Source organism: Lissotriton vulgaris, chromosome 1_1 (assembly GCF_964263255.1).
Source record: "Lissotriton vulgaris chromosome 1_1, aLisVul1.2, whole genome shotgun sequence".
Lineage (NCBI taxonomy): Eukaryota > Metazoa > Chordata > Amphibia > Caudata > Salamandridae > Lissotriton > Lissotriton vulgaris.
Genome location: NC_141685.1, coordinates 418,754,634 through 419,908,066, shown reverse-complemented (window position 1 = coordinate 419,908,066; position 1,153,433 = coordinate 418,754,634). Strand labels below are relative to the sequence as shown.

The window sequence follows — 1,153,433 nt, the reverse complement described above, 5'->3', positions numbered from 1 at the left end:
ATGTTACCTTTCGGAACAAATCTTGGTGGCACCAGTCTCTTGGTCTTCCTCCTCTGCCAGTTTCAAAAGTAATAATCTTTGGGTTGTGTTTGTGGAATAAATTTACAAATTGGCATCATCATATTTTTTCTTTATGAAAATGTTAAGGAAAATGTTACCTATTATCCCACCCGATTTGCAAAATCCATTTGTAATCTCCCTAGTTATATGAAGGTTTGATTATTGTATTGCCTTTTATATGGGAATTAGACAGAGACCACTAAACAAGCTTCAGATGTTGCAGAACACAGCCTGTCGACTGCTCAAGAAAATTCCCAAGTTTAAGTCCGTAAAGGCTGCATTGGCAGAGCTCTACTGGGTCCCTGTCCGGAAAAGGATCGTCTTTAAGGCTTTATGCTTGGGACATAAAGCCCTGCATGGATCCGGACCACAGTATCCTAAAAGTAAATTTCAATGGTACTTTATTGCGATCAGCTACTGCGATCAGTCACGTCTATATCTGTGATCTCAACCAGAATTAAGAAAGCGGCATGGGGCGGTTATATTTTTGTTCATTTCACTTGTAATCTTCTGAACGGCCTGCCCTTTCCTTTCAAAAGTCAGGTTAATTTTCTTTCCCTTCACAAGCAGCTAAAAACATGTCTGCTTTCAGCCTCCATATAGCAATCACAATTTAAGTGTTATAGAAAGTCTGGACTTAGGTTGTTGGATGTAGTATCAACCCAGTGTCAAGACACCGGTGGTCAATCGCGTGCTTTAGAAAATTTCAAATCAAATCACTTTCCAGGAAGAATATTACACAGTCACACTCTGTCAAGAGACAAATGCCAATGTTCATCCTCATGTAAGGGTAAAGTTTGAAACAACAATGTCAGCCGCAAAGTATTTTCACCATATAACATATGTGCCTTTTTCTGGACTGTTAATGTGGGCATTAAAGCCAGTGCACTACTTCACTTCACCTGACTTGATCACTTATTTTTTAGTCTTGCTCACAGTTAATATGCTGAAATCTTACATAGTATTTTCATTAGTTTCTTTTTATTACACAGCCACACAAATAAGGCTTTGTACTACCAAAATAAAATGTGCATCCAGCATCATTAAAAACAGTGACAAACTGACACAAAATCTTAGTACATTTTCTACTTGTTCTTGCACATCGGTTGCAGAGGTTGCAGTTCAAAATTAAGCGCAGTCATCAACAATTATTAATTTGCTGCAAAATGATGTTAAAATCATACTAATGTAAGTCAGGTAAAGTCCTGATTGAAAAGTGCTGCAAGTTGCTACTTGGGGAAGGAGTTGGCCTAACGGCTAGGGCGGTCGACCTCCAATATGGGGAATCGAGTTCGAATCTAGGCAATGACGCTGAACATCCTGTGATTCTTGGAAAACCACTTAATCTCCCCGTGCCTAACAAAAAAGAATGTATCTTCATGTAACGCAACCTGTGCTTGTGTAAAGCGATCTGATAACCGATACCTTCGGGTCAAGTTTGTGCTATATAAAACTGTAAAAAAAAAATTGAAAAACTTAGAATGATTAGAAACACACAGAGAGATTCTGGAGCATATTCTCAAGGACTTATTGCTGATTTATCTGCACTGTAGCGCCTCAAAGGTGGCAATAGATTTGTCGCACTATTCCCAAGCTGGTGCAAACTACCCATATATCCAGTTTTACAGCGATAGCTGCTGCAAAAAAACATCCCCACGGATGAGAGCGACAACTAACACTAATGATATGCAGATTAGGCATTCCCGTGCAAAAACACATGAAAACACCACTGTGCGACATTCACAATGACCAGGCAGATCTGCTATGCAAACCAAAAACAGGCGATAAGGAGCGTTAGCAGCGCGGATCTAACACCTGCCTTTTACTGGTGTTAAGCAGGACAACATCCTGCAGTATGAAAGGGAGCCCAGCCCAGAGCCACATCCAAAAACCAATAAATGTCATGGAACTCCTGATCATGCAACTCGGAGACCCAAGAGGGCCACAACACCCACCTCCACCACCCCCAGGCCCCCCCCCAGACTACCACCCAGGCAGCACAGAACATGACAGCTGACCTTCCTAAAACGGCATGGCCACTCAGCCACACAATTGCAAAATTTGGGGAGAGGTGGGAATCAAGTATGTGTGAAGGGGCCAAGTCACCCATGAACAACAATGTACACAATGCCAAGTGTGGCGGTGATGTACAGGACAGACTTCAGTATGCAGACCACAGACATGTCCATGTGGACATATACTGCTGGTGTTTGTAGTTTTGTGGACAGTGGACTTAACCATGCTACCTCAGGCACTGGGGAAGACCTCTGTCATGTTGCTCTGTCATCCCACCCTGCAAGTGTAAGCAAAGTGGGCTGGCACGGCATATGCCAGTCCCGTGTAGGAGTGTGAATAAATCTCTCCGGCTCTGGGTTCGGTTCACTTCTGGAATGGCCAACTCGTCTTCCAGGGCGGCACACCTTACCCTGCCACGAGTCCTCTGCCTTGCCCCCAAGCCTCCTCAGCTGATCGTTGGCCTCTGCGACACAGGCCCCCAGCGTACCCAGCGGCACAGCACGGTGGAGTCATGTGTGGGCAACTACTGTCTTCGGCCTACACTGAGGTCCACAGGTCTCCCAATTCAAATTGAGTCTTGATTTGTTTATGGCAGAGTCCAACAGGCCACAAACATTGCTTCCAGTGTGGCCCGCCGTGACGACACATCACCGCTGGCTGTGCACACGCTGAGCTCATCAGGTGCCACTAACTCTGTGCAGCTCAAGTCATCGCCACATGGCTGTGGGCCCTTGCTGACCACTGCCTCTAGCCTACACTGCCGTCAGCAGGGCTCACAAATAACATCCAATCCCTACCTTCAAGGTGAAGCCATCACCGATGGCTGTGCACACGCTGAGCTCATCAGGTGCCAGTAACTTTGTGCAGCTCAAGTCAAAGCCACATGGTTGTGGACATTTGCTGACCATTGCCTCCGGCCTACACTGTGGTCAGCAGGGCTCACAAATCAAATCAAATCCTGACCTGCCAGGTCACGCCATCACCTCTGGCTGCGCACACACTGAGATCATCAAGTGCCACTAACTCTGTGCAGCTCAAGTCATCGCCTCGTGGCTGTGGGCCCTTGCTGACCACTGCCTCCGGCCTACACTGCGGTCAGCAGGACTGACACATCAAATCCAATCCTGACCTGCAAGGTCACGCCATCACTGATGGCTGTGCACACGCTGAGCTCATCAGGTGCCAATAACTCTGTACAGCTCAAGTCAATGCCATATGGCTGTGGGCCCTTAGTGACCACTGTCTCCAGCCTACACTGCAGTGAACTGGACTCACAATTCGAATCCAGTCTAGATTTATTTATGGCGCAGGCCAATGGGCAACATACATAGCTTTCAGTACGGCCAGCCTGGACGAAGCATCATCTCAGGCTGCGCACACGCTGAGCTCTTCAGGTGCCACTAACTCTGTGCACCACAAGAAACTGACCCATTTTGATTGAATTTTGTGCTGTGGACAGCTGACACAACACTGTCACCTCAGGCAGTGGGGAAGACCTTGGACGATGATGATGAAGATGAGGCAGGTGTACCATACCCCACTGCAGCTGCAGCCGGAATCTCCAGAAGGGACACAAACATTAACAATTACTTCACATGAGCATGCACATCTCTGGTGCCCCTTACTCAGTGCACCACAAGTCATGGACCCTTCATGTTTGAATCTTCTGTCTGTGATTCCAGTTCTGCTGCCTCTACCTCAGTGCACTGCAAGTCATGGACCCTTTATGATTGGATCTTCTGTGTGTGTGATCCGAAGATCACTGTACTAGTTGTTGCCAGCACCAACCACTCCCTTAGGACTAGCTTACACTCACTCCACACCCATCCAGCAGAGGCTTCACTGGACATGTGACCCTGGTAATAAAACGAGGCCGGGCGCTCGTGTCCATAGCCAGTTCCACTATCTATCTAACTGTGTCCATGTTGTCTTTATGTATGCATGATGGCCCCGGGCCCTACCACATTACACTGTGCTGTGGACAGCGGACGCAACCATGTCACCTTAGACAGTGGCTAAGACCTTGGACATGTAGCTTTGTCATCCCCCTCTGTAAACATGAGTGAAGTGGGCTGGGCGGGCGTATGCCAGTCCAGTGTAGGGGTGTCAAGAATTTACCCGGGGCTTTGGGCGTGGTTCAGTTCTTGCCTTGCAAGGAAGTAACTAATGTGTGTGTCTCTGTTGTAGTGTCAATGTCACCCTGCCAGCAATCGACAATGTTGAACGTAGTAGGCACTTTGAGGGCTATCCCGCACAAATGGAGAAATTAAGGAGTGCAAGACCGCTCTGGGTCTTGGCTCATACATGCCAATTGGTGTGTGTATCAGTAATGCTGATGCATGAGCAAAATGCCATGCATGGTCTTTACATCTGTGTCTGCCCTATCCTTACCATAGGCCTACACTCCCGTGGCCGACCACCTTCAATGGCCAATATCACAGTGTCGTTGTCAGGCTTGTGGACATGCGCAGACATGCATGACAATGGTGTGCCGCAGGAGTGCAAGTGATGCAACCGTGCTGCGCACACAAGTAAATGAGCTCGGGGCAGGGAGGAGCAGCAGTGAGGCAAAGTAACACACAGTGATGCTGCACATTTGCCACATGCAAAACATGGCAAACATGAATCCCAAAGTTGCACACATCCCACCCCATCCCTAACAAGCCACCTCACAGTTCCTGAATGCAAGCAGATGACAAACCAACACAAGGGATGAAAGCTCCTTTGTCTGAACTATTAGGCGGAAGCACATCTGCACCTACGACCTCGGAATTACATGTGCCCCGCACCCGCTGACAGATACTATAGCAGCTGATGCCAACCCCCACACTACACACAACCGACAAAAGACCAACGTATACACACCCCACACACAGGAGTCCTTGCTCGAAGTTATCTTGCATGGAATGACGTTCACACTTACTCCCACACCATCCCAGGCGAACAACCGTTGCACACTAAAACAACTCATTGATCCGAGCTGTGGCATTTCATCCACAGAACTGGCGCAGGTCAGAATAGTGCCGCTTCAACCATAGCCACTATCTCAATGGCAGAACATCCCGGACACATGCATAACCCCAGTCACGTAGAACTGTACCATGCACATATGCTTCATTTACTGGGGGCAACTGCCATTGGCAGTGCTGCTGATCAGTTACCGGCTAAGCTTCCACCTTGCCAACGTCGCCTGCATTCAGCCAGTGTTGCATTGTTGATCGTGCATATTCAAGTGGTCCATGGATGTCTGCCTATCCAACACAACGGTAGCTGAACTGGATTTTGACATGTGTGTGCACTCCCTGTTGGCCCACGACCAGGAGTGTCACTGTGATACCCGTTTATGGGATGCCTTGATACTTGGCATACATGCTGGCAGCTGGACTTGGGAGATTGCACAAATCCTCGTGTGCATTGACCACATTGAACCACTCCCCTATTGGGCTGTAGTGCTAATTGGTGTAAAGGGGTGGAAGCAGCACCTCTGTCTGGACGGACCTGCTAATGGATTGCCTCGCCGTCCTGTTTGATGAAGTCGACAATGACCTCATGTTGAAAATGATAGCCTACGAAGCTGCAATCGCTTTCATGGACGAGTAACTATGTTCCTTCAGCCACAACAGATTGGAACCCATTGCACATGTCCCAACACCTTGTTGCATCTTGGAGATCTGGTTACATATACCATGACAACAGTGGACATGGCTGCATTCGCCTGGACTCCGAATACATGAGCGGACAACAACGCAGGTTAACACACACCTGTGAAAAGTGAGGATTGGACAGCGGCGCTTGGCAACGTTCCTCATTCTGACATTGGTCTGCATGTTGTGGCACTTATCTTGCCCGTACTGACACGCATATTCTAATAAAGTCTACACACCTTCACTTGTATTCAACTGTGATGAGTGTTGATTTGAATGACAATGTGTGTCTCACTGCCTATCAGGGTCACAGCCATAGATGCGCATTGATAGCATTACCCAGGGATTACCATTTTGTGGAATCACTGTCACTACATTCATCCATACTTTCATACTTGATTGATCATGGCCAAGACACATCTGTGTGAATCTGAATGTTTATTCACATTCAGGGGAGTGTTGAAGCTGGACTAGTACAGGGCCTTGCAAACCCCACTTGACATTGGTATCTCGTCGAAGGCCAGTCAGAGTCATTTCGGGATTGACAAGTTCATTGGGAATGGAAGACTACAGGCCACAGTGTGCTTGCTGTGTCATTGGTAACCAAACAAAATATGGCAGTCCATGTCGAGGTCCAAGGTGAGTGTCGCTGAGTGTATAGGGGGACAGTGGAAAGTGTTTTTCCAGGGCATGATGCAGCGGGCAGAGGGAAGCTGAAACCGGCCATATGGGGGGCATGAATGCTACCACTTCTTTCTTGCCACAAAGCCAGATTAATCATCATCTTCGTCCTTTGACGTGTCAGGTACCTCACATACGGGTGGTGGTGTTTTGTCTGCATCACTGTGTGGCAGTGACACCTCAGGGGAAGGAGGTGGAAATGCTGCCGCACTGGGTGGCACTGACACTTCAGGGGGCGGAGATGTAGATGTAGTAGAAGCACCAGCATCCATTCGTTCCAGGCGTTGTGGTGGCAATGCCATGAAGAGGATCTGCAGGGAACGGAAGATCACATCTACTTCTCGATGGTGTGCTGCTGTGGCAAACATTCCTTCCACCTGCATCCGCTCCAAGCTCTCCATCGTTCTCCTTATGTGTCCCAACTCCAGGATGACATCTCTAGAGCCGCTCTGACTAGACAGTTGTTCTTGGCTCAGAGTAATGACTCCAGCGATGTCAGCCATGGATTTTTGGAGAGCATGGAGCAGACAGTGGGTGTCCGTGAGGGACTGTAAGTGGTCCCTGATGGGACTTAGACACCCAGGCATGGCATCTAGTTTGGCTGCCATGAGGTCGAACCCCACCTGCAGCTGGTCAGCCATCTCCTCCTGGCACCCTAACCCACAGCATTGGAATGCCATGTGTTGGTCGTGGGAGTCCTGGGAGATAGCCATGGTGGTGGGTGCTTCCTGCTGTGTGGTCTGTGCATCGGGTGAGGTCTCATCCATGCAGCTGGGCTGCCCTGCTCCTGGAGGTGGGGTGCCGGAGCTGTCCATGAACTGTTGGAGTGCGTTTGTGTGGATGCTGGGGAGGGACTCTTCAGCATCAGTGCTGTGTTGTTGGGTCTACTCTGCAGGAGGTGTTGCTTTTCCCTCTGCAAAGTGAAGGGGAGATGCAGATTGACATTGTGTTTACATGTATGTTCACGCATTGTACAAGTTTACTGTCAGACTGCATGGCAATGTACATTGTGACTGTTTGTGAGGAGATGCCTATTTGAAGAGGGACAGTTGACATTTCCAGACCATTAGGGATGTGAGGTTGCACTTGTACATTGTCATCCCACATTTTCCTTCTATGCCAAATGCAAATGGCCATTTTCTACACACAAGCGGCAGCAGTTGTGTCCTCTGTTCTGTTGTGAAAGTGTTGCAGCTTGTACTGCATTGTTGTCAATGTTGAGGTGCTCTGATTCTTATGTGTGTTGTCTGCATTGTGGGTGATTTGACCAGTCAGCTCTGATTTGGCTGGCACGTAAACCCTTTCAGGAGGTGTGCCTTTCACTTCTGTGCTTATGCAGTGCTGAGATGTGGCTGACTTGGGTAACTTGGGCTCTTGGTCGGAGTTTTGGATCTTGTGCATGGTTTGTCCGTAGATGTGCTGTACTTACTTGTGCATGTGTGCCATTGTGCCTATCTTCCCGTCTCCCCAGTCCCTGATCGTTACACACCCTGTTGCTGTTGGCTCAGGTCATGTTGTGCAGTGTCCGGTCCCCCAACTCCTGCCACCCTCTCCCCAAAGATGGTCCCAGGCTGGTCCTCCGTGGGGCTTGTGGGGTTCTGGTTGTCCTCTGTACTTGCTCAGCTACCTCAATGGTGCTTCGCAGTTGTTTGTGTTTTTTGGTTGCCGCTTTTATAGTTATTTTGGCCACCTGACTTGTGGGACTTGCAGGCCTGGCGCTGCTTCTCGCTGGATTTTTTATCGCAGTTGTGCCCATCGCAAGTTTTTTCACGTTCGGGTTTAGATTTTTATCGGCATCCAGATGATTTTATCTCAGATATTTGACGCATTATCTGGAAACTATCAATGTTACCGCCGTGTTGTGAATCCGACGTTAACACGGAATTGAGAATTTTCCCCTCTATCTTTAGGGGAATGACCAATAGTGTGGAAAATAGAAACATGTTGAATAATTATTTCCTTTCAGTTGTTCATTGTTCATTTTAGAAATACAGATCAGAAGAACAAAATGTCAGTTCAGGTTTTCATTGTGTAAACTGTGTGACCTTCCTTTCACCTTGGCTGTTGGCTTTGGCAGCATGGTTTATGACCTCATAAGTAACCTGTAATAAGTTATTATAGTTAAGCAGCTACATCATTTCATTATTACAGTGAACTAGCGAAGCTGCACCTTGATTGCCATAAGGAAATTAGAGACAGACTATTTTACAGGGATTGCAGGCTCCCTAAATATTAAAAAGGAAATAATACAGAAGAAGGTCTTTCATTCTATTTGAGGCAACATAATGTAGAAGGTATCTTGGCAGTCTGTACTCGCTTCACTATTGCATTCAATTAGTTGTGTTCGAGTAGAACTTAATTTACAGCTGTGCTCTAAGTGCATACATAGTTACTGTACCTTGCTGTCATATTTGGTTATGTTCCTCAGAGAGCTGCGTGCATTTTCAACGCTGAGCCCAAGCTTGACGCCGACGGGTGATTTAGCAGGACTTATTCCAAAAGTAACCCCTAGATTGAAGGAGCTGTCCTGTTTAACCGCTCTTAATACCTCATTTGCATCGTCATAGAACTCTGAGGAAAATCCGGAGTCAGCATGTGCCTGAAAGAAGACAAGTAGGCAATAAGTAAACATCCCACCTCTTGAAATATCACTTCAGAATACACTTTGGTCGACTGTACTGTTCTAGGAATACAACATAATGCCATGTGTATCGTTGCAAACACCCTAATTGAGAGTTTACGACCACAAAAATAGGACTTTTTAATATACTAATATCATTGTAGGAGTTCTTTAAATTTACTGACTCCTAAAACGGGATTGTAACCCCGTATTGAATTCTGAATAGATGTGTTGTAGGTATCTCTCACAAATACCAAATAAGTATGACATCTAGTAATGATTTGCAACCGAAATCTAGTTGCAAAACATTAAAACGATTGCCAGTTTCTGAGCTAGGGTGGTTAGCCATTCATGAATGTTAAAATAAAATGTCGGGGAGTAGGCAGTTGTCCAGGAGCCCACGGACAACTCTCTAACTAACTTTTTTTTAAAAATGGTTCCTTTAAGGAAAACTGTTGCATTTAAAAAAAATATTTATATACGTTCATGAAAGGCAATTACAGATATGGTGCCATGCTTACCCTAGCAAGCTACAATCTCTATGATAATTATCAAGCGGAATGAGTTATAATTTGTTATCTTTCTCATTTATGTTTATAATGACGGTGGTTGGTCAGATTACAACAAAGTCTAAATCTGAATTTTACAAACCAACCTATTAGTAAGTAGGTCGGTGTGTGAAAACATTTAATGTTCACACATTTTTTATTTAAATAGCTGTCAGTTTTTTAGAATAGTAATTCATACATCTGGCCCCAAATAGTTTCATTCAAACTCATACCAAAATCAGGGCACATGCCAAAATAAGGGCACACGGTAATCAAAGAAGGGAATCTTGATATGGAGAATTATAGGAAGATACATTTTCCACCTAGACTCGTTTGAATCAAAGACAATTCAAATTTGTTTTTGCACAGTACCAATAAAGTATCTGTTGCATCTGGGTTAAGGTTGCAATGAAAATGAGTTATTATCAAAGAGATCTAGTAAGCATTCTAAAGTCTATATTTTGACCCTGTTTTTTTGGGAATTCTCAGTTCTATGAGTAAATGGAAGTTTGTGCAGGGATCGAAATTCCAAGGTATGTGATAATTATCGCATCTCGCATCGTTCATTTGAGAGATTTAGGCATAGATGCATCAAGCTAAACATCGCTCGCAAAGGGTAAGATTCTCAGAATCTGCCCCTTTGCGACTGGTATTTTTGCATTTGGGATGCATCATCCCAAATGCAAAAATCGCAATTAAAGAAATAGCAAAATTGCGATTACTGAAATTGCTATTGCATTTAAGGAATCTCAAACTGAGATTCCTTAAATGCAATGCATTAAAGTTAAAAAATTAGCCATTTCGCTAATAGAGGGAGCAAATTACCATGAAGTTGAACTTCATGGTAATTTGCAAAAACTTTGAAAAATGCACTAAAGTGCATTTTTCAAAGTTCCATTTTACACACAAACATGCCCTTAGGGCATGTGTGTGTGCAAGATGTACCCATATGCAGATTTCAGGGGTGCAACAGGGTGTCCTTTTGACACCCTGGCAGCCTTGAAATTGCAATCTCAATTTGCGATTCTCTAATTGAGAATCGCAAATTGAGATTGTCTTCCCATTCATTCCTATGGGCCTCTAGGTCCATAGGAATGAATGGGGAGGTATTCCTTAATTGCGACTCGCAATTTTCCGGCCCACTAGCATGGTGCTCACTCTCTGCAAAGCGCTTAGAGACCCCTGGGTGATAAGGCGCTATAGAAATCTAATATAAAATACAATACAATACTTGCATACAGCTCTAGGTCTGCCCTCACAGCCCACAGGCTGCCATCTTAAATCAATAGTTTTCAAACTCTCTGCCATTGTTACTAACTTTTATTTATGCAGCTCTTCTTGCTATGTGCCCTTGGATTGGACTCAGTAACGGATATATATGAAGGAGAAGTCCCAACATTTCTATAGTCAGTGGTAAATGTCATGGTCTTGGTTGTTGCTATTATTAGAAACCCCTTTGATGAGGTCATATGGCTTTGAAGGTTTATTTACTGCAAATCACATTGAGGCATTCTGCCTTGTAAAAAAGAAGGCAGCTAGTGTCTGTTGTATGCCATGACTTTTTGTCATGGTTCTGGCATCGGTCGGGCTCACAATGTCTCCGTGTGGAATGCATGTTTGGAATGGGAGTGAGCATTCGACACGGAGAGTGTTGCAGGAAGACCGGTAAGAGGACGTGGAATCTGGTGTGGGGCTTCTTCGAGTGAATAAAACTACTTTACTTTCACTCACCGAATGACGATTCGTCTTTGATCACCAAATAATTGTTGGTGACGAGTAGGTTAATGACGTGATCCTGAGGGGCAGACCAGTGAGAAGACGCAACGTCTGATGCAGGGCTACTTGACTTGAATAAAACAACTTCACTTTCACTAACCATGTCACAATTGATCTTTGATCACCACAGAGTTCATGGACCTCTGCTTGCTTGTCCTCAAGGACTTCCACTATTGGCTCAGACTTGAGTCACAGTTAAAGCTAATTTTGGGACTAAAAGTGCCTAAAATGCCTAAAGTGAAGCAACCGGGGGCCAGGGAGGGGACCCCTAAGGCCTCGAAGACTCTCCAAAATGTCACACTCGACTGCTTTTTAATAAAGGCTGCCTCAGCTATTGACAAAGAAATTCTGGCAGATAAACGATGGTTATCGTTGGGGCGAGTTCCCTTGTAACTTTAAATCAATTGACTAGCGGGGTGCATGAGTTTAATATACAAGGAGCCCCGGAAAGCTTGCTGAGTCAAGCTTTACCCCAAACTGAGCCACTGCCATTGCCACCTCCAGAGATCTTACCCCCCTTTTATTCTACCCCTGTGGTTCCTGGTCCTCCCACCGAAAGGAAGAAGTTGTTGAAACATCTGGAACCCTCAGTTGGTGCTAAGACAAGGTCCAAGAAAAAGTTGCAGGACCTATCGCATAGGACTAATAGCCCTCCTGTTATTGCGCATGAACCAGTACTAGTCTCTTCACCGTGCTCACCACATGACACATACATTCTCCTAAATTGGTTGGAAGAACTTCTAAATAAAAACCTCAAACAGATTTTGTCTAGACTTGATATGCTAGAGCGTAATGTGGAACTTTTAACAAAATCTGTTACATGTGTACTGGATGGGGGAGGAAAAAATATGGTACAACAACCGGACAGCTCTAGTATGGGGTGGCTCTCAAGACCCAGTAGGCACTCATAATAGGATGGGGAATTATAATTTTCTGCATATACCAGAAGCACAGACTGGCGGGGCAGGCATTACCTTGGGGGAAGCCAACTCCGAAAATAGGGTCCTTGAGTATTCTAGTAATGTAAACGACTGCGAAGTTGATGGTGGTAGGACTAGGTTTGAAATCCAGAGTTCCAATGTTTATCAAAAGGGGAATGGCCCACTGAGGCAGCCACCATGCCAGACAAATGGTCTGGCCCATTCTGTTAATCAATCACATGAGGCTACCCTGGATTTACCACCCGAATGCTGTCCTTATGTCGTTATACTCACTAATGTCCCCCCGCTCTAGGCCAATCTACAAGAATCCACAGGCCAGCTTTAAAAAACAAGGTTTGCCACTGGCTATCCACTCCACGGAGTATGATAATTCAAGATATAAAGAAATCCTGATGGTAGGAAGAGTAGGATGGGTTGGTCCCCTACGCCAGTCCATCGATGGAGATTGTATTGTCATAAACTGTCGAAGTCCGGATCTTGCGGGGTCTATAATTAGGAGCTGGAGTAATACTAAGAGAAGGGGTCCAGCGGGGATAGGCATAATGCCGCTGGGGTTCTTTATTGACATTTTAAATCTAGCGGCCCAACTCTCCTACAAAATCCCCAACCAATACGACATGTCCAGGCGAGAAAGGTACAATCCCCTATTGAAATTAACAATAGATATGAGGCACTATCAGCCATGGACAAACTAGATTGAATAGAGCCCAGCAAAGCTGTTTCTATTATACCTCAGTGCTATGCCCATGACGGCTTTCTAGCAGAGGTGCAGATACTCTCCCACCCAATTGAATTAGAGACCTACACTCTTGTAAGCCCATCTGACAAATAGGGCAATTCCTACACCCACAATAAGTGCTAGTCCTGAAGTAAGACAGATACTGAAGGGAGGATCACCCATTGAACAGCAGTTGTAACTTCTTTTATGGAATATTGCAGGGCTTTGTTCCAATCATAATTACCCTGAGTGGGGTACACTTGTGGACAACTGCCATTTGTGTCTCTTTCAAGAAACCTGGTGCTAGACTTGTCTGTCTCTAGTTGGCAGAGGTATGTACTTCTGACAAATAGGGACTCACCTCCTCTAGTCAGGGCAAGGGGATCACACACTTAGATAACCCCTGCTCACCCCCTTGGTAGCTTGGCAAAGCAGACAGGCTTATCTCAGAGGCAGTGCGTTAAGCATTTATGATCACATACAGTAATAAAGTGAGTACACTACAAATGGACACGACACAGTCGTATTATAAAAATAAGGATTTTTATATAAGGCTTAGCACAAGACCAAATAACGACAAAAATATACCACAATCTTAATAAATACTCTTGGAAGGAAAAATAATAGTTCAAGTGTAGTTTCTTCTTAGCACAAAGCCTTTAGAAACAAAAGCAACTCTTCTTCTTTAAAACACAGTTCTTGGCAACAATGTAACCCACACGGGAGTCACACGACGTCGAGGCAAAGTTAATCCAAAGGTTCGGCGTCGACCGCGAGGAGCACTACGTCGAGCCCGGAGTCGAACAGACCCCCACAACACAGTACCTTGGAAAAGCGAAGCACACGATGATCAGCGGCGTCGAGATGTCCGGCGTCGCGTCTCCGGCGTCGATCGGGCCTCGGAGTTGGGGCGATCTGCAGCGGCGTCGACAGATGTCAGGAAGGAGCAGCGCTCACGAGGCGAAGCAGGATACGGCGTCGTCGTCGATGTCGATGATGGTGTTGCAAGAGTGAGCAGTGCTCACGGCGTCGAGAGGGCTTGGAGTCGATGCGATCAGCGGCGATGCAGACACAGGGTCACTTGGAGCTGGAGCCGAACTCACTACTCACTAGCGTCGCTACTGGTGTCGATCGGGCCCGGCGGCCGGCGTCGAGGAAGCGGGACACTGGAGCCGTTACTCACGATGTCGAGCTGGATTCGGCGGCGTCCGTCGGCGTCGAGATTGCTGGATTCTTTCAGAGGTGCTGGATTTTCAGGTTCCAGCAACAAGCACTTTTAGCAAACAAATGAAGTCCTTTAGCCCTGTGACTTCAACAGGAGGCTGGCACTCTTCCAGCCCTTGGAGATTTTCTTTAGCAAAGTCTGAGAGTACACACACAGTTCCTCTCTCCTGGTTCCTTGGCAAAAATAAAGAAGCACTGCAGGATTCCCCCCAGCAAACAGCACACTGGCAGAAGGGGTAGGCAAGTCCTCGGATCAGCAGACTTCTTGTCCTTGGTTCAGGTTTCCTTGTCAGAAGTGATCTAAATTCTTGGTTCAGGGGTCCTTCTCTTATACCCCTTTTTGGCTTTGATCCCTTTGTCCATGCAGGGGAATTCCCCTCATCCTGGGTTTGTTGTGGGTGTAGCCAGGCAGAGGCACCTGGCCTATTCACTGTGCAGGGCAGGGTCCTCAGACACCCAGCAGGAGGTGGAGCCAGCATTGTCACTGCCAGGAGCAGAGCTATCAGTCGCCCGGCAGGAGGTGGAGCCAGCATTGTAACAGGCAGGGCAGGCTATCAGGAACTACTCTCCCCCTACTCTCAATGCAAATGCACCACTCACCCCACACTGACTCATTCAGAACTCTGGAGCCACCCAACCCCTGTCACACACACACCAAACCAGCAGAAACCAGAAATAGTTAGACAAGAAAATAGCCACTTTCTAAAAGTGCTATGTTCAAACCCAGAGTCCAAAAACCATCCACACAAACGGATGCATTATTAAACCCCGAGTTCAGGGATACCAAACGCGACATTGCACCATGCTCCCCGAGTCAGCTAGGATTATAACATTAATATTCCTGGCAGCCCATTCTAACTAATGGAGAGCAGGTAACCTTACAATAGTGAAAAATGAGGATGGCTGTAATTCACTATTAGGACATGCCAACTTGGTCAGGCTTGTCCTACCTTATACTTACAATGCACCCTGCCCGTGGGCCTACCATGGGGGTGACTAACATGCAGTTAAGGGAAGGTTTAGGGACTGGCAAGTAGGCGTACTTGCGCAGTCTGCGTGACAGTACCAGACTGCACGTGGGTCTAGCAATGGCAGACCTGGAGACATACTTTTACGAGGCCGCTCTTGTGGGTGGCACAACATGTGCTGCAAGCCCACGAGCAGCATTTGTATTTACAAGCCCTGGCACTCCTGGTGCACTAGACTAGGGACTGACAGTAAACCAAATAAGCCAAACATGGAATTCAATTAATACAGTAATTTCACATAGGGAGCACTTGCACTGTGGGACTGATCAGCAGTGGCACAGTGCCCAAAGCAATATATCAGCAAAACATCATAAACAGAGGAGGCAAACAGAAAAAAAATGGAGGAGAGACTCAAGCCAATGATGTCAGGTCTAACACGTTTCCCCTCCAGCTGAAATGTGGGGAGAACTACCCTTGACCTAGGGAGTCCTCATCACTAAGGCGGAAAAATCTGGACAGACCATCAGCATTGGCGTGATCTGTATGTACCAAGGCGGTGTTCCACCGTGAAGTCCATCCCCTGTAGGGAAATGGACCACCTCAACAGCTTTGGATTCTCACCCCTCATCTGCATCAACCATCTGAGGGCCTGTGGTCTGTCTGAAACCGGAAGTGATTCCCAAACAGGTAGGGTCTTAGCTTCTTCAGTGCCCAGACCACAGCAAATGCTTCTCGCTCTATCGCACTCCACCTCTGTTCCCTGGGAAGTAAGCTCCTACTGATGAAGGCTACAGGTAAGTCTCTGCCCTCTTCATTCACCTGAGCTAGAACAGCCCCCACGCCATGCTCTGAAGCGTCCGTCTGGACAACAAATTCTTTAGAAAAGTCGGGTGCCTGGAGTATGGGTGCTGTGCACATTGCAGTTTTCAGGGTGTCAAAGGCTGTCTGACAGGCGTCAGTCCAAATCACATTTCTTGGCTGCTTCCTGGAAGTCAGCGAAGTCAAGGGGTGCACAATGTTACCATAATCCTTGACAAACCGCCTGTAGTAACCCGTGAGTCCTAAGAAGGCTCTCACCTGAGTTTGGGTTTTGGGCGGCGCCCAAGCCAGGATGGTATCAATCTTGGGTTGGACCTTGCCACTCCCTACTTGGTGCCCCAAGTACACCACTGAACCCTGCCCAATCTGGAACTTACTGGCTTTGATTGTGAGGCCTGCTCTGCGCAGGGCCAACAACACTTCCTGGAGGTGGCGCACGTGTTCCTCCCAGCTGGCGCTGAACACTGCGATGTCGTCCAGGTAGGCGGCACTGAAATCCTCCAGTCCAGCCAAGACCTGGTTGACCAACCTCTGGAAGGTGGCAGGGGCATTCTTCATCCCAAAGAGCATAACCCGGAATTGGCCCATCTGGTGTGGAGAATGCTGACCTCTCTTTTGCCCCATCAGTTAAGGCGATCTGCCAGTACCCAGACGTTAGATCAAACGTACTAAGGTACCGGGCAGCCCCTAACCGATCTATGAGCTCATCAGCTCTGGGGATGGAGTGCGCCTCAGTCTTGGTGACTGAATTGAGTCCTTGGTAATCCTTCTTTGATCAGACTCAAAGGTCCTCTTACCGGGTGTCCATACAAAAGCTCAAAGGGGCTGAACCCTAGAGACTTCTGTGGCACCTCACGGTAAGCAAACAGCAGGCATGGCAAGAGGACGTCCCATTTACGCCTCATTGGTTCTTCAAGACCCATGATCATGCCTTTAAGGGTCCAGTTGAATCTCTAAACCAGCCCATTTCCTTGAGGGTGGTAAGGAGTGGTGAACTTGTAGTTTACCCCACACTCATTCCACAGAGACTTCATATAATTGGAAATGAAGTTGGTGCCCCTGTCTGACACCACCTCTCTGGGGAACCCCATTCGGGAAAAAACACCCATCAGTGCCCGTCCCACCACGGGGGCCGTCACTGTTCTGAGAGGGATGGCTTCCGGGTACCGTGTGGCATGGTCCACCAAGACCAGGATGAACCTGTTGCCCAGGGCTGTCTTGGGGTCTAGGGGCCCAACAATGTCAATCCCCACCCTGTCAAAGGGGGTACTGACGACGGGAAAAGGTTGGAGGGGAGCCTTCTGCTTCCTTCCGCTTTTCCCACTTGCCTGGCAAGTTTGACAGGTTTTGCAATGGATATCTGTATCCCTTCTCATCTGAGGCCAATAAAAATGGGTGACAAGCCTGTCATAGGTCTTGTCCTGCCCCAGATTTCCAGCTAAAGGAACGTCATGAGCCAAACCCAGTAGGAAGGCTCTGAAGCGCTGGGGTACCACCAGCACACGGGCTGACCCAGGCTCAGCAGCCTTAGGCTCGCTATACAGGAGGTCGTTCTCCCAGTAGACAAAATGTGATCCTGACTGACCACCTGTGGTTTGGGCTGAGGCCTGCTGCCTCATACCCACAAGAAAAGGGCACACTTTCTGTTCTGCACAAAATTCTTCCCTGGAGGGACCACCATCCTGCTGCCAGTGGGTCAGCTCGGGCAGGTCTCCCAGTTCAGCCACTTGTTCCCATGTGGGCTCCGGGGCATCCCCCTCAGGGTCTACCTCCTCCTGGACCACGGGAATGGTGGGGGCCGGTTTCCCGCGCCCCTGCCTCTTCTCTTCACAGCTGGGTCCTGGGCCATACTTTCAGGCTCCGGGACCCCATCAACACCCTTACTTGCTGTCATCGAACGAGTGGTTGCACACACCCACTCTGGCACACCCAAAATTTTCAAATGTGTCTCTCGCTCCACCTTAGCCCAAGGGGAGTCTTCCAAATCATTGCCCAGGAGACAATCAACAGGCATGGCGGGCCTTACAGCTCAGGTCTAACACCTGGGCTACCGAACCGATCCACAGGGTTGGTTTCTCCTCTTTTAGCATAAAAGCAAAACAATCATCATCTGGTAGACCTGTGGGAGGAATGCTGATTTGGGTTAAAACAACACTCTCTTGTAAAATAAAGTGCCTCAACATAGACTCCCAGGAGATTCTGGCCTTTGATTTAGCCTCGCTTAAAGGGATACCCATGTCAGGATTTTTAACATCTATGATAGGTTCAAAAGCCCCCACAAACCTCATACACTATGTCAATGTCAATTAATTTCCTTGAAACCGATAATAAAGAATGCCCCCTCATCATAACTGGAGATTTTAACACAGCGTATGAGCCTGTGGATTATGTGCAGGAAATAGTTCTGGACGAGGAAGAAGCTAGAGGCATTTAAAAGCTCAAAACTCCAACACTCAAAAGATGCACCAGTGTAGCGCAGCAAATCTTATCATTGACTCTTGCTCAGGGGGTGCACGTAACAGGAGGACTAGTTCAGATACTTGTGCAGATTACACTTTTAAGAGGGGGGGACACTAGAAGCAGAATAGATTATATCTTGGTTGTTCTTGATCTCTGGCCACAAGTAAGCAATATGGTTGTGAGAAGTTAGCCTGGCATATGATGTCCACTATTCTTGCACCAGTCTAAACGACCCTTATTGATGGTGATTGTAAAGTCAACCTTATAGACAAGCTATCCTAGTGGTAGCATGGACCAGCAGTCTTAGGCTAAGACTTCAGAGAGCATGTGAAGCAAGCTGTTTTACCAATTATAATCCCTTGAATACCAATTGAAAGGACACCACACCAGGCATATATCAAATATATATGTATTTATTTCTAACACAACCCCTCTGCACTCTTTTTGAGGTCAGAAATCGAAGTACATCACAAGTTACTCAATTAGCATACGATAAGTTGCACAAATACAGTTATGCCCTAGGGACCTCACAAACCACATACTAAGTAAGTGGTATAAGAACCACTTCAGAAATAGTGAATAGGCCTAGTGCCTAGGGAATCGCTGGGGCTACACTAAACAACTAAAGGTTAGGAAGTAGGAGACCCACGAGAGACGCGTGCAGTGTCTAAACACAGTCGCGAGTTACCATTGACTTATAATGGAGAATGAAGAAGTTACAAAGTTACTGTTTAAGGACACTTCCGGATAGACTACGGTAAAACCCCTTTAAACAAGGACACTTCGAGAGTCAAGACCCACGGGAGCACCGGAGTACTCATTTTACCTCACCCAGGGAAGCCGGGTACATAGGTGTCTTTTCGTGTCGGGTTTCATTGTTGTTTTCTATGGAGATCTGCAAAGAAGTTCTGCAGGCGACCAGAGGAAAAGTGTCCGGGTGGATCCAAGGGTGGATCGGTGATGTGAAGAACCTGAAAGCAGAGGGGACAGAGTCTGGGTCACTAGCCAGTGACCAGGAAGGAACCAGGCGATGTTGCGATGATATCAGGTGAAGAGGTGAAGCTTGTCTCTGCAGCCACGAGGACCAGGAGGTGTCGATGACAACCAGGAGCTGGAATCAAACTGCCCACAAAGGATTTAGTGGACTGCGGTGTTGGTGTCCGGATTGGACCCAACAAGCCTTGGCAACCGCAATCCATCCAGGAAGTAAAGATTGGCTTTGGGTCAGACCAGCAAGGTCTGAGGAGCTTCTCCTTTGCAGGGAAGCTAGACCAAGCCTGGAGCAATTAAGAAAGCAGTTTGGTTTCAAAGGTTTGTCTTCAGGGGGCTCACTAGCCAGTGGGCTAGCAACCGGGAAGATGCGTTGAGCTGAAATGCAAGAGCAGCCCCACGCAACACTCGTAGAGTGTGGAGGGCTGAGCTTCGGTGCAAATGGCGCTCGGGTCTGGGGATTCTCATACCCCAATGCACAACTGCGAGGGTGCCTCAGTAGTTGTGCTGTTAGCAAAATGCAGAATGTCCAGGGTGTCGGTCCCACGTCTCTCGTGTCCGCCACGGGTCTCAGCTTTGCTGTGGATGTGGGTCGGAGTCAGAGAAGTCTGAGAGTCTAGTTCCTGTGTTGCTGAGTCTTTGGGATCCAGCGGAAGCATCGACAAAGCATACCCGCAAGTTACTGGTGGTGCCTGTTTGCACAGGGTGGTCACTCCTTGACCACAAGGGAGATGTCTTCAGTCTTCTAGTCAAAATAAAACATCGAAGGTCCAAGAGTTTCATATCAGAGTTTCGTTCCAGAATAATTTAAAGTCTGTGGACACAGCTCCTATACTTATACTAAGAAAATGGGCTGGATTACCTGCCAGGTCACTCCTATGGGTGGACCTGGGAAGGGGGTGGTTACACCCCTTTCCCTTTGTCCAGTTTCACGCCAGAGTGGGGCTGGAGTGCCCCAGCAACTGGTTTGAACCGGGCTATGCATGGAGCACCTTGTGTGCCCCAGGCAGTGTCTGGAAAAGCATCTTTCCATTCAACCCACCCTGCCCCAATACACTACAGGCTGTCTGGGGAGGTGCTGGCACCTCCCTCAACAGGAAACCTATTGTCCAGGCCTCCGTTGCTGGAGTTTCTCCCAGCAGCAGGAGGTCAGACTTGTGTCTGTGGCAGCAGCATCCATTTTGTGATGCTGGGACTCTGTTTAAATTTAACCGGGTAAAGCAGTAACATAATTGGCGGGGGATAGTATTCCAAAGTGTTTGACACCTTTTACAACATGTTTTGATAAAGCCAAACCAAAGTTAGCATTAACCGCGAGGATTATAATGCAGTTAAGAGAATATGGTATGGCTATATCATAGAACAGCTATAAGGAGATGGTTCTGAAAGCTGCAGAGGAGCTCAGCTCATGCTAGTGCACCCTCTCACATAAAACCAAGGACTCTGCCTCCAGGATTGTCGAGGCCTACCATAGGAGTGACTTATAGATGCATATGTGTCTATATATAAGGTAGATATAGATATACTATATCTAAGTATATATCTAAGTAAGGGGTGATTACACCACCTTACCCAAGCTGAGTGATCAGCCTGTGGTGTCAGTTTGGATGGCCAGCCAGGGGTGGCATAATACATGCTGCAGCCCCTGGTAGGCCTTGGATGCACCTATGCCCTGGGTACCTATGGTACACTAAACAGGGGCTCACAAAGGTGACCCAATACCCAATCAGGTATGTACCTAAAGTACCTGGCATCAATTTAGAGAGAGAACAGCTGGGCTGTGGGTCTGATTAGCAGGCCCACAGCCACACTAAAGTCGAAAAACCAGAAAATCACAGCAAAAAGTGGGGGTGACCATAGGAAGCAGACCCTACTCTCCTACAATGGTCATTCTTAACCAAAATGATAGCGACCAGAATATCTTACTTTTAAGCTTCTCTGGGTTACCGGTTTTAAAGACCAAGCAAAATCCAACAAAGGCTCAGGTAGTAACAACTAACAACAATAGGAAATGTAAGTGGGATAATGTTGTCGCTGATTGTAAGATTCTCCCTGAAGTTTATAAAGAGCTGACGCTTCTTTTTGTGAAGATGTCTAACTCCACCATAAATGATGACTCTATTTTAGCCAACTACCAAGATCTCTCGAATAATATCTTGCCCTATTTTAGAAGCCAGGGAGGATCACTCCTGCGAACACGTAACAATGCTGCATGGTATAATAAGGAATTGAGGGAGGCAGTAAAGGAGGGGATGAGGCCCAAGATGTGCAACAAAAGGAAGTCTTATAAGAGCATTCAAAGGGAAGCCAACCGTAACTGGGAAATAGAGAATTGGCGTACCTTAGTGGAGGCCTCCAGGCTAAAGGATAGCCGGCTATTCTGGCATCTTTTTTCTAAGGGGGTAATTCGCCAGGTCACTGAGAATGATTTTCACCTACAGCTCCATATTTGGGAAGAGTATTTTCTCACACTATACTCCAAGAAGAGCGTCGAGGCTGTGGGTGCTGTAGGGGAGGAACCCAGGGATTGTAATGATGTGTCTGTTGGAATTGAGGAAGTGAGCTTTTCCCTTATGGAAGTTAAGAATGCAATTACTTCTCTTCAAAATGGCAAAGCCCCATGGCTAAACAGACTCCCCGGAGATCTATATATATTGGAACCCAATATATGGGGCCCTCTGCTCCACCTAGTTTTAAATGCCATTACTCGTGGTGGTGCTATCCCAGGCTCGTGGAAGGGAGCCAAAATAATCCCAATATTTTAAAAAGGGGACAAATGCGACCCTGCTAATTACAGGCCCATCAGTCTTATAGATGTTTCCCCCAAAACATTTTGCAAACTAATTTTAACTTGTCTCCAAAATTGGGCAGAGAACAACAATATACTTTCACACTTGAAGGCGGGGTTCAGAGCTGCTACCAGCACCCTAGACCAAGTGTTTTGTTACCTAATGCTCATTTGGAAAGAGGTTAAAGTCAAGAAATGCCACCTCTATGTAGTGTTTGTTGACCTCAAAACCACTTTTGATTCTATCGATCGCACTAGGCTCTGGTCTGCTCTGAGAGACATGGGTCTTTCCCCTGCCCTACTTCATCTTTTAACCAGGCTACACCACGATAATTATGCCAGAGTCAGATGGAATTAAGAAGTTGTCCGAAAATATTTTAATTGGGAAAGGAGTGCGCCAGGGGTGTGTGTTGGCCCCAACTTTGTTTACCTTATTTATGAATGAGTTAATACATGAGCTGTATGACTGTGGAGGTGACCCACCAAAACTGGGAGGCAAGCAAATACCATCAATTTTGTTTGCCGATGATAAATTACTAATATCTAAAACTCCAATGGGTATCCAGATTTTCAAAAGCATGCAAATCCTGCGGCTTGAAATTTAATTGTATGAAAACCAAGTAAATGGTTTTCAACCCCTATCAATCTGCCAAGGGGAAAGTGGTGTTGGAAGTCCAATTATTAGAACAGGATAAGACCTTTGATTACCTAGGCATTAGAATTAGTGACAACCTGGCATGGTCCCCCCAAATCTTGAAAAGTGTTTTGACACTCCAACAACTAGACTGTGCAACAGTGAAAAGAGTTAAATGCTCAACCCTATTTCCCCCGTATTAGAATTCATAGGGCCAAAGGCCTGGGTGCAGCACTCTACGGAGCAGAACTTTGGGGTCTTGAGGATACCAAACGATTAGAAGTTGCTGAAAATACATTTTTAAGTGATATAAATATTCAAAAGAACACTTCCTTACTGCCACTACGTCTTTGCCTAGGGCTTAAATCCATCTCTCACTGTGCTGTCCTGAAGGTGCTTATGTTCTGAGTGAGACTCTGGGCCAGCAACTCCCAAGTACCCGTAAAAGATGCTGTGGAAGAATTATTATCTCTCCAAAGGAAATCAGGTCTTTTGGCGTGGTTTGAAAAAGTTAAGGGGTGGCTCTCTAAAATAGGGTTGGGCAATCTGTGGGATGACCTGCGCTCAATAACAAAAAAAATGATTTCTCATTTAAAAACAATGTATTGGAATTTCATTATTACTGATTGCACTGAATTCAGAGTACTAGGCACTTTAACAACACACTTTTTAAATAATAAATGCTGATTTGATCTTGAAATGTACATGGATGATGTAGAACCACTGCAAGCATGTGCACTTTATATACAGTTCAGATTTGGCACTCTCCCTTTAAATGTTTTTAGAAGCAAATGGACAAATTCAACTACTACTCTTATGTGCCAGTTCTGCAACTCTGCTATTGAAACTATTGATCATTATCTTTTATTCTGTCCTGTATATGCCCTACTAAGTAAAAAAGGGATTATTCCTGTCTGTCTGTGCCGTCTTTCTCCTGTTCCTCAGATGCCCTTTGTCTATTTAGATCTGATACAACCAAATGGCTTGTTTTTACTCTATCTAGATATCTTGTGTATGCTTGGTGGTTGAGGTCCAAAGCAATTAAACAAACCCCTACCATTGAAGTAGGGGGAAATCCTAGTTTGGGCCCTGATCCAAGCCTAGTGATGCAAGCTAAATATTTTAGCTCGGTGCAATCTATATTTGATCTTACACATTTTAATCCATTCTTATTTTATATTTTTTTAATCTTTGCATAAGCAAAATATTTTGATATATTATTCTCTAGACATTGTGCCAGAAGCTTGTTGTTTAATTCTTTTTTACTATATGTATATACTATTAATGAACTTATGTACTGAGATTTAATATGTGTTGTGTTTTTATGCTCTATGTATGATCATGTTTCTCTAATAAAAATAAATAAATAATATTCTTTTTACACTTGTATTGGCTCATCCCCGTGCATATTTCTGTCGTCTCTACAGCAAGCAGCGGCATTGGCAGTAAACCTCTGACTAGGCCCATATCTTTCCTAATAGCAGACACATTTGCCAATGGAAGGCATCTTAGAGCGAATGACTCTTTCAGAATCTGTAACATAGCTTACACCTGAGAGGTCTACCTAGAATATGGCTCTCACTTAGCAGTTACTGTTGCAAATCACTCACTCTCAGATCATATTTCCTCTACAGAACTTGCTTTCTGTTGTGTGAACTTAAATGTCTCTTTCTTCTTTGTAAATTGAAAGTAAATGATAAAATGGAACTTTCTAGAGTAACATTTCTTGAGTCTCACACATCTTAAAAAATGCCTATCTGCCAAAATAAATGGTGTCTTCTCAGTGGCGTTGCAAGAAGGGCGCGGGGGCAGACCGCCCAAGGGCTCGTACCAGCGGCCGTTGCGGGGTGGGGAGCCCCATGGGAATCGTGCCAGCAATGACCCCCCCCCCCCCGGCTGTCACAGGAGCCGACAGCACCTCTCCCCCGCTCTTACATGCTGCCTCGAGAGACAATCGCCGGGACTGCACCGGGAGGTCAAGATCTAGTTACGCTACTGGGTCCTCTGTTATTCTATTTCACAAAATGAATGCACTAGGTGTCTGTATTACATTCGTCAGAAGAAAATAATCCTTCATTACAAAATTAATTCCTCCTCCTTTTTAAAAATTATTTTATAAGCATATTTATAGAGCACAAGGCACCGTTAAACTAAATACAGCCTTTACTAAACACAATTAGTATCATATCATGTAAAAATACTCGATCAGGACCATTGTTAGTATCCAGTTTGAAATAGAAAAAATCATTATTTCAATAATTGTTGCAATATGCCGCTCCGCATGTTGATTTCTTGAACAACCTTGGCCTGAAAACCAAATATCTTATTGAAGGTCTTTTTCTGTTTTGAAAACTATTTTCTCATAGAATATTCTGCTAAGAATACAAATGCCATTGTGGTCATCAGAGTTATATTTACAAAGCTGGCTCAGACCTTAACACCATAGGAGGTAGTTATTCCATGCTAGGTTTTCCATCAATGCACGGGTCAGAGGAGATATATCCGTGCCTCATCAAGTTGAATTATCCGCAGCCGCGGTATTCATACGCTAACTGCACCGGCAATTGCTCGTCTCCGCTGTTCAATTGCGCAAGTCCAATTGCAAAGAAAGCTGTAATCGCCGCCGTGGTATTCGTGCTCTAACTGCACATGAAAACACCTTCGCTGTTTGCTGGCGAAAGCCCAAAACAGGAGGGGATGTGTCCGTCCCTCAAAAGGCGAATTCGTACTCTTAAAGGCGCTAAAGAATCGTTCTCGCAGGTTACCCAATCCTGGTCTCACAACAGCAATCAATATAACTCTGATGACAACATTGGCATCTTATTGACCTTTGAATTCACAAGTGAATTAACGGATCCAATATATATTGATCCCTGGAATTTCATTTGGATACCTTGATGTACCCTATTTTCGTTCTCCTGCCCGTGTTGTGAGGTCAACAGCCCAACTTTCCATGAGAAATCAGTGTTCCCCCGGGCCTCTTTTGTCCTGATGAAGACCCCGCATTAAGGTGTGACATATACCTACCACAGTAGTCTTGGGGTCGAAACGTCGACTGCTACTATTACACACCAGTTGACGCACCATTATTATAAATATTAAATATTAGCGTTGATAGCATGGTTTTCTTTTAATTGTTGAACATTAGTTGCTCCCCTATTCTACTGGCTCAGTGCTCTGAAGCCAGGTGTATTGGTTTCTCATGAATTATGTACTGATACTATTGTTTGCACTATGACCTACCTTGCACATCCCTCCCTTCATACACAAACACCATCTCCTACCCTTCCCTTCCCTGGGGCACTATGACAATTGTGTTATTAATCTGTTATATGTAACATGAATAAGCAAATTGTGATTAAATAACAGTGTGTTGAAGTACTTATTTGCGATTTGTTATTGTTAAAAAAAAATTCATAAAGTGTTCGCTTGTGTACTTTTGATACCTTTTCACTGGGACCCCTTATTTTGTACCACAGTTGGGCCCAGCAGCTCCTGTTTGGCCATGGCCAAATAAAAAGGGTTCTGACAAGTATATTAGAATATAATATGCTTTCTGCCATGAATTATCTATATTCTATCTTTGCCTTTTCCTTGTGCTTTACAACAGAATATTTGTTCTGCTGTGAAGATATATGATTGTAAGGCATGGTTCCTTCTATCCACAACAAAAGATTTGTAGTGATGCTTTTTGGGATTGTAGAACATCTTAATGATGTGGTACTGAAATGATGCGCAGTCCTTTGCAAATTTACCCCTTATTCATTGTGTTTTATTTAGTTGTTGTTAAACGGTTGCAAAGAAACATTTTGGTTCAAAGTCTGTTCACGCACCCAGATCAATGTTCACATTAGCCAAACTCAAACCATTAACATCACCTATTCTATTTGTACGCAAATCGGTTTAATCACCTATCACATTCCATTTGACCTCATTATATATTCCCATCTGTCCTTCAATGGTGAAATGCAACTCTAAATTTACTCCACCTCAACTGCAATGGGCATCTCCTAAATCACACACTTTACACTGTCCCTCCACTCAATGCCCAAAACGTCCCAGTATCATTTCCATATGTACCTGCTGGGATCAGACAGGCTGAATAATAGTGATCAATACAGCTTATCCTCGAACAAACCATTTGTATGTAGAGTGTTAGACATTCTTTGCTCTCTCAAACTCAATGCCACTTAACTATCAGGCAACTATATTACATTATTCCAATTCTTTTTCCTCTATCATCTGGCACTCATTAACTGTTATACATTTTCTTTTGTACCCTAAAAATGGCACGTAAAATAACTTACGCGAACTTGACGATTTGCCTCTGTTTCAATAATATTAGTTGGATGCAGATCGACATGTTCAGCATAAATCAACCCCAACAAGGTAGATAGAATGTCAATTGCGTACAGGATTTCATGCCCCCTTGTATAGAAATTAAGGGAAGAGGTGGGGTGCAGCGGCCAGGGGGGATAACTCTGGAACACAGGGGCTCACCTTTTGGTCACCGGCAGCTGGTTAGCCCATCACCTTGTGACTCTGGACAATAGCTCGCATAATCTTCCCGACGGCCCCCAATGCCAGGACACCTCTCCGGAGGTAGGTGTGTGCTTTACAAATGCTGGTATTTAATTTCAATGCATAACCCATTTTGCAATGAAAATATATTTAACTTTTGGAAACATCTACTGTTAAATGTTGTACGGCACAATTTGATTTTGTGTCAAAAATATTTATGAATACTTACTAGGAAACGATACACATGAAAATTGAATGGCTTCCGAAAGTATTTTTCATCATCTCCATAGTACAAGCGTTCACACGCAGGGTCATATTTCAGGTCTCGCCACTCCCCATTGTACACATATTCGCATCGGCCACCAAAATATTTTGGATCAAATACATTTTGGGTTTCTTCCTGTATTAGGGCATTGAACCTTTGTGTGGAAACACAAACGACAGGTATATTTTATGTAATAGTACATTTACACATAACTCAGAATCCTAAAGAAGGAACATTTGCAAGACTCTCATACAATTTGAACACTTCAGAACTCTTCCTAGAATTAAGCAACTCTGAAAAGCAATATAACACTAATATATTATCTCAAAATAACGTTCAATAACGCCTTGCTAAATATAATAAAGCAATTATTACTTTGAAAGATAAAAATATGATCAAATCGGTATGTAAAAATCAATACAAAAAAACGTCTGAAACCTATATATATTCTCACTAGTATGGTCTTCATGTAGAGATAATTTTTTATTTGAAATCCTTAGTGGGTTCTATAATTCAGAGTAGGACATACAATAACGTGAATACTCTTTGCCTATGCATTAAGGAGTACATCAAAAGAAGCATATAAAAATGATAAAATAGATGAACCTGTCTGTACCTTGTGGTAGTCGTATAAAAGAGGTTAACATTTATTGCAATTGCCAATGTTAAACTGGTGGGATTTTTAGATAGTGGACTTACAGATATTCTTAGGATCAATGAATTACAAGCCCTTTTACGCACCTTGTGCTCGCCGCATCCCGAACTCAGCGATGCGGCGAACGCAAGGATGTGTTTTTCTTTTTCAAATATGTTATTATTCCTCGTCGTTGTATGTCGACTCCTCCCTCACCCTGCCCCACCTCTCTTACCTGCACCAGCCATGGCTGCAAAGTACAAAGATAAGATTCCTCAAGTACATCATCGAACATTCGAAATTACAGCCTCACTTAGTACATAGAGAGATAATCCCAGACAGGGTTAAGATTGGAGAATTAGATTTGTGCAGATGACAAACAGCTTTTCGACCAATACATCAACTGATGTTCAATGAAAGGGCTGTCACCTTCAATCTTGTTGTGCTGGAGGAACCCATAACTCCAAGCTTTGTTAAAAATGGCCAACCCATATTATGAGGAGGAGCGTGGAAGGCTATTCCTGTGCAGGTGGTGCACGGACAATTAATTTACACGCCTGTACTTGGGCATTTTTTTTCTATTGTCTATATTTGGAACAGAAAGACTCCAGAAGTTGCTTTTTATGGAAATTGTCTGCCAGTTCTGATAGGCAGAATATAATTATGAGTATTAGCTGTTACCGATGGATTGAAATGTTGGTTTTACATGACATTTTCGCCAACTCTTGTGTTCCAGCGCTGTATTTAAAAACTAAGCTTATTTTACTTTTCACGTACAGGTGATCATCATTATCTTTGGTTGAAAAACACAATATTAGTTTTCTGATAGTAATGTGATACCCTATTGTTAAGGTGATACTATTGAAGACTCAGGGACAAGGTCAGTGTTTGCACACTAACACCTTGAGCATTATGGAATCCTGGAAGGAAGATGTTGGACTTAGCCCTTTTTGCAGGGTCATCCCTGAATTTTTTGCCTTCCTCCTGTATTTTGTCTGACCTGTTTTTGTTGGTTTTATGACTCTGGGCACTTTGCCACTGCTGATTAATGCTAAAGTGCATATGCTCTCCCTATTATAAAATGATGTATGGATTAGTGACTCCATGTTTGGCTTGTTTGGTTTACTTGTCGGAACCCAGTACAGTGCACTGCGTGTGCCCAGGGCTTGTAAATCAAATGCTGCTGGTGGGCTTGCAACACTGGTTGTGCCACCCACAGAAGCATCCTGTAAATTGTGTCTCAGGCCTGCCATCGCAGAGCCTGTGCAGTCTGGTACTGCCATGTTGACTGGAAAGTGCTTGCCAGCCCCTAAACCTTCCCTTTTCTTCATATCAGACACCCCTCTGGTAGGCCCACAGGCAGGGTGCATTGTAAGTAAAAGGTAGGGCATGCCCTGATGTGTGTGGCACATCCTGATAGTGAATTACATCCATTTTCCTTTTTCACTATTGCTAGGCTAGCTGTTCCCCATAGGCCAGAATGGGCAGTTTGATCATAACGTCTTACAATCCTAACTGACTAAGGGAACTAGGTAGAAATTCGAGTTCAGTATGCCTGAACTCAGAATGATAAAATACATCTTTTAGTGAAGTTGGTTTTAACATTCTGTGTTTGAAAATACCACTTTTAGAAAGCAGGTATTTTCTTGCCTAACTATCCAAGCCTGCCTCTGCTAGGTTGTGTTTTACATGTCTGGAGTTTGAGTGACAGGAGCTGGGGGATTCCAGGAGACAGGGTGAGTCAGCCCAGGGCTGAATAGACCCATCTGTATGTAGAGTGGTGGGAGGAGAGCACCTGGGACCTGAATAGGACTGTGCCTGCCTTCCACAATGCTGGCTCCAACTCCTGTGGTGCGTCTGATATCCCTGGCTCACATTCTCAAAGGAAAGAAGGAGTCCTGTAAACAAAGTGCTCCAGGACTGACCAGAACTGGTTTGGGCTAGGTACAGACACTCTCTGCCTTCCGAGAACAAAGAGAATAGTAGTATAAATATTGGGGCCCAGACCCCAGGACTTTAGATCACTTTTGGGAAACAAGAAGAAACCTTTTCTGAGGAGAGGAACCAGAGAGACTGAGGAGAGATTATCCCTAAGCGTGAGAGATTGGCCTGCAGTGGTTTCCTGACTACCTTCATTCAACTTGTGAAGTATCTCCAAGGGCTTGAGATAGAGCTTGCCTCCTGCTGAAGTCCCAGGGACAACAGACTTCACCCACCAGCTCCCCAAGAGTTCTTTGGAAGTGCCTGCAAATGTGGTGGTCTTTCTTTCTGCGTGTTTCAAGCAGCTGGAAGCGCGACTCACGGAGAAGAAGCGTGTCGCCGCTGCTGCCTCTGTCGCTTCTCAACGCAGAAGCGCCTCGCATCGCCGGAGAAGAGGATCGACGTCACACCAGATGCCGCTGCATCATCAGAGAAGTGGGTCGTTGCTGCAGCCGCTGTTGTCCCATCGCTGAGAGGAATGTCGCCGCTGCAGCTGTCGCATCATCGCCGAAGCGCCTCGCATCGCCGGAGAAGAGGATCGACGTTGCATCAGAGACCGCTGCATCACCAGGAAGCGTGTCGCAGGGCCTGTCGCTGCTCAGAAGAATCGTTGAGTCGTCGCATGGCCGGCGCGTTGCATTAAAGAAAAGACGCCATTTTGTTCATTGCACCGGATCTTCAAGGCATCACTGCGCTGCTGGTCGCATCGCCACGGAAGCGCAATAAGAAACCGACGCATCACCTCCTCATGCCGAGAAGAACCAACGCATCCCCTACGTATCAGTAGGGACACAGCGCATCACCGTTCATGCGTGTAAGGAACTGTCGCATCACCTTCCCTGCAACACTTTTGTTGTATAGCGTTACACATCCAAAGGTACATTGAACTCAAAGTGTCGCATTTGACATCTTAAGAGAACTAAGCTTATTCTACCATTTTTAAGTACAGTATTGTGGATTTTTGTCATTTGTGGTCTTGTGTAAAGTCGATATAAAAATACTTATTTTTATACTACAACTTGTGTGGTGTCCATCTGTAGTGTCGTCACTGGGTTACTGTATGTGTTCACAAATGCTTTTCACACTGCCTCCAAGATAAACTTGTTGCTCATGCCAAACTACCAAGGGGGTGAGCAGGGGTTATTTTAGGAGTATACCCCCTTGCCCTGACTAGGCGCAGGGGTCCCTATTTGGTCAAAGGTACCTACCTCTGCCAACTAGAGACCCTGGGGTAGAGTAGTTGTGCCCTACAGTGGGAGGCAAGGGTGACGCAACTACTAAATTAGATTTATCAAGCCACTTGTCGCCCTGCGTAGCCATGAGTGGCCTGATAAATCTAGGGTAATGCAAAACAGCGCAAATCGCCGCATTGCATTACCCTAGATTTATCAGGCCTCGTAAGGCCATGTGTGGGTTGATCAATCTAATTTATTAGTTGCGTCACCCTCGCACCCCATTGTATGGCTCAAGTGCGATGCAACTCGTTGATAAATATGCCCTTGTGTCTTCTGAAACACTGGATAGCATCATTTTTCCAATGTGTAGGATTGTGACAAACTAATTGTTGTTAATATCAGCAGAGTTGAATGTAAAGAGAGGATCAGTAACATCAACAATTGTCAAAACGTGAATGTAATTGGAGTATTTGTTCATATTTTTAAATGTATTTGCTCATCTATGAGTAAAAATTAACATTTGCATAACTTAAGGGACTTGAAGTGTTTATGAAATAAAGAGGTTACTTTACTCAAGCACGAATCATTTAAGCTACAGTCAGCACGTCACTTTGGCTCATAGATGAAGTCTTTGCATTTGGCCAATGTATATGCTATATTTTGATCTCTAAACACCCATGCTAGATTTTGAATAGTATTGCATATGATTAAAATCACTAAAACTGATGTTTAACTAACTAATTGACACATGCAAGGTTAGTGAACAAGATATGGATACAATAACTATCAGTTGCACCAAACTGAAGCAAAGTTAATTTGTGAAAATTATAATTATAGATATGTGAGTTCACTCTGCCCTAAAATACTTGCTAATATAATATAATTTGCTTATAAAGTTAATGTTCTTCAAAAATAGATTGATGTCTACCTCCATGGTAAAATAATACATGCTATTGGATTTTAGCATTACAATTTTGAACTGTTTTAACACCACCAATTTTCAATTGCCCTTGTTTAAAGCCAGTGGCGGCCCGTGCAGGTAAGCACGGTGAGGCGGCATGGTGGGGTAGGGGGTGTGGGGGTGGGCATGGCAAACAACCGAATAGGGAAAATAAAATAAATAAATAAATAAAACCACCTTCCTTGTGCTCGCCGCACCGCTGAGTCGGCGATCCATGAGACCGTGGCCTATCGTGGCCACCATCTAATGGATTTGGGGTACGGGTTGACTCTCCACAACCATTTGTCAGTTCAGTTGATGTAGATGTATACAAAGTCTGATTCCTCCAGTTCTCTTTTTGACACTACCATCGGTGAAACCATGAAAATACAGAGATAGGCTCAATTATTTATACCTTCTGCCTATTGTACAATGTCTCCTCAAAATCATTATGTGTGAAGACTGGAACATTGCATAATTTCTGTTTGATGGGCATTTTCTTCTTTCCAGCTTGATGAAATGTTGGAAAACTTTTAAATGCAGCAAACTTCCAGCAAAAACAACTTCATATTCCTCTAGGACACAGTCACAGTTAAAATTGGAAGCACTTAACCTACAAAGAGTCTGCTGCTCAGTCTTCCCAGCCACCAACAATTATATTGACCATAGCGGTTCTTCCCTCAAACTTGATTTTGCCTTCAAAGACACACTCAAGCTTAATTCTATGCCCTACTTAGGCTCCAGGTGGAATGGGGCTAAGCAACAGTAAATATTTTCTTGGAAAATTGTCATATTCTTCTTTAGTGATGATAGTACTTTGTGAACTAGTGGTGCATCTTTGTTGATCATTTTATCCAGACTGGCAACTAACAGGATAAAATCATTCATGTGTTCATCAATCATCAACAATAACAATCATCCTGGATTGCAAACACCTTTTTCTTGCCAAAATTGTCCCTTGATTCCAATTATGGCATTCCTTTCTAAGTGCAAGGCAATATTTTATAAGACTCAACATGCATGTTGAATCCACAGCTGTATACTCCACTCTGACTGGATTCATCCTCTTTGTGTCTAAGCATGTTTATTCTAAACCGAGGCCTTTAATTATCATGTTTGAGTTGTGCATCAGTTAATACAACATTTACATAATAAGACCACCTCTCTAGTTTTTTAAGCCTCACCTCCTTAGCATGGCATGTAATACTCTTAGGTATACTGATAATATTATTGAGGATTGGGTTGTTCTGGGACAGTAACGTTCCCTCCGCCTTGGTACAACGAGTACATGTTAGACCTGGCATCCTTAGAGTGGTTTTCTCTTTTATTTTTGCTGTATGCTTGATTTCATTTTTGTTCGTCTAGATGCTTTGGGCACTTTGCCACTGCTGATCATTGCCACAGTGCAAGTGCTCCCTCTGTAAATTGTGAATACAGATTGGTGTTTCCATGATTGGCTTGTTTGACATACCTGTGAATCCTTAGTATAGTGCACTGTACTGCCCAGGGCCTGTAAGTCAAATGCTGTTAGTGGGCCTGCAGCACTGATTGTGCCTCCTTCCCAAGCAGTCTTTCTAAGGGGGTCTCAGACTGCCATGTCGACCTGGCAAATGCACCCACTTGCCAGGCCCTAACCTCCCCTTTTATTACATGTATATCACCCCTAAGGTAGGCCCAAGGTACCCCTGTGGGCAGGATGTAGTATATGTGAAAGGCAGGACATGTACTGATGTGTGTGACTTGTCCTGATGGTGAAATACAGTGTATTTCACTTTTCACTATTAAAAGTCTATCTGTTCCCTAGGCTAAAATGGGAGTTTATTTATTACATCTTATAATTATAACTTCCCATTGGGACAATATAGAAAGATGGAGTTTAGTATGCTTGAACTCAGAATAGATTTCTTTTATATTGTGTGTTTGAAAATACCACTTTTAGAAAGTGGGTTTTTTCTTGCTTAGCCATCCTGTGTGCTTCTTCTGGTTTGTGGATCGACTATCTGGCTTTGGAGTGACAGGGTCTGGGGATGTGCATTCTTTCAGACAGCCCCTGGGGGGGAGGGGGGAGGGGTTGAGGTGTGTCCTGCCTTTCACATTGCTGTCTCCACCTCCTGCTTGGAAGCTGTCTATGGAGGACAGATGTTTTGGGTCTGAGCACAGAGCCTCTCTGCCACAAGCGAACAAAGAAAATTGAGTATAAATATTGGGTCCCAGACCCCAGAACTGCAGAATACTTCTGTACTTAAGAGGGATACCAGCCAAGGAGAAGAGTTGGGAAAGCTGAAGGAGAAGCACAGTCTCTTTGCTGTCTGCTGTCTGAGGTTGGCCTGCAGTGGCTGTTTCTGCCAAGGACATGACAAAGACTTGGCTGTGTGTGCTGTGTAGCCTGCCTGAAGAAGATTTCCAAGGGCTTGAAGTAGAGCTTGCCTCATGTTATGAAATCTAAGGGACACATAGATTTCACCACCAGCTCCCCTGAACTTCCTTGCTGAGAGTTCTGACCTGCCAAGAGGTGCCTGTTCTTGTGTTGGGCCTCTGGAGGTTGTTTCTGCTGATGGGAGCTGGGAAAAGATAAGCAACTGAATAAGTGTGACGCATCAGCACCTATTTCCCACGCATTGCCATTTTGCCACTGAAGAAACTGACACAGCGCCAGCCTGTGGCTGGAAAAATCACCACTTGCCGACTCCGACGAAAGCCCTGCTGTGTGATGCCAAGAACCGATGCCTCATGGGACCGCGGCTGGAGAGATCAATGCAGTGCCATTTGCTACCACCGCCGCATCGAGAACTGATGCACCCTGAATCCCCATGCATCGCACCTGGACACCAAGTCTGCATCAATGTCGGGCTCCAGTAAGAAACCAACCTATCACCTTCCCGCACAGTAAAAAACCAACACATCACCTCCTATCCAGTAAGAAACCGACGCATCACCTCCCATGTGTGGCAGTAAGGAACTGATGCATCATATCCCCTGGAGCAAGGAACCAATGCATCACCTTCACTGTGCGCAAGAAACCAATGCTTCACCTTCCCTGCTGCTGTTTTTGCTTTTGATTTAGACGCATCCAAGGTACTTTCAGCCTTATTCATCAAGGCCAAATCGGCTCGCAAAGGGCCAGATTATGAGAATCTGGCCCTTTGCGAGTGCGATTTTTGCATTTGGGATTCATCATCCCAAATGCAAAAATCGCTGATTGCGATCTCGCAATTTTGCGAGGAATTACATTTAAGGAATCTCTATTTGAGATTCCTTAAATGTAATTCATCATCCACATTTCTTTTGCGAATTCGCAATTTCTGGCCGCAATTTACCGCGAGGTCAAACCTCGTGGTAAATTGCGAAAACTCAGAAAAATGCATTTAAATGCATTTTTCTGAGTTGCATGTTACACACACACATGTCCTTTGGACATGTGTGTGTGCAACACCTGTGTCAAATGTCATTTGAGGGGTGCTACAGGGTGTCCTTTGGACACCCCTGGCACCCTTCAATTCGCAATCTTATTTGCGATTAGCAAATTGCTAATTGCAAATAAGGAATACTCCCTATTCATTCCTATGGGCCTTTTGGCCCATAGGAATGAATGGGGAGTTTTCCTTATTTGCGATTAGCAATTTGCTAATCGCAAATAAGGAATCAGTAGGAATCGCAATAAATTTTGCTAATCCTACATGAATCCCGTTTTGCGAGTCCTTAATAGCGAATCGCTATGATTCGCTATTAGGGCCTCGCAAAACGGGAGATTGATGAATCGTGTTGAAAGTGTTGCATCTATAGTTTGCTATGGACAGAACTGTTTTACCTTTTAAAAGTCATACCTTGATAAATGTATAGTCGATTTTTGTTAGATTGGGCTTATCTGTTTTTCTGAACTGGTGTGGTGTCCATTTGTAGTGTTTTCACTGTATACTGTATGTGTGCACAAATGCTGCACACTGCATCTGAGATAACCCTGACTGCTCGTGCCAAACTACCAAGGGGGTGAGGAAGGGTTGTCTAAGAGCGTAACTCACTTACCCTGACTAGAAGCAATGGTTCCTACTTGGACAAAGGTGCAAAACATTGCCAACAAGCGGGCCCCATTTCTAACAGTACACATGAGTACTTGGTTGTGAATCATCTCATTGATATTAATGAATCCTCATTGTCAATACCAACATGTGCAGGGCAACAATGTGTACCTCATTTGCGTTTCAGGATACATTCAGAGTGTGGCACACTGGCGGAGATGAGTGCGACTCTACCTTAGGGTTTAGTCAAAAAGACATGACCCGAGCATGTCTGGGAAAGCTTCTGGAGCTTGTGCAAGGTTCATGTTGGACAATGCAGAGAAGAGTGTATGTGGGTACATCGGCATGAAAGCTGTCAAGACGCAGGTCGAGGAAGTGAAAGATCTAATGTCAGGAATCCATTCTCTACAACAACAGCAAAGAGGCATGATGCGATCTCAGGCTTGTCGCCAATTAAGGGCTGTAACAACAACAGGAGCCTTAGATGAGGATCATGATGCAAGGCGTAACACAGGCCCCCGCATCCCCCGTGGTGCGGGCCCCAGCTCGGGAGAGGGCCCGAACTAAGGTCCCCCTCATAACAGTACTCAGGCCTGAGAGCTCCGGATTAAATCCAGAGTGGGGGCCCCTCCGTATACATTGCAGTGGGCCCCTTAAACTTTGGTTACACCACTGTCATGATGTTTAATGCACTTAACTCAGTTGCAGCCCAACACACAAAACTAAAAGTCTGTCCTAACTGTCCACCAATCCCAAACATTCTAAGGACATGTCAAGGGGTGCAGAGTGCACAAACACACAAAGAAGGGGTGCAGGGTAGACGGAAAGACAACAAATACCATAACAGGCAATCGGGCAAAAATATATACACAATATGCTCTTAGTGATGTTTACATCATTTGCTATTTTTCGCCAAAACATTTCAGGTTCCTTAGCTATTTTTTTCTTCAAGTGATGGAGGGTAAAACAGTTTTTCAAATTGTAACCTTCATAAATTGAAAATAAATAAGCAGCCTCTCTTACAGAGCTTGAACAAATAAAAACATGAGCTGGCCGCAGACATCTACCCACCACCACATGTTGTTATGCTGCTTCCTATTTTTTAACTAGCTCAATGTATTTGAACAACTGTTTCAAGTCGTGGGTAAACAAATGCAAAAGCCAAGGAGATGGCATAAGCATAACCAATATTTCATATAGCTGATAAAATCCTCTAAATAGTTCCTTCCTTATCATAAAACTATCATGGCTCTTTGTGGTTGTATTTCATTTGGAAATGCATTTCACTGTGTTGCTCCCTAACATGCAAGGGATGAAAGCTATGGCTTTCTGAATACTTAGCACCATTATGTTTTGCTCCCTGCTTTACATAAATGTTTTCGAGAGTCTCAGTCTGACCAGTAAAGATTTTAGCTATTGAATGCATTTATAGCAAGAAGTCTGATGGATCAGATGATGGCCTTAAAACTTCACCCAGAACTTTACCAAGAGCAAATGGATGTTAATGTTTTTTTTGAGTGATGTTTGCATAGGTAAGACGGTTTCAAGCCCCCCAGGATCCCTTCCACCACACGCCCACTTTGCAAAAGAGGGAACAGAGGACAACAAAAAAAAGGACATCAAAGAACAAATAGTACATTAGATAAACAAATGTATTTCCTTGTAAGAAGAAAAGTTGAGAAAGGAGAATATGGCAGAATCCTAAACTGTCAAAAATAAACAAACAAAAAAGACCCTTAAGTTAGAAAAAAGAATAAAGACAAAGGGCCTAAATTACTTAGCTAGCACTATGGCTTGGTCTGGTCCAGCGACGTAATTACAGGTTCCCAAATATCTAATCCCTTCCTTTGCCCCTTACGGCCTTTTTTGGCTCGTAACTAGTCTAGCAAGCCATTGGGAGAACAGAGGGGCATCTGCATCTATCCAGGCTGTCGCAACATAGATCCTCCAAATCGTCATTGCCACAAAAATCAGTGCCCCACCTTTACTTTTGCTAACCTCATCAATCATAGGGATCAATTCAAAATTCTGAGAGATAACCTCACAAGAAAATCGAGTATTTTAACAGGGAGAGAGTTGAGTTTTGGACAGGTGGCAATCATGTGTACTGAATCTACACAAAACTCTGAACACCTAGGACATAGTGTCCCCTTGGATGTTCCCAATTTGGAAATTCTGCTAGGAGTAATATGTTAAAAGAAAACTGCGCCTGTAGTTTGTCCGACAGTATATTGCTCTGGGCAGATTTTAAAGCATTATAAAATGTACTGTGTGGGACATTCAGCTTAGTTTTCTATTTTTTCTGCTATTCTGGGCAGGTCGTCAGTTGACTAGTTGTTCAATGCAGCATAGATAAAACCAATCAAAGATGGATCTGGGGCCCTTAATTTGTCAATAAGGCCTATTTTTTCAAACCCTATGTGTCCACCAACCTTTCTCGACACAAAATCACTAATGGTTATGTGTTTGAAAGCACATTGATCCCATAGTCCGTATTGGATTTTGAGCTCAGCAAACGACTTGGTTCCTTCAGTAGTAGTTAAATTGCCCAGTTTTGTTATGCCAGCTTTATACCAGTTTTGAAGATAAGAACTCCCAAAAATATCAGGCAAATTGGAGTTCTTGTTAACAGGGGAATAAAAATGTAGTCTCCCTAGCCCATAGGTCCTGCTTTCGTAGAAAACTTAGAAAGCTCTCATTAGTGGTTTGAGCCTAACTCGTTTGTAGTACCCAAAGAATGTTTGTCTCAGGAGACAGCAATAAGCCTCCTCTCCTAATAGCAACTGATAAGGCGAGGGGTGCCCAGGTGTTAGCGAAATGGGATGTTCCCCCAACAATTCTGTGCTATATTGTAAAACCGAAGCCCAGTAATATAGTGTTATATTAGGGAAAACCCAATCGCCCCTTTCCCTGGGAAGAGATAGTTGTTTAAGCACCTTTCTGGGTTGAGAGTAGTCCCAGACAAATTGCATCAAATGTAGATTGTTGCTCAGATTAAGCACTTTCTTAGTTTCAACAACCAGTGGGATTAGATTTTCTGCCACTAATTCGTCTATGTTTTTCATCACGGTCACCCCAAGTTCAAGTTCAAGTTCAGGTATTTGTATAGCGCACTGCTCACCCAGAGGGTCTCAAGGCGCTTGGGAAAGGGGATCATTATTTGTCGAGTAGCCAGGTTTTAAGTTCTTTTCTGAAGGAGATGTGGTTTTGAGTAAGGTGGAGATGAGTGGGGAGTGAGTTCCAGGTTTTGGCAGCAAGGAAGGAGAAGGATCTGCCACCCATGGTGGATTTTCGGATGCGCGGGACAGTGGCGCGGGCTTGACTGGACGATCTTAGTTGGCGGGTGGGCTTGTAGAAGGATAGTCGAGTGTTGAGGCATTCGGGTCCTAGATTGTAGAGGGCCTTGTGTGCGTGGGTGAGAAGGCAGAATGTAATTCTTTTGTTGACGGGAAGCCAGTGGAGGTCTTTTAGGTGTCTAGTGATGTGATCTTGGCGAGGGATGTCTAATATGAGTCTCGCTGATGCATTTTGGATGCGTTGGAGTTTTTTCTGTAGTTTTGCTGAGATTCCGGCGTATAGTGTGTTACCGTAATCCAGTCGACTCGTGACCAGTGCGTGAGTGATAGTCTTTCTTGTCTCGAGGGGGATCCAACGGAAGATCTTTTTGAGAATGCGAAGTACGTTGAAGCAGGAAGAGGAGACTGCGTTGACTTGTCTGGACATCGAGAGAGAGGAGTCTAGGATGAAGCCAAGGTTGCGTGCGTGGTCTGTGGGTGCTGTGCCCAGAGCGGAGGGCCACCAAGAGATGTCCCAGGCCGAGGGGGAGGATCCTAGGATGAGCATCTCCGTTTTGTCTGAGTTGAGTTTTAGGCGGCTGTGTTTCATCCAATCGGCTACTTCTTTCATGCCTTCGTGAAGATTTGTTTTGGCGGTGTTAGGGTCTTTGGTGAGGGAAAGGATAAGCTGGGTGTTGTCGGCGTATGAGATGATGTTGAGGCTGTGTTGACGCGCGATGGAGGCGAGTGGGCTCATGTAAACGTTGAAGAGGGTGGGACTGAGTGAAGATCCTTGTGGTACACCACAGATGACTTCAGTGGCTTCAGAGTTGTACAGGGGGAGTCGGACTCTTTGAGTTCTCCCAGCGAGGAATGAGGTGATCCAGTCCAAGGCTTTTCCTTGAATGCCGGTGTTGCTGAGGCGTTGTATAAGGGTGCTGTGGCAGACTGTGTCGAAAGCGGCGGAGAGGTCGAGTAGAATGAGGGCCACTGTTTCACCGTTGTCGAGTAGTGTTCGGATGTCGTCAGTTGCTGCAATGAGGGCGGTTTCGGTGCTGTGCTTGGCTCAAAACCCGGATTGAGATGGATAGAGGGATTTGTTGGATTCAAGGAAGGCGGCGAGTTGTTTGTTGACGGCTTTCTCGATGACTTTGGCCGGGAATGGGAGGAGGGAAAGGGGTCGGTAGTTTTTAAGTTCAGAGGGATCTGCTGTGGGTTTCTTCAGCAGGGCGCTGAGTTCGGCGTGTTTCCAGCTTTCTGGAAAGGTGGCAGAGTTGAACGAGCAGTTGATGACATCACGGAGATGGGGTGCGATGATGGAGTCTGCTTTGTTGAAGATGTGGTGGGGGCAGGGGTCAGTTGGTGAGCCAGAGTGGATGGAGTTCATTAGGTGGATGGTGTCTTCAGTGGTGATTGGGTTCCAGGCGGTAAGGTTGTTAGTTGGCGGCGTACGATCTAGGATTGGTGGGGAGGGGTGAGCGCTGGGAGTATTATGGAAGCTGTTGTGGATGTCGGCAATTTTGTTGTAAAAGAAGGAGGATAATGCATCGCAGAGGTTTTGGGAGGGAGTGATGCCATTGGATGCAGCGGTGGGGTTGGTGAATTCTTTGACGATGTTGAAAAGTTCCTTGCTGTTGTGAGTGTTGTTATCAAGACGATCCTTGAATGCTGATTTCTTGGCGGATCGAATCAGTTGGTGGTGTTTGCGGGTAGCTGCTTTGAGGGTGGACATGTTGACGGTGGTTGGGTTTTTTCTCCATGTTTTTTCCAGGGTGAGGCAAAGCTTCTTGGATTTTTTAAGGTCATCATTGAACCAGGGAGCCTTTTTGCTGGTTGATTTGATCTGGTGTTTTTTCAGGGGTGCTAACTCGTCAGCACTGTGGGTGATCCATTGCTTGAGGTTGGTGGCCGCTTGGTTTGGGTCCTATGCGAGGGAGGGAAGGTTTTTGTTGAGTGATGTGAGGAGTTGGTCGGTGGTGATTTTGTTCCAGTTTCTCCGAGGAATAGGTTGTGGGCGGTTGTGGGTCAGGGTGGTTTTATAGCTAAAGTGAACACAGCTGTGGTCCGTCCAATGGAGAGCTGTGGTGCGATCGAAGGAGATGTGCTTGCGGGAAGTGAAGATAGGGTCGAGCGTGTGTCCGGCTACATGAGTGGGGGTGTCAACAAGTTGTTTGAGTCCAAATTTGGCCAAGTTGTCCAGAAGGGAGGTGGTGTTACTGTTGTGTTTGTTTTCAAGGTGGAAGTTGAAGTCTCCTAAAAGAATGTAGTTCTCGGAAGCGAGGGCATGTGGGCTGACGAAGTCGGTGATGTCATCGCTGAATTGACTACGGGTACCTGGAGGTCTGTAGATGAGGGTGCCTCTAAGTGTGATCCTAGGGTCAGTGTGGATCTGAAAGTGGAGATGTTCGGCGGTTGTAAGAATATCATCGGAGATGGTCGTGATTTTGATGGTGTTCTTATGGATGATGGCGATGCCTCCTCCTGTATGCTTGGTGCGGTCTTTACGGGTGATCTTGTAGGCGTCCAGTATGGCTATGGCGATGTCAGGTGCTGATGATGTGTTCATCCATGTTTCTGTAAGGAAGGCGATGTCCGGTGACGCAGAGTCGAGTAGGGCCCAGAGTTCGGTGGCGTGTCTGTGGACCGAGCGGGTGTTGAGTAGGATGCACTTCAGGCGGTTAGAGTCGGGGCTGTGTGTAGGGGGAGGGGATTTGGTGAGGGTCCTGAAGCAGTTGAACTTGCAGGAGAGGCAGGCGAAAGGGCCGTGGGTGCGACCTGGGGTGGCTTGGCAGCATTGTGGAGCGCGTCCGGGGTTGAGGGCGAGGAGAGTTGCAGCATTATATGTGACTCTAGTGGGCTGGGAACGGTGAGGAACAGGGGGTCTGGCGCTGGGCGCGGTCCAGGCACGGACAGGCGTAGACGGGCTTACCTTTGGCGCACCTTCGTCGCGACCGCTGCGCGACCGCTGCGCGTAGGTCCTTCTGACATAAATGGAGAAGTGGAGTGGGGCGGAGCGTGGGAGGGGGAGCTGGGAGGCGGGAGCGTAGGGGGAGGGACGGGCTGCAGGCACAACAAAATGGCCGAGGAGACAACAACAGGACCGGGTAATGCGAGCTGGCCGTGGGACACGGACACAATATCAATTTAAATAGGATGAAAGCAATGCGGAGCGCTGCAGGATGAAAGCAATGCGGAGCGTTCCTAAATGCAATATGCTAATCAGGCCAAGCAATGCGGAGAATTCACAGTTCAAGTAATCGAGCAAACAGAGTAATGCTGAGCGCTACGCAACAGAGCGGGTGCTATTAATATAATTTCAATTATGGCAGTGGTGGGGGAGCAGCGCTACAATACCAGTAGCAGCGCTATGGATCCAGGAGGAAGGGTGGAGCGACCGCTTCACACGGAGTCAGGCAGGTCACGGAGGTTCCTCAGCCGGGACGTTCCTGGTGTCTAGTAGGTGGGAGGGGGAGCTGGGAGGCGGGAGCGTAGGGAGAGGGACGGGCTGCAGGCACAACAAAATGGACGAGGAGACAACAACAGGACCGGGTAATGCGAGCTGGAGGTGGGACACGGGCACAATATCAATTTAAATGGGATGAAAGCAATGCGGAGCGTTCCTAAATGCAATATGTTATTCAGGCCAAGCAATGCGGAGAATTCACAGTTCAAGTAATCGAGCAAACAGAGTAATGCTGAGCGCTACGCAACAGAGCGTGTGCAGATCCAATTAATATAATTTCAATCATGGCAGTATACCAAATAATAGTATTAAGTATATAAATAGTAAATAATATATATATAAATAAATAATATAAAAGTAAATAATAGTTATTAAGACCAAATACCCCCAAGTCTTTGGTCTTAATAACCACCCAACCACCTATCCATTTGATTTCTTTGTTAAGAATAATTTGTGTTTTATTTTTATTCAGGACGTACCCCGATATTTTCCCGAACTCTTGAGCCTCCTGCTCCAAAGCCAAAAGAGCACTCTCAGGCTCTGGAGTGAATACAGCCAGGTCATCGTCATCAGCCATGATTTTAGTGTCTCGTCCAAGTCTATTTCCTGCCTGTATTTTTGGGTTGTTCTCTATTTTCTTAATCAGAGGGTCTGTATATAGGGCAAAAAGTAAGGGGGAGCAGGGACACCCTTGCCTGGTGCCCCGTAAGATTTTTAATTGTTTAGTTAGCCTCCCGTTTATTGAGACCCTGGCTGTCGGGTTAAGATTAAGAGCTTGAATAGCTAGGATTAACTTTTTTCCAAAGCCAATTCTTCTCAAGATGCCCCAGAGAAACTGCCAGGAGACCAGGTCGAATGCTTTTTCAGCATCTAATAAAATTAGCGACATTGGGTCTCCTGTTGCCTGGGCTGCATCAAATAAGGTAATAGCCCGTCAAATATATTCCGTGGTGCCTTTCTTGGGGATAAACCTGTGTTGCAATTTTGACACCAGGGGTTCAATTACTGAGGATAATCTGATTGCGAGGATTTTTGAAAATATTTTCAAGTCACAGTTATTGAGCGTGATCCGCCTGTAGGATCCTATTTCTAGTGGTGACTTATCTTTTTTAGGGCATATGGAAATTTTAGCGTTAGACCAGGAAGCTGGCGGGGGGCCCCGTTAAAGATGGATATTACCAAAGAGGTAAAAATAGACTTTATTTGGGGGGAATTTTTTTTATAAAATTCGGTAGGGATGCAGTCAACCCCAGCAGCCTTTCCATCCGGTAGGCTAGCTAAGCCTTCGGCAATTTCTTCCCAGGTCGGGAGATCCTCAAGTTGGTCACGATTTTCTGGGCTAAGTCGGGATAAGGTGACTTCTTCTAAATATTCAATGATGTCCGACTCTCTTAGGTGTTTGGGCTCTTGTTTTCTTCCAAGTATAGAGTAGAGTAAAATTCTCAAAATCCCGCTTGGATTTTACTCGGGTCGTTAGTTTCTTCGCCAGTTACAAGTTGGATTGGTATTCTCTCACTGGCTGTAACCTGCCTCTGGTTTTAAAAGCCTAGTGATGGCCAATAAGTTCACTACACTCATAGTTTTTTTCTCGTGTTGAAGCCCATTTAGCCTTCTCTGTGAACACAGACCCAATTTCAGTTTTAATGATTGTAACTTCGATTTGGGTAGTCTCAGTTTCCCCCCTGCTTGAATTGTTTGAATTCATTTTGATTCTGCCTTTTTCAGCTTTTCGTGGCGTTCACGAATCAATGCTTTTTCGTTCTTATTTTTCCTGATTGAAAACCCAAGGGTCTCTCCCCGTATGCCCACCTTTAATGTGTCCCAAACCGCTGTGATAGTAGCTGACCTCACGTTTAGCTCAAAAAATTCTTGAACCCAAGTTTGCATATGTGTTCGATATCCTGCATCTTGCAAGAGAGCTTTCTCGAAGCTCCATCTCGGGGCTTCCCTCCAATTCCCGAGTCCCCCAATGCTTAAAATAAGTGGATTGTGGTCTGACATAAAACGCGGAGCGATGTCTATGGAGCAGTCATGAAGTAGAGAAGATTAAATCAAAAAGTAATCTAGCCTGGCTAGTGACCGATGTGGGGCAGAAAAGTAGGTATACCCTGGCGAAGTGGAATTAAGGCTGGGCCAAACATTGCTGAGCCCATGAATTTGAACTAGGTTAGTTATTGCTTGATATACACAGGGCTTCCTACCATTACAGGTCCATTAATTATCAGCTTTCCAGTTACAAGGCAGGTTAATCTTAAGGTCACAGCAGATAACGATTGGTGTGGGCCAGTGGGCAAGTTCCCCAGAAATCCAGTTGATAATACTGAGGTTGTCTGTGTTACACCCAGAAATGGAGCATACGGTAATGGAGAAGTTAAGAGACACATGGCACACTGCGATTACCCATCTGCCCAGTGAATCCGTTTTTACTCTGGCGGATCCTAAAGGCAGTCTGCTGTCAACCAAGACACCTACGTCTTTTATTTGTGCACCCTGTGTAGCCCCCCTATCGTTTTATACCCAGTGAATTCAATAAATGTTTCTGTGAGCCCTCTAGATGTGTTTCTTGTAGGCCAACTATATCGGTCCTGAGGGAGCGTAAGCACTGTGCTTCTGTCTCTTTGCAGGTTCATTCAGCCCACAAATGTTGACTGAGATGAATCTAAGATTGTGTATCTTAGTCATTTAGTGTTTTTAAGTATGAAGAACAACCAGAAAAAAAACAGAATTGCCTTTGTCTTAGCACTCTTTTTTGTGTACCTTTTTCTCTTTTTACCCCTTTTTCCCCCTTTTTAAAATTTTTAATGCCTTTCAAGATACTCATCTATGTGCATTCTATCCTTTTAGCAAGTATCTCAACAAAACATTGTGTAAAAAAAAAAGTGTCCTCAGTTCATCCATCGCAAAGCAATTTCCCACCCTCCCCTCCTCTGCCCCCCTATCTTAGAGCAATCAGGATTAGCCTGAGTGATGGTAGTCAAGAGTGAATCTCTGCCACCTGGCCACGCCTACAAATAGTGTGAAGAGTTTCAGCTATGGCTGTCCATACCTTGCGAGAAGAGAGAAATTTGGTAAATATACAAAAAAAAGGCTTGAAAGAACCAAAAATACAAGAAAAAGAAAAACCCAAATTGAGCAAGATGAATGTACAAAGAGTTTTAAACATTTTTCCCCCTTTCTTGTCCCATCTTTCCTCCCTTCCTACCCTTCGCACCTCTTTTTAGCACAAAAATAGTTTCCTTTAATTTAACTCGAGTCCTTTTTGGACGTGATTTCTCCCAAGTATTCATCAGCCTTTATCTCAGACAAAAAGATTTAGAGGCCCCGTTAAAGATGACTTTTGGTCTGGCAGGATTCATTAAGTATACTTGGGCTCCGACCTGTTGTAAAGGAGAAATTGGCTGACGCAAGCGCCATCTTCGCTCTACTGTCTGATGACAAAAGTCAGGTTTTGCAAAAAAAGTTACCCCATTAGACCCCTTCTGGGAATTTGGGCGGGCTTGATCGTATACCAGCTGCCTGAGAAGGAAATTTCCAAAGTACACCAGAAATGCTCTTGGTTTTTCCCGAGCAAAGCTACTGCCGTTGCACCGTTGCCTCAGATTGAAAGGGAGGCGATGGGCCCTCTGCACCTCGTGGTCCCAGTTCCAGCTTATGTGATCAGGGAAGGATTCTTGTAACAGCTTCACTTTACAATATAGCGTCTTGGATCTTCCCCTTCTCTTCCTTTTGGAATTCCCAGTAAGCACAGATTATTTCTGCGATGCGGGTTTTCTACTTCCTCCATTTTGGTCATCAGGTCGAACAGGCAGGCAGCCTTAGAGGTTCCTTGGTCTTTTACGGAAGCGACCTCTGTCTCCAAGCTCTCGGCATGGCCTTCCACCATGGTGACACGGTCCGCCCGAACTTCCTCTTGGAATGCTTTAATATATGCTAGGATGGAGGTCAAGGATGGCTCTGCAGTATCTTCTGGTGTGTTCTTTGTGCTCTCCCACAGTGGTGGATTGGAATCATCCTCGTCAAGAGGGTAGGGCATCTGCGAATATGAGTAGTCCCATTTAAACTGACTGCTTCTCTTAGTCTTGCTTCGTGCTTTCCTAGGGCGTTGTACTGTTCCTGTTTCTGCAGGTGATTCCTCGCTCTTATTATGGCTTGTATTTAGTTGACCCTCATCTGTAGAAGTCCCAGAGCCGTCTGATACCGAGTAAAAATGTTCAGCACCTGTCTCTGGAGTCCATGGAACCTGAGGGCCAGAGGAGGCTTAAAGGCATTGGATGTAGTTATCAATACCAACAGCGGGGGGCTCAGATCAGCCTTACGGGAGATCAGATGGAAGGTCAGATTCACATTCGGGTTTCCGGTTTACAGGAGTTAGAGTTGTTAAATTTCCCTGTGCAGAAAGCCCTCCAGCGTCTCCCTCTACATGTGAGCAGAGAGGCACTGTCAGGTTGTTAATAGCTTTGTTAAATTCACTCGAGGCCCTCAGCTCTGCTGTTTGCATTCCTGCAGGATTCCCCTTTAGTGAAAGTCTTCCTTGCGGGGAGGCAGGGTTACTTAGTTCAGCTGACGGCTCGCCTTCAAGGGTACTATCAAGGGGAAGCGCAAGGAGTACAGGATTAGGCGTAGGATTTGAAACAGAAAGTGTCCGCTTGGCACCAGAAAACATCTTGGCTACAGAGGGCTGCTGTCCTGCTACATCCTTTTGTGCTCCGCCTCCCCCTTGCCTCCCTATATGCTTTAATTTAGCACTAAACTTCCGCTTGCCTTTAGGAAGGTGTTCCGCTGGTCCAACTTCTCCAGGGTCAGCGCTGGCTAAGGCAGCTTTCGTCCTGCTGGTCTAATTGCCTTTGCACCCCGGGTAGTCATTGCCCAGGTCCGGCGCCAGTATCGCTGTGATCTTCTGCACGAACATGGGCAAGTCTGCAGGTTGAAGGGAACTGTGATGACCATCACTGGAGTGGCGCTCCGTACAAGCCAGCAGAGAAACAGCGCCCAGAGTTCCCAAAGTACTCCTACAACTGCTGAGTCAGCTCGCACATCATCGAAGGCAATTTCTGTGCGGAATTCACTTGCGGCTGGCTGAAGATGCAATCCGGTCACTCGAGGTCTACTCGCATTCTGGATCTGTGTCGAAGCTGGCATCACATCGCAGGGTGCATAGCTGATGTGACTGGTGTGAGGCAGCTGAGTGGCGTAAATGCACGCTAGCACCATCTTGCTACGGAGCATGTGTTTCTCTTTCCCCTGCAAATGGATGTTCAATAACACAACACTAGTGGCATGTGACCCTGTTCCTCTTGCTGCTCTGTTTTAGAAATTCTACAGACTATGAAGCAGATTATTTTGGCAGCCTCAGCTTCACTGCCTCAGTAGAGTAGAATGTTGTAGGTCCTTAAAAGGGAACGGTAACGAGCGCTGGAGAGAAAGAGAAAGTATACCTACTCAACTCCAAATGAAAATTATAGCTTCCTTCAACCTGTTTGATCTGGGGTTTTTTAGGCATGCCTTGATCAGAAGAGATTCCAAACGTTTTCACAATTACAGTGGTCAGTGGAGTTTTAAGTCATATAAGTTGAACTGGGGAGCCAAAAGTCCTAGCCAGTGAAAAAATTAATATTCAATTAATTCATGTGTCATGAAATGTAAGCCAAATAATCTAACTCAAACCATACCCAACTCAGCGGCCGGCAACATAAAGCCTTTGAAACCTGAGAGGGACTGTGTGAACCACAATGGGCACCTACAACTAATGCTTTTTGTTGTGAGAAAAGGCCCAACTTTCACGTGCTATATCCGGGAAACCATAAAGGATGCGTGTCTAGACCCGATGATGATTCTTAGTCCATGAATATGTTGTGATTTGAGCTTCATAAAGGCTCCTTCCCTAGCAGAGAGGGCCAACTGCAGAAGCACAAACTTCAAAATAGAGACAGGCTCCTCCCCTAAAAGATGGCAAATATAGAATACTGTACTAAATGTAAGCTTGTGATTTCAGTTGGTGGTTTGCAAGGCACTGGGCATAGACAATTGAGCATTGGCTCTCATCCTCTCCTACACCAACTTGCATTGGTACTGGGGCCCGAGGAATGCTTATGAATGCTGGATTTCCATAAAATATGATGAACAGTAGAATATAAAAGGGTTTGCGTTACATAGCTAAGATGATCAAGTCTTGACAAATTAAAAGGATACAACTGAATTTCACTTGCTCTTGTCTACCTAGCAGAATGGCTTGAAAGGCGTAGCGTGTATGTATAGCCCAAACATTGAAGAGGCTAATGATTTCACAATACATTACTCAGAGATATCGGAGGCAGGTATGACACAATGGTAACAACGGAGACGCTTTGTAATGGAGCGTGCCACAGATGCTGCTCCAGCACTTAGTGTCACGAATAATAACGTGGAAAGGATCTTTGTATTTTTTCAGATTATCACAGGAGTGAACAAATGTACTGGTCTCTTTTCATTTGTCTTTTTACCGAGAGCGACAGATGACGAATAACAGCTACAGTAATCTTTTCAAAAAGAGTTTAATTAATTAAAAGTGGTACCTTTGCATTTGTTACATTTTAGCATCAAGCAATATTATGCAACTGTGACTCACCCTCGCGCTGCTTTCTCAGAACCAGGAATTGGAAATAAGTCTCTGCAAAAGCTGTCATTGAAAGCATCCTCGCAGGCTTCCTCGTCAGACGAGTCTCTGCAGTCTGGTTCTCCATTGCAAACTAAGTTGCGGTTGATGCAGCGACCTAGCATTATAAATGATTAGTTTTGAGGCTTTAGAATGTACACTAGCATATACCAAGCTTGAGAATTTCACTATCATTGGTTTTATCTCTAAACAAGTACAGCTCTCATTTTTGGACAGATGATAGATAATCACAGCATATTTAAAGTGCAATTACCTAGAGAAAATAAATATGAGCATGTATATATGTTGTAAGTAGGGTGGTCAAGAAACAACAAACACAATTCAAGCTAAAATTAATCCATTGAATTCATGATCCAGACTAAGGTCCTAATTAGGATGGCAGGTGGAGCTCAGACCGACATCCAACAGAGTTGTCCGACCACGGCATTATGATACAGTCAGTCATACCACATCAGTCAGAGGGAGTGACCAACACTTCCTACTGTTCAAGAAGCCTGTTGGATTGTAACCCTAAAATAGGGGCGGTGCCTCTGGAGGCATCACCGTAGGGATTATGATGGCCCATTCCGACTGCCTTTTCATGGCGGTTTGACCACCATGAAATGGCAGCCAGAACAAGACTTTGGGATCCCCTAGCAGGGCCCCCAGTCCCCATGGGTCCTCGCAATGGACCCAGGGGGGGGCACATATGATGCCCCCCAAACATCCAAGCACATGGTGCCTGACACACCATGTGCATGGCTGTTTGCAAATTTCCTTTTACCATTGACGCTTGTGCTGCATCCCTTTTCCAGGCTGAAGCACAAACCGCAATGGCAGAATGCATTTTTACAAATACCTACATGGTGTTCGCATTGTAATTGGGAAGGTTGAACCGCTGACATATAGTCGGTCGGACACTTTTTCGAAACGGTGGCGTTTGGACGCTCATCCGACCTCCATCGTAATCAACACCCTAAGAGACACATTCATTAACTGAAGTAGCTGTAACTCTTGCTCCGCCATGCACAGTCATCATACATGCAATTTCAAATGTTGTCAGTGATTTTATCAGTGATGTCACAGAACATGTCATGAGTGGTGTACTAGGTGTCATCAAAAGCAGAGCATGGCAAGGGTACAAGTCATGGTTACTTCAGTTAACTATAACTGGTGAATTTCAGTGTTTTTTATGTTTACAACTTTACATTTTAATTGACATTTTAACCTAATTACGACAATTTAACAATCAGAACTTTTTTATGTGTAGTACAATATTGTTAGCAGGCCTACCTATAATGTCACTTTAAGTTTTGTTTTTTTCAGTGAATTTCTCAGCTTTTTTTAATGTAAAGCAACAATATATAGACATGTCATTTTAAGTAATGCAGACCTTCTGGCTTTGTTGAAGGGTCAGAACACCAAAGTATAAAAAGAGGGCCCATTGGCTTTAGCACGGGGCCAGCAAATCAACCATTTAAAGCAGATTTATTCAAAAGGTCACCACAATAATTTATCAATAATCATATTCCAAAGTAATCCTTATAAATACACACATGTCAAAGCACAATAATTATTGTCACACAAATACTTACACTAAACATTTTACTTCAAACAACCATAAAAATGTGTTTGAGTCTTACTTTAATACTCATCAGGCCACAAAGTGCAGCCATAGATACAACCACAAGATACCCACAGTCAAGCTGAAAAGTATACAGCTGCAATGCATAGTGCTTAAAAATGATGGTAAGTTCTCCGTGGGTCATGCATTCCATGACCCAGGAGATGTTATGTTTTTTTTAACATTCCTGGGGAGCTGTTGTGCTCCTTGCACCCCCACAACACTTACATTAATGGTTGGTAGTGCCTCTGGCCCACCTTGGGGCACCAAATATTCTCATGCAGGGCATTAAGGGGTGCTCCAGTAAGAGTGCAGTGAATGCAGTGAATTTATAATGAACGGCCCCACCTCTTTAGTAATGTAGCAGCAAGAACACAATGAATGTTCTTTCTTTTTATTTTTAACTAATGGCAGCGTGGGGAAGTCACTCCTGCACTGCCTTGCATTTACATGTTTTTTTCTGGGGGCCCCAGTCCCTTCCAGTGCAACCGCATCTGTCTTTTTGTTTAAGTAATGGTAGTGTGGGGAGCCCACTCCCACGCTGCCTTGTCTTTTTTATGTCTTGGTGTCCTGGCTCTACCCGAGGCACTCAGAGCCCTCCATTTAAAAAAAAAAAAGAAGTGGCAGCGTGGGGAGCCCACTCTGAAGTTGCTAAGTCGGCTTCCTACCTGTTAGCACAGTCCATGCTACATGGGAGTAAAAGTGCAGAAGGGTGTGCAGCGGTGGCCCCCAGCATTCTTCTTGATCGGTGTCCCTGGAATAGAGTTCCAGAACCCAGGTGAGATGGTTCCATACACGCCCCCCAAAATTAAGTCATCAGTGATGTAATAAGTGATCTCACTGACCATGTCATGAGTGATGTAATATGTGACGTCATCAGCAGTGCATTGCAGGCGCGCAAGTTATAGTGAGTCCAACTAACTATAACGTTGAATTTCATTGGTTTTATGTCAGTAAAATTTCCAGCTAACTATAACTGGTGTGAAACCTATGGTTTTTTCAGTGAATATATATATATATATATATATATATATATATATATATATATATATATATATATATATATATATATATTACCTACTGGCGGTCGCCAGTAGGTATATATAGTTAGGATTTTTTCTCTATGTAACTTTTGAAAATTCTATGTCTAATAACTTTGGCGTTTGTGGACGGAATCGGCTGAAATTTTCAGGAAAATGGCACATTTTGCTTCTGAGCAGCCCCTGAACATTTGGGGGGGTTTCGTCAAGGGGGGGCCGAAAAAAAAGGGGGGTCCCAAAACGCATTTTTAACATTGAGTTTTCCATAGGGCGTTTGGCCTCACTTTTAGCTCGAACGGCTGAATGGATTTGCACGAAACTTGGCAAAATTGTAGGGACTGGTAGCCCGATGTGCCTTTGCTGGGTCTCAATATATGTGCTCCAGTGGATTTTGAGAAATTAACGTTTTAAAAAAATTATATATCTGTGACAGCGTCCCAGATAGCGCTCCAGTTCGCGTACCTTTCGCGTAACGGAGCTTTGCGAAGCGAAGCTGATTGGCTCTCCGGTGTCTGTCAACATTCTAAACAGTCCGTAGCGGCCGCCATCTTGTCTCTCGGTAGGATCGAGAGACAAGAGGAGGCCAAAGCGAAGGGGCACATGACCATAAGGGGGCATAGTAGATCCTCCCTGACCCTAGGTTTGATGTGGAGGTTTTTATTATTCTGATTCTTTCTCAAAATTTAAAAGAAATTCTAAAAAATCATTATCATTTTTTTTTTCATTTTCCAGTAGAAAATCTACTGCTTCCACACATTGCAGAAGTTCATTGTTCAGTGAATCGTCATAGAATTGATGGTCAATTTCCGACTCGTTTTTTGTTCCTGCTTCAATTTCCAAGTTATTTTCCTGTTGTCCTTCCATTTTGTATGCTGAAAAAAGATTTTTTTAAAAATATATCAGTACAGATAGGGCACTGTTGGGTTTCAGTAGAGACAGGCATTTTGTTTATTTAAACAGTGATTTTTTCGTTGGGCACTGTATGGTATCAAACTGGAAGTAGAAATATGAAGAAAATTATCAAATAAACTCTTAGTCAATTCTGAATTATACAAGACGAGTCTAACTCCATCCATAACTAAAACAGAGAAGACTAATTTATTCTCTAAGTATTATAGAGTGATAGAATATAACTATCAGAAAATGTTTTCCTAATTAGCTTACAGTACAGAACATACTTCAGTTTTTTAAATAATATGTTACCTTTTAAATACAACTTGAAGTTATCAGTTGAAATTTAGTGGATATGCACTTCAAGAAGTAGTAGTCAAAATGGCTGTGTTTCTCTCTCTTTCTTTATATATATTCAGGTACATAACCAATCAAATGTCATGATATAATAGTAGAAATTGAAAGTAATATTTTAATTGGTTGTTAATTCCAACACTTCTGATATGTTTTGTGAAGTAATTTACCTCAGGGATTTTAGAGAGGTCTACATGCTAAATGGCTAAATGGTATTCCAACGAAATTTGTGAAAATGGTAGGGATTGGTATGTAGTATGAGCTAATGTTTAATTGGTGAAAGTGTCTCCAGTGGTCTTTCTGTAAATTACTTTCCCACCTTTTTTGAGCGAGTGCTTGTCAGTGCGTATCCCGGGACGCGAACCTGCAGTGTTACGGGAGTCCTCCATTTTGTGTTTCGGTAGAATTGAGATACAAGATGGAGGGTAAATAATGTTCAGAATGGGTAGAAGGGGGTACTTTAGACGTATCCTGACCCCTAAGTTTTCTGAGGGTGGCTGAGGAGGCTCATCTATGTCGAGAAAATAAATTTAATTTTTCGCGTGGTTAGCTACCGGTACGCGAACTGGGTAGCGAACCGGAAAGCGAACATAAGTGAAAATTAGTGAAAAAAGGTACATTCGAAATTTCAAAAGAGTAAATAAAGTTAAGGTAGCTCTGAAAAGAGCTTTTGTGTTCTGTGTAAGTTCTAGACACTTATAAGTAGGAACCAATACACATTCTTAAATTTAGTATGAAAACTCTGTTCCCCTCATCTGAGAAATGCACGCCATCTCCTCTGTAGATATCTTGCATATAGTAACGCAAGGTATTGTTGTAGATGCAGCCCATTCCATGGTCTCTCATGTAAGCTGAAACAGACTTATTTACATGCTTCCTCGATTTCTCAATTTGTGGACAAAATTGATTGGACCACCTCCATTTTTGTCTTTGGCATATATTGGAATATACCAAGGCAGTTTGAGGAAAAAGTGTCATCAATTGCTCAATGGTGTCTTTTAGGAGCATTTCCAGACCTACCCCAGTCAATGTGCCCAAATCGTTTCCTCCACAGTGCACTATTATGAGGTCAGGGTTTGGCAAATGTAAAAAGGTTTTCACCAATGGTATTAATTGGTGACATTTCAATCCTCTTCGGCCAATCCATTTGATTTCCACCTTTTGTAAATTGAGGTTGTGTAAATTTCTGTTATCAGCATACCTGTGAGCCCAGTGGATGTAGCTATGTCCAAGAATCCAGACTGAAAACATGGCTAGAGGAGTTTTTGCTGCAGTCAGATGAAGTGTGGGAATGAAATGGCAGTTGATATAGTGAAGTTTGTAATGAAAAAAAAACTGTGGAGTTTAAGTGCAAATGATTCATTAGCAGTGATTGGTGTATTTCCATTGCTGAAAACAGTAATTTAGGGTGCATGGATGTGTTCTTTGAAAGATGTAATTTGAATGGTTAATAAAAAATGATGTTATGAAAGATTGCAGTGGATTAGCAGGTGTACTGAGAGTTCAGAGTTCATTTGAAACATTGTTGTGTGAACTTGTAAACATGAGAGGTCTGGCAGGCGGTAGTTGCTATGGAAAAAGGTCAGAAAGGGCAGAGGGGGGAAGGGTGTTGATTTGAAAATAGTGAGGGAAGAGTTTTGATTGGCTGACATGAGAGATATGTGTGATGAATATCAGCGTTTCAGTGCCTTTGTTGGTTCCAGCCTCTGGAGTGCATACCTTTAATTCTGCTAAAGAATAATTGGTGTGTTTCTGAGACTGTTTTGAAATTCAAAATGAATTTGTAAAGGTGAGTTATCGTTTCTCTATTTTAGATAAAGACTAGTATGCTTTTTTGAGTAAATAAGTAAGTAAGCTGTGTATTTAAAATGATGTTTTGCATCAAGTGTTTGCATTATGCTTTCAAAGGCGATTTTGCATTCTTTTCCCAATTGTAATTGTAGTTAATGTAAAGTATTAGTACTGATAAGGTGTGTATGTACATAGGAGCTGTGCTGTGTTTTTTGAAATTATGATCAGAAAATAGTTTTTAAGGAAAAGGCATGCTTTAAAAAAATATGAGAATGTATTTACTTGTGATGTGATTCCTGCAATGCGTCGCTTTTGCAGAACAGATGCATGATGCATCTGTGTTGTTATTGACCCATGCTGTTCTACAGTGTATATGTAAAAAATGATGCATAAGTGTTGCACGGGCATTGTAAATACTCTCCTATGTGTCCTTAGCCATTTCAAGTCACTCCCCCTGGTTTAAGGGCCTTGTAAATACGCCCCGATGTGTGCTTGAAAAATTTTGTTTTTGATTGTTTGAGTTACATAGCCATGTAAAAAGTTATTGAAAAAAAGGTGCAAGTACCTTAAAAAAACGTTTTCATGTGTATTAGGGCATTTTAAGTCAGTTCCCCATGAATGTAGGTGTATAATTGTTTTACATGAAAGGTTTAAAAACTTTTTTTGAAATTAAATGCATGCACACTTTGGGCCCGATGTAGGTGGCCGTTTCATTCCATTTACCGACCGGTTACGGCCGATTTCGGCTGTTTCCGACCGGTAAATGGCTTATCGGTATGTAGGAGCCTAAATCCAAGGCCACATGTAGGTAAATCTATATTTACAGAATTGAAATACCGATTCGGTAATTTTACCGATTCTGTAAATTCCATATGTAGGTGAGACTCTTCTGAGTCCCAAAGGCCTTAACGAATCGGTATTTTACCATGAAATCCAACTTCATAGTAAAATACCGATTCCGGTGTGCATGCACATGTGTGCATGCACACGTATGTCATGTGACAGGCAGGTATGCCTGCCACATGGCACTTGTGCCTTTTTTGGGGGTGCCAGAGGGTGTCAAAGTGACACCCCCTGCACCCTTGTGAATTCTTTAATTACCGATTCGGTAAATACCGAATCGGTAATGCCTAATCATTCCTATGGGCTTCAAAGCCAGGCTATTTTGATTCAAAGTGTCCATCCCTTTCAGGCTATTGTACGAATGGAGCCAAAGACAGGGAAGTTGCCTCCATCAGATTTACAGAGAGGATTAAAGGGAAGGGTTGTTTATTTGCCTTTGGATTTGAAGAAAAACATTAATAAAATTAGAGTAGAGAAAGTGGAAGAGGAACCTCTGGTTATCATAGTTAATGGAGTTCCGACAAAGAGTAAGAAAATCTGGCAAGATTTATTGGATGTTAGGAAAGTTAAAAAGGCAACATTGTATTTGATAAAAAATAATGAGTACTACAAGAATGTATGTGTTGCAGAAGAGGAAGTAAGTGAAGAAGAGGACAGCGATTTGTGTCCTGGACAAATTGAGAAAGTAGAAGCCTCTAAAAAGGAAGAAATATATGAACATTATAGTGTTCATCCTTTGCATTCCAAGGAAGTCATGGGGAATGCTATTGAGTTGTTTCAAATGAAACAAGCCAAAGGGAGTCCCATTAGTGTTTGGGAGGAAAGTTTGGAAGCTCAATGTTTCCCACAGTTATTTCCCACAGGTCGAGGAGGACGATATGATGAGCGACCTGTTCAAATTCCTGCTTCAGAATACCGGACTTTACGATTGTATGCGGAAGATTCTAGGTTTCGTCAATGCATTCCCTATTTATTTCATCTACTGTTTGAAAGTGATCTCTCTGGGTTGTCTTATGCAGTGAACCACATCTTGAAAAGTGGTGTACAACTGCGAAATATCTCGGCAAGGGACTTTATGGATAAAGTCAATGTGCAAGACAGTATTTTGGATTCTCACCCGATTAATCTGATGGCATGTCAGCGTGGTTCTAATGAGTACTGGTACCGTCGTCATGGTGACTTAAAATGTATGCTGAGGAACTTAGGAACTCCCACATGGTTCCTCACTCTCAGCTGTGCTGAGTATGGCTGGGAAGACTTACTTGAATTTCTACGAGAGGTAAATGGAAACATTGAAAATATTGAATTCAAGACACCCGGAGAACTGTGCTCTTTGGATCCTGTAAATGTATGCAGAAACTTCAATCATAGATTTGAAGCTATGATGTCTTTCATCACGAACAAGAAAAATCCACCTCTTGGAGAGGTGTTGGATTTCTTCTGGAGAAAGGAGTATCAAGCAAGAGGTGCTCCTCATATACATATGCTGCTATGGATCAAAGATGCACCCAAATTTGGAACAGATCCGTATGACTTAGTGATGAGTTTCATAGAACAGTATGCTACATGTGCTGTTCCAAAGACAAATGAAGACAAAAGTCTAAGAGAACAAGTTTTACGGTTTCAAAGCCATCGTTGTGGAAAGTACTGTCGTCGTAAATTCAGAAATAAGGACAAGTACTACACCAAATGTCGTTTCGCATTTCCACGGTCGGTGATATCAAAAGGAAGAGTGAACAATTTGATGTCTTCGCTGCAACATAATGTGACGAGGAAATCACCCAAAAACACATACAATTTGAAAAGAAACGAAGAGTCCAAGTACATCAACGACTACAACCCAGTGATTTTGTCCATGTGGAATGCTAATATGGATATACAGTTTGTGGCTGACAACTGTATGGCTGTGGCTCGGTATGTGACGTCTTACATCACCAAAAAAGAAAAGACAGACCTGAAGGATATGTGGGAGGATATTTCCCATGAAAAGAGTCTCAGTAAGAAATTGTACAGTTTCAGTCTTAAGATGTTGTCGCATCGAGAAATCGGAGCTTACGAATGTTCTGACCGGTTATCTTCAGCAAGTCTCTATGCCAAATCTAGGAGTATCATTTGGGCGAGTCTTGGTCTTGCTGCAACGCGTAATCGAGTTCTGAAACCTGTACGGGAAATTGAGTATTTGGCGGAGAAGGAGCCAAACAGTACAGATATTTTGAAGACCAACATGTTGGATACATATTATCCAAATAGAAGCAGTCACCTGGAGAATGTTTGTCTGTATGAGGTTCTACAAAATTACGTTTTCAAGAGGAACATCAAAGAAGATATTGATAAAGGAGTGTATACTGTAATTGGAAGTGAGGGATGTCTGGTCAAGCAAAGAAAATGTCAATTGGTTAATCATCGAAAATTGGATTGCGAATCTCCAGAAAGAAAAGAGTTTTTCTACTTAGCTCTTTTGCAACTTTTCAAGCTTTGGCGTGCAGAAGAGGAACTGCTTGGGGATTTCCTCTGTTACGAAGACTCTTTCAATGCGGCCAAGGAGTCTATAGAATGTCCTGTTTTTCCAAAATATCTAGAAATGTTGAATGCAGAAATCGAGCAGGAAGCAACAATTGCAGCTGAGATTGCTAGAGACAGTTCTCAGGACAGTCAGAGTTCTGTTTCATTGAGTCAGGATCCACTAGGAGGACCAGTTATCGAACATGAAGCTGCCACTGCCATGATTGAAGTGGAAAGAGCCATGGCACATGCTCAGGAGGATGTGGTTAACTTAGAAGATTTGGAAAGGCAACTCAACGTTGAGCAGAGGAAAATATATGACGAAGTTACCAACCAAATTGAGCATGGATTAAGTCATGAGAAGAAAAAGTGCTCATGCACGTTGTTGAAGCCTGTCCGACTATACATGAGTGGAGAAGCAGGAACTGGAAAAAGTTTCCTCATTAAAGCAATTTCATGTTATCTGCAGAAAAGGACTGAGTCATCGCTGTCTTGTGTTGTGACCGCTCCAACTGGACTGGCAGCTCATAACATTAAAGGTATTACTTTGCATCGGCTACTGATGCTGCCAGTGGAGCATGATAACAAATTACAATACCACAAGTTATCTGGGGATGCTTGTTGTGAAGTATCTAGAGTCCTGAAGAAGATGAAACTTCTTATCATTGACGAAGTAAGCATGGTTTCCAATGTCATGCTTGCCTTTGTGCATTTGAGAATGCAGGAAGTTCTTAAAACAGAGTATGATGTGTTATTCGGTGGCAAACACATCATTGTTTTTGGTGATCTTCTGCAGCTGACACCAGTAAAAGGACAACCAGTGTTTAAACTGCTTACACATGAAGATACCAAGAAGTGCCTAGGGAGCATTGGCAACGTTAACATATGGTTAAACTTCAATTATGCTGAGCTGCATGAAAATATGCGTCAGGCGAAGGACGAAGATTACAAGAATATTCTACAAGATGTTAGAATCGGGAAAGTGACTGAGCCTGGGAAAGAAGCTTTACATGCATGATTACTGTCAAATTTGTATCCAGAAGAAGACGTTCTCCCAGAGGATATTTTTCAGAAAATTACTGAGAAAAAATCTGGAATATGTTTAATGCCAACTCTTGCAGAATGTTCCATCTTCAACAACAAAATGTTGAATTTAGAAAAACAAGAGATTGTGAAACTGGAAGCTATTGACAAAATAGAGCATATGGGAGCAACAATTATTTTGTCTGAGAATGTGAAATCTAAATTGGATTCATTAGAGAAGACTATATCTAAAACTGCGGGTTTTGAAAAGACTCTGAATGTGTGCTTAAATTGTAGTATCATTTTGAGAAGGAATTTACATGTTGAAAGAGGTCTGGTAAATGGATCAATTGGTAATGTTGTTGATTTTGAAAAATACAGAAGTAGAGATGGAATTGAATTTTTAAAAATTAAATTTGATGGCATTGAGGAAGTACAGCTAATTGGTCATTGCACAGCTAGGTTTTTGCTTGTAAAAGACCTATATGTTCGCCGTAAGCAGTTTCCTGTTTGCTTGGCATATGCGGTGACAATTCATAAATCGCAAGGTTTAAGTGTAGACACTGCTTTAGTGAATATTGGCAGTTCTGTGTTCAAAGAGGGTATGGCTTATGTAGCATTGTCACGAGTCAGAACTTTATCGGGTTTGTACTTGATTGACTGTGATGTCACAAACATTTGTGCGGATCTAGATTGTGTTAAGGAATACAATAGGTTAAGAAGAGAGTATGCGCCACATTTGCCTCAATATCCTTTGTTTGAGAAACGTGTGGTAGGCCGGAAACGAAGAAATATCAGTAATAGTAGGGAGGTTGAAGCAAAAAGACCAAAAGTCGATGAACCAAAAATTGTAAGCAGGAATAAAATGAATTCTGTTGAAAATGTTGTTGGTTTTAAATTTTAAAATAGTTCTGGTGTCAACTGCTATGCTAATGTAGTTGTTAATGTTATCTTTTCACTAGAGACTTTAAAAGAACAGATTGTGATCAATTCGGAACAAAGTTTATGCTGTTTGTTGAATTCTGTGTTAGAGAAATGTAGCACTGATAGAACAAAAGTAGAAAGTGTGTCTGAAATTCGTTATCTGTTAGACGAATGTTCAGGTCAAACAGAATTCTCTGAAAATATTCAGCAGGATTGTCAGGAGTTTTTAATGTATATGCTTGATGTATTGCAAGATGAAGGTGTAGATGTAGATTATCTGTTTGGTCTTTCTTATCTATGGCAGCATGATTGCGAGAACTGTAGGCTATCAAGTACTACTAGTGTAGACTCAGAAAGATTTATATATTTAACTTTGCCTGACAGTAAATCAGTATCCTTCAATAAGCTAGTAAAGGCAGCCGATCAAAACATGGAGTGTAGCCAATGTAAGTCTGCAATGCTGTCCACGTTAATTTTACGAAGTTATGGCCAGTATGTCATTTTAATGTTCCAACGATGTAGGCCTGATGGAACTAAATTGACAACTTTAATTAATAATTTTGTGGCTTCACAGTTGTCAATATCAGGAAGGACTTTTGTAACTACAGCAATTATATATCATGAGGGTCCTTCAACTTCTTCAGGACATTACACAGCTTATTTAAAATCTGGAAACGGCTGGTCATTCTGCAATGATTCTGTTTTATCTTTCAAAAAAAGATTGCCCTTCCACCTTAAAAATTCTTACCTGCTGTTCTTACAACCAAAATTTTAGGAAAGGAATCTTGGGATTTGTTCAGAGGAATTTCCAGAGGTTCTAATGGCTCCTACTCTATATGGCCTTGTGGATAATTGTAGTACAGAGCCAAAACTGTTTGTTTTTATAAGCTAAGTCAAGCAGCAGATCGAAATAAGGAGTAGAGGAAATGTAAGTCTGCAATGCTGTCCATATTTTTTATGGAAACTTATGGGTGAAATGTCATTTTACAATTTGAACTACATAAACTGGATGAAAAAAAGTTGTTAAGTCTAATTAAAAATCTTTGGGTACACAGTCATCGATTTCAGGAAGAACATTTGCAACTGCAGCTATTATATGACATGATGGTCGTTTGACAACATCTGGATATTACACAGCTTATTTGGAATATAAAAAAGGCTAGTCTTTTAGCAAACATTACTAATTGAGTACGAAGCAATGTTGCCTTTTGACTTGATTACTGAAGTGAGAATTTAGGGTAGGTAATTGGACTATAATGATTCTAGGTATTGCTGTAATTTAGTGTGCTGTTTTAAATTGCTTTGTATGTCTCAGTTTTCTTAAAACAATGGAGTTTATCTTTCAGAAAGTGGCGGGCAAAAAATAGTAACAGCACAACAGAGTATAAGCTGTTCATAGGACATCCTTTGACGTCATAGAAAGTAAGTTACTTTGGAGGAGTTCTTATTTATGCTTAGTTATATTATTTGGGTTTTTTAAACACAATCATTTTGATTGTGTTTTTTTTTCCCCGCTGTTATATGATGAATACCTTCAACTCACTGTTTTCAGTGAAATTTGATATTTTCTGATAACAGCAAAAATAAACCATTAAATATGTTTAATTAATTTTCTACTTTGAATTGTGATTTATAATATGTATTCATTTTGTCTCATGCTCACTCTTTTTTTACTACCTTGTATTAATTTAAATTTTTTTCTTCTTTCTTACACAGATTAAAAGTATAAAAATGATAATTTACTACGTTAATGACAATTATAAGGTAAGTGTTTAGTACTCTTTATGTTACATGTCTATCAGATTTAACTTTTATTAGCTCCACTGCTTCATTTCTTTAACCCTTAGTTTCCTGCCTTTGCTATTTCCTTCATTTCTTTTTCTATTACTTATTTATACTACTCTTTTCACTCCTTTTATCAGTCCCTCTTTCAACAGTAACTGTGTGTTACTCCCTCTATTTGTCTTTCTTTTCACATTACTCTCTGTTTATTTACTTATCTTTTTTTTTTTTAAAAATTTTTTAGTTTGCTCCCGGTTCGCGTACCGGAACGCTAACCGGAAAGCGAACCAAAAGAAATAGAGGATGCTAGAGTGCTAAACATTCTAGCAATTTTTTTTAAAAGGGAAGGTAGTTCTGAAAAGAACTTTTTTTTAATTATTTTTGTTGTTTTATATTTTTTTTGTGTTTTTTTGGAGGAAGAGGAAACAAAAATGATTCACTTCAAAGGGCTCAACAGAAGCAACAAAAAAAAAATTACTTTCTTGGACGTTTTGGACATTTATTATGTTCATATGCTCTATTTATTAGAGTAATACTCCTCTCTCCACATGAAATTAATTTGCCACATTGTATACATGTCAATTTCATCTGCCCAAAGTTATTTTGGAGATTTGGTACCGTTTCCCCTGCCTCTGATTCAGTTATTGCTAGTTCATTGGTGGATGTATTGGCCGGTCGGGGGTTATCCACGAAATCTCTAATTTGTGCAGCACTATAATTAAGAGGGTGCCACCTCTCCATGTGTCGATGCATGGTATGATTACCATAACTATATTTTGTTTTGGTCCCTCTGGAGAGTTTTTCGTGGCAGATGAGGCAGGTAACGTACCTGGCATTTACTTTCTTTTCATGTTGAGGAAAAGAAAAAAATTGCCAAATAAAATTGACTTTAACATGGGACGTCCTTGGCATTTCTTTCAAAAACCCCCTTGTCCCTTGCTCCTGTTCCTCGTCTTCCTCTTCTTCCTCCTCTTGTTGGAAGATGACCTGGCCAGTTGGTCCTCACTTCTTTGGTGGTGGTGGAGGTGGTGGGGATCCACCAGCTGCAGCTACTACAAATGCCATGACTAAGCAAGCAAAAACAGGTCTTTCTCTCATAAAAATGAAAGTCGGAGTGAGGAGAAAAGGTGGGACTTTCATCATTTGGGAAAAAAAAATGTTCTAAACCAATGAAAAGTGTTTATATTACGTCATATGATCAAGCGTTCCATCATTAGGAAACTAAAAGTAAAATGAACCAATGAAAAGTTTTATTAACTAGTCACATGACCTGTTATGCTTACATTACGCGCTCCGCGCCGCGCCTCGGATCGTTTCCGGGGCTCTGCGTTTCGCGCCTTGGTTCGCGTTCCAGAACACTTCTGGGTGCGCTAACACGGCGCGTCATAAGGCGCATTACGCAGTAACGCGATACGTTGCGATTACGCGACGCGTCACGATGTGGCTTTCTAACGCGGTACTTGCACTAACGGAACGTTTACCGGTTCGCGGACCGGCAGCGAAACAAGAAAAAATAATTTAAACTATAATATAAATTGAATTAAAAAAATATAATACAAAAATATATAAAATATATTTGTGAATTAGAATAAGAATATATTTTACAGCTATAGATATTAGCTTTTAAAAAACCAATGAAATTCACTGAAAAAACCATAGGTTATAGACCATATATAGTTAGGGATTAGCATTTACAAACCCTTGAAAATTCACTGAAAAAACCATTGGTTATAGACCAAATATAGTTAGGGATTAACATTTACAAAACCTTAATTTACTCGCACAAAACCATAGAAATTTGCATATATAGTTCGTTGCAATAACTATATATCGCGCACCCGCAATCCACTGCTGATGATGTCAAATATTACATCATTCATGACATGGTCAGTGACATCACTGATGACATCACTGATGACATCTCAAATGACATCACTGATGACATCACTGATGACAACACCCAGTGACTGTATGTTTCTGAAAAGTTAAAATATGTCTTACATATTGAAGAATGAGTGGATATATTAGTGTCTGGATGAAGGATTTAGTAGGTGCATGACTGACTGTATGAGAGAATGTTTAAATGTGTCTCACTGAGTGCATGGGTTAGTGACTAAACTGTCTTAATTTGTGCATCATTATATATGTTGTTCTGTAAACTGCTGCATGTTTAAATCAGTAGCTATATGAGTAACTATATGGGTTATTGAATGGTTGTCCAAGTATTTGTATGGGAGACTGAGTATGTGTGTGGGTGGCTGGGAGGTGTATGACTCTGTGCATAGATGTGTGAGCAGTTGATTCACTAGATGTATGGGTTCAAAAGTGCATGTAGAAACAGCTGTATGGACAGTTGACTGTGTGCATGAGTGTATTGGTGAGTGGATGGGTATCTCAGTGCTACATGTCAAAGTAAGTACATATGTAAAACACAGTCCATGTGAGAGTTGGCATATATAAATAACTGTGCATAAGAGCCAGTGAATGTGTGAGTGGCTTTATGGATCATTGTGAACTTGTATCAGGGATTGTATAAGAGTAAATATGTGTTAGTATATGTTTGAATAGGTAAGGTGTGTATAACTGTATAGTTGAGGAAATGGAGGTGTGATTGATTCTTTGCATGACTGACTAGGTGTGTGAGTAACTCCATGGATGAGTGACAGTCTGTGAGTGTCTGTTTACACTGATTGTATCTAAGGTTATATTAGAGTCTGAAGAGGTTCAACGTATTATCACATGAATGATATTATCAGTGATGTGATCAGTAATGTCAAATGAGATGTCATCAGTGATGTCATTTGAGATGTCATCAGTGATGTCATTTGAGATGTCATCAGTAATGTCATTTGAGATGTCATCAGTGATGTCATCAGTGATGTCACTGACCATGTCATGAATGATGTAATATGTGACATCATCAGCAGTGGATTGCGGGTGCGCGATATATAGTTATTGCAACTAACTATATATGCGAATTTCTATGGTTTTGTGCGAGTAAATTAAGGTTTTGTAAATGCTAATCCCTAACTATATATGGTCTATAACCAATGTTTTTTTTCAGTGAATGTTCAAGGTTTTGTAAATGCTAATCCCTAACTATATATGGTCTATAACCTATGGTTTTTTCAGTGAATATATATATATATATATATATATATATATATATATATATATATATATATATATATATATATATATTGCACTCTGGGTTTTGTGGTTTGTTGGAGTGCATCCAGAATGCCGGTGGTGCAGAAGTGAGGCATACCACCATGCACCTCTATGAAATGAAAAGCGTTTTCCTCCATCAAGAGAAATTCTGCACTCAGTTCTGGGAATTAACTGATTCATTCACCAATAGCACTTGCATTAAAACTGGAACGCGTTTCGTCTGAGTACTCAGCCTTTGTCAACCATGAAATGCACTGAATTATTTTCTTTTACTTTTAAACTCTCTCCACCGGTGTGGCCAATTAAATAAACATTAAAGAGTTACTCTTGTAGTTTTTATCCTTCATGTTTTGTAGTTTCCAACAATCTGTCCTGGCAGTGACTTACAGGAAACGTAAGTAAAAAATAAAATCGATTTCTGCATGCTTCTAGCAGCGAACAACTATTTGCATCATTCCGCTCTTTGTTAGCCTTGTGTGAGCTTTAATAAAGTCCTTCAATCTTGAAAAGTATCACAAGTCGAATTTCTCTTATCAAGTTCTGAGTGTAAGCAGCCTTTCACGTCATTCTTGCCAATGTGTCAGTAAGTACAAAAGTCTAGGGGGCATATTATCAAGGGGGTTTATCTCCGCTTTTTTGGCTTTAAAAGCCAAGAAAGCGGAGATAAAATTATCTCCCTATTACCTAGCTGTCGCTAACACCACTTAGCGACAGCTACTAGGAGATAGCGACCATCTTGGGCCCCACTTTGCATGTCAGTGATATTTATCACTAATGACATGCAAAGTGGGCGTGCCAAGATGTTGGCGACTGAAAACAGTCGCTAACATTGCTATCTCCTATTACCAACTTTTGGAGATATTCGCGCTAAGCGCGAATTTCTCCAAAAGCTAACACCTGCCCTGAGCAGTTCTTAGCCATGTTATCCAATGGGATGTGGATAACATGGCTAAGAGCATTAGCTCGGTAATGCATGAATATCGCTGACTTTTCAGCGATATTCATGCATTGCGGCGATTTTTATCGCATTTGCGATAAACCTTGGTAAAACCAAGGTTTATTTGCGGTAAAAATCGCTGCAGCGCAACGGTAAATTTTTGTCTCTAACCAAGCAATAGTGATAATTATTGCTATTGCTTGGTAATATGCCCCCAAGTTCTTTTACTGACTGCTGTCAGCCGCACTTTGACTTCCAATAACATTTCTCCTCCCACCCAGCCCAAATAGCCACCCAGGACAGATGCTTACCTGACAGTGAGTGGAAATATACTGAAAAATGGCTGACACTGGGCACTGGTGTTTGTAACACAAGGCCATGATGGGATTTGTGATCAACTCTGACACCAGGCACCAGTTTCAGACATCTTGATGATAATTGTCTGAAGACCACTCTTTCTGGTGTGCTGTTTGAGCTGTGCGGGAAGGTGTGTGTGTGGGTCCATGCCTGATGGGAGTTGTAGTAACAGAAAATACTCCTCCTCACACCCATCCCAAATAGCTCATCTGGGCCTATGGCTACCTGACAGTGTGGGGAAATGTAATTGCAAGATGACTGTCACTGTTACATGGTATTGAACTTGAAGCCAAATACCATTGTGGACCTGTGCTCCAAATACCATGCAACAGTGTCAGCTATCTTGCCAGTATATTTCCATCGACTCCACTCACTGTCAGTTAGTCATAGGCCTAGAATAAGTGGATGTGCCATGTGCGGGAGGACTGGTTTCCATTAATCCATATCCATCAGCCAATGCCATACACACATTTGTTCCACCAATCCCAAACAGCAGCTATAGGATCCATTTTGAATGAGAGTGAGTGGAAATGTACCTGCAAGATGTCTGACACTTGTGCATGATGTTTGGAGCGCAAGGTGTTGATTGGAGTTGCTTTCAACTTTTACACCATGCAGCAGTGTCAGGTAACATGCTAGTCCACTCCCCCTCACTGTGAGGTATGCATAGGCACAGAGTAGTTAGCAGTGCAGTGTGGGAGCATGATTCTTGTCATCAATAAAACTACCACCATGCCTGGGCCCACACACACTTTCCCACCCATCCCAAACAAGCTAACTGGGGCTCCACTTTCCTGAGAGTGAGTGGAAATGTACTTTGCAAGATGGCTGACACTGGGGAATGATGTCCGGAGCACAAGGCCCTGATGGGAGGTGGTTTCAAGACAGACATCTGTCTCCAGTGTCAGACATCTTGCAAGTACAGTGCCACTCACTGTTAGTAAAGCATTTTTCCAGGTTGGCTGTTTGTGCTGGGTGGGAAGGTGTATGTAGGACTGGGCCTGATGGGAGCCGGAATAACATCAAACACTCCTCCACATACACAGCCAACCACTTCATCGGGCCTATGTCTCCTGAGAGTGAGATGATGTGCACTAGCAAGATTGCTGGCACTGGGGACTACTATCTGAACCTTCAACATTTGCCTTTGTGCTTCATACACCAGCCACCAGTGACAACCATCTTTCAAGTACACATCCCAGCATTATCTGGACAACACTTTTCCCAATGGCCTGGTTGGGCTGGGTGGGAGGAGGAGTGTAAGTTTCACAAATATACCATAAACACTCAAACCTCAGCACATTAAATTAGTTTCCCACAAAATGGAAGAAAGCAGAGTTTGTGTTCTCATCCGACTATGGAGTCAATGTACAAAATACATTATCCGTGTAGGCACAAAGCTAATCAGTCACACATTTCGTTCCTCACAGCCATTCACTTGTGTGTAATGAGAAGAGAACAATATGCACCTCACTTACACCATTCCCACAAATCAAATTTCAGGGTAAATAAACAGACTGTGAGTGTGTAGGCAGCCCCACCTATGTGACTGCTAAAAACATGGACTAAGCCCAGTACACAGGCTTGAAAAATACCAACATTGGCAGCTAAAGAGTACATATGTCATTGGGAATCTACAGATGTGGGCAACACCAACCCACCTGTGTCATTCACAGGGTGTCAGGAAACAGTCAATGTCTTTGTACATGAAATATTAACTAAACACAACATGCCCATTAATGCACATAGCTGGACATGCTCATCAATTCCATCTTCTCCGAATTACATTGTTCTCCAAAAGCATAGGCCAGTATCATGAATGAAGGAGGTCAATCTATGTTTCCAATCATCATTAGGATCAGTAACCTATGTAATGGGTATGATTTGAGGGACGGTGGACATGCACATCACTCATTGTGTCATTTCTGTACACACAGGGTGAGCTGGTCACACCCCAGGAAATAATCAAGACAGCCAGTCCCAGACTCTGGTCGACCAGGAGCTCTCCGGTGTAGATGTCTCTCAACCATCCTCGGATGATGAGGAATAACCTGACCCATCAGGTTTGGGTTGGCCCACAGCACCGCAGCGGTTGCAGCAGGATCCTCTGTGACCACTAATGCCTCAGCTGACAATACCCAGCTGGCCCCGACCCTGGCGGACAGAGCCACTAATGACAGCACAGCCACACAGCACACTCTGGAGTTGGCAGACAACCACACCCATGTCAACGAGGAAGGAGAATCAGTGTTGACTGTGCCACTAACAACTGGGCCTGCTCGGGTGGGTAGGGGTGGTGTGAGGGGCCTTTGGGACCTTGGCCGCCATGCAGTTGGTGCTGCTGAGGAAGATCAACCAAACTTCTCCCGGGTGATCCATGCCTACCAGGCTTAAACCAGGGAGAGAAGACCAGGTCATTGAGATCTCAACGTGGAGCAGCTGCAGGCAGGGAAGAATCAACACATGGACCCATTCAACGCCAAACTTGACAACATAACTGGGGAGCTGAGGGACATTGGTACCAGCCTCCGTTGGATTGCAGACCACCTTAAAACACCTCCCTGTGTGGCCACAACATCTGGTGCCTCAACATCTGCACAGGGAGGGACGTGGAGTCTGGCAGAGAGTCCCCAGCACCCCAGTTGCCGGCAGCTGAGGGTCACCCATGCAAAATGTGGGAAGAATCATCCAAATAAGGATCCCTGGGAGACAGATGGCAATGCATCACCCCAAGAAGTGACCCTGATATCCTCCATTGTGTGCCAAGCATTCACTTTGTTGACTGTCATCAAGAACTGTTGGACGGAGGGACTAAGTTGGACTTTGGACTCAAAATACTGTAGATTTAATGTTGAAGACTTCATCTACAAACACTTTGAACTCCTATCTGTACTTATCTTTTTTTTTGTTAAGCGCCCACCACCATTGTGTGGATTTATCTCCTATCATCATGCACAACAATAAAACACTATTCACAAATGGGTAGATGCATCAACGTTGTCATTTGCGATTCCTTATTTGCGAAAAATAAAGAATCGCAAATAAGGAATCGCAAATGGCAATGCATCATTTATTTCGCAATTTTATTGAGATTCGGTAAAAATCGCAATTTTTACCGAATCGCAATAAAATTGCGAGTTTCAAATAGCGAATTCGCAATTCCCATTCATTCCTATGGGCTGAAATGCCCATAGGAATGAATGGGAATTGCGAATTCGCTATTTGAAATCGGAATTCAACAAAGCATTTCAAGGGTGGAGAGGGGGGTCCAAATGACCCCCCCCCCTGCACCATGAAATGCACTTTTACCTGTAAGTTACATACACACATGTCCTTAGGACATGTGTGTATGTAACATGTGTGTCTGTAACTTAACAGTTTAAAAAATGCATTTTTGTGCGTTTTTAAACAATTTTGCAAATTACCACGAGGTTCAACTTCGTGGTAATTTGCACTTGCAATTTGTAAAATCGCAAATGTTTTGAGAATGATGCATTGCATTTAAGGAATCGCAAATTTGCGATTCCTTAAAAGCAATCGCATTTTGGGAATTCGCTAAAAATAGCGATTTTCCAAAAATGCTTGATGCATCCCAGAAACCAATTTTGGAAGTGCAAACGGCCGATTTTTGCGATTCGCACCGTTTGCACTTCCTTAAAAGGTTGATGCATCTAGGCAAAAGTATTTGCTCATGACGTGACATTAAATCTCAAATGTACAGATTGACATGACATGCAAAATCACAAAGAAGAAAGTGTTAAACAACATTGGTAAAAAATCTATTCCAAAATGATAATTAATGGCTTGTGAGTAAATGTACCTTGTCACAGCATGATAGATAGATACAAAAAGGTGACCACACAACCCATAGTAAATGGTGCAGATTCAATGGAAGTCTATTGTCTCCAAAACTATCACCAATTGCCAGCACAATCAACATTTATTGTTAGCAAACCAGCTGATCATGGTCCATGTTTGTTTTAAAAATCTTTGGATGTGTCGAAACAGACAAGGGACACCTCAATGTGGAACACAGGTTTATTCTCCAGATGCAACCTAGTGCCTTAACACAAAGTCAGATCACATCACACAGTAACAAAATTATCCCAAGTTAAAGAAAATGATCATCAGGTCAGAAGGAAGTGCATGCCAGGGATTACTGCAACTGTTCAATGTTGGAGTATGTCTCAGTATCATGGGCCTGGTGAGGTCATAACTCTGCAGTTGACATGGCAAAGTACCTTGGTAAGGAAAAGCATAGAACAGAGTCAGTAACTCAGGAATAAGGTAGTACAGTTCTGCAAACTAAGGGGCTCATTACGATGGCAGGCGGACCTGAGTCCGCCTGCCATCGTTGCAGTGTTTTAGACCACCCGCCAGTCATGCGGTGGCCCCACTACAGCAATTACGATGTGCCCACCAGTCTGGTGGGCGCATCCAGGGTATTTAACATTGCAGACGTGCTGCTGGCTGCAGCACTGTACGCAATATCAAAATGTCTTGCTGTGCATTTCCCTGCACTACGTGGCAGGCACCGCATGGTGACTGCCACACTGTGCAGGGAAATGCAGGGGATACCATGGGTACCCCCCAAATGCAGCACCACCTCCTCCAAAACAGAGGGGGCCCACATCGGGCCCCCGAATCCAGCCTCCACCAGCCTTCCATGGTGGTTCCACTGCCATGGAAAGGCTGGCTGACGCCAGCATTGTAATCTGACGGGCAGTGCCTGCTAAACACAGCCACCATTTATCCGGTCCTATCCGCTCCACCAGGCAATCATGACGATTGCCTGTGGTGGAAGCGTGGTGGGTGGTCTTTACGCCCGCCATGCTCGTGGAACGATTCCCCCGCCATCCTATGTGGTGGGGGGGAATAGGCAATCAGATGGCGGAGTGCCCGCCTATGCACAGCTGGCGATGGCGGGCCTTCCGCCATCCTAATGAGCCCCTATGTCATCTAAAGCACAAGAATGTCAGTGTGAACACTGGCTGGGATTCATGGCAGCACTGTACATGTTAACCTGCAAATGTAATCGAACGATTTCTGTAAAAGCCTCAGGACAATTATCATACACTCATAGAGATACGTACGTATTGTACACCAGCAACACACAAACAAACAATTGGAGTTTGTCACCTCCTCTCATTGCATACTTGCTGTTGTCTCAAATCCAAGCCCTCCTCCTCATCACCACTGTCATCATGTGGTGTCCCAGTCGTCCATCCTCCCTCCCTGGGGGCTGCTGGCCTCCATCGTCCAGCATGAGACATATCGCCTTTCATATTTCCTGGTTGTGGAGCATGCAGCAAGCTGTGATGATCTGGCACACCTTCGATTGGGCTTGTTGGAGGGCTCCTCCTGTGCAATCAAGACAACGTAATCTAGTCTTCAGTAGCCCAAAAGACCACTCCACAAATCACTGGGTCCTTACATGGGCATCATTAAACCACAATTCTGCAGTGGGGACAGGGTTATGGAGTGGTGTCAGGAAGCAAGGCGGGTTGGGGTGTCCATAGTTTCCTACACTGAACACAGAAACAACTTCCGTTGTCTGACACCAGAGCACAAACAACATACACTCAATTGATGGACGGAATGCAGAACCAATTAAAACATTCACCCCCAGTCAGGAGATCTGAGTTAAATCCATCATTCTGTGCCTCACCATGCACCCTCAGTTTAGACCTGGCCATATGCAAATCAGTCTTGGCCCTGTGCCTCATGGGAATAGTCCCACCCGAACTGCCAAGCCAGGTCCTCCCTGGACCAGAAACAAGCATTCTAGGACCGGCTTTGGGGTTTCACCCCTTGTCAGCCAGGATAGCTTGACTCCAGTGGCATAGAGAGCACAGGACTCATGTCTGGGCATACCCGTCCCACTCGGGATGATAAATTCAAAAACAACAATTGATGAACAGAATGTAGAACAATGTCATACATTCACCCCAGTACAGCGATCTGGGCCTAAATCCATCGTTTTTTTGCTCACCATGCCATTCCAGTTTGAACCCATCCATATGCAAATCAGTCTTGACCCTGTGCCCAATGGGAACAGTCCAGCTCGAACTGCCAGGCCAGGTCCTCCCTGGACTGGAAACAAGCATCCTAGGAACGGTTTTGGGATTTCACCCCTCATCAGCCAGGATAGCTTGACTCCAGTAGCATGGAGCGCACAGGACCCATGTCTCCCACTCGGGGTGACAAATGCAAAAACAATTGATGGACAGAATGCAGAACAATGTCATACATTCACCCCAGTACAGAGATCTGGGCTTAAGTCCGTTATGTTTTTGCTCACCATGCCATTCCAGTTTGAACCCAGCCATATGCAAATCAGTCTTGGCCCTGTGCCTCATAGAAACAGTCCAGCCGAACTGCCAAGCCAGGTCCTCCCTGGACGGGAAACAAGCATCCTAAGATCGGCTTCGGGGTTTCACCTCTCTTCAGCCAGGAGAGCTTGAATGCAGTAGCACAGGGAGCCCGGGACCCATGTCTGTGCACAACCGGCGCACTTAGGGCGAGAAAGCAGAAGACCCACAATTGATGGACAGAATTCATATCCCCAAAAACTCATTGGCACTGTGACCAAGCCTAAGAGGCTAAATAGAGTAGTTTTGTTTCATGTTGGTATTAGCCTCACAATCAGTGCACCATGTGCCCCTCAAGGTTGGCTCCTCGTGGATGTGGTAGCTATTAATTTAGAGGTCCATTTCATCATAAAATATCTGCCTCCACACATGTAATGTACAAACATACATCAATTATAGGAGTGTCCGCCCTGTCAACCGATTAATCAGAGGACACAGTAACTGCATCATAACTGATTGGGCCAGAGTCATAGGCTGAAAGTTGTTAAGGTGATAGACGAGAGTGTATTTTCAAAGAATGCGGTATCCAAACAGATTCGTACAGAGCCAAATGCTGCAATTTGTTATGGTGACAGACACGGAGGTATACTTAAAGAAAGCGGTAGCCACATACTAACCGATTCATACCGAGCCATTGGCTGTCAGTCATCATGTTGACAGACAGGGGTTTTCTATTCAAAGGACTCGCTTGGCACAACATGACTGATTCAGACACAGCCATTGGCTGTTGGTTGGTATGGTGACAGAAGCAGGCTTCAGATTGTGTCCATATCGTGTGGAAACCGACTTGGTAACCTACCATTGCCAATGTATCAAAGTCATTTACTGTCCGAATATGTCTATACTCACCACGCGGTAGGCATATAGTCTGCAAAGAAACGTAATGCATTGGACTGATTCGAAAAATTTGACTGATGTGATTCTATCGCTTTGGCCTCATGGACTGAAGACCGCCTCTGCAAATTAGATATATCTGGCTGTTCGCTAGAGACTTCACGTGCCTGCACTACCTGCATCATTCCTGCCCCTTCTCATCTCTGCTGTGTCACCATCCTCTGAGAGCTGCTATGGAAAGTACAGATGGTAGAGCCCCAGCCTTCAAACAAGATGAGAACCAGATCCGTGTGGATACTAAGTATGGGCGAATTTTGCGAATCAGCGGTCCGGGAATTTGTGCAAAATCGCGAAAAAATCTGCGAATTTGCGGATTTTCCAGCGAAATTGCAGATTCTTTTGCAATTTGCACCATACTTAACTGGAGTACTTTCTACTGGCTAATCAGTAAGTGCTACCTCGTTGGGTAAATGTATCGTGCTTTTCCTACACTACAGCTGCGTGAAGGCCCAGAAGAGTTGGCCAGTCACCCGGTGTGTCTGTAACTTTGCCATCGCGCCCATAGGCGCCGAGGTCCCTCGAGTGAGCTGTCGATCACAGTGGGGGAAAGGGCGAGAAGAGGTTGCATAGCCTAGTGTGTGCGGGGCTGGGCTTCTGTGCGAGTTCACATGCCTCTTGTTTATAAAGGGTCAGAGACCGATCAGAGCAGCAGATGAGGAGAAAGCAGTAAGTGCTACCTCGTTGGGTAAATGTATTGTGCTTTTCCTACACTACAGCTGCGTAAAGGCCCAGAAGAGTTGGCAAGTCACCAGGTGTGTCTGTAACTTTGCCACTGCACCTATAGGCACCGACGTCCCTCGAGTGAGCTGTCCATCACAGTGGGGGAAAGGGCGGGTAGAGGTTGCATAGCCTAGTGTGTGTGGGGCCGGGCTTCTGTGCGAGTTCACATGCCTCTTGTTTATAAAGGGTCAGAGACCGATCAGAGCAGGGGATTGCGCTCGAGAAACTCGTGGATGCCTAGACCTCCACACGGATTACAGCTATTTGTAGACTGTAGATTTGGTGCAAAAGCACACCTGCCTAGCATCGACCGTGCTCACTAGATTCTTGGGCTGATTATATTGCGTTACTGAATTTGATCTTCAACTCGGGCACCTGCTTTATTTATCTGTAAGTGCTTCCTGCTGAGGTTTAATTTTTGTGACCGGAGCCTCGTTGCCTAATTGTAACTATTCTCTGACCCTGCTTTGAGGGTCAGAGCAGGGTCAGAGAATAGTTGCAAGTAGGCAACCTGGCGCCGCTCAGGAAGCATTTACAGGGTTACAGCAGGTGCCCAAGTTGAAGTTAATTTCTTTGTAACCATTTTGTAAATGCTGTAACCCTGTAAGTGCTTCCTGAACAAAATTCGTCCAGCTCACGGATTCGCTGATTTTGCTGCAATTTTGCGCGATTAGCGGGTCGCGAAATTGCGGAAAATCCGCAAATTCCGCGAGCGGAACAAATTTTCCGCCCATACTCAGTGGATACCCTCCTGTGTCTGTACAGCCAGCTCTACAGCAAACCTGAGGAGCAGGTGAGTTAAGATTACACTGCATTTTCATTAGACATGTGCATTTACCATGCACTACTAGTATTAGGAATCGCATAGGCAAGCATGCAAAATGTGTTTTTGTAAGTTTAACTGTGTACCGTGTGTGGGTGACTATTCTGGGCAGGCACAGTGCTGTAGAAGTAGTGTACTGGGCTAAACATCTTATCACTGTTCTCATGGGATGGAGTCATCATTAAACACAGGACAACAGCACATAACGCCACTTGCCTACCCTTAGACATTGTTGCCAAACTGACCATGACCTATGTGTACAAATGTTTGACTCAGAAACATGTTGCATGTGAATTAAGGGTTTGCCACCATGTCATCCTTACAGGTCCACTCCCATCAGAAGGCCGAGCTGTGGAGGACCATCATCCGGAAGGTACGTTCCATGGGTGTCGTCATTGCAGCAAATGCTGGCAGGACCTTTGTGGGTGGACCAAGAAGATCGCTCAAGTGCAGTTGGACCTGTCAGCTCCAGGCAAGAGGGGCCGGCGCTGAACACTGACCCCGCCACATGCTCCAGATCTTAGTGGTGGTCTTCCCAGACCTGGATGGGAAGTTTAAAGCCATACAGCAGCAAGGAGGAGTTGAGTATGGGCCTTGTTGCACACCTTTCAAAACATGTATATTGTAGAATCTTATCCTGCAGGCCTATTTAAAGGTTGTAAGACACCCAAAGCCACGGCTCCTTTTTAAAAGATGCATATGCACAAGGATTATGAGATGCCTGGTTATTCCCCTTTCACTATGGAGATGTGAGGAAGTTATGTTCAGGGTAGTGACAGTAGTGCTATGCTCATGTGATAAGCACACATTATAACAACATGTACATGGAGATAACCTTCTGGAGTAATGTGATTGCTCGACATGTGTCAGCATATTGACTAATATATGACCTGCAATTGTAAGGTATGATGTTAGATACACATTCACACCCAGTTGACGTGTGTAAATGCTCCTGACTCTTCATTCCTGATGGCTTTGCAAACCATGTTTTTGATGCACCACTGTCAGATTCAGAGATATGAAATGTGCATCATTTTGGTGTACGTTAACAAAATGAGATTGTAAACAAAAGCAATATAAGCTGTACAAAGTGTGCATTATGTCTAAGATATTTGAGGGATATTCAGACTTGGCTCCTACAAATGGGGACTTCTGCATTCTAGACAGAATCAGTACACAGTGTTGACTGGATTTTTAAAGAATAGAGGTTCATTACTAATAGTCTGTACAAACAAGGCACCTAGATGGCCAAGTGGCAGAGTGTTCCACCTGAAGCACTGTGGAGATGCAGTCATTGGACTTGGAGGTGTGTTGACTATTGTTCACATCTGAAACTGAGAGATGTCTCCAATATGCACAACATTCTGATTCATCTGTGTATAGCTGACACAAGACTGTGGGCCACGTGCCTCTCACCCTAGCTATGCCTACTACCTTGGGGTCTCCACAATAAGAGTCAGATGTGTAACCTAACAGTAAAGGACTGAAGCTACAGGACAATTGAGCACAATATATGTAATCTGAGTGGTATGACTGATACAATGACTATGCCAACTTGATGTATTACAATAAAGTCATATGGCCTGTAACATCAGAGCCAAAGCTTTCCAATTTGAAGACTAGGGATTGCAGAATGGATACCATGATCCTATTTGTATTTTGATGTCTAAACTCTCTTGCATTAGATGAGACAGGCATGTCATGACGCAAGACTGTCATGAGCAAAAGGCAATACATCACATGCTACATAGTGAAGTAGTTGACATCATGGTTGTTGTTTTTGGTATTGATGTAACCAATGTTGCAGATAACATCATGTGTGAGGGAGCAATGGTTAACTGGCACACTGACAAGTGCCATGTACAGAACTATATCAATATGTAATGTCACAAGTCCAAATTATGTATTTGGTTGATCTGTGAAGATTTGTGATGAAACCTATGTGTCAAGTACAGGGCGATCACTTATGTGAATTCTCTTCATGCCTTTTCACAGCATCAGCACCAGCCATCAGAGAAGGCAGTGCCACGGACGAAGATGAAGCTGCTTGCTAGACTGGGTTACGTGCTGAGTTAGAGGAGGAGGGAACAAGTGGCATGGATGGTGAGGGGAGCCACACTGAGGGCAGGTCTGACACAACATCTGTTTGATCTCAAGACAACTCAAGCTCCAGTGATGACTCCCTTGTGGTGGTGGATGACCCAGGGACTGACTCCTCTACATCGGAGTCCACTAACCACATCTACCATCTCCACTCTCCCAGCTGTTCCCCATCCCACTGTCTATGGCCGCTCAACTAGTAGGGTCTCCTCTGTGCCAGGCACTTCACAGTCTCCCAAAAGCAAACACACCCAAAAAACCCATACCTCCCCAGCCCAGCCCATTACCTCTGGCCCCAAAACCCCCTCCTAAATAGTCCAAACCCCTCTCTATTCCTGTCCACACCATCAAACATTTTAAAATACCCAAATTAGCCAAGCCCAGCACATCCCCCCTCCATTTCGCCCTCCCAGTACAGCTATCTCCCTCAATCGTAGCCAACCACAGCAGTGGACCCACCACCCCCTTAATCTAACCCTACCACTAGAGTAGACCTGACCCCTCCTTATTCAATCCTTCCCAAAACCAAAACTAGCCCCCCTTAGTTTTGACCCTTTGCAGCTTGGCCTGCCCCCTAGATGCCCCTCCTAAGGGAGCTGTCCCTTTGCAGGAGAAGTGCATGAAAGGAGTGAAAGCCTTGAAATTTGTGACCTTCAAAGCCATTGACTTTTATTGGACTGGCCATTGGCCTTATTCGGATCACCGTTCAGAATATATATTTTGCTGAATACAGCATTTTCTCTTTATTTTTTCATATTTCTGTTTCCTCAAAATGCAGTTCTGGTTAATATTCATTCATGTATAATATGTGATGTAAGTATACATTGATATTAGTATGGTTTTGCTTACATATGGTCCATGGAATACAAGCACTTGGTCAGTATGCATCCTAGATATTTGTGCCTACTCTGGCTAGATGTCATTGTTGACATTGGTTTTATCCATGAGTGTGACATGAAGTTAAAAGCTTTATTTGTATTGGAAAACACAGTTCCACATGGGTCATGCTTTCAGATGTCAACATAATGCAAGCGTGACTAAGTACAACAATTTAGGAGAAGCATGATGTATATGTTTGTAATGTGCAGAAAGACACTTGTCTCATCAATACATCTGGATACATATGGAGTAAGACTACTTGATAGTGAGTTTGGGCACACCTATGTGCACAAACTATTGGCACAAATCTTTCAGGTGACTTGATCATGGTGAACCCATGTCTGTGTCTTCTATAGATCTGGAAGACTAGTGCCAATGACAACCTTGCCACTCCCCTTCTTGGCTCTGTCTCTGCAAGCAGTCTGAACCTCAGTTGTTGGTACCAGAAGTGGTGTAGGGTGGTTTAGTTCAAGGTGGATGCTGTGTGCCAGTCAAGCAGATGCTGCCCATGGGCAGCTGACCAAGGCCTTAAAAATGCTACAGAGCACAGCAACAGAGCACTGCCTCTAATGTACAGTCATTGTTACGAGCTACAGATGGACAGACATCTCCCTTGCGTTTGCATCCATAGTGCATCAGAGTGCATCAGAGTGCATAATCGAAACACAACACCCCTCACCTGTGACATTTAGGAATGTGCTGAGATAATAATGTGTTTGGCACAAACAGAACTTTTATTCATGGACTGGAATGTCCTATTTTTTATACTGGAAAGTGGTAAACCAATGTTAATAGAGTAATCAGTTTGAGCGTGCTAAGAAGGGTATCGCTCTCTGGTCCACGGGCTTATGTACCTAATAACCAATTGCGTTCCCCTCTCCGGGGAGCGGTCCTCTTGATGCACAGCTTATTGTTCTCCAATGATTTGGGTTCATCACATTAATTAACGTCCAAACAAAAAGTAATGTAAATTAAAGTTTCATCTTTGTAGGATTTATTTTGTATTTATGATGCAATTAAATTCTGGGAACAGTTCCACATTTACAATCAGTTTCGTATATCAATCCTCATATCACAATGTATTACACAATTGGCTATTTTTGATACTGCCTTGGCTTTCATGCCACACTTCACTTGGATATTGGATATTGGATAGGTATTTATAGAGCGCTAACGTTCGCTCCCAAGGGAGCATCTTGGCGCTGTAAACCTGGGACCAGATCACCGGGGAGGTGTTAGGGGGCTAGATGGCTGCTTTAGTCCAGTCATCGGAGAGATTGAAAATCCACGTTTTGAGGAGCTTCCTAAATGGCTTCTCCTGCGTCTGAAGTCTAAGATGCCTTGGCATGCTGTTCCAGGCTCTAATGGCAAGGGAACTGAGAGTTTTTCCACCCTTGGTCTTCAGGTTGAATTTGGGGGGGGTCATGAGGTTTTCTTGTAAGGATCTGAGAGTGCGACCCGGGGTGTAATGAGGGAAGCGTCTCAACAGGTAAGCTAGACCGGATTTGTTGAAGGCTCGGAAGGCTACAATGAGAATTTTGAAGAGTATTCTCTTGTGCAAGGGGAGCCAATGTAAGGATTTAAGGGCAGTGGAAATAGAAGATTTGCGTGGGAGTTTGAGGACAAGCCGTGCAGCAGTGTGCAGGACACTTTGTAGTTTCAGTCGGGTGGATTTTTTGGTCCCTGCCAGGAGGCCATTACAATAGTCCACTCGAGAGAGTATGAGGGCTACCGCAATGGTCTTTCTGGAGTCGAGCGGGAGAAAGTCAAAGAACTTTCGCATGGACTTAATATTTCCGAAGCATTTACCTGCTACGGTTGCGACGTGGGTATCAAAAGAGAGATCGGAATCGAAAATAACTCCGAGGTTTCTGGCCGATGATACTGTCTGAGGTGGGGCGGCAGAGTTGTCAGGCCACCACAGGGCTGGACAGAAAGCAGCATTCTTTCCAATGGGCAAGATCTCGGTTTTATTGGAGTTGCAGCGGAGGTGGTTGGCATCCATCCATTGAAAGACCGCTGTAAGGCAGTGCTTAAGATTAAGTTCGGCCGTGTTTGAATTGTCGTTGAGAGGGATGACAAGCTGAGTATCGTCAGCATAAGATGTGACAGTTATGCCGAACGATTCTATAAGAGTAAGCAGGGGGATGAGATATATATTAAAAAGAAGGGGACTAAGAATGGAGCCCTGGGGAACTCCACAGAAGATCTTTTTCTCTTTCGATTGGAAAGGGCCCAGTGAAACAGTTTGGGACCTGTCACTGAGGAAGGAACTGATCCAGGCAAGGGCCGAGTTAGTTACGCCGATGTCCATAAGCCTGTTTATCAGAATGGAGTGGGAAATAGTATCGAAGGCCGCCGTGAGGTCAAGAAGGATCAAAATGGCCTTCTTCCTTTGATCTTGGAGACCTTTGATGGTATCGGTCAGCTCGATCAGGGCGGTCTCGGTAGAATGTTTGGACCGGAAACCGGATTGCTGGGGGTGGAGTAGGTTGTGGGCATCAAGAAAGGACTTGAGCTCCTTGTGAACTAATTGTTCTGTTATTTTGCCCAGCGCAGGTAGCAGGGTGATGGGACGAAGGTTGGTTAAATCAGAGGGGGGTTTGTTTGCCTTTTTCATAAGAGGCTTAACCACACCCTTTTTCCAAGTGAGAGGAACAGAGCCAGTTTTGAGGGAGAGGTTGACTATTTCATTAATAATGGGGTTGATTTCATCAATGATGGTGTGGAGGATCTTGGGGGGACAAGGGTCAGAAGGTGAGCCAGATTTGCATGAGAGGATCGCTTCTCTGGTCTGGGTCAGGGTCACCGGGGTAAAGTGTTTGAGACTGTTAGTGATCGGGCGAGGTTGGTCTCGCTCCATGATAGAGTACACCGGAGGGGGGGGGGGGGAAGGTTTTGTGGATAGAGCTGATTTTTTCCTCAAAGTAGTCAGAGATCTTACTACACAGTTCTTGGGAAGGGGGGATTTCTGGTTGGAGTGCTTTTGGTTTGGTGAAGGACTTTACTATGGAAAAGAGGGTTTGTTGTTTTTGATTGGCCTCTTTGATGGCGTTCACATAGTAAGTTCTTTTTTCTGATTTAATGGTTGAGAGATAATTTTTCCTCTGTAGGATGTAGTTGTTACGATCGTCGTTGTCGTAGGATCTACGCCATTTACGTTCTGCTTTCCTGCAGAGTAGGTGTGCGGCTGTTAGGTCAGGCGTATACCAAGGGGCTTTAGTTTTCGTTTGTGGTCACTCTTACACACACAGCATACACAATGCATTATCATCAATATGGCATGTGGCCACATCACTTGTGGGTGCCATGGATGTGACTGCAACCTGCCCCTGCCTGGATGGACTTTGGTAAATCCTATGTTCCGCCCCCACAATGTAATTTTGATATGTATGATGTAATCAAAGAAATGTGGGCACTGCCCAAGAGGGGTGAGTGCCAATTGTAAAGATTTGTGAATGGTTGTGGTGAGGTATTTCGCACAATCTTCAACTAACAATTGTTTGTCCAAGCATGGATTTTATAGTTTCAAACACACATTATTCGTATTTGAGCATATGATTTGTGTGTAGGTTGTCATTTGTGCAAGACTGACAATTGGGTATTTTGAGCTATGCTTGATGCTGTTCCAGATCACACAGAACTGAACTAGGAGTGTTATGTCTATTGGATTGTCCTGTGCTACATGTAGTAAGCCGCGTGGACTCTGAGTGTCAAGTGTTGTGGGCCCGTTTGCTGTTCAGATGCTACAGGATTAAGTGTCACACCATGCTCTTAGTTGCCACACAGGGGAGGAGGTGGATTTTGGAATGTGAGGCCTAGCTCCTGATGTGTTTATCAATGTTCATGTTGAATGTGCTAATCTATCTTACACAAAGGTAGAGGTGAGAGAAACTTGTGTTCCTTTTTGGGAACGTAGTGGAGACTCGTACGTAATGGGTGATGGACAAATATTGAGTTTTTCAGAGAGCTAGTAATAGGAAGATGTGATGAGGTAGAACGAGTTAGGCAAGGTTGGATTCTGGCGTAAAATGAGAGCTGTAGTTTGTGGCACTACGGTGAGCGATTAATCTAACAGGTTAGTGTAATTGAGTAAGTATAGTTGTTAATGTGCAGAAGTCAATGGAGAAATGGAGCATGGGACTCAGATGTGGATGTGACAGGGCCTTAGTGAGACAAGATTAAACTTGTAATTTGTAACAAAGTGGATAAGTGTATGTCAAGGGTATACACCAGTCATAAAATTTAGGGTGCTGTATGGGGAAATTTGAGGTGTTGTCCAGTTGGTGTATGTTGTGCTTGAATCTGTGGATGCCTTTGTGTTTTAAATGACTATTTGTAGAACGTAAGAAGAGTAGGGTGGGTGAATGGTGAGATGCGAATGATTGAGGACCTATTCATTGAACAATATAAGTGTCTTGTTGAGAGATGTGATGATGTGTTAAGTGTGCGAGTCAGAGTGGGCTGTTGTGGTGCACATGGTGATATGAGTGCAGTCCATGACATTACTGGAGGTGCAACTGGTGATGAGAGGGGTCTATTTGAGATGTTACGTTTAACATCTGCTGAGGAGGTGATGAGTACAGTTTATATCATGTATGTGAAAGGTGTTGCGTACATAGTGATGAGGAGTGGTACTGGATGTAAGAGGGCAGAGCCAGTGTGAGTTTGTAAGATTTGGTTTGGAAGAGTTCAAATTCAATGCTTTTCTGGAGAGCTGAACCAGAGGGGGCTTATAATGTGCGTGTGTATGTATGATAGTTTTGAGAGCAGAGCATGTACTTTGAGGTGGAAGTGAGAGGGGTCATACCCACACAAGTAGAGATTATGCAGGCCAACAGGTAACGTTGAAATGCACATATGTGTAGATTATGTGTATGTAAGTAGGCAAAAACAGTTGGCAGATGAAGTATGTGTTTGCTGCAGCTTGCTGTATGCCACTGAATGTTCATGACAGAATGTTGGAATGCCCGCTTTGCGTTCACTAGCATATGCACAACCTATTGTCCTCACAGGCACAATTTGCCTCCACCTAGCCTTGCCTTGTCTGACTAGTGTGTGACATGAGTGGGGAGTTACCATTTGCAGGTATATGTTGTCACTGATTGATCATTATTCCCCTTGGATACTGCCCTGGGATGGAGGTGGTGATTGCTTATATTGAAATGTCATGATGAAGAAACTTTGGAGGGCAGTCCATTGCTTAGAGGGCCATAGCTCCCCAAGTGAACTGTCAAGGATGTGTGTTGATGGTCACCTGTGGCCAGACTATTCCAAAAATGCATCCTCACACTTGCCGGTAGACTACACACACATGGGTACTAATGGCATTCTGACTTTGAATGCAGAGGTATGGGGACACTAAGGGAGATGGGCTCATTGTAATGATATCTCTGGTTGTGCTGATGAAAAAACTGCACTGTCACAAAACACACATGTGACGCCATAACATTGCACCCAGTTCCATAAGTGTTTACATTGTCAATATATTTTTCAGCTTCTAATCTGGTTTGGCAAGGGTAGCCCTTATGTGGGTCCATACAAGGTCCCATTTACCACATTGAAAGTGCCAAAGAGCCTGAGGGCAATATGTCTTTGTAGAGGGTCTCCTTGATGTTTGAAAATATTAGGGTGCAGTGTTTCATTATTACCAAATGTGGACGAGGCAAGCTTCATTCTGCACATATCCCTCATCCTCACCCGGTGTACCAATATCCTCTGGCTTGAGGTTGTCTATGTCAGTTGCATACGAGAGCCACAGGTTAAGCCCCCCGATCACCTACCGGCATCCTCTTCAGTGGTGGCATCTCAGTTTATACAATGTGCTGTGCGCTGGCCCCTCCAACAGTGTCAGTGTATCCTACCTCTTGAGACTCATGAGTCCTCCTACTACTCTGCAGTACACAATCCGCACATTCAGAATGGAATTATTTGTTAGTAGTACATACTACAGCCTGAGGAGCCAGATCCTAAATTGATGTGGTTGACATTCTAAGAAGATGACCCTAGACACACACATTGGGTGTCGTGTGCAGCGCCCCAGTACAGACATGGTGACTGTATCCTAGATTGTTGTTGGCCGAAGCATTTTTCTCATTCCTGATGGATTTTGTCTTCAAATATTTCACTGACAACTGGGACACGACAACTTCTAGGTTGTTGGAGTGGGAATCACTGAAATCATTACTGAGTGGCTGGGTCTGGGGAATTGTATGTTTTCTGGGACAAATTCCTAAGGGCTTTGCTGTAGACAGAGGCATCAGTATGTCATAATTAGACTGTGTTTCCATTGCAGGCTATGATGTTAGCCATGCTGACAGATACTAGACAAAACCACACCCATCCAATTGAGCAAATGGGTTGATTTTACTTTGCAACATGCCACTCTGTGATGAACTCAGAGTGGGATGAGTCAGGGCAACTCTTGTTCTGCCTCCTCTGTTGCTTAACAATAACCCAGAAGATGTTGCGGATTATGGATCACCTTCCACAGATACAAACTAGTCAGGCAACCATTCGTGAATCGTTCACAGTGTATTGTTGTGGCCTATACATTCACCCCTACTCTGAACACATGGTAGCATGGTAGACGTTTACTATCTCCTAAATGGATTGAATCTACCTCATCTTGATCTGGCAGTGTGTGCAGAGATCAACACCTTTTTAGCTGGTACAAGAGATACTAGGAGTGATTCAGCATCCTGCCACGTTGACTACTCATGCGTTGGACAGCCTCCCACCCCCATTTGATGCCTATGAACTTGTACTTGAACAAAGGTTACTGTATCTCTCTTGAGCGACCTTGAGTGATTGTGAGTACAATGGAGTTCTCCTGTCATGCGATGTTTTATTTTGTCTTGTGGTGGACTCATGCATTCACTTTGTGATAGATACCTATATGTGGCTATGGGCATTCCCCTTCCAACCTCAAATGTGTGTTTCTACTAGTATTTAGTGGTCTGACTGTACCAACTGTTGCAGGGATACTGCACATACACAGAACTATGCGCAGGATTATAGGACCTCAGTATATTGGGGCTCAGCCTTCCTACCACCTTAATGTCCACGAGCCCAGGACCGACAAGCTATAGAGTCTTACTAGCTCTCCTACTCACAAATGGAAACATTAATGATTAGACACCCCAGAACACAACACTCCCAGATTTCTCAAGAATCCCGGTAACAAGACACACCTTTATGCTCACACTCTCGTTTTTGTCCACAATATGGTCTGACAGAGACACAAAAATAGTTTCAAATGTTTATTTCACCAAACATGTTCTAAAATGGAGTATATGAGCCACACCCAGCACCCAAATGCATAATATCAATACAGTTAACATTCCCTCATTTGACAGATACAACATGCTCTGGAACCATGGTCGGATTGGGATCGCAATAAAGCTCAGTCACTCTGAACGTCATAGGCACAAATTCTGTGATCATCCCTGTCATTGGAGCCTCTGTGCATTTCCATGGCAAGGGAGGTTTCAAAATAGCACACTGCTCCTGATCAAGGGGGTGGAGGGTAGGTTAGAACGGCCAAATGAAACTTGCCTCCTTGCAAGCCCCAACATACAACGCAACCTCTCTGTACCTGCCATGACCTGACCGTGATGGGAGGGTGGGTGAGATTACACTGCTTCTGCCAGGGCACTCGAGGCAGTGTGCCAATGTGAGTATGCCTCAAAAGCTGGCCCCCAACCTCAATTTACAGCACAGTTGGGAACGGACAAGATACTGGCACCACATTGCAGTTTGTCTGGTGGGGACTGAGGAACTAAGTCATTCTCTTGGGGTGGTTTTCATAGGTCCAAAAAAAAAAACAGCCCACAGGTGACCCTGGTGCACCGGCCCATAAACTAATGCCTGATTGCTCGCATTGCCAGTCCTAGCCTATACAGAACCCTTGATGATAGAACTCAATGCCATAGGGCTCAATGGGCTTCAAACCCCCCGTTGTGTGCGTCAGCACAGGCTGAGACAGCTACCCCAGACACACAGACAGTTCTTGAGCTGCTGTGGGTATCAGGTCAGAGTCTAGTGGTAGAAAACAGGAGTAGGACCCATAGACCACACTGGGACTGGGTATGAAGTATATAGAAAAGACAAAGTCCCAATAGGTAACAAATTGATAGGCAATTTCGTTATGTATGCAAAAAACATTACATAGGAAGGAAACAAGGAGTCTCAGTTTGTCAGTACTTAGCTTGTAATTCACAAATTAGTTGAAAAGTTGAAATATTTACACATGGGAAAACAGTTGAAAGCAGCACTGTACAAGAAAAATAATGTGACAGCCCAAAGGGCACTTGGTGACAAAGTGATATGTACAAGTGAAAGAGTGACGACGCAAGTGATGGAGGTGAACAGCGTGGACGGCGCAATTTGACAAGTTTATATACAGTGAAGGCTCAATGAAAAATACGTTTCAGTCATTCAAAACACAATAGATCCTAGTTATGAGCCAAACGCTATAGTGCGCCAAGCAGTTGCGCTGTAGTGTCGAAGGCGTTTCGATCCACAATGGATTGGGATCTTCTTCAGGACTGGGCTGACGAGTAGGTATAGTGAGTCAATTTAGTAAGCTGCACGGTTCTTCAGGACAACGTTATTGAGTCAGGTTGCATTTGTCTGGTGGGGACTCAGGAACTAAGTCATTCTCTTGGGGTGGTTTTCATAGGACCAAAAAAAACAGCCCACAGGTGACCCTGGTGCACCGGCCCATAAACGAATGCCTGATTGCCCGCATTGCCAGTCCTAGCCTATACAGAACCCTTTATGATAGAACTCAATGCCATAGGGCTCAATGGGCTTCAAACCCCCCGTTGTGTGCGTCAGCACAGGCTGAGACAGCTACCCCACACACACAGACAGTTCTTGAGCTGCTGAGGGTATCAGGTTAGTCATCTATGCATAGCAGCACCTGAGGATTTCACAGATTTTTAAGGGACCATTTACTAGATGATTAGGCTTTGTTGGTCCCTAGAGCAGAAGCATGTCCACTCTGCCCATTCCTTAAAGTTGACAATTACATTTTCTGCAACAGTGTGAGAAGGCATTTCCTGACAAGTAACCTTCTGCTTTGTTTTTTTTTGCTGTTTTCTGCAGCTTGAGGCACTTTGCATGAGCACTAGTTAGATTATTCATGGACACATTGCTGGGAGTAATAGACATTCATTCCCTCAATTGGCTTTACATTGCTGGGAGAATTAGCACCCTGCCCTCAATTGGCTCTACATTGCTGGGAGTATTAGTCCCCCTAACCTCCCAATTTTCTCTACATTGCTGGGAATATTAGCCCCCCACATCCCCAGTTGGCTTTACATTGTCGGGAGCATTAGCCCCCACACCCCCAAATTGGCTTTACATTGCTGGGAGTATTAGCCCCCCACCCACTCAATGGGCTTCACATTGCCGGGAGTATTACCCCCGCCCCACTGGCTCTACATTTCTGGTAGTATTAGCCTCCCCACCCTCACCCCAACTGTCTCTACATGGCTGAGAGTATTAGCCCCCCAATTGGCTCTACATTGCTGGGAGTATTACCCCTGCGCCCCAATTGGCTTTACATTGCTGGGAGTCTTCGAACCCCACACCGCTAATTGGGTTTACATTGCTGGGAGTCTTGGAACCCCACACCGCTAATTGGGTTTACATTGCTGGGAGTCTCAGCCCCCACACCTCCAATTGGCTTTATATTGCTGGGAGTATTAGTCCCCCAACCCCCTCCCCAATTGGCTAAATATTGCCTAGAGAATTAGCCCTCCACACCCTTAATTGGCTTTACATTGCTGGAAGTATTATCCCCTCACCCCCATTAGCTCAACATTGCTGGGAGTATTAGCCCCGCAAACCCCCACTTTAGCTCAAGATTGCTGGGAGTATCTTCACCCACTCCCCCCCATTGGCTTTACATTGCTGGGAGTATTAGCCCCCACCCCCCCAATTCGCTCTACATTGATGGGAGGATTAGCCCCCCACTCCCCCAATTGGCTTTACATTGCTGGGAGTATTAGCCCCCCACACCCTCAATTGGGGGTTATATTGCTGGGAGTATTTGCCCCCACACTCCCAATTGGGTTTACATTGCTGTGAGTATTAGCCTCCCCACCCCCCAATTGGCTCTACATTGCTGGAAATATTAGCCCCCGAACCCCCCTAATTGTCTCAACATTGCTTTGAGTATTAGCCCTCCACACCACTAATTAGTTTTACATTGCTGGGAGTTTTAGTCCCCCACCCCTGATTGGCTGTACATTGCTGGGAGTATTACCACTCCAAGATCCCCAAGTATCTCAACATTGATGGCAGTATTAGCTCCCCCACATCCCCAACTGACTTTATATTGCTGGGAGTATTAGCCCCCACTCCCCCAACGGGCTCTACACTGCTGGTAGAAGTACCCCCCAAACCCCCCCAATTGTCTCAACATTTCTGGAAATATTAGCATCCACACCCCCAATGGACTTTATGTTGCTGGGAGTATTTGCCCACCACCTCCCCAATTGGCTCTACATTGCTGGAAGTATTAGCCCCCCACCTCTCCAATTGGCTTTACATTGCCAGACGTATCCCCCCCAAAAATGTGGCTGTAGATGCACACCTGCTTACTGTTGTATTGTCTTTCACAGGGTAGTTGCATTTTTCTGTTGGGGTAGGTGTCTAACTAACCATTTGCAATTACCGCGTTGAGGTTGTAGTATTCATCCGAGATGGAGGTATAGGGATGATATGTGAGATGGGATGCATAGCTGCACAGTCTCGGTCACAGAAATCGTGTTGTGACATGATTCAGAGCAGAAATACTCCCCTACCAAGTGCTCTGATGCGTTGGTTGGTTCAACCAATTCAGCGCCTCGGAAGTACTCATTGTAATTGGGTGTTCGGATTTGGACTCGAAAGTGGCTCCTTATGGTGTTTCCAAAGGCTTGTAGTTAGGAATATCCAGTCGGATTTGGTGTAACGGAGTCAGTTGGGAAGCAATTGCTTTTGGGCATTGTATTGCATTGTTTGAGAAAACCAAATTTGAGTACGAGTCGGTTAGAACGTCCAACTCCAAAATGACATCGTAACCGACAATCCCTAAGTTGTATTAGCCAGAGTCAAAAGCTACGAAATGGAGGGCGAATCAGATACACAGACCAGGTTAATACAGGTTATTCTCAGTGGAAAGTTTACCTTTGGACATAGAAACCTTTATAGAGAAAAACTGTTTGTCAAAGAGTTGTGCACAAGGCAACATGCAAGTTGTATCCAAGGTGGGGCTTGACAACAGTGTGTTGCTGAAGAATGGGGTTCCAGTGTGGTCTTCGAAGAAAGCAGGAAAGCTCCGAGTTTGTGCCGAGAAAGGGGTCCTGAGTTCAAGACATTCAGGTCCAGGTCCAGTCTTCCTTCATCTCTCTGACAGCTAGGCAGTCTTCTTCTGATCTTCACAGGTCAAGGAGTTTTCTGAGGAGAGGTTTGTGAGGATCACTTTTATGCCCTGTGCCTACTTGTGGGTTGAGGGCAAGTCTTACTTTTGGTGAAACCCATCCAGCTGTGGCATTAGGAGTGAAGAGTGAAGAGGAGACCAAGTGAGGAGGAGACCAAGTTTACAAAAGCAATTATAAGGAACCGTCAAAGATTAGACCACATGCTGAGAATTATGTGGAGCTCGTACGTAAAAAGAGAGATGGCACAGTTCAACAATCCATCAATATTGGAGGAACTAGACAACATGACACATTTTAGCAAGAGGGAACTAAATATCTTACTCCTTGATAAGGTAAACGTTAGACCTGTCAAAGACACTTCTGGCCCCAAGTTATAAGATGCCATTCTGTAGCCCAAAGTGGGGGCCTACAGAGGTATCTTCTAATTCCATCTAATACCCAATATCGCTTTGTCCTGACATGTTTATGTCTGGGTCCAGTTCACATATTGGTGGCTTTCCCAAGGATGAAGCAATTGCTAGAGGCAGCAGAAAAAATGGCCGTGTGGTGGGAGGCAGATTCAAGGCATAATGCACATCATTTTATTTTGCAGCTCCTATACTGAAATTAGGAAATTGTTAAAAAAAAACATTATTTATAGAAAAAACTGAAGGAATCGTAATGAAGCTCATGTATACTTATGTTCTCTGGAGGACCCAATTTGCCACTTTTTTATGGAAAGTCATCCATATTAGGAAACATTGTAATTTTATTCAACAAACTTTGACTTAGGCTTCATACGAGGCCTAACAGTAAAATTATTTATATTCTGAAATTAACACCCCATTTTTAAGGGGTAAAGACAGTTAGTCAAGCTAAAATGGCCCTTTAACATACAGGTTTTAGAATGGTGATAATGGACTTGGATGTTTTTTTTTTTTAAGTTCGCATTGATTATTTTTTAAAGTTGTGCATTAAGAAGGTCTGTCATTACCATAGTGGACCCCAGCTAAAGTTTTTTTTTAAATCTAGAATCAAAGAGGTAAACCTGCTTGATCTGTACGCCCTTGTCTATATGAAAATGTAATAACTCAATTCTTCTTCATTCTATTCAATTGGGCACATATTGATTTTATGTCCCAGCTGGGCTCATTTAAACCTATAAAATTGCAATTGCACTTTAGCACTTTATTATGACTTTGATGAAATAGCGTTGTTGTTGTTATTACACTGTTATCATTATGGACTTTATTTATGGTGAGCACTAAAGGTAATTTATTAATTGTGTCATATCTTGTATTGATTGCTAGTGTCTAAGTATGTCAGATGTAATGCTATTATGATTATGTATTTTATATAGTATAGAACTGTATGTGTACTTTTGTTTTTATTTTAAACTGAATAAAGATTATAAATGACAGGATGAGTCAGGAGTCTTTCTGCTTTGTATGTCTCTAGAGAAAGCAAACTTGATGTCCACCACCTCACCTTACAGAGCATTTCCAGTCTCTTGCCACCAAGATTCAGAAGCACTTGAGACTTCTTTCAGCCAGGTGTTCTTCTTCAAATGTGACGAACCCAGGTCCAGGAATATTTTGAGGAGCGGTCAAGTCTCAAGTGAAGCACCAATTACACGGGAGCCGGAAACACTAGACGTCAGTAGAAACCAGCAAGAACAGAAACACTAGACCACTAACCAGAGAGCAGTCACTCACTTCCTGTGTTTGGGGTAATGCATGGGTGAAAAGCAATAGTGCCATACTCAAACCCTCACTTGGGACTTAGTCCTTGCCTGGCAAAGAGTTGCTTCTCTTTCCATATCACTGTGCACCCATAGTGCATCTATCAGGTTTCTTGTTTTCCGCTGTCTTGGTTCCCTCATTTACCCACTTAGTCATTACTTATATTATCCTGTGATGTGTGCTCTAACTCTCTTTTGTGCACTCACAGTTTCTGAAAAGTGTGTGTACGCAGCATACTTGAGCCTTCAACTGGATTCTTGGTTGGTTTACTGTTCATCAAAGCACAACCTGTTGCTGAAACCAGTAAGCTTAGAAGCACTATTGGCACATTAGTAGTACAACCAGCTGGAATGATATACTTATCTGCAATCCTATCTTCCAGTCAGTTCAGAAGTACCTACACTAACAACAGCAAGGCGGAGTGCAGCCATCCCTTCAGTTAATTGAATATGTGATGTTGAATAAGTTCCAGTCAGTTCACTTCAGTGTTAGTCTCTCGTATGACTTTTATCTGTTCTTCCCAAGATTCTTATGACTTTCCACTCTGCTTACCAGCATAAGTATTTGGGGATGACATTGGATTTAAGCTGATCTAAAACTCTGGAACCTTAAATGATGTAGAGGTGTGGTGCACGTTTGAGAGTATTATTTAGTCAGTGACTGGATTTTTTTCCCTATCCAATCCTTTCTACTTTCTCACCATACACCCACTTGCTTTTATAGCACTTCATAAATTCAAACTGGGTAACCAATTCTTTTTTTTTTTTTTTGGTGCAAAACATTTATTGAGCACTGTCAGGAGTACACAGCGTCTCGTCAACAACCCGGAGGCCGGCCGCTATCAATGCATATATAAGTACAAGTAATGACAGAAGTGCATGGGTGCGAATATAATCGCGTCAAACAGTAGCATCCAAGTGACAAGTGCAGCGTCTACACGGCTAAATCGATGTGTCTTGCATTTTTGAAATTTTATGTCAACATTAACATGTGCAGTGTCTAGGTGAACCCAGGGGAGGGGGGGGTGGGAGCGGGCATACCGGGCGCCCGGGCGGGCATATCAGTCCGTGGGAGGCATGTAGCTGGCAAAGCTATGAGTCCACAAATGAAGTAAAGGCGGGCCTCGGTACCGAAGGTAGTAGGCCGGTAGACACCTGGGCGATGTCGTGGAAGTGTGAGCAACCCACAGAGAGCCTAGAAATGGGGAGGTTGGGGAAGAAAGAGGGGGGGGGAGGGGGTGGGAGAGCAGTAAGCACATCATGCCAGACAGGTCAGACCAGGATTTTCAATTCAGGACTAGGAAACAACACCGCAGTGCCCCACCATCCCAACCTCAAGTGCTGTCATCTTCCAGTGGGTCAGTTATCAGATAACATTGTAATGGGGCCCAAATATCAGTAGGCCTAGAAGTAGGTGGCAGCAGTTCGGAATAAGTATGCAATTGTTCCTGGCAGTATACCATGTCACTCATCCAATCCTTAAACTTGGGCGCCCTTCCCCTCCCCCATCTACAGGCCACCCTGCGTTTAGCCAGAAGCACAGCCAGCGCCACATATTTGTGGTGAGCCGCCTGGAGAGGTGCAACATACCCTAGAAGAGCCACCAATGGGGACGGGTCCACCGTCATGTGTATCATTTTGGACAGCGCTTGAAACACCTGGGTCCAGTATCTGCTCACTTTGGCACATCCCCATGCAAGGTGAAGGAAGTCAGCCCCTGGAGCCCCACACCTGTCGCACGTGTCTGTAGGCCTAAGCTGGAACCTGTGTAGGCGCGCTGGAGTGTGGTACAGTCTGTGCAGGAATTTATAATGAATTATCCTATAACGGCTGTTGGAGGATATGCGCTCGGTCTGCTGCAGGCAAAATTCCCATTGTGTATCTGTAAGAGTCAAGGCTAGATCTTGTTCCCATTTGTGCCTAGCGGGCAGAGCAGTGTAGGTCATGTTGGCACGGACAGATTTATAGAGTGTGGATACCAGTTTATTAGGATTGTCGTGAAGCCGCATGTTCTGTAGGGGAAGAAGCACTGGGGGCTCACTGGGGAAGTCAGGCGTAATGGCCTGTAGCCCGTGCCTGAGCCTGATATAGTAAAACAAGTCTAGAAGTGTCGGTTGTATGCCCTCGTATAACTGGTCCTTAGTACGGAAGGTGCCATTACGATACAAGTCCCCCCATGTAGTGACATGTATTCTTTTCAACAATTTTTGAAAGCCAGCCTCCTGTAGGAGCGGGAGCTGTGGGTGGTAGGTCAGTGGCAACAGTGGAGCATATAGGAAGTGTAGGTCAAGCCTCAAAATAATGGAGTTCCATGCCGTTACCGTGCTAGACACCGTGGAGGAGTCTTGTCCCTACCTTCAACCTGGGAATAGAGTGCGCCTTCGATGGGGGTCGGGTGGGCCAACCAGTGTTCGGCCGCCAGTTGAGGCATATATCTCTGCTGACGCACCCAGAAGTATGCATAGTGGGCCTGAGCAGCTCGATAATAAAGCTCAAAATCAGGAATGCCGAAGCCCCCTTGTGAGAATGGTCGAACTAGGATCTCCCATTTGAGTCTGGGTGTCTTCCCACCCCACACCAGTCGGAGCAATTCCGAGCGTAGTAGTCGAAAGAAATGGGATCCGGGATGAAACAGAATGTTCAAAAAAAGGTACAAAAGCTGAGGGAGTTTTACCATTTTAACTAATGAGGCCCGCCCAGCCATGGAAAGGGGGAGTGCGATCCATCTGGATATATTGTCACTCATCTTGCCCATCACAGTGCCATAATTAGCACGAATCAGCTCTTCTCTACTCTTTTCCACATGTATGCCCAAGTACTTAAAATCTCCTGTGCACCAGGCAAGCGGGAACTCTAGCTGAAACTGACTCGTCTAGGCAGTAAGGGGGAAGATACACGATTTATTCCAGTTAATTTGGACTCCCGAAAGGGCACCAAACCGTATAAATTTCCGGAGTATGGGATGTAGGTTGTCGCTAGGGTGGCGAACATAAAGGGTGATATCATCAGCATACATAGAGACGAGTATTTGTCGCTGAAAACAGCGTAGTGCACTGTCCCGATGATGCTGCCGCAGTTTAGCAGCCAGGGGTTCAGTGGCTATAGCAAAGAGGAGTGGGGACAGGGGGCAACCCTGCCTTGTCCCTCTGGAGATCGGGAAGTCCGAAGACAATTTCCCATTGATGAGGACCCTGGCCACTGGACGCGTATATAATAATCTAATCCATGAAATAAATATAAGCGGGAATCCCATTCGCTCTAGAACTTTGAACACATATTCCCATTCAAGCGAGTCAAATGCCTTGGTGGCGTCTAAAAAAATGGCTGCCATTGGGAGGTCTTCGTGGACGGAGTCATAGACAGAGAAAAAGGTACGGAGATTGTGCGACGTCGCCCTACCAGGGACAAATCCGGCCTGATCCGGAAGTATCAGATCAGGCAGGAGGAGGCTGATGCGCGCTGCAATCAATTTTGCAAGAATTTTCACGTCACAATTTAACAGGGACAACGGTCTGTAGGAGTCGCAGCTGGAAGCGGATTTACCTGGCTTGAGTAGTGACGTAATAAGGGCAATTCTCATGGAGGCAGGGAGATGGCCCACCTCTAGTGCGTCCTCATAAACCTCCCGCAGCACTGGTGCCATGAAGTCAAGAAACGTTTTGTAGAATTCAATAGGGATGCCATCCAGCCCAGTGGCCTTACCCGACTTCATACTCATGATAGCCTCCCTGACCTCATCTAATTCAAAGGGGGCGCTCAAAAAGGCTCTCTGTGCATCGCTCAACCATCCCAAGGATACATCCGCTAAATAATCGTCCCGTGTGAGTTCGCCAGTCCTGCTAGAGGAGTATAGCGCACCATAGTGCCGCACAAATTCGTTCAGGATTTGTGCGGTGTCCCTGAGTACCAGCCCCTCAGCAGTCTCAAGTTCCAGTATAAAAGTTGGTGAGCGCATTAGTTTAACCGTTGCCGCCAGGGCCTTCCCAGGTCTCTCACCCTCTCCATATCGCCTGGCCACCCAGTACTTGTTCCTAAACTTTACCTCGCGGGCAGCCTCCTCGGAGTATTCCGACAGTTTTTCACGAATGGTAGCGAGGGTTGCATTGTCAGGGTTTGCTCTAAAGCGGTTATCTGCACTACGTAGGTCAGCTTCTAGACTGCGTAATCTAGTCAGTATGCTCTTGAGCACTCCTGAGCCTTTCGAAATACATAAGCCCCGGAGTGTGGCCTCAAAGGCGTCCCATATGGTCTCAACATCCTGGACAGAGTCCTTATTGCGTTTAAAGAAATCCAAACATTCATCCCGGAGTTCCTCTTGGAATTCCGGGTCTAATAACATAGAGGGTTGCATACGCCACGCCATCACTGGGGGGCGCAGCTCAGAACCGGACAATGTAATAAAAACGGGGGAGTGGTCGGAATATGTCCTGGGGAGGTGCGACGCGTGAACCAGCGCCGTATATAGTTGCAAGGTCAGGAGGAAATAGTCGAGCCGTGCCCACGACTTAGCTTGCGCTGTAAAGTGTGTACCTTCCCCTCTAGTCCCGCAGTGTGAACGCCAGGCGTCTATGAGATTGTTACCGGCAATGGTTGCTCTAAGGACTTCTCGCCCGTTAGTATAATGGTGGGGGGCGGGGTGTGACCTATCCAGGGGGGAGTGCAGGGTCGTGTTGAAGTCTCCCCCCCATATGAGGTGTTGCGGTCCCATCTCCACTATCGCAGCCCATAAAGCAGTAAAGAACTGTGGGTCATCTGTGTTAGGCCCATAACAACATGCTAGTGTCACTGTCATATGCCCCAGTCTACCCCATAACAAACAATACCTCCCCTGGGGATCAGCCCTGGAGCCAGCCAGCGGAAAAGGCGTAGACTTCTTAACCAGAATGGCCGTACCTCGTGCATATGAGGAGTAATTAGCGAAGATCGTGTGAGAAGCCCACCTACTTCCAAAGGCGTGCGATCTGTGGGGCGCAAAATGATTTCCTGTAGGAAAGCAATGTGAACGTTATGGCGATCAAGGTAACTCAATAATTGTCTTCTCTTCCTATGGTCTCCCAGCCCTCTCACATTCCAAGTAATCACATTTAAGCGTGTGTCACCCATGTATAAGTGCGAAACAATGAATGCAGGATTAAAGCGTGTAAGACGGCCCAGTCATCGTTAGCAATAAACAGGTCATCGCCCAATCGGACCGACCCAGCGACACCCAGAGGGAGCAGGGAGCTGAACACTGAGGGAGCGCCCCCATCACCTGTGCCACGTCTCAGCCACAGACAATGCACATCACACCCACCCCCTTATCCCCCGGCCACTGTGGAAAGTGAGCCCATAATTCTATCGATGCCCAGGCTGCTGGCGCAAACCGCCTCTTAGTTCCCATTCTGAATAGTTACCAAAATAAAGAGACGGGCGCTGGGAGCAGGAATCAAGAACAGAGTTTATTTCTCATGAGGAGAGCCAGTCATTTCGGACGCGAAACACAGTGTCTTTCGGGAGGTGCTCTGACAAGTGAGCTTGAGACTCTTGCTTTTATACTTTGCAAAACATTTGATGGTACAATCAGGTCAGTATGTCGCAAAAGGAAGACATCCCTATAATCCTCGTGATGATCCTATTCCACATACGTTCACAATGGGGACCCTTGACCTGCTGATAAGAGGGGAGGGCAATCATGCAGCTGAGTGTTTCGTAGGATGTGTGCGCCTGATCATGGCCCAGGGGGTGGGGTGGCTAGGCATACAATAAGGGCAGTAAATGGTATCTCCTGGCTTAGGCGATGGCCTCGGACATGTGTGGTCAGCTGAACTCGGGGGAAGGGGTCATCAAAGGAGTGGTATTCATGCCTGCGTGGACAATCGAGCGTGGAGGGAGGGCTTGTCAATAGAGGGGCATTCAGGGAAGGGAAGGAGGTGCTGGTCAGGCGCGGCCGTGACTCTCAAGGACAGGGCTTTGCGGAAGAAGAGGGTTTATGACTTGCTCATATGAGGAGAAGGAGGGGGTCAGGGTGCGTGCAGGGCCAGAGTCGCGCAGAGAGAGAGAGAGAGAGAGAGAGAGAGAGAGAGAGAGAGAGATCTTATGACCTGTACATGAGAGAACAGGGGCAGTCAGATACAACTGGGGGGGGGGGGGGGGGGCTATGTCAGCTGAGGCGAAGGATGCTTCTTCGAGAGGGGAATGGGGAAGGCCTGGGTCAAGCAGGAGGGTTACCTTTTCACATCAGGATCGCGCAAAGGGAAAGGGTTTCATGGTCTATACATGAGAGAGGGGGGTGCAAGATACGCGCAGGAGGGAAGCTAGGGATTCCAATGGGTAAAAAGGCCATGGTGCCTAGAATGGCTGCACATATGCATAGGGGTACGGGTTCTTACTGGCAGGGTGATACGGTCAATAACTTACAGTATCCATGGTGCCCACAGGGAGAGGAGTGGGAAAGGAAGGGAAATGAGTGCTGTCTATGTACATCAGTTTCGTCAGATTTCACAGTCGCCCCTTTTTACATAGCAGCAATCATTTTTGCAGCTGATGGCATTACAGGTAGACAAGCATCGTTGACGAATTAGCATTTTGTCGATACTAACATGTGGCGTACAATCATAGACAGTCAAGGTGATGGGAAGAACGCAGTACATAGGAAATTACTTTTTCGTTGTGTTCCGGGCAATTAAACGCACTACATAGCATAAATCTTTCTGACTTAAAAAATGTGACCAATGAACAGTTTTGACCAGATAGTTGAGAGCGGAATTCAGTTCAATACACAAGATCTCTTCGTCACAGTGTCTTTTATCAGCGAGCCATCACTGGTAGGCTCCAATCTGGGTACTTTCGTTGGCACTGTTGAGCACCGGCGGTGGAGCTATAGGTCCAGCTCGGTTCGATCCTTACGCGTTGCAGGGTGCGGTCAGTCCTCTGCTGTTAGACCACAGTCCTGTTCCCTAAACAGTCCGTTTGGCGGCGCCATATGCTCGGCACCTATAGTTCTGTGGCAACACCCTCTTCCCATATAATTGCAGCTCTTTCTTTTGGCAGAAAGTCACGTGGGAAGGTGGGTGGATGTGGTTCAAATAGTCGATAGGGAAAAGAGTGAGCGGAGTTGGGTCAGAGTTCCTGGGACACACAAAAAGGGACCAAGGGAGCAAAGGATAACTAGCAGGCAGGCCCATCAATCGGGCCCAAAGAAGGCAGACGGGGACTCCAGGCACACGTGGGTTAGCAGGCGGAGGGCTTCGAGGCGGCTCGTCATTTTTCATTTTCCACGTTGAAATTGCGGTCTCGTCCCGTGCCTTGTTGCTCTGCAGCTCCACCTCTGGTCGATGTCATACGTGTCCCAAGGTCCGCAGTCAGGCTGAACGTCACATCTGACCCATCTCCTCCGGTGATCGTGAATCTTTGAATAGGTACAAGACAACGTTTTAGAGAAATGGCAGAAGAAGACATCTATGCATATGAATTCCTCCCTCAATTCTCCGCATTTGAGATTTTATGCTCATCGGTCACAGTCAGAGGTCTATTACCAAGCACTGCATGTGTCAGCATTCCTACTGAGTCTATGGCAGGTTTATTCATTGTCCTATTTATAACTCACATGAGGATAAATGACATTTTCCATCAACTGTGCGTTACATCATATTCAATATTACACAGCATTTCCCTTCAGGAGCAATCATATTTTCAGACAGGGTGGGGGGTGCTATCGTCGAGAGTCGGGCAAAACAAGATTTCCTCAAGGGTCAACAGCTACCCATGGTCATTACGCTTATACCCGGGACAGCAGAAGTGGTTCTATCAAAAATGGGGCGGGGATGCTTCGGGCGCTTGCGCTTGGGTGCAAAGGGGTGGGGCAATCTGGGTATTGGGTGTCAATCTAGACGTTGGCGTTCGTCTTTGAAGAACAGACATAGGATGCCATTGACATACAGTTCCCCTATAAATGGCCTAATTTGGGGGACTTTAGTCGTCTTACCTGTCCTTTCCTTCTCAGCCAATTCAAGTTCATTCATTTTGCAGAAAGGAGAGGCAGTAACATGGCGAAAATACAGTCATTTTAGTTTCGGTCAATTTCGCTGAACACCTTCGCGTTCAAATATGTATCAAATCAGACTGGTGCCGGTGGGGCACAATTCTACCAAAAAGAGGGAGGGAAAATAGGGAGACTCTCATAGAGAGTGAGAGTCGTCCGCAATCTAAACGAGCCATTCGGTACACGTATGACATGTAAGGAGAGGGAGAGAGAGAGAGAAAGAGAGAGAGATAAAAAGGAGTGAAGAGAGAGAGAGAGAGAGAAAGAAAGAGAGATAAAAAGGAGTGAAGAGAGAGAGACGTGTACGAAAATAGGTCATTTAGTGCGCTCACAACACGGAACGGCAAAGGTCAGGTGACCCGCAGATACAGACAGAGGGGAGACATAAATTCGTACGTTACACACACACAAACTCAGACAGGGAAGACGGCACATATATTACGCATGTACAAGACATTCACGACAAGACAGGAAACAATTGTTAGTCTACAAGATCTGTTTTTATATTTTCTACATATCGTTACTATCCTATTTATCTACGTGCTTAGCTCTTTCTGCCCTTCCCCCCTTTCCCTTCTCGCGTGTCATGCCTGCGAGCGTTCCCAATCACCAATACTCACACCTCGGTTGGTCGATCAGAAATTAACCTGGTTGCGCTAGTTACCCATGGTTGGATCTTAAACCATTTTTCTGTTCCCTCCTGTGGTGGGAAGTTCTCCAGGCTGAGGCAACGGCAAATATTGATCGGGAAAACAGTCGGACAGCTTGGCTATATCTGTAAGAGTGTGAGAAAGGGGGGGCAGTGCATTTTGAACATCGGCAACATTTCTAACTCCCTAGGCGGGTGGTGCCGTGGCAACCCTTACCCGTATATTTTTCTTTGTCCTCTCCCTACCTAGTAAAAACGTCCAGTTATATTATTTAACGCGTCGTTTCTAGTCAATTTTTTTTCTTTTTCCCGTCATTCAGTACCTGTCCAGTTTCTATGTCAGTCCATCCTCCCAGTTGCTATGTTCTAAGGAGGAACAGTCATGTTTAAGTCTACGTCTTTAAAAAACTTTTATTTGTCATAAGGACCATGCTCATATTCCTTTCTTCCCCCTCTCATCGGCGGTTCGGTCGTCGTCCATCTATACATCAGCCAGTGTCCCGACGTGACCTGCAGAAGGGAGGAGAAAGAAGGGGTAGGGGGGGCCAATATTCAAACCTCATCAGCATGCAGTAATCCGGAAATGTTTGTACCTACCACATACTCGACCTATTTCCACGTAGTGCATTTCCCTACCATCACGGCGTTTAAGCCCTAATGGACCAGGAAGGTCAGACAGATAATCATTGATGATCTGTGTATCTACATGAGTTACTTGGTCGTAACCCCTTTCGATCGGGTACAAGGGTGGCGATCAGGTGGCATTTCTGTGGTGTCGTTTTTAGGTCTTCTAAAGCACTTTTCCGGCTGCCTGTGACACATAGTGTGGCTGCTGAATATCGGGTCCTTTTTAACCTTTAACCTTCATCATACTTTCTCGTTGTTCACAGTAGTAATAGATTCAAAACTCATTAATGCAACCGCTACAACTATGCTTTCGTTTTCAAAATACTCTTAATAAAAAGTGTTGACACATAAATACAGGCCTACAACCCGGTGGACTAGCCACGGAGCAGATTGGAACTGTACATAAGGAGAACAAAGCTGGTGGCAGTTCATTGCATAAAGTGCGGCAGTGCAATAAAATCGTATTAAACTCCCCTACAGAGCAAGCATGATGCATGTCAGTAATTCATCTTTAACAAATTCATAAATACATTATCCAATGTTCATTCATTACCTTAAATTACACCAATTCATTTTTCAACTCATAATCGGTACCCACCCTTAAGTCAATTCATTGTCCAAGCACATACTCAATATCCTTCATATCTACTTTCATTATCCAAACGTTATATATATCTCGGGGTAAAAAGCTTGCGCAATCAGGGTGCAACAAAGTTCATTAAAAACGTCTCATTTTGTGTCGGCGCCATTTTGGGTGGGGTCAGGCAAGTTCCAGCACAGTCAGAGTATCTCTAGTCTCGCATGGTTGGCCCAGAACTTTCCATTGGCAGTTCAGAAAGTCTCGTGCAATGTGGTTAACAGTCTAACAAATATGGACCACGAGTCAAAGAATGGGAAGGGCGGCAACAATTTTCCTACCGGGTCATTCTGGTGTTCCTCCGGAACTGAACAAGCCTGTGCCGTGGCGGCATTTTAGCCATTTCCGATCCGAGTCTGGTGCCGGCAGGAGTAGCACCGATGTCGTGGTTCCCAGCGAAGGGGGCGGGGGAACCCATGCAGAGGGTCGGGGGCCCCCCGGCTCTTATAGAATCTTCAAGGTCGAGGAGAGGCGATATGGAGCGAGTGCCCGTCCTGGGCAGAAGACCGCTTTTTGATGTTGACCCTCTTTAAGCAAAGAGTGTTGGGGTGTCGCTGGAAGCCTCCACCTGGAGGGAGGTGGGGGAGGGTCGTTCGCGCCGCCTCCCCCTCCCAGCGACCCCGCGCCGTTCTTCGGCTCCATCGTTTTCGACATTGGTCGTGCCAGCCATTGATGATGGGGGGGGGGGGTGGTCGGCGGCTGAGGCAAGACAGCCCCCCCCCTCCCTTGTTGACATGTGGCGGGACTACCTTCAACTCTCCAGGGGGCTTGGAATGTGGCGGGACTGCCTGTACCTATGCAGGCGGCGGCAGGCGGCGAATTTGACATGTGGCGGGACTACTTGATTTGCCGCCGTCCTCGCCTTGGCTTCGGCCTTCGACAAAAAGCCGGATCGGGTGAGAGAGAGGGGTGGTCGGTGGCCGAGGCAAGACAGCCCCCTCTCTCCCCGCGGCCTGCAGGGCGGCAGAAGAGAGAAGATGGAGAGGTCCTTGTCATCCTTTGGACCGCCTGCCCAACATCATCTCCTCCTGACCGTGGCCAGGCGAGTCCCTCGTGCCTCCAGGCCTCGCCTTCCGGATGGGCGTAACCGCGGACCTGTTGCACTTCGGGAGCTTCCGGAATGGGGGTAGGTACCTATTGAGTTGTTTCTATTTCATGTGACCGTTATTTGGGCGGGGCGGGCAATGAGGCAGACATGTTGGGAGCAGGAACAGGCAGTGAAGCCTAGCTACCACGTGGCTATGTTCTGCTATCAAATCTTTTCGCCATTTTACATTTCTTATTACGAACTATTTCTAATGTTTCTTATTTTTGGTGAAGTCAAAAGCTCATCAGGGGGTTACTGACTTAGCCTGATTTCTTTTTATTTTTCTTTCTCTTCCTTAGCGTGTTTCGAGCTAAAGCTTTCTGTTAGTAGGGAACGGTGATCACTTCATATTTTTTATGCGTCCTTTTCACTAGGGGGGGGTACATCTGGACGGACCAGACGAGTCCCCTCCAATAAATGGTCCGGGGTGGAACGAGATTATCGATCAAAAGGGGAACATATATTCCTTCATTAGGGTATCATCCTGGACAGACCGAGCGATGTACTTCCACTTACTAGGGTAGCCTCCTGGGCGGACCAGTCGGTCTATTTCTACTAAATGGCCCATGAGTAGAGAGCATATGTCCTCCATAAGGGTAGTCTCCTGGGCGGACCATGCGAGCTACCCCACAATAACCAACCAGTGGGGAGTGGGTAGGACTGACGAATTCACAAAGGGGCATAACCTACCCTTTTCTACTTGCAAAGACTAGACAGAGTGTTTCTATTTCACGTTGTTTGCAAATAGAAAATACCTCAAACGAAACAATTCCTGAGACAACAATGTCCAGGCAACCAACCAACCAATGGGGAGAAAAACAGGCATGACGGATTACAACGGGGACAAATGTCTGCATTACCTGCCCTTCGCTATCCATAAAGGGAACAGAATATTCCTATTCGTCTCTGTTTGTGGACAGGGAAGATCTCAAAGAACAACAATCGATTATTAATCGACTTCAAACAATTCAGTGGGGAGAAAAGTAGGCATGACGGATTACAACGGGGACAAAAGTCTGCATTACCTACCCTTCTCTATCTGCAAAGAGGGACGACGTTCCTATTCGCCGCTGTTTGCAAACAGAGAATGTCTCGTTCTCAAAAGAGAACCAATATGTCAAGTAGCCTTCAAAGCTAAATGAACCAATACCAACCAATACAATATCAGTATACAAATACCGATTTCAATACAATCAATCAATCAATCAGGTGGATAGAACCACCCTACCAATCAGGCGTAAAAACACCCTACTTAATCTTACCCGGACCGGACCATACGGACAGTTCTTCGACTCCCTCCTCCAGCGCCCGATCGTTCTCTTACTCCATGTAGCATTCCTGTGGGATTCCAGTCAGGACAATAGGTCACTCAAGAGAGGTCCGTTCAGAATTGGTGAAGTTCTGTCGATCGGCAGCCGGGCTAGGGCCCTCTCAAGGCAGGTATACTCCGATCATTTTAGACGTTCACTTCTTCGTCTGGATCTCTCTTACCGAACCCTATGTCACTGATGGACCCCGCGTTGGGACGCCAATTGTGGAAAGTGAGCCCATAATTCTATCGATGCCCAGGCTGCTGGCGCAAACCGCCTCTTAGTTCCCATTCTGAATAGTTACCAAAATAAAGAGACGGGCGCTGGGAGCAGGAATCAAGAACAGAGTTTATTTCTCATGAGGAGAGCCAGTCATTTCGGACACGAAACACAGTGTCTTTCGGGAGGTGCTCTGACAAGTGAGCTTGAGACTCTTGCTTTTATACTTTGCAAAACATTTGATGGTACAATCAGGTCAGTATGTCGCAAAAGGAAGACATCCCTATAATCCTCGTGATGATCCTATTCCACATATGTTCACAATGGGGACCCTTGACCTGCTGATAAGAGGGGAGGGCAATCATGCAGCTGAGTGTTTCGTAGGATGTGTGCGCCTGATCATGGCCCAGGGGGTGGGGTGGCTAGGCATACAATAAGGGCAGTAAATGGTATCTCCTGGCTTAGGCGATGGCCTCGGACATGTGTGGTCAGCCGAACTCGGGGGAAGGGGTCATCAAAGGAGTGGTATTCATGCCTGCGTGGACAATCGAGCGTGGAGGGAGGGCTTGTCAATAGAGGGGCATTCAGGGAAGGGAAGGAGGTGCTGGTCAGGCGCGGCCGTGACTCTCAAGGACAGGGCTTTGCGGAAGAAGAGGGTTTATGACTTGCTCATATGAGGAGAAGGAGGGGGTCAGGGTGCGTGCAGGGCCAGAGTCGCGCAGAGAGAGAGAGAGAGAGAGAGAGAGAGAGAGAGAGAGATCTTATGACCTGTACATGAGAGAACAGGGGCAGTCAGATACAACTGGGGGGGGGGGGGCTATGTCAGCTGAGGCGAAGGATGCTTCTTCGAGAGGGGAATGGGGAAGGCCTGGGTCAAGCAGGAGGGTTACCTTTTCACATCAGGATCGCGCAAAGGGAAAGGGTTTCATGGTCTATACATGAGAGAGGGGGGTGCAAGATACGCGCAGGAGGGAAGCTAGGGATTCCAATGGGTAAAAAGGCCATGGTGCCTAGAATGGCTGCACATATGCATAGGGGTACGGGTTCTTACTGGCAGGGTGATACGGTCAATAACTTACAGTATCCATGGTGCCCACAGGGAGAGGAGTGGGAAAGGAAGGGAAATGAGTGCTGTCTATGTACATCAGTTTCGTCAGATTTCACACCACAACCAAGGAGCCCTCCACAGGGCAGACAAGTGAGTTCAAAACACATCATGCACATGTTAGAACCTCAACCCCAACAGAACTCCCAGCACACCCCCCCCCAACAGTCCCAACAAAAGGACCTGACTTGAAGAAAGAAAAACAGTTCTCAGTATTCAACCATATAGGGCGAAACTTTCCGGCTCTTCTAAAGGAAGCCATACCTTGCCCAGCGCATGTCCGTTTCGCCAGGTAAACAGTCCACCACCCCCCACCCACTGAAGCCACCCCAACTCGCCAGTACCCCAGGCCCGCCCCCCACCCACATACCAAAACAATGCAAGGAAACAACCAACAAACAAGAATCAAAGTCAATGTCATTGGGGAACACCCAGTAGGGGTCATCAGAGGTGCACGTTCCACCACCCTCAGCTGTCCCACTCCGTGCAAGTCCACCCTTGGGGTCTCCATCCGGAGCAGAGAGGGAGTAAGGGGGTGGGGGCCTGGCATACATTACCACCTGCAGTCCAACACCCGTCCATGACACCCCAGGGGCAGCCGCAGCCACCGCAGAGAAGGATGGGACCCCCTGTGCAGAGAGGGGAGCGAGGACGATCCAGTTGAGTGCAGGATCAAGAACAGTAGAGGGCCAGCTGTTGATTACTCTGGACCAGATGCATTTAAGTCTTCAGCGTCCGCAGGTCTTCTGTGTCGTTTAGGCAAAGTCTTAAGGTAGTCCTCGACCTGTTGTGGGTTGAGAAAGAAGTGCTGTGTACCCTGGTGGGTGACTCGCAGCTTGGCCGGGTACAAGAGGGCATAGTCAATGTTCAGGTCCCGAAGCTTCCTCTTGACCGCAAGGAACTTTCGCCGTTGCTCTTGAACCACCGGGGTAAAGTCAGGGTATATGGAGAAGGGCACGCCATCATATGTCAGATTCTGATTCGCTCGGGCTGCTCGGAGCGCCGCATCGCGATCGCGGTAGTTGAGCAGGCGCGCAATTATGGGTCGCGGCGGGGCTCCAGGTTTGGGCTGAGGACCAAGGGAGCGATGGGCGCGTTCCACTATAAATTGATTCGAAAGAGCTTCTGCCCCCACTGCCGCTGTAAGTAGTCTCTCGATGTACAACTCCATCTTCCCCGTGTTGGTCGACTCCGGAATGCCCGTGACGCGAACGTTGTTCCGCCGACTCTTAGCTTCCAACTCCTCGTTTTTGGCGGCATTCACTCTTAACACATTGTCCATTCTAGCAAGGCGAGAGTCATGTGCCGCGGTGGTGTCGTCATTTTCTGATATCCTGCGTTCCACCTCAGTTATGCGCTCTTCATGTACATCCATCTTTTGGACTATTCCATCCATTCTAGATGAAAGTCTATCCACTTTGTCGACCACCGTTGCAAAGCCCTGGCGCATCTCTTTCAGCATGGTGGCTATATCTGGGGCCGGCGGGGTCGATGTCGAGGCCTCCGTTACCGGGCTCCGGGGTTGCACAGCGTCCCAGGTGTGTTGCGTCGCCTTCTTCTGCGACGTGGGTTCAAACTGCAGCCTGGGTTGGCGACTGTCCGGCTTCCCCATGCCGGCAATGTGATGTATGAAGCTTCCGCGTCTATGCGCTATCCGCACTGCAGCTGGAGAGGAGCAAGTTAAGGGGATAGTATCTCCGCACTACTCAGTGCAGTGCAGCGGTGCCTCTGCTGCAAATGAGGCGCTAGGCAGCGGGGGAAGCACGGAGAATGTCTGCAGGGCGGCCCACAGTGAGACAGAGTGCAGTTCGGGTGTAGATCGGTCTCCCGGGTAAAAGTGCGAGAACACCAGCCAAAGATGCAGCGCCTCGAGGTCACATTCAGGAGCACTAGGCCGTTGGAGTTGTCAGCTCGTCGGAGTTGCGGCAAAAATCGGGCATTGAGGCCGTGTATGGCAGTGGTATGGCAGGCCTCCGGAAGTCTCGGGCCCTCTGCAGGTGTGCGCCGCCAGTCGTCTATGGCGCTGGTAGATCGCGCCTAGCACAACAACGGTGGGGCTCTCAGCAGGGCGAAGCCAGCGGGGGCACCGCACCTCCTCTGCCCCCGCGTCGCAAGCAATGCGTACCGCACGTACCTCTGCAGCCCGTTCTTGATGCCGGCCCCACCGTTAGTACCGGCTGCGCCGCTCGCCAAGTTCTGGAGGCCCACTTGCCTCGTGGCGAGCCCCGGGCTCGCGTAGGTCCAGGAGCCGAATGCAGGCTCCGACGCGGCAAGGCACACGTCGGCCGGGGGCTCCGCAGGCTGCAACTCCGGAGTCCAAGGGGGTAGAGCCACCAAAGTTTCACCAAGTGTGCAGTGGTCTCCGCCGCCCCTCCGTGGGGATTTTCGGGCGGGTGGGTGCAGGGAAAGGAGGATAAATAACGGATAGTTATGCCAGGCTGCTGGAGCCTCACGCAGGTGCGGCCATTCAGCAAGTGCGCCCACTAGCTCCCCGGGTAACCAATTCTTTCATCAGAAAAGTCTTTAGCTCTCCCCAAACCACTTCTATATTTAGATGAGATAACCTTGCTCTATTAGGGGCAAGAACTACTTTTCCCTTTTGCCAGTATTGGAGCCATAGAGTCTTGAAGGGTCGTGGGAATGAACAAGAGGAGATCCAGTCCACCCCATTTAGCATCTCTGAGGCAAAAGTAGAACTTGAAGGCTGTTCTTTGTTCTGCCATTGGTTTCTAAACCCTCCCAAAGAGCCAATCCCTGTTAAGTGGCTTTGTGTTGATAACACCCCAGCCTGCTAGGGCCCAGAGACCAGGTCATTGTCTTCTGGAGAACAGGGTCATTACCTCCAGCTAACAATTTGTATTGTGCCTGAAGAGGTGAGATGTGTGGCAAGACCAAACCCAATTTATGACCAGGCAATTCCAAGACATTATAATATAATTAGATTTCCACTATAGGTATCAAAATTCGGATTCTGAAATTAAATCAAACTGTTTAAAACTGAATGGAAAATAACTTTGAATTTTTTTGCTATAATTTTCCCAAGCAAAGATACACATTACATTTTTTTTATTTTACTTAGGCTTGTTCATGGGGAGTCCAGCTAAGCAATGAAAAAACAATGTGGACATCTAGTCACTGTGGGGGCACACATTTACAAATATGTAGTGTTCCACATTTTATTTATATTACACACCTAGCCATGTGGACTTGCAAGGCACACTTGAGGTGACTTATTAACTTACAAAAACTAGGATTTCCTACATGGCAAATGCACATTTCCTTTTCTGAAAGAAGGTTAGGTGTTATTCTCAGCACACTGATCCAAGTGCTGCATATTCTTATGGCTAATGAATGCTGTCATTTAAGTGTCTATTCTTCCCCTCTTCTACACAATGACACACAGACGCACTCATAATCATAATCTTTGCTTGCATTCCTCCAAAGAGAATTTTGAGAAAATCAATCAGCTTGAGCAAATACACAACAGAGGCCTTAAAATCATTTGAAATTGCCCAAATATTTACATCCATGACTCAAACTTCAGTCATAGACCTATTCATACATATTATTGCAAGCACCTGAAATAGATAATGAAAACACCATACATAAACTATGCTTTTCTTAGATGTGAAATAGTCATATTTCATACCTGTTTCTATACATTTAAAATGTTCTCCACAATGGTTTTCGGATCCACATTTCGCAGTTGGTATACAAGTGTCCTCACTCCAAGGATACCCAGAACATATTTTTCCTGAATACTTGGAAGGTTGCAGTAGACCTCTGTACCTGTACTAAACCACAAAACAAATATATGTTTCTTCTAGCAAACGTTAAATATTGTCCATATTGTAACCTATCGACTCAAGTGACCTAATAAAAGAAGCACTTTTATAAAAGGAATACCAATTTAAAATTAGGCAGGATGTTTTGGCTACACCACAAAATCCTCCAAAATAGAACACTATATAAATTAGTGTAGTCATTTACCATTTTATATTGCCTTAAAAAATAGGATACATTTATTATCCTTAGTTTAGAAAACATTTCTAACATTTTCAATAGAAGATGACTGGATTGGTATCTCTGGAAAGCTGGTGGTATGTGCAGAGTTGGGTTTAAGTTCACACTGTGAAGTATTGTGCTACAAAGGTTGATATAGCTCAGAGATTACAAAATTCCACTTTAAGTCAATGCTGGCTTGAGGAAGAGGACATAAAAGGGCTGAAAAAATGGAATTTAACAAGCTACACTTTGTTCTTCTCATTCTCTCATTGTTGTATGTATGTTTTATTCACATCTTTGAGATGTGAATAAAATTGCTACATGTTGTGCAGTTGTCTACTAGTTAACACAGTATTCACCTGTGTGTTTTAAAAAATAGATAACGTATATAATACTAGAGATTGGGCTTTGGTTCATCTGCTTACTCATTACTGGATGACTTTTTTGTCTGATCCAACCCCTCCTCTTAATTCAGTGGCTTTCCTCCCTAGTCTCAGTTTTGGTTTGCCTTATGTGGATTTAGGGTTCACCCTTGTTTTTAACTGGTTAACAGTATCCTTGTAATGGTGATGTCAGGAAGCTATTTTGTTCTTTCTTTCTCAGGTCATGTCCTTTTTTTTTTTTTTTTAAATATATTTTTATTGCAGGAATTAGTAAATCGTTACAATATCGACCAGCATCATATCACAAGCAATATCAGCGGAACACAACCCTCTGTCCCCACACCGTAAGTTCCGTAAACAGCCATCCGGCCCACAACCCTGGGGTCGGGCGGCGAAATTCAATGGGGGCTCAGCAGGATGCTTGAGCTGGTCCGGATGATCCACTGTCCGTCATCTGCTTTTCCAAACAAGCCTATAAACCCAAAAGAAAAACCCCCACCCTCAAAAAACTACTAACCAAAGGAAACCCCACCCAACCCCGCCATCAGCGCCCGGGAGCAACCGCTACAGGATCTGCCATGGGACCCACGGGGAAAGCAATAGGACTAACAGTGTAAATGTTTATCGGGACTCGGGGCGAGTCGCTTCTTCACCTTCAGAATCGCTGGGGGCGCAATAATCCCTGAGGGCCTGCACCAACATTTCCCACTCCAGCGCAGCCTCCTGCGCCTTCTCATTACTCTGTCTCCAAGCCAGTTGATATCTCAGCGCGCTCTCCCCCGCCGCCCACTTCAACAGCTCGCTGTGCCATCTGCTGCCTGTCGGACCAACTCGTGCCTTCCAGTTCCTGGTCACCTCACGCTTAGCAAGGAGGAGCCCTAGGTCGATAAATTTACTGGAAATTTTATTCCTGGGGGTATGAGGGAACCAGTGTAGGAGCCCCACCGCCGCGTCAAATGATAAGGATCTCCCCGTCACCTCCTCCAGGGTCTTCTCCACTTCCATCCAGTAGGATGAAAGTCCTGGACAGGCCCATAACATATGTAGGAGGTCCGCTTCCTGAGCTGGGCACCTAGGGCATTCCGCCGAATTCGTGGCAAAATATCGCCTAATTTTCACTGGAGTCAGATATGCTCTATGGAGAACGTAATAGTGGACCAGCTGAAAACGGGCGTTGCGTGTGCCCTTCCAGGCTCGTCGCACCAGCTGGGACCAGGTCGTCTCCGGGATTTCCCTGCCAATGTCCTCCTCCCAGCGGTTTCTCAGAGTGGTGAGAGGAGCCAACCCTTCGTTGATCAACCTGCCGTAAAGGCAAGTGACCGCCTTCACCGTGCCCGCGGACATCATCACGTATTGGCACACCTGAGATAAGGCGGGTTCCTCCTGCCCGTTCTTCCAGTGTGCCTGGATCGCTCGGACAATGGCCGAGTGCAACAGAAAGTCACCACGGGGGATCTCGAAGCGGTCAATAAGATCCTGGAAGGACAAGAGCGCTCCGTCCTCATACAAATCTCCAACTAGCTGTAAGCCGGCGTCCTCCCAGGCCGCCAAACGTGACCAATCACCTCCATGGGGGAGGGCCGTCAGCATCCCCAATGGTATTTCGGGCGCATACGGTGTTTTCAGATGGCCTCGGGCGTGGGCCCGATTCCAACACAAGCGGACAGTCCGCTCCTCCAGCGATAAATCCCGCAGGGCCAAACGTTGTCGCAGCGCTATAAAGGAGAGAACATGCCTGGGCATGCCCGTCCCCCTTCTGTCTTCCGGGCCCCGGAATTCCCGGGCGATCTCCTGGGTGAAGGTCTGGAGCTGCGCCGCCAGATAATACTTTTCAAAGTCCGGCACCGCGAGCCCCCCCTCGTCTTTCGGCCTCATCAGGGTTTTGAGGGCCACCCGCCGGCGGCCCGACCCCCAGAGGAATCCGACCACCATAGAGCGTAACAGTCGAAACGTGGCCGGTGGGACCCAGATCGGTAGTGTCCGGAAGTAATATAATAGTCGGGGAAGCGCCACCATTTTAAGCAAGGCGATCCGTCCCGCCACCGAGAGCGGCAGCGTGGCCCAAAAGTCCATGCAGCCTCGGAGTGCTCGAGTGCTGCGGGCAATGTTCCCATCCAGGAGGTCGGATGGGTCGTGATAGACGAATACCCCCAAGTACTTAAAGCAGTCGGGTTCCCATCTAATCTCACTACTTAAAGTAGGGGCGGGAGCACCCTTGCGAACCGGGAAAAGACAGGTCTTGGACCAATTCACCCGGAGGCCCGAAACCTCCCCGAACTCTGTGAGCGCCTCCGCCGCTCTATGTAAAGCGCCGAGCGGGTCCTCTAGGAAGAGCAACAGGTTGTCCGCGTACAGCGAAACGTAATGCGGGCCCGTAGACGTCCACAGGCCCGTATAGTGGGCTCCCGATCGAAGGTGCAGCGCGAGCGGCTCCACCGCCAGCGCAAAGAGAAGTGGGGACAACGAACACCCCTGCCTCGTGCCTCGTTCTACCGGATATTGTGAGGAAATCAGTGGTCCCGCCCGAACCCTGGCCGATGCAGAGGCATAGAGAACCGCGGTCCACCTGACAAAGCCCTCACCGAGGCCGAATCTCCTCAACACCGTGCAGAGGTAGTCCCACTCCAGGCTATCAAAAGCCTTCTCTAGGTCCACCGACAAGACGACTGGGGACGGGGCATCCACAAATGGTTCCCCTAGCAAACGGAACAGCCTGCGAATGTTCATAGTCGTGTTTCGCCGTGGGATGAAACCAGCTTGGTCTTCATGCACTAGGGAACTCATGTGTCCCAGCAGCCTCGAGGCCAAGATACTGCTCAGTATTTTATAGTCCACCGTCAGCATCGACAGGGGACGGTAAGACCCCGGGTCGGACGAGTCCCGACCTGGTTTGAGGAGAGGAACCACCAGCGCCTCACACATCGAGCTCGGGAGTCGCCCCAGCCTCTTCGCCTCCCTGTAGACCACCAATAATCGAGGGGCTAGGAGGTCAGCATAAGCTGCATAAAACTCCACAGGTAGGCCATCCAGGCCCGGGGTCTTATTTCTCGCCATCCGTTTAATGGCCCCGCGGATCTCCCCCAATTCGATGTCGGACCCCAGGGCTTTCGCCACTTCTTGCTCCACTGTTCGGATCTCCAGTGGGCGTAGATAACTATCGAGCCGGTCAGGGTCCCGTGCGGAGCGACTGCGGCACAAACGTTCATAATAATGCCGGAAGCAGCCGAGAATCTCCGGTTGAGTGTGTACTTCGGTTCCGTCTGCCTTACGCATACTTGTCGTCAATGAGGACTGGCGCGTAGGGTTGGCTAACCATGCCAGCAACGCGCTCGATCTGTCTCCCTCTGCGATGGATCTGACCGTATAGGCCTTGTAGTCAAAACAGCGAAGTCGTTCGACCTCTGCCGCTACCTTCTCCCTCGCCTCCGCCGTTTGTATCTGTAAGTCCGGGTATCCGGGGCGGCGGATTTCCAGCTCACGGAGTTTCCGGTCCGCTGCATCTAGGTCAGCTAGGATAACGCGTCTCATGCCCACCTTCTTAGAAATACAGTAACCCCTCACCACTACCTTAAAAGCGTCCCACTCTAACGCTCGTGTACTCGCGGTGCCGCCGTTGGACGCAAAATAGTCCGATACCCTATCCCCTAGGTCCGCCCTGAAAGCACTGTCCTCAAGAATCTCGGGACGCAACTTCCAGGTGGGCACCGCCGGCGTCCCGGGGAACCAGCGAAGGTCCAGCAGGAGGGGGTTATGGTCTGAAATGGTTCTGGACAAGTACTCCGATCGGACCGCTGCCGAAACCAGTTCGGGCGATCCAAGAAAGCCATCCAGTCTGACATGCAACTCATGTAGGCTCGAGAAGTATGAATAGTCCCTAGATGCGGGGTGGTGCGCCCTCCAGATGTCCGTCAGACCCCAGCGGGTCTGCCAATCCTGACGACCGTTAGCCGTGCGACGAACCGGAGAATCGGGAAGTGGTGGATGCGAGCGGTCAATGTCTACGTCCACTACTGAATTGAAGTCTCCCCCGAGCAGAAGGGGCCCGGAGAAGAAGTGGGCCAGCGAACCCGATAACCTGGAAAGGAAGGCAGTCTGGTCTATATTAGGAGCGTACACACAGCAAACGTTCAAGTCCCTCCCTCCTAAAGTGCCCGAAATGGCTACGTAACACCCCTCTGGATCTATCACTTGTTTCGTGACTTGGAAGGGGACCCCAGCTCTGATCCATATTAGCGCCCCTCTGGCATACGCGGAGTACGATGTGGAAAAGACCTGCCCCCTCCATCTACGCTGTAGCGCCGCCCCTTCCGCCTTGTTCAGATGAGTTTCCTGCAGCAGCGCCATTTGCACTCCCCTACGCACTAAATAAGCGTGGACTTTGTGGCGCCTGGACATAGTATGAAGCCCCCTTACGTTCCAAGTAACACATTTTAAGTTAGCAACATCAGCCATTGTCCCATATTGTTGTCGTACAGTCTCCCCATCCGGGTTCCCACAAAAAAGGGACATCATTCATCCCAGCACTGATGGCGGCCATTTTCCCCAACCAAAACCCAACAACCCTAGAACGAACCAAACCCCCACCCACCCTCCCCAGAACAGGACCCAAACCGCACCATCCAGATCCCATCCAAACCTTGCCCTCCATCAACCCAATAATCCCTACTAATCCTGCGGTCGCCACCGTAGGAAGGCCTTAAGGGCCAGGTGCGGGCCGGGCGGAGGCAGTGGGCCCTCGACGCTCAGGCTACCAGGAATGAAACAAGCCCAAACCAGTGCCAAAAACCCTCGGGGCAGAAGCAGGGGCACCCCACCCTCCTCGCTCTCGTAGTCAGCAGCTATTGACGGCAACCGCCTCCCCCCTGCCGGGCCCCCCTCCCAAAATGAGGTAGCACACCCTGTTACCCTTGTCCATCCAGAAGGTCCTCCACCGATTTCGGTGTGATCACCGGAGTATGGGCGCTATCAGTCATTGAGTCCTCCGAGTCTGATGGTGCCCCCTCGTCACCTGGGTTTACTTCCTCTTCAATGGCTTCGGCCCGTGCGCCAGACAACTCAGTTAACACCTCCAGCACTCCCCTCCGCTCCGTCGATGTCTCTGCAGTTGAGGGCCCTCCCGTGCGGCCGCGGCGATTCCTAATCCTCCTGGATCGCCGTCTCTGTTCCGGCTCCTCTGCCTGTTGGGATGAGGAGCCGAAACCATCCTTCCCTGTTCTGTAAAGCTCGAGCCAGGCACAGACATCCTCCGGGGTGTCGAAGAATTGAGTTTTGTCATCGACAATGATGCGGAGCCTTGCAGGATAGAGGAGCGAGTACTGGATGCCCTCGCTCCTGAGCTCGCGCTTGACCGCCAGGAAGGAAAACCGCCTGCGTTGAGTCTCGTAGGTGTAATCCGGGAAGATGTTCACCTGACTGTTCGCCACTTTGAATGGACCATTATGTCTGGCGGCATTGAGGATTAAGTCTCTGTCCCGAAAGTGCAATAACCGCGCCACCACTGGTCTCGGGGTACGTCCCTGTTGCGGTGGCCGGGACTCTGTGGGCACGCTCCAGGGTGTAGAAGGAGGATAGCCCCTCCGGGGCTACCGTGTTACGGAGCCAGGCCTCCAAGTACGCCACCATGTCGCCATCCTCGATCTTTTCCGGAAGGCCCACTACACGGATGTTGTTCCTCCTGTTGCGGCCTTCTGCATCCTCCGCCCTCTGTTCTAGGGTCGCAATTCGGGATAGGGCATCCTTCATGGTCGCAGCCAAGGTTCGCTGCGCCGGCTCCAAGGTTTTCACCGAGCTCTCCACCTCCTTGACCCGGTCCGAAAGTTTGCCGTGGTCCGCTCTGAGGAGACCTATGCTCGTCGCCACCTGGGCAATGTCCTGCTGGAGGGCCGATCTCGTGGTCGCTATCGCTTCCAGGACACGGTCGAACTGCTGTTGCATCGATGCGCCACCAGAACTCTTTGGGTCCCCATGTTCCTCTTTGTCCTGGGACTCCGAGTCCGAGGCGGTCGGGGTAGTCCCCTTGGCTCCTCTAGGTTTCCCCATGTCGCCGGGGGTCCTCCGTGAAGGTCCCGGAGTAGGCGTCTCCGGGTGCGAATGCCGACCGCGACCCTCCTGGTTACTGGTCCTCAAATCGAGTATCGGAGACCTCCTTCTCCAGGGCCTGTGGAAACTTCTCCGCTTCGGCTCGCGCCACCGCCACGGCGTCCGAGGGCACCGATGAGGGGGCGGAGACAACCGCCGCCAAGTCGGGCAGGCCCGCACAGCCGCTAGAGACCCGGGGTGAGGGTCACCAACTCCACCGGACGATTTGTGGCGCAAGAGTGTCGCGCCTCCCATGGAAGTGGACTGGCCAGGAACGCGTAGCTAGGTGCGGTGTCGTGAGTTGGGCCACCGCCTGGTTCACAGGACGTCCGCTCACGGGGTCCCCTATAGCGTGGGCAGCCGCCCAGTCACCCAACCGAGTGCAGTCTTGTTGTAGAAAGTCCGATCCAACTGATATCTAGTGCACTGATCGGCAGGGGATGGCAGAGCCGGGGGCAAGTCGCCGCCTGCGACGCTCCTCCAAGTCAGTGGATCCGGCCAGGAGGACAATGAAGTCCGGGCGCCATGTTGGGTCGCACTCCGCAACTTCGCAAACTTCGGTTTTACACCGGATCAACACTCGTCCGAGCCCCACCAGGGGCCCCGGCAGGTCTTCGTCGGTCCGTTCAGCAGAATGCGGGGTCTGGGGTGCCCCGCAGCCTCCGATTTACAGGATAATCCCGGGCTCAGTCCCGGAGCCGAGCTCTCAGGCGACCATCGCCATCGGCGCCCAAGCCACGCCCCTTCCTCAGGTCATGTCCTTGTTTCCTTATGTCCTGCTCCTTCCTCTGTTTCCCTGATTATAGGTCCTTAAACTCACCATGAGCAATATTGGGAGTTGGACTGCCTACTGTCCTGCATCAGCTTATCTCAATCTGAATTCAATAGTTTTCACCCGTTTTCTGATACTCCTTTAATCCCATCATCACAGTTCACTCTCAGACATACTCTGGCCAAGTTTACAGATCACGAGAAGGAAGAGGAGAAAAGATGGTGACTCATGTGATAAGTATTTCTCTTTTAAATGAATGATCATTTGTGGGGCATACCCATCCCTGCCAGGCTAACAGATAGACATTTACTGTAGGTGCTCGACCCCCACCACAGGGATTAAAACAAGTGTGACATATGGTTCTACATCATCTAAATCACAGGCCGTCAAACGATGACAAGGCTTAAAGGCCCGTTAACCCCATTAATACGTAGTTCATCCACACTTTCTGCTAATTCACATTTATCATAGTTTGCCTGGGACTAGTCTAGATATCACTCCTGTTAGATTTGTCAGCTTTTGGGTCGTCTTCCCCCAAATGTTTTGCTTACTCCTCCATACTTTTCTAATCTCGTTTTTGTTGGCCATAGAACTGCTTAGTTTACCAATGCTAACCAGTGCTACAGTGTAGATGCTCATTCCTTAAAGCATGGTAACATCGGTTTCTCCCCAATTTGCATATTTAATTAACTCTTATGTCCCAAGTAAAGTGGTACTACATGTACCCAGGGCCTGTAAATTAAATGTTACTAGCGGGCCTGCAGCACTTGTTATGCCAGCCGCTTAAATAGCCTGAAAACCAATCTCAGGTCTGACAGCCTGTGTGTGAACTTTTAAACAACCATTTCGACCTGGCAAAATAAACCTTTTGCCAGGCCCATACCTTCCTTTTTAATACATATAAACCCCAAGCAGCCCACAGGGCAGGGTGCAAAGGATTTAAAAAGCAGGACGTGTACTTTTAAGTTTTACAGGTCCTGATAGTGAAACTCTCTCAACTTTGTTTTTCACTGCTGCAAAACCTTCCTCTTCCATAGGGTAACATTTGAGTTACCTTATCATATTTAATAAGGATATCTTCCAAACGGGATCAGGTAAACATCTTGGGTGGCGTCTTTGGAATTAGGTTAAACATTCTATCAATCGCCTTGTTGTTGTTGCAGTTGAAATCCTAGGTGCGATGGGTATGCCCAGACAGGAGTCCTGTTTTCACTATGCCACTGGAATCAAGCAACAGCTGGCTTAAGAGCCCATAACAAGGGCAAAACCAGTCTTAAATTGCTGGTATTCCAGTTCAGGGAGGACCTAACTTAGAAATTTGGCTTGACTGTCCCCAACAGAGCGGGCCAAGACTGATTTGCATATGACTGGGTCCACATTTAGGTGGCATGGTGGGCAACAAAACTATTTTTTGGGATGCGGCCTGAGCTATTGTCAATGGCTTTGATTATTTCTAGCACTCCATCCATTACCTTGTTACTGCTACCCTTTTAGAATGTTGGCAAAATCTGGCCTTAGCCATATAGTGCTTGCAGCCTGTCTCTGGGTCACATGACTAAGTGTAGTTGATAATTAATCTTTCTCTGTTCCTCCAAAACAGCCACTCACAATAGAGAGCTTAGGTGTGCCTGGATAGGCCATCGCTGGCAGGATTGGAGGGTGAAGCTATGCACATCCCCATTTACCCCTGAATAGGCTATGTGCTGCCTTCACACACAGGGTTGCATACGCCCTGTATTTAGCCGGGATCCAGGGCAGGGTAGGCATAAAACCTGTGCACTTCAAACGAATGCTCTAGACACTTCTCCCACTTCAAGAAAGGCACCAGGTATAAATATTGGCCCTCATACCCCAACTCTTCAGGACACTTTTGGACCTGAGCAGAAGTCTGTCAGGAAGAAGGACTAATGTGCTACTGAAAGGACTACCACGCTGCTGGACTGTTGACCAGAAGGACTGCTGCCCTGCTGTGTTGACCTGCTACCATGCTGCCCTGCTACCCTCTTGCCTGGAGAAGACTGACTGGACCAATACCTGTACCCAAGACCACCAGAGTGACTCCAAGGATTAGTTTCTTGTAATCTGCACCCTGATTCTGCAACTGTATGTCCTGCCCTGCAGACTGGTGACACCTTAGTCCTGGACCTTTAGAAGTGCACCTGAATGTGATATGCCAGCCCTTCTGTGGACCCTGCAAAACTGAACCATCCCTTCTGTTGAGCAGCGCAACCCTGAGCAGAACCCACACATTGACCCAGCTGTGTGGACTTTCCTGTTGCAAGGACTTCACATCACTGCCACAGCCAACAGGCTAATCGGAACCACTGCTGTGCAATGCATCCTCACCACAGGCCCTCCCATCGCACACCCTCATTGACAGCATCCTCAATAAAAATGCAGTACTCCCCATCGCAAGCCCTGTAGCTTCTTCAGAACCAGCTGGTGAAAGATACACCCTCGATGCAGGACTTCGCATCGCAAGCCCTCTCCTTGACAGCTTCCTCGACGGCAGGATCTTGAAACACAGCCTAGCAGCTTGAGCGCTGCATGATGTATATCTAACCTGGACTTCACATCACCTTGAGTTCTGTGGGCCTAACTGGGTCCCTGTAGCTGGCCCACACTCCAATTTGGTTAGCCTGAACTTTTGATTTTGTCGTGATCTGCACAATGAGGTATCCAAACCTTTAAATTTGAATACCTCTGGTACTTCTGATTGGATTTTCTCATTTTGGTCTTGATTTATTTATGAAAGTGTATTCTATTTTTCAAAATTGATATGGTAATTTCCTTATGTTGTATTTTCACTTTATTACTGTTTGAAGTTCTACATATTATTTTTATGTTATGTTATTTAAATGAATAAAGTGCATTAATGCCCTGAGGCATCTAAGCGCTAAACTGATTGTTGATGCAAGTATCAGGAAAGGGTAAAAGATGTACTAAGTCCTGAATAACCAGGTTTTTTACCACTTTTCTAAAAGCAAGGATGCTGAGCGCTGTCTTTATACCAAGAGGAAGTAGGTTCCATATTTTGAAGGCTTTCTACACAATGCTTTTACCTCCCCATCGAGCTTGTTTGAATCTAGGCACTACTCGTAATTGTGCCTTCGCTGAACGGAGATTTCTGGTAGGGAGATATGGTTTGAAACTCTGCTTCAGGAAATCTAGACCAAGACCATGGATTGCCTTATAGGCTAGGCATAGGGCTAGATGTAGGTGGCCAAATACTGAGTGCTTAGGGGCGCCCTACCGGGAGGTGAAGCAGTGTGCTCCCACACCAATTTTCTACTTAAAGGCTCCCTCGAGCCTCTGTGGGCTGATGAGCTCGTAGAGAGGGACCTGTGCGCCTGGAGAGATACTACGTTACAAGGATACGGCAGCCTGCTCAGCAACCCCAAATAATGCCTAATCTCTGCTGATGACAGATAATAATCTAGAAACACGTGTCCAGAGATGGCCAGCACTAATCTACACCTACCTGGTGAAACACTCTAAAGACTTGGCAAGTGTACTCGCTTGTCGGACTGCATCTACCATGATGCTTAGGGGCGACCCTGCTGGGAGGTGAAGCAGTGCGCTTCCACACCAATGTTCTACTTAAAGGCTCCCTCGAGCCGCTGTGGGCTGACGAGCTTGTGGAGAGGCACCTGCGCGCCTGGAGAGATACTACGTTCCAAGGATACGCAACCCTGCTCAGCAACCCCATATGATGCCTAATCTCTGCTGATGACAGATAATAATCTAGAAACAAGTGTCCAGAGATGGCCAGCACTAATCTGCACCCACCTGGTGAAACACTCTAAAGACTTTGCAAGTGTACTCGCTTGTCGGACTGCATCTACCATGATGCAGGGAGGTGAAGCAGTGTGCTCCCACACCAATTTTCTATTTAAACCACGCAATTGCCTAAAGCAGAGCAGAGCTTGTGGATTTCACTCTGTTAGTTTAAACACTGACGTGTTAGAGTTCCCTCTCATTTGCCATTTTGTCAAGAATCTTTCTCTGTTTTCTTTCCTGTCTGTTCCGATCTTCAATAAGTTCATTTATTCTTCAGAATTCAATATGCCCACAAGACAGGTACAGGCAATTGCAATCAAGTTGTCCTCTTCAACTGCACAGTCAAAATCCCCTCAACATTCGATCACTCTCCTATTAATACCCACTAACATTCCATACTCCTATGACATTCTACATTCTAACATTCTACTTTTTTTCTAGCACTGATCAATGTTCCATAACCTACCCATGCAATATTCACTGTAAGAATTAGGTAATTACTTTTTTTCCTTTGATGATGGCAAGCTCCATCCTTCGCCTCTTTTCTCATCAGCGTGATGTCCTACTTTCTGATACTAAGCTGTTGTCTGAAAGCAGCTACACTTTTGGCCTGGGTTAGAGCTTTAAAGGAGGCCAGTCTCTGGGCCTCATTAAAGTTATCATGGGCTAAGTAATTTTGGGGTGCCCCTTCTGGGACACCCGAAATCACATACATTCCATCTGTGTGCCTTCCTATCTTTCTTTCAGACTCCAAGGACCTGAATACAGTCAGCCCCAACATTTACAACATGTGCTGTAGCTACAGTTAAACTCCATATGACAGGCTGTGTGAAAACCACTACACAGCCCACATAAAGTTCAGTTGGTAAAACGTGAGGGGGAAATGTCTAATAAATAATGGAACTTGTTGATTTGATCTGGACACCAAAATCCGCACGTTATGTATCATTTTGTACCTGATAAATTTCAAGTTTGCCAGTGTTAGAATGTTTCATGTCTGGGAAACCCATAATCAAGCCTTTAGACTTAGGGTCTTATTTTCAAGCCCCTTACACCACCAGTACGCCACTTTTTTCCATATGAAAAGTAAGGCACAGCAGCTCAAGGGGCTTGTGAATAAGTAACTTAGTCGCGTGTGTAGTTCCCTGAAAACAGGGACAAAAGGTCCGGGCAAATTGACCAAACATACCTGCATTTGAGAAAAATCTATCAACCCTAACATTTACACTGACGTTTATTTCTCTGTTTCTGAGGCAAGAATAGATCGAAGTTGCAGAGATATCCAACCTTCAACATATCAATTTGAGGATCCTGGTTGTAAGGTATACATGTGACAGAGAATACAAGCTTAAAGCTCCTTATCCAAGCTGGTATGTTAGCTTAATAAATCTGTTTTGTTTTTTTGATTTACTAATGAAAAAAATAGTGGCTGACATTAAGGATTTCTACTTTTAAACTTCTGATCATGTGTTCAAACTGATGGCAACTCAAAAATGATCTTTTTCTGTTTATTTGCCCACAACAGTGTATTTCATATAGGATGTTCATTGCCGAGTTACATACTGCAGAGTTTGATACATTAAAATAACAAAACATGAATAATATCCTGAGCTAGCTCAGCAAGAACAACAGGACAATATTGAGATACCAAATTATTGAGATATAATTGATTCAATAACATGCCTTCTTTTAATAGAGGCTTATGGCCACATGCATCATTGCACCCGTTTGCGATTCCTAAATTGCGAAAATTAAGGAATCGCAATTTAGAAATCAAAAACTGCAATGCATGAACACTGCATTTATCGCATTTATTTTTGCGATTCGGTATTTTTCCTTAATTGCGATTCACAATTTGCGAATCTCAATTAAGGGAAACCCTTCCCATTGATTCCTATGGGCCAGAAGGCCCATAGGAATGAATGGGAAGGCATTCACATTTTGCGAATTCCAAATTGCGATTCGCAAAATGTGAATGCAATTTCAAGGGTGCAGGGGGGGTCCAGAGAACCCCTCCCTGCACCCCTGAAATGTAACTTTAAATGCAATTTACTCACACACATGCCCCAAGGGCATGTGTGTGTGTAAATTAAAACTTTCAAAAATGCAATTTGTGCATATTTGAAAGTTTTCCGTAAATTAGCATGAAGTTCAACTTCATGCTAATTTACCACTTCCAAATTGCAAATTTGCAATTAAAAAATGATCATGCATTGCATTTAAGAAATCTGAAATTGCGATTTCTTACATGCAATCGCAATTTTAGAAATCGCAACATGGTTGCGATTCCTAAAATTGCGAAATGCATGATGCGGTGATGCATTCGCAAAAGGCCGAAAATTGCGATTCTCACCGTTTGCAAATGCAATTGACTTTGATGCATGTGGGCATTTGATCCTTCAGTTAGTCAGCAGCCGCTTAGCGCCCTATATTTACATTGACGTTGTTTGTAACATGAATATTTATAGTTGCATGCACAGGCCTCTTGAGAAACACATTGAAGGATAAGTGTGAATTGTATTTATTTATTCTCTTACTAGGAGGATCATTGATTGTTGTGTGTGTCAGTGGCTTCATGGCACTGGCAGAAAAAGGAAGTCCTATTCAATGACCTCCAGGGAAGCTAAGGTCCAATTAGGTAAAGTAGATCATGATTTAGATGTCGCTCATTTGTGATCACTATTCTGTAATGAGATCAGTTGATGGCAAGTTGAAAAAGATCAGTTTTGAATGTGAGTATCCTAACGTTTGGTTCAGCACCCAGGTTTCATTAAGAACATTCCAGAGTCTTGACATGTGCTTAACCAGTGGTCGGTTCTTCTTCTTCAAGTATTATTGGTTGTTCAAGTGGACTGACATAGAGAGAAATTCTCTGGTTGGGAGTTGTCAGTTCCTCCAGGTATTCAGGGCCCTTTTCCCCAGTAAGTTTTGTTGACCGTGTCTAGGATCTTCAATTTAGAAACTACTGAGCACCAGTGAATTGGTTTCAGGGCAAATCTATTGTCCCTACGGCAAAGGTTAAGGTAGAATCTGTGGACCTGTGGAACACATATTCCACCCATTGATGTTATAATTGTTGGAATCTGTGGACTCTTTTCCATGTTGAGTTGGATTTCTATATCATTTGCATACATTTAGAGGTTCATGTGGTAGAGTTCATAGAGGAGTTTCATAGGGTATATGGAAACTATGAAAAGAAAGCATGAGAGGGGCCATTTTTAGGTCTTGGACTAATGTCCCACGAAGTGGGCGGAGTCCGAGATCTTTTGTTGTCTAATATGGGGCTTGAACCCGCCCCTCTTCTCCATTGGTTGGCCTCGTAAATGCTGGCCAGCCATTGGAGGAGAGGGGCGTCACTCAGTTCAGGCCCGTCTGAACGCGATTCGGGGGCGTTTTTTTCTCTCTTTTTTTAAGCCCCGCCCCTTTTCTAGTGATGGGCGTTACACCCTCCCTCTCGCCAAGGTCCCAGTCTATTTCTCCTGAAATGTACCCTTTGCTACCTCTTGTATTTTGTTTGCTCACAATTGTCACTTTTGCCTAATGTAACTTAACGTCTGCTTTTGTAATGTGTTCACTCGTCTTATGGCTCATTTTTTTTTTTTTTTTTTTTTTTTAATTTTTAAAACCTTTATTGTAGTAAAGCACACAGCTATTCAGCCTAACATCCCGGAGGCAAGGCAGCAAAATATCAGAATGGTCATAGTGCCAAGCGATTCATATCAGGACAATGCAGGTTGTTTTTTATTTTATTTACAAACAGAAACGTGAACAGAAGCGCCCGAGGGCGCAGAAAAGGCAATGGAAGGAAAAATGACTAAGAGTCAGTAGGAGGCGTCAGGGCCTAGAGAAGATTCAGAAAGAACTTAAGTAGGATGTAGAAAAAAGGGGGGGGGGAGAAAGAAGAACAGGAGAATCAGAACGTGAGTAGCATAGCCGTTGTCAACGTCTACGGTGAAAGGCGTTCATCGCGGGGCATCGGTTCAGGTGGCAGACATAAATCACCTCTGTAAGCGTTCCAAGCACCCCACACCTTATTCCATGTCTGAGGCCGCCCCCTGGCAGTGTAGACAGTCTTTTCACGCAACATACACCAATCCATGTTGGCCTTCCATTGTACCACCAGGGGGGCCACGTTGGATCCCCATTTCTGCGCGATGTCCCGCTTAGCGACCATGTTGCCCAGTGTAGCCCATCGGGTCTGCGCCGTGCTATAATCATTCGGCTCCCAGACATTGAGGAGGCACCTACGCGCCTCTGCACCCAACTCCACCCCAGTTACCTCCCTCATCACTCGATGTACCCTCTCCCAATAAGGGGCAATAGCGGGGCATTCCCATAATATATGCATAAAAGTAGCAAGGGCTCCGCAGCCACGACGACAAAGGCCATCTGGCGAGAAGCCCATACGCACAAGCCGGGGGCCGGTGACGTACACCCGGTGGAGGATTTTGAACTGGACCAGCCGCAGACGCGAGGAGATGGCGACCTCCTTAGGGGAGGACACAGCACTCTGCCAGTCCTCGTCGTCCAGTTCCAAACCGTCGGCCACCCACTGCTCCCGCAAGCGCTGGAGGAGGTCGGCCTGGACATTAATCAACTTCTTGTAGGACAGAGAGATGGCACTATCCGGCATATGCCCGTCCAGTACTCTGTCCTCCAAGGGAGAGCTCTCGGGAATGTCACCCTCCTCCGGTCTGGCGGCGGCTATTGCGTGCTTAAGTTGGGCATAACGGAAGAACTCTGTTCCACTCAGTTGGTATTCCGCCTGTAGCTGCGGGAAAGTCTTAACTTCCCCCCTGGCCAGCATGTCTTCAACCCTCGAAATCCCTATGAGGTCCCACTTGTCGAAGCCCTTGGTATGCCAGAGCTTGCCTAATATGTCGGAATCGAATAGAGGGGTGAATTTCGTCAGTCTGCCCTGCCAACCCTGTATCTTATTAACCGTTCGCCACGTGTGGACCGCCGCCTTGGTCGGACCCGTGAGGCCCCGATCAAAGGATCTAGAATAGAGGGCGCGGTAGTAATTCCCACCTTGCAAGAGCCATCGATCCATGGCATAGCCCGGGCTGTCAACAGGACCGTAAAAACCATCGTTGATAGCGGTAAGTTGAGAGGCCCAGTAGTACCTCCGCACGTCTGGTAACGCAATGCCCCCGTCGTACCATGGCATGGTAAGCTTCTGGACAGCGACACGAGGCCGACCATCCCAAAGCAGGGCACGCTGCAGGCTCTCAACCTCCCTGAAGTAGCGGGCCGGAACAAGGTCCTGAGTATTCTGCAAGGCATACAGGAACCTGGGCAGGGACATCATTTTAAATAATGCCGCCCGGCCCAGGAGAGAGAGAGGGAGCTTACGCCAACTCTCCACATCCCTCCGCAACCGGTGGAGCGGGGGGAGTAAGTTGTGGTCATACCTCGCCTTAGGGCTGTTCGAGATGTAAATCCCCAAGTACTTGAAGCCTTGCCCGGCCAGTTGTATGTTGCAACCTCTGGGGAGGCGCGGCGTGTCACCCTTGAGGATGTAAAGGGAGGATTTGGCCCAGTTAATAATCAGGCCGGAGTAGCGCCCAAACAACCGGAGCACATCACACGCCACAATAAGCGACTTGCAAGGGGAGGTGAGGTAGAGCAGGATGTCGTCTGCGTACAGGGAGACCCTGTCCTCAAAGCCCGGGGACCAGGAGATCCCATACAAGTCAGGGTGCGAGCGTAGCAGAGCCGCGAGAGGCTCCAGAGCCAGCGCAAACAGGAGCGGAGATAAGGGGCAGCCCTGTCTGGTGCCGCGGTGGAGCGCAAAAGGAGCAGACATGCGGCCGTTAACCGTGACAGCAGCCAGAGGGCTAGCATAAAGAAGTTGCACCCAGCCCAGGAAACCCGGTCCGAACCCAAGTCTTGTCAGCACCGCCCATAGATAGTTCCATTCCAGGGAATCAAAGGCCATCGTGGCATCGAGGGAGGCCAGTACCGCTGGTTCCGTAAGGGTGTGAGCTCTGGCCATAACCCCGTGCAGGCGTCTCAGGTTGAGGGCAGTATTGCGGCGGGGAATAAAACCAGACTGGTCCGGGTGCACCAAGTCGCTTATAACCCCGACCAACCGATTGGCCAGCAGTTTGGCCAGAATCTTGGGCTCAACGTTGAGGAGAGAAATGGGGCGATAGGACCTGCAAACATCCCGTGGCTTGCCTTCTTTATGGATAACTACTATGGTGGCCAGTCGCTGGTCCAAGGGAAGGGCACCCTCTTCACGGGCACGGAGGAACATACCTCTCAAATAAGGGGAGATCACATCCGGCCGGATCTTGTACAGTTCAACCGGTATGCCATTGGGTCCGGTTGCCTTGCCCGCACGCAGAGCACGGATCGCCAGAGCAATCTCGTCCGCAGTGATGTCTCGGTCCATGTCGGCACTGTCTTCCTCCGAGAGACAAGGAAGGTCTATCGCCGAAAGGAATTCAGACGAGTCGGCCACGGAGCGGTCCGAGCCGGAAGTATAAACACCCCGAAAATAGTCCGCGAAAGACTCAGCGATGGCACTCGGATCAGTGACCACCACTCCGTCCTCGCCCAGGATCTCCGGGACCACCCGGCTCGCCGTCTCCCGCCTGTCCAACCAGGCCAGCAGTTTACCAGCCTTATCCCCGACATCATAAATGCGGCCCTGCTGCTCCTTCGCCAAGACCAGGGCTGCGTTCGTGGCGAGATCGTGATACTCCGATTGTTTCAGAGAGAGTTCGTGCAGTAGAGAAGGGTCGGGCTCAGGCCCCAAACGGGACTCGAGATCCAAGACCTCCTCCTCCACTTGCAGAAGATCAGCGTCACGAGCTCGTTTAGCCGCTGCGATGAGAGCTAAGGCTTCACCCCGCAACACCGTCTTGAATGCTTCCCACAGAGTGACCGCAGAGCCCACGGATCCCGTATTTTCGGTAAAATATAGGCCGATGGCCTTGGCCAGGAGTGCTCGCGTGTTATGGTTGCGGAAATACCAGGGATTCCCCGCAGCCGGGCGGCTGGACAGAATGACACCGAAGTCAAAGGAGATCCACAACGGCGAGTGGTCTGAGACGCCCCTCGCCAAAAAACGTGCCTCAGAGATGGCAGGCGACTGCGCCGCCAGGGTGAGGACATAATCTAAGCGGGACAGACTCCCATGAGCACCGGAGAGGAACGAAAACTGGCGGAGCACAGGATGTAATAACCGCCAACAATCCACCAGACCCATAGAGTCAAGGAAGGTCGGCAGCCACGTTTGGGAACCCAGGAGGTCTCTCGGTGGCTGGCGATCAAGAGTGCCAGAGCAGACTGAGTTGAAATCTCCCCCCAGGATCAGTAAGCCCGAAGGCAGGGACAAGATGGCGCTACCAAGGTCCTGGAAGGTGCTAGATTGGAGGCCAGGGGGAACATAAACCGAAAGCAGGGCCAAGGAACGCCCCTCCCATCGTCCCGCCACAGCTGCGTAGCGTCCTCTATCATCAAGTAGTGTGACGTCTATTTCATGAGGAAGGGACGCACGCACAAGGATGCTGCCCCCCGGGAGCCCGAGGAGAACCCAGAGTGGGCAACCATTTTGTAACCCTTACGATTCAGGGCCCTACAGGAGTTCCCCACTAAGTGCGTTTCTTGCAACAGTACAACATCAGGCATGTTTCTCTTTATCAGCTGGATCACCACCCCTCTCTTAACTCGGTCACCTAATCCATTGACATTCACTTCCAATTTCCTACCCCCCATCCCCGAACAACCCGCCCCGCCCGACTCCATCCAACTCAAACGTCAATTGCACATTAAAACACACAGTCCATTGCCTCAAGGAAGAAAAAGAGATAGAACAAACAAACAATAAAACTTGCGTAGTTGCACCCCCCACCCTGCACCCCTGCATGTGACTAAAAAGCCCCCCCAACCAGCAGTGTGCCTGTCGCCCCAGAACTACTCTACAAAAAGACACCCAGAGGAGTGAGGAATCTCCGCGAACACCTCCCGCCACCCTCCATGTACTAACAGGAAAGATAGTACGGCATCTCAAAGCTACATTCGATAGACTACTGAGGCAAGCAAGATAATCAAGGAATCACCCACTATAGAACCAAGTCTCATAGGTCCGAGCCGCCAGCCGCGCCACCTTCATGGTCTTCCTGTGCTTCTCGGCGCGGCGGTAGAGTGTCCAGCCAGTCACTAACGTTCTCAGCGAAGTCAAAGAAAAGGGCACGACCTTCGTGCTCGATCCGGAGCTTAGCAGGGAACATCATGGAGTACTTGAAGCCTAGGTCCCGTAGTCTTCGCTTCACCCCTGCATAGCTTTGGCGCTGTCTCTGAACCGTCCTGGTGAAATCTGGGTAGAAATGGACATCGGCATTTTGGAATTTAAGCGGTCCATGTCGTCTGGAGGCCTGCAGGACAGCATCCCTGTCACGGAAATTGAGCAGCCGGGCCACGATGGGTCTAGGTGCCACGCCCGACTTCGGCGGGCCACCCGGTACTCGGTGGGCACGCTCCACCGAGAAAAAGTTGCTGAGGCCAGGCGGGGCCAGATGAGTCCTGATCAGGTCTTCAACGAGGAGGTCCGTCGCCGCCTCCTCCGAACCCTCCGGTACACCAACAATGCGGACGTTCTGCCGCCTGGCCCGGCTTTCAAAGTCATCCAGCCGCCTCGCGAATTGCTCCGCTGCCCTCTGCAGGTTCCGGACTTCAGTTTGTAAGTCCGAGACGTCTCCCGTCAGACTGGTCGTCTTGATGTCCAAATTCTTGACCCGATCATTAGTTTTGCCCAAGTCGGCTCTAATGAGGGACAGATCAACGGCCATACCATCCACCTTGTGCGTGAGGACTTCATGCTGTTGTTGCATGTCCGCCCGGAAGTTTGTAATGGCTCCCATAATGTCGCTCAAAGTGGGCTCCGAGTCGTCCGGCGAGCCCGAGTGCGGGTTGCCCTTGGCAGAGGGTCCAGTAACAGGCGGCGTCTTCGGTTGGGTATAGCGCTCAATCCTATTCTGCTGCTGTTGCGATTTACCGCGCACTCCTCTGTTAGACGGCTTGTCGAGGTCCCTTTTGCCCGCCATGTTAGATCCAAGAGAACAAAGGGCTGTGCCAGGCAAGTCCAAGCCCCGAGAGTCGGAGATTCGTCCGGGAGGACACTAGAACACCGTCCCAGGTTCGCTCCGCTGTCCGAATAGCACCGCTGTCCAGTACACTTCGCCGCTGGTGAGGGCAGGCAGGCACTCCGCAGATCGGCAGTGCGTAGCAGCGGAGTCCGCAGAGACAATGGCACTGAGCTGGCACGGAGTCCCACTCGACGTAGCTCAGCGTAGGAGACACCGATTCGAGATCTGAAAACGGTGCTCGCCTCAGTGGGCCCTCAACAACGAGTATCCACCCTCGTGGATCAGGATTTCGGGCAGGATAGTTGCGGAGGATCGGAAGGTCCGCGGAGCTCCGAGCTTACGCGGCCATCTTGGTTGCCCGCGAAGCTCCTCCCCCGGATCATTTCTGTTCCTATTGTGAAGCGCTTGCAGTGACCTGAAGGGGCCGCCGCGCTGCCTGCGGCGACCCGGAAGTGCTTCTCTCCAGGACCCGGATCCAGACCTTTCGCCGAGTATACTAGATTTGTCCAACAACGCCAGGGAAATTAATTAACCGAGCTCTGCGGATTTTGAGCATGTAGCAAAAACGTGAAGTCAAATGTATTATTAAAGACAACATGGGCAGACACTGAATTTTGCGAGCACTATAAGAATGACAATCCGCCCTCCGAGTCTACCCCGAGAAGAGGGTTAGGTAACTGATGCTTGCCCGAAGAGGATGTAAACCTAGTTTCACGACCCAAAACCGCCTAGTGCCGGTTTATTGTTGCGCTTCTAGTATACAAACGGTTTGCGCGCCAATTAAACCTGCAGGTACCTTCCCACAGTTCCCACGCGTGATATGGCAGAATGTAAATGGAGCTGATTAGCACATTAGCACTCTTTATCGTTTTTGCTCCAAAAAATAAGTCTGGCAGATCGCAGCGCTCAGCACCTTTCAAGCGCCGTCTATTTCTCCGACTCTTCTGATCCAGCTCCCAGGAGAATAAAGAGCGGACGCTTTATTTTCTTCTACTTGTTTCAAGAGGCAGTCCTTACCCTCTCTAGCGTCTCCTTTCCTGTCCATTCTTGTTTTATTTCTACAACACACCAGCGAGCAACACTGAGTCGGCCGTCACACGCAGCTTTAAGTGCCCGAGCACCGTAACTAGTGTACTGCGCTGCCTGATGAGCTACTCACCATTTCATTTGCAGGGAATCTTAATTTATTTAATAGGCTGCAGGCAGGACGGGATGTGCATGAGACAATTAATTATTAAAGAACATGGCAGCATTCATCTCTGGTTAAACTTTTGGCGGAGCGGGATATAATATACTTCGCTGTTGTCACCTCTTTACCCTTTTCTATTCTCGGAGACCTTGTAATCTATGTGATTTACATAACTATCTGCAGGCAGGACGAACGTACATTAGGCGTTTATTAATTAAACAAATAAACATGGCAGCCAATCTTATCTGGTAACACTTCTGGCAGAGCGGGTAATACTAACGGCTACTAAAGTAAGAGCAAAGGACTATGCGCCTTAGCCACTGATTACAACCCTGTCCTTCGGCGGCATCTAACGCGGCTTTCACTTGCAAAGGAAAACCACAGTTCCCGCCATGCTGTGCTGCCATCAGGAAACTGTGCACACTTGGCAAGGAGCCAGGACTGGGACCAGGTAGGACTGTTTCTTTATACTATCACACTCAGATCGTGCTGTTCTTTTTTTTTGGGGGGGTGGGGGGGAGGAGGCGGCAATGGGCTTGTTTGTGGTTATTTAGACTTAAAAATGTATTCATAATGTCCCGGTCACGTTGTCATGTTGCGTGCATGCAAAGTCCTGCAAGCTGAATCCAGTTCCTCACACGCTCTACTGTGAACGTGGAGGTTTCTTCTCATGTAAGTGCCATAAGTAACAGTGCTCACAGCCGAATGGAGAGAAAATATTTTTCAATTTTTATTTACGAGTTGCATCTTGCCCCGATCTTGCATCTCTCCTGCCCCATCCCATGTCGTCTTCCTTAGCATTGTTTATTTAAAGGCTGCAGGCAGGACGTAAGTCACGGGACATGCATGAGGCAATTACTACAAGGTGGCAGGCAATCATCTCTAGTTACTCGTCCTGTCATCATGCCTCGATCGTTGCTTCTCTTCTGCTCCTCCTCCTGTCGTCTTACTCACCTTTGTTTATTTATATAACGTAATACTTGTATGTGACCTTTTACTTAGTGCTGTGTTTTTAGCAGAAAATAGAGCCAAATCCTTGCAATTGGATTCGAACTATAATCTTTGGATTTTAATGTCTGCATCTACTTTCCATTCTCCCTAACAAAGCAAAAAAAATGACACTTGAATGGCAGTAAGGGTATCACAACTCATTTGATTCTGCCTCCCAGCCTGCCCTCTCCACTTTATATTTGCATCTGCTCACTATACTGGTCCTGTTCTCTGCCTTCACCAAACAAAGCCTCAATTATTATACTAGGGTGGCATTAAGAGTACTAGAATCTGCTCATTTCCAGTTCCCATCGTTATATTTCAGTCTACTTGTTTTGAGTGACATCGCACTGAAAATGTCCAATGTCAACCTTGCGCTTGTCTTTCTTTTTTGCAATGTCACTCAAAGTTCATGTTAAGATAGAAAAGTTTGTGACATTGCACTGAAAATGTGAAATTTCAACTGACATCGCACTGAAAATGTCAATTTTCAACCTCGCGCTTGTTGAGAAAGCACTTTTCAAAAGTCAGTCATGCGCTTCCTTCCACTTTCACTGTTTCAAATAAAAGCGGCTATTGCAGTGCCAGGGTGCATATTCACAGCTTCTCCCTTGACTCTGGAATTAAAAACGCTTAAGGGTGAATACAAGTATGTGCAAGTTTGTGTGCTTTGGTACTGAGCGGGGGAGATGACTGGTTCATGAAGTCGTGCTAGTTTTGTTTATTGTGACACTGGGTTTTGGTCACATTATTACATACAAGGCCATGTTGAGTTGACTGATTTGATATGGTTGACTGCCATATTGTAGCACTAGGACTGTTGTTGACCGTTCTTATATTGGCACTTTTACAATTTTGTTGCCTGCACATGGTGCACATATTGGTTGATTCACTTTTCCGCCACTCATTGTCGAGTGTTAATCAGGAGGTCAGCACATCAGGGTTTGGGAGAATATCACCCTCACACCCCCTCACCCTCCCAACCCTCTCACCCTCACACACCATCACACCATCGCCATCACACCCCCTTACACACCCTTACTCACCCTCACTCACTCACCCTCATACACCCTCATCAGCATAGCATAACAAAAAATAGCATGGCATAACAAAAAAAGCATAGGATACACAACCTCACAACCCTCTCACCCTCACCCTCGCTCTAACACACTCACCCTCACTCACCCACCCAACCAACCTCACCCACCCACCCTCACCCACCCACCCTCACTCACCCTCACCCACCCTCACTCACCCACCCTCACTCACCCACCCTCACCCTCACCCACCCACCCTCACTCTCACTCACCCTCACCTGCATAGCATAACAAAACATAGCATAGCATAACAAAACAAAGCATAGGATAGGAAAACATAACATAGCATAACAAAGCATAGCATAACAAAACACAACAAAACATACCATAGCATAACAAAACAAAGCATAGCAAAACAAAACATAGAATAGTATAACACCTTAGGTGCTGCGCACGTTCGGCGGCCGACGGCACCACTACCTCGGGAGTGCTGCCGTCGGCCGTTGAACGTTCGAATTGCACCTGCGCAATGAAACGTCCAGCACTGGAGCTGGACGTTCCATAGCTGCTAAGGTGTTATCAAAGCATAGCATCGCAAAACAAAACATAGCAAAACACAACAAACCATAGCATACATAACAAAACATAGCATAGCATAGCATACCAAAACACAACAAAGCATAACAAAACACAGCAAAGCATAGCATAGCATAACAAAACATAGCATAACAAAACATAGCATAACATAACAAAACATAGCATAACAAAATACAACACATAGCATAACAAAACACAACAAAACATATAGCATGGCTTAACAAAACATAACAAAACGGATAGCATAGCAAAACACAGCATAGCATACCAAACACAGCAAAAGATAGCATAGCATAACAAAACATAGCATAGCAAAGCAAAGCATAGCATAATAAAACACAACAAAGCATAGCATAGCATAAAAAAACAAAGCATAGCAGAGCAAAACATAGCATAGCATAACAAAACATAGCATAGCATAACAAAGCATAGCCTAGCAAAACACAACAAAACATAGCATAGCATAACAAAACACAACAAAACATAGCATAACAAAACAAAGCATAGGATAGCAAAACTAAACATAGCATAGCATAACAAAACAAAGCATAGGATAGCAAAACAAAACATAGCATAGCATAATGAAACACAGCATAGCATAACAAAACATAGCATAACATAACAAAACATAGCATAACATAACAAAACATAGCATAACAAAACACAACAAAACAGCATTGCTTAACAAAACAAAACAGCATGGCCGAACAAAACATAACAAAACATAATAACATAGCAAAACACAGCATAGCATACCAACACAACAAAGCATAGCAAAGCAAAACAAAGCATAGCATAATAAAACACAACAAAACATAGCATAGCATAACAAAGCAGAGCAAAACATAGCATAGCATAACATAGCATAGCATATCAAAACATAGCATAGCAAAACATAGCATAGCATAACAAAATAAAACATAGGATAGCAAAACAAAACATAGGATAGCATACAGCATCACTCAGCACCACCACAGCATCACTCAGTGGCACCACAACATCACTGACCTCCCCAACAGCATCAATCTGTGCAACCATTCAACAACAACTGGTTCAAATATGTTATCTCAATGTTTCAAGCTTTATTACAAATGTAACAAAAAGATGTTAATATTTAACATATGTTCTTAGATTTTCGTCACAATAAAATACACTGAACATAATCTTCACAAATGTTATTTACAAAAGTTTAAGCTATTGCCATTATAAATTACAATAACTTTTATTTAAGTATTAATTATTAAAAGAAAATTAAAAACATTATTATTTGTAATATCAATACATGTAAGTCACGTAAATACAACACATATTGCATTACAAATGCTATAGGTGTCACATTTGCGAGAGTTATAACTATTGGCATTGTAAATGACAAAGCTATTAATTTCCAATCTTCAAAAACAAAACCTAAATAAAAAATGTGTCATTTACAATACCAATAGCTCTAACTTTCCTAATACGAGACCTATTGCATTGCAAATGCTTGTTAAGGAATGCCAGGGATAGTAGGGAGTGTGGATGAGTCACTTAATTACCGTTCACTCTCTGCCCAAGGTCACTGAGCAAAGACTGATCCAATTACAATAGAGGCCTGGAGATTTCTGGTGAAAGTTTCAGTCTTTTTACTCTGTCACCTTGACTGCACTTCCCCCTGCCAAATTATGAAGTGACTACCAAGCTGGCAGTCATTTCATAAAGCAATGCCAGGAACCACTGTCACAACAGTAAATACCGTTTGCCGTTTGTTGCAGGGGTCTGTCAACATGATGGAGGACTCCACCAAATAATGTTCTTCTTTATTTTCAAAAAGAAGACCCCAAGCAGTTTTTTCTTTAAGAAAGTAACAAAGAAAAAACTTCTCTCACCATGGGAGTCCTCTCCCATGACGAAGGGAGCATTTAGCTATTTTTACCACCACTTACCACCAGGATTTTCCTGGTGATAGCGGGCAGGGAAAGCTGACCTCTAATTCCGCTCTTCTAAGTTAGGTGAGTGGAATAAGACATCTGCCTCTGACTGCCCTTACTCCACAGAGCCGTCGGAGGGTTTTCATCAAGGCGAAAGTGGTGTAGTCTCTTGTCCTGATTAAACCAGGTATCTGCCCACATCTAAATTTGGCGGGCGTACTGCATTCTTGGCGGTAAGGATACTCCATTGCCATCGCAATGCAGTATCCTTACAACCAAGAATTAAATCAGGCCCTAAGTCAGCTTTGGTGTCCTTCACAGGTCAGAATCTGAATTGATGGTCATGGAGGAGTTGGGTTAGTTCTACATGCTCTAAAGTTGTCTCATCATATCACTTTTCATGATTTTGCTTTGAAAATTAAGCAGAATATAGTCCTGTAGTTTGCCAGTATGTAGGGGTTTGAACATGGTTTTCTAAAGACAGGTGTACTGAACACATATTTCATGGGGCTAGAAACAGGCTATGAAGATGCCCTCTTCATCTGGCACACAAAGGGGTGGATTTGTTTGTGAAAGACAACTCAGAGGGAGCATAGAGCAAGTAACACTTTAGTTTTGCCAGCCAATAATCGAACCTCAGTAGGTTTTGTGGATTTGCATGAGTTGAAGAGCTGGCAAGGTGGGAGGGGAGGGTAACCATCACAATTAATCAAAATGTGCATATGACATACTTACATTAAAAAAGAGAAAATAAATCCTAATATGTGACCGAATCAGTATTCAGTATGTAATGTCTAAAAGTTCACACATCTGTAGGTGAATGAAACAGAAGGAAATAATTGAATATATTGACAATGGTTCACTTATATAAGTCATATGAAGATTGTGTATCTCTGTAAAATGGCACAGTAGAATATGGAGGACTCCACTAGTTTCTATCATCCTAACCTACCTTGTTTTATATAATTCTGAGTAGATGAAAGAACTGGAAGAAATGTAAAATATGGATGTATATACATTTTTAAAAAACATAGTGTTGTAAATTCTTACCTTTTGCTCTTGGCAAGCAAAACATGTAGACCATTGAGACCATTGATCGAGCTGACAATCCAAAGAAGAAGGGGTCTGGGAATCTGTGGCGGCTCGGCTGACCCTCCTTGCAAATGAAACAATACATTTTAACTTCTATTTTAAAAGGAATTCAGGGCACAAAGAAAACAATTGGTTTAACAACCACAGTCCTTGTCATGGTGAACCACCAAAGTCATTAAATTAACCTGTGCTTAACCCACTGGTAGATTGGCACAAAAACAGTCAGGTTTAACATAGAGACACAGGTCTAAGTATTTATGCAGCACAAAACAGTAAAAAAGTGAGTACACAGCACAAGAAAAATCCCACACCAATTTATAAAAATAGATTAAACTTTAATAAATAAAATGACACCAATCAGTAGAGCCAGAGTTACGAATTTGAGATTTCTGTAGAGTAAAATAGCGACTAAAATATCAAATTGACAACCACAGGTATCTGGTCAAGTGAGACCGGGGCAAAGTGAAACGATCAGGCTGACCAAGATGGAGCGTAGGTCTGATAGATTAAGCCCAGTTTCAGCTCACCTTTGGACTTAAAAGAAACTTCAAAGAAAGGTTCCTGAGAAAGTTCAGTGGGGCAAGGCAGCTGGTGGTGACTGCGGTGGAGGCAACACCATCAGAGAGCCACTGGATGGAGTTGCAGTGAAGACTTCTACCTGCTGATTTGTCATTTTTTTGTAAATTGAAAATCTCCAGGGGGACAAAGCTGCAGTCTGTAGCTGACGAGGTCTCCACAAGGCATCACCTTAGCTGATGGCTCCCGCTAAACAGGAGATTGCTACAAAGAAGAAAAATGTACCGGGAGCTACCGCAGAGTCAGTCTGACAGGTGAGGCACCTTAGGCAGATCAACAAGCAGGTAGGCACCAATCTTCTGTAGGTTCTCAGACCACTTAGTGAAAAAAGTTAAAGTCCCAACTTTTAGAATTTGTCAGGAGCAGCACCCTCGCCAAAGGTCCAGGACTGGAGGGGTACAGCTTGGAGGGTAAGAACTCACACCAGCAGAGGCCAGGTGTAGGGTTCTGGATCTCGGGAACTTGGTGTGTCCCTGCAGCTCACACAAGAGGCCAGACAGCTGCTCTTGCAGTCACTCTGTAAGTCCTGGGTTCAAGCAGCAAGGCAGGCCTCAAGCAGCAGGGTAGACCTCTGGGGTGCAAGACAGGTCTCAAGCAGCAGGGCTGTCCCCTGAGGTAAAAGGCAGACTTAAAGCAGCAGGGCAGTCCTCTGGGTGTCGAAGGAGGTCCTTATGATATCCTCCACAGGTCCAGAAGTGTACTGAGAAATTGGCCTGGTGATCCAATATGTATACCTGGTGCCAGGCTTTGAAGTGGGAAAAACATTTAGACTATCCCCACATTTAGGTGTAGAAAGTTCCTTCCTTTCCCTGCCAAGATCCAAAATGGCTATGGTCTCAAATGACTAGTGTTAGGTTCATTTCTATGTGCTGGAGGCAGCCCCTATTGAAGTGTAAGTGGGGCAGGGAACAGCTCCGCCTCACCCATTGTATCAGAATGGTAAAATCCTGCCCACACTCACGTCCTATTGTCTCACTGTCTGGGAGGAATACACAACCCCTAATAGTAGGATCATGTGACCCAGGAAATGCAGCAAGCACCAAATGGTGAGGACAGGAAAATGCAGCCTTTCTAAAAGTAATGAACTTTGTGGTTGGTCCCATTTACACACAGCCAGATTGAACCTTTAAAATGTTTCCAAAACAGAAAATGGCGGTGATTATGCAAACTTCATCTTTGAACAAACCAGGTCCAGTAAGGCTATTTTCTTGGCCCATGTATTCATTTGAAATGTATTCGGTATTATTTTAAACAGCATATTATGAACTTCAGATGTGTCATGAGAAGGGGGGTTTCTGAACCTTTTTCATTGAACAAACATACCCCACAGGACAAGACAGATCAATACCATACATCACAAAAAATGAATAAAACAAATAACTGTGGCTTGTGCATCAAAACAATAAACATCAACCTAAGTGATGATTAAGGAGTAAGACCTCTGACCTCCTGGTCAGGAAAACTACTTTCTCCTCGTGCATCAACGTTGTTGTGCCCCTTCAGGTAGGTGTTCAAGGCCCTCCTCCACCCACAGGCTTCTGCCTGCGCCTCATCCCTGGTGGTCCAGTGGGAGAGCCTTGCTCTTTTGCTGGTCCTCTGTGCAAGCCTTCTGTTTTCTTTCTGGTTTTGTCTGTCAGTGCCTCCGTTGTCTGTCAGTGCCTTGTTTGTGCCCTTCTTGAGCTTTTTTCTCTTTGTGCCTGTGCCTCCATTGCCTGTCTGTGTCTTGTTTGTGCCTTTCTTGTGCTTTTCTCTGTGTGCCATTTTTGTGCCTTTATTGTACCTTCTGTCTCTTTATATACCTCTCTTGTGCTTTTCTCTGTTTGCCCCGCCGCTGCTGCCCCCATGGCCCCTCCCTCCCATTTGTGTTCCCTCTCCAGCCTCCCAGCTGCTCTCCCCCAACCCCTACTTAATTGCGGCTGCTGTCTGGGACCAGTGCCAATCGATATGACTCAGCAACACTCCACACAGTCAATCCCGGAAGAAGCAACAAATGCCAGCTGACGGCACCAAACACCACCCAAGGCCAGTTCTCCTGCCGATGCACCTTCACCCACATCTGGACCCCCACGGTTACCTGCAACCACCGGACGCCACCGAGCTCCAACCCCGATCCTTCCCAATGTATGCTCCCTACACAGACATGCAGTAGAAATCTGAGACGTCCTCAACACCCTATTGCCCGATGTTGCCTTCCTCACAGAGACCTGGACCAACACCAGCTCCGCATTCGACATTGCAACTGCCATCCCCAATGGGTGCAAGATACAGAGGAAGGACCGCCCCAACCACCCTGGAGGTGGACCCGCCATCATACACAAAAACTCCCTCTGACTTACCATAGCCAGCACGAACGACTCCTCGTCCCCCAAGGAACACCTCCATTTCCATTTCCAGATCTAGATCAACCCCAGAATGACTCTACGTGGCATCCTCGCCTACAGTGTTCCCGGACTGCGCACCACATTCACCACAACCTTCTCAGACTTCATCACGCCCCTACGCCCTCACATCCACGGATGGCGTACTGCTTGGAAACCTGAATTTCCACCTCAGCGACCAAATCTCCAACGTTCTCCTGGACAACCTCTCCGAAATTGGACTGAAACAGCTCATAACCACCCCCACCCACAAGGCAGAACACACCCTCAACCCCATCTTCACAGGAGGAAACAACATTCATTTTAGCCACACCATGCAACTCCTCTGGACGACCACCACTGCGTCCCACTTCTACTTCTGGAAACCAAACGCAGACAAACATACACCACACCCCCTGCACAGGAACTGGAGCAATATCACTGAAGGGCACCACAACTCCTCCCTCAGCCTCACTCCTTCACGACCGATGCCAACTCTGCAGCCAATAAACTCCACAGATGGATCACCGACTGTGCAAACACAGTCGCCCCCTCCAGATCTCTGATCGACAACGCACCACAAAAGCCACCTGGTTCACCAATGACCTCCGAGAATCCAAGTGCATGTGCCGACGACTCGAGAAAACTTGGAGGAACAGCTAAACCTTAGAAGCACGCACAGCCTACAAGACCAACATTACAGAACACCACCAACTCATCAGAACCACGAAGAGGAACTTCATCAAGGACAGATTTCTCTCAAACTCCTGCAACTCTAAGGAACTTTTCAGCATCACACAAGAATTCACCAAACCCTCCAGCGAAACCTCCTACACCCCTCCCTCCGGGACCTCTGCAACAAACTCGGCTCCTACTTCCATCACAAGATTGGACTCCCTACGACAACTTTGACTAAGCAAGGCACCGACACTACACCTACAAACGGCAACGCCACCCAGCCAACCATCACTGCCTGGACGCCTGTCATAACAGAAGACCCACTAACACCGTGACAAGCATACACTCAGGAGCCCCCACTGACACTTGCCCTCAGTACATCTTCCATAGAGCCGCCTCCGCTATAGAACCAAATTCCGATGTACCATCAAATGCACACTTGAAACAGTCATGTTCCCCGAGGACTGGAAATGCGCAGAAGTCAAACCCCTCCTCAAGAAGCCCGCTGCAGATCTGATGTACCTCAAGAACTACAGACCCATCTCTCCCCTCCCCTTTGCAGCCAAACTCATAGAGAAGCTCGTCAACAACCAGCTCACAAACGTCATAGAAGCCAACTCAATCCTCAACACTTTCCAATCCGTAATCGGCAGCAACCACAGCACTGAGACATCCCTCCTAGCTATTGTGGACAACCTCTGCACCCTCCTCGACCAAGGCCACATGGCTGCCCTCATCCTACTAGACCTCTCAGCAGCCTTCAATTCCGTCTCTCACCACACACTAACCACCAGACTCCAAGATGCCGGCATGCAGAGAACTGCCCTAGACTGGGTCCGCTTCTTCCTCACTGGCCGAAATAAAAAAATCAGACTCCAGCCATTCCTCTACAAACCCACAGAGATCAGCTGCGGAGTACCCCAAGGATCCTCACTCGGCCCCACGCTCTTCAACATCTACATCACCCCCCTCACTACCATCGTCAGAATAGTATCCTACGCCAACGACACCCAGCTTATTCTCCCCCTCACCAAGGAACCCGACATCACAAAACACAATTTCCAGGAGGTAATGAAAGACTGGATGAGCAGCAGATGCCTGAAGCTCAACTCAGAGATAATGGAAGTCCTCGTCTACCCTCCAACACCCACGGACCATACCCACAACCTCAGCATCATACTTAACTCCTCCCTCGCCATGAACCGTCAGGTCAACGCTGTATCTTCCACATGCTTCAATACGCTCCACATTGTCCGCAAGACCTTCAAATCGTTCCACCCAGAACCCAGAAAGACCGCCACCACGCACTCATAACCAGCAGATTGGACTACGGGAACGCCCTTTATGCCGGAATCAACAAATCTCTACTCTTCAAACTCCAGACCATCTAGAATGCAGCAGCCAGAATTGTCCTCGGCATCCCACGACAAGACCACATCACCCAGCACCTACAAGATCGCCATTGGTTCCCTGTCAAAAAGAGAGTGACTTTCAAACTGCTCTTCACACCTACAAATCCCTTCACAACTCTGGACCCTAATACCTCAAGAAAAGAATCTCCTTCTATGGACCAAAGAGAAAATTCTGCTCCTCCGACATTGCCCTGGCCGAAATCCCTATGCAAGGGAGGACGAGCCTTCTCGTACATCACAGCCAAGACCTTGAACAAACTCCCCCTCAGCATCAGACAAACCCTCACACTGCAAGCATTCACGGGTGAGTAGTGCACTTCACAAATCCCTAACTTACTGAATGATTTATGATTCCATATAAAATGAACTGGAAAGCTTACTCAGCTATGTCTTCTGTGATGTTCTAAACTCATTCCAAAGCTCAAATACTATGCACAGTAATGGGTTGAACATGTATATGTGCTTATTTCAGATTAGGGCCAAAAGGAGGATGTATGACGGAACCTGCAAACGTGGCAAAAGAACACGTGGTAACGTTGCAGTCGGGGTAGTGACTTCGGAGGTAAGGCCGGTCATGTTTCTGCCTGCAGGGTAAAGGACGTTTCCCTTTTCACATATATTAATTCATATCAGTGTATGTATGTGCACAAACTGTACCTCATGTCCACATGCTACCTTGTAAAAACACATCTGCCCTGAGGCAAGATTAAGCTCTTTGGTTGATGCCATGCAGGATAGCAGTTGCAGATTTCAGTGCATTCATCATCAAAGAGAGCATCTGTCACACCTCATGATATCCTATAAAAGTTCCCATATGATACAAGGCTGGTGAAGACACAGTGCAGAGAAAGTACTGGAATGTCCCAGTCTTGAGTACAGATCCAATGCTCTACTCTTAAAATGCATGAGCTTTGTGCTACACTACACCTCTGCACAGAATGCTTTCTTATTCTGCACATGATGCTAAGTATTGCCCACAAAAGAAACATTTATTGGAAGTCAAACTCCTTGTATTTTATTCTTTGTGCTAATTAAAATTGGTTTTACAACAACAGTACTAGAGTTAGACAAGTATTTCCATTCCTCTACTTTACTTACTTAGTAGGGCTGTCTGCTGTATCATAAACATAAGATGAAAGAAGTCAAAATATTTACATGTTAACATATGATACTGATGATTTGATTTAATATCTTAAGGGAGACAATAAAAATGAATACCTCCCCAGGCACTACACTTATTAGTATAGGCGATCCTCATCACCCTATGTAATATCTCAGTATTCACTTTTCTTCAGATTATACCAATACACATAATTATAACAATTTTTCCACATTTTGGGCCTGTTTACAATAAACTCCAACCAACATCGTCACGGTCCAGTGACCGAGTGACCTCCAGTCGGCCATTCTGACGTCACAATTACAATACGACCGCACATGGTGCGGTTGCATACTCCGATTTCTCAATGTGAACTTGTGCTACTGCCGCAAACTGGCCGTAGCACAAGCACCCACTGAGAAATGGGAGATTGAATTCATCCCTGCACCGCATGGCAGGCACCTCATGGTACCTACCACACGGTTCAGAGATCAAAAGGGGCAGCATCATAGGTCCCCCACCTTGCCCTCCATCGGTGGCTGCAGGGAGAAGGGGGCCCTGCTAGGGGCTCCCAAACTCACTTTCCGACCGGCTTTTCATGTCGGAAAGCCCAGCATGGAAAACCTGTCGGAAATCATGCATTGCAATCCCAACGTTGGAAATGCCATCCATTGGGATTATGGGCTGCTCTCCAACTGGCCGACAGGCTCCTTGAGCCCGTCGGAAGCCAGCCAGAATAACTGACTGGTTTTGATTCCGACCGCCTACATTGTAATTAGGCGGTCGCAAGTGAAACTGACGATGAGTGTTGGAAAGCCTCTGACCTCCTGACACTCATCATAATCAGCCCCTTAGGAAAGAGAAACCTATGCTTGAACAATGGCAATCCCTTACTCTTACGAAAACAGACTGAGTTGTGTTGATCAAAATGTCTCAACTTCCCCTATTTATCTTCTAATTTTTAAATGTTTCTTGCATATTACAAACACATTTTTTAGTAACCTTGATCAATTATTTTCATAACGTATCTAGGTTGGCCAACACACTCATATTAAATTGTCTAAAGTACAGATCCCCATAATCTGCGATTTTATTATTTATCTGCAGTAGCACATCGTCTATATCAACAAAAGACATAACATGCACTACTGATTATGATAAACGTAAAATCAAGTTAATGTTCATTGAATTAGCTACTAACCTACCTACTACAATTAAACCTCCAAGTGTCTTAACACGGTCAGGTACAAGACAACCCAGACTCTTGCTTCTATAACAAGCATTTGCAATGCAATAGGTCTCGCATTAGGAAAGTTTGAGCTATTGGTATTGTAAACGGCAAAGTAAATGGCAAAGTTTTTATTTATGTGTTGTTTTTGAAAATAGCGAAATTAATAGCTTTGTTATTTACAATGCCAATAGTTATAGCTTTCGCAAATGTGATACCTATAGCATTTGTAATGCAATATGTACTCCTCTGTAAATCTATTATCATATCGCATCCTTCGGATGCGAATTCCAGGGCGAGACCTAAAAAAGCAGCAGGTGAAAGAACAACACGCTGTGCCACACAATATGCAAATCAATCAATGCATCAGTCAGGAAAATAATTTCAGGTATTTGAAGTTGTACATCTGAGAAGGTCAACATTCAAATCCAAGAAAACAGGCCGTGACCAATATAAATGCATGCACCGAGGAATAAAAGACTCCCACAAATCTAATGTGGCATGTGCCGACGCACGCTTTTAAAAGTAAAGCAATTTGCAAGCAAGTAGTATTTTGGAGGGCGAAAATGCAAGACGAAACGCCTTTTAATATAAGGAAATGTTCCATCTTGCTTCCAAAATTTTGCAACGTCTCCCTCTTGACCTTTTATGCATACAAATAAATGTCATAATTTACATATTTTTGCTCTTACATTTGCTCGTGGAATCCTGTACATACCAGCATGCGCAATGTACCTTATGAAAGGGCAGAATGCCATCACTCACTGTTAGTTTAGTCAATGGCTGAAGTGGCTGACCCCACTGCTCCATGATGTATGCATGTTCTATGATGTAATGGGTGAAATAATAATGTGAATGACACAATACCAGTCCACTGGGTGAAGAGGGCTGATAGCAGCTCCAAATATATTATACATATCATTTTGCTAATATCTATACCTCTTGACTAATGCCAGATCTAAATGAATCATTTTTCAGCATGCAATATTCTACATAATATGTCCAAGGCAAGACACTTAAAATCACATGGGTAAGGCAAGGCAAACTGTTTAACATCAAGGGGGATGTTTCTAACAAGTATCAAAAGCTGCGTAGTAAATAAAAACAACAGCATTTCACACCTTCAGTATTTTCATGAGCGAAAAATCGTCTGTAGCCAACTGCTGGGTAAAATATACAAAAAAATAAATCAGTGACTCCGGTTCCTGTGGTTGTATACAGAATTATCACCAAGTAACGTCGGCAGTGAGCAACCTTTGCATTTGCACGCCGTTCTCTCGGCGCAGAGAAATCATTCAGACATCGGGAGTACATTTAATAGCCAGAATCATCCTCTGTTGCTTTTCACAAATTCTGCGCGCATCAGGATCTCAGGCACGATAATTGTATCGCCAAGGAATGAATTATGCTTGCACACAAAACCGATAACGCTCGCACAGCGGCATCGAACCAGTGCATATGAAGGTAGTTGGAGTAAAATTAGTAATCGGTGTGTGGCTGGAGTGAAAAAGTGCTGAAAAAGGCAGAGGAATACAATAATGGCTGAGGTGCGTTTTTTACAGACCGATGTTGTCAAAATTCTCATTTCTAGCTAAGTCTAGCTTTTGCCGCCATCACCCATATTGCTTGACTAGATTTGTAATCGCACCTTCCGGAGATGCAGCCTTAAGACCTGGTGGAACCCACCTACCTGTAATGTACAGGGTCTAAAGATTTTATTGAATGCAATTGACATGGTTTGCAGCCCATCAAGCCCTTGTTTTCCGTGGCCTGACGCGACTCTTTCCTCCTTCAACAGAAAGCAATCAGCCAATCACCTGGCTCATATAAGTAAAGGAAGACTAGTCCAAGATGACTGCCGTTTTCAAACACTACGTTAGATCTATTCGAGATTAGTGGGGAAGACTTTAAACAGAAATATTTGGCAAAAAACTGGATTGCGACTGCTGCTTGTTCTGCAAAATTGTCATTTTCAATCATGTAATACATTCTACAACTGATAATAAATGCGTTTTATCCCAGTGAGGTGACAAACCTCACAGAAATGAATTCCTCTACCCTGGCCACAATTTTACATTTCAAAGCTATATCACAATATCAATTTTAAAGAAGGTGTAAATTCATATGCTAAGCAATGTTTCTTTTTTCACAAAAAATATATTTTCACATCCTTCTCAGAGTTGAGACTAGAGTACCTAATGCTGCCCAATTACGCAAACAAAGAAAACAAGTTCATGTTGTAGGGTGCCGCCGCGCTGCCCACGGCGACCCGGAAGCTCTTAGCCGGCCGGCCAATCCAGTCGCGGCCGACCGGAAGTCCCGCCTCCCGAGGTCCGTGAGCTGCCGGCGCATGGAGAGCCCTGCCGGTCCGAGGTAGCCCGGGTCCCCAGGAGGGGGCCGGGGAGAAGGAGGAGTGTGGCGCCTGTTGCGGGGCTCCTCGGACCTGAGGGAGCCCCGATTGAGAAGACGAGACGAGACGCGCCGCACCGTGAGGAGCGGAGCGCGAGAGGAGCCCGCCGGAAGAGCGCAGTCGGTGAGTGGGGCCCAGGGCTGAAGTGAAGTGCGTGCGTGCCTGTGTGTATGCCTGGGAGGGGTGGGGGAGGGGGGGGGGAGTGTGTGCACGCGTGTGTGCGTGTGTGCGCTAGGGAATGTGTGTGCGCATGCGTGACTGTGTGTGTTTGAGAGAGAATGCGAGGTAGGGGATAGTGTGCCTGTATGTGTGCCTGTATGTGTGTCGTATGCCTGCGTGTGCATGCGCGCGCCTGTGTGTGTGTGTGTGTGCGTGCATGCAGAGGGGTGGGGGCTGTCTGTGTCTGTGTGTGAGCAAGGGATTTGCTTCGCGCATGCGCAGCAACCAGACGCTCGCTCCCGAGGTGAAATCTGACCTCGTCAAAGCGCGCGTCTGGTAGCTGTCCACATTCCTAAATACGGGCCACAATAGGTCTGAAGCAGACACCTTCAATGCTCACGCATTGAGGGTAGGTCTGCTCGACCTAAAAAGTGTTTTTTTCCAGTCATTTCAGAATTCCTGATATTGACGAACATATCACGTTAGGAGATTGTAGGTAAGCCTCAATGTTAGAACAGGGGCTATAAAGAAATAGGAAAAGTTTGGATTTAAGTTAATTTATGTCAAATACATTCTCGAAAAATTGGCAACAACTTCAATCTAGTTGCATTCGAGAATCAGTACTAGTACTGGGGCTGTTTTTCTCCAGTTAAATCAAGTCTAAAAACTTACTTTCAAAACCAGAGTTTTTCCTCTTTTGGCACTGTTAAAATATTATATCATACGTGAGGCAAAGATGTGGGTTTTTAATTTAGAATTCTCACACAAGCTGTACCTGAGAATTTATGAACTCAACATTGCGATAGATGGGAAAAAGAGAATAGGGTTAAGAATAGTGCAAACTATGGATTGAAATGACACCTTTTTCTTATGAACCTCTCCTGTGCCGCTAATGTTAGGAATTTGAATTTTTACTCCAGATGGATGCTCTACTTTTTGCTATAGTCCGAAGTTTTCCCATATGTTTTATTCCAACAACTCACTGCGTTGCTTTAATGTCAAAATTGGGTGATAGATGACTGGATGCATATGATTAGGACTTGTCCAAACCTGACTCTTTTTTGGGATGAGTTATGCACTCGTATAGGTCATAAATTAAATCTGAACATCAGGCCTTATTCATCTAGTATTCTATTTGGCTCTTCTTTGCATTTACAGGTTCTGAATGTTTTCAAAAGAAAACTCATTGCAAATGTTAATATCACGGTCTGTGGTGATGCTATACTGGAAGTCAACTCAAATGACCACTTTTAGGAATTGGTATGAAAAGATGTATAAAGACACAACATTAGAATCTGTATATGAGTCGAAAATCAAATGGCAAATAAATATATATATATATATATATATATATATATTTTAATATGGAAATAATGATCATGAAATATTCTTAGCCATATTGATTGTGATTAAATGCTGAAGTACTTATGTTTTGAGACCAGTTTTCCTACCTCAATAAAAAAAGATAAAGATGAGTGTTAAAAAACAAGGCTTTGCAAAAAGCCTGTAAGCTGAGAGTATTTCCTTGAAAGCTTTTTTTATTGTATGCATTTTACTCAGGGAAATCATAATTAAAAGGCATAAACATGTTGAGGAACAGATAAAGGGCGCTGACATTTTTGAGAGTGTGGTTATTAGGAGCATAGCATAGGCAGGGAAGAGAAGAGTACTTCAGAGTTCGAAGTAATGAGCAAGAAATTGGCAGTGATGGCAAGAATGCTGCAATGCTTCTTATGAGATGGGAAAGAAGGTGGAAATGAGCATAAGGTGTGGCAAGAAGAGCTGAAGGTGACATAAGGGATTACATAAAACCAAAATGATAAAAACACCACTGAACAAAAAGGTTGGGAGTAGAAGGCCATTGCTGCTAAATAGTGGAGGCAGAAAGAGCATAATAAGGTAGACATAGACTTGCAACTGCAAGTAGTCCAGTTGGGCCTAGACAATATGTATTTTTTAGGGCCCCACATATCATTTTGTGTCCATTTTCCTTGGTGTCTGGCTTTGTTTCACTATCTAACCTCCTCTTTGGCCTGTGAGTCTGTAACAATGTGGGCATGTGAAGGCTTCTAGCCTTTGAGATAAATAAACTGTTACCGCACAGATAAAGAGAGAGAGGCATACGAATGAGCAAAGGGGAGGAGCCAGGCATTGTCAGCTCTCTATGCCAAAACAGATGAAGAGAACTCATTCTTCAATCATGACGAAGAGCATCTCTCAAGATAATGGTGTCATAGAGTAAGGAACTTTGTTACATTGTACATTTGTATTAAAATGCCATCCAACACTAACTGTCCTTATTGATGCTCTGCAAGAAATTGGGTTATTGGCTAAGAGGGGTGGAATCTCCACTCAAGCAACAATCACAATATATTCAGGAATGAAACACAAAAGTCACTAGCTTAGCCTGTGCTTAACCGTCTGGTAGCTTGGCACAAAAGCAGTCAGGACTAACTTAGAAACAAAGTGTAAAGTATGATTGTATCACACAAACAGTAATAAAGTGAAAACACAAGAAAAATCCTAGACCAACTTAGAATAAAACAGTAACTTTTAGTAAATAAAATAACAGAACAACAAAAATACAATCAGCAGAACCAGAGATACTGAATTGTAAAGGTTTAAGTAAAAATAGCACCAAGAAGCAGAAGTTACCAACTATGGGTATCTGGTCACATTGGACTGGGTCAAAGTCATGTGTGAACGGACCCAAATCTCCAGGACCAAACTTGGCCTCAGGGGGTTGTACCTTTTATCCATGGTGCGAGGTCTCTCCGGTGTTTCTTTGCGAGGATTCGCATCGGTCTTCATTGGTTCCAATGAAGCTCTCAGCTGTGCAGCAAGGCTTGTCGGGGCTTTGTGTCTCTCTGCATTGGTTCCAATGAAGTTTTATGCTTTGCAGAGCTTTGTATCACTTGACATTGGTTCCAATTAAGCTCTCATCTGTGCAGAGAGGCTTTGCAGGGTTTTATATCACCTTAGTTAGTTCCTATGAAGATGTCAGCTGTGCAGCAAGGCTTTGCTGACCTTCTTGTTGCTTCACAACTGTTTTGATGGAACCTTCAGTTAGGCAAGGAGGAGTTCTACCTGATGCCAGTAAAGGGTCCAGATCCAGAACCTGGTTGACACCTCTTGGAATCTGGACTCACTCCAGCAGAGGCTGGTAGCAGATCTCAGGGAAGGAGACCCCTGCGCCGCACGGCCACCAGCTGTGTGTGTGCCCCCGCCTCGCTGCTGCCGGAAGCCTTGTTGTGCCTGCCTCGCCCCTCCGCCGTATTGCGTGTCTTCGTGTGACTGTTTAATCGTTTTTTTCTTCCTATTTGTTTACTTGCCCTGTACTGTTGTCCCTGGTACCACCCTGCACGTTGCTATTTTAGGTTTTGTCACCCAGCCCCCCTGCGCCTGCCCGCCCCGCTCCCCGCTTCCCGCCGCCGTGCAAGCGGACACGCCCCCTCTTTGATTTGTGCCCTCCCCGCTCCCGCCTCCCAGCTGCTCCTCCCTCCCTCCCACTTGGCCATAAATGGCGACCGCGCGGCGCAGGTGAGTGTGACCTGCTCGCAGGACACCCCCGCGTCGCACGGCCACCAGCTGTGTGTGTGCCCCCGCCTCGCTGCTGCCTGAAGCCTCGTTGTGCCTGCCTCGCCCCTCCGCCGTATTGCGTGTCTTCGTGTGACTGTTTAATCGTTTTTTTCTTCCTATTTGTTTACTTGCCCTGTACTGTTGTCCCTGGTACCCCCTGCACATTGCTGTTTTAGGTTTTGTCACCCAGCCCCCCTGTGCCTGCCCGCCCCGCTCCCCGCTTCCCTCTGCCATGCAAGCGGACACGCCCCCTCTTTGTTTGTGCCCTCCCCGCTCCCGCCTCCCAGCTGCTCCTCCCTCCCTCCCACTTTGCCATAAATGGCGACCGCGCGTTCGCGCAGCGGTCACGCGCAGCGGGCGCGCCGCGCCTGGACCGCGCCCAGTGCCAGGACCCTTGGCCTCCACCGACGCAAGACGACCCGACAAACCTACGACACCGCCGCCCTCAACGCACTCAATACCGGCCGCAAGCCCACCTACTGCACGGCCGCCCCGAAATGTTTCCACGGACCCTTCACCTGCACAACCTGCAAGTTCTCCTGCCTCCGAACCTGCATCACACCCGCCAAGCCAAACTCCAGCAGCGACCTCAAGTGCATCCTGCTCAACACCCGCTCCGTCCACAGACACGCCGTCGAACTCTGGAACCTGCTCGACACAACCTCACCAGACATTGCCTTCCTCACTGAAACATGGATGAACGCCTCCTCAGCCCCCGACATCGCCATCGCCATCCCGGATGGATACAAGATCATCAGGAGGGACCGCGTCAACCAGACCGGAGGAGGAATCACCATTGTCCACAAGAACACCATCCGCATCACGACTGACGCCGACGATACCTTCACTGCCGCCGAACACCTCCACTTCCAGATTCACACCAACCCTAAGACGACCTTCAGAGGCACCCTCATCTACAGACCCCCGGGACCACGCGCACAATTCAGCGAAGACATCACGAACTTCATCAGCCCACACGCCCTCCCCTCCGCCGACTACATCCTCCTAGGGGACCTCAACTTCCACCTGGAGAACAGCAAGGACCGCAACACCGTCACCCTGCTGGACAACCTCGCCAACCTCGGACTCAAGCAACTGGTCAACACCCCCATGCACTACTCCGGCCACACACTTGATCCCGTCTTCTCATCCAGCAAGCACATCGCCTTCAGTCACTCCACCGGACTCCACTGGACCGACCACAGCTGCGTCCACTTCAGCTTCAGAAAAACCACAACCCACCACCACCCGCAACAGGCTAAACACAGAAGCTGGAGCAAGATCACCGCCGACCAGCTCACCACCTCCCTCAGCCAAAACCCACCAGCCAGCACAACAGACCCCAACGAAGCGGCCCGCAACTTCACGCAGTGGCTGACTGCCTGCGCCAACGACCTCCCACCACTGAAGAACCCTCCCAGCAGACCCAGAAGCAAGAAGGCCCACTGGTTCACCGACGAACTCAAGGACTCCAAGAAGACCTGCCGCACCCTCGAGAAAGCCTGGCTCCTCGACCGGACCACTGACAACATGACCGCCCTCAAACACGCGACCCGCAAGCACCACCAGCTCATCCGCACCACCAAGAAGAAATCACTTAAGGACCGACTGGACAACAACGCCCACGACAGCAAGGAACTCTTCAGCATCGTCAAGGAGTTCTCCAACCCCAGCACCGGCAACATCGACATTACCCCTTCACAAGACCTTTGTGACTCCCTCGCTTCATTCTTCCACCGCAAGATTGCCGACATCCCCAACAGCTTCGGTGCACCATCCACGCTCCCGACCGTTGAACCAATGCACCCCACCGCCACCCTCCGCACCTGGACCATGGTGACCACCGAAGACACAGCCGGCGCGATGAACACCATCCACTCCGGATCCCCGACGGACCCCTACCCCCACCACGTCTTCAACAAGGCCGACTCCACCATCGCACCCCAACTCCGAGACGTCATCAACACCTCCTTCAACACCGCCACCTTCCCGGAGAGCTGGAAGCATGCCGAGCTCAGCGCCCTACTGAAGAAACCAACAGCGGACCCCACCGACCTCAAAAACTTCCGCCCCATCTCGCTCCTCCCTTTCGCTCCCAAAGTCATAGAGAAGATCGCCAACAGACAACTTGCCGCCTTCCTCGAGACAAATGGATCCCTCGACCCCTCGCAGTCCTGTTTCAGAGCCAACCACAGCACCGAGACCGCCCTCATCGCTGCCACCGACGACATCCGAGCCCTGCTCGACAACGGGGAAACAGCTGCACTCATCCTCCTGGACCTCTCTGCAGCGTTCGACACGGTCTGCCACCGCACCCTAGTCCAACGCCTCAGCAACACCGGCATCCAAGGGAAAGCACTGAAGTGGATCATCTCGTTCCTAGCCGGGAGAACTCAGAGAGTCCGCCTCCCCCCGTTTCGATCTGAGGCCACTGAAGTCATCTGCGGCGTCCCGCAAGGAAAAACACTCATCCCCACCCTCTTCAACGTCTACTTGAGACCTCTCGCCACCATCGCACGCCAACACAACCTCAATATCTTCTCCTACGCCGACGACACCCAGCTGATCCTCTCCCTCACCAGAGACCCCGACACAGCCGGAACCAGCCTCCACGAAGGGATGAAAGACGTCGCCGAGTGGATGAAGAACAGCCGCCTGAAACTGAACTCAGACAAGACGGAAGTCCTCATCCTGGGACCATCACCCTCCGCCTGGGACGACTTGTGGTTCCGTGGTTTGCGAATTGGGTTCGACGGTTCCGGGCCCGTTCAATAAAGATCGTCGGAAATGGACGATTTTGGTGTCAGCAGACCGCAAATGGCGAGTGTAGCGTGTCTGAGTGTTTTCGTATGAATCGATATAGGAGAACACTCAGTATTCAAAGATTTCGTTTTAACCTCCGGGTTCCATTTTGTATACGGCAGCCATTTTGAATGGTTGCCCTAACATAGGCCCGATGACTCTGGCCGAACGAGTCGTTGAGACACGTATGCCTTTGCTGACTTTTGGGTGACCTGGCCAAACTGACTCCTTGCCCGAGGCCGACCTCGCTGAGCCAGTTCCTTGTTCAGCAGCTGGTCTGAAAAATATCAAAGAGCAGGACGTGCCCGAGTTTATGGTACACTGCTCCCACCTTTCTATCTCACTTCCAATCTGTTTCTGCCTTTCCTTTACAACATAATCATTGATTTGGGTTGAAGGTTTTATGATGGGTTTGTCCGGCCTGATCGAAATGGAAACTTGAAATTTGCTTGGTCATTTCTGGTGGGCTGGACAACGGAAGATGGGATTGTCTGAGATTGTTGTCATACGCTACTTTCAAAATGTTACACTGTCATTGGTCAGTTTGTATGCACCTAATGCTAATTTGAAATAGTGCCTGAGGCTTGATTTTTGGCATAAAAGACCATGCTTCGCTTATTGAATTTGTGCAGTCTCTAGTTAACCACCCGTGTGTGCTTCATAGATCTCTGTTCCTGGTTGCAGCCAATAAACTTTGGTCTTTGACGTCATCAAGAAGTATCCCGTGTCTCTGTTTGCCAAGACAGGGGAACTCAAAGGTATCAGGCGTTCTCCCTAACGCCGCTGGGTTTTAAAACCCGGTCCTTCAGTCTCCTGGTGGCCCCTAGCCCTGGGCACCGCCCCCAAGCCTACAGACCACGCACGCAACCTGGGCTTCATCCTGGACTCCTCCCTCTCGATGACCAGACAAGTCAACGCCGTCTCCTCTTCATGCTTTCACACCCTCCGCATGCTCCGTAAGATCTTCTGATGGATCCCGACCGAAACCAGGAAGACAGTCACCCAGGCCCTCGTCACCAGCCGTCTGGACTACGGAAACACCCTCTACGCCGGAACCACAGCCAAGCTACAGAAAAGACTCCAACGCATCCAGAACGCCTCCGCCCAACTCATCCTGGACATCCCCCCGACGCAACCACATCTCCGGCCACCTGAGGGACCTGCACTGGCTCCCTATCAGCAAGAGGATCACGTTCAGGCTCCTCACTCACGCACACAAGTCTCTTCACGACCAGGCCCCCAAGTACCTCAACGACCGCCTGACCTTCTACACTCCCACCCGCCAGCTACAATCGACCAACCACACCCTTGCCGCCGTTCCACGCATCCGAAGAGCCACCGCCGGAGGCATATCCTTCTCCTACCTGGCGGCCTCCCCATCCACCTTCGACTGACCCAGGACCACCTCTCCTTCAGGAAGCAATTGAAGACCTGGCTGTTCGAGCAGTAGCGAACCCCCCGCCCCCCAAGCGCCTTGAGACACTTCCGGGTGAGTAGCGCGCTATATAAATGTCATGATTGATTGATTGATTGATTGAAGATGTCCAGTAGGAGCTCCAGGCAGGTTTAGTTGGAGCAGGTCAGCTGGGTAGTTGCAGGGAGGATTCTGAAGTTTGTTGTGTCAATCAGACCCTTGATGTAATTCTGGTTAGACTGGGATGAAGGCAAGCAGGTCCAATATTCCCTCTCAGACAGCAAGGTAGTCTTTCAAGCAGCAGGACAGTCCTCTGGCAGCAGGGCAATCTCTCTTCTGAAACATTCACCAGTCCAGGAGTGTTCTGAAGAGAGCTCTCAAGATGCAATATTTATACATGGCGCCAGTCTGTTTGTAGAGGGGACAACCTTTCCTACCACCTCATGTGATTCTGGAAAGTTTTCTAGTTCCCCTGTCAAGGCTCCAGACTGTTTGGGGGGACAAAAGGCAGGCAGACCTGGGTTCAGATTAGTGTGTGTGTGTGTGTGTGTGTGCGCGCGCACACATGTAGGAATGCATGTGTGTGTGTGTGTGAGGCAGAGTCCTTTGAAGTACAAGTAGGACTGAATACAGCTCCTTCCATTCAGCCTTTAAGGACAGCTGAAACTGTCCACAACTACACCCCATTTGTGTGATTGTCTGGAAGAAGTTCACAAACCACCAACAGCAAAACTATTCACAGTCATGTGACACAGGACACTGGCAGAAGGCACATATGGTTGGGACAAGGAAACACCAACTTTAAAAAAGTATAGAGCACAACTGTATCTAGTTGCGTTTTTTCTATAGTAAATAACTAGACACAAAAGAGGACAAGAAACTGAATCAACTTGGCCCTTGTTTTATTCATATTAATTAAAGACTCGTTTAATCTACGTTACTACATTTTTTGTCAGCCGTTACAGAGAGCAAATGAAGATACCAATAAAGAGAAGGGAAATTGAATCACAGGTAAAAGGGTTACATGGTAGCCGATGAACGCTCTGTCATTGATTACCCTATCTGCAGAATAAATATGCCAAAACATCACACAGTGATGTATGGAATATATGTCTTCAATAGAGGTACTCCGTTTGTCCAGATAAGGGCCTATTGAATGCATTTTAACCCCTTTGCTGCGGGGGTAATTCCCCAATGGTGTGGGGGCAGGAGGGGTGACCACGGCACCGCGTTGCTCGTGACAAGCCCAGCTCATCATGAGTCACAGTGGAGCTGGGTCCATGACGAGCTGGGCTCGTCACGACTTAGCCCACTGACTAATTTGCCCGCACAGGCGGGGAATCAATTGCATGTGGGCGGAGTGCAGCCATTATGACGAGCCCAGCTTGTCATGAGCGCAGCTTCACTGTGACTCATGACGAGCTGGGCTAGCCAATGGGAGCGGTGGAGAGTTGCGTGAACAAACTCCACATTAGCTGTCCAATGAGTACCAATTATTGACAACCAAATCACAAATTAGAGATCAAATTTAAGAACACCACTATTAGGACCATGCTGTCGAAATAAAGGATAGCAACAGGAAGATCCAACTTCCTAAAGAAGTTAAGTGAGGTGAGGATTATGAAGTCCAAAAGCTCTGCAACAGCAATGCAAAACAAAAGAAGTAACACCTGATGTTCTGTCAATGCTTGATGATTCTCCCTGCAACACATTAGGACTTAGGAATCAGCACAGTGTGAATGGAAGAATCAACAGGACTCAATAATAGACTCAGACAGATAATTAATATGGTTATTGTATCAGAGATTCAAAATTCACTGTTACAAGTAATTTCTTGAGAACTTCAGTTAAGAATATCACAGCTTTTATAATAGTGCCAAACATTTAAGCAAGCTTCTCGTATTAAAAACAGCTACTGATTTACAAGGTCCTACCACCATTAAGGTAGAAGGATATTTTGTTGTCTAACAGCATAAATTCTAAGAGAATAGGAAAAGGGTTTAAAATTAAAGTCCATTAAGGGGGAGTCAATTAGCATAACCAAGAAAATAGGGAAAATGGAAAAAATGCAAATGGTTCAGGTAAGAAGGCTCAGTCCGTCATCTACCGACTGTGCCACTGACCATGCAGTCCAGGAGTAAGAGAAAAGTCCATAAAAAATCAGTCAACACAGCATTCATGTCGCGAGCAGGAAAAATCAGAATGGCATCTGGTGTCCCTCCTTTGGGGTTTCTTCTTACATAAGATTTTTAAGATCATCCAGTGAAGATGCATCACACCAGCATCAAAAGATTATCAAGTGTCCATATTCACACAGTGCCACCTAGGACACTTGCAACATCGACATGGTTTCCCATGCTAGTCATGAGAATCCAAAGATCAAGAGTCCACATAAGAGTCCACATAGGCTTAGTTTAAATAAAAAAAAATAGTAGTTTGCCATAGCAATAGCTGAAATTCTATTCCCAGTGGAATAGTACACAGTGAAGTTGAAGAAACATTTGGCAATGTGAAGGTGTGAACATGTATGGGACAAATAAGCCACATTTTACTTATGGAAAATGACCCATTGTATTAAATCAGGGGACAAATCAGCACTAGAGAAAAAGCATTTTGAGAATGCCTCTAAATTAGCATTGCACGTTGAAGTGAAATAAGTTCTAAACCAACATCAAATATAGCAAAATGTAATCAATTTAATTAGAGAATATATACAATTTTCACAAACATTATTGCTTGAAAATAGCTAATGTTAGAAATACCTTACTACCACAAATGTTCACAATATTCATTTAAGTGCACATTTTTCTGAAGTAATTTTATAAATAGTGTTATCATAATTTCATAAATCATAGAAGCTCTAGTATCACTGTACGAAACTTTTGTATTTAATTTCTACACAATTTTGCACCGATTTTTCTTGGATTGGTGTCACTACAACGCAGGCTATTACAACGCCTGCTGTTACAACGCGATTTATACATCGCATACCACTACAACGCATAGTGCTTTTAGGCGCTGGATAGTGAATTATTTAATTTACTATTCCAACTCCAGTCCCCGTGGATAGTAGGGAAGGTGTTGGATAGTAAATTAAATATATTCCTTATCCTAGAGCGCCCCCCAGCGCAATGCGTTGTAATGGTTTGCGTTGTAATGGTTGCGATGTAATGGTCGTGCGTTGTAATAAATGCGTTGTAAGTGATGTTCCCCATTTTTCTTACTAGTGCACACTGACAGAAAGCATGCTTATATGTATTAGTATTACCTAATGTGTATGTTTTCTTCATCCATGTTTAAAAGCATGCTTTTACAGGGCTTCTTCTAAACTTATCTAAGTTTTATGTGTCACTGTGTCTAACGTGTGTGACGTGTACTTTCAACTTTTCGTGTCTTCTGTAAATAAACGTGTCATGTATTCGGACTTTTAAAATCATGCTGCATCACCCACATTTCGAGCATATGGTAATTCTGAAAGAAAATCTGACCATGGACAAGAAGCATACTACATGTGTGCACATCACATACATACATCTGCCTACAATTCAAGTATCTGCACCTGTGGCCCTACCAGGGAGAGATTTATCCAGGTGCACCTTTCAACACATTCCTTATTTATAGCAAAAGCCTTGTGCAATCATGTTCTGATTTCTCAGTCCTGGATATACGGGCCTGAGACAGATGAATATGTAGTGCAGACTAGGTACAGAAACCACCAACTACCCTCAGACCCCACAATCTACCACCCATGAAATACATGAACTGTGGCAATCAGAAGCACCCTACTACCCTTATCCCAATCGAAGAAAATGAATAACTCCACCAACATGTATGGACCTGCACAACTCAATGTGTCCTATAGGCTAATGTGGATGCAGGGAGTGAAGCCTTTTGTCGTCAGCAGGACACCTTCAGTGTACCAAAATGGAGTCTATGCACAACAGAGCAGTGGCATATGCCCACTGTACTTTTATGCATAGAGGAGTGGATGACATTATGAATGCCGCTACACATGCCCTTGGGGTCTGGTCCTCTGCCAGGTCTGGTTGTGAATTGCTGCATGAGGCCAAAGCCAGTTCAGCCACATATGTGCGAGGGGATTTTGCCCCTCACAAATGTGTCCTGGATTTTCTGAAATCAAACAACACAAAATGACAAACATACAAATCACTACTTTTTCATATTCATTAGCTTATTTAACACCCAGGCGAGACTGGCGGCCCCAGGCGTTGGGTGTTTCTCAGAGAGGCTGGAAGGGTTGGGGCTGGTATCAGTGTGGTGGGCCGGTTTTGTTACTGGGGGCCGACTTCAATATTGCCCCTTGCAACAAAAGCAGCAAGCAAGCGCTTCCAGCCTCCCGGGTCAGGAAGTGCTTCCCCAAAGGCTGGTCCGCGAAAATTGCCAGGGCTGCTTTGGGTTACCAGTCTGTCCCTGTCTAACACCGTGGAGGCTATTACATGACCACGCAGTAGCGCCTAATGGGAGCTATCCTTTTGTTAAACATTGATGTGAAGGTGAATTCATTTATGTTAGGTAAAGAGATTTATGGTTTCATGCACCAGTAATGTTCAGAATTTGAGGTGTCTCTGTTCTGTGCACTGCATTTTCTGTGCACGTTACTCTAAAATACAGGTGGCAGAGTCCATATCAAAAGGCACATTTTTCCAATATTGTACACTGTTTAATTTGTGCTTTATTTTGAAATGATGGTTTAAATCGTACACAGGTGCATTTATGCATATTTTGCTTGTACGCATTGGGGACATGATCCTTTTGGTCTAAGTAGTGAGGCGCAGGGGAAATATGGAAGGGGGTGAGTGGCAAGGTTGATACGTGCCTCCAGAATGAGTAGGTTCTGTGATGGCCCCAGCTTCAGTCTCTGTGCCCCTCAACGAAAGACTTGGTGCCAACTGAGCTATAGTCTTGCACACAAACGTCTGCTGTTCCGCAGGACTTTGCTTGCTCATAGCAATAAAGCAAAAGAGCAACAAAAACACATCTTGAAGTTACTGCAGTTTATGCACCACCTCAGAGTACATGGAGTTCAAATGCTAATTCCACACAAAACGTGTGTATTCCATAGAAAAGTACATTGTTATAAATCCTATAAAAAGTATTGTTGTGCCTGCTTTTTGTTACACGTCTAATAAGACCGTGTTGCAGAAACATTATACTACCTCAAATTCCCCATGGACCACTGCCTACTCCTAAAAATGCTCTTGTCAACATTCACAAAGGGGACTGTGTCGCCTAAATGTGGTCCCCTATGTGAATGGGTTAGAGGTCCTGTTTGCGAGTGAGTTACCATTAGCTTTGTGTACTTGGTAAAATAGGGCCTTAATTATGAAAAGTGATGCATCGCTGCGTGATAACAGCGATGTGTCACTTCTCAGTGCACCCTCCTTGCGACATGACGGATGGGTAACATTTACTGTATGATGCATCATGTCGCAAGGAGTTATCAATAAGTCAGTATTTCTGACGTATCTGTAGGCGCAAAAGTGACTCATTGCTGGGGTGTGTCTTAGACTCAACTCCAGCAATGTGTCCTTTCACATTGGGCAAGCCGCAATATCTTATGACTGCTCTGAGGCAGGAATAAGATATTGACGCAATGGCTTCCTAGAAATGGTGCACTGAAATCTCATAAATTTCAATGTGCCACTTCTATGAGGCTTTTTGCGGTGGGAACGACCACTTTGCATACATTATACCAGATGTAGGTTTAATGTGGCACAGGGGTTTACAAAGTGACGCATCTGCCTAGATGCACCACTATGTAAATAGGGTGCAACGTGGCGCATATTTTACGCCACCGCTAAAACGTGACGCAACAACGGCGCAAAAGTGATGCAGGGTCTCATAAATAAGCCCCATAATATTTTGCAACTGGATTTCAGTCTCAAAACAATGATACATACCATAAGGAATCAGCATTTGAAAGGGATGCCCAAAACATGCCACCTCCAAATACCGATTCAGTATGGTCTCCTAAACACATTTATCCATTTAGAAAACCTTTTCTGAATTGTTTAAGTGGCTTAGTACATTTTAAAAAGGGTTTTAAGTGTCCGCAAACACTCTGATTTATCGAATCAGAATGCCCACGAAATGTACAACCCTTTGTTCATCTGGCTCTATTTCTGCTTATTAATTGATTTACATGTGACATGGATATTAAAACAAGGACCGATAGTGCATTAATATAGCAAACCTATTCCATATTGTTTTTGCACTTAACCTAACAAACTAACTGTACCTAAAACTGTACTTTTATCTGGATCTTAAGTAAACATTGCAAAAAAATGTGAAATCAGTTTGTGCCCTGCAAAGGTGCAAAGGCTGTTTGTTCCGTTAGTTTTCCGACACAGCACAGGAAACACCAATGGGCTTGCCCCCTTTTTTGTTGCAGCAGCGTAAAGTTTCTGTATCACGGCGCTACACAAGCTGTGGGGGCAGATTTAGAAGCCCCTTGCAACACTTTTGCGTTATTTTTAACATGTGAAAAGTGACGCAAAAGTGGCGCAAGGGGCTTGTAAATCTGGCCCCGTGGCATTTTAAGCGAGTGTAACCATTTTATGTCTCAATAGGAATGTTTTAGTAAGGCATCAAATGCTGCTTTGTGACCCTTTCACAAAATTAAAAAAAACATTAGCTTAAAGGATTTCTGATGTGAAACCCTCTGATATTGGTTGTGTTATGCCTTTCGAAATAAAGTTCTGCGCAGCGGTTCTGCGCCAAAACGCCTGAATTTGCCTATTTAAAGCCATTGTGCTCGTGTCTAACGGCTTTAAAAAGTAAACAAGCATTTGAAAGAAAATGTTAAAAAGTCATAAACGTTTCTATACTATGCAATTCTTTCACTTCAGAAACTGTCACTACTAAAAAATACCTTCTGTGCTGGAAACTCTCTCCAAAAAACTAGCCAAAGTCCAAACAAACAAAATCATGACAGTATATGTATTCAGTCATACCGATTATTTACTTCCCAAACTTCCTATGGTTTCCAATTTTTCTAAATAGATTCTTTACGAGATCTCCTCTAATTTACATTTTCTCAGGCAGCTTTTTCTATGCGAAACATTATTTAATATACAGGTTAAATATATTCCTTCCATTAAACACTCTAACTTAAGAACATTTAATACAATTGTGCTGTACAATCTCACCGCAATCCTACACACCAAGAGTTATGTTCAAATTAAATAACTAGTGCACTTGTTCCCCATCCGACAATTATTGTAAATTATCAATTCACATGGCAACATCAGAGTCAACCCACCCAGCAATGGACAAGTGCCTTTAGCATGACTCTGTTCTTTTGATACTGGACTTTAGGGGTTCCTAATTTCCGGCACAGAACGTCAATTTTAGTAACATGGGCTTACCTTTGCAATGGGACCTTCCCTTGTTCAGTGCCAAGACATGTTGCTATGTGCAATTTCAGCAGTAAAAGGGCGCACATTACATGAAACATCCACATCCTGCCCTACACAGACCCAATGCTTTTCTGTGAAACCGAGCTGATGTTTATGGTGAAAACTGCATTTCTTCCTTGCTTGGACCCTACTCTGGTGCGTGTCAACAAATGTCCGATTTCCATGGGACAGAAACACTGCAAATCATTGACCAGTGGTCAAGGCTGCACCTGAGGGTTTCAGCACGCCCTTACTGGAATTTCCAAATCCCTCTAGAGCCAGTTATCCTCATCGTTTTGCAACAGGGTTGCACAGTCTTTGTTTACTAAGTTAACAAATCACTGCAGATACATTGTCCTACTGGGTAAACTGAGCAAATAAGAATGAAGGTTACAATGGAAGAGAGTTCTCACTGCAAAGAAGAAGCTACCTTTGCAAACAACAACAAATCAAGATAATTAGATTATGGTTTGGTTTATGTGTAAAGGACAACAATGGCAGGGGTGTAACTCGTTAAGGCAGCAGGTGCAGTGGTGCCGGGCCCAAGAGCTATCCGCTGCTTAATTATGGCTGTATTTTACTACCGATTGAGGGGACAGAAGTGCCTTTCCTCCTTGCTTGCACTGGGGCCCATGGTGGATTTCTCTGCGATTTTACCATGCAGTGCTTCTTTTGTTGGGATATTGTGTCTGCAGAGCGTGTTAATAAAGATTTACGAGTTATTTGAATAAAGCATAATAGTGGCTCAACATAATTTCCAGTTCTAATAAATACAGAAATTGGTGACGTAATCAAGATCACACAATGTGGTAAAAAAGGGGGTAAGTGTTTAGTGTTCATGTTTCCAAGTCCCCCAGCTGACAGTTACTTAATTAGACAGGGTCTCGACCTCTGTTCGATGAGTCATTTCATAGACTGTAAATCTTGATATGAGTCAAATATATATCACATTAATATTGTGCTTACTCTAAAATCTATCCAATTATAGGCAAAATGGTATTTACATTTTTGACGTTTGTGTTCTATTTTTTTAAAATGTATATCAATACTTTGTAACTAGTATATAACAACTGGCTAAGTGAGTTGTTTTATCTTTTCGTTTTCTGACTTTCTTTAAGCTCACTTTACTCACGAGCTGTGATATGCACCTCAAAATGCAATGCTCAGTACACTCCTTTGCTGAAGACGTGAAAAAACATAAGGTTTTCTAATACAATATGGTGGCCGCAAGCTCGCGAATTTCAGACACTTCATAAATTTACCATACATTATGTGCATTTTTAACTATTTCCATACAATTTTTCTTACACCTCCGTGATCACACCTATCCCTTATTGGCGCTTAAAACCTGTCAAAATACCTTCTTTCCACTCTGTGATGTTTTTTGTCCATCGGGCAGAATTGGCACATTTTGCTGAACTCACAAATTTACAAATAGGAGCCAAATTATAGAAGTAACTAATCAGCTAATAAAGTTCTTGAAAAACTGGATGGATAAATGATGAAAGTGATCAAACAGTGCAATCGGGAAAGGAAGAATGACACTTGTTAGAAATGTCTACATGGTATATGTGCGTGGTTTACAATAAAAAGAGAATGATGCAAGGAACCTCTGTTCATTAACCCATGCCAGCAGCGGCCCCCCCCGCTGTGGCGTAGGAGTGTCACCCCACTGCAGGAAAACATGTCAAATTAAATGATAATAACACAATGAATAAAACTGCTTTATTATTATTTTATTTTACAATACAGAGCCAGAGACAAGTCTTGATGGTGTGGCCATCTTTTGACAGCGCGATACCAAAGGGGATGATGGACGGAGCGTTTGAGCAAATTAAACACTCACCCCTAGTCAATTGATCTAGGTTTAATCCATCACCGTTCTTTAGCCCACTCCACCACCCCAGTTCAGACATGGCCATATACAAATCAGTCTGACCCTGTGCTTCATGGGAACAGTCCAGCCTGAACTGCCAAGCCATGTCTTCCCTGGACCGGAAACAAGCATCCTGGGACCGGTTTCGGGTTCATAACCCTCATCAGCCAGGCTATCTTGAATCCAGTGGTAAAGTGAGCAAGGGACCCACGTCTGGGCATACCCTGCCAACTTAGGGGGAACAAAGCGATACCAAAGGGGATGATGGACGGAGCGTTTGAGCAAATCAAACACTCACCCCCAGTCAACTGATCTGGGTTTAATCCATCATCATTCTTTATCTCAAGACTGATTTGCATATGGCTAGGTTCAAACTGGAATGGCGAGCAAAAAAAGATGGATTTAGGCCCAAATCTCTGTACTGTGGTGAATGTATGACATTGCTCTGCATTCTGTCCATCAACTGTTATTTTACATCCTTTGACAGCAGCAGGAGGAGTGGTGCTACTGGGCACTGCAATGTCGCATGGTGGTTTGGCCGGCCATCTTAGCACAGTCAAACCGACATCAGCACTTAGCTATCTCCATGCTGTTGTGTGGAGAGTAGCAGGCACAGGCTCCAAGTCCTTGTTGGAGCGTAAAACCAGTGCGCTTCACCCAATCCTGGTGCTTCTCTCATGCTGGGTAATACCAGCATGAGATCAGCATCTGGACTGGCACAGGAGAGCCTAAGAGTCTGGGCAGGTGCGACAGGTGCAGGAATGAGCGTTGGGGCCGGGTTGGGGGGATTTGACAGACAACCCAGTGGTAACATTAAATAAATAATTAATTTTTCCTCGTGGTTGTCTGTTGAAATCCAACTCCCCATCCGGCCCACCGCTCTTACCTGTATGGGCCGCTCCTGAGTCTGGAAGCTGTACATCTAGAGCTAAGCACAAAGGCAGCAGGCATGTTTTCTTTTTCTTATTTTTGTCTCTTGCATTACTTTTTCCTGCTAGCAGCTGCCACTGATAAACCATTGTGTTCCTCAACCCATAAAACATACAATTAACTTATGTGTGAATTAATTCACAAAATATGTCAAGAACTGCCATTATAATGACACAAGCTGCATTATACCTAAAAATGTGATCCATCATTACACACGTCGGTGACAGGATGAAGTCTGGCATGTTTGCCATCATATTAAAGGTGCCCACAGAGGAATTACCACCATTATATCAGGGCCACAATTAGCTTGAAGGTTGTATCATTATAGCATCACTGCCAATATCCTTCAAACGTTTAACACTATTATGCTAGTTGCACCCTAGCATGAGGTGCTACCACCTTCATGCAACGTCATGCCTTAGCTCTCTAAAATATGCTAAGAATAGCCACTATTATTCTAGGCCTAGAATTATGCCAGAAGAGGAAGCCATCATATACCAGGTGATTAGCACAAGATAATAATACTCATTACAACATAAGAGAAAGCAATGAAAATTCTCCCAAATATGTATACAAGGGGTGGATTGCACAAGTAACAGTCCAATAGTGAGGGAAGTGAGCTAGTAGGAGTAGAGCCAAAGCAGGACAGCAATTGCGAAAAACCTACAAATTGTCTGTTGAAAATGTCAGTTACAAAACTAATTTAATATAGGTTTTTTATAAGGTGTATCTAGAGCATGACTTCAATGAGATGTTACTACTTGTTCTTTAAGACCTCTGAGATGCTTCATCAGTCTTTGCGTCATGGCCGTCTGAGGTTTCAGTATCTGTTCCATAAACCTTGTAGGAATGAGCTGCACCCGCTGCTTCGTTAGAGGACTGATGACACACATACCACACAAAAGATACCAAGGGTCTAATCTGATTCTGTCAGTGACTGGAACTTATTTGTGGTATCCCAAATCACACATACCAAGAGGTTATATAAAAAGTTGTAAAGGAGAAGAGAAAATAGCGAGAAATTGAAAATAAGGGAAAAGTGTACCCATCAGCCCACATAGAGTGGAACTTCGTCATCTGGGTTGTTGTTGTCGGTTGGTATCCGATAAGCTCTTCCACAGGAGAACACCTGAGGCTAGCTAATCTTGGACCCACCGGTTGAACCATCAACCAAAAAAGAAGGATGAGAGTTATAAGGCTGTAGGGGCAAGTTGCAGTGCTTAGAAAATGTGAAAAGGTTACACCTTTTCACATTTCCTAAGCACTGCAACTTGCCCCTACAGCCTTATAACTCTCATCCTTCTTTTTTGGTTGATGGTTCAACCGGTTCAACCGGTGGGTCCAAGATTAGCTAGCCTCAGGTGTTCTCCTGTGGAAGAGCTTATCGGATACCAACCGACAACAACAACCCAGATGACGAAGTTCCACTACTATGTGGGCTAATGGGTTCACTTTTCCCTTATTTTCAATTTCTCGCTCTTTTCTCTTCTCCTTTACAACTTTTTATATAACCTTTGGTATGTGTGATTTGGGATACCACAAATAGGTTCCAGTCACTGACAGAATCAGATTAGACCCTTTGTATCTTTCATGTGGTATATTGCTCAGTTGGGGGACAAGATACAAGCAGGTCTATAAATACAGACTCCCCTAGGGCCCTCCCTCATCTTTTGTTTTTGGTGACTGATGACACACGCCTGTTTTATTAGAACCTGTGCCATCACCCTGTGAAGAGTTAATACTGTTACCATGCCATTTAAGAGGTATTAGGACCGGTATAAGAAACGCTTGTATCCATTTTATATATGAATACTTGTTCTGTGGCTGTGTGAAGTGTCATTACCTGCAGCAGCTCCCCACCCAATTAACCTGGTGCAGCTGAGAGTGTCAGGATTAGTGTCACAATATATGTTCCATTTCCTCTGACACGTGCCAGTAGCTGTGCCAAGGCTCTGAGGTTCCGTGACGATCGTAAGTGGTGTTTTTCGACTCATACGAATATGGTCGAGTCTGGTATCTATGAACCGCAAATGACGAGTTTAGTGGGTGTACGCGTTTTCACTGTGCTAGCCTAAACCGTTCGTTTGTTTCGTGGGTTTCTACATCCGAGCCCACGGGTTCCATCTTAGATACGGCATCCATTTTGTTTCTTGCCCTCAAGTAGCCAGAGAACGGACGCTGTCCGCTCGCGACCCTGGGATCCCCAAGACTCTTGCGGAAGACACGTTTCCTTTGAAAGTGTCTTTATGATGAGGGGGATGACACTGTAAGGCAGATGGCCCCGCTCGAGGCACATCTTGCCGTGTCGCTCTATTGTCTCAGCCGTGCATCTCGTTAGGCACGTCCCTTTGATGCCTGTAGCTCGTGTTTCCCGATACCACCCCTTTTACACCCTTTCCGATCTCCCCACTGTTTCTGTCTTCCTCTGCACCTGTTTTCTGTTCCTTCGTCGATTTGTTTACTGCCAATTGGAATGTACTAATGGTGGGAAGATGGGTTTTTACAGTTGGGAACCAACGAATGTTTCCGCACGTATGTTCCGGGCCCTGAATGCATCAAAGCGACCCCTCTTGGAGATTACGATGGGAACCGAGTTGTAAACCTTTGTGTACCATGTTAACCTATGAGAGAAATGTGTATAAAAGGAGCGACCTACAGTAGCAATTTGAAGCAGTCTCCTCGAACCTACACACGCTGTACTTCTTGTGACTTCTGTGTTCCCTGCAGTAATAAACCTCAAATCTTTGACGCCGAAGGAAGTGTCCCGTGTCTCTGTCATTTGTACGCCGGAACAGGTTACCCACGAAGGTTTCTGGTGTTGTCCCCTGGCACCGCTGGGTCTTAGAATAACCCAGTCCTTCAGTTGGCGCCCCATGTGGGGCTGCATCAGTGGTACCGGTCCAAGCCCGACGATCGTGAGGAACTTCGTGTGAAATCTCCGAGGGAAGGTGCACCCCGCTTCATCGATCCTGTTGTCGAAATAAGTGGCCCGATGACTTTTCCCGAGAAGATTCCCGCCCCCCGACGGCTGCGACGGACTGCAGCCCTGACTGTAGACCTGTTTTTGGCGCCTGGCGTAGACCTTGGTACAGCGAGACGATTGACGGGCTTTCCTGGTGACGCCATCGATCTTTGAGTTAAGTATTTGTGGGTCGCTCCCAGAGTCCTTAGTTGTGGTTGCTTAGTTGTTGCATGGTTCCATTGCATTTGTGGTTCTTAGTACTTGGATCTTTGTTGTGATATTTGACGTCTGCAGTCGCCAAAAACCGAGGGTTTTTGCTCTTTGCAGGGACTTGGTAAATCCCGTAACCCTTGAAGTTTGTGAAACTCGGCTAGTGTGCAAGATGCCTGGTCGCAGTACTTTGTTCAGTTGTTTTAGACGTTGTGGTACGGATTCCCGACTGGAGGACTCGTGTCCGATACCTCCGGTTGGAACTCCAACTTATGAGCTCTATAGTAAGCACGGGTTAGGTCCGATTACCTTTAATGAATATTGGATTCGTTATACTAAAAAGGATGGTGTCCTTAGTTGGCCACCTCATGGTAGCTTCGAGACCCCGATATTAGATAACCTTGAGGCTAAATTGTTTAAGAAAAAATCAAGGCCGGCCATGTTTGATGCTTTTCGGTTATGGCGTAAAGAGGCCAAACAGAGAGAAATCAGACTGTTCAAAGGTAATCAGAGAGATGGAGTTGCTACCACGGTAAGGAAAGCAGAGCAGTTTCAGCGAGATAAGGAGGAAAAGGAAAAGGAAGTTTTCGATAGATTGCAACGTATGTCTGTAGATAAGTGCTATCCCGCTTTACCGGCGGATACGGATAAGACGGAGGAAGGTACCGAGGACCCCTTAATGTCTTATCTCATGAAGTCACCACCTCCGTATGTACAGGGTACCACCGCTCCTGTGATTCCCCCTGTTCCTGTTCCCCAACCAGCTCCTGTCCCTGTACTTCCAGCTGTCCCTGCTCCTCCGCCTGCTTCTGTCCCTACTGCTCCTCCGCTTGCACTTCCTCATACTCCTGCTCCCGCTGCTGCTCCTGTTCTACTTACTCCTACCGTTCCTTCTGTTTCTGACTCCTCTCTTGTTAATCCCTTATGCTATACTTCTCCGTCTATTCGACGTCGTACTCCTTTAGTTGCTGCTAACTTTTCCAATACCCTTGGACCTATTTCTGAGTCCGCTGGTTCGGACGGTCCTCAAAGACGTAGTCAGCTTCCCGGTAATAGGGAACGAGCCGCGCTGTATAATATGGCGATGGCTTGGATGCAATACCCCATTAGGAATCCTCCACGTTCGGTATTGAATACGTTTGGTCAATTCAATATACCGACACAAAGATATGTTTTTGAAGAAATGTGCAAGGTTTTACGTGACCAAATATCGGCTGATGCATCTGACGATGTAATGACTGCTTTGACTAATCTACAGCTTCAGTTTTCGAGCGGAATGATAGTAGGTAGCAATGTTCGACGTGCAGTCGAGCAGTTGCTGTCTTTTCGTCCTTCTATAATGCCTCGAGCATTGTTTGTAGAAGACATTGAAGGACCGCTAGGAGCACCTGGTCAGTATCCCATGCGCGAGGTTCCTCCAGTGTGGATGCCAGGTGACTCTAATGCCGTTCCTATCGTCCTGCCGCACTTCAGAGAGTATGGATCCATCTTCCTTGGAAACGATCAGAAGTTTTGCAGGTGAAGCAATCTTTGCCTGACCCTCGCAAAAATCCTGCAGGGTATTATAAAGAATTATCGCAGCTTGTAGATGCTACGATAATGAATCTTGCTGATATCGATATGCTGTTCGGTAATGTTGTTCCACAACCGGTATGGGCAAAGATTCGTCAAGAAAACCATGCGGCAGAATTAGGTGGTGATTGGGCTGCTCTTATTGCGGCAGACACACGACAAGTTGGTGGGGCTAAACCTGAACAGCTTATTACGGATCTTCCTCAGAGAATTATCACTCTTATGAAAACGCTTATGCCAGCCATGAAGGTGAATTGGGACAAACTGTCCGCTTGTAAGCAAAAGAAGGACGAGAGTGTCTCTGATTTCTTTACGAGATTTGAGGAGGCATTCATCGATCATAGTGGTCAGGATATGGGTACTGAGGGTGGACAGCGATTGTTCATGGATAAGTTTGTCTCAAATCTGCTGCCTGACCTTAGCAACAAATTGCGTAATTCAGAAAGTGCTTGGGCTGTTTCTACTTCTGCTCAAATATTGCCCACAGCACAATATTATGAGAACAGAGAGAAAGAGGAGAATGATCGCGCTGATAAAAAGACGAAAGAACTCAAAACTAAAGTGTTGTTGCAGCAAGCGTATCCTCCACGTTCAAATCAGAACGATTCGCAACAGCGGAATAGGCCGCAGTCTCAGTCGAACAGATCACAATCTCGGAATGACTCCTCTTCTGACAGATCTTCATTGGGGTACAATTAGTGTGCCTATTGTCGGAACGAGGGTCATCTGAAATTCGATTGTCCGGTTTTGCGTGATCGAAACAGCGGTAATTCTTCTAGAGGAGGTCGTAGCGGCCCCCAACAAGCATCACGTGGTAGAGGTCGTGGTGTTCAAACTGATCGTTCTAACAACAACTCCGATTCTAACAACTGTTTTGATCAACGTGGATCATCGCAAAGCAGATCTGCTCAGTACAATGTAGACGATTATTATGTTGATCACAATATCGACGATAGTAATTACTAGGACAGCCATGAACAAAGAGAGGGAGTAGTATCAGTTCCGGTTGATCAGAGAGGGCCTTACGTCGCAGTTGCCACCTCGGGCGTCGTTGAGCCTTTTCTGTTGGACACTGGTGCAGCGAAAAGTTCTATCACGCATTCGAAACTCCCTGGCGCACCTTTGTCTGGCTTAACAAATGTTTCCGTTGGATTCTCTGGCGCCCCTGTTAGCAATCCGGTTTCGTGCCCTTTGCCCCTTACAATTGGGCCTCGTAAGCTGAAAGCTCCGTTGATTTTGACCACTGGTTGTGGTGAAAATCTTTTGGGCCTGGATTTGCTAAAACGTCTGTATGCGACTTTGTATTGTTCTCCTGCGGGAGTAAAGCTTACGTTGGGTGAGAGAGTTATCTCTCCTATGTACTTGTCTCTCGATAAGCTTCCACCGGAATTGAGTTCTCTTCCTGCATCTTTGTGGGCAACAGGTCCCAATGACGTGGGCCTGCTTGATATCTCCCCTTATGTTGTTCACTTGAAACCTAATGTGCGTTTGCCACGTATTCCCCAGTATCGTATCTCTCTTGATGGTGAACGAGCACTGTTAGCCATCATCTACGATTTGATTGAGAAAGATGTTATCGAGGAGACTCGGGGAAACGTGTGCAATAGCCCTGTACTGCCCATTTTGAAGCGCACTGATCCATCGAAACCCCCTGTTTATCGTTTTGTTATCGATTTACGGGAGGTAAATAAAATTGTGGTTCCTCAGTTCCCTGTGGTCCCTGACATCACGGCACTTCTCACTCTGATTCCAGCTTCTGCATCTTGGTTCTCAGTGATCGATCTGAAGAATGCGTTCTTCAGCATCCCGATTGCTGAAGAGAGTAGAGACCTTTTTGGTTTCTCTCTTGGAGGCCGTAGCTTCCGGTTTAAACGTGCTCCTCAGGGCTACTGTGAGAGTCCATCGATATACAGTCAAGCCCTGAAGGGTCAACTTGATGCGTTTGTGTTGCCGGCCGGTGCGGCCTTAATCCAATATGTCGATGACTTATTGGTGGCTGCAGACACTCAGGACATTTGCAAAACTGCAACAGTGTCGTTGTGGCAACATCTCTGTGACTTACATCACAAGGTGTCACCTTCTAAGCTACAATATTGTTGTCAAGAAGTAACCTATCTAGGTCACTTATTGTCAAAGGAGGGAAGAAGGTTGACCCCAGAGAGAATTGCAGCGATTGCCCGAATGACTGTGCCAACAACTCAGAGAGATGTGCGTGCCTTTTTAGGTATCACGTCATACTGCAGGCAATGGATCCCAAATTTTTCATTGTTAGCGAAACCATTGGTGGCTCTTACATGCAAGGATGTTCCAACTCCTTTGCCATGGACGGAAGAATGTCAGAAAAGTTTTTCTGAACTGCGTGACGCATTGTGTTCGGCTCCTGTGTTAGGGACCCCTGACTACAGTAAGCCGTTTACATTATACGTTCACGAGAGGGAAGGTTGTGCGTTGGGTGTTTTGACGCAACCTTTTTGTGGTAAACAGCGTCCATGTGCATATTTTTCCTCGACCTTGGACCCAGTAGCTAGAGCATTGCCGAGTTGTCTGAGGGCAACAGCGGCAGCTGCGGTGTCCATCCGACAATCTGCAGGATTGGTCATGGATAATATGCTTACGGTGATGGTTCCGCATGCAGTTGACACTCTCTTGAATCGTACAAAAACTCAGCACTTGACGAGTGCAAGGTTGTCTGGGTTTGAGTTGACGCTTTTGGCAAGTCACATTCAAATAAAACGCTGTAACGTCCTGAATCCGGCGACTTTGTTACCAATCAGTATGGAATCAGATGAAGTAGCAGCTCACGACTGCTACTTACGAACTGAAGAGGAAACCAAAGGTCGTGTAGACCTGAAAAATACTCCTTTGGAAAATCCAGATGGGACACTGTATGTGGATGGGTCGTGTTTTAAATTGCCGAATGGTGATGTAACGACCGCGTATGCTGTGGTAACCTTGAGTACGGTTGTGGAGACTGCGAGATTGAATCAGAATTCTGCCCAAGCTGCAGAGCTGATTGCTTTGACTAGAGCATGTGTGTTGTTGAAAGGGAAACGGGTGAATGTGTTTACCGACAGCCAATACGCTTTTGGCGTCGCGCATAGTTTTGGACGATTGTGGCGAGAGAGAGGTTTCATGACGTCGCATGGCACTAAGATTCAGCATGGACAGCTTGTGAATGATCTTTTGGATGCACTGACTTTGCCTAAGCAGGTGGCGATTGTTAAATGCAATGCGCATCGTAAGGTGACGGATGATGTTGGCAGTGGGAATGCGTTTGCGGATGAGACTGCTAAGGAGACTGCCCGGAACCTTAGCACGAGGATGTATGTGACGAGTTCGGTAAGGTGGCCTACAGAGACTGGTATGTGTGAGGATACTATCGAGAGTGTGAAAGCGATACAGAATGAGGCCACTGACACTGAAAAGACGAAGTGGAAAGAGAGTACGGGAAAGCTGGATACGAATGGTTGTTGGATTGATTTGTCGGAGCATAAGAGATGGATGTTGCCAGATGCGTATGTGCTAGCTGTTGTGACGATGGCACACGGTTTAGCGCATATTAGTGCGAAAGGTATCTGCAAGTTGCTGTCCCCTGTGTGGAAGAATGACGGTATTACTAAATGTGCTGAGAGATTGGTTAAAAATTGCATGATATGTATGTTGTATAATCCTGGTAAGGGAACCCCTACACCTCCTGGCCATTTTGCTCCCCCTTCATGTCCCTTTGAAGTGATTCAGCTAGACTTCATCCATATGGAGCGATGCAATAACCTGAAATACGTTTTACTTGTGGTTTGCGCATTCTCCCGATGGATTGAAGCCTACCCTCTCAAAGACAACACTGCTATGTCCACTGTGAAAATCCTACTGAAGGAATACTTTCCTCGGTATGGAATGCCACGGATTGTATGGTCTGATAACGGAAGTGAGTTTGTGGGGAGTGTGATGAAGAATGTGTGTAAGGGCCTTGGAATTACTCAAAAGTTCCATAGCGCCAATCATCCTCAGTCAGCGGGTTTGGTCGAGGGCTATAATGGCATGCTCAAACTAAAGTTGGCGAAGATTCAGGCCACCACTGGTCTCTCATGGCCTGACGCTTTGCCCCTAGCTCTGTTGTCAACAAGGGCGACTGTACACTCCCGAGTAGGACTCAGTCCCTACGAAATAGTGTTCGGCCGTCCTGCGAATGTTTGGGGGGTCCCTAGACCAAGTGTGTTTTCAGACCTTGAATATCCAATGTTGATCGATTATCTTCATGATCTGACTGCTAAACTGAGGTTAATTCACCAACAGGTCTTTGAAGCATTGCCGACGCAGACGGAGGGTCCAGGCCACCAGCTCCAGCCCGGAGACTGGGTGGTGACGAGGAACTTCGGAAGAAAACGCAACCTCGAACCTCGCTTTACTGGACCCTACCAAGTCCTCCTGGCCACGAGAACTGCTGTCCGTCTGGAAGGCCGAAGGCACTGGGTGCATGCCACCCATACTAAAAAGGTTCCTATACCTTTACCAGCGGACTCGTGGGTGAGGAAGGGCATTGCCTCGTCTGAAACTGAAGCATCGCAAACCTTTGTACCTTTCAGCAACGCTTAACTTGTTGGAGAATCCTCAGTGCAGCAGAAAGACATTGTTGAACATTTGCCATCACGAGATTCAAGATCTGAACAATTGACTGATCAACAGAACTCTGTTCCCTCATCGGATCCATTGTTTGACGAACAGACACGTCCTGGGAGAAGCCGCTATTCTTTGCGATCTAATACCAAGGACAAATAAATTTTCGTTTCTGTTCCTCGACATCTACGTTACCCCTTTTGCCACGATCAGTCTAAACACACGTACAACTGTGATTTTTGTAAATATTGAGTTTTTTCCATATGTGTTTTTGCTTCCACAGCTGAGAGACTTTGTATATATTTGTGAATTAGAATACCTTACATCCAGGTGAACCGTAGGGCCGCGCGTGTACTTCCTTCTGGTTAGTAGGTCTAGACACTAGGTCAGAGAACGTCGGTTCCTGGGAACTCCCGGGGATTGACTACTGCTACACAGAACGAAGTGCGTCAAGAAACGTTGCGGACGGTTTTAGGGGATGGCGTTTTCAAAGCTGATGGACTTGGAAAAAGCTCAGACGCAAAGATTCAAACTGCAACAGATTACTCGTACCAAATGCTTTATGTTTCAGGTGTTCCTTCTGTTTCTAATTGTTTCCTCGTTATTGGCGGGTGGGGTGTATTATATGATACAGTACTTCCTACCTTCTGCCATACCTACTCCTACTTTTGAACCTCAAACTACCTCCGCTATGTCCCCTCATTCCTTCCATATCTTACTCCAACACGAACAGGCTAGACGTGCAGAATTCAGAAATAATTCCTTCATTCAGCTCCTTCATCAGCATCAGTTAGTGGTTAATACTACTAATTGTTGGGTGTGTGGGTTAATGCCACATACCACAGATAAGGGAATTCCGTATCTGGTCCTTCCTTATAGTTCCCAGGGTTCAGCTCGAGCATTACAAACAATGTTTCGAAGTGCACTAGATTCCTACCCCAATCGAGAGCCACGTCCTCCGCACTTTGGTCCAGGTCCGTACCACAAGCCTTTGGCTATAGCGATCGCTGATCTAGATAGGGATATCTATGAGCCGTCGCTCATCCCAGAGGAAGAGGTGCGAGCCTATAGGGATCTGAGTGAGGCTGAGTATAGTGCGCTCGTGGGTGAAAGACAGCTTAAGAGCTTGTCTCCGATATGGATCGTACCCCACCTTGGTAATTTCTGTCTAAAGGGTCGTGGCCGAAGATCGAGAGCATATCTTGGAGAGAGTGCTTGCTCCGAGACGTATGTTTTGCCGATGCTCTCTACCCCTGTGTTTCTGACTGCCAAGGGTACGTACTTTGTCTGTCATGATCGTGCGTATACGTGGTTGCCCTCCGACTTTGCGGGCACATGTTATATTGCAAATTTGTTGCCTCCGACGTTTACCGTTGATGCAGACTACCACAAGACTAGAGTTGTGAGGGGCGTGATTAGCGAAGAGGACACTGCCGGTCAAGAGGCAGGAGACTTTTTCAAGGGTTTCTTTCCGTTTTGGGGGCCTATGGTCACTAGTAGGAACCTGAGACAGTTGACTCGAGTGGTGGAATCGACCGCTATTATCACTGCCAGTGCCCTTGGTAATATCACCGCAGAACTTCAGGCGGATAGGCTCATGACGTTACAAAACCGTATGGTTTTAGACGTTGTTTTAGCAGATCGAGGTGGAGTATGTAAGGTGATCCATTCGAGCTGCTGTATTTTCATTCCAGATAACGCTCCGACTGTCTATCAAGCCATTTCAAAGTTGCATAAGATCTCCGAGTCCATACATGTGGACGTAGGGGATTGGACGCTACTTGGGTGGTTTTAGGGCCTGATGTCGACTTGGGGTTGGAAGATTCTGATGATCATCGGGGTTGTTGCAGCATTTCTGTTCACGTGTTGTCTTTGTGTGCAGTGTGGTCCTGCCTTATGTGGCCTCTGTGCTACAACGTGTATAAGACAGCCGCCTGTTACCAAAGCAGGTCAGTTGGATAGAGTTATGTTGCAGCAACATCTGGATGGTCTGATGAATATCGAGTATGATTCCGACTAGTGCTTGCCTACATGAGGGCAAAAGGAGCGTCTGAGGTTCCGTGACGATCGTAAGTGGTGTTTTCGACTCATACGAATATGGTCGAGTCTGGTATCTATGAACCACAAATGACGAGTTTAGTGGGTGTACGCGTTTTCGCTGTGCTAGCCTAAACCGTTCGTTTGTTTCGTGGGTTTCTACATCAGAGCCCACGGGTTCTATCTTAGATACGGCATCCATTTTGTTTCTTGCCCTCAAGTAGCCAGCGAACAGACGCTGTCCTCTCGCGACCCTGGGATTCCCAAGACTCTTGCGGAAGACACGTTTCCTTTGAAAGTGTCTTTATGATGAGAGGGATGACACTGTAAGGCAGATGGCCCCGCTCGAGGCACATCTTGCCGTGTCGCTCTATTGTCTCAGCCGTGCATCTCGTTAGGCACGTCCCTTTGATGCCTGTAGCTCGTGTTTCCCGATACCACCCCTTTTACACCCTTTCCGATCTCCCCACTGTTTCTGTCTTCCTCTGCACCTGTTTTCTGTTCCTTCGTCGATTTGTTTACTGCCAATTGGAATGTACTAATGGTGGGAAGATGGGTTTTTACAGTTGGGAACCAACGAATGTTTCCGCACGTATGTTCCGGGCCCTGAATGCATCAAAGCGACCCCTCTTGGAGATTACGATGGGAACCGAGTTGTAAACCTTTGTGTGCCATGTTAACCTATGAGAGAAATGTGTATAAAAGGAGCGACCTACAGTAGCAATTTGAAGCAGTCTCCTCGAACCTACACACCCTGTACTTCTTGTGACTTCTGTGTTCCCTGCAGTAATAAACCTCGAATCTTTGACGCCGAAGGAAGTGTCCCGTGTCTCTGTCATTTGTACGCCGGAACAGGTTACCCACGAAGGTTTCAGGTGTTGTCCCCTGGCACCGCTGGGTCTTAGAATAACCCAGTCCTTCAGCTCTTCTAGACAGATGACAGAGCCTATAGCTTGGTTATGGCCTGGGGTCAGTTGCAGCTCACTGATCCCTGTCTGTCTGTAGTCAATATGTATAGATCAGCTTTCCCTAGGCTTTGATTTTGGTCCCATGGACCTCATATGGCACAAGCAGCTGTACACTAGACCCAATTTACTGCATACTTCCCAGGTTTCTTAGGTCCATGCATGAGTAGCTCAACCAGTCAAGGTTTGTTTTCTTTGAATTCTTGGTTTTTCCATTTCAGGTTATCCCATTGTAAAATCAGGGATTCAAGTAACCAAATGCGTAATAAAAACTTGGACTATATTAGTTATACATGTACCTGGTGAACTTGAGACCCCGTGAACTCTGTCAATTTCTGTGAGGGTCTCTGTCTCTTTGCATATGTGAGGTCAGGTGGTAAAGACAGAGGATGCAGGTGCCAACACTGGTTTGGCTAATGCCTTAAGAATCCATCCCTCTAACAGAGATCCAAAATTTAACTGACTTGACCTGTAGATTCACACCATAAACAATTTAAAATGCCAGACTATTTTGTCAGGGGAAGAATGTTGTGATAGTTAGGTGACACTCTCTTTAATTCCCAAGTTACCTAAGAAAGAAAATCCAATAATGAAGCGAGATATTGCGCTACAACAGTGTAGAAGCAGGCAAAACAGACCCTGTGCTGAACACACTGAACTGGCGGAGTTAAACTGGATTCTAAAAAGATGTGTGCTATGAAAGAGGCAGAAGATGAAGCTTGCATATTAAGTGATGGACTTAAAACGAGTACGCAGTATAGCATTCCACATTAAATACTTTTGACAAAGGGCCAGTATTTTTATTGCATCTTCAAGACAGCCTGTGTTTATCCTTATTATGTTAATACAAAAATGCTAATCCAACGTGTAATCCTGACAGTCTAGTAAAATAAATGAACATGGAAGGGCTACTCGAAAATATATGTACGACTTTATTACAGGTTAACACACTTAATCAACCTACACTTCCTAAAAGGCCATAATCTGTAAATTTGTTACAGCAAAAAGGAAACACATCAAACAACACAGATTGCCTTTTAGTTAGAAGTTACAGTCATGTCACATCTGCACTGTAACAAATGTTTTACTTCATGCCCCATCATCAAAACGTAATGGTAACACAATGCAACAATGTAACTATCCTCAAAAGGCCATGGCCCATCCCAGCAATGGTAAAGCATAAAAAAACATAAAGAAAATGGGTGAAAGGGTGTAACCCAATAGTGGAAATTTATGAATAAAGTAGTGCAAGCAATATACTTGACTGGATGGGGAACAGTTAATTTACCTGCACAGAGGTGGCATCTCCAGCATCGCAACTCCTGTGCACCTTCTGTGGACTGAAATAATGGGTTAGTTCAGGAAGAGGTAGAGAGAGAAGAGAGACTAGGAAAAGAATGGACAGAAAGAGCCTTACTTCTCCATATTTTGCTGATCTCGTTATTGGTGGAATTAGGACTGAATGAAAGTGGCACTGTATGCACCCAGGACATTAAAATTAAATGCTACTAATGTGCTTGCAACATTGACTGTGCCACCCACATAAGTAGGTATTTCAAACATGTCTCAGGCTTGTCATTCCTGCCTGTGTGTGTAGTTTTAAATAGCCATTTCATCTTGGCAAAATAAACCTGTTGCCAGGAATAACCTTTCCTTTTTAATACACATAAGCAACTCCTAAGGCAGGCTCTAAGCAGTCAAATGGCAGAGTGCAGTGTATCTAAAAAGATGGACATGTACTTTAAACTTCTGCAATCTGCATGTCCTGGCAGCGAAAAGTTCTTAAATATGTTTTCACTACCGCAAGGCCTACGTCGAACATGGGATAACATTGGGTTATCTGATACGTAAACAAGGGCAAACTTTCAATTGGAAGCACAAAGTAACACTGAGTTTTGTATCAAATGGATTGTAATTTAAATCCCTCTTTATTGGTAAAGTTAGATTTTAAGTCACAATTTTGAAACTTCTGAAAGTTGGCATTTTCTTGTCCTTAATATTTGGTGCCCACAGGCTGCAACCTGGGTCCCATGGCTAGGTGTAGTTGGCAGTTGGTTTTTAGTCTGTCAGGAAAAGTGAAGGCAATGCCATCATTTAGGGGTTGCAGCTGTGACCCTTTGCTTGCCCCTTGCAACCCTTGGCACTGCCCTGCGAACGCTGGCCCCAGAGGTGGCAAAATCTGTGCCAAAAGCGCTGGGGCAGCTTCACATTACTTGTTTCACCCCTGAGGCGGAAGCCGGGGGCATTCCTTCTCTTTAATCTTTGGAAGCAGAAAGTATACGAGAGTGTGTGTGATTCTAAAACTGTATGCTTGGTGATTTAAGACTAGCGGACAGACACATCTACGACTGCCACTTTTAAATTTGTATATATTTTAATTAATGCTTTTTTTAAATATCGGATACAGACCTCCTGCCTGTTCTGGCGAGATTCCTTCGTCACAGGGGTCCCGATCTTGATCTCTCTCCCCCGGCGCAGCCGAGCACAGCGCTCTCGCCGGCTGGGAAACGCCGAACCGCCATCCTGGGGGGAGGCAGGGTAGCGCTCCAGCTCCTGGACGCCTCCCGCCCTCCCTCACTACTTAAGGAGTCTCGCCCAAACTTACAACAGATTACTTGTTTCACCCCTGAGGCGAAAGCCGGGGGCATCTCCTTCTCTTTAATCTTTGGAAGCGGAAAGTATACGAGAGTGTGTGTGATTCTAAAACTGTATGCTTGGTGATTTAAGACTAGCGGACAGACACATCTACGACTGCCACTTTTAAAATTGTATATATTTTAATTGATGCTTTTTTAAATATCGGATACAGACCTCCTGCCTGTTCTGACGAGATTCCTTCGTCACAGGGGTCCCGATCTTGATCTCTCTCCCCCGGCGCAGCCGAGCACAGCGCTCTCGCCGGCTGGGAAACGCGGAACCGCCATCTTGGGGGGAGGCAGGGTAGCGCTCCAGCTCCTGGACGCCTCCCGCCCTCCCTCACTACTTAAGGAGTCTCGCCCAAACTTACAACAGATTACTTGTTTCACCCCTGAGGCGGAAGCCGGGGGCATCTCCTTCTCTTTAATCTTTGGAAGCGGAAAGTATACGAGAGTGTGTGTGATTCTAAAACTGTATGCTTGGTGATTTAAGACTAGCGGACAGACACATCTACGACTGCCACTTTTAAAATTGTATATATTTTAATTGATGCTTTTTTAAATATCGGATACAGACCTCCTGCCTATTCTGACGAGATTCCTTCGTTACAGGGGTCCCGATCTTGATCTCTCTCCCCCGGCGCAGCCGAGCACAGCGCTCTCGCCGGCTGGGAAACGCGGAACCGCCATCTTGTGGGGAGGCAGGGTAGCGCTCCAGCTCCTGGACGCCTCCCACCCTCCTCCCACCCCCAACCGGACATGGATAAAAGGAAGGGGTTTTCCCGTCCGCGCAGCGGGCGGGCGCAGCGGGCGCGCCGATGGCGCGCCGAAGGCGCGCCTAAGGCAAGCCCGTCTGCGCCCGTCCGCGCCGGACCCGCGCCTAGCCCCAGTCCCCCTGCTTCTCGCACCCCTACAATCTCCTGGTCTTCTGAGCAACTCGTACACTTACGCCAAAGCGCCTGTAATTCACTAAATTGTTGTAACCCCCAAAGCTTGGAAACTATCTCATATTCGTGTTCATGCTGTAATTTCCCCATTTCTGCTTTTATCAAACGGTCTCCTCCGCCCAGGAATGTCGCTCATTGCTCTCCCCCGGCTACCTTACATGCAGCCTTAATTAACTGTAGATCCCTTCCTGCACACGCCTCGGACATATGGCTGTTGCTAGACACTCACAAATGGGACCTATTATTTCTCACAGAAACCTGTCTCAAAGACTCGTCCAAGCCGGACATTAATTTGGCCATTCCCCCTGACTATCGACTTCTAGGTATCAATCGAGATAACTCCAAACCTGGTGGTGGTCTCGCGATAATTGCAAAATCCCACCTTATACTGAGCATTACTAAAATTGCTAACCCTGGTCTTATCGAAGCCATGTATCTCACAATCAAGGACTCCGCCTGTACTATCTTTGCCGGTATCCTGGTATATAACCCCCCCCCCCGTTACTGCTCCCTCTCTCAAGGCCCTGATACATTCCATTGCGGATTTCTCTCTTAGACACTCCCACTTTACAGTGTTCGGAGATTTTAACCTCCATATTGACAACTCTTCCTGCGCTCAAGCATCCTCACTTCTGGAAACACTACAAGGACTCACCTTGTCCCAATTAGTCAAAGGCCCCACTCACAAAGCAGGTCACACACTTGATCTTATTTTTTCAAATCACCCTGGCATCTCTGTCCTTCCTTCCCTCCCCCTTACATGGTCAGACCATTTCCTCATTCCATTTCTTATCACCATTCCTTCCCTTCCCCCTCCCTCTTCCCTCAACAGAGACAGTGGTCGTAAATGGACCAAGGTCACCTGCGAGGCCATTGACTCCCGACTTCAGTACAATTTTAATCAGTCGGAAGATTTGGACAAGGAAACGGCAAGATATAATTCTGCCCTCACCTCGGCTCTGGATTCCATTGCCCCTCTTACCCCTCTGGCGTCTGCCAGATCTCGCCCTTCGGCCCCATTTTTTTCCCCCTTGCTACGAGAGGAAAAGAGTAAATGCAAAAAGATGGAACGCAAATGGCGCCAGGACTATGACCCTGTGGCCAAACTGGCATATAAATCTGCTCTTAACAAATTTCAAACACTCAAACATTCCTCGATGAGAACCTATTTCTCAAACCTCATTCAACAGGCGCAAAATTCTTCCAAAACTCTCTTCACTATTGTGAAGGATTTTGTGAACCCTACTGCCATGAAAACCCAATGCATTCCTACCCAAGACCTATGCAACGGACTCTCTGACTTTTTTCAGGACAAAATCATCAAACTTGCCTCCTCCTTTATCTCTGTCTCTCCCAACCCACCTTCAGATGTTCCACACCCCTCACACTGCTCCTTTAATTCCTTTAGTGAACTCACTTATGACTCAGCTCTATCACTGCTTCACAAAGTCAAGTCTGGCTCACCTTTAGACCCAGTCCCTGCTAAAGTGATGGGCAATCTTGCCCCTGTCCTAATCAATCCCTCCTCTCCATCTGGAATTCCTCCCTGACCCACGGTCAATTTCTCTCAGTTTGGAAACAGGCCAGGTTACTTCCTATCCTGAAGAAACCCGATGCAGACCCCTCTCAATTCACCAGCTATCGACCCATTTCGCTTCTGCCTAAACCCGCCAAGGTGTTGGAGAAAGTGGTTCAGAAACAACTGGCCCAGTATTTAGAAACAAACAAACTGCTTCACGACTCTCAATCCGGTTTTCGTACCGGTTACAGCACCAAGACTGCGCTGCTGGAAGTCTCTGAGACAATTAGGGAATCAGTGGATAAGGGCGAGGAGGCCATGTTGGACCTCCTCGTCCTATCCGCTGCATTTGACACGGTATCCCATGTCATTCTTACAGCTCGACTACAACAGCTGGGGATTGATGGCACAGTCCTTGCATGGATAAAATCCTTTCTGTCCAGACGGACCCAAAGGGTACTGTTACACTCATTTCAATCCGAAGACAAACCCCTCTTGTGCGGTGTGCCTCAGGGCTCTGCCTTGAGCCCTCTATTGTTTAATGTTTATCTGGCCCCTCTTGCCAACGTAGTTGAGTCTTGGGGAGTCAGAGTGGTCTCTTATGCTGATGATACCCAGCTTGTCTTTTTATTTAGAGACCACTCAGACTCCCTTTGCTCCAACTTTCGAAACTGCCCTGGCAACATCTGCACATGGATGGCTGCCAATCATCTTGCCCTCAACACTGATAAAACTGAGGTTCTCTTTTTTAGCCAGAAATCGACTCCCCCTGCAACTTTACGGTGGCCCACCGTCCTCAATCCACCACCCATACCAGTGCAATCTGCCCGCAACCTTGGCTTCATATTTGATAACACCTTGTCCAGGAAAACCCAGGTCAACAAAGTTACGGCGGCCTGTTTTAATAAACTGCGTATGATCAGGAAGATCTTTCCCTATCTTCCCCAGACCTCCCGTAAAACGGTGGTCCAGGCACTCATTACGGCACACCTTGATTATGCCAATAGCCTTTATGCCGGCGCCCCCCAATATCTCATTGACCGACTTCAAATTATCCAGAACGCGGCAGCAAGGCTCATTGGTAATATCCCCTCCCGCAACTCGGTCAGAGCGTACCGAGATGAGCTACATTGGCTCCCCATAGCCCGTCGCATTGACTTCAAAGTTCTGATCCTTGCCGTACGGGCAATCAATGGCACTGGCCCGGGCTATCTGAGCAAAAGACTCAAGATATCATCCTCAGTAAGGCATCTGAGATCTAACAGGCTACGCTTGCTGATCGTCCCCAGATTCAGGCTCACACGAAGTGGCGGCAGAACTTTCACAGTTACAGCCGCTAAGCTCTGGAATAGCCTACCTTTAGACCTTAGATTTATCGAATCTGAGCAAGTCTTCCGTTGCAAACTGAAAACTTGGCTGTTTTCCAAACACTAACTAGCAAGGTCCCCTGCAGCCTTTGCTCTTCTTTCGGATGGACATGAACTAGGCATCCCTCTCTGTGTTTAACATGTAGTCTTAGCGCCGGGACACCCCCGCTGGAGGTAGCCGCGCGCTCTATAAGCTTCATAATAAATAAATAAATAAATTTCCACCTGTATTCATTATACAGATAGTTAATAATAATTTCATTATTCACTATTAGACGGGACCTTTGATGGCAGCTGTGGTGAGTAAAAATGGTTTAAAATGTATGTGAGCAAGCTTGTGGGTGAGAGTGTGTTGAAGTGTGAGAGAGAGTGTGTGTATCTATGCGCAAGTGTGTCTGTATATGTAAACTTGTGCGTGAGTTTGAGGCCCAGATTTACTAATTTGTTATGCAAGGCAACACTGCACAAACTTTGATGTGCTACCTTTTGTGAAAGGAACTTTGGCTTTTCAGGTGCTCTAGTCTACTTTTGGTAGGCATGCGCCAATTCACACGCACTTGTGTCATTATTTACTGGTGGGTGCATTCTTTGAAGCATAGATTTTGTACTGGAAGGAGTCCCTTTGGGAAATTTGCAAAAAAATCAAAAAATGTTAACACTTCTCTTTGGTATACTTACCTCAAGGAGGCGTAAGATTATGGTGCAAATTTCTGTCTGCCAATGTTTGTACATAGGGATTTGAATCAAAACTCATGGATGGTTGCATGGGAACACACCTGCACCAACAATAAATGCCCCTTGAAGCAAAATCACTTAAAGCGGAGCGTAGTGCAACTTTGTGTCACATTGTAATACTATTCAGCCAAATTCTAGTTTGCATAGAATAGTAAGAATAGTAAATAATACCCTAACACTTTGGGCCGGGTTTGCTTCACACAAGTGATGCAAACCCGGTGCAAAGAGTTAGTAAATTTGAGTGTAAGTTACAGCATATATAAGTGAATGCAAGTGAGTGAGAGAGAATGAATAAGAATGAGTTACGGAAGTGTAAGAGAGTATGAATGAGTGTGAATGAGTGAGAGTGAGCGAGAGAATGACTGTGAGAAAATATGAGAGTGTGCGAGAACGTGATAAAATGCGTGAAAGTTTGTTGTTGGCCCTGGGAAGCTGAAGGTAATTTTTGTCTCATAGAGATACCGAGGGTAAAATACTTGCAGCATGACGTTCCCCTGCTGGTCCGGCACAATGGAGGTAATTTTTTACATATGGTGGCACCCACACCAAATTTTGAAAAATATGGGACTACTCATGGAGAATATCACATTTCATTGACGTAGCACAAAATGCAAGGATCATTTAACCGCCTGGGTGCATTGGACAAATTGGTTACGTCCTCGGCTGAGGCACTGCTGTACCGAGGACATAACCATTACATCCTGGCACCTACCCATGGGTGAACCGCCTGCGCTCCCTTCGTGGGTCACTAATTAACGGGCCCCCACCTAGGCGAGCAGCAGAAGCACTTCCGCTGCTATCCCGACCCCTCCCTCAGTGATCTAGTGAAGTTGGTGTACTCATGGCTCAAGTGCAGCCAAGAACAGGAATCCATACCACTAGACACCAGGGATGTTTTATGTTATTGTTGGGGGAAGACCCCTTAGGCAAGAGTGGCTCCACTGGTGGCATATTTTATCACTATTTTTGCCTCCCAGTGGCTGATTCTGCCATCTTTTAGGACAATCGAACCCCAGGTATTTGAAACCCACTAGAAACCAGGGAAAAATGTGTAATGATGATTACGGGGAGCAACCCCTTGGTCGTTTTGTAGGCTTATTTGCCTTCTGGTGGGTGAAAGCCCACTTAATTACCAGGGACTGGTTTTTTGTTTGGGAAGTGACCCCTTGGGCAAGGGTTGCTCCCCTTGGAGGAGAAATTATTTTTAGTTATTCCACCCCTTCCATTGGGAAGATTGGACATCTTTAGGCCGATCTGCCGTCTGGGGTAAGGAGGGGGTAGAAGCCCAAAAAAAAACACCAGAGAATGTTTGCTTGCTTGGGGAGCAACCCCTTGGGCAAGAGTCACTGCCATTAGGGGAGACATTTTTTTGGTATTCCACTGCCCAGACAGCAGATCAAAGCGATACCAAAGGGGATGATGGACGGAGTGTTTGAGCAAATCAAACACCCACCCCTATCAACTGATCTGGGTTTAATCCATCATCATTCTTTAGCTCAGTCCACCACCCCAGTTCAGACATGGCCATATGCAAATCAGTTTGACCCTGGGCCTCATGGGAACAGTCCAGCCCGAACTGCCAAGCCATGTCTTCCCTGGACTGGAAAAAAGCATCCTGGGACCGGTTTCGGGTTCATAACCCTCATCAGCCAGGCTATCTTGAATCCAGTGGCAAAGTGAGCAAGGGACCCACTTCTGGACATACCCTGTCAACTTAGGGCGAACAAAGCGATACCAAAAGGGATGATGGACGGAGCGTTTGAGGAAATCAAACACCTACCCCCAGTCAACTGATATGGCTTTAATCCATCATCATTCTTTGGCTCACTCCACCACCCCAGTTCAGACATGGCCATATGCAAATCAGTCTGACCATGTGCCTCATGGGAACAGTCCAGCCCGAACTGCTTAGCCATGTCTTCCCTGGACCGGAAACAAGCATCCTGAGACCGGTTTTGGGTTCATAACCCTCTTCAGCCAGGCTATCTTGAATCCAGTGGCAAAGTGAGCAAGGGACCAACGTCTGGGCTTACCCTGCCAACTTAGAGGGAACAAAGCGATACCAAAGGGGATGATGGATGGAGCTTCTGAGCAAATCAAACACCCACCCCCAGTCAACCGATCTGGGTTTAATCCATCATCATTCTGTAGCTCACTCCACCACCCCATTTCAGACATGGCCATATGCAAATCAGTCTGACCATGTGCCTCATGGGAACAGTCCAGCCCGAACTGCTTAGCCATGTCTTCCCTGGACCGGAAACAAGCATCCTGGGTCCGGTTTTGGGTTCATAACCCTCTTCAACCAGGCTATCTTTAATCCAGTGTCAAAGTGAGCAAAGGACCCACGTCTGGGCATACCCTGCCAACTTAGTGCAAACAAAGCGATCCCAAAGGGGATGATGAACGGAGCGTTTGAGCAAATCAATCACCCACTTCCAGTCAACTGATCTGGGTTTAATCCATCATCATTCTTTAGCTCACTCCACAACCCCAGTTCAGACATGGCCATATGCAAATGAGTCTGACCCTGTGCCTCATGGGAACAGTCCAGCCTGAACTGCCATGCCATGTCTACCCTGAACGGGAAACAAGCATCCTGGGACCGGTTTCTGGTTCATAACCCTCATCAGCGAGGCTATCTTGAATCCAGTGACAAAGTAAGCAAGGGACCCACGTTTGGGCATACCCTGCCACCTTAGGGCGAACAAAGTGATACCAAAGGGGATGATGGATGGAGCGTTTGAGCAAATCAATCACTCACTCCAAGTCAACGGATCTGGGTTTAATCCATCATCCTTCTTTAGCTCACTCCACAACCCCAGTTCAGACATGGCCATATGCAAATTAGTCTGACCCTGTGCCTCATGGGAACAGTCCAGCCTGAACTGCCAAGCCATGTCTACCCTGGACCGGAAACAAGCATCCTGCGACCGGTTTCTGGTTCATAACCCTCATGAGCGAGGCTATCTTGAATCCAGTGGCAAAGTAAGCAAGGGACCCACGTTTGGGCATACCCTGCCACCTTAGGGCGAACAAATTGATACCAAAGGGGATGGTGGATGGAGCGTTTGAGTAAATCAAACACCCACCCCCAGTCAACTGATCTGGGTTTAATTCAACATCATTCTTTAGCTCACTCCACCACCCCAGTTCGGACATGGCCATATGCAAATCAGTCTGACCCTGTGCCTCATGGGAACAGTCCAGCCCAAACTGCCAAGCCATGTCTTCCCTGGACCGGAAACAAGCATCCTAGGACCGGTTTGGATGGCAGTTTGCATGGACTGGCACTTGGCTGACAGTGAGCATGGATTGGTGCTTGGCTTGCAGTGACCGTGGCTGGCATTTGGGTAGCGGCATGCATGAACTGGCGCTTGGCTGGTGGTTTCTGAGTAGTGACTTGCTGCTGGTCACTAAACTCACTGCTAGCCAAATGTCAGTCCACACACTCCATCAACCGCCTTCTGTATGATTGATGATTGAGTGTTAGTCATGTGGGTATATTAACCCTGATGGGCTCTTAAATGTCTCTGTCTGTTGATGTGAGTGTTGCAATGTGTTGGGTGCGGTTGGGGGTGTGAATAGTGTTGTCTGTGTCACACATGAAATGTTTGGAAATGGGCTGTAAGGAGGTTAGTGCCTTGTGAGGCTTTACAGCTCATGAGCTGTGAGTCACTGGTTCACGTTTTTGACATTACAATAACTGTGCATTTCATTTTTGTGAAATCTCTTGTTAATAAAATGTTACGCTCTGAACCTTCACTCACCTTCTTGCCAAATCCAACCAATATGTGTGTGTACTTGAGGAATATATAGGTGGGAAGTAATACTTGCCTTTTCTGTCTTTCTCTGCCAGGGTGTTCATTATCTCTACATTGTCTGCTAATGTGAGTGTTGTACTGTACTAGGTCCACAGCTAGAGGTGTTAATGGTCTTGTGTGTCAAATATGAAAAATGTGTGAATTGCCTGTAAAACAGTTGGTGCCTTGACACGGTTTTACAGCTCCCGAACTCATGAGCTGTGAGTCATTGGTTCAGTCTTTTGTACTTTCAGTTATTAACAGTGTATTTCATTTTTGTGATACCTCTTGTTAATCAAATATATATTTGAACTTTTCACTCACCCTCATGCCAAATCCAACCTGTTTTCTGTCTTACTCTGACAAGGTGTATATTGTGTCTAGGGAAAATCTACCAATTCTAGATATGTTTGTAAACTAAAAACTCAGGAGAGTACAGGGTGGTGTGCCTCTCATAGTTCCCAACAAGTTGTATTACCCACAATGCCCTGCAAACCTCAAAATGTGACTTAAGTCACACATTTTCCTTGCATTACTGTTCCATATTCTTCTAGAAACCAAAAGAATCTATACATTTCCTACCACCCAGTGTTCACCCAGGTCTCCAGATAAAAATGCTATCTCACTTGTGTGGGGGAATCAAGTGCCTGTGACAGGGAAGAAAGGAAAATGTACTGTGGAGACATCACAATTATCTATCACAAAACAACCTAGTTTTGTAAGGGAATCATCTGTGTTTTTGGTCCTAGGCTCCGCAGCCATCTAGGGAAAACAACCAAGCCCAGACATTTCTGAAAAGTAGACACATGGGAGAGTCCAGGAGGTATTGTTGCTTGGATCCCCCAACGTTTTCTTACCCAGAATCCCCTGAAAACCTCAAATGTAGCTTAAAAAAAAGTGAAATTGTCCTCACATTTCTGTGTGGGAGGTTGTAGGATCACCCCGCCAACACAGATATTCTAGCACCCAGTGTTCCCCTCAGTTTCCCGAGTAAAATGATACCTCAATCATGAGGAAAATGTGTTTTCTTTTTACAAGTGTGAGGTTTACAAGGGTTTCTGTGTAACAGAACCTGGTGACAGCCACACAAGCCAACCCATCCTAGATTTCCCTGTGTGTCTAGTTTTAAAAAATGTATATGTTTGCTAGGTTTCCTTAGGTGCCGACTGAGCTAGGGCTCAAAATCCACATGTAGGCCAAACGCAAAAAAAGGGTCAGTTTTCAGTGGAAAATTTGTGATGTGTCCACTTTGCATTTTGGGGCATTTCTTGTCACAGGCACTAGGCCTACCCACACAAATAAGGTATCATTTTATCTGGAAATTTGGGGAATGCTGGGTGGGTGGAAATTAGTTTCTCCCCGCATATTCCAGAACTTTCCATCCCAGAAATGTGACTAAATGTGTTGTTTGGAAGGTTTGAGGTTTGCAAGGGATTCTGGTTGAAAGAACCTACTGAGAGCCACACATGTCATGATGATTTCCCTGGGTGTCTACTTGAAAAAAAGGTGAAGTTTTGCTAGGTTTCCCTACTTTCCAACTGATCTAGGGTCCAAAATCCAGTCTTAGTAACATTGCATAAAAAAGGGAGAGGTTCAGATGCAAAATGTGATGTTTCCAAGGTGCAAGTGTTATTACCAATTGTCTTTCTATGCATTTCTACCTTCCAAATGTAAGACAGTGTGTAATAAAGAAGTCATTTTGAAAAGTGCCCTCTAATTCACATTCTAGTATGGGTACCCACAAATACAGAGGTGTGAAAATAACCACTGCTTCTAAACTCCACATCTTGTTCCCATTTCAGAAATACATAGGTTTCTTTGATACCTATTTTTCACTCTTTATATTTTACCAAATTAATTGCTGTATACCTGGTACACAATGAAAAAACATTACAAGGTGCAGCTCAGTTATTGGCTCTGGGTACCCGGAGTTCTTGGTGAACATACAAGACCTACATATCCCCACAACCAGAAGGGGCCAGTGGATGTAACAGTATATCGGTTTGAAAAACCTGCCATAGTTAGAAGTTCTAGGCAAAAATTAAGCACAAACGACTGGTTTTTTTCAACTCAATTTCAATATTTGTTTAATTAAACGGTTACTTTCTATAGGAAAACCTTGAAGGATCCACACAAATGACCCCTTGCTGAATATACACCTCCCCCTATTGTTCAGTAGCAAGATTGAAAAATTAGTTAATAGTAATACATACATATACAACATACATCACTAGTACAAATCAGGTGGTAGTAGAGTAGACACTAGTAGTTATATATGGTCCCTAGGGCCATTCTAGTCTTTGCTTAGTTAGCCTGAGCCATGCAACCATTTTACCTTTGTGTCTTTTATTTTTGCACATATGACATTACCTCGCAGTTTGTTGTATAAGACATCTTTGAACCCACATGACTTCATACTGCTACTGTCTAAGCGCTGCGTACCAGGTCAACCAAAACATTACCAAGCCACATTATGGAGTTCTGGTGTTAGTCCATATTGCTTATCCATAAAAATGCTACACTTTTTGGCACGGCTGGGAAATGCTTGCAATATAGTAACGCGCACCATTTTGCTCATTACAGACAGAAGATTCCCTTCGACGAAACAGAGATTTGTAGAGCTTATGATTTAACAGCTACCATTTATAATTTTATATAAACTATATTCCAACCAAGGGAATGGTGGTGCTTCCACCACTGTTCAGTTATCGTGACAATTGTCGAAAAGCCTCAAGATTAACAAAGACTCAATATCAATAAGATCAATAAGAATAGAAGTAGTATAAGAGGACAACCCAAAGGACTGGACTCAATGGCTAGAGCTACCGGGGAATCTGAGTTTTATTTAAAACCTTTTGAATAAAAAGTGGCCAACTGGGAAAGCTTAGCTACAGACAGACTAATAGTCGTAGTAAAGAGAGTCATCATAGCAGAGGCAGCTAGAGGCAGGGATAACAAGAATTTAGAAAAAGATTAGTCGAAGGATAATTGTTGGTAAAAAAATAGCATTAGGAAACAGAAACAATACTTCGGAAAAAATATGGTTCAGTAAAAGTTCGGGAATAAGAATTATTAATATTAAAAACAAGAAGACTTACTAGGGCCAGCAGAAGAGCTCTCGTCCTTGTCCTCCTGATGTTGTTCTGCTCCTCCTGCCGACTGAGAGCATGTCTGCTTGCCCCTGGGTGCTGAACATGAAATATATAAGAAAGAGACAAACATTGATGATTGGTGTGAAACAAATAAAATATTTTTAAAGGACAGTCAAAAAATGTAAACAACAATTGCAATAAATAAATTTACCTATTTCATCTGGTCAACAAGTAGTATCGCGGGATTCGCGATCGACTATTTACTATTAATCAACACTAATCCAGTCTTCCATTCTGATTCCAGAACACTAACTTAGCCTAAGTAGTACGTACCACCTGACCTAGCCCACCTATTCCAGGCATGCCAATTGTACATTAAGTATGCATTTCCACTTCTTTTAGTCCTCGCATAAATGGTCAAATGGAGGACACATGAATAAATGTTTGCATACACCAAATTGTTGATTGATTGATACTGATGTTCTGCTAGTGCTAAGTCTATTACCACTCATTGAACAAACTACAAAAGGTTCTACTAAGTACTGGGGTAAGCACTAGCAGCATGTGATGTAACAGAGGGGGCATTACGCATACCACTAAAAAATGACAAACTCATACTAAAAAAGTAACTAAACCTAAGTATCAATCCACACCTATCTCTTAGTGACAGGACAAAGTAAGGACTAGAGTCACTATAGCATTACGCAAAGTTGCAAACAAGTAAGATTAGTAGCGCAGAAGAGCACCTGTATCATAACAATCACAGAACAGTACAGGCTCCAGGAGTATCAGCAGTGGTGGGGGAACATGCGTCGGGCAGTGTTTCACTGCTCTGGTGTCCAGCGCACCCAGAACCAATTGACGCACGGGTGGTCCGATATCCTGGACCGGGAGCAAGACCTGCTGGACCTGCTAGGAGTGGAATGTTTAGGTCTGCGCAATTGCTCACATGGATTCTGCTGCATTGGCAGCCACCCTGACATTTAGGACATAGGGCATTTGAGCCCCTTAGAGAAGGCCAGTTGGCTAGGGGGACTGTTAGGTTTGTAGGGCGCCAGGCCCTAATGTGATTTATGTGGTGCTAGGAAATCCGATTCATGTACTGTGATTTACGCACCCTGTTTGATGCCTCTAAATGTGGTTTTATGATTATGAGGCTTATGTTGGTGAGGCCTAATGCGTAATGTGTTTATGCTTAGGAGGGTGTCTAATGCTAATATCATAAGGCTTAGGTCATTATGGTACCAGTAGTTACTGGTTGTGTTTTGCATTTACTTACCTGTTCTGATGGTTCTCACCATGGCCCGTTTGGCCTGGTCCTGTATATAATCGCCTGTAGATATTGCCCAGTGCCAGTTGGCACAGTGTATATTGTGTGATTACTATTCTAATGTGTAAAAATGTTATTTTTGATATAACCTTGTGTGGAGTTCCTTTTGTGGTGTGCCTAGTGTGTTGCTGCTGTGTGTGTGTGTGTTACGCAAATGCTTTACACATTGCCTTTGAGATAACAACTGCTCAATAAATACTTATTGAAAATCCCCATCCTGTCTATTCTGTGTATATCTCTGAGACAGACTAACTAAGCACGAGTGCCTGAGCGAAAAGTAGTATATTGCTTCCATGGTCCTGAGGGATCAAGGTTGTCATTCTCGATGGTTGCCAAGAACTATTCTCTCCTTGGTAAGAGGAGGTTCTAGTGGCACTCTGAGCTAGTTGGTACAAGAGCCCAACATACCTGGCGGGGGAGTTCAGAGTCAGTCTGCCACCAGTCCTACTGTGTATGCTGTCCAAACGCGCAGATCCTGTATAACCATTATAGGAGCTACACGACTGTTTAGAAAATGTTGGTTTTCTGCCAAAAGTGTGCCTGTTCCTGAAAGCTGAGTAGATGGTGATTTTTCCCCCACAAACCCTTTGCAGATACCATTTGGATGGATAAAAACAGACACTTTCGTTTGCAGCAATTTGTTCTAATGTATCCCCAAAAATCTAAATTTTGCTTTATTTTGGCTAATTACTTGGCCCCCTCCAGGGGAAATCCCCAAAACCCTGTGTACCTCTGAATCCTCAGGTTGTTGGAAACATTTACACAAATTAGGGTTGGATACCTTATGTGGACAAAAAGTTATGGGGGCCTAAGCGAGAACTAACCTAAATAGCCCAAAAAAGGCTTGGCACATGGGAAGGGAGGATGGGGGTGGGGGGTGCTCCAGCAGTGAAGCGGTTAACAATTACCCTGTCAGCACCTATGGCCTTTTAGCAATTTTTGTGAAATTTGTGCCATAAAATACATAATTTCATCCCATTCTTTTCTGGGGGGCAGGGGGTAAAAGAGGTCTAACATACTCACTTTACTCATTAATTCTTTTTTTAAAGCATCTTTATTCGATTCACAGAATCATCAAAGCAGTAAAAAACACATCTTTTTCATTTAAAAAAGTACATAAATAGGATAAAAGACAATATAAATAAAGTGCAATATTTTTACAAAATATACATTGATCGGTAAAGTGCTATTCCCTAACATTCATATACAAAAGTGCAACTTTGTTAATTTTAGCAGCATATGAATAAAGGTTTGTATAAACCTACAAATTATTGATGATTTCTACACTTTAAAATTGAGATTCCTCAAAAAAATATTCTTCAACATAAAGGATCAATATAAATAACAGATCTTTAAATGTTTAAAGTGCATATGCCTTACAGTATTTTATCATATGTAGGTTTAACCTTTTAACTACAGGTTATATAGTGCCAAAGTATTTAAATACAGGTAAATAAAATAGCAATTCCTAACCAAGACCAAGATCCTAACATCATACTTTGACATATTCCTTCACTTATTAAAATTTTAAGCCTCACTTTAATCTAATGAAGTTGGCTGACAGTAAAAATCTACTTATTCCAAATACAACCAATGTAGAGGTATCTGTTTTCAGGATACGCAACATTTCAATATATTGTATAATACTGAGGTTCCTCCCCAAGCGTCGTATGCACCTTCTCCTTGGAGTTTCATAAAGTGTACAAAATAATAAAACATTGGAATATCTTCTTCTCTTCCAAGGGAACACTCAGTACAGATAGAAACGTTACCCTCACCAACCTTTTTGCCCCACCTAGATGTAAACTTCTTAATTTGAAACGTACCATATAAAAATTTTAGGTAGAGTATTTTGGCTAGTAGGGGTTCGATCTCATCGAAGAAAGGTTCAAAGGAGGGACTTGTTTTAAAACTTAAAAACTGACCAGTCAGTGAACCATGTCTAAGACTTAAAACGACACTCCGGTCAATAAAATTCCAGAAGATGGTCTTGCATTCATGTTTTGAGTCAGGGGTGAGCTGGTTCTGGTATTCCCAAAACCTGCTCAAGCCCAAACTCAATTTAATCTAAAGAAGTTGGCTGACAGTAAAAATCTACTTATTCCAAATACAACCAATCTAGAGGTATCTGTTTTCAGGATACGCAACCTTTCAATATATTGTCTAATACTGAGGTTCCTCCCCAAGGGTCGTATGCACCTTCTCCTTGGAGTTTCATAAAGTGTACAAAAGAATAAAACATTGGCAATATCTTCTTCTCTTCCAAGGGAACACTCAGTTCAGATAGAAACGTTACCCTCACCAACCTTTTTGCCCCACCTAGATGTAAACTTCTTAATTTGAAACGTACCAAATACAAATTTTAGGTAGAGTATTTTGGCTAGTAGGGGCTTAATCTCATCCAAGAAAGGTTCAAAGGAGGGACTTGTTTTAAAACTTAAAAACTGACTAGTCACTGAACCATGTCTAAGACTTAAAACGACACTCCGGTCAATAAAATTCCAGAAGATGGTCTTGCATTCATGTTTTGAGTCAGGGGTGAGCTGCTCCTGGTATTCCCAAAACCTGCTCAACCCCAAACTCAAAAAACACCTACGGATATAAATCAGCCATGGAAATGTGACAAAAGTGTCAACGGCAATCAATTCACTTAGTGCATGCCTATATATTTGTAGCTCTTCCATTGCCCATATTGTAATCCGGTACGAAAGAGACATCCATATGGCCCTATGCTCGATCCGCTTAATGCCTAGATCCAGCATAAGAGGAATCACCAGAGTATTTTGTGGAAGGGCAGTAAGTCTCCTCATGACTTTGTTCTCCCCTAAAGGCGAGAGGGCCCCCCTCCCCATAGGTCAGAACCATATAGGGCGGCTGATTGGGCCCTGGATTTATAGACTAATAGTGCATTAGTAATTGTCTTTTCAAGTATTATTCCCTAGAACTTACAAAAATCAAGTCAGCACCATATTATAGTTGGTATCTGAAATAGAATTCTTTTTTGTCTAATGCTGTGATGATAATTATTCCATTATTATGGAAGTTAGCAATATCAATTGTAGCGACGTAAGGGTCATGTGATGTCGTCTTGGAAAAAAGCAGGGTTATGGGGCGTATGATGTCACTTACTGTAATGTCATTAAGGTCAATGGATATGCAATGTCTCTTCTGCTACCCCTGGCAGTTTGGTAAATCGATACCTAAATCGATACCTATGAGTGATGGGTGGAACAGCTCGGAAAGAGACAAAACATGGTAATTCATGAACAAGACTCCACATATAGTGCCTCCTTCCAAGCAGGAAAATTCAGAATAGGAATTCAATATAACACCTGCGGCCGTACCATGAGTCTGTTTTGGTGCACAGACATAATATCGATTGGACATAATATTGAGTTGTAAATATAGACTGGACCAGGGCCGGACTGGGAACCGAAACCGGCCCTGGCAAAGTGCTCGGCCGGCCTCCCCCTCCCCCCCAGGGGAGGAGGGGGAATATGGGGTGCGACCGTGCTCTTTGCCAGGGCCGGTTTTCCGCCGATTTTGTTACAGAGCCGTTTTGCTGCAAAAAACGGCCCTGTAGCAAAAACGGCCCCCTGGGGCCCAAAACCGGCCCCCACCCATGCGGCCGACCGGGGGATTGCCCGGTGCCCGCAACGGCCAGTCCGGGCCTGGACTCGACGAAATATCGACAGGACAGAATATAGATAACCAAAATATTGTTTTTAAGGTAAGTGATGTAATATCGACTGTTAAAAATATAGAAAGATAGCATATCGAAGTATATAATATAGATAGTTAAAAATATCGATTTTTTAATAATATCTAATTTTTATAGTGTATTTTTATGTTATAATATGTGTTAAAAGTGTGTATTTATGTTATAATTAATTTTAATTAATTAATTTTGTTTTTATAATTATTGCGTAATTTAATTCTGTAGCGGGTTGTGGGTTTATAGGGGAATAGGGTGGGAAGTAATTTAATTATAATTAATTATGTAAATTTATTTATTGATAGTAATTTTTAATTAATTGATAATTAATTTATATTTGTTAATTAATTAAATTTTAATTGGTAATTAATTTTAATTAATTGATTAATTGGTAATTATGTAAATTTGTGGCTACACCAGGGCGTTTGTAGCAGGCTCTATGATGAAGCATGTAACATACTTCGGTATGTGAGTGAGGGCAGTTTTTCCAAATTTGGGACTTTTCCTTTGTTGTATTTGTGCACTCTATATACCCCTTGTGTTTTATCATCTAGTTGCCTCAGGGGGCCTGGAGTATTGGAGTTTAAACAATTTTGGCCCTCTCCCCTTTTGTGTGTGGATTAATATAAATTTTTACCCCTACGCTATCCAACGCTTTCCCTACTGTTGCACCCACTGGAGTGGGAATAGTAATTTTAACCCCTACGCTATCCAACGCTTTCCCTACGCTTGCACTCTTTGGAGTGAGAATAGTAATTTTTACACTTTTGTTATTGTACGTTAATAATATTGGCTATTATTTAATTATATTTTTTTACTATATGTATATGTTTTAACAAATATGAATTATTATTTTTCTTTTTACTTTCATTAACTATTTAATTATTATAAGTTAATTTAAGTATTTTTAAGAATATTTTAGTAATTAATTTTTTATATTAATTTAATTTAACATTGTTTTTAGTAAAGTCGATATTTTTAAAAACTATATTTTAGTAAACGATATCTTTAACTCGATATTTTTGTACTTACCTGTTTGTAGATAGAAACTCGATATTTTGTCTGTCGATATTTTTTCAACGATATTCTTGATGGTCGATATTCTGTCCCTCGATATTATGTCAGTGATCCGTCCGTTTTCTGTGCTGAGCCAGCAGAAAAGGGGCCTGGCCATTTATGTTTCTCCACCTCAGTGTTTCCTTTAACTCACAAAATCTCCAAGCTAAAGCTTATTTTGCTGACAGTTAAGCTCACATCCACAAAACTGCTGTGTGTGTCCTTGGGCCATTACATGTAGCCATGTTCTAACAGAGAGATTTTTAGGTCTCACCTATGCATCGCACATGTGCTGAATAGGAGGGGCCCTTTTAGAATCGATCAGCATTTTGGCCAAAAACGTGCATTTTTTGCATTGATTTCTATTGCAACATGTGCACGTTTGGTGTTTCCCTTGAGGGAGCGAGCAGCGGCGCCATGTGTAAGCAATTATCGTGCTCGCTCCCACAAGGTAAACGCTGGGTGTCCCTGCTCTCAGCCGCACTCCCCCCACCCCTCCCACTTATTTATTAGTGTAGGCGGCCGCTCTCCTTACTGTATGCGATGCTCGCCGAAGCCGCGCTTGTTCTACATTGGCACTTATCTATTGCTCGAGTTAATGGAGTATTGCATCGTGATGAAGAAACTTGGGGGCATATTACCAAGGTGTGCGTAGCAAAACGCACAACGCACATCTCCGTATCGCCAGCCATCGCCGGATTTCATCGCCTAATTAGCGCGCAATTATCAATGCGCACCAGGCAGGCGATTAGAAATCCGGCGATAGTCGGCGATATGGCACATAAGCGCATGAAAACAAAAGTTGTTTTCATGCGCTAATGTGGGCCTTGATAATATGGGGGGGGGGGGGGATTCAGTTTTATGATCCACACCCCCATGTTAACAATGCCTAACGCCTGGTCGGAGCAGGCGTTGGGAGACCTGCGATAAATGAGTTTATTGCAGGTTTTTGTCTCCCAACGCCTGCCTTGGTAATAGGGTTTTCCCACCTCCAACCACATTTTTACATGTGGTTGGACGTGGGAACGCCCGCTTTGCATGTCATTAGCGATGCTTATTGCCGACATGCAAAGTGGGCTCGGCCCAGGCTTTAATGTGCCCTCGTTAATAGGGCTCTAGCTGTATCGCCGCTTTCTCTGCACAATTCCCCGAGAAAGCGGCGATACTAGCCCTTGGTAATATGCCCCAAGCTTCATTGCTCACTCCTTCTAGGGGCCTTTTGTTATTTAGCTGCCTGGAGAAAGGCAATGGAGGTGGCTTCTACCAACGATGTTGTTGGATAGTTGAAGGTATGATCATCCCCCATCTTCTAGTCCTCAGACACGGTGTTCACCTCAAAACATGTAAATGCAGAAACGTCACAGTTTACTTCTAGGAGCCTATTGACAGGAAGGAGCAACTCTTGCAGTTTTTCAACGTGTCAGGCTAGTTTGTGAGGCATATGTGCCAAGCAGAAATGTGCAAACACACGTACGTAGTAAGGCTGCTTCAGAGACCGCTCGTCAGGTCTTCTACTGATGTTCTACTTACATATGTTGCCGACTTTGTGTATGTGTAGTTGTATGTAAAGAGGAATATATAGTATGAACGAGGGAGCACTTATATACAAAACAATGTCCAATAGCATAGCATAGCATTTAATTTACACATTATTTCAATAACTAAATAGTCTTGTTGAATTTTGCTGTACATTTAACTGTATTAGAGGAGAGGAAATAAAACAGAAAGCAAAATGAAAGAATATCTCTAGATAACAGTGCAGGTTGCCATTGTGGAGATATTAAATTTAAGAAGGCTATCCACTGTCACCAGATACCTGGTTTCAGCTTATGGTGTTGGGATATGATCTTTTATTCAGGGCGTGTTCTCCATTTTAGACGTTTGGAAGCATTGCTGGGCTTGGCTTAGGTAAAATGAGATTGGCCTGATCAATTCCTGTAAAGTCATGCTTTTATCAACTAAAAGTCAGTTGCGTGGTAGCTTGTTTGTTACGATGCAGGAATTTCGAGACGCCCCTACCAGAAAACATACTTGTATGCTACGCAATTCTGGGTTGCTAAGGATGGTAGGGAGGCTGGTAACTAGTCTTCATGTTCCTATGCTTGAAAGAATAGGACATAGTTCAGATATCTGTTCTGCTTGGTGGTCAGATTCGATTCCTTGGGTTTTTTTTATTTCTGTGGCTTGCCTTCCATCTCTTTCCTGTCTTAGAATATAGCTGCGTCATATTCTAATTTGTATAGTGCTGATCTCGTAAGCAGATCAGACTGGAGGAAGTATCAATTGATAGTTTCTGTTTTGTTAGTGTTTGGTCGTTTGTAGTAAGTACTTTGTGCGATGTTTAGTTTCAAAATGAGTTGATAAATATAGGATAATCTTTCAGGTGTGTTCTGTATGCAGATGGGGTGCTGAAGGACTTGTTTTTAATGTTTTTTTGTGTGTATTTTTATGAAGATGGTTCAGTTGTCTGTGTTAAGCATATTACATTCTAGGTGTGGTGTGTATAATGTATGCATGCATTCATGGCTAACATAATGAGCCCTATATTTACTTGAAGGGGCTTTGGGTCTGATTCATTCAACCATTGGCGTCAAATGCTCTGGAACCATCAGTCATCTATTTGTGACCTTCACAATCGCATCTTGGATCAACCTTTTAGTCTACGCTTTCAGCTGCCTGTTATCGAAAGACTAAGGGGCATATTATTAAGGACCGGTGTTAAAATGATCGCCGTTTTATCGCCAGGAAACTGCCGATAAAACAGTGATAATGGGCTGGATAATACGCCCTTGTTAATTCCCATAGAAGCCCATGTTAACAACAGAACATGGGCTTCTATGGGAATTAACAAGGGCGTATTATCAAGCCCATTATCACTGTTTTATTGGCAGTTTCCTGCCGATAAAATGGCAATAATTTTAACACCGGTCCTTGATAATATGCCCCCTAATTTGGACCATGCCAAAAAGTAAGTGGGTTTAGAGCCTGCACATTGATTGGCTTTATTAACCTCATTGCCTTGCTTCTTATTCTTCCTTGTCTTGTGTTTGTCCCTCCCCTGCAGCACAGCTTTTTTTACCATCCTTTTGATAGGATGATTTGTAATTCGCAATTGTTCACATTCAGGGATCTACTCTTTTTAGTTCAGTTCTCCAGGGGAATGCATGTGTATTTTTGCTGTAGTTCATGCTCTGTTTCTCCTCCTAAGTACTCCCCCACCCCTGCATGTGCTTCTTGACCCCAGGTCCTAGTTTGCCCCCATCAGCTGGCTGACCTTGCTCTGTTGCTCACTTGCCTCATTCCTTGTTACTTCCTCACATTGACTTTTCTCCTCAACCACTCTTCCTTCGCTCTTCTCTCTCTTCCGCCAGGTTTTTTTGTTACTTATATGAAAAAAAATGCTTAGGAGGGCCAGGCAGCTGCAGTTAGCTCCTTTTCGCTTCTTTTTAGGGCCGAGCCTGCGAGTGCATGCTAGTGCATGTCTCACTTGCAAGACACTATTATTTACAACAAGCATTGGCATAGCCAATAGGTCTCGCTTTGGGACCTTTTAAGTGTTTAGCCATGCAACAGTTGATGTTGTTGCACCAAGGATATTGTGCTGCATAACGAAATACTTATAAGGTCCCAAAAGCGAGACCTATTGGCTATGCCAATGCTTGTTTGAGTTAATAGATGCTCAGAGGACGAGAAAAGGAAAAGTACGGGTCCATAATAGGGCTGCCTCTGCTAAATGCTCCACTCTCGGTTTACTTCTGACTCCCCAAAAATCATATGGATGGTGTCCTGAGAGTCTTAGAAACCAGAGATTTGGACTCTACATCAAACCCAACCACACTGCAACCCTTATCTAAGCACCTAAGACCTGCTTTTCATCTTTGATAACACTGTCAGGAGCTTCTAACCTCACCTTCGCAGATACAGGAACAACATCCAGCGCCTTATTTTGTTGCAAATGAAGCTGTCAATAGGTTTTGATTGTTCTTGTTTGTAATTGACTCAGGAAATGTCAGCAGTCGTGCATGTCTCTATTTATGCTTTTACATGCTAATTATTTTTAATGATTCCCAATGCAATCAATTCTCATCTTTGAGGCGCTCTTTCTTGCTGAAGCCGTCTTCGATACAGAGGCCAGTAACTGACTTAGTTTAAAAGTAACTGATCCAAGGTTTCCATCTAGTGGTTTTACTAAGGATGGCAAGTAGAGGGAACGTTTTGTAAACATTGTAAATCCCGCTTTAGACATCTTTCTTGTCGTGTACAAAAATGTACATGTACAAAACAGCTACAAATACAAAACTAAAAATGTTCAAACTGCAAATCAAAGGGTTCAAGAAATTGTTTCAAAACATCATTCAAAGGCTCTTCTCCAAAAAGAACCATTCAACAATAAAATACTTATTTTCAGTGGATGTGAGCTCGTGGTAAGAGCCAATTTGAGTTTTTCTTCTGTCTCATACACTTTTTCTCCTTTTTATTGATGTGCAGAATAGCTCTTATAAATGCATAATGCACAATGCCGTCTTTCAAATTGGTTCAGAAACTTCAGGGGACTCTCTCCAGTCCTTAGAAAAAGGGTATATCGTTACACTGTTTGCCTGCTTGGACATGGAACGCTCGGTGTTGTGCAACAAGTTGTGGTACGACTAAGGAGGAGAATTTTCAAAAGAACTTACGAATGTTTTAAACAACAAGAATCTTGTGTTTTAAAAGACCCACCCTCTCCCAAACACTACAAAATTCCAAGCACAATTTAGGTGAACTGCTGGCAGTATTGCTCAGTTAGTACAATCCTGCATAGAGGTCTGAAGGTAACGAGTTTAAGTACCTTCAAGGTAGACTTATGCTTTCATGACATGTTGGGTGGAATTGGATGGGATATTCACCAAACCTAATAAATGCTATCACCCCATGGTACTGTGATGAATGCCTCTTGTTCTCTGTTTTCTGTTTTTGACTGAAAATGAGGCATGACGCGCTGAATTTGTTTTGACATACTGTGGGGCATATTAACAAGGTGGTGATATAAAATTATCGCCGCTTTCAGCAGCCATAAGTTTATCGCCTTATCAGCAAAGACACGCTATTGCGTCTTTGCTGATTACATGGGTAAATATCGCGAAGGCAGCTTTGCGACATTTACAACGTGGGGAAGCGATTATTTTAATTGCGCTTAGTATGCCTTAACGCAGGAATTTAACGTCTGTTACATTCCTGACTAAGGCATTCCTAATATGAGAGGTGGATTCATGTGATTAGATCACAAGGTCGTATTATCAAGCATATGGCCGTTTTACATGGAACATCGCTGAAAAACCAGTGATTTTCCATGGAAAGGGCGATATCGCTGGAATATTTATCGCCATGCCGCTAAACGTTGTTACTACAACGCTAGGCTGGCGAAATATTCCAGCGATAGAAAATAATACGGTATACAAGGTCAGCGATAATTATCGCTGCCTGTTGCAAATATGCCCATACACTTTCTCTGTTTTCTGTGAATTTTTATTGGATAAGCTTTGTCAAGTTTGACCTGGCCAAATCTATCAGAAGAAAACAAAAATGGTATTATGCAATTCGTTTGTCTACAAAGGTATGGCACTTGTCAGAATCATAAGGGAAAGCATGAGCTTCTGGGCTCAACTGTGGTAGATGAGGACATTTACACCTGATGTTTATGGTCCGACCTACAATGGGATCTGACCCACTGGACCAAGTACAACCCCTTCAGCACTTGACTCTCAGTGGTAGCGTGAGTGGAGCAGTCCCAGGCCTCTCAGCTGAGATAAGTGAAAGGTTTACATAAGCTCAATACTCAAAACACGCACAGCAACCCCAGTAACTGGATGTCCAGCCCGATATGAAAGAAGTAGTATTAATATACAAGCGCAAAAGAAATGTGGCTCACCACAAATAATATACACAATCTTCATAATCCCTGCACTCTAGTGTAGTCCCAGTAAGATCCTAAATCCAAATTCCCTGTCTAAGGCGCATGGTTATACCTGATTTAAGTGAGGAGACATTTGGCTGGGCTCCACTAGTGAGTTCAAGTCTTATAAGTTCCACAATAGCCTTTTTGTCAAAATTCTTTTTATTAGGCAGCATCACTGGCAGATATGACAACATAGAAGCAGTAGAGCCTGTAAAACCTCTGGGCAAAATGAACAGCTAATTACAGACCAGTTTTACTTGTTGCAGGGTCATTACATCCCCCATATGCAGAAGAGAAGATGCTCGATTTCAAACAACCAGTCGTAAGGTTGAACCCTTATGCTGAGAACAAGAAATCAAAATAGGAAGAAAAAAACCCCCTCCCTCCCCTAACCTTCCTTCCTTCCTCCCCTGTCCCGGTGGTGGTGATTCCGCTTGCTAGGGAGGTGAGTAATGCAGGTGTATCTGTAAAGGTGGGCAGTGTAAGGGAGGCCCAGAATCTCAGTGGGGCATGAGTGCTGCTGCAAACCCTCCACGGAGGGGTTGCAATTGAAAGAGATGAATTACCCTTAGAGAGGGTGGACACACCGCTGAAGGCAAGCCTCGGGACAAATAGGTTACCAATGGGCCACATTTAAATACGAAATGTATGTACGCATCCCGGAAAATGTCAGTGAGGCGCTCCATAGAAAGAATTCTCCACACATTGATAACGTGGGGGCATCTTTCTTTTTCCACACGGCCGCAATTGTAAGTTTAGCCACCGCTAGACATGCCCACAAAATAGCCTAGTCTGCTTTCGTTTGGTGTTACAGATCTGGATCTCTGATACCCAGTAAAGCCCCCTCTATAGTCATCAGGATAGGGAACCGCAGCATCCCCTTAATATGTGAAAGGATTTCCTCCCAGAATGGCCTAATGCCAGGGCAGTCCCACCAGATGTGGCGAAAGTACCCTTGTAGGCCACAACCCCACCAGCAATTGTCTGAGGTATTGGAAAATATGCTTGAGTTTAGTGGGGTAAAGGTACCAGTCTAGTAGCGTTTTGAAGTGAGCCTCCCTCAGAGCCATCAAATGGTTGTGTCAAGAAATATCTCCTCAGACATGTTTCCATTCCTCCCCTGGGATGTCTTGTCCCAGCACCTGGTCCCAAGAGCACATATAGCGTGGCCTGGGGGCGTGCAGTGTGGTAAATAGCAAGGCGTATGGTGATGAGATAGTCCCTTTCATGGAATCAGCTTTAAGCACCAGTCTCTCCAAAGCCATGCATTCCCTAGTAGCAGCCACTCGTATGTGCAGTAGCGCAATGTTTAAGCTGAAGGTAGTAGTAGTGTTTGCTATGTGTGACCTGAAACTCTCTCTTACAGCTCTCAAATGTAAATACGTCAAAGTTGTGAAATAGGTCTGATAGCTTTAAGAAACCTCCCTCTCTGCAGCATTCAAAGGGTCCCTCGCCTAAAGCCAACCGGAAAGCCGGTTTGAAGTAAATTGGGGTATTTGGGGAGGGGAAAGTGGTCCGTACCTCCCTCTTCTTGACCTCGTCCCAGACTGTAAGTGTGGTTTGTGTGGGGGTGCTTAGGTATGCATTCGCTGGCCTGTCTTTCTTTGGTTTCCACAGAACATCCCAGATGGACCGACCCACAATCGCCCTGTCCATGTGGAGCCAGTGTTTTTCGGATTTCCTTGCCATCCATTCCATCACCACCCGCAGTTGTGCCGCTTGATAATATAGCGCAAAATCCAGTAGTGACACCCACCCTCCTTATTAGGTCGACGCAAAACAAAAAAGGGAAGGCGAGCCCTCCTCCCTTGCCAGATGAAGCTAGCGACGAGGGAGCGTAGGTGGGACATTAGGTCCAGAGGAAGCGCAATAGGAAGAGCCTGAAAGAGATATAGAAGTTTTGGCAGAACCGTCATTTTGATTGCGTTAATCCGCGCAAAAGCCAGGAAATGTAGAGAGGTTTCTACCTCTTAAAATCATGCTGGAGCTGTGTCACTAGTGGGGGGTAGTTAGCTTTATACAAATCTCCGATTCTGGGGGTGAGGTGTTCACCTAAATAGAGGAGGGAGTGTGAAGCCCATTGTAGGGACGTTTGGTCCTTTAGCCTCGTTGCTTCAGTGTCGGAGAGAGTGAGGTTAAGTATGGAGGATTTGGAAAGGTCAACTTTGAAACCCTCCACCAGTTCGAAGTGCCTCAGTTCCTCCTGAACCGCCAGGAGGGAGGTGGCCGGTTACCGGAGCGTGGGCAAAACTCATCCGCAGAGTGAGACGCTTTGTGGTCGATGCCTCCAAAGCAGATTCGCTTATTAGCTCATAATTTCACAGTCAGGGGTTCGATACTAAGGGCGGATAGCATGGGGAGAGCAGGCAGCCCTACGAGTACTTCTTCATAGGGTGAAGGGGAGGGATGTGAACCCGTTGACCATTTCTCGCGATTGTGGAAGATAATAATTGGTCATGACCATGTTGAGAAACTTGTCCCCGAAGCCCAATTTGCGCATGGTGAGAAAAAGGAATGACCAATCCACCCTGTTGAAGGCTTTTTCGGCGTTAAAACCTGCTATTATGGCACGGTATTTAAAATTTAGGGACTTTCTAGATGAGGTGTTTAGTGCGCTGTATATTGTCATGTGTTTGCCGCCCCTTTATGAAGCCTGATTGATCAGGGTAGTTCGGGCATCAAGTCATCCAGCATGGCAGCTAAAATCGCAGAGTAAAGCTTCGCGTTGAGGTTAAGGAGAGCTTTATGCCTATAAGAGGTGCAGTTCTTGGGGTTCTTCCTGGGTTTGTGAATAACAGATATCACCACCTGAGCCATGGACGTTGAGACCCTGGCATACGTCGCTATCGCGTTGAACACTTCAGTGAGGTGTGGGAATAATTCAGATGCAAAGCATTTATAAAAGTGCGCTGTTAAACCATCTGGACCTGGGGCTTTGTGGGGTTTAAGTTTAGAGATGGCTTGCCCAACCTGAAGTAATTTGAGCCTCTAGAGACCCTGCGGCCGCAAGAGAAAGATGTGGGAGGTCCACCGAGTTGAGTTATCGCTGCTGCAGGACCGTGTCTGGGCGGTGCACTGAGTATAGTTCCACACAACATTTGTCAAAAAGATTAGCTTTGATGCATCTGAATGGGTGAGGCCACTTTTCACTATCTTGGATGCACCCAATGAATTTGCGTTCCCTCTTATCTCTGAGCTGTCGTGCTGAGTGAGTCCCTACTTTGTCCCCCTGTGCATATGAGTACTGTCACAATTTCAACAAGGTAAACTTGGCTCTATTATTGTAAATGAAGCACAATTTTCCCTTAGTGTGGTGAAATCCCACTGAAGTGCTTGAGTAGGAGTGTCCTTATGCGCTTTTTCGAAGACTTCCAGTTCCCCTTCAAGTGCAATGCACTGCCTTGCTCTCTGTTTATTTAGGACCGAGTTGAGCTGGATTATTTGCCTCTAAGCCCCGCTTTAAAAGCGTCTGCAGTGTAGTTGCCTGCGGGGGGTTGAGTCCAAAAGAACTCAGTGTAGCGGCTGTCGGATCATCACATAGGGCCTTGTCTCGGGTGAGCGAGACCAGGAAGTACCATTGCGCTGTGCCGGGCTTAGACCCATCCCATGCTAGACAAATGGATATGAGGCTGTGATCCGATACCGAGAGGGGCAGGGGCCCATTAAAGCCTGACTAATAAAGATATAATCTATCCTAGAGTATGCCTGGTAGACATGAGAGAAGTAAGTGAAGTATTTCGTGGTAGGATGTAGTGTCCGCCAAGCACCACTGATGGAGCAAAGTTTGACACATACAGAAACTTGCTCGGATTCAATTCTCTCAAAATAACATGTAACTTATTAATCAACATGTTTTGTTTTACTAATAATTGCATTTCACACCATTTTTAGTATCAAGGTGAAGCTTGACTATGTGCTTTTACTAACAGTAATCTGAGTGTCCTAATATGGCTGCCGAAAACACGGGAATCTTTCTGCTCCTGCGTCTTCTACAGCTACGTAATGTGATGTATCTCTGCTTTTGGTGGTAATTCTTTACAGCTGCGCATTAGTGCCAAAGATGGCCACTACATGCTTTATATACTAATGCACATGCTCCGGCATGAACTAAAAAAAACTTGTATCTTCTGCTTAACTACTAATGCTACAGCTAAAATAAAGTAATGGGGTTAGAGTAGAAGTAAGTGGTATACAGTGCATTCATTTTTTTGTATTCTAATGTGTCTATCTTTGACTTTAATAATAGCTCATATTTGAGCCTGAAGGGTGTCATGAACTCCATTTTTAAAAGGCTGCATCTGCGTAAACGATCCAAGAAAACCTTGAAGCCGCTGACATTGACAAGCAGCCAAAGTACTGACTTACTCTCAATATTCATGGGAACCTGACAGTGTGAACCCAGGAGAGGAAGAGATTGAATGATTTTGAATACATTGTATATGAAATTGCAATTAATATTGCTGGGTGGAATAAAAACATTGGGAAGTAAAATATGGGCGGAAACATTGATCCATTTCATTGAACGAAAATGCCCTCATACTGATATGGTGTGATGACGTTTCCTCATCTTTCTGACCAATCACATGAAGGGAACACATAGAATCTGCAACATTAAGGGGTTGGTACATACTCTAAAATGGTATAACTAAGGTAGGCTTAGTTAGTTAGATTGTCCGACTTGTCACTGACTTTTTAAACAATGGTTTTTAATATGTGGTATTAATTCTTTACATTTAACTTATTGTAGTATGTGAAGGTAATGTATTTTATGTCTTGGAACATTGTAATGGTTTTAATTAACTATACAATAAAGAATTTTCTATCTAATCTAAACTAAGGTAGGCTTAGTTAGTTAGATTGTCCGACTTGTCACAGACCTGTCACTGACCCAAAGTATGCTGGTGGAGAATCGAGAGTAGAGTTCGGGTGGAGTACTTTGACAGAAGAATCAGGAAATTGCTGAGGGAGAAGCGGAGTCTGAGAGTAGCTGTAGAGGGGGGTGTAATGCTGGCATTGCACTAGCGGAGGCTACCTGTCCTGTTCTGCACCTGTCCTGTCCTGTTGGCACCTGATTAGTCGGGAGTCTTCTTTTGTCCCAGCCCGTGGCCAGGGTTGGTCCTTGCACCATTCTAGGTAAATATAATCTGTGTGGTATGTCCTTGTACTGTTTTCCTTTCTCACCCTTCCCAGGTACCAATGTCTAAAATCTTACTTAAATCTCCAAAGATTTTTGCTTTGATTATTATTCTTATCCTTGAGAAACTGTTGAATAGTCTGTATTGGACTCTGACTCACATAATATTGCATAGATAAAGTGTTTAAAACTTTTTCTGAGTCTGTGGTTATTTTAGGAAAAGTAAATGTGATATTATTACCTATTATTCTAACTCCCTTGATCCTTAGATTTAGGAATAAGCTCCCAAGTGACAAGGATTGGTAAGCCGTGGTGTACATGTATAAGTTCTAAGGTGAATAAAATTCTAATAGGCAGGAAGTTAAGTTGGATTACTGGGTCAAAGTGCGAATGTTTATGGGCCCAGGTGAGTATGACTAACTGAACTGGTAATCCCTCGCCATCACCACAGAGGCCCAGTGTGGTAAGTTTCTGTTTAACCCCTTTGGAAAAGCTTTTGGGGGAAGCCCTGTGGGAGCGTGAACTGTCCAGGGCTTCGTGCCACGTCAGATTTAATTCTCTCAGGAGTATCACCGGCCCCTCAGCAAAGCCACTAATCAGATCTAGTGTGTTGGAGAGATATATTGTCTGTCCCACGTTTGGTGCATAGAGGGAGATGAATGTACAGAGGTTACCCCTAAGTCGCCCGTTCACTATTAAGACCTCCCGGTCTGTCTTGATGGCCTCAGGCTGGAATTTGCCTGTGGTGCGAAAATAGCAGGGCCACTCCCTTGTGCTTAGTGCTAGCCAAGAACCAATAAATTATCAGGTATGTTTTATGGCGCAGTCCAGTTTCCTCAGACTTCTTAAGTCTGGGGTCCGTCCCTTGTTTTTGCTGCAGCCGCACCAGCCGCCAACCAGAGCAAGCAAGCGAGTGAGTGGAGGAGGATTGTTCGGAAGAAGCCGGCAGCCCTGCAGTCTCGAGGCTCTCAGCGGTTTGCACACAATGCGGTTTTCTACGCAGACGAGGCACGCGGGCCCCAATTGGGGGTCTACTGAGGTCTACTGAGGCGTGCAGAGCATGGACCATGGACTGCGAAGGTCCGGAGCGCAGGTCGGGAGCGCAGGCTGCTGCCGTGAAATCTCAGCGCCCTACCTCACACCTGCGGAGTCCGCTTGGAGTCCTTGGGCTGCACAGGTGGCCAAAGGAGATCCTTTACATGGGTGAGTCCCCGCACTGGGATCGACGGAGAATCTGCAGAGTGGTGAATAAGAGACTTCTGGGTCTGTGGACACTTGCTTTACTGCACTGTGAACTGTGCAGGCTGGGGCAGGCAGAGCCACCTTGTGTGGAGGCTGGTGGAGTTGCACCACGGTTGCAGCCGCGTCTTTGGCTCCCACTGCCACAGGGGTGTAGCAGCAGTGGCAAGCTGTGGCAGCAGTAGCAGCAGTAGCCTCCCTCAGCTATGGTGACAGCGGCAGTGCAGCTGGGCAGGAGGCATGAGGAGTAGTGTCAGGAGTAGTGCCAGATTTCCTGGTGAATTAGGGCCCAGAAAAAGGCACACCAGTGAACTGTGGCTCATGGTCAGCGTATACTCACTCCTCACGTGTACGCAGGACACAGGGACCACTCGAGGCCAATAGACCAATTGGCGCCAATTAGTGCCATTCTGTGTAATCTGTGTAAATTGGTGCTACTTGGTGAGGTGTGAGGTGTGAGAACACAGAGTCCCTGGGGCCCCATAAGACTCTCAAGACGTGCCATTACGATTTATTCATTATTCATTACATATTAATACTAGCAGCCCGCCCCAGCGTTGCCTCGGGCAGAAAGGGGCTGGGGGCAGTACACCCGCTCCCGCCCCAACCCCCTCCCGCACCGACTCCCTCCCACCCCGACTCACTCCCGCCCCCCTCCCGCCCGACTCACTCACGCCCCCCTCCCGCCCGACTTACTCGCGCCCGCCCCGACTCACTCGCGCCCCCCTCCCGCCCGACTCACTCGCGCTCCGACATTTTCCTTTACTGCTGCCTCCTTCTTGCCTCCCCCTGCATCACACAGTCTCGCACGGAACTTTCCCTTTCCTTACCTGTGCCGCCGCTCCTCACTGCACAGCCGCTGGTCACTGCACTACCGCTCCTCCTTCGTCGTCATCACGCAGGTCGCGTCACGGTCATCACGCACGTCGCGTCGCGGCCAGCGCTAGGTCCCGGCCGGCGCTACTTTTAGGGGACTACTTTGTTTACAAAGTTCATTTTTTTAATTTACTTTTTTTTTATTTATATAGTCCATGTCCATCTACACACCCTGACATTTTCATAGATGTATCGGGTGTGTAGATTGGTGCTGTGGTTCCCGAGTTTACCTGGCCAAAAGGTGCAAGTTCTCTCTTTATAATAGTAGTATAGATATCAATATATATTAATATATACCAATACGGACGAGGATAACATTGAATAGAACAATGAGGTCAGGTAGGACAAGGAAGATCCCACCACAACCCCCAAAACTGAAAATTAGAGACAAATTGGACAACAAAGGGATAGCTTCCCCCCAGAGTAGTGCAAATAATCCACCTGCGACCCACGGAACTCCACTAATATCACCTGTTTATTCGATTTTTGGCTCAATGAACTGAACTGGTAAATTCACATTTTTAAAAGACCCAGTTGCAGCCATTTACTCAATGCCCGCAAAGATTAACGGACTTCAAAAACCACTGACACTGTATAAAGCAACCACTTCACAGATGGATGCCGGAACAGTAAAAACAGTTAATTTGTCACCCATAACACCGATACAACCTGTGAATAGCGCACCACTTATCATTCCAACAGAAGGGCCAAACATGAGTAAGTTAACTCACAAGAGGGTGACAAGCCGCCTGGTTGGGGGAATAACAAGCATACAATTCAAAGACAAGCGCAAGTACACGCCAAACCAGGAGATAATGGTCCACACAGAATCTCGGACAGTATCGCGGATAACAATTTGGAAAACACAATTTCAAACCTAAGTCAATCTAGGGTAAAATTAACACCCACATCGCCATCAGTAATAATCGGTGACATCAACATGGACCAACTAGGGGTGGTATATCATCACCATACTCCCCCTACAGAGGGTTCAGGATATGAGCCAGGCAGAAAGGTTAACAGTAAAAGATACGTCGCCTGCAAAGAAAAACCAATACACATTCCACACCGAGACAAGAGTTAAGATTACAGCTTGATAAGGAAGACGTCAGTAAAATGGATGAATTCTGTGACTCATGGATGGAGTCCCAATCTATTTTGAACAATAAAGAGATAATACAAGCGTTTAACACCACATCTAAATCAAATACACAAATTAAGAAAAAAGGATAAACAAAATCCCAGCAAATGAAATTATTCAACAAGATTACAATACTAGCAAGTGATGCCCCGGGAAAAACCCAGCAGGGGGCCTACAAAGCAATAATTTGACGTCAGAACCAAAAGACAGAGAAGAAACGATAATTGAGATATCAAGTTTATCGGAACACGTAGACCAAGCATGCAAAGAAGTACCTAACAAAACACGCAACGAAAATGTATCGCACCAGGAACAGAGGGCCCATATGGATAGTGACAATATGGCGGAAAATAAAAAAAGCACACCTAACCCGCATAACCACAACACCAACTGGGGGCAACTGGCAGACAGTGATCTTATCCAACATCCAACAGAAGGAAACCAGGACCCAAATCTGGAATCATTAATTAATCAACATAGTGCTCTAGTGAAAACCTTAGAAACATCAATAAAAACTCTGAACATGCAGTCAGACAATCTCGACATTCAAATAAACCTAATGAGCTTAATCGCGGAACACATCTCAGATATAAATAATAAACTTGACACCTTGATGAATAGATTTGCAACCACCCAAGATCGAAATGAAACACAGGCTCCACCCTCTATCTGCCCATGTAGCCCCATACTTGAAAAACTAAGGGACCTGCCAACAATACTAAAGAGCATCCTCAACTAATGCAAGCGTGTAAATTGTGTATTTGAAAATAAAATACCACACGGTAAATATTCTATGTCAGAAGGAAAAATCATTAATAACACCGACTCGAAAAGAGCATCCCACTACAAATGGATAAAAAGAAAAAATTAGTAGAATTAAATGAGGAAACTCAAATAACAGACAATCCAATGTCACTATTGAGTCACGTTTCATGCATCTAAGTGAATTCTCAAACGAATAAGCAGCCAAGTAAAACAAGTAATCAGAAACCACTCTTAACAAAAAGACAAAAAAAACAGGCTAGCAAAGCTAGAGATGAACTACGCACCAGCAAAATATCCAATACATATGTCCCGGATAACAATTCAATCTTTAATCTTTGCAATGGCAACTGGAAACACCAAGAAAAATTAGGGGAAGTAAAAGAAAACCAGTCCACCTCAAAGGATGTGTTGCTCTGCCCGAAAGTAGCAGAGCCAAGAGCACACAGTCCAGTTGTGGCTTCGCTGAACCACGAGGATAGCAACCATGACCAATCCTTAACAGAGACGCTAAAGGGGAGCAGTTCAAATTGGAGCTTCGATAGTAGCGGTCCGGAGTCTCCCACAACAAATAAACCAGAGGGAAGCATAACAGGCCAAACAAAGGGCAGTGGAAACAAAACAAAACAACCCACCAAATCAATAAAATTTCGACAAGGACACATTTTGACCACACAAGAACATGGCAATCCCACAGATAGAAATACTAACAAAGATTTAAAATTAGGGGTGTGAAGACAAGGACCCCCAAGTGAACTAAGAAACAAAGTCAACAATCCCAAAGGAATAGTAAGTAAAGTTCAGCAATTGAAAATTAACCCTCAAGAAAATGACCCTTAAAACATGATTTCTAGATATAATTCACAATCCAGTAAAGTCAATATCAATCAAGACAGACAAGTCATAGTGAAGGGAGACAAGAGTTTGCGATATTTGCTATTGGTCAACATAAATATGGAGTGTGAGGATAAAAATACCAGCAGAAAAATTGAAAAGGAAAGAACCTCAAGGACAGGTTTTTTGGTAACCTCATATGAGCAAGGCCTAAACAGCGGCACGAGAAGCACAAAGAGAGGCAATCTGAAAGATGTTACGAAAGTAGATGAGCCCTTAGAAAACACCAAGAAGGATCAATGTCGGATTAACATACAAAGGCAGCTCACTGATTTAAATGACATGGCCCATGAGGAGTCAATGAGAAATCAGACAGACGAGCTGACTTCCCCTTCTCACAAGCAAAGAAAAGAGAACACATTGAACATAACAAGAAGGATTCTATTTACCCCAAACTATCAGTCCCAAGGCCCACAAGACTATCTGAATAGAGGAAACATCCTTCGACTAATGGCAGAAATCTTACCACTACAGCATTTAACGTCTGCCGACCTATTAGCAATAGAATTTGTTAATCCTGAAAACAACACAGGAAATGAAGGCACCTTAGCAACATGGAGGAATGAAGAAATAGTTACAGCAATTCTACAAGAATTAACCACATTTGAAGACTGGGGAATCTCACTTACAAAAGAGGTAATACCACGTTTTCCATCTCCATTTCTAATGCTAAGTGCCTCTCAAGGAAAGAGTTTAACAAAAATATCAGTAGTCCATCTGGTTTTGCGAGGCGCCAAAGGGGCAGAAGGCACAAAAACAGAGCAACAGCGAAGAACAAACTCTGGACTGCCCACTCCAGGGTGGAGGGATGAATGAAATGATAGTACACCTGGCAAAATAGAGCCTGCCTCCATAAAAATGTTATCCTGGATTATCGCTGGAGCAAAAGGTACCCTATTAGATAAAGAAAAGACAGAGTCCTGGGATTGACACCAAATAGTTGTACTCCAAGAAATTTGGCTAAGAGCCCCAGTTGAGGTCCCAGGTAGGAAAGGCCACCATGTGAATGCAACACAAACTCAGCAACACGGACGAGCTAAAGGTGGCCTTGCTGTTTACATCTCTACAGCAGTGAAAATCAAATGCACACAATTAGCATCAACAACAACAGCTATGCAAATGATACAAATGGAAATGGGAACAACCACTGGGTTAAGCACCATCATACTTATTACCATCTATGCCCACCCCAAATCTAAGATTAAAAAAGAGCTTTTTAAAAAAGTTACCGATGTCATCGCGGAACTTCGCTTCAAACAGCCAACTTGGGATATAATCCTTACTGGAGATTTCAATGCAAATTTATTACATCCCCAGAAAGAGGAAGATAACATCATTACGGCAAATGAAATCTGGGCGGTGGAAATGCATCTGCTTCCGCTTGTATCCTGCAAGGACATAGTGGATCGGCAATTAATAAGGGACCTCGAACAGCTAGGAATGCGTGCACTAAATAGAAGAACAAAACAGGATAAACCCGCCAAATGCACTTATATTGGTCCCTGTTCAAGTTCGATTCTGGACTACACAATTGTTACTCTCCCCCTTCCAGGGTTAATTAAGAGGTTTCAAATTGAATGCTCACCTGATAGTGATCATTTGGTCCAGCATATTTAACTAAAAATAACATCATTTAAACATCAAGAAGCCCCCACAATAGAGGGGGAAACATCAACAATCAACCTAAAACGTTTAAGATGGACATCTACTACGTTACCACAGATAGCTCAAAATGCTAAAAATCTAATGTTAACGCTTGAGTCAGATAACCAAATGACTATTGAAACATGGACCACTTTCCTGGCACAGCTACCCAGAGCATCCACCAAAAAAACCTCACAATGGAGATAACAACAGCCATCTCAGTCGGTTATCCCAAGGCTTAAGAAGGCGCCTGAGAAAGACACTCAGGAAGGCTCATAATCAGTGACCAAAGTCGAAAGTATGGGAGGAAGTACGTTTCTTAAAACAACAATATAAGAAACAAATATGGATCGACAAAAAGTCCGAAGAGAACAACTTTTGGACGAAAATAGTTCACAATGCAAAGAAATCTGACCCTAGAGCTTTCTTGGCGCAAGTGAACTCAATGAACAGAACCACAAATATCATAAGTATGACCTGCGTTCCGGAGAACGCATGCATACAGCATCAATTTATCACATTTTCTGTTAACAACTCCGAACAGCTGCCTACAGCCCCTGCACATGAATGGAAAAATGCACTTTGGCAGCACTTAAATGCCTCAGATTCATTAAGCAGCTTTGAACAGCTACCACCAGTTGCAACTACCTCATATGAAAATAAATGAGATGTCACTCTACCTACTCTCGCCTACTCTGAAGCAGACACTTTGCAAATTATAAGGAAAACATAGCGCACCAGGACCGAATCGTGTCCCACAGGCAATTTACAAGCAAGACCCACACTACTGGGCATGCAAGCTCAGTAGTTTATTTCGGACGATCCGCATCACCAGCAGAATCCCGGAAAGCTGGAGAGGCTTGATTATTAATCCGATATATAAGGGAGGAGATTGTACAAATCCATCAAATTACTGCCTGATCCCACTAATAGATGTGGAGGCCAAATTTTACACATCGCTGATTCTAATTAACCTAGTAAATTGGTCCAATGTGAATAAAAAAAATCCCCACAAACCAGTCAGGATTTCGGCGTGGTACAGGCACAACTGCAAATATGTTAGCAATAGGCTTAATTGCAGAGAAAAGCCTACGACATCGACAGGCACTCCACCTATGCTTTGTGGACTTTAAGGAGGCCTTTGATCGTGTCAGCCGACACACGCTATGGGGCAAATTAAAACAACAGGGCCTAGCGGATTCGATTTTAAATCCAATCATGGACCTCTACACTAATACCCGGATGCAGGTCAAGATCGATAATGGCCAACGGCTTACAAGGAAGATCACAACCAATGAAGGGCTAAAGCAAGGCTGCGTTCTGGCCCCGCACCTGTTTAATTTATTTATGGCCGATCTGACACTAAGGCTAGACGGGGTCAACGCGCATCCGCCACGGCTAGGCATATTGCCCTTAACACATCTATCTTATGCTGATGATATTGTTCTTCTAAGTCAGACAAGAATAGGACTGCAACGTCTAATCAATGAGATGGCTGACTTCTCCATAGAGAGCCTGATGGAAATAAATGTTAAAAAAAACAAAGGTCATGATTATAACACATTCTCACCCCAAACAGCCAAAATTCACAAACAACGACCTCAAGTTGGAAGTAGTTGATAACTACAAATATCTGGGGATATACTTGGATCAGAGGTTTTCATTCACCAAGCATTCTGAAACCCTTGAAAAGAAGGAAAACGCTTTACTGCACGCATTCTGCAGTATATTAAAACATCTGAAAGTCCACCCGTTTACCCCTCTTCTGGCAGTCATTGAAGCTAAATTATTTCCAACAATAGCTTATGGAAGTGTGGTTCATCATGGAAGAAGTGGTCCAATACTAGACAAAATACAAACATGAGTATACAAGCGAGTATTAAGCCTACCGCAAACCAAACACTGGAGATGCCTCCGCAGCTCAGGTACAACTTGATTTTGGTTTACACCATCAAAGTCTCACAAAAAGTACGAGTCAATCAAATTCTGGTACAACATATGGCACAACTGTGATTTTGAAATTAATGTGGCACTCTGATCAGCTATGCAAAGCGACCCTAAATCACACTATGCAAAGTACCTAAATACTTCTCTGAAAATCACAAAGTTGACAGATGTTTGGCAAAGGAAACTACCAGTAGTTATCATTCAAGTAGATTGTGAAAAAAGGAGCCAAGTCGCACTCAATGATTGAAACAACCTTAAGACGACGTGCACATGCAAGGATGGCTTTGCAATCCTACACTAGGCTGGAGTCAGCAGTTTACCTAGGCCTTGCTTCCCCCCCCCCCATTTAAAATCAAAATACTTGAAGCTGCGCATGGGGCAATTGCCAACTAATGATCAACGGACTGGAGGACACCGGGCCCTAAGGAATGTAACTTATGTGGCTCAGCAGTTCAAGACTTTTTGCACTTGATATGCATTGGCCCGGTGCTAGAGTGCTAACGCCGGAACTTACTGAGGCAGAAGTTCAATGAAAAAGGCGTTTGCACTTGTCAGCAATATGAAAAACTATGGACACTGCTGATCCACAATTCATTTGTCAAATAATCAAATGTATAACCCATTTTGAGAATACATTGGAAACAATAACATAGGTCACATTCATAGTTCAGTAAATTCCGCTTGGTTTTTAAACAATGTTTTTTAATATGTGGTACTAATTCTTTACATTTAACTTATTGTAGTATGTGAAGGTAATGTATTTTATGTCTTGGAACATTGTAATGGTTTTAACTAACTATACAATAAAGAATTTTCTATCTAATCTAAACTAAGGTAGGCTTAATTAGCTAGATTGGCCGACTTGTCACAGACCTGTCACTGACCCAAAATATGCTGGTGGAGAATCGAGAGCAGAGTGCTGGTCGAGTACTCTGACAGAAGAAACAGGAGTTTGCTGAGGGAGAAGCGGAGTCTGAGAGTAGCTGTAGAGGGGGGTGTAATGCTGGCATTGCACTAGCGGAGGCTACCTGTCCTGTTCTGCACCCGTCCTGTCCTGTTGGCACCTGATTAGTCGGGAGGCTTCCTTTGTCCCAGCCCGTGGCCAGGGTTGGTCCCTGCAACATTCTAGGTAAATATAATCTGTGTGGTATGTCCTTGTACTGTTTCCCTTTCTCACCCTTCCCAGGTACCAATGTCAAAAGTCTTACTTAAATCTCCCAAAGATTTTTGCTTTGATTTTTATTCTTATCCTTGAGAAACTGTTGAATAGTCTGTATTGGACTCTAGCTCACAAATTATTGCATAGATAAAGTGCTTAGAACTTTTCCCGGGTCTGTGGTTATTTTAGGAAAAGTAAATGTGATATTATGATCTATTATTCTAACTCCCTTGATCCTTAGATTTAGGACTAAGCTCCCACGTGACAAGGATTGGTAAGCCATGGTGTACAAGTATAAGCTCTAAGGTGAATAGAATTCTGATAGGCAGGAAGTTAAGTTGGATTATTGGGTCAAAGTGTGAATGTTTATGGGCACAGGTGAGTATGAATAACTGAACTGTTAATCCTGTGCCATCACCACAAAGGCCCAGTGTGGTAAGTTTCTGTTTAACCCCTTTGGAAAAGCTTTTGGGGGAAGCCCTGTGGGAGCGTGAACAGTCCAGGGCTTCATGCCACGTTAGATTTAAGTCCATCAGGAGTATCACCGGCCCCTCAGCAAAGCCACTAATCAGATCTAGTGTGTTGGAGAGATATATTGTCTGTCCCACGTGTGGTGCATAGAGGGATATGAATGTACAGAGGGTATACCTAAGTCGCCCGTTCACTATTAAGACTCTGCCCTCCCGGTCTTTCTTGATGGCCTCAGGCTGGAATTTGCCTGTGGTGCGAAAAAAGCAGGGCCACTCCCTTTTGCTTGGTGCTAGCCAAGAACCAATAAATTATCGGATATGTTTTGTGGCGCAGTCTAGTTTCCTCAGACTTCTTAAGATGCATTTCTTGTAGCGCCACCACTTCAAACTGTTGATCGTTAAGATATTTCTAGATTTTTTAGTGCTTTTGGGGCAAGTTAACATTCCATGATGCTATAGCGATCATTTAGAAAGGTCTACCAATCTCCCTCTACCTATTGAACCCCCCTCATGGTGAAATCTTCTGACAGCGTAACGCACTATTCTAATAGGACCATGTCTACCCCTACACCACCACTAGCAACCCTCCCCCCCAAAAAGAGAAAAAAATAAAACCCCAAACCCCCAAGAACTACTAGCCGAGGAGCCAACGAGCTCTCAGCTCTGAACTTTGTAAAGAGGAATAAAGAAATTCTGGGCGAAACGGACAAGGCCCGCCCCCGCTGTTTGCCCATGCATCGGGTACACAGCGGACAAGTTACAGACTATAAGTATATCGGGGTGTCAAGAGTATCCCAGCAGTTCCTTATATACGTGTTCAAAACATCCTCTTTAATCAAGCATTGACACAGCTGAAGTCCCAGCAGTAAGATGCGGCTGGGGTGCAACGTGGTTGTCGCCATGGTCAGGGCATACCACATCAGAGGACTTTACTTGGCTGATCGTCTGTTTGTGAGGACTGTGTGCCAAGGTTGGGGCTCCCTCCTGGGAAACCCTGAGTCATTCGAAGGACCAGGATCGGAGTTGTCTGCTGAAGTGGGGGGACCTGGGATACATGGACCTTCCTTCAGGTCGGAGATATGGTGAGATGTGTTCTTGTGTTCAAAAGAGAGGCCAAAGGGGAAGGTCCAGAGGTATCTCACTCCTTCCGTCTTCTCGGAGTTTGTAGGTGACCAGGCGTAGCCTGTGTGCCAGTGTAGAGGGTGCCAAGTCCTGAAATAAAGCATATTTGTAGCCCTGGAACGAGGTCTCTTCCTTTTTCCTCGCCGCACTCAAAATGGCTTCTTTGGTGAAGAAGGAGTGCATTTTGATCAGGACATCCCTCATAAGTCGGCTCTCTCCTGTCTGCGCCGCCCCACGCGATGAACTCGATTGATCTTCAGTTGTTACCGACCGGTATTGGGCCACCTACATATGGCCCTTAGTCTTTGAAGTTGTATGTTGACACACTTCACATTTAGCAATTTGGGTGATATGGATGTTTTTGAAACTACTGTTATATTTAATTTGGGTTTTCTATAGTTAGTTAGTCAGATTATCCCTTCATATCTTAGAGGAAACAGATCTCTCTCTGCTGGGCGTTCCCCTGAGTGTGAAGCTTCATGCTGGACTCTTCTTTTATTTTCCATAAGCTACTACAGAAGTTCCATTCTATGCTGACACCTTCTATGATCCCTGGATAGAAGTGCCCATTAGCTAATTCAAGTTCTCCACCAATGTTTAGACTACAAAATGGAAGTTTCTTTTTGGAACACCTTAATGCGACAATGTGTTTATGTGCGTTGTGGATGTTACTATTCTGTATCTCATTTTATGATGATTTACCTTACTGCCATATTTCAGCCTTCAAACTATATTGTTGTATCTCTTAAATGTATCCTTACTCTACATATATACTGGATGGATGATAATCTTAAATAAACCAATTTTATTGAACTTACTTATTCTTGGTTTTATTATGTTGTCACATTGGCTTCACAAATTGAAAGTGTATTTCTGAGTTTTGCTCCCTGACAGTGATTCAAGTTGAGTAGCAAAGGTCCATATGATTAACGGGGAATGATTTTACCAAGAGACTTAGGTGCAGATACCAGTACACCATCATTACCATTTTGCTCTATTCAGTCTAAACTATTGATTCCCCAATCAACTGACTTATTTTGCCCTTTAAATTCTATACATTTATAATGCAGACAAATTCACCACCATATTTGGGAATTCAATATCCTTCAGCGCGGCAAGGCACCAGTTGGCATACAAGGGTTTTGTAACAGAAAAGTCCCTCTCATCATGATGGATGTGTACCTCTGCCCTGGGTGCTCCATCTGCAGTGATGTTTGTATCCTTGGAATTAATCTGTGGTCATGCGTGAACACATATCATGCTAATGTGAAATGACCTAGCCCTGCCTTATGGACTGCTGTCTGCTTAAACTGAGATGGGTGCCCAGAGAGTTACCCTCAGGGCTAAGCTCAGGAAGTGTAAGGCTACTGCCTCACCTGGATTTAAGCATCACAAGTGTGGTATTTGCAGCATACCATGTTTTTGAACTGGTCCATATTACCAGTGACTTCACCTGGCACACTCCAGTAAAGCTCCACTGCTATTTGCTTAGCTCAGTTTTTGGCCTGCAGTAGTTTGTGTGCAGCACAAGGATGTATGTGTGCCTGAGAGATGGTACAATTCAGGAGAAACAGCACAATAGATTGCATGTGCGTGCAAGAATTTACATGTGCCGAGAGATGGTACAGTGAAGGATGAATAGTGTGAGCAGTTGTGTGTACACACAAGAATATGCATGTGCCTGTGAGAAGGTACATCAGGTAGGAGATAGTGTATGATGTTCCAAGAGCAAGCTAGGATGCATGTGTACCCAAGAAGTACATTACTTTAGAGGCTCAGCGTGTCTGAAAGCGCGTGCATGTGTATGTGGGCACTAGTGAAGTATTGTCCCTTCCCTTTGCTCCCCTTTACAGCCAAGGTCATCAAGAAATCAATAAACATTCAGGTCACCAGACATCTGGAGAACCAGGACATCCTGGACCCATCCTAAACTGGCTTCAAAATAAACCACCGAACCCCTACAGCTCTAGTTGCAGCCACAGATGAAATCCGAATGTTGCAAAACCAAGGAAATGGCTCTCATCCTCCTTGATCTCTCAGCAGCTTTCAACACTGTATTCACAATCACACTGATCAACAGGCTCCAAAACATTGAAGTCCAAGGAGCAGCCCTCAAGTGGATTCCATCATACCTCACAGGAAGAATGCAGAAAATCACCCTCCTTCCTACTCCTCGCTCCCTAAGAACATCACCTGAAGTGTACCAAGAGGCTCACCCCTCTGCCAAACCTCCTTCAATACATACATGACCACCCTGACCAACATTGTCAAAAGCCACGGACTCAACCTAATCTCCTAAACTGACGACACCCAACTCATCCCCTCTCTGGCAACAATCCGGGAACCATCAAGACAGGTTCTAAAGATGCATGAAAGATGTTGCCAACTGGATGATCAACAACAGTTTCATACTCAACAGCAACAAGACAGATGTACTCATGTTCGGGAAAGGCAATGACACACACTGGAACAATCAATGGTGGCCCCCAGAACTGGGCCCAACCCTGATACCCACCAAACACGCCTGCAACCTCGGTATCATCCGCAACAGCCAGCTATCCATAAAGGAGCAAACTCCTTCTCCCTCACAATCCCAATGCTCAGGTAGGTATTCAGGTGGCTCTCGACCAACACCAGGCAAACTGTCACACATGCTCTCGTCACCAGCAGACTTGACTACTGCAACTCCCTCTACTTAGAAATAGCAGCCCAGCTACTGAAGATATTCCAGACAATCCAGAAAAAAGAGGCCAGGCTCATCCTTCACCTCCCCAGACGGACACACCTAACTCCTTACCTCAGGAAACTCCATTGGCTACCAGTCATGATGAGATGCCAGTACAAACTACTCACACATGCATACATAACACAACACAATGAAGGACCTGCATACCTCAACCAACGTTTGACTTTTTACCAGCACACCACGAAATTCCGGTCCAGATTCTTCGTCCGAGCTGCAACCCATCGCATCCGCCAGACAAACAGCGGAGGCATAACTATAAACTCTAAATCTGCACAATACGAGAGGGACTCAAAGGCGTTTACACTCGAGAGAGCGTACCCTTTCCTCAAGGAGGACTATTACACGCAGACAGAATCACGTGGAGCCCTTTATAACTTTCAGGGTAGATCAAGAAATCGCTTCAAAACATTTTCCGACACATCGTCCTCATCAAACTCATCAGGAACTGAGGAGAGAGGGAATAACCAAAACAAGAAAGGTCCTTTTTTAGACAAAGGCCCCCAGGCAAAAACCCGTTTCAAACCACAATGGGAAATGCGCACTCGCAGGAACTTTTACAAGTCATAAATCCCACTCCATCATCTATAGTGAATCTTTCCACCAAAATACTCACTAAAGATGAAGAAGCTGTCCTAAATCTTGGCTTAAAGTTTGTCCCCACTCAGTGTACAGACTTCACTAGACTTAAACTAGACACCATTGCCTTCTGTAGGAAGATCCGGCTGCGTGCCTTTTTTGCAAACAAACCACCAGACCCAGACCCAGAGGTAACAGGCTTGAGGAACAAATCCACTTTTATTCCCTACCAAAACATCCCGAAACAGGTGGTAGCGTTCGAACAGGTAATGCTATCAGCAATCACCAAACTAGAAAAGAATAAGAAATACACTAAACCAAATATCACTAAAGGCCAACGCCTAGCCATTCAAAACTTGAAATGTGACCCATCGGTCATTATTAAACCAGCAGACAAGGGGGGTGCAGTGGTGATCTGGTCCAAAGAAAAATACCTTAAGGAGGGTGCTACACAGGTCAATAACTCAGAATGGTACAGAGAGCTCCCAGGTGACCCGATGCGGTCTATTCAGGGACAAATTGAAGAGATAATAAAAAGTGGTGTGGAAGAGGGATTTGTGGGACCAAAGGAAAGTGACTTTTTAATAAAGAAATTTCCAAGGACGCCAATCCTATATTTTTTGCCTAAAATCCATAAAAATTCGGAGGAACCACCGGGACGACCAATAGTCTCCGGATGTGAATCATGTTTGGAACCCCTATCGAAATATATCGATTTCTTCCTGAAGCCCTTTATCGGTGATGTTCAATCATATTTGAAAGATACCACCGACTTCTTGTTAAAGGTTGAGGGAACTCAGTTTGACCCAACGACGGAACTTATGGTGACAATGGACGTTACGTCCTTGTACACACAAATTCCGCAAAGTGAGGCACTAGAAGTGCTAGAACTATACCTTGAGAAAAGAGTTAGACCTCATCAGGTCCCTACCTCGTTCATCCTGAAATTAGCAGAATTAACGCTTAAAAAGAATTATTTCAGGTTCAATGACCAATTTTTTATGCAGATCAAAGGTACGGCCATGGGCTGTCCTTATGCGCCGGAGATGGCCATACTGTACATGGCGGAGTATGAGAACAAATTCATCCACTCCAATAATCCCTTCAGTAAACATATTACACAATGGTGGAGATACATCGACGACGTGTGGCTCCTGTGGCAGGGGAGCCGCACAGAGTTGGTCGACTTCCACCGTTGGATTAATGACAGACATCGGGACATAAAGTTTTCATTAGATTCCAGTAATGAAAAAATGACATTCTTAGACCTGGAAATAAGCTGCACAGATGGACTTTTGAAGTCTTCTCTTTTCCGAAAGAAGACAGACAAAAATACCATCCTCCACCACCGAAGTGCACACCCCAGGAGTCTGAGGGACAATTTGCCCTACGGGCAGTTGCTTCGGATACGGAGGAACTGCTCGCAAGTAACAGATTATGAGAAACATGCAACTCGTTTCTGCAATGAGATGAAGGATCGGGGCTATCCTAAGAAACTACTTAGTAATTCGATGAAAAGGGCGAAATACACTCCCAGGGAGTGCTTACTCGAGAGAACAGTCAAGCGAGACATGGACCGGCTGGTCTGTGTAACCACATTTGGACCAGACACGCATAAAGTAAGACAGATGATCCTAAAGAACTGGCATTTACTAGAGGGACTTGAATGCCCTTTCCCGCGACCGCTGTTCGCGTACAAAAAGAACAAAAGTATTGGCCAGGACCTCATTAGAGCCGACGTGACAGCCCCAAAGCCCAAAAGTGATTTACTGTCACTATGGGGCCTTAAACCTATTGAAGGACACCACAAGTGTGGCAACTGCATTTCATGCGACTCCACAATTGAGGGGGTTGAGTTTGTCCATAGAGGTACCAAATGCAAACATACCTGTTTTTCAAATTGCAGAACGCGTAACGTGGTATACGCAATCATTTGTGAATGTCAGAAGATTTATATAGGCAAAACCACCCAGCAGGTCAACAGCCGTGTGACCCAACACAGGTCAAGAATCAAAAAGAAGGTGGTAAGTGCTCCCATGGTACAACATTTCCTGGATCAAAACCACAGCGAAATGGATTTTAAGTGGACTGTACTTTGGTCAACAGCGCCCATTGCCAATAAAGGCCCAATTGATATCGAAGAAACACTCCTTAGGAAAGAAGCATATCTCATTCTAAAGTTTAATAGCACGCTTAATGGGTTAAACTCCCTGTCAGAAGTGTCCAGGCTATAATGTCACGAATTACGTGGGGCTCCACGTGGTCTGTTATGCCCCCCCTTGTCTGAAGGGTATATGACTAGGCGCTCAACAATAAAGCTTCTGTTCCATTTAATGCAACGCGAGTGAACTACATCACCCAGAATGCCCACGGTCCCAGAATCCCTCTTAGTCACCTAGCAACCGGGCCGCCGCCTGCCATAGCGAGCGGAATCCTGGTGGGAGTAAGACGCCCGATACGAGGTGAGCCGTGCTAAAAGATGCCAGGGATTATCTTTGCCCGGCACAGGGACTCCAACTGATCGCCCTGTCTTTTTCAAACAGCGCAAGATAAAAGCAAAAGCAATACGGGACCGCACACGGAACCCGCGGTAAAAGCCACCGGCTGCAACTAACTGACAACGGAGCCAGCGGCTCCTGAAACGCGCGGTGCTGGCTTATAAGGTAGGAATCACTCATTGATTGTTTTGTGCTCACTCAGAACAACGCAGAAGCTCCATGATAGTAAAACTATCCCCGCCTTCCCTTTAGGAAAAACCTCATCGCGCGTAGGGATGGCCCACACAGACCGATAATCACTGAAAGGTACGTCATGCGGCACTTTGACATGAGGTTACAGCAGAGCTAGCTAGCATAGAACGATGCCTAAAATGATTGTTCCAATTTAATTTCCCTCAGACGACAGTTCTTTGATGCACAAAATCTTACCTGAGAACAACAGCGACAAATAAGGTACTATCACTTTTGAATGTGATACATCATTAGCAGTCTTAATTAAGTAGGTCACATACTGATACTCATACACTGTCACCTTTCTTTCATACACATACAGACAGAAAGCAATCCGGCCCTGATGAGAACCCTTAATTCCTGTTTGGTGTTCGAAACGCGTCGGCATAAAAGGAGATGCAATTTCTAATCACTGCGAGTTCTTTGAATCACAACATTTGTGTAATGTGACATCTCCTTGTGAATGTGATTCTGTCCAATAGTTTAAAAACTTTGTTCATTTATGATCATTGAGGGTTGCACATTTATTTTGCATCTTTGCCTGAATACCCAGAAATTGGTACAGTTGTTTTGTATGAATCGCTTTGTGATTTTCTTCATGTTGTAAATACTGTATTGTTGTCAATATGTCTATTATTTTTTATATGTACAGTGTTTTTCTCTGCCATGAGAAGTTATAATTCTTTGAAAAACTTTTTGAATACAAAGGTAAATAAAATACCTGACATATCCGACTGAAGCCGATGTGTCGCCTGTAATCAAGGGCTAATGTAAATAGGGGGGTGGCATTTTTCGTGGTATAAAACTTTTACAAGGTCCAGCCTTCCCTTCTGAACAAGGGCCTAACTCCTTCCTTCTTTAAAGTCCTGAAATAAAGCATATTTGTAGCCCTGGAACGAGGTCTCTTCCTTTTTCCTCGCCGCACTCAAAATGGCTTCTTTGGTGAAGAAGGAGTGCATTTTGATCAGGACATCCCTCATAAGTCGGCTCTCTCCTGTCTGCGCCGCCCCACGCGATGAACTCGATTGATCTTCAGTTGTTACCGACCGGTATTGGGCCACCTACATATGGCCCTTAGTCTTTGAAGTTGTATGTTGACACACTTCACATTTAGCAATTTGGGTGATATGGATGTTTTTGAAACTACTGTTATATTTAATTTGGGTTTTCTATAGTTAGTTAGTCAGATTATCCCTTCATATCTTAGAGGAAACAGATCTCTCTCTGCTGGGCGTTCCCCTGAGTGTGAAGCTTCATGCTGGACTCTTCTTTTATTTTCCATAAGCTACTACAGAAGTTCCATTCTATGCTGACACCTTCTATGATCCCTGGATAGAAGTGCCCATTAGCTAATTCAAGTTCTCCACCAATGTTTAGACTACAAAATGGAAGTTTCTTTTTGGAACACCTTAATGCGACAATGTGTTTATGTGCGTTGTGGATGTTACTATTCTGTATCTCATTTTATGATGATTTACCTTACTGCCATATTTCAGCCTTCAAACTATATTGTTGTATCTCTTAAATGTATCCTTACTCTACATATATACTGGATGGATGATAATCTTAAATAAACCAATTTTATTGAACTTACTTATTCTTGGTTTTATTATGTTGTCACATTGGCTTCACAAATTGAAAGTGTATTTCTGAGTTTTGCTCCCTGACAGTGATTCAAGTTGAGTAGCAAAGGTCCATATGATTAACGGGGAATGATTTTACCAAGAGACTTAGGTGCAGATACCAGTACACCATCATTACCATTTTGCTCTATTCAATCTAAACTATTGATTCCCCAATCAACTGACTTATTTTGCCCTTTAAATTCTATACATTTATAATGCAGACAAATTCACCACCATATTTGGGAATTCAATATCCTTCAGCGCGGCAAGGCACCAGTTGGCATACAAGGGTTTTGTAACAGAAAAGTCCCTCTCATCATGATGGATGTGTACCTCTGCCCTGGGTGCTCCATCTGCAGTGATGTTTGTATCCTTGGAATTAATCTGTGGTCATGCGTGAACACATATCATGCTAATGTGAAATGACCTAGCCCTGCCTTATGGACTGCTGTCTGCTTAAACTGAGATGGGTGCCCAGAGAGTTACCCTCAGGGCTAAGCTCAGGAAGTGTAAGGCTACTGCCTCACCTGGATTTAAGCATCACAAGTGTGGTATTTGCAGCATACCATGTTTTTGAACTGGTCCATATTACCAGTGACTTCACCTGGCACACTCCAGTAAAGCTCCACTGCTATTTGCTTAGCTCAGTTTTTGGCCTGCAGTAGTTTGTGTGCAGCACAAGGATGTATGTGTGCCTGAGAGATGGTACAATTCAGGAGAAACAGCACAATAGATTGCATGTGCGTGCAAGAATTTACATGTGCCGAGAGATGGTACAGTGAAGGATGAATAGTGTGAGCAGTTGTGTGTACACACAAGAATATGCATGTGCCTGTGAGAAGGTACATCAGGTAGGAGATAGTGTATGATGTTCCAAGAGCAAGCTAGGATGCATGTGTACCCAAGAAGTACATTACTTTGGAGGCTCAGCGTGTCTGAAAGCGCGTGCATGTGTATGTGGGCACTAGTGAAGTATTGTCCCTTCCCTTTGCTCCCCTTTACAGCCAAGGTCATCAAGAAATCAATAAACATTCAGGTCACCAGACATCTGGAGAACCAGGACATCCTGGACCCATCCTAAACTGGCTTCAAAATAAACCACCGAACCCCTACAGCTCTAGTTGCAGCCACAGATGAAATCCGAATGTTGCAAAACCAAGGAAATGGCTCTCATCCTCCTTGATCTCTCAGCAGCTTTCAACACTGTATTCACAATCACACTGATCAACAGGCTCCAAAACATTGAAGTCCAAGGAGCAGCCCTCAAGTGGATTCCATCATACCTCACAGGAAGAATGCAGAAAATCACCCTCCTTCCTACTCCTCGCTCCCTAAGAACATCACCTGAAGTGTACCAAGAGGCTCACCCCTCTGCCAAACCTCCTTCAATACATACATGACCACCCTGACCAACATTGTCAAAAGCCACGGACTCAACCTAATCTCCTAAACTGACGACACCCAACTCATCCCCTCTCTGGCAACAATCCGGGAACCATCAAGACAGGTTCTAAAGATGCATGAAAGATGTTGCCAACTGGATGATCAACAACAGTTTCATACTCAACAGCAACAAGACAGATGTACTCATGTTCGGGAAAGGCAATGACACACACTGGAACAATCAATGGTGGCCCCCAGAACTGGGCCCAACCCTGATACCCACCAAACACGCCTGCAACCTCGGTATCATCCGCAACAGCCAGCTATCCATAAAGGAGCAAACTCCTTCTCCCTCACAATCCCAATGCTCAGGTAGGTATTCAGGTGGCTCTCGACCAACACCAGGCAAACTGTCACACATGCTCTCGTCACCAGCAGACTTGACTACTGCAACTCCCTCTACTTAGAAATAGCAGCCCAGCTACTGAAGATATTCCAGACAATCCAGAAAAAAGAGGCCAGGCTCATCCTTCACCTCCCCAGACGGACACACCTAACTCCTTACCTCAGGAAACTCCATTGGCTACCAGTCATGATGAGATGCCAGTACAAACTACTCACACATGCATACATAACACAACACAATGAAGGACCTGCATACCTCAACCAACGTTTGACTTTTTACCAGCACACCACGAAATTCCGGTCCAGATTCTTCGTCCGAGCTGCAACCCATCGCATCCGCCAGACAAACAGCGGAGGCTGCTCCTCCTCCCATCTGGCGGCCAAGACCTGGGACAACCTCCCCCTGCACCTCAGAGCCTCACCATTTCTCCAGCATTTTAGGAAGAACCTCAAGACCTGTATGTTCAACCAACAGGAGAACAAGCGGCATGATCCAACAGTGCCTAGAGACCTTAACGGGTGAAGCACTCACACTCTATAAATCCTGATTTTACATGGTTACCACTTTTTACCTGATATCTGATGCACTTTGACTGAGTGTGCACTGAGTCCCTACCAATCAGGTTCCCAGTGCCTGTGTGCATTTCCATAATGTTACCTTTTTTTCACCATTGGCACACTTCAGACCCATATGTAAGTCCCTGGTAAACGGTACCACTGGTGTCAAGGTCCTTGTGACCAGGGAGATTCTCTAAGGGCTGCAGCATGTATTGTGCCACCCTCACAGACCCCTCACCACACACATGCACTGTGCCTTTGAATACTGTGTGTTTTGGTGCGGACAAAACCTAAAAGTCAATATGGCACACATCCCTGTGTTCTATGTCCCAAACAAATGCCTATGGCACAGGCAAGTCACCCCTCTAGCAGGCCTCATAGCCCTAAGGGAGGTTGCACTATACCACAGGTGAGGGCATAGCTTCATGAGCAATATGCCCAAATAGTCTCTGTGCCTATTCACAGACATTGTAATTGCAGTGAAGCCAAAGTGAGTGCATGTCATTACAAACTTCACAGCTTCGTGATGGCTTTACTGAATGCTAAAAAAAAATGTGTATCAAACTTCTCAGCACAATAAACCCACACTGATGCCAGTGTTGGAGTTATTGTACAATGCACTCAGAGGGCATCTAAGAGCAGTGGCGGCTCATCTACTATGGTGGAGGAGTGTCACCCCAGTGTTAGGCAGTGGGAAGCAGAAACCTATAATGCGAATAACTTTGCGTTTTTATCATTTTCAGATGCTTCCTTCTGCTTTGCGGGCGGGCGGGTGAGTGGGCTGGCTGCTCTGCTCTTTGATCAGGGTAGGGGCAGAGTGGTTTGCCCACTCAAGAGCACAATGACTGTTTGGTCAGCTCTCTCGGGCCGCCCAAACCAGTCATATGCACTCTCCCCTTCTCCATGCAGGCTGCATTGCAGCCTACATGGAGAACAATCCCATGCCCCAATCCCCAGCGTTGTGATTGATCAGGAGAGCCTGGGTGCTTACCAATCATAACGTTGCACTACAGCATTGTGATTGGTTATTGGGGCCTGCTTCCTGTTCCTCAATGTGCTCGAAGAGAGCACGAGCAGATACGCGGGACCCTGCCGGCAGCAAGGTGTGTTTATTATTATTTTTCTTATTTTCATTTATTCATGCGCACATTTTTGGTTTTGCAGTTGGAAAATTCATTATGTTTCCCACTTTATTGTCAATAAGTGAATGTAGTGCCTTCACATAATTGGGAGCATGCAACACAATTCCCACATTTAAGGTGACCTTGGACTAGCTTGAGATTCCATCTTGCCACCAGATTCGCTTTCTTATATGGCTGATTGCAGGTTGCTTTTACAATCTGAAAGCCAATACTGGCATTTTTCTTCAAAGCAAACAGAGGTTAATCGAATCCACATTCAGAGTTCCTAATGAGGTGCCAGTTATTATGGATTATCTTTTTTAAGTTGTTAGTCTGGATCTGGAGTGGATGGAGCTCATGATTAGGATGTGAGAGTTGCTTCCATTCGGTGGAGGGTGGAGTTGCTTGGGGTGCAGAGGTGGTAGGGGTTCATATGTTGGAGGTTAAAGTTGCTGTAGATGTTAGCAATCTTGTGGTGAAAGAAGTCTGTTAGTGTGTCGCAGAGTGCTTGAGAAGAGACAGATGGTGCTCTCAGTGGCAGAGGGGTAGGCAAATGCTCTGGTGATGTACTGGTGATGTTGGAGAGTTCCTTGTTGTGAATGGTGTTTGCCTTTAAGTGGGTGGTGAGGGCTTCTTTCTTGGTTTCCTTGAGGCTGTGGTGGTAACTGTTGAGGGTAGGAGTTCCGGTTTGCGGGGCGTCTTCGAGCTCCTTGCAGTGCTCTTCGAGGGTCAGATGCTCAGGGGTGAACCAGTTGACTTGTTTGGTGGTTCTTCTTCCGCTGTGAGCGTTCTTCTGAGGGGCAATGGTGTCAGCAGCTTATGTAATCCAGTTGGAGAAATTCTGGATGTCGAGTTTGAGAGAGTCTGTGGGGTGAGATCTGGTTTCATTCAGGGCAGCAGTCCAGAGAGGTTTGGTGACTTTGCTCCAGTTGCATCAGGGAAAAGCGATGATGCTTGTGGGGGCTTCAACGGTTTTCAATGGAGACGTGAATGATACTATGGTCTGTCCAGGTCAGCTCGGTGGTGTGGGAGAACTTTGCATGGTCATTGGTGGAGAAGATGGGGTCCAGGGTGTAACTTGCACTGTGTGTGGGAGCGGTGATCATTTGAGAAAGGCCAAGGGTGCTCATGTTTTCGAGAAGCGAGGTGGTGTTGAAGTCAGTGGGGTCTCCAAGATGGAAGTTGAGGTCACCCAGCAATATGTAGTGATTCAAACCTATCGCTAATGGAGTGATGAAGTCCAGGATGGCATTTCAGAAGTTGGCTCAGGGGCTTGGTGGTCTGTAGGTGAGAGTTCCTCTGATGGTGGTTGTGGCATTGGGTTTGATCTGGGAGTTGAGGTGTACCATGAACAGTGTGGTGCCATCGTCCAGGGTGATGCAGTCATAGGAGTCTCTGTAGATGATGGCAATGCCTCTGCCATGTCTTTTGGGGTGCTTGCAATGCATCATCTTGTATGCAGGGTGCATAGCGGTTGTGATGTCAGGTGCGTATGAGGGGCCGACTGAGGCAGGTTTCGGTGATGAACATCACGTTAGGTGTATGGGTGGTTATGGTGTCCCATACCTCCATGGCATTCTTGCAGCTGCACCTGAGTAGAGCGCAGTTAAATTGTGGTCTTTGGGGGTGTGCCAGTGGCAGGTTGGTGGTAGCGAGCGCTCTGATGTTGCAGGAGAGGTGGCAGTGATGGCAAGTGAAAGGACCTTTGGTGTAGTGAGGAGAGACAATGTAGCAGTTGTCTCGTGGCTTGGGCTCAAGGTTTGGGATTTTGCTGGTGGAGTAGTGGTGGCTGGCTGTGGGACCATGGGTCCTGGTGCTGGGTGCGATCGAGGCGGAGAACGGATGAAATCAGGCGTGCCTTTGGAGCCCCTTCGGCACGGCCTCCATTAAGTAGTCCTGGGAGGCAGGTGAGGCAGGAGAGTGGCACAAGGAGCCGGACCAAGCTGGTTAGGCGTGGACAGGCGGTGGTGAGAGTCTGAACACAGACTGGGCAAAAGGGAAAACAACCACAAACAACCTAGAAGAGCAAAAGAAAACAATGAAAACGCAGAACAGGGAAAAGGCAGCGGAGAATGTAGCAACCGGGCACAAACCGGAGTTCAGACTAGCTCAGGCTGGAGTGGTGCCTTTCAGCTACGGGGAGCTGGAGGAAGTGGCAACCTAGACCCAGAAGCCATGGGCTACTCGATGGAGCCTCACATTGGCCTCCATTAACCACATGGCTGCTAGGCGTTTTCCCGTCCTGCGCTGAAATATGCAGGATGTCAGTGTTTCATGACGAGCTGGCCTTGTCATCCGCCCACGGCAGGTAAGCGCCATGACGAGCCCAGCTCGTCATTAGCTTCGAAGGGGTTAAGTAGTCCAGGGGAGGTAGGAGGGGCAGTAGGGCGGCACAATGAACCTAACAAGCTAGTTGGGCAGAGACAGGAGGCTGGGTGTAGCAAAAGTCTGAACACAGACTGAAAATAAGGGAAAACAACCAAAAATAACCAAGAAGAGCAAAATTAAACTAAACACAATGAAAAGCTACTACAACAGAGAAAAGGCAGCAGAGAATTGAGCGACTGGGGCATGAACCGGAGTTACGGCTGCAGACGGAGGCAGGAGCGGTGCCGCTCAGCTACGGGGAACTTAGGGGGAGTGGCGTCCTACATCCAGAGGTCATGGTCTTCATTAAGTAGTCCTAGGGAGATGGGAGGGCACAAAGGCAGCACAAGGAAATGGAGCAAGCGGGTTGTGTGTAGACAGGGGGCGGCGGGAGTCTCAACAGAGACTGGGTGAAAGAGAAAAGAACCAAAAAGAGCAAAATTAAACAAAAGAATACAAAAAACAATGAAAAGGCAGAACAGGGAAAAGGTAGTCGAGAATGGAGTGACCGGGGCACGAACTGGAGTTCGGCTGGAGATATAGCAGTGCCTCTCAGTTACGGAGGCAAAGGTGGCATAGCTCCCATCTCACATGCCACTTTTGATTCCGGATGGACAGCCCACAGATGTTTTGCACCGTATTCCACGTATACCAGAGGCACAGCTGTACTATTTCGGAAAAATGTATCTTAGGTTCTGGCAAGGTATTTAATGGATCCGCCGGGACGGTATGGTATAATGTGAGGCAGAATGGCTTGTCATTCTATTACCCTAATAAATTGTTATGGACCAAATATTGACAATGCTGAATTATTTAGCAAGCTCTGGGGACTTGTGATAATTATTGGCTCAACATGCTTTCTCTGAGGTGGGGTCTTTAATACTGAGCTAGCTCCCAGTATGGACAGATCACATCCCCAAGCTCAGCATGCCACCGATGCATGAGGTCATATTCTAGATATCATGACTGACCACCAATTATTAGATGGCTGGAGAACTCTGCACACACTGAGCAAAGAGGGAACATTTCACTCAACACTTCACCTGGTCAAGACTTGACAACTGGCTCATATTTAAAGTCCTGGGCACATGGTTGACAAAAGCTACCCATCTTGCCTGAAAACATTTGGACCACTCCCCAGTCATGATGAAGCTGACTCCCCCAACTGAACTACCGGCCTACCTGTCCTGGAGACTTTCCACTATGGCCTGGCCTTCCTAGATAATCTTTTTAGAGACGAATTGTGGCAGGAGATACATGAGTTTTTCGAACATAACAGTGATTCTGTCCCTCTGCTGTCCATGGTATGGGAGGCCTTTACAGTTACTGTTTGAGGAGTCTGCATTGCTAAAAGCGGAGGTATTTTGCATGATTTTCGAAACACAGTTCGAAAATTAGAGATTGAGATTAAACATTTAGAGTCCAGGGGGGCTAGGCTCTGTCATGAGGAGATAGAGGTCAAAGTTATAGACACACATGCTTACTGAATACCAGACCGTGGCAGATTGGGAATTGTTTCGTAGTAAATACTTCCTGGAAATTAGTGATACAGAAGGTACCCTGCATAAAGATACAGCTGTTATTTTACACAATGTCTTGACATTTTACTCTACATTGTACACTACATGCTGAACATGTCCATTCGAAACAAACTCCTATTTAGATGATGCAGCGTGCAGTTGGCTTAGTGACGAACAGCAAGAACTTCTCTCTGCAGACATTAAGGAAGATGCAATTGGAGCTGCTATAATGCAGCTGCATTCCGGCCACGCCCCTGGACGAGATGGCCTTCGGGCCAACTTCAATAAAACCCACGTGGTCCCAGGTGCCGAGGTGCGGAAGTTACGTGTTCTCCCACCCTCAATGTGAGAGGCCTTGATCCTATTACTCTTTAAACCTGGCTAGCCAGGGGACACGTGTCATTCGTATTGCACTCTATCGCTCATTAACTGCGATGTAAAGATCCTTGCTAAAACACTAGCTAATTGTTTGAGTCTTTTTATGGAGTTTCTGGACTGCCCTATCAATCCGATTTCTTTCCGGGGCAAGCCACATCGCATAATGTGTGCATGCTTTTCACACTACTACAGGATATTAACCCAGACCTGGCGGCAGCGGCTGTCTTTCTGGATGCCGCTAAAGCGTTGGATTCCCTATCTCATTGGTGTGCTGCATCGAATGAGTTTCCCTACCTCCTTTCTCTCATGGAGTGCCATATTATACAATCAACCGCAGGCAACGGTACAGATCAATGGAACCTGCTCTTCCTATTTCCTCATTTTACGCAGCAGCAGACAGGGGTGTCGATTATCGCCTCTCCTATTTGCACTAGCTGTGAAGCCATTTACAGCTTAACTCTGGCAACATTATCAGGACTATGTCATCCAATATCCTAATAGGCACCTGTTGTTGTCGATCTATGCAGATGAGATAACGCTATATGTCCGTGAACCCCAATCCACCCTCAATTCAATGCTACAAGAGATTATTAGCTATGGAGGACAATCGGGCATTCATATTAATTGTGAGAAATCCCAGATCTTCCCCGTCACTCCCACTACACAAAGCAGGGCCGGACTGGGAACCAGAACCGGCCCTGGCACAGTGCTCGGCCGGCCCACCCACCCCCCTCCGGGAGGAGGAGGAGGAAGGGGGGCGCGACAGCGCTCTGTGCCAGGGCCGGTTTTCGGCCGTTTTTGTTACAGGGCCGTTTTTGCTGCAAAAACGGCCCTGTAACAAAAACGGCCCCCCCAGGGCCCAAAACCGGCCCTAAAACATGCGGCCCACCGGGGGATTGCCCGTTGCCCGCAACGGCCAGTCCGGGCCTGACACAAAGGCACATCCTGGATTACCCCTTGACGTGGAGCAAAACAGAATTCAAATATTTCAGCATGTATGCCTCTAGAGACAGAGAGAAGCTAATACGAGCCAATTATGGCAGGACATTAGACACCCTAACAGACTCCATCACGCGCTGGTTACCTATGCCCCTTTCATTGGCAGGTTGCATCGCCCTATTGAAAATGATCATATTACCAAAACTCCTCTATCTCTTTCCTAACATCCCATAAACACCAGGGAAACATTTTGCTAAAACTCTACACAGCTCATTAGGCCGGCGTGGGGTGAGATACAGTCTAGATTGCGATGGGGCATACTTACAGAGCCCTTTTGTAAGGGTGGATTTGAGGCCCGGACGTGGAACTGTACTTTTTGGCACGCCCAGTCTCATTTTGCAGTATACTGGTTCCACCCTCCACCCTGATGCCTCACTTGGTTATCGAGCAGGGATATAAGGCCTCAGGTCCAACCAGTGCTTTTCTGGGAGCTGGATCACTTCAAAGAAATGAGTTTGCCTCCACGGTAGCATTTACCTCTTCTGCTTGGCAAGAGCTAGCTAAGAGGTTAAATAACCACTTCTGTACTCCCCACTTCTTCCTTTACCCTATTATCCCCAGATTCCTGTGATGCAAGACAATGTCTGAAAAAATATACTTCTAAAATTAGGCAAGTTCACATGGGGTGATCTATACGAGAGGGAAACTTTCTTAGATTAAGATACTTTTCCATACTAATATAATAAAGAGAGAGCCCAAACCTTTGAGGCGGGTAATCTCAGGAACCACAGCACCAATCACAACACCCAATACAGCGCTGGAAAGGGCAGTTGCAGCAGAAGGACATAGGCTATGCAGACGCCCACCATATACATTTAAAAGGTATAAGAACCGTGCCAGCAAAGTAGTCCCTTGTGGGCGTGTCTGTGTTGTGCTGTGGGCGTGTGCTGGGGGCGTGACAAACACTGGGGGCGTGTGGTACGTTCCGCCCTTCATGCCATGTCTCATATTGTGCGCTAATCCCACCCTGCTCCCTTTAAATACCCCTGCACCCCATAATCATAACCCACCCTTACTCCTTAAAATATCCCAACACCCTTAAACACTAACCCATCTTAACCCTATAAATATACCCTGTACCCCAAAACCCAAACCTATCCCTAAACCCTAAAAATACCCCTGTAGCCCAAAACCCAAACCTAGCCCTGAACCCTATAAATACCCCTGTACCTGAAAACCCAAACCTACCCCGTAACCCTAAAAATACCCCTGCACCCCAAAACCCAAACCTAGCCCTGAACCCTAAAAATACCACTGTACCCCAAAACTACCCCTGAACCCTAAAATACCTCTGTACCCCAAAACCCAAACCTAGCCCTTAACCCTAAAAATAACCCTGTACCCCAAAACCCAAACCTACCCCTGAACCCTAAAATACCCCTGTACCCCAAAACCCAAACCTAGCCCTGAACCCTAAAAATAACTCTGTACCCCAAAACCCAAACCTACCCCTGAACCCTAAAATACCCCTGTACCCCAAAACTCAAACCTAGCCCTGAACCCTAAAAATACCCCTGTACCCCAAAACCCAAACTTAGCCCTGAACCCTTAAAATACCTCTGTACCCCCAAACCTACCCCTGAACCCTAAAAATACCCCTATACCCCAAAACCCAAACCTAGCCCTGAACCCTAAAAATACCCCTGTACCCCAAAACCCATACCTATCCCTAAACCCTAAAACTACCCCTGTACCCCATAACCCAAAACTATATCTGAATCCTTAAAATACCCAAACACCCCAAAACATATACCTCAGTACCCCAAAACATATACCCCTATACCCATACTTACCTTATCCAAACATAAAAAAACATGCTTTTACCATTCATGCATTTACAACAAATTTCGTTGTAAACGTATGCGTGGTAAAAGCATATAAAATGTAATGCCATGCGTTATAATGGCATTGCGGAGTCATGGTACTTTCGTAATGAAAGAATGCGGAGTGATGATATGCGGAAAGAAAGTTGCGGAATAATGGGTGTTTACCCTCCCCCGTAAGTACATTGGTGGCACGGCGGCCCACATCTCCAGCAACATACTCATATTTTTCACCACCCATTTGAAAAATGCACAGGTCTCTCTCATTGATGGCCAGCACCAACATACACTTTTAGACACACCTCCCGCCACAAGTTCTAGAATTGCGAACTTTAGAGCTGGGGAGCTACGGTCGAATCTCGGCATCAGCTCAACATCCTGTGATTCCAGGCAAATCGCTTTGTCTCCCCGTGCCTACCACAAATGAATGTGTTCTTCTGTAATGTAAATTGTGCTCATGCCATGTTGTCGAGTTCGCGCTATATAATATTGCAAGGTAAAATAAAGTAGGGAAACTCGAGTTCACACACTACTGAACGCGCACTCTTTAGTGCATTAGCAGTGCACTGTGAATCGGAGCGTTTCACAGGCCTGTCACAGATAAGAAATGCTATCAAAACAAAATCCTACAAAACAATATACTACTGGCCGGCAGCAATTCATACCCGGACAACGTCGGGACGGGCTGCTAGTTTAGATATATTTCTTTTATCAGATTGCAACATAGTGTTAGAGGAATAACCTCCAATTTACCAGAGGAACCCCACATTTTGACTGCTCTCCATGCACTGCTATAGACTACAAGTTTCAATCTATTCGTTTTGAGGTTATACCACAATGCACAGCTGGAACAGGCTGAATTGTCAGGGGGATCCCGACGTGGGTGGGATGCAGAACTGGAAATACCACTCACAAATAAACAATGGCCTTTCTGTTGCTAACAAACAGGTCAGATTACAGCTAGTAGTTGACTACGTATTATTCATTTTACATTTCTACACCAACTTTAATATACTTCTGCCCGAATGCACGAATATCGACTGTGCTGAACAGACAGATATGATGAATGTGGGTCGGATGGGGCGGACTTCCTCCACTTAGCTTGGGAGTGAAAAGCTATGAACAGTTACTGGAAACAGGTATCCGATGCCATGGCACAAATGACAGGGTTACATATAGTTCTCACCCCTTTCACCGCGCTATTGGGATATTCCAAAGATATTAAGGCACTGAAGAGGAGATTCGTTTCCCTTAGGGTGCTGTTGGCTAAAGGTAGGGTTGTGTGTCGATTGGGAAGGGGGAGAGCCCCTTATATCAAAAGAATGTTTACATGATTTGATATACTGTTGGGACGAATTGAACACCTATGCCGAGCTCTTACCTTTGTCTTCGCGACCAAAAGATATCTGGGACCCATTGCCTTCCTACCTACTTGAGGAGTCCCTCACTTCGATTTGGGGAGCGCCTCCCAGACATCCTTGTTAACGGACCTTTAACAAGACCTAATATTAGACCAACTGGTAATTCATGCATATCTGAACTGAAGGTTGCATTAACAGAATTTTGTTATCTTTACAAATACTTTGCGCTATTAACTCACTTATAGATTGTGGACTGTCATAATGCAACAGTGTGCTACATACCTTGATCCAGCTAAATGGATATGAACTAAATACGGTCATCTACAGATTATAAAAGATAGTGATATGACTGTAGAGAAATATCTTCAAATATAACAGATAATGCACTTGTTGTTTGCTAATTAAAGATATTATGTGTTTGGATATTATCAAAACTTAATAAATAAAAATAAAGAAATCTGTAAAGTATTCATTTTTTTTGTTTAATTATCTTTATTGGTATTTTACATTAACATGACTGTCATCGTCAATTTGTACAGATATGTTTAAAATCTAACATTGGAGATGCAAACCCATGGTCAGAGTAGTAGTATATTGCATAAGAATATGTAAACAACACAATATGCTGTATTCCAGTACAGTTATATTTTACATGAGAATATGTGCCAATACCTCTGCATGCCATTGCTCACAGAGCAATTGCATCATGCGTTTATCAAATAGTGTTGTTGTTGTTCACGTTGTTCACTAGACACAACTCATCTAAGCAGCCCAGCCTGGGTTTTGCGCATACGAGCCGTATGCCTACAAACTGTGACAATCGGACCTTATTGTGTATTCCCTGTTTAATAGGAGAAGGTACTTATGTGACTATAGAACTTAGGAAATAATCACCCATTAAACAACAAAACAACAGTTAAAGAGAGGGTCCAAGGGATATATGGTTTAGAGACCGGCACCTGATTTAATCCCCAGCTACTGCTTAATTTATAACGCACAAAACACAGGGGGTCTACCAGCTAAATTCTAAACCTGCACTGTAACCGAGTCCACAGGATCTCGTAGTGTACATATCACCTAAAGAAAGCGTATTTCAGGAGAAAGAGAGAAAAGGGTGAACACTAAGTGCACAGAATAGACCGGCACATCATGGGTTATTCATACATGGCTGACTAATCCAAAGCAATTTGAAAAAGGTTAATAAAACTAGTTGAATACGGTACAACCTGTAACAACCAAGGACATTACCCCTCCATATCACGTTAGCTACTGTGAAGGCCTCCCCCAAGCCTCAGAAGGTAGCTTGAGGTACCGACGGAAAGTACGGGGCCTCTTATATACCTGAGCATGGTCCAGGTGAGGTGAGGTCCTTTCCCCTACCTGTAAGGAATTCACGATAGCTAACATGATATGGAGGGGTAATGTCCATGGTTGTTACAGGTTGTACCGTATTCATGTAGTTTTATTATACTGTATTCCTTTGGTGTTCTGTTCCACTACTAGGAGTGCAACTATTAGAAGAGCAGAGGCCCTGATGAATGCCAAGGAATTTAATACCCGTTAGGAAGAAACATGTTGGCCCATTTCTAGACAGATATTTGTTACTGTCTCTCTTGCACTGTTCTGGTTTTTTAATTAGGAGGCGTGTCTTGTCCGCAGAATAAAGTTGTCAGAAGGAGGACATTCCATCCTATTTTAAGTCACTAATTTTTTCTGTTGCACTTGTTACCTTTACCATCAAAAGATCAGTCATCATGGACGTTTTGTGTATTTTTGGTGGACCAAATCCTAAAACAGCAATAAGGTGCTGTGTTTGATGTCCCAATGATCAGGGGACCAGCCTGTTATGCACCCGGGTTTGGCCAAATGATATGACTGATCATTGAGTCAATTTGATGGGAAACCTTTTTCAAATTGCTTTGGATTAGTCAGCCATGTATGAACAACCCATGATGTGCCGGTCTATTCTGTGCACTTAGTGTTCACCCTTTTCTCTCTTTCTCCTGAAATACGCTGTCTTTAGGTGATATGTACACTACGAGATCCTGTGGACCAGGTGACAGTGCAGCTTTAAAATTTAGCTGGTAGACCCCCTGTGTTTTGTGCGTTATAAATAATCACCCATTAAAACCAATAAATCTCATTTTCAAAAAACATACAATATAAACTGACCAAAAACCTATAAAACATATCTGCCATCCATGAAATACAAACAATATTTCTAGCGCATCTATAACAACCAAAAAAAGAAAGAATATTATTATCGGTACATTTCCGCATAGCCACAAGCCTTGCGAATAAGTGAGATATTGCACACGTCAAGGCATATTCATTTGCCAACAACTAGGACTGTCATGCTTAGAGGCAGGTGAGATGCTAGTGGCTACTGGCTATCCATATCAGGCTGGGGAAAACAACACCTGCCCAGTCTATGGTGTTTGGGCCATGTTACCTCTCCCTGACCAAGAGATGTGGGTCTGAGGGATGCATCATTGATTTGCAGATAATGCGGTGTCAGTCGCTATCTGGTTGCCAGCCCGCAAGGCAGCCACCAGTGTGTCCCATCTCTGTGCAATGGGGAATTTACAAAGTCCTGCTGTCTCCTCCTTATGTAATGCCGTACTTTCTGCCTGTGCCCATATTGTGAATGAGCGCTTCCAGCTGAGTGTCTCCAGTGGGGTAGCATTTTTCCACATTTTAGTTATGAGACGTTTAGCCATGATGAAGCCCAGATCGCGGAACCTGAAGGTGACTTTAGACTTCTTGGATGTGGTGTAAAGCCCTAAAAGGTAAACCTCCCATGACAGCGGCATCTCCATGTATGTACATGTGGCTAATGTTGTGACTACTACTCGCCAATGGTTCTGGAGGGATGCACAAGGCCACAGCATGTGCAGCAAATCTGCATCATGGTGCTGACAGCGTGGACATGCTGAAGTGGCGATGTGGGAATACCTATTTATCTTGTCCGGTGAGAGATATGCCCTTAGTATGATGTATGTTTGAATGAGTTTGAATCTCGAGTTCCTGGGTATATTGCCCTCACCTTCTAATATGGCATTCCATTCCTTGTCCGTCCATGGCTGACCCCTTTCTCCCTCCCATCTGATTCGTGTACGTATTGTACTAACAAATGCGTTGACAGCTCAATCGTCAGGTCCCCCCAAACAGCTGTCAGAGATTTCAGGAGAGAAGTGTGAAGCAGAAATTGACCTGCTGCCAAGTCATTTTCCTCAACGGGTGTTTCGAAGGGTATTAATGTGCCATCCCTGTATAAGTTGCCCAATGTGTCAAGCTCCGCTGCGTGCCAGGCCGCCAGGGCCGCCTCCGGGGTACCCAACCTGCCTCTTGGTGTCCCCAGCAATGGCAGAGTCGGAGCATAAGGAGATGTCGTATGGGTGAGATATGAACTTCTTTTGTAGCATTTATTGGCCAAACCCAAGTGTAAATGTAGTGGCCGAGGGAGTTTGGCTATGGGGTGGAACAGGTGACAAACTTGAGAATGTGTCCAGTGTCGGTGCATGGTAGCTGTATCCTTCAGGCACCTGTCATTCAGCCTCTTTGTTGCCGATTGCAGCTGGGCAGCCAAATAGTACAATTTCATTTTAGGGACAGATAGTCCACCCCGGCTAATGGGAGCATAGATTTTCCATAGCGCTACACGCGGCCTTCCTTTGTTCCATATCAGGTCCTGTGATAGTCGCTCCATGTCTCGGATGGAATGTAAACGGGGATGTTTGAAAAATAGTACAGCAGTTTAGGGAGGACTATAATTTTCAGCAAGACAATGCAGCCCATCACAGTTAGCGGGGGTGTCTTCCAGAACTGCATTTGGGCTCGTAAGGTTGACATCGCCAAGATACCTGAATGTTGTGGTGTACCAAGTAAGGGGGACGGTATGCAAAGAGACACCTACTGCTGGTACAGTGGCACTGAACGAGTAAATCCCTGATTTAGCCCAATTCACCCAGAGCCCAGACTTCTCAAATGATCTAAGTATGTCTGCTACAGACAACGGTGTTGCAGTGACATCTCGAAAATACAACAACAGATCGTCTGCGTACAGGGAAACAGCATGTATCCCAACACCCAACTGTATACCCCACTCCTTGCCGCCTCTCTGGAGCGGTACAAAAGGGGGTGGTGATGGACGGAGCATCTGAATCAATCAAACACTCACACCCAGTCAAAAGATCTGGGTTTAATCCATCACCGTTCTTTAGCCCACTCTGCCACCCCAGTTCAGACATGGCTATATGCAAATCAGCCTGACCCTGTGCCTCAAGGGAACAGCCCAGCCCAAACTGCCAAGCCATGTCTTCCCTGGACCGGAAACAAGCTTCAGAGGACCGGTTTCTGGCATTCCAGCCGCCTTCAGCCCGGCTTGCTTGAATCCAGTGGCAAAGTGAGCAAGGGACTCACGTCTGAGCATACCCTGAGACACTTATGGCGGCAAAAAGCGGTACAAAAGGGGGTGGTGATGGACAGAGCATCTGAATCAATCAAACACTCACACCCAGTCAAAAGGTCTGGGTTTAATCCATCACCGTTCTTTAGCCCACTCTGCCACCCCAGTTCAGACATGGCTATATGCAAATCAGTCTGACCCTGTGCCTCATGGGAACAGCCCAGCCCAAATTGCCAAGCCATGTCTTCCCTGGACCGGAAACAAGCTTCCAAGGACCGGTTTCTGGCATTCCAGCCGTCTTCAGCCCGGCTTGCTTGAATCCAGTGGCAAAGTGAGCAAGGGACTCACGTCTGAGCATACCCTGCCACACTTATGGCGGCCAAAAGCGGTACAAAAGGAGGTGGTGATGGACGGAGCATCTGAATCAATCAAACACTCACACCCAGTCAAAAGATCTGGGTTTAATCCATCACCGTTATTTAGCCCACTCTGCCACCCCAGTTCAGACATGGCTATATGCAAATCAGTCTGACCCTTTGCCTCATGGGAACAGCCCAGCCCGAACTGCCAAGCCATGTCTTCCCTGGACCGGAAACAAGCTTCCGAGGACTGGTTTCTGGCATTCCAGCCGTCTTCAGCCCGGCTTGCTTGAATCCAGTGGCAAACTGAGCAAGGGACTCACATCTGAGTATACCCTGCCACACTTATGGTGGCCAAAAGCGGTACAAAAGGGGGTGGTGATGGACGGAGTATCTGAATCACCACCCCCTTTTGTACCGCTTTTGGCTGGGGTGGCAGAGTGGGCTAAAGAACGGTGATGGATTAAACCCAGATCTTTTGACTGGGTGTGAGTGTTTGATTGATTCAGATGCTCCGTCCATCACCACCCCCTTTTGTACCATCTCTCTGGAGCTGTAGAACAGTGAAGGTTTTGGATCCAACGTCTGCCCAGCCCGGATCTCAACAACAAGGAAAACAGAACAAGGTGGCTGGACAGGGAAATTAACAAAAACAAATTACTGACACGTAGTCAATATATACCACGTGACCACCGGGTAAGAATCCCAAAGTACATTTATTTTCTTTTGACTCAAATTATTAAGAATTCAAAGGCACGGGCACAGACAAAACAACTGTTACGACCGTGAATTCAGTGATAACACTATCTACAAATATACAAATTTTACAAATGTACAACACTTACAAAGATGAATCAAGCAAGACAAGTGAGCAGGACACACCAAAAACAATACAAAATTCAGTGAACAACATCAATTGTCATTATATACAGTGAAAAAACTTTCAAGTGTAAAGCAAATATGTGACCAGTCCATAAGAATATGAGACCATGGGACAGGCGGAGGAGATGGAATAAAATGCCTGCCTGTCAACCAATCCTGTGGTTAATTGTTTATAGCGGGTTTGCACAACTAGGATCCAGAGTGATTAATAAAATTCTATCCTAGGGGCACCCTTGGGGTTTGCCACAGGGTGGAAGTGTCGACGCGTTTCGAACCAGCGTTATTACAGGTTCTCTTCAGGACAGGGACTGGGGGCTGTGATTCTGCACAATGGCATTGGAATAGCCGTGGTGTCGGTTAAACTCAACCAGGGAAGATTTCTGTGCTTCAACCAGGGATAGGCTGGAGGTGAAGTGCCCGCGAAGCGGTGCACGATTGAAGTCGGAGACAGCTCACATGTTGAAGCGTCTCTGTGTAGGAACTGAAGTCCCACCAATCAAGGAAGTCTAATCCGCGCCAGCAAGTGGTTAGTAACTTGAGCTGGTACTGAAAAAGAGGGAGTGAATCCGGCATTCCGAGCGGCAGCGCAGTCAATGAGTATGGAGCAGCATTGCTAAAGGCTTCATGGCCAGGGAAAATATCAACGACAGCCCTGATGAGTCCTCCGCCTTACCCTAATTCAATCCGAGATTAATTTACCGGTGCGAACCCGAACTAAGGGCCTCTGGTACAAAAGGTGAACCATATTTAAATAGTATTCTCCCAACTCATATTTACCCAGAACAGACGCCAGATAGGGCCATTCCAGAGAATCAAAGGCCTTCTCCAGATCCAGTACCAGGCAGCCCAAGCGAGGTCAGGCATGTGTGGAGTACTGTTGCATTCTAAAGAATTTCTGTATGTTTAGGGAAGTACAGCGCGCTGGCACAAAACCATACTGATCTGGGTGCACCAGCATCTTAACAAGGGGCGAAAGCCATTTAGCTAAGAGTGAGGCAACATTTTATAATCTGTGTTAAGGAGCGCTAGCGAGCGAATCGAGCCTAAGAAGTCAGGATTCTTGTCAGGTTTGAGAAGGGAAACCAACAGAGCCTCGTTTTGCGTAACAGTAGGGTGGTGTCGTCTAGCGCTGTTTCATACACCTTTAACAGTTGTGGTACTAAGATGTGTGTATATGCTTTGTAAAATTCAGTTGACCCTGGCAACTTCCCATTAGACAGGGAAAAAATACTGTCTCGGAGTTACTCTGAATGGAGAGGGGCATTTAGTTCCTCACATTGTGCGCGTGTCAGCTGCGGCAAGTCTAGTCCATCCAGATACGTCTGCATCTCTAGGGGCGTGACTTGTACGCGCAATTTATACAGATCTTGGTAATGTGTCACTTGGATGTTCTGTTTCGTATATGCATTTTCCCCCGATGCCTTCCTCACTGACACTATGGGCGTCGACGACTCATTCCAATGAATAAGCCATGAGAGCAGCTATCCCGCTTTATTGCCTATATGATGGGTCCTCGCCGAGTGTGCGGCATAATTGTGGCATCTCAGTCGCTTTAACAAGCGCTCATGCTCCTCCTGAAGAGAACCTGGCTGCCCTTGGGTATCGTCTGTACTCCCCTGCTCTACATAGACCAACCTGCGCTCCAAAGTGGCGAGTTCCCTGCTCAGCTGTTTGCGCATACGTGCTTGTGCCCCCAAACAGTGTCCCCTAACAACCACATTTAGGGCGTCCCACTCCACCAGTGGCGACAAAGCTGTGCCCGCATTTTCCTCAAAATATTGTGCCACAGTGACAGCCAGTAAATCCCAGAAGGGCGCATCCAGGAGAGCGTCTGGTTGAAGGTGCCAAATAGGAACCTGCGGCAACTCATCCTCTCACTGTAACTCCAGAAAATGTGTGTTGTGATCTGAGTGTGTACGCCCCATGTATGAGTCTGAGATACATGGCAGGAGATTGTTTGATACCATGAAACAATCTAATCGCATGTGTGGCCTATGTGCCCCAGAACAATAGGAATAGACATTGTCCAATGGGTGTCTGTGGCACCATACATCAGAGAAACGCCACTGTAGTGCCCAATGTCCTAGGGCTTTCGCATCTGTGTGTGTGGTTGTGCCAGGCAAGGGGGGAAGGACCGATCCAGGGAGACGTCCAGCACACAGTTATAGTTACCCCCTAAAATTACAGGGAGATAATGCCATATGGACAGTTTTTGTGATATGTGCTCTAAGAAGGCAGCCTGCTCAGTATTGGGTGCATAGAGTGAGGCCACTACTACCGGCTTCCCATCGAGGACCCCTTTAACTATGGCATATCTGCCTTCCCCGTCTATCAGAGCATCTATCCCCGACCTTACCCACACCAAGACTCCCCCTGCATATGCAGAATAGCCTATCGCATATAGGTGCCCCCTTCATCGCCTATGAAGTCTAGCAATTTCTGTTTGAACTAAATGTGTCTCCTGAAGTAGTGCTAACTGTACGTGATGGCGCTTCAGGTAAGAATATATGAGCTAACGGCGTTCTGGGCTGTGGATGCCTCGCACGTTCCATGTGCCTATTGTAATGGGAGCCATAGCCAGTGAATGTATAGTATGTATCCTGGTTTACCCAGTCGAGTCACGGGGAGGGTAGCAGTGGATATGTACAGACCATTGTAATGTGTGCTGCAGTGTCAAACTTGGCTAAGAAGGATGGCAGATAAAACATAAAAACAACATACTATCAAAAATATCATGAGATCAATTCTGCAACAGGCAATCACCCAAACTTGTAATGCAATAGCACACAGCTAACATCAGGGGGAGGCTGTTGTGCACAGTAACATAGGAGCAAGAGAAAACAGAGGAGGAGACCATTACGTTTAGCTGAACCCTTCCCCGGCCAAGCTCTTTTCTGCACGGGGCCGCTGCCAGCTTACTATACTTTCCCATCATATTCAAGGCTAATGGAGAGAACATGTAAGCTACTCCAGGACCCACCCGCAATGTTGGCCTATGCATAAACATTAGATATAACTTTACTGAGTAAATGCGACATAGTGAGTGGGTCATATACTTGCGTTACTCAAATGTTTGTGCATCGCCAAGGTGTAGAGGAGAAAACATCGAAACAGTAAATATCACCACACTCAGGCAATGTTATCGGAGGTCTGCGGAGTGACATGTGGCGGTTCACAGGAGCCTTGCAAAACAGGGAATGCATCAGAAAGTTCCTCAGCACTATTCGGCTCATTGAGATCAGAGTCTGAAACGGATTCCTTCTCCGGGGACCCGCTGAGAGTCCCCACCGCCTGCACCGCCTCGAGTTGTCCGCTCAAAATTAACTCTGGCATCAGGCCATACGCCCGGTGGGCGGAAGACTGCGACCTTCTCCGCCTCTGTCTGTGGTGTTGCATTATAGTTTCTGGTGGTTGCTCCTTTTGCCCGGTTTGTGATGAATTGAAAGAGTTCAGCCATTTCTCTGCGCCTTCTGGGGTAGTGAAGAAATTTGTTTTCTAGTTCACCACAACTCTCAGTTTTGCAGGAAATAGCAACAAATGTTTAAGATCACATTGCCTCAGACGTCTCTTCAACGCTAAGTAAGAGTGGCGCTGCCTCTGAATTTGAAAGGTCATCACTTTGTGGTTGTCCACTTCTATGTCCTACAACTTACTGGTTTCTTGAAGAACAGCATCCCTGTCTCTATAATTTAGTAGATGGATTAAGAATGGTCTAGGATTCGAGCCTGGAGGTGGAGGTCTTCAACAACAAAGTGCGGTATAAGGCCTCTCCACGCAGCAGCAAGCGGATCCATTCCTACGCCTATGTTACTGCATTCTTCCCTTCCACTCCCTCCGGAAGGCCCACGACGAGCATGTTATTGCATTGCGAGCCCTTCCTTCGCCATCTTCTGCCCTGTCTTTGAAAAATTCAACTCGGTTGAGCAGATCGCTGATGTTCTTTTCAGCTCCTGAGACACGTGGTGAGAGAGACCTCCGCTATGTCCACCTCGGTAGCAGCGGTGCGATCTGCGAGTTTCTGATTGTCTGCGCGCAGAACGTTAGATCAATAGCCATCTTAACTATTTTACCTTCTAAAGAGGAGCAGATTTGATTCATAGTCTCTCCAAGTTTTTCAACTGCCACCAACACCGCATCTAGCTTATGCGACATAGGATCATTCGTCTCAGCCTCTGCCATTTTGTCCACCTGCGCCTTGGTCTGTGGATGGAGGCCTGCCGCACCTCCAGTTCCCGTATTTGTACGTCCTCCTCGTGACATGAAGCTGCAGGGGACAAGCACTGCGCTGGACGTAACACTCCCCAGCTGCCTCTGGAGCAGTGCCTAGGTGTCCCGCCCAAGAACCACCTCCAGTAAAGCACGCAGTCAATTCATAGGTGCAGGCACGCCTCATCTGTACTGCTCATGACTGTGCTGCTAGCTGGTTACCTGAAGGTTGCCAGGCAGGTTACAACACCACTGCGTCCGATGATAGTATCCTGAAGGGTGAGGCGTAGCTAATGTGACTGGCTATGGTGTGCCACTATGCATCAAAGCAGGTGAGCCAATCTGATTCAGTATGGTGCAGTGTGGCAAGGCACTCTGCACTTCAATCACTTCAAAGCGGGCCAGTCATAGAGGAAGCGTGCCCCACCTAGCATTCCAGGTGCTCCCGAACTGCCTCTGCATAACGTAAGCAGGTCAAGAGACGAGATGACCCGATCAGCTCCAGCATACCACAGGTGTGTCACTCATACTGCTCAGGTTGCAGGCGTCAAATTGAATGAATAGGGCACTAGCCCCACCTAGATGGCAGAAAACAATGTTCCCCAGGCACTGTCAGGACCAGGATAGAGGAAGTTCCAATGCTTTCGCTTAGGTTCAGAGGGCGGGGCAGCCCTCAAACATGAACACACTTGGAATCCTACCGCTTTTTGGAGTCCTGTACAGCAGCAAGGGGGGTGAAGCAAGGGCCGTGTTCCAGCCTCCCCTCCGCCTATGCACACCTCCTCCACCTCAACTCCCTCAGGTCTCACACAGTAGGATGTAGTCTCCCCTCAGGCCCAGCACCGCTTCACAGTAATAGGCCCGATGGGCGGAGTTAGGCCACGGTCTCTCATAGGGGAGCCCAGCAGGCAGCAGCGCTCTGCGCCCAAGGAGCAAGCACTACCAGAACACAGTCCACTATCCAGCAGGGGCCGCACCACAACTCTACATAGTACCGTGCAAGTTGGCACTAGGGTAGCCACGGCAGCGGTATGTCCTGGAAACAATGCAGGGCTGCGACACAGATCAGCGCCTAGGGGGCGGGGCCAGTCCCCTGCCCCACGTTCCTCTGCCAGCCCAGCACCCTGGAAGAGCTCACAGCCGCGAGGAGAGCATGGGGGTCCGGCACGGTGTTTCACTGCTTCGGCCAAAGAATGTGCTCAGCATGGCATCAGTGGCACCTCAGGGGAAGCCGCAGCTGGCAGCGGCCTCCACAACTCATACTATGGACAGGAAGAGGAGCCACAGACGGTGCTCCGAAGCTACACGTCCGACTCCATTGCCAGCAAAGCCACGCCCCATCTGTAAAGTATTCAAGCAGCACTTCATACAGTAAAAAAGTGTAAACTCCACACAAAAAGATTACACACCAGTTTTAAAAATAGAACCTAATTTAATCAATATAACACAACCACAATGCCAAAAAAACAATAAGTAGAACTTGAGGTATGAATTGCTAAAGTATACACTGTACAATAGAGCATAGAAGCAAAAAGCTCTTACTTGGGATATCTGGTCGCCCTGCACCGGAACAAAGTCGGAGTTTAGGCTGACCGCGATGGAGCACGGGCTGGATACAGGGAACCTGTGAGGAGAGTCATTTCTGGCCATTCAAGTCAGCCTATTGTGTGCTCTCTGATGGAATTTTACTCCTCATTAATGACTGAACACTAGCTGGGAATTATCCCCACTGAAAGCTCAGGCAGGTAAAGAGAAACTTTGTAAAAGTTACTTTTCTTTATTATTTATTAAAAATGCAACTTCGCCATTTAATTTAATTAATCATACCTATTATGAATAGTGGTTTAATTATCTTTCTCAGTGGTCACTTTCCTGAATTGCCAGCATTAGTATTTTGTTCTGTTCACTGTTTTTTTACAAATAATAGCTAGGGCAGTGACAGTGAAATTATCTTTTTGGGCCTTGTCACTGTATGGACATGATCACATTAATCTTACACATATCCCACTCTTGAGTATTGCAAGTAACTGGAGTAAAAGTTGAGGGCGATTAGAACCCAGCTCAAACAATACCTTCTCAGGGTCAACCACTAATGGCACTAAATAAACCTGTGCTTAACACGCATGTAGCTACGCATAAGGCAGTCAGGCTTAACTTAGAGGCAATATGTAAAGCATTTATGCAGCACTGAAACAGTGATAAAAAGAAAATACAATACAAAAAATCCCAAACCAATTCAGAAAAAGGGAGTAAATTATAATAAATAAAAAGACACTAAGGGCCTCCTTACGATGTCGGTCGGAGTTTCCTCCTTCTGACACTGACTATGAATCGGGACCAATCGACTTGCGGTCCGCAATTCCTCCTGGTTGATTAGGATGCAACTGAACGATGTTCGGTCGGAATCCCATTGACTCCTATGGCAGCCCGTGTTTCGCCCGACAACACAGGCTCCTATGGGGAATGGGCAGATTGCGGAAAACTCTGCACCATGTGGCAGGTACCCCAAGGTGCCTGCCACAGGATGCAGGGTTTTACAGGTTTTACAGGGGGGGGGTCCCTTAAGTACCCCCTCGGCCCTCAACCAGAGGCCGCAGGATAAAGGACGCTCTATTAGTGGCAACAAAAGTCACTTTCTGACAGCCTTTTCATGTCAGACAGGCCATCTCGGAAAGGCTGTTGGAAACCGCAATCATAATCGCCCGGTCAGAAATGCAGTAGAAGCACAGAAGAGCTGTACGATGCGGGTCTGACTGACACAGATTCTCCTAGAGCTGGTCGGAACTGATTCGGAAAAGACCGTGCGGTTTACAAACTGACCTCGAACAGTGGGATTGTAAACTGACCTACTCGGTCGGAAGGGTTCCGACATGGTCAGGGAGATTCTGACTATAAGGAGGAGGCTTTCCGCCCAACATTGTAAAGAGCCCCTAAATGATAAAATCCAATAATTTGAACTGGAAGTATACATTTTTAAGGTTTTAATGAAAAATAGCATCAAAGAGCACAAACTGTGGTTATCCAGTCATGCTAGACTCAATCAAATTCAAAAGTTAAGGCCAACAGTGATGGAGTGTGGGTTGGATTTAAGTTCGTCCCGGTGGAAAGCTTACCATCGACTTAAAAACATTACGTAGAAAAAGTGTGTATCGATGAGTTGTTGGCAGGGCTAGCTATATGCTGGATCTGAAGCATGGCTTCACAGAGTCAGGTTGCTGAAGACTGGGCTCCAAGTGCAGTCATGAACAAAGGCAGAAAATATCTGAGCAGTTGAAGTCTGAAGTTTGTGTCCAGAAAGGCTTCAATGAGGACTTGTTGCTGCTTAGCATCAGTCCCGCTAAAGCTTGAAGGAAGTGACCCGATTAGGGCCACCTGGGTCACTCTCGACCTCCTCTAGACTCCAAAGAATGAAGACTCGATGATGCAGTAGAGAATACAAGCAAACTAGTTTATTCACAAATTACACTGCAGTGGAGTCCAATCTGACCAGCCGCCGATGATGGCTGACGAGGGACTGACATTTTACAAGCATAAAGTTACAACATGTATGTTGCAGAGTCCACAAACACCCATCTACCATGGAAAACACTGGTTGGCGTCATAATAAATGGGGGTACAGGACATAAGTCTTGATTCTACAGCCTGGTACAAGCTATCTACATTTCAAGGTCATCTGGCCTATCCTCCCCTTTAGACAGATGGGAGAAGGCCTTGATATAAGAGAAAAGGCATACACTAACGAGCTAACATGAGCATTGAAGAAACAAAACTTACCGAGGACTATTTCTCGTAAATGAGCAAAAACAGTTTCGAATGTGCAAGGAACAGTTTCAATTGGCGTCTCCTCTAACTAAAATGGTGGCACAGATGTCAACCCAACTAACATGACATCTGTATCAACTGATTACGTCTTACACACAATAAGTAAATAAAATGTATTGGCCATATAAATGCTGACATAATATTGGGTAAAACACGAGTAAAATAGTAAAACTAATTTCAATTTTATCAAGCTCTCTACTTTTCACATGTAGAAGTTTTTCTGGAAGTCAGATTTCTTTTAGCAGAGCAAACCAGCAAGCGGAGGCTGTCCAACGATTCGACAGATGCAGGTTGGATGAAGGTCCACTTATTGTAACTTGAGGGGACAAGAGGAGAACACTCTAACACCAGCCAAGGGTCCAGGTTCTGGGGGGCACCACTTGGAGGTTAGGACACACCCCAACATAGACCAGCAGCAGGCTCAAGGCAGGTTCAGTTGGTACTGATGAATTAGACAGTTGCAGGGAAAGGTCTCTGGAATCTTGTTTTACTCCTGTCGCTCAAAGAAGAGGTTAGCCACCTAGCCTTGGAGTAACATCTGGGGCCTGGGTTAAAAAAAGCAGGTCCAGCATTTCTTCAGGTTTCAGATCTTCACAGGTCCAGAAATATTCTGAGGAGGGTACTGGGGATGCCGCATTAGTGTCTAGTGACAGCCTATCAGTGAGAAAACTCGTGGCCACTCCTGAGCCAATGAGGTAAAAGGTCCTAGAGGTGACCCTATCCACTTTTGCAGCATCTCCACTTTTTACTCTAAATTATCAGAGTGCCCCTCAAATAAATGCATTATGGCAGAATCTTTCCTGCCCTAGTCAGAGCCCCCTGTGTCCACCCAAATGTGTGGCTACGATAATGGGTAAACCCTCCCTTCTGGTCACTCTGAACAAATTATGGGGCAGCTCACTCTCCCCATGGGATTGGAGCAAATCTGACGTGCAAGATTAAAAAGGGGCAGTGCTAGGTGTTAGCGACATCTGCCCGTGACAGAGTAGACATCCCTTTAAGCTTCGTAAGGGGCTGTGCACAGTCCCCAGGCCATCCAGCTCAAGGAGGTACACCATGTCTCAACACCCAAGCTCTTTTTCAACTTCCTAGGAGCAATCCACATCTCACCACAGCTGAGCCATCAGCAGCCAGGTGGCACTGGACAGTGGTAGAAAGGCCCCATTTTGACTGGGGCAATAAAATAAAAATGTTCTAAACATGTCATTTTCAAAATAGCATTATAAAATTCAACTTAACCGTTAAGTTGAATTTTAAATTACTACTAAAATGAGTCCTTGAACCATTTTTGTAGATTCTCCCAAATTGAAATTAAGAATTGAAGTTGTTATAGTGTAACCCAATGTTTTTCTATGAAAGAGCCAGCCTTGTAGCAGTGAAAAACGACTTTGAAGGTTTTTTACTGTCAAGGCATTTAAAACATTAAATATACATGCCTTACTTTTTAAATGCCATAGACCCTGCCCTATAGGAATTTAGATCCTACCTTAGTGTTGAGTTATAAGCATTGGAAAGGAAGGCTCAGGTCTGGCAAAAGGTTTATTTTGTCAGGTTGACATGGCAGTTTTAAAACTGTACACCCAGGCTGCAGGTGAATGCCTGGAGACATGTTGTACAGTGTTCCATTAGTTGGTAGTACAATGAGTGCTGCAGTCCATTAGTAGCATTCAATGCACAGGCCCGGGCTCCCCCATTACTATATATTATGGTCTTATGAGTAAATTAATTGAGCCACTTAGGTATATGTACATTTTACCAAACTGAAAGGGAAAAGCACAAGTACTTTACCACTAGTTATTAAGAGTCCTATGGTCAACTATAGCAAGCACAGCAAAATAAGGCGAAAATAGGGCTAAATTGTAGTGGAATACCACACAAAAATTAGTCATGTCCAACGAATACAATAATGGCATTTACCCTAACTTATGGGCTACAAAGCTTACATAGGGGCAACTTACTAAAATTTAAAAGTGAGGTTTTTGGCCAGCAAAAAGGTTATTTTAGCAGGTTACACTGCAGGTTAAACTGTAGCAGTTATGCTACAATGGAATGTCATGTGGAAGATTCCTTGGCTCAGCTCACATTTTCCCAATGTGGAATATAAGAAGTGTATGTCTCTACCCTGGGGAAAGACAGCCTGATAAGCAAGTTGTTTTCTCCTTTGGAACAACACCTTTTCATATTTTGCCATTTAGAAACTCCATAACGTATGTCCCCTCCCTCTGGAAGGGAAGTTACTTCAATATTTTGCTGGGTAAAACTCTGGGGCTTACGTACATGCCTTGTGTGCCGCTGGAGCGGCCCTTTTTTGAGCTCTCTGGCTGAGCAGAGTGCAGACCCATATCTACGAGGCCACTCAAAGTCACCCTGCATGACTTTTCATGGCCTCGTTGATATGGTGTAAGGCAATGCAGCACAAGTCGCTGCATTCCTCACACTGCATCAGGGAGGCATGCCATGGGCGTTGCAGAGGGTGTTCCCATGCCACGCCCCTGGATTTTGACACAGTTTCAGATTTACAACATAGTGTAAATCGGGAATGCGTCAAAACCGTGTGCCGTGGCTTAATCAGAAGAAATAACTGTATTTCTCCTCATTTTTTGCTCTTTGTATGTGTGCAAAGAAAGAGGAAAACGCCTGCATTGGTTGTTTTTGTGCAGGAAGATGCAGTGAAAGGTTGCCTGCATTGTTGTAAGGCAGCCATTTGTGCACCAGCACAGTGAAAGATGACAGGAATGCGTTGTTTCTCATAGATATGGTGCATTCCTGCCCTCTTGTTTTGATGCAGGGCTACGCAGCAAAGTGACTTGCAGAGCAAAACTTGTAAATGAGACCCTCTGCGTGTAGTGTGGAGTTTGTGAATGCCAACAAATGCACGTGTTTTTCAGCACTAACACGGGGGAATCTGTATTAGTAATACAATTGTCAGTAAGGAATAATTCTGTGAATTTTGCATTAGTCAGAATGGAGCCCTTTGTGCCACATACTTATGTTTATGGCCAAAAATATCTTCTTGATTAAAGCCCAAAGTAATACATTTTGGAACAGCTTTTGTAATGTGTTTCAGTTTACTGCACATTCTCCATTTCCATGAATCTATCAGACTGAGCCTGTCTTTCAGTTTAAAGTTGAAAACATAGAGCCCTACTGAGCACACCCTTTAGTATTCCTAATCATTCAGAGTACTGGATAAGTAAAGATATTCCAAATATCTGATGCCAGTTATACGTCACTTAACAAATAGTATCAATCGATGAAATCCAGCAAGCGTCTTTGTCTGAGATATAAAGAGTCCACAACAGTCCAATACTTTAACTTGGCGATTTTATTCTGTTCTTATTACATCCAGCACGAAATCTGCCAATGTGCCAACACGTGTTTCGTCTACTCATAGACTTTTTCAAGGCTGGAACAATAGATATCAAAACATTATTTGTTGTTTTGTACATGACATTTGTCTTTCTTTATCATAACAGCTTGAAATCAATCACGGTGGCCACATATGGTAGAAATGGTAGAAAATATCCAAAACCAAATTGCTCCAACTAGTAACATCAATATTTGAAGAAGTAATATGAGAGTAAAGGACAGAAATATTCTCCAAAGTCATTAATGATAGTCACCCAGTGCACTAGAAAAAATACAGAAACAGAGTGGAAAAGGTCCCTAGACCAAAGTAAAGATCATGCCTGATGGATTAAAGGCCTATCAACCCACTGGTTAGCACAAAACTGTTGTTGAACGCATCTGGATATAGGACGTAGGTTACATAACAATCAGAGCTGCACAAGCATCCCCAACTGTGTAAATATAAAAGAAAGAACAAAGGGGCACATTACCAACAACTAGCGATAATTATCGCTATGTTGGCTTAGCGGCAATATTTTTATCGCCGAGCTGCGGGGATTTTTATCACTTAGGAACCTTGCTATTATCAAGGTTTATCTCCAAAGCGATAAAAATCGGCCGAAATGCATGAATATCGCTGAAAAGTCAGCAATATTCATGCATTACCGAGCTAATGCTCTTAGCCATGTTATTCACCTCCCATTGGATAACATGGCTAAGAACTGCTCAGGGGCAGGTGTTAGCTTTTGGAGATAATCGCGCTTAGTGCGAATATCTCCAAAAGTTGGTAATAGGAGATAGCGATGTTAGCGACTGTTTCCAGTCGCTAACATCTTGGCACGCCCACTTTGCATGTCATTAGTGAAAAATGTCACTGACATGCAAAGCGGGGCCCAAGATGGTCGCTATCTCCTACTAGCTGTCGGTAACTGGAGTTAGCGACTGCTAGGTAATAGGGAGATTATTTTATCTTTGCTTTCTTGGCTTTTAAAGCCAAAGAAGCGGAGATAAACCCTCTTGATAATATGCCCCAAAGATCTTTTTAGGAAACGGTCCCCTATCTTTGTGAGTAATCATGTCATCTATCCTTTGCATCCGTATCAGTTAAAAATGAGTTAATATTATGACCTCAAACATTGTCAATGATTAAATCTTTTCAGAAAGAAATCAAAATTCAAATTATGACTTGGTTTCTGTACCGTCTAGCAATAATGCTTGTTACTATAAAACAAGTTTGTATGTAGTTATGACACCAACTGCCAAGAAGCCTCCATCCAGGCATTACCATTTCTTAGATGTGCATAGTATAAAAACAGATGGAACATCCGCACTCCTGTTGCTGCCTCCCTCGAGGCGGTGCTATAAAAGCACAATATTTAACGAACACAAACAAACAAAGTGCCCATAAATAGGTCTCTCCAAATATAATCCAAGCATTTTTCGAATGATGTGTTAAAATGACCGAGCAGAACGTCTTTTGTCTGTACTGAACACACAAAACAGACCTGAGTATAATTACCTACTGTAAGAGAGCATCCAAACCAGCTCGCATGCTGGTTACTAACTTTAGTAGCTTCAATGCTCGTTGTTTGATGATGCTTGGTATTTACAACCTAGAATATATAGAAGGGTCTTAAGTAATGTATACTTGCTAAGCAAACACCAAGGAACCAAAATAATGGTGATTCCAATCAATATTACATCAGAAAAAAAACGCTTGAGAACGTTTCTTACCCCGAAGAAGGATAATCCTAATTCTTCCTTGTAGTACAAAAAGTAAATAGTTCTATTCCCAGCAGGAACCCTGATAAGTTCCACTCCTATGGGGAGAAAAAACGGGTCCACGGTTACTCTGTGCACAAGTAAAAATTAGAGGACGTGCTGTAGACAAAAAACAAATTAACTGGCCATCTTGCTTGGAAACTCACCACAAAGGCTGGAGTAAGTCCTCCACCTCGCTTCAGACCTTCTCACTGTAACGCGTACCTGAACACCATCGCCATGTTCGTTTTTATTGGGATCAGCTGTTTCGTGTTCACCTGCTTCCCTAACACGTGGTGAGACCGCCGGACGTGTACCAGTCTGGCATCACAACAGGGTGTCGCCATCTTCGAAAGGGGTTGTAATACAAAAGTGCAAGCCAAACTCCCGATCCACAAAGATAATATTTGTGAGTCGGTTTGAACATGAAAGAGAGATTTGGAAACATAAAACACAATCTAATCCTTGTGAGTGTAGTATCGCGCTGGATACGTTCATGTGTTCAGCATGTTGTCATACACTGAACACCCATCCACCACAAGCGTCATCAGTCAGAAGACCCTGCTAAATAAAAAGGGTTGAGCGCACATGCTCAGGGCCAGTTAACTAACTACTGTTCCTGTCTCTGCGTCACCTCATTTAATTATTATGAGGGCCTAGGGCCCAAATACCACATTGGCGATGAGGGGGCTGTGCCCGTGCGTGCAGCAGCCCAGCAGCTAGGAGAAAGGGGGAGAGAGCTGCCCGTTCTGAGGGCACCCCCTGGAGAAGGCGTGAGAAGCGCCTGATCACCGCGGGAGTGCAATTGCCTAATCGCTCTCAGGGCATGAGAAGAGCCCCGGGCGAAGATGAGGAGGTCGCAAGAGCCCACCCCGCACCTCATGGGCCCTCTGTGAGCAGTCCCTCTGAGGAAGTGCCCCGGGGGAGAAGTGCAAGCCGAGCGAAGCCCACCCACGTCGGTCCGACGACCCAAAAGAGAATTGACCCCACAAGTGAGGAGGGCAGCAGGAGCTCACCCCGCTCCTCAAGTACCTGCGCTTTCCACCCTGCGATGGAGCGCTGCACACTCTGACTGTCTAAGGGCGTGCAGAGAAACCCCACGGTGTGGAAGAGCCGAGCAGAGCCCACCCGCATCGGCCGCATCAAACGGTGAGTGAGCCCTGGCTGCGGGACGTGGGGGCGAGGAAGAAAGCCCAAGGCAGAAGGATGGAGAGTGGAGTAGCTAACCACTCCCCTGTCCCCGCAAGGAGAAATAAACTGTGCCCCTACAGAACGGAGAAGCCCATGGGAGTGGAGTAAACCTCCCCCACCCCACGCAGCATGAGGCTGCGGCGGTGGAGGAGAGAGATAGCGGGCAGCCTGTAGCCGTTCAAAGTGGCAATCGTACTCTGAAGCCAGCCCTTCTCAGCCCCGCGCAGCGTGTGCACAGAGAGCCTGCTGCAGGTGGGGAGAGAGAGGAGGAGACAGCCTGCGACCCGCGGCTGACGGGTGCGCCCTGCATACACTGATGCCTCTTCCCTTGCAGCATGTGTGAATAGAGAGGTTGCGGCAGCAGGGGCAGGCGAGAGGAGTTAGCTTCTGGCCCGCAGCTGATTGGAGCGGCGCCGGCACCCTCTGCGAGCCCGTAGGAAGAAAAGGCCTGCATGAAAAGAAACTCACTGGGAGTGAAGGTGAGTGCGGGGCCAAGCTAGGAGAGAGTCTGGATGCAGCCAGCGTGGTGGGCAAAATGAACCAGAAAGTCGGGAGGGGGCAGAGGTGCCCCTACCGTGTGCACAGAAGAGACAGTGCATCGCCCTCTGTCCCAAAAATGACTGGAGTGGAAGTCTACACAGGGGTGGAGAGGCGCCAAGGACGCCTGTGAATCTCCCACACATTGTAAACAGTAAAGACATCCTCACTTACTGGCTGTAACGGGGAGCAGCCGTCCAGTCAGGGAGCAAGGCACTGGGGGGAACTGAGAGCACAAAAAGACAGTGAACATGAAGCCCACAGCATGAGGAAAGTTGCCGAGGCTGTGGAGAAGAAATGCAACACTACCATCTAGTGGCCAAAGTGCATCATTGCGCCCAATACATGAAGCACTGTGGCGACAAGGTTACATGCCATACAGGTGACACGAGCTAGGAGACTGCGAGGCAACTATGTGCCTGGTAGAAAATAGTGCAGCACAAACGGAGCTGCTACACCCCAAACGTGCTGGGGACGTAAAGAGCACAAGCAACTCCTGCAGCCGACTGACAAAAGGGCAGCAAGTCTCTGACAGGCAGGAGAAAATGGACAAAGAGGGCAACTGCCTACACTGAGGCGGCAACAAGCTATGCACCGCAGAGACAGCGAGTGCAACACACAACCAATGGAGAAGTCAGCGCACATGCTCCGAACACCAGGACAAGTATGTTTAGAAGGAGTGCAAGACAAATATGCGCAGGAGCACGCCAGGAGTGATTCAGGAACCCAGCACCAACAAGTGCGCAGCAACACAATGGCAGTGGCTACCGTTCCAAAAACAGAAGACCACAAGACAACCGCCCAAAGCAGTTAATCACGGAAGGGACAGGAGAGCGCAGTCAGAAGCACGCCAAAGCACTGCAACTGCGGAGAGAAGACGAAGCGGTTGCGCTGACCACCAGAAGCTTGAAGATTCACAAGACGGAAGAAGCCGACCACCCAGTTGGTCGCAAGGAGGAAGAAGCCGACCACCCTGTTGGTCGCAAATGAGAAGAAGCCGACCACCCCGTTGATCACAAGGAAGAAGAAGTCGCCGCCCAGTTGGTCGGAAGGAGGAAAAACAACGACCACCCTGTTGGTTGCAAGGGAGAAGAAGCCGACCACCCTGTTGGTCGCAAGGGAGAAAAAGCCGACCACCCAGATGGTTGCAAGGAGGAAGAAGCCGACCACCCCGTTGGTCACAAGGAGAAAGAAGCCGACCACCCCGTTGGTAGCAAAGGGGGAAAAAAATGCCGACCTGCCCATTTGCGATTTAGAAAAGGGGGGTGGTGATGACCTGCCCATTTGGTCACAAGGAGGAAGAGAAGTCTAACACATCAACTAAATGTCAGAAGTAATCGAGTGAGAGAAGGTCGCGACGACAGGTCCAGTCACAGAGTGAAGTGAAGACAGTGTCCTAATGCTTGGACAAGACTAGAGGGAAACGTGTAGAGTGCATGCTACACAGAGAAGCCTGGTTAGAGCGAACAACCAGATAGAAGACCAGACTGAGTTGCAAAGGAAGAGAAGACCAATCCTGAGTGGCACAATGCCACGACGATGGAAGAAGAGAGGAAAGGAGAAGGGCAAAGAAGTGTGCGTGACGGAACACCACAACACACACCAGAAGGAGAACACCCGATGGAGAAATTGAAAAGATGCATGGAGATCCGAACACAGTACTTGGAAAGCATCAGCACAACTGGGAGTACACGTCTACGTGCAAACCCGGGAATGACAGAGGCGAGCAGGCCGGTCTGTTGGTAACAACCACTTCTGGGATGGAACGGACACAGAACCGTCCATATCCAAGGGGCAGAGGCCTTAGGGACACCGGTGGCAGTTGGTCCCGAAATGAGAGATGGACAGTTGAAGCTGCTCTGGAGATCCAGGGAGAACAACGGTAGCATGCAACAGAACAAGTGCCAACAACACCCTTTTCAGGTGGAGCCTCGGACACAGAGAAGAGACCCGTAGGGACACCTCCAACGCGTTTGTAGCGACAAGGGGGCAGCCTACCGGTACAGTGGAAGCCTGGCAGCAAAGGGCCTCCGGGTCGTCCAGTGAGAGGGGACACCCACGAGAGAGGTGTATCCGTGAGAGGATATCCTGCAACTGTAGATCCTGTTGGAGACAGCCACCAGTTGGAGAAAACACCTCAACCAGGATTTTACAGTGGACAGCAGCACACCAATTAGCCACCATCATTCCATCTGCACTTTTCACTGACTGCGGTGTCGGAAGAAAGGGACTGTAAAGCATACTTCCACGGTGCAAGTACAAAAGGAGCACATCCACAGGGCACCAGAACATTGTGCCAAGGAGAAGTAATGGTCCCGGCTGCAAGGATACCCTTGCCGGCAGATCACCAGCAGTGAAGAGACTATGTGGAAGTCATCTACATTGAGTTATGTTTGGTTTGCAATTTTGCATTCTCTCCCACAGGTTCGGACTTCATTTTGTTTGGACCTTCATTAAAGTTTGGGAGGGATGTAGTATCGCTCTAGATAGGTTCCAGTGTTCAGCATGTTGTCACACACTGAGCACCCACCCACCACAAGCGTCATCAGTCAGATGACCCTGCTAAATTAAAAGGGCTGAGCGCATGTGCTCAGGGCCAGTTAACTAACTACAGTTCCTGTGTCTGCATCACCTCATTTAATTAGTATGAGGGCCCAGGGCCCAAATACCAAAGTGTGCACAAAAAACGTTCTGCCTTGTTATTATGGTATCGATAGGCAATTCTGACCGTTATGCTTTATAGACAATAGCTTTAAGGGCGTCACCATTGTGGAAAGGAGTGCGCTACATGTACGGTTCAAAGTTAAAATTAAAAGCAGCCTACACAAGTAGTTTGCTTATACTCTTCAAGAGTGATCCAAAAATACAGTAATTTGATTTTCTTGTGTCATCACCACCAAGTAGAAAAAAGATGGGGAAAGGATACACAGCATGTGAGAAATAAATGAAAAGTAAACAAACACAAACCATACATTGTTTGTCAGTACAAAGTGTCATATACTTAATCATTGATGTATAAGCATCTCTATGCCTATATTATAAAAGCATTCAAACCAATGATGCAGTAGAAAGTAATACATAGTACACAGAGTGTTATTCTCCCTTAATAATACATCATAGATCTGCATTTTAATGACAGTTATAACTAGTACATTGATACAAAATATAAAGTGCATCTCTTAATCCTGTGGAAAGACATGTAGCTCTTTATCCATGTTCATTCCTAAGTCTACAGATCTCAATTTTATCAGCCACCTGGTTTCCAGTTTTCTCAGGGCTAGAATTGTATCACCACCTTGCAGATTATCCTCTGCTATAGCAATGCCATGAAATATGATATTAAGTATTTCTGAAGTATTTCGGTCACTGTTATAATGTACTGGCAGTGGGTAATTAGTATTGTTATTTCGAATTGCCCCAATGTGTTCTTGCACACGTTCCTTGAGTGGTCGGATTGTACTGCCAACGTAGATCAACCCACTTTGCCGAATTATGCAATACACTTTAAATTTGGTATTACAATTCATGAAGTGGCAAATTTTGTGAGTTTGGCCCGTGTTATAGGTGAAATTGGTGGTCTTATTAATAGCAAACTGACAAACATTGCATGTAGTACACTTGAAGAAACCCAACAGTTTATTTGGTATCCAACTTTCCACTTGTCCCATCTTGTTAGTTATTGCAATGGTTGGATAAAATATCTTCCTCAGAGTTCTGCCTCTCCTGTATGTGACTTTAGATTTCTTTGTTATGTATGGATCTAGGCTATGATCCAGTTTCAGAAGATACCAGTGTTTGTTTAGTACTTTATAAATGTCCTAACTATGAGCATTATATGGCGTGATCAATGCAATATTTTTCCTTAGTTTGTGTTTCTTATTGTTCGTTTTGAGAAGCCCTGTACGTTGTGTCCTATTGATCCTAGTCTGAGCTCCGTCTACGGTTGTTTTGTCATACTCTTGTGTGAGAAGTTAGCCTGGCATATGATGTCACTAGTTCTAGTGGCACCTTGCACCAGTCTAAATCGACCCTTATTGATGGTGGTTGTAAAGTCAACCTTATAGACAAGCTATCCTAGTGGTAGCATGGACCAGCAGTCTTAGGCTAAAACTTCAGAGAGCATGTAAAGTCAGTTGTTTTACCAATTATAATCCCTTGAGTACCAAATAAAAGGACACCACACAAGGTATATACCAAAGATATATGTATTTATTTCTAACACAACCCCTCTGAACTCTTTATGAGGTCACAGATCGAAATACATCACAAGTTACTCATTAAGCCTACTATAAGTTGCACAAATACAGTTCTGCCCTTGGGGCCTCACAAACCATATACTAAGTAAGTGGTATAAGAACCACTTCAAGGATAGTGAATAGGCCTAGGGCCTAAGGAATCGCTGGGGCTACACTGAACAACCAAAGGTTAGGAAGTAGGAGACCCACGGGAGACGTGTGCAGTGTCTAAACACAGTTGCAAGTTACCATTGACTTATAATGGAGAACATAGAAGTTACAAAGTTACTGAAAAAGGACACTTCCGGATGAACTACAGTAAAACCCCTTTAAGCTAGGACACTTCGAGAGGCAACACCCACGGGAGCACCGAAGTACTCGAGTTACCTCCCCAGGGAAGCCAGGTGCATAGGTGTCTTTTTGTGTTGGGTTTCGTCAATGTTTTCCATGGAGATCTGCAAAGAAGTGCTGCAGGCAACCAGAAGAAACGTTTTCGGGTGGATCCAAGGGTGGATCAGAGGTTAAAAGAACCTGAAAGCAGAGGGGACAGAGTCTGGGTCACTAGCCAGTGATCAGGAAGGAACCAGGAAGGAACCAGGTGATGTCGAGTTGATTCAGGTGAAGAGGTGAAGCTTGTCTCCGCAGCCACGAGGACCAGGAGGCGTTGACGACAACCAGAAGCTGGATTTCAGCTGTCCCACAAAGGATCTAGATGACTGCTGTGTCGGTATCTGGACTGGACGCAACAAGCTTTGGTAACCACAACCCACGCAGGAAGTGAAGATTGGCTTCGAGTCAGACCAGCAAGGTCTGGGGAGCTTCTCCTTTGTAGGGAAGCCAGAGCAAGCCTTGAGCAACCAGGCCAGCAGTGGAAATTCAAAGGTTTGTTTTCAGAGGGCTCACTAGCCAATGGCCAACAACCGGGAAGATGCGTCAAGCTGAAATGCAGGAGCAGGCCCCACACGGCACTCGTGAAGTGTGGATGGCTGAGCTTTGGTGCAAATGGCGCTCGGGTCTGGGTCTTCTGAAACCCCAATGCACAACTTCGAGGGTGCCTCAGGAGTTGCACTGTTAGCAAAGTGCAGGATGTCCAGGGTGTCCGGTCCCACGTCTCTCGTGTCTGCCACGGGTCTCAGCTTTGCTGTGGATCGGAGTCGGAGAAGTCAGGAAGTCCAGTTCCTAAGTAGCTAAGTCTTCAGGTCCCGGCAGGAGCATTGAAAAATCAAACTGGCAAGTTACTGGTGGTGCCTGTTTGCACAGGGTGGTCACTCCTTGACCACAAGGGAGATGTCTTCAGTCTTCTAGTCGATATATAAGGTCCAAGAGTTCATATCAAAGTTTCTTCCAGGATTAATCTAAAGTCTCTAGACACAGCTCCTATCTTTATACTGATTTTAGGGGCTGGATTACCTGCTAGGCCCCTCCTATGGGTGGACCCTGAGAAGGGGGTGGTTACACTCCTTTCCCTTTGTCCAGTTTCACAGAAGAGCGGGGCTGGAGTGCCCCAGCAACTGGTTTGAATCGGGCTATGCATCGAGCACCTTGTGTGCCTCAGGCAGTGTCTGGAAAAGCATCTTTCTATTCAACCCACCCTGCCCCAATACACTACAGGCTGTCTGGGGAGGTTACCTCCCTCGACAGGAAACCTATTGTCCAAGCCTCCCTTGCTGGAGTTTCCCCCAGCTGCACGAGGTCAGACTTGTGCCTGTGGCAGCAGCATCCATTTTGTGATGCTGAGGCTTTGTTTAACTTTAACCGGGTAAAGCAGTAACTACATGTCTTCTCCGTCTAGAAAGGTGGAATGCTACTCCCGCCGCCAGGACTGGCGGGGTGGGGGGGGGTAGTATTCCAAAGTGTTTGACACCTTACACAACATGTTTTGATAAAGCCAAACCAAAGTTAGCATTAACCGTGAGGATTATAATGCACTTAAGAGTATATGGTATGGCTATATCGTAGAACAGCTATAAGGAGATGGTTCCAAAAGCTACAGACGGGCTCAGCTCATGCTAGAGCACCCTCTCACATAAAACCAAGCACTCTGCCTTCAGGATTGTTAAGGCCTGCCACAGGAGTGACTTATAGGTATATATGTGTCCATATATAACGGTAGATATAGGTACACTGTGCCCGATTCACAGAATGAACTTAAGACTCAATCCTAAACTTACTACTATTTTGGTATTCACAGAATGCACTTACTACTTTTGGCATTCACAGAATGAATTTACTACTTACTACTTTTGGTATTCACAGAAGTTAGGGTTTTGTCTTAAGTTTGTATTAAGACAAACTTACGACAGATTTAAGACAAACTTAAGACAAACCTAAGACAGACTTAAGACAGACTTAAGACAGACTTAAGACAGACTTAAGACAAAATCCTAACTTAAGTCTGTCTTAAGACTGTCTTAAGTTTGTCTTAAGTTTTTTTTAAGTTTGTCTTAAGACAAACTTAAGACAAAATCCTAACTTCAGTGAATACCAAAAGTAGTAAGTTTAGGATCGAGTCTTAAGTTCATTCTGTGAATCGGGCCCACTATATCTAAGTAAGGGGTGATTACACCACCTTACCCAAGCTGAGTGATCAGCCTGTGGTGTCAGTTTGGATGACCAGCCATGGGTGGCATAATACATGCTGCAGCCCCTGGTAGGCCTTGGATGTACCTATGCCCTGGGTACCTATGGTACACTATACAGGGGGTCACAAAGGTAACCCAATTCCCAATTAGGTATGTACCTAAAGTACATGGCATCAATTTAGAGAGAGAAAAGCTGGGCTGTGGGTCTGATTAGCAGGCCCATAGCCACACTAAAGTCGAAAAACCGGAGAATCACAGCAAAAAGTGGGTTGACCATCGGAAGCAGACCCTAATCTACTACACCCCGGAACATGAAACATTTTTTCACACAGTATAACTCTTGTTGAAATATCACGTCATTGCTACAATTACTCCTTAGTCTTGTTATTTTCCCATAGGGGATGGTTCTAAATTGTGTGATTGGTGTGGGCTTTTAGCATGCAGAACAGAATTGCTTGGTTTCCAGTGCAGTTTGGATTCTAGCTTGATTCTTTCAGTATAGAGCGTGATATCAAGAAAATCTATTTACTTTTTGTTGATCTTGTGTGAGAAGGCCAAATTATATTGGTTGTTATTTAGATACTTGATGAATTCTGTGAGAGTGTCATTGTCCCCCCAGATCATCAAGATATCATCTATGAAATGCCCCCAATAGATAATAGATCTAGTCATGTTGTGTGGACAGCCTCTCCAAATGTGGTGCTCTTAAAAAAAAAACATGTATATGTTAGCAAACGATGGGGAGAATGTAGAACCCATGGCACCCACAGATGATTGCCTATACCCGGTGCCATTATGTAAAAAGTAGTTGTTTAATAGCAAACATGTTAGGTCTAGTATCATTTCTGTATGTTCATACAGGGTGGCGTCACGCTTAGATAGAAAATATGTTAAGGCTTCCATAACTTTCTTCTGAGGGATGCAGGTATATAATGCACAAACATCCAATGTGATCAAAGAGAACTCATCTGACCAAGTAAGGTCTTCTAATTTATTCAAAAGATCTCTGGTATTTTCAATGAATGAGAGCAGATTACGTAAAATCAGTTGTAAGTAGATGTCAATATACTCTGAGATCCTCTCTGTAGGTGACCCTATTGTTGATATAATGGTTCTACATGGTGGGGCTGTGTGATTTTTTTGTATCTTTGACAGAGTATAAATACAAGCTTAATGTGGTGTAGGATTAAACATGTATTTAAACTCCATATCAGTCAAAAGACAGGGATTAAGCCAGAACCTTAGCGTTCTTTCAATTAGTTCAGTGACCCATTTAATTGGATTATTGGGTATCTTAATATCAGAACCCGCGTCCATCAATTGTTGATCAATCTCCTTGATATAGCAATCTATGTCCATCAGGACAATATTGCTCCTTTTGTCAGCTTCTATAATGGCTAAACCAGAGTAGGTACTCAGTTTGAGTAATGCAGCTGGTTTTTGCTTACTAAGGTTGTCTTTGAAACCAATCTGTTTCCGTTGTAACTTGTTTTCTAGTCTATAGAGATCCTGAGGTACGGCTTTGTAAAATCAGTCAATCATGTTTTCGGATGCTAATATGGGTAAAAATTTTGATTTTGATCTAAGCCCACTGTCAAGATTTAAATTTGTGCCAATGTCTAGAACTTTTAGGATATCACCCACACGTGGAGCTGGTCCCAAACTCTCATCCAGTGACAACAATAATTGATATTGAATATCTTTGATTGTTTTTCACACCTGCTGACTGTATAGATTGGCATTGGACACAGTTTGTGGTTTGCATCAAAGTATTTTTTTAAATTTTAATTTTCGAACATATTTATCGCCGCTTTAGCAGCAGTTTGCAAAGCAAGTTTCAAGGAAACAAAGATAAGGTGCTCAATATTTTGGAACACTGTATCCTTCAACGTTGAAAAACCAAAAACTAATACATAGGATTTTCGTCTTACTCAGCTATGGCGGATATTATCCCTTTATCCACTCCAGACGTCTATTGGAGTATTACGGAAAAAGGGGTCTCTGAGAAAAGCACGACTGAGTTACTTTAGTATCTAGCATTAAATTAGTGCCTTACCGAACGTTGGGCGCCATGTAGTTCCTATATTCCCAATAGGCTCTGCGCATTGGAATGATATATCCTATAGATTAGACGTAGGACTGAGGTCAACTAGGTTTCTATCAAATATACTAAACTTAATTGTATGTGTGCCAGCTAACTCAGAGGTCACTAGAAACTTTCTCAAATACACAAGAAGGGATTAGTTTCTGACAACTGCATAAACATGACAACTTTGTTTCCCAAGAATAAGAATATATATTTCTCAGAGTCGTGGAAACAATAGATAAGTATTTCACTCAGTCAATTGTCCATGCTTCGGTTCTACGGAGTTGCAGTGAAATAGTGAGAAGGGCGTTTTCAATAAAAAGGGTTTATTGAACAGTCTTCTTTCTCATGCAAGAGTAGTGAGCTGCTACAATTGTTATGCAGACTGCAAAGTATAATGCGTACAGCGTAAACAGTAATATGAAATAATACTGAAATAGCATTGTATGGTTTCTAAGCCATATAAAAATACATACATAAATAACATTGACTAAAATACTCAACTGGTGCTTCTAAAATACGCCGACCCCAATGTACCTAACCTAAGTCTAGTACGAGGGAAGAAGTAAGTATAGTGTAGCATAGGTTTAGTTTTTGCCAAGAATCTACCAAAGGTTTCTCTAGGTTCCTATTAGCTCCATACCTTGTTAGAATGAAGGTCTGGTATCTCTATCTCGAGACTCGATTTCCCAACACCCCGCAAGGGGAGCCGGAAACACTGGAGCTGGTTCTCGGCAGGAGATCAGTGCGTCAGCTGGAGAGTGGGTTTCCTTCTGCACTTGCTGTAGCGAGCTGCATCGGGCAAGTAGGTCTTCGAACTGCTCTGAACCACCGTATCTTGCTAGAGCAAGTGAAGGTATATTTATACCTTGAAGGTGTTTAGGAATGCCATAGTTTGATGCAAAGTCAGGCATATGAACGTCAGAAAACTGCTGCTAAAGCGGAGATAAGGGTATGAGAATATGACCTTGTGAATTCCCATAAAAGCCCAGGTTCACACCAGAACCTGGGCTTCTTTGGGAATTCACAAGGGCATAATATCAACCCCTTATTGCTGCTTTAGCTGCAGTTTCCTGCCGCTAAAGCAGCGATAATGTTATCACCCTTCCTAATATGGCCCATAATCTCTCTCCTCATGTATTTAATTTTAAGGACTTGCTGAACCACACTCTTTCTCGCGGACCCCAGCGTTCCAGACAAACGGGTGAAGGGAGGGTGCAATAAGCCGACGCTCTGTCTCCTCCTCCCTCTCTTCTTTTGACCCCCCCTCCCCTTCTCCCTTCCACCCACTCCCCCTCCCTTCCATTCTCACTATGGTCCTTTCATTCGGACTACCTTTCTTTACCTCTTCCACATAGCAAACATACTTATGTTTCATTTTTGTCTTGCAGGTTTCCTACGTTGCTTCCACTGGAGTCCAACCCACATTTTTTTTATTATACTGTTTCTATTAAAGTTACATTTCTATTTATTTGTGTTTAAATAAAGGTTACTTTTTTTTCAAATAAATAACTGACTGTATAGGTCTTCTTTTTCTGACAACACTTGTCTATTATTTCTTGTCAAAATCATCTGTTTATAGTAGATTTTAAGGACAAATGTATTTAATATTAGAGTGCACCTAGCAAACATAATCTAACTGACTATTAGACAAATGAAGCCTAGGTAATTGTACAAGTGCAAGAGCTCTATGAGTGTATCACATTATAACACCATAAATACTGCCCCTGTGATTACAGAACAAATAAAGTCCTGCCAAGGACCACAAGGCTTCAGGGACTGCCGAGGCCTACCCTTCATTTAAATAAAGACCCGGAGTGTGGCGATCCCCGGACTTCAGTTGGCATCGAACCCCCCCAAACAATTAGTAAACAATACCCGGGAAGGTGGCGCTTCCCTATGCTGCAAAACGTATCTGTGCCCTTTCGCGTCTAATTTACATATGACATTAAGATCCCCAGTCCTACAGAGACCCCGCAATAAAATAATTGGATTGGCCGTGGAACATTACCCACCAGGGTCCTTATTTAAAAGAACGGGTGAGACCCCGCTTTTTTTTTTTGTTTCTTCTTTTCTCTTCATTTTTACCATCCGCATCCCCTCTATTACAGCGATACGAGGTTTTCCTCCTCTCGCTTCAAGTAGTCAAACAAGTATTTGCTATCACAGGGTGGAAGCTATGCACCACCCTCTAATAGCAAACACAAATGTCCCGCGAATGCACACCCCTGGACATTGTATGAGCTGCGCCTGAGAGGTCGTCCTCCCTAGGACCACAATGCATTTGTTAGTATAAATGCATACTAACACTACTTACACATGTGTAGTACAGCAACCAGAATGTAGTAAAGAAGCAGAGAAAGTGGAATATCAAAAAATATAAATCCTACCAGAAGTCGGATGACATAGTTCAATGAGCCGACGACCCTGGCATGAGTAGAAACAGCTACAGGAAGAAAACGTGTCTTCATCACAACGCACGCAATTTTGAAATATTGGTGAGTGGTGCTTTCTTTTTACCATCTCCCACTCGTCGTTTATGTAGTGAAGAGGCAGTGCATCCAATAAGTAGATTTATTACAAGAAAACAAGACACTTGAAACAACCACCAACAGGAGCAGACAGCAAAGCAACCGTCTAATCCAGCACCATGTAAAAACTCCCCAAGGTTCCCCTCATGACAGCCCTACATTCTAACATTACATACTTAGATTCTAGTAGAATTACATACTAACATTCTACTATGACTTACATTGGAATACTACACAGAGCACATGACTTTACAGCAATAAGCTCATGGTTTCATCGACGAGTCTTGAGGCCGGTAGGAGTAAGTATTTCGCTTCCCACTCCCTATATTGTATGAACGTAAACTAACACTTCTTCCACAGGTATGCTACAGGGCCCAGAGCACATCATTTTCCAGCAAAGAGCTCACAATTTAGACTCACGGTTTAATCCCCAAGTCTTCACACCAGTAGGGGTGAGTAGTTCGCTTCCTACTCCCTATATTTTATAAACGCCTACTAACACTTCTTACACACTTACACTACAGTGGCTAGGATCCTACAGCTACAAAGTGTAACAATGGGTCAACAGAAAAATAGTGCAGCTATCTAGATGACTGTGTGTGTATTGAAAGAACACAATCCCTGAATCCAAAGTATTCTTGGTGAAAAAATATGTTCCCATCAGATACCCGTCCTGTACCGCCCTACATCACTTGGGATCCTTCACCCGAAGGAAGTGGAAAGAACCACTTAGGATTAGGTAGATTGTGGCCTAATCAAAGTGTGAAGGGATGTAAAGTGTGTGGGTCTAAATTTTTTTAATGGTATCAGGGGGCACAAAAGATTAACCAAAAGCAGTGCATAAAGTGCTCACTGTAGCGTGTGAAAGTGAAAGAATTAATATTGGGTTGTGGGAGTGGAAAGAAAAGGTTTATTTGGGTCCTACCCACACCCAAGGCTAAAAAACAGTGCAAGTAGTGGTAACATATAACTACTAAGATTTTATCTTGGTCGACATGTTTCTGCAGTATTCGTTGGTTCAAAAGATACCAGTCTGCTTCATCAGGACCTTCTTATAAATAAAGTGCAACTGCTAATTTAAAGTGTATAGTGTGTATTAAAAATCATATCACCTGAAAGCACCAGTGGATATGATCCAGTCAATGAGCAGTGGACAAACACACATAAAAGACAACAAAAATGCACACAGTTAATGACGAAAGCTGCAAAGCACAGAGATAAGCTCGTGAAATACATATATGCCAAACAATTTATGGTCAGTGTTTGTAACAACAATCAAACACATGAGCCAGGTACATATATCCTGGGTATAACCAAACTTATATTCACTCACCCATGTTCTGGGGAATGCACTCTCCACCTCACCCGGCAACAGCTCAGGTACAAATGGAGCACCGCTCTATTAGATGTGAACAAAGAAAGAAGAGATGAAAGAGGAAGAGTTCGCTAGAACTCAATCTGAAAACACATTCCCTCTGTCATTGGGGATTTCTAACCAGAGGTAGAAGCGAGTTACTACTGTTAGTAGTGCCCTGTGATATTCAGCCGTGGGCAAATGTAATCTCCTGCTTCAATTAGCACAGTCTGCATTGTTGAGTCTAATGAAGCATTGTTAAATCTAATGAGGAATCACCCTGCTTAATGCGATGGAAGGGCGATCTGTTATGTCTCTAGAGTTGTTAACCCACTATGCGCAATAAGCAGGCACTCTCAGCCATGATATACTAAATATTTACAAATTGCCATAATGTCTACTAAGTCTTGCAGTGACCATTCATTTTAAGCGTAGAACACTCGAGGGCCGATCGTGTTCTCCGATCGAGTCAGCACACACATATGTATTGCCGCCGTACTCTAAATCCAAAATGCAACTAGCCTGTTAAGCTTTCCTTGGTGCCTGTCCTGTATCTAATTCTCTTCGAGTCCACCCGTTTTAAGTGTAGAGTATTCACAGACCCAACGTGGTCTCTAAAAAGAAGAACCAGCAGCCACACAAATTGGCTCCGTAACAACCATGTCTCGCTTACCTGTCCGTCGGTACTCCTCGCCTTCCTCTAGGCTGACTTTGGGAGGTACCGACTAGACAGGAAGCGGGATATTTAGCCCAGATCTAATTGGTCAAGCGCACAACACATGTGCTGCGTGTTGCCGCGCGTCACCAAGCGCGTGGAGCGACCAGCGGTAATGTAGTCCGGAAATGTAGTCCGGAAACACCCGCTAGGTAGCCTCCTCACTAGCTATTCGCCGAGGGGACAAAACGTGAACCTCGCGATAGCGTGCGTGTCAAACCACGCATCCAACCAGAATGTAGTTTCTTGGTAATGTTTATATTCAATAGCGCGCAATCGGCCCTGGAACTACAGAATAGATGGGATTTGTAGTTTAATTGTAACGCTTGGTCCCCTTGTTATTTATAAACAGAAGTATGTAATGTGACCTGCGTCTGAGTTAAAGAAATCGTATATTTCTAGGTAGAATTGAGGGCAGTGATAAAAAAAAATATATATATATAAAAAACTGATGAACTAGCATGCCTATAGTTTTAATATGATTCAGTCCTTCGCTGGAAGAAATTAGGCTCTGATAGAGTGGCATATCTTCAGTATTGATGAATTGCAGTCCCTAGCTGAAAGACTGATGGGGATTGGTTGGTAGGCAGTGTGTTGTGGAGACAAGTATGTTTCTACTCCCAGTGGGTATTGATAATGAACAATCTGGGTACTATGCAACTGGTGTCCTAATTTATAGCGACATCCACGGGATGTCTTCATTCAGACCCGAAATATCGGTTTGAAGTTTGTGCACCCATCTCTGTTCTCTGCGATGTAAAAAAGTACTGATGTCTGTGATATGTTTAGGGATCATCGGCTGTTTGAGCACAGTCCATTGTAGGTCTGTAGGTGCATGGTGTGCCTCCAAGAAATGTTTTGTCATACGAGTTGTTTGTTTATTACAGCGTATTGAACTCTTGTGCTCTGAGATCCTCGTCTTCACTTTTCTCGTGGTCATACCCACATACCTTTTTTCGCAGGGACAGCTGATTAAATAAATGAGGTTAGAACTGTTACAGTTCGTGAACCTCCGCTGTTCCCAAGGATGTTCTGTACCAATATCGAGTGTTGTGGATTTGCGGGTCTGAGGGCATGCTGCACATTGTCCGCACGGGTGGTGTCCAGTTACAGCTGGCATATCCCACAGGGTGCCCGTATTTCTAGGGATTTCAGTCTTTGGTCTTGTGTGGACCAGTTTGTCCCTAAGACTAGGTCCCCTTTTGAAGGCAAATAGGGGAACTGGTAGTGGGTCATTTCCCGTGTTCAAAATGCCCCAGTGTTTTTTGATGACACTAGTTATTTGGTTAGATAGTGTACCAAATGTTGTCACATATGTCATTCTTTCTGTTTTCTCTTTTGGCGGTGGGATTTCCAATAGACTCGCTCTGTTGTTATTTTGTGCTCTTTTCTTGGAGCGGTTTATCAATTGTTTTGGGTAGTCTTTCTCTAAGAGATCTTTTATTAAGTTGTTTGCATGATTTTCGAAAGATCTCTTATCTGAGCAGTTTCTGTGTATACGAAGAAACTGCCCATATGGCAGATTGTCCCGGAGGGACTTTGGGTGGCAGCTATGGTAATTCAATAGGGAGTTACGAGCCATGGGTTTTTGATAGAGCTCAGACTTAAGTCCATCCACTGTGCCGATAATCATCAGGTCCAAGAAGGCCAGTCTATCTGTGTTGAATTCCATGGTAAATTTCAGGAACCGATTTCTTTGGTTCAACCACTCATGGAATTCTTTCAGTTGGATTTCTGTCCCTCGCCACACTACCAGAATGTCATCGATGTAGCGTTTCCATGCTCGCAGACACTTTAGGTGGGGGTTGGTGTCTGCGAGCACGTGCTGCTGCTCAAATTGATGTACATACAGATTCGCGAGAATAGGGGCAAAAACGCTGCCCATACTAGTCCCGCTGATTTGTAGGTACAAGGAGTCCTCAAAGGCGAAGAAATTCTCCGTCATGGCCAGTGTTGCAAGGTTCATAATGAGTCTGACTGGAGTGATGGAATTTAGTTCCCGGGACAGTAACAGGTCTTCTATTACTTGAAGTGTCTCCGTCTGCGGTATAGAAGTATATAAACTTTCGACATCAAATGACACCAATAGATCTGTTTTGATGTCATATTCCATGTCAGGCAACAGTCTCAACACATCTTTGGTGTCTTTTAAATATGAGGGCATCTCCCGCACCATAGGCTGTAAAAACACATCGACAAAAGTCGACAGAGGTTCTAGTATCGAACCTATCCCAGATATTATGGGTCGGCCAGGTGGTGGGCGTTGGGCTTTGTGTATTTTAGGGAGCTGATAAAAGTATGGGGTAACTGGATGTGATACCCGCAGATATTGGCCCTCTTTTGGAGTTAGCCAGCCTTCGGCTAAAGCTTCTTCAACAATGTGTGCTATGATGTTAGTTAGTCTGGCCGTGGGGTCCTCCTTAAGTTTTTTATAGGAACGCACATCGTTGAGTTGGTGAAGGCACTCATTCCGATACGTATCCGCATCTAGAATGACTACCCCACCCCCCTTATCCGCTGGTTTAATTACAATCAGGGGGTTCTCAGTAAGGTCTTTGATAGCAATTTTTTCAACTTTAGTCAGGTTGGAGAACATCTTCTGTTTGTGGGAGAAGAGCTCTTTTACATCATGGTTAACCGCTTCTTCAAACGTTAGCACCTTGGGAGGTTGGCCTAACATGGTAGGGTTGAATGTAGAGGGTTTCTTCAGACCAGTATTGCTATTAGTAGTTTCTTGCGAACTTCAGATGGTTTTATTTGCAAACAAAAAATGCAGCCTGATTTTGCGATAGAGCTTGCTGAGTTCGATTTGGGCCTGAAAGGGATCCGTGTGGTTTGTTGCAACAAAGCCCAGGCCTTTGTTTAGCACTTGCTCTTGGGTTACAGTGAGTTGCTGGGAGCTCAGATTAATCACTAGACTGGTGCCGCTGTGGTTGTCGGTTGTTCCTGCGGGATCTTCTTCCCACTCCTCAGATCCATGGTCTGGGGTGGTATATTCCAGCGGACCTGTCCTACTCTGGGGGTTCTTTGACGACCCCGGCTCCTCCGGCCCCCTCCTAAAAAAGGCTGTTGGTTATGATCTCCATAGAATGGAGGTGGGCCATATGGGTTCATCATGGGTGGGAAAGGTGCTTGTCCCCATGGTGAAGGTTGCCACTAAGGTGGAAATTGTGGTTGGGGGAAAGCTGGATTGAATCCTCTCCATCCTCTCCTGTTCCCCCCTCTACCTCTTTGTTTAAAGGAAGATTGGCTGGTGTTTGATCCATCGGAGTCACTTGAGGCTCCATCGGAGCTGGAGCTCCCATAACTGGAGCCACCTTTGTTTCCAGTTTTCTGATTGGTGGGACAGAAGGTATCGCTGGTATAGGGATATATCTTTTCCATAGAGAATTTAGCGAGATCCTTTTTAAACTTCTCTAGTTTTGTAAAAAGTATCGTGTCTCTGAACTCTTTGCTAGACTTATTCCCATCATCCTGGTGTTTGGTGAATATTTTACTTGATGAGATTGTTGTCTTAATCTGGCCTTCCAGGACCTGGATCTCTATCAATATTCTATCGGCGGTTTTTTGGGCCGTTTTTATGATTAGACATAGCCAGTCACGCGTGCATTTCCACGCTATTAGTGACCAATCATGGAGGAAGGTTTTGTCGTCTAGAAACAGACGGGGAAAGTTTCCTACTATGAGGCCAATGGGTGCACAGTTGTTCCTTAAATAATCTGCCATGATGATGCCGTGTACGCACACTCTAGCGTGATTCTTTTTTAAAGTTAGTACCTTCGCCCAAACATCTTCTGAGCCAGTTGAGGTGGCGGGTGTTGAAGTGAGCATGTCAAGCATGCTCGGATTGTCTGCAAGTAAGGTCTGAATTTCGTCCTCATCAAAGGCTAATCCTAAATTGGTAGCCATGGTAGTAAAAGGTGTTTTCTAGATCTAAGACCAACAAGCTCCTCTACTCAATCACACTCTATTCAAGCCACATCCGTGAGTCGGACAATTTAACCTGCCCGTAGTCAGCTGACTACACTGGAATAATAATACACTAGGGGGGCATGAGTGGGAAATATTTAATGACCTAGCATTGTTACAGTCCCTATAACTACATAACAAACAAAGTGTAACAATGGGTCAACAGAAAAATAGTGCAGCTATCTAGATGACTGTGTGTGTATTGAAAGAACACAATCCCTGAATCCAAAGTATTCTTGGTGAAAAAATATGTTCCCATCAGATACCCGTCCTCTACCGCCCTACATCACTTGGGATCCTTCACCCGAAGGAAGTGGAAAGAACCACTTAGGATTAGGTAGATTGTGGCCTAATCAAAGTGTGAAGGGATGTAAAGTGTGTGGGTCTAAATTTTTTTAATGGTATCAGGGGGCACAAAAAATTAACTAAAAGCAGTGCATAAAGTGCTCACTGTAGCGTGTGAAAGTGAAAGAATTAATATTGGGTTGTGGGAGTGGAAAAAAAAGGTTTATTTGGGTCCTACCCACACCCAAGGCTAAAAAAACAGTGCAAGTAGTGGTAACAAATAACTACTAAGATTTTATCTTGGTCGACATGTTTCTGCAGTATTCGTTGGTTCAAAAGATACCAGTCTGCTTCATCAGGACCTTCTTATTAATAAAGTGCAACTGCTAATTTAAAGTGTATAGTGTGTATTAAAAATCATATCACCTGAAAGCACCAGTGGATATGATCCAGTCAATGAGCAGTGGACAAACACACATAAAAGACAACAAAAATGCACACAGTTAATGACGAAAGCTGCAAAGCACAGAGATAAGCTCGTGAAATACATATATGCCAAACAATTTATGGTCAGTGTTTGTAACAACAATCAAACATATGAGCCAGGTACATATATCCTGGGTATAACCAAACTTATATTCACTCACCCATGTTCTGGGGAATGCACTCTCCACCTCACCCGGCAACAGCTCAGGTACAAATGGAGCACCGCTCTATTAGATGTGAACAAAGAAAGAAGAGATGAAAGAGGAAGAGTTCGCTAGAACTCAATCTGAAAACACATTCCCTCTGTCATTGGGGATTTCTAACCAGAGGTAGAAGCGAGTTACTACTGTTAGTAGTGCCCTGTGATATTCAGCCGTGGGCAAATGTAATCTCCTGCTTCAATTAGCACAGTCTGCATTGTTGAGTCTAATGAAGCATTGTTAAATCTAATGAGGAATCACCCTGCTTAATGCGATGGAAGGGCGATCTGTTATGTCTCTAGAGTTGTTAACCCACTATGCGCAATAAGCAGGCACTCTCAGCCATGATATACTAAATATTTACAAATTGCCATAATGTCTACTAAGTCTTGCAGTGACCATTCATTTTAAGCGTAGAACACTCGAGGGCCGATCGTGTTCTCCGATCGAGTCAGCACACACATATGTATTGCCGCCGTACTCTAAATCCAAAATGCAACTAGCCTGTTAAGCTTTCCTTGGTGCCTGTCCTGTATCTAATTCTCTTCGAGTCCACCCGTTTTAAGTGTAGAGTATTCACAGACCCAACGTGGTCTCTAAAAAGAAGAACCAGCAGCCACACAAATTGGCTCCGTAACAACCATGTCTCGCTTACCTGTCCGTCGGTACTCCTCGCCTTCCTCTAGGCTGACTTTGGGAGGTACCGACTAGACAGGAAGCGGGATATTTAGCCCAGATCTAATTGGTCAAGCGCACAACACATGTGCTGCGTGTTGCCGCGCGTCACCAAGCGCGTGGAGCGACCAGCGGTAATGTAGTCCGGAAATGTAGTCCGGAAACACCCGCTAGGTAGCCTCCTCACTAGCTATTCGCCGAGGGGACAAAACGTGAACCTCGCGATAGCGTGCGTGTCAAACCACGCATCCAACCAGAATGTAGTTTCTTGGTAATGTTTATATTCAATAGCGCGCAATCGGCCCTGGAACTACAGAATAGATGGGATTTGTAGTTTAATTGTAACGCTTGGTCCCCTTGTTATTTATAAACAGAAGTATGTAATGTGACCTGCGTCTGAGTTAAAGAAATCGTATATTTCTAGGTAGAATTGAGGGCAGTGATAAAAAAATATATATATATATAAAAAACTGATGAACTAGCATGCCTATAGTTTTAATATGATTCAGTCCTTCGCTGGAAGAAATTAGGCTCTGATAGAGTGGCATATCTTCAGTATTGATGAATTGCAGTCCCTAGCTGAAAGACTGATGGGGATTGGTTGGTAGGCAGTGTGTTGTGGAGACAAGTATGTTTCTACTCCCAGTGGGTATTGATAATGAACAATCTGGGTACTATGCAACTGGTGTCCTAATTTATAGCGACATCCACGGGATGTCTTCATTCAGACCCGAAATATCGGTTTGAAGTTTGTGCACCCATCTCTGTTCTCTGCGATGTAAAAAAGTACTGATGTCTGTGATATGTTTAGGGATCATCGGCTGTTTGAGCACAGTCCATTGTAGGTCTGTAGGTGCATGGTGTGCCTCCAAGAAATGTTTTGTCATACGAGTTGTTTGTTTATTACAGCGTATTGAACTCTTGTGGTCTGAGATCCTCGTCTTCACTTTTCTCGTGGTCATACCCACATACCTTTTTTCGCAGGGACAGCTGATTAAATAAATGAGGTTAGAACTGTTACAGTTCGTGAACCTCCGCTGTTCCCAAGGATGTTCTGTACCAATATCGAGTGTTGTGGATTTGCGGGTCTGAGGGCATGCTGCACATTGTCCGCACGGGTGGTGTCCAGTTACAGCTGGCATATCCCACAGGGTGCCCGTATTTCTAGGGATTTCAGTCTTTGGTCTTGTGTGGACCAGTTTGTCCCTAAGACTAGGTCCCCTTTTGAAGGCAAATAGGGGAACTGGTAGTGGGTCATTTCCCGTGTTCAAAATGCCCCAGTGTTTTTTGATGACACTAGTTATTTGGTTAGATAGTGTACCAAATGTTGTCACATATGTCATTCTTTCTGTTTTCTCTTTTGGCGGTGGGATTTCCAATAGACTCGCTCTGTTGTTATTTTGTGCTCTTTTCTTGGAGCGGTTTATCAATTGTTTTGGGTAGTCTTTCTCTAAGAGATCTTTTCTTAAGTTGTTTGCATGATTTTCGAAAGATCTCTTATCTGAGCAGTTTCTGTGTATACGAAGAAACTGCCCATATGGCAGATTGTCCCGGAGGGACTTTGGGTGGCAGCTATGGTAATTCAATAGGGAGTTACGAGCCATGGGTTTTTGATAGAGCTCAGACTTAAGTCCATCCACTGTGCCGATAATCATCAGGTCCAAGAAGGCCAGTCTATCTGTGTTGAATTCCATGGTAAATTTCAGGAACCGATTTCTTTGGTTCAACCACTCATGGAATTCTTTCAGTTGGATTTCTGTCCCTCGCCACACTACCAGAATGTCATCGATGTAGCGTTTCCATGCTCGCAGACACTTTAGGTGGGGGTTGGTGTCTGCGAGCACGTGCTGCTGCTCAAATTGATGTACATACAGATTCGCGAGAATAGGGGCAAAAACGCTGCCCATACTAGTCCCGCTGATTTGTAGGTACAAGGAGTCCTCAAAGGCGAAGAAATTCTCCGTCATGGCCAGTGTTGCAAGGTTCATAATGAGTCTGACTGGAGTGATGGAATTTAGTTCCCGGGACAGTAACAGGTCTTCTATTACTTGAAGTGTCTCCGTCTGCGGTATAGAAGTATATAAACTTTCGACATCAAATGACACCAATAGATCTGTTTTGATGTCATATTCCATGTCAGGCAACAGTCTCAACACATCTTTGGTGTCTTTTAAATATGAGGGCATCTCCCGCACCATAGGCTGTAAAAACACATCGACAAAAGTCGACAGAGGTTCTAGTATCGAACCTATCCCAGATATTATGGGTCGGCCAGGTGGTGGGCGTTGGGCTTTGTGTATTTTAGGGAGCTGATAAAAGTATGGGGTAACTGGATGTGATACCCGCAGATATTGGCCCTCTTTTGGAGTTAGCCAGCCTTCGGCTAAAGCTTCTTCAACAATGTGAGCTATGATGTTAGTTAGTCTGGCCGTGGGGTCCTCCTTAAGTTTTTTATAGGAACGCACATCGTTGAGTTGGTGAAGGCACTCATTCCGATACGTATCCGCATCTAGAATGACTACCCCACCCCCCTTATCCGCTGGTTTAATTACAATCAGGGGGTTCTCAGTAAGGTCTTTGATAGCAATTTTTTCAACTTTAGTCAGGTTGGAGAACATCTTCTGTTTGTGGGAGAAGAGCTCTTTTACATCATGGTTAACCGCTTCTTCAAACGTTAGCACCTTGGGAGGTTGACCTAACACGGTAGGGTTGAATGTAGAGGGTTTCTTCAGACCAGTATTGCTATTAGTAGTTTCTTGCGAACTTCAGATGGTTTTATTTGCAAACAAAAAATGCAGCCTGATTTTGCGATAGAGCTTGCTGAGTTCGATTTGGGCCTGAAAGGGATCCGTGTGGTTTGTTGCAACAAAGCCCAGGCCTTTGTTTAGCACTTGCTCTTGGGTTACAGTGAGTTGCTGGGAGCTCAGATTAATCACTAGACTGGTGCCGCTGTGGTTGTCGGTTGTTCCTGCGGGATCTTCTTCCCACTCCTCAGATCCATGGTCTGGGGTGGTATATTCCAGCGGACCTGTCCTACTCTGGGGGTTCTTTGACGACCCCGGCTCCTCCGGCCCCCTCCTAAAAAAGGCTGTTGGTTATGATCTCCATAGAATGGAGGTGGGCCATATGGGTTCATCATGGGTGGGAAAGGTGCTTGTCCCCATGGTGAAGGTTGCCACTAAGGTGGAAATTGTGGTTGGGGGAAAGCTGGATTGAATCCTCTCCATCCTCTCCTGTTCCCCCCTCTACCTCTTTGTTTAAAGGAAGATTGGCTGGTGTTTGATCCATCGGAGTCACTTGAGGCTCCATCGGAGCTGGAGCTCCCATAACTGGAGCCACCTTTGTTTCCAGTTTTCTGATTGGTGGGACAGAAGGTATCGCTGGTATAGGGATATATCTTTTCCATAGAGAATTTAGCGAGATCCTTTTTAAACTTCTCTAGTTTTGTAAAAAGTATCGTGTCTCTGAACTCTTTGCTAGACTTATTCCCATCATCCTGGTGTTTGGTGAATATTTTACTTGATGAGATTGTTGTCTTAATCTGGCCTTCCAGGACCTGGATCTCTATCAATATTCTATCGGCGGTTTTTTGGGCCGTTTTTATGATTAGACATAGCCAGTCACGCGTGCATTTCCACGCTATTAGTGACCAATCATGGAGGAAGGTTTTGTCGTCTAGAAACAGACGGGGAAAGTTTCCTACTATGAGGCCAATGGGTGCACAGTTGTTCCTTAAATAATCTGCCATGATGATGCCGTGTACGCACACTCTAGCGTGATTCTTTTTTAAAGTTAGTACCTTCGCCCAAACATCTTCTGAGCCAGTTGAGGTGGCGGGTGTTGAAGTGAGCATGTCAAGCATGCTCGGATTGTCTGCAAGTAAGGTCTGAATTTCGTCCTCATCAAAGGCTAATCCTAAATTGGTAGCCATGGTAGTAAAAGGTGTTTTCTAGATCTAAGACCAACAAGCTCCTCTACTCAATCACACTCTATTCAAGCCACATCCGTGAGTCGGACAATTTAACCTGCCCGTAGTCAGCTGACTACACTGGAACAATAATACACTAGGGGGGCATGAGTGGGAAATATTTAATGACCTAGCATTGTTACAGTCCCTATAACTACATAACAAACAAAGTGTAACAATGGGTCAACAGAAAAATAGTGCAGCTATCTAGATGACTGTGTGTGTATTGAAAGAACACAATCCCTGAATCCAAAGTATTCTTGGTGAAAAAATATGTTCCCATCAGATACCCGTCCTCTACCGCCCTACATCACTTGGGATCCTTCACCCGAAGGAAGTGGAAAGAACCACTTAGGATTAGGTAGATTGTGGCCTAATCAAAGTGTGAAGGGATGTAAAGTGTGTGGGTCTAAATTTTTTTAATGGTATCAGGGGGCACAAAAAATTAACCAAAAGCAGTGCATAAAGTGCTCACTGTAGCGTGTGAAAGTGAAAGAATTAATATTGGGTTGTGGGAGTGGAAAAAAAAGGTTTATTTGGGTCCTACCCACACCCAAGGCTAAAAAAACAGTGCAAGTAGTGGTAACAAATAACTACTAAGATTTTATCTTGGTCGACATGTTTCTGCAGTATTCGTTGGTTCAAAAGATACCAGTCTGCTTCATAAGGACCTTCTTATTAATAAAGTGCAACTGCTAATTTAAAGTGTATAGTGTGTATTAAAAATCATATCACCTGAAAGCACCAGTGGATATGATCCAGTCAATGAGCAGTGGACAAACACACATAAAAGACAACAAAAATGCACACAGTTAATGACGAAAGCTGCAAAGCACAGAGATAAGCTCGTGAAATACATATATGCCAAACAATTTATGGTCAGTGTTTGTAACAACAATCAAACATATGAGCCAGGTACATATATCCTGGGTATAACCAAACTTATATTCACTCACCCATGTTCTGGGGAATGCACTCTCCACCTCACCCGGCAACAGCTCAGGTACAAATGGAGCACCGCTCTATTAGATGTGAACAAAGAAAGAAGAGATGAAAGAGGAAGAGTTCGCTAGAACTCAATCTGAAAACACATTCCCTCTGTCATTGGGGATTTCTAACCAGAGGTAGAAGCGAGTTACTACTGTTAGTAGTGCCCTGTGATATTCAGCCGTGGGCAAATGTAATCTCCTGCTTCAATTAGCACAGTCTGCATTGTTGAGTCTAATGAAGCATTGTTAAATCTAATGAGGAATCACCCTGCTTAATGCGATGGAAGGGCGATCTGTTATGTCTCTAGAGTTGTTAACCCACTATGCGCAATAAGCAGGCACTCTCAGCCATGATATACTAAATATTTACAAATTGCCATAATGTCTACTAAGTCTTGCAGTGACCATTCATTTTAAGCGTAGAACACTCGAGGGCCGATCGTGTTCTCCGATCGAGTCAGCACACACATATGTATTGCCGCTGTACTCTAAATCCAAAATGCAACTAGCCTGTTAAGCTTTCCTTGGTGCCTGTCCTGTATCTAATTCTCTTCGAGTCCACCCGTTTTAAGTGTAGAGTATTCACAGACCCAACGTGGTCTCTAAAAAAGAAGAACCAGCAGCCACACAAATTGGCTCCGTAACAACCATGTCTCGCTTACCTGTCCGTCGGTACTCCTCGCCTTCCTCTAGGCTGACTTTGGGAGGTACCGACTAGACAGGAAGCGGGATATTTAGCCCAGATCTAATTTGTCATGCGCACAACACGTGTGCTGCGTGTTGCCGCGCGTCACCAAGCGCGTGGAGCGACCAGCGGTAATGTAGTCCGGAAATGTAGTCCGGAAACACCCGCTAGGTAGCCTCCTCACTAGCTATTCGCCGAGGGGACAAAACGTGAACCTCGCGATAGCGTGCGTGTCAAACCACGCAACCAACCAGAATGTAGTTTCTTGGTAATGCTTATATTCAATAGCGCGCAATCGGCCCTGGAACTACAGAATAGATGGGATTTGTAGTTTAATTGTAACGCTTGGTCCCCTTGTTATTTATAAACAGAAGTATGTAATGTGACCTGCGTCTGAGTTTAAGAAATCGTATATTTCTAGGTAGAATTGAGGGCAGTGATAAAAAAAAAATATATAAAAAACTGATGAACTAGCATGCCTATAGTTTTAATATGATTCAGTCCTTCGCTGGAAGAAATTAGGCACTGATAGAGTGGCATATCTTCAGTATTGATGAATTGCAGTCCCTAGCTGCATCAGTCTTTCAGCTAGGGACTGCAATTCATCAAAACTGAAGATATGCCACTCTATCAGTGCCTAATTTCTTCCAGCGAAGGACTGAATCATATTAAAACTATAGGCATGCTAGTTCATCAGTTTTTTATATATATATATATTTTTTTTATCACTGCCCTCAATTCTACCTAGAAATATACGATTTCTTTAACTCAGACGCAGGTCACATTACATACTTCTGTTTATAAATAACAAGGGGACCAAGCATTACAATTAAACTACAAATCCCTCAATTCTACCTAGAAATATACAATTTCTTTAACTCAGACGCAGGTCACATTACATACTTCTGTTTACAAATAACAAGGGGACCAAGCGTTACAATTAAACTACAAATCCCATCTATTCTGTAGTTCCAGGGCCGATTGCGCGCTATTGAATATAAACATTACCAAGAAACTACATTCTGGTAGGATGCGTGGTTTGACACGCACGCTATCGCGAGGTTCACGTTTTGTCCCCTCGGCGAATAGCTAGTGAGGAGGCTACCTAGCGGGTGTTTCCGGACTACATTTCCGGACTACATTACCGCTGGTCGCTCCACGCGCTTGGTGACGCGCGGCAACACGCAGCACACGTGTTGTGCGCTTGACCAATTAGATCTGGGCTAAATATCCCGCTTCCTGTCTAGTCGGTACCTCCCAAAGTCAGCCTAGAGGAAGGCGAGGAGTACCGCCGGACAGGTAAGCGAGACATGGTTGTTACGGAGCCAATTTGTGTGGCTGCTGGTTCTTCTTTTTTAGAGACCACGTTGGGTCTGTGAATACTCTACACTTAAAACGGGTGGACTCGAAGAGAATTAGATACAGGACAGGCACCAAGGAAAGCTTAACAGGCTAGTTGCATTTTGGATTTAGAGTACGGCGGCAATACATATGTGTGTGCTGACTCGATCGGAGAACACGATCGGCCCTCGAGTGTTCTACGCTTAAAATGAATGGTCACTGCAAGACTTAGTAGACATTATGGCAATTTGTAAATATTTAGTATATCATGGCTGAGAGTGCCTGCTTATTGCGCATAGTGGGTTAACAACTCTAGAGACATAACAGATCGCCCTTCCATCGCATTAAGCAGGGTGATTCCTCATTAGATTTAACAATGCTTCATTAGACTCAACAATGCAGACTGTGCTAATTGAAGCAGGAGATTACATTTGCCCACGGCTGAATATCACAGGGCACTACTAACAGTAGTAACTCGCTTCTACCTCTGGTTAGAAATCCCCAATGACAGAGGGAATGTGTTTTCAGATTGAGTTCTAGCGAACTCTTCCTCTTTCATCTCTTCTTTCTTTGTTCACATCTAATAGAGCGGTGCTCCATTTGTACCTGAGCTGTTGCCGGGTGAGGTGGAGAGTGCATTCCCCAGAACATGGGTGAGTGAATATAAGTTTGGTTATACCCAGGATATATGTACCTGGCTCATATGTTTGATTGTTGTTACAAACACTGACCATAAATTGTTTGGCATATATGTATTTCACGAGCTTATCTCTGTGCTTTGCAGCTTTCGTCATTAACTGTGTGCATTTTTGTTGTCTTTTATGTGTGTTTGTCCACTGCTCATTGACTGGATCATATCCACTGGTGCTTTCAGGTGATATGATTTTTAATACACACTATACACTTAAAATTAGCAGTTGCACTTTATTTATAAGAAGGTCCTGATGAAGCAGACTGGTATCTTTTGAACCAACGAATACTGCAGAAACATGTCGACCAAGATAAAATCTTAGTAGTTATTTGTTACCACTACTTGCACTGTTTTTTAGCCTTGGGTGTGGGTAGGACCCAAATAAACCTTTTTTTTCCACTCCCACAACCCAATATTAATTCTTTCACTTTCACACGCTACAGTGAGCACTTTATGCACTGCTTTTGGTTAATTTTTTGTGCCCCCTGATACCATTAAAAAAATTTAGACCCACACACTTTACATCCCTTCACACTTTGATTAGGCCACAATCTACCTAATCCTAAGTGGTTCTTTCCACTTCCTTCGGGTGAAGGATCCCAAGTGATGTAGGGCGGTACAGGACGGGTATCTGATGGGAACATATTTTTTCACCAAGAATACTTTGGATTCAGGGATTGTGTTCTTTCAATACACACACAGTCATCTAGATAGCTGCACTATTTTTCTGTTGACCCATTGTTACACTTTGTTTGTTATGTAGTTATAGGGACTGTAACAATGCTAGGTCATTAAATATTTCCCACTCATGCCCCCCTAGTGTATTATTATAGGATCCTACAGCGCCAAGAGCCCATCACTTTCCAGCAATCAGCTTGGTTTCATCCCCAAGTCTTCACACTGGTAGGCGTAACTACTTCGCTTCCCGCTTCCGTTATACTAACAACTCACAGTAGTGGTCAGTAGTTCGCTTCCCACTCCCTGTATGGTATAAATGCCTACTAACACTACTTGCACATGTATGCTACAAACACCAGATCACATCGCTTTACAGCAATGATCTCACGGTTTAGACTCTCGGTTTCATACCCTAGTGAAACACCATATCATATCAGCACCATGCCACCGTGAGCAAACCGCACTTTCAGTCCGGTAACAGTGATAACTACCTGCTGGCGACCGCTAGTAAGTAATCAAGAACAAATTTTAGTATTTCCTTGGTTCTTTTAGCTTTTAAAACTTCTCTCTATTACTGTCTTTCTACTTTTCCATATTAGCAGTTTTTTTAATATTCAAGGACATATCGAAGTCAGAAATATAATGTATTCTATCAATACACTTTCTAGAACATTCTACAACACATGGAGGTTAAAAGTTCATCAATTTTTTTAAACCTAACAATATTTTTTTGCAACATTTTCTCGAACATTTAACGGCACGTGCCGGTTAAAAGTTCACGATTGATTTAAGTTCGAACAGTGCCTTCCAAATGCAACTAGCAGGTGTGGTTGAGTGGAGCAAATTTTATCCTATAATATGTACTCCATGTGCAAACTGATTTTTCTTAATCAATCACAAAGATACTTTTCCACAAAACGAATGTGCACCCTACTTTTAAAAAACAATGCTTTTCATCTCCCAATCAGGTACCGTTTTTGTATGTGAAAATAAACTAGTTCCCAATCTTTAAACATATCTCTTATTCTACAAAGAAAGTATGAGCTACCGGCATCTTTCCATACTTTTCAGCCATACCTTCAAAATGCTAGTGTAGGTCGTAGGACATAGCTATGTTTTCTGATGCAAGAGGTTTGCAGAACAGAGACGTATTGACTTAGACCTAGATTTACAAAATGTGGACATTAAATGGTTTGGACAGAGAGGATTGAAGTGGCACCAATTGTTGCCTTTTGTTAAAACCTGTTTGCATCTCCAACACTCTGACCTCATGATTGTGCACTGTGGTGGAAACGACCTAGGCACATTGACTTGGGTAGGTTTGGAAATGCTTATGAAGGACACTTTTGGACAATTGATGTTACTTTTGCCTTAAACTGTCTTTATATATTCCAATATATGCCATAGACAGAAGTGGAAATGGTCATAGCTGTATCTGCATACCTCAGAGACCACAAAATGGGCTCACTCTACAACAATAACATACGTTTTGATGTGACAGATACATACAGAAGTGATGGAGTACACCTCACAGATCAGGGAAACCGAGTTTTCTGAATAACTTGAAGCTGTGCATCCACACTTATATGCGGCTCCAACTAATGAACTCAAGGGCTCTTTTTAGAGCCACCCTATGACTTACAACTTAGGCCCACAATTTTAGGGCCATATAATGGCAACTCCCACACCCTCGCCAAAATGTATTCTCCACACAGCTGTGGCGCAGCGGCCAGACCATCTCTCTTTGCAGCACAGACCTCTCACAGCTCTACTCACCCATAGGGGTGAGTAGTTTGCGCTTTACAAATACCGTATTGATGTACCTTCACACTCCCTATATAACACCACCTAAGCACCATACACAAACTACAATGTTCTAAACAAAAGTTAATCCAAGTAGCTATAACTACATGCTGATACTACTTGCACAGATGTGGCACAGCGGCCAGAGCACATGACTTCACAGCATATGACACACATTTTTGGCTCACGCTTTAATCCCCGACTCTGGCAGCAGCTCAGCTTAGCAGCATGAGACTCTAGACAATACCTTACATATATTCCGTACTCAGGACTTTTAGACCAGTATGGATCATTAGTTCGTCCTAGTAGTTATAAACACATGCTGACACTACTTTCACAACTGTAGTGCAGCGGTCATGGCACATGACTTCACAGCATAAGACACACAATTTGGGCTCCCGCTTTAATCCCTGAGTCCCGCACCAGCTCACCTTACCCGCATCAGGCTCTATGCAATACCTCACTTAATTTCCATAGCCCACCACTTACACACTGGTAGGGGAGAATACTTCACTTCACACCCTCTCTATAGCACACCCTAAACTCCCCACAGAGGTTACAGTGCTCCTACCCTCCTATTTCCCACTTCTTTCCCCCTCTTTTCCCCTTACTCGCTTCAACGGAATCACAAAATGGCGGCTAACACTTCCTAGTTGCAACCGCTCGCACCGCTTGCAGCCAATCAGCAGCAAGATTGTGCTCATTACGCCTCAGCCAATCAGTTGGCAGAATTCCTAAATATTGATATCTGTAAATTTTGATATTTTTCAAAAACTACTGAACAAATTTTCACCAAATAAACAAAAGAGTGCTTTCTAGACCAAGAAGTTTCCTATGGAAATTAACATGGAGAAAACATGTTTTGAGACCCCCATTTTTTCTCAGTCCCCCTTAACGAATCACCCCCAAACTTTTAACATAGGAGCTGATATCAACAAAGAATTTGTTTTGAAAATTTCATGAAGATTCGTCAATTGGCTCTAAAGTTATTGGGAATAAAATGTTGCCATTTTCCTATGGTAACTAGGTCCTAACTATCAATCAATCAATCAAGACATTTATAAAGTGCACCCGTTAGGGTCTCAAGGTGCTGGGGGGGAGGGGATGGTACTACTAATCGAAGAACCAGGTCTTAAGGGGTCATCTGAAGGCTAGTAGGTCTTGGGTCTGCCGTAGGTTGGTGGAGAGGGTGATCCAGGTCTTGGTGGTGAGGTGGGAGAAGGATCTGCCATCGGCAGTCGTTCTTCGGATGCGTGGGACTGTGGCAAGGGTGAGGCCGGCGGAGCGGAGCTGGTGGGGGTGTAGAAGCTGAGTCGTCTGTTGAGGTATGCTGGGCCGGTGAAGAGCTTGCTTTGTGTGCTTGGAGGAGGAGCTTGAAGGTTACCCACTTGTTGACGGGGAGCCAGGGCAGGTCTCTCAGATGGGCTGTGATGTGGCTGCGGCGGGGGATGTTGAGGATCAGTAGTGCCGAGGCGTTCTGGATGCATTGAGCCATCTCAGGAGCTTGGCTGACGTTCCTGTGTAGAAGGCGTTTCCATAGTCCAGCCTGCTGGTGACGAAGGCCTGGGTGACTGTTTTTCTCGTTTCGGTGGTGATCCACTAGAAGATCCTGCAGAGCATTCGGAGGGTGTTGAAGCACGATGAGGAGACGGCGTTGGCCTGCTTAGTCATGGAGAGGGTGGCATCGAGGATGACCCCTAGGTTGCGTGCGTGGTCAGTGGGGGTTGGTGATGTTCCCAGTGTTGTCATCCACCAGGAGTCTTCCCAGGCTAAGAGGTGGCAGAGGATGAGTATCTCCATCTTGTCTGAGTTCAGTTTCAGTTGGCTGTTCTTCATCCATTCAGCGACAGCCTTCATTCCTTCATGGAGGTTGGTTTTGGAGGTGTGGGGGTCTTTGGTGAGGGAGATGATCAGCTGGGTGTCGTCAGTGTAGGAGATGATATTGAGGTCGTGCAGTGGGGTGACGTGGACGAGGGGTGCCATGTAGATGTTGAACAGCGTTGGGCTGAGGGATGAGCCCTGGGGTATGCCGCAGATGATCTTGGTGGCCTTGAAAAGGAAGGGGGAGGCGAACGCTCTGTGTGGAGGAGGAAGGATATGGTCCTGTCCAGGGCCTTCTCTTGGATTCCGGTGTCGTGAAAGCGTATTCGTAGTGTGTTGTGGCAGACCATGTTGAAGGCGGCTGACAGGTCCAGGAGGATGAGGGCCGCTGCTTCTCTGTTGTCAAGCAGGGTCCTGATGTCATCGGTGGCAGCAATGAGGGCGGTTTCGGTGCTGTGGTTGCTGCGGAAACCAGACTGGGATGGGTCCAGGAGGTTGTTCTCCTCGAGGTAGCGGGTCAGTTGTTTGTTTACAATTTCCTCTGTGACCTTTGCCGGGAACGGAAGCAGGGAGATGGGTCGGAAGTTCTTGAGGTCCTTGGGGTCTGCCTTGGGTTTCTTGAGTAAGGTATGGGTGAAATTTGCGAATTTGCGGTACGCAAATTCGTGCAAATACGTACTTCCGGTCCGCAAAATGCGGTCGTACATGGGCGCGGCCATCTTGTTTTCAGTGTTTTCGTTGCTTATTTCCGTTTCCGGGTGCTAGTTGCATGCTCGCGTTGGGCATTTCCTATGTGGGGGCGCAATTACGTGATCGCGTCCGTTTTTGCGTGTTCGCGGGGAAAATATCGCGTAAACGTACCCACGTGGTCGCAATGGGCGCGACAATCTTGTTTTTCATTCATTGCTGTGGTTATAGGCATGCTTTTTCTATCCTGCTTTAATCTTTGCAATCTTTTGTTTGTTTGAACTTTTTTTATCTTTTTTACTCATTATCTATCCCTCTCTTTTTCTACATCTATATTTTGTGTTTTTTTCAACTTTTTGTTACTTTAATAACTACTTTTTTTGTTTAGCTCTCTCTTTTCTTTTACTTACTTTTTTTCCCTATTCTTTTCTTCTTTCACCCAGGACCATGGCAAAGGGAGCCGGCAAGTCTAAGAGGAAGGGTCCCACCCCCCGTAGCTGGCTCCCTTGCGGGGGCTTAAGGGGGGAGGATGTAACTGCCCGGGAGATCTTTAGCGCAGTCGAGGTGGCGGCACTGGTGTTCTTCGTCCAGCGCCACCTTCCCAAGACCGTCGCGGCAGGCCCGGTATCGGGTACAGGCTCCGGGAGCGTCGCCAGCTATGGGGGAAGGTGTGCCAGGCCATGTATCGGGAGTCTGAGGTCTGGCGCACCTACAACCAGGCGACGCACCGGTGGTTCGACATCCTTGACTGGGAACACGATCTGCTCAACCTGCTTGCCGTAGAGATCCTTGGGCTTGGTGAGTAGTAGTAGCTATTTAATCACTACTTTGTTTTCTCCAGCTCTGTGTTATTATGATAGTGCAAATATATGTTGTTTCCAAAGCGCAAGAATGCTGCCGATTACATTGCAGTTAAATTATGTTTTAAAAGCTTCTGTGATTGTAGGTGCTTGCTTGCTTACTGGCGGTGCTACTATGCTTACTTGTTTTCAATTTTGTGCTCATTTGGCCAGGGTGATTATGTATGAGTGTACTCTACAGAAGTGCGTAATGCTAGACACTAGAGATTACATTGCAGGTAAATTATGTTTCAAAAGCTTCTGTGATTGCAGGGGCTCGCCTGCTCACTGGCAGTGCTACTATGCTTACTTGTTTTCAATTTTGTGCTCATTTGGCCTGAGTGATTATGTATCAGTGTACTTTACAGAACTGCGTAATGCTAGACACTAGAGACTCAAGTCCAGTCCTTCCTTTGTACTGCTGCCACTAGGAAGAGATTGTGGTGGTGGATTGATAGGTTGAGTATATTATGACTGGTTATTTACTATTTAGTAGGAAACTTTTTAGTGGTCCGCAAACCGCAATCATGACGGACTCTGTCTGTCACTTCGCGTGCTGTGGAGTGCTGCCTGCCAGTCCTAGTAGAACCTTTTTGTAGTTGGTTTAGTGAGTTACATAACTTTCCAACTAGACGGTCTGCGAATCCAGCAATACTAATATCCTAGTAGACCACTTCAGATAGGTCAATAAATTGAGTGCAATTGTTGTCTATTTTCCCAAAATAATTTGCTATTGTTTTTTTGTAATGTTTGATTTGGTTGACAACAATCATCTATGTTTGTGTCTTTCTTTCATGTTGTACATCAGGTCCCCGCAGGGGCAAGAGGACAGAGGAGGAGGCAGCAGCACCGGTGGAGCAGGAACAACAGGAAGGCCAGGATAGGTCCGCCGAGGGCTCCTCTTCTGGCCCCAGTAAGTTTTCCTGTTAATATTATTAATTATACTTCCCTATCTTTTACAGCACCTATTTATTCCAAACGCTCCTCATAATTCTATTTTTCCTAAATCGTCTTTGATCTTCTTTTAGACTGTTTCTAAATTCTTATCCTGCCTCTACTATGACTGTCCGTGCTACTACTAGATTATTAATAGTCTGTCTGTGTAGCTAGCTAAGCTTGCACAGTTGGCAAAAGGTGTTAAACAAAACTCCTATTCAGCAATAGCTCTAGGCACTGACTGCAGTCCTCTGGGTTGTCCATAATGTCTATTGAAGTCTTCTAAATGTTTATGCTTTGACAATTCCCAACAATAAAATGTCAATGGCCACCAAGAATAAGATACTACTTTACTTTTTGATTGGATAGGAGGAACATACTACTACTGTTGCAGGGACTATTCTGCACAGACAGAACTATGGACAAGAAATAGGGCATTGGTGATAATAGGCGCAGTTAGACTTTCCACATACCTCAGTCTTAACCAAAGTTAAACCCCCGATCTCCTTACTGACTAGCTAGTGTGTCAGAGTCCTTATTTAGCTCCCGAATGCAGCCATGATCTCCAATGATTATACAACTCAGAACATAAGACTACTGTGTCAGAGTCCCGACCTCTCAGAGTCACGGACTCATGCTTGCAAATTGCAAACCCTTTCGCTCACTCAATCATGACAAAATACCACAGAGTCTATGTAAGTTTTAAAGCTTTATTAAAAGTAAAACAACTAGCTCTGTGTGTACTCTGTAAAAATTTAAATTGCGCATTATATAAAAAAATTATTACAATCAACTTATATAAGATAAACGGTGAACGACTGAAAAGTGGCTAATTTCACACATTAATTGTGGGAGAGCCCTTACCTGTTTGTAACTTAAAGTCCTGGTGGGGATGAATCGTTGATGACTCCGACTAATCATGATCTTGCTCTTGTTCGTAGAAGGGAAGCTTCTGTCTGTTAGGATAAAAATGGTGCGAGTTAAAAAGCAAGCATTTATCAGTTGTACCAAAAAGTGTAGCATCACATGTTATGGCTAAGCATAAATAGAAAACACCCTTCTCTGAAGAAAGGGACATTTTTAGTTTAGAATAGAGAGTCACAAGTTATTAAATTTGTTTATGTAGTACTAGTAACATTTTCTTTTTCCTAGACAAAATAGGGAGTGGTGTATATGGCATCTAAAAATATTAAATGTATTTTCTAGGCGTAACACCATCGGCACAGCCATCCACCAGTGCCGGGGCCAGCGCGGAGGTGGGCACTCCAGGGGCTGATGCTGTGCCACAGCAAGCAGGAACTGCTGTGGGGGATGCCACGGTAGTGGCGGGCAGTGGTAAGCTATTATATTCCTTACTTATTGAGATTGCAAAGTGGGCTCTCTGCAGGGGTGTATATGTTGTACAGTACAAGTACACTTTACTGTTAAGAAGACTTACAAATTTAGAACTTAGTTTTTGTCAACCAGGTAGAAGACAATCACCCTTGACTTCTCATTAGCAATAGCATTAGCGGCGGGAGTTGACCAGTAACCAATGGCCTCCTCTAAATTTGACTTCAACTCAGCTGTGAAAGTTTTATCGAGAAGCCAAGTCAGATCAGAGATGAACTTGATGGATGGGATGAACGAAAAGGGAAAGAAGGGTGTAAGGAAGGACGAGCGAGTTGAAATTAATGACTGGCAAAGAATGATACAGGTTTTTGAATGCTGCCCGAGGTGGCTTGGAATCTGATGCATTGCCGGTTGAAGGCTGAAGCAAGGATGGGTGGAATGAGAAAGAAAAGAGGACTGCCTGAGTGGGTGAAACAGAAACTGTATGTGTGTGCAATATATCCTGGGTTCAAATTCATATGCAAGTCAAGCACGGATGCATGGCTGGCGGTTTACTAAATAAAATAAAAAGGTTGTTTTTCGGTGAGAAAAAGTAAGGTTTGTCCAGTTGTGAGACATTATGAAGAGTGATTGACATTTACTTTGAATGGACGGATGCCAGGATGGTTTCTTCCGCATAGGTAGCATAGGTGTATGTAGGCAGAGTAGACGGTCACTGGATGAAGAGTGTTACTTTGAAAAGCATGTAACACCGCACCACCGTGCCAGAGTTGCAAAGCCGAGGAAAGAAGTTGTAATTTTTCAGAATACTACCATGACTAGTAACAGTAGTTTGCAAGCACAGCATATATCCGGCGATTACGGGGACCACAAACTACCTCTGTTAAAAATTTTTTACAACTCTGCCATTGACATTGATGTTTGGCCTATCAGTGTTCAGTCAATCAAAAACAAAGCACCTAAAGTCATCCCATATGTACGCAAATATCCTGTGAAGGGATAGATGGTCATATTATCTTCTTCATTTTCCTATTGTAGTAGTCAGGGGCAGGCTGGGGTGAAAGTTAAATTAATTAAGCAGTAGCCCTTGTAACAGAGTATGGCCAGTGCCACCCGTGATAGAAAAGTAAGAGCTTCACCACCTGCTTGTACTGGACTGGTAACAGTAACGCAAGTCTGTGTTATCATGGCTTGCGTCTATTTTTCTCGGGTGCAAGTTGACTGCGCTGGCATTATACCGGCTTCCAAAAGTTTACGTACCAATTTTGCTAAACAAGAGAGAAGTAGAAGACTGGTGTACTGTCTGAGTCTAATGTAGTGAGTCCATATAGTGCTAGTAGAATTCCTGAAACTCCCACTAATGTTATAGCAGAGGCGGACGAAGTGGGAGGTTAGATAGATACATGCCACAAAGTTTATGTACTGTGCTTGCAAGTTGCTAGTGCTACTGGGACACAACTTTCTGCTGAATTATTTTGTGTTAATCTTAAAGAGCATTGGTTACAGTATGTTTTTCTTTCTTCATATGGATACTCCTTCTAAATTAACTAGGAAGGTGTTGGCTAGACGGGCCCGGCAACGGAAGCTGGAGGCAATTGTCACCGAATATCGGCGGCTGGTGGCCCAGGAGGAGGAGGACACGCAGTCTCAGTCTATGACAACATCCATGACAGCTGCATCCTCCTCTGCTGCCCCTGGGTCATACGGTCAGCGCAAACCTCCAGCGATACGGAGCTGTGGTCCGGCAGCCACCCGCCACCGCCGAGCAGCAAAAACAACAGCTGCCCCCCACATTACCTGCAAGTGCAAGGGTCGTGTGCACCGCTTGACCCTGAGAGTGTCCCACCTTGAGCAGGAGGTGGCGAGGCAGAAAGCCCTGCTCAAAGACCTCCGGAGAGAGCAGAGTGGCCACCCGGCCAAAGGACACCGCCGGCAGAAGTAGAAAGACTGTCCCTTACCCCTTTTTTTAAAGACTTTGGGTGGGGGGGGGAATTGGGCGTTGGGGTTTTTGGACTTTTGGGGATTGATTTGATTCATGGACATTGGTTGGGGTTAAGGAGGGGGATGGGTCGGGTCTTCTTGTGGGATAGTTTATTTTTGTTAGGGCTCCAATAATTATTTATTTCTCTACTTAAACATAGCATTCACATTTTTTTACTGTTTTGTGGGGGAGGCAGGGGGGGGGTTACCTGTACGTTTGCTTTCCTGAAACTTAACGGGCTGGTTGATTCAAATTGTCTAATCGCCCAAATTTGTACAAAAGTGCCATTGACTGAGTTAGTGAATTCAATGGTCCTACTACTTTACTAGTACTACCGTCAGTGTCTCCTCTCCTCCTACTCCATTATTCTTTCTCCCCCAAAATGCTTATCTTACCTGTGATTTGTGTTTGAGAATAGGGATAGGCACAGGGCTGGTGCATGGCAAATGGCAATTAAGGTTGGCTATGGAATCCTGGACAGATGAAATGTCATTGTTGTGGTGGTAGTAGTAGTGGTACACACTAGCAGTAGCAGCATATCAAAAAAAGGAAATGAAACATTGAGTGGCCTGAGCGTAGCATTAGAACAGTACGATAGATAGTACAGTACACAAGAACAGTGCCATAAATTGTAGCCTAAGCAATGCTAAAGTATTCGAAATATAAGTACTAGTTGAGTGGAATATGGCTACTACAAGACATAGTATTGAAGGTGAAGGACACAGCAGCGTAAGCATTCGATTTGTCACCTGTAGGAGGAGGATGTTGTTGATGATCAATTCACTTGATGGCGCACATGAAATTCTGATTTGATTTGCAAATACTTATGGTGGCTGTGTGTCAAGCAGAATAAGAAAAATAATATATCAGCGGATTCCTTCACCAGCCTTGAAATTGATTTTCTGTTGCTTTGACCTTATCCTCCCCAGCAAGTGTGTGGAATTATTTTTGTCATTTAGTCACGCTTCAATGAAAACAACACAGTCCGGGGGAAGAGGGTTAGGGTTTCAAAATTGGATGGGAATGGGGGTTTTTGGGAAAGTTTTGTGGAGAGAGGAAAAAAACACAGAATGGACAAACAACAAATGAAGAAAAACAAATCTTTGGATACAAAGATATCCATTAATCTTTTAAGGGACATAAAGGAAGTGCACTACTGCATGCATGAAGTTTTTTGCTAAATGGATGGTTAGGTTACTGAAAAGCAGTACTTACTACAACTTACTAACTATGAAGAAACAATTTGACAGTACAGGGCTGCAGTAATTACGCAAATTCACTTGCCTATCTGCCCTCAGAGAGAATAAACACTTATTAGTACATTAAATTAGTTTTAAAAATAGCAAAGAAACTTATCAAATAGCTGGAAGGATGAATTTGAAGCAGAGAGCAAACAAACGCACAGAGTCACACTCAAAGAAGTTCATAACAATAACATTATTTAACATATAAGGAGAAGTGAAGAGGATACTGTAACTGTATGTTGTAGTTGTCCTGTTCAATTTGGGAAGTTGCATGCATTCAGCCATTCCTCTTATTCGTGGTACTCTTCCATTTCATCTGACGCTCCATCGATCAATCTGGGTGACCAGACAGACACACTGTCCACTGCCTGCCTGGCGGATGCGGAATTGCGGATCGCTAATGGTAAGCCTGAGTTAATCATTTTTCCCATCGCACAGGGTAAAAGCCGGCGTGTAATTGTTGATGGAAAAACAGGAAGTGATGTTAAAAAACACCACCGAGAAAAAAATATAAGGTACGGTGTGTAGTGCAAAAATAACACTTTCAGTTTCAGAGGTGACACTATTTATTTATTTATTTATTTATTTATTTATTTATGACAGTTATAGAGCGCACTATTACCCATGGATGTCCTGGCGCTATGTGAAATCTCTCTAGAGGGACAGAGCCAAGAATGATACTTAATTAACTATTCCGAAAACAGACAAGTTTTTAAAGCCTTTCGAAAGATGAAGAGTTTCAAAATAGCTCTAAGCCGATGGGGAAGCTTGTTCCATGCTTTGGCTGCATTTGCCACAAAGCTTTTACCACCCCAGGTGGCCTTTTCGACAAATGGCATATGAACCAATTTGGCATCTGATGAGCGTAATAATCTGCTTGGCGTATACCAATAAAGGCGTTCTTTTAGATAGGCCGACCCTACTCCGTAAAGGGCCTCATGTACCAGACATATCGCCTTCAACATGGTGCGCTTTCTGAGTGGCAGCCAGTGAATTTTCGAATCTCATCCACTATTGGAGCATAGTTAGGAATGCCCAACAGGAGTCTAGCAGCTGCATTCTGTAAGAGTTGCAGTTTCTGCATTGAACCTTCCTGAATGGTGAAGTACAGACTATTAGAGTAATCCAGCCTCGACATGGTGAGAGCTGTAATCACTGTTTTACAACATTCAATCGGTAGCAGAGGCAGAATTGTCTTGCAAGACCTAAGAGCGTAGGACGTGGCAGAAGCCACTGAATTAACCTGGTCTTTGAAATTGAGCTTCTGATATATCCACACCCAAAGAATTTTTACCTTCTTGTTGGGTGCGGGAAGAGGACCCAGAGAATCTGGCCACCATTTAGGCGTCCAGAAATTGGGATCATTCCCAAAACCTACCACCTCCATCTTATTGGAGTTTAACTTGAGGCAGTTTTGGGCCATCTGTGTCCCCACTGCATTCATGCAATCGTTAAAACGGATTGCTGTACTTTTTGATTCTGCTGGAAGAAGAGACACCACTATTTGGGTATCGTCTGCATAGCTAGTCAGGCTAAACCCAAAGGACTGAATAAGGGGTGCAAGGGAAGACACATAAATATTAAAAAGTATCGACTCAGTGAGGACCCCTGTGGGACCCCACATGGTAATGAAAAAGGTTTAGGTACAAATTCCCCCATTGCCACCTGCTGAGTCTGGTTGGACAGAAATTATCTTAAGAGTCTCCAGGCCACGCCCTGAACCCCGATCTCCTGCAGCCAGTCCATCAACAAAACGTGATGGACCGTATCAAATGCTGCAGAGAGATCCAACAGGATCAGGGCCACTTTACTGCCGAGATCTAGAATAGTCCTTATCTCTTTTGTCAATTTCAAGAGGGCAGCTTCATTGTGTATGGTTCAAGGCTTGAGAGGACTCAAGAAATTGGCACAACTGCGTGTTTACGTTTTTTTCAATCATTTTAGCAGGAACCGTGAGTCTAGATATTGGTATATGATTGTTTGGGTCTTTTGAGTCAAGATTGGGTTTCTTCAAGAGGAGCAGAATAGAAGCTTTTTTCAAATCTAACGGGAAATGTCCCTCTGAGTACTATTACATACAAGCATAATTTCTAAAGTGTGTACTCTGAGTCTCCTTTTCAAGGATAGTAGTTAGCACACAGAAGGCCAGGGCCATGCAGACGGTCAAGGCAGGCACCACTGAGTGAAGCAACCTAATGTAGCATACCTCTTTGACACAGACAGATAAAGCATATGTAATTGTATGCAGCAAGCCACATAGCCGCAATTTTACATGAACTGCTGTCTGGACTCTGGCATAACAACACACTGGCTCGACCACTCCATACCACGACTAGACAGACATGTAGTTTTGCTGTAGTTGTTGTTGATTGGTTTACCTGTTTGCCACTCACGAAATGGCCATAGTTCTTCGGTAAACCGACGATGATGATCCATCCATCCCAGTGAGTGACTGTAAAGAAAAAAGATATTATGTAAGTTTAATCAACAAGACTCATCATCATCATGGTATATTGGAACATCAATGTTGTTCATGCAGTCGCAGTCTACACACACAGCGAGTCCTAAGACATTTTGCATATCAAAAAATGCAACATAGTGGCCCCTGCAGTAGAAGTACAATTTGAATTAAACAAGGTAAAAAAACAGAGTAGACTTGAGTTACATTTAATGTGTAAAAGACTAAATAATAACAGAAGACATATGATTCATTTCATGCACAACAAACTGCAATTGCTTTCATAAAAGCCAGACAGCCAGTGCTGTCCACTGCATGCCATCTCATTATTTGTTACCTGTTCCACTTTTTGTCAGCATCTTGTTCTTAAAGTGAAGGCCCACAGGGCAGCCTCTCGTTTCAATTTCAGAAGTAACTGTCAGCGATCAGCATATAGTCAGTAATTCCAGTCCCACTTCTTTTGAGGGGACTCGTCTACGAAGCAACAGTTTCTTCATTCTGCATAATCCAGCCATCTGCCTTGAGGGAAATGGATAGGGGGAGTCTGGAGGAGGAGGATAGAGGAGCATGACTAAGTTGTGAATTTGTGAACTTCAGGATTGCAGACAGCGGCACCTTCAATAAGGAAATAAGACGAAGCAATGCTGCTGAGTAAAAATGAATAAGGAGTCAGGACAAAAAAAAGGAAGTCAGTTTCAGGCCTAAGTGTCAGGGAAGTAGAGCTTGTCCTCATACTCTGTGAATTGAGACGGGAGTAGGTCAGCTAACAGAAAAGAACTTCCGTCCCCTAAGTTGGAGTCCTCTTCTTCCTGCTTGGATTCACTTATTTTGTAATCTGGTGGTATGAAGTGCTGATTCATCTTGATCATTGTTAACCTCTCCACATTTCTGGGCGGGTCCTTTTTGAAGTTACAATGGCACCAGTAGCACTGAAAACACGTTCAGAAGACACGCTTGCGAGTGGGCAAGACAAATAATTTAGAGCCAGCTTGGTGATCAGTGGCCATTGACCCCTTTCCCCATACCAATACAGCAATGGGTTGTGATCAATGTAGACCTCTGTTGGGTCATCCAGATAGGTCTGCACCATCCACTCAAGGTCATCCAGGGGTGCTGAACTTTGCATACCATCTGAGGCCTTTGCATCAACACTGGAAGGTGCAAACCCTTGATGAGTTATTTAATCCGTTTCCGACAATATTATGGCTGGGCTTGGTGCAGGTGAGGATGATGATACGGTTGCTGGTGTTGGTAAGGGCTGTGAGGGAAAGTGTGTGCCTTCGGACACAAAAGTGGACCTTGACGCAGGATGGCCTGCTGATTCAGTAGTACTTCTGCCGGTTCCTTCAATTTCCCGCCGCTCTTTTTCGAACCGAGTGGTTGACAAAGCTAGACAATGTTTCTACTTTGAAACCTCTGCTTCATTAAAAGGAATGAATGCTTTGCTGGCCGGTGCCTTTTTGTACAGTGGATCCAGAATAATGGCACGATTGTAATGTTGTTCTGTATGTATTTCTTTTAAGCCTTTCATTGTCAACTAGGCGGGTTAATAAGCTCTCCGCCAACTGATATGCGTCTTGCTTGTCAGTATCATCTTTGAACGTTGAAGACACCGTCTTCAGTTGGTGCTCTAGCATGCACAACAATGGGATATCTTTGCCCAAAGTACAGTCCTCCCTGCGGACTTCACGCGTGAAGACCTCAAAAGGACGAAGCATGTCTGTCAGGCTTTTAACTAGGTCCCATTCCTCCAACTCTAGCACCATGTCTTTCATAGAAGAACCCCGTGCAAAGACATACTCATTGATTACCAAGCACTGCTCAGACAGAAGCTCAAGCATGTAGAAGGTTGAGTTCCAATGTGTTACCACCTCCTAGAGGCGTCCTCTGACTGGCACTCTACAGTCACCTTGAATGATCCTCAGCTGCTTCCGGGCCTTAAAAGAATGGCTGAAATGTGTGTGGATTCTTCGGCAGGTGGTCAGTAACTTGCTGACTTTGTTTTCTTTTTTCAAGAAATCTTGAACAACAATGTTAATACTGTGCGCCAAACACGGCACTCAAATATAGCCACCATCATTCATGGCCCTAACTATATTACTGCCATTATCCGTGGAAACATAACCAAACATGCGCTTTCTTGCATGCAGCCATTCAAAGACCTTACTGTTAAACTCCTTCAAAATGTTTACTGCAATATGAGATTTCTCCATGGCAAACATGGCTACTGTTGCATGTTTCTGACTAGCTTGAAAAATTGTGTCAGTGTCAACACCTGCAGACATCTTGTCTCTAACCCCTGCAAAAGAGACCCAGTGTGCAGTGATGCACATGTAATCAAGTGCTTGGCAACTGATCCACATGTCTGTTGGCAGGTGGATAGTGTGAACAGCACTCTCCTGCAAAGCTGCCCAAATCACCTCCAGCACATCTTGATGTAGTGCTGGAACCGCAAGTCTGGCAAAATAGGACGGGCTAGGAACCTTCCATTTAGGGCAGACTATTGCCACAAATTCTCAAAAACCCACCCCTTCCACGAAAGAAAAAGGGAGAAGGTCCTGCGCTAACATTTTAGCCAGCATGTGCATTATAAAGACGTGCCATTGGGTGGTTGCGTTCAAATGGCGCCTCTGACCAAAACATGCTTTTAATGGTGGTCTGGACCATTTTCATAGATGGTGAGGAGGATCCAGACCTCTTCAAACCAGTTAGGCTCATTGATGTACTTTTTCGCATTGGTGTCTCTACCAGACTACTGTGCCTCCTTGATGTTGGTGGGGTAGAGGAGGGTGTGGGCGCTACCACTGCAGTGCTGCTGCCAGGGGTACTGTGCGTACCAGAGAAAAGGTCTCTCGGTCATTCACTTCCCCCTGCACAATCAGCTCCTCTTCGTCATCAGATGCAATATCAATGTCTACATTTAGATTTGTACTTTTGGCTTTCCGGACATTACCTAGGTGCGCCTCCCACTGGATAATATGGGGTTTTTTGAGATGACCTCTCTGGCCTCTGGTACCATAGTTGGTACCAAGCTAACCCCGACTAACTACTTGTTTACAAATCAAACAAATGACTAGGTTTTCCGCCTTTTTGCTAATACTAAAGAAGTCCCAAACTGGGGACTGGAGATTTCTGGTGGTGCTGGAGGTGCTACTTTCAATGCCAGATGAAGTGGAGGATGGGCGTGGCTGAATTTGACTCTGTTGTGCACTTACAGCACCACTACTTGATGTAATGGAGGTCGAGCTGGATGGAGGTCCCTGCCGGCCCTTCTGATGAGAAAATATGGAAGCTGTAGTTCGTGTTGGTGTAGTAGTTACCTGTGTTGGTGGTAGTACCAGTGCCACGCCGCCCGCATCCCGCTCAGCAGCAATTCGGGGTAGGGTCAAAATGTCTGTCTGCTGCATGCCCGCTGGGGCTGGAGTGATGACTGTGATGACTGGGTCGTCATCGTCAGACTTTTCATCAGCAGCAGAATACACAACTTCTACTTCTTGTTCGTCGTCATCACCCACAAGTGAAAGCCTTGCGGGAACCTTCCTTTTAGGCTTATCTACCTTTCTCGGCTCGTGGCGTGCCTCCCTCTCAGACTGCATTGGTGGGTTCCAATCAAGATCTAGATCATCAGAAGGAAGGGGGATTGAAGAAGAACTTGTACTAGCCCTCCTTGACCTTTTTCTTGCTGGGGATCTGGAAGACAATGTATCATCAGGAGTAGTGGCTTGCTCTGATGATACCTCCGCTTGAATCGCGATTTCCTGATGTGCCCCTACTTCTGGAGGAATAAGCATTGTGGGCAGTTGTGTCTCTCCATGCGCCTCTCCATGCGCCTCTACTTGCGCCTCTCCATGCGCCTCTACTTGCGCCACTCCTTGCGTCACTCCTTGCGCCACTCATTGTGCCTCTACTTGCGCCACTCCTTGCGCCACTCCTTGCGCCTCTCCTTGCGCCTCTCCTTGCGCCTCTCTTTGTTGCACCTGTGGTTGTTGTTGCGGCTGTGGTTAAACACTCGTCAGATGAGTTACACCCTGCGTTGATTGGATGCTACTTTCTTGCGATGAGTCAACGCCAACATCACTGGTCGATGGTGATTGAGCAATTAAAGTGGCTGCCTCTGCGGCACTCATGGCCTTGGGCCTAACTTGGCTTGGTGGCACTGAGTCCAATGAAGATGAGGTGCTGCTCCCAGCTTGGTCCCCGGCGGACTCTGCTGCTGCAGGCGTAGTGGGGTTTTTTTCCCAAAAAAAGTGTCTGTGGGCACACTAGTCTCCTTGGTAAGTAGCGCCACTTGCTTCTTCTGCTCCTTCTTACTGGCAGTGGCAATGGAAACTTTCTTGGTAGAGGAGCTACGGCCACCTTTCTTTGGGCCCATCTTCTTCAGATGCAGAACAGCTGGCCGCAGTTGCACGAGTTGCAGAGTTGTCTGTGGCCACACGTGACGTCACGTGACGTTGTGCTGCACACACCTGGCGGGACTTCTTCCTAGCAATGATGATGAACGATGAGGATGATACGTGGTTCTCTTTGTGCACCTAAAAGCAAAGGAAGCCAGAGGAACATCAGTTAAATAAATGTTGCGTATGTTGTGCTTCAATATTTGCAACTAGGCATTTATTATTATTACAACACAACCAAAAACGGAAATAAAAATTGCAATTATTTCTAATCAAAAATGGATGTTTACATTAATAGAAGAGAGACCACACAGAGAGAGCTGTTTCATGCACCACTGACTACCCCTGGGCACAATGAATGAAAGGAGGCAGACTGGGTGCAGGCCTATGGCACAAAGCATACTGCCTGGCTTCAAAATGGCCCCTTTACCCCCACCCACATGGCCAGACCCAGCCTGGACCAGGCCTCAAAATGGCCCCCACCCACATGGCCAGACCCCAACACCACCCCAAAGAATCAAAAAACACACAAAAATCACCACAATCCAATGCCATCCATGCCCTAAATTATGTTTAAGTTCAAGAGACCCCACAGAAAGCCTTGGTCCATGCACCACTGAGTACCCCTGGGCATGATGGATGAAAGCAGGGCAGACTGGGTGCAGGCCTGTGGCACAAAGCACACTGACTGGCTTCAAAATGGCCCCTTGATGCCCACTCACATGGCCAGACCTGCCTGGACCAGGCCTCAAAATGGCCCCACCCACATGGCAAGGCCCCAACACCACTCCAAAAAATCAAACAAACACACAAAAATCACCACAATACAATGCCATCCATGCCCTAAATGATGTTTAAATTCAAGACAACCCACAGAAAGACTTGGTCCATGCACCACTGACTACCCCTGGGCCTACTGGCTAGTGTGTCTTTACACGCATCCGAAAATTAAAAAAAAATTCCACATATAACAGTGAGATATTCAATTCCATGACATAAATGATATTTAAGTTCAAAAAAACTGACAGAAACAGTTCTATCATGCACCCATGACTAACCCTGAGCCTACTGGATACTATGCCTACCCACAATATATTTTTTTAAAGTTATGAAAAAGATGGTGGTGGTTAGCTGGTCTTCAGTGACTTTGCCCCAGTGGCGCCGAGGCATCTATTGAGTGAGTGTGGTGGTGCGTGGTGGGCTTCCTGAAGGAGAAGTGGATGCAGTGGTGGGAGGTCCAGTGGGGTTTGGTGGTGTGGTTGAAGGAGGCATGGGGGCTTGCGGTGAAGATGGGGTCGAGAGTGTGGCCGGCGGCATGGGTTGGTGTTGTCACAAGCTGTCTGAGTCCTAGGTTGGCAAGGTTGTCAATCAGAGTGGTGGAATTGGTGTCGTTGTTGTTCTCGAGGTGGAAGTTCAGGTCTCCTCGGAGGATGTAGTTTGTATAGGCAAGGGCATGTGTGCTGATGAAGTCGGCGTTGGAGTAGCTGAACTTTGGTCGGGTCCGGGGGGTCTGTAGATGAGCGTTCCTTTGAGGGTGGTGTTGGGGTCGGTATGGATCTGGAAGTGCATGAGTTCGGCGGTGCTTAGGGTGTCATTGGTGTTGGTCGAGACTCTGAGAGTGTTCCTGTGGACGATGGCGATTTCTCCTCCTACTCCGTTGGTACAGTCCCTGCAGGTGATCTTGTAGCCTTCCGGGATGGCCATGGCTATGGCGATGTCGGGTGCTGAGGCGGGGTTCAGCCAGGTCTCTGTCAGGAGGCGACGGCCAGGGTGGAGGAGTCGAGAAGGTCCCAGAGTTCGACGGCGTGTTTGCGGGCGAAGCGGGTGTTGAGGAGGATGCAGTTGAGGTAGTTTGGTTCCTTGGTTGGTGGTTTGGCTGGCCGGATGCTGGTGAAGCTGCAGCTCCGGCAGGTGAAGGGTCCTTGGGTGCACTTTGGGATGGCCTGGTAGCAGGTGTGTGATCGTCCGATGTTGGGTGCTGGCATCGTAGCGGTGTTGGGCGTCGTGGCATTTGCGTGGTCCAGGGGTCCTATCGCTGGGCACGGTCCAGGCGCGGACAGGCGCAGACAGGCTTGCCTTCGGCGCTCCAGCGGCGCAGCCATACAGTGGCCGCCATAAGAAGGGGAGGTGGGAGGGAGGAGCAGCTGGGAGGGGGGAGCAAGCGAATGTGAGCGGAGGGGTGGGGCCGCAGGGGACGCTTCGGTGGGAAGCGGGCCGGGAACAGAGGCAGAGCGGTGACAGGGGGACAAAAGGAGAGCAAATACAGTGGGGCAACAAAAAGTAAAACAGTGAAAAACACCAGGGGCACAGAGAACAGGCACAATATCTAAGGCGCAAGCACAAAGCAAGCGCGGCAAAACGCAGCAGAAAAAACAGACCTCAGGCCTACCACTGGCCACCAGGGATGCGGCTCAGGTGGTAGTCTGCGGGGGTAGGTGGGCCTCAAACTGACAGCAGCTGGGCTGGAGCACAGGCGCAGTCAGGTGGAGCTACGCGGCGTGGGGAGCCACCTGGCTGGAAGCAGGGTCATGAGTCACTCCCTTCATCTGCGCAGTGGCCAACATAAGAAAGGGAGGTGGGAGGGAGGAGCAGCTGGGAGGGTGGAGCGATCGAATGGGAGCGGGGGGCGGGGCCGCAGGGGACGCAGCGGCGGGAAGTGGGCCAGGAACAGAGGCAGAGCTTGCATGGGGGATAAAAGGAGAGCAAATACAGTGGGGCAACAAAAAGTAAAATAGTGAAAAACACCAGGGGTACAGAGAACAGGAACAATAAATAAGGCTCAAGTGCAAAGAAGCGTGGCAAAAAGCGGCAGAAAAAACAGACCTCAGGCCCACCACTGGCCACCAGGGATGAGGCACAGGTGGTAGCCTGTGGGTGGAGGTGGGCCTTGAACTAGCAGAAGCTGGGCCGGAGCACGGGCGCAGTCAGGTGGAGCTATGCGGCGTGGGGAGCGACCGCCAGTATATATATATATATATTCACTGAAAAAACCATAGGTTATAGTCTATATATAGTTAGGAATTTGCATTTACAAAACCTTGAAAATTCAATGAAAAAACCATTGGTTTTAGGCCATATATAGTTAGGGATTTGCATTTACAAAACCTTATTTTACTCGCATAAAACCATTGAAATTCCATATATAGTTAGATGCGCTAACTATATATCGCGCACCCGCAATCCACTGCTGATGATGTCACATATTACATCATTCATGACATGGTTAGTGACATCACTGATGACATCACTGATGACATCTCAAATGACATCACTGATGACATCACTGATGACAACATCCAGTGACTGTATGTTTCTGTAAAGTTAAAATATGTCTTACATATTGAAGAATGAGTGGATGTATAAGTGTCTGGATGAAGGATTTAGTAGGTGCATGACTGACTGTATGAGTGAGTGATTAAATGTGTCTTAATGAGTGCATGGGTTAGTGACTAAACTATCTTAATTTGTGCATCATTATATCTGTTGTTCTACAAACTGCTGCATGTGTTGATCAGTAGCTATATGAATAACTGTATGGGTTATTGATTGGTTGTCCAAGTATTTGTATGGGACACTGAGTGAGTGTGTATGGGTAGCTGGGAGGTGTGTGACTCTGTACATAGATGTGTGAGTAGTTGATTCACTAGATGTATGGGTTCAAAACTGCATGTGGAAACAGCTGTATGGGCGGATGACTGTGTGCATTAGTGTATTAGTGAGTGAATGGATATCTCAGTGCTACATGTCAAAGTAAGTACATATGTAAAACACAGTACATGTGAGAGTTGACATATATAAATAAGTGTGCATAAGAGCCAGTGAATGTGTGAGTGTCTGTATGGATCATTGTGAACTTGTATCAGGGATTGTATAACAGAGTAAATATGTGTTAGTATATGTTTGAATAAATAAGGTGTGTATAACTGTATAGTTGAGGAAATGGAAGTCTGATTGATTGTTTGCATGACTGACTAGGTGTGTGAGTAACTCCATGGATGAGTGACAGTCTGTGAGTGTCTCTTTACACTGATTGTATCTAAGGTTATATTAGAGTCTGAAGAGGTTCATCGTATTATCACATGAATGATATCATCAGTGATGTGATCAGTAATGTCAAATGAAATGTTATCAGTGATGTCATCAGTGATGTCATTTTAGATGTCATCAGTGATGTCATCAGTGATGTCACTAACCATGTCATGAATGATGTAATATGTGACATCATCAGCAGTGGATTGCGGGTGCGCGAAATATAGTTAGCGCATCTAACTATATATGGAATTTCAATAGTTTTATGCGAGTAAAATAAGGTTTTGTAAATGCAAATCCCTAACTATATATGGCCTAAAACCAATGGTTTTTTCATTGAATTTTCAAGGTTTTGTAAATACAAATTCCTAACTATATATAGACTATAACCTATGGTTTTTTCAGTGAATTTCAATGGTTTTTTAATAGCAAATATGAAAAGCTTTAAAATGTCAAGTACGTGATAGATAAAAACATTTTCATATTTATGCACGCTGATGTGCTTTGAACGCTGCACCCCCCTTCCCCTCTCTTTTCTCTTAGGAATACTCTCTCTTTGTAGATAGTGAAGGGTAGTTAACGCGGGCCTTTACCCCGTTGTAATCCGTCGTGCCTGCTTCTCTCTCCATTTGATTGATTGTTATCCAAACATTTACTGTTTTAGAATTGGTTCTCTTTGGTTCATTCTCTATTTACAAACAAGCACAGAGTCGCAATACTCTGTTTAGTCTTTGCAGATAGTGAAAAATCGTTTAAAAAAACAAATGGAATCGAGCAAAATCAGTAGGCCACTAATTGGATCTCTTTTTGACCTCGCTAAAATAGAAATATTAGGAACAACCCTTCATGAGAAATACGAAAATAGTGAGATGAACTGAGCTCCACACCATGAGGGCTGCAAGACAGCTCGTCTCCGTCACCCATCCCGCCCAAAATAACGACAAACCTTATGCAAATATTAAAAATATAGACAACACACCAGCAAAGAAACAGGGTAAAACATTTTATTAAATAACTATTTACATAACGTTGGTTTATAAGATGATGTCAGTAGTGGACCGATGTGTGAATAGGTCGGAAGTAGCACAAGGCGCCAAGATCCGGATGGAAAGTCCTGGATGTTGGGTGCCATAGTTCAGAGTTCTGAGTTTGAGCCTTTTTCAATGCCTGTGCTTTGTTGTTTCCCCTCCATCAAAAACAAAAAAAAATATAAAACTGTGCAAAAATACAAAAAAATCAAAAAATGTTTACAAAAGCAGTGCTTGTAAGACTGTCTGAAGCTTATTTCCACCTACTGCAGCTTCACTATTCTCAAAGTAAGTGAGGGTCGTTTGTGGACCTGACTGCATTTGAAAACAATGTTATATGGTACCTCCCTAAACCGCTTGACGGAGGCCCCCGAGGGGCGGTGTGATGGCACGGACTCGGAGAAGACGCTTGGCTCCGACCCCCTCCCCAAGTCTTATAGCACTGGTGTAGCCTGAGATCGCCCCCGACATAGGCGGCCGGCTCCCGGGGTCCGGCGGAACTTTTTGCCTTTTGATGACTCTTCTATTCTGGACTTTGTCCCACAATCCGTTTGACCTGAAGACACGCTGTAGTGGGGCGCCCCTTTACCGTTTTAGTTGCCATTCCGCCCGCTTTTGCTACACTGTGCCTCTTCCGCCATTCAGCTGTTTACCGCCCGCTCTTGCGACTACAGCGTCTCGCTCACCATGTAGTTAAGTTGCTCCCGCTCTTGCGGTGCAGCGATAGGCGGCTGCCACAGGACTCTCAAAATGGCGGCCGGCTCTTCGGTTTTAGGCCTGGTCCACTAAAATGGCCCTGGGACACCTTGGAACTCGGACGCTTCCCTGATAGGGCTTGGGTCCCATTCTCGAAAGCGTCCCCTCAGCCTTGAAGATTCTACAAAAGTCTTGGGGGCCCCCGACTCCCGCAGGCTTCTGGTGGGGAGTGGCTGCCATGTCTGCTCGTGAAATGGCCACGACGGAGCTACGAGATGGTAGTGCTCTCATGCTGACGCCAGCTTTAGTCTGAAACATCCAGAAACACTGTAGTCTACCAATTCGATCAGTTCCGGTAGCGCCCCAACATGACCCGGAAGAGAAGAACTTGCCCTCCCCTCTTTGACTGATGGCTCTTGTTGCCTGTCCCCTCTGTTGTCATTTAACAGAACTTTTTGGACTGCTGAAAGGGGTTGTGTTCCGAACGCTGGTTGGTGGAGACATTTTGACTATATTCTTGACCTACGTTGTCGCGTAATGCGTTATATGACACGCCGCGTTAGCGCACCCGGAAGTGATCCGGGGCGCGGCGCGCAGCGCGTAACGTAAGCATAACAGGTCATGTGACTTGTTAATAAAACTTTTTATTGGTTCATTTTACTTTTGTTATTTTAATAATGAAAAGCTTGGTCATATGACCTAAAAAATACGCTTTTTATTGATTTCGAACTTTTTTTTTAAAACATATATGTTATAATATTCCAGGCTAATGTACTTTCCCGGAAAATTTACAACTGTCCTGCAAGTAAAATATATTCCTTTTTCGAGAAAAAGGGCGTTTCTTCGTTCCATGACGGAGCCGTTGAGTAAAAGAGACTCGGCCTGCTGTCTTAGTCGCCGATACGCCTGATTATCAGATTCTTATCGATCACTTTATGTTGCAGGAGTGGAAAACACAACTGCCCTTGACCATTTATCTTTACTGCGTTCCTACGTATTATACCTTTTATCCGTCATGTAATTGGACTGCTTTATTTCACTTGCCTTTTACTGATTCGAAAACAGTGACTAAAAGTAAAAACTTTACCAATCTAAATACTACTACCGTGTTTTGTTTTAAAAACCTTTATTGTGAAAATGTCAGTATACAAATACGGGCTTATAACCACGTGGGCCGGCCACGGAGCAAACTGAAATCGTATATGATGAGGAGACATTTACACTGTAGAGGAACGTAACGAGCGGGCCATTAGGTTACAAGAACTAAGGTGTCTAACAGTTGCGGAATCGGTGGACGTACATTTTGTAATTAAAATAACACAGGGCCACTTACAATAAAATTTTCTAGATATACATTTGCGGGCAAGGAGTTACGAGTCCCATTTATACCGGCGCCATTTTGGGCGAGGCCGGGCAGGTCCAAGATATAGTCAAAATGTCTCCACCAACAATCGGCCAGACCAGAACCCCTTTCGGCCCTTTATGCTACAAGATGGTGTCTTCCATTCAGAAAATATTGTTGGCAGCATTTTGAAAGGAAAGATAAACAGCCGTTCTCCTAGTGAGTCTCACATTGTTACATTTAGGAAGAATGTTGAAGAGTAATATGTGGAAAATCTGAAGCCATTTTTCTACAAACTCTCAATCAGCCTTGGATGGAAAAAAAAATCCTGAAGAATGTACAAACTGAAAACCAATTTTTGTCTGTATAGCATCAACAGCAACGCTTGAGTCAGCTTTGTGTCAAGTCGCCATTTTCATTCAATCAATAGCGTCCCCCTGCACACATTCAGGAACCTGGTCGTGTCTTCAGGTGAAACGGATTGTGGGACAAGCAGAAAGGAAAAGGAAAAAAGTTCCGCCGGACCTCGGGAGCCGGCCGCCTATGTCATGGGCGATCTTTGGCCACACCAGGGCAATAGTGAAGCTGCAGCAGGTGCAAAAGAGCTTGAGACAGTCTTACAAGCACTGCTTTTCTAAACATTTTTTTGTATTTTTGCACAGTTTTATATTTTTTTTTTGTTTTTGATGGAGGGGAAACAACAAAAAACAGGCATTGAAAAAAGCTCAACAGTGCAGGGCGCCTTGTGCTGGTTCCGACCTATTCACACATCGGTCCACTACTGACATCACCTCATAAGCCAACGGGGCACCCCACACTGACTTTCGGCGCAGCATTGTAGGATGGCCACACCAGTGCGGCAACTTGCTGGACACCACCTCGGTGCCATCCAGATCTCGGCGCGTTCGAATCACTGTACCGCAAGAGTGACCGGAACTCAGCTGGTCACGCCGTCTTTCGGCGCAGCATTGTAAGATGGCCATACCAGTGCGGCAACTTGCTGGACACCACCTCGGTGCCATCCGGATCTCGGCGCGTTCGAGTCACTGTACCGCAAGAGTGACAGGAACTCAGCTGAACACGCCGTCTTTCGGCGCAGCATTGTAGGATGGCCACACCAGTGCAGCAATTTGCTGGACACCACCTTGGGCAATAGTGAAGCTGCAAAAGGTGCAAATAAGCTTCAGACAGTCTTCAACTTAGTCTGATTCTTATAATAAACTTCAGATAGTCTTACAAGCACTGCTCAGAACTCTCAACTATGGCACTCAACATCCAGAACTTGCCATTCGGATCTTGGCGCCTTGTGCTGGTTCCGACCTATTTACACATCGGTCCACTACTGACATCACCTCATAAGCCAACGGGGCGCCCCACGCCGACTTTCGGCGCAGCATTGTAGGATGGCCACACCAGTGCAGCAATTTGCTGGACACCACCTCGGTGCCATCCGGATCTTGGTGCGTTGTGCTGCCTTCGGCCTACTGTAGCCGCAAGTGCGGACGCAACTCAGTTGGACGGCGAGTGAAACGCTAAGGGGCGCCGCACTGCAGCCGAGGAGCCTCCATCTTGGGGGAGACGCACAGCCCCCACTGACTGACGCGACCTCACAGGCCAACGGGGCGCCCCACGCCGACTTTCGGCGCAGCATTGTAGGATGGCCACACCAGTGCGGCAATTTGCTGGACACCACCTCGTTGCCATCCGGATCTCAGCGCGTTGTGCTGCCTTCGGCCTATTCGCACATCGGTCCGCTACTGACGCCGCCTCACGTGCCAACGGATTTTCTACGCTTTTTGTAGCCCTATGCCGCATAACAGGTCATGTGACTTGTTTATAAAACTTTTCATTGGTTCATTTTACTTTTGGTTTCCTAAAGATGGAAGGCTTGGTCATATGACCTAAAAATAACACTTTTCATTGGTTTAGAACATTTTTTTTTCCCAAACGATGAAAGCCCCACCTTGTTTCTGGATCATTCAGACTGAAGCTGGCGTCAGCATGAGAGCACCACCATCTCGTGGCTCCGTCGTGGTCATTCCGCGAGCAATCATGGCAGCCGCTCCCCACCGGAAGCCTGCGGGAGTCGGGGGCCCCCAAGACTTTTGTAGAATCTTCACGGCTGAGGGGACGCTTTTCGAGAATGGAGCCCAAGCCCTAGCAGGCAAGCGTCCGAGTTCCAAGGTGTCCCAGGGCCATTTCAGTGGACCAGGCCCAAAACCGAAGAGCCGGCCGCCATTTTAAGAGTCATGTGGCAGCCGCCTATCGCTGCACTGCAAGAGTGGGAGCAACTCAACAACATGGTGAGCGAGACGCTGTAGCCGCAAGAGCGGGCGCAACTCAGCTGGATGGCCGCCACCTGGGGAGGCCCGTTCACGCCGCCTCCCCCACGCCCCCCCCCCCCGGGCCGCCCCACGCCAATTTTCGGAGCAGCATTGTAGGATACCAAAACCAGTGCGGCAGTTTACTGGACATCACCTGGGTGCCATCAACATCTCAGCGCGTTCTGCTGCCTTGGGACTATTCGCACAACAGACCGCTACTGACGAGGCCTCCCCCCGCACCACCCGGGATGCCCCACGCCAATTTTCGGAGCAGCATTGTAGGATCCCAAAACCAGTGCGGCACCCAGGCGACATCACCTGGGTGCCGTCCAGAACTCTGCACGTTGTGCTGCCTTGGGACTATTCGCACAAAAGACAGCTTCTGACCATTGTTGCTTTTTTGGGTGAAAAATGTTTAAATGTTTTTACAGTTTTTGTTCCGTTCATTATATTTAAAAGTTAATAAAGTTTTATAATCTTTCTTTGTTGGAGTGTTATAAATTTTTTTTAAAACGGGTGAATGGGGCCTTGAATCGGGTTATTGTCATGTGTGGGCTTTGGAAGTGTGCTGCTGCAGGATCGGACATTTCAAACTCAAATGCACGTTCTTTTTCTTACCTTTCCGAAGCATGGAGCGCAATAGCAGGCAGAGAAAGGGTGATGCACGTGTTGAACACTACCTGACCTGGCAAGTTGCTGGCAGTGCCCCCCCGCCCGCTCCTGAAAGAGGGCACACACACACCGCCGCCCCGAGTACTTCACAAATTTTTAAAAGACCATGCGCTTGTTCATGAGGCTTAAATGGTTTATCACCTCTTCTAGAACACCTGCATCGACCCTCTGACGTTTCCTGGAAAAATTACCACGTAACACAATACCAAGCCCTGTCAGCTGAAACCCCCGAGGAATCGTGGGGCATATTATCAAGGGGGTTTATCTCCGCTTTTTTGGCTTTAAAAGCCATGAAAGCGGAGATAAAATTATCTCCCTATTACCAAGCTGTCGCTAACACCAGTTAGTGACAGCTAAAAGGAGATAGCGACCATCTTGGGCCCCGCTTTGCATGTCAGTGATACTTATCACTAATGACATGCAAAGTGGGCGTGCCAAGATGTTAGCGACTGGAAACAGTCCCTAACATCGCTATCTCCTATTACCAACTTTTGGAGATATTCGCGCTAAACGTGAATATCTCCAAAAGCTAACACCTGCCCTGAGCAGTTCTTGGCCATGTTATCCAATGGGAGGTGGATAACATGGCTAAGAGCATTTGCTCGATAATACATGAATATCGCTGACTTTTCTGCGATAATAGCAAGGTTTATCTGCGATAAAAATCGCCGACGTGCGGCGAAAATTTTTGTCTCTAAACAAGTTAGAGACAAACATTATCGCTAGTTGTTCGTAATATGCCCCCGGGTTTTTGCTTGCAGAAATCGGGAGGCGGGAGACTAGCACTGAAATCAGTAGTCTCACGCCTGAATCGGGAGGGTTGGCATGTCTGGATTCTCTTTAGCTGGGGCCATAAACTACATCCGCAGGGGTAGGTGATAGCCTGGGACCAGCCTGGCATCTAAAATGGCTGCCGTGCACGACAAAATTGTGGCATTGGAAAAAAGGCAAGATGGCGCAGACAATGTTTATCAATAAGGATTCATTTATAACAAAATATTTTATCGCAGTGACAAATTGGCGGTCAACACTTCCTGATTTCCATCTAATCGAACGTTAACAGACGTCACGCAGCAAAAAAAATAAAAATCTCACGCACAGCCACTGGAAAAGATGTATCAACATATATGAGCCTCCTCAGCCACCCTCATGAAACATAGGGGATTAGGATACGTCTCCCGCACCCCCTTATACCTAGTAATTTAATTAAAACGAAGCACAAAATGGCGAATTCCCGTTTCGCTACCAGTTTGCGGCCCAGTTCGCGGCCCGTGAAGCGCTTCTACCGTGAAAAATCATTTTTTTTTTATTTTCCCCACGGGACCCTTTAATAACCCCAACAACATTCCTAGGAGGTCAAGAGGGGTATACCTTGCCCCCTTTCATTAAATTCCCCCTTCGTTTTTCACCTCTTCTTCTCTCTCGATCCTACCGAGAGATAAGATGGCGGCCGCTCCGGACTGTCACGCAGCAAAAAAAATAAAAAGCTCACGCACAGCCGCTGGAAGAGATGTATCAACATATATGAGCCTCCTCAGCCACCCTCATGAAACATAGGGGATTAGGATACGTCTCCCGCACCCCCTTATACCTAGTAATTTAATTAAAACGAAGCACAAAATGGCGAATTCCCGTTTCGCTACCGGTTTGCGGCCCAGTTCGCGGCCCGTGAAGCGCTTCTACCGTGAAAAATCATTTTTTTTTTATTTTCCTCACGGGACCCTTTAATAACCCCAACAACATTCCTAGGAGGTCAAGAGGGGTATACCTTGCCCCCTTTCATTAAATTCCCCCTTCGTTTTTCACCTCTTCTTCTCTCTCGATCCTACCGAGAGATAAGATGGCGGCCGCTCCGGACTGTCACGCAGCAAAAAAAATAAAAAGCTCACGCACAGCCGCTGGAAGAGATGTATCAACATATATGAGCCTCCTCAGCCACCCTCATGAAACATAGGGGATTAGGATACGTCTCCCGCACCCCCTTATACCTAGTAATTTAATTAAAACGAAGCACAAAATGGCGAATTCCCGTTTCGCTACCAGTTTGCGGCCCAGTTCGCGGCCCGTGAAGCGCTTCTACCGTGAAAAATCATTTTTTTTTATTTTCCTCACGGGACCCTTTAATAACCCCAACAACATTCCTAGGAGGTCAAGAGGGGTATACCTTGCCCCCTTTCATTAAATTCCCCCTTCGTTTTTCACCTCTTCTTCTCTCTCGATCCTACCGAGAGATAAGATGGCGGCCGCTCCGGACTGTTTAGAATGTTGACAGACACCGGAGAGCCAATCAGCTTTCTGCACGCAAAGTTCCGTTTCGCGAAAAGTAAGCGAACCGGAGCGCAGCCTGGAGCGCTGTTACAGATATATATCTTGTTTTAAACGTTAATTTCTCAAAAACTACTGGAGCACATATATTGAGACCTAGCAAAGGCACATCGGGCTAACAGTCCCTACAATTTTGCCAAGTTTCGTGCAAATCCATTCAGCCGTTCGAGCTAAAAGTGAGTCCAACCGCCCTATGGAAATTAACATGGGAAAATGCGTTTTGGGACCCCCCTTTTTTCTCGGCCCCCCCTTGACGAAACCCCCCCAAATTTTCAAGGGCTGCTCAGAAACGAAATGTACCATTTTCCTGAAAATTTCAGCCGATTCCGTCCACAAACGCCAAAGTTATTAGACATAGAATTTTCAAAAATGCCATAGGGAAAAAATCCTAACTATATATACCTACTGGCGATAGCCAGTAGGTAATATATATATATATATACATATATATACATATATATATATATATATATATATATATATATATATATATATATATATATATATATATATATATATATATATATATATATATATATATATATATATATAGCTTGAAAGCAGGAAGGAGAACCTTGTGTGATAAGGCCCTTTTCTTTTGGCAACATCACTGCAAGTTTTCCAAATAAGCCTCAGGAAAGGAGGTATGGTGCAGCAGAGTACCAAGAGACTGGTCACATGTACGTCTCATCTTTGAAAATGGAAGTTTAAAAAGGCTTGAAATCCTTTCTAAAGCTTTATTAGAAGGAAATGTAAGACCTTCATCAGCACAATATGGTGGACTTCCCAGATGTTCAATGATATCATGTGTGTGTGATATTGGGCCCACCACTGAATGGCACGTCAAATTTACGTAGTCAGTTCAGGACTAGTTAACACAAGGCAGACCGATCAAAAAAATAAAATGAATAATGAACGATCTGGGGCTAGATGTAGGTAAATAGGATTTACCGATTCTAAAATACAGAATTTTACCAATTTGGTATTTTAGAATCGGTAAATCCTATGTAGCTAATAATTTGGTAAAAATTACTGAATTCGTTAAGATTCGGTATATACAGAATAGGTATTTACCGATTCGGTAATAGCCTTTCATTCCTAAAGGCCTCGAATGTCAATTACCGAATCGGTAATTACCGATTTGGTAAAATAGGGAAAGAGTCAAGGGTGGCAGGGTGTCACTTTGACACCATGTTGTACCCCTGAATAGTGCTTGTGTGCACATGTGGCACACATAGATGCCCTAAGGGCATGTATGTCTGTCACATGGCACAGGTGTAAATGCACAGATTTGCATTTACAGAGGTATTCGTTATTTACCACCAACTAATAGTTGGTGGTAAATAACGAATCCTTAAAGCACAGAAGCACTCTACAAAGTGCTTCCTACATGTCATTTACTGATTCGGTAAATATCGAATCGGTAAATGATGATTTGGTAAATACCGAATCGGTAAATACCGATTCGTTATTTACTGAATCCTCCCCTACATCCCAAATGCCCAATACCGGTCGGTAATGGCCGAAATTCGGTAATTTCGGCCGTTACCAACCGGTATTGGGCGACCTACATCTTGCACTTAGAGGCTTTGCACATTTTAAAATAAACAATATGGGAAATCTTACCAAATTAATACAATTCAGAACAAAGTGAAATCAAAGCAGTTGCGCCAACTCCCTTTGAGGCGTGGTGATGTCTAACTGATACCTTTGTGTATGCTCAGGTGTTTTGTCAAGTGACAGATCTCTTTCGCTTCAGTGTTTTTGTGCTATTGATGCACAGAATTACATGTTTATTATAATCTAGCTAGGACACATTCTTTGGAAAAAAAATGTCAGCTCATTTGTGCTTTAACCTGGTTAATTCACTCTTCAGAGTGTGGCTTCTGTTTCAGGAAGTGCAACTGTAATACTCCCCAGACGTGAAAATGGATCTCTTAAAGAGTATAGCCCAAAATGGCAGTGTGCAGAAAAGAAAGACTGTTTTTTCCAGAAAAGAATGAACGAATTGCATGTATGATCATGAAGTGTAATGGAGCAGCTCTCTGTGTAAACATGGCCCATTAGTGATTCAAATAACAAGAACAATCACAGAGCAAGTATTTTTATTTGTACTTTCTGAAGGATCACGTACACAATATTCATAAGTATGAAAACACAAAAGTACTAAACTCAGGGCATGTATAGTGATGCTGCTCATTTGAAATCTGAACCTATACAAACAGTTGTGAACAGAAGCACACCACAAAGCTACACCTTTCAAGTGGTCTGTTCCAGGACAAAAAGGACAGATTTTAAAAGTTCCTATTGCAGTTTCATCACTGAAGGTTCCTACATTGCCTAAGCGTGTGCCAAAACCAAGAGATTGAAAAAAAAATAGGCTAACTTCTACACTTTAATTAAAGCCATCGGATAGTTTTGTATGCCACAGACATATTTTTGTGCACTCCAAGTTGAATATTTATCTTTAGTAGTGGAACAAATTGCACATCTTTATGGTCCATGTCCCTGTATAAACTCCACAATCATATTTTTAGTGGTTTAGGTTCAATACAGTCTCAGTCAGAAAAAGTGGCAGATGTTCATGAGTTCTGGATAATTGAAATGGGGGGTAAACTGTAGCTCTTTACATAGGCACTGGAAGAACGGGTGCGGTGGGGTGAGGGGGTGATAGGGCACCCGAGAAATAACCATGCTGGAGTTCAGAAGGTGAATGAGCAATAAAGATGTCTATAAATTTGTCTTTATCTTGTTTGTTGTGCATTCAAAGACAGAGGTCCAATGTCAGGCTATGTCTTCTAAAAATTGCACCTTATTTGTTTAACTGGGAGATTGGTGTTTACTTCTTATTCTCTGACTGCAAAGTGAGAGGATTTTGTAAAGTAAACTATGTGTCCTTCCTGCAGGGACATCTTTAAGATTGTGGAGGTCCTGGGCCAAACTTATTTTGGGGCAGCTGTTTGGAACCCCTTCCAATTTATAATCCAATTTCAGCTCTTTGGTGCCTTCTTTGGCTAAGTCAATGACCGTGCACAGGCACACTCCTCCAAATTCTGAATGTATTATATTCAGGGATAACACTACCGCAGATCACTAAAATTACTTCAAATACCCTCTATGACACAATCTCATTTCTCAAATGCGATGTTCTGTTTAGATCTAAAAGAACCCTTTTTATAGATGTTGCATGTAACATCAACACAACATTTCTCTGCAAAATATCTGTAATACACTCTCACACATTACCCACATTAAAAATAAATGAATGGAAAATGGTATTTGAACAATCTATCTAAGAATTACTTAAGATCACCAGGGCAAGACTCTCTGTAGACAAATGCCGGAAGGCTGGGTCCCTGGGCCACAGCCCACTTTGCCCATGCCTTAAAATGTCTCTGCCTTCTTGTTGGATAATGTGAAAGGAAAGGCTGCGGGTGACATGTTCTTCTTTTCTAACATAACAAAATTAAAATATCTGTAAATGATCTGTGCACAATTTTAAAATATGTCAGCAGTTAAGAAAGTACAAGAGAAGCACATTTTTAGGTTTTGCTTATGCTGTGCTTGTGAAATCATTTAATATAAATCTTAAAAGGACTTACATCTTGCCCTTCCTTTTCATTTGCTCATGTGCTTACAACTCACTTTGTCTTCGTTTCTATTGGTTGTAGCATACCATTTCCTGTTGTTTCTATATGTGTTCTTCTTATCAGTGTCCCATGGCCGAAGTACACCTTTTCATCTGCGTCAAATTTCTTTTGTTATTTTAATAAAGAACGAGCATCCCATCTGCACTCCCATCCTCCGCCTACTCTCTGCTCTGTGACATTTCTTTCTTTCCCAAAATGGTTCCTATATTTGCAATGATCATTGAAAGCTGCCCCCGATTCCCCCACCTGCCCCAAAGGTAGTGTGAGCTCAGCGCCAGATGAGACATATTTGGTATTCCTCTGCAGCAACATGCACAGGCGATCAAAGGCCAGTGGAAACTTCAAGTAAGCCTAAACAGGTCAATAGGGCCTCTAAATGTACCTAAATCATGTTATAATACAAGCCAACCTAGCTTTTTGTAGGTGCAGGATCACATGATGTTGAGCTAACGCTGAGACTCAAACATGGCTCCCCAGTTCTTAGTTCAGTAGTTCTGGCCATTACGCCACATCATCTCTCCGGCTCTTTCTCTTGGTATTTTTGGTACATCTTGCTGCACCACAGACCTCTTTTGCGTCATATGTCGGGCCAACTGTGCACTCCCTTTTGTTCCAAAAATCCTCTAACCATCAAGAACCTGTAACACTGCATTGATATTGCATAGCTATTTTATTCCCATATTCCTGCGTGGTGATTTTGACAACGGAGAGCATTTGACTCTCTGCCTGGCTCGCTCGCTCCTCCCACCCATTTTTAAGACTCATTTATGTTTTGTTTCTGTGATTTTCCACTGTGTGCATAAGCTACAGATGACATTTTGTGACATATGTGCTTCTTGTTTAACTTGCCTTCACTGTCAGGGGATCTTTGGAAGAGTACCTGTGTACTTCGGCTGGTTCTGTCACCGGGGCTCATTTTCATTATGAACGAGCACATCGGCTGGCTCACACTTATCATTGCGATCTCTTACTACAAAACAAGCAGTCACAAGTGCAGCAACCTTGCCAGTCTCTCTGGCAGAAGGGGCTTTTATCATGATAGGTCCGTGTTAGCAGAAGGGGGATTGTTTTATAGAAGTTGGGCTTTAGTTATGCGTCTGAGCGCAGGTGATAGCCAATCTGATGCATTGTGCTAAATCTAGAACCTGCTACCTAAGTGTCAAGTGCACAGGGCTGAAATGAATGTAAACTATTTTAAATAAAAAGTATGAAACTCCATCTATTGCCTATTTGCAATTTCTCCAGTGCTGGCAGATCAGGGAACTGAACAACAGAGAAATACAAAGACCTGCCAAAGCTCACACAATCTGGTTGAAAGGCTTAGATTAAGAGCCAGGTCTTATGCTTCTGCACACAGCAGCTTAAGTGCTTCAGCTTAATATCCAACAACACATAGGGCTACGACCTTCCACAGGAACCCCTGTCTACAAGAAACACCATTGATCTAAGATCAGCATGTGAGGTGTGAGTGGTTTAAGTCCTAGATGATGTCTTGCATGCTGTTGCATTTGCTTTTATCAGTTGAGGACTGCATGTACCAGAAGCACAAAATCAACCTGGTAATCATGAGCGGTGCACATCTGACACAGAACAACATGAGGTGTCTGCTTGTGTTGAGAGTTGTCCGTTCAATCTCATGGTCACAGAAGAGCCTCCATACATAAACCCCATTCGACTACTTGATTGATAATTCTGGGAGCAGAGTAGACACCCGTGTGCGGGTATAGAAAAGTGAGATCCCTGATCTGTGAAGTTAACCCTTAAATCTCCAGCCTCATTTAAAAAGTAATAAAGTTTTATTAACCGCCCTTCAAACAGCACTTCCGGTGCTTCTTAACGCCACTTGCTAGAGATAAATACAGACCCTTTTTCTTCAGCTTGTCATACTACAGTATATCTGTTTCTAAGTACTGTAAAATAAATTACACAATTTAAAATAATTAATTATCAATTAATTAATACTAACAAGTAATTATTATTTAAAAATAAATTACTTCCCACCCTTTACCCCTATAAACCCCACATCCCAAACATAATATTTCCCCAAAACAATTGAGCACAATTAACACATTTAAATATCAATTAAATAAATATTATGAAAAAAAAATAATCATTAATGTATTATAATTAAAGTACTACCCACCCTATTCCCCTGTAAACCCACAACCTGTAACGGAACTTAAAAAAAAATTGAATTACATTTATTAACTACTGAAACTTTAACACTTACATTAAAAAACGTAAACAATACTCATACAAAAATGACATCACATACATTTAAAATGTATACTAAAATATATAACACTAATTAAAAAGTGATATTTTCATGAATTATGGGCTCATTACGATGGCGGAAGGTCAGTCCGCCAACGTCTCGGAATGGAGAGCGGCCGCCCACAAGGCGGCCTACCCACACTAAGAATTACAATGCGACTGCCACCACGGCGGTCAAATTCATTATATTTTATATTGGGGTGGGGATGCAGTCAGCCCCCGCTGCAATACAAAAAATAGGGTGTTTACATATCCCTGCACTACGTGGTAGGCACCATGCAGTGCCTGTCACATTGGACAGGGATATGTAGGGGGGCACCAGGTTCCCATGTACCAGCCCCATGGGGTAAGGGGGACCCGCTAGAGGCCTCCAAATCAATTTCTGCCAGCAGGTTCACAGTGGGTTGACCACCGCAGAACAACCGATGGAAATGGATATTGTAATACCTATGGCTGTGCTTGACAGGCACCACCACCATTCTGAGGATGAAAGGCAGTCCGTCAGGCAGTCAGAATGCTTCCAACTGTTGGGGCCGTGTCGGTCGGTCTTTCCGACTGCCAACATACTGCACGCCATCGTAATGTGGCAGGCACTGATTCAGTCACCGATGGTGGGGAGACTGCCACCGACAGGCTGTTGGTAGCAGTCTCCCCACCATCATAATAAGGCGCTTTATTTTTGCAAACTATTAATGACTTCTATTTCTTTCAAATTGATATTACTTACCTTAAAATCAATATTATTGACATCAATATTCTTGCTAATGATATTTCCATATCAGGATATTTTAGACCACGATGTTTTGCCATGGGGATATTATTTTTCCCAATATTCTGTCTAAAAACCCCTTTGAAATCAAGAAGGCTGTCTTGCCTTGCACATCAGTGCAAGTAGGAAATGTGCACTCTTTCAATTGGAAACATTTTGAGAGCACTAAAATCCCCCTGCCCTCCTTCCACTGACTGTCACCCTCTCCTACCCCCGTGGAATCAGCCTTCCTCTGCCCTCCGCTTTCATAGAAATTGTTCGAAGTTGTCAATTAACAATGATTGTTTGACAAAAAAGTACTTTTCTTGTTCTTTCACTTTTCTTTACCATGAGTTGGTCTCTCAGACATTCGCTGCATCAAGCGGGAGAGGCAAACACATATTTTCAGAAGTGTAGCATTGCATCATTTTTATACATTTTGGGCTTCGCAGTCTGTTTCCTTTATTTTGCTTTTCCACATCCCCTTCACTGTTGTTGGTGATCCCTCCCTTTCTTCACCTACCTGTAATGTTGTGGGATATGATGAGCACCAGGACCGACCCAGTCATGTAATGTGGGAAGGGCATGGGGAGGAAGGAGGAGTCAGGGAGGAGAGTAAGATGCAGAGAAAGTAAGGAGGCAGAAGTGAATAATAAAGCTCCCACCAAATTACCTGTTGTGTTGGTGTCGTCTGTCCTGGTGTAACAACACTACATCTGGCGACGAGGGTGGTCGTGGACCCTGGCTGTGAATGACTGGTGCCAGGGTGTCCAGCTGAGGCTCCGTTGTCCTGGAGCTACTGCAGTGTTCTCCGATCCGGGAACCTACCCTGTGTCTGCTGTTCCTGCCCGGATGGCCTGGTGAGTGCTCAGCTGCTCCGGAGCTCTTCAGTGAGATCGCGACCCGGGGATCCCACCCCGGTCGCGTGTGACTCCTGCGGTGCTGCATGTTGGTCGCGACAGGTCACGTGTGCCCCTTGCCATCCTGCTGAAAAGTCACGACCTAGGAGCCCACCCCGGTCGCATGTGCCTCCTGACATCTGGTTGTTCAACGTGAGCCCGGGAGCCCACCCCGGTTGCGTGTGACCCTGCGATGCTGCTCGTTGGTCCCGACCGGGATCCCACACCGGTCACGCAGGTGTTGGCTAGCACAAGATTTCCCCCAGTGGCCATCTTGAGGTCAGGCTGCTTCTACACATTTCTAAGAACATTGCCAGTATAAAACCCACCTCATCCGCACCAAGTCACAAGGAGCTGCGCAGTTTACGGTAGCCAGACATATTTTGCTCATCAGTTACAAATCTGCGCACTGCCCATTCATACTCCATGTCTGGGTCTCCATCATCGTGACAGCGGCATGCTTCCGCTGGCACCAGCACCAGGCTGGAGTCTCCTACATCAACATCCCAGACAGGAGGTCACAGACACGCCATGATCGGAGTCCCATTTCTGTGCCCGTCGGAACCCCTAGTTCTCATCTCTGGTGGTGGAATGGGCCTTCGCTGGCAAGAATGGCTTGATAATTTTGAGGACTTCATGAAAGGTTCAAATGTGAGAGATGAGAGTCAGCAACTCATTGCACTATGCGTTTCAATTGGGAAAGAGGTTGGTTAGATTATAAAGAAACTTCCGACTGAGAGTGCGTTGTCATATGAAGATGTGTGCGATGCTCTGAACAGGAAATTTCTTCACAAGAAGAACATCGATTACGAAAGGTACACATTTAATCTGGCATCTCAAGAAAAGAATGAGCCCATGAGTACATTCATCACGCGTCTTCGACGTTTGGCTCGCTACTGTGAGTTTGATTCTTTCACGACGGAAGACGCTCTTCGTCTACGAATCATAGAAGGAAGCCAGTCTGAGTCATTACGAAGAAGTCTATTGAAGAAAAGTTACTCTCTTGACGAGATTGAAGAAATGACGCAAGTTCACAATCAGGTGGAAGAACATGCAAAGCGAATGGAAGCTGGAAGAGGGGAAAAACGAGAGCATGCATTCTGGCTCCAGTCTCATGCCACAGACAGGAACACCCCTGCAAAACAAAGATCCTCAAGATCCAAAACTCAGTGTCACCATACAAATCGTTGTCGCAGTCACAGTCGGACTGACAAACGACAGGAGCGCCAACTTACGACTTCCCTCACATGGATACTTGTCCTGCGCTAGGCCAAAGATGTAGGAAGAGGTGGCAGAGACTATCATTTTGAGAATGTCTGCAAAGCACCTCACAAAGACACTCACAGAGATAATTATAGACATTTCAGACAATCCAACACTCGCCATCATGCCAAGCCGGTGTGGGACCGCAGAGATCCATCCACCGGCTCCTCAAGATAGACTCTTCATTCTCATGGTACATACAAATCACAACGGTCACAATCTCGAGAGTCAAGATCACCATCACCAGTGTCTCAAGACAGTGATGAATATGTATTCATGGTCGCAGATCCGGATAGGCTGAAGAAATATCCGCGACTCCATCTACAAAGGGATATACACATGGCTAAATTTGTACTGGACAGTGGGGGATCCCTCAATTACATCTCAGTTGCAAAATACAACAAAATGGATCCACGACCGCACTTGCACAAAGCTGCTGTGCGGGAATACACATGGATGTCAAAATAACGTTTACCGTGCCTAGGACAATTCCATACCAACCTTAAATACAAGGATAGGACCAGTCCTGCTTGCATTGATGCCATTGATGGTCCTGAAGCAAATTGTCTCCTTAGCATGCCCACGGCAGAACGACTTCAATGAGTAGAAATATTATACAGAGTTGATGACGTACCTGACATAGTTCACAAATTTCCTAAACTGTTTACCGGGCTCGGAAATATGGCTCACTGTCAAGTTCGTTTGCACATAAATGAACGTGTGCAACCCGTAGCACGACATCACAGGAAAATTACATTTCATCTTCAACAGTCCATAGAGGAGGAACTGCAGGATCTTCTCCAGGCTGACATCATTGAGAGAACATCAGGACCCACTCCCTGGGTCTCTCCGGTGGTGGTAGTGAAAAAAGGCTCCGCGGGCAAAGTGCTTCTCCGTGGTGATATGAGAGCACCCAATACAGACATCAAAAGATAGAGACACCCAGGACCGCATATCAGTGACATCCTTGCGTCGCTTAATGGGGCGAAAATGTTCTCCAAATTAGCCCTCTACAAAGGTTATCATCAGCTTGAACTTCACGAAAAATCGAGATATATCACCACATTCTCGACTCACCAAGGGCTGTTTAGATACAAACGGTTCAGTTTCGAGGTCTTGTCTGCTGCTGAGATTTTTCAAGAGGCTATCCAAAGAGTAATTCATCACATTCCCAACACCCTCAATTATAGTGATGACATTCTCATGTATGGAGCAACTATACAAGAACATGACAAAGCGCTGGACCAAGTGTGTCACACTCTTTTGGATGCCAACTAACACTAAATAAAGACAAATGTGAATTTCACAAGTCCACATTGAAATTCTTTGGACACATTTTTTCAGGCGCAGGCATGAGACCTAATCCAGAAAAGATTGCAGCATTGAATGATACTCCCAGATCTCGAGATGCTGGTGACGTCCATTCGTTTCTAGGCATGGCAAGCTACTGTGCTCATTATATCAAGGAATATGCCACTATCAGTTACACTCTAAGGAAGCTAACCAAACAAGGTCACCCATTCCAGAGAACCACGAGTTGTGAACAAGCCTTTCACTCGATTAAAGCTTCTGTTGAGTCTGCCAATGACCTTGCCTATTTCAAACCAAGGCAAAAAACAGAAACCACAGTGGATGCGAGTCCCGTAGGGCTTGGAGCTATACTAGCTCAATATGATAGAGCGGGTGATCAACGTTACATCATAGCATATGCTAGCAGGAAAGCTTGGCGGCAGTCTGGGCATCTGAACATTTCCCACCTTTTCATCTATGGCAAGCACTTCATGCTAATCGTGGTCCATCAAGCCCTGTTATCATCTTTGGAAATCCCGAGCTAGAATGCCACCCAGGATAGAATGTGCGAGCATCCGTCTTCAAGAGTATACTTATACCATGGTCCATAAACCTGGAAAAGCTGCAAATCCTGCGGACTACATGTCAAGACATCCTAAGTCAACATCCAAATCAATCCATCAGTAGCGGAGGAATACATTCACTTAGTAGTGGCTCAAGCCAAACCACCCGCAGTCCCTCTAGAGGCCATACTTGAAGCCACCAACGAGGAAACCACCTTACAAAATGTCAAACATTGTCTTCAAACAAATAGCTGGAGACATCTGGAAGAGCCTGGACAGAGCTAACAAATTGACAGTCAGGAACTGTCTTCATTCAGACATGTGAAGGATGAACTGTCCATCACCTCAGATGGTCTGTTACTAAGAGACAAGCAAATCATCATTCTAAAACAGCTACGTCAAGGAGTCATTAACTTGGCATATGAAGGGCACAGAGGGATCATAGCTACAAAGAGAACGCTGTGTGAGCGGGTCTGGTTTCCTTCCTTAATCACATGGTTGAACTCATGCTAAAAGATTTCCCGCAGTGTCAGCTAGTAAGTCGAGAGGAACCACCTGCGCCCTTACAAATGTCAGTACGGCCGGACGGTGCATGTCAACAGGTTGCAGTAGACCTCTTTGGCCCAACGCAATCTGGCAAATACATCTTAGTCATAATGGATGAGTACTCACGGTTCCCAATCGCACATCTCATTTCGTTAACCAGAGATGCCATCACCATACCTGTGTTGGATGAAGTCTTCGCAGCATGGGGCATACCAAAAGTGGTGAAAACTGATAATGGCCCGCCATTCAATGGACAAGACTTTGCTTCATTTGCTAGTCATTTAAATATTATGCATCAGAAGATCACTCCCCTGTGGCCACAGGCGAACAGGATAGTAGAAAGATTTATGTCAACCCTAATAAAGTCCATCCAACAAGCAGAACTTTCAAAGTGTGATGTGCAAGTGGCTTTAAATGAAGTGCTACGAGCATATCGAACCACACCACATGCTACCACAGACCAATGTCCTGCTACCTTAATGTTAGCTCGCACAGTGTGCACAAGAATACCAGCCTTGGAAGACATAGCTAGTGGTACTCATCGAGATTCTGATCATGAAGGATTAGTCATAAGAGACCAACTGAAAAAGGAGAAGATGAAAGAATATGTCGACAGTCGGAGGAAAGCTGCACAGCCATCCATTAAGGAAGGAGATTGGGTGCTGGCATGGCAAGAACAATCAAGAAAAGCTGACCGTCGATATCCTGCGTGTCCACTGCTGGTGACCAAACAAAAAGGAACTATGGTTACAGCTGACTCAGAGGATAAAAGGATCACAAGGAATGTGTTGCACTTTCAGAAATGCACGCCCACAGAACAGCTGGTCGTGCCTGACAGTGCACTGAAAGAGACTGCATCGGAGGTAGGAAGTGAGCATCGTCCTTCCACGTTTTCTGGTGAAGTTGAGATGGCGACGCAGGCGGAGGCTCCCAGACCCCAACGAATCCATTGAAGACCTGTTCGTCTCATTGAAGAACTGTAACTATGATGTTTTCTTTTCTGATGATTAGTTTGATATGGATAGACATCTCATGGGTGTTTTCAAATTGTGTAAGAACAGGGGATAAGTAATGTTGTGGGATATGATGAGCACTAGGACCGGCCCAGTCATGTGATGTGGGAAGGGCATGGGGAAAAGAGGATGGAGGAGTCAGGGAGGACAGTAGGACGCAGGGAAAATAAGGAGGCAGAAGAGTTTAATAAAGCTCCCATCAAATTACCTGTTGTGTTGTTTGGTACTGTCTGTCCTGGTGTAACAACACTACAGTACCCTCCTCTGCTCCTCCCTTATAGTCTCTTGGTATTTTTATTTCACCAACAAAAGATGTTTATCTAATTGGTGTGAGAGATAGCGATGCTGGCCTCCGGAGGGGCGAGGGCACATTAGATGCTCTCCTGGGGATGCTGCAATGAGGGCAGGCCTCACCTGGCACTGTGTATCCATGGCTGTGCTAATCTGCCTCAGAAATGCCTGCAGGACAACCACTAAAGCTCTTATCATTGACCGTCGTTGCCTCCCCACTCGCAGACAGAGTTGGGGATATTTGGTTACGTTGCTCTGTTTTGAGGTGGACGGAAAGTCGCTTACGGACTACTTGCAGCTAGATTCATCCATATCTCATTCATTTTCAGTGCTTACTCCTCACCTCACATAAATCATTCATAAAAACATTCTGCAACATACCTTCATACAATTTTGATGCTTTTTCTCATGACTGTCAGTCCTCATCAGAAGTGTTGTTCCCAAAAATGGAGGTAATTTGCAACCTGGTGCTGCATTTAGGAGCTCAGAGATGGGAAGAGGCCAAACATCGAATTTTCCCTCACCGTTCAGCAGAGGCAGTCTTAGTTAAGTTATATAAACAGAGCTTCTCTCATAAAGCTATTGTGTGGCAGCAGCAGTCTGTCTGTTTGGTTCACTGTTAAGTATCTTATTGTAACCAAATATACAAACCTGCTCTATGCATAGCTTCTTCTGCTTTAGGTGTGCTTTTGTAAAACTGCAAATTACAAGTGTAAGGTGAAGAAAGACATGTGACTTGTTTTTGTTTGCCTGTGATTTATGCTCTAGTTTATAAAGCAATGAATGAACGAATGATAGGCGGAATGCTTAACAAATCAAACATTCACCTCCAGTCACAGATCTGGGTTTATTCCAATTTTGTTTTCTTTCTTACTTCGCCACCACAGTTTGTTCCAAGCCATATGCAAATCAGTCTTGATCCTGCTCCCCATGAGAACAGCCCAGCCCCTACTGCCAGGCCAGGTCCGCCCGGGACCAGAAATAAGCATCCTGGGACCGGTGTCTTCGTACTCTATAAAGGGGTGGGGTTGTTGCCATGGGTCTTCAAACTGCAGGCACCCTTTGGGTATGGGGCAAGGGTGCCAATATCTGTAGGGGAAGGCTGGTAAGGGGCATAGGCTGAGTCCCTAGCAAGACAGAAATTGAAGTAAAAACACCTGTACAGATTTATGGAGTGAATTGATAGTCTCTAGGAGCGGGACTGAGGTTGCACCCATTTCAAGCATACTTGTTGGGTGCATGTTTTTTTTTGTGTCCTCCGCACTTTATCTAAGACACTGCTTTATAGTAACAGCACAATATATTGCCTTTCTCAATAAGCAAGTCATAACACTTTAATGGAGATTCACTAATTTATATTGCACAACTGCTCACCAATCTACAACTTACAACAAAAAACGGCTTATTATTAATCACATAGGAGAAACCTATTGCATTTACCAATGCGTGTTGGTATTTCTGATGAATGATTGAAACATCATTTTTAATAGGATCTAAACAAATGAAGACACTTTACTTAGTAATGTGCAGATTATAATAATTCACTGAAACCCACTTTCCATACATTGTAGTTTTTGCTCTATATGGTATTATCAGTAGTAAAACTGCGTGTCTATGCAAATGTAGTTTCATTGAAAAATGTATGTCTGTAAATGACTATTTGTGAAAGTCCATCACTGACTACATACCACACCCTACTACTCTCCTGCTGAATGGGCGTGTCTCATTTGCTACACTTGTCCTCGTTGTGACGCTTGTATTTTTCACAATCCCTACGACTGCGAGGGGATGTAAAATTGATAGCAGTAATCCCACTTTGAAAGTTGTCCCAGCACCACTGTATCTTTATGTTGTTTATGTCAATCTTACAGGTTTCTTGCGCATATAGAATACTGCACAACCTTTATAGGTAGCTAGATTCTAAAGAGCAGTCAGGCTATATATGTAGTGCACACAGCCAACTCCGATCTGCCAAACTCCTACAGATTAAAACCTTTGACCGCAATGCAATTTAGGTTAGTGGATCTCACTACAGGATCAAACACCACAATAGGAAGCTGCCCCTGAGGTTTAAGCATTATTATTGGTTGAGCATCAACCAGTAAAACAACACTGAAGGTCTCTTGGCCTACAGAGAACTTACATTTTCAGGCTTGTAACAGCAAAGGTATCAATCAAGTAACACCAAACCCAATCAATCAATCAATAGACATCAAAAGAATACCTCAGGCCCATTATTGTACAGAAAACATTCAGGCTCAAGCATGAGAACACAATCACATCCATAAGACTACTGCCAATGTGCATCTTAAGGTCTTCAACAGAAGAGCAGTTCATTTGAATAACTAGTCCCCATATACTCAAATTTAAGACAGCACAACTATCCCTCAGGCTCCACATATCTTACAAGCTTGGGTACCTGGTAGCAACGAAACAATTCAGTTACATGGAGAAGTGTGGCTCACTGGTTAGAGGAGGCAGACCTGGAAGCAGAGGTCAGTCGGGGACCAGGGTTCAATTCCTGGCTCGGCGGGGTCTTGAGTCCTAAAAATGTCCATGGACTCGACAATTCTTGCTCTGGTGCCTACTCGATTCACGGGTTCACACTCCGTGACTCTGGGCAATAGCTTGCTAAATCTCCACAACGGCCCCTCGCGGTGGGATGCCTGGCTTTCACCTTGCGGATACCCTGCCGGGGTTATCTTACAGGGGAATACCAAGACGGGTTCCCTAAGCAAGCGCTTAGAAACCGCTCGGTGATTTGCGCTATATAAATTCCTGTACATTTACTATACTGCAGTATCAGAATATGTTATCTTTATGCACAGAACAGTAGAAAATAGTAGAGCACAAGCAGCAGCAGTGCACGCTTCCCTTGTACATGCAGCAGACACAGTCACAGAACAAACAACAGTGCAATGCAAGCTTTGCTCATACAGGGCAGCAGGAAGAAGAACTCACTTCCCTGCGTCAGAGAACAAGCGAAGCACTCAAAGCAGATGAGTAAATTCTACACAGAAGTACAACACTGCTCCAAGCAGGATGTAAACCTGCTATACGTACCAGGGATGCCTCAGGTTAAAGCAAGCATGGTGTGGTGGCAGAAGCTGGACCAGTCTGTCTCACTCACAACAAAAGAGGAGTGTCACAGGGTTTGAATCCTGGAGATGACCTCTGGCGCATAAATGCTCTGTCCCGACTGAGAACATATTATACCATTCTCGATCTGGCTTGTCAAATCAGAATATTGAAATAAGGTAACATTTATGAATGTTAACAGATTAAAAGGTTGCTCCTACATTGGACAAAAGATGTGAGACATATATCAAATAAAAGCACAAAATCGTCAAAAACAGATTCATAGGATTTACCATCGGTAACATGCAAGCCCAGATTTCCTTTTTGCATGCATGTAATTATGTACTGGGACTTTTGTAACTCAAACATAGCTGGAAGCATTGGACAAAATATACAGTAAGGATTGAGTCCGATTCAAGGCCACGTGCATTGCTGGGAGTGGATGACTTTCTTTACAACGTATTTAAAAGGGGCCATGGGATTCCGGGGAACCATTTTTTAAGGAGAGTGAAAAGGTTCCTAAAAGTGATATGTTAATATTCCAATGTATTCATTAATTTATGCCGTTAGGGTGACTGCACTGACTTTCTCAAAGGCTTAAAGTCTTCCCTATATCGAGTAATACATATAGAGAGTACACACATCTTATAATTTACCCTAAAGACGCTCTTTTTATCAGTATTTCACATAATATGGTTTCTGTTTCAGCAACAGAAAATCTGATATTTACAGAAATGATTAGCAGTCAAACAGCCAGATCCTGGTTTTGCACCGCAACACCATTTTATGGAAACATGCAAAAAAGGGTATTTTTAGGTTGAGGTTTTATTGGAATAAATACAATTAATATTATCATTACTATTTGCGCAGCTGTGACAGAGGAAGAATGCTTAGTTAATGAAAGCACACAATAGTTTAGGACTATTCACATTTTAATCATTTTAATGTATGTCAGCATTTGTGTTATGAGAAAGACAATTCTTCGAATGACATGAAATGGCAAATATGTTTGACCATCCATCAAGGGCTTCACTAAAGCACTTGCCTAGAGTTCACAGTAGGAGATTCTGCTAGCAGGAGGACCGAGGACGAATGACACAATGCACCCTTCAGAAGGTAGGTAAGTATAAGAAGTTAAAAAAGAAAAACTATATCCCCGAAACTGAAATGTCAAATTGGGCCACCTTCATTGACGTTGCAGGATGATAGGTCAGTGTTCAATAAATATCAATGGTCTGATATTAGCACACTGTATCACAACGGCCCAACAATTAGAGTCCTAGGGGCAGATGTATCAAGATTCCGCTTTGCGAATCTTAAATTGCGAGAATTTGCGATTCGCAGTTTCAGATTCGTAAAACGGGATGTATGTAAAAAATCGCTAACGTTTTATGATTTCCTAAATATCGCAGAAAAATGGCAGAATCCTGTTTTGCGATTCCTTAATAGCGAAATTCGCAAATTAAGAAATCGCAAATCCGGGTATCTGCAATACAGGTGCAGCTTGATGACATCACAACCTGGAAGTGGGAGTGATTAGCGCCACCTGTTTGCCTGAGCCACACTCAGTGGCAGTTAGGAGTGTGTTGGGAGGCTGCACAGCATTGCAAGCTCTACAATGGAGTCACAGAGGCCACGGAGCCTGAAAAAAGAAAATGAAAAAGAAAACACAAGTTTTCTGAAAAAGAACAAGAGGTTCTAATTGAAGAAATGGTCTGCAGCCATGAACTCCTGTTTGGGAAAAAAGCCTTGAAGGTACCGGAGTCAAGGAAAAGAAAGATATGACTGGAAATCCAGGAAAAAGTAAATGCAGTGGGAGTCACCAACCGTACCATTGATGAGCTGCGAAAAAGATGGTACGACATGCGCCAAAGGTCGAAGGAGAGGGTGGCAGCCAGGCTGAAGGAGGCACACAAGACCGGTGGAGGAACTTCAACTGCAGAACAGCCAACACCCCATGAGGAGCTGGTGGAGGCCACTCTCCTGCCTGGGAGTGTGTGTGGAGTGGCTGAGATTGACAGCTCCGACACTGCATCCAGTAGTCAAGGTAAGATGCATGGCAAATAATCTTTAAACAGCTACACATAGCATGCACACTGTGTAGAATGAGGGACATGAAGTAAACACATTTGACTCCGGTCCACTCCTTACAACACATGTAGAAATGCATTATGGGAGTAGTAGTTGGATGAAGGATAGTTTGTGAATAAGACTAATAGAACACAGGCCTAGATTGTGGGTTGTAGTGAAGGCAAAATGAGAGTGTCAGGATTGATACAACTTTAAAGTTGAAAACTTTATTCAGTCCAAAATGCATGACAAACCACAAACTCACATGTCCCCCTTTACATCCACAGCACAATCAAGGGCACCAGGGGACATTGCTGAGGGAGAGGACTCCCAAATTCATGTGGAATACTCCAATGAAGGGGGAAGCAGTGAGGAATCAAACCAAACACTCATTATGTGCAGGAAGCGTACATATGTGCCCCCACTGGCTCCTTTGGAGGATGACATAGACAACACTGGGGATGCAAGAGACAATAGTTTGGAAAATCAGGAAGTATGTGAGAGTCGTGGACAACTGCAACCACAGAAAAGGTCTCACACAAATGGAGTACAAAGGTCCTTGTTCAGGAGCAGCAGTGGCAATGTTGAGGAGAGCACTATTTTTGCAGGACTGGAGCAGAACACTCTTCAAGTGCAGCGCCTGCAACACAAGGCACTGCGTTCAATAAACAGGCAGCTGATCACATTAAATAAAAATCAGCGTCACATGGGTGAGGGCATGATGGCCATGGCAGGTGCCATTGAAAAACTACACTAGAGCGCACTGAAAGTACCAGGAACAGGGCTGCACAACGTGCCCATGCACGTATGCACAGTTACACTAAGGCTGGGAACCGCCTCTGCACAACAACCAGCAACCTAATACTTCGCAGCATCACCATGCAGATGCAGATGACTCACTGCAGCCAAGACATTGCCAGAGGGCTAGAGCAAGTTACGAATGCTGTGGAACTGTTGCAAACCGCTAACTTTGGTGACAGCACACTAATGGTCTCTGGGGAGAGTGAAGAGACCTCCAGTAGGAGCAGCAACACTCCTAGATTGACACTTACACAACGTTGCAGTGCCAGACATGGTGCTGCAGCTAGCCATACAATGAAGGGCACACAGGCAGAACACCACCCTGCACCCAGCCGTCACCGTAGGAGGTGAAGTGGATAATGACACTATTGTTTAAACTGGTGAAGCAACCAACCTAAAGTGTTTTCATAACTTTAGTTATCAGTGCCATCACTGTGTTGAAACATGTCATGGGTTCTGAAAAAATGAATGTGTGTGAATTGTGAATAAACACATCACCTGTTACACAAATTATTTTTGTACATTACATTCATTTCTTACCTAAAAGAAGTTCTGTGTGATCTCAGACCGTCTCTGACGTCCAGCTGCTGACCCTACTCCTGCTGCTGCCCTGCCAGGGGGAGGTGTCCAGTCATCATCATCGGATTGTCTGAGTCGCTCACATCAATTTCGGTCCCTTTCCTCATTGCCATGTTGTGGAGCATTGCGCAGCTTGTCACTTTTTTACAACATGTCTCAGGGCTGTACTGCAGTGCCCCTCCACTTTTATGTAGGCATCTGAAATGGCTCTTCAAGATGCCAAATGTGCATTCTATGATGCTGCGCGTTGACCTGTGTGCCCTGTTATACCTCCTCTCACTTGCATTTGCTGGATTCAGATATGGTGTTAGCATGAAGTCTTGCACTGCGTAGGCACTATCACCTGCATGGATGAAAAGGAAGGTAAGTCAATGTTCCCCCATAAATAGAGTAATGGATGGATGTATGGATCTGTGCTATTGATTTACCTAGCAGGTATCCCTCTCCAAACTCTCCAGCACTCAGACGACTATGTATCCCACTATTTCGGAAGATGAAAGAGTCATGTGTGCTGCCAGGGTATTTTGCAACAATGTTATTGATGATGTATTTGGCATTGCACACAATCTGGATATTCAGGGAATGGTAGCATTTTCGTTTCCTGAACACATATTCTGTTGCTGCTGGCGGTGTAATGGCGATATCGGTCCCATTAATGCAGCCAATGACATGGGGGAAACGTGCAATTTGATAGAAGTCAAGTTTGGTTTCTAGTAATGCCTGTTAGGTGCTGGGGAAGTATATGTGATGTACTAGCCTGTTAAGCATTCCATCTAAAAAGGCATGGAAAAAGCGAGAAAGAGCACTCTGTGACACCACACCAACCTCTGCTATGACTCCTTGAAAACTCCCTGAGGCCAGGAGGTGCAGTGAGCACAATGAAAATTATTAGTGGGAGAGGCACACCTAAAAAATATATCAATTCTCACTGAATGGTTATATATTTACTCTTCTAAGCGTGGTGCGGAGGTAGGCGCAATGCCCATACTGCGCCAGTCACTAATAAATAATATGATCAAGCGAAACCGCTTGCCCTCTGCGCACTGTTGCAAATCCGAATTGGATGTACAAGTAATTATTTAATGTACAATTTTATATAAAGAAACATGAAAAAAAAAGACTATTCAGTCAATGCATTTTTTACTGAAATTTAGTTCATCAACACATTATTTTTATGTCATAATGTTCTTTGTTATTCGATAATACAGTATTTTTATCAAGAATTCTATTTTATCTAACCCTGGGCGAAGAAATACGCTCCGTTCGCGGAGTTTGCGGAGTTTCGGCAACTCCGCGCTCCGCGGAGAACGCAAAGTTGTCGAATACTCCGCAAACTGCTGCGTAGCGTAGTTCTCGCGCGCTCAATAGCATTTTCGCGTGTGCGAGGATGCTTGTCGGTAAGATCGAGTTGCCGAACACGCAGAAACTGCAATCTGGCACAGAATAACTTGCGAACACGTTAGTAGTGACCGGAAATAAGGGGACGCGAGCGGGCGGGACAAACCTCATGGGTAACTTCACGCGCTACACATCCCGGGCATGCAGGCAATCAATCAATCAATCAATCAGGATATTTGTATAGCGCGCTACTCACCCAGAGGGTCTCAAGGCGCTTGGGGGAGGGGGGTCCGCTACTGCTCGAACAGCCATGTCTTGAGTTGCTTCGTGAAGCAGAGGTGGTCTTGGGTCAGGCGGAGGTGGATGGGGAGGGAGTTCCAAGTCTTGGCTGCCAGGTAGGAGAAGGATCTTCCTCCCATGGTGGATCTTCGGATGCATGGCACGGGGGCGAGGGCGTGGCTGGTCGATCGTAGCTGGCGGGTGGGAGTGTAGAAGGTCAGGCGGTTGTTGAGGTACCTGGGGCCCAGGTCGTGGAGGGCCTTGTGTGCGTGGGTGAGGAGTTGGAACGTGATTCTCTTGCTGACGGGGAGCCAGTGAAGGTCTCTCAGGTGTCCGGAGATGTGGCTGTGTCGGGGGATGTCCAAGATGAGTCGTGCGGAGGCGTTCTGGATGTGTTAGAGTCTTTTCTGGAGTTTGGCTGTGGTTCCGGTATAGAGGGTGTTTCCGTAGTCCAGCCGGCTGGTGACGAGTGCCTGTGTGACCGTCTTCCTGGTTTCGGTGGCGAGCCATCGGAAGATCTTTCGGAGCATGCATAGGATGTTGAAGCATGATGATGAGACGGCGTTGACTTGTCTGGTCATCGAGAGGGAGGAGTCCAGGATGAAGCCCAGGTTGCGTGCGTGGTCCGTTGGTTTGGGTGCACTGCCCTGGGCAGGGGGCCACCAGGAGTCGTCCCAGGCAGAGGGTGATGATCCAAGGATGAGGACTTCCGTCTTGTCTGAGTACAGTTTCAGGCGGCTGTTCCTCATCCACTCGACTACGTCTTTCATCCCTTCGTGTAGGTTGGTTCTGGAGGTTCCTGGGTCGTTGGTGAGGGAGAGGATCAGCTGGGTGTCGTCGGCGTAGGAGATGATGTTGAGGTTGTGTTGGCGTACGATGGCTGCGAGGGGGCTCATGTAGACGTTGAAGAGGGTGGGGCTGAGTGATGATCCTTGTGGTACGCTGCATATGACTTCGGTGGCCTTGGATCTGTACGGGGGGAGGCGGACTCTCTGTGTTCTTCCGGTGAGCAACGAGATGATCCACTCCAGTGCCTTCTCTTGGATTCCGATATTGCTGAGGCGCTGCACTAGGGTGCGGTGGCAGACCGTATTGAATGCTGCGGGGAGGTCCAGGAGGATGAGGGCCACTGTTTCCCAGTTGTCGAGCAGGGCTCGGATGTCATCAGTGGCTGCGATGAGGGCGGTCTCGGTGCTGTGGTTGGCGCAGAAGCCGGACTGCGAGTGGTGGAGGCTGGTTGGGCGAGCGCAATTGGTGATCCACTGTGTGAGGTTGTTGGCTGCTTGGTTGGGGTCCGTTGAGCTGGCGGGAGGGTTCTGGCTCAGTGAAGTGGTTAGCTGGTCGGTGGTGATCTTGTTCCAGTTCCTGCGGGGAACCTGTTGCGGGTGGTGGTGAGTCGTGGTCTTTCTGAAGCTGAAGTGGACGCAGCTGTGGTCTGTCCAGTGGAGTCCGGTGGAGTGGCTAAAGGAGATGTACTTGCTGGAGGAGAAGACTGGGTCAAGCGTGCGTCCGGCGTAGTGGGTGGGGGTGTTCACCAGTTGCATGAGTCCGAGGTTGGCGAGGTTGTCCAGCAGGGTGGTGGTGGTGTTGTCTTTGTTGTTCTCCAGGTGGAAGTTCAGGTCCCCTAGGAGGATGTAGTCAGCGGAGGTGAGGGCGTGCGGGCTGATGAAGTCTGCGATGTCTTCTCTGAATTGTGTGCGAGGTCCTGGGGGTCTGTAGATGAGGGTGCCTCTGAGTGTGGTCTTGGGGTCGGTGTGTATCTGGAAGTGAAGGACGATGGCGATGCCTCCTCCTGTCTCGTTGACGCGGTCTCTCCGGGTGATCTTGTATCCGTCCGGGATGGCGACGGCGATGTCGGGCGCTGAGGAGGCGTTCATCCATGTTTCCGTGAGGAAGGCGACGTCTGGAGATGTGGTGTCGAGCAGGTTCCAGAGTTCCACGGCGCTCCCGAAGACAAAAAGGGCTCGCCAACGGGTCAAGCAAGCTACTACGCATGCTCGCGGAGCTATGCGTAGTTCGCGGAGTGTAAGTACATCTTCGCGTAGCTCCGCGGAGTGCGGCTACGCGAACTACGCCCAGGCTTAATTTTATCTCACAAGTTGCCCATGCTCAATGCATTTCGGGCCACACGGCCCTTCGTCAGGGGATGTACCTGAAAAACAAAAAGATGCGTACTTTCCCTACATTGAAGGTCCTTCAACTTCACAGTTTACAGTTTACTGCAGCAGAATAAATTCGACCATATTATATCTAAAAAAGTGTTTACCATATAAGCATAATAAAATGAAAAAATTGCATAATTCTAAGTGAGTGAAAAACATGTATCCTTGTGTTTACGTGGTATTAAACAGCACATTGTCCGGAGGACTGACTCACTTGTGTGGTTTGAAATGGCAAGGAAACAATGTGAAGTCCTGAAGGTTTCCGGACGTGGAAAGCTTAGCGTCTCGGTATTCTAAAATGTAAACAAACCCAAGATGACCAAAGTGTTTGGTTACGTGTTGAATCATTGCGTAGTAAACTGAGCGTTAACTCACTTGAAAATAATGATACACAACGGCAATAAGAAGCAGGTGCACGTTCGTGATCCTTCCCACAAGGACGCGATATGATTTAGCCGTTTTTCTAAAGAACAGACAAAGAATCGTTGACAACGCGTTTTACTATGGAACGATAAAGAAACTGTCATAAGAAATGGACACATATCTGACATTGGCGAAAACACGACGTCAAGATTAACACATTATGCCTAGTAATTTTCATCACATCAAGTGCCTGAAGGGAGCGCACGTTTGTAAAGTACCCAATCAGAAATTAACTAAAAAAACAGTTGCTCAACCAAGCACGTTCAACCCGAACCAACCTTTCGTGTTACAAACAATTTGGTGCCTTGTTCTAAGACGTACTTTTCATGCGTGGAAGCTTTACTGGTGAATCAACAATATTATCTGTAAAAGTAACAGCGTAGCGTGATTAGTTTGGGATGTTAAATATGCAACCTTTCCTATATGCAAAACGACGATGTCTCGTACCTGTTACAAAAAGAGAGACCTCAACAAAGCAAACCGAATCAGCCCATTGTGTTTGCGCACCCGTTCCTAACGCCCGAGATATACAACGGCCATGTCCATCATGCATTAGTATAAGGAAAGATAGAAAACTGACTTTCACCCGAGAGGTGAAGGTTAAAGAATAGTGTCAGCGCGGGAGCCATGATGAAACGGATAAACAAAGATGATTGCATGCAAACATGTAAAGAAAATCACACCTTGATGGAAATGTATGAATGAAATATAGATTTTTTTTAACAATGTTTTTCACTAAAAAAAGAGTATCTAGTCTTTTGATCCAAAATACCTCCCTCTGCAACAGAGTCTTGGTCAAACTCTTTCCGGGTGTACGTTACTGCGCTTGAACGTGAGGTGGGTTTCAATAGTTCCTTGATATTCTGGGATCTTTTATAGGCAAAAATAGGTCTATTTACAAAATGTTCTTTGAAATCAGTCTCATAGCTCAATAGATTCCAGTGACGGTTGATACTCTTCTTGATTTCATTTGAGCTTGTAGAATATTTAGAGACAAATACCTGTCGTTGGTCTGCATGTTTCGTTCTTTTTGTTAACAGAGAATCCCTGGTTTGCCTTTGTGCTTTGTCTCTTGCCATTTCCAAAAGATTTTTGGGATACTTTTTAGATGCATACTTGGCAACAGTGGTATTGAGGTTTGTTTGTAATGTGACATCCTCAGAACAAATTCTTTTCGCCCACAGCATTTGAGAGTATGGTAGATTATTAATGAGATTCCAAGAATGAAAGCTGTTATACATAAGTGCAGTATTCTTATCTGTTGCCTTATGATACACTTCCGTGTGAATAACATCATCCTCTAATTTCACCAACACATCTAGAAATGGAATGGCTTTGGTTTCAATGTTTTTAGTGAATTGAATGTTCTCATCGTACGTGTTCAATTGAGATATCTTTTGTTCCAGCATTGCTCTAGAGTTCTGCCATATTAAAAAAATATTGTCAATGTAACGACAATATAAAATTATATTGTCGACCCAGTCTATATCTGTCATTCCTGGTTTTACTGAAACGTTCATCAATTTCTGCAAGAAATGTGTTGTGTCTTTAGTAGAAGAGTACCATGATTGAACAAAAGGTTGTAAAAATTGATCGATGTATCGGCCCAGAGGCTCAAAGATGGTGCCACACCCGGTGATAATGGGCCTGAAAGGGGGTTTGAAAGATCCTTATGGACTTTAGGCAGCATGTTTATTCCTGGCTGCTTAGGAAATGAAACTGTCAAAAATTGTCGAGTTTTAGTGGTGATCCACTTCATATTTTCAGCTTGTTCTAATATGCTGTCTAGAGTACTCTTTAATTCTTTGATGGGGTCTTGATCCAGTTTTAGGTAGTATTTGTATCAGATATGTGTTCATTCACTTTGGATTCATAGAATGACCAGTCCATGACGACAATGGCACCGCCTTTGTCTGCTTGATGAATATGTATCCTGGGGTCTTCCACCAATTCTCTGAGAACCAGTCTATCATGTTTTGAAAAATTCCAATAAAAATTTTTCTTTGTATTGATCTGTTTTATGTCATTCAGTACTAAGTTTTCAAACGCATCCAATATTTTATGTGAAGTGGGTGCCTGGAATGTTGATTTAGGTCTGAACTCTTGATAATCACTAGGAATTGGATCTGTGGTTTGATCAGGAAGGTTTGAGAAGAAATATTTCAAACGCAATGTCCTCATAAATTTAAAGAAATCAATTTCAGTTTCCAGTGAGTTGGTATGGTAGGTTGGTACAAAATTCATTCCTTTGTTAAGAACCTTAACTTCTTGAGTAGTCAGTTCTCGTGTGGAAATGTTGATCACTAGATTTGTTTTGTGCTCCTCAGGTTTGGTTTTACTACTTCTTTTACTTCTCCTGGTTTTCCTTTTGTTTTCCCTGGTGGAAATTGATGAACGTTTCAGTAAAACCAGGAATGATAATGTGTACTCTAGATGTCAAGGCCTTATGCACCTCTATCCCTCACGTAGCTGGGACAGAGGCGGTGGAATGGGCACTTTTGAAACAAGACGAATTACCTGTAAATAAGATTTTTTTGTTGGAACTTTTGCATTTTTGCTTACATCACAGCTACTTTAAATGGGACAATGACTTTTATTTACAGAACAAGGGTACTTCAATGGGTTTTTCTGGAGTCCCGGCATATGCCAACACTTACATGGCCAGGTATGAAGACATGTTCCTTGTGACAGATAAAGACTGGGTTGACAATATAATTTTATCTTGTCGTTACATTGACGATATATTTTTAATATGGCAGAACTCTAGAGCAATGCTGGAACAAAAGATATCTCAATTGAACACGTACGATGAGAACATTCAATTCACTAAAAACATTGAAACCAAAGCCATTCCATTTCTAGATGTGTTGGTGAAATTAGAGAATGATGTTATTCACACGGAAGTGTATCATAAGGCAACAGATAAGAATACTGCACTTATGTAAAACAGCTTTCATTCTAGGAATCTCATTAATAATCTACCATACTCTCAAATGCTGCGGGCGAAAATAATTTGTTCTGAGGATGTCACATTACAAACAAACCTCAATACCATTGTTACCAAGTATGCATCTAAAAAGTATCTCAAAAATCTTTTGGAAATGGCAAGAGACAAAGCACAAAGGCAAACCAGGGATTCTCTGTTAACAAAAAGAACGAAACATGCAGACCAACGACAGGTATATGTCTCTAAATATTCTACAAGCTAAAATGAAATCAAGAAGAGTATCAACCGTCACTGGAATCTATTGAGCTATGAGACTGATTTCAAAGAACTTTTTGTAAATAGACCTATTTTTGCCTATAAAAGATCCCAGAATATCAAGGAACTATTGAAACCCACCTCACGTTCAAGCGCAGCAACGTACAAAGGAATGAAGAGATGCCAGAATTGTGTCCAATGCAATAATGTCATGGTGACCAACATGGTGAAGCATCCCCATACAGGAGAAACAATTCTAACCAGGATTAATGCTGATTGTAACACCATGAACGTCATTTATGCGATAAAGTGTCCCTGCAGCTTGTTGTACCTAGGGAAAACAGAACGCAAGATTAAGACTCGCATCTCTGAGCATAAGAGCACGATTTGTAACAAAAATACAGACAGTAGCCTGGCAGTACACTGGGATACCAATAGACATTCAATTGCTCAAGTTAAATTCCAGATCCTTGATGTTGTTACTCCCACACCCGGAAAGAGTTTGACCAAGACTCTGTTGCAGAGGGAGGTATTTTGGATCAAAAGACTAGATACTCAAGATCCAAAAGAAATCAATGATCGAGTAGATTTAGCATGCTTCCTGTGATTCAGGCACAACATATGTACGCACAAGGACTGGAGCAGTGTTTCCTCATATTGACTATCTATGACTTGTTTGAAAAGTGTTTGCTTTTGCTTTACATTTTTTTATGAAACACTTTTTTTAGTGAAAAACATTGTTAAAAAATCTATATTTCATTCATACATTTCCATCATGGTGTGATTGTCTTTACATGTTTGCAGGCAATCATCTTTGTTTATCCGTTTCATCATGGCGCCCGCGCTGACACTATATGGCTGAGATACCCGCCACCCCCTCTCAACACAATCCCCAAGAATTGGGAAACCGGAAACCGTTCTTGAACTTTTGGAAGGCGGGAAGGGAGTCACCCTTCCCGACCGTATTTATTTAAAATATGAAACAAAATTAAAACATTAAAATAACAGTTTCATATTATGTACAATTTCATTTCCACATTACGATGTTTGGCTAACCTTAACAGATCTCTAATACAAAGGTTCTCCTAGCCGAACTAACATCCTACAAAACATTTGACTTGAAATTGTACATCCTAACGTTAAGGGCCAACGGCAAGGTCGTAACCGGTGTCAGATCCCTAAACCAGAAATACCCCCCTCACTTGTGAGAGGAGTGACCGCACAGAGGCGTACCTCAAGTGCATCTACCAATTTCCCTTTGTACTTGACGGGGGCCCCAATAAACTCGACGCCATTTAACGGTCATTCGAGGACTCGTGTGAGGTGTCTAAAAGGTAGCGTAAACCCCCTCCCGCACCCCACACAACTTACCCATCTGCCGTCGCAGATGTCCTGGCCCCGGGAAATTCCCCAGGAGGGGCCGTAGCCCCTCCTATCCAGGAAGGGGCCTTGACCACCTTTCCTTTCCTTCCGGCGGCCTCTCCTTAGACAGGACCGCCTCCCCGTTGAGGGGCCAATTGGCCACCTCCCCCGCGCGCTCCCATCCGTAATGGGTGACGCCCCCTCATAGGGATCTTCGAATTACTGCTCACCGATCATGACCTTACCGCCCGACCAAAATAAATACGACAAGTCTAACTAAGTTACTGAGATTACAAAGCAAACATCACTTATTAACAAGCGTGAATACTGCTCAATCCTTGCTCCAAAACTTTATTTGCAAAAATATACTGAAAATAACCAATCTTTATTGCATCTTAAGAAATTTCACGATATCATCACAACCTGTAAGAAAACAGAGAAAACAAAAAGATACTATATCAACTGTATTCACAACGAATCGCTGTCCTCAGGGGCTGGTGGGTGGGTCAAAATTGGCTCTTCGTTCCGTCTCGAGCTCACGTGCAGCGGGTAGGTGCAGCTTCAGAGCACAGGAACAAGAGGATGTTTTCTTGGCTTCCGCTCCTTTTATCCGTCTTCAGGGTGGGCGTGAACCCGCCCCCGCCTGCCTCTGAGGGCGTGGCCGGCCGCGTCGGTGTCTAGGCCAGCCCACTCTAGGGCGGGAAAAAGGCGCGCCCCGGCTACGCCGCTTCGGGCATACCAGCCGAGACTCGCCTCCCGCCCAAGATGGCTTCCCGGGGGGATCGAGGTACTCCACCATACGTTCGGGGGGACCGAATGGTCGCCCCTTTCCATATGGCTGAGATACCCGCCACCCCCTCTCAACACAATCCCCAAGAATTGGGAAACCGGAAACCGTTCTTGAACTTTTGGAAGGCGGGAAGGGAGTCACCCTTCCCGGCCGTATTTATTTAAAATATGAAACAAAATTAAAACATTAAAATAACAGTTTCATATTATGTACAATTTCATTTCCACATTACGATGTTTGGCTAACCTTAACAGATCTCTAATACAAAGGTTCTCCTAGCCGAACTAACATCCTACAAAACATTTGACTTGAAATTGTACATCCTAACATTAAGGGCCAACGGCAAGGTCGTAACCGGTGTCAGATCCCTAAACCAGAAATACCCCCCTCACTTGTGAGAGTAGTGACCGCACAGAGGCGTACCTCAAGTGCATCTACCAATTTCCCTTTGTACTTGACGGGGGCCCCAATAAACTCGACGCCATTTAACGGTCGTTCGAGGACTCGTGTGAGGTGTCTAAAAGGTAGCGTAAACCCCCTCCCGCACCCCACACAACTTACCCATCTGCCGTCGCAGATGTCCTGGCCCCGGGAAATTCCCCAGGAGGGGCCGTAGCCCCTCCTATCCAGGAAGGGGCCTTGACCACCTTTCCTTTCCTTCCGGCGGCCTCTCCTTAGACAGGACCGCCTCCCCGTTGAGGGGCCAATTGGCCACCTCCCCCGCGCGCTCCCATCCGTAATGGGTGACGCCCCCTCATAGGGATCTTCGAATTACTGCTCACCGATCATGACCTTACCGCCACAGGCCGGATAGTTGACCGGCTATCCGGACCCCCCACCATACTCCTGCCTAAAGGTCATGTCATAACGTCTTTAGCCAGGCTATCAGGTCTCCTATGAGTAACTCGTTCCCCATCCGGGACAAATGAACACCATCCCCCAAATACATACTGTCCCCTTTAATACAACCATGCGAAATAGAATGCAGTGTACTTGAACGGAACAATCTACTCACTTTATTATTAATTTTCCTTACTGAATGATTCAGAGCAGAAACAGAAATAGCCCCCCGCCACACTTTTCGTGGGATCATATGGGACCATGCAATTGTGCACCCTGGAACTCTTCTCGCCAACCAACTTACCGTGGAAAGCATCGCCTCAAGAAGAAGTCGTCTACCAGTGGTCACCAAATCATTGCCCCCAAGATGTACTATGACTACAGACGGCGGTGACCTCGTCCGCCCTAACAAACCCTCGAAAAATGATCGAAACTGGTCAATACAGAGCCCGCCCTTTCCGTAGGACACACTGTACCCGTATTCCCCAGCCACGTGAATCATGTCACCTGCTTTGAATACGTCCGCGGCACGCCTCACGTATGAGTGGCCCACGACCCACACCTCCTTTTTCACAGCCGGTAATGTCTGACCGCTGGCCCCCCGGTGTCGGGTCGACTGCACAGTCCGCCCCGCCTCGTAGGCTTGCGCAACTGAAAATCAAACAAAAACAAGAAGCGTGAGTACATCATTACAGCTTCACAACATGTGCAACCGCACATACCTCTTATAACAGTTCGAGGACCAACGCCCCACACGTTTTACTTGTTCAACATTCAGACCCCTGGCTGTAGCCTCCGTAGCAGCCCCTATCCGAAAGGAATGGGTCCCAAAGTCGCCGGGGTTCAAGCCCGCAGCCGAAATCGACATCGCAAGCACCCGCTGAAACTGAAACCTCGTCAGTGGGGTGGCGTCAGCGTGTCTTAACAAGGTCCCCCCCCATGCTGCCACCCTCTGCGCTAAATATTCCTCTACGCACACAACAGGGCACATGGGAGACCCGGGGATCCTCTGGATGATTACGCAGTCCCCGATTGCACCCTGATCGGATTTGGACCTGACAAACGAGACCGTCATCGTCTCCTCCCTGACCTGAATGTGTTCCCGGCACAGTCCCCCCATCGTATCCTGCTTGTTCTTTGCCACTAATTCGCTTACCCGCATAGCCCCATGGAATGCTAATGCAAATGCGGCTCGGAACAACACTGCTTCGTACTGGGATGAACATGTTACCGGTAGCACGGATAATAACAGGGCCAACCTATCCAGACCTATCGGGTGCCTATCGTCTACTCTGCGACCCTCAAGGCGTTGCCACCCACGTAGCGCTTTCTGCACAACGAAAGACGCTGTCGGGTCCTGGATCCCAAGAGCCCTTGCCATAAAGGAAATGGCGGCCCGATGCCTCTGGGCCGTAGCTACTGACTTGCCTGCCTTATGTAAAGAGAGCAGGAATCTCACTACAAACTCTTCCTGACTCCAAAGTTCCGCCCCGGCAGTACCCAAAAAGGCCCAATAGGAACGGAACGCCCCTTCATATGCCTTCCTCGTCCTGGGTGCTAAACTCTCTCCCACGAGGTCTTGTAGTTCGGGGCACCGAGAGACCAGAGAGCTTCGGGAAAGGGTGCCGCCACCGGGTCCGCTGTGGGCAGAAAACCCCAGAAGGCCTGCATACGGAAACGAGAAAGCGCATCAGCCGCTTGGTTCATTACCCCCGGCACGTGTCGCGCCCTAAACAGTACATTCAGTTGCATGCACAACAACACAATTTCCTTGAGCAGTCTCAGAATCAATTTGCATCGTGCTGCCTGACTTTTGATACACTCAACCACGGTCATGTTATCAGACCAGAACACCACAGAGTGATCCCTAAACCCTTCTGGCCATGTTTTCAAAGCCACCAGAATAGGGAACAGTTCGAGAAAAGCAATGTTACTCGTCAACCCGCACTCATGCCACCATGACGGCCATTTTTGAGCCGACCATTGTGTACCCAATATGGCGCCAAAACCCATACTCCCCGCCGAGTCTGTCCAAAGGCCCAACTCCTCGGAAGACACCGCTGGTTTGTTCCAGACAATTCGACCATTGAAATCCGCCAGGAATGCAATCCAAATGCGCATGTCCTGGCGAACCTCTGCCGAGAGTCTCGTGCGATGATGTCCTTCCTTCAAGCCGACCATGGATTGTGCAATCGAGCGGGAAAAAGGGCGCGCCATCGGCACTACTCTTAGGGCAAAATTCAACTGACCCACCACCTGTTGCAATTGATGCAGGTTTACTTTCGTTGCACGAATACATGTCTCAAGGGATAACCTGAATTTTAACACTTTTTCCTTGGGTAATCGAAAACAACCTTCCACCGAGTCGAGCTCGATCCCCAGAAACTCAATCGAGGTCGAGGGACCCACAGTCTTACCTGGCGCCAAAGGCACACCGAATTGATTCATTAGGACACAAAATTCATGTAAAGCCTGTCCACACTCAGAATCCCCGGCTGCCCCCAAAAACAGAAAGTCATCAAGATAGTGCATAACATGTTGAAAACCTGTCTTCCTCGTGAATACCCACTGCAGAAAACAACTGAACTTCTCGAAATAGGCACATGAAATCGAGCATCCCATTGGCATACATCTATCCATGTAATAGCGACCCTGAAACTGAAATCCAAGTAGACGCTGATCGTCTGGGTGTACCGGGAGCAACCGGAACGCTGACTCGATGTCCGATTTGGCCATCAGCGTCCCGGGCCCCAGGCGATTTAACATGGCAACGGCCTCATCGAAAGATGCGTACCGCACCGAACATACTTCCGGGTCTATCGCGTCATTCACGGAAAGACCACGTGGGGCTGACAAATTATGTATCAGCCGAAACTCACCCGGGTCCTTCTTGGGGACCACCCCTAGAGGAGAACACACAAAGTTAGCAACCGGTGGCAAATCGAATGGACCGGCGACACGACCTTGAGTCACCTCTTTTCCAATCTTTACCTGCACCACCGCCGGGTGCTGTAAGACCGACATTTGATTCTTACAGTTTGGTACCCCCTGAAAATCCCCCACTGGGATGCGGAAACCATATGAAAACCCGTTCCGTAACACCCCAGCGGAAGCATGATCCGGGTATTCGCTGAGCCAAGGAATCATTGCCATGGTATCAATCGGGGTCGGTAAAGGCGCCCCTCGGACTATATTAGACCTGTTTGGCGCCTCCCTTACCACCGTTATCACCCGTTTTGGCTCTGCACATGGACTCAGGATGGGATGGCTGCCCGCACCCCCCACACTCATGTCTGAATTTGCATGACCCCTGGGGCCTGGTACATTTGCCTCTGTTAAAATTCCAACAGATCCCCTTTTTACCTGTGTTGCCACTCGGCTTCGAGTGGTACTCGTTACCTGCACCCGTTCGAAAGGGTGTCCCAGAGTTTTGGCGGGAGGATTCCCCCCTGTTACTCCCTACCAATGGCACCTTCAACATCCCTGTACTCTCCATTTTTTGCCAAGACACGGAGTCGTAACAATCCCAAGACAACAATGGGTTGTGTTCTTTAGCTTTTCTAAACAGATTATCATAGCAGAACCACTGATTGCCCCCATATGCCACAGAATACTCCATAATACGCGACTGATAAATGGGTAACTCGGTCAACAACTCAGGCCTGCGCTCACCCATAATCGAAGTAAAAATGCCCCACGCTCTGCCCCAAGTACCAATGGTCTCGTCGACCTTAAAGGCGGCCATTTTTGCGCGCCAAACACTCGGATGCATGAGCTCCTTTTGACTCTTCACATGCTCGATCTCGTAATGGTCGGTAAGCAATGAAAACATGTTTACATATTTATCCGCCCAAATCAATTCCTTGATTTCTTGTGGGACGTGCTGGGCAATCTTCTCCTTTCGGGAAGGTACAGACCCCTCCCCCGCAATCGGCAATGGCCGCTTACCTGAAGTAGACCCCACGCTTGTCGCCGAACTTGGGCCTGCTGTACTTCCAGCCGCCGGAACCTGTGGGGGAACAGAAGATGGCGCCTTCGCAGCCACCCTAGACTCCCGCAGTTGCCTCATTACTGCCCGGGCGTCGTCAGCCGTGGCGCCCTCGCTATCGTTTCCCAACCACGCTGCCAATTGTGCCGCTAACTCGGGGGGCATATCCTCCCTGTCCACGGGGGTGACCACCACAGGGATTGGATTCCCCTCTTTCGGCAACGGGGTTCGCTCCTCTCGTAGGGTTTCGGGAGCCGGGGTCTCTCCCCCAAGTGCTCCCCTTCTGGGCCTCTTGCTTTTTCCACCGGGGATTGTTCCCTGTAAAGGCCGTTTCGGTCCTCCCTCCCCGTCCTTAGCCTCAACCTTTTCCTTTAGATCGGCTATCTCCTTCATGAGTATGCGGAGCATCTCCTCGGTACCGACCCGCTTTCCGACCTTCTTGGGCATTCTCAGACGGGATATCTGTAAGACAAAAGAGAGATTACAACGCTCAAAATTGGCTCTTCGTTCCGTCTCGAGCTCACGTGCAGCGGGGAGGTGCAGCTTCAGAGCACAGGAACAAGAGGATGTTTTCTTGGCTTCCGCTCCTTTTATCCGTCTTCAGGGTGGGCGTGAACCCGCCCCCGCCTGCCTCTGAGGGCGTGGCCGGCCGCGTCGGTGTCTAGGCCAGCCCACTCTAGGGCGGGAAAAAGGCGCGCCCCGGCTACGCCGCTTCGGGCATACCAGCCGAGACTCGCCTCCCGCCCAAGATGGCTTCCCGGGGGGATCGAGGTACTCCACCATACGTTCGGGGGGACCGAATGGTCACCCCTTTCCATTCTTTAACCTTCACCTCTCGGGTGAAAGTCCATTTTCTATCTTTCCTTATACTAATGCATGATGGACATGGCCGTTGTATATCTCGGGCGTTAGGAACGGGTGCACAAACACGATGGGCTGATTCGGTTTGCTTCGTTGAGGTCTCTTTATTTGTAACAGGTACGAGACAGCGTAGTTTTGCATATAGGAAAGGTTGCATATTTAACATCCCAAACTAATCCCGCTACGCTGTTACTTTTACAGATAATATTGTTGATTCACCAGTAAAGCTTCCACGCATGAAAAGTACGTCTTAGAACAAGGCACCAAATTGTTTGTAACACGAAAGGTTGGTTCGGGTTGAACGTGCTCAGTTGAGCAACTGTTTTTTTAGTTAATTTCTGATTGGGTACTTTACAAACGTGCGCTCCCTTCAGGCACTTAATGTGACGAAAATTACAAGGCATAATGTGTTAATCTTGACGTCGTGTTTTCGCCAATGTCAGATATGTGTCCATTGCTTATGGCAGTTTCTTTATCGTTTCATAGTAAAACGCGTTGTCAACGATTCTTTGTCTGTTCTTTAGAAAAACAGCTAAATCATATCGCGTCCTTGTGGGAAGGATCACGAAGGTGCACCTGCTTCTTATTGCCCTTGTGTATCATTTTTTTCAAGTGAGTTAACGCTCAGTTTACTACGCAATGATTCAACACGTAACCGAACACTTTGGTCATCTTGGGTTTGTTTACATTTTAGAATACCGAGGCGCTAAGCTTTCCACGTCCGGAAACCTTCAGGACTTCACATTTTTTCCTTGCCATTTCAAACCACACAAGTGAGTCAGTCCTCCGGACAATGTGCTGTTAATACCACGTACGATTTACAAAAGGGGGTGGTGATGAACAGAGTGTCTGAATTGAGCAGACCACTCTTACCCAGTCCAAAGATCAGGGCTTGATCCATCACCGTTATTTATCTCACTGCCCCATCCCACTGCCCCATCCCAGCTCAGAACCTGGCTATATGCAAATCAGTCTGTCCAAGGATACATGTTTTTCACTCACTTAAATGATGCAATTTTTTCATTTCATTATGCTTATATGGTAAACACTTTTTTAGATATAACATGGTCGAATTTATTCTGCTGCAGTAAACTGGAAACTGTGAAGTTGAAGGACCTTCAATGTAATGAAAGTACGCATCTTTTTGTTTTTCAGGTACAGCCCCTGACGAAGGGCCGTGTGGCCCGAAATGCATTGGGCATGGGCAACTTGTGAGATAAAATAGGATTCTTGATACAAATACTGTATTATCGAATAACAAAGAACATTATGACATAAAAATAATGTGTTGATGAACTAAATTTCAGTAAAAAATGCATTGACTGAATAGTCTTTTGTTCATGTTTCTTTATAAAATTGTACATTAAATAATTACTTGTACATCCAATTCGGATTTGCAACAGTGCGCAGAGGGCGAGCAGTGAGCACAATACCTGCCCATGGGTAGGAATTGATTGTGTCCTGCCTGTTGGGTGTTCCAAAAAGGCTTCCAACTCATCAATGAGGTCCATGATGGTGTGTGGGTGCAGCCTGTACTCATAATGAATGTCCTCTTCAGTCTGCTGGAACAGCGTGATGCGCAGTCTGAATATACGCTCCTGTCTTAGTCTCCTCTGTCCAAGGGCACGGATACGCAGCCTCCTGGCTATCACATATAGTGCTGCCATTGTGGAAGTTTCAGTTGCATTGTGGGCTGCTTTTTATACCTGCCACCTGGTTACCACCTGCTTGCACTTGATGGTAATAGCGATTTCCTAAATTGCGATTTTCACATATTCGCAATTTGCAAACTTTTGTTACATTTCATTGCGATTTCTTAAGTTGCGATTTCCAGTTTGCGAAATTCGCAAATGGAGGACATCGCAAATTAAGAAATCGCAAAATAATTTGCAGATTTTATGTCCTCGTAAAGTAAGAAATCACATTTTTTGTGATTTCTTATTTTGCGATGCGATTTGTGTTATACATATCTTTTTCCTATTTTTTAGTCAGAAACGCTGCTTTTTTGCGAATCGCAGCGTTTACCACAAAAAACGGTTGATACATCTGCCCACGACCCACTCAAACCAGCATCATCTTCAATTGCAGCTACATCACCTGCAAGGCAATCAGAAGCCGCATTGAGGCTTAGACGGGGAGAAAGCAACCAAATCACGTGGACAGACTGGAAGTGACCAGAGTGGAAATGAATAAAAGCGATGAAAAAAGGAAAAACAAACTCATAACCTCAGGCCCCACTGGTTTCAAATACTCTTGAACCAACTGCATACTATCGTTCTACCCTCAAGTTATCTTCAATATCCTAAATAGCTCATATACTCAATTTGCTCAAACTCCAAGATCGAAGGCAGGATTCTCACCTTCAAGTCCGCCAGGCCCAAGCTTCATGATGTGCCTCTCACACCACACTAGTACAAATATTTTCGGACCAATTGCTCACTATATTCTGTTATATGCTAAAATATGCTTATATGTTGATATCGAAGAAAGTATTCTATCTTCAAGTACATCAAACCATTGTACATCTTTATAGTATCATGTTTTTTTTCAAGCAATACTGACCAAAATTAATTATCCGAAAGTAATTTGCCAATATAAAACAATAAAAATCAAGATTTACATACTTTTTGTATTCAAAGTCTCCGAGTGAAATTCAAGACTTTCAGCTCAATAACCACCTAACCACAACTAGAACCAATTGCACGCTGCTCCCCTCCCAGAGACTTAAGAGGTCCCAGGGCCAAACAGATTTATATTAGGTAAGGGGGCACATGGCTCCCCTCACTGAGCCTTAATTGGGCCCAGGAACCCCAACCCACAGAGCCAGATGTCATAGATGCTATAAAATAGGTGCCATGCTCCCACCCTCATAAACCTTAGTAGGCCCTGGGAACCCCATCCAGCGGGGAGGAATTCTAATATTAAAGTGAGAGGGCTGTGAGGGCCACCACCTGAGCCCCAAACCACTAGTTGGGGCTGGTGGGGGAGCCCCAGGGTCCTTGAGGCCCCAGCTGGATCCATGCATGGTGCGGGAGCTGGCATTGCTCCTGCCCAGAAGGAGCAGCTGTTTCTGCTTCCATTTGTTTTGTGCACACAGGAGTGTTGGCAACAAAAGTCTGCTCCCACCCAACAGAAGCATTTTTAAATCTCCCGCCGGGTGGGAACAGATATGCATTGCCTTTTATGCCCGGCAAGATATTTAAAAATGCTTCTGCTGGGAAAAAGCAAACATATGTTTACCTGCCCACACTGATTCAGGTGGGGAAACTACTTGGTATCAGGGGTGAGCTAACCCAGGACAGAGTAATTGAGCAGTCCCTGGGGCTTGGGATCACAAAGCCTCAACAGGTTCAGGGAGTTTTTCCACATGGCCCCCCTCATTCAAAGTTAAGTTCACCCCAGGGGATGGGGTGCCTAGGGCCCATGAAAGCTTGAGGAGGGAGGCTGTGCGGCCCTCCTTTCCTTTTTTATGAAATTTGTACCACTGGGGAATGAGGTTCCCAGCGGCCTAAATGCTCAGGGAGATGGCCCTACTCTATATATCTTGAAAAAATACTGGGCCATTTTTTTATTTTCACAATCCTGCTGGCATCCTGCAGGACTGCAGAAGAAACAGCTGATTTGTTTTGTTATTTTGGCCACTGGGGGCCCTCTGGGACCCTTATGCAGGTCTCACAGGGAAAGGGTAGCCTTGACCAGCCCGTTATACTTTCTTTAAATAAAAGAAAAACATAGGACACAATACTTTGGGCTACTGAGCTTTTTCATGTCACAAATGGCCCGATTCATAGAAATGAGCCGTTTGTGACAAGAAAAAAAAGTATTTTTTTACATGCAAAGCCCATTTATAGGTTTCGGCAACCTATTACCGAATCGCAAAATGGGTTAGTGATTCAGTATTAGGAAAGAGAGTTCCTTCCTAGTAGCGACTCGGAAGTATGTTTTGCTCCCGGTATACGGTCTCAAAACATTTGCATTTTACTACCAACTTGAAGTTGGTGGTAACCCATTCACAAACAGGAAGGGGTCACCAGGGGGCCCCTTCCCCTTTGTGAATGTATGCGGAAACATTTTTTAAGAGCAGGCAGTGGTCCCACAGATTTACAAATGAAAAGAAACCTGTAAGAAAAACAGGCCACATAAAAAAAGCCATTCCTTTATTTGAAAGCAAACACATAGATGGTGGTCTGCCGTCCCCAGCAGGCCACCATCCCTGGGTTTTTTATGGATTCCCAAAAGGTCACGAATTGTGACCTACCTCATGAATATTAATGAGGTAGGTCAATTGAAACCCCATTAGTAATCACTCAATATGTAACAGACACATCAGTACATAGGTGTTTGAAATGACCTAATGGCGGATCACAAAAATGCACTATTACGTAATTGCAAATTGAAACCCATATACATGTGGTCTAAGTCCAGAGTCTTGAATTGGCTGCCAGCAACATTTTTCCAAATGTTGCTGGCAACCAATCAGAGTGCTCACTCCTCTGAGAGAGTATTTCCCATGGGAGACAATTGGCCCAAAGGAAAAAAGCTCTCTGGATCAACCAGAATGCTCTATTTGTTTTATTGGTTTCAAGGGACTCTTGCAAGAGTCACTAAAACCCAACTGTCCAGATCTAGAAATATATTTGCACCTTAATTTCACCAGTTTTGACAGGGGTGCTTCTTAAATAAATCTAGTAAAAATACATGGGGATTTTGCCTTGTTGCCCCCTTTTTTTCTCCCCCTTTCCTCAGCCCCTGATTGAAAGATCACTCCAATACTTTTCAGGAACAAGCTGCAGCAGTCAAAAGTCTATTTGGGAAAATGTCATGAAGATCTGTCAAACAGTATTAAAGTTATAAGAAACCAACCAAGTTCTTTCCATGGATACGGAGACTTAACTATAACTAGTCAGTGTTGACCTCCACTAGGTAATATATAAGCATGGCGAATTTTGCGAATCTGACGTTCGCGAATTTGCGTATTTGCGAACTCGCAATCCGCAAAATCTGCGAATTCTCACGAATTTGCGGATTTTGGGTTTTTTTTTGTGTTCGCAAGGGTTTCTGCCAGTTCGCGAGGGTTTTGTACCAGTTCGCAATTGCGAACTCACTTGTCGGCTCGCAACGGTCGCGACTATGTTGTTTCTACGTCTGGTTCATCATCACAGGTTCACAGCACCCTCTGTTTCAACACTGCCACCCTGTTTCACCCATGCCACCCTCTGGTTCATCACTGTAGATTATGGGGGGGGGAAAGCAGGCACACCTGCCCTGCTTCAACTGACATGAATTAATTTGGGGTTGATTTATTAATGTGTCACTGTTTTAAAATTCCAGTCTGGCACCTGCTTCCTTATCTGTAATTTGCTTTCTGTTGCAGTGCAATTTTTTTTCAGGACCTTTGTGGCCTACTTGTAGCTATTCTATGAGCCTGCTGTGAGGGTCAGAGCAGGGTCATAGAATTGTTGCAACTAGCAACTGAACTCTGGAGGGGCCCCAGTCAGGAAGCACTACAGGGAATGGTTTCTAATGATGAGTTTGAACTTTTGCACCTGCTGAGTGCTTTCAGTTTTGCAAAACTCATTTTTCTGCAATTTCGCGGGATTCGCTGGGCGCGAACTTTTGCGAGATTGAATTCGGAAGCCGCAAAATCGTGCGAATATGCGATTTGTTTTTTTTCGGTGTGTTAGTTTGCAAGGTTTTGTGCATTTTAGCGAGCCGCTTGTAGCGCAACGGCGCGAAGTTACCCTCACGGTTGTTCGCGGGCACGGCCATCTTGTTTGCATGACGTATTTCCGTTTCCGGGCGCGATGTGTAATCTCGCAAAGTGTGCGGCTCACTAGTACAATTTTGAGTGTGATCGCGAGGAAAATCTCGCGCGAACTTACCGACGCGGTCGTGAACGGGCGCGGCCATCTTGTTTCTCATTCATTGCTATGGTTCTGGGCATGCTTTTTGTATCCTCTCTGAATCTCTGCCATCCTTTGCTTGTTTGAAGTTTTTTTTTATCTATTTTACTTATTATCTATCCCTCTATTTTTCTAGCTCTATATTTTTGTGTTTTCTGCTACTTTTAGTTTATTTTAAACTACTTTTTTAAACTCTTTTCTATTCTTCTTCCCTATTCCATTTCTTCTTTATTATTTAGCTTCCTTTCTGCCCAGACCATGGTAAAGGGAGCTGGGAAGCATCCCGAGAAGGGGAAGGGTCCCGCACCCCGTGCCCGGCTCCCGTGCGGGCGTTTGAGGGGGGAGCAGGTCGCACCCCGGGTGATCTTCAGTGCGGAAGAGGTGGCCGCACTAATTTTTTATGTTCAGCGCCGCCTCCCCAGGACCATCATGGCAGACGGCAAGATCGCTAGCGGGTACAGGATCCAGGAGCGCCGGAAGCGGTGGGAGAAGGTGTGCCGGGCCATGTACCAACACTCTTGGGTCCGGCCCACCTACAACCAGGCCACCCACCGTTGGACGGATCTCCTGGACCGGGAACTCGATCTGCTCGACCTGCTCGGCCTTGAGATCCTCGGGATTGGTGAGTAGTAGTAGCTATTTCTTTACTACTTTGTTTTCTCCTGCTCTGTGTGTTATTGTATTGCAAATTTTGGCTTTTTACCAAGAGCATTAATGCTGCTGATTACATTGTAGGTAAATTATATTTCAAAATCTTCTGTGCATTTCAGGTGCACTGCTCTCCTTCTCAGTAGCGTTGCTACTATGCTTATTTGTTTTCGATTTTGTGTTCATTTCATTGGCCTGTTAAATTATGTATGAGTGTAGTTTAAAGAACTGCGTAATGCTAGACACTAAGGGTCAGATTTTTAATTACCGGCGCATCCCTGCAAAGTAGCAGGGATGCGCTAGTAATTGTGCGCCACGCCACCACCACCCATGGTGCGCCGTATTAACAATGCGGTGCATCATGGGCCCAAAATGTCACCAAAGCGTTACGCATCTGTGCCGTAAAGGCGGCGCATTGCTGGAGTTGCGTCACAACGATGGCGCAGCTCCAGCAATGCTCTGGGGTGCCCTATCTCTCCAATGCTGCATCAAGTCGTACGTCTGCTTCAAGCAGGCGCAGGGTTTGAGTCACGCATCATTGTCCTCAAAGTGACTGATTGAAATCTTGTAGATTTCCCTAAGCCACTTTTAGGATGCGTTCCTGCGCAGGAACGCCCTCCCTTGCGCCGGAACACGCCCGCTGATGGCGCAGGGCTTTACAACGCGATGCATCTCCCATATGCGTCACGTTAATATACGCCACACCATGGCGCCTCTTTTGTTCTGCCGCTTAGTCACAAAAGTCACGCAACATTGGAGCAAAAGAGCCGCAAGGGGCTTCTAAATCAGCCCCTACAGACTCAAGTCCAGTCCTTCTTTTGTACACATGGCGATAAGAAGAACTAGTGGTGGTGGATTGATAGTTTGAGTATTTTAATGACTGGTTAATGTAGTAGGAAACTTTTTAGTATCGTCCCTGATCTGCAATCACGATGGACTTTGTCTGTCACTTCGCGTGCTGCGGACTGCTGCCTGCCAGTCCTAGGCGAACCTTTTTAGTAGTTTGTTTAGTGAGTTACATAAGAACTTTCCAAGTCGATGGTCCGCAAATCAAGCAATACTAATAACGTAGTAGACCACATGAGATCGGTCAATATATCCCGTGGAATAGTTGTCTATTTGTTATTTCGCCAAAATATTTTGTTATTGTTCTTTTGAAATGTTTGGTTTGGTTGACAAATATCATATATGTTTTCTGGTCTTTCTTTCTTTCATGTTGTACATCAGCTCCCCCCAGGGGCAAGAGGACACAGGAGGAGGAGGCTGCTGTTCAACAGGATGCAGGCCAGGATCGGGAAGGCGGGGGCTCCTTTGCTGGCCCCGGTAAGTTTTAATTTTAATACAGAGTACCTATTTATTCCTAGCGTTCCTCATTCGATTTTTTCTGAATCGTCTTTGATCTTCTTGTAGACTGTATCTAAATTCTTATCCTGCCTCGACTATGATTCCCTGTGGTATTACTAGATTATTCTTATTAGTCTGTCTGTGTAGCTAACTAAGAATGCACATTTGGCAATTCCATTGGACTCCCATTCTAGTCAGCAATAGCTCTATGCACTGAGTGCAGTCCTCTGGGATTGTCCATAATGTCTTTTCAAGTCTTCTAAATGTTTATTCTTTGACAATTGCCAACAATAAAAAAGTGAATGACCACCAAGAAAGAATAGGATACTACTTTACTTTTGGTTTGGATAGGAGGACAATCCATTCTACTACTGTTGCAGGGACAAATCTGCACAAACAGAACTATGGACACTAAATAATGCATTGCTTAGCTTATCAATTATAATAGGCGCTGTTAGACTTTCCACATACCTCAGTGATAACAGACTTTGTAGTTGAACCCCCAATCTCCTTACTGACTAGATAGTGTGGCAGAGTCATTTAGCTCCCAAAGTCACCGATGATTGATCCCCAATGCTGATTATCCAACGCAGGACAAGAGTACGGAGTCAGAGTCAAGAAGTGTCAGAGGCACGGACTCATGCTTGCAAAAATTGCAAAACCTTTAGCTCAGCCACTCTAGTCTGGAGGACCAAAAACCACTGAGCCTATTTAAGTTTAAAAGCTTTATTAAAAGTAAACACATTTATTAAAATCAAGTTTGTCATAAAACTAAACGTTTAACTGAAAATGGAAAAGTGCTTAGTGCTGACGATTAATTGAACACATTTCTTGTGGTCGAGCCGAGCTCTCACCTGGTTTGAACTTGATCTTGCTCGTGTTCTTAGAAGTCAAGCTTCTGTCTGTTAGGAGAAAAAGTGGTGCGTGTTAAAAATAAAAAGCAAGCATTCATCAGTTGTGCCAAAAAGTGCAGCAAGACAACAGCCTTCCCTGGAAAAGGGGACATTTTTACTTTAGAGTAGACAGTCACAAATTATTATATTGTTTTCTGTTTTTTTCACATTTCTTTATCCCTAGACCAAATATTATATAGTAGTGAGTGGTGTATTCTAACATTCTTAAATGTACTTTGTAGGTGGAACATCTGGTGCTTGGCCCAGCGTGGAGGTGGAAGAGGAAAGTTCTGGGGAGGAGGTGGTGCAAGTGCCGGACGACACCAATGTGCCTGTGAGGGTTCACACGGTGGTGGCGGGCAGAGGAAAGCTATATATTCCTTACTTATTGAGATTGAAGACTGCAGAGTGTGCTTTCTGCACAGGTGTATTATAAATCAACCAGGTAGTAGCCTCCTCTAAATGTACTTCGACTTAGCTGTGAAGTTTTTGGCGAGAAGAATCCCAATCAGATCTGAGATGAACTTGATGGATGGGATGAACGAAAAGCGAAAGAAGGGTGTAAGTAAGTGTGGAAGGACGAGAAATTTAATGATGACTGGCAAAGAAGAATGATATGTGTTTGCTTGGTCCCCGAGGTGGCTGGGAAGGAAAGAGTATGGTATGGTGCATGGCTGGGTGAATGATGAAGCAAGGATGGGTGGAAGGAGAACAGCCTGAGTGGGTGAAACAGAAACTGTATGTGTGCATATACTTTGAATGGATGGATGCCTGGATCATGGTACTTTCTGACTCTTAGATAGCATATGTTTATCTAGAGAGAGTAGACGGTCACTGGATGAACTAAGTGTTACTTTGAAGAGCATGTAACACCGCTCCCGCACGTCCGTTCCAGTGTAGGAAAGGCAAGGAAAAGAAGTTGTAATTTTGTCCAAATACTACCATGAATAGTAGCAGTAGTTTGTATTGCAACTGAAAGCACAGCATATATCCGGGTATTATGGTGGACACTCCCTACCTCTCTTAATAAGTTTAGTTTAGTAGTAGTACGTCATTCATGTGTGGGTGTATCACTGTTCACTCAATAAAAAGCAAAGCACCTAAAGTCATCCCATATGTAATCAAATACATCCCATGTAAAGTGATAGATAATCAGATTTTTTAGCTTCTTCATTTTCCTTTTCTAGTACTCATTTGCACTGTAGGGTGAAAGTTAAATTAATTAAGCAGTAGCCCTTTTAACAGAGTATTCTTAGTGCCACCCATAATAGAAAAGTAAGAGCTTCACCACCTGCATGTACTGGACCGGTACAGTAACGCAAGTCTGTCTCACTCATCATGGTGTGCGTCTGTTTTTCTCGGGTACAAGTTCACTGCGCTGGCATTATGCCAGCTTGCATAAGATAACGTACCAATTTTCCTAAACAAGAGAGAAGAAGAAGAATAAGACTGGTGTACTGTCATAGTCGACTGTAATGGAAGTCCATAGTGCTCGTAGAATTTGTTCCTTAAACTCCCACTAATGTTAGAGCAAGGATGAAGAAGTGGGAGGTTAGATAGATACTGGCCTCAATAGTTATGTACCGTGCTTTCAAGTTGCTAGTTGTACTGTGACACAACTTTCTGCTCAATCATTTTGTGTTAATCTTAAGAAGCATTGGTTACAGACTATGTCTTTCTTTCTTCATATAGTTGCTCCTTCCAAATCAAACAAACCAACAAGGAAGGAGCTGGCTCGAATGGCCTGGCAACGGAGGGTGGATGCCACTGTCGCCGAATATCGGCAGCTGGTGGCCCTGGAGGAGGAGGACACGCAGTCTACTGGTACATCCACTGGGACAGCTGCATCCTCCTCCGTGCCCCCACGGGCTGCCAGCCAGCGCAGTGCTCCAGCGGTACGGAGCCGGGCTACCAAAGCCAACCGCCACCGCCGAGCAACACAGACAGCAGCTGCCCCCCACAGGAGTTGCAAGGCACGCCAGTACCGCTTATGCCTCAGAGTGTCCTACCTGGAGCAGGAGGTCCTAACATATAAGACCTTGGTGGAGGGCCTCCGCTCCGACCATGCCACCCTCCGCAAGGAGTATGATGCCCTGGCCGCTAAAGTGAACAGCATCCTGCCGTAGTGTCCCTTGCCCCTTTTTTAGAGACTTTTGGGGTGTGGGAATTGGGAGTTGGGTTGTTTTTGGGACTTTTGAAGGACAATCATTGGGGTTAGGGAGGGTCTTGCGGGAGATTATTTTGTTAGGGCTAAACAAATATACTTTTTGAAACTTTATCTGAGCATACCTGTTTTTTACTGCTTTTGAGTCTGGTGGGTGGGGGTTTAACAGTAAGTTTGTTTTCCTGAAACTTAAGTCTGTGTCATATTCTTCCTTTAAGTGTAAATGGCTAAATGTTTTCAACACTAAGTGCCTCTCACAGAGTAATTGAATTCAAGAGTCCTAGGACTTTAGTAGTACTACCGTCAATCTCTCGTCTCTCCTAATACTCCTTTATACTACCTCCCACCAAACGCTTATCTTACCTGTAATTTGTGTTTGAAAGTAGGGCTAGGCCCAGGGCTGTCTCCATGGGAAATGTCGATTAAGGTTGGCAATCCTGGGCGGATGAAATGTCCTCATTACGGTGGTACTAGTGGTGTGACACAGTGGTAGTTGCATGCCTATGGAAAAAAAGAAAATGAAACCTGCTTTGTCCTTACTGGAGCATTACAACGGTACGATAGAGAATATAGCAGGTGACAGTACACTAGAACAGTGCCACAATGTAGCCTAACAAATGGTAAAGTATTGAAAGTATAACTAGTACTTGCGTTGAATTTCTTTGACATTGGCTACTACTACAAGAAATAGTACTGAAGCTGAGTAAGTCTAGAATATATCCTCGGATTCCTTCACCAGGCTGTTGCTATGACCTTATCCTCCCCAGCAAGTGTGTGGAATTATTGCTGTCATTTAGTCACACATCAATCAAAACCACACAGCCCGGGGGAAGAGGGTTAGGGTTTGGAAAATGGATGGGAATGGGGGTTTCTTTTTGGGTAAGTTTTGTTGAGAGAAGAAAAAAAACAGCACAGCATGGACAAACAATAATTGAAGATAAAGAAATCTTTGGGTACAAAGCTAACCATAAATCTTATAAGTGACATAAAGGAAGTGCATGCACTACTGCATGCATTGTTACTGAAAAGTAAGTAGTACTTTCGACAACGTTGAATGACAGAATGCGACAGTACAGGGCTGCAGCGTTTTCACTTGCCTTCTCTGCACTCAGAGAAACACTTCTTACATTAAATTAGGTTTAAAAAATAGCCGAAGTAAAACCTTTAGAATGGCTGTAGGGATCAATTTAGAAGCAGAGAGAGATCCAAGAAATGCCGAGTCACACTCATAGAAGTTCACAGCAATAACACTACTTAAAAAATCATTAGAAAAGAATGGATACTGTATCTGTATGTTGTTGTAGTTGTCCTGTTGAATTTGGTAGGTAAGTTGCACGCATCAAACCATAGCTCTTATTAGCGGCCCTCCTCCATTCCAGCTGACGCTTCGTCCATCAATGTTGGTGACCAGAAGACACCCTGTCCACTGCCTGCCTGGCGGATGCTGAATTGCGGCTCGCTAATGTGAAGCCTGACTTCATCCTTTTTTTCCCATTGCATAGACTGAAACCCGGCCTGTAATTATTGATGGAAAAACAGGAAGTAATATTAGAACACCACTGACAAATAAATATAAGGTATGTACGTTGTGTAGTGCAAAAAGTCACACTTTGAGTTTCCTAATAGACAGTACAATATTTTTGAAAGTGTGTACTCTGTCTGAGTCTCCTTTTGAAGGATAAATAAGTATGGGCAAATTAATTTAGCGGATCTTTCCCCTCAAGCTAGGTGTACTGTAAACTGTGTTTTTGAACAAAATTAGACCTTCCCAGCAGTGCTCCCACCCAGACCCTCACTAAAGCCAGTCGCAAAAATGTAGAAGACCCCCAATCAGATCTCAAAAAACGAGGCCTAGTAGAAAACTGGTGACAAAACGTACTTTGAAAGTAAACGTAGGCCCAAATACCACCTTACCCACCGTGGATTGTATTCAAACCACTTGCAAGCAAGCAAAAGTATCCATACCCAGCATCGCTCCAAGACTCGCAAACCCCCCCACAAACAGCCCCCCACCCAAACACATGCAATACAAATACTGCTAACCCTAACTAGCCCTAAGTTAAGAATAGTGGCAAATGCTTTCGTTAACTATGCCAAATCCCCCCTTTCCCACGATGGATTTTCTTCAAATCACTTGCAACCAAAATTACACATTCCCACGAGTGCTCTAAGACCCCAGAACTCAGTTGCAAAAATCTAGAACACCCCGAAACACATGCAATCCTGCTGCTAGGGCTAACTCTAACGAACCCTAAGTTACGAAAGGTGCCAAAAGGCTTTTCCGCATGGATTTTGTCCAAACCACTTCTATCCGGTATTAGACCTTCCCAGCAATGCCCCAAGACCCGCCAACCCACCCGCAAAAAAGCACAACAACCCCAAACAGTCAAAAAGGACAATCTCATACTTACAATATTTATCGGCCTTCGGTCGAAACACGCTGTGCAGCTAGGTCATAACTCCCGTTTTCCACCACGGATTTCCTGAAAAGAAAATGCAATCAAAATTAGACTGTCCCAGCAGTGCTCCCAAACCCCAAAAACCCACCCACAAACACCCGGAACCCCCCCAAGGAGCACCTCAAAGGCAAGCAAGTCAGCAAAAACGCTAAAAAAAATTCACCTCCGATTTGGTCCAAACCACTTTTATCCGGTATTAGAGCTTCCCAGCAATGGCCCCAGAGCCGTCAACCCAGGCGAAAACTAGTAGAAGACCCCCAAACAGCCAAAAAGCAAAAGTACAAAAATGGGGACTTAGTCATTTTCATGGCAATTTCCAAAATCACTCCGCTCGCGCTCTGCAGCTAGGCCCTTACTCCCCTCTGCCACCATGGATTTGCTTCAAACCTCTTGCAATCAAAAGTATCAATAGCCAGCAGTGCTCCCAGACCCCGAAACCCACCCACAAACACCAGGAAGTCCCCCAAACAGGACCCCAAAAACGCTACATTGAGCGAAATGTCAGAAATAGCAAAAAAAATGTCATCATGGATTTTTCCAAACCACTTCTATCAGGTATTAGACCTTCCCAGCAATGCCCCAAGACCCGCCAACCCACCCGCAAAAAAGCACAACATCCCCAAACAGCCAAAAAGGAGAATCTCATACTTACAATATTTATCGGCCTTCGGTCCAAACGCGCTGTGCAACTAGGTCATAACTCCCGTTTTCCACCACGGATTTCCTGAAAAGCAAATGCAATCAAAATTAGACTGTCCCAGCAGTGCTCCCAGACCCCAAAACCCACCCACAAACACCCGGACCCCCCCAAAGAGCACCTCAAAGGCAAGCAAGTCAGCAAAAACGCAAAAAAATGTCGCCTCCGATTTGGTCCAAACCACTTTTATCCGGTATTAGAGCTTCCCAGCAATGCCCCAAGACCCGCCAACTCACCCGCAAAGAAGTAGAACACCCCCACAAGTGCAGAGTCTTTCTTCTTTGGGCATAATCCAGCCCTCTGCTTTGAGGGAAATAGGAGTCTGGAGGAGAAGGATAGAGGAGCATATTCTTGTGAACTTGTGAACCTGAGGAATGCAGACTGCGGCACCTTCAAATCAATAAGCAAACAAGTGAAGACAGTTCTGCTGATGGGCTTGTTTTTGTGATTAGATGATTAAATTTTTAATTATATTAACTGTGCAAAAAAAGAAAGACAGACACACAGGAATAAAAGTGAATAAGGACGAAAAAGAAATGTATTGATTCACTGTCTCATTTTCAGGGCTCGGTGTCAGGGAATAAGAATAAGAGTTCGTCCTCATACTCTGCGAATTTAGGCAGGAGTAGGTCAGTGTCACCTAACAGAGAAGAAATTCCCTCATCTACGTTGCTGTCCTCCTCGTCTTCATCCGGCGTGTGTTCTCGTACTTTGTAATCTGGTGGTATGAGGTGCTGATTCATCCTGATCATTGTTAACCTCTCCACATTTTTGGGCAAGAGGCGACTCTGTTTGGAAGTTACAATGCCACCAGCAGCACTGAAAACACGTTCAGAAGACATGCTTGCGAGTGGGCAAGACAAGTAGTTTATAGCCAGGTTGGAGATCTCTGGCCACAATTCTTTTTTCCCATGCCAATACGCCAATGGGCCAGCATTAATATAGACCTCTGTTGAGTCATTCAGATAGTCCTGCACCATTGACTGAAGGTTCTCCACGGTTCCTCCACTTTGCTTACTTTTTGCTGGGACCTTTAGAGAACCAAACCCAAGCTGAGTTAGCCAATCCTCTTCTTCACCCAATGTTACTGTTGTGTCTGGTGCAGATGATCCGGTTGCCGGTGTCTTTAACGGCTGAGAGGTCACTTGTGCCACAGCCACAGGTGCAGAAATGGATTCTTTTGACTGTGGATGGCCTGCTGATGTACTGCCTTTTCCTTCAATTTGCTGCCATTCTCTTTCAAACCTCATGGCTGACAAGGCTAGCCAACGTTTGTACTTTGTAACATCTTCATCATCAAAAGGAAAGAATGCTCAGCCTGCCAGGGCCTTTTTATAGCGTGGATCCAGAATAGTAGCACAAATGTAATGCTGTTCTGAGTGAATCATTTTAAGACGTTCATCGCCAAGTAGGCGCTCTAATAATCTCTCTGCCAAATCAAAAGCGTCTTTCTTTTCTTTATCTTTTTGAAACATAGAAGACACCGCCTTCAGTTGGTGCTCCAGCATGCGCAACAATGGGATAGCTTTTCCCAAATTACAGTCCTCCCTGCTGACTGCACGCGTGAAGACCTCAAAAGGACGAAGCATGTCTGTCCGGCTTTTAACTAGCTTCCATTGCGCCGCATCTAGCCTCAGGTCCTTCTGAGCTGTACCCAGTGTTAAGAAATAGTGATCGAGTACCGTATACTGCTCATACAGACGCTCAAGCATGTAGAAGATTGAGTTCCAACGTGTTGGCACCTCCTGGATGAGCACTTTCACTGGCATTCGACGTTCATGTAGCAGGCTCCTCAGATGATTCCGGGCCTTTAAAGAATGGCTGAAATGGTTGCACATTCTTCGGCAGGTGGCCACTAACTCGCACGCTGGACTGTCTTCACTCAAGAATTTTTTAACAACCAGGTTTATACAGTGCGCCAAACACGGCACTCTGAAATAGTGACCCAGATCCATGGCCTTAACTACATTAGCGCCATTATCCGTGGAAACATAACCAATCTGGCATTTTTTGGGGGACAGCCAGTGAAAGACCTTTGTGTTAAACTCATTCAACATGTTTTCTGCTGTATGTCGTTTCTCCAAGCCAAACATGGCTAGTGTTGCATGTTTCCGAGCAGCTTTAAAAACTTGGTCCGGGTCAACACCTGCGATTAGCTTTGCTTTAACCCATGAAAAAGAGACCCAGTGTGCAGTGATGCACATGTAATCAGCACCTGCGCCACTGGTCCACATGTCTGTTGTCAGATGTATAGTGTGAACAGCACTCTTCTGCAAAGCTGCCCCAATCACCTCCAGCACATCTTCATGTAGTGCTGGAACCGCAACTCTGGCAAAATAGAACCGGCTAGGAACCTTCCATTTAGGGCAGAGCGCTGCCACTAATTCTAGAAAACCAACCCCTTCTACAAAAGCAAAAGGGAGAAGGTCCAGAGCTAGCATTTTAGCCAGCTTAGTGTTATACAGACACGTCAGTGGATGGTTGCGATCATATGGCGCGTCTGAAAACAACATGGTTCTAATGTTGGCCTGGATCATGCATTTACGGGATGATGATGATGATGACTTCTTCGACCCAGTTACGCTCGCTGAAGAACTTTTTCGCATTGGTGTCTCATTCTCTCCCACACTCTTAGTGTGGCTCACATGGGGTGTGCTGCTGACAGGGGTACTGGGTGTAAGTGAAGTGTTTGGCACGTCTTCTTCCTCCTCGTCATCATCAGATGAAACATCAAAGTTTTCTTGACTTGCAATTCGGGCTTCCTTGACCTCCTTTAGGTGCGCAAACCATTGGACAGCGTACTGTCTCTTAAGATGACCTCTCTGGCCTCCGGTACCATAGTTGGTACCAAACTTACCACGACTAACTGCAACCTTACAAATGCTACAAATAGCGAAGTTTTCCTTTTTTGGGCAAACACTAAAGAAGTCCCAAACTGCGGACTTGAAATGTCTGTGGGGGCCGGAGGAGGCGGCGATACTGGTGGTGGTCATGCTTTTAATGCCAGATGCAGTGGAGGATGTGGATTGCTCACTTGGCTTTTCTCTTGGACTGCTGCTTATCTGCAAAGGAGGAGATCAGACTTTCCTGAAGCCTTTTAACCCCCGAATCTGCTGTGTCTTGTCTTGCGGTCCCCGCTCCACGGGTGCTGACTTCTGTTCAAGGGACTTTCGCAGATAGGGGTGATCACATTAAGATTCTCATAAAAAGAATATATCTAGCTCTCTGCAACCTAAGGAGATCTCCTGGGAATGTCATTGAGCGAGGGACCTTGAAAGGACAAAGCGCAAAATAAAAATGATTGAAATGGCACATCAACAGAGAATGGGCGAATGATCACTGGGCAAAATTGCTAAGCTATACACGACAAACAATGAAAGTAGGGTCTAAGGGCGAGTTTACCGACCAACCAGGTGCATGCCCCAAAATACAAAATTATCACAACAGAAAACACCTGGGGGTCACAGAAAAGGGTGGATCACAAAACCAATGCAACACAAAAGACACCAGTGAGTGGGCTCCGATAGTGAAATGCCGGCCAGACTAAGGCTCAAGAGCAAATGGAGAAATAGTTCCCATCAGAAGCCACACTGTACCGCCCTTTTTCTCATCATCTGGGTTCTCCTTACCCAGGAGACTGAACGGCCGGTCAGATGTTACCGTAACCGATATGTGTGAGATAAGGGTGGTGTATAAAGTACAAAGAATTAAAGTGGCTACTGTAGAGGCAGTGTTGTGGTGGTAAGAGTGTTCAGTGAGGGAAAGATATAAAATTAGGTGATCGGGTGGACGAACAACATTTATTAGTGTCTCCCAATCCCTAAGGTTTAAAAAGCAAGTGTAAGTGCGGGTTCCAAATAATCACCGTACTACATGGTGGTCGACATGTTTCTGCATTGTGTTGAACATAGTTTCAAATGCATTCTTCAGGACCAAGAATATAAAAACACTGCTACTTAGATTAAGGAATTAAGAACAATATCATCTGATCTTCAGGTACATACTCAACCGAATACTGTTGCGTCGCACGATATTTGATCCACACAAAAAGACAAACAAAATACAAGAAAGAACATGAATGTGTCATATTCCCATGATTAATATACTGTGACAAAAGGACATTCACATGTATAAAGACAAACATTGCCAATTAGCAGACTCACCCAAATCTGGTGGTTGAGAGGCTTCACCCCACCTGGCCACAGCGCAGGTTTGAGGAGCACCGCTCTACAAAGAATTCATAAGTAATATCTTTAGAGCAAAAAGATCAAAAATCTAAAATGAGTTCACATGGTGGCGAAAAGCTTAATATGTCCTTCATACTCCTCATTAAAAAATGCGGAGCATCCCACTAATACTCGACTCCATCAATCCAAAAATGGCAGGCCAAGTCAAGGATAGCATGGTCATAGAGAAATTGCTCGTTGTATAAACTACGCTTATCAGCGTGTATGTTCGCTTGTCAGCAAAGGATACCCCACAAGTGTCAGCCTGACCGACTTTAAGCCACATGCTTTCAGTATAAATGCTTAGCATTGGGGACTTCAGGCAGCCAAAATATAGCGCTAGTACTGGCGCGATCGATATCTATATTACAGCAGTGGTAGTGTTTATTGTAATAACCGGGTCAGAGTACCCGTCTCACTAGTTATTTGTAGACAAAGCGCTCGGCGTTTTGGAGCAGGCAGGGAGTGCTGGAGCGCGATAACTAAACCAGCGCGTTTGAGCGCTGATCTGCGTAGTAGCGCGATCGTTATCTAACAGCGCTGTTTCAGTTAGGCTTAGCGCTCAGAGTACCCGTCTCACTAATTATTTATAGGCAACGCACTCGGCGTTTTGGAGCAGGCAGGGAGTGCTGGAGCGCGATAACTAAACCAGCGCGTTTGAGCGCTGATCTGCGTGATAGCGCGATCGTTATCTGACAGCGCTGCTTCAGTTAGGCTTCGCGCTCAGAAAGAACTAGCGCTCGCTTACCTAACCGTCGATGTCTCCTGGCAGTCAGCTGTACTGCTTGGGGGGGCACCGACGTCTCTCTAGACAGGACTGATATGCACTTCCTCGTTGTGCATGGAATGATGGCAGTCACATGATTAGGTCACATGACCGCGAGAATGCTGGGAAATGTAGTCCCAACCGGAATTAGTGTGTGATATAGACTATCAGTAAAACAAATATATGCATCCCTGGATGTCCCTATGAACTTGTAATACAATACACGTAGTTCAAACTAATTAACCACACGGGTTTTCGCTAGTTACCTTGCTCTGCCTCTTAGCACCCTCTGGCCATAGATTACTCTTTTGAATTCCCCAAATATACATTTGTGCATATATTTGTTTTACTGATAGTCTATATCACACACTAATTCCGGTTGGGACTACATTTCCCAGCATTCTCGCGGTCATGTGACCTAATCATGTGACTGCCATCATTCCATGCACAACGAGGAAGTGCATATCAGTCCTGTCTAGAGAGACGTTGGTGCCCCCCCAAGCAGTACAGCTGACTGCCAGGAGACATCGACGGTTAGGTAAGCGAGCGCTAGTTCTTTCTGAGCGCGAAGCCTAACTGAAGCAGCGCTGTCAGATAACGATCGCGCTACCACGCAGATCAGCGCTCAAACGCGCTGGTTTAGTTATCGCGCTCCAGCACTCCCTGCCTGCTCCAAAACGCCGAGTGCGTTGCCTATAAATAATTAGTGAGACGGGTACTCTGAGCGCTAAGCCTAACTGAAACAGCGCTGTTAGATAACGATCGCGCTACTACGCAGATCAGCGCTCAAACGCGCTGGTTTAGTTATCGCGCTCCAGCACTCCCTGCCTGCTCCAAAACGCCGAGCGCTTTGTCTACAAATAACTAGTGAGACGGGTACTCTGACCCGGTTATTACAATAAACACTACCACTGCTGTAATATAGATATCGATCGCGCCAGTACTAGCGCTATATTTTGGCTGCCTGAAGTCCCCAATGCTAAGCATTTATACTGAAAGCATGTGGCTTAAAGTCGGTCAGGCTGACACTTGTGGGGTATCCTTTGCTGACAAGCGAACATACACGCTGATAAGCGTAGTTTATACAACGAGCAATTTCTCTATGACCATGCTATCCTTGACTTGGCCTGCCATTTTTGGATTGATGGAGTCGAGTATTAGTGGGATGCTCCGCATTTTTTAATGAGGAGTATGAAGGACATATTAAGCTTTTCGCCACCATGTGAACTCATTTTAGATTTTTGATCTTTTTGCTCTAAAGATATTACTTATGAATTCTTTGTAGAGCGGTGCTCCTCAAACCTGCGCTGTGGCCAGGTGGGGTGAAGCCTCTCAACCACCAGATTTGGGTGAGTCTGCTAATTGGCAATGTTTGTCTTTATACATGTGAATGTCCTTTTGTCACAGTATATTAATCATGGGAATATGACACATTCATGTTCTTTCTTGTATTTTGTTTGTCTTTTTGTGTGGATCAAATATCGTGCGACGCAACAGTATTCGGTTGAGTATGTACCTGAAGATCAGGTGATATTGTTCTTAATTCCTTAATCTAAGTAGCAGTGTTTTTATATTCTTGGTCCTGAAGAATGCATTTGAAACTATGTTCAACACAATGCAGAAACATGTCGACCACCATGTAGTACGGTGATTATTTGGAACCCGTACTTACACTTGCTTTTTAAACCTTAGGGATTGGGAGACACTAATAAATGTTGTTCGTCCACCCGATCACCTAATTTTATATCTTTCCCTCACTGAACACTCTTACCACCACAACACTGCCTCTACAGTAGCCACTTTAATTCTTTGTACTTTATACACCACCCTTATCTCACACATATCGGTTACGGTAACATCTGACCGGCCGTTCAGTCTCCTGGGTAAGGAGAACCCAGATGATGAGAAAAAGGGCGGTACAGTGTGGCTTCTGATGGGAACTATTTCTCCATTTGCTCTTGAGCCTTAGTCTGGCCGGCATTTCACTATCGGAGCCCACTCACTGGTGTCTTTTGTGTTGCATTGGTTTTGTGATCCACCCTTTTCTGTGACCCCCAGGTGTTTTCTGTTGTGACAAAATTGCTAAGCGACAACAAAAGTAATAACAGTAGTCGCTTTTGGAAAACAGTCAACGGAATCATCCGTCCACATCACACGGGAATTGGGTCACACATTCCGGAATCAACCTGGGTGAAATACCTTTCAACTCATTTCAACTACTGCATCGAACACCACGGACAACAACAGGCCAGCACTCAAACACCAAAAGAACAAGCAAGACAAAGCCCAACTGAGAAGAGTGATCAGGAATTTTCATCCAACAAAAACACATCACTGGGCATCGCTAATCACACTTTACCCTCAATAATTAAAAAACAGATCGCAAAAAAGAGGAACGAAGGGGCCCAGGTCCAAACGGTATTCCTCCTGCGCTTTATAAGGCAAAGAGTGAAGACTGGGCGGAAATTTTGCACTCCCTATTTCTGAATGTTAGGTGGCTGAACATAATACCAGAATCCTGGAAAGGTTCGATAATAGCACCAATCCATAAAAAAGAGGACAAAGCAGATCCAAACAACTACCGCCTAATAGCACTGATAGACAACGAGGCAAAATACTTTGCATGCACCATACTTGAAGTTCTTACAACCTGGGCTGAGGCATGTTCTATCATACCATGGAATCAGACTGGGTTTCGAAAATCAACCAGTACAACTACTAACATCCTCACAATGTCTTTAATAATCGATGCAGCCAAAGTCTCTAAGCTACATCTACACCTATGCTACATTGACTTTAGTGCCTCTTTCGATAACGAGGAGAGAGGTAGACTGTGGGGGAAACTGGTACAATGGGGAATATCACAGCCCACCCTAAACTTGCTGAAGCTACTACATACAAACACCTAGGTACAGGTGAAACTAGGAGGAGGCACCCACGTGTCTACGAAAATTCCTACAACAAAAGGCTTGAAACAGGGTTGTGTGCTTGCACCAACCCTGTTTAATTTGTATATGGCCAACCTGTCAAAGGTACTGGATGCTTGAAACTCACACTCACCGAGGATAGGCAGAAAAACACTGACCAACGTTATGTACGCCGATGACGTAGTTCTGCTAAGTCATACTTATGTCGGCCCACAGCACCTACTGACGGCAATGCAGAACTACGCCATAGAAAACAATTTAAAAATAAATCTGCAAAAGACACGGACGATGTCAATATATAACAACAAAAAGAAACGCCAGAGAAACTGGTTCCTCGGTGATACAAAAATTGAGTTAGCTGACGAATACAAGCACCTACGAGTCACATTCGACAACGGAGGGTTGTTCAAGTCCAAGATGGAGGAAGCAAGAAGAAAGGGTCTGTTAATGGCTCTAACAATGAAAAACCTTGCTAACAAACTGACTGGGCTGACTTTGACTCCTTTACTAAAGGTAGCCCAGGCCAAATTACTACCTTCAATTGCATATTGCAGCAAAGCAATGCGGGGCAGAGATGCAAAGGAATTGGACAACATACAGGTCAAAGCCTACAGACAAATGCTTCGCCTTCCGAATTACACCTCTCCAGCCCAAATAAGGCTGGAGTTTGGGCTCTTACAACAAGATCTTGCAAGGCACTGGGTACATATCATCTGCTGGTTCAAGATTAAAAGCGCCCCCACTCACTTGCCTAACCATCTGCTGTGGCATGACATACAGCATAGGGAGATTTTCCAAGCCAGAGACTTTCACCAGTTAGCCCTGGAACGTACCAAACTCAAGGGACTATGGGACGCCCAAATTGGCTACCACAACTTCAAAAAATTGGTTTGGAAGACCATTAAACAAATCTCATTGGTGGAAGACAAGGCAACCTTTTCAAATAGAGCTCATGCATGGATGACCCTCAACACATACAGAACATTTGGTCCCCAAACATACTTCAATCAGGGGTACCCCAGGGCAACAAAAATGAGTTTTATGAGGCATAGATTGGGAATTCTGCCTTGTGCTCAGCACCTTCCACCATGGCAAAGGCCATCAGCACAAGTCACCTGTAGACTGTGCAATGCTAAACAAGGCGACATACTACATCTAATCTGCCTATGCAAAGAAATGCTCCAAGCATGGTGGAATCTCCTAAAAAAACATTTAATCTGAAAGGCATTCGCACTAGGAGGCAAGCTGTGCTAGCCTGTCTAAATCCAGAAAATACCCAGCTAAATTGACGACTTGTAAAATTCTCAATGATAGCCGAACAAAAACTGCTTAAGAATGCGTAAGACAAACAAGGATCTGACTTCTCATTCCACCTATCTCTGCGAACATGTTCCAACAAAGACCATCCTATCCGACTCATTTCCAACCGCATTGGAACTATGCCTACAGTATGTAAAAACATCTCAAACTAAACCATGATTAAGACCTGGGTTGTGGCCGATCTGCTATGATGCTAAGCCACTGGGGCCACCCCTAAGAACACAGAACAACCTCTAGTTTGACTGCACAGAACCTCTTTGTATAAGGACCTTTTAATCGCAGGATCTTTTGCACAAATTTAGAACACACTGCTTAATGTTAAAAATGCTAATAGTTTTTAGAGCCGGTCTGAGATGTTTATATTTTTACATTTTTATATTTTTTATCTTGTAGTATTTGATTTGGTTTTACCGTATGCAATGGTTTTAATTGACTATGCAAATAAACTTGATTCTAAACTTAATTCCATCATAATAAGGTTTACAAGATCTGCTGAGAGCCAGAGATAGGCCATTGCAAATAGGTCAGGCTGGGAAACTCACAGAATATCATGGAAGGAGAGAGACCCACAGCAGTGTTGTGCCATCTATCCTGGTTGTTGTTCCTGCACAACGGTGTCTGTGCCTATCGGGCTGCTGGTCTCATCAATGCAGTCTGCCTTTAATATTCTAAAACCTGCAAAGAGCATTTCATGCTGTAGTGTAGTTCCTACAAATACATAGGATCTGCACGTTTAGACAACATAAAGTACGGGATTGGTGTCCAGACTGATTCCAGACACCCCTGAAGGATATGTCAGCCTTTTAGACCAGCTAGCTCAAAGTGCCACCATAAGCCTTCTAACCTTACCAAGGAGCGAATAGTTTCTGGTGAATATTGAACATGACAACCCTTGATCCTTTGGGGATCGTGGAAACAGTACAACACTTTTCGCTCAACTCAATCGTACTCAGTCTCTGAGAGATACACAGAATAAACAATGGGTATGTTTTCAATAAGCATTTATTGAACCAGCGCATTCTAGTATAAAACATGTTCGCTGCAACTATCATTAAACAGAAACAAATGTATAAGATTACGAGCATCAACAGAGTAAATAAAAGGTAGAATTCTACCATGGTGCTAAAACAGTGAATATATGCAGGCATATAGATACATGACAGCAATCAAGCTTCTTCCTAAGATGCAAAGCCTACCTAAGTGTACCTAGCATGTATGTGGGTGTAAAGCCAAGAATCACCTAGGAAAGAGCCAACCCCATTACCTGATGAGAGAGAACGAAAGACCCTTGTTTTGGTCTCAAGTTAGACACCCTGCGAGGGATATCAGAGCACTGTGTGTTGTAGCTTCTGCATGCCCGGGCCTCAGTGTCTAGTGTCAGCATTGAAGCTTCTCCTCTGCCTAACTAGTGTTGGTATGAGTCCTTTATACCATAAAGATAGTTTCAGGTTCCCTTATACAATTGGGATCACTGACAGAACCTCGAAAGACAAAATATCGAGAGGACTAAATATTGAGGTTAAAATATCGACTGACAGAATATCGACGTCCTATCTTCAAACAGGTAAGTGCAAAAATATTGACTCCAAAATATCGAGTGTAAAAAATATAGAATGTCAAAATATCGAATTTTTTAAATATGTTAAAAGTAACTTAAAAGTAATATAACAATAAATTAAATTAATATAAACATATTTAAAATACTTAAATAAACGTAAAATTAAGAAATATTTAATGTAACTTAAAAAAAAAATGTTAATACATATATATATATATATCAGCAGAAAAAGGCCAAGTCTGATTCACCAACGTTCTCAGCTCACAGAAAGACCAACGAATCCCAAGATGCTGGCAAAAGGTAGTTTATTCAGATAAAGTTAACAGCAGCGTGGCAGACGACGCTTTTCGGGCAGTTGCCCTTGTTCACATCAGAAATATTTACCATAATGCCCTCCTTTTAACTTAATCCATGTGCACCATGTGATCAAAATGAAAATAGACAAATACTGCAAGGTTAAAGTCACACAAAATTCGTCCGGGGCGTCTTGTCTTTTCCTGCTCAATCTTAAATACATTATTTTCATTTCATGATTGACAACAGTCGTTTGATATCTGCATAAATGCAAAGTTATATATACTCGTTCCCAACTAGTATTCATAAAGTGCGATGAGCATATGCAATAGCGCATGTGCAAACTGCAAATAAATATCATCCAAAATGGACATTCATCATATTAAATATATTCATAAATAAAAAATATTTTCAATAAATATGTATATATAAAATCACTTAACATATATAATTCAGAGTTAAAAAGTAATAATGTTCATACTTAAAAACCTTTAAATTAATCATTGTGATTCCATTGTTAGTCAAATTTAGGCCAATGATGATGTAAACTTGACACTCAAATGTGCAATATAACGCAAAACATTTAAATACTGTTAGGAAACCAATATATTTACATAGTTTCAATCATGACAGTTTTCTATGTTTACCCAGATCCTCGGGACATCTCGGTTAGATGGCAGCCCCTGCTATAATGACTGTATTAACCTGCTTTAAATGTGTGAAAAAATGTGATTAGGTGTCCGCAGGAGGATCATTGATCCATCACTGCTTCAAATAATTAGTAAAAAGAGAACGAAAAAAAGATTTATTCTGGGTGTCGGACTGAGACTGCTAATAGTTTCTATATATGAATGGAAGGTTATAGTTGGAGCAGTAAACCATCCATGCCTTGTGTTCAAAAGGTGCTGGCAAATGTAGTGACTACGGAGTTTGTATGAATAAACACATATCAGTTTTATAAGAAATAATACAAATCCTCCGTCGTATTGAGCCCGTTAGGTACCTTAGAATCCAATTCCAATATCATTTTGGATTCTAATTGTCGCAGCATCCTATCCCGATCTCCTCCCCTTCTGGGTTTAGGTACTGATGTGAGGACATAGTAGCTTAGACACTTGAGATTGTTGTCATGTATACCTTTACAGTGTCTGGCCACCGGGTAGGAGCAGTCATTGTTAACGATTGCTCAAATATGTTGTAATATCCTGGCATGCACCGGAAGCTTGGTGCTTCCCATGTATCTCAGACCGCAGGTGCATGCCAGGACGTAAACAGCATATTCTGTTTTGCAACCGTAGTTCCCTCTGATTCGTAAAGGTACTGGGCTAAATGGAGTGTTGTAGTATTGAGTGTTGACTCCGAATTTGCAAGCCCTGCAACTGCTACACTTGTAAAACCCCAGCCGGGGCGGGAACCAATTTTTCTTTTTGGACAGCTCAGGGCAGGGATTAGAGATATGTGTCCGTAAAGAGGGTCCCCTCCGACACGTAATATCTGGTCGAGCAGGTAAATATTGAGATAACACCGCATCAGTTTTTAGTATGGGCCAACTTTTGCATAGAATGGACCGAATTTTTCTGTCCTGGCCACTGTATGCGGTAATGAATATAATAGTGGATTCAGTCGAATCCACTTTGGTGACCTCTTTCGATGGTATGGGTTTGAAAAGAGTTTCTCTAGACCTTGTTTTCATTTTATTTACTGCTCTTTTAAGTATGTTTTCTTTATATCCTCGCTCCCTGAAAATGTTTAGTGCTTCCGCTGTGCATACCTTGAGTTCTTCTTCATTGCTACAGATTCTTTTCAGACGGAGGAGCTCGCCATAGGGGATATTATCTATGACATGGCGGGGATGGGCACTCGTGGCATGAAGGGTTGTGTTTCCTGACGTGTCTTTTCTGTGGAGGGTGGTGACTAGTTGTCTTTTCTGAAAGATTCTCACATCTAAAAAATCCACAGCTGTCTTACTAATGTTATGTGTGAATCTGAGATTGTCCTCATTTACATTGAATGTTTTGATGAATTTTTTCACACCCTCTTCACTTCCTCTCCAAATTAAAAACACAGCGTCAATAAAACGAACCCACATAACCACATTAGTTGTAAAAATCGCATGATGTGTCCCCATGAGGACCCGCTTCTCCCACCAGTCAACATGAAGACACGCGTAGCTAGGTGAGAAGCAGGCCCCCATTGCCACACCCCTTTTCTGCACGAAGATGTAATTGCCAAACAAGAAGTAGTTATGATATAAACACCAGCTCACAAATTCACTAAGCATCTTGTTATGATTGTAGCAGTGCACCGGTCATATACTTAAAAAATGTTCCAGTGCCTCCAGCCCTTTCCGATGGTCAATGCTGGTATAAAGGGCTTCGATATCTAATGTGACCAATATACAATCCTCTGTCCATGCGATGTTTTTTAATTTCTGTAGAAAGTGGCCCGTGTCCCTTATATATGTTGGCAGATCCATAACAAGAGACTGTAGAAAATAGTCAGTATATTGTGCTAGGTGCTCCATCACACTGTCTATGGCCGAAATAATCGGTCTTCCTGGAACCAGAGACCTGCACTAATGCATTTTCGGAATCAAATAAAATCTGGGCAAGACTGGTTGTTCCACATGAAGAAATTTAAACTCTTCGCTAGATATTAATCCTTCCCTCTTGTATTTGAAGAGGAGTTTTTTTAGTTGTTCTCTAGCCAAGTCATATTCTTTGATGTTGGTTTTTGCATAGCAGACAATGTCAGACAATTGTCTGTTGGCTTCTTCTATGTATTGTGCTTGGGGCCAGATGACTATGTTGCCACCTTTGTCTGAACAGCACACAATATTTTGTTGATCTTTTTTCAGTTTATTAACCAGAGCCCAGTATTCTAGTTCTTTGGAAGTTTTGATTCTCTTTCGATGTTTGACTTGATGATACAGAGTCTTGAGGTCTGCTGTAACCACCTCGTGAATAGCGTCAATAGCATCTTTTGGCATGGTAGGAATGAAGTTGGAGGCTGGTGTAAATGGGCTAGCGCCTGATCCAATTTGATAAATAGCAGCATCTCTTAGCTCTTCTTGTGTGGATACATTGATGTTGTCTTCTGTACTATTGGAAGGGTCACCCAATTGTTGTAGAGTGAGGAGCCCTCTTGTGTCCCGAGCCTCCAACATTATGGTGGGTGTATTGATGGTAGTACTTTCAACTTCGTTTAACCCTTCTTTTATGTTAAAGAACTTTCGCAATTTTAGTTTTCGAATGTATCTGAAAACATCGACTCTGGTGGAGGTATAATTAAAGTCTGTTATAGTACAATAGGTGAAACCTAAGCTTAGTAGCTGTTCCTCTGCAGTTGTTAATACTGTCGTTGATAGGTTGACAATGGTGTTATTTTTTGTCCTTATTGTTTTTTGTTTTTGCTCCAGAATTGCTTTTTCTTTTTGTTGCTGTTTTGCTTTATGTTTTTTTTGGCGTTGTTTGCGGTTCCTGTTGGTTCTTGTCCTTTTTGATACTGCGTTTGCCGATTGTGCAAACGCAGACTTTGCAGGCGGGCGCTGACTAAAAAATCAACTTCTTCGCCTAAGTTGAGTACACGTTGTGGTACATATTATTAACTAAACATATACAATATTTTTACCATAGGATAGTGAGAGGGTTAAATGTACTGTAACGACTCCAGTGAGTGCAACAGTAGGGAAAACGTTGGATAGCGTAGGGGTAAAAATTACTATTCCAACTCCAGAGAGTGCAACAGTAGGTAAAGCGTTGGATAGCGCAGGGGTAAAAATTACTATTCCCACTCCAGTGAGTGCAACAGTAGGGAAAGCGTTGGATAGCGTAGGGGTAAAAATTACTATTCCAACTCCAGAGAGTGTAACAGTAGGAAAAGCTTTGGATAGCGTAGGGGTAAAAATTACTATTCCAACTCCAGAGAGTGTAACAGTAGGGAAAGCGTTGGATAGCATAGGGGTTTAAATTACTATTCCAACTCCAGAGAGTGTAACAGTAGGGAAAGTGTTGGATAGCATAGGGGTAAAAATTACTATTCCAACTCCAGTGAGTGCAACAGTAGAGAAAGAGTTGGATAGCGTAGGGGTTTAAATTACTATTCCAACTCCAGTGAGTGCAACAGTAGAGAAAGCGTTGGATAGCGTAGGGGTAAAAATTACTATTCCAACTCCAGAGAGTGCAACAGTAGGGAAAGCGTAGGATAGCGTAGGGGTAAAAATTACTATTACCACTCCAGAGAGTGCAACAGTAGGGAAAGGGTTGGATAGCGTAAGGGTAAAAATTACTATTCCCACTACAGTGAGTGCAACAGTAGGGAAAGCGTTGGATAGCGTAAGGGTTTAAATTACTATTCCAACTCCAGTGAGTGTAACAGTAAGGAAAGCGTTGGATAGCGTAGGAGGTAAAATTACTATTACAACCCCAGTGAGTGTAACAGTAGGGTAAGCATTGGATAGCGTAGGGGTAAAATTTACTATTCCAACTCCAAAGAGTGTAACAGTAAGGTAAGCGTTGGATAGCGTAGGGGTAAAATTTACTATTCCAACTCCAGAGTGTGTAACAGTAGGGAAAGCGTTGGATAGCGTGGGGGTTTAAATTACTATTCCAACTCCAGTGAGTGTAACAGTAGGGTAAGCGTTGGATAGCGTAGGGGTAAAATTTACTATTCCAAATCCAGAGCGTGTAACAGTAGGGTAAGCGCTGGATAGCGTAGGCGTAAACTTTACTATTCCAACTCCAGAGAGGGTAACAGTAGGGAAAACGCTGGATAGCGTAGGGGTTAAAATTACTATTCCAACTCCAGTGAGTGCAACTGTAAGGAAAGTAAATACTTCTTATATACATATAAATATCATAAATAGTAAAATCTATTGCAAATTAATTTAAATATTTAAGAATTGTGTACATTATATTATATATTCTATTAAAATGATAAATAAAAATTATTTAGTAATATAAATTACCTACTAATACTAATTATTTACCTATTAACAATCAATGAATTAAAAATGTTTAAATTTTTTACAAAATAAACTCAATATATTTATTTAAACAATTTAATTACTTACAATGTAATGACTTCAAAATCTATTCCTCTATCAACACACAACCCACTACAGAAATTAAATTAATTAAATTAACATATTTATTAATTAATCATTTAAATGTATTTACCAATTATATTGTAATTAATTCCCAATTAATAATTAATTAACAATTAATTCGAAATAAATACCAATAAATTAAATTACATATTTTATTCATGATTATTAAATTACTTCCCACCCTAATCCCCTATAAACCCACAACCCGCTACAGAAAATAAATTACTAAAAATAAATAATAATCAATTAATCAATTATATTTAATTACCAATTATATTTTAATTACTTACCAATTAATGATTAATTGACAAATAAGTTTAATTAAATAGCAATTAATTAAATAACATTTTTAATTAATTACAATTAAATTACTTCCCACCCTATTCACCTATAAACCCACAACCCGCTACAGAAAATAAATTACAAAAAGAAAATATTTAACAAATAATCAATTATATTTATTTACCGATTATATTTTAATTAATTACCAATTAATAATTAATTATCAATTAATTTGAAATAATTACCAATTAATTAAATAACATATTTAATTAATTATAATTACATTACTTCCTACCCTATTCCCCTGTAAACCCGCAATCCGCTCCAGATAATAAATTACAAAAAATTATATTTTTATCAATTAATCAATTAAAATTATTTACCAATTATATTTAAATGAATTACCAATTATTAATTAATTAACAATGAATTTTAAATAAATAAAAATTTAATAACATGTTTAATTAATTATAATTAAATTACTTCCCACCCCATTCCCCTATTCACCCACAACCCGCTACAGATTTATATTACACAAAAATTAAACATTAATATTAACTTACCTTAAATTCGATATTTGTGTTGTCTATATGATGTCTAGTCAATATTATGTCCATTCCATATTTTTTTGATTTGATAATATTGCTATTCTAGTCGATATTACATTTTTCTAGTCGATATTTTTGTAGTCTATATTATGTCTAGTCGATATTATGTCTAGTCGAAATTAAAAACTCGATATGATGTCCAGTCAAAATTAAAAACTCAATATTTTGTCTACTTACCATACAATTAATATGTTGTACGTATGAAAATGCAAATGAGCATCGAACAACACCTGCAATTATGCAAGCAGTTCTCTCACCCTGGGAGGAAGATGGCCATGACGTTTTACACAGAGTGTGTTCATGCTGTTATGTACGTCATGTGCAGTGACTTTTCGAAGAATCCTTCTGCAAAATAAATCAGTCTAGTTTCCAAGAAACTGATCGACATTTATTCAGCACATAACTGGGTAAAAGGTCAGTGCTGGAAACGATTATGCAGAGCAAGGTACGACAGATGTAGGTAAAAGGTTGTGTAGCTAACTAGGCCTAGATTGAGGTACATTGAAGTACATAACAAACGCCTGTATGGGATGTAATTTTAGCAGTATACTCATAAAACGTTAGCATTTTTTGAATTTCTTCCTGAGTACATGCATTTTGTAAGATCATAAGGGAAAAGACCACATATCTAGAATATGACATATGTAGCATAGTAGAAATGCAATTTAGAACATTTTTAAATTCATATGAAATGCAATTTTCAGAAATAACTCACAAGATGTGTGAAATCTTTAGTAGAACAAATAAATAAAACCTGAATATATTGTAGAATGACAAATGTAGATGTAAAAGATGTTGCTTGAAAGGCTTCATTTATAATTTCAGGTTTTTCAAAAATTCAGCACCAAGCAATTATATCTTAGCGTGTGAAGTGGCTTGGCCTGAGGCTTTATTTTGACCTTTTGCTCATAGTAAAATATTCTGTGCAACATCATAACATTTTTGTCATCCTAGAGATGTGTTGACTCTAATATTATTTTCATTTAGTTTTCTCTCACCTCATGTTAGATCATTTCCACTATGAATGATAGACTATTGAAATCGTAAAGAACAAATTGCGGCATAGACTTATAAATGTTGCTTTCAATTAACTCGATATGTTTTTATATTTCCTGACTAGGCCTCTTGTTTCTGCGTGTAAACTCATAATGCGTCTTTAGCATAGGTAAGAGGATTCTCATGGGAATCTTCTCTCATGTAACAATTATTTAAGAAAATATATCAATCCAGATGAAGAGATTGCAGTCTGTGGGAATCAGAAAAAGATGAATTGCATGATTGACAACACCACCTTACGGGCTGTTCTGATTGGAACATTGAGTGAAGGAATCTGCAAGCAACTGATACCTCAATTGAAAGGCTATAATAACAAGTGTTCCTAGCTAGTTAGAATACACAACTCTATACCCCTCTCCTCGTCCAGTGGTTTTGCTGCTGGATTTTTTCCCACCAGAGACTCTTCTTTATGGAGGCCTGATTACTTTTAGATATTCTAGACGTGATTTGCCTTTACTAATTTGTGATGGCTATTCTAAAACAGTTGCTACTGCAGTTGTGGGAAACTTGGCTGAGTTTTCTAGACCTACTCTTCAAGATGAGTTTGTCCATATTTACTGCTCATTTTCAAAATAACTCTTAATGGGTTCGTATTTATAATAGGATCTTTAGCTAGTATATTGGGTTTCTTTATGGAACACATGTCTTAATTTTGATGACTCAACCCTTTCTGATTTCTGTAACTACTAAAGTGAATAAAGATATCTGAAATTCTAATTGAAAATCAAAACCTTCTTAACCTGTTGTCAATGACTCATCAAAAATTATAATTGTCCATGATGTTTTGAAGACTTTATTTTTGGACAACTCTAATTCTGAGCATGGTGGAAAAGATCCATCGACCTCTGCAGAGGCTGGAGGACTCCCCATGCTGTTATTTGTAAGTGGGTGTATGTAAAGAGCTGAACCATGGAGGAGAGTCCTTTGTGGGCTCCAGCAATCATGAAAGGCCTTATTTCCCCTTTCCAGTCCAAGAAACCATTTATATATCTGGGGAGTCGAACAGACCCAAAATGCTCAAATTGATCAGGGAGCATATAACCATAGAGCTAATTTAATTTGACCAGCAGCACCCCATTGTTATGCTATGTCTTCTGCAATAGTTACATTCCTTATATTTAACACTGCACTGTAAAAGAACATGTATGTTGTTTTACCTCTATGCAGTTTTCTTTTTATAATACTTTTGCAAAGAGTCTTGTGGTCCTTTGATTCTTTTACTAGAAAAAAAACAATTGATTCCTAAACACGATTTATCATATGAACCGAGTATTTTGCAAGTCAACTTATTTAAGAGAATGTTCTGATTTTACTTAATACACAAAGGATGGTCCTTTTCTTTATGGAATGAGCCAGGAGAAGAAAACATTTGTGGCTGAATTAGAGATTGTATCAGTGGGAAGCATGTGCTTAAATGTTGACATCCCACTTAACAAAATTGCATTACACTAGACAAGCATAGTTGAATAGAGTTTAATGTTGCACTCGCATTCTCCATCATACTTTTTATCCGTATCTCTTATATTCTATATAAATCTAACTATACTAGTTCAGTAAAAATATTTATGGCACAATAAAACCTGTTCATTGCTAGAGGTGTACTTATACATATACATCCACGTATTTGTTAGCAGAAAGCAAAGTTCAAATTCCATGTTGTAATCAAGGTAAAGCGGAACTGCCCTGTTTCATACATTCCTTTCTAGAATTGGTTTAAAGTACTAAACAACTGTGGCTGCGCTCATTGATTATTCTGAATCTTAATTTACTTGCACAAATTACGCCATTTGTGTTCTCAATTGGGTCAAATACCTTTTTTATGAGTACATACCATGAAAAGACAGCTTGGCGTAAACCAGTCCAAACTCAGCAATGGTAATTAAGAGCATGTTACAGTGTATGCAGTTGCCCACACTATTCATTCTTTGAAAATACAGACGGAAACTATAGAAATGAATGAGTTCAAAGACCACTGTCATTCACCCTGTCCTGTGCTTACCTCACATGCAGTCAACTAACTGCACTGCACACAGCAAGTCTAGCTCTGGTAAGTCAACAGGAATGCAGAAATGACAAAAGGAAGGAAAATATTAGCAATCATTGCATCTTTGCAATGGTCTTAACGTGCTAACTGCCTGCCAAAGTTCATACAGATTCATGAAACAGCACAGGAGCTTTTGGCAAATGTACCCTTCTTTGATCACCACTGTAACAAGGCCCCCACTCAACAGATATGCACTCAACATAGCAAGAGAGAGTCAAACAAGATACATATTTCCCAAACGTCATGCAGATTCATCTGACAGAGCTAAGGATTTAGGCAAAAAAAACACATCCTCAAATGTAGTTACCCTTCAAAAACCAACTGCCACCTTTTCTTAGTACTAATAACTAAAAAGTTACAAAAAAAGTATTTTCAACAAACTATACCAAAACTAACCTGAGTATACTTCTTTTTTAATTCTATGTTTGTTTTAATTAATGTCATATGCTTTTTTTCTGTAAAGGTGACAAACAAGAACAGTACATACCTGAATTCATGGCATGAATATTGACAGTTTTTAACCCCAACTTTCACCAAACGCCAGGTCACTTGGATTCACCCGGGGGACCAGCCTCACCCTCAACGAATAGATAGTGAAAAAGAAGACGACCTTGCTACTATCTCTCTCTTCTAAAGAAAGTGAAACTTTCTTCCAGAAAATTACTTTGGTTCTTGCCTTCATACTCTTACATTTGGATGGTGATAATGCCCTTCTTCATAGGCTGTCAGACTCCACACTGGCACAACTTAAGGGCATCCTACATGCTCCAGCACGTATCATCCAATTCCTGAAGAATTATGATCAAATCACCCCCATTTTCAAAATAAACAGCATCATTCATGAAGTCATCATGACCAGCACCCCCGCTTAACTTGCAGACTAATGTACCATCATTAATGGTTCTCCACCCACCAACAGCCAGCACACCATCAGACTACAGACTAAGAAGGCCTTTTTCCATCTGTTTACTCAGGATCTGGAACAACAGCCCCACATCCATCATGACCACCCCAACTCAGCTCTAATTTAGGAAAGATGTGAAGAGGCGGTTCTTCTTTAAAGAATGCTACATCACAACACATTATCCAACCACAAACCAGTGGCCTCCATTATCCCTCATTGACTTTAAGCTTTTCTTTGGCTTTGTTCTGCACCTAACTGCCTTTTAGCTAGTTTCATGTTACTCAAATACCACATAATTTCAATCACCCTGGGCGTAGTTTGCGTAGTAGCACTATACATAGCTGCACGTAGTATACTTTGAACTACGCGTAGTACACAAAGTTGCGTAATGCGTAGCTGATGGCACTGTATACTTGTCTGCACTGTGCAATAACTGCAAATGGCATTTTGCACAGTGCAAGTTATGATAAAATAACTATCTCTATCGTTATCTTAATATGCTAGAGAGCATACAGTACTTTCCCAAAAGTGCAACTGAAAAATTAGTTAGCATTGAGAGAGGTGATCATTTTGGGATCCTCCCTAACCTAGGGGGAGAACCAAGCAGATGCCTTGAAAAAAAAGGCACACTTTGTTGAATGATTCAGAGGTGGTCCCATCCTCTTAGGACCACCCCAAACACAGTTATTGGCAACAAAACAATCCTAACCAAAGGCCCTGAAAAGCATTATGGGACAAGATTAGCAGTGGGCAGTGAATATTATAGGATGCAATATCAAAAGAATTATACAAAGAGCTGCAGTTCAACTAATTGTTACTAGATGTCCCTCATGAGTCAAATGCAAAGTCATTGACATTAGTCTCACATCAAGATGCAGTTCCACTAGTCGTTACTAGATGTCCCTCACGAATCAAATGCAAAAGCATTGAAACCCATTCATGAAGCTTTTGCATTTGACTCAAGAGGGAACACAAACAAATCAGACAACATACGAAGAAAGTAAAATACTGGTTTGTATTGATAAAAGCATACATGGTACTAAATATCGGAGTCGAAAAGGTTGATAAAATTAACAGAAAATAAGGAAGTGAACAAGCGTTTGGGAAGAGTATTTGTCACAAGGGCGTAGCAAAATAGACTACAGATCAAATTGTCCCAAAAGGAAACAAAGGTTACTACTGACGCAGCCCTGGCGAAACTTAGTTAAAATTGTCCCCTCCCAGACGTTATTTAACTGAAAATAAGGAAGTGGAACCAGCGTTTGGAGAGAGTATTTGTCACAAGAACATAGCAAAATAGACTACAGATCAAATTGCCCCAAAACGAAACAAAGGTTACTACTGACGCAGCCCTGGTGAAACTTAGTTAAAAGTGTCCCCTCCCAGATATTATTTACCAGAGATTAATACAGTTCAATGCTGGTACTGGTTTTGATGACAACTAAGTCCCTCAAAACTTCCTTGCTCAATTCTCTCTTGTCTGACCTGGCTCTTTTTGCAGTGTTATCCCCGAGCTTTTTGCCTTCCTCTGCCTATCCTTCTGACCTTTTTGTTGGCTTTAGGACTTGGGGCACTTTTCTACTGCTAATCAGTTCTAAAGTGAATGTGATATCTCCTCTAAATATTGTATGATTGGTTTACACCGGATTGACATATTTGATTTACTGTAAGTTGCTTGTAAAGTGGTATACCATATACCCTGGGCCCCTGAATTAAATGCTACTAGTATGCCTGGAGCACTGCTTGTTCCTCCCACACAAATAGCCTTTCAAACCTATCCCAGGCATGTCACTGCAGGGCCTGTGTGACCAGTTCAATGCCACATCAACTTGGTAGTTAAAACTACTTGACAAGCTGTAAACCCCCCTTTTATTACACATAGGTCACCCATAAGGTAGGACCTAGGTAGCCCTGTGATCAGGGTTCTGTGTAAGTAAAAGGTAGGACATGTCCTTTTATGTGTGGTCAGTTCCGGTAGTAACAAACTGCAGCCTGACTCCAATACACTTCTGGGCACGGTGACAGCTACACTTTGTGCATACTTTCCACAGCCACAACACAGGAAGGGCTGGGTGTGACAGGAGATAAATCGGCATTCATCTGCATACTGATAGTCTTCCTGAGATAGGAGAGGGAGAGGTGTTTCACACTTAAACATATCTGTAGATTGTGTCCTGCCATCACACAAAGGGCTGATTTCCCCGTTATTGTTCGTCTGGAACCAGGGTTGTACTGAAAGGGATTGTTGCACACTTCTACAGGGTCCTTTGAAGACACCGCTTCATCAAAGACATTTTAGAGAGGGTAAGTACTGGGGCTCTGACCCCATATTTATAGACACTGAATGGGACTTGTAACTAGATGCTGACGGCTCTACAATCTGCACACTGCTAGAGGATGGCTGTAAAGCTAGAAGGAACCACTATTTGGACAATCTGCTTTGCTGTGCTGGCCTCCGGGGCTGTTTGGATGCTGGAAGGACTGCCACTCTGCAGATGGACTTTTGTGGTGGTCTGCCTGCTGCTGCTTTCTGTGTGCCACAAATGTTCTCCAAGGGCTTGTCGGCTTGCCCCTTGTTCGTGCAATCTCAGGCCCATAAAAGATTCCCTTTAAGCCTCTCTCTTGTGGGACTCTGCCTCTTGGGTGTCCGGCAGTAGCTGGCTTCTTGAGCAGCTGTGATCAACTGCTTCTCGCTTCATCCTGCCACAAATCGAACTCTGGGCAGATCAAAATCACTGCTTTGTATTAAGGGATGTGATTTTTGCAGTATACTCAAAAAACGTTAGCATTTTCTGAATTTCTTCCTGACGACATGCATTTTGTAAGATCATGAGAGAAATTATCACATATCTAGAATTTGACTTATGTAGCATAGTAGAAATGCAATTTAGGACATTCTAAAATTCATATGAAATACAAGTTTTAGAAATAACTCACAAGATGTGTGAAATCTTTTAGTAGAACAAATAAATAAAACAAGAATATATTGTAAAATGACAAATGTAGATGTAAAAGATGTTGAAAGGCTTCATTTATAATTTCAGGTTTTTCAATAATTCTGCACCAAGCAATTATACCTTAGCCTGTGAAGTGACTTGGCCTGAGGCTTTATTTTGACTTTTGCTCATAGTAAAATATTCTGTGCAACATCATAACATTTTTGCCATCCTAGAGATGTGCTGAATGTAATCTTTTGTACATTTTAATTTCCCTCACCTCATGTTTGATCATTTCCACTAAGAATAATAAACTATTGAAATCGTAAAGAACAAATGGTGGCATAGACTTAGAAATGTTGCTTTCAATTAACTCGATATGTTTTAATATTTCCTGACTAAGCCTCTTGGGTCTGCATTTCAACTCATAAAGCATATTTAGTGTAGGTAAGAGGGTTCTCATGGGAACCTTCTCTCATGTAACAATTATGTAAGAAAATGTATCAATGCAGATGAAAGGTGCAGACTGTGGGATTTGGAAGAAGATGAATTGCATGATTGACAACACCACCTTACGGGCTGTTCTGATTGAACATTGAGTGAAGGAATCTGCAAACAACTGATACCTGAATTGAAAGGCTATTATAACAAGTGTTCCTAGCTAGTTAGAATCCACACCTCTATACCCTTCTCCTCGTCTGGTGACTTTGCTGCTGTATTTTTTCACGCCCGAGACTCTCCTTTATGGAGAGCTGATTCCTTTTAGATGTGATTTGCCTTTACTAATTTGTGATTACTATTCTAAAACAGTTGCTATTGCAATTGTTGGAAACTTGGCCAGAACTACTCTTCAAGAGGAGTTTGTCCATATTTACTGCTCATTTTCAAAAGAACTCTTAATGGGTTCTTATTTAGAAAAGGTTCTTTAGCTAGTATATTGGGTTTCTTTGTGGAACACGTTTAATTTTGATGACTTAACCCTTTCTCATTTCTCTAACTACTAAAACTAAATAAAGGTATCTGGGATTCTAATTGAAAATCAAACCTTCAAAACCTTCTTAACCTCTTGTCAATGACTCGTTAATAATCATAATTGTCCATGATGTTTTGAAGACTTTATTTTTAGACAACTCTAATTCTGAGCATGGTGGAAAAGGTCCATTGACCTCTGCAGAGTCTGGAGGACTCCCCATGCTGTTATTTGTAAGTGGGTGTGTAGTCTCACCCTCTTCGCGAGCAGGACTTCCAAGATGGCGCCCGCGACTAGACAGCCGGAATAAGCAGTAGGCGGTCTAGTCATTTCTGGAAACAGCGCGCCAAACCTGGAAGTTGAACATCAAATAGCCGGGACGGAGACCAGTTCAGCATCCTACAGCATCCCAGAAACCCACGGACCCGGAGCAGCAGACAGAATGCCATTGCAGAAAGAAGACGCCAAGAAGACGGAGGACCTGAAGACCAAACCGACAAGTGGCAACGTGAATGAGTCCGGCCGACGCAAGGAGAGGAGGAGGAGGGTGGCAAGACTCTGACAGCCACGACCCTAGAGGGCCATGGCTGGAGGCAAGTACCTTTGTTCACTTACCTCACGGTGGGCTGGTAGAGGACAGGATTGTAAACAGCCCTTTTTGGTTCACTGTACCTCACCTTCCTTTTCGTGCCCTTTCACCCTCACTACCCACAACACCCTCTCCTCTCCTGACATGCACATGCTCTGAGGGTGTAGGTGACGGTATGTTTACTAGCCCATACCTTTAAAAGCTGACCCCGTTGTCCCCTTTTTATTCTCCTGAGGGTACCGGCGACCTGTACATAACCCTGACCAGGAAGAGGAGCCGACCGTGACAACCACAACTTCCCCCTTTTGCCTGGAAGACCATGGATGTGTTCCACCCTGAGACACAGAGATACAGAAACTGAATCAGCTCTTAAAGAACTTTGTTTCCTGTTTTCTGTTCCTTATCAAACACTCTTTCCATTCCTGGATCTTTCCAACCCCCCCCCAGCCTATGGACCATCCCTCACCAACAAGCTAAAAGAATAAATAAAAGAATCTCCTCTCATATTAGCGTCTTTGCATCCTATACACCTAAAGTGGGGGTGGGAAGGAGACCACAGTGGTATCAGAAGTGGGATAGGGTCATTAAGCCACTATGACCCAACCTGTCACCATGGAGGAGATGATCACCCAACTGAGGGGCAGAGACACCTACAATTGGTCATGGAAAGCCAAACACAGGCAGCCCAGAAAGACAGAGAGGCCTTCCAGTCTGCCCTGAAAGAACAAGCCACCCTACAAGTTACAAACCAACAAGTCCAGGACACAGCTATATCACGATGAATCAATGCCATAACGACAGCTCAAGTCCATTCTAACATCCCCAGGTCATTACACCAAAAATACCAAGAAGGGGAGGATCCCAACTATTTTTTGTAAACTTCGAGAGGGTGGCCACAACTGCTAGCTGGCCTCCCGAGCGATGGGGTCAATATATAGCTACCCTCCGTTCCGGTGAATTGCAGGCTACATACCAGGCAGCTAACCCTACTGGTCACACACCCTATCCCGAGATAAAGAAAATGCTCATTGAAAGGTTGGGGTATGAGATAAATATTATAGATCTAAATTCCGTAAGAAGAAGTGGGTGGTGGGCGACAATCCCAGAGCTTTGTACTATTGAGTCAGAGACTTTGGGGAAAGATGGTTACAACCCAGTAACTCAACCATGGAGGAGGTTGCAGAAAAGATCTATCTAGAGCAGTACCTGGACGCCCTCCCTACCAATACAAGATCCTGGTTAAAACAACATCCCTATTTAACTGTACATACAGCAGTGGATTTAGTCTGTGCTTACCACCGGTCCCCAGACTTCAAAGCACAACTAAAAAAACACATCACCACCCTCACTCATAGAACCTCCCCCAGACCGACCAAGGGCAAAAACCCTAGCATAGGAAGGGGACTGACAAAGTCACCTACACCATTTTTTTCTTCAACTTCCAGACCCTAGTGTTTTAAATATATGGAGTGGGGGAATGTAGCTAGAAATTGCCCAGAAAAGAAAGAAACAGCAGAACCCATGGGGGTTGGATTGACCAGGGCAAGGGAATTAGCTACTGGAGGAACTGAGTCCCGATATAGAAAGACCATTCGCCTTAATGGCCGACCCATTGTTGCCCTGCTAGACACGGGAAGTCACCACACAGTCATATCCTGAGGCCTTATCCCCCTAAACCATGTCCGAATTGAGGCCTGAGTACAGGTATCTTGTGTCCACGGGGAGGTTCGACTATACCCTGTATCCAATGTTCTTATAGAAATAGATGGGGAAACCCAGGGGAGACAGGTTGGCATAGTGCCAGCTCTCCCAGAAAAAATTATATTAGGAACAGATCTTCTCCGGTTTGACGAGTACTTGGCTAGCGTCTCCAAAAAGTCCACTGAGACAGAATGGCTACAAGAAGCGTCCTTCTCGGCCTCTGAGTTCCCACAGAGCAAGTACAAAGTTCCGAAGTCCAGATCAGAGAAAAGGAAGGACCGGATAGCTTATACCAAGTCCCTATGTCCCCCTGTCACTTGTTTTCTTTCCTCCCCAGAAGAAAGAGACTGGCCAGCCCGCAGCTTCAGGACCACTCAACGAGACAACAGCACTCTGCCCTATGCATGGAATCAAGGCTGCAAAGAAGACCCCAACAAGGTAGGACTATATTTCCTTATCAAGCAGGGTCTCCTTTATAAAATCAGTGGGAATCCTACTTCAAGGAGGGAACAACTCTTAGTTCCCCTTGCGTTCAGGGAACAAGCTTTACACATAGCGCATAGTCAAGCTGGGGGTGGACATTATGGACAGGAACACACACTGAGCTATATTCTAGAGGAATTTTACCTGTCTGGGATCTATAGGGAGGTTGCTAGATTTTGTACCTCTTGTGTAAGATGCCAGCTAGTTAACCCATCCACAGATAAAAGGACCCATTAAGACCCTTACCTATAATCGATATCCCTTTCAAACGGGTGGGCATGGACCTGGTAGGCCCCCTTTTTTCCTCAGCCAGAGGTCATCGAGATATACTAGTCCTGGTTGACTATGCCACCCGATACCGTGAAGCGATACCCCTTTCAAGCATGACTATCCCTATGGTTGCTCAAGCCATGATTTGTTTGTTTTCACTGGTTGGTTTTCCCTCGGAGATCTTAACCGATCAAGGGACCCCATTTATGTCCCGGTTGATGAGAGAGGTCTGTACCTTGCTGAATATTCGCCAACTCCGTACCGCCGTTTACCATCCCCCGACGGACGGTTTGGTAGAATGATATAACCGAACCATAAGGACCATACTCAGAAAATGTATCACAGGTTCAGGGAAGGACTGGGATCAAAAACTCCCCCTAGTACTATTTGCTATACGCGCACATGAACAATCATCAACCGGGTTGAGTCCCCTTGAGCATGTCTTCGGCCACAAACCTCGCATCCTCTTAGACATTACACTGGAACAATGGACTGAGGAAGAAGAGGAAGGAAGACCATTGTTAACATAGTCCACTACCTTGAAAGAGAATCCTATGGGTCTCTGGATGGAACTACACCAACACCTTGAAGAAGCCCAACAAAAGCAAAAGAAACAATACGACAAAGGTGCACAAGCCGGTCAGTTGGCCGTCGGTGATAAGGTTCTTATCATGATACCTACCTCCGAAAAGAAATTATTAGCAACCTTGTAAGGTCCCTATACCGTAGTCAGCCAGGCAACCCCTGTTACCTATAGAATAGCTATACCTAGAACTAGAGCCCGGGAACAGGTCTACCACATCAACTTACTAAAGAAGTGGGTAGACCCACCCTCTCAAGTTAGAAACCTGTGGTGTCGGTAAACAACATTACGTATACGAAGACCCTCGAAATCCGTGACCGGCCCTCAAAGTCATCCTCTCTAGAACCACCCAATGTAGGGGAAAACCTCAACTATAAGGAAAGAACCCAAAGATACAGCTTACTGGAGGAATTTCAAGGCGTTTGTTTCAGCATCCCCGGAAGAACCACTCTAGTGTACCATGACATAAAAACAGAAGCAGGAACAGTCATAAAACTAAAACCTTACCGGAAGGGACCCCAACACTGGCCTGATGTGATGGGTACCCCCCGGTTCCAGTCAAATCAGCCCGCAACCTTGGAGTCATCATTGATGAATCACTTAGTCTTAACCAGCAAGCTACTAAGACATCAGCTACTTGTTTCGCGATTTTAAAGTGGTTAAAAAAAATCTGTTGGATGCTGCCCAAAAATACCCAAAAATCGGTCATCAATGCTCTGATAACCTCCAGGCTCGATTATGCCAACGTGCTATACCTGGGGGCCAACAAGGCCACAACCCGACGACTACAGACAGTGCAAAATGCTGCCGCAAGATTACTGTGGAAAATTCCCATCTTCACACCCACCACCAAGTACATCCGCGAATTGCACTGGATGAAAATCGAGAATCGGGTAAAATTCAAATCCTTAAGTATTATGCACAGGATTTCAACTAACAAGGCACCCAAGTACCTACAAAATCTTATACATCCCTACCTTCCATCCCGTACCCTTCGCTCAGCTACAGCCAACCAATTTGTGATCCCCAAAATCAGGCTGGCGAGAATGGGCGGCAAATCTTTTTCATATCTCGGACCTTCTCTTTGGAACACTCTTCCATTGACCCTTAGGCAGGAAACCAATCACTTGAAATTCAGGAAGGCCTTAAAAACCTGGCTGTTCAACATCTAAAACCTGAATCTCTCAATGCACTGGATCATCAGCGCCGGGAAACCCTTTTTTGGGTAGCTGTAGCGCTATAAAAGTGAAATAAATAAATAAATAAATAAAAGGCGGCAAGCTGTGTAACAAGAAGTAGACTCAATGTTACAGGTTGACATCATAGAACCCTCACAGAGTAATTGGTGTTCCCCTGTAGTATTGGCACCCAAACCGGACGGTAGTCTCTGGTTTTGTGTTGACTTCCACCAGCTAAATGCTCACTCCAAATTTGACAGTTACCCTATACCGAGAGTAGACAAACTGGTAGAAAGGCTTGAAGGGGCCCGTGTAATGTCCACCATTGATCTAACAAAGGGCTACTGGCAGATCCCTTTCTATCCTGCTGGCAGTGAGAAAACAGCCTTCTCCACTCCTTCAGGCCTATACCACTTTAAGGTCATGCCCTTTGGACTGCACGGAGCCCCTGCAACTTTCCAGAGGTTAATGGACGTTGTTCTCCGGGCTCACCAACATTACGCAGTAGCTTATCTGGATGATACTGTTGAGTATAGCCCTGACTGGGAGACTGTTGTGTTCTGAGTCAAATCAAACTTCACGATGAATCAAAACCATTGACGACATTTATTAGAAGTGAGGGAGTGTTTCAATTTACTCGTATGCCGTTCGGGTTGGCTTCGGCTGCTGGGATCTTTCAACGTATGATGGGGTCAGTTCTAGATGGGATAAGGAATGTTGTCTACTTTCAGGATGATGTATTGTTGTTTGGGAAAGACAAAGAAGAACATGATTTGATTCTCAAGGAAGTGTTAGAGAAAATGGAGTATGCTGGCTTGACTTTGAAGAAGGAGAAATGTAAGTTTGCAGTGGAAGAAGTAGAGTATTTGGGTTACACCTTGTCGGCTGAGGGAATCAAGCCTAAGCATGACTTGTTGGAGTCTATACGAAAAGCACCATCACCAGTTGACAGAGACCAGTTGAGATCTTTCCTTGGTCTTATAAAATATTACGCGAAATTTGTGCATAATTTTGCAGACAAGACGGAAAAGATAAGAGTGTTACTCAGGAAAGGCTGCAGGTTTAGGTGGGGTGAAGAGGAAGAGAGTGTGTTTTTAGGAATAAAGAAGGAGATTTGTGGAGCAGGGATTTTACCGCCTTTTGATACAGGTTTAGATTTTGTTTTGACCGTTGATGCAAGCGCAGTAGGTTTGGGTGCAGTACTTGCACAGGTACACTCCATTGGTAGCAAGACGGTGGCTTTTGCATCAAGATCCCTCACTAGTTCAGAGAGGAATTATTCCATTATTGAGAGGGAGGCATTTGCTGCAGCATGGGGTTGCGAGTACTTTAGGATATATCTGTGGGGGAAACATTTCAGGTTGGAGACTGATCACAAACCCCTGGTAAAGATATTGTCACCGCGTGGTGCAGGGAAAGGATCAGCGAGATTAGCAAGATTGGCAGCGAGGCTACAAGAATTCCTATATAGAGTTGATTACATCCCGGGCTGGAAGAATAATAAAGCAGATGGCCTGTCTAGACTTCCGTTGCCTTGGCAAGAGGTGGACCAATCTGGAGTAGAGTCATTTTTGTATGAGAGCTTGGTTGCCGCTGTTGGAGATGTAGTGGAATTTTGCTCTGGAGCAATTAGTAGAGAACAGTGGAATGAGGGTATGGCAAAAGATGTGGTATTACGTAAAGTTAAAGATTTGATAGTTAAGGGTGCAAGACGTGAAAGCACTCTAGAGGTCGCAGTTAGACTGTTTGGGAAGGTTTTAGATGAATTGTCGGTTTTGGATAAATATGGGAATACTGTGATGAAAGGAGAGAAATTCATTCCACCTAATGACTTAAGATTTTTGTTATTCAAATTGGCACACGAAGGCCATTTAGGTCAATCTCTTACCAAGACAAGGTTGAGAGAATAATTTTGGTGGCCAGCTCTGGAGACTAATGTTTCTGATTCGGTCGAGAGATGTGTGGCTTGTTTAGAATGTGAAAAAAGATTGAAGGTAGGCAGCCAAGCTTCTCATGGGTCTATTGTTGATCCGAAATCTCCATGGCACTCCGTGTGCATGGATTTTATTGGGCCGTTTAGTGGTCTGAGTAGTGAGTTGAAGTTTGCATTGGTGCTAGTAGATTTAACTTCAAAATGGCTGATTGTGAAGTTTAGCAGAGAGATAACAACAAGGTCTACCATCACTTGTCTAAAAGAGATATTCAGAGAGGAGGGTTATCCGATTAAATTGGTAACCGATAATGGGACTCAGTTAACCTCAGATGAGATGGTGAGGTTTTTGAGTGATTGTGGGATTGTACACATCAGGACATCTTTATACAACCCGCAGGGGAACGGAATGGTTGAGAGAGCAAACAGGATGGTGAAGGGGGCGATTCAGATGGCTATTAGCAGTGGTGGTGTGGTCAGGAATATGGTGGACGATTTAGTGTGGGCGTATCGTACCACTGAAAGTCATGTAACTGGGAAAATTCCATTTAACATAATGAGAGGGCGTTCAGCAGGTACCAAGCTAATACCAGCCTGGATGAAGGAGTGCATTGGCTTGGCAAGTATGGAGGGGATTATAAGGTCTGGCGAAAATGTAGCCCAAGAGAGAAAGAACATTATAAAAGTGAATGATTTAGTAAAAGTGAAACCTGGAAGAATTACTGGTGGTTTGTCAAAACTTAGGGGACCTTTTAGAGTAAAGTCAGTTCACAATAGATTTGTAACTTTGGACAATGGTGAACATTGGAGTCTCAGGAGGGTAGCATTGTACAAAAAGCATGTTGTTGGAGGAAGTCTGGGTTCCAGTGTGAGGGGAGTGGATGTAGTTGATATTGACAGTGGAAGCACAAGTAAAGGAAATGAGTTCGTTTTCTCAAGCAGAAGGAGCAGAAGACCACCTTCTTATCTTCAAGATTATTATTGTGGTGATGTTTAATTGTTTGTTTTTATGTTTCAATTGTTTTTATTATCTTGATGTATGTATACTTTACTTTACTTTACGTAATGAAGGGAAGAGGATATGTTGTATTCTGAGTTGGTGCTCTCCCTTTAAGACTATCATTCTTTTTAGAACTTTATTGTGGGGGTGTTCTTTATCCTACCTTGTAAGGGCAGTTGCCTGCTAGCTTGGAAAGGGACACCAGCTTATCTCTGTATTACTAAATAAATATTCTTTATTTGATACTATCTCTAGTTGTGGACATCCAAGCTTCCCCTACAACAGAGACACACTTAGAACACCTGCAACGCCTCATCTCCTCTCTCCGACAGGCCGGTCTAACACTCCTAAAATGACTACCCTAGGAACCAACCGTATAGAATGTTTTGTGTATTCCATCCAAGACTGAACACTGCAACCACGCTTTATTCCCGATTTCTCCTCCATAGCCTCCCCTCTAACAGACTTGCTAGCACAGCGGTATCCCAGTAACCAGCTAGAATGGAAGGACTCCCAAGAGTATTGCTTTCAAACCCTAAAAACCCTGTTGTGCCAAGCCCCTATACTGATGTGTCCCAATTTTGAAAAGCCCTTTGTCCTACAGACGGATGCTTCAGATCGTGGATTGGGGGCAATCCTTTCTCAACCTGACCAGGAAAACGAATTGAGACCAATATTATATCTCAGTCGTAAGTTGTTTCAACGTGAGACACACTACTCAACAATGGAGAAAGAATCCCTGGCGATCAAGTGGTCTATGGGGGCTTTGCAGGACTATTTATTAGGTCAACCTTTTTTTTATTATTGATCATGTTCCTCTCACTTGGCTTGCTACTCACAAGGACACAAACCCCAAAATACTAAGATGGTTCCTATCCTTACAACCTTTTTATTTTCAGACCATCCATGCCCCAGGCCGGGCAGAGGGGATGTGGATTTTCTTTCACGGTACCCATCTGAAATATAGCCTGAACGGCCATTCCTAGAGGGAGAGCAATGTAGTCCTGTGCTCTTCGCGAGCAGGACTTCCGAGATGACGCCAGCGAGTAGACCACCAGAACAAGCAGTAGGTGGTCTAGTCTTTTCTGGAAACAGCACGCCAAACCAGGAAGCGGAACAACAAATAGCCGGGACAGAGAACAGTTCAGCGTTCTACAGCGTCCCGGAAACCCACAGACCCGGAGCAGCAGACAGAACTCCGACGCAGAAAAAAGACGCTAAGAGGACGGAGGACCTGAAGACCAAACCGCCCAGTGGCAACGTGCATGAGTCCGGCCGACCCTAAGGAGAGGAGGAGGAGGGCGGCAAAACACCCGACAGACACGACCCGGAGGGCCGTGGCTGGGGCTAAGTACCTTTGTTTACTTACCTCACGGTGGGCTGGTGGAGGGCAGGACTGTAAATAGCCCATTTTGGTTCACTGTAACTCACCTTCCTTTTTATGCCCTTTCACCCTCACTACCCACAACACCCTCCCCTCTCCCGACATGCACACGCTTTGAGGGTGCAGGTGACGGTATGTTTACTAGCCTGTATCTTTAAATGCTGACCCTGTTGTCCCCTTTTTATTGTCCTGAGGGTACCGGCCACCTGTACATAACCGGGACCAGGAAGAGGAGCCGACTGACAACCACAACTTCCCCCTTTTGCCTGGAAGACCACGGAAGTGTTCCTCCCTGAAACACAGAGACACAGAGACTGAATCGGCACTTAAAGAACTTTGTTTCCTGTTTTCTGTTCCTTATCAAACACTCATTCCATTCCTGGACCTTTCCAACCCCCGTCTCCCCCCGCAACCCTAGCCTATGGACCATCCCTGACCAACAAGCTAAAAGAATGAATAAAAGAATCACCTCTCCTATTAGCGTCTCTGCATCCTATACAACTAAAGTAGGGGTGGGGAGGGAGACCACAGGGTGTATGTAAAGAGCTGAACCATGGCGAAGAGTCCTTTTTGGGCTCCAGTAAGCATGAAAGGACTTATTTCACCTTTCCAATCCTAGAAACCGTTGATATATCTGGGGAGTCGAACAGACGTAAAATGGACAAATTGATCAGGGAGCGTATAACCATAAAGCTAATTTATTTGACCAGCAGCACCTTTATTTTGCTATGTCTTCCGCAATAGTTACATTCCATATATTTAACACTGCACTGTGAAAGAACATGTATGTCGTTTTACCTCTATGCAGTTGTTTTTTTTTAAATATTATTTTTGCAAAGTGTCTCGTGGCCATTTGTCTCCTTTATTGGAAAAAAACAATCTATTCCTAAAAAAGATTTATCATATGAACTGAGTACTTTGCAAGTCAACTTATTTAGGAGAATGTTCTGATGTTGCTTAATACACGAAGGATGGTCCTTTTCTTTAAGGCATGAGCCGCAAAAAAGAAAACATTTGTGGCTGAATTAGAGATTGTATCAGTGGGAAGCATTTGCTTAAATCCCGGCATCCCACTTAACAATATTGCATTACACTAGACAAGCATATTTGAATAGTGTTAAAAGTTGCACTCGCATTCCCCGTCATTCTTTTTATCCATATCTCCTATGTTCTATATAAATCTAACTATACTAGTTCAGTAAAAAATAATTATGGCACAATAAAACCTGTTCATTACTAGAGGTGTACTAATACATATACATCCACGTATTTGTTAGCAAAGAGCAAAGTTCAAATTCCATGTTGTTATCAAGGTAAAGTGGAACTTCTTGGTTTCATACATTTCTTTCTAGAATTGGTTTAAAGTACTGTGGCCACGCGCACTGGTTTTTATGAATCTTAATTAACTGCACAAATTACGCCAGTTGTGTTCTCAGTTGGGTCAAATACCTTTTTTTATGAGTACATACCATGGAAAGACAGCTTGGCGTAAAGCAATCCAAACTCAGCAATGGTAATAAAGAGCACGTTACAGTGTATGCCGATGCCCAGACTATTCCTTCTTTGAAAATACAGATGGAAACTATAGAAATGAATTAGTTCAAAACCCACTGTCATTCACCCTGTCCTGTGCTTACCTCACATGCAGTCAACTAACTGCAGCGCACACAGCAAGTCAAGCTCTGGTAAGTAAACAGTCGTGCAGAAATGACAAAGGGAAGGAAATTTATTAGCAATCATTGCATCTTTGCAATGGTCTTAACGTGCTAACTGCCTGCCAAAGTTCATACAGATTCATGAAACAGCACCGGGCTTTTGACAAATGAAAACGTCTGTGCTCACTACTGTAACAAGGCCCTCCACTCAACAGATATGCAAAATAAATCTTCCCCAAACCTCATGCAGATTCATCGGACAGAGCTAAGGGTTTAGGCAAAAAGAAAAACACATCCTCAAATGTAGTTAAACCTTCAAAAACCACCTGACACCTTTTCTTAGTACTAATAACTAAAGAATTAGTAAAAATAGATTTTCAACAAACCATACCAAAACCATTCTGAGTATAGTTCTTTTTTCATTCTAAGTTTGTTTTGATTAATTTTATACGTTTTGTTCTGTAAAGGTGACAAACAAGAACAGTACATACCTGACTTCATGGCATGAATCTTGACAGTTTCAAACTCCAACTTTCACCAAACGCCATGTCACTTGGATTCACGCTGGGCACCAGCCTCACTCCTCAAGGAATAGATAATGAAAAAGAAAAAGAGCTTGCTACCAGCTCTCTCTTCTAAAGAAAGTGAAACTTTCTTCCAGAAAATTAATTCGGTTCATGCCTTTATACTCTTACATTTGGATGGTGGTAATGCTCTTCTCCATAGGTTGTCAGACTCCACCAGGCACAACTTAAGGGCATCCTACATGCCCCAGGGTTCCATCTTAAAATATCGATATTAAAAATATCTACTCCCTATACATGTGCAGGTAAGTCCAATAATATCGACACAAAAATATTGATCTAAAAAATATAGAAGTAAAAAATATTGACTTTAAAAAATTACATAACTTAAATAAATTAAATTAAAGAATATTAATATTATTAACAAAATAAATTAAATGTAATATATATTTCAACTAATTATAACTAATACACTTAGTTTAATAAATATAAACACAAACAAATGTGTACATATACATATATTTACTTGAATACATTTTATTAACTATTATCTTTATTTAATTATGAACTTTTTAAATAATGTAAAAATAAAATATAAACATATATAAATATTTTAAATTAAATTAAATATTCTATGTTTAATTAGCACATTAAACTATTAAACAAAGAATAAAACATACATTTAATAAGAAAATAAACACAACAGTAGTGGAAACATTGGATAGTGAGGGGGTAACAATTACTATTCCCACTCCATTGAGTGCAACAGTATGGAAAGCACTGGATAGCGTAGGGGTAAAAATTACTATTCCCACTCCAATGAGTGCAACAGTAGGGAAAGAGCTCGATAGCGGATGGATTAAAATTACTATTCCCACTCCGAGTGCAACAGTAGGGAAAGTTCTGGATCCAACAACAATAAAATAACAAAAAGATTTCAACATTTGTATTACATTCAATTTCCAATATTAACATAATTATATATACATTTAAATATATTATTATTAACAAAAATAATAAAAATCATTAATTACAGATTATTGAACACTATAATATCCACAGCAAACACCTAAAATTAATTACACAATTACAATTAATAATTACTAATTAATTAATGAAAATTACTTTACAAATATTTAATAATTAATCAATACAAAATTCATTACTTACCACCCTTCACACCATTTACACACATAAACACCACTACACACACCTAAAATTAATTACACAATTACAACTAATAATTACTAATTAATTAACGGAAATTAATTTAAAAAATATGTAATAGTTAATCAATAAAACATTAATTACTTACCACCCTTCACACCATTTACGCATATAAACACCACAATACACACCTAAAAATAATTACACAATTAACATAATGAATTATGAATTGAAATTAATTAACAACTAATTAACAAACTATTATTAATTAATCAATTAGCACAATAATTATTCAATACATTTTATATAATTAAATTAGTTCCTACCCTATTCCACTATAAATCCAGAACCCACTATGAAACTAAAAATGCAAAATTTAAATTAAAAAAATATTAGCTACTATAAATTATTATTTAAATCTATATAATTAAATTACTTCCCACACTATTCCCCTATAAACCCACAACCCACTACGGAACTAAAAACACAAAATTAAACTTATAATAAATTAATAACTAGTACAATTTAAAAACGTTTAATAAAACGACAAACAATTCTCATTGAAAACACTAAAATACATAACATTACTAATAATTAGATATTTTTTTGTCAACTATATTTTTGTAAACAATATTTAATATGTCGATGTTTTTGAAATCAATATTGCTTACGTGTCATTTGATATTCTTGTTCATGATATTTATGTTGCTGATATTTATTCCCGGCAATATTTTTGCGGCGATATTTATGTCCCTTGAAATTTTTACGTTGTTATTCCTGCTCTGCACTTGCCCCAGCACGTCTCATCCAAGGCCTGAAGAAATATGATCAAATCACCCCCATTTTCAAAATCAGCTGCATCATTTATAAAGTCATCGTGACCAGCACCCCTGCTTAACGTGCAGACAAACATACCATCTCTTATGGTTCTCTGCACACCAACAGCCAGCATACCATCAGACTACAGTCTACGAAGGCCTTTTCCATCTGTTTACTCAGGATCTGGAACAACAGCCCCTCATCCATTATGACCACCCCAACTCTGCTCTAATTAAGAAAAGATGTGAAAAGGCACTTCCTTAAAGAAAGCTACATCACAATGCATTATCCACCCACACACCAGTGGGCTCCACTATCACTCATTGACTTTAAGCTTTTCTTTAACTTTGTTCTGCACTTAACTGCCTTTTAGCTAGTTTCACATTAATGGAATACCACATATCTTCATACATACAGAGCTAAAATGAAAAAGGGTAATTTCAAAATCCCCCTCACCTAACCATCTTAACTTTCCCCACTTGGTTGCTTGCTTTAAACCTCACATGGCAAAACGTAGCTTGATGATCCAAGTTAGTCCCAAATTTTATTGAGTATTACATTTTATGCTGAGTGGTCAAAAGACATGCTAAAACTTACCTGGATGAATTAAGTTCTTGGCCCAATCTGGGAAACTCATGGTACTGTGCTTACATAGACCAGGTTACAGATTATATCTGGGCACAAGTGTATCTACTGTAGGAAAGATATTTGGTGCAACTATACTGAATTATGTTGTCTCCTCAATTGGAGAAAATACCCACACATTAAAAGTCAGAAGGGTAATGGGAATTAATAGGAGCATAAAGATTGGAAAAATTAATTTGGGGCTCTCTTGAGATGGAAATATTCCCGATATGGTGCTGGATTTGTGCCCATGCCCTTTAAGCCCCAGCTGCATGGATATCTTAACCTCTGGTACAGATTTTTGGTCATAAACTAACACAAATCATGTGTGTGTGCCATGACCGCGGCCGTTTTCATGGTAAATCGGTCTTTTTAGACTGAGAGGGGTGCATCAACTGCTACCCTTTTAGCGGTAGATGGGCACAGCCCTTGCCAGGAATTAAGTGCCACAAGGTCAGAAAGGCTACTTGGAGGTGAGGACTGCAAATACCCAGACATGTGCTGTGGATTGCTCACAATTCTGAGGTTGGTAGGGAACACACACACTGGAGTAAAAGGAGCAGAGAAACCTCTGTTCACATCAAAGGTCTCTTTAGGAGGAGCATGTTTACATGCATTCATCGATCTTAAGGTGGCACTCGATTATATCCAGAGAGAACTTCTGTGGATAGCATTAAAGACCCAGAGTGTCCCAGAAGAGAATCTGACCCAGATAATTAGGTTATATCAGAATAACTTTGCCATGGTACATTGAGTACAACAAGGTAGTCTTACAGAACAGATACCCATTAGGAGAGGACTGAGACAGGGTTGTGTGATGGCACCGACCCTGTTCTCCCTCTATTTCAATGATGTTGTGGATCATTGAAACAACGTGGGCACGACTCCCCAAAGATTTGTGGAAATCCAGCCCCTGCTCTACTTTTTGCAGGTGATACCATCCTGATTTCAGAGACACTAAAAGGACCCCAAAGTGTAGTTGATAGTTTCCATACCTACTGTACAAAGAAGGGATTAGAAATGAATAGAAGTAAGACAAAATATATGACTGAAACCCCATAGGTCATTGGATAACATTTTTACAATGGGGAGCAAAAACTGGAGCATGTGAATAATTGTGAATATTTGGGCATAATACTAGATTCCAGACTATCATGGGAACCTCAAATAAGTCGGTCTAAGATGGTCTTATGCAAAACTCTAGGCCAATAATGAATAAGCATAATAAATCAAAGGTCTAGGCTGCAGCATTATATGGAGATGGACTATGGGGTATAGATAAAGTAAAATTTCTTGCTGCAATGGAAAATAAGCTAATGAAAAGGCTTTTAGGTATTCCAGTTAGAGCACTATTGATTCCAATGTATCATGATTTGAATAGCAAACAGATAGAATATATTGCCCCATTAACACCTTTTCTATTTTGTGTTAGAATATGGACCTCAGAAGAACTGGGCCATTACAGAGATGGTCTCAAGGAAATTCTGGAAACAGATTGAAATCAAACTCTCCAAATGCTTCAACATGTAAAAGCATGGCTTATTAAACTTGATTTACCCGTATACTGGAATGAGCCACAAATATAACAAGTTAGCTCAAAGAAAGTTAGTGTACCGGGAGTACGTCACAAATTCCTACCATCAAAACCCAAATCTAGATCATTTAACAACTCAATTCCTCAGTACTTAGCCAGTTTTCCCCTTTGAAGGTTTCCTAGATAAAATTCAACCTTACCTGGCGAAGATATTGTTTATAAAATTTTGCTATGGAATTCTCCAAAGTAGATCATACTCTTCCAAATGAAAGATGAATGCGACTTATGAGAATGAGACTTGCAACTTATGAACTTTAGACCAGGCAAACAAATACTGTACATATGTTGTTATTTTGACAGCTTACAATAGGTGCTGGTGTAAATGGATTCATCCACTATGTAAGAACTTGGGCTGCAGAAAATTCGAGGAAGCCCTGAGAGTACCAAAAGTGGCACATTGTCCCACATCATTTTTTGCTTTCAACAGGTATTAACTTGCAGTCAGTTTCTTACGTAAGATGATAGGATTGACATTTTTATTTTTATTATAGATTGGTCCAAAAGGTACACTGTGGGCCAGGATGAGTATTATAATTTTTAATGTACTATATAAAATGGAGTGGCATACTTTGCTTAACAAATATCAATTTTATGAGTTAGTCATCCAATGCACTGTGTAAGAAACAAGTGCTGTTCAAAGGTTATGGGTTCCAAACGATACGTTTTAACAAATTATGTGTATATCATTGGAAGTCCCTCATGTCTAAATAAAAAGAATATTAACAATGAAACAAAATCTTCTATTGTATGTATTGTTTTAATTTGTATGGTCTATGACTTAGTGGAAGTTCTCTTGGCAAAAATAGATTGTGTATAAATGAAATATTTAATTGTTTGTATTGTTGTACTTTTATGGCCTACAGCTTAAATAAAGTGTATTATAATATTACTACTAAGTGGGGCCTGGGCTCAATATCAGGCAACATGGTGGGTCTGATAAGATTGCCACTGTAGGGAATCATAACAGGGGAAAGGGCTTAAGCCTTGAAATGAAATTAAAATTAAATGAAACGTGGGTTTTTATAGAGCGCATGTCTGCTGTGGAGTCTTAGCACTAGCTGTCCAGTGACTGTGAAGTAGTCGGGCTAGTTGGCTAAACTTTGTGAGCGAACAACCATGTTTCCAATGTCTTTCTGAACATTAACAGATTGGTTTGTTTCCTGAGATTATTGGACATCTTATTCCACAGTTTGGGGGCCAGATGTAGAAAACTTCTGCCACCCCACTTTACTGTTTTTATCATTGGAACCACCAGCAGAGAGGCAATTGCAGATCTAAGCTCTCGTTGAGTTGTGTAGTGCTTGATATGTGAGCTAAGGTAGGCTGAGCCAGCCCTGTGCAGAGTCATATGCAGAATACACATAGATTTGAATCTGATTGGGGGGAGGCCAGGGAGTTACAGCAGGAGAAGCTGGGTCTAGCTCGTCAGGTGCAAGATGAGATTTGAGAGATCCCAGAGGAAAAGGCCCCGGAAGAGAAATTAAAAGAGTGGGAAGAGAGAGAAAATGGAAGTAAATGGAAAAAAATAGCCTTGAGAAGAAAAATCAAAAGATGGGAGCAGGAACAGCTCCATCTGGTAGATGCGTCTCCCCCTCCAGTTCAAGACATGTAGTGCCCAAGAAGCCAAGAGAGCACAGTTCTTGATTGAGGTGTCAAGGGAAGCTGCTTTGATGGGAACTTTGCCTTTAGAATGGAGAGCCATCATTAGAAGGGTGACTGTGGCAGGCCAGAGGGTCTACAAGTAGATGAAAGAAACTCTGCGTAAATAGTTAAGGCAGCAGCTTGCCCAATACCTTCAGAGGATTAAGAAATGCAAAAGAGTAAATGGTGTTCTTTTTAAACGTTGATTCACTGTGAATTGCATCATTGGTATGAGTGCACCTTTCGCACTATTGATAAATTCAAAGAAACAAAGATGTTATTATACAATTATTTAAAATTGTTACAATTTCATTAATATGCACTATTGATTGCTGTGCCTCAGTGAGCAGCAGTCTTATCTATGCACTCTGATATCTATTTCTGCAGTGGACTGCTGAAGGAGCCATCCTCAGACCCAAGGCATATAAAGTCCTATGACTGCCTCTTATTCTGGTCTGGCAACCTTACCTCAATCATGGGCTGCAGTCCTACCATAAGGCAGGCTAACATATGTACACAGGTAATAAATTATATCATTTAACATGCTCTCGTTAAAATCTTTATGGATTCAATAATAAAGGAGTTTGATTTCAATTCCAACAACCACTTTTCTGACACTAGAAGTTAGTGAGAGATATTATCATCTGGGAGCAACATGTTGGACAGGTACAACTTATGGAGATGCTTACACAGCCCTCTTAGGATTGTTATCCTTGTGCCATACCAGCACAGCTGCTTATCTTTCCAGCAGTAAGGGGGTGGGAAGAAGCAGAGAGAGAAGAATAGAAGAAGAACTACAAGTGGAAAGGAAGAAAGTCTCCAAAGTCAAAGACAGGAATAAACTATAAAAAAGGGGATTGAACATAGAAAGAGTTTATGCTGGCAGGACAGGAAACACCATAGCACATGGAACACCAACTGCACAGGAGGCATTCCCAATATGGAGAGTCCCAGAAGAGTTTCACCAGTAGAGCAGTAGCCAAGGGATCCGCTGTGACTGACAACCCCTAGGAATTAATTCCAAAATAGTCCATTGGAGAATTAAGAGGCAACAGGAATAAACCTGACAGCCAAAGTTGGGGAAACAGACAAAGAAACTTGGAGTGAGGAGTGGTGGTGTCTACACCTACCAATGGAGCAGTGCTACCATGCCTACAACAATACAACAACGGGTCATGGCAATGCCAGGTGTATAAAGGGAACCTGAGATCGTAAAGCCTATGCACTCATAGGCGAGAAGGGGGAGAAAGAGTAAAGACCGGGGTCAGAAAACTCACTCTACATAGGTTTATTTATGTATTAAATTCATGTGCACAATTTGAAGCCATTTAAAGAATTTATTGCTTGAACATATCACTACCTCTATGCTGTGTGGATTGTACCTTTGACTCCCGGACCCTAATTGGCATGGGACAGGAAGTAGATAAAGCAAGGATGATGCTGCTTAACTGCCGCTCAATGAAGAAACACAAGCTAGAAATTCACGCGCTTTTAATGGACCACAAGCTTGATGTACTCTTTTTAACAGAGACATGGCTGGACGAAGAATCATCGCCAGAAATCCTTGAGGCTATTCCTTTAGGATACTGTCTACTTAGAGTCGACAGGGGGCGCCAGAGAGGAGGAGGGTTGGCGCTGATTCATAAAAGTGTATATTTACAACAAGGGGTGGTGAGGGACAGAGTCTCTGAATTAAGCAGAAAGCTCTCACCCAGTCAAGAGATCAGGGCTAGATCCAACACCGTTTTTTAGCTCACTGCACCATCCCAGTTTCAGAACCTGGCTGTATGCAAATTAGTCTGTTCCTGTCCCAGTGCATGATGGGAACAGGGCAAACCAAACTACAAAAGCCAATTCTTACAAGAGTGGTCTGCTTAATTCAGACACTCTGCTCATCACCACCCCCTTTTCTGAATCGTTTTTGGCCACTATAGGTGTGGCAGGGTATACTCAGACATGAGTCCCTTTCTCACTGCCAGAAACCGGTCCCCGGTAGCTTGTTTCCTTTCTGGTGAAGAATTGGCTTGGTAGTTTAGTCTGCCCTGTTCCCATGATGCACTGGGCCAGGGACAGACTGATTTGCATATAGCCAGGTTCTGAGCCGGGATGGGGCAGTGAGATAAATAACGGTGATGGATCAAGCCCTGATCTTTGGACTGGGTAAGAGTGGTCTGCTCAATTCAGACACTCTGTTCATCACCACCCCTTTTTCTGAATCGATTTTGGCCACTATAGGTGTGGCAGGGTATACTCAGACATGAGTCCCTTTCTCACTGCTCCATCAGGATTCAAGCAAGCCGGGCCGAAGACGGCTGAAATGCCAGAAACCGGTCCCCGGTAGCTTGTTTCCTTTCTGGTGAAGAATTGGCTTGGTAGTTTAGTCTGCCCTGTTCCCATGATGCACTGGGCCAGGGACAGACTGATTTGCATATAGCCAGGTTCTGAGCTGGGATGGGGCAGTGAGATAAATAACGGTGATGGATCAAGCCCTGATCTTTGGACTGGGTAAGAGTGGTCTGCTCAATTCAGACACTCTGTTCATCACCACCCCTTTTTCTGAATCGATTTTGGCCACTATAGGTGTGGCAGGGTATACTCAGACATGAGTCCCTTTCTCACTGCTCCATCAGGATTCAAGCAAGCCGGGCCGAAGACGGCTGAAATGCCAGAAACCGGTCCCCGGTAGCTTGTTTCCTTTCTGGTGAAGAATTGGCTTGGTAGTTTAGTCTGCCCTGTTCCCATGATGCACTGGGCCAGGGACAGACTGATTTGCATATAGCCAGGTTCTGAGCTGGGATGGGGCAGTGAGATAAATAACGGTGATGGATCAAGCCCTGATCTTTGGACTGGGTAAGAGTGGTCTGCTCAATTCAGACACTCTGTTCATCACCACCCCTTTTTCTGAATCGATTTTGGCCACTATAGGTGTGGCAGGGTATACTCAGACATGAGTCCCTTTCTCACTGCTCCATCAGGATTCAAGCAAGCCGGGCCGAAGACGGCTGAAATGCCAGAAACCGGTCCCCGGTAGCTTGTTTCCATTCTGGTGAAGAATTGGCTTGGTAGTTTAGTCTGCCCTGTTCCCATGATGCACTGGGCCAGGGACAGACTGATTTGCATATAGCCAGGTTCTGAGCTGGGATGGGGCAGTGAGATAAATAACGGTGATGGATCAAGCCCTGATCTTTGGACTGGGTAAGAGTGGTCTGCTCAATTCAGACACTCTGTTCATCACCACCCCTTTTTCTGAATCGATTTTGGCCACTATAGGTGTGGCAGGGTATACTCAGACATGAGTCCCTTTCTCACTGCTCCATCAGGATTCAAGCAAGCCGGGCCGAAGACGGCTGAAATGCCAGAAACCGGTCCCCGGTAGCTTGTTTCCTTTCTGGTGAAGAATTGGCTTGGTAGTTTAGTCTGCCCTGTTCCCATGATGCACTGGGCCAGGGACAGACTGATTTGCATATAGCCAGGTTCTGAGCTGGGATGGGGCAGTGAGATAAATAACGGTGATGGATCAAGCCCTGATCTTTGGACTGGGTAAGAGTGGTCTGCTCAATTCAGACACTCTGTTCATCACCACCCCTTTTTCTGAATCGATTCATAAAAGTGAGCTGATATGCTCTCTAGATCAAGTCAAATTGTTGAATAGTGAGGCAGGATTTTTCACGTTAAAAATTTCCCCTATAAATATTATTAATGGCTTTCTGATCTATCGCCCCCCGGGCGGAACTGCGCAGTTTTGTGACAACTTGCAGAACTGGCCACCCAGCCGACACTCGGCTACAAGAAGGTCCTCGACTTGGGGGACTTAAATCTCCACTTTGAGAATGCTGATTGTAGGGAGGCGCAGGCAGTTGTGGAAACACTGAAATTCCTGATGCTGAAATTGCAGTCATTGCACCCACACATCAACTGGGTTACCACCTTGATCCTATTTTTGCAAACTGGGAAGGAACAAAGGTCGCTTCCCCGATTAAAATCCCGTGGTCGGATCATTATTTGATTCCAGTTGAGGTGGAAGGGAGCCTTCGGAAATTGGTGGGAGGAAAACCAATGCCACAAAAGCGAAGGGATTGGAAAAAATTCAGTCAGGAAGCATATAGGCGTGCCCTGCTGAACGAGCCGCCCCCTCAGAGTGACACCTTGCAGAAGGCGTGGAAAGGGTATGAAGAATGGATGGCGAATGCCTTATTTACAGTGGCGCCTTGGACAAATAAACCCCCGGTTAGGAGGACTAAAACGGCCCCGTGGTTTAGCAAAGAGCTTATGGAGAATAAAGCTAAATGTAAAAATTTAGAACGCAACTGGCGAAAAAATTACAACTAAGAGTGTAAACTGCATTATAAGATCGAATTGAAAAAATATCACAAACTAGTTAGAGCGGCAAAGGGAGCATTCCTTAAAGGAAGAATAGAAATGGCAGACAATTCAACTAAAGAACTATTTGCCATATATAAAGAACTTACTGTCCCCACAAGATTAATGGCGCAAGACATCTTTTCTAATGAACTATGTGAGTCAATAGCGGACCATTTTGTTGACAAAGTGGAAAAAATCTATACCTCTTTCATGGGTGGGATGGATATGTTGCAAAACCAGGCTGAAAAGGGCAAAAGCCTGGCCATTAACTCTCATCTGAAATGTTTTAAAGTATCGGATAGGCAGGCTATGTTGAGCATAGCTAACAGTATTCAGTCAGGATCCCCTAGTGATGCAGCTCCGCCCAATTGTTTTAAGGGTGTTCTTGAGGGCATAATAGATCACATCAGTCGCATGGCAACCCTACCTTTTCAGGAGTGCCATGTGCTAGATGTATGGAAAAGGGCTCAGGTAATTCCTTTGAAAAAGAAGACCAATTTGCACATCTCCCAGTTACAGAACCTGCGTCCCATCTCTCTTCTCCCATTTTGTATGAAAGTGGTGGAGAAAATAGTCAATGCGCAGCTTATGGAATATCTTAAAGAGGGGCACCTCTTACACCCCACTAAGTCGGGGTTTAGAGCTAGTCATTCCACTGAATCTGCTGTCCTTTTCTCCATGGAACTTTTGAGACAGATAGTGGATGAGGGGCAGACAGCAGCATTGGTATTATTAGATCTAAGTGCGGCATTTGACACCGTACCGCACACCATGCTGCTGTCTCGCCTCTCAGAAATGGGAGTGGAAGGAGCGGCCCTCGAATGGATAAGATCTTTTCTCGAGAATAGAAGTTTTCAAGTGTATTGTCCCCCATTCAAATCCTCCCCCCGGGGGTTGAGGCATGGGGTCCCACAGGGCTCAAGCCTGAGCCCGACATTATTTAATCTTTATATGGAACCCCTAGCTCATATTGTGGAATCATTTGGAGTAGACATCGTCACATATGCCGATGATACTCAATTAATGATCACACTTACCCAGGGACAGAATGAAGTTGCAATCAATTTTTCCACCTGCCTCACGGCAGTAGCAAGCTGGGTGAATGGGAACTGTCTGTGTCTAAATGGTGGCAAGACTGAGCTGGTGGTAATCGGAAAAACTCCATCCATTTGGTCACCTGCGTGGTGGCCGTCTGAACTAGATCCGACACCTTCTCCTTCGGAGACTGTGAAGAACTTAGGTGTCCTATTGGACTCTAGTCTATCCTTTAAACAACATATTGGAAAAGTGATAGGAAGATGCTATGGTTTCCTTAAAACACTACGCAAAGTGCTAGATCTTCGGCCTATTAGTGCCAGGAAAACTTTAATTCATGCTTTAGTCACGCCCCATCTTGACTATGGCAACTCCCTGCTCATAGGCCTAAGTAAGAATGGGCTTCATCAGCTGCAGAGTGTTCAAAATGCTGCTGCACGCCTGGTACTGAACCTGCCTCGTAGAGTATCAGGGAAACAGGCCCTGTCAACAATTCACTGGCTCCCCATCAAGGAACGCATTAGGTTTAAAGTGTTGTGCATCGCACATTGCATTGCCCAAGGGCAAGGCCCAGCGTATTTACAAAAGCTTCTAACCATTCATTGTCCCAGACGTAATTTGAGATCACTGGGAACTATGCTATTCAGGGTACCTCGCATCCGTAAGGCTAGAATGGGAGGACGCTCATTCAGGTACTTAGCGGGTAAATACTGGAACGAGCTTCCCATTGAACTCCGCATGGAACCATCAGAAGTAAGATTTCGCCTTAAACTTATTATTATTATTATTATATTTAAGTTTATAAAGCGCTCAGCTATCCGTAGGTTTCCCGGCGCTAAAACCAACAAAAAGAGAGGGGAGTTCAGAAGGGAGGAAGTTACATGTTGAATAGCCAAGTTTTTACCTGTTTGCGAAATCTAAGGTAATTGGGTTCTTTTCGCAACTGAAGGGGAAGAGAATTCCAAAGTGAAGGGGCCAGCCAGGCAAAAGAACGGCCTCCCATTCTGGCTTTCCTAATTCTAGGCACTGAGAAAAGGTGTTGGTTAGATGAACGCAAAGTGCGGGGGGGCAATGGTGGTGAACCAAGGATGTGAGATATGGTGGGGCCAGACCAGTATTTATTTTGTGCATGATGCAGAGAGCCTTGAATTTCATGCGGTTTTCAATACGGAGCCAGTGTAGTGTGGGAAGGGAGTTAGAGGTAGGGGAAGTATTAGGTAGTTTGCATAGCAGTCGTGCTGCCATATTCTAGACTGTCTGCAGTTTACGGGTCACCTTTTTACAGGCACCCAGGAGAAGAATGTTGCTGTAGTCTAGTCTAGAGGTGATTAGAGCCTGGACTACAGTTTTCTGAGTATCCACGGGTAGCATCCAGATGATCTTGCACAACCACTTAATGATAGTGATGCAAGTGGAAGAAGTTTTGACCACATGGCTTTTCATAGATAGCTGGTCATCGAAAAACACGCGTAAGTTGCGTGCTGATTTAGAGGGGGTGGGTGGAGTGCCCATTTGAGCGGGCCAGTGTTGGGATCCCCATAGAGTGGTATTGGGGCCAAACAGAAGGAGTTCTGTTTTTCCCCCATTCAGTTGCAGTTTGTTGTCCAACATCCAAGCTGCAATGTCGCTCAATCCTGAACAGAGGGCGGATGAGGGGGCATTAGGGTCTGAGGAAAGAGAGTAGATGATCTGGGTATCGTCTGCGTAGGAGTAAATGGTGAGCCCAGCTTGCTCCGCAATAGACGCCAGAGGTCTGACGTATAGGTTGAAGAGCAAGGGGCTCAGGATGGAACCCTGTGGTACTCCATACGCAGATGTAAAAGTTTGGGAAGCAGATGAGGAAGAGAAGACTTGGAAGGTGCGGTCGGATAGGAAGCTAACAAGCCAGTTGAGAGCTGAGCCGGTAATGCTAGATGATCGGAGGGCATTAACAAGAATGGGGTGGGAAACCGTGTCAAATGTTGCACTCAGATCAAGCAGAATGAGTGCCGCGGTTTCCCCCCTATCAACTCGGAAGCGGATGTTTTCCGAAACTCCCAGCAAAGTAGATTCCGTCGAAAAACCGGATCTGAAGCCGGATTGTGACGGATGTAGAATGCCCCTTAACTCAACATGGGTAGCAAGTTGAGAATTAATGTGCTTTTCTAAGATTTTAGAAAATACCGGAATAAGCGAGATAGGACGGCAATTGTCTGAAATGTTGGGATCGGCATTAGCTTTTTTTAATAAAGGCATTATCATTGCGTGTTTCCATGCGGAGGGTACAATAGCTTCTCTAAGGGAGGAATTTAGAAGATCCATGATGAGTTCTAGGGAGGAATGGTCCAGCTTTTTTAGAATTAGGGGAGGAATAGGGTCTAGTGGGGAACCGGATTTGATTTTACTGATGATGTCGGGGAGGGTCTTGATATTGAGCGGAATCCATGTGTCGATCAACTGAGCGATAGGAAGACAGGTATTAGATGTAAGCCTAAAATCACAGGAGAACGTGGGTGGAGAGGGGGGGTCAACGGAGAGTGGGTGGGGCTGTTGTCCTCTGGTGTCCCTTGATCAGAAGATAAAATTGGGGCGGGTAAGTTGGGCAGAGAGGGGAGGGGAGAGGAATTCTCAAAATTGGAATAGATGGTATCAATTTTGGCGATGAAGAATTCAGCCAGTAAGTTGCACTGTGCCATGTTAAGACAGGGAGCTTTGGGCTGGCACAGTGCACCCGAGAGTTTTTGTACTACCTTGAAGAGTGCCTTTGGACGATTTTTTGCTTCAAGGATGGTGTGGTTAACATGTTCAGCTTTGGCAGTTTTACATAAGGAATGATATTTTATTAAGGCGGCTTTATAGCTTTGCTTAGAACATGAATCATAGTTTATGCGCCATTTGCGCTCCGGGTTTTTGCAGATGGTTTTTTCTTTTTTCAAGGCTTCGGTAAACCAGGGCGCAGGTGGGTGATGAAAATTGTGCGTTCGGATGCGCAGAGGCAGGCATGCATCGGCAGCCTGTGCAAGCCAGATGTTGATAGCGGTAGAAGTTGCAGTACTAGTATCTTCCATGAGAGGTCTAGTGTTCTCAAGACAGGAGTTGAATTTGTTGAGATCCAGTTTATTAAACTTTCTGGATAGTCTAGGTTCTGTGGGGTTAGAGGGGGAGTTTAATTGCTGACCTAGTTTAATAATGAAGGTCACCATGTAATGGTCAGACTATACAATAGGTGATGGAGCCTTACAGTCAATGGCCTCAAGATTAGAAAGGATGGGGTCCAGAAGGTTCCCTGCTTTATGCGTAGGACCAGAATTGTGTGGAGAAATGTTTAAAGCAGCCAAGTCTTGTAAGAGATTGCCGCTGGTGGTACATGAGGGGTCATTCAGGTGCAGATTGAGGTCACCGATAATGGAAAAATTTGTTGAGTTCTGGATTAGCGGTGCTATATACTCAGGAAGGGAGGCTGCCCAAGAACTCGCTGGGCCAGGGGGCGGTAGATAAGCAGCCCAGAGAGAGTAAAATTGGGAGAAAGCGAAAGCTTAAACAGACCTGCCTCACAGTTAGGTAGTACAAAGTCTTCCCATTTGCAGGAGTATAATCTGTTGTAAACTACCTTTTTCCACATCCTTAATCTTCAGCTAGAATTTGCCTTGTCTCTTGGTCTGGTGTTAACAGCTACTTAGGGGGTTGACAGCAATCATAGCGCGGGGACACACTGTTTTGAGTGTAACCAGGCGCTTTAGAAATGGTTTTATTATTATTATTATTATTATTATTATTATTAAGTGTACAGGCACAAAGCATATATAATGCATAAAAAGCCTTCAATTACTTAAATTGCTCATTAAAAATAGAAAGCTTACAATAAAACCACTCTCTTGCAGCTTTGTCAGATACATTGCATGCTAACAAATTACAAACATAGCTGTGACCCACATTATGCCCCAGACTAAGGTGCACAGCCTCTGAAGAGGCGCCCTTTGGCCCCTGCACCAAAAATACGATCCACATATTTTTTCTTTCAAACATTACTTTAGGCAGTTCATGTGACAATCTTGTCCCATTTTTTCAGTTCAAACTGACTGAACTCTGAGACATTCACATTTCAATTATTGTATTAGCCATATGCTGTTTCCAACAGTGATTATCCACAACAGATAATTACTTCATGTTACATAGTGGTGTCACAATGTGTCTTTCATGCTTTTTTAAGTTGAACCCAATGCATTTCGAGAATTGCTCTCTTCTTCAGGGGTAACTGTAGCACAAGAATTTTAGAAAAAAACTATTGTAATAGTCACTCTAGACCAACATCTTCCTCTCTAGTTCCCAGCCTTCTTATCACAATTTTAGTGCATCACATTTTCCCTCAACATAGCAGAGTATGCACCTAGGTTTGCATGCCATAACCTTCAGCCTTAGAGTATTTGTTGAAAAAGGGATTAAAAAGTGAAAAAAGTGGGTGTTCATCCTCCTCCTCAAATGTGCTCAATGCTAACAAATTAACAAGAATCTTAGAGAAGAGATATAAAGGGCACAGGTACATAAATGGGAGCTAGAAAGTGAGAGCATAGGGCCAAATCATAAAATTTCCCAAAACTCTTGCCCCATTATAACACACAAGCAGATTGGCCAACATACGAAGAAAGTAAAATACAGGTTTGTATTGATAAAAACATACCTGTGTAGCACAGTTACTAAATATCGAAAATATAAAATTAACAGAAAATAAGGAAGTGGAACCAGCGTTTGGGGAGAGTATTTGTCACAAGAACATAGCAAAATAGACTACAAATCAAATTGCCCCAAAACGAAACAAAGGTTACTACTGACGCAGCCCTGGTGAAACTTAGTTAAAAGTGTCCCCTCCCAGATGTTATTTACCAGAGATTAATACAGTTCAATACTGGTACTGGTTTTGATGACAACTAAGTCCCTCAAAACTTCCTTGCTCAATTCTCTCTTGTCAGACCTGGCCATTTTTTCAGTGTTATCCCTGAGCTTTTTGCCTTCCTCCGCCTATCCTTCTGACCTTTTTGTTGGCTTTAGGACTTGGGGCACTTTTTTACTGCTAATCAGTTCTAAAGTGAATGTGATATCTCCTCTAAATATTGTATGATTGGTTTACACCGGATTGACATATTTGATTTACTGTACGTTGCTTGTAAAGTGGTATACCATATACACTGGGCCTCTGAATTAAATGCTACTGGTGTGCCTGGAGCACTGCTTGTGCCTCCCACAGAAATAGCATTTCAAACCTATCCCAGGCCTGCCACTGCAGGGCCTGTGTGCGCAGTTTACTGCCACTTCAACTTGGTAGTTAAAACTACTTGGCAAGCTTTAAACTCCCCTTTTATTACACATAGGTCACCCCTAAGGTAGGACCTAGGTAGCCCTATGATCAGGGTTCTGTGTAAGTAAAAGGTAGGACATGTCCTTTTATGTGTGGTCAGTTCCGGTAGTAGCAAACTGCAGCCAGACTCAAATACACTTCTGGGCTGAGTGACAGCTACGCTTTGTGCATACTTTCCACAGCCACAACACAGGAAGGGCTGGGTGTGACAGGGGATATATCTGCATTTATCTGCATACTGATAGTCGTCCTGAGATAGGTGAGGGGGAGGTGGTCACACTTAAACATGGGAATCGATTGTGTCCTGCCATCAAACAAAGGGCTGATTTCCCTGTTACTGTTCGTATGGAACAACGGTTGGACTGAAAGGATTGTTGCACACTTCTGAAGTTTCCTTTGAAGTCCCTGCTTCATCAAAGCCATTTTATAGTATAAGTACTGGGGCTCTGACCCCATTTTTATGGACACTGCATGGGACTTGAAACCAGATGCTGATGGCTCTACAATCTGCACACTCCTAGAGGACTGCTGTGAAGCTAGAAGGAACCACTATTTGGAATATCTGCTTTGTTGTGCTGGCCTCCGGGGCTGTTTGGATGCTGGAAGGACTGCCACTCTGCAGATGTGCTTTTGTGCTAGTCTGCCTGCTGCTGCTTTCTGTGTGCCACAAGTGTTCTCTATGGGCTTGTCGGCTTGCCCCTTGTTCGTGCAATCTCAGGCCCAGAAAAGATTGCCTTTAAGCCTCTCTGCTGTGGGACTCTCGGGTGTCCGGCAGAAGCGGGCTTCTTGAGGAGCTGTGATCAACTGCTCCTCGCTTCATCCTGCCACAAATCAAGCTCTGGCCCACAGATCGAAATCAATGCTCTGTATTGAGGGGTGTGATTTTAGCAGTTAACTCATAAAACGTTAGCATTTTCTTCCTGACTACATGCATTTTGTAAGATCATGAGAGACATTACCACATATCTACAATTTGACATATTTAGCATAGTAGAAATGCAATTTAGAACATTTTAAAGTTCATATGAAATGCACGTTTTAGAAATAACTCACAAGATATGTGAAATCTTTTAGTAGAACAAATAAATAAAACCAGAATATATCATAGAATGACAAATGTAGACGTAAAAGATGTTGCTAGAAAGGCTTCATTTATAATTTCAGGTTTTCCAAAAATTCTGCACCATGCAATTATACCTTAGCCTGTGAAGTGACTTGGCCTGAGGCTTTATTTTGACCTTTGCTCATTGTAAAATATTCTGTGCAACATCATAACATTTTTGTCATGCTAGAGATGTGCTGACTGTAATATTTTGTTAATTTTGTTTTCTCGCACCTCATGTTAGATCATTTCCACTCAGAATAATCGACTATCGAAATTGTAAAGTACAAATGGTGGCATAGACTTATAAATGTTGCTTTCAATTAACTTGATATGTTTTAATATTTCCTGACTAAGGGCCAGATAGATGTAGGAGACCAAATACCCGTCGGTAACGGCAGATTTCGGCCGTTACTGACCGATATTTGGTTTTTGTAATGTAGGGGGCCTTTGATTTACAGAATCGGTAAATTTACCGATTCGGTAAATTTACAGAATCGGTAAAATACCGAATCGGTAAATTTACTGATTCTGTAAATCATTATGTAGGTGGCACTGCAAACAGTGCCACAGGCCCCTAAGAATTTGTTATTTACCATGTAATACTATTGCATGGTAAATCATGAATTCCTGTGTACATGCTCATCTGTGCATATACACCTGTGCTATGTGGCACACACACATGCCCTAAGGGCATGTCTTGTGTCACATGGCACACAAGCCAGAAACAGGGGTGCAACAGGTTGTCAAAGTGACACCCTGTCCCCCTTGGCAAATAGGTATTTTTACCGATTTGGTAATTACGGAATCAGTATTTGCCATTGATTCCTATGGGCTTCAAGGCCCATAGGAATCAATGGCAAATACCGATTCGGTAATTACCGAATCGGTAAATACCAAATCCTACCGATTCGGTATTTGTTACCGAATAATTACCTACATCAGATTTACCGATTCATGAATACCGAATCGGTAAAATTCGGTGTTTATGAATCGGTAAAATCCGATTTACCTACATCTAGCCCTAAGCCTCTTGTTTCTGTATTTCCTCTCATAAAGCGTCTTTAGAGGAGGTAAGAGGATTCTCATGGGAACCTTCTCTCATGTAACAATTATGTAAAATAATGTATCAATCCAGATGAAGAGAGTGCAGACTGTGGGAATCAGAAGAAGATGAATCGCATGACTGACAACACCACCTTACAGGCTGTTTTGATTGAATATTGAGTGAACATTGAGTAAAGGAATCTGCAAACAACTGATACCTGAATTGAAGGGCTATAATGACAATTGTTCCTAGCTAGTTAGAATACACACCTCTATACCCTCCTCCTCGTCCGGTGGTTTTCTGCTGGATTTTTTACCGCCCGACACTCTTTTTTATGGAGAGCTGATTCCTTTTAGATGCGATTTGCCTTTAACTAATTTGTGATCGCTATTCTAAAACAGTTGCTTCTGCAGTTGTGGAAAACTTGGCTGGGTTTGCCAGAACTATTTTTCAAGAAGAGTTTGTCCATATTTACTGCTCATTTAAAAAAGAACTCTTAATGGGTTCTTATTTAGAACAGGTTATTTAGCTAGTATATTGGGTTTCTTTATGGAACACATGACTTAATTTTGATGACTTAACCCTTTCTCATTTCTGTAACTACTTAAACTAAATAAACATATCTGGGATTCTAATTAAAAATCAAACCTTCAAAACCTTCTTTACCTGTCGTCATTGACTCTTCAATAATTATAATTGTCCATGTGATGTTTTGAAAACTTTATTTTTAGACAACTTTAATTCTGAGCATGGTGGAAAAGGTCCATCGACCTCTGCAGAGCCTGTAAGACTCCCCATGCTGTTATTTGTAAGTGGGTGTATGTAAAGAGCTGAACCATGGCGGAGAGTCCTTTTTGGGCTCCAGTAATCACAAAATGACTTATTTCCCTTTCCAGTCATAGAAATCGTTTGTATATCTGGAGAGTTGAACAGACCTAAAATGCACAAATTGATCATGGAGCGTATAACCATAGAGCTAATTTAATTTGACCAGCAGCACCTCATTGTTTTGCTCTGTCTTGCTCTCTATGCAGTATTTTTAAATACTTTTGCAAAGAGTATTGTGGCCCTTTGACCCTTTTATTTGAAAAAACAATCTCTTCCTAAATAAGATTAATGAAATGTACTGAGTACTTTGCAAGTCAACTTATTTAAGAGAATGTTCTGATTGTACTTAATACAAAAAGGATGGTCCTTTTCTTTAAGACATGAGCCAGGAGAAGAAAACATTTGTGGCTGAATTAGAGATTGTACCAGTGGGAAGGCTGTGCTTAGATCCCGGCATTCCACTCAACAAAATTGTATTACACTAGACAAGCATAGCTGAATAGACTTTATTGTTGCACTCGCATTCCCCATCATTATTTTTATCCATTTCTCTTATAGTGTCAAGAGGCACTTCTTTAAAGAATGCTACATCACGATGCATTATCCACCCACAAACCAGTGGCCTCCATTATCCCTCATTGACTTTAAGCTTTTCTTTGGTTTTGTTCTGCACTGAAATACCTTTTACTAGTTTCTCGTTCTAGAATACCACATATCTTCATACATACAGAGCTAAAATGAAAAAGGGTAATTTCAAAATCCCCTCCCCTAACCATTTTAACATTCCCCACTTGGTTGTTTTAAACCTCACATGGCAAAACTTAGCTTGATGATCCAAGTTAGTCCCAAATTTTATTAAGTATTACATGTTATGAAGAATGGTCAAAAGACATGCTAAAACTTACCTGCATGAATTACGTTCCTGGCCCAATCTAGAAAACTCATGGTAATATAGACCCTGTTACGTATTATATCTAGGCACAAGTGTATCTACTGTAGTAAAGATATTTGGTGCGACTATACTGAATTATGCTGTCTCTGCTATTGGAGAAAACACCCACACATTAAAAGTCAGAAAATTCATAGGAATTAATATAAGCATGAAGATTAGAAAAATTCATATGCGGCTCTCTTGAGATAGAAATATTCCTGTTATGGTCCTGGACCTGTGCCCATGCCCTGTGTGCCCCAGCTGCATGGATAGCTTGACCTCTGGTACAGATATTGGGTCATAAACTAACACAAATCATGCGTGTACTCCATGACTTTGGCTGTTCTCATAGTAAGGGGGTCTTTTTAGACTCGGAGGGCTGCACTAACTGCTACCCTTGTAGCGGTAGATGGGCCCAGCCCTTGCCAGGAGTTAAGTGCCACATGCTCAGAAAGGCTACTAAGAGGTGAGGACTGCAAACACACAGACAGGTTATGTGGATTTCTCACATTCCTGAGGCTGGTAGGGAACACACACACCAGAGTAAATGGAGCAGAGAAACCTCTGTGCACATCAAGGGTCTCTGATTCACGGGAGACTTACTTCTCGATCAGGCGTTTAGACTTATGTGCATGCTATGGCAATATACAGAGATTAAGGAGGGACATGTTTACAAAGCATTCATTGGTCTAAAGGTGGCACTCGATAATGTCCAGAGAGAACTTATGTGAACAACAATAAAGACCCCGGGTGTCCCAGAAGAGATTCTGACCCAGATAATTAGGTTATATCAGAATCATGTTGCCATGTTACTTTGGGGATAACAAGGTACTTTTACAGAACAGATACCCATTAGGAGAGGAGTGAGACAGGGAGTGTGATGGCACCAACTCTATTCTCCCTCTATGTCAATGATGTTGTGGATCATTGCAACAATGTGGCCAAGACTCCCAAAAGATTTTTGGAAATCCAGCACGTACACTACTTTTTGCGGGCGATACCATCCTGATTTCAGAGACACCAAAAGGACTCCAACATGTACTTGATAGCAAATATTGTATGATTGGTTTACACCTGGTTGACATATTTGATTTATTTTACGTTGCTTGTAAAGTGGTGTACCATATACCCTGGGCCTCTGAATTAAATGCTACTGGTGTGCCTAAAGCACTGCTTGTGCCTCCCACAGAAATAGCCTTTCAAACCTATCACAGGCCTGCCATTGCAGGGCCTGTGTGAACAGTTTGCTGCCACTTCAACTTGGTGGTTAAAACTACTTGGCAAGCTTTAAACTCCCCTTTTTTACACAAAAGTCACCCCTAAGGTAGGACCTAGGTAGCCCTATGATCAGGGTTATGTGTAGGTAAAAGGTAGGACATGTCCTTTTATGTGTGGTCAGTTCCGGTAGTAACAAACTGCAGCCTGACTCCAATACACTTCTGGGCTGGGTGACAGCTACGCTTTGTGCATACTTTCCACAGCCACAACACAGGAAGGGCTGGGTGTGACAGGGGATATATCTGCATTCATCTGCATACTGATAGTCTTCCTGAGATAGGAGAGGGAGAGGTGGTTCACACTTAAACATGTGCATAGGTTGTGTTCTGCATCACACAAAGGGCTACTTTCCCCCTTACTGTTCATCTGGAACCAGGGTTGGACTGAAAGGAATTGTTGCACACTTCTAAAGGTTCCTTTGAAGTCACTGCTTCATCAAATACATTTTAGAGTATAAGTACTGCGTCTCTGACCCCATATTTATAGACACTGAATGGGACTTGTAACCAGATGCTAATGGGTCTACACTCTGCACACTTCTAGAGGACTGCTGTGTGATCTTTGGACTGGGTTGAGTGTGTGACATTGATCCACATTCGGTCCATCACCTGTTGTTTTTGCAAATTCCGCCCTAAGTGCGCTGGGGATGCCCAGACGTGGGTCCCAGGCACTCCACACCACTGGAGTCAAGCTAGCCGGGCTGATGAGAGGTGTTACCTCGAAACCGGTCCGGTCCTCGGATGCTTGATTCCGTTCTGGGAAGGACATGGCTTTTGTAGTTTGGACTGGACTGTTCCCATGGGGCACAGGGTCAGAGCTGATTTGCATATCGCCATTGTCTAACCCGGGGTGGTGTGGAGTCCAAAAAACGATGGATTTGGGCCCAGATCTTTGGACTGGGTTGAGTGTGTGACATTGATCCACATTCGGTCCATAACCTGTTGTTTTTGCAAATTCCGCCCTAAGTGCGCTGGGGATGCCCAGACGTGGGTCCCAGGCACTCCACACCACTGGAGTCAAGCTAGCCGGGCTGATGAGAGGTGTTACCTCGAAACCGGTCCGGTCCTCGGATGCTTGATTCCGTTCTGGGAAGGACATGGCTTTTGTAGTTCGGAGTGGACTGTTCCCATGGGGCACAGGGTCAGAGCTGATTTGCATATCGCCATTGTCTAACCCGGGGTGGTGTGGAGTGCAAAAAAACGATGGATTTGGGCCCAGATCTTTGGACTGGGTTGAGTGTGTGACATTGATCCACATTCGGTCCATCACCTGTTGTTTTTGCAAATTCCGCCCTAAGTGCGCTGGGGGTGCCCAGACGTGGGTCCCAGGCACTCCACACCACTGGAGTCAAGCTAGCCGGGCTGATGAGAGGTGTTACCTCAAAACCGGTCCGGTCCTCGGATGCTTGATTCCGTTCTGGGAAGGACATGGCTTTTGTAGTTCGGACTGGACTGTTCCCATGGGGCACAGGGTCAGGGCTGATTTGCATATCGCCATTGTCTAACCCGGGGTGGTGTGGAGTGCAAAAAAACGATGGATTTGGGCCCAGATCTTTGGACTGGGTTGAGTGTGTGACATTGATCCACATTCGGTCCATCACCTGTTGTTTCTGCAAATTCCGCCCTAAGTGCGCTGGGGATGCCCAGACGTGGGTCCCAGGCACTCCACACCACTGGAGTCAAGCTAGCCGGGCTGATGAGAGGTGTTACCTCGAAACCGGTCCGGTCCTCGGATGCTTGATTCCGTTCTGGGAAGGACATGGCTTTTGTAGTTCGGACTGGACTGTTCCCATGGGGCACAGGGTCTGAGCTGATTTGCATATCGCCATTGTCTAACCCGGGGTGGTGTGGAGTGCAAAAAAACGATGGATTTGGGCCCAGATCTTTGGACTGGGTTGAGTGTGTGACATTGATCCACATTCGGTCCATCACCTGTTGTTTTTGCTGATTTCTTTGTGGCACAAGTGTTCTCCAAGGGCTTGTCGGCTTGCCCCTTGTTCGTGTAATCTCATACCCATAAAAGATTGCCTTCAAGCCTCTCTGCTGTGGGATTCTGCCTCTTGGGTGTCCGGCAGTAGCGGGCTTCTTGAGCAGCTGTGATAAACAGCTCCTCGCTTCATCCTGCCACAAATCATGCTCTGGGCAGATCAAAATCACTGCTCTGTACTTTAGCTGATTACACAGTGCCAAGGAAAGCCATTGAGTAGGGAGCCCGTGTCACCTTGACTACCAGGGATTCCTTCTACAACATAATCCTGAGACCAGCCCCATCTTCTCACCAGCCGAAGCTGTGGTCATAAGGGTGGGCTATTCCTGAGCACAATCACTGCATCAGCAAACCCCAGCCCATCGACATCAATGGATGCCCATGCCTCAGCATGCAACCTCCACCAATGGATCTTCAACTGCGCCAACACACTGGCTCCCCTCAGGAAACCCTCAGGCAAGTAGCCCTCCAAGAAAGCCAGCTGATTGTCTTCCACCCTCCAAGAGTCCAGGTGCATAATCAGATGGCTTGAGAAAAAATGGAGGAGCAGCAATATCTTGGCAGACCATGCAGCTTTCAAAACCATCATCACCGCACACCACCACCTCATCAGAACAACAAACAAGACTGCCATACAGAAATGCATCATGCCAATATACAAAACAGCAAAGAACTCTTCACCGTGTTCAAAGAATTTACTAAACAAAGGACGCTGACAGCAGATATTCCCCCCTTCCAAAGACATCTGCGACAACATCACCACCTTCTTCCACATAAGATCAAGGAGGTCTATGACAGAATTGCAACTCAAGACCCACCCACTGCACCCGCAACCACCACATCCAATGGCTCCAGACCATGCCCATCTACACCACTCTCACCTCTGAAAACACCCTCAGGACCATGAAGAACATCCACTCCGGAGCCTCCTCCTCTATCTTCAACAAAGCCAGTACCTCCATCGCCCCTGAACTCTGCAGTACCATCAACTGCTCCATCGAGTACGCCACCTTCCCTGAAGACTGGAAACATGCAGAGATCAACCACTTACTGCCAACTCAACGGCCCTCAAGAACTGTAGACCCATCTCTCTACCCCCTCTTCCCAGCCAAAGTCATTGAGAAGGCAATACATGCCCAACTCTCTGAGTTCATCTAAACAAACCACATCCTGGACCCCTCCCGATTGGGCTTCAAAAGAAACCACAGCGCAGAGACCTCGCCACTATAGATGACATCCGCACCCTCCTCGACTGAGCCAAAACTGCAGCCCTCAAGCTTCTGGACCTCTTGGCCGCCTTTAGCACCATTTCTCACTACAACCTCTGTGCAAGACTCCACAGCACCGTCATTCACAGCAAATACCTAGAAAGGATCCACTTCTTCCTCACCAGCTGAACACAGAGAATTATACTTCTACTGTTTTACTCAGGACCCACAGAGATCAGCTGAGGAGTGCATCAGAACTTCTCCCTAAGCCACACCCTCTTCAACATTTAGATAGCCCTCTTGCAGCCATCGTCAGAAACTGTAGACTCAACATCACCTCCTTTACCTATGTCGATCACACCCAGCTGATTTTCTCCCTCACCGATGAACACACTCTTAAGTGCATTATAACCTCACAGTAAATGCTAACTTTGGAATGACCGCATGGAAACTTGTTGTGTTTGGTGTCAAACACTTTAGAATCATACCCCTGCTAGTCCTGGCACCGAGGGTAGAATTCCACCCTTCTAGAGGGAGAGACATGTACACACTGACCTAACCGGCAATAGTTTAAAAGAGCCCAAGCATCACAAAATGGATGCCACAGACACGGGTCTTACCTCCGGCTGCTGGACAAAATTCTGGGGCAGCTCAAATCCTGCTCCTGGTTGTCCTCGAAACCTCCTGGTCCTCGTGGAAGAGTCAAGCTTCACCTTCTTCACCTGAAATCACCCGACATCGGTTGGCATCTAGCAAGTGACCCAGACTCTGTCCCCTCTGCATCTACGTTTTTCAGATCTCTGATCGACCCTTGGATCCACCCAGACACTTTCCCCTTGGTCGCGTGCAGCACTTTTCAGCAGCACACCATTGAAAACGATGACGAAACCCGACACGAAAAGACACTTATGCACCTGGCTTCCCTGGGTGAGGTAACTTGAGTACTCCGGTGCTCCCATGGGTGTTGACTCTAGAACCTCCTAGTTCTAAAGGGGTTTTCTCCAAGTCCTCTTCTAAGTGTCCTTATTCTGTAACTTTCCAACCGGGACTTTCCCCATTGAAGTTAATATTTATTCACAGCTGTGTTTAGACACTACACGCATCCCCCGTGGGTCCCCTGTGTCAATACCTTGGGTGGCTCCTGATGGACCCAGCGGTTCTAAAGGATCTAAGCCTTGTATCTATGTCAGTTGTGGTTGGACTGGTGCAAGGTGCCCACTAGATTAGTGGACAGCATATGCCAGGCCAACTTCTCACAGTATACGTCTGAATCATGCCGTTTCCAACATTTAAACCTTGTCTTTTTATGCACTACTTAGGTGATTTACCCTAACAATCTGCAAAACTTGCAAAGTATTTATGATTCACGTTGTTTTGGTCCTGTTGGATGTATAATATAGAAGTCTAATTTTACATAATCCTGTGTAGTCTCTTTTGTGGTGTATTCACTGTGTTGCTGTGTGAGTGTGTTGCACAAACACTTTGCACATTGCCTCTGATGATAAGCTTACCTACTTGGTGCCAAGTTACTAGAGGGTGTGCAAAGGTTATCTTTGGTGTGTGTGTCAGAAACTTGCCCTGCCTACAGTGGTGAGTTCTGCCTGGCAGAGGTGTATATCCTAGCCAACCAGAAACCACATTTCTAACATCTCGTCTCTCTATTGGGGGCTACAAGACTCACTAAAAGCTCTTTCACCTCAAGCAACTTCTCCTCTAGCAAGGGTCGGACGTGATATAAACAAATAAGGTTTGCCCAGTACTTCCGCTGTTTTCGTAAAGTAATTGGACTACACCGTAGGTAAATCTTTCCCCTGTGCTGTGCAAAACATGTTAATACAAAAGCAACAAGATCGATGCCAAGACAGAGCCCTGGTACACATCTTGAGATAGCCCAAATACATTGGTGCACTCCCTCATCAGTGCATCCCCACAATGTAATGCATGTATAAAACACATCAGTCTTCAGACATATGTTCTCTCACCAGTGGTGTAAAGAAACTTGAGGGGGCCCCCCTGCAAACTACATGGAGGGGCCCCCCTCCTATCCTCTGTGCCAGTCTAGAGCTCTCAGGCCAACAACCCGCCATACTGCAGGGGATTGTTACGCCACTGTCACCAATACAGCCGTTATAATTAACACTGGATGGTGGAGTCAATGGTTGGGCTTAGTCTGCCAGCAGGCTATCATAGGTGGTGGTTCATTCATTACAGGGTACCTGCCATCAATACGCCGGGGAAGTTAGCCCAATTTTAGGTGGGTTTCCTGATTCAGACTCCTGTCATGATATACAACATCGGGCCCACTCATCGTTAAGCTTTGACAAAAATGCATCCACTGCTCCTTCTCGTTTCCGTTTTAAAACATTAGACAATGCGACAATGCTGTATTTCAAAAGCAGATGTAACTACAAAGAGCACATTTTGATAATACATTTTTATTAGTAGACAATAGCAATTTAAGAGGCATTGCATAGCTTCATATACACTTTGACCCCAATTCCTTCACAGTCTCTCTCTCTCTCTCTCAGTCAGTCAGTCTCTCTCTTTCAGTCAGTCTGTCTCTCTCTCTCAGTCAGTCATTATATCTCTCTCTGTCATTCAGTCTCTCTCAGTCAGTCAGTCTCTCTCAGTAAATCAGTATGTCAGTCAGTCAGTCTCTTTCTCTCTCTGTCAGTCTGTCAGTCAGTCGGTCTCTTTCTCAGTCAGTCAGTCTTTCTCTCTCTCAGTCAGTCAGTCTATCTCTCTCTGTCATTCAGTCTCTCTCAGTCAGTCAGTCTCTCTCAGACAGTCAGTCTCTCTCAGTCAGTCAGTCTGTCAGTCAGTCAGTCTCTCTCTCTCTCTCTCTGTCAGTCTGTCAGTCAGTCGATCTCCCTCTCTCTCTGTCAGTCTCTCTCAGTCAGTCCCTCTCTCTGTCAGTCTCTCTCTCAGTCTCTCTCTCTCAGTCAGTCTCTCTCCCTGTCCGTCCCTCTGTCTGTCAGTCTGTCTGTCAGTCTCTCTCTCTCTGTCAGTCTCTCTCAGTCAGTCAGTCTCTCTCTCAGTCAGTCTCTCTCTTTCTGTCAATCGGTCTCTCCCTTTTTGTCAGTCAGTCTCTCTCTGTCAGTTTCTCTATCAATTAGTCTCTCTCTCCTAGTCAGTTAGTCTCTCTCTCTCAGTCAGCCAGTCTCTCTCTCTCTGTCAGTCTCTCTCTCTCTCTCTGTCAGTCAGTCTCTCTCTGTCAGTCTCTCTGTCTCTCTCTCTTATTCTCTCTCTCTCTCTCTCTCTCGCTCAGTCAGTCTCTCTCTCTGTCAGTCAGTCTCTCTCATTGTCAGAGTCCCAGTCTCTCGCTCTGTCAGTCTCTCTCTGTCAGTCAGTCTCTCTCTGTCAGTCAGTCTCTCTCTCAGTCAGTCTCTCTCTCAGTCAGTCTCTCTCTCTCTCAGGCAGTCTCTCTCTCTCTCAGGCAGTCTCTCTCTTAGTCAGTCTCTCTCTCGGTCAGTCCATCTCTCTGTCAGTCTCTCTCTCAGTCTCTCTCTCTCTCTGTCAGTCTCTCTTCTTGTCAGTCCCTCTCTCTGTCAGTCTCTTTCTCTCAGCCTCTCTCAGTCTCTCTCAGTCAGTCAGTCTTCCAGACAGTCTCTCTCTCCCTCTGTCAGTCTCTATGAGTCAGTCATTCTCTCTCTCCCCCAGTCAGCCAGTCTCTCTCAGTCAGTCTCTCTCTCCCTCAGTCAGTGACTCTCTCTGTCAGTCTCTCTCTCTCTATCAGTCTCTCTCTCTCTGTCAGTCAGTCTCTCTCTGTGAGTCTCTCTCTCTCTCTCTCAGTCAGTCTCTCTATGTCAGTCAGTCTCTCTCTCTCTCTCTCTCTGTCGGTCAGTCTCTCTTTCTCTGTCAGTCTCTCAGTCTCTCTCTGTCAGTCTCTGTCAGTAAGTCTCTCTCTCAGTCAGTCTCTCTCTGTGTCAGTCTCTCTCTCTGTCAGTCTCTCTCTCAGCCAGTCAGTCAGTCTCTCAGCCAGCCAGTCTCTCAGTCTCTCTCTCTGTTAGTCTCTCTCTCTCTCTCAGTCAGTCTCTCTCTCTCTCCCAGTCAGTCTCTCTCTCCCCCAGTCAGTCAGTCTCTCTCAGTCAGTCCTTCTCTCTCTACCTCAGTCTGTCTCTCTCTCAGTCAGTCAGTTTCTCTCGCAGTCAATCAGTCTATCTTTCTCAGTCAGTCAGTCTCTGCCTCTCTCTCTAAGTCTCTCTCTCTGTTAGTCAGTATCTCTCTCTGTTAGTCAGTATCTCTCTACTCCAGTCAGTCAGTCTCTGTCAGTGAGTCAGTCTCTCTCTCTCTGTCAGACAGTCTCACTATCAATCAGCCTCTCTCTCTCTGTCAGTCAGTCACTCTCTCAGTCAGCCAGTCTCTCTCTCTCTCTCTCTCTCTCTCAGTCAGTTTCTCAGCCAGTCAGTCTCTCGGTCAGTCAGTATTCAGTCTCTGTATCAGTCAGTCTCTACTCTCTATCCACTCTCTCTCTCCATTCTCTCTCTCAACTCTGTCCACTCTATCTCTCTCTCACTCTCTCTCTCTCCACTCTCTCTCCACTGTCTCCCTCCACTGTCATCCTCCACTCTCTCTCCACTCTTTCTCTCCCTACTCTCTCTCCACTCTCTCTCTCTCTCCACTCTCTCTCTCTCTTTCCATTATCTCTCCACTTTCTCTCCTCTCTCGCTACACTCTCTCTCCACTCTCTCCGCTCTCTCTCCACTCTCTCCTCTGTCTATCTACTCTCTCTCTCTCTGCACTCTCTCTCTCTCAACTCTCTCTCTCTCCACTCTCTCTCCACTCTCTCTCTCTCTACTCTCTCTCCACTCTCTCTCCACTCTCTCTCTCTTCTCTCTCTCTTCTCTCTCTCTCTACTCTATCTCCACTCTCGCTCTCCACTCTCTCTCTCCAATCTCTCCACTCTCTCTCTCTCCACTCTTCCTCCACTCTCTCCACTCTCTCTCCACTCATTCTCTTCACTGTCTCCCCATGCTCTCTCCACTCTCTTTCTCTCCACTGTCTATCTCCACTCTCTCTCCACTCTCTCTATTTACTCTCTCTCCACTGTCTCTCTCTCCACTCTCTCTCTCTCTCTCTCCACTCTCTGTCTCAACTCTCTCTCTCTCCAGGCTCTCTCTCCACTCTCTCTCTCTACTCTCTCTCCACTCTCTCTCCACTCTTTCTCTCTTCTCTTTCTCTCTACTCTCTCTCCACTCTCTCTCTCAAATCTCTCTCTCCACTCACTCTCTACACTGTCTCTCTCTCCACTCTCTCTCTCTCTCCAGTCTCTCTCTCCACTCTCTCTCTACTATCTCTCCACTCTCTCTCTACTCTTTCTCTCTTCTCTTTCTCTCTACTCTCTCTCTCTCCAATCTCTCTCTCCACACTCTTTCTCTCCACTGTCTATCTCCACTCTCTCTCCACTCTCTCTCTCTGCTCTCTCTCCACTGTCTCTCTCCGCTGTTTCTCCACTCTCTCTACTCTCTCTCCCCTCTCACTCTCTCTCCACTCTCTCACTCCCTTCACTCTCTCTACTCTCTCTCCACTTTCTCTCCAACGTCTCTCTCTCCACTCTCTCTAAACTCTCTCTCTAAACTCTCTCTCTAAACTCTCTCTCTCCACTCCCTCTCTCTCCTCTCTCTCTCTCCACTCTCTCTCTCCACTCACTCTCTCTCTCCACTCTCTCTCCACTCTCTCCCACTCTCTCTCACAAAGTAGCATGCGTTGCCATGGGCGTCCACAGAAATGTTTACAGGGGGGCACATTTTTAACTTCATCACCATCCCCCTTGCACCCTTCTCCCCTCCCCCTTGCACCCTTCTCCCCCTCCCCCTTGTACCATACTCCACCTCCGCCTTGCACCCTTTTCTACCTTGCACCATTCTCCCCTCTGCCTTGCACCATTCTCCCCTCTGCCTTGCACCATTCTCCCCTCCCCCTTGCACTCTTCTCCCCTCTGCCTTGCACCCTTCTCCTCTCTGCCTTGCACCCTTCTCCCCTCTGCCCTGCACCCTTCTCTACCTTGCACTCTTCTCCTCTCTGCCTTGCACCTTTCTACCCTCCCCATTGCACCCTTCTCCCCTCCCCATTACACTCTTCTCCCCTCTGCCTTTCACCCTTCTCCCCTCCGCCTTGCACTCTTCTCCCCCTCCCCGTTGCACCATTCTCCCCTCTGCCTTGCACCCTTCTCCTCTCCACCTTGCACCCTTCTCCTCTCTGCCTTGCACCCTTCTTCCCTCTGCCTTGCACCCTTCTCTACCTTTAACCCTTCTCCTCTCTGCCTTGCACCCTTCTCCCCTCTGCCTTGCACCCTTTTCCCCTCTACCTTGTACCCTTCTCCTCTCTACCTTGCACCCTTCTCCCCTCTGCCTTGTACCCTTCTACCCTCTGCCTTGCACCCTTCTCCCCTCTGCCTTGAACCCTTCTCTACCTTATACCCTTCTCCCCTCTGCCTTGCATGCTTCTCCCCTCTGCCTTGCACCCTTCTCCCCTCTGCCTTGCACCCTTCTCTTCTCCTCTCAGCATTGCACCCTTCTCCCCTCTGCCTTGCACCCTTCTCCTCTCTGCCTTGCACCCTTCTCCCCTCTGCCTTGCACCCTTCTCCCCTCTGCCTTGCACCCTTCTTTACCTTGCACCCTTCTCCTCTCTGCCTTGCACCCTTCTCCCCTCCCCATTGCACCCTTCTCCCCTTCCCATTGCACTCTTCTCCCCTTTGCCTTTCACCGTTCTCCCCTCACCTTGCACCCTTCTCCTCTCTGCCTTGCACCCTTCTTCCCTCTGCCTTGCACCGTTCTCTACCTTGAACCCTTCTCCTTTCTGCCTTGCACCCTTCTCCCCTCTGCCTTGCACCCTTCTCCCCTCTACCTTGTACCCTTCTCCTCTCTACCTTGCACCCTTCTCCCCTCTGCCTTGTACCCTTCTACCCTCTGCCTTGTAACCTTCTTCCCTCTGCTTTGCACCCTTCTCTACCTTTTACCCTTCTCCCCTCTGCCTTGCACCCTTATCACCTCTGCCTTGCACCCTTCTCCCCTCTGCCTTGCACCCTTATCCCCTCTGCCTTGCACCCTTCTCCCCCCTGCCTTGCACCCTACTCCACATCCGCCTTGCACCCTTTTCTACCTTGCACCATTCTCCCCTCTGCCTTGCACCATTCTCCCCTCTGCCTTGCACTCTTCTTCCCTCTGCTTTGCACCCTTCTACGCTCTGCCTTGCACCCTTCTTCTCCCCTGCCTTGCACCCTTCTCCTCTCTGCCTTGCACCCTTCTCCTCTCTGCCTTGCACCCTTCTCCCCTCTGCCTTGCACCCTTCTCCCCTCTGCCTTGCACCCTTTTCCCCTCTGCCTTGGACCCTTCTCCCCCTCCCATTGCACCCTTCTCACCTCTGCCTTGACCCTTCTCCCCTCCACCTTGCACCCTTCTCCTCTCTGCCTTGCACCCTTCTCCTCTATGCCTTGCAACCTTCTCCCCTCTGCCTTGTACCCTTCTCCCCTCTGCCTTGCACCCTTCTCCACTCTGCCTTGCACCCTTCTCCCCCTCTGCCTTGCACCCTTCTCCCCTCTGCCTTGCACCCTTCTCCCCTCTGATTTGCACCCTTCTCTACCTTGCACCCTTCTCCTCTCTTCCTTGCGCCCTTCTTCTCTTTGCCTTAGTACCCTACTCCACCTCTGCCTTGCAACCTTCTCGGCCACCTCCTTGTACCCTTCCCACACAATGGAGGAGGCTGCCACCTGGAACAATGGTGCCATTTCAAAAGCATGATGGAGTAGGGCCGGCCCTGACTGGGCCCACCCCAGACACACTGGCGATCCAGGGGGGGGCAACTGCCCCCCCTTACCTCCCCTGCAGACGCCCACATGGTGCGTTCTAACAAGAGTGCTTACCTGAGGGCACCATTTTGCTGCCTCATCCCTTCTCATATGAGCATTGCCCTGGAGAATGCTGTCTCTGGGGCCCCCATCCCATCCTTGCCCTTGTCTCTTCTCAGAGGAGCAGAGCCCTGTGAGGAATGCTGTCTCTGGGCCCCCACCTCCATCCTTTTTCTGGGCCGGGCTCTCACTGAAGAGAAACAATGTAAGTTGTTACATTGTTTCTCTTCAGTCAGTGCGAGGGGCTCAGAGCAGGCTGCAGGCAGCCTACACCTGCTTTTGAGGGAGAGAGGCTTGCTTTAGCACAAGCCTCTCTCACAGCTCTCACTGAAGAGCTGAGGGGGCCCTCTTCATTTACTGAAGAGAGTTGGCCCCACGCCCGCACTGCGGGGGCTGCGAGGGCGTTTGTTACGCCACCGTCTCTTACCTTTTCTCCTCCGGTTTCACTTTTTCTTCGGACCCTTGGTTGACTCTGATCCTGTCACTTCCAGATCTTTGTAAACCTGAATGCACTATCTAAAGATGGCGATATACAACTACATTGGTACATCGCTGGATCGCCACTACATGGGATTATCTCCAAATTGGTTTTTAATGTAAGCTATCCTATGCTCCGTGTTCCCAACTTTAAGCTCCTCCCTTATTCATCCGTTCGGTAGATTCAGTTACCTACTCAACTACTTGCTAGATTTTGCTTTTAGTTTTGCTAAATACACTGCATTCTGACATTGCTTGCGCTCAGTCTTTATCCCATCTCCCCGTTTTTAAATTAACACGTCACAATCTCTCTGTTTAACTTCATCCACACATGATGTTAGATTTGATGTGATCTATTTATCCACTTGTATCCATACATACTATGATTGTGCGCAAAGGCTATTAATGCCAGCATGATCTTGTGCCCCCTACTGAATTAATACTACTTTTTGATCCATCTTTTTATCTACTATATTTCTTCTTTGCAGACCTGCTGATGTTAATGTGTACATGAATTCGCTGACTGTTCGATTATAGAATACGATAATTAGGTATTAAGCTTTGTTATTTCTTAGGATAACCCTTGGTATCATGTTTTATGTTACTATGCTACATGTATTTACTTTCTTATTGTGTATCATGTCTGAAGATAACTATTCTCTTATGAGACCAACAGTATGACCATGGGTCCCTTTCTAGTAGCATTTTCTACTGAATTGATACCTCTCTTTTGATCTATTTCTCTATCTGCTTTACCTCTTTTTGCAGATCTGGTCCCTCTCTCTCTTCTTTCTGTACCGCTTACAGAACTCTCTTTTGCTATTTGGACTATTCTTTTCATTACCTACCATGGTCACATCACTGTTGTCTTTCAACTTTTGTAAAGAATAACAAAAATCAATATTAAAATATAATTATTAATCATATTTTTTAATCACATTTTCTCACTGGGAGCACGTTTTTGGTATTAACAAATAGATGGAAAAAGGGCTTTTATACATAAGGTCCAGCACAGTTGCCCAAATGCAATATGAAAATTAAAGTTGTGTCGTTCCAGAATGATCTAGAATTGAGCAATATCTCTGATTATGCAGTAAACAGCACGCTCCCTCAGCTCACCTCCTTCAGAACAGTAACCAGAGACGAGGTAGAATCCACCTTAACCAAATTGAAAAGTGGATCCCCGTTAGACCCCGTCCCGATCAGATTCCTTAAAACCATTGCCCCAGTCGTAGTTCCCACAATCACGGAGATCATAAATACATCACTCTCCCAAGGCTCGGTCCCCCCTAGCTGGAAATGTGCAATTGTCAAGGCACTTCTTAAAAAACCCCAGCTCGACCCTGCCGACATGGCGAACTACAGACCTATTTCTCTCCTCCCTGGTACCAGTAAGATGGCTGAGAAACTGGTCAATGGCCAATTGTCACGCTACCTGGAAGCCAATAACATCTTACGGCAGTCCCAGACGGGTTTTCGCCCAGGTCATGGCACGGACTCCGCCCTCCTCGCTGTCATCGAGGAGGCGAGATGCATCCTGGATTCAGGAGGATCAGTGGCAGTGATCCTCCTGGACCTAAGCGCAGCCTTCGACACAGTTAACCATCGTGTCCTTCTCCATCGGCTAGCTGCTGCAGGGATTGCAAACTCAGCGCTCAAGTGGATAGAGTCCTTCCTCTCAGGGCGATCGTACCAGGTGTGGGATGGCGAATTCCACTCTGCCACCCTCCCCCTCACGAGCGGAGTCCCCCAGGGGTCCTCATTAAGTCCAACCCTATTTAATGTATACATGGCCCCCCTTGAAGATGTTGTCACCCCCTTTGGGATTAAAATAGTTAGCTATGCCGACGACACCCAGCTAGTCGTCTCACTCTCCCAGTTGGACAAACACCCGGACAATCTTCAAAACTGCCTTAAAAATATACACACCTGGATGTGCGAATCAGCACTCAAATTAAATGGGTCCAAGACTGAGGTCATGCTTCTGGGCAAGCAGTGGTCCACCATCCCTCCCTCGGTCTGGCCAGATGTTTTCGGAGAAATCCCCACCCCGAAACAGGAAATCAAAACCCTAGGGGTCTGGCTAGAGCCCGAACTATCACTTAAGACTCAAGCCACCAAGACAGCAGGGACCTGTTTTGGCCTAATGCGCTCCATCAGGAAGATTATTCCCCTCCTCCCGCCACTATCTAGGAAACTCCTAGTTCAGGGACTGGTGCTCGCAAGGCTGGACTACTGTAACATGATATACCTCGGAGCACCAGAATCGACCCTCGCCAAACTCCAGCGAACGCAGAACGCAGCCGCCCGGCTACTCTGGAATCTCCCATCTAGAGCATCAGCCAGGCATGCAATCCAGGACCTCCACTGGCTTCCCATCCGCCAAAGGGTCGACTTCAAGACCCTCTGCACTGCCCATAAGCTGCTTAACGGTTCCGGCCCAAACATCTTAAGAAACCTGGTTACCCCTTACAAAGTCTCCAGGTCCCTCCGCTCGGAAAACGAGAATCTGGCCAACGTCCCTAGGCATAGAAAGACACGCTCAGGTGGCCGCCGCTTCTCAATCAATGCCTCCACGAGATGGAACGCCCTCCCCCGTACCCTCCGACTGGAATCCAATCACCTGCGGTTCAGGAAGAAGCTGAAAACGTTACTGTTCCCTAAATAAAAAAATTTCCCCCCTGTCTGCCCTCAGGTTCGCCTTCAAGATTTTAGCGCGGGGATGCCCTCGGGTCACCATGCGCTGTACAAATCGTTAAAATAAATAAATAAATAAATAAAATAAATAAATATAAAGGACAGTAGGCCACAAAGTCAAAGAGATGGGAATCCATTTCCTTTGAATGTAATGCCCTCACACCCAGTTGGGTGTCATGCTTCATCATTGAGCTGCTCCTCGTCTGGCCACGCTGCAATGCCTGACGGGCTTGCGATGAGGGGCAGTTTGGCAGAGATCTTTTTCCAAATAGCCGTTTGGTGCTTTGGGGGTGAGAGATTTAGTGAGTGTAGATGAATAAGTGGTGTGTGATGTATATGTGAGTTAAAAACAGGATTGGGAGTACCAGCAAAAATAACTTTAACTGTGGTGTATCCTACCCTGATTAAAATATGGAGTAAAGGCGCAATACTAACCCCTTCCATGCTGGTGACGAACCCCAGCTGTCATGCACTACAGTGCTCGTGTGCTGATGACGGCTGGGGTTCGTCATGGCCCGCCCGTGTTCTGCCGGCGGCCGCACACGGGGAAAATCGCGGCCGCACGGAAGGGGCTAAGTTAATGTCTTAGGTGTGGCGCTCTTCCATGTGGTTGGTCAACATGTTTCTTCGCAATTCTACAAGTCTAGAGGCGATTAGTCATGACCTAAAGTTAAAAAACTATCAACAGCAGTGGGTAGGTCCTTGAATACATTGCGTACTACGCAAACTATATGGGGAAGTTCCTTATTTCTTGCCCTGCTGAGGATTGATGAAGCAGTAGCATATCCCAATTAGGGTAGAACCAGTACTACCAGCCATTAGACAGCGTAGGTCATGGTGGTTTAAATCCCAAACATGAATTCATTATTGTTTTCCAGTCCACCTTAGTGTAGATAGTTTTTTAACTGCAGGTCCCGACGAATAGCCTCTAGCCTTATTCATCTACACTCACTAAATCTCTCACCCCCACGGCACCAAAGGCTATTGGAAAAAGATCTCCGCCAAAGTGCCTCTCATTGGGAGCCCGTCAGGTATTGCAGCGCCGGCCAGACGAGGAGCAGCCCGATCATGAAGCATGATAATCAACTGGGTGTGTGAGGGCATTACATTCCAAATAAATGGATTCCCATCTCTTTGACACTGTAGCCTACTGTCCTTTGTATATTGCTCAATTCTAGATCATTCAGGAACAGCACAACTTTAATTTTCATATAGCAAGTTTTTGGTGGCATCGCTCTTTGTCTTTCCGCTGTGCTGTTAAATTAGGAACTTAATGTAATTCCTATCTTGCAGCCTTGAGAAAGCCCTGGCTAAAATCTCCATGAAGGGCAAAACATGTGTCGGCTGTTCCATTTCTCCAACAAACATGGACTTTTTTGTACATATGAAATAATAAAGTGGCTGTTGCCAATAAAAATCTTCAATTCAAATAGTCAATGATCAATGTTTGTGTTGCCAAGTAACCCTTTTGATTGAACTTGATTGCGAGAGAAAGAGAAACACAAGTGTGTGCTTTCATTTTCACTGATCATTTTGAGGATGGAAAGGTCTAGAGCCTTGAGCATAGTTTCTCCACTACAATAGGAATCAATATCCAGATCCAGGACCTCTGGACCTTCCCTTTTTCTTTTTTTCTTTTATCAAGGTAATGCATGTAAGACGCATACCACAGTCTGTGTCCATAATTTGGAATGATGCACATGGTCTAAAGCTCTAGTTAGGTATATAGATGTAAAGAAAAGTGAGTCCTTTTTGACAATTGTGTATTTTCTGATGATCAGAATAAGACTTAGACACTGCTCTTGCGTCACCAGTTTCTATCTAAATCCATATTTCACCTTCCTAAAGATGCCAGACTGATGTGCCCAAGTGTCTACCTGTGAAGAATAATACACCCTACTGCTTTCACTACAAAGTCTAACAATGATATTGGTTACAACAAGGATCTTGCATATTACTTTTCTTGAAGACTTGGACTAAAATGGAAGTCTGGTAAGAGATAGGAATCTTACAGAGTACTACAGTGTTCAGAGCACTGGTTATTATGGGGTCCCATAAAGCAAGATTCTCCTGTTAAAGATCCACTAGAACCCCACTGGGTACTGAGTGCCTTTCTAGATGGGCTAGTGGATATTGCTGTGATTACTTCTTCAAGATCAAATCTAATATCAAGGGAAAATTGGGGGATAGTCTAACAAATCAGAGTAGATTTGTGTGAAATGTTTAACCCAGCTGTCTGCGCTAATGTTAGTCCATAACCCTTTGGTTTTACCAGTCCTTGGCTTGCTCTTGTTCACAAAGTTCCAAAAGCCCTTTATATCCTTTTCATTGCAGGTTCTTATCAGATCTTCCCATATTTTATCCTTGAGTGACTGCTTCCTGTTTTTTTAAGCCATTTTGGAATTGGATATTGCTTTAGCTATGACAGTCTTGTTTCTAGGGCTGCAGTTAGGAGCAAAGCACAAATGGTGGTTGGCTAACATGCATTCCTTGTCGAACCAACCTGGCTGAGTAGATTTAGCTGGTTTGGCAGGGTGATATAGGATAGCCTTAATAGATAAATGTAGTTTTGCAAATGCCTCAATAGTATGAAATGCAGCATAGTTATCTGTTAACAGATAATGGAGGATCAGGCCAAGGTTAGTGCTTACAGTGATGGTTAACAAGGTGGTAATGTTTACAGCCTGACACCTAAGTCTAAATCCCTTATCTTTAGGGGTTTGTCAGTCACAGCTTTACATATAGAGACTTAAGAACTAACCAGCAGGTAAAGTACTCATTTGCTGGGATTGTGGTCACTGAAACCACTTTCAACAGTATCTCTAGTGTTACCATAATCAACCATACCCCTAAAGATGACTATGCAATCAATAATATTATCTTGTACCCAGTTTACAGAAGTAGATGGTTTCTCATGATTTTAACCAGATTATGGTGGTTAAAAGTAATAAAATTGCGTACCCGCTTCTGGCTTTTTGGATCTCTCTCTCTGGACATGCTGGTATTATCAGATGCTAAAAAAGGGCTTTGAGTTACAATATTACCTAGTTTTGAATTAAAATCGACCCCAATTATCATGTTAAAGTCATGAACAGCACAGCATGCCAGTTTCTTAATATTTGCAAAACATAGAATAAAAACATCAATTTCGCAGCCCAATTCCACTATAGAAGTATCAAAATTTACCAGAAAACACTTAAACATATACAGAAGAACTACCCATAGAATTTTGGTTCAAGGGTGCTTGTTGGCAATTGGAATGACCTAGAACAGTTTAGAAAAGTGGACCATAATGGCCAAACCACTCCGGGCTCCACCCCCAACAGAACAAGTAGCAGGTATAGAAAAAGTTTCAAACCCATCCCAAATAATGTCTGCCAAGGTCCAAGTTTCCTGTACCATTATAATGTTAAAATATGAGATTAATTAAACTAGTTATTATCCAACAGTTTTGTACTTATGCCAGCAATATTCCAGAATACCAAGTGAGTCTGTGAATCCTTGGCTCATGGGACCTCGGGCAGAGCCTCCCATTGTATTGACGCTTCCGCATTGCCACCATCCGTGGCTGGGCTCACTACTCCTGTATGCAAAAGACATTCAGTGGGCAGTCAATCTAGAGCATTTAAAGCCATCAGAGAAGTAAATCTGTTGGTTGTAGGGGTGCATGAAAGGCAAAGTGGTTCAGTGTGCCAGGGACACATTAGGAGCCTAGCGACCAGTTTACATGAAAAATATCTATAAAAGTAGCCCAAAGGCAAAATGGAGATACGATTATCCAAAAGATTCCAGTTTGCATTTTGATTGCTGTTCAAAATTAACCGACTAGATAATTTTGGATTCCTACAGCTAGTAATTACTCAGTCTACCTTGGAGTGTCTAGCTAAATGTCGAATCCATTCAACACTCCTAACTAAAAGAAGATCCTTATGCTCCGATATACTGAAATCAGAATTTCTGGTTAGCTAATGTCACACCTTATTTTTAAGTTCTCAATCGGATTCCACCCTGGATGCGGGCAGGGAGGAGCATTTGAAAACCGCTACATAGGGGCAAAAATCAAGGGGGAGATGAAGGTAGGGTATATAGTAAAATCATTTTGCAGTGATTACACCACTTGTTCAAATACTGGGGCAATGGGCCAGATGTACAACCATTTCTAGCGGTTGCAAAGGACAAATTGGGCTGTTTGCGACTGCTAAAAAGGGTTGTAGTATTTAAAAAACAGATTTTGCAAGTTGTCACCTATTACCGCCTCTAAAATAGGGTTTGCGATTTGCTATTAGGATTTGCTAATGTCGTAAAACAATTGCTTCAAGTAGGTGGTAAGCCAGTCGCAAACTGGAAGGGGTCCCTATGGAACCCCTTACCCTTTGGACATGTATGCAAAAATAATTTTTAAGAACAGGCAGTGGTCCCAGGGAAACCTTTTCATTCTTTTCTTTTAAAAGCGTTCTCCTTTTCCTTCAACAATACCGGGCTGCATTTTAACAAAGAAAGTTGCTTTATTTAAAAAGAAAACACAGACATAAGGCCCCATTAGGATGGCGACCGGGTGGAAAAGAGTTCTATATGGTGGCGGTGTCGAAAAGACACCGCCAGCCATATTAGGATGTGGGGTTTCAAATGCCTTTCGGTGGCAGCATTGCCGCCACGGAAAGGCATGCGGAGTCTGCTTGGGAGGCCAGTTACGGGCCCCCAGGGACTCCAGGGGGTAGGGGGTGCACATAGAGGGTACCTATGGTACCCCCCCTTTAGTTCCATGCACAATATGGCAGGCACCATGCGGTCCCTGCCATGTTGTGCATGGAAGTGCACAACATGGCTTCCTGGCATTGTGGCAGGCGATGCTGAGTGCACCGCCCGCCACAATGTTAGGAATGCAGGATATGCCTGCCGCTGTTGGGGGTGCATCCTAATGGCAACCACGGGACCCCCGCCCTTATGGCGGGCTTTCCCTTTGTACGACTGGATGATCTTAATGTGCCCCATAGAGTTCTCTTGTCCCCTGCAGACCACCATCCCTGGGTTCTTGCCCATTCCCGATGGGTCACAAATTGTGACATGTCTCATAAACATTGATGCGGCAGGTCATTTGCAACCCGATTAGGAATCGCTAAATGTATCTGAGACACTGTAGTACACTCCGTTTCTGTGAGTTGCAAATTACTACAGAATACACAGCCTGTTGCTTTTGTTCCCCACCCTCATAAACTGGGTCCCACCTACCAAATTTTATGCAAATAGTTGGTTCAGTAGATTTCGACCCCTGGGTCCACACCCCTGCAGGGTCAGCCATTGCGGTGGTGGTATGTATTACCTCCACCTCATCCGCCCCTTTGTGCATGAAGGTCACAGTATTGCAATTACTTAATTTTAAAATACCATCCTCCAAGCTTGCTATTTTCTCATCAAGGGCATACATGCCAACATTTTAGAAGAGTAAAGTGGGAAATGTATAAATATTAATCAGGAGAATGCATTTCTCCCATTGACATCTATTGACCTACTGACCCTGAATTGATCATTGATCTACTGACCCTGAATAGAGGTCTATTGGCATGTAAGGGACTTTCAAGTGTGCTGCTGCAGGATCTGATATGAAAAAAGGCATATATGATGTTTTTCTTACCTGTCAGGATGGAGCGCGGAGAATGCACTAGGGCAGGCAGGGAGAGTGTGACAAATGTACTCTCGCCTGCAGAAGCAGGTTACTGGCAGTGCATCAATGTGTCGCACAAATTCAGCCCCTCTGAGCTATAGCCTACTGTGGAATTGGGTTTTTCTATGCAGGAATCAGGAGGCCGGAGACTAACCTTGAAATCAATAGTCTCCTGCCTGAATTGGGGTGGGAGGTAAGCATGTATGCAAAGGTGTGACACAAATGTTAATCAAGGTTTTTATCTTTCTCTGTAGCAGGTCCTAATTTTGGGAGGGGGTGTTCTTATTTGATATTATAGGTAAAATCCGATTAGTCTGTCACTTTCTTTTGCCAGAGGGGCCTTCTACACTAATAAGTGAGGAGCAGTGGCAGCTGGCATCTATGGGGACAGAGGGTGGGTCGCACAAATATTAATATTAAACCTTACCTGAACCAACATCCTCTGCTCTGGACCTCTTTTCAGGAACTGGATGTAGTACCGGCACCAATCCTGGTGCTGCTCCCATGCTGTGAGAGCGGCACCCTGATTGGAGGGAGTGACCTCACTCAGCGCTCCCCAACACCCTTGAGGCTTGCATTTATTCTAACCCAGCTGTCTTAAGACAGCTGTGTTAGAGGTTTCAAATTGTGCATGTCTGGCTGGCTGTCGCAAGATGGCCGGCCAAAGGGACATGCACACTTTAAAAAGTGCACAAACAGCCCACCCTCCTCCCAGCTGCTGTCATTCAGCAGTGGCCCCACCCCTGTCCTTATGCTCATTTCAGGAAGAGGAGATGAACAATACAATGGTAATAAATTGCCATTTTATTTTTCATCCTTGGGGGTAATTTAAGTGGGGCAACGCTCCTCTGCTTCAATGGAAGAGCCATCCCTGGTGAGGAGTCTTGGTTTTTTGCATCCCATGGGTAGATCATGGTTCTCCTACCAGTATCTCCCTCTAACGGTGCACTATGTATAATCACTGAGTTGCTTGATGCACCTGTTAGGTGGAGAGACAAGTTAGGTGGTGAAATGGCCAATATCTTTGGTCAAGGGGCAGACAATCCTGACTGCTCTAGTCAAAAAAGTTATCTAGAGGGGAGCATTGTAAGTACAATGGTGCCTTTAGGTTTATCCTGATCACTGGTGCTTTTCATTTCTAGCAGGCAAACCTTTCTATAAGGAATGAAGCACCAGTAAAGGGAAAAATTACCTGCAACTCAAGCTAACAAGGGAGGTGAATGGGATAACAACAGCGAATCCAAAGACCAATTCCTTTGCAGAGGAACCTCTGGGCATCCACTATCAACTGCATTCCTCCAGAAAGGCTTTGTCCTCCAGACAAGAGAGCTTGCACATCCAAGCCTCTTCCGGGTGATGAGCAGGGAAGACATGCCTTGTCTTGGACCAGTCTTTCCCAGGTGCATCCCTCACGTGTGCCGAGCTGCCAGAAATGTCAGGCACTTAAGATCGGTGCGTGCCTCATCTCCCAGGCAAAGCAGTCAGGCCCCACTCAACTCAACTCCTCTGCTCTTGTCTTCCCTCCTCTCATCTCCTCCCTTCTCCTCTCCTCTCACATGGCGTCCCGCACTTCTGTAAATGTAAGTCACTTCAGAGTTATGTTTACCCCACCTCCGAGGCAAAGCAGTCTGGGCCTTAAAGTACTTGTCCACACTGCTCACCTCTCATATGAGTCCTTGTAGTGGGGGATGGTAAGGTGCTTAAGAGCGCTGCATGCCCTGCCTGCAAAGCAGTTTGGGACTTGAATCTTGGCCCCCACTTCTCTTCTCTTTAATGGCATCTCCCTTCATTATTTTCAGTCTCTATTCTATGTTTATTATTTTCCCAAATACATGCCTATGCACAGAAGCTGGGCCAAAGACACCACCATGGGATTCCTGGATAGATGGTGGAGTTTTAGCTAAAATGTATTATTTTATAAAGGTTATACTACTGCTTTCACAATAAAATTTGCTGCTGGCTAAGGTCAGAGATGGCATGCTCCCCAATCCACGGCAGCCTTGCAAGCCTCCTTTCTTCAGTGGTTCTGGTTTTACTAAACGCTTAGTAACTGTGGCAGAATTTCCAGATTTTGGGAGATGCCATAGACCAATGTCTTTTTCCTTTTAATGTTTTCCTGCATCTGAAAGGCATTGGTTCAATTAGTAATAATAATGGGTGGGTAATGGCTCTAGATTTCTCATTTGGAAAATTATCAAAAATAAGTGGAGAAAATTTGTAGGGAACCAGATTCTTATGCAAGACAGAAAGAGTTTGCAGTCCTGATAGGATCTGTGACTGGGCTGGTACAAAACCCAATAACATGGCTCCTACTAGTATCTTGATATATATTTTTCTGATCTGGAATTGATAGGGTAGGATGGTTGAAATGATACCATCAATAAAGCCTACTGTGGAAATATTGCACGCAGCACTTCTAGAGCAATATCAAAAAAACTTCACCATTTAGAAGTATACTCCTGAAACAAATTAGAGGAGTAAATTAAACTCAAACGATTATAAAGACACAAACATTAAGAAATTTAGATGCAGGCATCAAGAATTATTTTCAAATTCTATAGGTATTAAAAATGACAGTCACTGTGGTGCCCTTGAGAGGAATCTAGGCTCCTTCCAACACTGACTGGTAATGTAGAAGAGTTAGATTCAAGCTGTTGATTCACACGTTCAGAAGTCCTAATGACCTAAGATCTAGGATCCATTAAAGCTAAGAGCCATGAGCTGAAGCTTAAGGATGGGTTTGTCATAAAATGTTTCACCTTCACAATTACAGAATCTACTGGAGGTCAGAAATATTCTTTGAGGGTTTGTCAGCTTGCATAAGTGCTCGTGCTCCTGTAATAGTGAAGCATGAAGCACAGTAATTATATGTGAGCCACCGTGCATTCTACCAGGGCAAGTATATTAGGATTTTTATTTCACATTAGATAAAGGTTAGACAAGCCATATGACAACTGATTATATCATATATATTTACCTACTGGTCTCCAGAAAGCATGGGCTGGGCAGCCCATGTGGACATTGTTAAAATGCAAGTGGAGCACCATCTTACATTTCATACTTGACCACTAAACCGCTGGGCATTACGGGGCTCATTAGGATGGCAGTAAAGGTACATCTGAGGTGCTGGTGCTGGTGGAAAATGTCCTTTTCCATACTCCTTCGGCGGTTCTCGCGTCCGCCATATTACAATGGGCAAACATAACCCATTTCCCTTCCGCTGCAGAGTTACATGATCCGCCAGAAATTTCATTCCGCAACGGTGGCCGAGGGAGTCAATAGAAAAACAGCGGAAGAATTACTGCGGAGAGCAAAATTTGAATCCCGGTCACCTCCAAGCGGTCCTGACCGCAATAGATCCAGCTCTTCAAGAACATGCTGCTGTACCTCATCCACTACCAGCAAATAAGACGTTGACGCAGACAACACAGCAGGTACATAAAAACACAACTCCGCATACAACCACAACACAAAACTCCTGTGCTGATGGTTCCTGTCCACATCAGACACTCTGGTGGGGACAGTAACATATCCCCCAGTGTACTCACACATGTACTGCCTGACAGAAACCCACACCTCCACATCCGAGTCACTGATCAACCGCAAAATCACTGCAATGTATGGGCAAGTCACTGCGGCAGTGAAGACGCTGGAAAACCTGCGCACAATGTAATAGGCAGGGCCGGCGCCAGGCTTGGACTGTCTGGCCAGATTCACAGGGCTCGCACTTCACCCTACCCACAGTATGCTTCCCACATTTGGGCACATGCTATGTGCTACTCCTGTGCCCCTCCTGTGCCCCCCTGCACAATTTATCAGCCAGGTTTGGCTAGAACTTGCACCTCACACATCAAGGAACAAGGTAGATTGACTGGGAAGGTGGGGGTGAAGATGATAACCCTCCTCCTCACATCTACCTTCCACTCATGTGAATCAAACTGAGTATAATTAAGAAAGTAAGAATCACGCTGCATATGAATAACGACTGAACAGTTCACACTGCTTGTCAAGTCCCTCAGAAACATCTCACACTGACACTCTGCCACATGCAAATACCATAGGTCAGCAACAATGGTGGACAATAAATGTGCTAGTCCAAGGTGAAGTGGATAGTGCCGGAAAGCCATTGAGCAAGCCACATAGCATGTGTATATCACATGCAAGAGGAGGAACATATCGACCATCCAAACACAAATCTCACAAACAATATACACAGAAGTCCAACAAGCCCAGCCATCTGCAGCCAAACAGTAGAAAGGCAATGTGATCCTAGACAGAACAAGAATAGACAACATTGTCACTCTGGATCAATGCAGACACCATACCCCAACACCAAAAAGAATTGTATCATCAAAAAAACAATCATGAACAATAATTGGGATCAAGGGGACAAATTATCTAACACACACATGCACACCACACCAGTCATCCAGTGAACATGGTGTCATAGTGTACCACAAGCATGCACATGCACAAACCTGACAAGTGACAGGCCAAAAAGGACAAACCATTATTGTGCACTCAAAACAAGTTCATGAACATGAATCCACATTGCTTCATGCGACATACACACAAGAAATGCACACTACACATGCAGCACACATCTGAATGTATCAAATGCACAAACTACTCACACACAATGTCATGCAAATAGAACATCACACACACATTGCACCTGTCAGTGGAAAGATCCAACACAGGCAACACACTGCATACATCCACAAGAAAAACACAACAGATGCACATACCAATCCATCACACAGCAAACTCAGCTGGATATCAGGGGGATGCACACCAAGCAAGTACAATGAAATATACACTGACAGCATTGCATGCACACTAGGCTGAGTGTGCACAACTTCCAAACCAGTATCACACATATCTGAGTGCCCCACCATGAACTCCCACAACACAAATCATCACAGCACACAGATAACATCACACTCAGGAAGGGTAGCAGTACCTCAGTGTTGGACTTGGCCCTTTTGGCAGGTTCACCCCTCAAACGTTTTACTTTTAAATGTGATCTGGTGTTAGTTGTTTTAGGCTTCTACGCACTTTAGCCCTGTGTCCCAGTGTAAAGTGCGTGCGCAGCCTGAGTGTGTGTGGTGAGATTGGCCTGCCCTCCCATAGGAATGCATGGGAGAGATGAGTGTCCATGGTAGTTCCTGATGTGAGAGGAGTGCAGGGGCGAGTTTGGTATGTACAAACTCATGAGATTAAATGCTGCATGACGGTGTGCGCAGATTTAATGTGACTAGTGTAGAAAACCACTTCTAGAAGTTGGCATTTCTGTGTGCAGCGAATGTGGATTGACAGTCTGGCTTGTGAGTGACAGGGGCTGGCTGGTGTGCCTGGCTCCAGGAGCCAGGATCGATCTGCCCGGTGGTGAATGGGGAGATCTGCATGTAGATGGGAGGGAGGAGTTGCACCTGGGACCTGAATGGGGCTGTACCTTCCCTACACAATGCTGGCTTCGCCCCCTGTGGTGCGTCTGATGTCCCTGGCCCATCCTTTGAATGGAAGAAGGGGAGCTGAGCAAAGCAAAGTGCTCAAGTGCTCCCAAACCAGTTTCATCTGGTTTTCCCTTAACCCTGTGCTAGGAGACAAAGGAAAAGGTGTATATAAGAGGGGGCTGTGACCCCATGAAAGTGTTCTCTGGATCCTGACTTGAGGGGGGCCTGCTGCTGCTGCTGGGCACCAGGAGGAACATATAGAGAAATAGCGGTAGATTGGCCTAATGATGAGTACCCTAGAGACCCGAAGACAGGAGCCCCATCAGATGAAGTAATGAAGAAATACAATCAAGTAATACTATACTTAAAAGGAAAGGTACCCCCAAAGGAAACTGACTGGACAAGAAGAGACAGAACTACCCAAAATAAGGATGAATCAGTACATGCATATTATGAACGCCTTTTTCAGGTATTTAAGCAGTACAGTGGGTTGGAAAGCATTGACACGAAAGACATGACACATTTTATTTATCGATTTGTGTCAGGGTTAAAACCAGAAATTTCGCAAATGATTAAAGATCATAAAATCTGTTGGCAGGCCAATCCGATAGATGAAAAACTTAAGTATGCAAAATATTGTGGGGATGAACTTGACAATAAACAAAAGAATTTAGAAGAAAAGGTAATGTGGGCACACGTATATTTTAACACTTCTCCCTTCTATTTCAGTTGAAACGCTAAAAGTTTTAGTGTATAGTATAAAATAATTGCAACCAGCTATATCCTAGAGTCAGATGCCAGGAATATATGGTGCATCAAGAATAAACCCAGGACGAAAAGAAGACTTCCTTGTGCACTGGGTTTCGGCGCTTATCATGGTGCAGAGCTGATGTTTCTATCTGCTTTGGACCACCTTTATTGTGTTTTGACCCGGCGGTTTACTTATTCTTGATGCACCGTATAGTCCTGGCATCTGACCATGGAATATAGCAGCTTGCAATTATTTTATACTATACACTGAGTGATTGACCTGCCCAGTCTCCAGTTATTTGAATACACACTGATCCTCTGCATTTGCCACAGATACTATGGCCCCTCATACCTGAAAAGTCCATTGTATTGGACGAAACGCATTGGCTGGCCTACTGTACATGTTGCACGATATGTTCATTAAATAAAAAAGAGGACTTGAAGAACAAACTTTGGATACAGACCTTGTAATTTGTTAAATTTTGGGTGTGGTGGGGCACTGATTGCTCTTTTATGTTTCAGAATTTACTCATGTGCATTTCCCACTGATAACGTAATTATTTTTATGTAATTCTCATTTAAGTTGCACTGTATTTTAAATGTAGCTACCTGAAGGTGCAAGACCAAAAATAACCTACAGAATATTGTGTTTCTTTTATCCACACCTTTGACCCCGCCCCCTCACTCAGTGACTCCGCCCCAATTGCATGCAACATCAGTTAACAATCTTCTTTAATGCACTTCGACCGACTGATTTTACAGAAGCATCTGCACAAAAGCCTGTTTAATCGCATACTGTCCGTGAACAGCAAAAGCAGACTCAAGTTACCCTTTGCACCTGCAGTAACATTTCTGCAAATGAAGTGTTTAATTTTACAACCTACCATGATTTTCTAAATGCCAATTCATTTCCCCCCTTACCAAGACAAGCTTACTGTCTGCTCTTCAATGCCCTCAATGTGTGACATTTAGTAAGCAATGTATTAATCCGTTATTGTTTCAGATTTGCATCTGCATGTCGCTGTCTGTGACGTTCTCACACATACGCCCGACAATCTCTCTCTCTCCCACCTGCATTCTTTGTTTACCGTGTTTCCTCTTATGCACTTTGAAGCTTCGCAGTTGCGAAAAGTGAACAACGCGGTCTTTCCCCGGGGTGAGTGCCAACGAGTAGAATTACATCTCTTGTTTGGCTGGCACGCAGTCGCGGAGCAGGCACATAATATCGTTGATCCTAATTGCAGATCTTAAACGTAAACATTATCTTGGAACAAATAGAAAACTAAAATAATTCGTGACAAAAACTAACTGTGGCTGTTAAACATGTTTTATCTAGTCCAGCAGAAGCTGCGGAAAGAGTTTTTACCTGTAAAGAGCGGTTCGCCTGCCAATCATACACAGAGGCGAAGAGGCCAATGGCTGAGGTCCCACCCTCAGGCAGATCTGCGGGAATGAATCTTCCTCAGGAGGAAGTAATTAGTGAAAAAGTCCCGCACAAGCGAGGACGCGGTCGAGATTGCTGACTGAATGTTACCTGCTCGAGCCGCCTAGGGCACGGCGCGCGCTCTCCTGGTTCTGCTGACCGGAGCCGGCCACATACAGCCATGGACACGGTATGGGGAAGCGGGCATTTTTTGTGTCTGATTTTGCGGAGAGAGTACATATTTAGATTAAGGCATTATTATGTTTATCGCAAATAAGTGTGTATCCCTTTTGGTTGTCGGGGTTTGACATTCAGATGAACATTAGAGTAACCGCAGGGTGCGAGACACCTGTGCTTACTTTTCTAGAAAAAAATAGGATTGAAAGAAAATGATGCTTTTTCAAACTGTTTTGCGCTGTCTGCAGATTGTTGTTCTTGTAATGCTCCGACCAGTCCTTAAACGTCAAATTCCTAAACGGAGTCGTTAGTTACAGCGATTCGAAGTGCTCGCTTAATCGTCAGATGTGTGTCCTCGAGCTTGCAGAGCGGGTTACTAAACCGCAATGTTGCTTTTCCGAAATACGGGTTCGTTTCAATGTAAAAACGATATCCTCTTAAACCACAGAACGCCTTTCAAAGATTATTTTCATCTTCTTCTTGACCAAGACGCAAAGCGTTCTGCACCTGAAACTTTGTTTTGTGTGTGTGACGTGAATATTATGACTTGTCAAATGTTTGATACACGGGACATTTCATCTTCTCCCTAGGGGGCGAGGTGTATTTGTTTTGTGATCTGAAGGATTAAGATATGACTTTCTTTCTGGTTGTTTAAACATTTTGGTCTTCAGCCTCATACGAATGTAATCGATTTTGAATCGAGGTAGTCATTTGGCAATCAACTTGTAATTTGAGAATATCGTAGCAGCCAAGTGTGAATGGATGACGTGTACCAGTCGTCATCCATTATGCTAGTCCTGCCCCTCCTTTTTACCCAGTGACGCTATGCACGCTGCTACTCGTGGTTCGCTTCTCCTATTTTAAACAACAGGCTGCATACCAAAGAATTGAAAGCCCCCAAAAACTCTGTTTTTGTTGTATTCGTCAACTACGTGCCATGCTGAGACTCTTGGGTACCCACCCAGTGTTGAAATGATGGTCTCACACACGGCTTGGCGCCTCTTGGCTGCATACGATTTTGCCAAAAAGATCATATATTGTTTATTATTGTCTGTGATCCTAGGTCCCTATGCATGGAAATGAGTTGTTCCATAATGTCAATACATCACTGTAAGATATATTTGAATAGAGTGAATCTAAAAGGAAGATGGGTAAATTGACTCTGCTTCCCCTTGAAATGACGGAGACTTTCAGTGATTGCTTTTGATTGGGGGAGGTCAATATGTGTTTGTATTCAACAATTGCTGTAGTCTGTTTTTTATCGGTTCATACTGTGCTAATGCCTTTCTGAACATTATAATATTCGAATAAGTATAACCGGTTACTGCAAGTGGCCCTCAATGATGAACTGATACTTTCACCACCAGCTTGTTAATGTGGCTTTGTTTTCAATATTCCGTGCAGTATTTGTGCTTTTAGGACCACTCCTTTACTGTTACTGAAGTAACTTTATACAAGCATTGGTAAACCCAACAAGTCTGGCTGTTTTAGATGTCCAAATAGATTTTTTACATGTTTTGTGTGTATGGATGAGCGTAAACATGAGTCTGACTGGAAGATGCAGTGCATGTGTAAAAGGGTGAGTGGATGGTTGAATACGCCCTTAGTTTGTTAGATTAGTAGTGGAATGAGTTTATGATTTGATGGAGAGATGCACTAATCTGTCTCAGACAGCCGTTGTGCTAATGTTATAATATTGCAAAATGTACCAATATTATACAAGTTAAAGAATAATACCAGGCCTGGCGCAATTTGTGCCAAATATACTGGCAATATGTAAATAATTTAAATATAGTGTTAGTGCAGTCAATTCACCAGAAGTTGTCATTTTAACACTAACACTATGTCAACAATTTGCACCATTATGGCAGCTTGTATTAAACAAGACAGGGCAACATTATGTGAAGAATGTCAACAGCAGGTTAAATTGCCCCCATTCCTAGCTGTAGTGATTGTTCTCAATTGAATCATAACCTTTTTCATGAGTTCATAAGTGCATGTTTGGAAGTGTGCCATTTGCTGGTAATATTTACTGTTTGTTTGCCTGCCTGTGCACCTCCCAGGCCATGTGGTGACGCCTTTGCTTAAGCCAGCAACACTTAGATCAACACCCACTGAGTGTGGACCTCAGTTCACATTGCGGGTGCCCAGTGTTTTGCTGTGTCCTAGAAGCTGAAGCTGTGTGTCAGGCACTAGTAGATTCCACCAAAGTGTCCATCTTTGAATGGAGACAATGTAACATGCACTGTGACTCTCATGAAATACTCAGTGGTGTAAGTATTTAAAAAAACAAGGCCTGGGAGAGGGGATTGACCCTGAAAATTGTGAGAATGATAATTGTACAGACATGTCTTCGCTCACTGAAACTATATTGGCAAATCGACTCCTCCATTACACGCACCACAAGCATCATAAATAACAAGATACCTTTGTTAAGTATCCCATAAATAATATGTAAACACATTATAACTATCGGGGGATCCTTCTTAATAAAATCATTTGATTTCTATTTTGAAGGTAGAGTTGATTTGCACTAAAAGACCCAAATAAATATATTGCAAAATAACCCGACAGATATTAGTGCATTTACAAGTTAATAACCTTGCTTGTCCAGCACTCACTTGTTTAGCACACAGGATATGTTGCTTTAAATGGGTGAAGCATTTTTGGAGATGTATTCATTTAACTAGTTGTCCATTACATCTGCACTGCTCCCAAAAACAATGCAGTGTAATGGCAGCACTCCATTTCAGGTGAAATAGTAGACCACACATTGAATAGCATATACTATTGGAAACATGATGACAAACACTTTGGAGGCAGCTAAAGCTGTCTGTAGCCAGACCTAAACATGGATAGTAGACAATACATGTTTGTTCATTATCTCATATTAAATCCTTATTTTTTTCATATAACTATTCTTAAATAATTGTAGGCCACTGAGTCGGTAGCTACAGATACAGCAGACCCCCTTGATTTCTAGGAACATGGAGACAGGTAGGATAACCATAGTGGCCTTGGAAGGGGCAAGTGACCACATCCCAAATGTCATGGGGGTCGAGTATATAGGAATTGGGTCATTTAAGTGTTCTAGAAATTTGCAGCTGAAGTCGAATTGTATGTCTACTCCATGAATGAGACAGTGATCATTGCTCACTTCTAAGTGGGAGCACATTATTGTTTAAATAGTAGACCCACCTTTAAGAGAGTAGGTCTCAATTTTGGTCTTGATAAATGGCCACTAATCCTGGTTGGACTTTGATAGGTATGAAACATGTTGGCCATTTTAATGTACAAAGTAACATTATCTTCCCAGACATTCCTCCATGTTTTTAACTCTTAGCTGAAACTCCTAGATTAAATTATGGAGGGGACCTTTAGTGAATTTAATCAATCACTTATGAGATAAGTCTGCCCTTTTCTCTAGGAGATGGGCATACACTCACTTTCTCAGCACATAGATAATGGAGAACACTGGGTCCTAATAATTTTGTTTATTGAGGCACAACTGAAAAGATCTCCGGCAAAGAGACACTTTAGCGGCCAGTTGAGCATTCCATCGCTGGCCCAATGAGGAGCACCGCCCAATGATGAATCGTGCCAACCTTGGATGGGTGAGTGCTTGTGCTCCCAGAAGAAGAACATTTGTATGACCTCTGCAGTTGTGGGTATATACAGGAGCCGGACCTTTTATTACAGAACTGTCCACTTGATTATTTAATTTTCTCAAGCAACCTTCTGTATAGACTTGGACTCATTTCTCCACATCTCGGATTTATACAAAAGCTACTCGTAACATCAATGGTTCTCTCTAAACAGGAATATATTAACAGACGATTCCAAAGCATTCTACTATGAACTATCTAGTTAGAAAGAATCAGAAACTAGAAAGCCAATCTACATTTAAAAATAAATATAGGAACTTGCATCTCTCTGATACTGACTGCTCTACATTGGCTCTAATTAGCAAAGTGATCCTCTTTCGAACTACTGTGCCTCATACACAGCTGTAAATGGCAAAGGGCCAACATTATTTAAAGCAAAAATCACAGAATTCTTCAATCCAGGAACTTAAATTCAAGACTGGCAATGTATCTTATTATTCTGGCTTGCAGGAAGAAAACAATTGGTGGCACTATTTTCCCAGTCAAGCATAAAACTACAGAATTCCCATCTCCTTAGATCAAAGCTGCTGAGAATCACTTGAGGCCACACGTACTGTCGCCAAATTTTTCAACTACCTAATTTGGACTTTTTGTGACTCGCAATTAGGAAGCTGCAAACTTTGATGTACTACAATGTGTTTAACACTGTTTGCAATTCCCAAATGGATCGCAATGGACCTGTCTCATCAATATTTATGAGGCAGGTTGCAAATTGCGACCCATTGGGAATGGCCTGCACTCACAGGTATGGTGGCATGCTGGGGTCAGTAGACCACCATGTATGTGATTGCTTTTTAAATAAAGTAAAAAAAAATGTTTAAATGCTGCCTGTTTTTTTTAAATTTTTTTAAAATAATTTTTGTTGCATACATAGATAATACCACAAGAAGGATTAACAAAACATCCCAGTTCACAGTATTTATCTATACATAGCTCTTACAAATCAGACATTATGCATTTTTTAATACATAGCATAGCTTGAAACTGTTTTCATGTACAGCACATTACAGTATGCCCATTTACCTGTTGTCAGAGCCCAGCAAGTTTGGATGAGATCGCAAGTATTCTGTCAGTGGCGACCAATATTCTTTGGGTCTAGAGGCTTGTGGCACTTCTTCCTCATATGTTGTTAGTGTCCTTATAATATTCTAGATCGGTTAACTGCTGTTTCTTACTATGGGACCTCTTACTCTCCCAGTGCATGGATGCACGTCTTTTGCCCATCAATAGCACTATAGTGCATAGCTTGTGTTTGGTAGATTTCAAATGTCCTACCACGCCCAACTGCAACTCTTTGGCCAAACAGTCTACCTTTATTTCCAACATGTGAGTTGGGGATCAATTTTATTTCCTCCCAGTATTTGCTAATTTTGGCGCATCTCCATGCTGTGTGCATGAAGTCGGCATTGTCTGTATTGCATCTGCGGCATTTAGCATCTGCTCTTAATCCACATTTTTGCAATATTAATCGGGTGTGGTATATTTGATGTATATACTTGTAGTGTCTTATAGGCAGGTTGCCATTGGGTTTCAATAAGGTCGTTAGTGCACAGCAACTATGTCACTCCTCCACCCTCAGAGGTGTCTCTAATTGGGCATCCCAGGGATCTCGAGCTTTACTGGTATCTGCCTCTATATCATCCTGTAGTAACTTATATAGTTTGGATACCAAATGTGTATTATTTGGGCTGATAATAATCATTTATAATGCTGCCAATGTTAGTGGTTCCGCAGGGAATGTGGGATATAGGTCCTTGCAGTCTATGGTAGGTACATTTAAAAAGGAGCGTTTGGTTGAGGTCATACTCTTCTACAAACCTTCCCTTGATATATTGATCCCCCATATTGGTTATGCCTATCTGCTGTAGCATCGACATACCGTTACCAGTTTGTGTCACTGTTAACTCAGGTTGACGATGTAGTGACAGGGCCGGCACACAGAATGGTACTAGCTGCATCAGTTTCCCCATGCGTTGCCATGCAAAGTTTGTGGTTTTTATTGTGTTCATTTCAGTTCTAGCGATATGGGGGCGAGGATGTGGTAGTACACTTCGTAGTGGGATGGGATGGACATCACCATCTTCCACTGCTGTATGTGGTAGATATCGTACCGGGTGAAACCAATAATGTGCATATTGCGCTTGTGCACATAGGTAATATAGTAACAGATCCAGCACCGCAAATCCACCCTTACTGTAGAGCAATATCAATGTACGCAGGTCGATGCGAGCTACTTTCCCGGCCCATATTCGCTTGGTGATGTTTGTAGTGAGTCTCTGAAAAACTGCTGCAGGTGGTGGTAATGAAATGTTGTTGAATAAGGATAATAGCTTGGGGAGTATCACCATTTTCGCAATGACCACTCTTTCCGCTAATGACAGTGGCAGGTAAAACAATCTATCTATTTTTTCTTCAAGTTCAGCAATTGCGGCCTCATCATTTTCTCGAATCACTACCTCAGGATCTCTATGGTATCAGATATCGAGGTATTTAACCGGATCCGCTCGCCATGCCAAGAGACCTGATGTGGCGTGGTAGCGTCTGTTAGAGGAAGAATTGTAGATTTACCCCAATTTATTTGTAGACCACAGTGTCTGCAAAATTTAATATATTCATGCAGCAACTGGGACAAGTGGAGGCGAGGCTCCCTTACATACAACACCACGTCGTCTGCATACATGGATATACCAAGTGGGCACTGCAGAAACCGCAATGCTGTGTTAGCATGTTTTTGACATTTTTTTGCATGCCAATTGTTCCACTGCTATAGCAAACAATAGGGGTGATAGGGGTCACCCCTGTCTGGTGCCACGCTGGATTTGTATGATGCCTGAGACCTGTTCGTTAACTTTTATTCACGCTACTGGCTTGGTGTACAGGATTTTAATCCATGTCATTAGATCTTCTTCTGTTGTTTAGGAAGGGACTGAAAACTTGGCTTTTTACACTTTAGTTTATGTCACTTTGCTGTTTAGGATGCTTTTAGTTGTTATGTTTTCTGTTCAATGAGCTGCCAATCTAAAGCGCCGGGACACTCCATTGGAGTAGCCGTGCGCTATATAAATAAATTGTAACATAACATAACATTAGGGGGCAGGCCCATTTTCTGCATTACTGTGAAAAGATATTCCTGCTCCACCAAGTCAAATGCCATGGCAGCGTCCAACAGCACTGCCGCCGCCTCTAACTCTGGGTTAATTTGGTGCAATAGTGCAAACAATGTACGAATGTTGTGAGAGGTGGAGCGATCCGGGATGAATCCTGACTGATCTGGTAGTAGTATGTTTTGCATTCTTGTGGCTATAATTTTCGCTTCTATTTTGGCATCTGTATTTATTAAGGATAACAGATGATACGAGTCACAAGCAGTGGGGTCTTTATCTGGCTTTAGCAAAACTATGATTAATCCTTCCCGTAGTGTAGGTGGTAGATTCTGTTTTTCATGTGCATCTCCATACATCTCCACTAAATAGGGACATAATAGCTCTGCGTATGCCATGTAAAACTCCCCAGTGAACCCATCAGGCCTTGGGGCTTTACCATTGGTGAAGGTTTTTAGAGCCTCTGAGACCTCTGCAGTAGTGATCTGTTGTACTAAATATTCCCTTTGGTCGTCCGAGAGCCCGGCAATGGCTATATCCTCTAGGTTGCTGGGGATTTCTTGGTTCTCAGCAGTGTTTCATGTAGCGTATAGCTCCTCACATGTTGCCATGAAAGTTTTTAAAAAATTTGCAGTGTCGTAGTGCTGTGTGCCTTGTGCATCTCTAATGTTGGTAACAACATGTGTATTACTTGGGTTACAGATTTTTTGTGTGCCAGGATGCGTCCCGATCTACCTCCCTCCCCATAAGCATGGGCCGTCTGGCGACGGACAGATATTTAATCTCATTGTTCACCTGGTCTTGATATTCAGACAATAATTCTTTTATGCTCCCCAGCATGGCTGCATTGTGTGTATGTTCAAATTCCGCTTCGAGTTGTTTTTCTTTTTCTTTCACATTTAACTAATTGGGTACGTATATCTCGCAGAATGCCAGCGTTAGTACTGATACAGATGCCATGTATCGTGGCTTTAAAAGCCTCCCACACTATGCTTGCATCTTCCACTGAGTTGTTATTAATGTTAAAGTACTCCTCTATTGCTTTGTGTATTGAGTTATATAGGAGGTCTAGTAATGTCTTAGCGTTAAAATGACAAAAGGCGGAGGTGTGTAGTGTGGGAGGTCAAATGAGATTACTATTGATTTGTGGTCTGATAATGTCTTAGGAAGGTGCTGTATATCACAGATCCATGTGCTTGCAGTTTCTGTGGCTAACCAATAGTCTATGCAGGGCAAGCTGTTGTGATACACGGAAGCGTGTTTACCCTCTAACTTGCCTGGGTTATGGAGCCGCCAGACATCAAGCACTCCAATTTCATTATTTTAATTGCCTGCTTATGAGGTTCTTTGCTTGTGCCTTATCTGTCTTGCTCATCATTCAATGATAGGTTTAGATCCCCACCCCAGAGTATGTCCATTGGCGTCAATTGTCTTAGTCTACTCCAGATGTCGCTGAAGAATTCAGGATCATTTGTGTTTGGGCCATATATGTAAATGTAAATGTATTGGCATTTATATAGTGCACTACTTACCCGTAGGGTCCCAAGGCGCTTCGACCGCTGCGAAACCCTTCCTGGCTTCCCTGAGAGATGGTCCCTTAATGGGTATCTCCAGGGTGAGACCAGGCATCCCCGGCGGTCTGGTGGGGCCGTTAGTGAAGATGAGGCAAGCTAATGCCCAGAGTTGCCGAGTATGATCGCTGATCAGAGTGGGCACCGAGGCGAGAGAATTATCGAGTCTGCTGACCCTGGTCCAGAAACCTGCCGCACCGGGAATCGAACCCTGGTCCCGGGCCGTCCTCTGCTCTTGGGTCTGCTGCCTCTAACCAGTGAGCCACACTACTTCACTTACAACACATTACACTTTACAACACATATGTGTTGATTAGGCCTACCCAGGTGCCATGTAAATGACCAGTAATTATTAAATCCCTTCCCTGGTCATCCGAGATTATTTGGTCTAATACAAAGTGTGTGCCTTTCTTTATAAGTATAAGAATACCTCTAGCGTATGAAGAGTAAGAGGATTTCAGTACTACTTCAGCCCATCTACTGCCTAGTGAACAATTGACATCTTTGGCTAGATGGGTTTCTTGTAGCATCGCAGTTGCGATCTGATGCCTGTCTAGATATGCAAATACTTGTCTTATCTTCGGGGGTTGAACAACCCCCGAACATTCCATGTTATTAAACGCAGTAGTGACTTGTCTTTTTAATCTACCATTTTTGGCCCTGTATCCGACTAAAATTGTGTTTTTCATGTTCACCGTATTACCTATATCCTGTGATGTTTGCCTTAGCCTGGAATTACAGTACTTTGTGCATCTGGCGTTTACATTAGAAGTTTTACACTTTGTGTCTGTAACTGGGAAAACAAACAAACCCCTTCTCCCCCCACCCTCTTGAGCATCCCAATTATGCCAAAGCCATGTGCCTGTAAACAGAAAAAGAAACATCCAACACCCACTGGGGGGCCACTAAGCACACGCATTACATCCACATAGCGGATGTGTCCGGAACATATTTAGGATAGTTGGCTAGCTTATTAAAGCTAATCCATGCGGGTCGACATGACATATGTACTTTAGGCATCTAATAGATAAATAAACATGTATAGGCATTTTATATGCTCACACATCTTAAGTGGCGTGACCTAGAATATACAGTTCCCCTGTTGGTTTCACTTCTTTGGTAAATTTCTACCATATGCTTTGCCATGCTTCTCTATAGATAGAGACACAGTTTGCAACTTTTTACTTAGGCTGTACTTGTAGGCACAAATAGAGTCCAAGTATTCATAATTGTATTCAGTCTTATTTGTACATTACATATTGCTATGATCTTCTAAAAACCTTATCTGCCACATGCTCTCAGTAGATTACAGCTGGGCACCATCCACGCCATCGTGTGTTTACTGTGTCACTTTGTCTATATCTGGGAGCGTAGACACAGTCCCATTGTTCAGGTAAGTTTCCATTTGAGGTCGGGCAATTTGCTGTACTTCTCTCCCAGCCGGGTACATTCTATATTGAATAGTGTATGATTTACATCGACTTTTTGTACAGGTTATCTCAGTCTTACCTTACAGTATCTGTCTTATACCCAGCTAGCCACTGCTTCCATCAGCCTACAAAGAAAAAGCCGCTGGTTCCTTAGTTTTACGTTTGGAGGAGGTGTGCTTTAGGAAGTCTTGGGCAGCTTTTGGTGTGGGCAATATTATTGTTCGTATGGCCGAGATACCCGCCACCCCCTCTCAACACAATCCCCAAGAATTGGGAAACCGGAAACAGTTCTTGAACTTTTGGAAGGCGGGAAGGGAGTCACCCTTCCCGGCCGTATTTATTAAAATATGAAACAAAAAGAAAACATTAAAATAACAGTTTCATATAATGTACAATTTCATTTCCACATTACGATGTTTGGCTAACCTTAACAGATCTCTAATACAAAGGTTCTCCTAGCCGAACTAACATCCTACAAAACATTTGACTTGAAATTGTACATCCTAACGTTTAAGGGCCAACGGCAAGGTCGTAACCGGTGTCAGATCCCTAAACCAGAAATACCCCCCTCACTTGTGAGAGGAGCGACCGCACAGAGGCGTACCTCAAGTGCATCTACCAATTTCCCTTTGTACTTGACGGGGGCCCCAATAAACTCGACGCCATTTAACGGTCGTTCGAGGACTCGTGTGAGGTGTCTAAAAAGGTAGCGTAAACCCCCTCCCGCACCCCACACAACTTACCCATCTGCCGTCGCAGATGTCCTGGCCCCGGGAAATTCCCCAGGAGGGGCCGTAGCCCCTCCTATCCAGGAAGGGGCCTTGACCACCTTTCCTTTCCTTCCGGCGGCCTCTCCTTAGACAGGACCGCCTCCCCGTTGAGGGGCCAATTGGCCACCTCCCCCGCGCGCTCCCATCCGTAATGGGTGACGCCCCCTCATAGGGATCTTCGAATTACTGCTCACCGATCATGACCTTACCGCCACAGGCCGGATAGTTGACCGGCTATCCGGACCCCCCACAACACTCCTGCCTAAAGGTCATTTCATAACGTCTTTAGCCAGGCTATCAGGTCTCCTATGAGTAACTCGTTCCCCATCCGGGACAAATGAACACCATCCCCCGAATACATACTGTCCCCTTTAATACAACCATGCGAAATAGAATGCAGTGTACTTGAACGGAACAGTCTACTCACTTTATTATTAATTTTCCTTACTGAATGATTCACAGCAGAAACAGAAATAGCCCCCCGCCACACTTTCCGTGGGATCATATGGGACCATGCAATTGTGCACCCTGGAACTCTTCTCGCCAACCAACTTACCGTGGAGAGCATCGCCTCAAGAAGAAGTCGTCTACCAGTGGCCACCAAATCATTGCCCCCAAGATGTACTATGACTACAGACGGCGGTGACCTTGTCCGCCCTAACAAACCCTCGAAAAATGATCGAAACTGGTCAATACAGAGCCCGCCCTTTCCGTAGAAGGACACACTGTACCCGTATTCCCCAGCCACGTGAATCATGTCACCTGCTTTGAATACGTCCGCGGCACGCCTCACGTATGAGTGGCCCACGACCCACACCTCCTTTTTCACAGTCGGTAATGTCTGACCGCTGGCCCCCCGGTGTCGGGTCGACTGGACAGTCCGCCCCGCCTCGTAGGCTTGCGCAACTGAAAACCAAACAAAAACAAGAAGCGTGAGTACATCATTACAGCTTCACAACATGTGCAACCGCACATACCTCTTATAACAGTTCGAGGACCAACGCCCCACACGTTTTACTTGTTCAACATTCAGACCCCTGGCTGTAGCTTCCGTAGCAGCCCCTATCCGAAAGGAATGGGTCCCAAAGTCGCCGGGGTTCAAGCCCGCGGCAGAAATCGACATCGCAAGCACCCGCTGCAACTGAAACCTCGTCAGTGGGGTGGCGTCAGCGTGTCTTAACAAGGTCCCCCCCCATGCTGCCACCCTCTGCGCTAAATATTCCTCTACGCACCCAACAGAGCACATGGCAGACCCGGGGATCCTCTGGATGATTACGCAGTCCCCGATTGCATCCTGATCGGATTTGGACCTGACAAACGAGACCGTCATCGTCTCCTCCCTGACCTGAATGTGTTCCCGGCACAGTCCCCCCATCGTATCCTGCTTGTTCTTTGCCACTAATTCGCTTACCCGCATAGCCCCATGGAATGCTAATGCAAATGCGGCTCGGAACAACACTGCTTCGTACTGGGATGAACATGTTACCGGTAGCACGGAAAATAACAGGGCCAACCTATCCAGACCTATCGGGTGCCTATCGTCTACTCTGCGACCCTCAAGGCGTTGCCACCCACGTAGCGCTTTCTGCACAACGAAAGACGCTGTCGGGTCCTGGATCCCATGAGCCCTTGCCATGAAGGAAATGGCGGCCCGATGCCTCTGGGCCGTAGCTACTGACTTGCCCGCATGACGTAAAGAGAGCAGGAATCTCACTACACACTCTTCCAGACCCCAAAGCTCCCTCCCGGCAGTACCCAAAAAGGCCCAATAGGAACGGAACGCCCCTTCATATGCCTTCCTCGTCCTGGGTGCTAAACTCTCTCCCACGAGGTCTTGTAGTTCGGGGCACCGAGAGACCAGAGAGCTTCGGGAAAGGGTGCCGCCACCGGGTCCGCTGTGGGCAGAAAACCCCAGAAGGCCTGCATACGGAAACGAGAGAGCGCATCAGCCGCTTGGTTCATCACCCCCGGCACGTGTCGCGCCCTAAACAGTACATTTAGTTGCATGCACAACAACACAATTTCCTTGAGCAGTCTCAGAATCAATTTGCAACGTGCTGCCTGACTATTGATACACTCAACCACGGTCATATTATCAGACCAGAACACCACAGATTGACCCCTAAACCCTTCTGGCCATGTTTTCAAGGCCACCAGAATAGGGAACAGTTCGAGAAAAGCAATGTTACTCGTCAACCCGCACTCATGCCACCATGATGGCCATTTTTGAGCCGACCATTGTGTACCCAATATGGCGCCAAAACCCACACTCCCCGCTGAGTCTGTCCATAGCCCCAACTCCTCGGAAGACACTGCTGGTTTATTCCAGACAATTCGACCATTGAAATCCGCCAGGAATGCAATCCAAATGCGCATGTCCTGGCGAACCTCTGCCGAGAGTCTCGTACGATGATGTCCTTCCTTCAAGCCGACCATGGACTGTGCAATCGAGCGGGAAAAGGGGCGTGCCATCGGCATTACTCTCAGGGCAAAATTCAACTGACCAACCACCTGTTGCAATTGATGCAAGTTCACTTTCGTTGCACGAATACATGTCTCAAGGGATAACCTGAATTTTAACACTTTTTCTTTAGGTAAACGAAAACAACCTTCCACCGAGTCGAGCTCGATCCCCAGAAACTCGATCAAGGTCGAGGGACCCACCGTCTTACCTGGCGCCAATGGCACACCGAATTGATTCATTAGGACACAAAATTCATGTAAGGCCTGTCCACACTCAGAATCCCCGGCTGCCCCCAGAAACAGAAAGTCATCGAGATAGTGCATAACATGTTGAAAACCTGTCTTCCTCGTGAATACCCACTGCAGAAAACAACTGAATTTCTCGAAATAGGCACATGAAATCGAGCATCCCATTGGCATACATTTATCCATGTAATAGCGACCCTGAAACTGAAAACCAAGGAGACGCTGATCGTCTGGGTGTACCGGGAGCAACCGGAACGCTGACTCGATGTCCGATTTGGCCATCAGCGTCCCGGGCCCCAGGCGATTCAACATGGCAACGGCCTCATCGAAAGATGCGTACCGCACCGAACATACTTCCGGGTCTATCGCGTCATTCACGGAAAGACCATGTGGGGCTGACAAATTGTGGATCAGCCGAAACTTACCCGGGTCCTTCTTGGGAACCACCCCTAGAGGAGAACACACAAAATTAGCAACTGGTGGCAAATCGAATGGACCGGCGACACGACCTCGAGTCACCTCTTTCCCAATCTTTACCTGCACCACTGCCGTGTGCTGTAAGACCGACATTTGATTCTTACAGTCCGGTACCCCCTGAAAATCCCCCACTGGGATGCGGAAACCATATGAAAACCCGTTCCGTAACACCCCAGCGGAAGCATGATCTGGGTATTCGCTGAGCCAAGGAATCATTGCCATGGTATCAACCGGGGTCGGCAAAGGCGCCCCTTGGACTATATTAGACCTGTTTGGCGCCTCCCTTACCACCGTTATCACCCGTTTTGGCTCTGCACATGGACTCAGGATGGGATGGCTGCCCGCACCCCCCACACTCATGTCTGAATTTGCATGACCCCTGGGGCCTGGTACATTTGCCCCTGTTAAAATTCCAACAGATCCCCCTTTTACCTGTGTTGCCACTCGGCTTCGTGTGGAACTCGTTACCTGTACCTGTCCGAAAGGGCGTCCCAGAGTTTTGGCGGGAGGATTCCCCCCGTTACTGCCTACTAATGGTACCTTCAACATCCCTGTACTCTCCATTTTTTGCCAAGACACAGAGTCGTAACAATCCCAAGACAACAACGGGTTGTGTTCTTTAGCTTTTCTAAACAGATTATCATAGCAGAACCACTGATTGCCCCCATATGCCACAGAATACTCCATAATACGTGACTGATAAATGGGTAACTCGGTCAACAACTCAGGTCTGCGCTCCCCCATGATGGAAGTAAAAATTCCCCACGCTCTGCCCCAAGTACCAATGGTCTCGTCGACCTTAAAGGCGGCCATTTTTGCGCGCCAAACACTCGGATGCATGAGCTCCTTTTGACTCTTTACATGCTCGATCTCGTAATGGTTGGTAAGCAATGAAAACATGTTTACATATTTATCCGCCCAAATCAATTCCTTGACTTCTAGTGGGACGTGCTGGGCAATCTTCTCCTTTCGAGAAGGTGCAGACTCCCCCCCCGCAATCGGCAATGGCCGCTTACCTGAAGTAGACCCCACGCTTGTCGCCGAACTTGGGCCTGCTGTACTTCCCACCGCCGGGACCTGTGGGGGAACAGGAGTTGGCGTCTTCGCAGCCTCCCTAGATTCCCGCAGTTGCCTCATCACTGCCCGGGCGTCGTCAGCCGTGGCGCCCTCGCTATCGTTTCCCAACCACGCTGCCAATTGCGCCGCTAACTCGGGGGGCATATCCTCCCTGTTCGCAGGGGTGACCACCACAGGGATTGGATTCCCCTCCTTTGGCGCCGGGGTTGGCTCCTCTCGTGGCGCTTCGGGAACCGGGGTCTCCCCCCCCCCAAGTGCTCCCCTTCTGGGCCTCTTGCTCTTTCCACCGGGAATTGTTCCCTGTAAAGGCCGTTTCGGTCCTCCCTCCCCGTCCTTAGCCTCAACCTTTCTTTTTAGATCGGCTATCTCCTTCATGAGTATGCGGAGCATCTCCTCGGTACCGACCCGCTTTCCGGCCTTCTTGGGCATTCTTAGACGGGATATCTGTAAGACAAAGAGAGGGATTACAACGCTCAAAATTGCTCTTCGTTCCGTCTCGAGCTCACGTGCAGCGGGGAGGTGCAGCTTCAGAGCACAGGAACAAGAGGATGCTTTCTTGGCTTCCGCTCCTTTTATCCGTCTTCAGGGTGGGCGTGAACCCGCCCCCGCCTGCCTCCGAGGGCGTGGCCGGCCACGTTGGTGTCTAGGCCAGCCCACTCTAGGGCGGGAAAAAGGCGCGCCCCGGCTACGCCGCTTCGGGCATACCAGCCGAGACTCGCCTCCCGCCCAAGATGGCTTCCCGGGGGGATCGTGGTACTCCACCATACGTTCGGGGGGACCGATTGGTCGCTCCTTTCCATTCTTCATGTGTGACGCAGGGTAGAGCATGGCGTATGGGATTCCCAAGTCTCTGAGTTTTTTATTTCACAGATGCAAACTCCCTACGCACTGACTGTGTAAAGTCCGAATAGAAGGAGACATCCCAGTTTTGATACATGACCAGTTGTTGTTTTTCGCAGTACGGTGTCTGTCTCTATAATTCAGGACCTGAGCTCCAATAGGTCTTGGTGGGGCTCCTGGGGGTGGTGATGGTGCCAAGGAACGGTGTGCGTGCTCGATAATTAGTACTGAGGAGAAATATTCTGCTCCAAAGCAGTCGTTCAGCATGGTTTCTATATATGTTTCCAATCTCCCAGTATTGGCACTTTCTGTTATATCCATTACGCATATATTGTTTTGGCGTGATCTCGCCTCTAAGTCTCCATTTTTATTTTTGATGACTTCCAGCAATCTCTCTATTTGTGGCACATTTTGTGGGTGCGTCGCTGGACTTCTCCTCAACCGCTGAAATTCTCAATTTCGCTGCATCAAGGCGCTCGCCTTGCTTGTCCAATTTCGCCGCCATATGGTCCACTCCTATTGTGGGGGCATCAATTTTCCCATCGATTGCTTGCAAACTTTGTTGAATCGCTTTTAGAGTATCTTCCATGTTGGATTCCCTGGCGCAGTCTGAATCTATCTCCGTATCGGAATGTGCTTGTGTTGGCTTAGGCGTGTGTCAAAAGATAGTTTAGCTTGTTGTTTATTTGGCTTGCCCATAGTTGTGGAGTTGTCAGTGTTTCACCACACAGAGGGTGAGCGAAATGATTCGCTGATCCTATATGGGTAACGCAATATTGTTGGTGAGCGCCACCTCGGCTCACGTTCAGTTGCCTTTATCGACAGTTCAAATTAAAGGCTGGGGTAGATCTGCATAACAAGTACTGTTGCATGTGCTGGTGATGTTTGTCCACTTAGGCCTGTATCAGTGGTCAGTAAGAGGACCTCTGTTCTCTGGCGGTTATTGAAATGTCCACCCTCTAATTAGCGCCTGATGGATGATAATTGCGTCCCCCTACTCTGTGATCCCGTTGATCCGCCGCTGTATGCTGAGTGTGCATAGCTACGCTGTGGTGTGGCACAGGTTTATGTGAAGTATAGCATTTATATGTCCCTGTTGACTACAAGCACCAGTTCATGAGTCCGGAGCACCGGATGGGACGAGAATGTAGCTAGGTGTTGTCCCTTGGCGTCATTTTTTATATAACGCAGCGCCTCATCGTTGTTCTCGGATCGATTGATGCATGTTCCAAAGGTGCGCAAGGAGCATGTCTGAGCCAAATCTGTGTACCAGGAGGATTCCCAGCGCTGTAGTGTCAATAACGTTTTGACCGCACTAAGCCACTATTTTGCTTTGCTGAAGCGCGGGAGCGTTTTGTAAGTCGCTAGTTTTTAAGTTCCCCCAGATGCGCAGAAACGGAAATCTGTAGGCAACGAGTGGCACTGTGTCGCACTCTATTTCTTGTGTGCACTTACCCTCTGGTCTGAAGCTGGTCAGTGAAACGATCAGATCTGGACTTTATTGTTACTCTGTACGGGGAGAGTGCCGGCCGCCATCTTGATGTGCGCTCCGATCGCGTCAGCTTCGAAGTTGATTTACGTCCGTGTTTAGCTGATGACACACCGCACACGAGCCTCCTCCAATTGCGCCAATGTTTCGACGCCAAAATATAGATACCTTTTCATATTTCCCGGTGTCTTCTGCGGGTATTTACAGCAGATATGCATTCCAGACCAGCGGAGCTGCACTAACGTGCGGCCATCACACTGCGTGCCCTCTAGCGCCTGTTTTCTGTAAAGGGAAATGGGTTGCATTTCAAAAATAAAAATGCTGACGACCACATTCACAAATGGGAAGGGGTCCCTTAGGCACCCTTTCCTGTATGTAAACAGGTTACCACCTCCTTCACAGAATCAGTAAAATATGAATGTTTTGCAACCGCATTCCGGTCGCAAAACATTCATACATGCATCTGAAACACGCTATTATAAAGGTACACCCTTGAAATATCCCTTCCTAATACCAACTCACAAACCGCATTTCCAGAGTTGGTAATGGGTTACCAACTTGCAAAATCGGGTTAGTACATTTCAAAATGCTATTTAACGGTCACTAATGGCCTGATTCTGTTTACGACCGCTAAAAACATTTGTACATTTGGCCCTTGGAGTTGAGAAGGATGGGTAATACCCGCTCAGTCTAATTTCATCCAACAAGGAATCCACATTAAACCAATTTCTGACTACAGACCGATACTTTTCAGGTCTCTTGAAGAGCAATATCAACAGAATCAGTTTGCAAACAATTGAAATATCAGGGAAATCCCCACTCCCTAGAAAAACATCACCAATGCATCTGTTTTGTATTTAATGGAATGATCAATTGCAAATCCTGAGGATTGCCCACTCCTTAATCGTGCCCGACAAACCTAAAAGGCCTACTGTCTAAACATACTGGTTGACTCCGAACTCCTATTTGTTTTTTAAGGGCGGGGTCATAGTCAAACTATTTAAAAAAATGTACATTGTATGTGTAAAAATGGACAGGTTATATCCACAACAGCTACAGCCAAATGATACAACCAAAAGCGCAAGCAAACAGCATATATCACCTGCCCGCAGGAAATCAACTTTCAGCCTTTTTTTCTACTCTTTATACCTTCCCTAGATTACTTTCCCCAGATTGCGTCCAATCTCATTGTTTCTAAAATCTTGATTGTAAATAAGCCTAATCTTATAGATGGGGATAGTTCTCTATCCTTCTTTTCGATTTGAATGATACATTCCTTACACTCCATCCTTTAACTGTTTTAGTGCCTCTAAATGTACTCTCCCTAGCACACACCTGTCTGCCTTAATCTTTACTATACTACAGAAAACTAACAATACCCCTCCATGCAGATCATAAACTCTGTCTGAGGAATCATCCCAACAATACCTACCCTTTTCTAGCCTTTCTACTCATCCCAAATTCTTCTGTGTAACCTCACCTTACAAACGCACAATATCTATCCTGTTCCTTACTCTTCACTGTTTCCACTTGCATGAACTCATCTATCTCCTATTAACGCAATCCTCCACTAGAAATAGGGGGCAGTGCTTCAGTTGAATGAATGAATGAATGAATGAATGAATAACCTTTTATTTTTGGATACTCAAAACCATTAAATAAGGCATCAAACTTTAAATAAACATTATTATCATGTCAGAGATAAAAAAACTTAAAAGTGAATAAAAACATGATTAAAAGCGAAGTTCATTAGTCCATTTCTCCGTAAGCTGATAAGTCTCATTGATTTGACGGTTGTCGGCCGGTGGCCTAGCTGTGCGGGGCCATCAGCTTCCGGCGTGCCTGTTGAATGAATTTGCTGAACACAGCCATATCTTTCACTGTTTCCATTGTGAATAGATATTGGACAGCCTCCTTTATCGTTCTAATTCCTTGTCTGAGTAAAATTGGCTTTAGGTAGCAGTTACGCTCAGTAGACAACCTGGGGCAGCAAAACGGGATATGAGCGAAACTCTCTTGTTTATAATTGCATAAGCAGCACTCAGAGTGCATTATCTCAAATCTCCTCGTGGAGTAAAGCTCTTTAAGGGGCGGAGGGTGTAATCGGAGCGCTAAAATCCTGTTAACTGCTTCCTTGCCCACTGCTTGGGTAAGGTGGGGCTTCGAGGTCTGTGCCAGCTGCGGGAGTTTTAGGGACTCATGGAAGCCTCTTAGTTCCAATGCCTCCAGATCAGTAATGCGTGAGCAAAGCCGGACTTGTGGTTTTGTTGTGCTTTTAATGGAGGCATAGTTGATTAACTCGGGGTCCCAATTATCCACAGCAAGGTTCAAAATTTCTTTAGCGGAGGAAAGAATGTTTGACCACGGATTAATTTCTTCCAGGAAAATGTTCTTTATACTAAATTCCAGCGAGTTTTCTGGGGCCGCGGTTGTAAGATAAAAGTATTTACTAATTGCGGCCAGTTCCTCAAGTTTTTGTTGTGTCAGGACGAATTTGAGCCGCACTAGGTTGTTTCTGGTGCTGGAGGGTAGGTGGAATAGTTTTTTGTAGGCCGAACAGTGGATTTTTTCCATGGTGCTTGATAGTTTACCTGGGAAGGCCTGCTGAGCATAATTTAATGATGGTATTAGCTCCGCCCTTAATACTCTTTGAATTGCTGTTGTCGTAGGGCTATGTAAAGTTGCATGCAGCTTCCCAAGGGCGTACGAGATACTTTTCCCTTTTGCCCGTATTTTGTCTAGATGTACTCCTCACATAGCCAAACTCCCAAGTAGTTGTATTGTCGTGTACAGTCCAACGTCAACTGTCCTATCCTCCATTTTATCGTTTTATTTTTCGGAAAAGGCCCAAATATTATTATTTTTGATTTGGCTGCATTCACGATCAGTTTATTCTTTGCATTGTAAATACCCAGAGACGTTAAGGCTTTTTGGAGCCCAATTTTAGTATGATCTAATAATACCAAATCATCGGCGTACTGCAGTAATTGAATCTTAGTGTGCCCAAGTCGGGGAGTTGCTAGTGATGCTCCCGTCAAGGCTTTGCCCATGTCTGCGGTGTATAAGTTGAATAACATCGGGGCTAATACGCATCCTTGCTTCAAGCCGCGATTGGTGTCAATTTTCTCTGTAGCTGCTGTATTTGACAGTTTAATTCTAACCCACGTGCCAGAATATAGGGATATGATTGCTTTTAATAAAAGTGGGTCGATGTTCAAACTTGCCAGTTTCTGCCAAAGAATGGAGCGGTCGACACCATCAAAGGCCGATCAATGAAACAGGCAAAGATAGGAAGAGATTTTCGTGCCACTGCCTTGTATGTTGGGTATGAGAGCGCTATGATGTTATCCACTGTCGAAGATCTTGGTCTGAACCCTGTTTGGTAAAATGGCAGAAGGCCTTGCTTACTGACCCAGTTTGAAAAGCTCAGTTAATAAGGTGCTTGCATAGGCCTTTCCCTCAATGTCAAGGAGAGCAATCATGCAGTAATTTTGTGGGTTTGATTTCGACCCTTTCTTATAAATGGGATGCAGAAGCGACCTTCGCCAAGAGTCCGGTATGTTCCCTGCCAATCGACATTCGGCTTATAGCACGGACACATTTTCAGTCCAAAAGTCTGTATCTTGCCTGAAAAGGGAGCCTGGCAGGCCATTGAGTCCTGGCGCTCCATTGGGTCTGATTTTTCTTTATTATTGTGTTGACTAACTTTTTTTCTACTGAGCTCTGCTGTTTCACAATGTGTACATTTTTAGGGTTAGTCAGTTGTGTTGCGTTGTCCAGGTCTGTATTTGATTGAATTAGAATGCCTTCCTCTTTATATAGAGATGTCACATGGGATATACAGGTGTCAGAGTCAATTGAGTTCTCTCTCTGCGTGCTCCCTTGATATAGGGTGTTGAGGTATTGCCAGAACTCTTGCGTCTTACTGGGGCTCAACAATCCAAAGATCTTTAGCCACTTTGCTTCAGTTTTTTCCGTATTTCGGCCCAAACTTGCTTTGAGTGTAATTTTGCTGTTTCCTGCAGGAGTTTCTCATCCTTAATTAAGCCAGTTTTCAGATAGATCCTTCGTTTGGTGCGCACTTGTTTTGCGCTTTCTCAGATTGCAAGGAGATCACCAAGGCTATGCCTAGGGTAATGTTAGTTTTACTTATTTTTCATCCTCGTAGGTATATTACTATATTGTAGGCAAGCTGATCCCATTCTTTAATTATGCCCCTATTTGTATCCTTTAATGTGCCATCCGCCCATGCTTTTTTCCATTCCTCAAACTTATATATAGGACCAGCGCCCCATTTAATCCTTCTTACCAATATATACTGTTCAATGCAGGTTGTTGATCCCAGTTGTTTAAATGTGTGGTGGTTATCTGCTGTTGAGTTTAAAGTTGTTATTAGAGCCGCATGGTCACTTTCCTTCCACTGTGCAACTTTGTACCCTATCATTAGGCTCTGTAGCCGAGTACATAATAGGATATAGTCAATTGTCGTAAGATTGTTATACTTTGGCGGACAGAGGGTTCCCGGAGAATCCTTTAAGAGTAAGGAGTGGGCTGATGCCAGCTGATAGGCATGCAAAAGAGCGTTGAATGCTTCCGTCGTGGGAGAATTGTTGCTTTCTTCTGACTTTTCCCCAATGTTGTGTGTATTGAAATCCCCAAGAATTATTGAATCTATGTGGGCAAATTGTAAGAGGAGATTTTCAATGTCTTCTAATAACTCAGAGAGCTTTTCCTTTGTTTCCCATCCATTAGGGTTGTAGTAAACATTGATCAACAATATAGTCAATGTGCCCTTACTTGATATAAGGCATTTCAAAATGCCAGCCATATACAAGTTTGATGTTGTTTTAATTTCCCTAAATTGTATCTTCCGTGAGAGCCTGATATATATTGAAATGCCTCCTGACGGTCTGCCAAAGATGTTCTCCTTAACAGCTGGTTTGTGGTAGTCCGCAAATCCCCTTATCGAAACTGGTTTGATGGCCCACGTTTCTTGCATGCAGATTATATCCATTCCTGCGTAGAACGGGGGTTTTGCGGGATATTGTAATAGTTTTGATATCCCGGCTATGGTCCAGGACATAATAGACAAGTTCTGTTTGGCAATTGTCTCCCTTTTTTGTTTTATACCTGGTAAATCTGCCTGCCAATGCAGTGATGTAGTCTTAATTGCAACAGTATGGAGTTTAGGAGTTATGAGTTAAGGCTCTTGGCACCCAAGACCAATCTTCAATAGAGTTGTTTTGAATTGAGCAGCTCCGGTTGCCTTTGCCCAGGTTTGTTGTGACCTTGATTAACCCATCCCTTATCAATTTTGTATTTGTTCCACTATCGCTCCCGTGAAGTATAGAGAGTGTTTTTAAGGGTGGGTGTGGTAGATCCACTGTCGGGGTCTCTCTTTGTGTGTCAGGTATTCTAGAGTAGTTTTGATACTTCAAGTGGGCATATTTCAACAGCATAGGGTATTTCATTGCCGGCCGACTCGTGATCTCTATGCCCCAATCTTCCAGCAATTGATTATTTCTTTTTAGTATTTGGACTATATCTGGGTTAGAAAAAAGCAATTCTGTGGATTCGTTAGTGTTGTCTGGTCCTTGCGTGAGAAAAGAAACACTGTCGATATCAGTTGACTTTATATTTTCCAGGCCTGGGATGTTCGCAAAGAGTTTTAGTAGGTTGCTGCGGTTGAGTATGTCCCATTTGCCCTGTGAGACATATTCTGGATGGAGGCATAGTTTCAGATCATCCTGTGTGTGGGGGGGTCTGGTTCTTCTATATCCCTTTTGTGGATGAGTCTTGACTAATTAAATCCTGTCGGATTTGCCGTGCCACAGCATTGACTTCATCATTTACATGGTTTACAGGGTCCGTTTTTATTGTCGAGGGTAAAACATCACTTGCTTCGTGTGCTACTATCTTGATGGAGTCTTGAGGGTCCTTCCGGCATATTCTCTGGTTGACTTACTTTGTTGAGATTCTGATTTTACTATGCAAGGCTTTATCCGTCACGTTGATCAGCGGGAGGCTATCTGCATGTAGTGCCTGGAATTCTGGCAGAGCGTGACTGCCTGCCCGAGTTATTTGTTCCTCGTGTAGATTAGGGTGCCCGCTGAATGTTGCAGCGCTTCTATCCCAAGTTTTGGACCGTTGGCCTGTACCTTCATGTATATTACCAGGAATTGAGTCAAGGTTAATTTTACCTGGGTTATTCGGCCAAATAACTTTTCCGTCTGGGGTTGATGGCTTTTGATGGGTGATAGACACCAAGTTGTTCTTACTGTGCGTAGGAATTTCTTTGGTTTCCGGTAATAACCACAGCCTAATTGATCCATTTTGGTTGTGATTGCTTTTTCTTTGTTTATTTAGCTTTTTTAGTTTTTTCTTATTTTTCTGAGATAAGTGACCAGTTTTAAGGCTTGTCACCTGCCAGCTGTTTGAGTTTACTTGTTCTTTGGCAGTGGTGCTGCATTCGTCTATAGTTGTTTGTGGTATCCTGATTGGTTCAGCTACTGACGTCTTTGTGATGTCCTGCTGGGGTTCATTGCCCTTGGAGTCGGCAGTCGTCTGTGTCCCAGGTGGGGTATAATCCATATTTGTCGGATTCAGAGTTTCGTTGCTCCTATGCCTGCTGGATTCTGCCTTTAGGTCTTCGATAAGTGTGTTCATTATCACTGGCTGTTTTTCCAAGCAGAGCAGCACCGGGCTACATCCACAGTCCTGTGGCTTGGATGTGACTATGGTATTTGCCTGAGCGCGTTGAATTAAGGTGTTCAAGTCTTCTAGTTTGGAATCTATGCCTGATATCAGACCGGCGACTGTGTGTAGAAGGCTTATCTAAAAGTCTAGCTTGTCGGCGTGTATTATGGCTGCGTTTACCATTGAAGACAGGACGTCGTTGATCAGTACAAGATGATGATCCAGTTTAACCGGCTGCCTCTCCGTTGTATGGTCCGCCCCCCTGGTCTTGTTGATTATATCTAATGCCATTATGATCAAGTCCAGGGCTACCTAAGGTTAAGTAGGGTGTTGCTGAAATTTGAAATGGCTCTGCGTGTGCACGGAGTGCTGAAGTGCTGATTTCACCAACCCCTTGGTGTGGGTCAGCCCTGTTGCATGGTGTGCTTTGATCTCACCGTCGGCTGGAATAACCCTTTGCGTGTTCCAGGTTTGTTGAGTTGCTAAAGCATGGGGGCTAGCTAGGCCAGCGTTATTAGGCAAAGTCAGTGTAGTTTTTGTTTGAGCTGGTAGGCCACCCGGTGCTATAATTATTTTTGGTGATAGCAGGGTTGCTGGGCTCAAAAAGTTGTTGTTTCCTGATGGGTTAGCGGCTGTGTCCAAATGAATTATGACATTCTCCTGGTCTGCATACTGGTGTGTGCAATTAGGCATTTTATGAGGGAAAAAGTCCTGTATGTCTCTGTTACTGACAATATTGAATGATGTTTTTCTGTGACTACTTAAAAGTGAGCCCTTGCCTGGTGATGCCATTGGCCCGTATGGGGGTGTAATCTGACCTTGTTGGGAGTTGTTTGCTCGGGAAGGTGTTATCGGCTCATGTGAAGGTGTAGTCAGTCCTTGTTGGGGCTTGTTTACCAGGAATGGTGCTGTTAAAATATCTCCATTGTGATTCACCTCTACCTCCGCCTCCTCCTCCGCTTATTCTTCTCTATAATTCGGGCCCCATGTTGGAGGCCCCTCCACTGGGGGGGTAAAGCATTTTTTCCTTAAGGCGCTTTGCTGTCTTATGAGGGCGGGGTTTCTCTTGGCGCTGTAGGACAGTCGAATTTCTTGTTCTCATCTCTGTATTTCCACCCAGAGAGAGGGTCCCGGGTAGGGTCCGAGTTGCACCTACTTGCATCTATCCCAAGGTGCAAGCCCTGCTTAACGAGTGTGGCGGTCGCTTCAGCTCCCTTGGCACGCTGTTTTGCTGGTTTCCGCTGTTATCCATTATGTATGCCGCTGCGCTTGCAGTGTTTTCTGTAGGCTCTCCCTCACCCTCCCTCAGTCGTGGGGGGGGGGAGCTTTATGCTGCGCGTTGTTACTGTTCGTCTTATGCCATATGCGAGAGGAGTGTCCAATATCAAGGTGCGGAGTGCAGATGAAAAATATTTTCACGTATTGGATATTTTTTCAGGGGAGGTTTTGTGCGCCGCAGTTTGATATGCCCCACACCTAGCAGGGCCTCTCCTCACCTTACTAAGTCGCCTTATGCCACAGCTGCGCTGCGGTCCCAGTTCACTCCCGACTCCGTATTCGGGGCTCCATCTTCGGGGCCTCGCCGCCGGTAACTCACGGTCTGCTGTATCCTGTATCCACCGCTTCTGAGTATGGAGGTGACTGCTCCTGTAACCACAGGCACCTGGGCTCGCCTGAGCGTGATGGTGATGGAAGTACGGAGAACTGGGAGATGTTGGCTTTGGCACCTATGGCGCTATGACTATGGCGTCCTCCTCAGCCGCTTCAGCTTTTGGCGTTTTTTGGCGTTTTTTGGCTCCCAGTGCTCAGCACTCGCCCTTGCTGCTTGCGGCTCACTCCCCTCAGCTGTGGCTACTGAGGCTCTGCACGTCTGCTCTCTGCTGTGCTCTCTGAATTGGTTCATCAGCATTCGAGAAGTAACAGTGCTTCAGTTTCATCATCAACGCTCTACATTGAAACAATAACCAACAAATTAACAATAACTTGTAAGCACTAGGTTTACCACTAAATTTTGGTTACGTGCTACCCACCATAAAACACTTCAGTGCTGTGTTAGGGGCAGTAAGTGCCATGCAATTGCAAAGCAAAACAGTACAAGACCTACAGCTGAGTGGCTTACGATTGTCACCAGAACTCTTGCAGGGCTCCGTATGATCATATTACACATTACCTATTTTGTAGTTTTAATAATCCGTGATTATTTTGAAGCAGTTAGGTTGGAAAAGGTCTGTTATTCAAACAATTATGATGATGACATTTTTTTGTTTTGTTTGTACATAGTTTTTTAAACCATATAAAGGCCATGCTGTCATTTGCTCATATGAATGAACATAAATCCTATATACTAACTGTTTTGCTGAACCAGTATTATTATTAAAATACAATAATCAAAAATATTTAACATAGTTGGTACGCCCACATTCAACACATATTTTATAAAGCCAAAATTTAATATAAAGTTAATAGTGAACAATCATGGCTATCTTTCCATTAACTAGAATAATGCTAACAGTATGCTATATGTCGCACTCTAAAGAATTACCATCCAAGAAACTAATGTTTTAACAAATTGTTTTTTCACCTTCCATAACAACAGCACTTAAATTGTAGGGTTTGCTGATTTTTACACAGTCTCTCTGGTAAAACTAGCACAGCCTGTCATGTTTTTAAGTCTCGTGGCGTTTACAGCGCGAAGCGCTGTCTCGGTGTCAGCGGCTCAGCTTTCCAGGAGACAAGAGCTGGCCACGCGCATCGTGAAGAATCGGATTGGAGCGGGCCATGCGCACGTGAATGCGCGCTCCATTGAGCAGGCCACAATTCCCTTACAATGCGCGCTTACACAGACAGTGAACTTTTAACGTTAGCTTTTTTTTTTTTCATTTTCAGCTTTCAGTTTCCTTAGGTTTCAGTTTTGTTCCAGCTGGCTCTGTGGCTCCCGTGTGCACGTGAACACGCGCTCCATTGAGCATGCTACAATTAGCTTTGGTGTCCTTAAGTTTCAGTTTTATGCTTACTTTTGTCCAGCTGGCTCGTAAAAGCAGCGTGCACTTAAAAGCAAGTGGCGCCTTGCTGACGCTAGTAAATGTCAATTATTCATGGGTTTTCAGGGTGCCGTGATCTCGCAGTTTAACACCATGGGAGGGGATGCTTTTGTTTACATGGCGCCGCATGCCTATTTTTTTTCTTTTCTGTCGCATGTTTTTTTTTCGTACTGCGTGTCAGGCGACCAAGGGCATGAATGTGGTAAATGCAGCAAATTCACGTCTTGTAATGTTTGCTGTTTAAAGCAATTGCGTTTTTTTGTATTCGTACTGCGTTCCAGGCGACCAAGGGCATGGAACCAGCCTCAGCTAGATTTTATTTTGTTTGGGGGGAGGAGGGTTGGGGCGGGGTACAAAAGTGCCTCGTAGGCACTACTGGACACGAGGCTCCTCCTCACACTGAGGTTGTTCTGCAAGTTGGCAGCAGGTATGCTACAACTTAAAACAGGATCAGATCACCACGCCCCTCTGGTAACTCACACACAAACCACATAGATTTAATAGCAAATAACCTTCAAACCAACCCTGACAAGGATTTTGTTTTATTATTTGAGTGGGGTTTCCACCCCTCTTAACTAATAACTTAATTTTTAACATCGTGGAGTGGAATTGTGTGGAGTGGAATTGTGTGGAGTGGAATTGTGTGCATGGAGCGGTGTGGAGTGGAATTGTGAGGCATGGCATGCAATTGTGTGGTGTAGAGTGACATTCTGTGGCATGGTGTGGAATTATGTGGAGTGGCATGAAATTCTATAGAGTGGAATTTTGTTGCATAGAATGGTTTCGTATGAGATGCAATTGTGTGCAATGGAGTGGAATTGGGTTGCACAGAGAAATTGTGTGGAGGGGAATTGTGGGGCATGAAATTGTGTGATATGGAATGGAATTGTGTGGCATAGAGTGGAGGGTGTGTGATTGTGTGGCTTTCAGCTGTGTGGCATGGAGTGTAATTGAGTGGTGTGGAAATGAGTGCAGTGGAATTGTGTGGGGTATCTTCAGTTTGTTATTTTGGAAAGTACTGTGCCTGTCCTCAGCCACCTTCTTTTATTATTATTTTTTTTAATCTGGTAATAATTGATACCATGACAGCTTGTTATTTGTCTAAAAGTATCATTTTCTCCCAGTATATTACACTGTGATTTTGATAAACACATGGTCAACCATGCCAACATAAGTTAAAACCCCTAAATGTGCATCTGCTCTTCCCCCATGACCGGTATGTTCTGATGTACCCATTTTTATGTCTCTCCTGCTGTGAGCACATTGGCTATCTGGTGGGATGGCTATTGTTGACTAAAAAGAGCATGGAGCCCACCCATTGCTTACCATTAATTGGTATCATTGTCACTCTACTTTGCTGCCTCATAATTGACTAGTGTATGCCAGGCATCACTTTCTTTACTTTGTGCGGGGCATTAACCCTAGCCCAGGTTGATTTATCTTGATTTTGTCTGTCCACTGCTCACACTGTGTTTCAGGTACTATTTCTTTCACTGCTGCCACCCAGCTCCATCTCCTTTCATCCTCAACCGGTATATTATATGTTGCTCTCTTGCCCACTACAGGGATGTGGAATTCCTAAAGCCAGACGCCCAGGACATATTATTTGGGGTAAAAGGCAACACGTTTTCATGTTTGTTTTGTCCTTGGGACAAGTAGGTCCAACCCCCTGCAGCACAACCACTTTGTCTGCCAGTTTGCAGTACCCACATTATGAATCAGGGAAGGGCACTGTCTGCAGTTAAGGTCCTATTTTTGTCCATATGTTAATGCTGTTCAAACTTGTATTCATGGTTCATTAATTGAAAGCCTTTATAATTAGGGTGAGCGCTCCAAGTAAATGTAAGCTCGGACTGCACTACTGACAGTGGTTCCAGTATAAAAATGTGTACACACATTTTTAAGTTTAGCAATATGAGGCTATGTATAATGCTCCCAAAATACTCTCTTATTTGATGAAAATATTTGCAGAAGCTTGAAAGCAACATTGATTATTCTTTGCTTTCAAAATAAAATGTCCCAAAAAAACATTTAGCTCAACTACCTGAAAATTTCAGGTACCATTTCTTTGCAGCATAATTTATTAACATGTGTTGATGTATACTAGTATTGCCCAAAAATATTCATAATGGAAAATTGGTGTAACCAGTTTCAATAAGATTATGGGAAACAAAAAGAAACCAGCATTGGCAAAGCCAGTAGGTCTGAAATTGATGGTCAGCCTTTTACTTTTGTCAACGTGTGAATTGTTCTGGCATGGTTTTTGTAAAACCTTATTGGTGTGGGAGCTGCCGGGCCTATTGACAAAAGCAAAAATAGTTTTTGGTTTCAAACAGCACACACTCCCTCACTAGTTACTTGCACTGAACAAAGCTACCTTGTGTACCGATATGTTCCTTGTGAAAGAGCAGAATGCTGTCATTCACAGTGAAGCCAGTCGAGAGAGAGAGAGAATTTTAATAAGTGCTCAAAGCCAGACTAAAAGGGGGGCCCAATTATTAAAGAAAGTCTCTAAAGTGCACCCATGGCATATGTCCTTGCATTAAGTGCAGCTATAGAGCTTTCGTGAATTCCCAAGAATTTACAGAAGTAGGACAAGAAATTGTCCTCCTAGAAAATATTTGTGAACTGTATTTTCGCAAGAGCAAATTGCATGTGTAGATTTATTCATTCGAAAATCTGAGTGTTTGCAAGTTCACTTTCACTCCAACTACTTTTTCCTAACTCTGGTAGAAGGTTTACGTCTGCCATTGTCAGGAGTTAATTTCCAACATTTCTCAGTATGGAAAAAGATTAGAGAAGAGTTGTTAAAACCCCTTAAAACTTGCATGTTAGCAGGTTAGCACAGACTCAAAAGGGCATTCTAACCCAGGAACTATTGCTTCCCACTACCTTAATCCCCAGTACGTAGATCTGCAGAAATGCGTCAACATAAGGGGATTGCAAGTATTCAACCACTACTATGGTGTGAGCCCTGGCATAATCACAGAGGCTGTATCAGAGCTCTTACATAATGAGATTGCTTCCTTAACTTGTCGCCACACTACATGGCACCAAGGGGACAAGTGGATTTTGTTACAGGACAGTAGATCTATGAAGCAACTTGCCCCATGAACAAGTAGATATTTTATTGAATTCCACACCCCTGCCACTAACGTCTCATGATCTAAAACTCATAAACAAGCCAGTTCTCCCAGAAGTGCTGTACATTCTAACAAGCTCCTGCATCGGATCGAAGGCATTAGATGTTTACATAAATTGTAGGTCCGATATTTGGTGCCAGTGCTATCAAGCACTATAGGGTAAATCAGTGGTAACTCTCCATAACCACACACTGCCACTCCACGCCACACCATCTGATGAAATAAACACATATATTTTCTGAAAAACAAGACAGTTGGAATTGGTGAGTGCCGAAGACGATAACAGGATTTCAAAGTCCGGTGGTTTGTACTCTGCGGATGTGAAACAGCCAGACCTTCCCGTGGACATCACCCTGCTCTTCAATGCTAGAGTCAAAACAGTGAAGACTAGAAACAAGGCCAGAGGATTAGCTCTGGCATCCGCAGTAAGCATGAACTGTTTAGGAAGAGCCATCCTAGGGGGACTTCAGTGCACAAGCCAAGGAGGTGATATGTAACATTGGAAAATTGAAATATTTTCTTCTGGAACAGAGGAAAGATTCTATTAATACTGGCAGTCTTGTAGCTTCTGGATTTTCTCAGATTGACACAGAATGAAATCAGATTGATCAAGATACATAGATATTTTTGAGGACGTATGCAGATGCCATTCAACAACTGAACATAAAATCTCACAAGGATATAATTTCATCACAGGTGAAAGGACACAGTGTGTCTGTTTAAGTGAAGTTTATCTACATAGAGTTTGTACTCTGAGCAAAATGTAATCTGTTTCAAATGAGTAGCAGAGAAGGAGAGACTGCTAAGACTTCAGCAGGAACAAAGCAATCAATCTAGAACAGCATCTTCGCTATGTGGAAAGAGGAAGTATTCTGTTGAGAAGTCACAAACCAAAGAATGGGACTATAATTATTTGAGCTGACCATCATTGGGTTATGAAGGAATTTCCTGCCAAATCAGAGAAAGACCTATAGGATTCAAAGACACCGAAGAAAAAGAAACTCACATTTTTATTTATTGGCTTTATTACAAATATTGTATGACCTGAATAAATAGACATGTTGTTACCTATGTTCTTTTGACCTACTGATCAATCTTTTCCCAGTTCCGCTTTAATACTCAGTTTCCAGATGGGGATCCACTATTGAGGTTTCAGATCTGATTTTGGATGTTTCTCTTTCAAATATAATTTTATGGTTGTCACTCAGACACAGCCTCTGTGCTTGGTGATGGCTCTCACAGCAGTAGCGATATCGCTGGCTCCAAACAGAAGTATCTAAAGCAAGAACACAATGTAGCATGAGATCTCCGCAACTGGTGTTATCAGCCTTTCTGAGTATTCATCGGGCATAGACAAAAGGGCAGTCCTGCTTAAAAACTTTGACACCTTCAAGAGAAACATATAACCTACCCCTTACCTCTACCGTCTGACCAATTGTGTAACTTAAGAAAAACGAATTAGCATCCCTTTGCTGTAAAGAACCTTACAAAAGTTTTGAGGTAGCCTTTTCTACATTTTCCCTCACTTCAGTTTTGGGTCTCCACCCTATATCTACAGGGATACAGTTAATACACTCCCACATTGTAAGGAAGCTTTATCTACTCTCTATCACGTTATGCAAAATGCACCCCACTGGTTCATGCACTAAGGCTTACATCGCACATGGGGTCTTATGCACATGGGGCAGATTTACTGCGGGCTTGTGTTGCTCTTGCATCAAGCACAGCCACAAAAAGGCCTTAATGGCATTTACTAAGCCACAGAAAGCCACAAGGCATGGCTTACTAAATCCCACGTAATGCAAGGCAGCACAAGTCGTGTTGAAAAGGCATTTCATGGATGGAGCATGAGCGTTATCATGCATGCATCCATGGATTTTGATGTAATCCCAGATTTACTAAATTGAGTAAAACTGGGATTGCATCAATGTGGTATGCCGTCCTAAGTAAGGCATAACCTGGAGAAACCACTGCATTGCTCCTCATTACTTCCTCTTTCTATGTATGCTTCATGCTGCAGCCCTCATAGAAAGAGGAAAATGCCTCCAATGATAGTTTTTGGGCAGGAAGATGTTCTTCCTGCACAGAGACAATCCTATTTATAATGTATGAACCATTGCACCATGGTGCAAGGGTGCCTATGTTGGTGCTCGGCATCACACAGTGCAGTGATATGTCATATCTTAGTAGATGTGGCATATTTCTGCTCTTTCACTGTCATGCAATGCAGTGCAGCAAGTTGTCTTGCTGCCTTGCATTGCATGACTTCTTAGTGAATATGACCCTTGCTGCATACCCACTTCATAAATATACACACACAAAATGCCAGCGTAAAGATCCAGCGGTCACACAGTTTTCCTCTTAGGGCCATCTAAGATGATCTATTTGAAGCCTCCATCACCACTTCGGCTCAGAGCTTTCTTATGATCTTGAGCTTCCATCTGCTGATTGCCATATCCATTTGACCCCTTTTAAAAAAAATCTGTTTTATTGATTTTTGGAAACGTAAAAGAAAAGTAAAGTCCACAGTATAGCATGGTGGAAGTACACTTTTTCATACACTGCCAATGTGGCATACACAATGGAATATATAACATGCAAGTCTAGCATATAAGTACAGTGTGGGTAATTGTAAACCTGACAAGTAATGTTGTTTTCATTTAAGCAGCCATCGAACTTTCATAACAAAAAGTTTGGCATGGAAAGTGGGGGATGGAAGAGGTTTTTTTTCAGGGGGGTACTGTGGGATTTGTTTTATTAAAGGTGTTGAGACAAAAAAAAAGCTGTTGCAATGCGGGTGAAATCTACTAGCAAGGAGGAGTATTGTAGTGTGGAATACATATGCAAAGGGGAGGGGGGAATGACAGTGGGTAGCTGCAAGTGTTGAGCATTCGCTGGGCCTCTGTGGAGAGAGGTTGTCATTGCCAGTGAGTTGTTCAAACTCTGAGAAAAGAGTGTCCCATTAGGGTACAATGGGTCTTTTGGGAAGACCTCGTATTTCCTTGTAGTGGAGAGTGTCCTATTCTGCCATGGGCCACTCACAGACAGTTCCGCACAAGGCTGTCACTTGGGGGTGGTGGTGGAGGGGGTAGTTTAGGGCTGTCTGGGATCAGCAATGCAAGGTGAGGGTACTTTTGGCAAAAGGTTTGGCATGGAAATTGGGGAAGAGTGGTGGATGGAAGAGTTTTTTTTTATCAGGGGAGGGTACTGTGGGATTTGATTTATTGATGGTGTCCAATTACCAATGTATCTATTAATTTTGTTATGGAACTCCTAAGGAGGTCCACAAAAAACGCATAATCCGGTAAAAGAAAAGAAACAACCAATACATTTAATACAAAATTCTTCCTTCTACATTGCTATGGATATTCTTATATCAAACAGACTGAGAAGTGTGCAAATAGTGCAAAAATACAAAATGAAGTCAAATATCTAACCAGTAAATTTCTTTTATTGACATAATGAGAAATGTGTAAATAGTGCTATAAATACATAAGACTATAAAAGAAATTCCGAATAAATAGGCAGACATGTTTTTTTTAAAATGAACATATCTTAAAACAAACCATTTCATTCGGAAGGGACAGAACCAAAGATCGTGCCTACTGGGCAGAGTTGATATTATATTTAATAAAAACTGACTTTAAAAACAATTGCCTGGCACTTTGCAGTTTTGGGCATACAAAAGGCACATTATTAAGATCTTGGATTTGCAACTGGCACAATTCACAAATTCTCTTCTCTCTAGGTGTTTTATCCCTAATACCAGTAACATCTCTTAGAGGCAGCAAATTAAGTCTCATTAGGAGTATTCGGTAAGCCTGGGCGAAGCACTACGCTAAGCTCGCGTAGTTTGCGTTACTTTGCACTACGCGAATTGCATGTAGCACAGTGCAAACATGCGTTGCAGTCCTTTTTTGCTTGCAGTCCTTTTTTGCTTGCAGTCCATTTTTGCTTGCAGTCCTCAATCTCAAGTGGGCGTCCCGGTGAGACGTTTTGCTCGTTCACGATCAGCAACATAAAGTTGCCAATCGCGAGCGAGGAAAATAAACTTCCTGGCGAGATTCTCAACGCGGGGAGGTCAGGTTTCTCATTGCAAGTGGTCGCGTAAGCTTGTGACCGCTCCTGATGAGAACCTACAAGTCCACGTTGAGAAGCTGCTGCTCGAGAAAAAATCCACTCGAGCGGCAGAAAATGACAGCTCACACTGTGCAAGATGCAATTTTTAATGATTGCACAGTGCGGACAAGCATCCGGCACTGTGCAATCATCGCGAACAGCGCACTACGCAGTTCTCATAGTGCGAAGTGACCTTCGCGTATCTACGCGTAGAGCTACTACGCAAACTACGCCCAGGGTTAGTATTAGGCTTCTAATCCAGTGAGGGATATTCCAAGTTAAATAAGGCTGTGGTTTATTCATCAAAGCACTCCCTATGACCGCCTCATTACTGGACAGGGACTGGCTGGAGGCAGCATCTCTCGCCAAACTGATCTGAGAATCTAAACTTCTTTAGAAGTTATTTCAATACAGGTTTGGACATAGGAGAAGCAGAATTCAAACTAAGGTCAAATGTATCCTTTGCATATACAAAGGACCTAAAAAAAGTCGATTATTCCTTTTGCATGTCAAACATTTCTATTCTCAGGGCAGCCCTAAGTGTGCCCTCCTCTACCAAAAATAGGGAATTACCCCACCTAAGAACTGCAGCCAGAGTTAGGGTAAAGGACGAGACTAATCCAAATTTGAGGCGTAGTGCATGTGGGTCTGCCAAAGAGTTTAAATTGCAAATTTGATGCAATTTTCTTCCTTCCACCTTATCGAAAGAAAGCCAATAGTTCATGTCCAGCACTTGTTAACAAAGGAGGGATTTTGACCTCAAAAACAGATAAAACATGGCCAAAGTGGCGTCTCCCGCAAGTTTTGTAGAATCTGTTTAGTGCACTTGCCTTGGAGACGGCTTTACTGACACAATGTTTAATGTGCTCTGAATCTCGGACAGTTTTAGAAAAACCCTTCCTCAAATATAGGTACGAGTCAACCAGTTCCAGTTTTTCGTAACCAAGCATCCATCTTAAACATCTCCTTATTTTATGCCCCTTCTTATGCAATACCAAATCTTACTTTTTGCGATATTTATTTTCAAGAAGTAAGCCTCTGCATATTTACTTAAGGCATCTAGTCGACATTGCGGGCCAATAGGCATTAGATAAAATATTGCATCTGCGTGTAATAGAGAGCCAACGGACATTGTATCAATTTTTGGTGCACCCCCCCTTTGCGTGTTCAGAGTACCGGGGAGATCGGCAATATACAGGGAAAATAAGAGGTGCCATTAGGCAACCCTGTTTGAGCCCATTATGCATTCTAATTTTACATGATAGCCCCTGTGAACCTCCCATCAGAATCAGCCCCACTTGTCTGTATGCAATTCCATAATCAGACCCAAGAGATTATCTGGTATGCCAAGGAGGACACATTTTCTCCACAGCGTCTGGTGGTCCACTTTGTCAAACGCAGTAGAGAAATCTATAAAAGCTGCATATATGAACATTCCTCGGACAAAAACATATTTCTCTACAATTGTCTGAACAACCGCTATATTATCCAAGGTGCCATGGTTCTGTGTAAATCAATGGAAAAAACTACCTAGGCAGTCATTTATAAAATAAACACACACTGCGAAAAAGGACCAACAATGAGAGTGAACAGCTTCCAATTAAAAACATAAGTTTATTACAGTCACATAAACAATGGTTAAAAAGTACATTTCATAAAAAGTTGTAATCACATAAATCATAACATAAAAAGTTTTTTGAACATAGAGGGGTGAGTTGTAAGTCGACGCGTTTCGGCGACCAGCGCCTTTCTCAAGACAATTGTTACAACTATCTGCAAATGAAATAATGTATAGTGTTAATTACATCATTTTCAGTTATTACATTAATATGTTTATTCTATACATTTTCTTTAAAAAATAACAGAAGCATTGTTCAGAATTCTCAGGTCCTAAATCTGTCCTTAACACAGTTGATAATTTGCAAAAGTTGTAAGACATGAATTAAGTTGTCATAACCTCTAATTATGGCCTGCTATTGATACTGATATGTATATATATGAGCCACAGTGTGTTGATATAATGACTGGTGGCTTATTAATCTCAATGTATTATTATTACGATTTTGAGCATCATTATTGTACAGAACATCATTTATGGCAATTGCTGATTTGGAACATTCTTAATAGTATGGCAGACGTAGTTAGATATCTAATAGAACAAATAGGAACAGGTCTAACTCCATTGTGCATTTTTATGATCAATTATATAGTCATCATTTTGTAGCAGTGAATGACGGTGATCAAAGCTAACGTTAGATCTTGATTAATAAGATGGATATAAATAAAAGAAAAGCAGAAAAAAGATAAAGTGGGGATAGCAAAAAGGAAAGCTAAATCTCATAGTTCTTTTATTCCACATGAAATGATATTTCTATGTTCTATTATTTATTGTTAAGGTCTTAGTTGGATCTATCACATGGATATTTCAGTTCTTATGAGAGTATATATAAAACTAATTGATTTTCCTATTTATGAATAACTGTGTAAATATCTGGTAGATTTCCTGATCATTATGATAGATTATCGCTGACGGATGTCAATATGTTCATATATCTCATATTATACTTACCACAAATGGGTAATAACGTCAAAAATGAATTATGATATTGACGTTAGGGCGGATGCATCTATTATTCTGAACCAGAAGCAAAATTGATACAAAACTGATTTGGCAATGTTGACGACTACAAAAATGAAAAATACAAATGGTATTATAGGTATACATAAATGTAATCCTATCGAAAGATGGATAATAGATTTATAAAGTGGACAACTGAACTATTTTAAAGACTTGTCATGTCCTATGATCTTGCTAGATGGTTGATAAATATTTCAATCTGTAGTTCTAGGATTTAAAAATACCTGAATACATAAAAAGAATAGTCTGTTAGGATATAATTAGAGATGAACTATGTCTGTTAATTTACAGCGCTAAGCCACTGCTAAATGTACTTAGTTCCTCTTCTTACCCAAATATGAGCATTAGAAGAGTGTCACCTCCACACTGTATTTATATGTTAGTAGGGTCTCAGGGTCTGATATGCTCACGATATCTGATAATGAAAACAATTAAAATACGGACATATCAGTCTGTAGATCTATTTTATTCACTCCAAACGACAGGCATTCTTAACAGAGCCCTATTGCATGCTTACCAGATTTGTTTTCAAGGGGAGACCGTCACTGATAGGGAGTCACAAGCTGATTAGAAATTTCTGTGTATGAGAAGACTTTCTATACACTAACGCCTGATTCCTTAAATGACAAGAGCAGTGCTTATTATAATTTGAGACAAAGCTTTATCTTAGGCAGAGTCTGGTCAAACAGATAATTTCGTGGGTAATTACTAGTACCATACCGTTATGGATAACTGGTAACTTCTCTGCACAATGGCAAGATGAAGGTGGGGCGTGTAATTACAATCAATACAGCTTTCCAGATACCTGCAGGGGAACATTAATTCCTAAGTTATGGTCAGGCCAGATATTTCTGTTCTCGACGCGTGTTAATCTATCTGTGCCGGTGGCTTACCTTTAGATACTGGAGATGAGGTAGCGTGGAGGCGAACGTCTGCTTCGGGCGTAGTCCCGGGATGAAATGAAAGGGAAGTGCAGCGCGCGCGTATTTAAGTGCACGTCAATGCCGCTAATTAGGCTAATCCTGACCCAATTAGTGCGTAGAACCCGAGGAAAGACTATGATCTACTCGCAGGGGTCACATGAAAACACGCTGTTACTATGGGAACTAAACGCGCGCCTCTCTTTACTGATGTTAGCTCTAACTCAATGACAGACTGAGGTCCAAATAACGGACGGTAGTTTGTATTAAACATGCTTTCAGTCTAGATTAATGGATTAAATTTCTATCGATAGTATGCATCTAAATAGTGATTCATGGGACTGAGTTAACAATGAATGGGATATCAAATACTCTAAACAAGAACTATTTTCCTACGTTATTTAAACGGAATGCTGAAGGGATGGGTCTTCTGTTTTCCTATAATTTTATTTTTTAAAAGATAGCATTCTCCCACGGGATTTCACTATTCAATCCCTCACGGAATGTATTGAGAGAAAAAATCCAGAAGACTTCGCGTTTTTTGCGTATCGCTTCACCTCCTTTATCATCAGCAATGTTGATTTTTTCCAATATACGCCAAGTGAAATCATTGGGACCATGGCCATGATCTACGAAATGTTTCACTATGGGTGCAGTCAGTTTTTTAGTTTTGACTGCTGAACGATGTTCTGTCAGTCTTGTCTGTATTGCACGTGATGTTTCACCTACATACCCTTGAGAACATGGGCATTTCAAGAGATATATGACGTTAGAGGTTTTGCAATTGTACATCTCCTTAGCATTGGCTGTATATCCGTTGTGTGTAAAGGTAACTCCTGTGTCTATGTTTACACAGGATTTGCAACTAGAGCAAGGAAAGGTACCTTTCACTGGGTTGTCTCCAATTAGGGATTTCTGCGCCATATGATTGGAATCAACAGGCTTTTTAATTCTGGAGTGGACTATGTGATCTTTGATGTTTTTATTGCGCCTATGGGCAAAAAGAGGTTTTTCAAGTTTGATGGCTCCATTGCTGTTCAGGATGTGCCAAGAGGAGTTAATTACCTGTTTGACTTTCGCATTGACTGTTGAATGACGTGTGATGCAGACTAGTTTGTTTGCTTCTGTCTTAGGTTTGTTTCTCAACAAACAGTCTCTGTCATAGTACCGTGCTCTTTTATATGAATCTCGCACTAGCCTATGAGGGTAGCCACGGTCTAAGAATTTTTGTCTCATCCCTGCTGCCTGTCTATCAAAGTCTGCGAGACTGGTACAATTTCTCCTGACTCTCAAAAATTGTGAGAAAGGGATGCTTTGTCTCTGATTCCTTGGGTGGAAACTACGAAAATGAAGGAGGGTATTCCTGGCGGTCGGTTTTATAAAAAGATCTACTTTCAGTTTTCCTTCTTCATGAAGAATCCAAATATCTAAAAATTCCAACTTTTCCGAACTAATGTGGGAGGTAAATTTAAGATTGGGGTCGCATGTATTAAGCCATGCTAGAAAATCATCCAGCGTCTCTCTCCCATCGGTCCAGACAAAAAAGATGTTGTCTATGTATCTGGACCAATGGGAGACGGACTCGAAAAAAGGCGCTACGTCATTATAAATATGACGCGCCTCGAATTCAGCCATGTAGATATTTGCTACAGACGGTGCCACTGAGGCCCCCATGCTGACTCCTTTTGTTTGTCTAAAGAGTTTATGTCCGAATTCAAAAATGTTCTCAGTCAAGACCATCTGAAGACATTGCAGCAAAAAAGTTTTAGGGCAGGGTACTGAGTAGAGGTCTATGAACCATTCTACTGCTGTGAGAGCCTCTCTAATGGGAATGTTACTATAGAGAGACTCTATATCGAGAGTGACGAGAAGATCTCGTAACGGGTTAAAACTTATACTTTCCACTTTGTTGATCATCGCACTGGTGTCTTTAATGTACGATGGGACATTCGGTATCTGGGGACACAAATAACTGTCCACATATTTAGATAGTGCCTCTGTGGGGGTGCCTATTGTGGAGACGATCGGTCTATAGGGGGGATTTTTTTCGTCTTTGTGAATCTTTGGTTGTCCATAAATACAGGCAGTCTTGCCCGCATGGGTGTTTAAATAGTCAAACTCTTGAGCGTTGATATCACCGTTTTCTAAGGCTCTGGTAGTTATTTGACGAATGTCTTTAGTTATTTTGTTAATGGGATTATTTCTTTCAGGCTGGTAGAAAGTTTGATCTTCTAGCATTTTTAACATGTTGCTCTCATAAATTTTTGAGTCGAGTACTGCTATGCCTCCGCCCTTATCACAGCTTTTGATTGTGATAGATGAGTCGGAGGCGAGTGTATGTAGGGCATCATGCTCTAATTTATCCATATTATAAATCGGTTTAGGAATGAAACGAATACTTTTTTCAAGTTTCTTGAGTACAACCAGCTCAAATGCTGCTACCTCTGGTCCAATCTGATCAAGGGAAGGGCTAAAGGTGGATGGAAGTCTTAGGGTAAGAGGTTCTGATGCTAACGGCTCGACTGTTTCATTCTGGAAGAACTTTCTTAATCGGATCTTCCTAAAAAAGGATATTATGTCACTATATAGCTCAAAGACATTCGTATTACAATGGGGAACAAACGATAGTCCTTTTGATAGAACGCTAACACTAGATTCATTTAGAGGGGTACTGGAAAGGTTAAATATGGGAATTACATCCCCGGTTTCCAGTACTGTCTGCTTCTTGTCTCTCTTACAAACTGGGGCTCCTGTTGTTGGTAATGGTTCTGAGGATCTTGTTGGTAATTGGGATCGGGTTGATAATGATGCTGGGGTTTGTATCCCCCCCTGGTCTGTGTTTGGAACCTCACTCTGGGTCTTCCGCGGCGACCGCCACGGTTCCCTAAAAAAGGAGTCTGATTTTGGTTTCGTTTGGCTTGAGCAGCGTTGTAGTTGCTATCTGATTCATAGAAGGGATCTTCTCCTTCCCCTCCTGATTCAGATGAGACAGAGAAATTGTTAACTCTCTGTTGTTGATTTCTATTTGTATCTAGATAATGGTTTTGTTTATAGAAGTCAGCTCTAAGGTAGGGGTATGCTAGTTCTACAGAATAGATTCTTTTCTCTTTTGTGAGTTTGTCGTTTTTACGTTTTTCTAAATAATTTACAAAAGATTCTACTTCTTTGTTGAGATCTTCTAATTTTTTCATCGTTTCTTCTAGGTTCCCTAGTTGTTTTATGGCCTCTTCCAGAGTCTCTATTTCCTTTTTAATATCTAATGCTAGCTCTTTGGCAGTTGCTACTATGAGCATCATTAAGTCTCGCGAGCACCGACTCGCGATCATGCTCCATTTTTCTATAAAATTGCGATGATGTACGAACAGCCCTGGGATATTTCTTACTCTTAAGCCCATGGGGATGATGCCTGATTTCAGATAAGCTAACATAAATTCCCCATGGGCTTCCATTCGTCTTAATTTCTTTTTAATTGAAATATTTATCAACCATCTAGCAAGATCATAGGACATGACAAGTCTTTAAAATAGGTCAGTTGTCCACTTTATAAATCTATTATCCATCTTTCGATAGGATTACATTTATGTATACCTATAATACCATTTGTATTTTTCATTTTTGTAGTCGTCAACATTGCCAAATCAGTTTTGTATCAATTTCGCTTCTGGTTCAGAATAATAGATGCATCCGCCCTAACGTCAATATCATCATTCATTTTTGACGTTATTACCCATTTGTGGTAAGTATAATATTAGATATATGAACATATTGACATCCGTCAGCGATAATCTATCATAATGATCAGGAAATCTACCAGATATTTACACAGTTATTCATAAATAGGAAAATCAATTAGTTTTATATATACTCTCATAAGAACTGAAATATCCATGTGATAGATCCAACTAAGACCTTAACAATAAATAATAGAACATAGAAATATCATTTCATGTGGAATAAAAGAACTATGAGATTTAGCTTTCCTTTTTGCTATCCCCACTTTATCTTTTTTCTGCTTTTCTTTTATTTATATCCATCTTATTAATCAAGATCTAACGTTAGCTTTGATCACCGTCATTCACTGCTACAAAATGATGACTATATAATTGATCATAAAAATGCACAATGGAGTTAGACCTGTTCCTATTTGTTCTATTAGATATCTAACTACGTCTGCCATACTATTAAGAATGTTCCAAATCAGCAATTGCCATAAATGATGTTCTGTACAATAATGATGCTCAAAATCGTAATAATAATACATTGAGATTAATAAGCCACCAGTCATTATATCAACACACTGTGGCTCATATATATACATATCAGTATCAATAGCAGGCCATAATTAGAGGTTATGACAACTTAATTCATGTCTTACAACTTTTGCAAATTATCAACTGTGTTAAGGACAGATTTAGGACCTGAGAATTCTGAACAATGCTTCTGTTATTTTTTAAAGAAAATGTATAGAATAAACATATTAATGTAATAACTGAAAATGATGTAATTAACACTATACATTATTTCATTTGCAGATAGTTGTAACAATTGTCTTGAGAAAGGCGCTGGTCGCCGAAACGCGTCGACTTACAACTCACCCCTCTATGTTCAAAAAACTTTTTATGTTATGATTTATGTGATTACAACTTTTTATGAAATGTACTTTTTAACCATTGTTTATGTGACTGTAATAAACTTATGTTTTTAATTGGAAGCTGTTCACTCTCATTGTTGGTCCTTTTTCGCAGTGTGTGTTTATTTTATAAATGACTGCCTAGGTAGTTTTTTCCATTGATTTTTTCCCTGACCTAGGGGTTGTATTGTTAATTTGTATACAGGGAACCCTTGTTGTCTTCAAAGATGGTTCTGTGTAAAACCAGCTTGTTCCGTGGGAAGTATATTCTGATCATAGACCCATTGTTGAAGATGGCTTAATAAGCTTTTGGCAAATAATTTGTCTGAGGCATCCAGGAGGGCAATCTGTCTAAAACTAGTCGTTTTCAGCCCTTTTTTATACAGTGGGACTATAATGCTCCCCTTTAAAGAGGGGAGGGAATTTTATAAATGAGAAAGCAATATTTAAAAAGAGGCTCTAAAAAAATCACCCCACGCTTCTGGTTCCTTTTTAATTAGTGCAATCGGGAATCCATCTGGCCCTTGTGAGCCCGAGATTCTTGAATGAATGAATGAATGAATGAATGAATATAGAATTTATAAAGCGCTAACTTAGCCCAAGGGTGTCAAGGCGCTATCAGCAGAACAATATACAAGCAGGTGAGGACACGCTCAAACAGATAGTGTTGGAAACAGGCAGGTCTTTAACGCCTTTCGAAAAAGGGTGTGTGATAGTTGCCCTGAAATTTCCTTTGGGAGGGAATTCCACAATTTAGCCGCGACAGTTGAAAAAGGCTCTGCCACCCCATCTCACCCTTTTAAACCTAGGAATTGGTATGGGTAGTGCCCTCTGCCTTGAATCACAGTATTTCACAATCAAGCGCCAATATTTTTGGCCCTTGCGGCTTCCCTCAGCCCAATCCACTTGTTATCCAACTCCCTTCTTTTTTCACAGAGCATAATATGTCTTTTTGCTTGCTTAAGGCGATCGATTTCCCGCTGACGGCGAGTGAAGAAATGTATATGCTGTTTTTGGACAAGATGGTTAATTGCTTCTTTTAAGGAAATCATGAAACATTGCCTGTTTATACGGTGAGGTACAGAAGATGTAGAACTTAAATTACAAATCTTTTTCATTTGAGCTTCAAAGAAGGGTATAATATTAGAGTGAGTTGAACCCTGCTGTTCTACTTAGTTCATCTTTACAATTGAGCCTACTTCAAAGATTTTTTTTTTGTGTACAGAAAGACCAACCATTTGCTTTGTTAAAGGTAGCCCTGCTCTGCCCAGCATTCCCAGAGTCCAAAGTGGGTAGATCAAAAGCCACTGTCATGCCTACTATGCTATGGTCGCCCAATCGACGGACAGAAAAAGAAGTTATCACAAGCCCCAAACATTTGGTAGGACACAATCACATAGTCTAAGTCTGAGTATGTTGTGATTAAAAGGTCAAATGTGCTGTTTTGTCAGCGGGCACTCTCCCATTTAAAATAACAAGATCTAACTTCTAAGGCAAGCAAGACAAACCCCCGCTTATCTGTTTTTACTTTGTTTGGTAATGAAATCTCGGGAATGTGCCAGATTTCCTCTTTGTCTGTGTTTGCATAAATCCCCGAGGCAGAGTTAGAAATTTTGGCATTTAAATCCCCCACTAATGTTACTAGAGGGCATTCTTCCCTGATCACTATATCATGAATAACAGAGAAAAATTCTCGCAGAAAGTGATCAGATTTTTTCCCAGGAGGTATATACACATATGTTAGATTATATACGTACACACATGTGTTTTTTACACTTTTTTTTTTTTTTTACACTTTACTTCCGGAAATTTATGCTTATTTCACATATTGGGTTACTTCACTTTAATTGAGTTCACGTCACTGTGGGTTTATCATTTCCGTTATTTTGTTTTCTACTTTTCCAAAATGGCCCCGCATGCTTCACTACTGCGTATCATTGCACTGTTTTTCAATGGCCACCGTACTCCAGACTGTTTCGCAGTCCGTCGTTCATGTTGTTTGAATGCACCGGGCGTGCTGTTTGAAGTACGAGTATCAGTTAGCTCGGCTTGCACATGCGAGCAGGAATTTGTGGTGAACATTGCGTGAATACACCTTTTCTAGTAAGTCTCTACTCGGGGGTTGTTTAATCCTCTCCGGCACATACGAACCATAATCTGTGATACTCAGCGAGTGAATATTACGTATTTAGCGAGTATCCGTTCAGGGTGTTTGTTCTAGGGTTATTGGCACTTTTAGTTTGGTACTCTTGGTCACCACGGTGTTTACTACTTCTAAGTGCACTTTGTACATAACGGATTTTTTTTCAGTAGCATATCACTACAGTCACTATTCTTTTCTCTCTTATCCGTCACATGATGCGTAGTGCATCCCCGATACTTGAACCTAATGATTATCTAATTGGCACTTTCCACGACTGTCTCTTTTTGCCACATCATGCATGTTTAAAAATCACAGAGATGATTTAAGTATTATTGATAATTAGTTGTTCATTTATTTGTGGATACATAGGAGATATCATCCCTGAAAACAGTTAGTTTTTATTTTTATTTACAGACTATTCCCCTGATGAAGGGCTGGATAAGCCCGAAATGCATAGGGATGTAGAAAAGAAAATTGTGGATGTATTTACTGATATTTAAGGAATACTTGTATCACATGGAATAAGAAATGAATTTGGAATGAAAACTTGAATACTACAAATTACAAATTAATTTCGAATGAACTTGGTGTTTGTTTGAACTTTATCATACCTACGGGTATTACTCAATGCGGTGCACTGGGGGACAACTCCCACCGGGAGATTGCTATTTGGTATATACATATTCGCCACAAGGAAAGAAGTGGACCTGCCAGATTCTCCCAGACATGCTAACTTTGCACATATACATAGATTTGAGGGGTGATAAAAAACCTTCTGGTTCCAGTTAATGGAATTTTTAAGTAAAATCGAAACCCTCTCCACTGGCTTGACCCCTGTCCGAACGCCTAGCATAGCAAGAATAAACAAAATATCCATCCCATTCAAATTCTTTGCAAGACTACGTTTCCTGTAAACATATAACTAAAGGGTTTTCCGAGAATTAAATTTTGTTTAATTTGGACCCAAGCCCGCCCTATTCCAGGACCAAAGTAGCCCACTCAGGCTACCTCAACGAATCAGTCCTTACTGCTTCCGTATGAGTGTTATTCAGAGTTCTTGCAATCCAGCTCCATTGGCATATTAGTCTGCTATGTCTAAGGCCTGTGGGGCAACTGGCGCATTGGGCACAAGACTTATTGCGCGCCCTCTCCAGTCCACGGACACCACTATATCTTTTGAATTGCCCACTGGATACTCTGTATTGGGGCCCAGTGCATTCAACACCACTAAATTGGTAGCCTTAGAAACTTTCAAATAATGGGTTTTTGGGCCCGCATTTTGGCAATCCTCATATTCATTAACAGATGTTATATCAAGCCCTCATTTTAAAAAAAAATTACAATTTTTCAAGACCAAGTTGGCCACTATCAGAGAGCAGAAGGTGACCCTAGAATATTGAACAGTGTCATGTAAATTAATCATCACATTTAAGATATACTTGCTTGTTATCAAATTTAATGCTTCTAGTTCCAAAAATAAACTGAGACTATAACCTCTGTTTAATGGTGTGGATTCATTGTCAAATAGCCAGGTAAAATCCACCATGGGAGATAAGCTGGTCTGTACCCCACTGGTTTTCTTTGGGGCATCTCTCCAAGGAATCCATAAAGGAACCCCATCAATGAGTCTGGCAATGTGTGCCCCACCATGGTGTTGGGCTTTCGAATATGAAGCCATATTAAGATTTGGGGCCTCAGTGTTTCTACCAGATGGAAATGATGGTCCTAAATGAGTTCTATTCGCCCCAAGCTGTGGGCTAATTAGAACATGGGGCCCTCCCTTTAAGTTTCCGCCCACCCTGGGATCAGCAGTCTATGACCCCAGTCCCTGTCTGCAATGGGCAGACCCCATAACCCATTTGTATTTCCCCTTACAATGGATCCACAAACTCTTTAAAGGCAGGATGGACTACTTGGAGGGTTAGCGGCAACTGAGTTAGAGGAGGAACTCCCGGTCCAGAATCCCCCCATACTCTGTTAGTGCCGTGGGTGCTCTACAAGTTCTCTCGCATTGCCATCTGCTACTGACTTTTCAGGGACTCCCTTCTCTGTTAATAAATGGATGTCACTCTGGCTTTCCAAAATTCGAGAAAAGTGCAATTTTGACACTTTCCGTTTAGGAAGTAGTCTCATTTTTTTAATGTTTCTTTTTCATATTTCCCCCTTATGTTTTATTACTAGACTATCCCTCTTACCGACTTTCTGTCCCCTCTTCCCTAGTGGAGTAGGGGAGCACACCCGGGAGGTAGTTAGAGTGATTTGCACCTCTCCCTCCACCCTCCCCACCTCCTTAGTCTGTTTGGCATGGCCCCTGATTTTCCTGATTTCTCAAGCGTTCCCCCTTCTGCCCTTCATAAACAGAGGGCTGATTTTCAAATTAGACTTCTCATAGGGGGATTCCGTTCAACCTCCTCAAATAATATATTTAAGCATAACTCTTTCTTTTCGAGATTACATACAGGAGCCATGGGAGTCACCAGGGAAAGGGGGGTTCCTGCCTCTACAGAGACTTCTCTCGCCTCAGCCGATGGGGGGTGTTGAGAACGCCTATCGCTCAGCCATTCTCCCACCTGGGGGGGAATCGTGGAGATAGGTTTAGTGATGACCGACTTCTTTGTCTTATGCACTTCAAATAACATTACAGAAATCATTTACAGTATGTGGTCAGAACTCTGTACAGACTTTTCTAATAAGAACAATATGGATTTCAATTTTTTTTCAGTACAAACAAGGTATTCTGAGGGTGCACCCTCTCTCTCATTTCCACATTTCTGTTGAGAATCAGGCAAGAATACATCATGTGCAGACTTCATAGATGTACCAATCAGATGACTTGTACTACAATATAAGAGAGGCAAAGAGACGCCTAGGAGAGGAGCTTACGATTGGAGTATTTTCTCCCCTGTAACCATTCATTAACTGATTGTCCTTATGGCTACTGTCAAAATGGTCACCCCAGCCCCTTTTTTGAGCGTCAATGTCCCTGAGTGTAAAATCTTCCCCTTGCAGTGACTCTTCACATAGGTTTGCCTTCTCCGCCATAAGAGTGCCAAGGCAAACATCCGATTTACCATCCCCACCTTATCCCTTATGGAGGTCTGCTTGGGCTAGAGAGGCAACCGGTATACTCTCCATCATGCTGTCGTTCCTTGACTGCTTTGACCTGTTTGACAGAATGACTGACTGACTCTTCTGGGTAGTAATTGGCTGATTCTGCTCACTAGCAAGAAGGTCAGAGTCCAGAGGAGCACCAAGGGATACATCAAAGGATTCTCACTGGAGCTCTCCTCCACTCTTTCGGTAATCTGATCCAGAGGCCTGGGCCCTCCGCTAGACTGCACCTGACACCCCGTGTGCTCCCTTGGAGTTCCAGCGAGTCCGCAAGTGGGAATGTAGAAGAGGTTGAAGAAGATGAAGGCTTTACAGAATGGAAATTAAAAGTCTGGCCTTCTTGGACTACAGCTGCCAACCCAGGGTGAATCTGGGGCAATTTACGAAAAATGCCAGTTATAACAGGGTGGAATTTATATCCGAGATGCTGTAGTTGTCTTGTGCCGTTAAACGATCTTTTCAGTTTGTGGCTTGGTGAGGAGGAGAGCACGCGCCCGGAGAGCAATTTCTTAGAAGTCATCACGCTCTTGGTTTCGAGGTTGCCTAGATAATTACTGCCACCACACGGATAAACAGTTAAACAATTGATCCCTCAATCTGGAAGGGAGAGTACAGACGTCGGCAACAGTGCTTATGTATTGCTTGTCTTCAGTTTATCAATGTTCTAAACTCACTGACCACCAGCCTTTTCCTTCGCTGCCTCGCTGCTTCAACATTCCGGGCCCGCTCTTGACCTGAGATTCAACTCAGTAGGTTTTTTTGGCAGCATATAAAACAATTTCAGACCACAGGGAAATTAAGGTGGATGTCCAGAGGTTGGCAGAGTCCTTGCAATACGTTCTCCAAGGGGGGCCAGAAGGGAGACCAACAGGGAGACAAGCGGGGATAGGTAGCCCAGCTCTCACTTCCTCTCCCCCATCTCCCTGCCTCACCTTTGTGAACAGGCGGCGTTGATGATACAAGTTCCCGCCCGTACCTCAGGCTAGCGACTCTGGTCCTGCAGTCCTACTGCTGCCGCCTTTGTAAGGGGATGAGTGGGGCTATGGGATGAGCTCGACTTCTGCGTATTGTCCATATTCCTGTGGAATATTTCCAGAGGCGCAGCTCGTAGCTCTCTCATCCGCTCCTCTGTTTCACTGCAGGCTCTCAGACTCTCTCACGTGATGAGAAAACCGCCTCCTCAATTTGTTATACTAGCTGACAAGCTAACCACTGCAAGTCACTACAATCGCAGTGGTATTGTCCCGGTATTGGGGGCTGCACTGAAGGCTGTGTGGAACCAAGGTCCGGTGAGAGGCCACAGGCCACCACACACGGCTGCCACCATGAACCGAGAGCAGGAGGTGAAACTCAAGACAGCAGGCGGCAAGTGCAAGGAAAAAACAGCAGATCAGCGTTTCTCCTTGCTCTCCTTGTTCCCGCTCACCACAGTAACACAAGTTAAGTGAAGCATAATTGAGTGAAACAAAATTGAAGCCGCGAGGAGGCAGCAGTGGCGAAGAGGAGGCAGCTGAAGTGGTCACACCGGCACCGCAAGCCTCCGCCGGCTTCCGCGAGCACAGGCACAACCACCGCTCCTAATTCAAACAAGGCACGCTCGCCTACCCTGCCCTGCCGAGGGCTCCATGCCGAAATGCTGCCTCCACGGCCTCTGCGCACCTTACACCGTACAATATTCTCACTCCACCGTGGCCGAGGGTAAACAGCAGGTATAATGCGGTGTACTGCCTTGCCTGCTCGCAATTTGCTCACAGCTTCTGACTTCCTGTCTCCGCTCTCTCCAGCAGTCAGAACCGTAAAAGTGATTTCACAAATATCCTGTTTCTGAAGGTGTCTGAGACCAGAAAAAGGCAGTTGCAACACGGGTGAAATCTACCAGCAAGGAGGAGTGGTGTTGTGTGGAATACATATGTGAATTAGAGGGGGGAATGACAGCGGGTAGTGGCAAGTGTGGAGCATTCGCTGGGCCTCTATAGAGAGAGGTTGTCATTGACAGTGAGTTGTACAAACTCTGAGAAAAGAGTGGCCCATTAAGAGGCAATGGGTCTTTTTCTAAGGCCTCGTATTTCCTTGTAGTGGAGAGCGTCCTATTCTGCCACGGGCAACTTACAGACAGTTCCGAGAGAGGGAAGTTTAGGGTTGTCATGGATCGACAATGCGAGGTGAGGGTACGTTTGTCAAGGAGGTTTGTTAGGGAGGCGAAACAAGATCATATTTTGGGGGATTTGCGGTGTCTGAAAATACAAAGTGGGAATGCCTCCCATGTGTGGATATCGTGGAGCTCTGTGACTCGATGTAAGATATTGTGTACCTTCTCCCAGAACCGGTATAGGGTTGGGTAGGACCAAATCATGTGTTGTAAATCTGCGCCAGGAGCCTGGCATCTAGGACAGCTGCTGCTTGCTTTGGGGAAGAACTGGTTTATGTGGGCTGTGGTGAGGTATGCGCAGTGTAACATGAAGAACTGTAAGTTTTTGAAGCGAGAGTTACAGGTCACCTGTTCTGGGAATGGCAAAGCTATTTTCTACTCATTATCATGTGGTGCATGCCCATACTCTTCCTCCAACCTATGCCGGAGAGGGTCTAGGGGAACCATGGTTAACTTGTGAATAGAATAGTCTGTAGTGCATGGTGTGTTGTGGGTTCCATCTCTTTAGCATTCCACTGGGTATGGTATGTATGGGTGAGATGGCGGTGAAAGAGTAATTGCCCCGGGGGTAAATCCTAATCAGTGACTAGCAGATCAAATGAGAGAAATACGTTTGGGGTAAAGATCCCTAGCTATGTGGATTGAGTGTTCTGTCCAGAGGGCCAGTTTGAGTCAGTATAGGACCCGGAAATTTTGGGAAGACCAACTAAGGGCAGTGCAGGAGCAAACAACAGTATTTTCGAGGACATAGGGTGTGTGCGTGTCATGCAGGTGCGGGTAGTCATTTGTATGTGTTGCGAGGTGGGGTACTGTTTTAGGTAGTAGAAGGTGATGGATTGATGGAGATGACATCAGACAATCCGCATTGTAGGTCCTCCCATGTATCTCCCAGCAGTCCACTGTGAGAGCCACGGCAATTGTGCTGCAATATAATGTACCTTAAAGGACAGGGCACCCAACCCTTCTCAGTCCATCGGGAGCTGTAATTTACAAAGCCAACACAACACCGTCCGCTGCTCCAAATAAGATCCCTTGAAAGAAGGGCGGAGCAAGAGGTAACAAGTGCTAGAAGTGCATTTGCCTTGATGCCCTGCAGTGCCAGCTGGAGGTTTCCATCAAATATGTCCAAGGGATTAGAGGAGGACACCTAAAAAGTGAGTGGCTGTACCCTTCCAAAATAGAGGCACTAGCCCAGGTGTGTGGACCGAGGTGGTTGATCAGGGTGGAAGGGATGTATCTCTGATTTGTCCCAATTCACCCGGAGTCTGGCGGCTGTTGCAAACTCATCTAGTGTATTGCGAAGCAGGGTAAGATCTGAAGTGATGTCTTTTAAATAGATGAGGAGGTTGTCGGCATACAAAGACACCATGAGCGTCCTGTCCTCCAGGGGTATCCCAAGTTAGTGCCCTCCTGTTGTAAGCATTGGGCTAGGTGCTCCATCACAAGGGTAAAGAGCATTGGGGAAGGGGAACCCCCTTTTGCTAGCCATTAGCAATCTTTCCTGACTTCCGCCATCTGAGTTTCTCAAACCCTTTCTGCCATCCTTAACAACCACACTCATTTTCACCCACCCACCTTTAACCTCTTCTGCCATGTTTGAATCCCTCTGCACTCATCTCCTCCCTCAAACTACTGTGCCAGCATCCGACTGAATCTTCTACACTCAGAGGGCAGTGTGTAACAGTCCTGGATTTTTATTCCCTTTGCATTCTCTGATTTATTAGTAAATATTAACCAGTTCTATACATAGGCTTAAGGGATGAGGGTTTCGAGGACATGGCAGTATAAGAAGCATGAATAACAACCATCTACAGAAAGGATGTCCTAATACATGTGATCTAGACTCGCATTGGTGTCCTCCTGCTCCTGGTCTTTCTCTTAATTCCAGGTCCTTCTGTGCCTTTAGGTGTTGGTCCTCATCCTAGTCCTGTTCTAAGTCTTCCTTTTCTAGGTTGTATTGTGTCTCCTGAACCTAATCCTGGCCCTGGTCTAACTAGTTCTGGTCACCTTTGTTTCCTGAATTTGTGGTCCTGTTTGTATTCCTTCCTGCCCCTGGTCTTCTGGACCTGCTCCTGGCTGATTGTTGTATTAGCCATTCTTGGGCCTCCTGATCCTGGTAATACTGGCCCTCCTGGGTACCTATGTACCTAGCCGTATTGTCCTGGTTCTCCTAGGGCTAACACACCTATTCTTCCTGGATTGGGTCACCTAGATTCTCCTTGCCCTGGTACTTTTGGTACTGCCTCCACTTTTCCTGGTCTTGCATATTAGGTGCTCTCAGACTGGGCATGGTCATTGTGGTCCTGCCTGGTCTAAATGGTCATTGTGGATTTGGTTGTCTTGGTTACCCTGATCCTCCACATCCTGGTCTGAATACCCCAGTTCTTAGTCCTCCTACTCCCCATGGAACTTCAGTTCATGATCTCTTGGTTCTGACTGCTCTTGTCCTTCTAGTCCTATTCCTTGTCCTGCTTATTCTGATCCCTCTAGTCCACATAATGGTCAACCGGTTTCTGGTCTTAGTGCACATACTACTGACCTGACTAGTACTCTGTGTCCTCCTCCTCCATGTCGCAAAACTGCTCGTTGTCATCTTGGACTAACTTGTCCACTTTATCCTGATCCTCCTTGTTCATCATCCTGTTCTTAGCTGTTCTTAACCTCCTAGCCTAGCTCTTTCTTTTTTCCCCCTGCTTCTTTTGACACTCATCCATTTAATCTGGTCCATCTGATCCTTTTCACCCTGTTCATTCAATTCCCAGTACATCCGTTTCTGATCCTACCGTTCCCCTTGGCCTACCTGACCTATTGTGTCCTGGCCCTCTTATTCCTTGCTCTCCTAGCTCTTGCCTTCCTGCTTTGGATCACACTTGTTTTCCTGGCACTGTGCATTATCCTCATGGTACTTCTGGCACTTCACCCAGTGGCTTGGATCCTATTGGTCCTGGCTCCCTTTGTTTGTGTGCTTGTGAACTTTGTTATTTTGGTCTTGATCCTCCTGGGCTCTGAATGTTCTGGTCCTGCTACCTGGCTCTTCCTCACCCTGATCCTGCTACACCCCAGGTCCTGGTATTTCTGTTCCACTTGGTTCTCTTGACTCTGGTCCTATAGTCATGGTCCCCCTGGCACTCCCAGGCCGGTTCCTTGTCTTATTTGTGCTAATCCTTTTAATTATCCTAGCTCTGGTCCTGCTGGCTCTTGACTTCCTGCTCCTGGTATTCTTGGTAGTAAGCCCTCGTCTTCCTTGCTTATTCTGGCCCGGATCTATTGACCTGAATATTGTCTTCTTGCATCTGGTACTGATCCTCTTTGCCCCGGTCTTCCTGCTGCTTGTCATAATGCTGCAACACAAACTCATCCTGGCCCTTCTTTATCTGGTCCTCCTGGGCCTGGCCATACTGTTGCTTATACTCCTGACCATCCTGGTCCTAGCCCAGTGGTCTGGACCTCCAGGCTGGGATCATCCTGGTGTCCCTGGTCCTGATCCTCCTTTTCCTCCTCACCCGGCACTCCTGATACTGAAGACCCTGATCCTCTTTGCCCTGACCTTCCCAATCCCCCTAGTTCTTTGTTTCCTAATACTCTTAGAACCTTTTCATCTGACTATGGCTACCTGTGTCCCTGGTCTCTGCTACTTTGCATTCCTGGCCAAAGTCATGCTATTCTTGTTTATCAAATCCCTTGTCCTTCTTGAGATTCAGTGCCCATTGTCCTTGATCCTCTTGGTCCTGTTTCTTAAAGTTTGGGTTCTCCTGGATCTGACCCACCTGCTAGCCTAATCTGCTATCCTAATCTTGGTCTCCTTGGTCCTGTTCACCCTGGTTCTTATTATCCTATTGTGCTTGTTATCATAAACTTTGCCTGTTGGCCATCATGGCCCACTGGTTTCCCCAGTCTTGGAACATCTGGCTCTGTTCCTTGTAGTCCTCTTGGCCCTAGCCACCTTGTCTTAATTCCCGCTTCCAACCTCCTAGCCCTGGTTCTGTAGGTCCTTGTCCATCTTGCTTCTCATGTACTGGGACTCTTTGTCCTCTTGATTTGTGATGTCCTCCAGGATCTGTTCCTTGTCCATTTAGTCCTACGAGTACGGCAGTCATTGATCTAGGCCCTCACGAGCCAGGTTCTCCTTGTTCAGGTCCTCTTGAGCCTGGTCATTTTGGGCTTGGCCCTCCTGTCCACCACTGTCAATTCCACTTTTGCTTCCAGGTGCTGGTTGAACTTCTTACCATACATACTCCTCACCCTGGTCCTGCTACTTGTCATGATTTCCATGCTCCAGATAATAATCCAAGCCCGGGTCCCCTAAGTTATGATGTTCATGACCCTCTCATCCCTGTTTTCGACCCTCCTGGTCATGATCCTTTTACTTTTCCTAATCCTTTTGCTTTGGTCTTCTTGGGTGCCGTTGGTACTACCCCTCTAAGTCTTCCTAATCCCTGTCCTGCTTATCTTAGTATCCTGGACATATTGGCCATTGGCCTTCAGGTCTGAATCTTCATAGTCTTCTTCAATTTGGTCCTGATCTGCATGCCCCTCCTCCTCCTTGTCCACATGGCTCTGCAATAACTTGTTCTGTCACAGATCATCCTCGCCTCGAGGTCCTGATTTGACTAGTCCTCATTCCCATATATTCCTGTCCCTAGTTGTTTGGATCCTAGGTCACAGGCTCCTTGTTCTGGACCTTTTCATCCTCCTCACCCTAATTCTCATTGATCAGTCCACCTGGCCCACCCCCTCCCTGGTTTATCTAGTCCCATTGTTTGCCTGTTCTTAATCCTTCTGATCCTGGTCACAATGGTCCATGTAGTCTTCGCCTTAGTTCTGGTATTACTTTGTCTGGCTCTCATAATCCGGTCTTCTTATGCTGTTTCCAATGGCATTGGTTTCCCTAGCCCTCCTAGTACCTGGTCCTCGTGCCCCATCCTACTAATATTTCTGGTTTGCCTATTCTACCTTTTTGTTGTCCATCTGACTACAGGTCCCTCTATTGTGGTCCTACTAAATATGATTGCATTGAGACAGGTCTTCCTAATCGCTCTGGTATTGGTCCTCCTGGTTCTTATGTTGTGTGTTAATGTGTATCTGGTTGTCTGAGTTTAGGATCCCCATGAGTCTGACACTCCTGTATCTTCTAATCCTGCTCCCACTGGATGTAGACTTTGTTGCCTTTCTAAACCCTCTGGTCATTCTAATCTAGGTCTCCAGGTCCTGCTAGCATGGTCCATTCTGGTTGTAGTCATCCTGGACCTTTTGCTTATGTCACCCTGGTCTTCCTTGATGTGATGTCTGTGGTCTTGGTCCTCTTGTCTCTGGCCCTTCTCTCCATTGGTCTACTGGTACTGTTTCTTCTGTGATCTGTCTCTACTTGTGTCTGCTACTTCTGGCCCTGGTGGGCCTCGTCGCTCTGATGCTTTTCGGTGCATACAGGCCATCATAGCCCACTTTGTTGTTATCGTTCATGGCCTTCTGTTCCTGCTACCTCTGGTCATTCTGCTCCCTAATCCCTTGTGAACAGGGGGTCAGATCCCCCCCCCCTTTCCACATCCTCCTGGTCCTTCTCACCCTGGTCCTGATTCCCTTTGTGCTGTTTTTCATTGTATCACAATATATCTAACAAGGGGACCTGATCAAGTAGCCTTGGACCACGGGTAATTACTCATTTTCAAGAACAAAGGTCCTTAGCCTAGCAATTAATAATGAAAACATTTTCACATAGACTTCAATGAGAACTATGGATAGTCTTCCAATGTCCAGCCGGACAGAGGAATATTTATTCAAACAAATGTAGAATGAATAAGCAAGAGTGAGAGCACCAAACTGATAAAGAAAGGGCACAATCCAGTATCGAGCATGAAAGAAGAAAAATAGAAAGAAAATAAAGTATCAGGCAAAACGTTGGAGCAATTGGTAAATGTAAATGTAAATGCTGCTCTGGTGTAATTTCTTATATTTTGCATAATTTATGTAATGCAAACTTGCATGTATTGAACCCACGTTTGATAGACCATTTTACTAAAATGTGGGTTTAAATAGAGGGCATTTACAGCATTTTAAAGTTCCATTTTTGAAATATTTGTGGTTTTATTTCCTTGGCCGTTGCCTTTCCTTTTTTATTTTTTTTTATTTTCAAAAGTTAGTCACACTTTATACATTACACATTATGCATTATTCCACATTCAATGAAAATCACATATTAGATATAAACCAAAGATATACTATAACCAGTAATTCAATTCCTTACATTTCATCATTTTTAACACCCGAGTTTAATCAAAAGAAACCAAGCAAATTATTTGATCAACCTATTCCCTCCTAGCCAAGCCCTAGCTATCATTAATCTGTAAACCGCCATCGCCACAAATATAAATTCCTGCTGTAGCCCATCACTAACCCTGCCTACTCCTAATCGAATCCAGGACTGGGTAAGCTTTATCCGAATCCCTAATGTGTTGTCCATAAACCTTTCAATATCACTGAGTAGCGTGTGGAGTTGCGGACATGTAGCAAATATGTGTATACTATCTGCCTCGGCGGCATTACATCTCGTGCAGGACGTTCCCTCAGTGCCTCCCCATTGTGCAATCCTGGCAGGAGTAATGTAGAGCGAGTAGATCATTTTATAGTGTTGGGATTGAAGGGAGGATGCACACAATAATGATCGGCCTAGATGTAGTGACTCCTGGAACCATCCTATTTCTTCCTGTAGTTTTGCCTCCCATTTATTACTATATTTTTCGAAATCATCTGATTTCTCTTTTATCAAACTCGCGTATATTGAGCTAATCGAGAGATCCCCTGCTGTTCTTATTTTTTCTAAGATTTCATTCTTATTGAATCCTCCTGGTCCTCCTTGTTTACTTCCTAGATAACTTCTAATCTGGAGGTACTTAAAAAAATCTCTGTTACTCAAATCAAATCTCTTTCTTAAGTCCTCAAATTGTACCATTCCCTCCGGTTTCAATACATCGCCAATTTGTATAATCCCTCTTTCCGCCCAATTCAACATAATTTGATCCCCAAAGATCTCCGGGGGTAAAGACTTATTTTTATACAGCCTTACGTATCGATTGTATCTACCCAATTTACACTTTTTTAGAAATGCATTCCATATTTTAACAGCAGCCAGTAGTGTCTTGAATCTCGTTCTTTTAAAATATCCAAAATATATACAATTTAATAAACAGTTTCCCGCTTCCACCCCTGCTACCGTTATATATATTTTTGTAGAAAAGCAATCGACCCTCGGGTCGCCATCATTGCCTCCAATTATTCCCTGCATGTATTGCAGCGCCGCGGCCATATAATACAATCTGAAGTCCGGAGCGCCCCATCACCCCCCCTCTCTCTAGGTAAGGTCATAAATCTGTAGGCTCTACGTGTCTTACCATGTGCCCAAATAAACTTATTACAAATTGCCTCCAGGGTATTGAACCAAGTAGCCTCAAAAAATAAAGGAATTGATCTAAAAAGGTAGAGAAACTTAGATAAAATTAACATTTTTATGACGTTTGTACACCCCGCCAATGATAAATGCAGGTTATTCATTCTTTCCAAATCCCCTTTTACTTGTGTAATTAACAGAGTCATATTGTTACCTACCACCAAATCTAGATTTGCCGTTATTGCGAACCCCAGGTATATTGCGGAGTTGACAACTCTACTATCATTACATGTGACGCAACTATTCACGACAATCTGGGTTTTACTTCTATTCAGGCTATATCCTGAGACCAGCCCAAAACACTGTGCTTCCTCCTCCACTTTCTTAATAGCTGCTCCTGGATCAGGTGTTAATATAGCTACGTCGTCCGCATACGCCAATGTTTTAACGTTACTGCTATTCAAATTCATTGCCGGAATATCCGGATTACGCTCTAGCCTACGCAGATAGGGATCCAAGTATAGGGCAAATGGCAGGGGAGATGAGGGGCAGCCCTGTCTTGTTCCTCTCTTTATTATAACCTCTTCCGAGTACCCTCTATTAACTTTTATCTTAGCTGATGGATTCATGTAAAGAGTTTGCATGGCCTTTATAAAGCTGACTCCTATTCCGCTCCACCTCATAACTGACCAGAGAAACCCCCAGGAGACCCTATCAAATGCGTTTTCAGCATCTAAAAATAACGCTGCCATAGGGTCTCCTAGGGTGTTTGCTGCATCCAGCATCGTAATAACCTGCCTTATGTGTTGTGTTGGGCCTTTCCCTGGAATGAAACCATGCTGGGAGGGGCAGACCATACTTTCTATCACCCTTGATAACCTTTTGGCCAATATTTAGGAATACATTTTCACATCTGAATTCATCAGAGTGATTGGCCGATATGAACCTGTGTTAATTGTAGGTTTTCCTTTCTTTGCAATTACAATAATGACTGACCCTCCCCATGATTCCGGTACCGACTCTCCCTTCTGTGCCTGCAGCATTGTATTAAACATGTCCCCCTCTAGAATTTCTTTAAATGTTTTGTAAAACTCAAGCGGTGTCTGGTCTGGGCCAGCGGCTTTCCCCGCCGGGAGGTCTCCTAATGCTACCCCAAACTCCTCTGGGTGGAAAACTGCCTCAAGATAAGTCTTATCCTCTGTCAATAACTCTGGAGGGGATATATCGCTCAGATATCTTTCTACCTCCTCCGTTCCTACTGCCTTGCCTGTGTCGTAAAGGCCTGAATAATAATGCCTAAATACCTCTTATCTGATCTGATTCTTGTACCATATTCCCTTGTGCATCTTTGATCTCCCTGATATCGGATGTGGCCCCTTTCTGCCTAGTTCGAACAGCTAAGATGTGTCCCACCCGTTCACTAAGTTCATAAACACTCTCCTTTCTTGCCAGATATTTCTATACTGTCCTTTTAGCAATCCCTTCTGCTGCCTCTGCCTTTAGTGCTATACCTTTTAATAGTATCTGATCTAATGAGGATTGTTGTCTGATAGCCAACTCTAGTTCTCCCTCTACTCTCAAGATACTTCTATTCATTTCTTCTATTTTCAGTTTTTCCCTTTTTTGTCTCGAAGACATAGCTCATTGTCTCCCCCCTTACTCCCGCCTTAAATGTATCCCAGACTATGCCTGGGGGTGCGGTGTTCCTATTTATATCCCAGAAGCTCGTCATCCAATTTGTCATAGCTATTCTATATTCATGATCCTGCAGCAAAGCTCTTTCGAAGGTCCAATGTATCTCTTTTCTTTGGGTTTGCCCTAATTTAATTGTTAGTACTAGTGGGCTGTGGGCTGTGGTCTGATATGATGTGTTTTTCTATGTCCGACCCTGTTACTAAACTATTTGAAATAAGGAAGTAATCTAGCCTGACTAAAACCTGACGTGGGGCTGAAAAGAAGGTACTTCCATCCAAATTCGGCTGCCGTTTTATCCATGGGTCCGTCAATGCATTGTTTATCACCATTTCTGACAGGGCTTTGAACGTCTTTTTCTTTCTACCTTGGTACTGAAACCCTGGTTGAATAAACGAACTCCCTGGATCATGTCTCATATTTTCTGCTGACCCCAGTTTCCTGCACCAAACAATTTTGCAAAATGTTGCTCTGGTGTAATTTCTTATATTTTGCATAATTTATGTAATGCAAACTTGCATGTATTGAACCCACGTTTGATAGACCATTTTACTAAAATGTGGGTATAAATAGAGGGCATTTACAGCATTTTAAAGTTCCATTTTTGAAATATTTATGTGGTTTTATTTCCTTGGCCGTCGGCTTTCCTGATGATCATGAACGTATTTCAAGATTCGAAGGACATTGATCATTTCTCATGATATGATTATCACTAAGTGTTATGGGTATCTAATGCTTTTCTAGACTGTAATATCAATGTAGCAATACTCTGCTGTCATGGTCTCTAAAATCTGTCCATCGTTGAGGGATAGCTCTATTTTCTAAGCTCTGCATTTTGAAATCTTTGAAACGTTTCATTTTCTGATCTTCTCTTTCTATGTAGATTGTCTATAGTATTATGCAACAGTTTATTTGTGCAAAACAATGTACTGTTATTCCTCCCTCCCTCATATTGGGTAAGAGCAAGCATGTTTCCCCCTTAGAAGAACTGTCAGTATGTTGCTCCTGACGCCTCTTGCTGGAAGGCAATATAGGTGGTCCCAAAAACAAAAACTCCACTTAATTCATTGTGACCATTCAAATAGTTTCTCTTCTGTAGTGCTCACCTTTTGGTTGTACTACTAGTAGATCCTTTTTTTTTTAAATGGAGTTTTATATAGCGCAAACTTGACACAAAGGTATCGGATATCAGAGCACTTTACATAGCACCAGTTGCGTCACATGGGGACACATTCAGTTTTGATAGGCACAGGGAGATTAAGTGATTTGCCCAGAATCACAGGATGTTCAGCGTCCTTGCCGAGAATCGAACCCGGTTCCCCAGATTCGAGGTCGACTGCCCTAGCCTTGTGATCGACATAAAAAAAATCCATATGAGAGGTTACCCATGTTTCACTGTAATCTTTATATCATGGTAACTGCCGTGACAAGTTTCCTCTATAGAATCGCAAGTCTTTTTTTATTTGTGCTCGCAAGTGGCTCAAATTGTGAGGGATATGTGTTGACTGTTAATACGTTTTTCACTGTATTTATAATACTCTTCTTTTTTCGAAGCTCCTATTGCCACCCTAATCGTAATATGTATATCCCTGTCAGGTGCCACATTAAGGATTGAATAAATAGGTCCTTTTATGAAATTCACATTTCCACAAGGTCTAATCTTGCCGCTGATGTGATCTTGTCTTCAAAATCTTTATTCTCTCGGTCTTCCGGCGGGTAATGACCTACTCTTGGCTTCAGGTGGCCATTTAGGTGACTGGCTAATTGTGTCTTGGCCAAGCCCCAGCCCTCCTCTGAGTACCTAATCCTGATTTGTTTGAGAACTTATTTTGGTCCCTTCCCCTTGTCAGGGTGAAATTTAAAGATGAATGGCAGCTTTGAACCGCTGAGTCTTGCCAGGTTAAGTTACTTCCCATTGAAGTTAGGGACTCCTACATCTAGAGACTGGTACCTGTTTTTCAATGTGTCCCTACCTCCCATACTGCTTCAGCTTGGATAAGTAGGCATGATGGTTGTAGAGCTGAATGTTGGAGTCACTATAGTGTGCACCAATACAACACATTCTCTATATCTTGCACACCGAACCCCTGTCCCTTTTTATTAAATTGTTCCATTTACCTTTTGTAATTTTATGAACCAAGAACCCAAAATTTCCATTATTACTTATGTTTGACCATGTAAAATATCACAACCTGGCGAAGTGTAGTGGCCCACAAGTTAATGGATCTGATGTAGTTGGTCCAAAGAGACCTTTTCTATGGGATCTCAGCATATCGCTGCAGATCAGATTTATCAGTTGAGATGTATGCATCCTGTAACAAATTGGAGATCAAGTTTGTCTACTTCAAAAAAGGTATGGGGCAAGATTAGACATTTAGTGAAAAGATGTATAGTCTTCCTGCAGATGTTGTTACTTGGCTAAGCAGAATCTCGGAAGAATTTGATCAGTCAGTAACTGCATGTAGGAAAAGCCCTTTTTTGATCTTATCCTGAAACACCGGTCGTTCATAGAGATTTTTTCTCTGAGCTATTAAAGGTTTAGAGTCCATTTTTCTAATCGCAATTGGTAATGTATCTAGTTGATTTCCCCCATCTAGCAATATGGAATTTCTAACCCTGATGTGTCCTGTGTATGACTTCAAGCACTGAGAGCTGTGGACTTTTCGTATTTGTTTACAGTGATTTGGCATGAAGCATGGATGCACTCCTAATCTATATGGATATGGAACTGGTCATTGTGTTTGGTGCATTCATGTGAAATGCACTAATGTGAAATTTGCCTGGTAAGTGTCAGACATCATGTGACGCTAAATAAAAATAGGTATACAGGATGGGGGTGGTGCAAGTGTCAAGAGAGGCAGGGCTCTAGGAACTTGGATTGGCAGTGTTTCAGGAGCTTGAATGGAGAAGCACTTTTGGAGCCTTGCTGGAAGAAGTGATGTTGATGCTTAATGGGAATAGTAATGCAGGAGTCTGGAGGGAAGGAATGTTTCAGGTGCTTTGGGGGTGTGGGACATGACCATATCTGCAGAGAATCATTTAAAAAATGTTGCTTCCCCCCCCACCCTCCCCTCATTTTCTGAATCATTTGCTGTTGGCTTTAGGACTCTGCATGCTTTGCAACAGTTCACCAGTGCTAAAGAGCTTATGCTCTATCTTTACCTGGTCTCACTGACAAGATAACCACGAGTGTCACTTTGTGCTTTTGAATGCCATTCTGACACTAAAACTTTCAATTTGGATCTCCGTATTACTGATTTGGATTTTTATCATTTTGCTGTCAAATACGATTATACATTTTATGCTGTTTTTCTTAATTGGTATTGTGTTTTTCATGTGTTGTGTTTTCACTTTTATTACTGTTTGTGTGCTGAATAAATACTTAACTTTTACCGGCACTATTTCCCTTTGCTGCCCCTTACTTGCTTTACTGGGGATTTCCTGACTTGGAGACTGCACCTTTCCTCTGCTCCGGTCTCGCTGCCCTGGGCCACTGTTGTTGTTCTCCCCCCGCCGCCGCAATTAGTACCATCCTCCTGTGGCCGGTGTGTGGGGGGCGGTGAGTGGGTGCAAGGAGCTACCACTCCCAACCTGTAACACGGCCGGAAGCCGCCACCCAGTTAATCCCGCCAGGAGGCGCTTAAAAAACCGCGCCATTCAACGTGTCTTGGGAGCGCGCAGGAGCGTCCCGGGAGAAGCCCGGGACAAGGGTGGGACCATTTGTGACCATTCGTGACTGTTCGAGGCTGGGCTGGGCCCCATTATTAACATCTCCCGGGGCGTATGTATATTTTATCAAATATCTAATACAATAGCCTATTCCTGTAATCCGGAGTACACGCAAGGACATGTAGTGTGGAGGGGTGGGGTTGGAGGAAGTATCACGGGAACACTAGACAACTTCATAATTAGAGCCGCTAGTGTCCTGGAAAAAGAAATTGCCCTGAGACGTATGTCACTGGATCCACTTTATAATAGGCGTTCTTTCATGGGAAACATTGCAATACTCCAGCACACTGCACCAAGTGAGACCACTAGAAGGTGGGAATAATCCGATAACTAATAATGAGGGCTCACTTACATCTACCCCAAACTTAGAATTAATACAAAGGAACTGCTCCACTGAAGAACTGGTCGAGTCTAGCGACTCAGATAGCGTAGTTAGCAATAATACCACACCCCCAAGGACAAGGTCCAAAACCAACAACAATAACAAACAAGGGGGGGGAATTAATACATGCCAGAACGACGTTATAAATGAATCTGAAGGTAACAGGAAGAAGAGGGTGGCCATGACAAAACTTACATCCGGAAAAGGAGGAAATAAGATCAAAGCTCCAAGGGGTGTTAGCAGTGCGACGCAAACTAAAATAACTATCGATCACACCCCAGCAATAGCTACTCAGGAAATCACAGGCTCAGCGATAATTATGCATGAAATCATAAGCCCTGACCTTAATATAACAGAACAGATAAGCCAGGTACTGGGAAACACAAATTGCGTAGAGGGGCTTATGTCTAAGATGGAACATTTGCTGAAATCACTTAAGTTACCTATGTACGAAAGAGTAAAGGGGATAGGTGAGAAACTGGCCAAAATAGAGGAAATCTTGCGGCAGAATAACGCGATGTTGCTGGAACATACAAACTTAATACGGAAGCATATACATACTCCAACCGCCACAAAGCCAGCAAATCGAACCAAAGATAAAAACTTCTCCGTGGTAGCATCATGCACACATAGGCCTGCCAAAGGCACGCAACCATCTGTAACATCTGATAACGGTCCCAAGGATGGAACAAAAAAAAACCCAGTAATTTCAGGGGCAGAGAGAACAGAGACACCTATTGTTGGCCAGACCATGGAGACAGGAACTGCTGTAATCCACAAGAAGAATGCGAATAGAAGGGCAGTTGAGGGCTTGGGCAAGAATCAGTCGAGCCAACCTGACCAACCGGACAGGGTAAGACTAGCCAATAAACACACACGCATTGATTTGCCCCCGGAGTCATTCCCATTCACTGTGGTCTTAATAGGGGTCCCAGTTTTAGGTAAGGGGAAGCAAGAAAACTACTTTGAGTTGAAAAACAAAGTCAGCCATTGGCTAAATAGGTACAGGCCATTTTTACATGGCGAAATACTCCATGTTCGCAGATTGACTTGGGTGGGGCAAAGGAGGAAAGACCAGGAAGGTGACTGTATTATAATAAATTTCAAAGACAGGCAGGTGGTAAATCGCATCAATGGATGGAGGGCGGGTGAACTTGAGAGCAGGATACAAACAGTTGATTTGAGCTACTTTTATCCACCACCTCCCGTGGTCCACGCAATATGCATTCCCATAGCACACAAGGAAGGTGGTATACTGATCTCTATGACAACCAGTATAAAGTTCCCACCCACAACCGCTTTGCTGTCTTACATGCACAACAAGGTCTTGAGGGAGTTGATTGACGGTGTGAGGAAACTCTGAATTCTGTAACTTACAACCCTTTTGATATAAGTAGTGGGGACGTAGTTAAGGGAAACGGTGAAGATGACTTAACTCTAACAACTGCCCCACATAATAGACTGGACTCATTATCACCAAACACCCCAGGGGAAAGGTGTGGGGGTTAAGAAGTACCCTGGGCAGCTGGTGGTAGATGTTGGCCCACCCAACCAAAAGGGGGTAGTTAAAGATTCAAACACACAAATCTGTGTGCCTATAAGAGTCTTACCAATTGAGCGGAATTCCGACCATGTGTTGAAAATACCTAGTTTGAACGTTGCAGGCCTTGAACCCGGATTAATGGATAGTGATTGGATTCATCTAATTTCCATATATGACATTATAATGTTCCAAGAAACCTGGGCAGTTTCTGACCTGCATATTGACGGGTTCCACTGTTTTAATATAGTGGCCCGTAAGTCACATTTTGGTCAGCCAGTCGGGGTCCTGTTTGTTGGGTTTAGTATATTGGCTGGGGGGAGCCATAGGATTATAAATACTAACAACCCTAACATACAAGTGATAGAATATAAGCGGAAAGTCCCCTTTCTCGTAATTCATTTTAATAATAATGATTTTATTTCTGTTCCAAACAGGAATTTCATAGCATAGCACTTCTTAAAACTATTTCAAAATTAGAGGATAATTTGGGTAAGAGTGAAGGCTCGGAGATCGTTCTGGGCGAGGACTTTAATACCAAACTACCTAAGAACACACGGGATGTGGGAATAAGATATGAGTATTCAGCCAAGCGGAGGGGTCATGAATTGAGAGCCCTGCTAAATAAACATATTATGAGTGATGTCACGGACTATGGTAAGCAGTCTGCACTGCAGCGGGTTCCCACGCACAAAGGGAGAGTAAAGCACCTCAACTATTGATTTCATCTTTGTTTCCCCTGGCTTGGCGGATAGTATATTAACAGCGGAAATTGTTGCAACAGCTTTTGGGGACCATAATCCAGTGACAGTAATTTTAAGATTAGCTCCACGACCTATGCATAGTATCATGCAGAGGGTGAAGGACATAAGCATAAGCACGGACAGATTGAGGTTGAAATGAAAAGGCATCGATAAAGCAGAAATCACTAAGTCCCTGTTAAGGGACGAGCAAGTGCTAATTGATTTATGTGTGGACATATCAACAAGTGGCCATGAAGTTATTACACATTTTACTAAAATTTGCTCCACGGTCAGAACTCTATTGTCAGGGGCCCAAAAGATCCGAAGTGGTTCGACCATAACTGTTCAGTGGCAAATAGGAACTTACATAAGGCCCTCATAGAGATCCCCCGAGTAAGGGCGAAAGTTAGCAGGGCAAGTAAAACCTACAAACTAGCATTAAACAATTGGAGAAGTATGCTTTTGGGTGAACAATGGGACATCCTCGCCAAAACTGCAGGAGGTAAATGAAGCAATTTATTTTGGCCCGCGGTAAAAGAACTCCGGAATATGGGCCAACAACTGACACCTATGAGCTGCACTATTGCTGTAGTACCTGGGAATTACATTTTGCAAAAATGTACGCCCCACCATCAAATAATACTATTTATGTTACACCAGAATGGACCAGCAATTTAGGGATAAGTTTAGGGGAAGTGGTAGAGGCAATCGCTCAGAGCCTGGGCAACAAGGCACCTGGACCTGATGGGTTGCCCATAGATCTTATCAAGTGGAAACCCGATCTCTGGGCCCCAATCCTTGTTTTTAACCCCTTCCCTGCTCATGACGAGCTCAGCTCGTCATGCAGTGCACTGGTCGTGTGCTGATGACGAGCTGAGCTCGTCATGAACAATGGAAATCTGTTGAGTTCAGCACCTTGCTGGAATTGCTGTAGCAGTCAAGGTGTTAACAGTTTACCCCAAGGGACGATGCCTGAAACTTGGGGTACTAGTATAATAGTCCCCATATATAAGAAGGGAGATATGTCTGACCCGGCAAATTACAGATCTATCTCGCAGTTAGATAACACTTTAAAGATTTTGGGTTGTGTTATCTACAATAGGATAACCATGTGGACAGAAGAAAGCGGAATTTTATCCCCCTGCCAACTGGGTTTTAGAAGTAGGGTAGGTACAGTCGAACAATGTCTAAATCTTAAATTAATTATTGACAAATATAACCTTGCTCGCTCTGCCCCGATTTATTTAGCATTTATGGACCTGTCATCCGCTTTTGACTTAGTCAACAGGTCCAAGCTTTGGTCAATTTTATTGGGTTATGGATTAGAAGCCACTTTTGTTCACTTTTTAGCTTTTCTACACACAGATTTAAAGTCTAGAGTGAGAATAGGAATGGGCGGAGAATTATCTGGGCCAATTAAAATAGGAAGGGGAGTTAGGCAGGGGTGCATTTTAGCACCCCTACTTTTTATCATTTACATCAATGGGTTAGTGACCATTTGATAAACTCTACCCCAGACGTACCTATAATAAATGGTAAACCTTTACCCGCCCTTCCCTATGCAGATGATGCGGTATTAATGGGACATACACCTAATTCGCTGCGTATATTAGTACAACATTTTACAAAATTTATGGATGAGTTAGACTTGCGGGTCAATTTTAAGAAATCTTTTATAATGTCATGTGGCCAGGGAAAAGACGGTTGAACTCCATACAGGTTGGGGAAGAAAGACTTACTGCAACTCATATTTTTCCGTATTTGGGAGTGGCCTTTGCAGCGAATGGCTCGTGGACTGGGCATTTGGCCCAGGCCACGAGAAAATTCTCAAACGCCGTTAACTCAATCTTAAGTATCCCCAAACCAAAGAGATCAGGTGTCACCAAAGCAATTGTTAAAATCTTTAAATTGCAATGTGTGCCAGTAGCAACTTACGGGGCAGAAGTATGGGGCATTGGGAACAGTAGCCATATACAGCAGGAGGAAAATCGGTTCTGCCGGAAATTATTAAGCACGCCAATTTCTACCTCCAATTATATAGTGCATACCGAACTAAATTTACATTTTGTGTCGGATTTTATTAGTGCCCGACCGGTGCTATTTTTGCACTCAGTATGGAGTAATAATTTTGCCCCTCTGACACAGGATATAATAACTCATTGCCTAAGTTGTGATAGGGGATGGAGATCCCATGGCTTTCTTATGTTCACAATAGTTTGTGCAAAATAGGGAAAGATATTATATTCACCAATCCTAGTAATGTTAACTTGGTGAAGAAAACTGAACTGAAAGAAGCACTATATGCACTTTACTCAATGAATAGACTTAGGACAGAATCTGGAAGAACTACAGTTGCTAGGTATCTGAATATGGAATTACCTAGATATCCCTTATCCCTGTATTTAATCCTACCAATGACTCAATGGGAAGAGGCCTCCTGTTTCGATTAAGGGTTGGCTCCGTTAGATATCTGTTAAACTTTCCCCATGGTCATCATCCAAGCTCAGATAAAATAAGTTGCCCCTGCAATGGTACCCAAAATGACTTGCATTTTTTCTTTCACTGTAATCTTTATTTGAAATGCACCAAATGGCTTTTAATTCCATTTTTTTTAAAAACACAGACCAATTACCCTGGATCAATCCTACCCGTTGTTACTTGCACTAGACAATGAGGAGATAATTTGTCGCACTTGCACTTTCTTAAAAACTGCAGTTCGCGCCCGAAAAATGATGGAAAGTGTTTAAACCTGAATCATCGTTGCTGATTGTAAATATTATCAATTGTTATTTATTTCCTATGGATTGTATAACTATATATGTGCTTTTATGAATTCCTGTAATTCAAATAAAGATTTTTTGAATTAAATTGAAATACTTAACACAGTGCCTTTAATTTAAGATTGACTGCTTTTGTGCCAAGCTACTAGAGTGTTAAGCACAGGTTAATTTAGTGATTTTTGTGGTTCACCCTCACAAGAATTGTAGCTGTTGCTTGAAGGTCTCAAAAACTCATCCCACAATCAGCAATCCAATTTCTCACAATGATGACAAGTAATTTGCTAATTATACCTTAAGTCAGTTTGTTTAAGATCCCAAAGTTAGGTTTATAAGTGAAGGACTGCTGAACATAGCTTTATAAAAGGACCTCTGCAGGAAGCTGAATGGCAAATAGAGCTAAATACTGAGCAAATAGCTGCTAGAGAGTCAAGAATAGGAATTGTAATAAGAACTTGAAGGGGAAAGGAACCTTGAGGGAGATGCAATGTCTTCTCTGAATTGGTGGTCGGTATTTAACAGCAGAGCAGTCCTTGAGCAAAGATAGCGCTTTTAATGATCTGTTATATTTGGGACTACTGGACGTTTTGTCACCTGGGCAATTCAAACTAATTTTAGGGACATTCCCTATGCTCTAATTTCACTTGATTTGATATTGGGCAACTTGTCCATTTATGGATAATTCATAATTATACGATAAAGTGTCAACCAAGCTCTCACACCCTATGACAACATGGAAATGTTGCACAGAAATCTTGGCACTTGTGAAAATGAACATATGCTGCCTCTCCACGCCCTACAGCTACTGCCCCTATTTTAATCCTATGTATCTACCCAAAAAACCTTCACAAGCTACTAATTATCCAAGATTTTTACCTCTCAAATGATAACCTGTGCAGTATCCCTCAACTGGATTTGCACTGAATTCACATCACAAAGATAGCAGTAATTCACGCCTTAAGCAACATAAACTTTGCCCATCACAAGGACAACTTCTACATTGATATCCATCTCTCCACCATCATCCACCTTGATCTCCCCATTGTTTTAAACATGATTCTGCTGACTAAGTAAAGTTTGGGAGCCACGCCTGTGGGTCGCCTACGAAAGCGAGGTTTTGTCGTGCTCTCTGTCCTGGTGCTTTGCTGCTTTATTTCCAGTGTAGTTTTAGTAAGGCTCTCATCTTGGGCCTTTCAAATTCTACCAATAATCAACCCCCCTTCATGTCCGTATCTAATTATCGATTTCCCCCTCCACCATTTCTCTGATGGCATTCTTGAAATCGTGTTTTTCACCTCTATTTCTAAACTCCCTCAAAACTAGTTTGATCAATTTACATTCTGCCATGCAATTGATAGTTACAATCGGCTTGTTTCTGCCAATAATATGATCAATTTAATCTTGCAAAACGATTCCCTCCCCATCTTAGTGCCATTCCTACTTGTTCCACTTTCAATGCTCCACTCCCTGCTATCCTTCAACTCCTTCAGATTTCCCACTGCCCCTTGAGCTATTGGTTATAGATACATTAGGTTCCAACTTGTCTGTCAATACCTGATGACCACTCTGGTTTCAACTTTGAGATGTATCACCTCACTAGTGTATCTTCCAGCAGCTTCAAGAAAAACCTCTTCTTTGGTGACCTCAAAATCCTAGACCGATCAACCAAGACCCTGAATCTTCTGACTTCCCTTAATCTTCTGGCTACGGTCTACATTGCTCAGCACATCATACTAACCTCCCGCATTAAAAGGAAATCTTTGACTTCATGTGTACCACGATGACCAATCTGTCCTGCTGCCCAACATGATTCATAGTCTGGTCTGTGCAACAGAAACTTTGTATGGGAGGTCCATTTTGCAGTTGAATTATCAAATATTTTGCACTAAAGTGCCTGCACAGGGTTTTGGGAACCAATGTTCTTACTTATAGTGGCTGTTGGATTAGAGTTAGGCCTAAAGTTGCCTGCTTCCACGATTATTTCTCTGGCACTGGCCAGTATCGAATATAAACCTTTCTTCAACTTGAAAGGCAAAATAAAAACAATTTTATAGAAACAGGACCTGTTTGCATCAGAGATGTGCCCTAAGCAAGTAGTCTTCCCACCTATTCATGAAGACCACTGACTGAGAATAAAAATAGCTCATTGTAGGAGGTAAAGCCCATGAGTAGCAGACTATTAAAGGATCGTACTCTGGGCAAATGTAAGTTTGATGGTGTAGAGGATCAGGTACATACTGTTTCTATTTGGTGATGTGTTGATGCTCATTGAAGGAGATTCAACACATATTGCTGAGAGGCTATTTTAAAAATTAAAGATATGCCTTTATTTTTATTTTGTTAAGTTGTTAAAAGTTGTAAATTGTAAACCAGTACACTGCATACGTGGTGTACAATTTTATTTGAGGTGGTACAAATTCATTAGGTCATGTGGTTCCAGATAAAATGTATAAAAATCATTTCAACAAAGCTGTTGCGTATTTATTAATACATTATTTAAGCCTAGCTTGTCAGTCGCCGACCTTTTTTAAAAGCCATATTTTTTTAATGGCGTTTATTCTTTTAATTTTAATTTCCTATAAAAAATAGATGTTTTGATTGCGGCTGAAGATTGAACAGTAGCGGCTCCTCCGCTAAGGCCGTGGAGCGTCAACGCACTGCTTTTAAGCAGTGTAACAAAGGAAATATAAAATGATAATAACTGAACGTTATAATTTTATTTGTTGCTGTTCCGCTGATAGAGCAGGGAGGAGGAGTGGTTTGCCCACTCCTAAGTGTAGGTTTAAAATATACTCCTTTGGTTGAGGTCCCATGCAGAGAGTATGCCATAGACCCTGTCCGGACTCTGTTAAAAGTTGATGGCAAGTCTAAATATTTTCAGTGTCTTTCCTCCACCAAACCTTTTCCCATACGTTGACGTTCTGTTACCATCCATTGTTTAGGAACAATGTGTACTGTTATTTCAATGCATTGCATTTCTCTTTGAACAATATAGAAAACAAATATAAATATTACCTGCTTGCATAATGAAGTTGATGACTAGATGTTCCCTGCCTTTTTTAGTCTCTGCCCTGAAGAAGTATTACCGATTCTTAGCTGTATAAGCTTTGTAGGCATTCCTGTAGTCTGTCTTAAATGTATTTTCTTGTTGAATGTTATCAGTAATTTATATTATATTTATATGCGTGTGTGGTAGATAAAGAACCAGGGAAGGGAAAGAAAGAAATGTGGAACTATGTGAAACAAGGAAGTAGTTGGAGAATTTACACTGTTCTCCGCTGCTATCCTGCCATAAATGTCAATAAATACTTAGCAGAAGTAGACCGTTTTGTTGCTGCCATAAGGAACGATTGATTATTGGTTACAATGTTCTTCTTCTTTCTAACTTGTCTTATTTTGTTAGTCATAATAATTTTAAGTATAGATAGAAGTGAAAACAATTAACCTACGGAACTCCCTACTGCAAAACATTAATAATCAGTCTCCTGTTTTCAGCAAAATAGATTGTTTTTGTTCTTATCAGCAAGAATCTTTCCTGAATGTTCATATATAGCAGGATAATAATTGATCTTAGACAACAGGCTCGGAAAAATCTTTCCATGGTCCCCAAAGAAAGACAATTCCCAGATTATTTTAGCTGTCCCTGAATATGCGAATTACCATGTAATTACCAAGACTCGACCTACAATTGTGCCCCTTTGAAACCGCACGAAAGAGAGATTCTTTTTTTAATACAGTAAACGATGAATATTCATCTGCAATGCATTTTTGGAAATTTATTTTTATGACCTGTTAAATTTATCTACATGATGACAACCCAACCATTACAAATGGGAGAAAGTGTCCTTACCTCTTTAGTGATCGCTTTCGGGTGGCCAAGCTGTGACCGAATTAAGAGATTAAAATAAGATATTTTCCTGTCTCAGTCGTTTATTGGGCATGAGGTTTTAGATGAACTACTGTGCTTCAGGTGTAATCTCACCCTCTCAGGATTGGAGTCCAGTGCTACTATTTCCTTTGACACCTCCCCTCAGTTCATTTGAAGGTCTGAAGTAGTGAATCCTTCACAAGACTAATCTTCTGAAGGAGGCATCCCATTCCATTCTGGAAGGCCCTCCTGCTTTAAGATTTGCTGATGAATGATTTCCATCTGATGTAAGAAACACTTTAGTGGTGAACAGCTTACAAAGAGCCAGCATTCAAAGTTTCCAAAGTGCAGAAAAGAAAAATAATTTGTAACATTACAAATATATTCGGAGGAAAAGAGGCATTAAACATTGAAATTTAACACAAGCAGTTAAGTGCGAGGGGTGTCAAAGGTCAGTTCAGTAGTACCATGGGTTTTCAATGCTACCCTTGATTGAAGACCATGAAGGCAAATATTCGAGGGCCAAACGTTAGGCATAACATTGTCAGTCTTTCATTCTACAAACTCAGTGTCAACCTGGGTATCTTTTGCTACAGTGCTAGGAGGAATTTACGCACATTTCCAAAATCGCCACATTTTAATGCTTTATTTCTGACAGTAACCAATTGTCTTTGTTTATCCCAAAATGCCTAGGCTAGATACAGTTTACGTAAAAACAGACTAAAATGTATCTGTACCCTAAAACCAAACATAAAATATTTAGTTAGAGAAAAAAGAAGCCATATACAAATTAAAGCAAATGTGATTACTTGGTACAGAATTTGAATGTGAGAAACTTTAACCCCAAAGCTGCTACGGGATTCTCCTTAATACATTTAGAAGGTGGCTTTGTACTGTACAAATAAAGCATACATGTCTGTTTGGTGTTTCAGAAAATAAGTACAATGCAGTGGTAATTGTTGGACTTGGCACTCTCTGCTGATTCACCCCCAAACATTTTGCCTTTACCCCTCCAATTTTCTCAATATAATTGTAATTAACTTTAGGACTTTGCTCATTTTGTCACTTGCAGCTAGTGCTAAAGTTCTTGTGCTTTTGCCTTTAAACATAGTAAAATTGTCTTTATTCCGATTTTCACATTTTATTTACTTATAATTCCTTAATAATTTGGTGCTATAATTTAAATGTAAATTAAAGCTACAGGAGTGCCTGCAGTACTTATTGTGCCACCCACTGAAGTAGCCTTTGTAAACATGCCTCAGTCCTGCCATTCCAGACTGTGTTCAGTTTTTAACTGCCATTTCGACCTGGCAAAATAAATCTTTTGCGAGGCCTAAACCTTCCTTATTAATACTTAAATGTCACCCTTAAGGTAGTCCCTAAATAGCCCATGGGGTAGGGTGCATTGTATTTAAAAAGTAGAGCATATGTTTTTAACTTTTAAATGCCTCGTATTGAAAACGTCTACGTTCGTTTTTCACAACTGTTAGGCCTTATGGCTGAGATACCCGCCACCCCCTCTCAACACAATCCCCAAGGATGGGAAACCGGAAACAGTTCTGAAGTTTTTGGAAGACGGGAGGGAGTGACCCTCCCGGCCGTATTTTATTAAAATATGAAACAAAATTAAAACATTAAATCAACAGTTTCATATTATGTACAATTTCATTACCACATTGCGATGTTTGGCTAACCTTAACATATTCTCTAATACAAAGGTTCTCCTAGCCGAACTAACATCCTACAAAACATTTACTTGAAATTTTGAAATTGTACATCCTAACGTTTAAGGGCCAACGGCAAGGTCGTAACCGGTGTCAAGATCCCTAACCCAGAAATATCCCCCTCACTTGTGAGGGGCGACCGCACAGAGGCGTACCTCAAGTGCAACTACCAATTTCCCTTGACTTGACGGGGGCCCCAAAAACTCGATGCCACTTAAAGGTCGTACGAGGACTCGTGTGAGGTATCTAGAAGGTAGCGTAGACCCCCCCCCCCCAAACCCCACACAACTTACCACATCTGCAGTCGCAGACGTCCTGGCCCCGGGAAATTCCCCAGGAGGGGGCTGTAACCCCTCCTACCCAGGAAGGGGCCTTGACCGCCTTTCCTTTCCTTTCGGCGACCCATCCTTAGAAGGGACCGCCTCCCCGTTGAGGGGCCAATGGCCACCTCCCCCGAGCGCTCCCATCCGTAATGGGTGACGCCCACTCCTAGGGATCTTCCAATTAGTGCTCACCGATCATGACCTTACCGCCCGACCAAAATAAATACGACAATGCTAACTAAATTCACTAAATAACTAAATTATGAAACAGACAGTAGAAACACAACTTTATTAACAGCATGCTCTACTGATGAACCTAAAGCAGAATCACTTTATTTCGCAAAACATAACACAAATTTACCATTCTTTATTGCATACTCAAAAATCATCACGATAATAACCACAACCTGTAAACGAAAATCAGAGTTATCCATCAAACTTTATTCAAAACAACTTGCTGTCCTCAGGGGCTGGTGGGTGGGTCAAAATTGGCTCTTCGTTCCGTCTCGAGCTCACGTGCAGCGAGGAGGTGCAGCTTCAGAGCACAGGAACAAGAGGACTTTTTCTTGGCTTGTTGCTCCTTTTATCTGTCTTCAGGGCGGGCGTAAACCCGCCCCTGCCAGCCCCAAGGGCGTGGCCGGCCACGTCAGTGTCTAGGCCAACCCACTCTAGGGCGGGAAAAGGCGCGCCCCGGCTACGCCGCTTTGGGCATACCAGCCGAGACTCGCCTCCCGCCCAAGATGGCTTCCCGGGGGGATCGTGGTACTCCGCCATACGTTCGGGGGGACCGAATGGTCGCCCCTTTCCATATGGCTGAGATACCCGCCACCCCCTCTCAATACAATCCCCAAGGATGGGAAACCGGAAACAGTTCTGAAGTTTTTGAAAGACGGGAGGGAGTGACCCTCCCGGCCGTATTTTATTAAAATATGAAACAAAATTAAAACATTAAATCAACAGTTTCATATTATGTACAATTTCATTACCACATTGCGATGTTTGGCTAACCTTAACATATTCTCTAATACAAAGGTTCTCCTAGCCGAACTAACATCCTACAAAACATTTACTTGAAATTTTGAAATTGTACATCCTAACGTTTAAGGGCCAACGGCAAGGTCGTAACCGGTGTCAAGATCCCTAACCCAGAAATATCCCCCTCACTTGTGAGGGGCGACCGCACAGAGGCGTACCTCAAGTGCAACTACCAATTTCCCTTGACTTGACGGGGGCCCCAAAAACTCGATGCCACTTAAAGGTCGTACGAGGACTCGTGTGAGGTATCTAGAAGGTAGCGTAGACCCCCCCCCCAAACCCCACACAACTTACCACATCTGCCGTCGCAGACGTCCTGGCCCCGGGAAATTCCCCAGGAGGGGGCTGTAACCCCTCCTACCCAGGAAGGGGCCTTGACCGCCTTTCCTTTCCTTTCGGCGACCCATCCTTAGAAGGGACCGCCTCCCTGTTGAGGGGCCAATGGCCACCTCCCCCGAGCGCTCCCATCCGTAATGGGTGACGCCCACTCCTAGGGATCTTCCAATTAGTGCTCACCGATCATGACCTTACCGCCACAGGCCGGATAGTTGACCGGCTATCCGGACCCCCCACAACACTCCTACCTAAAGGTCATGTTTTAACGACTTCAGCCAAGCTATGAAGTCTCCTATGAGTAACTCATTCCCCACCCGAGACAGATGAACACCATCCCTCAAAAACATACCGTCATCATTAATACAACCATGCGAAATAGAATGCAGTGTATTGGAACGGAACAACCTACTCACTTTGTTATTAATTTTTCTTACAGAATGATTCAAAGCAGAAAAGGCCCCCCGCCACACTTTTCGTGGGATCATATGGGACCACGCAATTGTGCCCCCTGGAACTCTCCTTGCTAACCAACTTACAGTGGAAAGCACCGCCTCAAGAAGAAGTCGTCTACCAGTGGTGACCAAATCATTGCCCCCAAGATGTACTATGACTACAGACGGCGGTGACCTCGTCCGCCCTAGCAAACCCTCGAAAAAAGATTGAAACTGGTCAATACAGAGACCGCCTCTTCCGTAGAAGGACACACTGTACCCGTATTCCCCAGCCACGTGAATCATGTCACCTGCCTTGAATACGTCCGCGGCACGCCTCACGTATGAGTGGCCCACGACCCACACCTCCTTTTTCACAGCCGGTGATGTCTGACCGCTGGCCCGGTGTAGGGTCGACTGCATAGTCCGCCCCGCCTCGTAGGCTTGCGCAACTGAAAACCAAACAAAACAAGAAGCGTGAGTACATCATTACAGCTTCACAACATGTGCAACCGCACATACCTTTTATAACAATTGGAGGACCAACGCCCCACACGTTTAATTTGTTCCACATTCAGACCCCTGGCTGTAGCCTCTGTAGCAGCCCCTATCCGAAAGGAATGGGTCCCAAACTCGCCCGGGTTCAGGCCCGCAGCTGTAATCGACATCGCAAGCACCTGCTGAAACTGAAACCTTGTCAGTGGGGTGGCGTCAGCGTGTCTCAACAAGGTCCCCCCCCCATGATGCCACCCTTCGTGCTAAATAATCCTCTAAACACTTCACCGGGCACATGGAGGACCCGGGAATCCTGTGTATGATTATGCAATCACCCATCCCACTTTGATCGGTCTTGGACCTGACAAACGAGACAGTCAATGTCTCCCCCCTGACCTGAACATGCTCTTCGCACAGTCCTCCAGTCACATCCTGCTTGTTCCTCGCCACTAGTTCGCTAACTCGCATCGCCCCATGAAATGCCAGCGTAAAAGCGGCTCGGAATAACACGGTTTCAAACTGAGATGAACATGTTGCAGGGAGTCTGGATAATAACAGGGCCAACCTATCCAAACCTATCGGGCGCCTCTCATCTACTCTGCGACCCTCAAGGCGTTGCCACCCCCGTAGCGCTTTTTGTACAACGAAAGACGCTGTCGGGTCCTGGATCCCATGAGCCCTGGCAACAAAGGAAATGGCAGCCCGATGCCTCTGGGCCGTCGCCACCGATTTCCCTGCCAGATGTAAAGACATCAGAAATTTCACTACCCATTCCTCCTGGCCCCAAAGCTCCCCTCTAACAGTCCCCAAAAAGGCCAAATAGGAACGGAACGCCCCTTCATATGCCTTCCTCGTCCTGGGTGCTAAACTCTCTCCCACGAGGTTACGAAGTTCGGGGCACCGAGAGACCAGAGAGCTTCGGGAAAGGGTGCCGGCTCCGGGTCCGCTGTGGGCAGAAAACCCCAGAAGGCCTGTATACGAAAACGAGAAAGGGCATCAGCCGCCTGGTTCATCACCCCCGGGACATGTCTTGCTTTAAATAGCACATTCAATTGCATACACAGTAATACGATTTCCTTGAGTAGTCTCAAAATCCATTTGCATCGTGCTGCCTGGCTATTGATACACTCAACCACGGTCATATTATGAGACCAGAATACCACAGAGTGATCTCTGAACCCTTCGGGCCACGTTCTCAGGGCCACCAGAATGGGGAAAAGTTCCAGGAAAGCAATGTTACTTGTCAGTCCACTGTCATGCCACCATGCCGGCCATTTTTACGCAGACCATCGAGTGCCGAAAATGGCACCAAAACCTACGCTCCCTGCCGAATCTGTCCACAGCCCTAGCTCCTCAGAGGACACGGCCGGTTTGTTCCAGACAACTCGACCATTGAAATCCGCCAGAAATGCCAACCAAATGCGCATGTCCTGGCGAACCTCAGCCGAGAGCCTTGTGCGATGATGACCCTCTTTCAGGCCGACCATGGCTTGAGCGATCGAACGGGAAAAAGGGCGGGCCATTGGTATCACTCTTAGGGCAAAATTCAACTGTCCCACCAACTGCTGCAATTGATGCAGCTTAACCTTAGACTCACTGATACACATTTGCAGGGCTGCCCTGAACCTTAACACTTTGTCACCTGGTAAACGAAAACAACCTTCCCCGGAGTCTAACTCGATCCCCAGAAACTCAAGGCAAGTCGAGGGACCCACAGTCTTACCTGGTGCCAATGGCACGCCAAACTGGTTCATTAAGACACAAAATGCAGCCAAAGCCTGCCCACATTCCGGATCCCCGGCTGCCCCCAGGAACAAAAAGTCATCGAGATAATGCATTACATGTTGAAAACCCGTCTTCTTTGTGAAGACCCATTGTAAGAAACTACTGAATTTTTCGAAATAGGCACAAGATATAGAGCACCCCATCGGCATACACCTATCCATGTAGTAATGGCCCTGAAACATGAAACCCAGGAGACGCTGATCGTCTGGATGTACCGGGAGCAACCGGAACGCTGACTCAATATCAGATTTTGCCATCAGCGCACCGGGCCCCAGGCGATTCAAAATGGCTACGGCCTCATCGAAGGATGCGTACCGCACCGAACACACTTCCGGGTCTATCGCTTCGTTTACGGAAAGACCACGAGGGGCTGACAAATTATGTATCAGCCTAAACTCGCCCGGGTCCTTCTTGGGTACCACCCCTAAAGGGGAACAAACAAAGTTAGCAACTGGCGGTACACTAAACGGACCAGCGACTCGACCTCGAGTAACCTCCTTCCGGATCTTTTCCTGTACTACGGTCGTATGCTGTAAGACCGATATCTGGTTTTTACATTTTGCTACACCCTGAAAGTCCCCCACTGGGATGCGGAAACCATATGAAAACCCGTTCCGCAACACCCCAGCGGAAGTACGATCCGGGTATTCGCTGAGCCAGGGAATCATTGCCAGGGTATCAATCGGGGTAGGTAAAGGCGCCCCTTGGACTATATTAGACCTGTTTGGCGCCTCCTCTACCCCCGTTATCACCCGTTTTGGCTCTGCACGTGGACTCAGGATGGGATGATTGCCCACACCCACTACATTCGTGTCTAAATTTGCACGACCCCTGGGGCCTAGTACATTTACCCCTGTTAAAGTTCCAACACACCCCCCTTTTACCTGTGTTGCCGGCAGGCCTCAAGTGATTGTCGGTACTTGTACCTGATCGAAAGGGCGTCCCCGCATATTGGCGTGAGGATTCGCCAACATTACTCCCTATTAATGGCAATTTCAACATACCAGTATCCTCCATTTTGGACCAGGACACAGAATCATAACAATCCCAAGTTAAGCTTTTATCATGTTCTTTTGCTTTTCTGAAAATATTATCATAGCAGAACCAATGATTGCCCTCGTGTGACACGGAGTACCCCATGATCCGTGACTGATAAATCGGCAATTCGGGTAGCAATTCGGGCTTACGATCACCCAAGATGGATGTAAAAACCCCCCACGCTTTGCCCCAATTGCCAATGTTTTCATTTACCTTAAAGGCGGCCATCTTTGCGCGCCAAACACTCGGCTGCATGAGGTCCTTCTGGCCCTTAACATGCTCCATTTCATAATGATCAGTAAGCAACGAGAAGATGTTTATATACTCTCCTGCCCAAATCTTCTCTTTAATAGCTAGAGGGACATGCTGACCTAACTTTTCCCTTCGAGAGGGTGCCGACTCATCCCTCGCAATCGGCAATGGCCGCTTACCTGAACCGGACGCTGTCCCTGCGACTGACCCGGTCCCCTGTGGATTTTCAACTGGCGCAGCCGGCGTGGATGCCCTCGCTGCTTCCCGTGTGTCACGCAGTTGTTTCATCAACACCTGCGCGTCGACAGCCGTGGCGCCCTCGCTATCTTTACCCAACCATGCTGCTAGTTGTGCCGCCAGCTCGGGCGGCATATCTTCCCCGGACACGGGGGTGACCACAACGGGAATCGGATTCCCTTCCTCTGGCACGGGAGTGGGTGCTTCGAGCGGGGTACTGGGATCCGGGATGCCTCCTCCAGCTGCTCCCCTCCTGGGCCTCTTGCCTTTTCCTCCCGGAGCTTCTCCTGCCAAAGGACGTTTCGGCCCCCCTTCCTCATCCTTGTCCGCCATTCGCCTCTTTAGGTCGGTCACCTCCTTCATGAGAACGCGCAGCATCTGGTCGGTAGTCATTCGCTTTCCCGCCTTCTTCGGCATTCTCCAACGGAGTATCTGGAAAACAAACAAGAACGATTATAACGCTCAAAATTGGCTCTTCGTTCCGTCTCGAGCTCACGTGCAGCGAGGAGGTGCAGCTTCAGAGCACAGGAACAAGAGGATGTTTTCTTGGCTTGTTGCTCCTTTTATCCGTCTTCAGGGCGGGCGTAAACCCGCCCCTGCCAGCCCCAAGGGCGTGGCCGGCCACGTCAGTGTCTAGGCCAACCCACTCTAGGGCGGGAAAAGGCGCGCCCCGGCTACGCCGCTTTGGGCATACCAGCCGAGACTCGCCTCCCGCCCAAGATGGCTTCCCGGGGGGATCGTGGTACTCCGCCATACGTTCGGGGGGACCGAATGGTCGCCCCTTTCCAATCTCTCCTATTGGACAAAATTGCATTACCTTATTGCTTTCAATACATGCTAACCTTTGGTTGGGAACAGGTAGGAATGTCCAGTTGCATCTCAAATTAATTGTAATTTAAAAGACTTTTTAAATATTAGTCGAATTTTAAGTCCCAATTCTGAAAACTCCTGTTATTGAAAGTTGCCATTTTCTTGTCCCAACCATATGGTACCTGTGTCCTAGGTCAGATGACTGTGAATATGTGTCAGTTGGACTTTGTGTATTCCTCCCAGACAGTGAGGTAAAGGCTGACCAGATGCCATGGGAAATATACTCTCCCACTCGCTATGGCAAGTGAGTTTATCAGGGAAACTATTTTTAGGGCCTACCTGCCCTTTCTGGCAAGCTGATAAAGAACAGGTGTTTAGTTCCCTCGGAAAGTGAATGACCGATAAAGATGCCTTTAAATCTTTTTTTATCTTGTCACATTTGCTCAATGATCAGAAATGGAAGTAACATGTCAGCTTATGTCTTCTTCCAGTTTGCTTCTTATTTTATGCTGGTGGTTGTGGTTTACTCTTCTATCTCAGACTGCAAAGCTAGGGGATTTTGTAAAGTGAAATATCTGACAATTGTGTAGTACCTGGAGTGTGAATCACAAGGCTGTAGGATGTAAATTGTTTTTTAACATACATTTAACTGCCCAAACAGTACAACATATATTTTAGTAGTTATGAAGTCACATTTGTTGCAACTCTGTGTGATGACCCAAAAACGTTTTTAATAGGATGAAAATAAATCTGAAAACTTTACTTGGTGATGAGTAAATGGTAAATCAGTTTGCTGAAACCCAAATTCAATAGATTATTTTCGTAAGAAATTGGGTTGTTAATTGACTGGGGTGTGAGCCCTTATCAAGCATGGTGTAAGGCACAAGCAAACCTTAAATTAACCTGTGTATAACCCTCTGGTAGCTTGACACAGAGCAGTTGGGCTTAACTTAGAGGTTATGTGTAAAGTATTTGTGCAACACTTCAAGCAGTAACACAGTGAAAACCCACTACGAAAGGATCCCACAACCAGTCTGGAAATATAGAGTAATTTGTATTAATTAAAACCAGACCAAAATGACAAAAATACAATAGGTAGATCTTGAGTCACGCTGGACTGAGACAAAGTCAAAATTTCAGGCTGATCACGATGGAATGGCTGCCCACTACAGGGGCCCAATTGGGCCCGCTGAACACAGTACTTTAAAATGCAGCATGTGGAGCGTTGTGAGGATCTGTGTTGAAGATGCATTGCGCAGCCTAGCAATGTGACAGTCCAGAGAAGTGGTGAGGCTGTGATGTGACGTGTAGCGCTGCCATCGAGGATCAGTGGCGTCACTAGGGTTGGTGTCACCCGGTGCGGATAAATCATGGTGTCACCCCCTCATGACTTACTGCATGGACCTCCTATGCTCCGAGTCCGCCAGTGGACACAGATGGCAAATATATATATATGTTCATACAGTTTCTCTTTACTGCGGCATGTGATGAAATCACAGAGCCATATTTTCATCTCTTGATTGACTGTCTCTTTCATTTTAAAATCTGGTTCCTCTCTTCTCTTTGTGGGCACTTAAAAGGCACAGCATGAATGCTCTATTTTCTAACTGGTAACCCCATAACGCAGATTTTACCTCCAACAGGCCAGAAACCCAAAAGAGAAATGGCACAGCCAGTGTACCCAGAGAAACAGGGCCCCAACCGAGAGAATGACCAAAATAACAAATCACAAGTCAGCAGAAACACAAATCCACAGCCAAAAGTACAGGGACATAAAAGCTGCCAGGATGGACAATAAGGCAGCAGGATGAAGACCGGCCAGCAAAGCAGGCATATTTCAGCCGAAGCAGTTCACTTCATAGTATACGTATGAAGTGAACTGTGAAGTGAACCACCTGCAAGTGAAGTGACGCGTTCAAGGAAAGGCCTGCTCCCTGCCTTGAGCAATTAATCATGCAGGCTTGTGCAACTGCAAGCACAATGCACCGCCCGGGTCAGGACTAGCCTAGGAGGCTGGAAGGGCGGGGCCAGACAGGGTCTTCTATTTATTGATGCGTTTTTATATAGCGCAGACTTCACCCAAAGGCGTCAGAGCGCTTCACATAGGAATAGTAATGAAACGTGAGGAGAAAATTACAAATGAACAAATTACAAAAACAAACGTTAAGTTACAAGAGGCAAAAGTGACAATTGTGAGCAAACAAAATATGAGGTTGCAAACGGTGCATTACAGGAGGAAAAAGTGACATCTGTGTGCAGGTTACAAGAGAAAACAAAGTACAATTAGAGGTATAATACTGCAATATATGGTAGACACTCAAGCACAAGAACAAGAACAAACGTTACGTAGGCATTGGTGGCACTTGTGCAAGTATCAAAAGCAAACAAAATGCCATTACTGCAGTCCCCAGGCGGTTCCTTCTGTGATGGCAAGGGGGAAGAGGGTTTCTATGATTCGTATGAATCAACATATCCACCGAGGCTCTGGAAATGACATCAGGAACTTCTAAGCTAGGACTATCCATCAAACGCAAGGGAGGGCGACATAGACACCAGATTTTAAGAATGGCCACAATGTAAATAAGGTCTCTGGTTCAATTCGCTACCCAAATTGTTTTTTTTGTTGTTATTCTGCTTGGAGCTGGCCCACTTGGCTTTACATTGGCATACCCAGATAAACACTGTTTTCGTTTTTATACCTGTTACATGAGACCACTGCATGGATCTCGCTCACTCAATCAATCAATCAATCAATCACAGCATTTATATAGCGCACTACTCGCCCAGAGGGCCTCAAGGCACTAGGGGAGGGGGGTCCGCTACTGCTCGAACAGCCAGGTCTTGAGTTGCTTCCTGAAGGCGAGGTGGTCCTGGGTCAGGCGGAGGTGGGTCGGGAGGGAGTTCCATGTCTTGGGGGCGAGGTAGGAGAAGGACCGTCCCCCTGTGGTGGCTCTTCGGATGCGGGGGACGGCGGCGAGGGCGTGGCCGGTCGATCGAAGCTGGCATTTGGGAGCGTAGAAGTTGAGGCGGCTGTTGAGGTATCCTGGGCCTTGGTTGTGTAGGGCTTTGTGTGCGTGGGTGAGGAGTCAGAAGGTGATTATCTTATTGACCGGGAGCCAGTGCAAGTCTCTCAGGTGTCCGGAGATGTGGCTGCGACGGGGAATGTCCAGGATGAGTCGTGCTGAGGCGTTCTGGATCCGCTGGAGTCTCTTCTGGAGTTTGGTGGTGGTTCCGGCGTAGAGGGAGTTGCCGTAGTCCAGACGGCTGGTGACGAGGGCCTGGGTGACCGTCTTCCTGGTCTCGGTGGGGATCGACCGGAAGATCTTAAGTAGCATGCGCAGGATGTTGAAGCACGATGAGGAGACGGCGTTGACTTGTCTGGTCATGGAGAGGGAGGAGTCCAGGATGAAGCCCAGGTTGCGTGCGTGGTCTGTTGGTTTGGGTGCGCTGCCTAGGGCGGGGGGCCACCAGGAGTCGTCCCAGGCGGAGGGTGAGGATCCCAGGATGAGGACTTCCGTCTTGTCCGAGTTCAGTTTCAGGTGGCTGTTCTTCATCCATTTGGCTACCTCTTTCATCCCTTCGTGAAGGTTGGCTCTGGCGGTGGCGGGGTCGTTGGTGAGGGAGATAATCAGCTGTGTGTCGTCTGCGTAGGAGATGATGTTGAGGTTGTGCTGGCGTGCGATGTCTGCGAGGGGGCTCATGTAGACGTTGAAGAGGGTTGGACTGAGCGAGGAGCCTTGAGGAACGCCGCAGATGACTTCGGTGGCTTCAGATCTGAACGGGGGAGGCGGACTCTCTGTGTCCTTCCGGCGAGGAAGGAGATGATCCACTCCAGTGCCTTCTCCTGGATTCCGACGTTTCCGAGTCGCTGCACTAGTATACGGTGGCAGACAGTGTCGAAGGCCGCGGAGAGGTCTAGGAGGATGAGGGCTGCTGTTTCTCCGTTGTCAAGCAGTGCTTGGATGTCATCGGTGGCTGCGATCAGGGCGGTCTCGGTGCTGTGGTTGGCCCGGAAGCCAGACTGCGAGAGGTCGAGGGATCCGTTTGTCTCGAGGAAGGCGGCTAGCTGCTTGTTCACGGTCTTCTCGATGACTTTTGCAGGAAACAGGAGCAGCGAGATGGGGCGGTAGTTCTTGAGGTCGGTGGGGTCGGCCGATGGCTTCTTTAGTAGAGCGCTGAGTTCGGCGTGCTTCCAGCTCTCCGGGAAGGTAGCGGTGTCGAAGGAGGTGTTGATGATGTCCCGCAGGTGGGGTGCGATGACAGCGTCGGCTTTGTTGAAGATGTGGTGAGGGCAGGGGTCGGTAGGAGATCCGGAGTGGATGGAGTTCATTGTGCGGACGGTGTCTTCGGTGCTGATCGGGGTCCAGGTGCGGAGGGTGGTGGTGGGGGGTGGTGGTTCGGTCGTGGCGTGTGTCGGTTGAGTGCTGAAGCTGTTGTGTATGTCTGTGATCTTGTTGTGGAAGTAGGAGGCGAGGGAGTTGCAGAGTTCTTGCGAAGTAGTGATGTCGTTGTTTCCGGCGTTGGGGTTGGAGAGCTCTTTAACGATGTTGAAGAGTTCCTTGCTGTTGTGTGCGTTGTTGTCCAGTCGTTCCTTGAATGCGGTTTTCTTGGTGGCGTGGATGAGTTGATGGTGTTTTCGGGTGGCGAGCTTGAGGGCAGTCATGTTGTCCGGTGTTGGGTCTCTGCGCCAGGTTCTCTCGAGGGCTCAATGACCAACCTCTCTTGTGGAGAGAGACCCAATGCTCAAAAGTTGCTAAGTTCCAAGAAAGCTTTAGCTGGTGGTGCATTAGACCCGCCCGAAGAGGGACGTGTTTTCGTTTGTGCGAATGTGCGCCCAAGAAAAAAGCATTGTTAGCAGCTAGTAGATACTGAATCTGATTCATTTGTGTGCCACTGCACTGCCACATTTCTAACTTCACTTAGTTCATTATAATAAATATTATTTCTTTCTCACCGACTGCCTCGCGACGATATCAAAGAAGATGTCAGATAATTCTTTCCTTTATTCGCACTCCCCTGCGCAGCGCTACCGTCGGTCTCGTCTCCTCCCTCCTGGCGCGTGACCGCCGTGACGCGTCAGAGCAGGAGTGCACAGTGCGCGGGGGCTGTCCCAGGGCCGTCATTAGTAGCCCTAAAGATTGACAGCCCTGGGACCCACACCCACAAACTGCTGGGTAGTGGTCCTAACGGGGAGACTATTGCACAGTTTCAGCTGCATAACCTGATCCAATTGTTCACATAAATAAATTGCCACCTCGTTATCTTTTAATATAAATAAAGGCAGGGTTAAAGGATGCCTTAATTAGGAGGTGAGACACCTGGGCTACTAAACAGAAGAGGAGCCCCCGGGGAGCCTCATTCCTTAAACAACGTGATCGGCGGTACAACTGCTTCTCGTGAGTCTTGGGGAGAGAAGAACCTCCCCCCTCCTCCCCCCCCGGAGTTCGCCCACAGCATGAAACAACCCCCTGTTGGATAGAAATCCAACAATAAAAAATAAAACACAGGAATGTCAAAGCAGATTAGACGGTTTCTTGGACTAGTGCAAAATGAAAAGACACTTCTGCAAGAAAAAAACAACTTCATTGACCATAATGCAATGCACATAAGAACGTTTGAATGGCTGGATCATTGGTGAACATTAGAGTCTTGAAGTACGTGGAGTGGGCTGTGCAATGCACCACTACAAAGCCCATAGTGCAGGCGAGAGCAGAAAGAGATGAAGGCCTTGAAGCCAAGGTGAGCACCTGAGAGACCAGACTAAGGGGCACCAACGTCGGAAGCACGGGTGGTGTCCGGTACGCCACACATCCGCATCGCACCAGTGAGTGACCAGCATCATCACATCATGCATCTGGTGCGTGCCGAAGTGCTGCTGCTGCAGTGAGAGTGCACACACTCCAGAACTGCACTGACTGCAGTAGTAGCAGTATTTTATTTTTTTTGCACCGTGGTGGCATGCGCTTGCGGCTTGTTGCACGCACGCACCACTTAACCAGATTGGTGTCACCCCCCAGATGGGGCTGACACCCGGTGCGGTCCACACCCCCCGCACCACCCTAGTGACGCCGCTGTCGAGGATCCCATTATGGGCTTGTCATGTGAAGTTGGTGTGGGGATGCGGCGTACAGTCAGGGCGATGTTCTGTTCCGAAGAGCTGTGGGGTTGTGAAGTGAAGTCCGTCTCCGAGACTGCCAGTGACTAGTTATGCGAGGGCCTGCACTGAGACTGAAACATTGAGTAGGAGTGATGCGTCGGTTTCAAGGATGGCACAGGCAATGCAGGCCTTTGCGATGGGTCTAAACCAGGCAGCAGCTGCATTTTCGCAGTTCTGCTTGACAGAGAAGATGCATTGGTTCTGTTGGAGCCTTAGAGGCTGGCAAGCACCTTGGGCTCACTGCTAAGGGCCCAGGACTGGGGTGGTACCACTTGACAGGGTACACTCACAGGTGACCGATTCCAGTCCAGGTGCAAGTGCAAGGTTGTTGAATCCTCTTATGCCCCTGAGGCTTCAAATCGGGACACTAGCAAACTAGCCCTTGGAGTTGTTCTGGGTGCAAGAGATGCAGGTCCTGTCCATCTCCCCCAGGCAAGATGGCAGAAAATTAGCAGTCCCTTCAGAGCAGTAGTATAGCAGAGTGATAGCCATTTCAGCAGCACAGCAGTTAATCTTTCTGGTAGAAAATACACTAGTCCAAAAGTGTACCGTAGATTTGGTGTCTGAGGTCCCCTTTTTAGATCGAGCCTGGGCAGTGCATGTACTGCTCTGCGAGGCATGCTGTATTGAGATATGGCATAGAAGCTCCACCCATTTTCCGCCCATCTTTTCAGCTGGCTCCTGTTGCTGTCCATGCAAAATCGTTGCTTTCAATTTGTGAATAGGCTTTTTAGTCCCTCCTTGGTGCCGCCTTGTCTGCATTTGTAACCCCCAGAAATACTGGACATTTTACTGGTGTTGTTACATAGTCTGCTTTATAAGTTGGTGAGTATTATTTTATTTTTTGGGGGTTGGCAGGCTTTGACAATCTGTTGCTCCTCGCATGCACTCCCTACCCCCCTCCCGCCCTCTCTCCCACCATTGCTGCACTTAATGTCCCCAGTGCCACCACCACCTCCCATCCTCCCTGCTTTAGCATTCCTCATTTTGTTTCCCTCACACCATCAGGCATACTTTTAGCGTGGCACCCGTTTATTGAGTGCTGCACTTTCTTTTCCTTGCAGCTTCAGTGCAGCATCTACCCCAATCAACAAAGCAAGGAAAGGGTGCAGTACCACAGGCTGTTACCATGTGTTCCTGTGGAGTTAAAAACAGACCTCTATTAGCAACATAAGGCACTGCACCCACTGGGACACCTAGTACCAGCATGTGCTACTGAACCCTTTAAATGCTTTGTGCATTTGTTGTTTTCTTACTTGCATTTGACCTTGTGGTGTGGCGATAGCTCGCGCATTTAGAATTAAATAAAAGATTTGCAATGCAATTGCTCGAGCATTGCTGAAAGATTGAGCTATTGGCATTACATTATTATTTTTCAATGCCAAAAGCTCAAATTTTCAGCAATGCGAGACCTATTGCATTTCAAATGCTTGTTTTACATTGTTGCCTTGGTTCTGGAAGGTGGGAGAAGTTTCTAGACAGCATCTTTGCAGTGTAGGGAACTCCCTACCTCCCCTGCCATGGCTCCAAGCTAGTTGAAGTAAAAATGCAGGGTTGTTGGGCCCTTTGTGTGGAGACAGGACACTGCCTATTCAGGTGTAAGTGAGCCTGGGTCCAGCTCCTCCTTTCCATTCTGTCAGTGATGGCCCTTCGAGACAGACCCATCTAATCTCCCTATTGTGTGTGGCTGTATAAGAGCAATACAAAATTCCAACTGTCACCTATGTCCAGTCATGTGACCCAGAGGGCAGGGTGCAATTTATTTAAATTAGATACTCCAATTGGGTATAGGGCAATATTACCATGTTTAGAGGCGAGAGCACATACACGTTCGCACTGGTTAGCAGTGGTAAAGTGCTCAGAGTCCCAGGGACAACAAAATGAATTCAGCAATAAATAGGAGGAAGAAGGCAAAACTGTGTATTAGTGGGAACATTTAGTAAATTGATACTTGTGTAGCGCACTACTCACCCGCAAGGGTCTCAAGGCGCTTGTACGAATACCGCTGTGGAACCCATCCTGGCTTTCCCTGTGAGGCGTCCACTCCTGGGCACCCCCAAGGTGGAGGCCACGCATCCTTAGCATTGTGGGGGCCATTGTGGAGATTAAGCAAGCTATTGCCCAGAGTTGCAGAGTGGGACTCCATGATTGGAATAGGCACCGAGGCGAGAATTATCAGGTCCGTGGAATTTTGAGCCCAAGACCCGCCGAGGCGGGGAATTGAACCCTGGTCCCAGGCTAGACCTCTGCATCAGGGTCTGCCGCTCTAACCTTTGAGCCACACTTCTCCACTTGAGCCACACTTCTCCACTGTGGCCGTTGCAGCAAAATGTGCTTTTGGAAAATGACAGTGTGCTATCACATCATGCATTCGTAACATATTTATTATAAGTGAGTTTGCACACATGAACTGAGAAACATTCCTGCCACCATACTGATGACAATGCTGTTAGTGACCTAAGAAGCAAGACGGGTGTCATGGGTACGCTGTATGTGGACTAGATTCTTATTATACATTGAGCAAAAGTTTAGTCTTAATAACTCAAACAAAACCAGTGCTCTCATATGTAATAATGAAGAAAAACGTGGCTCTGTAAAATATAATATTTGCCTGGCATCACACATTTTAAGACTTATTTACGGGTGAAGCTACATGTGGACAAAACGGAGAAGCTGGTGTTTTGTCTCAGTATTCCATCTGGTCCGATGTCTGGTGGCAGGAGTTTGTGGCCTGCTACCATCTCCAGTGACGTCTGCAAATAATCCTGAGATCCTTTTTGACAAAGCTTAACTTTAACTCACAGGTTAGTCATTCCACCAGTACTTTTTATATCATCAGGGCTCTTAGAAAAATCTTTCTTGGCATTCCTCCAGAAATGCATAAATCAGTAGTCATCGCTCTGATTACATCTTGATTAGACCATTGGAATGCGATTCATTTGACCAACTCTTCAGTACACTTCTGGACCTGTGGAAGTATTCTGAAGGAATGTCTTGTACTCCAGAGGCCTGCCTTGCTGAAGGAGAATGGCCCCTTCTCCTTGTTCACAGGCAGACCTTAGTGATGCCAAGGGTCAGTTGGCTGACCTCACCTCCTGTCTTGAGCTACAGGGACACAACAAGTTCTATTGGCCTTCCTGCAACTGCTCATCTGACCGGCTCAAACTGTACCTGTCTGGAATTGCAACTTTGCTTGCCTCCCCAGGTCCTGGACCCATGTTTGGCATCCGAGTGCACTCCTCTGCAAACTGGAGTAAAATCAAGAAGTTTCAGTTTCATGACAGAGAATTGGACTGTTCACACAGATACTCTGTTGCCCGTGAAGACTGCCAAGACGAAGCTCCAGTGAACCTGACTTTTTGTGTTACAGCACCAGCCAGTGACAACAGCCCATGGTGACGCCATCATGAAGCTACAGAAATGACTGTCTGTGATGCAAAACTGGATCTTCACGCTACAGATAGGACTTCTCTGCAACGTCAGACATGCTCTTCACAGTAAATCGATGACCATCCACAACAGTCTCTTCTCCTCTTGGACTCCTCCACTGCCAAATGGACTCTTCGATCTGGAATTTGAGAAGGTATCTTTTCCAACAGGATTAACCTGGTCCTGTACATGGCACATATTCTTTGTCCGGGCGGGGCGGGGCGGAGCGCGCAGGCCAGTAAAGAGGGGAGGGGGTCAGGGAGTTTAGAAGTGGAACAGAGCCGGAGGCCGCCAAATCCCTGCCAGGGGCCACCACACAAATATGTATCCATCCTCAGATGATTAATATATTAAGGATATATATTTGCGTGGTGGCCCCTGGGGTTTGGTGACCCTGTGCAGGTGCACAGCTTGCACATGCCTAGAGCTGGCCCTGAATTAAGTAAATCATATCTCTCATACAGAGAGCACCCTATTCTTTGAAGTGAACAAAAGCATATCTGTAATAGGTCTGAAGAAAGGGCTGAAAGGTTCTGAATTCTTGTCTAAACTGGACTACCTTAAGTCACGCAATTCTAACAATAACTTCACCGTCACATACTTCCATTAAAAAGCTCCAGTCAGATTAAGGAACACCAAGATAATCTGAGTTTATTCTTTTCTTACAATCATTAACAATAAGGTTTATCTAAACGTCATTCAAATTTAGTTATCTGCAACATAATAAGATACATTTAACCTCCTGTCTTGTACAGGTGTTCTTGCTAAAAGTACTTGAAACCCTTTACAGTTCTCATATAAGTAAAACGAAAGCAAGGACACACTGCATTCCTAAATGTGGAGTCTGCTTTGCTTTCCTAGATATGAATAAAAAACAAGTTATGAGACAAGTTGGAAAGTAGACGTTAATCATTTCAAAATGCAGGCCTACATTAGTTATGGTCAATCTAAACGTGAATAATGCACAGTTAATACATTTGCTTGTACATGTTAATATCGATATTTAATATTTAATATGAGAAATAACTTTTCTTCAATCAAATGTTCTTCTGAAAAAGAGAATACTCAAGACGTTTTATCAAGCCGTTTCTGGGATGGGTTAAAATGCATGATTTCTATTAAGCATCCATCAAGTATGCGCATCCGCACGTGTTGTGTGATCTAATCAAACTTGAGCAACAAGTGTATAATATGGATTCCTAACTTAAATATGTCTTTTGTATGCTTCCTCCAAGGACAGATTGCAACATACTTATTGAACTGTGAGGCGGACTGTGCATAAGAGGGCAAAAGAAATATTTTCATTTCATGCATTGCAACACCACAGGATTGTGCAGGACCTGAGGAAATCGCCCACGGGGTGAACTGCATTGAAAACCTAAGACCAGAATTTACAGGACTGGAATGATTCCATTATCAATCGAATATACAATCTCGCAGAGATACCCGCCTCTTCGGAGGGAAGTATCATCCACCCAATTTTTAAGCATGGCGATCATCGCAATCCTGCAAATTTTAGACTGATATCCTTACTAGATGTAGATGCTAAACTCTACGCCTCTTGCATTCTACGTGAATTACAAGTCTGGATATCAGAAACAAAGATCATGCCAAAATTTCAAACCGGCTTCAGGCAAGGAATGGGAACAACAACTAACCTAACCTGCCTGTCTATCCTAACGGACCAAGCGATAGCAAATGGCACTCGCTTGTATGCCTGTTTCCTAGACATCAAGTCTGCCTTCGATCGGGTAAACAGAGTGCGCTTGTGGAGCAAACTAGAGAGTTGGGGGATGCCTTACCAACTCCTAAGAGCCATCAAAGCTCTTGGGTAAGAGTAAAGTTGGGAAATGGTGGCAGTACCACCAGTAGCATCCAAACGCCCCAAGGCTTAAAGCAAGGCTGTGCACTAGCCCCTACCCTTTTTAACCTTTTTCTCTCTGACCTCACAGGCGCGATCGAATCAGCAGACAACCATCCCCCATTTTTGGCAAACAATCCAATATATCGCTTACAGTATGCCGACGATATTGTATTATTGAGCAAGACACCTATTGGCTTACAAAGAGCTATTAATAAATTAACTCTGTACATAGAACGGGAAAGCCTAGCACTTAACAAAGAGAAAACTAAAGTGGTCCGCCTAGTTGACCGGCAAAACCTAAAGTACAAATGGATGGCCCAAGGGGCACCGGTGAAAGAACAAGAACACTATAAGTACTTGGGAATTACAATAACAAAAGGAGCAAATTATAAGGACCACAAAATAGCACTCAAAGCAAAAGTACAATCTTTAATCTTCGCGTATCACTCTCCAAAGGAAAAAATGGACTGCCCCAACTACAATCATTTATTAAAAACAATGGCTGCACAGATTATGCCCACTTTATCTTATGGCTTAGTCACGTGGTGCGGTAAGGAGGTGGACCTTTTAAATGAACTACAAATTGAATTTTATAAAGTGGTCTCCAATCTTCCTAAATCTGCTTCAGCCGCACAAGTCAGGCTCGAATTTGGACTGCAAAATCAGAAGTTCCAGAGCATGAGCGGCTTCGTGAACTTCTGCCACAAATTTAGATCTGCAGATCCAGACTCCTTGGACTGGCTAAGCTGGGAGGAAATTAAAAAACGAGGGGAAACTGAATCCATGAACAATTGGGGAAAGTATTTGACATTCTGCGTGGAAAAATTAGAGCTAGAAGTCGCTTGGAAATCAGGGACAGATAAAGTAAGTCTAAAAAAATCAGCCAATGCGGCAGCAAAATGGAAATCTTTTTTTGAGGACAAAGTTATTGGCAAAACCGCGGCATGCCTGGACCATCCTGAACAGCTTTACAACCCCAAAAACACACACCTCTAACATCCCACTTCAGTGGTCACCTAAAAAAGTCTTTGGTGCATGTTGGACTGGTAGAGGTTTAAAACGACTTTAAATAAATTAAATTAATTAAATTGAATTTAATTAATTAAATTATATTATTTACAATTTATTAATTAAATTAATTAAATTAAATTAAATTAATTAAATTAATTACTATTTTAAAATTAATTAAATTAAATTAATTAAATTAACTTAATTACATTTTTTTTAAAAAGATATACTTACCTATACTTACGTTGTAATGGCATGGGTTGTAATAGCATCTGCTATGTAATGACATGCGTTGTAAAGGCATGCATTCTAATGGATCCTGCGTTGTAAAAATTGCGATGTAACGGTCTGCGTTGTAAAATAACGCTTTGTAACGTCATACATCCAGTTTTGTCATTAACTAGGTGCTGACTGTTAGGAAAAAGACTTGCTAACTGCTTTTATACATATTACAGAGACTGACGGGAGTATTTCTCAGGAACAATATCCACAACAAGGGACACAGACGTTACAATAAAGGAGGTATATGTATGCCTTCCACAGCAGGTGAAATGGTAAATGCTTCATGACATACTTTTAAGGGGATACACATGGGTGCTCAATATTGAGCACATGATTTACTGTAGAGATAGTCAGCCCTTCATCTAATTAACACTGATCAAGAGAGTGCTCTTTCTTTTTGTGTTTCTAATTTTATCTTCACAGGAACACCAGTGAATGGGGGCAGGGCGGAGTGACAGACGTAAGAAGTTGCCGTAAGTCTTTTCAATAGGCAACGAAACATGTCGGCGTTTTAAACACGAGTAGACCCGTAGCCAAGAATAAAGTTGAGAGGGCCAGCGAGTATTAACTCACTTTTTAATTTCACTTGAGTGGTGTGGCACTATCTGTGTCACCCCTCTCCACACTGTTGGGTCCAGCCTTGCTGTGTACCAGTCTTGGTGCACATACAGGTACTGTTGCCCGAGCACCCTCACTCTTTCTTTTCTTTTTCTCTTCACAATTTCTGTTTGAGTGGTGTACGCTAATGATGAGAACCTAGGCGGCAGGCGAGTGCCTTCCTGCAAAGCTTCCACGGTGTTACTCCCGTGAGGCGACACCACTCTTTTCCGCACTTGTTTTGGGTTCTAACCCTTTCCTCTTTCTCTCTTCTTACTCTAGACTGACGGCAGGGAAGGGAGAGTAAGTTGGAGGTAAATGGGTGAACAGCGCACTCTCTTTTTAATAAATACTCTGAAAGTGGTGGACCTGGTTTAGAAAACTATCCGCCTGAAAGGTGGGCTATTGTCCTATCCTACTGTGAATATAAGAGGGTTTGACTAGGCCTAATTTCAGTATCATAAGGAACATGTCTTGTGTTGCGAGTAATACTCTGTTCCACCTTCTTCATCTGAGGCTTTAGGTTGTTTGCTTCCCTTCCTAGTTTTAGTTCTCAATACATGTTTGGCTAATTGTAGATGGGGTGTGATGGAGTATGTCCCCCCTTTATGCAGGTGCGGCCCGTGCAGGTAATAGCAGTGGGGCCGGGTTAGGGGAGGGATTTGACAGACGACCACGAGGGAAAATTAAATAAATATTTTACTCTTGTCATCTGTCGATACCACCCCTGCCAGCCGGCCCCGCCACCCCACTGCTCTTACCTCATTGGCCACTGCTGCCTTTATATCATTTATTTATATAAAGTTTTATATAGCGTGAACCTGACCCACGAGGGTATCCGAGCGCTTTACAAGATATAGTTATTAAACATTAGATGGTTGATGTGGTATACAAACGTTTGGTATACTCTATTCAGTACAAAAGAGGTATATAGTATTATATGGATAAAATAGGTGACTAGAAGACAACAAAGAATGATCCACAAGGACATCAGAGTACTTCACAATACACAGTTATTAGACACTGGGAGGTTGAGGTAGAATATATACATTCAGTAATTTCCATACAATCCAAAATTGGTAGACAGAAATATAAGGATATCATAGGTAACTATTAGTCCACATCGAATTACAGCCTTAGGATGAAAATTTGTTCACTAGAAGCATTTTTTCTTCTTTTTTGAAGGAGGTATAAGATGAGATTCCACGTACCAATGAAGGCAGGCAGTTCCAAATCTTTGGTGCGATCCCTAAAAAAGCTCTGCAACCAGTTCTCTTTGTATGGAAGGATTGTGGTTTTAGTGGTAGTGAACTTGCACTTCGAAATTGTCTACATCCTCCTGACCGCTCTAACAGTAATGCTAAGTAAGAGGGGGGAATTGTTGTTATACAGGGCTTTGTGGGTCATGCAGGCAACCTTTAGGTGTATTCTTGCCTTGTAGGGCAACCAGTTCATACCTTTCAAGGTTGGAGAGATGTGGTTGTTTCTTTTAATCCCTGAGACCAGTCTGGCTGCAGTGTTGAGCAAAGCCCTCAGTGGGATCAACTTGTATTTAGGGAGACCACATAGAGTGGTGCTTCCGTAATCCAATCTCGGTAACACCAGGGCTTGTACCGACATTTTTAAGTCGGTCGGTGGGAGGAAGGCTTTAAGTTTCCTTAGTATACTTAACTGGTGATTGGCTCCCTTGGTGGCATTAGTAATTTGCGCTTGCATGTTCAGGTGTTTGTCTATGGTGACTCCCAAGGATTTTGCGCAGTCAATGAAGGGTGGGAGCACAGTCAAAGAAAGTTAGATGTCTTAACCGAAGGTCTATCTTGGGTGTGTGTTTAGGTGGAGAGATGAGAAGGAATTCAGTTTTTTTGGTGTTAAGCATAAGGTGGTTGTCGGTGAGCCAACTTTGAGTGTTCAGTAGAATAGCGTTGAGAGTGAAGTTTTCTGGTGAAGAGAGTTTCATATATAGTTGGGTGTCATCAGCTTTAAGGTGATATTGGATGTTCGCAGAGCTTAATGCGTTTGCCAAGGGCTCCATGAATAGATTAAAGAGAATGGGAGAGAGTTCGTAGCCCTGTGGGACCTCTATGGTGACCAGGGAGGGTTGAGAAAGTAAATGCTTCATCTTGATTCTTTGTGTTCTATTGTCAAGTAAGGAGGTGAACTATTGTAACACTGGTCCCATAAGGCCCATCCTTTCGTAATGTAGGGACAGTAGGTTGTCGTGCTTGACCGTATCGAAAGCGGAGGATCAGTCAAGAAGTATCAATAGGCAGGATTCATTGAGCTCCAGCATTTTTAGTATGCCATCCTTAATATAGGTGAGAGCAGATTCTGTGCTATGATCTTGCCAAAAGCCGGATTGGTGTTTGTCTAGGAGGTTGGAGTTCTCGATGTGATTAAATAGTTGTAGTTGTATACATTTTTCCATCAGTTTTGCTAGCATAGAGATGTTTGGTATTGGGCGGTAGTTGTTTATATCGGAGGAGAGAGAAGTCTGATTTTTTTTTTTTTTGTATAGGTGTGACCTACCCTATTTTAAGACAGTCCAGTATGGAGCCTTGACTCAGAGAGGTGTTTACATTCTTCGACCATAGGGGTATGATAGAGGTTTTGATCATTTTGAATAGAGAAGGATTTAGAGCGTCAGAGAAATGATTGGAGGGGTTAATCTCTAGAAGAGTGTTATAGATTTCCTGTTCGGGGATAGGCAAGAAGAAGCACCACAGGAATTGTTTTTGGGGGTTTCCGTCCGAGTACTAGAATGGCCCACAATCTGAGCGTAAAATGTAGTGTCCTGAGCAATAGGTTGTGGAAGGACCTTCTTGGATTGGATGTCAAGTTCAAAAGATTTTGTTTTGTAAAGGAAGAAATTCGCAAGCTGATCGCAGTTAGGAATAGCCGGATTGTTTAGTTTCACAGATTTAGGCGTATTACATGCATGTTTAACTATTTCAAAAAGTTTCTTGGGGCCGTTAATGGCTTGGTTTACCGGAGTTTTGAAAAAGTCTGCCTTAGCCTGAAGGATCTTCCTGTTGTATGCATTCTTCAGCACTCTAAGGTGATATAGGTGAGCAGTGGAGGGTGCTGATTTCCATAGTCTCTCAGCTGGTCTTGGCTTTTGCCGGTCAGAGTTCAGATTCTCATTGAACCATGGGTTGAAGATCTTGGAGGTAAAGTTTTTTTCTTGGAGGGGTGCTGTGGAGTCAAGAATTTGAAGTATAGTGGAATTGAAAAAGATTGTAAGGTCATGGACGTCAACCAAGTCTCTCTTGGGGGTTAGGGCGGGGATGCATTAGTTTACTAGGTCGGTGAGGTTAATATTTAAAATCTTCCTTTTCCACTGTTTTATTTTTGGGGTTGGCCCCTTTTTGTAGCTACCTCGGTATTAATGAAGAAGAGAATACTGTAATGGTCTGTCCAGTCAATTGGGGTGATGGATTCTAGTGATACAGTGTTTGTTTTTGCTATGATGAGGTTTAGTGTTTCTCCCGTGTTGTGGGTTGGACTGTCACAGAATTGAGAGAGATCCTGATCTGACAGAAATTTGAGACCGCTTACAACTAGGTTGTTTGAGTTATTCAAGTGGAGATTGAAGTTGCCCAGGAAAATCTGTGGTACTTGTGAGTTGTCGTTGGATGTAAGGACTTCCATTAGCTCATCAATGAACAACAGATTGTCACCAGGGGGGTGGAAAATTATGTGAAGTTTGCTGGCGATGCGCTTGTCATCGGAGATGTTGATACAGAGATATTCACACAGGATAGAGAGATGGGGTCTGCTTGATTGACTGTGATTGTGTTACGATAAATGCAGGCTAATCCCCCGCCAGGGTTCTCGTTTCTGTCCAGACAAATTATATCGTGACTAGGGGGTACCAGTAGGTCTAGGATGGGGAAGGAGGAGCTATTTAGCCATGTTACTATGAGGACGATAATGTCTAGATCATTCTCGAGGATGAGGTCGTAGATGTCGGGAGCATGTTTGCAGGCAGCTCTGCAATTGATGAGGGCACACTTCATCTTGCTAGATGAATAGGATAGAGTAGTCTGCATTAGGTTGATATTAGTGAGGTTTTCTCTAATAATGGATCTAAAGTTGTGAGTGGGTTCTTGGAAGGGGTTGGTTTGTATGGATTGGATAGCATTACATCGGGGCATACTGTTGACATTCAGACAATCCGCTTCTACTATGGCTTTTGTTATGCACTCAAATGTTATTTGACACATCAGACCAAGTAAAGTTTGTCCCTTTCTTCATGAGATTTCTTAACATTTTAATTTTATCAGAAAAATGACTAACAAATTTGGAGTAATACTCCACAAGACCGAGAAAGGATCTAAGCTGGTCTTTATCTGTTGGAGAAGGCGCTTTCTCTATGGCATTGATTAAACTGATCTTAGGCTTGTCACCATCCTTGGCTAGTGAATGACCTAAGTATTCCACTTCAGGCACAGAAAATTAACATTTTTCAAGCCCAATAGTGAACCCCGCATTGGCTAATTTGTTCAAAACCAATTCTAAATTAATGTCGTGTTGTGCAACACCCCGCCCCCAAACTAATACATCGTCCAGAAATTCCAAAGTGTTCTCAACACCAGACAACTCTTTTTGCATCATTCTTTGAAAAACGGCAGATGCCGAAGCAAGACAAAATGGCATACGAATAAATTGGAATGCTCCCTCAGGCATAATGAAAGAAGTGAGATGTCTGCTTCCCTCATGTAGAAGAACCTAATGGTATGCGCTGGATAAGTCTAGTGTGGTAAAATATGCACCTCCTTCTATACTGGCCAGCATTTCATTAATTTTGGGGAGTGGATGACTATCAATCCATACGTACTCATTTAAATCTCTCAAATCAATACATATTCTGATCTTGCTACTGTTTTTTTTAGCCAAAACCACTGGACTTAACCATTCTGATGCTTCAATGGGCTTGATCACCCCATCTTTGCATAGTCTCTGTAGTTCTTCTTTCAACTTCTGTCTCAAAACTATTGGTACATTTCTTACTTTGGGTACAATATTGTCTTTTAAAATCATACAACGTTTAAATGTTTTGAGACATCCTAGAGAATTTTTTAAAAGATCTGGAAACTTGGTGAGCCATTTGTTGTTAGAAGAAACTATATTTAAAACTTGATTAGGATGGTTAGGATTTAAAATAATGTCTAAAGCACATTGTTCCTTCCATCCAAGAAGTGACTTCCCTTTTTCCACAATGTAAAGTTTGGCCAACGTTTTCTTGTCTTTGAAACAAATTTTGGTTCAGACATACCCAATAAGAGGATGTTTATTGCCACAATAACCTTCTGGTGGGACATAAGGAGGTTGCAGTTCTTTTGTGGACAAACCTACATTTTCCCCAATAGATTGATCAATTATAGAGAATGGAGAACATGAATCTACACGCATGTGAACTTCTGAACTTTTAATCTTCAGAAGACATTTGAGAGGACGATAATTATCTTTGGACCCATCGCAATTGCACACCTGTGAGGAATCATTAATCAATAATAATTCAATGTCATCATTTTCACTTTCACATGAGAAATCATCTCCTTTTACTAAATTAATGGTTTTCTTGTCAAGTTGAAAATTAAGAGTGCCCGTACATAGGGGATCATTAGGATCGCGGACGGACTTGAGTCCATCCGCGACCCCAGAGTAGGAGGGAACGTCCGCATGGGCAGCGGCGTTCCCTCCGTGCAGATTAGGATATGACCGCCAGAGTGGCGGTCACATCCTCTATCTTTAACATTGCGGCGGGTGCAGCTTCAAGCTGCACCCGCCGCAATGTTAAAAATACATACATTGCATTTGTATGCAGAAAGCGGCAGGCACCGCGCGGTGCCTGCTGATTTCTGCATACAAATGCAGGGGGTACCATGGGTACCCCCCCATGTGCACCCTCCACCCCCTTCATCCAGGGGGCCCGCAACAGGCCCCCAAAGTCAAATTCCGTATGCTTTTCCACGGCTGAAAATCCGCCGTGGAAAAGCATCTCTTTTACTCTATCCTAATATGGCTGGCGGTGTCTGATAGACACCGCCAGCCATGTTACAGCTTTTCCGCCGCGGTTGTAAGTCAACCGCGGCGGAAAAGCGGCGGACTGAAACCAGGACCCACCAGCTATCCTACTGTGGCGGTGGGTCTTTGGTGGGTCCGCAGAGGATTTTCCGCATCCTCCATCCTAATCAGCCCCATAGTCTTGAATAATGCCCAATTTTCTTGCACCTATAACATCTGCTTTTGACCGCAGGACAATGGCTTGCATCAGTGGTGTGTTTAGGACTTCCACATCTGAAACAATATTTGGGTTTAAATTTATGTTGATGTACTTTTTTCTCATCAGATTTAGAATGCAAAGATCTATTATTCTGTTTGTTAGGATTGTTGATGTTATGAACAGCCTCATCATGCACTTATTTGTTGACTAAATTTCCACTTTAGTTCTTTTACATATCTGGAGGTGTTTTCCATTCTTTTGGGTATTGCAATAGTATTTTCTAATGAAGGATCCTTCATACCTAGACGTTGTTCTTGAATCTTGAGGTTGAATATTCTATTGATCATTTAATCTCTGAGTTCATATCTTAAATCTTTAAATTTACAATTAACAGCAAGCTTTCGTAGATTGGCTACATATTGTTCAATGGATTCACTTTGAAGTTGAGCTCAAAAAAGAATTTGTGTCTTTCCATCACCACACTGGGTTTTTTTGCAAACTTTTCTTCAAGTGCTTTTAGCACTATTATATACACATCAATGTCATTACTATCCCCACTTTCATTGGTTTGTTCTGTCACATTGGTAATGTCATCGACCTCCGGTAAAGTTTTTAATAGATTCCTTCCTTCTTGACCTAATGAATGTTTGAGTATGGCTAATTTTCTTTTAGACACATATACATCTCCTCCAATAGCTTCCAAGCATGTTAAAATATTGACAAAATGTGCAGACAAACACTGGTGCAATGACAACAAAATTCCAGTAGGAGTGTGTGTCAAAGTAAGTAAAATTAGACACACGAAGAGGAAAAAAATTCCAAATTTGAATTCAATTCTTCAAAAAGAACAACGAAAACGTAGTGGACGTTGGTAATTCTTTTATAAATAATATGTGAAAATAGAAGAATGTTATACAGTACCGTTGGTTGGCTTTACTGCTACCCTCATTTGCTTACTTCTTATTCAATGGTTTTCCTTGTCCTTTTCGTGTTAGTCGCTCTCCTGGTGGAATACCTTTTGTGAATTTTCACAGCTCACTTTAAGGGAACTACGTTTTTTCGGTGTGTTAAGCATTTCTGTAAGTGCCTGTGATTTCCAGTTGTCTCCCTCATTTTTTTTCTTTCCCTTGGCTGTGCTCCTTGTTGCTCTTTGCTGCACAGAAGCTACGCTTCTCTCCCCTCGCTCTGTGTTGCTCGCACCTGTGTGCTTCTTCATTCTCACCATATTGTTCTCTCTCATGTACGTCTCCACTGCCTTCATTGTTGCTCCCCATCATGTGTTTCCTTTCCCTTCCTCCCTTCACACTACCCCGATTTGCTCCTTCATTTTTTATTTTAATCATTTTATTATTACTTCATTTCATATTATTTTTATTAACTGATCTAGCTTGGATTGGTTAAAAAAAGTGCATGAATCAGCAGTCCTGCATATACATTTGCCAGGACCCATGTGTGCTCGTTCAAAGTGATACAGCGCATCATTTAACCTTTTTTCCCTTTTGTTTCTGCTGTACAATAATCACATTTGCCAGTGCTGTACCACGTAAGCAAAGGTATTTGCTCATCCATCAGGGCCCATTGGCCTTTCTAATGCTATCTTTTCTTGAGTACACCCTTTTTGAACATCTACTGTTACCGGACGTCTGTTATTTTTGCTCCGATCCCATTCTAATAGTCTCTGCGAAGAATTCAGTTTGTGCCAGCTTACCTTTTAATGTCATAGTGAATCTGATTACCAAACCCTCCATTATCCCCCAGAATAATCCTTGACTCCAATACCCATGAAGCACTTTTTGCAGTTGAATTAATCTGGTAGGTTCTCATTTGGCCAGAATGGGGAATGCACTGTGCCCTTTCGTTGCCAGAGAGGGGTCCGACAAGGATGTATGCTAGTACCCATTTTATTTATTTTTTCTATAAATTTCCTGAACCGTGGAAAGTGGGCAGAAGGTAGCGCAGGTTGGTAAGCTGAAGATTACAGCATTTCTCCATGCTCATGACTTCGTCTTTTTAGCTCGCACACCTAGGAGTCTATTGAGTCTAAGTCCTTTTCTTCTTTCATGATGTCTTTGAACATGAGCATTAACTATTCTAAGTCCCATGTTGTGGTGTGTGACACAAAGAGTAAGGCAATTTGAGATCTATTTATGTTAATTCTAGTATGTTGTCGGCAGTATCCAGTTTCCAATATGGGCGTTTGCTTTGATGGAATGGGCTCTTCGTCTACCAATATTGCCATGAGGCATCTCAAGCTCACAGAGTCGATGGGTGCTCATTTTAAGGTGGTTTCCGTGAGGGAATGCAAACCTATAGCAGCTTTTGTTGAAATTTATAACACACATTGAGTTCCCGCTGCAATGTACTGTGCCGGTGTTTGGGGTTATGAACCCGCCTCTGGCCTGCAAATCGGAGAAAATCATTTTTTGTCCAGGCTATTTTTCTCCGCCCCCTGGTTGTCCACTTTTTGTGTGCCACAATGTACTGGTCCTCATATACATCGAGGTCTATATAACACTTGCCCTCAAGTGACTGTGGCAGTCAATATGGAATAACCCCAATGCAATGTTTAATTAACAGGTAATTATGGCTTAAATGTGATCTGATTATGAGCAAACTATTGCTGTTGTATGCCAAGGCTTGCTTCACAACCCTGTGCAGGCTTATCCTCTTGACCAGTCCTACAAGGGGGACCAAGTCTGATAGGATCTGGTTGAAGGTGCTTTTCTTGATGATCAGAGGCTGAAGAGTGACGTAGCCGAACTTGGGAAGCCTACCAACAAACTGTTTATCCTACTGCAAACTAGCACTGGTAATGTGCCCTATTTGCTGCATATACACAATCCACGGCAAAGGGCATTATTGCTAAGGTCCAGAATAAATACAGTTTGCAGCTTGCTATCCGTGGACAGCTCAGGGGAGGGGGTGGTTCTTGTCTCACTGTGTGTCCTGGCGATGACACCCCCCAAACATTATTACATTTTATTTTCTTCTGTAAGTATTACAATAAGTACACTAGGTTGGTTTCCTTACAAATATTGAAAGACTACAATGTTGCATTATGTAGACCGGCCCTTATTTCTCCTCAGTGTGAAAATTGCAAAAAACACAGTTGATGGACAGAATATAGAACAATGTCGTACATTCACCCCAGTACAAGGATCTGGGCCTAAATCCATCATTTTTTTGCACTCCACACCACTCTTGGTTAGACACTGGCTATATGCAAATCAGCTCTGACCCTGTGCCTCATGGGAACAGTCCAGTCCGAACTACAAAGCCATGTCTTTCCCAGACCGGAATCAAGCATCCAAGGACCGGTTTCTGGCTATCAGCCTTCATCAGCCTGGATAGCTTGACTCCAGTGGTGTGGAGAGCCTGGGACTCACGTCTGAGTATACCCAGCACACTCGGGGTGAAAATTGCAAAAAACACAGTTGATGGACAGAATGTAGAACAATGTCATACATTCACCCCAGTACAAGGATCTGGGCCTAAATCCATCATTTTTTTGCACTCCACACCACCCTGGGTTAGACACTGGCTATATGCAAATCAGCTCTGACCCTGTGCCTCATGGGAACTGTCCAGTCCGAACTACCAAGCCATGTCTTTCCCAGACCGGAATCAAGCATCCAAGGACCGGTTTCTGGCTATCAGCCTTCATCAGCCTGGATAGCTTGACTCCAGTGGTGTGGAGAGCCTGGGACTCACGTCTGAGTATACCCAGCACACTCGGGGTGAAAATTGCAAAAAACACAGTTGATGGACTAATTTGCATATAGCCAGGTTCTGAGCTGGGATGGTGCAGTGAGCTAAAAAACGGTGTTGGATTAAGCCCTGATCTCTTGACTGGGTGAGAGTATTCTGCTTAATTCAGAAACTCTGTCCATCACCACCCCCTGTTGTTTAATTATTTTGTCCACCATAAGCATGGAAGGGTATACTCAGACGTGAGTCCCTTGCTCATTGCACCATCAGGATTCAAGCAAGCCGGGCCGAAGACGGCTGTAATGCCAGAAACCGGTCCCCGGAAGCTTGTTTCCTTCCAAGTGAAAGAATCGGCTTGGTAGTTTGGTCTGCCCTGTTCCCATGATGCACTGGGCCAGGGACAGACTAATTTGCATATAGCCAGGTTCTGAGCTGGGATGGTGCAGTGAGCTAAAAAACGGTGTTGGATTAAGCCCTGATCTCTTGACTGGGTGAGAGTATTCTGCTTAATTCAGAAACTCTGTCCATCACCACCCCCTGTTGTTTAAATATTTTGTCCACCATAAGCGTGGAAGGGTATACTCAGACGTGAGTCCCTTGCTCATTGCACCATCAGGATTCAAGCAAGCCGGGCCGAAGACGGCTGTAATGCCAGAAACCGGTCCCCGGAAGCTTGTTTCCTTCCCAGTGAAAGAATTGGCTTGGTAGTTTGGTCTGCCCTGTTCCCATGATGCACTGGGCCAGGGACAGACTAATTTGCATATAGCCAGGTTCTGAGCTGGGATGGGGCAGTGAGTTAAATAACGGTGATGGATCAAGCCCTGATCTTTGGACTGGGTGAGAGTGGTCTGCTTAATTCAGACACTCTGTTCATCACCACCCCCTTTTCTGAATCGTTTTTGGCCACTATAGGTGTGGCAGGGTATACTCAGACATGAGTCCCTTACTCACTGCTCCATCAGGATTCAAGCAAGCCGGGCCGACGACGGCTGAAATGCCAGAAACCGGTCCCCGGAAGCTTGTCTCCTTTCTGGTGAAGAATTGGCTTGGTAGTTTGGTCTGCCCTGTTCCCATGATGCACTGGGCCAGGGACAGACTGATTTGCATATAGCCAGGTTCTGAGCTGGGATGGGGCAGTGAGTTAAATAACGGTGATGGATCAAGCCCTGATCTTTGGACTGGGTAAGAGTGGTCTGCTTAATTCAGACACTCTGTTCATCACCACCCCCTTTTCTGAATCGTTTTGGCCACTATAGGTGTGGCAGGGTATACTCAGACATGAGTCCCTTACTCACTGCTCCATCAGGATTCAAGCAAGCCGGGCCGACGACGGCTGAAATGCCAGAAACCGGTCCCCGGAAGCTTGTCTCCTTTCTGGTGAAGAATTGGCTTGGTAGTTTGGTCTGCCCTGTTCCCATGATGCACTGGGCCAGGGACAGACTGATTTGCATATAGCCAGGTTCTGAGCTGGGATGGGGCAGTGAGTTAAATAACGGTGATGGATCAAGCCCTGATCTTTGGACTGGGTAAGAGTGGTCTGCTTAATTCAGACACTCTGTTCATCACCACCCCCTTTTCTGAATCGTTTTTGGCCACTATAGGTGTGGCAGGGTATACTCAGACATGAGTCCCTTACTCACTGCTCCATCAGGATTCAAGCAAGCCGGGCCGACGACGGCTGAAATGCCAGAAACCGGTCCCCGGAAGCTTGTCTCCTTTCTGGTGAAGAATTGGCTTGGTAGTTTGGTCTGCCCTGTTCCCATGATGCACTGGGCCAGGGACAGACTGGTTTGCATATAGCCAGGTTCTGAGCTGGGATGGGGCAGTGAGTTAAATAACGGTGATGGATCAAGCCCTGATCTTTGGACTGGGTAAGAGTGGTCTGCTTAATTCAGACACTCTGTTCATCACCACCCCCTTTTCTGAATAATTTGCATATAGCCAGGTTCTGAGCTGGGATGGTGCAGTGAGCTAAAAAACGGTGTTGGATTAAGCCCTGATCTCTTGACTGGGTGAGAGTATTCTGCTTAATTCAGCAACTCTGTCCATCACCACCCCCTGTTGTTTAATTATTTTGTCCACCATAAGCGTGGAAGGGTATACTCAGACATGAGTCCCTTGCTCATTGCACCATCAGGATTCAAGCAAGCCGGGCCGAAGACGGCTGTAATGCCAGAAACCGGTCCCCGGAAGCTTGTTTCCTTCCAAGTGAAAGAATCGGCTTGGTAGTTTGGTCTGCCCTGTTCCCATGATGCACTGGGCCAGGGACAGACTAATTTGCATATAGCCAGGTTCTGAGCTGGGATGGTGCAGTGAGCTAAAAAACGGTGTTGGATTAAGCCCTGATCTCTTGACTGGGTGAGAGTATTCTGCTTAATTCAGAAACTCTGTCCATCACCACCCCCTGTTGTTTAAATATTTTGTCCACCATAAGCGTGGAAGGGTATACTCAGACGTGAGTCCCTTGCTCATTGCACCATCAGGATTCAAGCAAGCCGGGCCGAAGACGGCTGTAATGCCAGAAACCGGTCCCCGGAAGCTTGTTTCCTTCCCAGTGAAAGAATTGGCTTGGTAGTTTGGTCTGCCCTGTTCCCATGATGCACTGGGCCAGGGACAGACTAATTTGCATATAGCCAGGTTCTGAGCTGGGATGGGGCAGTGAGTTAAATAACGGTGATGGATCAAGCCCTGATCTTTGGACTGGGTGAGAGTGGTCTGCTTAATTCAGACACTCTGTTCATCACCACCCCCTTTTCTGAATCGTTTTTGGCCACTATAGGTGTGGCAGGGTATACTCAGACATGAGTCCCTTACTCACTGCTCCATCAGGATTCAAGCAAGCCGGGCCGACGACGGCTGAAATGCCAGAAACCGGTCCCCGGAAGCTTGTCTCCTTTCTGGTGAAGAATTGGCTTGGTAGTTTGGTCTGCCCTGTTCCCATGATGCACTGGGCCAGGGACAGACTGATTTGCATATAGCCAGGTTCTGAGCTGGGATGGGGCAGTGAGTTAAATAACGGTGATGGATCAAGCCCTGATCTTTGGACTGGGTAAGAGTGGTCTGCTTAATTCAGACACTCTGTTCATCACCACCCCCTTTTCTGAATCGTTTTGGCCACTATAGGTGTGGCAGGGTATACTCAGACATGAGTCCCTTACTCACTGCTCCATCAGGATTCAAGCAAGCCGGGCCGACGACGGCTGAAATGCCAGAAACCGGTCCCCGGAAGCTTGTCTCCTTTCTGGTGAAGAATTGGCTTGGTAGTTTGGTCTGCCCTGTTCCCATGATGCACTGGGCCAGGGACAGACTGATTTGCATATAGCCAGGTTCTGAGCTGGGATGGGGCAGTGAGTTAAATAACGGTGATGGATCAAGCCCTGATCTTTGGACTGGGTAAGAGTGGTCTGCTTAATTCAGACACTCTGTTCATCACCACCCCCTTTTCTGAATCGTTTTTGGCCACTATAGGTGTGGCAGGGTATACTCAGACATGAGTCCCTTACTCACTGCTCCATCAGGATTCAAGCAAGCCGGGCCGACGACGGCTGAAATGCCAGAAACCGGTCCCCGGAAGCTTGTCTCCTTTCTGGTGAAGAATTGGCTTGGTAGTTTGGTCTGCCCTGTTCCCATGATGCACTGGGCCAGGGACAGACTGGTTTGCATATAGCCAGGTTCTGAGCTGGGATGGGGCAGTGAGTTAAATAACGGTGATGGATCAAGCCCTGATCTTTGGACTGGGTAAGAGTGGTCTGCTTAATTCAGACACTCTGTTCATCACCACCCCCTTTTCTGAATAATTTGCATATAGCCAGGTTCTGAGCTGGGATGGTGCAGTGAGCTAAAAAACGGTGTTGGATTAAGCCCTGATCTCTTGACTGGGTGAGAGTATTCTGCTTAATTCAGCAACTCTGTCCATCACCACCCCCTGTTGTTTAATTATTTTGTCCACCATAAGCGTGGAAGGGTATACTCAGACATGAGTCCCTTGCTCATTGCACCATCAGGATTCAAGTAAGCCGGGCCGAAGACGGCTGTAATGCCAGTAACCGGTCCCCGGAAACTTGTTTCCTTCCCAGTGAAAGAATTGGCTTGGTAGTTTGGTCTGCCCTGTTCCCATGATGCACTGGGCCAGGGACAGACTAATTTGCATATAGTCAGGTTCTGAGCTGGGATGGTGCAGTGAGCTAAAAAACGGTGTTGGATTAAGCCCTGATCTCTTGACTGGGTGAGAGTATTCTGCTTAATTCAGAAACTCTGTCCATCACCACCCCCTGTTGTTTAACTTATTTCTCCTCAGGCACTCCGAGAACCAACTATGTGTGTTGCACTGGGATCCTTCTTAAAATGTATTGTTCACTGTTAAAATTGTATGCTTTTTTATGTTTTTACTGTAACCTGTTTCACTGATACATTGAACTTTTCATTGTTTTATGTGCACTTAATTATTAGGTACAATTTTAAATTGAATTTGACACAAACCCCTGTTGCTTGGCATCTAAAAAGCATCAGTTTTTCTCCTAATGGAAATCCTAGTGTGGGTGGTACTTTGGCGTGCTCAAAATGAGTGTTTGATATTATTCACGGATTCGAAACTGCTTGGACTCAAACCACCTCAGTTGTTTCCCCTGGTGCCCAGGTTTGCTGAAGAAGGTGGGTGAAGGGCGGGCATGTGTAACATATTTGAAACATTTAAAATATTCTGCTTGGCAACTTAGTTTATTTATTGGATTTGCCAATAAAGCCAGAGTTAAAGGGCTAATATCCAGAGGCTAGTTGCGGCTGCTCCCGCAAATTGGTAGTGGGTCGGGGAACAAAGAAAAAAACACTTGTCGTCCATCCGTCCAGCTGGCTGGCCTGCCACAGCCTCTCTTCCGTCCTCTTTCCGGCTTCTGTTGGAGAATGAAGCAGTATAGACGCCCCTAAGCCAATCATAGCGCTATAATGCATTGTTGTAATTGGTAAGCACCCAGGCTCCCCTGAGCCAATCATAGTGATGCAACGCAGCATTGTGATTGGACAGAGCGCTGTGGTTCGGCGCTCAGATGGGGAATGGAAGCCTGGGCATGTTCTCCACCTAGGCTGTAATGTTGTGTTCATACCTTTTTTAGTCCTCGATGACTTTACATACTGTAATTATAATTACATTTCAAATTTTTTCTAGGATGAAGTGCTAGACTTCAGAGCGCGCAGAGCAATGTTTCAACAGATGTCCAAGGCTGAAAATACCCCACAATCTGCACCGAATCATCCGATAGCCAGCACAAAAGGACAGCGGTATCCTCCAGCTGGAGCACTTAACCAAAAAAGCCTGGAAAATGGTAGGATAAATTCTAATGTACATAACTATTTAGCAAAACCGGCATTGCTTCCAAAAACATTTGCATTGCCCCGTGTGAAATTAGGTGGAGCAGCCATGGAGAACAAAATAGAAGAACCAAGAGTCAACAAGCTACTGTTGTCGAAGGGTGAAGGTGCTTCTCCTATGGTTGATCCACAGACGTGCCACCGAATTGGCACAACTGAGGCACATCAAGTAATGGACAATATCCAACCAAATACTGCGATTGATAAAAAACAATTTAGACATACCTTGCTTATTTGGGAGAACGCGTCATCTAACACAACAGAAAGGAAAAAGGACTCGCTCCCTGATTGGGTTAATGAATCCACAAGTTCAGCAGCAGTTGATCAGGAAAAGGTGCCCTTGCAAGATCATGAAGGTAAGTAAGGCTTGCTTTCTGAACACTTTGATATTACAATATTTTATTTATTTCTATGACTGTTAGTTTGTTAAAAAAGTGGAATAGGTTGCTAAAAATATCAGTTCGAATTTCAGTTTTGGCCACAGTGGGGCTATACAGTGAATTTGTAATGCATGGCTTACATAGAGAGCCTCTATCGTTTATTTGTTTCCAAAAGTTATAACTCCTTGCTTTGACATCACAACAGTGGATACCAAACTGGTTATCAACTGTTATAATGTCACAAAGACCTTCCAAGCCATGTGACAGGTCTCTCTGACAGCCTGTCAGCACAGCTCTGCTTGTGTGCTTTGACTGAAAGCAGAAAGCGCAGCTGCAGGAGGGGGAAGTGAGACAGGGAAGGTGGTGGGTTTTGGTTAAGGATAGCAGGTAAGATTATATTTATCACATTTTCATCAGGGAGGGGAGGGAATGTTATGTAAGGAGCTCCTGTTATACTCTGCCCCTGCACAGTAGGTAAAGGCAGAGGCAGAGGTTTTTGGGGGCTATACATAACAGAAAATTATATATGGGGAAAATAGTTAATTACAGGGATGGGTCTCATCTCTGGTTTGTGAGTGACTTCATAGACAACTCTAGCTTCGGTCACGTTGTCTATTTCCCGTCACTCAGATCCCTTCGGTGAAAATCATCTCCATAATTCACTATTAGCCATCTATAATTCTTTGTATAATGCATAGTATTCTGTAATAGCTGTATAAAGACAAGAGTTTCATTTCAATATACTTGGCGACTTGTGACACACCCAGTCACCGATTTACAAGGAAAAGACATCAGAACTCAATTATATCTATTACAGTCGAGTTCGGACATCACAATATCTCTTGCCAGAACCAGCAGCCAACCTTAAAGGCAGGTCAGAGCATAATTGAAGTAGCTGTTTAAGGCAACGATAACTAGCATTGTTTTTCTTTCTGCTGTTTTATTTCGGCTTACAATGACCAGCAGAGAGAGCATGTTTATGTTGTGCACTGCTTAGATAGAGAAAAGCTATAATCTTTCTGCATGATTAAACACATTTTTTTAAATGACTTGTATTCAAATGTTTCTAAAATCTGTTTGTAACAAATAACGAACATATTTTTAATGCGTTTAATTGTGCCCTAGAGGTTTCATTTTTATTCATCATGTTTGCAAACCTGCTCGCTCTTTTATGCGAAAGAGCGATTCACCAACGTCTTAAGTGGTTTGTGGGAAAGGTTGTGGTGACCATGTATTGTATGGGACAAAGTACACCCTGGTGTGTATGATGAGAATATTGCAAGTCACCTTAAAGTTCCATAACCAGATAAAGGAACCTGACCTTCAGCCTCGTTCCTCTCTATAGTTATGGAACTCCTCGGCGGCTTGCAATATCCTTATAATATACAAAAGGGGTACTTTATCCCTTATAGAAACCTTTACCTAAAAGTCCCTGGAATGGGGTGTGATAGATGTAACATAACTGGACCCCAGAAGGGAGGGATGCAGGATGCGAACCTGACAATGATTACTGTTAGCTGATTGCAATGGTTTGCGTTTAATCCTGAGGGGTCACTTGCTGCTTTAATAAAATAACAATTTTCAAATGGAGCGGACGATTATACAAAAGTAGTTGCTTACTTTGTATGCATGTAGATGAGTACGTTAGAGGATGTAGTCTGTTTTCTGGGTTTAGGAAGCCATTTGTCTGAAAATATACAACTGTGGTGGGCAAACTTGAGAAAAATATGTCTAATAGTTGTCATAATTTTGTTTACATGCATACTTTAAATGAAAAGAATAATGCAAAACCATATATTTCAGATCTGCTTGTGGAACTCTGTGGAAAGTAGGGAGAATGCAATGTTTACTATCAATCTTAACCCCTTCCCTGTTGCCGTTGGCCCTTGCGAGCACTACCTTCCTAGTGCTGCGCACATCCAACGCCCGATGCGGTCCCGCCCGCGCAAGAGAATGCCCGCACCGCGGCGGTTAACGGGTTGAAATGCCACTTTTTTTCTTGTAAACATAAAATTAGATCCCTGAACATCTCTCTAACACCACCAACAGAAATCCTGGAAACAAATCGAAACAACATTTCCATAACTATCTGCAAGCATGCCTACAAAGGTGGTGTACGATATATTTTGTTCTTTTGCCCTTTTCCATATAATTTAAGGAGAAGACTCGCTAAAACTGCAGTGACACACATACTGTGAGCAGTGTGTTTATGGCTTGAGTGCAGGTGCCCGTTTCCCGATCAGTATTGTAGCAAGGGGATGCCATGGTGCAAGCAAGGCCCTTTGACTGCTGTTGGGGAAGTACAATACAGCAATTATCAGGGTTCATTGGGCACCTGACCTGGTGCAGCAATCATATCTACAACCTTGTTCCCCGACTTGCAGAAGCTGATTCAGAAAGTTTAACTCCAGCACAGGTCTTCATTCTTAATAACGTTAATATACATTTGGCACATGTTCCTATGTGGAGGCCAGAGAGGCAGGGCGAAGTGTAGCTGACCGCGCATGGAATTAAACTACAGTATTCTCACGATCCCCTGCCTTGACCCAGGGCACATCATGGCCTATGAGTAGGGGTTGATTTATGGATTCGTACTGTGTTAGCATGACCGATACCTAGGATCTACTGTATCAGTACCAGGGATTGAGTATAATAGGACTCTAGATACACACCCTAATTCAAGGGTAGGGAACATATTTTTTGGTCCTGGAGAAATGCTAGGGATCCTGTACTAGACCAACATAGCGTGAAAAATGTCGACCTGAATAGTGAAACCATGATGGTTCACTACAACACAGTCACTGAGTAGTGGCATATCTTAACCTTGCGCACCCTACCGCAGACTAGTCTTTGACCTTACCGAAGGGCCTCTGAATAAAATGTTATTTCCTTTAGGTAATTTGAAGATCACACTCTCCACCTTACACATTATACCTCACACACCCGCATGCACCGTCACGGCTCATAGAAGTAAAGATCTCTGACAAAGAGCCCTCTCGCGGGGCCAGTGGGGCATTGCAGTGCCAGCCCCAAGAGAATGTTTTCTATACCCTCTCCACATAGGAACTAGTACCCACACTGATTTAAACATGTCAATTATAGTGAGGAGCATGAGTACTGGACCTTAATCTGGATCTTAGTCCCCCTCTTATTGACTCATAATATACATTTGCTCCCATGAGCCGCTTGGACGAAGGGGTGGACTTCGGGATGTTAGTTCCCCAGATTGTCCTTCACATGGGTTGGGCGGGGGCATTTTTGCAGCCCATAGTTAATGAGCAGAAATTAAAGCAAGTACAGCACTACTTATGCACTACATGAACGGTGGTGTGTGGCATGTTGAATGCCCACCAAGGAAGTGTTCATCATTTTATCCATTGCCCCTTCCCCTTTTCCAGTTAGCTGTAAAGTGCTACTAGGCTCAGGGGATTTTAAAGCCAGTGTGTTTGGACAAATAGGTACACCCCTTAGTAAATGAAGGCTACACCTGTCTCTGAGCCTGCTACACCACATGAGGTTGCCCCAAAATCTACACCGTACACATTTCTTAACTGCTGATGAGCAAGATGTGTAATTTAATTTGAGCAAACGTGCTTCCTGAATACAGCCACATGTCAACTGTATTTTCTCTACCATTTGAGCATGTGCAACATTAATTTTGTGATTTTTGACACTAGCCGAGTTTTCCTTTAGAAAGCACATTGCATTTTGAGCAATAAAACCCAGTAGTCCTCAAGGTGTTAGTGTGTATTTGTTGCTTTAATATATGTGGAAATATACTAGGTGCAACTTTTTATTTCAGAAATGATAAAATAAATGTGAATACAGGCAAAGGATATGTACATACAATTAAAGTGGTAAGTGGCCATATGCAGTGGGGAGGTTGACCCAGCAGCCAGCACCTTGCTAGCAAGCAAACCTATGCTGCAAGCTGTGCATGGCATGGGACCAGGCAAAGTGTACTACCCCCCTACCATCCAGGCAGACAGAAGAGGGGTTGTGGAGCCCCTTTCCCAAGCTATTGGACCTGGGAACCCCATCACCTGGGGCAAAAACAATTATTCGGGCGGGTGGTAGAGACTCACTTCCACAAGCCACAAAAGGCCCTAGGGACACCATCCTCCAGGGCCAACTATATTAGAGGAGGGTGGTGGTGTGAGGCCTACCACCCTGAACCCAAATGGTCCCCGAGGACCCCATTCCCTAGAGCATATTACAGTCTAAGTTGTTGCCCCGTTTCCCACCCGGGCACCCACAAAACATATTGTTGAGGGCTGTTGGGGTAGTTGCAGGGCCACGGATAGCTCTCTGCGTGCTGCAGGAGCCGGCATTGCTCCTGCCGGAGGGAACAGCTCTTTTTGCATGCTTCCTCCAGGTGGTAACAATATATGTTTCCCTGCCTACACCCAGCAGGAACATTTTTACAGCATCCACGGGATGAGAGCAGATATGCCTTGCCTGCCTGCATGAACACGAGCAGGGAAGGCATGCTTGCTCCAGCCTGGCGGGAGATTTAAAAACGCTCCCACCAGGGAGCAAACACATCTCCCTGCGCGCACTGATGTGGGCAGGGAAATTACTGTGTACCGGGGATGGGTTCCCCTGGAACAGTCTGTGAACTGGCCCCGGGGAATGGTGTTCCCGGGACCTTCTTGGGTCTGGGATGGCGGCCCTTGTGCCCCGTACCCTCTACTTATTCTGTGGCCTCAGAGGATGATGTCCCAGGGGCCCATTTGGGATTGGGGACTCCCCTAAAAAGTGTGTGATCCTCTGGGATGGGATCCCTGGGGCCCATTTGGGAATCCCCTACCCAAATATTATTTAAGCAAAATGTTGGGCCGCCTTTTTATTTCTTCCTTTTTGCCCCAGCTCTGTCCTTCCTTCCTTCCTTCTTTCCCTCCCTTTATCCTCTCCTTTCTAGGTTTATCCCTCTTCTGTCTACACTCAAATCTCCCCCCTCCTTTGATCTCCCAAATCTTCTTTCCTCTCCATATATTTTGTCCTTCCTTCTTTTCTCCATTATTTTCCAGTACAATTTATTTCCAACAATTCATATGTTTTCTCCTTTTCTCTACTCTTCCATCTTTGTTTCCATTCTGTTTCTCCTATTTCATTGGTCTATTTTCTAATGCGGTCTCCCCTCTTCCTTTATTCTGTCTACTTCATGTCCCATTCTCACCCCTCCATTCTTTGTCTTCTTTAATGGCTCACCTCCATATCGGCCCTTCTCCTAACCTTCTTATCTTTTCTGCCTCATCACACGCTCCTGCACATACTCATTGACCTTGCTCCATTGTAGCCTCTATTCTGAGTTTTACCAGTACCTATGTGGGGCCTGTCTCACTCTCTAATTCTAGGGAGGCACTTCATACAAATTCTTAGCAAAATCAGGGCAAATCTGGTCTTTAGTTGCTTGTTTTCCGGTTCAGCGAGGACCTAGCCTGGCAGTTCGGACTGGACTGTTCCTATTGCAGCAGGGTCAAGACTGATTGCAAATTTCCGGGCCCAGACTGAGTTAAAATGGTGGCTAAGAGAAAAATGGGGTTGAATGCTATCCTGAGTGATTGACAGTTGTTCGACCTATTGCATGCATTTCTGTCATCACCTTTTGTGTGTTTGATGTGACGCCCTGTGTGGCCAAGTGTATGCAGTGTTATGCACAGATGTAGGCTCCATGCTCACTCTGCCCTGGAAACAAACTACACCCAACAGAAGAGCCATAATAAGGGAAAACTAGTCTTGGGTTGCTGTGTTCCGGCTCGGGGAGGACCTGACCTGGTAGTTTATACTAGACTGTTCCTGGACTGTTCCCATTGGAGCAGGGTCAAGATTTAGTTGCCTATGGTTGGATCTAAATCGAGGTGGCATGGTGGGTAAAAATAAAATGGGTTGGAATGCTGCCCAGATTGATTACCAGTGGTTAGACGTATTGCAAGCCTTCCTCCTATCAAGTTTTTTGTGTTCAAAGTTAAATAAACTGCATCCAGTGCGCCTCTCACACATCGGGCTACGGCATGGTGCCTTTGCATTGCCTGCAGCAAAAATAGTCACAGCCCTGACTAAAACCATATGGTAAGGTCACAGAATAGGGTGACACTTGTTATCTCCTCTATCCCACTTGTTCACCCTATTCTGGGATCCTTACAAGGTAGTTTGTCAGGTCGCCTTAGCCAGGCAATGTGCCAGCACACTTGCTACTACTTAGGGGCCTGCATCCACACTTCACCAATTTTGAGGGCTATAGAACAGGAAAAATTATGTGGTTGTTTGGTCCTCTTGTATTTATATGGTGCTTAATACTCCGGACAAAGCTATGCTGTGTTATGAAGATCAATATGATATTGGTGACTCTTTTGGACTGCATGGTTGACAAGGGTTTTGAGAGTTCTGTCTAGGGTTTTGAGTATGCAGGAAGAATGGCGCCCTAATCTGGTTAAAGTTCAAGCAAATTGCAACCCAAAAAACAAAGGGAAGGTACGGTGCTACTAGGTCAGAGGAAACCCCAATAACCCCTGATGGGAGTGGCAAGGGCCCACTCAGTAAATGCAACAAAAGTCCTGGTAGAAAAGAGCAACGTCGTTCACATTCTGAATAGGACCTCCGAGGTTATACGGTTGACGGTTGAACCCGCCCGTCATCCATTGTTGCCCTGGTATAGCGGGAAGTGACAGATTGGTCCTCCCTTCTTTTAACCTCATGATTTCAAGCCACTACTAGTCCTGCCTTAAACATAGACACCTTCCAGTTCAAAACATATGCTTGAAAGAATGCTCACACCCTTGTACTTTAGTCACGGCCACTCGAGTTCTGTGATTTTCAGGCTACGGCATTTTCCACATAACTACGGATTTGACGCTTGTTTCACATAATCCATTATCTAATTTATAATATGTAGCTTTCTAGATTAAATGGATCAAAGGTTACTAAAAACGAAACTACTTGTATTACTGGGAAGTGGAAGACCATTTAGAAAGGTTGACTGCACACCTTTCTGTTTGTAATTGCAGTATTTGGGTGTTAAATTGGTACTAATGAAGTGAAATATTTGTTCAGACTGTTTAGCATCTGTGAAAACGAAATAAATTTTAAAGTAATAATATCACAAGATATGCACATTATGCTCCATAATGTCTGTTCTTGTTGCATACGTCAACTCTGCCACATGATTTGGTACTCTCCTGCTCTATCATTCCAATGGCACTGACTATGGTGCAAGGTAGAGATGGGTGTGCAAGCAAATTAAAAGAGACAGCTGAGCCAACTGTTGGCGCTGGCTCCTAAAAACCCTGGAAAAATATGGCATGTCAATCATATGGCACAGACCATGTGAAAATGCAGTCAGGAGTCTATAAATAAAAAAAAACAATGAACACTCAGAAGTATTTAATAAAAGTCATACCGCCCGATTCATCAAACAAAATTGCGCTCGCAAAGGGCCAGATTCTGAGAATCTGGCCCTTTGCGAGAGCGATTTTTGCATTTGGGATTCAGCATCCCAAATGTAAAAATCGCTAATTGCGATCTCGCAATTTTGCGAGGAATTACATTTAAGGAATCTCTATTTGAGATTCCTTAAATGCAATTCATCATCCAATTTTATTTTGCGAATTCGCAATTTCTTGCCGCAATTTACCGCGAGGTCAGACCTCGTGGTAAATTGCGAAAACTCAGAAAAATACATTTAAATGCATTTTTCTGAGTTGCATGTTACACATGTGTGTGTGCAACATCTGTGTAGATTTTCATTTGAGGGGTGCTACAGGGTGTCCTTTGGACACCCCTGGCACCCTTCAAATCGCTATCTTATTTGCGATTAGCAAATTGCTAATCGCAAATAAGGAATACTCCCCATTCATTCCTATGGGCCTTTTGGCCCATAGGAATGAATGGCGAGTTATTCCTTATTTGCGATTAGCAATTTGCTAATCGCAAATAAGGAATATGTAGGAATCGCATTTCTTTATGCAATTTCTACATGAATCCTGTTTTGCGAAGTCCTTAATAGCGATTCGCTATGAATCGCTATTAGGGGCTCGCAAAACGGGAGAATGATGAATCAGAATGAATTCAGAATGATGAATCAGGCTGTTAGTTTTTAAACATGAACTGAGGAATGCTTCTACCCCCGCTCTGAGGACAATGCTATCTGTGACTTAAAAGGCAAGACGAGGGTCTTGTGTACCCTATATGTGGCATAGGTTATGATTATAAATGGCACTACTTTACATGCTGTTCAATCAAATATGGGATTGTTTTGTACAAAGCACGGCCTGAACTGATGTATTTGAAGGTACCTTCTTATGCAATAAAGAACAAAAAGGAGGATCAATGAGAAGATTTTGCTCCATCCTTAGTTTTATGTAGCAGAAATTCAACTGGAAAGAATTGGAGCGCCGAGGCTGGAACCTGTTTTCCCAGCTCCAAAGTCAGCAGCCTCGGCTTAATGCCACACCCTCACCCTCTCATTGCAGTGTGAAATACAATCACTCTTGTGTGTTTATTTCACACTGAATTGGCTCCGTCTCTTGAAACACTCAAAATAAAAGTAACAGCCCTTTTTATTTTTGGATGTTCTAAGCCTCCTGGAGCTCCACCTGGCACAATAAAACAGAGAAAAGGGTGTTTTCACGCCTCCTTTTTGATATCACTTTTAGTTCTAGAAGTACTGAGAAAGGAGCGAGGATGTGCACACAGCCTATAGGGAACAGTTTTACCCCTCCCCCATAGGCTAGGGGGGCTGGGTATTCCTAGTCTGCCCCTCATCTATTTTTTAAAAAACACTACAGGACTGGAGACTAGGTCCTGTCACAGCTGCCCGCAAAAGGTTTCTTCATCTTGCTGGCAGCCAATCAGAGTTCTCACTCCCGTGAGAACCAATTGGCCCAAGTGGAAAAAAAGAGTTACAAGGGACAATCGGAAAGCTCTCCCTCAAGCCCAACCGTCCAGATATACAAATATTTTTGCAACTTACCTTCTCAACAGGGCCGGACTGGGAACGAAAACCGGCCTTGTCAAAGTGCTCGGCCAACCCCCCTTCCTCCCCGGGAGGTTGGGGGTGCGACCGAGCTCCTTGCCGGGCCGGTTTTCGGCCGATTTTGTTACATGGCCGATTTTGCAGCTATGCTGCAAAAACGGTCCTGTAACAAAAACGGCCCCCAGGGGCCCAAAACCGGCCCCCACCCTTGCCGCGCACCGGGGGATTGCCCGGTGCCCGCAACGGCCAGTCCGGCCCTGCTTCTCAAACTACTCAACACATTCACACCAAATCATAAAAAGCACATTTTATGGGCCAAAATCTAGCTTCCTGCCAAATTTGAATAAAATCAATTCAGCAGTTTTAGCGCTGGCGCTGTTTAAAAAATGTCTATGGAAAATGCATGGAGTTTTGTTTTAGGACACAACTAGTTTCTCGGATTCCTGCTTGGCGGTTCACAGCAAAACTTTACATGCACAAACTAGGTAAAGTAGCACGTTTTTGGAAAGTTTTGTAATGCTGACCTAACTATATCTACCCAGTGGTGTTCGCTACTAGGTGATCTATTTTCATACTTACATAGACACTTACCTTAAATATACTTGACTTGTGTGTTAACGGCATTGCATGGTAATGGCTGCGTTGTAAAGGCTGTTAACCCCGAGGTGTTAGAAAGGGGTGGCTTCTTGTTCAGTCAGACTGGGCCGGGTAGGTATTTTATTCCACTTGCCATTTCCCTGGTGGGCTCGAGTCCTTTGCAGATAGTTTTGAAAGCTAAAGCCATGCCCTGGTGTACTTTACACAGCTCTCCCAGGTGAATTACAGGAGGCATGAGAAGGCTTCGAGGGGAAAAAGAGGGCGCATGGAGAGAGGAAGAGAGAAAGCGGTCAGAGACGGAGAAGAGAAGAACAGACAGAAAATGAATGGATGGAAAGAAAGACTGTGCAAGGAGACGAAAGGAGCGAGGCTGCTTTTTGAGTGTCCCTCCTGGCCTCAAAAGTCTCACACTTATCTGCTTATGACTAGAATGGGGCGTTTACTTTTGCTATTGTCCAATCCCACAAGTCGGAGGATAGGTCTGGTAAGACTCCTGTAGGTCGTTCCTGTCCAGTTCCTAAGGCCGCAGATTGTAGCGCCGTGTTTTTATCCATTTGTTTTATTTCTAAGGACTGAATGGAGTGCCTTTAGTGGACACAGTTGTGTTCTAGTCCACTGCAATCTTAGAACTAGACTTTTTTGTTTAAAAAAAATATAAAAAATTCAACCTTACATTTCCATCTTTTTTTAAATATATTTTCGACTGGGCTCTACTACGGTGCATAGTAAACAAGTATTCTATTTTGTTACCAGTTAAGTGTATGCAAATGTTTCGAAACTTAATAGCAAGAACAGCATTCCGGCTATTCATTGCAGCATTACCAGTTTATTATCAACTGCTTTGTACATTTGCTTTTCTGCTTTATTTCATTTAATGTGTACTTTCTCTTGAATGAAGTCCTGACCGGTATTGCTATGAAGTTGTGGGAAATCTGTTGGCTGACTACCATGAACTTGATTGCGCACTACAGCAGCTAAACTTAATATGTTTTCCTTTTCTAGAAGACAAAAGCGTCTCTGAAGACCTTGAAACAATTTTCCCACGAATAAGACCTCTTCCACCTGTTGAGCTGCTTGGCCCTCCGCCAAGGAAACCGGAGAGGCCTCCCGTGGTGGATTTGAGAGCCTTTCTGCCCTCGGCATCCCAGGTGGACCACCACAGAGGTGAGCGGGATAGACATATGTGCAGTGACACTTCTTAGGCCATTTAGTTGTTCTTTCAATATAAATGTTTAAGCGCAACGAGTTTCCATGGCAACACCGATTGGTCATCCTGGATCAGCAATTCGTGTTAGTCCTTTATGCGTGTTCCAGTGGATTTTCTGTGCAACAGAAAACAAACTGGAGTACAAATGGTGAAAATACTGAAAACGTTATTTTTTTTTTTTCCTTTCAATATCTCTCTTCACTTGGACAATCTGTTTTAGATATATTGTGAGGTAGCTTTATTTTCATCAGTGAAAGACCCTTACTCCTGCCTTTTAAATGAGTAGTGTTCTAGTTTCCCAAGGTGAGAAATAAGTTGTAAAATGCAGCATAGCTGCCAAAGTGCCCCAGATCATGCATGAGACCGTCAGTCTTGCCTTTTTTAGTCTGCAACATTTTGCATGTTCGAAAATGTGGTTTAGACTTTAACGTTGCATGTAGAGGTTTAACAATCCCAACATCCTAAGTGCCAATCTGGCAAAAGCCAGTTCTGGTTGAGCATCGTTTATCCCAGCGTAATCTCATATAATGTCCCTTAATTTCGAGAATTGTGCACAATGCTTCTTTAGCAAAATTACACCATTACTCGACGTGGCGTAATTACGATGTGTTTGTGTAAAGCTTTTAGCACTGGAACAACTTGAACGAGGAGTGCACCAGAAGCTGTTTATGAAATTTTGTTTTTTTAACACTGCTTCTTTAGCTCGAAGTGAATGCTTGTATCAAAAGTGGACATAAGGGCACACTTATCACTAAAATACAGCCTGAGTACTAGTTTTGAATTTTACTAAGTTTGCATAGTTTTTTGCGAAATTTCAAAGAATTGTAGTAAAGCAAACTTCACACTCCGATGGCAGCAGGGCAGCCAAGAATACCAAGGGACATTTTTGTTGTGCTTTTTCTTTAAGTATTGTTTGGGCAGATAGCTTGTCCAACACACTGCTCACTAGTGTATTTTAATGTGCATTCCACAAAAGAGGTCGATTGTCTCTGTTGATTTAAATATGATCTGTGGGCAGGCGTTTTTTTTTAAATTGGGAAATATTTACTTGCAGATCATTTCTGTGCATTCAAATTTCACTTCCTTTTACCGGATTATCAAATATATGTCTGCATCTAATGAAAGCCAATACTTCAATCTACAATTTTAAGCATACATATTTAATTCGGAAATTGTGAACTTGAAAACATATTTGCCCTCTAATAATAGTACATTTGCATGCTCCACTACTATTCTGTGTGTGCAGTCTGCTCCACCGAGCAGGCTGTGAGCGATCGATGGTGGCAGTGCCTGTGTAAGTAAATGAGAAGTCACAATCGCAAATAGTTTGTGGGAATCTCACATTCTGCACATTGCCACACTGGATGTATGGTGCTGTATATATCCCTGTCAAGGGCCGTGCTATATCACTTTCGAGGTTATAAGTGTTGAACAAAGATCTCCAAAATTTGAGGAGGTGCTAGAGAAGGCGTTTGATGAAGGGAAAAGTATGTTGCCCCATGGAGAAACACTCGCAAAGACCGTACCAGCCACACAGGAGGAGGAATCGCTATCGTCCATAAGAAATCAATCCGCATCTCAACCAGCTCTGACGCCAACCTCGCCAACTCTGAACACCTTCACTTCCAGATCCACATCAACCCCAAAACCACACTCCGAGGCACTCTCCTCTACAGACCACCAGGACCCCGCGCAAAATTCAGTGAAGACATCACGGACTTCATCACTCCACACGCGCTCCCCTCCAAAGAATACATCCTTCTGGGAGACCTCAACTTTCACCTTGAAAAGATCAACGACCGCAACACCACCACCCTCTTGGACAACCTCGCCAACCTTGGACTTAAACAACTAGTCACTTCCCCCACCCACATCGCTGGTCACACACTCGAGCCCATCTTCACATCCAGCAATCATGTCTCCTTCAGCCACACCACGGACCTCCTCTGGACTGACCACAGCTGCGTTCACTTCACCTACAACAAACCAAAACCCAACATCCACCTCCAACCTACCCTGCAAAGAAACTGGAACAAAATCACCACGGACCAAATCTCCGCATCGCTCCTTCGTAACTCCCTAGCCCCCTCTTCCAACGCTAACGAAGCCGCCGCCAACCTCACCCTATGGTTATCCAACACCGCCGACACCTTAGCACCACTGAAAAAACGGCAAAGCAAACCTGGCAGCAAGAAGGCCTCATGGTTCAACGATGATCTCAAGAAGTCCAAGAAACTCTGCCGCTCCCTTGAAAAGGCCTGGAAAAAAGACCCAACCACCAGCACCAAGGACGCCTTCAAAAACGCCACCCGCATTCACCACCAACTGATCCGAAAAGCCAAGAAAACAGCAATCAAGGATCGACTTGACAACAACGCCCACAACAGCAAGGAACTTTTCAACATCGTCAAGGAATTTTCCAATCCCTCGGCCAACTCCAACGACATCACCCCCTCTCAAACCCTCTGCGACTCCCTAGCATCATTTTTCCACAACAAGATTGCAGACATCCACAACAGCTTTGACAACCAACCCGGAAATCAACCCACCCTACCATCTGCTGATCATCTTCCCCCCGTGAACACTCTCAACGACTGGAACCCAATCTCCACTGAGGACACCATCCGCCTGATGAATTCCATCCACTCAGGATCCCCCACAGACCCATGCCCTCACCACATCTTCAACAAAGCAGACTCCGTCATAGCACCGCACCTCAGAGACGTCATCAACTGCTCCTTCAACTCCGCCACCTTCCCGGAAGACTGGAAACACGCTGAACTCACCGCCCTCCTGAAAAAACCAACAGCGGACCCCACCGAACTCAAAAATTACCGCCCCATCTCGCTTCTCCCATTCCCGGCCAAAGTCATCGAGAAAGCTGTCAACAACCAGCTCGCCGCCTTCCTCGAAGCCAACAAATCCCTCGACCCCTCACAATCTGGCTTCCGAGCAAAACACAGCACTGAGACCGCCCTCATCGCAGCAACAGACGACATTCGAACTCTACTAGACAATGGAGACACAGTCGCCCTCATCCTCCTCGACCTCTCCGCAGCCTTTGACACAGTCTGCCACAGCACCCTTTTACAACGCCTCTATAACATCGGAATCCAAGGAAAAGCACTTGAATGGATCACCTCGTTCCTCACCGGAAGAACCCAGAGAGTCCGCCTTCCTCCATTCAAATCCGAGGCCTCTGAAGTCATCTGCGGCGTACCACAAGGATCCTCACTCAGTCCCACCCTCTTCAACGTATACATGAGCCCCCTCGCGGCCATCGCACGCCAACACAACCTCAACATCATCTCTTACGCGGACGACACTCAACTGATCCTTTCTCTCACCAATGACCCCAGCACCGCCAAAACTAACCTACACGAAGGAATGAAAGAAGTTGCCGAATGGATGAAACAAAGCCGTCTGAAACTGAACTCAGACAAAACAGAAGTCCTGATCTTAGGTACATCCCCCTCTGCATGGGACGACTCCTGGTGGCCGGAAGCCCTCGGAAAAGCACCCATCCCAACAGACCACGCACGGAACCTAGGCGTCATCCTGGACTCTTCACTCTCAATGAACAGACAAGTCAGCGCCGTATCCTCTTCCTGCTTCAACATTCTTCGCATGCTCAGAAAAACATTTCGCTGGATCCCCTCCGATACAAGGAAAATAGTCACCCACGCTCTGGTCACGAGCCGACTGGACTACGGAAACACCCTCTACGCGGGTACTACCGCAAAACTCCAGAAGAAACTCCAACGAATCCAAAACGCCTCAGCCAGGCTCATATTAGACCTCCCACGCAACGAACACATCTCTGGTCACCTTAAAGACCTCCACTGGCTACCCGTCAATAAGAGGATCACTTTCCGACTGCTTACCCACGCACACAAATCACTCTACAACATCGGACCAGATTGCCTCAACTCACGACTGTCCTTCTACACCCCCTCCCGCCAACTACGTTCTTCCAGCCAAGCCCTCGCCACTATACCTCGCATCAACAAGACCACCATGGGAGGCAGATCCTTTTCATACCTGGCTGCTAAAACATGGAACTCACTCCCCGCTTACCTTCGCCTTACCCAGAACCACCAAGCGTTCAGAAAGCAACTTAAAACGTGGATATTTGACAAGTAATCCTCCTCCCCTTCCTAAGCGCCTTGAAACCCTCTGGGTATGTAGTGCGCTATACAAATCCTATGACTTGACTTGACTTAAAGTTAGCCGTGTCACACGGACATCATATTGTGCACATTGCTCATTGCATTGTTCATGTATTTGTGGAACATGCTTTCATATGCAGATAAACTGAAATTTACCAAGAACTCCAACACTTCTCTTGTGAATATGCACCTTGCCTGGAGTAGACCTAGATTTCTAGGTGATTTCCAAAACAATGAGAAGTTTACGGCAAACTTGGGCTCAAGCTGAAGGGAATCTAATTCGAAGTACTTTTAAGAATCATGTCCTTTGTAAATTAGCCCTCCATGAAATGTCCCTTCCTTATTTAAGGGCAGCTTTAGCTCCGCAAATAAAAAATCGGAAGCAGGTGTGAGCAACGTTATATAATAATTTACTTCTCAACAACCATTACATTTCCTCAATTTGTCATTTTTAAGGGTGTGGAATTTCAACCTTCACACATTTGTGTTTTAAGACGGTTTTACTTAAGAACTAATTTAAAACATTGTTAAGACATTTTCTTCACATTGCATATGTACACCAATTCACATAATGACTGTTACTCTTATTGCTTAAATATAATGTGCAATAATATCCTATTTTCTTAAAAAAAGATCCCAGGAACATAAATACTCTTAACAATGATAAATTTATTTTAAACACTTGACTCATAAATACTTTTCTTATGATTGGTTATATTACCAAAAAAAGTTTGAGACAGGTCGCATTAAGCAGATTATCCTACTTTTATTTATCCCAGTTGTTCTTGATAACATAACACTATATTTAATAGTACACCCAAAATTGCCTTAATACTAAAAAACAAACGCTATGAGAACGAGAGCTGAGTGGCATTACCAATAAGGGTCATTCTCCATCTGTCTCCTATAAACTCTTCTCCACAGAACAATACAGTGAGTCTCTGTGCCATTTTATATGCAAACTGGTTAGTTCAGTGTCCATTTGAGGATGAGCATAAATACACCGGCCATACAAATGAATACAAATTGTACTTTATTCACAGCCGATCTACAAATCATTAATCCGTTTTAGGCTACCTTGTGTTTCCTCCATTCTTATTTGGCTCGCATGAGAGAACTGCATGAAATGCACTTGCAATAAATCACGGTTTTGCGTAATCTTGTTTCTTGAATGTTGACCGTGGCTGTTTCCAGCCTAGGTAGGCCCAAAAAGTGTGGACCATATCCATCTACCGTGCCCCTCTGACATTTTACATATTCCCTAGTCCTTCATACACCCTCTGTGTCCGGTGCCATTCTTTAACTTTTTGTTAACGTGCAGGTTGTTATCCTGTCTTATCTAATGAAAAGGGGGGGCTCTTGGCCCCCCCGCCCGCATGGCGGCGCGGCGACCGTCCCCCTCCTCAGAGCTCCTCGGTGGAGGGGCGTGCCCTTCCGGGCGCGCCTCGCCACCGATTGGTTTGCGCCCCCTTTGACCCGGATGTCATTTTAGGGCTTCCGGGTCGGGGGGGCGGGCTGCAGGAGGGGCTGGGTGGGGGCGTGCCGCCCTCACCTGGCCCCTTGGGGATAAAGAAGCGGGGAGCGCCCAGGAGACCCTCTTGTTCTCTGGACGCTCCCCCACAGTGTGTCGTGCCCCGCGCTCGGGGCTTCTCGTTTTCCCACCCACCATCCCTGGAACTACTCGGTCGAAGCTGTTTAGTTCAATGTACATATACTTTGCTGGGTTAATACTAGCACAAGGCCTGGTTTAACGTGCGTTATGTGACTAAAGTATTTTTGTTGGTAAGTGTATTTTAGGCCTTTTTCCCCGTTTAGTGAATTATGTTATAATATGCTGTGTGGTGGTGTTTGTGTTAGGACCTTCTCTCCTTTGTAGCGATATGTTGATTTTTGATGTGAAATTTAGTTAGAGTAGTTGTCCTTTAGCTCTTTTCTTCCATAGGTCGTCGTATTTATTAGGTTTGGGGCATGCGGTAAGGTCATGACCGGTGAGCAGCTATTTTAAGGTCTGAGGGGGCGGGCATCATCCCATGGAGGTTCCCGCCCAAGGGGAGGTGCCCTTGGCACCTCATAAGAACTTCAGGGGCAAGGTAATTGCTGTTCAAAGGGGCGCGGGTTGGAGTAGTCACGCTTTCCTTAGGCTGGTAGCCACCCCGCGCACGCATACTCATGACGTCACCGGATGGCGCAGAGTAAGGGCCCTCCTTTAGTGGGTAAATGGAGTTCACGGCGTGGACCGGGTAATTACCGGGCCCGGCTACGCATGCGCACATCTCTTGGTGAGGCGCAGCTGGTAATTGGATTCACGGCGTGGACCGGGTAATTACTAGCCCCGGCTGCGCATGCGCACATCCCTAGGTGAGGCGCAGCTAATAAGACCTGACACCGGTTAGCGACCTTGCCATATGGCCAGAAATGTAGTATACAAAAATCTAGCTGAGGATGTTAGTTTCGGTTAGGAACAACTTGTATTAGAGTCTCTGTTAAGGTTAGCCTCTCAAGTTTGTTGACAATATTGTATCTAATGTCCTGCTGATTTTTGTATAATGTATTTATCATGCTATTAAAATTCTTTAATTTTATATCTTAATAAATACGGCCGGGGGTCCCGCGACCCCCGCCTTCCAAAGATAAACATGTTTCATGTTCATGTGTCCGGGAGTTGGTGTGGTAAGTTGGGAGGGGGGCGGCAGCCAGTCGCTGACCATGTGCACTGGAGATGACCCCTGTATGCATTTCTGAAAATGAGTTGATTTTTGTTACCATTGATGCCTTTGATCTAAACATGTCGGAGTGGATATCGGTTCATTATTCACTCCAGTCTAAGATGTGAATTCAACTCCAATATCTCTCTCATCCAGTGGGGGAACAAGTATGCTAGAGGCGAGTTTCCATAGCAGATAATGCAGTTCCAAGAAACACTTCCCGAGCGGCATAATTCTCGGTCTGCGGGAAAGAGGAGCTGCTGAGATTTGCATGGCAATAATTTGTTTTTTTTGCCATTCAGCTCATGTTTTATCTAGGTAAACATTGGAAGCTCCGGCCGCCTATGGAGAGTACTGTCACCTCAATTTTTCCTCTCAGCTTTTGAGATCCTGCATAGTTTTGTTTTTTGGCAAACATTTATGGGTTTCTTGATCCTGAGACCTATCAAGCAGCAATCGGTGTGCCCTGAGACGTATACTCTTCACCGGCATCACCTCCCTGTGGTTTCGGGGAGTTTGCCTTGATTTAATCCCTTCCTTTACACAACAGCTTCTTACATGGTACATTCTTCCTCTTGCTCTTTATCAGATTATCTTCACTTGATGCCCAGATCAAAAGGCAACAACAGGGGAGTTGTACTTGTTCCTCAGTAGTTGCTAACCTTTGCAACACCACATCTCAATGACCATTACAAAGCAAAGGACAATGTTTAATTTAGAAAAACATTAAACGTGTATTTTTACTCTAATTTTTAATCTCTGGTTTCAGCTCAAGGTTGCTCTCACAGGCAGCCTCATGCTATAGAAATATAAAATAAAATATGCATATGCTCTATTTGCTGTATTTTGAGGGGTACAACAGCTGCTTACGTACTACGGGAAGATATCTCTGGCCTTCCCACATCTAAATTAAGCCCTGTAGCTTAGATGTATTCTTCGATACAAACATAGGAACATGTGCATGTAAACTGCTTGTGCCCACTAGTGGTAAACTTATTAGGGTTGCTTAGCTCTGTCTGATGGTTGCAGGACAGAGTAAGGATTCTGCCCCAAGAGGACACTGAAGACCAAGCCACCCCAATTGTTTTATTCTGTTCTCTGTTTTCTAATATTATCTGTATAAAATACACTAGGCTTTCTTCCAGCACCAGCTATTTGAGGGTGTACCTGCCCATTAGCACACAGTGAGTAGAAGCTGTAGTGCATCCTGGGAAGAAGAAAAGGGGTTCCTTTCCAAAATGAGAGGAATACCCCTGCCAACTCAATAATCTCACTCTTTTTAATTCAAAATACAGTTCTGAGATAATCTCTGGTGAAGCCTTGGTAGCTATTAAACAAGCAGCAGAGACGTATGAGCTAAGTTCAAGCACAATTAAACAGTTTTAATGTTAAAAACATAATAAAATCCCCAAACTAATTTAGAAACCTGGAGACCAACGTAATGAGAAAAAAAGACATCAAGGTCATCAAAATTCCCAAAGGGGATCTGAAGGCAGAAATTTCTATATTTTAGGCTAAAAAGCAGCAAGAAAAATTAAAGCTCAATCCAAAGTCACCACTTACAGTTGACTGGAACCTAAGTGCAGTTTCAAGCTCACCATGATGGAGTAGGGTCAGCTGCTCCAAGCAGGTTTTTCTGATCAAAGTTTTTATCTTCTTACTTAGTCTTTTTTATGGAATTCGAAACCTTCCAGCAGATCATTGTCCTAGCTTGTGGCCGAGGATATAAGAGCTCCAACTGCTATTGCTTTATTGTGACGAAAGATGTGAAAGTTTTACATCGGACAGATCTGAATACTGTTACTACTGAAGGTGCCCCTTCAGTCCAATGGATTTGCTACCTTGCCTTGGTCCAAGGGTTTCCCTTCAGTTTTACATTTTGACTTCTGAAAAAAGTGACTGTCAGGAAAGCAATGCTGGAAGCTGTAGGGTGCCATGAAGTCCTACTGAACCAGTTTTCAGCTGAAGAAAAAGTGAGACAATTCTACAGCCCCCATCTCCTGATGGTGTTTTTTTTGGCACCCAGTCTCTCCCCTAGCCAGGTTTCCCGCAGGGTCCAGTCAATAGTAATCAGATTGGCCCTATAGGGATCTGAAGTACTTCTATTGTGTCCCAATTGCAAGAAAACAGACCTGCAATTCCTGTCCCTGGGAGACCAGTAGGAGTCCTTGCCTGAGTCCTCTCTTTACAACAGGAGATGAGACTCTTCTTCCAGCACAGCCACCATCATCAGATAGTTTTTCCAGGTCTAGGAATGTATTGAGGTGGTGCCAAATATATCATGTGCACCAGCCAGTGATTTTAGGAATTCTGCCATGCTATCCTAACTAATTTCTAGATGGCCCCACCTCCTTTGGTACCCCTTCCAGTAAATTTACTTGGGGGGGGGGGGTGGGGTGGGGAAATCTAGCAAGATCTGCACATGGAAATTACTTTTGGCTTTTAATTTACTGCGCCCCATTGTGTGTGTTGGCACCTAGATCTGTGGACTTATAAGGGAATCTTTAGTCGAACTAGGCAAAGCCATTTCTCCCTGCAATGTGCGTTTAGACTGCAGCCCAGCCAGAGCAAAGGTACTCCTGTCAGAGGCACATTTTTGTCATGTATGTGCATGATTTAAATACACATAGCAGCCCACTGGTAGCATTTAACTTTCCATGCAATGGTGAGCTTTAAAGATAAAGGAAGGTGGTAGACCCAGTACACCCTTGCGGGCTTGGGCAGATACTGAAAGTTTAGAAGATGCCAGCAAGGGAATTTATTTGAAGAAATTATTGCCAGATTTCAGACTTGAGTCTCATTTATATATATTAGTCTGATCAATCAAAATTGGTATCTGATCTCAATTAAATTTTGTCTACCAATTGGACAAGAAAATCATTTAAGTAGAACGTTTAAAAATAAAAATGAAGAAACACAGGAAATCTTTATCAAAAAATATTTCTTTTATATATATTTATCATGAATTCATAGGGTACATTTCAACAGTTAAAGCTGATTATAATGCTTTCAAATGAAAAAGAAATTTCTAAATTATTCATATAATTCATCTTGCTGTTTTGATGTATTGGATTGGACTTTTTGTTCAGATGAATTATAGGAATAATTTAGAAATTTTATTTTCATTTGAAAGCATTATAACTTCTTCATTTTTATTTTTGATCGTTCTACTTAAATGATTTTCTTGTCCAATTGGTAGACAAACAATTTTTAATGAGATCAGATACCAATTTTGATTGAACAGACTAATATATATATAAATAAGATTCAAGTCTGAAATCTGGTAATAATTTCTCCAAATAAATTCCCTTGCTGGCATCTTCTAAACTTTCATGGTGAGCTTTAGGCACCATTTAAAGTGGACTAGAATGCTAGTTAAAAAGGCCAAATAAGGAGTTCCAAGGATTTGCAAATGTTTGAGGGGAGACACAGACACTTTACTACTGTTTAGCAGTGGTAAAGTGCACACAGCCTTTAGCCAAGCTAGAATAAGGTTCATAAAAAGATTAAAAATATAGGCTGACGATTTGGAAAAGGTAGATTTGCTCAAGTTCTCTTCCCAAAGGCTACTTTTAGGGTGGTAACTTTCCTTCAACATGATGTGCTGAATTGTAAAAGTTTGCTTAATGCAAGGTCTCTGGTAATGGGCTGCTACCCAACTTTAATGACTAGTTTATTTAATCTGGGGTTTCAACCTAGCTTACCGAATGACATTTTAGACCCAGACCTGCTGGTTATGGCGCTTTCAGACAGCACATCTGAGTTATGCCCATTTCCTCTTGGCTAGTGATAAGCTCCAAGGCCCTACTTAATTTCAGATGTGCTGCCCAGCTGCTGCAGACCTTAGGTGGAAGCCCTCTAGCCACCCCATGATGATCAAAGATCTGAAAATAATCTTTTGATGCGCTCTACCTCATCTTTGAAACTGGAGGAAGCCTGTGCCAAGAAACATCTGTTACCAGTGCAGGTGAATTGAATGTCCACTGCTTGGCAATTCCTCCCATGATGCACCACTTGTATTTTCTTCTTTGATTACCTTGCTTTCTATGGCAGAGGTTTTCACCCAGTTAGCTTGTGATCTAGCAGATTTGAGGATGATCAGAACCTTGGGCTTTCATCCATTACTGTGGCTTAGACTTCAGTGTCTCCCCCAACATCGCCAAGGTGAGTAGCTGTTGATTGGAATCCGTAAGAGCTAACATTATATGACCCTAGTTTAACCTGCCACAACACCCAGTTCTAAAGTAGTATGCAGCCTTTTCTGCAGTAACTTTCTTTCTCAGACTCTGGCAATCAATGCCTTTTTTTGCTGGTTACTGATGCATTGTGAGAGGAATACACAAAGGCCAACTGCCAACTACACCTGGTCATGTTACCCAGGAAGCAGGCAGTAGGCACCAAGTGGCTTTGACAAGAAAATGCTATCTTTCTAAAATTGACATTTTCGGAATTGTGACATAAAATTCGACTTTACTATTAAATAGTATTTTTACCTACAATTCCTTAGAGATCAAGGATGACAACCCCTAGTGCTCCCATGCAAAAGTTATCACTTATGAAAAGTAATAAGGTTACACAATGTTCTCCAATGGGAGAGGCGGGCATCACATGAATTTGTTAGCATTTTACTCCCAGGACAAGTGAAACTTAAAGCTACCTGTCCAACTTTTAAAATACAATGCACTCTACCCTATGGGCTGCCATAGAGCCTACCTCAGGGGAGACATGTAATAAAAGAGCTTTGCCCCTAGCAAGGGGTTTATTTTGCCAAGTCGAATTGGCAGTTTAAAACTGCTTACAGGGTGCAATGGCAGGCCTGGGATATGTTTAGCAGGGTTACGTAAGTGGATGATACCATGAGTGCTGCAGCCCAATTGTAGCACTTCATTTCTATGCCTTGAGTACATGTAGTACTATTTACTAAAGACTCCAAAGTAAATTAAATGTGCCACTTGGCTGTATACCAACTTCATCATGTTTGGAAGGAAGAGCCTAAGCAATTTGCCACTTGTTATCCGGGCTAAATTTTGCCCAGTCCGAATGCCAAAAACAGGTTGAGAAAAAAAAACAGGTTAGTGAAGGCAAACATTTCGAGAAATACCACAGAAAAGATGGTCCTTTCCAACATATATGTTGTGGCGGCACCCTTTATTTCAAATACTGCATTACCTTCTGGTACTTAATAATCACTACTCATGAGGGTTTGAATTTCAGACGCCCACAATGAAGTTCTGCCTCCAGACACTTCAAACACCATACCACTTTTCCACAAATATTTAGGCACTATGATAGAAATTGATGCATCCAAATGAGTCAACAATATAGTGGTCAACTTTGTTATTCTTTCTGTTACATGCACCGCCTTCTCAGAGTTTTCCTTCAAATTCGGAAAACCCTTTGTAAAGGACTACAGATCTTACATAATCCAAGGTACATGAATGTGTACTGATTGTCCATCCGATCTCGGTATTCTCTCAAAAAGTTTATTCAAGTAAATACATTTTTGGAATATCATCATCAACCTCTGCCCCTTTCTTTCTTCTCAAAACTCCTTACTTAACTATTTCAAACCCTTCTACATCCTCCCACATTCTTATCTTTTACAGCTTCCCAAATCAGTGCTGAAACATCACCAATTTTTTTTGTCCACCTCCACATTATTCAAATTGAACATGTGACTGCTTTATTCTCTTTGTGCCCAACTCCACTTCCTTCTGTCCAGCTAATATAAAACGTGATGATGTGGTCTTTCACTCCACTACTAGCTTGTACCACCAACTGAACAAGATCATCTCCACTTAATCCTTCCGATGTCAACCCACCTTTGAATATTTAACATAATATTGCAGTGCTCTATTGTCAGCCGGTTGTCTCTGGCACCATTCTTGGTACATAAAATGGTGGTGGCCAAACATTCAACATATCTTCAAAACAGCAATCTTCCTCTTCCCCTGATCCGTCAGGAGCCAAAGGCACCACCAAAGAGGCATACATTCCAGTCTCTTCCATGACATTTTTACACCAACAATTTTCCTGCTTCTGCAATACCGCTTTTGTTTATACCCCTCAACAATTTGCACATCTGTCAGTTTGCTTAGCTCTTTGGAATTCGGTTGCTTACTGTTCCCATTCTTTCTCACCTCCTTCTCAGCTGATTGTTGTGACATCTTCGTACACCTTCACAAGTACTGCAGATGTTTCATTACAAATGGACCATTCTCAGGAAAGTGCATTTTCTTATCTTTCTTAGTGAGATTGTACCATTCTTTCAACCACAAACAGGCATGCATGCCAATCTTTATCTACCTTTTGTGCAGTGGTGATGCCTTGTGGTTGGGGGTGAGTGGTCGGAGCTGTGTCTAACTTTCCTTTACTGTTGGTGTTACCCATGACTTTGGGTGGGAAACCTACCACTTGTACACCTGGAGGAGACCTGCTGCTCCTAAAATATTTCCGCATTCAAACCCAGAGAGAAACCACTCCTCCTAATGCACGTTTGCACTCGCAGTAAGTCTATCTCTCTGCTTGTGAGATTACCATGGCAAGGTTAGGGTTACAAGTACACTCACCAACGACCTCTATTAGACTTTCGTACTCCGAAGAGCCTTCCCTTTGGCAGACTCGTGTACCCGGAGGGAATTTCCCCTCCACCGTAAAAAAAAAATACACACTTTTCCACCACCAGTCTGCAGAGGAAAAACCTGGCATGATTTTGACCTCTCACAATGCAGTCTGTCTATCACTCCTTAGTTTGCCTTTTACTGCTCGCCCCTGCCCTTGGCCTGCAGTCTCACAAAGAACCACTACGGTTACGCTTGTGCCACTTACCAAAGTTGCCAAACCAGACTCACAAACAAGGGAAACGGCTTTTACAACGAAGCCGTTTCCACGAAATCTTTAACCACGCATGCAGTACAACGCATGCGTGGTTACAACTAATGCCTTTACCACGCATGCCTTTACTACGATGTTTGTAGTAAAGGCATATGTGGTAAAAGTAAAAAAAAAAAAGAGGGGGCTTGGGGGGGTCTCCCCCCCCCAAATAAAACAACTCACCATAAGTCACGTCGGCATCAGAGTCAATTAAGAGAAATCGGTAAAAAAATGCCGTTTTTTTTTAACGACGTATGACGTCACCACGCAAATAGTCGGTGAAAGGTTTATGCGTGCTAAACGAATTCCGTTGTAACTCATGCATGGTAAAGGCATGCGTTGCAACGGAATTCGTTGTATCATCATATATTCCACAAACAATGTTGACTACGTGCCCGCATTTCTCCACGAGAACGGTCAACACGCAAACCTTAAATAAAATACATAGGGACAATCGTTCTTTGAGCACGATGTTTATTCAGCTTATTGCCGTGGGAACTCCTGGAGCTCCAGCAAGATGTTTGACAAAAAAACTCTATGCATATTTCATTATAACCTTGTCCAGCAATGACAATTTACCCAACAATTAAGTTATCTGACAAGACAAACAGATGTGCACTCATTATGTGTTTAACCACTTCCTCCTGGTACATTGATAACATTAGTTAAAACAGTGCACTTTTCACACCGCGGATGCAACCTTGCGAGGCTCTGGCAAATGCAAGTACAAGAACATCAGATCTCACTTCTCCAGACTGACCATGCGACTCGGAGCTATGGTCTTAAAAACGGCCTTAATTTTTAGCTTTGGCATGCATCAGTGCTATAGCAATGAGCTCATGTGAGTCGAACAAGATTGAGTTGGTTTAGTTTGTATTTGTGGCCCAGGTACCCACATATTGAGAATAAGGAAGGATGCAATTTTAATTGTAAATAGGACGTTTTAAACAACGGCTTTCGCACAGTCCTGTATTTGAAGGGTGCATAAAAACACATTCTTCTTGTAAGAGAAAAAAAAACGTCTATTCGATGTTGTCTTAGGAAGCATCCACTATTACACATTTCAATTCCTGATGTCACTGGTAGGGAAAAGTAATTGGTACTTTCCAGTCAAGTTCCCAGAGATTTAGTTGCTGTGTGCCCGGCAATAAATAAGATTGTTGGAGTTCAGAGTTTTGGAAAAAGTTTTTTGTTCACTCAATATTGTATGAATAATGAAATGTACAAACCATGAAGTTTTAAGCTTATATCACTGCACTCATTAAAACATATGGGTGCAATAGTGATGCATGTCTATAATTTGAAAAAGTGGCGGTGTTCCAGATAGTGATCATAAATGGTGTGAAAGGAGTCTTTATCAAATCTAAAGCTGGTCAAAAGTGTTCACCTTTTTATTTAATGTAGTCGGCTTACTTGTATAAAATTATAGCACTTATCACTTTATCCTTGAGGTTTCTTCACTTTTGAAGAATATTACCTGATTTTAAGTAGGTGAAATTCCCTGTGTATGAACACAAGAGAAACATTTACCACTTCAAATTGCTCATGACCCATAGAGTAGTCCCAATAATCCACAAGGTGTATGCATTTTCTTAATTGCTGTTTATAATTTATATTTAAACCCTTCTCTTCTCATTTTTGTAGACGCAAAGGACTGTTGCCCTTCTCCTGAATTGTAAGTATTAGAATTGTTTGCTCCACCTATTCCAGTACTTTCATGTGCTCTCTAGCAGATTTTCTGTTTTTTATTTTTTTTAAAGTGCACAGGACCAGTTTGTTTCTTACGAGGCCACTACAGTGCAGGATTTTAACTTCTCTAATGTTCATTACATCTCTTGACCCTTTGTTCCTCAGCCTTACTCTTCCTGTGTTTTTATCTCAGTCTTGGAATTTATTTTACAGTCCATGTTTCTCCGTTTGTCACAGTTTTCCTATTTCTCTTGCCCACCTGTTTCTCTTTCGTGCCTTTCTCTTTCTTGGTCTGAATCAAAGTCTGATGGAAAAAAAGTCGTGGTCCCAAAACATAAGTGCCAGTGCTCACCAAACACTGGCATGAATTATGCACCGTCTGTGATGTAGAAGATACCAATGTTGAATGTGGATCAGTAGGTTTAAATTGATTGCGATTAAAAACTTAGCACATTGACATTCACATAAGGAGAAATTAGATCCCTCTCAGTACATTCCTGGTTGTGATAGGAGGAATTTTAACAGAGGTTTAGGTAATATGTTGAAACTACCTGCCACCTGCAATCCAGACTGATTTTATTATGCTATCTGAATTAGAATCATACACCGTATTTCAGCATGCGGATTTGTATTTGAAATCTGCAAATTGTGGTGAAATGTTTTGTTACCATCATTATGCACATCACTATTTACACAGAGCTAGTACTCCATGTGCTGCTTTTCAATCACAGTGGGAACACTACCTGCCTGGGTAGTTCCAATTCATATTTAAAGACGTTCCCTTATTTTTTAGTTATGCCCCTGCAGATCCTGGTTCATTTCTTTATGAGCTTAAAGCTTTGCCATCAAAGAAAAATATGCTCACTCAAAATGTATTTATTCCAATTACTTTATTTCACAACTAACCATACAGGGCTATGAATATTAGAAGAACAATATTGAGGACAAATCTGTTTGAAGTACACAACACTGGCAGGTCCATAGCACTGATGCTCTTATTCAGGCTTGTTTGATTCCTCGCCAAATTTTCTTTTTAAACAAAACAGTTCTACAGACTGCATGTCTTGGCCAGTACAAAAAAATTAAATATGACAAGACTTACCTCTGTTGTGAAATTTGAAAATTGGCAACACCTTATTTGTTTAACTGAAAAACAGGTCAATGAGATAGTGCAAAATGTACAATCCTTCATTTTCTAGTTCAGGTTGGTGGTTATTCTGGTCCGTTGATACCAATAGCTGCCATGCCCATTTTTTTTATTTTATTCTTTTTATTAACAACAAAAAATAGATGGTGGTCATCACATTCAAGGCATAGAAAATTCACATGTGCAGCGCAGGAATTCACCGAACATACATAGCATATGTAGTACAAAAGTAGTCGGAGCAGTGCATCACATTGCATTTACAGTGCAAGCGGTTCGTCAATCAGGACAACTTGGGGGGGATCACATATGGTACCTCTATATTCTTTCCAATTGGACCACACTTCTAACCATTTCCATATGCATCCCCGTGCCACGTACACCGTTTTCTCCTGGAGCCTGCACCAGTCAATATCAGTCTTCCATGAGCCCACTCTAGGAGGCCTAACTGCCCCCCACAGCTTAGCTATGTTCCTTTTGGCGATTGCAAATCCCAGTATCGCCCATAGCTTCCCATGAGGTGGCAGATCTGTAGGTTCCCATATGTTTAACAGGCACCTCTTTGCTTCCAGTCGCAGCTCCACCCCCCACTCCTTTTGCATACAGCGGGTCACCCGGGCCCAGTAATTTCTCAGCAGTGGGCATTCCCACAGTATGTGGAAGTATGTCCCTACCTCCCTGCATCCCCTCCTACAGAGCCCATCCTCACTGCGGCCCATTTGCTGCAATCTAGTTCCTGAGAGATATGCTCGGTGTAGAATTTTGAGCTGAATCAGCCGGAGCCTGGCCGAAATGGCTACCTCCTTAGGGGAGGCAAGCGCAATTCTCCATTCTTCCTCATCTATTTCCAGCCCATCGGCTTCCCATTTCCCTTTGAGGGGCAGCAGCAGGTCTGGGGAGTTGTTAAAAAATTTTTTGTATGTGACTGATATGGCATGTTTGGGGAGGTGGCCATCTAGGAGTCTATCCTCCAGTGGGGAGGAGTCAGGGGGTTGGGTTCCCGAAGGGATATTAGCCTGGAGGAAATGTCTAACCTTTAAGTACCTGAAATGTTCCGTGTGTGCCAGTGCGTTGGAGCGAGGCAAAAGGCACCATCCCATCCGGGCCCCACAGGTCCCGATGTGAGAGATGCCTATGAGGTCACAGTTACGGAACCCTGTGGTCCGGCCAAGCGTTCCCAATTTCTCTGAGGCCTACAGGGGGGTAGCCATCGTGAGGGTGTCGGCCCATCCTAACTTGCGTTGCACAATATGCCACAACTCTACTGAGTGCTGCGTGGGCCCGGTGAGTGGGTACCTACCAGGCCTAGAGTAGAGTGCAGCCTCAAATTTCCCGCCCAGCAAGAGCCAACGATCCATTCCATACCCCGGGTCGTTCCAGTCATAGTATGTGCCCTGATTAATGGCTGAAAGGTGTGCAGCCCAGTAATACTTACGGATGTCCGGGAGCGTTATGCCGCCGTCAAACCACCCCAGAGTCAATTTCTGGAGGGATATACGAGGTGTCCCAGACCACAACAGCTCTCCCTGCGTGGCCTCAATGGACGCGAAATAGGAGTGCGGGACCAAGTCCGGGTAGTTTTGTAGGGCGTATAGGAATCTCTGCAGCGCCATCATTTTGAAGAGAGCCGCCCGTCCGAGGAGGGACAGTGGGAGCCTTTGCCAGGAGGCAGAGTCCCTTTTGAATCGCTGGAGGGGCGGCAGGAGATTCCTCTCATATCTGGTGGTCTTCTCCTTGGAGATAAAGATCCCTAGGTAGCGGGACCCCTCCGTGGCCACTGTAATCGGGCAATTTCGGGGGGGCGCAGGAGGGTCACCCTGCAGGACATAGAGTATGGGCTTGCCCCAGTTAATGCTATAGCCTGAGTTTCTCCCGAAGCTTGTGAAAATATCCATGGCCACTATAAGGGACTTGCGAGGTCTCGTTATGTTCAGGAGGATGTCGTCCGCATGGAGCAAAATCCTGTCCTCCCACCCCTCCGCCCAGCGTATCCCCTTCAGGGATAGGTCCTGTCTGATCCAGGCAGCCAGGGGTTCCAATGATAGGGCAAAGAACGCTTTCAAAATCACCTACTTGCCGCCGCTGTTGGTATTGAACTCTTTTGAGTCGCTGGAGCCCCTTCGAGCATTGCTGGGTTTTGCAGCCCTTTGTCATTGCAGCTGAACTGCCCCTGAACTGCCCCTGCATCCCGCAGCCCTGCTCCCACTGCCATCTGGGGAGCCGGCTGCCGAGTGGAGTGCAGGAGGACTACACCTCCCAGCAGACCACGCAACCCGCGTGGTCACTCGTCAGCGCCAGGAGGCGTACTAAAGCAGAGGCACACCTGCAGAGCGGGGGGAACGCTTTCAAAATTACCTACTTGCCGCCGCTGTTGGTATTGAACTCTTTTGAGTCGCTGGAGCCCCTTCGAGCATTGCGGGGTTTTGCAGCCCTTTGTCATTGCAGCTGAACTGCCCCTGCATCCCACAGCCCTGCTCCCACTGCCATCTGGGGAGCCGGCTGCCGAGTGGAGTGCAGGAGGACTACAACTACCAGCAGACCACGCAACCCGCGTGGTCACTCGTCAGCGCCAGGAGGCGTACTAAAGCAGAGGCACACCTGCAGAGCGGGGGGAACGCTTTCAAAATCACCTACTTGCCGCCGCTGTTGGTATTGAACTCTTTTGAGTCGCTGGAGCCCCTTCGAGCATTGCGGGGTTTTGCAGCCCTTTGTCATTGCAGCTGAACTGCCCCTGAACTGCCCCTGCATCCCGCAGCCCTGCTCCCACTGCCATCTGGGGAGCCGGCTGCCGAGTGGAGAGCAGGAGGACTACACCTCCCAGCAGACCACGCAACCCGCGTGGTCACTCGTCAGCGCCAGGAGGCGTACTAAAGCAGAGGCACACCTCCCTCGCGGGACGCCGAGCGAAGCCCGGGCAAAGGGCGGGTCCTCTGAGGTCCTCAGAGGACGAAGCGGTTGGGTCGGGTTCACCCCCCTAACATCTGTAACTCCGTAATGGGTAGGGCTTTATGACATTGTATCTATTGACTATCACTATATTGGTACTACACTAGAATTGTACTATACTGTGCCGTCGCTACTGGGCTCCCATCATATTTGTTCAATCCAATCATACCTATTAAAATATGTCCACCAGAAGTAGCAGAAGCAAGACAGCTGCGGGAGGAGCATCTTTGATTGGTCCAATAGACCGTTTTATAACAAGAACCAACGATGCAATCGATCTTAGCATCTCACTCCTCGAACAAAGGGTTTCACGTGATTTGGAAATCGCCAAACGTTCTTCCCTAGGGAGCATTAAGCTAGCGAAAACCCCAGATAGTTCCAAAAACCTACACACAAGCTGTACTCGTGCAATTCGAGCTGACCTTCACACTCTACCCAATGAGGTCAATCTATCGGCATCTAACCCTCTAATTGACTCTGATTTGAGCAGCGAGTTAGAAAGGACACCAGATCTTAACATAGATGCCACACCAGATTTAGCGGAGGTCAATGACGAGACCAATGTAAGAGCTGGGCAAGAGGGTGCCATTCCAAAGCATACTAATCAACCGATGCAATCTGTTTCCACTGCCGTGAGTAAACGTAATGCAGCAAAGGGCAAACACAGGAAAGGCACAAATAAGCACCTAAATGCTAATGGAAGAAACCAACTTTCAGAGACATTAAGCGAAGATACTCAGGGAACCTCCCACGTGCATAAGGACAAGTCTGATACAACTATAGCTAACGACCACTTGGTCAAAAGATTTGGCGATCTTCTAAGTATTTTTATGTCACCAATTGAATCCAGGCTTGCCCGCATAGAAAAACAGCTAGAGGAACTAACAGCCTGCAATAAAAAAGCTCTTAGTGCTGCCCCAAAAATCATTGCAGGCCTAAAGACAAATGCTAGCAAACCTACACCCCCTCAATCGAAAGCAATCTTAGTCCCAGATACTGTGGCAAAACTAAAACCTGCTATTTCTATAAGTAAGGAAACTGTTACAAATAAATCCGTGCCAACTACTAGTTCTACTCCCAGCACTGACACAAACATCCAAATCACTAATACACAGACAGGGAAGGCGCATACAATATCTCAAAGTGGAAGAAAAACACCTAATCAAAATAGCAACGCGATGCCAACCTTTCAAAGGCCTCAGACTTTTCACGAACAGCCTTATAACTCAAGGCAGATTCCTTCACGTATTACTCTGCCACCTGAATGCGGAGCATACGTGTTGGTTCTGGTAAACGTCCCGAAACTCAGACACGATCAAGATGAAACCTCCTCCTCATTGAAAAATAAGACCTTACATTGGTTGACAGCTAATTGCAATTTCCCAATGGAATGTTCAGGAGAAATTATCCATACCCAGAGAGTAGGTTGGATAGGTCCTTTGAGGAAAAAGTTTGAAGGGGATTGTAGAACGATTAACTTTAAGAACCCGCAATGGGCCGAAAAGACACTGGCTAGGGCCCCCCCTCCATCTACGTGGGAAATTAACACTACCCTTCGCCCACTGGGTTATTTTTACAGACATCTGATTACAACCCACCCAAACATGTTAAACAACTCGACCACTCCTTTTCATGATCAGTATCTGGCCCCTGAAACTAACTCTCCTGCTTTCCACCAAAATTCTGAATTCACCTACCCGACTGGTCCAGTACAATGGCATCAAAATCAAATCCATTTATATCCATTAACCCATCCTTACCTGTCCTCAAATCTACATCATGAGCATAGAGATATTCGATGGCGTCAAGTTGCTGCGGCATCAACTAATTCCTATGGTATTCCGACTTACAACAGATTTAACGTACTGTCCGGTTTGGACTTTAATGACTGACTGCATTATCCCCAGTCTAATGGGGTAAAGGTATATACATCAAAAATGGGGGAAACATCAATAAGTCCAACCTTTGAATTACCGGTAAAAGATACTATTTCCATCCCTGGCAAACATACGTCTACAGTCTCCTTCCAACACTGGACTGGTGACTTGGCTATTCCGCCACCAGTCCCTCTTAATTCTGGGACAAAGGATAAGCCAATAAAGATAGTAATCTCTCCCACCCCTAACCTAACTACCTTCCAAATACATTTTACGTTCTGGAATATTGCGGGCCTGTTTGCTAAACAGACAAACCCTAACTTCCTGACTCAAGTTAACCTGAGCAACATAATTTGCCTACAGGAAACTTGGGCTGTAAATCCAATACATATAATGGGATATAAGACCTTTTTTCTGCAGCGAAAAAATCAACTTCAGGAAGAAGTAGTGGTGGTCTAGTCACCTATATTGCAAATACTCTACACATTGAGGACATTCTCCCCCTAAAACTGGAAGAGAATTATCAGTTAATCGTCCTAAAGAGTACTAAACAAAAGGTATATGTAATAGTAAACTTTTATAATAATTTGAATGCAGTCGACCTGATCATCCTTCTCTCAGAGATTTCCCTAGCCCTTCAGGACCTACGAACACAGTACATCAAAAAATCATGTACAATAGTGTGGGGTGGCGATTTCAACCTTCACCTATGTAAAAGCAACGATTCTGATAAGTGTGGAATTAATGAGGACGACGGTAATAGTATAACACACTTCGCACATTCAGATGAAGGTGAAAAAATGAATGAGATTATGATAGAACTGGAATTAGGTTTCGCTAATGAGTTAAGGGCCACGCCAGTAGCCTTTCTGCCAACATTTAATGGCAGGGGCCTAATGAGTCTGATAGACTACGTGCTAATCTCATCTTGTAAAGGCCCAAACATTGAATTATTCGAGGTAATTAAAAATCCATTAAGCGATCATTTTCCAAATACCGTCGTTCTACGCGAATCAAAATCTCAAAAAAAACATCCTACTATGAATATTTTAGACCATCAAGATCTCGAAATAGGATCCTTGAATGGCTACACACTAAAATGGGGAAATATGGACAAAGTAGCTGCAACTGAAAAAATAGTTAGGCAAAGCCAGACAGATATATTAAAATGTCTTGATTATACAACAAAGCTAAAAGAAATTCTCAATAGCTTTAATACTATTTCACAAACTATAAAGAAAGAACTTACTAGGGCACATAAACAAAAAAATCTGGCGAAAAAAGGCTGGTTTAGCCCGGCATGCACAAAAGCATATTCGAAATTAAAGGTTGCTTTAAGTAGGGAAAAGAGAGATAGAGGGGAAGTCATTAGACTAAGAAAAGAATATGCCCTAGTCCTAAAAACTAGAAAAAAGGACCTAAAAGCTGACCTATGGGAGCGTCTCATTAAAAGTTCAGAATTAAAAGACAGTGCAACTTTTTGGCAAGTAATTAGATCCCCTTTTTTAACAGGCAGAGATGAACTTCCATCCATTGACATTGCGATCAGTGACCGCGAATGGGTGAGCCATTTCTCCAAAGTTTTTAGCGCAGGGAATATCCAGGATACGGAGCACACAGACTCCCTGATCCAGGTTACTTATCCAATAAACCTGCAGTTTTCACATGACGAGGTACAAAAAGCACTAAAAACCTCGAAGTTAGGCAAAGCCCCAGGCCCAGATGGGGTCCCAGTGGATCTTTTTAAATATGAAGCAGATCTCTGGTCCCCGGTACTGACTAATGTCCTAAATGCCACCATAGAAGAGGGCTTAATAGAAACTTGGAAAACGTCGATATTGGTCCCCATATTTAAAAAAGGGGATCGAAATAGCCCATCTTGCTATAGACCTATTTCGCTCCTGGATTCGCTCGGGAAGATGGCAGGTCGGATCCTTCTCGACCGACTCCAGGAGTGGACAACTAGTCAGAGTATTATCTCGGAAATACAATATGGGTTCCGCGAGGGGTTAGGAACAGTAGATCAAGCACTAAATCTGACCTTATTGGCCGGAAAATATGTGGAGGCCAAGGGGTCTATGCTGCACATGGTGTACGTCGATTTATCCGCAGCATTCGACTGTGTAGTACATTCGAGGCTGTGGAAAATCATTTTAAAAATGGGTGTTGACCCCCCGATTGTAGATTTTCTTTGGGAATTGTACACTGGAACAACAGGGCGAGTGAGATTTGGGATTAAAGGAGAACTCACGGATAGTTTTAGGTTGGAAAAGGGTGTAAGACAGGGATGTGTCCTGGCCCTTTTTTATTCACCCTATACAAAAACGGGCTAGAAGTCGCCCTGCTAGAAGGAAGTAAAGATCTCCCCTCAATTGGTCGTCGGCAGATACCAGTTTTGCTATATGCCGACGACGCGGTCATTCTAGCAAGAACCCCTGTTGAGCTGCAGCAAGCACTAGATAGATACTGTGCCTTCATGTTGAGTCTAAACCTGACCCTGAATGTAAAAAAAAACATATACTATGCATGCGGGGAAAAGTACTGGAAAGACCAGAAGATTGTTTGTAAAAGGGGAGGTACTGGACAGAACTGCAACATATCCGTATTTGGGGATTGTAATAGATGAAAAATTTAAGTGGAAGCCAGCGATTAATGCTAGGAAATTGGCCTTTCTGAGAGCAACTACAGCGCTAAAATCATTTGCACAAAGATTAGGTCAGAGGCCACCAAGGGAACTATTAAAAATATACAATGCTAAATGTGTGAGCACGGCCACGTACGGGGCAGGGATATGGGGTCTCGCGAATGTGGAGGAATTGCAAAGAATAGAAAACTCCTTTGTTAAATATTTACTCGGTGTACCGACGAGTTCTTCCACATACGCTTGCCATTTAGAGCTGGGCATTGATTATATATCTGACACCATAAAAACCCAACCAGTAATGTTGTGGCGCCGAATATGGGTAACTGAACAATGCCATCTAACAAGATCAATTATACAAGACATATTGACACTTGATCATTGTGGTAAGATTAAATGGATAACATATGTCAAAGCCCTGTTAACAGATTTAGGGTATGAAAAGTTTTTTGAAAAACCGCTAACGATAACTGAGATCTCTAAGGCGGTGTTAAAAAAAAGCATGTCTGGCACATTTGTCCCAGCTAAGCCTGTTAAAAGAGATACAGAAACCTTCTGTTCAACAGAGCCTACTAGCTCAGACTGTGTTCTCCATTGAAACTTATTTGATGTACAGATTAACCCAATATGAAAAAATGTTGCTGACCCGTTTTAGACTTAATATGTTTCATTTGATGGTCTCTTTTCCCACTCAAAACGATTGGTCATCAAAATCAATCCCATGTCCTTGCGATTCTGTTTCATTACAATCAACTATACATACAATTCTATTCTGCAAATTTTATATAGAACCACGAAAGCGCTGGTTATTGCCCATATTGGAAATCAGGGGGCTGCGCCAATGTCGTCCAGCATATCTGGCGCTTCAGTATCTTGAAAATGAAAAAATAGCAAAAGCGATGGTCTGCTTTCTCAAATTCTGTACTCGTCATCGCCTAAACCTTTGAAAAAGTTAACTCATTTGCTTAAATCAAGGACTGATGAAGACATTGTAAAAACTGCATGAAATGGTTAACATTTTATGAACTGAGATTTTTATTGACTTTCTGTATAGTAATAACTATTTTAAATTTTAAATAATTTTTTTTAAATTCTGAAAAGTGTATAAAATGTTCTACATGAACTTTTATGGTGATTTTACAAATTTGAACAACCGAATAAAGTTGATTTGATTTGATAGGGCAAAGAGGAGGGGTGAGAGGTGACACCCCTGTCGCGTCCCTCTCTCTAGTTCAAATACTTCAGAGATTTTTTTATTGACAGCCACCTGGGCCAGGGGCGCAGAGTAAAGGAGGCGCACCCACCCTATGAAGCTAGGGCCGAAGCCCAGTTTGCGGAGGACCGCCATCATGTAGGGCCATTCGAGCGTGTCAAATGCCATTGCAGCATCTAGAGACACCACTACAGCGTCTTCCTGGATGGTGTGACATCTTCCCAACACTCCATGCAGCCTCCGGAGTTTAAGCGCTGTGTTGCGGTGGGGCATAAAGCCAGACTGGTCCGGGTGGACCAGGACGGGCAGGACAGGTGTGAGCCTGTTTGCGAGGACCTTGGCTAAGATTTTGGGCTCTGCGTTTAGCAAAGATATGGGCCTGTAGGAGGCACATGAATCCCTTGGTTTCCCCTCCTTGGGGATAGCCACTATTGTGGCAATACGCTGATCGCATGGTAAAATGCCCTTCTCCTTGCTCTCCTCGAACATTCGCTTTAAATAAGGACTAAGGCCACCAGGTATAAGCTTGTACAGCTCTATCGGCAAGCCGTTAGGCCCAAGTGCTTTTCCCGGCCGAAGGTCTCTGATCGCCCGGCCCAATTCTTCTATCGTGAGTGGCGCTTCCAAGGCGTCTCGCTCTGTGTCCGAGAGGGTGGGCAGACGGATGTCAGTTAGCAAGAAGACCGAATCTTCTTCTGGTCTGTCAGAACCTCTGCTGTATACCTTTCGGTAGTGCGACGCGAACTCCCTGACTATGTCACGGGGTTCCGTGATGACGGCTCCAGATTCTGTCTTGAGCTCTGCCACTACCCTCTGAGCCTGTTGCTTTTTGTCTAGCCAGGCTATGAGCTTGCCTGCCTTGTCTCCTTGGTCGTATATTCTACCTTCTTTAACTCTAGCTATCGTTCTGGCTGCGTCGGTGGCCAAGGCCCTGTATTCCGCCGCTTTAAGTTCCATCAGATGGACTGTCTCCGGCTCTCCTTCAGTTTGAGCCGCCGTTTCCAGCTCGAGGAGGTCTCTCTCCATTTTAGCCATTTGTTCTCCCCGTTCCCTTCGGTGACTGGCAATCGCAGACAGGGCCTCCCCTCTCAGTACGGTTTTGAAAGCCTCCCACAGCACCGTTGACAAGGCCACCGTACCATTGTTGTCCTCAAAGTATCGGTAAATCGAGAGGGTAAGTTTCTTCCTCATGTCTTCACTGCGTAAGTACCAGGTGTTTATTGGCGCAATGCAGCCCTCCTGCCTGTTCCCGATTGTGAGATGGGCAAGTAAAGGTGAGTGGTCCGATATGCCTCTTGCTAGATGTGTGACTTACTGAATCGTTGTTGCATGGTACAGGGGTGCTAGTATGTAATCAATACGGGAGAATGAACGGGGTGGGCCAGAAAAGAAAGTGTACTGTGTGTCCCTTGGGTGGCGGATACGCCATAAGTCCGTGAGACCAAATGCCTCAAGAAAATCCGATAACCACCTGTGACCCGTTGGTATATCCCTGGGTGGATGTTTGTCAAGGGCCCTGGAGACCACAGCGTTAAAGTCACCCCCCACCAGAAGGCACCCCTCGGGGAGCGAGAGGAGAAACTTACCCAGGTCCTGATATGATTGGGTTTGGAGACCAGGCGGGATATATGTTGTGACTAGATTTATCCTGCAACCCTCTCATGTACCCGAGATGGCCGCAAAGCGCCCTAGGGGGTCAGAGTCCGTGTGATCAATGACTAGGGGAAAGTTGCGACGAAGCAGGATTCCCACCCCCCGGGATCCAGAGGTGAAGCCGGCATGCGCCGCCAGGGAGTAACCCCACCGATTTAGCGCCTGACATGAGTTGCCCAGCAAATGCGTCTCCTGTATGAGTACCACATCAGGAAGGTGCCTCTTGACAAATTGTAGCACAATGGTCCTTTTAAGCTTGTCCCCCAACCCGTTGACGTTCCAGCTCAGTATCTTTAGGCTCTTATCCCACTTCATAGCAATGCGCACCTCCTACCGACACACCCTCCCTGCATTTCCCGACATCTTGCACATGTGTATAAAAACATTTCTGACGTGACAACCTGTGTGAATTGGCACAAATATCAGCAGTATCATTACCTCCCTGGTGTGACATTACCAAAGTTCTACATCTGTCCTCAACTGTCCCCCACCCCACCAACCCGCACCCCCAACACCCCCCATCCCCACCCCCCTCAATGCTCCCCTGCTCCGTAGGCTTTGAACTACCCACATCCCCAATTAGCAGAGTGCCTTTCGCCCGATACTCACCCCGGAAGAGGAATAAACAATAACGCTAGATAACCTGTCTTCCCTTCCTAGTGGACCTTTCGCAAGGAGCGTGCACTGGCCCGACCCCCCCCCCAACCCCCGCCGCCTGAGCCCCCCCCCCCCCAACACAACAGATGAACAGTGTATCTGCAAGTCCTGCGTTCCATACCAGGTGGAATTTGTCCATTGCCTGTCCACAGCCCATCCCTGCAATCAATAGCACAGATCGTGTCGTGACCACCCGGGCCACCGGATAAGGAAATAGGAGGAGAGGGGAATTGGGGGGGGGTATTTTCCCCCCAGCAATGTCCACTAAATAGAACTAATTCCCCTCCAATACGGGGCCACATATGCACCTGGTGTAATACATTACATTACGGTTTACCACAGTTCAGTCTTGAAGGTCCCTCAGACTCCGTGACCAGCTGCTTCACGTAGGGTGTCCCATCTGGGACTTGCAGACCGGGACCTCCAGGAGCGTTGACTCTGACCATCCAGTTCTGATCTCCCAGCCGTTGACTCAGGGGACGCAGCCTGGGTGTCTCTCCAGTTCTGGCCATCAGCTCCTTCTCCAGTGATTGATGACTCCCTATCGATCCATTCCTGCACCTCCGATGGTGAAGTAAAAAAGAAGGATTTGCCCCCAGCGAGGACCTTGAGCTTGGCAGGAAAAAAGATCATATACTTGATGCCTCTTTCTCTTAGCGCCGCCTTTACTCCCACAAAGGATCTCCTCCCTCGTTGGACCTGGAGGGTAAAGTCCGGGAAGAACCAAATTGTGACATTTTCATAACGTGGGTCCCCGGCCTGTCTGGCGGCCTGCAAAATGTCGTCTCTGTCCCTGTAGTTAAGAATTTTTGCGATGATCGTCCTTGGCGGTGCCCCTGGTTTCGGCCTTGGGATGGGCGCCCGGTGTGCTCTCTCGACAGTAAATATTTTGGACAAACGCTTGGGCTTGAGATTATTGAGGATCAAGTCCTCAATGAAGAGTTCCATGCTGGGCCACTCAAGGCCCTCCGGCACACCTACCAGGCGAACGTTACTCCTCCGGGCCCTTCCTTCCTGGTCCTCCAGTCGGAAGCCATTTGGCGATGTTGGTGCGCTAGGTCGTTTACACGCTGTTCCAGTTTCTTGGTCGACGTCTGCAGCTCCGCGATACCTACCTCGTTGGCCTTGGTCTTCTCCGACGTTTTGTTAAGGTCCGTGCGGAGGAGGTTGACTTTTATGGACACTTTGTCTATTTTCGTTTCCAGGGTGACGCCTAGCGATTGAATGGCCGCCATGATACTAGCCAGCGACGGTTCTTTCTGGCTTTGCTGTTCAGCTGCTGGTACCTCCGTCTGCTGCGTACGCTTCTGCACCGTGTATTTATCGATTTTATTGGTCTGGGTGGCCGTACCTTGTTTGGGCCTCATGACTGCGAGTTCTCAAAGCCAGTTCCGCAGGGGTGACCGGTACAATAGCGCAGTCCAGCCACCTGTCTACAACCCAGGTCTTTCGAGGGGGAACGCTAGCCTCTCGTTTAGGCTGTGTGGGCTCCCGGGATGTTCACTGCACCTTTTCGCTCTGGCTTCAGCAGCCCTCAGCCACCGCCTCCGGGTCCTGTCGCGGTGTGGTAGGGAGACGTGCGCCGCCCACCTCAGCGGTCACAGACAAGTCAGTGGCCCAGTGTGGTCCCCAACGGTAGCGCTCACCTTTCAGGGGTAACCATTAACATAATGGGGTAACCCGAAAGGTACTGGACCTGGGTATCATGCGTTATAGAAAAAGACAATGGTCCAAGACCTCTATGATTTGTGGACTGAATTAATCAGTGAAGAATCATTGATTGAGAAAATTTGGAGCATGTACATTGATCTGCTCTATACATTAATGCAAATATTCAATATAATAATAAGGGCATAAAACAAGCAACATTATCAACACAGAGCAATACTTTTAATCCATTGTCTCTTGGTCAAATAAATACCATAATTTATAGCTGCAAAACATTACAGATCATAGTGGTTGCCCCAAGCGGAGCGTGCAACATAGCAAAAGAGGTGCAGAAAGGATGTGTAAAGTGATTGAAAAGGAAAAAATTCAAGAGTTAGTGACATAAAATATTTAAATTGATTAGCGACACAGTGACTGATCCACATTCACCCATCCTATGAAACCTGACCACTGAGTTATTTGAATGAAACTTATTTTCTCTGTTTCAAGGATAAATATATCATACATTTTGCACATCAATACAACGAGCAACAGGGTCCAGGTTTATTTATATATACAGCGTTGACGTTTCGACTTGTCTTAGGGCCATACGGTCATTTATTACTGGGCCATGCGAGTCTTCATCAGGACAATAAAAAGAAGGGTGGGGCAACCAAGGGATTATAGATGACCCTACAAAAAAAGAAGATGGATATTTATTTAAACTGTTGCCAGACCTTAGTGTCTCTGAGAGTATGCCCATTTTTAAATTTGCTTACCCTTAACTAACGGTGGGCGTAGTGGGGCTTCGCGAAGCTACGCGAAGTGGGCAAGACACTACGTCCACCTACGCACTTCGCGTAGCCCCTCTACGCGCCACCCGCCTCCCTCCCGCCCTCCCTAAATACTTAAATTACATTTTAGAAATGATTAAAAACCACTTACCTTGTCCGCCGCGTCCCCGGGGCTCCCTCTCGTCATCGCGCGATTCGCGCCGCCGTCTTGGATAGTAATGCGCATGCGCGGCCGCCCGCGCATGTGAGAAATGTGCATGCGCGGGCGGCCGCGCATGCGCATTACTATCCAAGACGGCGGCGCAAATCGCGCGATGACAAGAGGGAGCCCCGGGGACGCGGCGGACAAGGTAAGTGGTTTTTAATCATTTCTAAAATGTAATTTAAGTATTTAGGGAGAGCGGGAGGGAGGCGGGTGGCGCGTAGTGGGGCTACGCGAAGTGCGTAGGTGGACGTAGTGTCTCGCCCACTTCGCGTAGCTTCGTGAAGCCCCACTAGGCCCGTTAGTTAAGGGTAAGCAAATTTAAAAATGGGCATACTCTCAGAGACACTAAGGTCTGGCAACAGTTTAAATAAATATCCATCTTCTATTTTTGTAGGGTCATCTATAATCCCTTGGTTGCCCCACCCTTCTTTTTATTGTCCTGATGAAGACTCGCATGGCCCAGTAATAAATGACCGTATGGCCCTAAGACAAGTCGAAACGTCGACGCTGTATATATAAATAAACCTGGACCCTGTTGCTCGTTGTATTGATGTGCAAAATGTATGATATATTTATCCTTGAAACAGAGAAAATAAGTTTCATTCAAATAACTCAGTGGTCAGGTTTCATAGGATGGGTGAATGTGGATCAGTCACTGTGTCGCTAATGAATTTAAATATTTTATGTCACTAACTCTTGAATTTTTTCCTTTTCAATCACTTTACACATCCTTTCTGCACCTCTTTTGCTATGTTGCACGCTCCGCTTGGGGCAACCACTATGATCTGTAATGTTTTGCAGCTATAAATTAGGGTATTTATTTGACCAAGAGACCATGGATTAAAAATATTGCTCTGTGTTGATAATGTTGCTTGTTTCAAGCCCTTATTATTATATTGAATATTTGCATTAATGTATAGAGCAGATCAATGTACATGCTCCAAATTTGCTCAATCAATGATTCTTCACTGATTAATTCAGTCCGCAAATCATAGAGGTCTTGGACCATTGTCTTTTTCTATAACACCTTTCAGGGGTAGGCCCTTTCCGAAGAGGCTCTGTGGGTCGTAAGATCTGCCTGGCCGCTCTAGGCCTGGTTTCGCCGCAGCCAGCCCGTCCCAGTGTATTCCCTCCGCCAATCGAGGCTGGGCCCCACAGTTCATCGGGCCCTCAGTAGGGCGTCTTGCGGTGCTGTGGATCTTGCCCTGTGTCGCCGTCCCCCGCCGTGCTGCTGCGCCGCGTATAGGCCTCAGGGTCTACCTTCTGTCTGTGCAGGCCGCAACTCCGGCTTCTTTGGGCCTCAGCTCTTCACCATCGGCCTATGCGTCCACTCCAGGCGGTGTACCGGGAGTTCCTCTGCCCCGAAGGCACCGCGCCTTGGGGAATGCGCCGCCGGAGATCTGCAGTGGCTCCTCGCAGGTGCCCAGCCGGGCCCTGTCTCGCCTCGACTAGGCCGCAAACCTGGGGGCTCGCCTGGAGAGAAAGACCGCCCACGGCGCGCTCTCGCGCCGAGTGTGCTCTCGGGTCCCAGTGGCCAGGGCCGCCACGCGGCAGCGGAGAGACAAAGCGGGCCGGAGTCAGATCGCTAGATGCACCGTTCGAAGGGGAACCCAGGGCTACAACTAGAGTGCAGGACTTGCCGGATTTAGGAGGGTTGAAGGCTCGGTAGCTCGGAGCTCTCGGATCAGGCCGCCATCTTAGCCGGCACCTAGCCACGCCCCCTCCATGCCCATTTTTAACCCATTCCATTGAGTTTAAAGAAAACATCCCAGACCCCTCGTTATGTTCATTCGCAACACTCTGGAGTAGTGACTACCTATAGCGTAGGCATGTTATATCAACAGTGGTTACAACATTCCACCTTGTTCGCAGTTAAGGATCTCCTATCACTGCTTTCTGATAATATGGATTAACAAGATTCTTTATTGGTTACCAGAGCTCCTCATTCTAATCGTTCTATTATGCCATATACAATTAACTTCGGAAACGTTTTCAACAAGAAACTGCTGAATTATTAAGACAACTAGATAAGGAAAATGTTGAAAAACCTTAGGCAGTTGTTGATAATGGGATGACCACATTGTCTACACATATTTATTCGTTGAGTAATGTTGTTTCTTCTACATTTGTTATATAAAGTGACATGACTCTACTTAAACTTGGCCAAAGTCAATTGAGGTCAATTTTGCAATTAAGTTGGACATTTGAAGGTTTAAAATCAAATAGAGTGCCACGGAAATATTTGAATGTATATGAAATGGTTTAGCCTTACAATTTGCACATATGCAGAAAGTAGTGGTTAGGAAAAGCATGACCTACACTATGCTTCATATAGAAAGGTTAGAAAAGTTGACTTTTTCTGTACCTAAAACTCCCTTAGCCATCTGGCCGATTCATGGGTACATTTCTCTCCATATATGAAGTTTTAATTTCACATCATGTTTTAGACTTTTTCCTGTGGGCAGATGTCAGGAAATAGGTGCCTAATTTTAACCTGAAACTTGGTTTCTCCCTTTTGAATATAGATGCATGCACAAAAACAGAGGTTTTTGTTGGTATGGATGAGTGTGGTACTTCGAGTCACTCCGTTTGTAGAGCGATAAAGTTTCATGGTGTTCAGTTAAGCATCCATATCTAACCTTGCTTGTTATTTGAACAGTTTTCCTGTACCATTGATAAAGTCTTCATTTGTGTTACTTTCAAATGCAGCTACTTCATTTTAAATGATCAGAGTTGCTGTGGGATAAAACCAGGTGTTCTTTTGCATAGTCACTGTTTCCAAGGTTGTTCCTTGCTGTTGGAATATTCTTATATCCCCCAACACTTTCTATGGAGGAAGTTACTTTGTATCCAAAGGCCCCTCTTACATAAATTAACTTTAATTAGTTGATTAGTTGAGCAGGGTGAAAGCTTTGCTTAAAAAAGACATGCACTAACATATGCATGAGAAACGTTTAATCTCTAAGTAGCACCTGGACACCTAGCCTGCCACTTGCCTGTGTCCTCCCGTTTCTGCTTGTTTCTGCCTTATTCAATAACACCACTGCTGCTCAGGTTTTCCAGCTCACTGTTATTCCTGCCAACAGAAGTCCTACCCACCCCAGGACTTACATAATGCAGATTGCAATGCAGCTGCATCAGTAGGCACCTGGGCATCTAGCCTGCCACATGCCTGTGGCCTCCAGTTCCTACTTGTTCCAGCCTGATTCAGAGACACTATTGCTGCCCTGGGTTTCATCGCTCACCATTGCTCCTGCCAACATTAGTCTATCCCACCCCAGGAGCTACTTAATCCATGCTGCACTGCTGGCATGCTGAGATCGCACCAAAGGCAAGCCCATCTGCGCCCGTGCCTGGACTGCAACCAGCACCACAACCCCTGGCTCTCCTGCTCTTGAAGATACCCCATTGGCAGGCTCTACACCGCCAACCACTGATGCTGCAACAAACACTACCACTGTGCTGACTCATGCTTCACGGTAGTACCTTTTACCTACACCCACTGCCACTTCACCTGTCACAGCACAAACACCAGACCTCTGACCAGCCTCACCCGTACATATAATAGACACCACCTGAACAAAAACACCAACTTGTATTCTCATTTCTCAACACACGCTTACTATGCAAACACATCACCGAGATTTTAAACCTCATATCCACGCTCACAGGTGATGTTTTGTTACTCTCTGGCCAGTTCCAAATAGTAGGAGATGCCAGAGAAACCTCCCTTTTCCAAGTTCTCACACAAATATGGGTGAAGGAGACCAGATATAATCAGTAGGCCTTCCTCAAATTATTCTCTTAAAGGAGCTACTTAAATGCATTATAATTTTGAAGGCCCATGTATATGTGCTTAATTCACCAACATTGACCTAATAGCAGACATCCAGTAGCATTTACACTTATCATGAACAATCAGCATTAGATGTAGACACATTCAGTTATTACTGTCCACCCAGTGCATTAGAGGAATTTCCAGTATCTATTGGGTGACCTTTCCAGATTGCGTCTCCCCCACCCTCTTGAAAGTAGCTGACCAGAGTGGTCCTGATGAAGAAGGAAGATAATTATTCCCACTGAAACGTACTTTGACCAAATGGTTGGGAACTCTCTAAGGACAACACCAAAGTGAACCCAAATTGTGATTTGCTCAGTCAGTTTGCCTTGACATCGGTGTATGTCACCCTATCTTTGAGGGTTCCCATATATTCTTTTGTGTGATATTGTACTGTTTGTGAGAGTGTGGTATGCAAGGTGAGATTGCTTGATGCAAGTTTTTGTGCTTGGGGGATGCATGCTTGTATAAATAAGAGTAATACATGTGGTTTTCTATGCTTTTTAATCTGTGAACAATATATGACATATATGTTAACTGTATTTAAATTGGAATTAACTGCTTATTTTGAATTTGTATACACTTCCAAAAACAGATTTGACACAATTTATGAAGAAAAAAAGATGATAAATCTCATATATTTTTGTATAGTTGCATATGGCATGATTGATTTCTATAGGTCAGCCCGGTTTGGGCCGTGCACAGGCCATTAGCTAATTAGATATAGGTCCGACAGGAGCATTGTATATAACAAAGTTTCATTTGTTTTTCCCCCTGGCTCCTGGACCTCTAAAGTATGCTTAGGAGATACCTTTCTTTATGAAATTTCTGTTACTCTCTGAGACCTGGCTCAACCCCACTTCTATGTCTGTCATCGCCACTGCAATACCCACAGGTTACAAGATCACCCACCGCGCCCACATCAAGAAACCTGCATGAGAGATCACCATTATACAAATGAAATAAATCCAATGTACCACCACAAATGACATCACCTCAGCCCTGGAACAACTCAACTTACGACTCCAAACAGATGGTGAAACCACCATCCGGGGCACTCTCACTGACTGTCCTAAAGGATTATGTCCAGCCTTCTGCAACTTCAATGCCCCCTCGACATTGACTCCAACAACTACATTTTCATCAGCAACCTCAACTTACATCTCGACGACCACAATGACAACAACACTACCAACCACCTCTACAGCATTAACAACATCGGACTCCTCCAACTCGTCCACAACCACACACTCACCATAGGCCACACGCAAGATCCCATCTTCACCACCAACGACCGCCTCTGGTACAGCCACACCATGGAATTTACCAGACCAACTTCTCCATCATTCACTTCAACGTCACCATCTCATGGACCTCTGCCCCCAGTCAGCCCAATGCCCCTCACCACAGCTGGAGCAAAAATCTCAAAGGACACATGGATCAATGCCCTCAACACCACCCACCCTATCTCCTCCAACAACCTAGACCAGAATGTCAGAAACTTTAACAAATGGGTCACCAGGCCAGTGGTTCCCAAACTTTTTCAACCTGCGGTTCCCTTGACCTATTGGCCACAGCTCTCCATTATGTTAAATCTTTTTGAAGGGTGGGGGATGTAAGCCCATCTTTGCGAGTACCTCCATTTTTATCCCTGAAAATATTTGGGATGTAGTCGATGATGGTATTGTAATCATTGATGTAACAAAATAAAAATATAACAGTTGTTTAATAACGAGCATTAATTGATTGTCAGAAACAAAAACCCTTCAGCACTAGGGTCTGCATTTGGAATTTAAAAAAAATATTTTTTATTTTTTTTAAATTGCCTTTTGAATGAGAACACTTTTTTTGCCCATGCATATTTACAAGTACACTCACAAAGGGATGTTTTTACAAAAACACATAAAAATAACTTTTGATAAAGTATGATGTTAAGAACTAGGAACAAATGAGATAATGTTGGTATATGCTTCACCCTGCCCCCGTTTTATGCCCAGCATTTAATTTAGTGGGTTAGCCTATGCCGCCAGGACTGATCACGAGTATAGTAAACCATTGTTCAGGTCCCATGCATTCAGCCTGAGCAGCATGTATTATCCCTTAGTAAACAGGGTGCCGGTGATCTCCCAGCACTCTGAGGCAGCCTTTGCACACCATGTGATGCCATATAAAGATATACATTTTATTCAGATGGGGTAGTGGTGATTCATTAGCACCTGCATTCTTAAGATAAGGGTGCTGAAAATTCCTCTACACCAATGTACTTCAGATTATAGGGTGCTGTGGTTCCTTCAGCACCCATGTACAACAGTTGCAAGCTTGCTTACAATCCAGAATCTACCTATGAAAAACACGAGTTACTGAGCACCAATATACTTTAGGAACAATAATACTGTCTTTTACCAGCACCCATGTACTTAAAGCACAGGGTGTAAATGGTCCCTCAGAAGTGATGCCCACACCATCAATTTATTTTACACTTGGGATTGCAGAAAGTAGATTTGCATACATCAGGAGTATTGTAGCACGAGTACTATCCACAGTTCTTCAGCACCTAACTCACATCTGGCCTTTGAAGAGTATATCACACCTTTCAAAACAAAGGTGAAGAAATATGTCTGACTGAGAAGGTTAAAATGTACCTGTTAAAAGTAATAGAGATGACAGAACGAAGTATCAGAGTAAGCTTCTTTATTGACCATCCAGTCTCCAGGTACAACCAGGACCACCAACATTCTAACGTGAGCTCTCACCAGGGGAGCCCAAGGGAAAGGGAAAGGGAGGGGTGGACGGAATGAACCAAGTGGGGCACAAGATTACAACAGTACCATTTAACTAAACCAGGCAAAAATTGATTTTTCTAGGTGGACAAAAATAAGCAATTGTGAACTGCTGGAGGCAAAATGTTTACAGTACCTCCTAAAGAAGGGCATCTTAAGGAGGCACTGTAGACTCTGGAGTTGCATCATCTGGTGTGAATCTAGAACCCTCCAGTACCTGACCTTGCTGTCTTAGGCTGTAGAGTCTAGGATCCAAACCTACAAAGAGGGTGCTGCACAATGATGGCCAGCATCTTATGTGGATAAGTTGCCCCAGAAATGTGCATTGTGTGCTTACCTGTTCAGAGACTTCCTCTGCATGCTCCTTCTGCTCCTTCCCCTGCTCGTCACCATCTTCTCGCTGTCTAGTACCTCTGTGTCCTCCTCTTCTCCTCCTGAGTCTGTCTCCCAGGTGGAGTCACATTCCTCCATGGTGGTTGGCACCTCTGCTCCGAGCAGGTTTCCCATTTAACCCCCGTGCATGTGGCTGCAGTGGTAGAGGAGCCATGATGCAGCCGGAAGGATTCTGTGCTGGTCCAAGCTATCTGCAGCAAGAGCTCCTCTGCTACCAGAGCTTTGTTGAAAAAATAAGCTAAAACTGTTTCTGAAAAGAGGACCCAATGAAGCCCAACCCACATATTGTCAAAATGTATTTACTAAAGTGAAAGTGGAGCGCAGAACAATGTTTTGACCTGGTCGTTCCCAAACTGTGTGCTTGGTGTGCATATGTTTGCACCTGGCTAGTGCACCGGGGTGCCACAGCGCACAGATTGAGCACTGCTTCCTCATAATCTATGCCTGACCTGCATGAAGCAGCCCCTACCTTACTGAGTACTACTTTCCTCCTTTATGGTTGATGTGCAGCAGATATGCATAGTGCACACATGACTGCACATGTCTACCTATAACTACAAGTAGTAGCCTGCCATTCTGTAGTAGGAGCGGGAAAGTGAGCTTAGTATGCAGGGTTCTTGATAAAATTATTATTCATGGAGTTGTAAGGGTCTTTCCCTTAACTGTTTACCATTGCAGGGGCCGCAAAAGTGTCTTTACTCTGCGGTCTCCCTGCTCCAGGAGTGCTTTGACTGTCCTCTGCTGCCATTTTCTTACCATTTGACATATCTCTGTGGCATGGTAGAGGGGCAAGTCATAGCTAAAGGTGAATGTTTACTGAGCTGAAAAGATCACTATGGAGGTTTAATAGTAATAAATATGGGAAAGACCTTCATATTTTGTACGTGTTTGTTAAAACTAGAACTGTTCAGTTTGGAAACTTTTTATAGTTCAATGGTTTTGCTTATGCAAAAAATAAAAATACATTCTTAACTATAACTTAACTTTAATGTTTGCTTTTTATCATTGATATGTATCATTGATTATTTTAGTCTTTTCCTTTATTTATTTATTTTCAGAGTTTTATAGAGCGCGAACAAGACCCTTGCGGGTATCAGAGCACTTTACAGTAGGTGAGGCTCTTTATACATCAATTAAATGCAAGTTAAACACATATACATGACATCTTGTAAAAGTAAAGCAGTAAGGTACAACAAAGAACAATCCCGTTGAGTCAGATAAGGGGTAGATATAGTGTCTAGGTTGTATAGATGGTCCCTTTTCATAGTAGGATAAGTAATGTGGGTATGTTTGTTCTCGCAATTTCTTTAGACTATGCTCAGGTGAATTTTGGCATGAGAAGCGATTTTACTGCCTTTTTGAAAGATGCAGTAGAAGAGTTCAGTCTGGTTTCTGGGGGTAAGGCATTCCATATCCTGTATGTGTCATACACGCTATTTTCAGGTGAATTCTAGCTTCCAGTGGTAGCCAATTCAAGAATTTTAAGTCTGGAGAGATGTGGGAACTTTTAGAACCAGCGATGAGTCTCGCTGCAGCATTTATTGAGGCTCTTAGAGGTGCTGTTGTGGCTTTAGGAAGTCTACATAGACACTGCCGTAATCCACTCTAGGGATAACTAAAGCTTGTACTGCCTGTTTGAAGTCATTGACTGGCAAGAAAGGTTTCAGCTTCCTCAGTGTATTTATCTGGAAGTTTGCTCCCTTTGTTGGGTTGCTATTGTGTTTTTGCATATTGAGTTTACTGTCAAGAGTTATTCCCAATGATTTTGCAGAATCCACAATGGTTGGTTGAACGTTGAGAGTTGTAAGATGTTTGATCCAGTGTTGCATAATGGGGACTTTGGCGGGTGGAGCGATTTAAGAGGAATTCAATTTTTAGGGCATTCATTTGAGATGGTTTTCTGCCAGCCATGTCTGGGTGTTCCCAAGCATTGTGTTTAGCAGTTTGATGTCTTCTAGGGTGTGGGTCTTAAGGTATAGTTGTGTATCGTCAGCATACATATGATATTGCACGTTAGACGTGTGTAGTATTTCGGTGAGTGGTTCCATGAAAAGAATAAACCATGTATGGGATAGCGAAGACCCTTCCGGGACTCCCAGCGTTACTGGGACGGGTTTTGACAGAGAGTTGTTGACCGTGAATTGTTGACCGGTTTTGTAGAAATGAGGTAAACACATTTAGCACTGACCTTGATAGACCCATTCTATGTTTCAGAAGATCTATCAAGTTCTCATGTTTTACCGTATCAAAGGCTGATGAGAGGTCTAGCAGGATGAGTAGGCATGATCCGTTCTGATCAAGGATTTGTAGCGCTTCATCAATTGTGTGTCATGGCTGATTTGGTGCTGTGACCTGCTCGGAAGCCTGATTGGTGTTTGTTAAGAAGGTCAAAGTGATCAATATGCCTTGTCAGTTGGTAGTGTACACATTTTTACAATAGTTTGGCCAAGATGGGAATATTGGAATTAGGGCAATAGTTGTTTAGGTCCATAGGGTCAGCTGTGTCCAACTTTGAGGGAGTCCGGGATGCATCCTTGTTGAAGTGAGCTGTTAATGATCTTGTTCCAGAGAGGCAGAAGCAGTGGAGTTAAGTCTTTAACATCTTTTGCAGGGAGAGGATCGTTGAAGTGATTGGCAGGCTTTAGGGCATTAGGAATCTTGCAAATAGCTACTTCAGTGTAAGTAGCAAAGGAAGACCAAGCTGCGTCATTTTTTAGGTCAAACTTTGATGGGATTTGGTGTGGCTCAAATGGAAGTGCTGGGGTGGTTTTCGTATGCGGACCCGAGTTTAAGATTTGGTCATTGAGGAGGTCCTTCTTGATGTTGTCAGTCTTCTGAGTAAAGAAGGCAGAAAGTTCTTCACAGTTGGGTTGCGGGCAAGCTATGTCTTGTAGACGTTGAGGGGCATCCTTAGATTGGATTTTGATTAATTCAAAAAGTTTTTGGGTACAATTTCTCGCTTGGTGTAGTTGGTGGCTGAAGAAATCTGCTTTAGTGCGCTTGATCTTTCTGTAGTAAGCATTTCTCTTTTTCCTTAGTATCTTGAGGTGATTGGCGATGGGACTGATCTCCAATTAAGTTTAGAGGTTCTGAGAGACGTTCTATCCTGGTTGAGTAAACCATTGTACCAGAGCGTAGTCATTTGAGGAGACTCTCTTTAGATGAAGGGGGGCTACCTCCTTTATTATGGGGGACATGGAATTGAGGTAGTGGTTAGTGAGATCCTGGACTGCGGAAGAACCTGCAGGGGGCAAAAGTAGTTTGTGGCTGAAAGATGGTAATATGTTGGGATTGAGTTTTTTCAAATCTCTTTTCAATACTTTTGGTCTTGCGGATTGAACAGAGTTCAATTTCAACATTTCCTTGATAAGGAAGGTGATAATATGATGGCCTGACCAGTCACAGGGTTGGATAGACTCAAGTTGAATGGAGTCACTATTGAAGATTATTATATCCAGGGTTGAACCTTTATTGTGTGTAGGGCTGTTACAAATTTGGGTGAGTTTTAGGTCATCGAGGAATTTTTGAGGCTATGACCACTGCATCGTTGTGGTCGTTCCAATTTAGATTGAAATCGCCCCGGTAATATTTGGGTATTTTGACGCCCAGAGTTAGTTGAGACCATATCCATGAAATGTTCGGTGAAGATGAGGTTGTCACCTGGTGGTTGATAGATGGTGTGTAAAGATGGTCTAACTTCTGTCCAGTTTTATCACATCCTGTTGGGTACTATGAAAGAGGAGTCCATTTGAGTCCAGTTGGGTCACAATTGTGCTTGCTAAATTTCTCGCTCCTGGATTAGTAAAATCTTCACCTTCTCCAATTTTGCCTTGACCTTTAATGCTCTTCATCTTGCAGTTTAGCCTAACTAGTTGAACGTTTTTTGGTCTCCAAAGACATTACATACATTGCTAAGAAGACCTGCTTTTGACAAGTTCTGATGCTAACAAACTCTAAAGATGCATCACGTATAATATCTTCTAACATCTATAAAAAAACCTAAGTTCAATACTTCACCATGGAAAATGCCTCCTCTTTACTTTGGCCTCTAGCCATCTTTCAACAAAGCTCTCCGGACACTCATCTTGCTGGCTTGATGGAATACAAAATTTGGCAGATATCCAAATAAGTGAAATACATTACTGGACACTTGTCTTGTTCATTTCACCTGTAAATCCCATGTTTATGCCAGCGATGGATCCAATATGTCATATCTGTAAGTAATATAACTGGAAATGCCTTTGCCTGGGCCATGATATTAGTTTCTTCTGGATAAATTTATTGTCTTTCTTATAGAATTCAAATACTTGTTAGTCAAGATTTGAAGTCTTTTGCAGAAGAGGAGATTTTAGAAATTAACCTCAGTTCTGAGGACTTATATATGTGTATAACCAAATTCAAAGGCCTGGTTAGAAAGATTGATTGGCCTGACTACACCCTCTTTACGTTATTGTGCAACGGCCTAAAAGATGAGTAAAGTCAGTCGCTGGAGTTGCTAGACTGGCATCCTTTTAGTATCTCATTCAGCTAACCACCCAAATTGATAGTTGTCTACAGGAAAGACAAAGAGGAGATTGAAAACTGTCTCAGACAAGACCCCATCAAAGGCCTGTTTTTAAGATACCTGTTAGGACTTTTGATCCCAAAAATGAGCCCATGCGAGTAGTTTTTGCTAAAGGTCATTTAACTGAGGAAGAAAGGACAAGGTGACTGAAGTGAGGGTTATGCTTATTCTCTGGTCAGAAAGATCATCTCCTGAACTCTTATCCTGTACATCCTTTTTTTAACAATCTAAGAAGTTGGAAAACTAGGCTCTCTCCCGTTGTGCAGGGAATAGTGGCAAGTGTTCATCAGAAACCCTTACTTTATTCTGTAAATTACTCTGGGTTTGTCCTTCTGCACAGGGAGCTTAAGATTCAGTCCCATCATCAATGAGTTCCTGTTATTGTTTTTAATATTACTAGTATTATTAGTTTCATAGAACATGCTCTTACCCGAAGGTGTCCTAGCACTAGGCCAGGTGTCTAGCTTTGCTTCTGGGCACATAGAATAAATAGATTCAAAAAGAGAAGGGACATTTATGAACTATTTAAAATATTCAGTAAAAAAGTGTCTTTAAAAGTTAACAATTTTTTCTACAAATTTGTTTCTTAACATAAAATAATGGGCAGATTATTCCAGGTCTGTGCTGTAATCAACAAAAAGGTGTTTCCTTCTAATCTTACCATCCTTGGGTTTGAACTTAGGGAAAAAACATAATCTTCGCAATTTGGGCATCATCATTGACGAACATCTTTCGATGAAACATCAAATCACCAAGGTGTCCGCCACCTGTTTTACTGTTTTAAAAAGAACATTTTATGGATGATTCCCCTCTCTGCTCAGAAAACTATAGTTCATGACCTAGTTATCTCTAGGCTTGACTACGGCAATGTTCTTTATCTGGGCTATAACAAAGCTATGATCCAGAGACTTCCAGTGGTGCAGAATGCGGCTGTGAGACTGCTGTCATGAGCCTCAGTCGCTTGCTTCCTTTGTAATAATCCCTGGATGATGGTGGAGAACCGAGTAGAATTCAAAGCCTTGTGCTATATGTTCAAAATTAAAGCTGGAATGGGCCTGAAATATTTGCAAGATCTAGTTCAACGCTACCAACCCTCTTGCCCTCTGCCCAACAGACAAGGTTTTCTGTCCTGAAATTCAAACTTTCTTGCATGCATGGTTGGTTCTTTTCTTACTTAGGACCAATCCTGTGGAATTCTCTACCTATCTCATCATGCGAGGAAACCGTATATTGTGTATTCCGCAAAAGCTTGAAGACTTGGGTTTTCAATTCCTAAATTCCTTATTTCGTTCTTTATCTTTGCTTTTCTACCGGGATGGTGCCAGAAAACCCCCTTGGGTAGCTGTGCATCCTACAAATTCAATGTAATAATAATAATAATAATTGGGTGCAGTGAGCAGTTAGAGAAGGAATGTAGTAGCGTGGAAGGAGTGTGATTTATGAACATAATGTAAATATAACTAGTGCAAGCTTGGGCTGTTGGATAGAAGATCTTGTGACACACAGAGAGAGCCATATAATAACATTGCATTTTAACTGATAGCCAGTGTAATTTCTAAAGATGGGCAGACACCATGCCAAACCTTTGAATATCAAAGATCAATCTGGTCGTCACATTTTGAATCAGTTTCAATCTTTGCATAAGATAACCAAATAGACCAAAATACAATTCATTATAGCTATCCAGTATGCTAAGAATCCATACCAGAGCTAACAACTAAGCGTGGACGGTGAACTCCGCGCCGCCAGCAGAGTTCACTGAGTTTTTGCACTATGTGCTCCACTTAGAGGGCAGAGTTTACCAAAAAAACTCCGCCGACCTCCAGTGGAGCAGAGTTTACCAGCACGCACTCACCTCTACAAAGAGAACTTCAATTAGGTAAATCTATTAAGTAATTGGATTTAATTTTTATGTGTGCAATGGAATTGCCCTGTGTTGGAAATGGGATTTCTGGTTGGCTAATGCTTGCGCCAAAGCCAGGCTGAAACCACCACTCTAGTCAGGGCAAGGGAGTTACTCTCTGAAGATAACCCCTGCTCACCCCCTTGGTAACTTGGCACTAGCAGTCAGGCTTATCCGGGAGGCCATGTATAAAGCATTTGTGCACGCACACGGCAACAACATACCAGGCACACTACAAAAGGAACTCCACACAAGGTTATATCAAAAATAGCCTTTGTATTCTCATAACACATTAGAATAGTAAACACATAATATACGTGGTGCTACCTGGCACTGGGACAAATCTACAAGGGATTATTTACACCTGACAGGGCCTACTGGACCACTGTCAGAACCATCACAAAGGGAACTTAGTAAATGTAGAACTTATCATAAACATGTAACAAAACTAGTAACCACTGGTAATCCCTGTACTTCGCATCAGCCTGTAACATAAACTACATTATGCAGAATATCACATAAGGCGCGAATCACATTCTGCGCCAACCTCACTAGCATAAACACGTTATGCAATTCTCTCATAAGTCTAAACGCATTAGACAATAGCCTCCTAAGTATAACTCACATTAGGAAATAATATCACACGGTGAAAGATAATCTCACTAGCATAAACCATAAGATGCAAAACTACCTCTTAGTCATACAACTACATTTAGAGGTATAACATAGGGTGCGTAAAACATACTGCATGAATTACATTTCCGAGCACCAAAATACTTTTAGCACATATATCACATTAGAGCCTGGCGCCCTACAAACCGAACAGTCTCCCTAGCTAACTGGCCATCTCAAAAGGGGGGCTAAAATGCCCTATGTCCCTAGAGTCAAGGCGCGCTGCCAAAGCAGCTAAAGTCCAGGGTGCGCCACTGCACGAACTTAAACGTTGCAGCTGCCCACTACTTGCTGGGCAGCTGGAAAGTATGGGGCAAAGGAGTGCATCTCACTCCTAACTCAACAACATGCCCCCAAGAGTTGCAGCCTAAACTTATCAGCTGCCCACTACTTGCTGGGCAGCTGAGCAGATCAAAGGCAGGCCTGGGCTCTCAATGTGCCCTTTGAACAATTTGCCAACGTTGCAACTGCTGCGCAGCTGTGAAGATCAGCCAAGACACTGGCACTCACAGTGCCTACCCAGTCACGCTCTGGAACTCAGGGAGCTAGCTACACAACAAGATTGCCCCCCCGTGCCGCTGTCCGCCACTGCAGTACAGATGTGAAGATTAGCGGAGGCACCGGGCGCTAGGTGGCGCACGAGCGGAATGGCCGCAGTCTGCTGAAGCTCCCGCTATCCGGCTCCTGATCCGTAATTAATCCTGCGCTAAAATATCCCCTCCGAGGGTCAAATCTACTGTCCTGAAGGGCTGACAGCTTTGTGGTCCTGGTGAACTGCTGATACGGGCTGCTGAGCGGAACGTGGAGATACTTTTGTCCTCCCGCAAGGTGGAGCGAGCTCGGCCTGCAATTCTGGTGGAGGCTGAGCCCGGCGGCGACTGCAACTCGAGCGGCGCGGCTGTGCTGACGTGCACAGGCCGCACATCAGCGGCGGAGTGAAGGCCTGTACAACTTCGACCAGCGATCGGCTGGTGGCTCCTGTGAGACCCCGGCACCCCTCGGAAATCCCCCCTCCTGGATGACAATATAAAAGTAAGGAGATTGTCCGAGGCCCGGATCCGGAGGAGGCCCGAAGACACAAAATGGCGGTGATGGCCGAGAGATGCCTGGCCTCGACAGGCTGACGGACTTTGTCCTGCCTCAGCTGTCGGACGGACTGTAGCCCCCTATGCGCTATCTGTCTGTGGTCCCTGCTAGCCCTTTATAACATAGGGAAGCACAGAGGCCACACTCCTACGTTAGCTGAATGTGGACACTGAGTGGGGCCTGTCGCGTACATCCTGCCAGCTGTCCCATACATCACTACCATAAGCGACTGTTTGAGCCTATGGGGGAGCTGTGGTGGATAAAGACGGCATAACTGACACAACTGCCCCTGGAACTCCTTATGATATTGCTATGCCGTCGCTCCGGATTGACAAGGACCGCTAAAATATTGGAGGACTGAAGCAAAACGGCGGCGCACATAACAGTGGAGTGAAGGTTACGCGGGACGTGTCGCCTGAGTGTACAGGGGAAATGGCCGCCTGCTGTGCATAACTTATTCTCCAAAGACCCAGAAGGGGCGAACCGCATTGCGTGACTGAGGCGGGAAAAAAGAGACGGATTAACGGTGGAAACGTTCACTGATCAAAGCCACGGACTGGGGGATTTGACCACTGCTGATATCCCCTCTTGCCTCCTACACAAAGTACTGGGGGCAGAGCGCTGGATCTTCCTTCAGCTGGGTCACACACTCACTACTGTGGAAATGTGTTTACTTCTTTATTTAACATCGCCTTTACCCCAACTTGATTATAAAGGCCTCTATGCTAATTGCTTCGTTGTGGTGAGGTATAAACACGCCTACTGGACAATTGTGCGGTTGGCTTGGGCTAGAAGATATGGGTAGACCAGATACTAGACAACCCAGTCTTTCCTTCGAAACTAAGAAACCCGCCAAAAAACTGACGGAGGTAGAGGAGACGAGACCTGTGGACATGGCGGGCGCTCCCACATCCAGCTCGGACAATGAACTGCGCACTATCCTCACAGAAATGCGCCAGGGATTCGCAACAATCGCGGATAAAGTTGACACTCTTAAAACTCGCATGGACAGTATTGCCATAAACTTGATGCGCATGATACACGGTTTAAAGAAGCGGAGCAACGCATATATGATACTGAAGATGCCACGGAGTAGCTAAAGAAGGCAGTCACTCAAATGGATAAGTTGATGCGCATAATAGACGCTAAAAATTAGGATATTGAAGCGCGCAGCCGGCGCAACAACGTCCCTATCCTAGGTATTCCTGAGCGCACCAACAGTATGTTGAGAGACTGCAGACAGCAATTACCGCAGAGGGCGCCCTATCAGCTCAATTTATAGTGGAGCGGGCACACCGCTTGCTGGGCCCACGGCCACCTCCGGGACACCCCCGCGACCCATCATAGCGCGTCTGCTCAACTACAGAGACCGCGACGTTGTACTCCGGGTTGCACGGGAAAAGAAGCAGCTTACTTATGAGGGCGTCACCTTCACTGTCTTCCCGGATTTCACGGTCCGAGTGCAAGAGGAACGCCGCAAATTTAAAGCTGTAAAGCAGAAATTGTGCCAGGAACAGGTGGATTATGCTTTATTGTATCCGGCGTGACTACGCATCACCCACCAGGGAACACAAACTTTTCACAACACGCTGCAATCAGCTGAAACATTTCTGAAGACATTGAGAAAGTGCAAGAAGGCCCCACAAGACTCGGATGAGCTGGAGGGGGCGGCGTTGTCTGAAGTGGAATGAAGACGTCACTGAGCAGACCCACAAATCCCCTGCATTGGATGGCTACATGCTCGCTTCCGGACCGATTCATGGGAGACTGATGGACGTTCCTAGACTGTAATGTATACCTGCGACATTATCTCCTAGTTTATAATACCTGTTACTAATGTTCCTGCAATATGGCTTTCGGGGGGAACTTAGCTCACTCTATTCCTGGTAAGCCGGACACCCCCTGCTGGTATTGGGAGTCAGCGAGACCTGGGGACTCCCTTTATTACAGCAGGGTATATGTGTGCCATCTGGAGGGATGTCCCAACGGGAGTACCCCTTTTGAAATGTAGTTTACTCTACTTTGGGGGGGGGATTTATACTGGCATGTTTGGGATGCTTCAGTGGGAGGGGGGTGGTACAGTTAGGGGGGTATTTTTCTCTTCACAGAGGGGGTGGGGATGGTACAGGTTCCAAATTCGACGTTAGCTCTTTTTGGAGGGGCTGTCTTACAATTGCTTACACACAACATCTTCAATCATGGCAGGAAAGGATGCTGAATCACTGTTGATATTTATGTCCTGGAACATACGGGGCCTTAACGATGCATGAAAAGGTAGAAAGGGTATTGCATATTTGGAACGGCATCATGTTCAGGTGGTGATGCTCCAGGAAACACACCTTGCTCCGAATGCTCAAACTCAGTTTTCTAGTAGATGGGTGGATTTCCGCTTCTTCTCCTCCTACTCCAGCTATGCGAGGGGTACTGCGATCCTGATTAAGAGAACAGCGCAATTTGTGGTACTAGGGGAGGTCCTTGATCCTTGTGGGCGATATGTCATCATATGGGGTCGTCTAGGGATGGACACGTTCACCCTAGTGAACTGCTATGCCCCTAATGTTGATGCGCCTGAATTTTTTACAACGTTATCGAGCAAGGTTGTCGATATTGGATCTATGCATATTATTTGGGGAGGTGACTTCAATGTTGCTATGGTACCTGCACAGGATAGGGCAGATGGGGTGGCGCTTTAAAAAAGCCGCTCTAGGGAAGCCTTACAAGGAATAGCAGAAGGTGGTAGTTTGACTGACTGTTGGCGTTTCTTTTACCCGCAGAGACAGGAAGGCACACATTTCACCTCATCAACTGGTACATGGGCACGCCTGGATTACTTCTTATTGTGCAGGGGTTTGATAACGGGTCTGAAGTGGGTTGAACACCTTCCCAGAACGTATTCTGACCACAGTCCGGTTCTGATACAGATACATATCCCGGGTTGGGATAGGCCTAGGCCACAATGGAGGTTACAGCCCACAGCCTTACTGGATGAGGTCTTCAGGGTTGAACTGTGAGAGGAGATAGCAGCTTTTTTCCCTCGCAACAAGGGGTCTGTTGACAGTGTCGAAGTCATATTGGAGGCCTTTAAGGTAACGATCAGAGGATATTGTATCTCGAAAAGCTTTGGGGTCCTTCGGGACATACAACAGAAGATACGTTCCCTTGATCGTGAACTGAAGAGATTAGAGACTCTTATGGTGCAGGCACATATAGATTTTAGGGCTAAACTATCAGAGTACGAAGCAGAAGCGGAGAGAGAAGCCAGGTTTAGAGGGCGACCATGGTCTGCACGCAGGTTTTGTGAAGGTGACAGACCTGGTAGAGCAGTAGCAGTCACTACTCTCAATCAGCGTTTTAGCAATACTGTGTTGGAAGTCGCCACCACGGAGGGAGAGATGTGCCGTGACAGTGAGGGAATCTTGAACACCTTTATGTCCCATTATAGCACACTATACACCACGAAAAGCTTGGGTAACGAGAGCTTTTCTGACTTCTTCGGTGACGTCGCATTATGCTTCCTAAGCGACGTGCATAGAACGTTTCTGATTGCACCTTTTGAAGTAGATGAGATCAGAGAAGCCATAATGTCGCTGAAAAATGGTAAAGCTCCGGGGTTGGATGGGCTCCCTGCCGAATTCTACAAAAGTTACATAGATATAATGGCGCCCGTCCTTCGTGAAGTGTTTGAGGAGTCATTAAAGGAGGGAATACTGCCCTGTTCAATGAGAGAGGTGGTAATCATATCCCTCTTAAAACCTGGGAAAGACCCCACGTCTTGTGATTCATATCGCCCGCTTTCTCTGATCAATTGCGATGCGAAGATCCTTGCCAAAGTGCTGGCTACTCGTTTGTCTCTATTGAATATCAAAATCATACTCCCTGATCAATCTGGATTTATCCCTAGTCGCTCTACCACCCATAATTTGCGAACTCTTTTTTCCCTGATTCAAACGGTGGCTCCGGACTTCCCGGTGGCAGCGATCTTTCTAGATGCCTCTAAGGCGTTCTATTCGGTCGAATGGAACTATCTATTTGCTGTTTTACAGAATGTGGGATTTGCTGCATTGTTTCTCTCCTGGGTTAAATTATTGTATATGCAGCCTACTGCAAAAGTCCTTATTAATGGCCATCTATCCCCTTCGATTCACATTACCCGAGGCACCAGGCAGGGGTGTCCATTGTCCCCCCTTCTTTTTGCTATAGCCATAGAACCACTTGCCTGTAGACTCCGTGTTTTCAGCGCCAAATTGCAATTTCCTTGTACGCTGACGATATGACGCTATTTGTCACGGATCCGCTACATAATCTAAACCCCTTGTTGCGAGAGTTTGTTGTCTTCAGCAGGTTATCTGGGGTACAAATCAACTGGAGTAAATCACAATTCTTTCCCCTTACGGATGCTGTGCCGGAGTTCTCCCTTGATTTTCTGCTGGAATGGTGTCATTCAGATCTCTGATGTTTGGGCATACAAGTATCAAGAGATAGGGAAGAAGCACTTCGACTTAATTATGGCACTGCCATCACTAAATTAGCTTCTACTATTACTCGTTGGCTTTCCATTCCTTTATCCATGACTGGGAGAGTCTCACTCATAAAAATGGTAATACTGCCCCGTTTTTTATATCTCTTTCTCAATATCCCCTATTACCCGGGGGCCTTCTTTTTCAAAACACTACAATCAGAATTGAGTCGACTCTTCTGGGGAGGGAAACAGCTGAGGCTCCGATGGTCGGTATTAGCACAACCGTTTGACAAGGGGGGTTTTGACATACCTGACTTCCAAGTTTACTACATGAGTGCTCAGGCGCACTACGCTTATCACTGGATGGTTCCCAAGCCCTTTATGCCTCAATTGGCTGTGGAGGACTGGGTGGCGAATCCACTTCCGCTGAGCGGACTCATACATGGTCCGGTCACGGCCATAGAAACTCCACTCACGACTGTCACATGCACATTATATGCGTGGCAACACGTAGCTGAGACATTAGATTGTACCTTATTATACTCGGCGCGAATGCCTTTGACATACCATCCTAGACTGGTGCTGCTCCAGCAGATCGGATTCCAACTCCTATGTCAAAAACTTAAAGTGAAGACCTGCGGAGACCTTTTCGTGGATGGGCAGTTCCGAACGATGGACCTGTTTTTTAAAGACTACCACCCTCCCCCGCTTGATATTTTTTGCTACATACGGCTGCGTCAAGGGATGAGAGAGGTCCTGCTGGACTTTCCCCGAGAACCTGATAACCTGACTCCATTACACTTTCTGCTAGGTTCACAAGATGGCTCGCACCTTATATCGGGCATATATGGTCTTTAGGGCGCAGCGACAGGGCTTTGAGGGGTCCAACAGATCACATTGGGGGGTGGATTTAGATGTGGACATTACTGATGAGCAATGGTGCTACTGCTGTAGCATTACGGCCAATATTTCTTCTAGCTGTAGACTCAAAATAATTCATTATCGGTTTTTGCAGCAAGTATACTATACGCAGCTAAGAAGTTTAGGTTTCGACCCTCTGAGAATGATAGATGTGAGTGCTGCCATGCAGAAGGTGCTGGGTTTCTTCATCTGGCGTGGGAATGCCCAACTGTCAAGAATTACTGGATGCAAGTACATGAGGACCTGGAGGCTATGGTTGGGGGGGACTCTGGATGCCAATCCTTTGCATATGTTGCTGGGATACACGATGCAAATGCCTAAAACATACAGGAAGTTCCTAGACATTGCTCTCTTGCTAGCAAAGAGAAGAGTGGCGTGCAGATGGGGGCGGGGGAGAGCCCCGAAATTTAAGGAATGGCTTAAGGATGTAATTTATTGTCAGGAACAGAATGCCATCTTTGCTGCCACACAACCACTGTCTAGTAGGCCTAAAGACATATGGGGGCCATTGACCACGTACCTTCTATCTCAAGGGGAGGCAAGTGAAAACTCACAGCCTGATATTGACCCTGCGGCGGGTCCTGATGCTTTGGATGATCAAGATATAGCTGACACGTGATTCCTGCCATGTGTATAGTAGAATATGTGAACTGCGTAACAAATACCAATGCTAATACTGTTGTTTCTCATGTACGAATCCCACAATAACGTATTACCTTTATTGCAATATATGCCTTTGTGTGATATGAGTCTTCTGCTCATACGTGTAACGTGCCTGCATGCTGCATAATGCGGCCATTGAAGTCTTATTCCTGATTGACTTGATATGCCTCTTTGCATCTCTATATTTCTACTATTAACTGTTGCCTGTCTTTCTCTAGATACTGATTCACATTGTGCCTTGTATATTGTTAACATTGATGGACGAGTACCATGATACCCTTATGATTGTTATTGTCTGCAAAACCTCAAAAATAAAGTTTAAAAAAAAAAAGATTAGCGGAGGCACTAGCCACAATGGCCTCTCAGTCCCACTCACGGACTGCTACAAAAAAATGCCTCGGAGATGACTGCCACAAACGAGCAAAATTGGAGCCTCTGGACCCTCCTTCTGGGGCCCTGAAAAGGCTGTGCCTATCGTAGGAGTGGGCCGCTACCCTGCGGGCCCGCTCAACACTAAGATAGCAATGTGCCTTGCTTCAGCCCTGGCTATTGGCAACTGGGAAGCCCCACTCGCCATGCTCCTATGCAGGACTCCTCCAGTCTGCGTCGGGGTAACACGAGGCTCCTCTTCGTCCCGGCCGCCGGTGGTGAGGAAGACTTCTTACTGGGAACAGGTATCCCTCGGGACTCCAGTCGGGTCTTCTGCGCAGATCGCCAGTGCAGGGTGGGTTCCTGCCTGGCTGCTAATACACGTGGGGCTCCCCCCAGCTCACGGGAGCCCCAGTTAGGCCTGCACTCATTTCCATACTCCGGCCCCGCCCACAGTCAAGCACGAGTGCCTGGCTTCCGGGTCGGGCCGAGCCCTTTACCGGCTTCTGCGATCTTGGCAGCTCCTTCATCGGCCGCAATGTGCGGTACGGCAATGTTCTTTATCTGCGGGGTATGGCAATGTTCTTTGTTCTGGTGAAGGTGTGTGAAGGCACCCACCTTCACCAGAACAATTGCGGGCTGGGCACCCGCTCGTCGGCGCCATAGGAATACTCATAAACTAGAGTAGGCTTCCGCTCGGCATGCACACTGCGGGGTGGGCACCCGTTTCTAAAGAATCGCAGGGGAATCCCTATGCTGAAGATTCCCTCTCTCTCCCTTCAGGCAGCACTGCGCTGCAAGGGAACAACATGAGCGCTTCGCCGCTTTCCCTCAAAATAAAGCGCTCTTCTAAGCAAAACCCTCCAGGGGGAATGGAAGTAAAGCACTCACAAGGAGCCACAGCTCCAGTAGCAGGCAAAGATCCAGGAGAAGCTCCAGGGGCAGAGCTGGGCCCAGTGGGCCAGCACACAGGGCTCTCCAGCAGGGAGTCCCTCCTGGGCCCCATCAGCAGCAAGCCCCCCCCCCCCTCCATCAGGATCAGGAAGAGAACTGAACCCTTGCATGGGGACACAGCCCCTATATTTATATTAGTAAACCTTTCTGTTAAGGTGCAGGGCATCGGGGAACCAGATGCAACTGGTTCAGGGGCGCTTTGGAGCACTTTGTTTTGCTCAGCTCCTCTCTCCTTTGTCAGGTGGGGGCTCAGTGCTCAGACACACCACAGGGGGCGGCACCAGCATTGTGGAGGGAAGACACAGTCCCATTTATGTCCCAGGTGCAACTCCTCTCTCACATCTACATGCAGATTTCCCTATTCACCACTGGGCACCCACATCCTCCAGCACCTGTCAATCACAAGCCAGACATGCAATTCACATCATGCAGGCAGACACACAGCACACAGAAATGCCAACTTCTAAAAGTGGCATTTCTAAAATAACCACAATAAATCTGCACACACTATTGCGCAGCATTTATTCACACGAGTTCGCACTTACTAAGCTTGACCCTGCACTCCCCTCATACCAGGAAATACCAGGGACACACATATCCCCCATGCATTTCTGTGGGAGGGCAGGCCTGTTTCACCACACATACACAGAGCGCGCACACACTTTACACTGGATCACAGTGCTAAAGTGCTCAGAGGCCTAAAATCACCAACACCAGGTTACAGAGAAAGTCTAGGAGAACGCAAAAAGTTTCGGGGTAAACCTGCCAAAAGTGCCGACTGAAATGATTGTGTTATAAGCCGAGCTATAATGGCCTAAATGCCTATCAGCGGTAGTGCAGCTAGAGACTGATCATTGACTTTGTTCCTGCTCCGCTGCCCTTAGCTTTATTCCTGCTGCGCCCAAGAAACGAACCAGACAGCAGGGCAGCCTGATATCCCCTCCATCAAGGCAAACCGTCACTGCCTGTGTGCATTTTCTTATCTGTGTTCTTCTCAGGGCAGGCTTTACCATAGATCTTCGTTCCCTGTCTGGGCTCTTACATATACACAGGTGTAAATATCTTCCTTTGCCTCTCCGCATAATCTGCACGATGTTGTTAACTGAGTCCGTTTCCATGGAGGCAGATTCCAGCTCCCTGGATTTTTTATAGTTATCAATAAAGCTAGTTGTGTTTGTTTCTACTGGACACCTGCTTAAAAACAGAAGCTTTAAAATATCTAAGATGTTGTTTATAGAAAGTAATGGATTGTATCATGCTTCACTTCCCATTGATATCAATTTAAGGCAGTTAAATGATGTATGCAGTCAGCATTACATAAAAAAGAAACAAGGAGACTCATATGGTTTAAGAGCTTGTTATTCACCAATTCAAAGGAGGGTGTTTCACATGGAAATACAGTTAGGCAGCACTGTACAGAGGAAATCATGTGACAACCCGAAGGCACTTGGTGAGTGGTGATATATACAATTGGTGAAAGGTGATGATGCAAGTGCTGAACGTGAACAGCGCAAGGTGACAAAGAAATATACAGTGGTGGCTCCGCAGGATTAAGTTTTAGTCACTTAAATCATGGTATCAAACAATTTTACAAGAGCCAAAAACGTTAAATGCGCCATAAAGTTGCGCTGTGATGTCGACGGCGTTTCGATCCCCGTGAGTCGGGATCGTCTTCAGGACAGGGTTGTCGGATTCAGGCAGTGCTGCAACTAGTTTGGCGCAGCCGAGGGCAGGTTAGGAAGGGCAGCGCCTGAATGAATCAAGGCGGCCGGGGGCAACGAAGGCTCTGAACGCTCGGGAGGCTCGCTGAGGGACGGAGCTGCTCCTTGGTGAATAACAAGCTCTTAAACCATATGAGTCTCCTTGTTTCTTTTTTATGTAATGCAGACTGCATACATCATTTAACTGCCTTAAATTGATACCTGTTGGGAATTGTTGTTTTATATATACTCTACACCCATCCCGACATGATTTATGGGTTTTACTCCTGTTGTTCTTGCACATCACTTCCCATTGAGGTATGCAGCATGTTTTACATTTTCACCTGCAAAAATATTACATTTTCCTGAGATTTTCACTTTTCTTTGCATATTTTTCAAATGCCTATGTGTAAAAGTAGACTAACCATGAAGACGGAGTAGTTCCTTGTCTGGGGTGGAGTCACAGGGTGGTGGAGTCATCTGGATCACAAAGTATCCTAATGGTAATATCTTAATGCCCACACACACCTGGTAGGGTGCAATGCTTCATCATAGGGTGCTCCTCATCAGGCCGACGCTGGAATGTCTGACTGGCCTGGGGGTTCTTTATCGAAGATCTTTCGATCGGTAATCACAGTCAGGTGAATGCATGAGAGGGAACTGTGTGCAAAGGGTGGGATGTGTATAAAATAGACCAAGGTACCCAGAAGAATGTTTTTATGGGGTGAAGATACCTTGACTAAATAAAAGCAGTGGTACTATCCTCAAGTAGGAATGTACCTTAATAGCTACAGATTATAGTGACACGTGTAAAAGTGCCTTACACTAAAACCTGCCAGGCCTGCATGGGCACTGCTGGCACACTTGGTTCTTGAGGTCATGGTGAGGACTAATGTAAACTCCACATTCTGCTGCCTCGTGTTAGGAAAGCAAGTATGTTCCAGCTGCTCTAAGCCTAATAGGTTCCTTTCCAAAATCAAGGCAAGAGGTGTTTGTGTAAACGATGAGCATGGCAAACACTGTTATATTTTGGCAGTTATTTAATCTTTTATTATTGTTTGCACATTCTTTTGTGAACAGCCTAAGACCATGAGAATGACATCACTAAAGAATTAACAGGTGCACAAACAGTGTGGTCGGGCATCTATCCAAGATAACATGCTTTTGAGAGGAGGCGTTATAGGGGCCCAGAATAAGAGCAGAAAATGTCCTCAAGGTGGTTTGTCATTTTAGAAAATTTACAATTCAAGATGCAGAAATAATATGGGTAAAGCAAAAACATCACTGCAAAATGTTGTCAGCTGTCAACATTCTAAAATCACTCATGCACAGTCAACCACTTCGTCGCTGAGCCTTTTCACTCTTGAACACTGAGCTTTTCCTTAGATATTTGGAGCAGTTCACACTTAAGCCTTCAGAATTGTTTTCTACAAATGGTATCCTGGGCCAACTTGGGCCCTTTTCCTCCCCGCATCTTTGGGACTGAAGATGAGGCAAGGTTTGTGAGTTACTCAGGTGGGGCCCTGAGAAATTAGCCACAAATGTGTCAATGTTACTATTTATTTTAATGTGGATAAAGATTGTTCCTGAAAAAGAAGTTTGGAAAAAAAAATGTTATACACAAAGGTTTGCTGTGCTAAGATTACCATCTTCCCAGAATTCTGAAACGGACAGAGATTAAAAAAGTGTCTCATCAGTGAATTTTTTAAAAAAATATCTTTTTTATTGATATTTATAGTATTTCAAACAGACATTACACTTATAAAATGTTTTGTTTCATTTGGTCTATCGTTATGCTTCTGGGTATCATACACTATGACAACAACAACAACCCCTTAACCAAACACTTAGCAGATGATATGAAAATACTGCAACTGACACAGAAAATTGAACTACCCACACATAGAGCACGACATATGTTGGACCTTATCTTTACCAATATAAAAAGCACCACCATTAAAGACATAAAGCCACTGACATGGACTGACCATCACATGATCGAATTCACCATGAATCTACCCACAAAGCACATGAGACCACTACTCCAGACCTCAGGGAAAACAAGAAGCTGGAAGAAATTCTCTGTGAAGAAATTCCAACATCACTTTCATTATAAAAACATCCCTGTTTTTTCCAGTGATCATGGATTACAACATCTGCAACATTGCATCATGAACGCATTAGAACACTGTTCAATGTCATGCAAAAATAGCAAACCCAGACAAACGTTTTCAGAAATGGTACTGCCCGGAACTAAAAATTTTAAAAAGAAAATGTACCTCACTGGAACACAAATGGAGATTAACCAAAGCACCTAGTGACACTCACTTATAAAAATGAACTTAAAACCTACAATGCAGCCATAAGGAAAGCAAAAAAAGACGATTTTGCGCTGCGGCTCTTTGACAACAGAAACTCCTCTAAAGAGCTCTTCAAAATAGTCAAGGAACTTTGCAGTTCTCCAAGCCTCATGCTAAACTTGACCCCCTCACAAGAGGGGTGCGACACATTAAGTGACTATTTTTGTGAAAAAATAGAGAAAATTTACACCTCCTTCTCTAATAATTCCCAAGATCAAATCGAACAACACATATATCCCATTCCATCGGCAAGTTGCCCAACTTTTGGCCCCTTCTCTGAGGAGGAAGTGAGTAAGGTCATGTTGGAGATTAAATCAGGTTCCCCTTTGGACCCATGTCCACACCATATTTTTTCACAATTAACCCCCGTAATCTGCCCGGCAGTTACACAAGCACTAAATCTCTCACTTGACCAAGCAGAATTTCCAACAATTTGGAAAAATGCAGTAGTCACACCACTATTGAAAAAAGCCGGCACAGATATTAACAACCCTGCCAATTATCGCCCTATTTCACAGTTACCATACCTATCAAAAGTCTTGGATAAAACTGGTAAATAGACAATTGTCCAACTTCCTGGAAACCACAATTTGTTGGACATCTCCCAGACAGGCTTTAGGGCCAATAACAGCACCAAGACAACTCTCCTGGCAGTGCTTGATGACATTAGAACACAGGTAGATCAGGGCAAAACGGTCGCCTTGATATTATTGGACTTGGCGGCGTTTGACACTGTGTCACACAACCTCCTACTAAAAACTCTTGCCTCGAAAGGCATACAGGCAAAAGCTCTACGCTGGCTAGAATCTTTCTTGACAGATAGATCGCAATCGGTACGTTTAGGCAATTTCTCATCTACCCCCCGGAAGATCAAATACGGTGTCCCACAAGGGGCAGCACTGAGCCCGACATTATTTAATGTCTACGTATCATCGTTTGCGACCATCGGTAAAAAGTGGGGCATCAACATCTGCTCCTATGCAGATGATACTCAATTAATGGTAGTCCTAAACGGCAAGGACGACACCAAAAACAGGCTGCTCAACTGCCTAACTGACTTGTCCAATTGGATTCACAGTCACTGCATAAAGCTAAATGCCGATAAATCGGAGATCCTCCTGTTCGGTGGAGCCCAACAGCTTTGGGATAATACCTGGTGGCCAGCTGCCCTAGGCGTTCCCCCTACTCCAACACAGACCGCCAGAAATCTAGGAGTCCATATCGATAATACCCTGTCCGTGAAAAATCACGTCACAATCCTATGCGGCAAAAGCTTTGCACTGCTAAAAATGTTAAGAAGAGTCTTCCCATGGATTCCCGTAGAATGCAGAAAAATACTGGTCCAGTCACTGCTGATAAGCAAACTGGACTATGGGAACTCTCTATTCGTTGGCATGGCAGACTACCTATTCACAAAACTGCAGCTGGTCCAGAACGCGGCAGCAAAGGCAGTCTGCAATAGAAAAAAGTACGACTCAGCTAAAACTTGTATGAGAACTCTACATTGGCTCCCAATGAGGCAAAGAGCCTCCTTCAAAATGTTATGCATTACACATAGGTCACTGCATAACACTGGCCCAAGCATTCTAAAAAACAGGATCAAGTTCTATGTACCCAACCGGAATCTTCGTTCACAATATACAGCAAGAGCATCCATCTCTCAAGTAAAGAGAACCAGGATGGGCAGTCGCTCCTTCTCCCACCTGGCCGCGAACATCTTGAATGACTTGCCTATAGATCTTAGGCTCACAGACTGATATCTCACCTTCAGGAAAAAATTGAAAACCCTACTTTTCCCCAAACTTGACAAATCCCCCTAAAACTCCTGTACCATCTTGCTACAGACTCTAGCAATCTTAGCGCCGTGATATCCTACCCAGGATGAATGATGCACTTTACAAGCACAATTACAATTACATACATGCGTCCCATCTTTGAACAAAATAAGCGGTACAGCATTTAACTCATTCGACTAACAGTGTATGATAAGTGTGTCCTGCAACAAACTTAAACCCCATGTTTCCAAAAGAGTGACAGTTTTCAGCTTCCACATCTGTACAACTGTTCCAACGCCAACCAAAAAGAAATCAAAAATTAAAGAGAGAAAACCGGAGTCTCCATTCACATAATCATTTTGTCGTTTGGATATATTCCAAGGTAAGCCAACACCCTCCCCCTCAGCGCTGTGTAATAATCTCACTGATGCACATTGATACCATGTGAACAAGAATACTGTCTGAGTGCAGCGAGCAGTGACAGCCACATTTGTATCTAAAACAAAACAACAAAACACAAGCGTACCACTACGTGTCTCTCTTTATTTATATATAAAACTAAACTACATAACCAGCTACCAGGGGTCCTATATCCGTGTAAGTCGCATAATTTCTACGGGCCAGTAGCGTCAATAGTATCAACACAACAGGGGCATGAGGGGACCCGGGCGGCGGAGCGCCCCTTCCTTCCTAACCACACTTATTCACCCAGGTGCCCCTCCCCAGCACCCCCCATCCACACGTAACTCAGTTATTCGAGGGCCAAGGTGTATGGGATCAGATGTACTCCATTTTCGAGATAAATCAGAAACGTATCCCACCCTAGTCTTCCGAGTCAATCGGAGTGGCCTCCAAGGATGGCAATGTTATGTGACGTGTATTCCAAGCTTTAACTGGGTCTGCCCAGGGCTCCACAAGAGGTTTACGCCATTTAGTGATCCTGTCTTCCTTAATCAAGGCCCTTTCCTCCGCTCTCGCCCAACAGGAGACATCATCCTCCCATTTAGTCACTAACGGAACTTGCTGTGCCTTCCATCACAATGGTATGCACCTCCGAGCCAGGAGTAACGCCAAGTCCACAAACCTCCGCCTCATACTTTTATCTTTCCTCAGTGTTGTCTCAATTTTATGAGTGGTGGCCATAATTTCCAACTTTTTCTATTTTTACCTGTAAGCAATAGGTTGGCGAAACATGTGTAAAATCCCCCTGTTCACCACAGATGCCATGGATTTTTGAAAAAGACAAAGTTCTGAAAGCATGAAGGGGTACTTTGAGTAGGTTGCTCAAGCTTTTCCCTAAAAAACGTAATTGTACAAGTAAAAAATAGTGAATGGAGTCGGGGAAAAAAGCAAAATAGGCAACAAGGTTTGTATTTTTAAATATGAGCACTGAAGATCAATCTATAATGGTAATATACTAATATGTACACCATGCTCTTCAAGCAACTGTTCTATACATTATTTGTAGGGTGTACGAAAACCTGCACTATCCAGACCAGGGTTTGATTGGGATTCGAAAACGCTCGGGCACGCTAATAAAAAAAATAAAGTGGCCCAACTTTGCATATTTCCTTTCCGCAAAACACTGCTTCGGCGAAATTTAATAAAAAGAAGGGCGAGGGGTCCCTGACAGAGGTGTTTTCTTAAATATACTTAGATAAAAAGAATGCACAGATTAGTTCACACTGGTGAATCACACCTGAAAACAAGTGAGGCCACGTCGGCTCAAGCCCCCCTGCCACCGCTCAATATGCATAAATTAATGGGCCGTCCCAGCCAGAGAAAGGGAGTGACGCCTCTGCCGTTGATAAAAGGGAGGTAATGGAAGCCCATCTACCGCCAGACAAGCCACTAAGGTGTCCACTGGGCAGCTGGCGACATCGAACAGCGCAAAAAATGCCAAAATCGACCCCCTCCCCCTCCCAGACTGCTTAAAAAAGCAGCCCACAGCAGGAACTGGACATGTGCCCCTTGGGCATTGCCCCAGTGCCCGAGATACCAATCCGCTGCTGATCCAGACCCAACAGGGAGCCATGGCTTACGATGATTTTTCATTCTATCCCTACAACGATTCACCTTGTAATAAACTGTGAATGAATAAATAAAATGGGTATAAAGGACAGCTTTGCATTGTTTAATTCACCCAGGAATCTAAATTGAAGTACTGGTGTTATTTGTGTCACTCTGAATTTTTAAATTTTTGTAATCCTGAGTGATTCTGAGAGCATTTTATGAAAAGTGTCTTTTGTAGACAGACTTACAATAGGAATTATAATGTACAGCATTTCAACTGATCATAAGTTGACGGATCCATCATTTGTTTGCTGTAACACTTTTCGCCCTAAGTGGGATGGGTATGCCAAGACGTGGGTCCCTTGCTCACTGTGCCTCTGGATTGAAGCTAGCCTGGCTGAAGAAGGGTGACATACCCTGAAACCGGTCCCAGGATGCTTGTTTGCGGTCCAGTGAGGACCTAGCCTGGCAGTTCGGTCTGGACTGTCCCCATGGGGCACAGGGTTAAGACTGATTTGCATATAGCTGGGTCCAAACTGGGGTGGCAGAGTGGGCTAAAGAACGATAGATTTAGCCCAGATCTTTTGACTGGGGGAGAATGTTTGCATTGTCAGCATTCCGGCCATCATTTGTTTGCTGTAACACTTTAAATTTAATAAGGCTTTCTTCCAATAGAATATACTTCGAGGGGCCATAAACTATGATGTATGAGTTTGAGTGCAAACTGTAAACTGTGAAACTCTCTAGGAACAAAGACATTAAACCTATGAAAAGAGCACTGTATTGATACAAAGACTTCCGTTTTTAAGAAGACAAACTTCGCTGAACACTTGGCATAACATTAGGAAGTTTCCCGGTGGTCTCCAAATAACCACTCCTACTTAGCAATACAACTCTATAACTTTGCAAGTTCCGTTCAGGGATTGGATGGATTACAAATCCATGAGTGTAAAATAAAATTCAAGGATAGAATAGAGAAAGGCCAAAGCCGAAATAATCACTTTAATAATCAATCTTAAAAAAGAAAAGAAAATTGATAGAAAAAAAGCCAGCCTGTCATTCATTATCGGGACAAATATTTTTCCACCTGATTAAATCCCCCACAAACAGTTTTGGGTGTTACAATCTTGCTCAAATGCTTTAAATCACCGATATGTCGGGGCCCGATGGTGTTCTCTATGATTGTAGATCAGCAACATATAAGTGATAGGATGTTCTCCTATTAAACTCTTTCAGGGGTGTATAAAAGCAAATCAAACACCTGCATCCTCGAACGACAGACTTTTATTACCATACTGTATAAAGGGAACCCATTTAGCTACTGAAAATTATATTTTAATCGCACCGTTGGGCATTCCAAGAAACATTTCTTCAAAGTATTTCCCTTCTCATCTGCAGTCATGTGCATTTGAAACGAACAAAATTGGAGTAAGTTAGTGCAGCATAGACCCTTTTACTCGAAGCAAAGAAAAAGAAGTAAAACATTTCTCATTGTTTTAGGTCTGCATTAAAGCTACTCGCCTTTCCCTATGCATCGTCCTCAGCTGGTGCATAATTTAGCACCTAGATGGCTTGAGGTAATCCTGAAGTTGATCTTCTGTTTGAGCCATTGGCATTTCCACCCACAGAAACCATTTGAAACTAGAGAGTAAGGAGGTTGGGCAAAGGGACTAACCATTTGCATGAACACAAAGCTTGGAAATGTGAAAAATATGGCCTGGGTTGTTAAAGGTGTAGCAAGGCTTTCTGAGAAGGAGAACGTCAATGTGGTGCTCAAATAGGAAACCAAATTCATGTTCACCCCTGAAAGCAATCCATTGACAGTACTTACCAGACAAAACCGGTGGCATCTATGTGCCTATTTAATTTGTAGAATGCCAGCTGTGAGAAACGATGTCGCACTGTAATCAAAGTTTCACAGTAAAATGATATTCACCATTGGAAACCATTAACCACAAGCATGTTTCCATTCTCTCATGTAACTTTTTCTCTTCTCTCTGATTCTTTCAATACCCGTTATTAGTTTGCAGTTGTCCACCATCTAGGATTCCTCTTTTTTTTTTCTTTTTTTTTTTTTAGGGTGTGGCTGTCAGTGAAAGTATAAAAATTATGTTTGCCTAATTGCTACTCATATTTGATATTTTTCATAAAGGGTATTTCACACAATATATTTTCATTATTTTGTTTTCTCTTTTTTTGTTTTCTCACAATTGCCTTTTTGTCATTACCATCTTGGTTTAAATGTCAGTTAGTTTGATCTCATCCATCCTGTATTTTGTAAAGAAGATCATAGAACACTTGTACCTGTCCATGGCCTCCTCTTTCCTCAACCTTTATAAAGGGAAGGTGGATGGAACAGCTGCCAAATGGCCCAGTTCCATCTTTGCAATGACATATATGGCTCTGGGGCAGTTGTCATCAAGGAGGACTGAAGCTAATTACAAATTCTGGACGATCTGCCTTAGAACAGCTACCTGTACCCAGTGGTAAGTGGACTATATTTCCTACTCCTACCTTGGCAGATTAAAGTTTTTTTTTATTCCCACTGTTTGCCCATCTACCCGTCCCAAAGGTAGGGATAGTTTTTGACTTTCTCAAACTCGCCCAAGCCTGTGAGTGGTGTGTAGGTCTCTCTGTGCCCAATGGTAAGGATTATAATTGTCCTGCCCCTGCCTTGACCAAGTCGAGAGGCTTTATTTCCTGCTACCGACCTTGGTCAAGAAAAGGTAGTTATTTGTTCTGCCTCATTCAGAGGTGAAGAGTACTGTATACCTCATTCCTAATTTTCAGAAAAGCAAGGAGGTGGTGATATTTTTTTCAGTCCCACCTGGTCTCAGAGAAGCGGCGATGTGTTATGCTGCCTTGCCCAGGTGTGAGGAAATGTACTTCCTATCACCTGCCTTGCTTATGTTTCAGCTGGTGGCTGTCTTTTCCATGCTCACTATACCCATAGATGGAGGTGGAATGTACCCACTCTTTGTCCAAAGTTAAGGTGAGTGTGGGCACATCACACCCTCACCTTGGCCAATGCAGATGGAGGTATATTTTTTCTTGCTGTCTCTACTTGCCATTTCCAGGGGTGAAGGATAGTTTTTTTTTTTCTTTTTCTTTTTTTTCTACTTTGGTGCCTCGGCCAAGGGTGAGGTTAGTGTGTAGCCTCTCCTGTCCAGGGCAGTTATATTATGTGTTTTTGTACAGCACACTGTCACCCGCAAAGGTGCTGCACGGGGAGGTCAAACGATCCACGTTTGCACCGTCACCCCAGGGGTATCTGGGTTCTAGGGAGTGAGGTCCCAGTTGAAATGCCAGGTCTTGATGAAATGTCAGGAAGAAACCAGCAAAAAAAGGCAAAACTGAAGGCAGAAGAACAAGGGAGCAGAAAGGGCAAAACAGAGCAGGAAGCAGCAAAACAGAGGGCATAAAAATTATATAAAAGGCCAAACAGGGGAGAAAAACTAGCAGAAAATGCAAAACAGAGCACAAGAGGGCCAAACAGAGGACAGAAAAATAAGCAGGAAAGGGAAAACAGACCAAGAAATGAGCAGAGGAGGCACAAACAGAGATCAGAGGATAGTTGACTGTTGGGAAGCTGGACAGGAGAACTGTCGCAGCGGGAGCTGCCACGAGGACCTGCTCAGTGGGGTCACGCTGCGGCTTCCTTTAAGTAGGTCCTGGGGGAGGGCGGGGAGCTGGGTGATGGGAAGAGGAAATTGGCAGGTGGAGGGAAATGGTGGGAAGAGGGAGGAAACGAGCAGAAATAGGCAAAACAGATGGCAGAAAAACAAGCAGGAAAGGCAAAACTGAGGGCAGAAAAACAAGCAGAAAAAAGCAAAATAGAGGGCAGAAAAACAAGGCGAAAAGACAAAATGGAGCAAGCAGAGAAGGCAAAAACAGAGGGCAGCTGGTAACCAGACATCGGGGGAGGAAGCTGGCACGATGATCAGGTGGTAATTTTTCCACACATGCGCCTTGCACAAGTTGGGAGTGGTGTGTTCTCTATCCCCATCTCACTGAAGGAAGGGATGGGGTATGTTTCTCCCTTGCCACCTTGCAAAAGGCAGGGGTACTTTACCTTACACATTGGATAATTGCGGGGGATATATTGACTGACTTTCCAAAGGTTTTTGAACATTGCATGAACCCGAGTAAAAACAAGAAGCAGTTTTCAGTAAAATAATAATTTTGTCAAGAGAACAGACTGTTTCAATTGTAATTAAAAGTACATTGAAAATGGTCCACCAGAATGTCTTTCATTGCTTTCCCAAGTGAATATCATACCAAGGTTTACCCCTGCTTTACCATGACAAAGATTTTTTTTTTTAATCCCTTTCTTTTTTGTAATCGTTTTGGCTGTTCATGAACATAGAGATTTTTAGGTCGAGGAGCCACCACGCAAGCGCTGTTCTGGCGATGCGTTGTAGGTAGAATACAGAGGAGAAGCCGGCACACTTCCTGCCCATATTTTTTAATGGCTTACGTCTTTGTCCTTCGTAAATGCTGGCATCTAATTGCTTAATAGGCTTATTAGTCCATCCTTAATACGGCCATGTCGTCATTTTTAAGTCGAGCATTCGAGACCTCTTGTATAATCTTTAGTATATACTTTTTATATACTTATATGTGTATGTACTTTGTGGGTTCTGGAGATCAGCCCTAGGACTTGTCTGCTTCTGCTTAGGGACTTTTATTTCTGTTCAACTGCCTCTATTTCCCTGTCTTGATCGAAAACGACCAGGAGAGGTCAGTAAAATACCAGAATTGCTTTCTGCGCTGAGACTTTTTTTTTTTTTACTGGAAACTGCCTCTATTTAACTTTCTTGATAGAAACAACCAGCAGAGGTCATTAAAATACCAGATTCACTTTAGCATTCTCTAGATTCCAGCCCATAGAAATTGTCTTCCACAAGCACCCGTAGACAATAATATTTTTTTTTTAAATCTTGTATTTTCAGTGATATGACTGACGAAGGCCCTGATTTCATATCAGAAACAGAGCTTTGGACTATACCATTTCCAGCTGAAAGGGAATATTTCTCTCCATTTGTTTCCAAACCTGGCATGTCACCCAGTTTGGTGCTTACTTCCCCTCCATGTTAAAGAAAAGTAGATGTTTCCGCACCCACGCTAATGTGCTGCATAGCTAAATGCATATAACTTTCCAAAGGCGAGGCCAATTGCATTGCAAATGCTTGTTGTATCCTCCCATGGCTATTGGCCCCTTTAGTTCGGTTCCTACACGGTACATGTTATTTTAGTGTTGTAAGCACTATATTCTTTGAGTGTGTCCTACTTGAGGCACGATGATACAACGTGCTTTGTTGACATTCAGCACGCTGTGCGCCCATTCACTTTCGAAGCTGCAGGGACAATCGCGACCGCTTGTTGGTTTAGATCCCATACTGCTTGCCTCCCTCGAACACCAGACCCCCTTCTTCCTCATGTTTTCTAACTTTGGGTGTGGGCAACCAGTTCCAGAATACTATACAAAGTGAGCCCTGGCATATATGTGCACTTCCTCGCCCCAGGGGTTCTCCAGTACTCAGCAAGGCGCTATCCAGCCGTACTTCATTCGATTAGGAGGCGATGTGATGGATCTTTTGAGACAAATCGGGGCAGATAGTGCATGGATGCCCAACCCACCGTGCTTTATAAATACCAGGCCTCTTATTGATGAATGATACCATGTTCATTGTAGCTGTGAGCTTTCAAGCGAGCTTCCGGTGCTCGAACTCGAAGTAAGATACCACAGCTTTGTAATTATGTATTCAGTTTGTAATCAAACTGTTCCTGATTCGATCAACATCTGGTTTCCAGCGTAGCTGAGGTTTTTAACCCACAGGTGTTAAAAAGGAGGAAAAGGGCACCAGTTTCCTCCTGGTACAACTCAGCCTGCAGAACGGCTAAGACGGAGCTGGTCAAGGCTCTTAAGACTGGGAGTAACAAACCCAAAATCCGGGAGTTAAGATTGAACTACAAAAAGGTAATGGGACAGGCAAAGAAGGATTGGGACCTGGAAAGGTGGACCAACTTAACTGCTGCCCTAGATTTGAGAGATGCATGCAGGTTCTGGTCCATAGTTAGTACAGGTTCTGGAGATCCAAAATCTGCCTTAGAACCTAATATTGATGCATCGGTGTGGGAAGACCACTTCACAACCCTATACTCAGATGAACTAGGCATGAAAAATTCATCGGCACCCATAGTCTTAACAGATCAGCATGAGGAGTTTGAGTTTACTTTGGAGGAGGTGTGTCATGCGATAGGGAAACTTCCAGCAGGAAAAGCCCCGGGTCTTGACAAACTCGCGGGAAACCTTTTTAGGCACCAACCCAAGATCTGGGGCCCCTACCTGCTGCACATTGTTTTTAATGCAATTTTGAGAGGTATGGAGGTACCCTGTACTTGGCTGGGAGCAGAGATAGTTCCGATTTGTAAGAAGGGCTCTCCTCTGCTCCCGGCCAACTACAGGCCCATCAGCCTCATTGACGTTCCACAAAAAATCTTTGCACGTCTCGTCTTGGACCATCTGCTGGCATGGATGGATGAATATGAGGTTCTCAGCCCGTTTCAGGCGGGGTTCAGGAGGAACACTTCCACCATAGACCAGATCTTTTGCCTAATACTATTGTATTGGAAAACAGCAAAGATTGAGGGTGGCAGCCTCTACACGGTGTTTGTGGACCTCCGGTCCGCGTTTGATTTAGTCCCCCCGGGGAAGTTGTGGTTGGTGCTTCAGGAACTGGGTGTTCCGTCCCATCTCCTGAATGTTTTGATGAGGTTACACACGGGGAACTACGCGCAGGTAAGAGGTGGGAGGAATGGGGCACTGTCATCTAGGTACCCAGTTGGTAGGGGAGTGAGGCAGGGGTGCGTTTTGGCACCGACCCTGTTTTGCCTCTACGTAAATGGTGTAATCTCACATCTGGATGATGTCCCTAATAATGATGCGCCAAGGTTGGCAGGCAGGAGGGTGCTGGCGATTATGTTCGCTGATGACACCCTCCTGCTTTCCAAGTCCCCTATGGGGATTCAACGAATACTGGACGGCTTTGGGGATTTCTGTCGATGTCGTGGATTGGAGATAAATGTTGATAAAACAAAGTTTATGATATTCAATCCTCCGGCATCCTCTCGTCCTAATCCCATCCTGGTTAGTGTGAGATTGGAAAGGTTTACGACTTTCCAGTACCTAGGGGTTACACTCCATGAAAATCTGTCCTGGGGACCCCAACAAGTAAAATCGCAAATGAAACTGTCTCAGCTGGCGGGGGGCATTCTGAAAGTCTCCAATACATCGACTTTTAAGCCAGTGAGCCCCGCATTGGAGATTTATAAGACCCAAGCGAGGGCTGCGGTTCTATATGGTGGGGAATTATGGGGGCATTTATGCAGGTCTGAATTCCCTAAAACGGAAAGCAAATTTATTAGACAACTACTGACACTTCCGCAAAGCACCCCGCTTCTCCGCCTAAGGTTAGATTTGGGGCTGAGTTGCATAGAAGATGAGCTTGCAATCAAACCCCTTAGGTGTTGGCTTAGGCTCTGGACAACGCAAGATCTCCTGAATTATAGGCTAGAGCTTAAGCAAATACTAAGCTATAATAGTACAGTAAAAATTCCTTGGTTGGCGTTCATAAAAAATGAATTTGAGAGATTGGGATTACCTGCCTTGTGGCACGATCCGGAAAGGGGCTGTCGCGAGGTTTCGCGTAAGTCCCTCACTAGGATTCATAAGGACAAAAAACTTAACTCTGTTTTGCACGACTCCCATGCTGGCACTTTGACTAATTCGTTTCTATCACTAAAAGCTTCTTACTCTTTTGAGAATTTTATGGATGTTGTTTACCCAGTTTTAGCTAGGAAACTTTTTATAGAATGGAGATATGGTACTTTACCCGTAAGAGCTTTTACAAGCAAATGGTCAGCCTGCACAAATAAGTCCTGCCCAGGATGCAGCTGTGACTTAGAGGATGAACTACATGTCCTCTTCTTTTGTCCAGCGTACAGTAAATCCAGGAAACATTGGTTAGTACCTCTATGTAAAAATTTGGGTTTTTTACACTGCATTAATGCTTTTAGAATTCTAAAATTTGATACTTCTGGACACATTGTATTTGCACTTTCTAAGTATCTGTTAGCCATGTGGCTTAAGCGACGGCATTTAACCGCAAATAAATGTTAAGGACTAAATACTTATAAGATTGTTTTACTGTTAATACGTGTATTATACGTTGTATGAATGTTATTATTATTTATTGTGTCCATCCAAATGAATTCTATCCATAATCTCCTTTCAAATCATGTTTTATTCTGTACTCTTTTATGGCGAAAATAGCCGAAATAAAGAATTTATGAGGATGATGATTAACATATGGGGCGCTTGAAATGCTATCCGAAGTCTATGCAGGCTATAGAAATTAATGTACTGTTGCTTAGTTTTATTAATTGAGGGGGTGTTGTAGCGCACCGCGTAGGAAATGTGTCTCTTAGTTGCACTATAGCGTCCTAGCATAGGAAATAGGGATGACTTTGAGGCCCAACATGGAGCTGTGATTGGCGGAGTGAAGACTCCCCTTCCAACCTCCACCCCTCTTGTGGGCCAGACAGTCTTTAAAGCCCTGCACATAAATGCTATATTGGAGGAGAGCCCACCGCAGAGACTGGGCGGGGAAGGGGCTATTCCAATTATATCAGGATTCCAGTCTGGGGAAGCCAGCTGACTAACAGCTGAGTCAGCATCTGGTCATTGTTAGAGTTCACTAATCCTAATTTCAGAGTCAATGTGGTAAGACATGCACGTTGTCTTAAAATAACCAAGTATTGTGTGCAGTGGACTAAAATAAACCCTAATGGGAACGTATGCTTGTTACTCTGCCGCGTGCGCTTCCAGTAAATGTGGTGTTTGTGTAATGTTGTTTGGGATTCCTGAGCAAGCTTGGGGCAGGGGCTAGGTCATCTTCGTCTCTGATGCCATATGGAAATATTTGTTTGCCCAGCGTAAGCAATTTTAAAAAAAAGTATGAAGATGCGGCCGAGACTTCTCCTATGGGTGGACTCTGAAGACTTCTACCTGCATTTGTAGTTCCTCCAGCAGAATTCTACTCTTCTATTCCTTTTCCCAGCCACAGTGATGGGGGTAGTTTAGGGTGTGTTTTTTTTCACAGGTGTGAAGTTCTGTAAGGGCCCATAGTTCTTGCCTCCCTCCCTGATCCATATGGATGCAGGTGTAGTGGGTTGCCTGCGTTGTTGCTTGCAGCAGCGCTTCAAGCTTTGGAATCATCTACCCAATCTGTGTCCGCTGTGGCAGTGTTGGAATGTGGGAGCATTGGTTCTTGTGTCCTCCTAACACCTGAGGTGGTCAGTTGTCAGAGTTATTCTAATGGTGTCTTTATAGATCGTCTTGCTCTCAGTATGGATCCTATTACCCTGTTAAATAATAGTTGTTTTTTTATATTTCTCCAAATGGTCGGAAGCACCTTCTCAATCCAGTGTGGTTCACTGCTCAAGAATGAGTCTAGAATGCGTCACTACATCGATAGATGGGCAGCGGGTCAGAGATCAGGATATAGCATGAGGGGTACCCAAAGTGGCAATTAGAAGGGAGTTTCGTTAAAGTGCTGGTGGTGGAGGAAAGGGGCCATTTAAACCACGGGTAGTGTGGCTGTGGAGGGGCCCGTTGAGCTGCTGGTGCCAAACTTGGAGTGGATACTTGAACCACTGAGAGCAGATCAAAGGTGTGGCCCCTTGGGGCTGAAGCTAGGGCAGCTGAGGAGGGGGCTCTTGGAGCTACAGTGGCAGATGCTAAGAACAGCACTTTGAGCCACTGGTAGGAGGCTGTGTAGGGCCCCTCTGAGCTGTTGTGGGCAGAACTTATGAGGAGCTCCTTGGGCCCTGTAGAAAAGTTGCTGCCAAGGCTTTGGTTGTGGTGAGTCCGTTGACTCTGGTGATGGGGGAGGGGGCTTTGACAGGGTGTGGCATGGCAGAACTGGATGGAGGCTATTGGCCCTGAAGAGGCCTTGTATTTGGAAGATCTGGGTAGGGACTAGTGACGGGAAGCAGGGGAAACTCCAGGCACGGCGGGGTTGAGGCTGAGCTTCCAGCCATACTGGTGAGTGTTAGGAGAAGGCCTCCTGTTGTAGGTTTGGGCGGAGGTCCCTGGTATTGAGCAGTGGCAGAACTGTGGAAAGCTGATACAGATGTGCCATTGTTTGAATGCGTGCTCTGGGGGTCATTGGTAACCTGGTTGGAGTGACCCTATTGACATAGTGGCAGGGTAACTGGGTCTCGCCCTAAATGTGTCATGTACTTTGCCCAGCAGAGGGTCTCTTGAGGGTAGCTGGGGGAGGGGCGGCGCGGATGAGGGTGTTGTGGGATGTTTGTGGCGGGTAATCCCACGCTTACCCTTCATACGCAGACCAATGCTGTTGTGTCTGCTTGTTTCTTCTCCCTTCGGATTATCCGAAGGGTTGCCCGCTTTTTCTCAACTGCTGCACTCAAGCTCATTCTCATGGCCATGGTGCTTTCGCGCCTTGACTATGGGAACGTCATTTACAACGGTGCGCCGGCCTACTTGCTCCGTCGGCTCCAACAGATTCAAAATCAGGCGGCCCGCCTGATTTACGGACTCCCAGGTTCAATCATACGACCCCCCTGCTGCAGTCTCTCCATTGGCTTCCAGTGAGGGAGAGGGCCCTTTTCAAGCTTGGATGTATCACCTACCAGGCCAGATCAGGGACCGCCCCCGTTTTCTTGTGCGAAGCCATTTCCCCCTATCTACCTTCCCGAGAACTCCGTTCTACTCATTTGGCCCTACTGTCAGTTCCTCGTTTTAGAAAACAGAAGTCCGGTGGGGCCAGATTTGCAGTGCTGGCTCCTTCCTTCTGGAACTCACTTCCATTTACCCTTAGGTCGTCATCTTCCTACTTGGAATTTCGCAAGCATCTTAAGACCTTCTTGTTTTCCAGATCTGTAGCTGTATAGCCCTCTTCCCCGCATCCACTGGTCTTCTGCTGTGTAGCGCCATGAAACCGATTCTGGTATAAGAGCGCTCTATAAATATTTTAAAATTCAAATTCAAGTCTATTTATTGAATTCAGTTTGCCTTTAGTTGCCAATCTGTCACGCACTGATGGCACGGACGTCATCTCCTAAATGAGCCTTGAAAGGGTCACGATGCATCACGTTCCCAATGAACGCTGTTGCCATGGTTACAGGACCCTGTCCATTCCACTGAGTCATAAATGCTGCGCGACTCCGAGCATTGCATCTCGTTTCCAAAAATGTGTAATTTGTAGTTTTGTTTCTCTTCTCCGCCCTTCTACTATTCTTTCATCGTGTTATATTAGATTCTGCTCGGGGTCGGCAAATGGAATTTCCCCCAGGAAGGTTGTTTTGAGTCCTTTTATTTAGGAATATTTTAGTCAAGTTAGTGTCACTCTGTTGCCCGCTTGTATACATCGGCAAACGCGGTCAGTGGAGAGGGCGATGTTTAGTTGGACACGTTAGTAAATATTGTCTGAGAAGTGCCTTCCGCGTCCTGTATTCTTATGGGCGTCCTTCTCTGCTACAATGTACCAATTGTTCTTTTTCGTAAAGGGAAAGTTTTTCTCACGAATAACATTCCAATACGAGTAACACTTGTTGAGACTAGATGTGAAGGTTGGTACAGTTTAGTTAATATTGATTTAACACGAACTCAAATTAAACTGGAGTGGTGGGGGCTCTTGTTTATTTACTCTTCCTGGAACAGATGGCGATGGGTGGCCTGGCTCCTGCAACTTCAGACCACAATGGCTATAGCCCAGTTTGGAGGTTTGTCTACTAATGTAATTTCGCTCAGTCTACTGATCTGAGTAAATATTTTGCTTTTTTTTTTTTTAGACAAAAATGGCTTTTATCAGGAGCTAGACGTTGTTCTGCCCAAAAGCTCTTGTGCTGCAGAACATTGGATTTACCACCTCGAAGGTTGTGGAAATGGTGTTAACAATCCAGTAAAACGAACCAGCAGAATTCCGATGTAGCTGGCAGTAAACGGGACCCCTAAAAAGAAGGGTAGATGGCAATTTACAACAGCACCACTGGAATTATGCGGCTATGGATGAATCAACTGCAGAAAAAAGGCAAAATACACTGCACATGTTGTGGCGATATTGTTTTCATTTTGGCACACATTGATACAGTTTGGGTAAAGTTTTCACCTTTTAATACCAGTCCAATGCTCATATACAGTAGTCGGCATCTAATATTTGACCAGTTAACTTTTGCAAAGATCGAGCACTGCACAATACCGCATGCGTTGCTATTTTTTTTGTTAACTTTTTTATCTCTTTGCACTAAACATTTAACTGATGAAATTGCAAGTTATGCAGCAGATGTTGAATCATGTGAAGTGTGTGGTGACAATTATTCGAGAAACCTTGCAGCTACGGGCAGGCGTAATTCCAGTGGTCTGGATTAAATCGCAACCAACACACTGATCGCAACTCAGCTACGAGGCTAGAAACCCAGGTACAAAACATCTTTAGAATAAAATTGTGTAAATCATCCTAATAGATGTGTCCTCAACGCCATTGTTTGAGTTGGAATGCCTGCCTTTAACACTGGGGAAGAAATGCATCTGGACACAGACGCTTCTCTTTTAATTGTAGAGGTGCCGCTAGCCCAGGCTTCTTTAATTGGTGGCTTCCCTGACTACTCTATAGTACCCCTAGATGACAGTATGGTACCACCAGCAGTAATCTGATCTGCTCTCTGTGACTCGAAGTTTTAGCCCTTAGAATATACCTCAATTGAGCTCACTCACCACCTTGTTCTATTTGGGATGGTGAAGCCTTGTTAGTGAGTCTGGGCAGTGCTTGCGCTGCTCTGCGAGGCCAGCTGTATTCAGGTACGGGCTTGATGCTCTCCCCTTAATTTTCATTGGCTTGAAGGGTCGGATTGGTAACGCGGGCACTTGGGAAATGCCCGAGGGGCCGGTGTCCAGTTCCAGCTGTGGGCTGCTTTTTTTTTTAGCAGTCTGGGCGGCCGATTTGGGGGGGTTTCAGCATTGTTCGGATACCGCCAGCGGCCCAGTGGGTGCCCTTTCTGGAGGCAGATGGGGGTCCATTACCTCCCTTTAATCAGTGCAGATGTGTCACTCCCTTTCTCTCGCTGGGCCGCATATTGAGCAGGGGGAGGCCACCTGAGCAGAAGTGGCTTCACTTGTTTTCAGGTGTATTTCACTAGTGTTACCTAATCCATGCATTTTTCTACCCCCCCCCCCCCCCCGTTTTTAATAACATTTTGAGGAAGCAGTGTCTTGCGGAAAGACAATATGCAAATGTTTTTAGTGTGCCCGGGTCGATTTTTAATCCCATTCCAACCCTGTTGGCTTGGGTCATTGTCCACTGTAAACTGTAGCTGTCCATTGGACAATAGGTTTAGTAATCCCCGCTTAGTACCACCTTGTCTCATTTTGTAACCTCCCGTGGCAACACCCCCTGTTATGTGTCTTGTTACTCAGTAGGCTTTAATTACAGCCTCCGAGCACCATTTTTGGAAATAGCTTGGTCTGCCTGCTGTGGCAGCCAGGACATGCTCTCTCCTAATGCTTTTTTAAAACATTTATAGCATGGGCGCCGAACGCTTTTGCAATGCAATAGGTCTTGCATTTGCGAGAGTTTAAGCTTCAACTTTTTCTTTCCCCAAGTTAACGTACGGCTAAACTGCTTTCTTTTTCGTGGTGCAAAAATTTACTTAATTAAATGCCCCCATCAAATTTACTTAATTAAATGCCCCCTCAGTTTGGATTAAACATGGTTTATCTATTGCACTAACAGAAAACTCGTGAGTGGAAGGTTCTGCTTATGTCTTGCAATGGTGCTCGACCAGGCAATATGCCAAATGTTTATTAAAAAGACAAATTTGATAATGTGGGCTCTATTTTAGTTTAACTTTGGTGGCAGTCAGTAACCTTTGCTTGAAAACAAAAGTCCTGAGTCTCGTGTGTGTAATGTTTATGCCTTATCGCGTCACTGAGACATAGAACAGAAGGTTGATTGTGAGGCCTATTTTGTTGCGATACAAGCCTTGTTTTAGATTAACCTTAACGCTTCCCTTCTTGAAACTGACTCTCCCCACCTCAGCAGAGGAGCAGTGCTTGGGCTGAGAACACAACATGAGAACAGTAAAGAAACGTTTCAGGAAGGTAAAATCAAGTTTGTAGAATAAAACAACCCCCAATACTGCGGGTGTTTATTTTTCTTTTTTATCGTTACCTTTAAAGTCTAGGTCGTTTTTTGATTTAGATTAACTATGATAACAGTAACTTTTTCCAGTTAATGATTTGACAGTTACTTATCTCAACTGGATATCCTTATCCGCTTCCCGGTGAAGACTTTGGCCTACGTACAAATGAGCTCAAGTCAGAACAGTGTTGCGCTCTTGCTCTTTTGTTCTTTGTGTTATTTGTTTTCTGTATGTGCTTTTAGTGCCGTTATATTGACACACTTAGATACAAGGTCATGGCGCTCATAATGCTTGAGGCTGATTTTTCTTTTTTAAATGGACGAGAAGTGAGCAGGTGGAAAGAGAGGGAATATTTAACTGCATGAAATTCTGCAATTAGTGGTTTGCTAGTTAAATTATCATTGCCTAATTTGTCAGAAGCACATTTTTGTACTCTAAACCTAGTGCTTGTTTGATGAGCACATTTTCGGCCAACTGTGGTGAAGTATTCAGATATATTCTCAAATAAACCTTGATTAAAATAAGATATTGACTGTTTTTTTGCACTTAATAGTTTATTTTAAAGGAATGGTGATGTATGTGAGGGTTTAGGGGTGTTTAATCGGAAGGTTTCTATTCCAGGCTGGGCCAACCATATACACATTGTTTGCAATTTTGTATAGACCATTTGTTTCATAGGCTTTCTGTACATTTACTTTTTCCACTATAGAAACTTCTAGTAGTGAAGAATACCCATAGGTAGGGTAGTGGTGTAACAAAGGCCCGTGCAGTGCGGGGTTCCCGAGCTTCAGGGGAACCCCTCAGAACAGTACTTTGGCCTGAAAGCTCCTGAGTGAGGTCCGAGGGGCCCCTCCATGTACTATGCATGGGGAGGGCCTCAAGTTTCGTCACGCCACTGGTTGCAACAGACAGTGTCTGTGGTTAAATATTCTCACTGATCGTAGAAACCCTCAGAAGCCTACTCTGATAGCCATACATCGAAAGTTTAAAGTCTTGTCCCACCTCCACAATAATAGTGAATTAGGGTGAATACCTTTGTCATTTTGCTTTTTGATTCTTTGGCATGATAGAGGGAACTTAAAAGCCTACTAAAGACCCATGATGAACAATGGTTTTGGTTTGTAACATAGTTCTCTTTGCTAAGTCTTTAAGTTTGACCTTAGTGGTTTAGCAGGTAGCAGGTTTACCAGTTTTGCATAGAGGAAAAAATGTAGAAACAAAAAATATGTAGATCTATACATATATAGGTGGCTTTGGGTCAGCATCTCATCTATTTGTCTGTTCAGCTGTAATTATTTTTTTTGTTTCTGCCCATCACAGCATACAGTATGTGGCAATGGATCGGCCCACTTCCGCCTTTGCCTCCCTTGCTGTTTTCCTCATAATATGTGCAATCCGCCTATAAAGACTTTGCCAAATGTACTTTGCCTATTCATTCTTCCTTATCTATCTATACTACTATTATAAAGAGAGAACTGTGTCCTTTGAGCCAGGTAAACTCGAAAAGTACACCACCAATCGCAACATCCAGTACAGTGTTGGAAAGGGGAGGTCCAGTAGATGGACATAGGCTATATAAAAAAATATATATATACGTTATTTAAAAAATTTACAATAAAAAAAAGTAGTCCCTTCGAAGTAGCGCCGGACGTGTGCGCTAACCACATACGTGCTGACCTCATCATCGGAGGACAGGAGCGCGAGGAGGAGCGGCGGACAGGACCGCGGGGAGGAGCGGCGGACAACAGCGCGGGGAGGAGCGGAGAACTTAGCCACACTGGAGCGGCCTGAGGTACGTGAACCGCGGGGAGGAGCAGTGAAGTAAGGAGGACTGGACTGCAGCGGCGGCGGACAACAGCGCGGGGAGGAGCGGAGAACTTAGCCACACTGGAGCGGCCTGAGGTACGTGAACCGCGGGGAGGAGCAGTGAAGTAAGGCGGACTGGAGCGGGATGACAGGTAAACTTTAGCGCTGCAGCGGGGCGGGTATACTGGCTTTGTTCGTTTGCAGCGTCTGATGCGTGGCCACAGTGTTAGGGAGCAGGGCGTGTGCAGATGATTGGGGGCACTGAAGGTGGAGGGGAACTTGGGCTGAGGAGGTGGTTGGGGGCCTGGGTTTCGGCGACTGGGAGCAAGCCTGATTGCCCCTGGACAACGTGGGAATGGAAGTGAGCCTGGGGTTAAGCAGAGTTAAGAATAAGTGCCAGTGCCCAAAACTCTGCTAAAAGGACGGGACCAGTGCAATTATATGTCGGCGGGTGGAATACCAGCAAGCCTGATTGCCCCCGGACAACGTCGGGCGGGCTGCTAGTCCTTTATATATCTGGCCTTTGAGATTACTTAAATTATTTCGTCAAACTATTCTTTTCCAAGAACTTTGCACATAATACATATATAGAGGTTGTGGTGGTAAGTGGGCATCATTTATTGTTCTGTTCTCTTTGCTTCTGCAAAGAATTAAAAAGTGCGGTTTTGCCAAAGAGCTAAATTGCACTTAATACCCGATAGTTGAAACTTAGTTATGCATCCGATCTAGGTAAGAGCCCTTTCACTTAGTTATTGAAAGTACCAGATACACAAGGCATGTATGTCCCAAGATAATACACTTTATTGTTTGCTCATGCTAAAAACCGAATACAATATTGAATGAAAGTTGTTAGAAGAACAGATACTTCAAGCCTCACCTTAATGGTGTCTTTGTTTAATGTTAGCTTGGCGGTAAACCTTGATAAACAGGTTCAACGTCTTCAGTCATCACATGTTTACCCCTCTGAGATGTGTCTCAGGCCAAGGGCTTTTTCAAGGCTTGGGTAATTTTAATACATGATCGCTTAATGTTCAAAGTTCGAGATCTGAATATTGGCAATAACTGATCTAAAAGTTGAGTGGTCACCGTCAAGATCCTAATACTGGTGCCTAGTAACTCATAGCAAGCTTTTTAAATGTATCTGAAGTGGATCCGTGTTAAAATATGTGGTGATTTAGTTTCCTTCTTCTTTTTAAATGTGCTGACCTAAAGTGCTGAAGTGAAATTGTAACTTTTTATCTGACAGACGCTCGAGTGCTCAGTTAGGGGGTGGTTTATTCTGGTCTTACTGACAAAGTAGTAAAAATAATAATAGGAATGGCACAAATGAAAGGCTTCTTATTTTAAAAAAATCACAAGTAAAAGGACCGCTTCAGTACATGTTTTTAATTTAAAAAAATGAGTGCAACTTTAGGTGGCTGTGTGTGCTCATTTTTCTTTTTGTGCATATGCTTTAAATACAAAATTACCATCCCACCAGTTTACTAAAGCTATACCTATGCTAGTGTGTTTGACTGTGCTTGTTATTTCTTTTTGTTTTCCTTGTGGGTTTAAAATATTGGATCAGTTCACAGTAATTCAAAGTAAATAGTATCTTTCCTTTTGACAGTGACTAATATATTTTCCTGAGAGGTGCATTAAAGTAAAACAGCTGGTTCTGTACCTGTTACCACTACACTAACCTGGCAGAAAGGACCCACACTGTTCTATTAAAAATGATATGATGTATTTTACTTTTCATTTAAACTCTATTGCAAACATATATCTGTCTCACTTAGGTGGCAGCATGTTTTCCTACTGTTCTTTATAAATATGACAGCAAAAGGCATTTGCTTGCAAAAAAAAGAAATAACAATTGCATAAGTTTGCCAAGGGCAGCCACATTACTGACTTGCCATTTCTTGTTTCTTTTTGGTTACGTGCATTCCACCTCAGGACTGAAGCACTGCAGGTGCAGGCTTCGTTTTCTTTCTTGGGCTTTTTAGATGGTCCCGATACAGTTTTTGCACTTTATGCTGTCTTACGCTTCCTTATTTATTTTTATTTTAATTTATTAAATTTTATATAGCACATACTTGCCCAAGGGCATCATAGCACTTCACAAAGTTAACAGCATATATTCACAATACATTTGGAGTAAATACAGATACATAGTGACAGAAATTGACAAGGTATAGAAGGTATGAAATTGCAGAAGTCGAAATTTGTAAAATACATTTCGGGTACTTATAGATACATGGTGACTTTGTGACGTGGTGAACAAGGACATTGTGGGAAGTTGTTGATACAATTTTGAGGTCGTTACGGTCGCTTTGCAGAGCACAGCTGCAATTGTACAAGTTTACAGGTGGAGTAAAATGAAAACAAAAAATGCACAGTAGCAATAAATATGACAGCAGTATGAACAGAAGTAACAACAGGCATTGTAGGTTTGAGATAGCTGGGGAAAGGTATCTTGCGGATGGGGAAAATTAGAGGCAGAGATTTCCCTGATGTAGTGGTGCACAGATTTATGCAGTACGTTTTGGGAGGGATCCCTCAGGCTAGTCAGGAGCTTTAAGGAGGCGGGTTTAGGTATTTGTTGAAGAGGAGAAGCTCCAGTTTCTTCTCTAAGTGAGAGACAAGTTGATTTTCCCCATTGTCCGGGTGCAGGGAGTTCCAGATATTTGGAGCATTCCTGGAGAAGGAAGGAACATTTGATTTCTCTTACATTTTTGAGGAATCAGGAGTTGTCTGTTTGAACTTTGTAGTGGTCTCTTTTTGCCAGATTTTGATAGCTTATTCGTGAGGTAGATTGTTTTTTCACTGTAGAGCTTAAGGAAGTGGCCGGATTAGAGTCACCCTGGTCACTCGCGACCACCTCTCAGCCTTCCATACCAAATGAAGAGTCGGTCAGACAGAGAATACAAACCAATATCTGTTTAATCAGGTGCACTCCGAGTGGAGCCCTGTCTGCCCAGTCGCTTAGGAGTGCTGCAGAGGGACTAACTTCAGCAAGCATAAAGATACATTATGTACATTTCAGAGCTAATGAAGGCCCGCCCACTGTGAAAGTTTCCAAGTAGATGCAGCAAAACAGAGAAGTGCAGAAAATAAGTTTCGATTCTGAGGCTGGGCACACACTAACTATTACTCAAGGTCACTCTGCCTGTGCCCGCCACTAGACAACTGGGAGAAGACCTCTATCTAGAGGGAAAGGTGTGCGTTAATAAGAACTGTGTATTCATTCGAGAAGCAAAACTTAGCCTTGGAGAAACACAACTCAACAGAGGTTTTTCTCGTAAATAGCGAAGAATAAGTTTCGATTATAACTCAAAATGGTGCCGACATAGAAAATGGCACCGCATATGCTAACATCCATGGAACAATACACAAACATGAATTTTCTACTCTAACAGACCCTCCTGTGAGCATGGACTAAACATTTTCTTGGAATAGCAAAGAGCATATCAATCAATAAAACACAAAGTCCTAGGTAAACTTTTTAGGAGCACGCCATGTTGTCAACATCAGGAAGAGCAGGCCGTAAGGAGGGAAGAAGTCTCGAAAATGCCCTCCTCTATCTTCATGAGGTCATTGATCTGCTTTTGAACTATAATTGCAGCATTGGTGTCATGAATCAATATTTCCCTCTTAGGAGTGTGAAGAGTGGTGCATATGAACAACGGAAGGGAAGGCATTGAAGAAGGACACAGCAAGAGACCAAGATCACAATGAAATAAATCATCTTTTCAAGGATCCAACTCCAACTGCCAAAAAGAGAGCAAATCCAGTTACCACTTTCCATTCCTATAACATTTTCTAGGATGTCTAAACTGTGTTGGCGAATATTCTTTTCAATATTTGGGATCCTGACTACACACTGGTCTCCTACTACTGCGCACACACCACCACTCTTAGCTAGGATGAAATCGACTGCATATCTAGTCTGCTCGGAATATATTGGCATACTTTCCAATTGGGTGGTGATGTCACGCAAAGCTGCTACTATTGAGTTAGACCATATTTGCAGCTTACGTTCGAAATATTCTCTAGCTTTCTCACCCCTGGCCATAGCAGTACCTTCAAATGTAATTGTAAAGGAAATAATTTATCCAAAAATAATACCATTGCTATAATTCTTGACTTCAAGATCTGTCACTCCTTCACAAAATTCTTTGGTCAATGTCCTTTTAACCCATCTTACTTTAGGCTTCACATGTTTGCAAGGTACACCAAAGGCAGTGCCATCCCAAGTGCCAAATCATCCGTACCAGTATGGACATTAAAATAAGTCCCATTAGACAAAAAGAAAAACCCTGTGTGTGCATACACCGATCTATCATAATCTACTGCAGAATGGCTGGAATTCCTCCCAAAGGTACAGGGGTCCTTTGTATTTACCAAAGAGTATGTGCCCTTACGCAATAGTATCCCTGAAAAATTGACATACCATATAGTGTCAGTAAAATTGATAATTGGACAACAAGCAGGGTAATAACCAGCTCCTCTGGAAACTGTCAAATCCTTATACTAGTAACCCATCAGAGTTGCATTCTGTTTTTCCATATAGAAGTTGTCGCAATAAGTGTTGTTGTCACACCCCAGATAACCCATGCCTCGTGGCTTTCTATGATCTAGACAAGGACCTGGATAGCCAAACCCAAATTCTCCTTGCACTTCTACGAAGTCAAGGGGCCAGAATGGGTATAATTGACAAAATACCATGGATATGCTGTCCATAGACTAGTGACCGATTCAGTGGGGTAACAAACAGTCCCTTCTCCAAAGAACCACTTGTGTATATCTAGAAACACATTACTTGGGACCATTCTTTTCTTTCGGACATGAGGAACAACCTTATCCTTACTATGTAAAGGTACACTGTGATCACTTTCCAAAATCCATGATACCGCTCATGACATGATTAACCGGAAAATCACAAGGGCAATACATGTTAAGCATTTGTTTACGGGTCCTCACTGCATTGTGCTGGGCAACAAGAATCACTGGCTGCTCTTCCTCAGCAACCACTCTACCAAAGGGATGCATAACGAATGATGGAATGGGGGCAAAATACAAGGAAATGTGCAAGTTCCTAGTGTCTGTCAGAGCCTCACTAGGACAGGCTCCTATTGTCCATCAATACGTTGGCGCTTTTGAGCACCGGCGGTGGAGCTTGCTCTGTTCTAAGCTCGTATCCCACATCAACCAGGATAATATACCCCAAGGGATACTTCGATCTATTCTGTCCAATGTTCAAAACAGTGAACAAAACTCACATCATCCTAAACTAACTCAGTTGGTGCTGTAGCAAAGTACGTCCTGACTTGCACAGTCCATCCCTAACTAATCTTTCTTCTCTTTTGGTGCACTGTTCCCCATCTGAGGGCGCAAACTGTACCTAATGGCCCCAGGCACAGAATGGTCAACAAACAGGGGCTCCTGGATAGCTCGTACTTCTGGAGGAAATGCCACATTCAACACACCATAATTTTCCTTGTCTGTTCATGTCCAGGTCAGTTTGGCATCACTGAAGGGGACAAACTGAGGCACTGTCTCGCACTCAGAGTCCCCAATACCATCCCTCACCCACTGGTCGTAGGGCAGGGGCAAAAGAATCCTGCGTGAATGAGTCACGTAAGTCCAGTTCTTACTGCCAGCGTCCTTTACTGTGGTGTACGTTGCCAATAGGACTTGTTCTGGCCCCTTCCAACGCGGCTGCAAACTTTTCTTCCTCCTGAAGTCCTTGATGAGAACAAAGTCACTAGGCTGAATGTCGTGGCCCGGCCCCTCTGGTGGGGCTGGTAGTGTATCCCGGACCTGTTGGTGAATTGAACGCAAACTTTCCGTTAACTGGCCAAGATAATCAAGCAACAGTGGGTACTCAATATTAGAAAACCATCAAGGTCGCTGGACGCCCCAGACATTTTCCGGGCACACAAACACAACCTCATACGGTGACAATCCTGGCCTGTAATGTGCTGCTGGTCTTGTTGCCAAAAGAGCTAACGGTAAAGCATCTGGCCACTTTAACCCTGTGGTCTCCTGATTTTTTTACCAGTTTGAGCTTGAGAGTACCATTGTACTTCTCAACCAAACCTGCTGACTGTGGATGATTGGCATCATGAGACTTTTGCTTTATGTGTAAACCATCACAAATCAATTGGATCACTTTTGCATTAAAATGACTTCCGTTATCACTCCAAATCTATCGGGGCAAGCCGAAATGAGGAAAGAACTCTTTCAGGAGTACCTTTGCAGTCGTAATGGCTGTATTGTCTTTGGTGGGATAAGCCGCAACCCATTTGCTAACCACCAAAACATACTTCAAATTCTTGCATCGATCTAGTTCCATATAGTCCATTTGAAGGACTTCAAAAGGAAAAGTGGGTGGTGCAAAATTACCAGGCGGTGTAGGGGTACCCTTTCCAGGATTGTGCATCATGCACACCATACAGTACTTTAATAAATGTGCAGCTGTCTTAGGGATAGTGCCATTCTGCCATACAGGGTCCAACAACTTGTAAATACCCTTAGCACTAATATGGGCTGGACCATGGACCATCGTAATCACAGGGAGAACATATGCATCGGGCAACATCCATCTCTGCTTCCCGGACTTATCAATCCAACATCCCTCATCTTTCAATTGTGCTGTACTTTTCTGCCACACTGCTAACTCCTCTACTGTGGCTTTGCTTTGTATCTCTTTTACATTTTCAAGGACGTCCATGAACATGACAACCTCAGGCACCCACCTAGCCGGACCTGCTACAAGCATTCTTTTCATCTTTGTTCGAGCCGTTTCCATAGATGTCTGATCTGCAAAAGCATTTTCCCTACCTACATCATTGGTGACCTTCTGGTGGGCGCTACTCTTTACCCTGGCCAATTTCTTGGGGAGTGAAAAAGCAGACAAAAGCCTCAATATAAGTTGCCCATGCTGGATTCTGGTGCCATGGGAAGTAAAGAACCCTCTCCCAGCCCAGAGTCACCCAAAATTATGCGTGACCCCAAAGGCATACTGGCTGTCAGTATAGATATTGACAACCAGCCCCTCACTCAATTCTCAAGCTCGAAAAAGGGAAGCAAGTTCAGCAGCTTGCTCTGACTGATAAGGGACTTGTGATGTCTCTACTACGGTACGCAGTGTAGTAATAGAATAAGCCGCAGTTGTAGTGCCATCTGGTAATTTGAAACAAGAGCCATCAACATATAGTTCCCTGTGTGGGTCAGAGCAAGGAACGTCAGTCAGGTCTACCCGTCCTTTCATCTCTTCTTCCATCCGGAGGATACAGTCATGTTTATCGACTTCATCACTCTCGGAAGGGAAGGGTAGTAATGTGGCTGTATTCAGGGTAGCACATCTTTTGATCGTCAATTCATAACCAGTAAGACATGCACTGGTGAGGTGCTGTGTCTTTGTCTTATTCAGAAGTGTATCCACAGCATGGGGTACCATGACTGTGAAGTCAGTATCCAGTACAAGTCCAGACGATTGTCTGATCGAAGTGGCCACGGCCCTGACTGCTCTTAGAAACTTGGGAGGGCTCTCGCAACTGGATCAAGGACAGTAGAGAAATAAGCAGACAGTTGTTGCTTATCTTCAAATCTTGTGTTAGGAAAGAGAGCGCACAATCCACCATCTCATACTCGTACAACACAAATGGTTTGCCATAATTAGGGGTGCCAAGTACTGGAGCCGTACAAAGCACAGCTTTGAATTCCTCAAAAGACTGCTGACATTCAGGCATTCAAGGCAAAGGCTCATGCACTTCTTTCGTTGTTAAGGCAAGCAAGGGTTTGATTAGTAGGGAGTAGTTAGGTATCCACTGCCGACAGTAGGAAGTGATACCTATTAAAGCACGCACATCTTTCTGAGTCGGTGGAATAGGCATTTTAACAATGGTACTGATGCTCTCAGGGGTCAACCTCCTACCCTCCTTCGACAGTAGGTGACCTAAGTAGGTGACCTCCTGTTGACAATACTGACATTTAGAAAGACAAACTATATGGCCATGTTGAGCCAAATGCAACAATAATTTAACACTACTTTCTATACACTGGATCAGAAGCAATAAGGAGGTCATCAACATACTGCACCAATACATTACCTGCAGAAAGCAAAAGGGAATCTAACTAACCATTTAAAGCCTGACTGTAAATACTTGGACTCTCAGTATTGCCCTTAGGAGCTCAACAGAATCTAAAGCTTCTGCCAGCTAGTTTAAACCCAAACAAGTACCTGCTATCTGAATGAATAGGAATCCTAAAAAAATGCATGTTTCAAATCAATAACCAAAAAGAATTTGATAGTGGAAGGCATTGTCATCAAAAGTGTGGTAATATCTGGGACCACTCTAAACTGATGAACCACTATTTTATTAACTACGCAAGTCATTCACAAAACGGTAAACATTGTCATGATCATCAGGGGAACCTGGGGGTGCCCGTTTAAGAATCCGAAGGATGGGACTATTACAAATATTGGCAGCCGTCTCTTCAACCAATCCTTTTTGGATTAAATCCTGTATAATCTGTAGAAAGGCCCTTTCCCCCACCTGGGGTATTTATACTGAGGAATCTGAAGCAAAATAGCAAGCATGATCTTTAACCTGAATCGAAACCAGTGGTATACCCCGTCGCCTTTAGAGTCGATGGGATGTCAGCAAATTCAACTGGGAGATGAGACCGACACGGTTTATATGACAATGGGCCCAAATGTGAATACTAAACACCTTCTGGGGAACAATAAATAGTAGCATGTCATTTTCTCAACTAATCAGAGCCCATCAAATTCTCACCACAATTAGATGTCAGCAAAAAATGGAAAATCCACAGTGAAAGCACCAATAGTCAATGCAAGGGGTCTTGAAATGGGGCTAACAACCGGTACACCTGAAAAACCTACCAAAACATTATTATGGCCAGACGGAGCTGCTCCAGGGACCAAAGATCGAGAAACAGAACTTTTTGTTGCACCTGTATCTGTCAGGACTGAACAGGCGGGCCCTTGTAACACTCATAACACTCCCATCTTTAGGATTAGGAAAGGCTACACAGTTCTGCATTCCCCTTGGGGGTGGACACAAAGACTTGCCAAGGCTTTTACTAATGACCTTTAGACACAATTAGTGTCGCCTTATATTCCTCCCCGATATACGCTTCTGCATGCAGTTAGCATTCTAGTCTTTTTCCTCAGTAGACGGTGCATATGTGGAGCGCGAGCGCTTTGATTGCTGCGCACTTTAACTGTCGCGCTGGGCTGAGAAGCAGCCTTTTCTTCAGCCTGCATCCTAAATAGATTCCTGAATTTCCTGTGAGCTTCCAGTTTACTCCGACAGCCTTTTCTGGACTTCGCTCGTGTTCCTGTACTTTCATGCGAGGAAGGGTCCGAGTTCTACTGTCAGGTAGCAACGTCAAAAACTCTCTCTCTCTCTAAGCCAGTAGAGTGTTAGAGAGTTCCGGGGTAAGAATTTTCTTTATATTTCCCTGAGAGTGAATATTTTTTCATTATCGTCGAGCAAGCTTGCGAGGTTAATTCCTTTTTGCTCCGCTGCAGTTTGTGTATTTTACGGCGAGTGCTACAAGACTCCGAATACTTACCTGCGCACAAGAGACTATTTGAATAAGCCTCTGCTTCACTCTGCAGATAGTGCACCAGCATTTGGATTTACATGTGCAGCATAGACTCGTATATTCTCACTTTTTCAGTCATTTTTGGAACCAGCATTCTCAGCTCTGAATAAAAGAGAAAGACAGCCTCAGTTCATCTATGTAGATATAAATATATATATATTTGTACTTACCGCCAAATTCTATTTTGGAACCATCTTCAAGTCTCAGCAATCTGTTATAGGAGAAGAAGAGAGTTCTGTTCAACTGATATTCATTCATTTAGTCATTCATACTTCTGACAAGTTCTGGTGCCAGCACAGAGAGAGGCAAATTCCCGCACACATTCAGGTACTACAGGTTTAGTGGGGAGGTACAGTGTATGGGTGAAGTCATTAGGATAGAATTAACCTTTGCCTTTCCTTTCCAGAAAGTCTAACCTAGAAAAGAAGAAAGCGGAAGACTTTAGTGTGGGCAGTCTCTCTTGTTTGTTGTCCCATTCCCCTTTCTCCCGTATCTCAGCGTCCAGCTTAGACTGGGTTCTGGGGTGTAGGGGAATTGGGAACTAGCATCACAATTCACCTTGGCTGTACTGTTCCTGCGGAGCCGCAATTTCAGGTACTGCTTCTTGACAAATTGAAGTGCCTACTATTGTTCCGCCTGGGCAGTATGGCTGAAGGATTTGACGTTAAGACTTTAGCTACTATTTAAGAGGGGTTGCAAAAGCAGTTATGTGAAATGCAAGATGAGCTTAGAAAGTCAAATCAAGAGGCCAGTTATCTGAGTCAAAGGATAGATGAACTCACGGCTAGTCCCAGCCCTAATTTTGGGGCACAAAAAACTCAAACCTTCTCCTCTTCTTCATCAGAATTGACTACCCAAGTAGTTTATGCTATGTCCCCCACAATCCCTTTGGCTCCCCCAGAAAGGTTCCAGGGAGATCCTCATAAGGCGCAGGTTTTCATTACTCAGTGTTCTTTGCATTATTTGTGTAAGCCCATAATTTTTAAGGAAGACCAGTCCAAAGTGGTGTTTATGCTGTCTGATCTGAGTGGAGATGCTGCTGCGTGGGCCATGCCTTTGGTTTCCTCGAATGATCCAATTTTATATAATTTTGCGGATTTTAAAGCTGAGTTCTTGCGTATATTTGATCGAAGAGCAGTCTCACAATCCACTGATAATGAATTACTTGATTTGAAACCAGGGAACAGAGAGCTGGTTGCACACTTAGCTCAGTTTAATAAATTGATCGTAGAAACCAACTGGCCTTAATCAAAGAGGGCAGCTATTTTTTACAGAGGTCTGAAGGATGAACTCAAAGATGGGTTGGCTCAAATTCCCAAAAGACCCACTGAGGTATCAGAATTAATCGATTTGGTCCTTCAAATTGACCAGCGTCAAGCTGAAAGGAAAAGTGAACGACGGAAGGATATTCGCCAAATACCACCAAGATTTGATCGCATTCGAACTGATGTAGTGAAAAGTAATGATGGAACCAACAATGAAGAGCCCATGCAAATTGGCACAGTTTGAGGTCCTTTGAGCAAGGAGGAAAGAGAGAAGCGTCGTCTGAGCAAATTGTGTATGTATTGTGGAGGCTCGGGTCATTTTGTAAAAGAATGTCCAAAGAAGCCCAAAACAAATCAATAGGTAAAAGACAGGCTCCACCAGTAGACGGAGTTGCTCTGGTGGGAGCTGCTCAGGAGACCACTCCAGACACTCAATTATTAGCAAATACCTTACAGTCCTCGGCCCCTCATTTAATTATTACCAGTCAGATTTATTTTGGTCCGAATCGCAAGGAGGAGGTGGCCGTCATGATGGATTCCGGGGCGACTGGAAATTTTTGTGATATACAATTTGCAAAGGCTTTAGGAATACAATTTGTCCAGAAAGAGAAACCGGAACCTGTACGTGCTGTGGATGGGACTACCCTTTCATCTGGACCCATTACCTATGACACAGAAGACATTATTTTGGTGGGTCCTGGAGAACATCGCAGTTACTTAAGCTTCAATTTAATTGATGCGCCGCAGTTCCAATTGATTTTGGGGTTGCCTTGGCTCATGGAGCATAATCCAAGGATTGATTGGGCCAAGAGGTCTATGGAGTTGAATTCCAGTTATTGTTTGCAGAATTGTTTTCATCAAGTCCAAAGAGAGAGACAAGTAACCCCATCTTCTTGTTTGGCAGATCAGCCTTGCATGGTCTGTACCATTGAAGTTCCCAGTATACCAGATGAATACCAAGATTTGGAGCAAGTGTTTAACGAAAGAGAAGCCCAGAAACTTCCACCTCATGGAGACTACGATTGTCAGATTGAATTGGAACCTGGAGTGTCATTGCCTTGTAGTCGGATTTATGCACTCTCAGAATCTGAGAATGAGTATCTGGATCAACATTTGGCAAATGGATTTATTCGTCCCTCCCAGTCTCCAGTCTCCTCTCCCCTCTTTTTGTATCCCGAAGAAAGATGGGAGTTTTAGAACATGTATTGATTATCGTGCATTGAATCTAGTCACCAAGAAGAATCGGTATCCCTTACCGCTTATTTCAGAACTCTTGGATCAAGTCAAAGACGCTCAGATATATACAAAATTGGATCTGAGAGGTGCTTATCACCTGGTACGAATGGCAAAGGATGACAAATGGAAAACAGCTTTCCGCACAAGATTTGGTCTAATTGAATATCAGGTCATGCCTTTTGGGTTATGCAATGCCCCGGGAGCCTTTCAACATTTCGTAAATGATGTTCTACGAGAATTTCTGGATCGCTTTGCCGTTGTTTATATAGATGATATTCTGATTTTTTCCAGGAATTTGGAAGAACATGTTTGTCATGTACGACAGGTTCTGGAGCGCTTACAAGAAAATCATCTTTTTGTCAAACTTCAAAAATGTGTGTTTCATTCAACTAGAGTAGAATTTTTGGGATACATACTCTCCCCAGAAGGAGTTTCTATGGATGACTCCAAAGTCAAAGCTATAAAGGATTGGTCGGCTTCAAGAACAGTCAAGGAGATGCAAACTTTTTTGGGCTTTGCAAATTTTTATAGGTGTTTCATTCAAAATTTTTCTGAAAAGGTGAGCCCCATCACGCGGTTACTAAAAAAGAATGAGAAATGTATCTGGGGTGTGGAAACGGAAGAAGCCTTTCAAAATTTGAAGATGATGTTCATTACTGCGCCTATTCTTCAGCATCCAGATTTAAATGAGCCATTTTTTGTGGAAGCCGATGCTTCCAATCTTGCAATTGGAGGAGTCCTATCCCAGAGACATAAGAACACAGGTCAACTCCATCCGGTGACTTTTCATTCCTGAAAACTCTCTCCTGCAGAGGTAAACTATTCCATTGCAGACAAGGAGCTTTTGGCTGTAAAAGAAGCGTTTCAGGAGTGGAAACACTACTTGTTTGGGGCCAAACAGGTCATTACAGTCTTTAACGATCATCGGATTTTGCAGTTTTTGAAGTCGGCCCGGACACTTACCCCTAGACAACTTAGGTGGTCACTCTTTTTTGCTGATTATGATTTTCTTTCAACCTACAAACCGGGTTCCGCTAACAGTAAGGCTGATGCTCTTTCGCGGATGGGTGTTGGTGAAGGACAGGAAGCGTCTATGCAAGGACATATTATCCCTGTAGACAAGTTTGTGGGAACCACGTTATTCCAAGAATTGGAAGACAAGATCAGAAGAGAGTTCCAAAAAGAAAATGTAGAACTTTGGGAATCAAAAGGACCAAATCGAGAAATCAAAGAAATCAAAGGAGCAGCCCCATATCTTCAAGGAAAGCTTTTTGTGCCTACTGAAGATTTGAGAAAAGAGGTCATACAATTGTGTCATGACAATCTTTTGGCTGGACACAAGGGAGTTAAAAAGACACTGGAACTTTTGAAACAAACTTTTGACTGGCCGGGCATGGACACTCAGGTGAGACAGTATGTAGCCACTTGCGAGCAGTGTGTAAAAGGGAAAGTTGCTCATCAGTCTCCACAGGGACTTCTCCAGCCTTTGCCTGTAGCTCCATATCCTTGGCACACTGTGTCTATGGATTTCATTGTTGAGATGCCTTCCAGTCAGGGGTATTCAGTGATTTGGGTAGTGGTAGATCAATTTACTAAAATGAGTCATTTTGTCCCTTTAAAAAATCTTCCCACTGCTTCCCAATTTGTAACATTGTTTATTCAGCATGTTGTTAAATTGCATGGTATTCCTAAGGTTGTGATTTTAGATCGTGGCCCTCAGTTTGTGTCTCGCTTTTGGAAATCCTTCTTGACCCGTTTGGGGGTGGATTCTCGTCTGTCCTCCAAGTTTTTTCATCCAGAGACGGATGGTCAGACAAAGGCTAAATCAGGACCCGGAGCAATATCTGTGGTTGTATTTAATGGATCAGGAGGGTGAATGGCCATCATTGCTTAGTACCGCAGAGCTTGCTTACAATAACTCCACTCATTCGGCTACAGGTTTTACCCCCTTCTATTTGAACACGGGTAGACATCCAAATATGATCTTTGGGAAGAGAGAGGTTGAGGTTCCAGCAGCAGGGAAAGTTCTCCAGAGCTTGCAAGAAGCTTATCAACTAGCTACAGAAAATCTTACTAAAGCTAAGAAGCAGTACAAACTTCAGGCCAATAAGAGTCATAGGGAGAGTCCTGTATTTGAACCTGGAGACCGGGGGTGGATTTCAACTCGTCATATGAGAGGAAATCGAAAGTTTCAACCAAGATTTGTGGGACCCTACTCCGTGCTAAAAATGGTAAATCCAGTAGCTGTAAAGATAGATCTTCCCAAAAGATTGAGAATTCATCCTACCTTTCATGTATCGTTAGTAAAGCGTAGTCCTCCAGAACTTAGACAGAGTTCACCTTCTGTTCCTGTTCAGGTACAATCTGAGGAGGGATATGAAATCAAAATAATACTGGATTCCAAGAGGAAGGCTGGTAGGTTTTTATATTTGATTGATTGGAAAGGTTGTGGTCCCGAGGAGAGTTCCTGGGAACCAAGTTCTAATGTTCATGCACCCAGATTAGTGAAAGAGTTTCACAAGACATTTCCACAGAAGCCTAGAGAGGGGGTTTTGGTGGGGGGTACTGTCAGGACTGATCAGGTGGGCCCTTGTAACACTCATAACACTCCCATCTTTAGGATTAGGAAAGGCTACACAGTTTTGCATTCCCCTTGGGGGTGGACACAAAGACCTACCAAGGCTTTTACTAATGACCTTTAGACACAATTAGTGTCGCCTTAAATTCCTCCCCGATATACGCTTCTGCATGCAGTTAGCATTCTAGTCTTTTTCCTCAGTAGACGGTGATTATGTGGAGCGCTAGCGCTTTGATTGCTGCGCACTTCAACCGTCGCGCTGGGCTGAGAAGCAGCCTTTTCCTCAGCCTGCGTCCTAAATAGATTCCTGAATTTCCTGTGAGCTTCCAGTTTAGTCAGACAGCCTTTTCGGGACTTCGCTCGCATTCCTGTACTTTCATGCGAGGAAGGGTCCGAGTTCTACTGTCAGGTAGCAACGTCAAAAACGCTCTCTCTCTCTCTAAGCCAGTAGAGTGTTAGAGAGTTCCGGGGTAAGAATTTTCTTTATATTTCCCTGAGAGTGAATATTTTTTCATTATCGTCGAGCAAGCTTGCGAGGTTAATTCCTTTTTGCTCAGCTGCAGTTTGTGTATTTTGCGGCGAGTTCTACAAGACTCCGAATACTTACCTGCGCACAAGAGTATTTTAATAAGCCCCTGCTTCACTCTGCAGATAGTGCGCCAGCATTTGGATTTACATGTGCAGCATAGACTCTAGTATATTCTCACTTGTTCAGTCATTTTTGGTACCAGCGTTCTCAGGTCTGAATACATGAGAAAGACCGCCTCAGTTCATCTATGTAGATATAAATATATATATATATATTTGTACTTACCGCCAAATTCTATTTTGGAACCATCTTCAAGTCTCAGCAATCTGTTATAGCAGAAGAAGAGAGTTCTGTTCAATTGATATTAATTCATTTAGTCATTCATACTTCTGACAAGTTCTGGTGCCAGTACAGAGAGAGGCAAATTCCCGAACACATTCAGGTACTACAGGTTTAGTGGGGAGGTACAGTGTATGGGTGAAGTTGTTAGGATAGAATTAACTTTTGCCTTTCCTTTCCAGAAAGTCTAACCTAGAAATGAAGAAAGCGGAAGACTTCAGTGTGGCAGTCTCTCTTGTTTGTTGTCCCATTCCCCTTTCCCCCGTATCTCAGTGTCCAGCTTAGACTCGGTTCTGGGGTGTAGGGGAGTTGGGAACTAGCATCACAATTCACCTTGGCTGTACTGTTCCTGCGGAGCCGCAATTTCAGGTACTGCTTCTTGACAGTATCAACCAAAAATTCCTTAGTCAAGCCATGCAAATCTGCGGTGACAAAAGGACCACACTGATCTACAGGTTTCAGAACTGGTCCCTGCCTCTGTCCCTGGCTGTCCTAGCTGTAAGACATTCCTGTCTCTTCATCCATGTCATAATCATACTGTCCATCACGAGGGTCATCATAGTAATTATTATCGGAACAACCCTGTGAGACCGCAGCACATTGAGCCCTATCGGTCCCTCAACCTCGTCCCCGAGGAACTTGCCCCCAAGGGACTTCCACCTTTTGTAAAAGAACTGGACACTCGCTACACCAATGACCCTCTTCCTCAAAATAAGCACAATGATTTGGGCCCAAAGGAGTCATGGTGGACTTCCTACTAGTGAGTGGAAGAGCAGGACAAACACGTCGTCCAACGTTTCCTCTATACGCTTACTGCTACAGCACCTTCATCTTTTAATCCTTATTCCTTTTATCTGTATTTTCTTTCTCTTCCTGATCTCAATGCTCATAATATTGAGCCATATTCAAAATAACAGAAGGGAAAGAGGTGGTCCAGGTACTCTCATACGCCTTCAAATGAGTTGCAATTTCGGGAAGTAGGTTAGAAACAAACGGCCACGGCAATTCGGCATTGCCCTCGTATATTTGTGCCACATGTACTAAACATTATGGGGCCAAGACCATGCTTCACATACATATCAAAATCAGGAGGCACCGGCTGAGCTTCTTCCAATCGAGCATCTGCAGAACAACAGTGACAGCACAAAGAAAACAGTTTACTGATACCAGGCATTCTCAAAAGAAAACAAATTTGCTATTTATGCCTGACAAAGCATTCGCAAATGCTTTTATCCCAAAGACGGTCCTCCGACCATACCAAATTCAAACTAAAATGGTACCATATTCATGAAGAACGAAAACAAAATCACCTGATATATGCAGGTCAAGCAAACTAATTATCTACTGCCAACTCTTCAGACCAAACTGTCAGATTCAGGGGTTTCGCAGTTCAGGACTCCAGTCAGGATGACCACTGGTTGTGGCACCATCCGGCAGGATGAAAGGGGCAGCTGCAAGCAATCAATGCTCCTCATACAGGAATTCCTGGACTGTCTGTCTGACCCAACGATGGCCTTGATCTCCCCCTCGTCCTCGAAAGGGGATGGGTCACTCACCTGAAGGAGTCCCTGTCTGGGCGCCAACTAATGAAGTGGCCTGTTTAGGGTCACCCAGGTCACTCACGACCACTTCTAAGCCTTGCATACCAAATGAAGAGTCAGGCAGACAGAGAATGTAAACCGATATCTGCTTATTCAGGTACACTCAGAGTGGAGCCCCGTCCGCCCAGTCGCTTAGGAGTGCTGCAGAGGGACTAACTTCTGCAAGCCTATAGATACATTATTTACATTTCAGAACCAATGAAGGCACTCCCACTGTGGGATTTTCCAAGCAGATGCAGCAAAACAGTGAAGGACAGAAAATAAGTTTTGATTCTGAGGCCAGGCACACACTCTATTACTCAAGGTTGCTTTGCCCGTGCCTGCCAATAGACAAGTGGGAGAAGGCCTCTATCTAGAAGGAAAGGCATGTGTTAATAAGAACAGTGTATTCATTAGTGAAGCAAAACTTGGCCTTGAAGAAACAACTCAACGGAGGCTTTTTCTCAGCAATAGCAAAGAATAGGTTTCGATTATAACTCAAAATGGCACTGACATAGAAAACGCCGTGGTGAATGCTAACATTCATAGAACAATGCGCAAACATGAATTTTTCTATTTCTATTCTAACAGAGCGCTTTGTGAGTTGTCCATGCAGTTTTTAGTATGTCCCTTGCCTCGATTGGTAGCCAGGTTAGTTGTTTGACTGTAGGAGTGATAAGTTCAAAGGGCCTTTCCCCTGATATAAGTCTAGTCACAGCATAGGGAGTGGCTTTCTGTGGGGCTAGGTAAGATTTTGGGGGGGCCTTAACCCTTGCGTTGCTGTAGTCTAACTTGAGTAAGACTAAGGATTGCACCACAATCTTTAAGTCTTTACTAGGGAAGAAGGGTTTGTCTTTTATTAAAATGTTTTTAGCATGTAGAAAGGGTTTTTTGAAAAGGCATTGATGTAGTCTTTCATGCTTAGGTGGGAGTAATCCCCAAGGATTTAACAGAGTTGGAGATTGACGGTTTGCAGTGTAAAGCTGTGAGGTTGTTGAGTCAGCAGTCTACGGGAAAGGATTGTTCTTTTGGGATGAATAAGAAGGAGTTCCATTTTTTCTGGGGTTGGGTTTGAGGTGGTTGTTAGTGAATCAGGCTTGAACTTCGTGAAGATTGTTAAGTAGGTGCTGGATGTCTTTGACTGACGAAATTTCATGTAGAGTTGGGTGTCTTCTGCATATGGATTGTAGTCTATGCTAGCAAGCCTCAGGATCATTGCAAGTTGTTCCATATAGAGGCTTAATAGTGTAGGAGACAGGATTGATCCTTGTGAAACTGGTGTTGATTTTAAGGTTGAGTTGTTGTGCTTGATTATCTGCGAGTGTTGGCTCAGAAAGGAGGAGAACCACTGGACGACAGTCCTGTTGATGCTTGCACGTTGTGAAAGTGTGTTAAGGAAGATGCTGTGGTTGACATGGTTTAAGGCGGCTGAAATGTCTAAGAATACTAGGAGGCAGGCCTGGCCATCATCCAAAGATCTGTGTAGGTCTTACATGGTGTTCAGTATAGCAGTCTCTGTACTGCAGCCTTTCCTGACCCCAGATCAGAAGGTGTCAAGCAGGTTGTACTTTCAGATCTGATTCTTGAGTTGAACAAGCGCATATTTTTTCCATTGTTTTGGTAAGGAGTGGGAGGTTGGTTCTAGGTCTGAAGTTGTTAGTCATTCTGCTCGGCATCTGTTTTTTTTATGGGGGTGAGTTTAAGGGGAGCTGGCATGGAGCCGCTTGATAGAGAGTAGTTGATGATTTTGGTCCAAATCAGTGAGTTGTTGTGCATGAGATCTTTCACCATCGCAGCTGGGAGGGGGTTAGAGATGTGGGATGCCGGCTTCATGTTGGAAAGTAACTTGAGCACTTCTTCTGCAGGGGTATAGTTGAATTTAGACCAAGTTGTATTGTTTTTCATTTGCAGGGGGAGGAGGTTGGTGAGCTGAGTTTGAGAGAGGGGAAGCATCCAACCATTGACGGTAGGGCTATGGATGATAACATTTCGCCTGGGGCATCTTTAGGGCAGGATGGGAAGGTGGATGGCTAAAGAAATAGTTTAGTGTTTGATATGTTTTCAGCAAAGAATGTGGTGAATGCTTCACAGCCCTCTGGAGAGTTGTTGCTTGAATGCTAGAAGAAAGAGTAGGTTTGCTGTTTGATGGTAAATAGGTCTTTTGGTCTGTTCCTACACCGGTCAAGTTGAACTCGAAAGAAGGTGGATTTTTCTTTGAAGAGGTGTTTTTTTGTATTTTTGGTGTTTAGCCCAGAGAAATGAGAGATTGGATTCGGATGGTTGTTGTCTCCAATTTCTTTCCACTAAACTGAGTTGTCACCTTTCATTGTTGAGGTATTTGTTGAACTAGTCTCTATGGGGGATCTTTCTTGCATTCCAGGGGGGCAATTGTTTTTCATAAGTTCTATAATTTTTGTGTTGTAGTTGGCGAAGAGGTCATCGGCGGATGATAGGTTGGGGGGAGTTAGGACTTGGGCACTGACAAGTGGTCGCTCCTCCTGTTAGATGTTTCTTACCCAGCGCTTGGGACAGCTTCATTGGAGTGAACGATGATGGATGGAATTTAGATAGTAGAGAATTCGATAGTGATTTGACCAGTCGGATGGTAGGATAGAGCGCAGAGATAGCACTTTGTGCTTGGAGATGATTGTGCCAAGGGTGGAGCCCGTGTTGTGAATTTTCTTGTCTCTTCCAAGAGGGTGGTGAGGGCTTGTACTGTGGGACCAGCGGCAGCAGCTGCAGGTAAGAGGCATGGGACAGAGTGGCCAGGTGAGGGAGGAGGCAAAATTAAATATTTATTTAATTTTCCCTTGTGGTCATCTCTCAAAATCCCCACTCACCTGCCCCACCGCTCTTACCTGCAGCTGCCGTTGCTGTGTGGGGCCTTTAGTGTTCATTAGGTGCAAGTTTAGGTCTATTCAATGTTGGTGCTGTCTTTTGATGAGGTTTGCAAAATTAGGCCTGCTAGGTCTTCAAGGAGATGTGAGTTTTTGCCAGGAGGGAGATGGATGAGGTGGAATTTGGTGGGGTTTAGTCCATTTGTGGAGAGTTAAGCTCCTAGATATTCAAAGGTAGGGCGTTCGGGAGTGCTGAAGAGAGTTAGACAGAGATCACTTTTGTGTATATTGTTTACTCCGCCACCCCTACCACCTTTGCGGTTGCTGCCACTGATTAAGAAGGTTGGGGGAGATCAGGTCGATGTAAGGTGATGAATAGTAAGAAAGGTAAATGAACCAAAAAAATACTTCCAGTGTAATATTACACTGCAAGCATGCCCTTTTATAACCAACACACAATGTTTCATAAAGATGACTTTTCTTCATGTGAGCTAGGTAATGCTGAGTGGCAGAGTTTTCCTGCAATAGGCTTCATGAGGTGAGGTGCAGACCTTGTCCAGGCTGCTCATCTCAGCCAAAGAGACGAATCTCAGCTTAAGGTCAGCATCATCATTCAAGTACTAGGCACATTAGTCTGTGCTGTGGCGGCACTGGAATGTTTTCCAGTTCTTTCCTGTAGCTGAAAACGTAATGGCATGACACCATGGATAGCCTGTGTAGTTATCCAAATGAAATCTTGCATACTGAGTCATTGAGTCAATTCAACTGCTGCTGCTGTTCACCACAGCCAAGACCCTATGTCCGACTAAGCAAAACATCTATTAGGATGCAGTGTGATCATTAGGGACGAGGTAAACAATTTGAACAGCCACTTTTTTGAGGCCAAGGCACTGTCCCTCTTAAAGCATATTTCACGTATTTGTTTCCTAGTGGTGAAAGGCCAAACAGGCAAGTGTCCCGCTTGCAATCGAAGCAGGCTGGACTAGGGGAAAACACCCATAAAGTAGATACATCTGAGAACCCATAGTATAGGTTGTCCTAAACAACTAAATCACACCCTGCTCATCAAAATGTCTTTCTAGGCTGGGTTCTTCGCAGGGCAGTGGCTTGGAATAAACAATTGTCAAGGGTAGCAGGAACGCTGCCAAAGATACAGTAATTATACTAACATCCACGCAAAGAGTTTTCAAAGAGAAAAATGAAAATAGTGGGAACTTTAGGTTTGGAAACTGGCACCTTTTTGAGACAGTACACAGTTTGAGCTTCCCTGTAACCTTCATGCTCTGGGTAACAATACATGGGTACTCTACCAAACAGTGATACAAATGGCTGCCAAAACTGAACTGTCAATTTCAGGGTGCTACAGCAGTTAAGGGGTGGAATTGGCAACTCACAATCCACCACCTGATGTGGACCGAAACCCTCATGTTGTGGGAACCTCCAGGACCAGCGGAACTCAATAGTCTGAAATTGGACAGTTTTGAGAAAGTGGCCAATGCTCCCCCACCTCAGGGAAGCCGCATGCATTGCGGTTTCTCCAGGCCAGTGCCTATATCCTTTGGGGTCTTGTTTATAGCCTTTCTTCTATATTGGAACAATTATGGACGTCTGCCTAGAGGTTGGAATACTAGTGTTCATGGCAGCTTTCAGAAATATTGGTTATAATAGGCCCCCAAAATTCGATGTTAAATTTATACAAATCCAATGGAAAACAATCCAGACCAAGGGTCTTGTAGGACAAATATCATTAATGGCATCTACACCGTCCTCCTACACATCATCAGTGCCATCCAAATTGAAAGGATATTGCTAAAATGCTTCACCCAGCTGTCCGTGCTAATGATGGTGCCATGCCCATTTGAATGCAAAAACAACAAGTGATGGACCGAATGTGGATCAATGTCACACATTCCCCCAGTCAAAAGATCTGGGCCCAAATCCATCGTTTTTTTGCACTCCACACCACCCTGGGTTAGACAATAGCGATATGCAAATCAGCTCTGACCCTGTTGCCCCATGGGAACAGTCCAGTCCGAACTACAAAAGCCATGTCCTTCCCAGAACGGAATCAAGCATCCGAGGACCGGACCGGTTTCGAGGTAACACCTCTCATCAGCCCGGCTAGCTTGACTCCAAGTGGTGTGGAGTGCCTGGGACCCACGTCTGGGCATCCCCAGCGCACTTAGGGCGGCAATTGCAAAAACAACAAGTGATGGACCGAATGTGGATCAATGTCACACATTCCCCCAGTCAAAAGATCTGGGCCCAAATCCATCGTTTTTTTGCACTCCACACCACCCTGGGTTAGACAATGGCGATATGCAAATCAGCTCTGACCCTGTTGCCCCATGGGAACAGTCCAGTCCGAACTACAAAAGCCATGTCCTTCCCAGAACGGAATCAAGCATCCGAGGACCGGACCGGTTTCGAGGTAACACCTCATCAGCCCGGCTAGCTTGACTCCAAGTGGTGTGGAGTGCCTGGGACCCACGTCTGGGCATCCCCAGCGCACTTAGGGCGGCAATTGCAAAAACAACAAGTGATGGACCGAATGTGGATCAATGTCACACATTCCCCCAGTCAAAAGATCTGGGCCCAAATCCATCGTTTTTTTGCACTCCACACCACCCTGGGTTAGACAATGGCGATATGCAAATCAGCTCTGACCCTGTTGCCCCATGGGAACAGTCCAGTCCGAACTACAGTCAAGGAGTCAAGCTAGCCGGGCTGATGAGAGGTGTTACCTCGAAACCGGTCCGGTCCTCGGATGCTTGATTCCGTTCTGGGAAGGACATGGCTTTTGTAGTTCGGACTGGACTGTTCCCATGGGGCAACAGGGTCAGAGCTGATTTGCATATCGCCATTGTCTAACCCAGGGTGGTGTGGAGTGCAAAAAAACGATGGATTTGGGCCCAGATCTTTTGACTGGGGGAATGTGTGACATTGATCCACATTCAGTCCATCACTTGTTGTTTTTGCAATTGCCGCCCTAAGTGCACTGGGGATGCCCAGACGTGGGTCCCAGGCACTCCACACCACTTGGAGTCAAGCTAGCCGGGCTGATGAGAGGTGTTACCTCGAAACCGGTCCGGTCCTCGGATGCTTGATTCCGTTCTGGGAAGGACATGGCTTTTGTAGTTCGGACTGGACTGTTCCCATGGGGCAACAGGGTCAGAGCTGATTTGCATATCGCCATTGTCTAACCCAGGGTGGTGTGGAGTGCAAAAAAACGATGGATTTGGGCCCAGATCTTTTGACTGGGGGAATGTGTGACATTGATCCACATTCAGTCCATCACTTGTTGTTTTTGCAAATGCCCATTTGAATGAACACACCTACTCTTATTGGCGTACATAGTTTTTCCGAAAGCGCCTGAATCTGACTTTGCATGTCACGGGGTAAATGATAGCACTATATATCACTATAAAAGAAAGTGTAACCCTCGTCTAGCTCATTCCTGGTCCAAGAGGGTTCGTGAGTTGAAGTCCCTATCCCCGACAGGCAGAAGTGCGGCTCCTGCACCGCAGTGTAAATGATGGTGCTATATAGTGCTGTAGCAGGAGGTGGACCCCTTCTCCTCTGGCCATTTCATAGTGCAGTGCCTTCTGTCACTCAGAGTCCTAACCAGCAACAGGCTGATGCACTTCTTTAAACTTCGTGGCTGAGGGTAGGTAACCAATGAGCCGAAATCATGTAAGGGGAGCGAGAAAATTGAAATAGGACTCAAATAGTTTAATTTTCAATTTGGACAGTCTAGCTATAGAAGAGGAAGGTAGAACCAAACAGAGCATTACAGTAGTCCCTGCGGGAGAGAATAGCCATGGTGACCACAGTTTGAGGCACAGCAAAGGGCTGGAGTGGGTTTTTATAGCAGTTGAATGGTGGAAAAAGGAGGATGAGATTGTGCTAATCTGATAGGAGACATTGAGTAAATGGTCAAAGTAGAACCTTAAATACCTGATGTTGGGTATCAGAGTCACAGGCCATCATTTGGGAGACCGGATGGAAAGTTTCTTGCCTACTATAAGAAGCTCTGTATTAGTTGGTAATTACAACTTGGCAACCTCTAGCAAGCAAGAACAAATGTTTACTGGAGAGATAGCTGCTGAGAATCTCGTCAGAGTAGTATCCGATTGCTGTCACCATATGCCATGAATGCGAGGCCAAAGGAGCAAATAAGATTAACCAAAAGGTAATCTATTGATTAGACCGGATTGGCCTCAGGGGAAGGGCAATGCCTGACCAGCTAAAGAAGGATATGTTGGGAGGAAGCTGAATGGCTTAAGCGCAGTCATTCAAATACAAGCAAATCCAGGCTAGAGGGATATCTGCACTGCCAATATCCATGAAATGAGATAGTTTGATCTCATGAGATACTGTGCCACAAGCAGCTGGCAAATCTGAGTACCATGGTGGCAATACATCCCTGGTCAGCCTTTATCCTTAGATAATCTAAAGTGGCCCCAGGGCCTTTTCCGTACTGTGGGAAGAGGATGAAACCCCGATTGATAGGAATTGAGGATGTTGGCTTCCAGAAATTTTGACAGCTGGTTATTTGATTTCTTTCAAGAATCTTGATCTGGAGAGGAAATAGGTCTATTGGGAGTAAATGCCGGACAAGGATGGAACTGCAGATTATATTTTTTAGAGAGGAAACATAAGTGTATACTTCTTATCTGCTGTTACTGTGGAGTATAAGGAAAGGTATCATATTGCTCTTGTTAAATAAGTCCAAATGTGTTTGGAATAATTTGCAGGATGTTCATGTCACAATGGTCCAGAGGGGAGCCAGAATTGATTGATGTAAAGTGATGCAGTTTGAGTCCAAAAAATTAGGGTAAAGTAAGGTGAGCTGAGAAAGGTCATGATTGGCGGGGGTGATGCAACAAGTCCTGTGTGAGTGGAAAGCCTCCTTAAAGCCTAAAGAACAGCCGATATTGACAACATTGTAAGAGTGCACTACATTGTGATTAAAATGGGTCAATGGATTTATTGCATCAAGTGATATTGGGAAGCAAAATTACTAATTTTAAGATATCTTTAGTATTGTTAGAAGCAGTGGAAATCTTCTAGGCATAATGAGAATGTCTAAGATAGTGAGCCTCTTGTGTTCCTTAAGAATGAGGAGATGAAGATTGTGCTTGGATAAGGAATAACTACTTCTTAGGCTTTTTTCTGTCTCTTTAGAGCAGCCTTTCAATTCTTTAAGGTCCAGAGTATACCAATTAAGTCAAAGAAGTGATGATCAAAGCACTCACTTGCTTTCTGATCTTCTTAAAGGAAGACAAAGGGAGAGTTTGTCCCTAAGAAGTGAGACTTTGAAATTTGATGGAGTAAGTGTATACTAGCGCTTTTGTGCTGTAGAAGAATGTGAAACCGTGGCAGAGAGTAGATACTGGTCAAAAACTAGCACTTAATGATTTATCCATACCAATAGAGGAGCCTGGTGAAATGGAATCTGGTCATGTGGCGCAAGAAATATGTTGATAATTTGCCTGGTGGCATGCCGTCTGATTGCTAGTTGAGAAATACCTGAGACCGAGCAAGAATTGCGTAAATGATGGGACTCGGGTGTGGACGACTGATCAACCTTGATTGTTGATGTCTTGGGCTATTATTCCTCATAAGAAACTCAGAAGAAGTGGAGTTAAAAAGTCTGCAGAAGTATTAAAGCTGGTGGCTGAGCCTGGTGGGCTATAGACTAAAGGCTTAAGCGTGCTAGAAGCTTAAATCATACCCTTAAGGCTGAACATTTCTGAGTCAGGAAATAGATCAAAATGAGGTTAGGACAAAACTATAGAACATTTAAAGAGTATGGCAAAACCTCTGTTGTTTTTAGGCATGAGAAATGGGTGGAGTAATAGTGTGGAAGAGTTGTAGGTGCCCAAACCATGGGTTGAAGCATTGAGTCTCAAATCAGTGATAAACCGAATATCTAAACATGTATTGTCCACCGAGTGATTAATTTCCCACACATTTTTTATTAAAGACTTGATGTTAATCCGAGCAAATTGATAAATGTATATCTGGGGAAAGGTATGAGGTGTGGCTACACCTGAATAAGCAGAAGACATTTTGCGGGGAGCACGCAGGAAGAGGAGCACTTGCTTTAAGACTAACTATAAAGGGTGTCCTAGTATCCTGTAGCAGATGTGGTCAGCTTTAAGTAGGACAAACAGACAACATTTAGATGGAAAATTGAGGGTGAGCTTTTGGAACAAGAGTGGACAAGTCAAGGAAGTAGCCCAACCCAGAGAAGAATCGACACCATGGTTGGCACCTGTGTTCACTATATACTATTCTGTCTAATTGCATGCAGGTGATAAGAACACACATTCCTTGGGATGCTGTATGCACAAAACAAAGTGTGCTGCATCATTGTGATTTGATTTATACAACACTATATCCATCACCTTGTAGTTATGCCATTATTTATTGCCGAACAACTTACTCATATGCATGATGTCCGACGTTGGAAAGTCTCACACACTGTGCACATGCCCTGCATTTAAGGCTTATCAAGACCAGCCACATACTTGTTTCTTCCCAAGCAATATGCATTATAATATTGTCTGCATTGACACAGGACGTCTTGCTTTCTTCATACACATCCGCACTTGCTACTACCATGAATGATTTGCTCTTTGCTGCACCTACAGATACGCTGGTTTTGATACTGAGTCCTTGTGTTCTCAATATCCTAGTATGCCACATTGTGAGGTACTACATGTGTTGCACATGATGAAACAAGTATGTAGCGGGCCTTCATAAGCCTTACGTGCACAGCTTGTGCCCCGTGTGTGAGTGTATCCAGTGGATACACTCACACACGGGGCATATGCCATGTGTATAAGGCTTATCAAGGTCCGCCACATACTTGTTTCTTCCCAAGCAATACACGTCATAAGATTATTATCTGCATGGACACAGGATGTCTTGCTTTCTTCTAAATACTTCGTACACATCCACGTTTGCTACTTCCATAAATGATAGTCTTTCCAGCACCTACTGATATCCTGGTTTTGATTACTCACTTTGCCAGCCTATGGGTGAAATAGATTAGGTGTGCCTGACTATGAACTGTTTTGTTGTGCCTTTCAGCTTCTATGGGTGCATAAATGGTTCTCAAATAGTCCTTCACCCATAAGTATCTGAACATTTTATCTACTTTCCCACTGAGTGACCTAACCAGAGCATTTATTGGTCCCCGTGCTAAGCAAAATAAGTTACCAACGTTACTGAGAATAGCAAATTGTTGTTCGCGCAGATGCTGCATTTGGACTGGAAAGAGAACCTCCCAGTCACTCAATCTACTGATAGAAGAACTCTCTGGGATGATTTTTCATCATGGACAAAACAACTAACCACAGACAGCAGGCTGGAGTTTTTACTGTGGCACACTTTTTTTTATGACTTGGGCACAGAGTCATTTTTCTGCTATGAAGTGCAAAGACTACCAGCGGGACAGCTCATGTTATGCAGAAGAATAGTAAATGAGATCTTCTCTATATAGAGTGTGGAAGCTCAAGATCCTCTAGGACATGCAGTTGTGCATCACTTACCTAGACTAGGGAATTTTAAGAAAATAATATTATTTTAAGCCCTCACTAAATTGATGGAAATTACTCTAATGTATTTGAAGGATAAATGGGCGACCAACTTTGGTTGGATTGGATATATTAATGGATGGAAACTAATACTAAGCTATGCTCCTGAGATCTTGAGACCCCTGGAGATTAGCAAGGTGTATCTAGCCCTCCTACAGCAGATGTAATTCTCTAACATTAGATTCTATCACAATGCATGTTCACGTAGCATAGTACCAAAATTTAGGGCAGTGGTGCCTGATTTTTTAATGGAAATGACAGCCAGAAAAGACTTCTCAGGCTGGAGCTAGGCATATTCTGCTTAAGGCCTCTCCTCTAAAAATGGAAATTTGCTAATGAAATTCATGGGCTTGGCACTGGTTTTAGGAAAAAGAAACATTGCTATGGCCAGGAAATTAACTAACACTCCTGCACAAAATAGCTGGGTGAAAGCTGCCCAAAACAGGACCAAACTTCAGAATATGACTTTACATATGGAGACAATGATGAGCAAATCATGCCATTTGTTGGCCCAGGGATAGGATGAATGGAGAACTTTGAAGAGGAAAATAATTAAAATAATACAAGGGAAGGATTGCATGCCAGAAGACAGTACCACTAAAGAGATGGCTAGTTCCTTAGAGGGTGCTGCTCCATATCCCGAGTCACTGATGAGATTTTAGTTTTCAGCATCTAGAGAATCTTGCCTCAGATGACCTAGCCTCTCATGATAATTCCTAACCTGACCGTCCGTGGTTAAATTAAATGCCTGATCTAAGTGTGCAAGTTTAATTTAGAGATGATAGTTTGGTACATTATTATGATTTTTGGAAAATGTGATTGTTAGACTGGGCTTTCTCTGCAGGGTTAATCCCAAACTTTTTGCCTCTACCCTCCACATTCCCTGGATTTGTTTTTGTTTGCCTTAGGACTCTGTGCACTTTACCACTGCTAACCAGTGCTTAAAGTGTTTGTGCTTTCTCCTTTAAATATGGTAGAATTGTCTTATACCCAGTTGGCACATTGAGTTTATTTGTAAGTACCTAAAGTGGAACTACATGTACCCAGGGCCTGTAAATTAAATGTTACCAGTGGGCCTTTTAGCGCTCATTGTGCCACCAACTTAAGTAGCCCTTTAAACCCGCCTCAGACCTACCATTGCAGCCCATGTGCGCAGTTTTAAACTGCCATTTCCGCCTTTTGAAAATAAATATTTTGCCAGGCTTAGACATGCCTTTTTAATACATATCTCACCCGTAGGATAGGCCCCAAACAGCCCACAGGACAGGGTGCAATGTATTTAAAAAGTTGGACATGTCATTTTAAGTTTTACATGTGCTGGCAGTGAAAAACTGTTCCATTTGTTTTCTAGGCCTGGGCGGTAAATTCCGTTCCGCTCGCAGTATTTGGGTAATTTTGCTTTCCGCGGAGAACGCGGGATTGCCCATAATTCCACGATCCACGGCTTCGTGGAATTTTTTGCTTGTTTGCGCTTTCAAAATGCCTGTTCGTAAGATATTTCCCCCGTGCACACAAACAAATTTCGCGAATAGGAAAAAAGCATAGCGAATGGGCGGAACAAGCAATTTCGCGTGTTCTTGGAATTCTGCATGCTCGCAGAGATTTTTTACTGTTTTGCGGAGCTTTGCGGAGTGCGACTAAACAAATGCCGCCCACCCCTATTGTTTTCCACTACCTCCAGGTCTCCCTCTCCCATAGAATAATATTGGAGTTACCTTATTACTTTTAATAAGCTGTAACATCCAAATGGGAACAGCGAAACAGCTCATGTTTGGTGTCTTTGGAATTGTAGGAAAAATCCTCTTTTATCGTAAAGTGGGATTTTAAATAAAAATCTGGAAAAATGCCACCTTTAGAAAGTTGACTTTTTCCTGCCCTAGCCATTTAGTTCTTGCGGTACAAAAGGGGGTGGTGATGGACGGAGCATCTGAATCAATCAAACACTCACACCCAGTCGAAAGATCTGGGTTTAATCCATCACCGTTCTTTAGCCCACTCTGCCATCCCAGTTCAGACATGGCTATATGCAAATCAGTCTGACCCTGTGCCTCATGGGAACAGTCCAGCCCGAACTGCCAAGCCATGTCTTCCCTGGACCGGAAACAAGCTTCCGAGCCGGTTTCTGGCATTCCAGCCGTCTTCAGCCCAGCTTGCTTGAATCCAGTGGCAAAGTGAGCAAGGGACTCACGTCTGAGCATACCCTGCCACACTTATGGCGGCCAAAAGCAGTACAAAAGGGGGTGGTGATGGACGGAGCATCTGAATCAATTCAACACTCACACCCAGTCAAAAGATCTGGGTTTAATCCATCACCGTTCTTTAGCCCACTCTGCCACCCCAGTTTAGACATGGCTATATGCAAATCAGTCTGACCCTGTGCATCATGGGAACAGTCCAGCCCGAACTGCCACCCCCTTTTGTACCGCTTGTACCGCTTTTGGCCGCCATAAGTGTGGCAGGGTATGCTCAGACGTGAGTCCCTTGCTCACTTTGCCACTGAATTCAAGCAAGCCGGGCTGAAGACGGCTGGAATGCCAGAAACCGGTCCTCGGAAGCTTGTTTCCGGTCCAGGGAAGACATGGCTTGGCAGTTCAGGCTAGACTGTTCGCATGAGGCACAGGGTCAGACTGATTTGCATATAGCCATGTCTGAACTGGGGTGGCAGAGTGGGCTAAAGAACGGTGATGGATTAAACCCAGATCTTTTGACTGGGTGTGAGTGTTTGATTGATTCAGATGCTCCGTCCATTACCACCCCCTTTTGTACCGCTTTTGGCCGCCATAAGTGTGGCAGGGTATGCTCAGACGTGAGTCCCTTGCTCACTTTGCCACTGGATTCAAGCAAGCCGGGCTGAAGACGGCTGGAATGCCAGAAACCGGTCCTCGGAAGCTTGTTTCCGGTCCAGGGAAGACATGGCTTGGCAGTTCGGGCTGGACTGTTCCCATGAGGCACAGGGTCAGACTGATTTGCATATAGCCATGTCTGAACTGGGGTGGCAGAGTGGGCTAAAGAACGGTGATGGATTAAACCGAGATCTTTTGACTGGGTGTGAGTGTTTGATTGATTCACATGCTCCGTCCATTACCACCCCCTTTTGTACCGCTTTTGGCCGCCATAAGTGTGGCAGGGTATGCTCAGACGTGAGTCCCTTGCTCACTTTGCCACTGGATTCAAGCAAGCCGGGCTGAAGACGGCTGGAATGCCAGAAACCGGTCCTCGGAAGCTTGTTTCCGGTTCAGGGAAGACATGGCTTGGCAGTTCGGGCTGGACTGTTCCCATGAGGCACAGGGTCAGACTGATTTGCATATAGCCATGTCTGAACTGGGGTGGCAGAGTGGGCTAAAGAACGGTGATGGATTAAACCCAGATCTTTTGACTGGGTGTGAGTGTTTGATTGATTCAGATGCTCCGTCCATTACCACCCCCTTTTGTACCATTTAGTTCTTGCAGCCTGCTTCTGGGTCACATGACAAGCTTATGTGTGCCTGGATAGTCTGTCACTGGCAGGATGGGAGGGCACAGTCCCACTTACACCTGAGGCTGAGTCCTGCGTTCATATTAGTCTGGAGCAGGGGAGGAAGGAGACCTGAGCACTTCAAAGTTAATCCTCTAGACATTTCTCCCACTCCAAAGAAAGCACAAGGTATAAATATTGGACCTCAGACACAAACACTTCAGTGCACCTCTGGATCTGCTGATGTTACAGTAAGGACTGCTGTTCTGCTTTGTTGCCAGAAGGACTGCCACTCTTTGTCGTTTTGGAGTCAAATTAGTTATTACCTTTTACTTTACTTTTTTAAATTGGTGTGGGATTGCTCTTTTGTTGTGAATTTACTTTGCTACTGTTAGAGGCAATGTTTAAAGAATGTGTGCAACACTTCAGATTTAAGCCTGACTGCTCTGTGCCAAGCTACCAAGGGGTGGTGCCTCGGTTACTTAGGGGTTTGCTTGTCCCTAACCAGGATTGTGGTTACTATTTGAGTAGTATTTCACCCCCAACCCGTAACTCAATTTCTTACAGTGCCCCTATTGAGACATGTATTTAGGCTCATCCTCTCCTTGAAGGATATTTGACACGTTGTTTAGAAATTGTGACTTTTTTAGGGTAACTGAAGTTTCATGTGTTTGTTTTATGCAATATTAGGACACACAGACTAAAAAACTGACTATCCTTTTTTTTTTTTTTTTTAATTTCCACAGTTCAGCAATATCAGTTAACAAACACAAGTCAAAATTGAATTCAGAATTACAGAAAAATACCAAAAAAAAGCTAATGCATTCTTGTAAAAAATTAAAGCATTGAACAAGGTGGTAAACCATAACTCGTAAATCGCATATTCATACATTCAAATGGGCATCAAAAAGCTGCCAGATATTCATTCCTAATTTACGTTTCGATGCCCCCTTTATTGCATATAGACTTAATTCTATATTAGCTAATCAATACATTTTGGCCCTCCAGAGCTCGAACCTTGGTGACTCAGGGCATAACCAGTCCCCCGCAGTACATAAGCGAGCAATGGTCCTTGCTACAAACAGTAAAGATCGATGTTTGTACAAAACACTCCCTCTTGTGACTAGACGCCCCATTTCTAGGAGCATTAAGGCCGGAGTGATAATAAACGTGACCCTTAAAATAATAGATATAAAAATTTCAATGTCATGTAGGAACCTATTCAGTTTAACACAGCTGAAAAAAATGTGCACCATATCAGCGTTGTCATCCCCACAACGAAAACATTTACCATCATAGCAATCACCCCACGTTTGCATACGTGCTGAGGTGTAATACAGTCTAAATAAAGTTTTAAAAAATTGTACTTTTAAGTTTGCTGATAAGAAAACTTCCTTTGATCTTGCAAGTGCATCTTCAATTGAAACATCAATTTCAGTTTCTCCCAATGTCGATGACAATTGTAAATTATGCTTCTCCAAATCATCTTTTCTAAATGAAATCAGTATTTTGTACAATACTCCTATTTTGCTCTGAGATTTAATGGCCTCAATCAAAGGATTAGAGATCAAATTTAATTTCCTATTTAACAAAAAATCCTGTATCTGAACATACTTAAACTGTGACTGTGGTAAATTGTATAACTTAGCCAAGTCTCCATACTGTTTGATAAATCCCCCCTCGTCATATAAATCTCCTAGCTGGTGTACTTATCTCGCCAACCAACAGCAATCCATTCACAAAATATAGAAGGGAGCAATTTAGTTGCATTCATGGGAGTGTAATAAGAAAGAGCTCCTAGGTCAATTAATTTACGTACTTTTCTCCATGTTTTTATTGCTGCATCCTAAATCTTAAACCTAGTCCTTTTGTAAAAACTCCCTTCAATTTCCCGAAATAAGCTACGATTAGCTTCTATTCCTAAAACTAAATAAAAAATAGAGCTAGTTTTTGTTATGTTGCACCCATCCTCCCTACACAATAATACACCCATTTTTTGTAGCAAACAAACATAATAATACAGGGCGAAATCAGGTACTGCTATACCAACCCTTGCAGTTGGCAGTGACATAAATCTCAAGGCTCTACGAGGTTTCCCAGGGGCCCATAAGAATTTGGAACAGAGTGCCTGTAGCTTCTGCAATTGGGGTGGCGATATTTCTAATGGTATTGCTCTAAAAAGGTATAAGACCCGCAGAAGAATATTCTTTTTTAGAATGTTCGCGCGACCAATCAAAGTGAAATGTAGCCTACCCCATCTCTCCAAGGAATCTGCAATTTTACTACATAATGATCCCGATTTGCCTCTACGACTGAAGTTATTGAGGCCCTAATCTTTACACCCAAATATGTAGCTTCAGTCACCACTTTTGGGTCGTTTAATCCCACAATGTCAGTACATACAAGTTGCGTTTTATGGACATTCAGCTTGTATTCCGACATCTGACCAAATTTCCAAGCTAGCCGTTCGGTCTCCAGTATTGCAGTAGCCGGGTCCTCAGATGTGATCGCAATATCATCCGCATATGCGAATACTGTATAGGGTATGCTACGTACAAAAAAAGGCTTAATTAACTGACTTCTAGAAATCATTTCTATAAATGGATTAATATATAAGGCAAATTTTAGCAAAATCGAACATATTCATCGCTCATCGAAAATCAGCAGATAAATTAGGCCGCTGGGCTATTGTTGAACTTGGCGGGCGATTTAGGAACTTTACTTTATGTAATATCTATGGGTCTAATTTAGACGAAGCAGCAATATTGGAAGAATTGCATACAGAGCTTGCAACATGGCCTACCCCGTTAATTATTTTTGGGGACATGAACATAAATTTAACTAGTCAGGATTTTGTGGGAGGGGCAAAAAGCTATAAAGGGCGAAAACCACAGGTGTTTAAGGCTTTGTTTAGTATAATGAAAGATCATGGCCTGATAGATGCATGGAGCACATTATTCTCGACAGACCCCGGATATACGTTTTACTCTTTTCCCCATAAAAAGATGGTGCGGCTAGATTATTTTTTTTTAGGCACCGCTTCTTTGGCCAGGGCTGGCATGCAGATTTACCCTAAAATTTCATCTGATCACTCTCCTATTGTATTAATATTGTTTGGCTGGGGGGAAATCGGTAGACCTAAAAAATTCTCCTTTGATCGTAAGCTGTGTGTTAATGATAACTTTATAGAACATATATCCAGGTGGTTAAAGGAATTTTGTGATAATAACAGGGACTCAGCTAGTATCAATATAGTCTGGGATACCTTTAAAATTTGTTTTAGGGGGGAGGTTTTGAGTTATTTCATCAAAAAAAACTTAGAAGAGAACTAGAGAATTATTACTCTGATCTGCAAAAATGAAACTGATGCATGGTATTGCAAATCAGGGTAATATTTCCGATTTAGAGGATGAGGTTGCCAGAAAAAGGGCTAAAATAACCGGGGACTGCAAGAAAGTATCTGACTCATAGAAAATTATGTCATGAGTACAGGGAGTCAGTAGGAAGATGTTTAGCTCTTAAATTGCGCATGAATGAAGCTAGTCGTAATATTGTAGCATTAAAGGACAATGCAGTGATATCCAGGTCGGACCCAAAAGAGATTTTAGCTATTTTCCAACAATTTTACACTGATCTCTACACTAGCCAACAAGGGGGGGCTGTGGCAATAACATCAACTCTGTTAGGGGAGCTCCTCAAATTAGATTCAGAGGCGGCAGATATACTGGACGCCCCGATAACGATGGAAGAATTAACAAATGCAGTGAAGATGCTAGCGATGGGAAAGGCAGCTGGCCCTGACCAGCTACCTGGAGAAATATATAAACTTTTTTTTGAGTATTTGAAGGAAACGATGTTGGATACGTTTAGGGCTGCTCAAAGTGGGCTAGCCCCCAAGTCTTGGGATGAAGCCACAATTGTAGTTTTCAGTAACAAGGGCAAAGATGCAGAGCTGCCCGGTTCATATCGCCCTATCTCACTTTTAAATTGGGATGGTAAAATATACTCAAAAAATGTGTCTATCGAGGAATGAGGTGACAATTACATGTATCTAATTTGTAGTATATATAATCTTGCCTGTTGTAATCAATGCAATTAGTAAACATATTACTGATTTACAAAAAAGCAATGGCACTGTTCAGAATGTAGAAACACAGATCCAGTCCATTTCAACTGATGCTGAAGGGGTCAGACGGAATAGTCTATTGGCCTGCTTGTTCTGGTATGGCGGACAGTGTCACAGCACAGCTCCTGAATTCATTGGAGTCTGAAATTGCATACAAGATAGTCTAAAGTGCATTTCAGTTTGAGCTATATAGCGCTTTATGAATATAATTATACGCATATAATAATACTAAAATTAATTCAATGGTCTATGGACTTATTTTACATAATTTTAATCATTACTTGACTGTGGATTATGGTCACTGGAACAGAATAACTAGGTAATGTATTGCTATTGTAACACTTGTGGTCTTCTTGTACATAACCTGTTATTTAATTTATATAAATGAGTTTAATCTCGGGTGCGTGGGCCTATTATCATGCACTTTACTAATATTGGAAAGGCTTTGGTTACATTAAGAATACTTTAAAAACAAGGACAGAAGCCCTTTATGTGAGACAAAGGGTGCATTGGTTTCTCTTCCTCTGTTCTGCAATCAAGTGTTGTAAGGCTTTTGGATTTCCATCATTATGATGATAATGAATTGACATCACTGCAGATCAGAGCATGCAGACCACGGACTGGCATAGCAGAATGCTTCCAGTGAGTGCTACAACTGATATTAAAGGGATATTAATTCCACCAACTCCACCCGGACCTTCAAAAATGACCTCAAATCTCTTCTCTTCCAAAGACACTTCCAGAACTAAAACATCCCTTTTCTTGTCCCTCAAGGAAGTTCTTTCAATATTGTAAATTTGTAATCTATGCCTGCACTATCTTCATCCTAATGTGTTTTTTGTTTTTTGTGCGACTGCCATCTATTTTATTTTACTTTTTCTTCTTTCTTGTTTGTATCTGTAACGTGTAAATATGTACAATTCTCGTCTTGTAACAAACTTGGTTCTATTGTGAAGCACTCTGACACCTTTGGGCAAAGTCCGCGCTATATAAAAAATGCATTAAATAAATAAAATAAATAAGTAAATAAAAAGGGTGGCTGGGCTTAACTCAACAGTGGTCTATGCCACTGCTGCTCAGCTCTTCTCAGGACACCACTGCTGATCAGCTCTTCTCAGGACACCACTGCTGATCAGCCCTTCTCGGGACAGTCCTCATGGTGCCCCCCAATAAGCAATGCCTGATACTGTGCTTCAGCCGCAGCAATAAGTAAGGGAGCTGTGGATGAGAGGGGAGTAGTACATGGCATGATCATCTCCTTGGAGGCAGTGCTTAATTTGTAAAAAAGAAAAAAAAAGTGCAGGGGCTCTCGCCAGCTTCCACCACACATTGCCCCTGCCATGCTGCTATGATAGTAACAACACAACTACTAACCATGGCTCTCCTACATGTGTAACAATTTAGACTATTTCAGGTCTGCAAAGCTGTACAAATGGCTCGGGCGGCAGGTAATGGTCCTTTTTTTATGTATATTAAATTAATTATTAACTATTGTTGTGGTCGTCAATAAATTAGTCAGACAGCGTCACCTTGTGACTGTCACAAGCTACTGTGATGATAATTAAATGCTGGTGCTGAACAACGAAACCACTGGCTCAAATTAAGCACTGCTTGAAGGATGGCTCTGTCAGTGATTATAGGGGCGACTTCCTCTTCCCTTCCAGAGTCTCTGCCATTAAAGACAGTTTAGAAGTGTATGCACAGCCTCGACCGGAATGGGCTTTTCGCTGATGGGCTGGAGCCTTTGGAGGCTGGTTTTGAAAGTCCCGGGACTCTCATGGTGCCTCTGACCTTTCCCGGGTCCCTGAGGTTAGTTGTTGCAGGCATGGAGAGGCTTTGAGAGAGATCGAGGAGAGGGAGAGAGAAGGCGATCAAAGATGGAGGAGAGAGAGAAGACAGATGGGGAGAGGGAGAGAGAATATTTAGATGGGTGGAAAGAGAGAGCTTGCATAAAGACTAGGAGAAAAGGACTGGTTTGATCATTTTTGCAAGGGCTGCGTTTGATTGCCCTGCCCTGTGCACAGCTTCTGCAGGGACTGCCAGTATGTAATAAATAGCACTGCAGGAGGGACATTAACATTCACAGCATGCTTGTATAGGTTTCCTACGAGACTATAGTTGCATGTCTTTTTAGTGTTAATTACATGGGAAGCTGGCACTATAATAAAAAAAGTTGTCTTTCATACTTATTAAGTCCCCTCAGCTTTGACCTGGTACCTCCATCTTAAGTAGCAGGTAATTATATTCATAGTACCCACTTCTCGCTTCCCGACCACAAATCAGTGGTCGAAGAGTGAGCTAAAGGTAATATTTCACCAAACTGTCATTAACATCAATGGGAGAGGTTTATTGAGGAAACTGAATGTATTATTGTTCAACAGGTCCAGGCAACAGTATTTATACACAACAATCTCTTTAAGAATATAGGGTTGCCTACCCCCACTGTCGATGTATAATTTTCTGTTTGTGGTGGAAACTCCTGTAGTTTTGACTTTCACCTCCCCCCCGCCCCCCCCCCCCCCCCCCACAAGAACCTGTGCATGTCCATGAGATCAGGCCCTCTCCCTTAATGGTGCAAACTGTAGTCTTGGGATAGTGCATCACCCAGTGACATCTGCCTGGTGCCTGTGTCGATCCACTTTTTACCCAGGATTTCCTCTATTTAGAGAGAATCGGTGCAGAAAAGAAAACCGTTCTCTTTACCATTGCCAGTGTCACTAAGAATCACCAGCCAAAGACATTCCAGAATGTTCCTTTGTAAAAGGAGAAGTAGTTTTATTTATTTGTTATCGTTTTTGTCATATACAGTCAAGTGCAGCATAAAAACAGCATTGAAATGCAAAATAAATATTAACATTACATAAGGAATAAAGTAAAGAACTGTCAACTAACTTAAAAGTATAACGTCATGCATACAATCGATAGTGATTGCTTTGTTAGCATTATGAAATGACAGAACATAACCAACATTTTAAGTAGAGAAAATAAACACCATCCCAGAAAAACCCTAGGAAATTTCCTTGCAAATTCTCTACACTCCTTCCACTTGCTATACACACTTAAAACTGGATCTGAACTATTGGGGTCAAGCAGAATGCCCAGTTCCCTACTGGTCCCACCATCCCAGGATGCATGGACCAGAAATAAACATATAAAGTTTACATTCTGCTTCTCTTCCTTTAAATTCAAGAAATTGTTTACGGTAACCCAAAAAATTAATAGGTTCCCCCTTGAAGCTCTGTGGGTGTATGTCTGGCTCCTCCAACTCGTGTAATATTTTCACACACAACAAATTCACCCATCTGTCCTTGTTGATAATGGTGTAAGGCAGTAGTGACCAAACTTTTTCGACCCGCGGCTCCCTTGACACATTGGTCATTGCCCATGGCTCCCCACTGTTACTTTTTTTAGAGGGTGAGGTGGCTGTAAGATCGGCCTCGGGAGTACTTACATTTTTCTCCCTGAAAATTATTGGGATGAAGCTGATGAAGGTATTATAATCATATATGCAGGGTGTTTCGTACTACTAAGGCGCGGTGCCTCTAATAAAATATTCCTAGCTACACTTCTTTGCCCATGCCTTTTTGGAATACCCTCTCAAACTTTTTTATCCCACATACAGTGCTAGATAGCACCCCTATGCATGTAGGCCCCATTGCCAAAGTGTTTCTGTGCTTGAAGATTATTTGCATGCACTTCCATTTCTACCCATGTCATACATGCCTACACACCTGTCTCAGCAGGGTGACTTACGATTTTTGAAACCACATACAGCTTTATTTTTGCTGTATGCTCCCTAAAATTGCCTCCAAATGAATGCACGTAAAATGAATTCCTCTGATTTGTTTCTTTTTAAAAGGTCCTCTTTCTTGCTTCCAAATGTTGCCATTATGCTGTATATGGTGTTTTACTTTCCTGAGCTCAAGGAGAGAGCAGACCTGTCTGGAAATGTGTGTGTACTGAAAGAAATGTGTACTGGAAGTACCTATGATTCAAGTACAAATGTCAATACTTAATAATACTAAGTGTGTTTGATAGACAGGGTAACTGTACTTTCCTGATAACTTCAATTGGTGTAAAATGCATTTGGAAAATAAACTATTAATGGGTTTAACAAAATAAATCTCGCATCTTCTGCTTACTTTGGGAGTGTTGGAACGTGGAGATCCAGTGATATATGGAGTTCATCTTCCTCGACATGACATCAATTAAGCAATACTTTTACAGCTTTAGGCATGTCACTTAAAAATCATCAACATTGTGCGTTTAAATCTAATTAGTTTAACTGAAGCCATCAGACCCTTCAACATTAAATGCATTAAAGTGCTTGGTGCGTGGCTCCCCAGGCTAAGTTTGACTGCTCCCCAGGGAGCCATGGCACACAGTTTGGGAACCACTAGTGTAAGGAGATCCAGAATCAGCAACCAGTGTTACTCATCTACACCCTCCGTAACCTCATGTATCCTTAGAATATGAGGGTTCGCTGTATCAGAACTAGAATGATCACATTCCTCTACAATACACACAACCGATTTTGATTTGCAACACACACACAAGAAGAATACCCTGTCATTCCGCATTTAGAGTATTTCTGACTCTGGGCAGGACACCTCATCATGGTCTAGATGAGAAGTACTCCCGCACCGGTAACAATTCCCTTTCAAATCAGACATTCTTGACCTGGAATTCTGTTTCCCTACATTCTTTTCCTCTTTCTTAAAATACTTCCTGGTTACTCTTCTGGTAAACTTTCTTTTTGACCATTTTAACAATGTCGTTGTCACCATCTTTTTTGATAGCTGACACTACAGCTTTGGAGCACCTAGAGTTAAGCACAGACTTGCTAATAATGGATGTGACATCTTGCAAACTAGACTCCACATGGCCTACACTGTAGGGGCAAAATATGCATCCAAACCTGCCAAGGCATGTGTGAAACCATTCAGTTAGTCTCCAGAGTGTTTTTTTCTCCATGCGATTGTACACTCTGAGACCCTCAGGCCCAAGGCAATGCAGAAGTATTTTTTTTCTCACTGTCAGGTGTCATTTCCTTACTTTCAAAAGTGTCAATGAAATTAAGAAAATCTCTCATTATTCCCACTTCGAATTATTCACCTCATCATCCTTCACCATGAAGGGTTGTGGTATGTGAAGATTCATCTAGAATAAATGCAACCATATAGAATTCAAACCGTGACCTGCAAAGCCGGAAAAATCATGGAATTTGTCTCCCCACAGTGATACGCAATTTGCGATGTGTGTATCACCAGAATAAAAGTAGTGTGCATCGCTAATTCCTGCTCAACGCTCTTCTGTTTAGGTGTGCAATCTCGCCTTTCAAACGTCAACAACGTGAAATTGAGCAGTAATTGCGGTGTCCACCCCAATTCTAGATGGAACACAACATGACGGGACGTGCTCACGCTAACAGCGAAGCTATGACAAGCGCTTGGCTGATGTGCACTATGACTGCAGCAGGGGAATGCTGAGTGCGAGATGCAGGCTGCAGATGGGTTCCCACAAGTGGTTCCCTCATGGCTGCACCCAGGGATGTAACTGTTTGTCCAGGTTAGGTCCTGCTAATGCCTGCAAAATGCCCCAGTTGTGGCCACGGCAGGGTTTGGCTTTCAAAGAATTAACCCACCAGGGGGTGTGGCTGCTCAGCGTAGCGTGATGACCGCACTGTAGAGTCACTCCAGAGTAACTGATCTCCTCCTGTCTATCTGCCACAAAAATCCGCTCCCTGAGGCAGGATTCTGCTGTCGGAGGATGCATGGACCCAATTGATCCAAGTCCAGAGTCTGTGGGACTCGAGCTACAGCTGTCGCCTGTGAGGGCCATATCCGGAGCTGACCCGGGCCACCGAGTGGAGGGTGGGGCTGCGGTGCCGCGACGTACGACGGACTGAGCCTTGGGCCTGTGCAGGAGTGGGTCGAGCTACCTCAACATGAGATCCCCAAGAAACAGAGCAGCACCCCTCCGGATGCGACAAGAGGCACAGAAGGGCCTGCTTTGGCCAGAGGAATGGCCACGGAGGTGAGGCCTGCCGGGTGGTGACTCACCAGCACAAAGGTGCGGAGAGAGACAAGCGATCGAGCAACTAGGGGTCTGGATGGACAAGAGGCCTGAATCGCCACTCAGACCCTGAGAGCGGTCGCTGACAATACTGAAGCTACACACTTCCCTGGGAGGAGCAGAGGGGACTCCAGTCAGCCCACGCCTGAGCCTGGGAAACTCCCCACACCACGTTTGGGCCCACAAACCATTTGACTGGCAAATCGAGGCACCGCCCTGGCTCCAGCTGGCAGGACTGGACCAGGGCCTGCCCTTGAGTCTTGGCGGTGGAGGCGACGGGTCCCATGGTCACCAGCGGGGAGAAAGGCACCTTTGTTGGTGACACCTGGAGAGACGACTACTTTGGCACCAAAACGGAGAAGCGCACTCCACTCTCACCATCCAATAATCATTGGCAGCGACATATAGGAGGAGCCTCGGCTGCACCACCTGCATCACACGCCCCGGTGGGGCCCCAGGGGTCAGCAACTACGCACTCCTTCGTTAGCTCGATGGCGCAAAGAGGTAGCTCTCATCATTGCGCCCTACAGGCCAACAACACACCGGTGCTCAGGTTAGAACGGTCAGTAATGTTGGGGTAAGGGCCCAAAAGTAACCCAGCAAAATAATTTGACGCTACACATTCCCCAAGGCGACACTCCAAGACCAACAGCCCAAACATAAACCAATGGGGGGAGCGGAGGGAGCAACCCCCGAACTAACTCTGAAGGACGTCATGGAGGCGATCATCGGAGTTAGAGCATCGCCGGAGGAGAAGATGGACTCAATCTCTTCGGGGGTAACTCTTATCAGGGCAGACCTCACAAAACTCTGGAAAAAAGTTAAACAAGCAGAGATCACAATGGCAACAGTATTTATGCACAACAATCTCTTTAAAAATATAGGTGTTGCCTACCCTCACTGTTGATGTATAGTTTTCTGTTTGTGGTGGAAACTGCAAACCTTTCGGGCATTCGATGAAAGTAAGCTGGACGATTATGAGGGACGCACCAGGCGCAATAACATCCGGATCCTTGGGGTGAAATTGGTGAAAGCAGATTAATTATTACTATTTTAGACATGCCACTTTTAGAAGTTGGTATTTCTGTGTGCTTATGTGTCTTTGTGCCCTGCCTGGATGTGTATTGAACATCTGGATCTGATTGACAGGAGAGAGGGGATGTGCATTCACTCTAGGCAGTCACAAGGGGGGTTGAGGTGTGCCCTGCCTTTCCTGGGTGTCTCAGCGCTAGGCTGAATAGACTTTGGCTGAATTCAGAGTAGCACAAGTAGTTTCCCTTACACCTTAATAGGCCTGGTCTGCTTTTGGAGTGGTGGGAGGGGTTGCACATGAATACGGCTGTGCCTGCCTACTACAAGGATGCCTCTATCCCCCTGTGGTGTGTCTGGGCCTGGACTGGAAATGTGAGTGGGGGTGTTGTGCACTTAAATATAGTGTATAAAGTGCTCCCAGAACGAAGACATTGGCACTATAAGCACAGGGACTGTGACCCCATGAAAGAGAGAAGGCACTGCGTGGATGGCACCTGACCAGAGGACTGCATGGAGGAACAGCCTTTGGACTGGACTGCTGGAAGTGCTGACCTTCTGCCTGTTGGGCTATGGGAAGGACTACCACTTTGCCTAGAGAACGCTTGTACTGGATTAACTGTGTGCGCCTTGCTGTTGTGCCCCAGTGATCTCCTGTGAGGGCTGCTTAAGCCCCTAGTGTATGCCAGTAGAGCGCTGGGGAGTGTTTCATGTTCTCTTTGTTGATCTCCTTGGTGGAGACAGGCTGAGCGCTGTACTTTTCACTTGAACTGGTGCCACAGGGACGCACATGAGGAGCACTGTTCAGGACGTCACTGAGCTAGCACTCGCAGTGCTGCTCTTGCCTCGTGTGTTACAATGAAGGGAGGGGAGAGCTGAGGCAGAAAGCGAACTCCCTCTTGACTTCTTGCTGTGTTTTTATTGGTACCAGTGGTCGGGGCTCTGCTCCATGGCCCTAGGCTTTCCACCAGCCCACAAGCAGTGAGAACACCCAGCTCAGCCTCTCCTCTGCGTTGTTGGGGCAATGCTCATGCCCAACAGGGGGCATGGCCCAACCACAAAGGGAAGCTGCACCCTAGCGGGCTCCTACCAGCCTAGCCAAAAGAGGAGTTTGCAAGGCGGGACATGGTCAATGGAGACTTCGCTACATGTCTCACCCACCGGGGGCGTAGTGCTGCAAGAGAAGCCCCCTAGGAAGCAGAACACATCTTGTCTCTCCCGCTGCAGCGAACCCAAGGGTGAGCATAAGGATGGAGACTTTTTTCTGTGTAAGCCGGGCCCTGAGTTCTTGGTCGATATTCCGTTGGTGATCGGCCACAGGCTTCCTTTCTGCTGTGCCCCGCCAATGAGGGCGGACGAGCTCAGGTGGGCGGTACCAAAAGTAACCACAGCACCAGCCATTGAGTGATAGGCGGGAGACCCAGCGAGGCCTCCCCACTGAAGTTGGCACTGTGGGGGGAGCCCCCAAGAAGGCCCCCCCTTCATGTGGTTTGAGAACGGGCCGCACTAATGTTTTCCTGTCCCGGGGGGCCATTTTCAGATACCACTCCGGTGCTTTTGCACCACCGTAATTACGACCTCATTTTCGGTAGTAGCTGGGCTGATGACCCAAAGGCCTATTTGACCAGGAGCACCATACACCAGGTAGATGGAGTGCCGGTTCTGCTCCTCATGATTGCCTGACCTGACTTCTTGATCCCTACGCTAAGGGGGATACATGGTGACCGTTAGGTGGCCCTTCTCTGAAGTGTCTACACTAAGGTTCATAGAGGGATCTGTGGATATTTGAGGTTATGCCCGACTCTAATTGCCTCATGTTCGTGTCCTGATATTATGATGTGATGTTGTTGGGCATATCTTCCAATTGTAAGGAAGGTGCACCTATGGGTTTCACTGATGGTTTTTATGTATAAAGTTGTTATGATGTTTTTGTAACGTGTGCACCCTAGGAGCATTGCTTCAGTGCACTACATGTGTTATGACAAATTTCCCATTTGGAAAAGTAATTTGTGTACTCTGTGACGTCATGACAAGTGCCTAGTGGCACATTGATATGTGGTTGTGATCTAATGTACTCTTATGAATAATGCAAAGTATATATTATATGTCCTTATGTGGAGTCTCTTTACTGGTGTGCCTAATGTTTCACTGTTGTGTGAGTGTGTTGTGCAAGCACTTTATACATTGCCTCTGGGATAATCCTGACTGCTCTGCAAAGCTACTAAGGGGGTGAGCAGGGGTTATCTTCCCTACCCTTGCTCTGACTAGAGTGATGTTTTCTGCCTGGCTTAGTTGCATACCCTAGCCAACCAGAAACCCATTTATAACACTTCTCTCTGATTTAAAGTGTTGCTGTTGGCTGGTGCTTTCTATATTTAACTCTTATTCATATGAACCTTTGTAGTCCCAATTCACTCTATTTGACAACCTTTGCAGTCTGCTTTGTTTCCGCTGTGTCTCATTTCTCGGAAATAGGGGGACTCCATGTTTAATGCAATGACGAAGAAGTGATAGCGACAAATCTGATAAGCAACATTGGGACTGGAACTGGAAATGACCTTACTGAATAGACCTGCAGGGCAACAAAGAGGGTATATGGCCTAACTGATAGGGCAGTCGACCTCAAATCTGGGGAACCGGGTTAGAGTCTCGGCAACGACGCTCAACATCCTGAGATTCTGGGCAAATCTCCTAATCTCCCCATGCATAACAAAAATGGATGTGTCCTCATGTAATGCAACTGGTGCTCATGTAAAGCGCTCTGATACCCGATACCTTCAGGTCAAGTTTGCGTGATATAAAACTCCGGGGAAACACCCTCCGCCCCTAGAAAATCATGAAATTGAATCGTAAAACAAAGTCAAAACTGTTAGGACGCAAACAAAAACCTCTGTTTTTGTGATATTTAACCCCTCCCACGCTCATGACAAGCTCAGCTCGTCATGAGCCACGGTTCTCGTGTGCTCATGACGAGCTGAGCTAGTCATGACCGTTGGAACGCTCGCACACGGGGATAATTCCCCTGCTGTGCTGAGCATTCCACGGAAACGGGTGTGGCTGTGACGAGCTCAGCTCGTCATGAGCACACGAGAACCGTGGCTCATGACGAGCTGAGCTAGTCATGAGCACCGGCGCTGTGCGCGCCCCCCCAGCACAGCGGAGGAATCGGCCCAGCAGCGAAAGGGTTAAAATTACTTTTTAAACTGCTCTGTTCAGGACTGGGTTGGTTTCAGAATCTGTTTTATTTCAATAAATGCCACATGGCCTTCTTGCCTTTTGTTATTTTCCTTGAGAAACACTGCATGAGTGAAAGTGTCTGCTTCTGTCCATTGCTTTTTTAGGTTTTTCCTGTATATTAGTTCATTGGAATGTTGCGCACCTAGGGGAAGACAATAGAGTGCTCCTGGCTTCTAATGGCTGGTAGAAGCCCGAAAATCAACATTCCAATGTTTTCTCATTTCACAGCTGTTGCTGTGAACAAAGGCCTCTCGAAGCCCGAGGGGGTTTAAATCCACTCTGGCTCTGAGGTATCTTTGTTTTTACAATTTAGAACATGGGGGCAGAACGCTCTAATAGCCTTAGACACCTCTGAAGGTGAAACATCCATTACAACGCAGTCACTACATTGCACTGCTTTTAAAACGCAACTGTTACAACGCAACTGCCTTTACATTGCATGCCATTACAACGCATGCCATTACACCGCATCATAAGGTAAGTAATGGAGATTTGTTTTAGGTTTAGGGTGGGTATGGGTTTTGGGGTAGGTGGAATAGTAATTTTTACCCCTATACTATCCAATACTTTCCCTACTGTTCCACTCACTGGAGTGGGAATAGTCATTTGTACCCCTACACTATCCAACACTTAGCCTTTTGTTGCCCTAAAAGTAGTATGTGTTGTAATGGAATGCCTTGTAATGGTATGCGTTGTAAAGGTATGCGTAGCAATGGTAGTTTTTAAAAATGTGTTGTAATGGCAGGTGTTGCAAAATCATGCGATGTAATGGTAGTTGGGATGTAAAAACTGTGTTGTAAATGGATGCTTTGAAATTTTTTGTGTTGCCTCTCATGCACTCTGTACGAGTTCTACTGGCCATTAAAAGCCAGCTCCCTTGTTAAAGGCCCTCACCTTCAGCCCGGGCCTTTAACTATGGAGTGGACCTTTAATGGCTGGTAGAAGGCTATAAAAGACATTCAATTCACATTGCGGAGGTTCAGTGACCACGTTATCATTTCAAATGTTCTTATTTTCAATCTTTATCTCATTTGCTCATTTTAAGCTTCAGGAGCTCACAAATTAATTTTCTAAGTAACCAGTTCAGCTTCGTTTTGCTAATTTCTATCTGTGAATTGTATTTATAGTCTTGTGTCCTCTGATTGTGCAATATGCGCTCTGATATTGCTCTTCCATGTACATCCAGCTTCCAAAACAAACGGTGCTGGCATAAACCCCTAAATTTAGTTAAAGTGGTTGCATTACCTTTTATTGATTTTGATACAGTAGAACCATAGCTGTGAATATTCCAGCAACAATGCTTTTTGTAATGCTTGCATTGCCTTGATTTCCTAGAATTGACCCAGAGGAACCAGAAATGTATGATGACATCTTACAGGTAAAGGCGCCCTTAAACACCGTGGACGGAAGTTCAGCAACAGAAGACTATCACAGTAAGTGCTGCCTTTTAAATGGTGGAATATAATAATGTCACTAGTGCACTTTATTCAAATTATAATTCATCTTGAAAAAAGTAGTGGTATCATTTGAAATTTAGGACGGCCGCTTCACAAAAATAGTGCACACTTGGAAGTCACCGAATAAAAATGACAGCCTTGCAATGAAACAGATTTTTCTAGTCTTACTTTGATACTTCGTTCATTCAATGCACTGAAAATCGGCTGCTACCTTGTATACATTTTAATAAATCTGGACATTCAACCAAGGTATAAAAGTGTCAATATGTATATGCACGTCATCTATAAAGACAATGGCGATATATATATATTCGTGAGCAAGGGAAACCTCCCGAAACGCGTCGAGTTAATTTCTGTTGCCAACTTTGTAAAATAAATCCTTGGATGCAACTTTTTGGGCTCGTGTTTTTCATGCAAACCTGGTGTAAGGAATTTTGTGTGGAGCAGCGATTTGATTAATGGGCTCGCCACCCAGCACGAGCCTCCGTCGTTAAGAGGTCGAGTCAAGGCGGCGTTCGGCGCTTGCAGAACCAAAAATGAATTATATATATATATATATATATATATATATATATATATATATATATATATATATATATATATATATATATATATATATATATATAATATTGTTTTATGATTATGTGCTGAAATATATCTGTTTTCAAAATGGTTAAAAAAATGTTTCGTTTTATTTTTGGAGGCCATATCACCATTTGACCTGGACATTTAAAGCGGGGAAAGGAACATAAAAGTAAACCACTGGGAAACTAGCAATACAGTATGCAAGTTTTTTGTTTTTATGATTATCAGAGTAATTACTTAGGTAGGTATTGGGAGTTGTTTTCCATTTGCAGCGCTCAAACCCTGTGAGGGGAAATACTTTGTTGCCAGCATGGTAAGGGCTCCATTAGATATGAAAAAGGGTATATGATGTGTTCCTGTTCTTCCTGTAGGAAGTTTCAGGTTGGCCAAACCGTGAAGATTTCCTGCAAGAACTGACTAGTTTAAATTCATACGAGTTAGGTATTTTTCATGCACTGTGGATTACTATACTCAAATCCAGTGAAGAGGAAATAACAAAACCGGAAGATAAGCGAGTATTCCAAGATTGGAGTCTGGTATCATGATTGATAGAGTGAATGGAATTTGAAGCCGGATAGGCAAGAGAATCCTTCATCAGGCAAAGCCTCTGATTGAGTTATTGGCACGGACAGTATATTCTGTGTCCCCATGACGGGATCAGTACACTACATGAGCAGGTGAGACGTGGGAATCAAATTAGTCTTGTAAATGTGAGACTCCCTATGCAAGCATGACGTGTGTTTGTGATTACCTGATATGTATGCACCATTTATATCCAGTTCTATCATAGTCTTTAAGTTTCCATCAACCATTGTAAACCTGAAGAAATGTCATCCTTAAAGCTTTTAACAGACCCAAATGTATCTCTCACAGAATTAAATTCTCATACAGTTTCTAGTTAAGACTTTGTTGTATTGTCCTGATTTGGCTTATTTATTTTAAGGTTCAGAGCCCTGAGCCAAAGTCAGACAAAGATCACAATTTTCTAAGCTGTGGTCCAATAACTTCTCCATGAAATGCTTTCTTTCTCTCTCAATAATTCTAAACGTACTGAACAAGTCCACAAATTCTCCTTTTCTTTTAACAAGGATGAAAGACAGAGCGGAATGAAATCAAAGCAGGGGTAAAGGAGCGTCGCTCCACTGGTTCAGAGCCAGCAGTAAAAAATAAAATTATATTTCTTTATTGCTTTATTTTTAAGGCGCTGGCGCAACCAGGCAGTCCAAAACACACATGAGCACTTATGGAGTGCTACGTGCATTCCCTAAGTGCGCATGTGTGTTTGGCAGGCCATCTCCGGCTGACCAAAACACACATAAGAACTTGGGTTTCTCTCACCCAGCTGGATTGAACAGCTGAGTTAGAGAAGCCCCACAGACTCCCTGATCTGAGCGGAGCCTCTTTCCAGCCTGCTGGGACAAGGAGTCCCAGCACAGAGGCGCGAATCGGGAGGCGCCCGGCAGCAGGTAACATTGATGTTTTTATTTTTTTATTATTATTTCAGACAGGCATTCTCCTTTCATGTACTCTCCCCACCCAAGCACTTTTTGTATGTGGTGGCCGCCACTGAATCAAAGTCTTTCCTGAACTAGAGAGCAATGTGAATGAAGGCTTTCCACTTTTTGGCATTGGAATGCTTTGACCACAATGTCTTTCACCTTTCCACATAAGCGCTGCAGATGTACTTGCCCAATGTCAGGGCCAGCGTTATCACTGGTAGTGCCCTGTTCGACAGTCTTTTTTTTTAATGCGACCCCCTGCTCTATGAATTCCCTCACGCTCCACCAGTTCCCCCTCAACTCTTCAAAACCCCCTCTCACATACATTTCTTTGTTTTACTGATACCAGTGTAGGGTGTCAGAGCACTTTACATCGAACACACATTATACAGAGGCAATGAATCCTACATATGCAATTCAGTCTATAGGAAATGTTACATAACACAATGAGGATTACAAGGTGTATGAATCATGTCTTCCATACTAGTAGGCTATATATTTTACGTTTTTGGCCTGGAAAAGCATAAACTCAGGATTTAAAATGTACTTCGGTGGTTAGCTTTTCTAATTAGAATGTATTTCTCCCCAAACAAACAAATTTTTGGAACATTAGTATAATGAAAGACTGGGGAAAAAAACTAATTTTCTAACGTATACCCAGGGCTATTAGAATTATGAAGTCATGCTGCCATGTATTTTTTGTATAGTTATGGATATGCCACTTTCGCTTCTTAAATAATAATCTTCCACCTAATCTGTAGATGTTAACAAATATAGTTTCTAGTTAAAACGGTGCAAAAGTTACTATAAATACCGCGATGCGTGTTGCTAAGCAGTGGAGGACCCTTTGCAAAGGCTGTCTGGTCACGTTTCTGTCACTTATTGCTATATTTGTGTGTTAATCTGGTACTAATGATTTGCAACCTATGCCCAGACCTTCTTAACAAGTAAAAAAATTGGCAACATAATAAAGTAATGCTGTCATAAAGAGTGCCTTATGACACTGCATAATTAGCATTTTCTTGAAGCATAATTTTGTTAACCCTTTCGCATAATTTGGGCCTTTGCTGCCACATACTGCATGGTATAGGCCCTGCCTATACCATGCAGTTTGCATGCAGCTCTTTGACAGGTCATAGATCACCATACTACATAAGGGTTTTAACTTATGAACTGAAAGTAACAAAATTATCTTTGTGACACAGGCATTAACCCACTATGCTATCCACATAAAATACAGTTCTATGGACTACATGGTACACATTTTTTGCAGCAGGCATATTAACCCTCTGCGCTACTGGGTGAGTCAAAAAGGCAACTAGACCTAACTTTGATCTTTCCAGCATGTACTTTAATATAATATCACCAAATAATGAGTGCTGCTCCAGCTTTGTGTGACACGGGCACTTGACAGTCATTAGTAACATTTGTGGTTTCTGCCAATTTTTCTGATAGCTGTATTGTATTCTTCTGTCTTGAGACTTACAAAAATGTATTTCAGGCAGCAACCTTTTATTGGCGCTTTTTTACAGTAAGGGCGATGAAACTTGATGTCACCCTTGGACGCCATTCATCAAGACAGAAAAAGTTAGTTTTTTGTTCAATTATGCAATTGCAACATTCCTTTTTTATGTGGATTTAATTCTCTACTTTAACATTTTACAGCACGCAGCAAATCTGATATAATGAACGAAGTAAAATAAACGTTACTTTCTATCCAGCTTTTTTGAGATGATTTCTAATTGCTAATTTTTATAGTGGAATTAAAATGAAACCGGTCAATGTCACTTAAAACACTGATGGGACAATTAACGTTACCAAACAGACTTTGAATGCATTGGCGAGAGAACAGAGCTTGCTTTGGGTGCCACTGGTACTGTAGTCATGGAAAGGAGCACAAGTTTCTATGTGTCCCTGATGCTCCAATTAAAGATATGTTCTGAGAATTCAAGGCAATGTGGCTGCGGGCTGGCAATAAAGTTACTTAATATGCGATGGTGTGACTATCGGTGTCCCTAGTTTATTTTTTACCAGGGCCCACATCCAGGAAAAGAAAGAGGGACAGTGGTGCTCAATGCAGTCTTTTGAGTGATGCGAATGGTGCAAAAATTTGAGCACAAATGGCGCCTCCCCAAGTTTGGAGTTGGTGCATTGGCACCAGTTGCCCCACCCTAAAGCCGTCCCTGCCCAATATCCTTGAGCTTGGCTTATAGACCATTAAGCAGCGAACACCAACAATAGCTAGGGAGGAGTCTTGGTCATCCCTTAAGTAGTATCGGATTTTCAAGATTTCGGAATGGGATTTGTGGATCTCTCGAGATCTGGTTGCCTGTTTTTGTTGTCTTTTGGGAGTGGGGCTTATTCCCGATTTTTGTAGGCTGTTGCCAAAGTACCTGAAAAGAATACGACAACACCAAAGTCTTGGAAAAAAGGTTATTCTTCTCTATAACAGATTGTCCGCTCTTTCTTGACTAACAAGGTTTGGTCGCATCTGGAAGTTTAAGGCACTGTGTTTATTGATACAGAGCCTACATTGAGTTTCCCCAAAATGAACCAATCCCCAAATGTGATTTTGGGCCTTATGAGGTTGGAGGTGCACAAGATGGGACTTTACATAAAGAGGCAGGGCTGACCCTGGCATATACCCACCTTTGCAGCACCTCCTGTATGCCGTATTGCCAACAATACCACAGTGCCCATCTGCCGTAATCCATGATGATGAGACCATTCTCCTCTTGTGCAGACCCTGGATTCCCACTCCATAGGTGTGGCCAGAAATGAGCAACCCCTCCCCTGTTTACACATTAAATCAGCTATAGGGGTAGCTCCTCTCTCACTGGGATTGGTGCCTGCTTGCCTGGGAAAACAAAGAAGGGCCCTGCACAGGGGTCAGCTAACATTTACTTGGGCAGGGTAGACCTCTTTGAAGTTAATCACGTCCCTTTGGCACATGGCAAATGGTCATCCAGCCAGAGGAACAGCCCACTTCCCCACGCCCAAAGTCTGTCGCTGACCTCTGGGAACATGTTCTCACCCCATCAAGGGGAATATTCAGCTGCCAGGTGGCAATTTGGACTCATGCAAATGAGCCTCCAGAGGCTTTGTTTCGAAGTATATCTCTCGAAATGTACCTTTTCCAAAATATGTATTACAAATCCAACCTCACAAGTGAATTGGGTATGTAATAAATATTTCAACAAGGCCAAGAATGAAATTTGTATCTGCTTCCTAGATCGAGATAGCATAATAACATTTAATATTGTAACACAGTGCTTTCCTATGAAACAGCCAGTCCTGCTAAAGTCAAAATAGCTTTTAGGGCTTTTTCCATTGTGAGGAAATGTTTAACATTCATTATTTACAAGCCCTGCTTGTAAATACCACACACTTTGCCTTTTGAGCAATATGGCCTACTTAGAGGTGGCATTATTATTTAAAAGGAGGGTTTAGGCCTCTCAAAACTGGTTGTGTGGACAGGTAGGATTTGCTGTTTAAAACTGCACAGCCAAGCTACACAGAAAAAGGGCTGCAGTTATGTTTACACTGTCACTATAGTGGATGGCATGGTTGGTACTACAGTCTAAGTATGACATTAGGCCTACAGTCCCTGGGCACTCTTTTTGTGTCATTAATTAGGGTCTTCTAGATATGCTAAATTAGCCAATCATGTTAGCCAATGTCATCATGTTGAAAGGGGGAGCACAGGTACTTTATCACTGGTTAGCAGGCATAAAATGAACAGAATAGTACAATCCACAAAACAGCAAGAATCTGGGGGTACACCACGCACAATATGGTAATTACCTGCATCCTCTTATTGAAAAATCCACCAATATTCACAAATCTGCACAATCCATAAACGTACGTGCACAACCATTACCCAAAAATCAACCAACATTTGGCTATACCTGCATTCACTAATTCACATTCTCATTACCTATTTGACAGTTGACATCACACACAGGCTCAACTTTTCCCCTCTCACATTTTGTTGTTATTCTATAAATCTCATTACAATTCATTGCACACATAGCCACAAATGAGCTCCTGAACTCTTTTCAGCCTTGAGTCAGAACCATATGCAGCAGTAAAACAGTGACTTTATAAGTGTTTGACAATATTTCACGTTATGGATGATAAAAATGAATACCAATCAGTCAGCTTCATTTGACATTGCTGATCATGAAATACCAACCTGACCTTGAGAATGGGAATGGAAGGTGTAACACTGAAATGGTTTTCATCCTTCACATCATCAAAATCCCAAATCCTAAAATCAACTTAATTACTGCTAAAATGAGAAGTTCCTGGTGGATCTATCCCATCTCTCTAAATACAGCATGGAACCTCAATAAACAATGATTCCAGGAAAAATGAATCGACATACATCACTCAAATATACCTGAAAGTCCCCAACTCTATAGATGCATTAACCCAACAAAAACAGAGTTTCTTCTCCTCCGCTCAAGAGGACCTCCTCCACAGACACAAATTTCCTTTGAACAAATCTTCCCTCTAAACCTATCACCCACATTAGTCCCCTCAGCAAAATCGCACAGGTGCTGTCAGCCGTGCCTTTGAATATGTTAGGTTTTACAAGTTAGATTTTGTCAACCATTGTGCTATCATGTGTGAGAAAATCTCCTTCATGCTGGAAACACAGTTCTTGAAAGCTAGTACACTGGAGGGTGGGCAGCTGAGTAGAACATCCATGTTTGATATTGCATGGTAATTGCCTTAATTAGTTCAAATGTTCTATTGGGGAGGAGTGAAAATGACGTATTTCCCGGTGGATGGTGGCCTTACTAGTAAAGAAGAGTTCTCAGCCTTAGAAAGGAAGCAAAGGCATTTTTAGGTCTCGTGGCGTTTACCGCGCGAAAGCGCGGTCTCGCCAGAGACCTATTGTCACCGGCTCAGCTTCCCAGGAGACGAGAGATGGCCACGCGCATAATCGGATCGGAGTTGGCCGCGCGCGCGTGTGCACATCTCCTGTCTCCTGGGAAGCTCTAACACACACACAGCCACACCTCCCCCTGCTTACGCATGCGCACACACAGAGACACACACACGAGCGCACATACATGCACGCACACACACGAGCGCACACATACAGACACACACCACACCTCCCCAGCCCCCCCGCCGCCGCCCCAGCCCCCACACACACACGAGCGCACGCACACATACATACATTTCCCCCCTCTATCTGCCCCCGCCCCCACACACACACATACAGAGAGACCCCCCCAACTAACCCCACTCACCGCATCGCCAGACTCTGCAGCCTCCGCACGGCTCTCCCTCGGGCATGGGAGCCCCACGTCACCACTGCTCCTCTCTGGGCCAGCCACTCCGTGGGCGCAGACTTCAGAAGACTGAAGTCCCGCCCCACGGCAGGTTTTGTTTTCGCTCACGTATTGTTTTTTTAGATTCAGATTCCCTCCGGGTGCATAACTGCAGGCTTGGTAACAATGGCGGAAAAGCAAACACCCTGGACGTCACTGTTGACAGTTATGATTGTTTAATGAATTGTGATTAACGCGAGGCAGCAGAACATGCATTATTTTTTTTTATTATAAACAACATAGCCTGCCCCAATACTTTCGATTCTTGCTCGATTTCAGTTCATACTTTATTTGTTGAAAGCCAGTGAAAAGTTTGGATATTAAAGGATTTAGAGATGTTTTTACTTCTAATACTGGCTACGACTATAACCACGTGCAACCATCGCAGTTTGATTAAATGTGTTCTATTTTCCAGTCACGCGCATGGCATACTGTTCACCCAGAGCTGCAGCTCCTAGTGTTTGTGGCAGTTCTTGGCACATCAGCTTGATTTTTGCAAGACGCGTACCACAGCAAGTTACTCTTGGGCAGGAAGCTCGTGTCTTGATTGCCTTACCCAAGCTTCCTGTGTAGCAGTTTCAAGTCTCAACTCCACTCAAAGATTCAGCTTTCAGAGTGAAGTACAAGCTTCGATCCAGTGCTCATTCATTAACAGCATATCACTGAAGAAAACTAACAAGCAGGGCATGGTCAGTCTTTCTCTTTGTTTCCATCTGTAGTTGTCGACTGTTAAATTATGTGCATTTGTGTGGTGTTTTTTTTGCCATTTCTTTGGTCTTGCGCATTTTTCGGCAGTCCGGTGACTTTACATAGGGCCCTTTAATACCATAGCAAACCGTAGTCTCGTTCTGCTGAAGATATAGTATGGATTTCATATTCTGGTTACATGCGTCTCGAAACTTTCAGATGGTCGCTTTTATTTAATCCGAGATCGCTTGCTGAACTTGTAGATGCTAAAAAAAATGTTGCTTTTGAATGCAGCCTTTAATTCGGGCTTGTAAACATGGTTCTCCTTCTATTATGCGCTGTGAATATCAGTGTGAACAACTGCAGTGGCTTTCCTAGTCTGTATTTTCTGAGCACGGTTAGTCTGTCACTGAATTCTTTAGCGAAGAAATGAGCTGTACTCTATCGTAACTTCCCCCCCCCCCCCTTAAAACAGGATGGTGGGGGCAAACGGGTCTACTAAAGATAAACATATAATTCTCTGATGCTTGCCTCAGTGGTTCGTAAATTTGGTGCTGTCGGTATTTCATACTTATGGGGGCATTTAGGCTTCTCTGGCTACAACTGTTACTGTGCCCTGTGTTGACCTAAACGTGGATAGCATTGGCCTGTGGCTAGGCAAGCCTCAAAAATAAATTCATGGAATAGTGACATTGATCCCCATTACATTATGGGGTGTTGTAGATTTCCGAAGGTGAACTGAGCCTAATGTAAAGTAGTTGCTTAATGGTACCAATGCAGAATAACTGTTGATCCTAGATCTGCAGCAGCCATAAAAGCTTGGTTTATTAAATTAAATCCCATCCGTAGGTTTTACACCTAGAGTAAATAAAGGGGCAGTGTTTACCGTCTCGCTAGGTAGCTCCTTCAGCTCGACTAGACTTTTGAGGCCAGCCCCAGAATTGGCATGTTCATACTGTGTAGCAACACAATTTATAATTGGCTCTTAAGCGCCTCGGAATATCCTTGGCAGATGTCCGGTTGACGAGATATGTGCATTCTGTAATACTCATGGGCATTTACCCAGTTGCTAGTATTGTGCGTTAATAATTCATAAGGTATCGTAGCTCTGTGCAGCCTCACTTGAACCACGTTTTTCCTGCGTACATCGCGGTACATCGCTTATGGCTGCTGCGGATCTGCAGCAGCCATAAGCATTGTTTATTAAATTGAACCCCATCCGTAGATTTTTTTACAGCAATAAAGATGCGGTGTTTAGCGCTTAACTTTTGCTAGGTAGCTCCTTCACCTAGACCAGATTTTTAAGGCAAGCTCAAGTTGGCAATTTATACTGTGTATATGGTGTGTATCAATTTAATTGGCTCTTCAGCACCTCTGAATATCCTTTGAACGAGCTTCGTGTTTCTGGGGTTATGAGACGCTTTGCAAGTATAAGCACCAGGTCTGCGAATCGCGCCTATACTTTATATCCCTTGCGTGTGGGTAAAGCCCCAGTAGACAACTCTTTGCTGTGTTCCATGTTTGCCCGCCCACCAATTCCTCCAGTGCTTCTTTGCTTTTTGTGTTCTCATTTAAAATACGCTGCCTGAAATTGCTGCTAGCAGAGCATCATAAGTACCTTGGATCAGCACTGTAAGAATTTCACATTGAAGGCCGCGGCAGTGTTATGGCACAGCACTACCAACTGCCTTGCTTCCTGCCCCTACACTGTTACCCCGCGGTGCAGGCATCAAAGAATATGAACGGACGTGGTACAGGTAGGCTTTTTTAAATGTATTTATCAGTTTTCACTTTTATATAGCGCAAACTTTACCCGCAGGTATCAGAGCGCTTTAAATCAGCATGCTTATAACAAGCAAGACTAGCACTCTATATTACTGCCAGCTTTGCTTAGCATAAGCAACAGCTAACCATTCACAAGCAATGTTTATATACCAATTGCAAATTAAAGAAAAAAAATTAATGCAAAGCATTGTCATTTACAATGCCAGTAACTCAAACTTTAATGCTGCGAGACCTATTGCATTGCAAATGCTTGTTATGTAGTGTACTTGTGCCAATTTCAGTGCTGTTCTCAAAGAGACATAATCTTGAGAAATTCTGCCTGAATGCAGAAAACGATGAGTAAATGAGATTGTCACATCTTAGTTAAAATAAAGATTTAAGAAATACATGGCATGAACAGACTGTTATTTACAAAAGAGATTTAAGTGTCTGTGCAAACAAATGGAATTTGAAACTTTGAAAAGTGAATAGAGTAGTTCAGCACTCCATTCCCAATCTGTTGACTGCAACTTGTATAAATGATGTTGCAATGATTTTTAAAAGAGACTTTGATATTTAGAAGGCATGCTTTTATCAGATAAATCTAGTCATAGATGTGAGGCTCTGGCCTGGATTAAAGACAATCCACCATGAGCCTAAAACAGTTTAGTTTCACATAGATGGTGTGGCATAACGGGGCTAAATAAGGGATGATACAAACAACGTGGAAGTCCTTAAAGGAAACATAATCTGGACATGACGATGGACTGTTAAAAGAAGAATACTAATAATCCAATATTCAAAAAATGCTGGCGCTCGTTTTAAAGAAAAAATGAAATACAGGCCCAAAATACATAAAGGACCTGCGTTTCCACCTGGAATCCTTCATTAATAAGAATATCATGGAATAGGCGGATATGTTGCTTTCACCAAAATGGAAGCACATTACTAGTTGTTTATGTGAAATACACTGACGTTGTTAAAAATTCATCATCCAGCATACTTTGTGCAGAGGAATACATGATGAAAATATTGGATATTAAAGAGCTGTATAAATCAACAGTCCATGTCAAAGGGCTGCAAGCAGTGAACATCTGTATACATGGTAGATTAATCAACTACCTGAAGCATCTGAACGTCGATTGAAGCGGAGTTTAGGTTGACAAGTCTTCACCAGTGCTGCAATTAGGACCTCCTTTGCTTCCTCTAATGCCAGAGTATTTAGTGTCTGATTTGAGAGACCGTAACAACAACGTGTTTGGATTATCAGAAAAAGCTATTTATGGTGTGTTTTTCATGAAGAATCGGATTTTGAAAACCAGAATCTACATAAATGAGACGCTGTTTAAATCTGTAAATGTGAAAGATGAGAAAATATTTTTCAAATCAAAATAGTTTTCTGAAATTAATGGTGAAGTAATAAGCTTGCAGAGCACCAATATATGTCGAGCATTCGTAAATCCCCAAAATACACATGCTTTTGCATACTAAAAATGCTAAACAGATTAAGTTTAAGATTGTGACTGAAACTGATACATTATCCAGTATAAATGTAAGGGAACCATGAATTTCAAAGAAAATTGACAAGGCTGCAGAGCCTACTTATACAGTTGCCTAATTCCAAACTGGCATATGTCCTAGACGGACCGCTAAAAGACACTTGAGGCATTTTAGGTCTTGCTTTTGACCATGCAATTGTCACACAGACCTATTGATAACAAAATAATTAGAATGGAGTTTTGGTGTGATCTTTCAACTATTGTGTTTCTTCCTGGTGGAAGAGGTGTGGCGCAGTGGCCAGGGTGCCTGACTCCAGACTACGGTGTTCATGGTTTGACCCCAGGCGCCGGCGGCAGGTTAGCCCAGCACCATGTGACTCTGGGCAATAGCTCGCTTAATCTTCCCGAGGGACCCCAGCGCCTGGACACCACTTCCGAGGTAGCTGTGCGCTTTACAAATACTGGTATTTCATTTCATTTTTTTTCCATTTAATTTCATTTCATTTTGGCTAGAGACATCATCATCAATCCCATCTTGGCTCAGCCCAGTGGAGTATTCATCTCTCACCTAAAGCTATTGGAATGTATCCTTCCGCCTCCACTCCAGTGTTTGGTTTTAACTGCTTATGTGATTATTTTTACAACTATATGCCTCACTATCCACTCCTTCTGGCTCCCTCACGTGTTTTGCTGTAATATGTTAACGATGTTCTTGCTTCATATTTGCCACTCGTTCTAATGCAACGGGGTTGCTTTTTGATAACAAAGAGATTGCATTTAGCCATGTTTAAAGACTGTTGTGTCTAAAATTTCTAAGGGCGTGGTGCAGGGCTGCATAAACATTTCTATACTATTTCTTAACACACCGGTGCTCCTGTCACCGGCAAGGGGTGAATGGAAGCCTGAGAATCAAGTTTCCATTTTAAACTGACATTGTGTACAACCAGAAAATTAGGCCTACACTGCAAGGGACATAGACTGAGTTATTTTGATGCAGTCATCCTGACACACGAACTGTAGGGCAGATCAAAGGTGGGAATGGGGAACTATGAGGCATTGCACATATTTTCTGATTACCATCGCTGCAGTTTCTAAGTCTGCACCTGTATCAGCACACAAGGATTCTACCTTGTGATCTGCTGAAGACATGCACATATTTAAAAGTTTTTTAACTCTGGGTCTTATCTTACGAGAAACATAATTTAATGTGAGATATACTCAATATACCTGGTTAGAAATTCTGGACATTTCTGTAACAATGCTGAAACATTTTGAATAAAAAAATGAAGTCCAGTTCTTGTAGAGTTCGTCTAATTTTAAAATATGAGAAGCATGTTAATAGTCCTTCCGAGAAAGTGGATTATTAGTTTGAGTGGATGTGGATCATCAAAAAAGAATGTCACGATTCTGCACCAGGCCAGATAGATGTCAATAATTAAAATCTGAGCTCAACCCTTGGTAGCTGTAACATGGAGCAGACAGGCTTAATTTAGGAGAATTGTGTACAGCATTTATCAATACCAAAACTGTAAAAATGCTGAAAACCTAACTTAATACTAATCCCACTTAAATATATAAAATGAGAGAATATTTTAATGAACAAATAGACACCGAAATGACAAAAAAGCAGAAGTGGAGAACTGGAGATAGGACGCTTTCACAGTTTTAGATGGTTCTAGTGTCAGACAGTGCAAAGCGGCAAATACAGGTATTTGGTCACGCTAGACTGAGTCAAAGTCAAAAGTTAAGGCCGACCATGACGGATCTCACATCGGATAAAGGGACCAGGTTCGTTCTGGTGGAAAGTTTACCTTCTGACTTGGTCGTTTTTATGGAGAAAACTCCTAGTTGATCAGGCAGCAGTAGATCGAGGTGGCAGCTGGATCCGAAGAGGGGTCTGTAGACAGTGGCTACATGAAGTATGGCACAGTGGGAACCCTGGCTGATGTGTGAAGTTTGAGGCTCTTGATGGGAATACAATTCCAAGTGGGAAAAGTCTGATGTCTAACAGTGTTTTACAGTTGATAGGGTGCTGATTAGCATTAGTACTAATGAAATCCTCCACGTTTTAACTTAGAAACTTTACTGTAAGTTAGGATCCTTTCAGCAGGGCAAAATGACTAGTGTTGGGTCTGACCAGTAGTTTGACGGCGGCTGTGTTTCTGCAGCTATCTAGTGGTAGTTTTTGGATCCTTTTTCAAAAAATTCTGGAAAATATTCAAAGTGTTCAGTCTTGCATTTTTTGAGGGGAGAAAGAGTAAATTCAAACACCAGCCAAGGGTCCAGGACCTTTTGGGAGCTACTTGCGGGATTAGGACTCAATTGTTCAGAAGCCACCAGCAGGGACAAGGGCACATACAGCTGGAACTGGTCAGCTGGGCGCTCAGCAGAAAGTTGGGCTTCTTGTGGCTTTTGTGTTTCTGGAGGTGAACAGGGGGCTAGCCATCTAGCCCTTGCAGACAGCTCATCTGTCTTGGGTATAAGTGGGCAGCATGTCCAGCCCTTGGAGTTTCCCTCCATAGGATAAACAGCAGGTGCAGTGCTCCTGTCGTCCACAGGTCCAGAGGTGTTCTGAAAAAGGTACCCAGGGGTGCCACTTTTATGTCTGGGACTAGCTTGTGAGTAGGGAATACTCCTTTCCTAGGGATAGCCCTACAAACTTTGACTTCACGCCCTAGATGTTTGTCCCCCAAAATCCCACAGTGCACTGTTCTGCAAAATCCATCATGACAGAATCTATCATCCCCTAGGCAGAGCGCTGGACACATCCCTGAGCTGTGTCTAGGGAAATGAAGAAAACACCCCCTTTCAAACCAATTCTGAAAACCATTCTCCCCCCCCCCCCCCCCAATTGGTGCCAGTCTGGCTGCTTGAACAATGGCATAGATAGACCTATTTGTGAATTATGTCTGCCTGTGATGATGGCGCTGGATTTTCAGTTAATCATACTCACCTGGGCCCATTAACATTCACTCTTTGAACCGGTAATCCAACTTTAACTTCCTGCCTATCAGAGTTTTATTCGCCTTAGGACTTTTACCTGTACACCATGATTTACCAATCCTTGTCACTTATGCTCTTAGTCCTAAATCTAGGATCAAAGGAGTTAGAATAATAGGTAAAAATATAACATTTACTTTCATAAAATAACCACAGACTCTGGAAAAGTTTTAAACACTTTATCTATGCAATATTTTGTGAGTCCACAATAGTGAGAGTAAAAACTTTGCAAGTGAGAAAATAACTATTAAAGCATAAAATGTGCAAGACTTTCAGAAGATGCCTTTAAACATAGGTACCTGGGAAGGATGAGAATGGGGAAACGGTACAAGGACATACCACACAGATTATATTTACCTAGAATGCTGTGAGGACCAACCCTGGCCATGGGTTGGGACAAAAGGAAAGCTCCCGACTAATCAGGTGCCGACAGGACAGGTGCAGAACAGGACAGGTAGCCTCTTCTAGTGCAACACCAGTGTTACACCCCTCTCTACAGCTACTCTCGGACCCCGCTTTTCTCTCAGCAAAACTCCTGATTCTTCTGTCAAAGTGCTCGACCAGCACTCTGCTCTCGATTCTCCTTCAGCATACGTTGGGTCAGTGACAGGTCTGTGACGAGTCAGACAATCTAACTGACTAAGCCTACCTTAGTTATACCATTTCAGTATGTGTACCACCCCCTTAATGTTGCAGATTCTATGTGTTCCCTTCATTTGATTGGTCAGAAAGATGAGTAGAGGTCATCACACCATACCAGTATGATGTCATTTTCATTCAATGTAATTGATCAATGTTCCCGCCCATAATTTACTTTCCCATGTTTTCATTCCACCCAGCAATATTAGTTTCAATTTCATATACAATGTATTTAAAATCATTCAATTTCTTCCTCTCCTGGGTTCACACGGTCAGATTCCCGTGAACATTGCGAGTAAGTCAGGACTTTGGCTGCTTGTCAATGTCAGCGGCTTCAAGTTTTTCTGGGATCGTCTGCGCAGGCACAGCCTTTTCAAAATGGAGTTTGTGACACCTTCAGGCCCAAATACGAGCTATTAATGAAGTCAAAGAGAGACATATTAGAATACAAAAATAAATGAATGCACTGTATACCACTTATTTCTACTCGAACCCCATTACTTTATTTGAACTATAGCATTAATATTTAAGCAGAAGATACAAGTTTTCTTTCAAACAGGAGCATGTGCATTAGTATGTGAAGCATGAAGCGGCCATCTTTGGCACCAATGCGCAGCTACAAAGAATTCCCACCAAAAGCAGAGATACGTCACACTACGTAGGTATAGCAGACGCATGCGCAGATAGATTCCTGCGTTTTCGGAGGCCATATTAGGACACTCGGGTTACTGTTAGTAAAACGTACATAGACCAGCTTCCCCTAGATACCAAAACATGTAGTGAAATGCAATTATTAGCAAAACTAAACATGTTGATTAATAAGTTACATGTTATTTCAAGAGGATTGAATCAGAGCAAGTTTCTGTACGCGTGAAACCTTGCTCCATCAATGACTAAGTAGGTCTCTTTGAAGCTTATGCAGTTGGCGGGCACATTCCCCAGCCTATCCTCTCAGGAAAAGGTCACACCTCCTTCCTGCCAAGGCCCTATTGTTCCTTTTCCTGGGACCCATTTTATACCACCTAGCAGGGGGCCAGCAAGCTGTCAGGTGACAGTTTGGGATTAACTCTGAAAAGGCTACTTGGGGCATAACAATGCCTCCTTTCTAAGAGTGCCTTTTTTAAAATAGTATTTATTTTAAAACATGACAATTAGATTGGGTTTTAAATTACTACTAATTTGAGTCCTTGAACCATGGTTCTAGATATTACCAGATTGTAGTTATGCAGTAAAGGGTGTTCTAATGTAACCCAATACTTTTCTATGGGAGAACCAGCATTGCCACCATGAAAAATAACATGTAAAACTCAAGTACACGTCCTACTTTTTTAATATCTTGCATCCTGCCTTCGAGGCAGTTAGGGCCTACCTTAGGGGTGACTTATAAGTATTAAAAGGAAAGGCTTGAGCCTGGTGAAAGTGTTTATTTTGCCAGGTCAAAGTTGCAGTTTGAAAACTGTCCTGCTAGGGTGATGTGGCTGGCCTAGTGTCCTGTTTTCACTTGCCACTTCAGTGGTGATGCAATAAGTGCTGCAGTCCAGTAGTGACATTTAAATTACAGGCCCTAGTATATGACGCCCAGAGCACCATATGTAAGTAAAATATCCCAATTGCGGATTAGCCAATTCTACGTGTTTTAGGGCTCAGAGCCACACACACTGGCGGCTGGACGTCAGCCCCCCAGCGTTCAGAATTCATGTACCAGCAATAAAGTTGAGCAAAAACTAGGTGTTGACCACACAAAAATGCAATTTTCGTAGACTTCCATTATTAAATTGGGTGAATGTAGACCCAGAAGTTGTTTGTCCCCTTGCTTTACTTAACATAAAGTAATTTCCTTCAAGACTGCAGCTTTAGTGAATAAACCTCCTGAAAACTCAACATTTCTGAAGATTGGTTTCAAAGGTAGGCCACTCCTGGCAAAATATTTGAGTGCAGTTATATTCTTTTCTTTCAGTTTGTATTGGGACAATGCAATTAACGAGGACGCTCGTGAAAATGCAACCAAGCATGGTCTATTTACTCTGTATTTGTGTTGTAACTAGGATGTTACACTGGTAATCAAAACAGTTGAGTACATTTTGTAAATAAACATTTGACATCGTCAGTTGTAGAATGATTTGTTTTGGTGAAATTGTAATGGCTAACAAAGTGTTAAGCCATTAACCAACCATGAAGTACAGCATCTTGTTTATAATACATAAGTACATAATCTCTTGTTTTGAAGTTTGTGCAGATAGATTTATATGGGGACAGCTCCTTTGTGTACCACTTTATTTACACACAGTCAATATAAATCAACTCCGTAAAGACGTGTTGAGTGATTGGCTAAATTTTGATGCACATATATTGTTAACAAAAGATATAAGCCAGCATTGCGTTCTAGCAAATTAGGTATCCATAGTTTCCGTTTAGGTAGGTTCAGTTGTTTGGGCATATCTATCATAGATGTTGCAATGGAACTATTCAAACCACTGCTAAACACTGTTGACAAGTAATCTAATATGAGAATTGCTAACTAATAATAGCTTCATTTTGGCTTAAGAGTAATTTCACGGTCTGAATTCACCATGGGCAAGAAAGATGCTTGTCTTGGCAAATACCATGCAGCCGTCCACAGCTTTCAAATTTATTCAAAGAATTCCACCTAATCCACAACACACACAGTTCTTTCAGGTGATTCGCAGATGTTCAAAAAGTGTGTCTCCATTACAAATGTTGCTTTAGATTATAAACGTTAACAAGCTCTAAATTTTCAGGAGACAGAAGCCACTTCAGAACGTGCGTTTTAAGGGACTAAGGGCTTTGATTATGTGATCTTCAAAGTATAAATGAATCATCAGAAAGTACAGCATATAGATCTCTTCTATGAGGGATTTTACTTTGTTGATATGCCTATTGCATTGATCTGTATATAAAATGGAGGTCACTGGGCCAAATGTGGGCTCTGGTGACTTGCATAAGCCCTTCAGAAGTTGGTAAACTGAATACGAGAAAGGGGGTCACTGGCTACTCTGTTATTGATTATATCATAAACAGTAATGACCCATATCAGACATTTTTGCTCCTTAAGACTCAGTTCGTTCAAGGCAGTACTATACTCTGAATTCGAATGACTGCTACACTTAACCCCGTCTTGGTCCTTAGCAGAAGGAAATGGAGATGCTTTCATAACCTGTAAGTAAGGTCAAATTATATGGAACTCTGATAACATAACCAAGATGGATGCAGCAATTATGCCACCGTGTTTTCACCAATCACTTGAAGAAAGAAATCCTATTCAGACATTTGAAGAGACCATCTCGGATGCTGTTTATATGATTCAGAGGAGGTGTGTAGCCCTTAAACACATGACAATTCTAAAAATAGAGTCAAAGGAAGCCGTACTTTCACGAAAGGTGAACAAACTCATTAGGCACCAATTTATGGCTTTATCAGTCTCAAGTGGTAAAGAAATTGAAGCTCTGGGAAAGAAAAGGAGGAAAACACCATAGATAACTGGGTAGAATTACAGCAAACAGTTCTACAAAAAAAAAATCAAAATCTTTTGACCGCTCCTTTCCAAGTTCACGGGCAGTAAGAAAAAAACATCTGCAATTCCCATCCCACAGCAGGAATGGATTCATTAATTCTCTGAACTGTATGGGAATAATCTTTCTCCGTCGAGATGTGAGGCGTTGCCTAAATCTGCTCCTGAGAATCATCACAAAATAGCTCCTAAGGAGAAGCAAATGGTTATATATAAGGAAAGCAAGATCTTTAGCAGCAATTGGCTCCAACAAGATTCCAATAATAGTATTACCGGGTGACACAGAAGGCTGGAGTAGGGCTCCTCACTCCACTTTTCTGCTACTGTTATGCAACGGGCTAAATTCCAAGTTCACGGTCTTGAAGTGTAGTAGTCCCACTCCACAAATAAAGGTTCCGCCTTTCTCCCTGTAATTGCACTTCTTGATGCAACGAGGAAGATCTTGCGTTCTCGAAGGGTGCGATACTTGAAGTCCAAGTGGGCATTATGGCTAAACATTCTGTGACTGATAATATTGCAGTAACGCAAACTGTATCTCATAAGTGCATGGTGACCAAATCACAAGTGGTATGAGTGTTTGTCGACTGCTTTACCGCTTTTGATAGGGGTGATAGACCCACCCTATGGGGGAAACTGGTGAGGTTGATGATCCCTAGTCCCTTATTAAGACTAATTATTGCCATTCACACATCTACCTGGTGCAGAGTCTTAATGAGGGGAGACAAGGGGTTGACTCCTATGATTTTAACTCAAAATTGCCTGAAAAAGGGATGTATTCTAGCCCCATTTTCTTTTGTTTTCCTTATTTCTTATTTATTTACTTGCCTGTTTTAATAATACAAATAATTTTCATTCGCAAATCTCACTTCAAAACATATTGTTTTAATGTATGCTGATGACGTCGTCATTTTCGACTTTACACCCATTGGTATTTATCGAAACCTGGATGTGCTTTTTAAGTATGTAGTGGATAATTTCTTGAAAATAAACATTATTAAAACCAAGGTGGTACCTTTCAGTGGGAAGAGACAATGCCGCCCCTTTGATTGGAAGTTGGGTGGAAGATCATGGGGGTGGTAACAACATATAAATATTTAGGGAGGGTCTTTTTCCAGACCCTAGAATGCACCTGCTGCATTTCCCATATTTTATTTTATGCATTTTTATATAGCGCGGACTTTACCCGAAGGAAATATGAGAAAAAACTTACAAGTCAGCATGTTACAAAAGCAAACGTTACGTTACATAAGGCAATAGTGACAATTGTGCATGTATCAGTAGCAAACAAAATACAAGAGGTAGCAAACGATACCTTACAAGAGGAAAAATAGTGGTGCAGTATGTTACAAAAGCGTACAAAGTACAAATAGAGGTATAATACTGAACTAAATGGCAGATACTCAAAACACAAAAACAAAGGTTAAGTTACATGAGGCAATGGTGGCAAATGTGCATGTATCAAAAGAAAACAAAATACAAGAGGTAGCAAATAATACATTACAAGAGGGAAAGTGACGGGTGCATGTTACAAAGGAGTACACAATACAAGTAGAAGTATAATACTGCAATAAATGGCAGACTCTCAAACCACAAAAACACATTGGGAAGGCACTTCTGTAGTCATGTAGAACAGAATTTCCTATAATGGAAGGACTTCCTTCAGATAATTGAGAGGACGTGAATTAAATTTGGCATGGTCTTTTAAGGAGGAGAGCTTTGATGTCAGTTTTGAAGGCCTGGGAAGAGGTGGTGGTCCGGAGCTGAGGCGGAAGTCGGTACCAGATTCTCAAGCGTTGCCTGAAAAGGATTTGGCCATCGACCTTTACTTCTTGAAAGTGGGAGGTTCAAGCAGTAGATTTTCCGCATTACGTGATGGTCTAGAGCCTTCAGAGAGTAAGTTTATTCGCCAGGTAGTGAGGAGAGGAGGAGTGCAAGGCTTTGTGGGTGATGCGGGTAGTCTTGTAGATAGATCTTGCCTCGATGGGAAGCCAACAGAGGGTGAATAAAATGGGTGTGATGTGGTCCCTTTTTTTTTTTGCTCCATATATGAAACGAGCTGCTGAATGGAGAACAGATTTAAGGGGGAGTAGGGAAGGGAAGAGGTGGTCAAAGAGAGAGAGACAGGTGTCTTGGGCTTGGATCATGACTGTACCGTTGTTATAGAGTGAGATGGTGAGGGAGCCATTAAAACATGCAGAGGGGGAGATTTTTAGCTGTTTCCCATGAGGGATAGAAGAGGAGGAGGTGGTGACGTTAAGTGAGTTATGTAAGCTGGTGGACCAAGAGGCGATGTTGTGAGTGTAGAAAATGAAATAGTTTTTGAGCCTCCCATCATGACCATTGTAAAATTGATCGACAAAAAGGGAATCCGGGAACATTCCATGGTGTTATGCTTGAATCGTTTTGCTGCAGCTTTAGTCAGGTAAGGAAGATAAATGATTTTGTAGCAATTAATTCCAGACTTAACTCGAGTGGTGGCTAAGTTGGGAAAATTAGGAGGAGGAGGAGGAGGGTGGTGGGGATAAGAGAGGGGTGTTATCAGGAAGGCGGTGGTGAGAAGTATAAAGACAGAAAGGGGGCACATAACCATCACAAAGAGATCTTAGTAATAATAAAACAGATCATAGACTAACAACCAGTAACCACTGGTAAACACTGTACCTAGCATCAGCCTGTAACAAAAAACACATTATGCACAGCATCACATTAGGCGCCAAACGCATTGTATGCCCATAATCTCAACAGTCTCATATTAGACCCTAACCTCCTAAGTATCACTAACATTAGGGGCATAAAGCACAGGGTGGAACATACTCTCACTAGCATAAACCATAATATGCAAGATAATCTCATAATCATAAAAAAACACATTTAGAGGTAACCAGGACAGGGTGCATAGATCATACTACATGAAATACATTTCCTGGCACCACATAATCACAATAGGGCCTGGCGCCCAACAAACCTCCCAGTCCCCCTGATACATCACTAACATTAGGGCCATGAAGCACCTAGTGGAGCATAATCTCACTAGCATAAACCATAATATGCAAGATAGTCTCATAATCATAAAAAAACACATTTAGAGGTAACCAGGACAGGCTGCATAGATCATACTGCATGAAATACATTTCCTGCCACCACATAATCACATTAGGGCCTGGCGCTCAACAAACCTCCCAGTCCAGTCCCCCTGGCCCACTGGCCATCTCAAAGGGTCTCCGTGGATGGTCACAGTCAGTTGAACTTCGCCCAACCTCTCGTTTTGTGTTGGTGAGTTAGTTAATCGCGCTCAGAGATCCCACATGAGTGGTTGGCCCCACCATTCACTTGTGTTTCTTGCCTCAGCTGTTGGTCTCAGACCTTATCCTCCTCTTCCACACGTCATCCACTTGCTCCTGGCTCTCATCACCCATCCGATTTGCCTGGCTTTGGACAGCTCAACCCTGCTGTGAAGCGACCGCCATTACTGGTGTGCTGTTGTTCGGGCACCGCTCCAGTTTTGGTTTCGCTTTCCTGATGTGAGGCGCACTCGCGTTCTGGTCCTCGACTGGTATTTTTTCCCCCCTGTTATGCATTACTCATCATCCACTCGCTCCCGGCTCTTATCTCGGCTCTTATCCCTCTGCTCTGATTTGCCTGGCTGGGACAGATCAAACTTTCTGTGAAATGACCGCCATTACTGGCGTGCTGCTGTTAGGGCACTGCTCCAGTTTCGGTTTTGCTTTCCTGATGTGAGTCGAGCTGGTCCTAGACAGGTATTTTTTCCCCCCTTATGCGTAGCCTGTCTGCCCGCTCTCTTACCCGCTCCTCCCGATCTTGGTGCGTTGCCTTACGGCGCCTGGGTATTATGTGCGCTTGCAATCAGTGTGCACTGCAGTGCGGCAAGATGACTGTTTACTCACCTTGTTCCTTGTGCCTTTACGCTTACTGGCAAAGTGATAGCCAGTGTTGGGTCGGTTTAGTCTGCTGTCTGTAGAGCGAGAGGAGTTTGCTCCTGTCTCATCTCGTCTCACTCGAAACCCTGCTTGGTTTCGATTTTGCTGTTGCCATCTTCCTTCACCTGCACTCACCTCCCTTCACTCCTTAAAGTTTGTTTTTCTCCTTCCCGCACCCTAATAACCCACCTCCACAATGCTGGGACCCAAGGTAAAGCCCTGGACTGGATCACCTCGTTCCTCTCAAACAGAACCCAGAGAATCCGCCTACCTCCCTTCCGCTCTGCGGCCACCGAGATCATCTGCGGCGTACCCCAAGTCTCTTCGCTCAGCCCAACCCTCTTCAATATCTACATGAGCCCCCTCACCGCCATCGCACGCAAACATAACCTCAACATCATCTCCTACGCCGACGATAACCAGCTGATACTCTCCTTCACCAAAGACCCAGCCACCGCCAAGATCAACCTCCAGGAAGGAATGAAAGACGTCGCGGAAAGGATGAAGCTCAGCCGTCAAACTGAACTCAGACAAGACGGAGGTCCTCATCCTTGGATCATCCCCATCCACCTGGGACAACTCCTTGTGGCCCACGGCGCTGGGCACCGCACCGACACCCACGGACCACACACGCAACCTGGGATTCATCCTGAACTCCTCTCCCACGATGACCAAGCAAGTCAACGCAATCTCATCCTCATGCTTAAACACCCTGTGCATGCTCCGAAAGATATTCCGGTGGATCCTGACCGGAACTAGAAAGACGGTCACCCAGGCCCTCGTTACCAGCCGGCTGGACTACGAGAACGCCCTGTACGCAGGAACCACAGCCAAACTTCATAAAAGACTCCAGCGCATACAGAACGCATCCGCACGACTCATCGTCGACATCCCTCGCCACTGCCACATATCTGCCCACCTGAGAGACCTGCACTGGCTCCCCATCAGCAAAAGGATCACATTCAGGCTCTTCACCCACGCACACAAAGCGCTCCACGACATGGGCCTGAGTACCTCAACAACCGCCGCACGTTGTATACCAAGGATTCGCAGAACCACCACCGGTGGAAGATCGTTCTCCTACCTGGCTGCCAAGACGTGGAACTCCCTCCCCGCCAACCTACGACTGACCCAGGACCATCTCACCTTCAGGAAACACCTCAAGACCTGGCTTTTCGAGCAGTAGCAGCACCCCCATCCCTTCAGGGACTTGAGACCTTTACAGGTCAGTAGCGCGCTCTATAAATGTTTGAATTGATTGATTGATTCCCGAGGGCGCCTAGCATTGTGGAGAGGGCAGCTTCCCTGCGCCCGACGATTCCGGTGCTTGGATCTTCTTTTTGCTGTTCTTTGTCATCGCCTGTTCTTGAAGCTCTCAGCCTCGTGTATCTCCGTTTTGGCAGAGTGAGGTCCTTCGGCTGTGCACGCTCGCTCCTCCTTGCTAGTCTACTTAGGTGACTTAAGATTGAATTACTGTATGGGTAGGAAACATTTTAAAACTCTTTTAGATATTTATCTGGCAAGGTACTCCTCATCCTCTCTTATGCAGTTGGGTATATCGCCATACGTAAGTGGTCTATTTTAAACTTATTTGAAGGGAGGCTCCTCTATAAGATAGTATTCCTGAGTCAAGCAACTCCCATCCAGGCATTGCACTTAGTTTTCCCTCCACAGTGCATATTCCATATCTCTAGCAAACTTTCTTAGATGGGTATAAAATCTTCTGCATGAATCAGAAGGCACTTTGAGAGATCACCTGAGGAACAAAACTTTTAAGGAAGAACCAGGCATTTGTACTATTAATAATAACCTTGAGATCGCACTAGTGAATTTTGAATGCACAGTCACCCATTTCCAGTCATTGACACCAGCACAATTAAAGTTGTTTCAGAAAAAATACATTGACCAGAATACTTTAAACACAGGATATCGCACACTGTTCCCAGTTAGAAATGTATAAGTCCTACTCCCGCAACCTAACATTCAATACTCAATAATTGAAGTTTACACTAGGTCACAACACTAGGCAATTCATAATTATTTTAGGGATGGGCATTCTACCATTTAACAACTTTAAAAGGCATTGGTTGGATACAAGAGACAAGACTGGAACTTGTGATCCTTGCACGGGTGGGAATCAAGATATAAAGCGTGTACTATTAGTCTGCCCCTGTAAGAAAATGCCTAAAGCAAGGAATCGTTTTAAATATAGTGTGTTTAAAATTAATGACCTGATTGCTTTAGGAAAGTCACCTCTTGATAAATTTGTGTGCTACAATTTGTATGTATTTTCAAAGCGTTTTACCCATGTACTAGTAGGATGCAAATGCGTAGCTTTATGTCATATGAGTCCTTTAAGTAATTATTTATAACTCCATATATTGTTGATATCTTACGAGATTTAAATCAATGAAACTGATTTGATGTAAATAGATTTTAATAAAAATAAATTGGGTGTGATAAACTAAATACAATTGGGATTGTTTAAATTATAATAGAAAGAATTTGTGACAGTCCAATCCTTGAAGTTGATAGCACTTGAGCAGAGTAAATCAATATTGGTAACTCCTATACTATGTCCTATCATTATTCTTTATATATCCAGCAATGTACATTTTGGATTTAGGACTGTCACCAGGCATTGTATATCTATTATAATATGAATAAGATATTCTTGAGCACCGAATACTTTCTTTCCTGTTCCATCTCTAATTTTCTTGAGTACTAACCACTTTATAATTGCAATGTACTGCCCGATACATCATATCTAACATGAAACTCACTTTAGTTGAACTACTTAAAATCTTCTGTTTCATATACAACTTCAACTGAAACTGTATGTGACCTCCTAATAATATATTTCCAACCAAAAAGTTTCTCTTTCAATTTAAATATTTTTTACGCATCTTGTTTGGTGATTTTATCACCACAAAACTGCGAATTAATGTATGTAATCCATATATTTTGTCTCATCATAATATAACCACCAGTATACATTTTGAGAATTAAAGCTGTAACCAAGCATTATACCTGCATTAATTATATTACTGAGCAATTTATGGCCTCTTAGTGTGTTACCTACAGACCTCCCTAGCTACTCTGATGATCTATGTATTTCTTTCTTACAGAAGTTTCCTATCTTGTACCGGCTGGAATGTTGTCTCCAATGAGAATTCTCCAGTCCTCCTTTCTAGGGAAACTAATTGACAGGGCTCATTACCAATTGTTGCTGCAGTCCACACATTCTCCCTAGGGTAAAATGCGTGTTTGAGGAAGGGAAAAATTGAAAGACACTGGATATACAGATCTTATCTCTGACACCACAGGCTCACTGTGATAATGCCAAAGTACCACTCACAGGTCTGTTTATTCTAAAATGGTCTTACCTGAAACTCCAAAGACCACAGCTGTTGATAAGCTTAGGTTGTTTGAGGCAACCACCCCTAACTTTGGAAAACCAGGACAACAGATCGAGAATCCGCATGGAAACAGGAAACAACAGGATGATGAGAAACTGCAAAGCAGCAGAGCTCTTCAAGTTTCCTACATTTGACCGCTGAGAGGTCCGAGTGACCTCGTCATATGTTTTCTATATACCAGGATGTTCTCCAAAGGGAATGTCTAGACATGGTTTTATAGGCGTTTTTAGAAATTGTGTGTCTATAATTTATACCCTATTGTCGTAAAAAACTGTTTTTACATTTCTTCCTTAATTCAAGTTTTTATTGTTTCAACCTTTGTTTGAGGACCCATGTAATGGCAAGACCGTCAGAGAAGGGTCAGATGATACCATTCCCCTCTGTAAGCTATGTGTCCACCTTCCTCTGTTCAGTACCTGGTCGAAAGGTGACATGGTAGATAAAACTTGAAAAAGAAAACAATTGGTTAATTTTATTTATAGGTTCTACTGTTTGGGAAACTATCTCAATTTGAAGGCTGAAAAAAGTTGGCAACACAAAAAAAATTCTGAATTGGTTTACCTTCTTAGATAGTGGCCATTCTAAATCGCATTGACTTTCTCAGGATCCATATGAGTTCCTTAATCTGAAATTAGAATAACAATGGAAAAATAGCTGATCGGAACAAATTCTTATAGGGCAACACAAAACATTGAGCTTTTGAGACCAGAGTTCAAGGAGAACGTCTCTTCAGATCTCAGTTCTTTTCCAATGCATCAGAGAATACTAAGATATCATGCCAGATAACTGATGACGACTTATCCAGTATAACTTGGAACACATTATTTAGGAAAGGCTGGAAAGCATCCACGGCATTACTTAATCAGATATTCATAAGGCCTATATTTGGTTTTAAAAGTCATCTCTATTCATCGCCTTCATTGATTCTCATCTGATTGTAGACACCTTGTGGAGCGAATTTAGAAAATACCTTGGACGTTAAGCACAACTGAAATATAGAGAAGAGGATGGCTGCTGTGGATGTTAATTAATTTAATTCTCTGTAATCTTCATATGGTCAATACTTGTGGTCTGGTTCAGGAATGAAAAATATTGGCACCCCTACATGAATTCCTATGCAGGATTTTCATAGTCTTTCAAAACGACATCTTCCTTTGAGGTAATTGGGTAATTTGACCATGAGCTATCTTAGCTTAAGGGGGAGATCATTAGAATAGTCGTAAATATGATAAATACTTTATTAGTTTGGGGGAAAACTAGGTAGTCTTTTCTTCCGGGGAAAGCAATTTATTGGTTGGCTAAAAAATGTACCTCCAGTCAGAGCCACTAGTTTTGACAATAATTAGATGTGAGGTTTATTTATTCTCCAGTATTGGGGTGTCTTTCATAGATTCACATGCCTGAATCATTCCCTGTCGTCGGAGTGGGAGTCCCACGGTACATAAAAAAGCAATAATATGCACATAATATCCCAAAAACTTTGCTAATAACCAACCAGGAAGTAAAGTAGCCCAAGCTACAAGAGTAAAGACTTCCACACTCATGACTATCCTAGTCATTTTGTATAGTCCAAACTGCAGCCAATCAGGTGACGGCACCCACCAGAATGTTCTCCCCAGAGGCTCAGGCTCTCAGATTTTCTACCGCACGTCGTGTGAAGGCAGTCTCCCTGAGCTCTGCTCAGTTCTTCTCAAATTTCTTCAGGATTTCTTGTTTTTAGGACGTCTTCCTCTAAGAAATCGTTATTCAGGCCTTGTGAATCTTGTGGTAAGCTCAGGCTTTTCTAAGAAGATCCCCACAAGAAAGGCATCTACTGCCTGTATCCAGATCATCAAGTGAAGGACTGCAAGATATGCAAGACCTTCCCTCAAAAGACCCTCAGGGATAGAGAGGGCTGCTTACTTCTGTGGCTACAGAAGCTTAAGTACCAGGACAATCCAGTTTCTGAGGTAAGAAGTATTGCCTCTGGGTCATCTGTGGCCTCCAGGAAGAGAGCTGCTGAGGAGGATTTATCTTCTCCAGGGGCTAAGGTTGTGAGGAAACAACAACCCTCTAAGAGTTCAGAGAGGCCTGCCACCTCTAAGACTACTCCTCCTGTCAAGAACAAACCTTTGCCTTCCACGCCCCGAGAAGATCAGTCAAGATTTTGCCTCCAAAACCAACTTCTGAGAAGATTCTACCTCAGCAGAAGACCCCGTCGTCGACGACCCCTTCGTCGACGAAGATTTCCGTCGACTCAACTTCTACATCGATGGTAACTTTTATCACCTAAACCTCAAATGCTTATGTCGTCGGCGTCCTCCCCGACGACACTCGTCTACGTCTCGGTGAAACCCATATCGGCGCACCGTCGACTACCAAGATCAAGAAGACCTCGTCGACGACAGCCTCGTTGTCGACTAGCTAGTCGTCGAGAACTACATAGTCGACGGCCAAATCGTCGACGAAAACAGTATCGTCGACGAAGCCCTCCTCGTCATCAAACAACTTTGTCGACGGCCACATACTCGTCGGCGTTATCACCTTCAGGAATTATTCCTTCATTGATGGGCCCGTCGACGCAAAAATTGTCTACATGTACTGAAATACAAGTTTGGTCACCGTCTACGGTTTCTACGTGTTTTATCTTCTACGCCGTCTACGGCAAAGCCTCCTTTGCTACAAAGAGGTGGTTCTGTGCTTGAACCCTTATCTCCATTACGTATTTCTCCACATAAGGTACCTTTACTGGTTCCTGACAATTTGCTGGACTCAGAAGACAGTGAGGAAGATTCTTATGTGGATGATAGATTTAGAACAGCGACCAGTCTTTCGGAGCTGTTCATTAAATAACTAGGAAGAAGATCAGGATGATCAACCTTCGCCTGAACAGGTGGCGTCGCCTGCTGCTAATATTCAGTCAGCTCAGATGCCTATAGCCTTATTAACTAATCTTAAGAATATGCTGGAGGATTATTACTGCAGTGTACCGCCGTCTGTATCACCGGATTCCATGCCTCCTACACCAGTAGCGCAGGCTTCCACATCAGAATTCCGGTCTTCTAGACCTCCTTCGCCAGTGATTTCACATCATTCTGCAGAAGCACACATCAGATGATGAAGAAAGGGAGGAAGGTGAGGTAGATGAGAGATCTCTGTTGTCAAAGTGGGATGAATTTCAGATCCAGACACCTTCTCCTTCACCTCCGGCTCCTGCAGATTCACCTCCAGTGGACATTGGAGGTTTTCACCTCCTTATGGAAAGAGCAACCCAACATTTCCTAATCCCTATGGAAACTAAGAAGGAGGAATGCTTACTCTATGACTTTAAAGACCAGCCAAAGATACAAGTGAGGGCGATTCCCATTATAGACCTTATATGTGGAGAAGTGTGGCTCACTGGTTAGAGCAGGCAGACCCTGAAGCAGAGGTCAGACCCGGGACCAGGGTTCAATTCCCGACGCGGCAGGGTCGTGAGCTCAAATGTCCATGGACTCGATAATTCTCGCTTCGGTGCCTGACCTAATCATGGGTTCACACTCTGCAACTCTGGGCATTAAGCTTGCTTAATCTCCACAACGGCCCCCCGCGGCGGGATGCCTAGCTTTCACCTTGGGGATGCCCTGTAGGGGCTATCTCACAGGGAAAAGCCAGGACGGGTTCCCAAGGCAAGCGCGGAGATACCCCTTCGGGGGTCGATTCAGGCGCTATATAAGAAACAATAATAATAATAATAATATGGAAAGAAGGATTAAAGGTGATGTAAAATCCTGCATCTATTCCTCCAGTCTTGCCACGTCTGGACAAGAAATATAAAGCGCCTGACAAGTCTCCAGCATGCCTTCTAGGACACCCAAAGGCGGATTCCGTGATTGTACAGACTGCCTAAAGACGGGCTAGAAATCCTTCTTCTCCGATCACAGCACCACCTGAGAGAGACTTCAGGCGACTGGACTCGATTTGGAAACGAGTCTCCACTATGGCAGCGACAACAGTCCGTGTGGCCAATTCTCTAGCCATTCTGGGTCGGTACGACAGACAAATGTGGTCTGACATCTCACCATACATAAACATGCTTCTGGAGCCTTCAAAATCTGAATCTCTGAAGATACTGCAAGAGGGAGAACGGATCTTGGCAGAAATTATGGACTCTGCAGTGGATGTTGAGTCCACTGGTTTCAGGCAGCTGGCGGGGGCTGCTGTCCTACATCGACAAGGCAGGTTAAAGGCTACTTTGTTTTGCCAGGAGGTACAAGCTAAAATACTGGACATGCCTTTCGACGGGGAGGCTTTCTTTGGCCCACATGTGGAAGAAGCCTTACAAGCCATTAAAAAGGACACTGAAACAGCCAGCTCTCTTGGCACCTTGCAGTTTCGTAAGCCGCCCTATCGGGGTGCGATAGGACGTGTACTGTCCTCTACGCGAGGAATTTACAGTCAACAATCTTCCTACCGGTCATATCAAGGGAATCAGCGCTACCAATCGCAACGTTACCAATCATATGGCCAGCGCAACACCTCTTATTCCCAGAATAAGAAGGAACCTTCCTACTGCGGAAAGGATTCCAGCAAAAGACAATGAGTATCATCACCTGCCACCCCAACTACCACAGTCCCATGTAAAAGTTGGAGGAAGAATCTCAAGATTTTATTCAAACTGGTCCTCAATAACTTAAAAAAAGTGGGTCCTAGACATTGTAGCCAGGGGCCATGCTCTAGAGTTCGAAAGATTTCCTCCAAATTTTCCTCCAACGGGCCCTCCTCCAGCTCATCTCAAGGAGTTGTTTTCCCAGATAAATTTGATGTTAAAAAAAGAGCGATCGAAGAGGTCCCTTAAGGGCAGAGAGGAACAGGATTCTATTCATGGTTCTTTCTGATAAAGAAGTAATCCGGAGAATGGCGTCCAATTCTAGATCTCTGTTCCCTCAACAAATATCTAAAGAATTTATCATTTTGGATGTAATCGCTTCAGGAAATACTTCATCTTCTGTCAGCAGGGGATCACATGGCCACCCTGGACCTTCAATATGCGTACTTCCACATTCCCAATTTGCCCCGTCACTGGAAGTTTCCACGTTTCAGAGTGGCTGGCAGGGATTTTCAGTTCAAGGTCCTTCCCTTTGGACTACGATCGGCACCCAGAGTGTTTACGAAGGTCCTGGCTCCAGTAGCAGCGCACCTCTGCCTGGAGGGGATTCAAATATTTCCTTACCTGGACGATTGCCTTATCAAGGCGAATTCTTTCTCAGACACAAACGCCCATGTCCGAATATGTCTATCTCTATTCCAATCGCAGGGTCTTTCTATCAATCTCAGCAAATCACATCTTGTTCCTTCGCAGAGGCAGACGTTCTTGGGAGTGACGTTGGACACGCAGTTAATTCAAGCTTTTGTATCAGACGAAAGGCAAAAGAGAATCCAAAACCTGGCTCACATGTTACGCTCAAAGTCAGTTTCAGTCCGACAGTTCAAGTCTTTTCTAGGAATGGTCTCTTCTTGCATTCCGTTGATACCAAATTGCCACCTCAAAATGAGGCCCCTTCAAGAGGAACTCAACCTGCAATGGTTACAAGTCTCGGGTTCATTCGAAGATCTCATTCAAATCACTCCTCGTACAATCATTCTAGGAGCCACAGTATTAGTTCGCACGGACAATACTACAAGTATGCATTACTTAAACAAACGGGGAGGAACAAGGTCGGCTCTTCTGTCTCAGGAAGCCCAAGAAAGATCAATCTCTTAGCAGTTCACGTGCCGGGAGTTTCAAATGTTCTGGCACATACCCTCAGCAGGTCAACGGTGTCCACCCACGAATGGGAACTGCATCAGCCGACGGTGGATCGAGTCTTCCAACAGTGGGGTCATCCCGATCTGGACCTCTCTGCGACCAAGAAGAACAGCAAATGCCTATTCTTTGCAAGCTGGCTTCCCCACAAGGATTCTCAGGGGAATGCGTTTTTGATGAACTGGTCTCAGATATATGCTTATGCCTTTCCTCCAATACTGTTGGTTCCAAGAGTTCTCCGGAAGATGAAGAAAAGACCTTGTCGCCTATTCTCATCGCTCCCAGATGGCCTCGTCAATTCTTGTTCACCAAACTTCTCCTCCTGTCAGAGTGCGATCCAATTCAGTTTCGACCAGTACCGAATCTCCTGTCCATTCAGAATGGTCAGATTTGCCATCCAGATCCTGCTTCTATGAAATTAGCTGCCTGGCGCCTGAACACCTTGCATTCGCTCATCTAAATATTCCTGCGGATTGCAAGGAGGTTGTGGCTAACGCCAAGCTCCTGCTACAATAAAGACATACAGAATTAAATGGAAAAGATTCTGCATATGGTGTCAATCTGCTGGGGTTTACCCGTTTCATGCAACACCGGAACAGATATTACCTTTTTCTTGCACTTAGCGAGATCAGGCCTCTCTCATGCCCTCTCTTAAGTCTTTCTGGCAGCCATTTCAAGGTTCCGACAGGATGGGTCCAATTCTCTTTATGCATCGTGAATAATACAACAGTTTTTAAGGGACTATTCCGAATGTTTCCTCCTGTACGTCGCCCACCTCCGTCATGGCATCTTTATGTGTTATTAGTGCAGCTCATGCGCCACCCGTTAGAACCAATTCACAGAGTGGATCTTAAATTTCTAACCTGAAAGGTTTCTCTGTTGCTAGCTTTGACTTTATCTAGAAGAGTCAGTGACATTCAGGCTTTCACCGTTCTTACAATTCACATCCAGTTCTGTGGTGCTGCGTAGAAATCCTAAATTTATGCCTAAGGTGCCTTCGGATTTTCACCTGAACGAACTAGTCATCTTGAAAAAAAAAATTACTAACCCGCAATCCCCTGCGGAGAGGGCATTGCATACCCTTGAGATCAGAAGATGTCTTAAGTTCTATTTACAAAGTACCTCTACCATTCGGAAATCCGATCAATTGTTTGTTGCCTACGGAAAGATACGGTAAGGACAAGCAGTGTCTAAACAGACCATAGCGAGATTGATTTCTGCCCCTATTGACTTTTGCCATTTACAAACTGGAAGACCTTTGCAGACAACTCCAAGAGCACACTCTACAAGGGCGGTTTCTTCATCAACTACTCTTTTCGCTGGTGTTCCTCTTCAGCAAATCTGCAGAGCGGCTACTTGGTCCCTTGGTCCATCAGACATACCTTCATTAAACATTAATGTTTGGAAGCTGCCAGCAATGCTGATACTTCAGTGGGACAAGTGGTTCTCTGCAATCTTTTCAGATAAGGTGAGCCTCTGTTTCCCTCCTCCTCTGTACTGCTTTTCAGACGCTTATTATCATGCCTAATATTGAGTACATTCTCATGTGATTTCAAGTTTTCATGTATTTATGAATATTAGCAATTTTACTATGTAATTGCATATGCTTGCTATATACAAATGTATGTTACAAATAGCAGAACCCAAACAATGCTTGGAAGACGCTATCTACTCTGATTCAGGCATGTGAATCTATGAAAGACACCCCAATACTGGAGAAGAACAATATTTACTTACCTGTAATCTGTGGTTCTCCAGTATTGGTGTCTTTCATAGATTCACATGCAACCCGCCCACCTCCCATCAGAGGCTCTTAGGCTATGATGTTACGGTTCACTCCTGTGCGAGAAAATCTGAGAGACTGAGCCTCTGGGGAGAACATTCTGGTGGGTGCTGTCACCTGATTGGCTGCAGTTTAGACTATACAAAATGACTAGGATAGTCATGAGAGTGGAAGTTTTTACTCTTGTAGCTTGGGCTACTTTGCTTCCTGGTTGGTTATTACCAAAGTTTTTTGGATATTATGTGCATATTATTGCTTTTTTATGTACCATCGGACTCCCACTCCGACGACGGGGAATGATTCAGGCATGTGAATCTATGAAAGACACCAATACTGGAGAACCACAGATTGCAGGTAAGTAACTATTGTTCTTCTTCACCCCTAGCGGAAAATGGGAATTTGTGTTCTTAGCCATGTTATCCCCAATAGTAACAGAAACATTAGGGAATTAATGACAGCTAATGCCAGTGGTTTAATATGAGTATTGGTCAACTGTAGTGTCACTGGTTTAGCTTCTCATTGCACATCAATTGAAATAAAAAATTCCATAAATGCCAAAAATTGATAGTTTTATCCTGAAGAAGGATTTTTTTGAGCATACAAAATGCATTGCCAATGACCCATCCAATTTGCATTGTATATGCTGGAAATGTTTAGTGAGAACCTCAGCTCTTAGCAGTGCCCCTAGATCACTGTTCAGCCTCAATTTGAAGTGCCAAATCAGTTAATACCTCTGTGGGTTACTTCACAACCAGTAAGGCAACAATTTAAATGTCATCATATAGGCCATTGTAGAATGCAGCTGCTGCTGCCTCATCAGTTCAATTAGTCTTTGCTTGAAGATGTTGTAAACACTGCTTCATTTGAGCCACTGTTGCCCTCCTGCCCTCATTTATAGAGGACCAGCACCTATTTCTTCTTCATCCCGTACTGACCGAGAGCATGAGGTGGACAAATAGTGAAAGAATGTGGAAGAGAAAGTAAAAGAATTGTCACAAAGGGAGACAACAGGAACCTGCATGATTGAGGTAAAGGGGCAAGAATTATCTGGCATTGGATGAGAAGCAAGAGGTGGATTTAAGTTGACACAGCCCCGGTATTCTGCACACTGATATGTAATTGCAGCAGCCGCTGGCTTCTGAGCAGAGCTTTGGACACCAGCACTCATTCTTTTACAAATTAAGCACTTGTTGTAACTTATAATTTCTTTATTGCCCTGATAAAAGGTTTTCTTTTGTGGTCAGTCCAAGGTCACCCTGAATGTTTGCAATAGCTTAGACCATTTTCTGAAGAGGATTAACATCGAGCCATATATCCCACGCAGCCTGTCACAACCTTGAAACAGTCGAGTAACATGGTGATGGGATCTCCCACTACAATCCACCAATCCTTCTCTCTAAGCGGATTAATAAATTGGAGTCTTTAACCATTCTTGCCACAATAAGCACAATCTTCACAGGGATTTGGTGACGGAAAGACTCTGAATATAGTGCTCTTCTCTAAAACATACAGGCTTCGTGGTTGTTTCAAGATTTAGGTCTCACTAAGTGGCTATTCTGAGAGCTGATACACATGTAAGGCTCGTGTTATGAGTGGTCTCTTAATTCTGTTGGGGTGGGCGGTAGGGTCAGATTAAAATGATATCTGTAGCTTTTCTGCAGATCATTTTATTTTTACATGGAGACTCCAGCTGTAGAAAACAGCTGAATCTCCTTGCGACAATCCAGGGAAAAATTAAAAATTACCTGGAAAATCTGACCAGTCGTTTCTAATTGGACCTTCGCGCTCAACATAAAATGGCCCGGATTTACCCCACCCTGGATTTTATCACTACCCAAGGAATTTTTCGAAGGCATATATAACTATTTGAGAGACACTTTTAGGTCAGGTTGACTGTAGCTTCTTACTGGCAGTCATACGAAGGATTCACCACTTTCCTATCGCATAAATTAATCCACCCTCTACATCTGATTTTGAAAGTCAAATCTTTTTTCTGAAATGATATGCCATGTATAACATAAAACACACCTTTATAAAGTGGGTAACTGCAAAGTTTCATATTCTGTAGAGTTCATATGACTGTTGCATGATTATATGCATGTGCTTGATAAAATAATAAAACAGACCCATGTGGTTAAGCTCCCCTGTGTGGTGCAAGGGCACTAATGTTAATCTACGACTTTAGGGCTCATTGATTTTGTCCTGGAGCAGATACCTAGCATTTCTACTCCTGCATCTGACTACAAAGTTTCATTTAGACAGAACTGCATGAAGAGTTTGTTTTGCAAGATAATTGATTGCAGACCAACTCTTGAATCAAGAAAAAAAACATATTAGTGTGCTTACGAAAATTCTGTTTGAAGTGCCAGGCATTTGGTGGTCTAGACACACCCCACCCTCAATCAAGTTTACCCTTCCTCAGCAGTTTGTAAACATGCCATTATGCTGCTAATAAGCAAAGAGCATCATTATAATGTTTAATAATTGTCTAGGTTGTTATCAAATCACATTAATTGGAAACCTCCATGCATTTATTTAAATATGCCACTGTCCCTAAGCTGCTGTATTACTCAAACTTAATATACACTTGATGATCAAAACCAATGTGCATTCGGCCTAGTCACGCACGTGATACCGCGGAAATCTCTCAGTAATCTCTTTGCAAAATCTAGTAAACATGGCACAATTAACCTTTAATTACCATTACCCTTTTTTCTGTGCCATTATCCATTCCAAAGGTGATGAATCTTTGCCACTGTATGTTGACCAAAAGAGCTCCTTCATTAACACAGGCAAGTAATTAAATGCAAATAAATATTTTAGCCAATAAAGAGAGGTTGTGAGTAGTTTTAAAGGAATTTATTTTGTAATTACATTTGAAGACTCTTGGACTCTAAATATAGTTAGTGCAGAGTATATCCTAATTTGCATACAGCGTGTACAATGAAGGAAAGAATTCCTATTCTAAGAAAATGTGCCACAAATGATGTCAATCAGAACTCCTAAAGAATTAAAAATAAAACAAGAGTGAGATTAGCCTGAAGCTAAATCAATAATAATTGCAGAATCTTTCCCAAAGAGAAATAAAGCATAGAGCAAATAGGCCTTGGAAATTAAAAGCATAAAGCTTGGGGTTTTAATAAGTCAGAATGGAACAAAACCTGCATCTAACCTACCTTCATCTGCTCTCCATCAAAGTCTGTACTCCCCTCTGCAGGTCTCTAAATCTTTGTCTGAAAAAGTCTGCAAAGATCTCCTACCCTATATCTGTCTTCAACTCCTAAACTAGGAACACGTTTATAACAAAATTAAATGTTGCAAAGCATGTGGCATGATCTTCGTTCTTGCTCCAATTAGAATACAGCATTCTCCAAAAGTACATCTCCACTTCTCTGCTGTCTGCATACGTCATCCATCAGGGATTCGAAATCCTTCCCATGACACACAATAGCTTCATCTCCTAACCTTCTTTAAATAACATTTTTATTTGAACTAAACACATAACATTAGCTTCAATAATAACTTCTTATTTAAGCAAGAATCATTAAAGCATAACTTGGTAATACATTTAAAGTGCATGTGATCACGTATTCCTTCTAAAGCAAAGAAATAAATGAGACTTTGAATTATTTTCCAGCTCCTAAATACTATGTCCATTGGTGTTATCATGAAGGTCAAGCTGGAGTAAGCTAAGTCCTGAGCTGTTTCTGCGTTTCTACATTTTAAAATGTTCTGTTGTTTCAGAACAATCATATGAAGTTAAAACCACATTCTACAATGAGGAAACTAACTAAACTAGTCACATTAAAATCAAAAATACATGTTTTACTTGATTTATTAGGTGGAAACCATCTGTTTAAAGGCCTCGTGTTTTCACGAAACCGGTCCTATGATGCTTGTTTCCAGTCCAGGAAGGACCTGGGCTGGCAGATCGGGCTGGACTGTTCTCATTGGGCGCAGGGACATGACTGATTTGCATATGGCTGGGTCCAAACTGGAATCGCATGGTGAGCAAAAAAACGATGGATGTAGGCCCATATCTCTGTACTGGGGTGAATGTATGACATAGCTCTGCAATCTGCCCATCAATAGTTGTTTTTTCAGTTTTGATTAGCCAGCACCAAATGTCTGCGTGGTACCTTCTGAAATGCATTTTTATGCAGCCAAAGGCAAATTTGTCATTTGCAGTGCTTAATTCTGTAGGAGAAGTTCAAGCTCTTTCACATGTTTCTCTCGCACTCCTGGACACCCACATGTGTGCACACGGTCTTGTGGATTGGAAGACACAGTCCCACATAACAAAAACAGAAACTCGCCAGTTGGCAGAGATAACAAATGGCAGTGGTAACCACTGTACTTAAGTGGCAAGAGCGGCTTATTCTAAGCAGTTTAAGTATGTAAAATGCACTGAAAAGTTGGTGTACTATATTTGTTGGTGTTTTTTCCTGTTTTTCAGGTAACTATGTATCTTTAATACCAGAGAAAGAAGGATCTGTAAATAAGAACTGGCTAAATCAGGAACTGGAAGACTTGTATTACGACGTGGAAGGCATAAACAATGAACTGTGAGTAACAGCTTCCCAATATACTTGCTGGTAATAAATTATTACAGAGTATAAAGTTGTTTATATTCTTTTGTATTTTCGCTTATTTTCTAGAAAACAAATGGAGTCCTCCACTTTTACTTCAGATAGTTGTAAGTATCAGTCCTGGTTGGATCAACTAGCTTTGTCTATAACCCAAAAATGACTAAACATAACAATTGTTCACTTATATATTGACTTGAAAAGGTTAAGTGTGTTAGAAATGTGCTGTGCATATGAAAAAGAGTAAAGCAAATAGTGTGGCGCTGAGGCATAATCTTGACATTCATTTGCATGCACTACCAACTATATGCAAGTGAATTTTATAGGTAACAGAGTGTAAGATTATATGAAGGGCTGAAAAACAAAAGCATTCTACTCCATTGATGACAAGCCATGTCCCCAAGCTGTGCAAACGTTGTGAACACATCCCATTTACTTGTCCACCAATGTATTCACCCATTGCACAATCCATTTGCTCAATATCCTATTCATTCATCATCCTTCTTACACGCTTGCGCTGCCGCACTGACTGTTGCATTTAAAGAAGCACTTTGTGTTTATTAAGCGTCTACATGGCTGTGCGTTTAAAATTAAAATAGGTTGAGACTTGCAGTAGCGGCTGCTACAGGGCTATAGTGGTGAGGCAGTGGGTAAGGGGAGTGAGAGGGAGGATTAAGAAAAAAAGAAAAATTCCCTTACCTGTTGGCTGCCGCTTCTTCTCTGTCCTCTTCGATCGAGCAGTTTGCAGACTTCCCTGGCCAATCAGGACACTGCTGTCACCAGCATGACATCAGTGTCATTATTGGTCTGAGCACTGTGGCTCAGCTGTCAACCAGGCAGTGGGAGCCTGTGCATGTTCTCCACCCAGGCTGTGCAATAGAGCTGGGTGGAGAACATGCTGGGTGCACAAAGACGGCCAGCCAAACCTTCATGCGCACTAAGAAAGTGATCCCCACTCCTTCCCCAGAAATGTGGGCAACCCGACCCTGCAGCTTCAGAGGCTTATGAAAAATAACATGATAATAGCATGCTGTTATAATTTTATTTTTCCAGTGGGGCAATGCTTCTCTGCCTTATCAGAGGAGCCGCCGCTATAGACTTGAGACCAAATGTATTAAACGTGTTATCGGTTGCAAAACCCAAAATTCACAAAAGCAAATGTTTTGTGACTGCTAAAAGTTATTTTCTACTGCCAGGGCCAATACTACTGACAACTCTGTAAGGTTTTTCAAAACTGAAAACTTTATATACCCTGGAACAACAATAGGTTACAGTGAACTTATGCACTTAGCTTTGTTTGCAACACCTCCATGTAGGTTTTAAAAAACGTATGGTTCGGGCCACAATCCTTAGCTCGCACAACAGCCAGTCAAACCATAACTCACACACCAATTGCAATTTTTATGACGTAAATCTTACAAATTACATTAACTATCACATTACCACTTTGAAAGAGACAACTTTGACTGCTATATTATTTATTGGTTTGAGCACATGTTGTTTGATTATATTTTGATTGTGTGTATGATTTATGGTGTAAATATTGTGAGATCAGAAGCACTACAGTTGGTGTATGAGAGTTGTGGTTGTTCCTTATCTCTGTGCATTACATGTTGGCTTGTAATAATTCCTTAAAATTTGGCGTTTGATTTATCAAATGTGGACTGCACTATTTGTGTCATACCACTTGGGGGATGGGGGGGTGAACTATGTTCCTTTAGCCATTACACTTGTGCTAGGTAGCCCTAGGTCCCTGTGGCACTGCGCCTACTGTACTACTGATACATACATCCTTGTCCAAGCCTGTCCACTCCCCCACATGCAGAAATGTTTTTTTGTTTTAAGTATATGCATGCGCAATTACACACTTCCAGGGACTAGCACTGGTCGTGGAAAATAAATATCAACTTTGCATTTATAAGGGAGCCATAAAACAACCGGAAACTGCACCATTTACTAAAGATGTAGTTTTCATTCAATGTGGTGCATAAGCATTGAATTGACAATGAATGCTAAAGCGGTGAAATGTAGCTACACCTAAAAACAAGCATTTGCAATGCAATAGGTCTCGTACCTGTGAAAGTTTGAACAATTGCAACTGTTAAAGTTTGTTAGATTATTTTTTTCAAATAATATCCCAGCAGAAGCATAAGTAGTAAAAGAAAAAACAAATGGAAATGTATGCTGAGCTACAATTTTTTTTAAGAATTGCATTAAGAATGCAGTACCTTATGTGGCTAATAGAGAGGTCCCTTTACAACTCCACAGGGACACCGTGTAACAGCCTGTGGCACTGCACCATTTCTTTGCTTTGTGTATTTTCTTTTATTACTTAGGTTACTGCTGGGATATTTTTGAACAAACAGTATTTACAATGCCAATAGCTCTGCTGCCTAGAGAGCGAGTAAGAGTCAAAAAGAGTGAGAGAAACAGTGATAACATGTGGAACACAGAAATAGGTTGAGCTATTTTAAGAACTAAATGAGAGGTAGTGTGAGGAGAAATAGTTAAATGAGAGAGAGAATAACGTAGATAAATTGAGAGAAACAAAGGTTTAGAGAAAGCTGGAGAGAAACAGAGAGAGTGTGATTGTTTTTGTATAGATAGTTTAATAATGAAGGTTTTATAAATGTGAGGTCGATTTTTGGAGAGATAAGCAGGTTATACATATATAGAGAGAGTTCGTTTAAGAGAAAAAACAAAGGGAGTGGTGTACATGCGGGCAGTAAATGCCCTCATTAATTGTCACTAACCAGAGCTAGGCATCTGCTTTTAAAGGGTCTCAAAATTAAAAAAAAAAACACTTTAGTTTACGTCTGCACATTCCATCAATAAAGCGCAATCTGTTGCACCATGCTCACACCAAATAGGTCTATATATTGCACCTTTTACACTAGATTCAGGTGGAATTTGCAATAAAAAACTAGCTGGACTAGGGAGCATGTTTTTAGCTGCTGTATTTGAGAGGTAAAAGGGGGAGTTTGTACTTTTGAGAGTAAGAGAGCATTTGTTTGTTGTAAGAGAATATAATGTAGCTGAAAGAGGTGTTCTGGGCGTTGGAGGGAAAGAATAAGTGTTTGAGAGAAATTCTTTGTGCTGTAGAGAGAGAGGTAGGGAGAAAGAAACTGGGAATGTGGTTTGTGCAGAATGAAGATTTGCGAATGTATGAGAGAGAGTTTATTTATTTATTTATAAAGTTTTATATAGCGCATCAGAGAGGTAAGTGTGTGTGAACGATAGATTGAAGAGAGCTAATGGAGTGTGTTTGTGAGATGTTGGTGTGTGTGTGTCTGTGCATAAAACAAAGAGTCACTGAGCGACACCCTTTAGAGCTACAGCGCAGTTTTATGAAGGAATTTCTGCTGTGAACAAGTGTATGTTTGTGTGTAATAAGCATATAAAGGCCACTGCGCAACTGTAGTGGTGGTGGTGTTATATATAAAAATATATATATTTTTTAAATGGGAGCTGAGAGTTAAGGCGAACAGTGTGCGAACAGCTGCCGACTTCACTAACTATTTGGATAGTTTCAAAGATTTAACATTTTAACATTTCCTGACGTTAGGACACTAGCGTATATACATGCAGATTGATATATGCATTTATATTTTAGGTGTACACACAGTGTACCTGGTGTACTTTTTTCAACCATGCAACTGGTGCTCATGTAAAGCCCTTTGACACTTTCGGGTTGAGTTTACGCTATATAAAACTGCAAGAAAAAACATATGGCTAAGCAGGTCAACAAACTGAGACTTCTTATCCTTATAGGGCTGTCTCCTTCCTAGAGCAACCATAGAACTGCTTCCAAGTTATGTGATCAGTTTGCAAGAAACAGTACTTGAAATAGTCAAAAGGCTGGCTTTTAAGGAGCGGTGGAGTGCACCATGTGGCTACAACCCGTTGTGTTATTCGTGTTTTGTAATGGGTGATGTTTAATGCAGGGAAATGTGCACCTATTAAACGCTCCTTTTGCACGAAAGACCGCAAAGTACAGTACATTAAATCAATTTAACTGTATTGCGAGTTGCACATAACATTATTTTAAAGCACCTCTAGAATTTGTTTTTTTAAGCACTAGTTCTTAGGCATGTGCTTTAAAGTAGGCGGTAGAAGAAAGGACATGCGGTCGGACTCACTAACCTCAAAGGTTATTGCAATTGGTGGCAAAGTCAGTCCAGTGGGGGAAAAAAAGTAGGGGAACTGTGGGCGGAGCATCAGGGGGTGGGAATATCCAGAGGAATGGGTCGGTGGGTGGAGTCAGAGTTGTGGCTAAAAAAAACCACAAATTTTTAGTATGTTTGGTATTTCACTGACCAGTTACAGCTTAGAACATTATTTAATGCAACCAATAGATACACGTTTATTTGAGGTTTAATATATGAGTTATTGACATTAAAATACATTTGGGAATGTCCCAAATACGCTTATAAGTGGAATGATAAGCCATTTGTCTCTGAGCCATGCAGTTTCTTTCATCAGCACTTCTCCTCCTCATTTCTGAACATAAAATTTGGGTTTAAATTCTATGACAGGAGACCCCACGTTTTGGGGAACACAATTGATTATATCATTCTGTGCCCCACGGCCAATTCAAAATTGTAGTCCTACATTTTGTATGTGCTTCACGCAACATGTCATGAAGCCAGCATTAGATGCCTCTTATTTACTGTTATTGTATCTACACCTAGCACAGAAAAGTGAATATATACACCTACTACAACTCAGACATCTTGGTTTGCAGATGCTTTAAGCAGTATCAGATGAATGAGGTACAACTATTATATTAGTAGTTTTTATAATTACTACTCAAGGTAGTTAGCATTGAGAATTGCAAATGTATCAACTCTGGAATTATGAGTGTAGGAAGCTGGCTCTGTGTACACTATAGACTGGAGGTGAACCTCAGTATGGATTATGGTGGACAGGGCTTAAAGGTTAGCCCACAATGGCCACTAGTAGGGTCCACCTGCTGGTGCTAAGAGACCAGGGCTTCTATGGTCTAGCGTGGGCCTTCTACGGTCCAGTAGGGAAAGTGCTCCCTCAGGTTAGTGGTCTGGGTCACTGGCCATGATGCCTGATCCTGGTTCCCCTGTTCCAGATTTGGTAGCTCTGGTCACAGTGCCACATTCTCTCCCCCTGAACACCTTTCTGCCCCACTGAGAGAAACCTGCTACAACCAAATTGTGCCCTATTATAAATGCCTAGATGTGACTCAATTCAAATTATGCACTGCCTGGAAAAAAATAAGATCCTGGAAAAAGCAAACACTCATAGGGAATGCAAGATTTTGTAAAGCATGCAAAATATAAGCTGGTACAACATTTTTACCTTAACGCTTTAACACTCACTGTCAGAAATCAAGAAGTGTTTTTTGCTTGAATTGTTGAGGACACGAATACAGGGCTCCTCCTGTACATAGGTGTGCCTATGTTGCACTCGTGGACAGCAAGGAAGGGCTAAGTATGGCTCAGAAGATAAAGGGACTCTTCATTAAAATCTGATCCGACTTGCGGAAACCCACAAGGGTTCTCCACATTCACGTCAGCCAGCTAGCTGCTCAAACATAGACATTATGTATTCAAGTGTCCTGCAAAGGATACCTTTTGAAGTGTCTGGCTTGGATAACTCTCCTTCCCACAAAAAACTTGAGTTCTTGAAAGTAAAAGGCAAAAATTATATTTGCATTTGGAAAGTGAAGAATACATCCAACTTTATTTTTAGGGTGACACTATAGTATGTTAGTGTTGCTGAAAAGCGTTGCTAAAACAATTCACAAACCTAAGAGGTCCCAAAGCAAGACCCATTAGCTTTGCTAATGCTTGTTTAGATATCTCATTTGCTAAATGGGGCACTTTTAATTTGGTGCCAGACAGGGCCGAACTGGGAACCCAAAGCAGTCTTAGCAAAAAGTTCCCAAAGACAAGACCTATTGGCTTTGACACTGCTTGTTTTTATATCTCATTTGCTAAATGGGGCACTTTTAATTTGATGCCACACAAGGTTGAACTGGGAACTCAAAGCAGCCCTGACACTTTGTCCATCCCCTGTACGGTGTGTTGTGAGCCAACACAGTAAGTGAGCCTGACCACTACAAAGGGGACATGGGAATAGGGTGTTCTCTATCCAAGGAAATTTAGAAAAGATTACATAAAGTGTGCATCATTTTACAACATATTTTATTATATATTCAATTGTATTTGCATTTAGAGCACAGTAAATGATGACCTTACAGTGCACCAGGATACGCCAATCTTGTAGGGGCTCTTCAATGTTTCCCTCACTATCACCCTCCAACACTGCCCCTCATCTCTCCATAGCCACTGTCACGCGTATTTAATTTGTTTTATGTAGCGCCTCTTATACCAGTGTTGCTTTGCGCGACAGGGAGGGAGTAGGAGAGAGCCATATTTCATAGATATGGCCCACTCCTCCCCTATTCCCTTGCGCTGGTGCTAATTACAGCTGCGGTGCGCCACACACACACCTTAGCGCTAGGGAATGTGAGGGAGTCCAGCATAGGTTTTGTACAGTGCAGCATGCATACAAAGTCGGAAAAGGAAGGAGAAATTTAAGCATTTCTTCTTCTGTACGCCTACTTGAAAAATGCAGTTTTCTCACGCTAAACCCAATCTACTTCATTTAGTAAATTGGGTGTAGTGTGAGAAACCCTGGGTGGGTGCTTGGGAACACCCATGCTCCACCCTCAGTTGTTGTATATTAATAAGTATACATAAGACTCAATGAGTGACTGTATGTATAACTGTATACTTGTAATAATGATTTTATAATACACTAAGTATGACTTACTATCTAAATGAATAGATGAAGTGGTGTTTGTATAGGTGTGTAGCTAAGTAAGTTTGTAAGTATGATCCATTGTTGGCATAAGTGAGTAGGATGACTTCATAAGTGAATATGATGTGTGCAGCCTGTATGAGTGAATCTACAGGTAAGTGATTAGATGTGTGTATACATCTAGGAATCACTGAGTGGGTTTTTAGATACTGTTATTGCTTTGTCAATGGATTCAAATATGATACTCTGTATTTTACAAAGAGTGATGAAAGATTTTACTAGTGTATGAAAAGGTGTATGTAATTGTCACGTGGAAGATGTCATCAGTGATGTAATTTGAGATGTCATTTGAGATGTCATCAGTGATGTCACTGACCATGTCCTGAATGATGTAATATTCAACATCATCAGCAGTGGATTGCGGGTGCGCAAAATATAGTTAGTACAACTAACTATATAGGAGCAATTTCAATGGTTTTGTATGAGTGAATTGTCCAGCTAACTAGAACACCCCGAAAACTTATAGTTTTTTGAGTGAATTTCAAAGGTTTTTCAAATGCTAATTCCGACCTATATAAGGCCTGAAACCTATGGTTTTTTAAGTGAATTTGCAAGGTTTTTTAAATGCTAATTCCTAACTATATAAGGCATGAAACCTATGTTTTTTCAGGGAATTTCAAAGGTTTTTCAAAGGCTAATTCCTAACTATATAAGGCTTGAAACCTATGTTTTTTTCAGTGAATTGCGAAGGTTTTTTAAATGACAATTTTTAAATGTATTGTTTGTTTTTTTATACTGATTTACTATATTTTTGCAGGCAGGTGTTCAGAAGGCACGCCCCCTTTTTACAACACTCTGCAGCGCAGCTCCATGGCGCATACTGGAGATACCTGTTGGACTAGTTCCCTCTAGGGTACCTCTGGATTGAACAGGAATTAATTCCCCATCTTAAACTGTGCAAACACGCCCTGTAGAGTGGGCATGCCCCCTTTTTGCATTCTACACGTTTGTTTTTCTGCTTTCTTGTGCCTTGGTCTACCGAGCACAAGATGGCTGCCAACACTTCCTGGTTTGAAGTGTTGACAGACAGTGGCAGCCAATCAGCATGCAGCTCGTGCCCGGGAAGGTACGGGTGCGCGCACGGTGCGCACTTATAGATATATAAATGTTTTCTCTCTTAATTTTCTCAGGAACTACTGGAGGGATTTACACCCTTTAAGCAAAAGGGCAATCTGCAAATCAGACTCTACCATTTTGCCAAATTTGGTGTAATTCCGTTCAGCGGTTCGGGCTGTAGCCGTGTCTAAAGGTCCTATGGAAATTAACATGGGGAAAAGACGTTTTGGGACCCCCCTTTTTTCTCGGCCCCCACTTGACGAATCTACCCGAGACTTTCAGGGAAGAAGCGGTTCGGAATGGGCCATCTTCTTTGAGAAATTCGCAAAGATTCGACAACCGGCGCCAAAGTTATTCCAATAGAATGTCGCGGATTTCCTATGGAAACTAGGTCCTAACTATATATACCTACTGGCGACCGCCAGTAGGTATTTACATATCAATCTATATATACACATCTATCTATAAATATATATACATATATGTATATTCACTGAAAATACCAAAGGTTACAGGGATGTTATAGTTAGGTTCAAATTTTACCAATACAAAACCATAGAAATTCAGCAGTTGTAGTTGCACGTCTAGTTATACTTATATTAAGAAATTAGAGCTCGTGGCCTGAAGCTTGTTTCCTTTCCAGTTAAAGAATTGGCTTGGTAGTTTGGTCTGCCCTGTTCCCATGATGCACTGGGCCAGGGACAGACTAATTTGCATGTAGCCAGGTTCTGAGCTGGGATGGTGCAGTGAGCTAAAAAACGGTGATGGATCAAGCCCTGATCTGTTGACTGGGTACGAGTATTCTGCTTAATTCACATGCTCTGTCCATCACCACCCCCTTTTCTGAATCGTTTTGTCCACCATAAGCGTGGAAGGGTATGCTCAGACATGAGTCCCTCGCTCACTGCACCATCAGGATTCAAGCAAGCCGGGCCGAAGACGGCTGTAATGCCAGAAACTGGTCCCCGGACGCTTGTTTCCTTTCCAGTAAAAGAATTGGCTTGGTAGTTTGGTCTGCCCTGTTCCCATGATGCACTGGGCCAGGGACAGACTAATTTGCATGTAGCCAGGTTCTGAGCTGGGATGGTGCAGTGAGCTAAAAAACGGTGATGGATCAAGCCCTGATCTGTTGACTGGGTACGAGTGTTCTGCTTAATTCAGATACTCTGTCCATCACCACCCCCTTTTCTGAATTGAAGTTACGTAATGGCACAAGTTAAAGTTTCTTCAGATAAGTATAGCTATAAGTAGAACTATAACTGCTAAATTTCTATGGTTTTGTGGGACCAAAATCCTGCATGCACCTAAACCCACAGTAAGCACAGCCTGTGGCTGAGCACGGCAGGGGTTTGGTGTGAGTGGGTGTATTTTTTTTTCATTGCGTTTCACAGGTCAATCGCAAATTTACACTGGGGTTCGCACTGAGCGCCATGGTGGATCCATGGATCAGCAAAAAAAATCTATGGATCAGCAAAAAATATACATTTGGCCAATTTTTTTGCCCATGAGTGGTCCCTCAGAGAACCCTCCATTTGTCCTTTGTTGTCAGGATACCTCTATCCTGACCCCTTATGTGTGCTTTTATTTGTTTTCCCCCGGGGACTCAGTTAAGAAACAAACTGGTGGCTGCACCTTTCCTTTCATGTTTCGGGCAGCCAATCAGGGCCTTCTTTTGGCTCTGCGAATCCCTGCTGTGTGAATATGCAAAGGATCCACGTCCCTAGACATACAAATCTTTATTTCTTTGAAAGTAATGAGCAGATTTACACCAATTAACAAAAAGACATCTGTCCAATTGTTCGGGCTATAGTCCTGTTCAAAAAAGCAAAATCCCAATAGACATTGTATTGGGAAAAACGCATTTTGGAACCACTCCTTTTTCTACCCCCACCCTTTTTCTCGCTTGATAAATCACCCTGACACTTTCCAGACAGCAGTTTAACAAACTGGTGTACTAGGTTTGAAAATGTTGTCATGAGTTGACAAACACCACCAAAATTATTAGCAAAACAAAAAGCACTTTGTCTATGGGAAAAGTTGGTCCTAATTTACACATACACAAGTTTCCATAGGAAGTAGGTTTTTCGGTTTACTAATAACTTTATAGTCTCCCTGTAAAATTTAGATCCAAGTACAGCCAAAACAGCTGTACAGAATTACACCAAATTTGGCAGAAAATTAGAACATGATCCTGAAAGTTTGCTTTGTGATTTGGTGTAAATCCGTTTTGAAGTTTTTCAGAAGATACCCCTCAAAATGTATGTATATTTCATGCCACAAGTTAGAAATGGGGGTACTGGGTGGCTAGGGTAGGCACCTAAACCAGGCAGAGCCCACCACTCTAGTCCGGGTAAGGGATTTACACACCTATGATAACCCCTGCGCCTCCTTGACAGCTTGGCAGAGCAGCTGCACAACACACACACACACACACGCACACCATCGGCACACTAGCACACCACAAAAAGATTCCACACAAGGTTATATAGAAATATCGTTTGTATTGTACATAGAACACTTTAGACCATAATCACATAAATCACTATCCCAACTACGCAATTGTCATGTCACATAGAGCATAAAAACACTTTGTCATAAGGCAATTGTCATACACCTAACAGGTAGTGCACTCAAGCAAACACTTATAGGTTGCACATGTTACAAAACATCCTGCCCCCATTAAGCAGAACACCATTGCTGTACACATGAATCACATTGGAGTTGCCACTTGAGCCAGTGTCATAAGTATGGCAGTGAAACTAACCATTTATAATATACGCTTCCAGTTTGGTTGCACCAATCTACTTCCCCTGCGCACCTGCTCTTGCTCCTTTGGTAGGGAAACACCCCACGGGTTCCTGTGGGAGCAGAGAAATGGAAGGAATTACCAAGGCACCCCATGGGGCAAGAAAACTGCAGAAAGGTACCCCATTTGGAGATCAACACACTGGCACAAGCACACTTTCCCTGAGCGCTTGCGCTAACCAGTGTAATGGGGCTGCAGGCCTACACTGTTCCCGAAAAAAAGGGTCCGGATGCAAATGGAGACCAATGCCTCCACTGCCCCCTTGGTGCAGCTCAGTAGTGTGGCAGGGTGGAGCACAACCACCATGGCTGGAGCCCTCCTCGGATGCCCTATCTGGCAGGTACGAGGGCCTTAGGGTCCAAACAAAAGGGGGCTGCATTGGCCTGGCCTAGGGGCTGAAGAACGCTCCTGCGGTCCTTCCTTTGCTTCCCCAGCTCACCCGAGCCAGCGAGGCTCCGTTTGGCAATAGGCAGGGCTGAAGCTGGGAGGAGCAGGGGGGGGTGCCCCTTCTCTCTCTGCGGTTTTCTCCGGCCCTCGCCGGCATTTTGGCATGTTGAGTGTACTCCAGGGCCTCCCGGACCTCCGTTTACTAATGTTTTGTAGCGGGACAGCCCACAAATGTGTGACTGCTCTGGGGATGCAGATTACCTCCCAGAGCACCTGTTAACTGCCCACTGACCTGCACATCTTCCTTGAGCGATCGGCTCTGCCCACTCCACACCATCAGTGGAGTTCTCCATCCCACTTTCAGTTTGTGCCTGAGGCAGGTGGCTGGCCATACTGGCTGTAATTCCCAGCGGGGAGACCTCGCTGAATCTCCGCCGTGTGCCAGAGTACAAGGGTGACTAGGGCCTGTGACTCTGTGGTGCAGCTGCAAGAGGCGCAGCGCCGCAACTTGGACCGATACCTCAGCTACCCAAAGGAAGTCAGCAATTAGCTGAGAGGAGCCCCAAGCTCTCTCTCAGATCACTGATCGGGGGCCCATTTCTTCAGTAAGTGCACAGTGCTCCCCAGGCCCTGTCTGGCAGAGGCGGGGAAATCAGCGCTCGCCCTCCAGCTACAAGCACAATGCAGCGCTTCACCTGTTCTTCTGTGGTTGCCAATTTCAGCAGCCCAAGTGCTCAGCACATGCTAAGAAGGGCTCACCATGTGCTCTTCCTAAACAAAGGAGGGTGGTACAAGCAGGGAACAAACAGGAGCAGTTCACCTCGCGCTGAGCTCCTGTGAGAGCACTGGAGACATGCAAACCAGGAGGGCAGGCAGGAGTCCAGCACACAGGGTCCTTTTGGGTCAGCACCATAAGCCAAGTCCCATAGCGGTTCCTCCTGGCAGCATAACAGCTTTTCCTGCAAAGGTGCAGGTTGTAGAGCCAGCAGTATCTTGGTACAAGTCCATGCAGTGTCTTAAAAATATGGGGACACAGTCCCTGTACTTATACTCCACAAGTCTTTGTTCTCATGGCACTTCAAACACATTTTAGAAGTACACACCACCATTCCCATCCCAAGCCCCAGACAAACTACAGGCGGACGGAGACAGCAGTGTGAAAGTCGGGTACATCCCTATTCAGGTGCAGGTTCAACTACTCCGACCACTCTAAATGCAGACCAGGCCTATTCAGGTGCACTGGAAACTCCTTGCACCACTCTAAATGCAGCCAAGGTCTATGCATCCCAGCACTGAGGCAACCAGGAAAGGCAGGACGCACCTCAACCCCAGCGTGTGACTGTCTAGAGAGAATGCACATCCCCTTCTCCTGTCAGTCAAAACCAGACGGTGAACACAAAACCAGGCAGGGCACAAAGAGTCATAAGCACATAGAAATGCCCACTTCCTAAAGTGTCATTTCTAAAATGGTAATTGTAGGAGAGTAGGATCTGCTTCCTATGGTTACCCCCACTTTTTGCTGTGTTTCACTGGTTTTTCGACTTTAGTCTGGCTGTGGCCCTGCTAATCAGGACCACAGCCTAGCTGTTCTCTCTCTAAATTGATTCCATGTACATTAGGTACATACTAGATTGGTTACTGAGCTACCTTGTGAGCCCCTAGTATATGGTACCTTAGGTACCAAGGGCATAGGTACCCCAGTATCCTACCAGGGGCTGAAGCATGTATTATGCCACCCCTGGGAAGCCTTCCAAAATGGCACCACAGGTCTGCACTTGCGACCTGGGTAAGTTGATGTAAACACCCCTTACTGGAATATAGTATACCTATATCCACCATTTAAAACAGACACCTCTTAACCTATAACTCACTCCTATGGCAGGCCTCGACAATTCTGAAGGCAGAGTGTTTGGTTTTGTGTGAGAGGGTGCTCTAGCATGAGCTGAGCCCCTCTGCAGCTTTCGGAATCCCTTCGTTATAGCTGTTCTGTGACATGGCCATACCATATACTCTTAAGTGCATTATGATCCTCGGGGTTAATGCAAACTTTGGTTTGGCTTTATCAAAGCATGTCGTGTTTGGTGTCAAACACTTTGGAATACTACCCCCCTCCCCCCGCCAGTTCTGGCGGCAGGGGTAGCATTCCACCCTTCTAGAGGGAGAAGTCATGTACACACTGGTATACCCGGTAATAGTATTAAAGAGACTCCGCATCACAAAATGGATGCTGCTGCCACAGACACGAGTCTGACCTCCTGCTGCTGGGCGAAACTCCGGCAGGGGAGTCCTGGAAAATAGGTTTCCTGTCCAGGGAGGTGCCAGCAACTCCCCAGACAAGCTTTAGTGTATTGGGGCAGGGTGGGTTGCATTCAGTGAATGCATTTGAGACACTGCCTGGGGCACACAAAGTGCTCCATGCATTTCCCAGTTCAAATCGGTTGCTGGGGCACTCTGACCCCCAGCTCTGGCACGAAACTGGACAAAGGGGAAGGGGTGTAACCACCCCCTCCCCAGGTTCTCCCATAGGTTAGTCCAACCCCTAAACTTATTATAAGTATAGGAACACAGTCCCTAGGACTTAAGATTACCCTGGACGAAACTCTGCAGACAAAATCTTGTACCTTCGACATTCCATATCGACTGGAAGAAATCTTCCTTGGGGTCAAGGAGTGACCCCCCCCCGTTCAAACAGGCACTTAAGAGCATCTTGCTGGTCTGCATTTTCGAGTCTCTCGCCAGATCCCGAAGAATCTGTGACACAGGACATGTTCCTCCAGACTTCTCTGAGATCGACACGAGATCCAGGCAAAGCAGAGACCCACAGCCAACATGAGAGACGTGGGACCGGAACTACTGGACATCCTGCAATTATGCAACTGCACCTACTTCCCGAAGTTTTCCTAAGTTGTGCATTTGGCTATTAGTTGCCCTTTCCCCGAGCACCTTTTGCACCGAACCTGAGAGGCCTACACTCCACGAGTGGTCTGTGGACCCGTTTTATTCAGCGCAGCTCAAGGCTCCTTCGCAATCCCTAGTCCGTTGGCAAGTGGGTCCCCACAAAATACAATCCTTTGTTTCTTGAGCTTTCCTGGTTGCGCCAGACGTGCTCCGACTCCCCTACAAAGGGTGAGTCCCTCAGACCTTGCTGGTCTGCACCAAAGCCAATCTTGTCATCTTGCGTGGGTTGATGTTGCCAAGGCTTGTTGGGTTCAATCCAGATACCAATGCTGCCGCACTCGACATCCTTTGCGGGACAGCTCGAATCCAGCTCCTGGTTGTCGTCAACGCCTCCTGGTCCTCATGGCTGAAGAGTCTAGCTTCACCTCCTTCACCTTAAAGCACCCGACATCGGCTGGCATCTTCCTATCGCCATCCTGGCCACTGGCTAGTGACCCAGACTCTGTCCCCTTTGCTTTCAGGTTCTTAGGATCTTAGATCCATCCTTGGATCCACCCGAACACTTTTCCTCTGGACGCCTGCAGCACGTCTTTGCAGCTCTCCATTGGAATCGACGACGAAACCCGACACCAACAGACACCCATGCACCCTGCTTCCCTGGGTGAGGTAACACGAGTACTCTGGTGCTCCCGTGGGTCTTGACTCTCGAAGTGTCTAAGTCTAAAGGGGTTCCATCGTAGTTCACTCCGAAGTGTCCTTAATCTTTAAAATTGGAACTTGCATTTCCTCCATAGAAGTCAATGGTGATTTGCGGCGAGCCCCGTGGGTGTCCTGCATCCCTACCTTGGCCCCACTTCTATCCCTCATGTGGTTCTTATACCACTATTTTAGTATATGGTTTTTGAGGCCCCTAGGGCAAAACGTATACTGTGCTATTTACTGGGTGCTATTTAAAGTTCTTGTGTTGTACTTTGGCCTCTAGCCTCATAAAGAGACTAGCTGGATTGTATTTACAATAAATAAATATATTTTATATATTTACCTTGTGTGGTGTACTCTCATTTGATAATTCAAGCAATTATAGATTGGTAAAAAAAAAGCTGCTTTATATTCCTTCAAGACTCAGCCTGAAGGCTGCTCTTCACAGCTACCACTAGGATAGCTTTTTTTAAAGGTTGTCTTAAACCTACCAATCAATAAGGGTCGTTTGGACTGTTACAAGGTGCCCACTAGAATAGTGGACATCATATGCCAGGCCAAATTCTAACAGTAATAACAAATCCACTTTCCCCAATAAGTAGAATCCATTACGACTATTCCAAACATAACAAACATGGCCATGCTACCCCTAGCGTATCAGAAATTACCCTGAACCACATATTGGGGAATTCCCAATACAAACCTTCGAGAGGAGCTGCCTCACAGCAGTGAGAAAACAAATAGGCTGTTTGTCACTACCAGGACATGCCACACAGTAAAAGCACATGTCCTACCTTTTACCTGCACAGCACACTGCCCATAGGGCTAGCTAGGGTCTATCTTAGGGGTTACTTATATATATGGTTAAAGGGGAGTTCCAGACATGGCAAACACTTTAAATGCCACGTCACTGCGACGGTAAGCTGTGCGAGCAGGCCCTGCAGCGGCAGCGCCCTGAGACCAGTTTAAAAGGCTACTTTGGTGGGTAACACGAGCAGCGCTGTGGGCCCTCTAGTATTATTTAATTTAAAGGACGTCGGTATATGGGATAACACTGTATAAGGGATTTACATGTAAATTAAATGACAAGCAGATGTAGGTCAATCTTACCAAGTTTACAAGAGAGAGTACATGCACTTTACCACTGATCAGCATTAGTAAAATGCCCAGCGTCCTAAAACCACAAAAACAGGTCAGGAAAAATCGAGGAGGAAGGCAAAAAGTTCTGGCATGACCCTAAAAAAGGGCCAGATCCAACACCGCCGTTCCACTGCGATGTGAGTGACCACTGCAACCTGAAGGAAAGGTTGAGGATACTATATTAGCATGTAGGAACTAGGTCTTTGAGTCACACAAACTAAAAGAAAACTGTACCCCTGAAATTCACCAGCTATAGTTACCTCGAGTAATTAGAACTCATGCTCTAAAATAACGTTAACTCACGCCCTTGTCATGCATTGCTTGTACCCTCACAGATTACTTCACTCATGACATGTTCAATGTCTGCATTTATAGCATCCCTATTGACAAAATTGATGACAATATTGTGCATGCGAGGACGGAAGTTATAATTTAGGGCAAGAGTTATAGTTACTTAAGACAACTACAACGGATGAATTTCAGTAGCTCTGTTAGTTTTAAATGTTATGTTTTAACTCATATTTTCACCTAACTATATAGTCTTATTAAAATGTGTTTTTCTGTGAATTTGAGTTTTTTTTATGTCAAGTAAGATTTTACCATTCCCAACTATAAAATCACGTTGTTTTGTCCAGTGATTTTTTTTTCTCCCTATATATGAATATATATATATATATATATATATATCTCAAAGTCCCCCCCCCCCCCAACCACGATCAGTGCAGGAACAAACCGTGGCACACCACGAATTCCAAGACAGTTTATTTATTTTAGAAACAAGTGAAATACACAAGTGCATACCCATGGCCAACGAATTAAGGCAGACCATGCCAGCAACCTACAAGTCCTGCCCATCTAGGTTACTGCATTCTTTAGTCCTTCTTTCTTTTCTTGAGTAAATATACATATATATGTTCATTTTTCCTTCCGTAGGTATCATCAAATATTCTGTTCTAAATTCTGAACCTCGCAAAAAATGTTAATAGAAGTTAAAACTTAACCTCCCTTATCCATCGTGTTACTCATCATATGTCCCATTTCATAATAGTAAATACTTGCAGTGATTGTTAATATTTAGATGATTATTAAATATCGTGCAGAGTTCTGATGCTTTGGACTAAATCAGCCTTTGAATGACGAACAACGTTAAGAATATTAAGAGAAACAGAAGGTTTAAGTAGGGATATCTGTCATCTTACTTGGAGCAAAGATTTTTGGAGTGATTCCTTTTCTTTCATTCAGTTGTGTTTCCAGATATATATGATTACATTATTTTCCCATTTCGGCCTACAGAGTCAGTTAGGGCAGCTATGCATAATTGATCATATTGGACAAGATAACATCTGCCTGTTGAATTTGAACTTTCTCCTCTTTCTAGTCATGTTTTTCAATTATGGTGTTTTATCAGAGGACTGATTTGTGTATTTTTTTTTTCATTTTCTGGGAAAAGATGTGCATGTGTACATATGTACATATTTACAGACACGTCAACCCATTGTAGAAATAAAAGCACATTGAATTTACCTTTCGTCTTCCAGTTATTTCCTGGTGTATTCAGTTTCCTCGTTTTCAACATGGTATGCTTTCTTTGCAAATGTGATTTAAAGGTATTTCTTAGAACTCTTATCTCCGTGGTTTCAAATTACACTTTACATTATTTGTGGTTTAAATAACAAATATCTCAACAGATGAGTCTACTGAGAATATGATTTAAGTTTTCAAACATGGAGTACTAAATTCGGCAGTATTAATTTTAAAGTTCATTCCTGTGAGACTACTGTACATAAGTAGTTATTAAGATCGTATTTAGAGCAGATATCTAAAAATAAGGTACTAAATTGGCAAGCTTTGACTATGAAGTACAAACAGTAAAGGTCGAGAAGTGGCAGCAGCAGAGCTATTGCAGTAATGGTGTTGCACACCAGCTTTAACTTGCTGGTGAGTAGGATATCCTCAGACATCCTGAAATAAAATTTGCCAGATTTTTTTTTTTTTTTACCTGTCAGTAAAGAAAATTACAATGTGGCAGAGGAATTAAACTTCTAGGATGTTTTTCGTGTGGATGTGAAAACATGTTTGTGTTTTGTAAGATTGTTTTGTCCTTTATCCTTACAATACTTCTGGTTGCTATTGTGTTTCCCTGTATGAAAGGAAGAATAAAGTGGTCCCATTGTGGCACAAGAGTTTGGGGTAGTTAAAAGCAGCACCTTCTGGTCTTTCTAGTAGTTGCTAGTGAAGGAGTCCATTAGGGCTTGATTGTTGTGCTAATATTTGCCTGATAAACGTTTGATTTTACAAAATGTAAATAGCCTTTTTTTAGTTTCAGAAAATTCAAGTGAAGTATATGATGACATCCATAATGTGAACAAGGAGGACAATTGTTCGGTCAAATCAGGGTGAATATCGATGTTTTTTCTGATTTCAGATCTAACATTGTTATTGTATTATGTATATTAGTAATAATTTTAGTTGTCGTCCATGCTAATGTTTACACATGTGTCATATGTTTGTCTATTACATGTTCAAAGTACAAGTGGTTGCATGGTGGATTCATTGCCCTTGTGAACATTTTTGCCTTTGCTGTTGCTGGTACTGATAAACATGGCTAGTGGCTTCTGTTGCTTAATACAGTGAATATTTATATTCAAAATCTAAATGCATTACACTGTCAAACACGTGTGTGCATATTTATCATTATCTATATATGTATATCTATCTATATAAATACAGAATGGGGATAGCCACTTTGTAGTTATAGTTAGAATCCCCACTAGGAATTCCTTGGATTATTGCTTGTTGGTAACTTTGGCACCATTTGACGAATTGCCACAATGAAAGCTTGCACACCTATTGCTTCTCCTACCTTGGCTGATGATGCAGAGTTTCGTGGCGATTAGTTAAGTGGGTGCAAAGAAAGAAGGAGGGTCCCAAAATATGTCTTTCCATCAATTCATTTTCCATAGACTGTTTACACAGATGTAGCTGCAAAATGGCTGAATGGGTTTTCATGAAATTTGGTGGCAATAGAGATTATGCTGTGGAAAAGAAACATTTTGAAATTTCATGAAAATATGTTAAGTAACTTTGTCGTAATAAGGGGGAAAAAACTAGCGATATATTGGGTTGCAGTATACCCTGTATTTTAATTGTATACCATAGTACATAGCAATGACAAAACACAATATTATTGATTGGTGACAGTCCTTACAAAATTAAAAGTCAGTTATATTGTTTTAAACACACTTTGTGTGTGTGCTCTGTCTTAAACTAAAATAGACATCACTAAGGTTTGTCATGTCTAGGAAGACATGTGGGACTTTCCCAAACTGGGTACAGGTAAGTAACAATATATTTACATATCATATATGTAGGAGAGTAGGGTCTGCAATCCTATGATCACCCCAGATTTTTGCTTTTTGCTTCACTGGTTTATGACTTTTCTGGCTGTGGGCCTGCTAATCAGACCCACAGCCTTGCTGTTCTCTCACTAAATTGACACGTGTACCTTAGGTGCATTAACCAATTGGTACTGGGCCACCTTATCAGACCCTGTAACTCAGGGCATGGGTGTACCCAGGGCCTACCAGGGGCTGCAGCATGTATTATGCCACCCCTGGCTGGCCATCTAAATCTGACACAACTGGCTGCACGACAGCTGGGGCAAAGTGGTGTAATCACCCTTTGCTGTAGATATAGTATACCTATATCTAACCCTAAAAATGGACACATAAATTCCTATCAGTCACTCCTATGGCAGGCCTTAACAATCCTGAAGGCAGAGTGCATGGAATCATGTGAGATGGTGCTCTGGCATGAGCTGAGCCCGTCTGCAGCTTGCGGAACCAAGTCCTAATAGCTGTTCTATGATAACGCGTACTATATACTCTTAAGTGCATTATAATCCTCGCGGTTATTTGCTATCTTTGGTATCGCTTTATCAAAACATGTCGAGTAAGGTGTCATACGAATTGGAATACTAACCCCTCGCCAATTCTGGCGACGGGGTTAGCATTCCACCCTTCTAGAGGGACACGACATGTGTGTAACTGTGAACCCCGGTTAAAGTTAACTCGAGCCTCAGCATCACAAAATGGATGCTGCCACCACAGACACAAGTCTGACCTCCTGCTGCTGGGAGTCCTTCCAGTGAGGAGAGCTTGGACAAAGGGTTTCCTGTCAGGGGCGGTGCTAGCACCGACCCAGACAGGGTTTTGTGTATCCTAGGTAGGCAGGGCTGAATAGGAAGGTGACTGCAAGTGGCACCCCGGTGCTCACTATGCATCTGCCAGTCTAAACCGGTTCCAGGGGCCCACCAGCCCCTGAGCTGGGGAAAGTCCGGCATGGGAGAGGGGTGTAACCACCCCTTCCTGGTCCCACCCATGGGCAGGACCTAGTCCCGTACCAGCCCCTTTCTTTAGTATAAAGGTGGGAGCGGGGACCCCTTCCAAATTAGATAATTCCAAATCTTGATGACTTTCCACGAAAGAACTCTTGAACCTTTCAGAAGACTCTCCCTTGTGGCTAAGGAGTAGCCACCCTGCACCCGCAGGCACCATCCAAGCATCGCGGTTTGCTGTAAGTCTCTCCTCCGGATCAAGACTGCCCAGCTCGACGAGAACCGGCTTCCCTGGCACCTCTGACCTCTACCTGCATCGTCAGCTCAGCTGAGATTCGTGGGTGTGACGAGACCTCGAGGGACCGGCCATTTTCAGGACTGCACGACGCTTGCCCAGCACGACCGCCGAGGGATCCTCGAGTGAGTGCTTTGGGGTGTGAGAAGCCCTAACCCTGAGCAGCTCCAGCACCAAAGTCCAGCCCCCCAGCATCCACGAGATCTGCGTGGGGCCCTTCTGCTCTTTGCTGCTCACCGCGTTGTCTGGCTACTTGCCTGCTGGCTTGTGGCCTTCCCGACGACGAACAACGACATTTCCAACGCTGGTCTGGTTGCTCCAGACTGGCCCTTGCTCCCCTCCAACAGAGGAGCACCCCGGACCCTCCTGGTCCACTCCAGACGCCATTTTAAGTCCACCGCGTGGGCTTGCATTTGCCAAGACTTGTTGCCCCAATCCTGGGTCCAGCGACGTCGACAGCAGATACCATCGTGGGACAGCTCGCACCTCCATCCTGGTCGCCGACAACGCCTCCTGGTCCGTGAGACTGCAGAGCCCAGCGTCGCCCACTCACTTGGTCGAGGTGACTCCATCCGGTGCCATCCTGGTGCCCATCTAATCACTGGCTAGTGATTCAGAACTTGGTCCCCTCTGCTTACAGGTGTCTTCCATCTTCGATCCAGGCTTGGATCACTTCGAACTTCAACACTGGTCGCCTGCCAGCAACTTCTTCTTTCAGGCTCCATAGACTGCAACGAGGATTCCCGACGTCTTTCCAGACCTATGCATCCGCAGCCCCTGGGCTAGGTAAACTCAGCATTTTGGTGCTCCAGCATAGCTTTGCTATCCAAAGGTCCAGATCCTTTTTCGTTTCAGCTCTACCTAGTCGGATTCGTCCGATAACACTAACTTTACGAAATCAAGCATCCATAGACTTTGTCCCGCATCCCACGTGAGAGTGCACACTCTGCACCCGATCTCCCTAGGCCTCCTGCTAGTAATCTGAAGGTTCAGTAGTCAAGTCCTAGCGATCCTAAAGCCTATTAGAGTAGTACTTACCTGCTAGTAATTTCGCATTCCACTTTTAGAGTATATGGTTTTTCGTGCCCCTCGGGCATTTGTGTAAATTGTGCGACTTTGCGTATTTTCCTAAGAGCTTTGTATTGTGCTTAGCGCCCTGTCCTCATAAAGAGTCCAGGGCTGTTGTGTTCTAAATAAATATACTTTATTTTCATAACAACTTGTGTGGTGTCCTTTCACTTGGTGTTCAAGGGGTATATGTGATGGTATAACAGCTGGCTTAACACGCCCTCTAGAGTTTAGCCTAAAGACTGCTCTTGTCCATGCTACTAGGATAGCTGGTCTAACGGTTGACTTACAACCAATCATCAATAAGGGTCGTTTGGAATGATACACAGTGATCACTAGAATAGTGAGCACTAAATATCAGGCCAACTTCTCACATTGGTGAGCAGCGGTTGGGATTTGAGCTTGCTGTTGTTTTACCACACGTATCCTAAGAATATCATTGTGAAAGATCACATAAGTACCCAGGTACATATAACTTAGCTTAGAATACTCTGAGTTCTACTGAACCAGCTGTTGTAGTTCAACAGGGCCTAGCACACCCTGACTACAACTCTTAGCAAGGGATCAGTAGGTAAACAAACAGTGTAGGTAGGTGCATCACTTACACCACACTAGAAGCATGTCGGACAAAGGAGGGAACTCAGAAGCCCCCCTTGTGTCAGTGGACCCTCCACAGGTCACTTCACGATATGCTGCTCCTAGCTTCCAGGAGATGAGACAAATCTGTACATCCAGGAAGCTAAAACAGGGTTCTAACCCTACCATTCCCTTTCTGACTGGTCTCTTAGAGACTTATGATGCCAGGAGGACTGCCAACACAGATCCTTCTCATCCAGATGGGAATATGCCCCCCTTAGAGGGAACCCTTGGGGACCCTGACCTCCAAAACAATGGAACAGTGAGTGAAGGTGAGGAGGAGGATCAGGAGTTGTCAGAGGATGAGGCAGACAAGGGTCAGGGAGAAGTCAGTAGACTAACCAGGACCAACTTAAGTAGGCATGAGAATGGATTTGGGGGACCCCCAGGGCCACTCTCAGGCAGACTTAACATTGGGAATGGACGAGTTAGGTCTCTATCCAGAGGCTCTAACAGATCCATTTGAACCAATGGCTCTCAGACCTCTTCTCATAGAGGGATGTCATCCCCTAAGAGGAGAGAGCATGAATCAAAGATGAAGGAAGCCAATCTGAGGATTGAAAGGGAAGAACTTGCCCTGGCCAAAGAGAGGCTTGCCTTTGCTAGAGATCAGAAATTGAGTGGGGTAGACCCCACTGGTGGCAGCATTTTACCTAGAGAAAAGGACAGGAGTTTAGACACTAGACACCTGAGTAAGATAGTGCCCCCCTTTAAACAAGGGGATGATATCCACAAATGGATAACTGCTTTGGAGAGGGCCTGCACTGTCCAGTGCGTCCCCCAGAGTCAGTGGGCAGCTGTCTTGTGGCTCTCCTTTGAAGGCAAAGGTAGAGATAAGCTCCTCACTACTAGAGCTGAGGATGCTAACAATTACCAAGTCCTGAAAAGTACACTGATAGATGTGTTTGGCCTAACCACTGGGCAGTACAGGTTGCTGTTCAGGGATACCCAGAAAACTCAGTCTCAGGATTGGTCTGATTTTGTGGATTGTGCCACTAAGGCTTTGGAGGGCTGGTTGCTGGGCAGTAAGGTTACTGATTATACAGGATTGTACAATCTGATCATGAGGGAACAGATTTTAAACAATTGTCAGAACCAGTTGTTGCATCAGCACCTTGTTGACTCAGATCTGACCTCTCCCCAAGAATTGGGAAAGAAGGCAGACAGATGGGTCAGAACAAGGGTTAAGCAGAACCAGGGCCAGAACCAGGGTGGTCAGAAGAAAGCAGACCAGAAGGGTAATAATACCAAAGGTGAACAAAATGACCAGAAGTCTTCGACGGGCCCCCAACAAACCAAAGAGGGTGGGGGTCAGGCTTCCCAGAAGAAGAAGACTCAAGCAGGCCAGTCTAAAAGGTGGTGCCAATACTGTAAAAGTAAAACTCACTGGTTTAGTGAGTGCACCAAGAAAGGAGGGCAAACTCCCGCCACTGCAGCCCCTAAGGCACCTGCACCCCCTAGTACAGTCAGCAGTGGTAGTGCTCCTCCCAAGGGATTAGTTGGGTTAACCTTGGGATCTGAGGGGTATGACAACTTAGTTGGCACACTCACTCAGGCTGTCCTTGTCTGTACAGGGGATGTGGATATATCCCCTGATGCAAGTCCCAATACTTTGGGAAAATACAGGCAGACACCTTTTATAAATGGCAAGATGGCTCAGGCCTACAGGGACACTTGTGCCAGTGTCACAATGGTGACACCTAACTTTGTGGACCCTGGACAGATCATGCTAGGTCCAGAGTACCTAGTGACCAATGCCAGCAATGTCACTACCCACCATAATATGGCAATTGTTGATTTCTCCTGGGGAGGGGTAAGTGGCCAAAAGAAGGTTGTTGTTAGTTCAAACCTCCCAGTTGAATGTTTGTTGGGCAATGATTTGGAGTCATCCCTATGGTCAGAAGTGGAGCAGAGGACTCACATGGAAATGTTAGGTGTGCCAGCACATGTCCTTGCTGTGACTAGGTCACAGGCCAGAAGATGCCCCACTGAACAGGTGCTGGATCCTGGAACAATGGACCAGACACCTTCCAAGAAGAAGAGCAGGATGGTTAAGGCATTGCCTTCCCCCTTGCCCCAGGTTGTGGATCAAGTCTCAGAGGAGGCTGGCCTCAAAGAGCTGAGGGAAACTGAGCCTAAAGAACTTGAACCTGATCAGGTTGAGTTTCTGGGTTCAGGTGGACCCTCCAGAGAAGACCTGGGGAAGGCACAGTTAGACTGCCCTTCTCTTGAACCCCTCAGGCAGCAGGCTGCTGCTGAGGCTGCAGGGAACGCCACAGGTACCCACAAGGTATACTGGGATGATGGACTCCTATACTCTGAAGCAAGAGACCCCAAGCCTGGTGCAACCAGGAGGCTGGTCGTCCCCTTGTCACAGAGAGGTTTCCTTCTTACCTTGGCCCATGAGATTCCCCTTGCAGGACACTTAGGCCAGAACAAGACTTGGGACAGGCTTGTCTCACACTTTCACTGGCCTCATATGAATGAAGATACCAAGGAGTTTTGTCGCTCCTGTGTCACTTGCCAAGCCAGTGGTATGTCAGGTGGCACAACAAAGGCCCCCCTTGTACCAATGCCTGTGGTGGGGGTGCCCTTTGAAAGAGTGGGGATTGACATTGTTGGTCCAATGGAACCCCAGACAGCATCAGGGCACAAGTTTATACTGGTGGTGGTGGACCATGCCACCAGGTATCCTGAAGCTATTCCCCTTAGTACCACTACAGCACCTGTTGTGGCAAGAGCCCTAGTTTGAGTGTTCTCCAGAGTGGGCTTCCCTAAGGAGGTTGTCTCTGACAGAGGTGCAAACTTCATGTCAGGATATCTGACTGCTATGTGGAAGGAATGTGGTGTCAACTACAAGTTCACTACACCCTATCATCCACATGCAATGGGCTTGTTGAAAGATTCAACAGGACCCTAAAAGGGATGATTCATGGACTACCTGAAAAGCTCAGGCGTAGATGGGATGTCCTGATACCCTGCCTTTTATTTGCTTACAGAGAGGTACCACAGAAGGGGGTTGGCTTCAGCCCTTTTGAACTTCTGTATGGGCATCCTGTAAGGGGACCCCTGTGTTTGGTGAAGGAAGGATGGGAGAAACCTCTCAAAAAGCCTGCAACCAACATAGTGGACTATGTACTTGGTCTCCGCTCCAGGATGGCTGAGTACATGGAAAAGGCTTCCAAAAACCTTGAGGCTAGCCAAGAACTCCAAAAAGCTTGGCATGGCCAAAAGGCTGTCCTGACTGTGTACAAGCCTGGACAGAAGGTGTGGGTGTTGGAGCCAGTGGCCCCAGCAGCACTCAAAGACAAATGGTCTGGGCCCCACACAATCATTGAGCAAAAGGGAGAGGTCACCTACCTGGTGGACCTTGGAACTCCCAGGAGCCCCCTCAGGGTGCTCCATGTGAATAGGCTCAAGGCATATGTCGACAGGAAGGACATGAGCTTGCTCATGGCTACAGATGAGGGACAGGAGGAGGAGAGAGACCCTATCCCAGACCTGCTCTCTCAGAACCCTGATGATGGGTCAGTAGATGGTGTTGTCTTTTGTGGCAGCCTCTCTGAACATCAGCAAAAGGATTGCAAACAAGTTCTTCAATCCTTTAGACATATGTTCTCTCTGACACCCAGTCAAACCAATTGGTGTACCCATGAGGTTGACACTGGTGACAGCTTGCCAGTCAAGAGTAAAATCTACAGGCAGCCTGATCATGTCAGAGACTGCATCAAATCTGAAGTGCAGAAAATGTTGGAGCTGGGAGTCATTGAGCCCTCAGATAGCCCTTGGGCTAGTCCAGTAGCTCTAGTGCCAAAGCCTCACACCCAGGGTGGTAAGAAAGAGATGAGGTTTTGCGTAGACTACAGAGGCCTCAATGCAGTCACAAAGACTGATGCCCACCCAATACCAAGGGCAGATGAACTGATAGATAGATTGGCTTCTGCCAACTACTTAAGTACATTTGACCTGACAGCTGGGTATTGGCAAATCAGGTTAGCTGAGGATGCCAAGCCCAAGACAGCATTTTCTACCCCTGGTGGGCATTATCAGTTTGTGGTAATGCCCTTTGGTTTGAAAAATGCACCTGCCACCTTCCAAAGGCTGGTGAATCAAGTTCTCACTGGGCTGGATGACTTCTGTGCAGCATATCTTGATGATATAGCTGTCTTTAGTTCCACCTGGGAGGATCACCTGGTCCACCTGAGGAAAGTGTTAGAGGCACTGCAAGCAGCAGGTCTCACTATCAAGGCCACAAAGTTCCAGATAGGGCAGACACAGGTTGTATACCTGGGCCACCTTGTAGGTGGAGGTCCGGTTCAGCCACTGGAGAGCAAGATACAATCCATCAAAGATTGGGCTCCTCCAACCACCCAGACTCAGGTTCGAGCTTTCTTGGGCCTGACTGGTTACTACAGGAAATTTGTCAGGAATTATGGATCCATTGTGACTCCACTTAATGATCTGACAAGTAAAAAGATGCCAAAGAAAGTTCAGTGGACAGCAGGCTGTCAAAAGGCATTCGATGACCTAAAGCAGGCCATGTGCACAGCCCCTATCCTAAAGAGTCCAGACTACTCCAAACCATTCATTGTCCAAACAGATGCTTCTGAGTTGGGTGTGGGAGCTGTTCTATCTCAGCTGAATTTTGATGGTCATGACCAGCCCATTGCTTTTATAAGCAGAAGGCTGACCCCCAGAGAGAAAAATTGGTCAGCTATTGAGAGGGAGGCCTTTGCTGTGGTTTGGGCCCTGAAGAAACTGAGGCCATACTGTTGCGTTCTAATCTAGGACCCTGATCGATACTGTGACCTTATGCCCCTATTCGGCTATAAATCCATTTATTCCCTATATTGGCATAACCGATCAAATGCAATATTCAGAAACTCATCTCTGGCCTCACACGAACAGAGCCACATTTCAGAATAGCTTTCTCTGCCACTTCCTTTGCAACCAATTAGTGCAATGACATAGCAGAAGTCACTATCTGAGATTCCTAGATTAACACTCCGAGTTCTTCAACAAGATAAAAACTCAGCAAACCTGGAAATCCCCGCTTGCTGTGTTTTGATTAGTAATAGAACTCTAATGAGCACTGATAGACGATCACTTCCTAGTGACATCTTTATTGACGTCTTATGTCCAGCAAACTTACGTCAACCACGGCACCTTTCAGGTATAAATACTACCAACGTTGCCTTAAGCAATGTTCTGTTGCCCGTCGCCTGAAGCTGCTGTTATGCTGATGATATCATAGCTGCTATCGCTACTGCTATCGCTGCTAACTAGCGAACGATGGTGTGGTGAACTTAGGAGCTGAACAGCCGTCCCCCTGCAAGAGCCCAGCAGATGCAAGCTGCCCGCGGACGCTGCCCCTCCTCCTCCTCCTCGACGCGCTGAGAAGAGACGCTGTTTTTCTCCTGCAGAGAAATCCAGCTCCGGCGTTTCTAGTCTACCCTTGCGGGTGACTGGGATATCGAGTTCTGAGGGAGATACCAGACCTCCATCATTCTATTCCAGAGGTATGGTGTTGACTAAACCCTTAGAGAGAATTCTTGAAGCAAACCTTGGCAAAACCAACTTAAACTAAAGCTACTTACTTACTCCCCTCCCAAGTATTAGGCTTAGGTCAGGTACACTGGGGTAGGCGTAGTTAGAAGCACCAGTTGAGTATTTTAGCCTAATGTATATATGAATGTATATATGTTTTATTCCTTTTAAACCATTGTATGGCTAAGAAACCATATCAATGCTTTTACAGTATTATTTCGCAATACTTATCTTACTGTACGTACTTTTTATAATAACAAGTCTTGCAATTGTGGCAATTCATTTCTCTTGTACGAGAAGAAAGACTGTTCAATAAATGTTACCCTTTATTGACAAACGCCCGTCTCTCTATTCTCTACATATTGTGAAAGTAATCTGCACCAACCTGACTGAGTAAAATAACTGTCTATTGTTTCACACGACCCTAGAGATTGACTCTTGATCTGAGGAGCAAAGTTGTCATGTTGCACGGTTGTTGGAAAACTGAATCCCTTCTTGGCCGTGCCAGGGAAGCTGATCACTTCCTATTTCAGTCAAGAAAGTTTCCAGTGACCTCTGAGCTAGTTGGTAACAAACCCAATTAAGTTTAGCATAGTCAGTAGAGGCCTGGAAGATCCGCACTTCTACGTCGATACTACTGTTTATGTTATTCCAATGCGCAGGGCCTATTGGGAAAATAGGAACTACACTACATGGCGCCCAACGTTTGGTAAGGCGATAAACTAACGCAAGACGTTAGAGTAACTCAGTCGTGCATATTTCACACAGACCCCTTTCTCCCGTAAATACTCCAATAGACGTCTGGAGTGGGTGAAAGGTTAAAATCCGCCCGACCTTAGTAGGAAGAGATTCCTATGTAAAGCTCTGGTTTATTCAACGTTGAAGGATACAGTGTTCCAAAATATTGTGCACCTAATCTTTGTCTCCTTGGAGACCTACTCTGCAAAGCCTGCATTTATACAATGCCAGGAGAAAACGGAACCACTGGGGCCGCAGCAGATGCGACTCAGCAGGGTCCCGACGGGACTACTGACCCGGATGCAATTATCATCCCGGTCCACTTAAGAAAATCTATAACTTTAAAACTTATAGAAAACGGACTGACACCACAAGGTGGTACAGTAATTTTCGTGATAGAGGCACACGAATATTGGCAGACAGAGGTATTCTATTCATGGATAAACTTTCCAGCGGCAAACGCTAGAACAAAAGAGTTTCACTATTACAAAATAGAGAAACCTCCGGAAGAGTACGCTCCTTTCGAGGAGACTGAAATCCCACTAAAATTCCAAGAGCACCTGCTCTGGTTTAATGGTGCCCTAAAACATAATGATCATATTACCAGGCTCGGTCCACTAGGTAGACCAGGAGCAACGTGGCCGGTTCTAGCCAGCTACACACCACATCCGGACATTGCAAAAATGTCTAGAGAAGAGCTGTTAGTACAGCTAAAAACATTAATTAAAATACATAGGCAATTAGTCCAATATGTAATGCGGACTGCAACAGTCCAACCAGCTGTTAATGTACCACAGCTGACCCCTCATCAGGGGAACACTAATAAAATTACACCACAGAACATACAGTCATGTCTTGGTAAAACACCCGTAAAACGGGAACAAATTCCTTTCTGGTTAGCACAGAAAATCACTCAAATAGAGGCAGTATTTCCGGATACTACCCCTATTGAGAAACACAGAATCTTGACCATCTGCCTTCCTATGGGAATCGCACCACACATAGAGGACTGCGACACTTGGGGTACAGTCTTTGCTTCCATTTACACAAAAACACACGGTGTTCCGTCCATGGCGGTAATACCGGATGTACTAAAACAGATTCAAAATGAATACGGTCCAGAGCCCGCTTTAACTCTTGGTATGAAATTACTGAAAGACTTCAAGCAGGTCTCGGCTATATTACTAGCCAATATAAAAGGAGAAGCAGCATCTGTGGCGATCCGCCAGAAGTTGAAGGAAACAGATATAACAGATCAGCCAATTGAGCTTGCCAAAATCATAGAGAAGTGCTATGAAGAATTAGGTAGAGACAGCTTGGGTGGAAAACCAGTAAAGCCCCAACTGCTCGAAAATCCTGAAAAATTATTTATTAAAAATAATTTAAACACTCCTAAAAAGAGCTGGGATGGAAATAAACAATCCACTCCCAAGGAAAAAGTTTTCCAGTCCAGAGGAAGGTCTCCTCGACGGAGGGAAAGAACTCCGACTCGAGAACACCAGTCTCCGCAGAGGGAGCCCTCTGAGAAAAGATACAACCTTAGAAATAGGGATAATTTGAAAAAACCTGATAGATATCAAAGTATTGATACACGTCCCTCTCGATCTTTTTCGCAGAAATCGGAAAGAAGAGGACGGTCAGACCCAGGAGAGCACACCAAGTCCAAAGACAAGGAACCTGCTCAGAGTAAAAAATCTCAATCTCCAAAAAAGAAGGTAGCCAGTATTAGAGTAATCAACCATGCCGAGAATACTGAGGACACAGTTGAAAAACGGGGAGTGGGCACAGACAATGCTAGACAGTGCAGCAGAAATCAGTATAGCCCGCAAGATCTTGATGAGTCATCTGGAGACAGTGGACACGAATGAATACATTCAGGTTGAAACTGCCGACACCAGACTTAGCGAGCCCCATAAAATATACGAAATAACATTGCGTATAGAGGGTGATAAGACTAGGAAAATAAGGGGTCTATTTTGGGACAAACTCTCAAAAGGCTATGATATTCTGTTAGCTGAAAAAGATTGGCCCCCAGAGTTTGTCAGGGAGTGCCCTCGTGGCGAAGAAATGATTATGCCTGCCTTCTCGAATCACATTCCGATTCACAAAAAATATACTTATGCAAGGAAATGGGCAGTAGCCCAGGCACCGGCATTATATAAAAATCATGTAGGATGGGATGAGGAATCACCTCCTCACAAAATCCAGTTAAAAAATGAACCAACTGCCCAAAGGCAGTATCCCATTAAGCAAGAAGCTAAAAAACAAGTCAGGGAGATCTTAGATCAACTTGAATACCAGGGGGTGATTGAAACATGCACCTCTCAAATGAACAATCCTTTGTTTCCTGTCTCCAAGCCAGACAATTCGTATCGTCTAGTTTTGGACTACAGACACCTTAATGCATGTTGCAAAACATTTGCAGTACAAAACTCGCATAGTGCAGCCCTAATGAATAACATAGTTAGGAAAAAATATAAAACAACATTAGACATATTTAATGGTTTCTTTTGTCAAAATATTGCACCAGAAAGCAGATACTTGACCGCTTTCTCAGCATTTGGGTCGCAATGAAATTTCTGTCGACTCCCACAGGGGTTCAAGAACAGCCCAGGACTATTCTCAGCTAGAGTAACAGAGTTACTACAAATATATGATGATGAGGCATTATCTTACGTAGATGATATCTATCTCACAGACGACGACTTGGATACTCACTTGAAAAGAGTGAACACCATTATACTTGGGTTCGCAGCAGAGGGTTACAAATTCAACTTTAAAAAGTCTCGAATTGCCCATCTGACAGTATTATTTTTAGGATACGAATTATCAAGTGAAGGAAAAAGCCTAGCGGCCAACTTCTTAGAGAAGTGCGCTGTACTCCAAGCTCCAAAAACGCTGAAGAATTTACAATCCATTCTAGGTTTTCTGAATTTCGGAAGAACTTACATTCTAAATTACGCAGAGAGGGTTAAACCTCTTTACGAACTAATTAAACCTGATTTTAAACAAATCAATTGGACTCAAAAACACACAGAAATTTTGAGATCACTGCAAACAGACATGTTAGCAAAAACAAAATTAGATACACGTGACAACACACCCGATCTTGTAATCCGAGTCATCCCAGGAAGATGCGGATTCACGTACCTAACCTCTAATGAGGGAGAAAAGGTACCAATTTCAATTAAATCTCACTTGTACACACAAGTAGAAGAAACATTCAGTCACACAGAAAGAACTGTGAAAGCAGTGCAAATTGCATTAGCAAATGAACGAGAACTAGCACACGGCAAAAGGATTAATATCCTCACAGCGGAATCCGCCTTCGAGGCGCTATTCAGCCCAGTAAACCTGCCTACAGTGTCACTGGATCCGAAATGGATACAGTATATAGATTCTCTAGGAGCGGAAGATGTGAAATACTATTTCGCCCCGCAATTCGAAGAACTGAATGATTTAGAATATGAAGAAGAATATCCTCTGCCAATCGAACTTCTGCCTCTCCCACAATACGCCTGTATAATCTATACAGATAGATTTGTACAGCATTTCAACGTAGAGAGCAAATCCTACGATGCAGCCTGTGCGATTGTTAAAGGTCGTTGGCTGTGCGGTAAATTCAGACCGAAAGTAACAAAAACTGAATCAGTAAAGTACTGTTCGGCTCAGAGAGCTGAAATCAGATGTTTAAGGATGGCGCTTGAAAATGCAGAACGTGAATTCCCCACACTAATCGTGTGTGATTCTCATTTATGCGTCAACTCTTACAACAATAAACTGCAGAGCTGGATTGAAAACGATTACAAAGATGACACAGGTGCCACAATAAAGCATAAATTGCTCTGGAAACAGGTAGCTCTTTTACAGAAAGAACTACAAAAGACTCACGTGATACACGCACAGAGTCTTCAACGTGATGGCGTTCACGTTGCAGGGAATTCATTGGCTAATACAGCCACAGCGGAAGCAACTAAACCGGCTTCCGTAGCCACAAAAAAGCGTACAGAAAAATACATAGACGGGGAAACCATGCTGGCAGTAAAAACGACTGTAAAAGGCGACTGTGCAGCACTACCCATGAGCTATCCACTCAATTATGCATACGTAATCGATGCAAACTCCGTTCCTTTTGCTCGAATCCCTGGAGTGGGGGATAGGGTAATTCCAAACACGAACCGGAGAATATTATTAATAGCAGACGCACACCTGGGTGAAGGTCCAAGGCACATTCAGATGAGGGAATCTCTGACTGAATTGCAATCAGTATACTGGTGGCCGGGGATGAGCGTGCAACATCAGATATATGTGAAGAACTGTCCGAACTGTGACAGAGATCGCAGTAATGAACCGGTCCTGCCTGTTGCACAGTTACCATTTATAGAAAGGGTAATGATGCCCGCAAGCCATTCAGCGTCCTATTAATCAGTTAAGACTAAAACACACTTAAAAAAATGTGGCCCCAGCGCTCGGCTGACGCTAGAACGGTTATAAAAGATCTGCGAGTCTTTATCGGCACATACGCAATTACCACGTTCCATTCTGACCAGGGTCCTGCTTTCAGCTCTCGAGCTTATAAGGAGGCCATGGCCAGCATGGGAATTGGGTTGCGCTATTCTTGTCCGTCGCACCCCGAAGGGAATAGTGTGGTAGAAAGAAAAAACCGAGACATAAAGCGATCTATAACAGCGAAGGTATTAGGTTCAGGCGCTGGGTGGGTCAAACATTTAATAAGTGTCCAGACCAGTCTTAACAATTTGCCAAGAAAATCTCTAAAAGGTTTCAGCCCATACAAACTATTGTTCGGAATTAGAATGAGAATTCAGGACTTAGATAGTCAGGTATCAGTGGTACAAGATAAGAAAACAGACTTTGACGTCAAAGATCGTTTGGCTGTTTTACAGGAACTGAATGAAACAAGAAAATCCTTAAGCAACATAAAGTTAAAGCAACAGCCAAATACCACTGACGAGGCACCACAAGCAACAGCCCCAGCAAGGCCTGTCTGGATTCCAAAGATTGGGGATCTAGTCAGAGAAAAAATCGCGGTGAAGAAGGAATTTGGGCCTTCTTACAGAAAAGCAGTACCTGTCTTGGCAGTCACCGGAACAAGATCAGTAGTACTACCGCCCCTTGCTGGTAAAAAGGAGAACAGAGTCGTATCTATAGACCTGGTAAAACCACAAGCATGTGGCCTATAATCAACAGTAGGCCTAGTGGACTCCTGAGAAACAACAGAATACCCAAACTTGCAACAATCCAAGAGGTTCAAACTGAGAGACTAATCACACTCGATCAGCCTGCAGTGCACAAAGAAGGACTATGCAATAATGCCATGGAACTCGTGCCTCTTGAGACACAGATTGAAACAGTTCATCAAGAAACACCAGTCTACAATATTGTGGCATCAGAAAGTGCTACCAAAAGACAGATTGAAAGAACAATCCCAACAATTGACAGAACTGCCTCTGGTTATTTCATCGACTTCGACAACTTCTCTGAAGATCAAAACGACCCCGAAGTGATGCCAGAAATAAAAAAGACTTTTAAAGAAACTACAACGGAACTCTTTCATCAACTGAAGGAAATCTACCTTATTTCCCCTTGGCTAGAGTTTTGGTTCGGTCTAGGTGTATTTTTCCTCCTGCTTTGGCTCATCATGGTACTTTGTTTGGGAAAATTCATTGAGGGAAAATATAGTACAATGGACACAGCAAGTCAGAACATCAACCTAGTCCTCAAACCACACAGATCATCCCACGTGAAGAAAAGAGAACTGTCAACAGTAAATGTCACAGCCATTCCAATACCTGGTGGGGTAGTATGGGAGAAAACTGACTATGAGATCTATGGTCCGGTCGAGATCCTGAAGTATCCTCATCAACTGAAGGTTTCCTTAAGTGACTTTGTAAAACCTAGTACATTCTCTGATGATTGGGACTTTAACAGTATTAATGACATGATGTCTGATTTAGTAATGTCAGCTAGATTCACAGAACATGATTATTTACAAGGTTCGTCTAGTTATGAACAGTTATTCTGTTATACACATTATGGCGATCATTATTTCCATAAATCTGCACAACCTAGAAATGTTTTTAAGTATAATCAATGGGAACATTGTGCTACACCACCTAAAAGCAGTTCTAAAACATTCTTTGAGAAATTCAAGTACTTCTCAGGGTTTAACACCAGTGATGCAGAAACGTTTTATTACAAACTGTTAGATAAAACAGGAATGAAAACAATGCTGACAAATTCTAAATTAATATATTCAGAAGCATTTTATGAAAAAATGATGACATTTGGTTTTGATTATTGGAAAAATAACATTGAAACAAAAACCATTTGGGGTACAACAGATTGGCAGGTACCAGGTCTAGAAGCACTATTCAGAGCCTGCATGATACCAGAACAAATGATGTTTTTAAATGACACAATTCACCAAACATCCTGTCTTGGCCTAGCTAAGATCAAAGACCTAAACAAACCGTCTATTCCGAAGCCAATACCTGAGAATTCAACAACAGATATTGAGATAGACGTAACTAAAATTTTACATTTTAACAGAACACATCCTGATTGGAAAAAGTGGTTAATCTGGCCTACTGACACAAACAACTGTCAAGATAGATTCCTGAATATAACACAGGGGTTAAAAATGACCAGACAAGACCCTAGATACTCCCAGAGACAACATCCAGGGATAGTAACAACATACAGTGTAGGGAAACTCTGCCTCGAATGGCTAGGAACATCCACACTGGCTGAAATTAAGCAACACTTGTCTTTACTTAAAGATGGTGCTGATTTGCGCGATTTTCTTATGGGACCACGCAAACAGCGTCAAAACTCAAAAGCGTTTCATAGCGACCAGTATCTATGCTGCGTACAACGAGGCTTGGAAAGTCACACAAATTGAAACAGCAGAAAAAATACGAGAAATTGATCGTATTAATTTGGAAAAATCACTTTCTGTAGTGGACAATGGGTTAATGACTCTGTCCTCCAGAATATATTCGTTGGACAATATTGTATCTTCTGCCTTTGACATAATAGACAGAGACTTGCTAATGTTACAGCATGGCCAATCTCAATTACGTTCTATTGTACAATTAGGCTGGACGCTGCAAAATCTTCGTTCAGGCTATGTGCCTTGGCGTTTAATCAACACAACGTCATTATTTTCCATTTTTAACCTTACTGATAAACAAATCAGCTTGACACCGAAAGGAGCAGACTATACAATCCTGAGCATCGAAAAACTTGAGAGATTACCATTGACAATGTCAGAATGTCCTGTCATTGAATGGATAATACACGGAATTATCACTATTCCGATAACAACTTTCCGATTTAAAAAGTGCCTTGAATACATACCTACTGGCCAGTATGAACGATTAGGTAAAGGATATGTTAAGTCAGCATGGAAATTACCATACACACATTCATGCTACAGTGACAGCGACAAAAATGTATTCCTTAGTGGTGAAAACTGTAAACGTTCACTAAGCGGTATACTTTTGTGCCAGGGTATTAATTTACACGGAGCTTGTGATGGAAACTCTAACAACCTTTCATGCCACCAGCTTGTCACACCTGCAACTCAGATAGAGCCCTTCTTTATGCAACTCGCGAATGGGAGTTACATTCTAAGAACGGATCACAGATGTTGTGGCCTTGTTCCAGGGAAAAGTTATCTCGTAAGCGTAACCTCCATGGTCAAATGCTGTATGCAAGCATTGTTCCCGAGCGGGCCTGGAGACATAGAGACTCCCATCTGGCCTCGTCTGCATTTCTCTTCTATACGAATTGATACTGTAAGCAAAATTAAGTCTGTGCTTTTGCAGACAACAGTGCCCATAACGTCATCAAAAGAGACGTATGATCTCCTAGTTGCAAGGACAGCTACGGAGGTTCATGACCTTTTATCAACAAATTGCCCCGTGCATTTCGTAGAAATGTTGAGCCAACTCCTTAACATGTCTAGTGCCACAGGCATCCCAGGCATATTTAAGATGATTTTTACGGGACTGCTAACACCATTTCAAGCAATTCTGGGAATCGTTCCAAATTTTGTCCACTCATTTTGTTTTTGGCGGCATACCCCTATTTTTGGGACTTGTAGCAGGGATTTTATTTTTGACCCTCCTGCTTCAATATGGCAAGCCACAGCTCAGACATGACTCCTATGGGAATGGAAGAAACAATCCTAGCAATGCGCTACCGGGACAGGATAACTAGAGTCCTTGGATTGGCCAGGCTGAGAGATCTAAACATGACCTGGTTCCTTTCATTCAGACCTATATGGCAATCCTGCATCTTACCTGTGCTACGATGTATGCTATGCGGAGATGAATGCCTGTTGGACACCTGTCTTGCACTCCCATCAGCAGTACCAATGGATGTCGATACTTTGCTAAGTCCAATAACGGCTCACGCATTGTGTTGTTCCCAGCGGCTACCAATCCTGATGACGGCATTCGTTGAGACTCCTGTGCTACAACCAAGTGGTAACAGTGGAGCAGTGACAAAAGCAACATCATCCAGGTACAACGATCTGTGAGCATTGCTGATCCTGCCTTTGATGACAGCAATCATTCTCACACCTGCCAAGTTACAGCACTATCGAATTTGGTCGAACTGTCACCTGATTTTGTAGACCAATTCTTTGAGAGCCTGTCTGATATGATGTTCTCACCCGAACAGAAACAATAACTTTAGAGAAGCATTCCGACACACGGCGTTCCCATGAACTCTGAATTCGGCCTTCAGTTTTGAACAACAAAAACTGCTAAAAGCGTTGGAACTCTAATGTCCCTGTTCAAGCAATAATTCTTTTGAATTGAACATTTTTTAATATTCACCCTTTTTGGCACGAAGGATTCTTTGCTTAAAGTAAAAACTATTCTTAGAGAACAGAAGCTTCAACTTCTATTTCTAAAAAACACATCTAGAGACATAGCAACTTTGCACCAGCCTCTAGCACATGTTATTGCAATGCATTTATATGTGATGATTTATCTCGCCCTTCTTCTGTTTCAGAGATATTTCATGTGTAATTCTTTTTGCATAATCGTTCATTGGTTTCATATGCTATAATTTTTGAATGATTTCTATGCTTCAAAAACGTACAGTACCTAAATTTTCACGTATTACAAATACGCCTATTTCAAATGCATATATGTATTTTGGGGTGGGCAATGTTACACATGCATCTTATTGCTCTAGTTTTAGTAATTTGATGGACATGAATTCGTGGAGTGGGTGTTGCGTTCTAATCTAGGACCCTGATCGATACTGTGACCTTATGCCCCTATTCGGCTATAGATCCATTTATTCCCTATATTGGCATAACCGATCAAATGCAATATTCAGAAACTCATCTCTGGCCTCACACGAGCAGAGCCACATTTCAGAATAGCTTTCTCTGCCACTTCCTTTGCAACCAATTAGTGCAATGACATAGCAGAAGTCACTATCTGAGATTCCTAGATTAACACTCCGAGTTCTTCAACAAGATAAAAACTCATCAAACCTGGAAATCCCCGCTTGCTGTGTTTTGATTAGTAATAGAACTCTAATGAGCACTGATAGACGATCACTTCCTAGTGACATCTTTATTGACGTCTTATGTCCAGCAAACTTACGTCAACCACGGCACCTTTCAGGTATAAATACTGCCAACGTTGCCTTAAGCAATGTTCTGTTGCCCGTCGCCTGAAGCTGCTGTTATGCTGATGATATAGCTGCTATCGCTACTGCTATCGCTGCTAACTAGCGAACGATGGTGTGGTGAACTTAGGAGCTGAACAGCCGTCCCCCTGCAAGAGCCCAGCAGATGCAAGCTGCCCGCGGACGCTGCCCCTCCTCCTCCTCCTCGACGCGCTGAGAAGAGACGCTGTTTTTCTCCTGCAGAGAAATCCAGCTCCGGCGTTTCTAGTCTACCCTTGCGGGTGACTGGGGTATCGAGTTCTGAGGGAGATACCAGACCTCCATCATTCTATTCCAGAGGTATGGTGTTGACTAAACCCTTAGAGAGAATTCTTGAAGCAAACCTTAGCAAAACCAACTTAAACTAAAGCTACTTACTTACTCCCCTCCCAAGTATTAGGCTTAGGTCAGGTACACTGGGGTAGGCGTAGTTAGAAACACCAGTTGAGTATTTTAGCCTAATGTATATATGTTTTATTCCTTTTAAACCATTGTATGGCTATGAAACCATATCAATGCTTTTACAGTATTATTTCGCAATACTTATCTTACTGTACGTACTTTTTATAACAACAAGTCTTGCAATTGTGGCAATTAATTTCTCTTGTACGAGAAGAAAGACTGTTCAATAAATGTTACCCTTTATTGACAAACGCCCGTCTCTCTATTCTCTACATATTGTGAAAGTAATCTGCACCAACCTGACTGAGTAAAATAACTGTCTATTGTTTCACACGACCCTAGAGATTGACTCTTGATCTGAGGAGCAAAGTTGTCATGTTGCACGGTTGTTGGAAAACTGAATCCCTTCTTGGCTGTGCCAGGGAAACTGATCACTTCCTATTTCAGTCAAGAAAGTTTCCAGTGACCTCTGAGCTAGTTGGTAACAAACCCAATTAAGTTTAGCATAGTCAGTAGAGGCCTGGAAGATCCGCACTTCTACGTCGATACTACTGTTTGTTATTCCAATGCGCAGGGCCTATTGGGAAAATAGGAACTACACTACAGTTTGGCACTCATTTCAAGATTCAGACCGACCATAAGCCCCTCTTGTGGCTAAATCAGATGAAGGGTGAAAACCTCAAACTGCTTAGGTGGTCCATTTCCCTACAGGGGATTGATTTTACAGTGGAGCATAGACCTGGCACTGATCATGGCAATGCAGATGGGCTCTCCAGGTATTTCCACTTAGAGCAAGAAGACTCACCTGGTCAAGGTTAGTTTATTGTCCCAAAGTTTGGGGGGGGGGTCATGTAGGAGAGTAGGGTCTGCAATCCTATGATCACCCCAGATTTTTGCTTTTTGCTTCACTGGCTTACGACTTCTCTGGCTGTGGGCCTGCTAATCAGACCCACAGCCTTGCTGTTCTCTCACTAAATTGACACGTGTACCTTAGGTGCATTAACCAATTGGTACTGGGCCACCTTATCAGACCCTGTAACTCAGGGCATGGGTGTACCCAGGGCCTACCAGGGGCTGCAGCATGTATTATGCCACCCCTGGCTGGCCATCTAAATCTGACACAACTGGCTGCACGACAGCTGGGGCAAAGTGGTGTAATCACCCTTTGCTGTAGATATAGTATACCTATATCTAACCCTAAAAATGGACACATAAATTCCTATCAGTCACTCCTATGGCAGGCCTTAACAATCCTGAAGGCAGAGTGCATGGAATCATGTGAGATGGTGCTCTGGCATGAGCTGAGCCCGTCTGCAGCTTGCGGAACCAAGTCCTAATAGCTGTTCTATGATAACGAGTACCATATACTCTTAAGTGCATTATAATCCTCGTGGTTATTTGCTATCTTTGGTATCGCTTTATCAAAACATGTCGAGTAAGGTGTCATACGAATTTGAATACTAACCCCTCGCCAATTTTGGCGACGGGGTTAGCATTCCACCCTTCTAGAGGGACACGACATGTGTGTAACTGTGAACCCCGGTTAAAGTTAACTCGAGCCTCAGCATCACAAAATGGATGTTGCCACCACAGACACAAGTCTGACCTCCTGCTGCTGGGAGTCCTTCCAGCGAGGAGAGCTTGGACAAAGGGTTTCCTGTCAGGGGCGGTGCTAGCACCGACCCAGACAGGGTTTTGTGTATCCTAGGTAGGCAGGGCTGCTCTGGTTGCTCCAGACTGGCCCTTGCTCCCCTCCAACAGAGGAGCACCCCGGACCCTCCTGGTCCACTCCAGACGCCATTTTAAATCCACCGCGTGGGCTTGCATTTGCCAAGACTTGTTGCCCCAATCCTGGGTCCAGCGACGTCGACAGCAGATACCATCGTGGGACAGCTCGCACCTCCATCCTGGTTGCCGACAACGCCTCCTGGTCCGTGAGACTGCAGAGCCCAGCGTCGCCCACTCACCTGGTAGAGGTGACTCCATCCGGTGCCATCCTGGTGCCCATCTAATCACTGGCTAGTGATTCAGAACTTGGTCCCCTCTGCTTACAGGTGTCTTCCATCTTCAATCCAGGCTTGGATCACTTCGAACTTCAACACTGGTCGCCTGCCAGCAACTTCTTCTTTCAGGCTCCATAGACTGCAACGAGGATTCCCGACGTCTTTCCAGACCTATGCATCCGCAGCCCCTGGGCTAGGTAAACTCAGCATTTCGGTGCTCCAGCATAGCTTTGCTATCCAAAGGTCCAGATCCTTTTTCGTTTCAGCTCTACCTAGTCGGATTCGTCCGATAACACTAACTTTACAAAATCAAGCATCCATAGACTTTGTCCCGCATCCCGCGTGAGAGTGCACACTCTGCACCCGATCTCCCTAGGCCTCCTGCTAGTAATCTGAAGGTTCAGTAGTCAAGTCCTAGCGATCCTAAAGCCTATTAGAGTAGTACTTACCTGCTAGTAATTTCGCATTCCACTTTTAGAGTATATGGTTTTTCGTGCCCCTCGGGCATTTGTGTAAATTGTGCGACTTTGCGTATTTTCCTAAGAGCTTTGTATTGTGCTTAGCGCCCTGTCCTCATAAAGAGTCCAGGGCTGTTGTGTTCTAAATAAATATACTTTATTTTCATAACAACTTGTGTGGTGTCCTTTCACTTGGTGTTCAAGGGGTATATGTGATGGTATAACAGCTGGCTTAACACGCCCTCTAGAGTTTAGCCTAAAGACTGCTCTTGTCCATGCTACTAGGATAGCTGGTCTAACGGTTGACTTACAACCAATAATCAATAAGGGTCGTTTGGAATGATACACAGTGATCACTAGAATAGTGAGCACTACATATCAGGCCAACTTCTCACAATATACATATCTAGAAAAAGGTTTACATTGTACTGTGGTACTTCCTTGAAAGAACTGCGGTACTACTTTCAAAGTACTGCAGTACTATTAAAAAATTTTAATTACACCACTGCACTGTATGCCATTGGTCTTTACACCACTTCACTTTACTGTGCACCACTGCACTCTAAGCAGGGACATGCTAATGCCACTCGTCTCTGCGCCACTCGTCTCTGCGCCACTCGTCTCTGCACCACTCGTCTCTGCGCCACTCGTCTCTGCGCCACTCGTCTCTGCGCCACTCATCTCCGCCACTCGTCTCTGCGCCACTCGTCTCTGCGCCTCTCGTCTCTGCGCCACTCGTCTCTGTGCTGCTCTAGTCTGCACTACTGTATTCTATGCTGCTGCATTCTATTGGGTACCATTCTACATCATGGCACATGATGCCATTCTACTCTAGGCAACTCCACATCACTCTACTCTGCACCACTCACTCTACACCATTGTACTCTATGCCACTCTACTCTGTACCACTCTACTGAGCTGCACTTTATGCCACTACACTGTACCATTGAATGCTCTATGCCACTCTACTATGCACCACTCAAGTCAGTCTACTCCACTCTGACATTCCAAGCCACTATATTACACTCTACACCGCTGTACTGTACTTCACTGCACTCTACACTGCTCTATGCCACTGCACCACACTCTACGCCACTTCACTGCTTTCTACTCTGCACCATTTTTTAACACTGCACTCTACTCTGCACCACTCTGCTGTGTGCTATTGTACTCTACACTACTCTACACCACTCACTCTGTGCATTTTACTCTATACCGCTGCACTCAAAACCACTGCACTGTATGCCACTTTACTCTAGTCTACAGCTCTCTACACTGCCACTCCGCTCCACACACTACCACTGTAAGCCACTTTACTCCACTGCTCTCCCCTCTATGCTACTCCCCTCTATGCTACTCCAACCTACGTCTAGGCCACTCCATTCTAATCAGCACCACTCTATTCTGCACCACTCTACTGTATGCCACGCCACTCCACAGAGTGTTACTCTACCCCACTCGACACAGTGCTGCTGAACTGTACACCACTCTAGCCCCCTTCCCTTTACCCCACTATACTCTACCCCACTTCACTCTACATCACTGCATTTTCTGCCACTCTATTCTTATTTGTCCCACGGTACTCTAATATGTACCACTCTACTCTTCTTTGCTGTGCTCCACTGTATTCCTCTCTGCTCTACTCCATTCCACTACTCTCTATGCACCATTCTACTGTATGCTACTGCACTACCGCTTTACTGTGCAGAACTCTACTGTGCGCCACTGCATTCTACTGCTCTGCACTCTACTGCAATGTATGCTACTGCACTCTGCCCAACTATACTCCCCTTAACTCTCCATCTCTGCACTCTACTGTGTACCACTGGCAATACGCCTCTCTACTGTACTTTGAACCAGTCTATTGTGGGCCGCTACATTCTATGCCACTGTACTCTATCACACTACTCTGTACACTGCACTCTACAGTAGTTTGTGCCACTGTACTTTATCCCAGTGCACTATACTAGGATACTCAACTCTACACCACGGTACTCTACTCTTTAACACTCTACTGTACGCCACTCTACTCCTCCCCACTGTACTCCACTCTACACCACTCCTTGCAACTCTATGCCATGCCACTCCACACCGCTCTACGTCATGCCACAACACTGCATGCCAATCCACAACAAATTATGAAGAAACGTCTGCTGTACGTTCAAAATTTAAAAAAAATATGTATTTAAAAGAATTAATACAAAAATAAACAACATATGATTAGAAGAAATTTTTCCAAAGAAGAAAAACAGATAAATTAAATAATAAAAACAAAGGTTAAGGATAGGTTTATTTGTATCAAAACCACCTTAAAATATACAACTATTGGAAATTCTAAAGTTAGTTATGACTTAGTTATCATGTGCGCAGCACCTAAAATTTAAAATAACTTGTGCACCTCCATACATAGTGTTGTGAACTCGCTAGGCAGACTAAATTAACTTGTGAGTCATAATCTGCAGCATGAGCAGTTACGGTGTCATTGCTTGAAGACACCGAAATGTCCTTAAGGAACTTTGACTTCTGTTGGCACCAGGCACCTCCATGTGTCAGCACACAGAGCACGGATGCCTTTATGTGCAGACATCTGTAAGCGATTGTGAAGTCTGTGAGCTGTGGTGTTCCTTACCTCTTCAACATAACCCTGTAAACCTGTGTTGCCGCATTGATCTCGCGATGAGCAGTTTGGCGTATCAGAAACTAATGAGAAGAACCAACAGTGACACAACAAAAATATTGAGCTTCTCTACGTGAGTGTAGTATTGTGGGTAGGCCCTGGCGAAATGACTGGCCGCACACACAAGTTGCTTGAGCTGGTGGCCAAATACTAACTGAACCACGCCCAGAGCCCTGGGCTATTTATTAACAATCCTGCGTGCCGGCCCATGTGGACGCAGGGTCAGCCCACTTTGGTTCGCTTGGAGGGGGTGTGGCCAGGCATCCCCCCAGGACAATTCAACATGGGCTAGCCCGATCCCGGGCAACACTAAAGTGAGTACTGCGATTAGAGGAGGTCCTATAATAATGTTTCTTAACAGTTTTTTACGCATGCACTATAACGATGTATGTGAGCCTTTCCTGAGTATGGAAATAGATGGAGGACAACAGTGACCCGTTTCAGTGGCAGCTGTAATTGTCTGAGATTCTGTCCTTTGCATAAAAGTGAAGAGAGAATACCAGTGGGAAGTTTCCTGAAAACATTAGTAGCAACGCGACAAGAATTTGTGCACTCCAGTTTCCAGAACCTGTGATAAAATTGATCACATTATTTGTATTAGTTATTTGTATTAGTTTTCCCATTTTCGACAAACGGGAACACTTTACTTTAGTTAGTTTTACGTTTTGCGAAAACTGGCTCAATCATCACTGTCAGTTATTCAATAGATACAATGCTACCAACCCTAATTTCTTGAGTCAATTTGAATTCTTTTGAAAGCTGTTTGGAGGCAGTAGAGGGTGAGATGTACGTACAAAAACGAAAATTGGTTTAATTATGACACAGTCTGGTGACTGAGGGCAGAAAGGGGTTTAAGCAGCTTTCTGCAGCCTAACGCGAACTGTCTGATGATGATGATGGCTGTGGAGGGCAATATTGATGAAGAGATGAAGAGTTTGAAAACGCAATTCTAGCTTTAGAGTTGACCAAGGTGAATATTGTGGTCCAGAAAGGTAGTTTTTTTCCTTTCTTCTGGGAAACAACTAGGAACCAAAACCGGCCCTGGCAAAGTATTCATCCACCCGCCCCCCACCACCCCTTCTGTAACTCCCAATTCTGTAACTTAATTTACTAAATTATTTTTCAAACACCCTAGTAAAAGTGATCCGCAATAGTATATGTAAGAGCAAAGAATGGCTGTTTGCAGGGGTGGTACTACAATCCTCAGAGATAGCACACATTTGACTTTTTCATTTGCATTCAAATTTGAAGGACATTTGATATCCAACATGTTTGCCTTTTTTTGCAAATTCAATCTAAGTGCTCCCTACTGGTATGAATGGTAGAGGGTATTAAACACATCAATTGAATATAGGGGCAAAAAATAACGTGGGATATGGACTTGTAATTACAATGAAGAGACACAGCAACTGTTAGTAATTGGAACTTCTAAAAGAAGTTATAGTGCACAATTATTTTTTTGTGGATCTGTCTATGAATGAATTAAATAATTTACTTTCCAAACTCATCACTCCAATAGCCTCACAGGTGAAACAAGAGATAATCATTGAGGGTGTCAAAAGCTGTTGACAAATCAAGCAAAATTAGCACTGTGACGTTACTGTAAAGAATCAAACATTTTAGCAGGAAGTGTGTCTCAGGACTTCCAAGAAGCCTGAATGAAACCACTAATAAGTAACCATGTTGGGCACACAGTTGGACAATAATTAATAACTGAATTTCAGGTCTTAATGCTCAATGTCCTCCCACCCTGATAAGGAGTCGGAACATCTATGAAGATAAACGTATAGTGCAGTGAGTCACCATCCAGTAATGTATCGCCTATTCAATGTGCCACTATCATTGGGATGAGATGAAAGAGCACATCAAGCACCACCCAGCAGCCCACAGGAATGAAGATCAAGAGGTAATTTTCTAAAGTCAAAATCAGCCTTAATGTTAACATAAGAGGCACCATAAATGCAGCAGACGCTGCCACTCAGGGAATTAACACCTGCATCCTCCTTCGTAGGCTTGCCTGGTTTGGATCACGGGTTCGGCCCGAGGTGCACCAGCACCTCCATAATGTGTATTTTGATGGTGAGCACCTCTTCAGTCCACAGGTCGATCAGATGCTTGAAAAATATCAAAAAGGTCAAGGGCGTTACCAAATCTATGTGTGCCCTACCGTCCCCTTCTGCCAGATCTGCCCTTTGCAGACATCAGAGCAGATGTGGTGCTAAGGTTGTAGCCTCGGGTTAGGGCCACCCTATCAGCAGTAGCCTTTTCAAGATCAGCAGCTGACCCCAACCTTCCAGTAGGGTGTTTACATAGGTGATGGACATAGCAGCGTTGGCTCCCGTCGAGGCACCTCAGCCAACAAGCAATAGGCGTCTGTACCTCCACCCCCAATCACACATCACCTGTCCTGGGAAGAATGCGTTAGTCGGCTTTATATCAAATCATGCAGGTCATCCGGCTTGAGTGTGATTTCAAGCAGTTCGTTTTGTGCAACAGATATGAGATGAATGTGCTTGTCAGTGATAAGTGGTTGTAATCAACTAAGGAGTGAGTAATCGCACCTCATCAGAACCTTGCTTATGGGTCGACACGTTCTGTGGACAGTCTGTTTGTGTGCTGTGTTGAAGTAACTGGATCAGCCCAGGAGATTGGTTGACAGATGATGGTTGTTTTGAGGCACAGTGGCAGCTAGCGGGAGGACAGTGGGGCTCAAGTTGCTTTGTTCCCGATGGTGGTCCAGAGGGTTTGCTTTATTCTGACACTATGCTATCTGATTGCATTCCCTGAGGAGTGTGAGGGTGATGGAGTCTGGTGTACATAGTGCATCAGTATGACATCGCATTTAGTTGCCGCCACATTGAGATGCACGTTGAGAAACAAAATCACCCTTGGAGAAATTTTAACATGAGTGTAGAAGCTTATAAGAGCCAAGAACAAAGTTAGGTGTAACATTGTAAAATCACATTTACGTGCAAAATCACTCTAGGTGCAGCTTCAGCAGGAGTGTGGAACCACCTTTATGGGCACAAATCTCATTTAGAAGGAAAGCCAAAAGTAGGTGCAAAATAATACTATTGGCGCAGCATCAACAGGAGTGTTTAAACACATACAGTAACACAAATTCATCTCGATGCATCGCATAGATGCTTCACTATAATTTCCATTGACTGCAAGGGGAGGCATTCTTTAGTCAGGTGGGCAAACACAACTAATCGTCCATAGCTAATGGTGAGCGTGATACTCCTGACCTAACCCAAAATGTTATTAACACTTCACCTTAACGCAGAAGGGAACAGATACAAACCAAACACAAGCCCCCTCTCTGTGTATGCTCTTATGCCACAACAAATATAGTTAATACATATTTGAAAGACCTGGGTATTTTTCTAATCTTGTGAGCAATATGTAAAGGTTTGATCTGAATCATAAAATGCAGGTTTATTTGCCACAATAAACAACTGTTGTATTTCTCTTCTAGAAAGGAGGTAAAATTAAAAGGACTTGGACGGATATTTAAAAAGAACAAGGACAAAATGATGCAGAAAAATGCCAAATCAAAGGAAAATGGACTGTAAGTGTTTTAATTTTCTAATGGCTAATTTGTTCGCAGTGGCTGTGAGCTGGTACAACTCCTAGGTGGATCTTTCTAAACACAAGCGAGCATGCTGAATGCCTACATTTAAAACAAACTATTTTAAAACAACCACGCATTTTCCCTTCTTGGCACATTTTTCTTTAAGCAGGATTACCTTGCAACTAATGAGAATACTTGAAATGCTTAAAGCATATATGATCACGTTACATGATTAAATTCGTACCACTTACCTAGTATGCCGTGTGTTCTGTATTGAAGGTAACAGAACCCCTTGGTCAACTCAAATGGTGCTGCTTTTACAATGCTCCTTCAGATCAATTCGTCATGGTACAGTCTCAGGGTCTTGAGGCAGTAGTAAACATGGTGTTACTCTCGCTGATGGTGTAATTATTGCACACCATTTGCCCAGAAATGTTTATATCCAAAGAGGGGTGGGGGCACATTCTTTACCAGGATTCTGAATTTAATTTACCCTAGAAGAATGAACTGTACATTTCTGAGATGTGGACATTCGATACTTATATATAAGGTTAAAATAAGGAGCCTCGGGGTAAGGTATTTAATGGTGTATGAAAACCCTTTGTAACACTGCACATTGTCATGCTATAGAACATGCGCTGGGGCAGTGATGCATTGATGGTGTGCCCACGGTTGTAGGCACACAATGGATAGTACCTGTTAAGGGATGTACATATTGTAGCTCGAGAGAGAAATTAGAGGGCTGAAGCCTCATTATGAGCGCCCACTCCATGCAATTCTATATACCTATCAAGTACCGGGAGTAAATTATCTCCAGGAAAGATGGAGTGCTTTAAGAAATTTGATCTGGAAGGGGAGTCAAAGTTACTCAAGCATTTCCTCCTCACCCTCTTCCTGGTTCCTGTCCTGTACACTCGCACAATATACTGTAGTCACCTGCTTCCGCCTGATCTCAAGAATCAGTTTCAACTACTTACACTGGGGTTTAGTTAAAACAACAAATTATCAGTAAGGTTGGAAATTAAGTAACTTTTTTGCAAACTTGGAAGAGCTTTAGGGTTCATTAACCCAACCCTAGGAATCACCCTCACTGCATCACCCCAAGAAAATCATAATTAAAAAAAGGACTTGCCCATGATTTATGGAGGCCCAACAGTCCATTGATCGAGGGTAAGACCTGAAGCCAGGCCCTGCAGGAAATCCCTGCTGCACATGTCCCAATGTTGTTTACAGTGCAGGTACATCCTAAGAAATCACGGACATTCACTGTAAAAACATACTTAAATGTTATGTATGGTTCAGTGAACACACACCAAAAATGCCTTAAGTTGACCCACTATGATCTGGAGGGCACCCCAGCTCCTGTCACTCGCCATGCTCAGTACACCACTTGGCTGATGGCATGTGAAAATAAAAGCCTGAATTGTGAGAGAGAGAGAGAGAGAGAGAGAGAGAGAGAGAGAGAGAGAGAGAGAGAAATAAATAAATTGGGTTTCTAGTTGGCAGAGGTTTGTACCTTGTCCACGTATGGACCCTTGCTTCTAGTCGGGGTAAGAGCATTACACACTTTAGATAACCTCCACTCACCCCCCTGGTAGTTTGGCACAAGTAGACAGGCTTATCCTAAAGGCAATCTATAAAGTATTTTTAGCCCAAACACAGAGTAACACAGTGAAAATACCACAGATGGACACCACAGCATTTAGAGAAAGAAAGTATCTTTATCTCAACCAAACAAGACTAAAACGACAACAATTCAACATACGCATATCTTAATAACACTTTGTCAACTAGGCAACTGTCAGAACATTACACTGTGTGCAATAAAAGAAAGGTCTTTATATGCATCTGTCATCAACACACCATTATCCTGACTGTGCAGGCTTGAAAAACCACATACACCTTAAGGGATTCTCTTAATTGGTACAGGAGCCTCAGCGCTCCTTCCAGTTATATTATGGTAATGAGACAGTGTGACAAACTCCAAACGGGAACCCTGTCACAGGCTCGCTCCGCAATGCCACCAGGGTGCAACTGTCACTGAAAAACAAGTGCTCCCCCCACAGTTTGCCACAAGACGAGGGAAGGACCTCACTCGGTCCCTCTGCATGTGGAATACCCGCTGGCAGGTGCCCTCGCCTGTGTAGTGCAGCTGCTGGCCACACAGTCTTTTGGTGCATTCGGAAGTGTGAGCGCCGGCTGACTGCTCCCCGTGGCCAGACTCACCCTCAAGGCTTCCTGCAGATCGGGGCAGGCTGTTTCAATCAGTTTGGCGGCCTCGCGTTGGGAGCCTGCACTGTCTCCCTCGGCCTATACTTGAGTCAAGGAGGCGGGCCAGGCTTATGTGCTTGGTTACTAGGCAATGCATCGTTGCAGGGAGGTAGGGCTGATGTCACTCCGCTCACCCTCTGAGGAAATCCACACTGGTGCCGCGAAGCCTGGTAGGCCGGTCACACTTCGGGTCAGCTCCGGTCTCAGGAGCATGCGGCTTAAGACAACAAATCCGGCAGGTTGGGACCATGTGCAATCACTCCGGTTGGTGCCTCTTGTGGGGCATGGGGAGCACACTTATCGCACTAACTTCCCACCAGGTTCTCCCTGCAAGATGGTCCACATGCTGTAGAGAGACATCGCTCCACACAGCTTTTCAGGAGTGCTCCACAAGTTCTAGGTTGATGGTACAATGGCCAGTAAAGGAATGCAATGAGAACCAAGAGCGCTGTCACAGGAGTAAAAGCTCAAAGCCCTCACCATGCGCTTCATTTTGTAAAGGTGAAGAACAACCCAGTCCTCCTCCTCCACCAAACAGAGGTAGCAACTTCATGCCAACCCACCCTTCACAAATAAAGGGGCAGCGCTCCTCACACAGCCCTCTCAGCTCTTCCAGGCAGGTTCGTTTTTGATCCATAAAATGTATTTTGAATTCTTTGATTTCCCTGAGGCACCCACCAGGGGGTGAGCTCTGCATCAAGCTCTTTGAGATCTTCTCAAGCAGGATACCACAGCAGGGCAGAAAGTCAGTCTTTTTCCTCTTCTCACAGATTGAAGCAGCAACTGCTGGTCAATCCATTCGTCACACATATAAGGGCAGCATTCCTCACACTCTTCAACTCTTCTTGGCTGGGTTCTCTTGTATCCAGAAGTGATCTAAAGTTCTGGGTTTTTATAGCCAATACTTCTACCCCATTTTCTCATTGTAATCTTTGTTTCAAAGTTCCTGAGCTCAGTACAAAACAGTTATGTCCTCCGTTGTCCAGCTTGACCACAAGGGGCAGGGGTAGCATTGTGCAGAGGAGACACAGCCTAATCAGGTGTTAGTGAAAACTCCTCCCACCACTCTAAATGTATAAAGGTCTATTCAGCGTGGTTATGAGTCACCCAGGAAAGGCAGGACTCATCACAACACCCCTTGTTACTTTCTAAAGTGAATGCACATTCCCAGCTCCTGTCAATTGACGGTGAATAGACAAACAGGCATAGGCACACAGAACTGTAAAGCAAGACAGTGGCCACTTTGAGTTGCATTTAAAAAAAACACACAATTCAAAAACTACCTCTACTAAAAGGTGTGTTATTAAATTCTGAGTCCAGAAACCCTAAACTCCATTTATCCATATGTTCCCAATAGAAAGTTGCACTTGTAACATGTAACAAGGCAGCCCCCATGTTGACCTATGGGACAGACATCCTTTCAGTAGTGAAAAACGAAATGCACAGTATTTCATTATCAGGACATGTAAAACACACAAGCACATGTCCTCCCTTTCTCATACAGTGCACCCTGCCCATGGGGCACCTTAGACCTACCTTACATGTAGTAAAAGGGAAGGATGAGGCCTGGCAAGTGGGTGCACTTGCCAGGTCGACAGGGTAGTTTAAAACTGCGCACAGACACTGCAGTGACAGGTCTGAGACACATTTACACGGCTACTCATGTGGGTAGCACAATCAGTGCTGCCGGGCCATTAGTAGCATTTGACCTAGAGGCTCTGGGCGCATACAGGGCACTTTGCTAGGGCCTTAACAGTAAATCAAATATGCCAATCCTGGATAACCAATCATAATTGCAATGTGCACAGAGAGCACATGAACTTTAGCACTGATCAGCAGTGGTAAATTACCCAGAGTCCAAAAGACAACAAAAACGAGTCAGAAAAGTACGAGGCAAAAGTTTGGGGATAAACCTGCAAAAAGGGCCAGGTCTAGAGGTTTGTTTAATCATTCATGGGCTCCACGAAGCATCCAATGCTTGCTCTTCCCACCTATCTGCCATTAAATGAATGTCCACGGAATTGAGCATCGCAGCCTCCATTGCCAGCACACACCCTTCTGCGGAGAACCTTTGCTTGAATGTTTTAATGTATGCTGTATGGATGACAGTCTGAAGGTGAATTTACCTTAGGTAAATGGTAGAGCAGTAGTATGAAAAGCCATTAAGATCATGCTGGTACTATATACTTTAATGTTTACTGGAACTTAGAGGAGCAACAGTTTATATAGCCCCTATCATTTGTGCAACAAACCTCCATTTATATTGGGGTTTTTTTGGGCATAGGCCTTGTTGAGTAAACTTCACTTCCTCTTTTGATGTAACTCGTGCATCTGACGTGTTCGCTATCAGTAGCCTTAAAAATGTCTCTGCCTTTAACCTTATTCTTTGTTTTCCTCCATTACCAGCTTTAAGGCAATTTCTGTTCCAAACTTAAGTAAGTAAACTTATTTACTATGAATAAAGCAGTACTCATTTTGTATGACAAATACATGTGGCACACCTCCCCTTTGTTTTGCTGCATCTACCCCTCTCTCTCGCCACCCTTCGATTCTCATTGTTGCCCTGCTTTTCTCTGTCTTGTCGCCCTGCTTTTTCTCTGTCTTGTCGCTATTCCCTGTCTCGCCACGCTCCCCCTTTCCATTCTGCTGCCATCCCTGTTTTAAAGCCCATCCCTTCTATTTTGCTGCTCATTCCCTCTTCCCTCTATCTTGCCACCGCTTTCTTCTCTTTTTTGCTATCTCACCCCTTTCTCTCTCTTGGAATCCTTCACCCCCTTTTTCCTGTCAGACCTCTCTGCCCCCCTTCTCTGCCAGGCCACTCACTTGCCCTGTCTGACCACAATACCCACAATTCTCTCCATGGCTAGCCATCTTCTTCGTCTGGTCACCCTCCCTATCTACTTCTCGCTCTGATTATCACTTTCTCCCTCTTTTCTTCCTCTAGTGTTTTCTTTCTCCTGCTTGGTATATTTTCTTTCTTTCTTTCTTTCTCTCTCTGTCTTTCTCTGTCTTTCTCTTTCTTTCTTTCTCATTCTTTCTCATTCTCTTTCTTTCTTTCTTTCTCATTCTTTCTTTCTTTTTCTCTGCATCTTTCTCAATTTTTAATGTATTCCCTTTTTCTTTCGGTTTCAATGCTTTGAGACTTGACTTTGCAAAAGACGTATAAACGAGTATAATCAAAATACCAGCATACTGTACATAAAAAATAACTAAACATCACATTCTTATTTCATAGAAAAGACCAGCTTAGCATTACAAATGCATTGCTACTGAAAAATAGTTTATACTGCCAGTTTATTACAGGCCTCGTGGATATGTCTGAAAACAAGCAAGCAGAAGTACTAACCTTATTACTCTCTCTCCCTTGAATAAGAAGTTTAATGTATGGTTTCTAGACAAAATTCCAGCCTAATGAAATAACTTTAAAGCGTTTTTTCTAGGCATTGGCACAGCAAATCTTATTAAATGAATAGCGCGTTTTGGGGTGTTTTTTCCAGAATGTTTCATACATTACTGTCCCAAAACATACCCATCGAGGGTTGCTGTATGAATTCTGGTTTAATAATGAAAGGCGCCACAACCTCTTACCTGCCAGAGCTGTGATTAGACTATTAGGAGAGGTCCTGCGACGCCCCTCAGTCCTCTCTATCAGAATAGCATGCCCTTTTGTAGTCTATCTGAGGAGCTAAAAGTGTGGAGCAAGATGTGTTTGTGACATATGCAGTGGATGAGAATATGTGGTGTGGTGTGGTGTGAATGCACGTATCAAGGCCAGTGTTGGCAACGACTTATTCATTACAATATATAAGAGGGAGCGAGCATCCTTTGGTTTGCTTGGGTATACAAAAGATGAATATGTGCATCAAAATTATATTTCTATCTAACATTAAAAATAAAAAAATATATGATTATTGAATGCACAGTTTAGGACTGATGCTACAGCGTTTTATTGACAGGGCCAGCGTGGCCAATACAAAGCAATGGTATTGTCAGCACTTTACCTGAAGTCACTTGTTGAAAGCAGCGCTATTTTCTTTGTCTCTGTCCCATGTTGTAATTCACAAAGTAAATCCTTCAAAAATTCTTGCTGCTTCTTTGCATAAAAATAGGCAGTGATTAGGTGGAATTTCTGGTGATATATTATTTTTATTTAATGTTGGAAAAGAAGAGAGAATTGAAAAATGCTCAAGGGGAAACTAATTTGATCTAGGTAAAATAAATATTGGCCTATTTTGAACTGTACAATAATCTAATACATGTGCACCATTCTTGATAATTATCCTCTTCCCTAGAAAGAAAACCTACAGCTATTTACCTATCAACCTCCAAAAGCAAATTCTATATTTTCTTTTTTCTTGGTCATGTTTTACCAGTTCTGTGTTTGGTTTTGGCTCTTTTATATTTCAAGAAGCTTTTGTTTGACCAAACATAATTTTAGTCAGAGCTGAGGATACCGATGCACACAATGGTTTGCTGATGGATTAGCGTGCCCATGGCTCTATACTCTGGACCCAAGTAGAGGTGCACGCTTACCTTCGCCACCCCGTTGTATTTGGAGAGCACTTTCTTTATTCAAACTATATTCTATTGAGGTTCCCTATGGGCTGGCTCATTGTCCACACCTGTGATATTCTCTTTGTTCCTTTTGTACCAGATCTGTTCGGTACAATCTTCTCTCAAGTTATCCCTGGTTGGTGCCAGATCTGTTGACTTGTTCAACTGCAGAAATCCCTGGGGACCTTTCCTCATCGCCTCCACTGTGCGTCATATTATATTCTTCCTTTTTTGCACCCTGAAGAAGGCTTTGACCTTGGAGCGAGGTCTATACCAAAACACGCATCTATGCCTACTCTGGAATCTCAAAAACCCGTACACGTATCCAACCTGAGACCCTATAAATGGAGTATTCTAGGGCTAATTAGTAGTTGAAGCATATTGATGTATATATAAAATAAGGATTTGTTACCATATAACCTTTTCTTTCCTGGTCTATTGAAAGTAACTTATTTCTGATTTGTTGATGTGTGTAATATGTGTGAATGATTGTATCGTGGGAATGGTTTGGTATGTTTGCAAGAGCAAGTGAGAGTCGGATTGCGGTTGTTCTGGGGTTGATGGAACTTGGGGTTCTCCCAAGGTACATATATATACCACTATAAACATTGTTTTTTGTGGTCTGTACATCTGTATATATTGTATAAAAATGAGTGTTACAATAATCTAACAATATGACTACATTTGATGTTTTCAATCTCTTGAGAAGTATTAAGTTATGAGATTTGTAGTGATCTTCCTCTTTATGGCTATAATTGTGACTTTTTGAGCATTCAAATGTTGGCCTAAATAAATGACTCCCGTCCATTTACCAGGCAGGAATGTTTGTTTGCTATATTGTTTTTTTCCCTGGTCCTGCTGGTTCATTGGTTCTACAGGGGCCCTCTCTCTTTTGTTTCTGTACACTCTACCTCCAGCCAAGGTTCCAGGAGTACAGCAGTAGAGTCCAGAGCAGTTCCTCTGGAAACTTGTTGTGTCTCTTTAGCTCATACAGGAGATCATCCAACTGACCCTTTGAGTCACTTTCTGGGATCCTGGGTTCAAAGTAAGTGGGTCTAGTCATTCCTCAGGTTTCAGACAGCTGGGCAGTCCCTCTCATCTTAACATTTCCAGGAGTGTCATGAGGAGAGCTCTATGGGGTCCACTCTTAGTGCCAGCCTGTGGGTGGAGGGCAAGGCTTTTTTCATTGCCTAAAGCACTCCTGGTCAGTCACTCTACGCCTCGGTGCCACCCTGACTAGACAGACAAAGGGGTTGGGGGTCTTGATGTGAACTTAATCTGCCAGTTACAAGGGAGGCAAGAGCCTCAAAGGTCCTATCAAGGAAGGAGTCCTCTCGCCCCACACACAACTCTTTGTCCGCTCTCTGGGAATAATACACACCTCAACATAGGGGAGCCACAGGGGTCAGGTGAGAACTGGACATTGGCAGAAAAGTATTTTTGTTTTAGGCAGGAAAATGAAAACTTTCTAAAAGTGTAATTTCGAAAATAATATAAAATCTGGATAAACCATTAAACTAGGTTTTAAATTAATATTAAACCATTTTTTATAGCTACTCCCAAATTGAATTAAGCACATTTTAAAGGTAATAGTGTCAGCCAGTGTTAACCTATGGTAGAGCCGGTCTTGCCTCAGTTGGAGGGTTTTCACTGGCAGGACGGGCAAAACATTAAATATACATGTCCTACTTTTTAAATACCATGAACCCTGCCGGATGGGCATTTTGGGCCTACTTTAGAGGTCACTTATAATTATTATACTTTTTGTTTTGCCAATCAAAATCACAGTTTAAAAGTGCACACTCAGGCTGCTCTGGCATGCCTGGGGACATGTTTTAATGTGCTCCTTTTGGGGGTGGTACAATGAGTGCTGACAGCCACTAGACACATTTAATTTACAGGCTCTGGGTCCATGTGGTACTGTTTACTAGGGACTTTCAAGTAAACTAAATGTGCCAATTAGGGGTATGCCAATTCCTACACGTTTAGAGAGGACACTGCAAACACTTTACCACTGGTTAGCAGGGGTAAAATGTGCAGAGTCCTACGGCTAGCGAAAACTTGTTCAGCAAAGAAAGGTGAAATAGTAAGGGAAATATCACACAAAAGATGGTCATTTCTAACATGCCCACTAAAATTATCTATGCAGGTAAGGCTCGGCCTGCTCGGGAGAGGCTTGCTCATAAGTTTCTCTATCCTTCTTGTGGCTCCAACTACCCATGGATGCTTTGATCCTCCTGATCCAGGATGTATACAGCTGGCCATGCCAACCTGCATAAGACAGACACCAGCATGTAACTAATAGAAAAAGAAGCGTCTCCTGCTTGACCTGCTCAGGGCAGTGCATTGCTTGAACTCCACCAGCAAAGACGCTATTGCACCAGCTCCATTGGCAGTCTAGCCCTGACACTTTATGGGTAAGGTTAAGAAAGTGGATGTGTTGGTTATTTGATTTATGAATCCGTGCCCCCCTCCCACACACACGCACACACACACACACACTGTTCAACTGCATATTACTGACTGGCATGCACTTACATTACTTAATCTGTTGCAAGAAATACCCGGTCAGCCACACGCTCAAGCCACCAGTTGCCAGGGGTATGATATGGGTAGCAGCAGTTGCAAGGGGTGAAACTGATACCTCTAGTGATCTTCAGTTTCCATCATTAGTTTCCAAACAGTAAGCCACAGCTTTTATGGTAATATTCTACATGCCCTCCTAATGGGAGCACCAGCATACTGAGGACTGCTCTGTTTCAAGTATTCTTGCTCTCGCTTTCTTGGGAGCACCAAAGCAGAGCCACACTGCAAAAGGAGATTAAAATATGGCATCAAGTGGTTAAATGTTTGAAATACAACATTCAAAGATTTGTACCCGTTGCTGTCTGACTCTATAATGGTGCTAGCACATTGTCCTGCAAAACCATTGTGGGGACAGGCATGAAGTTTAAGTGCATGCATTCGGGTTTGATGAGGTCCCGTCTTCAATAGACTTGGGATTTGGGTATTTTTTGTAACATAGTGCAAGTAACACCGATTTACTGTTATGATTATTATCCCACTATAAGAATGAAAAGCATCAGCAGGAATTCTTCTTTTGATTCCTTTCAAGCTTAACTCCGATTGGAGGCTGGACCAACAGAAGTGCAGAGTGCTGTCCTGTAGTTCCTACTAATCCGTAGGATCTTTGCGTTTGTTTGAACAACATAATTTATGACTTGGTGCCTAGACTGATTCCGTACACCCCTGCAGGAAATGTTGGCCTATAGGCCAGCTAGCTCACAGTGCCGGCATAAGTCCCCTTAACCTTATCAGGGAGCTAATGAACATGACAACCCTGACCCCTCCGGGATAACGAAAACAGGTCAGAACCTTTTGCCCAGTCACTCGTGTTTGTCGGTGCTCAGAGAAATATATAGAATACACAGTGGGACATTTTCAATATATTTATTGAATCAACGTTATTCTTGTATAGAATACATGTGCTGTTATATTTAGTAGACAGAAGCAGATGAAAGTAATTTCAAGCACCAAAACCGCAAATAGTAGATACAATTCTACCATGGTGCTAAAACTGTGTACATATGCAGGCATATGTACAAGGCAGTAATCAGGCGTACTCCTATTATGCAACCCTACTCTGCGTGTGCCCAGAGTTTGTGTAAGTGTGTAGCTAAGAATCACCCCAAGGGACGAGATAACCCCATTGCCTGGTGAAAGAAAATGTAGGAGTCCGTCTGGATCATGAACTGAACACCCGCTCATGAAGATGTTAGACGGCTGTGTGGTGAAGTCTCAGCATGCATGGACCCTCTGTGTTCACTGCAGTGCCTCCTCTACTAATCTACCTGGATGCTCACTATTTATAATAGACACCAGCAGTGCGATGCATGTGTAGATGAGCGATGTTATGGATATGTAGATAGCCGTGTCAGCCTGTGGATGAAAATAGGTCAACATTTTTACATTGTGCTTGAAAGAGGCCTAGTACATGATGTTTGAGGCATGTAAACAGGATAGTTTTGGAGAAACTATTCCAGCATTATCGTGCATGGAAATGGATCACTGAAAAAATATAGAATACAAAAATATAGACGAAAAAAATATCGAAGTAAAAATATAGAAAGACAAAATATCGAAATCCTATCTACAAACAGTTAAATACAAAAATATTGAATCAAAAATATCGAAAAAATATATATACTTAGTAAAAATATCGAATTTATTAAAATAACTTAAAAATAATTTAAAATAAATGAAATAATAACTATAATTAATTAAAACATATATAAAAATACTTAAATAACTTAAAAATGATTAAATAATTAATTTAAGTTAAAAATAAAATAAATACTTTTTTTAACACATATATATATATTAACATAATATTAATTAATTAAAAATATACAATATTTTTACTGTAGCATAGCAAGAGGTTAAAATTTACTATTACTACTCCAGCAACTGCAACAGTAGGGTAAACATTGGGTAGCGTAGGGGTAAAAATTACTATTCCCACTCTAGTGAGTTTAACAGTAGGGAAAGTAAACATTTAATATAATAATACAAATAAATTAAATATCAATACCAATAAAAAATTAATTTAACTAAATGACACATTTAAAATGATGTAATATTTAATCAAATAAAAATACAAATAAATATTAGTTATTAAAATTAATTTCCTATTAATACAAATTATTTACCAATTAACAATTAATTAAAAAGAAATTATAAATCAATACCAATAAATAAATAAAAATGATTAATTTAATTACAATTACATTACTTCCCACCCTATTCCTCTATAAACCCACAACGGAAAATAAATTAATCTAATTAACATAGTTATCAATTAATCAATTAAGAAAAAATAATTAGCAATTAAAAATTAATTACCAATTAATAATTATTTACAAATTAATCATTAACAATTAATTCAAAATAAATACCAATTAATAAATTAACACATTTAATTAATTACAATTAAATTACTTCCCACCCTATTCCCCTATAAACCCACAACCCGCTACAGAATTAAATTACACAAAAATTAAATAACCTAAAGAAATACACTTAAAAAAATGTCGATATTATTAAAAATTCAATATATCTTATTACTATATTATATACTTCAATATTTTTAACTATCTTTATTTTAAAAATCGATATTAAATTACTTGCCTTCAAAACGATATTTTTCACCACTATATTCTGTCCATTCGATATTTTGTCCATTCTATATTTTTACTTCGATATTTGTGCCATTCTATATTTTTGAGTCAATACTATGTCTGTATAACCCCAGGAATATAACATTGCAGTGATACATTCCTGCCTGATGAGATTTGTCTTTTGGTCATGCTCACTGTGGAGAGAGAACCAGTGCTGGCTGTCGTTCACTTCCATGCATAGGACGACTCACTTCCTTTCAACAAGGCTGCCTGGATATTGCCCCTGTTGGATGGGATGAAAAGATATGCACCAATTCTTACCCCTCTGCTAAGCTATCTGAAGATTGTCACTTGAAAATTATTTACTGCTGCGATGCACGTGCTTATTAGGTCGAGCCTTGACAGCGCATGCGCTGTCTCTCGATCTGCTGTATACACATCTGGGCTAACAGCCCACCCATTGGCTTTTTATTTGTTACTATGATTGTCCTCTCAAAAGGCTTGGCTTTAATTGGTTACTGTCCCTTCTTCGTCCCTTCTTATCATCCTTTGTTTCCTCCCAGCAGCAGTGCCGAACTTCGGCTATCCTCCCACTTTTGTCTTGATCTGTTAGTTTTTAGGGACTTTTTTTGTATGGACTTTTTTTGTATTCCTCCTTTGTAGTGTTAGCAGTAAATGTTTTAAAGAACACGCGCCCTCGTCATAAACTCAAGATGGGGCTGAGAAGCCCATGACCTCACGTTACAAAGTGAGGAATGAAGCATCCCGATCACAAACTATTCGCAAGTGTTAGATCTGGGGGTCTCTAGTTGGCAGAGGTAGGTACCACTGTCCAAATAGGGACCCTTGCTTCTAGTCAGGGTAAGGGGGATACACTCTTTAGATAACTCCTGCTCACCCCCTTGGTAGCTTGGCACAAGCAGACCGGCTTATCAAAGGCAATGTGTAAAGTATTTGTACCAACACTCACAGTAACACAGTGAAGACACCACAAATGGACTCGTCACCAGTTTAGAAAAATACAGTTATTTAATCTAAACTACACAAGACCAAAACAACAAAAATCCAACATACACAGTCAAGAATATGATTTTCAAAGAATTCCAGGGTTTGCATCAAAATAATCCAGTTGCGTCACTTTTAGCCCAAAGTACCTGTAGATGCGACAAAAGTTCCAAGTGGAAGCTGCAGCATTGAAAAACAAGCGATGCGTCACTCCTGAGACCCTAGGGATGCGATGCGACAACCCCGCTGCACGCAGCGGGCGTGTTGCGATGAATCTGGTCTGTATGGGGATGGATGCGATACCTTGTATGGATTCCGGTGCGAAGGTTCGGTAGGAAGCGTCTCGACACGATGCTACTATCTTCGGGACGGCGACGATCTCCGGTGCGGCGGCGATGCGCGGTGCAACGTCAATCTTCTCTCGTGGCCCCTTGATGCGATGGCTCTGCGATGATGTTCACAGCGACGTGATGCGGTCCGTAAGTAAGTGGTGCGACGATCTCACCCAGGGACAACAGGGTTTGAGACGATACTCGCAGCGACCGGAATCTTCCCGCACTGGGGTGATGTGTTCCGCAAGCGAACGATGCGTCGGTTCTTGCAGCGGCAACAGGCACTGCGATGATCTCGATCTTCGCGGCGACTGGAATTTCCTTGCACTGTCGACGATGCGCTCCGCAAGCGAGTGATGCGTGAAAATTGCAGATTTTCTTCTTTTCTTCTTGTCCAGGGCCCCAAACAGCAGGCATAACTTCCAGAGGCCCCACAATTGGATCAAGCACTCTAGGAAGGGCAGAACTCATACAGCAGAGTTCATGGGGAAGCTGAGAGTGAAGTCCTTTTGTTCCTGGGACTTCTTAACAGGAGGCCAGCTCTCCTCAGGCCCTTAGAGATCTCTTCAAGCAAGGGGACACAGCAACAGCAAAGTCCTTCCCCTCTCCTTGGCAGCAAAGCAACAGCAGGTCAGCCCACAAACACACCACAGGACAGTCTTTCCTCTTCAGTCTTCCAGCTTTCTCCTTGGCAGAGGTTCCTTCTTGATTCCAGGATCTAATTTTCTGTAGTCTGGGGTCCTATACTTATACCCTTAAAAGTCTTTGTTCCCTTTGTGCAGGAAGGCTCTGAGCCCGGTCTGAACCAGTTCTGGGTGTTCCTTGAGCACTTTGTTTTCCTGTTCTCTCCCTTCCTTTCAGAGAGAGGGGCAGGGTCGTCAGCCACCCAGCAGGAGGTGGAGGCAGCATTGTGGAAGGCAGGCACAGCCCTATTCAGGCCCAGGTGCTACCCCCTCCCACCACTCTAGATGCAGATGGAGCTATTCAGCCCAGGGATGGCCCCCTCAGCGAGCCACCCAGCCCCTGCCACTCACAAACCAGACAGTCAATTCACAAACAGGCCAAGGCACACAGAAAGGTCAGACACGAGAACAGCAACTTTCTAAAAGTGCTGTTCTCAAACACAAGATTTAAAAACCACCTTTCCTAAAAGATGTGTTATTAAATTCTGAGTTCAGGGATACCAGACTTTTATGTCCTATCTTGCTCCTATGGGAAGATATGCAGGTAGCCACTGTAGCCAGCATTCCCCATTATAGCCTATGGGCAACATAGCCTTACAATAGTGTAAAATGAAAATGGCTGTAATTCCCTACCAGAGCATGTTACCCTCACTAGTACATGCTCTACCTTTCACATACACTGCACCCTGCCCAAGGGGGTACATTGGGCCTTCCATAGGGGTGACCAATGTCTACAGAAAGGGAAGGGTTAGGCCTGGTCAGTGGGGACAATGGCCAAGTTGACATGGCAGTTCAGACTGCACACAGGCACTGCGGTGGCAGGCTTGAGACACCCTTTTAGGGTTACTCATGTGGGTGGCACAATCAGTGCTGCTGGCCCACTAGTAGCATTTGTATCACCAGCCCTGGCACACTCAGTGCACTTTACTAGGTACTTCTTGAGGATACAAATATGCCAATCCTGGATAACCAATTAAAATAACAATTTACACAGGGAGCACTTGCACTTTGACACTGAACAGCAGTGGCAAAGTGCCCAAAGTATCTAAACCAGCAAAAACGAAATCCAGCACAGCATAAAAAATACAGGAGGTAGAGGCAAAAGGACAGGGGAACCACACCAAAGATGCCAGGTCTAACAGCAAGCTTATTGCATGCTCCAGGATTGCATGATAAACCTGTATGTATTTCTATTCAGGAGGCATCTGTGGCACATAATGAGCTTGTGAATTGTTTGTGATCTTGATGCTGCATTCCTCACTCTGTAATGTGAGCTCTTGGGTCGCTCAGCAACGTTTCCCAGTCACAGACGCATGTTTGTGTGCCAATGTAAACAACAGCTTTGCCAGTTGAATGCATGATATTGTAAGAGACTAGAACATTATATTAAGGAGTTAAGCATTGCCCGTACTGATTATCAATTTATGGTGCGATGGCAACATCTTTGAAAGGACAAATCCTCCCTGTGTCAATACTATCAAAACATTTTATTATCCATATCTTTTTTTAAATTCAGTATCTGAATTGAGCTTTTTTTTTTTTTACTTTATAAGAGTCAGAGAATAATTTCTATATGATTTAACAATTTAAATCTAGTGTATTGTAATTGCATTTATATAGCGCTTACTACCCCTGACGAGGCGTGGAAGCACTTTTTCGGCAAGTAGCACGCTACTTTGGGACCCATAGAGGATTAGTGTTGAATTAGTATAGTGAAACATGCAAGTACATTTTAAGGGGTGGATAGGTTAGTCAATTATTTGGATTCGGAAGGATAGCTGAAGGATAGAAGAGAAAAAAAAAGGTTTGTATTTATATAGCGCTTGTTACCACTGTTGGGGTGTTGAAGCGCGCTACTCCAGAGACTCATAAAGGATTAGTATGGTGAAATATGAAAGTAATTTGAGTGGTGGTGGATATTAGTCAGTTATTTGGAGTGAGAAGGACAGCGGAGGGTTAAAAGGGAAGAAAGGTTTGCATTCGTGTAGCACCTGTTACCCTTGATGGGTGTTGAAGTGCTTTCTGGCGAGTAGGATGCCACTCCAGAACCCATAAAGGATTAGTGTTGAAAATTAGTATACTGAAGTATGAAGTTATTTGAGTGGTGAATATGTTATTCAGTTATTTGTATAGAGAAGGGTAGGTTACGGGATAGAAGAGAGGTAAATATATATGATTAAAGATATTGATAGAGGTACAGGATGAGAAATAGGGTAGTGCATTGGATATGCTTTTTTAGGAGAAAAGTAACAGACACACAGAGCCGAGTAAGTACATGGACGGTACATAGATGCACAATGGAAGTATGTACCTGTAGACCAAAGATGATTTTTATTTATTTTATTTATTTTATTTATTTATTTATTTATTTATTTATTTTCAACAACATAATTATTCTACATGTCTATACAAAGCAATAAACAAAGATTGGTACATATCTATAGTGAAAATAAATGCTTCTATACAGAGAAATGTCCTGTAAATTTCTGTTTGCGTATGGTGCTTATGTGGGAAAGAGCCAATTCTTGAGTAGTTTTCTTAATATAAGGTGGTTGTTGGTGGATCTTATGTTGGGGGGGGTAAAGAGTTCCATAGTTTGGCTGCTTGAACAAAGAAAGATGTGCCACCTATGGTTTTTTTCTTGTATCTTGGGATTTTGAGGCGAGATGTCCCTTTAGAGCGTAGGTTCCTTTCTTGAATTTGTTTAGTGATTTCATTCCTGATGAAGGGCGGTACCATTCCATGTATTGCTTTGTGGGTGATACAAAGTAGCTTGAACGTGGATCTTTTGGTAACCGGTAACCAATGCAAGGCTTTCAAGGTAGGTGAGATGTGGTCTTGCGGTTTGATATGCAAGAGTAGTCGGGCATCCAAGTTCTGAATCCATTGTAGTCTTTTCATGGTCGTTAAAGGTGATCCATGGTAGAGGCTATTGGGGTAATTGAGTTTGGACAGAACAAGGAAGATGGTAGCTTGGACCTTGTGTGGAAATCCCAAATGAAGGAAAATTAGTTGCAGCGTTTTTATAGTGACAAAGCTTGATCTTGCTAGTTTGTCCACTTCGGCTTTCATCGACAGCTTGGAATCAATGGTCATTCCGAGGTTTCTTACTTCCTTTGATACTTTAGGTGGTGATCCCAGTTCATCAGGCTAGGCAGCAATCGGTTCATAATGTTTCCAATCGCCATACCTGAGTATTTCAGTTTTTAAAGCATTCAATTTGAGATGGCTCCAAGTCATCCACTGATCCACGGTTCTGAGACAACAGAAAATTGGGGATTTTTCAATGTCTTTGGGGCATTCCAGTTGAAGGAGTATTTGTGTGACATCTGCATAGTTATAGCACATGAGGTGAAATTGAGTGATCAGTACCAGTAATGACTTCATGTAGATGTTGAAAAGCATGGATGAGATGATAGAACCTTGAGGGACCCCTGCTTTTGTGGAGTATGGTTTGGACGAGAAAGGTGGGGTATGGATGACATTAGTTTTTTTCGAAGGCAGGGCGCGATCCAGTCTAGAGCAGTTCCCTCTATGCAGGCTTCATAGAGTCTTTGTTTCAGAGTGTCATGGTTAACCGTGTCAAAGGCAGCCGAGAGGTCCAAGAGGAGTAGTGCAGCAACCCCTCTGCGGTCAACTGTATTCTTCAGGTCATTCAAGATGGCAAGCGGGGCATATTCAGTGCCTCTTCCTGGACTGAATCCTGTTTGGAAGTCTGAGAGTATGTCAATCTCTTTAAATAATTGTGTCATCTGCAAACACTGCTCTTTCTATCAGTTTGCCGAGGAAAGGTCCATTTGTAATGGGTCTGTAGTTGTCAGGGTTCAGCTGGTCCTAGTTTGTTTTCTTGAGTAAAGGGCATATGTGTGATTTTTTTTAGTTTTTTTAGTTCTTCTGGAAATATTGCGGTAGGTCAGGAATTGTTGATGATTCTTCTTATTGGAGTAGCAGCAGAGGTTGTTAATAATTGTCTTGAAAGTTTGTGGTGTACAGGGGTCAGAAGGGCTGCCGGCAGGCCTGATTGCTTTGGCCAGGTCCATAAATTCATTGTGTGAGATGTGTTGGAAGAAACAGAGAGGCTGGGTTAGAGTATTCTTGGATTGTTGTTTTGTACAAGTGTTAGTGCTGGTGCTTTGTTTCTGTTTTAAGTAAGAGTCCAATGTGTCTGCTTTGTCTGTTTAATGATTTCCCATTATTTTCAATATATTTTGGAGAGGTTTTTATTTGTGTTTAAGAAAAAGTCTCAGGTCTTTCAATTAAGAAAATAAAAACTAGTTTATTATGTAAAACATTTCTAAAAACATTCTTAACATTTAGAAAACAAGGCAGTTTAAAGATGGCTGCATTATTAGGGTCTGTGGAAGGGCCCTTTTTTAGGTTGTGCCTAGCGTTGCAGGGCATGCACTGCTCGCTTTGCCAGGCATGCAGTATTCAGTATAGCGTGGAAGCTTTGTTGAAGCTCCGCCCACTCTCCGCCCATCATTTTCATTGGCTTGGTTCTTAAATGCTGCTTTCCGATTGGTTGTAGGCTTGTTAGTCCCTTCTTATGACTGCCATGTCGTCATTTGTGTCCTTCCATGGCTACTGGCCCCTTTACTGCACAGACTAATTTCTTCCGGTGCCCCCCCTCCCGCAGTACGATGCCTTCTCGCCCGCCCCCCCCTTTGTGCCCTCTCTCCCGCACTCTTGTTTGCAATGCAATAGGTCTTGCGTAAATGCGAGTCCTATTGTATTGCACATGCTTGTCTTTCTCATCTTATGTTTGCCTCAATGACAGGCAGCCCAGTGGATGCGTGGATTATGGGGCTCATTGAGACCTGAAGCAGCACTTGGAAATGGAGCATTTTGCTTTTTAGATCAGTAGGTAAGGAACTGGCTTACCTGAAGAAAAAGCATGTGCCGTAAGAGGAACCGTTACATAGTTCTGCTTAAGTACTGAGCATTGGAGCTTTGGCACTTATCTCTATCTAACAGGCCAGCTACGTCAAAGTTTAGGTAGATTTAGTTTTAAAAAATTAAGTATGTCGGGATTTCGCCATTGAAACTTCAATTACATTACGTTTTGTATTTTTAGGGGAAAGCGCAATTTTACTTTGCAAGGCAGGAACTATGACTGCGGTGAATGGTCGACACTGCATTGTAAGGCACTAATTGTGCATGGGAGTTGGCAGAATCAAAACAGACTGCATGAGACTATCAGTATGACAAATTTCATGGGCAATATTCATAAAAGCGGTCAATCAGTCATTGCTTTCTAACGAGCAACACTTTACATATTTTTTTTATTCCTGTGCTTAAAAAAAAAGGAAGTGGAGGACCAACCAAGTTAGTCGGTATACAACTGACATGGTGTGTGATTGCTCATTGCTGTTCTTCTTGTGCCACTTGCATGAAAAGAGGGGTTGTTTCAAAAGATTTGCTTTCTGATTGCTTTTTTATTTAAAAATAAAAAGGGCATAACCGCCTGAGCTGGCAACTTTGGAACGGGTTCGAGTCTCGACTCAACATCCTGTGGTTGTGGGCAAATCACTGAATCTCCCGATGCCTACCAAAAATGAACGTATCCTTGTGTAATGTAACTGGTGCTCATGTAAAGCACTCCAATACCTTTTGGTTGCGTTCACGCTTTATAAAACTGCCCCAAAAAAACCCTACGGTATGATTTCTATTTAAAATGTCTTAATCCTTGACCTGATGTTTTAGTCCCCCCCCTTGTCTATGTGTCAGTTGACACTTTCATTTTGCGTCCCTGGTTTTTGCATTCCTCTGGCTAAAAGTTCTCAAAAACGGATCTTCCCTGGCGCCTCATTTCAATCTGGTAAAGATTTCTTTTTGTGTGTGGATGTGTGAAGAAAAGTGTGTGGTGGGTGCGTATTTCTATTTGGTGTGTATCTTTTCCATGTTAGGGACATGCTATGTTTTTTATTATGACAGAGGGTGTTACTTTCTGTCATTCGTTTGGGACATGCTTCTCGTTGGCGTGTTAGGGACATGTTCATTGGGTTGTGTAACGTGCATGTTTTTTTAGGTCAGAATCGCATTTTTTGTTGCCCCAGGCTCTGAGGTGTTGTGTGAATTCTCTCTTGCTTTCCAGTCTCCTCAGTGGGAGGAAGTGCTTCCTACTCTGAACTCAAGCTGCTAACCACAGTGCTGCCATCTAGTTGGTTTGGGGGCAGCATGCTTTAACTACATCTATGAGTAGGGGCGGAGCATGGTGATTGCTGGAGGAGGCTAGGCAGTTGTTGTCACCAAACACTTTGTTGGCCAGGGCGTCCTCGTTAACCCCTTCGCTGCAGGGGTAATTCCCCCATGGTGCAGGAGGTGAGCACGGCGCCGCGGTGCTCACGACGAGCTGAGCTCGTCATGAGTCACAGTGGAGCTGTGCTCATGACGAGCTGGGCTCGTCACAACCCTGCCCACTGATTAATTATCCCGCACAGGTGGGGAATTAATCGCGCGTAGGCAGCGTGCAGCTGTTATGACGAGCCCAGCTCGTCATGAGCACAGCTCCACTGTGACTCATTCGCTGGGGGTGCCACCCCTCTCCTAAAACTGCTTTTTTTGTTTGCAGTTTTATATAGCGCAACTAGACCCGCAGTTATGAGAACACTTTACATGAGCACCCGTTGCATTACAGGCACACATTAATTTCGGTTTTCAGGCTCTCCCTTTGGGGCCCAGAATCAGTAATAGGTGCTGACACACAGCTTTAGTATTTGAGATGCCATGTAGCGCCTATCCTATAGACTTCAACCTAGTGGCTACTGTTGGGGCATGTTTGTTATGAAAATCTCCAATCCCTAACCAAGAAACACCTTTGCACAAAAAATGGTTGGGAGTTTGCAGGGGAAAGGATCGACCCCAAAGAATGAATAATGGCAATAGATGCATGAACACAAACTGTGATGGATTTCATTGTATGGTTTCTTTATTTTCAAATCAAATTTGTTATTATATTCTGTCGCCCAGGACGGGAACATACTGCTATCATTTGCCCACTGTAATGCATTATTACAAGTGAATAGGTGCACGTTCTTTGAATGTGCAGAGTGATTCATTATAAATGTTACCCTTTCTTTGTGCAATTTCCAGTTCAGTTTATTGAATATCATTGGGAATTCTCTTTTTAGATTGCAAAATACCCACGCATGTCTGTGAAATGGGCAGCGCTTAATGACAACATGACCTGCTTCAGTGCACCAAAAAAATAAACACAGTATTTCTTGCCGTGCACAGGGCATTTGAGACCCGTGTGGTGGCTCCTACTGAGCTCATCCTTGAAGGAAATGGTCGAGTCATATGTGTGGGTCACCTTTCAGTGCAGCGCTCAATTTCAAATATTATCCTCTCACAGCTAGCGGACTCCTTAGTTTGCTAAAGCAGTCGTAAAGATAAATAAAAGAAATCTTGGACAAATTTCTAACAAGGATGCATCTCTCTGAGTTTCTCAGTATTGGGGTTGGATTTTGTGGTCTCATTTTTTTAAAAACTTGTTCATTAAGAGTTTTAATCATCCAGCATCATAAAATCAGTACAGATACAACAGAATCCCAGCACAGTGCAATCTTGGGGAGTAACAGTACAATGTAGTCTCAACATTGTCTACATATAGTAAATAATCGTACTGGAAAAATATTCCTGAAAGAAACAATACAATCCTGTCTAGAAACAATATACTAACAGGAAATATCTGTACCAATACTCTTTACAGTGCATTTAACACGGATTGAAGATTCTCAATAAACAAATCATAAGAATATAACTCTATAAACAAACCCTACCTCACAGGTCACATACATATAAATTCCCCCACTCTGCCATGTGTCACTTCATCTGATCACCTGTAACGTCATATTGATTACCCTGTTCTCAACGTGAGAGTGTCTGATGGCTGTACTTCCATTTCAGCACCAACTTTGTCAATTGGTTTTTCCTCCGACGCCTGCGTGATGGGGGCCTCCCCAGAGGGACCTACGATATCAAAATATACCAGGCTCTGGCATCCTCTTCTAACTTTTCATCCCTCCTGACTCTCTTCATTTGGATTAATTCCACTGACACCCATTCCTTTAAATCTTTGGCCCAATTTTCCACCTTGGGGGTCTGGGAGCTCATTCAGTGAATCGCTATCCTTCTTTTGGCCACCACTAGCTCCAGTTGGAGAAATCTATGAGTAAGTTTCTTCCCCTTGGGGCTGGGAAGAAGACCCAATGTTACCTCTTTAGTGGACTGGGGTAGCGTCCATCCCGTGACCTGTCGTAAAAGTTCCAGGATTGAGTCCCAAAATAATTTCAGCCTCGGGTATTCCCATAACATATGTAAGAATGGGGCTTCATTATATCCCCTTTGGGTCGACACGAAGAATGATCTGGATAGATTTTATGAAGCACCTGTGGGGTCAAATAGGTTTGAAATAGGTTTGAAGAACAAAATTAAATTGGGTGAGTTTAAATCTAGTTTGGGAGCTGATTTGTTTAACCCCTACGTGTACCCTTTCTTAATCGGAATCTGTTAGGGGTTCCTCTAATACTGCATCCCACTTGGCCTGGATCGGAAGGGTGTGGAGTGAGATCCACTCTCCGTGCCCGATTTATATGAGAGACCAGTCTATGGCCCCCGGCCAGAGTCACAAGGACCTGAAGGGTGGCGGCTTTGAGCGGCTCCTCTTGGAATCGGCCATAGCTCCTGTGTCACCACCAAAATCTTTGTATACTGAAGGTATTAACCTCTGCCGAAGTCAAATGCAGTTTCCACCCCCTCTCTGGTTAGAAACCGCGGAATCAAATGTAGATAGCCCATCATCCGAGAGCCTCCTTCCACCCATCTGGAGACAGACCTAGTTTGACTTATTTGCCCGAACAGACTACTGCCCACAGCGGGGCTTCAGGGGCGTAGGGCCCTCTACGTATCGATATCTTAACTGCAGATTCCCAGGTGGAGGCCATATGTCTAACAATAGGTGGGAGCTGTTCGGGCATGTGTGATCCCAACATTAGGAGGTCTGGGAGAGGAATACCCTGGTGAGTGCCCCTCAATAACAGTTTTTCCCAATTGTCATTCTCATCGTGCCACTATACGGCATGTTGCAGCTGTGCTGCCATATAATAGAAATCTAATCTAGGAACCTCTAGTCCTCCCTGTTCCCAAGTTCTCTGCAATGTGTGCAAATTCACCCTTTTCCTTTGGTTTCTCCACAATAGATCAACCAACAGACGGTCCAACTAGAGAAAGTGCTCCCGCGATATACGGTAGAGCGAGTTCTGCATTATATATAAGCACCTCGGGAGGACCACGATTTTTATTAGGGCAACAAGTCCCATCATGATGAAGGCTAAGTCACGCCAGAACTCCACTGGCGTGACTTAGGCGTGACATATAAGCCTCTTGTGTGTATAGCAACCGAACTCCAAGATATCGCACCGAGTCTGTAACCCAGCTTATCTCCACAATGGGTAATTCACCTTCTTCTTTATCCCTCAAGTTTCCCATAGGGAAAAGCTTAGACTTCTCCTGGTTAGGGCAAAGGTCTGATATCACACCAAAAGCAGTGAACTCTCGAAGAAGCTCAGGGACCGCCTCTTTGGGATGGTGGAGATACACCAGCGTATCATCAGCATACATTGACACTACGTGCGCTGTTGGACCGAACTGAATACCCCACTGTGCCATCCTTTTTCGCAGCATAATCGCCAATGGCTCCATCGCCAGAGCGAAAAAGAGCAGCGACTGGGGACAACCCTGTTGAGTATCCCGCTGGAGCTCTAAGCTGTCAGATACTTGGTTGCAAAGACGTACCGAGATGTCAGTCTAATATAAAGAAGTCTCAACCAGTTCAAATAATTGTTCCCCCAATCCCATTTTAGCAATCACCGCCCATATATACTCCCATTCTACAGTATCAAAGGCCTGCCTAATGTCTAAAAGAGACAAGGCCCAATCCGTGTTTTGTAGGTCCAGTGCGTGCCAAATATCTGCAAGGTGTCGTAAATTATGTGTGGTGTTTCAACCAGGGATAAAACTGGCTTGGTCATGGTGAACTAGTCGGGTCATATATGGTTGGAGTCATGCTGCCAGCTCTCCACTAAGTATCTTCTAATCAACAAAAGAGGTACGGGCCTATAAGAATTCGGGGACAAGGGGTCTCTGTCTGGTTTAGGAACCATAGACACCAGAGCTTCCATCATGTTTGTAGGAAGTGCCCTCCTTTCGAGAGTTTCATTGTACACTTTTAGGAGATGATCCACCAACTGAAGGGCAAACATTTTATAAAACTTAGTTGGGAGGCCATCACTGCGAGGACATTTTGCCAACTGCAGGCTCTTAATTACAGTTAACACTTCCTCCTTAGTAAGTGGTGCCCCTAAGGCTGCAGTGTCTGACTCCTCAAAGGCAGGCTTGTGATCGGACCGGGGGGGGCCACCGTACAGGTCTGGTGTAAGTGAGTCACAAATGAAGTAAGTATTGGGGAGAGGAGTTGGCCTAACGGCTAGGGCAGTAGACCTCGAATCTGGGGAACTGGGTTCCAGTCTCTGCAATGACGCTGAAAATCCTGTGATTCTGGGCAAATCACTTAATCTGCCTGTGCCTAACAAAAATTAATGTGTGTCCTCCTGTAACGTAACTGGTGCTATGTAAAGCACTCTGGTACCAGATTTGGGTCAAGTTTGCGCTATATAAAACTCTGCAAAAAAGAAAATGTATTGCAGCTTGTGTGTGCCTCACCTCACCCTTATTACAAAGTTGAAGCACCTGTACCTGTTCTGTTTCAGTACGAATCAGTCGAGCTAGAAGTGCTTCCGATCTGTCGCCCTCCATATAGAGTTGTTGCCTATAAGTGGTGTATTTAAGCTTCTCTAAGTGGGACCATGCCTCAAGTAATTCCCCTTTAACCTGTATCCACTCAGTCATATCAACCGGGGTCTTATATAGTGTGTTCTCTATGGTTTTTAATCATGTTTCCAAGAAAGCAATATCGGCATTGAGTTGGTGTTGGACCCCATAGGTAGTCCTCATGTAGACCACCTGGATCACTACTTTCAGTGCCTCACATTCAGTGGCTCTAGTGGAATCGGAACCCCAATTTTCAGCAAAATAATGTTGAATAGCCTCAGCCACCGTCTTCACATATGGGTGGTCCATAAGGGCCTCTGCTCGGAGTCTCCAAAGCGAAATAGTCGGCCTTCCCGATCCGCTGGACACTGTCAGCAACAGCAGGCATTGTCAGACATATAACGCGGTAAATAGGAAATGGCTACCATCGTTGCAGAAAGGCCTGCTGAGAGGCAACAACGGTCAATTCGGGAAAAGGTGTTAGCTGCTGGAGTAAAGCAAGAGTACTCTCTTCTGTTGGGATTGCGTGCTCTCCATTTGTCTCTCAATTGCATACCCTGAAGTATACCAGTGAGGGAGTTCACCATACATGGTTTAGTATGCTCTTTAGTGGGCTCTCTATCTAATTTCCATCAAACACACAATTGAAATCTCCAACGAGGAGGATCTCAGCACCTATGTAGGGAGCTGCCACTTTCAAAACAGCCAGGTAGAAATCTAGGCAATCCAGATTGGGGGCATAAACGTTAATGCAGATCTCCCTTCCTTTCCATCTGCCAAACACAATAACATACCGCCCCTCAGGGTCCAGAACATGTTGGTTATGGTGTTAAGGAACTCCCTGTGCCACCCATACCAGTGCCCTACGTACAAAATAAGAATATGATGTGGCATATATCTGTGCCCTCCACCGTTTATGGAGATTTGCTATTGTGTTTCGCCAGATGTGCGTTTCCTGTAGCCTTGCTATTGCTATTTTATATATCTTAAGGAGAGCATGTATTCTATAATGCTTATATAGGGTTGCCAACCCTCTGACATTCCAGCTAAGTAATCTCCATGTCTGCACTGCCATGGTGTGATGTTTTATCCAGTGCTTGACGTGTATCACACCCCAATAGTATCTCCCTCCTGTGTAGTCCAAAATCTGTGTATCATGGCATATTGCTTTGTGACCTTAAAAATTCCTCAACAAACAAAACAACTTGAAAACCAAACATTGCAATCCCCTCCCCAACCCCCGGGCAGTAGTAAAGATTCATATGATCAACGGATGATCCTAATAGGAAACAGTGCACACCACCCCAAATCACCCCCTCCCTCCCCATTACCACTAATACCTTAATATCTGGAGGAAGAAGACGTCTGGACCGAGGACTGGTGGAGTCCGGTGGAGGAGGCTGGAGAGCGGCCGCAACTCGCGGAAGAGTTGCGGCGGGGCATGTGAGTACCGATCCCCTTGTATATTTGGAGAGTGTGTATAGTATTGTATATAGCAGTCACGCCCACACCTTGCACCCAGCACTGTATAATATATATAGCACCGGTTTTTCGTCACGCGCACACCTGTATAGAAGTCCCCTGCACATGCCCGTCACTCCTTCACCCTTCTACCCTCCTAATCTTCCTCCTTCCCCCTCTTGACCGGTCCCTTACCTTCCTCACGCTCGCTTCAAGTCCCGCAATCCCTGGTGAAGGTATATGACATCAGTCTGTCCTAGCTAGTTGGACTAACGGCCCTCTTATCTCTCTCCTCCCCATACCTCCGAGGAACCATCATCCCGGTGACCAGCCGACTAGACTCCTTTGTGAGAAGCCCTCAACCCGACTTCCAGCCAAGCACCATCCCTTCGCGAGGAGCCATCATCTCGACGTGTGGCCAAGCACAGCTCCAGGACCCTGTTTTCCTATATTGCGCTGGTGCTCCCCCGAATAATAACTGAACCCTGTGTATTGAAAATAAAACCGGCTCAGACATAGCCCACTACATACGGCCTCCACGCCTGTTATTCCGGTCCGCCTACCCCCCACGATCACAGGTGGTGTCAGAAGTGGGATTGTCCGGAAGCATGGAGGCCGCGGTGAAAAAGCTGGCGGAGACACAAGAGCAGTTGGGGAGGCTGATGGAGCAGTTCCTCAAGACGGCCGAGGACGACCGGGGACAATTACACGATGTCCTGAAAGGCCAGGGAGCAGCCCAGGACCAGGCGTTGGGCAAACTCACAGACGTATTAGGGCAACAAAGACCGGTCGCTTCGCTTCCCTCGGTGGTCCTTCAGAAGTATGTACCAGGAGAAGACCCGGACTTCTTCTTTACCAATTTTGAGCATCTGGCACAAGCCGCTGCCTGGCCCCCTGACCGTTGGGGTCATTAACTGGGTCCTCTGCTGACCGGCGAGTTACAGGCAGCATACCAACAGGCCAATATCCAGGGACAGACCCCCTACGTTGACATCAAAACGTGCATCCTGGAACGCCTGGGTATAGACGACGAAACCTATAGGGTGAGGCTTCGCCAGGCCGGAGAAGGGCCACAAGAAACCCCACGGGCTCTGTCTTTTCGCATCAAAGATCTGGCCGATCGCTGGCTGCGACCCGCCACGGCCACAAAAGAAGACATACTCTCCAAAATATACCTGGAACAGTTCTTGGTATCCCTGCATCCCTCCACACAAAAATGGGTTCGCCAACACGCCCGCCTCACACTGGAGAACGCAATAGAGATCGCCAGTGCCTACAGCCGTGCGCAGGACTTCCAGAAGGTGAAAGATGAACACACCCACCGACCCCAAACCCATAACCACAACCGGCCACCGAGGCCTCCCTTACCCAGGAAACCAGAGCCCGTTCCCCTTTTCCCATACCCTGTCATGCCTAGACCACCCCCACCCAGACCTCAGTGTTATCACTGCGGGGGATATGGACACATCGCACGAGTGTGCCCCCAGAAAGAAGAACCGATGGAGGTGGGACTGGCCCAAAACTATGTTTGCCTCACTACAGAAGCTACCCCTCCCAAGTTCCACTACCCAGTGAGAATCGATGGGCACCCGGTTCTAGCCCTTGCTGATACGGGTTGTAGACAGAGCGTGCTCCGACCCCAAGAGCTGCCAACCCCGGTGGGACCAGTGACCGGTACAGTAGCCATCCAGTGCGTACATGGCGACACGAAATGTTACCCTACCGCCCGGATTTGGGTTCAACACCCCACGGATCACGGAAGCTCGCTGACTGTTGGCCTTGTACCCAACCTCCCGGAGCAGGTGATACTGGGCAGCGACTACTCAGGTCTTACCAGTCTTCTCCACGATACCACAGACTCTTTGGAAAAATGGTGGTCGGAAGCCCCGTTTCCCCACGACCAAGCATCCCCGGAATCGTCAGTCAAAACTTACAAAACAAAAACCCAAAAAAAGAAGGAGAAGAGGGACTACGCTACAGCTTTTCCCATTCGAGTGGAAGAACACCCATGGGAAATAGACCGGGAATTCTGCGCTGCTCAACAGGAGGATCCCGTCCTACAGGATGCGTGGGGGCGTGCCCTGGACAATGAAGACCCCCTACAAGTAGGTCCCTACTTCTATAAAAAGAACAGCCTTTTGTATAGAAAGGGGGGGGGCCCGACAAACACCCCAATTTATAATTCCGGGGCCCTTCCGCGATAAGGTGTTGTTTCTCGCCCACAGTCACTTACTGGGGGGCCACTTTAGCAATGAGAAAACCGGGCAGGCTATCCTGGAAAAGTTCTATTGGCCAGGCGTCTACCAACAAATAAAACAGTACTGCCGCGAATGCCCGATCTGCCAGAGGAACAGTAGATACCGGCCCCCCAGAGTGCCTCTTCAACCCCTGCCCCTTATTGACATACCCTTTAGCAGAGTAGGGATGGACATAATAGGCCCCATGTTACCCTCCAGAAGTGGGTGTCGGTATGCCTTAGTCCTGGTCGACTACGCCACCCGATTCCCGGAAGCCATACCCCTGCGGCAACCCACCACCCAGAATATAGCCAAAGCTCTGATCTCAATCTTCTCCAGGGTAGGCTTCCCTAGGGAAATCCTGACAGATTAGGGGACCCCTTTTGTGTCCGCCCTCATGAGACAAGAAGTTGTTGGCCCTTGAGAGCAGGAGGTGGGAGGAGATGTTACCCCTAGCGCTGTTTGCGATCCGCTGCAAGGTACAGAGAAGCCCAGGCTCGAGCCTTACGAGCTTCTGTATGGGCATCCCCCACGAACCCTGTTAGACATGGCCAGAGAGGCCTGGGAGGCCGAACCCGACCGACCCAGACCCCTCCCTGAGTACGTGGAGAACCTTAGAACCCATCTGGGATAAATACGGGACATTGTGAGACAGAACATGGTAACCGCACAGGCAACCCAGAAACAACAATATGATAAGGGCACCAAACCGCGGTCCTTTCTCCCTGGATACCTGGTACTCTTCCTGATGCCATCCTCGGACCACAAATTGCTGGGTCAATGGCAAGGCCCTTTTCCAGTCCTACGGCAGGTGACGCTGGTTACTTATGAGATAGAAACAGACTCTACCCGACGAACCTCTCAGATCTACCACGTGAATCTATTAAAAAAACGGGTAGGCCCTCGCCCCGTTCTGTCCGGCTCAGAACCAGAAACCGTCCTCTCCTATGAGGTCTGTATGGATCCAGACCTGACGGAGAACCAGAAACAAGAACTCCGTAACACCTTGAGGCCTCTGCAACAGGTTTTCTCCCCCTACCCGGGCCACACTTCAGTTATTGAGCACGCCATCATAACAGAACCAGGTAAAACGGTACGCCAACGACCCTATCGGGTCCCTGAGGCCCGCAGAACCGTTATTAAGGATGAGATAGCGCAGATGCTGCGTATGGGGATAATAGAACCTTCCGTCAGCAGTTGGAACTCGCCCATTGTGTTGGTGCCACAACCGGACGGGTCAATAAGATTTTGCATTGACTTCCGCAAGGTTAATAAGATCTCGTCCTTTGATACCTAACCTTTGCCTCGTGTTGATGAGATGATTGAACGTATAGGGAAGGCCAAATACATCAGCACGCTCGACCTATGCAAGGGCTATTGGCAGATCCCGTTGAGAGACGAAGACAAAAAGAAAACAGCATTCTCTACACCCGAAGGACTATATCAGTTCACGGTGTTGCCCTTCGGTCTTCACGGCGCCCCCACCACTTTTCAGAGGGCCATGAACCAGGTGTTACGGTCTCATTCCAGATACGCGGGGGCTTATTTGGATGATATAGTCATCTACAGTGACAACTGGGGCCAACACCTACACCACCTACAAAAGTCATCTCCTCCCTTGGTTCCTTTGGGTTCACCATTAACCCCTCAAAGACAACCTTAGCTGCCCAAACAGTCAAGTACCTGGGTTATCTTTTAGGAGAGGGGGTTATCCGACCCCAAAACAATAAAATCACTGCCATACAGTCAATCCCCTTTCCCCAAACACGAAAAGAGCTCCGCGCGTTTTTAGGTCTCTTGGGGTACTATAGGAGATTCATCCCTAACTTTTCCCAGACCGCAGTACCCCTAACCGATCTCTTAAAAAAGTCCACGAAGACCGAAGAGGCTCTGAGGAACCCTGACCCCTTAATGCTACAAGCATTCAACAACCTTAAGTTGTCCCTGATGTCTGGTCCTGTACTCATCAGCCCGGACTATTCCCAACCCTTTATTCTCCAGACTGACGCTTCAGAACAGGGTTTGGGGCCGTCCTATCCCAAAAAGACCACAACGGGGAGGAACGACCCATCCTCTATTTGAGCAGGAAATTGTTTCCCAGGGAAATGAACTACGCCGTAGTAGAAAAAGAGGCTTTGGCCATCAAATGGGCAGTAGAAAGCCTCCGCTACTATCTGGACGGACGAGACTTTGTCCTGTACACCGACCATGCCCCGTTGGAATGGATGGCCCGCAACAAGGGACACAACGACCGCGTCCTTCGTTGGTTCTTATCCCTACAACCCTATAGGTTCAGGACTTTGCACCGGAAAGGCGTTGATCAAGGAAATGCCGATTATCTCCCTCGATACCCTCCCCCTCCAACCCGATCAAGAAGGACAGCTAGGGGAAGGGTATGTGAAAGGGCCACGTCCCCTACCTCGTCAACGCGACATCTTCCGTCAAGGTCCCAGGCCCCGCCATCCGATCCTCTGGCGTCCCTAGCAACCCGGACTCCACCCCTTTCTCCTTTTTTGCAGGAACCTATCTCGACGAGCGGAAAACCGGAAGGACTCTCCCGTAACCCCGGAAGACCCTCCCCCGACCTGGAGGCGGAGTGCGGAAAAGCCGGAACCGAAGGCAGCAGTTCGTTCAATGCGGTGGACTCGTGGCAGGAGACAGCGTGCGGAGAACCTGAGGAGGAGAGCGGCGAAGAGGAAGAAGACGTCTGGACCGAGGACTGGTGGAGTCCGGTGGAGGAGGCTGGAGAGCGGCCGCAACTCGCGGAAGAGTTGCGGTGGGGCATGTGAGTACCGATCCCCTTGTATATTTGGAGAGTGTGTATAGTATTGTATATAGCAGTCACGCCCACACCTTGCACCCAGCACTGTATAATATATATAGCACCCGTTTTTCATCACGCGCACACCTGTATAGAAGTCCCCCGCACTTGCCTGTCACTCCTTCACCCTTCTACCCTCCTAATCTTCCTCCTTCCCCCTCTTGACCCGTCTCTTACCTTCCTCACGCTCGCTTCAAGTCCGCAACCCCTGGTGAAGGTATATGGCATCGGTCTGTCCTAGCTAGTTGGACTAACGGCCCTCTTATCTCTCTCCTCCCCATACCTCCGAGGAACCATCATCCCGGTGACCAGCCGACTAGACTCCTTTGTGAGAAGCCCTCAACCCGACTTCCAGCCAAGCACCATCCCTTTGCGAGGAGCCATCATCTCGACGTCTGGCCAAGCACAGCTCCAGGACCCTGTTTTCCTATATTGCGCTGGTGTTCCCCCGAATAATAACTGAACCCTGTGTATTGAAAATAAAACCGGCTCAGACATAGCCCACTACATACGGCTTCCACGCCTGTTATTTCGGTCCGCCTACCCCCCACGATCACAGTTTCTTAGATTCCGGGACCACCTCTGAGTCCGAAGCTAGCAATGTTCCATCTCGATGGACTGTGACACGGCCCAAGCTCATTGTTCTCCTTTGCGGCTTTTGGCAGGTGGGCTGTCTGCGACCTCCCAGTGAGAAGGGTGTCCCAATAGAGCTCGTAGAAGGGACAAAACGTCATCCCTCCGGGGCCCTAGCGTCCAACCAGTCTCTCACCTCCTCTGCCGAGAAAAAGAACAGGGTGTGGCCCTCACTCACCAACCGGACCTTCGGGGGGAACATAAGGCTATATTACAAGTTTATATCCTGAAGTCGCCATTTGATTGCCACAAAGATGTTCCTCTGCTCCTGAACGCATTATGTGTAATCCGGATACACTGTAATGGAATGGCCCCCGAAAAAGAACTGTCGTCCGCTGCGAGAGTTGGAGCAAAGGGCAAAGGTCTCTGAAATTAAATAACTTTGCAATAATAGCACGAGGGGGCACTCGAGGTCACTGGGGGCCGCCAACACTCGATGTGCCCTCTCCACACTGAAGAAGTTTGATAAGTGTTGAGGGGCCATTTCTCGGGTTATCCAATCCTCCAAAAACAGGTCCACTGCGGGGCCCTCTGCCTTTTCAGGAAAACCCACAAATCGTAGATTCCCCCTTCGTGACCACCCTTCGGAGTCCTCCGTCTGGTCATCGAGCTTAACTACCTGATGCTTCAGTTCCACCACCATGGCACTAAGGCTTTTAACTTCCTCTTTTAATGTATCAGTATCTTTTTCTGTGACCTTTACCCCATCCAAAACCTTCCGGAAGTCGCAAAGCAGGAGGTTGATGCTCTGGCCACAATGTCAATCTTTTTATTCATCTTGTAGTACATCCATCAGTGTCTGCGCATCTTCATTCCCTCCTTCCGGAGTTCTCCTGTCCATTGCTTCGTTCCCAGTGGTATCTTCAGGAGCATGGAAGACCGGCTGGGCATAGTTCAGTATTTTATTTGATTGCAATTTCACTGACCTATCTTTTCCTGGTGCTCAAGGGGCAGAATGGGAACACTCCCTGTACGATGTCTCCCACCGGGGGAACAACCAAAGCGACTCTCCAGTGATCCACAATCTTGTCTGGAATACATTTGTTTCACCTTTACTGCACGGCATTTTTACTTGTTAAATTTCAGTCTTAGCTTGGGCTGCACTTTTTGTAACTTGGCCTTCTTACCCAGCCATTTCTTTAAGTCTCTGCCCAGCAGCTCCCATCAGTCAGCTTTGGGATCGTAACAGAGGGCCCCAGGGGGGAGAACTCCTCCCTCTTTCTAAAAAGGTTGGAACCTCAAATCAGCTCAATCAGTGTCCAGACTGTCTTCATGTGTCGCCCTGTGGTCGCGTTGCTCTAGGGTGCGCCAGTCCTTTGACCTGCACCGCACGATACTCCCCATCTACAGGAGCCGTCAGCATGTTTCCCTAGTTATGCTGTTGGCTTCCCCTTAGTAAACCATGCAGCTCTCAGTGTCTAAATTTCATTCAGGGGTCCGCTTTCCACCAGTTGCAGTTCACCTCCGCTGTCCAGATCACATAGCATGTCCCATAAATGTACCCCAAATCGGAAAGTGCAGTGATATGCAGTTCTTCCGTACAGCCGGGTTACGTCCGCCGTAGATTAATGCCAGGGGTGTCTGACCAGTATTCAGTGGCCGCTAGTGCTGCGCTGGTATGGCACTGTTTGTGGGCTGGTTGGAGCCCGGTGTTTGCCTCTGTCAACTGCCTACGCTCAGGGGATCCACGCACCATGCAGGTATATGTGATGCCCAGGCAGCGTCTCCTCTTCTCTCAGGATCTTGATTGGAGGCTCCCCACCACCTGGTCAGTATGGGAGATGCTCTCACCATCTACCCTCGTCTGGTCTGGACCGCCTCACAGCAGGCTACAATCATCAGGAGCGATGCCTCTCCCAACAGCCCCATACAGAGGTAGAAGCTGGAGGGCTCCTCCATCACTTTGCATTGGGCTCCAGCGACCGGTGTCACAGCTTCTGCTCCAACGCAGCTTCAGGATCCGGACCTTCACCCCGGAGCACCGGATCCGCTCACCAAAACTTGGCAGTTTCTCAAGGCAAGTCCTATGGGCATCCACACACTTGGCACTCCACTGCAGACCCACGTCTCGGCTTCCCCAGGTCAAGTTAGCACCACTACGCAGTCCGGGCAGCCCCGTGACTCCGAGCACTGCAGCTTTACATTCACCTCTGCAGCCGTTATTGATAGATGCAAAGGGTCTGCTTCAATTCAGGCTACAAACCAGGATCGGTATAAAGAAAGAATAATGCAGGATTTTGAATTACATTGGCCCGCCGTACGGAGCTCACCTAAGACACTTCTAGGCGGCCATGCAATCAGGCCACGCACCCTGGTTTTTGTGGTCTCATGCACACAAACTGCTTTTGGAGGCATGAGGGTACTACTAAATAACGAAAAACTGATAAGAATACGTTTCTGGCTAAGTTTTGGTTTTACTTTGTGTGTGTACAGCAGTAATACTAAGAAGAAAATTAAGTACCACATTTCTCACAGTCCACTTAGGCAGGTTATTTAGTGCAGGGTTTCTTATGTAAGCTTAGGAAATCTGCCTTTTCTCCATCGTCACCTCAGATTTTTCTCCTTTATCACCCTTTTTTGCAGCTTTATTCCTTTAAACAGTAACACTATTCAGTGTCACTATCTATTCACCATGCCACATAATTCCACTATACAAATACACTCAACACACACTTCCACACCACACAAAAAGCAAGCAATTCCAATGCAACACACACATATCCACTACACTGACCACATGTGTCTACTATGCTACAAAACAAAACACATGGGTAAAAACATAGAAACAACACACAATTCCATACCACACAAACATACTACCAATTTCAATGCAAGATCTAAATCGACTACACTTCACATGCACCCACTACACTACAAAACAAAACATATAGGTAAAAATATATATAATTTACAAAGCCAATAACTCTAACTCTCAAAAATGCGAGACCTATTGCATTGCAAATGCTTGTTATTTTTGAGGTAGCATGCTTCTGGTGTGAGCTGCACTGTCACCTATCTTCAGATGGTGGTGCAGAGCCTGCTTCCACAAAGGAGGGGGCGACCCCCAACCAAGATTGTGCCCTCCCCTGCGCTTGTGACTCCTGAGCAACTTCTCAGCAGGCAGTCAGTAGGGGGGTTAGTTGCAGAAACCCACAGAATAGAAATCAGGAATTGGACAACACCAATGTCGCGCTTACCAAATACCTGGGCATCGACTCTGGCTGCTCCGAAAAAACAATATACCTCCATTGCAACACATGGACACTTCACAGTCCCCGTGCACTGGAATATGGAACACGCTTTAGGTGGGTTGACCCACATAATGGGCAGTAGAATTATAGAATGACGGTTCGGCAAGTAGCAAAGTCCCCATTATCAAGGAAAACGTATATTGGATTTGACTTCTTGCACAAGATAAGTTCTGACCCCTGTAAATGTCAGATTTTCTAGTATTTGATATTATGTCCTCCTCCGCGGGCTCTTAATGAAGGCCTTCTGAGTACCGGTCTGGCTGATACCCGGAGCTGCGAGTAGGCAAACTTTAAAAGTGGCACTTAGGTTCCTTTTAATCGTATTTTTACAAAATAGGAACAATCCCAGCCCTCAAATTAAAAATAAAAATTTTTATTCGCAAGCTCTCTATCTCACGAAAGATTAAATGAAACTCATTTATGCCGCCCCAGAGCTCTTTCAGATAGGTATGTATCAGAGAAAACGTCTTTTGCTAGGTGTTTATTAATTGTGTGACATTAAACAAACTAAGCTATTCGATAAAGCAGCAGGCTGACTCTGAAAGAATGTTCTGCTTGTTGTGATGCTTGGTCAATCTGCCCCTAACACAGAGCCAAGGCCTCCTTCAGTACTCAAAACAAATACTGGGACAGGAGCCTTTGTTGTCTCATGCGGGTTTCACCTCTCTGTGAACTGTTTTCACAACACTACTCTGAAGACTGACTGTATTCTAAGTAAGACTAGTATAATAACTACTTTTTTTATTTTTTTTATTTCTTTGATGAGTTTTACATAGTTCTGGCTAGACCCAAACCTAGACCAGAGTGATATACATAAGGTTCCACATTGTTACAAAGTTACATCAGTTACAAGTTACATTTGTTGCAAGAAAATATTTAAAGAGCATAGAGGACAAGATAAATGGAGCGTAGAAGGGTAGGGAAGTAAGGTAAAAGGATAGGAGGGAGATACAGCGGAGAGACGAAGGAAAGTCTGCCCAAAGTCCAGCTGGGTGGGTACACCCCCAATTATGCCACCCTCTGGTGTGAAAAGGGGCATTAGCCTCACTCTGGTTGGCTGGGTCCCTCCATCTTCAAGATGGCGGGCACTGAGAGTTATGCTTTGCCTTGCCTCCCCCACTTGAGAGGTGGGGTTGGCAAAGGTGGGCACACCTCTCCTCCTATCTTAGTTTTCCTGCCGATTCTTCTTCCCAAAGTGGGGGTGAGAAATGGTGGGGGACTACTGATTTTCATAATTAAATTCACTTTTGGTCTGCGAAGTGGCAATGCGCAAATTATTTTCCTGTATACCTTCATAGAATATGTACAAACATATTTACCTTGCTCTATAAACACCACTAGGCTCTCTTGTACAGCTTGTATTGAATTGTTTATTCTCCGGAACAATCAACTTTGGCCGAATATTTATTCTCATAACTTAGGGCTTTTTAGCCCCCTTGAATGTGAAGTGCATTGTTACTGTAACCCTCCCATTATCTTAAACAAGCCCGTGTGTAATAAACCAGATAGTTTCCCCTCAGTGAAATAGTTGCATTAACACCTGGTGTGTTTCATTTTTAACTTGGTGCAATGAACTAGAGGTATGGTGATCCCCACACCACACGCACCATGAACTGAGGAGACTCGCCCCAAAAAGGAAAGTCCGGTTAAGTCTAAACTATGGAACTAAGAAGCGTTGCAAATGATGAAAAGTATCTGCAAGCTTATCTGATTTGCCCAGGATTCGAGCTACTTTATTGCTATGGACGTTGTGTGATCTTAGACCACAGACCCATTTTGTTACCACGACATACCTTGAGTGACTGTCCTATGTCTTTCACAGCGCATCCTCCTTTTAAAACATGTCACTTCGTTTCTACAATCATACGATCTTTTGCTCTTCCTGTTAAGGACCACCTGATTTGGCATGTCCCATCCAGCCTCGCTCTCTTTATCTAGTGCAATGATCAGTAATTTCTAATACTCAAAACATGCCTTTGCCTGCAGTTTTTTGATGTAGAAGAATCAAGGCTCAGTTTTATATACTGGTTAGGTTTGTCCTCATAAAAGCAACCATTGATTTTACTTGCATTGCAGATTATTGATTTTTTTCTTCTCCATATCTACTGATTTTTCTACCATGAAATGTATTGACATGTTTCTTATGTTTCACATGTATGATGTTTAATGTATGGCATCGATTCAAAGTAACACAGTTTACGTTTACCACCAGGTTGTTGTATAGTTTGATTTGTGGAATATGAGTTTCACACACCACACTTTTTGTTGCTTTTCAGGGCAGCTTCTTTATATATAAACATATTGATCATCCCTAGCACAATAGTCCATTCTATGGGACTATTCTGTCATTAAAGGCACCGACTCCAATCTCTAATGTTGGGGGGATGTCTCTCTTGGCTATGAAAAGGCCCACGGCTACCAGCAGTCTAGTGTATATGCTGCCACCCCACTCGTCCAATAGAGCTAGTATCATCATTTTGGGTTCTGGTACAACGGGTTTCCCAACCACTGTGGTTAAAATATAGCATATGTTATGGCAGTACCTTAGTATTATTCAGTGGCAGCTAGTGACATTTGAAAGTGGTGAGGCGTAAAAGTTGGGGATGAGTACCCTGTAGCAAGCCAGCATCATAAGTAGGGTTCAGGGAGGTTCTCCCTGTGGGAAAAGTTTGAAAAAAGAGTGGTCAAATGGTGCATTTACAAGCAAATTTGGGAAAGCAAGAAGGTTAATAAATTAATTGTGAAAGTCAAGTTATGACTTTAATAAAGAGTTTCATATGATACTGATGTATGTCTGCTTATTCACTATAACCAGAGAACTTAAAAACAGATTTTGCGGCAGCAATGCAGTGAGTATGTGAATGAAACATTACTGAGGCCTGGTGATGGAGTAGTGTTCTTCAGAGTGTCTCAATCACGTCTGTTATGCTCATTCTACGTGACACATGCAACCGTTTCTCCACATTTCGTCTATCTGCATATCTTATCTTCGCAGCCTCCTTTCAATGACTCCTGAATGCACTTCCTCACATCTCCTTCACTTCACCGATTCACCTGTAGGCACTGTATTTTCATTTACTTTTGTCTTAATGTGTTTGTGACTGTGTACCTCCTTTATACACAATTGCACAGAATCACAATTACAACTGGAATAAGTGACCAATGCTCTGTTTGTTCAGCAGAGAGGTCAAGGATTGGATGACCAAGTATTCTGACCACATTTTTGACCCATTGACGGGCACTGCGAGAAATTTGCACTGCCTTCAGACTTTGCTCCAGAGCTCTCAATGGTGTCCCGTTAAAAACTCCTGAAGGCGACTCGGTTCAAAGTATACACTGTACAAGAGAAAAGAGATTGCATGGCAATCCGAGGTTTGTAACTGATGATTTCTGGCCACAGAAACTCCATGTTTTTAAATCCGCTAAACACAACCTTACTATATATGTGTGTTCACAGAGGTGTAGAGCATGTTTATATTTCTGGTGAGAATGGTGGCAATGTGGAACAGACTGTCTGCAGGCATGGTCTTTACATGCCTTGCTTCTGAACGTCAGGTTAAAGAACTGGAAAGCCGGGAGAGAAAATTATTCATTTTGGAAAAATAGAAAACGGATACTCGGACTGAAAAAATACTTTGGTGTGTAAGTGTTGCAAATCGGTGCACTAAAAGAATGTTCACTGGTTCACACACTAGGAAGACCCCTGTTCTTAATATAAATGATGCTAATCTGATGACTTATTGATGGCTTTATGGTTTAGAACATGACAGAGCCACAAGGCCAGATGTCTTTTAACCCTTTCATGAAGGTGGTGTGAGTAAAATTAGCAGAATCAGCCGTGGGCTCTAAATGGTCTCAGGCGGGGACCGTAGGATGCAAATGCAAAAGTCAATAAAAAATTTCATCACAAATTCAATTATCAATCATCGCCTAAAGTTTGGCGCATGGTCAAAACTGCTATTTCCATTTGAACGTTTAACTACCATGGTTTGTAACACTGAGAATCGCTTCTTTGAAACACATGATTTTTGGGTTCAGCACTAACCCTGCTGTGATTTTGTATTTGTGATGCCTTCCAGTTCCAGCCACATGTCCTGTTACCTACAACATGGGTCTGGTTTTCCTTCGCTCCTGCTAACTCACAGGCTCTGCTAAATGATGGCAAACTATTTTATCGCCAAAGACTGCAACTTTATTTATTTCTGTTCTGCTTAGTTTTGCGATGTGTGCTCGCGACAGCGAGTGGTCCCGATAGGGGTGCGAGGCCTAGCGCGGGGGCAGGAACGCTGAGCAGAGACACTGAGGCCACACCACTAGTCTACTCGGAAGTGACGTGCCACGAGCGGGCGTCATCCATTTATTAACTCCCCGCAGGCCACGCCTGGCCTGCGGATGTCATGGGTGCATGGGTGCAAAACGACTAGACCACCAACCATTACATCCTTATCGAACTCAGTTCCTTTTGTTACAATAGTTCTTTGAACAGAATCACAACAGTCCACTAATGTCTTTTCGTCCAAAACATAAACACACAGTACTTGTGTGAGTCTCATGAGCATGCATAGTCTCTCAGCCGCTGACTCTGGTGGGGGTTCGGCCTCAGGCTATATCTTTGGGTGCCGGTACGCCCTCCCATGCTGTTCCGGCCGGGGCTCTCGGAGCCAACTCCGTGTGGAAGTAAGTAGCTTACTTCTGGGATCTCACAGGTTTGGCCTCTCGCTGATTCTCCTGTTCCTTCTTCGGGCACCGTAGTGGCCATGGGGCTTGTGTGGTTACTTGCGGTCTCCCTGCGCTGTTCTGGCGGGACGTCTTTGAACCACGTGATGTTTCTGGATACTTCTTTTGCTCCTTTGCGTGCGGTTACCATGGTGCCATGGTTCGCGGTGACTGTCCACATGCCCGGCTCGTAGTATTTGGAACTTTCCTCCCTGACATCGGCTCCACAGGATTGCTGTCGCTCCATGGCTAAGCCTTCTTGGGGTGGCGCGGCGTCGAACGCTTGCTTCCTGATTTTGTCGCACTCTCCGCTCTTGCACTCCTTTGACATCCAGTGGAGGTGGTGACCATCCTGGGCAGGTAGGGAGTAGGTCACGGTGGGGGCCGTGGATCATGAGGGCCCACGGGCTCTGCTGGGTCGTACAGTGAGGGATACTTCGATTTTCTCTCAAGAACTCAGTCTTTGTTCCGGATCCACCTGTTCCACGACCGCTATGCGGAACATCTTGTTCAAAGTGCGCATGAAGCGTTCGACGTCCCAGTTGGCCTGGGGCCATTGAGGGGTGATGCAGCGATGCGATATGCCTCATTGTTGGAGGAAGGTGGCAAATTCGGCTTCTTGGAACGTGGGACCATTGTCACTGCATACTACTTGAGGGAAACCAAATATGGCAAAGACTTTTTCCAACACTGGTCCAAAATGGTTGAATGCTGTCGACAGGATGGGCTCCACCACGGGATATTTGGAGTAGGCATCTATGATGACGAGTGTGTGCTTTCCCCCTAGGAAACTTCAAAAGTTCACGCTTACTTGGGATCAGAGGACGGTGCAGGCCTCTTCAGTGATGACCGGGAAAGGCTTCTCCGTACCACTTGTCAGCTGGCATGATGAGTGTTAGACCTGACATCATTGGCTTGAGTCTCTCCTCCATTTTTTTCTGTTTGCCTCCACTGTTTCCGATGTTTTTGCTGGTATACTGCTTTGGGCACTGTGCCACTGCTGATCAGTGCCACAGTGCAAGTGCTCCCTATGTTAAATTACTGTATTGATTGAATTCCATGTTTGGCTTATTTGGTTTACTGTCAGTCCCTAGTCTAGTGCACCAGGAGTGCCAGGGCTTGTAAATACAAATGCTGCTCGTGGGCCTGCAGCACATGTTGTGCCACCCACAAGAGCGGCCTAGTAAAAGTATGTCTGAAGGTCTGCCATAGCTAGACCTACGTGCAGTCTGGTACTGTCACGCTGACTGCGCAAGTACACCTACTTGCCAGTCCCCAAACCTTCCCTTAACTTCATGTTAGTCACCCCTATGGTAGGCCTGAGGGCAGGGTGCATTGTAAGCATAAGGTAGGACAAGCCTGACAAGGTTGGCATGTCCTAATAGTGAATTACAGCCATATTCGTTTTTCACTATTGTAAGGTAACCTGCTCTCCATTAGTTAGAATGGGCTGCCTGGGTTATTAATGCTATAATCCTAGCTGGCTCGGGGAGCATGGTGCAATGTCGAGTTTGGTATCCCTGAACTCGGGGTTTAATCACGCATCCATTTGTGTGGATGGTTTTTGAACTCTGGGTTTGAAAATAGCACTTTTAGAAAGTGGCTATTTTCTTGTCTAACTATTTCTGGTTTCTGCTGGTTTGGTGTGTGTGTGACAGGAGCTGGGTGGCTCCAGAGATCTGCTGAGTCAGTGTGGGATGAGTGGGACATTTGCATTGAGAGTAGGGGGAGAGTAGCTTCTGATAGCCTGCCCTGCCTGATACAATGCTGGCTCCACCTCCTGCCAGGCGACTGATGGCTCTGTTCAAAATTGTGGGTTAGGTTTTAAGCACTCCTGTTGGTTTTAGTTTAGTGATTGAATTGATGTCTTTTCTCAACGTTATTGTCCTTCTTTTGCGTGCTGCTTGGTAGCTCTGGGCTGCCTATCCCTGATTTAACAAGACTGTTGAAAGTTGGTTGGTGGTAAACATACCACAACCATACCAGGAGCACAGCTGATATTTGCGTTCTTTCCTCCTATTCAATAATTATTCTAGTTCAGTCTTTATTCTTAATTCTCATGTTTATTCTGAGATTTTGTTTCATATAAGTTCCTTCCAATTTGTGACATTACATACTTCTTGTTTAACTTAGCACAATGTTTTCCAATACATAAAGTTCAGAATCAAAAAATGTTATAGTGCATTAATAACACATTATTGACGATTGCTGAGTTTGTTGGCCCGATGCATTTCGGGACCAGCGTCCCTTCCTCGGGGGCCTCTGTGAAAGAAATAATGTGTGCATTACTTTCTGCTAATAACTTTAAATATGCCACTACTTACAATTGAGTGCCACACTCCTTTGTTTTGATAAAATCAAAATTCTAAGTACATTTCAACAACCTAAGTGCATTTCAACAATTCATTTCGACAAAAAATGCATAATTTATTGAATCATGTTATAGTGATCTGGAATCAATCAGATAAGGTGATAGCAATGTCCATGTATACTAGTTTCCTACTGGATTTATTTGAGGCTCACAACGTAAACATTCATTGTGCTTCTCATGCGATGTGAAAAAAAGCTCACTTACGTGTGTGTTGGCAATCGTCTAGCTTAATCTGGTATTCTAAAAGGTGGGGCTGAACCGGATTTCTATTCTGTGAAAAAAACAATGAGCATGATCCATAAGGGACTCAGTGATATTTATAATGATCTGGTTCATGGCGGATTGAATAGACTGAGGGTTACCTGCTCTTCGTCGTTACCAACGGCGTATCTGTAAAAACAATGTGAAACCCATATAAAAAACCGGGTCTATAAGAAAGAGCTACGGCTGGATGTTATCGGTTGTTAGATTATTTTGCGCTTACCGATATTGTAGAAAACCGCGTTCGTAAAAGTTCTCCTCTGCTCTACCTCTTCGATCGGTGAGTAAAGTTTGCAGGACTCGCGGGTTAAATTTAAATGAACGCGATAGCTAAATGTCACGGAAATTGAAGACGGACTATGCATAATGATTGCGGTGTGTCGGCCATATTTAAAAGGAGTAAATACAGCGAGACTCCTACCGGTAAAAGAGGTAAAAAGTGGAGTTCCTACTGGGCGGAAATGTATGCACAACGTCATCCAACCTCCAAAAAACAATTCACTTCATCTGAGGAGAGTGTAGTGTCAGACGGAGACATATCCACGTCCAGAGCACCAATACAAAGAAAAGAAATACCAAGCACAGATAAAGAAACAGCAACAACATCAGCTACACTGCCAACAACAGCAGTGACACCACCAACTACAATTACCACTGAGGCTTTTTTAGAACAAGGCCCACAGGCATCAAAAGCACCGGATCCAACATCAAAAGCGGGAGGAAATTCACAAAAACAAGGAGAGGAAAAACCAAAAGAAAAAACCAAGCCCAACCTACGCAGCGGGAAAGTATCGTAATCAACATCTCATCTACACAACTCACAAACCAACAAATGAAAGTTTTGGATAAAGGTGCTTCCTTTGTCCCCACATATCAATCTAACCTGGCTGAAACAGAAATAGCATTCTACAAATTCATGAGAAACATCAGATTAAAACACTTTTTTGCCAATGTCATCATTGAACAACAACCCCCAGTCAGCAAGGAATACGTAGAATTTAAATCCAAAAGCAATTTTGTAGCTCCAGTTTCCCACAAAACATTGGATTTATTTGAAAAACTAGTTTTGCTGGATATTCACAAACTTGACTTTCAAACCAAGCAGAGAACCAACTTCTCAAAAAAAGAAAAAAATATTCTTCAAAAGTTATCCAATCAGAAGGAACTAACGTTCCAACGAGCAGATAAAGGGGGAGCCCTTATCATAATGAACACTGAATATTACAACAAAAAAGTCATGGAACATCTAGCGGATGAAACAACATATCTGCGTTTGGAGAAACATCCAACTCAAGAAATAATGCAAACTCTTGAAAAAATTTTGAATCAGGCCAAAGATATGGATTGGATTTCCACCAAAACAAAGCAGTTTTTGACTAAATCAAACCCCAAAAGACCACACTTGTACATGCTACCAAAGGTACACAAGAACTTATACAACCCTCCCTTTAGACCTATCGTCTCAGGTGTAGGATCGTTATTTGAACCACTGGGTACCTACATTGATTTTTTTCTTCAGAAATTCGTCCTAAATTGGAAAACCACAATTAAAGACACAAGGGATTTTTTGAACCAGCTCAATAATCTTGATCTCAACAACAGTCAACATTGGATTATGTGCACGATCGACGTAACATCTCTGTACACGTCAATTCCTTTAAAAGAAGGCATCGAAGCAGTAGAGTGGGCTCTATTACAGATGGAAAACATTGGCGCCAATCAAATCTTACTTTTAGAGCTCTTAACATTCTGTCTGCAACACAGCTATTTCAAATACAAAGAGGACTTTTTTCTACAAATAAGCGGAACCAGCATGGGTTTTGGAGGGGCGCCAACCTACGCGAATATTTTTATGGCCCAATTTGAGGAACTGCACATCTTCTCAGACACCAAATGGTCAAACCATTTAATTCTATACAAACGTTTTATTGACGACATTGTTTTAATCTGGGACGACTCTTGTGAAAACCTGAAGCTAAACATCAAGGAATTGAATGAAAAAAACGCCAGAATTCAATTTACACATTCAATCAGCACTACGGAAATAACATTCTTGGATGTCAAAATAACAAAGAAAGAAAAAATACTCTCTACCAAAACCTATGTGAAACCAACTGATAGAAATAACACCTTACTGTATCAGAGCTTTCACTCTCCCAAACTTATTGAAAATCTACCGTTTTCACAAATGATACGCAGCAAGAGAATATGCTCCACTCCAGAATCACATGATGAGGACATGCAAAGAATCAAAAAAAGATTTATGGAGCGAGGTTACCCCATTAAATGCATAGAGAAAGCTGAAACCCGCATCAAGGCAATTAAACGAGAGAATTTGCTGATAAGTAAAAATAAAACCAGCAGCTCCAACCGGAGCGTGTTTGTATCCAAATTCTCAACACGAGCAGTAAACATCAGGAAAATCATAAGTAAAAGGTGGGAACTCCTAGAAAATGATGAGGATTTTCATAATATCTTTGATTCCAAGCCATTATTTGCATACACCAGAAGCCATAATCTGCAAGAACAACTAAAAATGATGAACAAATCAGACAACATCAATCATAGGGGGATGCGTAAGTGCAACAACTGTGTGCACTGCAACAACGTCATGCAACAGGATTTTGTAACCCACCCTAGAACTGGAGAAAAAATCAAACTCAAACTTACTGCTGATTGCAACTCAAACTTTGTATTGTACTGTATAAAATGCCCTTGTGGCTTGATGTACATAGGAAAAACAGAGAGGAAGTTAAAAATAAGGATTGGAGAACACAAAAGCATGATACGGAACAAAAACATGAAATCAAACTTGGCAGCCCACTGGATAACCAACAACCACAACATCTCGCAAGTTCGATTCATGGTTTTAGAAAAAATCAACCCAAGAGAAGGAACGGACTGTCAGAAGCTCTTATCTCAAAGGGAAGTTATGCTTATCAAAAAATTCCAAACTATGGAACCGATGGGTTTAAATGATAAACTAGATCTAGGATGCTTTCTATGATCATGTAACCAGTATGAAATTAACCCATTGAAACATGGTTAGGACATGGTCAGGATATCTTGATGTGCAGTTAGCTGTTAATTAACCTAAAGGAATGATGTAAAGACTTTGAACCTCTTGTATTCACTGTAAACCTTGTGATTATCGTTGATGCTGAGGTTATTATAAACATCACGTTGGCATACTGTTACATATATAATTACAACATTGTATGTACTTAACACCCTTAAGCATTATAGCTTCACCAATATTGGTATATGGCAATACTAGACTGTTTGCATCTCCACTTAAAAATCCAGCGTAAAACATTGGAACACATTCAATATTAGGAATCTTTATTACTCTCTAGTGTTTACATGAACTATTATTCATTGATCATGTTGACACCCGTTTTTTCAAAGAACCAGTACCATTTCATTATCGCCTTTAGGTGTACCTGCAGTACGCAGGATTCATGATTAGATTTTCATTTAGAACCGAGTAGGAACTCCACTTTTTACCTCTTTTACCGGTAGGAGTCTCGCTGTATTTACTCCTTTTAAATATGGCCGACACACCGCAATCATTATGCATAGTCCGTCTTCAATTTCAGTTACATTTAGCTATCGCGTTCATTTAAATTTAACCCGCGAGTCCTGCAAACTTTACTCACCGATCGAAGAGGTAGAGCAGAGGAGAACTTTTACGAACGCGGTTTTCTACAATATCGGTAAGCGCAAAATAATCTAACAACCGATAACATCCAGCCGTAGCTCTTTCTTATAGACCCGGTTTTTTATATGGGTTTCACATTGTTTTTACAGATACGCCGTTGGTAACGACGAAGAGCAGGTAACCCTCAGTCTATTCAATCCGCCATGAACCAGATCATTATAAATATCACTGAGTCCCTTATGGATCATGCTCATTGTTTTTTTCACAGAATAGAAATCCGGTTCAGCCCCACCTTTTAGAATACCAGATTAAGCTAGACGATTGCCAACACACACGTAAGTGAGCTTTTTTTCACATCGCATGAAAAGCACAATGAATGTTTACGTTGTGAGCCTCAAATAAATCCAGTAGGAAACTAGTGTACATGGACATTGCTATCACCTTATCTGATTGATTCCAGATCACTATAACATGATTCAATAAATTATGCATTTTTTGTCGAAATGAATTGTTGAAATGCACTTAGGTTGTTGAAATGTACTTAGAATTTTGATTTTATCAAAACAAAGGAGTGTGGCACTCAATTGTAAGTAGTGGCATATTTAAAGTTATTAGCAGAAAGTAATGCACACATTATTTCTTTCACAGAGGCCCCCGAGGAAGGGACGCTGGTCCCGAAATGCATCGGGCCAACAAACTCAGCAATCGTCAATAATGTGTTATTAATGCACTATAACATTTTTTGATTCTGAACTTTATGTATTGGAAAACATTGTGCTAAGTTAAACAAGAAGTATGTAATGTCACAAATTGGAAGGAACTTATATGAAACAAAATCTCAGAATAAACATGAGAATTAAGAATAAAGACTGAACTAGAATAATTATTGAATAGGAGGAAAGAACGCAAATATCAGCTGTGCGCCTGGTATGGTTGTGGTATGTTTACCACCAACCAACTTTCAACAGACTGATGGCTCTGTGCCTGCCAGGGACGATCCTGGCCCCACCTCCTGCCGGGAGGCTGATAGCTCTGCTCCTGCCAGTGACAATGCTGGCTCCACCTCCTGCTGGGCGTCTGAGGACCCAGCCCTGCACAGTGAATAGGCCAGGTGCCTCTGCCTGGCTACACCCACAACAAACCCAGGATGTTGGGAAATTCCCCTGCATGGACAAAGGGATCAAAGCCAAAAAGGGGTATAAGAGAAGGACCCCTGAACCAAGACTTTAGATCACTTCTGACAAGGAACCCTGAAACCAAGGACAAGAAGCCTGCTGATCCAAGGACTTGCCTACCCCTTCTGCCAGTGTGCTGTTTGCTGGGGGGAATCCTGCATGTGCTTCTTTATTTTTGCCAAGGAACCAGGAGAGAGGAACTGTGTGTGTACTCTCAGACTTTGCTAAGAAAATCTCCAAGGACTGGAAGAGTGCCAGTCTCCTGTTGAAGTCACAGGGCTAAAGGACTTCATCATTTGCTAAAAGTGCTTGTTGCTGGAACCTGAAAATCCAGCACCTCTGAAAGAAACCAGCAATCTCGACGCCGACGGAGGCCGCCGAATCCAGCCCGACATCGTGAGTAACGGCTCCAGTGTCCCGCTTCCTCGACGCCGGCCGCCGGGCCCGATCGACGCCAGTAACGACGCCAGTGAGTAGCGAGTTCGGCTCCAGCTCCAAGTGACCCTGTGTCGACGTCGCCGCTGATCGCATCGAAGCCGAGCCCTCTCGACGCCGTGAGCGCTGCTCACTCTTGCAACTACACCATCGACATCGACGACGACGCCGTATCCTGCTTCACCTCGTGAGCGCTGCTCCTGCCTGACATCTGTCGACGCCGCTGCAGGTCGCCCCGACTCCAAGGCCGGATCGACGCTGAAGACGCGACGCCGGACATCTCGACGCCGCTGATCATCGTGTGCTTCGCTTTTCCAAGGTACTGTGTTGTGGGGGTCCGTGTGACTCTGAGCTCGACGTAGCGCTCCTCGCGGTCGACGCTGAACCCTTTGGATTAATTTTGCCTCGACGTCGTGTGACTCCCGTGTGGGTTACATTGTTGCCAAGAACTGTGTTTTAAAGAAGAAGAGTTGCTTTTGATACTAAAGACTTTGTGCTAAGAAGAAATTACACTTGAACTATTATTTTTCCTTCCAAGAGTATTTATTAAGATTGTGGTATATTTTTGTCGTTATTTGGTCTTGTGCTAAGCCTTATATAAAAATCCTTATTTTTATAATACTACTGTGTCGTGTCCATTTGTAGTGTATTCACTTTATTACTGTATGTGGTCATAAATGCTTAACGCACTGCCTCTGAGATAAGCCTGTCTGCTTTGCCAAGCTACCAAGGGGGTGAGCAGGGGTTATCTAAGTGTGTGATCCCCTTGCCCTGACTAGAGGAGGTCAGTCCCTATTTGTCAGAAGTGTATACCTCTGCCAACTAGAGACTGCCAAGTCTAACAATGAGCATCGTCTGACATATTCCTCCACCATGTCCTCAAGTTCTGGGAACCAGACCTTTTCCCGCATCCGTGCTTTCATCTTGGTGATTCCTTGGTGTCCCCCGTGGGCAAGTTGGACTGCCGTTGCTTGAGGCTCTGAGGGATGACGAGCCGGGGTCCTCTCTGCAGATGCCATGTCCGGTGGCGCTTAGTTCATGACGGACTAGCCACATTTTTGTCAGGGTCTCCCGATCTTCCGGGGTCCACAAGTTGGCCTGGCGAAGATAGTTTGTCCATGAGCCTTCTTGCACTGCACATAGTGTCTTGGCATAGACGGCATCGGTAGCGGCAGCTTCCTTCACATCCTCTAGGGACATGCTCTTGGGGCAATATGTAAGAGCTACCCAGTGGGCAAACTCTTCTCCGTCCTCATCTTCTTTGTGCTTCTCTGACTGAATGGGGTGTCTTGAAAGAAAATCGGCTGGGTTCTTAGACCCCGGGCGATAGACCACCTCCATTTCATACGGTTGCAATTGGACCGCCCAGCGTTCGATGCATAGGGGTGGATGTGGTGCGGTCCCCTTGAAGAGGGGAACCAGAGTCTGATGGTCAGTGACCATGGTGAACGAATGCCCCCAGAGATACAGATGAAAATGGTTGCAGGCCCACTTGATGGCAAGCGCCTCGCGCTCAATCTGGGCATTCCTTGCTTCTGTAGGGGTGAGGGACTTGCTGGCAAACGCCAGAGCGGCCAATTGGCCTGGTTCACGCTCTTGAGCTAACACTGCACCGAGTCCTACTGGGCTCGCGTCCACCCGCACTTCCGTCCGCTTCGCGGGGTCGAAATATGCTAGCATGGCTTCTCCTAGGAGGGCATCCTTTATCCCTTGGAATGCTTCTTCCTCCTTTGGGCCCCAGTGCCAGGTTGCGTCTACCTTAGTGAGGGCTCGTAGTGGTTCACTTCGGGTGGCCAAGCCTGGAATGAACCGCCCACAGTAGGCGGCCTTTCCCAGGAAGCTCCGCACTTTCGACGGTGTCGTTGGTGCGGGGGTGTCTTTGATAGCTTGCGACTTCCTCGGATCCACCTGTATGCCCTCCTGATTGAAGACATAGCCAAAGAACTTGAGGGAGGGTTGAAAAACTGGCATTTGTCCTTGTGTAGAGGTGCTCCATGTGCGCTGAGGTGTTTCAGTGTGTCCCGGAGGTGTTTTGATGATTGGCGGCTGTCGCGGAGTGGATGAGTATATCGTCAGTCATGTTCCGTCAGACTTGGCTCCACAGAATCCAGTTGTAGCATATAATGGTCCACCTTCAAACGTAACAAACACTCTGATTGTAATACACAGAGTATTTGAGCCATTAGGTGAGGAAAAAAGGAAAAGGGAAGGGCCTGCAGGGAAGGGAAACCTGAAACGACAAAGGATACACTTATAAACAAAAGCAAACAACATCAGTCTACACTCATATGGTCTCGATAGAATGTCTATATACCTGCTTCAAAAGGGAAACACAAACTCCGCTGAATGCCTCCTCAACAACTCCCCTCGTGACTTTGTTTTGCCTAATGAAAACATAGAACATACTCATAATGCATTCTTAACCCTTTCCTCTTGAAAGATAAACATGTGCATTATCGAACAGACCCCTAGGCATACCATGAAAGGAGCATCAGGATTGTGTGAAATAATGGATTCTGGTAATTCATTCCAAAGAAAAAGAAAATAAAGATAATATCCCTTCTTTATGGCGAAAAATTCTACAACTGTAAGCACCACTATTATCCACAGATACGGTAATGTGTAGGAGGCAAAAACCACATCACTCCGCTCTGTTATGTGGTGGTGTACTGATACATATTATCCTGCCATGTGCCAGTTTTCAATAGAGTGAGAATGCACTGAAGCACTTTCCTAGTGCATGTGAAAGAACATTGTTTGTGGAACACGGTAGCGCGTAGAACTTTAACCACTGCACTCCGCTTCCTAACTGAGAATCCTCCGAATAGCAAATCCACACGGTAGCGCGTAGTTGAGACCACTACAGCGCTCCGCATTAACAGTAGCAGGGAAAACAAAGAAAATAATGAAGGATATCGGTGTCAGTTGCGCTCAATGAAAAGTTACAGTCACTTCGAATTTGGCACACCCACACAAACGTAAAACAAACGGCAGCGCGTAGCAGAATACTACTGCGCTCCGCTCGGGCAAGTAATTGAAAGTCTGTTGGAATCCAAAGGCAGCGCGGCGGAAAGCAGCGCGCTCCGTAATAGGTCAAGGGGAAAACGAGGTCCTACCTCAGACGAGAATCAGGCGGTAACCTCCCTTCGCTTAGATCATGGCCAGGAACGATGTGCAGGAAAGCCTTTCCCCACGCCAGAAAACGCCGGAACAATGGAATTACACACAACAGGAAGCGTGTCCTCAAGGCTGAAATAGCTCCCCTCTCCCAGAGGATCATGGGAGATGTAGTTTATCATGTAATGCAGGCGCAATATCGTGGATCCTGACAGTATGTTTTCCCTCCTAGCGCCTCCTAGGACCAGGCCGAGCAGGGAACCTACGATGGAAAGAGCGAATGGCCGCAGGGGCATGTACGTTCTGCACAGGTTCCCAAGAGTCATCCTCCGCCGAGCACCCCTTCCAGGATACCAAATACCACAGTATACCTCTCTGCACCTTGGAGTCTTTGATGCTCTTCACCTCGTACTCAAAACCCCCATCACGGAACACCGGAGGAGGCGCACGCCGTCTGGCGGAGAAAGTAGGCTGCAATGAAACACCGGGTGTATTCTGAGAGTACCAGGCAATTTCAATTTAAAAGCCACAGGATTGACTTTCTTCAAAATGACATAAGGCCCAATATATCGAGGATGAAAGATGCTACGCAACTTGAATCTGATGTTATGGGTGGAAAACTCTGTCCCCCACGTGATAAATGGGGCCTTCTGCCCGGTGCCGATCCTCCCACCTTTTGTACTCTTTCTTTGCCTTTAGCAGATATACTCTAACCTTCCTTTGTATCGAAAGTATCGTCTGCATTTGCCCCATAACGGTAGGCTGATTAGCCACCTCCTCTGGAATACGAACAGGATGTATTCGGGCATCGAAGCCATAGGTAGCAAAAATAAGGAGAAACACCCACTGAACTGTGCCAAGCATTGTTATATGCTACCTCCGCCATTCACAACAGAGAGACCCATGAGTCCTGGGCATCAGTAGCGTGCACCAAAGGTATTTCTTCAGGGTTTGGTTCAGCCTTTCTGTTTGCCCATCAGTCTGTGGGTGGAAACTTGTGGAAAGCGAGTATTGGATATGTAATGCCTGACACTATACTTTCCAGAACCTGGCAATGATCTGTGGGCCCCTATCAGACACGATGACTTCTGGCACGCCATGTAAACGGATAACGTTGGTCAACCGCAATTGTGCAGTTTGTCCAGCGGTGGGAAAATTCACACATGGAATGAAATGACCCAATTTGGTGAGACTATCGATGACTACTAATATGGCTGTCTTACCCTGATCAGATGGTAGTCCAGTAACAAAGTCTAAACTGATATTTTGCCACGGCCTTTTAGGAGCGGGCATTGGTAGCAACATGTCTTTCTTCCTACCAGTCTCAGTTTTTGCTCGTGCACATTCTTCACACTGCCCTACCCACTTGGATACATCGTTTTTTTCCGTGTTCCACCAGAAATGACGTTGCAATAGCTGATAAGTCTTGCTCACCCCTTGATGACCTGCCAAAGGAGAATCATGGCACCACTCAAAAGCCCTCTTTTGCAATCCTGTGGTGGGTAAATACAATTTGTTATCTTGGGAAGGCAGTCCTTGTTTTAAAATACGACCACTTCCCTTAGTTACCCCAGTCACCCATGCATCCTGGTCTTTTGACTGGCGGACTTTATCCAAAAAGTTGTCTGCCTGAATCACGCAAACCACTCTTACAGGGTTCACGATTGCCTCCAAGGCTGATTCGCTACTCGCTTTGTCTGCATGATCCTGTCTGGATAATGAGTCGGCTTTCCGATTGTCCACCCCAGGCCTAAAGGTGATCAAAAAATCATTCTCTGAAAAAAAAGCATCCACCTCATTTTCCTCTGGGTGAGGTGTCGGGCAGTCTTCATGAACTGAAGGTTTCTATGGCCAGAAAATACTGTGACCGGGAAAGCAGCCCCCCACAGATACTGTCTCCACTCCTGAAAAGCCCTTTTTATCGCTAACAACTCTTTTTCTGCAATAGTGTAGTTCTTTTCAGCCATGCTCAGTTTCTTGGACAGATAGGGTACCGGATGAAGTTGACCGGTATTCTGGTTTCTCTGAGACTGGATATCCCCAATTGCTTTATCAGAAGCATCCGCTTCAACTATGTAAGGAGATTCGGGTCTTGGATGAGCAAGTATTGGAGCTGTTGTGAAAGCGCTTTTCAGAACGTCAAAAGCTCCTGCGGCCTCACTAGACCAATGAAAAGTCACTCCTTTCCTAAGCAAATGTGACAGAGGCACAGCCACATGGGAGAACTGAAGAATGAATCTTCAGTAGTAGTTCGCGAAGCCCAGAAAGCTTTGGACTTCCTTCACACATGTAGGAGTAGGCCATGTTTGCACCGCCTTCACCTTTCTTTCTGACATTTGTAAACCTTCAGGACAAAGCATAACCCCCAGAAATTCCACTTCAGTCACACTGAATTCGCATTTGCTTAATTTCTGTAACACACTCAGGACGTGATGCCTGTGTATCTCTGTTTCCTCCGAGTATATCAGGATATCGTCTATGTATACCACTACACAGAGGTCCACAAACTCCTTCAAGACGTCATTCAGGAAATACTGGAAGGCCGCCGGAGCGTTACACAGGCCGAACAGCATTACAGTATATTCATACAACCTGTAACGAGTCTTGAAGGCGGTCTTCCATTCATCCCTCTCGCGAACTCGTACCAAATGGTACGCCCCTCTGAGATCCAGTCTGGTGTATACTTTGGCATCCCTTACTTGGTCTAAAAGCACTGATATAAGGGGCAATGGGTACCTATTGCGTATTGTGTTTTTATTCAACATGCGGTAGTCCACACACGCTCTCAGATCACTGTTAGCCTTCTTTATTTATTTATTTATTTATTTATTTATTGTATTTATAGAGCACTACAGCTACCCAAAAAGGGTTTCCCGGCGCTAGCAAGACAGTGAGCTAGATAGCTAGAACATTATTATCCTGTGAGATCAGAGAGAGTTATTGATCAAACAGCCAGGTCTTGATGGCTCTGCGAAAACAGACATAACTGGATTCCTTTCGGATAGTCACCGGCAAAGAATGCAAATGAGATGAAAAACAAAGGAGATGCAGCAGGAGATCTGGATGGCCTGATGAATCCTATATCCACACAGTGGTCCAAGTATTCTTTTAAATGTTTAGTCTCCGGAACAGACAGGGCATACACACGACATGATGGAATGGTGGCACCCTCCACTAGACCAATGTGACAGTCCTACATCCTGTGTGGTTGTAGCTGTTCTGCCTTACTTTCAATAAATACGTCTTTGTAAGACAGATATTCAGGAGGTAACGTAGCCCTTTTCTCGACAGCAGTTGCCATAACCAATGGAAACAACAACGCGGCTGTCCTTGTGGTTTTGTGTGCTTCCATGTGCTCCTTACATTCGTCAGACAAGAACTGAACCATCTTGGCCTTCCAGTCTATCAAAGGGTTGTGGTGACTTAACCAAGGCATTCCCAGAATGACCTCATATTGTGGGGCCTCTATGATATTCAAAGACAGCTCTTCTCTATATCTGCCCTCTTTCACTGCAACAGACAGCACCACAGCGTCAGTCTGTTCAGTGATGAGACCGGATTTCAATGGTTTCCCATCTACGGCTAACACTGCTTCAGGTGTGTCTCTAGTTACTCTTTCCAACAACAAAGTGGACACCAGCCCACTGTCTATAAAATTACCTGTAGCCCCTGAATCTATCATAACCTTGACCTGATGTACCTGTAACTGACTCTCAAACCTCATGGGAAGAATGATGTGTGTCTCAGTGTCCTGTAAGGTTAGAATGGTTAAAGATGGTATTTTCCAGGGTTGTATCTCACCCACCCCTTCTTGAGATGTCTCAGACGTAACAACCGGTGTATTTAAAACTGAAAAGGCTATCTTTTTACTCCGAGTCCACCCCCCTGAGATCTTTGGTTGGTGGGGCATTCACATAATGACCTTTCTTTGTACACGCATAGCCCTAGCGCCCTACGGCTTACTTTCTCCTCTTTGGATAAGGGAGCCCGAACAGCCCCTATTTCCATGGGTTCATTGCCTGTCTCTGAAGGGGGTAGGGCCCTACGAGGGTTTAAATCAGACCTAAAAGATCCCCTGCCCCATCTTCTCCTCTCACCTCCTCTTTCAGCTAATCTACCATCCAATCTCAGTGTCGGATTAATCATGTCTGCACAGGTGGCCGGTTGTGGGTCGATTTGTGCTATGATGTCTTTTAATCCTTCTCTTAACCCTTGGTAAAAGAGTGGCATTCTTTTTTCTTCTGGCCACGCGGTCTCTGCCACCAATCTATTGAAATTAGTCAGATAGGTCACCAAATCGCTTCTCCCTTGTCTAAGGTCCAGTAATTCTCTATCTGCACTAAATGTAGTGGCCCTTCTGTCGAACACCCTTTCAAACTCCGTTCGGAATGCCGACCAATCAGACAGCATAGCATCATTGTTTCTCACTAACGGTACTGCCCAATTGGCAGCATCTCCTATCAAGTAAGATATGGCGAAAGCAACACGTGAATGATTATTGGGGAACGAGGCTGGTTTGCAGGAAAAATGTAGCATGATTTGTGTTAGAAACACTTGTGTCTTTGATGGATCCCCGGAATATCTCTCTGGGCTAGCCAGAGGGATAGGTGGTGGAACTGTCACCAGAATCTGAGGTGAAGGAGGGGAAGCATCAAACAGATTCCTTGATAACTTATCCACCTTCTCCCTTAAAGCTGCTGTTTCTGCCCTAGAAGAGGGTAACTCCTGCTGAACCAAAACTAATGCCTGGAGAACATCCTCCATGGAAGCCATTATTATCAACAACTGGATCGGGTAAAGCAATATTCTTGGGCGTGTAATTCTGTCAGACTTGGCTCCACAGAATCCAGTTGTAGCATATAATGGTCCACCTCCAAAAGTCACAAACACTCTGATTGTAATACACAGAGTATTTGAGCCATTTGGTGAGGGGAAAAAAGGAAAAGGGAAAGGGAAGGGCCTGCAGGGAAGGGAAACCTGAAACGACAAAGGATACACTTATAAACAAAAGCATACAACATCAGTCTACACTCGTATGGTCTTGCTAGAATGTCTATATGCCTGCTTCAAAAGGGAAACACAAACTCTGCTGAATGCCTCTTCAACAACTACCCTCGTGACTTTGTTTTGCCTAATGAAAACATAGAACATACTCCTAATGCATTCTTAACCCTTTCCTCTTGAAAGATAAACATGTGCATTATCGAACAGACCCCTAGGCATACCATGAAAGGAGCATGAGGATTGTGTGAAATAATGGATTCTGGTAATTCATTCCAAAGAAAAAGAAAATAAAGATAATATCCCTTCTTTATGGCCAATAATCCTTCAACTGTAAGCACCACTATTATACACAGATACGGTAATGTGTAGGAGACAAAAACCACAACACTCCACTCTGTTATGTGGTGGTGTACTGATACATATAATCCTGCCATGTGCAGATCCACACGGTAGCGCGTAGTTGAGACCACTACAGCGCTCCGCGTTAACAGTAGCAGGGAAAACAAAGAAAATAATGAAGGATATCGGTGTCAGTTGCGCTCCATGAAAAGTTAGTCATTTCGAATTTGACACACCCACACAAACGTAAAACAAACGGCAGCGTGTAGCAGAATACTACCGCGCTCCGATCGGGCAAGTAATTGAAAGTCTGTTGGAATCCAACGGCAGCACGGCGGAAAGCAGCGCGCTCCGTAATAGATCAAGGGGAAAACGAGGTCCTACCTCGGACGAGAATCAGGCGGCAACCTCCCTTCGCTTAGATCATGGCCAGGAACGACGTGCAGGAAAGGCTTTCCCCACGCCAGGAAACGCCGGAACAACAATGGAATTACACGCAACAGGAAGCGTGTCCTCAAGGCTGAAATACCTCCCCTCTCCCAGAGGATCATGGGAGATGTAGTTTATCATGTAATGCAGGCGCAACATCATGGATCCTGACACGTTCAACACTCCTAGTAGTCCGGATAGCAGTTCCCGTATCGTGTTTTGGAACACTTCGGCCTCCGAGGATATCCCAAAGTTCAGCCGTTTGTACCTCCTGAGCCCTAGGTGAGTGCTGAAAGTGGTGATGAAATGGCTCTCTTCGTCTAGGGACAGTTGGTGATTCCCTGCATTAAGTCAACTTTTGAAAACCATTTGGATCCGTTGACATCCGCAATGATATCTTCCATTGTTGGCGTTATATGGCGTTCCCTCTTGATTGCTTTATTGGGCAGCCGCATGTCGATACATATTGGCTTAACACTCAATCAGTAGACATCCAATTTACCAGCAGCAATGAGTCCATTGATTTCTTGGACATCAGCATCAAGGAACAAGAAGGGTTGCTTTATACTACACTATACAGGAAATAGTCCGAGCGGAACACCTTACTAAGATACACAAGTCACCACACTCGGGCCTTACGCGACAACTTACCCTTCGGACAGTTCCTCCGTATTCGGAGGAACTGCACCTGGAAGGATGACTACTTTGCTGAATATGACGATCTCATCTCTCAACTAATGGATAGAGGCTACCCCAAGAGACTAGTCAAGAGAGCCCGCAAGAGGGCATGGTTCAGTGACAGAGAAACCCTACTTGTGCCTAGGAACCGCACACTACCCGAAGACAGGATGATCTGCGTTACCACATATTGTAGCAAGAGCAATGACATTCGCAAGATAATAAATAAGTATTGGTACAACATATCGGAGGTAATAGAAACACCAGACCCTCCTATGCACGCATTCAAAAGAGCTAAAAGCATCAGGGATTATGTTGTACGTTCGATGCTTGACACTCCACCGGCACCAAGCATACAGACCATGTGGAACCTGCCCACTGTAGTTGGGAACTATAGGTGCACTAACTGCAAGGCCTGCGCATTATGCATGGAAACAAAGACAATCACGCACAATAACCTGACCATCACTCTGAAAACACTAACAAACTGTAATAGTAATGGAGTCATTTATGCCATCTTCTGCCCCTGTGGATACATCTACATAGGCCAAACTAAACAAAAAATCAAAAACCGGATACTGCAACATTGTAGCAGGATAAGGTGTCAAACGATAGGGGCCCCCCTAGTAGATCATTTCATGGCAAAGACACACACACCTGAATCTCTCAAATGGGTTGTCATTGAGAAAATCATGCTGGGTGCCAGGGGTGGTGATTTGAACTCCATTATGAACCTAAGAGAGTGTAAATGGATGCAGTCCTTTGACTCCGTCCAAAACGGTCTAAATGAACTGGATGCCACTTTTTCCCAAATGGCTTTGATTAGTTGAGATGGATCAAATGCATGAGACCATACAGTAATACATAACCAACATTGCCTCCATGTCTGCATAGTGTTGTATTAGGTTACACCTCTACCACTGGTATAGATGTGTGTATATAAACATACTGAGAGTTATCTACCAACTTGTCTCTGCGTTTGAGAAGTATATTTGTTGTGTATTACATTTTGAGACAACAACCTAACATGCATTGACGTCTGGATGATGTATACAGCTGTCTGCATGAATACTATATTGCCCAAGGCGTGGTTTATGATCACCTCTGTTGTAACCAAATTGTTTTATAATTGCGTGAAATTATGTAACTTATCGGACCGCTTGCCTTGCATAGAGCAATTATCAGTCTGATGTATTCTTTCAGCTCTTAATTATGCACCGATGACCTCCCACCAAAACATAGCATAAATTGCGAGCATAACAATATATCTGCGGGAAATCATGGTCCATTTGCCCCAGTCCGACAAATCTCTTTAGTTTCTAATATTAGAACATCTAAGCATTTTGGTAACGTCTTTCCTAATACCTTCTACCCCTAATGCTCTGTTTGATGGTTTATACACGCTCCCTTAATCCCAGCCGCATCTGATTGGCTAAGGGACGGCGAGCCTCCAGGAAGTATCAAGCGGCTACACCTCGCGGCCGATCATTCACGGCTAAGGGACGGCGAGCCTCCAGGAAGTATCAAGCGGCTGCACCTCGCGGCCGATCATTCACGGCTTGTCAGCGAGGATGCAGTTACACGCCTCGGAACAGCATTAAACGGTGAGATACTCGGCCCTCTAGATTTTGCAAGCAAGCGTTCGCGCTTGACTAGAGATCACTTAGTCAGGGTAGATCTACGCAATCCACGGCGAGATAAACGCGGGTTTCCCACGAATATTATTTTTTTTAAAAACCCCATATGTGACTAATGCCGTTTTTCCGGCAATTACCCATGTATATTTGACTCATACCTAATCCAACTCAATAAATTCATCAGTTAACATCTGGGGTCACCCCTTTTGGGGCCCCTATTGATCGACACCTTCCCAGTCATTAGATAATTGTTAAGTATAGAACTTTCTCCAATCACTGACCTATGTACAACAATAGCTATTTGCGAATCCAACAACTTAGCCTAGCAATGTACCCGCTTTAACACGAGGCCTTTTTCCATTTGTCCTCCAGAACCCTGAGGGTAGCGAGATTCTTTCCCGCACCAACGCCGGTTCTAGTTGGACTAATGAATAACCGGAACTATCAATAAACTGTTTGGAAAGCCTTATGTCCTAGTAAGTGCCCCTTTGGTATTCCTCGACAACACAAATGTTTGTATGGTGCCCATGGTACCCGATAGTAACACAAACCCCTTTTTCAACGAATGCAGGGATTATCTCTCGAAAAAGGAACCAACGACGGTCCAACCATAATGGCCACTGAACGGCCTCATACAAAGTAAGAATTTTTTAAATCCCACATCCAGTCCTTGTGCAACTTTGAGCATTTTTAAGACTTGATACATTCATTTCAAATTATTATTTATAGGCGCTCCTGTCTTTCCTTGTCCTGAAGAAGACCCCAGCATGAGGATTCAACCAACCCTTTAAAACAGGGGGTCGAAACGTAGACCAGAACATACCTATTCTCTATCCATAGGACTAATTAACGGAGTAAAACAGATCCTATGACAAAGAGTATATTGGAACTACTGATCTAAATGCAGACTGTAAAGGCCGTAATATATATCACTGTGATTGTTTCATGGTCACAACAACCTTTACCCAGTCCTCACTTCCTTCCCATCACACCCATCCCACCTAACTACTTCCTCTTTCCATCACTTTGAGCGCGTTGACATGTTATTATACAGATATTATTTATGTTTTCTGCATATGAAGTTTTGTATATATGCATCCGAATGAGACCTATGTCCTCAGGCATTGATGTGATTCAATGAAGTAATTGAGTTACTTATCTTTTCGTTTGATTAACTGGTAATTCATTAACCCTGGTACTTATTGATTAATATTAAGTACCTATCTGACGATGTGCTAAAATAATGAATAAAAATGTATGCACACTATGGATGAAATATTGATGATTCATACTTAATTAGACTCATGTGATACATTGGATGTTGCAGCTAATCAATAGACTGACCACTGTTTATGTATCTGCATGTCGATACATAGGCGGATGGCTCCTGGCTGCTTGGGTTGTTACGCGATGACCATTGGGGATACGCATGGTGTCGGTCCGGATACCTTTTCGATGACCCCGTGTTCTTCCAGGGCCTGCAGCTCTTTATCTACGAGCGGTCGCAGGTGGAATGGAATCCTCCTATGCCGCAGGCGACAGGGGCAATTGATTTATCAATGTGTAGCTTGATGGGTTCACACTTGATGCACTGAGGCCTTTAAACAGCTCGGGGAATCGTCCGAGGAGCTCTTCTACCTGGTACGTCCGGATCCGTCTGGCGAAGGCAATTAGCTTTAGGTCTTCAGCAGTGTGGCTTCTCAGTAGGGTATCCGCCTCCCTGTCGATGACGTGGATTGTCGCCATTACCTCAAGGTCGTCTGCTTTGATGGGTACCGAGATTTTTCCTTTCAGCGGCAGGGGCGTGTCTGCTCCATACGCATATATTCGGGTTTTGGATGGCACCACGGGAGGACGAAGGTGTAGGCTTCGGTATTGTTGTAGGCCCATGACGTTTACTTTCGCTCTCGTGTCAATGACCGCTTTCACTACGGTCCCCGCGACCTGGACTATGCATGTAGGTTGTGGTCTGCGGCGTTGTTTGAGTTCCTTTGCAAAAGAGACTACATATACCTCCTCATCGTCATCCTCTGAAGAGTTTTCTACGGTTGGTAGGTGTTTCTCGGGTCTTCTCTGGGGGTGGTCGGGCGGCGCATGCAAAGTGATTTGGTATCCCGCAATTGATGCAGGTCTGCCCTTGAGTGGGACAGTCATTAGCAGCATGCGGCTCGTGGCCACAGTATCCGCATCTTGATCTGGGCGCGTCTCCTCTTGGTCCTCTGAATGTGTCTCCTCTAGGTTTGGTCCTCACCACATCAGCTCGCTCCGTCTTGATGGAGTCCGGTTCCCCCTGGTACCTGGTTAGGGCTTGGTCCATTACATTTGCTCAAGCCGCGGACAGGTCATGTGATCTGGCTAGTATTAGTATGACCCCCAGCGTGATACTTGGTTTTCGCAGTATGAGTCCTCATAAGGTCTTGTCGCAGCATCCTTGAATTAGTTGTCTCCTGATTTCTTTTGGCTGGTCTTCATCAGTGCACGTGCTGGCATGTTTCCGGAGACGTGCGTAGAATGTGTCCATCGATTCTCCCTCTCTCTGGCGGGCTTGTCCGAGCTTGAAGACCTCGAAATCTGGGTTTAGTTGCGTGTCAAAATGGCCATTTAGCGCTGTCACAGCCGCGTCGTAGTCATCTGCTGCTCCTGTGTTGGGCAGATGCTTGAAGAGTTTGAAGATCTCATCTCCTGCATAGTGAAGCAAAAAGGATCTCTTCACCACCTTGTCCGTCTCCCTGTTCGCGACAAAATAGTTGAGGCGTTCGATCCATGTTCTCCACCGGGGGGTAGGCTGTCGCGGGATCTTCTAGCTCACTGAAAGAAGGTAGGACTCCTGACGCTGCGTGCGGGAATGGGATGCGGGCTGGCACGGCGGTATTATTGTCATCTCCCATGGTGCCTGGTGGGGAGTGTTCCTGAACGTCCTGGCCTGTTCAAGGACAAAGATGACATTGTGTGCCCCACGTGGTGCTGCGTCGTAATCCCCTCCTGCTCTCAAGGCACTCGAGCGCGTGGTGTCCCCACACTCTCCTTACTTGACTTATCAGAAGTTTTCCTTGTACTGCTATGTATCCCCTTCCTTCTTTTGCTTTTGGGTTCGCCAGTGCTTGTTTGTGTACTCCACTTGGACTCGCCAGTGCTTGTTGAAAACACACCAGTTGGTGTTGCCAATGCTTGATGCGGGAAAATCAGGGAGCAGAGGGGCCTTCAGCAGCCGGAGCACCACTGTGCTGGTGAGGCATCAGACACGTGCAGGTGCCTGGTCTGGAGCGGAGCGCTGCTGTGGAGCGGGGCGTGGTGTCGACAGGCTGCTCAGCCTGGACCTGCTGGCATGTAGAATCGTTGACTGTCCAGGCCGTCGGGATGTTTTCTGCAGCACACGTGGACGCCGCTGATGTGGGGTGGCGCGCGTAATTACCGCGGACACGCGACCGCTCCGGCCACAAGGCGGTGCACAGCTGCGCTGTGTGCACAGTAGACGGTCACTCTCCGGGGCAGCTCGAGGTGTGAGGGAGGGTTGGGCCCCCTCCGCTCGTCGCCAGTGTTGCGATGTGTGCTCGGGACAGCACGTGGTCCCGGTAGGGGTGCGAGGCCTAGCGTGGGGGCAGGAGCGCTGAGCAGAGACACTAAGGCCCCACCACTACTCCACTCAGAAGTGACGTGCCACGAGCGGCCGTCATCCATTTATTAACTCCCCGCAGGCCATGCCTTGCCTGAGAATGTCATGGGTGCATGGAAGTGATGTTTCTTGTTAACCCTTGCTGCCGTGGCAGACGTCGGCTGCCAGACAGTCTATGGGGCCTGTCTATTCAGCAAAACGAAAAAAGGAGCATTGAAGAGGATTGACGAGTTGCTGTCAAGCTTCAGCAAGGCAATTTCATGCCATGTTCTTGCTATTTCAGGACTCTTGAAAAAGATCTCGTGAGCAGATCACCTTAAGTGAGCATGACTTTCAGCAAAGTGAAAGGCGACCAGAGGCAATGCTAAACATTTCCCTAGCTTAAAAGGTTCCAGTGATGATGTTGCCGGGTTTACTGCTGCAGGTCGGGGGTGCGGGGGGGAGGGGGGTGGGTTGAGGGCAGAGTCACATCAGTGGATCAGCCGACATGTGCCCTAGGGTTTAAATTGTACCTTTGCACACTGTGTGTCCACAGTCCTGCCTACCAATACAAAGCAGTGAGCTGTGCGGAGCCCTTTCAAACAGTTGGAAAAGTGTACTTTGTTTAAATAAATAAAACCAAAAGTAATTACCAACGTCCGTTTTTACCTGTGCAGGGAAGACTGCAGAGACACAGAACGGTGTTGGTGCCTTCAGAGAAAACCACGGACCCTGCCTCTGAGTCACAAGTGAAGAGCCTTCAGTCTGCCCAGCTGTTACACAGCTGATATAGGTGTGGTCTGAAGTGTGCATGTTGGACCGGCCGTCGCAGGATAGCCAGCCAATCTGACATGCGCATTTTAGGCACATCATTACTGCTGCCAAACAGCAGCAGGAATGGCCCTGCCAAGTCACGTGAGACAAAGTGCACTTCAAATTGTCATGTCCATTGACCATTTTATTACATTTACGTTTACTGTTGCGCTCGCAGCAGGCAGGTTCACGCTCCTTCGGCCTAAAAGAGGAACTGCCTCTGGTATTTTTGGACATTCCCTTACAGTGTAGAAGAAGGTTCCCATCCCATATTCACCCTCCATCGCAAGCAGTGTGGATCTAAACTGCATTGCATTTTGCTTAATAGTGTGGGACTGTAATACACTATGTGTAGGTAGCGGCAGTAGATCAGTCTCATAGCGACTGCTACCACTGTATGGGCCCTCTTTGCTTCCACCCAGTCTTCATCATCCTTGGGTTTCCAGATCCTGGCCTTACATGTCCCTCAGTGCTGCCATGGAGTCTGGGATGTTGTTCACTAATGTACAATTTATCTCTGAAATCCCCGAGTTCAGTTAGTGTAATGTATCCTTAACTGGGTAACGTTCCAGGAGGGCCTGTAACATTCCTGGATGGGTCTCTAGTGTGTTTCGCAGTTCTGTATAGTGATAACATTTTTTGTGTTAATTTCATATATCTCTTTGAGATATTGGAATGTGCATATTGTGCCTCCCGCCCCCAGATATCACCCAGTTTCAAAATGCTGATGCCCAGCCTGAAGCCCTTCTCATTGATACATGTGTTCTAGCCAATTACTTGTCTACACTCTGTTTCTTTAGTCGAAACGCTGTGCTAGTTAATCCAGTTTAGAACCTGATGCCAACTAACCCTGGGCAAAGCACTACGCTATGCTCACGTAGTTTGCGAAGTTTGCGCTACTTCGCACTACGCGAATTGCACGTAGCACAGTGCAAACACGTAGCGTAGTGCAGCCGTCATTTTTTGCTTGCTCACGGGCCTCAACGTCAAGTTGGCGACCGCGAACAAGCAAAATGACATCCCGGCGAGACTTTTTCCTCGTTCGCGATCAGAAACATCAAGTTGTAGATTGCGAGCGTGGAAAATAAACCTCCCGGCGAGATTCTCAACGCGGGCGGTCAGGTTTCTCATTGCAAGTGGTCGTTGATGCTTGCGACCGCTCGCGATGAGAAACTACCAGTACGCGTTGAGAAAGCTGCCGCTCGAGTAGAAATCTACTCGAGCGGCAGAAAACGACCGCTTGCACTGTGCCAGATGCAGTTTGCACTGATTGCACAGTGCCGACAAGCATCTGGCACTGCGCAATCAGTGCGAACAGCATTTTGCGCATTGCACTACGCAGCTCGCGTAGTGCAAAGTGCACTTCGAGTAGCTACGCGTATTGCTACTTTCACAAACTACGCCCAGGCTTAAATTGTCAACACAATAGTGACATTAGGGACTCCGGAGGAAGCACATTTTATTTATATAAGCCATACAGGAAGTTAAGTTTGCTGTATTTTTCAAGGGCCCGGAGTTGCATCTCTATTGCCAGATCTGTGCAATCAGCAAATAGCCAATAATTGATCAGTGCTACGTGGCTGGCCTGATATTGAAGTTTCATGTCGGCGATCTCTAGTCCTCTGTTGTACGGTCGCAGTACCATTTTGAGCAGGGCTCCTCTGCCTGCCACATTCAGTGAGAGGCCCTCCCACATATCCATATCCCATCGTACCCATGATAGTAGGGGTGCCACGTTTAATCCCAAGTCCCCACTGCTGGCTTGTTATTCACTTACCTAGGAAGTGTTGGTTGGCCCATCATACATACATATGTCACTGTGTGTCCCAGTCAGTGGGAAATATGTAGATTTGGACCAGTTTACTGTTAAGTCTGAGGTTCATCATATATGATGCATTTGCTTCAGACAACACAGGGAGGTCTCCGGGTGGCTGGCATAGATCAAGACATTGTAGGCGTATAATGATGTGCGGTGTTGGGTGCCTCTGGGCCATCGTCATCTGCTGAGTTTGACATCTCGACCAATCCATTCTGCCAGCTGCTCCTAGGTGAAATCGAAGAGGAGGGGCGACAGGGAGCAACCACTTTTATCAAGGTGTGCATCTGTCCGAGCTACTACACTGGTATTAGCAGATTCTCTGCACATTCGACCCGGCTGACATTTTAGGCCCTCGTTGTATTTGTACATCTAGAGGAAACCAGAGTCCCCTTACCCACTCCAGCATAAACCTAACCATAAATGGTACCATTGGGTAAAAGGTACCGAGTTCAGTTAGCAGCCAGCTCTTGGGTATTCAGGGGTTAGCCATGAAGGTCCATGTCTGTCATGGAGCCTCTATCGGCGGTGCTGGTCCCTTTGTCGGAGCTGGCTTGCTGGTCTATCAGTCCCTCCTCTGCATTTCTCTTGGACCAAAGCTATCGTAGAGATCCCCCCTTTTCCAGCCCTCTCTGCAGGATGTGGGTTCCTCCTGTGTTTCCCTCGGTCCTTGGGAGGCGACCCCCGCTGTCCTGGACTTTTGAGAGCGACCCCTCTGTCCCAGACTTCATATTTCTAGCCAGTCCCATACCACTTTAGGGGAGGGTGGTTTCAAAAAAGTGTGTCCTATCCTCATGTATGACTTTTTAATTTTGCAGGGAACATTCGCTTGTAGGTCAGTTGCATCGCTTTTAGATTCCATTTGACTTGAAGATAGGCCGCCTGCTCTGCGGTATCTGTAGGTTATAGTCAGGATAGATACTGATTTGTTGAGTCCAGAAACAGGTGTGCATGAAGTTGAACCTAGAGTTGATACTATCTCAGTCCACGTAATTTGGGAGCGGGTTGTCCTTGATCTCTAGGGTCCTCCGGGATGGGTGCACCATCAACGACTTGTGGGCCCTTTCAATGACAAAGCATGAGGACAAGGCCTCTGCGGACATCCTTGATCTCAGCCATATGGCTAGAAAGGCCTCTGGGTTTGATCCCTCCGCCCTCTCAGGGCCATGACAAATCAGAGGTTGTTTCTACTGGTTCTGCCCTTCCGCGTCCTGCAACCTGTTTTATAAGTAGCCTGATTTTCTCTTTAGGCACATTACATCGTTGCAAAATGTCTGTAAGGTGTCTTCCACATTACATTTTCGTTATTCCATATCCACCTCTCTCTCTGCAGTTGCACTCAGGTCTTGACTACACTCCCCTCCGCCCCCAATATATAGTTCCGTATTGGTGCGCCTATTACATATGGCCTTTGGGATCTGTAGTTTTCCTAGGTGCCTCTGCACATTCTTGTATTTTTGCTGTGGTCTTCGTGTATTTTTCGATTTCAGTTTTCTGGGCTGTCACTGCGGTTTTCCCATCCTATCCAGGTGGGGCAGGTGCAGCGCCTTTTGTTGAGTTTGTTAGCCTCCTATTGTACACTTTTGTCTCCCCTCACCAGCGAAGAGGAAAGGCTGAGGGGGACCCCAAGGGAGAGCCCACAAGGCCACCGATTTCCACTTCTCGTGTTCGACAGGGTATGCCACACAATGCCGGTGCAGACGAGAGATCCAGCAGCATCCCAACTCATCTGTCCTGCTTCTCCCGTACCGAAGGGGGTGGGCTCCAGGACAAGGTCCACTGACCCACCACCATCCTCTGCTGGCCCTCGGCCCCTCCAAGTCGCCCGTTCAGATGAGGCCAGCCCCCGCCCCCCTTGTAAACCAACGAGCCCCCTTATGCCGTGCACTTTGATTTGCATCCCTGCACCCTGGGGCACGGCTCCCTGCTCGAATGCAGCACAGAGGGTTCGCTCAGGATGACGCCTGGCAGCCGGAAGCAGTCATTCTCAAGGCAATGCCTCTGAGTGCCACCCTACTGGTACAGACCCTTTTCACTTGTGCGTTCAGCTGCTCCCCTCACCACTTGGGCTTCTGGTTCCATGTCTTCTCGCCTCAGCCACCCAGCAGGGGTTCCTTCAAAGTCGACTTTTTAGGGTTGGCTGATAAATAAGGCAGCATTTTAGACTGATGCACAACAGCAGACTTAGTAAGTAAAACTACATTAGGGTACAGTTTAAAGAGACCTTTTGAAGGGGCCTCTCAGCATTATCTGGGATGCTGACAACATTATTACCACCATCCAGGTTGATTGAATAAAAAAATAATTAAAGTTTTGCTGAGCCTTTAATGATTGCTTTTGTGATGGATGGATGGATAATAGTATAAAAGTTCAGAGTAAAATGACCTATATTCTGAAAGCATTAATGCATGCTCTGAATAAAATAAAGAAGGGAAGCCTACCTTTTCCAGTACTTTTGACTCGATCAAATGGTGTGGGCTGTGTTTAGAAAATGTCTACTTGATAAATCTGGGCCAGTATTATTGAATATGCTGTAAAAGAGTCTTGAATCAAATGCATTTGCACCGTGGGAGCTAGTAGAGTAGCTACATCAGGCCCCGAGAAATAAAATTATACTGACTCGGCAACAATTTAGAAGCCAGTAATGTAGACCTTGAAGGTATGCGAGGTCTTTTTTTTTTTGTGACACCCAGATATAAGGCATTGCCAAAATCTATTAGGCAGGAAATAAATTAAAGAAGGACATGAAAGGCCAAATAGGATGTACTAGCTTGAGATGGTGTAACAAGATTTAGTGACTGATGACATTTGGACTTCCAGACTTAATTCAGTGAGTTTCCTCAAGTTGCTCACAATCTTGGTTGGCTGTAGACACTGAAATGATTTTGGGAGGGGCACTCCTAAGTTACTTCACTTTTTCTGAACTGTCTAAAAAGATACTCAAAGCGTGCTACTGAGGTTCGCGCAATGTCCCAATTGCGCCTGAAACATGAAAAACAACCAAGCGGAACCGCTTGCCCTCTGTGCACTGTTGCTAGTCCCTGTTGGGAATTGTAAACCAAACTAATCAAAATAGCTTCATAACAATCCACAAAGTGTTCAACATTTAGTTTTGATCAAAGTTCTTTTACTGAAAGTTTATAGTCCATCAGAATATTATTATAATTCATAATATCCAATGTGCATGTACGATACATTCCTTTGATAATCCAATACTTTTTTCAAGAAATACTCAGATGCCCAATGCATTTCGGGCCCCACAGCCCTTCGTCAGGGGCTGTATCTGAAAAACATTAAATAATACATTCACTACACTAATCAAATCTCCAATGACATGGGTTACAGTCTAAAGCATCCTCATCACATGTACAACATAATGTCATCCATTGGTTATATATAAACGAAAGTTCTATAACATATGACTTATTTTTGTAATAAGAAGAAAGGAAAATAAAGTAGTGACATAAAGTGAATCCGCTAAAAAAATTACTCACTTGTGTGTGAAAACCCGTAATACTCAAGGAATGTGAGCACGTTTTTTCAATTGTACATCATTGTTACAGTGAAGTGAGACCGTTTTCCTCTTTGAACAATCAGGCACCAGTTTAGTACGGGATAACTTTGAAAAGCCAGGATCATCTCTCCTTGAGTATTACGAGTTTTCACACACAAGTGAGTAATTTTTTTAGCGGATTCACTTTGTCACTACTTTATTTTCCTTTCTTCTTATTACAAAAATAAGTCATATGTTATAGAACTTTCGTTTATATATAACCAATGGATGACATTATGTTGTACATGTGATGAGGATGCTTTAGACTGTAACCCATGTCATTGGAGATTTGATTAGTGTAGTGAATGTATTATTTAATGTTTTTCAGATACAGCCCCTGACGAAGGGCCGTGGGGCCCGAAATGCATTGGGCATCTGAGTATTTCTTGAAAAAAGTATTGGATTATCAAAGGAATGTATCGTACATGCACATTGGATATTATGAATTATAATAATGTTCTGATGGACTATAAACTTTCAGTAAAAGAACTTTGATCAAAACTAAATGTTGAACACTTTGTGGATTGTTATGAAGCTATTTTGATTAGTTTGGTTTACAATTCCCAACAGGGACTATCAACAGTGCACAGAGGGCAAGCGGTTCCGCTTGGTTGTTTGGCTGTAGACACTGCCATAAGCAAGAAGGCAAAATGGAAGGATGCCAACACAAGAGCATGAATGGAGACTCAAGGCATTCTGACTTGGAGTTCAGTCATAATGGGCTGTCTGACATCCACCAGTGAATAGGTGTCAGCACTTAATCATTTTTTACAGTGGAGGCATTCAACAAATCCTGTATCTCAAGACCAACTTATGTCATCAGCTGATATGAAAAACCTAATGCAGAAGCAATGTAAAAGAATGGCAAGCCCAAGTTATAAGTCATATAAAGAAAGCTGGGACTTGGGGGTCTTCAGACCACTAGCCAGGCTGGTTCTCTAGGACAAGGCTGCAGACCAGAAAGGCACAGCCACAAAAGAAGCTACTTAGTGTAATACCGATCCAAAAATCCCAATCACAGCCAGTGTAGCAAATCTGCCTGTTTCTGTACTCTTCGTTTGCTACCATTAGGACTCGTTGCATTTTTTCACTGCTAAACAGTAGCAGAGTGCCAGTGATTTGCCTCTTTAACATGTGCTGTACATTGGAACTCTCTATTTGGCCTATTTAACTTATCTAAAAATCCACTGTAAATAATGCCTAGAGTGCACCTATGGCTTGAAAACTTAAATGTCATATCTGAGCTGCGGTGTGTGTGTATAAATGTATTGTTGTGTTAGTTAGATCCTAAGGTGGCTCATGTTCTTAGAACATGAGCCAGAGCTAAGGTGGGAATTCTATTGGAGTCACTTGGGAAGAGAGCATTGCCCTGGCTGGATGAGAACTGAAATAAAAGAAGCTATTAACTTTCCTGGTTTTGTATTCTTTGAAATGAGCTTTCATAATTGACACCACTCGAATATGTGACAAAAATTAATTCTGCCAGGCCTACACCTGTGAACTGGCTAGGCTGCAGTTTAAATGCAGTGGTACATGGCAGGGAAAGCTGCATTTGCCATGTAGGAAAAGCTTATTTTATATATTCAGAAGTCGGCACTAGTGTGCTGTGTAAGCCCACAGGGGTACACTACATAATGGGGTATGTGTGCCCTCAAAGTGAAATGAAAGCCAAAAGTGTTTACTCTGTGCAGGTCTGGCTAGCCTTTTCCCTAGTAGGCCTAGTTGCGATTCAAATCTTTATTTTCCACCTTTGCTTAGGAAAGGGTTGGAAATATGATTCAAGGTTATTTACTGCTTAGCTCTTAAAATTGGAATTAATGATGACATTATGGGCCCGATGTAGGTCGGTCGGTAACGGCCGAAAATCGGTATTTTCGGCCGTTACCGACCGGTATACATGGATTGGCATGTAAGGGCACAATTTTACAGAATAGGTAACTTTACCGATTCGGTAAAGTTACCGAATCTGTAAAATACCGAATCGGTAACTTTACCGATTCGGTAAAGTTACCGATTCTGTAATATACCGAATCGGTATTTATACCGATTCGGTATATCTCTGATGTAGGTGGGACTCTACAGAGTCCCAGGAGACCTACCGATTCGGTATTTTACCATCAAATCCAATTTGATGGTAAAATACCGATTCCGGTGTGCATGCACATGTGTGCATGCACACCTATGCCATGTGACAGGCAGACCTGCCCATAGGGCATGTATGCCTGCCACATGGCACCCAAGCCTGTTTTGGGGGTGCCAGAGGGTGTCAAAGTGACACCCCCTGCACCCTTGTGATAATCGGTATTTACCGATTCGGTAAATACCGATTCGGTAATGCCCATTCATTCCTATGGGCTTCAAAGCCCATAGGAATTAATGGGCATTACCGATTCGGTATTTACCGAATCGGTAAATACCGATTGTTCCCGATTCGGTATTCCAGCACATCTGGAATACCTACATGTCCTCAGCTTAGATTTACCGATTTTTAATTACCGAATCGGTAAAATTCGGTAATTAAAAATCGGTAAATCTTACTTACCTACATCTGGCCCTATATTTTTGAAAACTTAAGCAGAAAAGTAACTTTGTAAAACCGTTTTTAGTTGCCTAAACCAGTACTGGCTGAAAACCAGTTCTGTGACTCACCACATCTCAAGAACTGGAATGCATATCATTGACTTGGAGAGTTAATGACGGTCACTCAGAGGACAATGACTTGCCTGTTGGCCCATGAAAGGCAAATAGGTGTTGTGAAAGAGTGGATTATTAGTTGTACACCTCACCAAGTAATAATGTCTCTATTCTTTATCAGAATCAGTTTAGTTACTTTTAAATCCTAGCCCAGTCCTGGGTAGCTTTGGCACAGAGAAACCAGGCCTAAACTCAGTGCAGAAAAGTGTACAGCATTTACCAGAACATTCAATAAGTAGACAACCCAACACAATAAAAATCCCACTCTAATTTATAAAAGTAAACAAATGTGGTAAAAAATAAGTAGACAAAAAATGTCTATCTTCAAATAAAGATCAACATGACAAAAATCCAATGAAGGGAACCAGAGTTAAGATTTTTCAAAGGTGTTCATAAATCATTATTTTTGACTCAAAACATTCCAGAAAATACTGTTGTTCACACTTCTTGGTAGTCTGTGTGCCTCGAACGTTTGGGTTTGTGCCAAAGTCAAAGTTTCAGGCCAACCGTGATAGACTGTTTGTCTGATGCAGGGGCCAAGTTAGCTCTGATCAAACTTGCATCTTTACACTTGCAAAGTTTTTGGGTTCTTTTTTCTCATTGTTGGCGTCGTCAGCAGGGTCCTCTGATGTTTGGATCCGGCATTGGGCTTTCATCACTTCCTGTGTGATTGCCTCTAAACAATCCCGCAGTGCATTTCTCGGTCCAAATCCAAGATGTCCGACCTTTTCCGTTGTTAGAGCTGTGGACACACCCTTGAAGTGATTCCAATATAATAATACGCTGCTCCTTCTGAAAAAACGATTCTGCAACAGGCTTTCCCCTTTGCAAGAGATGCCTGACTGTCTACCTAGAGAAACTAGTGGGCAGGCTGAAGAGTGACTTGCATTTGCCTGTGACAGGCGGCTGGCACTGTGAAGCTGTCATCTGCAGCCACAACCCTTCCTGTCAAGAGGAGGTCACACCTCCTCCCTCCAACAGTCATTTTGTTCCTCATTCCTTAGAGCAATGTGCACCTCCTGGCAGGAGGGCAGCAGGTTTTCTCAGATGGCAACTGCTGAAGTTAAGTAGAAATGGTTGCTAGAACTTAAACCAGGAAATTGGTGACTTTCTAAAATCACCTTTATACTAAAAGCTACTTTAAATCTAACTTTTGAAATATTTAGAATTTAATGTAACAATTAATTTGTTACCTGGAAGTACTATTTTTGTGGTTCCAAATGGAAATTATCACTTAATGGTCGTGCCAGTGTAACCCATGTTAGCCAATGGAACTACCATTACCCCCAGGTCCCTTATGTCCTCATCCCATTCATTACAAAATGGAGATATCCATCTCCAGACAGAAAAAAAGACAAGAGGAATGCTGAGACCCTTATACTGCCCCTCCCACCAGGAGTACGTAAGCAGTACTTACCCAGCAGCCCGCCTTTTCTTTTTTTCTGTCTATCGACAGAATGGACTTGGATGTGCTTGTGCTGCTCCTGCTGGGCTGGAGTGGCGGTGCTTCTCTTCACCCCCCACCTGGCTGTGCGGGCGCGGGGTTTCCTGGACTGTGTCTCGGCCTGCCGGTCTTGCTGTGAGTCAGTCTCTGTTCCTGCCGGAATCCTGCTTGGCCGCCCGGCCCTTTGCGGCTGGGACGTGTACTCCAGTTTCCATCCGGTTCGCGGGCGCGTCTTCCCGAGCCTGGCTGGGTGGGACGTTCCTCGCTTATGATGTTCCTTCCTGGATTCATGCTGGCAGTTGTGAGAGGGGGGAGGCCTTGGCGCTGGTGGTGGCCCCCGACCCAGATGAGTCCCGCTTGGCGGCTTTATTCTTCTTTCTACCCTTGACACTGGGTTCTGATGTCCGTCGGTGCTACCGTCTGCTCCTCTGCCTCCGATGTTGATTCTGTGTTTGGGGCATGTCTTCCTCTTCTCTCTACTTAGATGATGGCGGGCTGGCCTTCTGGACGAAGCGGGGTGCTGAGTGATGAGCAACGGGCCTTCAGGAGATGCCGAGGATTGAACCCGGGACCTCGTACATGCACAGCATGCGCTCTACCACTGCTATAATATATGCAATGCTGCCGTTGCCCTGCGGATGGCTGTTTCTGGTTACTGGCACGGGATTGCTGGTTTCCCTTCGTCTTTCTTTGCACAGTTGGTTGTGTGCCTGGATGTGCGGAGTGCGGTTTCTTTGCTGTTATGTGCTGCCGCTGCCTGTGCCTATTGGCTGTTCACCGGTTTGGTTCCTGTGTTCAGTAGCCCTGCGGGTGCCGCGCATTTTGCTGCTGGCTGCTCCTTCTGGTAATCCTGGGGCGCCCGCTCCTGATGGCAGCAGATGGGGTTGGGGGTCCAGCGTTCTGGTTCTGGGATCGAGTTCTGTGCTGTTGGAGGTGGGGGTTCTTTCCTGGCCTCCCTGCGGTTTTTTTCTCTGCAATTACTAGTGCTGTCTGCGGTCGCTGGTTCTGGTCCCAGTGGGGGGAGCTGGGCCCTTCTCCATGATTTCTCTCCTCCTGTGGGAGGCTGCCTCTCGGGTGGCGCTCGATCCTCATTTTTGCCTTGCCGGTCTCTGCTTGCCTGCCGTCTTTTTTGGGCTCTTCTGGCGCCGGACCCCTTTTTCTGTTGCTGGGGTCTTGCCTTGGTGTTGCGGGCCTCACTGCTGTGGCTCTGTTTTCCATTGCGGGGTCTGGCTAACGCCCCCCCCCCTCCTTCCACCCTGCGCGTGCTGTGCACTGGCTGTTCCTGCCTGGTGGTGCCCCGTCTCTGGGTGGTTGTGCCTTACTGGTTCAGGGCTGGTGTGGGCGATGCCGTGAGGGGGCGTCGGTTGGGTTCCTCGTGGTCCCCCGAGTCCGTCTTGCTTGTTTCCCAGCCTGGTTCTCTTTTTCGGTGCTGGGTGCCTGGTGGTGTGTTTTGTCCAGCGCTTGTTCCTGGCTACCTGTCTCCCCTTTGCTGTGTGAGGCGTCCTGGTGCCGGCTCTGCCACGCCTACCTCTGTGGCTGTTTTTTCTTGTTTTGCCAGCCCTGGTAGGTGTTTCGGGGTGTTCGGCTGTCATCCTGGGTGGTGCTGTGTTTCTGCCTCCCTTTGGCGTGGTGGCCGCAGCTCTGGTGTCTTTCTGGGGTTCCCTGCTCTTGCCGGTGGCTGGCTTCCCTGGGTGTTGCGGTTGGGCCCGTGGTCCTCCTGGGCCTGCGTGGCCGCCGTGCTCCTTGCCCTTGTTCTGGTGTGGGCGGTTGTTCTTCGGCTGGCCCCTTGATGGTGCTTGCCCTCTCCAGGGCTTTTTGTCCTGCCGCTTCTCGGTGTGTTCTTGGTGCAGGTTCTGTGGTCTGGACTCGGGTTGCTGGATCCGCGGTGTGATGCGGTGTACGCTTCCTCCTGGTTCCCGGCGTATGCGCCTGTTGCTGCATCCTTTTCAAGCGGCCAGGTTTGTCCCAGGCCTTCTTTGTGCGGGGGTATGCTTTGGGGGGCTGGCTGGCAGGTGATGTCTCTGTCTGCCTGCCTTTTATTCCTGGGTGCTGCTCTCCTGGTTGCTCCTGGCTCTGGCGCTCCCTTTGCTCTGTTGCTGCCTTCTGGGTTTCCTTGGCTTTGTCCTCGTGTTCCATGCTTTTGCTGCACCCCTGCTCTGTTGCCTGTGTCTTTGGCTTCCTTTGGGGGGTCCGTGCCGCCCCTCCTGGTTTGGCTGTTGGTGTTGCTCTGTCTGGTTTGAGCTCCTGCTCCTCTTTTCCTTTGCACACCCCTCCCACGGGTGTGTTCCCCGTGGTGGTTCGCCTGTTTGGTCCCTGGGGGTTCGTGCCTCTGCTCTTTGGGCCTGGCTGTCTTTCACTGTGGCCCTGTCCTGGGCTCTGGCCCCTGTTTTCCTCTCTTCCGTGCTACGGTTTGGGTTCTATCTTGGCTCCCGGGCCGGTTGCTCCCTGGGGGGGGTCCTGGTCTTGTCTGGTCACCTTCCTTGGTGCCTGGCTGGGGTCCTCTGGGGCTTTCTGGCTCCTGTGAGTTTCTGGCGCCTGTTGGTGGCTTTCTTCAGCCCCGCGTCCTTGCCTGTGTTCACTCTGTCTGGCATGTCGGGTCGCTTCGCTGGTGTCGGGCCCTGTCCTGGTGTGTCCTTCTGGGCCTGCTTCTGCTCTCGGTTCTCTTCCCAAGCTTGCTTTTCCTGTGGTTGGGTGTCCGTTTCTCTCCCTGGTCCGGGTGTCTCTGTTCTGGGCTGTTTGGGTGGCCCAGTGCTCCTCTTTCTGTTGCCTTGTCTGGGCCTGTGTGGGGGTCCTGGTGTTCGGTGCTTCTGTGTTGGCATTTCCGGGGTTGCCTCCTGTTGCTCCTGGCCTGGCGGCTTCCTGCTGGTATTGCGTGGCCTCTGGCGGTGCCTCTTTGGTTTGCTGGCTGTGCGGTCTCTTCTCTGCCGGCTGTGGGGTGTGTTTGCCGGGAGTTCCCGGTTGTTTCCTGGTGCTGGTGTCCTCGCTCGCTCCTGTCTCCCTTTGCTTCTGTGGGCTCTGCTCCATGTGTGGGTCTTTGCCCCCCCATCTCTTGTTGGAATGCGGTTCTGTGGTCTGTGGGGTGTTACATTCTGTTATAGTTTTATTTATTATTTAGTCTTGTAAGCCTGTCTCTTTAACTGCATGCGACATGTTAAGTTTCTGCATGCATTCCATGTTCTGAACAGAGCTTTGCTCATGTAGCATTCTGTATTACTTGTCAGTTTAACCTTTATGTAGCTGTACAAGGAACCTATGCTGTGCTGATGAATAAACCTTTTGATATCAAGCTTTTACTTGATTATTACAGGTGTCCTCCCTCTTGGCGGCGGGTTGTCTGGGGTCTGCTGCTGGTTGACCTCTGGCTTCTCTGCTTCCTCCGTTTTCCGCTCAACGGTTTTCTCTATTTGTTTCTGCTGTCCTTCAGGGTGCTCCTGCAGTGGTTTGCTGGGGGTCTCTTGTCCTTGCTTCGGCCTTTGGGCTGCCTGGGCTCCTTCCGTGGGGGCTGGTTCCTGCAAGGTCAGGTTACTTGGCTCCGGTCCTGGCTTCCTGGTTCCTTTTGCGTTTGTTGTCCTGTTTCTTGGTCTGTTTTCTTGGCTCCTCTCCGGAGTTGGCTGGTGTCGGGCCTGGTGAGTTTATGGCCTGTGGACTGTGCATTTTCCGCTGCTCCTGGCCTTGCTGCATGTTTGGCCGGCGTGTTCGGTGCCTCTGCAGTTCTCCGCTGGGCTGGCGCGTGTTTTTTTTCAGCCCTCTGGGGTTCGGTGGTTTCTTGCCTGGTTGTTCCTGGTTTGGGGGCTGCCGGGGGGTTCCTGTTGCCCTGGGCTTGTGCCCTGTTTTGTTTTCCCTCCCTCTTGGGGTTGTGGCCGGTGGCCCTGTCCCCTCCCTTGCTGAGCCTGTTCGGTTCCAGCTTGTTGGTTGCCTGGTGTTTGTTGACCTCTCTGTTGTTTGGTCCGCTGCTGGTTCTTTCTGGGGGCTTCTCTGGCCTGTGTTCTTTTGGTTTGGCGTCCTCTGCCCCTGCTGGTCTGGGTGTGGGGGCTGTCCTGGTTCGGCTGTCAGCTCACTTCCCTGTGTTTTTTTTTGCTTCCTGGGGTTCTGGTTTCCATTGCCGGGTCCTGTGTGCCTTCCTGCTGGTTCTGGCTGGGCTGCCGTGTCGGGTGAGTACCTTGACTGTGTCCTTTTGGTCTTTTTCCCTGGTTGCCCTGTCTGCAGTTTGTCTGGTTTTTGGGCCTCCTTGTTGTGGCTCTGGCCTTCTGTCTTTTCTTGGTTGTCTCCGGTCCGTATTTGATCCCTGCTGTCCTATTCTGGGTTGTGGTCCGGTTGCTTACTGCGGTCCCCCCTTCCCTCCTTCTCGTGCTCCTTTGGGTTGCTGCGTTTGTTGTGGTTTCCTGAGTGCGTTTGTGGGCTCAGAAGGCCGGTTTTCTGCTTTGGTATACTCCATTTTGTAATGAATGGGACGAGGACATAAGGGACCTGGGGTAATGCTCTATTACTTACCAATAATCTTCATTACTCCAGGTCCTGTTGTCCTCGTCCCATTCATACGCGTCACCCTCCCGCCCGGGTGGCCGGCCTTCCTGTTTGGGCTTGGTTGTACAGGCAGGATGCTGGGTAAGTACTGCTTATGTACTCCCGGTGGGAGGGGCAGTATTAGGGTCCCAGTATTCCTCTTGTCTTTTTTTCTGTCGGGAGATGGATATCTCCATTTTGTAATGAATGGGTCGAGGACAACGGGACCCAGAGTAATGAAGATTACCGGTAAGTAATAGAGCATTCTTGCTACAGTGAAAACAACAGTGGTGAGTTTCAACTGTCAGATCATGTAAAGCATACAAGAAACTGTCCTCCCTTTTAACATTTTGCATCCTACCATATGGGCTTTTAAGGCCTACCTTCGTGCGGCTTATAAATATACAAAAAAGGAAGGTTTGGACTTAGCAAAAGGGCTATTTTGCCATGTTGAGTTGGCAGTTTAAAGGCTGTCTGACTATGCTTAAGTGACAGACCTAGAGTCTCGTTTTAACTGCAGTGGTGGCACACTCCATTCTGTAGTCCACTAATGACAGGAAACTTACAATTCCTGGGTTTCTTATACTAGGGGCTTAGAAGTAAATTTAATATACCAATCATTTTTTATCCAATTTCACATACATTTGGGGGCTCAGAGGGCAAGCAATGCTGCCTAGTTGGCAGGGTTGAGTGCACTCCAGTGAAAAACCAGCCACAATAATTCAAATAATTGGGGGGAGGGGAAAAGTGGTCATACGAAAAGAGACATTTCCTTACAGTTAATAACTGCGATTAGCTATCTGAGAGTGAACAGGAACAGTTGGCTGAACAAATGGCAGCATAGCACTACCTTTTTTGACTTGGAAAGCCAAGGCGGACATCTCTTATTCTTTTCCAGGGCCCTCAAAGACCCTGCTAGACAGTCGAGGTCTAGTCACAGTAAGAGGGTAAGCCAGTTCTGATCCTTTCAGGCAGGGGACTGGCCACAAACCTGAAGACAGGCTTGCCTGGTGGCAGCTGTGTCCTGCCATACTGTATCTGGGGATCCTGGATAATTTTACAATAAGGTAAAGAGAAGTACTGCAAAAGGTGGTGGGGGGCCAGTGTGAGAAAATAGTTGGAATTCGGTGGTAGATCTTCTCCAATCCACTAGCTAGTGAGCAAGAGAATACTTCACCTCAATCACTACATCTTCAGAACTTTCTTAGACCTGAGAAGACTCCATCTGAAGAAGGCCCTTGCTAGAAGAAGAATCCTGACTTCTGCTGAAAGAATGAACTTGCATAAGGAAACAAGGAGTCAAAGACTCCAGAATTCTGCTAGAACTGCTGTCCAAGGGTAACGTGGTTGGCCTCCATTTTATCTGCTTCAGGGACATAAATAGAACTAGGACTCTTGACTCAAAGAGGGCCCAGCTGACTAAGGACTATTATACCTTGCAGGGGACCTGGCTAGAGACAGCTCTAGTGCCCAGAAGCTTGTCTTAAGGACCAGGACTGGCCAGATAAAGCTGTTCCAGTATTTGGAGATGAAGTCTGAAGGTACTGACTGGGACAACCCTCTTGGTGTATCCAACCTTTACTCCATTCCTGTCATAGGGCTCCATTTGCAGTGAACAGTTTTTTCCCCATACGTTTTCTAGGTGTTTTTTGATATAAACCTTTAGAAATGTATATTTCTGGTTACTCTCAATCTGTTTTGATGATTTGCTGTCTTTTTTACTCATTGCATTTGTCTATATTTTTAAGTTGATTTTATCATTTTGTGTTGTGCTCTTTACTTTGAAATTGTTGGTACTGTTTGAACCTAGCACACGTCTCCAGATATTTCCCACTGTTTGTGCCATAGCTGAAGGGATTGAGTAGAGATTCTCTCACAACTGGGTTTGATCTAACTAGAGTAAATTTGTTGAGTTGGCAGAGTAACACCCTTGCCAATGAATAACCCTATTTCTGACAGCCAGTATTTAGAGTATAAGTAAATGGAGGTGAATGCTGCTGGAGGATCTATTGAGAGCAGAGCATTGCTGCCACTTCTATTCGCATTCATCCCGAGGTGATCCAGGACTGTGAGAACATCATTGTCAGTGCTTATTGTTGAAAAAATATTCAGTGTATAGGATTTGGAATGAGTGTTCAAAATGTTTTCTTAAAAAAGAACTGTAATCACAGTTAATTGGGCATGTCTTCCTCAGCAATCGCCAAGTTAATGAGCTCATCGAGACAAACCGGTGCACCCTTTTTTTTTTTAATCAAAGGTTGGAAGCTTCTACAGTAGAGTCACGTGATTATAGGTATTGACATTATAGGAAACAGGTGTTAAAATGAGATCATGAGAAACTGTGAAACTCGGAGCTCTGAAAATGAAGCTCGGCTCTTCATCATCCAGTTTTTTAAATGTAATATCTTGCATGCCAGATGCAGCCCCTCTCTTGCTGAGAGGCGAGGTCTTTCAATGAATCCATCAGTGAGGCCTAGAAAAAGCGACTGCTAAACGTTACGTGGTTAGACGACCGCATAATGCAGTTTTCCCATCATGGGTCCCAGATATTCTAGTGGTCTCGTTTGCTTAGCATCCAGTCGTCATCTTGCTTCCTCTTGTGATGTGGCTTGTAACCTTTGACCCGTGTATTGTCAATTCAGTATACCTGTACACCACAAACATCTGACAATTATTTTGTTAAAATTTAAAATAAAATCACCTTCCAGCGTTCGCTATTTCCTTCTTTAAAAGACTTGTCTTTACGACGTTTGCTAGGCACATACTGTGTTTTTTTTAGTATTGTTGATATGTTTAGTGTGTAAAATCATGAAAGGCCCGTTTCTCTAATTTTTTATTGCTGTCCCCCATATTTTCTCGTAGAAGCAGAGGATGGAGATCTGGACTTTGACGCTGTGTATCACGACGTTGAGGATGGAATACCACAAAGTGTTGTAAAGTAAGCGTGCATTCATTCTTCACAAGATTTATAAAGATGCATACACAAAATGTCGCTTACGTTGTGCTAGATATCCTGTTTACCCGACACGCAGTCTTTTCTATCCTTAACCAACCTTGTACCTGACTGCAGTAAATATGTACTCTACATTCTGTGGTGTCTCAATTATTGCTTCAAGTATAATACACAAAGGGCAATCCTGATTGTTGGGTGTCTGTCTGCTTATGTTCCTTTTTGTGTGAAGTTCTTGTTGTTGACTTCCATGCGCCGCCACTTTGAACGAGCCACTGGAGTGGAGTTTAAACTCCTGGTGGCAGCTCCCAGAAAACAAAAGACAAAACTCTATAAATGAAATAAACAAAATATCACTAAAACAGGCATTAGGAATCGTAATTTATTCCGCAATGAATGAGAAGGAAGAACGTACTAGAATAGAGAGCTGAGCCGGGCATCTTCTGAGAGAGCTGAGCCGGGCATCTTCTGACATGAAGAGAAGACAAGATGGGGTAACTGTGTAAGCGCAGGTACAGCAGCATACATCGAAAGGAAGGAGAGGGCGAAGCTATGCATGTCTGAGTCAGTCTACTTCTTAGTACTCCATAGAAGAAGGAAACACTCTTTTGTAGTGTTTACCTTCTGAGTTTGTGCATATTGCTCCAGTGCCTGTGCCCACACAGGGTGGAGCAAAGGAAAGAAAAGGAGTTTGCATACAATGCAAGTTTCTGTACCCCACTAATTTGAGTGGTTCGAGCCTCATACTATCTTCAGGAGTGTTTTGCAGCTCCATTATTAAAGCTGCTCTCACGCAGAGTTAGGAACAATGGGCATCAATATTTGCTTAAATTATTACATTGCATGTTATCACTGGTCAAGAGCATGTCCATCCTTGACAGCGGTGCACAGGCAGCATCCAATGATGGAAGGTAGGATTGAAAGGTGGTGGCAAAGTGTTGCACTTATCCTGATGGGACTATGTGTCTCGCTGCGGTGGTGTGGCCTTTCTATAGCTGGTGTCCTCTGCCGATACACTGCCCCATCATCCCTCAATGGCAATGCTCAGCCTAGCTCCTATAAACATTTCCCAACTCCCCTACACGCCCCCTAACTATATTCGTACACTAAATGGAAACCTTGCTTAATTATCATTTTTGCTTCTCGCAATTCTTATTTCTTTCTCCAAACCAAGTTTAAATAAAATAAAAAATAGTTGTTCGATTTTATTAAATAGGCGTACCTGGTGGTCGTTTTTAGGACAACTCTAGGAGATACTGGAATCAGAAGATCCACAGAACCATCCTATTCCTAGTGAAACCTAACATGTGCATACCAACATTTTACTGAAAGCAGACCAGGTCTTCTCGACAATGGTTGCTTTCTATTGTACTGTTGATTGAATAGATCTGTTCCTTTGAATGTTTGGCCACCAGAACTGTACACTGGGCTGCACTACAAAGTGTTGCCTCCTTCTCCAAAAATTATATTTTATCTGTCTGGTTGGATTACAGACCCTAAAAGTCCCTCTGTATAGGGGGCCTACATTCTTTCATTTGTGTTGGTGAAGACATCCCCGCCTGGATTTGTAGGGTGGTTAATGTTGCTATAATGAGGTCAAAGGTATAGAAGTGGATATGTCCCCCATCCTGGAATAGGATAGTCCTACCACAGAGGGTGAGTATGTAGTGGTCTCATGATTCTAACTTTCCTCTCAGGATGGCTTCCTTCACCCCTTGTTCGAGAAGTAGTGGGATTTTGATGTCTTATCAGATTGTCCAACGTTCTCCTAATGTCCTATGCTTTTGTAAGTTAAGAATTAAATTATGCACGAATTAAAGCATTTGGATAAGCTTTTTTTCCTGTGCTCATTCTCAGACTTACATTTTTATAGCAAGTGTCCTTGATTGCTTTCAGTGCAGGATCTTTTAAAACAGGCTGATATATATATATAAAGTACATTAAAAACGTGCTTACAGGAAGGGGGTCTAGTAGGACACTAATAAACTATAAGGTAATAACTACAACTTGATACTCAGCAATACATTTAAGAAAATATGGCTTATCTCATTCTCTGCTGTGTCTAGGGATTACTGATAACTGTGTTGGACTGTAGGGAGATGAATTTTAAGAAGATTGACCAGCATTCACGAGGAATTTAGAAGACCATGGCATAGTAGGTGGTAAACTAGGTTAAGGGACCATCCCTTACCATTCATGGCTTGAATATAATCTGTTCTTTCTTGTACAGTGTGAAAATGCTTCCTATTTAGGGACCATATACAACTGGGATACAATTTAAAATACAGAACATGGACTCAGAAGTCAGGCACAGAAATACGTAGTATGTGTGTAATCTGCTGAATCTGATCGTGTACCACAATTAAATGAAACATTTACATTTGAATGTAAAGAAAATCATGAAAGGAGCATGCCTTTTGGTTAATAGTGTAGGGCGTTCAAGGATGGCAGTAAATTGGGTTATCAGATTCTAAAATAATTAAGGAAAGGGTTTGAGGTCATATAATTCAAGCACCACAACAGCTGACCAGAACATCTCAAATGATCTCCAACGAGGGAACACCCAGCAAGCAAGCAAATAATATTTATCACTATTTCCGTAGTGGTAACGTGGTCTTTTGTGACTGGCCAGTGCTCCTCCAGTTGGCAATCGAGAGCTAAGTTTGCTTCAGAAGCCTTATGATGTAACACCAGTCATTCAAGACGTTTGGGTGTAATAAAATCTGTTAAAGAAATGAGGGGGCAACATCGTCACCCTTGCCTCCATCTAATATTAAGCCTTCAGCCAGTGACATGTCTTTTTGTATACCTTGTTTAATATTAAAGTTGTGACAATGCTCTCTGTGAGAAGTACTAGACAATTTGGGCATATTAATGACGATTTATGGTTTGTAATGATTCCTATTGGACAGCTGAATCTAATTTGAGGCTTTGATGGGGACCGTACATAACTGCAAAGCACACTGTTATTTATAATTTCAATATCAAAATTCTAAAGCTGATGAGCTTTTAAAAATAACTCTTCAGAATAAAAGCAAAGAATAAACTTTGCTAGACTAAAAAAAGTACAGCACTTGCAAAAACACTTTTTAACAGCACGCGAAAAGCACAAAGTAATAGGGGCAAATTGAGTTTCCATTGATAAGCAAATGTCAGAAATCAGGAGTATAAGTTGAAATTTCGAAAGACAGGCAGTGTGCCGTGTGTGTGCTGTTTAGGGCATTTGTCATAGTAAACTTGAGAAGGAAGAGGTGGCAGCAAGGAGAGGCTTCCAGGATCATTGATCTGGTGCTCCTATAAACCGCCCTATCACTCAACACTGCTCGAATAACAGCCGTTGATTGCTTCTTGCACCTGGCCGAGCTTTCCTGCATCCTTCCCTCCTCCAATTTTTGTTTTGTACCACAATTCTACTTTTAGGCCCAAGACATAGAAGACGACACATTAAAGGCCTATGCCTTGATAACTATTTGCTGGTTACATGCTGCTTTATCCTCCTTCATTGCTGCTGCCATTCATTGTTGCAACTTTTGGGTTGCTTCTTCTCTTTTAATGGGCTCTGAATGCACTGCCGAGCTCAGCTCAGGAGGGCTTTTCTTGAGAAATCTAGAAAACTTGGTCATTCTACCATTATGCTGGAGAATTTGTTTACTTCAGTCCCTGAGGATATATAGATGAACTGTATGGGTGCTTCATCGTTACTATTCAAGGAATTCTAAACGTTATAACATGCTCAACAGCAATGCACACTTACTTCAAGATCTAGGTGGACGGCCTGGTCGATACCACCGTTTATGGTGTAAGAGGTGCTGCCATCTTTAACCTTTTTGGCGGTTGCCTCACACTGCACTTTAACCTTTATTTTTTTCATATAGTTATAGGTGCAGAACATTGTTTGCAATTAACAAAGAGCAGTTGTCCATAATTAACATTTTAGAGTTAACATATATACTGTTAACAATTTCTGTTCTAGAAGTATGGAATCTGTGCTGAAAACTGTTGTCCTTGATGCCACCACCACAAACGAGTATTCGGATTGAACTGACTGTTTTTTCTTTGTTTATGGTCACAGGTATATGCACTTATTTATTCTTCTTTTTGAAGACATTAGATTCCTCAATTAGCCAATATAATAGCACTTGTGTCCAAGAAATTATAATTGTGAGTTCTCAACAAATGGATGTGCAAAACCCAATGAAGTAAATCCCCAAATCAAAGCTCCAATGCGGTCCTTGAATTTTGTGATCAAGTCATGCCTACATTTAACTAAACTGCCTATTGCCACGCCCACATCTGCTGCACCTCTTCAACTTTGCCCACCTTGTTGCTACAATCTGTGGCTTGAACTACCTATTTTTGTAGATCTACTGCCTTTTCATGTAATACAACCTTTGTTTCTAACAGAAAGGGAGATGATAAACAAAAATCACGATTGCCAAAATTTCTCTTAAATAAAGAAGGAAAAGAAAAGAGGAGAAGCTGGGACTTGATTGCAAGGTAATTTATGAATTTTATGGCTTGTGTAATTTTTGATTTACTTTTGAATTTGTGAAGTTTAACTACTAAAAACGGTGTATCGTCTAGATTTTAAGTACGACGTGTGAGAATGGCACATCATATTTTTCATTACATACAAGAGAAACCACAATATTTATTCCAACCCTATTTCTTCGCCATTATATTTTTACAAAGATTTTTTTTGTTTCTGAAGGCTCTAATGACCTGGTTTCTACTTGAAGTTTACAGATTTCTTTGTTATTTAGGGTCACACATTTCTTGCATATAGGCATAGAAAGAAAATTGTCACGTTGAAATTAATCTGCTTCTGAATGGTATAAGATAGCCACAAGCCTTAGGCTTTTAGAGTGCACAAAAGGAGTAATTTATAGCTGTAACTATATCCGCCACATATGCAATCCTTCCTCCATATAAATCAAGTAAAGTAATCCAGGTTAACTTAAAGTGCAGGCTTTGCAACTGCCCACTATTGAATTCAATTAAAATGTAGCATTAAGTAACATGGCCCCGTTAAACATACGTGTTATGGTCAAAGAGTACATGTACGGAGTCTCATTAAAAGTAGTGTTCACGTATATGAGCGTGGAAAGAATTAGGAGAGAACGAGTTGATCATAAAGTACATGGGTGAGTGATTAATATCTACTATTGCTCATCCTTTGAAACCATAAAACACTGAAAATTAGAATGTCTTAACATCATTTCTTGAATTTATTCCAGTGGCGTTTCTAAAAGTGTGTTTTAAAGGTTGTGGAAAATGGGGGCGGGGAAACAGATTAAAAAAAAATCACGCTATGCGGCTGGGAAACTGTAACTATTAAAATTTCTTAAAAGTAGCCTGGAAATATCTTGTCACTTAAAAAAAATCATGCATGTATCCCGGGGCAGGCTATCGTTTCCCTTCATGCTCCGTTTCCATTCTCTGTCTTTCACTTTTAATTTCAAAACCTCACAAGTGGTGTGGAGCCAACCATGGGCTCCAAATCCCAGCCCTCTCTTCCACAAACTTTGTGATCCTGTGCTAGTCAGTGTATCTTTGTATGCCATGGTTTCCTTGTCTGACAAGATCAGAAGTGTGTAGCAGGGGTTCTGTTTGCGATTATGGCAAGTGATGTATAAATCCCACCCCATAATATGAGCCAGGGGGAGCCGGTTGTTTCCAGAAAGCAGTAGGGCCAAATGGTGTCTGCACTATTTAAAAAAATAAATGATCTTGTAATCAGTAGGTTTACAGACCAGTCACGAGATACAATTGAGTATTACAATAAAATGAATTAATGGCAACAAGGAGCACAGTTACTGTCAGAACAGAGCAAAGTGATTTGGTTATGAACTTTCAAATTCATGTTTTACACTCCGCTATATGTTTTTTGTTATCGAAATATGTCAATTTCACGGAGAGAAACCCTTAAGTCAACATAAGGTCTCAAGGTCGTAATGGAAGAAAGGTCAGCTGTGGGCCTGAAGAACATTAAGCTTCAAGACTAAGGCACACCACATGCAGAGGAACATTCCGTCCCTTCTCGATATCCCTTTTCTCCAGTCTTCAAGTCAGAAGCTCTGAAGCACATAAATAAAATCATAATAGAAGTGGATTTAACACTGTTGCAGGTGCATGTTTCCATATCCATTCTCTTTCGGGGTGTGCTACTGTGGACTGCTACCACATAAAGAGCTTATAACTTCCCATGGACAACCGTACCAAGCATTGAATGCACTTTGCCCTGTCTCCTTCTGCAGGCTCCCCTGTACAACTTGAGAGATGTTTTTGGTAATTGGTTTATACGTCAATTAAAAAGATTCTCAGTTGACGGAGGTGATTTGGCACAAGTCGTGTGTGCAGGAAGCTGCACATGGATATGCAGCCGCATCTAGACATACCCTGGTGATGCCACTCTTTTAGTCCAGTATTTTATGTCTAAAAGTGTTCAGAAAAACATGTGAAGCCTTTTAATCTTGTTTTTTTGGGGGGCCCACCAGGAGGGCGGGGGGGTGGGGGTGGAGAGAGACCGACCACAGACACAGTGTTAAGGTGTGACAAAGGCCGCTTTATTGGAAACAGGTGCATTCTAAATAACAAAACCTTGGCCTGTGCTGAACAAAACTAAACCTTGCTAAATAAGAAGTACCTAACTGACCACCCCCTCCCCTAAAGGATTTCCTGCCATTCTCAGCATAATCACAACATAACCAGAACATCCCAACTGCAACATACCTCCTTACCGACCAACACCTCCCTTGACCTCTGCAATCCCAACTCCATGTGAAACAAACCCAGGCCTCCTACCCTTACCCCCTTTCTTCTAGGAAAAGCGCCACTCGAAAGCCACCTAATGACTTTCGACCCCCTCCATAGGAACCTCCCCCCCCCCCCCCTTGGATATCTGCGCACCCCCAAAGCTAGATCAAGGGCCTCCTTCAACTGCACAATGTATAGCTCCATCCCATACCTAGACAAGTGTACCCCGTCCTCTCTGGAAAAAATACACAGCCCCGTATCTCAGATCTGGGTGCTCCATTCACCCTACCCCTTCCTTTGCACAAAAGTCCATCATTTCCCTATTGATTTTCCTCCTTGCCCTGTCAATAGCCCCTGGACGCTCCGCCCCCGGCAGACCCTCTGGGGAATGAATTCGGACCAAATCACATGACATCCCGACCACTGTTTCCTAATCTCCAACAAGTCCCGCTTCATTTGCTTCACCAGAGCCAGTCCCTTGCACAGCACCAGGTCGTTTTCCCCCAAGTGAATGATCACCACATCAGGACAAACCCCCCGCAGACCACATTATTCAACAATGGCATCAACTCGTGCCAACGCATTCCCCCTTTTCCCCTCCAATGACATCTAAACAATCTGTCATCCTGTTCCAAATTAAGGTTCCGATGTTTGTCCCATTCGGCCCTCTCTGCTCTTTTGACAAAGGAATGTCCCACAATGTAGATTTCCAACACCGCCGCAGCTGGCCCTGCCACAGCACCTGCAAAGATACACATGTAAGAGGGCGGAAAAACATCCATGTCATTATTATTATTATTATTAAAGGGGTTTGTAAAAGCGCCTGGTGACGCCTCCCGGCGTGTCCCCGCGCTGTGGAGAGAGAGTCTTAGGAGGGTGGAGACAGAAAACAAGCAACTAGAGAGTGAAGAAGTAGGTTTTCAGCAATTTTCTGAAGGAGGCCTCATTTTTGTCTTGTCTGATGTTCATGGGGAGGGTATTCCACTTTTTAGCTGCAAGAGTGCGGAAGGACCTGCCTCCCATTCTAGCTTTTTTTGGGAGCGATGTTTTAAGCAGACCTATTCCCTTGGAACGTAGGGATCTGTTGGGCTCGTAGAGTGAAGCTAGATCAGACATGTAGGAGGGGACTTTGTGATGAATAATCCTGTGGCACCAGAGGAGTGCTTTAAATAGTATCCTCTTACTGATAGGCAGCCAGTGGAGGGTAGCCAGGGAAGGTCTGGAAGGAGCTCTGCGGGGGAGTCTTAGCACTAGACGGGCAGCTGAGTTTTGCAAGACTTGTAATTTTCTGATGTTTTTTTCCGAAGTGCCCAGCAGCAGCACGTTGCCATAGTCTATTCGGGAGGTAATGAGTGCCTGAGTCATAGTACGCCTAGAGTTCAACGGAAGCAAGTCTAGGGTGCGATTAAGGGTTTTCATGACTCCAAAGCACTTACCTACTGTCTTTTTGACATGGCTGTCATAGGAGAGCTTGTTGTCTATCCAGACACCCAAGTTCTTAGCTTCCTGGCTGGGAGTAGGTAAGGGTCCCAGACAGGTAGGCCACCAGTCTTTAGTCCATTTTGTGTTGTTCCCTCCTATTATGATCACCTCAGTTTTTGTGCCATTTAATTTGAGGCAGTGTTCGGTCATCCAAGCAGCAAGCTTGCACATGCAGGATTTGAAATTGTCGGCCTCGGAGGAGGGAGCTTGAGACAGGGAGATCAGGAGTTGAGTATCGTCGGCGTAGGAGACAAGCTCTACGCCGAACGATTGGACCACCTCTGCCAATGGTGCCATGTACAGGTTGAACAGGGTAGGACTCAGGGCAGAGCCCTGAGGTACCCCCTGTTCTAATGTCATGCTGTCCGAGAGGAAAGTCCCTCTTTGGACCTGAAAACTCCTGTTGGTAAGGAAGGCTTTCAGCCATCCCAGGGCCTCTTTAGTGACCCCCGCTCTGTTTAGACACTGTAGCAAGATGGAGTGTGCTACAGTGTCAAACGCGGCGCTGAGGTCCAGCATGATCAGGGCCATGGTTTTGCCCTCGTCGGCTCCTTCCCGCAGAGTTTCAGTTGCTCTCAAGAGTGCTGTCTCTGTGGAGAAGCTCGATCTGAAGCCCGACTGCGATGTATGAAAGGCACTTTGGGCTTCAAGATGGGCCATAGGTTGGACATTGGCTACTTTCTCTGCTAGTTTAGCGAGATAGGGTAGCAGGGAAATTGGACGTAGATTCTCCAATATGTCCTGACTTATGTTGGGTTTTTTTTTGATGGGGAGCACTATGGCTTTTTTCCATTCTGCAGGTAAACAGGCCGTGGAAAAAGATATTTGGAGCATATGTCTGAAGTGGGGCTCTAATACCGAAAGGCTAGCAGCTAAAATTTTGGGTGGTGCGGGATCTCGTGGAGAGCCGGATTTGATGCTTTTGCAAATTTTTATCAGTGTTTCAGCGGGAGGAACAGAAAAAGCACATAGACAGGATTGTGTACGTATGTGGTCTTCATTCTCTGTAAAGTCAGTGCCAGGTTTTATGTTGCTAGAAAAATTAGCATATATGTTTGTGATTTTACCAGAGAAATACTTAGCAATTTTATTGCAGGTTTCCACTGAGTCATTATGGGAAGTGGAATTGGAGTCGATTATTGAAATTTATTTGTAAATTTGGAAGAGCTCCTTCGAGGAGTTTTCAGCTTCCAGGATCCGGTTATTATAGTGAGATGCCTTGGACATGCGTATCTTTTTATTATATTCTTTTTGCGCTGCTTTATATCGGGCTTTGATTTCAGGGCAGAAGTTAAGACGCCATTCTCTTTCGAGCTTTTTACAAGCAGTTTTAGCAAGCTGGAGCTCCTGACTGAACCACGGGCCGTTTTTTTAGTTCTCGTGGCGTTAGTTACAGTGCGAATAGGAGCAGTAATGTCCAGTGCTTTCATTGCGCCTCGCCTACCCCAGCAACCACACATACGTCTTGTAACAATCCGACTTCCACCGTCCCAGACGCTTGATGTCTTCCTTCCCCCAGCCGTGCCGTGCTGCGTCCGTCGCCGCCCCTATTCTAAAGGAATGCATCCCGAACGCCTTTGGGTCCTCACCCATCAACCGCAGGGCATGCCGCAGGACCCACAACACCTGCCCCGCCATCACCCTGCCGTCCCCCCTCTACCAAACACCTCCCCTCCTGACTTCCCCTGCTCGGCTGCCAAACGCCGGTCCCACGCCGCGGGACACACACTGACCAACCTCTCTGGCCCCATCACCACCCACGTCCCTACTCCACGCTTGTCCGTTTTCGAGCGTCGCCAGCGTACCACCACCTCCCGTGCCTGCACCTTCACTTCCTCCCACAATACCCCTGGCCCCCTTTTCAGACCTACCAACTCAGAGACCTGAAACGCCCAAAGAACAACGATAACATGAGCGTGGAGAACAACACCAACTCCCTCCCGTCTCGACAAACCGACGGCAACGTCGCCAACAGGCGTCCCAGCATATTCTCTGATATAGGTCTCTGCTGAAACACCCTCGCACCTCTCTCCAGTGCCCAGCCTTCCAACAGCCTCGCCCCCAACTCCCCCGCAGACGGAGGATACCCCCACCACAGCTTCCCCATGAATGCCACCGCCGACAACTTTCCCGCAATCGTCACCCACGACAAACCTCTATCCATCAAGGCCAGCATGAACCACACCACCTGCTCCTCCCACCTCCACTTGTCCCCCTGCCTTACTGCACCAGACTGCTGAAACTCCTCCCAAGCCTGCACGTACGCCTTCCAAGTGGATGCTGCCACCGATGCCCTCACCAGCTGAACGACCCGGAGTCTCCCACCGACCACCGCTCCTTCGGCACCGGCGTCTTGGTCTCCGTGGCTAGCCCATGGAACCTCTGCCACTGTGAACGAGACAAAGCATCCGCAATGTCATTGTCCACCCCAGGCACATGCTGGGCCTGAAAAAGGATGTCCTGCTCGAGGCAGCGAAGCACGAAAAACCCTCATCAACTTCAGCACCTGCGGGTCCCGAGCCGACTGCCTGTTGACCACCTGTACCACGGACATATTGTCCACCCGGAAGATGACCCTCTTGTGCGCCAACTCCTGGGCCCACATCGAGACCGCCACCACCAGCGGGAACAATTCCAGAAACTCAATGCTGCGGCCCCCTGCTTGCCAATGTGGCGGCCACTGCTCCACGCACCACCGACCCGCCCAGAACAAACCGAAACCACCAACACCCGCCGCATCAGAAAAAAACGTGACATCCCACTCCCAGTCTTCCGGTGGTGCCATGGGCACCCCATTGAACCATCCCAGGAAAGTCAGCCATATCCGCAAATCCTCCTTCGTCCCCGCCGACAGCCGCACGTGATGTGGCAACGTCAGCCCAGACAGCTCCAAACCTAGGCGACGACAGAACGTACACCCCGCCCACACAACTCGGCACGCAAAATTCAGGTGCCCCAACAACACATGCACGTCCCGCACCGTCACCTTCCGCTTGTCGAACATGCCGGTCACCAATGCCAACATTGCCGCCTTCTTGTCTTCCGGTAGGCGTGCTTCCATTGCAGCCGAGTCGAGCTCTATACCGAGAAAGGACATCACCAAACTGGGACCATGCGTGTTCTCTGGCGCCAGGGGAACTCCCAAGTAACCCATTAGGTCCTGAAAATCGTCCAGCTGCCACTGACAATCCGTCGAACCGGGCCATGACACCAGAAAGAAGTCATCCAGATAGTGTGTCACCGTCTCAGAGCCTGTGTGCCAGGAAAAATCCCACTGCAGGAAGGAGCTGAAACGCTCAAAACAACGCACAGGAGATTGAGCACCCCATCGGCAGCACCTTGTCCACAAAAAAGCCCCCATCGAATTGGATTCCCAACAACCGGTGATCCTCCGGGTGCACCGGGAGCAACCTGAAAGCCGACTTAATGTCGCACTTCGCCATCAGTGCCCCCTGCCCTGCCGCCGCCACAATCTTCCGCCCCATGTCCACCGACGAGTACGACACCGACGCGAGGTCCGCCGATATGAAATCATTCACAGACGACCCCTCCGGCCACGACAAGTGCTGTATCAACCTGAACTGCCCCGGCTCCTTCTTGGGCACCACCCCGATCGGGGAGATAATCAGGTTTGGCAACGGAGGCTCCACGAAGGAGCCCTCCCTCACTTCTTTGAACAATTTCTCTCGCACCACCCCCTTCCGCGCGTGCACGGACTTCAAGTTATCCGCCCAGCGCGCAATCCATCGTCTGCTGGTACAAGTCAGAGTCCAGTTCCCCCCACTTCGCGTCCGGGTCCGATGTCATCCGTGCCTGGAACTCCTTAGAACCATCGAAAGAACTTGGAGGAATAATCCCTCCTCCCTCCATCGAGATCAACTCAAGGCAGCACGCAGAAACTATAATAAGCACATCAAGAACAAAAAGTCATCGTTCTTCTGCCTTGCCCTAAACAACGCTAAAAACGCCCCAACGAACTCTTTAACATCATTAGCAGCCAAATATCCAAACCGCCAACATCCAATATGACGGCGTCAAAATCGCTTTGTGACAACTTCGCTAGCTTTTTCAATGAAAAAATCGCCAAAATATATCTGGCTCCCAGCACGGACCCTGCCTCCCTCATGGGGACCTCGACACTAGCAACATTAAGCAACCCCCTAGTGAGCTCCACTACACTTTGGTCCTCCTTTCGCCCCATCCAAGAAGATGAGATAATCAAGCTGATAGCCGCCGCTAAACCCTCATCCCACTCCCTAGACCAGCGACCCTCGAACCTGATGAAAGACATGAAGCTCACCCTAGCCCCAATCTGGTGCAAGATAATCAATAGCACACTGAGCACGGGACTCATTCCTGACTGCCTCAAAGTAGGCCAAGTCACTCCGTTACTAAAAAAAACCTGGTCTGGACATTGAGGACATGAACAACTTCAGACCTGTGTCAAACCTTTCACTCCTACCTAATATTCTTGAAAGATGTGTTCTCCCTCAGTTAACCCAACACCTAGAGAACATCAATCTACTTGACCCTCACCAATCAGGATTCAGAAAGGGATGTAGCACCGAAACCACAATCTTAAATGTCCTAGACGATCTTCACTTGTCTCTCAACTCGGACCAATGCAGCCTTCTCATCCTACTTGACTGATCCGCCGCATTCGATACAGTTGACCACTCCCTGCTCCTCAAAGCCCTCCAAGAGCGAGCTGGCATTGAAAGGACGGTACTTAAATGGTTCTCCTCCTTCTTTCACAACCGCTCACAAAGAATAAAAATCAACAACTTCGAGTCCGACCCCCGACCCGTCAGTAGAGGAGTCCCACAAGGATCAGTTCTCTCTCCTCAACTCTTCAACGTATATATGGAACCCCTCACTACACAGATGATACACAACTCTACCTGGAAACCACGTCGATCAAAGGCATCCACAGACTAAACGCCACGCTCAAAGAGGTCCAACAATGGCTCTCAATGAACCACCTCAAACTCAACCAAGAGAAAACAGAAGTTCTCCTCATCTCAAACAGAGACAAAAACCCTCAAATCGAGGAATGGCTCAAAGCCTTAGACGCCCTTAATGGGGCACTCACGCCAATGGACTCTGTGAAATTCCTAGGGATAACCCTCGACTCCGAGCTGGACATGAAAAAAAACATCTCAAAAGCCGCTAAATCCGCATTCCTAAACCTGAAGCTCCTGTACAGAATAAAACCCTTCCTACCTCCAAAAGATCTCAAACAGGCCACACAGGCGTTGGTGCTTTCCAGAATCGATTATGGAATCGCAACCTTGACCGATTCAGCAAAATCTCACTTAGGTCCCCTGTCCACGACCCTCAATGCAGCAGCAAGAATGGTCACAGTAACGAAAAAATTTGAGCACATCTCTCCGGCACTTAGGGAACTGAAGTGGCTTCCTATTGACCAACGAGCCAGCTTTCGCACAGCCTGTCTCACGCATAAAGCCCTTCACACAGGCAAACCTGAATATCTGGCCGCCAAACTCAAAAGGGCCGGGCAGTCCAGGAAACTCAGAAGCTCAAACACGCTTCTACTCATCCCACTAAAAGCTCGGAAACAGAAAACCGGAACTAAATCCTTCACGGGTAATGCGCCCAAAATTTGGAACTCCATCCCACCCCACATCAGACTGACCCCCTCCTTCCCGAAATTCAAGATACTTCTAAAAGCCCTCTTCCTAGAGCGAGCTCGACCGTAAAGGGGAACCCAGAAAGGACTGAAGGAGGTTTCCATCGAAATCCCACCACCGGGAGTCATGCTCCGCTACTGTTGTCATTCTACCACTGAGTTGGTTGACTAAAGATGTTGTGTTTTTATTTTCTTCTCTGCTCTAATTTTCCGTTCAGTTCTTGTTTGCGCACAATTTGTACATGCTGTGAAGCGCTCTGATACCTACGGGTCCAGCTAGCGCTATACAAAACTTCAATAAATAAATAAATAAACTCCTCATCATAATGTGACCAGGATTAACCGCCGTACGTCACCTGCGACCTCCGCACCACATCCATGTATTTGAACAAAGCAATGGCCCTGTCCGGATACTTCTTGCAGTATACGCTAGCGTATATGAGAAATGCCGCCGACCAATTATAAATCGTCAGCGGCACTTTGGGGCATCTGGCCAACTCCTGCTCTTCCTCCTTGGACCCCTCCTTAGACATTAGCTCCCTGTGAAGGAGTTTCAACATGTCAACGTACTCCCCTTTCCATATTTTCTCCTTTGTCGCCAGCGAGAGGTGTGCCCCCAGGGGTTTTGTCACCCCCATATATGGGAGCTTCCGCACCGGCACCACGCAGCTCTCCTTCCCCCCCGGCGCCCTTCCCGTCCGCTTTCTCACTTCCCGCTGCTGCACTGCCCCCGCCGTCCGCCCCGGCGCTCGTCGAAGCTACCCCCTCCGCTGGCACCGCCCCATCCGTGCCCACCCCCGCATCTGTCACATATCGTCCTTTCACCAGCCGCACCAAGTCCTCCCCCGTGCCTCCATCCCCACCGACACCTGCGCGCTGCGCTTCTTGCCCAAACCACTCCCGGCTCTGTCCCCAACCTTACCTGGTGTCAAGGCTGGCGTCCGCACTGGATCCCGCCGCCTAACCAGTGGAGCTGAGGGGGCCGTCACTCTGGGCGCGTCCAGCCGCGGTCGTACCTGCAACATACTTCCAAAAGCATTATTGTCCCCCACCTCCCTAATCTCCCCCTCCTCCTCAGACTCTCCATCCCCATCCACGTGCAAACCCAGCTGCTCCTGGTCGTCCCCCGAAACTACCATTCGACTCAACCCCGACTCCTCCCTACACACCCTCGTCAACGCACCCAAATCCACACTCACTCTCCGTCCATCCGCAACACCTGACCCACAAGCTGTAGTGTCCATCTCGCCGCGCATTCCCCTACCCCCGGCGGCCGTCTCGACCCTTCGTGGTGGGGCAGGCAGGGGCCCATCGCCCCGCCGTCTCTCGTGCTCTCTGGCTGAGTCCCTAGGTGGAGCACGACCGCCAGTACAAGGCAGAGCCGGCCCATCCCCTCAGTGGACTGGTGCCGCAAGCTGGTCACCCGAGCTCCTCCCCCACTGCACCTGCTAAGGAAAAAACGTTGAGTCCAGCGTGCTGGGAAAAAACCGCCCCCCCAGACCCCCAACGTCTCCCCCCCCCCTCTCCCCAACCCCTCTGCGGCCCCCGTCCCCAACCCGTGGAGTGTCCCCCCCCTCTTCGCCGGCCGCTCCTGCCACCCCGGCCCCGCCAACCCCACCCCACCCCATCCCCCCATGCCGCCTGCCATGTCTCCCCCTCTCCCCCTAACCCATGCCCCCCCAACTTGGGTCCCCCCACATCCCCCGGCTCCACCCCGTGTCACCTTGACCCTCCAACCCCCATCCCCTCCCTGACCCCTCCCCGGCAGTTCCACCCCCCCTCCCCCACCATCCTCAGCTCCTCCCCCCACCCTCCCACCTCCCCTCCCCCACTTCCCCACCTCCACTCCCCCCCGAACCCCCGTCGGGGACGGCGCCCTGCTGGGGCCCACCATATCCCCCTCCCCGCCAGAAGACGATCCCCAGTCCAGCTCCAGGTCAGTCTCTGCACCCCCAGTCTTTGCACCCCGCCCCTCCCCCCCACCCCTCCTCTTCCCCCTCCAGGTCTGACTCCTCAATGAGCACTGGGGACTCCACCCCCCTGCCCCCCCTGTCCCCCTGGCTCTCCCCCTACAGGCTCCACTACCACCTGCTCATTATTATCACGTCTGCAGCCACAACTCTCTACTCCCTCCCGCCCACCCCCCAGCACCACCCGCAAACTCCAGGGCCCTCCGACCTCTCGCACCCCTCCTCCCTCCCGCCCTCTTCCTTCTCGCTCCAGTCAACTGCGCCGCCCGCCCGCGCTGCCCGCCCTCCCAAGCGCTCCCGCCCCTCCCACCATCACCGCGAGCCCTCCGCGGCCGAGACTGCGGGGGCTCACACGCAATAACTGCTGCCGCGACGCCGTCTACAGCGCGCCGCGGCGGCCTCACCTGGACCTCCGGCCTCAGAATGTCGAGCCGACCCGCGTCGCCCAGCAGCCGCAGAGCCTCCACGACCCTTGGATCCGTCAGCCTCGCCATTCCGACCAAGAAACGCAGCAAAGCCGCCAAGCACCACCGCCTACAGGTACCGCTCGCCAGACCCTTCACACCGCCACCAGCGACCCTGCCCAACGAGATACCCTGACTAGGCCTAAAAAACCACGAGACCAGGCCCCCCTCCGGCTGTTGTGTCACTGCCATCGAAATGGTGGTCAGTGACGCAAAATGGCCGGTAAAGTACTCCCCAGCCCAACCAGCCCAAGCCCCAGCCCAAAAAGAGCCCAACGCACCCGCCACCAGCCCAAGGAGCCCAACTAGCCATGGCCCCATGGTTGCCCTCCCCCCCCCCCCCCCTCCCTCCAGGCCCCAAATAACCCCGGGGGAGGCCTCCCGTTGGTCGCCCCTCCCCCCCCACCAAAACCCCATTCGCGTAATGAGTAGGGCACACCTTAGTGTGAACTCGACCTGAAGGTATCGGAGCACTTTAATGTGCACCAGTTGCGTTACAGATGGACATGAACACAATTTCGTGGGTGTGCTGAAAACCACACATCACTCCCAGATACGATAGTCCCAACACATCATAGGGTTTCCCATTATTTGTGTTTGATCTTCTTTGCAACATAATTATATATCTTAGTATTTTTCCAGTTCATATTGTATGTCCTATTCTAAGTAAATTGACCCTCACAATTAATTGAAACTTGAAGGTATGTTGATAAATAGGAATGATTTTCAGAACAATCTAATTTGTGAAGTAAAAAAAAAAAGATCAGTCTGTATTTTCCAATTATGATAAAATGATGCAAGGTTTGGCCACTAGTCTGAATGTGTTTTGAGAACTGGAGTTGGTACCTCAAAACAAGGGCAGCCTTGAACGACAGTGTTTGGGGTAGGTCCACCGAGGGTTTGCCGTGAACGCATGACACTACATTTCTGAGTGTCTTCCCATACCGGGAGTCGATGATACAAGACGCCTACCAGAATAGGGTTGACTGACCCTATTTACAGGTACTACTTAGACAACCACGAATAGTGTGGATCACACTGTTAGATTTGGTCCTGAAGAATTGCCGTCCACCCTGACACAAGGGCAAGAAACATGTTGACCACCATATAATGTGCAATGCAGTGTGACATTGAGGCAGGGGTGCGCTACATTCTCCTTTTTAATCAGGATAGGAGCAAGATTCATTAAAATGGTTTTGAGTGGACTCCTAATTCCTGATGTAATCTTCACATAGTCTAGTGACCCACTTCAAACACACATCTACACTTCTTTTTTAGGCCCCTCATACCCACTACACCAATACGGCATGGAATAAAATATCTGTCAGAGAGCCCCTCATAGGGTGCCCGTCGGGTATTGCAGCGCCTACCTGACGAGGAGCACGTCCTATGATGAAGCATGATACCTAGCTGGCTGGGTGTTTGAGGGCACTTATTTCCAAAGTAGAAATCTCCCCCCACCCCCTCCTTTTCTTCTCTACGTTTTGTGTACATTGTTTGACAGTTTAATCAACCTAGGAAACCCCCCCCCCCCTTACCTTGTTAGGAACTGCATACTCCTCATGTTTTGATTGCAGCCTTCAACGATTAACATCCTCCACTGGATAATTATCATCGACCAGCCAACTGCTTTTCTCTTCTCAGCAGCTAAATTGCAATATCTTCTTAAGAAGTATATGCAGTTATCTGTGCATCGCTGTTTATCCATATTATACTCTATGTTTGTGTTTTATGTATGAAAGTGGCTATTATGAACAGGGGCAGCCCAGGCACCCCTTGGAACCAGGGGCATAAAAACACATCAAGAACAATGGCTCCATGTAGAACAATAAGATTACAAAAGGATTGATCAATCTGTTTCATCATTGACCATGACAATGTGAACATAATACCTGATTATTTTATTGCCTATTGTTTGTACACACTGTTCCACGCTACTCAGTTGTCTTTCATGATGTGATCACGTCAACACAGAGCACGTTTTCATTTTTATATTACCAATACATGTTCTACCATCTATATTTTTAATATGGGTCCAGCTTTCTTCTTTCTACAATGGTATTTATGATTAATTCTGTTGGTTTGATTGATTAATGTAGCCTTAACTAATCTGATTGTTATACATGGAACTAATGTTCTTGGTGTGTTTGTGTACGAAAGTGACTTTAAGACGTCATAGTCCGTTATGAAAAACACCATATGTACATCCTACCCCATAGTTGAACCAGATATTCCTGCACACCGCTCTCTTTCGCTACCACTTGGTGAGAGATGCACACATTTGAACCGTGTATTCCATATAAAGGTGTGTAAAGCCTTTTAAGGTTTTGTTGGTGCTTTGCATGTATCACAGGTAAAGTAAGGTGGGACCAAGTAAAGAACTTACTGATTAAGAAAAATAAGGGACTCTTGAAATGTAACTTATATGGAAGAAACATACGCATTTTAGATGAAAAAAACTTTCAAATATCTAACTGAAAATCCTAATTTCAATTATTTTTGTTTTTTATGTTTCACTGGATACAGTGCAGGTACGTTTTAACAAGATAAATACATTCATGCATGCTGAAATGTTGAATATATTAACCTTACTTCAGTGCATTGTTAGACTCTGCTCATTTTTTTCCACTAGAGGGTGTGTATGACGATGTCCAAACGCAGGACCCGAGGTACTGCAGTTCTCGAGTGCCTAACCATAATCTATCAAATCATATTGGGAAAATCGGGAAAGTGGAAACCAAATTCTCAACTAGCGAATCTTGCTTTGCATTCTAACCGCATGCTGCTTTTTAGAGCATGATGATTTTAGAAAAAAATTGCTGGGATTATTTTTCTATTTAGAAATGTGTATATATTGTGCTATGTGTATATAGTTTGGCTTTTGGTTCAAATACACTTCTCACTAAAGTCAGTGAGATTCGAAGATGTGAGTCCAAGATTTCCCAACAGCTGACATCGTGTAAAAAGCCTGGTACGACGAGTGAAGAGATGGAGACCGTGTTATAGCATCACACATGTTCAATTAGGTGGTGTAGCCAATGTTGTTTGTATGCTCGAGACCAGAGTGTATGGGGAATGATGGACACATGGAAACATTTTGTGAGTTCCTAATTATGACTTTTTGACTCAGAATTAGGAAGTTGCAAAGTGCGATGTACCAATGTGCCTCATACACACTTAGCGATTCACAATTGACTTGCCTCATCAATATTCACGAGACAGGTCACAATTTGTGACCCATTGGGAATGGCCTCTAATCACAGGGATAGTGGCCTGCATGGGGACCACCATGTATGTGATTGCTTTTTAAATAAAGCAAGAAAAAACTTTTTTAAAAATGTTTTCCTTAAAGGAAAATGGGATGCATATAAAAAAGAAAAATTTATAGTTTCCTTTTCATTTTTTAAGAGCAGGCAGTGGTCCGTGAGACACAGCCTGCTCTTAAAAAATTTTGGTGCCCACATTCACAAAGTGGAAGGTGTCCCTAGGGGACTCCGTCCCGTTTGCAAATGAGTTACCACCTTCACGGAGTCAGTAAATTCTTAATGCTATGGGGCCGCATTCCGGTCTCAAAACATTTGTACATCCCCCTGAGACTCGCTGTTAGGAAGGGACGCCCTTGACATGCCCCATCCTGTTATTTTGCTTGCAAAATAGGCTTAGTACATGGCAAACAATTCTTTAGCGGTCTCAAATGGTGAGATTCTCCATTTGCGACCGCTAAAACGTGCTGTATGTGTGGCCCGAAATGTTTTGCCACCGGAGGCTGAAAGCCACTATTCAGCATACCGAGTGTGCTCTCTGCGTAATTTGTTGTATGTTAAGCAAACAAACAAGTAAGCATTGGCAAAGCAAATTGGTCATGCCTTTGGCACCTAGTGGCAATGCCTGTTGGCAATGCTGTACAGCAAGAGGAGGTAGCCAGTCAGCACCAGACCTATAGGTGAGTCAAGTAACTCCAGAAATAACACCAGTGCCATCTGTATTAGTGAAAGTAACAATATATATATATATATATATGTATATATTTTTATAGATCTTCATACTGTATTTCTGACATTTCTGTATTCTGCAAATATCAGGTATTCATACTAACCAATTTACACGTCTTCCCCTCCTTCTGGAAAAGGATACCCAGAGAAATACCTTCCCTTTCATCCTCCAGGACAAGGCTACATCCTCAACACTCTCATCCAATGAGAACTTTCTCTGCAAAAAAAATGTAAAAAATGCTCGATCATACTAGGAAAAGATAATTATAAAGAACATCACCTCTTCCACGCATGCTAGCAATGGTAAAATAAAATGATTCTCCCTCTCAGTGCTTCATGGATACAACACTGTGGCACAAGGGCCACTCATTTGACGAACAAACGAAGAGTTCTAAATTAGTAATTCCAAATCCGAGGTTGCAGACTTTAATAAACATGAGAGGTCATGCAAACCCTCCAACACAACTCCCACATACACCCAGTTAATATGAAAACAGCGTTTTATAGACTGTATCTGATAGATACCCACAGGGAGTTCTTTGTCCTGATGACTGTTGAATCATAGCAGGCATAGATGACATGCTACAGGCCAAGACCTGCAGTATCTCAGAGATCCAGGCTGAAAGGGACGTCTGTCAGTGTGGGCCCAGAGCTAATGACCGGTGCAAAAGGAAGTGCTACTTGGAACCCGACCTTGACCCAGCCTTTAGTTTGTCCCATACCTGAGCACAGCATGAAAGGTACCTCCGATGCTGCTTCTTCTGGGGAAACGCACCGCATAATGGATGTGCTATACGCACGCGTTGTGAAGGTTCCTGGTGGTCGATGGGATGAACTTTTAAATCTCAAGACCAAGGGCCTAGCCACCATGAGCCCTGTTAGCGTGTCACATACATGCTGTTACTTGGGCATACAGAGGCACCATTCCAATTAGTGGCCGAGAAGCTTGCTGGACTCTAACATTCCAAGCAGTAATCTGAATGGGAGGGATGTGCCACCTAAAACCCCTTCCTCCTGTAGGTATGCCCCAAATAAAGTATAGTAGCTATTGGAGCCATCCCAGTATTTAAAATGTTCTCTTCTAAAATGAGCTCCTCTTGAATAGAGTGTAGGTTTGCCAAATGCTGCATAAACACTAGTTATGCTTAGAAGTAAGGCATTGTAATCAGGTAATCAGGTAGATAAGTAGGGCCTGATTTAGAATTGGGTTGTATTGTGAAACCCTTTGATTTTTGGAAGAAGTACAACATTTGGGAGATAATACTCTGACCTAATTTCCTCCACCATGGACATACTATGGTGGAAAACACTTCAATTGTGGTTTCCTCTTTTCATATCAGTTACTGCTTGCATTTGCATATTTTATTTCAACAATTTTGTGATCGTGTGATGCTTTACTGTTTGTGCATCCTTTATAGTATTGTGATTCTTGTGGACCACAGGCAAAGTGACCTGTGGCCATTCTTTTTTACTTTTGACATCCGTTCGTGAAATGTACTATTTAGCGAGGCATCTCATTGGATAATGGGGTCAATAGATGTATCTGAGACACTCTAGTTCATTGTAGTATATTTTGTCTACATAAATATATGCTGAATGTCTTTCCCAACATTGCTTTCAGTACACTTGGACAGGATTGTCTATTGCTTAAACCATGTAAGCGGTTTTTTTCACAGGCATCATAAGCCAATTATATGATGTTGATCCAATGTTTTTCACGTGAGGTTCATATGATAATTTTGTATTGCACTGGTTTGTGACAAAACAACCACTTAGTAGAGCCAAAGTGGCTGTTCATAGCAGTTTGTGTGTAAACCAAGCTGAGTTGATGGAAATCGAAACCTCAGAGATCCGTGGCTACACATCTAAGTTTACAGGCCTGATGGGGTTCCAAGGATCCCAGTATCTTTGAGCAGGAAGGGGCAAAGCCTTGGTTTTGTGATCTGCTGGAAAAGGCCTCTTTGAAGAATCTTAAGGTTGTATCTTTTTTTTTTATATATTCCTGGATTTGGTTTTTTTCTCAGTTTAGGCACATAGCGCTCCATAAATGAGCTTCCACTCTGATCATCCTACTTCCATGAGACTTGCAGTAGAATCCAGTCTGTGTAATCAACTTAGTTGTATTAGACCTCTTATTACAAAAAACTGTACAAAACAGTTGAAGGAATACATTTACCCAGATAAACTTAACAGTACTGAACACACTACCCTTTGAGCAAATTCTATAAGCAGTCATGCACTTAATACCTATTGAGTTGCAAATGTATATTCATATGATCAATTCAATGTTATGGTTTACCAACCTTTTTAACGTTTTTTTTTAATACAGGTTTATAGCAGAGCATTACAAATATTTAAAATCCTCTGTCTTATGTACATTATCAACAACAAAATCATATCTTCTTCACCATTGGTTCTTATCCAAGCATCAAAGTTGTTTGGGTGACAGGTCTATTGACAGTTGCCTTGTACACTAGAATGTCTATTCCCCATATCTTACATCAATTGCCTCATTGTAACATTTCAAATCCCTCTATTCTGCCCACTTACCCCAGAGTTTGCCCCACTTCCCAGGGCATCCTCAGCTTTGATAGACCTTTTTCTCAGCTGCACAGCACCAATCAAGGTCCTTCTCCCATTCAATGACTTTAGGGGGTTATGCCCCCCACCCCAAGCCCTAGCTATATTCCCTTTTGCTATTATTGCTGCTATCATTACCCACAATTTAATATACTTTGGCCATGCGGTCTCCCTTGTAATGCATAATGTGTGCCATCAAGCATCTAGTGGGACCTGACCTTAATCCAGCATCTCTGCAGCAGTGTACAGCTCCAAAATACATGAAAAAGGCATCCACATCCCGCATCCCTTCATGCATATATTCGAGTCACACCTACACATTCGGTAAAGTCTTGTCCAAGTTATGTTGGATCTGTGTAAGATTCGGAGTTGTACGAGGTGGAACTGTGCCCTTATGGCCACTTCTCTGGGGCAGTGTATGGCTTTTGCCCAGTCATCATACTCCAGGACTTTCCCTTCCCATGCCTCTCGTGGGGTCCCCAGTGGGTCCAGGGTGTTATTCATGATCTTTTTATATATGAGGGAAGTAGCCTTTTCCACTATCGGTTCTAATAGCACTCTGTCTTCCAATGGTATATAGTCAAGTACTTGGTCGCCTAGTGTAATCTGTTTTAAGGCATGTTTTAATTGTATGTAATGGTGTCTGGCATTTGATAGTCCATGTGCATGTTCTGAAAGTCCACCACCGGTTGCCCTTTAGAGACATCCCCTAGGAACTCAATACCCAGTAGTGCCCATGTACAGAAGCCCCCTAATTAGCTCACCCCTCTCAGGAGGTTGCTCTTCCATAGGGGAGTACGTTCTGTTGATTTGTCTTCCCAGCCAAGGAATTTAGTTGCCTTCCTCCATATTCATGTGGTCGTTTATGTATGTTTCAGTAATCCGTTCACTATTTTCCTACAATACAGTGCTACCAGGCATCCTCTGTCCCATCAATTGGTGGTATTCTTAGTATGTTGGCTCCTCTCTCCCCACAAAGCCCTAGTCATTGAGCGTGACCAGTAACATTTAGGATATCCGGGACAGCAAAACCACCCTCATACACTCCCCGTTGTAATTTGTGGAGTGAAATCCTGGTGTTCCTACCATCCCACAGTAGTTGCCTCACTTTCGAGTCTATCCTGCAAAAGAACTCTATGGGTATCCTATAGGGGTGTTCTGAAGGATGTGAATTGGCGTGGTAGCACCATCTTTTTAAAGATGGCTGCACTTTACATTAGCGAGAGTGTAAAATGTCCATCTGTAATCTATGAAGTTGGCGGAACAAATTGCCATCTAAATATTAAGTCTCGGCTCGAGATCACAATGCCAAGATATTTAAATTTATCTCTAATTGATGGGGCATTCTCACTAGTCGGTATGGTCGAGCTATTCCTGGCCGATATAAATACAAGAGATTTATCCCAGTTTATCTGGTAACTGGAGTACCTGCCGAACAGCTGCACCATGCGGAGTATACAGTTGATCGTAGATTGGGGCGTTGTGGTTTTTTAAATATTTTTAAACAGTGTATTTTTATGCAATGGTTTTTAATAACTAAGTATATAATAACATTTTAATTGGAATACTAGACCTGGTTTCAGCTGGAAGCGTAGTTGGTGAATAACAAAGTTCTTTAGGACTGGACTGATATCTGCCTCAGCTTTGCAGAATGTGCCGAGAAGTTTAAACTCTGTTCTCTGTGACCTGGGAGCCACTGCAAAGCTTTCAGAGCCAGAGAAATATAGTCTGATCTTTTTTATATAGTTTATCAGTCTGGTAGAGCTTGGTTTTGCAGTCTCTGGAGTTTCAGAATGTGAGTGTTTATTGAGCTCCAGCATAAACAATGAAGCAGTCATCGAATCTCGATAAAACCAAGGCTGTGGTCAGTACAATGCATTGGGATAGCTGTTATTGCTATTGTTATTTTAATTTTGTAAGGCGCACAGCTACCCTAGGGTTTCCCAGCACCACCTAAAAAGCACACAAAGAAAAGAAAGAGAACTACATATTAAATAGCCAAGTTTTTATACCTCTCCGGAAGATCTCATAAGAAGATTCACTACGGAGACCTGCCAGGAGGGAGTTCCATAAAGAAGGACCCAGGTGGGAAAAAGAGCGATCGCCCATGCGCACTAGTCTCATCCTAGGAATAAAAAACTTTGACTGAGTAGCTGATCGAAGTGTGCAGGAAGAAACATAATGGTGAACAAGAGTCATCAAGTAGGGAGGAGCCTTACCAGATTTTATCTTAAACATAAGACTCATAGCCTTAAACTTAATGCGAACAGCAAAACACACAAGCTGATGGACGAAATGTTGCACAATGGCAGAACATTCACCCCCAGTCACAGATCTGGGTTTAATCCATCGTTATTTTGCTCACCAAGCCACCCCATTTCAGACATGGCCATATTCATATCAGTCTTGACCCTGTGCCTCATGGGAACAGTCCAGACCGAACTGCTAAGAAATGTCTTCCCTGGACCAGAATCAAGCATCCTAGGACCGGTTTCTGGCTATCAGCCTTCATCAGCCAGGATAGCTTGACTCCAGTGGCATAGTGAGCACTGGACCCACGTCTGGGCATACCCTTCCCAAATAGGGTGAACAGCAAAACACACAAGCTGATGGACGGAATGTTGCACAATGGCGGAACATTCACCCCCAGTCACAGATCTGGGTTTAATCCATCGTTATTTTGCTCACCAAGCCACCCCAGTTCAGACAGGGCCATATTCAAATCAGTCTTGACCCTGTGCCTCATGGGAACAGTCCAGACCGAACTGCGAAGCCATGTCTTCCCTGGACCGGAATCAAGCATCCTAGGACTGGTTTCTGGCTATCAGCCTTCATCAGCCAGGATAGCTTGACTCCAGTGGCGTAGTGAGCACGGGACCCACGTCTGGGCATACCCTTCCCATATAGGGTGAACAGCAAACCATACAAACTGATGGACGGAATGTTGCACAATGGCAGAAAATTCACCCCAGCCACAGATCTGGGTTTAATCCATCGCTATTTTGCTCACCAAGGCACCCCAGTACAGACATGGCCATATTCAAATCAGTCTTGACCATGTGCCTCATGGGAACAGTCCAGACCGAACTGCCAAGCCATGTCCTCCATGGACCGGAATCAAGCATCCTAGGACCGGTTTCTGGCTATCAGCCTTCACCAGCCAGGATAGCTTGATTCCAGTGGCATGGAGAGCATGGGACCCACGTCTGAGCATACCCGCCCACTCTGGGTGACAAATGCAAAAACAACAATTGATGAACAGAATGTTGCACAATGGCAAAACATTCACCCCCAGTCACAGAACTGGGTTTAATCTATCATTATTTTGCTCACCAAGCCACCCCAGTTCAGACATGGCCATATTCAAATCAGATAAAACTGGGTTTAATCTATCATTATTTTGCTCACCAAGCCACCCCAGTTCAGACATGGCCATATTCAAATCAGTCTTTACCCTGTGCCTCATGGGAACAGTCCCATCCCGAATTGCCAAGCCATGTCTTCTTTGGACCGGAATCAAGCATCCTAGGACCGGTTTCTGTCTATCAACCTTCATTAGCCAAGATAGCTTGACTCCAGTGGCGTAGTGAGCATGGGACCCACGTCTGGGCATACCCTTCCCACATGGGGTGAACAGCAAAACACACAAGCTGATGGACGGAATGTTGCACAATGGCAGAACATTCACCCCCAGTCACAGATCTGGGTTTAATCCATATTTATTTTGCTCACCAAGCAACCCCAGTTCAGACATGGCCATATTCAAATCATTGTGCAACATTCCATCCGGCAATTGTTGTTTTTGCATTTGTCACCTGGAGTTGGACGGGTATGCTCAGACGTGAGTCCCGTGCTCTCCATGCCACTGGAATCAAGCTATCCTGGCTGATGACGGCTGATAGCCAGAAACCGGTCCTAGGATGCTTGATTCCGGTCCAGGGAAGACATGGCTTGGCAGTTCGGGCTGGACTGTTCCCATGAGGCACAGGGTCAACACTGATTTGCATATGGCCATGTCTGAACTGGGATGGTGTGGTGAGCAAAATAACGATGGATTAAACCCAGATCTGTGACTGGGGGTGAATGTTTTGCCATTGTGCAACATTCCGTCCATCAATTGTTGTTTTTGCATTAAACTTAATGCGCATTCGATCCTGAGCCAAGTTCCTGAATTGAGCCTGAAATAGACGCGGTTTTGGGGATCTTACAAAGCAGCCGTGCTGTGACGTTCTGTACTAACTGCAGCTTACGTAACACTTCCTTAGAGGCACCCAAGTACAAGATGTTACTATAGTCCAGCCTTGATTTGATAAGCGCCTGGACACTGAACGTTGGGCGGAAGAAGGTAACATCCAGGATTTTGTTTTTTTAGCCATCTAAGGATAGTGAAGAAGGTAGAGGCTACTCTTGCTGCTTCATAGACAATTGATCATCGATTAGGACACCCAAATTTTGAACTTGGTATTTGGATTGAGGGACTGGACTCATTTCTGCGGTCCAATGTTGTGGACCCCACAAGTCTTTGTTATTGCCCACGATCAACAGTTCTGTTTTCTCTCCATTGAGTTTTAGCAGGTTGGTATGTATCCATTCCGCAATATTCCTTAAGCCAACCTGAAGTAAAGACGGTTTAAATGTGCCATCAGTAGAGAGGGAGAAGACAATCTGGGTGTCGGCAGCGTATAAAAAAAGAGACAACCCAGCTTCCTCTGCAATCAACGCGATAGGCCTCACATAGATGTTGAATAATTGAGGGCTAGGAATAGAGCCTTGAGGAACACCATATAATGACTTGTAAATCTCGGAGCACGCCATTTGCGAAAAAACATGAAACGTGCGATTCGTCAAGAAATCAGCAAGCCATTTGAGTGCTCTATCAGTCGCACCCAATGATTGTAAGGCCTGTAGTAGCCACGGTGTGCGAGACAGTGTCAAAAGCGGCACTTTGGTCTAAAAGTATAAGAGCCATAGTGCCGCCTGCATCTACTTGTTGGCGAATCATGTCTGTATCCCCAAGCCGAGCGGTTTCGGTTGAGAAACCCGGTCTGAAACCTGATTGGGAGCCGTGAAGAAAATTCCGGGAGTTCACAAAAGCAGTCAGTTGGAAGTTGACATTCTTTTCCAGACTCTTGGAGAACACAGGAAGAAGAGAGATGAACCTAAAATTGGATAGCTGAGTAGGGTTAGCCGAGCCCTTTTTTAATAGTGGGAAAACCATTGCATGCTTCCAAATAGATGGCACAATGGCCTCTTTAAGAGATGCATTGAGTAACTCCATAATCAATATCAAGGAAGATAGATCAAACTTCTGCAATACAGTGACCGGAATAGGGTCTCTAGGGGAGCCAGATTTAAGGCTTCCCAGAATCCGCCTAAAATAATTCATTTCTAGGGTGCCCAGAAATGAAGTTTGTCAGCACACTCAACAGACAAATCAGCCTGAATGAGCCCGACATTAGAATAAAGATGGAGATTCCCAGTTAACTGAGACGTATTATTCAGTATAAATTCCGGGAATGAGCCATAAACTTTTAAAATTTTACTGAAAAAAAATACAGCAAGCTCCTCACATTGTGAAGTACTTAAATCAGGGATAGCAGGAAGGCGTTTGGCACCAGACACATTTTTAACAAGTTTAAAAAGTTGCTTGGGATTATGCTGTGTTCTGGACACAGCTGCTCTCACATAGCTGTAGTAGTGGAAGAGTTATTCTGAGCAAAATAGGTGTGAGGTTGATGTTTTTAACCATTAATGTGTTTTGTTGATTAACAGTCTTGCTTCATCCATATGCTGAGGTACTTTAAAATGTGGGATGGGATTTTAGGTGAGTCAGTCAGAGCACAAGTTGAAGTAGTCAACATTTTAGAACTCTCGTCCCTTATCTCCAGCATCACATTGTCATAAAGTGCTGGAGGTTTTCACAGTGTAGATGTGACATGATAGGGTCATTAGTTGACACCTGGATGTTTAACTTCCTAGAGTATTTTGCCTAGTTTATGTTGGGACTTGGTTAATTTGGGCCACATCATTACGTTCTATTCATTTAGGGCCTCAAATGAAATTTTCAAATATCACTTGAATTCTGGATTTTTCTCCTCCTTCATTCAGCCCACTCCTTTTATGGCGGCTTTCATTGCTCTCAAGTTAGTTTCAACTTTTTACATTGAAGGTGGGGTATAATATCTATTCTTCTGGTGGTTTTAAGGTGAATAGATGCTATGCTAGCCCTGTGGTAAGAGCTGCATTTAAAAGTTTCAAGTAGACCTTTACAGGGGTGCATGCAAGGTTTTTTTTATTATCCTGAAAACATCGATGTGACTATAAGAACTATATCACTGGGATGTATTTTGTCATAAGTGTAGGAGAGTAGGGTCTTCTTCCAATGGTTACCCCCACTTTTTGCTGTGTTTCACTGGTTTTTCAACTTTAGTATGGCTGTGGCCCTGTTAATCAGGCCCACAGCCTGGCTGTTCTCTCTCTAAATTGATACCATATACTTTAGGTACATACCAGATTGGTTACTGGTTCACCCTTGTGAGCCCCTGTATATGGTACCTTAGGTACCCAGGGCATAGGTGCACCCTAGGCCTACTAGGGGCTGCAGCATGTTTTGTGCCACCCCTGGTTTGCCTTCCAAACTGACACCACAGGTTTGCAATTGCAGCCTGGGTAAGGTGGTGTAATCATCCCTTACTTAGATATAGTAAACATATATCTATCTATATATATATAGACACATATTAACCTATAAGTCACTCCAATGGCATGCCTCGACAATCCTGGAGGCAGAGTGCTTGGTTTTGTGTTAGAGGGTGCCCTAGCATGAGCTGAGCCCCTCTGCAGCTTTCAGAACCATCTCCTTATAGCTGTTCTATGATATAGACATACCTTATACTCTTAAGTGCATTATAATCCTCGCGGTTAATGCTAACTTTCATTTGGCTTTATCAAAACCTGTCGTGTAAGGTGTCAAACACTTTGAAATATTACCCTTCCCCCGCCAGTTCTGGTGGTGGGGGTAGCATTCCACCCTTCTAGAGGGAAAAGACATGTAGTTACTGGTAAACCCGGTTAAAGTCAAATAGAGCCCCAGCATCACAAAATGGATGCTGCTGCCACAGACACTAGTCTGCCCTCCTGCTGCTGAACGAAACTCTGGCAGGGGAGGCCTGGACAATAGGTTTCCTGTCCAGTGAGGTGCTAACACCTCCTCAGACAGGCTTTAGTGTATTGGGGCAGAGTGGGTTGCATTCAATGAATGCTTTCCAGACACTGCCTGGGGCACAAAAGGTGCTCCATGCATTTCCCAATTCAAACCGGTTGCTGGGGTGGTCAGCCCCAGGTCTTGTGCGAAACTGGACAAAGGGGAAGGGGTGTAACCACCCCCTCCCCAGGTCCTCCCTTAAGTGGGACCCAAGAGTTAGTCTAACCCCTAAACTTACTATAAGAATAGGAGCCCAGTCCCTGAGGCTTTAGATTACCCTGGACAAAACTCTGATACATAATTCCTGGACCTTCGACAATCCATTTCGACTGGAAGACGGAAGAAATCTCCCTTGTGATCAAGGAGTGACAACCCTGTCCAAACGGGCACCAACAGCATCTTTGCCGTTTTGCATTTTCAAGGCTCCCGCCGGATCCCGAAGAATCTGCGACACAGTACTCATTCTTCCAGACATCTCTGATGCTGACCTGCACTCCCAGCAAAGCTGAGACCTGTGGACATGGGACTTGAACTCCTGGACATCCTGCATCTTTGCAAAAACCCCTGCCCCGAGCACCTTTTGCACTGAAGCTCAGAGACCTACACTCCACAAGTGTCCTGTGGGCCCGCTATGTGCTTTTCTGCTTGAGGTCCCTTCGCGATTCCTAGTCCATCAGCTAGAGAGCCCCCACAATGGGCCATCTTTGATTTCTTGAGCTTTCCTGGTTGCTCTAGATGTGCTTTCACTCCTCTCCAAAGGAGGAGTCCCTCAGACCTTGCTGGTTTGCACCAAAGCCAATCTTGACATCTTGCATGGGTTGCCATTGCCAAGGCTTGTTGGATCTAATCTAGATTCCGACACTGAAGTCAACTAGATCCTTTGTGGAACAGTTTGAATCCAGCTCCTGGTTTTCTTCGACACCTCCTGGTCTCCGTGGCTGAAAAAACGAGCTTCACCTCTTTTACCTAAAAGCACTGACATCGGCTGGCATCTTCTCTTCGCCATCCTGGTCACTGGCTAGTGATCCAGACTCTGTCCCTTCTGCTTGCAGGTTCTTCAAATCTCCGATCCACCCTTGGATCCACCCGGACACTTTTCTTCTGGTCACCTGCAGCACTTATTCACAGCTCTCCTTTGGAATCGACGACAAAACCCGACACCAAGAGACATCTATGCACCCGGCTTCCCTGGGTGAGGTAACACGAGTACTCTGGTGCTCCCATGGGTCTTGACTCTCAAAGTTTCCTAGTCTAAAAGGGTTCCATCGTAGTTCACCTAGAAGTGCCCTTAATCTTTAAAATTGTAAATTGTTTGTTTTCCATGGAAAGTCAATTGTGATCCGCGGCTGTGTTTAGACACTGCACGCGTCCCCCGTGGGCCTCCTGCATCCTAACCTTTAGTGATTCTAGGTAGCCCCAGCTGTCCTACAGTCCCTAGGCCTGCTTTATAATTCTCACGTGGTTCTTATACCACTATTTTAGTATATGGTTTGTGAGGCCCCTAGGGCATAACGTATACTGTGCAACTTAACGTATGCTAATTAATTTCCTTGTATTTTACTTTTACCTCTGACCTCATAAAGAGTCCAGAGGGGTTGTTTTTAGAATAAATACATAAATATTTGATATATACCCTGTTTGTTGTTCTTTCATTTGATCATTCAAGAGATTATAATTGGTAAAACAATTTGCTTAACTCGCCTCCAAGTCTTAGCCTGAAGGCTGCTTTCCACAGCTACCACTAGGATAGCTTTCTATAAGGTCCACTTTATGACCTACCATCAATAAGGGTTGTTTGGACTGGTGCAAGGTGCCCACTAGAATAGTGGACATCATATACCAGGCCAACTTCTCACAATAAGGACTTTTTCCTACGAGGATGTTTGCCTTATACACCTTAAGTGCAGTAACAGTTCTGTTGAATATCTAATATTGGGGGACAATAAAGTTTGACTGGACCACTTTACTTTCGAGATCATGATATTTATAGTTTTAAGATATATTTGAACTCCATTTCAGGATCGAAGAAGCCGGTTGTTCCCACAAAACGTGTTGGTTGTTAATATTTTATCTACTTGTTGACTATAAATATGTCCATGTTGGACCTGACACCTTTGGATGGTAGTCACCGCAAACGCCTCGTCTCCACCCTTCCTGTTTTGCTGAATTTGTTTTTGTTAGCTGTAGGACTCTGTGAACTTCACCAATGCTGACCAGTGCTAAAGAGCATGGGTGCACCACTTAAAACATAGTACAGTTGGCCGCCATCTAATAGGTACATTTAATTTACTTTTAAGTCCTTAGTAAATGGTAATCCAAATACTCTAGGCCTGTGATTTAAATGTCACTAGTGGACATGCAGAATTCATTGTGTCACTCGCCAAAATAGCCCTTAAAACATTTCTCAGGCCGCCCCTATGGCTTGTAGTGTAGTTTAAAACTGGCAATTCGAAATGCCAATATAAGTCTTTTGCCAGGCCTAAACTTTGCTTTTTAATATATATAGGTCACTCCTGTGGTGGGCCCTGAAGGATCACAGGGGGCAGCGGGCAGCGGGCATTGTGTTTAAAATGTAGGACAAGTTGGATTTAAGTTTTACATATCCTGGTAGTGAAGTTGTTTTTCACTTTTGCAAGGCATATATCTCCCAAAGGGTAAACATGGGTTACCTTATTGGACTTAACAAGTGATAACAAAAGTCTTAACTTAGGCTTGGAAGCAGATTGGAGCAACAGTTCTCCTGTCCAGCTTGCCCACAGTCCACTACCCTCTGCTGCCTGTCTACCTGCTGCCATCTGTTTGTGCCTTATCTGCTCATTTCTTGCCCCATTTGCCTTTTCTGCTCATTTTTCTGCCCTCTATTTTGCCTTTTCTGCTTACTTTTCTGCCCTCAGTTTTGCCTTTTATGCTAGTTTTTTATGCCCTCTGTTTTATTTCTGCTCAGTAGTTTTTCTGCTCTCTGTTTGTGCCTTCTCTGCTAGTTTCGTGCTCTGTTTTGCTCATTTTTTAGACCTCCATTTTGCCTTTTTCTGTTAATTTCTTCCCTCTTCCTGCCATTTCCCTACTCTCGCCACCCGGCCCATGACCTATTTAATGGTGGCCGTATGGTGACCCCATTGAGCAAGTCCTCATGCCAGCTGCCCCCTGCAACAATTCTCCTGTGCAGCTTGCCCTCAGTCCACTATCCTTTGCTCCTGTATATGTGCTGCCCTCTGTTTGTGCCTCCAATGCTCTTTTTCTAACCTCTGTTTTGCCTTTTCTTTCCTCGGTTTTGCATTTTCTGCTAATTTTTCTGCCCTCTATTTTGCTTTTTCTGCTGGGTTTTGCCTTCTCCGCTCATTTTTCTGCCCTCTGTTTTGCCTTTTCTGCTTGGTTTTCTGCCCTTTGTTTTGTCATGTTCTGCTTGTTCTTCCCTCTTCCCACTGTTTCCTCAGGGTCTGGCTTTCAGACTGAGACCTCGTACCCCAGCACCCAGATAACCCTGGGGTGACAGTGCCGTGCTCTATAAATGCTGATTGATTGACAGAAATATGTTTGCACTCAAGTGAACTGCTATCTAAAACCCTCTTTAATAGTTAAGTGGTACTTGGGTCACAAATCTGAAAATTTCACATTAAAAAAATGCTATCTTCTTGTCTTAACCATGTGTGCCATCTGTGAGTATCCTCGGCCACATAAATGGGATTAGCTTAGCTGTCCGTGTTTGTGTAGTCCTTCCAGACAGAGAGACAAAGGGGGAATAGAGTTTGCTGCCTCTAGCACACACAAAGAAACTTGCCATTAGTCTATATTCGCCCTAGACTACTTAGAGCCTTGACAGGTGAAGAGAAGAACTTTCCAGAACCAGAGGTGGGGCTTCTACAGGGCATCCCCTCACATCAAAGGCTGGCACCAGGCATAAATATTGGATGTCATGAACCACTTCTGAACCTGTGCAAGAGTCAGAAGAATAACTGCACTGCTGTGTTGCTGCAGAAAGGATTACCCTGCTGCCTGAGGAAGGAAGCAGACCAGAGTGACTCAAAGGGATAAGCTGGCAGCCTCCTGGGTTAGCTACAGTAATACATAAAGCTCCAGAGATCTGTCTTGCATCTGGCAAGCCCCAACTGGACCTGCCTGTTCCTAGCTGCTGGCTTCTGCTGGAGTGAGGCCTGATCCGCAAGATGTACCCAAAAGGCCCTGGCATCAGAGTGTGCTCCTCCTTTACCAACTGAGTTTTATCTTGGAACTGACCCAGCGCAAAACAACTTGATGCAGGACCTTGCAGCACAGGACCTTGCAGCTCCTGATCTGTGGCCCCATCGGAACTGAGGCAATGCAGCGCATATCAAGGCAGGACCTCTCACTGCAGCACTTCACAGCTCTTGACAGGCTGCCTCATCGGAACCGAAGCAATGTAACTAGACACAGCATCTCAGAGCTCCCAATCGGTAGCCCCATCGGAACCATCTCAACTCCACGCAGGACCTTGCATCTCAACCCAAGTATTTTATTTTTATTTACTCATTTTTTATTGATTTATTGAGTTTTATATAGAGCAGGCTAGACCCGGAGGTATCAGAGCGCTTTACATGAGGTTACACATTTTTTTTAAAGTTACATCCATTGCAGGTTACACATTATTACAAACGTTACATCCGTTACAAGTTACATCTGTTGGTTAATGGCATGTAGAATGGAAGGGGGGCGATTTAAAAGGGTAACGAGGAGGGAGATACGGCGGAGAGGGAAAGGAAAGTCTGTCCAATGTCCAGCTGGGTAGGTGAGGGCCGAGGGGGAAAGCCACAGCCCATCTCCTCAATAGCTAACAAGATGGCTCCACTGGGCATCAGTCAGAATGCTAGGTCTCCACTGCAGGTGGTTAGAGTCACAGATTCAGTGTCATGATGGGTGAGCCAGATAAGGGTGGAGGGTGGGGTAAATGCGCAGGGTCTGGTATATGTCCACTCCAGGTGGTGTCATATTCATATCCACTGTACGGCATGGCCATTGCCCAGCGGTACTCATCTCACCTGCAACTGGAAACTCACCCTTTGGGGTATGCCTCATCAATTCGTTGGGGTTGAATTAATACTGCACCAGGAGCCATCATTATGGTCAGGCAGGCTAGGGCGCTCTCTACAGCCTTTTCTGCAATGAAAGTCAGCTTCCAGAGGGGTAAACCAGGGGCACTATCCAGTGGGCCCAACTGGATCCTGTACCTGGCTTAAACGTGAGACTTTGTCCTCGTCCGGCACGGCCATATAACCACAGTTGGAGCTTTGCGCTTGTTGATTCTACTTTTTCCTAAGATTTTGATATTCGATCGCTCCAGTTCTACTGATTGGATTTTGTGTTGTTCTGATATCTTTTTTTTAATTGAATCTGTTTTTATAGATTGGTGCGAGATTTTTCTTCTATTTTCACTTTATTACTGTTTGTGTGCTGCATAAATAATGTACACTTTGCCTCTAAGTTACACCTTACTGTTGTTGTGCCAAGCTTCCACAGGTTTAAACAAGACTTAATTTTAGTGACTGTTACAAATGGGGGTCTCTAGTTGTCAATGGTATGCACCCTGTCTGATTACGGAACCTTCCTTCTAGTCAGGGTAAGGGGATTAAACTCCACGATAATCGCTGTTCACCCCCCTTGGTAGCTTGGCATGAACAGCCAGTCCTAACTCAGAGGAAATGTGTAAAGTATGTGTACATACCACACACAGTGAAAACACCACAAATGAACACCACACCAGTTTAGAAAAGTAAAGTATCTTTGTCTAAACCAAACAAGACCAAAACGAAATTAATCTAGCATACACTACGTGTTAGCAATTCTGTCCATAGAACTCTATGGATGCAGTGATTTTACACAATGTTACCTTTAGATGCTTCAAAATCCACATATTAACAGCCACAGAGGACGGACGCATCAGAAAACATAGTGATGTGTGGGTTTTGAGTCCCTGGGGAGGTGATGCATCTGTTCTGCTGCACGCAGGAAAACTGCTGTGTCGAATCCGGACTGTAAGGGGAAGCATTGCATCAAATTCCCAGATGGTTCTGGTCTGCGGGTGATGTGTTAGAAAATGTGGAAGTCTGGATGTACTGAAGGTCAATGCGGCGGTGGCAAAACAGGCGGTGCATTGATTTCTTCAGCCGCAAATCAATGATGCAGTGATTCTTTCAGTCGCACAGCACAGCCTACGTCAGAGCCGTATGATGGTTTCGAACCTATGGCGTGCTGAACTCTGGTTGCGGCGGTTTCTTTGGCTGCGGGAAGGTGCTGCGTCGATTTCTTAGGCCACATTGCGGCTGTTCCTGGAAACTTTTCCTGCATGGCGGTGCTGCGTTGGGAAAACAGGCGTTGGAAGGGTGATGAAGCAATTTTGATAGTTTCAAGCAGCACAACAACCTCTAAGGGCCCGAACTGGAATTGGCACCACGAGGCAGGTCAAAACTCCCAGCAGTGGAATTCATTGATGCTGCAGATGAAGTCTTTGATGGTCCTGAAACTTCCGGTCCTTTTCCTCACCAAAGCAGAAGCAGCAACTGCAGGCCAACCCGGCAAAGCAACACACAGCAAAGGGGCAGTACTCCTCCTTATAAGCTCTTCTCATTGGCAAAGTCTCCTCTTGATCTAGAAGTGTTTTAAAAGTCTGGGGTTTTAGGTCCAATACGTACACCCCTTTTAGCCTTTGAAGAAAGGCATACTTCAAAGAAAAGTCTTTGTTGTTTACAAGTTCCTACCTTGCTCTACCTTGGCTCCAGACACACTCCAGGGGTGTGGAGACAGCATTGTGAAAGTACAGGCCCAGCCCTATTTAGGTGTCAGTGAGAAGTTCTCCCACAACTCTAGCTCAGGAGGACCCATGAGTCTTGTAATGGTCCATCAGGCTGTGCAGAACACATCTTAGCACCCTTTGTGTGACTGTCTAGAGTGAATGCACAAACCCACTCCTGTTGGTTTAAACCACAAGTTGATTCCACAGGCAAGCAGAGGCACAGGATGGTTAAGCAAGAAAAGTCCCACTTTCTAAAAGTGGCATTTTCAAACTCACAATTTAAAACCAACTTCACTAAAATATGTATTTTTAAATTCTGAACTCTGGGAGCCCACATTTCCCAATTGAAAGTTGCGCTTTTAAATGTTACATGGCAGCTCCAATGATAACCGACAGGCCTTACAATAGTCAAAAAACGAAATTATTTTTTTATTTGAGGAGTTTTATATAGCGCTGGCTGGACCCGAGGGTATTGAAGCGCTTTACAGCAGTTTTTATTCGCAAGAGTCATATAATAGAGCCTGTAATCTTGTTATACATATTGGTTCGGAAGTCCAAGTGTGCTGTGCAGTATTGAGGTAGTCCGTGAGTCCTGAGATTAGTCTTGATTAGTGCACGTTGTCTTGGGTTGGACCACAGCAATTTTTCGCAAGAGTCATAAAGTAGAGCAGCGAAATACCTATAGGTTCGGAGGTCCAAGAGTACTTTGCAGTATAGAGGTAGTATGTGAGTCCTGAGGTAACATCTATTGGTGCACTTTCTCTTGGGGTGAACCTTTAAGGGTGAGGCAGAGGAACTGGAGGAGGTTAGAGAGCAGAGTTATAGATATAGGATAGGGAAGTCCTAGTTTGCTGTGCGGTATTGAGGTAGTATGTGTGACCTGCAATAACCTCGATTAGTGCACTTTGTCTTGGGATGAACTCTTGGGGTGGGGAGGTTCAGGAGATGGTCAGGGAGCAGGTAGAAGGTAGATCTCTGTGATGATAAAATCTGAAGAAGCAACGTCGAGTAGAGGTTTAAGTTGGGGCGGCGAAGGAAGAGGACTTTTATGTGTTTTTTTTAATTTTGTGAAGGACACTATAGTTCTGTTATCTGCTGGAATTGAGTTCCAGATTTTTGGCGTGTTTCCCCCGAAGGATCGTGCAGCATTTTTTTGTTGGCTTTTTTTTGTAGGGATGAGAAATAGGGTATTGGAGCTCCTGAGGTTTCTAGTCTGACCAGCCCTCCTGAGTTTCGCAGCCAGGTAGTCAGGTTTGCCTGTATGTAGGTCTTTGTGCCTGAGCCAGGCAGTTCTGAAGCTGGCACATAGTTCGACTGGGAGCCACTTTAGTTCTCTGAGTGCTGGTGAAATGTGATCGTATTTCTTCATTCCAGTGACCATTTTGTCTGTTGCATTAAGTGTAGTTTTGAGGGGAGCTAGGTGGGGTTTTGTTGTACTAGTGAGGATTGCATTCCCATAGTCAAGTCTGGATAGTACTACTGCTTGGGTGGCTTGTTTGAGAACTTTGGTTGGGATGAATGGTTCAATTTTGTTGAATAGCTTCAGATTGAGGAAGGCACTCTTGGCGGAGTTTTTGATGTGTCGAGTTTTGGGTCTAGGGTGATTCCTAATGATTTTACTGAGTTTGCCAGAGTGAGATTCCCATTGAGAGCATCCACTCCATTTAGCCATCAGTCGTCCTCATGGGGAAATGGGCTGTATTTCACTATCAGGACGTGTACAACACACCAGTATGTGTCCTACCTTTCAAATACACTGTACCCTGCCCATACAAAAAAGGGAAGATTAGGGCCTGGGAAGTAGGTGCACTTGCCAGGTCGACATGGCAGTTTAAAACTGCAATCACAGACACTGCAGAGCTAGGCCTCAGACATGTTTTCAGGGCTACTCTTGATAGTGGCACAACCAGTGTTTCAGGCCCACTAGAAGAATATGATTTACAGGCCCTGGGCACACACTGTGCACTTTATTAGGGTCTTACCAGTAAATCAATGCCAATAATGGATAAGCCAATCACATATACAGTTTACATAGACCGCATATGCACTTTATCATGGTTTTGCAGTAGTAAAGTGCCCAGAGTCCTAAAGCCAACAAAAAGAGGATCAGAAAAATAGGGGACAGAGGGCAAAATGTCTGGAGATAAACCTGCCAAAAAGTGCCATGGCCAACAGTGACCTTTGTGGTTCACCATGATGAGGATTGTGGCTGTTGCTCGAATAGGGTTTTCACCCCCCTGAACCATAAACCATAATTTCTCACAGTTGCTATACCATATAGAAGAAATATGTAGTGTTTTAATTGACTGTTGGACAATATGTATATCCAGAAGTTCAAACTAAGAAGTCTGGATGATATGGAACTGGATGCATTCAGTTTAGAGTTTTAAACACCTGGAGTCTTGTTAAATGGACTTTCATGTAATGTTTTTATGTGCAATGACATTTACTATTAATATATTGTGGCATGGACTATCGTGTGTTACCACAGTAGGCAAGGGGTTTGTCACCTTTCTGACTAATTGTTGGATAGAGAATTTGCAGTGGGGTCATCCTAGTTATACCCACTTAAATGGGTTAATATTTAGCTAACATTAAATGTTGTATATTTATTTTTTTAAGATTGAGTTGTCCGTGACGGCAGATACAGAATGGGGGGTGATGAGGAATTGGGAAAAAAATCTCAGCATGCAGTCTGTCCCACGTGGTCTATCCTCCGTCCTCTTACTGGCTTCTGTGTGAACAGGAAGCAGAAAACTCCCAGGCTCCCCTAAGACAATCACAATGCTGCAATGCAGCACTGTGATTGATCTTAGCGCTGTGGTTTGGTGCTCAGACGGGCACAGGGAGCCTGTGCATGTTCCCCACCAGGCTATGCCTTGCAGCCTGGTGGGGAACATGCAAAGCGAGCATGACTGTTTGGCCGGGCCAAGAGTGCCGGCCAAACAGCCATGCGCACTTTAGAGTGCAGCAACCACTCCTTGTCCCCGATATCACAGGAGCTCAGAACTTTATTTTTATTTTACACTGCTCTGAGAGCAGTGGGATGATGCCACCACGTTGTTTTGTAGGTGCCTTGTGGAAATGTTTAGGTGCATTATTATAGGCCTGATTGTGTCATTTTTTTCATGATGGCAAGTGAGTGATATAGGTTATTGCCTGATTGGTTCATTCTGAAAAGCTATTGAATGCCATAGGTTGGGTCTGTTTGTTATGGAAAGTTATGGCAATGGTAGTAAGCCTCACGTATTTATGTGAAGACTATATGTTAAAGTAGATTCGTGGCCATGTTGGAACTTTAAAACTATTATGAACTGTAAAAAATACCATTGCAAGGTGGCCACCTGCTGCTGTATTTTAATGTTATATTGTGTTGCATGCATTTGCCTTCTACGCTTAGATGACATTTTTTTTACTTTTATTCTTTCATTTTGCCTGTGTGTGTGGTTGGATCAGTTGGTGGACGAATGGATGCATGACTGCAAGAATAATTGACAGTGTATGTGTGATTGTGAACTAAATGCCTAAACTCACCATTCACAGGTAGTTGGAGTTATAAGCCAGACCTGTCTGCATTGCCAATGCTTGCTTCTAGGGCTAGCCTTCTCCTGCGTGCAACAAGTCCCAATTTCTGCCTCTACACTAAACGTTTCCACGCTGCAGTTCTCTGTAAAGTGCAGAAAGATGAGATCACAGCAGTGCCGCTTGTGCCACTTTGTGATGGGTTGAATGAATATTCTCAGTGAATCTATCTCAGCTGCGACTAAGTGCCGGAGGCAAAAAGTAGGTGTTGGTGTCGACCATCAGCCAACACTGACACTGAGTGACTGACACTAATTCATCAGTCACATAAACCAGAGAGGGGGTTGGGGTCGCCAACACTGTTCCTGTCAGTATTGGCATGAAGTGTCTGCAGAAGGAGCCCTTATGAGTGGTCCCTGCCTGACACTGCTGTGCTAAATCGAAGTGCAGACCTACTGGAATTCAGGCTGCCTCTGCTTTCATAGAGTGGAGGCTATGTATAACCACAGATGCTGCCGGAGAGCTGATGGAATGATGCTCTGGTGACGAGCACCACGAATGCTGCTTGCGCGTTTCCCTACGTATGCGGCAGTGCGTCACTGTGCCTCATCACGCACACACTCTGGGGGAGGACGAAAAGCGGCGGATGGAGGGGGTTGTTGGTGGGGGCACTGTAGCTGGTCTCCGAAGTATCACTACTTTCATTGCTGAGCATGTGCGATATGTCATCAGCTGTTCCCACAGTTCCTTGGAAACCCGAAAGAGCCAGTGCCTAAAGAGGGCATGGATAAACCAATAGGTGAACAGGGCTCACCAAAAGCCACGAAACCGTCATACATTTGCATGTTGTTTGCTGACAGTAGATTTTTTCTGAAAGTTACACCTGTCTGTAGTCGCACACATTCTATTGGTTTTATAAATTACATCCATCCTTTGATTAAAAACTCATCCTATAGATCCACGCTGCTTTCAAGACTTGCATGTTCTCTCTACTGGTTTCCTATTATATACATAATATCACATAAACATACTAAGCGTAATTTGATTTTGTTTTTTAAGGACTGTCTTGAAATCCAAGAACAAGAAAAGGGAAAAAGAAGAAAAACTCTTCCGAGAAAGATTCCAGGTGCATATATTTTTTAAATGTCTGCTATGTTGACCTGCCTGTGCTGCTGTACTGAAGATGCGCTCCACATTTGCAGTTTTCTTCCTTTGGAATCCTAAACAGAGATGTTTATTGTTTTCACATTATCATTATTTTTACATTGTTATGATTTTCCTCCCATTGATATTTTTTTATTAGTGTTATCATTTTGCATGTTATTGCAATATTTTTACAAACCTTAAGGTGGCAATTCATCTAAGAGCTCTGTAATAAGAGTGACTATCAGTATACCATAATTTTATGCAGAGTGTTTTTTTAACAGTTGTGCTACTATGGGCACTATCTCTTAGATAATATTCTAAATAGTCGTAGCAAACATTGCTTGGGTCGGGACGGGTCCTCAAGAATGAATACGGTAATGTGCACTAATGATAAGATTCACAGCCGCATTTCAAAATACAATCAATAAGGAAGGAATTCAAAAAGAATTTGAGGTTGACTATTTTTCAGATTTTTTTCCTAAATTAACTGAAGTCCAAAATGTGCAGCAAATAAATAGACAAATGGACAGGTTTACCTGGTAAAGACCCAAAAAGATCAATCAATCAATCAAAAGTATTTGTAAAGCACGCAACACACCCGCTAGGGTCTCAAGGTGCTGGGGGCTGCTACTGCTCGAAAAGCCAGGTCTTGAGTTGCTTCCTGAAGAGGAGACATGGTCCTGGGTGAGTCGTGGGTGGGTGGGGAGGGTGTTCCAGGTCTTGGCCGCCAGGTAGGTGAAGGATCTTCCTCCGCTGGTGGTTCTGCGGATCCGTGGGACGGTGGCGAGGGCGAGGCTGGCGGAGCAGAGCTGGCGAGTTGGCGTGTAGAACGTGAGGCGGTTGTTGAGGTATTCGGGGCCCAAGTCGTGGAGAGCCTTGTGGGTGAGGAGTCTGAACGTGATCCTTTTGCTGACGGGGAGCCAGTGCAGGTCCCTCAGGTGGGCGGAGATGCGGCTGTGTCGGGGGATGTCCAAGACGAGTCGTGCTGCGGCGTTCTGGATGCGCTGGAGCCTTTTCTGTAGTTTGGCGGTGGTCTCAGCGTAGAGGGCATTTCCGTAGTCCAGACGGCTGGTGACGAGGGCCTGGGTGACCGTTTTCCTGGTTCCAGTGGGGATTCAGAGGAAGATCTTACGGAGCATGCGGAGAGTGTTGAAGCAGGAGGAGGTAACGGCGTTAACTTGCTTGGCCATCGTGAGGGAGGAGTCAAGGATGAAGTCCAGGTTGCGTGCGTGGTCCATGGGCTTGGGTGGGGGGCCCAGAGCAGGGGGCCACTAGGAGTCTTCCCAGGCGGAGATGGATGGGCTGAGGATTAGGACTTCCGTCTTGTCTGAGTTCAGTTTCAGGCGGCTGAGCTTCATCCAGTCTGCAATGTCTTTCATTCCGTCCTGGAAGCTGGCTCTGGCGGAGGTGGGGTCGTTGGTGAGGGAGAGGATCAGTTGGGTATCATCGGCATAGGAGATGATGTTGAGGTTGTGCTTGCGTACGATGGCTGCAAGGGGGCTCATGTAGATGTTGAAGAGGGTAGGGCTGAGCAAGGAGCCTTGAGGTATGCCGCAGATGATCTTGGTGGCTTCTGCGAGGAAGGGCGGGAGACTGACTCTTTGGGTTCTGTCGGAGAGTAAGGAGGTGATCCATTCCAGGGCCTTTCCTTGGATCCCGGCGTGGCGGAGGCAGGTTGTCAGGGTGCAGTGGCAGACCATGTCGAACGCAGCCAAAGGTCGAGCCGCGATGAGGGCGGTCTCGGTGCTGTGGTTCACTCGGAATCCGGACTGCGATGGGTCGAGGGAGCCGTTCGTCTCCAGGAAGGCTGTCAGCTGTTTGACGGTTTTCTCTGACTTTTGCAGGGAAGGGGAGGAGCGAGATGGGGCGGAAGTTCTTGAGGTCTGAGGGGTCTGCGGTGGGTTTCTTCCGGAGGGAGCTGATCTCTGCGTGCTTCCAGCTCTCCGGGAAGGTGGCAGATATGAAGGAGTTGTTGATTATGTCCCGAAGTTTGGGTGCAATGATGGAGTCGGCTTTGTTGAAGATGTGGTGTGGGCAGGGATCGGCTGGGGAGCCCGAGTGGATGGTGTTCATCGTGTCGGTGGTATCTTCCGTGCTGACCTGAGTCCAGGCGCACATGGTGGCGGTGGGGGGTGTAGGTACGGTGGTGGGGTACGTGTTCTGAGCGCCGAAGCTGTCGTGTATGTCGACGATCTTACAGTGAAAAAAGGTGGCCAGAGAGTTACAGAGGTCTTGAGAAGGCGTGATGTCGTTGTTGCTGCCGTTGGGGTTGGAGAGCTCTTTCACGACGTTTAAGAGTTCCTTGCTGTTGTGGGTGTTGTTGTCCAGTCGCTCTCTGAATGATGACCTTTTAGTGGTGCGGATCAGCTGGTGGTGTTTGCGGGTGACGTTCTTGAGGGCTGTCATGTTGTCCGTTGACTGGTTGTGGCGCCAGGTTTTCTCGAGGTCACGGGAGGATTTCTTGGAGTCTTTGAGATCGTTGGTGAACCACGCGGCTTTCTTGCTGTTGAGGTTGCTGGGAGGGATTTTCAGTGGAGCAAGGGTGTCGGCGCAGTTGGCGATCCACTGTGTGAGGTTGTGGGCTCCTTTGTTAGGGTCCATGGTGTTGGTGGGAGGGTTTAGGCGCAAAGAGGTGGTGAGTTGGTCTGTGGTGATCTTGCTCCACCATTTTTCGGGGGGTTTGTTGAGGGCGGTGGTGGGTCGTTGTTTTCCTGAAGTTGAAGTGTACGCAGCTGTGGTCGGTCCAGTAGAGCTCGGTGGTGTGGCTGAAGGAGATGTGGTTGCTGGAGGAGAAGACAGGGTCGAGCGTGTGGCCAGCGCAATGGGTGGGGGTGTTGACCAGTTGCTTGAATCCGAGGTTGTCTGGTAGGGCGGTGGTGTTGTTGTCCTGGTCGTTCTCCAGGTGGAATTTGAGGTCTCCTAGGAGGATGTAGTCGGGGGAGGCGAGGGCGATTGGGCTGATGAAGTCTACGATGGCCTCGCTGAAGTGTAAGCGTGGTCCCGGGGGTCTGTAGATGAGGCTTCCTCTGAGGGTGGTCTTGCGGTCGGTGTTAATCTGCAAGTGCAGGTGCTCTGCGGTTGCGAGGGTGTCGTTGGTGTTGGTCGTGATGCGGATAGTGTTTCTGTGGACGATGGCGATGCCTCCTCAGGTCTGGTTGACGCGGTCCCTCCGGATGATCTTGTAGCCGTCCGGGATGGTAATGGCAATGTCGGGGGCTGAGGAGGCGTTCATCCAGGTTTCCGTGAAGAAGGCAACGTCTGGTGCCATTTTGTCCAGGAGGTCCCATAGTTCGACGGTGTGCCTGTGGATGGAGCGGGTGTTGAGCAGGATGCACTTGAGGTGTTTGTTGTTGGCGGCTGTTTTGGCTGGCGCGGTGCAGGACCGAGTGCAGGTGAAGTAGCAGCCGTGGCAGGTGAAGGCTCCGTGGGTGCGTTTCGGGGTGGCTTGGTAGCAGGCTGGATGTCAGCCGGTGTTGAATGCATGGAGGGTGGCGGCGTTGTAGCTCAGTCGGGCTGGCTGGCTCTGGCGGGGTCCAGGGGTTCTGGCGCTGGGCGCGTTCCAGGCGCGGACGGGCGTAGATGGGCTTGCCTTTGGCGCGCCTTCGGCACGCAATCGGTGCGCCCTCTGTGCGTACGCGCTGTCCCCGCCATTAATGGTGTAGTGGGAGGGAGGAGCAGCTGGGAGGCGGGAGCGGGGCGGCGAATGGGGAGCGGGAGACAGGAGAAGGGGGCGGGGCTGCAGGAGAGCAGCGGCGGGGAGCAGAGGGGGGGTTGGAAAGAGCGGGAAAGCAGAGCAGGGGAGAGTGAGGACAAGCCTGGGCAAGCCTGGAGAGCGAGGGCAAACCTGGGCAAGTCTGGGGAGCAAGGGCAAGCCTGGAGAGCAGGGGCCCTAACGAGAGGCGGCAGCAAGAGGGCCAAGCAGGCAGCCGCAGCAGAATCCGGGCACACGGGGGAGGTGCGGTAGTAGAGTGACCGGGTCAAGGGTCTCAGCTCACTGCCGCGCGGTCCCCGCCATTTATGGCCAAGTGGGAGGGAGGAGCAGCTGGGAGGCGGGAGCGGGCGGCAAATGGGGGGCGGGAGACAGGAGAAGGGGCGGGCCGCAGGAGAGCAGTGGCGGGGAGCAGAGGGGGTGGGTTGGAAAGAGCGGGAAAGCGGAGCGGGGGAGAGGGAGGGCAAGCCTGGAGAGAGGGAGGGCAAGCCTGGAGAGAGGGAGGGCAAGCCTGGAGAGCAGGGGCCCTAAGGAGAGGCGGCAGCAAGAGGGCCAAGCAGGCACCGGTAGCAGAATTCGGGCACACGCGGGCCGTGCGGTAGTAGAGTGACTGGCTCACACCCAAATTCAAGGGTTTGCACAGCAAATTTCATCACAATAGAAAGCAATCAAAATTGCATTGTAAGCATGAGGTGAGCAAATGTATCAATGAAACAACAAATCACATTTCAGCATAATAAAACATCATGTAATATCCCCATCCTAGCACTATTCCTCAACCTGAGAAATGTACCCCTTCTGACATAATGTCGTTGAAGGTGTAAGAACAAAAGTAGATACATGAACAACTAAATGTGTCATAAGTTAATGGAATACAGTGTGTGAGTAGGAAGAATCTTAAAGTATCTAAAGTCTTCTTTCCGAGTTCTTGGAGAATAACATGTCATTAAAAAACAAACCGTCGGGGCGTGGCTAGCAGCCAAGTGAAATGGCCGCAGCCTAAAAGGGCTCCGAGGGTGAGATCGTCTCCCCTGAAATCAGACTAGTGATCCGTTTCACAAATTGTACCCGGGGTCTGCTTTTTGATGCCAGAGGTGGAGCGGAACGAAGCGATCCGGCGCTGGTGACAGTCCAGGCCGGGTAACGCGAGTTGCGGAAAGCAGAGGATTGTGGCCTGTGCAGCGGGCGGAAGCCGGGGACTAAATTGCATAAGCCGGCCCAAATGACTGCAACACGATCGGCTGCGAGGGCCGATGCGGAGAAGGCAAGTCACGGCGTAAATATCATCGGCAGGCGGAAATAGTGGAAGCGCTGCCTGCTGACTCCAGACCTGCGGACAACAAACGTTGAAATCCCCATACGTCGTCCGGGGCTGAGACCACTAACAGGCATGAAGGTCTGGCAGAATTGAGGGGGAGGAGCCACCATTTTGCAGCGGGGCGGATGCAGCAGCAGTGATCTACGCAGCGGCAGTGCTTAGTGCGCTGGCAAACACATAGGGCACCCGGGGAGGCACCTAAGACCACCGCTTTGCTAGGTCTGGCAGAGCTGGAGGCCCTATTATTGCAGTCACTCGTCGAGGAGCTGGCAGGCCCAGTCCAGGAGCAGTAGGGGGCAAATAGGGGAGAAGCACAGCAGTGGATAAGAAGACACATATAGCGAGCCCTCAACCTCTATGAAAAGTGTCTGGAGAGCACATAATTATAGGGTGGGTACGAACTGAAGCCCTGTAAAGCATACAGGAGGAGCAACTGGGGGGGTGGTAATTACAGCGTCAGAGCAAGACTGAGGATACCTTGTACTCCCCCTCCCCCAAGGCACTACTGGTGTGACGCAGGACAGAGGTACACGCAATAGCGACGAGCGGTGTCAGGGGTGGGAGCTCCCAGTTGATAACTATTGAACACCCCCATAACACTACTCACGTACTCTGAGCAGGAGGAAAGGTGCTCCTGCAGAACAGATAATGAGTGGCAAGGGGTCCCGTGCAAACCAGCAGAGTAAGCTGGATAAGTTTGCCTACACTAAAGACTTCCCTCCATTGCCGGACAGTAAAGGGCAAGTGAACAAAGACAAGGAAGAGGATGCTGGCCCCAAGGGGACGTTAGAAGATATCATGGCGGCCCTTCACAATGTTCAAACTACCGTGGGCTCCATATCGACAGATGTCATGTTCCTACAAGCAGACTTTCAGAAAATGTCCGCCAGGGTTACAGAGGTGGAACAGGTGACAACGGCTCTCTACAGATTCTCCTGATCAAGAAGGTGACGCAATTAGAGGCGGATAACAAACATATGGCAGCAAAGTTGGACGACCAGAAAGGGCGCTTCCACCGTAATAATGTCCGAATTACGGGGATTCCGGAGTCGGAAGGGGGCCCCACTATGGACCTCTACATCGAAGACCTCATAAAATCACGTCTACAGCCTAAAGGACTCTCTGCCTTCTTTTCAGTGGAACGGGTGCATAGGGTGCCGGCTGGCAAGCCAAAACCCAGAGCCCCTCCAAGGCCGGTGCTGGCCCGTATCTTCAACTTTCGAGACAGAGACGCCATTCTTCAAACGGCCCCAGTGGCACCGCCCATACGAGTGCAGAACTCTGTAATATCTTTCTTCCCGGACTATACGGCGGTGGTCTCGGCACGCTGCAGAAGTTTATTCGAGGTCAAGAAGGCACTGAGGGCCCGTGAGCTACCGTATTCCATGCTCTTCCCGGCAAAGCTCTGTGTAGTGGCGGACGGCAAAGCCTGGTTTTTCAAAACGCCGGAGGAGGCACATGACTGGCTGGAGGGGTGGCGAACGGCGGGGAGGCCCGGAAGAACGCAAAGGGGACGACTATGTCTTGGGAGAGAAGGAGATCCTGAGGACATTGAACAAGGTCAGGATGAAGCAGAATAATTACAGAAGGAAGCAGGAGAATGTAAGGACTCAGGAGAATGAGATCTTCAGGGAGTACCCACCTTCAAATAAGGGAGGTATACCCTGGTACATAGTCTGGCCCACCTCTACATTATGGCTACAATGGACGTATTGATGGCTGTGGACTCTGGGGCTGGGGGAAGTAATGGTCTTCCTCGGTCTTCCCGCTCCTGTACATGCAAGTAAAACTTTGGGGATTGGGTTTTAAGCACTCTGCTGAATTGGGGTGGTGGGCAGTTTTGGGTCCGCATGGCAGGGAGGGGGGATGGGGTCAGGGACTGTTTCTAAGTTCTTGGTATAGTGGAAATGTTACTGTTGGGTATGAAAATGGTTCTGCAATATTTGTGCACACAGGTACACACTCACGTTCAATTATGGGACAAGTCACTAGCTCTAATAGGTTTGCTCGGTATGGAAATGGGAGACAACATGCAGGTTGACTCAGCTGCTGGCCCCAGCACCACGGTACCATCTCTCTCTGTACTCACGTGGAATGTACGCGGCCTGGGTGATAAAATAAAGCGGGACTGGTTCTGCAGTGTATTAAAAGGGGTGGCCTGGCAGTGGTACTTTTACAGGAGACACATCTCACAGGCATGCCCAGCAAAGCAATGGACAGGTGGGGATACAAAATGCATGTACATTCCGAATTCACATCTAGCTCCAGGGGAGTTGGGATATTGGTGAAGAAGCAGGTCCCTTTGATAATATAAGGAGTTAAGTCTGACGGGTCGGGGAGATTCGCCGCCATAATTACACAGTGGGAAGGAAGGCCCTTAAATATAGTATTGGTTTACATCCCCCCCCAGCGTTGCACGCGGTGGCATTACCGGACCTAAGTGTGTTTGTACATGGTTTGCCGGCAGGGGAACTACTCACTGGTGGAGACTTTAATGCGGTCTAGGAGAGTGCATCCAGAGTGTCGCGCCTGGGGAGTTTCATAGGCGCAATGGGTCTTGTAGATGTATGGAGAAGGCACCGCCCCACAGACCGTCAATTCACATATCACTCAAGTGTCCATAATAGTCTAACGAGAATAGACTACTTCCTGGGTTCACTGGGTTGCCTTCAAAATGTAGACACTATAGAAATTAGACCACAGGGTATCTCCGACCATTCCCCCACTGCTGCTCAGATAGACCCATCACCACCAGAAAAGGCGCCGGGGCTACCCAATACGCCCTGGCTATCTGCAAGTTCCCTAGATTAGAAGGGCACTTAAGAAGGCTACGAGCCATTGCTTTCAAGACAATACGCGGTCCGTTGAATATTCTATCACTCTCTGGGAAGCGTTTAAGACAGTAGTCAGGGGACAGGCCATAGCTTCCATCACATTATATATAACAACAAGGGCACCCATTCGAGTCAGTACGGGACCTCGGGGAACATATTTAAGCAAACAACAATGGTCCCAAGCACAAGAAAAATAGTAACCTGCAATGAATATAGACACAGTGGAAACTATATTGAATAGTGACTTGTCCAGCCGGACAGCGGTCCAATTTTTACTATAAACAATAAATGTTCTGAAGGAATACCTTCAACATTTCATAGAGAGGGGCACATGCCTGTACCCAAACATGTACAATTTGACATAAGAAGGAAGATAGTCAGTGAGTAGAACAGAATTATTAGGCAAAAGCTGTTATTTTCTGTAAGTATCTCAATGACAGAAATTCCATTAAACACCATTACTTGCCAGAAATGGCATTTCGTACATTTTACAGTATATGGTGTTTTTAAAGTCGACGGCGTTTCCATCCTATTTACTAAATCAAAGAGATCATCATTAGGACAAGATATTGCCTAATATATACAAGCGATGATAGACGGTGGGTGGCCATGAAGTATGTAGGCCAGGTTCGTACGGACGCCGATAAGGGTCCAAGGCTGGAACTAACTAGGAGTAGAGTTCCAATAGTTGAATTGAGCAGGGAACTGTCTCCTGCGGAGCGGCCGGTAATGTCTTAGCAGCGCGCCAGCTGGATGCTTGGTCGCGTGGGGGGGGGGGGGGAGGGAGCCTTCTTAATTGACTCTGATTACTTCCCTCTTTCAATTACCCTCGTTTGTATATTATTACCCTTATGTGGTTTGGCATCACCTTAGCTATTTTTTTATTGTTGTAAAATGTTTGTGAGTATAATGTGTCCAACGTTTAATGTACAAGAACATAAAGCAGCAGAAGTAAATATTGGATTGATCTTTATGTATATTCTATAACAAAAAGTATACATTTTATTTTCAGCCGTGATGCATGTTTAGTAATGCTCTTGGTACTGTATGCATGCCTTCTGGATTAAAAGAAGAAACCAGTAACCCTGAGGTTTGGTTTTACATAGAATATTTTGTCTATACATTTCACCTTTCAGGAATATTGGATGCCTCAAACTCATGGGTGTTGATTTGGATTCTATTAATGATTTCATGGTTAGGGATCTTTAAGTCGAGAGAGCAGTAGCCAATGATGACCTGTGTTTTATTTTAGTATACTAAAGAGATCGAAGTCATCAACACCGCTGTTGTAGATCTTTCTGCCAATATTGGAAAATCAGGGAAGCGCGACTTGCCCATCACACCGGGAGAAGAGTTGGATATTATTGATATAACAGATGAAAACGTGGTCATCTGTCGGAATTCTGAAGGCAAATGTAAGTGGTGTGATGCATATCTAATATTATTAGCTTTTTAATCCGGGATAATTAAATAAAAACTGCACGCCTGACTAAAGGTAGTCCTAAATTGCAGAATTTTGTTCTTTTCTTCAGATGGTTATGTGTTGGTGGAGAATTTGAATTTCAAGTAAGTTGACATGTCCGATATCTATATTCTTCTTTCACGTCAAATATTTATATTTTGGGATTAGATGCAGATTATTTGAGTGGGAGTGTGACACCACTGATTTCTAGCTGACAAATTGTAATAGTCTAATGCCACTAAGGGATAGATTTAATACTCTTATTCTGTAGCATGCAAATAAGTCTGGTACTTGTGAATTAACAAATATTTTATGCTTAACCAACGAAATGTTAATGTAAATACGGCCAAAAGGTACTACTGTCATTTGTGAAATAGATGTCAATTCTGTAATTTATCTACTGTGTATACTTTGATTCTCTATTTAGTACAACGCTTATTCGTTTTAAAGTTTTGCAAAGCCAAATTAACGTTTATTAGAACAGAGGATGAGAAATAAACAGAGATTGCACTAGTTTAATTTAGATTATTGAAATGTTGAATACATCAAAATATTTCCTGCATGTATCATTCCAAATTGGACATTATGAGGAGTTTAGCTGAAGGCAGTAATGTAATAGTCTAGCTAAGTTATTATAAAGTTGTTAATGCTTGTCTCTTCCTGTCCGATCCAGTGTGCACTTTATTCCTTACGTAGCAAGCACCCTATCCTTCTGCAAACAGAAAGGCTTTTCGATCCATTTATGCACTTGCATGATGTTGCACCTGCAAGGGTCAAGAATAGCTTGGACTTTAAGTGGTGCAGATCTCTCTGGGTCTGAGCAGGTGTGGCTCCTCTGTTGTGGTGGAGGAGTGTCACCCCACTGGTTAGTCAGTTACAGAAAAATAAAATATTAAACAATAATATTTTATTTTTCTATGACCGGCTCTAGCTGAGGCAAACAGACATGCACACTTCTATTTCTCCAACCCAGCTGTGTTGCACAGCCAGGTTGGAGAAAAGCTGCAGGTCCACATTCATTGTCTGAGCGGCAGACCAAGTCAATCAGACCAATCCTGGTGCTGCTCTCATAGCATGATAGCAGCATCTTGATTGGGTACGGAGCCTGTGCCTTCACAGAGACTGTTGGGAGTGCAGCACTGAAGCAGCATTTTGGAGTCCGGGCAGCGAAAGGTAACGTTTTAAAAAATATATTATTTTTACCCTCCATTCACCATATCGGCCTCCCCCAACTTCTCCCCACTCCCAGCCCCCTCATTGTGCTGCGGCCGCCACTGGGTCTGAGGTTTGCAGTTGTTAAAGCTGACATTGAAACTTGTCTGTATCAGGACCTGTATTCTGGTTGACTTTACAGAGAAAAACACTGATTGATTTTTGAACAGTTGCTGTACAAATCATTAATACAGCCCATATCAGTGACGTAGCTTCTGTTTACATTTTCACATTGTTGGAAATTGCCCCTTTTGCAGGGTTATCCCCAAAAGTTTAGCTTTTTCCTCCCTTGTTTCCCCCCCTCTCCCCTCCACCCCCCCCCCCCCGGGGTAGGGTGCAGTGTATGTGAAAGGTAGAGCATGTACTATTGTGGGTGACATGGTCTGATAGTGAAATACTGCCAATTTCGTTTTTCACTATTGAAAGGCTATCTTGCCCATAGCCTAGAATGGGGAATGCTGTGTATAGTGTTTACCTGCATATCTTCCCATAGGAGCAAGATAGAAAATTGAAGTCTGGTATCCCTGAACTCAGAATTTAATAATCCATCTTTTTGGAAAGATGGTTTGTAAATCCTGTGTTTGAAAACAGCACTTTTAGAAAGTGGCTGTTTTCTTGTCTTACCTTTCTGTGTACCTTTGCCTGTTTGTGAATTTGACTGCCTGGTTTGTGAGTGACGGGCTGGGTGGCTCCAGGAGGCTGGGGTGAGTCAGCACTAGGCTGAATAGCTTCATCTGCATCTTGAGTGGTGGGAGGGGATAGCACCTGGGCCTAAATAGGGCTGTGCCTGCCTTCCACAATGCTGGCTCTTCCTCATGCTGGGCAGCTGACATCCCTGCCTCTCTCTCTCTCTCTCTCTCTCTCTCTCTCTCTCTCTCTCTCTCTCTCTCTCTCTCTCTCTCTCTCTCTCTCTCTTTCTCTCTTTCTCTCTTTCTCTCTTTCTCTCTTTCTCTCTTTCTCTCTTTCTCTCTTTCTCTCTTTCTCTCTCTCTCTCTCTCTCTCTCTCTCTCTCTCTCTCTCTCTCAAAGGAAAGAAAGAGTCATGTAAACAGAGTGCTCCAGGACTGACCTGAACTGGTTTAGACTAGGTAAAGACCTCTCTGCCTTCAGATAACAAAGGGAATATTGGTATAAAAAGGGATACCCAGGCCCCAGAACTTTAGATCATCCTGGAATCAAGAAGGAACCTCTGCCAAGGAGAAAAGCTGGAAGATTGAAGAGGAAGGACTGCCCTGCTGTGTGTGTGTAGGCTGACCTCTAGTTGCTATTCTGCCAAGGAGAGGGGAAGGACTTTGCTCTTTCTGTGTCCCCTGCTTGAAGAGATCTCCAAGGGCCAGAGAAGAGCTGGCCTCCTGTTACGAAGCCAGGAACAAAAGGACTTCACCCCCAGCTTTCCCCTGAACTCCACTGTGTGAGTTCTGACTTGCCTAGAGTGCTTGATCCATTTATGGGGCCTTCGGAGGTTGTCTCCTGCTGTTTGGGGAGCTGGAAAAGAAGAAGAGAAGATCTACAATTTTGCACGCATCGCTCGCTTGCGGAGCACATCGTCGACAGTGCGAGAGAATTCCAGTTGCCACGAAGATCGTTGCAGCGCCTGTTGCCACTGCTAGAACCGACGCATCGTTCGCTTGCGGAGCGCATCGCCCCGATGCAGGAAGATTCCTGTTGCTGCGAATATCGTCGCAGAGCCTGTCATCGCTTTGAGACCCGATGCATCGCTTGCCTGCTGACCGCATCCAGTTGCTGTGAACATCGTCTCAGAGTCAACGCATCGAGGGGCCGCAACAGAAGAGGATCAACGCTGCGCCGCGCATCACCTCCGCACCGAACATCGTTGCCGCCCCGAAGATCATCGCATTGTGCCTGTGCGAGACGCTTCCTACCGGAGAACCTGCAAACCGGAATCCATACAAGGTATTGCAGCGCTCCCCATACAGATGGGATTCGACACATCCCACTCACTGCGTGCATCGGGGTTGTCACATCGCCTCCTCAGGGTCTCAGGAGTGATGCATCGCTTGTTTTCTCAAACTGCAGCTGCCACTTGAAACTTTTGTCGCATCTACAGGTACTTTGGGCTAAAAATGACGCAACTGTGTATTATTTTGGTGTAAACATTTGAACTCTTTTAAAGACTTATCTTGGAACAGTGTATGTTGGATTATTGTCGTTTTGGTCTTGTGTAGTTAAGATAAAGATACTTTATTTTTCTAAACTGGTGTGGAGTCCATTTGTGGTGTTTTCACTGTGTTACTGTGAGTGTTGGTACAAAAACTTTACACATTGCCTTTGATAAGCCTATCTGCTCGTGCCAAGCTACCAAGGGGGTGAGCAGGGGTATCCAAAGAGTGTATCCCCCTTATCCTGACTAGAAGCAAGGGTCCCTATTTGGACATTGGTACCTATCTCTGCCAACTAGACACCCCCAGATCTAACACACATATTCAACTTCATTTACCTTCCAAATAGTGTTTGCTTTTTCGAGGATGTTGTTTTTTCTGTAGTTTTCTTTTGCCATAGCATAACACTTTTTAGAATTGGGTACTGGGTCGCCTGTAGGTGTCTTTGTGAATAGGTTTTTGATGGGTGTTACTAATGCTATGTTTTATTTACTGGTATGCTTTCTGATATTATAGATCATTAAATTTACATTGATTTAAATCAGGATGTTGCTGCATGCACCTGGCCGCTATATTCTTCTATAAATCATTATGGTTTTCTTTGTATTAGTTAGAAATGGGAGTCTCTAGTTACCAAGTTGTTAGCCTGTCCGAGTAGGGACCCTTCTTTCTAGTCTGGATAGGGGAGCTACACCCCTGCTCACCCCCTTGGTAACTTGGCATGTGCAGTCAGGCTTATCTCGGAGGCAGTGTGTGAAGCATTTGCACATAACCAGCAGTAATACTGTGAACACACTGCAAAGGGACACCACACAAGTTTTAGAAAAATAGCCAATATTTATCTGTGTAAAATAAGACCAAAGCGGTAAAAATCCAACATACCGTTATTCAAAGTACTATAACGCAAGAATGGACTTTAAAACACTTCCTTGAAATCGATAGCTCCATCTGGGGCCATCACAGCGTCGTGCACAAACAAATCAAACAGTTCTGGCTGACCGGGGGGTCTAGACCAGCTAATGTGTTCGGAAAGACCCACAAACAGTGCCTTAAGAAATGCAGGGCTTCAGGGGATCTTGCGATGAGCTCCGAAGAGCTGGCATTGGGAGGCTTCTGCTCCAGAGGTCTGTGCAGAGGTCGCCAGGCCCTTGAAGTCACAAAACCTTGCCGATCAAACGCTGGGTAGTTGAAGGCAGGAGTGCCTGCATCTGCAGTTCGAAGTGCAGAGGTCCAGCTTTCTAAGGTAACCAAGGGTCTCTTTTCTGTAGCTGGGTAGAGGTCCCTTTGAGCATGTTTATTATGGACATAACCAGCAGTCTGTTCTCTGCTGCCCAGAGATAGTGTCAGAATGCATTTACTGCGCCCATAATGAAGATTGCATCTTTTCACACTTGTTTTTTAATAAACATGAACACAGAAGCAGACTACCTTCTCTTGTTATGCCTTTGGAGAGGTCTAGGTTAGTCTGATTACCACAGCCATAATGCAGAGGCTAGGCATCAGTCTTGATGTAAACTGTGGCTCAGCTCACACACAATCAAATCTACCTAGTACATCAAAGAAACAAGGTTTTTATGCAAAAAGAAGGAATTTCCTAAACAGGATCATCGTGGACAGACTCATCAGTTGCTATATCTATACAGCTGAAAATTTACTTTTTATTGGGTTCGTTGTATCATGGATGTCGTAAATAGGCTGCCATCTATATCAGTAGAATTGGAGATGGTATCCTGCTTTCTGTGTTCACAGTACTCAGACTAGATACAGCATGCCCAATGGAAAAACTCTCCAATCTGGCATGTCCCTAAAATTAATCAAGCAAATTCTGATACAGGGAAGGTCACAATTAATTTCTGTGCTGCAGTCACATAAATATTACATTGACACCATTAGATGCTATAGAGAATCCTACATACACAGTTGCAAATATTTTGTGTGCTTATCTGTTTTGATTGTATGTTTCATGCAAAATCAATTTTAAAAAAAGCGTCAGCAGTGGTTTCTTTATTGGGGCATGGGGGCACCCCCCCCCCCCCCCCCTGTTTGTATCCCCCATATTAAATGTTTGCTGCTTGGTTTAATTATTTTTTAGCCGCAGTGCTCGGAATGGCCTGGGCAGATTTTGCATTATTTACAGGCGAGCGAGGGAGGACGTGGGTGGGAGGGGGGACTGGGAGCTTGCATGATTGACAGGTCAATTGCTAGGCCTCTATGGGGTGTAGTACGCATGTCTGGTTGGACGGGGGCCTTGCACTGACCAGCCCGACACGGGCAATTGAACCCTCGCCTACCTGCACAATGTAGGAACCCGGCGTACTGCTGCCACAGCCCCCCAGTCTCCTGTGAAGTGTTGCCAGTGCCTGACCGAGCCAGTCCTCTCACTGCTCCATGCTGTTTCCTAACAAAAACAGTCAGGGAGCAGCATCTAGATTTGCTCAGGAGTCACGGGGTTGACATGAGAGGACATTAAAATGCCAGACAGCGCTGCGGAGCTGCTTAATTAGGACTGCGTTTGAGAGCACTTTAGCCTTCTGTGCTGGGGCCTACAGGTTGGCATCTCAGCGTTCAGAATAGGTCCACACCACAGAAGTATCATCGGTTATTAATTTCATATATAATGTTAACTTGCTTTATGAAGCTCTTCAAGTCTGCCAGATTGAGGCAGGTTCGCACCTAGAGTGATCTTGGTTGACAGCCTCCTCTCTCCTGGTTACTCCATGTACAGGTTTTGACTGGGCTCTTCTCCACTTAGCCAGCACGGATAGCGAGCTTTGAACTCAGGGCAGTACTGTATTTTTGGAAGCCTGGCTGCCTGTGCCTGGGAATTCTAAGGCTGTGCCTCCAGGGCGAGCTGAGACTGGCTTGTGTTCAAAGAAACAGGACCAGTTGGACAAGTTCTTGAAATGGGGAAAGACTGATCCAACACAAAGAGGACCGACTCTGACAGGCACGAGGAAGCACAGGCCATGACGGGCACAATGGAGGTAGGGTGCGAGGTAGAGTGCGAGGTAGAGAGGCACCGTTGGCACAAGAGGAGACAGGAGGGCAGTGGGAAGAGAGATTGAGCTTAGCAAAGAACAGCAGCCACCACAGACGGAAGACTCTAGAAGAGAGACGCTGTGACTTAAGCCTGAACAGGAATACAATTGGCCATTAAGGTGGCTCAGTGGGTTAGGCACATGCTGCTCAGATCGTTTGGAGCGAACAGTTCAGAAGTAGGTTCCTGCAATGACCAACCCAACCTCTCATCCTTCCAAGGCTGACAGATTGAGTACCATTAAACTGGGGAACGCCAACACCTGTTACAGGGCGTTGATGCGAGAACTGCGATACTAATTACTATGCAAACACAGCACATTTTATAGGCATGCCATCTATCCCCTCTTCTACTTGCATCCTTTTCTTCCTCCCTTTCATTTATCCAGTCGCACACTCCTTTGCTCCCGTTTTCCTGTCACTTATCCGGAAACGCTCCATCTTTTGGCACTACCTACCCTATGGTATCACTCTTAATATTTCCTTTTCACGGTTTAACTTTTTGCTCAAAACTGCTTCTGTCCATACACATCCCTCCAAGAGTGCTACTTTTCGTTCTAAGCATACTTCTATTGAGGCTAGTCTTTCCTTCAGCCTCACGTTCACAAAATGTGTGTCCTGGTGTGATGCCATATATGCTACATTACTGGACTGTGACGGAGAACCTTTCTGAGAGGAGATGGCTCAGTGAGATATTCTCTTGCTGTTAAGATGGGTTCATGCGTATGTGTCTCAGACTCGGCCATTCATCCTGGCATTCACTCCAACTGGCAGAGCCTCCTGTTAAGGGTAATGATATTTAAACCATTCATGTAAAAAATACCGTACAGTGGATTGTGCAGGCCAATGATCTTCAAACTTTTTACTGTGGCTCCGCCCCTCTTTTGTAAAGTAATTTTACAATGCCACCTCCTCCCAAAAAAACGACGAATTTTCACTGTTCTATAAAACCTGACACAGCAAGGAAGATAAAGTATTGTATAGGGCTTGAGTGCACACGTACTAACAAATATAGATGCAGTGGGACTTTACAACTTCACAAACTAGATAAATGAAGGGTAAAACTAAGCAAGCCAAACATTTGAGGAGAGTTTTCCATATGTGTGTAGTTGTTCGGAGTACTTGGTCATCCAATCTTTGGCCTCTCTGCTGAGCAAACAGAGCAGTGGTCACTTATTCCAGTTGTAATTGTGATTCTGTGCAATTGTGTGTGAAAGAGCTTCACAGTTGACAAAATGTTGAAAAGGAAATGAAAATGCAGTGCTTGCAGGCGAGTCGGTGCGTTGTGTGTTCGGGGGTTGTAAGTGAAAGGAGGCCGCTGGAGATAAGATATTCATATGGACTAGATGTGGGGAGAAAAGGGTGCATGTGTCTAATGCAGATTGAGCATAACGGGCATGATTTAGACACTGTGAAGACCACTACCCCCTTGAAAGGCCTCAGTAATGTTTAATTCACATTCTCACAATTTCAGTATTGGAACATTTTCAATATTATTTACAACAAAATATTTGTTTACTCTTTTATCTTGAACCACTTGTTATAAATGGTGTTTCTGGTTGGCTAGGGTATGCACCTAGGCCAGGCAGAACCCAGCAATCTAGTCATGGTAACCCCTTCTCGAACCCTTGGTAACTTGGCAGATAAGTCCGGCTTATCCCAGAGGCAACGTGTACAGCGTTTGCACAACACACACATGCAGTACATACACACATATGCAGTACACACACAAAACACACGCAGTACCCACATACACATGCAGTACACACTCCAGTGGCACGCTAGGTGCTACATAAAAGCGAGACAACACAAGGTTATACCTGTTTGCCCACAAAACGCTGCCGTGAGGGGAATGGCCCTTGACCCTGCGACCCATCCAGCGAGTGCTGCCGCCGCAGCAGTTCCAACGCCGCCGTGAGGGGAACAGCCATCGAAGTCGCAGCAAGCCACCACCGCCGCAGGGACTACACTTCCCAGCTGCCCCGGCGGGTTGTTGCGTGTTAATCTAGGTTCCTGATCGATACTGTGACCTTATGCCCCTATTCGGCTATAAATCCATTTATTCCCTATATTGGCATAACCGTTCAAGTGCGATTTTCTGAAAAGTCATCTCTGGCCTCACACGAACAGAGCCACATTCCAGCATGACTCTCTGCTACTTCCTTTGCGACCAATTAGTGCAATGACAGAGCAGCAGTCACTATCTGATATTCCTAGATAACACTCCGAGTTCTTCAACAAGATAAAAACTTAGCAAACCTGGAAATCCCCGCTTGCTATGTTTTGATTAGTAATGGAACTCTAATGAGCAACTGATAACTGTCACTTCCTAGTGACATCTTTAATTGACGTCTTATGTCCAGCAAACTTGCGTCAAACCCGGCACCTGTCAGGTATAAATATTACCAACGTTGCCTTAAGCAAAAAGCGAGAGCTGTAAGCTGTGAGCAGTGAGCTGCAAGACCCTGTGTTGGTAAATCTAGCACTCTGTCGCTGCAGCCTGCTATCCTGTGGTGGTGAAGCTGCTGATACCATTATCGCCGCTAAAGCGCAAACTATGGTGCAGTACGCTTAAGGAGCTGAACAGCCGTCCCTCTGCGAAGACATCCAGCAGATTCCAGCTGCCCGCGGACGCTGTCCCCCCTCCTTCCTCGACGCACTGAAGAGAAGCCGCTGCCTTTCTCGTGCAGAGAAATCCAGTCCCGGCGCTTCCGGTTTACCCTCGCGGGTGACTGGGATATTGAGAGAGACCCCTGAAGGAGATACCAATCCTCCATCATTCTATTCAGAGGTATGGTGTTGACTAAACCCTTAGACGAGAATTCTTGAAACAAACCTTGGCAAAACCAACTTAACTTAAAGCTACTTACTTACTCCCCTTTCACGTGTTAGGCTTAGGTCAGGCACACTGGGGTAGGCTTAGTTAGAAGCACCAGTTGAGTATGTTAGCCTAATGTATATATGACTGTATATATGTTTTATTACTTTAAACCATTGTATGGCTAAGAAACCATATCAATGCTTTTACAGTTCTATTTCGCAATACTTATCTTACTGTACGTACTTTTCATAATAACAATTATTGCAATTGTGGCAATTCATTTCTCTTGTACGAGAAGAAAGACTGTTCAATAAATGTTAACCTTTATTGATACACGCCCGTCTCTCTATTCTCTACATCTCGTGAAAGTAAACTGCACTAGACTGACTGAGTGAAATACATGTCTATTGTTTCACACGACCCTAGAGATCGACTCTTGATCTGAGGAGCAAAGTTGTCATGTTGCACGGTTGTTGGAAAACTGAATCCCTTCTTGTCTGTGCCAAGGAAGCTGATCACTTCCTATGCAGAGAAGAAAGTTTCCAGTGACCTCTGAGCTAGTTGGTAACACAACCCAATTAAGTTTAGCATAGTCAGTGGAGGCCTGGAATATAAGCAGTTCCACGTCGATACTACTGTTTATGTTATTCCAATGCGCAGGGCCTAGTGGGAAACTAGGAACTACACTACATGGCGCCCAACGTTTGGTAAGGCGATAAACTAACGTAAGACTTATAGAGTAACTCAGTCGTGCATATTTCACAGACCCCTTTCTCCCGTAAAAACTCCAATAGACGTCTGGAGTGGGTGAAAGGTTAAAATCCGCCCGACCTTAGTAGGAAGAGATTCCTATGTAAAGCTCCGGTTTATTCAACGTTGAAGGATACAGTGTTCCAAAATATTGTGCACCTAATCTTTGTCTCCTTGGAGACCTACTCTGCAAACCTGCATTTTTTAAAATGTCAGTAGAAAACGGAACCTCTGGGGCCGCAGTAGACGCGACTCAGCAAGGTCCCGAACAAGCAGACCCGGATGCTATTATCATCCCGGTCCAGTTAAGAAGATCTATAACTTTAAAACTTATAGAAAATGGACTGACACCTCAGGGTGGTACAGTAATTTTCGTGATAGAGGCTTACGAGTATCGGCAGACAGAGGTATTCTATTCATGGATAAACTTTCCAGCGGCAAACGCTGCAACACAAGAGTTTCACTATTACAAAATAGAGGAACCTCCGGGAGAGTACGCTCCTTTTGAGGAGATTGAAATCCCACTTAAATTTCAAGAGCACCTGCTCTGGTTTAATGGCGCCCTAAAACACAATAATCACATAACCAGGCTCGGTCCACTAGGTAGACCAGGAGCAACGTGGCCGGTTCTAGCCAGCTACACACCACATCCTGACATTGCAAAAATGTCTAAGGAAGAGCTGTTAGCACAGCTAAACACATTAATAAAAATACATAGGCAATTAGTCCAATATGTAATGCGGACTGCAACAGTCCAGCCAGCTGTTAATACACCACAGCTGACCCCTCATCAGGGGAATACAAATAAAATTACACCACAGAACATACAGTCATGTCTTGGTAAAACACCCGTAAAACGGGAACAAATTCCTTTCTGGTTAGCACAGAAAATCACTCAAATAGAGGCAGTATTTCCTGATACTACCCCTATTGAGAAACACATAATCTTGACCATCTGCCTTCCTATGGGAATCGCACCACACGTGGAGGACTGTGACACTTGGGGTACAGTCTTTGCTTCCATTTACGCAAAAACACACGGTGTTCCGTCTATGGCGGTAATACCAGAAGTGCTAAAACAGATTCAAAATGAATTCGGTCCAGAGCCCGCTTTAAATCTAGGTATGAAATTACTGAAAGACTTCAAGCAGGTCACGGCTATATTATTAGCCAACATAAAGGGAGAAGCAGCATCTGTGGCGATTCGCCAGAAGTTGAGGGAAACAGATATAAAAGATCCTGTTGAGCTTGCAAAAATCATAGAAAAATGCTATGAAGAATTAGGTAGAGACAGCTTGGGTGGAAAACCAGTTAAGCCCCAACTGCTCGAAAATCCTGAAAAATTATTTATTAAAAATAATTTAAATACTCCTAAAAAGAACTGGGATGGAAATAAACAATCCACTCCCAAGGAAAAAGTTTTCCAGTCCAGAGGAAGGTCTCCTCGACGGAGGGAAAGAACTCCGACTCGAGAACGCCAGTCTCCCCAGAGGGAACCCTCTGAGAAAAGATATAACCTTAGAAATAGGGATAATCTGAAAAAACCTGATAGATATCAAAGTATTGATACACGTCCCTCTCGATCTTCTCCACAGAATTCGGAAAGAAGAGGACGGTCAGACCCAGGAGAGCACACCAAGTCCAAAGACAAGGAACCTGCTCAGAGTAAAAAATCTCAATTTCCTAAAAAGAAGGTAGCCAGTATTAGAGTAATCAACCATGCCGAGAATACTGAGGACACAGTTGAAAAACGGGGAGTGGGCGTTGACAATGTTGGACAGTGCAGCAGAAATCAGTATAGCGCGCAAGATCTTGATGAGTCATCTGGAGACAGTGGACACGAATGAATACATTCAGGTTGAAACTGCCGACACCAGACTTAGCGAGCCCCATAAAATATACGAAATAACATTGCGTATGGAGGGTGATAAGACTAGGAAAATTAAGGGTCTATTTTGGGATAAGCTCTCAAAAGGCTATGATATTCTGTTAGCTGAAAGAGATTGGCCCCCAGAGTTTGTCAGGGAGTGCCCTCGTGGCGAAGAAGTGATTATGCCTGCCTTCTCGAATCACATACCGATTCACAAAAAATATACATATGCAAGGAAATGGGCAGTAGCCCAGGCACCTGCATTGTATGAAAATCATGTAGGATGGGATGAGGATTCACCTCCTCACAAAATCCAACTAAAAAGTGAACCAACTGCCCAACGGCAGTATCCCATAAAGCAAGAAGCTAAAAAACAGGTCAGGGAGATCTTAGATCAACTTGAATACCAGGGGGTGATTGAAACATGCACCTCTCAAATGAACAATCCTTTGTTTCCTGTCTCCAAGCCAGACAATTCATATCGTCTAGTTTTGGACTACAGACATCTTAATACATGTTGCAAAACTTTTGCAGTACAAAACTCGCATAGTGCAGCCCTAATGAATAACATAGTTAGGAAAAAATATAAAACGACATTAGACATATCTAATGGTTTCTTTTGTCAAAACATTGCACCAGAAAGCAGATATTTGACCGCTTTCTCCGCATTTGGGTCGCAGAAAAAATTCTGTCGACTCCCACAGGGGTTCAAGAACAGCCCAGGACTATTCTCAGCTAGGGTAACAGAGTTACTACAAATCTATGATGATGAAGCATTATCTTACGTAGATGATATTTATCTCACAGACGACGACTTGGATAGTCACTTGAAAAGAGTGAACACCATCATACTTGGGTTCGCAGCAGAGGGTTACAAATTCAACTTTAAAAAGTCCTGAATTGCCCATCTGACAGTATTGTTTTTAGGGTACGAATTATCAAGTGAAGGGAAAAGCCTAGCGGACAACTTCTTAGAGAAGTGCGCTGTACTCCAAGCTCCAAAAACGCTGAAGAATTTACAATCCATTCTAGGTTTTCTGAATTTCGGAAGAACTTACATCCTAAATTACGCAGAGAGGGTTAAACCTCTCTACGAACTAATTAAACCTGATTTTAAAGAAATCATTTGGACTCAAAAACACACAGAAATTTTGAGATCACTGCAAACAGACATGTTAGCAAAAACAAAATTAGATACACGTGACAACACGATCGATCTTGTAATCCGAGTCATCCCAGGAAGATGCGGATTCACATACCTAACCTCTAATGAGGGAGAAAAGGTACCAATTTCAATTAAATCTCACTTGTACACACAAGCAGAAAAAACATTCAGTCACACAGAAAGAACTGTGAACGCAGTGCAAATCGCATTAGCAAATGAACGAGAACTAGCACACGGCAAACGGATTAATATCCTTACAGCGGAATCCGCCTTCGAGGCGCTATTCAGCCCAGTAAACCTGCCTACAGTGTCACTGGATCCAAAATGGATACAGTGCATAGATTCTCTAGGAGCGGAAGACGTAAAATACTATTTCGCCCCGCAATACGAAGAACTGAATGATTTAGAGTATGAAGAAGAATATCCTCTGCCAATCGAAATTCTGCCTCTCCCATTATATGCATGTATAATCTATACAGATAGCTCTGTACAGCATTTCAACGTAGAGAGAAAATCCTACGATGCAGCATGTGCGATCATTAAATGTCGTTGGCTGTGCGGTAAAATCAAACCGAAAATAACAAAAACTGAATCAGTAAAGTACTGTTCGGCTCAAAGAACTGAAATCAGATGTTTAAAGATGGCGCTCGAAAATGCAGAACGCGAATTCCCCACACTTATAGTGTGCGATTCTCATTTTTGCGTCAACTCTTACAACAATAAACTGCAGAGTTGGATCGAAAACAATTACAAAGATGACACAGGTGCCACAATAAAGCATAAAAAGCTCTGGAAGGAGGTAGCTCTTTTAAGTACAGAACTACAAAAGACTCACGTGATTCACGCACAGAGTCTTCGACGTGATGGCGTTCACGTTGCAGGGAATTCATTGGCTAATACAGCCACAGCGGAAGCAACTAAACCGGCTTCCGTAGCCACAAAAAAGCGTACAGATAAATACATAGACGGGGAAACCATGCTGGCAGTAAAAACGACCGTAAAAGGCGACTGTGCAGCACTACCCATAAACTATCCACTCAATTATGCATACATAATCGATGCAAACTCCGTTCCTTTTGCTCGAATCCCTGGAGTGGGGGATAGAGTAATTCCAAACATGAAAAGGAGAATATTTTTAATAGCAGACGCACATATGGGTTTGGGTCTGAGACACCAAACAATTAAGGAGTCACTGACTGAATTGCAATCAGTTTTCTGGTGGCCGGGAATGAGTGTAGAACACCAAATATATGCAAACAACTGTGAAAACTGCAATAGGGATCGCAGTAGCGAACCTTGCTACCGGCTACCAGTGAGAAAGAGCGTAACGCTGCCTGCACCCCAACCTGCGTCCTATTAATTAGTTAAGACGAAAAGCATTTTAAAAATGTGGCCCCAGCGCTCGGCTGACGCTAGAACGGTTATAAAAGATTTGCGAGTCTTTATCGGCACATACGCAATTACCACGTTCCATTCTGACCAGGGTCCTGCTTTCAGCTCTCGAGCTTATAAGGAGGCCATGGCCAGCATGGGAATTGGGTTGCGGTATTCTTATCCGTCGCATCCCGAAGGGAATAGTGTGGTAGAAAGAAAAAACCGTGACATAAAGCAATCTATAACAGCGAAGGTATTAGGTTCAGGCGCTGGGTGGGTCAAACATTTAATAAGTGTCCAGACTAGTCTAAACAACATGCCAAGAAATTCTCTAAAAGGTTTCAGCCCATACGAACTATTGTTCGGAATTAGAATGCGCGTTCAGGACCTCGATAGTCAGATGTCAGTGGTACAAGAAGAAACAAAGCACTTTGATGTAAAGCATCGTTTGGCTGTCTTACAGGAACTGAATGAAACAAGAAAATCATTAAGCAACATAAAGTTAAAGCAACAGCCAAGTACCACTGACGAGGCACCACCCGCAACAGCCCCAGCAAGGCCTGTCTGGATTCCAAAGATTGGAGATCTAGTCAGAGAAAAGAGCGCGGTTAAGAAGGAATTTGGGCCTTCTTACAGAAAAGCAGTACCTGTCTTAGCAGTCACCGGAACAAGATCAGTTGTGCTACCGCCCCTTGCTGGTAAAAAGGAGAACAGAGTCGTGTCTATCGATCTGGTAAAACCACAAGCATGTGGCCTATAATCAACAGTAGGCCCAGTGGACTCCCAAGAAACAACAGAATACCCAAACTTGCAACAATCCAAGAGGTTCAAACTGAAAGACTCATCACATTCGATCAGCCTGCAGTGCACAATGAAGGACTATGCAATAATGCCATGGAACTCGTGCCTCTTGAAACACAGATTGAAACAGTTCGTCAAGAAACAACACCAGTCTACAATGATGTGGCATCAGAAAGTGCTACCGAGAGACAGATTGAAAGAACAATCCCATCAATTGACAGAACTGCCTCTGGTTATTTCATCAACTTCGACAACTTCTCTGAAGATTTAAATGACCCCGAAGTGATGCCAGAAACAAAAAAGTATTCTAAAGAAAATACAACAGGACTCCTTCAACAAATCAAAGAACTATATCTGGATTCACCGTTGATTGAGCATTGGATTATCTCAGGGGTATTCATACTCCTACTATGCCTAATTTTAGTTTTAATTTTAGGGAAGTTCATTACAATTGAATGGACACAGCAAGTCAGAACATCAACCTAGTCCTGAAACCACACAGATCATCCCACGTGAAGAAAAGAGAACTGTCAACAGTAAATGTCACAGCAATTCCAATACCTGGTGGGGTAGTATGGGAGAAAACAGACTATGAGATCTATGGTCCGGTCGAAATCCTGAAGTATCCTCATCAACTAAAGGTTTCCTTAAGTGACTTTGTGACACCTAGTACATTCTCTGATGATTGGGACTTTAACAGTATTAATGACATGATGTCTGATTTAGTAATGTCAGCTAGATTCACAGATCATGATTATTTACAAGGTTCATCTAGTTATGAGCAATTATTCTGTTACACCCACTATGGGGATCATTACTTGCATAAATCTGCACAGCCTAGAAATGTTTTTATGTACAATCAATGGAACATTTTTCTACACCACCTAAAAGCAGTTCTAAAGCATTTTTTGAGAAATTCAAATATTTTTCAGGGTTTAATACAAGTGATGCAGAAACGTTTTATTACAAACTGTTAGATAAAACAGGAATGAAAACAATGCTGACAAATTCTAAATTGATATATTCAGAAGCATTTTATGACAAAATGATGACATTTGGTTTTGATTATTGGAAAAATAATATTGAAACGAAAATGATTTGGGGTACAAAAGATTGGCAGGTGCAAGGCATAGAAGCACTATTTAGAACCTGCATGATACCAGAACAAATGTTATTTTTAAATGACACAATACACCAAACATCTTGTCTTGGCCTAGCTAAGATCAAAGACCTTAAAACACCGTCTATACCAAAGCCAATACCTGAAAATGTAACCGCAGATATTGAGTTAGACGTATCACAAATTTTACATTTCAACAGAACACATCCTGATTGGAAAAAGTGGTTAATCTGGCCTACAGACACAAATAGCTGTCAAGATAGATTCCTGAATAAAACACAGGGGTTAAAAATGACCAGATTAGACCCTAGATACTCCCAGAGACAACATCCAGGGATTATAACCACATACAGTGTAGGGAAACTCTGCCTAGAATGGCTAACAACATCCACACTGGCTGAAATTAAGCAACACTTGTCTTTACTAAAAGATGGTGCTGATTTGCGCGATTTCATTCTTGGACCACGCAAACAGCGTCAAAAGCGTTTCATAGCGACCAGTATCTATGCTGCTTACAACGAGGCTTGGAAAGTAAAGCAAATTGAAACTGCTGAAAAAATACGAGAAATTGATCGTATTAATTTGGAGAAATCACTTTCTGTGGTAGACAATGGGTTAACGACTCTGTCTTCCAGAATATATTCGTTGGACAATATTGTATCCTCTGCCTTTGATGTGATAGACAGAGATTTGCTAATGTTACAACATGGCCAGTCTCAATTACGCTCTATTATAGAACTAGGCTGGACGCTGCAAAACCTTCGTTCAGGCTATGTGCCTTGGCGTTTAATCAACACAACGTCATTATTTACCAGTTTTAACCTTACTGATAAACAGATCAGTTTGGTACAGAAAGGAGCAGGCTATACAATCCTGAGCATCGAAAGACTCGAGAGATTACCATTGACAATGTCAGAGAGTCCTGTCATTGAATGGATAATGCACGGAATTATCACACTTCCGATAACAACTTTCCGATTTAAAAAGTGCCTTGAGTACATACCTGCTGGCCAATATGAACAATTGGGTAAGGGATATGTAAAATCCGAATGGAAATTACCATACACTCATTCTTGCTATAGTGACAGCGACAAAAATGTATTTCTTAGTGGTGATAACTGTAAACACTCACTAAGCGGTATACTTTTGTGTCAGGGTATTAATTTACACGGAGCATGTGATGGAAATTCGAACATCCTTTCATGCCACCAGCTAGTCACACCTGCAACTCAGATAGAGCCCTTCTTTATGCAACTCGCGAACGGGAGTTACATTCTTAGAACGGATCACAGGTGTTGTGGCCTCGCGCCAGGGACAAGTTATCTAGTACAAGTAACGTCCATGGTCAAATGCTGTATGCAAGCATTGTTTCCGAGCGGGACTCCAGACATAGTGACTCCCCTCTGGCCTTGTCTGAATCTCTATTCTATACGAATTGATACATTAAGCAAAATGAAATTTGTGCTTTTACAGACAACAGTGCCTATAACGTCATCTAAAGAGACGTATGATCTTCTAGTCGCAAGGACGGCTACTGAAGTCCATGACCTTTTATCAACAAATTGCCCCGTGCATTTCGTAGAAATGTTCAGCCAACTCCTTAACATGTCTAGTGCAACAAGCATCCCAGGCATATTTAAGACAGTCTTTACGGGACTGCTAACACCATTCCAGGCAATTTTGGGAATCTTTCCTAATTTTGTGCACTCCATTTTTGGCGGCATACCACTATTTTTGGGACTCGTTGCAGGGATTCTATTTTTGACCCTCCTGCTTCGTTATGGCAAGCCTCGGCTCAGACATAGCTCCCATGGGAATGGAAGAGACAATCCTAGCAATGCGCTACAGGGACAGGATAACTAACTTCCTCGGATTGGCCAGGCTGAGAGATCTAAACATGACCTGGTTACTTTCATTCAGACCGATATGGCAAAATTGCATTTTACCTGTGCTACGGTGTATGCTTTGCGGCGATGAATGCGTGTTGGACATCTGTCTTTCACTTCCATCAGCAGTACCAATGGACGTCGATACTTTGCTCAGTCCAATAACGGCTCACGCATTGTGTTGTCCCCAGCGGCTACCAATCCTGATGACGGCATTTGTGGAGACTCCTGTACTACAGCCAAGTGGTAACAGTGGAGCGAGTGACAAAAGCAACATCATCCAGGTACAACGTGCTGTGAGCATTGCTGGTCCTGCCTTCGATGACAGCAATCATTCTCACACCTGCCAAGTTACAGCGCTATCTAATTTGGTTGAACTATCACCTGAATTTGTAGACCAATTCTTTGAGAGCCTGTCTGATACAATGTTCTCACCCACAGATAAACAATAAACTTTTAGAAGCCTTCCGACACACAGCGTTCCCATGAACTCTGAATTCGGCCTTCAGTTTTGATCAACAAAACTGCCAGGAGTTTTGGAAATCTATTTTCTTTGAATTGGACAATTTTTCTAATATTGACCTTTTTTGGCACGAACAATTCTTTGCTTAACGTAAAAACTATTCTTAGACAACAGAAGCTTCACACTTCTATTTCTAAACACATCTAGAGACATAACAACATAACACCAGCCTCTAGCACACATGTTATTACGATGCATTTTTATGTGATGATTTTTCTCGCATTTCTTCTGTCAGAGATACTTCATGTGTAATTCTTTATGCATAATCGTTCATTGATTTCATATGCAATAATTTTTTGAATGATTACTATGCTTTAAAAAACGTACAGTACCTAAATTCCATGTATTACAAGTACGCCTATTTCGAATGCATTTATGTATTTTGGGGTGGGCAATGTTACACATGCATCTAATTGCTTAGTTTTAGTAATTTTGATGGACGTTAACCCGTGGAGTGGGTGTTGCGTGTTAATCTAGGTTCCTGATCGATACTGTGACCTTATGCCCCTATTCGGCTATAAATCCATTTATTCCCTATATTGGCATAACCGTTCAAGTGCGATTTTCTGAAAAGTCATCTCTGGCCTCACACGAACAGAGCCACATTCCAGCATGACTCTCTGCTACTTCCTTTGCGACCAATTAGTGCAATGACAGAGCAGCAGTCACTATCTGATATTCCTAGATAACACTCCGAGTTCTTCAACAAGATAAAAACTTAGCAAACCTGGAAATCCCCGCTTGCTATGTTTTGATTAGTAATGGAACTCTAATGAGCAACTGATAACTGTCACTTCCTAGTGACATCTTTAATTGACGTCTTATGTCCAGCAAACTTGCGTTAAACCCGGCACCTGTCAGGTATAAATATTACCAACGTTGCCTTAAGCAAAAAGCGAGAGCTGTAAGCTGTGAGCAGTGAGCTGCAAGACCCCGTGTTGGTAAATCTAGCACTCTGTCGCTGCAGCCTGCTATCCTGTGGTGGTGAAGCTGCTGATACCATTATCGCCGCTAAAGCGCAAACTATGGTGCAGTACGCTTAAGGAGCTGAACAGCCGTCCCTCTGCGAAGACATCCAGCAGATTCCAGCTGCCCACGGACGCTGTCCCCTCTCCTTCCTCGACGCACTGAAGAGAAGCCGCTGCCTTTCTCGTGCAGAGAAATCCAGTCCCGGCGCTTCCGGTTTACCCTCGCGGTTGACTGGGATATCGAGAGAGACCCCTGAAGGAGATACCAATCCTCCATCATTCTATTCAGAGGTATGGTGTTGACTAAACCCTTAAACGAGAATTCTTGAAACAAACCTTGGCAAAACCAACTTAACTTAAAGCTACTTACTTACTCCCCTTTCACGTGTTAGGCTTAGGTCAGGCACACTGGGGTAGGCTTAGTTAGAAGCACCAGTTGAGTATGTTAGCCTAATGTATATATGACTGTATATATGTTTTATTACTTTAAACCATTGTATGGCTAAGAAACCATATCAATGCTTTTACAGTTCTATTTCGCAATACTTATCTTACTGTACGTACTTTTCATAATAACAATTATTGCAATTGTGGCAATTCATTTCTCTTGTACGAGAAGAAAGACTGTTCAATAAATGTTAACCTTTATTGATACACGCCCGTCTCTCTATTCTCTACATCTCGTGAAAGTAAACTGCACTAGACTGACTGAGTGAAATACATGTCTATTGTTTCACACGACCCTAGAGATCGACTCTTGATCTGAGGAGCAAAGTTGTCATGTTGCACGGTTGTTGGAAAACTGAATCCCTTCTTGTCTGTGCCAAGGAAGCTGATCACTTCCTATGCAGAGAAGAAAGTTTCCAGTGACCTCTGAGCTAGTTGGTAACACAACCCAATTAAGTTTAGCATAGTCAGTGGAGGCCTGGAATATAAGCAGTTCCACGTCGATACTACTGTTTATGTTATTCCAATGCGCAGGGCCTAGTGGGAAACTAGGAACTACACTACAGGGTGTGGCGTGACCAACGTGTCATCAGCGGAGCGCCCCTTAAGAGGGAGGAGCGCCGAACGAGCGCTGGGAACACTGACCAGATTACCTGTTTGCCCACAAAACGCTGCCGTGAGGGGGACGGCCCTTGACCCTGCGACCCATCCAGCGAGTGCTGGCGCCGCAGCAGTTCCAACGCCGCCGTGAGGGGAACGGCCATCGAAGTCGCAGCAAGCCACCACCGCCGCAGGGACTACACTTCCCAGCTGCCCCGGCGGGTGTGGCGCGACCAATGTGTCATCAGCGGAGCGCCCCTTAAGAGGGAGGAGCGCCGAACGAGCGCTGAGAACGCTGACCAGATTACCTGTTTGCCCACAAAACGCTGCCATGAGGGGAACGGCCCTTGACCCTGCGACCCATCCAGCGAGTGCTGCCGCCGCAGCAGTTCCAACGCCGCCGTGAGGGGAACGGCTATCGAAGTCGCAGCAAGCCACCACCGCCGCAGGGACTACACTTCCCTGCTGCCCCGGCGGGTGTGGCGCGACCAACGTGTCATCAGCGGAGCGCCCCTTAAGAGGGAGGAGTGCCTCTCGCCCCGCGAGTCACGCGCGGGAGCGCCCGGGCTAAGCCCTGGACAAGGGCGGGACAGTCCGTGACAGTCCGCGACTGGACACGAACGGACAGGACCAGTCACTCTGCCGCTGGGACGTCAAGACCTCACCTACTAGTAAGACATTTACTTGTTGAGTATTACCTTAAACTTGTGAGAATCAATTATACAGTTAAAGAGGGTTACCGGGTAAAATCTCAGGATGCCGAAGAAAGATGTGGTTGCCACGTCTAATACACTTGACAACTATCCGGTACAAACGGTGAAGAAGATTAATGTTCAAAGGAGAGAATCACTGGGATTGAGCCAATCGCCCGATCTTCAACGCTTAAGCCCATCTTTACCACCCCCTCTGGAAGACACTCCTCCACAGGTTATAGGCACGGATGCACCTCTTATTACCTTCCTTGATTCGGGTAATAACGAATCCAATACAAATACTGTGGCTGCCCCCGATATACTTCTTGTAACTGATCCCGAGAGTGATAGTGATATTGATTCAGATCATGGGGCCCAGATGCGACCTACTGAAGAGGAACTATTTTCCGCAGATCAGGGGTCTCGGCCGGTACGAACATGTGCTAAAAAACAGCTAAAGCGTGGAGGGTTGCGGGCCGGGGTTAGGAGGAAAAGGGTCATCACTCCTGGCACATCAAAGGCAGACACCACGGACCATGTCGAGGACAAAATAAAGTACTCTATGGACGAGGAACTGCTCCATAAGATTGGGGAGTTATTTGAAAGTAAAATTAAAGACATAATTAAACCTTTGGTGGCTAAAATCGACAAATTGAATGCAGAGATTAAAAAGCAGGGAGGCTTACAAACTAAGGTCGTGGGGGAGGTGGAAAATATAACCACTCTTGTTGCAAACATAGCAGCCTCCCCAGGGGAGAATATACTGGGTGGGGGTGGGGTAGGGGGTGTATCGATACCAACCAACCCCCCTGATCAAGTTCCGGCAGTTATTGTTAATCAGTTAGCTGTTAAAGATGACGCCTTAGTAACAGTCAATATTCCCCCTGTTCAAAGTCAGGAAACAGACCCTCTTCAATTTATTGTTGAAGCCTTGCCTGTGGTACTGGTGCTGGCTAATGTTCCACCCCTAGATCGTGGCCTGGTAGAGACACCCGCATCCTTGGCGAGTAAGGCTTTTCACTGATTAACTGGGAACATGAAGTTAGCCCCAGGAGGGAAACAGCAACTGGCGAGAGAGATTATGACAGCGAAAAGGGTCCCGTGGATAGGGAACCGACCCAAAAAGTTTAAAGGCGACTGCGAGGCGGTGACCTTTTCAGACCCGGCCTGCCTAATGTCCTTGCAAATATACTCCCGCCTCAACGAAGAAGCGGTACTGTTGTCCCACTCACCCTAAAATTCTTTTATGGTGAGCAACAAAATGTTACTTATCCTAAAACACCAGTTCTAGGTTGGGACACTAGTATGAATAATAGGTGGGGCATAAATCTTGGACCGAACATTGTAACACATAATCGATTCGATGCTCTCTCTGGGCTAGATTTGTGTGATTGACGGGAGGCTTGTGAGGGCTCGGGGGGTGATGTAACTGTTGATTTGACCCCTATGGCTCCTGTATCTTCACCTATGAGTGGTAGCGCTATCCCCATAAAAGGGATCCCTGAATTGGGGGACAAAGTCAGGCTGTTGAGTTGGAACATCGCCGGTTTGCGTTCTAAGTCAGGTGACTCCAACTGGCTTAATTTTATCAAACAACACAACATTGTCGCCCTACAGGAAACCTGGGATAAGGACTGTGATTTCTGGGTGGATGGCTTTACCTCATTTTTTGTCCCTGCTTTGAGTTCGACGGCCGGAAGAAGTAGAGGTGGTCTTGTGCTGTTGTTCTCGGTGAATGTTCGGGGCAAAATTGTAAAGGTTGATTGTGTCTCACATAATTTTCTCATTGTGGAGGTAACCTTGGTTAATAACACTAGACTGATCATAGTGAACTGTTATAATTCACATCAAGGGGTCTCTGCAGATGAGCATTTAGTATGGCTAAACGATTTTTTAACTTCTTATAAAGAAAAGCAAACCACTTTGTGTTACCTAATTTTGATGGGTGATTTTAACGTACATTTATGTTTAAATTGTGATTTAAGTAATCCAGATGGTCCGGATAGTATATCCACCCCGCATTTTGAACATAGCCAGAAGGGGGAGGCTCTTGAAAATCTATTGTCCAGTAACGACCTGTTCGAAGCAGAGTTTTTTGATAACAATACACGGGTTGCCACTTATACTGGTAGGGACTGCCAAACGATCATTGACTACATTTTCTTATCACTAGGTCTTTTAAAGTATGTAATCTTTTATAATGCTATACCGATGCCTCTAAGTGACCATAATCCCGTGGTGATTGAGCTACTTAATGGGTTTTCTCTATTAAACAGTTCTGTCCCGCCACAGGCTGTTCTGTCGGTTGAAGCTAAAGACCAGGGGAGAAGGATCAAATGGGGTAAGATCGTGCCCGGTGATTTTTTCCTCACTATAACATCCAAAGCTGCACAGGAATTAAATACCTGTGTTAATCCTCTCTCTAGGGGGAAGGACGTAGTAACATCGTATGAGGCCATCTGTTCTAAAGTGTCACAGGAACTTACGCTTAACTGTCAAGTAGCAATAAATAGACCGGCAATGGGCTGGTTTGACCAAAAATGCAGTAAAGCCCATAATATTTTAAAAAAGGCCCTTAATGTTCGCCCGAGGAACAAAGCTTTGGTATCACAGCTTAGAAGGGAGTACTCGAAGGCAACTCGGGAGCGAAAAAGGGAGTTAAAACAAGAAGCCTGGGCCGATCTCATGGACAAAGCTACTTTAAAAGACAGTGCCAAGTTTTGGTCAATTATTAACACTCCCCTGTTTTCTAGAGATCAAAACTCAGTCTTAGAATTAAATATCTCGGAAGAAGACTGGCTTAGTCATTTTGAAAAAATATATGGTAGCCATTTGGAGCTGGAAACCCTGGTGGTCCCTGTTCCTGATTCCACTGTGGCTCCAGTAAGGTTTGAGAAAGCCGAAGTGGTTAAAGCAATTGAGAGTACGGCGGGCATAAGGCTCCAGGTCCGGATGGGGTACCCTTCCGACATGTATAAGGCAAATGCAGAGTACTTGGCCGATATCTTGACTAAAGTATTTAATGCCTCAGCAACCATAGGGTTCCTAAAATCTTGGTCCAGATCGATCATAATCCCTGTGTTCAAGAAAGGTCAGAGGGGAGACCCGAGATGTTATAGGCCTATTTCACTGCTAGACTCCTCTATAAAAATCTTAGGTAAGGTTGTCTTGGCCAGAATAACATCTTGGGCCTCGGAGAATAGCATCTTGACAGACGTTCAATATGGTTTTAGAGCTGGGAGAAGCACAGAGGACCAATGTCTCAATCCTTAACCTTATTATAGCCAAATACACAAGGGCGAAAAGGGGCTCTATTTTCTTGGGTTTTATGGACCTGTCCACAGCTTTTGATCTAGTGAATAGAGCAAGGCTGTGGACCATGCTGCTTAAGATGGGCCTTGATCGCTCGCTGGTATACTTTTTGGCAGAGCTGCATAAGGATTTAAACGCCTCAATCAGGATGACAAACGAGGGGAAATGTACAGCAAGTTTTAAGTCCAGCAGCGGGGGTGCGCCAAGGCTGCATCTTAGCCCCAATGTTGTTCACGTTGTACGTGAACTCGTTGGAGTCTGACCTGATAGCAGCTACGCAGGACACTCCGCGCATGGGGGGGGAACGCCAATCCCGGTGCTCCTCTATGCCGACGATGCGGTTCTATTGGCAAGGGCCCCAATCGGACTGCAAAGGCTGCTTGACTCCTTCGGTAACTTTATGAATAGTCTTGATTTGGTGATTAATAGTGGGAAATCCCACATAATGTCTATGGGAAGCTCAAAAAACAATGTTAAAACTTTCTATTGTGGCACCGAGGTCATCAGCAGAGTAAAAATATTTACCTATTTGGGTGTACTATTCGATGACAGGAGTAGGTGGACCCCACAGCTTACTACAAAATCGAATGCCGTGAGAAGCTCTTCCGCTGCAGTATTGGGGTTTGCCAAAAGACTAGGGGGGAAACCAACCGAGGCAATCTTGGCAATCTCTAAAGCCAAGACAGTCTCAATTGCAAGGTATGGGGCAGCAATCTGGGGGACAATTAATTCTGACCGCATTCAAATTGAGGAAAACAAGTTTTTGCGGTCTCTTCTTGGCCTCCCATCGTCTACAGCCACTTATTCTATCCATCTTGAGCTGGGTCTGGGATACATCGTTGATATAATTAAATTAGCACCTATCCTGCTCTAGATTAAGATTTGGCTGAACCCGAAACTTTCCCTAAACCGTAAAATTATAATTGATTGTCTTAACCTAGATCATGTGAGGGAAATCCAGTGGTTGTCCTATATCAGGAACATGGCTGAGAAGCTTGGGCGCCCAGAGATTTTTTCCAGGCCAGATTCTCTGTGTAAAGCTGATTTAGTATGGGTCAAGATCAACTTTGCCAGGCTTTGTGAAGCAGAGCGAGAAATGGTTGAGTTAGGTAAACCTTCAGTAAGGGCCCACGTATTGGTTACCACGTCGTTAACGTTGGCACCCTATTTGTCGATCTTGACAAATTTCTTTTACAGATGGTTATTGACGAAATTTCGATTCAATCAAATGTTTATGGTATTATGGGATGTGAAAGGTTGGGGTAGGCCGGAGGATATTCCCCCTTGTAAATGTGATGATATTTCTCCCCAAGATACTGTACATTTTTTGTTGTTCTGCGGATTGTTTTCTATGCCTCGGAAACTGTTTATCACACCATTACTGAAAAAGATGAATTTTAAACAATATAAGCCTGCCCTATTATTTCTCCAAATGATGGAAACGCCTGAAACTATGTACTGTGTGGCCAGCTTTCTGGCAGCATCTGTCAGATTAAGGAGGTCTAGACTGGATGTTTAATGTTGTAAGCTAATTTCTTTTAGATGAGCTCTTGTAGCAGGGAAAAAATGGCGTTGAAGAATATCTGTAATAGGTCCATCAATTGGGGATTTTTAATGGAAATGAATTTTGAATATAATAGCATAATTTTAATTTTTTTTAACATGTTTTTTACTGTTTGTATTATTCTATAGTATACTTTTATGATTTTAACTAATCGAATAAAGTGGTTTTGATTTGATTATATAAAAATATACTTTGTATTATACATAAACTACATTAGACCACAATCCCATAAATCACTTCTCACTTTGCCAACTAGGCAATTTCATAACATAGGGAGTGCCATCAGGCAAAGTTGCACACGTCATCAGACATCATGAAAACAATATTACTAAGGACACTCGCTGTCCTAACTATTTAAGGCATCGAAATGACATGCATTAGTATTCCAGGGAATAGAACGCAGCAGTTAAGTTACCTATAAAACATACATGTCATAAAACCTCTTACCTGTGCCCATCATGCAGGTCCTGAAAGGAGAGTTGTTACTCTATCTTAGTAAAGCAATTAGTAACATAGTCATCGGGATGTAAGAGCTATGCAGACATTGAAATGCATAGCTCAGCTACATTAATCCCTTAACGTAGCCAAGGCCCTGAATGTAGGCCACAGGAATGCCTGTGTCCCTACTATCAGTAATGCGGTCAATTTCAATAAATGCCCACACTGTAGGTAGTAAAGCAGCTGCCCGTGCGGTGCAGCGGTGAGGGGTTTCAAGCAGAGGTGGGGGGAGGGAATGGTCTCGGTCCCTGGTCGAGACCAATCAGGAACTTGCAAGGCAGCCCCTCTCTCTACCTGAGATGGAGGCATGAGGGTTGTCCCCTCCGCTGGGTTGCAGCACACCAATCCGGCTGCAAGGCTTGCACTATCTCTCACTCATGGTAGTGTCCCTGCCCTACCTGGCAGTCTGTTTTCACCACAGTGCTGCTGAGGCATCGCTTGGGACTGGGCTGCCACCTGTGGTGATTCCTTTCCTGGGTGCTTCAGATCTGGTTCGTAGGCAACACCTAATGCTTCTGTGGTGTTCGCTCTGCTGACAAGCAGTCGCCCTTGAGCTCAGCAAACCTCTCGGGCTCGTTACAAGGAGGGGTGGGTCCTCAGCCCAGCACTCATGCACACGGGTGAGTACAATCCAGAAAGTGCAAGAGAGGTTCCCTAGTGATAAATTTCCAGTAAATAAAGTGCTCACCATGCACTTGTTTGGAGGGCTCCTTTTGGCGAAGTTGGAGCACTCTCCATACCCTTTGGCCCCAAATGGAGCTCTCCACATAGCTTTACCTCTTTAGGAAAAAAAAGGGTATACCGACAGGCCAGTTCATTCTCTGCTCCAGGCAGGAGCAACTACTGCAGGCTGTCCTACCCCACACTCGTTAGGGGCAGCACTCCTCACATAGCTTCTCCAGCTCTCCTCCCTGACAGATTATTCTTTTAAGGTATTGCATAATCTTTCTCCTGAAGTATTTTGTATCCCGGAGACTTCCAACAGGAGGCAAGCACACACAAGTCCTTGGAGATTCTCCACAAGCAGTATACCACAGCAAGACAAAAAGTGTTAGTCCTTTTCTCTACCACACACAGATGCAGCCAACGCGGAGATACTCCTTCGGGAGTCGATCCCAGCGCGATACAAACACGCAAATAAACACAGGCCAATGCGCCCCTCACAAGGCAGCGCTCTTCACACAGTCCTTCTGCTCTTCTTCTTGGCAGTCCCGGGGATTTAGATCGAATACTAATACCCCAAATTCTCAGCGTTCGCTTTCTGGTAGGGGCCCTGAACCCAGTCTAAGTCAGTCATGTTCTCCCAGGTGCAGCATGACCACAGAGGGCAGAGAGAGCATTGTGACAATTAGACACAGCCATTTCAGGAGCAAGTGAAACTCTTCCCACCACTCTGTCTCTTAAGTGCAGACCATGTCTATTCAGATGAGCGATGAGTCACACAGGCAAGGCAGGGCACTCCTCAAACCCTCCCCCCCCCCCAAGTGACGGTTTAGAGTGAATGCACTTCCCTAGCTCCTGTTACTCCAACACCAGATGCTGTATACACACAGTCAGAGGCACACAAGATGGTAAAGCAAGAAAATATCCACTTTCTAAAAGTTGTATTTTCAAATACAGAATTTAAAAAGCACCTTAACCAAAAGGTGCATTAATAAATTCTGAGTTCAGAGAGCCTCAACTCTATTTCTCGATCTTGTCCCTATGGAACATTAATCTTGTGAGATGTTAAAAAGCAACTCCCATGTTAGCCTATGGGACAGATAGCCTTTCAATATTGGAAAAACGAAATTGGCAGCCTTTCGCTATCATGACATGTCACACACACCAGTACATGTTCTGCCTTTCACATATGCTGCACCCTGCCCTTGGGGGTAACTACCTTAGGGGTGCCTTACATTTAAGGAAAGGGAAAGTTTGTTCCTGGTAGGTAGGTGCACTTGCTAGGGCAACATTGTAGTCTTCAACTGTGCACATAGACACTACAGTGGAAGTCTAAGACATATTTACAGGGCTACTCCTGTGGGTGGCACAACCAGTGCGGCAAGCCCAGCATTTGATTTACAGGCCCTGGCACACTCAGTGCAATTTACTAGGGACTTACCAGTAAATCAACTATGCCAATCATGGATAACCAATCATTGTCACAATTTATACATGGAGCATATGAACTTTAGTACTGATCAGCAGTGGTAAAGCGTCTAGATTCCTATAGCCAAAAAAACAGGGTCAGAAAAATAGGAGACATAAAGTTTGGGGATAAACATGTCAAAAGGGCCAGGTCTAACACTGCTAACAACCACCATAGTCAAGTCCAAATGTCAGTTACTGGGTTACTCAAATTTGCATGAAAATGCACCATTAGCCCATTCTTTTTTTCACAATTTTCCCAGAGGTAAAATCCCCCCTGAACCCCACTTACGACAGTTAGGCTCGCTCGCTATGCTTGCTTGCCACAGGGCCCTCATCCCGAACTTTAACACCCCCACCACTTTCAAAAGTCACCACCCGTTCTGAAAAGCTTAAAAAATTGAAGCATGGGCTCCGTGACTCATAATACATTACAATTACTTTATGATGGCTGAGGAGTGTGCTCGAAATTGAAAGGAATTCTATCTAGAATCTCAGGTCTTTGTGGATAAGAAGGGTGAGAGATTAGGGGGGGTTTCCTTCTCCAGCTAGGCATAAGTACAAGTCCTGCTGGTTGAGTATGGCCGTCTCTCTTCCGACCTGAATGAGTTTGATAAAGACAGGAGTTGATGCAAAAAGACACTAGGTGGTTTTCAAAGGCTCAACGTTTCCACACAATATTTTTCAGGTTAGGTTCTAAAATAGACTTAATGGTTTCAACATTTTATCAAGTCTAAGAGGTGTACACATTTAGTAGGCTGCCATATTTTCACTAAATGAAGTTTAATGCAATGACCGATCTGCAATTATAATAATGCATGGTGGGACGCAGGGCTATTCGGTTTGGATATTGATGTGAACTAGCAATACTTTTGTGTTGATTTTTGTTGATCCATAGTAGGTGTTTCAGTGATTTGTCAGTGATAGCTTTCGAGAAAGGCATACTAGGATATTTATTGTTAGGGTTCATTAATATTTTAATGTCTGCATTTGACATGTGTGGCTGCATTACTGTTGGGCGGTGAGATGAGTAAGTTTGAGGTAGTTTTTAGTTGGCTGATCACTATTATGCTACTTGTGTTTGCTATGTGTTGGTCTGAATGTTCAGTGTTACTGAAAAAGAATTGTGGGGGTTGGGGGGGGCACTGTATGAAAAAGAATTACATATGGTATTGCAGGATGATATTTAGTCCATGGGTATAGCATTAGACAAGTACATAGCTCTTGAATATTGTGTTGTTGGAGAAAGTATAAACAAAGTATGTGGCAAACTTACACTTTTGCTCTTTTTTTGGCAGAAGTTAAAAATCTGTTTATGAAGACATCGTACAAGACTCTACGACAGTGATACTCAAAAAGGAGGTTTATGCTCTTAAATGTTGTTAAACAACGATGGATGTGAATGGAAACATGACAATGGGGTCTAACCTAAAAAAAGATAGCAGTATCTTTAAACTTCTTGATTCCTTACTAACATTGTTTTTTTTTTTTTTACAAAAAGGGGCAATATGCAAGCTACTTTAACGCACTCCATGACACTTAATGTTATATTTATCATGTTTTTTCTGTGAGGTCTACAGGCTGCCGCATATCTATTTATTATTTTAGCATCATCTGGATATTGACTTCATTGTATCTGTTTTATGATGTGCCCTGTGCAAACCTCCGTGTCTGCTCAACATCTCTCTGAAAACATCGCTATTGCCTCAATCTATTGCCTGGTGTAACCCATCTTTAGCGAGCCTAGAAAACCCCAAACCCACCCCCCACCTCCCCCCACCAAAATGAAACGAAGTCCATACACACATTTCCACAAGGTCTGCATGACAGCGTGCAGCCGAGTAGGTCTCTATAGACTATTTTGTTTTAAAAACTATGCACATCCATTTAACTGAAGGACTCAGCCTATCTATTAATAATTGAGCACAGGTGGTTAAGTATGCACGGCACTTACAAATGTAACAACTTAAAAATAAATCATAAAAGTAATTATCTAATGTCAAAATAAGGTTCTATACATTGGGCAGTTTGATTTATGACGTCTACCCTATACTTACCGAAAAAGTGTCATATCTTTGGAACGGTAATTATTACGGTAGACCAAATGAATGTTACTTGCTTTTCTTTTTAAGTTTCAAAGGATTACTTGCTTTTCTAATGTCAAGAAGAGCAGCGTTTTTCTCAGGGCCTCATGCTCGAGTTTGAATCCCTCCCAGCGCTTTGTCCATTGTTAAAACGTCACCTGACACCACGCTTTGTTCCTTTTGGCGAGTTTGTTTATACTTTAAACATGCTTGCTTCGTCTGCTCCCGCACAGAACCAGGAAGGTAAACGCCTCGGATGCCCTGGAGCGCTAATGCTGAGAAAAGAGCTATTTCAGTAAGCTCTTTGCAGGCTACTTGTTCTGTCAAATCTGTCATGAAACCCGCACTGAACAGATTGCCTGTAAGAACTGATATGGCGACATTCTATCATTGTTAGACCTAATGTTGCACAAATATTCCCAAGTGTGAGTAATGTAATGCAAAATCCTTTTAAAATGTTAAAGAGAATCCAGCTAATCTTGGGATGTCTAGTAGGTGTTATGCTATTTGGCCATCTCCAAGCCAAAGGAATATGAAACCCCTGCAGGTTTGTGTGGTTTTCCTATGCTGAAACAATGGGCTGGAGTCATGTAAACAGTCTATGAAAAGTTAGGTTCACAGGTGAGTGAAGAGCAGGTTGCATAGGTGTTTAATCTCGCACAATGTGTGCAGGATCTAAAACGTGCACATACTTGCAAATTATGCCAAAGTTTAATATAACCTCTCAACCAACATGCTCAAATTCAGATGGGCTCCTCTTTCTTCCATGCTTACTGAATAAAGAGATTCCTGAAAAACATTACTGCAGAGCACACATTCTAACCAAGAGGGCAAGGGTGGCATTAAGGAAAAAAACTCTGTGATTAATGGATGAAACGAGCATTGTCAGAAGTCGGAATCTAGTAAGGAAGAGTTTTGTGTGTATCTGAACTATTGGAAGTAATAGCATTAGAGGGCTAATAAAAACTTAATTTCTTCATCTACAAATGACAAAGGCACTGGCGTTTTTAAATCCGGTCTTGGTGTCCGCGCGTAATGTTATTATTTTTTTTTAGTGTTGCTAGATATAATTTCATAGGAAATTTTAAGTTCTACACTCTTTGGGCCAAGATTTCGACGATGGCAGACAGTTTAATTTGCACTTCTAAAAGGCTTTGTTAATTTGTCTCTATTTCAGTAATGTAACTGGCAGGGCACACTTTAGGACACTTTAAAGTAGATGACATATTATACATTTTGTGTAAAGCTTTGATCGGCCATGTTCAGTTCAGCCAGTTCGAGTACTAACATAGCTATGCAAAAAAAGTTCATGTCTGGAGGTATTTGAGCCACGCTTCAACCTAGAACTAGTGAGGCTCAAACTTGTGCTTTAAAAAATGAGAACCATGTGGAAAAAAAACTAAAATGACAGAAGCGTACATGTCTGGAGCAAACAAAAGAAATTAGTATTTGCCTGCATTATTAATTAGCTTAACTTAAAATTCCATTGAAATTGACATCACTTTTTATGCATATAAGGATGTAGGTATTCTTTTAGTGGTTGGAAAAAATGGCTATTTAAGTTTATGAAAAGTAAAAGATCATTTGTTACGGTTGATGAAAATCTATGCCAAAAATTACTCGTTGGTGCAAGATCAAACTGTCCTTGCTAAAATGTGGAAATCGGGGTTAGCTTGTAAATTACTCCTATTTCTATATGGAAGATCAATTGTTTAAATCACTATTTGATAGGGATTTAGAGAGTATATGGCATTACTTGTCTCCATTAATAGATGGAGATTTATTCTAGAACAATATAAATACCAAGGCTAGATAAACCATGTTCTTATCATCAAGTTACTTGAATTACTTTTTTATTTTTTTATTTTCTTGAAATTATCCTAAATATTTCAAGCTGTTTCTGAAGATTCTAAATACAGGTGAAGCCAGTTAACATAATTTGCCTAAATTCTTGTGAAAAGCCCACCAATATTCATGCTAATTTTAGTATAACAATGAATGCTTTGCAAAATATGTTTGGAATGCATACATGTATGTGCCACGAGCTACTTTTTTAATTATTTTGTGGTGCATCAACAGAGCTTTGTACAATGTTTGAATGCCTATGATTTGGTGCAACTAGTAAAGCTGTGTTCAGCATAAGCACTTTATATTTGTAATGTTATTGAATCGTCTAGGTACGTAAATTTGTGTTCAGATGGCCTATGTTTAATCCACTCAGTTGTAATGTTAAAACACTAAAATATTTTGTCAAGTAGGTTTTTTTGTGTATATGATTTTAAGAACTGTACTTTTTCATTGTATATTACATAAATGTTAATAAAAATTGCATGGTTGTCCAAAAACAAACTTTTGAAATTTACTGATTGTCTTGCTTGTATACTTCTAATTTTAATGACATGATAATGGATTTCCTTGTTGAAATATTTACTGTCATTTCGGAAAGGACGTTTCATTAATTTTGATAGTGTACAGTTGAAAACCAGTGTTTGATGTTACAATAAATTTGACAGGCTCTTTACTGTGCAGTCTGTCTAAGATTGTGGTCATTATTTAAAGAGGGAATATTTAAACAGATTATTTCAGTACATGTCCATATAGTTGAAGTAGCTGCATATACTAACCAAAAGCATTAAGTGGTACATGTTGTCTTCATATCTCTTGGATGTTTACTACCAATTTTCATTTCATCCTAAGCAGTATGTGACGATGGCTCAATGCACCTAAAATAAAAATGTTAGGAAACACACCTATCTTGAGCTCATACATGTACTTTAGTTGTGCACTAATGAGGGGATATATGTAATTGTTTTTGCATTAGTACAAAAACATTTCTGATGCATCATCTCCAATTTGATCGGAGGTGCCACTTAATGCCTTTCTATGTTAAGCTTTTTGCTAACATATCATGTACATCTTGCAGTTTCCTTTGTAGATGCTTCTAATGATCCCCTTTTAATTGTCTTCTTGAAAAAGAACTCCACAATATTGTAGATCTAGAAAAGCCAGTTGGACATGCATTGGACTTGTTAGTCATGTAACCTTCTCTATTATTGCCCACTAGATATCTTTAATTCTACCTAGTCTATCGAATAATCAAGTATACTTATGCACCTGTACCTCACTGGAGTTCAATGAAATAACTCATTAAATGTGTGCATTCTTGGGTTGAGCCCTATTTCTATCATTACACCACATCAGTGTTTGATAAAGTTGTACTTAAAATGTGTCTCCAATTTTACTGCACTCACTGACATTAACATAAATATTTATAATCCTTAATGATTACATTCATAATTTGTAGACCTCTATTTGCATTATTGCTCGCTGATGAGGTGCGTGGGTGTAAAACTGCATTACAGCACCACTGTCACAGAAGAATATTAAGTTGAGGTTTCAAACACTATTATAGTCTTAGTTGTAACTTGTTAGCGTCACAATTGTTCAGGTCACGACCAACTCAATTCACTATATCAGAAATGTTACCGTTCTTCCTCCATAAGCACTGAAGCTTTGAATTACGTTATTTTGTTCTGTCATCACAATTGCATAAAATATATACTCAAGTAATCACATTCAGGAAAACTGTGGAATATATGCATACAAACTAGGACCATGAAACTCCTTATTTGTGCAATAGGTGTTTCTTGAAGAGAAGTTCTTCATCAGATGTAGGGTATCGTGGCAGAGAGTGATCAAGGCAGAAAAGTGCACACAGATCTTAATTGTCATGAGTTGCAAACAAAATATTGTGATTGATTATAATATGTTCAGTATTCTATCGCAATATGGGAGTTAATTCCGGGGCAGATACATTAGAATGATGGTGCAAGCTAAAATAGTTAATACCAGTGTGTCTTGCCACACAAGCAATTGTGAGTGTACATGTTTTTGAATTTCTGATCGAATTTTAGCTTCATAAACCTTGTGAATTAGACTTCTTTTTTTTATGCCACCACTACTATTAGTCAATGATAGCTGAAGCTACAACATCAAAAGTATCAAACCAATTATTTACTAAATAAACAACTGCCAGAGAGTATATTTAATGCCTTCAGAGTCTTTTCATTTAATACAAACCATTGGAATTACTAATTTAAAAGGAGTTGCACCTATTCGTTCACAAATTAAAATATTGGTAAATATGATCTTGAGGTAATATGTAAGCTAGAAGTTTTAATGTACAATGTCTGAAATGTATTTTATTTAAGTTTGAACTTGATACCCACTCTATATGAAAACAAGCATGCAAATTAGATAGTGTGCACAAAGTAAATCAAAAATGGATAAATCCAAGTAAGTCCCGAGATGTTCAGGGAGCTGCATTTAAACATCATTGGTTTCATTTGTGGGCTGTTTGAATCATCACTGATAGCTATGAGTTATAGTGTCCATGACTAAATGGTGCATGTGAAGTCAATCACTTCATCCAGCAAATTATTTTGACTGCTGTGTCCTCAGAATATCTAAATTAGCAGTGCCATACATGAAAGGCACTATTGGCATGATTAGTTTTAGTATGAAGAAAATATTTTAATATTAGTCAAAGTGTGTACCAGTGTGAGCATTGGACAGAAAAACGTTATTAAAAACTACCTACTGATAGACATATATCTTTATTCCTGACTACACTGTGTAGGATTTAAAATAGCGGAGGAACACTTAGACCCTGTTATGAGGGCAACACATCTCAATCAATCAGAGACATGGATTTTCTGAGGTGGAGAGGCAGCATGTTCCAGGTCTTGAGGGTCAGAGGGCAACCTTCTTCCAGTTCTAGTCATGTGGCTCCTGGGGACAGAGGCGAGGGTGAGTTTGGAGGATTGGAGTTGTCTGGCGGGTGCTTAGAATGTGAAGCGATGTTTCAGGTATGCTTGTCCTTCGCCGTGTAGAGCTTTGTAGAAATGAGTGAGGAGCTTGAAAGTGACTCTCTTGTTGACTGGGAGCCAGTGGAGTAGTCTGAGGTGTTACATGATGTTGCTCTGGCAGAGATGTCAAGGACCAGTCTGGCTGTGGTGTTTTGAACGTTCTGTAGTTTCTCGAGCTGTTTCTGGATGATGCAGTTGAGTATGTTGCCTTAGTCCAGTCTGCTGGAGTATGATGCCAAGGTTGTGTGCATGTTCCATCGGGAGGGGGAAGATCACAGAGCGGCTGGCCAACAGGAGGCATCCCATGCTGAGAGGTAGATCCCAGGATGAGTACTACAGTCTTGTCGGAGTTGAGCTTGAGAAATCTCTGCCCTAAATGTTGCCCTTAAACATGTCAGTGGGCTTTAATCAGGACTGTGACTCTGAGGTAATATACCACAATTTGTGGATACTAGTAGAATAGGTATTCTAGAAAATAGATGATTGATAAGCAACCAGGTCTCTCCGGGGGTGGGTTAAGCATCCACCATCCAGAAGAAACCCTAATTTACAGGTAATTGTGTCTCTCTACCACGGTTTTGCAGAGAGAGATGAATCTAGTTTTAAAGCATTCACATCCTCAGACAGCATCCTTCCATCCATCCATCCATTTGAGCAAAATTAGCAATGCAATACATTCCAGGGCACACATGTGTCTCATTATTAGAGAGATGAGAAATAGAAGGCAAGACATTCCCTAGTTTATATTCACCCTTGTGAGTGTACTTCAAAATGCACATATTTCATCCACTAATCTCACTTAGATTTTGCAGTGAAATTGCTCAACTTGTCCTCTATGCATGTGCTCCACTGAAACCTACACAGCAAGTCCATAGTCTATCTCAAATCTTTTTCAACTTTGGAATTTTAAAACGAATGAAATTTCAAGTAACCAAAAGAAGGCAAAGGCTTTCTGTTATGTATCCATGACCAATAGTGGCCCCCGATTCAACACCATAGTTCAACATAGGCTAGGAAATGAACACCATACTATCAACTTTCAACTCTTAATCTCTGGAAAGTGAGCTGTTTATTCATCATGTTTGTTTTCCCATCCGGGCCCCTGATAGGAGCATGTAGTGGACGTAACGTTTCATTTACAGTGTGATGGATTTGGACAAAACCCATAAAACTCTCTGGATGTTCTGTTTTGCTACTCCTATAATTCCCATGAATATGTTTAGGTGAGGCTACTTGTGCAAGCGACGCCTTGGCTGACTTCACAGTTGGAAATGACCTGCTGATGACCTTTGCATCCCAGGGATGCCAGCTTCATAAAGGAGGGCCAATAACGATTTTTCCTGCCCATGTGTGCCATGCCATGTAAAAAAAATTATTGCAGTCCTTGTGACAGTGAGCTGATTTCTAAAATGAGTCTGTCTGCAAAGACACGTGAGCTAGCTGAGTAAGGCAAAGCAGGATATGCTGTGTTAATGATGTAAGTGTGATGTTAGGTGTGAGAATGTTACTTTACTTACTAAATATCAATGTTCTCAACCATCCAGTTTCAGAGCATATTGAAGTAGTTCAGTACAGGATCTGCTCTTTACAAAACCTGACTTGGATATGGCTAATATGAACTACTATTGCTTCAGAGGTAATAGCACTGCAGTCTATATAAATGGAAAACATAACCGAGAGATTCCTTTTGGGTAACCTGTGGCAACATCGCCAGACCATGAGGTTGTTATTGAATGTTTTAGGTTTAAAAAAAAAAATGCTTTCAATGAATGTCACTCAATTTAGTGACCCAAATTACATGTACTTGGAGTTCATTTTTATTTTATTTTAAAAGGTATATCATATCTTGTCATGGCATTTGTTGCTTGCTTAACTTATTTTGATAGCTTAGCTGCTGCTTTGGCTGTTACAGCTGAGCCAGACTCCTTGCTTGGCTGCCATTTTTCTCCCCAGGAAATGTCTCCTACGCCCTTGATCGCAGACACTGTTCTCAGAGTAGGAGTTACTTCTGGACAGTGCAAGTTCTCACGTGGCACATGTCACATACATATGTCATGTACAGTATGGTTCTGCTGGGATGTTTCAATACATGAGTTGACCTGTCTCGAAGCCTGAAACTGAAAGCTAATATTATTTCCTGTTTTTGATGCCCAAATTAAGACACTTTTTATTACAAGAAATGTTTTCTATTGAGTGAATTATTACATAAGTGTTATGCATACTATTTTACACAGTGAGGTCAGAAGCACTTGTTCATAAAATGCCATTCATCTGCCATTATACAAGACAACATCCTTAATTGCTGGTGAATTATATTTATAACCGTATCCGTTGAATGTGCTTAATTTTATTTTATTAAGAAACCTGTGGGAAAGTAACATCAGCTTTCATGGTTACTCCTACTTTTTGCCTGGTGTTGATGTATTTTTGACTTTGTGTGCTAGGATTATGCTAATCAGGACCCCAACAGTTGTGCTCTCTCCCTTAAATTGGTTCTGGTAAGTACTTTAGTACCTCTGCAATTGGCTAGCGGTGGACCTTTATAAGCCCTAGTATATGGTACTAAGGTACCCAGGGCATACGTACATGAGGGGTCTACCATGGGCTGCAGCATGTATTGTGCCACCCCTGGGAGACCACTTGAACTGCGACTATAGGCTTGCAATTTCAGCCTATGTGTTAGTGTTTGCACCGCTCACAACAGATGTGAGTTTCCTTATATATTAGGTCACTTCACTTAAAACATATAAGCTGCCCCTTTGGTAGGCTCTTCAGTCCTTAGGGAAGGGTGCATGGTTATAAGTGTGCGGGTGCCCCTGCATCAGCAGGAAAACCCTACAAATCCCGGAGTAGATTCTCCAGGGTATGAAAGTGCGGTCAGCCATTTTAAGACATACAGTGGACATCAGTCATTATGAGATGTCTAACTATATAATGGTTGCACTGAACCCAGTCATATATGGTATCAAACCTGTTGGAATCATACGCCAACACTGATTCCAGAGTTGGAAGTATGATCCAATGTATTTGGGTCCCTTAGGATACCTCTGTACTCCCGGTAATAGCCTCACGGAGTCTGCAAGCAAGCTATTAATTCTGCTGACCAGACATGATTCTGCCCTCCTGCTGCTGAGCCAATCTGTCAGGAGAAGGTAGAACAATGGGTTTCCTGATGGAAGGAGGTGGGACCACCTCCCAGACAGGACATAATCAATCAATCCTTCAAAACATTTATAGAACGCGCTACTCACCCATGAGGGTCTCAAGGCGCTGGAGGGGGGGGTGCTGCTACTGCTCAAAAAGTCAGGTCTTGAGGTGTTTCCTGAAGGTGAGGTGGTCCTGGGTCATTCTCAGGTGTGCGGGGAGGGAGTTCCATGTTTTGGCTGCCAGGTAGGAGAACGATCTTCCTCCGGCGGTGGTTCTGGGAATCCGTGGGACGTTGCGAGGGCGAGGCTGGCGGGTGGGAGTGTAGAACGATAGGCGGTTGTTGAGGTATTCGGGGCCCATGTCGTGGAGCGCTTTGTGTGCGTGGGTGAGGAGCCTGAATGTGATCCTCTTGTTGACGGGGAGCCAGTGCAGGTGGGGTGGATATGTGGCTGTGGCGAAGGATGTCGAGGATTAGTCGTGCGGAGGCGTTTTGTATGCGTTGTTATCGTTTCTGAAGTTTGGCAGTGGTCCCTGCATATAGGGCGTTTCCGTAGTCCAGTCAGCTGGTGACGAGGGCCTGGTTGACCATCTTTCTGGTTTGGGTGGGGATCCGCAGGGTGTTGAAGCATGACTACGAGACGGCATTGACTTGTTTGGTCATCGTGAGGGAGGAGTCCAGGATGAATCCCAGGTTACGAGCGTGGTCCGATGGTGTCGGCGCGGAGCCCAATGCTGGGGGCCACCGAGGATGAGGACCTCCGTCTTCTCGGAGTTCAGCTTCAGGCGGCTGAGCTTCATCCCTTCATCCCTTCTGCAACGTCTTTCATTCCTTCCTGTAGGTTGGTTTTGGCGGTGGCTGGGTCTTTGGTGAGGGAGAGTATCAGTTGGGTGTCGTCGGCGTAGGATATGATGTTGATGTTGTGTTTGCGTGCGATGGCGGCGAGGGAGCTCATGTAGATATTGAAGAGGGTTGGGCTGAGCGAGGAGCCTTGGGTATGCCGCAGATGATCTTGGTGCCTTCTGAGCAGAAGGAAGGGAGACGGACTCTCTGGGTTCTGACGGAGAGGAACGAGGTGATCCAGACCAGGGCCTTTCCTTGGATCCCAGTGTTGAAGAGGCGGGTTATTAGGGTGCGATGGCACACAGTATCGAAGGCTGCTGAGAGGTCCAGGATGATGAGGGCGGTTGTTTCTCCGTTGTCCATCAGGGTCCTGATGTTGTCGGTGGCCGCGATGAGGGCAGTCTCTGTGCTGTGGTTGACTCGAAATCCGGACTGGGATGGGTCGAGCGAGTTGTTTGTCTTGAGGAAAGCAGTCAGCTGTTTATTGACTGTCTTCTCGACGACTTTGGCCAAGAAGGGGAGAAGAGAGAGGGGGCGGAAGTTCTTGAGGTCTTTGGGGTCCGCTGTGGGTTTTTTCAGCAGGGCGTTGATTTCTGCATGCTTCCAGCTCTCGGTGAAGGTGGCTGAGGCGAATGAGCTGTTTATGACGTTCCGGAGATGGGGTGCGATGATGGTGTTGGCTTTGTTGTACGTATGATGGGGGCAAGGGTCTGAGGGGGAAGCCGGAGTGGATGGAGTTCATGACGTTGGTGGTGTCTTCAGCGCTGATGGGGGTCCAGGCGCTGAGGGTGGTGGTGGGGGTTGCTGGTTCGGTGAGTGGATGCAGAGTCTGGGGTCTGAAGCTGTCATGTATATTTGCGATCTTTCGGTGGAAGAATGCGGCGAGTTCTTGTGACGGTGTGATGATGTTGCTGGGGTTGGAGAGCTCTTTGACGATGTTGAGGAGTTCCTTGCTGTTGTGGGTGTTGTTGTCTAGTCGCTCTTTGAATGATGTCCTTTTGGTGGTGCGGATCAGCTGGTGGTGTTCGCGGGTGGCGATCTTGAGGGCTGTCATGTTTTCTGTGGTTCGTTCGTGGCACCAGGTTTTTTCGAGGGATCTGCAGGATTTCTTAGATTCTTTGAGCGCGTCTGTGAACCATGAAGTTTTCCTGTTGCTGGTCCTGCTTGGGGGGTTTTTCAGTGGTGCGAGGTCGTCGGCGCAGTTGGTGATCCACTGTGCGAGGTTGTGGGCTGCGTCGTTGGTGTCGGCGGTGTCGGCTGGCGGGTTGTATTCTTTTCAAAGGTGAAGCGGATGCATCAGTGTTCGGTCCAGTGTAGTCTGGCGGAGTGGCTGAAGGATACGTGGTTGTTGGCAGAGAAGATGGGGTCGAGCGTGTGGCCAGCGATGTGGGTGGGGGTGTTCACCAGTTGCTTGAATCCGGGGTTGGTGAGGTTATCGAGCAGGTTGTTGGTGGTGTTGTCGCTGTTTTTTTTCCAGGTGGAAGTTCAGGTCTCCAAGGAGGATGTATTCTGGTGAGGCTAGGGCGTGCGGGCTGATGGCGGGCTAGTGCTAGTGTATTGGGCTGGGAGGGGAGTGCTTTGCCAGCGTCATCAAACTGCTTTGAAGTGCACATTTGGTGCTCTCCTTCCACACTCTAGTTTAAACCAGTTCAGGAACACTTGGTTCTCGCTCTGGTGTGAAATTGGACAGGGGGAGTTGGAGTATCCTCCCTCTGTCCAGCCCTTCCTCTGTGAGAGAACCCTGAGTCATCCCAACCCTTTTTTATGGGTACTCAAGGGCTCCACAGTGGATTGGTCCTCAGATTCATCATGGGACCAGTCTACCCTGAAACTACATCACTCTTCGATCACATGGACACTTCGACTGGAACCTTGACTGCACCTAGGAAGACTCCTGCTGCTCCTGGTTGCCCTGTTCTTCAAGTCGCCCCCGTCTGTGCTTCATCCAGTTTATCAAAAAGGCCCGTGGACCTCAAGGACAACTGTAGAAATCTCCCTTGAAGTGAAGGAGTCACTCCCCTGCATCTGCTGTCACCACAATGAAGTGGACCAGTCTGCTGCTCCTGATGTCCCATGGACATCTCAAGGCTCAACACCATAGGTGTTGGTTCTAAGGCCTCCTTAGAGACCTGACCTGTCTTCTCTGCAATTTGTATAATAGTAGCTCTCACCTGACTAAACTCCTGTGCACATGGTCAACTTGTGATTGCCAAGCTTGTTGGCTTTGCACTCCAAAGATCTTTTGGCTCCAGCCTCCAGCACCTAACTTCCTGAAAAACAGAGTCCTTCTTGTCTCTCCTGCATGGTGGGCCTCCAGCTTTAGTTAGCTGCTTGAGATCTTCTGGCAGTATTGGTTCTATGGGGAGTTATATTTCTTTCTCAAAAAACTTTACTTATTACACAAATACTTTATGAAGGTCTGATGACTCAATCATGCTTTTATATAGACCATAAATCAAATGACACTGACTGCTAAAATTAAGAATCTAATGGTTAATTAATAATCATATATCATAAAGTGCTGGAAAGGATAATAAATCACAATAAATTACATAATAGCGCCGGACTTTTAAGGAACATAAACATTGAAAGAACAAGGACCAGAGACATAGACAAAAAAATGAAAGCGCATTGAGATCATGGACTTAGAACAGACACCAATTAAAATCATACAGAAATTATTTGTTTTGGGGGTATCCTGTAGGAACAGGCGCCTGTCCAAGTTAGTGTCCTATCAATATTTACACGTGGGACAAGCTTGGCATGTTTGCAGGAATACCAGGGAATATCATCGATGTTTTGACCCTTTTATGTGTGCAAATTATAATCATCACGTCGTGCCTTCATCGGGACTGAGCCAGAATAACAGCCTGTAGTGCCAACAAGTAGTAGCCTTAATATTTCTTATTAGAATCATACCCTCAATGAGGTGTTGAATAATCCACTAAGGAAATCGCCTGAAGAAACTAGGAAACAATCTACCAGGGAGTATACAAAGAGCTCATAGAGTATCTCTAGGATGAATCAGTGATTTTCAGAGATCCAGATAGGATTCTCTGTAAGGGAGAGAATGAATCTACTCTCCTTCAATGCTGAGCAGTCAAAGGAAAGGTCTTCTTGTGACACCTGTGCCTCTGGCCTGTGGGTCCTATCAAGGGTCTTCCTTTGCTTTAACGAGCTGACTCTCTTGCTCTTGGTGAGTTCCTTGGACCTTGCTGGTCTCAACGGTTGCTCCTTTTCGTCCCCCTCACCAGTTGCGGCTACCAAGGCTTGTTCGTGCTCCCGCCAGATATGGACATCCAATATGGACAGCATTGCACTTTTTAATGTCCATCTAGGCTTGAGGCTATACCTCCTCCCAAGATATACAAAAAAGATGTGGGCATGATCTGATAGGAGACTGGGTAAGAAGGAGATAGGTTGGGCCTGGAAAATGTACCTGCTATCAACTAAAACATAATTGATTCTGGATAAATTACTGTTTTTTACTGAAAAAAGTGTACCCCTGTTTATTACCCATCTTTGCCCTCCAAACATCGGCAAGCCCTCCGTCGTGTATCATATGAGCCACGGCCCGACGAATACGTGGAGCTCCAACACAATAACTCTGGTTTGATCTGTCTCTTAATCAATCAATCAATCAATCAGAACACTTGTATAGCACACTACTCACCCGGAAGGGTCTCAAGGCGCTTGGGGGGAGGGGTCCATTACTGCTCGAACAGCCAGGTCTTGAGTTGTCTCCTGAAGGCGAGATAGTCCTGGGTCAGCCGAAGGTGGATGGGGAGGGAGTTCCATGTCTTGGCCGCCAGGTAGGAGAAGGATCTGCCTCTGGCGGTGGCTCTTCGGATGCGTGGAACGGTGGCGAGGGCAAGGCTAGTAGATCGTAGCTGGCGGGTGGGCGTGTAGAAGGTCAGGCGGTCGTTGAGGTACTTGGGGCCCAGGTCGTGGAGAGACTTGTGTGCGTGGCTGAGGAGCCTTAACGTGATCCTCTCGTTGATGGGGAGCCAGTGCAGGTCCCTCAGGTGGCTGGAGATGTGGCTGCATCGTGGATGTCCAGGATGAGTCGGGCGGAGGCGTTCTGGATGCGTTGGAGTCTTTTCTGTAGTTTGGCTGTGGTTCCGGCATATAGGGTGTTTCCGTAGTCCAGTCGGCTGGTGACGAGTGCCTGGGTGACCGTCTTCCTGGTTTCGGTCGGGATCCATCGGAAGATCTTGCGGAGCATGCGTAGGGTGTGAAAGCAAGATGAGGAGACGGCGTTGACTTGTCTGGTCATCTAGAGGGAGTAGTCCAGGATGAAGCCCAGGTTGCGTGCGTGGTCTGTTGGCTTGGGAGTGGTGCCCAGGGCGGGGGGCCACCAGGAGTCGTCCCAGGTGGAGGGCGATGGTCCCAGGATGAGGACTTCCGTCTTGTCTGGGTTCAGTTTCAGGCGGCTGTTCTTCATCCACTTGGCTACGTCTTTCATCCCTTCGTGAAGGCTGGTTCTGGCGGTGTGGGGGTCTCTGGTGAGGGAGAGGATTAGCTGGGTGTCGTCTGCGTAGGAGATGATGTTGAGGTTGTGTTGGCGTGCGATGGCTGCAAGAGGTCTCATGTAGACGTTGAAGAGGGTGGGGCTGAGTGATGATCCTTGCGGTACGCCGCAGATTACTTCGGTGGACTCGGATCGAAACGGGGGGAAGCGGACTCTCTGTGTTCTCCCTGCGAGGAACGAGATGATCCACTCCAGTGCCTTCCCTTGGATGCCGGTGTTGCTGAGGCGTTGAACTAGGGTGCGGTGGCAGACAGTGTCGAACGCTGCAGAGGGGTCCAGGAGGATGAGTGCAGCTGTTTCCCCATTGTCGAGCAGGGCTCGGATGTCGTCGGTGGCTGCGATGAGGGCGGTCTCGGTGTTGTGGTTGGCTCTGAAACCGGACTGTGAGGGGTCGAGGGATCCGTTCGTCTCGAGGAAGGCGGCAAGCTGTCTATTGATGATCTTCTCGATGACTTTGGCAGGAAAAGGGAGGCGCTAGATGGGGCAGAAGTTCTTGAGGTCGGTGGGGTCCGCTGTTGGTTTCTTCAGTAGGGCAATGAGCTCGGCATGCTTCCAGCTCTCCAGGAAGGTGGCGGTGTTGAAGGAGGTGTTGATGATGTTCCGGAGTTGGGGTGCGATGGTGGAGTCGGCCTTGTTGAAGACGTGGTGGGGGCAGGGGTCGGTTGGAGATCCGGAGTGGATGGTGTTCATCGTGCGGGCTGTGTCTTCGGTGGTCACCGTGGTCCAGGTGTGGAGGGTGGCGGTGGGGGGCGTGGTTTCGACGGTTGGGTGCGTGGATGGTGCGCTGAAGCTGCTGTGGATGTCGGCGATCTTGCGGTGGAAGAACGAGGCGAGAGAGTCGCAGAGATCTTGTAAAGGAGTGATGTCGTTGCCGGTGCTGGGGTTGGAGAACTCTTTGACGATGCTGAAGAGTTCCTTGCTGTCGTGGGCGTTGTTGTCCAGTCGTTCCTTCAGAGATTTCTTCTTGGTGGTGCGGATAATCTGGTAGTGCTTGCGGGTGGCGTGTTTGAGGGCGGTCATGTTGTCGGTGGTCTGGTCGAGGAGCCAGGCTTTCTCGAGCGTGCAGCAGGTCTTCTTGGAGTCCTTGAGTTCGTCTGGGAACCAGGTGGGCCTTCTTGCTTCTGGGTCTGCTGGGAGGGATCCACTGTGGTGCGAGGTTGTCGGCGCAGGCGGTCATCCACTGCGTGAAGTTGCGGGCTGCTTCGTTGGGGTCCGTTGTGCTGGCGGGTGGGTTCTGGCTGAGGGAGGTGGTGAGCTGGTCGGCGGTGATCTTGCTCCAGCTCCTGTGAGGAACCTGTTGCGGGCGGTGGTGGGTCGTGGTTCTTCTGAAGCTGTAGTGGACGCAGCTGTGGTCGGTCCAGTGGAGTCCGGTGGAGTGGCTGAAGGTGATGTGCTTGCTGGATGAGAAGACTGGATCAAGCGTGTGGCCGGCGTAGTGGGTGGGGGTGTTGACCAGTTGCTTGAGTCCGAAGTTGGCGAGGTTGTCCAGCAGGGCGGCGGTGTTGCGGTCCTTGTTGTTTTCCAGGTGGAAGTTGAGGTCCCCTAGGAGGATGTAGTCGGCGGAGGGGAGGACGTGCGGGCTGATGAAGTCTGTGATGTCTTCGCTGAATTGTGTACGTGGTCCCAGGGAACTGTAGACAAGGGTGCCTCTGAGGGTCGTCTTTGGGTCGGTGTGTATCTGGAAGTGGAGATACTCTGCGGCGGTGAAGGTGTCGTCGGAGTCGGTCGTGATGCGGATGGTGTTCTTGTGGACGATGGCGATGCCTCCTCCGGTCTGGTTGACTGATGATCTTGTACCCGTCCGGGATGGCGATGTCGGGGGCTGAGGAAACGTTCATCCAGGTTTCCGTGAGGAAGGCAATGTCCGGTGATGTTGTGTCGAGGAGGTTCCAGAGTTCCACGGCGTGTCTGTGGACGGAGCGGGTGTTGAGCAGGATGCACTTGAGGTGGTTGCTGCTGGTGCTTGGCTTGGCAGGTGCGGTGCAGGTTCGGAGGCAGGAGAACTTGCAGGTTTTGCAGGTGAAAGGTCCGTGGATGCCTTTCGGGGTGGCCTGGCAGCAGGCGGGGTTCCGGCCGGCATTGAGTGCGTTGAGGGCGGCGGCGTTGTAGGTCTGTCGGGTTGTCTTGCAACGGCGGGGGCCAGGGTTCCAGGCGCTGGGCGCAGTCCAGGCACAGACTGGCGCAGACGGGCTTGCCTTTGGCGCGCCTACGGTGCACAATCGGAGCGCCCGCTGCGCGTAGGCGTCATAAGAAGGAGCCGGGAGGGAGGAGCAGCTGGGTGGCGGGAGCGGGGCGGCGAATGGGCCGGCGGGGGGCGGGGCCGCAGGGAGGCAGTGGCGGGAAAGGAGGACAGAGGGCAGCTCAGCGGCGGCTGGGTCGCCCTGTGAAAAACGAAAAAAAAAACAAAGGCAGCAAAGGAAGGAAAAACGGGGGCACAGCTAAGGAAATGAAGGCAGCAAAGGAAGGGAAAACGGGGGCACAGCAAAGGAAACGAAGGCAGCAAAGGAAGGGAAAACGGGGGCACAGCTAAGGAAACGAAGACAACAGAGGTTAGGCAAGTGAGGCAGTAGCAGGGGTGTGTGGGGGCGACCTCGCCTGGGTACAGGCTCCGCGGATCAAAAAGGACATTCAAATCTTCACCAATTAATATAGGTTAAGTGGCTTCTGTTAATTTACACTGCATTTACAAATGTGTGTCGAATGATCGAATCGTCAACATTAGGGCCATAAAAGGAAGCAAAAATAAAATAAATAAATAAACAGTTAGCTCCAAACCTCTTATCTCCAACAGGGCAATGATCCATCTCCCTGTCTGATCCGTTGATGTTGATTTAATAATACATCTAGCTCCGGATTTAATAAAAAAAAGCCACCCCTTTATTATGCTCTACCTGCTCGGAAGAACAAAAGTATTCTGCCCAGTGATATTTAGCAAAGATGACCCGGCATTCTGAATGGCTTAAATGTGTTTCCTGGAGGTGACAAACTTGGGCAGGTGATTGTTCTAGATATTTCATGACCATTCTTAGTCTATATGAACATCTCAACCCATTTACATTGCACGAGATAAACTTAATTTCACTACACATTGAGGCAACTCCCTCCACCTGATGTCAAAACTTTTCACCGACGATTTCATACTGAATTGAGATTAAGGTGGAGATTGAGGATATATATATATATATTTTTTTTTCCCCACTGCAGCCCCACCCGTGCTCCCCCAAACCACTTCCTCCCTGCCCTCGTGACCCCTCAACCCCCTCACCCCCCAGGGGAACCCCCTACTCAAGGCATTGCCCATATGGCCTCAGTCCACCGGACGTAACAATAGAATACCAACCCCCCGAGAAGCCCTACACATAGTTAAATGACCCCACGCATCCCTACACCCCACTCTCATTCCTTATTTTATCAATAAAAGCATCCACTTCCTCAATTGAACTTAAGATGTGCATGTGGTTGTTCCACATGATATGCAAAGATGTTGGCAGTCTTAATTGAGCCTTGGCCCCCAATGAGTTTAAGATCTCCATTCGTTTACCGAGCTCCCATTGTTTTGATGCTGTGATATGGGCGATATCTGACCTAATAGTAAATGCGAAGGGGTTGGAGAAAGATTTAGCTTTTATCAAACCTTCTTTCAGAGCCAAGGATAAAATCTTTTCTTTTATAGTGTACGTGACGAAATTTACTACGATTTTCCTTGGCTTCTGTTTTGCAGGGTTTCTCTTAAACGGATCCCGATGGACCCATTGGATATTGTGTGCCAGATCGAACTCCGGGAAGTCCTTCAAAACCGTGTCTTTTAACAGAGAAATCAGAAAGCCTTTGAAATCAGCTCCTTCGAGATCTTAGGGCACATTTAACAGTCTTAGATTGTTTTTTCTCGAATTGTTCTCCAGGCGATCCAAGTAGTCTTTTAGTTCTCTATTTTGGTTGACTAACTTAGCCATTTCCATTGTAGAGGAGTCGAGTGCCTCCTTTATTTTAGGAATCTCCATTTATGGAACATCTGTTCTCAGTGGAACTTCTTCCAATTTATGGGCAACACCTCACATGATGCTTGAATGCTGCTTGATTGGACTCTGAGACTGTAAATCTCTTCCCTATATCTTCCTTAAGGGCCAGTAGAATGTCTGCTAATGTCCTAGTCCTAGACCCAGCAGAAACTACTACTGGGGGTGTTACATTTACATATTCTGATGAGGAGGGGAGCCCAGCTGGTCCTCTTGGGCCTCCAATATCGAAAATCTATTAGAGGTTCCAACAGAGGGATGTATAACTGATGGATGCTCTGTGGATACTTCAATTGCTTCAGTTTCCACTCCCCCAGACCTACTCACTAGTCCAGGTGAAGCAAGAGACTGCATGTTGTTCAGGGGTTAAACTGGCCAATCTGGAGACTTAACAGGAAAACATTTGATGAGGTAGCAGGCTGTGGGCTATTGACGCCAAAGAGCTTCTTTTATTAGAGCCCCAATTTGTGGGAGTAGACAAAACCTTGTAGAATATTTTTAAAGAGGGTGTGATTTTCACTTTGGAAGAGAGGACTTTCTTCCCCCTCCCTCTCCCTCTTCCACTTACTACAGTGAGGGTCTCCGTAGTAGCTTTCCACTTGCCCTGCCTAGCAGATACCCTGACTTCTGCAACAGGAGGTGAGACCCGGGTTGGTGCTAGGGTACCTAAACCTAATTCAGACTTAATAGCCCTAGTCCGCAGGGTATATCTGCACACATTAGGTAGTGAAATACCACTATGCTGGGACTACACAGCACCGCTCTCTGTACAATGCTGGGGCCCCTCCTGCAGCACACCAATCCTAGGTGGGCCCCCCTGCCTACAAGGAATTCCACAGGAAGCAACCAAGATTGAAAATTAGATCGAAGGATCCTCAAGGCGACAATCAGGATTCGTACCTTCGTCTCCGGTGGCAGAGACAGGTTCAGAAGTAACAAGCATTTACAATGCAATGGTTTCGCCTTTGGAAAAGTTAGAGCTATTGGCATTGTAAATGACAAAATTTGTATTTATGTTTTGAAAACAGATAAATAAATGTCATTGTCATTTACATTGCCATTAGCTTAATCTCTCACAAATGTGAGACCTATTGTACCCTACGGACGAGCTCAGCAGACAGCAATTACTACCACACACACACACACCCAGAGACACACACACACACACACACACACACACACACCCAGAGCCACACACACCCACCCAGAGCCACACACACACACACACCCAGTGCCAGCCACACACACCCAGAGCCACACACCCACCCAGAGCCACACACAAACCCAGAGCCACACACACACTAAAAAGCCTTAATCTTCAGTCTACTGGGGACTCTGTTATAGATACTTCTAAATGTAATTTAGAGACACTTATTTTTAAAAAATCCAGTTAAAAATTAACAAAATAACAAAAGAATCTAGAATTTTAATAATAAAAAAAATCTGTCTCCTTTCCTGTAGTCTTTTCTCAAACCTTTAACTAGCTCAGTCCAACACAGACCATTATATTGGATGAGGCCGGCTATTGTAATAACATCAATGCGGGTTTGGGTGCACAGACTCCACTCAATCAAGAGAGACGTGACCTCGATGCGGTATAGCTCCCAAAAGCCACCGGAGAGCGGCCTTCTTTTCTGCCGTTCTCTCTGCGCATCCCAGTGAACTTTAACCATTTTCAAGAGCAAATTCTCCAAAGTGTACACAATGACTCTTTCTTGAAGTCTGTCCCCGGCAGCCCATGCTCTGATCCCTCTGTAGAGGCGTGCAGCGGACATGAAGGCTCTGGACACCCCCGCAGCGGGGGGTCGGGGCTTCCCGGCTCGCACCTCCCACCGCATTCCTCGTGTGAAACCTTTGCCTCCGTGAACATACTGTCCTGGTGCGGAATGCTCTCTAGCGTCGGCCACAGCTCGGCAGGGCTTCCAACCGGCCCAGGGCATTAGACAAGCTGCGCTTCTGCAACCCTACCCCCCCCCACCCCAGATGAGGGTGGGCTCGGAGGACAGATGGGGAGGGCCCCCCTTACAACATGCAGTACCAGCTGGGAGGCACACTTCTCCCAGGACGGCCTCATTCGTTCCCTCCTCCTAGTCACTGAAGTCCTGAAGGGAATGAATGACCTCATGATTGGCAGACACCGGAGCTCGCGCTTGGAGGCTTGGGGGGGGCTGGGGCCACTCAGCCAAAAACAAAGTGATGGGAAATAAAGACGGAACAGCCCGTCTGGCGGGGGGGTGGGCTGTAGAGATGCCGCAGGGGCGCACAGCCATCCGGGCAGGTGGCTAAAAGAACAGGGTGATTGACAACGATCGATTCTGACTACAAAAGGAACTTTTCGAGTCCAAAGTTTTCGGTGGTCATTACACCCTGCTTACATCCGACTGCATGCCCTCACAGGTGGACACGTAGCTATAGACCACCATAGCTGCCAAGTGTTTAGAGTGCCCTGTGGGACATATCCATCGCTTCGATGTGCGTAGGCGAGACGTTCCATTGCCAAACGTGTGACCGGTCAAGAGACTCATTAACTCAAGTAACTCAAGCAACTCAAAATATGAAGTCTATTAAAACAGACAACACTGATTAATTTCAGGCATGCAGTGTGGAGTAGCTCTTGCGTCAATTAGGGGTGGGAATGAAGACACGGACAGCGAGAGGGGGAGGGGGAAGGCAGGACAGCAAGCACAAACAGGAGAGACACATTAACGCAAGCAACTGATTAATTTCAGGCATGCAGTGTGGAGTAGCTCTTGCGTCAATAAGGGGTGGGAACGGAGACACGGACAGCGGGAGGGGGGCGGGGGAAGGCAGGACAGCAAGCACGAACAGGGGGGGGGCAGGACAGCAGCAAGCACTCACCAGAGGACGACTTCTTCCGGCGGCGGTCGGGGCAAATGACAAAATAAACGGCTGCAAAAAAAAAAAAAAAGTAAACGCCCACCGCCGCATGACGTTTTGAAAGGGGCAGGATGAGAAAAAATTGACGGAACGCCCACGAATCGCCTTGGGCAATGACGGACGCCTCTCTCTTCCAATGGCTAGCCTCCATTTATGGAGCTAGCCAATGAAAAAGAGAGGCAGGACAAAGCCACATACACTGTTCTCAAAAGATTTCGCCTGCGCGAACGCTGCTGCGCAGCGGATCGCCAGGCGAAACCTAAAAAAGAGAGGACACCCTACCTCACTCTGGTGTCCTACCGCTCTCTCCCCACTCCATTCGCCGGTCTTCAGGCACACATAGTCACTGGTGCCGACTCTTCCTGCAGTAGCCCGGACCTGAATGCAAGGGATGCCGCAATGCCTCCACTCTTGAGCCGCGCCCACCGACTGCAAGAGGGCCGGCACCAACGGCGTTGTTCTGCCTCGGGGATCAGGAACCATTCAGAGAGCATTTGCCGGCGCTCTGCACACATAACGGGAGACCACAGATAAAGTCAAAGTAATATGGCGGTGCGACTGCTCTGTAAACTCCCCAATACATCCTCTACCTCCAATTCCTTATGTACTCTGCACTGGCTCCGCATTGAAAGCCGCACAAAATTTAAGGTCCTCTGCTTCATGCACAGAATAAATGCTGGTCTGGCCCCACCCTATCTTAACTCTTTGGTTCAGCACTATTGTCCTCCCTAAACTCTTCGATCATCTAATGAGCATTTGTTTTCGGTTCCTAGAATTAAAAGATCCAGAATGGGTGGCCACTCTTTCTCCTGGCTGGCCCCCTCACTTTGGAATTCCCTACCGCTTTTGTTGCGCACCGAACCTTGGTACCTTAAGTTTCGCAGACAGGTAAAAACCTGGTTATTTAACCTGTAATTGCCTTCCTTTTGGCTCGCCCTCTCTCATTTGGTTTAGCGCCAGGAAACCTACGGGTAGCTGCGCGCTTTATAAACTTAAATATATATATATATATACATAAGCAGGAGGTAGGGGCGCCAAGGTAGGAGGGGGAGAATCCATTAAAAATTCATCCGAATGGGCTCCCAGAGGGGACCTGTGCACACGCCTGAGGGAGCTTCGGCCACAACTGTTAGCTTCTGGTCGCCATATTCCCCCAGTCCTCCTGACCCTTTAAATTGTTATCGCTTCAAAACTAAATGGTATATATAATGAGGTACCTAGCGTGTCATGTGATCAAAAACCCGCAGGATTGAAACGCGTCATGCTGAGGTGTACCACAACTGAGCTGGAATACATTTTCTACACCTATTTGTGGTCCAGGCTCCTATTTTCCTGCAGAGCTAGTGAGTTTTGGCACTTGACGGAATGAAAGTAATACTTTGATAATATATATATATATATATATATATATATATATATATATATATATATATATATATATATATATATATATATATATATACCTACTGGCGGTCGCCAGTAGGTAGTTATAGTTAGGATTGTTTTCCATAGGGAATCCACAACATTCTATTGGGAATAACTTTGGCGCCGGTTGAGGAATCTGCCTGAAAATGTCCTGAAATTTGCCTCGCTGCGCTCCGCTCCTTCCCTAAAAGTTTGGGGGGGAATCGTCAAGCAGGGGCTGAGATAAAAGGGGGTCCCAAAACGTGTTTTCCTCACTTTTAGCCCGAACGGCTGAATGGATTTCCACCAAACTTGGCAAAATTGTAGGGACTGGTAGCCCGATGTGCCTTTGCTATGTCTCAAGATATGTGCTCCAGTGGATTTTGAGTAATTTAGGTTCAAAAAATTATATATATCTATAAGCGCGCCCCGGTACTTGCACCGGGGCGCGTAGCAGCGCCCTACACGAGTTGCACGCGGAAAGCTGATTGGCTCTCGGGTGTCTGTCAACATTCCAAACAGTCCGGAGCGGCCGCCATCTTGTGTCTCGGTAGGATCGAGACACAAGAGGTGGCAAAAACAAAGGGGGAAATGACCGAAAGGGGGCAGGGTAGACCCCCCTGACCCCCTAGGTTTGATGTGGGGGCCATTTTCGATTTGCGCGGAGGGAGCGCCCGGTACGCCCACCGGGGAGCGTACCATGGGGAAAAAAGAATGACAGAGTTTTTTAAAAAAATTGCATTTTTTTTATAAATTGGAGGTAGTTCTAAAAAGAACTGTTTATTTTATTCTTTTTGTTGTTTTATATTTTTTTATTGTTTTTTTTTTTAACATTTTGTACTTTTTTTGGCTTATATGAACAATTTTATATTTTTTTGGGAATTTTTATGGGGACAAACAAAAAACAGGGAATTGTAAATGTCTCAACTGGAGCAAAAAAAAACAGGAAAAAATTAAGGTTTCTTTGGGCACTTGTGGTTGTCACCAGCGCGGTTGATGAGTTTAACACTTTGCTCACCATAGCAAATTGTACGCCCACAAAATACGCAACTATTTTGAAATTTCCAAACTGGGTTTGGATGTTTGGGACCATCTCCCTTGTCTCCGGTCCCGATGGAGTGGGTTGGGTACTTTGAGAGGTGCTGGGAGAAGATTGGGGAGGGTTTCTGGTCAGTTCTCTGACCTCTGCCACACTATAGTTGTTAGGGTGCCGGCGTTGCATGTGGCGAATCATGGTGTTGTTGCCAAAAGAATATTTTTTGGCAGGGTTCCCCCTAGAAAGTACAGTGCCACAGATCAGACAAGTCACCTTTGGCGCATTTACTTTCTTGAAGCCCCTTGGGATTTAAAAAAAATCCCACACAATGTGCTCCTTTGGTTTGTAGGGAGTAGTATCTTCTGGCAGGTAGCGCCGCCTCTACTCCTCTTCATCTCCACCACTGTGGTGTTGTGGTGGTCCTTGTGGTGGTGGTGGTGGTGGCTGAGATGTTCCTGCTGCTGCTGCTACTGTAGCCATTTCTGAGTACAAATAGGTACTAATAGCTCTGGAAACAGGTCTTCCTCACTCAAAGTACAAAGTGAGAATGAGGCAAAAAGGTGGGGTCTTTCATCATTAGGAAAACAAAACTGTCCTGAACCAATGAAAAGTGTTATTTTCAGGTCACATGACCCAGGCTTTCATCATTTGGAAACCAAAACTGTCCTGAACCAATAAAAAAAGTTATTTTTAGGTCACATGACCCGACGCACTTACGCTACGCGCCCCGGGGCGCGATCGTATGCGCTCGGTGCGCTTACGCCGTACGTATCACGCGGACGCGGCTACGCGACAAGTCACGATGATGTTTTCGTTCACGACAATAGCGCTAACGGGACGCTCACTGGTACGCGCACCGGGAGCGCTCAAGTGCAAAAAAATAAAAATATACATATAAAAAATAGTATTACATAAATATTCAATATAGGATTCATTATAAAAAATATTATATTTGATAGCAATAGAAATTTGCTATTAAAAAAACTTTGAAATTCACTGAAAAAAACATAGGTTTGAGGCCCTATATATAGTTAGGAATTAGCATTTAAAAAAAACCTATGAAATTCACTGAAAAAAACCATAGGTTTGACACCAGTTATAGTTAGCTAGAAATTTTACTGACATAAAACCATTGAAATTCCCACGTAATAGTTAGTTGGACTCACTATAACTTGCACGCCTGCAATGCACTGCTGATGACGTCACATATTACATCACTGATGACATGGTCAGTGACATCACTCATGACATCACTGATGACCCCATCCTTGTGACAGACTGACAGATCTCCTTTCAGTGTAATGTAACCCTTGAAACACATATTCAAAAATAGAAACTAACATTTTCAAAAAAATGGAGATACCCATACTAGTTACAACAACCACCAATTCAGTAATTCCACCATCTATATACACATCCACTCATTCAGCAACAGTTCTATATAGTCACTCATACATATATTCACTCATCAAATGTATCGATACACATATATATCCTGTTACACACTGACAGTCATCCAAAAGTTACTCACACACATACTCACACATGCAAATAAACTATTGAACATCCGTTTATTTGCATATACAGCTATACACACACTAGCACATTACTTCTAAGGAAACTTACACATATTTACTCTCTTAAACAATCACTTATAGAAACACATACTTATTTAAACAGGAACTCTTACAATCTCTCACTCTCACATATACTCACTTATATACATCAATACTCACATATACTAGATTAAAACATATGTAGTTACTGATAAAGACACTAGTTAGACAGTCATTCACTCACTAACACACACATATACACACTCATCCACCCATACAGTCCTGCACATATGCTGTCTTCAAAACACATACAAACAGTGAGTCAGTCATTGATGCATCTATGTGCTAAGTAATACCCCCACCAAACCATACAGACACTCATACTGATACTAAAAAAAACATCTAATAACCCATAACCACACACATGTAGCTACTCACCAACCCATGCAGCCACTTATACACAAAGTGAAACACTGATACATATATTTAAATATTTAAATATTACTCGCTAATATATGTATTCACTAAGATCACTTATTAAGCCAGTTAACCAAACAATTTTTTTTTAAAACATCAATTTAGACCCCTTTTTAAAAATGTATTCTTCCATCGACCTTTACAAATACATATATAAAACATATTTATTTTACAGAAAGACACACATTCACTGGATGGTGTGATCAGTGATGTCATGAGTGATAAAGGTGGCAATCTGGTCATTTGGGGCAAAGCTGACTACCTCAATGAGGCTCTAAAGCAATTATCATATAAGGAATGTTACTGCTGATGTAATCAATCAGTTTTCAAGGCAACATATGAGAATTTTTACACCGAAGGCCTGGAAGGGATTGGGTTTGTTAAGTAAAGACGAATACCTGTTTCTAAAGAACAATTTACCAACGATACTGGTTCTTTAATTCATACCCAAATTATATAAGGATCCAAGTAAACCACCACCATCATTTCTGCCAAGAATAGTTTAACGGAACTAAGCATGGGCGAATTTGGCAAATTTGCGATCCGCAAATTTGCCGATTTGCGAATTTGCGATCCGCAAAATTTGCGAATTTGTGCGAATTTGCGGATTTTTCTTTTTTGTGTGTTCGCGGGGTTTTTTGCGTGTTCGCGGGGCTTTTTGTGTGTTAGCGGGGCTTTTTGTGTCTTCGCGAGCCGCTTGCATAGCGAAGTTACCCATGCAGTCGTTTATGGGAGAGGGAGAGAGAGATAGATAGATGGAAAGAGAGAGGGAGAGAGAGAACGAGAGAAAGAAAGAGAGGCCGGATCTCTGAAGAGCCAGATTCCTGAGTTGCCCCTACAGAACATACAGCTTTTTATTTTTAGCAAAATGCATATGAAAATTGTGCTGTAAAGGTCTCTTTTAGTTTAACCCCTCCTGACAACTCAAAATGGGTGTATTTGCCATCCTCTCCCTTCTTCCTGTTTTTTATATCTGTAAGTGCTTCCTGATGAGGTTTAATTCCTTGGACAGGTGCCTCATTGCCTACTTGTAACTATTCTCTGACCCTGCTTCAAGGGTCAGAGCAGGGTAAGAGAATAGTTGCAAGTAGGCAACGAGGCGCCAGGAAGCAATTAGCAGCAGGTGTCCAAGTTGAAGTTAATTTGTTTGTAAACCTTTTGTAAAAGGTTACAAAGAAATTAGGTTCAACTTTTGCACCTGCGGCTGTAACCCTTGCTTGGCTGAAAATTCGTCCCCACTGATTCACGGATTTTACCGCGATTTCGCGAGATTCGCGGATTGCTAAATCGCGGAAAATCCACAAATTCGCCCGCAAAACGGATTTTACACCCACGCTTAAACGGAACACACGTCACAGTATATTGATCATTTTCTACAGGACTTTGTCCAAAAACTTCCCTCATACTTGAAAGACACTGGAGATTTTCTGGCCAAGATACATAACTTTGTGTGGCACAAGGATTACTTATTAATAACAATGGACCTAACAGCTCTATATACGAGCATTAGCCACAAGGATGGAATGAGGGCAATTGAACACTATCTGGGACAGAGACAACCTACACACAAACACCATAGTAAAATGATCATTGACATGTTTGATTTTTGCCTGCATAATAATAATTTCTTATTTCAGCATCTACTATGTCAACAGTTGGGGGTGTTGCTATGGGGGCCAGTTTCTCCCCCAGCTATGCCTGTCACCACATGGGCTGGTGGGAGGAACTGGTCCTACATAGAAAATATGCCAAAACCCTCAATCGACAAGTAAAATGTTGGTGGAGGTAAATAGATGACCTGTTTTTAATTTGGAACGGCTCAGAAATCGAAGCAACAGCATTCATCAATGATTTAAACCATAATTACATCAACTTACAATTCACTTCTGACATCAGTGCAGATAGGGTCCTCTTTCTAGATGTTGAGGTATACATAGAGGGAGGCAAGATTGAAACTAAAATACATAGAAAACTTACTGTTGTAAATTCGGTTTTGCACGCAAAAAGTTTACATCCAAATCACCTGGTCCAGAGCATCCCCTTTGGGGAAATGATACGAATAAAACGCATCTGTAGCACTGAAAGTGAATTGAAAAAAGCCCAACTGGAAAGCAAACGTAGATTCCTTGTACGGGGCTATACTGCAAAAAGCATTGATGCAGCTATCCTTAAAAGCAATGCAACTGACAGACACATTATTGAACTGACAACATCAGGGCCAGGAATAAATAAAGATATGGACTCTACTGTACATTCAATGAAAACCACAGATCAATCAAATAATGAATTCAGAATGATTGTGGAGTACAGTAAGCAGCACAAAGAAATTACCCGTATCATTCAAAGAAATTGGCCGTTGGTCAAAAACGATCCGGTCCTGGGTCACACACTGCCCTCGAGACTTTCTATCACCAGCAGACGAGCCCCCAATATGAAAGACAGATTGGTGGTTAACAATCCAATGGATCAGCCAAAGGGGAACTGGCTAAGCCAAAGGAAGGGTTTTTACAGATGTAAGACCTGTAAAGCCTGTCAATATGGCACTAATACCACCACCTTTAAAACTGCATTTGGGGTTGGTGACCATGTGATCAACAAGTCTCCGTCATGCAAAACCGAATTTGTTGTGTATATCTTCGAGTGCCCCTGTGGACTTCGGTATGTGGGAAGTACCAAGCTGCAGGGGCGTAAGAGGATTTTAAAACACATTAGAGCAATTAAGAATCGAGATCCAGTATACCCCGTCGCCCGGCATTTTTATGAATTCCATCAAGCAGACCCAAAGCATTTAAATTATTATTTAATTGATTGGGTATCTTTTAACAAAAGAGGGGGCAATAGAGAAGGAACTCTGCACAAATTGGAAACCAGGTACATTTTAGAACTGGACTTCAATGCACACTACTAAAGACAGAGGCTTTTGTCGATCAAGTAGGTGTTACTGCACGAGTAGTTGGGAACAAACAGAAAGGACAGGAAATACAGCTACTTATCCAGTATTGGGGTATCTTTCATGGATTCATATGCCTGAATCATTCCCCGTCGTCGAGGCGTGAGTCCCACAGTATAAATACATACAAAAGCAGTGCCTGGAAAATTTCTTGTAGTTGGCTGGAAAAGCCTAAAGGCCTGACTAGGCCTCAAAACTTAGCAGCCTATCTACATCATTATGTAAAAAGACCTGAAATAGTAGCCTCAGCCAATCAGCTGTCCTCACCCTCTAGAACCTTCCCAGCTCAGGCAGTTCTCGTCAGATTTGCACCGCACTTCGTGTGTAAGGGAGTCTCCCTGAGTGCCTACTCAGTTTTTTGACTTTTTTCCTCAAAAATGTCTGAAAAGAAGGCTCTATTCAAAGCTTGTGGAACCTGCTATAAGAAGAGGGTCCATGTGGATGACCAGCACTCTGACTACATTTATTGTCTACACCCTTCACATGTTGTGAAGGACTGTAGGATTTGCCGTACCTTCCCTCAAAAAACAATCCGGGATAGGGAGGCAAGGGTTCTTTTGTGGTTGAAGTCTTCTTTCACTGATGATGAGGACAAGGCCTCTACCTCCAGTAAGAGAGCCAGATCCAAAGAAAGTTCTTCTTCTGAGAGAAAGAAAAAACTTAAAACCTCTCAGAGAGCTTCAGAACCCTCAGAGTGCATCGGCTTCTTCACGAATGACAGCTGTGAGTACAGCCCAGGCTAAGACTGTTTCTCTGGTGTCTGTTCCTACTACTACCTTGACTTCTGCTTCTTCAACTGCTTCTACGGTTACCACTTCGGCTATTACCTCACCTCTGATGTCTGTTCAACTTTTGCCATCGCCTGTCAAGCCATCGCTGACTAAAAACAAGTTGCCGGCTGTCCCGTCGTTGACGTCTCCGTCGACGACGACCCCGTCGACGACGACCCCGTCGACTAAATCTTCCGGTCCATCGATGACAATTCTGTCGACGAAGCCGACATCATCGTCGACTAAGACACTTTTTTGACTATTTTGTCGACGAAGGACTCGTCGACCAGGACACCATCGACGGCCTCGTCGACAAAGGACTCGTCGACGAAGATACCATCGACAGCCTCGTCGGCGAAGGGCTTGTCGACTAAGAACTCATCAACGAAGACACCATCGACGGCCCCGTCGACGAAAGGTTCGTCGACGAAGACACCATCGACGGCCTCGTCGACGAGGGACTCGTCGACGAAGACATCATCGTCGGTCCCGTCGACGAGGGACTCGTCGACGAAGACACCATTGACGACCCCGTCGACGGCAAAATCTTTGTCACTGACGGCGGTTCCATTAGCGACCAAGCTATCGACAGTACCGTCGACGGAAATCCCGATAACAATGGCTTCAGCAGTGGCATCTGCTCATCTGTTGCACAGTTCACCTCCGACAAAGATTCAATATACTCATTTTCAAATGAAAACGTATCAGAGACAAGATTATTCTCACATTTCTCCACTCTTACCATCACACATTTTGGAGACATAAGTGGAGGAAGATTCAGATGAAGGTGAAGAGGATGACGGTCCTTTTGGGATTGCCCGTCACCCTTCTCAATTGAATATTAAATATCAGGAGGATGATGAAGATGATGTCCATGGTCATTATACGCATGACGTTTATTCGACGCCATATCAATCACCCCATGCCAGACCTTCTCGGTCTGAGGACACTAGTCATTTGCCATCTACCTTAATTCAGTATTTGCAGGCTATGTTGGCAGATTATCGCCAGAGATTTCCACCAACTCCAGTTGCACCCGCTGTGTCGCCTATTCCAGTTGACGTGCCAAGACCTCTGTCGCCGTGAGCTTCATTGTCGCCGAGACAGGATACTGGTCCAGCACCTCAAGATGACGCAGATACTTCTTCGAATGATGATGAAGAAAGCAGGGAAGAAGGCGAGTTGCCGGATAATACACCTATAGATCCTTGGGAGGATTATTTCATTCCTATGCCTTCACCCCCTGCGCCCCGTCCTTCAGATTCTCCACCTGAGGATATTGGTGGTTTCCACAATATTATGCAACAAGCTGCTAATAGATTTGAATTGGCCGTCTCGGTTGAGCAGTCTGACTGCTTTTTGCATGACTTTAAAGAGGGATATCGCAGAGTTACCAGGGCTTTCCCCATTATTGACTATATTTGGAAGTAGGGCCTCACCATCTTGAAAACGCCCGCTTCCATTCCTGCAGTTCTTCCAAGAATAGAGAAAAAGTATCGAGCACCATCGGATACTCCATCTTGTTTAATAGGTCACCCTCGACCAGACTCTGTCATATCCCAGGCTGCGCAGCAGAAATCCAAGAATCCTTCTGCTCCCATTCCAACACCACCTGACAAGGAGGGAAGGAGACTGGATGCCATTGGGAAGAAGTTCTCGGCAAATGCAGCAGCCTCCATTAAAGCAGCTAATTCATTGGCTATCCTGGCCCGTTATGATAGGCAGACGTGGTCTGACCTGACGGAATATCTTGACTTGATCCCGGAGGATCATCAGCAGGAGGTGCGCAGGATTGTACAGGAGGGTGAAAGGGCAGCTTCAGAAATCATTGATTGCGCCCTGGATATTTCAAACACCAATTTCAGACAATTGGCTGGAGCAGCTGTACTTCGGCGTCAAGGTTGGCTCAGGGCTACCACCTTCAGGCCTGAGGTCCAAACAAAGATCTTGGACATGGCGTACGATGGCGATTCACTTTTTGGGAAGCACATTGATGATGCTTTGCTGGCTATAAAAACAGATACAGACACAGCTAAATCACTTGGTACCCTGCAATACAAGAGGGGATCCTTTAGAGGAGCAAGAGGCCGTGGTTACTCCTCCAGGGAAAACTATTCCAATCAACAGAATCGTCAATACCAATCTCACTGCAAACAACCTTATTATCAATCCTCTTACAGACAGCCTGCCTCTGGTACTTTCTCTCGGCAAGGAGGGAAACAACGCTCAAGCAATCAGGGACGTGATTCCAACAAGCGCCAATGAGCTTTGCCGGATGTCAGCCATTCACCTTTCCCTTCCCGTGGGCGCCAAAATCTCCGCATTTTATCATCAATGGATCTGGATCTTGTCAGGAATGGACACACTCTGGAGTTTTTACAGAAGCCTCCAACAACGCCGCCCAGGGGTCCCCCTCCCCCTCATCTTCACTTACTCTTCAAAGAAGCCTTAAAGATGAAACACAAGAATGCAATAGAAGGAGTTCCTCCTTCTCAGAAAGGGAAAGGATTTTATTCTCGATTCTTCCTCGTGGAGAAAAATTCAGAAGTGTGGCGTCCAATACTGGATTTGCGCAAACTCAAAAAGTATCTAAAGAAACTGCGTTTTCGCATGGTAACGTTGAAGGACATTCTGAATTGTCTCAACGAAGGGGACTTTATGGCTTCTCTGGATCTGCAAGACGCCTACTTCCACATCCCTATTCACCCAAAACACCGCAAATACCTAAGGTTTCAAGTGGCTGGCGTCCATTTTCAGTTCAAAGTGCTCCCATTTGGCCTAAAATCGGCCCCCAGAATCTTTACCCAATGTCTGGCTCCGGTGGCAGCAATGTTGAGGTCCCAGGGAATACAAGTTTTTTCATACCTCGACGACTGGCTGTTAAAAGGTCCATCCAGAAACTCAACAATGGCAGCGGTCAGGAGTACGCTCTCTCTCTTCTCCAATCTAGGACTGACCCTCAATTCGAAAAAATCTCAGCTTCAACCTCGTCAAGAGTTGACCTTTCTGGGAGCAGTCTTGAACACATGCCAGTGCAAGGCGTACTTGACACAAGAGCGGCAAAACAAGCTGTTAGAACTAGCAAAACAAATATTTGCAAGAAGGTCACTTTCAGTTCGGATATTCGCTTCCCTTCTAGGGATGTGCTTATCTGCAATCAGCCTCATTCCTATGGCGAGACTCAGATTGAGACCGTTACAAGAAGAGTTACTTTGCCAGTGGAGGCAAGTCGACGGATCATTCGACGACCGCATCAAAGTGACTGCCAAAATGAAGCATGTTCTTCTTTGGTGGTCGAAGGCGCACAATTTGTCACCAGGCCTCACCTTTCTCCAAGACATTCCAGAGTTCACCCTTACTTCGGACGAATCCATGGACGGTTGGGGAGGTCACCTTCAGGACCTTCAGATCCAGGGATGATGGTCTCGTCAGTACAGGCAGAAGCACATCAACAGCCTAGAGCTGGGGGCCATTTTTCTGTCCCTACAAGCCTTCCTTCCAAGGATTGCAAATTCGTCCGTGCTGGTGCGTACGGACAATACCACCATCATGTACTACATAAACAAACAGGGAGGAACAAAATCTCTCACCCTGTCGCTGGAGGCTCAGGAGATGTGGGAATGGGCCCTGCGCCACGGCATATCCCTCAGAGCAGAGCATGTACAAGGCGTTCGGAACTCTCTAGCAGACAACCTCAGCAGAAAGTTCTCGGGCTGTCATGAATGGGAGCTCGAACAACATCAAGTAGAGATGATCTTTCAAATTTGGGGGACACCAACGCTAGATTTGTTTGCCACACAGCAGAACAGCAAATGCCTGTTTTATGCCAGCAGGTTCCCACAACAGGGGTCAAGAGGAAATGCCCTTCTGATGAGATGGTCCGGAATATTTGCGTACGCCTATCCTCTGATTCCACTCATTCCGAAGATACTGCAAAAGATGAAGAGGGAACACTGCACTCTCATCCTCATTGCTCCTCGTTGGCCAAGGCAATTTTGGTTTCAGGAGCTCCTTCTGCTCTCTCAACAACCTCTGTTTGTTCTCAAACCGACAGTGTCAATGTTGACAAGGGAAGGAGGCCAAATCCATCATCCGGATCCTCAATCGCTGCACTTGCATGCCTGGCTCCTGACTTCCTAGAGTTCAAGGATCTTAACATCTCCTCGGACTGCAGGACGATCTTGTCCAGGCACGTGCGCAAAGGACCGTACCATCAAGACATATCATTTTAAGTGGAAGCGATTCTGCTCATGGTGTGGAGAAAATAATGTTCATCCACTTCAAGCTCCTCCTGAAGCCATCCTTCCATACCTGCTGTCTTTGGCTAAGGCTGGTCTAGCCTTTTCATCCATTAAGGTGCATCTGGCGGCGATATCCAGATTCAGGAAGAGTTCCAACAAACCATCCTTATGTTCATCCTCTTTGATCAAACAATTCCTCAAGGGACTATTCCGAGCTTTTCCACCAGTTCGTCCTCCTCCTCCTGAGTGGGATCTTAATATTGTTCTTTCTCAACTTCTAAAAAGGCCTTTTGAGCCGATTCATAAGGCGGAACTAAAGTTTCTAACTTGGAAAGTGGCTATCTTGCTGGCTCTCACTTGAGCTCGCAGAGTTAGTGAAATACAGGGCTTCACTGTTACACAGCCTTTCTCGCAATTCTAAAGGCTTTGTTACGCTTAGAACCAACCCAAGGTTCATTCCTAAAGTACCAACTCAATTCCACATCAATCAACCGGTCAAACTCAAAATATTTTTCCCGGATCCTAAAACTCCAGCGGAGAAGGTGTTACATTCTCTGGATGTGAAACGGTGCCTGAAGTTTTATCTTCAAAAAACAAAGGACATCCGCAAATCTAATCAACTTTTTGTTGCTTATGGCAAAGCCACCTTGGGTCAAGCTGTCACGAAAGCAACTATAGCTAGGTGGTTGTCTTCTACGATTACTTTCTGTCATGACAAGGCCAACAAACCTTTATCAAGAAAGGTCAAAGCACATTCCACTAGAACAAGGTCAGCGTCGACGGCCCTTTTCGCTGGAGTGACGCTGGAGAACATTTGCCGAGCTGCTACTTGGAAAAGTGTACACACTTTTACCAAACATTACTGTCTGCAGTCGGCGGTTCATGATGATACATCAGTTGGGGAAGCGGTACTGCAGCATCTTCTTCACTAAGGTTAGATTTCCTATAGTCTTTTATTCTTCTTTGACTGTTTAAGCATTTTATAATGCTGTCCAATCTATGATGTATTTATGAAGGTTTTGATGCATATGTTAAGTTAACAAGTTTGTGCTCTATTACCTTCCTGGTTGTGTGGGGGTATGTATGATTTCTTTGTCTCCCACCTTCCTCTAACGACAGACATGTTGTTACTGCTTGTTACTCTGATTCAGGCATGTGAATCTATGAAAATACCCCAATACTGGATAAGAAAACGAGTTACTTACCTGTAACTACGGTTATCCAGTATTGGTACCATTCATAGATTCATATGCACCCACCCTCCTCCCCGGCACGGCAGTTCTGTTTTATGGATACTCATTCTCACTTGTGCTGGGAAAATCTGAGGAGAACTGCCTGAGCTGGGAAGGTTCTAGAGGGTGAGGACAGCTGATTGGCTGAGGCTACTATTTCAGGTCTTTTTACATAATGATGTAGATAGGCTGCTAAGTTTTGAGGCCTAGTCAGGCCTTTAGGCTTTTCCAGCCTACTACAAGAAATTTTCTAGGCACTGCTTTTGTATGCATTTATACCTTGGGACTCCCGCCTCGACGACGGGGAATGATTCAGGCATGTGAATCTATGAAAGATACCAATACTGGATAACCATAGTTACAGGTAAGTAACTCGTTTTCATTCAATATGTAAAAAGAATAACCATTAATCAGGCAGTAGCAATGTAGGATTATACATAATAGATGAGATGAATCAAATATCAATGTTGACTGACATTTTTGGACTTTCAGATTGCGGAGTATTTCAACAAAAACATATCTGGGGTCTAGAAATGATCAAATCTGTATGTTTACATAGTTATGTTTCATTTGCAAGGGTATCCAAAGGTATTAATGTATTTAATCCCAAGTGGATCTATGGGTATTGACACCCAACAATTGCACAGATTCCATCTTAAAATTGTCTCTAATAGATTTTATGCTATTTTAAGGTTTATTTATTATTTGATATACCTATATTTCACTATGTCATATTGCTGAAGTTTTTCACAAAATACTGGTCTGGGAGTCAGGATGACTCAATGAATTTCTGGTAATTATACCGTGAATACTGACATGGGTATTCAAACAATGATCCAAACAAATGATAGCTGTCTATGGGTTTACATAATAAGTGAAGTTTGACCAGACGGAGGTTGTAGACTACCCTTTAGTCAGTAACTGTTTAATAATGCACTGACACTTTAACACTGTTTTGAGAAAAAAATGGGAAAAATTGTATAAATTCAGTCAGGTGACTGACTTACGTTTCATGTGATCAAGGCTCCTCGGAGCCGAAATGCGTAATGGCCGGCAGAGTTTGGAAATATTAAAGAAGATTCTGTGCACTGAATTGTGGTCTGTGCTCCATTTGTGAAACTGCAAAGCCGCTGAGCAGTGGAGTTATCAAGATATATATATATATATTGAAAAAAACAGGTTTCAGTGGCATTATAGTTAGTTGGACATTTCACTCATACAAAACCAGAGATATTTGGCCGTTATAGTTAGTTGAGCTAATTAGAACTCGAGCACCTGCAACGCACTGCTGATGACGTCACATATTGCATCACTCATGACCAGCTCCCCTTATCCAAAAGTAATCTGCTTTGCTTCCACGAAGCAAAGCAGAAGTTGCAATGACAGGGCGGGAGCACTGCCATTTCAAACTGCCCCACACGGCTGGATTGCTGAGAGTGGTCCGAGACAATGCCCCCTTTTTACACCTCTCTGCAAACGACCCTCTAGGTGCACTGCTGCCCGGGAGATGAAGTCCTCTTTAGTCCTGAGGATCTCAGAATATAAGTGGACCTCTTCGCCCCACCAGCAATGTGCCAAGAGGCGCATTTGCAGAGTGGTGTACAAAGGGGCATGGCCTCGGACCACCTCTTAGCAATCCCACTGTGTGGGGCTTACTGGAGGTACCGGGTGGGCTAGCTGTCACTCAGGGACCTTCAGGATTCAACTTAGAACGTGCTAGGGGGTGCATTTGCAGAGTGGTGCGGGTAGGCGGGGCCTATGGCGAGATGACTGCTTTTCTTTTTTATTTGTTAGAAGGGGCTATGTGGCCCTCCTTCTCAATATTTTGTGGGCCCTGGGGAACCCATCCCTCAGGGCCTGACCCATTTAAAAAAAAAAAAAATCCAAAAATGCAAGGGGGCAATTTTGGCTCCGGGGACCCCATCCCCCAGGGCATGGCATCCTTTTAAAAAACTTTTATTATTATTTTTATGGAAGGGAGGCCACGTGCCACCCCTTCCCTAAGCCACTGTTGACCCCGGGGACCTCACCCCCAGCACCTGGCCTCGTGTTTTGGTTTTAATATTGCGGGAGAGGGAAAGCGTGGCCCCTCTCTCTGGGCCACTTCTGGCCCCGGGGACCCATCCCCTGGGGCCTGGCCAGCCTTTTATATTTTTTACAATTTTAGAGGAGGGCTGAGTGGCCCTCCTCTCTGGACACTTCTGGCCCCAGGACCCCAGGGCCGGCCCTCACATTGGGGACCGAGAGGGGATCCCCAATGCCCCTGCAGTCCCTGCCTCCTGCTGGAGCTGGCATTGCTTTTGGACAAGGGGAGCTGCATGTCAGCAGCTCCCCTTGTCCAAAAGCAATCTGCTTCTTGGAAGTAAGAGCAGGGTTCCTGCTCTCACTTCCACGAAGCAAAGCAGAAGTTTGCAATTACAGGGCGAGAGCTGTAAACTGCAATATCCTGGGGGTAGGCACCTCAGGAATCTGCTGGTGCCCTTGGGGCGGTGATCTACAGGGGCATCTAGGGCTCCAGGATGGAGGCCACTCTGCCTCTCTCCCTTTGTATACAAAGACCCACAGAGTGGTGGTCCCTGGGGCTGGGGGTCTGCAACGGACCCCCAGCTTCTTTAAATTAGTGCCCCAGGGCGTGGTGGTCCCCAGGGTGACTGAGTTGGCTCGAGTCCCTCCACACTAACATCTAGGGCTCCAGGATGGGGACCACATCGCCCCCCTCCCTTCATATACAAATCCCCAGGGGGTGGTGGTTTGTGGGGTGTCTGGGAGGGCTCGAGCCCCCCCACACTACTTTATTTAAAGCATAGCCCCGGGGAGGTGGAAGTCCCCCGGGGCTGCGGGGGCCACATGCCCCCGCTTTGGTTGAATAAAGCCCCAGGGGAACTGGTGGTCTGCGGGCTATGTTAGGGGGTAGGAGCCACTCACGCTTTAAAAAAAGAAATAAAGTCCTGGGGAGGTGGCGGTCTCTGGGCTGCGTGGGGCTGCGAGAACCCCGCATTTGAATTAGTATCGCCCCGGGGAGATGGTGGTCCCCAGCACTGTGGGGGCCCGAAGGGCTCCTTTATAAACATACTGAAATGCCCCCAGGACCTGGCCTACCCAGGGGCTCATTTAAAATGAATCACAGGAGCAAGCACTTCATTTTTTTTCCAGCGGTATTCGCAAATCCAGCCAAATAGGTTTTTTCATGCTTTTTTGGAACCCCTGACCAGGCCTAGGGGGTCAAGGTGTTTCTACCCTGCCCTCTTTTCTTTTTTTTTCTCCACGTTTGTTCTTGTGACTTGTTTCAACTCAATCACAAGATGGCTGCCAACACTTCCTGGTTTGAATTGTTGGCTACATATCAGAATCAAGCTTGTGCTTAGGAGTGGTCGCGGATCCACAGTGGTCACCAGATATCAATATTGTTTTATTTTGACATTTCTCAGGAACTATTGAACAGATTTACACCATTTAAAACAGAGTGCACTTAGACCAAGAGCTAGATATCTGCTACATTTGGTGGAATTCCGTTCAGTAGTTCGGCTGTAGCCAGGACAAAAGTTCCTACAGAAATTAACATGAAGAAAACGTGTTTTGGGACCCTCCTGTTTTTTCTCTGCTTCTGCTGGACAAATCACCCCGAAGCTTTCAATGCCGGCTTTGACCAGAACGGGCCTTTAGTTTTGAAAATATTGCGAAGATTCATCCAATGGTGTCAAAGATATTGGCAAATCAAAAAATGCTTTTCCTATGGAACTATGTCCTAACTATAACTACCTACTGGTGACTCCCAGTAGGTGAGATATATATATATATATATATATAGAGTGGGATGTGAAATAAATCCAGTATTGCATACAACTGAGGCTTGGACATCGTTCTTTGACCTGTAGACGAAAAGTTGGAGTATTGTGGGATTGGCGATCCCGTCCAAAGCCCGCCGCTGCAAGGGGCCACAACAGCGTAGCGCTAAAACTTGCTTGGAATATATATATATATATATATATATATATATATATATATATATATATATATATATATATATATATATTTTATTTTTTTTTCTTCTCACATGTCCTAGGAAATTTATTTTGAAGGCAATATCACTATATTAATGCGTACAAGTACAATCAAAAGTAAATCCACGTTTTACATATTAATGATGTACAGTAACACTGAAGACCCAGCCTGACTTTTGTTTGACTGCTCCTAGTCCTAACAACCTCTCATCTGCCACAGCCTCTGCCTAACAGCCTGTACATGGTATCGGCCACTGACCCATGACTGGCTCTTCCTCAGAATTAACAGCTTAGAGAGCCACGGGTGCATGATATGACTGCACCAGCCCCAATAGCTTTTGAAAGGTGCTTGTTCCTGATCTCCACTATGAGATGATCAGGTAATTTTCCAATTTCCCCTTTGCAGTGATGGCCAGCAATGTTAGGAGAGGATGAAAGGGGGACGGACACACACGCACATGCACACACTTATCTTCACTGCAGATCTCAGGGAGGAAAGCCTTGGAGGTCACAGGAGGGTTGCAGCAGTCCCCACAGTGCTGGCTTTAGGGCAGTGAGACTGGTGCGGCAAGACTGGGTGCTGACCTGTGGAGGGGGCTGTGTTTAGTAGTAACTTAAGATTGGAGAGATGAGGGGCACTTTTGCCCGGTGGTAGTGAGGGAATCTGAGGAGTCTGCCACAGGGGTGCCAAAAATGATTGTCACCTTGGTCCCCCACTCATCAAAGAGTGGAATGGGGGTCAGAGAGAATGCTGACCCCACCCCACATGGTGACAAGTTGTCAATGAGTGACAATTGGTCCTGGGCACTACTTGTCTCCCCCACACCAAATGCGTGGGAACTAGGCCTTCTCTGCAGACCACTGATTCCAGGCTGGCCATCGCCTTTGGTGCCCCTGCAGCTCATCACACCACACTGCTCTGATGATCCCTTGTGAAGCCTGTGAAAATGTACAGTGGCTTTTAGGAATGTCATCTATGGCAGAGTTTTTTTTTTCACAACAATGGAGAGAGAGAGGGAAAATAATAATGCTAGGCACTATGTGAGGTGGGAACTCCTGGTCCCCCAATTAATCTGAAAAAACAATAAAGGAGTAACCCCTCGTGGGTAGAGAGAAAGGTAACTCTCTTACAATGAGCACTAGTGCTCTGGTTAGCACATTTTGCCCCAACCTGTTACTGGATAAAGCATATCCTTATAGAAGACCCCTCACTCACCAACCTAGTTGGTGACATGCTTCATCATCAGGACCGTAGGTGATTTGAACTGGGTGGTCCGCCCACGCTAAGGAGCGTCCTGCCCTAGTTCAATTTAGAGATCGTAAATAGGGATCTCGTGCAAAAGGTGCGTTTTTCACTTTCGAAAAAACGCTTGAAAGCGAAACTCTCGCTTCATAGGCACCAGCGTTACCAAGTGGACAGGATTCCGTTCTCTTGTCGCTTCTGTTCATCAGACCGATTAACCTACTTGGTTCTTGCTCGGCGTGCCACGGGGCCAGTTCAAATCACCTACGGTCCTGACGAAAACCCTTGAATCCATGTTTGGGTTGAAACATGTAGACCTTTTTAAACAATAGTTTTGTACATTCACATTCACATAGCACACTTTCGCTATTTTTATATATTTTAACACGACTTTTTGACACCAAAGCCTTCCTAATTGGGCAAAGGTGCCACACTTTATTTTTACTAAGGGTTCAAGCGCTCAAGAATAAATACTTGAAGTGAGTAGTGTTGGCCCTTTTTAATACACAATTTTGATAGTCTTGTACACATAAAAACGAAACCAGCTCCACTGTAATCAGGTGTCGCAGCACACCCTGTAGGCACTCGGCCTATGGGGTGGGACCCCGATGATGAAGCATGTCACCAACTAGGTTGGTGAGTGAGGGGTCTTCTATAAGGATATGCTTTATCCAGTAACAGGTTGGGGCAAAATGTGCTAACCAGAGCACTAGTGCTCATTGTAAGAGAGTTACCTTTCTCTCTACTCATCTATGGCAGAGTGCCTCTTGTTTACTGTCTTAGATTTGAGGACACTCTGCTCTCAAATGTTACCAGCAACAGTGAGTTTTGAAATGTTTTAGAAAGGAAGAAATGCCCGACTTACCCATCATTGTTAGTTTGTGCTGGTGCGAGTTTCGCATTCTGAACACTGTTCTCTTTGTTTAATGGGAAGCGTTGGATTCCTTATATAGTGTGTAATCAGGTAACATCCTCCCCAAGGTACAAGACATTCTGTTGCCTGCGAGTGACATATTTCAAAAACAACAGTTGACGGACAGAATGCAGAACAATGTCATACATAGGCCCATCGTTTTTTTGCTCGCCATGCCATTCCAGTTTTATCCCAGCTATCAGTCTTGAACCTGTGCCCCATGGAAACAGTCCAGCATGAACTGCCAAGCCAAGTCCTCCCTGGACTGGAAATACGCATCCTAGGACCGGTTTCTGGCTTTCAGCCCTTATCAGCCAGGATAGCTTGAATCCAGTGGCATGGAGAGCACGGGACTCACGTCTGAGCATACCCGTCCCACTCGGGGTGACAAATGCAAAAACAACAGTTGACGGACAGAATGCAGAACAATGTCATACATTCACCCCAGTAAAGAGATCTGGGCCTAAATACATAGTTTTTTGCTCACCATGTCATTCTAGTTTAAACGCAGCCATATGCAAATCAGTCTTGTCCCTGTGCCCTGAACTGCCAAGTCAGGTTCTCCCTGGACTGCATATGGCCAGGTCTAAACTGGGGAGGCATGGTGAGCAAAATAATGATGGATTTAACCCAGATCTTTTGACTGGGGGTGAATGTTTTGATTTGTTCAGCATTCCATCCATCAATTGTGTGTCTTGTGCTTTCCCGCCCTAAATGCGCCATGTGGGCCCAGATGTGGGACCTGGCTCACTGCGCCACTGGAACCAAGCTATTCTGGCTGAAGAGGGGTGAAACCCTGAAACCGGTCCTAGGATGCTTGTTTCCGGTCCAGGGAGGACCTGGCTTGGCAGTTTGGGCTGGACTGTTCCCATGAGGCACAGGGTCAAGACTGATTTGCATATGGCCATGTCTGAACTGGGGTGGCATGGTGAGCAAAAGAATGATGGATTTAACCATGATCTCTTGACTGGGGGTAAATGTTTTGATTTGTTCAGCATTCCATCCATCAATTGTGTGTCTTGTGCTTTCCCGCCCTAAATGCGCCATGTATGCCCAGATGTGGGTCCTGGCTCACTGCGCCACTGGAATCAAGCTATTCTGGCTGAAGAGGGGTGAAACCCTGAAACCGGTCCTAGGATGCTTGTTTCCGGTCCAGGGAGGACCTGGCTTGGCAGTTTGGGCTGGACTGTTCCCATGAGGCACAGGGTCAAGACTGATTTCCATATGGCCATGTCTGAACTGGGGTGGCATGGTGAGCAAAAGAATGATGGATTTAACCCAGATCTCTTGACTGGGGGTAAATGTTTTGATTTGTTCTGCATTCCGTCCATCAATTGTGTGTCTTGTGCTTTCCCGCCCTAAATGCGCCATGTATGCCCAGATGTGGGTCCTGGCTCACTGCGCCACAGGAATCAAGCTATTCTGGCTGAAGAGGGGTGAAACCCTGAAACCGGTCCTAGGATGCTTGTTTCCGGTCCAGGGAGGACCTGGCTTGGCAGTTTGGGCTGGACTGTTCCCATGAGGCACAGGGTCAAGACTGATTTCCATATGGCCATGTCTGAACTGGGGTGGCATGGTGAGCAAAAGAATGATGGATTTAACCCAGATCTCTTGACTGGGGGTAAATGTTTTGATTTGTTCTGTATTCCGTCCATCAATTGTGTGTATTTTGCGAGTGACATATTAGGTTCTTGTTAATGTATTCTGCATCAAGACAGAGTTTTAACAGTCCCACTGCTTTGTATGTCCATCGAAAGAAACACTTGGAATTTATGCCCAGCATTAAAAGCTCCTCGATAATGGGAGAAATTAAACCTTTCCTCAGCCTTGGAGATTCTTTGCAGTCCGTATTGTACTCTGACTAACGTCGTCCCACTGGGGTTATTTGGGCCTGACATTCACGAAGCACATTCCTCCCATCAGCTGTTTAAAACGTACAACGTACTTTTGGACCGATTTGTTCAGCTAATTCAGTTCAGGCTTTCTGTGATGAACTTTTGTACGTTGTTTATCTCAAAGTTGCAGAACAGTTTTATTATGGATGAACAAATACTTTATTCTCACAGTTAATTCATCCACTGCCCATTTAATCCTGTCCACCCTTTGGAGAACACTTAATTCTCCTATTACTCTGTCTGTTAAGAGGAGGTGCTTAGCTTTGTTTTTTTGTACTCCACAGATGTCCACGCTTTTCCTAAACCATTGCTGATCTGCCTTCTGATCTAATTAATCTAATACTGTCGATTCAGTTCATGCTAAAGGAAAGTAATAGCTCACCCTCTCCAAACAGGCATTGGCAAAGCCAATAGGTCTCGCCTATTTGTCAGTTTCTTCTATCCACGCTATGCAATAGTGCAGTTGCTGTGCAGCATGCAGAAGGTTAGGAAGAGAAGTGCTATAATGTATGAGGGGCAGGGATCTGTTTTTCTTTGTATAGCATTATTTTCTGGGCATGAATAAACAAGAGCAGCTTCAAGACTGATTTGCATATAACTGGGTCCAAACTGAGGTAGAATGCTGTGCAACGTAAAGATTGACTGGAATGTGTCCCCGAGTAAATAAATTACCAGGTGCTGAGGTTTATTCAAGCACTCCATCCATAACTTTTGTGTACATTCGGATTATTCTCTGCCTTCACCAAAAAAGAAAGTTTAACATTTTTTACTAGTATGTTGACTGTGTTGCTTCGACATCTTGGAAGGTGATGTATGTTGATTTTTATGGTCCAAAAGATAAAAGAAAATTAAACATCTTGAATTATGCTTTGGGCTGCTGCCACAGACAGAGGTCCAGGACATCTGCCTAGCTCAAGTCATCTGGCACCAATTTGGCGATGGCTCCTCAATGAGAAAAGCTAGGATGGGTGGTTGCTCTCTTTTTTTTTTAGCAACAAACTCTTGGAAAACTCTGCCTCTTCACCTTAGGATGGATTATCAGAATTAGGGTTTCGCAAGAAACTTAAAACTTGGTTATTCCAATCAGCTGAGGTGCATGATTATGCTGAGTTGTAATGGGTTGCAGTGAGTTTTTTGTTCCTTGACCACTGGTAGGGAATGACTGTAAGGTAGTTGGCTAAGCCCAATTCAATATGGTATTACAGCATTTTCTTCAAATGCTTATTGTGGGTCACAAGAGGGATATTAAGCAGAAGTGTCTCAAAGTCAGCAGTGTCTCTCTCGTGGGGAGTGGCAATTTGTTGTGGGTCATTGTGTTATGGTGCACCACAGCATACTTTTCCAAGCATTGTGCGCGGCCCTCACTGCATGCTTACCTGGTCCACCATGGATTGTTCCCTTTGCGTGGAGGGAATCTGACGTAGACCAGAAGTTTCCCAATCCCGGCACAAAGCGCAGCGGCAGTTAGTGTAATGTAGTGGTTTCCCAAATAAAGACTCTGCAAGTCGTTCAGGCTGTAACTCTATTTATTAGCTTATATGCCCTAAAGAGCGCCGAGCCGATCAGCCGTCAGTGCCGGCTTTTCACGCCTCTAATCTCTGATGCGCACGCAGCCGCCAATATGGCCGCCCGCACGTCACGTCACAGCGTGACGTGCAACAAATAGTGCGCGACACCACATATCTCCCTTTTTTCCAAACAATGAACATTTAACTTGCAGTCCGCTGCCCATGTCAAAGTCTCGAAACCTTGCCGGTCTCACCACGGCTCTTCCTCTCCGGGTTACCTTTGCCGGGGTGGACGGGGTCTCCCTCTCCTGGGTCTCTGCGCCAATCCTTCCATCTCTCAGCGCAGCCGCGCTTCCATCAGGTCTCATCACTTCCATTTCCTTCGCAACTCCCAGGCTGCCATCATGGTTTCTCTCCTCGTGCTGCTCGCTTCTCCTCTCGTCCAACTCCACACCGGCTTGTTCCTGCTCCACGTTGGGTTCCTCCATGTCTTCCAGCTCTGCTCCTCCTTGATGTCATCGTAAAACTTTGTTGCATCTGGCCTTGCAATCTTGGGACCACACATTCCCGTCGCTCAACAAGGCCGCTCTGTCATACACCTCCTTGACCTGCAAATGTTTACTGTACTTGCTGTCCCCCTTTCTTTGCAACGTTGCCGACTTTACTCGCACCCACTCGCCTTCTTCCAGTTCTGTCTTCTTCACATTTCTGCGTTTGTTGTAGTGTTTGGCATATATGGCCTGTGCCCTTTCCAAGTTGGCTTGCACCACTGCAGGGGACCACTTGCTCGTTATGGTTTTTTCCTTCCATACGCGGTTATCTCGAGTGAATGGTTCGCGACCTCTCAGTATCTGGAAGGGGCTATGTCCGGTCCCTGTGGGGGTAATAATCCTGTACGCCCACACCATGTGCCATATTTCCTTTTCCCAGTCTTTGTTGCTGGAGATCGCTGCTTGCACTGCCCCCATCACTACTCTATTGAATCGTTCCACCAGCCCGTTTCCGGCCGGATGGTAGACCAACGTATGTTTGGCAAGGATGCTGTTCCTCTGCATGAAGTTGTTCCACTTATCGGAAGTAAATTGGGGGCCATCATCACTCAGGATGGACTTGGGGATGCCCTCTCTCACAAGTGTCCGACAGAAACTTTAAAATGTTCTCGGCATCCATCGCCTCATCCAGCTTCACCTCTGGCCATTTTGAGTATCTGTCTATGAGGACGCATACGTATTTTTCAATACCTTGGCCATCAAGAATCGGGCCCAAAATGTCTATCGACAACTCTTCCCACGGATTCTGTGGAGGGTCAAATTTTCCTGATGCTGGACGCAAGGGTTTGAGCGTTTTATCTGCTCCCTGGCACTGTAAACAGTCTCTGACGTGTCTCTCAGCCCGTAGGTCCATGCCTGGTCACCAGTAATTTTGCTTGGTCCTTAATTTCATTTTTCCAATTCCCAAATGGCCTTCATGGAGTATGTTCAGAAACTTGGGAATGATGTTTTCCGGGGGGGTGACGTTATCCCCTCTTTACACAAACACTCCTTGGTCATCCATCGACAACTCTTCCCTGACCTCATGGTATGGTTTTAGGTTCTCGTTGGTTTGTCTTTTGTCCGGCCAACCCTTGACAATGTACAATTTCACCTCTTGTATGGTGCGGTCTTCTTCGTACGCTTCTCTCCACTCCTGATTGCAGATGACTCTCTCTTGGACCTCCGTGAGTGCTACCATCTCCTCCTTTCCTGCTTGGTTATCTTCTCCTGGCTCCATGGCCGCCGCCCTGCTTAGGTAGTCTGCTACTCTGTTCCGACTTCCTGGAATGTACTCTACATCGTATCTGAATTCAAGCAATTTCAAGGTCATCTTCGAGATCCTGGGTGTGGCACTGGCATGTCCGCTGGATGTTAGCCCCTTCAGTAAGGGCTTGTGATATGTCTTCAACTGGAATCGTGTGCCCCACAGGAATTGTCTAAATCTTGTCATTGCCCACACGACAGCCAACATCTCTTTTCCAATAACACTGTCTTTCTTTTCAGTGTCGCTCAATGTGCGGGATGCAAAGCTGATTGTCTCCATTTTTCCTTGCCCTCGGTCCTGCATCAGTACCGCGCCCAGCCCTTTGTCGCTGGCGTCGGTTGTGAGTACCGTTATGCCCTGGGGGTCATATCCCTGGAGTGGTACAGCTCCTGCTACGTCCTTCTTGATGGTTTCAAATTCCCACTGAGCCTCTTCTGTCCAATGGAACGCAGTGCTTTCCATCGTTCGCATCCTCATGTGGTGTGTCTTTGAGGCGAAGTGCTGCACAAATTTACTGTAGTATTCCGCCATGCCCAAAAATGACCTGACCTCCTCCTTGTTGGTGGCTGGCGGTGCCTCATAAATAGCTTTTACGTTCTCTGTTTTTGGAGTGTTCCCTCGCACCCCTATCTCGTGGCCTAGGTAGGTCACCGACTCCATGCCCAACCGGCACTTGGCCCATTCTGCTGTGAGGCCTTTGACATCCAGGGTCTTCAGCACCTTGTTGAGCTTTGCATCGTGGTCCATTTTGTCTCGCCCCATTACCAGGATGTCGTCCTGGAAGTACTGGATGCCGTCCATATTCCTAAACAACTGGTGCATCAGTTTCTGAAACACTGCGGCCGCTGAGGCCAGTCCGAACGGCATGCAGCAGAACTGATAGCATCCAAAGGGGTGTTGAATGATGTTAATTTCCTGCTTTCAGGGTGCAAGACGATTTGATGATATGCTGAGGTCAAATCGATGGTGGAGTACCACTTGACTCCCCTGGTTTTGGCCAACATTTCTTCGATTCTTGGTAGAGGGAACTTCTCCACCACGATATTCTTGTTCAATTCCCTCAGGTCAACACATAACCTGACCTTTCCACTGGGTTTCATAACCACCACTAATGGCGCGAGCCACTCCGCGCACGTGATCTGTTCGATGATTCCCTTTTTTTCTAAGTCCTGTAGTTCCTCTTGAACCGCTTCTCTTACTGCTAGGGGCACGTTTCTCACTTTGTGGGCAACTGGCACAGCTCCATCCTTTAGTACTATTTTGTGTAGGAATTTCTCCAGTCTTCCCACTGTGCCTCCGAATACTTTGGGGTACTCCTCCTTCCATCTGACCAGGTCTGGCAACGCCTCTGGCTCTGTGAGAAGTATCTGCTCTTTTCCGCCCAGATCTAGTTTAATGCCAAGGTCACCTTGGTCCAGCCATCCCAACACCGACGGTCCCTTCTCTGATATGTACAGCTTGCAGAATGCGGATCGGCCTCTGAACTCTAACTTTAAAGGTCGAAATCCAACCATCGGTATGCGGTCCCTGTTGTATGTGACTGATCGGATGTCCAGTTTCTCCAGTTCCGGGCCTAAGTGTGGCCTGAAGGTCTCATTCCACACCGCTCTCTGGACGATGGTGTAGGGAGAGCCAGTGTCCGCTACCACGCTTATCGGTACTCCTCCGATCGTCATTTCCAATACTGGTTTGGTTGTCCTTTTGCCCTCCACACTCAACACCTGGTCATATATACACAGTACGGTGACAACTTCTTCCTCTGTGCTTCCCACTTGGTCTTCACGATCCTGGTCTATATGTTTTACCATGCTCTTGGAAGATTTCCTCCGGCACACCTTCTCATAATGGCCTACTATGTCACAGTACATACATTTGGCCCGGAACGCTGGCCACTTTCTTTTGTGCGCTTCGTGGGACCAGCTTCCGCATCTGTAGCACACTTTCTTGTTGTTCCCAGTTTGTTTTCCTGGTGGTCCAGGGTTGCCTTGCCATTTATTGGGTCCTTTTGAGGAGGATCTTTTGTATTTGTAGTCTCTGCGATGCTCCTCGTCTACTTTGTTCACCATGGGGCTGGGTGCCGTTTCCTTCTTTGCTGCATCTGCGCACCTGCGTGCAAATTCTGCCCTTTTTACAATGACCATCACCTCCTTCAGCGTGGTATCCCCACTGGCCCACAACTTGTCCTGCACGGTCGTGCTCGTAGTGTGCATCACTATTTGGTCTTTGATGAATTCATCTTCAAATGTGTCATATTTACATGTGGCCGCCAGTTTCTTCAAGGCCGCCACATACTCCTCTACCGACTCTCCTGGACGTTGTTTCCTTTGCTGGAAATTGAATCTGTCTACTGATACACACACTGCCGGCTGGTAGTGTTCGTTCAAGTCATCAATGGCATGGGCATACACATCGTCGTCTGCGCTTCCTCTTTGTTTGGGCACCAGGCTCCTGTAAATTCTGAGTCCTTCCGGGCCTAGGTTGAGTAGTTGGATGCGCTTTTTCCTCTTGGGGTTGAATTTTTCCTCATTTTCGTCTTCTAGGACTTCTATGAAGTTGTCAATATACTCCCTCCAATCTTCCCACTTCATGAGTGGTTCTCCTGGTTTGGGCAGGAATTGCACTGGCGCCGTTGCGTATCCCGCTTGCGCGCTCATCTTTTCACTTTCGACCGTGGGTGGTGTGCTCCCTTGGCTTCTGGGACTGCCTGGTGTACTGTCTGGCTCCTGTTTTCCAGCTTGTAACTGGGGACTTTCTGTGTCAGCCCCCTCGCCCTTTCTTAAGGTAGCTAGCGCGGTTTCCCCTTCTTTTGGTTCACCGTGCTGTTTGGCGCGCACACGCCTGATTTCGCCTGGGTCCTTTCTCTCCCCCCTTGCGTGGTTTTCTTTCCCTCCGGGGTGGGGTTGGCTCTGCTGCGCTCTTTAGGATAGGGTACCTCGTGTGGTAACTTGTTTGCTCCTCATTGACTGCGTGCTTCTCTTGACTGCCTGGCACCACTGGCCTGCTTCCCGCTCTGGATGTTCAGTTCACCGGTATAACTGCTGTCTCCCTCTGTGTATTTTCCTGTTATGTTTTTTCTTTAGAGTGCAGGGGTTCGGGATCCCATCCTCGTCGCCATTGTAATGTAGTGGTTTCCCAAATAAAGACTCTGCAAGTCGTTCAGGCTGTAACTCTATTTATTACCTTAATGCCCTAAAGAGCGCCGAGCCGATCAGCCGTCAGTGCCGGCTTTTCGCGCCTCTAATATCTGAGGCGCGCGCAGCCGCCAATATGGCCGCCCGCACGTCACGGCGTGACGTGCAACAACTAGTGCGCGACACCACAGGTAGCAGTCTAGCTGCCCAATCGGCACCATAAAAATAGATGCCTGCCTCAACTCGCAGTCGACGCGCTATAGGCAATTAGGAGTTAGTATCAGAACGGTTGGTTCTACTACAGAGAGCGGAGCGCCTGTTAAAGGGCTTCTTGTGATTTGGAACGCTTTTAAGCACTTCTGTTTCTAAAAACATTTGAATCATTTTAACATTGACTTACTTGATCTATTTGTAGAAACAAACGCATATTTTCACATTGTGCTCGGCCCTCACTGCATGCTTGCCTGGTCCACCACGGTTTGTTCTGTTTGCGTGGAAGGAATCTGACGCAGACCGGAAGTGTCCCACTCCCGGCAGGAAGTGCAGCTGCGGTTAGCAGTCTAGCTGCCTAACCGGCACCATAAAACAGATGCCTGCCGGACGTGCAGCGGACGCACGCGCCTAATGCAAGCCTCTCTGCACCCGTCCACTCCGGGATGTTGCCAGGAGCAGGAACCTCTGCCGGCTTCCCCCCGGTCACAATTAGAAGCACCAGTGAGTGTTTCTCCTATACCAGCCATGAGTTATTAAAGATTAATCACTACCGTTTCCCCAAACACTACATCAATACTTGCACTCCACTGACAAGGATGGAAGGACCTTTCGCATGTAGGTCCTGCAGATTTCAGTGTATGGGTTCAGAACCACCCCATGAAGATTGCAAACCCCTCCACACTAATGAAAAAGTAGGCTCTACTCTGACCACAGAAAATAAAGGAGTCTGGAATTTTGTTTTGGTGAATGTGAGATCACTCTCCAAACACGCAGTGAATATCTGGGATCTGCTCTCCACCAACGTCCCTCATATAGGTTTCTTGACAGAGACCTGGACTAAACCCTGCTCTAACCCTGCGATCGCAGTGGGTCTCTGGATGGCTATTGTATTCTTAAATTAGATAGATTCCACTGGATGGTAGGAATAGCCATTATTTACAGAGACCCCATCTGAGTCTCCCTCCTAGTCCAATTAAGTAACGACATAATAGAAACCTTAGTTTTCAGAATTGATCTCCACCCTCAGCTCAGTTGGAAAGGAGCTCTGGTATATAGACCCCGGGACCTCTTTTTAACTTTGCCCTACAACTGATGGAACTGATTTCCCTACAAGCCATTTCAACTAGAAACTTCCTTCTCTCAGGGGACTTCAACGTGCATAGCGAAAACTCTGCCAACTTAGAGGCATCCTAACTACTGTCAGATCTGTCAATACTAGATCTAGTCAAGATCAACACTTAACTTACTCACTCGGATCTAATTTGAACAATCTCCTCCAACATCTTGTGTGGAGCAACTTGCCCCTTAACTTGGTCTGATCACTCATTGATCAAATTTCAAATCGGGGGCACCAAGGAACCCACGATTCCCAAACCACAGCCTAAAGGGTGGTACAGACAGTGGCACAAACTTCCCATCCAGTTTCAGGATACGTTTACTCCACCTCAGAAGTCCAATTCTGATAGCGTGGAAAAGCGTTTAATAGCCTTGAATGCCAGTAAGGAAACTACAGTTAACTGTGTAGCCCCCTTAAAACAGCGATCAATTACAGCCAAGCGGTACCAAACAATGTGATATTCTGCCAAACTCCAATCTGAAAAAAGCCATTTGAAAAAACTAGAACACCTTTGGCGCTCTTCTCATGACCTTCAAGATAAAGACTGATTTAAACTAGCACAGACCCAATATCATACAAATCTGAAATCTGCCCATAAAATATTAATTGCGTCACAACTCAAACAGGCAGGAAACCCCCCTAGAACACTTTTTCAGATTTTATAAACCTTTACCAACCCAAAGGCCTGCAATACTGAAGAAGCCCCAACCCTAAGCGATAATATAGCTACCCATCTCACACTAAAATTAGAAACAATATATAGCAAAATGACCTCAGCCAGGAATTCTCAGGAAAGTAATAAAATAGAATACCCTCAGTCTATTCCAAAATCCATAACACTGGCGAATTCCCCCATATTCACGCCGGAAAAGGTGGAATCTCATTTAAAAATAGTTAAATCGGGGTCCCCTTTGGACCTCATCCCGGCTAACATCACCTCCCTGCTATCTAAACTGCTTGCAGCCCCTATCTGCTCAATTATGAACAGTTCCATGAAGGATGGCAGTCTCCCCTTGGAGTGGAAAGGTGCACAGATTATCCTCATCAGAAAAAATTCTAAAGCCCCTCTGGACGATGCAACCAACTTTTGTCCCATCTCTCTCCTCCTCTTGCAGAGCGAACTTCTAGAAAAACGTATTAATAAGCACCCATCGAAATTCGCAGAATCTTCTAACTGCCGAAATCCCTCTCAGTCAGGGTTTCAACCTAGTCATAGTACAGAGTCTGCACTTGTGGCAGTCACCGGCAACATCAGAATGTCCCTGGATAATGGTCAAGCAGTGCTTCTGAAGTTGCTTGACCTATCCGCTGCCTTCGATACCATCTCTCACCAGATCCTTCTCAATAGACTGAGGGACAGTGGTATCCAAGGGAATGCTCTAAAATGGCTGTCATATGTCTTGAAAGACAGACCCCAGACCATCAATTTGGGCCCTTTTTGCTTCCAGACCACCAAAGTGACCAAGGGAGTACCACAGGGCTCTTGTCTGAGCCCCACTTTATTTAACATGTATGTGGCTCCCTTGGCAAACTTACTGAGGAAATTAGGATTCAGTCCTATCTCCTATGCCGATGACACCCATCTTCTACTCTCCCTTGACAAAACCAACCCTAACACTCAGACCACCTTTATGAAGGGTATGAAGGTCATCGCTGACTGGATGAATGATACCTATCTGCAGCTTAATGCTGAAGAATCAGACTTCATGCTGTTCAGAGATGCAGTAACAAGGTGGTCCCCTGAATGGTGGCCCGAGGATCTTGGCTCTGCCCCAACCCCTAAACTAGTGGTAAAAAATCTGGGAGTTTGGATAGATCAAAACTTACCCTAGAAAAGCACGCCACTTCTATGGCCGGGGCTTGCTTCCACACACTGAGCCTCCTATGAAGAGTGTTTCCTTTTTTGCCAACTCACAAGCAGAAAACTCTAGTCCAGCCATTGGTTCTTAGCCGCCTGGACAATTGCAACGCTTTGCTCATTTCAGCTAAGGAGAGCTCCGTGAACAAACTACAGGTGGTGCAGAACACACCGGCCCACATGGTTGCCAATGCACTGCCCAGAACAGCTTCCCTTCCCTTACTTCAAAAGCTTCACTGGCTCCCAATTCGAAAAAGGATAAAATTCAAGACCTGCTGCAAGGCCTATAAATCCTTACATGACCTAGGTCCCAGTTATCTAGCTGACAAATGTGTCAGAGACCAAGCATCCAGGTCACTCTGGTCAGGGTCCAAAGCATTGCTGTACATCCCTCGCTTCAAAAAAGCTTGCATGGGAGGCAACGCTTTTTCCCATCTAGCCCCCCTTTACTGGAACCAACTCCCTATCCCACTTCGCCAATGCACTGATTTCCTTGTATTTGGAAAATTGCTGAAAACCTTTCTGTTCTGAATTATCACTCTCTGATTGGCTACAGCAGTCTTAGCGTGGAGATACCCCAGTTGGGGTGATTCAGGTGCATTATAAATCAAATCAAACATGTTCCGGAATAGTATCATCAGGAATATTCTTGCTTAGTATAAAGACATGTCTAAAAAAAGATAAAAATGTCAAATATGTGTATACATCTAAAGTTTCCAACTAGCATTTTGCGCTTCCCCCAGTGTCTTTTAGTGGACAGTTAACTACAATCTGGTGCCTTCATAATACATAAATGACCTGTGCTTGTGCCAAAGCAAGGCCAAAGTTGGAGACAAGACTAATGTAAGACATCGTATTTCCACTGATTAGACGTCAATTTCTCTCTTCACAGACTTATTAAATTGCACTACCTTCTTACTGAGGTCCACTATCCAGCACAGGTTTTCCGTTTGGTAACTAATATATTCTGGAAGTCAGCATCTTGGATGACTTTAATGAAAGTATTTGGACTGAAGTATCAGATTAGAACGAACTGCACTTTAGAGAGGCGCAGCCCAGCATGTGGGGAGACTTCTCAAAACCCATTAAAAGGCCTGTAGGGCTAAGAGACAATAGGTGTCAGACAGACTCTTTTTGAGACCCTCCCAGACACTAACCCACTGGCATATAGTGTCCCCCCTTAGACCAATCTGCATCTGTGCTTAGAAGCTTGGACCACAGATATGAAACCACAAATAAAAGGTACTGAAAGGAGAAGCAATGCCACACAAGGGCACTGTGGAAAATGTATCTTGCTGGCCATGGACGGTGGTGAAATCTTGGCAGTTGACACGCGGCATGGTGGCAGTCATGTCGGAAATACAGTCAGGGTGGAAATAGAGGCTAGCAGGAACCTGAGTGCAATCAGAAAGGATGTGTAGGAAGCATTGCACAAGGCTCCTGCCCTTCACGTTAGAAGCAAAGTAGTACAGCTTCAAAGCAAAATGTCACATTGCAAGTCCTTCAGTACTGTAGCAAAGAACCAAACAGGGTAGAACACCAGGCGCATCAAAGTCACAAGTCTATGCATGGAAGGCATACATGCCAACCCTCCCAATTTCAAGCTTTGTCTCCCACCTCCCGATTCCCAGTTTCACATCAGATATTGCTCAGAAGAATGAAAGAAATTGGACTAAGGAATTCTGCCTTTCAGTGGGTGGCGAGCTTTCTATCTGCTCGCTCCCAGACCGTCAAACTGGGACCGTATTGTTCAGCATCCATGGAATTGTGCAAGTGAGTACCTCCGAGCTCTCGTCTGAGCCCCACATTGCTCAATATCTATGTTGCTCCCTTCGCCAATCTCCTTAGGACGCATGGGTTCACCACTATATCTGATGCCTCTGATACACAGCTGCCCTTTCCCTTCGACAAATTTACTCCGTCTGTACAGGCGGCCTTCTCTTCTGGTATGAGAGTTATTTCACACTGGATGAAGAGCAATTTTCCCCAGTGTAATGTTGGAAAAACGGAGATTCTGCTTTTCGGAGATGCACCTTTATTATGGACCTCCAAATGGTGGCCTGCTGAACTAGGTGCTCCTCCTGCCCCTAAATCCCTCATTAAGAATTTAGGTGTCAGTATGTATCAAGCCCTGACTTTGAAGGAGCACGCTGCTCAGACAGCTGGCTCCTGTTTTCATATGTTGGGCTTACTCCGCTGAGTCTTTCTGTTGCTCCCTGACCCAACCCTCTGACTCAGGCTCTTATTATGAGCCGTCTGGACTACGGCATTGGTTTGCTGATCTCTGCTAATGATGCTACGTAGACTGCAGGTAGTCCCGAATACGGTGGCGCGATTGGTCCTTAGTGCCCCTTCTAGGACTCCTTCCCGTCCTCTTGTCTCTCAGCTCCATTGGCTGCCAATCCGCCAATGGGTAAAATTTAAAGTTTGCTGCACTATTCATAAGTTGCTATTAATTTTTGGTCCCACCTATCTCTCGGAGACATTCACACCTTACCTACCTCTTAGGTCTCTCCGTTCAAGCTCCAAACATCTTCTTGTGGTTCCCCAAGTCAGAAAGGCCAGGCTATTGGGGAAGGCCCTCTCCTATCTTGGCACCCGCTACCGGAATGAGATCCCTTCGCACTTGAGACAATGTTCAGATCACCTACATTTTAGGAAGTAGCTCAAGACTGTGCTTTTTTGTCTCTGGTTCAGTTGTAGTAGCAGTTCTATGCCTATGTCACCCATCCGAAGTGCAGAGGTACCCCTGTGGGGGTCGATTCAGGCGCTATATAAACAAACAAATAAATAAAATAAATAAATTCCTGCACAGAAAAACCCGAGTTCTTGGCCCACTGCAGATGACCGGAACTGGTTATGTGCGACTCAGAGTAAGCACTGCCAGTAATCTGCTCCTGCAGGCGAGTGCAACTGTCACACTCTTGCTGCCTGTCAATGCGCTTTCTCCCTGCTGCTTCTGCCAGGTGATGAAAAACTTATATTTGCATTTCCCGTATCTGATCCTGCAGCAGCACACTTGAAAGTCCCGTTCATGCCAATAGACCAGATTCAGTCCTCAATAGTGGTCCATGGGAGAAGTACTTTCTCACAATTAATATTTTTGAATCTCCCACTTTACTCTTCCAAAATGTTGGCATGTATGTGATGGCCCTGTATCAGTGAAACAGAACTTTGGACAAGCGTTAAGACACTGCGGGAGAAATAGGTACTAAAACATGCACTCCCTTTCCACATATACATTTAGGAGGAACTGAAGAGGACTTTGGTAACTTTCCAGGCCACCCTGTGCACACAGGACGTGGGAAAGGAAGTAAAGTGAAGGCATGTGTGGAATGCCAGGTCTGTTGGCTTATTGGACTAATGTGCCCAAGTGTAGAGGCCTGTGTTGGATCTCATGGTCACAGGTTCAAATCCCAGCGGGTCCACCCAGCCTTTCATCCTACTGAGATTGATAAAAATTAGTACCATTGAGTTGGGTATCAATAAACATCTGATATTCAGCAAAAGATACAGGTTATTTATTTATTTAGTTTACTGGTCTTGTAGAGCGCCGGAATCACCCCCAAAGGGTATCTCCACGCTATGGAAGTGCTATCAGGTCAGCATAGGGATTCCTAAGAGGAGTTACCAAGTCGACGAGGAGATCTGGAAGAGTTCCGTTTTGAGAGACCACCAGAATTTCGAATAGTTAATGCATTCACAAAGGTGAAGAGGAAGTTGATTCCAGTATGAGGGGGGGCCCAAGTGGTAAAAGGCTTCCACCCTGAACGTGATTTCTTTATTTGAGGAACAACGAGAAGTGATTTAGATCCGGATCGGAGTGTTATTAAAGGCTGATACAGTATAAGTCTGTCACTGAGGTAGCTGGGAGCATTGCCATGAAGTGCCTTATGAACTATAAAGCAGATTTTAAAATGAATCCACTTGCGAACAGGTAGCCAATGTAGTCCCTGCAGAAGGGGCAAGGAAGCGGTCTTAGCTGGAGAATTGTAGACCAATCGGGTGGCGGTATTTTGAACCACCTGGACTCTGTTGAGTGAGGCTTCGTTGGCTGAGATTAGGAGGGCATTGTAATAGTCAAGGCGGCTAACTACAAGAGCCTGTAGTAGGGTTTTGCTGACTGTCAAGGGCAGGAAAGAAAAACCTTCCTCAGGAGACTTAATATATAGAAACAAGAGCTCATGGTGGCTGTAACTTGCTCTTCCATGGAGAGTTTCTGTTCTAAATGTACACCTAGTTTTCCCACCACTGCTTTTGGAATAGGAGCGGGTTTAAGTTGATTTTGAATACCAACATTTCTTCACCTAAATAGAAGAAAGGGATTGGATATTGTGTCAAAAGCTGCTGATAGATCCAGCAGCACTAATAGTACTGCCTGTCCATTATCTAGTAAATGTCTAAGGTTATCTTTGACTGCAATTAATGCTGTCTCCATGCTGAATCTGGGACTGAAACCAGCCTAGAAAGGGACAAAGCCTCCTATTGCTTCCATAAAATCTGAGAGATGTTTATTCACATGTTTCTCTAGGAGTTTACTCAGGTAGGGAAGCAAAGAAATAGGGCGGTAATTAGATTTTCCTGAGGAGCATTGGGTTTCTTCCGGATCTGAATTATTTGGGCAGCCTTCCATTCGGAAGGTGGTATGAACATGGTCAGGGAGGAATTAAGGATGGGGCAGATCAGGGGAGCCAACTGCTTAAGAAGCAATGAGGATACCTTAGTGTTTAGAGCATCTGAGGTGAGCCAGATTTGACTGTTTTCATAAGGGACTCCACTGTGTCTGTTGTGAGCGGGAGAAAATGTGATTGGTAAGAGGCGATATTGTTTTGTTGGGGTCCTTGTCTTTAGTGATGCTGGCATAGATGCGCTCAATCTTCTGGGTAAAGTGATTAGCCAGCTTATCACAGAGGTCCTGTGATGGTGTTACTTCCTTATGGCATGCCTTTGGGTTTGTGAAGGAATTTAGAATACAGTAAAGCTCCCTGGAGGATTTTCCTGCCTGATTCAGTTGGGACTCGATATGAGTTTTATTTATTTATTTTGGAATTTTATAAAGCGCTTAGTTACGCTCTCTGGCGTGTCCCTGCGCTGAGACTGAGTATGTGGGAGGGTGGAAAGTTAAGGCAGTGCTAGGCGAAACAGGTGTGTTTTGAGGGCTCTGCGGAATTTGGCCTCCGAGGGTTCAAGGCGTAATTCAGTCGGGAGTAAGTTCCAATTCTTGGCTGCAAGAAGTCTGAACGATCTGCCCCCCATACGGGCTCTACGGAATTTGCGGGACTGCGACCAGTCCAGTGCCAGAAGATCTAAGCATCCGCTCTGATCTGTAGGGGGTGATAAGACAGTTTAGGGGGGCAGGTGCTCTACCTCCCAAGATGTGATGGCATATGCAAACGGCTTTAAATTTGATCCTTTCACGGATCGGCAGCCAATGAAGGGACTTTAGAGCAGCTTTAGAGGAAGTCCGTCTAGGGAGCCTTAGCACCAGCCGGGCTGTCGCATTCTGCAATACTTGGAGACGGTTGAGACTGCTGGCCGTACTGCCCAAGTAAAGGAGATTGGCATAATCGAGTCTCGATGTTACCAGGGCGTGCACATGGGTCTGTCTGTCTCTAACAGGGCGCAGGTCAAGGACCTTACGTAAGGTCTTGAGTATCCCAAAGCACATTCCCACTACCCGATTAATCTGCGGCACAAACGACAGTGCAGAGTCAAATAGTACGCCGAGGTTTTTGGCCTGTTGACATGGCACAGGAGTAGGGCCCAGACAGTCCGGCCACCATGCTGAGGACCACACAGATGGACCCCCCACCACGAGCACTTCAGTCTTGGAGCCATTCAACTTCAGGCAGTTGTTAGACATCCAGGAGGCTAGCTCCTGCATGCAAGCACTGAAGTTGGCGGCCGCAATTCCGGGCGCCCGTGATAGGGAGATGGCCAGCTGCGTGTTTTCCGCGTAAGATACGAGTTGGATATCATATCTTTCCACAATAGTGGCTACAGGGGAGGCGTAAAGGTTGAACAGGGTGGGGCTTAGGGCAGAGCCCTGGGGAACCCCTTGATCGAGATTGAACATCCTGGAGTAGTGTTCACCCTGTCTAACCTGAAAGTCTTTCTCAGTCAGAAAGGACTGTATCCTCCTGAGTGCCCTCCCATTGATTCCACCCTTGTTAAGACACTGTAGCAGGATTGAATGTGCTACAGTATCAAAAACAGAAAGATTCTTTTTGAACCAAAGACGGTAAGACCGCGAACAGCGCGCTGCCCTGCTTTGGCGCTTGGTTAAATTTCGCCACATTAAGCATGAACACTGATTCTGTGTTCGTTTACCTTTACAGACATAATTCCTACTCACAGCGCCACACGCTCAATTGCGGTGTGCTGTTCAGCCCTCAGAGTTATTATAAAATGTGAGTATGACAAACTTGATATATTCAAAGCGGCAGGTGCCGCGTTAAAAAAGGTTTTAAATGTAATGCAACTTTTGATTCAGGCAGCACGTTTGTGACCCGGGTTCATCTCGCAAACTTTACATTGCAGAACCAACTTTAAGCACAGTACCTCACGCAAGGTTGCGGTGGACTGTTTGGCTTCTGACTAGAGAAGACTTGTGAGTACCCCCATGTTTTTCTCGTAAGTAATGCAAAGGTATTGCACAAATATACATAGGCGGACACTGATAAAAGCGTTTATCCACACTTTAGGTCACCTTGGAACAATAAACAATGCCTTGACAAGAGACCACCCTTGAGGCTTTCACTTAAGGTAATTTCACTTCCTATTTTGTAGCACGGCGTGCGTGCGGGCACCTTCTTGTAAAGGACAATCATTTGAATGTATTCCTTCTCTGTTGCAGTGTGAGACACACAGTGGCGGCCACACTACTATTAAGAAAAGGTCGCACTCAAGCCCTCAATCAGGTACGATGCATCCAGTGGATGCTTTTTTAGCTTAGTGTTGTTGGTTTTTAATGGATTTGGAGGAACCCTTACTAAACATAGATCCTTCATTTTTTTCATTGATAACAGTTCCCCGTGGAATCCATTTAATGCTGCCCTGATGAGAGCCCTGTGACTTTCTTAACAGGACTCGAAACGCGTCGGCTATGGCACTAGTTCGCATAAAATTCTTGTTAATACATTTAATATGAATGTTCAAGTTTAAAAGGAATGTTTAAACTTTGACTCATGTGGTTCTAAAAAGAAATAGTGCACCACATTGTGGAAACTGAATGCATATTTAATATTGGCAAACTTTCTGTCCATGATTAACTGTTTTTTGATAATTGGAATGAAATTATATATGTTGATTTAATGTTCTCTGTATGTCACATGTACATTAGTCCTTTTATGTTAAGGTCTATTGATGATTAATTCAATGTTTTTTGTATGTTATTTGTACATAAGTCTTTTGTGAAAATTCAGTCGCTAGAGGTTGAGTTGATAATGTTGATTCTCTTGCCTAAAAAATAATCATCTAAAAAACTGATTCTAAAGATACTGACAAAATAAATTGTCTTGGTAAAACTAATTCATTTAGCTTTATCTATTGTCTTACTGAGTGATTTAGTAATACATCCCGGAGGCATAGGTACAATTCCCTTGTTTTACATTACAGTGTCAAAGGTGGCACATAGGTCGAGCAAGATGAGTGCCATAGTTTGTCCCTCATCTACTCCTTGCCTGATGGTCTCAGTGGCCAGGAGCAATGCAGACTCCGTGGAGTGGCGTGGGCGAAATACAAACTGAGTCGGATGGAGAAGATTGGATTCATCCACAAAGGTCATAAGTTGAAGATTGACAACCTTTTCTGCCACCTTGGCCATGTAAGGGAGAAGGAAAATAGGTCTCAAGTTGTCCATCCTATCCCAGCTGAGGTTCGATTTTTTTTTTGAAGCGGGAGCACAATTGCTTGCTTCCACTTTTTAGGTACATTGCAGGTCTTAAAAGTGATATCGAGAACATCTCTAATGTACGGTTCTAGGGTTTCAATACTTCCTCCAAGAAGTTTCGGTGATGCCGGGTCACAGGGGGACCCAGATTTAATAGAGCGGCAAATCCGCTGCAGCTCATTAGAGGATGGAGTAATAAAATTGCCTAACCTATTTGTACCTTCGTCTAATTTAAGATTTTCCCTGAACTCTGTTGCCTTTTCCTTACCACCTGTAAAAGTGGAGCAGATGTTAGCCACTTTATCAGAGAAATAGGTGGCAATGCGGTTACAGGACTCAACCGAGATCGAGGAAGGGTCAAGAGAGGAGCTGCAAATGGAGATTTCTTTGTAGATTTTAAATAGCTCCTTGGTGGAGTTATGAGCTTCTCCAATCCTGCCTGAAAAGTAGTTGGTTTTAGCGCGCCTGATTAGGTTGTGATATTCCCTACGTCTGCCTATATATTTCAGTTTGGCTTGATCTAAGTACGCCACCCTCCATTGTCTTTCTAGTTTCTTACATTCCGCCTTGGCTAGACGGAGTTCATTGCTAAACCAAGGGGCCGATTTATGATGCCTGCTATAGGTTTTTTTTGGCAGAGGGGAGCTGTATCATCCAGGGCCGCAGTAATGCGCTCATCAAGTCTGTCGGAAGCTGTAACAGCATCTTCCCCACCTGGTCTACCACCTTTGGTGAGGGCAGAATCGAATTTGGCTTTAGAGAATGTAGTCCATTTCCGACTCAGGTATATGGCGTTATAGGGCTTTTGGGCATTAGTTGCAGGGACAGTTAATATAAAAGGAACTATAAAGTGATCGGACCACGGTACAGGGATAGGAGACTGGACATTTAAATCCATCCCAGTTGGCAAATATAGGGTCCAACAAATGGCTCTTGAGGTGGGTGGGGGCTTTAGATTCAGTGGATAGTTGAAGGGACAGAAGTTGCTGGTAGAAGTCAGAAGCTGCTTTATCTGCTAGATTATCTAAGTGGATGTTAAGATCACCTAGAAGCAGAAACTTATCCCTACGGAGCGCAGTCTCCGTGATGCCATCAATCAAGCGGGTAATGAACTGGGTCCAGGGGCCCGGAGGATGATAAATCAATAGGCCATTCACCATATTCCCCGTGTTAACCTTGATGGAGAAGGCTCCTATCTCGCCTTCGGCGATGGGAAAGGGTTCAAGTTGGCAAATCAATGCCTGTTTAAAAATTATTGCTATCCACCCACCTCTGCCTCCAACCCTATCCAAATGAACCGTAGTATATTCCGCAGGAAGAGAGGCCACTATGTCCGGCCCAGAATTAGAGTCCAGCCAGGTTTCTGTGAGAAACAATAGATCGAGTTTCATGTCTGATAGTAGATCATAAATATCAAGGCTATGTTTCCTCATGGATCTGGTGTTAAGTAACCCACACGTAATCCTGGTGTGCTCCACCCTGGGAGGGGGTCTGGTCAGCCACGTATATTGACAGACTTTGCAGCTATTAGTATCCTCTGCATTAAGACTGTGAAAACCGTCTTTAGCAAGGTCGGGACACAGGTCGCGGAGTTGTTGAGCATTCCAGCATATCCTGGACCCATTTTGTCCAGGGGTCCTGGCCCCTGTCCCCGAACGTCCGCGGACGGGCGCAGACGAGCTTGCCTTTGGCGCCCCGCCGGCGCCCCCGCTGCGCTTCCTGTGTAAGGGTGCCATTTTATCCACTCGAGGGCGGGAGGGCGGGCGGGGCTTAGCGCTAGAATGCTAGCCCACCAACCTTCTCCTCACCCAAAATGGCGGCCCGAGTAGCCCTTACTCGGCTATAATCGGGTGAGTCACTAAATGCATATGCCTTCAGAACCCTAATATCGTTTTTTTAAGATTATCTCCAAGAGTTGGGGGCAGGTCCCGGCTTTCCACCTAAGGACAGAGTGAATTAAGAAACCGGATAGTTTTTTTCAAATACCCCGTATTTCTGTGCAAATATCAATTAGCCAGTACAAGTGACACAGTTTAAAAACAAATAAAATACAATTTTGTGGGCCTTCTTTAAATTTTTATGGTATAGGGTCAGACGGCTCTTAGAGGCTTTTTTTTATCAATTGTGTTTTGTGAAAGCCGCCAGCATCTTTCTAGCTTTTTGCAGTGGCTTTTTTCTTCCCTTCAGATTGGGAGAGAACCAAGTAACCTGTGTTCTGTTAGATTTGGTATAGAGAAGTTTCAAAGGGGCCAGTTGATCTAGTGTAGATTTGACTAGGATGTTGTAGTTAGCCAGGTCATCTTCAATGCTTTCAGACTCCGGATAGGTATAAATAGGTAGGGCCTTCGAAGAGTGGCCAGGCATTATTTTATGTCATTGTCTTCTCAACTGCAAGAGGATACCATGGGAGTGGAGAAAGCCCTACCATCAGTTATATAAAAGAAAAGTAGGGAGTGATCAGTTCAGGTAAGGGGGCAGGGAGCCTCGCAGTGTGTGTTAGATGTGGTAGTCAGGATGAGATCTAAAGTGTGTCCTGCTAGATCCAGTGTTGATCTGCTTCAAACCAAGGGAAGCTAGATCCGTCAGGGGCGTAGAAGGGTCTGCATTAGAGGAGACTTCACTATAAACATTAAAATCTCCAAGAAAAATAACATTATTAGAGGAGATAATGTGAGGGGCAATCAGCTCCATGAGCTGAAGTGAGAAATTTGTGAGAAGCCCTGGTGGGCGATAGACTAGAGCAACTTTCCAACAATGGTGGATGTGGGAGTCAATCCTGAATATCATGATTTCTAATTTAGTGTCACCACTCTGCTCTAAGGTGGGTACCTTAATCAAGTTCTTATGCACTATTGCTGTACCATCACCCCTCTTAACCTGTCACATTTGTGACCTTTAGGGATAGCCGCTGTAATGGCGGGTGAGGAGCTGGTCTTCAGCCAAGTTTCTGTTAAGAAGAACACATCTGTTGACTCTGATAAAAGCAGGTCCCAGATCTCAATGGCATGTTTAGGTAGAGATCTGACATTCACCAGGAGGCAGTGCCAGTTCCGGTTAGGATTGTAAAGGAGATGATATGTGTCAAGGGACTGAGTGTTTTTGGCCACTTGGAAGTATTCTTTGTGCAAAATGTCTGTAACGCTATTAGTCAATGGTGGAACGAGGCTACAATACTGGCAGCTGCTGCATGCAAAAGGTCCCTCCAACACTGGCGGAACCTTATTAATGCATCCAGGGCCGGTTCTAGGATTTGCGAGTCCCTGGGCTAAAAGAAATTGTGCGAGGCCCCTCTAATGTAGATAAGTGGCCCCTTGCAAGGAGTCCATTCACAGACACTGTGGGAGGCCCATTGTCCATCATTTTGTTGCCCCCCCCCCGTTTTAACTTTGAGCCCACAAGCATTTCTTACACCTTTAGTCCGATAGGTGTGAATTGCTTGTGGGCTAAAAGTTAAAGCTATGGGGGCACCAAAATAATGGACAATGGGCCTCCCATAGTGTCTGTGAATGGACTCCTTTCAATTGAAGGGAGCGTCTCCCTCCCTTATGTATCCAGATACCATCCCTGAGAGGCCAAGGGAGGGGGGCCCCTCCATTTCAAAGAAAGGTGACACCTTTCTTTGAAATGGATCGCCAGGGAACCGACGGGACACATCACCAGTGCGAGGCCCCATGCTGTTGCGAGGCCCTGGGCAGCTGCCCATGCCTAGCGCCGGCCTTGAATGCAACTAGAGGAACTAACCCCTCTTAGTGATGTAAGTTCTGTACTTGTGTAAGTATATTTCAGACTTGCCTGACTTCTGGGTTGAAAAGGACAGGGGTTCTGGCTCCTGGCGACAGCTGGGCGCGGACGGGCTTGCCTTTGGTGTGCTTTTGGCACGCCGGTGGAGCGCTTCCACTCCCACATGGCACTTAAGTAGGGATTCAACCCCCAGAACTGAGAGAGCTGAGGGGAGGAGCCACGTCTCTCTGCAACAATCTGCCCAGAAAGCCGTGGCAGACCGGGACTGGCATATGATTAAAGTGCAAGTGCAATAGGTAAGTTTTAAAAGTAAAGAAATTTGATGATTTAAAAACGAAGCACTGTTAGTGCAATAGAATATAACAGCGGAAATCTAGGCAGAGAAATGCAGGACAATAAAGACTAAAAGCAGACTGACACGCTAACGCTTGTCATGTATGACAAGAGGCCGGTAGCTCCACTAAAGCCAAATTCTAGTAAATGTCAGCAAAAATCAACCATTCACAACTAACTTTCCTCCCTTTGGATTTTCTGACCTACATAAATAAACTGGAGCTGCAAAAAATAGCAATAATAAACGTATGCTTGTGTCTGTGCTTCTTCGCATTAGAATGTCAGCCCACGTTATTTCGGATCATATAGGTATGAAAAATCACCTCTAATTATTAGATTTAACAGAAGAAGGTCGACCATATTTTAGTAGAAAGTAACTTGCACGGGCAGGGTACCAAATGCACATAAAGCCGGAAATATACTATGGTGGGTTTGAATTGTTCCTCTGACTCTACATTTTTCTTTACAAGTATGGTCATTCATTTGACTTCCTCTAGACCTCTACTCAGTTTAAAAGCGAGCCTAAAGCCGACTGGGCAGGTCTTTAAACAAAGGTGCATTACCGAAAAAATGAATTGCGGTTTATTCACAAAAACTACTGGAGGATCCCGTGATTCACTCGAAGGGTAAAGTTTGGAAGTGAAGCAGTGCTATTTTTCTCGGAGTTCAATGCACATTAAAGCGCTATTTTATCAAAATAATAAATGTTTTACACTACAAAGATAGCTTTGCCATGTGTCTGGCGCACATTGCATATTTGCCCAGCTAATTACACAGGAGGCAATTATGATCACTCCGTTAAACAAGCAAGGAGGGGCGAGGGAGGAGGCAAGCACAGACGGAAAAGGTAGCGAAAGAAGTAGAGTGGCAGGTTATTGAGCGGTCTTCTAGTGGGCGGTAGTTGAGTTCTGGGTATAATCAGATTCGACAACTAGAGGGCAGAGTTGCACTATATAAAATTAATCAAAAAAGAACCTCAATACAGCACGAGCGACACTGAATAACATAGATCAGTGGTTCCCAAACTTTTGACTCCTGAGGACCCCCATTGATTCACCACTGGTAGGCGGGAACCCCCAAGCAATTTGTAGGATTTAAATTTCAAACATTCGGGAAAAATTAACTCACGTGTGCACACAAAACAAATACTCGAATAACTAATGATTTTAGGGGCATAATTACAAGCCCCTATCACCATGGTAAGATCACTTTTTGTTGATACGTTCCCGTGGTGATAGGGGCTTTGCCTTATTTACAAGGCAACGTTAAGCCACTTATCATGGCTTAACAGTGCCTTGTAAATAAGACCCCCTTTCACCCAATGCTTAGCGTGAAAGGGGTGGGCAGTAGGTGTTACGGTGTGCGTTTCCCCTGCAACACCCATTGATTTTGATGCTGTCCCCTATTTACAAGGGTAGCGTAAATGGGAAGCAGCGCCAAAATTAAGACCAGGGAAAATCTGGTCTCAACTTGGCGAAACAAGAAGAAATGCTTCATTTCTTCTCCTTTATGCAAAACGCATTGGATTGTTTGTTCACGAAGGTGACCCTTCCTGCACATCAACAATCTTAAAAAAATGACATTTTGTAACTTCCATGTGTGTTGCATTAAGCAGCACACTTAGAAGTGATAACACGACATTTCGAGATTGTTTATGTGCAGGAAGAGGGACGTTCCTGTACATAAACAATGTTCCTCTGGTAAGTGTAGCGCCAGTGAAGGGGAAACGCAGGGCTGTACCATATTCTTGTAAATATGGTGCAGTCCTGCGTTTCTGAAGTGGCGCAGTGTGTTGTTATGCCAAGGAGGCTAGCGACACTCTCCGCCACTTCTGTTGAATTTTATATTGAAAGAATTTGCAAGAAAACGAAAAAAGTTAATGGGAAGGTTGGTGCTGCAGCTCCGTGACTAACTTTTCAATGGCTGGTTTTATTTTGCAGTACAAGGCTACTGCCAGGGCCAGACAGGAAACCCAAAGCAGCCCTGGCAAATGATTTCAGACCAGTCCCCCTACGGTGCACACCAAGTGCAGTGAGTGAGCATGACCAATACAAAACGGACTTTGGGTGGCTCTCCCCTTAAGAAATGTAGGAAACAATGGTGCATTCTGCAACACATTTATCATTATATATTGAATTGTATTCGCTTTTAAAGAATAGTAAATGAAGACCTAACTATGCACAAGAATACGACAATCTTTCTGGGGGTTCTTCAATGATTCCCCCCACTATCACCCTCCAACAGTGCCTCTCATCGCTCCATAGCCCCTCTGTCACATGTATTTAATTTTTTATAGCATCTCTCATACCAATGTAAGATGTCAGAGCATTTTACATCACACACATATAGAGACAGTGAATCATACATGTCAATCAGTGTATAGAAAATGTTACACAAGGCAAAGGGGACTTCAAGGTGTAGACTTCACATGTCATTCATACTGGTAGGCATTTTTAAAGAGTGCTGGTCTGGAGAAGCACAAACTCAGGATTCAAAAGATAGCACAGTGGTTAGCATTGACTTTAACAAAAAAAAATTATTTCCACCCATGTAAACCTTTTTAGCAGCATCAGGATAATGAAAGACTGAGAAAAAACATAAGTCACTAACTTGTACCATGCAGTTTGCAAGCAGCTGTTTGATGACAGTTTATAGGTCACTGTGCTAGATTACGATTGTCACTTATGAACTGCACTGTAACAAAAGAATCTCTCTGACAAAAGCAGTAACCCTCTGACCTATGCATATAAAATACTGTTTTTTAAAAGGCATGGTACACCTTCTTTGCAGTAGGCATATTAACCCTCTGCACTATATTAGTTAAGTCAAGGCTGCCACTGGACAAAACTCTCATGTCTCTCCAGCAGGAACATTAATCACTGTTGTTATCTTGACACTTTTATTGTTCTTTGAAAACTGCTAATTAAACCAGATTGCAGTGCTTTTACAACTGCTGCCTGCGGACCCCGTGGGAATGTGTCAGGTACCCCTGGGGGTCCGAGGACCACAGTTTGGGAAACACTGACATAGATCATTTAGTACTCGTCCTTGCGGCACAAGGAAACGGAAGTGACTCTGGAACTGAAGCCTGGGACGAGCTACAGAATAAGAAGGTGGCAAAGAAGACTAATAATGGTCATGGACGTCAATCACCAGACTGCAACGGGTATCTGAAGTGACATCACTTGCCTTTTAGCCTTAATTACATCACCGGAAGTGACATCATATGACTTTGACCCACGAAGAGATGTCTCGTGACTTTAACCATGATGGCAATTGCCCTGAGTGGAAGTGGAGCCAGTGAACTCTTCTTCCCCCAAGAAGGATTCGATCAGAGGAGATGGGGCGGGCGTCTCCCCTCCCAAGAAAATGATTTTAAAAAAACTGTCAAATAGAGCATTTTAAAGCACAATTTTCACATACATTTACAAAAAGAAAAGACCCTGAAAGTGCACTCATTAAATATTCAGATTTTTCATTTTGAACCAGGCCAATGAAATCAAATGCTTTCCATGAGTTGATATATATTTTTCAAAATGTGATGAATGCGTCAGCGTAGGTCAACATTATCATCAGGGCCGACAGCTTGTCATGGGTGCCCGTAAGGTCAGAAATTACATATGATAATTCCAGTGCCAGAATGTTTGTCATTACTGCATCCATCTAGCATAGACAGCCCTTAGTCAAAAATTATCTTAAATGGGTCTGGGCCAATGTTTGTCATTTTCCCACTTATGCACATAATTAACCCTAAAAGGATTGCACAAGCATTTTGCACACTCTCTAATACCCACATAGGTATTCTTATTCATTCTCACTTACTCATTCTCAGTCACTTCCAGTAATTCTTTTAATCACTCTCCTTTTCTCATTCCCTCGACTCAATCACACTCAATTACTGATTCTAAGTGTCTCTCATACTCACTTACTGCCTGTTACTCACTACCACATACACACTTACACATAGAGACACTGTTTACACATACAGACACATAAACCCCACCCAGGAGGCGAGTTCTCCTCCCCCTCCCTCAACTTTCCCTGCATGCATTTTACCCTTTAAATGACACCACTGAAAACGTGCTTTGGTGCCTTAAAAGGTCGCAGTTTATTCAAACATAACATGGTTGTACATTTCGCAATTTTAATGGTCATTCATGAACATTAATGTAATCACATACTTTCATTGTCTTTGCAATTATCTTTGTACATTCCTTCTCGCTGTGCGCTCTCAGACAGTCTATTTTCAGGGGGGGGGGGGGGCAATCTTCCGGGCCTCTGTGTCAGAGGTTCCAGACTTCAACTTGCTACCAAATTTGGTGGGTGTCCGTCAGGACCTGCCCGAGCTGCAAGTGCCATTCCGCTTGCCTTGGACCCATTGTTGGCCCCTCGTCTGCTCAGGGGCCCTGCCGCGCGGCATTCCAAGGACCCTGTCCCAGTGTCAAGATTTTCTTCCTTGACTCTCTGACCCAGGATCTGTAACTCCTACTACACGCAGGCGCGGTGCGTCCATTAGGGCGAATGGGCGTTGCCCCACCGAGCGTTCCCGTCACACGTCTAACTCTGACTCTCTCTCTGACTCACCCAATGCAATCCCTGTAACCAGGCCCAGGCCGATGGAGGCAGTCGTCTAAGAAACGGGGCGGGGCAGCTCTACAGCAGTTCAGCTGCAAGTGTTTGATTGACGTGACATCCACCATAACAACACATAACAGGTGGTTTGGGAGCGCACAGCAGGAGTGTGCATGGTCTGCTTAGGGCTTAAACATTTTGCACCAGCCCTGAGCATACGCACACTAGGCTGCTCATTAGAAGAGCGAGGGTTGTTTCATGCCACTCTTCTAATGAGCAGCCTAGTGCGCATGCTCGGGCTCGTCGCAAAAAATGTTAAACCCTAAACACAACATGCGCATTACTGCTCAACCCAATCCTGGCGCTGCTGCTGGAGCAGCGTCTGGATTGGCAGAGACTAGAGCAGGTGGTATTTTACAAGGCACGAATGCGGGAGTCGGACCTCGGACCAGGACCAGGAGGACTAGCAGAGGCGGTGCCGATCCGGTAAGTTTATTTTTGTTTATGATGGTGTTTTTTTTTTAATCTCCCTGCGCGATCCCCGACACCCACCCTTCCCCCCGAGTATTGTAGCGTGAGCCATGGCCCGCCCGTGACTGCTGCTGCTAAACCATATTTCTGCCAATATATCTTGAAGACGAAAGAAGGGCCTCAAGTACATTCCTCTGAGAACTGCAAGTGCTAAATCCAAATGCACCTTGACTCTGACTGGATTCTTTCAAACCGAGCAGAAGGACTGCATTAGCACCAGTTTTATGGTCTCGGGTTTATACTTTTATTTTCTAACTCTGCATTTCCGAAATGAAAATAAATGCCCTGTCCTGCGTTTGGAAGCAGCCGGTGAATGATTAGTTAGGCATTATAAAAATATTATTATTATTATTACTATTACTGTCTTCCGAAATAGCAGCCAGCTACAATTTTATGTTGCATATTCCCTACCTCGTGCTCTTCAGTCTCTTTCTGAAACCTGCATGCACATCACGAGAAACACTGGATGTTCCAACCTGATGCAAGAACAGTTTCTATTTATGATCATTTACGATCATTATCTCAGAATGTTTCATCTTCCAGCGCTCCGAGACCGGGCTTTCTCACACATTTCCATATGAAGGCCTCAAAGTGCTGATCTGTGCGTGCTGAATGGACACAGCAGTTTTTAAGCACAGGTAGTGTGAGTTTATCGGTCTCAAGATATCTTTTTTTTACTTCAGTTAGAGAGTCGAACTACTAGATATGTTTGTATTTTTGTTGGCTAATCTGTAGCTGGGTCAAACTCTCAATGGGAGCTCAGAGGGAAAATAGGACAGGGAAGCCCTCCACTCAAACATAGACCTACAACAAAGGACCCTGTCCAACGGACGTCCACATGTGTCAGTTACTGGGAAATAGAACAGTCTAAGTGTACTGATACCTACTCCGATCCCATACAATTTATGAGGGGACAATTCACTGCACTACGCCCAAGTTTACGTTAACAAAGACCCATCTTCCTTGACAGAAACACAGAACAACAAGTGCAAGTTGTCTGACCCTTCTAGGTCAATAACAGCGATCCACACCAACAATGTTGGACAAATATCTGCTTTAAAAAAATGTGCGAGAAACAAGTGACACCTCACGGAAACAACACCAACGGGGTAACTGGTATGTAATTTCCAGACAAGCCCCTGTCTCATCATCGGTAGTCACTAGATTCTCAAAGAAAGTAGAAGGAAAGTGTCCAAAACAAACAACCAAAAACGTGTAACAAACAGTGGAAAGCAGAAGCATCTGCTAGTGGCAAACCCACAACATAAATAAGTGCATAAAACACAGCATCCAGTTCCCTTAACCAACTTTATTCATAGGGAAATCAGTGTATGCTGTACATAAAAAAGGCTGGTAGCTATTCATGCATACCATTACCTATTGCCAATGCCGACATGTTTCACTGCCACATCAATTTTGGCAGTTTCATCAGGGCTGCACTATATGCTGCCACTCCACTCTTGGACACTTTTTCTGTGTTAACTGCCAAGGAAACAGACTCATAAAAACAGTTAAAAGCATGTAAACACACCTATGGGTAGCCGTATATGTAGTGCCATATGTAACCATTGTTCACCCAGAGTCAGCCTAGTTGCTCATACCGGCCGCCCAGGGGTTGAGAGGGATGCAGGAGTACTCCAAATGTGAGTTCTCGCCTTCACCTAGCTTTTAGCATTCTGATGGTATACAAAAACAAAGTTTCCAAATGTCAAAAACATTCCAAGCCTGTCTGATTGTTGGGAAGATAAAAGAATACACTTTTTCACGCCCTCGAAACTGAGACATCCATACATACTATATTTCAATAATAAGAAATTGCGCAGCTAAGAATTCTAGATGTCGAGCAGTAGTGCACAACCATACTGAGCGTTTGGCACACACTGATGCTGTTTCAAGTATATCAAAGGAAGTAGGGGATGTAAATGTCAAGCGTCCAAACATCCTTGCTTTTAGGGTAAACCGCCCTCAAATATCGTAATGCGATACCCCACGCTTTGTGTAGGAACACACCCTCTCCCTGCCCAGTACGTGACTGCGCGATCGAAACGAAAATTACACGCCACAGTCTCAATCAGTCTACTACGATACTCCTCACCGTGGTGTCGCCTTATTAGCGCTTTGTCTCCTTCACGGTGTGTGTGCCCCGGTCGCGCGGTAATAACCATCTGTAGCAGCCTACGCCCACTGCAAACGGTCACATGACTCTGTTGCAAAGGTGGCGGCTATTTTGGAAAGGTATGCAATGCTGGGGGACCCAAAGCTGGTAAAGGTCAATGCCGGTGCCACTGTGATTGAATTGCACTTAACACGGTTCGCGCCTAGAGTCTAAAGTAATGGAATAACTAAAGGATGACTCTTAGTAATTTCAACGCACACCCCACACACTGGCAGAATGCAATGCTATAAATGGCGGCCATCTTAGACTAGTCGCAGTGTATACAGCTCTAAGTACAGTGCTGTTCATTCAAAAAGGTTACAGACTTGCCAGGAGGGGAAACGCTATTCCTCCAATGTAGACAAAACAGGCAACTAAGGTCTAGCGTTTCTGAAGTCACTCCATACCAATCATAACTGCATGCTTAGGAAATTACTCACAAATCTATGAATATTAGAAGATGACAGATATTGTATTATATGTGCTAGAAGGACCCATGTAGTCCTTGGTGCTCATCTAGATTGGAAGCCCTATTATGACTACAAGTAGAAGTTTTTAGATCGTCATAAGGACCACAGCTACACAGATGAAGTCAACAAACCAGCTCAGGGCAAAAAGGAGTGAGACACCTTATGTCAGCGTGCCCGTATCGGCTGCAAACCCACTGTCACATCTCAATGCTAAAAGGAAAAGAGACACAGTAACAGCACTGCCCATGGACTCACAGTTTAATCCTGTTCCATTCAATGATTTCATTGAGACCCCGTTAGTCTGTTTTTTCGCTATAAATCCAACGTGCCTCCTTTGAGAGCAAAACGCTCTCTATGTTCTTAGGGGTCCCTTTCACCTTCTCTAACACTGTCCAGGTAAGTGTGTTTCTCTGCGAAACAGTGTTGTTCCAATTTTGTTGTTAATTTGCCTTCCCTTATGGTCCTCAGATGCTCCTGCACTCTTACTTTGATTTTCCGAGATGTTAGTAATATGTAGTGTAAACCACACTGGCACGTAAGTCTGTACACCACCTGGGTAGAATTACAATTGCTGAAGTGGTTAAGGAACCATTCCTTTCCTGATGTAAGCATCACACTCGTGCTCTTCTTAGTGAGTGGACAGACGGAGCACGTCCCACAGGGGTAATGACCATTTGGAACCGTAGAGATCGAACTGGTTCTTTCAATGGGGGCACAAAATGTTCCAATTTGTCTTTCAGATTACACGCGAATCTAGGTGGCGGCATTTGAAATTCATTATTTGATAGCAAGGACCAGTGCTTCCTGATACATTGTCTTATATTGGTCACCATCGGGTCATATGTCATAACCACCGGAACGCATTCTTCTCTTTGTTTGATGACTTTTTCCAGAAGAGCACTTCTTGGTGTATTTACAGCTCTCTTTTTAGCTTGTCTAACGACTTTGTTGGGATAGTTCCTATTCGTAAATTTGGATGCCAGTTCTGATTGCTCCAAAAAAGTGTTAGTGGAAGAGCAATTACGTTTGTATCTTAAAAACTGCCCCACGGGCAGTTTGTCTCTCAATGCCCTGGGGTGAAAAGAATTATAGGAGAGTAGAGAGTTCCTATCCGTGGGCTTCTGGTGTACACAGGTGTTAATCATATTGTCTCTATACTCAATGTCTAAATCAAGATATACAGCCTTGTACCTATCATAGGTCCAGGTGAACTTAAGATTAGCATCTTGCTCGTTGAGCCAATTAAGAAATTTGAGCAAGTTCTCCTCCGTGCCTGACCAAATGCAGAGCACGTCATCTATATATCTCTTCCAGAGTCAGAGACTACTCTGGAAGGGGTTGTTATTAGGATAGATGACGTGCTCCTCAAATTGCCCAACGTATATACAGGCTAGACTGGGAGCCATTGTGGCCCCCATGGAAGTCCTCGAGACCTGGAGATAGAGCTGGTTCTTATAGCTAAAATAGTTTCTTGTAAGGGCCAACTTAATGCATTGAAGTACAAATGCCTGGGTGGTATCATAAAACCATTCCTGGTCACCCAGGGCGCGGGCTGCTGTCACCAGCGCCGCGTCATGGGGTATACAAGTGTATAAGGATTCAATGTCAATTGTGACAAAGAATTCTTCAGTCGGATCATACTGTGTATCCTCCAAATTTTTGAGAATATCGGTGGTATCCTTGACAAAAGATCTCTGATTTACCATGGATTCTTTAAGAAAGAAATCCGCATACTGAGAAAGCGTTTCTAGGACAGATTGAATCCCAGCAACAATAGGACGTCCTGGTGGTGGACGTGTGGGTTTATGGATTTTAGGGAGTATGTAAAAGGACGGAGTCCTGGAGTTGGTATTAACCAGGAACTCCGCCTCTTTTACTGAAATCCATTTTTTCTCTTTCGCTGTCCCTACCATCTCACAAATGATTTTCAATAGATCTTCCAACGGATCCCTGCTGAGTGGCTGATAGTTAGTCCTTACACTCAATAGGCGCATTACTTCTGCATCATAGTCTGCAGTATTGAGAAGGACGATCGGTCCACCCTTATCTGCTGACTTTATTGTCAGGTTGTGATTATCTTGGAGACTCTTGACTGCTTCCCAGTCGTCTCTGGTCATATTTTTGTGTTCGAACTTTTTTTGAGTTTTCTCAATTCTCTCTATATCCTGTAGGACCAAAGGCTCAAAGACTACCACCTCAGGGCCAATGGATGAGGCTGGTGGGCAAAAAGTGGGCGGTTTTCTCAGATCAGTCCCAAAGGAAGTATTCTCATCTGTTTTCTTATGTTTGAAAAATTTCTTGAGTTTAATCTTCCTCATGGTTTCGTGGAATTCGATCCTGCATTTAAAGGCATCGTGGGTTGGAGTTGGAATAAACCCAAGACCTTTATTAAGTACTCTCTCTTCATTCCCTGTTAAGACATGATCAGAGAGATTAACTACGATGTTGTTCCTTATTTCTGAATCCTGCCTCTGCTAAGGGTCATCCTGGGCGAGAATGCTTTCCATTGTGGGCGTTGCTGGTTGGATTGATTGGGCTGGTTTCCTCTGCCTCTTCCCCCCGCCAGACCTCCCCCGCGGTGGTTGTTCCTTTGGCCTTGGGACAAAAAAGACCTCAAAAGGGCACCTAGGTCTTTGTTACTCCGGTTCTGTTGGCTGAATCTCACACGGTTGCCCTGTGGAGTCTCTTCTTCTTCTTCACTGGAAGTGTTGTCAAAATTCTAGTGGTTTGCGGTCCGTCTCGTTTGTTGTCTTGCTCCGCGGCCCCTCTGTCGCCCTCCAAAGGTCTGGAAATCTTGTGACGTCTGATAATATTCATCCTTTACATAGGGGAATGCCCATTCATGTGTAAACCTCTCCAAATTGCGAGTTAGACCTTTCAATTTCTGAGTAACCATTTATTTTCAATACTCAGACAAGTCGTCCTGAATCCTTTTTAATTGCTCCTTGGTATCAACAAGGGTGGTGTCACGTTGTATTGTTTCCTCGAGTTCAAGAATTTCTATTAAAAGTTCCTCACTTAACCTCTTGGCCGTACTAATAATTAAAATGAGCCAGTCTCTTGTACATTTATTTGAAATGAAACTCCAATCGAGTCTAAACGTGCTATCATCCAAAAATATTCGGGGTTCTATTCTCACCGGAAGACTAACTGGGGCTGCTCCTGCAGTGTAGTATTTGGTCATTAACGCTCCATTGAGCGCGATCCTGACCTGTCTCTTTTTGAGGGTACTAAGCCTTTCCCCTTCCTCCCTCGCTGTGGTGGTACCTAGCAAGGGTGTGTCAGGTAGAAGGGAGGGACCTGCTAGGATAGCTGCTATCTGCTCATCCGTAAAAGCTAGGCAGTTTTATCCATTAGTATGGAATGCACAGAACGCTCACCCCTACAGAGCCGCAAAAGTGTGTATATACGTTGCTCACACACAGCACATATTTATGGCAGGGTTGAATCTGAAAACAGATGCTACTAGAGTCAGTTTACATGCACAGTAAAATCACACACAAAATCCTCCTTATCGGGGGATGAAAGCTCTCACGGCTGATCCGCCGTACACAATAGTCAAACTCTCAATGGGAACTCAGAGGGAAAATAGGACAGGGAAGCCCTCCACTCAAACATAGACCTACAACAAAAGACCCTGTCCAACGGACGTCCACATGTGTCAGTTACTGGGAAATAGAACAGTCTAAGTGTACTGATACCTACTCCGATCCCCTACAATTTATGAGGGGACAATTCACTGCACTACGCCCAAGTTTACGTTATCAAAGGCCCATCTTCCTTGACAGAAACACAGAACAACAAGTGCAAGTTGTCTGACCCTTCTAGGTCAATAACAGCGATCCACACCAACAATGTTGGACAAATATCTGCTTAGAAAAAATGTGCGAGAAACAAGTGACACCTCACGGAAACACCACCAATGGGGTAACTGGTATGTAATTTCCAGACAAGCCCCTGTCTCATCATCGGTAGTCACTTGATTCTCAAAGAAAGTAGAAGGAAAGTGTCCAAAACAAACAACCAAAAACGTGTAACAAACAGTGGAAAGCAGAAGCATCTGCTAGTGACAAACACACAACATAAATAAGTGCATAAAACACAGCATCCAGTTCCCCTAACCAACTTTATTCATAGGGAAATCAGTGTATGCTGTACATAAAAAGGGCTGGTAGCTATTCATGCATACCATTACATATTGCCAATGCCGACATGTTTCATTGCCACATCAATTTTGGCAGTTTCATCAGGGCTGCACTATATGCTGCCACTCCACACTTGGACACTTGTTCTGTGTTATCTGCCAAGAAAACAGGCGCATAAAAACAGTTAAAAGCATGTAAACACACCTATGGGTAGCCGTATATGTAGTGCCATATGTAACCATTGTTTACCCAGAGTCAGCCTCGTTGCTCATACCGGCCGCCCAGGGGTTGAGAGGGAAGCAGGAGTACTCCAAACGTGAGTTCTCGCCTTCACCTAGCTTTTAGCATTCTGAAGGTATACACAAACAAAGTTTTCAAATGTCAAAAACATTCCAAGCCTGTCTCATTGTTGAGAGGATAAAAGAATACACTTTTTTACGCCCTCGAAATGGAGACATCCATACATACTATATATCAATGTTAAGAAATTGCGCCGCTAAGAATTCTAGATGTCGAGCAGTAGCGCACAACCATACTGAGCGTTTGGCACACACTGATGCTGTTTCAAGTATATCAAAGGAAGGGCTCTGATAATAGCCTCTAACCAACGCGTATACATGCTCAAGTGGGGGATGTAAATGTCAAGCGTCCAAACATCTTTGCTTTTAGGGTAAACCGCCCTCACATATCGTAATGCGATACCCCACGCTTTGTGTAGGAGCACACCCTCTCCCTGCCCAGTACGCGACTGCGGGCTCGAAACGAAAATCACACGCCACAGTCTCAATCAGTCTACTACGATACTCCTCACCGTGGTGCCCCCTCATTAGCGCTTCGTCTCCTTCACGGTGTGTGTGCCCCGGTCGCGCTGTAATAACCAGCTGTAGCAGCCTATGCCCTCTGCAAACGGTCACATGACTCGGTTGCAGAGGTGGCGGCCATTTTGGAAAGGTATGCAATGCTGGGGGACCCAAAGCAGGTAAAGGTCAATGCCGGTGCCACTGTGATTAAATTGTACTTAACCCGGTTAGCGCCTAGAGTCTAAAGTAATGGAATAACTAAAGGATGACTCTTAGTAATTTCAACGCACACCCCGCACACTGGCAGAATGCAATGCTATAAATGGCAGCCATCTTAGACTAGTCGCAGTGTAAACAGCTCTAAGTACAGTGTTGTTCATTCAAAAATGTTACAGACTTGCCAGTAGGGGAAACGCTATTCCTCCAATGTAGACAAAACAGGCAACTGAGGTCTAGCGTTTCTGTGTCACTCCATACCAATCATAACTGCATGCTTAGGAAATTACTCACAAATCTATGAATATTAGAAGATGACAGATATTGTATTATATGTGCTAAAAGGACCCATGTTGTCCTTGGTGCTCATCTAGATTGGAAGCCCTATTATGACTACAAGTAGAAGTTTTTAGATCGTCATAAGGACCACAGCTACACAGATAAAGTCAACAAACCAGCTCAGGGCTGGATTTCAGTAAAAGAGGCGGAGTTCCTGGTTAATACCAACTCCAGGACTCCGTCCTTTTACATACTCCCTAAAATCCATAAACCCACACGTCCACCACCGGGACGTCCTATTGTTGCTGGGATTCAATATGTCCTAGAACCGCTTTCTCAGTATGCAGATTTCTTTCTTAGAGAATCCGTTGTAAATCAGAGATCTTTTGTCAAGGATACCACCGACATTCTCAATATTTTGGAGGATACACAGTATGATCCAATAGAAGAAATTTTTGTCACAATTGACATTGAATCCTTATACACTTGCATACTCCAGGACGCGCGCTGGTGGCAGCAGCCCGCGCCCTGGGTGACCAGGAATGGTTTTATGATACCACCCAGGCATTTGTACTTCAATGCATTGAGTTGGCCCTTACAAGAAACTATTTTAGCTATAAGAACCAGCTCTATCTCCAGGTCTCGGGGACTTCCATGGGGGCCACAATGGCTCCCAGTCTAGCCTGTATCTACGTTGGGCAATTTGAGGAGCACATCATCTGTCCTAATAACAACCCCTTCCAGAGTAGTCTCCGACTCTGGAAGAGATATATAGTTGACGTGCTCTGCATTTGGTCAGGCACCGAGGAGAACTTGCTCAAATTTCTTAATTGGCTCAACGAGCAAGATGCTAATCTTAAGTTCACCTGGACCTATGATAGGTACAAGGCTGTATATCTTGATTTAGACATTGAGTATAGAGACAATATGATTAACACCTGTGTACACCAGAAACCCACGGATAGGAACTCTCTACTCTCCTATAATTCTTTTCACCCCAGGGCATTGAGAGACAACCTGCCCGTGGGGCAGTTTTTAAGATACAGACGTAATTGCTCTTCGACTAACACTTTTTTAGAGCAATCAGAAGAACTGGCATCCAAACTTACGAATAGGAACTATCCCAACAAAGTCGTTAGACAAGCTAAAAAGAGAGCTGTAAATACACCAAGAAGTGCTCTTCTGGAAAAAGTCGTCAAACAAAGAGAAGAATGCGTTCCGGTGGTTATGACATATGACCCGATGGCGACCAAAATAAGACGATCTATCAGGAAGCACTGGTCTTTGCTATCAAATAATGAATTTCAAATGCCGCCACCTAGATTCACGTTCAAAAGAGCGTGTAATCTGAAAGACAAACTTGTACACACTCGTGCCCCCATTGAAAGAACCAGTTCGATCTCTACGGTTCCAAATGGTCATTACCCCTGTGGGACGTGCTCCGTCTGTCCACTCACTAAGAAAAGCACGAGTGTGATGCTTACATCAGGAAAGGAATGGTTCCTTAACCACTTCAGCAATTGTAATTCTACCCAGGTGGTGTACAGACTTACGTGCCAGTGTGGTTTACACTACATAGGACTAACATCTCGGAAAATCAAAGTAAGAGTGCAGGAGCATCTGAGTACCATAAGGGCAGGCAAATTAACAACAAAATTGGTACACCACTGTTTCACAGAGAAACACACTTTTACCTGGACAGTGTTAGAGAAGGTGAAAGGGACCCCTCAGAACATAGAGAGCGTTTTGCTCTCAAAGGAGGCACGTTGGATTTATAGCGAAAAAACAGACCAACGGGGTCTCAATGAAATCATTGAATGGAACAGGATTAAACTGTGAGTCCATGGGCAGTGCTGTTACTGTGTCTCTTTTCCTTTTAGCATTGAGATGTGACAGTGGGTTTGCAGCCGATACGGGCACGCTGACATAAGGTGTCTCACTCCTTTTTGCCCTGAGCTGGTTTGTTGACTTCATCTGTGTAGCTGTGGTCCTTATGACGATCTGAAAACTTCTACTTGTAGTCATAATAGGGCTTCCAATCTAGATGAGCACCAAGGAATACATGGGTCCTTCTAGCACATATTATACAATATCTGTCATCTTCTAATATTCATAGATTTGTGAGTAATTTCCTAAGCATGCAGTTATGATTGGTATGGAGTGACAAAAACGCTAGACCTCAGTTGTCTGTTTTGTCTACATTGGAGGAATAGCGTTTCCCCTCCTGGCAAGACTGTAACCTTTTTGAATGAACAGCACTGTACTTAGAGCTGTTTACACTGCGACTATTCTAAGATGGCCGCCATTTATAGCATTGCATTCTGCCAGTGTGTAGGGTGTGCGTTGAAATTACTAAGAGTCATCCTTTAGTTATTCCATTACTTTAGACTCTAGGCGCTAACCGGCATTGACCTTTATCAGCTTTGGGTCCCCCAGCATTGCATACCTTTCCAAAATGGCTGCCACCTTTGCAACCGAGTCATGTGACCGTTTGCAGTGGGCGTAGGCTGCTACGGATGGTTATTACAGCGCGACCGGGGCACACACACCGTGAAGGAGACGAAGCGCTAATGAGGCGACACCACGGTGAGGAGTATCGTAGTAGACTGATTGAGACTGTGGCGTGTGATTTTCGTTTCGAGCCCACAGTCGCGTACTGGGCAGGGAGAGGGTGTGTTCCTACACAAAGCGTGGGTTATAGCATTACGATATGTGAGGGCGGTTTACCCTAAAAGCAAGGATGTTTGGATGCTTGACATTTACATCCCCCACTTGAGCATGTATACGCGTCGGTTAGAGGCTATTATCATAGCCCTTCCTTTGATATACTTGACACAGCATCAGTGTGTGCCAAACGCTCAGTATGGTTGTGCGCTACTGCTCGACATCTAGAATTCTTATCTGCGCAATTTCTTAATATTGAAATATAGTATGTATGGATGTCTCCATTTCGAGGGCATGAAAAAGTGTATTCTTTTATCCTCCCAACAATGAGACAGGCTTGGAATGATTTTGACATTTGGAAACTTTGTTTGTGTATACCATCAGAATGCTAAAAGCTAGGTGAAGGCGAGAACTCACATTTGGAGTACTCCTGCATCCCTCTCAACCCCTGGGCGGCCGGTATGAGCAACTAGGCTGACTCTGGGTAAACAATGGTTACATATGGCACTACATATACACCTACCCATAGGTGTGTTTACATGCTTTTAACTGTTTTTATGCGCCTGTTTCCTTGGCAGTTAACACAGAACAAGTGTCCAATAGTGGAGTGGCAGCATATAGTGCAGCCCTGATGAGACTGTCAAAATTGATGTGGCAGTGAAACATGTCGGCATTGGCAATAGGTAATGGTATGCATGAATAGCTTTTGTTACAAACAGATGGAGGAGTACCACCCGATGAGAGAAGAGAAGAGAAGGCACACCGTTTGACATTTGTCAGATTTGATCCACTCTTAGGAAGCACAATCCAGCTCTGACTACCACAACTTCGAGTATGACACCCTATGTGTTTGTAGGGCACTATGAACCACACTAGCCCGGGGTTCAGCCACACCTCCGCGAGTACAACTGTGTCCAGTACCGCTGTATCCCATACACGTATCGGCCCCCTAGACTCCTGTCAAAAAATTTTTTTTACACACCTTGGTGCTAATGGCTTTCCTTTCCATCACGAGCACCACTGTGGTTCACACATGCACGTGCCCCCCAGTCTCCAGTCAATTTTCATAGGCCTCTGAAATCAAAGGCCTTTTCCTTTCCCTCCGCAAACCAAGATTAATACGCTTTACCACTTCAGTTCTAAGCGCATCTATTTCCCGACGCTTGCACTGCCATTAAGCTAACTCGCATGCGCAGCGTCTGTAGATCTCCATGACAACCTGACGCATGCGCAGACCTTTTACCAACACGCATGCGCAGCGACCTGTGATCACCCTGACTACCTCCCGCCCACCGGCTCCCGTAGCGTCACCTGACCTACCCCGGAAGCGGGTTCCTCAGAGATATCTACCCCGCGCTCGCTCAGTCATTCCTAACCGAGCGGCGGACGGTAGACGTAGGCTACTTGCCTTTATCCTTCATGACTAACTGTAAGTAGATTTTCCCTCCCCAGGGGCCGACGTAATTTCTTGAGCCCACGCCCATTAGATCTACCCATGTTGTGATTTACCTAATCCATACTTCTCCACATAGAATACGTTGGCAAACGTGAAGTGCCTACCCCCAGCTCGATGAAGTCCATCACGAGCTTTACTAAAGTAAGCCCTGACTCTGTCGAGCTCAGCTCCGTGCATCTCTATATGTTTTATGTTTGTAAGAGTCTTGTATGTCTTTTGTTCACTAAACATCCATAGTAGGATATATTGGCAATCCTCTTACCGAATATATGGTATTGTTTTAAGCGCAGCACAATTCACGCTGTTAAACGTTATAAGCAACGCGCTATTGCCTTCCCTCATTAAAGCATGCTGACCCAGGCACGCACTAAGGACACGCATGCCTTAACTATAGACTCGTCCATAGGTATACAAATACTATAGCGCACTCGCACAAATATGAGCACGCTCCCACCCCATAAGTAGACACGCCCTCTACCTGAGAAGGCACCTTTTCCATTCACCACTGTGGAACGAAAGGATAACCTGCACGACGTTTTTTTCACCAAAAACACTGCGCTTCGTAACAGGATAGTAATTACTTCCTTTACTTCTTCTTTCCTTCCCTAGGTTTTTAGTTCATCTCCTAAACCCTAGGAGTGAATTCCCAGAGATACAGTTTTATCTTCTGGAAGACCAAGGAATTAGGACAGGGTGAGTCTTTTAGGGGACCCACACCTCCCACTTCCTTGTTTTTGGTCCTGAGGAATACCGGGGATTACCCCATAAGGTAGAAACATGTCGACCAACACATAGCAGAGATACACAGGCCGTAACTCCCCTGCCAGTATCTCACCATACGTTTTAAACTTTGTCCAGTTACCTTTTTATTAAAGCTAATACTGAAGTGTTAACCAGGACAATTTTAACATTCACACTGTTTTTTTGCACCCCACACTTCACTACCTGCTCCACTGTAAACCAGGTGTTGAAGCACACCCAAGTGACGCTAGGCCACTTGGGTGGGCCCCGATGATGAAGCAAGTCACCACTAGGTGGTGAGTGAGGGGTTTACTTACAAAGGAACAGTGTTTCCTTGTCAGGAAAAGAGCCTTCTCTTCTCTTCTCTCATCGGGTGGTACTCCTCCATCTGTTTGTAACAATTCCTTGATCAGGGGATCAGGAGTATTCCCCGTCCAGCTACTTTGGACGAAATTCCTTACTCTCTACCTTTGTTATAGATGCATGAATAGCTACCAGCCTTTTTTATGTACAGCATACACTGATTTCCCTATGAATAAAGTTGTTTAAGGGAACTGGATGCTGTGTTTTATGCACTTATTTATGTTGTGTGTTTGTCACTAGCAGATGCTTCTGCTTTCCACTGTTTGTTACACGTTTTTGGTTGTTTGTTTTGGACACTTTCCTTCTACTTTCTTTGAGAATCAAGTGACTACCGATGATGAGACAGGGGCTTGTCTGGAAATCACATACCAGTTACCCCGTTGGTGGTGTTTCCGTGAGGTGTCACTTGTTTCTCGCACATTTTTTCTAAGCAGATATTTGTCCAACATTGTTGGTGTGGATCGCTGTTATTGACCTAGAAGGGTCAGACAACTTGCACTTGTTCTGTGTTTCTGTCAAGGAAGATGGGCCTTTGTTAACGTAAACTTGGGCGTAGTGCAGTGAATTGTCCCCTCATAAATTGTAGGGGATCGGAGTAGGTATCAGTACACTTAGACTGTTCTATTTCCCAGTAACTGACGCATGTGGACGTCCGTAGGACAGGGTCTTTTGTTGTAGGTCTATGTTTGAGTGGAGGGCTTCCCTGTCCTATTTTCCCTCTGAGCTCCCATTGAGAGTTTGACTATTGTGTACGGCGGATCAGCTGTGAGAGCTTTCATCCCCTGATTAGGAGGATTTTGTGTGTGATTTTACTGTGCATGTAAACTGACTCTAGTAGCATCTGTTTTCAGATTCTACCCTGCCTTATATATGTGTTGTGTGTGAGCAAAGTATATACACACTTTTGCGGCTCTGCAGGGGTGAGCGTTCTGTGCATTCCATACTAATGGATAAAAACTGCCTAGCTTTTACCGATGAGCAGATAGCGGCTATCCTAGCAGGTCCCTCCCTTCTACCTGACACCCCCTTGCTAGGTACCACCACAGCGAGGGAGGAATGGGAAAGGCTTAGTACCCTCAAAAAGAGACAGGTCAGGATCGCGCTCCATGGAGCGTTAATGACCGAATACTACACTGCAGGAGCAGCCCCAGCTAGTCTTCTGGTGAGAATAGAACCCCGAATATTTTTGGATGATAGCAAGTTTAGACTCGATTGGAGTTTCATTGCAAATAAATGTACCAGAGACTGGCTCATTTTAATTATTAGTACGGCCAAGAGGTTAAGTGAGGAACTTTTAAAAGAAATTCTTGAACTTGAGGAAACAATACAACGTGACACCACCCTTCTTGATACCAAGGAGCAATTAAAAAGGATTCAGGACTACTTGTCTCAGTATAGAAATTATATGGTTACTCAGAAATTGAAAGGTCTAACTCGCAATTTGGAGAGGTTAACACATGAATGGGCATTCCCTTATGTAAAGGACGAATATTATCAGACGTCACAAGATCCCCAGACCTTTGGAGGGCGACAGAGGGGCCACGGATGCAAGACAACAAACGAGATGGACCCCAAACCACTGGACTTTTGACAACACTTCCAGTGAAGAAGAAGAAGAGACTCCACAGGGCAACTGTGTGAGATTCAACCAGCAGAACCGGAGTAACGAGGACCTGGGTGCCCTTTTGAGATCTTTTTTGTCCCAAGGCCAAAGGAACAACCACCGCGGGGGAGGTCTGGCGGAGGGAAAAGGCAGAGGAAACCAGCCCAATCAATCCAACCAGCAACGCCCACAATGGCAAGCGTTCTCGCCCAGGATGACCCGCAGCAGAGGCAGGATTCAGAAATAAGGAACAACATCGTAGTTAATCTCTCTGATCATGTCTTAACAGGGAATGAAGAGAGAGTACTTAATAAAGGTCTTGGGTTTATTCCAACTCCAACCCACAATGCCTTTAAATGCAGGATAGAATTCCACGAAACCATGAAGAAGATTAAACTCAAGAAATTTTTCAAACATAAGAAACCAGATGAGAATACTTCCTTTGGGACTGATCTGAGAAAACCGTCCACTTTTTGCCCACCAGCCTCATCCATTGGCCCTGAGGTGGTAGTCTTTGAGTCTTTGGTCCTACAGGATATAGAGAGAATTGAGAAAACTCAAAAAAGTTCAAACACAAAAATATGACCAGGGGCGACTGGGAAGCAGTCAAGAGTCTCCAGGATAATCACAACCTGACAATAAAGTCAGCAGATAAGGGTGGGGCGATCGTCCTTCTAAATACTGCAGACTATGATGCAGAAGTAATGCGCCTATTGAGTGTAAGGACTAACTATCAGCCACTCAGCAGGGATCCGTTGGAAGATCTAGTGAAAATAATTCGTGAGATGATAGGGACAGCGAAAGAGAGACAATGGATTTCAGTAAAAGAGCCGGAGTTCCTGGTTAATACCAACTCCAGGACTCCGTCCTTTTACATACTCCCTAAAATCCATAAACCCACACGTCCACCACTGGGACGTCCTATTGTTACTGGGATTCACTCTGTCCTAGAACCGCTTTCTCAGTATGCAGATTTCTTTCTTAGAGAATCCGTGGTAAATCAGAGATCTTTTGTCAAGGATACCACCGACATTCTCAATATTTTGGAGGATACACAGTATGATACGACTGAAGAATTCTTTGTCACAATTGACATTGAATCCTTATACACTTACATACCCCAGGACGCGGCCCTGGTGGCAGCAGCCCGCACCCTGGGTGACCAGGAATGGTTTTATGTTACTACCCAGGCATTTTTACTTCAATGCATTGAGTTGGCCCTTACAAGAAACTATTTTAGCTATAAGAACCAGCTCTATCTCCAGGTCTCGGGGACTTCCATGGGGCCACAATGGCTCCCAGTCTAGCCTGTATCTACGTTGGGCAATTTAAGGAGCACATCATCTGTCCTAATAACAACCCCTTCCAGAGTAGTCTCCGACTCTGGAAGAGATATATAGATGACGTGCTCTGCATTTGGTCAGGCACGGAGGAGAACTTGCTCAAATTTCTTAATTGGCTCAACTAGCAAGATGCTAATCTTAAGTTCACCTGGACCTATGATAGGTGCAAGGCTGTATATCTTGATTTAGACATTGAGTTTAGAGACAATATGATTAACACCTGTGTACACCAGAAGGCCACGGATAGGAACTCTCTACTCTCCTATAATTCTTTTCACCCCAGGGCATTGAGAGACAAACTGCCTGTGGGGCAGTTTTTAAGATACAGACGTAATTGCTCTTCCACTAACACTTTTTTGGAGCAATCAGAAGAACTGGCATCCAAACTTACGAATAGGAACTATCCCAACAAAGTCGTTAGACAAGCTAAAAAGAGAGCTGTAAATACACCAAGAAGTGCTCTTCTGGAAAAAGTCGTCAAACAAAGAGAAGAATGCGTTCCGGTGGTAATGACATATGACCCAATGGCGACCAAAATAAGACAATCTACCAGGAAGCACTGGTCCCTGCTATCAAATAATGAATTTCAAATGCTGCCACCTAGATTCGTGTTCAAAAGAGCGTGTAATCTGAAAGACAAACTTGTACACTCTCGTGCCCCCATTGAAAGAACCAGTTCGATCTCTACGGTTCCAAATGGTCATTACCCCTGTGGGACGTGCTCCGTCTGTCCACTCACTAAGAAGAGCATGAGTGTGATGCTTACATCAGGAAAGGAATGGTTCCTTAACCACTTCAGCAATTGTAATTCTACCCAGGTGGTGTACAGACTTACGTGCCAGTGTGGTTTACACTACATAGGACTAACATCTCTTAAAATCAAAGTAAGAGTGCAGGAGCATCTGAGTACCATAAGGGCAGGCAAATTAACAACAAAATTGGTACAACACTGTTTTACAGAGAAACACACTTTTACCTGGACAGTGTTATAGAAGGTGAAAGGGACCCCTCAGAACATAGAGAGTGTTTTGCTCTCAAAGGAGGCACGTTGGATTTATAGCGAAAAAACAGACCAACGGGGTCTCAATGAAATCATTGAATGGAACAGGGTAAAACTGTGAGTCCATGGGCAGTGGTGTTACTGTGTCTCTTTTCCTTTTAGCATTGAGATGTGACAGTGGGTTTGCAGCCGATATGGGCACGCTGACATACAGTGTCTCACTCCTTTTTGCCCTGAGCTGGTTTGTTGACTTTATCTGTGTAGGTGTGGTCCTTATGATGATCTAAAAACTTCTACTTGTAGTCATAATAGGGCTTCCAATCTAGATGAGCACCAAGGACTACATGGGTCCTTCTAGCTCATATAATACAATATCTGTCATCTTTTAATATTCATAGATTTGTGAGTAATTTCCTAAGCATGCAGTTATGATTGGTATGGAGTGACACAGAAACGCTAGACCTCAATTGCCTGTTTTGTCTACATTGGAGGAATAGCGTTTCCCCTCCTGGCAAGTCTGTAACCTTTTTGAATGAACAGCACTGTACTTAGAGCTGTTTACACTGCGACTAGTCTAAGATGGCAGCCATTTATAGCATTGCATTCTGCCAGTGTGTGGGGTGTGCGTTGAAATTACTAAGAGTAATCCTTTAGTTATTCCATTACTTTAGACTCTAGGCGCTAACAGGGTTAAGTTCAATTTAATCACAGTGGCACTGGCATTGACCTTTACCAGCTTTGGGTCCCCCAGCATTGCATACCTTTCCAAAATGGCCGCCACCTTTGCAACTGAGTCATGTGACCGTTTGCAGTGGGCGTAGGCTGCTACAGATGGTTATTACAGCGCGACCGGGGCACACACACCGTGAAGGAGAAGTTGCGCTAATGAGGCGACACCACGGTGAGGAGTATCGTAGTAGACTGATTGAGACTGTGGCGTGTGGTTTTCGTTTCGAGCACGCAGTCACGTACTGGGCAGGGAGTGGGTGTGTTCCTACACAAAGCGTGGGGTATCGCATTACGATATGTGAGGGCGGTTTACCCTAAAAGCAAGGATGTTTGGACGCTTGACGTTTATATCCCACACTTGAGCATGTATACGCGTCGGTTAGAGGCTATTATCAGAGCCCTTCCTTTGATATACTTGAAACAGCATCAGTGTGTGCCAAACGCTCAGTATGGTTGTGCGCTACTGCTCGACATCTAGAATTCTTAGCGGCGCAATTTCTTAATATTGGAATATAGTATGTATGGATTTCTCCGTTTCGAGGGTGTGAAAAAGTGTATTCTTTTATCCTCCCAACAATGAGACAGGCTTGGAATGTTTTTGACATTTGGAAACTTTGTTTGTGTATACCATCAGAATGCTAAAAGCTAGGTGAAGGCGAGAACTCACGTTTGGAGTACTCCTGCATCCCTCTCAACCCCTGGGCGGCCGGTATGAGCAACTAGGTTGACTCTGGGTAAACAATGGTTACATATGGCACTACATATATGGCTACCCATAGGTGTGGTTACATGCTTTTAACTGTTTTTATGCGCCTGTTTCCTTGGCAGTTAACACAGAACAAGTGTCCAAGAGTGGAGTGGCAGCATATAGTGCAGCCCTGATGAAACTGCCAAAATTGATGTGGCAGTGATACATGTCGGCATTGGCAATAGGTAATGGTATGCATGAATAGCTACCAGCCTTTTTTATGTACAGCATACACTGATTTCCCAATGAATAAAGTTGGTTATGGGAACTGAATGCTGTGTTTTATGCACTTATTTATGTTGTGTGTTTGTCACTAGCAGATGCTTCTGCTCTCCACTGTTTGTTACACGTTTTTGGTTGTTTGTTTTGGACACTTTCCTTCTACTTTCTTTGAGAATCAAGTGACTACCGATGATGAGACAGGGGCTTGTCTGGAAATTACATACCAGTTACCCCGTTGGTGGTGTTTCCGTGAGGTGTCACTTGTTTCTCGCACATTTTTTCTAAGCAGATATTTGTCCAACATTGTTGGTGTGGATGGCTGTAATTGACCTAGAAGGGTCAGACAACTTGCACTTGTTGTTCTGTGTTTCTGTCAAGGAAGATGGGCCTTTGTTAACGTAAACTTGGGCGTAGTGCAGTGAATTGTCCCCTCATAAATTGTAGGGGATCGGAGTAGGTATCAGTACTCTTAGACTGTTCTATTTCCCAGTAACTGATACATGTGGACGTCCGTTGGACAAGGTCTTTTGTTGTAGGTCTAATCTGTAGCTGAAACAAAATTGTGCGAGCCTTAGCTGAATAGTTGTTGTGGAAATTCAACAGGTTTTTCTTATTTAAAAAAAAACCATAGTAAAACTAAGAGTTTTGCATTTTAAGATGTCAGGTGTATTGGTCGGCTGTATAGTGCCCCAATCATGATATTACTTAGAGTACCACAAGACAAGATGTTATATTGGCAGAGGCCTATGGTGTGCCCTTACTGCTATTGCAGGCACTTCCGCTGTTAGGAATTTAGGTCACTTGTAGTGTGTGTAACCCTGATCTATGTGTCAGGGAAGAATATGCTATATCTGTTGTATGTTTATGGGTGAATGTGTTTGAGTGAGAGAGAATGAGAGAAGCTTGCACAATGGCGTCTGCTTGCACTGGTCCTTGCTGTTGGCAGAGCTTTGTCTGCTGCTGTGCTCCTTGTTACTGAATCTAGGTAAAGCTCATTCAAGTATACAGAAGCCAGACCTATTGACTTTGCTTCCATTCTTTACCATTCAGATGTGGCCATTTATGCTTTTTTCTGGAATTGCGGCATCCCTGACTGTAATCTATGGTTGGCAAACATTAGTACATTCAGAGGTACAGCAGGCAATGGTTGACCTGCAGCACCTGGGGGCTGCAGACAGAGAAGGGACAGGAGAGGGAGGGAGCCTATACTGTGCTGTAACCCTCACAGCTGCCTTAAGCATGGTCTTCATCACTATACTGTGCCTTATCACATGAAACTACATTTTTGCATGGACTTCCACCACCATACTGTGCCTTTTCTGTTACAGCTGCTGTCAGCATGATTTACCGTTACCTTACTGTTAGTTATCCCTCTCCACTACCTTTAGCATAGTCTTCCATCACCAGGAGCTTTGAGGGGCAGAGAAGGAGCTACCTGAGGCTGAAGCTCCATGTGCCTCTCGTTCATACGCTCCCTCGCCATAGGGCACTCATCTCGAACTTTTACGTCCCACCACTTTCAAATGTCGTCAGCCCCCCCCTGAGTACACGTGATTCTAAAGCACCACCAGCACCTGTACCTCCATGCCCGAGGGTAGAGCTGGTTACTGTGTCTTCCTAATTTGATGTCCAGGTGGTCTGTCCTGAAGGACCCTTTGGACAAAAGAAGATCATGACCTGGGAAACTCATGGAAATCGCTTCCTGGTCTGTAGGTCTGGAAGTGAGGGATCACATGCGCGTAGTGCAAGCTGCTGACAGGGACAGTGGCCAGCTCTCCCCAGTGTAGGCCACTTGCATAAATTGTAGAAACAAGAATAAAGGACTGCCTCTGCCATCAGTGTCCTGGTTACTTATTTGTCACAGCACACAACATGCTCAAATGTCCCTGCGTCCGTGTCTGCCTGTCCTAATGTCTGTGCGTCAGTGGATGTAGATGCAAAGCCCAAGTCAGTGCAAATAGTGCATCTATGTAAGGTTGCCAGATGATTCCTTGGTATTATTGACATTGTGGTTTCAGCCCTAAATTTTCCTTTTATAATTCTTTGTTTTCAAGTCAGTTCACTGAGTCAATTAATTAAATCTCCAACTCTGAGTATTCATTAGTTCTTATAGGAAAGAAACGTGGGGGGTGTATCTTCCACTGCAGGCACATGCCGGGGAAGACCTAATTGTGGGTACTGGTTTGAGTGTCAGTGACATGAATTAGAATGGATATAAGGCATCCTTCGCTGAGCTGCAGCACAGGATACCTGCCATAGCCAACTATTAGGCAGTCATCTGGTGTGAGATGTAGGTCGCCAGGGACGCAAGAGATGTGTTGTCAGTGTGCGTGTGCGAAGACATGACAAGGAAATAAGACAAGTTAGTGCAGTGTGTGCAATGTGCATGTATCTCGGTGGTGGCAGGTGGTGGAGATGGGTATCCTTGGTGAAACATGAGAGGAGTGTAAGCTGGGCAGAACTCCCCTGTTTTTTCCTGCTTCATGGCTGGCAGCACAGACAGGTGTCAGTGACACAAAAGTCAGGAGTAGTAAAGTCTTGTGTGACAGGAAAATGGCGTGTTTACTCCTAGGAGCTGGAGCATGTGCCCCCCTTCAGCCACCGTCACTTGGGAGGTTTCTCCTCAGCCTAAGTGGCGGCCATCTTGAAATGGGAAACGAACCAGCAACCTTCCAGTGCCTTAGAAATGTAATAAAAAAACAGTCTTGCCACGAACTGACTGAGCAAAATTGCAGTCGTCATGTGAAGTTATGTTCTCGGACGATACTACTGCTGCAATTATATGTTTAGAAACTGCATTTAGTATGCGCATGAAAAATCTGACATATAAATTTGAATATATTTTAAAGATGTTGTATTCCAAAATTATCCGAAGGAAAACTGGGCTTTAGATTTTTCCGCCTGCAGCAAACGACCATTATACTGTACATCCTGGATTTACACTATCCACACATGCATCGATGTCGCTTGAGAAGCCCATGATCCGATGATCCATCTGGAGGTCTGAGAAGCATCCATCTCAGAGAAAATACAAGATACCGGCTGCATTTTCAAAGAGTGCTGATGCAGCAATTGCCCAAAATAAGCATGTGCAACACAATAGGACCCGCATTTACCCGAGACCTATTGCATTGGAAACGCATACAGGCCAACATTTTAGGACAGGGACGTGGGAGATTTAAAATAAAAAATAGGGAGAATGAAAATTTCCCATTGACTTCTAATGTAGAAAATGCAATTTCAGGTGGGAGACAATTAAAATAAAGCCAATTTTGGCTTGAAGTCTCCGGCCTGAATTGGGGCTATTGGCATGTATGGAAATGGCAGCACAGGTGGGGGAGTGCGGGCGGTCGCAAGAATACTCAAATGGAAGTGCGTGGGAAGGGGGCGGGCTCAAGAAGTCAGGGACTGCGGGAGGGGGGACTGGAAGAAAATAGTGTTCAGAGTAAAGGGGCCAGTAGCCATGGAAGGATACAAATGACGACATGGCCATCATGGGGAGGGACTAACAAGCCTACAACAAATCGGAAGGCAGCATTTAGGACCTAAGCCAATGAAAAAGATGGGCGGAGCTTCTACAAAGCTTCCATGCTATACTGTATACTGCATGCCTCACAAAGTGTGCAGCTCATGCGATGCAACCTTAGGCTCTACCTAAAAACTCAGAGACCCTTGTGATCCCAGCAGTTCATTAACAGCCTCTTAGGCCGGGGTCACAGAAAGCACACCAAGGGTCAAATGAAAAAAGTCAGTGGCTGCAGTAGCGACCCCTAAATGATCTCCATAATAATGATGCAACGAATGATAAGTAAAGGCATATGGCTGATCGAGATTGCATTTGTAAATGTAAGTATTTTACAGGTGAGTAAATCACTTGAGTAAAAGCACTTTGTGTATATTACAGGTAAGTAAATACACCTTTTTATATAAAATTCCCAAAGGGGAAATAGAAAATGTGCCCAGTGCTATTTCTCAGTTGCCCGTCTCCCATATAGTAGTTCATGTGCATAGAAAAACACATATCCAAATTCCAGCATCCACATAAAGTCTTTTATTTCAAGTTTGTCTTTGCTTTAAATACTTGAAAAATGATTTCTTCAATTAGTGTGACATCTGCATCCAAGCGTCCATACACTTGGTCAGAGTTCTTCAAACATAATTCTAACATAGAGAGCCAACACATGTTTCATTAAAGTTTTGCTTCTTCAGGTCTTGCCACCCCAAAACCATACCCACACAAAACTCAAAAATGTACCTTGCCACCCAAAACCCCATATCCACCCTAAAGGTACCTTTACTACCCAAAAAACCATGCCCACTCTAAATCCTAAAAATACCCCAGCCACCCACAACCCATGTCCACCCTAAACTCAAAAGATACTCTTGCCACCCAAAAACGCATGCCCACCCTAAACCCTGAAATCACCCTTGCAACCCAAAAACCCAAACCAACCCTAAAATGTACCTGGCCACCTACAAAATCCATACTCATCCTAAACCCTCAAATTAACCTTGCCACCCAAAAACCCATACCCGCCCTTAACATAAAAATTAACCTTGCCACTGAAAAAAACATACCCAACCTAAACCCTAAAATCACCCTTGAAACTGATAGAGCGCAGGTTCACCTGCCCGTTATTACCATACTCACCTGGGCCCATATAAAAAAAACTATTTACGCAAATGAACAGGTAAAACCTACACTCATATCAAATGTTTTTAACCATTCAGGACCTATACCATTTGACTTACCAATCCTAGTCACCATTACCTGAAAACCTAATGGATCACGGTGTTAGCATAATTGGTAGAAATATAACATTTGCACTCATATAATAACCACAGACTCAGGAAAGGTTTAAACTCTTTATCTATGTAAATCTTTAAAAATCAATGTCCATACTACATTAATCGAAACTTGATCAATCAACAAGAATATGATTAAGGTAAGATGAAATGAGAAATTTTCATTAAGCATTGAAACATAGGAAGGGTAAAAAAGGGAAAACAGTACAACGATGAACCAACATTAATATTTACCTAGAACGGTGTGAAGACCAACCCTCGCCTCGGGATGGGACAAAATGCAGAACCCCACAATGCAGGTGCCAGCAGGAAAGAAGAGGTGCAGACCAGAATCAGGACAAGGTACAGACCAAATTGGATCAGGACAGGACCACCTCAGGATAGAACCGGCACCCGCAGCTAAAGGACAAGCGCCTGCGTTGGGCCCTTTCTGTAGCTAACAGCTGAACTCCGATTGGGTTATCGAATCTTCTGACAGAGTGCTCCACCAGCACTTCTTCAGTGTTTAGGCAAAACGAACAGCTTAGCAAAAGGAGCAGTGCAAGCTTCATGCATGCTGTAACACAAAGCAGCCATCTTCATTCTAGTGCGCAGAAGCGAAAGTCTCCCTCCAAGCAAGATAGTATGTCATGTCACGAGAGTATGACAGACGCATGCGCAGTAGAAAATCCTGCATAGCAGCAGCCATTTTAATGCAAGCAGATTATAGTTAGTAAAAGCACATAGTCAAGCTTCCCTGAGATGCTAAATATGTTGTGTAATGCAATATTAATTAGACAAAACATGTTAATTAGTACGTTATGAGTTATTTGAGAGGGTTGAGCAAAAGCAAGTCGCTTTACGTGCAAATCCTTGGTCCATCAATCCCCTCTTTGATGATGTTTTATATCATCACCAATTAATGTAACAGATGCCAACTTTCACAACTCTCCCAATTCAATCTCTTCAAAATTTCTATTTTGTTTCTTTTCATTGTTTGTGTGAAAGTTTTTCACTTTCCTGTATAAATTTCCATTCAACTCTTGTAGCTCAATTTCATCAATATTTCTCTTTTTCCCTTTCTTATTTACCGGATATGTCTTCTTGTTCTTATGACATTTACAACAGATTTTTATCCCTAATATCAGTGGGCCTATTCCCACCATTGGCATCTGTATTCTACCTACAAAACTCTTTCCTACATTAGAAAACCAGCTACCTGCAGAGAAGAGACCATCTGTAAGTCTCTTTCATGCACTATCAACCTCCAGTGGTTTGAGTTCTTTTTCCAAATGTGTAATATTCCTTACATATCCTTTAATTTCCACACTTTTGTCAGGTATGTAAGTGTTGCGCTTTCAACATTCTGCAGACTCTGCTCTCCTTTGCTAATAATGTATCAAGAGCAAGTCGATTTTGTAAAACCATTGATCTGATCGCAACCAATTCGGTATTGATCATCAAGAATCCTCCAGCAGTATCAGATGATAAGCGATCCACCACTGTAGACAGTTTGCAAATTCTCTGCGTATTCAGAACCACTCCAACTGTAGGTATCAATGCACTAAATATGAATCTTTGAATCTTTGAAAGCTTTATTCAACGATTGTCATAAAAGCATATATATACATATAAAAACATCAGAAAATTGATTAAATATTAAAAAATGTTATAAAATTACAAGTTCATGAAAGTGAATGGTAATATAATCATAAAAAGACAAAACAGGTATCGGGTACATAAAATTGTCTCCCCCACAGAATAAAATTACCCTGTTGACAATTTGTTTCTGATAGTCCAGGCCCAGCTTAGGTATTTGGCCGCGGCTATGCACACAGTCAGATTTGTGCTAGAGCAAATTATTCTAACTGCTGCCAAACCACTCCTGGTACCCAAGAGCCTACACATAGGGCGTAGCCAAATTTGCAGAGGGGCTGCATACGCAGGAAATTCAAACAGCAGATGACTAATGCTTTCCAAAGGTGCTGAACATGCAGGGCAAGCTACCATACCCCCGCTAGTCCACCTTTTGGTAAATTTTTCGGATCGGCAAGCTCCCTACTCTCATTTGAAAAAAGAGCTTCCGGTCTAAGGGTTTTGTGATGGCGTCCCAGTAGGGTTCGAGACTTGGGCTATCTTTAAAGTTTAAGAACATGCCAGACAGGTAGAGGGGAGCAGTGTTCCTAAAAGATTTAGAGGCCACAGACTTCCAGTATAAATCTTTAAGTACCTTCTTTGGGGGAAACCTAGCTTTTGTCGGGTCATCCCACAGTTCCCAGAGACCAAGTTCTCTTAACACCCTTCGAATGTTAGCTAGCCACTTGAAGAGTCGCTTCTTATCACATCTAACAACCCCCCGGTGTATGTTTCCAATTCAGGAGTGGTCCAAATCCTCCTCCAATATAAAATTGGATGTAAGGATGCAATTAGGGCTATGGGAGACAACCCCAAATCTAGGAATAGGGGGCTTAAGGGGGTGCTCTGTGGTAATTTTACTAGATTCCTAAGAAAACGATTTTCTGAGGCTGTCATCCCCCGTAGGTTCTCGAACCCCCAAATTTACACTCCATAAAGTGTGGAGCTAACCACCTTGCCATTATATACTAATATTACAGGGCAAAGTGGTTTGGTAAGGAACCTTGCGTGCTCTAGAATCAGGGCACCTGCGAGCTGGCGATGTTTTAGGGTAGCCAGTTCAATCTGCTGATTCCAAGAAAGATCGTGCTGAATGCAAACCCCCAGGTAATTAAAAGCCTGAACCTTCTCGAGAGGCAGATTATTCATACAAACAGTACCCTTAAAAGTTTTTGGGGCGTTAAAAGACATAAATTTAGATTTCAGCACATTTACTTCCAATCCTCGGGTGGTACAGAAATTTTCGAAAATCATCAAGGCCTTCTGGAGCCCACTCAGGGTTTTTGCTACTAAGAGACAATCGTCTCGTAAGATTGGGACTTTCGCCCCAGCAAGGGAAGGGGCATCAATACTTGAATCAATTAGCACCCTAGCCACATCATTTATATACATTGAAAACAAGGTGGGCGCCAAGCCGCAGCCTTGGCATACTCCGGTTTCCACAGGAAATTGAGCTGTAACATTACCAGGGCTTCCCCACCTAATCTGAGCAAAATTATGCTCATGAAGTTTTTTAATCAGAGAAAGGAGAGGCCCAGGCATGCGCATACCATGAAGAACACTCCACAGGGTTGAGCCAGGTTGAATGCCGCTCTAAGGTCAATGAATGCAGCATATAGGCTGCCACGTCCAATTACCACCGTCTTTCAGTAAAGCATAGCAAAGTGCAAGACCTGGTCGACCGTGCTAATTGACGTTCTGAAGCCAGCCTGCAGATGGGATAAAATATTCCCTTCTCGCTCCCACATCAATACTTTGTTAGGAATCAGCCTACCTAGAATTTTTTGAGCAGTATCAATCAGGCTGATTGGCCTGTAGTTCCCGGGTAAAGATTTATCCCCTTTCTTGAAAACGGGTATAATTTCCGCCCGTTCCAAGAATGTGGGATGGGGGCTCCCCTTGCTACCATGTTTGCCAAAAGAAACATGTAGCTGCCCCAGGAATCTTTATCCTGCAGAAATAAGTCCGCAGGAATACCGTCAATCCCTGGCGCTCTACCAGGGACCACCAGATCTAGGGCCAGTTGCACATCCCTAAGAGAAAATGGGTCTTCCACAAATGGTTCACAGGGTACCTCTGATATTTGATTTGATGTCTCGCCCTTGGCATACTGTGGTGCAAAATACTCAACCCACTTTTCTCGTGGGACCCAATTCTGCGGTTTATCCGGGTTACCTTCAGTGCCCCATTTATACACATTCCAAAATGTTCTTGAATCTTTCTGGGATCCTGCCTCTTTTAGATCTAACCCCCTCTGTTCATCCCAAGCACGTTTGGATTTGGAGATGATACCTTTGTAAGCAGCCCTGGCCAAACGGATATTCTGGGTTACGCCACTTTTTACTGCAGTACCCAAATCCAGACGGGCCTTCCTACATTCCACTGTGTACCAGCGAGGGGACTGAGGTGCTCGTGATCCATTTTGCTTACCAGGCCTAACAAATATGTTCTTTAATTCTCCAAAGAAGGTCTCGTGGATCATTGTACTATTTGCCAATGTTGCAGTCAATGATTCTTCATTAAATATTTGACTCAGTTCCCTCATTGCTTGCGATAGCTTGCTAGTTATAAAATCAATGTTTACTTGGCTATTCGAAATGTTGGACCATCTAACATGTCGCAAGTCATTTGTAATGACAGCGTCAATCAGTAGACTATCCCCCATCTCCCCTCTAGAGGCGTCTACTAAGTTCCAGTAAGTAAGTAGCATAGATAAAGGGTTGTGGTCACTCTCGACCCTATTGATGATTGTCATGTCTTCACGGTACCTACATAGACCCAGGTTATTCATGATGTAGTCTATTCTACTCTTCCTGTTTCCACTCTGAAATGTGTTAGCACCAGACTTGTCACCAGCCATCCTACCATTAGTAGATGTTAGACCTTTATTGAGACAGAATGAATTAAGTTGGATTACAGAATCTGTCAACCTTTTAATAGGATCTAGATTGAGCTTGGGTATACCCCACTCCCTATCTTCCTCGTCTGTAATATTCCAATTAACACCCACTAGAGGTTCAAAGGTTACATTGAAATCTCCCCCTGTAAATATGTTAGCATAGTGAGGGTGGATTTCAATCAATTCTTCCAGAAGTACAAGTACTTCAGATCTCTTTCCCCATGTACTACGGGCATAGACATTGTAAACATAGACGGGCTCTTGATGGGCAAATTCTAGCCGTAAGGCCTGCAGGTCTCTATAGTTAGAAAATAAAGGCTTAATTACCCCGTTGAGATCCTGCCTAATCCATATTGTCAAGCCACCAGATGGACGACCTCTCTCCCCCTTTTCAGCAGGAATGCTGTAGTTTAGGTAACCAGGAAGGTGGAGTGCTTCCAGTAGCCAGGTTTCCTGAAACAAGCATATTTCATACTGGCTTATGAATTTCACCCATTCTGGAGAATCTGTTTTTGATTTGAAGCCCGCAATATTCCAGGAAAGAATTGATCTAAGTTTGCAGACACTTTGGGCTGGGTCTGTAACATGGGCCAACACAGAGTTTGAAGACAACATGGGAGACGTCAGAGGGGACACTAATGGAGTGTCACACTCGAGGCCAGAGTTGCCCTCCGGTAGGCCTTCTCCACAACATTCTACTCTTGGGACTTTCACCAGTAGTCAGTCATTGCTGTCTAAACCAGAGCTTGCCAGGTGAGTACCCTCGTCTGGGTTCCCTGGTTTCGACAGCCAGTTCTGGGGGGGGATGATCTCATTTGGATCCTTGAGTGATCCGGAGAGCATGTTCTGAATTCAAGGTTAACTAAATCTCCTGCTATCTTTGGGTTTTTAAAAAGGAGTTCTATACATTCAAATGAGTCTCCCTGATGAGTGAGCCTCTCAGCACGGAGGATATCCTCCCTGATGACCGACCTACATCCCCTGACGTACCTGATCCAATGGTTCGATTTGTTAATTAGGGATTCTGTTGATCATAGTCCCTATCACGGCTCAGCTTTGGGGCATTAACCATATACACTAATGGAAGTTTGGGGTGGTTGGGTTTGGGGTGTACAACAGGCTTCCTATGAGGGTCAGGGTTTTCCGCCCCCCCATTACCTATTCCCCTCTGAGCATGCGGTCTTACCCCGACAGGAGGCTTTCCCCCGTACTCCCTGTAGTTTTACCTGAGGATGTAATAATCCCAGCCCTATCTTGAGGGAAATACCGGTCATGGAACCCCACCCTATCCAACTCGCTAGACATTGATTTTGTAGATGGAGGGACACCTAGCATGGGCGAAGAATTATTCAAGTGAGTGGTGTTACCCCCCCCTTACATTATTGCGGTTTGATGGTTTTGAAGCTACCGGGCCAGTAGAACAATGAGCTAAATCCACCCTCGAATTATTGGCTGAGGCGGTTAGGAGATCGATTTTTGTTTGCATGCCCTCTACCAGATCACACAAGTGCTTAATGGCCACCACCAGAGGGTTATCATCTGTCCCTGCTAGCTTCAGAGCCTCAAGAACTCTAAGCACAAATGGGGTGCCATCCCCTCGAAGAGGGACTGGCACCGGAGTATTTGGGGGACTGCTCTCTGAATCATGGTGTTCTATTTGGGCTAAGACAGAGAACCTGTTGCTGCAGGGCAAGGCAGTAGAATCAGCAGTAGCGTAAGTAGAGACAATGTCAGGGTGACTATGTTCTAAATTAGCTCCCCCCCTTCTGGGCTCACAGGTTTTGTAGCATTGGACTTTGTTTAAAAACATGTCAGGAATAACCGCAACCCCCTTCTTTAGCCCCCTCCCTTTGTTTGGACTTATAGTACTACCACCCTCAATTACCTTCTCCCCAGAGTTAGGGACACCAGTCAATATGGCTTCACAGTCTTGCACCAGTTCATCAATTCGGTCCATAACACAGTTTCCACCTGGATGTAGAAGACGCTTTCTGGTGGACTTATCCTTAGTTCTTTTGGCTTTTTTTCCTCCCTTCGCCACCAGACCTACAGACTCATTGACATCCTCGGTGGCTTTCCTTTTCCCCATGATTTTAAATAAAATGAAAACCAGGAGTTAGATGAACAAGAACAAGGAGTGAGTTTACCTTCCAGAAGCAAATTTTAGGGGAAGGGCCCAGCCCTGCCTCGTCCTGTCCCGGACTGTCACAAACTGTCCCGCCCTTGTCCCGGGCTTCTCCCGGCGGTGCCTGCGCGTGTCCCGCGACACGGGGGGAGAGACTCTCCTATGTACGCCTCCGGGCATGAGTGTGCGTGTTCAAGGCTGCCGGGCAAGCTGGGGACTGTAGTCCCCTCCTCTGCTGCCGCGCGTTGTGCAGGTCAGCGGCGGCGAGGGGGACCACAGGTCAGCTGGAGCAGAGCGTCGGGCCGATGAGTATTGGCCCATTCCGTAGGAAATGCCCCAAAGGTTGTGCAAACGTCCCCCGCTCCACCGAGGGGGAGACTCTCCTATGTACGCCTCCAGGCGTGATTGGGCGTGTTCAAAGCTGCCGGGCAGGCTGGGGACTGTAGTCCCCTCCTCTGCGGCCACACATTGTGCAGGTCAGCGGCGGCGAGGGGGACCACAGGTCAGCTGGAGCAGAGCGTCGGGCCGATGAGTGGTTGCCCGTTCCATAGGAAATGCCCCAAAGGTTGTGCAAACGTCCCCCGCTCCACCGAGGGAGAGACTCTCCTATGTACGCCTCCGGGCGTGAGTGGGCGTGTTCAAGGCTGCTTGGCAAGCTGGGGACTGTAGTCCCCTCCTCTGCGGCCGCGCGTTGTGCAGGTCAGCGGCGGCGAGGGGGACCACAGGTCAGCTTGAGCAGAGCGTCGGGGCCGATGAGTGGTGGCCCGTTCCGTAGGAAGTGCCCCAAAGGTTTTGCAAACGTCCCCCGCTCCACTGAGGGAGAGACTCTCCTATGTACGCATCCGGGCGTGAGTGGGTGTGTTCAAGGCTGCCGGGCAAGCTGGGGCTTGTAGTCCCCTCCTCTGCGGCCACGTGTTGTGCAGGTCAGCGGCGACGAGGGGGACCACAGGTCAGCTGGAGCAGAGCGTCGGGCCGATGAGTGGTTGCCCGTTCCATAGGAAATGCCCCAAAGGTTGTGCAAACGTCCCCCCAAATATATCACCTACTATTTCCGCAAAACTAGCTCTTTTACTACATATTAATCCATTAGTTTCTTCATTGCTTCCAGTGATTTTGTTTACATAATATATCTTTGGGAATACTATTCCAAAATAACAGATCCCATACCAATGATCTGGCAGTATGTAATATGCTTTGTTCCGGCATATAAAATAAATTCCAGGAAATTCTGGTTCAGTTCCATCTTTGAAACCCCAATCCCCAATTACCTTATAATTGTGTTCACACTCACTGGAACCAATGAATATATTATTATAGTAACTGGTTCTTTCTCTATGAAGACAGAGTTTCCCTTTCTTTTCAAAATCCAACAACATAGCAGCGTGAGTCTTGCCATTTGAGGTGAACCCTACATTTTCAGCCCATTTAGGGATTTTATGGTACTTTCCTTTTGCTTTTCATTGGAAATTCTCTTTCCTTTTCTCAACCATATTTAAAAATATTTTCTCTTTTTCATGTAATACGCATGTTAAATTATTCTTGTGTGCTTCAGCTATATCTATTGTACCTATGGTTAGAACACATTCACCCATATAACGTGTTACATCACTCTTAGTATGTTCAGGATTCAGGTTACTACGTTTAGGAAGTTCAGAAAAAATCATGTCTGAGTTAGAACAATAATACTGTAATGGTCCTTTCTTATAAAATAAACTAGCTAAAATACTACATGAAATGCCATATGTTAGGGGTAAATGGTGGTAGGTCACACCTTCGCCTACCGAAGTAGGTAACTTCATACAGACATAATAATTTTCTATTTCCATAGCTTCTACATAGTGTACTACTAGGTTTGCAAATACATTTAAGTGAGTTCTATTCTAAATTCTAGTATAATGTAATCCTTCCTCATCTGATGCTTCTAAATCTACCTTTTGTTGTCTAATGCTAAGTGTCTTTTCTTGTATATCCATTTTTCTAGGTGTATCTATTGTTTCAGGTACGTTAGTGTTATTCTTTATGTCTCTACTCATTATATAAGGAATGCCTACTGTCAGTCCTAACCATACTACGAGTACTATCACTATACTACATGTGCATATTGTTCAGCATGTTTTCAAACAGTTTCTTTTCGGTCTTCCATTAACAGTATGATCAGCCATGACTGATTAGGAGCCTTAACCCCTCTTTATATCTTTTACACAGTCTTTTAACCTGTGTAAATTCTTTCAGGTTGGCCTCACTTCTTCGTCAGTCTGATCAGCAATTAATTTGTCACCACTTTTGTCACTTATTTCTAAGTGTGCGAAATCTTCAAGGATGACGTAAGTCCATTCAGGGCCTCTGAATTTATTATTCAGTCTTTTCAGTCGTGGACTTCTTTTTTACCCAGGACTTGTTTCTGTTTCTTCTGCCTGAACACTGATCTGGCCTTGAGCAGGAGTGTGCTGAATTTGATTTTGACTTTGTTCGCCTTCTTCTTCTTGAACACGTTTTTCTACAACTATCTGGTCCTGTTCAGGTTACTCGCTCTCTTGTTCTTCTTCTTCCTGAGCCTCCGCCCCAGTACCTATCTGTCCCTCCTCAGACTCTGGAGCTGTGACAGGTATCTAGAATGTCTGAGTATATTGATTTTACCTTATCTGATCCTCTTCAGGATTACCATTGGCTTGGATTTCTGTAATCTGAGTGCGTTCTTCTAAACCTATCTCATCCTCACTATCACTTTGTTTATCTAAATAGGTTTGACTCCTTGTTCTTATGATCCTGGTAGGTATGTCGACTACTGCAATCCACTCATCCTGACTGGTGCTTGGTCGTCCATCAGCTATTTCAGGATTGATTCCTTGAGACCCTTCAGCTGTACAACCTTCGGCTTCAGTTTCATCAGGTTCAGTCACTCTTTTTGTGTGACTGGCATGGATCCAATTCGGAATTCCCTTACATTTTACAGCTGTGGTGGTGACCAATATCACGTGACGTGGCCTTCCCCACCTTGGTGCTAGGCAAGATTCTCGAGTATGTTCCTTTATCACTACCCAGTCACCTGGATTCAGACCATATGGTGGAGTTGATTGTCTGGCGACAGCGTCTTCCCCAACCTGGTGAGAGATAGAACGTACTTGGTCAGCCAGTTCTTTGCAGTACTCCAGTACTAAGTCCTCAGATATATTTATCAATTTATGTCCTGGCACCCATGCCTGCCTCATTGCTCTTCCCAATGGAATTTCAAGCCTGTTTTTCTGTCTGTAGTACTGCTGAGTCCCATCAAAACAAGAAGTAAAGCGTCAGGCCATTCTAATTTTTTAGATGCATATATCTTTCCCAATCTTGATTTTATTGTGCCATTCAGTTGTTCAACCACCCCAGAAGCCTCTGGACGGTATGCACAGTGCAGCTTTTGCTCAATTTTGAATGCTTCACAGATTAGACCAATTATTTAATTATTAAAATGTTTTCCTCAGTCTGATTCAATCGTTACTGGAAAACCGAACCGTGGTATCAACTCTCTGAGTAGGAGTCTAGCTACAGTGATGCTATCGTTTTGTTTTGTAGGGTATGCTTCCACCCATTTTGAAAATAGGCAGACAATAACAAGGACATATTTCATTCCTCGACATGGTGGTAACTGGATAAAATCAATTTGTAATCTTATGAATGGGCCTTCTGCTTTCCCAATCTTCCCAGGGCAAACTGCAATTCTTTTACCAAGATTCATTTGCTGACATATCAAACATCTTTGACAAAGACCCTTTGCTATGTTCCTGAACTTTGCATTAAACCATGATTGTCTGAATAATCAAAACATAGCATCTCGTCCTAGGTGGGAATCTCCATGGTACATCCTAGCCATAGGAGCAAGCATACAGCCTGGTAACTCCGGTCTGCCATCAAGGTAAACAATACCACCATCTTCAGCCCTTCTCTGACAACGTATCTTTCTCCATTCTTCCTTTTCTGAAATTTCTGCCTCATTCTACAAATCTCTCACTTCTTCCCAAGTTTTCACACCTTGCAGCAACATAAGTTGGTAGCTGTTTTCACATGCATCGATTTTCTTATTTATTGCCATCTTATATTTGGCACAATGTTGGGCTAATTGATCAGCATATCGGTTACCTGCTGTCACTTTGTCATTCCCAGATTGGTGAGCAGCACACTTGACCACAGACACTGTTTCTGGCAATTGGATTGCTTTTAGCAAATCTTTCACAAAATTTCCATTTTTAATAGGAGTACCTGATGAAGTCGCAAAACTCTAATTTGCATCCAGAGTTGGCCAAAGTAATGCATAACCCCATAGCCATATTGGCTGTCAGTGTAAATGGTTACTTTCAAATTTTTCCCAATTTTGCAAGCCTTGCCAATGCAATTAATTCAGCTACTTGTGCAGACTTGACTCCAGGTAAATAGTATGCTTCAACTGGGCCCCATAATGTACAAACGGCATATGCAGCACTCAAACCACCTTCCTCATGTCGCATGCATGAGCCGTCTACAAATAGCTCATGTTCTGAATCTATTAATGGTTCTTCTCTTATGTCTGGACGAGGTTTGGTACAGTATTCTGTCAGGTCGATACCATTATGTTCAACTTCATTTTTGACTTCTGCAAAATGTGAATCAGGCAGTAGCGTTGCTGGATTCAAAATGTTACATCTAGCAATAGTCAAATTTTCTGCACCTAAAAGAATTTGTTCATATTTAGTCAGCCGACTAGGAGTCAGATATTGGGTAAGCATGGGCGGAAAATCCGTTCCGCTCGCGGATTTTGCGGATTTTCGGGAAATTCGCAATCCGCGAGATTCGCGAATCTCCCGCAAAATCCGCAAATCCGCGAGCAGCGGATTTTGCTCGCACTGCTCGCACTGTTCGCGTGAGTTCGCGCCCCGCGAATAAGTGCAAAATTGCAGAAATACGCTCTTAGCAAAACTGAAAGTAACTACTTACCAGGTTCAAAAGTTCAGGCTCATCATTAGTAGCCATTTCCTGTAGTGCTTCCTGAGGGGCCCCTCCAGAGTTCAGTTGCCAGTTGAAACTATTATGTGACCCTGCTCTGAACCTCAGAATAGTTACACATATGCCACAAAGGTCCTGAATTACAGCTAAGGGAGACAAGCAGGAGCCAGGCTGGAAGTTAAAATCCATTAATCAGCCCCTAATTCATTATTGTCAGTTGGGGCAGGGCAGGTGTTGTAACTAATTTTGCAACAATGAAAGCACTTAGCAAGTGCAAAAGATCACTAATCAGGGCGCACTAAGGAAGCAGGTGCCAGCTAAAAAAATATTCTGTGACACATTAATCAGCCCCAAATTAATTCAGGTCACTTGAGGCAGGGAAGGTGTGCTTTGCTTTGCCGAAAATAATGTACACTGGACAACCAGAGGGTGTGGTGATGAAACAGAGGGTGGCATGGGTGGGCCAGAGGGTGGCATGAGTAGTCAGAGAGTGGCAGTGGTGACAGAGAGTGGCAGTGATGAAGAAGAGTGTCCCAAACAGGCTGGACACGTAGAAACAACAAGTTCGCAAAACTTGCGACCCGACAGGTAAGTTCGCAAATTGCGAAATTGTAAAAACCCTCGCGAACTGGCAGAAACACGGGCGAACACAAAAAAAAAAAAAATCCGCAAATTCGCGGGAATTCGCGGATTGTGCGGATTGCGAATCCGCAAATCCGCAAAATTCGCGAACGCGAGATCCGCAAAATTCGCCCATGCTTAATATTGGGTTTTGGTCCTCATCAACAATATCACAACTGCATGTGGGACATATACAGTCACTGAATGGCCCATACTAATGGACTCATACTAATGGACTCGCTTTGCTCAAGACTCATGCATGTTGCAGCTACTGCTTTCAGACATCCTGGCAATGCAGATGCCACTGGATACAGTGTGGAAGAAAAATATACCACAGGACGTCTCATCAAACCATGGGTCTGGGTCAAGACTGAGAGTGCGCAATTGTCTCGCATATCAAAAAACAATGCAAAGTCTTTTGAATAATCAGGCATTCCTAATGCTGGAGCTGTACACAGACAATCGCGTAATTTTAAGAAAGATTACATGCTTTCATCATCCCATTTTACTGGGTCTTTTGCTCTTTTCTTTATCATTTGCATCAATGGCTTTGCTAGAACTCTAAATCCCACAATCTACTGCCTATAGTAACCTACGACTCCAAGAAACATTCTGATTTCTTTCGGAGTACGAGGTAGATTCATGTTTTTGATTATGTTGATCCTTTCTGTGGTAACTCTTCTGACACCCCTTTCTATCTGGTGCCCCAGATATTTCACTGATGTGGTGCAAAGCAGTAATTTTTCAGGTGACACCTTATGTCCTCCTTCACCCAAATGATTTAACAAAGCTATAGTTTCCACTACACAGTCATTTCGGGTTTTAGACGCCACCAATAGGTCGTCTAGGTACTGCACTAGGACAGATTTTCCAGGTAGCACCAAAGATTCAAGACACCTTTTCAAAGTCTGATTAAAGATTGATGGACTTTCTGTGTACCCCTGAGGGACACGGTTCCAGACTCAGATATGGCTGTCGAATTGAAATTAGAAAAGATACCTGCTATCTGGATGTAAAGGTATCGAGAAAAATGTGTGGCACAAATCGATTACAGTGAACCAATCCGCTGCCCACGGTATCTGATATAAAATCACAGCAGGGTTTGGCATTACAGGACAACACGGGACAACAATTTTATTATTTTGCGACCCTATACTTTCCACTCGGTTTCTTTATGCCAATTATGGGCGAATTATATGGACTGCTCATTTTTTCTTGCAAAATGTATCTTGTAATTCTTTTGGTAAATCTTCTATGGTCAATGTTTTATTTTCGGTTTCCTGTTTTGCCAACATTAATTTATATATTCCATCTTCCTCTGGGGTTTGAATTTCAACACCACTTGGAGTGCAAAAGATGGTGCAATTCATTTTCCACTACAAGTCTCTGCCTAACAGGTTTACTGGACTGGAATCGCACACAACAAATTTGTGCATTCCTTTAAAATTCCCTATTCTAACTTCCATTGGTTCTGTACCTGGGGTACTAATTTGTTTATTAGAAATGCCCACTAGTTGGATTGCTTCTCCCGAGAGGGGTAGGTTTGGAACGTCTGTGTTCTCACAGTTGAACGGGTAGCGCCAGTGTCCAACAAAAAGGTAACTCATTTCCCTCAACTTTTCCCTCGATACATGGACTTGACTGATCTACCGGCAAGGATGGGCCAAGTACGCACTCCTCGTCCTCCCCTCGCAGGCACCGTCAGTAGGTCTCCTCTTCAAAAAATGTGTCACTCAAAAGAAATTGTGGAGTCACTGAATCTCCCCTACTACTTCCCTCCTAATTTGTGGTATCCACACTATAATGTGCTTTGCTCCCAGAATTTGGCATAGATGCTAGGGGTAATTGGTTCTGTATCACCTGCGGCGAATGTTTCCTTGACACTTCATTCTGCGTCTGTAAATTTAAAGGGTTAGTTTGCACGTTGTTATTATTCAATATGGCTTTACACTCGTTTTTCCAATGCCCCAACTTTCTGCACCCGGGACATGGGAATTTCTTTTTAGCCTCATCTCTGTTATAATTTCCCTTTGGCTTTCCTCTATTTCCATCTCCTTGGGCTTGATTATTTTTCAACTGATTAATTGAAGTTCCTGTTGCTCTGCTAGTTTTACTTGTGTCCACATGACTTTTTCTTTCAAATTCTTATGCTTGTTGTCTAATTCATCTTCACAATATTTTGCATATTTGAGTATTTCATCAATAGGTTTGGCCTGCCAACAGATCTTATGATCTTTAAAATTTCTGATCTCAATCCAGACACAAACTAATAGATGAAATGCATCATATCTTTGTTATGAATGTTCTCTAGACTACTATATTTTTTAAAGACTTGTAAGAGGCGTATGCATGTACAGATTCAGCTTTATTCTGTGTAGTTCTATCTATTCTAGTCCAGTCAGTCTCTTTTGGAGGTACCTTCCCTTTCAAGTATAGCATTACCTGATTGTATTTCTTCATCACCTCATCTGATGGAGCTCCTGTTTTTGGGTCTCTAGGATTCTCATCACTTGGCCAATCAACTGCTATTTTGCACTCTGCCCATAAATCTACAGGGACAACAATATCAAATAATCCAGATAGATCTTTTAACAGTATCTTTGAAACATTTACAAATCTTTTGACTTGTCTGTACCATTCTACAGGTTTCTCTTGTAATTTTGGAAAATCATTTGTAAATGACAAAATATCCTGACGGGACCATCTGGCACTTCTCTCATTGGACACAATCTTTCTGTTTCTTTCAACATATACTCTGATGCTGTGCTTTTCGCCTGGGCCTCCTTTTTCTTTGCCCACCTAGCTTTCCATCTTTCTAGATCACCCCATTTTTGCAATATGATAACTGCTCTTTAATTTGCACTTTCCTTCCTGACACATTCATATTTTCTAAATCTTTATCAGTGAATTCGGCTCGGTAAGGTTTCTGTAATACTTTTGATTTACCTATATCAATTCCCATTTCAAGTGCCATTTCATTAGTTTCTCATGAGATACTCTGGTGTTTCGCGTGATATTTCGACATATAAACAACAATTAATCTTCGCTCAATGTGTTCAATCTTTCTAAACCCACATTTCTTTTCATCATTTCTTCTAATTCGACCCTTAATTTGAATATATCCAATGCTTTTGGTTGAGATTTTGGCTTATCAATTTCTCGTGTCCATCTCTCTAATTCTTCTGGGGTAACTACTGTTGTATTTACTGTACCTGTTGGTGTTTCCATTTGCACTTCTTTGGAGCTTCCGGGAGTACTTTTCCTAACTGAGCTCCTTTCAGGTTCTCTTATAGGTAAATCAATAAGGGAAATTACCGATTCACATTCACTTGCTTGATCATCCACAATTAATGTCTCCTTTCTTGGCAGTACTACATGTGTTTTAGGACTTGACTGCTTATCTCCATACAAAGGAACAACAGGACCAATGGTCACCGGAATTGTTAGGGCTTCAGGTCTCGCATTTAATTGGGAAATTTTCTGAATTAATTCACTTCTTTGTTTATTTAATGCTTCTCGTTCCCTGTCTTGTAACACTTTTTCTAATGAAGTCTCATGTACTACTTGCGGTACCAAAGGTGGTTTCAAGAATGGTGCACTAGGATTACCTGTACTTGGCTCCTCTTTATAAGGTGGAGGATTTTTCATTAACAAATCCTCCAAATATTCATCTTCTGGATAATCGCTAATCATTAGATTTCTTGTTTTCTCAGTACTTTTACTTCCCATTTGTTCATCTAAAGTTCGGACGGGATATAATCCTTCCACTAGCATTGATTGTCTCCATCGCTTCATTTGCTTATCTCTTGTCTCTTTAGGAAATCTGAGATAAAATGTACTCCAATTTCTGTCACTTCTGCGTCTATCTCATTCAAAAGCCTCAGTTTCCCATTCTTCTAATGCTTTGTACTGGGTTAATCTAGGTCTAGGATCTAATTCATTCATGCGTGTCCTCAAAATATACAAAACTCTACCATTAAAGGTACCATTTTCTGGAAATGCTAAAACACCATCATCTTTTGTGTACTCCATCCAGTGTTTTGACCACACACAATTGTGATAGCCGCTTTCAACCATCATGTATGATGCGGGCATATTTGGTGGAGGAATAATAATCCCTTCTCTAGTTTTAATTGGTTTATCTTTCTAAAGAAATTTTTGACCTTTTTAATGAACGACATTTTCCTTTTGTCTCCGTACATAATATGAGGTCTTCCTCTTATGAAGTGCTCTTGCGCAAAACCTAAGCACCATCTATCGGGTCTATTTCCTATTATTCCTGGGTCTAAATGCCACATGTAATTTTATGCCGCTTTTAAATTGCAAAGACCCTCGATTTGTTTACTAAGAGACTTTCAATACCAACAAGTTTCTTATTTTTCAATGACCAATCGGAAATTAGGATTCAAATAAATCCAACCAATAGTTGTGCGGCTTTTCTTGTGAGACAAGTTTCTCACGCTCCTGCACTCACCCCTACTTTACAGTATTACCTCAGCTACACACCCGCTGTCTCAACCAATACCAGCCCGGCTCTAAGTGATGTCAGCGCAGCTCCGCAACTGGCTCCCTCCTTAGCATGGTAATACAAAACTTATTTCTTTTCAATGTAGGATTTAATTAATTTACAAATATAAAAACATTCGCCACTGTGTCTGAGTGGCTATATTCAAAGGAAAGATCATTTTTACCCACTGCGAGTAAATCCCTTCTGTTTACTCTTCAAACACTACGAGTAGATCTCTGCCGCCTACCCTTCACACAAGCATTAGAGAACCTGTTACTCCCTCGGGCTTACCCATTCTAGGTGATATCGCACCAAAGTTTTGCCAGCGAACCCTTTACTATCAATTATTCACACATGTATTCAGAAAGTCCCTAAACAGTGCTTCAGGTTGTACCTAACCATGCACTTACTTCCTCAAACAAACAACCTCAACTACAGAGTGGCTTCCATTTACCACCTGTTATTCTGCCCCGGGGTTTGCAGACAAAACATAAAACAGGTACAAACAGTTTTTGGTTAATACATAAAATCAATACAATCAATAATTAATGTAATTTCAAATATGCAAACATATTTCAATAAACCAACTAACTACAACTAACTACCTATCTTAACTAAACCCTAACCAACCCCTGCTACCAAAATAAACTGATAGAGAGCAGGTTCACATGCCCAGTATTACCATACTCACCTGGGCCCATATAAAAAAAACTATTTACGCAAATGAACAGGTAAAACCTACACTCATATCAAATGTTTTTAACCATTCAGGACCTATACCATTTGACTTACCAATCCTAGTCACCTGTACCTGAAAACCTAATGTTAGCATAATTGGGAGAAATATAACATTTGCACTCATATAATATCCGCAGACTCAGGAAAGGTTTAAACTCTTTATCTATGTAAATCTTTTAAAATCAATGTCCATACTACATTAATTTAAACTTGATCAATCAACAAGAATATGATTAAGGTAAGATGAAATGAGAAACTTTCATTAAGCATTAAAACATAGTAAGGGTAGAAAAGGGAAAACAGTACAATGAGGAACCCACATTAATATTGACCTAGAATGGTGTGAAGACCAACCCTGGCCTCTGGCTGGGACAAAGGACAGAACCCCACGATGCAGGTGCCAGCAGGAAAGAACAGGTGCAGACCAGAATCAGGACAGGTACGGACCAAATTGGATCAGGACAGGACCACCTCGGGATAGAACCGGCACCCGCAGCTAAAGGACAAACGCATGCGTTGGACCCTCTCTGCAGCTAACAGCTGAACCCCGATTGAGTCAGCAAATCCTCGGACAGAGTGCTTCACCAGCCCCCTAACTCCTGAACCCCGATTGGGTTATCGAATCTTCTGAAAGAGTGCTCCGCCAGCACTTATGCTATTGAGTGCATTGGGTCAGTGACAGGTCAGCTATTCAGACAAGGCGGACACATTAACTAGCTAAGCCGACTCCAGTTATACTATTTTTCAGGGCAGTGTATTACCCCCCAATTTTGCAATTGTAAGGATCCCCAATTTTGATTGAACAGAAGGATGAGGAGAGGTCATCACACCATACCAAATTGAAACTATTCTTCTGAATATTTAATTTAGCATTCCCGTCCATCAATTTATTTTCCCATGCTTTTTTTTTATTCCACCCAACAATTGAATTTTCTTATAGAAATACAATGTTAACAGTTTGTCTTCCGCTTGGGGTCATAAAAGTCAGGTTCTCAGGCGCATCTTCTAGTGTGATGAAAGCTTGGCTTTGATTCAATGACGAATGACTTAAGCTCCTTCTGGAGTTTTGACGTGCGCAGTGTGGGTTTTAAAGATGGAGTAATAACACCTCCCAGGCCCAAGATTAGGATACATAAAAAATAGAAAAGAAACCGTTTTAGAACACAGAATAAATGAATGCACTGTATACCACTTATCTCTACTCTATTCCCATTGATTTATTTTAACTATTGTGCTTAGTGTTTAGGCAAAACGAACAGCTTAGCAAAAGCAGCAGTGCAAGCTTCATGCATGCTGTAACACAAAGCAGTCATCTTAATTCTAGTGCGCAGAAGCAAAAGTTTCCCTCCAAGCAAGATAGTATGTCATGTCACGTGAGTATGACAGACGCAGGCACAGTAGAAAATCCCGCGTAGCAGCAGCCATTTTTATGCAAGGGGATTATAGTTAGTAAAAGCACATAGTAAAGCTTCCCCTAGATGCTAAATATTTTGTGTAATGCAATATTAATTAGACAAAACATGTTAATTAGTACATTATGAGTTATTTGAGATGGTTGAGTACAAGCAAGCCGCTTTACGTGCAAATCCTTGCTCCATCACCACCAAAAAACAATACTGACCCTAAACCCTAAAGTTACCCTTGCCACCCAAAAACCCATAACCATCCTAAACACTAAATTCAACATTGCCACCCAAAATAAATACTCAACCTAAACCCTAAAAACACCCTTACCACACAAAAACCAATGCAGACCCTAAACCCTAAAGTTACCCTTGCCACCCAAAAACCAATACCCACCCTAAACCTTAAAAATACCCCTGCCACCCAAAAACTCATTCCCATCCTAAAACCTAAAATTACCCTTGCCACCCAAAAACCCATACTGACCCTAAACCCTAAAGTTACCCTTGCAACCCAAAAACCCATACCAACCCAAAACCTTAAAACTACCCTTGCCACCCAAAAACCCATACCCACTGTAAACGCTAAAATTAACCTTGCACCCTAAAAACCCATACCCACCCTTAACCCTAAAATTACCCCTGCCACCCAAAAATCTATACCCACTATAAATACTAAAATTAACCTTGCCATCCCAAATCCATTCTCAACCTATACACTAAAAACATTTCCACCCAAAAACGCATACCCACCCTAAACCCTAAAAATACCATTGCCACCCAAAAACCCATAAACACCCTAAAACCTAAAATTAACCTTGCCACCCCAAAACCCATACCCACCCAGAAACCTAAAATTGACCTTGCCACCCAAAAACCCATACCACCATAAACCTCAAAAACTCACTTGCCACTCACAAGCCCATACCCACCCTAAACCCTGAAATTATCCTTGTCAACCAAAACACCATACCCACCGTAAACTCTAAATTAACCTTGCTACCCAAAAACCCATACCCACCCTGAACTCTAAAATTACCTTCCCCACCTAAAAAACACACATACCCACCCTAAACCCTAAAATTAACCCAGACCCACTGTACACCCTTATAATACCCTTGCCACCCAAAATCCCATACCCACCCTAAACCCTAACAACCCATACACCCCCTTATATGTAAACACGTAATACTTGCCTAATACTTTAAATTTAAAACACATTTACCATTCATGCCTTTACAACTAAATTTGTTGTGAAACATGCGTTGTAAAGGCATGTGCGTGGTAAAATGTTGCATTTTAATGGTAATGCGTTGTAATGGCATGCAATGTAGGACCGTGTTGTAATGGTTGTGTCCCATCACCAAGCTACAGTGCACGAGCGCTGCCTGCAGGCAAGACCTAATCAACCAACTGCCAATGCGCACTGCCTGCAGGGGGAACCTAAAAAGAGTACAACCTCAGCAGTAGTATCTCAAAAAAATATCCTCCTACCACATTGCTTCCAGCTAGGGGCACGGCTGTCACATGGTTTTCGCAATGCAGCTTTCAGCTTACTTGAAAGGTTCTTTAGACCCTTGGCAATTTTCACACAGGCAGTCATGGTAATTGTATATAGAATTGCAATTGGATTGAGAAAAACCTTTGATGGCGGGAATACAGTCGCTGTGATCTTTTTAAAACCATTAACTATTTCGATACTGTGAACCATTCTAGATAGAATGATGAAATTATGGAAAGGAGAATTTGGGCTAGGTAGTATAATGGCTTATTTCATTCTTGGAATGCTATTCAAAAACACTTACATTTACCCCATTCCTCTCAAAGTTTTCTTGTAAAGTGTGTGTCATCCCAGGGAAGTTCCCTCCCCAGGCACTCTGATAAGTGTATAAGTCCACAAGCTCAGCTTTTTAGATCTTTTACCTGCTTCAGTCTACCTTAAAAGGGGGTGGAGTATCTGAATTAAGCAGAGCACTCCTACCCAGTCAGCAGATCAGGGCTTCATCCATCACCATTTCTTAGCTCACTGCACCATCCCAGCTCAGAACCTGGCTACATGCAAATTAGTCTGTCCCTGGCCCAGTGAATCATGGGAACAGGGCAGACCAAACTACCAAGCCAATTCTTTTACTGGAAAGGAAACAAGCTTCCGGGACCGGTTTCTGGCATTACAGCCGTCTTCGGCCCGGCTTGCTTGAATCCTATTGGTGCAGTGAGCAAGGGACACATGTCTGAGCATACCCTTCCACGCTTATGGTGGACAAAACGATTCAGAAAAGGGGGTGGTGATGGACAGAGTATCTGAAGTAAGCAGAGCACTCCTACCCAGTCAACAGATCAGGGCTTGATCCATCACCGTTTTTTAGCTCACTGCACCATCCCAGCTCAGAACCTGGCTACATGCAAATTAGTCTGTCCCTGGCCCAGTGAATCATGGGAACAGGGCAGACCAAACTACCAAACCAATTCTTTTACAGGAAAGGAAACAAGCTTCCGGGGACCGGTTTCTGGCATTACAGCCGTCTTCGGCCCGGCTTGCTTGAATCCTGATGGTGCATTGAGCAAGGGACTCATGTCTGAGCATACCCTTCCACGCTTATGGTGGACAAAACGAATCGGAAAAGGGGGTGGTGATGGACAGAGTATCTGAATTAAGCAGAGCACTCCTACCCAGTCAACAGATCAGGGCTTGATCCATCACCGTTTTTTAGCTCACGGCACCATCCCAGCTCAGAACCTGGCTACATGCAAATTAGTCTGTCCCTGGCCCAGTGAATCATGGGAACAGAGCAGACCAAACTACCAAGCCAATTCTTTTACTGGAAAGGAAACAAGCTTCCGGGGACCGGTTTCTGGCATTACAGCCGTCTTCCGCCCGGCTTGCTTGAATCCTGATAGTGCAGTGAGCAAGGGACTCATGTCTGAGCATACCCTTCCACGCTTATGGTGGACAAAACGATTCAGAAAAGGGGGTGGTGATGGACAGAGTATCTGAATTAAGCAGAGCACTTCTACCCAGTCAACAGATCAGGGCTTGATCCATTACCATTTTTTAGCTCACTGCACCATCCCAGCTCAGAACCTGGATACATGCAATTTAGTTTAGGTTTTGCTGTGAGGTAGAGTGTCAGTTGGATCTTTGACTGAGCAGCAGAGAGGCTGCTCCTGGTGGGGCCTTATTTACATCTTAACTGGAAAACCTACTTATCATCTAAGAACAATAAACGCATTCATCTGTAACCTAACCATGTCTACTGGAACGCCTTCCTATGATACAACATAAATTGGCAACGAGTTGGATTAAAACTACGCGCGAGGATCTATTTCAAGCTTCAAAAGGAACTTTCATTCAAGATAATACTTATAAAGAACCCGCTTAAGGATTTTGCACCCAGCTGCCCCACCAGTGTCCAGATGCACCGGAAAGCCCATTGACCGGGCATATGTTTCCTGCTGCCATGGACAAGGCTTATGTTGCCTGCTGCCTTTGACACCCTGCTGCCATTTACAGGGTGTATGTTTCTTGCTGCTTTATTTCTGCTGCCTGTTTTCTGCTGTCATTAACACCTGCTGCCAATTACAAGGTGTATGCTTCCTACAAGCCAAGAAGTAACCATTTTTCAGTAGCTGCAGCAGCGGTTTTTGATGGACCAACTAGAAATCTAGTGCCTTTCTGGTTTGTTACATGGCATCTGCTGCCTGCTAGTGATTCCATTTTCTACAAACTGGGGAGTTACCGTTTTCAGTAGCTGTAGCAGCGGTTTTTGTTGGACCACTTTGAAATCTGGTGTCTCTCCGGTTTGCACTCGGTGATGACAGCAGGAGAGAGGTTATATAATTTTGTGATGTAGGCAAGTTTCTCTGTACAATATATTGCAGAAATGTGATTGCTTGTTCTTATTAGTATCACTTTGCCACTGGATTCAAGCAAGCCGGGCTGAAGACGACTGCAATGCCAGAAACCGGTCCTTGGAAGCTTGTTTCCGGTCCAGGGAAGGCATGGCTTGGCAGTTCGGGCTGGACTGTTCCCATGAGGCACAGGGTCAGACTGATTTACATATGACCATATCTGAACTGGGGTGGCAGAGTGGGCTAAAGAACGGTGATGGATTAAGCCCAGATCTGTTGACTGGGTGTGAGTGTTTGATTGGTTCAGATGCTCCGTCTATCACCACCCCCTTTTGTACCGTTTTGTTCTTATTAGTGTGGCTTTATTAGTCAGCATTTCTTTGAAGCTGTTTAGCGCATGCACACTCTTACCATTATGAATGTGCACCATATGAATGGTCCGCGAGGAATCCACAACTGTCCTGCACACTCTCGTTCTCTTAAGAGTCCTGCCTGACATGTCTGACTTCTCTCTGCTGCCAATCTAGAATGGTGGATTTCCAGCTGCAATTATACACTTTTATCACAGACGTGCCTGGAGCCACACTCATGCTCCTTCTCTATGTGCCGCCATCTTGACTGCAGGTTTCTTTAGCGCCAGTCTGCATTTCTTCCCTGCGATGTTGGTGTGCACTTTCATGGAGCCGGATGAGACTTAAGTGTTTAGGGCGCATTTATTTCTTCTATGCATGCCCCTTCTGAACTTGAGTCACTATGGAATCTCCTTCGCTGCATTTCTATCATGTAAGAAGTTTGTGCTTATTTACCTGCTTCTTTCCGAAGTTTCCCTATTGATTTCCTTTGAGGTCCGTGGAGCTTAAGGTATATGAGGTATTTTGGCGGACATATTATTTTCTGCCTACAGCCCTCCTGTACTTTGGGTGACATTATTTCCCTGCTCACAACTCTACCGCCATCTGAATGGTGACACTCTTGCAGGTTTCAACACAGCTTCTTCTCCTCTAAGGTGGAACTTCAGGTCATACTTGGTAACTTAAGCAACGGTGCTTTGCTATTTAATTTTGGCTCCCATATTCACTGTGTTTTTACCATTAGTTTTATTTGATTTTCTGCTTCTTCTGGTACCTGCAATTTTGGTCTATTTCATTCTTGCCATGTCACAAATGTATTTTAACGTTTCTCTATTTAGAGAAGGTGTTAATGCTTACTTGTTTCGTGTACTACTGCTATTATATTTCTGATGTCTTGTATTTCCTGATTTTACCCTGTTTCATTTTTGGGAAAGCTTTTCCTTCCACAGCAACTCCACTTAACGGTTGTTGCATTATGTGTACAGTCTTGCATTGATGATAAATCTAACGTTTTGTACCTTACATCTTCCTTTTTCTCTGCCTCTGCTGCTCAACCAGTGTGAATGGTATGGGTAGAATGCTGGTGTGGATGGCGATGTCATTGGAACGTGTGGATTGCTGTGAGGCAGAGTGTCAGTTGGATCTTAGGTTGAGCAGCAGAGATGCTGCTCCTGGTGGGGACCTTATTTACATCTTCACTGGAAAACCCACTTATCGTCTAAGAACAAAAAACATATTCATTTGTAACCTAACCACGTCTACGAGAAGTCCTTCCTATGATACAACAATTGGCTATTGTAATAGTATCTCCTTTAGCTTCCCAGTTGATGTAACATTTTACGGTCCAGAAAATTGCATGTCTGAGGTGATTTAATCTGGTACTCTGCCTCTGAAGCTCTACAGTGGCTCTCTGTGGTTAATGTTCTGTCTTAAGGGCCTTTGTCTAATGCGCACTGCACTTTTTGGTCATGACCTGTCTTGCCTCAGAGAATGTTTTTCTCACTATACAATCTTCTAGGTCACTGTATTCAGGTTTTCTCTCTTTCCCGTGCATTCTGCACATAAAGAATTCAGATCAGATGTCTCTTGCATGTCTGTCTTGGTCCCTACATTTGGAATAGCCATCTGTTACAAATTAGTTTTATTCAAAGTCAAATGTCTTTTAGGAAGGTGCTGAAGACATTCTTGTTCCCTTGATTTTTTTACTTGTATTTATTTTTTAAATCTTGCTTGCATAACTGGTTCACATTGCTTTCTCATAGTCCAGCCTGGTGTCCATTCTATTTTTAAAGAGGCAAGTTTCCCTTGGGGTAAGCGCTGTAGTTTATAATATCAATATTTAGTCATATCAAAATTGTTGCAAATTGGATTCTGCCCAATCAGTTCATCTAGATTTTTTGCTTTTCTGATCACCTGGTTTTTGACTTTTTACTGTGAGTGTGTCTCACTAATAGTGTCTCACTCACAGTAAACACAAGGGATTTGGACTATGTGTGCTTACTGCCAGTGTTCAAGATAAGACCGCTGCGACGCAGCAAGAGTAAGGTGCACTTGGCTGGTTAGCCTTGAATAGGTGTGCACAGACATGTACAAACGTTTGTGGGCTGTGCAAGGGAGACTACTGTAATGCACACCCTGGTAACAGCACACAGGTGGCCTGGTGCAATGAGATCTCTGCAGAATTAAGTGTTCACCTGGGATAGGCCTTATAAGGATAGTGTACACTATTTGGGACACTCTGTGTTGTTCTTCTTTGCCTGTAGTGGCAAGCATATGCAAAGGTTTTATAAGCAAGTTAAATTTGTCAATCAGGGTTATATTTCAATTCAAATTTATTTATTATGTTTTGGCTCTCAACGAGGGCCACATAAAATACACAATACAAATTACGTGCAAAAGAAAAATTCAATACAACAAGCACAAAGCAAATAGCATCCATTGACAATAGACAAGAATAATCAACATCAGACACCTCCATAACACATTAATAAATAGCTAAAAAACCTTTAAAAAAATTAAAGATATAGAAGCAAAACATTTCATTTGGGGGGCAGTGTAGAAATTGTAGGAAGATATTTACATTGGAAATGCCTAGTTGGAAACATATTGGTTTTAACGATTTAAACCGCAATAGGCGGAGTGCAGGGCAAATCAACAAGACATGCATTCGATCCTTAACACTCATATTACAAAGATTACACATCGGAGAGCATCCATACCATTTAGATAAGAGAAGATTTAGGGGCAATAAATCATATCTTAAAAGAAACCATAATCTTCGGACACCATGAGGAATATTCCATGTGGCATAGGGTTGGGCCAACTTCATAGAATAAGAATTAAGGAGGAGATCACAACCCCCTTTTTCTTGTATTACATTCTTATCTGTTTGGAAACAGAGTTCCCACGATGCCTGTTTCAGCAGGGTTTTTAGCTGGGTCGGTGAATGTAGGAATAAAGCACTTTCGTCTAGCTTTAGGAGTGACACAGCTCTTCTAAAGTTCCTTACTATTCGAGAGAACTCTTTGAAGTTGCCCAACAGTTCTCCTTTAAGGAGAGCTCTCATCGATCCCGGTTCAGCTCTGGCCAAGCAGGCCACCCATCTTACCAGAGCACATAGTCCCTGAACCCAACTGCTCCTAAGGCCAAAATCGAGCCTATATGCGGCCAAGGAGCACGCAGTGTTGAGGGTAGATAAGGATCTTAGGAGTTTCCCTTCAATTTTGTGGCAGAAACCCCAGTGCTTCAGCTCTACAAGTTCTATGCCATATAATATCGTAGCAGGAATCTTTGCCCTATACACCTCAAGTAAACAGGCGAAGTGTCTTTTACCAGTGGCGAGATAGAGGGAATTCAAGCCTTTGCCATGAGCGAGGGCTTTACGTGAAATATGCTTGATATGGGGCTTCTCACTCAAATTGGCCGCAATTATTTTACCCAAGAAGGTATAGGATTTGACAACCTCTAATTTCTGGCCACCTATAGACCATCCAAAGTTTTCAGATCAACACTTCTTTTTCCCTGCAATACACATAATTTTACTTTTAGATGTATTAATCTTCATAAAATGAGAGTCAGCAAATGCATGTAAAGCCTGCAGCCGATTAGCCAGACCCTTAGGTGTTAAATCTAGGACAAGAATATCATCGGCATACATCAAACAAGAGATAGGGAGCCCCCCTACCACCGGAGCTATACCCACACAAGCAGTCAGGGAAGCAGGAAGATCTACAGTGTACAAGGAAAACAATAATGGAGCCAGAAGGCAACCTTGTTTAAGGCCGTTCAAAGATGGAATTAATTGCGAGAGACCCCTTTCTCCACCTTGAAGCACGTACAAGATCCAATAAATAAGATGGTAAGCCAAGGGCTGCTAATGTTCTCCACAGCGTACGACGATCTACTTTGTCGAACACTGTGGAGAAATCAATGAACGCAGCAAACACCACCCCCCCCTCGCACATGTGTGTATTTGTCAGAGATCACATGTAGGGCGGTGAGATTATCTAATGTACCGTGCCCCCTACGGAAACCAGTTTATTCTAATGGTAAGATATTATTCTCCTCGATCCATTCGTTATATTAGGATACACTTTGCAAAAACCTTTCCGATTGAGTCGAGGAGGGCTATCAAACGGTAGTTCATGGGGTTGTCCCTAGCTCCCTTCTTACAAATAGGGATCAATAAACTTCCCCTCCAAGAAGCAGGGACCGTTTTAGTGATAAAGCAGGATCTAAACAATGGGTAGAGGATCTTACTCCATAAAGAGGGCTCCTGTTCAAAACTGTCATAGGTAGTTCATCAGGTCCCATTGCTCCGGAGGAGCGCATGTTCTTTATGGCCATTTCTATGGTTTTCTCTGTTGGGAAATTAATAGGACCCTTAGATGATAGAACAGGCTCACTATCTTCAACCAATGTATCATTCCCAGCATACAGCTTCCGAATGTGAGAGGACCATACCTCTTCAGCTATAGGGATGGGTAGAGGGCTAGTTCTGGCACCACATCCCTTACCAACTATGGACCAAAATTCTCTAGCCTTGCCATGCACAACGGCTTCCCTTAGATTTATCCATACAGTGTCTTCCTTCTCTTTTTTTAGTTTCAATTTCAATCTAGTTCTCCTTCTTTTTAACCTCGATATTTCGTTTGCTAGTTCACCAGATCTACCGGGTTATAGAAAATTCAACATGTTTTAAGGGTCAGATCATGTGCACTGGGGCCTAGTTAGCTGGTTTCCAGAACACAGTCAAAAAATCTGCAGTATAAGTTCCCCCTCCAAAAACAAAAAATGTTTGATTCCAAAAGAGGTGCCCAGGTGATTCTAGTTGTACAAGTAAAGTTTTAGGGTGACCTGTCAAGAGGGGGCTGAGAAAAAGTGGGAGGTCAAAAGGGTATTTTCTTTGATAATTCCCATAGAGATTTTAAGCACGACTACAGCCCGAACCGCTGAAAGGAATTGCACTAACTTTTACAGAAAGGTAGCCCTTAGTCCAGAAAATAACCATTTTGTTATATGGTGTAAATCCGTTCAGTGGTTTCCGAGATACTAAAAGAAAACCAAATTTGTATTAAAGGATGCAGCTCCTCCGAAGATCTGACAGTCCCCATGCTGAAACCCGATTGGCTGCCAACACTTCAATCGGCAAGTGTTAGAAGCCATCTTGGGACTTGACTTCAGCCGGGTCCCAAAAAAAAGTTTATAAAAAAGAAAAGGGGTAAGGTAGAAATACCGGGACCCCCTAGCTCTGGTCCTGGGGTCTTCCTGGGACCCACCAAGGCAAAAAAGCATTTAAAAAATAAATAAATGTTGCAGTGAAATCACTACAGTCACGAATCTGCCTAAAAAAAAACACATGCGTGGTCTCAATGGGCTCATATGAGCCCAGAGGACCATCACCTCCCACAGCTTTATTTATCTTTTAAGGGGGGTGAGGGTTCCTCCTCCTGGGGCTGATTTAAGCCCTCCGGTCAACCACCTTCCTGGGGCTAAATTAAAATATTTGCAAGGAAGTACTTGGTCACCTTTTCACAGAGAGACACAACCCAGTAAAATGGCAGTTCAGTAAAGAGATGATTTGAAGGGACCATTGGATGAGCGAAGTCCACCTATTGTTGCACAATTAGAAGTATTTTTAATGTCAATTATAAAAAGGTTACCCTATTTAGGCTTTGAGATTTTCTATGGAAAATATGGTCTCAACTACGCAACTTATCTATATTAGTAAATCTGTGAAATAATGAGAGACCAGACTATTGGTTGACAGGATCACAACAATGTAACTAATTTTATTACTTGATATATTTCATAAGCTACCTTGGATATTTTACCCAGGGAAAATATAATAAAACGTCTTTGCACACAAATAGTTTGGAACACATGTAATCAGCTATTATCAATTGTCTTTAGTTCCACACAGGAGAAAAAGAATTTACAAGAGTAACTTGGCTAGAGAAACAGCTCCTGTGTTCATTTTCAGACAATGCAAGTATAATGAGGAATAGAGATTGAATAGCCAAGGTCTATATCGTATCCAGCCTTCTCCAGTTAGAATCTATCCTAAAAGAGAAGAGACTTTTAATTATGTGTGCTTTTTAAAGAGCAACAGAATTTTTTTTAACAGGATGAATGAATACCTTTGAAGTGATACACTAGGGAAGAAAATATGTTGTATTTATTTTATTTGTTTAGATTTATGCAGCGCAAACTTGACCCAAAGATATCAGAGATCTATGAGCTCCACTTACGTTACAGACCGACACATTCCTTTTTTATTGTATTATATTAAAAAGTAATCATGATAGGGAACCCATTACCCTGGAAAGATCAGACTACACGTGGATAGCCTGTGGCCTTAATAGAACACCCATGACATATTGTATATTATGGAACAGAGCAAACATTAGAAAATCCTTAATTTGGATTATTTATTAGGCTGCCTCTGATTAGCTGTCTCAAAGAAACATGGTACATAAATTATTTTAATGTATTACCATGTTTCAAGTGCTATTACGGAAAGGCTCAAGCCAACATAAAAAGGTAGAGCCAGTCCTGGGATAGACACATTAATAAGTATACCATTGAAAATAAGTGTCACTTTAATTTAAACTGTAAGAAATATGGAATCAGCAACCATCAAGAAAATGTCTTAAATAATCTCTGGTATCCACAGTAATTAAAAAAATGAGTCTCATAATAAACAGGTCCGGACTTGAATGGTGCTTCTTTTTCAGTTTCTTTATTATGATGATCAACAACAGATTAAAAATCTAGAAATTCATGTAAATCTTTTCTTTTAGCCAACGCATTTCGTCTCATAAATGAGACTTCCTCAGGGCTCATAGAGCCCTGAGGTAACCGGATGCTGTCCAACTGTTGATGATTTTCACGCTCCTGGTTACCGTGCCTTTTCTGTTGATACAAGACAAGGAATTTTATTGACAGAATTTCTAAATAATCAGATATCATAAAGGAGCTACGATTTCTTGCATTGTTATTGATAAAGACAGCTCTATGAACCATGAGGAAGTCTCATTTATGAGACAAAGCGCGTTGGCTAAAAGAAAAGATTTACATGAATTTCTGGATTTTTAATCTGTTGTTGATCATCAAGATCATAAAGAAACTGAAAAAGAAGCACAATTCAAGTCTGGACCTGTTTATTATGAGACTCATTTTTATAATTACTGTGGATACCAGAGATTATTTAAGACATTTTCTTGATGGGTGCTGATCCCATATTTCTTGCTTTGTACTTTGAGATTTGCCCATGAAGGAACAGACAGGGTTGTGTTCCTTGGTTTCCTGAGCACCATCATCATAAGTTTGTAGCCACAGATGTTAACAGGTGCAGGCCTTTCTTGCCACAACCCTTGTACTTAATTGTTTTTAATTTAAACTGTGACTTTTTAAAACTATTAACCCAGGGAGAACAAACATCAATAATGGTAAACAACACTTTTAGCCATGAACATTTGTTCCAGGGAATTCTTAAAGCACAACTATAATTTGGAAGATTTGCTAATCAGTTGTCTGAGCTGCTTTATAGCTAGAGAGAGCATACAACTTGTTACAATGACTTCAGCCATAATCTCTTAGACACTTGTGAAATGCAATAGGAGACCGCTAACACTAATTTACAAACAACACACAAAAACATACATACTGTACTCTTATCAGTTGTGTATGAAAGTAATCTACATTCATTAAATGGAAGACTGAAAACTGACTCCCTGGAACAATATACTCACTACTCTTATTGTGGAGCTGCCATTTTAGATTATATGATTGTGTCAGGAGCTCATTTTCATCTTTTACCAAATGTAAAATAAATGTACAATTAAAAAGTGATCATAATTCGCAAACAATTTTTTTTCTTTAAATCTCCAATAAAAATATCAAACACTGGAGATGGTCTGACAGCACAATTTTAAGTTTTCACTTCTGGGTTAAAAATATAACTGAGGATTTCATTAAGCAAATTATGTACTGATGGAAGCACCTGAACACACATGCCATATAGGGGAGACTATATTTGTATTTATATTTCAACCATCTAGACAAGGTTCATCGCTCTTTTGTAGGATGAAATTAAAGAGTAGTGAACTACAAACAATGGTTTGAACATTCTTTACCTATTATGAAAACAGATTCACATAGGTAACTAAGAGTTCTCAAGAAAGCTCCATTAGGTGTACTTGCTAATTCAAAATTGTAGGAGATAAAGAAGTGTAATAAATATGCATTGTGCCAAACAAAACTGTGATATTAAGATGATAAATACGAAGAAAACTACAACGTTATGAAACAGACAACGATAAGGAGTTCTGAGAACTGTTAATTTTAAGAGAGATAACCAAAGCTTTTTAACAACAGCTGTAATTGCCTTATTTTAATGGAAACCTCCTGGAAAAGAGTATCTAAATATAATATTGGAGGGAATGCATCGGCCCATGACAATGCGAATTGTGCATTCCCCCCCCCCCCACACCCACCCACAGACAATACTGTTTTTGGATAACAACTAAGCCAATTCAGGCTTGTGGCCGAAAAAGACTCCTGATACATTTATTTAAAATTAAAATGAAATTTTGGTTGGATTGACTGTTTGCCTCATACAAAGGGGCCCATTAGGATGGCGGGCGGAAGCCACCGCCGGCTTGGCAGGGGCGATCCGCCCGCAATCCTGCTACGAATGACCCCCCTGCCACATTAGGATGACTGGGGGGTCTGCGGCCAAGAGGAAGACTGTCTGTCGCCTTTCCAGCGGTCGACTCATCGACCGGGCAGAAAACTGCAACAATATTGTGGCGTGTCTGCAAGACACCGCCATCCATATGAGCATACAGGCGGTCTCTCGCCTTTCCATGGCGACGTTGCTGCCATGGAACGGCTCGTGGTCTTTGCTGTTGGGGGCCCGTAGCAGGCCCCAGGGTGTTGGAGGGTGGGGGTGCACATGGGGGGTACATTGCCATGCACTACGTGGCAGGCACCATGTGGTGCCTGCCATGTAGTGCATGGCAATGCCATGCACAGTCCATTTACACCGCGAGTGGGTCTGCTGCCAGCAGTTTAACCCCTCGGTTGCGGGGTGTTTTCCCCCTGCTGTGCGGGGGGGACCACGTGCGGCGCCACTGTGCTGTTGACGAGCTCGGCTCGTCATGAGGCACAGCGGAGCTGCCCTCGTGACGAGCTGAGCTCGTCACACCACATCCGTTTTTAGAACGTTCAGCACAGTGGGGAAATTATCCAACTGCTGTGACGAGCTCAGCTTGTTATGAGGGCAGCTCAACCGTCCTCAACAGCACACAAGGGGTTAATGATAATGTGAAGACATATAGGCCCACGTGCATCAAAGCAAAAACCAGTTGCAAACGGGCAGATTCTGAGAATCTGCCCCTTTGCGACTGGTATTTTTGCATTTGGGATGCATTATCCCAAATGCAAAAATCGCAATTTAAGTAATCTCTAAATTGCGATTACTTAAATTGCCATTGCATTTAAGGAATCGCAAATTGAGATTCCTTAAATGCAATGCATTAAAGTAAAAAAACTAGCGATTTCATTAATAGTGGGCGCAAATTACCATGAAGTTGAACTTCATGGTAATTGGCAAAAACTTTGAAAAATGCGCTAAATTGCATTTTTCAAAGTTCCATTTTATACACACACATGCCCTTAGGGTATGTGTGTGTACAAGATATACCCATATGCAGATTTCAGGGGTGCAACAGGGTGCCCTTTTGACACCCTGGCAGCCTTGAAATTGCAATCTCAATTTTCGATTCTCTAAATGAGAATCGCAAATTGAGATTGTCTTCCCATTCATTCCTAAGGGGCTCTGGGCCCGTAGGAATTTGCGACTCGCAATTAAGGAGTTTTAAGAAATCGCTATTTTTTAAGCGAGTTCTTCATGCATAGCATTTTGCTATTCCTTATTAGCGAATCCTTATTTTTCGCTAATAAGGATTCGCAAATGGCACTGTTGATGCATGTGCCAGATACATCCTAATTTTGAAAGTCTATTTTGCAATACATGTCAAGAGATTTCATCTTCATCTCAAACAGTGAAACAATCCCAAATATTTTTTAGAATATCACATTTTGACAGTTAGCACCCTTGAAGTTAAAGTATATTTGTTGTGTTTTTGTCAATTAAAACAATGCCCAGGATAACTCCAGCAAAAAAATCTAATATGGAGTGAAATATATTCCTAGGTGGAACTAAACCACATCTGAAAATACTAGTTGAATAAGGATAATCTTAAATAGTTTCATCTAGTTGAGGTTAACGGGCATTATGATGAACCAGACAGTGGAGTATTAATTCTTACACAGATTTCAAGTTATGAAATATAAATAAGTGTCTAAATATTTTAGTTTTCTTATAATGCACCAATGTTGCAACCATATTTGTGTAGTTCATAATCTATAGACAGGAGGAATGAGTTCTTACACTTTTTTATTTTTTTACTTTTAGTTAATACAGAATTTACTGACTTTGGAAAATCAATCACAAAAATATGGGAAATTGCAGATTGTGCAATTATAAAAAGAAAATCTTACTCATTTGTTTTGAATTTGTCCTGATATATGCCTAAAAGAAAAGTATTATTCAAAACCCTTATCCTTAAATTATAACATTTGAACCATTGAGGACATATTGAAACTCTGCTTTGGTGGATGTAGAAATGTAATAGGCTCCTTCAAATCACACACCAAAAATGCAAGAACAAGACTCGGAACCTTTAAATACTTCTATAGTATTCATAGCTATTGTGTCTTTATTTATTGATTAACTATTTTTATATGTTCTGAAACTCTGGTGACAGCAGGTAGCATTAGAAATAATGTATTTTATTCACAAAGAAATTTGGGGGCCCATTATGAAGCCGTACGAAATGGCTCCGACCCTCGCTCGGAGCCGTTGTAATCTTCTGTTAGGACTAATTTCCGACCCACCCATTTTGATAAAGTTGGTCAGGAATTAATTCAACCAGGATTTCTGAATGGCTTACAATGGGCTTGAGAGCCTGTCTGCCATTCATAAAGGGGCCTGTAATCCCAAGAGCGGCCCTTCCGCCCGAGGAAATACAATAGCAGATTCCTGCAACATTTCTGTGTCGGCCTTTCTGACACAGGAAGGCTGAGGTAATCTGACTTTGGGGGCCCCAGCAGGGTTCTCATGGGTGCAAGGTCTCCAGATGGTGGACTACGGGGCACCTATTGTGCCCCCCCCCCATTGATACCTTCACATGGTGGCAGGCACCTTGAGGTGCCTGCCAAGGGGAGGCAGAATGAACTGCACCTTAGCTCTTTACAATGAGAGCATGCATTCTGGTTGGAATGCATGTTCCGATTGTAAAGAATAGGATTGCTACTGAACAGTGTTTGGTTGCAACCTAATTGCTGGTTTGGGACCACCAACAGGAAGTTGGTCGTTCCAGTTCCAGATCGATCTTGGACGGACTCAGGACTGTCTGACATTGAAATTGGCCACTTTGTGCATGTATATACTGCAGTGACCCTGTTTTAAATACACTTACATACATTTGTGAATCATTCTGGAAACTTCCAAAACCCTATTCGAAAAAAATCAAAAAAGGCACTGTCCTTTCTATTTGTTCTAATGGCATATGAATATTCCCTTCGTTTTTCCATTTTATTCCCGTTTTCGAGGTTTTGGTGACCAATACATAAATAAATGAAGCCTATGTAAAAGAGCACTATTGGTGAACATTTTGTTTATATACTCCAAAATGCCTTTATGAATAGGTCTGATATAATTTCGAGTTACTTTGTTCAGAATTACATTTTGGCAAAGGTTTATAACAAAATGTACCATTCATTTATGTCGTAACAGCCAAATAAGGATAAAACCTATCTTTTTGAGAACAAATGTTTCCTCTTCTTTTCTGAATGTATTATGGCTATATTACAGATACATTTGTTTTGTCTACATATTAGAATGGGTTTAATTAACCTCACAGTAACATTATTATTATCATATCACCTTACTACTTACTGGGAAACTCACCAGGGGTGCCCATTGTTACCTGCTCCCTTAAGCCTTTAATTGTAGCCATTAAAAAATCTGAACCATTTCTTGATTTTCCTACTTAAATAATTCTGCACAACTCTTAGTATATGTGGATGATATTGCAATTATCACTAATTGTGATATTGCCCTCTCTCTGCTATGAAATTACTCACTGTGGTCTCAAACCTAATCTTTACCGAAAACAATTTGTTTTTAACATTCTTATAATCCTCAGGCTAATGAAGTACTGGAACACTTGTGGACAAACTTCACACTACTTAGTACATCGGTGTATTGTGTATTACTGTTTTTGTTTTTGGACCGAATCTAGCAAATCAATTGAAACCTTTTTCATTTTGGTGTTGAATCAATTATATTAAAATGGCTATACTCCTAATTTTCTTATATCTGTTAAGGCTTAATAGATGTTATATTCTCTTCTTTTAAAATATTGCCCCTCGCACATGTGTTTATTTGTCAGAGATCACATGTAGGGCGGTGAGATTATCTAATGTACTGTGCCCCCTACGGAAACCAGTTTGTTCTAATGGTAAGATATTATTCTCCTCGATCCATTCGTTAAGTAATATTAGGATACACTTTGCAAAAACCTTTCCGATTGAGTCGAGGAGGGCTATCAAACGGTAGTTCATGGGGTTGTCCCTAGCTCCCTTCTTAAAAATAGGGATCAATAAACTTCCCCTCCAAGAAGCAGGGACCGTTTTAGTGATAAAGCAGGATCTAAACAATGGGTAGAGGATCTTACTCCATAAAGAGGGCTCCTGCTTCAAAACTGTCATAGGTAGTTCATCAGGTCCCATTGCTCCGGAGGAGCGCATGTTCTTTCTTTATGGCCATTTCTATGGTTTTCTCTGTTGGGAAATTATTAGGACCCTTAGATGATAGAACAGGCTCACTATCTTCAACCAATGTATCATTCCCAGCATACAGCTTCCGAATGTGAGAGGACCATACCTCTTCAGCTATAGGGATGGGTAGAGGGCTAGTTCTGGCACCACATCCCTTACCAACTATGGACCAAAATTCTCTAGCCTTGTCATGCACAACGGCTTCCCTTAGATTTATCCATACAGTGTCTTCCTTCTCTTTTTTTAGTTTCAATTTCAATCTAGTGCTCCTTCTTTTTAACCTCGATATTTCGTTTGCTAGTTCACCAGATCTACCGGGTTATAGAAAATTCAACATGTTTTAAGGGTCAGATCATGTGCACTGGGGCCTAGTTAGCTGGTTTCCAGAACACAGTCAAAAAATCTGCAGCATAAGTTCCCCCTCCAAAAACAAAAAATGTTTGATTCCAAAAGAGGTGCCCAGGTGATTCTAGTTGTACAAGTAAAGTTTTAGGGTGACCTGTCAAGAGGGGGCTGAGAAAAAGTGGGAGGTCAAAAGGGTATTTTCTTTGATAATTCCCATAGAGATTTTAAGCACGACTACAGCCCGAACCGCTGAAAGGAATTGCACTAACTTTAACAGAAAGGTAGCCCTTAGTCCAGAAAATAACCATTTTGTTATATGGTGTAAATCCGTTCAGTGGTTTCCGAGATACTAAAAGAAAACCAAATTTGTATTAAAGGATGCAGCTCCTCCAAAGATCTGACAGTCCCCATGCTGAAATCCGATTGGCTGCCAACACTTCAATCGGCAAGTGTTAGAAGCCATCCTGGGACTTGACTTCAGCCGGGTCCCAAAAAAAAGTTTATAAAAAAGAAAAGGGGTAAGGTAGAAATACCTGGACCCCCTAGCTCTGGTCCTGGGGTCTCCCTGGGACCCACCAAGGCAAAAAAGCATTTAAAAAATAAATAAATGTTGCAGTGAAATCACTACAGTCACGAATCTGCCTAAAAAAAAAACACATGCGTGGTCTCAATGGGCTCATATGAGCCCAGAGGACCATCACCTCCCACAGCTTTATTTATTTTTAAGGGGGGTGAGGGTTCCTCCTCCTGGGGCTGATTTAAGCCCTCCGGTCAACCACCTTCCTGGGGCTAAATTAAAATATTTGCAAGGAAGTACTTGGTCACCTTTTCACAGAGAGACACAACCCAGTAAAATGGCAGTTCAGTAAAGAGATGATTTGAAGGGACCATTGGATGAGCGAAGTCCACCTATGGTTGCACAATTAGAAGTATTTTTAATGTCAATTATAAAAACGTTACCCTATTTAGGCTTTGAGATTTTCTATGGAAAATATGGTCTCAACTACGCAACTTATCTATATTAGTAAATCTGTGAAATAATGAGAGACCAGACTATTGGTTGACAGGATCACAGCAATGTAACTAATTTTATTACTTGATATATTTCATAAGCTACCTTGGATATTTTACCCAGGGAAAATATAATAAAACGTCTTTGCACACAAATAGTTTGGAACACATGTAATCAGATATTATCAATTGTCTTTAGTTCCACACAGGAAAAAAGGAATTTACAAGAGTAACTTGGCTAGAGAAACAGCTCCTGTGTTCATTTTCAGACAATGCAAGTATAATGAGGAATAGAGATTGAATTGCCAAGGTCTATATCGTATCCAGCCTTCTCCAGTTAGAATCTATCCTAAAAGAGAAGAGACTTTTAATTATGTGTGCTTTTTAAAGAGCAACAGAATTTTTTTTAACAGGATGAATGAATACCTTTGAAGTGATACACTAGGGAAGAAAATATGTTGTATTTATTTTATTTGTTTAGATTTATGCAGCGCAAACTTGACCCAAAGATATCAGAGATCTATGAGCTCCACTTACGTTACAGACCGACACATTCCTTTTTATTGTATTATATTAAAAAGTAAACATGATAGGGAACCCATTACCCTGGAAAGATCAGACTACACGTGGATAGCCTGTGGCCTTAATAGAACACCCATGACATATTGTATATTATGGAACAGAGCAAACATTAGAAAATCCTTAATTTGGATTATTTATTAGGCTGCCTCTGATTAGCTGTCTCAAAGAAACATGGTACATAAATTATTTTAATGTATTACCATGTTTCAAGTGCTATTACGGAAAGGCTCAAGCCAACATAAAAAGGTAGAGCCAGTCCTGGGATAGACACATTAATAAGTATACCATTGAAAATAAGTGTCACTTTAATTTAAACTGTAAGAAATATGGAATCAGCAACCATCAAGAAAATGTCTTAAATAATCTCTGGTATCCACAGTAATTCAAAAAATTAGTCTCATAATAAACAGGTCCGGACTTGAATGGTGCTTCTTTTTCAGTTTCTTTATTATGATGATAAACAACAGATTAAAAATCCAGAAATTCATGTAAATCTTTTCTTTTAGCCAACGCATTTCGTCTCATAAATGAGACTTCCTCAGGGCTCATAGATGAGGTAACCGGATGCTGTCCAACTGTTGATGATTTTCACGCTCCTAGTTACCGTGCATTTTCTGTTGATACAAGACAAGGAATTTTATTGACAGAATTTCTAAATAATCAGATATCATAAAGTAGCTACGAATTCTTGCATTGTTATTGATAAAGACAGCTCTATGAACCATGAGGAAGTCTCATTTATGAAACAAAACGCGTTGGCTAAAAGAAAAGATTTACATGAATTTCTGGTTTTTTAATCTGTTGTTGATCATCAAGATCATAAAGAAACTGAAAAAGAAGCACAATTCAAGTCTGGACCTGTTTATTATGAGACTCATTTTTATAATTACTGTGGATACCAGAGATTATTTAAGACATTTTCTTGATGGGTGCTGATCCCATATTTCTTGCTTTGTACTTTGAGATTTGCCCATGAAGGAACAGACAGGGTTGTGTTCCTTGGTTTCCTGAGCACCATCATCATAAGTTTGTAGCCACAGATGTTAACAGGTGCAGGCCTTACTTGCCACAACCCTTGTACTTAATTGTTTTTAATTTAAACTGTGGCTATTTAAAACTATTAACCCAGGGAGAACAAACATCAATAATGGTAAACAACACTTTTAGCCATGAACATTTGTTCTGGGGAATTCTTAAAGCACAACTATAATTTGGAAGATTTGCTAATCAGGTGTCTGAGCTGCTTTATAGCTAGAGAGAGCATACAACTTGTTACAATGACTTCAGCCATAATCTCTTAGACACTTGTGAAATGCAATAGGAGACCGCCAGCTAACACTAATTTACAAACAACACACAAAAACATACATACTGTACTCTTATCAGTTGTGTATGAAAGTAATCTATATTCATTAAATGGAAGACTGAAAACTGACTCCCTGGAACAATATACTCACTACTCTTATTGTGGAGCTGCCATTTTAGATTATATGATTGTGTCAGGAGCTCATTTTCATCTTTTACCAAATGTAAAATAAATGTACAATTAAAAAGTGATCATAATTCGCAAACAATTTTTTTTCTTTAAATCTCCAATAAAAATATCAAACACTGGAGATGGTCTGACAGCACAATTTTAAGTTTTCACTTCTGGGTTAAAAATATGTCTGAGGATTTCATTAAGCAAATTATGTACTGATGGAAGCACCTGAACACACATGCCATATAGGGGAGACTATATTTGTATTTATATTTCAACCATCTAGACAAGGTTCATCGCTCTTTTGTAGGATGAAATTAAAGAGTAGTGAACTACAAACAATGGTTTGAACATTCTTTACCTATTATGAAAACAGATTCACATAGGTAACTAAGAGTTCTCAAGAAAGCTCCATTAGGTGTACTTGCTAATTCAAAATTGTAGGAGATAAAGAAGTGTAATAAATATGCATTGTGCCAAACAAAACTGTGATATTAAGATAATAAATAGGAAGAAAACTACAACGTTATGAAACAGACAATGATAAGGAGTTCTGAGAACTGTTAATTTTAACAGAGATAACCAAACCTTTTTAACAACAGCTGTAATTGCCTTATTTTAATGGAAACCTCCTGGAAAAGAGTATCTAAATATAATATTGGAGGGAATGCATCGGCCCATGACAATGCGAATTGTGCATTCCCCGACCCACAGACAATACTGTTTTTGGATAACAACTAAGCCAATTCAGGCTTGTGGCCGAAAAAGACTCCTGATACATTTATTTAAAATTAAAATGAAATTTTGGTTGGATTGACTGCTTGCCTCATACAAAGGGACCCATTAGGATGGCAGGCGGAAGCCACCGCCGGCTTAGCAGGGGCGATCCGCCCGCAATCCTCTACGAATTACCCCCCTGCCACATTAGGATGACTGGGGGGTCTGCGGCCGAGAGGAAGACTGTCTGTCGCCTTTCCAACGGTCAACTCATCGACCGGGCAGAAAACTGCAACAATATTGTGGCGTGTCTGCAAGACACCGCCATCCATATTAGCATATTAGCATATTAGCAAAGGCGGTCTCTCGCCTTTCCATGGCGACGTTGCTGCCATGGAACGGCTCGTGGTCTTTGCTGTTGGGGGCCCGCAGCGGGCCCCAGGGTGTTGGAGGGTGGGGGTGCACATGGGGGGTACATTGCCATGCACTACGTGGCAGGCACCATGTGGTGCCTGCCATGTAGTGCATGGCAATGCCGTGCACAGTCCATTTACACCGCGAGTGGGTCTGCTGCCAGCAGTCTAACCCCTCGGTTGCGGGGAGTTTTCCCCCTGCTGTGTGGGGGGGGACCGCGCGCGGCGCCACTGTGCTGTTGACGTGCTCGGCTCGTCATGAGGCACAGCGGAGCTGCCCTCGTGACGAGCTGAGCTCGTCACACCACATCCGTTTTTAGAACGTTCAGCACAGCGGGGAAATTATCCAATGGCTGTGACGAGCTCAGCTTGTTATGAGGGCAGCCCAACCGTCCTCAACAGCACACAAGGGGTTAATGATAATGTGAAGACATATAGGCCCACGTGCATCAAAGCAAAAACCGGTTGCAAACGGGCAGATTCTCAGAATCTGCCCGTTTGCGACTGGTATTTTTGCATTTGGGATGCATTATCCCAAATGCAAAAATCGCAATTTAAGTAATCTCTAAATTGCGATTACTTAAATTGCCATTGCATTTAAGGAATCGCAAATTGAGATTCCTTAAATGCAATGCATTAAAGTAAAAAAACTAGCGATTTCATTAATAGGGGGCGCAAATTACCATGAAGTTGAACTTCATGGTAATTTGCAAAAACTTTGAAAAATGCGCTAAATTGCATTTTTCAAAGTTCCATTTTATACACACACATGCCATTAGGGTATGTGTGTGTGCAAGATATACCCATAGCAGATTTCAGGGGTGCAACAGGGTGCCCTTTTGACACCCTGGCAGCCTTGAAATTGCAATCTCAATTTTCGATTCTCTAAATGAGAATCGCAAATTGAGATTGTCTTCCCATTCATTCCTAAGGGGCTCTAGGCCCGTAGGAATGAATGGGGAGGTATTCCTTAATTGCGACTCGCAATTTGCGACTCGCAATTAAGGAGTTTTAAGAAATCGCTATTTTTTAAGCGAGTTCTTCATGCATAGCATTTTGCTATTCCTTATTAGCGAATCCTTATTTTTCGCTAATAAGGATTCGCAAATGGCACTGTTGATGCATGTGCCAGATACATCCTAATTTTGAAAGTCTATTTTGCAATACATGTCAAGAGATTTCATCTTCATCTCAAACAGTGAAACAATCCCAAATATTTTTTAGAATATCACATTTTGACAGTTAGCACCCTTGAAGTTAAAGTATATTTGTTGTGTTTTTGTCAATTAAAACAATGCCCAGGATAACTCCCGCAAAAAAATCTAATATGGAGTGAAATATATTCCTAGGTGGAACTAAACCACATCTGAAAATACTAGTTGAATAAGGATAATCTTAAATAGTTTCATCTAGTTGAGGTTAAAGGGCATTATGATGAACCAGACAGTGGAGTATTAATTCTTACACAGATTTCAAGTTATGAAATATAAATAAGTGTCTAAATATTTTAGTTTTCTTATAATGCACCAATGTTGCAACCATATTTGTGTAGTTCATAATCTATAGACAGGAGGAATGAGTTCTTACACTTTTTATTTTTTTACTTTTAGCTAATACAGAATTTACTGACTTTGGAAAATCAATCACAAAAATATGGGGGATTGTGCAATTATAAAAAGAAAATCTCACTCATTTGTTTTGAATTTGTCCGGATATGTGCCTAAAAGAAAAGTATTATTCAAAACCCTTACCTTAAATTATAACATTTGAACCATTGAGGACATATTGAAACTCTGCTCTGGTGGATGTAGAAATGTAATAGGCTCCTTCAAATCACACACCAAAAATGTAAGAACAAGACTCGGAAACTTTAAATACTTCTATAGTATTCATAGCTATTGTGTCTTTATTTATTGATTAACTATTTTTATATGTTCTGAAACTCTGGTGACAGCAGGTAGCATTAGAAATGTTGTATTTTATTCACAAAGAAATTTGGGGGCCCATTATGAAGCCGTACGAAATGGCTCCGACCCTCGCTCGGAGCCGCTGTAATCTTCTGTTAGGACTAATTTCCGACCCACCCATTTTGATAAAGTTGGTCAGGAATTAATCCAACCAGGATTTCTGAATGGCTTACAACGGGCTTGAGAGCCTGTCTGCCATTCATAAAGGGGCCTGTAATCCCAAGAGCGGCCCTTCCGCCCGAGGAAATACAATAGCAGATTCCTGCAACATTTCTGTGTCGGCCTTTCTGACACAGGAAGGCTGAGGTAATCTGACTTTGGGGGCCCCTGCAGGGTTCTCATGGGTGCAAGGTCTCCAGATGGTGGACTACGGGGCACCTATTGTGCCCCCCCCCATTGATACCTTCACATGGTGGCAGGCACCTTGAGGTGCCTGCCAAGGGGAGGCGGAATGAACTGCACCTTAGCTCTTTACAATGAGAGCATGCATTCTGGTTGGAATGCATGTTCAGATTGTAAAGAATAGGATTGCGACCGAACAGTGTTTGGTTGCAACCTAATTGCTGGTTTGGGACCACCAACAGGAAGTTGGTCGTTCCAGTTCCAGATCGATCTTGGACGGACTCAGGTCTGTCTGACATTGAAATTGGCCACTTTGTGCATGTATATACTGCGGTGACCCTGTTTTAAATACACTTACATACATTTGTGAATCATTCTGGAAACTTCCAAAACCCTATTCGACAAAAATCAAAAAAAGGCACTGTCCTTTCTATTTGTTCTAATGGCATATGAATATTCCCTTCGTTTTTCCATTTTATTCCCGTTTTCGAGGTTTTGGTGACCAATACATAAATAAATGAAGCCTATGTAAAAGAGCACTATTGGTGAACATTTTGTTTATATACTCCAAAATGCCTTTATGAATAGGTCTGATATAATTTCGAGTTACTTTGTTCAGAATTACATTTTGGCAAAGGTTTATAACAAAATGTACCATTCATTTATGTCGTAACAGCCACATAAGGACAAAACCTATCTTTTTGAGAACAAATGTTTCCTCTTCTTTTCTGAATGTATTATGGCTATATTACAGATACATTTGTTTTGTCTACATATTAGAAAGGGTTTAATTAACCTCACAGTAACATTATTATTATCATATCACCTTACTACATACTGGGAAACTCACCAGGGGAGCCCATTGTTACCTGCTCCCTTAAGCCTTTAATTGTAGCCATTAAAAAATCTGAACCATTTCTTGATTTTCCTACTTAAATAATTCTGCACAAATCTTAGTATATGTGGATGATATTGCAATTATCACTAATTGTGATATTGCCCTCTCTCTGCTATGAAATTACTCACTGTGGTCTCAAACCTAATCTTTACAGAAAACACATTTTTTTTTTAACATTCTTATAATCCTCAGGCTAATGAAGTACTGGAACACTTGTGGACAAACTTCACACTACTTAGTACATCGTGTATTGTGTATTACTGTTTTTGTTTTTGGACCGAATCTAGCAAATCAATCGAAACCTTTTTCATTTTGGTGTTGAATCAATTATATTAAAATGGCTATACTCCTAATTTTCTTATATCTGTTAAGGCTTAATAGATGTTATATTCTCTTCTTTTAAAATATTGCCATTGGTAATAATTTATTTCATCTGGAGGGCTAAATAACATAATTGATCAAATTAACAGTATGTCTTGGCCATTTTATGACATGGATTTAATCTCCCTAATGTATAAGGGTGATGTTGGACAGTAGGAAGTCTTATTTCTCAGGTTGTGTACTTTGACTAAGTCAGGTTAACAAATAGGACGCAAATGTATAAGCTAAATACTTTTTTTTTGCCATGACTTAGCATTTAGCAAACAAGCGGACTCAGTAGAGCATTGATCATATTGGCCAGATGACATTTACCCTTAGGCTTCTTTTCAAGAGATATGCCTTAAATGTAATCTGGCAGACACTCAATTCTTTGAATATTTTCAAGCAGTGAGTCTCCTTTTCAGAGCCAATTTCTAGTATGACATAATTTTATTGCAGCAGCTCTCTGTGGTTTGCATTCTATTCCTGAACATTGTTCCATGTTCTTGTAGTATAATGGAAATGACTCTTCTAATGGGTCTACATAATGAAACATTCTTATAGAGAAGATGTTTATTTTCCAAGCTTCCATGAACATAGTGCAGGATATCAAACTAGCCAATCTGCATACGCAAATCATTTATACCTTAAATATAAAAAGTATATTTCATACTCCACAACGTTTGTACAAAAGAGGCTTCCGGGCCTCATCCCCTTCCCAGATACAGAGTTCTCCAATATGCCTGCTTAATTTGCCGCTATTTTAAAAATTCTTTGATTTTTTTGCAAGACATTAATCTTCTTTTGAAACTATCCTCTTTTGACCCGGTGCTTTTGTTTGTTTGGTTTGGCAAAAATGCTGGATTACAGGGATAGGGACACAATCATCAGAGGTGCATGAAGTGCTACGATGCTGTCCTTTCAAGCTATCCACTTCAAGGTCTTCCCACACTATACTCAAAAAGTGCAGAAGCAAAGAAAATCCTTTTACGCGGTTAAACGGAAATTAAGAGCAGTGAAGCTACAATACATGCTCATCCTCCCAGTGAGGCTTCTTTGGAATGGGCAACTAAACAAAGAAGACTGAAATGCAACTTGCCCCTCTCTCGGTCTCTCTAGAAGCAGGGCAATGGGTCCATACTGGACATCCGGGGGGGGCAGGCTGGGGGTTAAACCTGAAAAAGAGTCCTAGAACCCACACATGGCAGGGCCAGAGATTCACCAAAGTCTTCTGAAATAGAAGATAGATGCCACTGATTTGCTGGCGGTGGGGGAACAAAACCAGAACAAACAACTCTGAAGCCTAGTGGCCCCTTAGTAGAGGAGCAGCAGGACACAGGACTAGCCTGATTATACTCAGATACTGTTCTCACAGCAACATTGTATTCTTTATGTAAGGGATCCAGAGGGGAAATGCCCTTTTGCCTTATACTAGTAGCTTAGAGTTTTGTCTTCCATGGAAACTATTAGGTAGATATATACCAGTTTGAGGGAAGCTTTAGTTTTTGATCAGTTGGATGCTGGTTTTACACAGGTTGGTTTCATGTGCAACGCTTCTTCATGGTGTCCAATGTCACTTGCCTGTGTCCTACACAACATATGTCTACCTCATACATATTGGTTCAGGTCCTGGCAGCTTAGTATAGTATGCTCACTTCCACATTTCCTCTCTTCCACGTGAAAGATTTAAACATCATGTCATGGAATGTGAATGGGCTCAATGACAGCATTAAGTGAGGTGTGGTCCTTAGATTCACAAAATGCCACTGACGAGCAGCACTACCCCTACAGGAAAACCACCTCCTGGGTTCCAAGTTCCCCTTCCTTGGTACATTTTGGTACAATAGGGGTATTCCATGTGGGGTACATCAAAGAGTCCAGCAGGGTGGTGATCCTACCACATAAGAACTTTCCATTTGTTGATTCGCGTCACACTTGACACACAAGGAAGATATGTGTTCCTGTAGAGCTGGTTGGAAGAGGAGCAATACAATTTTTTCAGTGTCTATGTCCCCCCCTCACCTTTTTCGGTCCACCCATGAGGTGCTTAAATCTGATGTCTTGGAGCTCGAACGTGTGACTCATATTATAGAAGGGGATTTTAATACCGTTTTAGATCTGGAGAAGGACTCTACAGGGTGGGTCTACTCCATTGGCTGAATGAACAACCCCCCTAAGACTCTGATGCCTTGCAAACGTGGCACCCACATGATGCAGAAAACACCCACACCTCTGCTGCAAAAAAAACTATGTCCAGTGTGACCTAATACTTCTACCTACAGCTGAAGTCTTGTGTACAACTGTTGCAGAGTTCCTGCCACCCAGCATTTCTAACTACTCCCTAGTTACAGTCTGCCTTGGGTTTCCCTGGGAGGGGTGTCATCCTATATGTTACTGTTCCTAGGGAAGAATTTACTGATTACTTTGACATAAATCAGGACACAGTGGATTCCGCTAGCATTCTATAGCCAGTCAGAAATACAACAATCTTTGGTGTTTCTAAAGCCTTCTGAAGGCAAAGGAGAGGGGAAACCCTCATGGATCGCAACGTTAAAATCTAACATCCTCAAACTCGAATACAAAGGCCATAGGGATTCGAGGGAGGAAGTCTGATGCCAGTTAGAGGTGATTAGGTCTTCTCTGAGACAAATCTGTCTTGAGGAGGCCCAGCAATGCTGGATCACCTTAATAGGTAGGTATATGAATGGGAAGAAAAGTCTGGTAATATAGAGGAGATGAAATGGCAGCAGCGGTTAGTGCACGTTACAGCATTGGGGCCCGTTGGGGGGGATTTCGAAGGACGATGCAGAGGGAAAATTACTTATTTATTTTATTTTCCCTCTGCATCGTCCCACAAAATCCCCCCCAATGCGGCCCCACCGCTGTTACTTGCACGGACTGTAGCTGTGAAATGGGCACTGAAGGTGATTATGCCTGGGAAAATGCCAGGGCTAGATGGCTTCCCTCTTGAATTGTAAGATGCATTGCAATTCCTCCTCTTCTCTCATTTACTGACACTGTACAAGGAAGCAATACAGAAGGGTCTGATTTCACCTGATCTGGATCAGGACTTTGGTGGATCTGCCAATCCCTGGACTAATGTGCCTCTTCTTGCCTGATGTTCCTTTGAAGCATGGAAATAAAGATATATGCTAAGGTACTAGCAAGCAGGCCCTTCCAAGTGATAACATCATTAGTCCACCGAGACCAATGTGGTTTTATACTCCATAGTAGCATCTGGCACTGCATCATAGGGCACTTATTACCTTGTGAGGCTGCTCCTGCTTGGGGGTCCCAGTACTCTTATGTTGATTGATTAAAAAAAAAAAAAAAAACAATGATTCATTCAAATGAGAGCTACCAGGCCTAGTATTGGCATGCCTGGGGTTCGGTACTCGATTTAGGGCATATATCCTTTACACCTTTCCCCAAAGCCAATAAAGATAAATTGAGTTGTCTCACCCCTGTTTCCAATTCATAGAGAAATTATAGAAAGACTCCTCTTGTCTCCCTCTGTTTTGCCCTGGCAATAAAACCCTTGATAGTCTGAGTCAGATGTGATGTTCAGTTATAGGGTTCCATGGAAGATTGCATTGCACAATATGCGGATGACATGCTACTATTTTTGACCCGACCCCAGGTTACAGGCACCAGGTTGATCGTGATGCTTCGCATTTATGGTGAATCATCTGGCCTTACAGTCAACTAGTCCATGTCCCTTCAGATCCCACTGCGAGGGGATAGGCAAACCATTGAGTGGTGGTCCTGTCTCCCAGTACATCAGCTCAGCTGTCTCTACCTGGGTAAGCGCCCCGCTCTGGAACCAGGTTTCATGTGGAATCTCAATCTTGCCCCATTCCTGGCTAAAACAAAATAAATCTGCACTTGATGGGCTAAATTATCACCTAATAATCTGGGCAGAGTGTCTCTTTTAAAATGATGGTCTTACCCCACTTTCGCCATATCCTGCAAATCCTCCAACCTATAATAACACAGCTGTGTTTTTTTCATGACCCAAGGAAAAGTGCAAGGTCCTATTTATGGGCAAATCAAATCCTGTGATTTATTTTTGATGAATATATATATATAATCCACCTATGATGGTGGGATGGACATGGCTGACCTGCTTTTTTATTACTGGACATCCGAACTGTTGGTATTGAATGTCCAGATGAATGAGGAATGTCAAGATCCTGCATTTCGAGCTGAAGTTTTCTTAATTGGCCAAGATAACATAATAGGGATACAGTACTGACCCACTATCTTCTGTTCAATCACCAAGGCAACTAGAGTGGTTTTCCTGGCTTGGCTAATCGCCACTTAATTGGGCCAGATTTAATCAGATTACATCAGAAAGTCCCCTCTGGCAGGGCAGATGGTTCAGTCATAGTGTCCAGTTAGAGGACTTTGGCAGTTGGAATCTCATTGAGATTACAAAATTAGGGAATGTCTGGCACAAATTTGGCAGCATTTGTAAAGACTCAAAATTGTGCCATCACTTTGAAATGTTCTGTTAATCAGAAATATGATACCACTATTCAGAGACATCAGTGGAAAGAAATCTGTCCCAGATTAGAATAATATACCATTTTACCATCCATTACAATGTCTAAATGGTACTATAATTTTTATGAATATTTTGCTTATTTATAAATTTTTTTTATTATTTACAGTAATATTTATAAAAACACAATGTTGCTTTTCTAGATTTGGTACCGTTATTTCAAACTTGTCAGTTCATCTTTTTGGTTTAATAAATTTTTGTTTCATTTTATTCAATTTAACATTATTTTTATACATTGTTTTTTATTTTGGAATGTATTCCTCCCTCACCAACTTGTTTCTTTTGTAATGCTTAATACATTTTTGTGTATCTCCCATAAATTACCTGTATTCTTTTAACGTTAATTTCAATCTAACAAATAATATTTTTAAATTAATTATTTATTTTGTGAGACCCCCAACCCTTTTTATATTCCACTTTAAATATTGAGATTCCATGATTTAATAATTACTTATACTGGTGTTCTTTTCTTTCCTAAAATGTTACTTAAATTAGCTTACATTGTCTCTCCAAATTATATTTCGCTATTGTTAGAATTATACCTTCTGGCAACTAGGTGGGACTCACAAAGGCCCTCTGGGGTCCTGCCTGGATCCATGAAAAGTTTACATACACTTCTACACCTTACATTACAAGATATACTTCATATTCCAGTCTGGTTTTCTGCACTACCTACCTGATGCATCATGGTCACTGTAGTCTTTTCTGTCTCCACACCCTGCCCTGATTATGTCCTTTGTTTGGCAAATAGATGCACACACTTTAATCAAGCATGTGGTGCTCTTTTTAGGTTCTCTTCAATGCTAGGCAATAAACCAATTTTCCCATTATTGCAAATTTATAGAATGAAATGCCTAACAGTTTTGACATACGATGCAGCCATTTGGGAGTACTGTAAATGTCTGAGTATGAAGCGGAATGTGAAACAATTTGCAAGAGACTACTTAATATGGGCCCGCATTTTCTCACCTTTTTTAGCATGAAGAGCTTAATTTAGGCTATCTGGAAGATTTCCTAAAACTTGCTCCATTGCTCTTGTGAATTTCTGCTTGGAGTAGGGAACACATTGCTTTTTAGTTTTTTGGTTTTGAGTTTTAGAGACAATGTATTGATGCAAGATAAAACGCAATACAATATAATGAGAAAATGTTAACATAAGAACAGTTTGTATGCATATTTACAAAGCAATAGATATGAAAGGGTGAGAAAGTGGATAGGAACGGGTAAAGGGTAAAGGTAATTAGATAACAATATAACATAACTACTGTGTACATTTTGTAAAATTTAAAGCAATGCAGATATAGAAAAAATTGAGCAAAATAGAAAAAACAACAGGAAAAAAATATATAAATAGATGACTTCAAACAGCATCCTATCGTACAACAGAGGTTTCTAGACTTGTATTTCCTGTTATGTTGTGATGATTTTACTTTGGAATAAGGCCTGCTTTTAGTTACAATAGGCCATTCAGGGTGTGATTGAGGTAAAGCGGCAAGTTGAGGATAATGGCTGTGCACAAGGGACAAGAAGTTGATCTTAAGTAGCGATTGGTGCCCGAGAGAATGATAGGAATTCTCTGCTTTGTCCAAAATATTAGGCAGAGCTATGATGCCTTTTGCCAATATGTAAATATACATGTATCATTTATTCAATAATAGATGAAATAACTATGAAATGTAAATAGGTGATTGTAAAGTAAACATGCATTGGTTTTCAGCCGATTCCACTATAAGATGGCCGCTACACCTAAGTCCATTGTTTATTTTGATTAACATAAACAAGTCAATTTCTATGTTTACAAACTACGAGCACTTTTTTATTAAAACACTGAATGAGTAAAGTTTCAGTTGACACTGACGAAGGCGGAAACGCTGAAACGCGTATGTCAACTTTTGCATAAACAAGAAAATAAATATTGAATATGCTGTGACACTATGTATGGCTCTGAGTGCACTCTAATGAAGGAGTTCCCTGGATGTGTGAACTGGCGTTTTTGAATATATATATATACTACATGGCCCCCCCTGACTGGGTAATTCAGCGCTTCATCCCGCCTGAGCACTCACCTTGCTGTTGCATGCTGGGAACTGTAGTCGTGGATTGGACTGCAGGTGTTCCCAATGAGGCGGGTCAGCTGATCTCCTCACATATGGAGCACCGGAGGATCTTCAGGGGAGGAAAGGGCGACATCCTGTTGCAGTTGGCGTCCGAAGAAGGCTGGGGAAGCTGAAATGCATTACGCTGTGCAATGAACTGAGAATAAAGAGGACCTTCTTGTATCCCCCTTGTGTCCTTGAAGTCATTCAACATGGGTGATTTTGTGCTACATATTCTCCGCGTGAAGCCAGAAACGTGGTACAAGGACCCGCCCCCTCAAGTGTCCTGGGAGCTATTGACATCCTGCTCTTTTGCTCCATTGTGTTCGAGGTATCGAATATCCCAAGAACGCCACGGGATTCGACTGGATGCGGGGCTGCTGCTTTGGCAGTCCGTGAAACACACGAAGGAGAGGGTAAACCCTGCGCTCTCCTCAGCTCTGTGTCTGTTCTCCCTGTGAACGTGGTTGGGGCGTTGGGGACTCGAGGGACCTCCGACTCTACAATAAAGGAAGCTGCCTGCCACTACATGACCCCCCTGACTGGGTAATTCAGCGCTTGATCCCACCTGAGCACTCACCATGCTGTTGCATGCTGGGAACTGTAGTCGTGGATTGGACTGCAGGTGTTCCCAATGAGGCGGGTCAGCTGATCTCCTCACACATGGAGCACCGGAGGATCTTCAGGGGAGGAAAAGGCGACATCCTGTTGCAGTTGGCGTCCGAAAAAGGCTGGGGAAGCCGAAATGCATTACGCTGTGCAATGAACTGAGAATAAAGAGGTCCTTCTTGTATCCCCCTTGTGTCCTTGAAGTCATTCAACAGGGGTGATTTTGTGCTACATATATATATATATATATATATATATATATATATATATATATATATATATATATATATATATATATATACATTAAAGAAGATTATTCATGGAAGTTTAGGAACCTCTTCAATTCGAGGGTCATGAGTTTTCGAGGCATGTGCAGATACATCAAGGTCTCTTTTAATGGCAAGGGAGTTGGGGTGAACATATGCTCTGTGCAACCTATGATTGTAGCAAACTCCATACCACCAAGCACGATAGGAAAGGTTATAGGCAACTGCAAGGAGTAGATCAATGATAAGGAAATCATGAGGCTGTGAGTTCCAATCTTCGGAGAGACAACCTAAAAATAGGTTAACAAAAGAAAAGAGGATTTGGGTATAAAAATGGTATTAATCTGTGTCCAGACTTGCTTTCAAAACCTATGAATCCGGGGACATAGGAAAAGCATATGTTTTAGGTCTGCTAGGTGTGCATTACAGGACCAACAAGAGGTGGAAATAGTCGGATTAATTTGGTGTAGCGAAAGGGGAGTAAATAAAAGTATATTGTAGAAGTAGAACAGAGTTTGGGTGGTATTAGCAGCACAGGAAGATTTTATAATCTTAATCCTAATCTTATTCCACGTAAATGTAGAAAAGGAGGACTGAAGATCAGTTTCGCAGAGTGATTCCACTTCAGTTTTATCTCTAATTGGAGAAAAAGGTGATAACGATTGATAGAGTTGTGATGCTGATGGGGAGAGGGGTAGGATGGATAAAGCATGTGGGGGTGAAGAAGAGGAGGAATGAGTTGTGGATGTGATGGCGTGATAGGATGTTTGGAGTAGAGAAAGCAGGTAGGAATGTTTGGAAAGGTATGATGAAGGGAAGGAAAAGCTTGATTGAGTAGAAGAGAAGGACAACCAAGTATCTCCATGACGGAGTTGGTGAACCCAATGAAGACCTTTAAGATACCAATCTTTCCAAAATCGACCTTTGTTATTTAATTTAATAACTTTATTATACCATATGGACAATTGAAGAAATTTGTCGGAAGGAGAAAGATGATTAAAGAATAAAGGTTTAAGAAGATTGCAAGAGTTTTTGAGTATAGGGAGAGAAAGAGGGAGAGGTCGTTGAAAAAAGGATACAGTTTCTTGAAAAGAAAAGGGCTGAAAAAAGGACTTTTCAATGTCAACCCATAATGGCAGAGAACGAGAAATATCGTCTTCTAATAAGAGCCATGAGGCTTGTTTGAGAGAAACTGCATTATGGTAGATCTAAAAATCTGGGAAATTAACACCTCCTAAGAATTTAGGACGCTTACGTTTATGTAAGGAAATGCGGGGTGTTTTATTATTCCATAAAAAATTCGAAAATATGGAATATATAGCTTTAAAGTGGGTGTTGGCAATAGTTATAGGAATATTAGAAAGATAAAAAAGAATAACAGGAACTAACATCATCTTGATTGTGTCAAGACGGCCCCACCATGATAAAAAACAAAGGGTTCCATTTCGATGTAGCAGTCTTCAAAAAGGATTGGAGCTCTTTTAGACTAGTTAAAATGGAATCCTTAATAGAGGATTTAAATCATAAACCTAAATATTAAATTTAATCAGGGTTCCATTTGAAATCGGATGTGGTAAAATCTGCAGAGAAGCACCATTTATTTCACATTTGTCAATATTTCATTTGTAACCAGATACAGAGGCAAAAGATTCTACTTCTGACAAAAAGGCCGGGAGAGATGATTGTGGATGGGATAAAAAGAGCACATCATCTGCGTAGACCATAAATTTCAATTGTTTACAGCCACATTTAAAACCTGTGATTTGGGAATTTAAGCGGATCTTTATTAAGAAAGGTTCTGAGACAAGAATAAATATATAAGTGGAGAAAGCCAACAACCTTGTCATACTCCACGATGTAGTTGGAAATTAGATGAAAGGAGACCATTTGAGAAAACAGGAGAAACTGGAGAAGATTAAAGTAAGGAAACATATTTTATAAATGTAGAGCCACAACCAAACCAGGATAAAGTAGAGAAAATAAAAAGCCATTCCACCCTATCAAAAGCTTTCTCGGCATCTAGAGAAATAGCTGCTAATTAATCTTTATATGCTCTAGCTTTTGTAAGGACATTGAAAAAGAGTCTAGTATTGTCAGAGAGGTGTCTGCCTTTGATAAAACCACATTGTTCATGACCAAATAATAAGGGGAGAAATTTCTCTAAATGAAACGCAAGGATTTTAGCAAAAAACTTGTAGTCAAGATTAATTAGAGAAATAGGACGATAATATTTACACAACTTATGATCTTTACTGTCTTTAGGTATTAAACATATTAGAGCTTCTTGAAAAGATCCTCCAGATTGTTTAGAAGAAATAAAGAAATGAAATAGTTGATATAATTTGGGGATAAGGAGACAAGAAAAAGGAGAATAAAATTCAATGGTAAAGCCATCAGGTCCTGGGGCTTTACCCCGTTTAATGACACAAATACCATTACCGAAATCAGATTCTTTAATGTCATCATTTAACTCCGAAAGATCCAGATCTGGAGGAGAAGGCGGAGTGATAGAAGAAAGATATTTAGAAAATGTAACTGGAGAAACAGAAATGTCAGGTGTGTAGAGGGATTGAAAGAAATTAGTGAATTCCGACAAAGTGTCTTCATTTTTATAAAGCATACGATTATTGAAGTCAGGGATAGAGCTGATCTTGGTACGTTCTTTTGTAACTTTTGAATAATGAACAAGGAGTTTCCCTGCTTTGTTCCGACTGCCATAGTACTTGGCAGAGGATTTAAGTAGAAATGAATTGGTATTTTCTGTGGGAAGTTTGTTGAATTGAAATTTAGCACGAACAAGGTCTTCCAGGCAAGACTTAAAGCCAGGGGTTGCAAAAGAGGATTCTAAATTCTTAATTTGCGCCATAAGGTTACTACCAAGGATCTTTGTTGAATAGTGGATGTAAATTGTGAGGACATAGTGGACGGAATTAATTTGGAAGTGGATTTACCATCAATAATCGGGTCTATAACCAAATTGCAGTCACCGCAAACCAATAAATAAACCAATAAATAATCATCTTGTAAGGACATTAATTTGGATAGAATAGTGTACCAAAAAGTGACATCTGGAGCAGTAGGAGCATAAAGGTTAAAAAGGGTTATGGGAATGTTATTAAGTAAAAGTGAGACAGAATCCCATCTACCCGAGGTATCTGATTCTTGAGACACAATCTGTAAATCAAGACGTTTATGACACAAAATGATAATGCCATTGCGATGGCCTGTGCCTGGTGATGCAAACATGTTACCTACCCATAATCTTTTAAGTTCAGGAATTTCCTTCTCTACAACATGGGTCTCTTGTAATGAAGCAATATCATAATTCAAATTAGATAAATGGGAAAGAACCCTCTGACGTTTGATTGGGGAACCTACACCTTTAATGTTCTATGAAACAACTTTTAACACCATTTATAAGAAATAGAACAATATAAACGTTGCATAAAAATCAATATACCAATTGAGATTTGGAGAACAATGAAAAATATCAATGAATAACATAGTAAATATGCATTTGAACTAGATAATATTAAGTTGCTCAAGAAATAAAACAAGAATGTAGTTATGAAAAGGAGTGTAAAAATGAAGAAAAAGAGGAGTGACAAAAAAAGGAAGAAAGAAAAAGAGAAGAGAAAAGAAAAGAAAAGAAAGAGGATGAAATAGAGAAAGGAAAGAAAGAGGGAGACAAAGAAAAAGGCATCATTGGGAAACAAGGAGATTCAGAAATTTGAGAAGGAGGATGAAGAGAATGCAATAAAAAAAGAAAGATAAATATATAGAAGAAAGAGAGTAAGGTAGAATATTGAAAAACATTCTGACTTACTACAAATAACATAAAAATATGAGGGTGGTGAAGCCACATAGGGAAAATGGCACAACTGACCACGTGACCCAGAGCGGAGCAGGGAAGGAGGACATCATTCAAAACAGACCAGGGAGGACATAGATCACATACGTAAAATGACTGCACCTTGTGGATACAAAAGATAAAGAAAGTGAACAAATGGAAGACACAAAATGTAAACATTAACACAAAATGAAATACACTGGGAAATAACGTATCAAAAATGTTTAAATATGAAAAGAACAAAGAGACATAAGCGGACAACCATTAGGGAGGGACAAAATGAGACATATCCATATCATTTTCACTGCATTGGTCCAAGAATCTCTAGAGCTGAGCAGGATCTTCGTAAGTCATTGTTTTAATCTGGTATGTAACTTTGAAAAGGCAGGGGTGGAAAAGTCCGTAACGAGCATTAAGATTACAGAGAGCTGGTTGCATAGCAAGAAATTTCCTACGTTCCGCTGTTGTCTTGGCATTGTCTTGAGCCAAAAAGAGGGTGGAATTCTGCCAGGTGATACGATCTTTAGATTTAGCAGTTTGCAAGACCTTTAATAAATCAGTGTATTCCAAAAAATAGATGATGATTCCTCTAGGTTTGGATGACGAAGATGCAGTAGTTTGATTCCGACCCAAACAGTGAGCTCGCTGGATGTTCAAAGTAGGAGATAAAGGGAGGCCAGGGAGTTGTGGAAGAAATGACTTAAACCTTCTGCCCATATAAAAATGTGCAGGTTATTGCGACGGCTGTGATTTTAAAATTCTTCACCTGTTTCTGGAGAGAGAGGACATCAGATTGAACAGCAGGCATTTGGTGGACTACATCTTGAACAGAATCTACCCGTCGTTCCATTAGTATGATTCTATTGTCCATAGTAGACCACTTGTCATCCAAGGATTGAAGACGTCTATTTGTTTCCTCCATGTATGGACGAAGAGCTCGTATTTCCTCAAGCACACCTCCATAGTGTCTGGTGGAGGAGATATAGTAGGTGATGGGGGGTTTGTCTTAACTCGTTTACCAGTAGTGATAGGTAAGTTCGGAGCAAGAGAAGTGAGGAAAGTGAGGTATTAGCAGTTAATGCCAGAGTGTTCATATGAGGCGACGACGTAGAGTTTTCAGTTTTGTCCATACTTGTTAAGAGAATAGAATAGAGATTATGTGCCGCCAAAGAGGTAAAAAGGAATAGGTCGACAAGGTACACTCCATCGGGATTACGTTCTCCCCATACGATTTCAATTAGTAAAAATTATTACTGTCTGCTTCAAGTAATGGTTTCAAAGAAAGTACAATGTCCATAAAATTGGGGAGAAGAAAGGGGAATGAAAATAACAAGTAATTCCCTGGATGCGCATAAAAATATCAAGAGGAAGCAGCTTTGTGTAAAGAAGCTTTAGCATCACATTTCTATCATAAGGTGGCAGTAGAACCAACAGGGTTGCAAAAAGCCCATTTTCCAGATCAGGGTTAAGTGCAGGCAATAAACATAACCCCAGCATAAAAAATCATATGGTTGAAGAGGAAAACACAAGTTTTTGAGAATATTCCTCGCTGAAAATGCCCTGAGGGAAAATGTACTGACAGAAAAACCGGCGTCATGGATTTCAAAATGGCGGTCGCGGAATGAAGAAAACCGTGTTGAGAGCGTTTGTCACTAAATACTGCTCACCGAGGCTGCTGAAAGGTCATACGTGATAGCGGAATGCTTCACTTGCTTGCTCCACTGGAGAGAAGGCACTTCTCCCAAGCTGCCATGGAGCCCCTTCAGGCAGCAGCCATATTCGGCTGTCGCCAAGCCACGCCCCTCCAGAACACACTGCTTTTGATGGGGATGTGAACCTAGACTGCTTGGATTGTGACTTTGTATATAAAATTCCGTGGTTGGATTATGTCAAACAAATTGCAGTGCCCTTGGCTGCCCAGAGCTGGATTATGGTCCACAGATGATTGTTAACGGTGATGGACTTAAGGTAAAAGAGCTGTATTTAAAGCATGCTACAGAAGCCAGAGAGAATGCTGCCCTGGACAAGTCGTCTTTGAGAGCATACTTGGCTCTCCAAACTAATGTTGGCACTCAGCCAAATCCTTAGGGAAGATTTTCTCTCACATCGTTTTGTTTGAGTGCAATGTGGTCTAGACTTTGTTTTTCTCCTGGACAATAGGATTCCTGCTCACTATTGAGTTGACACTGTGATGGTAATTAATTTCAAACACTGAAGCATCTAATTTTATTCTGTAAATGTTATGATTTTCCTCCCCAATAGATATTTGCTCATTTTTAGAGCTAAGGGGTTTTTGTCAGTACAGACCAGCCTTTTATTAGTTCAAATTATTTATGAGCCTGTCATTTCTTTTGCTGTGGGTAGAGGTGGGCGGAATTTGCGTAGTCGCGCTACGCAAAGCTCTGCAAAATGGTAAAAAATCTCTGCGAGCACGCAGAAACTGCACAAACACGCGGAATGGCTTGTTTTGCCCGTTCGCAATGCTTTTTTCCTGTTCGCGAACGCTGTTTGCGTGCTCGGTGGGAAATATCCCGCAAACACACATTTTGAAAGCACGAACAAGCAAATAATTCTGCAAAGCTGCGAATCGTGGAATTTTTGGCAATTCCGCATTCTCCTCGAAACTCAAAATCACCCAAATTCCGCGTGTGGAACGGAATTTACCGCCCAGGTCTAGCTGTGGGGTCTTTATTAAGAAATGATCTGTTTTTGATTACTTCTTTGAATTCCTAAAGATATCATGAATAGGTATAAAGATGATTGGCCGAGCTGTAGAACTGGTATCATGAACTCCGGTTGGACTGGAGTGTTTTTACTGTTTTTAGTTTCCTTGTAGCACTTAATGCGGGAAGGTGCCTGGCTCACCGTTAATATTTAGTTTGCTTTTCTTTCCTTGTGGCACCTAAATGCTGGAGTTGCATGGTTCGGTTTTGCTTTGTGTTTATGATCACCTTGCCTGTTGCAGCTCACAAGTGTAGGGTGTGGTGAGTGCGTTCACCCATGCCCTACTCACAGCTGATTGGTGGGGATTGGGCCACGGCCTTGGAGGCATACTATTTTTGCCTGGCTGTGGCAAGGACTTGCCGGATCACGACCTCTGGTAGGAGCGATCTGTTCTAAACATATCCCACTCCCATCCGAGTGCTTACACCACTCAGACTGTAGTATTTAACAGTTTTTAGTTTCCTTGTAGCACTTAATACGGGGAGGTGCCTGACTCCCTTTTAATATTTGGTTAGCTTTTCTTTCCTTGTAGCATCTAGGTGCTGGAGTTGCCTGGCTCAGTTTTGCTCTCTACTTACAATCACCTTGCCTGTTGCAGCTAAAGAGTGTATGGCGTGGTGAGTGCTTTCACCCCTGCCCTACTCACTGGATGGAGACTATTTCTGCATAGTCGCAGCACGGACATGGAGCGGACGCGAGCAGCGGGTGCCTCGTCTGACTCGGGCCAGGGGCCAGAACCCCTGCCAGTTTTACTAACCAACTTAGTCTAAGGTACTCATCAGACCTACTTAAAAGTCTAGCTCATAAAATCGCTGCAGTGTGTGTGCACAATCTTACGATGGATCCTCGTAAACTGAAATAACCCCATTGCAACTTTAGTCTCACACACAACGAGCCCCTCAGGACTAAGGAATACAATGCTCAGTTCCTACTGATCAACTGCCGATCTATGACCAAACATAAGAATGACATTTTTAAAATCATTATGGGAAAGCAACCTGATGCCCTGTTTCTGACTGACGGCGGATTATGTGAAAGTTGGCTAACTTCCACTAACTGTGCGCTAAGTTTAACTTGAAACTTTAATTGTTTCTTCTCCTATATGTTATCACCTTTAGAAAAAGTTCATCATTCCATTTTTTCTCAATCAATTTTGATTTTTTATTGATTTTTCATTTTTCTTAATTCGTTATCAAGAATTTTCATACATCGATACCGAATTGGTATTTACCGAATCGGTATTTCCAATGCATTCCTATGGGCCTTTTGGCCCATAGGGTTGTATGGCCATTACTGATTCGGTATTTACCGATTCAGTAAATACCGATTCGGTAAATACCGAAATCCGATACCAATTTTTTCCGATTCGGTATTTTTCACCGATTTTTTTGCTACCTCTCATTTACCGATTTTTGATTACCGATTCGGTAAAATTCGGTATTTAAAAATCGGTAAATGACTTTTACCTACATCTGGCCTTAGAGCTCTTATTCCACCGAAATTCTATGACACTAACACATGGACTTGTAGATAATTCTCTTCTCTACAGGCAGCCAATGAAGGAAGGTCAGAGCCTTAGAGGCCTGGGATCTTCTAGGGAGACTTAGAACTAGGCCCGCAGCTGCATTCTGAATGTGGTAAAGGTTTGTGAGACTGCCTTTGGATACTCCTAAATATAGGATATTGCCGTAGTCTAACTGAGATGTGACCAAGGCATTGGCAATTGTTTATTGGCTGATATTAATAAAAGATCAACAAGTTTATTTAGAAGTTCAAGAATTCCAAAGCACTTGCTAGCAACTATCTTAAATTGGTTATCAAAAGAGAGTTTTTAGTCGAACCATGCACCCAAACGTTTTGTTTCCGTTTTGAGGTGGGGATTTGTCCCAAGGACTCAGGCCACCAAGTTGATGTCCAGATCATGGGGACTTTCCCAACTATCATTACCTCAGTTTTATCGCCATTAAGATTAAGGCACTGATTGGACATCCAAGATGTTATCTCCTCTAGACATACAGAGAAGCGGGTGGCAGTAGCCGTGGTGTCCTGAGAGAGGGTGACAATTAGCTTGGTGTCATTTGTATAGGACACAATTGTCACATTTTGTTTTTCCACAATGTCCGCAAGGGGGCAAATCTAGAGATTAAACAAGGTGGGGCTCAAAATAGAGCCCTGTGGTACTCCTTGCAAAGGAGGATACTTTCTGACAGAAAAGGATTCTGACCGACCTGAAAACTCCCACACCACACTGGTTTAGCCTTTGAAGTAGTACGTTGTGCAATACGATGTCAAAGGCTGTGCTTAAGTCCAGTAGAACAAGTGCAGCTGTTTGTCCTGCATTCACAAACTTTCTCAAAGTTTCAGCGGCCAGAAGGAAAGCAGATTCTGTAGAATAAGAGGCTCTGAAACCTGACTGGGTTCGGTGGTATAGGTCATTCATGTTAATGTACGTGGTTAGTTGTTTATGAAGCACTTTCTCCGTGCTTTGGGAAAACAAAGGTAGCAAGGAAATAGAACGTACATTTATAGTGTCTTATGGTCAGTGGAAGGTTTCTTCTGAAGTGGAAGAACTATCACCTGCTGCCACTCTAGAGGAACCTCACCTGCTTTAAAAGAGGGTTTAATGAGCTGATGAATATATGGTAGGATGATTTCCATCCCCTGTATCAACATCTTAGGTGGAGCAGGGTTCAAAGGGGTGCCTGACTTAATAGCTGACGCTATGTTTTTCAACTCCTCCAAGTCTGGGGCCATAAATCCCTTAAGACAATTCTCACTAATAGGCTCTTACAGAAGGAGGTCAAGATTGAAGGTTCTATGAGCTTCTAGGGAAATGGTGTCATAGATGGTTGCTACTTTGGACGAAAAATAGTGTGCATTCTTATTGCAGTTCTCAACCGATGAAGGTTAGGGCGCTGTTGTTCGTTCTAGTAAGGATAGTGATTTTAGGATTCAAAAAATTTTGTTAGATGAGTTCTTGGCAGTTTCAACATTTTCTGTATAAAAGTTACATCAGGCTTTCCTAATAAGTGCATGATACCTTTTAAGTTCTGCTTTATAGTTGTCTCTGCCAATGGGGCAGTAGTCTTTCCACCAAATACATTCCAAATGTTTGCATGCTTTTTTGGCTAAGCTAAGATCTTGGTTTACCGAAGGAGAGGAGTTCTGCACCCTGTGTTTTTTATTCCTCGTTGTCCATTGTGCAGCTTCATCTAGGGATTCCAATATCTAATTTTCAATTTGCGAATTGACATCCTCCCTTAAATGGGGCAGTACATAATAGAGATATGGCAAATATTTTAGGATCAGACATGTTCCACTTTCTTCTCTTAGTCATCTGATTGGGCATGTTAGTAGGAGAAGTCCTGAGGAGCTGCACGGGGAAGGCACCCCATAGTGGTCCGACCAAGGCACTATTATTGGTGTTGCAACTTTAATCGTGTGAAAGTTAGCAAAAATGGGATCTAAGGTGTGGTCTAGTTGGTGAGTCAGTTTCTGCACTCTTTGAGCAAGAGTCATGGTGTTCAGCTCCCGGCATAAAGGTAGTGCTTCAGGATTGGACTAATCGTAAAAGTGTAGATTAAGATTGACTAAACCTAGCAAATTTATATGACATAGAGTAGGTTGGACAATGTTCTCAGCCAAACTAGCAATGAATTGTGTTGCAGGGCCTGGTGAACGATAGATCATTAGGGCAACATTTTCTACTAGAAAGAGAGATAATGGTGGCTTCCCAGTTCTAAATATTAGTAGCTCGAATGGAACATTTCAGAGTTAGCTTATGAATAATGGCTATCCCTCCAACTCTATTTATGGGGTGGTCTCGTCTTACAATCCTGTAGTCTAATAGGATCGTTTTCAGTATATATGGTGCTGAGGATTCGCTCAGCCATGCTTAAGTCAGAAACAGTACATTCAATGAAAAAAGTTTTTTGGTCTCTGTGCACACACTTATTCCAAAGTATTTTCTGAAGTATATACGATTTTTTGTGTTAGCGCTACACGTTGTCACACGATGCCTATTCGTGTCTTTTTATAATGGCAGATTATGTGAAAGTTGGCTAACTTCCACTAACTGTGCGCTAAGTTTAACTTGAAACTTTAATTGTTTCTTCTCCTATATGTTATCACCTTTAGAAAAAGTTCATCATTCCATTTTTTCTCAATCAATTTTTATTTTTTATTGATTTTTCATTTTTCTTAATTCATTATCAAGAATTTTCATACATCGATATCTTTGTGTAATCAATATATCTCCATTATAACTCTGCCCAATGCATTTTGGGTCAGGTCATGTGACCCTTCGTCAGGGGCGTGAGTCAGGAGATCTCAGCGGTCGCAGTTATACCGGGTGGGTAACGGAGGGTAATCTCGTTGGTACCGGGCGGGTAGCAACCCGCCCGGTACCAACGAGATTACCCTCAAAAAAATCGGTAAAAAATACTGAATCGGAAAAAATTGGTATCGGATTTCGGTATTTACCGAATCGGTATTTACTGAATCGGTAAATACCGAATCAGTAATGGCCATACAAAAAGGCCCATAGGAATGCATTGGACCATGGCAGTGCTGTCTTGGTCTGTGCTGTATTTACAGATTCGGTAAATACCAATTCGGTAAATACCGAATCGGTAAATACCGAATCGGTAAATACCGAATCGGTAACTACGGAATCGGCAAGCAAGTAAAAGTGAAACTAATGAAAACAGCCAATCAGGTGGTACCACCCTCCCCACCCTACCAGGGAGTGGCCACACAGGCAGCTGCAACTCATTAGAGGTTTCTGGAGAGGCAGTCAGAGCTGAGCAGTGAGACAGAGCAGCAGGGAGAGTGTTTGGTGAATTTGAAGACTGTGAAAATGGCAAGCAGCACAGAGAGCCAGAAGGCTGAAAGGAAACGTAAACTGACGTTTAGCAGCATGGAGCTGCAAGTACTGGTGGAGGAAGTGGTGAGGGTCCACAGGCAGCTCTTTGGGAGGCTGTCCCTCTCAGTTCCAGAGTCTGCCAAAAGGAAACTGTGGACTGCCATAGGAGAGAAGGTGAATGCTGTGGGTGTAACCCCCAGGAGCATAGAGGACCTAAAGAAAAGGTTCTATGACATCAGGAGCCTCACCAAACGAAAAATGGCAGACATCCACAAGCAGGCTGGTGTCACAGATGGAGGCAGGAACACCGCGCCCCCCCTGGCTGACCTGGAGGAACTGGTGGCCCAACCATCGAGACAGACAGTGTTGTGGGAGTAGGAGATGTGGACTGCTCAGCCAGAGCTACTGCAAAAGGTAAGAGGCTTGCGCAGCATGACACACCCAAGCAAACAGCTCCCCTTTAGCCCTTGTGTACAGCCCAACCCCAGTCCAGTACAGCTAGCACCATACATGAGCAATGCATAATGGGAAATGTAGTAATGATTGTGAAATGTGCTATGCTTTTATTGAAGTGACTGTAAGACATTTCCACTTAGTTTATATACGCTTCTTTATACCTAGGGACAACATCAGGCAGTGGAGTATCAGCTTCACAAGGGACAGCACCAGCTACGGAGGAGAGTGTGGTGGCAGGGCCAAGCACCATAGATGCCTCGCAGGAGGAGGAAGACAGCACTGCCATGGTCCATGAAGATGACCCTGTTCATCCCCTCTTGTTTCCCCACTCCCCACAATTATCTCAATCCCCCCCATTGGTGTTCTCACCTGAGAACTCCCTGTCACGGTCCCTGCCAGCACCTGCTACCTCACCACCAAGGAAGAGAATTGTGGCCCCAATGACAGTCATGGCGGGAGCTGAGGGTGAGGCACCAGCACCCACACCAGTCAGTCCTGCTGCACAGCAGTCCACCCAGCAGCCCAGCACCACTCGCCGCCGCCAACGAACTCCCAGCAGTGCAGGTCCAACAGGAGAGGACACATTGTTCCGTGGCCTTGAGGGGAGCATGGTGCGCATCCAGCGCATGCAGGGTAAATCAATTCAGGCATGCCACCACCAATTCCGGACGCACAATCTGCACATGGGAGAAATGGGCAATGGCATATGTGATTTGGTGGAAAGCAACAGGGAGGTAGCTAAAACCAACAGCGACATTGCTACTGGAATGGCACGCATGACCACCGCCATCACCCAGTCTGTGCAAAAATGGAAACCATCGAGCACACAAGGCGCAGGGATGCGCGTGTTCACAACAGGGCAATGAACCGGCTGGCCACGGCAACTTCCCAGCTATGCGGCAGAGGGGTGAACATGCAGGAGAGCCTAACTCAAAACACTGCGGAGGTGACCAGGGGCATGGCCAGGATCACCAGTGCCATGGAGGCCATGATCATCTCAAATACTGTTGTCAATCCTGCCCTGGACGTGGCTGAGGCAGAGGACAGCAGTAGCCGCAGCAGCCCGGCTAGCGCTGTTTTAGAGCCAAGCAGGAGCACCAGGCACTCAGCAGAGGCCGCAGGCCATGCTGAAGGGAGTGAGCAGCATCCCAGTGGCACTGGGAAGCGCAGCAGAAAATGACTTTGACAGTGTGGGTGAGGCAACCCGGGGCATTACCAGTCCCCACCTTTAAATTAAAGTTTTCATTTGTTGCACATCAGGGCATGAACGTTGTGGCAACATTAAATTATTTTTTTCACATTCATAACCTGTCTGTGTATCTGTACTCACTCAGAAATAGTTTTCAGTAATCTCCTCACGTCTGTATCTGCCATCACTTGGTGTAGACACTCCAGCAGGTTGTGTTTGTGGCACAGCAATGTCGTCGTCATGGTCCTCGTAGTCTGACAACTCTACCTCATTGCACTTCTTGACCGCAAGGTTGTGCAACATTGCACAGGCAGCAATGATCTTGCAGCAGGTGATGGGGGTATACTGCCTTGCACCCCCACTCTTGTGCAAGCATCTGAACCTGCTTTTCCAGATGTCAAAGGTCCGTTCTACTACATTCCTTGTGCTTTTGTGGGCCCGGTTATACCTCCTTTGCCTGGGTGTTGAGGGGTTGAGGTAGGGGGTGAGTATGAATGAGCGGAGGGCATATGCACTGTCGCCTAGAAGGTAAAGGGGTAACATTACTCACATGCATACATGTACTTCACACTGGTATTTTTGTTATGGAGGTCTGACAATGTGTCTCACCCAGGAGGTATCCTTCACCAAATTCCCCTGCCGTCAGCCGTGCATAGATGCCGCTGTTTTGAAAGATGTAGGAGTCGTGGGTACTCCCTGGGAATTTTGCCACCAGTGATGGCGCACTTTGCATTGCAAATCACCTGCACATTGATGGTGTGCGTTGACTTCCGATTACGGTATATGTATTCTGTGTCAGCAGGGGGGCAAATCGGAATGTGCGTGCCATCAATGCAGCCAATGATGTGGGGGAATCTTGCCATCTGGTAAAAGTCTGCTTTTGTTTGTACCAGTTCCGCATGGGTTGCAGGGAAAGAAATGTATTGGTCCATCCTGTATCATGGCGTCAAGGAATTTGTGGAAAAATCTTGACAGGCTGCTCTGGGTCACCCCTCCTACCGCAGCAACTACACTTTGATAGCTGCAAGCAGGTGTAGGCTGCATAGCACCTGCACGTGCGGTGGGATAGCATGTGCCCTTGGGGTGGTGTGCTCCAACAGTGGTTGGAGGTCCCTGATGAGGTCCAAAATGGGGATATGAATCCAGCCTGTACCTCTGTGGGATCTCTGCCTCTGTGGGCATGAACAGGGTGATCCTCTGTCTGTAGACCTGCTCCTCTCTCTGCCATTCCCTCTCTCCTTCCTGCTGTAGCCGTAGCTGTCTTGCAATGACATAAAATGCCGCCATAGTGCAAGAAGAATTGCATTTTGGGTCCATTTTTATAGGTTGCACCTGGTTACCACCTGATTCCAATCCATGGTAAATACAGACTCTTAAATACCGATTTTGAGGCAAATTCGGTATTTCAGACCTTACCTACATCTCATTCTTCATTTTTCACACTTCTTATTTACAGATTTGGTTTTTTACCGATTCGGTAACTTTACCGAATCGGTAACTTTACCGATTCGGTAACTTTACCGAATCGGTATATTTACCGATTCGGTATGTTAGCGATTCGGTAAATTTACGTATTCTGTTTTTTTCCGATTCGGTAACTTTACCGATTCAGTAAATTTACTGATTCGGACGGATTTCGGACTCCTACATCCCGATGGCTCGATACCGCTCGGTAACGGCCGAAAATCGGTATTTTCGGCCGTTACCGACCGATATTGGTCCACCTACATCTGGCCCCTAGTTATCTACCATTCTTGTTCAATCCCTCTCCCACTTGCAATCTCAGATCAAGAGGAACCCACCTGGCCAAAGTTCTCAAAAATCAAAAAACCAGAAATGGAGCTTGCTCATTCAGTTATCTTGCTGAAAAAAAATGGAACACCATGCCTATAATGCTGAGATCTGAATCTTTCGAACAATAATTTCGTAAACAACTGAAAACATGCCTACTTCTGTCCTAATCTTGGTACCAGCTCTCTCTCTGATTCTGTACCAGTCTGTAACAACTGTGCTTCCTTTTCTCCTCTGAGGCTATGATCCGAGTGCAGGGACACACTGTTGGTGTAACCAGGCATTTTGCAAATGGTATTTGATTGATTGATTGAATTAGTTGATTTAGATATATCAGTTTTTTTTAGATTATTTGTTTTTATGAAAGTGATTTATATTATCCTTTCATTATCCCTATCGGCATCATCTGCATTTCTAATTATGCTGTTTTTAAGATGTAACCAGTTATTTTATGATTATTGTATAATATTGTATAATAATCAAATAAATATATTCATTCATTCCTGATTTCATTATGTTATTCTCTCTCGGTATTACAATATCTTATGGCCCTTCTGATCTCCTCAGATCTGTATTTTGGACTTTTCTTTCTCTTGGCTCCAGACTATACTCCATTCCTTGCTTTACTGAGTCCTGTCTTGTGTCTGCTTGGTTGATTCCATGCACCTGGCTCTCTCTGCATCTGTGCTACTCCCTTGAGTCTCCTGCTATTTCTGCCCGGTGAGCCCATATTACTACAGCTCACAAGTGACCTTCTCGCTGTGTTTACTTGATGTTTGATCCTGCAGTTATATTCCATGCTTGCTTCTGTTTTCATGATTCATTATTGGTCAATTCTATGTTCCAGTTCTGATTAGCTGCTTGTGGCTGTTGCCCTTCTCTTGTTTGTCATACCTCTTTATCCCTCTGTTTGCCTTGTTTCTTTGTTCTGACTGCTCACTTCCAGACCTGTCTTGCAGATGTTGATTCTTTGTCTTGTATTTCTGTGTACCCAGTCTGACTGCATATTTTTGTCCTGTCCTAATTATTGTACAGGTTTCCACAATATTCTGTTTTATGTATTCCAGTCCCTTTTCTGGCCCTTATTCCAGTCCAGAATTTCCCTGAGCCCAATTACTGTTTCTGTGCACCTTCACTTTTTTCCTTTGTCCTCTTGTGTGTTCATATCATCATTCTGATTTTAATGGCTTCCAAGGGGGTCCGTAAGACTCAAAAGTTTGTGCCTTTGCCACAGAGAACCACCCAGCCCTGTAGGAGCTGCTGGGTGTTGTCATGTGGCCCAAAAGGACATTGTTGTTTTTCACTAACTTAGCATGAGCACACTGCAGCTTGCCTGCTGCTTTTGTGCACGTTATTACACATCTTTATTTTTGTAATAATTTCAAAGACTGCTTTCACATGAGAACTCATGGCTGTGTTCACTCTCTGCATGTTGCTGGGATTTTGACAGAACATTATGTGCAAGATAGAACAACAATGCCTCTTGTTATTTTGTTCTGGCCAGGACTTAGCCCTTAGACAAAACAAACTGATGTAGCTGCTGTGTGGACAAACACACTCTTGTCTTATTAGAATATACGAATAGGTAGCACACACTTGAAGAAAGACCTTTCCAGGGAGAAGAGCGAGACAGCACCTATGATGTAGATCAACTCTCTATTGGCTATGGTATGAGGCTTGCTGGCACAGCTGAGAGATCTTCTAATATATGATAATACTTTTTCGTAGCAAGTGTAAAGAGGTTAAGCACTACAGTCTTTTCCCCATTGTCTTTTTATGATGACATCTCCCTTCATGATGTATGGACTTGTTGCTATGCTTTCTCTATTTGTACTATGCATTTTCCTGCCTGTTGTGGCACGTATGACTAAAATTGATGATGATATCCTGGCAGCTATTGCTACTACGGATTAGGAAACCGATTATCCCCAAGGTTTCCCTTCACATTACACATACCACTTATCGTCTGATCAGTTTCTATTTGAAACTATTCCACCTGTTGGGGATTGGCTGATTTCCAATGAGAATCGCAGGCTCTTTTTAATAATAGCTGCTCATAAAGGCTGCTGCACATGCCGGAGTGACTGCAACTGTTTCCCTTTTGCAGCAATGTTTTTGGTGGCATGGTTTATGCCAACAGGCACGTAATTATGTTCTTTCTTGTGACATTTGTCAACAAATTAAGCCTTCTACTGTTGAACGTCTGCCACATACTTACTTTTACATCTCTAATCAGCCATTTGGCTGTATTTATCTTGATCACTGTGGTCCTTTGACATCTGACACTGCTTTTAAAAACATCTTGGTTGCAGTCAATTCGAGTTGTGTGTGGAAAAACAGCTTCAAGTTGCTCGAACTGTTATTAAAAATGTGCTTGTCTTTGTCGGGACGCTTGCCTGTGGCACTCTCCATTCTGACCAAGGTCTTGCATTTGGCTCTAAGGCTTACTGGGTTGCGATGAAGTCTCTGGGGGTGCCGGTGCATTTTTTTTTCTATACCGGCCTGAGGGCAATTCTGTTGTGGAGTGAATGAACCGTGATTTAAACCAATCTTTAACAACTAGGGTCCTAGGTACTGGCAAGGTCTGGCTGACTCATCTTTATGGAGTTCATTAAACTATCTCCCTTGAAGATCTCTGAGTGGGCGGACCCCATACAAAATGCTCTTTGTCATCAAAATATTTGTGTCAAGACATTGTGGTGGCTGCCGCAACGTTTGACGTAGATAACCATTCTATTATGTTACACGATCTACAAAAAGCTTGCTCTAGCACAAGCAATAGGCCATTTGCCCATCTTCGGTGGATGCAGCGGAGCAGGTTCCTAAAGCTGGAGACTTAGTCCGAGAAAATGTGAAGAATAAAAAAGAATTTGGTCCATTCTACCATGCACCGGTTAGAGTCCTTGGCATAAAGGGCACCCATACAGTGATTCGGCCTCCATTACCTTGCCGAAAGGATAATCTTTACAATTCCAGCAAACATGTCAAATTGCACCATATGGCAGATACTTCATAGTATGACTCATTCCACGTCAGGATCTTTCCCAGATCCGATGGCTTTTTTTTCTTCGACTAATCCCTAAAACATGGCGGGGGAGATGGAAACTGCAATTGATTTATTGCCGGTTTTACCTTCTACATCCACAATTGCAAGTGTGCTTCTCCTCCAGTAGAGGTTATAATCGACATTCCTGAAAGTACAGTTCATTCACCTTCTACCAAGTCACAACCACTGTTGTTTCAGCGGCGGTCCAGTGGTTACACTTCTGACGACACTAGTTTTTCATCTGGGTTATCTTCCTTGTCATCAGCAGTAGCAGAAACCCCCACATGCACCATTTTTTTCATCTTCTGGGTCAAAAAGACCTACCTGGTCCCTCCGTGGACATACGTCTGGGTTTTGCTGACAATGGTGATCCTTTTCATGAGGATTGGGTTCATGACTGTGCTTTTCCTTTTGAGTAATGGCCATTACCTGCCTGAACGCTCTGCTGTAAACTTAGTTGACGGAGTTTTGGCCCCTCACACTTAGTCACATAAAATGGATAGAGATCAAGCCCCGGTTAATATTTCTGCGTTCCCAGTTGTTGATGACAATGTTTGGAATTAAGTAGTATTCAATATCCATGGCCCGACCAATATTTTAAACATTCCATATGTGTTTTGCGTTTCCTTAGGAGATGTGATTTTGCCTAAAATAGACTCTGATGACTTAGATATTCATGCTGAACATTCATTGTTCTCTGATTTGAAATATTACTCTGCTTTTGATACTGAAGATTTGTATTTGAATACTGCAAATTATGCTGGTCTGTTCTGTTATAAGCATTATGGGCATACTTTTTTACACAACACCAGAGTCAAAGACCCTTTTTTAATTATACCCATTGGGAGCATTGCCCAACACCATTACAGAAAAGTTTGAAAACCCAACAGAATATTTGTATATATCTGTCTGGTTACAATCTTTCTGACCCTCACTCTTTTTATTGTAAATGAAATATCCCGTTGTGCACTAAATTTATGCTGACATCCACTAAATTAGTTTATTCCTTGTTCTTCATTAATGATTTGGCAGTAAATCGTTATGAATACTGGAACGACACGGTGGATTTAAAGTCAAATTTGGGTACTACATTGTGGCAAGAGCAGGGTACTGAGTCATTGCATCGTGCATGTCTGATACGATCTCTGCTCATGTTTGTAATGAGATGGTACAGCAGACTACTTGTTTTGGTTTTGCCACGGCCAAAAATTTGAATACTCCATCCATTCTGTCATTGTCGCCTTATGACAAGTGGCAAATGCATACCAACTATACCCTGGAGGACTTAGCCTTTATGTTCTAAAATGACACACTTAACTCTTCCCCTATTGACCCTTTGGGATGGTTACTGTGGCCAACAAACTCCAATGCTGGTCAGTTGCATTTTCTAAATTCCTTAAATGGATTTACACAGAGTAAATCTGATCCTCGTTTCCCACATGCCCATACAGTTACCACATATTCAGTGGGTAAATTGTGTCAGCAATGGTTAGAACATTCCACACTGTCATCTGTGAAACAACACCTTTCTCTTATGTCCGGTGACATTGATCTAGCTGATTTTCTTTTGGGTCCAAAGTCATCACGTACAAAATGTTTTTTTATACAGCCTTTAATGAATTTTGGAAGCTATCGTTGATGGAAGCTGCGGTGCACAAGCGTCAAATTGACCAAGCACATTTGGAGAAAGTTCTTTCAGTTGTCGATAACAGCATTAAATCACTGTCTTCCAGTGTATATACTTTAGACAATATTGTATCGTCAGTCATTGACATTGTTCAACATAAAGAGTCTGTTTTATACCATGGTCAAAATCAGTTACGTTCTGTGATGCAGTTTGAGTGGACCTTACAAAGGCTCAAAAGTGGAAAAGACCTATTGGATTACCTCAATGCTTTAGCACTGTTTTTGCCGTTTAACTTAACTGATAAACAGAAATGTCAATGAAAGATGCAACATACACATTGTTACATAACAAACAATTAGAACAGTTACCATTTTCTGTAGCAGATACAGATTCAGCTGTGTGGTTAATACTTGGGGTTATTTCACTGCCTATGTCAGTTTACGACATGCATGAAACATTATCCCGTGGGAAGAAGTGAGCCCCTGGTACTAATTATATTCCTGAGTTATGGTCCTTTCCTTTCACCTTAAGATGTCAACACGCAGACAGGGAAGTATTCCTTACAGGGGAAGATTGCGATTTAACAGTTGAACATTCCCTATTTTTAAAGAAGTTAAACTTCACAGCACCTACAATGTCTCAGCACCTAATCTAGCTTGTTTTTTAAAGGGTACCCCAGTCCCAGCTATTATTCCTGTGCTAACTTTGCTGTCTAACGGCAGTTATCTCATTTTGAATAACTATGACTGCTGCAGCTAACAACCTGGCATCCTGAATATTGTAACAGTTTCCCAACGCGTTACATGTTGCAGCAATGTCCTGTTTCCACCCCCGCATGGGATTGTAAATAGTTCGCTTTGGCCTTCCATTGCAACTTTGAAGTTGGATTTCAATGAGCTAAGCAGACTCAAAGAGCTATTGTTTCAACAAGAAGTGGCTCTCACATTAGCTAGCGAGACCATCGAATTACAGGTGGCAAGAACAGCAAGTGAGAGATACTCACTGCTAAATACGAATCTCCCTCTCCATTTTGGAGAATTCACCAAATATGTAATGCATGCGATACTGAGGGCCTTGCCCCCCTTTTTTTTTAAATCATGGTATCATGCCTTGTTTCTTCCTTTCAGACAATTTTTGAAGTATTACCAGCCTTTATCCATTCTATTTTTTCCAGAGCCTTCGGAGGGTTTCCCTTGGTGCTCCTGTTGATTTACAGCGTACTTGTATTAATATTGCTGCTGCGCAATGGCTGCTCATTTTGTGGAGCTGCCAAACCCGGTCCAGTTGCAGCTGTACCATGAGAAAATGTGCCAACTTTTTGCTGCAATGCCATTACAAGCTCTTGACGTCGACTACTGTCTCACCTTTATTATGCCTGCTTCACCTGTGTGCAACCTATGTTCCACTGCCTCCGGTGTCCTTTTTAATGTGCCCTGAATGTCTGCCTTTCTAATGCAACCCATGCTGCCCTGGTATACGCCCTGTTAATGGGTCCATTAAAGGCCCATGAACAGGATTGTGCCATGGGTAAGCGTTTGGTGTGTGATCCTCTCCTTGGACCAACCGCAGACTTGAGTACCTGTACTCATGCGCAGCGCGTCATAGACCGAAGTTTCATTGAAGTTAACGCATATTCATAAAGGCACTGGGTTTTATATTGACAGGGACTACTTGCGCTCTACATAAGTTTCTGACAACTTGTTAGGTTAGAGAAAACGTTAACAGTGGTGCCACAGGAAAAAGGGAAACCCTCTGAACCCTTTACAAGGTATCGTAAACAACACCTAGACTATATGCAAAACAATTTCCTATGCACACAACATATAAATTCAGGTATAATCGTATTATGAACAGACATCAATTAGGTTTAGTCCTAGAAAATAATATTTCACTTCTTCTGTTTGAGCAATTATTGTCGTTTATTGCCCAAAGACCTTACGCCAGCCGACACGTGTTTCGTCAGAGTGCAGATTGCTCTGACTCTTCAGGGCTTTCTTGAAATGATGGCGTATATTGTAATTCCACTTGACCGGTGATAATTCGAACCCGGTAAGGGTATCTTGTACGTTCAGTAGTTGTAGCTAATCTTCCCATGTATCAATAAAGGTCCGTGATAATCAAAAAGTTGCCGTATCTAGAGGCGCGTGGGCAGAATGCAAATGATCGGTGAGATCCACTAGTCAGTTTTATTCAAGAATGCTCCAATGTAGGCGAGAGGATCAACTAAAGCCGTGTGTGCGTGTCCCAATGACCAGTCCGTATGTCCCTGGACCTGTAATAGATGGATATAATCAAAAAAACGTAATAATAGATAGAATCAAATCCGTGTGTGGATTAATAAACAATAGAGTCTCACTATATCGTCTGGGTGTAGTCCAGTATTAATGGATAGTGTATGTTGATTGGGAAACCGTCATCCTGTGATGCATTTTCAATGGCATATAAGTGACTTGTAAAAACACATGAGTCATACATTGTCCATAACATTGGTTCAAGACGCAGTGTTCTTAAAGACATCCATTGATCAGACATGTTTACGGTATATTGAAATCCATTACATACACATGGACCTTAGCATATTAATACAGTGTTCCAGTGAATTGTTAGTGATACATGTTATCTTGTATTTAACACATTACGATGTATAGCTATTAATCTCATAAAGCCGTAATGTGTGTTTATCCCAAGAAAAACTGCATTTCGGAATCACAATTAAGACCCCGTTTGACCGAATCCAAACGCATTATCCAAAGGGCTTCTGCCCTATGAAGTTTCAGTTCTCTGTCGCCACCCCTGGGGTTATGCTCTATGACTTCGATACCAAAAAACAAAATTTCCTTATGGGTGCTTTGGGCTGGGCAGAGTGAAGCATGGATCGCTGCGGGATATCTTGGGTCTCCATTTTTGAGAGCTCTTATGTGTTCTGTAATACGCTCTTTGAGGGGTCTGATGGTACTTCCCACGTACTGTTTATTGCATTTGCATACAAGTAGGTATACTACATATCTTGTGGTACAGTTGATGTTCTGTTTGATTTTGGAGCCATGGTTGTTAGATGCTCCTAATTGCCTCTGGATATCAGGATCATATGTTCTCTTTGACTTACTTATCTGGATTGCATACCTTTTTACTATAGAAGGAACAGATAACATACTGAAGTTCATGGCGTTTCGCTTTTCTAGCAACATTTTTGTCTCCAAGGACTAATTAATAATGGATGGGTTTTGTGGACTACCCAATTGTCAAAAAAAATTCAAAACATAACCTTTCAATAAATATTTTTATGGCTTCATACCTATCCTAATTGGAGTATGAATGAGACGCTTTGCCTCTGCTTACCTCTGATTTTTGTACTTGCATACAGCTAGGGACCTAGTCAAGGGGAGGGTATCACCTGGCCCATAAGAACATTGTCGTTTTTCACAGACTTCGCAGGAGCACGCTGCAGCTTGCCTTTTGCTTTTGCACATGTTACTACACGTCTTTAATTTAAGACTGCTTTCACATGCGAACTCATCGCTGTGTTCGCTCTCTGTGTGTTCCGGGGATTTTGACTGAACATTATTTGCAAGGTCAAACAACAACGCCCCTTGTTATTTTGTTCTGGCTAGGCCTTAGCCCTTAGACAAAACATACCGATGCAGCTGTTGTGTGGACAAACAAACTCTGGTCTTTTTTTTGTCCTCATATGACCTCCGTAGATGAAGCAAACTCTCGTCCTGATCCACCCCTGTTGCTCCTAACCTGGGGAATCCAATCTCAGCTGATGTTCTTGCAAGACACACCGCAACCACACATCATGCGCTGATCAAGAGGTGTAATCATTGGACACTATGGAATAATCTAATCTAATCAGGATCTGATTGGTCTATCAAGTTCCAAAATAACCCAAGTTCCGTTCTGTCTCTATATACATTAACCTTGTGGTCTAAATTTCTATAGTATGTCACTGAATTCCACCAAGCTCTCCCTGTTGGGGGTACTGCCTGATGCCATAGCTTACAAATCTCCCTCCTTGCCAAAAGGACTAGATAGAATGACAATTTATTCTGTAACCCCATAAAACCCAACATCCCATCGGGCAACAATACAATACCAAACAAAATAAGAGAAAGGCTTACCTCAACCTCAATGCCCAGGACATCAGACAGAGTGTTCCACGCGTTACCCCAAAATTCTTGAATCGCAGGACAGACAGCGAAGACGTGAATATCATCCGCCTTTTGGGCACCACATCTCAAACACCTTGCTTCTCCATTACCCTTTAGTTTGGAAAGTTTGAATGGAGACCAATATATCCTGTGGAGCGTAAAAAAATGGTTCCTCCTAAGTGCAGCAGATTTAATCAATCAATGGGTAAAGTGTGTCTAAGGATACTTGCCAGAGATTTTCCAGCTCATCGCTCAGCAAGCATCTCTCCCAGACAAGATATGGGTGTTCCATCTTCCTGTCCGCTGCAGCATGGAGATAGTGGTACCAATGTCCTACTTCCTTCTTTTTCAGAGTTGAATCTTGTAACTCATCTTCCATGGAGTTGTCTTCAGTGAAAGATCAATGTTGGCTCTTACACCATGATGACATTTGATAGTACTTAAATCTAGAAAGAGCTCCGCTGGTAAGATTACTCCAGAAATCCCAGGAAAAGCATTTGTTACCATCCACAATGTCCTTCCAACATGCAATACCTGCATCCTTTAGTGGCTGTGCTAATGCATCTGAAAAACATTTAGGTGTTTCTGGGGAGTCCCACACTGGAGCCCATTCACTATAATAGGACAGTGCCAAACAAGCCACAACTTGGTCGCCATGTATAGGGTCTTTAACAGGACTTTTTTAAAAAGAATTTAGGAGTGCCAAACTTATACATAAAGCCTATCTCATCTAAATCCAACAACATAGCTTTAAACATGGTGCCAATCAGGGAGCTATCTGGTTTCAGAAGCAGCATCCTACAATTCCTTAGTTGATATGCCCAGCGATACAACTGGAAATCTGGCAAACTCATACCACTGTGTGCCAATTTGTGCCTTAATTTCTCCCATGACAGCCTAATTTCTTTGCCTGCCAGATAAAGGAAGAGATATTACCCTGTATTTTAAGCAGTTCACCTTTATCGAATTCCACAGGAATGTTATTATAAAGGTAAGCATACTAAACGGACTCTGGTCTTATTAGAATACACTAATCAGTAGCACACACTTGGAGAGAGCCCTTTCCACGGAGAAGAGCGAGACAGCACCTACAATGTAGTTCTACTCTCTATATGCTAAGGTATGGGGTCTGCTGACACAGAAGAGAGATCTTCTATTATATAATAATACTTCTTCTTAGCATGGGTAAGGAGGTTAGGCCCTATAGTCTTTTCTCCATAGTATTTTTGTGATGACATCTCCCTTCATGATGTATGGACTTGCTGCTATGCTTCCTGTATTTGTACTATGCATTTTCCTGCCTGTTGTGACACGTAAACTGCATGTTAGAGCACGTTAATTAAAATATATATTTTAAACTATTCTGTGTCTCTGTCATATCTTATTGTGGACAAGTAGAAGAGTGAGAGCAAAAGGGTGTGTCTTTTTACTGTGATTCCTTAGTGATCTGGGAGTGTTGCTTTCTGGGTGTTTAATCATTTGTTTCTCTGTGAGTGAGTAGGAGAGCAAGTGAGGCACTATAGATAGTCGGTCTTGGGCTTGTGGGTACTAAGGTGGTAGAAAGACTGATTAATTTTACACGAAAGTCCCATAATCCTGTGCATAGTTCTGTGTTTGTGCAGAATCCTTAAAACAGTGTCTCCTTGAACTTTGAGATTAATCTGCTCCTTGCCTTCTTGTAAGATCAGTTTCACCTCCCAGAGAGATCACTTTCAAGGAGCAGACAACTTATCATTTATGATAGACTGTCTATTGTTTCCCTGCTTTTATGTTATGTTATGTTATGGTATATTTGATTTATAAAGCGCAAGGATATTCGGGAGTGTCCCGGCGCTTGCTTCAGAAAAGAGAGAAATGCACACTCATCTGGTTAAAAGAGCAATGTTTTAAGTTTCTTCTTGAACAGCAGTGAATCTCGAGTGCCCCGCAAGGCTAGGGGCAACAGATTCCAGGCCAGACCTGCCCTGCGCACAAAGAAATTACCACCAAGACGCTGGCGCTTGAACTTTGGGGTCTACATCAGCAACTGAGCAGAGGAACGTAGCTGTCTCCCTGGCGCATAGAAGGCAAATCTTTTTTGCAGATAGATGGGACCTAGGCCATGAAGGACCCTTTGAACAATTGTCAACATTTTAAATTTGAGGCGAGATTCAACTGGGAGCCAGTGTAGGGAACGCAAATGTGTCTGAAGACTGTCCCTGGATGACAAACCCACAAGAATTATGGCCGCCGAGTTTTGCACCACTTGCAGTTTTTTCACAAGGAAACCCGGACAACCGACCAAGAGGGCATTGGCGTAGTCCAAGCGAGACAGAATTAATGCTTGGACCACTGTTTCTCTGGAAGTGCTAGGCAAAAAGGGGAGAAACTTCCTCAAGCTTTTCAATAATGCCAAAGCAGGTGCCGGACAATTTCTTTACTTGCGTCACAAAGTTCAGATTTTCGTCGAACAAGACGCCAAGGTTTTTTACGGTGCCTTTTCTCTCAGAAGGGCGGGGGAAACCAGAAGGCCAAAACCTCTCTCTAAAATCCGATGGAAAAGAGCCAAACAACAGCACCTCTGACTTCCCATCATTGCATTTCAGCTGTTCATTGGTCAACCAGTGGAAGACTGAGGACAAACAGTGTTGAGCTGTCCCAACGGAGTCTTCCACCTTGTGCCAAGTAAACAACAACTGGGTGTCATCTGCGTATGCCATTACCTTAGCCCCCAGTGACTCTGCAAGATACACCACCGGAGTCACGTAGATGTTAAACAGGAGGGGGCTAAGTGATGACCCCTGCGGTACCCAAGTAGTCACAGGCATGGACGCAGAGGCACTAGGAGGGAGCCAGACCGGCTGCTGCCGACCCTCCAGGAAGGAGCTAATCCATTGAAGGGCCTTACCGGAGATGCCTATTTCAGACAAGCGATTGAGAAGCATGGCATGAGGGACGGTCTCAAATGCCGCAGAGAGATCTAGCATAACCAATGCTGCTCTCCCGCCGGCATCCAAACATTCCCGGATTGCCTCAGTGACCTCTAGCAATGCGGATTCCATGCTATGGGAAGCACGGAAGCCGGACTGGGCCAGATGAAGCCTACTTTCCTCCTCAACAAAATTGGTGAGTTGGAAAGTGACAACTTTCTCGCATAATTTCGCCAAACTTGGTAGCAGTGAGATAGTGCGATAATTCTCAGGCACCAATGGGTCAAGAGACGGCTTCTTAACTAATAGAAGAATCAGAGCATGTTTCCAAGCCTTAGGAACACAAGCCATACATAGTGATTTGTTGACCATAAGATTCACTTCTATATTCATGGTGTCAGCCAGATCAGACAAAAGCCTGGCTGCACAAACGTCGTTGGATGAGCCAGACTTAAGAATTTTAAGGGAGCTGGCAGAATCAACCGGCCTTAACTCCGAGAAAGTGGAGATCAGCTCAGCCCTGATTATAGGCAAAGATAACGCAGCACCGAGATTCCTCTGAGAAATGGATAGCGACTCTTTATCTTCCTGTTGTTTGCACTAGTGTTAATTATATAGTTTGCCCTGCAAGCCTCCAGTTTCCTAGTCAATGCCTGTTCCAACCTTCATCTGTGCTGCTTTTTTCCACTCTTCAGGTTCTCTCTTATTTATGTTTAGCCTCTGGTCTACAAAGTTCTATCTCTGCATAGAGAAAGCACTCCCATTGCCTTGCATTGTCCTGAAATCAACGTGTGGCCCTTACAGATTGTCCAGAACTTAGCTAGATTCCTAACACCTATGACAATGCCTGATAATGTAGTAGTCACCATAATCCAGTAAATATGAAGAAGGGAAAGGAGAAGCTAGCGGTAAAGAGGTTCCACTCTGCTCCCAGGTATATGCCAGCAAAAATCAAACAAGAGTGGGTTCTGTATCCTGAGGAATCTCTTTGAATCACTGCTGAATTCAACCTCACGGTATCGCCTGCATTATTTATTTCAGTGGTATCGCCTGCATTAGACTAAATAGCGCCGTGTTTAAAATCGGCTCGCCTGCTTTTCTCAAATTTGCGCAGTGTTTTGTTTAATCTCATTGCCCTCAGCGCTTGTGACTGTAGCGCCGCTCTCCCTGCACTGCATTTCACTGTATTGGCCCACCTGGCAGCAACGTGCATTATTGGATTTATTTTCTTCGCTGGCGACCTACTGCCCCTGCCTCGCCTCCCCTCTGACCTCCATCTTGCTTGCTGTTGTTGTTTTCCCTGCCCCTCCTCCCCGCTACCGCCTCCCAGCTGCTGACCCTCCCACGCTCCGCCCCCTCCACCCTCCATTTATGGCCAATGCCTCCACGCGCAGCGTCCACGCGCTTCGGACACGCCGAAGGTGCGCCAAAGGTAAGCCCGTCTACGCCCGTCCGCGCCTGGACCGCGCCCAGCGCCAGACCCCCTGCCCCTCGTGCTCCACAGCCCTCCCGCATTACCTATGATGCCTCCACCCTCCTAGCCCTTGACCCCGGTCGCGCCCCCAACTGCGTCCAAGCCGCTCCTGGACGCACCCATGGACCGTTCTCCTGCTTCTCCTGCAAATTTAGCGGCACCGACAACATCTCCGCTACAACCACACCACAGATTCCCGACCCCAACCACCTAGAATGCATCCTTCTCAACACCCGCTCGGTCCACAGGCACGCCATCGACCTTTGGAACCTACTTGACACCATCTCTCCTGACGTCGCCTTCCTAACGGAAACATGGATGAACGCTTCCTCCGCCCCTGACATCGCCATCGCTATCCCTGATGACTATAAGATCACACGCAAGGACCGCACCGACCATACAGGAGGTGGAATCGCTATCGTCCATAAGAAAACAATCCGCATCTCAACCAGCTCTGATGCCAACCTCGCCAACTCCGAACACCTTCACTTCCAGATCCACATCGACCCCAAGACCACACTCAGAGGCACCCTCCTCTACAGACCACCTCGACCACGCGCAAAATTCAGTGAAGACATCACGGACTTCATCACTCCACACGCGCTCCCCTCCAAAGACTACATCCTTCTGGGAGACCTCAACTTCCACCTTGAAAAGATCAACGACCGCAACACCGCCACCCTCTTGGACAACCTCGCCAACCTCGGACTTAAACAACTGGTCACTTCCCCCACCCACATCGCAGGTCACACTCTCGACCCCATCTTCACCTCCAGCAACCATGTCTCCTTCAGCCACACTACGGATCTCCTCTGGACTGACCACAGCTGCGTTCACTTCATCTACAACAAGCCGAAACCCATCAACCACCCCCAACCAACTCTGCAAAGAAACTGGAACAAAATCACCACAGAGCAGATCTCCACATCACTCCTTCAATCCTCCCCAGCCCTCTCTTCTAACGCCAACGAAGCCGCCTCCAACCTCACCGCTTGGTTATCCAACACCGCCGACACCTTAGCACCACTGAAAAAACGTCAACACAAACTTGGCTTCAAGAAGGCCTCATGGTTCAACGACGACCTCAAGAAATCCAAGAAACTGTGCCGCTCCCTTGAAAAGGCCTGGAAAAAAGACCCATCCACCAGCAACAAGGACGCCTTCAAAAGCGCCATCCGTACTCACCACCAACTGATCCGAAAAGCCAAGAAAACAGCATTCAAAGATCGACTTGACAACAACGCCCACAACAGCAAGGAACTTTTCAACATCGTCAAGGAATTTTCCAACCCCTCGGCCAACTCCAACGACATCACCCCCTCTCAAACCCTCTGCGATTCCCTAGCCTCTTTTTTCCACAACAAGATTGCTGACATCCACAACAGCTTTGACAACCAACCCGGAAGGCAACCCACCCTACCATCAGCTGACCATCCTCCCCCCGTTAACACCCTTAACGCCTGGAACCCAATCTCCACTGAGGACACCATCCGCCTGATGAATTCCATCCACTCTGGATCCCCCACAGACCCATGCCCCCACCACATCTTCAACAAAGCAGACTCCGTCATAGCTCCGCACCTCCGAGATGTCATCAACTGCTCCTTCAACTCCGCTACCTTCCCAGAAGACTGGAAACACGCTGAACTCACCGCCCTTCTGAAAAAACCAACAGCAGACCCCACCGAACTCAAAAACTACCGCCCCATCTCGCTCCTTCCATTCCCGGCCAAAGTCATCGAGAAAGCTGTCAACAACCAGCTCTCCGCCTTCCTCGAAGCCAACAAATCACTCGACCCCTCACAATCTGGCTTCCGAGCCAAACACAGCACTGAGACCGCCCTCATCGCAGCAACAGACGACATTCGAACTCTACTGGACAATGGAGACACAGTCGCCCTCATCCGCCTCGACCTCTCTGCAGCCTTCGACACAGTCTGCCACAGCACCCTTTTACAACGCCTCAGAAACATCGGAATCCAAGGAAAGGCACTGGAATGGATCACCTCGTTCCTCACCGGAAGAACCCAGAGAGTCCGCCTCCCACCATTCAAGTCCGAGGCCTCTGAAATCATCTGCGGCGTACCACAAGGATCCTCACTCAGTCCCACCCTCTTCAACGTATACATGAGCCCCCTCGCGGCCATCGCCCGCCAACACAACCTCAACATCATCTCTTACGCGGATGACACTCAACTGATCCTATCTCTCACCAAGGACCCCAGCACCGCCAAAACTAACCTACACGAAGGAATGAAAGAAGTCGCCGAATGGATGAAACAAAGCCGTCTGAAACTGAACTCAGACAAAACAGAAGTCCTCATCTTAGGTAAATCCCCCTCTGCATGGGACGACTCCTGGTGGCCGGAAGCCCTCGGAAATGCACCCATCCCGACAGACCACGCACGGAACCTTGGCGTCATCCTGGATTCTTCACTCTCAATGAACAGACAAGTCAGCGCCGTATCCTCTTCCTGCTTTAACATTCTTCGCATGCTCAGAAAAACATTTCGCTGGATCCCCTCCGAAACAAGGAAAACAGTCACCCACGCTCTAGTCACGAGCCGACTGGACTACGGAAACACCCTCTACGCAGGTACCACCGCTAAACTCCAGAAGAAACTACAACGAATCCAAAACGCCTCAGCCAGGCTCATATTAGACATCCCACGCAACGAACACATCTCTGGTCACCTTAAAGACCTCCACTGGCTACCCGTCAATAAGAGGATTAGTTTCCGACTGCTTACCCACGCACACAAATCACTCTACGACATCGGACCAGATTGCCTCAACTTTCGACTGTCCTTCTACACCCCCTCCCGCCAACTGCGCTCTTCCAGCCAAGCCTTCGCCACTGTACCTCGCATCAACAAGACCACCATGGGAGGCAGATCCTTCTCATACCTGGCTGCCAAAACTTGGAACTCACTCCCCGCTTACCTTCGCCTCACCCAGAATCACCTAGCGTTCAGAAAGCAGCTTAAAACGTGGATATTTGACAAATAATCCACCTCCCCCTCCTAAGCGCCTTGAAACCCTCTGGGTATGTAGTGCGCTATATAAGTGCTATGACTTGACTTGACTTTGAAAAAGGTCTGAGGGACCCTCATCAGCCATTTACGGTTAGTGGTGTATACTTTGCCACTAGCATACTAATAGTAGATAGCATTATCATTGGGTCTTCCTTCCTCAAACCAGGAGGTCATCTCTTTCCATCGGAGAGATTTTTCGTGGGGATCCACAACACAGGAATTGATCTAAAATCACCTCTTGTCTAGCATCAGACTTTTAATAAAAACTGGACAAGGATAAAGTTAAAAGAAAAGTAGATGTGTGTGATGGATGTGTAATGTATCCATCACATCTCTGAGTGAGGTCAAGGTCTACACGTTTTAGGATTCATGCACCCGTAAAGGGTAGGCGTCCTTCATCAGGACCAATTGGAAGATTGAATTCAGAGGATCCCTTAGTCTTAATAAGGTCAGGTGGGACACTGTCCACAGAAGCTCTGTTTCACAAGTAATTGTGGGCAATATGACGAAAGAGGATTGAGCATCTTTTGACAAGTTTCCAAACGTATTTTTAAATGTTGACGGTCACATACCCATAGTATGCACCATAATATAATGAAGGCAATGTAGAGGCCAATATGATATAATGGAAGTACACCCTTAGATATTAACAACAATAATTGTTTGCTTCGGGAAAAAAAACTCACCAATAGACATTTGCAGGGACCATGGTGCACAGTGATATTCAAATTCTGTAATTAGCACTTCTTACTTACTTGCCTTCTGTTATGTGGAAATGATGAGAATGACAACCACATGAATGATAACATTTCATTCCCAAACAGGCAGCACACTGGCGAGCAACCATTCCCAAACTAGCTTCCTGGCCTCAGGAAGTCATAGTAGAGTGGGCCAAATATTTGCACCTGTACATACCTTCTTACAACCATTGCTGAAGGATATTGAAAAATGTGTAACACAGGTTACATTTTTAAATCACTAATCTGAACCTGTAAAAACTGGTGACTCGCATTCATTTTAATTGTGTCCGGAGCTCAAATACATCCATTCCACATGATGACCAGGTTCAAATTGTGGAGCTGTTTACCATACAGAACTTTGCTCTGTTTCTTTATTTCACATCATACACAATATTATTAACGTATTGTATGAAATGTAATGTTTGATATTTTTATCATCTCTAGGAAATTATGCTCTACGGCAGAGGTCTTCAAACTTTTTGATGCCGAGACCCCCTTGTAAAACCTTTTTAGGCGTAAGGACCCCCTTCCGACAAAAGTTTCTAGAAACTGGTACTCCTCATCATCAACTTTTGACTACCATAAATGCCCCTGCTAGACCTCATCACATCCCTCCATCATTCATCCACCCACACTTTCACACATCCATCCATCCATCCACCCTTTCATCCTTCCATCCATACATCCATCCTTCATCCATCCACCCTTTCATCCTTCCATCCAAACATCCATCCTTTACCCATCCACCCATCCATCCATCCACCCATCATTCATCCACCCACCTTTTCACACATCCATCCATCATTCATCCATGCAACCTTTTATCCATTCATACATCCATCCACCCTTTCATCCTCCCATCCATACATCAATCCTTCATCCATCCACCCTTTCATCCTTCCATCCATACAGCCATCCTTCATCCATCCACCCTTTCATCCTCCCATCCATACATCCATCCTTCATCCATCCACCCTTTCATCCATACATCCATCCACCCACCCTTTCATCCATCCATCCACCCATCATTCATCCCCCCACCTTTTCACACATCCATCCATGCATCATTCATCCATGCAACCTTTTAGCCATCCATCCATCCTTTCATGCATCCATCCTTCATCCGTCCACCCTTTCATTCTTCCATCCATACATCTATCCTTCACCAATATATCCTTCATCCATCCACCCTTTCATCCTTCCATCCATACATCCATCATTCATCCATCCACCCTTTCATTCATCCATCCACCTTTTCACACATCCATCCATCCTTCAGCCTTACATCCATCCATCCACCCATCATTCATCCACCCACCTTTTCTGTGCCTCTCTCATGGGGGGGAATCCGTATCTCTCTGCGTCGTCTTCCTTCTTCTTTCCCGCTCATGGGAGGGCATCTCTGTGCCTCCCTACCTGGGGGCGGGGGACATGTCACGGGACCCACAGCTCCAGGTGCGCAACATCCATTGAACTCAAAGGGCTACACTACAGCCTGCTCCCCCAGCCCTCCTCCCCACCCCCGCCAGCTCCCCTCAGCTCGCCCCCAGCTCGTGTATGTATGAAACAGCTTAAGGGACACACACACAGTCACACCCAAGTACTTGGCAGGTCTTTAAAAGACCTTTTACTTGTTAATGAGGTGATGTTTTTCACACCTCGGTGTGGCCGTGAGCACCCTCGATCAGCCCAATACCAGGAACTGCACTCTGCAGAATCTGCGACCCCCTTCCCAGGACTCCACGACCCCCCTGGGGGTCGCGCCCCACAGATTGAAGACCGCTGCTCTACGGTATGATAAGAATGGGGAGCAACAGATGAATGTCTGCAAGGTGTTGTAACCGATTCACATGTGCTTATGTAGATCTGATGATCTATCCTAAAGGGACAACGTCAATACAGCGGTATTCGTACAAGCGCCTTGAGACCCTTGCGGGTGAATAGTGCGCTATACAAGTATCAATTTATAAGTTCTTTCATATGGATCAGAACAACCATTTGGATGGTGATATATTAAACTATAACTTCCTTGACCTTTTTAAACTGAATATGTGTGCTTGTGAGCCTTTGAACATATATATAAAATAGCTTTTCATTGGTTGTCATATGCATTCAATTTCCTTTTTGGCACACTGGAACCCAAAGAAAAAGATTGTTACATTTTATTTCAAAGTTGTCCAAGATGCTTTACTCTTTTCTTAATTAACAAAGCACCATTTTTAAAATATTGGAAGTGTATTGTCTTACTCTTCATTTGATAAATTAAGCACAAATGTTAGACTTTTTCCAATTTTTTTAGTACTTGTTTTTCCATGCTGTTTTTTTTAATTGGAATGACTACATTTGAAGATATGCATTAATATGTTGGCCTTAGGATTTACCACCCTTTCCTAGTAAAAAATTGCCGGCCATAAAACTTTATTAATACTTTCTTCTTTTAATGTTACGTGTTGTAGTGTAGTTACTATAGTACTGTTGCAGGACCTGTGCTTTTGGATAACATACATTGTGGGTCTGGTGGTAGACTGATTCTGCGCACCCCCACCGCGTATGTAAGCCGTGTTTTGCATTAGCTAGCTCAAAGTGCCACTAGAATCTCCTTTTATCAGAGAGATTAGTTTTTGCCAACATCAGAACATAACAAATCCTGATTCCTCAAACTCGTGGAAAAAATATACGATGCCTGTCTAGATGTCCCTAAGTGTACCTATCATGTGAGTAGGTGCGAAAGAGCTAATAAGCCTAGGAGCCAAGAATCCAGATAGGATTTAGTCTAACCCCATTACTTGAATAATGAAAGTGTTGGACCTCGTCCTGGTCTCAAGTTGGACAACCCGCAAGGGATGTTTAGACTACTGTCAGCTGGAGTGTCTGCATGCAGGAGCCTCAGCGTCTCTGGTCAGTGTGTCTGCCTTGAAGTCTCGGTTCCCTCCAACTACTGATAGCAAGAGGTGCTGTATTTATACAATCCTTGTGCGTGTGTTATCCATTGTTTAGAATGAGGATGACTTATGGGATTAAACCTTGTGTGTAGATAGGAGAGGTGAAGTATACCCCCTGGGTACAGTCCTCATAAATTATTCATATGTGCTAAGGGTGAAGTCTTAGCATTATTGATTGGGAAAAATCCTCCCTCTGCATGGAACTAGGTGAAAGGTTTAGTCCATAAAAGGTGTCAATCCTTGTAAGGCGCTCTGTCCCTATAAGGTGTTCTGTCCTTATTAGGAGTTACGTCCTTATAAAGCTTGTTCATATAAAATGAAGGGGAGATGATGTAGGGAAAGAGTAGGATGTTCCCTGGACCTATATTAGAGTACCAATTTGAAATATAACACTCACTCCTCCTAATATTTAACAGTAATAATACACAATTGAGATACACATTTTTCACGGTGTCAGTGCATAAAATTTTCAATGAGCCATCTAAAATGTTCCTAAAAATGTAACAAAATCATTCAAAAACTGTTTAAAAACGAGGAGAGAAAAATATTCTCTTGAAATATGATTTTTGTGTTAAAGTTCCGCAAATTACAGTCCTAAATGAGTTGGATCATACACATTGAACTACTGCAAGCGTACTTAGAAGGCCATGCTTTGTTATAGAAAGTGTCAATTTGAGGAATTTTGTTGAAATGAAAGGGGAAAAAAAAATCTGAATTTGTTCCGAGCACACGATAAGCCAGATTTAGATTAAATGTCCTGGCTGGGAGATCCAACATTATCTCTGCCTGCTGCCGCAGGGGACAAACATTGTAATATCTTGCATAGCACATCAAGGGTGCATAGATAAAATTCAGTGCTGCCAACAGCTGGCGGAGAGGCAGCCGGTGCTGTATTTGATACCTCAGTGCCAATGGTGGAGCTGAAATTCAACTCAGTTAAAAAGGGCACCTGCGGATCCCCGAGGAATGCATCTGTCAAGATGGGAATACGCTGAGTACAGAGTTGGTTGAGCATGGGACTGCTGTGATTCCAGCCTGGAGTCAAAGTCCGCTGGTGTCTCTGTTATGGGTGTCAGACAGATGTCCAACTCGCATTTTCCTCCGCAAAACAGGCATCGGAAAACAGGTACGATGCAGTCTTCAAAGACTGGTCTGAACGATTGGAACCAAGAAGCACTTAGTTCTCGAAGGCGAGGTGTACCCTGATATTATACCATGCGCTTACAGTAATATCTCTCCAGGAGAGCATTTGCCATCTCGCTGGTTGGTCCATCCATTGAGTAGCAGGTAAATGACAGTCAGGATTTCAGCTATTGCAAGCAAGATCAGAGGTAGACCCCCGAAAATGCTTCCAAATATGGAGTGAATAAAGTTAGGAATAACTCTGAGGATTTTTTGAAAGGCGCTATGGAATCCTGGCCATATGGTCATAAATAGGTATACAATACCACTCGTATCTGACATATTAAAGATACGACCCACCATTTCTACGAAATGTAGGGGGCAGTTGGTACAAATAAGTGCCTGTATCTCAGTCGAGGTGCTTGCGATTTGAAGTTCAAAGATTTCTCGGGCGGAGGTTAAGGGTGCGGTCTGTTGTAAAAACATGGCTTTTATTCTGCTCAAAGCATCAAACTGTATAAAAGAAACATTCAGTGAAGGCCATAGCGGTGCCTCCCTGACTGTATTTGTCAGTGGAAACAATACTTGCATACAGTAAGTAACCCTGGAATTCACGGTGACCAGATAGGCAATGCCCGGAAGCATACTACATCTACCTTGATCATTCAGCATCAAGTAACTCCCATTCGAAAGTAGCTCTCTAACACTGGTGTGATCACAGCAGCTGGAGTTCCTTTCATGTGGCAAGACAGATTTGCTATTGAACCATTACATGCTCCGTGCAAAACAATATCTTGGCACTTGACAGAACCTCTTAAAGCGTTCTTGCACTTTGTACCATTCAGAAACACTTCCCGATCTCCACTCCGGCATCAAAATCTATATGGTAAATCCCAGGATTTCTTAATGTATTCTTTACCAAATTTTTCATATCTGCCTGCCTTTGCTCAAGGCAATGGGGAAACTGAAAGGTTGTGACCGGGAGAGTGATTTGTCCATGAAGTAGCCATTCTGTTGATGGCGATTCCGTCACTGTGAATGGTAGCCTATCCAGTTTTTCATTTTGCAGTATTGTATATTTAGCTCCTCTTTGTGCCATTTCTCTCTGTGTATCTGTTAGATTGTATTCCGAAAACAGAGACGTACTGTTTATAAATGCCAAGGCACAAATCCTGCATGCAAAGTTTGCAGCATCCAGCTCAATAACATAATAGAACATAACTGAGATTGGCCATGTTGTAATTTGGCTAAATCCTGTTCCTGTATTTCAATAGCAGAGGAAACAATGTTGCCCAATGAATATATCCTGGAGGTAAAAGTTGTCAACCCATTATCTTCCACAGCTAAATCTTTTTCTAAGTTAATACGGTCCATTTCCCATATTCTCTTTGAGGCTTCTTGTTGTTAAATCTTCCAGATTTAATTATAGGTAGCGTAAATGCCAGCATATATAAAAACGTTTCTGACATTATTTCCTAGGTCCTTGTAAAAAGTCCCTAAGATTCATGTCGTGTGAGAGTAAAGATAAGTGTTGTTTCACTTCTGCAAGTGTTGAGGTTTCTAACCATTCGAGGCACAGTTTCCCAACAGTATAGGATGTCACTACCCCTGGATGTTCTCTCTGTACATAACGTGGGTCTGGCCTATGGATACTGAGTCCCTCAGTGATGTTCAGGAATCTTTTATGACATATGTTTGTGTCAAAGGACCAAACCACCCACTCCTTCCAATTTGGGTCTGTTCTACTGTACTTTAGTATGTCATCTACTATTGCCCCTTCTTTTGTAGTTGAATTCAGCCACCTCTGTGCTGGTGTTGGAAACTTAGGAGTGTTCAGGTCCTTGTTCTTGATTAGTCTAAGACAGGATGTCTGTTGCACAGTATCATTTAAAAAGATAATCTGCTGTGGAATGATGCATGCTCTAAATATTGCCTTTGTATCCTGGACTTGCCTTTCCCTCGAACCCCAAATTGATTTCGAGTCAATTTCGTCTTTTCATAGGTCGAAACCCTGTTCAGACATTTGGGCCAAAACCTAAGCAGAGTAAATCTGTTTAGTGTTTGTCAACCTAATTTTCAATGCTGATGTTGGTGTAACCTTATAGTATTATGAGGCTGGATCTGTTGTGTTAAACCCTGAAAAGTATTAACATTTCTGTGCAAACGCTTGTGAACGACTTTTTGGTGGTGTTGGGCAATGTTCCCACTGTTGGTACTCAAAAAACATTCCTAGCTGAAATGGATTTGTGCAGGAAATGATGACCATAATGTTGGTAACAGTACAATGTGTCATAATCTGAAGAAACCTCTAACATTTCAGTATTAGAAAATGCAGCTGTTTTTTCAAAATCAGGCAACATGTTGTTTACTGTTTCAGTGTCCAGATCATCAATAAATCTACTTGAGGTAATGATATCCCTTAATGAAATGTTAAATACATGATTAATTTTTTTAAAGTTCGGTCGGGCTAAATATGTTAAAATCAACCTTGTCCCATAGTATACCATCTGGTATAGGAACTGCTGTAATGTTCACTAATGACAAGTCTCTTTGCTCAAGATGTGATGATGGATGTGGCTTCAGTAGGAGGTTGACTAACCCTGGGCGTAGTTCGCGTAGTGCACTTCACACTACGCGAGCTACGTATAGCACTACGCGAACTGCGTAGTGCGGTAGGGAAATGCTGTTCGCAATGATTGCACAGTGCCGGATGCTTGTCCGCACTGTGCAATCATTGCAAACGGCATCTTGCACAGTGGAAGCTGTCATTTTCTGCTGCTCGAGTAGATTTTTACTCCAGCAGCAGTTTTCTCAAGGTGGACTGGTTGATTCTCATCGCGAGCAGTCGCGACCACTCGCAATGAGAAACCTGACCTCCTCACGTTGAGAATCTCGCCGGGAGGTTTATTTTCCACGCTCGCGATCGGCAACTTGATGTTGTCTGTATGAAGGTCCAAATTCCTTTTTGTCTGCAATTTTCTATGAGACCACATCCCCGACTTTTGGGATCCAGACTACCTTGACTTCCTCAGTGGCAGTCTGCTTTAGATGCACATTGCTTTGATTTGTCCTGGATTAATTTAGATCCTGTAAAGCAGCTAAACGATCATGGATATCAAATGGTTTTTCTTCCGCCACTGTGCCTTCACAATAAAGATCAGGTCCCCACATTTGTGTCCCAAAGTGGACTTCATATGGAGTGACACCCCCTAGAGAGTTTCTTTGCTGGTTGTTTAATGTCCGCTGTACCCCATAAAGGTGTGTGACCAAACTACCACCCTTGCCTAATACCCTAGCTGTTAAAGATTGGTTTAAGTCTCGGTTTTCCTTCTCCACAACTAAATTTCCCTTGTGATGGTACAGAGAGGAGTACTGCAATGCTAGGCCCATTCCTTCCAGGGCCTCTTTGTAAGCCCGAGAGCTAAACACAAGGCCACGGTAAGAATGTAACATGTTAGCTGCGTATGTGCCAATAAAGACTCGCAAATCTTTGATAACAGTTCGAGCGTCAGCCAAGCTCTGAGGCCATAACCATCTTGAGCTTGAATCCACTGCATCCATGATATATTTGTAAGCCCCGTCCATTTGTAAGGGGCCGTAGTGGCCCAAGTAAGCACATGCAAGAGGTTAGTCTGATTTTAATAATGGTGTCTGCGTGGGTTTTGCTACTGTGGAGCCTTTCCTCTTCTGACAGATGTTGCAATTCAAGACATAGTCTTTAGTTTGCTTATTAACCCTGGCCACCAATAGCGATGTTTCAGTAAAGAAATAGTCGCTGTAATGCCTGAGTGCGCAGAGCCCAAACCCTCATGTGCAGCTAGTATTAAACCTTGCCTACGATCCATATTTGGTATAACTCTAACCCCCACTCCAGGAATCTGGGCATATGGAATGTTTTGTGCATCTAACTTGTAGGAGTATTCGAGTGGACATTTTTAAGGTACTGCTGTGCTGCCTTTGCGTGATGCGATGACAGCTGCCATAATATCTCTATCTATTCTCGTTTTTGAATGAGTGAGTGCAGCTACAGAAGCCGTGCAAACAGCCCCCTTTGCTGCTTCATCAGCCAATGAATTCCCTGCCACATGAACGCCATCATGTTGATGACTCAGTGTATGGATCAGGTGAGTCCTTGGTAGCTCGGTTCTTGACTCTGCTACCTGTTCCCCTAACATTTTATGCTTAATTGTGCCACCTTTCGCACCCTTAAAACCCTTTTGTTCCCAATGATGTAAATGCTCATTGTATGACTGTACACAGTAAAAGGAATCACACACGATTAGTGTGGGGAATTTGTGATCCGTATTTACAAGTGCCAGTATTAGTGCTTTTAATTCTGCCATCTGATCCGTGTAGTCTCCTAGAGATTGCGTTTTTGTGCAACTAGGATGAAAGTTGCCATCATGCATGTGACCTTCACTGATAGCACACGCTGAGCTGTATTGCTGCTTACTTCCTATGGTAGGTTGCTCAGATCCATCAGTATAAATAATATATTCATACTGATCGAGAGGCAAGATTTCATTTGGTAGAGGTTATTCTTGTTCGTATTGCAGGAATGCTTGTGTTTTTAAACTTGGATCAAATCTGTATTCATCTGTTGCAGTAAGAGAGTTAGCCCATTGTATCCATCTTGCATGTAACGCTTTCGCATTTGGAATGCTGGCCTTTGTAACAGCTTCTAAAGCCGGTACCGGGGTTACGACAATAATGCGTTTCCCCTGAGCCAGTGCTCTTTCTCTTGCTACAGCCGTCTGAACAGCTGTCAGGATTTTTCAGTTGAAGTGAAATGCATTTCTGCATTTGTGTACAGGTGTGATTTGTATGCGATTGGTACTGTTTCTCCTTCATTGAAGGTCAAGTAAGTGTACCCGCATTGACCCGCAATTATATGGATCACCAAGTGGCGTACGTTTACGCGTGTTTGGAAGCAATCATGTGTTCCTGGAGTGAACGAAAAATATTAGTATGTTCTTGGGTCCAATTTCTGGCTTAAAAGTCAGGTTTTAGTAAGTTTTACCCTTTGTGCATAATCTTATATGTATGTTCTGTCGAAATTTAGGAGTCTTAGTATTGATTGTAGCAAAAATTATGATTTTGGAGGCTGGAGCAGCACACACTTTTCTAAAAAGTTTGCTGCCAGACTTTTCCCTTCACTTGACAGCTCATATCCCAAAAATAGGACATTGAGGCAGGCTATTTTTGATTTTTTTAAGTTAAATTTGTAGCCCTCAGTGACAAATCCCATAATAATGATGCTTACCCTGGTCCAGTGCCTCTCTAAGTCTTCGTCTGTTAGATAAATATCATCCACATAGGACAACGCTTCTTTATCAAATTTTTGAAGTAACTCTGTTACCCTTACTGAAAATACCCTGGGGCTATTCTTATTCCCTTGGGCTAGTCGACAAAATTGGCGCTGGGACCCTACCACACTGAATGCGGTCAGATACCTTCTTTCAGGCTCTATATTTTGGCAAAAAAATCCATTTGAGATATCAAGTGTTGTTTTGCATTTTTGCGCACAATGTTATTAATTAATGCAGCACTATGTGCATTTTGCACAGCAAATGTCTTTGTGGATGAGTTTAAATGTCTGTAATCTAAAACTAGACAATATGTATTGTTGGGTTTAGAGACGGGAAACAAAGGATTGTTCATTGGAGAGGTACATTTTTCAATGACCCCATGGTATTCAAGTTGATCTGAGATCTCCCTGACCTGTTTTTTTAGCTTCTTGCTTTATTGTGTATTGCCTCAGAGCAGTATGTGGAACTTTTAATGGGATCATGTGGTAGGTTGAATCCTCATCCCACCCAGCATGATTTTTATACAATGCTGGAGCTTGGGCTACTGCCCACTCCTGTGCATATGTTTGTTTAAGGTGAACGGGAACATGATCGGAAAATGCAGGAAAAATTATACTTTCTCCCCTAGGGCACTCCACGAATGCTGGCGGCCAATCTTGTTCTTCTAACAAGATGTCATAACCAGATGATAAGTTGTGCCAAAAAATACCTTTAACTTTCCTGGGCTTGTCCCCCTCCATCCAGAGTGTTATTTCATATAACTTATGTGGGATGCTCACCCTGGTGTCTGGTGTTTCCACCGTGATGTAATCATTTAAGTCCACTGTCACCAGAAATTCCTTCAGGTTCTGGTGAGCTATTGTTACTTCTGCAGCACTGTCTAGCATCGCCAGAGCTCATTCCCCGTTCAGAAGTTGTGTCCTCAGAATTCTGGGCATTTTTGATTTTCAGACTAGCAAATTTATTTTTCTTAAATTGAGGTTTTGAGTTTTGCTTATCTTCTTTTTTAGAAGTAAAGTCTTGAGCGCTGAGCTTGTCTCTGGACTGTGTGCGCTCCTCTCTGTGTTCTGACTGTCCTTCTCTTTCTGAGCTTTTCTTTGAGCCCTGAAAGGAAGGAAAGGAACGTGTATCAGTATCCTGATACCTGTCAGGTTTCCTAATGTTATCCCTAGTCCTAAGGCTGTACCTATTTTCAGAGAGCTCCTGTGGAGGAGACCTACCTCGGGACTGAGATCTCTTGTCTTTAAAACTTTGTTTTTTATCATTAGAATGGAAAGGGGCGACCACTCGGTCCCCCCGAACGTATGGTAGGGTGCCCTGACCCCCCCGGGAAACCATTTTGGGCGGGAGGCGTGTCTCGGCTGGTATGCCCCGAAGCGGCGTAGCCGGGGCGCGCCTTTTCCCGCCCAAGAGGGGTTGTCCTAGACACCTACACCGTTGGCCACGCCCTGTAGGCGGATCGGAGGAGGGTACACGCCCTCCCGAGGAAGAATAAAAGGAGCAACAATCCAAGGAAGCATCCTCTTGTTCCTGAGCTTGGAAGCTGCACCTCCTCGTTGCACGTGAGTCCTAGACGGAACAAGGAGCCAATTTTGAGAACGTGGTAATTTTTGTGCTTCTCTTTGCAGTGATTCCGAATCTTTGGATCCAGGACCTCGTCGGGCAGCAAGTGTCGAACCTCCGAGAACGATGCCTGGCAAAAGGGTCGGAAAGAAGGTCGGGACCGAACAGATGCTTCGCATGCTGGTGAAAGACATGGCGAACATGAAAAAGCAGATGGCGGCAATGAATGGTACGGGTAGGCCGAAGAAAGTCATCGGACCAGCATTGCCGGGAGTAGTCCCTGCCGGGAGAGGTAAAAGGGCCAGGAATAGGGCGACAGGGGGGGAGGCTCCGGTTCCCGAGTCACCTCTGGCGAGCCCGGTCAGTCCAGTGGAGGCCCCAGCTCCGATCCCGAACGCGGGACAGCCGATCCCGGTTGTAGTTACTCCCGTTAACGAGGGGGATATGCCCCCCGAGTTGGCCGCCCAGTTAGCGGCGTGGTTAGGCAAGAACACCGAGGGTGCCACGGCGGCAGGAGACACGGCCGAGGAGGCCAGGTTACTAATGAAGCAGTTGCGGCAATCGAGAGATGCTGCGAAGGCACCTTGTCCTCTTGTTTCCCCTCAGGTTCCCTCAGAACAACCGGCGTCTGGCGTTGGAACAACAGCAACTGCAGGTCCAGCTACTGATTCGGGTAAGCAGCCGTTGCCAATGGCGAGGGAGGGATCGTTACCCTCAAGGAGGGAAAAGGTGGTCCAACATATCCCGATGGCCACGAAAGAAATGATCTGGGCTGATAAATATGTGAACATGTTTTCCCTGTTGACTGACCATCATGAGATAGAGCACGTTAAAAGTCAGAAGGAGTTGTTACATCCGAGTGTATGGCGTGCAAAGATGGTGGGTTTCAGGGTGGATGAGACAATCGCTAATTGGGCCAGGGCGTTTGGAATGTTCACTGCGATCATGGGGGAACGTAGGCCCGAAGTATTGTCTGAATTGGCGTGTTACCAGACACGTATAATGGATTTTTATGAAACGTATGAAGGCAATCAATGGTTGGGTTATGATAACAAGTTTCGTAAGGCCAAGGAGCACGACTCATCTCTGACGTGGGATTGTTTCGACTCCATTTCCTGGCAGAAGCAGGTCATGATGAACACGACGAAGTCGTCTTCGTTTGGCGGGAATGGGGCGGAGCCCACCCGCCATTATTCGGCGGCACCCTTTCGGGCGGGCGCCAGCAGTGATCAACACTCAAGGAGTAATGGGAACTCGGATAGAAAAGGGGTCTGTTGGAGCTTTAACAGAAGTGCACGAGGCCACAAGGGACATGCAAGTTCAGGCATGAGTGTGCAGGGTGCGGACAATCTTCACACCCCGAGAGTTCGTGCAGAGCCAAGAATGGTGATACAGGGGGTAGAGGAGGGGCCAAACAGGTCTAATATCGACCGAGGGACACCGCTACCTACTCCCGTAGACATCATGGCTATGATCCCTTGGCTGAACGAATACCCTGATCATGTCTCCGCCGGGGTGTTGCGAGACGGTTTCTCATATGGTTTCCGCATCCCGGCGGGGGATTTTCGTGGGGAATCACAGTGTAAGAACCAACTGTCGGTTCAACAAAATACGGCAGTAGTACAGGCAAAGATTGCAAAGGAGGTGGCCCGAGGTCGGGTTGCTGGACCGTATGGGCACCCGCCGGTCACTAACTTTATTTGTTCACCATTGGGAGTAGTCCCCAAGAAGGACCCAGGTGAATTTAGGTTAATCCATAACTTGTCCGCTCCTAGGGGTCTTTCGGTGAATGATGCGATTGACCCGGGAGTTTGTACAGTACGGTACGCCTCCTTCGATGAGGCTGTCGCCATGTTGAATCGCCTGGGGCCCGGAGCGCTGATGGCGAAATCTGATATTGAATCAGCGTTCCGGTTGCTCCCGGTACACCCACAGGATCAGCGGCTGTTAGGTTTTGTGTTTCAGGGACGCTACTACATGGATAAATGTATGCCAATGGGTTGCTCCATCTCTTGTGCGTATTTTGTGAAATTCAGTAGCTTTCTGCAATGGGCGTTCACCAGAGCCACGGGCTTTACGCAGGTTATGCATTATCTTGATGATTTTCTGTTTCTGGGGGCAGCCGGGGACACAGATTGTGCACAGGCTTTAATGGAATTTTGCAATCTCATGAAACGATTTGGCGTGCTACTGGCACCAGGGAAGACAGTGGGGCCATCCACCTCACTCGAGTTTCTGGGAATTGAGCTCGACTCTGTGGAGGGGTACTTCCGTTTGCCCAAGGAGAAGGTGATGAAATTTAAGGCTTCGCTCGAAATATGCATCGGCGAGAAAAAGGTAACTCTCCATCAGTTGCAACAAGCAGTGGGTCAGCTTAACTTTGCCCTTAGAGTGATACCGATGGCTCGCCCCTTTTCCCGCTCTATTGCACAAGCCATGGTTGGCCTCAAAGAAGGGCACCACCGCACACGGCTGAACGTATGGTAGGGTGCCCTGACCCCCCGGGAAACCATTTTGGGTGGGAGGCGTGTCTCGGCTGGTATGCCCGAAGCGGCGTAGCCGGGGCGCGCCTTTTCCCGCCCAAGAGGGGTTGTCCTAGACACCTACACCGTTGGCCACGCCCTGTAGGCGGATCGGAGGAGGGTACATGCCCTCCCGAGGAAGAATAAAAGGAGCAACAATCCAAGGAAGCATCCTCTTGTTCCTGTGCTTGGAAGCTACACCTCCTCGTTGCATGTGACCCCTAGACGGAACAAGGAGCCAATTTTGACCCACCCACCAGCCCCTTATGGCAACGATTAGTATTGCAATAAAGTCGATTAACGATGATATTATCTCTTTTACAGGTTGTTTTTAATAAAGTCTGGATTCTTTTTTATGACAATAAAATGGTTGCTCTTTAGCATGTTCTTAGGCGAAGTATCACAGCTAAGTTGAAAGATGTGTTATTTGTGTAGATAAAGGTTTATACTGTGAAATGCCCAGTATAACTGTTTATTCCGTCCTCATTAGGTTCAAAATGTCGTATTTATTTTGGTCGGGCGGTAAGGTCATGATCGGTGAGCAGTAATTGGAAGATCCCTAGAGGTGGGGCGCCACCCATTATGGATGGGAGCGCCCGGGGGGAGGCGGCCATTGGCCCCTCACACGAGGAGGCGGTACCCTCTAAGGATGGGGCCCCTCCTGGGAATTTCCCGGGGCCAGGACATCCGCGACGGCGGATGTGGTAAGCAGTGTGGGGTGGGAGGGGGGTCTACGCTACCTTCTAGACACCTCACACGAGTCCTCGGACGACCACTAAGATGGCGTCGAGTAAATATGGGGCCCCCGTTAAGACAAGGGAAATTGGAAGTTGGCACAGAGGTACAGTCCTCTGTGCGCCCGCCCCTCACAAGTGAGGGGGGAGTTCTGGTATTAGGGATCTGACACCGGTTACGACCTTGCCGTCGTTGGCCCGTAATGTTAGGATGTACAATTTTAATTTTGAGAATATGCATTTGCAGGATGTTTTAGAATCGGCTAGGAGAACCTTTGTATTAGAGATGTGTTAAGGTTAGCCAATAAACATCGTAATGTGTAAATGAAATTGTACATGATATGAAACTGTTATTTTAATGTTTTAATTTTGTTTCATATTTTAATAAATACGGCCGGGAGGGTAACTCCCTCCCGCCTTCCAAAAGTTCAAGAACTGTGTCCGTCTTCCCATCCTTGGGGATCGTGTTGGGAGGGGGTGACGGGTATCCCGGCCATAGAAGTCGGTGTCTGCTTAGAAGTGCCCTTTTCGGGACTGTCCATCAGTTGAGGTTTTAAAGCTTCCTCCCCAAAACTATCCCTGCCTAATTCTGTGTATGCAGTTTCAATTATTTTGGGAAGTTTGTGTGGTTGATCTAAAGGATCGAACTCCAGTAGGTGTTGGCATTTTTCCACTGATGCTGCATCCCCTTTAATGTTAGCTAGTATTATGGCTGTAGTTATTTAATAACATCCATAAGTTTAGAGCAGGCTCTGCTCTTTATTCATTTTGTATTTGTCTTAATATATCTGGTCTCACTGCTAATGAAGGAATACCATGAGTTCTGGTGTATATGGTAGCAAAGACTGTACCCCAAGAGGTACAATCCTCTATCTGTGGTGTAATCCCCTGGGCAAGCAGATGGTTAACATTTTGTGTTTTTAAAATTGTGTCGTATTTGGGAATACTGCTTCTCACTGGGTTATTTTCTGAGCTACCCAGAAAGGAAATTGTTCACGTTTTGTGGGCAATTTACCGCGTGTAATGTTTGTGGAGTACTTTTGGTAGCTGTGCTCTGTGTAGGAGCTGCATTTGGTGTAATTACTGTAGGTTGGACCGCTAGTGTACTCATGATGAATTGTGTCATGCTTCAGTAAAGTTTTATCAACTCTTTGTGTTGAACAAGCAGTTCATCACGTGGCATTGTGTCAATGTCAGGATGTTGTGCATAGGTTCGTAATATCGGCCATTTTGCTCCTGGTCTTCCTAAAGGACTGAGTCTTGTTCTTTTTCTTGTGTGGGGTAGAGTGCCATTTAACCAGAAAATATGTTCCCGGAAGGTATGTGGTATTTCAATCTCCTCAAATGGAGTGTAGACCGCTGGGACATTTTCATGTCTGTAATAATGAAAAGTTTTTGTTACATCATTTGCTGCTGGAAATGTAACCCATGAATAGAACACCTCTGTTTGGAAATCTTCGTGTGCCTCTATCACGAATATTACTACACCTCTTCTGGGTGGTAACCCATGTTTGAGTAATTTAACTGTCAGATTGTGTCTTACATTGGGTGCAATATGTATTGCATCAGCATCTTTCTCTTCATCGGGAAGTGCTTGTTCTAGTGGGTTTAAGGCTGGTGTAGTCATTGTGTATAGAACACAGACTACCTTTCCAAGGAAATTATGATAAGGTTTTTATGTACAATTTTGGGAAAACTCCTTTTAAGCTTGATTACCCAACAGCCAATAAATGTGATGGTTCACCTACTCAGCTGTGGCGGAGTTTTGTGCCCACCCATTCTAGACGTCTCTGGTTTTTGTGAGTAGGGGTCTCTGAGAATAAGCACGACTTAGCTACTCAGATTCTATTGTTAAATAAGTACCAAACCAAACGTTGATGGTGCTATGTAGTGTTGTTACTATAGTACCCCTGCAGGACCTGCACTTTTGGATAACATACACTGTGAGTCTGGTGGGAGAATGATTCTGTGCACCCCCATCGCGTATGTTAGCCATGTTTTGCATTAGCTAACTCACAGTGCCACTGGAATCTCCTTTTATCAGAGAGATTAGTTTTGGCAACCTCAGAACATAACAAACTTTGATTCCTCAGACTCGTGGAAACACTATACTACTTTTCACCCAGTCACTCGTGGTTGCTCATTTTGTCTCAGAGAGATACACAGAAGAAACAGTAAAGCGTGTTTACAATAAGAATTTATTACACCGTTGTTCTTCTTGTGTAAAATATATGTGCTGCTACAACTGTTACACAGTGGCAGAAATATAGGATCAGCAGTAAAGTGAATAAAACGAGTACAGTTCTACAATTTTACAATAGTCATGAACATATACATGAATATAAAATGCATTTATAAAATAAAGTGCAAACTCCTACGATGCCTGTCTAGATGTACCTAAGTGTTCTTAGCATGTGAGTAGGTGCAAAAGAGCTAATAAGCCTAGGATCCAAGAATCCAGCAAGGATATAGTCGAACCCCATTAACTGAATAATGAGAGTGTGGGACCTCGTCCTGGTCTTGAGTTGGACACCCCGCAAGGGATGTTTAGACCACTGTCAGCTGAGCGACTGCATGCAGGAGCCTCAGCGTCTCTGGTCAGTGTGTCGGCCTTGAAGTCATGGTTCCCTCCAACTACTGATAGCAAGAGGTGCTGTATTAATACAGTCCTTGTGCGTGTGTTAGCCATTGTTTAGTATGAGGAGGACCTATGAGATTAAACCTTGTGTCTAGATAGGAGAGGTGAAGTATACCCCCTGGGTAGAGTCCTCATAAATTATTCATATGTGCTAAGGATAAAGTCTTAGCATTATTGATTGGGAAAAATACTCTCTCTGCATGGAACTAGAAGAAAGGTTTAGTCCATAATAGGCGTCAATCCTTATAAGGCGTTCTGTCCCTGTAAGGCGTTCTGTCCTTATTAGCAGTTATGTCCATATAAGGCTCGTTCATATGAAATGAAGGGGAGATAATGTAGGGAAAGAGTACAATGTTCCCTGGACCTATAGTAGGGTACTGATATGAAATATAACAGTGTAAATCTATAAAATCAATATTATAGATGTGTGTTTCCCTTTTCCTTTAAGAGAGTAGACCAAGACAAAAAGCTGTCCCATCAGTGCTTAGGGTTTACAGGAGGATGTCCGCGGTCAGCGGAGGAGTGTGCATGCTCCGTGTAATAAACATTGAGTTCTTAGAAGTTGCACCCAACTCGTGGGCCATGCAGATGGTTCTGCGGTTGTGATCACACAGCAGGGCATTCCACAATCAGTTGGCAGCATTAGTTGGCATAAGCAGGGGAAGAGCTTCAGAATCTAACAGTGAACAAAGAATGTGAAACGTGGTATTCTTTGCATCTTTAGCCTATGCCTTTACTCAAAAGGAGGAGGTGTGACCAAGCTTATAAACTACCCTTCCCATAATGGTGGATTTTCCAGAGATATCTTTTGCAGATTCCCAATCCAAGATTTGCTTTGATTAGGGTTTTGTATAGCGCTCTATCACTCCGAGGAGCATCTTGGCGCTGGATGTGATTTGTGTAGATCCAGAAGGAGGGGTAGGAGGTGTAGTGACCCCTAGAGACGTTTCAGATTTAGACCAGGGTTGAAGCACAAGTCTTTGCAGTGACGTATATTCCTGTTTAAATCATGATTCATGATTGAATTGTGAGAGGAATATGCTTTACAAAGCATTCATTCCCAATTTTAGCTCTCGCCTTTGCAGCGCTTGTGCTATCTTTTCGAGACATGCTATATTTAGAATATGGACTGTAAGCTCTGCTTATCTTCTAAATTGGCTCCTTTGACTGTCTTTTGGAAATGCTTCTTTGTGTTTGGTTAATTTGTTTAGTAGTCACTCCTTAGTCCCTCCTTTTCTACTGTTGTAACCTCCCATGAGGACACTTTAATCTCAATAAAGGTTGTTGCACTCCACGTAATCAGCACACGTTTCTATTCTGCTCTGGTTCTTTCTCATCCCAGTACATTTTGAGTACTATAGTGTGGAACTACATAACAATTTGCAATAAAAAGGCTGAGATCTAAAACATTGTCCTGGTGGATAAAATCATGCCTTCAGGAGATCGCCTAAGTGTGTTTTTACTAGTGAAGGTGGAGCAAGACCCAGTCCTCCTTAAAAAAGCTAAACATCCATCCATGTATTCACACAGGCATCCATTCATTCAAGCATTCATACAAATATTGATCATTCCACCAACTGATCCATCCTAAATAACACCTCTACTTCTTAAATGTTCACATTATCTGGATGGGAAAAATATAATTCCACTACATACCACATACATCCAGTCCACTCCATACAACACCAATAGTGTTAACTCTCATTTTGTAAATAATCACTCCACTGCAAACAAAATAAAATAAGTAAAAAACATTGCCATTTACTGCAGCAATAGTTCTAACATTCACAATTGTGAGACCGATTGCATTGCAAATGCTTGTTTTTCATGCTCATTGCTCACTTATTCTCTTTTTCTGTTATTGATATTTGCTTCTTAGGGCTGGATTCCATTTGGATTGTCCTTGTATATTATTCAAACTGGCTCTTCTCTCTTCCTGAAGTCAGGGGGAATTTGGTACTTAGCCTATCCACTGTAACAATCGTTTCCATCTTGAAAGAAGCAGTATTAGATTGACAGGGAGTGTTTTTAGTTTATCGATCTCTTCTTACTAGCTGGGACCCTCATAAGTAGACACCTGACTCCTTTCACATGTATTATACTGCACATGATGACATTGTGGCAACTGTAATAAGTCATTGTTTCCTCAGGCAACTAATAAAACAAGCATTTGCAATGCAATAGGTCTCGTCTCGCATTTGCGAGAGTTTGAGCTATTGGCATTGTAAATGACAATGCCTTCTATTTATGTGTTCTGAAAACCTGCAAGCAGTGTTCGAACGTTGCTTGCAGGTTTTAAAAACATAAATAAAAGGCATTGTCATTTACAATATTTACCCTGCTTATCCACGATTTTATTGCATGCAGCAAGCATTGCCTTAGAAAGAAGATGTGATATCCGAGTGCATACTGGGTATGGTTAAAACTATTCAACAGTGGGAGCATATAGTACTGGGACAAACTAAACCACCATGAATCACAGAATCAAAAATGTGAACTACCCTAGATTTTGCTGACGGAGGGAAAAGTTAAAAGGGAAGCAACAGAGAGTAGGAGCACAAAGTTTACCGAATCCAGAGCAGATGGTGTCACCTTTGGATTCTGTCTCTGTTGCGCTTGATCTTTTTAATTAAGACTCCAGCCAACACCGCAGTATAACAGAGAGACAAGCATTAGCCATAATAAATGTTCATGTTCAGCGCAGGTCCATGTTATTTTCTGCTGTTCTCTTGATGGCAGTATTTAGGTCGAGCAGCGTCTGCTCGAGACCTATTGTTGCCCGTATCTGGGAATGAAGACACGAGTGTGCAGCGCGCTTTTCCATTCTCAGTTTTCACCGCGGGAGCGCGCCTCTGAGACGCGCTTGCGCAGACACGCACACACAGCCCCTGCTTTCGCTTGGCTTGCATGCAAACACGGCGCACACACACACAGCCAGCCCCCACACCCTGCACACACACAGGCGCGCGCGCACATACACACGCTGCCGCCCCCCCAACCCCCTGCACACCCACACACACACAGACATGCACACACAGACACGCACGCATACACCTGCCGCAGCCCCCAACCCCCCCTGCACACACACACACACAGACACACACCCGCACCCCCTTTCAACTAAGCCCTACTCACCGCATCGCCGCCACTCCTGACTTCGGCAGCCACCGCGGGGCTCTCCCTCAGGCATGGGAGCCCCGCCCGCGTCACCAATGCTGCTCTCTGGCACTCCGTGGATGCGGGCTTCATGCAGAAGGCGGAAGTCCCGCCCCGCGACCGGCTTCACGCTGCCGAACTTCCGGTTCAAACTCTGTCGTTGAGCTTGTGTTTTTTTGGATCCATTTCACGGCGAGCAACTAAATCAAAACAACCATGACGTCAGTGTGGGGCCAAGCGGAAACAATTCTATATCTAATGCTGCTTCCATCAGCTGGCCTCCATGAAGGATTGTCGCAGCAGCCGACGGGGTTGGTGATTGTCCCCATGAGGTTTTACCTGGCTGATGTTACAGGGAGTGGTGTGTGGACGTTTTGTTACTGGGATACCTTTTAACATTGCAGCTTGTGCAGTCACTTAATAGTTTGAGGGAGGCAAGCTCATGTTCAGCTATACGGTTGCTCCCCATAGAAGCTGCTCTCTGCAATATCCGCTCGCTCACCAACCCGCTCTGTTGCGCCATGCAGACCACCATTTCACAAGTTGCCTTCTCTCCCCTTCTTACAGCAGCGTCCATGACACAACCCAGTGTTTCCCCACATTGCCGAACTGGTGCCTCTAACCCCTGCCCCCGTGTGCAAATCACTCTTGCCCTTCATCTGTGGCCGTCGCGCCCAACAGTGCCCGGCACCCCAACTCCACCTCCCATGCCTAGGAACGCCCAGTGCACTCCAATCTACTCGACCCTCTCCACTCTTCTTATCCGCATCATAGTGCCCAGTGCCCTTCTGCCTTCGGTGCTTCTTCCAGGTGCTCAGCAGGTCCTTCTGCCAGTGCGTTCCCACTCTCTCCCCGGCCTGGTGTCAGCGTCCCTCCTTGCCACGTCAGATGCCAGCTCCTGACTGTGAGCCCTCAGATAAACCTGTGTGTCCAGCTCAGCAGGGGCTGAGCCCAGAGAAACCACCGCTGACAATAGGGCAGAGCAGAGCCATGGGGCCCAGGTCTGGAGAGGAGGAGGGGTCTGGGCTGGGATCCCCCCTCCCGTGACCCTGTGCACCATCCCGCTCCGTGACTGCTTCGTGACTGCTTCGGGGCTTCTTGTTCAGAGTACCTACAATTCACCAATCTTTCACAGTCCTCAACCATGATGACCAGAAAGTGCATATATGCACGTTGCCTTCCCCACAGTTTCCCTTCTCCCACAATGCTCCAGGCACGCCGCCAAATCTGGGGTGTCTAGAGTGCCACAGCCCTTGCTCTTGGCGTGTTACTGCCCGGATGCTTCTGCCGTACTGCAGCTCTGCTGTGGCTCATGCATCACTGCCCTGCTGTGACTGGTGCCACAGCCCTGGTGAATTTGAGCCTTGGTGCATTCAGTGTATTACACCACTGCTGTGGCTGGTGTCAAAGCCCTTGTGTGTCACAGCCCTGGAATGTTTAGGATACCACCGTCCTGGTGCGTTTGGTGTGTTACCCGTCCATATTGCATATCCACTAATGCCCAATTTCTGTCCACTGCATTTTTTATCTGCGCTACAATAATGCCTAGATTTAGAAATGCTTTCTGGTACCCTGTGATTTCCTGTGTGTCCAATATCCGCAGTAGTACCAATTGTACCTCTCTTTACACTGGGACCCCCATTGTAGCTTCCGTTTCATTGAATTCTGTGCTCAGAAATTCTCTAAACCGGGGCATGTATAAACGTGCCTTTCAACCCACACCGACTTCACCCTCACTACTTTCATCCTGCACTGCCTTCACCATGCACGCCTTCATCCCGCACAGCCTTCAGCCCGCACTGTTTTTCATCCTGCACAGCCTTCACCCCGCACTGCCTTCAACCCACACTAGCTTCACCTCACACTGCTTTTAATCCCGCATCACCGTCACCCTGCACCACCTTCATACCGCACTGCCTCACCCCGTACTGCCTTCACCCCGTACTGCCTTTACCTCATGCTGATTTTTATCCTGCACTGCCTTGACCCGCACTGTTTCATCGAGCACCAACCTCAGCCCGCACCACCTTCATCATGGACTGCCTTCACCTCACACTGACTTTTACCCAGCACTGCCTTCACTACCACCTCCTTCATCCTGCTCTACCTTCACCTCACACCGACTTTTACCCTGCTCCTTTTTCACCCCATCACCTTCATCCCTCACTGCTTCATCCTGCACTGCCTTCACCCCGTGCTGTTTCATCCTGCACCGCTTTTACCCAGCACCGCCTTCATCCTACACTGCCTTCACCTCGCACCACCTTTCATCCCACACTGCCTTCACCTCGCACCGCCTTTCATCCTGCACCGCCTTCACTCCGCACCGCCTTCATCCCACACTGCCTTCACCTAGCACCACCTTTCATCCCGCACTGCCTTCACCCCACACTGCCTTCACCCCACACCACCTTCACCCCGCACTGCCTTCCCCTTGAACCGTCTTTGCAGAGGCCGGCCCCTGAAGGGGGCCTCGAGGGCTGGCGCCATAACAGACGCCAGCGCCCAGGAAGGATCCGGTTCTAGCTGCCGGGAAGGGCCCTAAACTAGAAGGGGCACTCTCGTTGCGGCAACAACTTGCGCCAGGATGGTGCCTAGGCACTCGGCCAATGGGGGGGCCAGGTGAGGTCTGACCCTCCCCCAGATGGCAGACCTGCCCGTTCATGGCGGGAGAATCGTGAAGAGAGTATAAGATGCCACTCCCCATACCACAGCTCGTCACTACATCGTGGAGCTGGGGAGCGGCGCAGAAGAATTTTGAGTCCCACCCACCCACACCTAAGTACCAGCAGTGTCGCAGTGATGGCGGATAAGAGAGGTACAGCGGATGGTTAATGAGGCACACCGACAGGGCGGTGTGTAGAAGGAGGGCCACTCACACTGGGATGCCGAACGGCAGGGAGAGTAGGCCGGACAAAAGGGGGTAGCAGACAGAGACGGTCCTCGCACCCCAGACCCGGCCAGACGGCAGGGCACAAAAATAGACTAGCAAGGTAGCGAGTTGGGGCCTAACTCTGGGGAGAGGCTACTCTGGAAACCAACAGAACAAGTTGGATCACAAAAGTGCAGAGAAAGGAGATACGCCTCCAAGTTATGGCGGTCCATCACACAAATGAATTTATGGGACACAAATGATTTATGACCATGTGATATGCAAATAAGTGATAACAGATAATTATTTATGACCGACAGAATGATTTATGACCAACAGTATGATTTATGACAAATGATTTATGACAGGCATCGCTAATCATGTATGAAGTCCAAGTTATTATAACACTAAATGATTTATGACATGCAGATGATGTAGGACGCATGATTGATGATATGCCGTGATAATGATTTATGACCCTGGCCGTAAAAGGGATGCCCAGGGGACAAAATGTGTTGGTATACAATGATAATAAAAACTGCGGCCAACAACGACCACAAACTACAACTCGTGTTGGCTGTGATTTTGGTAACATTTCTGTTTCTGGAGTGGGCCCTGTGCGGGGGTTATTTACCCCGCACAGTTACAACCTGCACTGTCATCACCCTGCACCGTTTCATCCCGCACTGCCTTCACCCCGCAACACCTTCACCCTGCACCTCTTTAGAGTCTTAATCCTTAGTTATTCTACTAAAATATGCCTGGGAACCCTAGTGCAGCATACACAAAGTGGGGATGTTTTTACTGGGAAACGTGTGTGCTTATGAGCACTTTGAGTTCCATAAATATCAAATTAATTGTAAACTTCAAACTAAAAAAAACACCCAAAGTCCCGCTACCCCTCATTCTTTGCCAAGCATGGGAGAAAAGAGAAGGACACAGGTGGTCAGCAGAGGATGGCAGGCATTGCGCAACAGAAAGGTTGATGAATATCCACACACACACCCCCACGGTGAAAGGTACAGAGGCCCCACTCACAACAAGTAAACATTTAAACAAATCCTGAATGCAGACTGATGAATATCTCGAATTCTTAAAGATTTTATAGAGTACTCCAGGATACCGTGGCAGTGAAGTTTCGTGATTTCCCACAAAGAAAGTGCGAAATTCTGGTGCACGATTACAAACACAAGAAATGCAAGCCCCCAAGTAGTGCACTTGCGCCCGTGTAAGAATGAACACTACTTCTTTAAACCAGCTGAGCGGGCTCGGGAAGGGGTGGCGTGGGAGGTCACAGCCGAGGCTTGTCTGTGCTGGAGATGGAATTCCAGAGGTGGTTGCTGCAATAGAGCAATAACAAGTGGGTGACGAGGGGGAAGTGTTTGGATTAGCTCGTCTGCTTCACGGCTGTACTGAAGAATTTTCTTATCTGCTTGTTAAAATAAGCAAGCAGATAAGAAAAGTTTCCACGACAGCCACAAACCAGGCCATGGTGTCCGGAGGGGCTGTCCGAAAAACGGACAGGGTGGCACCCAAAAACACTCCTTTCCATTGGGAATCCAGCGTTTACTGTAAACGCTGACGCTACCAAATGGCAAAGAGGGGCGGGGCTAAGAGTCCCTTTTACAAATCTTGTATTCACAAGATCCCTCGCAGAGGCAAAGCAGGGCTCTGCCCTCCCACGCCCACAAGACCTAAAAACAGAACAGGCTTCACTGCTTTCAGTCCTTCACAAAAGAGTACACGTAGAATACAGAAAATAACATTTGCCTTGAATAGTAGCAATGGTTTTCTCAGTCACTCAAATCTCAAATGCTGGGTAAAGAAATCCAAGCTATCGCATTCATTCATTATAGACCTTTAAACGTACGAATATTATGTTGAACAAATGTGTACAATTCATTAATAGGACACGCAGTGGACAAAAACTAATGTTAACATTAAAGAGCGGCAAAAACCTACCTTGCATCCTTACCTAACTGCAGCAATCATATATAACAACAGAATCGGAAGCAAATAAAATAAAATTAACAGAGGCCACATAGTGGGTAGGTGCATATTCTGAATGATAAGCTCTCCTGACATGTGTTACTAATGTAAGAGTATGATAAATGGTGATTGTTACAAATCATTGTGAATTAGATTGCCAGTCAGTGATGTGTGGCAAGTTATATTTCTGATGTCATCAATAAGATAAGATGAAAAGGTATGTTTGTGTGATTCCTCAAACACTGAATGTCTTGATTTTTGTGTGTCTGACCAGTGATATTAGGTTAGCATTTGAATGAGCAACACATTTCAGTAAAGCTCACTGCAAGCCATACATATCAAGGAAAATTTCAAGACAAATAGTAGTTCTTCAGAAACTGCCAGATACACATTTCTGTTTCCAATGCCGAACACATTGCCTAAATCGATAGAAGAGACCATGAGCCATATCACTTTTTGTAAGACCATAAAAATATTCCTTACTTACATAACAATGACAATCAAAGCTGGTGTTCCACTGTGCACCTCCATGCACTTAGAGATTATCTAGTTAGTATTTTGTCTACCAGACTCATCAGGAATTGATCAATACTAGGAGCAGTTGCAATTTGATAAGGCAAGGATCAAAACAGAAAAATAATCTGTAATCTGCACATTACAGACCAAAGAGGCAGCATTACTTTTACCCTCTGCCAAGTGTTCATGCCTGCTTTACTTGCTTACCAAAAGCAAAATAAAAGTGTGTTAAGTAGGATTATGAAAGTCTGTTTATATTTTTGGAGAAAGGTGTTGTGAAGTAGACAGATACCAAGCTATTGAAGAGTTACCCTCTAGTGAATAGTGAATCTATTTGAAAAGAAGAGCAGAAGTTCAAAATGTCATCCCTACATATTCTGTTGCCATGATTGATTCCAGGAAGTATGCCTTCCATCTTGTAGGGGTTATTCACATTTCATTAGAGGAAAGTTTATACTAATACATAAATTGTGTTCAGTAAGCACTGCTGCATCAAATCTGTTTATGCTTCACGTTAAAGGAAAGCTGTCTGTTTTAGGAGGTCGCCATATTGAAGTGGTCAAGCCAACATCATTCCTGAACTATGTCAAGCTGGAAGACATTGGTATTTCGTGGAGAAACAACTCTGTTAATGTGCCTCCTGCAGTTGCACCCAGACCCTTCCGGACTTGTGCTACTTAATTTGTATCCCCCATTTTTCTACAATATGGGCACCCTCATACTAAGTTACAGTGCCCATCACACTAGTATCATTAAGCTGCATGGAAAGTCATGGCTTTACAAATCAGAGGCTTTTTATGTGTTGCATAACACGATAATGGACACGGTGCATGGCAAATATTATTTTCATATGTTACCTCTATAAAATATCACAGAACGAAAAACATAAATATACAGTTTAACAAACCTCACTATTAAAAAAGTATATATTCTACATGTGTTAAACACATACAATAGAGTAAAAAATGATGTAGTATTTTTCTTTCCACAGCTTTTACCAGAGTAAATTTCCTGTTGCAGCAACACATGAGGGCAAAAGACATAGTTTTACAAAAGTTTAAAATGCAAATGTAAATTGAATGTAGCTACGAAATTTTCTAACTGGACAGATACATTCCTTGAATCATTTCTCTAAGGAGACTCCCATCTTCACTCTATGCTTATATCAAGGTGCTTTTATTTCTAGTACAAATACTTGTTGCGTGACCGGACATTTCATGATTAAGGCCATATTAAAATCTTTTAAATTCAATGCATAAATCTAGAATAAATAAAACAACGCTATCAATTATAGTTGCTCACATTAATGCTCTAGATTGGAGTCTACTCTTTAGACTACCAGTTTCATAAGTCTCTGTGCTACATCACTATTAAATCAGTATATACCTGATGCTCAGTAGATAGAATGCTCGGAGTAGACCGAACCACAGTGCTAAAAACAGTATAGTTGTAAAAATGTATAAATATGGCACACTTAAAAATTACTTTCTAATTTTATGTTGAATAATAAATAAATCTATGTATATATTTATCAGTCATTAAATAAATAGATAAAAATTCAAAGATCCAATCTCAAATAATAAATTATAATGGCAATTTTAACATTTGCAAATATAAGGTCTTTGGGTGCTAGCACTGTACACAATATACCAATATATATTTGTAAAGCCTGACAGAATGTTGCTGTTAGTTAACGGGCTAGTGTGGTGATTAGACTGGCACACATTTCAAAGAAATCCATGGTGTGGCTGCCCGCCCGTGGGGTCACAGTGGCAATATTTCCTGTGAAAGAACCAGTGAAGGAGCAGCTGAGTGGTGGGAATTCAGCTGTGGCAGAATCAATGCTCAGCCTCGGTCTGTGCAAGCCTGCTGCAGAGCATGAGCGTTGTGGTGTTGAAGAACCTGATTTCTGCTCTGTGACTTCATCTTCAAATTGGAAAAAACATGAAACAAAAAAAAAAGATTTGATGTATTTATAAAATGTAAAATACATATTTCCCCCTTTGACACAATGAGCTTTCCTCTACACTCAAATTATACCCCAAAATAATATAATTAGAGGAACAAACATACCTTAAAACATCAATCTTCTTACCTGGATCAGTGTTATAAGCTGGAAACTGGAGTACTATCACCTCAGTTCTAACCATGAATCTAAATTGTACTTAACTACGTTAAGATTACATTTGAGTGGTGGGACTCTGACTACTGATTGCTCTGTCAATATAGTGGTCTCTTAGGGACTCCAGCCACTACAAGCAGTATCTGGAATAGAATTCAACCCAACACACGTACAGTCTCATAATGTGTGAAAAAGGTGCGATAATTGTCTTACCTGACATTTGACTCATTAGTAAAGGGTTCAAATTACCACTAGGTTGTGGTTTAATGACAAAACGTCTGATTCACAAATGTAAACATACGCTTTCATATAAGTTTACAACTGTTTGCTATTGGTGAAAGGATTTATGAGTGGTATGCCTTGATGACTGTAGAGTCTCCGCACATAAAAGGACCTATCTTTTTATGTGAGAATTTGCACTCGTAAAGATACAACTTGTAAATCCCTTTGTGAATAACAAACAATCAGAAATGTTCATAAAAGTGTACGTTTACCATTGCGAATCAGGCCCTGTGAGTTTATGTTCCACACATTGAGTGTCAAGCGTATAACAATAGCTGCACATTGTTAGTAAGTCTTTCAGTGACTTACTTGTACTCCTTACCTTTCTGGGGATACGGTGTTAGTTTTACACATGAAAAGTGGGACGACCATAGAAATATAACGATTAAACTTTGTTGTTTTAAACTGGGTATAAAGCCTTAACATTTGCCAGACAAAACTGTAACTTCAAAGTTTAATTTATTTGGAACACGTACATGGTTGACAGCTGGGAATCAGCACTAAAGGGAGGGGCGCCTCCTTTAAACTTTAAGAATTAAAATTGTAAATTTTAATAATTGATTATTGGCACTTTCAATCAATCAATCAATCAGTGACATTTATAGAGCGCACTACATACCCGTAGGGTCTCAAGGCGCTGGGGGTGGGGGGGGGGGGGTGCCGCTACTGCTCGAACAGCCAGGTCTTCAGCTTCTTCCTGAAGGAGAGGTGGTCTTGGGTAAAGCGCAGGTCGGTCGGGAGGGAGTTCCAGGTCTTGGCGGCCAGGTAGGAGAAGGACCTTCCTCCTGTAGTCGCTCTTCGGATGCGGGGGACGGCGGCGAGGGCGTGGTTGGCTGATCGGAGGTGGCGTTTGGGAGCGTAGAAGTTGATTCGGCTGTTGAGGTAGCTCGGGCCTTGGTTGTGTAGGGCTTTGTGTGCGTGGGTGAGGAGACAGAAGGTGATTCTTTTGTTGACGGGGAGCCAGTGAAGGTCTCTCAGATGTCCAGAGATGTGGCTGGTTCGTGGGATGTCAAGGATGAGTCTGGCTGAGGCGTTCTGGATCCGCTGGAGTCTCTTCTGGAGCTTGGCTGTGGTACCGGCGTAGAGGGCGTTGCCGTAGTCCAGTCGGCTAGTGACGAGGGCCTGGGTGACGGTCTTCCTGGTCTCGGTGGGGATCCACCAGAAGATCTTCCGTAGCATGTGTAGGATGTTGAAGCACGCCGAGGAGACGTTGTTGACTTGCCTTTTATATAATTTGCACTTTGCTGTAATAGCTGCTCCTTGTCGCACTCTCGGGTATTTCAATGTTTACATCTGAAATTAGTACATGTACTTTTTATAGGTCCCCACGTGGGGTATATTTGCACAGGTTTTCTTTTAAATAGGAAACATAAGGTCTCAAATGAAATTGTATCAATATATCTTTTATGGTATTCATATATTCATATTTATTTATATATTTATTACTATGTGTATTTATGACCATTGCGATACTTTGCAGATTTTTCATTACATTTTATCATATTGTATAAATTGTGTAATATGTTGAGACAGAACTCACTATGAGTTTTATTTTTAGACGAAAAGGGAAAAACAATTCTTCTCTTTTTTTTCCTTAGTCTTTCTTTTGTTTTCTTGATAAAAAAACCTATGACATGTGGAGGGTGTTAAATAACAGTTCGCCCTCTGTGTTTACTATTTATACCTCTTCTGTGACAATGCACTCACATCATGTGATCAAGACTGTGGAGACAGTCGAAACGCATCAAGGCAGGCATGCTGAGCATTAATTTGCACAAATAAAGGCACCTTTGCTTTGGAACTAGAATCGGGTTCCACTCTTTGTCATTTTCCAATTGAACAATTAGTTGGTGGCGCCAGTGGGCGTCTGGCGAGTTCCTGTTCATATACATATTTATAGATATGGATACAATGTTAGACCTGCAAGATATTGACTGTTTGCCAAATGATGATCCTGCTTTTCAGCAGCATACAAATGTGGATACAACGACACCAATAACTATCAGTCAGGCGAGGCAAGTGGCTTTGGAGCAAGACGTGGACATTGGCGGCAGTGTCACGACAGACTTCAGAACCACCTCTAAATTTGTACCTATGAATGCACGGGACTCGTGGATGTGTTCCATGAATTAGTCACAAATAATTTAAAAAACCTAGAAAAATGTACCAGTATACAGCATAAAGTTTTCACAAAGCAAGAAAAAGAGTTTGATGCTTTAATTACGAAACTGAAGACTGACAAGAACTGTATAGTGCGGGATGCAGACAAAGGGGGAAATATTGTCCTCTGGGACAAGGAGAAGTATTTAATGGAGGCACATAAGCAATTAAATAATCAATGCAACTATATTAAAATTGCTGAGAAAGAAATGTGGAACAGCTATGATAGATACAATAGCCAACTACAAGAATGGTATAGTTCAAATCTTTTAACTAGAGAAGAACTGCAATACCTTAAAGTATCTAACCCTGTGACCCCAGTACTCTACCTTATCCCAAAGGTACACAAAGATGCAGTAAATCCCCCAGGGCGACCTATTATCTCTGCCATAGGAGGAGCCCTGGAAAATACATCACGCTACATTGATTCCTTTTTATGCCCCATTGTCAAACCACTTCCATCCCACATACAAGATTCAAATGACTTCCTACGCCTAATCTATGATCTCCCTTGGGAAAGGGATTACCTCCTTGTAACTATTGATGTGACCACGCTCTATACGAGCATTAGGCACGAAGATGGCATACGGGCGATCAAACATTTTTTGAGGGATCGCCCTATCAATCTCTGGGCACATACCCAGATGCTGCTATCTATGACATCAGTGTGCCTAAAAAATAATTTTTTCCTCTTTGACTCAGTGCTATACCAACAAACCTGCGGGACCGCGATGGGCACCTGCTTCGCCCCCAGCTATGCTAATTTGCATATGGGCTGGTGGGAGGAGCAGGTGGTCCGAGCGGATTTCGCAGAGGAATGGGAGAATAACATTATCCAACGGAGTCGATATATTGACGATCTTTTCATTATCTGGAGGGGAACCGAAGAATCAGCTCGAGGTTTCATAAAGAAACTCCAGAATAACAAGTTAAATTTAAAATTCACATGTAATATCAGTGATACATCGTCAAAGATTCCAAACTGCACTCAAATCTGTACAGAAAACCCACAGCTGGAAACACACTGCTCCATGCAGCAAGCTTCCACCCGAAAAACCTGATAAGAAGCATCCCCTATGGGGAAAGTTTAAGAGCCATTCGCAATTGCAGTGATAAAACTGATTTGGAAGCAGAGTTAGTTACCTTGAGTTCCAGATTTAAGGAAAGAGGATACACAGATGACAACATCAGTAGCTCGATTAAAAAAGCCAAACAAAAGAGCAGGGAGGAAGTCCTTTTCTCAAACAAACAGAATCAGGGTAAAGATAAGACCTTGAAAAACCAGGTGAGAATGATTACGACCTATAATCGCAAGCACAGAGAGGTCCGTAACACTTTAAACAGACACTGGCATTTATTCTATAATGACCCAGTACTGCAACCTTTAGTCCCCAAGAAACCAGCAATAACATTTAGGAAGGCTAGATCATTTAAACAGATGCTGGTCACAAATATGTTACCACCAAAAACAAAGGGGCCCACAACCTGGCTCAAAAGTAAACATGGCTTTGTACAATGTATGAAATGCAAAGCTTGCAAGCAGGGCAAAAACACACAAAAGTTTACTTCTAACTTATCCAAAAGGGAGAAAAAGATCAAAGGGAGTTTTACTTGTAGGACTGACTATGCCATCTACGTACTTCAGTGCCCATGTGGCCTGAGATAAGTGGGTAGCACTATCAATCCTGTCCACCTGAGAATTCTACAGCACATGAGAGCCATAAGAAGTGCTGACAAAGCATACCCTGTGGCTCGACATTTTGAGCTCGAACATAACAAAGACGACACAGGATTAACCTACTTTGTTATTGACAATGTGCCGCATAGTGCCCGAGGTGGGGATAGACTTAAAAAACTGAGACGGATGGAATCTCGTTATATAGTTGAATTAAACACCAAGGCACCGATGGGTCTGAATGTGGAAGAGGATCTGATTACACATTTATGAATAGTACCACATTATTTTATATGATATGAAAATAAAATTGGAAAATGAGATGAAGGAACAGCAACCTAATCAAGCGTAACAAAAAGGTTTTTAATGTATGGTTTTAATACAATGAATTTGCAATATGGGGATATTTGGGGTTTCACTGATTGTTCAGAGATAGACATGAGACTTAATAAGCCCACTGGAGGCTCAATTTAAAACAGGAGTGTAAATAAGAATGTTTTTCTTGTTGTGCATATGAATACATGCCCACTGGGGCGATATGTAAAAATACATGACAATGCGCGAGTTTAATAATGTGGCATTCAGAAATGTTTTGATTTATGGTAGTTGAGCATCACGGCTCCCTCCAGCTCAAATACATGATTGTGATTACAATTATGCCTAAAAGCTTGCGCGAATGTGTATATAAAATGTTGCATCTTCAACATGACATTTAATCCGGGCAACTCATATAACTTTAATGAGCTGTTTGTGAAATGTTTAGAACTTGCTAACAATGCACTAGCCTGCTTGAACTACGAGTCTTTTATTTATGTCTATCTTGTAGTCCATTGTCACGTGATCGGGTTTGTAAATTGCACTGATGTTATAATGGCCGCTAAAAACATTAGCCTTCGGTGATCAAGCCTGCAGGACAGGCGAAACGCGTCAGAGGGGCTGACTTGAATAAAAGAACTTTGGCCAGCACATGGTATCGTCTAGCATGGTGTTTCGCTGCGCGTTTGAAAATTAATATATATATATATATATATATATATATATATATATATATATATATATATATATATATACACCATGAATTCGTCCAAGTCCCCAAATCACACTCCAGGGAAAGAACGAAACCGGACCCTTACGGATATTTTGCAAATATTCGTTTATTTCATCCAGTAGTGCATAGAACACGCCACCATGACGCGTTTCGGGACCTCCGTCCCTTGATCACAAGACATGGTCGATCGTACACCCATCCCTATTAAAGTGCTAGTACACAGTCAGCTGACCCCACAGCCTGTGGAAATAAAAAACATACTTCAGCCTAGTTCAGTAGCGCTTGATTTATAAATTACTTTTTGTTCAATTTCAATAAAGTGCTTAGTGATCCAGAATTCATTTTAAGTTTAACCATGCATTTAAAAAAGTTTTTATAGAAAACCAAACATTTTAAAAAGAGAGTGTCACTCTTCTCTGGTCGTTCAGCTCTTACTCCCAATGTTTCCTCATGATTATTTCCTCATACATAAATTGATTAAAATTATTGAACCAATTTAGAAAAATAAATTATTTCTACATAATATATTAAAATCAGGTAAAAAAATATATATATATATAAATATACAATACAAACTGTGCAAATTTGCTATCTTTTGTGCAAATTGTGCAAAAGGGAAAACATCATTATTTAAATGGGAGTACATGGCTTGGATCACTTTTTTCAAAATTGTGCCCCAGTGGGCATTTGCTGCTACATCTAACCACTGCATCCACACTGCTGCAATATGGGTTCAATTGCTGGGGCACAATAAGAGAATATCATAATCATAATTATGATACTTAAAACCCTATAACCTGGTGATTTAAAATACTTTATAATCCCTTCACCATGAGTTTAAATTAAAAACACGGGAGGCAGACTATTTACATGTTCGACTCAAATGCATAACTACCCCAATAGACATCTGCAGTTGCTGTTCAAATATGGGCCCAAACGGTCTGAATAATTAGATCCCTAATAAAGACAAGAGTGTAAGTCTTCCGTTTGATTCAAACTGTTGGGAGCCTTGGAATTAAGCTCTAGAATGTAGCGTGTTTCCAAGACTCTCAATTTGGCCTCTCTGTCACCACCTCTGCGGAGAGGTGGAATCATATCAATGGCATAGTACTGCAAACATCCTATGTCCCCCCCATGGCACGTATTCACATGTCTGGCGACCGGGTATGCCTCATCCTTATTGCTCACTGCCCTGAGGTGCTGTAGAATGCGCTTATGGACCTGCAGCTTAGTGCTGACCACGTAACGCAGGCCACAGGCACATTCCAACACATAGACCACGAAGTCTGACTTGCAGGTGATTTTCTTTTTGATAGTTCTCACCTCGCTGTTGAAAGCAGTCATGTAGGTAGTCTTGTTTCTACCTATCCTGCATGCTTTGCAGACTGCACATTTTAAAAAGCCCTTGCTCTTCCCTAGCCAGTTGTCATCGGCTACTTCCGGGCTGCTCTTAACTATCATGTCGCTCATGGACCTAGCTTTGCTATAGGTTATGGCTTGTCTGCTGGCTAGGGTCCCCCCAATGACCGGATGTCCCTTAATCACTTGCCAATTTTTGCGAATGATGTTGAATATTTCTTTGTGCTGTCTGCTATATGCTGTTATCAATCTTGGTTGGCCAGACTCCTTCTCTACGGATGGTGTAGGCACCGCATCTGTTGTTAGACTATGCCCTGAAGTTAAATTGGCACGTCTCATAGCACCCTCCACCACCGTTCGTAAGTAGCCCCTCTCCATGAATCTCTTCTTGCTGGCTTGCTGAGCTCTCTCACAGCTATCATTCGTGCTGCAAATCCTTTTGATCCTCAGCATCTCCCCGTAGGGGATGCTGCGAATCAAATGCGCTGGATGGTGGCTTGTGGCGTGCAACACCGTATTGCCTGCCGTCACCTTTCGATGTAGGTCAGTCACTATTCTGCCACTGACAACGCTCACCTCCACATCTAAAAAATTAACCTTAGCGCTGCTAATCTGGCCAGTGAAATGTAGGTTCAAATCATTTACATTGATGTTGGTTATGAACCTATTCGCTTCTGCCTCTGTCCCTCTCCAAATTATGAAGAGGTCATCAATGAACCTATACCAGGCTATGATGTTGTTAGCCATGGTATCCTCATAGTTTCTTGCCAGGACCTGCTCCTCCCAATGCCCCATATGCAGACAGGCATAACTTGGGGCGAAGCAGGCCCCCATTGCAACCCCCCTCAATTGCTGGAAAATCTGCTTTTGGAATAAGAAGAAGTTGCTTTTGAGGCAGATCTCTGTCATCTCTCTGACCATGTTATTATGCTGTAGCATGCAAGCAGGTCTACACTTCAAGTAATGTTCTACCGCTCATAGGCCATCATCGTGGTTTATACTGGTGTATAAGGAAGTTACATCTAGCGTTAACAATAAGTAATCTTCCTGCCATTTAATGGTTTTAATTTTGTCCAAAAAATCACCAGTATGCCTGATGTATGAGGGAAGCCCCTTCACGTGCTCTT

General features: G+C 44.5%; 3 protein-coding genes and 1 pseudogene across 6 annotated transcripts in view; 2 read left to right on the top strand and 2 right to left on the bottom strand.

Annotated features, from left to right (window-relative positions):
* C8A (complement C8 alpha chain) overlaps positions 1 to 161,962 on the bottom strand; it is a 379,675-nt gene extending 217,713 nt beyond the window's left edge. Inside the window, exons 1-6 of one of the 2 annotated variants that reach the window (XM_086952763.1) lie at positions 161,653 to 161,962; positions 136,509 to 136,614; positions 109,272 to 109,416; positions 49,761 to 49,905; positions 27,638 to 27,827; positions 8,800 to 9,000 (exon numbers count right to left, since the gene is read on the bottom strand). In XM_086952763.1, the coding sequence (XP_086808889.1) occupies positions 8,800 to 9,000; positions 27,638 to 27,827; positions 49,761 to 49,905; positions 109,272 to 109,416; positions 136,509 to 136,614; positions 161,653 to 161,747 (882 nt within the window). In that variant the 5' untranslated portion in view covers positions 161,748 to 161,962. The remainder of the gene's footprint in view (positions 1 to 8,799; positions 9,001 to 27,637; positions 27,828 to 49,760; positions 49,906 to 109,271; positions 109,417 to 136,508; positions 136,615 to 161,652) is intronic. The other variant, XM_086952774.1, reaches the window with a different exon arrangement.
* A 288,599-nt stretch (positions 161,963 to 450,561) lies between these two features.
* Positions 450,562 to 944,712, top strand: FYB2 (FYN binding protein 2). Of its 3 annotated transcripts, XR_015307520.1 has the most exons (17): positions 450,562 to 451,025; positions 559,742 to 560,300; positions 570,898 to 571,059; positions 586,494 to 586,524; positions 694,646 to 694,743; positions 732,675 to 732,783; positions 732,877 to 732,914; positions 750,969 to 751,044; positions 780,001 to 780,093; positions 784,774 to 784,802; positions 860,452 to 860,527; positions 864,944 to 865,036; positions 879,494 to 879,530; positions 901,982 to 902,048; positions 911,182 to 911,344; positions 911,462 to 911,495; positions 941,578 to 944,712. XR_015307520.1 is itself a non-coding variant. In XM_086952746.1 (16 exons), exons 1-16 carry the CDS (start codon positions 451,017 to 451,019, stop codon positions 941,582 to 941,584), a joined length of 1,644 nt encoding a protein of 547 aa, XP_086808872.1. In that variant the 5' UTR covers positions 450,562 to 451,016; the 3' UTR covers positions 941,585 to 944,712. The 3 variants fall into 3 exon arrangements, 1 of the variants encoding a protein (XP_086808872.1); XR_015307527.1 differs by lacking the exon at positions 941,578 to 944,712 and having other exon boundaries at positions 860,455 to 860,527; XM_086952746.1 differs by lacking the exon at positions 879,494 to 879,530.
* Positions 452,554 to 481,943, top strand: LOC147747290 (syntaxin-18 pseudogene; annotated as a pseudogene).
* Positions 944,713 to 1,144,820: 200,108 nt separating the features above from the next.
* Positions 1,144,821 to 1,153,433, bottom strand: part of PRKAA2 (protein kinase AMP-activated catalytic subunit alpha 2) — a 260,253-nt gene continuing 251,640 nt past the window's right edge. The window contains exon 9 of the mRNA XM_086952736.1: positions 1,144,821 to 1,145,586. Within this exon, the coding sequence (XP_086808862.1) occupies positions 1,145,351 to 1,145,586 (236 nt within the window). The 3' untranslated portion in view covers positions 1,144,821 to 1,145,350. The remainder of the gene's footprint in view (positions 1,145,587 to 1,153,433) is intronic.

What these genes read in the sequence shown, in the direction of transcription:
- FYB2 (XM_086952746.1), top strand. An exon ending in TGTTGCCCTTCTCCTGAATT is followed by an intron (nt 586,525 to 694,645) that starts GTAAGTATTAGA and finishes TTGATTTCCTAG; the next exon opens with AATTGACCCAGAGGAACCAG. An exon ending in AGCTGGGACTTGATTGCAAG is followed by an intron (nt 865,037 to 901,981) that starts GTAATTTATGAA and finishes TTGTTTTTTAAG; the next exon opens with GACTGTCTTGAAATCCAAGA.